Genomic DNA, 1,153,433 nt, shown 5'->3' on the forward strand with positions numbered 1-1,153,433 from the left:
AGTAAAGACCCAACCTGTTGTCCATCACCAGTGCAACAGAAAGCGTTGACAATGTGACATTGTGTGTTCATGGGACGCAGAGGGTTGTGATATGAAAATTATCCTTCAGTTGGCTCCTCCAACCCTGATTCCAAATTTTAAAAAATTAAAATGTTAGAGACAATGACTTTACCAGAACCATGGGGATTAGGTGGATTTAGTTGTAATTTTAGACCAAGCAAGGTTAGTTTCAGGAGAGTCTCCAACAGGAGTTTTAAAAAGTTAAACAAAACATGCTAATATGATGAAATTTCATGCTGGCTGCCTGGTGACAAAATGAATGAGTGGCCTCAGCTCAGAACAATAAAAATTGGTTAAGACCAAAGGAAATCAAACTATGAAGAGTATACCTAGAGTTTTTATAGAAGTTTTATTATTATTTTTCAACTGAAATGATCTATCCCAGTTGGAAAAGCTGAACTTGCATTGGATCTTCCAGTGGAAAATTAAAGCAGGTGTTAGTGCAGGCCAAGAGGAACACTCCCTAGAAAAACATATATATTTCTGATAGAAAGCAAAGAGGAGATTGTTTTGCCCAAAGTGTTGAGATTAACTACAGGCACCAGCATCACTGGGTGGTGACCTCATTCCACACAACATCCGGCTGGGTCTTCGTGGCATCGCCAGATGGTTACAGCAAGTTCAGTCTAAGAATTTAAATATTTTAGTATTTCCCTACCAACCACATAGATTTCGTGCATGTCACCCAGGAGTTCCAAGTCCCCTGCCTCAAGTTACCCATGACCTCTGCTTCTTCCAGCATGTGCATTACGGACAGGTGGTCTCCCTCCAGTCCACTTCCTTGTCGTCTTTCTTCTCTCCTTGTCTTTTCTTCTGCCCCAGGACCCACGACATTCATTAAGACTCGAGTCCTTGACTCACGTTAACCCAGAAACCCCTCTCCTCTCTGTGTGTGTCTGACACCCCTGTCGTTAAGGGCCTCCGCCGGTTTCCAATGGCCGCTCGAACCAATGACCACAAACTGCATGGCTCAACACAGCAAAAAAGTATTCTCCTGCAGTTCTGGAGATCAGAGGTCCAAACGAGTCTCAGGGGGCCAAACCAAGGTAGTGGCAGGGCTGGTTCCTTCTGGAGACTCCAAGAGAGAATCTACTCCTTTGCCGTTAGGGTCCGACTGTTCAGGTTCCCTTTAAATCCGTCCATTGAAATCCTAACCCCCAACGTGATGGTCTTAGGAGGTGCGGCCTTTGAGAGGCGAGTAGTCACGAGGGTGGAGCGCTCATGAACAGGGTTAGCGCCCTTGTGAAAGACCCACAGAGCTCCCCAGCTCTCTGTGCCGTGTGAGGACGTGCAGAAGCCAGCCGTGCTCAGTGGGAGGACGGCTCTCACCGTGAGGGCTGTGTGCAGGACTGGACCATGCTGGCACCCTGATCTCAGACTTCCAGCCTCCACAACTGTGAGAAGTCATGTTTGATTTTAAGCCACTTGGGTTGTGGTATTCGGTTAGAGTAGCTCTATTGGATGGAGGTGCTCACCTTTCTCAGCTTCTAGAAGCTGCCTGCATTCTTGGGCTTATGACTTCTGTTCCCCTTATCATATCTCCTACTGTCCCCCCATCTCCTGCCTCTCTGTTCTTTAGGCCATTGTGATTTCATGGGTCTGGCTTAGATAATCCAGGATGATCTTCCTCTCCCAAGATGCTTAATTTAAGCACACCTTCAAGTCTCGCACCACGTAAGGTGACATGTTCACCAGGGGTTGGGGTGTGGACATCCTCAGGGCCATTACCCTGCTCACTACAAGACTCACCAAGTTCTCCACGACACGGTGTCCTGTCGGCTGCAGCCCGCTGTGTTCCCCTCACTGCCCGGCTCCTACAGCGGTTGTGATCTAATGATGTTTGTATTCACTGACGTGCTGGAGAAGTTGCCAGCCCTTTCCACGTGTACTGGCCACTGTCTGCTCTCACATCTGTGTTTGGGACATTCCAAGCTTTGCGCCTCAACGCCGTGGGGCTGGCCCCGTAGCCAAGCCTCCTGGGCCACCAGCTGGCTTCACTCAGGCTGAGTTCCTGCAATGGAGAAAGAGTAGCCAGGGCATTTCTCCTCTTCTCTCTGGGCTGCGGGACCCCCTGGCCTCAGCTGCATGTCCTCCCTGGAGCCCCTCTTGCTGGTGGCCCCACTCATGTTTCTGTCCCCTCCTTCTGTCTCTCCAGCCCAGGGATGGCAGTGACCTCCTCGTGTTGCTAATCTCTGGGTCCCTCACTTCCCTTACACGCTCTTTCAACCTTCTCAACGCCCTTGTATTTAATCCTTCAGTTATGTCCCCTCTATTCAGTCACCTGCTGGCGATTTTGTTTCCCTGGCAAGACCATTTCCACGGCGTGGGGGAGGCAGAGACACAAAGTGGCCCGATCTTGTTCTCAGAGGCGGACAAGGTTGCTGGGGACACACTGAAGCAAAGGGAACCCTGCTGTATGAGGGGAATGAGGCTGAAATTCTGCACCAGCAAATGCCATGGGCACAGAGACGCGCGTCTTCCAGAGACTCGGAGCTTGACAGACATATGGTTTCGAAGGGTGGGGAGAACTCCAGGCAATAGGTGGGAAAAGACATTTCAGGAGGAGGGAGGAATCAGCAGGGGGCGCTGCGGAGTAGAGAGGAGCCCAGTTTGGCTGCAGGGCTGTGTGCAGAGACGGAGAAAAGGGCCGTGACTGGCAGGCAGGCCGTGTGTCTGCTTCCTGGGGCTGCTGTCTTAAAGGATCACAAACGGAATGGCTTAAAACAACAGACTTTATTGTCTCATTTCTGAAAGCAGGAAGTTCCGCGGCAAGTTGTCGGTGAGGCTGTGCTTTCTCTGGAAGCTTCTCTAGTTTGCAGTGGTTTTCAGCAATGCTCGGCGTCGCCCGACTTCCTGAAGCATCACCCCAGTCTCTGCCTCTGTTTTCACACGCCATCCCCCAGCACGTCTTTGTCTTTGCCCAAATTTCCCTGTTTTTATGAAGACACCCGTCATTGGCTTCGGGGCCCACCCTGATCCACCTGCCCTCACTGTGACTTGATTACATCTGCAAAGACACCCCTGCCAGTAAGTTCGCACTCACAGGTACTCAAGGCTAGGATGTAGACATATTTTGGGGGGACACGACTCAGCCCACAACAGGCTGATTTATGGAGAGTTCCTGATGCCACGTTGAGACATGTATTTGGTGAGGGGCTATGGCTTTAGCAGGAGAATGACTTGTGGGACTCTGGTCTAGTGGTACATTTTCATGAGCATTTAACCAATCTTAGCCTCTCCTTTATCAACAAAAACAAAACCAAACAGCAACCTTCCCAAGCCCATGCTTCTTAGGAGACACCTTGTCCACACTCGCTGTCCTCCCTTCCACACCCCACCCGCTCCTGTGCCCACTGAAATCTACATTCTGTGCCCACCACTCGCATCGGCTCTCTGTGCCACTGACCTGCCCTTCCTGCCTCCAACTCAACATCTCCAAACGGAGCCACCTGCTTTGCCAGCCTTGAGTCCCCTGTGGTAATGAACGGCCCGCGAATCCCCAGCGCTCAGACCACTGGATGCCTTCCTGCCGCTCATGCGCTCTCCCTGCACCCCATACTTTCACACCTCCCACTGGAAGGGCGCCCCTATGTCCTCGGGGCGGCCGGGCCCTCAGGCAGCCACCCTGACACGCTCGGAGCAGCCCAGGTCTCTCATGATGTGATCCCATCATGTGACTCAGCTGCTCACCACCTCAACGTGCTCAGTGAACCGGGTCAGACTGAGCACGGCGGGGTCCTGTGGTTCCACTCACACGTGGAATCTGGGGAACAAAGTAAACAAAGAAACAAAATAGAAACGGACTGACAGACACGGAGAGTGGACTGGTGGTGGCGGGGGGAGGGAGTCGGGGGCCTGGGTGGAAGAGGGGAAGGCACTGAGAAGCACCGGTTGGTAGTTACAGAGCAGTCCCGGGGTGTGCAGTGCAGCGCAGGGGCACAGTCAGTGCATACATGGGGCAGGTGGCACTGGGATTCTCGGGTGATCACCTTGTCAAGTATATGATCGTCCAACCAGTATGCTACATACCTGAAACCAATAAAATATGATTCTGAATGTAAACTGTAACTGAAAAATAAAACAATAAAAACCAACACTCTCCATGCCTCCAGTACCCGAAAGACGCAGACCAGCCGGCTTACCTCCACTTCTCACCACGCTGAGTGCGTGCTGCCCTGTGTGGGCTCCTCGGATGCGACGCAACTCTCGTTTCTGTCCCCTAAACATGCTGCTTCTAGTCTCTTCTCTCAAGGCCTTTGTCCCAGGGAGAGAGACTCTCCTCCTCCCTCTTTACCTAGGCAACGCCTGCTTGCTTCGTTTTAATGAGGCACTAGGCAGAGAGAGCGCGTGACAAGTGGACATTGTAACTATCTTTCTGGAACTCTCCACTCCCCCTTCCTCCAATTCTCTTCACTTAGGACGAAACGCAGGCATCCCCTCTCCTAACATCCCGGGACCGAGCCTGCGCGGACGCAGGACCAGTGGCCAGCCTGCCCCCATTGCGCACACCGAGAGCCAGTGTCCGAAATGATGGGAGCGTTCAGACCCTCGTCAGATCCCAAACGGAGGGGATAGAATTGGCAGTTCAAACAACTCTTTGATTTCCAAGCCAAGAAGATGTCATTTGCATAAATGACAGAAAATGCATGCCCCTCTACATCAAAGCCCTGTGCATTTGAGTATGGGCCCAACCATCTGTGCAGGGATGGCTAACAGAACCCAGGTCTCAGAAAACATCCAAGTGAAATTCACCAATTCATATTTTGGGAGAGAACAATGATATCAATGCTGAAACGGGCCCGGGTCCAACCACTCTGTTCAGTATAGATAAGAGCAGACAGGTGTAGACTGAGCAGGTAACTCCCTCAGGGTGACTTAGGTCTCTAAGGGAACAGCAGGTGCAGGCACTCTGTGTCTGGGGCCCCATGTGAGTGTTACTTTAACAGGCACTTGTTATTTCTAATGACTTCCCATCCCCGTGGTAGCAGAGTGAGAAACGTCAAGAGAGATTCGGCATCTGCTCACCAGCTCTGTGGCCCCGAGGAAGCTGCTTATCTAAGCACAAGTGTGGTGTGCTGCAATCCTAGCTCAAATAAAGCAGCATCTCTCTCACCCTGGCCGGTTCTCTCAGTGGTTAGCGCATCGGAGCATTGGCCTGCAGACTAGAGTGTTGCAGGTTCAATTCCCCATCAAGGGCATGTACCTGGGTCACAGGTTCGATCCCTGGCCCTGGTACCACTGAGCAAACCGGCCAGGGTGAGAGAGATGCTGTTTTATTTGAGCTAGGATTGCAGCACACTGCACTTGTGCTTAGATAAGCAGCTTCCTCGGGGCCACAGAGCTGGTGAGCAGGAGGCAACCAATCGATGTGTCTCTCTCACATCAATGTTTCGCTCGCTCTCTCCCTCTCCGTCCCTTCCACTCTATCTAAAAATTAATGGAAAAATATCCTCGGGTGAGGATTAACAAACAAACAAAAGAAGACAGCATCTCTCTGGCTTTACTCCCACAGGCTCTGTGGGACCTCAGAGTCCTTGACACACACAGGCAAGGCCGTGGCAGGGCCTGCTGTCACAGATGCTCTTGTCCAGGGAGAGGCCAGCCGGGGCCTGCGACATCAGGTCCTGGCCTCAGCTCTCTCCAGGTGCCTCTAGCCAACGCGCCGTGAGGCTGGGTGTCTCAGCCTGCTAGGGCTGCCATGACAAAACACCAGACACCAGGGGCTCACACAACAAACATTGACTTTGTCGCAGTGCCGGAGGGCAGAAGCCAAGACCAAGGGGCTGACCTGTCCAGTCTCTGGTGAGGTCTCTCTTCCTGGCTTGCAGAAGGCCACCTTCTCACCTGTCCTTGCCCCGCCTTTCCTTAGTGCGCATGCGAGGAGTGAGTGAGGGGCGGGCTCTCTGGTGTCTCTTCTTGTAAAAACATACATCCCATTGTCCAGGGTCCACCCACTGACCTCATTCAACATCACTGCTTCCTTTGAGACCTCATCTCCAAACCAGCCACACGGGAGGCTAGGGCTCCAGTGTATGAATTTGAGGGAGGCACAGACATTCCGGCCATAACCCAGGGGCAGGAGCGCCCACTCTGCTGATGCTCCGCTCTCCCCAGACGTCTGTGAGGCTTCGTTCTTCACTTGTTCCGATGAGCAGGGAAGCTTTTTTTTTTTTTTTAATCCTCACCCGAGGACATTTTTTTGTTTTTTGTTTTTGTTCAGATAGAGTGGGAGGGAGAGAGAGGAAGAGAGAGAGAGAGAGAGAGAGAGAAACATTGACATGAAAGGGACACATCGAGTGGCTGCCACACGCACGACCCAACCAGGGCCGGGGACAAACTGCAACCGAGGTACCTGCCCTTAGCAGGAACCGAATCCAGGTCTCTCTAGACCGCAGGCCGACGCTCTAACTGCTGAGCCAAACCAGCCAGGGCCTGGGAAGCATTTTCAAGATGCTGATTTCTCTTTCTGGACTGAACGATACTGTCCTTTCATTCACCGGATCAACATTGCTGTGACTTCCTAGGCTGATGGAACCCCCGTTTTAGTTGGGCCCCTCAGGCCCTGTGTTTCTTAGCCCCCCTTGCCGAGGAGAAATGTTGCCCTAGCCACAGTTTCTGGCTAAAAGGTCAACTACAGAATAGGCTCTGGCGAAACGAAAATGCACCAGGAGGGACTGAGGTGCGAGAACAGCACTGCCGAGCGCGGGTGGGTATAAAACACACACGTCTAACGGACGGAGAGCTGCAAAAAATACGTTGTTTTCAAGTTGATGAACGTGGAATTAAAACTGGACAAAATGGTAAGAGAACATCACCATCACATCAAGGGGTTGGCTAGAGTTATTAAGATACAAAGAAGACATGAATTCAATTAAAGTTACAATAAAGTTTGTGCGGTCACAATTTAAAAGTAACAACAAAAGAACAGGAAAGAATGTGTTGTTTCCCAACCAATGGAAATAAGCGCTGTTGAGGAAAATGTAATAAAGAAACCAATTCAGCAAGCGGCAGGAAAGGAGAAAAGCGAAGCGAGGGAGAAAGCCGGGCCACACAGAATTAGAGGCAGCAATGGATCCAAACAGGTCGCAGGAGACACCAGGCCGAACCATGTGAAACTGCTATTTGTTTTGATGAAAGAGCATTTGAACATTGGTAATTGCATCTGACTTAACTTATCACAGAGCAGGATTATGCTTCCTGAAAAAGACAACGAGTACGGGAATAGACTTAAAAAGTGAACACGATGCTGGAAAGAGGCACACCTGAACGGAAGGGGGGAAGACGAAAGAAAGCTGCCCAGCGGACGCAGCGGTCAGTACGAACCGAAAGGCGCTGATACAGCTGGAGCAACGTCAGCAAGAGGAACTCAGGTGCAAAGCACCATCAGGGAGAAAAAGAGATACTTTCATGATCAACCAAATATTTTCCTGAGAACAAGCAAGAGCCACAAACCTGCACATGTTTAATATATACAGAAAAGACAAACAATAAAACCGATCCATTCAATGATTTGTTTCCGAGGCCGTCGAAGGCCCGCGACTTCATCTGGTCCGGCTCTGCCCAGGCAACCGCAGGCGGGACTCGAGATTCAATAAATCGCCCTGGCCGGTTTGGCTCAGCGGTTAGAGCATCAGCCTGCGGTCCAGGGAGAGTCGGGTTCGGTTCCCGCTAAGGGCACGTACCTCGGTTGCAGTTTGTTCTTGGCCCTGGTTGGGTCGCACGGGAGGTGGCCACTCGGTGTGTCCCTTTCACATCGATGTTTCTCTCTCTCTCTCTCCCTCTCTCTCCCTCCCACTCTATCTGAACAAAAAATGGAAAATTGTCCTCGGATGAGGATAAAAAAAAAATTTAATAAATCTAGGAGCTTTTCTCATAGTAACATAAATTTATATTAAGTGAATCATAATAACAATGTAAATTTTGAGGGAACAGCCAGAAACATCCATTACAGGATAGAGAGGACACATATGAGTACATGACAGGACAGACATGGATGCTTCTCATCGGCTGCCCGCGGTCCGTCTGCCTGTGTTGCGGGGACTCAGAGGACAGTCAGTGCCAGGAAGGCTGGGAGTGTACACTTGTGGAAGTGTTAACACACTGGCGACACTACAGCGCTCGTGATGATGAGACGAGGTGCGATGAGGTGATTCCTCGAGATGTTAATGACCTTGCCTCGGATGGCTGACAACGATGTTGCCAACTTCTTTGTTGACACAGACAACTCCAATCTAACCTTCATCCACACATCCATGATCAATCCTCCCCAAAAAGGAATCTCAGACGAAGATTAAGGAAATTACAGTACACAGAAAAGACCTCAAGAGTCGACGATACGAACGTTGGATATGTTCCAAATCCCAGATGCAGAATGAGAACAGCGATCAAAGCAAAATAATCGCGTCGCTGGCGACACACACACTGGATAGTTTTTAAAACTTAAGTGGTGTGACATCCTACAAATGGCGACTACCAAGAAAAGAATAGTTGATGCAGAGGGTTGATCTTTCCAAGAGAAATGGACAAATGATTGGTTGGTTGCTGAAGTCAAAGGCAAACCTGGGGGCCTAGTTTGTGGTGACGCATTAGCAGGAATCAAAAGAGCCAATCTGGAGCCTCATTACAGCCCCGAACATGCTGAACTCAATGAACTGGGAGGCCAGATGCGTCTGGAGAAAATCAATGCTCCGCAGCGGAGTTTGGAATCACAACAAGCCTCTTTCACTCGGCCTCGTTGGGACAGAGACCATGCTATTCAGACGAGTTATGTGGGGAGCGAGCTAATGGCAAAGAAGCTGAGGCCTCAGGTGCAGGGAGAGTCTGAGAGGGCGCATGGTGGCTGCGGAATGGTTAGCACCAGACAGAGGAAAAGCGTTCCAGAGGTCTGTTTGTCTCGGAGAAGCGTCTCAGATCGGATTACTGATTTAGCGCAAGATACTTAAAAAACACTGAAGGGGCCCTGGCCGGTTTGGCTCAGCGGTTGGAGCGTCGGCCTGCGGTACAGAGAGACCCGGGTTCGGTTCCCGCTAAGGGCATGTACTTCGGTTGCAGTTTGTCCCCGGCCCTGGTTGGTCGTGTGGGTGGCAGCCACTCGATGTGTCCCTTCATATCGATGTTTCTCTCTCTCTCTCTTCCTCTCTCTCCCTCCCGCTCTATCTGAACAAAAAAAATGGAAAAATGTCCTCAGGTGAGGATTAAAAAAAAAAAACAAAACAAAAAAAACACTGAAGGGTTCTGCAGGAGATTTCCAGTTTTTCTCTCTGGCTTGTGACGAGACAATGGACATAACAAGTACTGCCCGACTGGCCGTTTTCCTGCCTGCGCTAACTGCAGAGCTGGACACGCGAGAGGAACTGCTGTCCCTGGAAGCCATGCGTGGCACTACGAGACGTGAGCACTTGTCTGAGAGACTTGGTTTATCAATAAAGAAACTGGAGCTAATATTTGAAAAGTTAAGTGGCTTTACTACAGATGGAGCTCCAGCCAGGGTTGGCTCGCAAAAAGGGTTCATTGCATTTGTCAAGAAAGAACTGAATCGTCTGTCTTGATCCAAGTGATTTAATTAGATGCCACTGCATCATACACCAAGAAAGTCTCTGCGCAGTTGTTGTGGCTCAACAATGTGATGTCAACAGTAGTGTCATGCATAAATTTTGTCAGAAGCAGAGGGTTTAACAGCCTCCAGTTTAAGGAATTACTGAATGGTCTTGACTCTGAGTAGGTGATCTTGTTTATCACTGTGAAGTGTGGTGGATGAGTCCTGGGAACATGCTCATGAGGTTTTATGAACTTTGGGATGAAGTGAAGCAGTTGATGGAGATGCAGGAAAACCTGTCAGGGAACTCAATGATAGCAAGTGGCTGTGTGATTCGGCACTCATGGTGGACATGACCAAGTCCCTCTCGGAGCTGAACGTCAAGCAGCAGGGCCCCAACCAGCTCCTCAGCTCCCTGCTTTCATCTGAAGCTGAATTAAGGCTGTGAAAAGTGCAACTCAAAAGGAAGAACACAGTGCATTTCCCCACTCTGGAAGGACAAAAGCCTCTACGACACTTGAATATGCTGGTGAATGCGCGAAACTAATTGAGGCATTTAATGAAAGAAGCAAGGCCCTGGCCGGTTTGGCTCAGCAGTTGGAGCGTCCGCCTGTGGTCCGGAGAGACCCGGGTTTGGTTCCCGCTAAGGGCATGTACCTTGGTTGCAGTTTGTCCCCGGCCCTGGTTGGTCGTGTGGGTGGCAGCCACTCGATGTGTCCCTTTCACATCGATGTTTCCCTCTCTCTCTCTGTTCCTCTCTCTCCCTCCCACTCTATCTGTACAAAAAATAGAAAAATGTCCTCGGGTGAGGATAAAAAAAAATAATAATGAAAGAAGCAGGGACGTGAAAGGTAAACAAATGGAGTTGAACATCTTTGCTCCATGTTCAAGGTGGAACCAGCTGATGTGCCTGATCACCTACAACACGGAATCATTTAGCTGCAAAGTGATGATGAGCTGAACGCTAGGTACAACCACCTCCCTCTGCTTGGGTTCTATAAGCGTGACGTAAGCAGTGATGAATTTCCCATTTCGAGGAGACGTGCACTGAAACATGCATCTGTGTTCGGAGCAGCTTACTGCTGGGAGAAGTTCTTTCCAAAACTGCCACCGCGGAGTCGACCGCGCTCCAGACTGATGGACGCAAACAGGGAAAAGCAGTTGCGCGTAGCAACATCAATACCCGCTGACGTCACACGCCTCACCACGGAGAAGCCGTTCCAGCCGTCGCACTAGGGGTGAGTTCATTAAATGTTTGACCAAATATAGCAATTTTTAAGTTGATAATTTTGTATGGCCCTCATATAATGTTATAAATATCCAAATGGCCCTTGGCAGAACAAAGGTTCCCCATCCCTGTTATAAAAGATATGCAAAATCCCATTTGCACAAGACTGAAAAAAAAACTCTTATAAAATGGAAACGATACTGTTTTTTTTAAGTTTGTATCCGGCATTGAAAGGAATGGTCATATGTTAGGTCACACACAAAAAAAATCTTCCTCAAACATCAAATAATTAATAAGTGTCCAACTTACAATGAAATGAAATAACATGAGGGAAAAGGCTTGTTGTGTGGACCATGGCCTCCACGCAGCGGTGCCCCGTGCACTCCCAGGCCGGCTAGCCCAGAGATGATGCAGGAAAAGGAACACAGACGACCACTTTGAGATGCTCGAATCCCACAGCTGCTGAAATCAACCTAAATCAGAGGGAGCAAAGCAAGTGGAGAAAGGGTGAGATCCGCTCGGAGCGGGTGTGAGTGAGCCCTTGGATCCTAGGGCACAGGGTGCTCATGCAGCCTGTCTGTTCTGCCACATCGCCTTCCCTGAGGGGGTCATGAGGACTGGAGTTGCGCTTCCCTGGCCCCTGGGCATACTGCTGTCGTGTGGCGGGCGGTGGCTCACCAGCCTGTTGAGGACCTGTGCTTCTCATGTGTTCCTTGGGCAGAGCACTGGGACAACGGGGCGGCCAGAGCGGTGCCACTGGTGGCTGGCTGGATCTGGGGGAGACATCAGCAGCCCAGAGGTGATACGCATGACTTGTTTTGCATCCCTTTCCTGCTATTAGTCAGAAACTTCTTTAATACATCGTAGTTAAGGATTTATGTGATCTCACCTTGACGCGTCTTACAGGCTACTAACTTTCTATATTTAACATCAATGTTGCCTGTGTTTCACGAGCTACATCGTTACTCATTATCTACTTCTAACCCACCCTATGGCTTCACTGTATCTCATAAACTAATGGCTTACTTAAAATCTATGCTTAACTCTTTATAGTTTCATAATAAACTCCACGGCATTTCTGGAGCACCGGAATGAGCTCTTTCTTCAAAGTGCTCCAAGGTTTCAGCCTGGGAATGGACTCATGGGCTGAAGCTCATAGAAACACACACACACACACACACAGACTCAACATACCCAAGGGGGACACAAAGTGACTTTGGGCAATTTAGATGGCTAATCTGCACCATTCAACAGAGTCATTTTTATTCCTGAGTAGGTAACTGATAATCATCTGATTATGGAGGAGATTATGGCAAGCTCCATTGTGTGAGGAGTTAAGCTTAAACTTACAATGAATCCCACTGGTGGCTGTGATTGAAATATAAAAATAAAACAATATTTTTATCACATTTGCCCTGGCCGGTTTGGCTCAATGGTTAGAGCATCAGCCTGCGGTCCGGAGAGACCCGGGTATGGTTCCCGCTAAGGGCATGTGCTCCGGTTGCGGTTTGTCCCCGGTCCTGGTTGGGTTGTGTGGGTGGCAGCCACTCGATGTGTCCCTTTCACGTCGATGTTTCTCTTTCTCTCTCCCTCCCACTCTATCTGAACAAAATATCAAAAAATGTCCTTGGGTGAGGATAAAAAAATACTTTTATCACATTTATATCCTATTGTTATAAATATTTGAATCACGTCAGCTTTATGATTGTTATATTACGATACTGATAAAAGAGCATAAAGTATTCTGGGCCTTGCCTCGCTCTGCCTTTAAATGAGTTACTCTGCCTCCGAAGGGCTCTCATCTGTCTTTCCTCGTAGCCATTGTGTGCACGGCCACGAAGTCACAGGTCTCCCAGTCCAGCTCAGGGCCACTGTGTCAGCCCTGAAATGCTCAGCACCTTCTTTCCCATCACCTGTTTCCCTCCTAGAAGGTTGGTGGGCCTTGGACATCGGACAACAAAAACAATCAGGCACGTCTCACCATTTTTCCAAAGTACAAGCCTTTGTTTAACCCTGAAATGCAAAGAGAAGAAACTGCACCTGAGCCGTTTCTGTTCAGCGTCATGGGCAGGGGAGGGAGCGGACCGTCAACACAGCTGGGGAGGGGCGGGCTTCCGTTACCATCCAACACGATGTGTATCGGGAAGGGCTAAGAATCTGTAAAGAGTGAAGATATAACCTCAAAGAGCTCTTCCCATTTTGTCCTTTGACCTAAAGCTAGAAAATTGCTAAGACTTTTTTTTTTTCTTTTTAATTTTAAGGGCAGAGATGATGATGATGATGATGATGAGTGTGTGTGTGTGTGTGTGTGAGAGGGGGATATGACAAAAAAAAACCTAGTTTCTACTCCAACTCCGGGCGGTGCTTCTCCACTGGTTGGAAGAACCAAATCTGTTTAAATCAAGAACTCAGACTACGAACTGGAGAGAGATTACAGGTCCCAGCCTTGTTCCCCGAAGTGCATGCTCATCTCTTGTATTTGGGGGCATCTGGGATTCCCAGTAATTAAAGGAAAACTCAGAGCCAGACATTTCCTGGGGGATCCTGGAGGTTTCAGGTTGCAGGATCTGTGGAAAGCCCTGTCATTCTGACATTTCCAATACATTGGTTTAAATTGAGTGTTTCGGGTCTATTTGGTGGTGACAACTGGCAACGTGAATACGGTAGGAATAATTTCTACTAATGTTTAGATACTCCCTCCGCAGGGCTAATGTTTCTTGCAGTTATTTACACAAGTAAATAGTGGTCCAGCGTCCAGCAGCATCATTCCCTCTGGTCTTGGGCAGCCCAATGCCGCTCCTCCCCCACCCCCGCCAGTGTCTTTCTCAGCAAGATCCACGTGGAGTCCCCTGGCCTCCCACGGGGACAGCCACCACCTGCCGCCTCTCCTCTGCCTTTGTGATGGAACAGGCTCTGGTCCTTGCTGCCTTCTTTTTCCTCTACGTGGCCTGGCTTCTGTTTTTACAGACCACCTTTAATGCATAAAATCTGTGGGGTCATGATTTCCCCGGGCAGGTGAAAATTTCTCTCCACTTCCCAACACCACATTGGAAAGGGAGACTTTCCCCTCTAGAGACAGTTCATAGACTATTTGTATTTGGACTTGACTTCTATGACTAGTCTGTCTGACATCTTTCAAAGCCTCCTTGTGCAAAAGGCCACAGATGGTGGTCACCCAGACACTCACTGAGCGCAAGGACAGGGTGTGAATAAATGTGCACCAACACATTTCAGCAAAATGGCACCTCGAGTGGGCAGGGCTGTCCTGAGGTGACTGCAGCCCTGGGTGATGAGTTGTCCACTAGCAGTTGCACCCTGAGTCCATGAGCACCCCTAGAATTGTTTCTGGGATGAGCACCCCTAGAATTGCCATATCGTCCTGTGCCACTTATGCAGAAAGGATCATTAAGGTTTGAGCAGGTTCCGAAGCCATGGCTGTGCATGTTGATTACAGTCTCTGCAGGGGGCGGGGCTCTCACCCTTCTAGTGCCAAGTTCTTGTCAGAATTCACCAGCTGGGTGTCGGGCAAGGACAGTCACAGAACCTCCTGCAGGCATTTTATTATTTTTTAAAAAATATATTTTTTCTTTATTATTTTATAGAGAGGAAGGGAGACAAACATCTGTGTGAGAGAGCTCCATTGATCACCTGCCTCCTGCACGCCCCCTACCGGAGGTTGAGCCTGCAACCCTGGTATGTGCCCTGACCAGGAATCAAACTAGGATGACACTTAATCTACGGAGCCACACTGGCCAGGCTCCTCCAGGCATTTTAACTCTTTACTTTTCAATGAACAGAAATGAGTCCTCCTTTGCATACCCACATGGGGCAGCTGGTCAACCAGCTGCTAAAGGTAGGTTAAGGCTAAGAAGGAAAAGAATGAGAGCCCCAAAGCAAGGGAAATATTTGCCTTCTGCATTTCTAGAGACATCCAAACCCATTCCCGAACATTAGGAATCATGCATCCATTCGGAATAATTGCAGCTGAAATGCGAAAGGCTCTGTGCTCCACTAATCCATTTACAGTGGTATGAATTGCTTCTCATAGCCAACTGCCGGGCGGCTGCTTTATTTAATAACTTCAATGCTAAAGGTCCCCCCAGGCAAGGAGACTCTTTGCCACCAACTGTGGAATTTTCCCTCTTCCTCCTGCTTCCGGAGGTGGCCTGGCTGTGCCAGGGCCTCCCGAGATCTCAGCCCACAGGAGGAGCACCTGGTCAGCCTCTTCCCAGCACCGCACAGGCTCCAGCCCACATGCCATGCGTCTCGAGGAGAGGAAACTGGCATAAAGAACATGTCCTACGTTTCCCCATGCCGTGACGGCTCAGTTTCTGTTTATAGGAATAAAATAGAGCTCTTCTAGCTGAAGGACAGAAACGAGAATCCTGAGACCTTTGTTCACAAGCAGAATCGTCAGAAAGACGTCTGAACCCAGGGCACCCCCAGGAAACGGTGGCAGGAAGAGACTGGTGTCTGGGCAGCACGCGGCTCAGGGCACTGCTTCTCCCGGGACTCGGCCCCTCAGGGGCCCCTCGGGATGGCCCTGCGCCTTCTCACGGACCCCGAGTCCTCCTGCTGACCAGGCCTGTGTGGATCCACTGGTTTGCCGCATGCAGAGGCTGGAGATCAGAGATGTCAGGAGGGAAAGGGTTTGGATGGCAGTTCTCCAGGGCTGGGCCCTGGACCTCTGGGAATTTCGACACTAGACGTACTTTCATGTTGTCATATTATCAACACAATTTTTTTTAAGTGTAATACGAAGATGCCATTTTTCTTTTTCACTGTGTTGACATTTGCACTGATAATGCAGAAGCAATGGAGGTGTATTGGTCAGAGTTCTCCTGCGAAAGAGAACCAATAGAATGTGTGTGTGTGTGTGTGTGTGTGTGTATACACACACACACACACATATATATATATATATAGAGAGAGAGAGAGAGAGAGAGAGAGAGAGAGAGAGAGAGCACAGTTTTTGGTGGGATAATACATACATATATAATAAACATATAGATTGAGGTTAGATAAATAGACAAACAGATGGACAGTGACACACCCTCATAAGAGACACTTATTTTAAGGAATTGGCTCACAAATGTTGGGGGGCTGGCATATTCAAAATGTGCAGGGCAGGCAGCACCCTGGAGACCCAGGGAGGAGTGGATGTCGCAGCGTGAGTCTGAAGGCTGCCTGGAGGCAGCATTCCCTCTCCCTTAGGGGACCTCAGGTCTTTTCTCTTGAGGCCCTCAACTGATTGCGTGAGGCCCACCCACACTGTGAAGGATAATGTGCTTTACTCAAAGTCAGCTGGTTTCAATGTCAATCAAATCTTTAAAAAGCCTTCACAGTGACATCTAGACTGGTGTTTGATGAACCAGTTGGCTAAGAAAAAATATATCATTTAAGCATTCTAGGGGGACAGTTCAGGAACATGAAGTACATTCACCATCCATCTCTAGAACTTTCTCACCTTTCCCAGCCCTAACTCTGTTCCCCCATAACGGTGTTCGGAGAGCTTGATTCTGCGCTCAGTGTAGAGTCTGCCTAGTGTCACATGAATGGGTGATGAGCACAGGGTCCTCATCCAGCTTGCTGATAAAATATAAACATCAGAAGTCAGACCATGGTTCTTGAATTTGCCAATAGAGAACCCACTGGTCGCTATGACAACTGTCAATCAGCACTCTGCAAGCAGTGGTCCAACCAGCTACAGCCCCTTCAGTATTCAGTGTGCTCTTCACTGTGCTCGCAAGAATGTCAGTGTCTGTCATAGGACTTGCTGAAGCCCAGCTCACATCCCCTTAGATCCCTTAGATCTAACAGAGCCTTCTGATCTAACAGACCAGTTATCTTGCTTTTAAAAAAGATGCTTTTGGTAGGACTTTCTCTTCAGGACCACATGCTGGCTCTTAATTACTATTCTTTGCTCATAAGCACATTGCAAGACCTGCGTATGTCCAGCATGTTCAGTTGTTTTCATCAGGGAGATAAGTCAGAGGACTGTACTGTAAAATGGTAGGTACATTCTAGAGATAATATCCAAACTGGTGCCACCTCCTTCAACACTACCTGTCACCTAGAATGGCCTTCCTTCCAATACTGGGCACTGTCTGATACACAGCCTCTGCCGTGGCTGCCCATCACCTCTTCCGCACCTGGCCCTGCCTGATCCCCCTGCTGCCTGCCAGGCTGCTGGGCACCTCTGGACACCCTCCCTCTCTCCCCCAGGTGCCACCATCCCCTGCAGTTCTTTTGTGACAGCCTTCCTTCTGAATTTTCCAGATTCATCTCATCTAAAGCAGCTCCATGCATCTGACTTCCTTTCACAGAACCTTTCATTAGCCAGGCATTGTTTTCCTCTTTGAATCCTCGCAACAGTCTTTGGAGCCAAGGACTACCTATTACCTCCACCTTGAGATGCAGAATTGATGATGATAGAGTGAAGTGACCTGCCCAGAACTGGGCCTGCACGAGGCTGCCTCTCAGTCCTGTGCCACCTGGGCTCCGAAACCCACCAGTCTTTCCTGCCAGTTAAATGGAACACCCCTCGTCTCTCTTTCAGTCTCCTAGGATAGAATGTTTAGCATTGCTGGCGAGGCCGTGATGGAGCGATGTTCTCATTTAGATGAGTGCGATTTCCATCAGCTGCTCACTCAGCGGTCACACACCACGCAGAGGGCACTGTGCTGTGACGGGTCACTGGAGAGCCCGTCTCTTCGCAGCCACATCCTCTTCCCTGCAGAATCACTCTTGTCTTGTGGGCTTTCAACGAGGCAGGTGTCCTCTGGGCACAGTGTCATGATGACGTACTCTCTTTAACTGAATATTTAATTTGGAAAGAAACAAAGCAAATGTCACAAGCCCCACCCCTCCCCCCAGAAGTACTCATCTCTTTGACCTAAACTTGTAAGTGTCCTTGGAATGATGCCCACACCATCCTCTATCTCTTTGCCTTGCGCTCCCATTTCTGAGCCAGGTGGTATTAGTGGCTACATCATATGATTGTCGGGTAAATAATCCATAAGCGTCAACTAGTTCGCAAAGCTATATGAACAACATAAGCATAATAATTGCTCCTTATCCTCCCCACTAATATTTTCCTCTGGAAATTATGCAAAAACACGGAGACCAAACACGGTCAGGGTGACATTGTGCCAACCTGCTGTAACAGGAGGCCTGGATGGATATGCCAGAGGGGCATGGACGTGTGGAGAAAACACTGGGGAATGGCAGTAAAACCTGAGAAATGAGCTAGAAGTCCAATGGGTAGAAGAACTGTCAAAGTTACGTGCACACACCAGCAGCAAACATTCAGCCATAAATATGGATGGGCCAGAAGTATCCTGACCCTTCCCTCATCATTTCGCCTCTTTTTATTTTATATGTATGCTTTTATCCTCACCTGAGGACTCCTTTTTTGCATTTATCTTCAGATAGAGCAGGAGGGAGAAAGGGAGGGAGAGAGAGAGAGAAACATCGATGTGAGAGAGACACATTGACTGGTTGACAGACCCCAACAGGGGCCGGAGACAAACTGCAACCGAGGTACGTGCCCTTAGTGGGGCCCGAACCCGGGTCTCTCTGGACCGTAGGCAGACACTCTAACCACTGAGCAACTGGCCAGGGCATTTTGCCTCTTTTTAATAAACATTTTGTTTCTTGTTCGGTATTATACGTCAAACTGCTAGGACACAGTCCTCTATGGCCCCGGTACAATGAACACATTTTGAAAAGTCACCTTTGAGAAATCCCTGTAACCACGCGGAAGTCGTGGTTTTCCCATCGCATGCTTTCGGGGGGGGGGGTACTCTGCCCACTTGTCTGTCAGATTCAGTGAACAGTGAGAGGTCTACTGCTACTGATCTTGGCAAGGCGCACCCCGCCCCCTTGGCAGGAGATAAACGAGCTCATCCCAGGAGGACAGGCCACAGGGGAGACTCCAGTCTGGCGTCTTTCCTTTGCTATCTTCATAAGCACTCCCTGGAAACGCCGTCTCCAATCTCGGTAGCAGATGCACTACGAAAAACACAGATTTGGGGAAAACCCAAAAGCTTCATCATTCACGAGGCAACTAGCACTCAGGCACTCTGTGGTTTGAGCGGATTCAGGGGGGCAAGCATGGAGCCACAGTGACTCCCCACGCCGTGGACAGCTCACGGACATCAGAGACCAGTGTCCGGCAGGTCGGTCAAGTTGCTGGCAGCCTTGGAGTTTTAGGCCAGCACAGTGTTACCGTTGTTGACTTGTACTTTCTGTCGCCTTATGGCTTCAGCAGTTCACATTTATTCCCGTCATTCTCTTTGGTGGTACCCAACTCTTCCAGTCACTGTTTCCCACATTCGGAACCGGCCAGGACCCCAAGCACACATCTCACAGCAGCCTGGAGCCTTCCGGGACCATGTCACCAAGTCGCGTTGAATCACATTTGTGTATCTATTTAGATGTGTCCTCTCCCCTCGCAAGGGATAGCCCTAGAGGCGGAACCTGTCTCTCCGGCTCACTGTTGCCAGCCCAGGACGGCCTCACGGGCGCTGTTGAAAGAATGATGATGTTATTGGTGGGCACTCCAATGTCCTTGAAGGGATGCAGGATGGCTGTCACCAAGACTAACACACAACAGACACACCATTCTAGTGTCTTCACGTGTGCGTGGGGGGCCAGTCGGTCCAGCCCTCCCACTGAAGAGCCCGGGCTTCGGATTATTATCTCTGCTCAGGGTGTGGCCTTCTCTCGGAGAATAAGGTCTACTTACTGTTTCTTCCCCTGGCTTTCCTGCGCTTCAGAAGCATTTTACTACAAGGAGGAATGGAAATCCCTGCACCGAGAGGCCCCCTGAAAGAACATCTTCTCTCTCTTGATACATAGTATCAACAGAAATATTCTGTTTTTCCTTCAAACACTTTGAATGTTACTTTTCCCCCCTGAAAGAACATCTTCTCTCTCTTGATACATAATATCAACAGAAATATTCTGTTTTTCCTTCAAACACTTTGCGTGTTACTTTTCTTAAGCACTCAAATGGGGTCCCGAATCCATTTCCTTTTTAAGAAAATTTATGTTTCAATTATAGTTGACATTCGTCATTAATTTGGATTAATTTCAGGTGTACAGCATGGTGGTCAATCATGTACTTTACAAAGGTCCCCCCAGTATTGAACCCATTTCCCTTTGATCGCACCAGAACACGCTGGAGCGGTGGCGGCGAGAGGCCCCCCACAGCCATCGTCTGAAGCACCTGGGCACCGGGGATGATCATTCTGGAAAGGGGGCAGCGCGGCTGCCGTGAGCACCTGTCATCCCCGGGCTGGGGCGGCCATGACCTGGACACAGAGAGATCGTCGGAGGGATAGTCAGGCTGTTCAAAAATGAAAAGGTTTGTTTTCATGCTGGGTTGGAAGGTGGGGAGGGGACGGATGCCGCCGTAACAATCTGTAGCGATCGCTAGAGATCAGGCCTCACTGAGCCATACTTCCGGGGTTTGAAAGAATGCAATTCTTTTGTGACAGCCTTCCTTCTGAATTTTGACATGTCATTGGGACACAGAGTGTTGAGGGTGTACCCTAGATGAGCTTTATCAAAAAGAGCAGTTTCTTTCTCTGAAAGCAGAAAGCCAGTGGTGCGAGGGGCTTTCTGTGCCATTGTTTGTTCTCCAGTCGAATCCAGGCCGTTTTGTGGGTCCTGTTGGCGGTGCAAACGCCTGTACAGTCACCCGGGTGCTCAGCTGGGCATCCTCCGGGTTTGGGGTTTTGCAACTGATGCTACTCACGGACGGCTGCGGTCTGTGCTGGCACAGGGCCGGGCGCAGCTGAGCTCGGAGGTCTGGCTGGCGATTGCAACAGCGCCCGGTTCTGCTCGGCCTGGGGTTCCCCTGATCGAACTTCCAGTTCCCTGACCTTTGTTTGCGAACAGTGGTTCAGAGGCCCCGTGAACGTGTATGCGGGCCCTCCGTGTGCGCCCCGTGGGGCACCAAGCAGTGAGGGGTCATTGGGAACGGCCCCGTGCATTTGGTAGTGAACTGCTCTCTGAGCAGCTGAGAGGTGGACAGGTGGACTCTCGGCGACCTTTCTGTGGATGTCATCTGCTCCGGCATCTTCTGCCCCATTCCTACATGAGCCCCAATGGGCGAGTGCTAGAGCGGCCTCTGTGTCCCCAAGAGTGGCAGTGAGCACAGCGGCTCTTCCTGGGCCTTGGGGGGCTGGGCTGCCTTCCATTTCCCTCCTCTGGTGAGTGTAAAGCTTCCGTGAAGTGAAGTGATTTGCATAGATTGATTTGCATAGATTGATTGGTGGTTGAGAATCACAATTACACTCATAGCAGGTGACATTTATTGATCACTGACCACGCCTGGAGCTGCTCTGAGCACTTTCTGAGCACAGACTCACTTCATCTTCTCAGCAGCCCTGGGAGGCCAGGCGTGGGGGGGTGGCACAGGGGGGGCGGGGGGGGCGCAGGGGGGGTGGGGAGGGGCCTTGGCCAGGACCACCAGGTGGGGGGTCCGTGTGTGCGCAGCGGTGAAGCGTTGCACTCTCAGGGGGTGCTTGGAAGCCTGGCAGACCCCCACGCCTGTCCTGAGCTGGTGCCCACACAGCTGCCTTAGCGGACCCTGGGCGTTCAGCCACGAGGCCCTCGCATTGGCAGAGAAGGGTGAGCAGTGGGTCTCCAGGCTGTGCCCCTAGGAAGGAGGGGAGAATTTTGAGGTCATCACAATACTGAACGTCGACACACAATATCCAGGAGTCAGAGGTACTGCTGTTACTTCCAGTGCACAGAGAGGAAACTGAGGCACACAGAGAGAGCACCTGACTTGTGCAACTTGTTGTCCAACTGGTGAGCTCTGTGTTAGCAATCTAAACCCAGGTCATCGGCTTTGTAGTCCGTGCTCCTAACCAGCGTGGCTACGCTCCCCGTCTGCTGGTGCCCCGGGACCTGGCCACCTCTTTGCTCTGCATGGCAGCCGATGAGCGAGACAACAGCAGGTAGATTCTTCATTGTCACCATTCTGGAGGTCAGGAAATACAAATAAGCCAAAAACCATGGTCACCTGAAGCCTGCTGGCAGCTTCCCTGCTGGTGGAGGGAGGGGTTGGACCTGGTCCTTCTTGATTCTGCAGAAGGAGGCGGGGCCAGCGTCGTCAGAAAGGGCTTCCACCATCAGAAGGACACTGGTGTGACCTCCAGCAGAAATGAGCCAGAGCGTGTGCATCAGGGAGTCTCTTGGCTGGTGGGTGGCAGAGGGTGTGAGGTAGCCTCCTGAAAACCCCACAGAAGTGTCTGTGAGAGAAGGAGGTGGCATTTGAACAGCTGCCATGATGAAGGACCACAGACCACCCTGGAGAACCAGGGCCAGCCTCGGGTATGGCGCCATCATGCTTCCTTCTCGCTCACTCGGGAAGGCCTGGGGAGGAGGCAGACAGAACACAGTCAAGGAGCAGGAAAGGACACCCTGCTGTCCCCCTTGCAGAGTCTCAAACCTCAGTCATGGCTGAACTGTGGGAAAATCAATGAGATACTGAAATTCAGGAATTAGACTACACTGACTTCGCGAAGGCCGAAATGAGGCCTTACGGGCGTCTGGAGCCGACGAGAAAAGCTGAGCTTCTCAGAGACCTCCCTCAACCCGCTGGAAGAGGGCATTGAAAGCAGGTTTGAAGACCATGGCACACGAATACATGGAAGACCATTTCCTGACTGCACCCGCCCAAGTTCAGCCCCTTCCCTAAACTGCTTACACAGACATCGTCAACCTTGCTCTTTTCAAAACACTCCGAGGCGAGGTCATTATCTCCATTTTACAGACAAGAAAACTGAGGCTTAGAGTGCTCAGTGCTTTGCCTGCTGTGAGGTTACAAAGCCGCGTCATTGCGTTGACAGCTAATTGGATGGAGACGGCCTGAAACTGTGTGTTGACCGATTTCTCCTTCGAGAGTTGGTTCCGTCCAGATGTCGGGCACTTGGCTGTGGTAGTGTGAATAAAAGCTCATGGAAGTGATCAGATCAGCTTTCAATGAGAAACTGGTGTGTAGTTAATGAATCATTAACATTCTAGGGAGGCCGCCACAACTGTGATATTTGGTAGAGAATCCGAGCCTGGGGTACCGTTCTCCGAAGGACATGAGGTGGTCTTTTCTTACCTGGCAGGGGAGGGACCGGGCTGAAATGACAGACCTGGGAGATCAGTAAGCCCTTCGGGAGTGATGAGCCTTTCGGAAAAAAGAGAAGTGTGAAATGATGGCAGTGGAAAGACAGCCATTCCTGACTCAGTTTCCCCAGGATGGGGGCACAAGAAGGGATCCCTGCACCTGAAATTCTGGTGCTTGTAATTAAAAATCAGGAGAGTGTGATAAGGAAGTTCTTGCAGCCACGAAGAGCCAAAGCATGTCCTCAGCTTTGCAACACCTGAAGGGTGACTACCACTAACACCATCTTTGCGTCAGCCCCAGCAGCTGGACAATTAGCGTGTGATACAGTTGTCGTTGCCCCTGGCTCCCAGGTGTTCTCGCCGGCAGTACCTCACGAACTTCAGGATTACAATTATTTGCATCTCTCCTTGCCCTTAAAATTCACACCACACCATTATTATGATCATTGTCATCATTGCCATCATCATCACTAGATTGTAAGCCTGCCCTCCACCGGCGGTATTTGTCCTTTTCATAATCAATTCAAATTAATACCGGAAGTCACCTAATTTGGTCCCAGAGAACACGCCTGAAACCTTTAAGCACAGCAGCTACACAGAAGTTCTAAAACGCTTACCAATTACTTTACAGGAAAACGCGATATGGTATAACATAAAATAGCATTTAATGGAGCTTTTTAAAAAAGAAACGTGGGAGAGAGTTTGAAAGAATGAAGTGAAAAACTGAATATTAGCTCCAAGGTATCGTACTACGTTTTGTTTTTGTTCGGCCTTATAGATTTGAATCCCAGTGCCTGCCAAGAAGATGAAGAAAAAGGTTCAGGTCTGTGGGCAACACATTCTGACATATGCCCTGGCCAGTGTGGCTCAGTTGGTGGGGCGTCATCCTGTTCCCTGGGGGGGGGGGGGGTGTTACTGGTTGGGTTCCCATTTGGGGGCACATGCCTGGGTTTTGGCTTGATCTCCTGTAGGGGGCATGCGGGAAGCAACCAATCGATGTTTTACTCCTACATCGATGTTTCTCTCTCTCTCTCTCCCTCTCCCTTCCTCTCTCTCTAAAAATCAATAATAATAATATATATAAAATAACATATATATGTAAAACTTCCTAATATAGAGTGAAATTTAACCAGTTACTACTAAGTCAACTAAAAGTACACCAGTGATTCATAATTCTGCACCCAGGCCATTAACAAAGTTTTAAGGCAACATCAAAACAGTGTCATGCATGCCTCGTACCTACAGCCTCAGGGGCCATCGAACACCCGTGATTCTGTCTGGAAGGCAGAGCTCATGGATGATGGCCTGATTCCCTTTTCCTTACCCTTTGACATAACACTGTAAGCAGAAATGGCAGCGTAGAAGTCGTTTTCAAAGGCAAAACCTGGAGACGGGTTAGGGGATCCGGAGCACACGCGATGTGTTTCAGCACAGCAAGGCCATCGCGACACAAAGTAGAAGGGAGGGAGCAGAAGCCCGTGAACATTTGCTGTTTGGTGTAAGTTATTTGGTGGCTTATGGGTTTCAGTGCACTTTGCTTCCAAATCACACAGAAGCTGTTTGCAATTCTTTACGCCACCGTTTTCCTCCTTACGTACAGAGGCAGACCTCTTAACGTGGACCGGCAGGAGGACTGACATGCGTGGATCACGAGGAAGGCGCACAACGATGGTTCTGGAGTCACAATCAGGACAATAAAACACAAACATGCACTATTTTCAGGATATATTTAAGATTGTAATTGCTTGAGAATGGATAAGTTATAAGGTGATTTTCATAATCAACTTAGGAGGGCACAGGGTAAAAAATCTCAGGTGTGAATATTATATCACTCAGGAGCCTAAAATATCTTATTAAATTATTTAAATTAAAATGAAATAAACTTAATCACATGTCCAAATATGACTGCTTTAAACTAAAACATTTTCAGAGGTGAATAATCAATCCATTCCTTTAAAGTTTTTAGATAGGATGTTAAATTTCTATCAGGATGAACCAAAATCTCCAACCTTGGCTTTAAAAAGCACTTGTATGTTTCCAACATATCAAGCTTGCTCTCTAACATTCTTTTAACTAGGACTGTCTGTTAGTCTTTAAAAATATCTCTCCACTATGAAAATTGATGTTCAGACAAGTGACCATGTTGCTGAGCAAACAGGTGAGGGGGTGAGTTTGACTTTGAGGGCTCTGATCTGACATTCTGGGTCCTTCTCCCGGGATTCTGTTTCCTTCTTTCCCCCTCCACTCAGAACTGAAGTTCTTTTTCCTTTCCCGTTGAGTTCTGCTTTCACATCAGTGAGTGCGCATGTCTGAGTGGGTGAACTGTGCACCCCCTTCCAACTGTCGCTGAGATCTTCCTGTGAGCAGAAGTCCAAGCCACAGAGATAGGGGTGGTCAAAGCTCAATGAGTCATGGGCTTTATAAAATGTCCAAATGCCCTGTAACGTGCATTCTTGATTCAAAATGAACTATTATAGTCACAGTGTTTTATTTCACGACTTTAACTGTGATTTGTCCAGTGACTTTGATGTTGGTCTACGTTGTTGGGAGAGAACCAGGCCTGGACAATGATGCCTCTTATACAAGTTCACAGAATAAATGAATGCAAATTTTAGCAATAATGAGCTAGGGGTAGGTAACAGGACAAAACCATTCTTTTTTTTTTTCTGTAGAGAAGAATTTTGTGAGCACTGAGCTGATCACACACAAAAAGCGGTGCAATCCGCCTCGCATATTAGAGAAATATGTTGTCACCATTTTTTTTTAACTGAGAAAGTTTAGCTGAAATCTGCTAGAAAGTAGGACAGGAAACCAGGGGAGGATTCCGGGAAGGTAACACCTCTACCCTGGGCGACGAGGTCGAGGGTCAGACTGAGTTAGGCTGCTGATTCTTTTTCTTCAGATACACACTCATTGCTCCTGGCTTATGACACTCTTGTCCCATAAATGTTTTATTGCTTATATTATTTTCTGAAAGTAATATGGGTACTCTGCACAGTTTAAAGTTAGAAACAGTAGTCCTCCATTATGTGCTAGCAATAGACAGCAATTGTAGGAAATTCAGATATAGTAGGACTGGTGGTCCGCCCTGCTTCTCTGCCCAGGGGAGAAAGTGTGGGAGACAATGTTGGGATCAGGAGGGGAAATGACAGGAGACCCCAATTCAAAAACGTGAGAAGAAAACAGATGAGTCTCCTGTTCCCAGTTTCTCCCAGTTCACGTTCCTCAGATCAAACCCCCATCAAACAGGTGTCCAGTCGCCAGGAAGATTCAAGAACCGCGGCCGCTTCCCTGGGAATCCCAGGAACCCTCTGCGTCCACAGGTGATCCTGTGCAGACAGCAGCCACCAGGTGGAGCCCAACTGCACAAAGGACCAGCCTGGCTGGGCCATGTGCCCAGACCTCCTGGACAGGCGAGCTCACCCCGCTCATTCATTAGCCTGGAAAGAATGCCACCCAGCACTGACACCATTGATTTATTTTAAACACCATTTTAAAAAAAATGCCATTTCACGTTAGCATTCCTAGATATAAGAAAAGGGGGAGGAACACATTACTCCCCCCTCCCCACTGGCATTCTCCAGATGCTACTTTCACCTTTTTAAGCCTTATTTCCGCCCTAGACTTTACCTCCATGTGTCTTAATAGCTTTCTTATATTGTGATTTCTTCATCTGTTTAGTTGAAGAAAGGATCTATTGGCTGCGCGCATGGATCACGGGGTTTTATTCCTTCTCTTACACCTCTGCCTCCCACCACAGAAGGCACCGTCCCTGTCCCTGTCCTTCCCAATGCACTTGTGTAAGGACTTGTGGTTCGTTCAGTTGTAGTATTTCCACAATCACTGTGTAAATATTAGTTACAATTGAGTCAATAGTCCTGTAATTACATTTCCTTTCTTTAAAATTTCTTTTTTCTTTATTGATTTTAGAGAAAGAGGAAGTGAGAGGGAGAGAGAGAGAGAAACATTGATGAGAGAGAACATCGACTGGCCACCTCCTGCATGCCCCCCACTAGGGTCAGGGCCACAACCTGGGCATGTGCCCTGACCCAGAATCAAACCAGTGACCTCTTGGTGCATGGGTCAATGCTCAACCGACGAACCACACCGGCCGGGCTACATTTCTTGTATATGTTTTGTTATTCCTGAAGGGAACAGGCACTTCATGTCTTCCATTTGCTTTGCTTTCTGTGGAACCACCATTAACTACTCTTACACATTCGAACAGAACTATCATCCTCTCCATTCATTCAGAAACATCAGGTAATCTCTTAATGTTTTTTTTTTCTTGGAAAGCTCCCCCTTGGAGCACTTGTGACCTAATTCAACATGGACTGGCTGGACTGGCCAAAGGTTCGCGACTCCTGTCCTGGGGCCCCCCTTTCCCATCCCTCTGGGGATGCCCTTTGCCTTTCCCTGTAGGAATCCCTTCTTCCCGGTGGGGGGTCGTGGGCACCTCATTCTCTTTCATGCTGCACCCCCTCCCTGGCTTGGCGAGGTCCCCCAGGAGAATCCTTTTGAAAAAAGGATTGGGGTGGGGGGGACACTTTGAGATCTTGTGTGTCTTTTTGTTTTGTTAAGAGAGGGAGGTGTGTGGTGGGGGGGAGGTGTGGGGAGGGCGGAGGGGGGGAAAGAGAGAGAGAGACTTGCAGGAGGCAGCCAATTGATATCTCATGGATGTTTCTATGTCTCTCTCCCTTCTCCTCTCTCTCAAATTAAAAAACAACAACAACAAATTAAATAAATGTTTTGGGCAAGCCACAGAATGTAACAGTGGGCGCAGAACAATGGCCAGTGGTTAGAAAGACGGAGCTTTGTTCACCAACTGCTTGCTTGTTCCAGGACAGGCCGCACTTCCCAAAGCTGTTTCCTCCCCTGGACGGTAAACCTAACCTGTCCTACCTGCTTCCCTCCGCTTGGGGGTGGAGCTGGGAAGCACCTAACTCTGAGAAGGAGAAGTGTGGCATTCAGGGCTGCCTGTTTCCATCACCTGCCTCAAAGTGTGCGCATTTGTAAGTGCGCTATACTATTTCTTTACCTTTTGAAGAAACAGATGCTTTCAACCATGACGTAAAGCTAGACGGCCATAAAGGGCCGGCACAGATCGGAGACCGGTCTACCTTTCCATTTTCCCGGTTGGGTCTGCTGGCTCCCGGCTGTTCTTCCCTCCCGGCACCCGGTTCTCCGCGGCTGCTTTAAGGCTGCAGAGCGCCCAGAGGAGGGGAGGGGTCCCCGCTCGCCCCCGCTCGGCTGCTCGCCCGCCGCCCGCCGCCCGCCCGCCGCCTCCCAGGCAGGGAAGGTGAGCAGGGATCACTGTGACTCGGGCCACAGGAGAGGAAAGATGCGCCTGCCCGCCCGCCTGCTGCCTGGATGCGGAGGCTGAGGGCCGGCGCACGGGAGGCCGCTTGCTGCGCAGTCGGGGCGCCGGCGCCCGGGATGAGCTCACGCCCGCGTCGGCGGCTCTGTGCACCTGCCGACCTGCCGGCGGCCCCTGAGCTGAGGGCGCACCTGGGCTGCAGCCCGGCGGGCCCGCTCTGGCCGCAGCGTGGGCGCGGCGCCCGGGAGCAGGTGTGCAGGAGCGGGGCGCGCGAGGGGAGCCGCGAGGGGAGCCGGGCGGAGCGCGGGGCCCTGAGCAGCAGGGGCCGCTGGATGCTGGCCCTGTCCTTGGTCCGGAGCTTCGCCCACGCGCCCAGGTGAGCCGCCACCGCCCTGCTGGTGTTGCTCCTTTGAACTTTGCCCTACTCAAGAGTGTCATAAAATGGACATCCAGCTTCTAGAAAGGATTTCACTGATTTACACTCTTTTGTGTTACAAGCTGATAAAGAAACTTCAAACAACTCTGTCACCTTTCAAAGTGAATTCGCTAGCAAAGCCGCAGCTTAATCTAACTTTCAATAAATGGCCCCTTTCTTCCCCCAACACTCCTGCCCCTCCCCCAACCCCATCCCGTACCTGTGCCCCTTTCAGAAGGGTCTGCCCAGCTTCCGGCCGGGCTGCTCCTCTGGGTGGTTCAAAAGCGACAGATTCCGGGGCTAAATAGACTGTTAATGGTGCGTTGTTGCAAGAGCTGAGGATAGTGTCCCTAAGGGGCCACATGGGTGATGCCTACCTCCATGTTGGGCTTAAATTAGGGCTGACACCCACCCGGTGGCTACTTTTACCCACTTTCTGGTTTTGCTTTTGCAGTTGGCTTAAGAGCTTCAGAGGTGAGTTTCTTGGGGGCAGAACAGGAAGTGAATTGGTCTATTTCTGGTCTTACGCCTTTAAGGACCACACGATGCGCAGGTGTGAGCTCTTCTGCGTCTTGCCACTATAGTGGGGCTAGTCATCCAGGTGAACCCGTTCTTTCCAACTACCGCAAAATGTACCCCTTTATTCTGCCTGGCAGGCTTGTTCCTCTGTGGACAGTTCCCAGAGCTCTTCCCTTGCTAATACCTGGGGACAAACCTGCTATTCCTGCGTGACTCCTGCTGTCCCCCGTGTGTGCCCGGGACAGAGGAGAGAGGCACCTGTTCTTCCTCACCTCAAAACTGGCTCCTCCCGGCCTGAGCCCTGCACTCCTGCGTGGACCTGTCCTGTTTGGGGGCAGGATAATGATGATTGCTTTGGAATTCACAAGTGTCTGTCACTTTTGTGGTTTTCCTACTGATGACAAGCCATAACAGGCCTTCAACATTGCCCGAGCACCTGCTGCATAGTCCTGTTCTTGGGCTGGTACCCAGCAGAAGTCGGCTCATTTGACCCACACGTGGGCCTGAAGAGAGAGATGTGACTCTCCCCAAGGTAGAGGCCCACTGCTGTTATTGGTAGGTGACCTGCCTGAGCCCCCACAGCAGGGGGATGTGAACACGTCATCTAAGAGAGAGGCTTCGAGATTAATTTTCAAACACTAGCCCTGACCCCCATACATTGTTGGTGGGAATGTAAAATTGTGTAGTCACCTTGGAAAACCATCTTAGAGTTCCTTAAAAAGTTAAAAATTGAGTTACCATATGACCCAGCAAATTCCATTCCTAGGTATATACCCGAGAAAATAAAAAGAAATCTTCACACAAAAACATGTGCATGAATATTTATTGTAGCATTATTCACAATAACCCAAAAGTGAAAACAACTGAAATGTCCATCTGACAGATAGATAAACCTAATGTGGAAGATAAATACAATGGAATATTATTCGGCCATGAAAAAGAATGAAGTGCTGCCCTGGCCAGTTTGGCTCAGCGGTTAGAGCGTCGGCCTGCGGTCCAGAGAGACTCAGGCTTGGTTCCTGCTAAGGGCACGTACCTTGGTTGCAGTTTGTCCCCAGCCCTGGTTGGGTCGTGCGGGAGGCAGTCACTCAATGTGTCCCTTTCACGTCGATGTTTCTCTCTCTCTCTCTCCTCCTCTCTCTCCCTCCCACTCTATCTGAACAAAAAACGAAAAAATATCCTCGGGTGAGGATTAAAAAAAAAAAAGAATGAAGTGCTGACACAGCTACAACATAGAGGAACCTTGAAAGTACTGTGCTAAGTGAAAGAAGGCAGGCACCAAAGGTCACATACTGCATAATTCCATTCACGTGAAATGTCCAGAACAGGCAAATTTCATAGAGACAGGAAGTAGAATGCTCCCTATCTAGAGCTGGGTGGGGGTGGGGGGTGGAGGGAAATGGGAAGAGAAGGTTAATGGGTACAGAGTTTCTTTCTGGGCTGGCAGAAATCTTCTAAATTATATTTGGTAATGGTTGCTCAAGGCTGTGAATTGTACAGTTTAAATGGGCAAAATGTAGGATATGTGAATTACTCTGTTATTATAAAAAAAATACTAGCTCTATAGGTCACAATTACTTGATATATTGAATGTAAGTGATTTAGACCTTGGGGGAAAAATACTTTAAAAGGGGGAAGGGAAAAAATCTGCCCTTTTGGAATCTTAGAGCTATTATCATTTTTGTGGATTTATTGACCCATAGTAATATGGATTTGAAAAATTTTAACCATTTTTTCCTGAGTAAAAGATTACTCTGTATTTGCACAAACAGATGGGTAATAACCAATCCACACTACTTGTTCCTTAATTTGAGTCAACGAGGAAACATAGATAACAGCTCCTGGAGCAGCATGAAATTTTTTTTAAAACACTTTAACCCTCAGAATTTAAATATTAATATGCAAAACATATTTTCTTTATTCTGTTTCTTAATTTATTGTACTAAAATAGGGTGTAAGAATAGTCTGGCATTCTTATAGGCTTTTATATATTCTTAACATATATTACATTTTTATTGTTACAGTATATTTGTGACAAAAATAGCACAAGCATGTTATTCCCATTCTATGGGTACTTACTATCAAGGATGATAGAAATTAAGTGACTTATGCCTAATTGCACAGTTCACTGAGGTGAGACTAAAATCCAGGGCCCCGCCCCTTTATCACACTAGGCTGCTCTATTTTAATGCAAAAGGGATGACTCTCTTCCCCATCCTCATGCCCAATGAGAGAGCCATGGAGGTTATTTTATGCTTAAAATCCTCTCTCTGATCCTAGTCCTCAATTTCTACCTAAGCGTATGCTCTCGGAAATCATGTGGAAAACTCTGCAGGCAAGTTGGACAAAACTTCTGCCTGTGGAATCCCCTCACCCACCCCCGTCCTGAGCCTGGAGAGTAAACTTGTTACCTCGTCCAGGAGATGAAGGGTCCGCAGTGACGAAGGCCGGCCCTCTTCCTGGAGCCCCACCTTGTGGCCTCTTTTACTTCTCTACCCGGTTGTTGAACTGACCGAGAGGTGGGGATGGACAAGAAAAGCCAGACCATTTCTCCTGTGAATTGTCTATGTCTGGTGACAGGAAGCACCCTCAAAAGGGGGGTGCTGCGTGGAGGGATGGAGATTTGGATTGGGGCCAAAGACCCAGGCTTGACCTTCAGCTCGATGGCCACCTGGCAGTCATCTCGACTAACCCTTCTGAGTTTTTATGATGTTACCTCCACACAAGAGCTGGGCTGCTGAGAATTTCACTGGACACCACGCACATGAAGGCAGTGTGTTAATTCTGCAGCTGAGTGTGATATGCAGGGTGGGCATTTGGGGGGTGAGGTCGGACGAGGTCCTTTCCTTGATTTTTGACAATGTGCACGGCCTGACTCTAACCAAGGTGGTGGAATGGCGAGGGTTACCTTTGATGCCCTGTCAACCTCTGCATCAATGCTTCCTCAGCACACGTAGCCCCCCCCCAACTTCACACGTAGCCCCCCCCCCCCCAACTTCACACGTCCAGCCTCCATCCTTCTAGCACAGGGAGGAAGGAAGGCAAGGGGGGCAGCATTTGCAGAGTTTGCTGGGTCTTAGCAGCTCTATTAGGAATGCCTACTCGGGTCCCCCTGTTCAGGTGTTGGTGACAGAGGCTCTAGCAGGTAATCAGATAAGATGGGACCCCGCCCAGGAGTCACATTGTTTTAAAAGTGAGAAGTTAAAAGAAATCAAATCTTTCTGAGTCACTCGGGCATTCCTTTATTTGTTCAAGGATCATTTATTAAACATCTCCCGACGCCAGCCCTGTGGGCATGGAGATAAGAGGCTCGCACTGCCAGCCTCGGGAGGGGCTCTCCACTCAGGGCAGTCTGCCACGTAGACTGCGGGCGTCCAGGGGTGCCCGTCAGGGTTGGTATCTTGGCCACACCAGCCACTAGCCATGTACAAAATTTGTGCAAATTTTGTAACTTTTCCAAATTTGGGGTTCCCACTTAGCAAGATGGGGAAAGACTTCTTTTTACCTCCCAGGGTGGCAGGAGGCTTGAGCAAGTGGACACTTGTGAAGAGCTTCACAGAGGGGGGCAAGGAGGGCTCAGCAAGACTGAGGTTCCTGCGAGAGACTCCAGCGCATGCGTGCTCAGGGGACCGTGGTAGGCAGCGCATGCGTGCTCGTGGCCCCCCAGAGGAACGTGGTAGGCAGCGCATGCGTGCTTGTGGCCCCCAGGGGAACGTGGTAGGCAGCGCATGCGTGCTCGTGGCCCCCAGAGGAACGTGGTAGGCAGCGCATGCGTGCTCGTGGCCCCCAGAGGAGCCGTGGTGGGCAGCGCATGCGTGCTCGTGGCCCACAGGGGAACGTGGTGGGCAGCCCGCCCAGGGGAACGTGGGAAACCAGAGAGGCACTAGCCCTCGGCCGGGGCGAGAGGAGGTGACATCTGGACAAGGTCCAGAAGGAGTAAAGGTGGGCTCTCCCCAGGAGGAGTTTAAGAAGGTGATTTCTGGCAGAGGGGCCGGCATGATATGTTTGGTGTTGGGGTCTCCTGTGGTGCTGGCACCTGGCATGCGGGCACATAGCGCGGCTGGAAAAGATGCGTTTCCAGGTTGGCAGGTGGTTTCCAAGGTTCCTCTATGCTGTGGGAGGAGCCTGGACTTGATGAATGGGGAACTAATGGAAGCAGAGTGTCCAAACTGTGTGTCCAGAACACTAACGTTTGCATGACCCTGTAGTCTACTGAGTGTGCAATAGCATCCTGTCTGAAAAAACGAGCTACAACCTCAATTAAAAATACTTGGTGCATGAGTTGATGCTCAACCAGTGAGCCACACCGGCTGGGCTTTTTTTAATATTCTTTTCTTTATTGATTTTAGAGAGATAGAAACATTGATGAGAGAGAACATTGATTGGCCGCCTTCTGCATGCCCCCCACTGGGGATCGGGCCCACAACTTGGGCATGTGTCCTGACTGGGGATCGAACTGGTGACCTCTTAAAAATATTTTATTGCTAAAAAATACTAACCATCAACTGAGTCTTCAGCGAGTAGCATTTTTTTTTCATTATTATTATTTGAAATGTTGTGAGAATAAACAAAACGTGACACCATGACACAATGTGAGCACAGCTGTTGGGAAAAAGGTGCTGATTAGACTTGCTGACACAGAATTGCCACAGACCCTCAGTTTGTAAAAAAAAAGAAAAAAAAGTCCGGCTGGTATGGCTCAGTCGTTAATCATTGACCCATGCACCAAGAGGTCACCGGTTCGATTCCCACTCAGGACACATGCCCAGGTTGTGGGCCCAATCCCCAGTGGGAGACATGCAGGAGGTGGCCAGTCAATGTTCCCTCTCATTGATGTTTCTCTCTCTCTCTCTCTCTCTCTCTCTCTCTCTCTTTCTCTCTCAAATCAATTTTTTAAAAAAAGCAGTATCTGTGAAACAGGAAAAAGTGAGGGGCAATAAAATGGGTGTGCCTGTATTGGCGAAACACATCCAATGATGAAATTTAAAATGTTAATAATCTCTTGCCCTGGCCAGTTTGGTTCAGCAGCTAGAGCGTCGGCCTGTGGAACAAAGAGTCGCAGATTTGATTTCGGTCAAGGGCATGTACCTTGGTTGCAGTTTGGACACGGCCCTGGTCTGGGTTGTGTGGGAGGCGACCAATCAATGTATGTCTCTCACATTGATATTTCTCTCCCTCCACTCCGTCTGAAAATAAGTGGAAAAATATTCTCGCATGAGGATTAAAAAAAAAAAAGTTAATAATTTCTGCCCTCCCCAAGTCCTTTTCAGCCCCAGCCCCAAGGTACCAGTGTTAGTAGGCTGACCCGTGTCTCTCTCCACATGCATGTAGACACACACTTAGAGAAACCCCGATTTCCAGGATCACCCTGTCACAGTAGAGGCTGGTGGAGGGGTTGAGATTCTCAGACAAGGGGTCTGCCTGGAGGTCCCTCAAATCACACCATCCCTGGGACTGCCTGCTCTTGAAGGTGGCCTCTGTGTACGTCACAAGGAGGTAGGCTCACGGGAAATGAAATATCATCAATGGTCCCTATATTTGGCATTTTAGTTGCTATAGAAAAATAAAGCTTCTAACTGCATCTCTAGCTAGCGTGTCGGTGAAGAGATCTGATATTTTATGACCTGAAAGAAATAAATAAATAGAGGCTAAAATAAAAATAATGCAATGTATTTCTTAACCCACAAGGAAACAACCCAGAATATTTTACGTTATATGATTGTTTAAAATTAGTTCTTCAAAGATTTGGCGTAGTAAGCAAGATATGTCTCTTTTGTGGCTTTGCTAGTTCAGGGCAAACCGGTCCCCATCCGGAGGAGAGACAGGTTATTAGTGTGACCGTGGCAAAGCCAATGTCAGGGTCCTCCTGGCTGGGTCCGAACGTTTCCCGGACGACGCAGAGGTCCCGGGAGGTGCGGGCCAGGACCGCAGCCAGGGATTCGGGTTCTAACCTCATCAGTGTGTGTCCGATGAGCTTCGGATGTTATTTGGATATGAAATGTGTCTGACAATTGACTTTAAAAGTCATTTTGATTCTTTCTTTTTATTTGAGAGATTATAAAACAGACCCCACACCATATTTATAGTTCATTCCCTGGGGAGGGAAAGCCTGACTCCTCAGGTGAAACTGTGCCTGGCAAGCGTGCCTCCAGCCTCATGCAAAGCGGGGCAGAAGGGCCACCCGGAGAACCGGCGCTGCGGGCAGGCCTGCGCACGGCGGGGCTGCTGGTGTCTGCGCACGCACCATGGTCCCACGTGGCGTCATGACTCCGGACGTGGAACTCATGCTCCCCTTTGACCCCAGGTGGTTCGTGCCCAGTGAAAGGTTAACGTGACATGCCCTTGTCTCCACGAGGCCCCAGCAGCAGGCATGGCAGCCCGCGTACCCAGATGCGGGCACCAAGGAGGGAGGAGGCCGTAACTGAGGGGTGGTGTCAGCAGAAAGATTTCCACTCCTGTTCCAGGCCCGCGTGACTGTTAGAAGAACCGTGGAAGACAGGATTGCAGTCACGAGGACGCAGGCCCTGGCCAAGCCGTGGTGTGGTGGCAGGAAGGAGGGATATTGGAGCTGTCCTCTCTCCTCCTGCCCCCTGGTCTCCGCTCCTGACTAGGAGGCTGAAGCCACCCGCAGCCGGGCATCAGGGAGCGTGGGCGATGCAGGCCGGGTGGCCAGCGGCAGGGAGAGCAGGGTGCGGCGGAGGATCAAGTGGAGGCTGACCAGTACTCACAGGTGCACTCTGCACCCTTATTACACTTTTACACATGTAAATAACACTTAGTTGAACTTGCATTCTTTTTTTCTTTTAATCCTCACCCGAGGACATTTTTGCATTTATCTTCAGATACAGCGGATTGGCGAGAGAGAGAAAGAGAGAGAGGAACATCGATGTGAGAGAGACACATCCACTGGTTGCCACCCACACAACCCCAACGGGGCGGGAACAAACTGCAACTGAGGTACGTGCCCTTAGCAGAACTGAACCCGGGACTCTCCGGTCCGCAGGCCAATGCTCTAACTGCTGAGCCACACCGGTCAGGGCTGAACTTGCACTCTTATTCTTATTCTATTTCTAAACATCTGATTAAGAGATCATGAGCTATTGCTGTGTGACATTGGGTCTCATGTGAAGAATATCATGGCTTCAGGGTGAAAAGAACTTTTTTTAGAAAGCAAAGTGTCTGTGCTCACTGAGAAATTTGGGAAAATATGGTCTATAACATTCTATCTGCTTCTTGCTCGCACATCTAAAAAACAGCTACAGGCTCTGGCTGGGTGGCTCAGTAGGTTAGAGCATCATCCCGCTATGCCAAGGCTGCGGGTTCCATCCTGGGCAGGGCACAGACAAGAATCAACCAGTGAGTGCATCAGTGAGCGGAGCAACTAATCCATGTTTCTCTCTCTCTCATCTCCTCTCTCTCTCAAAGCAATAAAAAGTAAAAAAAAAAATAGCTACATTGTGATATAATTCACATACTGTGCAATTTACCTATCTAAATTGTACAATTCAATGCTTATCAGGATATTTACAGAGATGTATACCATTACCAAAATCTAATTTTAGGGCTTTTGGTTACCCCCCCCCCCCAAAAAAAACCTTGCCTATTCGAGGTTAATTCCCATTCTTCCCTTACCTCCCTTCCCCAGCTCTAGATAACCACTAATCTATTTTCTGTCTCTATGAATTTGCCTACTCTGGACATTTTATATAAATGGAATCATATAACATGTGGTTCTTTGTAACTTCATCCACATAGCATAGTGTGTTTATGGTTCATCTATGCTATAGCATGCATCAGTATTTTATTCTTTTTTATAGCTGAATATTTCATTAAATGGATATACCATATTTTATTTATCAGTTGATGTACATTTGAGTTGTTTCCATTTTTTTTTTTTTTTGGCTACTATGAATAATGCTTCTAAAATATTCATGTACAATATTTTATGCAATCATAAGTTTCATTTATGTTGAGGAGATACCGTAGAATTGCTGGGTCTTATGATAACTCTCTGTTTCATTTTTTAAAGACCTGCCAAGCTATTTCCCAAAGTGGCTGTATCATTTTATATCTCCAGCAACACTAAATGAGGGTTTCAATTTCTTCAGATCCTTGCCAACATTTGTTATTATCTCTTTCTAATACTTAGTTAAGTGGTATCTCATTGAGGTTTTTATTTGTATTTCTGTGATGACTAAAGATGTTGAATATTTTTCCATGCGTTAGTGTTCATTTGCATATCTTCTTTGGAAAAATGTCTAATTAGACCCTATTTTCAAATTGGGTTATTTATTTTTTAATCATTCTGTTACAACAGTGCTTATATATTCTGGATACAAGTCCCTATCAGATGTATGATTTGGAAATTTTCTCCCACTCTATGGATTATGTTTTCACTTTTTTTTTTTTCCTCTTCACCTGAGGACAGTTATGCATTTCTCTTCAGATAGAGCCGGAGGTAAAGAGGGAGAGAGAGAGAGAGAGAGAAACATCGATGTAAGAGAGACACATTGAGTGGTTGCCAACCACATGACCCCAACCAGGGCCGGGGACAAACTGCAACCGAGGTACGTGCCCTTAGCAGGAACCGAACCTGGGCCTCTCTGGACCACAGGCCGACGCTCTAACCACTGAGCTACACCAGTCAGGGCTGTTTTCACTTTCTTGATAGTATCATCTACCACAAAAAGCTTTTAATTTTGATGAAGTCTGATATACATTTCTCTTTTGTCTCTTGTGCTTTTGGTGAGACTTTGCCTCATGTAAGGGCACAAACATTTCCTCCTGTTTTCTTCTATGAGTTTTATAGGTGCAGCTCTTACATTCAGGTCTACGATTAATTTTGAGTTAATTTTTCTGTGTATAATCTAAGGAGCAGATCCAGTTTTATTCTTCTGCATGTGACTGTCTAATTGCCTTAGCACCGTGTGTTGAAAGATTATTTTTTCTCCTTTGAATTTTCTTAGCACCCTTGTTGAAAATCAACAATTTACATTCATGGAAAATACCAGCGATATACACTTATGCAAAGATATGTGGGTGGATGGTCATTGAAGTGATGGTCCCTATGCCAGTACCACACTGTCTAGATAACTGCAGCTAAGTCCCTCATCCCAGCTTATCGATAGAACTGACATAGAGCATTGTCTAGGGTGTACAACATAAGGATTTCCCATATGAATATACCGGACAACGATTACCCCCTGGGCACTTCCGCTGTGCCAGCAGGGCCGGGAGCAGAGGGGGTGCTCTGTCTGACCTCACCGGTGTGTCTGCTCACGCTCCCATATCGCAGATGACGGCACTGAGGCCTTAGAGAGGGAGTGAGTTGCTCCAGGTCCCATTACTAGTAATTGGAGGGACAGACTCCAGCCCTCCTCTGTCTGACTCTAAAGCTGATGTTATTAAGCTTTATTTGAAGAAGTGTATTTTGTTCACATAAAATTTGTCACATAAAAGACAAATTTGTTGGGGACATTTGTTTACGAAGAACATCATTACCGATCAGCACCACAGCACTGGACCATTGCTGTGTTGGCTTAAAATTGCCCACAGGAGCCCTGGCCCATTTGGCTCGGCAGTTAGAGCGTCGGCCTGTGGACCAGAGAGTGTCAGGTTTGATTCTGGTCAAGGGCACATACCTCGGTTGCAGTTCAGTCCCCAGACCTGGTCATCTATCATCTCTCTCTCTCCCTTCCTTCCTTCCTTCCTTCCTTCCTTCCTTCCTTCCTTCCTTCCTTCCTTCCTTCCTTCCTTCCCTCCCTCCCTCCCTCCCTCCCTCCCTCCCTCCCTCCCTTCCTCTCTTCTCTCTCTCTTTCTCTCTCCCTCTTTCCAACCCTCCCTCCTACTCAATCTGAAGATAAATGGAAAAATATCTTCGGGTAGGGATTTATAAACAAACAAACAAAATTGCCCAAAGAAAAAAATTGGATAATGGTTGACAAATGTGAAATTGTCAGTACTTATCTAATCTGTATTCAGAGCCATTTTGGTAGATACAGAGAAAAATAAAACCGACTCCTGTATGTTTCACCCCTTGGCATCTCCTAAACCAAGGCGGATCACGACGGGGTGGCCTCTGTCGGGTCTCCGGTCTGAGTGACGGAGCAGCAGGAGTAAGCGCCTTCACCACACCGGCCTCCACCGGCCGGGCCTGCGGCTGTGCTGGCGACAGGCCCGGCCGGGGGCAGGAGGCTCTGTGCGCTGGCCAGGCCCCATCTTTGTCTCGCTTCTGCGTGAATTCAGATCGGGTTACTCTTCTCATAAAAGTCTATGAATAAGAAAAGAGAGTGGTCAGCATCAGGAGATTGATATTCCTCTCGTGGTAGCAAGGTCGTTCTGAATATCTGCTTGCCGGCAAACACGACTTCGCACCTTCTCTGCAGGTTCTAAGTTCTAAGACAGGTCATTGCAGTTTCTTCTAGGAAGTCCACATATAGACCAGGAAGTTGACTGAAAGAACATTTGTATTCATCCCTGCTCCTTCCTCTAGCGGTCGATCATGGAAACCCCCCGGCCTAACAGATGGCCGGGTGCGGGGCTCGGCGTTGCGATGCTGTCATTAACCATTGCAGCGCTTGTGTCTCCTGCCGAGAGTTCTCGAGAGACCAGCCTTGCAGCCGGATGCTGATCTGAGGTTCTCTTCACTGGGACTAAGGCAGCTCTGTATGCAGAGGAGGGAATTTTAGAATCAGCTACTCTCACACCTTTCTGAAGGTCAAGGATGAGAACTCATTCTGCATCTATCTTTCCCTAACTGGAAGAAGGCTCGTGAGCCTTAGAGTTCCTTCCTGGGCATTGAACTGACCAAGACTCCAGCTTGCGTGGCTGGAGAAGATTTAAATGCACACTGGTCTGATTAAGAAACACAGATGGAACCTTCAGATAGGACTGGATGGGCAGTCGCTAACTGATGCATTGGTTCTTGTGGTTTATGGAGGCAGATGTACTCGTTACCCCAGTCAGCTCGGCTGGGCCTGTGCTTGTGGCTTCTCGGAATCCGGGGGGACCTCAGAAACCTGAATGAGTTAGACGACGAGGGATCTGAAAAAGGTGAGGACGCACCGGTATTGACACAATAATGAAAATTCCGACGATGTTGGGCTTGTTACATATGTTTTATTACTTTGTGCTTATAAATAGCATCAATAAATACTGAATGATTTAGGTTGCCATGGCGCAAAAGTACCCATACATTGTAGTACTTCAAATACATGCACATCAGCCCCGGCTGGTTTGGCTCCATGGTAGACCATCGGCCGGCGGACCAATGAGTCACGGGGTCGATTCTGATCAAGGGCACATGCCTCGGTTGCAGTTTGTCCCCGGCCCTGGTCGGGGTCTTGCGGAAGGCAGCCAGTCGATGTGTCCCTCTCACGTCGATGTTTCTCTCTCTCCCCTCTCTCTCCCTCCCACTCTATCTGAAGATAAATAGACATATATCCACGGGTGAGGATTAAAAAATAATAATAATTAAAAAATAAAATATGTGCATGTTATTTTAGGGCCTTAAGTGACAACACTGTAAATGTTAAAGGGATGAGGGTCTCACTTTCCTGGTGGTTAAAGAGGGTGAGAGAGGGAGAGATATAAGTTATGTTTAAGGAAATACCTGTTTTTTCTATAATGCGAAATCTGTTCCATATTTTCTTCTGCATTAACTCTACTACAAAGAGCAAAGGCTTAGATATTTCAGAAACAAATTCTCTGGCTCCAGGTCTGAGAAGAGTATTCAGCTCTGTCCAGTAAAACCGTCCGCAATGACAGTGATGGATACCTGCCCTGTCAGTGTCCTAGCCACTAGCCACGATGACTACGGAGCACTTTCAACACGGCCAGAGCCTCGGAGGGACTGAAGTTTTATTTTAGTTTCATTCATTCATTTGAAGTGTAAATACCCACACATGGCTAGTAGTTAACATATTGCTTCATAAAGTTCTGACATATGGGACAAAACTATAGATAATTAAACTCATTGATATCTTTTTATGCTAATGACCTTTAATGGAAAAAGGACACGTATGCATAGTAAAATGAAATAAAATGAGTTAAAAAAACATCTGTTTGAGAGGAAAGACAATTTCATGAATTTATGTAGTGTCCCCATGCCCTACTTCAGTGCCCTTTCTGAGATGCAACTATGGACAATAGCTGCTTCTCCCTCCCAGGGCGTATCTGTGCTTGTATACTCGGGAGAATGTGTGCACCTTGTATCATGTAAGTGGAAACATACAGGACACACTGTTTTCTCTACCCTACTTCTTTCACTTCAAAACAGTCTGGAGCTCTTGACATACAGGTGCTAATGCGGCTTCATCTTTTTAAAGGCTGCGTAATATTCCACTGTCTAGGTGCACCATTATTATTTTTTTTTATCCTTACCCGAGGACATTTTTGCATTTATCTTCAGATAGAGCGGGAGGGAGAGAGTGAGGAAGAGAGAGAGAAAAACATCGATGTGAGGGAGACACATTGAGTCGTTGCCACCCATACGACCCAAACCGGGGCCGGGGGCAAACTGCAGCCAAGGTACATGCCCTTAGTGTGAACCGAACCCGGGACTCTCCAGTCTGCGGGCCGACAATCTAACTGCTGAGCCAAACTGGCCAGGGCAGGTGCACCATTATTTATCTTACTGGCCCCCAATTGCTATTGCAAACATCACTTTAATTACCATCCACCCGTATATCTTTATATAAGTGTACATCGCTGGTATTTTCCATGATTGTAAATCACACGAGAAGAGAACTCTTGAAGACAACACCAGGACACACATCGGTTGGGAATGAATAAGTTGCTCTCAGAAGCAAACCAGAGTAAGTACAGTTTCCATCTGATGGGTGTGATGCTGACTGTAAGCCCCACGGACGAAGTGGTTACTGTCTGTTCACCGGTGTAACTCACGTACCTGCAGTCCTAGCCCAGAGTGGGAGCAGCAAGTGTGTTAAACAAGCGAGATGTCATCGTGAGAGGTCACGTTCTGAGGTCTCTCCTCTGCTTCAGAAAGGATCTGCTGAGATCAAACAGGTTACCTTTGTCATAGATCGCAAAGGCTATTCATACTTCTGACAAGCAAATATTTATTTTTTAATTGCGTCATACGCATTCCTGGAGTAATGTCCACTACTGTTCCTACAGAATGGTAATAAAGAACTTAAAATACTTTACAGCCCTGGCCGGTTTGGCTCAGCGGTTAGAGTGCGGCCCGCAGACCAGTGAGTCGTGGGTTCGATTCCGGTCAAGGGCACGTACCTCAGTTGCCGTTTGTCCCCGGCCCTGGTTGGGTTGTGCAGGAGGCAACCAGTCGATGTGGCTCTATCACATCGATGTTTCTCTCTCTCTCTCTCTCTCTCTCTCTCTCTCTCCTTTCCTTTCCTCCCTCCCTCCCTCCCTCCCACTTTATCTGATGATAAATTGAAAAGTATCCTCGGGAGAGGAATAAAAATAAATAAAATAAAATACTTTACAAATATTAAGAGTTGTTCTTCAAAATTCTTCTTACAATTTGGCAAAATCACGTGGAAGCTGGTGTGGATGAGGATGTCATCACCCACGCTGTGGACGAGAGTTCTGCTCAGCTGCTCCCTGGCGCTTCCTCGGCTGAGCAGACCCTGCCCTCGGCCACCTGGTGCCTGCGATGTTTCTTCAAGGCGGTGGACTCTGGAAAAGTTGGGGTTGCCTGGTTGATCTGGGACAAGAGTTCCCAGTGGACTTGGAAGCTGGCCCTCTCTCCTCCAGCTTCTCCACCACAGGTCTGCACGGAGGCTCCCCGCCCCTTCTGTAACCACTGAGCCTCCCCCACGCCCCCCACTGGGCTCCGTGAGCACTTTCACCGGGTGAGCCCTGGAAACAGGCCTCTTCTGTCGCCTCCCCCCTCCCGAGGCGGACTCCTGGCCGGCCCACCCTCCGAGGGAGTGTGGGAAAGCGAACGTGATGTTCCTTCACCCAGGGGTTTGTCAGTGAGCAAAGGTCAGCCCTGGCCAGTGGCTGAGTTGGTTGGAGTGTCATTCCATACACCAAAGGGTTGCGGGTCCGATTCCTGGTCAGGGCACATAACCTAGGTTGTGGGTTTGATTCCCAGTCGGGGAGCATATTGGAGGCAACCAGTCGATGTTTCTCTCTCTCCCTCCCTCCCTTCCACTCTTTCTAAAAATCAGGGGGAAATATTCGTGGGTGAGGGGCTCGGGGAGGGTGTGGTGACAAGGACCGACAAGCAACAAGGGAGAGCAGTCCTCGAACCCACTCTTGTGGAGGAAAACGGGTTCCACCTAAAGTGGGGCTAGGTCTCAGCCAGGCAGGACGGAAAGATCAGGAGCGAGGAGCCAAGAAGACCGACACCTGTGGTCAGCACCTGGACGCGGTGTGTGCTCCCTCATGCTAGGACCTTAGAGATTCTTAACAATAGAAAGGATCAAACAACTCGAGAAAGTATAAAGTTGATATCTCACGACATAGACAACTACCATTAACATTTAAATTTGACATTTGTGTTTTATATAAGTGAGCTATATGGAGCATGCTGCTTTTCTAAATAAATCCCCCCTGTTTTCTTTCAGTTAATTTCTCCCTTTCACACCCTCTCCCCGCCTCAGCCCAGGCATTTTCCCATACTTACAAGACTGCTTACACACACGCACACCACACACACACACACACACACACAGGTTCTCTTCTTTCTTGTTTTACAAAAAAGAATATTTTATATACTCATCTTTATCTTGCTTTTCTCTTAATTAAATGTGGTGAAAATGTCCTCACATCACTGATTTTTTTTAACTGTAATATTCCATCATTTGCATGGATGTTTCAAAACGTATTCACCATTCCTCATTCACAGGCACTCAGAGAATTTTCTTCCTCTTCCTCTTTCTGTCTCTTCAGCAAATAAGGCTGCAGTGGGTAGAACTGTACAAGTAGCTTTAAGTACTAGTTGTTGTTATTGTTTTTACCTCGGTGGGCTAGATTCCCAAGAGTAGGATTGCTAAGTTGAAGGGTGAGTGTATATTTTTTTCCACTTTGTTTCTTTAAAAATACATATTGCCAGCATCTGTTACAAATAAAGCCACAGACACAGCACCTGGCCACCGGCAATGTCTCCAAGGGCCCTTTCTCCCTGCATCCCACCAACGTCGGAGTTCTTCCCACTTCTGTTCATTCCTTCTGATTTCATGGTGAGACGCAGCATCTAACGGTTGTTTAGATGTGTATTTTGTTGCCTATGAATTTGGTGGAGCGTCTTCTCAGGCTTACTGGCTGTGCTGTGAATTGTCGCATTCAAATCATGCGCCCATTTTTCTATGGACTCAATGGCCTTTGGGTCATCAGTTGGTAAGTGTCCAATCTCTGATGGACCTGAGGCCTTTATCTGTCCTGTCTGTGGTGCATGCACCCCAGGCCCAGCCCCACTTGTCTTCCACTTGGTTTGGCTGTATTTTGCGAAGGATGCCTGTAGCCAACTGTCTTCAGAAGTTCCCGGGGTCTCCGTGTTTACAAGTGTATCCCCGGCCCCTGGTTAGACATACTTTCTCCAGGATATTTGACTATCTGAACTGGTCGGCTTACATTTTTTAATCATTGAAATTTTTTTCTTGCTTAGTTTCTAGATTAAACATATTTTACATATGTCTGAGATGAGCCCTGGCCGGTTTGGCTCAGTGGTTGGAGCGTCGGCCTGTGGACCAGAGAGTGTCAGGTTCAGTTCCCGCTAGGGGCACGTACCACAAAAAAAAAAAAAAGAGAGAGATCAGAGTTCGATTTTTTCTTACCCCCATGTTGTCTGACTTCTCCAAAGCCATTAGAATTCAGTCCAGGCAAATCAGAGGAAAACCTCCCGATAACTGTCTCTTCTATCTCACCAGTGCTGCTCCGTCCTTTCTTCTGTGTCCTCGTGTTCCTGATGGGACCTGTCGCTCACACCTGCCCATTCCCGCCTGCTCCCCATTCTCCCTCAGCTGGAAAGACCTCACCCAGCAGTATGACCAAGGCAGCAGCGGAACAGAGCGACCGCACACGTGTCCTGGGCTCTGCTCTCTGCCCCGCCTGCTCTGGGTGGCTCCTGCTGTCACGCGTCTCATTGTCCCGACCACCCTGTGGCCTAGGTGGGGTGACTCGGGTGGTCTTTTGAGGCCAGAAACTAAGCCGTCACCCAGGGTCACAGCTCCGTGGTGCCCTGCCAGGGCCTGACCCCACAGTCTTCGACTTACACGGCTGCCTCGAACTCCTCACGTCTGTGGGGATTTTCTGTGGGCGCTAGTCTTTCCAGAGGGGCCAGTTTGCAACCCTTGGGTTTGGACCCAGGCAGACGTGCAGGGGGCTGGTGGAAACCGAGGGGCCCCCCTGGCAGATTCCTCCCTGCTCTCCCTTCTCCCTTTCTCCCAGCCCCCCTCCTCCACCGTCCTCCTTCCCTCTCTCCAATCCCAGTGGGCTGGCGTGACCAGCGCTCCCCACACAGGCTTATGTGTCCCTTTGAAGTGTTTGCTGTATCTGATACCAACCCCGCCTTGACCTTCTCTCCTAATTCAAATCCCTAGGCTCCGTCACTGTCTCCGTTTGAAAAATAACTTGTGAGAGTGCCCATCAGTAAGCGACCTGCCCTGTGGGAAGTAAAGAAATATTTATTTTGATGAAATGTTTGTGCAAGTTGGGTTATTTGACATGTAAGGAGGCTGTTTCCCCCTGCATCTGGGTGTCCTTTTCGTTATTCCAATTCTGTGTGTCTCCCAGGACGCGGATGGAGGAGCTGCTCTGATGGTTGGCCTTGCAGGAAGTCTGCCTTGAAAACCTGGTCTCTGTCTTTCGCCATTCGGCAGGTGCTCACTGAGCACGCGCTACAGGCTGAGCATCGCTGCAGGTGTGGGGAATGCAACAGTGAAGAGGAAGACAAAGCCCCGGTTTCCTAGAGGTGGATAAAACAATCAATGGACACACATGTTATAAATACGTATAGCGAACATAAAACCCAGAGGATAAATATTGACGGGGTAGAAATGCTCTTGGTGTGGGGGGTTGTCCGGAAAAGCGTCTGAAGCGAGGCGTTTGCACAGGGAGCGACGGCAGAGCCGGAGCCATGGACGCCGAGGGACAGTGTTTTGCGCAGAGGGGGGCACGTGCTGGTTGTGTTTGAGGAAAAGCAGGGCCGAGTGCCAGAGGAAACAGCCGATCTAGCGCGAAGACGGTGCGGTGGCGCTGCACCTGCCCACGTGAGGACTCGGGATTTCATGTGCGGAAGATCAGAAGGCAAAGGAGAGTTTGAATGGGATGCGGGTGATCGGCTATGTGAGTTAAAAGATGGTGCTGGCTGCCTGGAGCCTCGGGTGCGGGTGTCAGGGTGGGAGTGGAAGGGGCATGAGAAGCCTGTAGACACGACGGGGCTCCTTTCGTTGGTCAGTGGCTCCTCTGACCAGACGGGCATCCCCGATGAAACCCTGGGAGTCACCTTGGAGTCCGTCCTGATCATCAGCTCCTTTCTCTCTCTCACCCTTCCTGTCTCTCACCCTTGCTGTCTCTCACCCTTCCTGTCTCTCACTGTTTCCTGTCTCTCACTGTTTCCTGTCTCTCACTGTTTCCTGTCTCTCATTGCTTCCTGTCTCTCTCTCACTGCTTCCTTCCTGCCTCTGACCACTTCCTGCCTGTCTCTCTCACTTCCTCCCTATCTCTTGCCACTGTTCAGAGGAGACCAGTCCTTTGCAGATCTGAGAGTGTGGTCTTGCATCCAGGCCAGGCTCCGCCCCTAAGTGTCCGGGTGCAGCAGCGCGTGGCCCGGGCCTCGCAGGCCGAGGTCTCCTCGGCTGAGGAGCGGGGCACCGGCGGCAGCGCTGTCTCACACACAGGAATCCAGTTCAGTGCCCGCACAGCGCTGGCCCGGGCCTCGCGGGCCGAGGTCTCCTCGTCTGAGGAGCGGGGCACCAGCGGCAGCACTGTCTCACACACAGGAATCGAGTTCAGTGCCCGCACAGCGCGTGGCCCGGGCCTCGCGGGCCGAGGTCTCCTCGTCTGAGGAGCGGGGCACCGGCGGCAGCACTGTCTCACACACAAGAACCGAGTTCAGTGCCCGCACAGCGCTGGCCCGGGCCTCGCGGGCAGAGGTTTCCTCGGCTGAGGAGCGGGGCACCAGCGGCAGCACTGTCTCACACACAGGAATCAGTTCAGTGCCCGCACAGCGCTGTCCCGGGCCTCGCGGGCCGAGGTCTCCTCGGCTGAGGAGTGGGGCACCAGCGGCAGCACTGTCTCACACACAAGAACCGAGTTCAGTGCCCGCACAGCGCTGGCCCGGGCCTCGCGGGCCGAGGTCTCCTCGTCTGAAGAGCGGGGCACCAGCGGCAGCACTGTCTCACACACAGGAATCGAGTTCAGTGCCCGCACAGTGCGTGGCCCGGAACTGGACGCAGTGCTGGGCCAACATCAGCGATGAGCTGAGGAACTGCTGCATTGACATTGACAGCAACTGTCACCCCTCTGAGTAGTACGTCTAAGTTCTTATTATCTCACCTTTCAAATGTCTTCCAATAGTGTATGATACGAGTGTCTTCATCCAGCATCATGGCTTTCATCAAGTCTAAATCGTTTTCTGTCTGGACGCAGGTGAATTTTCTAATGGTCTTCCTGTGTCCTTCTCCAATCCCTCAGGCCATTCTTTATTGTGTCCTTATCCGGGAAGATTTTCAAAACATAAGTGATCCTGTCACTTCCTGCTTACCATACACCAGTGGTTTCCTCTTGCCTTCAGGATAAAGTCCAGATACCTCCTGATACGGGTCCTTCCAGGCTTGTCCCATTTTCTGCTGTGCCCTCCACCCCCACCAGCTAGCAGACTTAGATGTGCTACCTCCTGATTGTAGAGCTTATCTCATCAAATTAGTGCACCTATTATCTGAATTCCCAACTGGATTATGAGATTAGTAGGGGCTGTGTTTTAGTCTTCGTTTTATATACAATAAAGTGTGTAAAGTACGCTAATCTTAAGTGTACAGTTTGATGAGCTTTTGTGTGTGTGTGTCCTTGTGGCTTCCACCCAGATCCCAACAGAGAACATTTCAAGCAGCCCAGAGGCTCCTTAGTGCCCTTTCTGGTCCATACTTACTCATTTTCCAGTTCCCAGGAACTAGTATAGCAACTTGTAGGTAGCAGGTATGCTCCAAGTATTTGTGGAAGGTCTTCATCAGTTCACTGGAGGGAGAAATGGATGGGCCATTGCTGAGAGTCTCGACCATGGCTGCCCTTCTCCGTTCAGAGGTTTAATCGTGCCTGATGCCAATTTAATCACAGCACCAGGAGCCAGAATGAGGCTTTGTCAAGTAATAACTTTACTCCAAATGTTTCTACAGGTCCTGGTGTAGACATTTGTGACTTCATGCAATTGTTCTCTGGGTTGCCTTTCTCAAAGCCAGATCCCACATATCGTTTGATCATCTCAACAACCAGTTAAGAGAAGAAAAGCAGGTATAATTGATTAATTTCCAAGGGAAGAACCTGAGACTCCAAGACCAAGTCAGAACTTTTTCTGGACCTCTGGTGTGTATGTTGCAAGTGAGAGGTAGGGCAGAACCCTGGAGTCCTCATCCAAGTCCATGTTCCTTTCTTTCAGGAAATACTTCCCGTGCTTCTTGCCTTTTGATTCAAGGCATCTCAAATCCTGTTATGGGTTGAATTGTCTCCCCGAATGATATTGAAACCCTAACCCACAGGATCTCAGAATGTGACTGTACTTACAAGTAGGGTCATTGCAAGTTGCAGATGTAATTAGTTAACATGAGATCTTCCTAGATTGGGGTGAGTACCTCACTGAATATGACAGCTGTCCTTAGAAGAGGAGAGGAGACAGAGACAGAAGCACACAGGGAAAGGCCATGTGAAGGCTGGGGCCATGCTTCTACAAGTTTAGTAACGCTGAGGACTGCTGGGACCACCAGATGCTGGGAGAAGCACAGAAGGGTTGTCCTTCCACAGGTTGCAGAAGGATAGCCCTGCCAACACCTTGATTTGGGAATTCTGTCTTTCAGCACTGTGCGGCAGTACATTTCTATTGTTTTAAGTCATCTTGGTTGTGGTACTCATTTCGGCAGCCTGAGGACACTAACACTGTCAACTACTTATCTTCTGGGTTAGAATTAAGTACACGTGAGCTGTGCCATGGTGGCCACTGCTGACCTTTCCACCCAAAGTGCCTCCTCATGCATCCAATCTACATGCACCCCTCCCCACCTTTAGAACACAGCTCAAATGCCACCGCTCCAGAGATGCTCTCCTGATCCTCCAACAAAAAGCAGAGGAGTAATAGACAATGTAATTTTGATGCTGCTTTCTTATTTAGTGTTATTCAAGAGGACACAAAAAGTAGTCTCTTTGTCTTTATTGTTCGTCTATTAGAAGGGCTGGCAGTAGGCAGACGGGGCAGGGGAATAGAATTCTACACGAAAGACTTTCAGGTCAAAGGTTGATCTTCAGGAGGTCAGGTATTACATCAATTAGGAACACAAATGGAACTGCATTGTTGGAAGAGGTCATCAAGAGGATCAGACTGCAGGTTGACCCTGGAGCCCGAAGGGGAAATCAGAGGCTGCTCCCCCTACCCTCCCACCCCTTCTTCCAGTGCTAGGAGGTGCTTCAAGGATGAAACTTTGAGAGAGTAGGTGTTGCTGAGATCATCTAGACTCTATACATGACTGACCCTCAGTAAGGCCTCTACATAAACTCAAGATGCTGGTGGGTGGGTGTGGCCACCCAAGCCAAACCTCATTCCCTTGCTTAGGATAACAGCCACCTACCAATCTGAAGAGGCCTTTCAATTTCACCCGATAGCTCCCGAGGAGGTTTCAAACCAATGCACATTAAACCTCAACACGTTTGATGAAGCTGGCTTATCCTGACGTCTACTGGATCAGGGTAGACGCCCCTTGCCTTGAGTCCATTTTCGCTTCAACATCTTTACTGAACGTGAAGACTCCGCTCAGTTGCCGTTGCCTCGGAGAGACTTCTCCGAGGGTGAGTGCAAACACACTTTCTCTTGTAAATTTCCACAGCGCTTTATGAGTACCTATCTTGGAGCTTGGGTCACTGTCCACCGGCCTATGAAACATGCATTCCAGCCCTGGCCGATTTGGCTCAGCGGTTAGAGCTCTCCTGATCTAACTCATTGGCCCGCGGACCAATGAGTCTCAGGTTCAGTTCGGTCAAGGGCGCATACCTCAGTTGCGGTTCATCCCTGGCCCTGGTTGGGGTCATGCAGGAGGCTACCAGTCGATGTGTCTCACATCAATGTTTCTCTCTCTCTCTTTTTCCCTCCCACTCTGTCTGAAGATAAATGGAAAAATATCCTCAGGTGAGGATTAAAAAAAAAAGAGAAAGAAATATGCATTCCATTCCAGGGGTGTTTGCTGCGCGGGTCCCTGTGCCAGGCACTTGACAGGCTTTGGGGACAGTTTATTGAGCTTCAGATGCAGTGTCTGCACATGGAGTTGACAGTTTCGTGGGATGCGTTTTCATACTAAGCTATGTTCTAAAAATATTTATTTATTTATTTATTTATCTATTTATTATTTTATTATCTTCATCCGAGGACATTTTTCCATTTTTTGTTCAGATAGAATGGGGAGGGAAAGAGAGAGAGAGAGAAACATCGGCGTGAAAGGGATACATCGAGTGGCTGCCTCCCACATGACCCAACCAGGGCCAGGGACAAACTGCAGCCAAGGTACATGCCCTTAGCGGGAACCGAACCCGGGTCTCTCTGGACCGCAGGCTGATGCTCTAACCGCTGAGCCAAACCAGCCAGGGCCTAATAATATTTATGAATAGTTCGGTGCTCTATTAGGCTGCTTCTAGATAATTAACCAATTCAGTCTGTGGCAGTGCATTAGACAGACAACCACAGAGGGTTGAATTCATGGGGTGGGCCCAGTGCACGTACCCTGAGACCACTGCCTCGAGAGGCTTGCACTTGGGCGGGGTTAAAAGCTCTGTAGTGGCCATCTTGAAATCTGTATTAATTTGAAACATTATTTTATTCCTGCATTTATTGCTCCCAAACTATCCTGCCTCCCACCACCTACCGAGAGGGGCTCTTGGCTGACCACTCCCTCACTTCATGGTGCGCTGGGCCCTGGTCAGCCTCTGTCCCACCGTTCTGCAATCATTGCCACTCTCCAGCAGGGTGACAACTGGGTCATGATGGAAGAGAAGGCCTGGGTTCTGTTGGCCACCCTCAGTCTGCCTGGTAGGGGCCTGGAATACACGCAGGGACTGTGTATCGCGTGTGGGTGGTACCTTAGGGTGAGGTCTGGCAGCAACCGCCCCTGCCCTAGGGCACCCTTCTCATGGCATCCTGCACACGTGTCTCGAGCTGGTGAGGCCTCTCCACCTCTGATCCAGGTGCAGTGCCTCCAAGCTTGGAGACTGCAGACCCGTGGGGATCGTCCATCACGGGCACTGGGCAGTGGTCTTCGGGAAGGGAGGGGTGACTGCCGCTCCCCCACCCCAAGCCTGGCGGAGGCACAGCACACTGGACGGCAGAGAGCAGGAGCTGTGGTCACCGGCGCTGCCCTGACCGCATGCAGGCACCAGGGACTATCCTATGCCAGAGGAAGCATGACGTTAAATAGCAAATAAAAACCCCATGACAGGTGGGGAGCTACTGACGAAGAAAGGGATTACTTTTATTTTTTAGTACCTTTAATGGAGCTCTTTTCCTTTTTGATAAAGAAGCCCCTCATTTTCATTTTGTGCTGGACCCAAATTATGTACTGGGCCCTGCTCCCAACCTCAGTGATAAGCACAGCCATCGCTTATGACAGTGACAGTGCTAGGAATATGGCATCAGATCTTCGCAACCTTTATGAGTTAGGGACCTTGATGATATCTCTTCTGCGTATGAGGGTAAGGAGGCAAATACCGTGCACGAGGCCGGCGTCGGGTAAGTGGCCACGCTGTGCTCTGACTCAGGTTTGCCGGACCCCCGGGCTTGAGTGTTAACTAGGAAGGCCGGGTGGAGCCTCGTGAATGGCTGGTGTGCCGTTTAGAATTTGTGAATTGAACGCATGTGTGGGGAGCTGGGTGTAGGAACAGAAATCACCCCATCACCTGCCTTCCTGGACTGCATTTAGGAAAGACTGTGAGCTCCCCTCACATGCAAAGCCAGAGGACACCGGGGTGTGGGATAGAGCAGGGCTGGGCTGAGGTCCTGAGTGGGCAGCAGCACGTGACCACCTGCAGCTGCGGAGTGATGGCGAGCATGCAGCATCACCGGCTCAGCTGGCCCTTCCTTGTACACAGGGCCTGGCCATCTTGTGCCCAAGTCGGGTAAAGCACCATTTTGTTTCTGCCTCCCTGTTTGCTTTTCCTGTTATCTGTGAGCCATTCTAGGTTTGCATAATTCCCCTCTGTATCTGAAGGGGCACGTGGGGCCTAGACGGAGATACCCAGTGCCTAGAAAACCCACTCATTTCCCAGGAGACCGCCCTCCCCCACAAAGGCTCCTCCTCAGTCGTTTTGCCCTGCCTCTGGGCATTCTACTTTGGATACTAAATTGGGGTGCAATCCAGCCCTGTGGGTCATTATTTTGCAAAGTGAGGAAATATGGATGCATGCCCTTTTTAAAACCAGCACTTGAATATTATTATGACTTCAAGAACCTTACAGAATATTCAGGAAGTGATCATACTGGTTTTTTCACAGTAACGTGGGAGGGGGTCATATGTTTGGAATTACTCAAATTATCAGCAATTTTAATCAGGGTGTGTTTTTGTTTTTGGTTTTTGGTTTTGCACCATTCAGAGAGCAAAATTAGAATTGCCCACGTTTGTAGTTTACAATGTACTGGAGATAATTAAAAATCAGCCGGTGCAATCATAGAGATCTTCACAGTAGCAGCAAAGATTTGGAAGCATCCTCCCTCCAGGCAAATGAACTGGACTTTTATGACAGTAAACACGAAATCTGAATCCAGCTGCACATTTTATTAAAACTGCTAACATTTCATGGTCACCTCTGGTTAGTGAAACCTTCTGGAATAGTCACCCCTGGCCATATCTTATTTGCAACCGACAAGCAGATAACTAAAAATAATCGGCTGTTGAAATGATTATTTAAGCCTCTAAGAAATGCATCCTGATGACTGTGCGTGAGTGTGTGGTGGCTGCGCTCTCGCCGGTCCTGCCTCCAGTTCGCCTCCACTTCTCCGCGGCTGCTTTAAGACTGCAGAGCGCCCTGGCGGCCAGAGGAGGGGAGGGGTCCCCGCTCGCCTCCGCTCGGCTGCTCGCTCCCCGCCCGCCGCCCGCCGCCCGCCCGCGCGCCTCCCAGGCAGGGAAGGTGAGCAGGGATCACTGTGACTCGGGCCACAGGAGAGGAAAGATGCGCCTGCCCGCCCGCCTGCTGCCTGGATGCGGAGGCTGAGGGCCGGCGCACGGGAGGCCGCTTGCTGCGCAGTCGGGGCGCCGGGCGCCCGGGATGAGCTCACGCCCGCGTCGGCGGCTCTGTGCACCTGCCGACCTGCCGGCGGCCCCCTGAGCTGACGGCGCACCTGGGCTGCAGCCCGGCGGGCCCGCTCTGGCCGCAGCGTGGGGCGCGGCGCCCGGGAGCAGGTGTGCAGGAGCGGGGCGCGCGGCGAGCGCAGCCCTCGCCCCGGAGCCCGGCCGCGCCGCGTGCCCGGGCGGCTCCGCAGCGGCGGCGGCGGGCGGGCGGCGGCCCCCGGGCAGGTGGCGAGCGAGCGGAGCCGGGCGGAGCGCGGGGGGCGAGGCCGGCGCGTCGCTCGCGGGAGGCCGGGGAGCAGCAGGGGCATGTGGATACTGGCCCTCTCCTTGTTCCAGAGCTTCGCGAATGGTGAGCCTTGGGGTTTGTGATGAATTTCATTTCTTGTATGGACCGGAGTGCGGGGGACTGGATGCATGGGTGAAGTCTTTCCCGGTTTTCCCCACCTGTGCTTGCTTACATGATCATGCTTTTATTTTTTTTATTTTTTTATTTCTTTCGGGAGGAAAGAAGGCATTGAAGAGAGGCCAGGGGAAAATTGCTCTCTAATCATTTAGAGAAGCTTACCTAGCAAACTGACAGCTTGGAGCTAACTCCAGCTACCTCGTTCAGAATCCAGCGGGTCTGGGGAGAGGAGGAGAGACAGGGAGACGGGCACTTGGATACATTGCAACCTCAAAGGGACGTGACATTCCAAGTGCAGGCAGGTGGAGGGGTCAATGAAGAGCATTTGCCTTCGGATTCAAAGCTTGAGGAGCATTTAAAACAGGCGATGCGATGCTGTTCCAGTTGCTCCTCAGCAGCAGTGAGGGGGAAGCTCTGTCCTTCCACCCCAGCCCCCACCTTCGTGGTACTACACGGTCCTCACAGACATTTATGGAAAAATGTGCACTCATAAGCATTACATCATCTGAAATGTGGACCGATTTTTAAAAACACCTGTATAGTGGTGAAAATGAAATCAGTGAATATTGTGAATGGCCTGGCTTTCTCCACGTCCTGGGTATTTGCAAAGCGATTGCTCTGAGTCAGACCCAATTAGTAAGTGTGACTGCACCTTCGGCTGCCTGTCACCGCGTAAATATGAACTTACATGTATGAATGGCTTCCTCTTATTTGGGGACGAGAGGAAATTGTCATCATTTGGCATTGCCCGGGAGTAGCTACGGCGTCAATTCCTATTTCAGATTTTGGAACACAAATCTGCATAAAATGTATGACTTGCTGACAGTTAAAATTAAAGCATGAAGCAGAATCCCCTACCCAGGAAAGGGGGGACAGAGGGAGAGGGGAAGGGAGGGACGAAGGGAGAGGGGGAGAGAGAGAGGAGAAACCTTGCCCTTGTGAGAAAATACCAGAAGCCAAGGGGAGGCTAAGATTTTCCTGGAAGATACACAGGGCAGCTCTGTGTGTTGGCTGCACAGGGTACATTTTCTTTGCCTCTCTGGATAGTCCTTACAGAATCAACACGCCGACAGGCCCGAGGAAATGCATCCACTTTGTAAAATGAAAAAGAAAACATGACAGAAAAGGTAGAGCTGAAAGAAAGATCTCCCGAAATGCACATTAAAATGATACTTTGCTCTCTAATATAACCTAAAGCAAAGTGTTCCAAACTTTCATTTGGAGATTTCCTAGCAGGAAAGAATTGCAACAAGTTCTGACATGACACCCATCTTTCCCAGAGGGCACTACACCTCATCTGCAGCCTCGCGGGAATTTACCTTGGGGGATAGATCTGCTTGGGCTAATGTGGTGATGCATCAGGACGTTGGCCCTTGATGCTGCTCTGCTGAGGCGAACTCAGAGAAATCGCAGGCGTGCTCACATACATGTTCCGGTGCCACAGAGCCTTGGGGGCCTGCCTCACCCATCGGGCATTCATCTCGGGACTCCTAGGAAAGGCCTGGGTTCCAGGATGAAATACAATGTCCATCCCATTGGGAAGGGTGTTTCAGGATGATGAAAGAGCTTGTGAGCGTCAGTCAATCAGCTCCTATTCCCCCGTTTCCCGGTTATAAATGACAAAAATCGTGTGGAAGACTTTCTGATACAGTCTCTGATACAGAGAGATGCTATAAATATTTGAATCAGTTTTTATACTAAAAGAAACATACGAGAATGATATATTTTGAGGAAATTGTATAAAATCTCAAATATTTTACTAAATGGAAAATATATGCAAAGCATACATGTATGTGCAGAATACCAAGTTCTGTGAGCGTGATCTTCATATGCCTTTTTCAAGACATTTAGAGTGGATTGGTAATCATCTTGATTGGTACTGTAATGAGCACAGGCAGATTTCATGATATAAGATATAGATCGTACATGCAAATGCATATTTTACATTGCTGTGTAACATGTTCTGATCCTTTCTACCAGAAGGCTATGGGACTCTCTTACATAAAAATGGCCCTCTCTTTATATGCTCAAGCATGGGGGGGGGGGGGGCGACTATAGAGCATTGAGCTCTTTCATTTTGAGGGAAACTAGCTTTAAAGAGTTTTTCTATGAATGGTGCTCAATGCTCAATGCGTAGTGTGCAAAGGACCACAACATACATAGTCACATCAGGAATAAAATGAGTAGAGTTTGCATGCTGCCTGCTCATAGGACCACATGTCAGAAATGTGAAATTAAATGATGCCTACCTATCTGAATGAGACTTGGAAAAAAGATGGAGAAATTTTTGTTTTTCAGTAACTCATATTTTGCTCTATCTTAATTTTGAAAAATCCCTGAATTGTACGTGATTAAAGATCCATGAATTCGAATACCTAAACTGATCACTGCTAGGCCACAAATATCAAAAGGTCTGATATGATTAAAAAATATCTATTTGTAAAAGGTCATGTAGTTTGACGTGTGGGGTGCTAGCAAAATAAGATTATTTCAACAGTAGACAGCGACGTTTTCCTACAGATGGAATAGGGGTGTCCATGTGTTTCTTAATCAAAGCGTAGTTGCTGGTCAGGCTGCAGATAGGGTCTGGGTAAAAATGAGGAGTCAGAGAGCAGTGCATCATGGGTTAAAGCCTTTAATGAATTACCTCACCTGTTCAGGTGCAGTCATCACGCTTAAAGCAGTCAACTTGTTCTGCAATGTTCCAGAAATACTCAGGGGAGACCTTCGGTTACAGTTCAAGGAAACGGGTGCATGTATGTGTGACCCACATGCACACACGTCCCTCCACGTTTCCTCAGGACCGGCAGGCTGCCTTGTGTCTTATCACCGTATCTCTTGGTGTTAACCCTGGCGAGCACATTCTAGATTAACTCCGTGCTAAAAGCATAGGTGGGCCTCCGGGTAAGCCGACTAGTGAATAATAAGAAACTGATCATATATGATGCATTTTCGTCAGTACCCTTACATCTCTGTTCCACACACACACATGTGTCTCTGACGTCGCCTTTCTGAGCCGTGGGATCTGGGGCGCTGCTGCGTTGCTGTTTTCAGGGAGCCTGTGGACACTGGGGAGGGTGCGGTGGTGGGAGAGAGAGGGTGGTTGTCAAAGTGGGTGTCCGGAGTCTTTCCGGCATCACTAGTTCATCTTGGCAGGGAATGACGTGCCACAAACTGTGTGTCTTATTTAAATCCAGAAGCAGACCTCTGTGAGTACAAATGCACTATCAGGGCTTCCGAGATGATTTTTCTTTAATTCATGTAAATATATGTCAGTAAATGGTATCAGGTGAATAATTTCAGGGCCTCCTTCTCTCCGCCCCCTCCCCTGTTTTAATAAGCACATTCAGATTCTACCCCAGAGTTTCAGGGTTCATCTAAAATTTCTAGGTCTCTATAGCTGTATGCTCCTACAAAATGCCCTCTGTAGGAAAACAAAATGCCACGCAGACCTTTAATAAATGCCATCCAATCCTTCCCCACTCCTGGACTCTCTCCTGGACGCCCCTGTGGTGTGACCACAGTTCATAGCTGCCTCAGGGCATCCGTGACTCCCTGGGCAGAACCGGCAGAATACAGCAGGCTGGTATGGAAAATAATTGTTGACAAAGAAAATGCTAATCTAAATCCCTAATTCCTGGACCTCCATGTAGCTGTCAAAGTGTTTTATCGTCGCTGTGTCAGGGATGAGGTACAGCGAGTGTTTCCCAAAGGGACTCAGTGCGGGGTGCGTGGAAGCCACGTGGGGGGGGGGAGACGGGAAAGGTCATTTTAGAAAGAGAGACCTATGAACACTGCAGAGGGCTGGAAATGTATATTTAGAAAACAAGAGGAAGGATTTCGCAGTGGGTGCATTTACACAGGGCATCCACATTGCACTAAGCGAGTTGAATTCTGCGGGTAAGATTATGAATGTGCCTCATTCATAATTAATAGGCAGGGAAAAGAACACATTTCGCACGAGGCTAGGCAGTCGCGTTTTCAGAGGCTCCCGTTTGCTTGGTTTGCCTGGGTGCCTGGCGCCCCGGGGCCGAGCAGGTGGGCCCCGGTCGGTCCTGTGCAGACTGTGGTGTCTGGGCATCTTCTCGGCTGCTGTGCTGACCTGCCGGCTGGCTCCCGGTGAGCGGCTCCATCAGCGGCCTGGGAGAGAGTGAGGTGGTGCTACCTGCATGTCAATTGTGTCCCTGCCTAGGACACTAGTGGGCGGCAAACTCACAAGTCTGCTGCAGCAAGCCTTCCGCGGGGCAGGCACCCCGCGCCTCCAAGGGGATGCCTGTGCGGCTCAGAGCCTCTCCTCCCCGCGGCCTGGTTCCTCCAGCTGCGGGAGCTCAGATCCCAGGTCGAGCAGTTCGAGCTAACAGGAGCAGGGCAAAGACAGTGGCAGGCCAGGCGGGGTCGGGCCGTCTTTGTTTCCCATTTTACAAAGGAGGACCGTGTTCAGAGCGGTATTTTGAAATCTAGAGGGTCCACGGAAAGGCAGAGGAGGTGTCTGGGAGTGGGTGGGCCGCACCCCCTCTCCAGTGGGCAGGGGATCCTTGCGGCTGAGCAGAGGCCAGCGTCTCCGGAGGTGGCAGCTCCAGGAGCAGCCTGGCGCCTGATTGGCTGACCTTCCAATGTCATTCCAGGGGGCACTGCTGGCTTCTGCCGTGGTGCCGGGTGAGGCTCCTCCGCAGTCCTTCAGTCTCCGGGCTGCGGTGTGGTTCTTGGGGGGCCAGTGCCCCCTCCCCGCCCCAGGGAGATGGGGCAGCGCCTTTTCCCTGGACCAGGCGTTAACTCTTTGCGTCTCAGTGAGCTCAGCACAGACTTCTCATCTCCTCTCTCCCCTGCCCTTCCCCCACTATATTTCTATTCTGATTTTCATGGTCTGAAAATGAGAAAAAATTCAAAGTTGCATTTTCCTCACTGCGTTTATGGGGTAAGATAAGACAGTGGGACTGTGAGATTCCGGCAACCCAACATGTACCCCCTGTGCGGTTCAGAACTCCCAGGTGCAGCCCGAGGGTGCCTCCCGCAGGTGACACCAGCCGCCAAGGTGGCAGGAAGGAGGAACACGGGGCAGGTGCACACAACCAGGTTTTTGGTAGCTTCTGATTAGGACATTCGAAAGGGCTGGATCAGAGGCCTGCCCCCCAAATTAGATTCTCACTCTGCTCTGTTGTGAAACCGTGGTCGTGTGGAGTGCAATCTGTAACTGTTTATTTGGTGCTTATTCAGTTAGTACTGCCTCCTTCCCTGGATAGTCAGGTGCACGGGTCAGGCTCCGGGGAGGCCCCCGTGTGTTCTCACACACACATGTGCAGAACGCAGGCACAGAGGAGGTAGCCATGCCCGCTCAGTGACTGATGATGCAAGCAGCCGTCCTCTCCTCCCGCACCCCCTCCTCTCTCTCCAGCCCCTGGTTCCTCCTCCCTGGCAGAGTGTGCTCCTTCCCAGCCCCAGCCTCTATGGCTCAAGCTGTGAGACACGTGTGTAAGCCACCGAGTGGGTCCCTGGGCTCCTGCCATCTCATCCCGACCCACTGACACGAGGTGTTTGCTTTCTAGAAATGCTTCTGGGGCATTTTCCTCTCTTTTCCAAAAGGGATTCACCTTTGGAGTCCGCGATGGGACTTCGTCACCATTACATAACAAGGTAGGGTTGCCCCAGGTGCTCCTTCTGCATGGAGTGGCTTCTGTGTCACAGACGTGAGTTTGTAAATGCAACGGACCCCTTGCTCCCAAGTGTGTTCTGCCACGTGACAGGGTTCAAAACCCTCTACAACATGTATTGCCCTATTGGTTCTGAAAACAGTCAGAAACATCAAACTGACACACACGTTTTTTCCTAGGGGTTCCTGGGAACTCATTTCTCCATCAAAGGGCCTCCCGGGACATCACAACAAAGCTCAGTTCTCGGGCCTTAATTGCCTTGAAGAAACCCACAGTGCTACTTTCTTCAGTACCCTATTGATTAATGGGTTTCTCGTCATTATCTTATTTTCTTATTTTGTAGCAGAATCAATGTAAAAGTTGGTCCCTTCGTGAAAGTAACATAAAAGGAATATGTTCTCATCATTGTTAAAATTTTTATATTTACTCAAATACAAGAAGCAATTAGGTATGTTGTAGTATATAGTATTTACCATCTTTTGATTTTTGGAGATCTGTATTTGTTCAATGATGATCACTACTTAGGATTTTTTTAAAAAATAATTGAATTGGGTTAATTTGGGGTCTTTAAGCCCCCTGGATTATGTGAACACATATCTTGGTTTGACAGAGAGGGAATGAATGGGGTGGACGAGATCAATGATGTGATGAGAAGAAGGAAGAGGCTGGTACACAGAGGGACAGAAGGACGGACACTACTGAATCTTTCCTGTGTATCTATGGACGTTAGTTTCACACAGACGACAGGCAGATGTAAGCGTGACCATGCAGCCCTATTTACAGGGAGCCAGTTTAAAATGTGGTCGCTAAGAGAGGAAGGAAAACATTGAAAATACAAGAGACCACCGCCATACGAAACGCTGGCTTCCCCAGCCTCCCGGCACCGTGCAGAATTTGGGGAGGAGGAAAGAGCAGAGCGACTTGCCAGAATACTGAGACACCACTGCGACTCTGCAGAATCTTCTAGAAATGCGTTCAGGGTTTAAGGCCATGTCAGGCGTGGGTGGCGGAGGGCGGGGAGCAGACATACATGTTATTGGAGACTGCCCCGGGGGATGGTCGGAGGGTGAATTCGCAACCTGGCTGTGAGCAGTTATGTCCCGCGACGCCCTCGCGGAGCCCACACGCGCGGTTATGGCAGAGCAGCTCCGGGGAAGCGTTCACATTTTGGATCTTGTCACTGTCACAGGCTCCTCCGTGTCAAACAGAGATGAAATTCTGGAGATTTCAGCGGTGGTTTGTGCTCTCCTCGCTGGTCACTCAGACGGGGCAGGCGGTGTCATCACAGGCAGTGACCTGAATGTTGCTGGACCAATGGAAAAGAGCAGCCTCCTCTTAGGGATGAAACCGTTTTCCTCCCTCGGCCGGCACCTCCTGCTCGGAACGTTTGGGCTTTACCACTGGCGAGGGGGCCGTACTTTCTACTAAGAGTAGAATCCTCGAATTTCTGTGCCAACACTGCTGGTATTCGGGTTGGAAATTTGGACAAAAGCCCGGTCCTGACATGCCCCTGAGCCTGGTGCTGGGCAGAGTGTTTGCCTTCATCTTATGGAGAACCATCTGTAAAATGGGTGGAATGGGCATGCTTGATGAGGTGGTGGAGAGAGATCGGAAAGATCTGATTACCGATTTCAATTCAGACGAGTCTTGCCTCTTTTAATATTAAAATGAGGAACCAGGAAATGGCTTTTGAGCTGGTTTTACACGGACTATAAGCAATTCCTGTTGTCCACTATACATCGATACAGTGAAAGTCAGTTTATAGTTCCTTCTTGACCCCTGAGCTCTCAAATTATTGGATGCTACTGTCAAACGATTGTGGTGACAACACTCCCAGTGACACCTGGTGACCTCCAGGTCCCCAGGTGCCTTCTGCATCTTCATGGGACACCACGCTGAGCATGTGGAGTTGGGGTAGAGCCAGGTGGATGGGTCACCTCGGGTAGACAGGATGCTGACTCAGGTAGCTTCTGTCACGTACTGAAGGGACATATCATTTGAAATGACTGATGGCAGTGGAAATCTTGGCATTGATCCCTCTTTCTAATACCGAGGAAAGTGTTGGTTTTTCTCACGAGTGCTGTTGTTTCCACTCATCACACCCACTGAGGGTGATGGGAAATTTCTGCTGTTACATCAGAAGACAAAGGTAAAGCCTGAAGATAATTGGAACCACTGCACTTGTATGTGTTTCTAAATTGTATTCCCTTTTTATCCCCACCTGAAGGCCCTGAGCTGTATTGTGGAAACTTTGGAGTCAACAGATTTTCTCATTAGAGAAACTGCAGATGCAGTTATTCCTCCACAGTGGCCCCACTGGGGCCTGATTTGATCTCGGGTTCCCAGAGGACACAGAAAACCCCAAACCCCAGTCTGCGTAATTACAGTGTTTACTTCTTAATATCAGCGGTAGAGCATTTTTAATAACTGATTTGTAGCTGCCAGGGTGGAAAGAACAATGCTTTGTAATATTACGTGTGAGAGTTCAGAAACGAGCCAAAGGCTCCCTGCAGCCATCGGCTCCACAGGCAACTGGACGCCATGGGGACAGCACCGTCGTGATCCTATCACCCCGGGTCGTCACCGGTTCCTACAAAGGGCAGTCATTTGTCTCTTCTGTTGGCCAGTGAAGGGAAATTTGTGACAAATGGGAAATGCTCTCTGAGGAACAGAATTCTTTCATAAATTATTCAGGTCGCTAAGACCCTGGTTAGCGGTCTCTGTCCGGTACCTCGACCGGCTAGCAGAAAGTGGGGAGGGTGGTTGATTCCCAGCCGTGTGCATGTCTGTGATGCCTCTCCAGGATCCTCAGCTGTTAGATCTTTGGTGGCTACTGTTTTACAATAGGCTTGATGGATATTTATATAAAAACATGGATAGGAAAATTTGACCTACAGGTGACCTTGGTATTTGTTTTGAGTGATTACTTTGGTCCGTGGTTGGTTCATCTGGGCCTCGTGGGAGCTTAGAGCACTAACGACAATGCCCTTGTTGTGAATAGTCACAAGGGATCCCCATCTCCCTCCGCCCCCTCGCCCCATCTGCCGGTGGCTGAGGACGTAGCTGCTGGGCTATCAGAGGCTTGGAGGCGCCCGACGTAAAGGTGATGAGGAGACAAGAATATAGCGGAAGGGGCTGCACCAGCCCCATGTCCGGGCAGTAGGGATGCAGGGGGGAGGGGGGAGGATGCAGGGGGGAGGGAGGAGAATGCAGGGGCCTCGGGTTGCCATCCTAGGGTCCTTCAGTTCTGTTCTGGTTAATGTGCCTCTGCCTGGACCTTCCCAGCTAAGGAGCAGGGCCCTGGTCTCAGCGCCCAGGGGCAGGGTCAGAGAGAAAGAAGCCACGGACATTTCCTGGACAGCCTTCCCCTGGTGACCCTCCCACTGGAGATTCTGATGCGGGAACCATTTGGGAATGGCTGTAGTTTGGAAAGTCCCTCGGGTCTGATTCTAGACCTGTGACATCTTTCCCACGCCCACAGGGGCCCCCCAGACTGACGGCGTTAGCTCACCTGGTACGTTGTACGGTCTGTGACATGGCTTCCCTGGTCTGACCCCACAGAGTCACTGCAGCCACGGGGTAGGCACGGCCTAGGAGTCTGCATTTTATTCCGAGCCAGGTGACCCAGAATTCACCTCTGAGAAAACATTCACTCGAAAAGGGGTTTCCCAGACCCCCGTTTGAGGTAGAAGGTCATGCATAGCTAGAAAGTCAACCCCATAAAGTTTCAAGGGGCCCCAATGTACTGTTGGAGAACTCACCACTGAGTAGTGATTTACTAGGGATATGTATGCACAGGGTCAGGGAGATTTGGGGACAGTGGCAGTGGGGGCTCCTAACAGGAATGACCCTGAGTGGAGGGAGGTGGATCCCTCCTGGGGCACGTCTCACTGGGATGCTAGTAACCTGAAAATGATGTGTGTATATATACCTACTATCTATACATATTGGCCTCTACATATATAAACATATGTATGTATGTATATACATACTTCGTTTCTTAAAGTGTCTTAGCATATTTGATAGTCAGGTTCACTGCTAGCATGGGCTTTGCCTGTGGACCTCGTTCCATCATGTTTTCTCAATGAACCCCAGCTGAGGTCTTAGCAGAGAAGCCCTGGGAACCCTAAGTGTGACCACACGGCTCCACGCAGGAGGTCGGGAGTGGGAAAGCAGTGTGTTACTGTGCTGGACATGCTTAGGACATGAGCTAGGGCAGCAGGAGACAGGACAGAGAGGGTGTCTGCAGCCTGAGGGTCTCAGGAGACAGGACAGAGAGGGGTGTTTGCAGCCTGAAGGTCTCAGGAGACAGGACAGAGAGGGTGTCTGCAGCCTGAGGGTCTCAGGAGACAGGACAGAGAGGGGTGTCTGCAGCCTGAGGGTCTCAGGAGGCAGGACAGAGAGGGGTATCTGCAGCCTGAGGGTCTCAGGAGACAGGACAGAGAGGGTATCTGCAGCCTGAGGGTCTCAGGAGACAGGACAGAGAGGGGTGTTTGCAGCCTGAGGGTCTCAGGAGACAGGACAGAGAGGGGTATCTGCAGCCTGAGGGTCTCAGGAGACAGGACAGAGAGGGTATCTGCAGCCTGAGGGTCTCAGGAGACAGGACAGAGAGGGGTGTTGCAGCCTGAGGGTCTCAGGAGACAGGACAGAGAGGGGTATCTGCAGCCTGAGGGTCTCAGGAGACAGGACAGAGAGGGGTGTCTGCAGCCTGAGGGTCTCAGGAGACAGGACAGAGAGGGTGTCTGCAGCCTGAGGGTCTCAGGAGACAGGACAGAGAGGGGTGTCTGCAGCCTGAGGGTCTCAGGAGACAGGACAGAGAGGGGTGTCTGCAGCCTGAGGGTCTCAGGAGACAGGACAGAGAGGGGTGTCTGCAGCCTGAGGGTCTCAGGAGACAGGACAGAGAGGGGTGTCTGCAGCCTGAGGGTCTCAGGAGACAGGACAGAGAGGGTGTCTGCAGCCTGAGGGTCTCAGGAGACAGGACAGAGAGGGTGTCTGCAGCCTGAGGGTCTCAGGAGACAGGACAGAGAGGGGTGTCTGCAGCCTGAGGGTCTCAGGAGACAGGACAGAGAGGGGTGTTTGCAGCCTGAGGGTCTCAGGAGACAGGACAGAGAGGGGTGTTTGCAGCCTGAGGTCTCAGGAGACAGGACAGAGAGGGGTGTTTGCAGCCTGAGGGTCTCAGGAGACAGGACAGAGAGGGGTGTCTGCAGCCTGAGGGTCCGCTGGGCTGCATGCGGGGGACCTGACACACGCCCTGGATGAGGAGTTAGTGCAAAAGCTTGTCCACCACCCCGTGCAGATGACTGGGGGTCACTTATTTGCTCATTTGGTTTTCTTGGCCTCTGCTTTCTTCTTTTAGGTCAGTGACCCCAAGTTGGCTGCATTGATCATAAAGAGAAAATGGTGTATAAGGACATGTATGCATTTTAGGTCTTGTCACATATGTGATCAAATTGAGGACAGTTATTAGTGCCAGAAGAATCCTTTCAAACCACCATGCCCTTGATTTTTGAACTAAAATAGACTCGAATGTGTGCTGGAGAGAAGCCTAAATTCAGAACCTTAAAAATATCATTTTCTGTCCTGAGATCCTATTTTAGATCATATTAAAAATAACTCTCCCTCCTAGGCATCTTAAACAAGTTTGATGTTATAATGCCGTGGCGGTTTTATTGTGATTCACTATAGAAATTATCTTTCAGAGTGACTGTTTGATTTTTCGCTTTAGAAGAAAATGGCACGGAAGACCTGGTAGGCGGATGTGATTTCTGCTTACTCATAGCCACACGGATCAGAGCAGCGCTGTGTCTCCCCAACAGTGGCTTCTGACACCCCTGTTTCTTTAAAAAGGGGGGAGGGCACCATGCTAAGAAGTCACAGGTTTTACCAGGGGAGTTTGGAGACGCAGGTCTCTGTTGAAAGCACCTCCCAATTTGGAGTGCTCCCAGCCTCCACAGCATTCCATAGACTGTTCCCTTTTACATTTCCGGCAGAGTAGGCGACCTGTCCTCATCTGTCCCCACAGAAGAGGCATGAATCCTCCCGTCGTTAAGTTGAGTACCCTGTGGTAGACCCCCAAGTGACTGTAAATGGTCAAACATGTTCCTCAGAAAAAATGCAAACGGGAGATTCCCGTGGCTCAGGTGCATCGTTCAATCAGCTCGCCTTACCCCGCCGCAGACATTTGTACCTTAGTAAGAGCCAGAGTTCGTCCCGAGGTTCTGACCTCCCCCCAGGATGACGTCGGCAGGTGCAGTCTGACCAGGGGACGAGGCGCTGTAAACCTTGCTGTCACAGTGCGGACGCGCGTGCAGGAAATGGAGGGGCTGTCTTTAGGCTCTCGTCCCCGTTTCGCCCTCTCCCTCCCTGGGAACGAGGAGCGGGCAGCGGAGTTGAGGCTCACATGGAGAGCGCAGGAAGACAGGGCTGTTTCCCAGCGTCTGCGGCCTTCGGGCCATCAGTATGTCTCAGTCACAGGTGGTTTGTTCCACGTGGGCAGGGGGAGGGACACTGCTCTGACCCCTCAGCTGCTCAGGGCACACTGAAGTCCGAAAGAAAGGGACGGGTGTCCCTCTCAGGGCTGCCCCTGGAAGCCTGCTCTGTCTCTAGAGATCTTCGAATGGGGAGAGACTGCTATTTAATTGTTTTTTTTCTGAAAAAGCATAGACGTTATGGGTTATTATAAAGCTCTAAACTGAGCAGTGAGATATAAGAAATTCCATGGAACTTTTTATTCTTTTCCTTAATTGATTTTAGAGAGAGAGGAAGGGAGGGGGGAGAGAGATGGAAACATGGATGAGAGAGAACATCGATTGGCCGCCTCCTGCATGCCCCCAGTGGGGATCAGGCCCACAACCTGGGCAGGTGCCCTGACTGGGAATTGAACTGGCGACCTTTTGGTGCATGGGTCGACATTCAACCACTGAGCCACACCGGCTGGGCCATGGAACTTATTTTAAGCTTATTATTTTTGGCAGCTGGACATAAAAGACTCCCCCTCCCCTTCCTTTTATGATTTAATCACTTTAAACAGGAAATGCTCCTGACAAATTGCATTTTTTCAGTTAAATCAGTGGTTCTAACCAGGGGCAATACTACCCCCTAGGGAACACTGGGCAGTATATGGAAACATTTTTAGTTGTCAGACTCTGGGGAGGAGGGGCACTACTGGCCTCTAGTGGGTGGAGGTCAGGGATGCAGCTAACCACCCTACAATGCACAGGACAGCCCCTGGTACAAAGAATTATTTGATCCCAAATGTCAATAGTGCTGAGGTTGAGAAACCCCAGGTTAAATAATTTAGAATCTAGTTGTTACAATATAATATCAGCGTTGTACTTTTTGATGGATGCTACATTGATCCTGGAGAGAGAGCAAGAAGGAAGATGGTCCACATTTCAGCTGTCATTTCTTTGGCCACAAAAGTCATCATAGGTAGTAATGCCTGTCATTGATTAAACTCTATGTTTTTTCATGAATAAAAAATAAAAACAAAACAAATCTCCTACCCCTTTGTCATCCGTCACTAAGAACATGAATGTCAAGGTCGTCCTGGGTTCTCGAGCCATGTTCCCCTCTAGTGATTATGCTAATTAGTGTTTGATCAGATGATTAAACTATGATTCTGTGAATCCCGTGTGCTAAACGCCTGGTTACCCTGGGCCCGCGGCACCCTGTGCTGCAGGCTGACGGAGGCCTGTTCTTCCTGAGCCATAGGTTTCTGTTTCCAAAGCTCTGCCTGGGAAAAGGAAGAGGGGAGGATTTTCTAGCCTGTTCTCCCGGCCTAGGGCTGGGCTGCAGAGGCCTCTGGGAGGTGCACAACTCGCTTAGAAAGCCCTGATTATTTGAAGCCCTCAAATACAGAGAAAGACGGGAGAGGAGGGAGTGGTCCTGTGGGGAGGGAGTGCCTTGTTCTCTGGGCCCCCAAAGCCTTTTTTCTGGGGGGAGGGCCTCTCTGTTTGCATTCCTTTCACTTCCCAGTGTCCCGTGAACATGAGCTTCTTGTGTCTGGGGGGGTCATGGATGGGGGTCTCTGTGTCTATTTCAAACGTGTAGTTTCTAAAAACGATACCACCCTTTGCTTTTTGTTTGGGCTTTTGAACAGCATGGCTGAAGGTGCTGGTGTTCGGCACTGTGTTCCTTTAGTGAGCTTGCCTTGCCCTGCCAGGGGCGCCAGTCTGGGCGGCTTGGAGGTTTGCGGAGTTTAAGTGCCTCTGCAGTGCTTCCTGGTGAAAGCAAAGGAGCGCGCGGAAGGGGGCGCAAGAGAGGCGGAGGCAGGGCCGGCGTCCACGAGGTTAGCATGGCTCGCGTTGCAGTTCCCGGACCTTAGCAATCAGTGGATTTTCTTTCCACGCTGTAACTTTTTCACTCTGGGTTAGCATAGTGGGGTATTCTGGTTGCCAGAGATGTACTTAGAATAGGTGTAGTTTCTTTTTATATCAGAATGTGCTTGCGTTTCAATCTTGCTGGAACTTAATAGCATCTTTCGTTTAAGAGTGGGCCACAGAGGAAAGCGTGGAGCTCCCGTCCACGCGCCGCATCCTGAGACCTGCTGGTCCCCAGAACTGAAGCCTCCCCCGCTCCGACGACTGTGCAGTACCACTGTGGAGACTGGATCTCTTGGTTTGCTTTGAAGAAAGACATCCTGTTCGTACATCTTCCCGTATTTAAAAGGAACGAGAGTAGAAGGAAACTCACGTTGATGGAGCACCCAAAGCGTGCAGGCACTTGGCTGACGTACCATGGTACATGCACCAGTGATGCTGATTATAGTAATAGTGATGATAAGGTCAGTGTGGTGATGGACACTGTTGATTGCTACATGTGAGGCACTACTGTAAGAGTTTGTGGCATTTCCCGTAACCCCGGAAGCTGGGAGGTCGGCATCATTGTGATCACCTCTGTGGATAAGCTGGGGTCAGTGATGTGCCGCCTGTCACACAGCTGTTAAATGGCAGTACTGGGCCTCCACCCGGGTCTGTTTACAAACCACTGGTCTCCAAGGTCTCCAAGGCCTCCGTGCATCCCCAAACAGAACAGGGAGTAAGTTCTTTTAATGTCAGTTTTACAGAACATGAGAGCGGACTTTGGAGACAGTGACCATCGGCTCATGGTCAGATGGGAGCTATGATTACATCCCCAGGGCTGCCCAACAAAAGCCACACGTGCTCATTGGACTTTGCTCAACTCTGAGAATGACTGGGTTAAATTTGCTTTCAGGTCAAACAAAGAATTGTGTTGAGAAAATGAAATAATCAATTTTTATGAAACATATATAAATGGGAAAAATTCATTTACTTTTCTGTTAACTTGCTTTTCCTCATTCACTTGCTTGAGTTCCGTTAGGTAAGTAAGAGACAGTGAGTTAACTTTTACCACTGCAGCTGCTGGACTATTTCGTGATATTGTGCCCCATTGTTAGGGTGCTCAGGAGGGAAATTCGAGGGGGGATGACATTTATGTTACATCATATTACATTATGGGACCTTTGCTAACCTCTACTTCAAATTGCGTATCTGTTTTAAGTACGTTTAAGAACATTTCATTTGTCCTGAACCGACTGTCCATTTTCTCAATATTAAAATATGAGATAAAAATACTTTTGGAAAGTGGCCGCTGGAGACTGAAGTTGAACGCGAGTTCTGTACCAGTCGGGGCCTTTATGAAAAGAGACACAGATTAGTTTTGTTACTACAAGTCCAAGTCTTCCTGCGGCAGCTGAATTATTTTATGGTAGTTTCCACGGGACACGTTTCTTCATTTCTTACAGGGTTTAGACAGTCCTACCTGGACCTTCTCACCAACTGGACTTCAGTGAAAGCTCTTGTCATTAGTAGTAATGACATCTGTGTGAGCATGTGTGTGTGTGTGTAGCGTGTGCACACACGAGCCATGCTGTGTGGAGCTCTTATTGTCTCTGACGTTTAGGTGGCGTTCGAGCCAGTTACCCACAACCTCGTGCCTTCCGTGGAGCGTGGGAAACACCGCCGTCTGGATGCGATGAAGGTAGCCCGGCTGTGTGTGCGTTCAGAGCTGGGGTGCCCTGAGCTCCCCCTAGCTGGTGGCCGCAAGGGGCAGAGCTCTGGTTTTGGTCTGGTGGCTCCCTTGCACTGCACACTCAGCCTGGTTCTGATGGGGTCCTGGCCTGGCTCCCCCAGATGGACCACTCTCACGGAGGTGGCCTTCATTTCCATCCAACCAGCCGTACCATGAACCTAGGGTTGTGGTCCCACGAAGGACCTGACCACAGATGCCCACAGAGAGATGAAAAGGTGCTTGGTGTCCTCTCTACTGGCTAAGCAACCTGAAGTTTATGGCTGTGATAATACCTACAGAGCCACTGTTTTTATGGAGTGATGGATGAACCTATTTATAATCATTTCAGATACTTATTGATTTCCTGCTTTGCACCAGGACTGTGCTATGTGTTCCATTGTATCATTTCATTTAATACTCAGAGGCGTCTTTGAGACACTTATTTTTGTCACCCCCATCTTACCCTTGGGAAAGTCGAGGCACACAAGGGTGAAGTGACTTCCCTGAAGTCATATTTCCAGCTAGTGGTGAGGACAGGATGCGAACCTGGGCTGTTTAATTCCAGAACTCCAACACCCAGCTCCCAGGCTGCGCTCATCAGTCAGCGAGCTCCTGGCGTTTGGGCTGGTTCCTGAGCACACACCGCACTTTATGTGGCAGTGTGTATCTAGGGAACTGGAAATGTGAGATCCCAGACACTGCCTTCTTAAGTTTCTTGAAGGAAGATGCTTGAAAAATGTGGGCACAGTTTGGGAGTTTCAGGGCTTGTCTTAATGACAGTGTTTCTAGAACCTCCGCTCATCACTGTGATAGGATGCTTCATCACCCAAATGTCACCAGCCACGGGCTGCCTACCGGGGACACACTCCCGAGCATGTGTCGTGTGTCCGTATCCTTACTTACCTATTTCTGTGGCACTTGAATTAATGATTCAACCTTCAGAAGGTTGGCAGACAGTGCTATGTGGCTAAAACCTGGAGTGATCCCCAAACTGAGTCAGGTACATCGCCGGCCACCTGGCTGTCCCACCACAGCCTCCTCTCCAGCACGCTCTCCTGCTGCCCGTTTCACACAGGGCTCGTCCACCCCGAGTTCCCGCGTCTTGGAGACGGTAGACCTTAGGATAGTCTGATTTCCACGTGCAGGAGCAGCTGGGCCTGACTGAGAAACAGGCACAACGCCGCTCTGATTGGTCAAGTGAGCCCTTAGCTCCGCCCTCAGTCCCTCCCACGTGACTGCCTAAGTCGCGTCCTGTTTCTGTGGGAAGACAACTTCATGCCTTCTCCTTCCCCCCAGGCCTCAACTGCCCCTTCCCCTTCCGGACTCAATGACCTCGTTTCCATCACCAAGACCCCAGAAGAATCAGTGAACTACTTGGAATACCCCCTCTGCTCCCCACACACTCAGTTTATCCTTCTGTCTGCGTCCCGACCTGTTTGGGCGGTTTCCTCTCATCCTGTTGGTGAGGGAGAGAGTCGGTTATGGAGATGACCCAACACCCGACCCTAACACTAGGCTGGTGAGGTCCACAGCAGTGTTTGAGTCACATCTACTCAGCTCAGGTGAGGGGGCACCCACACCATTCAGGGCCACATGGGGGTTTCACTCGGGAACAGAGTGGACAAGCGAGGGTGGGTGGAGGCAGGTTTCCTAGTGATGAGGGGGTGGGGTGCCCTCTGGTTCTGAGGGGAGCATGAGATTGGCTTGTTTGAGTAATTCTGCAAGTCCGCAGGCTGGTGGGGAACTGACATCTGCTGCTTGGGGATAAGCAAGAACCCTGCCTGGTCCCTTGCTAAAGAGGGTGGTTGGCTAGGGGGCTTTTTGTAGGGTAAGTGAGGGAGAGGAGAACCAATGGCAGGGCCACCTGAGGCCCTTCTGCCTTCCCAGATGTCGAGGCAACAAGTCAGGTGAAGGGTTAGTTTTCCAATTTCCCAGATTGCTGTGAGGGCCCACCTTACATGCCTGGTACTCAGGTTGTTTCACGGGCCACTTGCCACATGAATTCAATGGCCCTAGATGTCATCTATACCCGACAGAGAGCCAAGGCCACTGATCACACCCTTGAATGTTGCAGCAACATCTCCTTTCTGTGTTTGTCTCGTTTCTATGTTGCAGAGGAGAAGCAAGCGCTGGTCTGTGCACATGCTGAGTAGGGCTGGCTGTCTAAACTCACTTTATGTCTGCATCCCAAATCTCTCTTAAATGCACTCTGATTCCTGTCTTTCTCACAATTTCACTGAAACTTCTCTTATCGTCACCGATGACCTCCAAATTGCTAGTCTTTGTCTCGTCTGACCTCTCAGTGGCGTTTGACACAGGTCACTCCTTTAAACGCCTTCCTGGGGTCCTGGGCATCCAGGTCTCTGTTCCCCCTCACTGGTTTTTCCTTCTTGTTGTCTTTGCTACTTTCTCCTCTCCAATCAAATGCTAAATGGTGCTCAAGTCTCAGCCCTCTTCCCTTCCTTCCCTTCTCTTCCCTTCCTTTTTCTTAAAAAAACAAAAACAAAAAAAAACATTTCATTGACTTTTACAGAGAAAGGAAGGGGGAAGGGGAGAGATAGAGAAAAAGAGAGAGAAACCCTGATTAGTTGCCCTGACTGAGGATCAGCCCACAACCCAGGCATGGGCCCTGCCGGGTAATTGAACTGGCAACCTATTGGTGCACAGGAGGACACCCAACTAATAGCCACATGAGCTAGGACCCCCTTCCTTTCTCTTCTCATCTGCACATGCTCTTTGTATGATTTAAGTTAGGCTGAGGCGTGGCATTACCTATATACTGTTGGCTTGCGTATTCGTATCTTTACCCGTGACTTCCCCTCTGAGCTAAAATTCAGATTCTCAGATCCAACTGTCTACTCAACACCTCCAGTTAGAAATCCCATACGCACCTCAAACTTTAATCTATCTGAAACAGAACTCTTGGGTTTTTCTCCCACATCTGCCCCTATCCCATGTCTTTGTCGTCAGCGTTGAACATTACTAGTCATCACTGCTCAGGACAAAAGCTGTGGAGTCATCCTTGACTTCTCTCCTTCCTTCCCATCTCATATTCAAACCACCATCTCCTCCCATTGACTACTTTCAGAATGGAACCCTTTCTTCCACTTCCACTTCAGTCTGAGCCAAGCTCCTCTCTTGCCTGGTCCCTGCAACAACCGGCCAACTGGTCCCTCTGCTTCGCTCACCCTCACAGTTGGATTTACTCCCAGTAGCCAGAGGGGCCTCCATGACCGGCTCAGGCTGGCCACACTGAGCTCTCTCCACTTCAGCCACACATACCTTCTGGGTGTTCCTCCAGCCTGATGACTTGTTCTCATCTGAACAGCCCTTCATTCGCTGCTCTTTCTTCCTGGAATGCTCTAGCCTGGTCCTCTTCGCTCCATTCGGTTCTCTGCCCAAATATCACCTCCTAAGACGGCTTCCCAAGGCCACCGGACCTGACACGATGTGGCCTCCGGTGTAACTGTTTCTGCTTGCCATGCTTTGCATTTCTCTGTAGTAGTTGTGGGCGCTGGAGATAATGGAGGTATCGACTGTTGATCATCTGCCTCCTCTAACTCAGGAAAAGGACCTTATCTAGTGTGCTCACCTCTGCGTCTCGGCACCCAGAAGAGTTACTAAGACCTTCAGGTGCCCAACAAGTGTTTACTTATTGAACGATTGAACCAATGAGTACTGTTTAGAGGAATAGAAATGACATCTTAGGAGCCTGATGTCATTGCTCTCTGTTTAATTCTAGTTCACATTGTATTTTTCCTGATGGAGTGTGACAGCATCTCTCTGTATGCCAGGAGTGTTCTCCTGTGGAGGACTTGGACATGTATATCGATTGAAATGTCAGCAAACATTATTCCCTAGAAGTTTCAACTCTGATCCAATCCTCAAAGCATAGCAATAAAAATTCCTCAATTAAACACTGTTGAATATCTCTATAATTATAAACACATGATATACATTTGGGGGAACACAAAGATATTTGGCTCAAGAACTTTATAGTAAGTATTTATTGAGCACCTATTATATACACTGAACTGTAAGTTCCAAGAGGGCAGGGATTTTGCTTTGTCCATCACCCAGATCCTAGAGCAGGGCCTGACATGTAGTTGCTTCATAAACATTTGTTGAGTGAGTAAATCACTATAATGAGGACTGTTTAAGAAATGAGATAAATCTCTCTTTTATAGGTCGTAGCAAAGCTCCAAAGAAGAGAGGACAAGCTCACCACCACAAAAAGGCCCACCTGATGGTGGTTGTCATGTTGGACGTGCAGAGAAAGTTCTGTACTATTTATGGAAGCAGCCAACTTCTGATTAGCTGTTGGAGAGGGGCAAGAAGGAAGTTTCAGGCTGTGTATGTTTTTGGGTGGGCAGCGAAGAGTGGCAGAAATAAGGGTGGAGAGCAGAGATCTTCCCGGATGTGGGTGGAGCATGTAGCTTCATTAAGTTTCTGTACAGAGTGGAAGATTCATCTCAAAATGGGACAGAGAGCAGAACATGGAGGCATTTGGATTCAAAATATAAAAAAAAATTTGAATTTGAAGTTTATGTGTTAAAGTCATTATCTCAAAGGCATGTGAGTGATCTGTGCTGTATTTTAGCTGCGGTGCCCAGGAAAGTTTGCGGGGCCGAGATCTGGTGAAGGGTGACTCATTGCAGGCAATTCCCGGGGAGCAGGGAGGGGACAGCTGGCCACTGGGATGCTGGTGGGTACAGTATGGACAGGTGGGAGGACAGGGCCCAGAGGCAGATCTGTGGGGACAGTCCAAGCTCGACTACTTGTAAAGTCAGGTCTACATGATCTCCGAGAGCACCTCACTACGCGGCTTTACTGGTAAACTAAACATGTGAATAGGTTTGTATTCTTATATGTATGCTTAATGACTGCCCAATCTTTTTTTTTTTGAAACTGTGAAATCTGCCTGCCTGCAAACTGTATGACAGAATGAAACTGCACAGGGTTTGTGGTGTCTAAGAAAAACCATTCTGAAGTTCAGTTGTCATAGCATAACCCAGCGATGCTAAGAACTGGACCACAGTGCGTACAGTTCAGGGGGCGCACCGTGAAAGATTAATCAACTCAAATCAACAAATAACTACCGATTCTAATTCCTTCTAGGTTTCACATCTCTCTTGAAAGTAAAGCATACAAAAATTCAAAATTGATGGGACCTTGAGTTCAGGTTCCACTGTAGCAATCACCATCTCTTGTTTTATAAATAATTGAACTAAATTTTGATTCTCTCTGATATGAACCGGTTTGGGTTCTGTAGTCAGCAGAAGAGGAAGGATGGACCATAGTTGTGAAGATTTAATCATTTTTGCCATGCAGTGTAACTAAATTAACATTAAAGTGCGCCATTTTACAGTGTTATCTCCCAAACACAAATTTTTTCTTATTTATATACTGTTCTTCATAGAAATCTATGATATGGTTTACAAATATAATAAATCACTTATTCCACGTTGTGAGTATCCAAAGTCTCTGTTCTTAAAATCAGTAAAATTTAACTTAATATAACTTCAACCTCAAATTAGTGCACATCTCAGTTCACATTCCACATTCATTGTCTCATTCTTTTGTTATGTGACTTATCTGGTTTCTTTTTATTTATCTTTTTCTCTATCTCCTTTTCTCTCTCTCTTTCTTTTCTCCCCTTCCACGCTTGTTCACACACAATCTGTGTCCTTAAGTTAAGAATTACTTTTATAATAACATTAAAAACTGCTTTGCTTTTGTACTTATTGATAAAGAATTATATTTTCAAGACTGAAAAATAAGATAAGGAATTGTGTATATATATAATTCCTTATCTCATATATATGTATGTGTGTGTATAGATATATATCATAGATAGATAGACAGACAGACAGATAGATATCCCCTTGATGAACATTGTGATAAACTGACATTATCAAAAGCGGCTGATCATTTGTAACAGAATGTTACTAATGTTACTAGTGAATGATCATGGAACCAACATAAACTCACCAATGGGCTTTCTCAGAAAGACAGTGTTTCTTAATTAACCTGAAAATATTTACTGTGCTTATTTTATGCCCTTGGGGACTATGGAATAAGATAAGAAAAATGTAAAGATAATTTCTGTCCTTAAAGAGCTGGCCATCTCTTTGGGGAATTATGATATAAACAAGTACAAGGGGATAGGATATTTAAAAAACGAAAGTATAAGCTAATAGCATAAGGAGATAAACTTGGTAATTTAATCTAGTTAGATTGAAATCTGAGTTGCTTATGGTCCAGAAAAGACATTAAATTTAAAAGTTGAAGAGGGAGCAAGCTTACTTAGTTGAAAGCAGGGAAGGATTCTGGAAAGAGAAGCAGTTTCAGAATTCTGTGAGGCATGGGTCAGCGCTGGAAGCAATTTGAAGAATGGGCTGGGTGTTGGCAGCAATGGTGTGTGTGCACGTGTGTGTGTGTGTGTATGTGGGTACATGTGTGCATGCAGCTTGCAGGCTTAGAAGTAGAGGTGAGTACTATAAATTGGAGACTGATCTATGGGTCTGTAGGAGGCTGAGGAGCAAAATTCAGGCAGCAGCAAGAGCTTTCAAAGACTCTCGGAGCCAGATTGTGTGGGAAAAATTCAGTTTTACATTATAGCGAGACATTTCGAAGTGGAAGCATTTCTTCAGTGTTCACGCTTGTGGCCCACGGCCGGTGTGGAGTAACAGCCATTGCAGCTACTTCAAACCGCAGAACTGGCTGTAAGATCTTTATAGCATGGAAAGTAAAGGGTTTTAGTTTTCAGCAGGAAAAAATGAATGAAAGAAATACAGTGAGGGAAACCTAGTGAGTTCCCTGTCAGTGACAGATGGAGAGTTTACAAAAGGTAAAATGTATGACTCTCCAAATTCTGATACCAGCCATGTTCTATGATTCTATAATTATCTAAAACACGTTGCACAAACCTTGATGTCTGTACACACTTAGAGGTTTTCATTGTAGCTAGAATGGGTAATGTCTGTGCTAAGATGATTCGACCAGAGCAGAGTCCCTATGTGTGGAGTGTCAGAAAAAAATAAAGATCTTTAATTATTAATCAAAGTTATAACCCAGTCCCGTTCAGTCTTACCTGAGACCTTCACCTCAAGCCTGGGTATCCAAGTGATTTGTTGTAGTTTTCCTTTATTTAAAGTAGACTCACCTGGCCTGTGTAGCTCAGTGGTTGAGCATCGACCCATGCATGAAGAGGCCACTGGTTCAATTTGCAGTTGGGGCACATGCCCAGGTTGTGGGCCCAATCCCCAGTGGGGGAAGGGGGGCATGCAGGAGGTAGCCAGTAGATGTTTTCTCTCATTGATGTGTCTATGTCTGCCTCTCCCTTCCTCTCTCTCTCTAATATCAATAAAGGAAAAAAAATAAAAAACAAATTAAGCAGACTCACTTCCTAGATAGCCTTATATTTCTTATTTCACATGTTCTTTCTTAAAAAGATTGATTCTAATTTTTAGATGTCTACTGCAGTGACTCCTTGAATGGTGCTTTTGGACAAATATTCTGGAAGTGACATAAAGGAATGACTAAAACCTGGGAAGACCCTAGGGGAAGACTTGACTAGGACGTTGCTGTAGGAGCCAAGGGCATGGGAACATGAAGGCTTGGACTGAGAGGTGGTCCTCTCGAGGGAGATAAAAGGCATAAAGTCAAAAATGTCCTGACTCATAGAATGTGAAAAGTAAAAAATGAGTTTGACAACATGAAAATGGTGATGTTTTAAGAAATTGGAGTAGACCGGTTTGTCACGTTGGGTAAAGATACTCAATTTAGTATATTATTAATAGTAGATGTTGAAGCAACTCATTAAGTTAGAAGTATAATAAAATACAATCTATTATTATGCTCTAGAGAAATTTTTGCTTGATAAGGAAGTTCATGTTAATTCCCACACTCAACCTGTGGGGTCACTGATGTTTAAGTTGGCGTAAATCCTAGATGGCACTGGGTTCCAGCCATGTTGAGCTCCTCATTCAAAGACCCTCTCTCTTGCTTTTCTTGTGTTTACCTTTTCTCGTGACTATGGACTTCAACTTTAAGATAATGTCGTGTGTGTTTTTCAATATACCTTTATGGCTCTCATTTTTTACTCAAATCCTTTTTACATTTCTGGTCACATGGTGTGTTTGTGGGGGGCTGCCTTCATGTATGTGTCTCAACACACATTATCTTCCTCCACAATTATTTACCTTCCCACCTCATCTCGTTCCTGACAATGACACCGTACTTTTTCAGGTTTAAGGCCTCAGAGTCCTCAAACCCTGGACAGTTAGAGATGGAAGGGACTTGGACAACCACCTGTCAAACTTCTGTCTGAGAGACAAGAGGGAAGGGAGAAATCTACGATGTGAATGGACATCTTTCATAAGACACAGTGTGACTTGGACGGAGCTGGGATTCAACCCAAGCTGACCTGCCTCCCAGTTGTAGACAATTTACACGATTCCGAATGCACGGTGGGGAAGGATAGAAGTTGGAAAGGAAAGAACATTGAAGAAATTGTAAAGGAAAGTATAGGTCAACGTAGATCAATATGTGATGATATATTGCATGATCTGTCCTAACGGCCTGGACCATGATCATCTCCTTGATCGACTGGGACGGGTGCTTCATATGAGAAGTTTGTGAGGCTCAGTAATTACCTGGCATTAGCTCTGTGCTCCTGAATTCGTGGTGTCATGGATGCTGCACACCGCTGCACTTGGAAACACACACACACCATTGCGGATTTGGTCCCTGCATTTCTCCTAGGACTGGGTGCTATTTGAGAAAGCCCAGGAGATGTTCTAGTGACAAGGACTACCCCTACTGCCTGGGAGAGTTAGCCCAGGGCCAGAAAGTGCCCATCCCTGGGTGCGGCCCAGCAAGCGCTGTGGCTCAAGGCAGTCTGTGTTCAATTATGGTAAAATGTTAAATTAGCTGAAAGAGAATTTTTCTGGTTACTTGAATCTGCCTTTTGGACTCCATTAATCATTCACTCATTAAATCATTTACATCAACCCTTTCCTACCCGTCCTGGAATAATCAGCTTGTAGGTGGTTTTACTGTTCTGTTATTCCCCGAGCAGGTCTCCCCGGACAGGACCCCTGGGCCATAACAAAGGACGCAGCCCGCAGTGGGCGCGCAGTGGAGTCAGTGCTGCAAGGAGAGCATGCGTGCTGCGCGTGACTTACTCGATCATAAGTTCTGATTTCTTCCTACTTCAGTGGGGGAATGTCACGGGTGTACTTTCGATCTGAACTTTATTTTAAATCTAGAGAAAGTGCTCTCTTAATCAAATCATTGATCATTTTAAAGTAACAATGTCTTATTCCAAAAATCATCTGTTTTCTCTTTTTGAGCATTTATTCCTTTTTTTCCAGGGGGTGGTTTAGTTGTTATATAAATATAGTGTTATCTTAGATGTTATCATATGTTCTAAAACGGATGCAATAAAGAATGTTTTTAATGCCATCCCACCTTCAACCGCGGTCTTGGTGGGAACTGGAGAAACCGTATGAAGTTGGGAATTTATTTCCAAACCTTCCGTCAACTTTGGCTCTTTCGAGAGCGCATCATTCTGCTCAGTGATGCGAGTTTGTTTATTTTAAAGAGAAACAGTGTATCCCCTGGGGGGGCGTGCATGCCTGGGCCCTGCAGGGACTGGGGAACCTCGTCCCCAGGAGGACGGGGAAGTGATGAACGTGCAGCCTGACATTCCCTTTTCTCTTCTCCCCTCTCATATAAATGATGACAAATTGCCTAGCTGTAAATTTGAAAGTCCCTAAATGGCATTTTTGTCAAAGCCTTTAGAACAAAGTGCTTACTCGGAGAGATTTTGAAGTCTTGGGAGACGGGGTGGCGGGAGCAGGCCTAATTATTATGCATCATGACACGATGCATTATGCATCACGCTTGCTTTTCTGCGTTTTAAACACTTGTTATGGATGATGAAACTAATTCGAAGGGACAAACAGGGCACTCTCCTGCCCATCCTTCCTGTGATGTCATCTTCCTCTTCCCACGGAAGCCCCTCAAACACGCATATTTTAGTAAGACTCTTTAATAATTAGCTCAGAGATAATTGTCAGTCAAGGGAAAGTAACCTTTTATCAACAGTGCCTTGAAAGCGGCATGTTTCGAGAAGAAACGGGTGATCTGATTTGCACTTGAACTTGCTTCCTTTCCCTCCTGGCATTTATGCGGAATTAAATACTACGCACAGGAACAGTGTGAAAAAGGCAAAGTGTGGGTGTGCAAGGGGAAGCCAGAGCTGTCAAATTGTTAAGACAAATGGGGCTTGGAGAATCCTAATTAAACTTGAAATTGCTTAGAAACAGGAAGTATGTATTCCTAATTGTTGGCACCAGGAAAAAAATTCTGACTTGCTGCATATCTTTAAATAAGGATAACCCATTATTCAGCCGTGGGAGACTTCAATCCTTACCTCTGGCACAGGAGAGTGTAGTAATTTTAAGTGCGGTGAAATTCACCTCCAACGTTCAGAATCAGATGTAATAGGGAAGTTCAAAAAGGCAGAGCTGGAAAGTAGGTGTCGATTTTGTTTTTAATTTTCTTCTCCTGGAGGTATTCTAGCTATATCCTGGGAGCATTTTAGTGTGTTTGAACCCTCAGAAATATTTGGAAAATGAATACAGGTATAAGTTCTCGAGACTCAAGGCATATAGCCTCAAGAAAATAGATTTGTTCTATTGTTGTGTTGCTGAAAAATAATCAAACGCTGTCCTCTGGGCTCAGACTTTGCTTCTGGGGTGTGCTCAGGACCTCTGATGAAATGGTGACGGGGTTCTCTCCTGTCATTGCATCTCTCGGTGAAGGTGATCATCCTCCACCCCGGTTAGTGACTTGGGAGGCATCTTGAAACTTTGGATTCATCATCATCTGGTTAGGGGCAGAGCTAAGGGCAAACCACAAGCCTTTGCCCAAACTTCCCCCACACAACCCCTCTGTCCTTGGCTTCCATTTACTTAAAATGCATATTTGACCCCAGAGCCCCGCCCTTCTTTGTGCTGCTTTCTCAGTTGTTTTCATGATGGATTGGAAGAAGTGATAGACTGGAGTCAGGAGCGGCATCTCCTATTCCTGGTTGAGTTTCTAACTTTGGGATCTTACTGGCCATCAGCCAGGTGGCCTCATCGATGGTGTCGATGACAACAGCAGACGTCACGGTGACGGCTACAGTCCACTGAGCACTGCCTGTATGCCAGGCACTGCACTACGATCTCTGACTATCGCACTGAATTCTTACAGCAATCCTTGACTTTAAAGCTCTGTCCTGTACAGACAACCAAACCGAGTCCTAGGAAGGTTGAGAACCCAGATCTTCTGTCTCAGGACCATATTATGAACCCAAATCTCTAAAATCTGACTCATACTGTGCATCAGGTACACCTCACCGAGTTACTGCAAACATCAAGTCAAATGGTCCCGATGCGTGTGGAAGCCCTCGACAAAGGAGTATCCATTACATGCTGTTACCACCTTTTCTCAGGACTGCGTCTGCAGAACACACACCATCGCCGCTGCCCTGGAAGACATTGGTGTTCATTAAGTGGAAGAAATGTCATTAGCGTTGGAAAATTTTGCCTTTTAATTTTTCCAGCAGAGGTCGGTGTCAGCTTTATCCTGGGAGATGAAGGGACCTACATTTGCCCAGATTCACTGAATAGGTTGTGAAGGAGCAACTTGCCTTTGAGGCATTGTCTGTGTCAGCCCAGGCTGTGGGCTCCAGCAGCCTGCTGGTTGAAACAAATGAGTGTTGTTTAGGGGGAAAATAGCCTTCTGTGCGGTAGGGCTGTCCTTTCCCATTCATCCCGAGGAAATCACCAAATGATAGGGACCTCGCCGCGTGCAAACGCAGTTTAGATTGCGGTTGCTTTAAGATTGCCTTTTGTTTTTGCAACTGGAAATAAACAAAATGGCAACCAGGGGAAAGTTGAGTTTGGTGACAATAGGTGTCTCTTCTCCACTCGGCCTGCAAACTGTCGGCTGTGACTGCCTGCCCCCCTCACAGGCTGCAGCATTTGGGCCTTTTCCTTCAGAAGCAGGTCAAGTCATATTTAGGATATCTGCTATGTGGCTCTTCTCAAGTGCTGGTTTTTTTGTGTGTTTATTTGAACTTGGAAATTGTCATCACATATTTAAACCCAGCAATTGCCTTCCTAATTGCTGTTTTTCACTAATAAGAAGGGGAGAGAAATAGGACTTCGCAGTATTTTCTTTTGCTATTAAATAATTGAAGTTCAGTGTGTGAAGTGCCTGGGCATTTTAGTTATCTGGTCTACCTCCTATTGCTTGGGTTGCCCAGTTGCCTCGTGTGGATGGTTCTACTGTTTTATTTCTGCCCATACAGTGGCAAGGATGTTCTTCTAAACCAACCAATCACATCTGCAGGTCAACGTCTCACTTACTCTTTCCTTATATCCTTTTCCCTCTCTACCCCAAGACTGACTCAAATCTCTCCACGTCAATGAGCTACTTATTTGTCAGTGTTGCTACTAAGCCTCTACACCAACACAATAGAGATAAACAGCTCCCTTCCTCATCAGGGCACACTTCTTTGTGTGAGCACTAAACATAGCTAGTAGCTGGACCTGGGGAAAAGCAAGACTTCTTTCTTCATAGAGCATCTTTTCAGGAGAGACTTCAGCCTCGCTGACTTCGGTCCCTTCTCTTCTACACTGAGGTGGGGCTCCCACACTTCCGGTTCTTAAAATTCCACCGAAAACACCTCAAGCATTTTAACCTGAGGTGAAACATTGAAACGTTTTCCGGAAGGTTCTGAGAAGGGCAAGTGGATATGCCCACAGCCTGAGAGCTTGCATGGCTCTGCGGTTCTTCGTGTGTGCAAGAATCGCTCAGGTGGCGTACCCAGCCCCTCTTTTGGGGGCACCAATAACGCTGTTTATCAGCACGCTCCGGTGGCATCTGCTCACACGCGCTTATTAGTGCCTTTGCTTTCTGCTTCCTCTGGGTATTATGTGGTCGCTTGGCTGCAGCAGTGACGCTCAGCTGTGTGACCCCTGGAAAATTGCCAGTGACGGGAAGATTCAGTGAGTCGGGTCTGCCCCATCCCTGTCTTCATGTGCCACAGTTCTTTACATTAATGACTATGTTTGGTCTCATGGGCTTCTGTTCTCCTGCCCAACTATGGGCTTCAGGTCAAAGGGAGGTGGGTTCGGTGTCAATCAACTACCCCCAGCCTTTGGTGGAATCAAGTGTTGTTCAATTCCTGTTGCTCCATCATCTCTATGACACTATTTAGTACGTATTCATCTGCATTTTCAGGCGCACAGAGCCTTTGTTGTTTACTTCACTTTCTGTTATTTTTCTCTCTCTCTTCATACTTCAGAGACAAAGTCCATGAAAGGCATGTCCACACTCACTGCTCCTGGGTCCTTACTGTGTCCTCGCTTGTCACCCACGCAGCCTTTCCCTTTCCCGGGACAGTTCCTTCCCAGGTCCCCAGTGACCTCCAGATGGCCAGTCCCGGACGGGTGTCCACCCTCCCAGCACCAGGGCCGCTCCTTCCTCATTGAAACAGTCTCTTTCCTTGGCTTCCGACTCACCTCACTCTCCTGCTCGCCTGCTTTTCCCGCCACCGCCGCAGTCCTCTGCCGGCTCATGGACGGCAGCTACGTGCTGGAGTTCCTCCGAGCTCTCTGCTGTCGATAGTCTCTACTCTCTGCCTGGACGATAAACTGAATGCCCATCACGATTTCCAACTCTGCACTGAGTTTCAGACCCGTACATTCAGTTGTCTAGACATACCCACTTGGAGCTCACAGTTTCTCCTAAAGCGAATAGTCCAAACCAAATTTCATCTTCCCCTCTGTCCCCCACGGACAGCCACGCCATCAGGATGCGGCTGAAAGTCCTTCCTCCGTGTCCACAGAGAGCAGGCGGGGGGTGGGAATCCGGGTGTCCTGCAGCCCTGGGTGTGACAGTTCTGCTGAGAGCTCTGCTGGCAGGGACGGCTGTCTGGGCACCAGGAGCAGTGCGGGAGCTGAAGGGGGGCGCACTGGGGGGCCCCGGAGAAGACGGGCGTGGTCGTGCTCTTTGCTCTGAGCACGTGCAGTGAAAGTGAAAGGTCAGTTTCCGGGTAAGAGTGGCCGGGGGTGAGGCAGTTTGTGAGGTTACGTGCTCAGGGCTTCTGGCGGTCATCTGTCTGTCACACACTCGGGTACACTGCCTGCTGCCCCTGCTTGGTCATTATCCCACCCCATCCCAGGAAACCTCACTCTCCACTCATTCCACACGACCCTGCCAACCTCACGGCCTTTCCTTGTTCTACTGACCCCCCCCCCCCCCCCCCCCCCCCGTCAGCTCTCACTTCCGCCCCCAGGGGTGGGGTGGGGGGAAGGAAGGTTCTCTTTTTACCAAACGCTGGTGCCTCAGATCGGGACAGTGGTGAATAACAATCCAAAACCAAGTTCACTTAGAGTGCTTCCAGGTGCCTGTCTCACAGGAGACCCCACGTAAGTCTTCATCAGGAAATCTGCCCTGCCCGGCCGGTGTGGCTCAGTGGCTGAGCGTCGACCCCTGTGCCGAGAGGTCGCCGCTTCGATTCCCGGGCAGGGCCCGTGCCCAGGTTGTGGGCCTGATCTGACAGTAGGAGCGTGCAGGAGGCGGCCCGTCGATACTCTTTCTCATCGATGTTCCTAGCTCTCTCTCCCTCTCCCTTCCTCTTTCTCTCTAATATCAATAAAGAAAAAAAGAAAGAAAGAAAGAAATCTACGCAGCCGGACGCAGCCCGCAGGGAGATTGGATGGGAGACACAGATTTCTCAAGACGGGAAATTGGGCCTTCCTTGAAAAGTGACCCAGAGTGGGGCTCGCTGCTCTCTCCTCTCCAGCTCTCTGAGGGTTGCACCTGTTTCTCTTAGGGTGTCAGCCCCGTTATCTGTCTGCAGACCACCTTTATCTGCCCTCTGGCACGGGCCGGCAGCTCTGCAGTTTCAGGTCCCCTCCCAGGTCCTGGTGGAAAGAATGTGTCCCTGCTTGGGCCCGTCTTCAGGTGAAATTTAAATTTCTTTATACTGTAGTTTCCCTTTATGATTGACATTGGTGAGGTTGTGGGGATAATTAAGTCAACTAAAATTCAGCCATCATGATTCATCCTTTTTTAGGAATCAGACCCTTGACTGAGTGAAGTCAGGATTTTTTCTCAGAGGGTCAAAGTCTAACAAAGAGATGCTCACTTGAAGTGATGGGTCTCTAAAATGCAGAGCCTCCGATACTAATGTGGGGGTTCTGGATATGACGTCATACCTCCCAAAAGTCAGTCCGTGTTTCGTATATCACAGGGTGCTCTGTCCTGCCTTTCGAGTCTGCAGGCTGTAGTCCAAGGTGATGAAGTCAGACAGTCTCTCCTCGTTGGCAGACAGTCACTGGGAAGGACTTTGAAACCCAGCCAAGGGCATGCAGAGCCTCTGCTTTTATTTGATGATGGGCTGCCCCAAGGCTCTGTTTGTTTAACTTAATGACATGCTCTTTCCTGGGGGCTCCATGGCCCCTAGCTGAGTATTTCCTACACCAGCCATGGCCCATTTCAAACCTGCAATGACCCCGAGGAGAAGACTTTATTATTATTCCAGTTGCACACATAAGAAAACCGAGGTCCGGGGAGGTTAGAGCTGGGGCAGCAAAAGCTGATGGGGCCAGATCCAGCTCACACCACTGGGACCCCAAAGTCTTAGCACTCTACCCGCCACTCGAGTTCCTGGTTTAAATAGCTTCCCGCCAGGAATAGTTGTTGGGTGTCAGGGCCAAGGGGAATTTCCAGGGAGTCCTTCTCTTTTGATATGAGCGCTGTGCCCAGTCTCCGGGAGAAAACATCTTACATTCCCCCGCATGGGAAGCGGCGTCAGCTGCTTGGTCCACGAGCTCAGGATGTGGCCGTGGTCTGACCATGTCAGCGGAGGGCCAGCCCCTGTGGCCCTGTGGACTGGAGCAGAGGGCAGATGGCTGCCCCCCTTTTTACATTTTTTATCTCTGAAGACTGACTTGCTGGGTCTTTAGCTAAATGTCATGTCTGCTTCTCACACCTAAGGCCACACACTTCCTCTACAGCTCATCAGGCGATTCTAAGGGACCATTTCAGGGACCAAATCTGTGGTCACTCCCCATCCCTACCCCCACCCCCAACCTCCAGCCTTGGTCAACAACCCCTTATTTATTTATTAAAAAGTATTTTTATTGATTTTTTCAGAGAGAGAGGAAGGAAGAGGGGGAGAAAGATAGAAACATTGATGTGAGAGAGAAAAATCAGCTGGCTGCCCCCTACTGGGGATTGAGCCCGAAACTTGGGCATGTGCCCTGACTGGGAATCGAACCAGCGACCTCTCTGTGCATGGGATGACACTCAATCCACTGAGCCACGCTGGCTGGGCAACAACCCCTTTAAACCTGCTTTATAGCCCTGGCCAGTTTGGCTCTGCCGTTAGAGCGTCAGCCTGCAGTCCAGAGAGACCCGGGTTCGGTTCCCGCTAAGGGCGCGTACCTCGGTTGCAGTTTGTCCCCGGCCCTGGTTGGTCGTGTGGGTGGCAGCCACTCGATGTGTCCCTTTCACGTCGATGTTTCTCTCTCTCTCTTCCTCTCTCCCTCCCGCTCTATCTGAACAAAAAATGGAAAAGTGTCCTTGGGTGAGGATAAAAAAATGAATGAATGAATGAATGAATGAACCTTCTTTATACATTGGCCTTCTCTGTCTGTCGTGTGTTAACAGGATCACATATACACAGTCTGCTGGCTGGCTTCTTGCGGTTCATCTGTGCTGCAGCACGTATCCATGCTCCCCGACTTTCTGTGCCAAGTACTGGGCTGTCCCACGGACATGCCATGCCACGGGTCTGTGTTCTTCAGTTGGTGGGCATTTGGATGATTTCCACGATGAATAATGCTGCTGTGAAAATTTGCACAAGTTTCGTGGAACCCACGTTTCCACTTCTCTTGGGTCTACACCTAGGAGTAGACTTTCTGAGTCAAATGGTCAACTTAGGTTTAACTTCAGAAACTGCCCCCCTGTTTTTCAGAATGGGGAGCTTTTTTACATTCCTGCATCCTTGTCATCGCTAGTAATATTTATTCCTTTTATTAGAGCCATTCTACTGGGTGTGAGTGGTGTCCCAGGGTGGTCTTTCAATTTGCATTTTCCTAAAGGCATCACGTTGAGCATCTTTTCTTACTGTCTGTTTGTATGTCTCTCTTAGGTGAAATGGCCATTCAAATCCTTTGTTTATTTGTTCCTATTTATTTATTTATTTTTTTATCCTCACTGAGGACATTTTTCCATTTTTTGTTCAGACAGAGTGGGAGGGAGAGAGAGGAAGAGAGAGAGAGAGAGAGAGAGAGAGAGAGAGAGAGAGAGTCGATGTGAAAGGGACACATCGAGTGGCTGCCTCCCGCACGACCCAACCAGGGCCGGGGACACACTGCAACTGAGGTACATGCCCTTAGCGGGAACCGAACCCGGGTCTCTCTGGACCACAGGCTGATGCTCCAACCGCTGAGCCAAACCGGCCAGGGCGTTTTCCTATTGTTTTTTAGAAATGAGAGGAAGTTGAGGGATGTGGAAGTCCGCCGCTGTGGGTGACTAGTTTTAGAAATCAGCACCGATACAACATGGCCCACAGTCTGGCGTGTTCTGAACCTGGTTGTTGAACTCCACGGGTGTACCTCTGACCTCCACAACCACAGCACGGAGGAGCTGTGATCAGTCTACAGCGAGGCAGGGGAGGGGATGCACGGCGAGTTTGCCGTCTGACATGCTCTCGGCCCCAGCAGATGCTGTTGGTGCCCAGCCGGGTACCTGGACCTCACTCACTTGTGTCAGTTTAATAGGAAGACACCCACCGCCAGTGTCTGCCCCTAACTGCCTGCGGGCTCCCCCACAGGCTGGCCTGCCCCAGAGGGCGGCCGTGAGCGCAGAGGATGGAGCCCCCCCACGGCAGCCCCGGCCAACGCGGGTGGTTGGCAGGGGTGCTGCTGCCCCAGTCCAGGTTCCTAAAGAATGGAGCTGCAGCGGCTCTGTAACAACAGCCCAGTCCTGGAGGCTGGCAGTCTGCAGAGCGGGGTTCTGGGTTGGGACTGCTGTCTTCTTGTATCCTCACATGGCAGAAAATGTGGGTGAGCGAGCTCTCTGGGGTCCCTTTCCAAGGGCACTGATCCCATTCAAGAGGGCCTCCTCCCCGCGACTTAATCATCCCCTCGAAGGTCCGACTTCTGAAAGCACCACGTTGGGGTTGAGGTTTCCCCATAAGAACCGTGCAGGGCGCCCTGGCCGGTTTGGCTCAGTGGTTGGAGCGTCGGCCTGCGGACCAGAGAGTCCCGGGTTCGGTTCCCGCTAGGCGCACGCTCCGAAAGAACTGTGCAGGTGGACACGCAGACCATTGCAGTGGGCGCGTAAGTCACCAGGCTCTCTCGCACCACAGGCACGACCTCTGAGGTGTGTCCTTTGTACGTTTCCCAGAGCGTCCCCGCGGGATGAAGCTGCAGCCCACTGGGATCGCAGACTTTGTAGGGCACCCGCCCAGGTGGCAGGGACAGTAGCATCTTGCACTTGAACCCTTGAGTCAGAGAACACCAAGACACTGTCCCCTGGCTGGTCACACGGGCTGCCAGTCCTGCCTTGGGACCTGCTGGTGACTGCTTGCTCTGGCTTCCCCTGCGCTGCCCTGGGGCACCCTGGACACTGTGACGCGGTCCCAGCAGACCGGAGGCAGGCACAGGCAGACTGGGTGTCAGGGCACAGCCTCATCCGGTGAGCGGGGCACCAAGGACTGTTCAGGATCGGTCAGGCTGACCCTGGGGTGGTCAGTGGAGAGGTTGTAGGACACTCTCCAGGAGGAAGTCGGAGGCGAGGCACAGGCTGAGGAGGCAGAACTTGGTGGCTCGGGTGGTGGGTCACACCACTGTACAGACGGACAGACAGCAGTCTGGGTGGCGTGTGCCCTGGGGGTGACTCTGACCCACACTGAGCAGCGGGTGTCTGTGTGGCCGCCCAAGTCTCCACCTGCACGATGACAGCAGTTGCTTGAACCAAGGCGGGGCCTGTCTAGGCTCTCAAGGTCAAAGGTCATCTTTAGTGGGCACATCTGGGCCTGTCGATCTTCCTGAGGCCTGTGACTAGAAATGTCCACCGAGTGCAGGACATGCAGGACGGGGACCCCGCTGCTTCAGTGTTGGGGCTGGGAGGTCGATGCCTCAGTCTGTTGCAGGGACAGAGCGGGGAAGACTCACGGGAAGGGCGCTCTGTGGAAAGGCTCCCGGGAACTCCCGTGGGCAGTGAGACCGTGGGGCTGGCAGAGGAGCTGCACCGAGAAGCCCCGGAGCCTGGGCTGGTCCCCAGGGACCCTGGTGCTGAGATGCCACTCAGAGAGGTCCCACATCGGCTGGGCTCCCGCACCCCGTTGGCCCGTCTCTGGAGAGGAGGCTTCTTTGGGTGAAGTCAGCTCCCTAGCGGGACTCAGCAGTGAGCTCCCAGCAGGCGACATGCCTGGCGAACAGGGGCGAGGACCCGGGTGCTGTGGTGGCATCTGGGCAGCAGACTACAAGGTCGGCCCCAGCCAGCCCCGCAGTGATGGCGCCAAAGGGCGCTGGCGGGTCGCGAGACGCAGCATCTCCCACACTGTTGTAACGTGTGAAAATGCCCCCGGTGGACAGTGGGAGAAGGTGGGTAGGAATTCAAGCATTTGTCGCCTCCCCGGCACCGCCCTCAGCCTGATTCTTCCCCCCTCTCCTCTCGTGCCCCCCAGAGTCTGGCCTCTGGGGTCCTGGCTTCACTGTTCCTTCTCTGTCCACCTGCAAGGCAGCCCTGTGACGCTGTGGTTCCCTCTGGTCTTCATGCCTCAGGTCTGGGAAAATGTCAGGCTCTCCCCTTCTTGGTGGGTTGGAAGGAGCTCGGAGTGTTGTGGTCACTTCGCAGGAGTAAGGCCAGGGAGTGGACAAGAGGTGTCCCCAGCGGAGTGGGAGGGCAGGAGGGCCCGGCCTGCAGTTTGGGTGATACAGTTACGGGCAGTCGGAAGACCAAGGGCTGGGACGGTTCCCAAGTGGCCAACCACAGGCTCGGGAGGCTGGCCTGGAAAGGCGGGTATGTGAACCTGTGCTTAGACCGGGTTTGTAGGACATCGGTGTTTTCCTTAAAGCGACGGAACTGGACACCGTCTGGTGAGGTGGTCTGTCAGCAACAGAGTTCAATAATGATAAGCCACTAATCAAATCTTTATAGTCCTTTTTATTATATATTATCTTGGGTTTGCTATGCAAGACTGATTTCTCACGATGACGAGACTGAGGGGACTCTGGCCCTCGGATGCATGTTATGGACCACGTGACTGTCAAAGTGAAGAATGAGGTTTGACTCCCTCTGGGATTTGGAAATAAATGATGTCACCTGTACCCGGGTCATCCAAAGCTATTTGTGTAGTCGTTCTACATGTAACGGAAGAGCTCAGATGAAACTTGAAATAGCATCCGATAGCCACCAGGTAAACTTGGAGAAATGAGTTTGTTGGTTAACACATATTTACTGAGCACCTGCAGGGTGCCAGGCACTGGGGGACTTGGGTGCCACCCCCTGGTCCCCGCCCCGTGGAGCTGACATTAGAGATGTCCGGCGCGGCGCCATTGCAGAGGAGACGACGGCAAGGCAGACTGCGCATCGGGAGCGCACCGTGGGTGATGTCATGCCCACTGTCCAGCAGGGCAGTAGGAGCAGCCTCGTTGTCACAAGGTCCCAGGGGTGTAAAGCATGGCATGCTGAAGGTTCTGAGAAAGGGCCAGCCGCCCGGTGTGCCGAGGACGAGGGTGCAACAGGCGGGGACCCACAGGAGGTGGACGGCACTCGCAAGTTAGAAAGACCAGGCGTGTTTGATTCAGGGACCACTTACAGAGGGGTCAGGAGAGCACAGAGGATGGTGCCGTGCCCTGGGCCCCATGATGGCTGATTGGCACTGCCCTTGAGCCCGGTGGGGGAGGGGTGATGGAGTGGTTCCCGGGACCTGGAAGGAGGGGGTCACGTTGACAGGAGGGTGATCTGTGGTGGTCGTAGGCAGCAAGCTGACACCCAGGAGGAACGGAGCCAGGGCGAACAAGAACTGACCTTAGTCTTCGACTCACCTCCGCTCTTCTGTGGGGACCCCCACTGCCCTGAGCCCCCAGAAGTCAGCGCACGGGCAGCTCGTTGATGTGGCCCGTACTGGTCAGCCTCATGGGCCAGAGAGCAGGGTGGAGAGAGCATGTGTGCGAGCAGACAGGGAGAGCGAGGGGTCCCGGGGAAGAGTGTCACAGGACTGGAGGAGCGAGCAGTGGCCAGAACAGAAAGAGAAGGTTCGTATTAATGATTAAGTTTTATTCAAAGGCCACTGGGCAATTATTAAAGGCTTTAAGCAAGGGAGTGATGTGGCCATATTATTATAGGAAGGCAATGAGCTAGCAGAGTGGAGGATGGATTTGAGGACAGATGTGGGTTCCGGAAGGCCATTTAGGGGGTCGTGACGGCTCCCGAGGAGAGGTGACGGAGCTTGGCCACGGGTCGAGGACGCAGGCGGGCAGCTCGGGATGTATTTAGGAGAGTCGAGCCGGACACGGGTGGACCGGCCTTGCACCAGTGACGGGAAAGTGCACCCCAGCAGTTTGGGGGTGAGGAAGGAGAAGGGTCGGGAGTGGTCCTGGTCAGGTGAGGCGCCTGTGAGTACAGTCAAGCGGGGTACCAGAGAGGGGTTGGAAGTGCGGGGTGCGACTCCGGAGACGGGGGGGGGGGGGGCGCGGAGAGCTGGCTCGGGAATTAGGCACCGGGCATGGCTGGGCTTTGTAAAGACTGAGGGTAGAGGGAGTGAGGAGAGGGTCTCGCCTGGAACCCTAGGAACGCCAGCATTTGGGGATTCGGCAGGGAGAGGGGGCTCCGTAAAGGAGCCCAAGAAGCAGAGGCGGGAAATGGTTGCAAATCAAGAGGATGAGGCAGAAGGAGGTAGCAGTGGGCTGGGTGTGCCCGGGAGAGGGCACTGCATGTTTGCCTCGCCCCAGGGAGGGCTCCTGGGAGGGGCGGAGTCCAGGAGCCTCCAGTGGGGAGACCTGAGCATATTTATTTATTTATTTATTTATTTATTTATTTATTTATTTATTATTATTTTTTTTTTATCCTCACCCGAGGATATTTTTCCATTTTTTGTACAGATAGAGTGGGAGGGAGAGAGAGAGAGAGACATCGACGTGAAGGGACACATCGAGTGGCTGCCACCCGCACGACCAACCAGGGCCGGGGACGAACTGCAACCGAAGTACGCGCCCTTAGCGGGAACCGAACCCGGTTCATTCCGGACCGCAGGCTGACGCTCCAACCGCTGAGCCAAACCGGCCATGGCTATTTATTTATTTTTAAGATGTATTTTTTTTATCCTCACCCGAGGACATTTTTCCATTTTTTGTTCAGGTGGAGTGGGAGGGAGAGAGAGGAACAGAGAGAGAGAGAGAGAAACATCGATGTGAAAGGGACACATCGAGTGGCTGCCACCCACACAACCGACCAGGGCCGGGGACAAACTGCAACCGAGGTACATGCCCTTAGCGGGAACCGAACCCAGGTCTCTCAGGACCGCAGGCCGACGCTCTAACCACTGAGCCAAACCGGCCAGGGCTTAAGATGTATTTTTATTGACTTTTTTAACTAGAGAGGAAGGGAGAGAGAGAGATGGAACATCCATGTGAGAAACATTGATCGGCTGCCTCCTGCACGCCCCCTACTGGGGACCGAGCCCGCAACCCGGGCATGTGCCCCGACCCATAATCGAACCGGGACCTCTCTGAGGTCCATGGGGAGACACTCAATCCACTGAGCCACACTAGCTGGGCGAGACCTAAGCATATTTAAATGGTGGCGGGCCGGTGCAGAATCAATGGTGATTGAAAGGACAGGGACCCAGGAGGAACTGGATAGCGGAGGGAAAGTTTGGAAGGAGGAGGAAGCCAGGAGCGCTCACCCCAGGCTTCAGCACCTTCCAGAAGAACAGCCTCTGCTTCCTGGCAAAGGAAGGTGTGCAGACTCGGTTCTCCCGGCTGACCCAGGGACCTCGGAGCCTCCTGCTAAACGGCCCATCGTCTCAGTTCTGACCCAAGTGAGGGGAGCACGGGTCAGATCCTGGCATGTTTGCAGATCGGGGGGGAGGTGAGTGGCTAAAGGGGCTTTTCACTGACCATCTCCACCTTTTCTGTGTAAAGAGTGAGGGGTCCGCGGCTCGGGGAAGTTAGAGAAGGTGAAAGGCCACTTTGGAGAGCAGGAGAGGGGGCCTCTCCTTGGGGACGTGGAGGGGCCTGGGTAGGTTAGTGACCATGCATCTGTTTTAACACAAATCTTCTCGGTTGTGCAATTTTCTCCAACAACACACAGTGTCTATATATGGGCACAGAAGTAGCTTCCCCCATCATCCCTTCTTCTCTCCCTCCCCTCCTTCCTAATCTGTCCATGTTGGAGTTCAGTACCTAAGTGTCTACATATTATAGTAATTACTCACTCATCAAACAACTCAGAGGCCTGGCGATGACAGAAATGGAGACGTCCCTTTCAGGGGTGATGAGCTAGGAGGAGAGATAAAGGAAGGGGGGGGGGGCTTGAGACTGCTTCCTAGCCAGTGTGGCAAAGTCAGGAGTGATCAGCCTTTGCACCTTGGTCCTGCCACATTAAAAAATCTAAAGGTTTTATATTTTTACTGAACAGATTTCCAGGAACCTGCACCGGTGACTGTAGTGGCCCTTAGTTGTAGTCTCAGGTTGGGGAGGGCGGTGGTGGCACACGTGGGCTCAGGTGGCAGGCAGTGTTCTGGCTTCACTGCTGCCTTGACAGCAAGAGGCCGCAGGAAAGGCAGAGCCGTCATTTGTGTTGCAAAGCCGAAGCCTGCGCTCACATCTGCATCCGCCATATGGCAGATGTGCTGGGATTGTTTCGGAAACCGTGAGCGTCCTCAGCTGTGCAGCACTCCTCCGAGACTCGGGGAAGGAGCAACTGGAGAAGGAGGAGTCCTTTTCCTCCCAGAAATCTGCTTCTCTGCCTTACCCGCAATTTAATACTCCTGAAGGGAATCATGGTTCGTCATGATTATAAAAATATCAATAAAAATGTGCCGGATTGCTGCTCCGTGGAGAATTGTATAGGCTGGGCCTTCCTAGTTGATAAGGAGGTGTGGCAGGCTGGCCAAGGCTGCCACATCCCCCAGGGTGTTCGTGTCCTAACCCCTGGAACCTGCGATATTATATGGCCGAAGAGATTTTGCAAATGCGTTTCGGTTAAGATTCTGGATGGGCGGAGGTTATCCTAGATTATCTAGTAGGCTTGATATGATCACAGACATCCCACTAAGAGGGAAGCAGATCAGAGGGATGGTCGGAGATGGGACGATGAACCAAGAGGGTGGAATGATGTGAGGGAGCGGTCACAAGCCACGGAAGACAGGCAGCCTCAAGCTGGACAAGGCAAGGAAACAGATTCTCCCCAGAGCCTCCAGAGGGCGCACTAGTCTGCCTGCCCCATGACTTTAGCCTTAAGAAATGGATCTTGGACTTTTGGCCCCCATAACTAGAAGAGAATAAATTTGTGTTGTTTTAAGACACACCATATTTGTGTCAGTTTTTTTAAAGGGGCAACCAGAAACTCATACTGTAGGATAATTTAAGGTTTTAATGATTAGTTACCCTGGTAAAGTGACATGATTGGTTTTCCCAGATAAGAGGAGGTGACTCAGGCACTAAGCTTGGGTTGATGTGGTGGCTGAGCTGGCAGTGTGGATTCAGAGCCGCTGAGGAGGCACCACCCAATCGAAAGCCCCAGGGGTCTGGCCCTGTCAATCCCGCTCACTCTAGAATACAGCTGATGTAGTTGCAAACACAGACTCCGAATTGAGGAAATGGGTTTTTAATTTGGGATCAAGCTATCTCTTTACATATATAACTCAACATTGTCCTTTGCGTGCAAGCATAACTGCTGACACCTACACATGTCAGTGGAGGGTAGTGACATTTGCCCACAATGTGCCAGTTTACTCTCAGAAGTAAGACATTTCAATTGTTTAGGCTGTAATTTTATAGGATTGGGAAGAATTTTCCCCCTCGTGCATGCTAATGTCTTTGATCTAAATTGTTCCAATTTTAAATTCTTTTACATTTTTTCCAATGCTCATTATAATTTGTTTCCAATTGCGAAACAATACATACTGAATGTGTAAAATTTGTAAAACGCTTGACCCACACAAGCAAAGCCAAGAAAATAGTCATAGTTCTACAATGGAAAGATAGATGCTGTTAAAATTTGGGGATATTTTTAATCAGAGATTCAAAATCTGGTGCTAGTCCCCCCCCCCACACATACACTTCCATAGTATTCTATTTCATCGTGTGTGTCTTCCACAACAGACTTAGCTAGTCCCCCGTTGTGAATTTAGGTTGTCCCTGGATTTGTTGTTGTTGTTGCCTGTTCATTTGCTTTGCCCATTTTTTTTTTTTTTGTATATTATTTGAAAAATAAGTTTGCAAGCTTTTTGTTGTTATGTGTTAGGGTTCTTTCTTTCTTTTTTTTTTGACATATATGTAAAATTTTGAAGGGTCATTGTTTGCATTATTATTTTGCTTATTATGAGCTTTTTGTATATAAATATTATTAAATTTTATGGAATCCACACTATTTGGCTTTTTCTTTTTGGGTGTGTCTGGGTTATTCCTGTTTTTAATTCTTTACAGATTGATTTTCTTCAATTCTGAGGCTATGCCAAAACTTAACCAGCTCTCCTTTTAGATCAGATGGGGCAGTGGTATTTCTAACCTTTACCTGCTACTTTGGTCATTCTACGTTAAGAATCATTTTTTATTCTCTTTTAGCATATTTTGAGCCAAAATCTCCTCTCTTGGCTAATTTGATTGTTTGATCATGTAATCATATCTTTTAGCAGCTCCAGGCTGAATTAAAAATATATACCGATCGACATCATGTGAGTCAGTGAATGTGCGCATACTCATATTGTCAATTAAATACCTATGAAAGGTAATTTGCACCCAATGAAGGGTCCTCATTAGCCCCAGAAGCTCATGAAAAAAATAGCTTCCATTTCCCACGTAAAAGTTATATCTGTACTCTTAGCAACATAACTAATAAATTAGAAAAAAAAATCAGATCCTTTCAATTGCATTAAAATTTGAAGAAATTTAATGATTTTTTTTTTTTAACAAGGCAGGGTGGGGGGAAAACAAGCTGAAAGACACTCAGGGCTCCTGGAATTTCCCATTTAGCTCTGCCCCTGCTTCCGTTCCAAACAACTGCGTGAAAGCGATCCTAGACAAATGTTCATCGAGAGGCTGTGCTCCGAACACTGGTAATGAATCCTACACAAGCACTCTTTCCCCCGGCTGTTTGAATTGCAAGTGTACATTTTGCAGTAATTTTGATGACTTCATTTTGAAACGGTTCTTAACAGACATTTTGGAAATGCCTCACGTCATGAATCTTTCATAAAGCAGCCTGTCGAGAACCTTGGCTTTCACGGGGGAGAAGGTGTGTCAGACACTTGGGTAGCTGTTCTGCCATCTTGAAGGGTCATGACTTATTTATTTCCATTACTGCTTGGGCATTCTGGCTCACTGCCACTGGGCTTTAGGGCTGTCTGGAGAAGAGACCATGTCACTGAGTTCTCATCTAGGCAGCGCTGGGTAGGGGTTATATTCCTCTTCAAATTATGATGATAACTTGTGCTTGGGAAGCAGTAGTGTTTACTGTTATGGTTAATGGTCAGTGTCACTCATCAAAAGGGTGATAAACCAGCCCTGACCAGTTTTGCTCAGCGGTTAGAGCCTTGGCCTGAGGACCAAAGGGTCGCAGGTTCGATTCTGGCCAAGGGCATGTACCTCGGTTGCAGTTCAACCCCAGCCCTGGTTGGGGTCATGCAGGAGGCAACCAGTTGATGTGTCTCTCTCATATCAATGTTTCTCTCTCTCTCTCCCTCTCTTCCTCCCACTCTGTCTGATGATAAATGCTAAAATATCCTCAGGTGAGGATTTAAAAAAAAAAAAGGTGGGTGATAAACCAGTGATGGGACCTTGGAACAGGAGAGTAAAGATACACACAATGTGTCATTTTTTTTTTTCACACGCTAACAGCTCCCAATGAGGATTTAATGTTGATTTGTTCAATAAATAACCCACTGGGTTGTGGATAGGAGGTTAGCATAGCAGTGAGGTGGGAGCTGCTTCATCAAAGGAAGTTGCTTGGCAGCTGGGCAAGAGCTGGACAGTTTTACAATCATGTCGTGGTAGCTGCAGCACACGGTTCTCCGCCCCGATCTCTGCGGGGTGAGGAGAGTAGATGCTGGTGCCTTTCCTTTCCAATGGGTGGCCCTCGGATGAGTGCAGCCGTTGTGCAGAAGTGTTGATGCAGCACTTGTCACACGTCGGTGTGAACATGCATCTCCTGGAGATCTGGTTAAAGGCAGATCCTGGAGTGGGAGGCTGATAGTCTGCATTTCTAACCAACTTCCAGGTGACGCTCATACAGTCGCGGGTCGAGGGACCACACTAGGAGTGGCATGCTGACTCCAGCCTGCAGGATGGAGGGAGCAGAGCCCACCAGAGTAGCCTTGGGGCTTCTTCTAATAACAGGGAATGTGCTTAAGGAGCAGAATAGTGTAATGGGTAAAAGTGTAGGCTCTGGGTGTGAACCCTGGTTCTGCCATAGCTAAGTTTGGGGTGGTAACAACCAACTCCCAAGTGTCTATGGCTAAAGGTAACAGAGATTTATTTTCTGCTCACGTGACAGAGGTATCAGTGTGAATGTTGACCACAGATCTGCTCATTTAGGATCCACTCCGAAGGCGGCCTTATCTGGGCTGTGCTATTTTCCCCACATCTGTTGAGAACCTGCAGTGGCTCCTACAATCTGCTTGTATTAGCTATGTTATATCTGCTCATGTACCATCGGCTAGAGCAAATCATATGGCTAAAGCTGAAGTCAGTAGTCAGAAGGTAGACTCCTCCCACCTGGCAGCAGGTGCAGAGGTAACGCCCCCTACAGGAAAGGGCGTGAAGAGTTGGGACAAAGACACAGTCTTCCACGGCCACTGGGTTGCTCTGTGCTCTTGTTATTTAAACAGGGTTGTTTCCAGGACTGAAGGAGCTGAAATGGACAGCACAGGAGAAGCTCAAAATCATAATTGTTATTGTTTTTGTTCTAATTCTCACTCTGGTCTTCAATGCTGAGTTGCAGCATCTTCCAGGCTGAGGAAGATGCCCCTCCCTGCCTCCGTGACACCTGGGACACATGCAGGCCCAGTATGGACCATCCAGTCAGATCACCTGAGGCCACCTGGGCAGTTAGTCCCTCACCTGCAGTTTTAGATGGCGGGTAATCACACAATCTGTTGTTTCCAGATAATTTTAGGCAGTGGCTTAATCTCCCTGCCCAACGCATATTCTGAGATTTTAGCTTGAATGTCAAATCACTTGATTTCTCTTGTCTATTCTCGTATTTTATCTCACAACCTATTCTTTGATCATTTATTCTGCTGATATTTATTGAGGATCCAGTGCAAGCCAGCTGTTGTGTGAGGGGCAGATCTATCTATCTGGTTACAGTCGAATGAGAAGTTATGTGTGTCTGCCACATGTGAGCCCTCACGCACGACCATCCACTTGCCAAGTGCTTGTGGGTCAGGCTGCAAAGGTGGAATCCAGCCTGAACAAACGGGACTGTGGGAAGCTTGGGAATATTTGGTGAGTCAAGGGCAATCATGGGTGTGAGCAGGGCGGGCACGTTACCCAGGCTTTAGGAAGAACAGTTGGGTAGTATGTGAAGCCTGTAGGAGTGTCCAGTGATTAGGAGCTGGGTGGAGGGAGAGAGTCCAGGCTTAGGGTGTATGTATAGATGGGAAAAGACAGTAGCCAATGACCGCGGACCCTCTGAAGATGACCATGATGCCATTGAAAGAGGAATTGTGATTAGGAAAAAGGTTTAGGTGAAGGAGGGGGGTCATGCATTCAATTTGAAGCGTCAGTTTGTGCTGCAAAAGGGATATCCAGATGGAGAAACTAGTCAGAGGGTTTCAGAAATCTGCAAACCAGCTACCTAGCCCAACTAGCTGAGGCTCCATTACATAATACATGTAAAAGGTCTATCAGTCTGAGCAAATCGAAGGAAGCATGTAGACCAAAGCACGTGTGTCCTTAAATGCTGAAGAGGGAGGGCTTTCTTGGTGCAGTGGCTCATCTTACCAGGTGGGCAATTTCTTCTTTGGTTTGACAAAGAGTAGGCTGAATTCACGGCTTCCTGTTTTGGGAGCTGCATGTTGCAAAAGCAGGTTCATGCATTAAATGTCACTGTGATTTACACTGATGTTGCCTGAGTGCCCAGAGACCCCCGAAACACACGTCAGGTGGAAAAAAACAGCTACTTCTGCCTTTGCCTAATGATAGAAAAGATCTGAAAATCAAAGGCATCGGCTTAGCCTCCTTGTGCAGCAAGGAACAAAACCGAATTAATAATGAATAAGTGGAATAAATAATTTAAATATATCACTTATTGCCTCTTTATTGCTCAACACTTGAAAAATTATTTCAATTAGAAACTTAAACGGAGTTTGATAGACGATGAAGAGCGTGCAGCTCAAGATAAATGCAAATCCCTTCGTGATATAAAAATTTGATTTTGCAGTATGAGGTCTATTAAAAAGAAATTAATAATCTCCAGAAAAAAAAGAGGCCATGCCAAGAAAGGTTGGCCTTTTCCCCATGGAACATTGCTTATTTTAAGAGGGAAAAAAATCAATAAGCTTATTACAGATTTAATAAAATGTACGGAGATAAATTTTTTTTAAGACAAACCGCAAAACACCACCAACCTCCCAAGCAACAAAAAATCTTGAAAACCTTAGTTTCTTGGATCTCATGTCAAAATCATAGAATGGGAGTGCTCCCTCTGTTTCCCAAGATCTGAATCTTCTGCTCTGCCCGAGGAATTGGCTTGGTGTCTGTTGCCTCCTGGAGCCCAGCAGAGCAAGTCTGCATCAGGGGCACCGGCAGAGGGACGGGTTTGTCTGGCTGAAGCCACCCCGGGGCTTATCCAAGACAAGAAAGTCGGTTCTCTCTCTGTGCTTCCGTGTCCGGGGCTGCCAAGCCCTCCCTCCACCATGACCGCGTGGCTAATGAACGGCAGCCCGGCTCGTGTGTGTTCCATCTAAACCCAAGTCCTGCTCATCCCGGGTCTCTGGGCAGTCATTCTAATTGATCCAAATAGGCTCGTGTCGTGAAAACTGCCTGCCATCTGCCTGAGGGTCCGAGGAACGAAGAATTTGGGACCATCTATCCGGCATATTAACAAGGCGCCCCGTTTGTTAACTGCTAGCACACGTCTACGGACTTGCGTTTTAGTTCAGGCTGCGGAAATGCGTTCTTTCCATCCTGTCTCTGGACAACGGGGGCCAGAGGTAAGATTCTAAGGAAATTAAGTGACACGTGTAGTCCACCTCTTGCCGCCACACGTACATCCGTGGGAACGACATATGTGCTACGAACCAGCTCCCCTCCCCCCTCTATCCCATAACGAACGGAATTCTCATCACCCAACAAGACGACTCACAGCAAGTCAGGAGCTGGGCCGCCTTTGCCAGTTTCGTCGTCAACTAATTTTGAACGTTTCCAGAAATTCCACGGGTGGAAAACTGATAGTCCTCGGCCCACAGATGAGTTTTGTTTGGCCAGTGGGGTGTTTCCTCTCCAGATGTGGCCAGCCTCTTCTCCATCCATTGTCGCGATCCCAGCAACGTCTGAAGACAGCGGTGTGACCCGCTGAAGACAGTGGCAGACTTTTGTCCTTCCTCGTTCTCAGTCATGTTCGTTCATCCTGCCTGTCACGATGGACTGTGTCCACCCAGAATTCCCACGTTGAACCCTGCTCCCCTAATAGGACCATATTTGGGATGGAGACTATAAGGAGCTCATTAAGGTTAAGTGAGGTCATCAGGGCGAGGTCCTAACCCAACAGGACTCATGCTTTTATAGGGGGAGGAAGAGACACCAAGGTGTGTGGGTGCAGAGAAGAGACTGTGAGGACAGAGCGAGAAGAAGACGGTGGACAAGCCAAGGAGAGAGCTCCGGGGGAACCCAGACCTGCTGATGCCTTCCCCTTGGAGTTCCAGCCTCCAGACTGAGGATTAAGTGCCCGTGGTATTTGCCGCGGCAGCCTGGGCAGACTATAGCGCCCCTTCTCCTGAACCCACGGTGGGCATCAGCGGTCTGCCCGGGGCTGAGATGGGACTCACCCCGGCGTGGCTCTGCCCCTGACGATCTCCTCGGACTTCTTCAAGTTTCTCTTGTCCTGAGCATTAGCGTCAACGTGGATCTCTGAGCAACCAGGCCCACACCTGAATAAGACCTCGGGGCTTCTGACAAGCAGTCCGAATCTCTGAAAAGGCGGTAGCATTTTTATTGGGGACATTGGCAAGTGCAGACAGAGGTGGGGCTTTGAAAGGGATGGCACTGTCTCCCCTCCTCCAGGCCCTCTGTGGCAGAGCCCCTGTGTGGAACGAGACATGAGGTTTCCTGGGGCGTCAGAGGCAAAAAGAAAGCAAAGGTGAGGGCCCAGCAAACTAAGGGGTTTCTATACTGGGAAGGGCAGGGAGCTGCTGGTGGAGAAGGGTCCTTACAGAAGGGGCAGAGTGGACTTGGAGACAGAGTTTGTTTGGAGAACTTGTGTGAGGGGATAGCAAGGGAAGGATCAGCAGCTGTGTGTGAGTGTGTGCGTGTGTGTGTGTGTGTGTGTGTGCGTGACTGTGCGTGTGTGAAAGTGTGTGTTTGTGTACTGGGGGACTGTAATGGGGAATGAGGATGCTGAATTTTTTTGACTTTGTGTAATGAGCATAAATTGCCCTTTGGCATGCTCCCAGAGACTTCTGTAAGCCTTAATTTTACTTAAATTGGTTTTGCCTGTCAGCCTGGTGTATTTTTCTCATGGGCTGTGTGGTATTTCTGTGCACTGCCTCCCATGATGGGTGAGCGCATCTTAGCAGGTTATGGAGAGATACACAGATATGTATGCATGTGTGTTCATGTATGTACAAATACACACATAGACATACACGTGCATGTTTGTGCGTGTGTGTCTATATACAAAGTTAACGTGTGTTTTGGCTTATAGGGGGCTTGATAATAGATATCATATCTGGCATGAACCAAAGAACTGGCTTTTCAATTGATCATTTTAGACAAGTTCCTTAATCATGATTTTCCTTAGCAAATAATTTGATTTAATGCAAACCAGTATTTAGCCTTTTGTTGGCAGTCATCGTTTCGTTTTAGGGGGAACTGGTCTATGCAAGATCAGTGTGTTGCACCCACTGCATTGGTGCAAAGAGCCTGTTTTTATCCGCGGTGATACCATTGCCCTTCAGCTCGTAAGAAACGAGAGGCGCGGCCACAGGGAGTCAGCTGGTAGGAGATGGTGCTTCCGTGTAACCAAACCAACCAGGAGCATCCGTGCTGTATCAGTTACCAGGGCGGGGCCGCCACAGGACATACCGCCCACTGGGAGCCTACACCACTGAGGCGCGGTGGCGTCTCACAGCGGGGGCTGGACGGCTGAGACCAAGGGCTGGTTCCTCCCACGGCCCACCAGGGAGAACGTCCCGGGCCTCTCTCTGAGCTTTTGTTGATTTGCTGGCAAGTTGGGTGTTTCTTGGCTAATCGATATTTCCATGGCATTCTGCCAGTTGGCATGTCTTCATGTCCAAATTTCCACCTTTATAAGGACATCCGCCATGTGGGGTGGGCTCCCCCCTTACTCTGGCATGACTTCATCTTGACCAATTATATTTGCAACAGCCTTCTATCCAAATGAGGTCATGTCCTCAAGCACCAGGGGACAGGACGTCAACACATGAATTTTGAAGAGATGCGACTCGACCCACAACAAATGCTGGTCCTTGTGTGAGAATCTTCTGTAGATCTAAGGACAATCAAGTAGGCCCAAGTGACACAAGCACAACTTTCTCTTTCTGATCCGGGGTCGTAGAAGTACGTTATTTAGTCCCTGGCGGAGCCCCCTGAGGGCTGGAGGGACAGAAGGACGTGGGGAGCCTGGCGGGTCCGTCCGCGTTCGGTGAGCGGGGCAGAGCCCGCGGGTCTGTGCGTCACGCCCGGGCTCCCCAGGCTGGATTCAGACAGTGTGACCACCGGCACCTTTTCTTATAGCGCGAATGATTACGTAGCCTCTTAGGGACAGGATGAGAAACCATTTCACTGTACCCTGACTCCAGGAACAAAAAATGACATATTTAATTTTTTATTATTCTGTTTATTATATAAATAACTGGTGACGCTCTGGCTATTTAAGCGGATGCAGCGTATTGTACACGCTTTCCCTCCTCGGTGTCATCAGGGCCTCTGGGAAGACAGCTGTCAGCGCGCCCACCGGCGTTCATCCACGTGCGTGTTCGTGAGGGCCTCTGCTTGCACAGCCCGTCAGCGCTGACACGTTGCCATCACACGTGTTCCCACTCCACAAGGCACCAAGTGTGCTTTCCGGAAGAATGACAAACACAAACGGAATTGTTACTGTCTACCTGCTGTATGATCCCTAGAAAAGCGTGTAAACTCTTGCGGAAGTTATTGGTTGTGCTCTATCCTTTAGCATCCCAGACATCTTCAGTGCTTTGCTGCACTAGAAATGTCACGTGTGCGTGCGTGTGTGCATACATGCACACATGCTTATTCTTCCCCAAAGTCAGCCAACCCCAAGTGCCTGTTCAGGTGACTGCATGTAAGGGGATGATGGGAATGTGAGAATGAGAAAGGAGGAATTTTGAAAGTAATTCCCTCGTAGAGAGCAAAACAGCTGTCAAGACCACAATGGGATCCACCCTGTGCAAGATGAATAGGAATTTAATCGGAGCCTATGAGAAACACCATCTATGATAAGCTCAATAAAGGCAAATATTCACATTGGGAGGGGCTTTTTAACGAAAAGATCTAAAGCTCCTCTGAATTCTGCGTAGTAGCGTGTGAACCTCTGATATGGGGAAGGAATGGGAATCACCCATCTGTCTCTTTACTGAGCCTTAAAAGCCAATGCTCAACCCTATTTGAGAGTAAGAAACAAGACCTACCAATGCTAAATCGGCTGAGACAGCAATCGGAGCGCAGGAGAGGGTGCCTGCTTGGTCCGGGCTCCCAGTGCCGAAGCTGGGAGTGAACATCTGACGTAAGGAGAGCTGAAAAGTCATCCATTCTCCTATATCACCTGTGACACGCGAATGACCCGGGCAGCTTCTCAGGACACAGTGAAGGAGCTCCTGATTGCGGACTTCTGTGCCGGCTATTGACAAAGCTCCATGCCCTCATCGCCACATCTCACAGGCTCCCGTTCCCGAGCAGGGTCCAGCCTGGTCACACCCAGGTCATCACTCCATTCCTGCTACTCTTTCGTTGAAGCCAAAGGACTAAGATTTGAGTTAGTCCCAAAAAGCGTGATTCAGTTTTACCCCAGTTGTCTTCTGCTCTCTGGAATCTTTCCGCTTCTTTTCTTTTTAAAAAATTTTTTTTTCTTTATTGATTTTTAGAGAGAAAAGGAGAGGGAGAGAGAGATGAAAACATCGATGAGAGAGAACATTGATTGGCCGCCTCCTGTACACCCCCCACTGGAGATTTGGCCCACAACCTGGGCATGTGCCCTGACCGGGAATCGAACCAGCAACTGGTGGTGCATGGGTCGACACTCAAGCACTGAGCCACACCGGCCGGGCGATCTTTCCTCTTCTTGCTTGTTTCGGTGTGTCTCTGGTTCCATTCTGTCCTAAAGGATTGTCACACTCATCTTCTCTGTCACTGTCCTTCCACGAGAAGGGTGTGCAATATCCCCTTATCCCAAAGGGTGAAATGAAGCCTTCACGGTGAAACAGTCGTCACCATTTCTTAGTATTTTATTATTGTTTCCACGTGTGAACTATGTTCCAGGCAATGGCATACAAATATTAATATTTTTTCTAGTAGAAATTCTAGACTTAGATTCTGATGGCTAAGTGGAAAACACTTATTGGTTAAATCTAAAACTCGGGTGCTGTTACATTGTTACTTCACACCACAAAACAATGTAAAAATTGCTATTTTTTTCCTGATGGATTACTGAATGTCCTTCCAATAATCTGGTTTAAATTAAAAGTTGGATTATGGTTTTAGATTTAAATCGTCATAGAAACCCTTCCATATCTTTTTACAGTAAGTGGATTCTGGTATTAAAACGAAATCCACGTGCATTATTCTCCAGAGAGGTACACAGGCTGTGTGCTCAAATCAATGAATTTATAGGGCACTGGTGTTTGGAGAGTGTAGTTAAAAATAGCTGTTGCCGGAAGTCATTTACTATTATTAGTTCTAGGGCAGGGCAGTGGGAGACAACAACCCACAGTCCCAACCCAAAATGAAACAGAAGAAATGGACCAGAATGGGAAAGAGATGCGATAGTTTAAATAACTAAGGTTCTGCTCTCATTTTGCCGGGAAGGCCAGATTTCCTCCAGTGAAGCCATAAAACGAAAGTTCTTTGTCCCGCCAACCAAAGTGACCCTTTAACCCAAGGGGGAACCGCATTCATTTACAAACAAAATGACGGTAGGCAGGGTCACATCCCCATTGCCTGAATTTTCACCCTGTTGTCCTCTACAATGAAAAAGCAATTGTGTGCGCTGGTTAAACAGCTGTTTTGATTCAAAACACACAAGTTCAGATTTAGAAAAAAATTCACACCCATTTATGTGACAATGTTTTCTTAGTGAATAGCATGTATTCATTTCGGAACGAAACACGTTTAGTTAATTGTGAGTATTTGAGGAATTCTCGGTCAGGTGAGGGAAGGGGAAGGTTTTTGACTCGGGTGTTCATCCTTGGGTGTTACACACACAGTCAGCTTTCTGTGCAGCAAGCGGATGCTCCAGCCTGGGTCGGCGCTGCCCGCTGTCGGGGGGTGTTCGCTCCTGCATACGCGGCACTCGGCCACGTCTCCTTGGCTTCTGTTCCCACTTCCCGTTTGCCCTTAACAATCACCTGAAATGGATTTCTTCAGCATAACACTGGGGAAGGAGTGGAGAAGATGGGTGTAGCCTGGCTTTCCCTGCATCTTCAGGGCCTGATGCTTCTACTCCCCGACGTCCGGCCATGGACAGAATGCTGTCAATACCCCAGCACGGCTGCCTTCACAGAGCGTCCACCGCTTCTGGATTGAGCGGATCACGGTCGGAAATGGGAAGAGCCTCGTGGCTCCTTGGCACATAGTGGGAATGCAGTAAACAGGCTCAGGATAGGTGAGGAACAGTGACTTCCTGTGACTCAACCATGACGAGGAGGTTCTAAGATGAGCCACTGCTCAACTTCACACAATACGAGACAGTCCCAGTGTTTTGACATTACGAGGAAGGCGCCTCTGTACGAAGGAGGGGGAGGATCTAGGTCCCAAGTGTAACATGAGCAGGTGGTAGATCCCTTTGGCCCGGGTTTCCAGTGGTGATGGGAGGAGATTGCAGAAGTCCAGGCTGTGTGTGAGCCAGGCCGTGTATGACTTTTATGTTACATCTGCCAATAAAGACAGGGACACTCTGGCAGGGGTACTTAATGTCCCTGGTCTGGAGGAAGCTTTAAAATGTTTTGTGACCCACTGAGGGGCTGGATACAAGCCTTACAGTTAAAATTGATGTTATGTGTGATGGGATCCCGAACCCCACATCGCTGGGGGCTTCTCTCTGTGGAGTTTGGGTCTGACGCACTTTGGTAGCTTTTGTTTCTGGGAGACTTTCCCCGCCTACATCTCATGGACTAGACCTATATGATATTTAAAAAAATTGTTTTTTCTTTATTGATTTTAGAGAGAGAGGAAGTGAAAGGGAGAGAGAGAGAAGCATTGATGACCAAGAACATCGATTGGCTGCCTCCTGCACGCCCCCCACAGGGGATCGGGCCCACAACCTGGGCATGTGTCCTGGCCCGGAATCGAACCGGCAATCTCTTGGTGCAGGGTCGATACTCAACCACTGAGCCACACCGGCTGGACAAGGCCTATATGATCTTTACAAAGTAGTAAAAAAATGTGTCCATGTGGGGGAAGTTCAGTGGTCAAATATGTTTAAGAAACTGCCCTACGTCTCTAACTGATACCTTTGGCTTTGATGTGGGGCAGGGATGGGTTCTCATCCTGGTTGGTACATTGCTAGCTGTGTATCATGGGAAAATGACTTAGCCTCTCTGAGCTTCACATTCCGAATTTGAAAAGTTAGTCTCATTTTTAGTTTTGTCTGATAATTAAATATGATTATATATATATCATGATATCCAGTGCATAGCCTAAGTAAGTACTCTACAAATATTAGTTACTATGCATATTATTATTTTATTTTTATCCTCACTCGAGGACATTTTTGCATTTATCTTTAGACAGAGTGGGAGGGAGAGAGAAAGGAAGACGGAGAGAGAAAACTTCAATATGAGAGAGAGACATCGAGTGGTTGCCACCCACACGACCCCAACCAGGGCCAGGGACAAACTGCAACCAAGGTACATGCCCTTAGTGGGAACTGAACCCAGGACTCTCCGGTACGCAGGCCTATGCTCTAACTGCTGAGCCAAACCAGCCAGGGCTACTATGCTTATTTGGATTATAATTATTAATGAGTTCTTCCTCTTGAGTATTTAAAACAAACATCAAAGACTGAAAAACTCCATGGTAAAGAAATTCATGACTTGCTTTAACCAACAATTCCCCACATTACCTGACCAGCGGTCTCAGTTTTCCCCGTAGCACCCAGACGCATGGCCCCTGGGACAGCCTTTGGAGAAGTGACTCAGAGCAGGGCTTCTCGAACCTTCTTGTGCATGCAGACCTCCTAGGGGTCTTGTTAAAGCGCAGATTTTGATTCTTTAGGCCCAGGAAGGGCTAAGACATGATGCTGGTTCATGGGCTTTAGTGTAGGTGATTCCGAGCATGTGGAGAGAGGAACTATGCTCCTGACCTTTTATCTAAGTGGTTTTTTAGATGAATAATCCTACATGAGCAATGATGCAGAATGTCATCTCAGTGGGAGACACTGAGAAGGTGTGCAGAGGAACGGCACACACTGCCCTGTCACACCCGAGGCCTCGACGCTGTGACTACCTGGGCCCTGGAGTCGAAGCTCTAGGGAGAGACGTGTCTCCCACGCCCAGGGCCTCTCTTGGCTTCTCCCGGGCAGACCAATGCGGGTTTACTGACTGAGTGGGTTGAGTGACTGAGTGAACGAGTGAATGAATGGATCGATGGACTCTTTTTACCTTGTACATCTGATGACATGCCGTACCCCAGAATTTGGGGGGAAAGTCAGAAAGACCTGGGCGCTATTAGGATTTAGGTGGCATATGAAAGAGTATTTTCCACTCTCTGTCAGTGACAGGTCTTCCTGTCATGGTGGGAAGGGTGCCGGCCCGAAGGTCCTTCCTGCCCTTTATGTTAGGTGGCTTTAGCAACTCGTTGGGACCAGGAAGGCACTTCTCCACGAGAGTGATTCCACGGTGAGCTCGTGGACGGGAGCGTGGCGGGTCCGGTTATTTCCTGACTTACAGCATTTTCTTACTTACATCTTGGCACAGCTGCTGGAGACCAATACACAGTCAGTTAGGAAGGTCCTCAAACCCGGTGTGCTGCGGACTATGTATCAGCGGGACAGGCGTCTGTTTACTGCTCTGAACCCAGATACCTGATGTGTATGCTCCAAATAGGTTGCTTTGCCTAATATAATTTTTTTCCCACTTTGATTGCATGGCTCTTCCAAAATATTTTAGTGCAGAATGATTCAGTTTGTTTGGAAACTACCTTTCTGTGCACTGACACTTTATGAACTGGAGGACAAAGCAGTGCATTGACTTAATCCACCATGAAATGGTCTCCTCTAGAATGAAGATTTAAAAGAAAAAATCCTCACCCAAAGATATGTTAATTGATTGTAAAATATATTTTAAAATTGATTTTAGAGAGAGAAAGAGAAAAACATCAATGTGAGACAAACATCAAATGGTTGTTTCTCACATGCGCCCTGACCCGGGATCGAACCCGCTACCTAGCTATGTGCCCTGACTGGTATTGAACCCACAAAACTTTTTGGTGTACGGGACAATGCACCAGCTAGCTCAGCCACCCAGCTGGGGCTAAAGTGAACACGTTTATCCAAAGGTTCTGTTAATAAATGATGACTCATTTCTAGAAATTAATCCATAGCATGTTTTATATATCCTCTCCAAATAAGGCACATGTATTACATATTAAAAAAAAACCAAAAAACTTGCCTTGAAACAAAACTTTTTCCTTAACTCCCCAAATATTGCATGTTCAGTAGATTATATACAGAGTCAAATTGGACCTGTGCGGTATTTTCAAGGTGGATCTGAGAAGAAGGAAGGACAAGCAGTTTTATCAACCACGTTGGGATATGCCCCCCCAAACAGACACTTAGGAAAGGAGGGGGTTCTTCAAAGTGGGTGTCCTCAAAGCATCGCTGTCATTGCTTTCGACAGCTCAGGGCCAGAGGAAGACGTCCCCCTGCCGTTTTCTGGGTGAGGAGTAACAGTCGCTTCAGCCAGCTCCTGTTGGGTCAGCCCATCACTCCATTCCCTGCACAGCTGCATTCGGTTCGTCCCTGCCCCTGGTTCCTGCACCAGGGTGCTCCGTTGTCTCCCTGGTCAGTTTCTTTCCCTTTACAGTTCTTTTTGGCAGCGACCCTTCCGCAAGAACAGGGCTGAGGTCTTCCAGTGCTTTGCTATTACACACGCACATGCACGTGCACATGTGCACACATGCACGCACACACGCACAGTGCACACACGCACACACGTGCACACACACATGCACATGCGCACACACTAGCAGGTTTAAAGACATGTGCGATACCCGGTATCAGCCAGTTCTCACTGTTGGTCGGAACTGGAGGAACCGGCAGCCGCTCCTCTCGTGCTGTTAGGTCCACATGGATGTGGGGAAATGGTCTCCCTGGAGTGACGGCGGGGGCCCGTCAGAGTCCCCGTGTGACTGTCTCAGCAATGTCTGCTCCTTCCCCAGGATGTTGCTGTTTCGCTGGGCTTTGTCCAAGGCCCCTTTTCATCCCTTCTCCTCTCTCTCTTCTTTAGTCACTTGGTGGTTCTGTCCAGAGGATGGAGAACAACACTGATGGAACCCCAGCTGCCCCCCGACAGGTCCTAGGTGAACTCCGTGGTCTGACCTTTCTCACGGGGACTCATGAAGGCAGGTGACTTTCGTGGCTGCCGTGGTCAGCCTCGGGGCAGGATACTAAAGTGTGACCTCCTTGGACTCTTAACTAAAATGTACCATATAAAAGGACGGGGAAGTGTTACTATGGAGTTATTTTAAAAACACCGATAATGACTCAAGAGGTAAATGTTTAACAACCTCTTCTGTTTTTGTAGAATTTCACAAAAGCAAAAATTCAGCGAGTCATCTTGCAGGTGGCCTCAGACCATTCAATATTGTCACACACCTGGTACATATAATGCTCGTGTATTCTCCGCTAGGGCTGCCGTAACCAAGTGCCACAGCCTGGGCAGCTTGAATAACGGGAATTTATTTTCTCACAGTTCTGGGAGCTGGGAGTCCAAGGTCAAGGTGTCAGAGTGCGGTTCCCCCGAGGCCCTCTCCTGGGCTGGTAGATGCTGTCCTCCCCTGTGCCCTCACATGCTCGTCCCTCTGGGTGTGTCTGTGCCCTCATCTCCTCTTCCTGTAAGGACACCATTCATATTGAATTAGGACCAACCACGATGACCTCGTCTTATCCTACTGACCACTTCCAAGCCCTGCCGCCCAAACGAGTCACATTCTAAGGTCCCGGTGGTCAGAACTTCAAGGTATAAATTTGGGAGGACACACATCGGTCCATACTATTCCATATTTGGCTTTTCATTGCTTGAAATGTTAAGACAAAAATTGTGGCTACAAAGAAGCAATGAGACTCGTGGACCTTAGATGTTGTTGCTTTGGACTACGGCTGTCAAATTCAGAGCAACTGTTTTGTGGAAAAGTCTCTCTGAGGGGCATAGTCTGAATATGGGTGCCTGGAATTCATTCTCTACATTAAGGTAACACGGTTGCTCCTTCTTTGGAATCATGAAAATAAATCCCTTTACTTGTCCATTGTTATTTCCTCCTCTGGATGGAACCCCTACAGGGCCACGTGTGTTCAGGAACAGGTGACTGAGCTGGCTGTCCCGATCAGAGCTTCCAGCCCCTGGCCATCCTGCTTCACACTGCTCTGGCCACGCCTTTGGTTGTGATTGATTACCACCACCTCTCCTTTTTAAAATATCCTCACCCTAGGATGATTTTTGCATTGATTTTTTTAGAGAGAGTGGAAAGGAGGGAGAGAGAGAGAGAGAAACATCGATGTGAGAGAGACACATCAATTGGTTGCCTTCTGAACACACTCTGACTGACCAGGGCCAAGGATCGAATCTGGAACCCAGGTATGTGCCCTTGATTGGGAATCAAACCCATGACCCTTTGGTGAATGGGGCCAACGCTCTAACCTCTGAGCCACACTGGCCAGGGTGTACCAGCTCTCTCCTTGTGGTGACCTCTGGGAAGTTGGTTCCATATGGAAGAGCCTCTTGTGAATTTTTAGGGAAACCTAATTGTTATAAACTCAAGCCGCGCATTAGGATTTTTCTTCCTTACCCTTTTACTTCCATCATTTCTTTAATCTCCCTTCAAAGAGAGAAAAAAATATCTACTGTGCAGCTTTTGTTTTAGCCTGTGACATTAACAATTGAAGATGGAAGCCGGTGTTTCATTTTCTTCAAGGCTATAGAGCCTTCTGTGAACTCAGCCTTTCCTAGTGAGAGAAGCCCTCCGTCCAAAGAGGCTACATAGAACACTCTGCTCTTTGGTGGCTCCCCAGCTGGTGCGAACGGTAGCAGAGGGAAGACACATCACACGCCCACACTGGTGCTCACGTGGGCAGGCGGTAGCAAATCTGGTCATTTGAGCTGCTCCCAGTCTGCTGTGTCTACAACTGCACTGGGCTAACGTGGACCCTGGGTATAAATAATGCATGATACACATTTAAACGGAGGCTTCTGAGTTCTTACATAAGAAGTACAGATGGATGATGGAAGACACTTGGAAGTTTTCCCAGGCTGATGCTGTAGTAAATTAGACGGGATTCCATAATTATCCAATGAACTGGCCAAGCCAGACCTCAGGGGGATAAGTGACTAGAACAAGCTTAGGTCATTCTGTGAGCAAATGTAAGAGTTAATGCAAATAATGAGCAACCAGAAGTACTCAGAAGACATCACAGCATGGTGGCAGGAAGCAGGGACCCGGAGTAAGCACAGCTGGCTTCACGTGCTGTAGCACCGAGGGACTGGATGACGTTGGGCACATTTCTAAATTTCCTTGGGCTTCCGGTCCCACACTGGAAGGTGGGGTCATGGCTTAATAATAACGCTGTCTTATAATAATGTCATGATGATTACATGCATTGAGTATGTAACACACGTAGAACAGTAGGTGGCACATAGTTAGGGTTCCATAAACATTGGCTGCTCTCACAGTCATCTGTTGGCATCATGCCTCGCCTTAGTGCTTCTGACTTTCCAGAACATTCTAGCGCTCATATAGGTAGTATGTGTCAAGTCTTGTGAGAAAGGATCTCAAAGTGTAGTCAACCTTGTGTTGGGGAGGAAACTCTAGAACTTTCTGCAAAGCTATAGAGCCTTCTGATAAAACTTTCTGATAGCACATACCCACATGTTTGTTGGGGTGTCCTTTCAAATGCTTTCTCCAGTTGTCTTTTCAACTAATTGGGGCTCCCGTCTCTGGAGAGCTCCTTTGGGTCCTGGGCACCCATGGTTACTGGTAGCCTCTTTCTTTCAGCTCATCAACACTGTTTCCAAGGTGCCACAGCCCACCGCCAGCTTGAATGTCCCAGACCCCAAATGCTTTTAGAAGCATCATTTCTTAAAAATTTACTAGGAGATAGTCCCTACCAGTGTTATGGTTCCCAATTTAAAGATGATCTAAGATGTGTTGGTAAGTAGTAAAGTCAGTTTATTATTACATGAGGTAGCAAGACTACCAGACCCGGCAGTTTTTAGTTTGGACATGGGTGTAGCAATGATTAACCAGAACGAAATTTGATTTCTACTTCTAATGACCAATTCACACTCGGATACTGCCATACTTATTTTTCTCTGCTCTCTAGTTTCTTATAATAATTATTGCTGGTTTATATATAATATATATAATAAAGAATATGTTGTATATAATTTTTTTAAATCTTCACCCAAGTATATATTTTTTTCCATTTATCTTCAGATAGAGTGGGAGGAAGGGAGGGAGGGAGGGAGAGAGAGAGAGAGACAAAGAAAGAGAAACATCGATGTGAGAGAGACACATTGATTGGCTGCCTCCTGCATGACCCCAACCAGGGCCAGGGACTGAACCACAACTGAGGTACATGCCCTTGACTGGAATCGAACCCAAGACTCTTTGGTCTGTGGGCCAATGCTCCAACTGCTGAGCCAAACCAGCCAAGGCATATATAATTCTTATATATATTTTGGAAATAGGTGATTCATAAAATTACTAATGTAATTAAAGTCAAGAACACTAGCTCATCTTTACACATCCTCCATGCTTAGAAGGCTGCATGTCATTGTCTAAGGCCTCATCACAGTGCCCATGTACAAGTCGGGGGTCCCTTTGCTCATGGTGAAAAGGACATAAACTATGGAGTCAGCACAATTTAGGTTTAAAGCCAGGCTCTGTCTGCTGCATACAGGTTGCATGACTTGTCTCACTTTGACTCTATTTCACCCAAATTAAGGAAACAAATGTCTACGTCTGTGATTGTTGTAAATAAAGAGGTGGTGTATATAAAGTACCAAGCCCATAATGGTGCTTGCTGATGGTGGGATCCCCACCAGTGTGAATGAAGGCACACTATGGATTTGATCTGCATTTCAGTTATCTTTCTTCCCCTCTGTCTCCCATGGACATGAGTGTATATATATATCTTAGTCATCTATTTGGAAGAAAAGCCAAAACCTCTTACCAGATAGTTTGTACTGATCTCGCTTACCCCACTCAGCCCCTCACTATTTACTTATCCATTCATCCATCCATCCATCTACCTATCCATCCATCTACCTATCCATCCATTCATCCATCCATCCATCCATCCATCCATCCATCCATCCATCCACCATCCATCTATCTATCCATCCATCCATCCATCCATCCATCCATCCATCCATCCATCCATCCACCTATTCACCCATCCATCCACCTACCTATCCATCCATCTACCTATCCATCCATCCATCCATCCATCCATCCATCCACCCACCCATCCATCCACCCATCCATCCATTCATCTATCCATCCATCCATCCATCCATCCATCCATCCATCCATCCATCCATCCACCCACCCACCCATCCATCCATCCATCCATCCATCCATCCATCCACCCACCCACCCATTCATCCACCCATCCATCCATCCATCTATCCATCCATCCACCCATCCTGGCCATATGAACATTTCCTATTTCCTGGCTATGCTCAGGGAATTCCACATCACAGCCTTTACACTACCATCTCCCTGCCAGGGATGCTCTTCCTCCAGATCACTCAAGTCCTGGCTCAGAGACTGTCACTGACTAGACACTCGGAAGTCGCTGCCCATCAACTCACCCATTTTACTTTCTCATAACATTTTATTATCTGAAATTATTGTTTATTGATTTATTCTTTATACTACTTACCTCCCCTGACCCCCTCATTTGGAATGGTAGATCCAGGAGGACACAGATTTTGTCTATCTCATTCCCTATTAAGATCTAGAATAGTGCCTGCACTTGGTTCAACTTTAAGAAGACTATTTATAAATACGGTAGAAGTATTAGAGGGTACTTCCTGGAGAGAAGCTTGACAATACATATTCAACATGATATATACTCCCTCTCTTTGACCTCAAAATTTCTGTCCCTCAGGATTTATTCTACGGACATAACTGAAGAAGTCCTCAAAAAGTTTACTTTAAGTATGTTTATTGCTCACTTCGGCAGTTGTGTAGCATCCTGATATCAAGCCTTGTGCGCTCCATTCTCTTTTTTCATACTTCAGTCAAGAATATGTTTTCTTCCCATTTTGAAAAATATTCTTATTAAAATGATTATGGTTGCCCGGCCGGTTTGTCTCAGCGGTTGGAGTGTCAGCCTGTGGACCAGAGAGTCCTGGGTTCGGTTCCTGCTAGAGGCACATACCAAAAAGAAAGAAAGAAAGAAAGAAAGAAAGAAAGAAAGAAAGAAAGAAAGAAAGAAAGAAAGAAAGAAAGAAAGAAAGAAAGAAAGAAAGAAAATGATTACGGTTAAAATTTAGTCTAGAATGATCTAAATTTAAGTTTAGTTAGCTTACATCCATGGCGATGATTGATACAGGGGTGGGAAAAAGTAGGTTTACAATTGTAATACAAATAAATAATACAATAATTAATAAATAATAATACAAGAGTAAACTGTGTTCTGTGTACTCACAACTGTGAACCTACTTCGGCCCACCCCTCTTTCTCCTGTCGTTATGACTTTATTGTAGTTATATGTTCTCCTCTCTTTCTTTCTTTGTGTAATGAACTCGCTTTTTCTTTTTTGCTTGACTTATTTAGGATTTATTTTTTCCATTCCTATATGCTTAAATTTACCTTGGAATTCTACCATGTGCATTTAAACTAGCGAAAGTCTATGGTTCAATAACAACCTAGCCACCCTCCTCTACAAAAACAAAACAAAACAAACAGAACAAAGCCAGCTCTACGGATTGGATGTTCTTGTCCTTCCACAAATCATGTTGAAGTCTTAGTCCCCAAGGTGATGGTATTGGAGGAGGGGCCTGTGGGAAGAGGCCAGGTCATGAGGATGGAGCCCTCCGGGATGGGATTGTTGTCCTGATGACGGGGACCCCAGAGAGCTCCCTGCCCCTTTCCCTATGTGAGGTCACAGCAAGAAGGAAGAGAGGTCTCACCAGACTCTGGATCCCCTGGCTCCTTGAGCTTGGACTTCCAGCCTTCAGGTGTCCCTGGCCGTGGCGTTCTGTTAGAGCAGCAGGTCCGACTACGACAGCAGGGCCTGGGAGCACTTTGATTTCCATCACCTGCCTCAAGACAGACATGCTCTTATTTTGTGAACTTCTGCATTTCATTTCAACTGTTGTGGATTCTTTTTTTTTTTGGTATGTGCTACTAGTGGGAACAAACCCGGGACTCTGGTCCACAGGCAGATGCTCCAGTTGCTGAGCCAAACTGGCCAGGGCCACATTTCATTACATTAACCCCAAAATGAGACATTATTTTATCATTGCCTTACTCAGATGATACTTGTTTTGGTTTCCCTCCAGTTTTATCGCTTCTCTTGTTTTTCCTACTTGGATCTTAGACCATCCTTATGGGATCATGTTCTTTTTCTTGAAGCATGTCTCTTAGACGTCCCCTTATTTCCGGCCTGTGTGGCACGCTCTGAGTTTCTGTTCCAACTCTCCTTACTTCACCTCTCCATGAAGGAGTGCTCGGTTGGGTACACAGTTCTACAATGACTGATATTTTCTTGCTACACTTTGAAGGTTTGATATCATTGTCTCTGGCTTTTATTGGTGCAATTGGGACATCAGATGTCATTTAAATAGTTTTTATAGGCGATTTGTCTTTTTACTCTCTCTGCATCTATCTTCTCTTTATAATTCATGTTCTGTAAATTTATCAAAATGTACATAAATATAAATTTCTTTTTCTGTATCCCACGTACATTTATTTTAGTGTATGTGCTTTGGGGATTTGGGACCCATGTTCCTGTCAGTCCTGGAGATTTTACCATCACTTTCCTGTTAATTATTTCCTCTCGTTCATTTTTAAGTTCTGAGATTCCAGTGAGATTTTGTCTGCCCTTCTCCATCGGTTCCTTATTTCTCTCTCTCTTTTTATTAATTAGTTTTTGTTACAGATGTTACTCCTTTTTTCCCCCATTGACACCCTCCTCCCCACCCCCGCACCCCATCCCCGGCTTCGTTGTCCATGTCCATTGGTTATGCGTACATGCATATAAGTTCTGTGGTTTATCTCTTCCCTCCCCTCACCACCCCCTCTTCTGAGGGTTGTCAGTCTGTACCCTACTTCCACTGGGTCTACCCTATTCTTCAGACTGTTATGTTCATTATATTCCACAAATAAGTGAGATCATGTGGTATTTGTCTTTCTCTGTTTGGCTTGTTTCACTTAGGATGATACTTTCCAGGTCCCTCCATGTCGTCTCAAAGGATAAGAGATCTTTCTTTCTTACAGCTGCATAGTACTCCATTGTGTATATGTACTACAGTTTTTTTATCCATTCGTCTACTGATGGACATATGGGCTGTTTCCAGATCTTAGCTATTGTGAATAGTGCTGCTATGAACATGGGGGTACATATATTCTTCCTGATTGGTGTTTCAGGCTTCTTAGGGTATATTCCTAGAAGTGGGATCACTGGATCAAATGGCAGTTCCATTTTTAATTTTCTGAGGTAACACTATAGTGTTTTCCATATTGGCTGCACCAGTCTGCATTCCCACCAGCAGTGTACTAGGGTCCCCTTTTCTCCACACCCTCGCCAGCACTTGTTGTTTGATGATGTGTTGATGGTGGCCATTCTGACAGGTGTGAGGTGATACCTCATTATTGTTTTAATTTGCATCTCTCTGATGATTAGTGATATTGAGCATTTCTTCATATGTCTCTTGGCCATTTGTATGTCCTGTTTGGAGAGGTGTCTATTTAGCTCCTCTGCCCATTTCTTAATTGGATTCTTTGTCTTCCTTTTGTTGAGTTGTATGAGTACTCTATATATTTTCAAAATTAATCCCTTATCTAACGTATCATTGGCAATTATGCTCTTCCATACAGTGGGTGGCCTTTCCATTTTGATGGTTGTTTCTTTGGCTGTGCAGAAGCTTTATAGTTTGATGTAGTCCCATGTGTTCATTTTTTATTTTGTTTCTATTGTCTTAGGTGATATATCAGTAAAAATTCTGCTGCGTATGATGTCAGAAATTTTGTTGCCTACATTTTCTTCTAGGATTTTTATGGATTCATGGGTCACATTTAACTCTTTTATCCATTTTGAGTTTATTCTTGTGTGTGGTATAAATTGATGGTCTAGTTTCATTTTTTTTTTTGCATGTAACTGTCCAATTTTCCCAACACCATTTATTAAAGAGGCTGTCTTTACTCCATTGTATGCTCTTGCCACCTTTGTCAAATATTAATTGAGCATAATGTGTTGGGTCAATTTCTGGGTTCTCTGTTCTGTTCCACTGATCTATATGCCTGTTCTTGTGCCAGTACCAGGGTGTTTTGATTACAGAAGCTCTGTAGTATAACCTGATATCTGGTATTGTGATCCCAACTATTTTGGGTTCTTCATTTCTCTTAATGTCACTCATATTCTCTATCACTACTCTGTAATTGTCATCCAAATAAATGATCTGGACTTCCTCACTGGATATTTATTAGAGATAGCGATGAGGATGATTTTAGTTTTTGTTTATTTGTTGTTGTTTTTTTCGGATTTATGTCTCTTCCAGGTTCATGTTTTTCTGTTTCCTTTCCTGGGCCATCTTCTTTTATGAGGTGGACTTTCCTTGAATGTCTAATGGCTGCTGGTTGTCTGTTTATATTTCAGTTTGAGCACACAGGAGGAGAAACTGAGGACATCCTGTAGGTGGTCAGGGCTCATGGAATTGAATCTTTGCTTTGTGGTGAGAGAGTCTACACTTCAGAATCTGTTGACATCTACTGAATCTGTTGAAATCTATTTTCCTTTCTATCATACCCCCGCCCCCATCCTTTTAGCCCATTTCTCTCATTAGAAAGGTTTGGGAATGAAGAAATAACATTAGTAGACTTATTCTGCCATCTTGAATTAAAAGGCCAGTGTGAATTTTTTTAAAAAAGAAGAGTCTTGTCACATTAATTTCTTGCTTTAAAGTGTGCTAATTTCCCATAGAACAAAACCAGGATCCTTACCTTAATCTTCCAAGTTCTAAATAGCTTTCTCTCCAAATGGAATTTCAGCCTAATCGTAAGTGATTATTTCCCTTCTCCTCCATCCACATGCCTCTGAACCCCAGAAGAGAGAAAACTACCCTCGTAAATAGCCTCATAGCATCAGTATCCTTTGTAGCACTTATCAGAGAAGTAATTTTACTTTTGTTTCTATGATCATCTGGTTAAATCTGTCTTACCCTCAAATATAAATGCTATTACAGTAGTAATTATGTCTGAGTTTGCTCACCATTTTATTCTCTAGTTTCAATTCAGTGAATAAATATGAATAAATGAATGGTAGGTGAATAATACCAACAAAGTCTATCTCAGCCTGTTTTTTGAGGTTATTTAGATCTGAGTTTAGCCCTTTAAGTGATCATAGTAAGATGTGTAATTGAACTGATCCTCAGACTCATCTGAAATATGAGACTAAGTAAGGATTAATGTGGCTTCTAGTATAAAGATGCTTTATTTATGTGCAAAGTTTTTAATATAGTGTCACATATTTGGATTTATTTAATCTTCAAAACTATGGGATATTCTGTTGGCTTATTTTAATGTACTGGAATAAGACTGATTAATGTCACTGTCATGATGCAAATTTATTGGAAAGGACCCATTTGGGCGTGAGAATGCTAGGATCCTCAGATACTGGTCAGATATCAAGAAAAAAAACAAGGTATATGTGCCTACTTTTTTATATCTTCCTCTATCTCTTGTTTCAATGTCCTGCAGTTTTCTGAGAATAGGTCCTTTACTTCTTTGATTAAGTTTATTCCTAGGTATCTTAATTTTTTGTTGTTGTTGCAATGGTAAATCAAAACAGCCTGGTAGTGACATAAGAACAGGCATATAGATCAATGGAACAGAATAGAAAACTCAGAAATTGACCCAAGACATTATGCTCAATTAATATATGACAAAGGTGGCAAGAGCATACAATGGAGTAAAGACAGCCTCTTTAATAAATGGTGTTGGGAAAACTGAACAGCTACATGCAAGAAAATGAAATTAGACTACCAACTTACATCATGCACAAGAATAAACTCAAAATGGATAAAAGACTTAAATGTGACTCATGAATCCATAAAAATCCTAGAAGAAAATGTAGGCAACAAAATTTCAGACATCACACACAGCAGAATTTTCATTGATACAATCCTAAGGAAAGAGAAACAAAGAAAAAAATTAATACACGGGACTACATCAAACTAAAAAGCTTCTGCACAGCAAAAGAAAACAGCATCAAAATGGAAAGGGAACCCGCTCTATGGGAGCATAATTGCCAATGATACCTCAGATAAGAGGTTCATTTCTAAAATATATAGAGTACTCATACAACTCAACAAAAGGAAGACAAAGAATCCAATTAAAAATTGGGCAGAGGACCTAAATAGACCCCTCTCCAAACAAGACATATAAATGCCCAAGAGACATATGAAAAAATGCCCAGTGTCACTAACCATCAGAGAGATGCAAATTAAAGTTAAATGCAAATTAAACCTATCAGAATGGCTGCCATCAACACATCATCAAACAAGAGTTGGTGAGGGTGTGGAGAAAAGGGGACTCTAGTACACTGTTGGTGGGAATGCAGACTGGTGCAACCACTATGGAAAACAGTATGGATGCCCTGGTTGGTTAGAGTGTCAGTCCATGGACCAATGAGTCTCAGGTTCGATTGTGGCCAAGGGCATGTACCTCAGTTGCAATTTGTCTCCGGTCCTGATTGGGGTCATGTGAGAGGCAACCACTCAGTGTGTCCCTCTCACGTCAATGTTCCTCTCTCTCTGTCTCCCTTCCCTTCCTCTCTCTCCCTCCCACTCTATCTGAACAAAAATGGAAAAATATCCTCAGGCGAGGATTAAAAAAAGAAAACAATATGATGTTTTCTCAAAAAATTAAAAATGGAACTGCCATTTGACCCAGTGATCCCACTTCTAAAAATATATCTTAAGAAGCCTGAAACACCAATCAGAAAGAATATATGTACCCCCATGTTCATAGCAGCACTATTTACAATCGCTAAGATCTGGAAACAGCCCAAGTGTCCATCAGTAGATGAATGGATAAAAAAGCTGTGGTACATATACACAATGGAGTACTATGCAGCTGTAAGACAGAAAGATCTTTTATTCTTTGAGACGACATGGAGGGACCTAGAGAGTATTATGCTTAGCGAAATAAGCCAAGCAGAGAAAGACAAATATCACATGACCTCACTTATTTGTGGAATATAATGAACAAAATAAGCTGATGAACAAAATAGACCCAGAGACATAGAAGTAAGGTTCAGACTGACAAACCTCAGAGGAGAGGGGCGGGGAGGAGGGAAGAGAGAAACCACAGAGCTTATGCATCTAAGCATAACCAGTGGGCATAGACAACAATGCTGTTTGGGGGTGGGGAATGGGAGGAGGGTGTCAATGGGGAGAATAGGAGAAACATCTGTAACAAAAATAAATTAGTTAAAAAAAGAAAGAAAGAAAGAAAGAAACACAGCCATTGCTCAGGTGGACCTTGTGGACACTAGAACTTGGAGGCAGCAGTGACTTGCAGACAGCGCCGGAGCTCATGTCCCACTGAGCCGTCACGGCAGCGTGTGTCTGCCCTCGCCCCACTGTGAGCTCTGGGCACAGCCACTTTTGTCTGCGAGCCCCTCATTTCATGGCCCACTATGAAGTACACTTGCCTTTCTCTGTCACTCTGATGAGCGTTGGCTGTATTTTTCACTGGCCTCTCAGGGACAGAGAAGGGTAGGTTTGATGAGAGCGCTCTCACAGTAACCAAGTCTGGGATGACGGTCCTTGGAGGATGTCGTAGGAAAGCACAACTGTGTGCAGGAGCTGGGGGCGCCCTCCTGCGTGCCAGACGGTGTCTCAGCTGGTGCTTGTCCCCTGGGAGGGGCCTCAACCCAGGTTCAGTGTCCCATGAGACCGATGGCTTCTCTCCTATTGGGGCAGGGGTGCACCTGAACCCAGCTTCCATCAGATCCCCAAGGCTTCTAGGTGCTGGGCATCCAGCCTTCCCAGACAACTACTGCGAGCAGATGGCATCTCAGCCCACACTGCCTTATGCTTACAGGATAAGCCTGACTACCCCCTTGCTTACAGGATTGTGCTCACACTCACCTTACACAGAGGGACCGGTGACCTCCCTGGAATTCACAGCCACGATGGCATATCTATCAGTGTCCTGGCCCTGTGTGCCTTTCTGAGGGGTCAGAGAAGTCAGGATCCTTTGCCTTCTCTCGTTAACCCTGTCTTGGAGGTACTGTGCTCAGCTGTCTCTGTTGGGTGTAGTGGTTTGAATAGTGTCCCCCAAAATTCATGTTTACCAGGAACCTCAGGACATGGTCTTATTTGAAAGCAGGGTCTCTCGATACAGTTGGGATCTGGAGATAAAAACATCTTGGATTTAGGGTGGGCTGTAAGGCCAGGAATGGGTGTCTTTGTGTGAGAATGCAGAGGAGATTGGACAGAGACGCAGGCAGATATTAGAGTGATGTGTCTATGAGCCTAGGAATGCCCAGGTCTGCTGATGGATGCCAGGGGCTGGGAAGGGCATGGTGTGGTTCTCTCCTCGGGCCTCCAAGCAGCCACCCCTGCCTACACCTCCGTTTCTGACTTCTGGTCTCCAGGATTGGGAGATAATGAATTCTGCCATTTTAAGCTGCCCAATTTTGTGGTAACTGGTGACGGCAGCCCTAGGAACCTAATACTGTTGGTTCCCGAGGAGGGGAGGCTGAGAAGGGGGTTCACATGCACGTGAATGGATGACCCACTGACTAAGGGCAGTGTGAGGGCCAGGCTGAGTCGGACCAGGTTTCAGCTGGACACTGGACTCAGCCCGACCTCCCAGGAGAGCTCTGGAGCACAGTGCCCTCCAGGCTGTCACACTTTGGCACATGGGCCAACCTTTGGAACTCGAGGTCGGCCAGTTACTGCCGACTCCCCAGGAGTGGCGAGTGTCCTCGGGCTGAGCCTGCTCTCATTTGGCAAAGACGTTCTCTGGGGCGAAGGGGTGGGGCTGAGTGGCACTGGCTGCGAGCACTCTCAGTAGCGGGGAGATGTGTCCCCCGGGGGGAACAGGGCTCTGTGCTTGGTGGCCACAGCTTCCACCCTGCCAACAATGATTCCTCAGTCCAGATCCTGTGGGGTTGTGGAATTTGTGACAGGTCCTGACGGGTGACAAGTGTCCACCACTTTGCATGACAGGAGCCACAAAGAGTACCGTGCTGCACAGCACGTAGATCCACCGTTCCAGCTGTCATGATTTAGGGACACGGGATTTGCCAGGAGAGCTCATGAGCCAGAGATCGCTGGGCGGGTGGGGCTCCTGCGCGGGGGCTGGGCACTTTCTAAGTCTGCCGGAGCTCCATACAGAACCCCAAGAGCTGCAGCCACAGGACGGGTCAGGCCTGCAACCCCCGAACTGGGGGGAGAGAGCGGCACAGCCACCGCATTGCTTTCTCATCTATTACTCGCAAACCACTTGGTAACAGAAACTAGGACTGGATTTGTGTTGACACACGGGACACTGTGTCCATCCTCATTCTAAAGTTTCTGTGTCGCCGCCGCCGATCCCAGCCATCTTATTTTGTGGTATCAGCATGAGTGGCGAGAATGGATATTCTTCGTGGCCTCCTCCCCATGAACGTGGTCATTTGTGAAATAATAAAAAGCGTTCGTGTAAAGATGACATCCATCGCCAGCTTCAGTCCTCACGTCTCTCTCTCCGTCACGTGCATTGCCCCTGGAAACATGACATGCATGTAGAATCAAGTTACCTGGTGGTTTCAGGTTGCGTTCCCAAATCAAAAACAGTTTTCCAGGCAGTGACAATAGCATCACAAATCAAACCAACTGGCTTCAGACTTTGACCTAAGGTAACTGAGGATAAAGCATGTGTGTTCCGGGCTCCCGGTTCTAGCTTCATCGCATCTTCAGCTGGTGCTTGATTTCCCGAGAGGCACCGTCTGGGTGGGCATGAACCACGCGCCGGGGACTGAAACGCAGCCTGAGCAGGTTTGGGAAAGGCCCCTCTCAGAAATGGGGTCAAGGAGGTGCCCCGCCTCACCTGGCGTAGGTGCCTAGAGAGGAAAACCTGTTCACCGTCGGGGGGGAAGCGCACACTTTCAAAACTCCACATTCCAGAAAAATTTCAAAAGGCTCCCAGTCCTCTGAGATGACCGTCACTGCTTTCTACTTGCAGGACCACCTCCTTCGCCTGGTTCCCGCCACTGCAGCTCACACGCAAGTTAGGACGGCAGCCCGAGCATGTGCCCAGGCCCTGAGGGGCACCCAGTGCTCAGAGAGCAGGCGCTGCTCGTGCTGATGCGGGTGCCCCCTGGCAGGGCCCCTCTGTCCCCTGTATCCCCCGCCCCGCTGGCCTTGTCCTGCAGCATCAACCCTGGCTGGCTCCCCAGGGGACCCCTGAAGTCGGCCAGCCTGGGGGCGTACGCCGCACCCCTGCCCTCCCCAAGCTGCCTGTGCTGACCCCACCCCGCCCCGCCTCATGGCTGCCCTTTTCCTTTCCAGCCCAAATCTTTCTGGGACTTTCCAGAGGAAAGAAATTGCGCAGGTCCTCGTGCTTCTCAACTGGGCAACTTCTTAACCTCTTTTAAAAGTTTTAATGTATGTTTCTGTTTGGTTCAGATTTCACTTTCGCTGTGCCTCGGCCGCCAGCATGCTTGCTTCTCAGCGCCGCTGGAAGGTTCCTAGCGGGATGCTGAGCGTTGCGCCGGGCGCCCCGTCTGGGGGGGGGGGGCGGTTCGCCAGCTTCCCTCAGCGGCTGGGCCCACCGAGAACGTGGGGACACCAAGAACATGGGGACACCGAGAACGTGGGGACACAGGCACAGGCGCCCGAGGGCTGCGGGAGCGGAGCGCGTGCTCCTGGGGGCAGGGAACTCGCCCCTGCCCTCTCAGCTCTTTTTTATTGTTTAATCCTCACCCAAGGATATTTTTACATTTATCCTCGGACAGAGTGGGAGGGAGAGAGAGAGAGAGAAACATGGATGTGAGAGACACATGGAGTGGTTGCCTGCCGCACAGCCCCAGCCGGGACGGGGACAGCAGCAACCGAAGTCCGTGCCCTGAGCGGGAGCCGAACCCGGGATTCCCTGGTCCGCGGCCGACGCTCTAACCGCTCAGCCAACCTGGCCGGGCCCTCTCAGCGCTGTGGCTGTCAAATCATCCAGGTGGCATCAACGGCGTAACGGGAAGTCAAGTCTGCAGACAGGCGCACGGAAATGCCCTGGGGGTGAGGTGCCCGAGGCGGGCGACGTGATGTCTGCGTGTGGTGCTGGACTGGGGGGGGGCGTCCAGGACTGCGGAGGAGGAGCAGAGTCCATGCTGGGGGAACAGACGTGTGCTGGGCCCTCCTAACCGCGGGACACACAGAGGACTCGGGTCACGTGGGCCGAGCTCGGTCCTTCCCGCTGTCACACTGGTTCCTGGGAAGCTGCGGTGACCTGTGCTGAGGGCTCAGCCTGAAGCAGGCCCTTGACCCAGTCCTTTCGGGCCGTTGTGGGGGGGCCAGAGGGTCTCTCTGAGGCTTCTGGGCCTCGCTGCTTTTCAGCTTGAAATACTCCCCACGCCGGAGGGGCACATCCTGGGGTGACTCATTCGGAACCCCTGCAGAGCACAGCTTTTAACATAGCACCTGGCCAGTCCCGGGTGGCGATGCCCGCTGTGATTTCTCCTCCTGTACCCCCAGCCTTGCCGAGAAGATGCGTAGGGCTGTGCGCCCCACGTTGGCCCCAGCAGTGACTTTGACAGCACTGCGCTCTGATTTCATGGAGAAGAATGGGATTGTTTTGGGGTGAGTTTCGGAGCCCAGGCAGGACCATTCCTGCATTTCGTGGTCCCAGACTCGGGTGGGGTCCTTGGGCACTTCAGTTGTGTCGCCCAGCCTGCTGCTATGACACTGGGACCGCAGGATGCCCACAGAGGAAACCGTGTTGGGAGGACAAGGGAACTAATTCTAAATTTGCTTTTCACATTTCAGTAAATATGAGGAGAAACTGGAAAAAACTAGGGCAACACGTCTTTAACAATATTAAAGGTGACTTCGTGTTTTGTTGGGGTGGGGGGATGAAGACAGTATGTGATAATTCCCTCTTATTTTTAGGAAGATAATGGATATGATTTAGAGGGTGTTGCCTGGTCTGACTTGGGGAAGAACTCAGGGTGCGATGCCACCGAACCAAGGTGCCCAGGCAGAGCTGCGAGACACAGTGGCCTAGGGTGACGGAAGGAGACTGGCCTGGACTTGAGCTCTGTAGGGGTCTCACTGCGGTGACATCAGCCAGCAGGTGCCGAAACCCCGCCTCGGCGCTGGGGACCGCAGGGCTCCCCCGCCTGGAGTCTGAGCGTTGACGTTGCTCCACTGTCTTTTCGAGAAGACTGCCCAGCAAGTTCAGGCGGTTACGAGTATTTATGGGAGAACAAGAGTTTATCACAGAGAAGTAAATGTCACCTTTTGTTCTGGAATGTTCTCGGTGTGTGTGTGGGGGGGTCTGGCCCTAATCACAGCCACCCGAACCTGCGAGGAGATGGCAGAGGGCAGAGCAGGCATCACTGCCGCAGTGATGTTCAAACTCAAACACGAGGACCTGGCTGTTTGGTCGGGGGCCCTGGCCTCTTCCCCTTGGGCTGCCCAGTGAAAAGACGGCAACGGCCAGACAATAGCCGTCCAGGGCGAATGCCTGGTCTTGAACCATAAATAATAGGTCACACAGTACAGCTGTACCTTATCGGTCATGTCGCAGAGTAAGGCTGTGTCTGATTGGTTAATGCTTGGGACCAGAGAGCCTTATAGACAAGTATAGGCACCTTTAAAAAGGCACTTGGAAGTCAAAGGTGTAGTTAACTACTATTATTGTTTTTTTGTAAGTCAATCCAAATTATACCTATTTTTGTCCGATCAGCAAAAAATATATACTTTTCGGTGTGCCGCAGATTTGAGTAGTTTATGTGTGCCATGAGCGGGAAAGACGGAAAACTGCTGCTCTGGGGTAGACTCCAGTGCGTCATTGTGAGCAGACACCCCCACTTCCTCCGGAGATGTTTTTAGCCTCGGAATGACTTCGCCCTGACACCGCAGGAGGTCTTTGCCTTCTGTATGTAATGTCAGTCCTTCTGGTCACCTCCCCTTTTGGGTAAACGTCAGCCACGTCTCACACAGGGCTCCGCCTTCCCTTCGAGAGGACAAGCGGATGGAGGAAGCTCCTCCACCCACACCCCAGCCCCTGCCCCGGGTCCGTGCTCGGCTGTTGTTCCCGGTAGCTGCTGGTTTCCCTCTGATCACAGTCCGTGTGTCCCTGGGAAACCGCCCTTCACCTCGAAACACTTCCAGGTCGAGGGATCGAGGGGCACCGGTGCTTCTAACATTCTAACAGCAGGTGGATGTCTGAACTCGCCCAGGAAAGACCATCGCGTGATGTCCCCGAACGTTGCAGACGCCGGGAAATGGAAGTTGAGTATGACGAGAAGACACGGGCGTCAGATTGATCCAGTCGGCCCAGATATTGGCTGGTCACAGCGTTGTCCTCGCTGGCTCTGCTTGCAGGGATTGCTGGGAGGGGCAGGGAACAATCATTTTTGACGAGACGGGACATTAGATCCGACAATGCCCGTAACATCCCTTGGATACCTGCATGAAAATGCGGGGTGAATATACAGTACGTGTGAAGCGGTTCCCACAGTGATCACACCCCAGGCCCGAAGGCAGAGTCACGGTAAAGTAGTGGGGCAGGCGGGCAGGTCCCCTTTGGTGGCCCAGAGCTGCAATCTGGGGTGCAGAGTGGGCTTGGGGCGAAGTGACATAGAGCCGATGCGCTGAGAGCTTGGATGAATTTCTAAAATCCACATTTACATTGTTTGCCATTATTTGTCAACACCGGAGTGTTTTATAAGTCATTTCCTACTTAATCACACTTCTTATCGTTGTTGTTTTTTTCTTTTTGACCCTGTCACCAAACCTCTGCATATATAGGAAAAATAAAATGCAGTAGGTCCTTTAGGAGGGAGAGAGAGAGAGATGCACCAGGGAACCTAACTGGCAAACTGGCAATGCAGAGTCACTCGGGTAAGGTGGCTTCAAAGATCCCCGTGTCACACGGGGCCGTCCTCTGCGGAACTAGCAGCTCCTCCCGTCAGGCAGCTGTGATGCTCCGACCGAGTATCAGCAGGGCTGGAATTAGTACCAAGCGATGTTTTGCATGAGAGGGTCAGTCGGGAGCTGCTGCGGGACGTCCCGTCCTGAGCTCGCTGCTCTGCATGTCAGCGAGGCTGCACTTGAAAGGAGGGTCTAGATCCCCCAGTGCAAATAGGGCACGTGTCCTGTGCATGTCCTCCCACCCTGGCTGTGGAGGCTTGCTCACATATGTCATCCTGAAGGTCACCCTGCTCAGCTGAGAAAGCCGGCAGGCCCCGGGGAACCAGTGCCCGGTGCAGGGGAGGACGGGCCAGCGGCAGCTTTGTGCCTGCGTGCCCCTGCTCAAAGGGATTTGCACCCCGGGCTCCCGGCAGGATGTGGCTGCGCTCTGGTTCTGCCCCCACTCCGCGTGTCCCACGCGATCCCCGCTATTTCAGGCTGACTGGCTGTAGGAGATACCCCGACAGGCGGAGGGTGACAGTGCTTGTGCCGCCGGAAACAGGGATGTCGCGTTTCTCAGAGTAAGAGCCTAATACGCTCTCTTTTATTTTTCTGAAATCACCCCTCCCACTGGGCTGCTGACATGTTTTCATGTAATTTAAACGTTTCCATTACAGTTGATGCACAATGTTACATTGTTCTCAGGCGTACCGCACAGGGGTCAGACCCGTGTGTACCTCCCGAAGGGATCCCCGGATGAGTGTAGTGTCCACCTGCCACCTCGCGCAGCGATGACAGTGGCACGGGCGTCTTCCCTGCGCTGCACTTGCGTCCGTGACGGTTTCCCTCTGGCAGTTGAAAGATCTTTGTCCCTTCCCGTCCCCAATGTGGTCTCGTTGCCGGTTAACCCCCTTTGTGAACCACTGTCCTTCTTTCTCTTTCCCTCCGATGCGCCCCGACCCCTGCGTCTGGCATGTTCCCAGGCAAGGACCTTTCCAGAGCGCCTGGGAATGAGGAGGGTCGTATTGTCCTTGTTTGTGAAAATTAACAGTGGCGATCAAAACCCGAGGGTGGTCCCCGCCCTGAGGTCCGCGAGGCGGGGTTTCTCTGCATTGAATGCCTCACCGCGGTCATTTAAAAAGTCGCAGTGAAATGTCACGCAGGAAGAGAACTCAAAATGACCTACTTTAGAAATGACATCAAGCCTCTGTGTCTCTACGCTGTACTGCCATAGAGCCGCTCCGTGTTTTTATTGCGCCCCTTCTCTGAGGTTGAGCGTGTCACCTGTCAGCGGTTCTGTTCAGAGGGGTGCTTGGTTCTTTGGTACCGAGATCCCTCGGTACCGAACACAAGCTGTGGAAGGATGTATACTGGGGCTCTCTCTGGGGGGACACGGGGAGCACTCCCTTCCTCTGCAAATGGGCCCGGACAGTTCATTATTTTTAATAAGTAGCCACCTCGCCAGCAGCACGTGTCGCTTGGCCTTAATGAGCCTGTCCCCTCCTTGTGCCCGGTGACGGAGGAGAGGAGGGAGACGGCGCCATGTGGGACCTTGTTAGAAATTCATGAAGTGCTGAAATGTTTTATTCCCAGAGGCTGGTGCCAGCTGCCCCTCGGTCCGCGTGGGCCTGGCGTGGGGCAGGCGAGGCCGCGTGGGTAGCACAGGGGGTGGGGATCCTGCTTTCCCTGCCGTTGACCGTAGCGTGCAGGGCAGGCGTGGGCGCCAGGCATGCGGGGCGGTGGAGAAGGGAGCGGAGCGCAGGGAGGATGGTTCATGGCCTGTGATCACACGTGGGCAGCGGCGAAGAGGCTCAGCTTCGGGCGTGGACACGGGACACGGAGCCCCTGTGGAGCCGGGGTCCAGCAGACACTCAGCCTGTCCTGGCAGGATGGCCCTGAGCTGTTCCCTTCGGAGGAAACACCTCGCAGCTCCCACGAAGTGTCAAGGCCGGTCTCGTGCGGGGTGTACCCTACCGAGTGACTTGATGCCTTTGAGTCCCCCACACACTACTCTCCTAGAGCCCCCAATTCCTTTCGTGGAAAACAATTCTTTTGTTGTTCCTAATTGGAGACTACCATGTGTGGCCACAGACACCCTGGAGAATTAACACGTGATGAAGGCTCAGAGGGTGCCCACGGAGCCCTGGGCGGCAGGGAGAGTGACGCCTGGCACCCTACGCGGGTCGTGGGGCATGGTGGAGACTGGAGGTCCCGCGTGGGCAGCAGGACCAGGAAGGGGCCTGGCAGCCTCCCGGCTGGCGGGAGCTGGGGTCCCAGGGGCAGCGTTCTCTGTCTGGCCCAGACCGCCTCCCTGGGGGCATGCTGCCCATCTTTGCTCTAATCTCCCCTAGAGTTTATTCTGTGGGGGTCTCACAATGGCACCGAGCATGAGAGTTCCTCCCACAGTCACGCCAACGTCTGCCCCGGTTAAAGTCTCTGCCACACATTCTAACGTCACAAACGCAGCGAGCCGCGGACCACGACCTGTGTGCACAGTGACGGTGCCCGCTTGGCTCCAGGGCCAGTTCAGAGGTTTGTCTCACTTCTTGCTACAAAGGTCATTTTGTTAACTTTTTACTCCCGACTCTTCCGATTGTCCTGTTTATGCATGGTAGGTGCGTGTCCCCCGTTAGCCTGATCTACAGCATCATTTCTACAATAGAAAACAGAGTTAAACAGGATATTTGAGATGACTGCACTCATCCTACGGTTATTTAAAAGCAATTACAGTGATACCTCGGTTCTCGAACATAATTCGTTCCAGGAGGACGGTCGAGAACCAAATTGTTCGAGAACCGAAGCAATGAAACCCAATAGGAAATAATGGAAACTGGATTAATTCGTTCCAAGCCCCAGAAAATGCCTATTTACTGGCCTAATTTGTATATAATATGTAGAAAAACATAAGTCTCAACAAGAAATAAAAGTGTACAGTCTGTCTAAGGGTTAAATTCAGTGTAAAGCGTGACTCTCTCCACAAAGCGTGACTCTCTCTCTGCACTCACACTGATGACGCAAGCAAGGGCGCTGGGCCGAATGAACGCCATTCGGCTCGACTCGGCTCATCTCGGAAGTTCGAGTTCCAAATATTTGTTCGGATTCCAAGACAAAAGTTTCTCAAATCTCCTGGTCGAATACCGATTTGGTCGAAAGTCAAGGCGTTCGAGAACCGAGGTATCACTGTACTACCATGATTTGGAAGTGCTACCTCAGGCCGCCCTGATAGAAATATGCAGCGAACAATCCAGTTAGTGTGTAAATGGATTCGTCTGTTTCTTGACCGGTGCATTTGCTTCAAATTCAGTAAGATACAGGTCCTCGGGAGTATTCGTTTTATCTGCTTACTCTTTGCATAAATTTGTTGTTTCATGTTTAAGTCAAGGATCTACCTACCCCGTACCCCCCATCAAATGTTACTTCATTTATACTTTTGCTTTTTACACTGTGATTCATGTCTTCTCCTTAGTTCCATAATCCTTATTAAATTATTTTAGCCCTTTCCATGATTTTAAGAATTTCTAGCTGGCTTACCCTAAGCCTCCACTAAGCATAATCCCAGGTGAGGGTGATATTGTGATGATGGAAAGTCCTGGAACATTAAGCCATTTAGCGGCTGGCAGCCACTGAGCACTAGAAATGTAGTCAGGATGACTGCGGAGCGGAATTGTTCCTTTGATCTGATTTTGGTGAATTTGAATTTCATCGTCACAGGTGCAGGTGGCTGCCCTGGTGAACAGCCCCGTTCTGGCGAAAAGAACTGTGGCTGAGCTCTGGGAGGTTTGGACCGATCCAAAGTCTTTCTAACCCGGAGACACAGTTCTCGGTGTGACCACATGGCCTCATCAGTTATAACCAAATTTTCCACAGAGTAAGGTCATTTTCTGGGATCTAACAGACCAAGGAAGGCCTCTTGATGCACGTACTGGAGGGATCTCGGTAGATACTCTCCCCAAACATTTAACGATGAAATAACACAGGGTGCTGCTCGCACACGTGCCGTGGCAGAGCGTGGACGGCTGGCGAGAGACAGCAGCGAATGTCTCTCCACCCGAGCTCAGCACACGGGAGCTGAAGGGCGGGTCGTGTGGCCTCGGGTCTGGTACACCTGACGAGGTGTTAGAGATTCGGGGCCGTATTTTCTCCTGTCGTTTGAATTCCTTCACGATTTCCTTCATTGATTTGACAGCTACTTATTGTCTAGTTGTAAAAATTGCTGTGGTTATACTAGTGAACAAATTACTTTTCTCCCTCCCTTCCTGCCTCCCCGCGTTCCTTCCCCCCTTCCCTCGCTCCCTCCCTCCTTCCTTCCTTCAAACATCCGTGCGTTCACTTCTGCATTTCCTCGAGCTCCGTCCATGGGCTCCACTGGAACATCGGCGTCCTTACCCAGCGTCGTGACAGTACCTTAAACGAACCCATGTCTTCTTGCTTGTGCCCCAGGTCGCCTTGGTCTTCATGCCAAGTGGGCAGATGCCGGTAGCGCCACAGGCAGTTTTGCTAAGAAAGAACCGTAAGCGGTGTCCCCGACTCATGGCCTAGCTCTCAGCTGCTGGGTGGGAGAGGGACCCGGCTGCTCCCAGGCAGGAGCAAGTGCCGTGCAGGCCCTTTGGAAAAGGAGGGATGGAGCAGAAAAGAAGCACCCGCCCACTTCTACAAAGTTTTTGGGAACCCACCCTCTTTTCAGGGTACAGACCCTCGTGCTACTAAGTGGAACCCCGAGGCGTGTGCAATGAATCCGTCATCGTTGCACCGTTCCCCTGTACAAAGCGCATTTGGGAGATGCACAGTAAGAGATAACCTTCCCCTTTTTGCCTCGACTGTCCTCGGGGTCAGTGTCTCGGGTGAGCTTTGTCATCCGTCTGGGCTCTGCAGCCAAGGAAAAGCAGCATGATTTTGCTGCACGGTGAGTCTGTAACACAGCCGAGTCCACAGAACAGATCGTCAGTTGAACGGTGGAACCGTTTCTATTATGAATATCGGGTTCTGGAGAGGTGATGTGGTCTAAATGATTTTTCCTGCCTTTTTAAAATGCAACTTAAAATTTTGGTACCCGGACAAAACATAGCATGCAGAGAATCCTTATCTAATCTAAGAAACAGAAGAAGGTCCTTGAAAATTCCCCTTCATCCCCACTCCAATCACACCCCCTCCCACAGAGGGACCCCCTTTCCTGATTCGATGCTGGTCAACCCTCGCTTTCTTTGTGGTTGTGCCACATGCGTTGTAGCCTAAGGAGGGTCTTGCTGCGTGTGCTCTTGAACCTGATGTAATCAGGACCACGGGGTTCATCTGAGACTGGCTTCGTTCTCCTTGATGTTGCTCTGAGATTTCTCCGTGATGGTGATGCGTGTGGTTTGGTCGTCCGCTTAAATAATTTGGGAGGGAAGTCCCGCGCGTCACACGTTGATTCTCAGTGCTGGGGATACAGAGTGAACACAGCAGGCAAACGCCACGCCCTCTGGATTCTCGTGGGTGAAGGGGGCAGTCTAGAAGATGCCCTGTGTAGCCTGTTGTAGTATCATGGCGATGCAGAGGAAAATGAAGCAAAGAAGAGTAATGTTAGGGGAAGAGTAACTTCAGCTGAGACGTGGGGTTTCAGTGTGGAGTGTCAGAGAGGCGGGCTAAGAAGGGAATTTGGCGACTACCTGAAGGAGGTAAGGAAGAGGCTTGGAGATGTCGGGAAGAGCTTCCCAGGCAGAGGACGCAGCGAGTGCCAACGCCCTGCTGCGCCACCACGTCTGGTGTGTTCCGAAAACTGTCAGGAGGCTGCTGCGACAAGACAGGGGCGCGGGGGCGCAGCAGTTGATGAGGACAGAGAGTGCGTGGGAGAGGGAAGCCACGGCAGGTGTTGGAGGAGAGTGACATTCTGTGACTGATTAAATGACATTATATGACTTATTATATATGACAAGGTTTCTCTGACTGTTGTGGTGAGAGTAGACCTAATGAGGGCAGGGCACGGAGCCAGCAGACCAGAACGGGGTCATTGCGGTTCTGCTAATGACAGGTGATATGGACACGGGGAAGGTGGGCAGGTTTCCAGTAGATACGAAGTTTGAGTGTTAGGATTTTCCGATGGGTTGAATTTGGGGTGACAGAAAGTGACAGTAGCTTTCTAGTATCATTATAATTGCCATGGGCTGAGCAGGAGGGTGGCAGAGGGGCCGCTCATGCAGCTGGGGAACATGAAGAGGGAAGAGGTGGGTGGTCGTGGGGAGAAAGACCAGAGGCTCAGTTAGGACTGTGCTGTGTGACGCTAAGTTAACCTGGAGAGACGGGAATAGGGAGGTGGGGTGTAGGAGCTTTGAGGTCTGAGCTGGAAATAGAGATCGAAGACACGCAGCCTTGAGATACTATTAAAGACCTTAGGAATGGATGTGATCATCAGGAGAGGGAATATAACTGGGGATCAGAGAAGGTCCAAGCACTGAATGCTGGGACACTTCAAAATTTAGAAATCAGGAAATGAGAGGGAATCCGCAAAGGAGACCAGGAAGGAGCAGCAAGACTCTTCCTGTCGGAGGGAGGAGACCAGGCATGAGCAACGGGGCCGATGTTCTTGCTTCGGAGACATGTGGGCACTGCTGACTTCTGGAAGAGCCATTTGGTGGAGTGCTGAGGACAAAAATCTGCTTTCAATGCGGACAAAAATCTGCTTTCAATGCCAGAACAGGAGGCTGGAGTGGAGAGTGGGGCCTCGGAAGAATGTGAGAGGAGAAATAACATCTCAGATGTTTATATGCTGGTAGGAATGATCTAGTAGAGATGGGAAACTTGATGGTTTAAAAGACAAAAGGAAACACTTCTCCATAATACCTCTGGTCAGATAGGTATATCAATAGATAAATAAGTAGATTTGAATATATAATTACTATTAATAGGCTTTTGTATAGTACACAGGTTTTGTTTCTTTAGTACAAATACACACTAGTCATGGAAGTGTACTTTTTAAAATAATTTTATATTTTTAAATTATAGTTGACAAACAATATATGTTTGTTTCAGGTGTACAACATTGTGGTTAGACATTGATATCACTTATGAAGTAATCATCCCAATCACTCTAGTACTGATCTGACACCATACATAGTTATTACAATATTATTGACTACATTTCCTGTGCTGTAGTTTACATCCTCATGACTGTTTTTGTAACTGCCAATTTATGCTTCGTAATCTCTTCTCTTTTATCACCCATCCCCTCCAACACCACTCCCATCTGGCAACCATCAAAATGTTTTCTCTGTGTGTTCGTTTCTGTTTGTTTGTTCATGTATTTTGTCTTTTAATTCCACTTATAAATGAAATCATATGATAGTTGTCTTTCTCTATCAGACTTATTTCACTTAGCATAATACCCTCTAGGTCCATCCATGTTGTTGGAAATGGAAAGATTTTATTCTTTTTCACGGCCAAGTAATATTTCATTGTGTATATGTACTACCTCTTTTTAATCCATTTGTTTATCTGTGGACACTGCGGTTGCTTCCATATCTTGGCTTTGTAAATAAGGCTGCAGTGAACATTGGGATGCACACGTCTTTTCAAATTCGTAGTTTGGGTTCCTCGTATAAATACCCAGACATGAAATTGCTGGGTCCTGTTTGGGTCTTATTATAGCCTTTGTTTTAAAGTCTATTTAGTCTTATATATACATTGCTACCCCAGCTTTTTAGTTCCTATTTACATGAAATATCTTTTTTCATCCCTTTACTGTTCGCCTGCTCGTGTCTTTTGATCTAAAGTGGGTCTCATGTAAGCTGTATGTGTAGGGTCTTGTTTTCTTATCCATTCACTTACCCTATTGGAACATTTAATCCATTTCCATTTATTTTATTTTATTTTTTTTATCCTCACCCGAGGACATTTTTCCATTTTTTGTTCAGGTAGAGTGGGAGGGAGAGAGAGGAACAGAGAGAGAGAGAGAAACATTGATGCGAAAGGAACACATCGAGTGGCCGCCACCCACACAACCGACCAGGGCCGGGGACAAACTGCAACCGAGGTACGTGCCCTTAGCGGGAACCGAACCCGGGTCTCTCAGGACCGCAGGCCGACGCTCTAACCGCTGAGCCAAACCAGCCAGGGCAATCCATTTACATTTAAAGTAATTATAGATCAGCATGTAGTTATTGTAATTTCATTCATATTTTAGACCTTTTTTCTTTTTCTTCTTAAATCCCTTTAACATGTCTTCTAATACTAGTTTGGTGGTGATGATCTCCTTTAGCTTTTTCTTGTCTGGGAAGCTGTTTCTCTCTCCTTCAATTCTAAATGATAGGCTTGCCAGGTAAACAGTCTTATGGGGAGCTCCCTTGTATGTAACTAACTGCTTTTCTCCCTTTGCTTTTAAAATTCTCTCTTTGGCCCTGGCCGGTTTGGCTCAACGGTTAGAGCATCGGCCTGCAGTCCTGAGAGACCCAGGTTCGGTTCCCGCTAAGGGCACGTACCTCGGTTGCAGTTTGTCCCCGGCCCTGGTCGGTTGTGCGGGTGGCAACCACTCGATGTGTCCCTTCACATCGATGTTTCTCTCTCTCTGTTCCTCTCTCTCCCTCCCACTCTACCTGAACAAAAAATGGAAAAATGTCCTCGGGTGAGGATTAAAAAAATAAATAAAATAAAATAAAATAAAATTCTCTCTTTGTCTTTAACTTTTGGCAGTTTAACTATACAGGCCCCTTTGGGTTCTTGTTTGGGACTGTCTGCACATTCTGGATTTGTATGTTTATTTTCTCCACCAGGATAGGAAAGTTTTTTTGCTACCTTGTCTTCCAAGTTGTCAGTTCCATCCTCTGCTTCATCAGATCTACTGTTGATTCTCTCTAATAGTTAGAGTCTAATGTCTTCATTTCAGTTATTGTATTTTTTATTTCCAACTGGTTCTTTTTTATGTTTTCTCTTTCATTTTTGTTTCATATCTCTTTGTTTCATATCTCTTTGTTGAAGTTCTCACTGAGTTCATCTACTCTTCTCCTAAGTTCAATGAGTGTTTTTATAATCAGTGTTTTGAACTCTGCCTCTGGTAGATTGTATGCCTCCATTTTCTTTAGTTATTTCTCTGGAGTTTTGTCTGCTCTTTTTCTCCTCACTTTGGTTGCCTGCCGGTGTTTGTTTCCATGTATTAGGCAGATCTGTTATGTCTCCTGCTCTTGTTAGAGTGGCCCTATATAATATGTGTCCTGTGGGGGCCAGTGGTGCAGTTTCCCTGGTCACCTGAGCCAGGTGCTCCAGTATGTCCATTGTGTGAGTTGTGTATGCCATTCTATTGTGGTTGGACCTTGATTGCTATTGGCACCTCAGTATGGGGATTGAACCTCAGGTTAATTGGCATAAGGAATGTCTGTGACTACAGAAGAGAACTGTTGTGCAGAGGCTGATCCCCCAGAGCAGGATTCGCTTTAGCATGACTCTGGTGCCTACTGAGGCCACCATTTCGGTGTGTCATTTGTGGAGGGGATGGGTGGTGCTGATATGGTCTATAAGCTCTGTTGGCCACAGGGTGTGTTTATTCTAGGGGCTATTGGGTGGGGCTCTGGTACAGACCAAGGTCAACTGCTGCCTGTGCCTGGCCCAGTGCCACCCAGTAGGTGCTATAAAGTCATCTACAGATTGCTGCCACTTGTGCTGTGCTTGAGGGTGCCGGGGAGAGGCTAAGCTGTGAACTGAGGCTAGTTGCAACTAGTGATGGGCTTGCAGTACTTGGCAAGAGGTACAGGACACGCTGAGGCCAGATACTGCTTGTTTAGGGTTTGTGAATCTTTGAAAGATTTTAAGAAAGTCTGTAGCATAAACTGAGACAGGTCATTTGTATGGAAAAGCTTCTGGAAGCATCTTAAGTGAGCCAGCAAATTAGGTGAGGCAGGGTCTCAGGGAATCACCAGGAAGGGGTGAACAGTATGAGCCAGTTTGATGGAAACTCAGACTTGGCTCTTGCCTACTCCTGCAGGTTGTGTGGGGGGATGGCTCAATATAGGAACAACTGTGCCTGCCCAGGCAGAGCTGCCCCTCCAGCCCTCACACTGAAGCCAGACAATCCAGTTCTGCCCTGTATGTCCTTGGTGCTTTTCTAGCTGCTACCCGGTGCTGGAGTTCAGAGCAAGTGAGTTTGTCAGCAAATATGTTTATGTGCAGGAACTCAGCTTTGTACCTGGGACTCCAGAAGCCTCCCATTTTACTCTGCCACAATCCCCGCTGGTTTTCACAGCCAGAAGTTGTGGGGACTTCTCTCCTGGCACTGGAACCATGGGCTGGAGAAGCTGGTGTAGGGCTGTGACTCCTGCTCCTCAGGAGGGACGGTCATCATCAAGATGCCCCTCCCATTTCTTAACCACTGCACAGGAGTCTGGCATCAGCCCCTTCAGCCCCTCCTACCAGTCTCAACACAGCTTCTGCTGTGTATCCATAGTCACAGGACTTCTGTTCAGCTAGACCTCAGGCAGTTCTCAATGATGATTATGGTTTTGTTGTAATTTTGATATGGTCATGGGAGGAGGTGGGCACAGTATTAACCTATTCTACTATCTTGACAGAAGCCCAACAGAAGCATATATATTTCCATTTCCATCACATTGTGTCCTTGCTAGCACTTGGTATCAGACTTTTTAATTCTATCAATTTTGTGCATGATTTATATCTTCCATTTAATTTTAATTTACATTTCCCTTTTAACTAATGAAGTTAAGCATCTTTTCACATGTATATGGACCATTCATGTTTCCAATTTTGTGAAATGCCTTGTAATGCCCTTAGCCCAATTGGGTTATTTGCATTCTTTCTCTTTCTTGTTTTTGTTTGTTTGTTTGTTTTGATGTTGTTTTTAAGTGCATTATGTATTTTTTAAATAATTATTTTTAATTAATATTTATTTAATGTTGACATTATTGAAGGCATCCCCCTTTGCCCACCTCCACCCACTCCTGCCTCCCATTCCCATGGCTTCACCCAATTATTCTGTGTCCATGGGCTATGCAGATATATTCTTTAGCTAATCCCTTCACCTTCTGTATCCAGCCATCCCCCAACTGCCTCCCCTCTGTCACTGGCCAATCTATTGCATGTATCCATGCTTCTGGTTCCATGTTGTTTGTCAGTTTATTTTGTTCACCAGATTCTACATATCAGTGGGATCATATGGTATTTGTCTTTCTCTGACTTGCTTATTTCATTCAGCATAACTCTCTCCAGGTCTGTCATGCTGTCGCAAAGGGTAAGAGTTTCTTCTTTTTCACTGCCACATAGTATTCCATTGTGTAAATGTACCAGAGCTTTTTTATCCACTCATGGGTTGATGGACACTTGAGCTCTTTCCAGATCTTGGCTACTGTAAATAGTGCTGCTATGAACATAGGGGTGCATATATTCTTTCTGATTGGTGTTTCAGGATTCTTAAGGTATATTTCCAGAAGTGGGATCACTGGGTCAAAACAGTTTCATTTTTAATTTTTTGAGGAAACTTCATACTGTTTTCCACAGTAGCTGGACTTATGTATTCTTCATACTAACTCTTTTAAAGTTATATTGTTATTGGTACTGTAAATATCTTCTAGTTTGTGGCTTATATTTTACCTTTGTGTTGTTTTTGCTGAAGAATAGGTAATCTTAGATTAATTCTGCAATTGTTGATTAGTGCTTTTTGTCTTAAAAAATGCTTTTGTATGACAAGATATTCTAGACCATTTTGTGTAGCCTTTCTTTTCATTAAGGCCTTAATTCATCTAGCATTGGTTTTTTTTTGTGGTAAGAGATGGGGATTACATGTTTTTTTTTACCTCCATCTGGATAGCAGATTGTCCCAGAAGCATTCGCTGAACGTCCCTTTTCCTTCCCGTCACACCCTCTCATGCAGATCACATGTGTGCAGGTCCCTGGCTTCTCTGGTGTGTCCCAGAAGTCTACTGATGGATCCCTGTGCCAACACCACACTGGCTTCATTGCCAGGGCTTCATAATCAGTCTTATTTTCTAGGAGGGCAGGTTCTTGCTTTTCTCCCCTCTCTAGATGTTTGGGCAAATTTTGAAGCAAGAAATTCAAGTTCCTCTAAAAGTCCTTTTAGGATTTTGATGTGACATTAAAACATTGCACCGAAGGAGACAGACTCTGGAAACAGTGAGCTTAGCACAGAACTCTGGCTCTGCCTCTTGGTAGCTTGGGGTCTCGGTTTGCTCTTTCGCAAAGCAGGGGTGACGAAAGTGTTTCCCCATAAAGGACAGAGGACAGACTTACTGTCTGTGAAGCCCTCGATCGTTGCCTGGTACATGGGAATTGCTTTGTAAGTGTAAAGTATCAGAATTATTGTTATTTTTGTTGAATTTTTACTTTTAATTCTTTGACTGATTTAGGGAATTACTGACTTCTTTCTATCACAAGAGCAAAGAATAATTCTGAGAGATGTTAAGGAGTGTTCCACGGATCAAAGACTTGTGAGAAATACTGAGAAGTTTTGACCTAAAAAACTTCACATCTGAGTAACTTCCTGTGCCATGAATAAATGTTATTTATAAAATTATACATCATAAGTTTATATAATTTAATTTATGATAAAATTAATTAATACTTTTTCTCCATCTCAGATTTTACTTTTTTATATGACTTGGATTTTCCCCTTCCTATCTGAGCAAAGGCTCATTGCAGTTTTTGGAGGGAAGTGAAATTTAACCTCTCTGGGTTAGCATCCTGTATTACGTCGGGGCGGACAACAGGATAGACCTGGCAACTCAGATGTAGCAGAGTTGCTGCCAGGAATTGATGATGCAGAAACAATTTCTTCTGGGTAAGATGGTGTCGAATGGGGGGTGTAAGTAATTGCATTTTACCATGTTCATTTCTGTAAACACTGTGTCTGCGGACCCCCTGCCACACTCGCTTTTGGGTTAGGTTGCCTTTATTGGGTTGCTGTCAATAGAACCTGCTCTGTAGCTCTTCAGAAGTGGTTGCTCCAGCCACTCTGCTTTTAGGCCATAAAGATCACTAACTGGCAGCCTGCTATGTTCTAATTAGAGGAGAATTTTAGAACTCATTGCAAAAGCCATTGTCAGTGATAGCGTTAATTTGTTGAGTGGAAAGTATATTTTGAAAATTGTACTTTGGAGTTACGTAGATATGGGTTCAAACTCCGACTACTGCTACCAGATGGGTGGTTTGGGGACATTACCTTTTCCTTTTTTGTAATTTAGTTTTCTTATCTTTAAAACTGAAATGATGATGGTGCTGGTGGTGGTGCTGGTGATTATTATGATGATAATGATAAAGATGATGAAGAAGAAGATGATGGTGGTGGTGGTGGTGATTATTATGATGATAATGATAAAGATGGTGAAGATGATGATGAAGAAGAACATGATAATGATGATAGTGATGATTACGATGATTATGATGATAATAATGATAATGTTAATCACCTTTCTCACATGATTGTTGTGCGGCTGAGACCTAATTCATGTAAAGTAACCAGCACAGAGCCTGTCAATTAAAGGTTGTGAGGAGGGGTCATTAAATTTCACTTGCTCTTCTCTCCCAAACCTCTATTTTTCTGAACGTACTTTATTTGGGTATATGTAAGTGTATCAGTTATATATTGCTGCTTTATCAAATAATCACAAACACACATTTATTGTCTTACAATTATAGAGTACAGAGGTCCAAAATCAGTTTCACTGGGCCACAATCAATGTCAGGAGGGTCGTGTTCCCTGCAGAAGCGACAGGCGAGGAAGCATTCTGGTCTTTAGCCTCTAGAACACCATTCCTCGTCTGCCTTGGCTCCTAGCCCCTTCCTCTGCGGTGAAAGCCAGAAGTGTAGCATCTTGTGGTCACAGTTTTCTTCTTTTGATCAAATATCCTTCTGCCTCTCTCTTATTAGGACACTTGTGATTACATTTATGACCCACCCAGATAATCCACAATAATCCCCTCATCTCAGGATCTTTAGCTTAATCACCACTGTGAAGTTCCTGTTGCCATATTAGGAACCGTCCGCTGGTTCTAGGAATTAGGCCTGGGTATCTTTGGGGGCCATGATTTAGCCTACTTTAGTAAGAATAAAGTAACTTCAACATGCAAACACTATACATCGGTACCAGTTCATTACAAAATAAAGCCATCATGCTCAGCAAAGTCATAATCCACACTGTCCCTTAGAAATTAATAAATGTAGTAATCATACATAACAGAGTGATACAGAATCAGTTCGCTGGCCTTGGTCCTGTTGCGACTGCCTGTAAAGGCTTCGGCGGTACCAGCAGCAGAGGCGTGGAAGGTATATGTTCTACATCTTTAGGTGCAAAGATTACCTTGGGCCGCAGCCTCAGATGTGGTGTGTGACTATACAGGTTGTATATAAAGATGTGAAGGGCACCGACTGGAGTTATATAGTGCACATCTTGTGTGGCTGTAAGTGGTGGGCTTTCTGTGATGCCCACCAGACTAGAAACTCCAGAAATGTGTGGTCCGTGCCTGCCTTGTACCCCATTACCTACTGCAGTGCTTGGCACAGAGTGGGCGTGTGCATTTAGGGAAGCAGAGGAGTGAGAGATGAATGTTCAGTGCAGGGACCCTAAGTAACTCTCGTCTGTGAGGCCCAGAGCGGTTTCTCAGCATGGGCCGCACATTGAATCACCCGGGAGAGAGCTTAAAAAAGAAAGTTCTGGGCCTGGACTCCATTCTCAGAGATTTTGACCTATTTGGTCTGGGTGGGGCCGTAGTATTTACTGTTTTAGAAATATCCCAGATGCTGCTGTGCTCCAGATGGCTAACCATTGGTCTAGACCAGATGCTGCTGTGCTCCAGATGGCTAACCATTGGTCTAGACCAGTCGTGTTCACGCCTTGTGCACTAGAATAACTTGGAGGGCTCGTTGCAGCCAGGTGTCCTGGTTCCTCGGTCGGTGCCTGGGGCTAAGACGTGCATTCCTAACAAGCTCCCAGGCTGACGCTATCGGTCTGGGAACCACACTTGGAGAACCACTGCTCCGGAAGGCAGTAGTTACATCCCTTTGGCATGCACGGGGCAGATAGTTGGGGGGCATCATTCTGGGACAGTGTGTGCGCACACATGTTTATGCAGATGTAAACGATATTAAGCACGCACTCTGTGCATTTTAAATGTGCAATTTCATGGCTTCTGTCCAACAGCCTTTCAAGGAAGGCATTTTGAATCTTCAGTCTAGCCATGCTTGACCTTCCAGTGTGTCACAAAGTCACACCCTCTAGGAGACTAGGGACCCTTTCACTTTTTTATGTTCATCTTTTTTCTCCACTTCTGATCCCTGTCCTGACTCTGACCGTAGGTGCTCCTGCTGTCAGAGTGTCAGAGGACCCTTGGGGCTTATTCCGTTCTCCCTCCTAAGTCCGTGCGAGAGGAACAGCCTTGTCCTCCCTGTGTGGCACACACTGGCCACTTACCTAAGAAAGCTCGAATCCACCCGAACAGGGAGGCTGCGCGCTAGACGTGGCAAAGGACACCGACCTGAGATTGCTGAGCTTAGCATCTTTCTGAAGTTCTGATAGTCTAACTAGGACCTTGAATATCAGAGGAGACATTTTCAGGGTCTGACCACGTATCCCAAAGCCTCCAGGCAAAATGTCGAAGGAGTCACTCACTCCTCGCTGGCTGTCCTGCCCGTGTTTCTGGCCCTCCGCACACCCCCAGTGCCCCTGCCACCCAGAAGTGTGTGGTGCCCAGCCTGCCTTGCTTGGCTCAGAGAGCTTGACTCCATCCAGAAGGATCCAAACCTTCCCTTCCGTCCACTTGCGTGAACTTGCCCGTTCTTGAAATACACAGCAGCACTCAACTCGTCAGAAAATCGTGTGATTAAGGTAGTTCGCGCTCCGATGCAAATGAGGCTGGGTGCTCCGTGGGAATCTTGGGTTTTAAAGAAGAGCTCGCCCTGCCTTTCCTGCACTCTCAGGTCCTGGGGAGACTCCTGCGTGCAGCTCCCTCCCTGGGTGCCCTGCTTGGTCCGGCATCAGGTTTCTGGCCGAGCCGCCCAGCCCCTCGGCTGCCTTCAGATTTGCCAGGAGGCTGCCAAGCGTGTGGGGCCCGGGCTGGCATGGCTCAGGGCTGGAGGGAGGTGTCTGCGTGGTGCCGCTCGCCTTGACAGCCCCGTGCTGGGTGCTCGGGCCCGTGGCTCCCGAGGGTGTCAGCGCAGGGTTCCTCTGCGGACCGGACCGCGGCTCTCAGGGTTGCTGGGCGAAGGTCTAAGTGCAAGGACAAGCCTCGCCTCTTCTTCCAGAGCTGGGCTTTCCTGCCGGAAGCTCCCACCTGTGGCAGTGGCTGGCTGTTGAAATCCTGTCGGAAAACTGGACTGAATGAAGAAAGCCGCGGAGGCCAACCTGCCTGCCAGGGTGAGGAGGAGGTTTTCTTTGCTGAGAAAATCACGACGTGCACGCTCGCAGTGACTGGAGGCAGTAGAGCTGTATTTTCTGCTCAGTGTTTTGGGCTGAACTGTGCCCCCCCCCCCCCCGCAAAAAAACAGTCGTATGTGGAAGCCCTGCTTCCTGGTACCTCCGAAGGTGATGCCATCAGGCTGGGCCCCAACCCAGTAGGCCGAGTGTCCTTCCCAGACAAAGAATAGGACACTGCACACAGAGGACGACCATGTGGGGACACAGAGGAAGTGGCCGTCTACAAGCCACAGGGAGAGACCTCAGGAGACCCAAACCTGGTCTCAGATTCTTAGCCTCCAGGCTGTGACACAATGAATCTCTGTTGTTTAGGCCACACGGACTATGGTATTTGTTATGACAGACCCCGCCAACTAATACACTGGTAGGGCATTAATAGCAGAAAGGAAGACATTGCTGGTGAGCACACCCCTTCCCTATGTAAGCGGCTCTCAGCACTGCCCCGCCCCCACGTGGGTGGAGCTTATCTGTCAGAGTCCTCGGGCAGGCCCCACCCCCTGGCTGAGGACCAGGCTCCCCCCTTTGTCCTGCTGTCCCCGTGTAGATCCGGTGGGCTCCTCCTTTCACCGTGGTCCACTCCGAGATGAGGAGGGACCACAATCCTCCCCTCCACCTAGGTGTGCAGACCAAGCACAATTTGCATCAATTCTTTATTATTGCTCCTACTTCAATACTCACAATACCAACTACACTTCACTGAACAGTTATTGGCCAGAAAGAACACTAAATATACATATTGATTTGCATCCGTATAAGCTAATTTTAGTTCCATTTTAGGGGGATGTACATTGAGACTCGGATAAACTCATTTCCCTCGGTCCCACTGCGTCCAGGTAAGCAGAGCCCAGAGCAGCCCACAGACAGAAAGGCCCGAGAACATGTCAGCAGGAAGTGGGTCGGTACCGTACGTGTCAGGTGGAGCAGACCACAGTTAGGAAGAAGCTGCCCTGTGCTCTCCCTTCCTGGCTTCAGGTTCAGAGGAGGAGACCTGGGCCAGGCTGCCCCGGACTGTTCTCGCTTGCGACTTGCGACCATCAGCCCTGTAATTAGCCGTTGATCTGTGACATATGAATCGCTGCCCAGAGAGATTTCTGGCTTTTAAGTGAAAACTTCTCCAATAGCCGGGTGAGGTGTTGATTTATTTCCTTATAAAGCGCTCTCTCTCTTTTTAGCAAATGTGTGATTTTGATGACATACATCATTTCTCTATCACAGTGACATCAAGCCCTGCCTTTCTAACTAACAGCCAGAGCTCAGAAATCCATTAGTGAAAGTCATCCACTAGTAAAATCGAGAAATTAGAAGAAGGGAAAATATATATTTTATAGTCCTGACTTCCATAATTCTAGAACATTTCTTACAGTCTTTTTTTCTTTCACATATAAGCTTGTTTTTCTCATTGGAATCACCGTGTAATCACAATTCTGCTTTCTGCCTACATTGTAGCTTTAATATTTCTAAAGTATTTCATAGTCTTTCTAAATATAATTTTGATCTAGAGTATTCCAATAAGCTAATGCTCCACAATTAGTCATCATTTTTTTCTTATGGCGTATTTAGATAATTTCCAACTTTGTAGGGTTTTAAGTAAGATGGGCAAGGGTAACAATACAGAAATCCCCTGTGCTGTTCAAGGTAGTACCCAGAGTGCGTCAGACGGGAAAGAGCCCAGGCTGGCCAGTTGCCCAGACCTGGCTGGAGTCGCAGCTCTGCCACTCCTTAGCCATGTGGCCTTCCTGGCCATCCACACTTCAGGTGATAAATAGGAGCCTCCGTTTCTCATTCTTAAAATGGGACTACTGCCTACCCCATAAGATTGTTGTTCTATCTACTCTTCTCTTCTTCCAAAAGCACATTCCATTTTCTTATTCTACAGAAATACATGAGGCGTTGCCTCCCCCTTAGGGACCCGACACGACGGAGTCCACAAAGCCAGAGGGGAGTAGAGATTGCATCCATGAAGCAAGCAGAAAAACCTCCTCCATGGTTTCGGAAGCATTCCTATGGCATCTGTGAGGAAATAAGATGTTAACTGCAAAGAAGGTCCCGCAAAATCCAGTGTGAACCACCCTAGTCAAATTCTGACCGCCAAGTGGGTGGGAGGGCTAATTGCATCATCTGCAGACTTCACAGACGAATCTGTTTACATCCAACGAGGCAGACCAGGCTCCCGCTGCAAGGAGACGAGAGAGCAGTGATGACAGGGGTTCAGGCCTTGGTGCTCCCAGCTCCGGGCTTAGTCCTGGTCTCTTAAAGGGGCCTTTTCCAAGGTGCTTAGTGATCATTTACAAAACGTAACTTTTAAATTCTCATATAACTGAGTCTTTAAATGGAGATGTAATGGACACATATAATATATGAGCTTCAGGCGCACAACCTAATTTAGATTTAATACATGCGTATATTTATGATCGGCACAGTAAGTCTAGTTAACCTCCATCACCACACACGGTTACAAGTGTTTTCAATTAAGAGCATATTTTAAAGGCTCTTCTAGAGTAGCCTACAGTCGGCTCTCTTTAAAGGCTGTTGAAGCTGCCTGGCCAGTGTGGCTCAGTGATTGAGCGTCAGTCCATACACCAAGAGGTCGCTGGTTCGATTCCCGGTCAGGGCACATGCCCAGGTTGTGGGCCCGATCCCCAGTGGGGGGCATGTGGGAGGCAGCCAGTCGATGTTCTCTCTCATCAATGTTTCTCTCTCTCGTCTTTCTTCTCTCTCTAAAATCAATAAAAGGAGAATAAACAATAAAAGCTGTTGGAGCTGAGAGCCCCTACTAAGGGTTTCCTAGGACTTGAGGCCCTCGGTTTCAGGCCCCGTTCAGAAGTCTCGGGGGTGTTTCTCCAGGTGACCCAAGCGTGTGCACATCTGATTCAGTACCCTCTGAGCATTCTCTCCTCCTCGTGTCTTAGGCTGAATTTGGAGACTAGTTAAGGCCTGGCAAGTATTTTTAAATTTCGGGGTAACTGGTGTTGGGATTTTAAGGAGGCCAATGAGACAGTCTGGGTCCCTTCCCACACCTTGGTGTGTGTGTGTGTGGGGGGGATCACATTGAGATCAAAATATCATCCTTTTATGACACAGTCTCCATGTGAACCCAGAGCCAGGCTGAGCTCAGTTTACCACGTGGAGGAGAGCAGGCCAGAGGATGTGGTTTCTGCAGGTAGACAGGGGCCAGCAGGAGAGGGGTGGAGGGGGATGTGCTCCTTCCTGCCCCCAAACTTGCCTCTTGTGTGGGGTGGAGGGACAAAGTCCCTGGGGACTGTGCTCCAGTGCAGGGTTCCTCGGCCGCCGTGCTACTGATTTGGGGGCTGGATAATCTGTATTGTGGGCGCTGTGCTGCATATTGTAGGATGTAGCAGCACCCCTGGCTCTACTCTGTAGATACTGTAGCACCCCCAAACCCCAGTTTTGACATTCAACAATGTCTCCAGGCATTTCCAGTTGGTCCCGTAGTAGAGAACCACTTCTCCAATATAAGGGACCCCAAATGGAACAGAAGCCCCAGAGCAGGGACTTGAAACTTCCGAAGAGCCAGCGGGCAGCATGTTCCCCAGGCCCCTCCCACGCCCAGCAGAGAGTGTGCACTGCCCGCCTGGGCTCCGGCCAGCTCCGTTCACCCCTCCTCCTGCCCGCTTGGTCCAGCCTCCCTTCTGACCATTACTGTCACCTGCGGGTTACAGCAAGGGCAGAGGCTGCCGGCCCTGTGTTTCTCGGTGCCTGTGTTCACCACCCCCGGTGCCCGGCACAGCCCTTGGCATCGCATGGCCTCCTGGATGGATGGCGGTATTGACTTTAGAGAACGTGCTTCTCAGATACTGGAAGAAAAATGCATGTGAACATTTTTCCATATGAAACTTGAGCTGTCACTGTAATTTCCCCAAATCATTTTATGCATTCGCCTGACCCGCCAAATGCATAGATCTTACCCGGCACGAAAAGCCGAGGCTTTTAAAGCAGGAGGAGCCATAGCGAGCAATCAGCGCCTCCAAGGTGCTGGCTCCAAGCCCAGTCCTAACCCCGAGCATCATTAAATAGTGATAATAGTCACATCTATTGCCTTCCTCACATTTCCATTCCTCTCAAAAAGTGATTTTAATTCATCATTCTTACGCTTATATCTTGGATTCAAGCTATAATCTTCCAGTTATATGATACACACAGCTAATTAGGACTAGGTTAGGGGCAAAAAGTAACCTACTTTGCCAAGCATGTTCACTTGAAATTGTCTCAATAATTCTAAGTTATTTTAGGGATTAGAGCCAATATGTGATCAATGACAGGAGCCTCTCCACATGACTCACAGAAGGACATCCCAAGAGGATCAACTTAGAGCATCAATGTATATATTCCAAGGCAGAGAAATGTGCATTCCCACTGTTATTCTGCGCTGCTTAATAGAAGGCGAAGGCGTTTCATCCCGTTGCCCTTCACTGTCGTCGCAGAATATTCAGAATCTTCCATCACACGTGTCCCAAGTTCTCCTTCCCCGCCTCCACCATCAGTTTCCCTGTGTTACACTGAATTGTGCCCCCCGCACAATTCATATGTCAAAGCCCTAACTGCTGGTTTCTCAGAATCTGGGTTGGACATGCAACCTCTCAAGTGGTGAGTAAGATCTCCGAGGATGTAGAGAGAAGGCAGCCATCTGCAAACCGAGGAGAGCGCCCCCAGGAGGAAACGAGACTGTTGACGCCGTGATCTTGAACTTCCGGTCTCCGGAACGGTCAGAAAATAAATTTCTGTTGTTTAAGCCACCCAAGCCTGTGGGATTTTGTTACAGAAGCCTGAATACACCTTTTACTTCCCCACCCCACCGTGCGTGTGACTTGTCAATACCCAGATGTAACTGGTCAGTGTCCTAATGTAACTTCTCCCTCTGAATGGAGACCAGGACGGCACCTGCCCTGCGAGCAGATGGGGCATTAGAGAGGAGAGTGAGTCGTGTCCGGCACAGTGTTGAATGAATGTTACTTCTTGTTAGTATTGTTCTCATGATCATTGTTATCCCTGTGTTATCTTTGTCTCAGCAACTAATAAAAATATTAACTAAGACAAAGTTAGGACCAATCGAATGCCAAGAAGCCTCCGGATTTCTGTGAGGTTGACTTTGATTCACTCCTGAATGCTTCTTCAGACATGTCTACTACGGCTCATGATCTTGTGCCCACACATTTCTTAGGAAATTTAGGTTTTTGCCTGTGCTTTGTTCTCGGTTACTGGCCTCTCATGTTTCAAAGACATGATTCAAAAATATTTACATTACTTTGTTTTCAGGCATGTAGAGTTGATGCAAACAGGCAAACATGAGAGCAGTTCCTATTATGGTTCCTTGGGACTGTGGTTTCCTTTCTACTGGCTAATTTTTTTCCTAATAGTAACAGAACTGCTTTATAATATTTCCTAATGGTGTCCATGTTGGGCTTCAGGAATCACGAGTGACTCGCATCCACTATGGTTGTTAACATGATACTGTGGCCATCCCCAAATATGCAAATGAGGACGCTACTGATCTGGGAGCTGGAATGTTGTGAGGCCCGGTCCAACCTCCTCCCCTCCCCTCCCCTCCCCTCCCCTCCCCTCCCCTCCCCTCCCCTCCCCTCCCCTCCCCTCCCCTCCCCTCCCACACTTTGTGTGGCTTTGGTACCTGCTTGTCCGTGTCTCACGCCAAGTTACTCTCGCATAGAGAGAGTCATCACAGGGTCAAAGCACGCGGGGCTTCGATGGGCTGGGCAGTATTTCCTCCATATACCATGTAAGGTTAGAACTATTTTGTTTTTACAAATAAGATCTGATTTTCATCAAACACTGGGAAGGGCTGTGACTGGCACCACCTTCATGCCCCCTCTTGGAAATAAGCGACACCAGGTTCATTTAATTTCAAATTTTCCACGAATAACTTTCAGACCTTATAACTCAATTCGATTTTCAGAAGTCATTGCGAAGGAAATATTTTAAAAGTCTTACCCCTTTAAGTTAAAAATGTTCTGGAGAATTAATTTGGCAACAGCCAGCCACCCACCCTAACCCCAACCTTTTAGAAGAGAGAGGCCCCCGGGACATTTCTCCAAATGAAGTGACAAATCCGCATCAGTGAAATGTCTAACGTGGGGTAACGGACTCTATTTGATGACCTCCTTCTGAGCCCAGGGCTGCTGGGGCTCACTTCACTGCTGGTTGGTGGGAATCGGGGAGAGGATTCCAGTGGCCATGGGGTTTCTCTTGGTGAAGCCACATTTCATAGTTCTGGGGTTATTAATGGTGTGTCTGGTTGCCTTTCAAACGTTCAAACCTCATTTTGTTATGAATACTCAACAGCAAGGAGAATGTGATTCTTCTCTTCGTAGCAAAGTTTCTGTGACTCAGCAAATCCATTCTAGTGTGATAGGCAAACTGTCAAAATTAATGGATTCCAGCCGAGATTCCGTCCCTGGAGGGAAAAGCCTCACGCGCCGTAAATTAGCACTAATGCCGCCATGTATTTTGAACACGCTGCATTTTCACTGGGGATTCGGCCTGGGGGGTGTCTTTAGAGGAAAGCAAATGAAAATCGTGTTTTCTGGTTTGGTTGTTTCAGTTCTTAATCACAGTTTTAATTTGGGGAAGAAGTACAGCAAGGTAGATAATTAGGATTTTCCAGAACAGAATAAAAAAAGACAAGACAGATAAAGGAAATACGTGTTAGAATCAAAGACATTTCCGTGGCAGAGTTCTGGGAGTTTGGGTTCTTGTGCAGTTCCAGGGAAAAGGGACCCTGCCGAGCCCTGCCCAGCAGCAGAGCGCTTATGGGGTAAGAGGTGACAAAGGCTCAGCTGAAATTTGCAACGAGCCCCTTGATGCCCTGTGCCCAGCAGACCCAGTGACGGCCATCGGGGATCATTACTCTGCAACAGTGTGTAGCTCAAAGGTGTCTGAGTCGGGGAGTTTGACCTTTAAGGCACTGAACACAGAATTGTACGTGCCTTTGTCTCCCCTTTGAGGAGAGAGCCCGGCACTAGCCGCTGGGTCTCAGAAGGTCTGAGCCCTAACACAGTCCCTGCTCCTAACTACAGAGTTCAACGATCATGTGGTTTCTCCTCTCTCATATGAATATAGCAATGATAACTGCCTGTAAGATTTGTTTCGAGGGTTAGTGTAGTGTTTTTTCTTTAAATATGTTTTTATTAATTTTTGAGAGAGAGGGAGAGAGAAACATCAATTGGCTATCTCCGGTACGTCCCCCATAGGGGATTGAGCTAGCAACCTGGGCATGTGCCCTGACCAGGAATCAAATGAATGACCTTTTGGTGTACTGGATGACACCCAACCAACTGAGCCAGCGTGGGCAGGGCTCAAGGGTTAGTGAAGTTCTATATTAAAGTACGTTGCACAGCCCTGACCAGTTTGGCCCAACGGTTAGAGTGCTGGCCTGTGGACCGAGGAATCTCGGGTTTGATTCCAGAGCATGTACCTCAGTTGAGGTTTGGTCCCCATCCCTGGCTGGGGTTGTGCAGAAGGCAACCAATCAGTGTGTCTCTCTCACATTGATGTTTTTCCCTCCCTCCCTCCCTCCCTCCCTCCCTCCCTCCCTCCCACTCTATCTGAAAATCAATGGAAAAATACCCTTGAGTGAGGATTAAAAAAAAAGTACTTTCCATAGTCCTGGCACACAATACACATTCAATAAATGTTAGCTATTCAATTACCACCGAAACAAAGGCAGTAATAATAGATTTAAACTAAATTAAAGTTTAATAATGCATTGGTGGTGTTGTCTCAGTAGAAATGAGGTGAGCAAGCCATGTAAGTAGAGATTCTAATAACGCCACACACAGATGCACCTCCCTGAGTGCAGGGGACACTCTCGCCTTGTGCTGCCCAGAACCCCCCGGGTCCCCGTCACCAACGCCCGTCCTTCCCGAGGCTTCATCTTGTCGCCGGTACAGGGCGTAGCAGTGAGCACTCCGTGGAGGCAGAAAGCGCTTCGGAATGGATAAAATGTCTACAGACATCCCGGTGGAATTACAGATCACTTGTAGTGACAGGCACACTGTGAAATGTTACGTTTCTCTGAGATTTATTTATTTGTATTTAATTGAACTGAATCAAACAGTCATGTTTTTAAGAAGTATTTATTGCGACATATCAGGGAACAAAATCAACCAAATATCTACCTTTTAGGAACTAAAATTTGAAAGGGAGTGAGAGACAGACAATTAAAGAAGATAATAAACACGCAAACTATGCAGTGTACTGAATGATGACAGACGCTGTGGAGAGAGACAGCGAGGGGGACAACCGGAGTCCTCACTGAGGGGGGCACTGTGTCAGAGGGAGCCTCGAGAAGGTGAGGGGACGAGCCAGGTGGCCTCTGGTAGAGTGTCCCAGCAGAGAGAGCAGCACGTATAGAGACCCCGAGGTCGAAGCCTGCAGGCATGGTCAAGGGACGGCAGGAAGGCCAGGGAGGCTGGAGTGGAACGAGCACCGGAGCGGAGCAGGCGGTGACACCAGACAGGGGACAGTGAGCATGGGCCTTACATGAGGGAATGGCGGCCCTGGAAGGGTCCAGCAGAGGAGACGGAGAGCTGGACACGCTTAGCTCGATCACTGGCTGGTGGATACAAGTGGGGGGCGGGTAGGGGCCACGTTAGTGGCGGAGAGAGCCCTAGAACCGCATCCTGCCATCCAGGGCAGGGATGGGGGTGGCTTGGACCAGGAAGGTGGCAGAAGAGAAGGCAAGCAGCTGACGCTGAGGCTATTCTGAAGGTGCGGCTAATGGCCTTTCTGATGTAGTGAACGTAAGGAACGAGGAAAGGAGGGGCAGCCCGGTGGCCCCAAGTGTGTGGCCCAAGCCATTGGCGGAAGGGTGGCCATTAGCTCTTTTATTTAAAACCTGATATCTTTTGGGTAGAATATTTGTGGATGTTGCTTGTGTGGTCCTAATTCAGCTCTTTTTGAAATGTTAACGCATGGGGAAAAGAGTTGCTTGGAAGAGGAAGAAGATAGGGAACTACTTGAATTTGACATGTTAAGAATTCTGGGGCTCACAATATAGGTGCAACTGGGCTGACCAGGAAATTAGGGGAATAATTTACCAGGGTTTCAATCAACAGAATTTGTTTTTCTTCTGGATTCTTAAGTGTTTGAGACTCCCAAACACACCTTTGTGAGTGTGACTTCTGCATCGACATTCTTTTCATCACGGAGAGGGTGTGTGGTGTCAGGAGATGAGACACACTGTGACTCATGTATGTGGAAGGCATCATCGTATGTAAGGGCTGTTGTGGCTGCTTCTAAGCATGACCGGAATGAAACCCACTCTCTAGGAACATGTTCACCTACAGACTTTGCTTTCTGTATTTTTTTCCCATTCTTCTTTTAAAAAAATAGTTTATTGATATATTTTTTTTTATCCTCACCTGAGGACACTTTTCCATTTTTTGTTCAGATAGAGTGGGAGGGAGAGAGAGGAAGAGAAAGAGAGAGAGAAACATCGACGTGAAAGGGACACATTGAGTGACTGCCACCCGCACAACCCAACCAGGGCCGGGGACAAACTGCAACTGAGGTACGTGCCCTTAGTGGGAACTGAACACGCGTCTCTCTGGACCGCAGTCTGATGCTCTATCTGCTGAGCCAAACTGGCCAGGGCAGTAGTTTATTGATTTTTAGAGAGAGAAGAGGGAGGGAGAAAGAGAGAAAAACATCAATATAAGATCGTAACACTGATCGGCCGCTTTCTGCATGCCCCTACTAGAGATCAAGTTTTAAACCTGTGCATATGCCATGACCGGAAATTGAACCCACAACCCTTTGGTGCATGGGGTTGGGGCCCAAGCAACTGAGCACACTGGCCAGGGTGTGCATTTTTTTCTTCTAGCATTCAGACCTGTTGCAGGAGGACAAATGTGAGCTAACAGTTTCATTGTTACCGTCTTTTGAGTTAATAAATCTATTGTAATAATCACAACCTGCCAATCTTTTCCCATGAGAACAACTGTAAACCTACGTTTGCCCTCTTCTGTATTTTCAAATTCTTGGTTTACATTGAAATTTCCATATATTTTTTAGGCTTACAAATCTATTTAACCTAAATTTATGGACTGTGAATGCCCTTCCTCCTTATCTTTTGTTCTTTCCATAGTATGATAATACCACTGTGGGTTAAATCAATATTTAGGGTTTGCATTACTATAACTATGTAAGTATTGGCTACAGCTCAGCACATCGCATATTATGAACACCTTTCCTACCTATTACAGCCTTGGGTTTTTCCTGGGGTTAATATTTGCTTACTTCGGTGTTTACTTGGTTTTCCCGTCTGGTGCGACTAACCCATCCCCCACACTGCAGCGGGACTAAGTTCTCCCTCAATACCTGCAGACACAGGGGTCCTCAGATGCTTATCTAGTCATTTACTTTTTTTTTTTTTTAAGAATTACTATTATTTTTTTCTTTATTGATTTTTAGAGAGAGAGGAAGGGAGAGGGGAAGAGAGACAGAAACATCGGATGAGAGAGAACATCGACTGGCCGCCTCCCGCATGCCCCGCACTGGGCATTTGGCCCACAACCTGCGCATGTGCCCCGATCGGGAATCGAACCGGCGACCTCTTGGTGTATGGGTCAGCACTCAACCACTGAGCCACACTGGCCGGCGTGTTCATTTACTTTTCGAAACCTCTCTCTGGGCACCTTGTTTCTGCACCGACCCAGACTAGTTTCTGCTGCACATTGTCATTTCGGAACTTTTCAGTCGCTTTTAAATAGGTGTATGGCAGTTAACATCTTTAACTTTGCATTGTCTAAAAATGTCTTCATTACCTCCCTGACTCTCTGGGTGTAGGATGCTGGGTCAGACTCGTGTTCTTCTGTGAAGGGACACACAGAGGGACAGAGAGGCAAGGGAGCAGACCCTGGGCCCCTCTCGTCGGGGAGCAGAACACAGGTTTCAGCCATGGAGAACCGCAAGGAAGATGGCGCCTTCTGTCCCAAAGAAACACCCTTTCTACACAACGGAGGCCTGACATGTGGGACATTTAAGCATTCATTGCATTATCTACGTACACAGGACAGTGTAAGCCGATGATAATGTCCCCTTTGGTACATCCAAGGTACACATGTTTTAGCAATGACTCAAGTCACCTAAATGAGCATAACTTGATGAAGCAAGAGCAAAACAACAATGCCAGCTTATGAGAGTCGACAGATGACGACGTCAGCTGAGTTCTGCGGTACGACAGAGGGGTGTGGCATACCTAGAACCCAGACGCGGACTTCTCTTGTCACTGGGCTGGAGACAGCATGTGTTGCTGGTGAGATAAGGCCACTGAGCATCTATGCTCTGCCGCTGTCCAGTCATCTGCCCCTGAAACTCCATCAAGATGACAGTAAAGAAAATCCCACCCAGTCCCAATGACAGAGAGAGAGAGAGGTGAGGTGACGGGGGATGGGTGGCACACCATGTCACTGCTGGAGAGAGCGGAAGAAGTCGTGCAAGAAGAAGCAGTGTGGGTCTCGGATGTAGGCTGGTGCCTCGAGGGGCCACGTTAGACTCAAGTCAGTCCTCTAAGAAGCTTTCTCATTCACAAGACTGTCGTCACTTACAACGTAGGGTATATTCGTGATTATGAGAATGGTCATTTGTTTATTACTAAAACACGAAGTAAAATCTATTACTTAAAAATTACTTTCAAAATTAGGCTTATGTGAGTGCTCAGGCCAAAGCAAAATGGAAACTGGGTGCCCTTGGGCAAGGTGATGTTGCAGCAAAAGAAAGCGGTGCTGAGCAATGACATGAAGAAGAGTCCTTGTCACCTGCCTTCCACGCTTTCCGTTAACACTGGAGCTTAAGAGTTTACTTGTTAAGTAAATGGATTTAGAGTTTACTTGTTCTGTTCTGTTCTGTTGAGATACCATTGAAGTCCCTGGTTTTAATTCATTCTTGTTCTTGAACCGCACCATAGGTGATCAGCTGGGTTCAGTGCATCTCATCTGGCCCATCCTCTGCCAGTCTTATTTCATTCACGGCCGCCTGCTGCTTCGATTGTTTTCAGTTTATATTGCTGGGTTTTTGGACATCCTCCAGTGTAATATTCTCCCCTCCCGCCAAGCCTTTTCATCGGTAGAAAACAGTTCTTGTCAATAGTGTCACGATGTTAGCCTTTCCCCCACTGTATGTGTTGATGACTTTCTAATTTATTCTTTCTTATGTGAGTCGCCACTCATCTCTCTTCCTTTATTAATATCTTCTATTTTTGTTCCCGAATTTTATGCTCCCAAATCCTAAGAAGTCATTTACATTATTTTGGTTTATTCGTGTGCTTATAATCATACTCCCAGAGTATTTTCTGCTCTTTCCAAATCACCAGCCACTTTCATGCCTTTTGAAATCTTTGAGCTTAAAATATAAATGTTGGAACATAGCTAACTACACACGTATTACTCACTTTAAAGTCTGTGTTCCTCTCTGAAAATGCACATTTAGCCACCAGCCGTGTTACTGAGAGTGACTTTCATCCGTCCAAAGGGACAGAGACATTATCTTGAGAATGAATTCCCTGTACACATTGGAAATATTCCTCTGGAAGGATATTGCAAGCAATACTTAGATATTTTCCGGGTAAAACATTAACATTTTTTTTCTTATTTTTTTTTTTCCTCCAGAGATTTGTAAAACACAGAGCAAAACTGAGCTCTTATTCCTTGTTGCAAAATCAATACAAATATTGGATAAAAAGAACATTCTTACACATAGCAGCTAAAATCTCATAAATGTGTTCTTCTTCTAATAGCTGAGAAATTCTCTCAGCCACTCATTTTTGTCCCTTGACATCTATATAATGGAATTTAGATGATAATAGATGATGCATATGAAGTACAGTTTAAATATTGTTCTTTAAAAGGAATTATGTGTATATAACCATAATATATTTTTAAACATGTATCCCTTTCTTGTTGAAGGCTTCTATTATGGTCTGCTCAGTGCATTATGTACCAGGAGTAAGGGTGCATCACGCGTGGCTAGGGCCCCTCTTCAAGTACGATGTAGTGGGCGTGGAGTGGCAAACACGGAACAACTAAGATGAGAGCTGGGGACGAAAGATGCAGGAAGCTACGAGGGCATGGGGTCTAATCCGGGAGAAAGACCAGGAGTAAATGCCTAAACAACTGATGTTTGTGCTGAGATTCAAGGAATGACTAGTATTGGGCAGAGGGTGGTGAAGTGTCCCAGCTGATGTCTCATGTTCGTTCTCCTCACGCTGTCCGACTGGAGCAGGGACTAGTCTGTCCCACGTGAGGGCTTCAGGGATCGTCCACTTGCTCCTTTATGGCGTCTCCTGTCCAGCATCACGGTTCTGTCACACGTGTGCAAGTGTGGGCACACAGCTGAGGGCCCGGCGAAGGGCACCTGCGTGGGTCTCTGGAGCCCCCTCTCCGTGCCGCTCCCTCTCTCTGCTCCGCGGTTCTGGTGCCTTGGCCTCCCCAAGCCTCAGCTTTGTCTGCTCAGCGAAGAGATCCCGACACGTCCTGTGTAGGTTTCCTCCTGGTAGGGTCCGGGAGCCCTCTGCAGGGGGAGAGTCCTGCCTCCCAGCTCACTGCTCCGTCCTGCTTGAATCTTGACTCACAGGAGGGTGCATCCACTTCCTCTGCTGTTGTTTTTGTTCTGTTTTATTGACAGAGACAAACTGCTATATTTCTAAATTCTCTGTCATTGTGAATTTTTATCCGATTCTTATTCAGGACAGTTACATCACTGCTTCGATGCTGGGGAACAGATAGAATTATTGAAATCTATTAGAATTAAATTCCCAATTACTGTGTTTATATAACCTGATTTGGAACTGTTTTATAAAATTTTAGAATGCTTTCCAAGTCATTACTAGACCATCCATTTATCTGCTTTCAGATTGTCTGATCAAGATGACACTGAATTTCAAAGCTTTTGTTCAAATACAAAAACTATTTTGGAGTCTTAGCATCAGCAACGGGTTATGCTTTCTAGTTAATATTTGCCTAAGGCTAAGTTATATTTCTTTTCATTTTGGAAGACCTTTACAAAAGCAGTTTATTTTACTAAGCATATCCACTTACGTATTCCTATAAAATCAATAAAAGTATTTGGTCCTAAGTGGCATCTCCCTTCACAATGAATATACCCCATTTGCAAATGTAATGGCCTTAGTTCTCGTGTTTTCTGATCGCTGAGGCAGTGGACACTTTGAAAACCCCTCCCTGGCGTCCCAAATGCTCTCCTTTGCTTCAGGGCACCATGCTCTCCAGGATTCGGGTTACTGATCTCATCATTGTTTCTTTATCCTTAGGCTGCCTCTTTCTTTTCCCATTCCTTACAAATATTTCATTTTTAAATGGAAGTATAGAATATGAACATAAAACGTACATATCACAGCGTACAACTCGGTGACATTTTTATCAGCCGAACACGTCACTGTGCCCGGCACCCAGGGCAAGAAAATGAACTCAGCCGGCAGGCCGGATGCCCCCTCTGCCCCTTCCTTTCTCTGCGCCCCGCCCCCACCGTAAATAACCATTATCCTGACTCTTAGCACCATAGATTAGTTAGGCCTATTTTTATGCTTGAAGTAATGCAGTACGTACTCTTGTGTTTGTTGGTTTTCTTCAGCTTTATGGTTGTGAGATTCATCCTATGGTTGAGTAGATTGATCATTTTTATTGTCGTGTAGTGGTTCGATGTGCAAATATATCACAATATATTTTCCCATTATTACTGATGGATATGAGTGGTTCTCAGGTTGGGATACTTCCCCATAGTGCACTGTGAGTGTTCCAACGTGTGCTTTTCTGTGAGCACAGGGACGCCTTCACGTTGGGCAAATACCTGGCAGTTGAACTGTGGAGTCATAGGGTGTGCATGTATTCAGATGTTGTAGCTGCTTGTGAACAGCTTTCCCCAAGGGCTGTCATCAATCTCCGTTCCCACCTGCAATTTGTGGGATTCCTGTTGCTCCGTATCCTTGAGACACTCAATAGGTCCTGTCTTTTCCGTTTCAGCCATTGAAGTGGGTGTGTAGTGGTAACTCCATGTGCTTTTAATTTGCATTTCCCTGATGACAGTGACATTCTTTTTCCATGTGCTTATTGATCACTTCTGTATTGGCCTTTGGGAGGTGGTTATCCACGTTTTTGCCCGTTTTCATTAGATTATCTTTTTTCCTTCTTGACTTGCAGGAGTTCATTATGTTTTAGGGGTGCAGTCCTTGGTCAAATAGCCGTTGCTCAACTTACATAAGTTAACTGTCCCTGAGGCTCCATCTCTGGGCTTTGTGTCTCTTGTTCTCTCTCTGTCCTTGGTAAATCTCACCCAGTGATGGGCATTAGCTTCTCTCACTGCCCAGTCTCTCTCTGGAGTCTCGGACCACTAGTCCCAACTTGATAGTGGGTGGCCCTTATCCTTAGTAGAACTGGCATTGTTGTTTCCTCTGCCCAGCCGGCTCTGCCCGTGTGTCCTCTGTTGTTGTTCATGGTGTAACTGTGCAACCAGGCACACAGCTATTCAATTAGGACCACGTTGGCTTTTCCTCATCCTCACTCGCGTCATGTCTACACCCCTGGCGGCACATTCTGGTGGGATCACAGCAGACACTGTGAGCCTCTCTCCCCGCTTCATACCGTCACTGCCCAGGGAGGTCCGGGCCACCCCACAGCAGCCTGGGCTGACTCCCCGCCTCTGACCTTCACTCCGCATCCACCAGTGTTGACTCTGCTACGCTGCGGTCTGGGGACTTGCTTGTTCCGTGTCAAAACTTCCACTGACTCCCTGTTTTTAAAAATGACTTTATTGACGTGTAATTTACATTCAATAAAATCCATCCATCTGTACAATCCAGTGGTTTTTGTTTTAGTAAATTCGCAAACATGTGCAGCCTTCACCACAGTAACTTCTAGACCGTTTTAATCCCCTCAAAGGAGTCCGTGCGTCCTGTCGGTGTCTGTCCCCTGCCCTCTCACCTCTCTCGACACATCTGCTTCTATCTCCATAGACTTGCCTCTTCTGGATGTATCATAGCGGATGCATTTTTCTATGATCGGCTCTTTTTTTTTTTTTTTTTGGCTTAGCATAAGGTTATCAAGGGTCATTCATATCTACAGCATGCATCAACATTTCATTTCTCTTTTGCTGAGTAACATTCCATCGTGTGGATATGCCAGATTTTGTTTATCCAATTTTCATTTGATGGAGAAACTTGCGTAGTTTGCACATTTGGCAGTTATACATAATGCTGCTTTCAACGACTGTGTGCAAGCTTTTACGTGGACACGCGTTCCTTTCTCTTAGGTATATCCCTGTGTCTGGGACTCCCCATTGCCTGCAGAATGAAGTACGATTTTAGCATGAGATTTGACACCCTTACGATCCAGACTCGACAATAAGCATGTGAAATGTAAGCTCCTGGAGGTCACCCTGTAAGCCTCGGTTGTGAGTGTGTCCCCAGGCCTTGGCACAGTGCCCAGCAAGGAGTAGTTGCTGAGCAATCACGCACAGAATAAATGAGTACGTATGAGAACTCAAACTCCGTCAGTGGGCATCACTGTTAGTTCTGCCCTGAGGTTCCTGCCATCCATACCTTCTCACCTCCCTCCTTCCTATGACAACACAATAGCCTAACATTGTTTAAAATTGTTTTCATTGATTTTTATTTAGGGGGAGAGAGAAATAGAAACATTGATGTGAGAGAGAAACATCAATCTGCTGCCTCCTATAAGCCTCCTACTGGAGATCGAGACTGCAACCCGGGCACGTGCCCTTGACTGGGAATTGAACCAGGACCTCTCAGTCCATGGGATGATGCTCAGTCCCCTGAGCCACACCGGCCAGGAGTGTCCTAATGTTTGTATGCCCCCTGCCTAGAATCTATGTCCCCTTCTACCCTCGAAAAGCGATCCTCAGCTTGCCCAGATTGGGTTAGTTTCTCTATCGCTTGGGCTCCCAGAACATGTTGTAAATAATTCTCTGCCAATACACAGCCAATGAATTGTCATCGATCTTTTGCCAGCCGTGGTACCCTTGAGACCAACAACTCCTTGAGAGCAGTGCCATGATTCACGCAAATGCGTGTCACTGGGCCCTTGCACAGGGTGCTCAGTGACGATGGCACGTGTGAATGACTGTGTCATTGCTTCCTTAATGTTTCTCTCTCATCTCCTCTTTCCGCCAGATTTGAATTTTCAAGAAAGCAATATTGACTTGTTTTTCTCTTTAGCATAACATTCTTCTTCCTGTTGTCACTGGAGACTTGGCTGTACCATCTGTTGTACTGATATAAAATGTGGAGAAATCTGTGGATAGAGTAATCCTCCAGGCCCCTCCTTCGGCGCCCTCCGTGTCTGTGCCCCGAGACGAGAGACCTGTTACACAGCAAGGTCATGCCGAGTGTCCCCTCGAGCGCTCTGTCATTAAATTGCAGCTATTTTAAGGGACGTTCCCACCCACCATTCTCAGTCAGATTGCCTGTGCGCTTCCCGGAGCGAGCAGGTGTCACCGGATTGAAAGTGCACACGGCACTCCGTGCGGTGAAATACTATTATTTAAGCAGATGGAGGGTCCCTTAGATGGAAGAAACAAAAGCTGTTGGAATACAGTTTGGGTGGGTTTTTTTTGCCTGTGGCCATATGATGTGTATCTTAGTGAATGAGTTTATGTTACATTATTAAACTCCGTGGTGTGAAATAGACAAACGTGAAATACCTTAAAAAAATGTAAGAAGTCACAATAATCCCCAGAGGTCACTATCAGGGTTGAACATTTATTTGGCATTTTTCTCAGCACAGTTATTTAAATAATTTCACAAGCTGACTCTTGAAGTGTGGTTTGCAGTAGGAAGCTATACATTTAATTTGGAAATATGTCATACACACCTTCCCATTTTCAAAGACTTGCTGTTCTTTTTTTTTTAAATTTTATTTATTTATTTTTTTGTTACAGATATTTTACCTTTTTACCCCATTGGCACCCCCCACCCCACCCCCCCTCCACCCTGTCCCCGGCTTAGTTGTCCATGTCCATTGGTCATGCATACATGCATATAAGTTCTGTGGTTTATCTCTTCCCACCCCCCCACCCCCATCCCCTCTTCTGAGGGATGTCAGTCTGTGCCCTACTTCCATGTGTCTGGGTCTACTGTATTCCTCAGACTGTTATGTTCATTATATTCCGTATATAAGTGAGATCATGTGGTATTTGTCTTTTTCTGCTTGGCTTCTTTCACTTAGGATAATACTTTCCAGGTCCCTCCATGTCGTCTCAAAGGATAAGAGATCTTTCTTTCTTACCGCTGCATAGTACTCCATCGTGTATATGTACCACAGCTTTTTTATCCATTCATCTACTGGTGGACACTTGGGCTGTTTCCAGATCTTAGCTATTGTAAAGAGTGCTGCTATGAACATGGGGGTACATATATTCTTCCCGATTGGTGTTTCAGGCTTCTTAGGGTATATTCCCAGCAGTGGGATCACTGGGTCGAATGGAAGTTCAATTTTTAATTTTTTGAGGTAGCACCATATTGTTTTCCATAGTGGCTGCACCAGTCTGCATTCCCACCAGCAGTGTATTAGAGTCCCCTTTTCTCCACACCCTCGCCAACACTTGTTGTTTGATGATTTGTTGATGGCGGCCATTCTGACAGGTGTGAGGTGATACCTCATAGTTGTTTTAATTTGCATCTCTCTGATGATTAGTGATGTTGAGCATTTCTTCATATGTCTCTTGGCCATTTGTATGTCCTGTTTGGAGAGGTGTCTATTCAGCTCCTCTGCCCATTTTTTAATTGGGTTCTTTGTCTTCCTTTTGTGGAGTTGTATGAGCACTCTGTATATACTGGAAATTAACCCCTTATCTGATACATCATTGGCAATGATGTTCTCCCATACAGTGGGTTGCCTTTCCATTTTGATGATTGTTTCTTTTGCTGTGCAGAAGCTTTTTAGTTTGATGTAGTCCCATGTGTTCATTTTCTCCTTTATTTCTGTTGCCTTAGGTGATGTATCAGTGAAAATTCTGCTCCGTATGATGTCCGAAATTTTGTTGCCTACATTTTCTTCTAGAATTTTTATGGATTCACGGGTCACATTTAAGTCTTTTATCCATTTCGAGTTTATTTTTGTGTATGGTGTAAGTTGATGGTTTAGTTTCATTTTTTTGCATGTAGCTGTCCAATTTTCCCAACACCATTTATTAAAGAGGCTGTCTTTACTCCATTGTATGCTCTTGCCACCTTTGTCAAATATTAATTGAGCGTATTGCCTTGGGTCCATTTCTGGGTTTTCAATTCTGTTCCACTGGTCTATATGCCTGTTCTTGTGCCAGTACCAGGCTGTTTTGGTTACAGTCGCTTTGTAGTATAACCTGATATCTGGTATTGTGATCCCTCCAACTTTGTTCTTCTTTTTCAAGATTGCTGTGGCTATTCGGGGTCTTTTTTGGTTCCATATGAACTTTTGAAGTATTTGTTCTAGTTCTATGAAATATGTCGTTGGTATTTTGATGGGGATTGCATTGAATCTATAGATTGCTTTGGGTAGTATGGACATTTTAATGATGTTAATTCTTCCAATCCATGAACAGGGTATGTGCTTCCACTTTTTTATATCTTCCTCTATTTCTTTTTTCAATGACCTGTAGTTTTCTGCAAATAGGTCTTTTACTTCTTTGGTTAAGTTTATTCCTAGGTATCGTAATTTTTTTGGAGCGATGGTAAATGGGATTGTTTTTTCAGTTTCTCTTTCTGTGAGTTCATCATTGATGTACAAGAATGCCATCGATTTCTTGACGTTAATTTTGTATCCTGCTACTTTGCCAAATTCAATTATTAAGTCTAATAGATTTTTGATGGAGTCTTTAGGGTTTTCTATGTACAATATCATGTCATCTGCAAATAATGACAGTTTCACTTCCTCCTTTCCAATTTGGATCCCTTTTATTTTTTCTTCATGTCTGATTGCTGTGGCTAAGACTTCCAGTACAATGTTAAATAAGAGTGGCGAAAGTGGACATCCCTGTCTTGTTCCTGTTCTTAATGGAAATGTTTTTAGTTTCTGTCCATTGAGTATGATGTTGGCTGTAGGTCTTTCATATATGGCCTTTATTATGTTGAGATATGATCCCTCTATTCCTACATTGCTGAGCGTTTTTATCAGAAATGGATGCTGGATTTTGTCGAATGCTTTTTCAGCATCTATTGATATGATCATGTGGTTTTTATTCTTCATTTTGTTTATGTGGTGTATCACGTTTATTGATTTGCGAATATTGTACCAGCCTTGCATCCCTGGAATGAATCCCACTTGGTCATGGTGAATAATTTTTTTGATGTATTTCTGGATCCGATTTGCTAGTATTTTGTTCAGGATTTTGGCGTCTATGTTCATCAGGGATATTGGCCTTTAGTTTTCTTTCTTCGTAGTGTCTTTTTCTGGTTTTGGAATTAGAATTATGCTGGCCTCATAGAACGTGTTTGGAAGTCTTCCTTCTTCTTGAATTTTTTGAAATAGTTTGAGGAGAATGGGTGTTAGTTCTTTTTTGAATGTTCGGTAAAACTCCCCCGTGAAACCATCTGGGCCTGGGCTTTTGTTTGCTGGGAGAGTCTTGATTACCTCTTCAATTTCCTTAGTTGTTATTGGTCTGTTCAAGTTTTCTATCTCTTCCGGGAATAGTTTTGGGAGACTGTGTGTTTCTAGAAATTTGTCCATTTCACTGAGATTGTCGAATTTGTTGCCATATAGTTGTTCATAGTAGTTGTTAACGATCTTTTGTATTTCCGTGGTGTTGGTTGTTACTTCTCCTCTTTCATTTCTGATTTTGTGTATTTGGGTTCTCTCTCTTTGTTTCTTGGTGAGTCTAGCTAAGGGTCCATCAATCTTGTTTATCTTTTCGAAAAACCAGCTCTTTGTTTCATTGATCCTTTGAATTGTTTTTTTGGTCTCTATGTCATTTATTTCTGCTCTGATCTTTACCATTTCCTTCCTTCTACTTGCTCTGGGGTTTTCTTTTTGTTTGCTTTCTAATTCTTTAAGTTGTGAGGTTAGACAGTCAATTAGAAATTTTTCTTGTTTTTTGAGGTAGGCCTGTAGTGCTATGAACTTCCCTCTCAGAACTGCTTTCGCTGCATCCCATAGATTTTGTGTTGTTGTGTGTTCATTTTCATTGGTTTCCAGGAAGTTTTTAATTTCTTCCTTGATCTCCTCGGTGACCCATTCATTGTTTAATAACATGCTATTTAGCCTCCATGTGTTGAAATGTCTTTGCATGTTCTTTGTGCAATTGATTTCTAGTTTCATGCCATTGTGATCTGAGAAGATGCTTGATATGATTTCAATCTTCTTGAACTTGTAGAGATTTAGTTTGTGTCCTATCATGTGGTCTATCTTTGAGAATGTCCCATGTGCACTTGAGAAGAATGTGTATTCTGTAGTTTTGGGGTGTAATTCTCTGTAGGTATCTATTAAACCCATTTGGTCTAGTGCTTCATTTAGAGTCTCTGTTTCCTTGCTAATTTTTTGCCTAGAGGATCTATCCAGTGCTGTCAACGGGGTGTTGAAGTCCCCTGCTATGATTGTATTGTTGTCGATTTCTCCTTGGAAGTCCTCCAGAAGATTTTTAATATATTTTGGTGCTCCTATATTGGGTGCATATATGTTTATCAAGGTTATATCTTCCTGTTGGATAGATCCTTTCAATATTATGTAGTGGCCGTCTTTGTCTCTAGTTATGGTCTTCATTTTGAAATCTATTTTATCAGATATGAGAATTGCTACCCCAGCTTTTTTTTGCTTTCCATTTGCTTGGAAAATTTTTTTCCATCCCTTCACTTTCAACCTATGTGAGTCTTTTGTTGAGAGGTGGGTCTCTTGTAAACAACATATAGATGAGTCATGCTTTCTTATCCAATCAGCTACTCTGTGTCTCTTTATGGGAGCATTCAATCCATTTACGTTTAAGGTGATTATTGATATGTACTTATTTATTGCCATTTTTGTTTAGTGTGGTTCTATTTTTTTCTTATTTCTACTGCTAATTACAGCAGTCCTTTTAACATTTCTTGCAGTGCTGGTTTGGTGCTAATGTATTCCCTTAGCTTTTTTTTGTCTGGGAAGCTCTTTATTTGATCTTCTATTTTGAATGATAGCCTTGCTGGGTAGAGTAGTCTTGGATTCAGATTCTTGTTTTTCATGACTTTGATTACTTCATGCCATTCTCTTCTGGCCTGTAGTGTTTCTTGTGAGAAGTCAGCTGAAAGCCTTATGGGGTTCCCTTTGTAGGTAACCTGTTGCTTATCTCTTGCTGCTTTTAGGATTCTCTCTTTGTCTTTAATTTGTGGCATTTTAATTACTATGTGTCTTGGTGTGGGCCTGTTTGGGTTCTTCTTACTTGGGACTCTCTGTGCTTCTTGAACTTGAATGCCTTCTTCCTTTACCAAATTAGGGAAGTTTTCTCTCACTATTTTTTTGAATATATTCTCTATCCCTTACTCCTTTTCTTCTTCTTCGGGGACTCCTATGATGCGAATATTATTACGTTTCCAGTTGTCCCATAGCTCTCTTAAGCTGTCTTCCTGTTTTTTAATAGTTTGTACCTTTTGTTTTTCTGATTGGTTGATTTTTTCTACCCTGTCTTCTAATTCACTGATCCGGTCCTCAGCTTCCCCTACTCTGCTTTTTAAACCTTCCAATGTGTTTTTCATTTCGGATATGTCATTTTTTATCTCTTCTGGTTGGTTTTTAATTTCCATTTGGCTTATTTTCAGTGTCTCTATGTCCTTACTCATGCTGTTCAGCTTCCTCAAGATCATGGCTCTGAATTCTAGCTCTGTTAACATGCCTAATTGCTCCACATTGATCTCATCTTCGGTGGAGGTGTCTTGCTCTTTCATTTGGCTTCTGTTTCTGTGTTTCACCATTTTAGCTATCGCTGTGGGCTTTGGAGCCTGTCAAGTTCTCCCTGTGGGTGTTGGTGTTCTGCTGTTTGTGGCTCCCTCTCCTGTGTTTAGATGAGCGAGGGAGGACCCGCGTTGAACACCACTGTCAAGTCTTACTTTCCTGGTTAAAGTTGCCAGCCCAGGAAACTACTGTTATCCTCTAGCTTTTTGCCTGGAGGCTAGCAGTCTAGGTTAATTGATGAGTTTTGGGTTGTCAGTTGATTGAAAAACTCCCTCTGGTGCTCAGCCAAGGGGCTTTCACGAGGGTGGGGCAGATGCTGGTTGTTAGTGAGCCTCAATTAGCACTTCAATGGCCCACAGGGTGTGGTTGGATCTCCGAGGGAGGGGCTGCTGCCTCTCTCAGAGCCCAGGGAAGGAGCAATGTGGCCACTGTCCTGAGTGGCTGCACTCAGCCAAAGCTCTGAGCGCCCTCCAAACCCCGAGTGTCCCGACACAGTTCCTGTCCAGTCCGCCCTCCCTCTGCCGGAGCCCAAGGTGAGTGGCTGTGGCTGTTTCAGCCTCTGTCCCGGCTGCGCTGTGGAGCCGCCTGGGAGTGTGACCCGAGGGCGCTGCTTCCAGCTAAGGCCGCTGCCGAGCTGCCGACCGTGGGCTCCCAGCCCCGTCTCGCGCCTTCGCAAGCCTACCGGGATGGAGTCAGTGTCCCTCGTTGTATGGTCCTCCAAGCTGCTTTTCTGTTGGTTTTTCCCGTCGATCTGTCTGTGTTATAGTTGTAATTCCAGTTTGGTTCTGGGAGACGGTCTGTGTAGCTCCGTTCACTCCGCCGCCATTTTTCGGTTCCCAAATTTTATTTTTAATCTTTCAGGCTCTTAATTACTGCTGCCAAAGGTGAGTGATCCAGGGAGCAAAGGCTGCACATTCCTTTTTTAGAGGAATGTCACTTTTTTATCCAAATCCCAGGCACAGCTCTTCTCTCAGGAGCAAGGTTGCTGTCAAAGCCCATCCCCAGCAGGACTTCCTCTTCCCCAACAAGGTCTGGAGCTGGAGTCACTGTCTCACCAGGCCCACTGTCCTGACACAGTCACCTTCCTCTTCAGTATTTTTCTCATGGCATGTGTCTCAGACTTGCTGTTCTTAACTAGGATACTTTTATGATACAGAAGAATAAGTTCAAAATGGCTAATTTTATTTAGTTCAAATTACCCATATCCAGTTGACAGAAGAGTAATGTGAGGAGGGAAAAGAAGAATCTGGGTGGAATTAATCAGCCCCGAAGAGTGACAGTTACCTTGTTCCTAACGGTATGTTTGGGGGGATGTCAGTTTCCGAGAAAGCTCAAATGTAAAATCACACCTAGGCTCTGATCCGAACCAATTCCTCAGTTAGCAGCAATTCTTAAATTCTGACGTGTGGAGCGTTGCTAAAAACGTTAGTTATGGTGGGAAGAAAAAGCTCTCAGTTATTGCTGGATGGCACCCCTGTCTTCTGTTTGAGTAAATCTACTATTTCTACGAAGTGCATTTTCCTCTGCCGTCTTCTGGCAAATGGTGTTCACTCTGCTTTCTCAGCTCAGGGTCCGCACCAGCTCCCGGGAAACTCAAGGTCACTGCAGTGAGGGAGCCCAAGAGAAAGTGGGGGAAGGTCCAGTAAGATACCTGGAGGACACTAGAGCTCACGAACGCGGTGCCCACGATGTGGCCTTGCAGACGAAAGGCAGCCCTGTCATGAAATGAAGTCGTCATCAGAAAGACGATGTCTTCAACCTCTTAGTGCTTAATCCTTGGTCAAGTGATCACCCCTCTGAACCTCCAAATTATCGTCTACAAAGAGGAGCCCAGACCCACCTGGCAGGACCGTTGTTCCCAAGAGTAATGAAATAACACCTCTAGTCTCATAGCTTCGGCATCGGCGCTCAGTAAATATTATCCTCATCTCTGCCCAGTGAAGTTAGTTCCAAGTAGCTAGGGCTCCTTTTGTCTCCTGGGAAGATGTGACTGAGTGTGACTGGTGTCTGCATTTGTTTTAGGAAGTCACGTATAGCCCAGCCAGTGTGGCTCTGTGGTTGAGCGTCAACCCCATGCACCAAGAGGTCACCAGTTAGATTCCCGGTCGGGACACATGCCCAGGTTGTGGGCCTGATCCCCAGTGGGGGGCATGCAGGAGGCGGCCAATCGATGTTTCTATCTCTTTCTCCCTCTCCCTTCCTCTCTCTCTAAAATCAATCAACCAAATTTTTTTTTTAAAAAAAAAAAGGAAAAAGTCGCATATAAATGCAGGTGTCTGCAAAGTAAATTTTTGTGGCATTTATAAATATTCTGTTTAATTTGGGTTTGTAGATGTTGAGTTTCCTTTGTTCACATAAATGACACTCCATAACTTTTTGTTTCTGAGGGCAACGTAGGTGCTCAATAAATGAATTAAAAAGCTAAATGTATGTGAACAGGTTTGCAGATATTTTATTTACAGTAATTAAAACAGAAACCATTTAAATAGATCAGGAAAAATAGTTTAGAAAAGCGTATCATTTAAATGTGTACCCACTAATAGTTATTTGTGTCGTTTGTATAAAAAGCTGAAATTATATATATGAAATAATGTTAAGGGAATGAAACTGTCTATAACAATTGTATATTTTATGTATGCACATTATAACATAGTATATCTATATAGGTAAGAAATGTAGGCAGATGGACCAGCAGAAAAATTGTAAAAATTCAAACAGAAACTGTCATAGTCTATTGGGATTTAAGGATGCTTTTGTCAAAGTTCTCTTTATTGTTGCTACATATCTTTAATTTAAAAATACATTGTTGATTTCAGAAAACCAACTTTGCTTTTTTAAATGCTTTACATATGATCTTCAATTTTAATTAAAAAAAAAAACGGACTCATTTCATTCAAAATTAGTTCTCAGCATACCTACCCACAGAGCAACCCGACCAGCCCCGGATCAGGTCACTCATTCATTTCGCTCCCCTCGCACTGGGCTCGGTGGCCCAGGGCAGAATGTGAGCAGATCAGTCCGTCGTTCCCATGGGGCGTGTGTCCCAGAGGGAGACAGATCAGAAACGAATACACGGTACATGGTATAAATTCCGACAGTAGTCAGTAGCATGAAGACAGAACAGGGCACAGGGCATGGGACTGAAGAGGAATCTTTTCACGGTTAAGATCCTGGACGAGTTTTACGTTTCTGTACAAACTATGAAATGAGGACGGACCTTACTTTCCAGGAACAGCCTCTCGGTTGGTAGTAGGTTGGGAAATTTGGAATTATTTAGTTTGAGTCGAACCCTGCGATTATTTCTCAAAATAACCCCCCGAGGCCAGGCTGGTTGAAAGTCAAGTTCCGAAGGCGCGCCCGACTGAGCGACTCTTGCGTTGTCTCTTGCAGTGTTCAGTGAGGACCTTCACTCCAGCCTCTACTTCGTCAATGCATCTGTGCAAGAGGTAGTGTTCGCGAGCACCACGGGGACCCTGGTGCCCTGCCCCGCTGCAGGCATCCCTCCTGTGTCTCTCAGATGGTACCTAGCGACGGGCGAGGAGATCTACGATGTCCCCGGGATCCGCCACGTCCACCCCAACGGCACTCTCCAGATTTTCCCCTTCCCTCCTTCAAGCTTTAGTACCTTAATCCATGATAATACTTATTATTGCACAGCTGAAAATCCTTCAGGGAAAATTAGAAGTCAGGATGTCCACATCAAGGCTGGTGAGTAGAGTTCCTCAGGCTTCATTCCTCCTTGCGTGTGTGTGTGTGCGTGTGTGTGTGTGCGTGTGTGTGTGTGCGTGTGTGTGTGTGCGTGTGTGTGTGTGCGTGTGTGTGTGACAGGTATTAAAGCGCCCTCAGCTGGCAGTCAGTGAAAGCCCTGTCATCAGTGCCCCTGTCACTGCCAACAGCTCCACGGAGAGCAGCTCTCGCCTGGATTTCGGGGTGCCTGATATTGTTGGGGGGCGAGGGAATGGAAGTTGCTGGTTCTCATCCTCAGTGAAACAAATACGCAAATGCTTGTAAATAAGCACCTTTTTTTTTTTTTTCTAACTGAGGTGTTTCTATTTCTATTCCACATGTTTGCCATTTGAACGACAATGTGCCAAAAAGAAATGCCCAGTGCCTCAGCAGACCCTCCCGCCGCTGCCTCTGGGAGCCACACACTGGGAAATGGGCAAGTCCTTCTGCGGAACCAAGTTGGCAGTGCGGCACGTGGGTCGATTTGAATGTATTCACTCAGCAAATATTTTCTTGAGCTTCTGTAATGTATTTACTCAGCATATTTTTTGTCCTTTATTGATTTTAGAGAGAGAGGAAGGGAGAGGGAGAGAGAGAGATAGAAACATCGATGAGAGAGAACATCGATGGGCTGCCTCCTGCATGCCCCCTACTGCGGATCGGACCACAACCTGGGCCTGTGTCCTGACCAGGAATCGAACCAGCGACCTCTTGGTGCATGGGTCGATGCTCAGACACTGAGACACACTGGCTGGACCACTCAGCAAGTATTTTCATGAGCTTTCAGAGAACCTGGCACTCCGTGGGTTCAGGGAATAGATGGGGAGAAGAAATGGTGTCTACCCTCGTGGAACTCATGGCCTTGGGGGGATTCAGACATGGACAAACAAAGTTTACAAAGGAGAGTTGGCCTCTGTTCCAGGCACTATGATATTTGCTGAGGATATTGTGGAAACTTCAGGAGAGAAACAATCACCGCCACCACAAACAACACCCTCAGCTGAGAACCAATGAAAACTCCGGAGACTGCGGAGGGCACATCTGAGACGTGAGCGCATCTCCGGGCTGGTCTCAGAGTGCCTTCCGTGGCTGGAACTCAGACTGGGAGTCAGTGTTATTACGTTGGTACCGTCTCAACTATGCCCCAAATGTATTGCGTTTTGACCAACTGATACTTTGACTCAAACTTCCAGTGTCTCAAACCCAGTGTGTTTGCTCCCTGCCCCCCTGTTTGCCCCTGTCCTCCCCACACTCCGTCCCAGAGGTAGGCAGTGGAGGGAGCGGGGGGGCGGAGAAGGAGCGATAAGACCAAGGATTGGGCTGGAATAAAACCATAGCATCCGTGTGGGTAGTGAGCAAAGCGGACTCAGGCTGACATTCTCGCGTTCCTTGTGAAACAAAAGAGGCACTGTTAACATTTTTGACTGTGTTACATGTTGCTAGAATGTTGTCAGTGAACAAACCTTCAACTGGTTTGTTCCTTTTAACATCGTAATATATTTTTGTTAAATTGTCATCACTACCAGTCAACCCAGAAATACAGCCTCTGATTCACAGACATCAAAAGTTATCCATCCAGGGCAGAGTGTGGCATTTTAACAAAACCCTGAAACACACACACACAGCTAGACTCCAGTTAGCAAACAGTGTTCTAATTTTTTTAAAGCCTTGCCTTTCAAATCCGGATAGGCTGACTCAACGTGATGTCAGGGCAAAAGGAACGTGACTTCGATGGTTGTCTTCTGCACCTGGGAGCGGGGGCAGCTTTGTTATCATTTCTGCAGCAGGTGAGGTGTTACCTGAAGACATCACAACATGAACAAAATACGCAGTGTTTCCAGACGTGACCTCGTGGATGTAAGCCAGCAAACGTTAGACTGTGACCCGTTCCGCCAGCCAGTCACTTTCCCAACTGCATTTTCATCTCCAGGACATGCTCCTGAATCCCAAGTGCACTAAAATGCACTTGCGGAAGGAAGAAAAAGATGGGCTTTAATCAAGAGATCTGAAAAACGAATACCCCAAATAATTAAAATCAAGCCAATGAAACGTGTGTAGGGACCGCTAAACCTGACAATCGGGGACTTTGGTGAACGCCTTCTACTTGGCAGGCTGAAGATCGTTTTTAATGTGTCATTAAAAAAACATATTTATTGACTACAAAGTACTGCTCATCGAAAAACCTGGGACCTCAAACAGCTATGTGGTGTGTGTTTCTGCCATTTGGGCCTCGAGTTCCCTGTCAGATAACGGAACTAAACGCTAATCCTGTTGTAACTGCTCCTGTCCGGACTCGCCTTGGAATCGAGGGCTTCCGAGCCCAGCGGACGTTCTGCGGGGTGGAAATAGTGTCGCTGCCCTGGCCTCTGTGCTGCCTTCCAGGAGCTGTTGTTGTTTGTGTCCTGTGTTCCCGACATCTGGACCCTGTGGGCCATGAGCCCCGCATACACACAGCTGCTCTGTCCGTCCGGACTTAGGAGATGGACAGGCACACTGCCCCAATGAGATTTCTTTTCTCATTTCGTTTAACGTCTTATTATGGACACATTGTAGTTGTAATAATTCTTAGATTGATTACTGGGGGCTTGAAAATCTGGTTTCCCCATTTTTATGTCGCTGCTGGTACAGAACGGCGTGGCTGTGCAGAAGGCAGCTGAGGGGTGTCTGATGCCCGAGGAGGACTGTTGTACAGGTTGGCATAGAATGGGCCCTGACTCATGGGGCACCCCCAGTGTATCAGGTCCACCTGAATGTCTGCAGGTCCCTTTACATTGGCATAGGGTTTTCCGGAATAATCCATGGGTCAAAGGGCCTCATAATCTTTCCTCTTGGCACAGAAAATTTTTATTCTTAGTAGTTTTCAGCGAGGTCTGAGTGTCGGTGTAAGAGGGCAGGGTCACCCATCCTGTCTCGTTAATCAGCAATCTTAGTTTTCCCAGCAAATAAAATCCTTTCTTGCCCTTTCTGTCCTGAGGACTGGAATGTAGCTGGGCCACTTGAATGTCTCTGTCCCTTGCCCATGCTGTATGTACTGCTAACAAAGTAATCAGCTGCGTGATGCGGGCAAGCCCCAGGGAAGTCTAGGGAGTGTCCTTTCCTGGGTGGACTGTGGTCAGCAGCCTTTACGGGATGTCGGGATGTCGGGCTGAGGCCCGGATGGAGAGCAAGGGCCGAGTCCCCTCCATCTGCACCAGCAACGACCACACGCAGACCAAACACGTAAAGCGCCAGTTTTTGAGCCTGGCCAACCCACGTGAAGGAACGTGTCCTTGAGAAAGTGGCTGAGCCCCACGAGTGCCCCAGTTCACTGGCTCAGTTTCCGGAGGAGGACGCAAAACCCGCGCGTGGCTGTTTGTAACAGCTTTATGACTCCCCCAAAACCGCCAGTAACAAAGATGTCCCTCAGAATGGATGGTGACCAAGACTCTGTCCTTGACAAAGCTGTAGAGCCAGCTCCTCTGAGCCCTCTTCTGGACTAGTCCTTGATCTTGACCTTCTGTGTCTGTTTTCCTGAGAGCTCATCCCCCACCTCTGATTCCTGATATCGGATCACTCTTAGTATCTGGTCAAGTTCCTCATCTTGCCTGGGACGTGCCCTTTAGCAAGAATCCTCTACCCTGGACGTCTCCTGCTAGGCGGTGACCATCTGCTGGCCCCTCTCTGATGGCTGGCTAACTCAATGTTCGCATTTTTGTGCTGTGTACAGCGTTGAGCAAAATGTATCTGCCTATTGGAATAGACATAACTCCTACTGAGAAAGCCTTGAATAAAATCTTTTTTACATTTTAACAAGTAAAAGGATGTTTTTAACAATAATCGCTAGTATATCCATACAATGGACTATTATTCAGTGATAGAAAGAAAGAAACTACCAAGCCAAGAAAAGACATAGAAGCATCTTAAATGCATATTATTAATGAAAGAAGCCAATCTGCAAAGGTTACCTACTGTATGATTCCAACTATCTGACATTCTGGAAAAGGCAAAACTATGGCAACAGTGGAAGGTCAGTGGTTTCCGTTGGCCGTGCGGGAGGGAGGGGTGAACAGGTGGGCCACAGGACGTCTGTAGGGCAGCGAACCTAGTCTGGATGGAGCCTTCTTAAAGGTGAATACCTGACATTATTCACAGAGCTGTCTAACAGAGTGAACCTTACTGTGAACTATGGACTCCAGTTGATAAGAATGTATAAATGTTGGTTTATTAATTATAAAAAATGTATCGCACTAATTCAGATGTGAATAATGAGAACTGTAGGGGGTGGCAAGAGGGGTATATGGCAAGTCTCTACTTTCTGTGAAATTTCCCGTAAACCTAAACTTGATCGAAGTTTTTTTAAATTTTTATTTGTGGAATATAATGAACAAAATAAGCTGATGAACAAAATAGAACCAGAGACATAGAAAAGAATACAGTTCAGACTGACAGACCTCAGAGGAGGGGCGGGGGGATGGATGAGATGAACCAAGAACGTATATGCACATATGCATCACCAATGGACACAGACCACAATGCTGGGGTGGGGGTGGGGGGGCCTGGGGAGGAGGGTGTCTGGGACGAAAAAGGAGAAACACCTGTAACAAAAATAAATTAATAAAAATCGCAAAGAAAAAAAAAAGTCTATTCCAAAAAATTCAGCAGTATTTTTAATAGCTTGATATACAAATTGAGTCCCCAAAGGAATTGATGATAAACCCCAAAATGTTCTAAATTTGATGAAAACCATAAACCCACGGATTCCAGGAGCCCAGGAAACCCGAGCACAAATTGCATGAAGGAAAACACACCAAGGTGCATCATGATGAAATTGCTCAGGACCCATGATAAAGGAAAGACGTTAAGCCAGAGAACACATCATGCACAGAGGAACAGAGTAGCGATGATGACAGCTCGTCAGAGCCAGTGTGAGGAGATGGGGAGGCAGCATCTCTGAAGTTCGGAAGGAGAAGGAAGTCTGCACGCAGAGCATCTTTTAAAACTAAGGTGAAATACGGGCTCCGGACACACAGAATCGGACGAGGTCCTCAGCAGCTGCCCTGCCCACGAGAAATCTTAAGGAAGTGTCCAGCCACCGAAGTAAAATGAACCCCGATGCAATCCACTGCTAGGAAAGAAGGAGAATGGAAAAAGTAACTACACGGATAAATAAATCCTAATTTTCTGTTACTGAAAATCCTTTCAAAGATAATTGACTGCTTAAACAAAACAAGAGCTGTGTTGTGTTGATTGTACCATATGCACAAATAAGATGAGAACAGTAGCATTAAGGCCTGAAGTAAAGACATAGACATACAATATTTCAGAGCTTTCTTATTATATGGGAAGTTGTACCACATCCCCTGAACATAAATGATGGTACGGTACAGGTGGATGTCATAAAATCGAAAGCAACCACCAAAATAACCAGAGTTATGGCTAACACGCCAACCAAGTAGAGACAATGGACTCATTTTCAAAATCCAAAACAAAGAAGAAGAAAGGAAACAAAAACCAAAGTGGCATCATTTACTCTGCCTATGAGGACCTTTTCCTTCTGAAACTACTCCTCTCTTTGTTCATATGTTAATTTCTTTAAAATTAATTTTATGCCAGTTTTCTTGATGCATATTTTCCAATAAATGACTAAACTTTTAAGACAACTGATGAGATGACATAAGCTGTCTCTGTGGATGTCTTAGAAAGTCGTAGATTTAGCAAATCCAGACCTTGACTATCTTCCTGTCCCAACACTTCACATTCGGGGAGAAGAAAGCTCTGGAGGAGGGAGCCCTCCCCGGCTTTGTGAAGCCGGAGCGAGAGAACCCTGGGATTGGACACATTTGTGTAGCTGCACCCCAGCCTGCTGTGAGTGTCTTGTCCACCGTACCTGAGTCGCCACAATCATCCTATCAGGAGCCCTCTTATACAGACGGCGAGAGTGGTAGGGCTTGGATTTGAACCCAGGCACCTCATTCACGGCAGTCCCCTGAGCACTTTCTGGGGTACCCCTATTGAGGGCTTGGGCAGGCTCCCTCATCGGCACCCTTCCCTCAGTCATGGGAAGCAGGATGATTGTTTCCCAGACTGCTTTGCAACTGTCATAAAACTGCCACCTGTGAAGGTTATTTTAATTGTTCGGGTTCTCAAGGATTTCCAGGAGAGGTTGCCTTTCTTGAATTTTTCAATTATTTTTCTTGACAGCCTGAGAGTGTTTTTCTTGGTCCTCAGAGGACAGGGAGAGCAGTTTTCCATCAGTATAACTTCTCTCCAGAAGCTGCTTCCCACACTCACTGCATTTAGGGGGAGGTGACCTCTGTTTAGGTGTACGCGCGCCCTTTCGTATTGGGGTAACTTGCTGTCATGAAATGGAAGTCCTTAGACATGACGTGTAGGTGGCCTAAAGTGTTTTCCAACACATCTCTTGGAGGCAGTTCATGTGCATAAAATACGACGTATCTATTCGAATGAGATGCTCTCAGAACGAGGTTGTCTCTGTGAGTTACCGAGGGTCCCCTTCCTGTCTTCCAGTTTTACGGGAGCCCTATACAGTCCGTGTGGAGGACCAGAAAACCATGAGAGGCAATGTCGCGGTCTTCAAGTGCATTATCCCCTCCTCGGTGGAGGCGTACATCGCCGTCGTCTCATGGGAGAAGGACACGGTTTCACTCATCTCAGGTAGGCGGCGGCGGACTTCGGTCGCTCCGTGTGCACATCACCAGGAAGACCGGTGTCCGTGTGAGCGACGCTGTTTCACGATGAAACGAGGCGTCACTGTTGCCATTGGTTTACATGGCTCAATTCAGATGTTCTTCGGTGACTTAATCGATGGGTAGAAGTCAGTTACTTGCACCAGACGTTAGAGCTGGTATCTTACTTTTATAAGGAAATTGTGGTTTTATTTCTGCGGCTGGAAATAGAGAAGTAAGATGGTTATTTCTGTCCGCGACCTCGGGGATACGTTCAGGACCGCTCGTCTGAAACTAAAAGCTAGAAAATGGAAGCCCGGCTTCCTGTCGTTTTGATGCGTTCGGAGGTCTTTGCGTTAGGTAGTACCTCTGACCTTGTTCTTGAAGATTCTGCTTAGAATATGTATTCGGCGCTGAAATACATGTCTGTTTGTATGCGAGTCATTGCCTGGCTTATTCTTGGCATCCACAAATGACACAACTGACATCAGCTTCTAAGAAGGAGCGCGGCACTCCGTCCGCCGCGGTCTCTGAGCGGGTTCTTGCTCCGTGCGTTTCCCGGGAAAGGCCCGTGGGCCGAGGCTCCGCTGGCGCCTGCGCACCCCTGCAGAGTGACTGCTGGCTGCTTGGGGAAGGAGCTGCGTTGAGCACGGAATGTGGCGTGACGGGTTATGAATGATTGCGCTTCTTTACATGTGCGCGCAAGTGCTCACATACACATGTTCATGTGATCCTTGGATACCATCACACTCTTGTCAGTTTGCAGAGAAAAGAAATTGGAATTTAACTCTCATGGGGACACAGAATTTCTGTTTTTCAGCTTATTGGTTTGCTAGACAGTATAGATTACTATATAAGAACAATGAAAAAACTCATTAAACCATTATAAAGGCCAAATCAAAATTGCAATCTTTGGTCTTTTGGACTTTTCGAGTCACAGTGAAGGAGGATGTAATAGATGTTCTCGGCGTTTCTTAACAGTGTCTGTGCAGAGAATTCAAAGACCCTTGCACTTCGCTGAACAATACATTTCTCTGTTACATTGATTCGTCATCATATTTGTTTGAGTATTGAAAAAAGACCGTGCGTAAGAGCTAAAAGCTATTGCGGTGTTCGGAGCAGACACTCGCCTGTACACTTCTGTTTGCTGATTTTGATTGTTCATGGTCTTAATTGTGCCTCCTTAGAGGTCTTTCTAGTTTCTTGATGGCAGATGGAGAGGTCTGATTGTAACAAGCTCATGGGAGCCCAGAGTCAGATCTTGCAGGTTCGGGGAGGGAGAACTGAGGGCGGTATTGCAGTCTCCCCCTCAGGAGCCCAGGCTGCTGGAGACCCCACCGGGTCCACCTGCCTCCGCGTCTGCCCTGCAGGGGGAGAAGCAAACCGCCTCCACACGCCTCCACGTGGAGGTGACATGTATGTGCCGCGTCTGTTCATATTGAATGGCCGAAGCAAGTCCATGGCCATGTCTGACTCCAGCGGGGCGTGTGCCTGGAGGGAGAGAATAACTGGAAATCCCGGGGAGAAATCAAAATATCTGCCGCAAGGTTTTATACACCCAGATGGAGATAGATCTGACATCGGTTTTGTGTGGGGTTTTAATACAGGATATAGTGCGTGTGTGTGCGTGTGTGTATGTAATGTGTGTGTTCCTATGATCGCAGACACCGTAAATTACTGCTGTACTCATATGCAGGCTTCATCTTTGTGCAATCTGTGGGAATCCACTTTCTTTGAACATGAACCTAATTCAATGAAACGAAAGGAACTCTGTACCTGGTGAGTGGAGAGGATGCTGACCTGCAGACACAGGGCTGTTGTCGTGCCGACGGGGACGGGTGACTCTCAGTCACACAGGAGCTTCATCCACTGGCAAAACTAAAAGAATAGCATGTACCATGGACACGCACCTGCTTTTCGTCTTTCAATAAAGTATACAGAAAACAAAAATTTGCTTTTATCTCATTAGGAATACAGTAATAGCAAATTTTTGTTTGTTTGTAGTTTAGCTATTTACCCAGCACAGGGTATTCTCAAGAGGCTTCACATAGCAGAAATAGGGAGGTAGAACCCCCAGCGGGCCTGCCCAAATGCCCAGGGAGGGGGGCCCCAGCGGGCCTGCCCAAATGCCCAGGGAGGGGGGCCCCCTGTCCAAATGCCCAGGGAGGGGGGCCACAGCGGGCCTGCCCAAATGCCCAGGGAGGGGGGCCATAAAGCTCCCGGAGATTACAAAGGTGAAATGCACTGGTGATCGCAATAAATAAACCAGTTTGGGCTGGTTTAGGGGGAGGAGGATTACATTTCTGTCTGCTGGCCAGGACCCTGAGTGACAGGGAGGCTGCACCTCCCCCTCCTGCCCTAGGGGCTGAGTGGTTGGGGAGGAACTGGGATTCTTTCTTTATTTTTGGAGGATTTACACTACCCAATTTCAAAAAGTATGATAAGGAGGCAGTAATCAAGACCAGGTGATACTGGCGCAGAGCTAGCGAGCAGGTCCGCGAACTAGGAGTCAGTCACAGGCATGGTCTGTTGGCTTTTTTCCTAACCAATAATTTACATATAATGTCACATTCATTCCAGGTGTACAAGCCAGTGATTCAACGTTTGCACCTTACAATGTGATCACCACGTTAGGCGGTACCCATCCGTCACCATGTAGTTATTACAATATCACTGACCGTGTTCCCTGTGCTGTCTACTACATCCCCGTGACTTATTTATTTTATAACTAGGAGTTTGTGTCTCTTGATTTGCCTTTATTGTTTCTTCCCTCCCCACCATGGTCCCTTCCCTTTGGCAACCATCAGTTTTCTGTATGGGTCTCGGTTTCGGTTTGGTCTTTATATTCCATACGTAAGTGAAAGCATAAGGTATTTATCATTCTCTGACTTGTTTCACTTATTGTACTAGTCTAGACCCATCCATTCATTGTTAAGGCTGAGTAATATTCCGTTGTATGTATGTACCACATCTTGATCCATGTGCCTATTGATGGATACTTAGGTTGCTTCCCTATCTTGGCTGTTGTAAATCATGCTGCATTGAACAAGGGGACACATGTATCTTTATGAATTAGTGTTTTTGTCTTCTTTGTGTGCAATCCCAGAGTGGAATTGCTGGGTGGGACTGAAGGGGACCACCTTGACCAGCACAGAGGTCCCAGACACAAGGGTATTTTTCTGAGTCAGCTCTGAGCTCCAGGAGAGACAGCAGATGCCTTGTGCACAGCAGGTGGCCGGTAAAAGGTTAATGCATCTCTGTTTTGTAAATAAATTGATCAACCCAGTAACTTCTTGTCGAACTAATTTAGATTTAGTCACTGGCAATGGCTGTCACCCCACTTCTTTCTTCCTGGGATCCCCAGACATCCGAGCCCCCCATGAGTCTGGCTGAACACTTCCACTAGTTCTGATTCTCCGCGTGGAAGAAAGGGAGGAACTGGTGGGCCAGGAGAGCCAGCCTGTGAAGTACCCGGACGCAGTAAGTGGACGGCCGGATAGAAGGCGCAGTGGTGGCGGGTCGCAGAAGGCTCATGGGGTCACGAGCGGGCCGCGGCTGCTGCTTCCCTTGGGGCACACCCCTCGGCTCCCGGGTCCAGAGTGCCCTGTGGGAGACCAGAGCAGCGAAGGCCACTTAGCGTGGGCACGGGCTCACACCCATGTTGTGGGCCAGCACTCTCTGGCAGTGTTGGCGAAGGTACATGGATGTCTGTCGTCCAGGAATTCCTTTTCAATTAAAATATTGGTGTATTCCTAAAAAAGAAACAAAATGGTTTCCGTCGGCACGTCTTACTACGCTTCGCCCCTTTAGATGAGAAAACAGAGGGCTGGGATCTGTTCTCACGGGGGAGAGAAGCACCATCAGGCGCGTCGGGTTTCCATGGGAACTGCACAGCTTCACTAGCCGGTCCAGCGGCCGCTGCCCTTCGCCGGCCGCGGTGGGTCCCGCATTCACTTCTTCCCGGGAGGTGGACGCGGACCTGACTTGGCGATTAAGTTGTGCCTCTTTGTGATATGAGGTCATCAGGTCACTGGTATTAGGAACAGAAATAAGTTCATTTATTTTCAACAATTTTTGATGAGAATACCCCAGTGGTCTCGCTATGGACAGAATGTGTATGTCCCCTCCAAACTGATATGTGGACGCCCTGTCCCCCAGTGGGATGACATCTAGAGATGGGACCTTTGGGACGTCATTAGGATTAGACTAGGTCGTGAAGGTGGGGCCCTCACGATGAGAGGACACAGTGAGAAGGCCTCTCACCTGAACCCCAGCATGCTGGTGCCGGATCGTGAGCTCCCACCCTCCACGGCTGTCGAAGTCGAGTGTCTGTGGTGTAAGCCACCCAATCTACATTTTGTTACAGTAGCTCAAGACAGGCCTAAGGGTAGGCGTCCCATGGTCTCCCAGGGGAGGCTGTCTTCCCTCTGCTTTGCTGTCCCCTCAGGCTCCTCCCCTCGGCCCTTCCCCTGGGCTCCCAGGCACCACATGTTGACCTTGGCTCTCCGACTCCGGAGCAGTGAGCGGTGGGAGCCTTGGAAATGGGTGGAGGAAGAACGTTTTAGGGAGAGGTGCACACCCCACCATCTAATGTCAGGTTTTTTGTTTTTTTTTTTTTTGGTACGTGCCCCTAGCAGGAAACGAACCCGGGACTCTCTGGTCCACAGGTCAATGCTCCAACCGCTGAGCCAAACCGGCCAGGACTCATGTCAGTTTTATGATGGATCCTGACTTAACACCTTCGTCCCTAACTGAAATGAGCCAAGAAAACTAGTGACAATGTTTCTGTGCATTTTAAAGACATCCTATCACTTCTCTAAACCAAAACAAGAACCTTTTGATACCCGTACAGCAATGTTGCCCAATAAAAATGTAGCTCGGGTGGTGCTGGGCCTCGGGAGGCTCTGCTGATGTGGAGATAGAGACCGAAGACCCCATCCTGGAAAAGAACAATAACAACAGCTTCCTGTGTGGGTTTCACACGATGGCCTGGCGTGAATCTCGTCCCCGCGAGGGGGTGCAGCAAGGAGAGAGCCCAGCATTTCATGTCTGTTTTTGCTGATAAAATTCTGAGACTCTCACCGGGGGTTTAGCTACATTAACATCAAAGACACAGCCCAAGGGTAATGGGATTTGGAAGCGGAGAAAGCAAACATTGTATTCTTCCTGGAGAGTCCGCGTCCCTCTTCAGCACCGGCCCAATTTCTGTTACAATTTTCCCCATCAGAGCACCTCTGTTCGTAAGGAGTCAAGGAGGACTTTACCTCTTAGGATCGGTGAGTTCAAGTCCATGGATGATTCTCTCCTTCGCGTGTTTTGGGTAAAAGAGAGCCATTTTCTGCCCACCTTAAGCATCAGAGGACGGCCGCCAGCCCTTCCCATGAGACGTGTGCTGCAGTGCTGAGATGCCGCGTTCGGGTCTGCGATCCCAGATAAGGCAGGGCCTGTGCTTCAGGAGCACCCCCCCCCCCCGGGCCCGTGGACGGGCGCCCCCTGTTGGGGAGCCCAGGGGGAGATGGCTGTGCTGTGGGCGTGAGGCTTCGGAAGACGCCTCAAGTGATCCGGGGAGGGAGGTGGCCGTTTAGAAGGGTCTGTCAGCTTTTGAGGATTTGGAAAAAAATGCACCATAGATGTAGGCAACCCAGTTAGGCAGGGTTTTCCCTGAGCAGCCCCAGCAGACTGAACTGAGGGCAGGTTTGATGGGGGCCGCTGTCTTCTGGAGGGGAGAAGGGCACAGCTGTTGGGGCAGCGAGGGGCAGCCGTGTTGGGGGCGTCAGTGTATGTGCTGGTCTCCGGGGGTCCATGTCCCTCTCTCTAAGGCACTTACACTTTGATTTTACTCCTAGTCACGGGGCATGTTCAAGGCAACCTGCTGCATGGCGCTCAGGGTGCTATGGCGGTAGACCCGGTTCGCCCCCAAGGCGCTATGAGTAAGGGAGTGAGACCGACACCAACATGACTGACGGAACAGACCTACAGTCACCAGGAAGGGCTCTGATTTAAGAGTGCCAGGGAGTGGCAGAGTTAAAGAGACATTTCTGTGACACTCATTGGTAGGACTCAGTGGAGACCGCAACAGAACATTTCCTCTCCTCCTTCCTTCCTTCCTTCCTTCCTTCCTTCCTTCCTTCCTTCCTTCCTTCCTTCCTTCCCCTTTCCTCCTTCCTTTCTTCCCCCTTCCTTTCCTCCTCTCCCCCTTCCTTCCTTCCTTCCTTCCTTCCTTCCTTCCTTCCTTCCTTCCTCCTTCCTTCCCCACTCCTTCCTCCCCCTTCCTTCCTTCCTTTCCTTCCTTCCTTCTTCCTTCGTCTGCTTCCTTCCTTCCTTCCTTCCTTCCTTCCTTCCTTCCCCACTTCCTTTCTTCCCCCTTCCTTTCCTCCCTCTTCCTTTCTTCCTTCCTTCCTTCCTTCCTTCCTCACTTTCTTTCCTCTTCCTTCCTTCCTTCCTTCCTTCCTTCCTTCCTTCCTTCCTTCCTTCCCCCTTCCTTTCCTTCCCCTTCCTTCCTTCCTTCCTTCCTTCCCACTTCCTTTCCTCCCCCTTCCTTTCTTCCTTCCTTCCTTCCTTCCTTCCCCACTCCCTTCCTTCCTCACTTCCTTTCCTCTTCCTTCCTTCCTTCCTTCCTTCCTTCCCACTTCCTTTCCTCCCCCTTCCTTTCTTCCTTCCTTCCTTCCTTCCCCACTCCCTTCCTTCCTCACTTCCTTTCCTCTTCCTTCCTTCCTTCCTTCCTTCCTTCCTTCCTTCCTTCCCCTTCCTTTCCTTCCCTTCCTGCCGTCATTCCTTCCTTCCCCTTTTTCCTTTCTCCTCCTTTCCTTCCTTCCTTCCTTCCTTCCTTCCCACTTCCTTTCCTCCCCCTTCCTTCCTTCCTTCCTTCCTTCCTTCCTTCCTTCCTTCCTTCCTTCCTTCCTTCCTTCCTTCCTTCCTTCCTTCCCCCTTCCTTTCCTCTCTCTTCCTTCCTCCCTCCCCCCCCCCATCATCTATCAATCATCTGATTTGTGGTCAATAGGAGTCACATTCTCAACACTAGAGGTTAGTCCCAGCACAGGAGGAATGCAGCCGACTGGAATTCGGAAGGAGGGGAGAGACAGGGTCTCCACTGTGTTGCTTGGGGAGTGAGGTCACTGCGAGGCACAGGGTGGGCAAAGTAGGCTCACAGTTGTTCGTATGGGAAGAGACATGCAGGTTACGATTGTGACAGTAGCTTGATCAGCTCAGAAGAAGGGCCCAGTGCACAGTGACCCTCCCCTGCACCCCTGTTCCACATGGGAGTTCACGGGAAGGGAGGGTCTTAGTCTCTGTCTTTTTTTAAAGGCACTGATTGATTACGATGTTGCCATTTAAGCTGATTGCTCGCTACATCCGTTCTCACATGTCACTCCGCCGCTTGGGGTGGGAAGTGGCAAACCCGGCTGTTTAGGGACCTGGAGGAACTTCTTCAGGACCGAGCGTGACGGCGTTCGATGAGGGCTCTGCAGTTACTCCGAACACAGCCCACTAGTGACGTCCTGATGGTCCAGAGGACGTGGGAGGGCTGCTCCGTGCGGCCCTTGGAAGGAAGACGGAGTCCCCTTCTCAGAACTGGAACTGTACTGTGGACGATGCCCCCCGCCACCCCATATGTGTTTGCCTTCGGATCTCTGGGGACAGAGACAGACACATTGTGACATAACATAAGACACGTTAACATAATACTTTTTTAAAAAGAAAGAAAACCAGAAAAATAACCAGTTTAGGCTGGAGATCTCAGGAGAGCCGTGTGTGTGTGAAACCCCCCATCTGCTTGAAGAGCACCCTGAAACACCCCTGGAGTTCCTGCCCCAGGTGTTCCCAGGGTAACAGGACCCTACTTACTGCTCTAACGTGGATGAGCTGTGTGACTGGGGAAAAGGGCCCTTCTTGGCCTCAACTCCCCCATGTGAATAAAAGATGGTTTCACTAGTCTCCCTCACGACAAAATGACAGGATATTAAAATCCAAATGGAATATTCCAGTTCTCAAGCCAATGACTGTCCAAGTTGCATTTTCCCCTCTCAGGTCGGGTCTCACAGAATGTTTACTTTCTACGTGGTTCCCTGGGAGCGCTCCCAGGACCCGGCATACAGTTGTCCCCAAGGCTGTGATTTCTTACAGGACAAGGACACAGCCAAAGTAGCAAAGAGAAAGGCCCGCGGTGGGAGAAAGCTGGGGAGACCAGGCACAGGCCTCCAAAAGTTCTCTCCCCGTGGCGCACACGGGAACAACCCCCAGCAAGGACACGGGCAACAAGGTGAGCTACTACCTGCCAGGGAGGCTCATGAGAGACGCGGTGCCCAAGGGCTTCACTGGGGGCTGGTCACACAGGCGCCCTCTGATTGGCACGTACATTCATTCCAGACTCCCAGAAGGAAGCCAGGTGCTCAGCATACACAGTATTGTTGGCACAGTTTAGGCACAATGAGCACTCTTATCCCTTAGGGTGGTGGACCCCCGTGAAAAGCCCGGCTCCCAGATACCAGCCATGAGTCCACCTTGCGAGCAGACCTTTCTAGGGACGGTAGTCCCACACCTACTACGTGAACTCTTCTCTGTAGAATTCGGTTTCCTCCGTGATGATGGTCATTTTCTCGCACAGTTGGCTCATTGACTCACTTTTTGAATATGCCCAGCACCCAGTACTAGAGAAAGCAAGTGAACAAGACACTAGAGAATGAGGCACTATACTTTAAGGGCCTAATCACCTAGTATCCAGATATTCCCAGCCTTTAGGTAGAGCTCACTCCAAATTATTTTAATGTCCCCAAACATACTGACCCAGATTCATTCCTTGCTTCGCCTAAACGTCAATCTAGTTTTATTTTTAGCTCGGAGGGATCTTCTGCCTGCTCTCCTGTCTTTGACATGTGCTTCTTCCTTGGCACAGGAGACAGATGGTCAGCCAAGTCAATCAGATGTAATCTGGACCCGGGTGTATTTTCTGGGCTCTTGTTCATCTGTGAGTTTTCACAGAAGGAAAGTTGAGGAGGATAACAGGATCATTCACCAAATAACATCAGGCAGTGGTCACAATAATAGTGTTAATATTATCATCGCCGCCAAGCTAAAAGCAGATACCATGAATCAAAATTCGCTGAGGCAGCTACGGGCCATGGGATGCGAGAGCAGGACCCAAGATTTATCAGCGTGAATCGTAAACATAAAGATTTAAGTATAAACATGTATAAACGTGAGGAATAAGAGGGCAACATGAAATCAAGGTCAAGACCTGAGATAAACATGGATCGTTTGGGGATATTGATGCTGCTGCCTTCGCGCTGGGCTGGACCAGGGGGAAAAGTCCCTCATTAGGTGGGCTGGAGGCAGGAACCCCAGAAAATCGCCAAGCAGAGTCCCAGGGACTTCAGCCTTTCATGGCTTTCCTGCTGGGCCCACGGGACAGGGCCATGGAGCGTCAAGCCCCCTAGACTTCCTCCGTCCTCATAGCCTCCCCATCAGGAGAGTCTCCAGTCCAGGTAGTTGCGCCGTTTTATCTTCCCTTCTCCAGCCTGGTGAGCATGGCCAGGGAGTGGTACCCTGACCATTCACGCCAATTGCTTTAAACTGGCCCTTGGTGCTTCCTCCAGATCTTGGGACATTTGTTTTGATCCCTCGCATGTTGTTTAAAGTGGCTTGACCAGGCTTCTCCTCAAAGTCTTAAGCTCCCCATTCCCAGGCCCTCCTGGATCTACTCTCTGGTCTTCAAAAGATTATGATCTTTGTATATTGTGGAGTTTGAAACCAGCTCTCTGAGCTCGCCCTCCTACCTGAGACATTAGATTCATGCACATGTTTTCCCTCACAGGATGAGATGTTCTTTCCTTCCAGCTTGCTCCCCAGCCAGTGCTATGGCCACGATTCCCGGAGTTTTCTAGGATCTTATTTCATCCAACTTCTCTCCTTGCCTCTGCCATCATCTCCGCAGTGATGACTGCGTTTCTTCTGACATGGGTGCTCAGGGCCCTCGATTTTAAAGAAACTTCCCCTTCGCCAAGTTCTGTACCACTCTGTGTTTTCATTTTTTCTGTTTTTTTTTTTTTCTTTTCCTGGAACACTTATTAACATAAAAGTCTATACCCACTACTGTTTTTAATCTCTCCTGATTGGGGCTATGCCTCTTACATTCTACTGAAACTTACTCATGACTTCCTAATGTCAAGTCCCAAGGCTGTGTCTTGGTGCAAGTTCTCGCTGACCTTGAAGAATCCACACACTGACTTTCCTCCTCTATCCGTTGCCCTTCTTTGGTCAACAACCTACATTACATTGTCCTGGTTTACTTTCTCCTCTCTGATTATTTATTCATGGTTTCTTTCCTTATCTTTTCTTTCTTGATCAGAAGTGTAAGTAGACCCCACAACTCAGTCTCCACTCCCTCTTTCCATCCGTCTCCACTTCCTCTGTTGGTCATTTCATCCCTTTCCAGGGCTTCCTCCATTACTTCTCTGGAGATGATGCTAACTTTGGGCCTGTCTTTTCTCCTGGGCTGGCTTGTTTCCCTCCACCTCCTCCCCTCCTGCCACCTCCGACCAAATATGAATTTGCCTTTGCATTACTCTTTTGTTTGAGATGGTAACTATTAGTTTCCACAATATCGGAAACGAGGTGATAAACAACACACACTAAAACACCTCTGCCCCACCTTAAAGTAGCGTGTTCCATCGCGGTTCTGGAGGCTGGAAGACCAAGGTCAAGGCATCAGCGGCGTCGCACTCTCCGAAGGCTCGAGGGCGGACTTCAGTCCACGCCTCTTCTCCTGGCTTCTCGCGGGTCCAGCAAACCTTGTGTTTCTCAGCATGTCGACGCCTCACTCCGATCACGGCCTGTTGCCACGTGGCCCTCTTCCCTGTGTGCCTGCTCTGTGTCTCTCCTCCTCTGCTTATAAGGACACCAGTCCTCCTGGATCGAGGGCCACCCTACTTCATGATCTCATCTTGACTAATCACGAGTATAATGATCCTATTTCCAGTTAAGGTCACATTAGGAGGTTCTGGGAAGAACATGGATTTTGGGAGGACATTGTTCAGCCCAGTACATTAACACATCCTTCCAGTTCCCTGTTGACCCTCTCTCACCTATTTTACTTCTTTCTATCTCCTGCTTGACACATAATAGATAGCTGAAAAATAAGTATCAAATGAGATCCTTAAATAAAAATAATTTTTAGAAGGGAGAAAACAAAAAGCAGGAATCCTGGGCAAGAAATGTGGACAGCAGGGTGCTCCTGTGCTGTGCCCCGGTCCTGCCCCAGCTGTGTTAGCATGGCAGCCACACCACCCACTGCTCGCCCCTCGGCTGATGTGCCCACCCTGTGCCAGACTGGGCTGGGGCCAGCATAAGGACAGAATCAAGATGGCCCAGGACCAAGACAGCAGAGACTCTAGGCAAACTGCTGGGCTTGCATTTTCATGCTATGGCCTGAATCATGTCCCTGCCCGAACTCATAAGCCCTAATCACCACTATGACTACATCTGGAGATAGGGTCTTTAGATGGTAATTTCGTTTCAATGAGGTCCTAAGTGTCGGGCCCTAATCCAGTAGGAATGTGGCCTCATAAGAAGCTGGAGAGAGACGTACGAGCACACAGCAGGAAGGAGAGTCCTCACCAGAACCGCACCGTGTTGGCACCTGCCCCTGGACTCCCAGCCTCCAGAGCGGCGAGGAGAGGTGTCCATCGCCTAGGCCGTCCAGCCCTAAACAGCCCTCGCTGATGGCTACAGGCAGTGGGCCTGCACACTCACTTTCTACATCCAATTCTGCAGCTTCTGAACCCTCCGTGTTGCACTGCCCCCGCCCGGCTTTGTGGGTCACACTGACACTGACCGTATGGCAGACGACAGGAGGCCAGCTGACGGTACACTCACGCTTCGATAAAGGCTGCTGCTTTGGGGCAGTGGACTACTGGGCCTCTGAGTCCTGTGTCTCCTCCAGAGGAAAGGGGACATTGTGCTTGTTCTTGGTGCTCGAGACTCCATGGCTTCAAAACAAAGACATTGCCTGTTGGTGGGGAGCTTGCGCAGTACCGTCAGCGTCACTGTGTCTAAGAAGCACTGCTAAACCGTGCGAGGTGGCCCGGCGCTGGGTCAGCCACCCGGCATCCTGCAGGTTCAACATAAAGCGCTGGAGTGCTGCTGAGCTCATAGTCTGTTGGATTTTATCAAAATAAGCAACGCTTTACTTACTTTATTAAATGTTTACTCTTGAACAGAAATCGGATCATATACATGGGCTCTGAACTAGAATGCCGGGGTCTTGCGTTTTGTCTTAACCGGCACAGATGAACCAGGATGCATTTGCAGGAAAGATTTGGACTTCCACTAAACACTTGCACACATACGGGTTAGTAAGTAGCTAACGATGTGTGTCAAGTTATATCTAACAACTTTGCAACAACCTCACAGGCGGTTACTCTCATGGGCTCTACTTTACAGATGAGAAAACTGAGGCCTGGAGAGTTTCAGGAACTTGTCCAAGGTCCTGTCTTGTAATTCTTCCTCTAGCAGAGATTTTTTCTTTTAAAAAAATGTGTGGTTTTGTTTTTTTCAGTTTCCCATAGTGCATAGATGCCTAAGAGTCAATAAAAATTGTCCACCGAATGACATGCAAATTACAACAGCCATAACTTGAGAGTAGGGACATATTTAAGCAAGAAGAAGCATTAACATTTCAAATATGGTATGATCCCTGCCAGATATAACCTTTTCGACATTGTACATATTTAGGGCACTTCAGTGTGGTTTGAGGACAATATACTTGATGTTTTTTGAAGCAATATTGCACACCTAGAGAAAAATCAAAATAGGTGACACTGTAGGATTAAAATAATTTCTTAATTTTATTTTAAAACCATCTCTTCCCACTGACCTCAAGTATAACATTGTGATGTCTGCCACATAGTAGGACCTTAACGAGCGTTTACTGAATGGATGTTGAATGAGCAACATTTTCACCAAAATGGTGGTGCTGTTCCCTTTAAATGACTCTTAATGTTTTCAGAGGCGCTTCCATCCCCTGTGTTGTTCCTACCACGGCACAGCCCACGTTCTCCCCCCTCCCCCCACTGCAGAGCATCTGGGAGGCAGGTCAGCCAGCCCGGCTCCCACAGGGGCCTTCGCAGCAGGGCGCTGTCCAAGGGAAACACGTTCCAGTCCCCCAAGATTTACTGGTCCCAGAGCCAGAGCTCTGATTTTCATGGAATACGTTCATTCTTCAGCCCTGCTCACATCTCATGCTGCTGCGTCTGTTAAAGCGCACACTGAGTGCGGTGGGAGTCCACACGTGGAATACGTTCATTCTTCAGCCCTGCTCACATCTCATGCTGCTGCGTCTGTTAAAGCACACACTGAGTGCGGTGGGAGTCCACACGTGGAATACGTTCATTCTTCAGCCCTGCTCACATCTCATGCTGCTGCGTCTGTTAAAGCGCACACTGAGTGCGGTGGGAGTCCACACGTGGAATACGTTCATTCTTCAGCCCTGCTCACATCTCATGCTGCTGCGTCTGTTAAAGCACACACTGAGTGCGGTGGGAGTCCACACGTGGAATACGTTCATTCTTCAGCCCTGCTCACATCTCATGCTGCTGCGTCTGTTAAAGCACACACTGAGTGCGGTGGGAGTCCACACGTGGAATACGTTCATTCTTCAGCCCTGCTCACATCTCATGCTGCTGCGTCTGTTAAAGCACACACTGAGTGCGGTGGGAGTCCACACGTGGAATACGTTCATTCTTCAGCCCTGCTCACATCTCATGCTGCTGCGTCTGTTAAAGCACACACTGAGTGCGGTGGGAGTCCACACGTGGAATACGTTCATTCTTCAGCCCTGCTCACATCTCATGCTGCTGCGTCTGTTAAAGCACACACTGAGTGCGGTGGGAGTCCACACGTGGAATACGTTCATTCTTCAGCCCTGCTCACATCTCATGCTGCTGTGTCTGTTAAAGCACACACTGAGTGCGGTGGGAGTCCACACGTGGAATACGTTCATTCTTCAGCCCTGCTTACATCTCATGCTACTGCGTCTGTTAAAGCACACACTGAGTGCGGTGGGAGTCCACACGTGAAATACGTTCATTCTTCAGCCCTGCTCACATCGCATGCTGCTGCGTCTGTTAAAGCTCACACTGAGTGCAGTGGGAGTCCACACGCACTGAGGCCTTGGGAGGCGTCTGTAGCATTTCCCAGTGTACTGGGTCCAGAGCCGAGCCACTGCGCCTGGGACTCTTCCCTTCATCTCAGGGGACACTCGCACACACAGGCTCAGTGACACAGAGTCAGCCCTGTGTGTCCGGCTTTGGGTGGGTGTGCCTGTTTCGAGCGGGGATCAGTGCTCCGCCGGTCGCTGGAGCAGCCGCTACAGTCGGGAGGGTTTCTGTGTTAGCACCACGGTAGCTTTCTGACCTCGACCGCGGAGCCCTGGAACGGTCACACGGTGGGCAGCAGGGATGGCGGGCGCCTACCCGGTGGGCTCCCCATGTGAGTCTGGGGGAGGATGGAGATGTCGCCTGGAGTATGCACCCGTCTCTGTCACGGGTCAGAATGCCTTAGGAAACGCTTTCATGGGGGATAAGAGTCTCTTGGGCAGAGTGGCCCAGGGGAAACTCAAACCTGGGGTTCTGTTGGGGTTGATTTTGCACAGCAATCTTAAATTCCTTCATTACTGTCATCGGAACACTTTCTATGCACAAGGCATTGTTTTCAAAGTTGCCACTTGTTGTTATATGACCCATTTAAAGGGGTTCAGGTGAGAGAGGCACAGGGGACCCTATGTTTCTAGTCCCCAGGCTCAGTATATTGAAGAAGCTGCAGAGACCCATGGGGCAACTTCAGCGACTGACGTAAAAGTTTGTTGAAAATTATACTTCTCAAAATGAATCCTTTTGAAATAGTCTTAAAATTCAGAGTTTTGAAGCTTGAGTTCAATGTCAAATATTCATAATGCATTTTGAGGCAAGCAATGTGCTGTATATCTGGGAATGGTTACCTATGGTTTCTGAAAAAATATGTACCCATATATATTTCTTTAGAGCTGGAAATGTCTTGAGATTAATGTTTCTTGACGTTTTGGGGTCAGGGACGTGCTGAAGAGGTAATAAAAATGACGGAACAGTGGGGATCCCCAGAAAAACACCTAAGCACCCAGACCCGCATGGATTTGAGGCCTCCTGCTTCCCTTCAACCTAACACCCGTCACTTAGACCAGCTGGGGCTCACACCACGTTAACTCTCTGCTGGAGATGTTGGGAGTGACTTTCTTTTTTTTTAATGTGTCTTTATTAATTTTTTAGAGAGAGGGAGAAACATCAATGTGAGAGAGAAACATCGATGGGCTGCCTCCTGCACACCCCCTGCTGGGAACCGAGCCTGCAACCCAGGCATGCGCCCTGACCGGTAACCGAACTGGGACCTCTCAGTCCGTGGGATGATGCTCAGTCCCCTGAGCCCCACCGGCGTGACTGGAGTGACTGGTTTTAAAGGAAGTTTTATTCTGAAGTCGTCAGCCTCACCCTTTTCTGACTTACTTGTCCTTGCTCCCTTGCTCCTTTTCCATGCGTGCATTGTCCCCTCTTCCAGTTCAGTTGTTCTCGGACCAGGAAAAGTGGGGGCTTTATAAAAAGGCTTCATGGGGCCACTTCCTAACTACAGATGGCATCGGGGAAGAAAGGCCACTCTGCGTTTCCCTCCCTAATTACATGGTGACATTTTTAGTTCTTGGCGTCGTTATCTGTCTGCATTGAAAGCCCATCATCGAGGAAGCAAGCGAACTCGAGATGGAGGAGGGCCATTTCCCAGCGGGAACGCAGCTGGGCCCCGGCAGCCCGCGGGAAGCCAGCGCCCGCCCCACCTGCACGACACACCTGTGCCTGTGGCGCCCACCTCCAGGTCCAGTCGTTTGTTCTTTAAAAAAGTATTCGAGGATTCAGGATTTTAGGACATAATGTACAGGACACATTCCCGCCGCAAATAATCGGATGTTAAAAAAAAGAATGTCTCAGCCTTGCACATAATTTTTAAATGATACAGTTACTCGGGGCCTGTACCCTTCCCATTGTCATTTCCCGTCAGTCTACGTCCCGATCTGTGTCCTGGTTACTCCCTCGTGCCACTGAGGCAGCGTGGGTGTCAAACAGGGGCACCCTGTAACAGCAGGAATGTTCACGGTGGTGAGAGTCAGAACCTACGTAAAGGCTCAAGGACATTTTTGTGAGCGTCAAGTTATGACAAAGGATGCAAAACCCACTTTTGTAGAGAAATTTGTTTATGAGTAACTGTCATGTGTGATCAGAATTTAAAGACTGATGGGGGAAAAAGAGCTTTTTAGAATGCACCGTTCCCTTGGATTTCAATTCGACTTATCTTTGGTCTCACGTCCTTTGCTAAAAGACTTGGGAGGGGGGCAGAAACTGTCAGTTGGGGACAGTCATGGGAACTCAGAGGCAGATTCTGTAAGCGGGGCTGAATATTAGATGAGAATGAAAGACCCCTAGCAGCACGGAGAGCAAATAGGCCACACGGACACATTTCATTCTGGGCACCAGTATTCCCCCTGACGGCCGCATGATTAATTCAAAGATTTATTGATTTTTTTTTCCTTCTCTGCTCTAGCCTGCTGACCTGCTTTTGTTGACATGTTTGTGTGGATCAAACCGATCTGACAGTCAAAAGTGTGCTACCATCCTCATGGTCTGGAACAAACACGTTGTACCAAGCCCTTATCAGCAGTAACTAAACACGAGAGCGATCGCTGACACTCCTCCCTGTGCCGGGGAACGAATTTAGGGTCATCAGCCTAAGTCAGAAGCAACTGGAATTGTGTGTTTTAATAAATGTGCACTGTGTGTGTGTATAAATGTGGGGGTGAGATTTGTCGCTCTTTTACTCTTAGTAACAAACATTAACTGACAGGTTAGTTCTTTAAAAATACCTTGAGGGTATCTGGGTTTTGCTTCAAGTGAAGCCCGAGTGTGGGAGCTGCGGGCAGCAAGAACTGGTCAACATCGAAACGGGTGACGGATACATGGAGGTTCAGACACGTTTTTTGTCCTTTCTGTACATTTAAAATTCTATGATGAAAAACGGAGGGAAATACACCTGGGTAAGAAACCGTGGCATTTTTTATTTGAAACTTCAGAGTATACAATTCAACATGAACAGTTGGCACGTCTTCAACCCAGGACGAGGCAGATTAGGAATGTCATGTTTTAAAAATTAATGATCCGTTCCGTGGGGTGTTGTTTTCCTGCTGGCTATGAGCTCTGGAATTCTGGGGCACGGCTAGAACCAAAGAGAAGCTTGCCCTTTGTAATCAGTGATGCTCATCCAAGTTGGGAGTGTTTCTGAAGTGGGCTATTTTCTGTGAGCACTTCCCAAGCTGTGTCTGTGGAGGGTTAAGGAGACAGGGGGAAGGGCATGTGGATTCTGGGTTCAGAAACACTAACGACACAGTTCTTGACCAAAGGACCATGCACACGGACCTTGAGTGATCGTGGCCATTCTTATTTCTCTCTCTCAAGATTATCCACAGTGCTTCTTATAAGACAATTCGGGAAATATTGCTTTAGACTTTAAGGCAAATAGAGCTGACTTTATATAAAAGTAGTATTCTTTTAAGCCTCAGGTTCAATGATTCAAGGTGTTTTCACAGGACAGACACCACGTATGGGTAGAACAAATCTGAAAATTCTATTTTTCTAGAATCTAGTTAATAGAGGCCACAGGTTTTATTGGATTCCGATTTTATTTCCTACCTTTCTGGGCATCGTTTTACCCTCAGTACTATAAAGCGAGACTCCGTCAGGGCCAGTTCCAGCGTGGCCAGGGGTAGAGCGAGAGGAAAGAAGGGAGGAGCGAGAGGGAACCAGCCCCGCGTGGTCCTCGGGGGACAAAGACTCCCGAGAGGCATGAGCTTGGAGAGGGGAGCTGAGAGGTGGAAGGGCCTTCTCGGCCCACTCGGCGAGTTTGGGTTCTTTCGTCGGGGTCATGGGACACTTGACTACTGGGCGGAGGGACCGTGCCACCGTGGTGGCTGTGTGGGGGGCCGTGGGGAGTGGGCACGAGCGTGTGAGCGAATGAGTCGTCGGTGGAGACGTGACTGGAGGAGTGGACGTGAGCACAGACTTGGGAAATGCTCAGGGAAGATCTGATGCTGACCCGTCGAGTGGGGCTGAGAGAAAGATGGTCAGCGAGGATGACGCGGGTCTGTGGCCTAGAGAATCTCGTAGATGAGGATCCTGTTCACTGGTGGAGAAACTTCAGTATTTAATATGATCAAATAAAGTGAATGGCTTTTACTAACAGGCACACCCTTTCGGAAAGCTCTTCTGGGTGTGGGCGGGGGAGGAATGTCCTGGAGCCTCTCAGAATCACCGACCACACCTTTCTAAAGCTGGCTTCGCAGCCTTTCAGAGAGACCGCCTCCTGGCTTCGCTCGCCGGGCCGTCTTGGTTCCGTTTCACCCTGGACCTCATCAGACTGACTCTGACTCGGCCTCACCCCCGACGTCAGCCTCATTCTCACTGACCAATTTCAGGTCAGGCCGAGTTAAGAAAAGTGAATGATTTAGGCATTTGAGACAAAAAACAGATGGTGGGCACTTCTCAACTGCCCCACCGCAGAAACCCTGCATGCCAGCTGCCACTGTTATTCACTCTTTAATGTTGCTTAATTTATTTCAGCTACTTCTAAAACATCAAAAGCACGTTCTGCTCTCTTGTCTGGGATCAGGTCCACAACCTGGGCATGTGTCCTGACTGGGAATCAAACTGGTGACCTCTTGGTGCATGGGTCGATGCTCAAACACTGAGCCACACCGGCCGGGCTAGACACTATTTTTTTTTTTTTTAACCTCACCCGAGGACATTTTTCCTTTTTTTTTTTTTTTGTTCAGATAGAGCGGGAGGGAGAGAGAGGAAGAGAGAGAGAGAGAAATATTGACGTGAAAGGGACACATCGAGTGGCTGCCACCCACACGACCAACCAGGGCCGGGGACAAACTGCAACCGAGATACGTGCCCTTAGCGGGAACCGAACCCGGGTCTCTCTGGACCACAGGCCAATGCTCCAACCGCTGAGCCACACCGGCCGGGCTAGACACTAATTTTTAAAAATAAATTGTTAAGGAGATATTTGTGTACCCAGGTTCACAAAAGCATTATTCGCAATAGCCAAAAGGTAGGAACAACCCAAATGTTCATAGACAGATGACTGGATACACAAAATGTGGTATACACAGGCAAGAAAAGATTACTCAGTCTTAGAAAGAAAATTGTGACCCATGCCACAACATGCGTGAACCTTGAGGATGTTATGCCGAGTGAAACAAGCCAGTCACAAAGGGACAGATACTGTATGATGCCACCTAAGTGAGGTCCCTGGAGCAGTCACACTCGCCGGCATGGGCAGGGACTGGTGAGGCCGGCGGCTGGGCTGGGTCGGGAGTTGTTGTTTGATGGGTATCGAGTTTTGGGTTTATACAGCAACATTTCTGCCGAGTGGCTGCACAATCATCCCAATATAACCAACACTACTGAATTGTGCTCTTAAAAATGGTTATGATGATAAGTTTTATATTATATTATTTTACCAGAGTTAAAAAAAATTACTGCATCTTTTTTCCTTTAAATAACTACACAGGAAAATGGATTTTCTCCACAGATAAAGACCTTTGGTGAATTAACTTTAAATATTTTCATATGTGAAACATTGTGTTTTAGAGACAGCTTCAACAATCATCATAAGAATTATTTTGTCCTAGTATTTCTTCAAAGCGTGTGGTTGATGGTATTGAATTTGGTTCATTTTTTTTAAAAAATTGCAGCCATAGTTAAAAAAGTCAGCCCTTAGAAAATGAAAAACAAGTTAATCGTGGACGTTAAAATGGTAATAACATTTGGAGAAAAAGTGACGGTCATTTGAGCAGTCTTTATTTCCTTTAACACTGGTTTCCGGAATGATACATGACTGGGACATAAGCTACGAGAAAGCAGGGAGTCTGATCAATTTTGCTAATGTCCAAAGACTAGCTGGCACCTTGTGTACACCCAGTGGGTGTTTGTTTAATGTGTGCACAGGCAAGGTTTGTGTGTCCTCGTTCTCACCTGGGCACGTGGTATGCAGAAGCATGTGCTCCTCAGCCAGTCATACAGTGCTTCCAGATACACGGAGATCCCGTGTGTCTGCTTATCATATATCACTTCTCAGCGAGCTCGTCGTCGCTGAATATTTTGTATCTCAGAGTAAATAATTTAAGCAGATCATATAGATGAAAACAGTGAAAAGCTGAAGGGTGGAGAGATTTTTTTCATCATTTCAAAATAAATGAGTAACAGAGCTCTCCTCTGTTCAGGACACTCAACGATGCAATAAATATTTAGTGAGCACCTACTATGCGCCAGCCCTGTACTTGGCTTTGTGAATATAGCTGTGAATAATCAAGAAACATAGGTCCCGCCCTGGCTGGTTTGGCTCAGCCGTTAGAGCGTCAGCCTGTGGACCAATGAGTTGTGGGTTTGATTCCAGTCAAGGGCATGTACCTCAGTTGCGATCTGGCCCTGACCCTGGTCGGGTTGTGTGGGAGGCAACCAGTTGATGTGTCTCTATCACATCGATGTTTCTCTCTGTCTCTCTCTCTCTCTCCCTCCCTCCCACTCTATCTGATAATAAATACAAAAATATCCTCAGGTGAGGAAGAAAAACAAAACAAAACAAAACAAAAAAAGAAACATAGGTTTAGCCGGTGTGGCTCAGTGGTTGAGTGTCAGCCCATGCACCAAGAGGTCGCTGGTTCAAGGCACATGCCCAGTGGGGGGCATGCAGGAGGCAGCCAATCGATGTTCTCTGTCATCAATGATTCTATCTCTCTATCCCTCTCATTTTCTCTCTCTGTAAAATAAATAAAGGAATAAAAAGAGAGAAACATAGTCCCTGTACTCAAGGAAGTAATTTATAACCTGCTGTGTGTTGAAGGGAGGGGAGGGCATTGCTATGTCCTGAGCTTCCTAGTGATCACCCTCTACCACACTGCCTCTTCTTAGCCCAGCTTTGGAACTTTATTCTGTCCCAGTCACAGTCTTTTGGTGGGTTATCCTAAAGGAACAGAGCAGAGTTCTTTGGCATTTCCCGGTGGTCTGGAGTGATCTATGTCTTATAGTTAAATTGCTACAAGGCTGTTAGTTTCCAACGATATATAATAGGCAGCCTAACTGTATCACAATTAATTAATTCAAAAGATAACCTTTGATCTTCTGTCGTCCTCGAGCAGTGTTTCTTACATTTCTATGTGCACACGGATCACCCAGGGGGTCTTGTTAAAACAGATTCTGATTCAGGAGTTCAGGGTGGGGCCTGAGACTCAGCATTTCTAATGAGCTCCTAGGTGTTGCAGAATCTGCTAGTCCAAGGGCCGCACTGCGAGTGGCAGGTGCAAAGGGTCTTGGCCCTGTGGTACGAGATAACTACCCGGGTGGTTTTTATGAACGCTCGTGCCCCGTTTGTAGAGATTGCTTTCATGGGTCTGGGCTTGGCCCCAGCGTGAGTTTAATGTGCTGCTGAAGTCCACTGCCCAGTGTCTGAACCCACTGGTGTGATGTGGTGCATACCAGTGTTTTAGGGCTGTGAGCGAGACTGGGAAATGATCGTGACAGCAAGATACGCGAGTTCACAAGAACTAGAGCTCAGAGATGTGTTTGCTGGGCAAGTGAACGAAGGGACTGGTTATTTTCAGATGCTGTATGTTATGCTGAGTGACTTCATCATGGGGCCACTGTCTAGTGCTCCAGCCCCTGACTTAGCGGAGGGAGAAGGGGGCCTTGCAGTCCTAGATAAATTGGGGAAGGTATTGGAAGAAGGTAGTGGAATGATACATTTATGTTTATGATAGATGATGCTAGATAAAAAGATGATAGATAAATTGACAGATAGGCTAGGATAAAAACAAAACAGACAGTATAACTCAGGATGGAGGGGCATGAATGTTAACCTCAAAGGGACTGAGGTGGAGGGTCATAGATAGACGCTGTGGGCATGTCATTTCAACAGCTACTCAGCAAAATAATCATTTCATTTTCAGTAGCATGTTTAAATAAAAATATAGATCAAGGCTTTAAAAACTGCTCCTGAGTGAAAATATGTTTCTCTTGCTACAGACTGCTTTTTAAAAAATTTTAATGAATTTACTTTTGTTACAGATGTTTCTCCTTTTTCCTCCATTGACACCCTCCCCCCAACCCCCAGCACTGTTGTTTATGCCCATTGGGAAGAGATGAACCAGAGAACTTATGCATATGCACATACCCAGTGGGCACAGACTGCTGTCCAGTACTGTCCCTTTGCTTCCCAAAGGAGGACTCTGAGAAGCAGGACCTCGCTGTGCTCAGAGACGGGAGGAGGCCACGCACTTTTCCATCTGAACAGAAAGTGCTTTCTGGCTTTTTTTTTTTTATCCTCACCCGAGGACATTTTTCCATTTTTTGTTCAGATAGAGCAAGAGGGAGAGAGAGGAAGAGAGAGAGAAACATCGACGTGAAAGGGACACATCGAGTGGTTGCCTCCCACATGACCCATCCAGGGCCGGGGACAAACTCAACCGAGGTACATGCCCTTAGTGGGAACCGAACCCGGGTCTCTCCGGACCGCAGGCTGACGCTCCAATCGCTGAGCCAAACCGGCCAGGGCTGAGTTATTATTTCTACTGCATTATAAGATCCGCCCAGGACGCAGCTTTCACGGGGTTGTATCTCCCTAGTTGTGCTCCTGATGTACGTGTCGGGCAACGCTTTCTCCCAGGCGCCTGTGATGGGTGCAGGTGGGCGGGATAACCCATGCCCGTGAGGCTCGGGGCGACCCCGCGAAGTGGCTGCTGACGCTGTGCCGGCCTCGCTAGGGCCCTGCAGGCTGGGTCTCCCTCTCCTAGGACACCTGCGTGCGCTCCGGCAGGGAGGGGCGAGGACGGCGCACCATGTACTGCCCGCAGCATTCACCTGAGTATTTGAAACAACTCCCAAATCAGGCAACATCCCATCTGGCGGGCACAGGGGTCATCTGAGGGGTTGTGCGAGCTGGAACCTTCTGTAGACAGGAGGGTGGGGCGGGAAGAGAGCAGATGAAGATGGGTTGGCTGAGCTGCTGCATTTCCATTGGCTGGGCTAGTTGCTGGGCAAGCAGAGAATCTCCCTCCCTCCTGCTGGAGTAGTGGTTGCACCTCCTGTGTGGGAGTGCACGGCGTGTCTCTTCCTGCTGGGGTTTGTAACCAATGAACTGACCACGGGACTGAGGTTGTCTCCCTGTGTGGGGTCGTTGACCACGTGCGGCGGAGCTCCGTCTGCAGGCTTCCCACCTTCATTTCATGGAGGTCTCCTTTATTACTTTTTACATGAGGACTCCAGCTAATAGGAAAATGTTCCATTACAAAGAGAATCAACCAGCCACAGTGGCTTGTGACAATCCGTGTGCCTTGCTGCACGTCATTTTGAGAGATTCTGTAGAGTCCTTGTTTCTGATCCTTGGAACCTTTGGCTGGTTTTTGTTTCTCTGGTGTAGTCCTAGCAACAACCAGGCCTGCGGAACAGCAGTCGAGGGGAAGGCAGGGGGCAGAGCAGCCCAGGGGTGAGGGCTGAGGGCCTAAGTGCTTCAAGGACAAAAGGGACAGGAAAACACTCACCAGGGACTTTTCTGTTCTTGTGAAGTGATGCAGTCTGAATGGGGGCTCGGCTGTCCCTACCGCGTGCAGAAGGAGCCATTGTAGCAGCAGGGACAGGAAGGGCAGGTGACAATGGACAGGGGTGGAAAGCAGCCACGCTCTGCAGTGCAACTCCCTGGAATCTGGGCTCTGCCACTTCTATGCTGTGCAATCTTGCTCAAGTTACCTGGCCTCTCTGCACCTCGGTTTCCCCTTCCGGCCAGGACCCTGCTGACAGCCCTTCCTAGGTTGTTTTATGGACTAAATGGGATATTTCATGGTAAGTACTCACATCGGAGCTTACCATGCGGGGTGTGTGGGTATCTCATCTTCATAATTAGAAGGGTTTACTGTGAAAATCCATAGCATGTGGATGAAGGTCCAGGTCAGGAGAAATGCTTCTTGCTTCCTTACCCAACATTTTTGAGGCGTGGTTGATCTCTCTGGGTCACCACTGGATGAGTGGAGGTCCCCACAGAGAAGAAGCAGCCAACTGCATGCGTGTCTGTGGTCTGTGGCTGGTCCTGCCTCAGGTGTGAACCAGGAGAGATGTTTGCCAAATGGAAGCTGGGAAAATCTGGGACACAGGGACGGGCACGAGGTATTCAGGGAATGCAGCTGTGACGTGTGAAGCCACCGTTCCCACCCTTCCCATGGAAGTCTTCACATCCCATGTCCTGGTCACCAAAGTTCTTTGCCCTTAAGAGAGATAGGACTGCACATATTAGCCAAGTTCATTCAGGATTCATTCAACAGTGTTTGTCAGGCATCGCCATGAACGAAGCATTGCATGAATGGAGTGCAGGGTGTGGAACAGTGAGCAAAACCGTGGGGTCCTGTGCTCAGCGACCCGTGGTCGTGGGGAGACCACAGATAATCAGGCATGCTGGAAATGGAAAAGGGGGGGGAGGTGGGAGGGAGTTGTAGAAGACCTGGCCCATGGGAGTTTAGGGATGTGTCCTCAGAAAGTGGCAAGCAGTCATTTACATTGTTGGGGGCAGGGGGTGGGGAAGGGGGCATTCCGGGCAGGGGGAACAGCATGTGTGAGGACCCTGAGGCAGGGCAGTGATAAGACAGGAACTGCCGGAGGCGGGGAGCCTATAGTGGTGTGAATGAGGAGGGGACAGCCCTCCCGTAACAGCCTTCTTGTTCCCGGAGCCGATTGGGATCCCCTCGATCAGCTTTGTTTTCCTCATGTCCACCACCAGGATATTCTGTCCCCAGATATTCGGGGGGTCTGGCTGGTCCCTTCTTGCCATTCAAATTGTGGTTCGGAACAAAGTCACCCAGAAGGCTCGTTCCTCCACACCTCCCACGCTCCGTGTTTTCTTCGTAGCAGTTCCCACCATGTGAAACCCTTGGTTCGCTTTTTCCGGTGCTTCCTACCACCTGTCCCTCCTGCTCCGAATGACAGCCCTGAAAGTAGCCCTTCATTGTGTCCAGTGCCATCCCCGTATTTAGGACAGTGCCTGGCACGTCCACTGTCCAACAGCGGGCGGTGGTTTCTGGTGTGGCCGACGTTTTGATAACATAACAGCATGAAAACCATCTGTGCGCACAGGTCAGATGCTCAGAACGACTTTGCGGTGAAATCTGGACACAGATCACTTGCTTTGGCTGTCTTGCTGGGTTTGTGTCACTTGTTTGGGGATGTTGAGCTTGCAAAGCAATGGGGAGGTGGGCAGGGACTGACGGAAGACGGGGTTTGCTCTCAGCCTGCGTGGGGTCTCCGTGTCTTTCTTACGGTACAATTGTAAGCCCTCTGAGGTTTCATGGGCATTCATTTCTCCACACGTGTGGGCCTTACCAGACTCATGGTCCGAAGAGCCCCCGTGCAGGGCACGCTGTGTTGTGGGGAGGGCTCCTCTCCCAAGGCCGCTGCTCCCTGCCCCCACTGCGGGCGGCCTGGGCAGTGTCTCAGGGAGCAGGAGTCCAGTCCAGGTGACCGCGCCTTCATCCGCGGGGCAGCGCCAGGCACCTGCTCCCTCAATGACAATGCTGCCAGAAAGCCAAGTCACACAGAAAAAGCACACGGGGAGAGCGAGTGGCCAGATCTTTCCAGAGATGAGGAGGAAACCGCAGGTCCTGGTGGACGGACCCACGTACTCCTTCTGGGAAGGTACAGGCTTTCCCAGACGCCACAGCCGGCGCTGCGTGCGTGTGCCCGAGGGCGAGGTGTGTCGCAGCCTGTGCAGGACTCTGTTATGCTAGCTCAGCCTGGGACAGGGGCATGTGCAGGTGGGGACAGACACTAAGGAGGGGAATGCTGGCTTTGTGAGGATGAATATGTAATTGGTGCATGTATTGTAGCCTGACACTATTTGGGCAGATTGCCACATGATTGGATATTTACAAGCATGTTATATACTTGTAATTCAGAAGTACTGTATTTTATTTATTTTGTAGCAATAAACTGAGTTCAGGATTTGGGTAATCATTTGTATTAGTCAGGGATATTTTGATGACAAGTGATAAGCAAGAACTAAGAAGGATGTTATTGGTGGTTCACATAACTAAAAGTTTGAAGAGTGGCCTCCTTCAGGCCCAGCTGGATCAAGGCGTTCAAACAGCTGTGACAGGAGGACATCTCACTCTTGCTGTCAGCCTCCCTGCAATGTGATTCCTCCAGGTTAGACTGGCCCCTTGGCAGGCCAAGTGCAGCTGCAGCCCGCCCCGAGGGGAAAGTGTTCTCTTCTCCAAAGTCCCTGCATGCACCCACGCCACAGGCCATCTATGAACCACCCGCCGTGTCTAGTGTAGTGGTGGTAACTGGGGTCTCATCCAATGATGCATGGGTCCTTCCAGGACAGCCCGGGTGCTCTTACTTTAAAGGGGGGGAGTGGAAACCCTTTCACAGAAATGACAGGTGTCCATAACCCGTGTTAAAGGGTGCAAGGGAGTGTGGCAATGTGGACAATCCTGTGCTGTGTGACACTGGCCCATGCATGCAGGGTGGCCTTGGGCACAGATGCCAACAGGACACACGCCATTGATAACCGAGGACAGCTCCTGCTTATTTCCAGAAAGCCCTGAAGCTGGAATTCTGATGAACACCCTACTGCTCTGTTTCCCTTCTGTTTGCTCTAAGGGCCTCGAAAGTACAGCCAATGCCAGTGGTATACGTTGTGGTAAAGCAACACCCAGAGAGGACTGTCCGTGGGCTCCTGTCCAGGTCCACCGACGGGAGCAGCGGCGAGGTCAGAGCTCACAGTCGCTGGGAAGCACCACGCCCCGGTGCCCACTCTCAGCTCCACGTGACGCTCCCAGATCGGAGCCTCGGCGCGTGGTGTTCAAGGCACAGGTGCAGCCCTGGCCTGTGTGCTCAGTGGTCAGAGCCCCAGCCTGCAGACGGAAGGATCGTGGCTTCTATTCCCAGTCAAGGGCACATACCTGGGTGGCAGACTTGATCTCCAGCCCCAGTGGGGGTCGTGTGGGAGGCAACCAATCGATGCGTCTCTCTCACATCCATGTCTCTCTCTCTCTCTCTCTCTATCCCTCCCTCCGTCTCTCTCCCTCCCACTCTATTTAAAAAGAAATGGAAAAATATTTCGGGTGAGGATTAAAAAACAAAAACAAAACACGTGTGTAGATGGGCCTATCTTTCATACAATTTGATAAATGGTAAATGAAAGGGAAAAAATCAATAGAACTGTAGGATAAGGGATAGCCGGGGGTATACCGTTCCAGAAAGAAACATTAGCAGTAAACTTACTGTAGACATTTGTTTCTTATATGATTGTAGATGCTAATAAATTCTAATGTTTTTGACTCCTTGCAATTTTTTTAAACAACTCAATGCCCTCATAACCAGGCTCTCGGGGTATCTCGGCGACACTTACCGAGGCCAGACCCCCCCGGGCTGCCAAGAGGCTGGTTATGTGATTGAGGCTCTCATCCTTTGTGCACTGTAAGTACTTTGAAAAAATAAAAATAACTCAATAAGAGTATCCTAAGGAATGAAAATCTGAATTGTATAGTTTTATTTCTTCAAATATTTATTTACCATGTGGTTTACATTTTACTTACCAAGTAGGAAACTTCTGCTCAAAGAAAATAGGCCCAGTTTGGGAAAAGTGAGTTAAACATCTCTCCCTTTTCCTGTTGTCTTTTGTCCCCGGTTCATACCCTACAGCAGAGACCCTGCTTGCCACCGAGACGGAAACTGTCTGGTCCTCCCTGCCCCCACCCCGGCCTGGTGACACCCCCTGTTTCTGTACAGTTAGAGGATATGTCCACTTCGATAGGGAAATCTACGATCATTAACTATTCTACAATCTAAACTCCACGAAATGAAGCAAATCAACACCATCCTCATCAACGTGATGCAAAGTTGGTTTGTTTTCTAGCCCTAAGGAGACACAGTAAATTGACGTAACTGGTTACGTTCAGGTAGGGATTTTGTCTGTGTTCTCCCCCATCTAGTTCTGGGCCTGGTGCAGAGTAGGCACCCAATTAGGTTTATTTTGTTGAAATGATTGTTGAATAAAGACATGCATTTCAAATAAACAGAAAAGGACAGAGAATAGTAAAACAGGAACTGCAACTCAACACAGACAGCGTCATACTATTCCACATTTTATTCTTCTTTTCATAAACAGTCATGTTAGAACAGAAGTCCCACTTGTATTTTCTACGCATATTTTGATCCCCTTCCAATCTATTTGTGAATCCGTAGACCGTAGTAGCTGTTACTTGATGGATTTAAATGATATCCTATATGTGAAGATTTACCCTTAGGTTTCTTTTAAGTCATTTCGCTAAACCCTCCCTGTTTTTCTACAGAAACTGCACCAAAATATGCTAAACCTTAAGGTCAGGGCATGGTGAGCCCGAGGATCCAGATGTAACCAGGGTCCAGCCGTGGCTGTCCTTGGGCTGAAACTAAACCGGGATATGAAATTAGCCTGCAGGGGAGAGAGGATGATGTCAGATCTAAGTGTGACAGCATTGCCCTGGGTTCTCATTGCACTAGAGCAAGCTGCTTTGTTTCATCAGTTACTGAGACGTATGCTTCTTTTTTATTAAGTTTCTGTCGTTGCTGGTTTGGCTTTGACCACAAGTTGATTTCTGGTCGCCTTGATTATCAAGGACATTTTATGGCAGAGGGAGTCTTTGGAGCAACAAACACGACAGGCTCCCATTCCGTACCCAAACCTGGGAGGGGGTCAGGCGTGTTTCTGAATTTCTCAGATGTTCGCCCAGCGACGTTGTGCATATTCTGAATGTTCTGTGCACCCCCGCTGGGGCCTGGGGCGGGACTGCTTCCGGGTTTCCGCAGAACTCGGCTTGTCCTTCTGGGTGTGATAAGCCAGGACCCAACTGCCCCTGTCAGTTAGGGCCAGGTTTTGCCAGCAGGCAGTTCATGAAGATGTTTTCTCAGTTTTCAGATATTTTTTTTTATTTTGGAATTGGAGGTAGATTGTGGATATGTGATGTTGTTGTTATTGTTATAAATTTATATACTTTCTGGCCGGTTGATGGCATCATTCCTGTTTTTTAGCACTGACTGAGATCCTTCTATTCCTCCCTCCTCCCTCCCTCCCTCCCTCCCTCCCTCCCTCCCTCCCTCCCTCCCTCCCTTCCTTCCGTCCTTCCTTCCTTCCTTCCTTCCTTCCTTCCTTCCTCCCTCCCTCCCTCCCGTCCGCCTTCCTTCCGCCATCCTCCTTCCCTCCCTCCCTCCCTCCCTCCTCCCTTCCTCCTTCCTCCCTCCCTTCCTCCCTCCCTTCTTCCCTTCCTTCCTTCTACCATCCTTCCTTCCTCCTTCCTTCCTCTTCCTTCCTTCCTCTTCCTTCCTTCCTTCCTTCCTTCCTTCCTTCCTTCCTTCCTTCCTTCCTTCCTTCCTTCCTTCCTCCTTCCCTCCCTCCCTCCTCCCTCCCTTCCTCTTTCTGTCTCCAGTTATTTCATTAGGACTTGGAGAGAGGCAGCTGTGCGTGGTCTTTAAGGACTCAGGTTTTAAGTCAAAGAGATCTATGGCCACACTGATTCTGCTGCTCACGTCTGAGTGACCTTTGTGCCACATGACTCCCAGGGCTTGTTTCCTGAGATAATCACATCTGCCTCCTCAGGTGTGGTGAGGACACAGCAAGGTGACGGGTGTGAGGACACAGCATGATTCCCAGCACATAACTGTGCTCAGCGAGCGGCAGCTGCTCTCGTCACCGCCGTCGTCACACCACACAGTATCACTGCGCCTCCTGTCCCCTTCTAAGCAATGCCTTCATTCACTTTCATTTTTAAAAATTATGAAGTGCACTTGGTCTTTGCTTACATGTAGGTTATTTGGCAATACCTGTCTGAAAACGTCATCCATCATGTTTCTCTTCGTCAGCCTTAGCTTTAAAGGTCGCCTGAAGGGCATGCTACACACAGCATGCTTGACTACATGAGGTTAGACAGACAGACAGTAGGCGGGCGGGCAGGCAGACAGACAGACAGATAGATAGGTGTGAATTAATAATAGATACGTGATAGGTATGGATAAGTGGATAGATAGGTAACTGTGGATGGATGGATGGATGGATGGATGGATGGATGGATGGATGGGAGATGGATAATAGACAGGTAGATAAATATGGGTGGATGAATGGAGAGAGAAAGAGAGAGAGAGAGAGAGAGAGAGAGAGAGAGATTGATTCATCTCAACCTGAAAACCTGAACCTCAAGTAGCTATGGACAGTAGCTATGCCATGAGATTCTGCATTTACTATGGACCAGAACACACCCAGAATTCTTTCCAAAAGGGATAAGGGAAGGAGTCATATAGGCAAAGATTATTTCTTGCTAGAAAATCATAGCCCTGCCAGAGTTTAATTGCCTCTGTGGTTACCACATAGATACATGTATGTACCTTAGATCCCAGTGGACACATCGGCGCAGCTCAGTGTGCAAAGCGGTGCTGAGGATGGTTCTGTTCATGTGTTGCTGAACCCCTCAATCCGGCTACTTCAAGAGGCTCTGCTCCTGTCCAAAGAGGCCCCTCGGATTGCAAGTTGACTCTTGCAGGGGGTTTACCACGTAGCCTCACTTGGCCGCAATTAAACAGATGGGATGTCCCAGCAGCCTCTTCAACATGCTATTTATCTCAGTGACTAAATCTGTATTATCTCCAGGACCAAGGTCTTAAATGTGTGCGTCTATTTGAGTCTTCATTCACCAATGTGAATATTATGGTTGATTTCAAGTACATAATGAGACCTTTTATGTGATTGGCCTCTTCCCTTCCGGGTAAGTAGTGAGCCTCTCAGGCTGTTTTCCAATGTCTTGCTTTCCCGCCCACTTCCCTTCCCTGTGCCCCTCCGCACACGGAGCAGGGGCGTCTCGGGGACTGTGGGTTCCTTGTTCATGCTTCAGACTTGAAAGCAGTATTCAAATGCAGCCACATTTTACAGATTGGCAATTTTGCTATAATTAAGCTTCATGAATATGAAGATTCTTGTAGAATTCCCACGATGCCCCGTGGTGAGGATTTGCAGTGAAATTCCTTCTCAGCTCACGGTGACCTAGTAGGGTGTCACTTTGGCTCAACTGCACTGCGATGTTTGCTCGTATGAAGTGCAAACCGCTTATTAGTTCATTTCGAAGCCTTCGCCGAGGCGGCCAGAGAGGCACATTTGTCTCGGGGGCCTGACAAACCACCGAGAAGGTCAGTGTCTTCGAGGATCCGGAGAGATTCCGAAATTAAATGCTAATGTTATGAACCCGGGAGGAGATGACATTTGTGGAATCGTCCTTGTTATGTTTTCTTCTGCCAGGATTGGCTTTGTCCTGGCGAAGTCTCGGAATGAGCCGGCTTCTCTGTAACCGCAGAGGGGCCTGTCCTCGGGGACAGCCGTTTGGTGATGCTCCTGCGGGAACGCTTGTCCTGACCAGTTTGTTCCCACGAAGTAGCATCTTCAGAATTGGAGACTACTATTGGCTGGCTCTTATTATTTACTTCTGAAAACACATAAAACATTCTTAATTCGAAACTCCCAAAGTACTTTTTAAAAATAGAGAAAAATCTAGTCCTCCCCCCTGCCCCCCATGCCATTCCAGGTCTGCAGTCCCCACCCTCAAACAGGTACCTATTGTCCTTTGTTCTAACGGCCCAGAAACTCTGTGTATAAACAAACACAGATGTCCCGCCTGGCCCCGGAAGACGCTGCCTGCCCCCGGGCCTTCCAGCAAGCAGGCCGCTGGCTGCGGGCTCTGTGCTCCGAGCCGCGGGGACGGCCTCCATGCAGCTGTCCGGCTTCCTGACCTCAGAGGGAGGAATCCCTGGACCTGCCCCACTGTATTCCTCTTCCTTGCAGTTCGAAGGGCACTTGGACCAGGCCCCCGATGTGGCTTTTAACTTCTTTCATTTTGAAGAGTTGTACTCTGGGTTGTTTGCTCCTATTGTCTGTGCAAATGGCCTGAATAATTAGGCCAGCAGAGAAGCACATCTTGCGGGCTAGTTATTGATGCATTCCTCCTGTCGGTGGAAAGTCCCCTCTGGGGATGGAAGGTTAGGCAGAGCCCTCCCGGAGCGTAGACGCTGCTCATTACACTGGGAGCTTCGGTCCACCAGGATCCAAAGGTGGTTCACACTCTCCCTCAGCTCTGCCCAGACAGCTGCCCATGTGCAGAGTAGAAGGCAAATCAGCTCCTGCAAAAACACAAACAAAACAAAACTGGGTTATAATACAAGGTTTGGCTAATAGAGTCATTAGAAAACCTTTAAAAATCTTTATTAAGCACATATTTAGTTTTTAAAATGATTGTTTTTTTTTCTGATAAACATAAAATTTGGGGGTGCCTTGCTTCCATTAAGGGGGTAACGTTGAACAACTCTTCTCTACATTAGATAAGATCAATAAGAGGCAGGCCACCACCGGGCCCTCACACACTGCCCCGGTGGCCTTCCGATGGGGTCTGCTTCTCACTCCCCTCGCCAGGGGCCTGACATGGCTGGCATGGCCGTGTCTGTCCACATGTCACACCTCATCAAACTCCAGCCTTCAAATGGCCACCATCAAAGCAGCTCGGAAGAAAAATGACATGATTGCAATTCGTTGTCTTGAGGTAGCAGCTGCCACAGTGATGCAGACGGCACGGTCGTGCAGAAACGACCCATCTTGTTCCTTTAAGAGAAGAACGTAGCGCACTGATGCCGACGGTCACTTTCTGTATCGAAGCCTCCAGTCGTGCATTTCAGCTTCTCCCTGTCAACTTGAGGCAGGGCAAGGACATAACACACAGCTGGCTTGACAGCTACTGCTGGACCAGGTGACAATGGCTTTCGCTCAAGCACAATGGGGCTTGGCTCTGGGGTTTGCAAAAACACATGAAAAATGTTCACCTTAGGGTTTAGAAGGGACTGTGAGGAACCTGAGGTCATAACCATGTGCGTGTGAAAATAGGAATTCCAAGAAAAAGAGCGTGCCGCCTTGAAAGGGGGATACAAGGATGAAATGAAATGAGAGCGATGTTGTAGCTTACAGAAGGGGGAAAGAAGAGACAGAACCCTCCATGCATGCTTCCTGGCAGGAGGTCTTCATGTGTGCAGCCTGCTGGCACTGTGCACTGCAAGGAGGCTCCCTCCTCTGTCTGCTCCAGAACCTGCCCCGGCCAGTGATCTCACTCCAGTCTGCTCCAGAACCTGCCCCGGCCAGTGATCTGATCTAGAACCTGCCCTGGCCAGTGATCTCACTCCTGTCTGCTCCAGAACCTGCCCTGGCCAGTGATCTCACTCCTCTCTGCTCCAGAACCTGCCTCGGCCAGTGATCTGATCCAGAACCTGCCCTGGCCAGTGATCTGATCTAGAACCTGCCCTGGCCAGTGATCTGATCTAGAACCTGCCCTGGCCAGTGATCTGATCCAGAACCTGCCCTGGCCAATGATCTCACTCCTGTCTGCTCCAGAACCTGCCCCGGCCAGTGATCTGATCTAGAACCTGCCCTGGCCAGTGATCTGATCCAGAACCTGCCCTGGCCAATGATCTCACTCCTGTCTGCTCCAGAACCTGCCCCGGCCAGTGATCTGATCTAGAACCTGCCCTGGCCAGTGATCTGCTCCAGAACCTGCCCTGGCCAGTGATCTGATCTAGAACCTGCCCTGGCCAGTGATCTGATCTAGAACCTGCCCTGGCCAGTGATCTGATCTAGAACCTGCCCTGGCCAGTGATCTGATCTAGAACCTGCCCTGGCTAGTGATCTGATCCAGAACCTGCCCTGGCCAGTGATCCATGTATTAGCATCCATGTCCGTGTCTCCATCCGGACTGAGAGCACGGTGAGGGCAGAGATGATATGTTAATTCGTGCTGCGTCTCAACCCCTGGCCCAGAGCCTGGTACTTAGTAATCGTGGTCGGCTGAAGAGTGAATTCCAAAGATGTCCACATCCTCACTTCTAGAACGGGGGTCTGTGGTACCTTACTTGGTGAAAGGACTTCGCAGATGTGACTAAAGCTCTTGAGAGGGGGGGCTCCCTGTGTTATCTGGGTTGGTCTGACACAACCACATGGTCTTTATAAGGGAAAGAGAGCCAGGCTCAGGAGGGTGGAAGGTGAGGGAGACTCAGACCCCTTGCTGGCCTTGGGGTGGAGGGAGGGGCCACGAGGCAGGGATGCAGGCGGCTTCGTGAAGCCGGGAAAGGCAGGGAACCGACCTTCCCCTGGTGCCGCGGAGGAACACAGCCCTGCCAGCATCTTGATTTTAGGCCAGTGAGACCCATTTCGGATTCTGATCTCTAAATCTGCGGGATAATACATTTGTGTTATTTTAAGCCACCAAATGTGTGGTAATTTGTTGCAGCAGCTGCAGGAAATTAGTGCGGTCGGCAATCAAAATGGGATGGATATCTCCGCCACACGTAACCTGCAATGTGCCCTCGCCGGAGCCTTACTGAGAGATGCTCCTGCTTCTGTCTAGCTCCACGTTTCCGGTTCCATCTTGGGCTTGCGTGTCTCCTGTGTGTGTTATTCCCCAGGCAGTCCATATGATTTATAAGGAAAACAAAAAGACTCTTGGGTATGACTCTTAAGCTATAAACATATTATGTGTTAGCAGTGCTATTTTCTTTTCATATAGTTCAACTTCGTTTGTAGTGTGTACCACATCGCGTTGAGTGCTGGAATCATCGTTTCTTAGTTCATGGTGATCATACTCAGTTTAACGACGGCTCCGTTGATTCATGTTCTCCTCCGGGCTGCGCCTAGGGGCTTGTCTGGGTGGTCCAGGTGGCACAGACAGCAGAACAGGTGAGGGGCTGAAGGCGATGGTGCAGAATTGGGGTTGGGATTGAGACACAGGTCCTTTAAGTTCAGGCCATATGGCATCCAGGGCACATCTGGTCCAAACACTTCCTGTGTGGCCAAGTGCAGGAGCCTGCTGACTGTCGACCTAAGGGACGTTATGAACGTGTATGATGTCCAACCACGGCTCAGCTTGGGGCATTGTTCAGCTCAGGGCATTCGTACCAAATAAACCATCATACCAGCAGCTTCTCGGACCAGAAGTTCAAGACTGATTGGGCGAATGACTGGCACTGTTTTCAGATACTGCTGAGCAGTGTGTGTGTAGATAGTCAGAGAAAATGTTTGTTTTTAATTTAATTAATGATTTATATAATCATACAGGTTGTTGAATATGTTGATATCACTCCGGAAATATAGGCAGCAGAGTAGTTACTGAATCTTCCACTTTTTCAAAATCCTATTGTTTATCAGTGCAAACAAAGGACCTGCCCACTCGTGCCATGTAGTTTTTCTGTCCGTTTCTCTTGGCAATCCATGCGTGTTCTCTTGCACACGCCAACCACGCTCATTGATTCTCTAGCTCACGTCAGTGCCTTCCCTCCCCCACTGTGTCACACTGCTGCCCACTCGAATCAGTATTGGGCACTTTCAATGTGCAAGGCACGTGCGTGGATGATTCTAGAGCATCTGGACATTTAGAAACAGCTGGGTGATGCGCAGTATTTGAGTCTTCATACAGGTGTGTGGTCTCTTATACGCCTCATTGTTATTAGTGTTGAAAGTCCTAGGGTGTCTGAGTCATGAGATGAAAAATAGCTGCACTTACCATAATCTGGTGAGTTCTGAAGGTCACCAGTTGCAGAAGGAATATTTTGAATCGACATGTCTCCAGCGATGTCCAGTTTGCGTTCTAGCTATCCCGAGGGTTGTTATAACTATGCTGGCACCCCGAAATCTTGGTCTGCTCCTAGAAATGTTGCCATTTAGACAGGGGAGCCAGCCTTTGGACTGTAGTTTGTCTAATGGGATTTCTTGAAGGCCAGTCAAATTTATTTAATAATAATAAAAACTTATATAAGTTTTGCCATTAATCTAAGACTAATGTTTAATCAGATTTTGTTTTGAAATGTTAGATTTGGAATATTTAATAAGCTGTTTAGTCATTTCCTCAAACATGCCTGAGAGAGAAGCATTAGAAGATTCAAAAACACTTTGCAGAAATAAGGATCTAATGTAACTGTTGGAGAAATAGCGCTAGTCCACACAGGGCTCAGGCCCCGGCTGCTGCCGTGGCCACGTAGCAGCAAGTCTCAGGAACTGGAACCACAACACGCGGACCCAGCGAAGTGAGGACCGTGGTGCAGGAAATCCACCGTCTCAGTGACAAGGTGGCACAGCCCAGTGGCCACTCGGGGCTTCACCTGTTTCTCCTAAAAATCCCAGAGTGAAATCTGAACAACTTGGCTTCTTTATGATGTTACAGGTTCTCAACATGAATGCGCAGGGTCATAGCTAAGAGCAAACACTTTGGAAGAAAACACTGGAAGAAAACCGGGGGTGGGGGCTGGGCCAGAGTCCAGCTCCCTACCACATGCCTGTGCACATGGGCATGGAGCTCCTCGGAAACTGACGGGACCTGGGGGACAGTCCGGTTACCCCGTGAAGTCCGACCACACGCCAGCTCTCCACTGACTGTGGATTCTGTGTTCCACTTTCTCCTCGAGGCCTGGCTGTCTTTCCTCTGACTTTATGTTTGAGGTCAAGATGTCTGTCATCTCTCACTATTTTATCCAAGGAAGAAAAACGAAGAGAAACTCAGAGAAAAAAGAAACTCAGTTTATAGGAAGTTCAGTGGACAAAAAAAACGGACTCTAGACTAAGTCAGTGATGCATAGTTCTCTTTGGGAACAACACATCGGAAGCCAGGGTGTCAGGGAAATGCCCACCTCTCCAGTGATTTTTAGGGCGATGAAATTCTCGGCCTCGTACCCCAGCCACATTTCTCACTTTTTAGTCATGTTCTTTCAGCCACCTTCCCTCATTGGCTCGAACAGTCCTGTGGCTTTAGCCCGCCCTCCTCCCCAGGAAGGATGGCCCCTGGGTCACGCAGCGAATTTCATGGCCCAAAGGGTCAGGGTGATAACAGACGTGTAGTGTGCATCATGCCTTATCCGCTCTCCACCCCTCATACTTACAGAGGCAGTGTCTCTACTGTGACAAGGCTGTTTAAATAAGCCATTGCTTTAGAAACAAATTCTATGTTAGTCTAAATGTTGTCCTCCTTCCTTCTCTCTCCCTCCCTCCTTCCCTTGCCCACGAATTACCCTGAGTTTAGCCAGAAAATACGATAAACAGACAAACAGACTTCCATGTCAAGAGATTCCACGTTTCCCTTTTGCTAAATTGAGTTGGATTTACAAGAGCGAGGTCATATACTGTCTAATAACCACCTGGTCCTCGCCCAGCACCACCAAAGGTGACAGTGTTTTGTAAATCATGGAGTGCTGACCCCATTTATCAACAGGAGGGAGCACACCTGGTGTTCTCGGTGACTTACCATGAGATGTGGGGATGCCTGGTACCTATTGGCGCTCGTGTCCCCGTGGCTAAAACCTGGGGGATTAGCGGCTGCCCTTTGAGAGGACGGCGTGGAAGGACCACCCTATTCCACAAACGGGTCTGTCCGCCTCTGCCCGGCTTTCCGGGAATTCCGTTAACAGCCCCCTGCACTCCAGAGAAACCTCATTTTCACGTGTCATCATCTCTAATAAACCCTTATGCTCGTGGCTCAGGAGTGACACTGCTCTGTGTCAGGGAATTCAGATTCCGTGACTGCGTCTCTGTGGCTTCGAGCGTATTAAATCATGAAAACCAGGAGGAACGGGCCGATGGGCGTTCCTGTGCCCAGGAACATGTTCCTTCCCTGCCGTCGCTTCCGGGGCATCAGACCACCACCACAGAAGGGAGGAGGCAGGAGGCAGGAGGAGGGTGCAGAGACTCCTCGTGAAAGAGTCCACGAGACTGTCATGCTAGAAAAATGTCACACATGGGACAGCTCCCAGCGTGTGTCACTGTGGCCAACGCTGAAGCTGGGACAATACAAAGCCCTTTTTTTTTTCCCATGGGTCCTTATTTGTAAAAGTGAGTAAGAGTGAGGATGCCTGGCTTCTAATTCCTTCAAAAGCAATTTTAAAGAATTTGTGTTTTTAAGAAAATATGTTTTAAAAAGAAAAATATGCCAGAGCCTCTCAGATTTCAAATGACTGGTCTGCTCTCGCTCGTCCCAAGCTTTTAGGTTTGTGCGCGAGTCAGTGAAGGTCCTAACTGCAGGTAGATGGCCCCCGGGCTTCCCCGCACACTGCTTGCTGATGCAGAGACGTCACAAAGCCTGCCCTGGGCTGTACACCCCTGTAGAAAGGGCGGGTTCGTTCATCCATCCCGGGCGTATCCCACGCCTGTAGCCCGCGGGCTTTTCTCGTTCCGCCGAGCTGAGCAGTCTGAGTGGAGTCCTGCGCCCACCCTCAGTCTGAGTCCCCATCTAGAACCACCCGAACGAATCAGTCTCCGGCTGGACGTTGGGAGGCTGGAATTTAACAAGGTACCCAGTGATCCTGACACCCGCTGAGCCCGGCAGTCTCCGTGGGGCAGATGTGGACAGAATCGAGCACGTCTACGTCGGCGCCGGCTGCCTGGGGACTTCAACTACAGGCGTTTATTTCCTCAGTTCTGAGGCAGGACGTCCAAGAGCAGGGCGACAGCAGGGGGGGTTCTGTGGCCTCTCCGCCCCCAGTCGGCCCGTGGTCGGCCCCCGGTGCGCACAGCCCTGCGATTTCTGTGTGCAGATATGTCCCCGCAGACGGGCATGGCTGCGTGAAACACGGAGCCCCGTGTGGGCTTGGAGGAAGAGGGAGCATCTTCGAGCACCTGATGCCTCCTACAGTGACGCACGCCTCCCGCTGCCTTTAGCACCTGTGTTGTTGCAGTGACATCGATTCTGATGTCCACCATGTGACCACAACTGTGCGGCCACCAAGACGGTGATGCGGCTGGAGGCACCTCTCGTGGCCACACTCTGCTGTCCCTGAGAAAGCCCTTCCATGTCCGCTGCAGGCAGGGAACCACTGTCCCCACACCCGGGGCTGTGCCGGGCGCTCCCTGAGCCCAGCCAGTGCCCTCTGCGGGGACCACCTCTCCTTGCCCAGCACGGGGCTGGGGCAGCGCCGCTCCCAGCTGGACCCCGCCCGGAGGTCTCATTGCATTTCTGTCTGCAAGGAGAGGTTTTCTGAATGAGGTCCACATACAGCTTTGAAAACTCGCTCTCAGCAGCTAATCTCGCATCTGCTCCTCTCCTGGAGTGTGTGTGTGTGTGTGTGTGTGTGTGTGTGGTGTATGTGTTTGGTGTATGTGGCCTGTGTGTTGTGTGTAATATGTGTGGTGTGTAGTGTGTGTGTGTGTGCGGTGTGTGTGTTTGGTGTATGTGCTTGGTGTGTGTGGTGTGTGTCTCTGTGTGTGTGGTGTGTAGTGTGTATGTGCGGTGTGTGTGTTGTGTGTAGTGTGTAGTGTAGTGTGTGTGGTGTGTGTGTGGTGTGTAGTGTGTGTGGTGTGTAGTGTGTGTGTGGTGTGTAGTGTGTGTGGTGTGTAGTGTGTGTGGTGTGTCTGCGTGTGTGTGTGGTGTGTAGTGTGTGTGGTGTGTAGTGTGTGTGGTGTGTAGTGTGTGTGGTGTGTCTGCGTGTGTGGTGTGTGTGGATCTGTGGCAGGGGAGGGAGGGACAGAGAAGTTGCTATTTGATCTGTTTTGTACTGCCTCTCTCTCAGCCTGTTTGGATATTTACAAATGACTAATGGCCGTGGAGCCCTTACCCAGACATTGTGGGAAGAACCTTGTTCCGTCTGCACACCTGGCTCCCTAGAGTATCCAGCCCCCCTCTCCCTCCCACCCATGCATTGGTCAGCGGCTCCCCATGCCCTTCAAAGCTTCACATTCCTTATTTTCTCTGGTACATCCACAGCTGGAATTGTAAGGCAGTGCACGCACAGCGGAGGGCAGGGTGGCTGCCTCACTCTCCCTTTGCGAACAGGAAGGAGTGGCTCACGCAGGGAAGGCTCAGGGTCCCCGAGAGGGAGAGGGCAGGACCTGAGTCCAGCACATGTGTGCCTGATCCCCGCTGTCTTCCGAGCTGCTCATGGGCACTGCTGCAGCATGAGGTCTGAGCCGTCAGGGGAGAAGCCCAGGCTGCAGCACCCTCACAGAGAGGAGTCATCCCTGCCTCCAGCTCGCCCTTCAAGCTCCATCTTCCTTCCACTGCTGTTCTTGGCATCCCCCTCGAGGGCTGCTTCGAGGCGGGGTTCCTCCAGCCCCACACTGGCCCCGCTTTGCATTCTGTGTGCTCTGCGCACCACCTAAGGCTCATGAAGGGAACGGATCAGTCGGCGCAGTGCCCTGGCGCCGCAGAATACCACCCCCTGCCACGGGGACCGTGCACGAGCATGTGGCACTGCCATGAATCAGTGTGAGCCCTGTAAGACAAGGCGTGCCCCCGCCCCCATTAGGAAAAACCGATGCAAGAAAGAACTTTTCAGGTGTTTTTGAGTAAGCCTTGTAGGAACAGGAGAAGCATGCTTTTGTGGGGGCTAATTGTGGACCGTGCTGGCTTTTATTTCTCCGGGAGCATATCATAGGACTCCGAATTTGGAATTGCACCCCAGGTAAGCATGATACACACAAAAATGTTTCTAAAGCATCACAGAGAACTGTACACGTGGAGAATACATTATTTTACTCGCGGATACTTTAAAATAGATTCCCTATTTAATATTGGCTAAAACCTATGTTTGGTGACTGGTAATTCTGTGTGTTCTCTTGTCATTAATATTTCTTTTAAAACATACAATTTTGTAGCCCACATAAAGTAAAAGTTAATAATACCAGCTGGAAATATGGTTGTGGAAATGAATTCACATCTATTTCCCCCCCTGGAGGGATCAAGGCAGCTGATGTCTTGTCAGTAACTAAACGTGTAAATATCATGCAATCTAAAAACTGATGTCACTTGTACTGAAGGACTTCCGAGGGAAATCTTTGTTGGTTACCGGACAATGAATATTAACTTATTCTGCCATGGTGGGAAGGAAACAGACTTCTATTCCTAAAAGTGATGAAAAGAAGAGCAAGTTTATATTTTCGCATTACTCATTTTATTCCAGGCACAGGCGAGATTTCTGCTCTACCTGACTGCTGGACACAAAAGGGGTGCAGGGAGAGGTCCCGGGGCTGCTGTCAGAACACAGGGCAGGGCGTTATGGGGCTACGATGATTGGAATCATTAGTAAGTGTGGAAATTCCCCACCGAAGAGCCGTCACAGAATGAGAGCTGCTTCCAGCTACCTCGAGAACGCTGATATTGTCTCAGTAGGATCTAAAATGGGAATCTGTCAACAGGGAACGGAGAAAGGCCTCCTTCTATTTTTAAAAAATACCCATCATTCATGTTTTTCATATTTTCCTAGCCTGTAATTACTCCTAATCAAAGTACAACAAATAGTAAACAGTAAAAATGAAATAAATGTCGTGACAGTTTGCCAATAATGAGGAGAAAACGTCCCATCTGTCTAGCCGCGAGTGAAATGGGTGTAATTACTGCTCATTTTTCTCGTAATTGCTGAGTTATTCGTTTAAAGCTTACACCCGACTGGTGAGCAGTGAGTTACTACCCACTCGCTAATTACAGCCCTGCACAGCCCAGCCGCCAAACCGTCTGAATTCAGCCTGCTGGCAGGGATGGCGACTGTCTAGTTCATCTGACTCGAATCAATTCGGGGCCCCCTCGCCACCCAAATATTAAGCCCTGGCATTTGTAATTCTGTTTTGAATTACAATTTATTTTTGGGCTAGTAGTCTTGAATCCATTTCCAGGGACTCAAGGGGTCCTTTTTTTGGCTAGAAATGGTCCAAGCAGACGACCACCTTTATGTTGTGCTTGTTAATGTTACACTGAGTTTTTGTTTTTGTTTTTTTATCCTCACCTGAGGACATTTTTCCATTTTTTGTTCAGACAGAGTGGGAAGAGGAGAGAGAGAGAGAGAGAGAGAGAGAGAGAGAGAGAGAGAGAGAGAGAGAAATCGATGTGAAAGGGACACATTGAGTAACTGCCACCTGCACAACCAACCTGGCTGCCACCTGCACAACCAACCAGGGCCGGGGACTAACTGCAACCGAGGTACGTGCCGTTAGCCGGAACCGAACCCGGGTCTCCCTGGACCGCAGGCTGATGCTCTAACCGCTGAGCCAAATCGGCCAGGGCCACGCTTAGTTTTTTTTTATATCCAGGCCTCTATAGTGGCCATGGTGGCAACATGTTAGCGAGGAAATTCCACGGGAAAGTTCAGGAATACAGGTGCATAGTCCTCTGATGGTGCAGAGTATACAGAGGGCAAATAAAGAAAAGAAGAATCTTCCTTGATCATTTCTGTTTCACACAAATCAGCTATATAAGGCAAATCTAGCTGTAGTTTATTGATTCTTACAATATACTGCCTTATCGCTGAGATTCACTTGAGAAAGACTAAAGTGGATTATGTCCTCACCAGAAAAATGGAGACTGTGGGTTGGATACTTTGGCCTATAACTAGTCCAGCAAGACTAGGTATCTCTGGGTCAACTCCATCTGCATCCTCCCCCTCGCTCTACGCGGGGACCTAGAACTCCCTTCTGATGAGGGCCATGTTCAAGCGACGAAGGTGGGCTGGATCCTACCTTGGTCGCTGGGTTCTGGGGCCCCTGAATGAAACCTGAGTGTGGGATGTGCCCGGCCGTAGGAACACAGATGACGGGAACATGGATGTGAGAGAAACACTCAGAAGCTGTGGACTATTTATTGAACGGGATGTGAAGAGAATCATGAGAATCCTGGACTAACATCCTCAGACTGCAGTGGCACTTTTTCTTCCCCTAGCGAGTCAGGTCATTGGAGTCACAGAAGAGAGACAGTGGGAATAAGGTGAGAGCAAGGCATGTGTGTCTGTGCTGGAGGCACTACCCTGAGAAAAAAGAATGATTACGGCCAGATTTGGGGCGGAATATGTACGGGTATAAACCTCACACTTTCAAAAAGGGGGGAGTTGGGGAGATGAGGGAAGGCCGTAGTGGTTCTGAGATAACCTAAAATCAGAGAATCAAAGATCAAAGTAATTTTCATTACTTGCTACAGAAGAAGCCAATTCCTCTCCCCCCTCCCCCTCTCCGTGGTGGAGAAAGAGTATTTAACCTCTTGGCTGAGATAAGCCGGTGGAAATCATGGCCCTGTACTGGGAAACCTTCTCGCTAAGCCCCAGGAACTGCAGTCTCGGAGATTCTTTTGAGCCCGCAGAGCTGTCTCCGCGGCAGATTGCGGTCGCCAGGGCGTCGCGCGTAATCCTCTGGTCGGGCTGGCAGCTGGGGCGCAGAGATAGGAAATGTTGGAGGTTCACCGCTTCAAAAACGGTGGCGACACTTCACTCAGAAGCAGAGAAATGAAAGGGCCATTTGCATAATCTACCAGGAGTTACCCAGGCTTCTTTCCATCTCCTTATCGTGTTTTCAAAAATCTATTAAGAGAATATTAGAACCAGCTGCATTTTCCTCTTCAGAGATTCCGTTTTGCCTCTGACTCTGGGTCCTATAGGGCTTTTCACTTCTTTTACTTTGTTTATACAGGGCATTTATTTTCTTTGTTGACGGTACTTCATGCCTAACCACTGTCTGCTTGAGTCAACAGCATGTTTAGGTCAGGTCTTCCGACTTGGAAACTTAGTTCTGAGCTATCGTACACTAGTTGTCCAACAAGGTCCTAAACAAAATGAAGTGTGGACATTGTGGTATCTTATCTCCTGGAACTGAAATAGAGAAACTGAAATTCACAGTCTCAATGGCATTTTAATTTCATGTTCATTTCTCCCATTTACTTAGCAAAGAAATCACAGTCAAGTTGGTTCATGTGTATTTGAAAGGACTACTCCGGGGTTTGTGCCGCTTTCTCAACCAACACACACACTCAGGCACATACACATCACACACACACACACACACACACACACAAATACTCGGACTCAAGCGCACGTGCACACACGCACACGTTCTAAAGTAATGAGCTTTCTTCCCAGATTCTGTGCTAAGACCTGCTGGCCAGTGGGCCCCCCTCACCCTCTCTTTCTTCCTCAGTGAAATTATTTTCATTAACTCTGTTTTCTAAATCTCCCCTTTAACTCTTTAGCACTTTGCCAGTCTGGACCCTTCTAATGAAAGCGCTCTCTGGAAGGTCACCAACACTGCTCAGTTCTGAATGCCTCAGCCGTCCCTGTCTGGCCGTCACACAGGTTTGGCGTGCTGTCCGTCTGCCTCCTCCTGAGCGCTGCTCTCCCGGGCACCCCTTCTCCCTGCGTCTCTATCCCCTTTCTCTCCTGCTGGTTCCTCTTCGGCCTGGGCCTCGGCTGCCCCTCTCTCTGTGCCCCTTCTTTCTTAAACTGCAGCCTCCATACAAGCTGTTCCCGAATGCCTTCACCCTCCCGCTACTCCCCAGGGGGTGCTGAGCCCCTGTGTGCCCCCCGAGGCCCAGGACTGCGGCACACGGAGACCGGAACAGATGGGAGGCCCTGTCTTTGCACAGCTTGCATCTCAGTGGGGGAAGAAGTTCGACACCTATTCCAGTAAACTTGTAAAACATGGGTGTTCGTGATGCCATTTCATTTAGCTAGTTATTAATCGCAGGCAAGGAGCAAAAGGGAGGCAGACATCACAAGCACGGCCATCTGGGCAGCTTCACCAGGAAGCTGCAGTCACACTCCCCAGGGAACCACCATCCATTCCCCGCCGAGCACTGGGGGAAGGGGTCCAACAAAGGGGAGATGGACACACGTGCAGTGAAGTTGGGGTGACATAGGGAACGAGCCTGTCAGCCACATCTGCGGAAAAAGATCAGTGGCTAGAGAGGGTGGAGCCACTGTAAGCCTGCAAAATATCGGGGGATACATAACCCCCCAAACAAAGGGGCTGGCTCTCCTGACTCTTGCTGCTCTTGGCTCTGGGATCTTGCATTCACCAGCGTGCCCTCCACAGCCAGGGGCCCTGTGGGCCCAGTGGACGGACAGACGCAGCGGGAAAACGGAGCCAGCCTGCTCTGGACTGGAGTGTGCCAAGGAGAGGAAACTCCGGACACTGGTTCTGATTCTGCCTCTGCCGAAGCCCGCGCTGCACTGCCTCCTTGGCTGGACGAGGGGAAATGGGGCCTTGGCAACTCAGGGTGCAGCTCCACAGAAATAAAGCTTTCTACAACACCCCGCCCCCGTGCAAGTCTCAGGAAGTTATTTTTCTTGGAATATCACAAGAAATCCACTCCCACGAGCCACAGGTGGGGATGTGGACTTCTCCCCACCGGTGACATTTGAGGACGCGTGCGCAGAGAAAGGCTGGTCAAGGAAGGGTGATGAGAAGGTGAGGCTGCCTCTTCCCTAAACGGGGCACCCAGGAAGGCTTCTCAGAGCGCTGGGCCTCTGAGCACAGACAAGAGGTGGAAGACGGGACACTGGGAGGAAGAGCCTTCCGGGCAGACAGAAGTGAAACTCTGGTGAACATCCCACAGAAGAAGCCACAAATGTGCTGTGGGCATGGAGTGAGGAGCCCGAGAGTGGAGGCTCAGGCTGCCGTGGGGAACCACCCCCGGGGAGAGGGGCTGGGCACAGCTCACAGGTCACGGGCACACCAAGGACAACGGCCATTCTCCAGGGAGCTTTAAGTACAGATGCTTCCATTCTGTGTCTTTGAGACTTCTTTTGGGGGAACATATCCCATTATATTTGAGAAGAAATAGCTGCTAGGTTTTTTGTTTGTTTGTTTGTTTGTTTTAATAAATTAGTCTATGTTCCTGGGTCAAGAAAAAGAAAAGGCACATGCATCATGTTCCTCCTTTGAGAGAAAATAAGCTTGTGTGTCCTGTATCTGGTTCTCTCCACGTTACACCATCCAGACGTCTGGTACCTGTGGCTGCTCCTTCCCGTAACTCGCCTGGGCCCTCAGGTTGCTCTGTTGCATCCATCAGTCAGAGTGTCCTTACCCTGCAGTCCTACCTGATGCCCATGCGGGTGGTGCCCTCCCTCCAATTCCTAGCTGACCCCCTTCTTTTTCCCCATCCAATTCACTGCCCACATAGAACCAGCATGTATACATGCCAAGGACATGACACATACACAGGCTTTAAACTGATGTGTTGAATTAATACATTCCTTTAACCTGGGATTTCCTAAATAAATTTTTTTTAATATTTACACATATTTTATTTTACGGATTGCTTATTTGACTCATTCAGTTGCTCTTTGCCACGAACAGGAGTTTCTGGGACAGCCCAGGGAGAGCAGGGTGATGTGCTTGGAGTCATGAGTGCCCCGGTGCACCCAAGACGTGTGTGACGTTCGCGTGTGAGAAACTGCACGCCCAGAGGTGATGTGAGAGCAGGCCCTGTGGTCCGATCGGGCGGAGCCATTGCCACCTCCCAGGACCACTACAGTTGACTATGCAGGGTCTGCATCCTTCCACGACCCTCTGACAGATGCTGTAGAAGGAAATCACCCCAAACCGAAGCATCACGTTGGGAGCTGGGATCTAGCCAAGTGTCGAGTGTGCAGCGTTTTGTTTTCTTCTCTGGGGATGGTTATTAAACAGGGGAGGACCACAGACTGGGAAGACCCCCATAAACAGGTTACAGGGCTTTGGAAGGCTAGGCATATGAAACAATGAGTGGAGGCAATGACCAGGAAACAGGTGATTAACTCCCCTCCGAGGTATTTTGCAAAATCTCTGGGAATAAATTTCCTTAGGACAAATCAAAGAAAAAAGTCCTATGGATGGAAACGCTAAGCACATGGTCTGAGCACGGCAGCCACAGTCCCTCGGGTGTCGGGTGTCGCTCCATGGTGTGCGCAGGGACCTAGCACGCCCTTGCATACACTGCCTTATTCATTTCCCCCAGCCGCCGGCATCATTATTGAGTCACGTGATTGGTCACATCAGAATTTGCTTTAACCAATGGGTTTCTCTGTACCGCAGGTCAACGCTCTAACCGCTGAGCCAAACCGGCCAGGGCTAACCAGTGGGTTTCTAAAGAGAATTTTGTCTCGATACCAAATGTCTAACTTTATGAGGGCCACTTACCTTTGCCGATGTTTCTGATGGTTTTTACATCAAGTACTAATGTAACGTTTACAAATATCGTAGAGACTGTGCCCACGTGAGGGCTGAGGTATTTAGAAATCTTTGAAGTGTATCAGGAACACGAGCTTCCCTTTGGGTTCAGACCCGCAGCAGCATGCTGGCCCATAGGCTTGTTTCTCTCTCTTTGTCACAAGGTGAGCAGAGCCCGAGAGCACCAGGGCACTTATAGAGCCCTCCCTGCTCAGGGTGCTGGGGAAGGTGGGGCCCAGGGAGGGAGGGGGACTTACAGAGAACCCCTGCTCAGGGTGCTGGGGAAGGTGGGCGGGGCCCAGGGAGTGAGGGGGACTTACAGAGAACCCCTGCTCAGGGTGCTGGGGAAGGTGGGCGGGGCCCAGGGAGAGAGGGGGACTTACAGAGAACCCCTGCTCAGGGTGCTGGGGAAGGTGGGCGGGGCCCAGGGAGAGAGGGGTACTTACAGAGCCCTCCCTGCTCAGGGTGCTGGGGAAGGTGGGCGGGGCCCAGGGAGTGAGGGGGACTTACAGAGAACCCCTGCTCAGGGTGCTGGGGAAGGTGGGTGGGGCCCAGGGAGGGAGGGGGACTTACAGAGCCCTCCCTGCTCAGGGTGCTGGGGAAGGTGGGCGGGGCCCAGGGAGTGAGGGGCACTTACAGAGCCCTCCCTGCTCAGGGTGCTGGGGAAGGCGGGGCCCAGGGAGGGAGGGGGACTTACAGAGCCCTCCTGCTCAGGGTGCTGGGGAAGGCGGGGCCCAGGGAGTGAGGGGTACGCACAGAGTCCTCCCTGCTCAGGGTGCTGGGGAAGGTGGGCAGGGCCCAGGGATTGAGGGGTACTTACAGAGCCCTCCTGCTCAGGGTGCTGGGGAAGGTGGGTGGGGCCCAGGGAACGAGGGGTACTTACAGAGCCCTCCCTGCTCAGGGTGCTGGGGAAGGTGGGCGGGGCCCAGGGAGGGAGGGGTACTTACAGAGCCCTCCCTGCTCAGGGTGCTGGGGAAGGTGGGCAGGGCCCAGGGATTGAGGGGTACTTATAGAGCCCTCCGGCTCAGGGTGCTGGGAAAGGTGGGCGGGGCCCAGGGAGTGAGGGGTACTTACAGAGCCCTCCCTGCTCAGGGTGCTGGGGAAGGTGGGCGGGGCCCAGGGAGTGAGGGGCACTTACAGAGCCCTCCCTGCTCAGGGTGCTGGGGAAGGCGGGGCCCAGGGAGGGAGGGGGACTTACAGAGCCCTCCTGCTCAGGGTGCTGGGGAAGGCGGGGCCCAGGGAGTGAGGGGTACGCACAGAGTCCTCCCTGCTCAGGGTGCTGGGGAAGGTGGGCAGGGCCCAGGGATTGAGGGGTACTTACAGAGCCCTCCTGCTCAGGGTGCTGGGGAAGATGGGTGGGGCCCAGGGAACGAGGGGTACTTACAGAGCCCTCCCTGCTCAGGGTGCTGGGGAAGGTGGGCGGGGGCCCAGGGAGGGAGGGGTACTTACAGAGCCCTCCTGCTCAGGGTGCTGGGGAAGGTGGGTGGGGCCCAGGGAACGAGGGGTACTTACAGAGCCCTCCCTGCTCAGGGTGCTGGGGAAGGTGGGCGGGGCCCAGGGAGGGAGGGGGACTTACAGAGCCCTCCTGCTCAGGGTGCTGGGGAAGGCGGGGCCCAGGGAGTGAGGGGTACGCACAGAGTCCTCCCTGCTCAGGGTGCTGGGGAAGGTGGGCAGGGCCCAGGGATTGAGGGGTACTTACAGAGCCCTCCCTGCTCAGGGTGCTGGGGAAGGTGGGCGGGGCCCAGGGAGGGAGGGGGACTTACAGAGCCCTCCTGCTCAGGGTGCTGGGGAAGGCGGGGCCCAGGGAGTGAGGGGTACGCACAGAGTCCTCCCTGCTCAGGGTGCTGGGGAAGGTGGGCAGGGCCCAGGGATTGAGGGGTACTTACAGAGCCCTCCTGCTCAGGGTGCTGGGGAAGGTGGGCGGGGCCCAGGGAGTGAGGGGCACTTACAGAGCCCTCCCTGCTCAGGGTGCTGGGGAAGGTGGGCGGGGCCCAGGGAGTGAGGGGCACTTACAGAGCCCTCCCTGCTCAGGGTGCTGGGGAAGGCGGGGCCCAGGGAGTGAGGGGTTCTTACAGAGCCCTCCTGCTCAGGGTGCTGGGGAAGGTGGGCGGGGCCCAGGGAGGGAGGGGTACTTACAGAGCCCTCCTGCTCAGGGTGCTGGGGAAGGTGGGCGGGGCCCAGGGAGTGAGGGGCACTTACAGAGACCCCCCTGCTCAGGGTGCTGGGGAAGGCGGCAGGCCCCTGCTGTCACTGGGGGAATCTGGGCGGAGTGAAAAGCCTGCTCTGCCGAGGTGGGGGCATTGAGACTGATGACCGGGAGGTGTTCCATGAACTGCCTGGGGTGTGTACTGACACAGACCCAAAAGGCCATCAAGAGCAGCTTTTGAGTCAAAGCAGCCTAGTTTCAAAACCAAGGATGATCAAGGACAGCCAAGTGCATGGAAATGCCACGGGTGTGTCGCCGGCCACCTGTGCTCTCAGAGGGTCCGGAATGGCCACCGTGGACGGGGGCAGCCGTGGAGGAGCGGGAATCCACCCACCCATCCTTCCTCCTCACGTGGCCTGGGGGCTGTTTGTGAGGTGAGGCGGTGCCTACAGGGGCACCCAGATGGGCCCTGACTCAGTTGGAGGCTGGTGCCCTCCTCCCTGGCTGGCGCACGGCTGCTGTGCCGGCTGCTGACAAATAGAGACCTCTCTGAGCGCTGGGCGGCAGGCTGTCCCCTGCTGGCTTTGGGCAGGAGCAGTGGAGGTTCCCAAGTGTGGGCAGACACACAGTCCTTCTAGGTGTCCGTTGCTAAGTGAGCCCCCCAGCAGCCCCTGGCTTTCCTCCCTGAGAAGTCCTGCCACCTAGGGCCCCCCGCCTCTGGCAACTTCCTTCTTCTCTCCTTTCCTCTCTCCCGTTTCCTCCTCCTCCCTCTCTTCCCCTCTCTCTCCTCTGTCAAACTCCTTTTCATCTTGGGGACTGCTTTCTCTACATTTTCGTTTGCTTTATTTATAGGGTCACAGGTGAATAAAACCAGGCAGAGGCAGATTCTGTCAGGGGGCTGCAATCGCTGGGCTTGTTCCGGGGGGTCGTATTTATTATTTTTGCCCTCCTGTGTCCGAAAGGCCCGTGAAGCGCACCCTCGCCTCCTTGGGGGCACTACCATGGCACGGATGGCAGCGGTTCTGGAAGGTGGCACAGCTCCTGGGAGGCTGGTGCACAGTCAGGCGCCGCCCCTGCAAACCCAGACCTGCAAAGGGAGGCCTGCTTGCACTGCCCGAGCACATACTTCCAACAGCACGTTCTCCTAGAAGCCTCCAGCTCCGCCCGAGCACACACTTCCAAAGACACGTTCTCCTAGAAGCCTCCAGCTCTGCCTGAGCACACACTTCCAAAGACACGTTCTCCTAGAAGCCTCCAGCTCCGCCCGAGCACACACTTCCAAAGACACGTTCCATAGAAGCCTCCAGCTCCACCCGAGCACACACTTCCAAAGACACGTTCTCCTAGAAGCCTCCAGCTCCGCCCGAGCACACACTTCCAACAGCACGTTCTCCTAGAAGCCTCCAGCTCCGCCCGAGCACACACTTCCAATGGCACGTTCTCATAGAAGCCTCCAGCTCCACCCGAGCACACACTTCCAAGGACACGTTCTCATAGAAGCCTCCAGCTCCGCCCGAGCACACACTTCCAAAGGCACATTCTCCTAGAAGCCTCCAGCTCCGCCCGAGCACACACTTCCAAAGGCACATTCTCCTAGAAGCCTCCAGCTCCACCCGAGCACACACTTCCAATGGCACATTCTCATAGAAGCCTCCAGCTGGCAGACAGGTGGGCATTGCCCTGTGTCCCTGTTTCACAGGCAAAGCCCTGAGGTGCAGAGTTGGAAGAACTTGCCCACAGCCACAGGGTCTCCACAGGGGCTCTGTCATCATCAACCCCATCTGTTTCCTTTTGAGCCACGACCCTTCTTAGATCGGGGGCCTCATGAAGAAGGAGGTTTCAACAGAGGTTGAAAGATTATATGTTGTTGAAAAAATCCTTCTGCTCGTCTGGGAGTTGCCTGCCCACCTTCTTTGCCAAAGCCCACACTGGCCTCTCCTTACCACCGAATTCCAATCACGTTTCCACTTTGGGCTCTTCTTCCCCTCCAGTCAGCACTTCCGATTTCATTCCCCCCATTCCCAACAAAACTGTCCTCGTCCTGATCATCTTTCTTTCACTCACTGCGGTTCAGCCCCCCTGCCCTCCGCGTGATTAGAAGGAGCATTGCACTGTGTTATTCTACACAGAGCAGAGACACAGAGCATTTCCTATGAGCATAAACCTTTGGTGCCACCCCTGCTATAAACCCTAAATAACCCTAGCCCAGGTGTCATCACGCCTAAGAAGGAAGAAAGCCAGGCAGAACACAATAAAAAGGTATTCATTGACAACTAACCAGGTGTTCTCTTAGTATGTGATCTTATCATTTAAGCTAGCCAACAAATAAAATAGGTTTGTATTTCCCAAATTAAGTTCCATCAAACTCTTCTCTAGGAGGATTTGGAGTTTGTGCATTTGAACACTGGCTTTGGTGGTCATAGCAGGGCTCTCTTGTTGAGAGTGCAAAGTGTACAAGCAAAAGTGCTCAGGGATTTTATAGTAAAAATACCCACTGAAATTTAACGTGCATTTTCATAACCCATTGGGACATAGAGTCATTTGGTGTTCTAAGGAAAATAAGAGTCATGGATCCAAACAGGCTGTGATAGCCACAACTGTATGAAGAGTAAAATATCTGTTTCAAGAAAAATGAGATATACCATAATTTTATAGCCATAAAGAAAGTGTGTTTAATATATAAGAGTATTTTCTTTTTTATTTAAAACCCATTCAACTTGGCTCCTGTTTGCTGTCACCTTGGCCCCTGATGACATTTCCGTTTGTGGCCTTTAGTCTAGAGCAGGGGCTGGCAAACCATGGCCCGCAGGCCAAATTCAATGTGCCACCTGTTTCTGTAAATAAAGTTTTATTGGGTCACAGCCACGCCCATTCATTCGCATACAGTCTGTGGCTGCTTTCACATACGATCTGCAAACTTGAGGAGTGGCAAGAAAGACTGTGTATCTCTCAAAATCCAAAAATATTGATTGTTTGATCCTTTATTGACAACGTCCGCTGACCCAGTTTCAGTTCTGACGTGTGTAGAGCGTGGGCGTCCTTGCTTAGTGCTCCCCACAAGCAAAAACGCTGAACAAACTGAAATCGATGACTCGGTGTAGATCTGTCAGATAACTGAGGTCAGAGAGGGCGAACGGCCACTCTGGAATCTGGAGAGAGGCCCAAGCGGAGGAAGACAGCCGAGGTCATCTTACTGGGACAGAACTGGTGGGAACATTCACGTGGTGAGTTGATGAGTTCCTGGCAGCTAAGTGTGGATGGCCTAAGAGTTAAAATTTCCCAGGAGTCTGTTACCCCAGGAACCTCATCATGTTCTCACATGTAGATCTGAGAAAAATCCCTTCTAGTTTTGAGTGTGGAGAGTGGAGAAGTCACCACTTACAATAACCCCAGCGCGCTGTCACAGTAAAGTCTGGCTTCCCAGGCACTTACCTGAGCTGAGACTTAGCTGAGCTGAGAAAGAGCACTTAGCCCTCTGCAGCCCCTGCACTTTCTTCCTGTCTCACAAAGGGGGGAGGGGGGGGCTCAGCAAAAATAAAGAAACTGCTTTTGAAGGTTACAACCCAGGGAGGGACTCGGGGTTACTAAAACCTGAGGTTTAGCCATAAAATGATGGAAACCTTCCTCTCCCCACACCGTCCCACCTCATCCACAGAATGCAGAACAATGGTCGTGTGTTACACCTGAGACAGTGGCCAGCGACTCCATCTAGGACGGAATTCCTAGGGAGACCCAAAGACCCCAGGAGAGAGAACTAGAATAAAACAAGGCAACGGAATCCTCTGACACCTAGAGCTACATCAAACATTGCATACGGCCTAGCTCCAACCACACTGAAAACCTAATTCTCTCAGTTCCTAGTACCTGATATATCACGACTGTCTTTCAACAAACAATGATAATAAATGAAAGCAAAAGTAAATACATACGAAGAGACAAAGCAATAGTCAGAACAAGACTCAGGTATGACAGAGATGGTTAGAATTGTCAGACTTGAAATTAAAATAAGTGTGATGAATATTCTGAGGGCTGTAATGGTAAAAGTAGACAACATGCAGTAAATAATGGGTCATGTAAACAGAGAGATGGAACTGTAAGAAAGAATAAAAAAGAACTGCTAGAAATAAAAACAATGTAACAGAAATGGAGAATGCCTTTCATTGGCTCATTAGTAGACTGGACAGAGCCAGGCATGATTCACTGAGCTTGAAGGTATGTCGGAGGAAACTTCTCAAACGGCAAAGCGAAGAAGATGAAAAAGGAACGGAATATTCAAACCATCTGGGGAAGTTACAAAGGGTGCAATGTACGTGTATAATGCAAATGCTAGAAGAAGGAGAAAGAGAAAAAGGAAAAGACAAAATATTTGAAGAAACAATAGTGGAGATTTTCCAAAATTAATGAGACACCAAATTGCATATCCAAGGAGTTCAAAGAACATCAAGCAGGATAAATAATAAAAAATTGTACATCTGAGCGTGTCAAACTGCAGAAACCAAAGTTAAAAAACGTTGTAAGGAGCTGGAGGGGAAAATCACCTCACCTGTGAAGGTACTAGGATAGAATTTCATTGGATCTTTTGCCACAAACCATACAATATGTAACGTGCTAAAGAAAAACAATCAACTAACACAAGATTCTATGGTCAATGTACTGATTATTCAAATGTGAAGAAATATTTCTTTTTTAAAAAAATCTTTTTTCTTTATTGATTTTAGAGAGAGAGGAAGGAAGAGGGAGAGAAAGATAGAAACATCGATGAGAGAGAACATGGATTGGCCGCCTCCTGCATGCCCCCCACTGGTGATTGGTTCCACAACCTGGGCATGTGCCCTGACCGGGAATTGGACCAGTGACCTTTTGGTGCATGGGGTCCACGCTCAACCACTGAGCCACACTGGCTGGGTGAGAAATACTCTTTTAGACAAAGTCTGAAGGAATTTATCACCAGGTGACGTGGCCACCTGCCTTGTAAGAATGTTAACAGTGTTCTTCAATGACAAGAAAAATGACATGAGTCAGAAACGTGTATCTACATAAAAAACAAGGGGCATTATGGAAGGACTAGATGATGGTAAAATACAATTCATTAGGAGAAACAGACAAGTCCATTATTCTCGAGGCCTCGACACCTCTCAGTCGGTGCCCGGCAGGACGTCCAAGCAGAAGATCAGTGATGCACAGGGACCTGCACAGCTCCACAAAGTGACAGGACCTGAGTGACATTTATGGGACCTCAGCAACACAGAATGCCCTCCCTTTTCTAACTCACATGGACTGTGCACTAAGACCACCCACATCATACTTCAGCAAGTTTAAAATCTTAGAAACCAAACCAAATGGTGTCTCCCACTACAGTAAAATTAAACTGTCATGAACTTCAATTTAATTTAATGATAGCTAGAAAATCTCCAAATATTTGGAGAATGAAACACACTTCTAAATAAAAAACAAGTCTCAAGGGAAATGTGAAAACATTTTTGAAATGAATAGAAATGAAAATATAACTTATAAAAGTATGTGGGATGCATCGAAAACATTGCTTCAACAGAAACGTGTAACATTGAAGGCATATTAGGAAAGAAGCACTATCTAAAATCAATCATAATGCCTCCAACTTAGGAAACGAGAGAAAAAATGCAATAGAAGCCTAAAGCAAGCAGAACAAAAGAAATATATATTAGAGAGAAATCAATTAAGTTGAAAGCAGGAAGCCAATAGAAAAAAACTCAATAAAAGTAAAATCTAATTCTTTGAAAAGATAAATCAAATTGGTAAACCTCCCACTAGGTTATCAAGAAAAATGGCAAAGACACAGGTTACTAATATCAGAAATGAAAGAAGAGTCATCACTCATGATCCTATGGACATTAAAAGGAAAATGTTATGAAAAACTCTATGCCCACAAATTTGGTAACTTAGAGGAAATGAGCTAATTTCTTGGAGGACGCGAGCTACCAAAATTCATACGAGAAGAAGCAGGTCCTCTGAATAAAGCTATATCTGTTAAAGAAATTTGATTCAATAATTAATGACCCTCCAGTGATGGCAACATTGTGGGGTTGGCCAAAAGAATAGTCCAATACTTTAACGGAGCAGATGAGGAGCCCATAAATAGAGTCATCTAGCATAGTCCACTGGTTTTTAACAAAGGAGCAAAGGCAATTCAACGGGAAAAAGATAATCTTTTCAACAAACAGTATTGAACACACTTGGACATCCATGCATAAGAATATCAGACGCGCCCTGGCCGGTTTGGCTCAGCGGTTAGAGCGTCGGCCTGTGGTCCTGAGAGACCCGGGTTTGGTTCCCGCTAGGGGCATGTACCTCGGTTGCAGTTTGTCCCCGGCCCTGGTCGGTTGTGCGGGTGGCAGCCACTCGATGTGTTCCTTTCGCATCAATGTTTCTCTCTCTCTCTCTCTGTTCCTCTCTCTCTCTCTCCCAGTCTACCTGAACAAAAAATGGAAAAATGTCCTTGGGTGAGGATAAAAAAGATATATATATATCAGACGCAAAATGTAACAAACATTTTACAGAATTTACTTTCACAAAAACTAATCCAAAATGGATTATACAGCGAAATATAAAACACAAAACTAGACAACTTCTAGGAGGTAACAGAGAAGAAGCTCTAGGTGACCTTGGATTTGGTCATGAGTTTTTAGATACAACCACAGAAGGAAGCCCGGCAGAAGGAACGGCTTCAGCGAGCGTGCAGAGGCTGGGAAGAGCCCTGTGTACTGGGGAAAATGGTTGTTTCAGAGAGGACACTTGAGGAGGAAGATGGCCTCAGGTGACCCGGGAGAGGCTGACAGGGATGAAACCAAGCTGAACCTAGCACACCAATAGAGACGTTCTCATTTCACTGTGATTGCAGCAGGGAGCCGTTGCCCCAAAGCTAGTGACTGTGGCCCTTCTGCTGCCAGTGTGAGTCTCTTAAGCGTATTAAAAGCATCGTTAAGAGACCCAAGCTCATACAACCAGGTGGCATCTGGTAAACATTGAGCCAATGGGGCATCTTTCCAGCCTGTACAAATGCTGTTCGCCAGTCTTGTAGGATATCCTTGCTTGTACCTTGACTTAAGGAAAGCAAGGGAACAGTCACATTTTAAGGTTAATGTTTTTCCTGAAAATATAACAGTTATGTTTATAAAGGTCAGATTAAAAATTATATTTAGTGCTAAAACTGCATTAGGGTAGTACCCCCTTCCTGGCACGTGTAGAGCTTCTCATTAAACGGGGCACCTGAAGTCGTTCTGAGTGCCCTGGGCAGCTGGGGCCCTGGCTGAGCAAGGTCTGGGGAAGGCCCCGCCTCTTCCTCTTCGCAGTTTGCTTGGGCAGGTCATGTCATTTCCATGGCAAACAGTTCTCTCATCTGTAAAATGGGCTGATGTCTGCTTCATAGACTTACTGTAAGGATCCAACCAGCTGATCCTGGGGAAATGGCTCATACGTCGTTAAATGACATAAATACAAGGCATTTTCCCCTGGACCATTCACAGAGTCAGACACTTGGCACATGACGAAGGGACTGAAATGGAAATTATTAAACAAGATTTCGGTGTGTCCCTCCCCTGGCTGGGAAGCGTCCCTGGGGTGACTCTGGAGCCCGTGCATATTCACACTTCGGTAGCTCACTTGCCCCTTCCAGAGCTCGTCCTGAACAGAGCTGCTCCGGGAATCTTCACGCTGGTGCGCACTGTGCTTCCCACCGCAGAACCGACCGCCCCGGGACTGTCCCCTGCGTGCTCCCGTGTTTACGATTCTGTAACAGAATGCACAGGACACGATCTCTTCCACCTGCGATCAAATTGAATATATGGGCCCAAAGAGTCCCGAGGCTTGTAACAAATGGTGTTATGTGGAAAATAATTCATGTGTAGGGGCCTGTGTGCTCAGCCCTTCGTGGTCGATGGTGGGTGTGGCTGCTGCTCTGTCCTTGGCCTCAGGGACACGCATTCTGCTGGGCTTCCAAAGTGTTTCCTCATCAGAGAAAAGATCTGTGACCTCCTTCCTGCCACCCTTTATCGGGTCTTCCTGATGGAGACTTTTAGGCAATGATTAAAGGTGGCCATGGGGAGGGTGTTTTGCATACTCACAGTTATAACCTCCTTTTGCCCTGCCCTACATATCAATGATTATTTTTTAAAATATTTTTTTCTGTATTGATTTTAGAGAGAGAGGATGGGAGAGGGAGAGAGAGCTAGAAACATTGACGAGAGAGAACATTGATTGGCCTCCTCCTACACGCCCCCTACTGGGGATTGGGCCCACAGCTTGGGCATGTGCCCTGACCGGGAATCGAACCAGTGACCTCCAGGTTGCGTGGGTCACTGCTCAATCACTGAGCCACACCGGCCGGACCATATCAATTATTTTTTAAGTAGTTTGTATGCAGCAGTTCAGTAATGAGGATGGTTTTGTGATGCTTATAGGTGCTGGATTGCAAGCCCTGTCTGTCCTGCATCATTTGATAATGTTACCTTCCTCACTGAAAGTGATCTTAAAAATTACCAGCTTATTTCACTTTCTTTAAGTGGGATACCTTGTATCTTAAAAGATATCTTCTATCTTTTAATTTCATTTGGCAAAGAAGCATGCACGAAACAGTAATTGTACTGTATCAGCTGCCAGAGTATAGAAATCGAATTTTGGAGAGAGAGCTGCAGGGTAGATTGATGGTTCTTATTGATCATTCCATCGGAAAATCTGACTTGTTGATAGATTGCAGTGTTGTTGTGAATAATCGTTATTTTTGCGGTCTTTGAAAAACAACACCGAGAAGCTGAGAAGCCTACCCTAGCAGCTTGGTGTGTCCCACGGAATAACCTGCTCGAATCTTCTCTTGTCCATGTAAATACAGTCTTGACTTCCTGATTATTGAGAAGGAAAACTCGACTCTTGAAAATAAGTCTACTGAACAAAGATAATTGATTGTGATTTCTTCTTTTCATTACATAAATGGTTTCACTCTCTTTTCTATGAGGATCGAGTTTTTCTACTCCCTTGGTCAAAATAATTTCCTTTGTTCTTACTCAGTTATTTTTTTTTGTTAAACTATTTTTCACATTTAGAACAACAAAAATTGAATAGTTTACCCAGAAAAAAAATCTTTTTTTCCTCTTGTGTGGGTCATAAGAAAATGAAAGACTAGAATATTTATAAGCACTTTATACTATAATTACACATTTTAAATGATCATTATTTATTCCTTGCTAGTCAATCATTTATATCAGTCTTTTCTTATGAATCTGTAGTAAAACAAAAATAAAGATACAGTCTCCCTGCCTGGCCGGTGTGGCTCAGTGGTTGAGCATCAGCTCATGCATCAAGAGGTCGCTGGTTCAATTTCCGGTGAGGGCACATGCCCAGGTTGTGGGCCCAATCCCCAGTGGGGGGCATGCAGGAGGCGGCCAATCGATGCTCTCTCTCATCGATGTTTCTATCTCTCTCTTCCTCTTCCTTCCTCTCTCTCAAAAATCAATAAAGAAAAATAATTTAAAAAAGATATAGTCTCCATGATTTCATCAAATAGAGTCTATTGCTAAAAAAATAGAGTTTCACGACAACTTCTCCCTCCCACCACTAGCTGAAATGTATGGCATCTATTGGTGCTCATAAAAGCTCTTATGCAGGTCCCTTTTTGAGATTAATTACAAGTTTATTTCTCCTACGTAAAGATGTTCTGACCAGTGTTGATATTAACCAAGTGATCTACACAAAGAAAATTCTCCTGAACACGTGACATAGTATCAGGAGGTTATGCGATGCAGTGAAAGTGGACTTTGGAGTCAGTGGGTGAGGGGCTGGCCACAGTCCCCAAGGAGCACGGATCACGAGTGATGTAAGCACAAACCTGACATCTGTACCCCATGTCACTTGCTCACCAGGTAGGAGGAGAAGGGACCAGCTTTGTCAGTGCTTTTGTTCCCAAATGCTGAGCAGAAGTCTGTATTTTAGATTCTGCATGGCCCTGGCAGGTTTGGCTCAGTGGTTAACGTGTCAGCCAGTGGACCAAAGAGTTGCAGGTTCTATTCCAGTCAAGGGCACGTCGTACCTTGGTTGTGGTTTGTCCCCGGCCCTAGTTGGGTTGTGCGGGAGACAACCAGTCAATGTGTCTCTCTCACATCAATGTTTCTCTCTCTCTCTTCCCCTCACTCCCACTCTATCTGATGATAAATGGAAAACTATCCTCAGGTGAGGATTTAAAAAATAAAAATAAAAAATACTAGATTCTGCGTGGATCGATGTTGTGAAGTCCTGTGTGCCTGGGACACCTGCACGCAGAGTGGACGCAGGTGGGACGAGGCCTGCAAAGTCCTCACCCGGCAGCACTGTGCCAGGAGCAGCTCTTTCCACGGGAGAATCAGACAGACTGTCGGCGGCAGTGAACACCCGGGCTCGCCACGCCAGGGCTTTGATCTCCCCACACCCACCACCCACGAGACTGTAGAGATTCCGGGGGAAGTTGACAGGGGCTTCCTAAAGCAAAGTCAAGTAAATGTTTAACTTTCAACTTCAGCTGAAGCCTGGCGGCTTCGCAAGTTCATGAAAAGAAATGCCTGGCTTGTAAGTCAGAAAGTGTTGATTTTTACAGGATGTTCCCATTTGAATGGGCTAAAAGTTAAATTACAGCATTTAAAAAAATTTTTAAGTTCTTATATAGCGGATGATTCTAAGATGTGGATGATAGAGGTATGTCAGGTACAGAGATTGTTATTTGTAGGTTTTGCTGGAATTCGGGAAGGACTTATGAAATGGCAAGGTTAGTCTTTTGTGATAAAGGCCATATTCCCACTTTTAGGTGGTGCAGATAATATGGGCTATGCATTCTCTTTTATTCTTTTTTAAAAATATGTTTTTGTTGATTTTTTGGAGAGAGAGAAGGGAGAGGGAGATTGAAACATTGATGTGAAAGAGAAATATCCATCGACTGCTTCCTGCACGCCCCCCACTGGGGATCGAGCCCCAACCCGGGCATGTGCCCCGCCGGGAATCGAACTGGGACCTCTCAGTCCATGAGACGACGCTCAATCCACTGAGCCACACCAGCCGGGCCTCTTTTCTTCTTTAATTAACTGATGCTAAAAAAATATTGTGTACAATTTAATAAACACAGAAACATTTTACAACACGAATACACACTGCAATTAACGTACACTTGTGACTGCCTCATTAAACTATCAGGTGCAGATAAGCATTTTTATAGGGAAAACTATGTAGTTATAAGTCATGGCACAGATTTTGTCATGAAAAATTATGTGCTTTAGGCTCAGACATGGTTCAAGTTTTCTGGTAAAAAAAACAAAACAAAACGTGGAGATAAAAATTAGGAGATTTTAAGGTAATTTTCAGTTAAAAGACTGCTCCGTCTGATCTTTTTGTATCTTCTCCAAGGGATTCTGGTTTCACTGATGGGTTATTGCAGGAGTTGTTATTATCAATTTGCTCCCAAAACTATTCTTCTCCTTTTCATGTGTGGTGTTATTTAGGTGTTTTGTTTTGCTTTTCAGTAAAATGATTTTACTATCTTTTTTTTAAAATTTTAGACAAGACTCTGTCCTTGAAAGGACCCGGTGAGAGACTCAAGTGCTGGTTCTCATTTGTGTCTCGGTTGGGTGCCTTATGGGTGTGCTCTGGGTGCCCAGCGAGACGGTTCTGGCCCTGTGGGTACATTCTGGGTTCCCAGTGAAACGGTTCTGTCCCTGTGGGTACATTCTGGGTGCCGTGCGAGACGGTTCTGTTCCTGTGGGTACATTCTGCGTGCCCAGCGAGACGGTTCTGTCCCTGTGGGTACATTCTGGGTGCCGTGCGAGACGGTTCTGTCCCTGTGGGTACATTCTGGGTGCCGTGCGAGACGGTTCTGTTCCTGTGGGTACATTCTGCGTGCCCAGCGAGGCGGTTCTGTCCCTGTGGGTACATTCTGGGTGCCCAGCGAGACGGTTCTGGCCCTGTGGGTACATTCTGGGTGCTGTGAGAGGCGGTTCTGTCCCTGTGGGTACATTCTGCGTGCCCAGCGAGACGGTTCTGTCCCTGTGGGTACATTCTGGGTGCTGTGAGAGGCGGTTCTGTCCCTGTGGGTACATTCTGGGTGCCCAGCGAGACGGTTCTGTCCCTGTGGATACATTCTGGGTGCCCAGCGAGACGGTTCTGTCCCTGTGGGTACATTCTGGGTGCCGTGCGAGACGGTTCTGTCCCTGTGGGTACATTCTGCGTGCCCAGCGAGGCGGTTCTGTCCCTGTGGGTACATTCTGGGTGCCCAGCGAGGCGGTTCTGTCCCTGTGGGTACATTCTGGGTGCCCAGCGAGACGGTTCTGTCCCTGTGGGTACATTCGGGGTGCCCAGCGAGGCGGTTCTGTCCCTGTGGGTACATTCTGGGTGCCCAGCGAGGCGGTTCTGTCCCTGTAGGTACATTCTGGGTGCCCAGCGAGACGGTTCTGGCCCTGTGGGTGTGTTCTGGGTGCCATGCACGGCGGTTCTGTCCCTGTGGGTACATTCTGGGTGCCCAGCGAGACTGTTCTGTCCCTGTGGGTATATCCTGGTTGCCATGCACAGCGGTTCTGTCCCCGCTGTCATCTTTGGCTCCACTGAAAGCCCCGCCCTCCCCTGGAGTTCAATGTTACGATGTTATTATTGGAATATGGGATTATTCGGTGCAGAAAGGTTTGTTTTAGACACAAACTGAAGATTGTAGAGGCATTGAGGGGACAGTGCTTCTTTCTCCAGGGTCAAGGCTTCCCAGAGGCGTGGTCCTTGGGACAGACTGACAGCTGCCGGAGGGGAGGGGGACTGGATTAAAGAAGAAGGGATTAGCCAAAGAACATCTGTGCATGGCCCACAGACACAGACAACAGTGTGGAGATGGCCAGAGGGAAGGCAGGCAGGGGCTGGGTAGAGGTGGGCAAGGTGGGGATGGAGACATCTGTAATAGTGTCAACAATTAATAAAATGAAATGAAAAATAAAAAATGATTTCCAGGAACATTGGGTTAAGCATGGACCTTTGTCTATGCTCTTGCCTTCTGGTGAGATATCTACCACTATGTCACCAGAAACAGGTCACCGCCCCCAAGGGCATGTGACCTGGGAGCTGGTCAGAAAGGCAGACCCTCAGATCCACCCCTCCTGAGTCAGAATCCATGTCTAACAAGTCCTCAGGCAATGGTGCACACCCCAGAGGTTCAGAAGTGCTGGTGACAACATCTGTCCTTCGGGTCAACCTTGGTCCGGACATTCTGAGTGCTCCCTCTCACGACACAGTGTTTTCATTCTCCTTGTTCACCTGTGCCTGAGGGAATCGAACCATCAAACATGAGGCCATGGTCACTTTCATGCCGGCATTAAACAGGGAGCAAAACACACTTCCTGAAGTCGTCCTTGTTTCTTGCTGTTGTATTGACCCATTGAAAAACCCCTAATACTCATCATTTTAAAATATAAGTCCTTTTATGCATTTTTCTCCAACATTTAATGGAATTCCCTCCTGGATCTATTGGGCTGCAATACATCCCGTCCCTGACCCCCTTTGTGTTTTTGTACCTGTGGATTGTCAGAATCACCAAGATAGGATTTTACAGTTCCGACTCGCAGCCTCCATCTCCGGAGCTCCCTTAGGACCACGGGGTCCAGGCATGGTACTTGTGAGAACCTTCTCAGGGATTCTGGTGATCTGCCATAGTGGGGGCCTGTTGACCTGACTCTGCTGAACCCCTCTCTCTTCTCTGAGCGATGGGGGCGGGGGGGCCAGTGATGCTGCTGGATGACTGAGCATGTCACCCGTGCCCACAGGTCCTCACCTCGCCCTGGGCTCCCTTTGCTGTTTTTCCTCCAGTCCTGCAACGCTTGTTGATTTCATGGCTCCGAGCTATTCCCAGCACCTCCCTGCCCCTCCGCCAACACTTCTGAGATGGGAGTTGACTCCAGTTTCTCTCATTATAACGCTTTCGTCTGACTTGCAGATGGATTTGCAAAATATGTGGATTTTGTTTGTTTCCCCAGGCCTGACCCAGGGACTTCTACCGCCAGGTAACGCACACCTAGGGCTTTGAAGCTGGAGCTTGGGCACCCCTGCCCTCTGCCAAGGAAGGGGCCCCAGGGGCTCACAGGAGTGCTGAATCCCTGTGCGGCTTCTCTCGTAGGTTGTGCCAGGGCACGCGTGGGCAGAGGGGAGCGAGTTGCAGGCCTTTCTCTGTCTGAAACACAATTAGTTTTTCCCTCATACTTTCAGCCACACCAGCCATTTGCCTCATTCCTTAATGAATAGTCAAAAAGAGAAAAATATCTTTCATGACTGAATTTTACTTCCTTTGAGCCTTTTCTTTTTCACAAAGCTCAGAGCATGCTCTGAGATGCTGATCACGCCACTTGAACGTGAATCCGTGGACTTGGTGACCTGACCTTGCTGCCGGGAGCCCCCAACGGCCTCAGTACGCATCGTCCCCAGGCCACTTGGTCACCTGCAAGAACCAAACGGAGGTGGGATGAGGACACCGTGAGAACGTTGGAGAATTTTGTTGTTTAAGTTGGTGACTTTTCTTCAGAAATAGGATGGTTTTCTTTTACATATAAGCAGGCTTTTGCTGCCTCGTGGACCATGTGAACGGGTCACATGACTGCTCCAGGAAGGCGATCAAGACCAAGTCAGTCAACGTTTCTGGGATTGAGCCTGGCTGGTGTGGCTCAGTGGTTGAGCATCAGCCCAGGCACCAAGAGGTCGCAAGTTCGATTCCCGGTCAGGGCACATGCCCAGGTTGTGGGCCCGATCCCCAGTGGGGACATGCAGGAGGCGGCCAGTGAGTGTTCTCTCTCATCAATATTTCTATCTCTCTCTCCCTCTCCATTCACCTCTCTCTCTAAAAATCAATAAAGAAAAACAAAAACAAAACATCTGTGGGATTGAGCTCCATCATCTGTGACACTGGTATACACCAGCACTCTGTGTTACCTTCCGGGTCCTGTAGGAGGGCTCCTTCATTACCCGTGCACCTGAGCACGGGCCTTCAGCGTCCTTCTGGGGCTATCTGATTGTTTATTGGTTTCATTGAACATTTTGGAAAGACTCAAGAAAAAATTTTTTGAGCCATGAGGAAATTCACATGTCTAAAAAATTAGACTATATTCTCACTCTTTGCATTTTTTTTTGCTTCCTCCTGCCCATTCCCCTGGGTGTTCTGGGGACCCTCAGAGTTGGGGTGATGTTGGGGAGAGACCAAGGGGACAGCTGAGGCAGGGGTAGGGGTGTAGTGGAGCAAAGGGGGCAGGGGAGGCGCCCATATGCCCTTCACCACTTGCACCTAGAACCATGTCCCTGCCTGTGGCTTCCTTTGTGGCCTTCAGTCGTGAAAGCCGATATGCCACCAGTGCGACTCTCTGGGAGTCGAATGACCAAACATCAAATCAGTGGAAATCAAACCCAGCCTGGAATTGTTCATATCATCTGTCCTCGACCTGATGCTTTGGACAGTGCGGAGTGCTTGGCCCAAATAGCCTTTTGTGTTGCTGGCAAGGGCCGCTGTACACCACTGCTTTCCATGTACGAAATATGTCTCCTGGAGATACAGCGTCGGTTTTATAGACATCTTATTATGATCCCATGTTGTACTTTTCTGAACTGTTACATGGTCTTTCTTCAGTAGTTCATACAGAGTCAGTTGTCCTTGGTCTTCGTTTCTTTAGTGCCTTCTAAAATGTGATGGTAAATTTAATGCAATTCTCTCATCTAGGTATGACTTTAATAGTCTGTTCCAAATATTGATTGTTTCTCTGTTGCTTGAATATCAATGTGCTTCAATATCAATATGAAGGTGCGTTGCTTTGCTCACCTAAGTAGCTCTAGGTTACACCTGTTGTTTCCTCTGGCCCAGGGTTCGGGTTCTGCTCACTCAGGCTCTCTCCCAGATCGAAGGCACTGTGTTCTAAACACTGACCCTTTGCTTCCAGTTCGGCAATGCGCAGGTCACATTTCAACTCCTGTAAGTACGTATGAGTAAGGCCATGTTATCTAACCAGTTTCCTTTCCTCCGCATCTTATCGTTATGTGCACGGGCTGTGTACAGAACCTCAGTGACTGGAGACCCCTGAAACATTTACTGTGTTCATATCTATTTCTCCACATTGCTCTCTGTCCTCCTACGATAAACGGTGCATTTTAAAAACACTTTCTGGGCGTTGTTACAGAGGTTGTATGTTTGTTACATATATGTTTATAACATATGACCTAAGAATGTTTGTTAGTCTTGCTCCTTCTTGCAGGACTGTTATCTTTTTTTCTGAATTACTGTGTGTGTATATGTGTGTGAGAGAGAGATAGGATATATTTCTTTGTGTGTGTGTGCTTTTTCATTTTGGCACTAAAACAAATAGGTACAACCTAAAAGTCCCAGTAAAAACATGTGATACAGGTAATTTATGATATGTACCTTTTGGAAAGTATTTTCATTATTTCAACCTAATTGTGCATCTCCTCTTGCTGTTATCTGGCATGAAATTTTGGATTTAGACATGAGATCAGCACTAGGATATACACTCAAAATGGACTTACACTTGAGTTACTTTGTGGGGTTTTTATTACATACAGTTCCCAGGACTAGGTAGCCCGTCTGAAGAGGCTTAATCAGTTCTGCTCAATACTGGACTTTAGGACTATAATCCTAAACCACAGAATGACATTTATCTAAAGCAATTACCTTGTGACTCAAACACATTTCACTAGTATTTTCTAATCTCACCAGCATATGGGCTCAGGGAATTAAAAATAAGAAGCGGCTCAAACAAATTGCATTTTGTAGCAGCCTGAGAGGATGATATGCGACTCTGGAACTGAAAATATGTTTGACTGAGTTACATGTTTATGTTTCTAAAAAAGAAATAAATTCTAATGTAAAGCTGTTGTTAAGCTTTAAAAGAGAGTAAGAATAAATTAGTATAAATTATGAATTACCAACTTTAATATCTTTTCATCTGTTTCTGGGTAAGGCCTATGTGTTCAGATCCTAGCGTACCCTGGAAGACATGGGTGCCAAGGGGGGCCCCCAACCATGAGAAAATATTCCAAACCAGGCTAACAACACTTTTCTAAACAACATAACTTTTGTTTTATTTTAATCTCTTTTTTTACACTTTATATCTTCTATTTTTTGAGATTATTTTATTATTCTAGCTTATAAAATTGAATATTAACTTCTTTCCTGTCTTACTTAAAAAGAAGTGTATTTAAAGCTATACATTTCTCTAGTGAAAACTGCAGCCACACTCCCCAAAATATATTTTAAATACATTATAGTTTACTTTGAATAGGTCATTTCAATTTCCTTGGATTTCTGATGTATTTGCTTTTCTGCATTCACCACACTTTGTCATCGACTCTTCTCCTACCTCATGGAACATCCCTGCTGCCCGTCAGATTGCCAGAGTTTTTCTTATTTTTTTCTACTGGTGTGGAATTTATAAGTTCTATCTCTATTACTTGATGTTAAAATAATGACTTGGCATCTATACTTCACTTACAGAGTTTAAAGTTAGTGGGCATGTTTATCCTTCCCCTGAACTTGACTTCTTTAATTCCAATCTCTCCTTTCCATGGTTTTATTTTTTGAGAATTTAAATTCTACCTTATTTTTTAACATCCCCATTATACTTTTAAAGTCAATGCTTCTTAGGGTATATTCCTAGAAGCAGGATTACTGGATCAAATGGCAGTTCGATTTTTAATTTTTTGAGGTAGCACCATAGTGTTTTCCATAGAGGCTGCACCAGTCTGCATTCCCACCAGCAGTGCACTAGAGTCCCCTTTTCTCCACACCCTCGCCAACACTTGTTGTTTGATGATTTGTTGATGGCGGCCATTCTGACAGGTGTGAGGTGATACCTCATAGTTGTTTTAATTTGCATCTCTCTGATGATTAGTGACATTGAGCATTTCTTCATATGTCTCTTGGCCATTTATATGTCCTGTTGGAAGAGGTGTCTATTTAGATCCTTTGCCCATTTTTTAATTGGGTTCTTTGTCTTCCTTTTGTTGAGTTGTATGAGTACTCTATATATTTTGGAAATTAATCCCTTATCTGATGTATCATTGGCAGTTACGGTCTCCCATATGGTGGGTTCCCTTTCCATTTTGATGATTGTTTCTTTTGCTGTGCAGAAGCTTTTTACACCAATCAGAAAGAATATATGTACCCCTATATTCATAGCAGCACTATTTACAATAGCTAAGATCTGAAAACAACCCAAGTGTCCATCAGTAGATGAGTGGATAAAAAAGCTGTGGTACATGTGTACAATAAAATACTATGCAGCTGTAAGAAAGAAAGATCTCTTATCATTTGAAATGACATGGAGGGACCTAGAGAGTATTATGCTAAGTTAAACAAGCCAAGCAGAGAAAGACAAATATAACATGATCTCACTTATTTGTGGAATATAATGAATGAAACAAATTGATGAACAAAATTAACCCAGAGACATAGAGGTGGGGTACAGACTGACTAACCCCAGAAGAGGGGGTAGTGGGGGGCAAGAGATAAACCACAGAACTTATATGCATGCATGCATAACCAATGGACATAGACAACAAAGCTGGAGAAGGAGTGGAGGGGGTGGGGAGGTGGGTGTCAATGGGGGAAAAAGGAGAAACATCTGTAATAAAAACAAATTAATAAAAATAATTAAAAATTTTTTTAAAGTCAATGCTTATTTAGATTTACTATCATATTCTGAAGCTCTTTATTCATCACTACTTCTAATGGGATGGTCTGAGTAGTTGAGAGCTGGTGTGGCATGGACCCTAACAAGTCGGGCAGAGGTCTGATGGTCAAGATGGGCATGGCTGAGCATGGGGCTGAAGGTCCACTGTCAACTGCAGGACTTCTTTCCCTCTTGCTGGAGAACAACCTTCAATAGTTTCTTCAGTGAGGATCTGAGACTAGTAAATTCTCTCATTCATTTTGTGCTTCAAAAGATTTTTGTTGTGCTTCATTTGGGGCTGATAATATAGTTGGGTATAGAATTCTATATTGACATTGATTTTTCTTCAGAATTTTTGTGATTTTTTTTTTCACATACTGTATTGATCTTAAGCAATTGACTGTTGAATTGTGTGTCTTTACATTGCTCGTAACGTCTTTTACTCTGATAGGTTTTAATATTTTAATATTATCTCTTCCCTCCCCCCACCACCCTTCTTGTTATGGTTGTCAGTCTGTACCCTATTTCCACGTCTCTGGGTCTACCCTATTCCTCAGACTTTTATGTTCATTATATTCCACAAATAAGTGACATCATGTGGTAGTTGTCTTTTTCTGCTTGGTTTGTTTCACTTCGGATAATACTCTCCAGATCCCTCCACATTGTCTCAAAGGATAAGAGACCTTTCTTTCTTATAGCTGCATAGTACTCCATTGTGTAGATGTACCACAGCTTTTTTATCCATTTGTTTACTGATGGATACTTGGGCTATTTCCAGATCTTAGCTATTGTAAATAGTGCTGCTATGAACATGGGGATATATATATTCTTTCTGATTGGTGTTTCAGGCTTCTTAGGGTATATTCCTAGAAGTGGGATTACTGGATCAAATGGCAATTCAATTTTTAATTTTTTGAGGTAACACCATATTGTTTTCCATAGTGGCTACACCAATCTGCTTTCCCACCAGCAGTGTACTAGAGTCCCATTTTCTCCACACCTTCGCCAACACTTGTTGTTTGATGATTTGTTGATAGCGGCCATTCTGACAGGTGTGAGGTGATACCTCACTGTTGTTTTAATTTGCATCTCTCTGATGATTAGTGATGTTGAGCATTTCTTCATATGTCTCTTGGCCATTTGTATGTCCTTTTTGAAGAGGTGTCCAAGACAATATGCTCAATTAATATTTGACAAAGGTGGCAAGAGCATACAGTGGAGTCAAGACAGTCTCTTCAATAAATAGTGTTGGAAAAATTGGACAGCTACCTGCAAAAAAAATGAAGCTAGAACACCAACTTACACCATACACGAGAAGAAACTCAAAATGGATATAAGACTTAAATGTAACTCGTGAATTCATAAAAATTCTAGAAGAAAATGTAGGCAACAAAATCTCAGACATTATATGCAGCAAAATTTTCACTGATACAACACCTAAGGCAACAGAAACAAAGGAAAAAATGAATACATGGGACTACATCAAACTAAGAGGCTTCTGCACGGCAAAAGAAACAACCATCAAAATGAAAAGGGATCCCGCTACATGGGAGACCATAATTGCCAATGATGCATCAGATAAAGGGTTAATTTCCAAAATATATAGAGTGATCATACAACTCAACAAAAGAAAGACTATGGTTTTAATTTGCCTTTGCCTGATTGCTAATGATGCTATTTTTTTGTACTCATTGACCATAGTGTTATCTTCTTTTGTGAAGTAACTATTCAAATATTTTGGCTAGTTTTTTATTGGACTGTTGGTCTTCTTATTACTGAGTTGTAAAGGTTGTTTTTAATTTTTGGATCTAAATTATTTTTTCAGGTATAACATATGGTTCCTATTTGTTGCCTCCCTATGTATTTTTTTTATCCTCATCCTAGAACATTTTTGCATTTATCTTCAGATAGAGTGGAAGGCAGAGAGGGAGGAAGAGAGAGAGAGAGAAGGAGAGAGAGAGACATCAATGTGAGAGAGACATATCAACTGGCTGCCACCCACACAACCCCAACTGGGACCAGAGACAAACTGCAACCCAGGTACATGCCCTTAGCGGGAATCGAACCTGGGTCTCTCTGGTCCACAGGCTGACACTCTAACCACTGAGCCAAACTGGCCAGGGCTCTCTATGTATTTTTTTAAATGGTGCTTTTCAATTAGCAAATTTAAAATAAATTGATAAAGTTTAATTTCTTGAATTTTTTTTGGGGGGGGGGGTTGTTTTATGATCAGTGTTTTTGTTTGTTTGTTTGTTTGTTTTTTGTCCATCTAACAGAAATCTATTCTCCTAGGCTTTTTGTAGAAATTCATGGTTCCAGCTTTGGCATGTAGTTCTCACAATCCATCTTCAGTTACTTTTTACATGAAGAGTGAGGTAGGACTCATGGTATATCTTCCTCTGTCTGCTTAGCAGATTCTTACAGCATTACTTGTGAAAAAGACTTTTCTCTCCCCGTCTTCCCATTTAATTCACTTTGCACCTTGATTTAAAAAATTGTGTATGTGTATGTTTCTATTCTGTGCTACTGTCTGTTCCTCTATTTTCATGCCAGTCCCACCATTTGGTATAAAAATCAAATAACGCAATTTTTTAGGTGATTTTGCATGCACTGTCTTGATTTACTAAGGCTTTGTTGCAATCTTAAAAATCAGGTACTGGTGCTCTCTCTCTCGAGAGCATGCCTGCACCAGCCCCTCCCTCCAGGTGCATCACCTTGACCTTCCTCACTTCTAAGGTCCAAGTGCCCTGTCTTTGCCTCTATAACCTGTTTCCTAAGCCCATTTCTTCTACGGATTAAAACAAAATCAGGTACTAGAGAAATCTTTTTAGATATTGTTTTGGTTTGGTTTTAAAATTTTATTTTCTTACTCTATTGCACTAGCTAGGGCTTCTAATGCAATGTTGAATTTTGATTAGAAGTGAATAAAAGTGATGAGTGGATACCTTTGCCTTGATCCCAGTATTAAAAAAAAGATGTTCAGTATTTCTGCATTAGATATAACATTATTTGTATATTTTTCATAGATGCCCTTTATCAGATTGAGGAATTTTCTTTCTATTCTAAGGTTTTTGAGAGTTTTGTCTTAAATGGGGCTAAATGTAGTCACATGTTTATTCTGCATATACAGGGTAGGCAAAATTAGGTTTGCAGTTGTTCATATGGAAAAATAATACAATTAATAAATAATAATACAAGAATAAACTCTGTGTTTTGCATACTCACAACTGTAAATTTACTTTTACCCCACCCTGTATTGAAATAATAATGTGAATTTTCTCCTTTATTTTATTGATGTAATGGATTATTTTGATTGCTTTGTGAATCTTAAACCACTTTGTATTTCTACTTGGTCATGATTTATTATTCTTTTAATGCTTATAACATTCAATTGCTAATAATTTAACAGTTTTTTGTACATATGCTCATGATGGATATTGTTTGTCATTTTTATATTCTAATGTCTTAGTTAGATTTTTAGTATCAGGTTCATGTGGACTCAGAAAATTATTTGAGAAATAGTTCCTCTTCCTCTATTTTGTAAAAGAAATTGGTGAAGGGTTGTTATCACGTCTTCCTTAAATGTTGATATGTGGCCAGAATTATTTTCTTTTTAGTTTTGTTTTGTTGGGAAGGTTTCTGATTGCAGATTCCATTTCTTCAACAGCTATTGGGCTATTTTGTTTTTGTTTTGTTTTGTTTTGTTTTCCTTGCACCAGTTGTGGAAAGATGTTTTTCAAGCACTTCGTCCATTTTATTTAAGTGGTCATACTTATTGGCATGAAGTTGTTTATAAGATCTTATTATCTTTTAAATACCTGGATGATCTGGAGAGATGTTACCTCTGTGATCCCTAATATGCATAATTTACATTTTATCTTTTCTGTGCTTGAATAGTTTTATTAGAGTCTTATCAATTTTACTAATCATTTTAGAACACCAAATTTTAATTTTCTGTATTTTTCATCTGCTTTTATTTTTCTAATTTACATTCTATTTTTATTGTTTCCTTTCTTCTACTTTAGTTTAGTTTGTTCTTCCTCTTCCAGCTGAAGCCAGAAGCCTCAATTTGTTGTTTTATAACTTGTTTTTCTATTTTGACAGACAAAAAGCTGAAAAGCTCCCTTTAAGGATTGCTTTCACTATATCCCCCACATTTGGATATGTTGTTTTCATTATCATTCAATCCAAAATAGTTTCTATTTTTCCTTGTGGTTTTTCAGTAGGTCATCACCTATTTAGAAATATGTTGTGTCACTTTCAAATATTTGAGTATATTTAAGGCTTTCTTCTTATTATTTATTTCAGTTTTATTACCATGTTGTCAGATAACATACTTTGTATGAATTATTATGATTTGAGTGTTTTTTAAATGTCCAAGAATATGATTTATCTTAGTGAATGTTTTATGTCCTCTTGGCAAGAATCTGTATTATGCAATTATTCCGTGGAGAGCTCTCATAATGCTAAATATGTTAAATTATTTGAAAGTATTACTCAAACCGTTTATATTTTTTTCAAATTTGGGTCTACTTATTTTATCAGTCATAAGGAGAGGTGTGTTAAAATCTCTCACTATGAATGTGGACTTAACATTTTCCCCCTCTTAATTTTGTCAGTTTTTGCATTATATGTTTTGAAGTACTAAATTTAGGTTTGTTATTCTTGATGGAGTGCCTCTTAACTATGAAATACTCCTTTTTATTTCTGGTGTTACTGTTTATCCTGAATTGTACTACATCCAATATAAATATAGCCTTGGATAGAATATTGTTTTTGAACACTTTATTTTCAACCATCTGTTTCTTTATGTTCTAAGTGTGCTTCTTATAAGAGGCATATATTTGGATCTTGATCTTAAAAAAACACACAACTAGTCTTTAAGTTCTATTTAGTCCATTTATATTTAATGTAATTACCAACATGACTGTGTTAAAATATTTTATCTTGGTACAGGTTTCTCTCTTATTTCTTGCCTCATTTTGAATGATCAAGTAATTTTTTAACTCTATTTAACTGTTTAAATATACATTTTTATTATTTTTAGGGTTGCTAAAAATTACAGTATGTATCTTGAACTTACTGTTATCTAATGTCCAGTGATATTAAGCTCTGCAACATGTAAAAGCTTCATGATTTTATAATTCCTCTTATCTCCCTCCCACCCCTGGGCGCTTTTCTTCCTCTGTGTTCTATGAACCCCACAATATATTGTCACTGTTTTGCTTTGAAAAATTAAGCTTAAATCTGTATTTCATATATATTAAACATATATTCATCTGTATACACAAACACATACTTATGAAAGATAATAAATAGGTGCTTTGCTCTTACCCAGGTATGATACTCTCTGTGGTTTTAATTCTTTCCTGGAGCCCTGACCTCTCATCTGGAATCATATCCCTTTCCCCGGAAGAAGTTCTTTTAGCATTTTTTTGTAGCTACAAAATTTCTGATTTTTCCTTTGGCTTAAAGGGTCTTTATTTAGCCTTTATTTTTGATGTATATTTTAGCTAAATATAGGTTTTTTTGTTTTGTTTTGTTTTTAGCACTAAAATGTTATTCTTCTGTGAGAAAACCAGCCATCATTCTTTTCATACTTCCTTCCCCTCATCTGACATTGCTTCCTTTTCAGGCTACTTATAAGAATTTATTTCCCATTTTTGTTTTTGGCAGTTTGCCTCTGATGCTGCATGTGTGATTTTTAAATTTTTGGTTTAATTGATCACATTTGTGGTTAGCTGAGTTTCGTGAATATGTATATTGATATATTTTATTAATTTCAAAATTATTGACTATTGTCTCTAAAATATTTTTTCTCATATATTTATCTCTCTTCCTTTTGGGATTCCAATTATTGATATTGCATAATAGTATATTACAGGTCTTAGGTGCTTTATTTTTTTCACTTTTTATTCTCTTTCTGTTTCAGTCTAGGTAGTGTCTCTTGGCTTGCATTTGATTTCATTGATATTTTTTTCTCTGCTATCTCCAGTCTTCTAACTAACCCATCAGCTAAATTCTTCTTCTCTGATATCACCTAATTCCATTCTGATAGTCCCATTTGAGTTTTGTTTTTGCTGTTTCCATTTTTCTGCAGAAATTTCTATCTGTTCATACATGTTATCAACATTTTTTTTCTATGGACTTTATTATCATGATTTTGAAGTCTCGGCGTGATAATTCAAACGTGGGTTGTTTCCATATTTGCTTCTATGAACAGCTCCCCTTTAAAAATATGGGTCCTATTTTCTCACTTCTTGGTATATATTGTGATTTTTTATTTCATGCTGAACATTGTGCTGGGGTTGAAATGAGCAACATTCGCCTGCTGAGAAGGACATGCCCCTCTGTCGGGCTGATGGTGTGCGACTGAGTCAATCCAGCGCGTAGCTGGGCTGCTTTTCTGCTGCAGGATTAGAATCTCCAGTTAGTTTCTGTTCACTGGGGGCTTCACACGCGGAGAAGGTGGGGTTGGAACTTTGCCTCAGGGGACTCGGGATCCAAGCACCAGCCAGACGCCTTAGATCTCTCTATGCTTTGCAGGGCCAGTCATCGGCTGTCCAAGCCAGGGACATGTTCTTTCTGCTCACAGACTGCCTGCCAGCATTTTGAGCTTCTGGAGTGTTCTCTGTGCTCTCTGTCCTCATTCCTGGTCTTCTGCCCCTGGGGACCTCTCTTTCTTCCCCAGGGGACTGGCCACCCCTGTGAAGGGTCACTACAGTGTACTTGGTGAATGTCCAGGCATCTTTGTAGGGACTTGTCTCAGTTTTTCTGCCTTTCTCCCAGCTTTTGGCATTTATTTTGTTTGCTGAATATATTCTTGCCTCTTTACTTTTCTACTATAAACTTTCTTTCGCTATTTATCAGTTATGTACTATGAAATAGTCTGTGTTGTATTATGATGTTTAAATGTATGATATCTTGCTATGTTGACATCTTAAATCCAGTTTGGGGAGAAAAGGGGGCATAGAAAAACAGAAAAGCAAAGAAATGGGGAAACCTCTAAGCTTCATGAACCTAAAAAGGACATTTTCATTTTATAAGACTTAACCTTATGAAAGATATATAACTCTGGTACAAGGTGGGTGTGTCAGACAGATCAGCAAGGGTCCCTGGGAGAAAGAACCAGTAGGCAATAGATAGATAGATAGATAGATAGATAGATAGATAGATAGATGATAGATGAATGATAGATAGATAGATAGATGATAGATGATAGATGAATGATTGATAGATAGATAGATAGATAGATAGATAGATAGATAGATAGACAGACAGACAGACGTGTACTTCAAGGAATTGGCTCACACGATTATGGAGTCAGGGTGGGTAAGTCTGAAACCCGCCAGGCAGGCCACCAGGACAGGCGGGGAGGTCTGGGCAGGAGCAGATCTATAGTCCAGGGCATGATTTCTTCTTTCTCAGGGAAACCTCAGTTTTGCTCTAAGGCCTTTCCGTTGATTAGATGATGCCCACCCAGATTACCCAGCATAATCGCCTGTACTTCAAATGAACTGATTGTTGACATGCTAACCACAGATACAAAATACCTTTACAGCAACACCTAGATAGTATCTGAAGAACTCGGGGCTACTGCCTAGCTATAGGTTAACACATAAAACTGACTATCACAGCAGAGAAGGGTATATTTCACAATGTGGTACAGTGTGTGTTAGGAATGAACATTAAGGAAGAAACTAAATGTAAGCAAATAAATGAAAGAGTTTCTAATCACCCCACCGAGAGGCATGCTGGGGCGGGGGGCGGGGGGGGGGGCACCTAGACAATGGGTAGGTCAGTTGAAGAACCTCTCTGTACCCGGGACTCTCCTTCCTTCTAAGCCTGTGAGAAATTCTCCTGAGTAGGGGGTAAGCATTCCATCTGGGTTCAGCCTCAGCTGCTGCTGGACTGTCTGACAGAGCCAGCTGCCCGGCACCTGGAGACCCCTAGGCCCACGGGAAGGTGTGTCCCATCTGTCAGGGGAGGAAGCCTCATTCAGATGCAGCCCTTATGCCAGAAGAAGGGGGGCCTGCCTCCAGGGGGCTCATTGTTCAGGCTGCATTACCCCCGGGGCCAGTTCTGATCATTCTGTTCATGGCACCCAAGCAAGTCTACAGCGTACAGGATATTTGACAAAATGTTAACAGAAAACACTTTGTTTCTGCAGAATATGATTTTGTGATCCTGTTTTTCCTTCTACCTCTCTATATTTACAGAAAAATTTCCAATGTGAATCTATTAATTTTATAATAAAAAAACAATGCAACTATGAACATTTTGAATAAAAGTGTAAATGAGCTTATGTTCCATAAGGAAGAAAGTGGGATTAGCAATATTTTTGCCTTTTCCATACACCTCACCTGTCATGACCATAAGCGCCTCCTTGAACGTCTGTGTGGAGTGTCCGCTCAAGGCCGCGGTCCACGGGGAGACCAAGGAACACGGGACCTGGGAGGAGCTCCTCGCTGTGGGACACGGGGAAGTGTGTGCACGTGCGATATTAGCAATGGTCAATTCTAAGTCATTGTCTTTTCTTGACTAGGCCAGGAAATCTGAACGAAAAACATGTATTTGAGCCCTACCCCAAAACACTCTGTGCTCTAATGAAGTTAGCCCAGTAACACTGCTAAAGTTCTCTCCTTGTTTTTTTTCTTTTTTTTTTTGGTTAATGCTCACTTGAGGATATTTTTGCCATTGATTTTTAGAGAAAGGTGAAGGGGGTAGGGAGGAAAGAGAGGAACATCGATGTGAAAGAGACATACCCATTGGTTGCCTCCCGAATGACCCAACCAGGGCCGGGGATGGAACCCACAACCCAGGTACCTGCCCTTGACTGAGAACCTGAGACCCTTCGGTGTGAGGGCCAATGCTCTAATCACTGAGCACGCCCGCCAGGGCTCTCTTTGTTCGTCCTGATTTACAGAAAATTGTCAAATTGATATGACTCAGATACGAAACTCTTGCATTTAAAGAAGAATGTGGCCGGGAGCACAGGGGTGGTGCGCATGCGTTCTGCGTCCTTTGCTAAAGCTTCAGTTGGAAAATGTTTACACATCAGACATGGAGAGAGGATAGACAGAAAAATATCTACACCACCAGGAAGACTAGGTCAAGAGCTGTAGTTTTTTTTAAGCCTGGTCAGTGTGGCTCAGCGGTTGAGTGTCCACCCATGCACCAAGAGGTTGCCGGTTGGATTCCCGGCCAGGAAGGCATGCAAGAGGCAGCAGTCGATGTTCTCTCTCATCGGTGGATGTTCCTCTCTCTCTCCCTTTCCCTTCCTCCATCTCTAAAATCAACAAAGAAAAAAAATTTTTAAAAAAAAGAGAGTTGTAATTTTTTAGAGAGAAAAAAAAAATTCTCATAGCAAGGATCCAAAAAGATGCTAAAGGCTGAATTAATGTTTTTTTATCTAGTTTTTCTGATTGTTTTCAAACCAATTCACTTCAAGAAGTAACATCCACTGAGAGCTTCTTTGGTGCCCGACCTCAGTCCAAGTGTCGGGGATAATGACACGGTACTGAACAAAACAGGCCAGTCGCGCCCTCGTGGGCAGAGGGGCCGGTGGGGGACACGGTGGCCGTCAGGAGTCAGCCAGCTACAGCGTGTGTTTAAAGGCCAGGGAAGAGCCAGAAGGCCTGGGAGTGGTTCGGAGTGTGGGGAGCTGCTACAGAAGATGACGTACAGATGCGCTGGTGCAGTCGGTGAAGTGGGGCCGTCTGGCCAGGCCACTCAGCAGTGCGTGGGTGACCGATCAAGGTGGCTGCGACCTCGGGGACTCAGTGTCCGAGCCCCCAAGGACAGACCTCGGGGGTGCAGCCACATGACTGTTCATCGGCTTCTGGAACAAATGGCATGTTCGCTGTTACTTGGGGGGAAAGGAGAAGCAGAAACAGAGGGTCTGAGCATTGTCCCAACACAAGCAGGTGCGACCGTTTCCACCGCCGCATCCCGGCAGCGAAGTCCCGCGGGCTGGAGATGCCTTGCGGGCGGAGCGCAGTTAACCGGGTGGGCGTGGGAAGACCCAGCCACGCGCACGAGGGGCCCCACGCCGGCGCCACCTTACCCCCTGCGCAGGAGCACGTGTCTAGGGCCATGATGATTTTAGGAGCCCGTGCAAATCTTTTCATTTGTTTTAAAATCAGAAGAGAAAGTGAACATAATCCATCCTAGATTCTATTTGTCTTGATATTCGTGGCGTCATAAAATATCTTTTTAAGAATATTTTTATTGTTTTTTTGTTTTGTTTTGTTTTGGTTTGTTTTTGTGTGTGTGTGAGAGAGAGCTAGAAATACCAACGTGAGAGAGAAACAATCGCCTGCCTCCTGCACGCCCCCTACTGGAGATCGAGCCTGAAACCCAGGCACGTTTCTTGCCCGGGAATCGAACCGGGACCTCTCAGTCCGCGGGACGACACTCAGTCCACTGAGCCACACCGCTGGGCATAAACTATAATCTTTAACAATGTTCTTTGATGGCAGAAGAGCTGTGAATGTCCTAAAGTGGGCCTGCCACGGCCTCAGGTCTTCATGGCACTATTGCCAACACCCGCTGCGGTTTTAAAAGTCACTGGCGTTTCCCCCTCACGTGGAAGGAAAGATGCTATGCACACGGAATGGGGCGTGTTCAGCCTGCACTCACGTCCACCTTCCTCGTGTGCCATAAGGCGCCGCAGAGAAGCGAGGAAGCCAAGGTTGCCGCCCTGCCCAGTGCCCAGCCCCAGGTGGTTGTGTGATGCTCGTCAGCAGAGGGAATGAATGAATGAATGGATGCCTCAGTATGAATGAAGGTGTAATGGATGAATGAGTAAATGAATGAATGGATGCTTGTTGAAGGGACGCCTCAGTGCATGAAGGAAGCAGCAATGGATGAATGAGTAAGTTCTTGAATGAATACATGCTTCAGCGAATGAGTGAATGAGTGAATCGAATTGAATGCATAAGTGAATGGATCTTTAAGTGAAGGGACGAGTAAAAGAAGGAATGTGTAAAGGAGTAAGTGAAAGGATGAAACCCCCCAATGCCAGGGCTGGTGGTGGTGGAGATGCTACTTCCTTTTCTTTCTAGTTGACTGACTTGTCTTCAGAGAAACAGGGCATCGACCCCCTGAATACTGCCGACCGTGAGCTTGTGTGGAAAGTGTTCTGTGCTGCGTCCGTGTGCACTGCTTTGAACGACAGGGAGCGGTTAGACTGGTACGGAGCTCCGTGAAATTCAGACTTGCTAGCCCAGCCTATGATACACTCAAAGGACTTTTGAGCCTTGCAGAACTTATTGGGTGGTGAGCGAGAGTGTGGAAAGCCAAGCTGGGCTGCCCCCAAGCCTGGGGGATCCAGGCACCTAGAGACTCTTAAGCTCCTTGGGTGCATGTGACGGTCAGAGGTTGAGCTGTGTCTGTCTTTTGATGCAGAGAAGGTTCCACGGTTCTCTGATTACGTCAGTGAGATTTCAGTCTATTACTTTCCCTCCTCTGTGTGATGCAGTGTTAGGGCGGACGCTGGCCCGTGGCATCCTGCCATCATCTCAGGGTCTTGTCGCAGAAGCCACGGGCTGTCCCGAGCTGTGGTTCCCGCGTCACCGTGCTGAGTGGTCCGGCACTGTCCCTAGTGCACACTTGTGGCAGGTGAGCCCCAGAACCCTGAACCCTGTAGCATATCACATAGGCGGAAGCGGAAACCGATGAGAGCTATGTGATCCCCTCAGCAGGGAAATGGCGCTGGGTTCACATCTGGACTGCAATGTCCCCTTCCGGTGGAGAACCCTCACTTTGGCTTTCTGCATGTGCCTTTCTTCGTGGGGCATCTGTTGGCGAGTGAGTGACGTCAATACTGAAAGGGCCATCTGCTGGCGGGGGTGTCGGGGCGGGGGCCAGGCCTGGTGGAGCCCATAGGAGCTATAAGAATCCCGTTTCCCAATATGAGGTTTGCAGGACGACCTTCGTGGTTGCTCCTAAATGTGGTGGAGCCATCTCCCTCTCTCAAAGTTGGAGCTGCCGTTTCATGTCATGTTGAAGATGCGGTGGACTGCAGCCAGGAGCCCGTCCCCCATAAGGACACCTGGCTGCCGTTTCTGCCGGTCTTCAAGACCCCGGGGCGCGGAGGGCGAGCGTACGGCTGCGGATGATAATGCAAAGCCATTTACACCATGGGGACAGCGACTGAGTTCTACGCAAATGAATTCCAGTTTAAATCTGACGTGTCACTTATCCCGGTGCTCTTTATGGGGGACTCCGCTCTGGGAGGACAGTGTCATGAGGCTTCTCGGGAACACACTGGCATCTTAGCGTTCGTTTGTTGGGTCAGACATCAGTCTCGAAGGCTGAGGTCCTGGCGAGTCCAGAGTCAGCCCGAAGAGCCGTGATCACCACCCTGTACCTCCGGGCGGCTGTCCTCCTTCTGTAGGAGGGGAGCCTCCTCCGTGTTCTCTTCTCCACCTTCCTGTCCTCTCACCTCGTTGCCCTGGATGGCGGGGAGGTTGTCAGGTGACTTAAGCCTCGTGGGCCAGGCCGGCCGCTCCGTCAGAGCTGCCCGGCTGCCCTGGGGCCTGAGAGCGGTCTGGCTCTAGAGAAGCCTGTACCTGGGCCGGCAGGAGAGAGCGTGTGGGTGGAGACTGCACTGATTTGTCTTGTGCCCTCACGTCGTAGTCTTCCCGGCATGTGAGCGTGAAACACTGGGGCAAAGTGGCCTCTGCGGCACTGTGCTGGGGCAGCAACCTTCTCCCCGGGCCGCATCCTGCCTGTCCCACCCCGCCCACCTCCCCTCCAGCTTCCAGGTGCCCGCCTTGGCGGCACATTTTATAGGCACGACACTTTTCCTTCATGTCAAGTCCTGCTCACCCTAATTCTGTATTAAAATAAGCTCGCACAAATTTAATGCGAACATGTAGTTTGGGGATTTTTAAGTGATGACACAAAACGTCAAGAAATGTGGTACCCACGACCGACGCGCGGGGTCTGTCCTTGGCAGGTCCTCTGACTGTCTGTTGGGTCAGCCCATCCTGGTGTCCCGGCCTCTTCGTGCATCTCTCTTCCCCTCCCTCCCAAAGCCAGCTCTGGCCATTCCCCCAGAACTTCTCCCCTCCAGATGTCCGCCCACCTGCCTTTCATCTCCCACCCTCTGCACGTCCGCTGATAGCCTTGGGCACCCACCCACCCAGACTCCCCAGCCAGAGGGTCTGCTCTTCAACCTGCCACCCAGGACACAGCCCGCCCGCAGCCAGCCTCGGGTCCAAACATCTGTGGCCAAAGAGAGGAGGCACCTTGGACGGGATCCCGGGGGCTGGGGAGAGGAGGCATCTTTCTGAGTGTCTCAGCCGGGGCAGGACGTTCTGCACCCATCATATCGTCTGACCACCACAACTCGGGGTTCCATTCAGCTCCCCCTTTCCTTTCCCGGGGGCCATTCCTCTCTCTCTGTCTGCAGTTTGTAATATCCCCCTTTCACTTGCCAAAACAGGCTATCGCTCTCACCCTCGAAGAAGTCTTGAGAGCCAAACGCATTTGCTCCACATGAAAACCAGGAGAGTGTTGGATGCTTTGGAGACACGAGCGCTGTAAGGTGCTGCCTGCGCGGAGGTGCTGCCTGAGCGGAGGTGCTGCAGGAGGCTGGGCGCGGCCTCCCTGTGAGTCTGGCCTCGGGAAACAGCTAAACAGGGGCGGGTCCAGGTTCTGCTGGCACCATAGATGTGATCTGGGGTAATTTATTCAGCCCTTCTGAGGTTATTTCTAAAACAGAGACAAATGATTTGCAAGAATGTATGCAAAATAAAAATACCAGCGGTTCCCAACACTATCAAATCCAAACTCCCTTGGGATAACAAGTATTTTGGAGTAACTCCTTACTTCCTGAAATGAAAGTTATGAATTATATCACCTAGCTACCCACACACGGGCCTGCATTCCTGCGCATCACATTCCGAGTGATCCATTACAGAGGGGCCAACTTCCAGCCTCTTGTGACTGAGCGTTACACAGGGAAATACATATTTTATTAAGAATGATGTTTATGCCCTGGCCAGTTTGGCTCAGCAGTTAGAGCGTCGGCCTGCCGTCCAGAGAGACCTGGGTTCGGTTCCCGCTAAGGGCATGTACCTTGGTTGCATTTTGTCCCAGGCCCTGGTTGGGTCATGCGGGTGGCAGCCACTCGATGTGTCCCTTTCATGTCGATGTTTCTCTCTCTCTCTCTCTCCCTCCCACTCTATCTGAACAAAAAATTTTAAAAAATATCCTCAGGTGAAGATAAAAATTAAAAAGAATGATGTTTATTTTATCTTGTCTTTAGATGATAATTAATTCATTATTATATTGAGTTTCAGTATCTTTATTCAGGCATGGTTTACATATCATAAAACCCATTTTACATGTGCAATTGAATAATGTTTAGTATATTTACTAAGTTGTGTAACTGTAACCAAAATCTAATTTTAGAACATTTCCATCAACCTTCAGAGAAATTCTGCATCCATTAGCAGCCACCCCATCCTCGCCCCAGCTTAGGCAACTGCTCGTCTACTTTCTGGCCCAAAGATCTGTCTTCTTTGGACATTTCATGCAAATGGAATCGTAGAATATATGTAGTCTTTTATGTCTGATGTTTTTAAGGTTGTAGCAATACTTCGTTCCTTTTCATTGTGAAATAATGTTCCATTGTGTGAACACATCACGTTTTACATATCCACCCATGAGTTATAAATAGTGATGCTATGAGCACTTGTATTCAAGTCTTTCGCAAGTGTTTCCACATTACACAGATAAGAAGTTGCCCTGTATCATTTTCGGGAGTGCCCTGGTGCTTCTAAAAGAGTGTGAGTCTCTTAGGCAAGTTCTGAGCTGAAAACCCACAACCTCCTTTAATTTACACAGCAACCACATTCCTGAAAAATACCAACATGCATCTGGACGGGGGACAGCAAATTCATGCGTATGAACGAAACGGAACCATCATCATTCGCAGGTTTCTTTCAGCGGGGCATTGAAAGGCTTATGGGACCTGGTGCCATCATTCCCCACGTGGGATGGTCTTCACCTTTGGGACTTGTGGAATCCAGCTTCTCCCTCGTCTCTGGGACCCGTCAGAGCCCCAGTCATAATGGAAACAGAGTTCCCCCAGGCTGGTTCCGCCCCGCTGAAATCGCGCTAATGGAACCCACAGGGGCCTTGATGGACCGATCACAATGTTCTGGTCATGGAGCTCACGTCCTGCCGCTCCTGCCGCTCATCTTGACCCGGTGCCCCGGAGGAGGGCAGGCTCAGAGGGAGGAGCTGCGGGGCTGCCCTTCTGGTCAGGGAGGCGGGGCTGCCGGGTGTGCTCAGCCCGGGCTCCAAGTGCACAGTAAGGCAGGAGGAGGAAACTGCCACATGGTGACGAGGAGCAGCAGGGGGAGGGGAGGTGGGACCAGCCCGAGGACCCAGAGCAGCCCTACCCCGCCCTGGCTCTTCCTGTGCAGTCAGAACTGTTTCCCCACTTCACTCTGAAGATGCATTTCCCAGCCCGTGCGGCCAACTTCGATGAGGCAGACTCACCACTGCTTGTACTTCTCTTCCTCGTGGGCAGATTCATGCTTTATAATCATTTTTTTCCTGCAGATGGCCTGTTTTGAAGAGTATGCTAAAGCGCTTTGTTTCCCATGGCAACTGTGTACTTCCCTCTAACACAAGGTTTTTAGGGGGAAACGGCCGAAGATGTTTTATGGGGGTGTCTGTTTCCATGTTTTAGAAGCCTGACCAAACACCTTGGTTGTGGTACCCATTAAATGTCTGATATTTAAAACAGAGGCCAGAGCAGAGGGTCGGTATTGCTGATAGATGGCAAGGCTGGTATATGGCCAGGCTGGCAGATGGCAAGGCTGGTACATGGGAAGGCTGGTACATGGGAAGGCTGTTACATGGCAAGGCTGGCACATGGGAAGGCTGGTACATGGCAAGGCTGGCACATGGGAAGGCTGTTACATGGCAAGGCTGGCACATGGCAAGGCTGGTACATGGCAAGGCTGGCACATGGCAAGGCTGGTACATGGCAAGGCTGGCACATGGGAAGGCTGGTACATGGCAAGGCTGGTACATGGGAAGGCTGGTACATGGCAAGGCTGGCGCATGGGAAGGCTGGTACATGGGAAGGCTGGCACATGGGAAGGCTGGTACATGGGAAGGCTGGTACATGGGAAGGCTGGTACATGGCAAGGCTGGCACATGGGAAGGCTGGTACATGGCAAGGCTGGCACATGGCAAGGCTGGTACATGGCAAGGCTGGCACATGGCAAGGCTGAGCCAGGGCATTGCAGCCACAGTCTCTCAGCTCTGCATCCCACCACCAGCCTTTGCCAGTGGCCTGTGCTTTATTTTTGTATTTTTATACCTTTGCTTCTACACATGCAGCTGGAAACCATGAGTTACTAAATAAACTGGAGGTGATCATCCACTAGGAAATTATGTATATATAGCCCCCTGCCCCCAAATCAAGGTAATATACCTTTTTTATATATATACTTTTTTTTTTTTATCCTCACCCGAGGACATTTTCCCATGTTTTGTTCAGATAGAGTGGGCGGGAGAGGGAGAGAGAGAGAAAGAGAAACATCGACGTGAAAGGGACACATCAAGTGGCTGCCACCCGCACGACCAATCAGGGCCGGGGACAAACTGCAACTGAGGTACATGCCCTTAGCAGGAACCAAACCCGGGTCTCTGTGGACCACAGGCCGACACCTAACCGCTGAGCCAAACTGGCCAGGGCCAAGTTAATATCCTGGATCTAGTGGAAGCTTGCCACCTTCTGGATGGGTTTTCCATTGCTTCTCGACTAGGGGTTAGTAGGTCTCAAGGTGGCAGGGTGACTGACTCTCCACGTTTACCGGGGACAGAGGAGGTAACCAGGATGCACGACTATGGGCAAACAGGTCACCTGCAGGTTTCGGTTTTCGAGAGCACCTGGCACTGTGTCATTTGAGACGGCGTCATCCTCCTTGACAACAGACTCTCCACTTCTGCGTAGGCTTTTCTTTCAGAAGTCGGCCTGCCTCATGCCCATCGGCTTGGCTTCCTACAGCTAATTCCTCACACGCTTCATCATAACATCTCTCTCCCATCTGTTGATTTGCATGTGCAGGCTGCGGAAGTCCCAGCGCCGTCCCCTCACCTCCGAGGGCCCTTTTCCTAGGACAGTGTGCAGCGAGGGGTGGGGCTCTGTGTGGAGCGGGGCGGGGGGGGGGTCATTTCCTTCCCCTCCCACGGCTGTCCGGGCGACCTCCACCCCGCAGTGAGCCGGCTTCAGCCTCCCACGCTCAGACGCATCCTGGGGCGCCCGGTTGAAGATCTGTATAATTTTGTGTAATTACATTCAATTGCTCACTCAATTTCTGATCACTTTCTAATGAGCTGTTATTTTCAGAGACAGTAGAAAATCAGTTCAGGAAGAGATGGCGATGTGAGGGAATAAACAGGGAAGTGACTGGCTAGGAGGAATTCGGAGTCAACAGCTCAGTTTCCCCTGGGGAGGGGGCATCGCGTGATGTGGGGGACGAAGGAGAGCACACAGGAGTTGGCACGCTTCTCCCAGGGAGGGTCCAACATGTGGGCAAATCGGTGAAATGGACAGACGGCTAGGTTGATGTAGTCCTTGAAGAAGTCAGCAAGGCCCTCTTTTATAAAATTTAAAGACTTTATATTTTTAGAGTGTTTTAGGTTCACAGGAAAATTGAGGGGAAGGCTCAGCGATTTCTCACAGACCCCCTGACCCATGCAGGCCCAGCCTGCCCCACTATCAGCTGCCTCCATCCGACGGCGCATGTGTTACAGCCACACGGACACGTCAGCATCGCTCAGAGTGCATGGTTTACCAGGGTTCCTTCTTGGTGCTGTACATTCCGGGTGCGCAGAAACGTATAATGACCTGCAACCCTCATTACAGGGTTGTACTCAGTATTGTCACTGCCCTAAAACCCTCTGTGCTCTGCCTAGTGTCTCTCCCTCCCCTCCCAACCCTGGCTACCCTGATCCTTTCTCTGGCTCCATAGTTTTTGCCTTTTCCAGAATGTGGCACAGATGAAATCATGCAGTGTGCAGCCTTCTCTGATTGGCTTCTTTCACTTAGTCACAAGCTTTCAAGTTTCCCTGACATCTTTTCGTGGTTTGATAGCTCCTCTCTTTTTATCACTGAATAATACTCCATTGTCTGGATATACCACAGGTTTTTTTATCCATTCACCTACAGGAGACCTTGATTGACTCTAAGTTCTGACAATTATGAATGAAGTCACTTTTAGATAATGAAAACTATGTGACTGGAATAGTTTAAAAGTTAATCTACCCAGATGTTATTAAGAATTGAAATGTGCATGAAGGGCCCCCTGGCCAGGCTCCCTTCATCCTTTTGGTGAGAGCTCATTTCCCCAAAGCAACTTCAGCAGCTACCCATGCAGGTGGGAGCAACAGCTTGGTCCACTAGCTTTTGTTCTTGTCATGTTTCATGAATGTCACCAGGAAAGCAGGGATCTGAAGACAGATTGCAACCAAAAAGAAAGAAAGAAAGAGTAAAGAAAACGATCTCACAGTGACAATCCCTCCCAAACACCATATTTTATTAAGATGTAAACCATTTGAAGAAAAGCCAGAGGAACATAGAGGAAAGAGGTGTCATTTCACCAAACGCTGGTGATGGGTGACCAAATAATCTGTCTCAAAGGGCAGCCCCAAACCAGTGCTCTGTCACTGTGGAAACGGTTCATGGAAGCAGACTTCAGTGAAAACTAGGGTTTCCGTTCTGCCTAAGAATTTTCTCCTCTGAGAAAGTGATGGAACAACGTTCTGTTGTTTGTCAGTTATACTTGCAAAGGATGTATGTCCTCCTGAAAAACGGTTGCATGTGGGATATGTTGCCAGTAGGGGGCGCTGGGCCCTCGCGCGTTTGTTCTGAGGGCTGGCTTTCCCCTGGAGAGGGTCATCACCGCTCGTGGGGTCCGCTGTGCACACGGAGGTCCCGCCGTGTTGTAAACTCCAGCCCGTTTCTTATCAGTCCAGTCGGAGGCATTAGCTACTGTACTTACTGTTCCGTCTCGTGTCGGCAGGGTCACTGGCCGTTTCGGGGTTTTCTTCCTTTCCCCACAGTAGCATGTATTTGTTTCCCCAGGGCTCCTGGTATAATCCCCCAAAGCACAGCGGACTTTGTATAACATTAACAGTGGATGAGCTGGAGGTGCCCATGTCCCACCTTGTTCAGCATGGGGTCCGGGCAACATCAAGGTGCCTGGGATAGTCCGGGAATGTGGGCTTGGGGAGCGGGCCAGCAATGTCCAGGTCGCAGCCTCCAGCCCCGGCCGAGGCGGCCCAGGAGCGGCGTGGCCTGCTGGCTGCTGGCCTTCCGGACTCGCTCTGAGCTTGGCAGGCGCCTCCTACCTCACAGGGACCCCTTCCCCTGAGGAACAGGAGGATCCCCCGTGTCGAGACGACACAGTGGACGCCCCGTGAATCCTGCCACACAGCTCTGACATCTTACCATCTTCCTTCATCGCGAATGAGAATCTGACAAGTGTTGAGTTCAAAAAGCAGAAAAGTTCGAAACGCACAAACGGACTCGATAGGGGGTCACGAAATGCTCACGGATCAATCGATATTGTAATAAGAGGGCTCTTCCATGACCTGTCCATCCTCAATCAGCGGCATGTGAGGCCTGCAAACGTTAGTCTGTCGTGGAAATGAGTCCATCCAGCCCCAGAACGACAACGTGACCTTCTGGTGAACTTCCAGTGAGTTCTGTTTCTACACCCACACGGGGAACATTTTCATCATTTTCTTTTATACTTTCTACTGACATCCACCAGGGAAAAGCCATCAAATTCCAGTGCCATCTACACTTTATGGCAAAATGGGAAGAACAAGAATCAACAATTTCAATGAGAATCCGTGTATACTTTTTCTCGTTCTGTTAGCAATGAAATAATTTGTCAAATGGGCCACAGGAGAAATAAAGGAAATAATAATAATTAAAAAGAAGTTTTAGTGTGATTATTTAAAAAAAAAAACCTGTTAGCTCACTCAGTTCTAATTTGTTTCGGTCGCCTGAAGTAGCAGAGACATCTTTCCTCTTCTGGACCATGTGCTGACATCCAGGGGACAGCAGAGTCGTGAACTGCAGCTGTCACCTTTGTTAAGTGAGAGTGAGACCCGAGTTAGTCTAAGTTCTGACGCCCGAGTCAGTGTAATTGACCGGCAGAGAGCGGAGGACTGGGCTGTTCTCCACAACCACACTGGGAAAACCTCCCACAGAGAGGGGGTCACAGTGGGAGGCCTCGAGAGTGGGTGGTGGGACAGTCCGAACCAGCTCTTGCGCAAATCAGTACCTCGGAAGTGCTGGGGAGGCCCCGGGGGGTCCTGGGCAGGAGCTGAGCACTGAGCTCCGCAGGCCCCCAGCCCAACCCCAGCCGACGAGCTGCAGTTGCTGAAATCCCCAGTCCAGGCTGCTCAGGTGCCAGCCCCCTGCTAATTCCTCGGTGTGGGAAACCCTCCCCAACTTCACTCACAGCGATCCCTGGCAGCGGGGCATTATTGGTCATTGGGAGGGCTGTCCAGAGCTTCCCTTACCCGGAGGTGACCTGGCCTGCCTGGTGAGGGGACCTTTGTGTTTCTCAAGGTGAAAAGTTGCTGGGTGCATAAGTCTTGGCAATTCAAATGGAGCTTTTGACATTTTCGAAAACTGATTTTTCAAAGTGCGTAGTAATTCATCACACAGAGAACTCTGACCATGCAGATGCCTTGATCTGCTGTCCTCACCACAAACGCACACACATGCGCACACACGCACACATGCTCACACACACGCACGCGTGCACACGCACATGCACACCTGCACACACGTGTGCACACACATGCACACACAGAATCAGAAAGTCTTGGAGGAGGCAAGGAGTCTGGATCCGAGCTCCCTAGCTAAAAGGGAGACTCTGCTAGTTCGGACCAGATTTCTCTTTTCAGAGATTCTGTCATCTCATTGACCATTAAAAAGAAACACACACCTGGCCGATGCCTGTGCGTGGTTCTGTGCACGGTTCTGTGCGTGCATAGCTATCTTTTCAAAAGATGCCGGGTGAGGTTTTGCCATGCAAGCGTGAGATGGTAGTATCTGCTTTTTAAAAAAATCACCGAAACCCTGCAGTTCTGTGTTCACTTGGCCACTGCCACGTTTGTTCCTCCTCTTTGTAGTCAGCCAAACACCATCCTTTTCTTTCTTTTCTTGTTAATTGTTGGTTTTAAAATAGCCTTTTCTAGTAACAGATTTTAATTCCTAAAGGGAACACAACAGTGTAACGTCTGCCTCATTCCCTTTCTTCGTCTCCCACGGGAGGAGTGCCGAGGGGCCTCTCCTTGACCGTCTCCAGCAAACATGGTCTCGTTGAGTTACTTGTCTATGACGGTGGTTTAGGGCACTGTTTATGATGAGTCCCCAGTCCCAGACGTGACTTTCCACTCAAGATCTGCTGAGTCCAGCCGGTGTGGCTCAGCGGTTGAGCATCGACCCTGCACCAAGAGGTCGCCGGTTCGATTCCCAGTCAGGGCACATGCCCAGGTTGTGGGCCAGATCCCCAGTGGGGGGCGTGCAGGAGGCGGCCAATCGGTGTTCTCTCTCATCAATGTTTCTATCTCTCTCCTTCTCACTTCTTCTCTCTCTAAACTCAATAAAGGGGAAAAAAAATTTTTTTAAACAAAGATCTGCTTCATTGGGAAGGTGTGTAAATTCACTTTTAAAAATAGACAAGGTTGCGGATCCTGTAAGGCGCGCGCACACACGCACACACATGACACGAGAGGGTGTTCCTGTCAGCCCCTCACTCCGGCTGCAGCCGTTGGTCTGCACGGGCGCTGTCCTGACGACAAGCCTGTTCTCCAGGTCGTCCCAGGACTGCTCTTTTGTTTTGTTTAATCACATTTCTTACCTTTGCGTCTTAAGAGTTTCCGTTTTAAACTTTAAGTTTCTTACAAGGTTACCTTTGAAAAGAAAGCTGTTTTCTGGAATGACACAGCCAGGATGTCAGGGGACAATGTGCTGTCCTCGGGCCAGGGGCTGTTTTATGGACGTCATAAAGGTGATTTCTGCCTCCTCATCAGATCTCTGTGTGGGCTCCTGAATTCACGTTCTCCGGGCAACCCCAGCGAAGGACATTTCTCCATGTTCTGCCAAGAACAACCAGGGTTGAAAATCATTTCCAAAGTGATAAAATAGCCGGGATGGTTTGTGAAAGAGCGTGTGATGTGTCTCACGATTGGGAGAGAGCAGATCATCTCTTCTAAAAACATGGAAAGAGAAGCCGTTCCGATGCTTGTTTTCATCAACGTGAAGCGACGAAGGGCCACCGCTGCACCTGTCCTGCTGTGGGTGAGGTCAGTGGTGGTACTGGCTCACCTGCTTGTGGGCTGGCAGCCTGGCTGCTCATCACTCGCAATCAGCCACCACCTCAGCGACTGCTGACCTCCTGGACAGGAGGCTGTGCTTTAGGAATACTAGTCGTTGGATGATCTTAGTGACGGCAGAGAAAGGTGCAGTCAAGTGACGGCGTCTTTTAGTCAGTGACACAAATCTGTGATGGAAAGTGTCTGAGACTGAAGGAGGGGCTGGGCATGTCTGTAATGAGCCTTGGTTACTAGTCATTTAGGTAGACTTACGTCATCTGTAGAAAGATACAAGGTCTTTTTAAAACATTGTCCTTGGTGCCCTGGCTGATTTGGCTCAGCAGTTAGAGCATCAGCCAGTGAACCAAAGAGTCATAGGTTCAATTCTGGTCAAGGGCATGTACCTCCCTTGCGGTTCAGTCCCTGGCCCTAGCTGAAGTTATGTGGGAGGCAACCAATCAATGTCTCACACTCACATTGATGTTTCTCTCTCTCTCTCTGTCTCTTTCACTTTCCCTTCCTCTCTTCCACTCTATCTGAAGATGAATGAAAAAATATCCTCAGGTGAGCACTAAAACAAATTGTCCTTGGACATATGCCCAAGACCACACATGTTAAAAGCCACTATAAATCAAAACACTGTTGGATTACGAAGTTGGTATTCCTAATACTTACAGCTAAACCCTGTTGATCCAAAGACTGTTGGATCTTTCTGATATGTTTTAGTGTGATGTCCACGTGTAGATAATCTCATTGCCCAAATGTTGTATCTCAGCTGTGAGACATCCATGTGCATATAATTTCACTGCCCGAACAGTATATCACCATTGTGAGATGTCCCCGTGTATACAGTGTCACTGCCCGAATGTTGTATCTCAGCTGTGAGACGTCCATGTGCATATAATTTCACTGCCCGAACAGTATATCACCACTGTGAGATGTCCCTGTGTATACAGTGTCACTGCCCGAATGTTGTATCTCAGCTGTGAGACGTCCAGGTGGATAGAATCTCACTGCCTGCAGGTTGTATCACCATTAGCATCAGACACGTCTTTCCTTAAAGGTGGTGATTCGATATAATGATCCCGATTTTGAGGTGGGATAGGTTTAGAGCAAATAGAAGTATATATTAATGTCACTTTTCAATCTATACATTATTTTTTTTTTTTGCTTACAGTAATGTTTCTTCAATATCAAACAGTATTATTCAATTGGTTCCTCTCTTATTCAATAACACATTTTTTACTGTCAGAACAATAATTGGTGTAAAATTAGTCTGGCACCACAATTATAATAATTATTTTATATGGAAAAGTTAAATTATTAGTTCTATAACTGAATAGACTATTACTATTATTAGTTCTATAACTGAATAGACTATCAATGATAAAATTTTCATTCTGCTTTTTATTTTGGCATCATTGAAAAGCACTATTGAAACTGAATCGTAATTTTAAGCAAATTTCAGAAGCCAGTTGCTAGTGCCGTCAGCCACTCAGTGCTGTGAAGGTGATAGGAGCTAGGTTGCTGGTAGTGAGGATGGCTGCTGCTGTTTGAGTTTCACCATGAAAACATTTTAAGATACATCTATAAAATCTCTGCTTGAGTAAAGATTTACGTGCTTTATACTCTCAAGATCACACGCACGTTTATCTGTCCTGGGTTCCCAGAGCAGATGGCAAGCCACCTGGGTTCCGGGTGGGGCTTCTCACCGAGAGGCTGCAGGGGTCACTCGCCTCCTCGTCTTCGGAAAAGTGAGGTAGCAGTGACTGAATGCTTGATTTTAAAATGGTCACGTTAATCATTTATAAAATGTTTTGGAATATAAAGTATTTATCGTGTTATGCACTCACTCATTCATTGAGTTACTAGTTGATTCGTTTATTGATCTATTCATCAATCCATTTGTCAACAGTTTATTGAATGCTTTCTCTGTGCTAAGATCCAGGCTTGTTGCTAGATAAATACTGAAAAATTAATGAGACGTTGTCTTTAAGGAGCTCACAATGTGATGGAGAGAAGTGGAAAGTAAATGCACAATTCTAAAGCGGCGTGTTAACGGATGGCTTCCATCAGAGTGTGCTGGTCACAGAACAGCGGGGAGGTATCATGAGAGCGGAGGGCTCATCTGCCATCTTCCAAAATACCTAAAAATAGCATTAGTCTCCATAATTATCGAAAACATAGTCCAGTGGAACACAGCCTATGAGGAGACATGTATCTCTCTGTGTGTGAGTGAGGTAACCATCTCTGTGTACTTTTCTGACTGAGGATTACATTCATGTTCTTTATTCAATACTCAGTACACAATGGAATTCCAGTTACAATGTACCAGATGACTGTCAAAATTGGCTGATTTCTTCAGAAATCAGTATCATCCCCATGAATCTGGCCAGGACAAGTGTTCCTCATCAGTGAAAACATGATCAAGGTCTATCGAGCAACCTCCGCTGCACCCCTGTGCGAATGGTAGCCACCCTTCCCGCCGGCTCCTTTCCTAAACGGTCTACTTTGTTCAACTCGTAGATAAGCTCTAACTTCTTAAATGGGTTCCATCTAATAACCTATAACATCATCAAAAACCAAAAATCAAATTTAAAAGAACCCACAAAATCTAAACTTGAACACATGACAAGAGTATGAGGACCGTTCTATGGGATTTGGGGTTCACGGTGCCCTCTCAGGCATGGCTCCACCACTAGCTGTGACCCAGACAAAGCAGGGCACCCCTTTTCCGATTATCATATAAAATGAGCACGTTGAACGAAGGCATCTCTCAGGAACCTTCCATTTCTAGTAGTCCGGTGTCCGTGACATTGTGACTGTGTTAAGGTGTTAAAGAGATGACTCAGGAGAAAAAATTACCAGTTGAAATGAACTTGAGAATAGAAGCCGGAATTGCTGGCCAATATTTGCAAAATGCAAAGTGCTGTGCTATCTTGAGAGTGAAGAGTAAAAAGTGTTTTGATATGTTACTTATTTTCTTCATTGACACAGGAAAGATTGGTTAGAAGTTATATATATATTTGGATTAATAATATAAAAATATCTTACTTTTTGCAATGAATTAAGAAACGAGACTTCTGTATTTTCCTATATTGCAAGTTATAATGCAGGGAATTCTCCTCTGCCGAAACCATAACACTAACCAAACCCTAACCCTAACCTTAACCCAAACCTAACCCTAACCTAATGCTAACCTAACCCTAACCTAATCCTAAACATACCTCCAACACTAACCGTAAACACAACCTTAACCACAAACATAACATAAACCAAATTCTAACCTTAACAATAAAACTAAACCTAACCTAACCCTAACCCTAACCCTAACCCTAACCTAACCTAACCCTAACCTAACCTAACCCTAACCTAACCCTAACCCTTACCTAACCCTAACCCTAACCCTAACCTAACCCTAACCCTTACCTAACCCTAACCCTAACCCTAACCTAACCTAACCTAACCTAACCCTAAGCAGAACTTGGGACAGTTCCACACGGCACTGTCTCTCAGGAGCCCTGATGGACGTCCCTCTGCTCTGTCTCATCGGCCCTTCCGTATGACATGCGCATTCGCATGGACGCCGATCCGTGCGGGTCTCCAGAATTCACGGGGCGTCCTCGGACAGGAGTAGATGACCCTCAGACAGTACACGTGCCCTCTCTGAGCCATCAAATGTAACCCTCCAGGACTTTCTTCACGGCACAGTTCCAATGTGTCAGCAAAACCCTTGTGGAGTTTTACGTCTAGAAAGGAATGTTGGGACGTGGGCTGTTTCTGTTTTATTCTGAAATTCCACCAACAGAGGCTGATTCTAAGAGGCTTTGCCCCTTGATCCAGGCTGATTGTTAAACGAGTTGTTCTCTTACAATTAAGGGCAGATGGTTTGAGCAGTAATCAGATAAACAACGATGCAATTTAGGGACGGGCCGGTTTCCAGGTTGGATTTGCATCCTATTCCTAGACTAAAATAATTAGAGAACCATTCCCAGATGCTCCGTAATGTTCTTTAACAACAGCCGCAGAGATACGTCAGGAGCCCTGGGGCACAGGACTGAGCGCCCATCGTTACATTGGGTGTAGAGACAGCTTTTTCAGAACACAACGTATAATTGTCGTCTCCAAACTATTTCTGGGGCACAGATCATAGTGGAATTAGTTCACAAATGTGGGGGAAAAGTAAAAATGCCTACAGATTAAATAAGTGCTAGTTTCTGTAGATAAAGAAAGAATGAAAGACTTTCCCCAAGGATTTGGTCAGCCGTCTTCGATTTAAATGCACTTTGAAATCTGGTTTAGAAAGAACGTGGCTGAGGCTGCCAACGTCTGGCCACCCTGCGGTGTCAAGTCACTGAGAAGAGATGCAGGTGGCTGAAGAAGAGGGACGCATCTCTAACACGCAAGGGTTTTGGGGGGTGGCAGGTGCCGACGTTGCCCGCGCTGGGAGCAGTGGGTGGATGCCTCCAGGGTGAACCTGCCCCCCAGTGTGGGAGTGTCCAGGGGGGCTGCGCGGGGAAGGCCATGTGGGGAAGGGCACCGCCCCACTGTCCTCCTGGATCGAAGGGTTTCTGTCCTGCGGGGAACGTCTGGGAGGGTGGATGACGGCGGGCATTTTCCTGGCTTCTCACTTTGGAAGTTGCACTTTCCATTGGGCTGTTTCTCCTTCCACTTCTGGGGCTCTGGGGCTTCTTTGAGGACAGGGCACGGTGACAGCCAGCTCCCGGAGCCCTATGGCGCTAGCCTCCCTTTTCCAGCCTTGTCCCTCTGTCCTGAGAAACAGCTCACTGGTTCTTTATAAGCCTGATCTCCGACGGGCTCGACGGTGCAGAGAAGCAGTGGGCGGGCCGCTCACGGCGGGCCACACGCACCATGCTTGTATGTCATGCACTCGGGAGGGGACGTTGTTTGGAGGCTACCAATAGGGCTACGGAGCGTCTCCAACAATTTAATATCTTATTCAAAATATTCCAGGAGGTCATTGTTTTGATCTGAGTGCATTGTTTCTAAGATTTTAGCTTTAGCTCTTACCGGAACTTAGCTTGGGTCTATCTTGTATGCTCGCTAAAATTCCCTGTGCATTCTCACGCTTCGAAAGGAAGGAGCAGAGGGCATTCCCTACCTGTCGGCCGTGGCAGGCAGAATTCTGGCATGAACTCCGAAGACCCTTGCCCATGTCTGATGTTCTCCACTGGGTGAGGGAGGGAGCTGAGAGGGTGCTGAGGTTTCACTCCTGTGCTATGTTAGATGACAAAGGAGATTCTGTAGATCTGATTAAGGTCCCAAAGAAGCTGACCTTAAAATATGAAGATTATCAGGGTGGGCCTGACCTAATCACACAATGCCTTTAAATCTGGGTCAGAGGTCAGCAAGTAAGAAGACACTGAGAGGAGGGGGCAAGGAATGTGGGGGACCTACGGGAGCTGAGAACAGCTGTTGCTGCCAGCCTGCAAGAAAATAGGGGCCTCAGTCCCCAAACCACAGGGACTGAGTTCTACCAACAAGAATGGGTTGGAAGCAGACCTTCCCTAGAGCCTCCTATGAGGACCCGGCCGGGCTGACTCCTTATTTCAGCCATGGGACGTCCTGAGCAGAGAAGCCAGCCAGGGTGGGCATCTGATGCACAGAACCGGAAGTTGATATATGGGTGTGATTTTAAGCTGCTGAGCTCGTGGGGATTTGTCCACAGAAATAGAAAGCGAATACACAGGCTCATCTATAGTCAGTTGGACCATTCCATTTCTTCAAATATGTATTTCAGCTCCAACCCCCGCCCCCGCTCTGCACGGGGCCCCCAAGGCTGGGGCTCTGCAGACCTGCCTTGTCCCCCAGCGGCCTGTCCAGCGGGCTAACAGGCAGGCCACCGGGTTGTCTGGGAGGCCGGTGGAGAGAAGGGCGGTTCCCACCGCGGACGCCTGGCTCCGGCCAGCACGTCAGCACTGCCCAGCAGGGGAGCTGACCCCTGGAGCCTGAGTCAGTTTCAGTTTGCAGAGTTACCATTTCTGCACTGGAAAAGTCAGCCTCCTTGCACCCTCTCGAGGGGCAAAGGTCAGCCAATAGCATCCTCCATTTGGAGATCTGAATTTACAACTTTCTTCCTCTGGGCTCTTGAGACCAAGCATCTGCCAGTTACTAAGATGTCACCTCGTAGGGCCCTGGTAGGTCCATGTCTAGCTCTGTGGGCCCTTCCCCAAGCCCCTGGGTGCCAGTGACTCCATCTCCTCCCTTTTCTTCCCTCACTTTGCAGTTCCCAACTCTCTGAGGCTGCAGGTCTCCTTTGGGCCTGTCCGGATGCCCCGTATCTGGTTGGCAGTCCTTGGCATCGCATTCTCTCTGCTAGGCAGGGATTTCTGCTGCCTGACTTGATTCTGACTGACACGCTCTTCACCATCTGATTGGGCCTCACACAAGGTGGGCAGGCAGAGGGACACACACCAGCTCCATTTTGGACAGAGGGGCTTTGACATTTCTGGATCTCACTCCCCAGCTGCCAACCTGTGTGTAGAAATTTTTCTTAGGCTGATGACAGATGCAGCTGTCCCTGGTTAAGGGGGACTGCGCAAGGATTTGTGGGAAAGCAGAACCACCTCATATGCCCTGAACCCAGGGAGCATGCCCATCTCTCGTCACCTGACTCCGACCTCACCTTGAGCTGATGGTCAGCCCCTCAAAGGATGAGTATCTTAGGAAACACCCTATTTTTAGGAACTATGGAGCTCTGATGAACATTCAGCACGTGGTCTTTCTTCAGGGACTCTTAGCACTTTCCGAAACATTTATGAAACCCAGAGTGAGATAGCTGAGGCCTGGGTGAGCATCTGCGTGCTGTAGTCTCAGGATGCCATGTAGCCCACTCTCTACCTGCCACACCCCCTCCCCATTGAGTCACCTAAGGCCCCTGGCCAGCTGGCCTGGACAGAGCCTCCAGCAAAGCTTTGAGGTCAACATAGCAGTCGTGTTTCTGCACCTGGTACTCTACAGAAGCACTCCACGGAGAGCATGGTGTGGTTGTCGGGAATGTCCTGTTGAATGGGAAGAAGGGACTATTCTAAGTAGAGTGGTGAGGGTCCAGATCTCTTGATCATAATTCTGATGAGAAAGCAGTTTTTAATATGAAGGGGTTAATAAAGACTGTGCAAAGGTTTATTGGGCTTTTAGTAAAACATATTTAACTCAGTAACTGAGAGGCAGAAGGCATTGGGGGACAGCTCAGAGAAAGGATGCTGGCTGAGACAGGTTGAGTGTCAAGCCTGGAGTTAGACAGTTGGTTTGGAGCTGGGATCAATGACCAACTCCCAACTACATGCTATTGGACATTTCCGATAGACTAGGGCTGGTCTTCTGATAGGGTTCAATTCATTAGTCAGTGAGACCAAGAACAGAAAGGCCCAAGCACAGTGTTTGATATTTCATAAGCATTCAAAAGCGAGGCTTTTACTTACCTTGTCATTGTTTCATTCATTTCAATGTCATTTCATTCACATCAACATTCATTTAGCAACTTTGGTACAGCAGGTCCTTAAGTAGCAGCAGTTCATCCAACAGTTTTGTTATAGCACTGGTGAAATGCCATTGGATCCTAGCATTTGTTTGTATCAATGAGCCAGTGGTAACTGATCCGTTGCATGATACGTTGTTTCACTTAACGTGTCAGAACCCCCCTGGGATGTTGAGTGAGGACTTAGGTGCACACAGCATGTAGAGGATGTGGGAAGTCTTCGCTTGGCTGACACACGTGGTCAGTGTAGACCAGTCCATACCTGCAGCTCCCTGCACGGTGTACCTCACCCCCTCTCTGCTTTTACTTAGCTAGAGTTTCAAATACCGCACTATAACAGAGGCAGTCTTCTTGTTAACTAAGGAGAAACACGAGGCTAGGGTATGACTTATCCCCAAATTTAACACCTTAGAAGAGGCAGGATGAGAACCTGGGTGTCCCAGTCCCCGGGGTGAGCTCTCTCCCTCTGCCACACTCCTCACCCCTATCAAATAATGACCGACTTGGCTCAGCACCACAAATAATCATGCCTGGGAACGTATTTTCTTTAGTTGGGTCACACAGATGCTGAGAGACTGTCACATAATGACCTTTACTTAGTCTTTTCAGCTACTCTATGTCAGCACAGCCCACAACCTCAGGTGCATTTTGTTTATCTCAAAGGAGATGACTAAAGAACCTTCTGGAATGTTCTGGAGTGAAAATTTAATGTCTTGGCCTCTTGGCAGCTCAGTCAGTACCTTAGGAATGTTCAGCCAAATTTGGTTTAGTTAAGGATTGAATTTATGCCTTAATTCATTTTGGGGGGGGAGTATTTGTTCAGAACAAGAAGATAAAAGGCATTCTTTACATTTCACCCTATTTCAACACTTCGATGGCTTTGGGGAAGCCCATCGGATTGTACCTCTCTGGCCACTTTCAAATAACATTTCAATGTGCACTGCTCCTGACATGTTAGTGTCCTCTGAAAGACGGCTCTGAACCCCAGCATTGGGCCTGTTAGGGGGACTTGGCGGAGAGGCCAGTTTCATGGTCACCACCACGCAGGCTGCGAGGGAGCCCCGACTCAGCCTTCTAACCCGCCTCTTTCGCGCCGCAAACCGAGACGAGGCTGCAGGGGAACAGGGCTCTCTTGTCGGAACTGACTGACTGCTTTAATAACGTCGGAAATGCTGCTTCTGCTATTAAGCTCTTTCTCCGGTAATTCAGACGAGGAAATAAAAGTGTAATATGTATTTCCGTACGTCGTATACAGTGCGATCGTATGTATCCTATGGAATGCACGTTCCATTCTAGTAGTTTATTAGCTGTATATGTTCTACTACTTTTTTTCAATTAGAAATTAATCACCCAGGGTCCTAAATTGCTCACGGCTCATTACCAGTCACCTCCAGTCTGGCAGCCGTGCGGGAAATTGGTCGCGGGCACTTTAAGCCGAGCTGGTTTGGCATGTACTGACTTAGTTAAAGATCATCACCAAGCAGAACCCCTGGGAGGAGTCGCTGGCTCATTGGGCCCCATGGGGAGGGCGGTAATTAAACTCCGAAGGCAGCACCAACGTTCAGCTAACAGCTTGTCTTTAAATAGTTACACACTTTCCTTGTAAAGTGGTAGGCCCTAGGGTGGCTGTTGACGCAGCGCGAGGAGCTGGCTTTTTTTAATATATAAAAGCCAAGTGGAAGAAACTGTTATGAGCTCATCTGCATAAAGCAATATGATTGTGCCTGAGGGTGCCAGCAACCGGGAGTGATTAGAAGCCGGCTCTCTCTCTGCTCCTCCCGGGCTCTGTGCTAACACGCCACTTGTCACGGAAAAATTGGAGACACCATATGCCAGGCGCCCCTTGGTGATGACACGGCGAGGAATTCCTCCCAGACTGGAGGGCTGCAGGGGGGCTGCGCCAGGTCTGCAGAGAGAATGTGTGCCGCCCCTGCCCCGCCCCCCGCTCCCTGCCAGGACAAGGACAGCCCAGTGCTCCTGGAATGTGGGCTCCATGTCCTCTCTTCCCTGTGCCTGCTGCTCAGGAGCAGGCACCTGCAGGCACAGGGTCCCCGAGTGGAAGACATCACCCCTTAGAAGCAGGAGAGGCGCCTGCCCTCCCAGCCCAGCCATCCCTGTGTGGGTGCACAGGTCAGAAGGGCTTCCCTCCCCCTGCACAGCCTCCCCCCTTTAAAACACTCCTCTCAGTGCCCTGTGCTCTATTCATTCCGCAAACCCCCTCTGCTTTGATGTGCGAGTGGTGTGTTAACGTTTACCCTCCAGGAGATGGTTTCCCTGGGGCCCTGCGGCTGGATGCAGGGCTTTGCGAAGGACATGGCTGCCCACGGGTTCGAGGAACTGGCTTTGAGTTCCCTCCAGGCCACAGGCTGGTTGTGGGCTGGCTCCTGGGCTGACCTGAATTCAGCCACCATTTCCGGTTCCTCTCCACCACCGCATTCAGACCTTTGTCACAGCGGGTGCTTGAGAAAGAAGGGAAGGCTGTGGTGACGTGGTGACGTGTGCGGGGAAGGGGACTCGAGAGAGGCGGCAACTGCGTTCCTGGGGACCGAGGTCACCGCCTCCCTGGGAGGGGCAGGGTTGGGGACAGAGGACAGAGGACAGTGGGTCAGAGCCGCCGATGGAGAGTGGCGGACTTCTTATGGCGCCGCTTTGGTTGTTGCGTTGCTGGGTCTTCCAGGGGGACTTGGAGGGGCTGACTGGGGCCTCGAGAATGCTGTCTGGTTCCCCCATCAGACCGTCAGCCTCTGGAAAGTGTCCTCCAGGCCCCCGCCCAGCCCCAGCCACACAACAAAGCCACCTTCTCACTAGCCCTCTCTGCAAATGGCTTTTTTAAATTGTTGAAAGTATTACAGATGTCCCCCTTGCTTCCCCAGTGACCCCCTCCTTCCCACTCCCCACCCCTCCTGCCTTCCCCAGCCTATGTCCCGTCGATTGGTGGTGCACATGTGCATATACCTTCTTTGGATTAACTCTTCCCTCCCCTCCCACCCCCTCCCTCTGAGGTTGGTCAGTCTGCTCCCTGCTTCCATGACTCTGGATCTCTTTGGTCGACAGCTTATCTTATACAGACTTTTGTTAAATTAATCATATTTTTAAATGAATGACCTCCATCCAACGGAATAAAAATAATCTACAAACTTAAAATCATATGAGGCTTCCTCGTGTTCTTAAACGCACAGGAAATACATAAAATGTTAAAAGCAGGGCTGCTCTGGCTGAACGGAAATGAGGTTTCCCTGCCGCAGCCCCTTCCAGACGCCCCTCATAGCCCTGGGACTCCGTGGACCACAGTGTGAAATCCCTCCATCTAACGCCTGCACTGTGTGGGAGAAGACACCAGGCCAGAGAAAAGTGTGTTCTCGCGACAGCCTTCACCCTAAAATCTTTCTTTTAGTACCACTTCAGACTCACATTGAGGACGTCACTTCCAGCCATGTCTATAAAGAACATTCTAGCTTTCTCCTTTGGAGATGAAATACTTATTTTTGAAACATTGTATATATTTGGAATAATCAAGTACCTCTTCTGAAATTAATCAGTTCATTAGAGAGCACTGGAGGGATGGTCTCGGTGAGAAGCAAGAGAGGAATAAATGCCACCTACTCTGGGAGGAGCGGTCCCCTGTGGGATGTTTGTGACATTGTGCCTTCTCTCGTCCTCTTCCTCTGCTTGGCTGTCTCTCTGTTTCCAGCTCCCGGCCTGCGCAGGTGGCATTCTTCTTGAATTTCACCGACACGATGCCATTCCAGTTGGACTCCTCCTATTTTAAGAGACCTAATAAGAACACAGCCAAACACTGTTGCTGTTCATTGTGATGCCTACCAGGTCCAAAGCAAAGATACATTTAAATGTCTACTTTGTATTACTTTCAAGGCAGTAGATGTGGCTGAATTTATTTTAATTGTATAATTTTTTAAATTTCTATTTACTGATATTTAAAGAGAGAGAGAGAGAGAGAGAGAGAGAGAGAGAGAGAGAGAGAAACATTGATTTGTTGTTTCACTTATTTATGCATTCATTGGTTGATTCTTATTATGTGCCCTGACCCGGATCGAACCCACAACCTTGGTGTATCAGAATGGCACTCTAACCAACTGAACTACACGGCCAGGGCCATATGTTGCTAAATTTAGATGCATTTCTTCAAAGTCTTTCTGGACATTAATATACTGGAAAATCATAATCAAGGATAGTCTTGTTTTAGGTATGAAGGCTTATTGCAGTACATAAAATGATGCACTTTGCCAGAAGTTGGTCTTAGGTCTTATCACACATGTGTTGATGTGCGGACATGCGTGTGTGTGTGTCTGTACCCGGAACCCATAGGTCTGCACATGTTGGTCCAAAGTGCCTTTTCCTCGGCTGTGTCTGTCTGGCTGCCGTGTTCTCGCTCGCCGCAGGCTCGGATTCACCTGTGCAGAGAGCCTCAGACTGCAGACCCCGCAGGAGGGAGGATCCATCCCCGAAAGCTAACCCTCCTGCTGCGTACAGTGAGCGCTCAGTAAGCGTGTTCTAGTAAACATGTTAACATTGCAGCTGGGGAAAGGCCCCTGTTCCTTTAATTAGCGAGACAAGAACTTTTTTTTTATTGTTGATTTTTTTAGAGAGAGAGGAAGGGAGAGAGAGAGAAACATCGATGTGAGAGAAACATCAGTGGGCTGCCTCCTGCGCGCCCCCTACTGGGGACTGAGCCTGCAACCCAGGCATGTGTCCTGACCGGGAATCGAGCCGGGACCTCTCAGTCCGTTGGATGACACTCAGTCCACTGAGCCACACTGGCCGGGCGAGACAGGAACTTTTAATACATGAAGTAAACTAAGCCAGAAGCACAGGCATGGACAACAGTGAAGGCAGCTCTTGTTCTGCTTCTCCCTGAAAATCCCTGCGTTTATCTTTGCCATTTGCTCTGGTGTATTCACCACTTTTGTTACTGGATGCTTCTGAGCATGGACTAAGTTCTGGGTTAGTTCGAGGGTAGTCATGCAGCTCGCTATTTCTTACTGAAAATCGACACATATTTACGTAATATGCAGACAACACCGATAAGCAGACATACAAATAATGATGGCTTATAAAAGTAGTGGCACTCATGAATGGTTTTATAGAGAGAAAAGACTTTCCTGTATCGAGATTGGATTGCTGTGTTACTGCGTTTCCCCTAGCTCTCTCATGGTTTCATTTTCAACATTTTGTCTTTTAACAGATTCACAATTTCTTTTCAGAAAACATGTTCTCTCCATGGTTAGGTGGTTGGCTCAGGGTTGCCTGTTGATGGAGGAATGTGGCTAAAACCAGGCTGGAGTGGATCCAGTGGGAACAGGTGGCCCAACAGGGTGGACGACCCTATCGGAGCATTTGACACGAAGCCAAGGAGGTCCAGTGGTGGTGGGCGGAGGGGGAGATGGCGGTTCCTCTTTGTCAATGTCTGTTATCAATCTTTTTCCAATCTATATTTCTTCAGCCTCTGTAGCCTAGAGAATTTTGTTTATTGGCTCCTTTACCAAGCTTCGTACCCCTCTGGAAGAACTAAGGCTGTATTTAGTGAGAGCGGAACACACGAAGAAAGTGAAACACAGTCCATGTCCCCCAGAAGCTCATCTGTGCGGGGTGAGGGGAGGAAGGGACTGCGGTTATTAAGATGGACAGGAAGAAGATTATGCCGGCGTGAAGGCAGCATCTCCGAGCCCTCTGGGAGTAGAGGGAGAGACACCGGAAAATCGAGGGAGGCTTCTTAGAGGAATCATTGTTGGATCTATCCTTTACCTTCTCAAGAATCTCCATGGACCTTGACTCATGTTTAGTGAATGAAATAATGACTAGAGCGTTTTGTTTGCTCTGCTATTTGGTTGTGCACGTGAAGAGGAGAGTAGGCATCACACGTGCAAGGAAAGGCCGGAGTCTGACAGCTGGTTATTCGACATTCTTAAGAATTCATGAATTCTAATGAGGACATTGAGGGTGGTCAGGCTTGAAAAGGAAGCACCCCTAAATGCATAATGCAACTCAATATAAAAGTGTTTCCGAAGAGTTGTTTATATTAAATAATAGCTTCCAGGCACATAAGGACAGTTCTCTTTTTAAAACATTGTATTTCTTCCATAGCACCTAAGACAACTGAGGAACATAGAAATATGTGTAAATAATTATTCGTGAGAAATGGTTTTTATTTATAAGCCATTAGGTGAAAGGGAACCCACCAGGAATGCTCAGGGTTCTCACCATAGAGAGAGAAAATGCTTTAAAACTAAATGTAGAAGCCTACGCCACATGTCCGCTCTCAGAGCCTCGGGAATTGATTTCTTTCATGACCTTCTCAACACCCGGCTCACCCTGCGGCAGCAGACGCACGGGAGGAAACCGGAGCCCTCCCGCCCTCACCGATCCTAGGTGATTCCGGTCACACTCCGTCTCCCTCTGACTCTTTTTAAGCAATAAAATCCTCCTAGCAAATAAAATCTCATGAGAAAGTCAGCGTTTCTAACGGGGAACCCATCTCAGGTGCTCTGGTCGGCTCCACGTGGACGCTGGAGTTCGCCCCGCCTCCCTCCGGACCCCTGGGGCCCTGCCTCTGGAATCCCTTGGCTGCTCTGAAAAACCTGGGGCTCCTGGTGTGTGGGGGCTCCCCAAAAACCTCTGGCCTGTGATCATGAGGGTCTTTCCAACCCCAAATCCTAACCTATGAAAAGTGCTTCTGGATTTTTTATACTATAATGTGCAAGTCATTCTCTTCGGTATATGAATTAATTACCTTAATGACATCCCCATCCCCCACTACTGGGCCTGGGTAAGGAAGAGGGACCCGGAGAAGTAGATTTCAACCTTTATGAACCCCCTGGCGGCTCCTTCACCGGCACAGCGCTGTCCTGCCCCTCCCTCGCGCCCTGCTCCCATCTCCTGGAGCAAGTCTGTCCGAGGGGCCTTCAGATCTGATTCAAACAACATCCCTGATGCTTTTAATAGCAGGTGGTCCGGAGAGCACACTCGGGAAAACAAAGCAGGGAAAGAAATCGCGGCTCTAGAAGCCATAGACGGCGCACACAGAGCTACGCTCAGCGTCAGAGTAGAATTCATCGCGTGCTTAGGAATCGTTTCCTTTTCAATTTGGGCCAAATTCTATTTAGCACCAAAATAGAGACATCAGAGTTGTTGTTTTTTTGTTTGTTTGTTTGTTTTAAAGATGGAATCATTTCCGAGGGTGATTTAAAACATGGACAATATACAAGTTTGGGGTTGTTATCAATAGCATGTGCCTGAGGAAGCTGCCCACTCTGGGTGGCCAGCATCTCTGGGTCCCACAGGATGGCATGGGGCTGGAGGGCTGGTCCTGCTGCACTGGGTGCCCCACTGTCCCCCCATTCCTTGAGATGTGCCTTGCATTACATAAAGATCCCTCATCTGTCTGACTGTAAATGCAGTAACACACAGCCTCACTGGGGGAGTGGCCGAGGGTGAGGCTACCCGGCATTGTTCACCTGTCCAGCAGACTTGCCTTTATCCAGCCTGAGCGTTAGCCAAACCCCACATCCATCCCTTCGTCCACGCCCTTCTCACACACTCAGCCACTCACCTACTACTCAGCGTGTACTGAGCGCTCTGAGGTCCAGGGGTGGATGCCTGGGCCTCTGCAAGGAGCTGGGAAGCCATATGGAGGAGAGGAGAATTTATAGAATGCAGCAGTTGCTTGGGAAGTGTGCCAATCTGCTGGGGCATCTGCAACAAGGAACCACGGACTGGGATGTAAGCGACAGAGATGTGTCGCATCACTGTCTGGAGGCGGAAAGTTCAAGATCAAGGTGTGGGTATGTAGGCACCTCCTGAGGCTGGAGGGAGACTCTGTTCCATCCTCCCCGGCTTCTGGTGGTCGCTGGCCATCTCTAGAGTTCCTTGGCTGGTCGTAGCATCACCCCATTGCTGCCTTCATCTTTATGGGGAGTGGGGCCCACTGTACTCCGGTATGACCTCATCTTATCTAATCACATCTTTGCTTTTAAGCAATAAAATCCTCTTATCAAATAAAACCTCATTAGAAAATCAGTATTTCTAACAGGGAATCAATCTCAGATGCTCTGGTTGGCTCCACGTGGACGCTGGAGTTCAGCCCCTCCCCCGCCCTCCTGACACCTGGAGTTTTGCCCCTAGAATCCCCGTGGCTGCTCTAATAAACCTGGGACTCCTGGCTTGTGGGGGAGGGCTCCCCAAACAACCTCTGGGCTGTGATCATGAGGGTCTTTCCAATACCGAATCCATAAAAGGGTCTGAAGTCCTGGGAATTATAAATGCCATTTCTACTCAACATGATTTGGTCCATGTGTGTTAACAAAAAGGGAAGGAAGGTGGGAGGCAGGGAGGAAGAGTGACAGACAGATTGAGGACAGACTGACTTGTGAATGGACCATCATACCTTCTGTCCTTGCAAACATGCCCAGAAATAGGCAGTACTTTTGAATAACTAAGAAAATAAAAACTGGTCTTTCACTAATGGCCGATCTAACATTTCTAATGTCGCAAGAAGAAATCAATGAAAGAGAGTGCTACGTGGGAAGGATTGAATCGTGTCCCCTAATTCACAGACGGCCCTCCCCTTCCCCCTTCCCCTGCGGGACTGTGTTCACTAGGATGAAGGATAGATGGGTGGGCGGAGCTTTTGAAAAACACGAGTCAGACCATGCTTTCTGCTCTGTTGCTCCCCCAGTGGCTTTCTCTTTCATTCGAGGAGAAGCCACATTTCTAACAGGTTCTCCTTAACTGTCTCCGTTCTGACTCCCCGTGGCCTTAACCCCACGGGACATGTCATCCCTCTTCTTTGTCATCTGCCTGCGTCCTCTGGGAGCTCCTCTGCTCCAGGGACTGTTTCCGGGGGGCTCTGCCCAGCGTGGGGGACGGTTCCGCACAGGGCTTTCCCAGAGGCCTGAGGAACCGGGAGGCTGCGCACGGACCGCGACAACCCGGGAGCTGGGGTGGCACGCGGAGGATTTTCCACGTCACGATCATCCACAGGGCACACTTCTGACCTGGGTGACGGGCACGTTCAGTCCTTTCCTGGGCTCAGTGTCTTCAGCTGAACAATGGGCACAGGAAGGCGACCGCCTCTGGGGTGACTCCGAGAGTGCAGCGGTTAATACTGTAAAACACTAAGCCAGCCCCTGTATTAAGTGAGAACAGCCAACGTAATCAATGTTAACATCTTGACATTTGCTATTGTGAATATGAATTACTTTTATGATCAGAATTTTTTTATGAGCAGCATTTAAAAAAACAAACAAAGGTGAAAATAACAATGATACGGTGTCTGGGTGAAATGTGGGTGCTGAGAGCTTTGCTCGGGGATCAGGTTTGCACTAGGGGACTTTGTCACCGAAGACACAGCCAGCTATGGATGAACCAGAGCTCCTGGGTCCTCTGTGGCGTCCCCCATGACCTGGTAACGGTGTCACATCACACCCGATTGTACTCCCTGTTCAACAAAGGTTGTCTCGTCATATTTCCAACTTCTAAGCTCTTTAAAAATCATCCTTTTTGCCCTGGCCGGTTTGGCTCAGCGGTTAGAGCGTCGGCCTGCGGTCCTGAGAGACCCGGGTTCGGTTCCCGCTAAGGGCACGTACCTCGGCTGCAGTTTGTCCCCGGCCCTGGTTGGGTCGTGTGGGTGGCAGCCACTCGATGTGTCCCTTTCACGTCGATGTTTCTCTCTCTCTTCTCCCTCCCACACTCTATCTGAACAAAAAATGAAAAAATGTCCTCGCGTGAGGATAATAATAATAAAAAAATCATCCTTTTGATCTCAAAACCATCCTGAGGGGACAGTAGACATTTTGGTTGTTAATAATGCAGTATCTGAGGCTCAGATTTTTGCCCCAAATCGTGTCACTAGAGGTGGTTGAAGTAAATGACATTTGGCACAACTTCAATGCTAGGTCTGGTCCAGGCTGCCTGCATTCCGCTACAGCATCTCTTTCTGATCAGTTCTCTGTACGACCATGGCCAGGCCTGCGCGTGGGCTTCTGTTCCAGTCTGAGCCCGACGCCAGCATCTCCTCATGTCACAACTGCCCTTGGTGTCCTCTGTATTTATCTGCCTGTCTCCCGCTGGACTTGGAGCCTCTCACAGACAGAGTCCGGCTTGTCTTACACACCCCCGTGCCCGCTGCTCCCAGGACAGTGCCTGGTGCATAACAGATGCTTAGTTCATGTAAGAATTAAGATGAATACATTTTTAAAAAATATCCTCTATCTGAAGTTAATTGGATTTCCATGGTAGAGATGAGGCTAATCATTTATTTCTGACCTCATAGACTGCCACGAATCTCACGTCCTGTTAGTAAATGCAGAAGGAGGTGGTAAGGAGACCAGACTCCTTGAGATACAGCGTGGCCAGGGATTCCCAGAAACTTTGCACGTGTCACCACAGTTAGTTTTCTGTTCATATTTTTGCCTGACTTTGTAGATGAGGACATGTCTGGGAAATTACCTGCCCCAGTTCCTGCATGCTATAACAAGATGAGTAAACATTGTTGTAAGTCATGTCTGCATGAAGCACTGTTCCAAGTCTTCTGATATGTATTATCTCATTTAATTCTCCCCAATCCCTCTAGGATCGGGAGGATCATTATATCCATTTTGTACATAAGGACAATTAGACACAAGGAAAAACATAGATTATCTCGGGACAAATGGCAGAACAGGATTAAAACCCAGTGCCTTGGTATGCAAGGTCACACTTAACCCTGGCCACCCATTGGGCAACCAAATTCTGTGTCACTGTGTCTGGCACAAAGCCCATCATCGTCCCCCAAACTGGAACTCTCTTTTTCTTATCCTCCATCAGATGGCTGGACAGAGACTGGGTTAGAGAGCCGTGGTATGTCCAGGCGCAATGCTTGGAGAGATCACTGTGGCCACCTGTTATTTGACATAGTTCTATATATGATTTCCAAATCAGAGGATAGCAAATAGTAGATACAAGTAAGCAATACAGAAAGTAGGTATCACCCTTAAGTATTATCCCAGATAAGCAGGCGTATGCCCTTGGGAAGGATGTTTGTGAGGGCCGCATTTTGTGAAACGTGTTCATGAAAATGAGCAGGATGGTAAATGCCATCGCCCTGCGGGGTGAAACAGCAGAGCTGTTCCTCGCTGGTCACCTGGACCCTCCTGAGGCGGCAGGTCCCCTCTGCTACACTCGAGACGGTGCGCTTTCTAGTTCCTCTTCCTACGGTTCCCTTTGTCTTAGAAACGAGAGACAGTAGAACCTCGACTTTCTCTTGAACTGTCACCAATGACATTTACTTTTATCCCTGCGGAAATGACTCAAAATAATTAATATCCAATCACATAATCTTTATACAACTACTTTGCTCCTGGAGAAATCCGAAGGTTAGAAAATGTCAAAAGGAATCTGAATTGATTTTGCCACCTGGGGTCAAATGTTTCATTCTTATTATAAAAGTCAATTTTTATTAAAAAAAAGTCTTACATATGATGACTTGGGAATATCCTAATTTCAATGGTTAAAAACCCTATGCAGTTACCTGCTTAAATTTTTATTTAATACAGAGCACTAGTGTTGAGTGTATCCTCTATTGTATACACCTCTGATCTTCCATAGGAACAGCAGAGACATGAAGTGATTCAAGTAAATTTTAAATCATGCAGCCACATTAAATTTAGATCGTACTTACAATGCACGAGATATCTTTAATTGAGGATTTATCAAAAACAATCAGGACTCGTTTTTGGGAACCTGCTCCAAGAAGGTACACTCGTCCTTCGCCACTTCGCACTTCGACTTTTGCGGCTTCACTCTATCATGGTTTTTTCGAATACATTCATTAAAAAGTTGATCGAGACAGTGAAAATGATACAGCACGTGCTCGGCTGTCTGAGGCAATTATACACCCCTGTATTACAATTAAACTTAAAATTACTGTAGGCCTATGTATTCGAGCACCCCCGCCAATCCTTCAATGCCAGGTGCAACCACTGGACCACTCCTTGTGTGTGGGCAATAACTTTTCCCCAAAAAATCAGGTGTGGTGAAACCAAGCCAATCAGAGCGTGCTGTTCACTGATTGGCTATCCTATCCTCTTCCTACCCTGGCCACTGATTGGCTCAGCCTCATGCAAGTTTGTTTCGCTCATACACGCTTCTACATCACTACGCAGCAGAAGCATCTTTGCTCTTTTAAGTGTTTGTGATTTCTGGGAACTTTTATCTAAGCCCCACGATGGCTCCTAAACATGCTGCTTCTTCTAAGCCTTCTGATGATGAAACTAAGCGCCAGAGAAAAATGCTTACCATTCAGGAGGAGGTGACACTCTTGGATATGATCAAAGATGGCAACAAAAGCTTGGAGGTTGCCTGCCATTACTACTTGAATGAGTCTACCTTTCACTCCATCCATAAAGATGAACAGAACATCTGTGCAATGGCTACTGTCTCTTTCAACAAGGAAGCAAAGCGTGTTGTGGCAAGTTGTAGTAAGTTCATAGTGAAAACGGAGTCTCCCCTGGCTGTTTGGATCAGTGACAGCCACAAGAAAAATATTCCGCTGGATTCGCTGGTCACCGGGGAGAAGGCGAGGCAGCTCTACCAGGGCTTTACGGTGGACGAACCTCAACCAGGACCCTCTTCTGCAACGTTCATGGATTTCACGGCGAGCAAGTGTTGGTTCAAGAAGTTCCAGAAGAGGTGTCATCTGAAGAGTGTCACCCCAGAGGATATAAGCAACTCAGCAGTGGATAAGGCATAGGCTAGCCCGGATGCTGGGAGGAGAAGGTTTCGCGGATATGACCCGCGATGACGTGGATGAGCTGCTGGAGACACATTCGGATCCCCTACCTCACGAGGATAGGATGGAGATGACCAAGTCTGTGAGGGAGGAGGAAGAGCAGCCAGAGGTTTCTGGGGGTCAGGACGAGGAAGCTGACCTTACACTTGAGCATCTCTTGCAAGTCGTGAGAACTATTAAGGTGGTACAAGACGTGATTGGCAAATGGAACCCACAAATGATGCGTGCATTGAGGTTCCGGAATGCACCTGATGGACCGATAGAGCCCTACAAAAGGCTCCTCGCGCATATGCAAAGACAGTGCCAGCAACTGCCTATCACGATGTTCTTCAGCCGCGCACTCAGACACCCACTGCCTACTCCTAGTGCTCCTTCCGCGGAATAAGACAAAGACGCCCCTGCCGAAGATACTGCACCACCTGAAGACTCTCCTACTGAGGCCGTGCCTTCAGAGGAGCAGCAACCTTGCTCTTATTTGCTGTGCAGCACATCTCTTCATCTTCATCACTTCATCATCGAACAAGTTGCACTATTTTCATAGATTAGTGGTTGTGTGTAAGAACTGTGTGTGTGTGTAATTAAATGTACAATAATAATAATATGATATTTGTAACATCTAATATGTCTTATTTTCTCTTCTTTTGTCTAATATATTGGGTAACACGAGTGTAATGGTGACTGAAGGGTGTTATTTCATGTCGAGAGGGCTCTAATAATGTTTAAAAAATGTATTTACAAGGTTGTAAACAGGTTTTCTATGCTCTAACTGCAAAAAATATTAGATTTATAAATAAAGAACCCTACTTCGCGGAAATTCATTTATCGCGGTAGAGTCTGGAACTGATTAACCGTGATAAACGAGGGCCGACTGTATCTTCTAAGCAGCCAGAATACTGGATGGTGTGTTCATGTGACTGAAAGAGATCTCAGGCCCCAGTTTTCAAACCGAGGCAGAGGAAGGAGACATGGATGGTTAGATAGAGGGTTGGAGAGACAGGCGCATGGATGAATGGGTGGATGAGTTGATGGGTGGGTGGGTGGGTGGATGGATGGATGGATGGATGGATGGATGGATGGATGGAAGGAAGGAAAATGGGTGAACAGATGGACAGAGGGACGATGGATGGATAGATTGATGGACTGATGGGCTGACTGATGGGTGGATGGGTGCATGGGTAGATGGGTAGGTGGATGAATGGGTGGGCAGGTGGGTAGTTGGACAAATGGGTGGGTGGATGGATAGATGAATGAAAAGATGGGAAAATGAATAGATAAGTGTATTCATTACCTCTAATAATGCTTGCACATTGGTTACGTTCTGTGCTTTAGATATTTAATTAGGAAACTGGGGATATAGAACCCATTTTTAAATGCATTTGGAATATTTAAGCTACCGTGACTGTATGTATACAGAGCAGTACAAAGACAGAGATCCTTACACACATTCTCAGGTGCGTGGATGCAGGCGCACACAGTCAGGAGAGGAGGTAGATTTGGTCATTATGAAGCCAAAATAGTGAGATACCATTGTGTTTACCGTATGCTCAAGCAATCTTAGAGTCCTCAAAGTCCTGTGACCTCAGGCACTGACTGTTTTGTTAGGAAGGTCAAGCGTAAGCACACACCGGCTGTCAGTAACACAAACAGTGGTGTCCATGGTGTCAGGTGTGACAGCTGTAGCAGAAACAATCCTTTCTTTTAGTTCAAGGAAGCTCATCGTCCAGTACATACAGGGAAGGGACATTTTATATCAGGGTTGTCCTAGAAAATCCAGGAAAAATGTTTATGCATATTCCATTTGTAAAAACATTTATTTTTACGCTCTTCAAATGTGTAGAATAAAATAACAGGGGCCAGGCATTAATGTAACAGATTGAATCCATCATGTTCTTGGAGGGGCTGCCTTAGCACTGAAATCAACATGGTGAGTCTTGCCCTGTGTCTCTTACTTCTTATTCGAGCCACATGGAGGACAGAGGAGAATCCCAGCGTGCAGTGGGGTTGTGGACTTTCACCCATCACCGTGGCCCAGGATGGAGACCTTTGTGAAGTGAAATCGATAGTCTGTCAAGCCATCCGGAGGACTCGCAGGAATACTGTGGTCTCTGTCATGGAAGCACTTGGATCATTAAAATGGGCTGTGATCTTCTGGGATCTGCCAGCGTGCGTCCCGTCACTGCAGATTGGGGAGCGGACTGGACTAGGTGCGCTGTCCTTCCCACAGGCTGCGGAGTGCAGTGTTCAGGGAGAGACAGGAGAGTCCCCCTTCCAAGGGTGGGTGGCTTCATGTTCCCTGTGCACCGGGAGGACAGCGCCGAAGCGGGCAGCATGAGGGGCGCCGTGGATGTGCTCCAGCTTACGTCAGTTCCCGTCACTGCGCGACAGACCTCTCCAGCTCAGTGGCTTACAACAACAGCTGTCTATTTAGCTCATGATTCTGGAGAGTGGCTATTTGGGCTGGGCTCAGCTGGACATCGTTGTGTTTCGTGATCAGCCACTGGTCAGCAAGGTGACTCTGCTTTGGGGTTGGCCAGCTGTGCGTTATGGTGATGGGAGGAACGGGGCCAGTTGTCTCTGGTCACCCAGCAGGCTAACCTGGGCTCATCCACATGGCAGCTCAGCAGAGTTCAGAAATAGAGAGACAGAGAAGACAGAGAGAGAGAGACAGAGACAGATGGAGAGAAGGAGGGAGAGAGAGAGACAGACAGAGAGACAAAGAGATGCAGAGAGTCAGAGAGACAGACAGAGGAGGAGAGAGAGAGAGAAAGGAGGAGGAGGGAGAGGGGAGAGGGAGAGAGAGAGACAGAGACAGGGGGTCAGAGGGCCAGAGACAGAGAGAGAGAGAGTGTGCAGGGGTGCCCAAGGCCTCCTGCCCCCTCACTGCTCAGTGACTTCTGTGCTCTATAGGCCAATGCCACCGTGTGATTCTCTCCAAGCTGCCTGGAAATCTGGGGAACAAAGTCCGGGGCCCTCCAGCAGGTGCTCAGCCTGCTCCGTCTTCCAGTCCAGAATCCCACCCCTCGCCACACCAGCTCTAACCCCCAACCCTCTCCTGGCAGCTGCCTTGTCTTCCAAGTAGCTGGGAAGCCGAGGACCATGGACCAGTCCTGTTGAATATTCTCTTCACAGGACCGGTGTCCTTAGGCCAGAGCCCCTGGACAGCCCTCCGTCCCCCTGAAGGCCTGAGCCTTAGCAGTGTAGGTGCGTCTAGGGCAGGGGCACTTCCCAGGAAGGCGTGGCCTTGTCCGTCCCACCAGGGTGTGCACGTGGCCCCCCTCGCCCTTTCCTCCGCACTTAGGACTCTCCTGGAAGAGCCAGGCCCCTGCCAAGTGCTCAGAGGGGTCTAGGTGAGCGCCACCGAAACCTCAGAGGGTCAGATCTCGGTGTGCGGGGGCCATTCCCCCTCGGAGAGGCGGACGGGGTCTCTCTGTGGCTGGGATCCCCCCGAAGCAGACGCTGAGAAGAAAACTGAGTGGAGCAGTTTGTCTCGGGGGCGGTGTCCGAACACAGGTTGAGGAATCAGGGAAGGGAGAGGCGAAGGGAAGAGGCCAGTAGAACGAGGGCGGTCTTGTGGGTTACTGCCAGTTGTCCCCGGGGCTCAGTCCCAATGGGAGCCCTCGGGGACCCGGCAGAGCGCCCTTCAGAATGACTGACTGAGGGACCAGGAGCGTGCGTGCGAGGGCTGAGGGCTGCCTCCCTGCCGTTAGCTGGCCAGGGCAGGTTCTCGGGTTTGCAGCCGCACCCTTCTTGGCTGGACTGGAATGTGGGGTCACAGAGCATTAGGAGGATTTTGTGAGGTCACACAGCCGGAACTGGATCTGCCTGACTTTCAAGCCCTTGTTGTTTGTCACTGGACCAGGCTCCATGCCAACCCAAGAGCCTGCGGTGCCCCCAAGGGAAGGGGACGAGAGGAGCGAGGTGCCTGGGGAGGGCGTGAGCACGGACGGCTGAGGTCCGAAGGGTGGACTAGCTGGACACTGTGGAACTGTAGACCAAGTCAGTGAACCAATGAAACAGAAAAGCAGGAGAGAAGAGGAGGTGATAAACAAATAGTTGTTCAAATCCCAGACACCGAGACTGGAGCACGGAAGGCTTGGTGACGAAAACCAAGCGCGTTCTGAAAAGTTATTGTTTTAATATTTTAGCAAGCTCCTGATACATTCAGGGAAGGGTTTATTCACAATATATAATTGTTCTTCTTACCCAAATAATGTTCGTTTCGTGTCACTCGGGCGCCTGCTGGGTAGGGCCCCATGCAGACCCCGCTGGTCCCCAAGGGTGTCTGTTGTGACCTCGTTTTAACTGCACCCCTGCCCACTGCTAACTCAAAGAGAGGAGACCTCTCCATCCCCAAACACTGCGGGCAGGGCATTACTCTTTAGTTTCGTTTTTTGTCCCCAAGTGTATTTATGAGATGCTATATATATATAATTTGCATGAAATAAATCCATCGCAAATAAAGATCCATTTTGGGAACAATACCTTTAAACAGAAGTAGTATGAGCATTTCTTTCTGAGGTGGGGAACTTTTCCGAGATCTCCCTAGCATCATCATGTGCATTTCATAGGCATCTGTGAACTTTGTAATTACGCATTTCTTTAAAAATGCCCCTTTCACCCGTTTTGTAGAAGAAGTTTTTCATGAGCCTAACAGGCCACCCTTCACCAGAAAACTCAAGCAAGAGAGAGAGAGAGAGAGAGAGAGAGAGAGAGAGAGAATGAATTAGTTTACTAGTCCAAAGTCTGTGTTGAGCTGATGATACATTACATATGGAGACTGGCAACACAGAAAACCTTAACTCTCAGTAAAATGTGTATATAAAATCTTACATGTATATTTAATATTATATGTAGTACACTTTTTTACCATTACCTAAACTTTGGTAAAATATCTAATGTTTTGAATCTCTTTATCTATCAAAGCAAAAAGAAGACTTTACAGATATTTTTTAGTTACTTCTGTGCATTGTGTATCTGCATTAGTGAAACAGTGGAAACATTTGGAGAGAAGGACCCAGAAAAGGAAAGAAAGAAAGATTATGCTCTATGCGGTGTCCTCCCATAACCACACTAGCAATGAGTCTGGAATAGCTTTGTTACTTTTCCAAACTTTAGATTTTTAGGTGAAATAATATTTGAAAATGTCATAAAAATAAGGTTTACTTTAGAAAAACTATGTTCATGAAAACTCTAAGTTGTTCCTGATCTAATTTTCTGAGGGACCAAACTGCCATTAATAGTTTTTGTTACTGTGTCTTAGAGGCACATGCTGGCTTTTTTTATAAACCAAACACCTTTTATCCAATCAAGTTCTCACATTTATTAAAGAAGCTCTTGAGAAATAATGAGTTTTTAAAGTTGAAAAGTAGCCCCAGCTGGGTGGCTCAGTTGGTTAGTTGCGGGTTTGATTCCTGGTCAGGCACATACCTAGGTTGCGGGTTTAATCCCCGGTCAGGACATGTAGGAGAGGCAACCATCCCGTGTTTTTCTCCCCCCCCCCACCTTCTTCTCTCTCTAAAGTCAATAAAACACATCCTCGGGTGAGGATTGAAAAATAGTTGAGAAGTATTTGGGCATTTGCAAATGTTCATTCATTGGGAAACACAGAGAGGAGTAAAATTACTTCTCCAAGGTGGACAGAAGTAACACCTTTGTAGCCTTTCTCTGAGTCTTGGTCTCCTGACTCCTGGTGGGACTCTCGCTTCCTGACCCCTGAGTGTCCGTTGGTCATTGAATGTTATCACATTGTTGACATCGACTTCGTGCTCATGTGACAACTAGACTTTGCTTCTGCCCCCCATCCCTGAGTCCCAGACTACCCCCAACTCTGGGTGCCAAGGTGGCGATATAGAATTAAAATTGGGCCCAGCCGGTGTGGCTCAGTGGTTGAGCATGGACCCATGCACCAAGAGGTCGCTGGTTCGATTCCTGGTCAGGGCACATGCCCAGGTTGTGGGCCTGATCCCCAGCGGAGGGTGTGCAGGAGGCCACCAATCGATGTTCTCTCGTTGATGTTTGTCTCTCTCTCCCTCTCCCTTCTTCGCTCTCTAAAATCAATAGAGAAAAAGCAAATAATTAAAATTGGAGGAAGGAGGGAGGTAAACTTTTTCCACCGCCAGCTTTTGACATCTGAGTCCTACAGACCCTTGACCCCCCCCCCCCAAAGAGATTGATTGAACGCCTCCTTGATAAAATTTGTTTTACTCAAGAACGACCCCAGACACCAGCCAGTCAGTTTTGGTTCCTTTTCATGGGAAAATGCTTGCCGCGGACGAGCCAGGGCTCAGACCTCCCGCTGGAAGACACCACGCGGCTCTCTCCGTCTTTACAATGAGGAGCTGAAGCCCAAGGAGAGAATGTGACTGAGATTTAGTTATCAACATTAATTGTTTTAAAGGGGGAACAATCAAATTAATGAAGGCATTTGAAAACGACATGGCATTCTTATTCAACACATGCCGTAGGATGTGTGCCTGATGATCATGAACACCAAATCCGACTTCACCGTCGAGCAAAACGAACCATAATCAAGTGGAACGAATTGCATCGCTGTTTTCCCTTCTTGCGGGTGTGAGTTGCACGTGGCCTCGGAGCCAAGATGGGCTCTGCCTGCTCTTCTGCGGAGAGCCGCGTGCCATTTTGCACGGTGAATTGATAGCAGCTTTCTGTCCCCAGACCGCCCAGTATTGCCCTTGCTCTAATCAAGAGCCCTACCTCCCTCTTCAGTCCAATCATGACACACACTGATGAAAGCACATACTTTCTGCCTAATTTCGTTCCAGAGTATTTATTTTTCAACCTCAGGGTTGAGGTCGTGTTTCTCAGTCCCAGCAATATTGATGTTTTGGGCTGGTGATTCTTTGTTCGAGGGGTGGGAGGGGGGGAAGGGGGGGAGGGATGACTCGCCTGCCCTGTAAGTTTTAAGATATTTAGGAGCATCTCTGGCCTCCACCCACTAGATGTCAGTATCACCCACCCTCCTAGTCTCAGTTTTAACCCAAACTGTCTCCAGATATTTGCCAAATGTCCCCAGGAGGGCAAGATTGCCCGCCTCGCCCCGTTGAGAACTGCTGTTCTACCTGCAGCAGGGGTTGTACGCTTGCTGTAGAAGCACAGAGAGAGACAAAGCTTCGGGTGCATCTTGAAATCATGTATTAGAGTCTATTAGAAGCTAAGCAAACAAAGCCCATTTCTGCCCAGTTACCATGCACTAATTTAAATTTAATTATTTGTGATGTTGTGTATGCACACTACCCACAGGCATGGGCAAACATAGGTTTTACAGCTGTTTGTATGGAAAACAATACAATAATTAATAAATAATGATACAAGAATAAACTGCTGTGCATACTCACCACTGTAAACCTACTTTTGCCTACACCTGTCTTTTTTCATTCATTCTCAGTTTACTGTGGGTGGTTTTATGTTTTCCTCCCTCAAGAACTTATAAAAGTAGAAACTACAGGAAGGAAGTTAGCTTGTTGACAGCAACTTTGGCTTTTGTTCCATATGTTTTATGGAAAACACATGTGCTTGAATGTAGCGGCGTTGCCTTTAGTCCTGCCCCTCCTGTTTGACTGGTGTCGTTGTTGTAAAGAATCCCTTTCTCTGGAAAAAAGGTTTGAAAGTCAGGCAGAGCTACTGACAGGCCCCGCCTGCTGAGGGGGGCATCTCGGTGGCCACTGAACTTCGACGTGGAGTCGGCAGGCTCATGGCCCACAGGTTTCCTTCGCGTGGAGATGGCTCCCCGCCCGGCCAGCTCGTCTGCTTTGTGTGGACGCAGGGCCAGGGCCAAAGTCACCGGGACGCATGCTGCTTCCCAGGAGCTACGTGCCGTCCAATGGACGTGGAGCTGAAATAATGTCATTATTCACTTATATTAGGAGGCAGGGGGTACGCATTCTGGGGTCTAGAATGATGCGAGAAAGCAAGTCATGTGTTTTATGATCTAAGTCACACAGGTGATTTGAGTTTCAAAGGTACCTGTTTCTGTTGTTGTTATTGTTATTTCTTGGGGATTTTTCTGATTCAAATCTTAGTCAAAATTATATTGCATTAGGGTTTTCCAGAGAAATAAAACCAAAGGGATATATATATTTCCGTGTATGTATATATGTGTGTATTTATTTATATAAAAACTCTCTCTAGCCCTGGCCGGTTTGGCTCAGCGGTTAGAGCGTCGGCCTGCGGTCCGGAGAGACCCGGGTTCGGTTCCCGCTAAGGGCACGTACTTCGGTTGCAGTTTGTCCCCGGCCCTGGTTGGTTGTGCGGGTGGCAGCCACTCGATGTGTCCCTTCACGTCGATGTTTCTCTCTCTCTCTCCTTTCCTCTCTCTCCCTCCCACTCTATCTGTACAAAAAAAAATGGAAAAATTACCTCGGGTGAGGATAAAAAAAAACAAAAACAAAAAAAACTCTCTCTACACATACATCTATATGCATGCATGTATATATTCTCTCTGTCCATTTATCTGTATATATTTCTATATCAGCCACTTCTCCAAGGTCAGCAAAATTAACGAATAGAACGCCTTCATGGGAGTTGGGGTCTCCTGAGTTCAGGCCGAAAGCTGCCGGTGCAATGGACACATAACACCAACTCGCTCATGTCCGTCGCTCACTGAATGTTTTCATATTGTTGATCCATTAACTTCAAGCCTGTGTGGCAATTACACCTGCTCCTGCCCGGGGCCAGCAGCTCAGACCAGCTTTCTGTAACCGCCTGCAGCCAGCCAGTCCTCACCGGGAAGCACGGCGCTGACCCTGAGGGGCCTCCGTTCGCGTTTGATTAAATCACTGGGTGTCATATTCATGTTGACATATGAAGCTAACCACACACGTGTACACACATCCAGGAGGAAAGGGAGAGAAGGCTATCTGGACATTACCAGGTCCATAAATATAATGCTGTGGGTTGTCCTGCGTACATCGATGAAGTACAGTTTCATAGAAGTTATAGGCGGTGATGGTGCGTAGAGACGGGCAGAGCCTCCCTGACACCATGTGCGAGGTGGTCTGTGAGGCTCTGTACTGACCGGCTGCCACCTCAGCGATGGCCGGTGCCTCTCCAAACAGCAGAGCAGCACCTGTCCCAGGCCTTTGGACTCCCTCCGAAGTGACAGAACGCGAGGGTGATGTCCTCCTGGGCCACAGGTCTGTTAGAACGCACACACAGACTCCTACTGGACCAGGAAGGGGGTTGATGCTGTATCAGTGGTACCACCCTGCCTTGGGCCCCTGCACCACGGACCTGGGTGTGCGCCCCTCCCTCTGCATTAAGTACCAGTATGTCTGTGAACCGAGAGTTTGTCAGCCCAGGGCTCTGCCAGCAGACCCTGGAACCCCGAGGCTGGGGCTGCGGGCCCAGGCCAGAGTCATGGGCCGAGCCGGTGGGCGGTTCCGGTGACACCAGTGCGCTGGATCCAGGCCCAGGGCGGGAACAGGCTGCAACTGCATTTCCTTCCCCAGTGTCAAGGGAATGAGGCCTGGGCCCTGTGGGCCTGGAGGGCACGTGTTCAACCTTCCTTCTCCCACAAGAGCCAAAGAGTGTGGCAGCTCAGAGCTGCAGCCCCAGAAACCGCCGACTCACATCCCCGAGGCAGAGGGAGGAGGGAGAAGGCACATTGGTTCCTACGGGCACAGCCCTGTGCCCACATCCCCGAGGCAGAGGGAGGAGGGAGGAGGGAGAAGGCACATTGGTTCCTACGTGCACAGTCCTGTGCCCACATCCCCGAGGCAGAGGGAGGAGGGAAAAGGCACATTGGTTCCTACGTGCACAGTCCTGTGTCCATATCCCCGAGGCAGAGGGACGAGGGAAAAGGCACATTGGTTCCTACGTGCACAGTCCTGTGTCCATATCCCCGAGGCAGAGGGACGAGGGAGAAGGCACATTGGTTCCTACGTGCACAGTCCTGTGTCCATATCCCCGAGGCAGAGGGAGGAGGGAGGAGGGAGAAGGCACATTGGTTCCTACGTGCACAGCTCTGTGTCCACACCTCCAAGGCAGAGGGATGAGGGAGAAGGCACATTGGTTCCTACGTGCACAGTCCTGTGGGGACGCAGGGAGGAGGCACATTGGTTCCTACGCACACAGTCCTGTGCCCACATCCCCGAGGCAGAGGGAGGAGGGAGAAGGCACATTGGTTCCTACGGGCACAACCCTGTGCCCACATCCCCGAGGCAGAGGGACGAGGGAAAAGGCACATTGGTTCCTACGTGCACAGCCCTTTGTCCACATGCTGGAACTGCACCGTGTGAGGGTCTGGGCCGAAGGGACTAATGAATGCCTAGCAAGACTGCAAACAGGACCTTAAATGATATCATAGAACTATTTCAATTGGGGGGGGAGGGCTTAGTGATCATATGACAGACAGTGGAGGAAATGGGACCCTAACGATGTGATATAGCAGCCCTGAAAGGCTAGTTTTAGGTCCAGGGAAAAGAAGAAAAGTAGTTGGATCTGCTGCTGTCTAATGAGAGACAGAGAGAGAGAGAAAAAGAGAGAGAGAGAGAGAGAGAGAGAGAGAGATTTACATTCTAATGCAACTGAAAACAGTGTGGTACGGTTGTCCCCTCTTACCTGCGGTTTTGCTTTCTATGTTTTCAGTCACCCACGTTCAGTCACAGTCCAAAAAAAAAAATAATCATAAATAGAAAATTCCAAAAATAATTTGTAAGTTTTAAATTGTGAGCTGCCCTGAGCAGGATGATGAAACCTTGCACCCATTAGTTCTGTTCTGCCTGGGACATGACTCATCCTGTTGCCTAGTGTCCCCTATTGTATGTGCTCATTAGGCACTTAGTAGCCCTCTGGGTTAGCAGATGGGCTGTCACAGTGTCACAGTGTGTGTTCAAGGAACCCTTGTTTTACTTAATGACGAACCCACAGTGCAAGAGCAGCGATGCTGGCAATTTGGAGATGCCAAAGAGAAGCCATGAAGTGTGTGTATTTATAGAAAAACATAGCATGTGTAGAGTTCAGTACTATCGAAGGTCCCAGGTGTCCACTCTGTATCCCCTCCGATAGCAAGAGCCTGCTATCTTGGCATAAAAATAGACACATCGATCAATGGAACAGAATAGAGCACTCAGAAGTAAACCCACACATACATGGTCGATTAATTTATGACAAAGGAGCCAAGGAGATACAACGGGGAAAGGACAGTCTCGTCAATGAATGGCTCTGGGAAAATGGACAGCCGCATGCAAAAGAATGGACCTGGACCACTATCTTACAGGATAAACTAAAACCAACTCAAAATGATGAAAGACTTGAACGTAAGACCTGAAACCATAAAACTTCTGGAAGAAAACATCAGCAGTGATCTTGACATAGTCCTTGGTGATGGCTTTTTGAATCTGACACCAAAAGCAAAAGCAACGAAGACAAAAATAAATAAGTGGGGAAATCAAGTTAAAAGGCTTCTGCACAGCAAAAGAACCCAACCAAATGGAAGGCAACCTTTCGAATAGGAGAAAATATTTTCGCATCAAATATCTAATTAGGGGTTAGTATTCAGAATATATAAATAACTTACACAACTCAATAGCAAGGAAATAATCCAATTAAAATATGGGTAGAAACTTTCAATAGATATTTTCCAAAGAAGACATGCTGATGGTCAACAGGCACATGAAAAAATGCACGTCGTTAATCATCAGGGAAATGCAGACAAAACCACAACGAGATACCACCTGACACTTGTCAGAATGCCTATTATCAAAAAGGCAAGAAATAACAGGTGTTGGCATGTAAATTGATGCAGCCACTATGGAAAATAATATGTAGGTTTCTCAAACAAGCTAAAATAGAATTGCCATATGATTCAACAACTCCACTTTTGGGTACTTACCCAAAGGAAGCCAAAACACGAACTCAAAGCTCTCTGCACCCCTGTGTTCTTTGCAAAGTCATTGATAACAGCCAAGATCAGGAAGCAAGCTGGTCTCCATCAGTGGATGAAGGGATGAAGAAATTGTAAGATGTCTATCTGTACCTATATCCTCTATATCCATATCCATATCTATAGTTATACAGACACAAAGGAATATTATTCAGCCATAGAAAAGAATGATATCTTGTCATTTATGACAACAACTTAGACCTCAGGAGCAATGTGCTGAGTGAGATGAGTCAGAGAGAGCGAGCGACCATGGCACCTCTCTTACAGGTGGACTTAGAAGGAGAGAACAGACTGGTGGTTGCCGGAGGCGGGGTGAGGGGATGGCAGCAGAACTGGGTGAAGGGGTCAAAAGGTAAAAAAATAAAAAGGACAAAATCCTGTCTCTGGTGAATCTTCTTGAGGCTTTCACACTGAGCTTCGTCACCCGGGAGATGGCCTTGCTGACGAGAGCCCTGGTGATGGGGGGGACTCTCCGAGTCTGCGGATTCACCGTCAGCCAGGTCAGCCAGGCACTTCCCATGGAGTGTCTTAGCCATCCTCACAGGAACCTAGGGAAGGCGCTGCTCTTGTCCCTGTTCAGCAGATGAGACTCTCGGGGCGCAGGGAAGGCGGTCGGCTCACTCATGACCAGGTGGCCAGTGAGCGGGGGGGGCCAGAGCGACCACACTGGGGGAGAGTGGGCACCACCTCGGCCAGAGCCAGCCTCGGTCATCGCAGCGACACTGTGACGGTGCCCGCCACCCAGTCTCTGGATTTCGGGGTTTCACTGCTGTCTGCTTCTAAATGAGAACGATGGAGAGCAGGGACTTTATTTAAGCCCTTGTGTCTCAGACATTCGGGAATCCAGAGAAAGAGAAATGATAGAGAAAGGCCCCCAGAGTGGACAACTACATAGGATTATTTCCCATATAGAAAGAAAAACTCACATGTGAAACTGGATATGATTCTGCTCCCTAAAAAAACAAAGAACAGCCTGGCCGGTGTGTCTCAGTGGACTGAGCATCGTCCCATGGACTGAGAGGTCCCGGTTCAATTCCCGGTCAGGGCACATGCGGGGGTTTTGGGCTCGATCCCCAGTAGGGGGCGTGCAGGAGGCAGCCGAGGGATACCTAGATGTTTCTATCTCTCTCTCTCTTCCTCTCTCTCTCAAAAATCAATAAAAATATATTTTTTAAAAATGAAGAGACTGCCGATCTTCTGATCTCACTGAGTCTTGACAGTGCCCTCTGTACAAGCAGAAAACAATTGGTCATATCGTACTTTACCCCCTCAATACTCGGGCCGACTAGGCCTTGGGCGATAGGGAGGTCGGGGATCTCAGCCCCGGGTCCCGTCCTGTGTGTCTGCAGTGGCTGAAGAGACTCCCAAAGGCTGAAGAATCGAGGGACAGCAATTCACAGATACCTACTTGGTTCATAAAATAGATATTTTTTGTTTCTTTTGTTTCTTGGAACCCACATGTGGATATCGATTTGTATCTCTGAGGCCTATACCAATTATTTAATTGTTATTAAGGCATAATAAATAAAGGCAATGATATGTATAAATTCAGAAAAAGCCAACTGGGTTTTTCCACCATGGTTGGGCTCAGCAGAGCCCCTCCCTTCGCTCATTTTCTCCCCGGAGCTGTCCTTTCTTTCCTTTCTGACCCCTGCCTAGTCGCAGAGAGAGATGGATTCTGACAGGGCCGGGGAGAGTTGTTCTATTTCCATGGCAACGTCAATTCACATTCTGCAGGTGTATCAGCGGCCACTCAGGCCACTGACTAAATGAAGGCTCCTGAAGGTTCTGTGTGTTGCAGCGCCTGGCCAAAAATAACTTGGCATGCCACCGCTTCTGCCAGCCCCGTGGAGAGAGGCACGAAACCTCCTGGATGCCAACTGTCAGCTCTGGTCCTGTCTTCTTGCTAAAGAGGAAGGAACAGGAACAGCCTGTGTTGGGGGAGGGGCGCCCCCGGCCGCGGCATGGTTTCCATGGTCTCAGACATGGCTGAATGGAACATGAGCTGCATTCTAACTTGTTCACCCCCGGGGCACCAGATAATTTGTATTTCAGTAGAATTATTATAATTACATAGTTTAGAGTTAGAATTAATTAGAATTTGGGGAAGTGGTGATAAAACAAAGCAGTTATTAAAAAATTAATTTTAACAGAAGCAGTTTGGAGAGGCTTGCTTTTCTTTTGAAGATGCTTTCATCTGACTGGGGGTGGGGTGGGGAGATAAGAGGGGACCCTGATTCAGTGATCCCAGAATCAACCTAATCATTGGGTGTTAGCATTGGATGTTTAAAATCCAAATCGATGGCACAAATGTCAAGCATTTTTCAAAACAACTGAGCAGGGGTAATATGTGGGGGACGGGGAGAGGGAATTTAATATCATTCTTTAAAAAATATGTTCCCAAATATGGGTCATATCAACCTATTGACATTAAACATAGACGAGAATCACTTCATATACAGGGTGGGGCAAAAGTAGGTTTACAGCTGCGAGTATGCGAAAGTTACTTCTTGTATTATTATTTATTAATTACTGTATCATTTTTCATGCAAACAACTGCAAACCTACTTTTGCTCCACCCTATATCGTTCTAGACACACAAGGCATTTTGTGGTTGGAAAAGTAATGCCTGCAACCCGCAAACACCGCCACTGGGTGTTCAGTCGCGGGAGCTTGGCCCGGATTCCTGGCATCTGGGAACAAGGAGCAAATCTTTGCCCTCAAAAAGCCTCCACTCTGTGGAGCTCCTTGGAGTGCGGAGTCAGAAAAGACTAATTAAGGAAAAGTGGTTTTACCTTTGACTGGAATTTTATAACAATACCATTTGTAAGTTATTAAATTCAAAGACATTCCCAGTTAAACCTTATTTTCTAAAGTCGATGACTGCGCACGAGTCAGATTCTTGGAAGATAATGTGGACGAACGTGGTGGCAAAGGAGAGTCATGCGCACTGGTTGTTCTCAAATCGCTGAGCTGTAGCAAGAATGGTTGTCAGGGAAACGCGGAAAGGGGCGGAGAGGCGTGGCTCTGTCACGTGGCCAGGCTACGCGGCCCCTGTGCTGCGTGGGGGCTGTGCTCTTTGCAAAATGACTAGTTGATCGTGAACGGAGTATGTACTTTTTGATGAAACAATGACTTCCAGAAATAAAGTTCAGAAACGATTGCGTTAGAAATGGTACTTCTTCAAACATGTTGATACATTCAGAGGCTGGGAACTCATTCTTGATGGCAAAATAAAAACAAATCCTGCACACCGCCTCTTCGTCTTGAAAATATTGTGTCCCGCTCCTTCTCCTCCTTCCCAGACCACACCCACGCCACGGTTTGGGGGTCCACCGAGCAGATGGCCCACGCGACCCCTTCACATCGGAATCCCAGCCGTCCCTTTCACAGGGCTCACTGGAGAAAGAGAGCGGTTGTTTGCATAAGCTCTGTCGATAAACCAGTGATAGTAATGACTTGGTAACCACTATTCCTTTACGCACATCACACATTTATATCACATTTACCAATACGAGAGAGAAAACAAGGCATGAAAGCAAATTGTTCTGTGGGGTCCATTTGTTCATGCTACTAGTATACCCTTATGCCCCATAAAGAAAAATCTTCTTTCATATTTAAATGATGTCAGTATATTTCATCTTACTTACACCATTAAATATTGCCACAGAGCATTAGCTTATGCATTGTTACAACCTGTCTGACTCTTGTCTATTGAAATCCATTGGTTTTATGCCAGGTAAAGAAAGAAAACAGATCCCAAGGTCCCGTGGTTTGTTTTGATTGGGGAGATAAACACCACACTCAAATTCTAAATATTCCAATGTGTTGATTTGAAGCTGGGTTATTTTTTTATTATTATTATATTTTTTTACTAATCCAGAGTTCTAGCAATGAGTTGTATTTTAACAGAAATAAGTATGAAGTGGTGAAATTGATAAGACAATCATGTCCACCTTCCCTGGGATAAAGAGGCGTTAGTACCTGGGTCCTGGCTTGGAGACAGTAGGGGAGAAAAGGTGATTCAGGAATTGTTAAAAGACACGCAGGACCAAAGCGACAGCTCTACTCTAACTCTTTGGACACAAAGTGTATGGTTTCCCATATTTGTTGGATTTTCTTTGTATGTGTCACTGTTTCCCTTAAATTATTTCAGGAAGTTGCTTTTGTTTTTTTTGAAAGGCAAATTTTAAAAATATTTTTCCTTTATGAATTTTAGAGAGAGAGGAAGGGAGAGAGAGATAGAAACATCGATGAGAGAGAACATTAATTGGCCACCTCCTGCATGGCCCCCACTGGGGATGGGACCCACAACCTGGGCATGTGCCCTGACCGGGAATCAAACCGGCAACCTCTTGGTGTATGGGTCAACGTTCAACCACCGAGCAACACCGGCCGGGCTGAAAGGCAAATTTTTGAAGGAAATTGTGCACCTGCTAGTTTCTGCCCAGCTGCTGCCTGTCTCCGGTACACAAGTGGCCGCGAACTTTGCGCATGGATTCTGCGTGCTCTCTATTGCCGAGTTGTTCCGTCTTGAGACTAAAGCCTCCGAAACTTATGAAGCACCTTTCTGTTTCCTCTCCCAGTCTGGGATCTGGTTCTTGGAAATAGTTTGATTATTTTTCACTGCACTTATGATTTCTTCATGGTTACATCCATTTTCTGATTTTAAAATTCTACGTCTAAATATGTTATTTTTCTTGTAATCTCTCCATTTATTCAACACCCATATGCATGTTTTTATTCTTAGATTTTTGTGTGTTCCCAAGATAAACTCCATTCGCTCCCTGCTGTGCTTTCTGCTCTCCATTGTACACAGCGTACACTTTGGGTGTAATCTCCCTCCTGTCTTGACGAGTTGCCTTAATGTGCCCTCCTCTTTCTGCCCTGGGGCAAATGACATGTCTTTGGGGACGATGAGTGACCTGAGGGAGAAGTCACCACTGCCCCCTGCTGTGAGCCGTGTTCCTTGCTGTTGATGGTTACACCTCTCTGCACATGGAGCTATTTAAGAGTTTTCATGGCAGAGAGGAGGAGGCACAAAGAGAGGGTGGACGGAGTAGAGCAGGTGATAACATGGCACACGGATGCCCGGAAGGAACAGAAGTGAGAGGGAAAAAGAAAGAGGTAGCTAGAAAAAGGTGGAGGTGAGGGGCACGAAGCCCCATCTTCTGCACCATTGAGTTGTGGGAAAGTATCTCCGAAGCTCGGAATGTCTGTGGTCCTTCCCTGCAGTTCTGAGAACGGCCACCAGGGACAGAGTTGTGCTGTTAATCTCTCCAGTGGCGGGCCCGCCCATCCTGAACAGGGCTGGTCAAAGCCCATGACTATGAGGTGGTGTACACTTACTGTAAAAAGATAAAATGTGCAGTCAAACTCGAAGATTATGCGCAAAGGGAACCATTGACACATTGACGACTATTCCCTCTGCGGGTTAACCAGTCAGGAGTCGATGCCTTCTGAAGGATGTCCCGTTACAGGAAGCCTCTGAGAGCTACTTGCTCCTGGTGGTGGATGGACGCGGGATAGGAGTGCAGCGTGGACACGAGCTCACACACTCTCCTCTGCCCCTTCTCCAAGCCTTGACCATCACTACATCCCACTGTCTCTGACAGTTTAGACCCCGGAACGCCACAAGTGCCCATTATTTCCAACAGCTTCAATAGCAGATGTAAGATGTAGAAGGTCAGTGAATATGCCTGTTTACTCGACGTTGTATGCCCAGTGTGCAATATCGTGACTCCACGGAGTAGGTGTTAAATTATTACCTGTGAAATGATAGGTATGAAGGAAAACACACTCATTTTTGTGTTTTCACAGGGCTCATTCAGGACAGAATGGACAGATGAATTTCTTCTCATTTGTTTTTTTTAAATTTTTTTTTTCTGTATTGATTTTAGAGAGAGAGGAAGTGAGAGGGAAAGAGAGATGGAAACATCAATGAGAGAGAACATTGATTGGCCGCCCCTGCATGCCCCCCATTGGGGATCAGGCCCACAACCTGAACATGTGTCCTGGCTGGGAATCGAACCGGCGACACTTTGGTACATGGGTCGACGCTCAACCACTGAGCCACAACGGTCGGACAATTTCTTCTCATTTGTGATCACTGAGTGGAATTTAATTATAAGGAGATCATTGCTAGGTTGATCCCTTCATCCAAACTCAACCCCTCTTATTGCAAAGCTGTGCAACCCGTTTCCCTCTCTGTTCTCATCCTAGAGAACTTCCTGCAAGTCTTTTCCTGCAATCTGACACCTTTCCGGTCAGTGAAAGGGGGTGGCTGGTGAGTAGTTAGAGGCTCAAGAGGCCTGTTTGGGTGAAAGATCATAACTTTATTCAGTGAGAATTATAGAATTCATAGACTCATGGAGTATTGGAACCGAAAAGGATATTAGCGATCTGACTCTTGTTTAATTCTTTCCATCTTTTTAATTGAAAATGCCTTTTCTTTGAAGAACTGGTAAAGTTCTTCAACCAAGATCACATTCATTTTGATTATTTTTGTGATTAAGTAACATGCATTGAATGTATATTTCTTTTTTTAAAACAATTTTTTTTCATCCTCACCCAAGGACATTTTTGCATTTCTCTTCAGAAAGGGAGGGAGGAAGAGAGAGAGAGAGAGAAACATCGATGTGAGAGAGACACATTGAGTGGCTGCCACCCACACAACCCCAACCGGGGCTGGGGACCAATTGCAACTGAGGTACATGCCCTTAGTGGGAACCGAACCCGGGACTCTCTGGTCTGCGGGCCGATGCTCTAACCACTCATCCAAACCAGCCTGGGCTGAATGTGTATTTCTTTTTCAGTGGGAAGTCATATGTTATTCAACAAAGAAATGTATGGAATAACTTCCATTAAGCTTAATTCTCCACATTTTTTAACTGTATCATATATAAATATATTTTTAACATCACTCCTTATCAGCTGTGTTTTCTTGGGGGTCGTTATGGCATTTCTATTTCTTTATTTGTAAAATGCTCTTCTGTCCTCTTCTCTCCCAAGGGTGCTGAAAACATGTGACAGCCCCTTCTGAACTGTGAAGCCACACACTGGGAGTAGACTTCCACAGATTAGTAGAAATCTTCCCAATGAATCTAAGCTTTAGTATTGACGCACATGTGCACACTAGAAGGCAATTCCGACATTTTCTTAAAAGCTGGGGTTTTATGGAATTTTTGAACTGTAGAACAAACATGAAATGCTTTTCTCAAACATAAACATCTTGCTTTTGTTCTAATATATAAATAAGCATGACTCTAATCTCTTGAAAACTTGATATTTAAAAATATATATTTAAGTTCCTAAAAGAATGATTTATTTGAAGGCAACAACCAGTCATTTCTGACTATTCACATAGATATTAGTGATAAAAATAGTAGCTTTGCTGAAATTAGTGAATTCTGCCCTCAATTTGATTTCCTTTTAATGAAGTATAGCCCCGCTAGCGTTTACGTCTATATTAGATTTAGCTGTAATATGGTGATTTCATAGTGATTTTTTGTAATTTCTTTTGGGATGTTTTGGGGGCCATTTTGGAATCTTTCAGAAAACAATTTCTAAGCATTTCTTGCAAAATTCTGTCTATTCTAGTTCTGCTTTGCTTCACAATGCGCGCACGACATTTGTATGTCTTCCGAGAACACGCGGTGTGATCCTGGGGCCTTGCTCACGCTCGTCCACAGGTTTGCACGAGCCAGGCTGTATTTGCACACTGCTCATCGACCAGGCCCACGTCTGGGCTTCCTTACCCATCTGACCCCGCCTCGCACTGACATCTGCCTTTGGGGTGAACCTGCACAGGCCCCGTGGGGAATCAGGGACGGGCCCTGACTCTGAGTGAGAGGAACAAAGGGGAGGTATTACCCTCCCTCTAGAGAAGAAAATCTTGTCTCTATAGGCTAGTGCACCTTGGCAAGGGTCTGCCAGCTGTATCTCTATCTGTTATTGTGAAAGAGAAGTCTTAGCAAAAGACCTCTTGCTAATCAATAGATTACTGGGAAATGGCGGGGAGGTTTGGCATCATCTTGGGCATTGGGGGGCACTGTCCACACTCTTTTTAAATTCTGCTTAGTGTTTTCTTTCTTTGGAATCTATGGCTGCAAACGACTGTGCTTTGGGAGACTGAGGGTCCAGTGAAAGTTTGTCCCTTTCTCATGTGACACACACCGGGCCACCAATATTGTGGCCGGAAACATGCAGAATCTGGTGGTGGAGGGAGCGACAGCTTTTTGCAATGAGGACAAGTTGCCATTCGAACAGGAAGCAAGGATAACTATGCTTCCAACATTAGGCCGCTTTTCTGTGTGCAGGCGCAGGTCTCATTTTTACCAAATTCTTTTTTTTTTTCATTAAAATAAATCTCAACTTTATTCAGTGGATGTGTTTCTAAAACAATGGGTTTATGTCCAAATTTGCAAATGAAACCCATGTAAATTCACAGTCAGTAACCACACCTTTGCTTCAGAAGTGCATCATTTTGCCACTAGTCTTTCTATCAAGATGTCTTCTGGCCCAGCCAGTGTGGCTGAGTGGTTGAGCATCAACCCATGCACCAAGAGGTCACCAGTTTGATTCCCGGTCAGGGCACATGCCCCACATGCCCAAGTTGTGGGCCTGATCCCCAGTGGGGGGCACGCAGGAGGCAGTCAGTCAATCTTCTTGCTCATTGATGTTTCTATCTCTCCCTCTCCCTTCCTCTCTCTCTAAAATCAATAAAGGAGAAATATATTTTTTAAAAAAGGTATCTTCTGCACATTCACATGCCAAACGTTTTAGTTAGGATATTTTTAATTTGTATTAAATTAACATATGCTTGGGATCTTCTTACCATCACTAGTTTGCATTTAACAACTGAGTTATTCTTATCATCAAAATTGAACTTTTAGGATCCTTCACCTTCTCTTTCTGGGTATAAACAGCAGGTTAATTCCCTCTTAATGTGTGGATGAAGTGTGAATCTCAACACGTTCCATTTTACTAATCTCATTATTGATTTATTTAACTGATTTTCCAAAAGTTACAAACGCAATGTCTGTTCGCTGCGGCGAGTCAGTGGCTCAGAACAGCACATGCCCAAAGCGAACGGTTCCTTCCCTGGCTGACAGTGCAGTGCGTCTCTTCGTACCTGCCCTACACCCAGGTGAACGTGCCCTCTCGATTTCGGGTTGTTCCACTCTAAGAAAAACAAAACAAAACAAAAACCCGCATTCAAATCTACCCATTTCCCCACAACTCCATTTAGCAAATAGCTGTGGGTTTTTGGTCATAAAGGCCCAGGAACTGGCACTTTTGTGGAGCCGCTCAGCCAGGAGACATTGGTGCAAGGGGGGGGTGAAGGGCGGGGAGGGGCCAGGAATACAGAGGAAGTCGCCCCACAACAGCCTCTCCAAAGGGCAGATCGTACCAACTCCTACCAATGCAAGTCGTTTTAAAAAACAGGAATCATACATGAGACGTACATGACTTCGCTTCTGTGTACAGACAGCGGTGTGTACGCACTCCGCCGGAGCGGGGGCTGTCATCAGGTATCACAGAGAAGGGTGTCATGATTTATCACTGCGTTAAACTATTTTCTGATATAAGAGCCTGGCATTTAGTAAGTGTCACTGCTGTCCTGGTCGGTGTGGCTCTGTTGGTTGGAGTGTCGTCCTGTGCACTGAAAGGCAGCCGGTTTGATTCCTGGTCAGGGTACAGACCTGGTTTCAGGTTTAATCCCCCGTGGGCATGCATACAGGAGACAACTGATTGATTTTTCTCTCATCCACTGATGTTTCTCCCCCCCCCCAGTAAAAACATATCCTCTGGTGAGGGTTAAAAAGTATTAATACATAATTGTCACTGTTATTTTAATGAAGAAAGTCTATTTTCAAATTAAAGTGTAACGTCTCTAGTAATATGCTTTCTATTTGTGATTAATGTCTTAGTACCAGGGGGGCCAAATACCTGTTTCCTTCTTTGATTACCCCCAGCTCAGTGCCTCCCACGTTATATTTGGGGTTAATATTTTAGTGACACAGTAAGGCAGAAACACTTTATTTCCCACCTAGATAACCACCGTCTCTCCGGCCATATACAGATGCAACACCTTGGCGAGCGGAAATGCAGAAGGGCTCTTTCTCACCTGATTTCAGTCAGTAGTTGCACTCAGGTGCCAGTTACCGTGCAGACATTGTTTGGACCGCTTGGTTTTGCCAGTGGAGCGAGGTCAAGCGATTAAGTGGCCAGACCGCCTTGAATTCGTCCATCTTTCCTGTCTGAAGTCGGGGCGAGCAGCCCCCACTGGCCTCTCCCTCGTCCATCAGGGAAGTGACGGTGGTGGTGGAGGATTCAGGGAAATGGTGCCAGACCTCGCACTGAGGTTCTCAGTCGTTGGACTGGTGACTCTTTACTGCCTGTCTGGAAACCAGGAGGGAGGTGCCTTCGCTCCCCTAGCGAGCAAGCTGGTGCCGGCCAGCGGCGAGGAGGCCCTGGAGGCTCCTTGGTCCGAGATTCCCAGGGGAGCCTGTGAAATTAGTCAGATTCTGAGATGCGAGCACGCACTGGGTTAGGAACAGAGCTTCCCCAGTAAACCTTTAAGGCCTCAAAAAAAGCACACGTTTGAGCATCCTGTTCAGCTTTGACCGTGCGGTGGATGAGTCTGTGTCTTGTTTTCTTTGAACAGTTCTTTGAGTCATTTGAAACGTCTCCGTGAATGGAGAAGAGCCTGGTAGAGCATCTTTGTTCATTTCATAGTCACCGCGTCGATGAATGGAGGCGGGTGAAGGGTTAGAAGTCAGGCATGCTGTTATCACCGTGTGTGCAGGGCCACGACACGGACGCCGGGTGGGTTTCAGATGAGGGCCACTGCACTTCACGGTCATCAAGCAGCTCCCTGAATGACGTGACGTGATGAGCTGAGATCCCCAAAGGGCACTTTCATGGGCACCTCTGAGGTCAGGAGGTTCTGACAGCCACCTCGCACCTTAGCAACAGCCTGTTCTCTTGGTAACGCAGGTGAGGGAAGCGGGGACTCCCGGTGTTCACCACGCGCAGAAATCTCATCTCAGCCTTTGCCCTTCAGAGGAGTTCTCTGGAATTCCATGAGGCAGAGTAAGGAAGCCACACCCTGCTTAGGAAGGATTAAGAAAGGTCTGAGCCTGGCCGGTTTGGCTCAGCAGTTAGAGCGTCGGCCCACAGACCAGAGAGCCCCGGGTTCGGTTCCCGCTAAGGGCATGCACCTCGGTTGCAGTTTGTCCCTGGCCCGTGTGGGGTGTGCGGGTGGCAACCAGACGTGTCTCTCTCTCTCTTCCCTCCTCTCTCCTTCCCACTCTATCTGAAGATAAATGCAAAAATGTCCTCGGGGGAAGATAAAAAAATAAAATAAAATAGTCTCAGACTGTACCAGTCTTGCTTTAGAACATCACACCTGGATTACGAGCACCACTGGACTTTCCCATTCTACTCAAACAGCAAGCAAGCCCGTCCCAGATGAGAGGAAGAGCGTTGCAGCAGCTGAGAGCGCTCACCCACACGCCAGGGGTCCTCCCCCCCGGTGGCATTTGCCAGGTGAACCGGCATCGCTGCCCATGGGGCTGCGTCTGGCATTTCCTGGGCCCGCTGCGCAGGGCGGTTGGGTCTGGCTGTACTTCCCGAGTGACGGCGGCCCAAACCGGTCTCCTCCGACCCTTCCCTCTGCAGGTGTCTCCAGGCTCTCCCGGGAGACCCGCCACCTGTGCGGTGCTGAGGCTGGTGTGGGACCATGAAACCAGAGCGGGAACAGGCCTTACCTCCCAGGTGGCAGAGGCTCAGTCTTCCTTCAGCGTCTCAGCCACACGACGCCCGGGAGGCTCCCTCCGAGGAGGACCCGAGAGCTGGTGTGGTTACACCCTCACTGGATCTTTCTGTTTAAAATAATCGGGATTCCTTTCTGATGACAATATATGGTCATTTAAAAACTACAGAGAGCAAAATAAAAAGCACTGCCGTTTCTCCTCCAGAGAGATCATTGAGACGACACACAGTTCCAAGAGGGGTGTTCAAAAAGCCCACGGGGCAGGGTGCGGATGGCGCCCTGAAATCACACAGCTCGGGACCTTAGGCCTCTGCTGTGTGTCGTAGGAGTCGTTTTCATGGTCCCCGCAGCTTCCTTTGGCTTTACAAAACTGGCATCCAGCTTACGGACAGTTGAAAGCTGGCTTTTATTCTGTACGGTTTCCTGCCAAGCCCGCTGACCACAGCCCTCCGCACGGAGAGGTCCGCTCGCAGTGAGGGGCTGCTCACCCCAGGAAGGCTGGGCAGGGGCGCCGCTGGACTTGGAGCGGAAACCGTGGAGAATGGGCAGCAGGGATGGAGGCCTCCTGTCCAGCTCTGTGTCGTGACCGAGTGCTGATGGCCATCTGGAGTAGCCGCCCGCCTGCGTCCACTACAGACTTGGGACTGGTGATGGGCAGATTCCCGGTCATTGTTCCTGCCCTGCCCTCCTTGCCTCGCCGTTTCCGGTCTGGCACGTGCTCCTCTAGGGCTGGCCAGATGGAACGGTGAGGTGACACGTCTGTGGCCCACGGCTGTTCTACCAGATGCTTCTGCTGCCAGGGAGAAACTCCAGTGCTGCTGCAAACTAGCCCGAAGCACCTTTTCTCTGGAAGCTTGGACGAGAAGTTCTGCCAGGCTGTGAACCAGTGACAGCGATCGGATGCTGTGATCATCGGTGCTAATCAGTCCACAGTGGCAATAAATCCATGGTGGAGTCAGGGCTGAAGTGGCGTGTATTGACTAGGGTTCCACGTTACCCAGTGAACTTGCTATTAGCTTCTAACAAAAAACAGGCACGGGTCTCCATCTCTGCGACTTGAGAAATGCAAAGGAAACAGAATCCTGACTACATCCTTCCGATAGAGACCGCCCATCAGGGACTACTGTCTCGGGTTCCAGCTGGGCAGCGAGTTCTGCAGCTGCCTGAGGCCGGGAAGCGGCTGAGAAAGCACCGCGCGTGGATGGCGTGGTCGGCGCCCGCCCCTCCCCAGTGCGGAGCATCTGCTCGCTGGTCCATGGCGGCCGCTGCGGCCAGAGAGATGTGCTCCCTCTCACGAATGCACGGTAACGAGGTCTTTTTTAATAACGCAAGGGAGCTAGAAACAGACGTGACTGGGGTTTATTTTTAATATTTGACTACTCTGGTCAGTTGCATTCGTCAGAGAGGGGCATACGTGGGCTGATGTTAATGCTGATTTTGTTTTAGTCTAAGCAGAGCAGGAGGGGGTGAGCGCACCGTGGTGTGAACAGACCCGAGGAGGCCTGGGCACAATGCACAGCTGACACTCTTGGAGTTTAGCTCTGCGACTCATCAGCGGTGTGGCCTTGGGCAGGTGTTCTCCAGACCCCGGGTTCCTCATCTATCAAAGTAACACCACCAGCCCTCCTGTGCGGAAGCCTGCTGGAGGCAGGGACTGCAGAGAACTGATGTGTGCGCCCCCTTGCGGTAGACGCATCATTAGAGGACCTGGCGCTCAGCTTCACATCCTGAGTCCGGGGCCCTTCACCCGGCCAGTGCCCCGGAGCTCTTTGGTGGTCTGATGCAGCCCATGGGACCCTCCTCAGAACATCAGTGACTTACTGTCTCGGGTCTTCCAAATGCCTAAAAGAAAACATGCGGTGTTATAAAGGACGCCATCTGTCCATTTTTATTAATATATATGGTCGGCAGAATAGTGACTCCCAGAGGTGTCCCTCCGCCAAGGCCCAGAACCTGTGAGTATGTTTTGTTACATGCAGAGGTGCAGATAGAATTCAGGTGACTAAGCAGCTAACCTTGACATGAGAAGGGTATCTGGAATATCTGTAGATACTGCCATTTTGCTGAGTCCAAGAATCATTTTTGCTCTGATTGGCGATCATGGTTGAGTCTCTGTTAATTCCGATACTCTAATATGACCTTAAAAATCTCTTGTTGAGGGATGATTTTTCAAAGTCTCATTTCCTCGGACCATAGAAACGTAACTGAGTTGACATCTAATTGGTATAAGTGACTGCTTTGAAAATACAACACTTATTTTTTTTTAAATCCTCACCCAAGGATACTTTTTTTCCATTATTATCTTCAGATGGAGGGAGGGAGGGAGAGAGAGAGAGAGAGAGAGAGAGAAACATCGACGTGAGAGAGTCACATCAACTGGTTGCCTCCCGCACAACCCAGACCAGGGCTGGAGACTGAACTGCAACTGAGGTACGTGCCCTTGACTGGAACCGAACCTGCAACTCTTTGGTCCGCGGGCCAGTGCTCTAACCGCTGAGCCGAACCAGCCAGGGCACAACGCTATTTCTTGGTGGCATGTGTGTTGTGAGGGACAGTGTGGTAACTGTGCTCAGCAGTAGAACTCGCGTCTTTCACAATCTACCCAGCATACATCTCACTTTCAATAAAAGGAGAAAGTTTCCCGAAAGATTCAAATGTAGACATTCTTAGAGAACCCCCTTTCTCCAGTGCCGGAAGATGGGTAGGGGGGCCAGGGAGGACAGTCAGGTGTTGTTCCCAGACGTGAAGATGAGCAGGAGCGGAGACCTCACAGCAGCGAGAGCAGGAGGCGCCGTCTGTAAGCGCTTTCTTCAGACCAGCTCTGAGTGTTCCGTTACAGAAATGAGCTGACCCTTCAACAAAAATGCAGGAATACCCAGAGAGAGTAAATCCAGATCTAAACCCCTTGCATAAGAGATGAGTTTACTCCAGCGTGGCTGAGACTTTCCTTCTCTTGCTCATCACCTAAGGAACATCCAGAAGGCTTCCTCCCGTGATCCAGCGCCGTGGAACGCCTTGCCGCCCTTGGACGGGCAGCTCGCTCCACACTCTGTTCCTCTTCCCTGCATACTGTGACCTAAGAGGGGCAACACTCAACAGCTACAGCCTCTCGATAGCATGTTGAAAATCCTAGGATCTATGGTAGCAGTGAATTGTGCAGAGAAGGTTAAGAAAGTCCGAGTTCAGGGCACCAGAGAGGCTCCTCTTGGTCTTTGAACCTGGCCACCATTTCTCAGAACCACCCGGTCCATCGAGTCTGGGCCCAGACAGACTTACCCGTGTTATAAGTTTAGTAACAGTCACCCAGCAAATGCCTACAATAAAGTCACCCCCCTGGTACATCAGAATGTGACCTTATCTGGAAACTGTTATTGCAGATGCAGTTGCTAAGTTAAGATAAGGTTGTACTGGAGTAGAATGGACCCCTAAGCCAATATGACTGGTCCTTATTAAAAGGGAAATTTGAGACACACACACACACACACACACACACACACACGGCAAGCCATATGTCAAGCCAAGGAACGACCAGAACTGGGAGGAAAGACTGACAGACCCTTCCCTGGAACCTTCAGCAGGAGCATGGCCCTGCTGACACCTTGTCTGACACCTAGCCTCCAGGACTGTTGTGTAAGCCGCCAAGTTTGGGCACTCCCGCACCCCAACATCGCCCCGACCACATGCTCTAGCCAAAGCAAAGCACAGGGCCTCCAGTAGGTCAGACACCAGGCACATTATCTTATAAAAAGGCATCTCCGGCAGTAAGCTGATTCCAACATCTTTATTAGTGGGAACTTGTCTGGGTCTTCGCTTTTATTCATTTGCTAATTGAGTAGGTTTCATTTTTCTTGAGTCTTTCCGTTTGCCTACCCCTAAGGGCAGCATGACATAAAACCCAGAGGATTTGGGATTTGCCCAAAGCAGCCAGCTGCCAGCTTAAACCATCTGTGAAACCTGTATTAAGTCTTAAAAATTCATGTGGGTTTTTATTCCTGGAAACATTATATGTGTTTGGTTTGATATTAAATATTATTTGAGATTGCTTCTCACTAAGTAGCATTGAAACGTCAGTTTGTAGACTACGGTACACACTGTGGGTTCGTGTTCGCGTGTCCCAGTGGCTGGGACCTCTGCTTGGGAACCGTGGGAACTGGGGGGCTGCATTATCTATAGCCCCTTCCAGCCCAACACCCCAGGCTCCTGGACCTGTTCGTGTGGGACTCCATCGTGAGAGACCAGATTGTGTCTCTGTGTGTGAGTCCCCAGATAGCATTGCGGAGGCCAAGATGCACACATGCAGAAGGGGTTGATGTCAAATTAAAAGACCACTCACTGAGACGGTTTCGGCGGATTGTATGACAGTTGTGTGTCCGAGTGCTGCGTGTGTCCGCTGGGCAGCTGCCCAGTGCGCTCTGTGATTGCAGCAAATGGCTGAGGACATCTTTCACTTTGGGTATGAGAACCGACGACAGTTAGGGAAAAGGCCTCCAATTAGACTCTGTCCTCCTGGGCTACTGCTTTCGCCACTGAACTACTTTGTAGCCAAGGCTGCCGAGCACAGCCTCACCACCCCAGGAGGGCGGGGCGCCCCCTGGGCTTGGCCCAGCCGCTGGCCCTGCTTAGACCCCTTGCTAACAACTTGGCAAGTTTCCTCATCTGTGAAACTGGGGAAACAGCCACTGTGGGTCGACGGTGAAGACTAAGTAAGACGATGTGTTTCAGGCTGTTTATGAATTCCAAGGGCTGGGTGAGTGTCATGAATTATTTGGTGCGTTTCTAGACCCAGGAAGCACCGAGGGGCACCGGTGGGGCTGATGGGCCTTGTGCCCAGGGCCAGTTTGGTTTACGGTGAATTTAAACTAGGAGGATGAGGCACGGAGAAGAAGATTCTTAAGGCTTCAATGAATGTGAACATTTTCAGGGAAAGTAAGAGTGAGTACTTGATAAGACTAAGACAGTTCGGTGGCTTGTCAAGGGGTGAACACATGTCAAAGGCATTTTCCAGTGTAGGGCAGTATGACCGGTCCCCTTCCAAGGACGCAGCGGGTTTGTGTTGCTGAAGAACCAGCAGGACCTTCGGTGAAACTCAGAAGTGACTCTTAGGCTATATTAAGGGTGAAATCAAATGAACAACAACAACAAATAATGGACTGGTTATGCATCAACATGGTTAAGCTAGACTTTGATATGATAGCATCTAACTCCAACCACATTTGATTTTAGCTATTTTTTTTTTTCTTAGAAAGAAAGCACCAAAACATTTAGTTCTCTTGATAATACGGAGATGAACTCCTTAGTAGTGGACACTTGCAAAATCAGCCGGCAAATACAGCGTGCACATCTTAAGAAAAGCGTGTCATCGGTGGTGTGTTATCTCGGGGGCTGGAGACTCGCTGCTTGGTCTCCGCGTGTGAGGGCGTCCTCAGGCAGCAGCTGGGCAGCAGTAGATGTTTACAAAAGACAAAAGGCCTTGGTCTCACGGAGCCGTCATTCTAATAGCAAGGGAGACAGACACGTAACTGTATTAGGGAGGTGGTGGTCAACGCCCACAAGAAAATGAAGCAGGGTAAGAGGTGGTGAAGATGGGGATGGTACCGTTTTAAAGGAGCTGATCAGGGACCTCCATCCAAAAATGAAGGAGCAAGGGACGAGCCATGTGAGAATGAACAGGGCGGCAGGGGGACGGACGAGAAGGTACAGGAACCCTGTCATGGTTGTGTGCCTAGAAAAGGCAGCACCCCAGAGGAGATCAGTGTGGCTGAAGCAGAGCAGGGAAGAGATGAGATCTGAGTGTTGGGGAGCAGGTCATGGGAAGTCCCGCGAGAATTATGGGCTTCATTCTGAGCAAGGTGGGAATCAGTTGAGGAGCCCCAGCAAAGTAGTGGGAGGGCGAGGCAGACACCATCTCTTCGCCCTCAGTGACGACAATCCGGCCATGGCGCCCCCTCTCCTCCTCAGCACCCCCACCCTGGAAAAGGAGACTTACAGTGTCGCCACGAAAGCAGGGCTCCAAGAAGGTTCACGCTCTAACCCACCCCAAGGATTACCTTCTCTTCATTAGACTCCTGGACCCCTTTCACGCTGTGGAAACAGTCTTGCTTGCTCGTGCATTGGTTTCTATTAATATGTGTGTTTCTTATCTTTAGAACTATACAGAAGAGTCCTAAATGAGGGTTAAAAAAAAAAAAGTGTATTTCCCATTTGTCCGCGGAAAACGCATAACACAACTTCAGTGCCTTGCAGCAGAATGCTAAGCTTGATGCCTTTTTTAGAAAATATATTCTCATGAGAAAAGAGGCAATTCACGGATGACCTCAATGGGAATAACATTGTATATTCTCAATGGAGACCATCTTTATATATTGCAATGAATAAAAATAGAGAGCATGATTTTTAAAAAGGGAGGACCCAAGAATTAAGTTGGAAAGGAAAGCAAAAATATGAAACTCACAGGATGAATACTAAATATAACACACTCGGTGGAAACTCATGGTTTGCCCTGGCGCTTTGGGACAGAAGTAATCATTTCCTCCAGAGAGATAGGGCTGACAGATTAAATATAGGGTGCTCACTTCCATTTGATGGTGATAAACAATAAATTATGACCGTTCAAGCATATCCCGAATATTGCGCGGGCCGTCATTACACTGACCTCGTGTACTGTTGACCAGAAATGCAGATTTAACTCGGCCCTGTATCTTTGTTAGCTATACTCTGGCAACCCCACACAGAAGACACACTGACTCATTCTCTCCACGCCATGTGAAGTAAGTGGTTTTGCAATAAAAGCCAGAGGCTGTTGTGACCACCACTGTCTCTGACCTGCTCCGTTTGAGAAGAGCGGTCTTGGCTGCACACCTTCCAGACTCCTCCCCAGGTCCACTCTGTCACCTGTCTCCACCTGCTCTGGTGCATCAGTGGGGCCCCTGGTCACCCAATGGGAAGCACCAAAAGGAGACTGCAGGGCAGGAGAAGATGCTGTCAGGGTATTTATTTTCTTTTACCGGCTCCTTTTCTGCTAGGCAGTGGCTCCTATTGGGCGCCCACTAGCCCTTTGGTTCCAGGGGAGGTGACACCCTTGAGCTGCTGCTATAAGCCCCACCCTTGGGAACTGCACTAAGTTTACACATTGTTTTTTGTTTTGTTTTGTTTTATCTTCACCTGAGGGCATTTTTTGCATTTATCTTTAGATAGAGCAGGAGGGAGAGAGGGAGGAAGAGAGAGAGAACCATCACTGTGAGAGAGACACATCAAGTGGTTGCCACCCACACAACCCCAGCCAGGGCTGGCGACAAACTGCTACCGAGGTATGTGCCCTTAGCAGGAACCGAACCTGGGACTCTCTGGTCTACGGGCCGATGCTCTAACCGCTGAGCCAAACTGGCCAGGGCTACACATTGTTTTTTAGATTCTCCTCAAATTACTAGGTGTGAGGGTATCATTTTTCCCCTTCTGGAACCCTTCTGTGATAAAGGGTATGAGATAGACAGCCAAGGTCAAGGGTTGTATTTATGATCATGAAAACATGAATTAAAAAAAAAAAACAGATTTGAAAATTAAAATGAGAGAGTTGGCATTCTGGCTATGCCATTCAAACAATGAGGTCTTGATGGGGATTTAATCTCCCTTATAAAATGGACATCTACTGAAAGGTTCCTAGAAGCATGGGTACAAATAAGAGTGTTATCAGCCAAAAAAAAAACCCCTCTGTGGAAATAAGCAATTTACCACCAGAATGCCCATGTCTCCTATGAAACAAGGCCATACCTTTTGTAATTATAAAACATTTATACTTAAGAGGGTTTCAAAAATGTTAGAAATCAAAATAAGTAATTAGTAAAAAGCCCCAAACTGCCAAGTCCTGTCTTGTCCTGAAACGTTCTTTCCTGAGATCTCGGGCTCCCCCCTCTGAGGGCTTTGGGGGTTCTCCTCTCAGAGAAGGTCCTCCGCCTGCACCTCCAGCCCAGGCCCTTGCGTGACTCCTTTCTTTGCATCTAGTAGGTTTTCAAACCATATTTGATAAACTTAATTCCATTTTCACTCCTTTGGCCCAACTCTCATAGATATGGTTGGGGAAAAGCAATAGAGAAATAACATTAAACTCTCTTAATTATTTCTCTAGTTCATTCTCCCATAGACTTAACGAGCATAGTGACACATGGCTCATCCCCCCTGGTAAGAAGTCGCACACCTCGCTGGTAGGCAGATCCTTGAGCAAGAACTGGAATCTTCTGTCTAGAGGCTGGCCCAGATTGGAAGGTTCTAGCTACTGTCATCCTGTATGCAGTAGGGCTCCAGGTTTGTTTGCTTTAGTCGGAGTCCTGAGCAAGACGGACAGAAGAGAGGGCAGTAGAGGTGTTAACTGCTCTTGTCAAAGCTCTTCACCCCGATAAAATCTGGGGCTGCAATGAGTTGTCCTGTTGAACTAGGACCCCTCAGCCACTGGCTGCATGTCAGACATACCCTGTTGACCCTGGTAAGCTGCATGACCACGTACAGATACAGTGGTTTCTTAGCAATTTTGTAAGTCTTCATACTCTTGTTTCAATGTAGCCTGTTTTCTAGCTTAGGGAAATTTGGAAGGTTTCATTGAATACTGAATTAACAATCTGTTTTATCCCCAGGAATATTCCCCAGCCTCCGAGATGTGAGGTAAAGCTCCAGCTCCCTCCTCTGACAGAGAATGGGCTGCTTAGCATGACGCCAGGAGAAGCTCCCTGTGCGTAGTTCTCCAGTTAGCTTTCCTGCGTGGGCACTTCGGGCATTCTGTGGGTTCTAAGATTCTCTTTGAGGATTACAGTCCTGTTCATTCTCCTTCTAATGCCTGCTAACTTTTTTCATGTATTAGTGATGGATACAAGTATATACAATATTGCATACTATAATACATCTGTGTCATCTGAAAGTGTAATGTCCTTTATTTAGATCTGTTCATAGATTCTAGACAATGGTAGACAACTCTTTCATGATAATCTCACTGATTTACATGGAAGTAAAACAATATCTCCATTGTTTTTCCAGTCTTACAGAAATTCTGTCCAAAATACCCTTCTGGCCTAGCTGGTGTGACTCAGTGGATGGAGTGTCGTCCCATGGACTGAGAGGTCTCAGTTCGATTCCCGGTCAGGGCCCATGCCAGGGTTGTGGGCTTGGTCCCTAGAGGGGGGTATGCAGGAGGTAGCCAATTGATGTTTCTCTCTCACATCGATGTTTCTATCTCTCTCTCCCTTCCTCTCACTCTGAAAAAAAATCAATAAAATCATAATTTTTAAAAAGCACCCTCTGGACAGGAAGTCAGGACCCTGTATCTCGGGCCAGTCACTGGGCTCAGTGCTTTACAGACTTTGTTTGGTCCTCACAGCAGTCACAGAGCAGACGGTGTCACACCTTTGATGAGCCAGCTGAAGTAGCGTAAAACTTCCAAGGTCACCAAGCATGAGACATTCATATAAAAGTGACAGTAGCAATCTTGTGATAACAGTAGTCAATACTACCTGGTGAAGCACTGTGCTGAGCATTTAGGCAACCTAGTAATAAGCAAATGTGAGCATTAATCCCATTTCACCGATGAGGAAACAGGCCAAACGAGATAAAGTCCCCTGCAGAACTCGAGCCCAGCTCCAATGCCAAGGCCCACATGCTTCACACTATGCTGCGCCACCTGCCACATGCTCAGCCGTGGGGGTACATTGAGTGGCAGCCCGAGGATACTCTCCTTCGGAAATCGGATTCTCCACGTTTCACAACTACAGTGGTTTGAAAATTCCTGGCACTTTGAAAGCTGATGTTAGCATTTTCCAACATGAACTGGAAATGCACGTTGGAAGTGAGCTTCCATTTAGGGACACAAAGCTATGCAAAGACAAATGCATATACCTGTGCTTTATGGGAGGCAAATGTCCAAATTATCTGTAAATCTGAGTTCTTGGAGCACAGGTGGGCAATGCTGAAGTCTTGTTGAAAGGAGAGTGGCATATATAATAAATATGCTAACCTCAGCAACTTTGGAAAGCATGGTCTGAATCATTTATGTTTGTGCAGTCACGGAGAATAAACTGGTGAAGTGCTTGTTGGAAGTGCACCGTTCGGATGGTTCTGGCGCGCTCCCGCGTGAAGGGAGCGGTTGCCCAGTGACAGTGTCCCCCGTCACCTGCCCACGAGCTGCCCCGGGCGCGACTTTGCTGCTGCGGTTCTCTCGTTCACGTTCTTTGCTGTTCTTCTGTGGATCTGAGAAATCTGTTCAGCAACCTAAAAGCGACTGACTTGGGGAACCCCGCACTGGGTAGGTCCGAGGTCCCCTCCCCCATGTGGGTGGTGAGGAGACCCTCATTGGCCACCTGTGGCAGTGCTTGAAGAAAAGATAAATTCTGAAATTGACAGACACTAATCAAAGGTAAGGGACCAGTACAGGGGGGAGCCGTCTGCCCTGGGGGTGGGGTGAGGGTCGGAAGTGAATATAATGCTGGATTATTTCCTTTCTCTTATTTTTATAATTGACCTTCACTGACCTACAGTATATTCAAGGTCATATAAGTGCAAAGCATGCCCATTTTTAATGTAAATGATATTTATTCTCATTGTGTGAAATATATATCTAATATATGTATTAGAAAGTAGAATTTATCAAAGACTTTGAAGCTCTGAAATAACAATTTTTTATTAAAACAGTGAGAACACTTGATTTGTTCAAAAGATATTTGTTTAATGCCTGTAATAAACTAGGCACTGATCTAGGTGTCTAGGATACGTTAGCGAACAAAACAGACACAGATCTTCCCTCCTGGGACATCTGTTGGGAGAGGGGTACCTACATGAAACATAATAAATATGTAAGTTATGTCTTACGTTTGAAAGTGACAAGCGGTGTGGGCCAAGCGTGGAGGGCAGAGAAAGGTCAGGAATGGGAGCGCCCAGGTAAGGGGTCGCAGTGAGGCTCATTGACGTGGCATTGCAGGAAATGCACCAAGCGAAGAGGCAGCTGGTGAAATGGACTGGGGGGAGGAGAATTTCAGGCCAAGAGAAAAGCTGGGGTTTTTGCAGAAATAGCACAATAGCCAGTGTGGGTTGAATTGAGGGGGCAGTGGGGAGGGCAGGCAGTAGGTTGCAGTCTGGTCCCCTAGGGCACTGCAGCTCTGTGAGGTCTTCGGGGCACGAGGAGCCACGGCAGGAATCGGAGAAGCCGATCTGACTTCCATCTTAGGAACTGCAGTGGCTACTGAGTTTAGAAAAGGCAGCATTGATGGTGGGGTCAACATTAGATACAGGGAGACCTATGAGCAGGCAATGGCAGGACTCCTAGCAGTAAATGACAGTATGACAGTGCCAGCGGTACACTATCCTGACAACACACTTGAAGTAGTGAAATATTGGACTTAACCCCAACTCACCGTCTTTTTCTTTGGACTCTGTTTGAAGGCAGGGACTCTGCTGAAGGGTAGCAGACCTGGGGTGTGGGTGGGGTGGGACATTCTGGAAAATGAGACCATACAAAATCAGACCCCCAGTACTCCCTAGAATTAACAATTTATAAATATCAGCCAATAGCAGAAATATTGAGATTGCAACAGCTTCATTCCTAGAAAAATAAAAAGTACTTGCTCAGTGCCTTGGGCGAGAGAGAAATGATTAGATATTTGATGCTTAACTCCTTTCCCACATAGAACCTGAGTGCTACAAACGATTCTGTCCTGGGGCAACCCAGGCATGTTTCGGCTCTTAGCAGGATAAGAAGAGCCAGGCCCACTTTCTACCCCGCCCAGGGATGGCTCTCCGGGATGGCACTCCTTAAATGGCAAAGAGTGATCAAGGTATACTTATTAATGAACATTCATAGTTGTTAAATAAATTATTTAAAGACTGTATCTGTATGTTGTTTTTTTTATCCTCACCCGAGGACATTTTTTTATTTTTTGTTCAGATAGAGTGGGAGGGAGAGAGAGGAAAAGAGAGAGAGAGAGAAACATCGACGTGAAAGGTACACATTGAGTGGCTGCCACCCGCACAACCCATCCAGGGCCGGGGACAAACTGCAACCTTGATACGTGCCCTTAACAGGAACCGAACCCGGGTCTCTCTGGACCACAGGCTGATGCTCTAACTGCTGAACCAAACCGGCCAGGGCTGTAACTGTATCTGTATATGTTTAATTACAATAGGTCACAATTATATAGGGAAATTTTACAGATGTGAGCAAAGGTAGAGTTTTCATAGTTATTTAATTGGGTGAAGACATCATGGCACATCAATCCACACAATAAAATTGTTATGAAAAATAGCTAATAAAGATGTAATTCCCATTGTAAATTCTTGCCAAAGTGTCTAGGCCAGTGACATGAAAACCAACCAAACTTAACTCTTAAATCGATATGTTGCCCATTTAGCCTGATTTTCTCTTATCAATGCTAAAATAAGATTCTAAATGACGAAAACCACAATTATACATAATACCCATAATACGTCCCCAGGAAATGTTTACTCCCTTCTTTTTACGTTGCAGATAGAATCACAATTAAATTGAAATAAAATGTCCGACTGGTGAAACGTTAGGGCGCATTCGCATCACTATTTCTACGTCGTAAGGACCGCTAAGTCATTGGGAAGCTGTGCCCACGTGTCTATGCCCGTGGGCGCTGACCTTCTCACTATCAACCACATTTTGTTATATGTTCTTAACCTTCCAAAAATGAAGAAGAATCATGTGTATTTTTAGAAAATTAGTCACCACTAATTTGCTGTCAAATTTTATGAACTGTCTTCGGCTGACACAGCCGATCAAAAGCAAGTGAGAATATTCTTGACGGGGAGGGCGCCCGAGGCACAGCCAGTCTGCCCGAATCGCACCTCTCAGTCGGGCAGGCTGAGCCATCGCCTTCCCCGGCAGCCCTCTGCTTGGCGTCGCCTCGGGTTCAGGCCCACGCCTGCTGGAAGTGAGCCGCTCTGCCGTCGGAGCGTCCCCCGTCGCACCTCGGGAAGGTGCCGCGGCCCAGCGCCCAGGCAGAACCCGTCTTGCTGAAATTCTTCGGGGGAACAATACAGGGGCCACCCCCATACTATAAACAAAGGGGATTGAAATTCTAGATCACAGCATTTTTTCTTCTCTCCTTGTAGGGCCCAGCCGCTGGGGACACGTGTTAGCTTTTGCTGTAATTTTTTTCTGAAATGAATCCCAAGCATGGGAACGTGGGATGATTTCTCTGGTCGTGATTCTCAAAGCCCATGAAGTTGCCCTTTAGTCCCATTTCAAACACATGTAATCGTTTCAAGTGATGCCTGTGTTATAGCAAGGAAAACTTCGGAGAAACTTTCTACTTAGGAAAAAAAGAAAAAGAGAACAACTTGTAGCCAGAGAGGACAGGGGAGGAGAGGCCAGTGTGAAATAATATCTGCACGTAACCAAGCGGTCATTGGTTTTACTGTCTGGGGGCTAAGCATGGGTTTCTAATATATGCCCAGAAAACATGCCCACTTAGTTATGCTGTCCGATAGCTATAAGGGCGTGAAATTAAGCACCTAGTAGAGAAGGCGCTCTACCGAGTAGATAAGTCTACAGTTAGGTTTAGAATAGTGCTTTGTGTGGCCATATTATGAATTGTGAAATGTAGGGAAGAAATGTACTTGTGTGAATAAAGAGACTAGGAGTGATCTTTTTTTTTTCTTTACTGATATATTAGAGAGACAAAGGGAGTTAGAAGGAGAAAGAGAGAAACATAGATGAGAAAGAACATCGTTTGGCCACCTCCTGCATGCCCCCCACTGGGGATCAGGCCCACAACCTGGGCGTGTGCCCTGACTGGGAATCGAACCGGTGACTGCTTAGTGCATGGGTCAACGCTCAACCACTGAGCCACACCAGCCGGGCTAGGAGTGATCTTTTCTACATAAGAATACCCTCCAAAGGAGGTGTGGAGCCATTTTCGGGTATGAAAAAATAAGAAGTGTGCTCACAGGGAAAAAAGAGACCTCTCTCGTCTTCCCTGGGAGTTGTGTTGCTTTAATAGTAACCATGGTGACTTTCTGAGATTTCGATGTCATGCCCAGATGGGGACCTCGCGCGGACCCTGGGGTGAGGGAACAGCCCTCCGTCAGAAGAGGCTTCTGGTTTCTGGCTCTTGCTCCATCACTCATTCACTAGCTCGAGGCTTCATGGAGTGGCTGTCACTCACTCAGCTGCCTCCTCCCTCCAGGGTCCCTGATGCCCGTCCTCTGGACCTCCCAGGGTAGTTAGTTAAGGAGAACCCAACCCAATTCGAGCAAAGTAACTAGGCACCCCTGCACGTGTTAGGACAATGCTTCTCATCGTCTTAATGTACTGTTAGTGCTCTTAATGTGGTTCTGGTTTTAGTGTGTGTGTGTGTGTGTGTTTTAAATAGAAGAAAATCACACCTTGATAGTACTGTTGAATTATCTTCTGGCATTCTCACCGATCCCGAATAATGTTGGGTGCTGTGTACATGTCCTAGTCCTGAGCAGGGCCTTCCTTACTCCCATGAGCTTTCTGGCAGTGAAGAGCTTTTATCGCGGGGGCCTCTGTGGAAGAAGGTTCAAGTGAACTTAGCAGCCGTAAAAGGTGTTTCCCAGATGCCTGGACATTGCTGATTCGTTTCCAAATCAATATATTTGGTGGGTTGCCTAAAAAGTCTTTTAATTGCATCAGACAGAAAACACAGAAACATTATCTTCTAGAGTGTCCTTTGTCTCTGAACCAGTATTCTCTTCGAGGTCCAGTTACCCAAAGGCATTTCCACTGGGCACATGCGCACAGATGATCACTTCCACTTTCTGTGTTCACAATGTGTGGCACCTTGGCCTTCAGTGTGGGCTCTGGATTAGTAACTTTCAGCAATACTGGTGCCAAATGCCTACCATCGGAATCCTAGACAGCACACACTCAGACGTGTTTGAATGTGAAATGTATCTGAGAAATATGTGGTTGAAAATACATCGTGACCGTGTTTCAGGTGTTTAAGAGACAAAGTCTAAATGTCGCCTCCATTTGTTATGCGTAGAATCTGATTTACTGTATATGAGCCTATGAACAGACCACTTCGGTCTCTGATGTGCTGTTTATTCAACAGAATTTAGATGGTTAAAGGGGGGATGCTGGGAGGAGAGAATCTGTCACCTCCCTGCACACACAGGTTTTCGGGAATGGTTTGTCTCAGGATTTAAATTCTGTCACTCTTACGGGTGAAACAGCACATAGACAAAGAGAACAACCTCTTTTCTGAACAGGAGCCCGACCCCAGGTGCAGGAAAACGTGCAGGGGCCGAGGCCACCGCCCTTCCAATAGGACTCGGAGAGAAATGACATCTGACCCTGCCGGTGACCTCGGCCCACCTCCTTCACGTGTGTGCAGGTGGTTTCTGTGTCCCCGCGGCATGAAGGGGAGAATGTTAGTGACATCATTCGGTTTTGCTAAGGTAAATAAACAGCGTGGTCAAAGGAAGCTGACTCTGTGTCTTTATTTTTGTTCTTGCTCACACGTGTTGCTACTGTTTACCTGATACTAAGGACCATTAGATGTGTGTGTGTGTCTGTGTGTGTGTGCGTGCATCTGTGGGTGTGTGTGTGTGTCTGTGGGTGTGTGCATTCACCAGTATAAAAATAAATTTTAAGATATTAGCAACCTTCTTCTCTTCCTTGGTAGAATACAAAATTTTACAGTTAAAAGAGATACATTTATGAATCCCCACATGAAATGTTTCTAGAAGGAGTAACAAAATAACCACAGGAGGAAACCCAGCTGAGCAGTATGTTAATTTCTCCACCTCCCTTTGATGCTCAGGAACAGGTGCTTCCAGGAGCCAAAGGCCTTGGACTTCAGAGAGCGAGCTGGGCTCAGAGTCCAGCAGACCCAGTGGGTGGCGCTGATCTCGGTCAGGTCACCTGTGGTTTCCGTGTCCAGTTTCATCCTGGAGAACTGGGGCCCATCATGGACCCTGCAGGGTTACAGACGGGATGAAATGCATTGTTGCCTCAAAGCACATAGCACCAGGCCTGGTGTATAGGAGGGGGCTGGTTGTTACCTGTCACGTTGTTGTAGTTCGTTGTTGTAGTTGTGGTGGTAGTGGTAGTGTTCGTAGTTATCATCATTGCTTGACTTACAATTTGTTGTTCACCTGCAATTACAAATCTTCCCTGTGGCAGGGATTAATTTTTTAGGATGTTCTATGATATGAAAGATTGTAGGTAACAAAGAAATGACCATCATTTTAGTATAACGTAATGTTTTTGTAACTTACTGCATTTGGCAGGCAAATAGAAAGGTAAGTGCAACCGCTACGGAAGGCTCTCAGGATCTTAGATGGCTGGTTATCTGCCTGCTGTGTGACAGAGCCCTGCCACCCAGGTATGTCCCCAACAGAAATGTTTACCTTTGTTCACGATGCCCAGCTCTTCATAATAGCTCCAAACAGGAAGCTACCCAACCCCCCAAACACCTGAATGGAGAGCTAAATGGAGATACATTCATATCATACATAACTCGACGCGGCCGTGAGAAAGGACCACCAAGCACACACCACACGGACGGATTTCACAAAGGCAGAGTTGAGCGACAGGAGCTAGCCATGAAAGAGTGTGTAGTGTGTGGCTCTATTTACATAATGTTCAAAACAGACAAAACTAACCTATACTGTCAGAGAGAGGTTGACTTGGAGGGTGAGTGATGACCAAGAAGACATCGGGGTGGGGGAGGGGCCTCTAGGGAGCTGGGCTTTGATTGTGTCTTGATGTCAGTGTTGGTTACGTGGGTTGGGTCAGTTGCTGAAAACTCAATTGAATTGTTCGCTTAAAATAAATGTACTCTTCTCTGAGTATGTTACACTTTACTGGGAAGGTTTTTGATGAGTAGGCAGAAAGCCTGGCCAGAGTGGGTCAGCGGCTTGAGCATCATCTTGTGCATGGGAAGGTTACTGGCTCAATTCTTAAGCATGTCCTCAGGGGAGGATTAAAAAAAAAAGGAGGTAGAACGATGTCAATGTAGAAAATGTCTCCCTTTTATCTTATAAAATACTGAGCACAATTTTAACAATTTAAACGGAAGTGTGTGCCTGGATTTTAAAGCCAATCTATACTTTTGAAAAAATTCTAAAATAATTGTAAATTTGTGCCCAAATGAAAAGCCTGCATCTCAGGGTGGGTAGACCCTCTCTGTATTTGAGCACAAGTACTAAGGGTTATCACTTGCTTCCAAAACAGACAAAAAGTGAAACACTGAGTTGGAATGCTCTTTCTAATGGGTAGACTCATTGGAGAGGATATAAGTACATATGGTGGAAATAATCATAGGAGATTCATATAAATCAACAGAAAATAAATATTTCTCTGAAACGCCAGTGCCGAACATCAGAGCAATGGCAAAATTCTGCTATAGAAAAGACCAGCTTACGAATATTATTTTAGCCACTGTCATTTTTTTTAACTTTCTCTTTTTTTTAATTTTTTTTTTAAGGATGAGGTCTCTTTTCCTATTCCTTTTTTAAAAAAATTTGGTTCTTAACTTATATTAGATCAAGTTTGAGTTTTCTATGGCAGATAGAGAACTTATTTTTTCTAGACTATTCAGTGAAAAGAGATTATTTTTATATTTTAATTTGTGAGTATTATATGAATGAAGTTTGAATATATGTATTTTAAAAAATGTATTTATAACCTTTCCACATTGAGATCCTAAGTGCTCTCGACTTTTTATTTTCTTCTTTGGACTCCTCCAAATATCCCAGATTTATGCAATGAAAATATAGACTTTGTCATTTAAACTTAAAATATATGGTTTTAGAAATAAAGATTAATTTTATGGGGTTGAAGGTCTAGGTGTGTCTAAATGATGGTGCCTGGACTAAGGAGAGGGGTACACCTTCTCACACTTCTGTCTGTAACCCTCAAGTGTGCTTCCTCGCTCACGGTTAACTGCACTGGTCATATTGATTCGGTTTCCACAAACACACTCAAAATCTCTGGTTTAGTTATGACCACAGCACTGTAGCTGACAAAGTTGTGAGCAAACTGTATGTTACTACATTTTACTAAATAGTTACAATCACCATCATTACCATCATCATCACCATCAGTATGATCATGATCAATCAGTTCCTGTATGCCAGGCACTTTGCTGTGCTTTCTGCATGCACGATCTAAATATTAAACCCCATCACAGCCCACGGGGTGGTATGAGCCCACCTGGCAACGGAGGAGACAGTGTCGGGAAAGCCAAGGGTTGGCCCAAGGTCACAGGAGAAATGAATGGCGGAGCTGGAGTTTGAACTCTCAGAGCTGACAGGCCTTCCCATACAATACTTCCCTGAAATTGCCAGTCTGTCTGGACAGGGCGCCTTCGCATACAGATGCTTCAATAGAAACACAACCGTGTTTCCTATCAGGGTCCTTCTCCCGTGAGGTCCATAGTTCGCCTGGGGGGTGAGGTACGGTATTATCCACACAAAGATAAACATGATGCGGAATAAAGTAGCCTATGGTATTGGGTACTTTAACATAACAATGAGTTTGACTCTCCTACAAAATCAATGAGATGAAAAGCCAAGGGAAGCCGAAACTCCCCACACTGAAAGGCTGACCGCTTTGCATGCAAAAGTAACACTTTCATTAGGGAGCGCGTTGCTAGTGCCACTGAGGGCCACAGGATCCCGATACCTAGACGAGGGTGAAGGTAACGGAATGAGCTCCTGACTGTAACCTCCAGCCATGGGGAAGGAGGCTGAGGTCCAGTCCAGGAGAGGCCTTCCTGCACATCGAATCCAGAGGCTGCAGGAGAAGGGGCCCCGCTGGCCCAGGCAGCCCTCGTGTTTCCGAAGGGACGGCTGAAGGCGGAGACCTGAGTCGAAGCAGAGCTGAAGGCTTACCCACAGGACAACGTCAGGAGTGCCCGCAGGGAATGACTGGGGTGCTCAGCCGCAGGACTGGCAGCTTGTCATTGACTGTGCCTGCTGCCTGCTGGAGCGGCGTGCAGGCCCTCACTGCTGGAGAAGCTTCCAAAGTGTCAGGTCTTCGAATCCAGGGTGGAGGACAGTCGGGCAGCCACAGGCCTCGCTGTTGCCTGGATGACAGGCGTCCTCTTTCTCTGTGGAGATGCAAGCGTTCGGACTCCGGGGCGAGCCTTGCAGAGTGACTTTGAAGGTTGCTGGGCCGGGCCTGTTGCTCTGATGCTCCCTGTCTGCAGGAGCCGGGCTTCCTGGGGGTCTGCTTGCAGGGACTCAGAGGACAAGCCAGGAGCAGCGTCTCCCTCTGTCTCCGATGCACTCACACCCCCTTCGCACGCGTGCACACACGCACACGCACACGGGGTCTGCCTGCGGAGCCTGCGGCCGTGGTTATTTATGATGTCTGGGGCGTGCTGCTAGCCCCCGTGCCAGCCGTGATTAATGATAATGTGCAGACCTGAGGTAATCTGCTGACATGTTCCATGTCTGCCGGGCATCGGAATGGAAGCGGCGTTTCTCAAACTCTGCCCTGCTGGAGCCCCGGGCCAGGCTGGCTCCGGGGGGAGGGGCTGCAGAGGGCCAGCGCCCTGGCTGCTGCTGCATTTTCGCTAGTTTATGGGATTCTTTGCATATCATCTTTTTAATAGTTTGGATGAAGGTAAGTGTTGCCTACAAAAAAAATTAGAAAACAAGAGGATGGAATATTATGAGCCACACAGGAGCATGCCAAGGGAGTTCTGGGAACATTTTCTGGAATTTTCTAGATGTGCGTGTGTGTGTGTGTGGATGAACATCTGTAGTTGTTTGCTAAGGCTGCCAAAACAAAGCACCACAACCAGGTGGCTTAAACAACAGATGTTTATTTTCTCACAGTCTGGAGACCAGAAGCCCAAGATCAAGGGGTCGCCAGGGTTGGGTTTTCTGCGGCCTCTGTCCTTGGCCTGGAGTCAGCCCGTCTTCTCCCTGTGTCTTCACGTGGTCCTCTCTGTGTGCATGTCTGGACGCTGATCTCTTCTCAGGAGGGCACCCGTCACTGGAGTAAGGCTCACCCACGTGACCTCATTTGAATGACCTCTTTAAAAACCATCTCCAGATACAGTCACATTCTGGGGCGCTGGGGTCAGGGCGTCCACACGATCAGGGGCGTGGTTCAGCCCATTGTCTGAAGAAGCTGCATGTGGGTGTCTGGGCCTCGTGGGGGCTGTGTGATGGGCATCGGAGGTGACCGCAGCCCCTCTGAGAGCCCTCGGGGTGGACAGCATGCCTGCCGTTAGCGGGCCTGCTGCCGGAACGGGTCTCACTCGCTCTCCGGTCAGTTGCTCTCTTTCAGGGGTAGGTTCTCGGTGAGTTAGTGAGGAACTCCATCCTTGGTCTCACTGTATCCCCACCACACATTTGCTGTAACTTTAATCGTCCGTCGGTCCAAAGAGAATGTGTCACCCTTCCATGAGTGCAGGTCACTCTGTTTTCCTGTTTCAGTCTGGCTGATGAGTGCATGGCCATTAGCTGAGATTAGGTGGCCCTTCCTGCCGGCAGGTAAACTGAGTTACTGTGGCTGCTCTTAGCAAGGTCTCTGCCGGTTTGGTGAACTGGCCCTTTATCCTCCCAGAATGACATGGATACTTCTGCTCAAATAAATTAGTGCTCTGAATGGACCGTCTTATTTGCTGGGAAATAGGCTCAGAGCCCACTGACCGGCGTGACCTCAGCAGCACACACACCCAGGACACCGCTGCGCCGAGCACCTGCTGTCCCCACCGGCTGCCGCTCTGGTGCGCGGGGCCCACACCTGGGTTCTGTGCTGTGCTCCCTCTGGGAGGGGTGGGCTCCCAGAGGGGACAGAATGGGACACACATCATGTCATTGTTTTGAGAAATAAGGATAGTGGTTCTCTTTTAACTAAAACACATGTGAACACACACAAGTTAAAAATAAGCCAGCCCTCCCCCACCAAACACATACACAAAGGAAATAAACCAAGTCCACCGTTCCTGTGTTGGATGTGTACATATTTGCAACATCATCTGAAATCTTCACATTCCCACAGACCTGGTAGTGGAAAATCCGAGGTCAAATTATTGCAAAATGAAGCTTTACCATTCTCTTTCTTTCCGTTGAAGAAACAATCTATCCAATACAAAAAGATTCCTGTGTATCTCCAAGTAACTAAAACAAGTTTATGAAAACTAGAACTGGTACACCAACAGGATTAGAAAGTGACTCTCTTTCCCAAAAGTTTCTTTAGTTTAAAAAAAAAAAATGATTTGCTTTGGAATTGCTTTAAATAGTTCTTCACAAATTTAAAATATGATTCATTATGAAGACATTCACACCCGTCAACTCAGAAACATATGTTTTCAAATGTGATGTAATCTTGTGTTCTAAATTTAAGAACTGAAGGGCGAGGTGTCCACACTCCCCATATTTATGCACGGACACATCCCTTTGACATGTCTAAATGACATAATAGAATGAAAAGCTTCCATGAACTGTCTGAGAGTCAGGAAAGTGACGTCAGTCCAGCTCTGTCACCGGACAAGTGCCCAGGGACCTGGACAGTCTCTTGGCTCCTCTGAGCTTTCCGTGCTGGGGACAAGATGGAGCAGGACTTCTCCTCCTCCGCATACGATCTGATGTGCTGGCTTCATGGGGCGTGGAGCCGGCTCACCTGGGAGTGACGGCTGTCTCCACACCTTGTCAGCTCTGTGTCCTTGGGCAGGTGGCTCACGTAATCTCAGTTTCTCCATTAACACACCAATACAGCGAGGCAACCTAGGACCCAGCTGACCAGGCTGCCCTGGAGGATTAAAGTATGGGCGCCTGCAGAGCGCTTAGCCCGGAATCGGAGCCCAGGTGCAGCCCAGGGAACTGGATAGTCGCTGGTGGCTGCCCGCGATGCCATGCGCCCTCGGAGCGCTGACGTGAACCTGTCTCTCGGACCACGGGCTGCCTGCCTTCTCTACACGTGAGGTCAGAACTTTCGAAGTAAAGGCTTCGAGTTAGCGGGCTAATGCTACCACTTTGGTCAGAGTTCACGTTAATTATGCCACAGCTCCAAAGAGAAAGTTGCCATGTGCGGTTACCAATTACATGTTACCCCCTCTGACGCAGTAAAGGGAGAAAATACCAGCACAGAAATGGGTAGATAAACTTGAAAATGACAACCGGAGCCTGGGAAGGGAGAGCCACGCCATGTCTGCAATGGGAATAAAGATGCTAAATAAAACCCAAAAAGAATTCACACTAATGTTTCTTGTATATGCTGATGGGAGACTGTGGGTTCTTTATTAGCCTTGAGTTAATGTTAATTTAAAAATGAACAGTGCCAGGTTCATGGCCACGAGTAGCCTTAGTGCTGGCCTCCAGACGAAGGAACCTGGGCGAGGACGATGGGACACTGACCTGTGGCATCAGGTTGCAGGTGACCCCGCCGAGACAGGAGGCACCGAGCTCCGGATGTCTGTGAGCTGCCTTCCACAAGCGAACCTCACCTCGTTGGGGGAAGGCCTCGACCACACAGCTTTCTCTGGTGTGACACCACTGTACACGTGCCCCTGGCATGTAGGATTCAAGCCTTCTTTGACCACTTTCATTCTGATAGGCTAATTAATTTCATGGCACCACCCACATTTCTGAACACGTGCCTCTAGAAAGCTCTAGAGTCCTGAAAACAGCATTGATGCTGCCACTTAAAATAGTCATGTGACCATTTCTACAGATACAAACAAAAAATTTAAATTTGTGGATAAAAATTAATTAAATAGTAAGTAAGTACTTTATGGATTAAGTGTGTGTGTAAGGACATAGTGCATTGAGGTCAAGACAACTCAGATTGGCTTTTTCATATTTTCTGTTGTGTCTTTGTGTCAGTAACAGCTTGTATGTACCTTTGATTGCTGTTTCTACAAATCCCTTTATTTTCTTGATTGTTTAAATACAGGTTAAGTGCTAATGACCAAAATCTGGGAGCCCTCTGGTGGTAAAAGGTGGTAAAAATACCTTACAGTCTGTATACTTATCCTTCAGGTTAAATTCTATATTCACGAGATCCCGTTATTTTAAAGTCACTAAAAATAACAAAATAAGGACAAATTAAAAAGATGACCAAAGTTAAATAAAATTTTAAAATATTAAATATAACTATCTTAGGAAAAATATATGATTTTTGAAGGCGATGATGCATCAAGTTCAACTAAGTTCTTATGAGTGTTTCTGGAAACGAACAGAAATCTGGCCTATATGTCAGGTCACAGGGGAACTTCGATGTCTGTGGAGCCTGGATTTCCACGGTAAGCAATTCAGATGGCCTCCGAGATGGCCCAATGCGTTGCTGACACTCGGCTCTGAAGACAGTGAGGGTGTGCAAGCTGGAGGAGGAGTTGTCTGGGTTACCCGCGGGCTCAGAAGGGCCGTGTTTGTAGCAGTGAGTCCACTCCTCACTGGCCAGAAGTGGGGAAATGCACTTGCAGGTCCACAAGGAAGAGCTTACTATTAAAAACAATATTTCACAAAATAAAATAAGCTGATCATAAGGTAGTGAGTTCTCCATCACTGGGACTATTTGAGCAGAGCATGAAGACTTGCTTGTCAGAATCCCATGGAGGGGAGTCAAGCTTTCTAGGATTGGCCTGGACTACGGGATCCCTTCCGATCTCCAGTCCTGGGACCATGTGGTTGACTAATCAACGGTCATAGGGGAGCTGCTGACGCCATTGAAAGCTGTCTGTGGAAGTCAGTGTTTCAGGAATGGAAGGTGTGTCCGTGCAAGAGGTGGGACCAGACCAGGGTGAATGTCATTTGCCTCAGGTTCCAGGAGGGAGATGCACGTGGGCTGCATGTTGCCTTGTTTCTGAAAGGATAGAAGTGCAGGTGGCTTCTGAGCCCCGACGACTGTCTAGTCCTCCGTGATCAGTGCCTTTAGAATCACAGATGGGACCGTGCATATGTCTGTGGGATGCTGGCATTTCCTCGTGAGCAACAGTTCCGTTTACACTGCACCCCGTGTGACCACATCTGCATGTTTCAGTCTTTCTGAGGTTTCTGCAGGCATGCTTCTGTCACCCGAAACAGCAAGGATATGCGCTTCTTTTATTTTTATGCTTTGAAAAAACAAACAGACCTTAGAATTGGACACTCTTGCTGCAAATATTTTTTACCAAACACGTTTACAGTCAGACAAGTTGTCAGAGCTGGGGTCACCGTCCCCTCCTTCAGTATCGCGAGGGAAAGCTGTCACGCCCTTTGAAGAGAGAACACAGTTCTACTCCCTGGAGGGAACGAGTGAATCCATCTGGTTATTTTTAATCGGACAATTTCCAGTGTTAATCCACAGCGATTCGAAGAGGTAATTGTGCTGGTACCCGCCCCCACGAGAAAGCGTCTGATTCAATCGGTCTGAGGCGCAAAGGGGGCCTTGAGCGTCTTTCAAAAGCCCCAAGGGGTTCCCAGCGCTGCAGAGTTTGGGAGTCAGTTCTCGGCCTGAATCAACAGCTTCCTCGAGCAAATGGTCCTTAAAGGTGCATCACACCTGAATTACTTGGAGGGCTTGTTAAACCAGATTGTTGGCTACTACTTTCAGGGGGTCTGTTTCCAGAAATGTGAAGATGGGTCCAAGGATGTGGTTTTCCAACCAGTTGCCGCCGGTCTGGGCACGGTGAGAACCCCTGTGCTTGGCTGATCCAAGCTCCTGGGTCCGGTTGCAGGGGGCCTGGCTGGAATCGCATGTATTCTCTGCATGAAATCTTCTAGAAACTTGCAGGAAGGGTCTTCCAAAGGGAAGGAGTGGGTTTCCATCTGCCCCCACTGCTTTCTTACCTTCCTGTGGTCATTCTTCTGTCCTCGGGCTCAGTATTAATTTCCTGTGGCTGCTTTATCACGTGAGCACAAACCTAAGTAGCTTAAGACAACACGAACGGATGACGCCCAGTTGTGGACGTCAGACGTCCAGTGTGCTAAGTGGGTCTCCCTGGGCTCAGACCCGGAGTGGGCAGGCTGAGGTTCCGCTGGAGAGTCCAGGAGAATTGGTTTCCTCACCGCTCCCGGCTCCCACCTGCATCCCTTGGTGAGCGGCCTCGCTGTCCTCCCTGTCCTCCGACCAGCGCTGGCTGGCTGGGTCTTTCTGACATCACTCTGATGCGCACTCCTTCTGACTCTCGCTCTCCTCTTAAGGACCACCGTGGTTACATCAAGCCACCCGGCAAATCCCGGATAATGTCCCTCCTTTAAGCTCAGCTGATTTGTTAACAGGTAGTAGGACTGGGACGGGAACATCTTCGGGGCCATAATTCGGGGAACATCTTCAGCTGCCTCCTGCATGCCCCCTACTGGTGCCTATCCCCCCTGCCGTCAGGACTCCCGACTCCAGAGGCAGCACCTGGAGTGTGAAACCAGCTCTGCCACTTACTTGCTAGCTGGGTGGGGTGACCTGGGACAGGTGACTGAACTTCTCTAAATTTCAGGATATCAAGGAATTAAAGTGCCTACCTCACAGTGCTACAATAGGGTTAAGTATGTGGATACGCAATTATAGATCAACAGACATAGACATAGAGACAGAGACAGGATATAGAGACAGAGATGTAGAGATATAGAGACAGAGATGTGGAAACAGAGACATAGAGACAGAGATGTGGACACAGAGACAGACGTAGATATGCCAGATCCTGGCAACGGGATTTCAGAAAATCTTAGCTATTAATATTATCATTATTGTTGTTATAATTGTCGTCATTTTCATTAAGAGTCGGACACTCCGCCACAGTCGCGCCGTCCCCCGTCACGGGCAAACTCTGCTGCCAGGGCTGCCGGTTCTTCAGATGTCCTTTCAGGGAGGCTGGGCGTTTACAAACATAGGCAAACACAAAATTTATTTGAACAAGTGGTAGATTATGACACGCCTTTCTGAGTAGTATTTTCATTCATATCCGTTTCCTCACTCTTTTTTTAAGGTATGTTTTTATTGATTTTTTCAGAGAGAGGGGATGGGAGAGAGAAACATCAATGTGATAGAAACATTGATCGGCTGCCTCTTGCACGCCCCCTACTGGGGATCAAGCCCACAACCCAGGCATGTGCCCTGACTGGGAATCGAACCAGGACCTCTCAGTCCACGGGACGATGCTCAGTCCACTGAGCCACACCGACCGGCAGTTTCCTCATCTTTTAAACAGCTGTATAGTTTCTATTTTGTGAATATACTTCAATTTACTTAGCCATTCCTTTAATAAGGAACATTTAGTGTTCAGTTCTTTTACAATTATGAACCGGGCTGTAACTAATATTCTTATAAATTAATAAGTTTGAACATAGCCGTTATTTCTGTCATGTAAATTCCTAGAAGTGAACTTTCTGAATCAAGGGTAATGTACATTTTTAAATATGACGTATATTGCCAGACTTGTCTCTTGAGAGCTTTTGTCTATTGTCACTCTCATCAGGACTGTATTGAGAGTCCACACTCCCTTGGCTCATGGCACCGGACACCTGTATTTCTGCCACCGTGACAGGTGAAAATGGCATTGCATACACTCGAATTACTTCTCTCATGATGAGTGGCTCAAGCGTCGTTTTTCATGCATTTCTTTGCAGTCGTATTTCTCTTTCAATTCACCGTCAATTTATGTCCCTCGTTCATGTTTCTTTTGGATGGTTGATTTTCTCCTTAACGACTAATTTATAGGATTTCATCACCGTTTAAGGAACTCTCTCTTTTACAAGATATCAATTACAAAGATTTTTCTCACTTTGTTTGGTTTTGCCTTACAGAAATAGTTGACGTTTATGTGGGTGAATTATAAATTGACTGTAACATCACAGTTTTATACCGTACTTCGAAAGACATTTTCTATCTTGGGTTATGTAACAAAAATTTCCCATTTTTTCCTCTAGTAAGTTTATTATTTTATTTGTGTTGTTTAAATCTCTGGAACTTGCCCTGACCGGTTTGGCTCAGCGGTTAGAGTGTCGGCCTGTGGTCCAGAGAGACCCGGGTTCAGTTCCCACTAAGGGCATGTACCTCGGTTGCAGTTTGTCCCTGGCCCTGGTTGGCTCGTGCAGGTGGCAACTACTCAATGTGTTCCTTTCACATCAATGTTTTTTTTTTCTCTCTCTCTCCCTCGCACTCTGTCTGAACAAAACATGGAAAAATGTCCTAGGGTGAGGATATAAATAAATAAAAATAAATAAATAAATACATACATACATACATACATACATCTCTGGAACTTGTTTTGATTTGATGAGTTAGGTAGGGATGCAATTTCAATTTTTTATTTTCTAGAAGTTCCAGTTGCCTCAAGACCTGTTATTGAATAATTGATTACTTTCTCCTGATACCCAATACCATTTTTATCACACACTAAACATTTTTATTTTTTGTCTTTTGAGTCTTTCCTTTCTGTTCCATTTGTCTACCTGTTCACCTACCCGGCCACAGCCCTGAAATATATTGAAGTATCTGGTAGATCTATGTCTGCGTTCTTGCCACCTTCCTCACCTCAGAACCCACACACAGAAGAGCAAGTTCTCAGAACATGGAGGGAGTTTTGACATTTGAAACAGATCAGAGCAAACAGACTTGCCCTTATTTGTCATGAGCATACTGCCACGGAGACAGGCTGTGTAATCGGCTGACGCGTAGCCTTGCACTCCAGCATAGGATGCTGCTCATTAGGATGAATTCTCTCATCCGCGTGGGCAGGGATTCGGGGCCACTGGTGGACACTGTTCTTACGCGGGGGCCTCTCGGGGAGTGAAATGGTTTCACGTGATGTGAGCAGCCCCAGCCGAGGGCTCGCCCCTCCCTTGTACTGCTCGGAGACATGGAGATTGCCTGTGCTAATCCAGGGCCCAGGCTGCTACTTCTTTTTCAGTCTTAGTGAGGGATCAGATCATCGTGGGTGTTTGCAGTTGTTAGGATCATTTCCGGGAGGCAAAGGTTGTTGGCTCTGTACCCCACCTCAGTGCTTCAAGCATCGTAAGTTGCTGTATCCATGTTTCTTAATGGCTTGTTTCCGTTCTCAAGGAAGGAGCGGTAGCCCGTCAGAGGTTCTGCTTGTATGTGTCTCTCATCTCCATCAACAGTCCTAGATATTTACTGACATTGTCGTAACCACCACTCAGATGGATGCTCGATTTCTCCGGGGTCAGGAGGTGGGCAGTGGTCCCCAAGGATGGCTGGGAGAAGGCGGGGGGCAAAGGCCACGCTCCAGAGCGTCTGTGAAAATGCAGAGAACATGCATTTTGCAGTGCAGGCATTTTGTGCAGGGAGGACGGGAAGCCGTTTGTCGGTCGAACTAGAAAATCCCCCGGAACTGCGGTTGTCAGCATGACCTTTCCTGCTGACGCGTGCCCTGGAACTCCATGTCACGCTGAGACAACGTGACAGAACTCCGCACCGCTTTTCAGGAAGTGTCCCGCCCTCCTTCCCGGAGGAGTAGCCCGAAGGGGAAGCAGCTGCGTCACACTCCAACCAGAGCTCGGCCACGGGCAGAACGCTCACACCCACTCGGCTTTAGTGGGTGCGGCCCTGTACCCGAGTGTGCGGGCTTCCTTGTGTGTGCCTGCGTGCACAAGCACACGCGCTCACGCTCACGGCCCGACGGCCCACGAGCAGGCAGCCATCTCCCTGTGTCACAGTGGGAGCGAGGGACTGGAGATGTCGGAACTCGTTTTAAATGTCGTTCTGAATTCAATACGGAATTATCTAATTATACCTAATTGAGGAATGAGGCATAAACTACTCATTTCAGCCCCAGCCAGGGTTTTGCAGATTTGTCCCATTTCCCTGTATAGAATGTAGCATTTGGCACCAACCCTAGATCAGACCTTTCTTGCAGCTGCATTGCTAAGTATTAGCCTTGAGAGAGAGTTATTTACATCCTGCATCAAGAAAACAAAATCCTGCCGTGTCCCATTTCTCTCTTCCTTCTGGCAGAGAACTCTCGTGCACGTGTCTGCCTCACCTGCCTACCTGAGCGTCAGCACCCTGTCGTATGCTGTGTAACAAGACACCAAGTCGTGCTCAATGCCAATAGCCAGATAATGTATTTCAGACTTTGTGTACTCCTGAGAGGTTTCTAGAATCACTATGGAAACTCCTTTTTAATGTAAACCTGTGTTTTCATGGCAAACAAGAATTGCACGTACTGTCACTTTAATTTCTTAACTTCCCCAAAATAGCCTGACCTTATTGACGTCTGTGCGCACATCTCCCAGACCAGCACGCGTAAGATGATAACTGTGCAGAAATCCGTTTTGAATATTAAATTTTTGTTTGCCACATTAGGCGGATGCATTTACAGGGTATTTCCCAGGCTGGCTCTTTTCCTCGGATGACTCTTGTGCAGATATTTACTGTTCCATGTCTACATCTGTCATGAGGGTGAGGGTGACGAGCCAGTCCCTGAGGTTGTTTACATGGGACTCTGAAAGTCAGGACAAGGGGTTTCCATCTTATCCTCTGAACCCTTCATACTTTTAGGCTAGGGAGGGAATGATCTGTGTTTTGGAACAGGAAGGTCATTGATGGCTTCCGCAGGAGGAAGCTTAGGGGAGGTGGACAGGGGACGACTCTTCTGGGAAGCGGCTGTGTTGTAAGTGGCTTCCTAGATGTACAGTTATGACCTGCCCTGAGGTCTTTCACCCTTTCCTGAATTGTGGACCATTTAGCATCTACTGTCTTTATTACCTAAACAGAATTTCAAAAAAGGACAGCAGACTTTTGTTTCTTGGATAATTAAGTCATGACTGCTAGTCCCACCTGTTAGGAGGCAGAGGACACTCCTGTGTGCCCAGGGCTCTAAGTCCCGGGGGTGGGGCAAGGGAAGACGATGGGAGGCTGAGGATGAACAGCAGGCCAAGGCGGGGACCTGCGGGGGAGCACACACAGGTGGGCTCTGCCTTCCTGAGTCCGGCTCTCGGATAGACGGCCCTGCTGCTGTCTTTTCCTTGGAAATCTTGGGGTCAAGGTCTAGAGCTGGTCTACCCAAGACTCAGGCAGACTCCCCATCTCCTCATATTTGGGTGGGCCCCCCCTGGGTTCACATTTCCGGCCCTGAGATTAGTAGGAAGTGAGTGTCCAGTCAAGTCAGCCCCGGGTGACGGCTCTGAGCCAGCTTCCATTCCAGCCCTCAATCAGAAGTGTCGTCAAGGTTTGAGGTGGCCCATTCTAATAGCATTAACGACAACTCTCTTAATAAAAGGAGTAGTACACAGACTCCAAATGTTCTTTAAAACAGAATTCCCCCTTGTCAGTTCATTCGATCCTCTTTGTATCCTCCTGTGGCAGCTCCTGTTACATAGGGTGGCGCTGAGACAGAGAGGTTGGCACGGTGCTCAGTGCAGCACCACTCGAACCCGTGCCTTCTGGACTGCAGCACCTTTAACGTCTGCTACTAATCCTTTATTATAAAGCCTTCCTCCACGTGTCTCCCTTGAGCCCTGTCACGAAGTCGAACAATGAGTCAAAAGTTCAAAGAATTGGGGTTTTGGGTGCCAACCTCATCATGACCTTTAATGTCATAACTCATCATGTCATCAACCTGACAGCTCCATGTGTGAACAATTTATGTTTATAGAATATTCTCCACCCCATAGCCCAGATTGCCGTACAGTCAAATATTGCTGTTTTCTCCATATTTAATATGGGTTTCCCTAACCAAGACATCTGTTTTATAACATTCATCCCACCTGCTTTTCCTAAGCTTCAAGCTTGTTGATGAGGTGGACTTTGCTGGGGACCCACACGGTCAGAGAGCAAGTGTATATGTCAAGGGTCAAAGGCCAGTGCTGTAAGAAGCCCTCATGGACTGCGGCTTTGGAGAGGACAAGAGTCCTTACTGATACCCACTGCTGGGGATCCCTCTTTTCTCCTTCTACCACTCATGAGAGACCTTGAAGGGTTTGGAGATGAGAGCCCTTGCCCAAGGATCAGCCACAATGAAAGCTCATGGCTGAGGTCAGTGATCCTGCCTGGTCCCGGCTGAGGCATTAAGCATCAGGACAAGGTACAGAGCATGGCTGGACAGCTGAGCCGTGTGCAGGAGCCCCAGGGCCCAGCCAGCCTCTCTCACGTCCCCAGCACATGCTTACTAAGTACTCAGTACTGAATTCTTCACGTTCCAACATGAAGCTATTGCTGGTTCTGTCTTCTTAGAGGTATCTTTCTCTTAATGTGAATTTGTGCTTTTCTACTTTGAACTTGAGCTTTCTGACTCAACGTTAGTCCATTTGTGTTAACCACTGAACAGTCTAATCAGACCGTGTGGTGAGCTGGCCGATATTTTCTCTCAGGAGTCTTTGCAAAGTGAGCGCTGACGTTCTGATCCTCTTTTGTCTGAGAATACACTGGTGGAGCTAATAAGACTAATTATCAGAGACTACCTGCAGACATGATCACAGATGCCTTCACGGCTGTGTTCTCACGCACTTCTCACAACAGCTCCACAATGCAGGAGGTGATAGTAACGTCCCCATTTTAGAAATGAGCACCTTGAGGTGCAGAGAGGTTAAGCAACTTGCCTCACCACACACAGCTAACGCATGGTAAACAGACGGTTGCTAGTCCGTACGGCAACTCTGTGCAAAGAGAAAAAGGTATTTCTCCTTCGGGAAACCTCCCTTTCATCTCCTGAAGAATTCTCAGAATGTACCGATTGTATTAGAACATGTGCCACCCTCCAGAAAACAATGGTCTAAGATGTATGAAGCCGGATGTCGATCTCTGCAGTGTGTGGATTCAAACCATGACGTCTAACCCCAGCCACCCTGTGCATTGCACCTCCATGCAGAGCCTCCTGAGGGGACGAAGGTCTGCTGTGACCACAAGGTGCCCGAAGACGCGCTGGCGCAGTGTCATCAGCCAGCCGCCACTTGTTGACGTAAGACAGAGGCCAGTTGCAGCTTTTCCCTGGGCTGACACAAAGCTTTCACCCAAGGCCCCTTGCAGATCCTGCAGGCGAGTTCCTGTCACTGTGATGCTATGGTTATGTCCAGTCACTGACTCTGACGGGCCCCCTGACACGGGGGGTCGGGGTGGGGGGGGCAAGTCCATGTTATAATTGCAGGGTTCTAGTTGGTGCCATGACCCGTAAGACTTCTCAAAAGGTATAATGTGCATTTTCTCTGTGTTGGATTATTAAATTCTTTTGTTTATTTAACTCACCCTTCATTCACTCATTCATCTATTCATTCATTCCGCAACCCATGACATCATCTTTGGCCTCAAGAAATTTCTATTCTAAATCAGGCACAGCATGAAAGTGGTTTTCACTTTTCAAAATTAGTTCAAATAGCCAACATTTAGGCAATTGCTCATCACATTTGAAACTTCATGTTATATATATACACACACACACATATATATACACATATATACACACACACACACATATATATATACACACACGCATACATATATAATTGGCACACAATATTTATGACATACATTTGTTCAGGTGCACAACACAGTGATTTGACATTTATCTGCCTTTTCTCTGCTGTACGCCTCTTCCCTGTGGCTTCTTTATTTCACGACTGCAAGTTTGTACCTCTTATTCTCCTTCACCTTTTTTACCCGTACTCAGAAAAGAAATGTGTTTTTATTTTATCTCAAAACTTCAGAGAACATAATAAAAACAGTTACTTAAAATAATTTATTAAAAATTATATTCTCGGCAAATTTTGCCTTGGACATAAACACCATCTATATCTTACTGTGTTTGTTCATTGAGTGAGATTAAAGGACCTTAAGGTTGAAAGGACCTCAGATATTATTCTGTCCGACTCATTTTAAGCTCAATGACAAAGGGCTTCCCCGGGGTCCATGGTCAGTCTGTGGCAGAACTCAGATGAGACCCTATGTCCCCGGGTTCCTAGTCCTGGGCTTGTCACTACTGTCAAATTTCACTTTGATCAGGTCCTGGACATGGGGCCAGACTGCCTGGGGTCCAGCCCTTACTTCTAGCTGTGGGACTCTGGAAAGTTACTTCTTCTTTCTGTGCCTCAGTTTTTCACCTGCAAAATGGGAATAATAACAGAGCTTGCCTCATAGAATTCTTGTCAACATTTTGAGATAATTTCTGAGATACCTTACGCCTGCCTCATGTAGGTGATGGATGAAGCTTGGCTGCTATTATGACTATGACTGTGATTATAATTATGATTATGACTGGGATTATGATTACCGCCCCTGTGACCGTGTGAGCTCCGCACAGTTGTTGGTGGAAGTTCCCACTGCAGGCCTCCCTTTACGTGAAAACTGTCCTGAACACAAAGTGAAAGGTGACCCAACCCAAGAACCTGTCACCCCTCCCAGAGAAGGCATCTATAAAGCATTCAATGAACCAGTTGCTTAATTCCACATTCCTGATCTTGATCATCTTCAGGAATTCTGAAAATAAAGTCCTACATTTTAGTCAACTGTAATGCATTTCCTGTGTCGTTAGGTACCACATGCCATCACATGGTGTATCTGTGATGATTGTGATGCAATAACGCAATGCTCCCAACACACACACACAACACACACACACACGGCCAAATCCATTTGGAAAACAGTGCAAACCCTTCCTGGAAACTCAAAACTTCTAATAGCTTATTGAAAAACCCGGCAACACTAAGGTAATGAGAGCTGAATTGGACAAGGTGCGTGAGCCAGAAGCACATGCTGGGCCAGCTCCGTGGGTGTCCACGCTGCACAGTCACACGGGCCCTTGCGCTCCGGAGGACCGGCGCTGGGCTTCATGCTCTCTGCTGCCATCTTGGAGTTCTGTATAATTTTTGCACAGGGGTCCTGCAGGTTAAACAGCTTTTCTCGACATTTCTCTAGCTATCCCAGAGCAGGGGCATTCTGCCATACGCGTCTCTGGTGAGACCTCCAATGCCCATGCTGCTTCCTGTTATCTGGCTGGATGACGGACAAAGCCAGTGAAGAGTCAGGACTCTATCCTGACTGGTCATTCGTGTGCCAGATTCCCAAATCTATAGCGGGTGTGCACACACCCCAAAACGCCAGCACAAAGCAGAGCTGCCCACACGCTGCCCGAGACAAGTCAGCGGCCCCGTTTTGAGAACCAGAATTCTGAGTCCTTCCCCTAGAGGACTCTATCTGGTCACTGAAACCGGAAAATACGATGTGCATATGATTTGTATAAACTAAGCATTCCAAGGGAATGCTCTCCAAATTCATCTTTATGTCATGTCTAAGTTCAATACTATTTTTTTTTTTTTTTATCCTCACCTGAGGATATTTTTCCATATTTTGTACAGATAGAGTGGGAGGGAGAGAGAGGAAGGGAGAGAGAGAGAGAAACATCGACGTGAAGGGACACATCGAGTGGCTGCTACCCGCACGACCAACCAGGGCTGGGGACAAACTGCAACCGAGGTACGTGCCCTTAGCGGGAACCGAACCCGGGTCTCTCTGGACCGCAGGCCGACGCTCTAACCGCTCAGCCAAACCGGCCAGGGCTCAATACTATTTTTAGATGAATAAATCATTGCCTGTGATGAACACAGAAGTACTTTGAACAGCAAAGGTGAGGTTAAAAGTTTCACAGTTTTGGTGGAGGGCTGGACACGCAGGTCAGTGGAACAGAACAGACAGCCCAGAAACAGACTCACACAGACAAGCCCAGCTGCTCTTTGACAAAAAGTGCAAATGTAGTTTCATGGAGGACAGATCATGGATTTGTTCGTTTGTTTGATTGTTTGTGTTAACAAATGGTGCTCGAGCAATTGGCTACCCACAGCCAAAACATGTGGACCTCAAACTAAACTCTTCCCTTATACAAAAATGAACTCAAAAGGGACCACAGCCTCAACTGTACAACTAGAAAACTTGTTCTAATGAAAATCCCAACGGAATCTAACGGAATTGTGGAATTGGAAAGCCTGGACGGATTTGACCACTCACCGAGCTCTTGGCTGGTACTCCAAGCCCAGCGATACCATCAGGGATGCGTCAGCCCTTGGGGCGACCCCCAGCCACGGCTATTCAGCTCGGCCACCAGTGCACCATGTCATCTTGTACCTCGGCCACCAAATGTAGAACTGGGAATCACAGGTTCTGGAGTCGTCTGACCCTGCCCTGTGCTTAATGTAAAAATCTTGTTTGTGCCCTTGACCTTCCATTATTGCTGGTTTAGCCCACCATTGGGGAGATTTCTAGAGCATTGTGGGGGGACTGTGGGTCCTTCAAGACAGGAAACCCTAGGGTAAAACCCTTTCTCCATCTCCTACCAACCCCGACCTATACGTAAGCAGAGCTATGGCTACTTTTCAATAGTATAAAAAAAATAACCCGATGACCCTGGCCGGTTTGGCTCAGCAGTTAGAGCATCGGCCTGCAGTCCAGAGAGACCTGGGTTCGGTTCCCGCTAAGGGCACGTACCTTGGTTGCAGTTTGTCCCCGGCCCTGGTTGGTCATGAGTGCAGGAGGCAGCCACTCGATGTGTCCCTTTCACGTCGATGTTTCTCTCTCTCTCTCTCTTCCTCTCTCTCCCTCCCACTCTATCTGAACAAAAAAATGAAAAAATGTCCTCGGGTGAGGAAAAAAAAAACAAAATCCGATGATGGAGAGCTGGGATAGGTTTTTATGTAATTTTGGTAAAGGTACGCCCTCCAGATCTCCCTATGGTGTCTGACCAAGTATTTCTTGTGACACCTAGTATATTGCTGATAACCCATATACGTTTATTGAGAATAATAAATAATTATGCAAATCAAAAAAATCTTCCCGCTTCTTCCCACACAGGGCACGGTGGAATTGCTTTTGGTAATTATAATTGAGGTGCTGCTGCGTTATTTTGTTAATTATTTCCCCTCGATGGCCTGATTAGGAAAATTGCCCGCTTTGTTTTTCTTGCATAACGTGCCATTATGAGGAGTGATTACGGAAGAGGAAGAGTCTGTGCCCTGAGCTGACAGCTAAGCAGCCCCTCCCCACCCCCCGGAGAGCCCGGCCTGGCCGTGTCCAGTCCGACTCTGAGTTCAGCCACTTGCTGTTGACCCCAGAGTTCAATACTCTGTTTTTCAAGATAGGTATTGTGATTAAGCCTGGGACATTGGGAGGCAGACACGCTACTTTACATTCGCTGATGTTTGACCTGTTTGCAGCCCCGTTTGGGGCCCATCACCATTCTCTGCGTACGAGCTGTTCATTCACACAGGCTCCTGCTGTGCCAGCCAAAAGGGTGGACGTTTCTTCCCGCACGCGTCCATCCGTCGGACTGTAAATGTAGTATCTCCTGGTGGACTTCGAGTGGTATTGGCATTCAGAATAGGTGCGACCTGCCATTGAATTATCATGTGTGTAGCAAACACATGTGAGGAGGAAAGTAGTGATCAGTGTTGGTAAGGCATAGCCCGGGCTGAGCAACTTAGACGTGAGGACAGGAACCCAAGGACGCCGAGGATGGAAGACCAGTTAGAGGCATGGTGTCAGGTGGGTACTAGACGTACCAGCTGATCGCTCTGTAAGTTATACAAATACCTCATCACTATGTTGTACACCTGAAGCTAACATGACATTGTATTGAACTGGCATTGAAAGATACAAAAATTGTCTTTCAAAGTGGAAGACCCAGGTGGGAAACAGTGAGGGGTCCAGGTGTGCCCTCCTGGTTCGCCAGGGGCGTGCGACAGTCAACGCGAGAACAAATCACCCTTCTCCAAGCTTTCACGTCGAGAATTGGATCTGGGGACGTTATCCCGGAGAAGCCATGAGTGCAGGGGCTGGGATGGGGCTGTCCGAGCAGGAACAGTACAGGAGTGGACAGGGGCCAGCCCCGGCCCGCGGCCCCTCATGTCGCCTGGAGCAGCCATGCCTGCCTGGCACTCACTTTGTTTTTGACAGATGCTTAATGACGGAGCAATGTGACTGGTTATTGTTCCTGTAAGGTGCTGATAACGTGAGGCATAGAAAATGTGCAGCAATTATAGCAGAAATGTACCTTTCACACCCAGAAAAACCTGGTGACGAGAACATGCTTCCCACTCAGGTGGCCTGGAGGCAAACCCCAGCTCAACGGCCCTGGAATGTGGGCAGTGAGGTGACCCTCTGGGCCTTGTCTCCTCATCTGTGTAACAGAGAGGATCATACGTAGACTGTAGGGTTGCTTTGAGGTTCCATAAGTTGATGTGTGGCCAAATGAAGGTTACTTCCTATTATCTCCCTCTGCTATGCCTACTCATAGCTCATTTTCTGGCTCCATGATGAAAAGGGGCATTCGACAGCAAGGTGAGATCATTAGCTTGGCTCTGCTGTAACTGAATAATGCCCTGCAAATGTGCCCACATCCCCCACTCTAGGAAGCTGTGGATGTAACGCGAGATGAGAGCCCAGTCTGCCTGGTCCAGAGTTTGCTCTTTTAAGCTAGATGCAATACTACTTTTCTGAAGTCTATAAATGCAACCCTGTAAGGGATATTTTGCGAAAATTTTCAAAGTTGCATACAGTTTGCAATGAAATAATTTTCCACCGATGGCATATAGTAACTGCTGAAGTTTGGACTCAACCGTAAACTCCATGAGAGCACAGATTCTGTCTTGTTTATAAGTTTATCGTCCCTGCATACTAGGCCAGAACCCAGTGTGTAGTATGTGCTCAATACATACATGCGAACTGTAAAGGTCATCATGTTGCAAGGGGTGCGTTACCATGATACTTGTGTAGGTGCCTAAAATGCATGATTTCTGCACACCGATGCAATTTCTGTTTTATCGTATTTTATTTTCCTGGATGGAAGGGTTCACAAAATATGGTGTGTGTGTGTGTGTGTGTGTGTGTGTGTGTGTGTGTGTTGGGCCATTGTATGGAAAGGAAAATGTCATGATATTCTCAACACTCAGTAGGGATATTTGCCTGGAGAGAATGCTGCCATCCTTAGCTACCCCTTTGCCAAAATGCCATATACAGGGAGGGGCAAAAATAGGTTTGCGGTTGTTCATATGGAAAATAACACAATAATAAATAATAATACAAGAATAAACTCTGTATTTTGCCTTCCACAACTGTAAACCTGCTGTTGCTCCACTCTGTACATGCATGAAATATACGTGTGTGTACATGTGTAACATGTTAAACATATAATGCATATTAGTCATGTATATGTATGTTCATGTATACATGTGTATATATACACATCTATGTGTGTATACATGTGTGTTTGTGTGTGTCTATATATACTATTAAGTGTTGATCAGGAACTACTGGATTTGAAGTAGGTATATACCTTAGACCGTGGCTCTCAACCTTCCTAATGCCGCGACCCTTTAATACAGTTCCTCATGCTGTGTGTGGGCAGACCCGCCTGGAGACGGACAGAGGAGCGGTGTCTCGGTTCCTAAGACCATCGGAAATATGTGTTTTCCGGTGGTCTTAGGTGACCCCTGTGAAAGGGTCGTTTGACCCCCAAAGGGGTCGCGACCCACAGGTTCAGAACCGCTGCCTTAGCGCTTAGTAAAGCGGTAAAAGGCTGTAATCCAAGTTAATCCGCTTGTGAAATGAACAAGAAACTTAGGGAAAGAATTTTCACCTCAGCTATAGCATTCACTTGTGGACCCTGATGCTCAGTACGGGGCTCGAACCTCCGTTCCGTCAGTCACCACGGTAGGATGGCGCACTGCTGAAGTTTCAGCTGGCATTGCCTTCCGGAAGGAGATGTTGAGCTGTAATCTGAGGTAGACTGTGTTAGCCTTTGGGGCTGCCAAAACAACTTACCCAAAACCACGTGGTTTAAAACAACAGAGACGTATTCTCCCGCAGTTTGGAGCCCAGAAGTCTGAAGGCCAGGTGTCTGCAGGCGGCCCACCCGCTGCGGGCTCGGGGGAGGTCGGTCCTCACCTGGTCCGACTTCTGGCGTGTGCCTGCAACCCCCGGCGTCCCCCGGCGCGGCTGCACCACCCAGTCCCGTGGCTGCTGTCTTCTCCCTGTGTGTTCACGTCATTTCCCTCTGTGCACGTCTGTCTGTGCAAACAGCCCTTCTGTGAGGACGCCGGCCCGTCGTACTGGAGCTCAGTTTGCCCTCACGACCTCTTCACCCTGATCCCCTCTGTCGGGAGCCTGTCTGCAAGGAAGGTGACTTTACGAGGTTCTGGGGTTTGACACATGTTTGGGGGGAGGATAATCCAATCCACACCGTCAGTTCTAAGCGGAAAAAGGAAAGAAATATATTTTAGCAGTTATGTGGCGCTGCGAAGGCGTCTGCTCATGAACAATGTTCCAAGTCTGGTTACTGTGCACACACATTTTAAAAATAGAGTGATTGCATTTTCAACTTTAGATTTTTGGAAGTAAATTGTTATTTTCATATTAGTTTATTAAAATGCAAGAAGTGATTTTTGCTATTTATAAAAGGATAGAGGACAAGGGGAAGAAAGAAAGTAAAAAATTGTGTTTTCACCATTTCTCTACAGTTGCATCTCAGCATTCCCCCAACCCCTTTCTCACCCACAATCCTCCACTCCTGGTCTTTGCCCAGTAAGATGCAGGAACATTTATAAAGTGCCATTATTGATTTTACTTACCACCGATTAGGGCCCAAACGAAGGCCGTTAAACTGTGCATAGTGTTTTCAGGTACGATTCTGGCTGGAAACTGAGCTGCAGCGGAGGGGTCCCTTCTGTGGGGCCTGAGCCCAATGCCCTTGCCCTGACTCAGCCCTCCTCGCACATGTCTGCATTTCATGCCTGTGTCTGCAGAGGTGCCCCCGGGACGCTCTGTTCCACCAGTGTCCTTACTTGAGCCACGGGCTGTGGCAAACACGTCATTAAAATTGCTCGACCTCAGTGGAACATGTAGCATTGCTTAGGGGTGTTTATGTTTGTAACGTCTGAAAAGGAGAAATCTATCTCCTGTTTACATATGTGTTCTCTCTCTCATGCTGTATGGATACTGAATCAATTCAAGATTCGTGATTCTCCTTGGTGATGAAGCCCGTGTACGACGGTTCTGTTGAAAATGTCCAGCAGCAGAGTCAAATCGGGAGCCGTTTTGTGTACAAAGCTTTCAGATTCTCGCAAGCTGCCTGGCAGAGCCAGAAAAGGGTAAACAAATTACCCAGGCAGTACCTTCCATGCTCTCTGGACTTTCATGCTTGTTAGTGTCTAAGGTTACAGAAAAAAGAAATGGAACACTGGGGTTGCCACGGAGACGTCCGAATCCTGTCAACACCTCTGGCTCTAATAGTGACAAATGGTACTTATTACATCAGGACTAATTTCATCGGATTCTGCTCAGATAAAGATACTTAACCTTTACTGATAAAATTGTGTCATTATAATTACTTAGCAAAAGACCTTATTAGACAACACTATTCTATGTCTATAGGTGCACATTTGTTGAGGTTTATTATATATTATATTGACGGCGTATCTGGAAGTTGGCTTTTTCTGCAAGACCTTTATTACAAAGACCCGCAGCAGTGAGGTTTTGGTTTTGCGGCTGTCTTGTTTGGTAAAAAATGAAGTGAGGTTTGTGCACATTGTTACTGAAAATCCTGAATAAAATACATGCAGTTTTAAAAATCAGGCTTTGTTTTAAGCCTGTTAAAATAAAGCTTTCTATCCATGCGCATGAAATTAAAACAGCCAACTATGTCACATACCTTTCGGGCTTTTAGGGGATGTGCCTTCTAAGCCAAGACTGAAAGTAAGTGGCATTTCTAAAGCTAGCTCCACCCGATCGGGGGGCTACCGGGAATGCAGACCCGAGAGGCATTCTGAAGTCCTTTGGGCTCACCAGAAAGGAGCATAGAAATCGATTGGTAATGTCTGCCATGCCCCATGTAAGTCCGAAGACAGAGAAAGGCGATGGTGTGGGTGGGGGGCTGTTGTGTCATAGAACATTTTCTGTATCCTTCCCGCTCAGAGCCTTGTCATCCGCAGCTCTTCCCAGGCAGGGAGCCACCGCCTTGTAAGATATTTCTCAAGGTGGCACAGAGGTAGCCCTGCAGACTTCATTGGCCTCCCCCTCTGCAGGGACCCAGGAACAGGTTGGTGTCCTCACCGCAGAGCTGTTGGCACTGTCGCTGACAGAATCCTGGAGAACTTTACCTGTAGAGCCCACGTACTCCTCATGTCCCTCCACCATTCGGTTTCACCTTCTCAGGTGCTGATTCTGCTCAGGAGTCATGGGCGATGGCCTAGGTTTATAGTCCCGACACCCAAAGGCAGCCCTTCACGGTGAAAATTCAGAAACGAAGGGGCAGCGGGAGACAGGTCCCCCTAGTACCCCTAGTATCCTGTTCCCAGTACCCCTCAAAGTCCCGCAGCCTTGGCAGCCTGGTGACCAGCTCTGCTTGAAATCCGTTTTCTCCTCGTTCGGAGAGACATCCTGCAGGGTCCACGCGATGGCAGAAACACACCGGCGATCACAGGAAAGGCGCTGAGACGGAGCTCGGAGGTGGCCGCTGAGGGCACGCACCCCTCCCTCGCCCGCTGGCTCCGGGCAGGTGCCCGCTGACTGGCCGGCTGAAGCCAGGCTTCCCTCCCACCAGAGAGGACGGTGCTGTCCGCGGCTCTGTCCCCTCCTCCGCTGCTCCAGAACGAAGCCCAGATTCTACCGCGAGGGGGCGCAGGGCAGGGGCCGGTGATGGGCCCCTGTGGGCCATGGTGGGGCCAGCCCTTCTCCAGGTGTTGAAACACACAGCTTCCTCTGTCTTTCTTTACAGGAGAGCAGTTGTCAGGTTCACAGATGATCTTGAAAATCGGTGAGAAGGTGACACTTTGGATGCTGTGCCTGAGGGTTTAGTAGCTCCCAGGGTCTCTCCTAATTAAACTCCCATATCAGTCTGCCATTAAAAAGTACCCCACACTGCCCAGCTGGTGTGGCTCAGTGGATTGAACATCGTCGCATGGTCTGAGAGGTCACGGTTCGATTCCCAGTCAGGGCACATGCCTGAGTTGCAGGCTCGATCCCCAGTAGGAGGCGTGCAGGAGGCAGCCGATTGATGTTTCTCTTTCACATGGATGTTTTCATCTCTCTCGGGAAAAAAAAAAAAAATCGAATAAAAAAAGGTTCCGCAAATTGGCTTAGTCCACAGAAACGTATAGTCTCACAGTTCTGAACGGGGAAACCTGAGATGCAGGTGTGGACAGGGCTGGTTCCCCCTGAGCTGTGAGGGAGAATCTGTTCCACCCTCTCCCAGCCTCTGGTGGTTGCTGGCCATCTCTGGGTTTCTTGGCTTGAAGAAGCATCACCCCTATCTCGGCCTTCATCGTCATATGGTTTTCTCTCTGGGTGTGTCTCTGTGCCCAAATGTCCCCTTTTAATCAGGACACCAGTCATATTGGATTGTTGCTCACCCCAGCGAGCTCCTCTCAACTTAACTTACTGTACTTGCAAAAGCTTTACTCCAAAGTAAGGTCACATTCTCAGTGCTAGGGGTTAGGACTTCAACATAGGAATTTGGGGGAACACAGTTCAACCCGTAACAGCCTATCCTAGGTTCAAACCTTGTGGTTTTCTCTTCCTTCAACTCTGCAGATTTCTGATCCTCCTACTTGTTCCATAAAGCTCAGCCTCATTCCATCAATTCTCAAGATTTCAGTTATTACCGTCCTGGAAAAACAAAGCACACACATTCCTGGCTGTGAATGTAATAAATTCTCATCTGCGCAAATCTGCATTTGAAAAGGATAAAGTAATCATGTATCTAAGACACAGCGGAGCCCGTATGCATGTCTGTCTGTTTCCTTTTAGACTTTTATTTACATGCAGACTTCTGTCAAATGAGAACTGGGATTGCTCGCATATAATTTCTTACCCGGCTTATTTTACGCAGTTTTATGTTGCAATTATTTCATCATACTATTCCATATTCTTGAAAACACGAGCTTCGTTGAGCTATAAAGTCATTACAATCGGTCTCTGTTTATTTCGTTTTGTGCTTAATGTTTTGTTGTATCTTATTTTCATTTCTTTGATATGTCCTTTTTTCTTAACATTTTCTAGATGACCTTGCTTTCGTAACTGCTTTTTCTCTAGAGATTTGAAAGGCATCTATTCACTATTTATTCTATTCATATTACTCCTGCATATTTATATAAACATAAACAAGCATATTTTATTAGTTATAAAAGCCAAGCATAAAAAATATCCGTGTTTCTCAGGAGGAAAGTGAGAATTTTAGTATGCCTTTAATTTAGTGATTTTTTTCTTTATTGATTTGAGAGAAAGAGAGAGAGAGAGACTTTGATTTGTGGTCTCACTTATGCATTCATTGGTTGATTCTTGTATGTGCCCTGACCAGATATCAAACCCACAACCTTGACATATTGGGACGATGCTCTAACCAACTGAGCTACCTTGCCAGGACCTAATTTAGTTATTCTTTTTCTGCAAGTTCTTTGTTTCAATACCAAGAGTCTGGAACTTTATAAGATGATGATGATGATGATAGAATTGATTAGTCATTTTATGAAGTTTTATGAGCATATCAGTAACACATTTTAATGTATTTTATATTTAGATGCATTACTGTAAGTCATGCAATATATTCTTGAGTTCTTTATTTAATCGTTGGATGCTGGAATATGATATTATGTCCCAGGAAGAACATGTGGATGGTACAGCTGGTGAGACCTTGAATGTAGAAAAATCTCTTTCTTTGCCATCATACATGAGATATAATATAGCTGGGAATAAAAATTTGCTCAGCTCTATTTTCTGCTTTACAGATAACCTGTTATATCAGCCTATATAATTAGAAAACTTTCTTTATCCTGTATTTCAAAATGTCTTCCATACATCTTTAAGAATTCTTTTTTTTTTTTTTTAAATGAAATTGCCTGGTACTAGCTCTGGGTGGTTGGCTCAGCTTGTTGGAACATCGTTCTTTACACCTAAAAGGTTGCAGGTTTGATTCCTGGTCCGGGCACATACCTAGGTTTCGGGCTTCATCCCCAGTAGAGGCATATATGGGAGGCAATCAATAGATGTTTCTCTGTCTCAGTGATGTTTCTCTTTCTCTCTCCCTCCTTCCCTTCCTCTCTCTCTAAGAATCAGTGAGAACACGTTCTAGATGAGAATAAAAAAAATAATTGTTTGGTACTTCATGAGTTCTTTCTATCTGAAAGCACAGGATTTTTGAGCTCCGGAATACTTTTTATTTTTACCATTTCTTTATTTTCCTTTTTACTTTATTGATTTTATTTTATTTTTTATTTTATTTTTGTTATAGATGTTTCTCCTTTTTTACCCCATTGACACCCTCCTTCCCATCCCCCCCACCCCGTCCCCAGCTTTGTTGTCTATGTCCATTGGTTATGTGTACATGCATGTAAGTTCTGTGGTTTATTTTCCTTTTTTTATTTTCAGTTACTGAGATTTATGGCCCAAATGGGTTAGATATTCATACCCAGTTCTTATTTCTTAAATTATATTAGTATTTTAATTTTTTTTGAGGTTTTTGTTTTATCCCACTTATTTGGTTTTATGTAATATTTATCTTCTATTTAAAGTGGTTAATGTAATAACCATGTTTTCTCATACTTACCCAGTTTGTCCTCATCTCAGTTTATCCCTTCATTTTAACAAATTTGTTCTAGTTTTTATATATGCAGTGCCTTCTTTACATTAGAATAACTAGTTAATGTTTCTGAAACCATCTGCTATTTGGACTGTTTGCTAAAACGTTGATACTGTTGCCCGCCAGTACTGGAGGTCTTGCGCAAAGAGGGTTTGCCTTCCCCGAAGAGAAGTCCCACGTGTTCGTGGGCATAATCAGCCTGCACCCAACCCCTCCCCTGGGATGTTACAGCATTCTCCTGTGCCCAGCTACAGAGCTGTAACAGTCAGACTCCCACATACCGTAGTTTGTTTTGCATCTTAACCTTTCATTTGAGCTTCAATCAAAATTGGTTGATTAAAACATGAGCTCTTTTGTGCAGGACGTCTTGTTCAGGTGGAGTGTGAACATTCAGAGTAATTTCACTGAATCCTTTTCTCCGGCCAACCTCATCTTCCTGTTTCCCAGCTGGACAGTTCGCCAGAGTGAGAGGGTGAGAGCAGTGGAATCTTGACTCTCAAAGCTCTCGTGTCCCGTGGTCACTCCCAGGAACGTCCTCCCGTCTGTCCCTGACAAACCTTCGTGTGGAAGAAAGAGCACACACGCTCCAGCAAAGGTCTAGGTTTGAGTCTGCGTGAGTCATCCATTCCCTGAGTAATTTTAGGCCTGAGATTTAACCATCAGTACCCTCACTGTTGTTATTCATACATAGGGATCATGATGGAGGGCAGGCGTGTTTGCTTCAGAATAAATGAGATAATATATATGACAAAGTATGTTATGTTTGATTGTTGTGGTCGTCCATGTCCATTACCTAAGGTAACTTAATTGCCTGAACAGGGAGTTTTCTTAAAAAATATTTGTATTCTGTTTGGAACTGTCACTGATTAAGCACAGTGATTATTATTTGCTGAGTTAAATTGAATTAACCTAGAACCATACCAGAAATCTCTGGGTGGCTACTGTAACTTCTTTTACTCAACAATAGCAAGATAAATTTGAGTTCTTTATTGTCAATTAAATATTGTCTGATATGCTAATATATATATGTATACATATATAGATATACATATGTATGTCTAACAATTGTCAGGTTCACATATACATGTATCTATATCTATATATTTATATCTATATATCTATATTTCTTTAAAGCTGTTTATTTTTCTTGTCTTCATCAAATATCAAATTCAATATGATTTAGACACAATTAACTTATGTTCATATTTCTGAAATGAATTCCAATGTGTCTTCTGCTGTACCCAGAAATTCACTATTTCTTTGCAGAATCCTTATGATTATTTAGAAATCAGTTATTTCATCTGTCTTGTGTCTTGAAAATGACTTTTGATCCAAAAGAACAAAACCTATATGAAATATTATATATTGACAATAAAAATAAAAGCAAAATTAAAATAAAGCTGAATACTGCTTAATTCTTGTAACTTTACAATTCTATTAAAAGAGTAATTTTAGGAAATTTTCTACTTAATTAGGAATGATCATATAGGAAATGAAAATATAAACACCAGAGTTGTATGTGCAATCAGATGCCTCGACCCCATCAGACGAATGTCACCTCCTCCGATGACAGCACATTGGACTGAGAAATCTTGAAGAAGCATTGAGCATTTCAGAGCCCTTTGATTGCATATATAGTAGCAGTTAGTTACATGAGAAGTTCTTGAATTTTTAAGAACTTTTGTAGCATTCTTCTACAAAATGTTCATAAAATAATATCTTAAATTTTAGGTACATTGCACTCTTTACCTTTCAGAAAAATCCTGAATTTTTTCTGAGAGCATCTTGCTCTGGAATCCGACCACTAGAGAGTACTGTAATACTGTGCTTAGACACCCTCAGTCATGACGTATTATCGTGCTTTCTAAATACAGTATCTTTATTATTTTCTTTAATTTTACTTCAAGCAACTAAATTGACCTTAATATAAGTCCTCTTAATTTTCTTTGAAAATTGCTGAATATGATTTTACCCCTAAATCCTGAAAAATATTTTTTTCTTTTTTGATCTGACTTTGTCTTAAACTGGAAAGAGTATGTTTCAGTACTGTCTACATACTGTCTGTCTGCTTATTTTATCAAAACAGTAATATTTATGTAAGAACTGATCAGAGTAATGTCTGTTTTGTTTATGAGATGGAAATTCAATAAGCACCTGTTAAACACAAGGGCCAGAGGCACAGGGTACTAACTAGCGTATCTCTGCAAACGATGGTAAGGTGTTTCCCTGCTAAGCTGATAAAGCACACGCAGACGGATGGAGACCTCAGCTTGTGTGGACTGCAGAAGATCAGGAGATTGGTGCAGACCAGGAAGTTGGGACAGGGGAGAAGCAGTGCAGAGAAGGGTGGTTAGGAAGACACCAAGAAGAAACAGGGAAGTCAGAGGGAACTCAGCCTTGAAGGACAGGTAGGAATTGAAGAGTTAAATCCAAATAGCATAGTCCAGAAAAAGAGAATGATCCCAATGTCCAGCCAAGATAGGACTTTTCAGGTTATATTTCAAATAAACTGTGCCAGCCACCTTGTAGGAAGAATATGCCTGCAGCCCAGAGAGACTGATGGTCTACCTTGTGAAAGTCTTCTCGTGCCAGTGTTCGGAGTTTCAAGATAATCCTTTGCATTGGAAGTTCTCAACCTTTTTTCACCTAAAAAAGGTCTAAGCTATAAAACACACATGTCATTAATAAAACTGGAGAGTGTTGTATAACCTAGATGCATGTGTGTGTATGTGTGTGTGTATATATACACTCATATATATGTGTATATATTTATATATCATAAATATTTATATATATACACACACACATATTTTAGTCATTAATTATATCTCAATGAAGCTGGAAAGGAAAACATGGATAGCATGACAGGGATGTACAGCCTGGGTGTGCCGTTGTTGGGGTGGGGTGGTATAGGTGTACATAGGAGCCGCGCAGACAGGAAGTGGCCGATGGAGTACAAGGCCTGCCAGATGGGTCTCGGCTGCCTGCTAGGGAGCATCTGTGAAGGGGGCCTCTTGGTGTTCACCTTGTTCTTAGAGACGGGGGCTTTGTGCAGAACAGAGCTCACTTCTTTCGCTGGGCCCTGGGAAACATCTTGGTCAAGACCTGGGCCAGTTCCCATGTCCTCCAGGACCCTGGTCCGCTTTTCCGATATTCACCACACCGTGTCCAAATCAATGCACCACACACCACACTGTGCCCCTTGCAAACATCTGGTCTCTCTCCCCAGCGTCTTGCAAGGTAATCATGGGTTCCTGGGCAGTTTTTCAGTTTCTCCACCATTTATCCATTTATCCATTTCCTCTTCAAACATGTCCAGAAGTTAGTTTACTAACTGCATTTGCAGTATGACCAGTCTAATAGTGGTGATACCAGCCCTCAGAGAGTTGTACAGTGGAGACCAGATATGATAATACTCTTCTATTCAGGAATGTCATACCGCTATTTATACTAGACTTTAGGTCAAATTCCATCTGCTTTTTCTTTTTATAACTGTCATGACTTTTTTAAAATTTAATTTTAACTATAAATCTTTGTTGGAAAAATCAATCTCTTTTTTGTAATTTTTAGTATTAATATTAATGTTTCATTGATTGCCTAACATGTATAAAACATGTCCAAATCAAATTTCTTTTTCTCCTCGGTAGTTTTTTTCTTTGTTTCCACTAATCCCACCTTGAATCTATAGACTTGATCCTTGAAAAATTTCAGGAATATATCATAAATCCTGCAATATATCACTGTGGATATATTTTATTGAGGGTGATGGAATTTTCTTTCAGTTACCCATGAATACTCATAAATATGCAGAATAAAGCTGAAACTTTAAAATATCTCTTTCTGCCCTTCTCCCATCCTTGACAAATCTCTCCAGCTTTTCAGCCTCCGGGTTCACCTGATGCTTGAGCCTCAGGCAGGTTCCCGTCGGCCGGTGAGTACCTAGTCTGAGACCTTTTCTGCACTTTGATTGTAATGATCTGTGACCTTCAAGACAACACTATCTGGATAACTGACTCAGTGTATTTCAAACTGCAAGGTGCAGCCTACTGTTGGGTTATAAAATAAGTTTATATTTGAAGACAAGCATTGGAGAAAAAGATACAGGTGTGGAAAGGGTAGACTAGAAATCTCAGCGTGCATCTCAGAAGGAGTAAGTTGTTTACAAACATTTTGCGTCCCCTCGAGTAATGCAAGAGAAGTCCGGTTGTCTCTCTCCCTCATAGCACATTTAATTGTAGTTTTTCTAGGGGTGGTACAGTGACTGGTATCGAATTGTGCTTTTAATTCATATTTCCCAATAATGATATTAAGCACTTTTTAATATACTCATTGGTCATTAAAATAATCTTCTTTGATGAATTTCCTGTTTAAATATTTCGGACATTTTTAATGGGAATATTTGTCTCACCATTGAATTCTAAGAATTCTTTGTATATTCTAGATACAAGTTCTTTATCAGAGATGTGCTTTGTAAATATGCACACTTAATCTGCAATTTGATGTTTTGTTTTCTTCATAGCAAATTTGAAGAGCAAAGGGTTTTAATGGCAAATAAATTTATTTTATCAATATTTTTTCTTTTATGGTTTATTTTGTGCCCTAGAAAAAACATCTTTGCCTAGTCCAAGATCACCGCAGTTTTTTTCAGTGTTCTCTTCTAGAAATGTTATAGTTTCAGCTCTTATATTTGGGTCTGTGATCCACTTCAAGTTAAACTCTATATATGATTTGAGGTCATGATTGAGGGCAATTTTTGGCCTATGCATATCTAAGTTACTTTGTATATAGATAACTACATCTCCTAGCACTATTTTTATATATATATATATTTATATATATATATATATATATATATATATATATATATATATATTTCCCCATTGAATTACTGAGGTACATCAGTCCAAAATCAATTGGTCATATATGTGTGGGCCTATTTCTGGACTCTATTCAGTTTCATTGATCTATATGTTTCTTTTTATGCCAATAATATACTGTCTTGGTTGCATAACTCTATTAGACTGTAACCAGGTAGTCTAAGTCCTTTAACTTTGTTCTTATTAAAAGTCATTTCGGCTATTCTCTACCTTTTGAATTTTCTTACATATTTTAGAATCAGCTTATCAGTAGTCTGCTGGGATTATGATTGGGACTGTGTTGAATCTAAGCACAAATTTAAGAGAAATCAACACCTTAACCATATTAAGTTATCTAATCCACAATCATGTTTTATCCCTCCATTTATTTAAGTCCACTTTTATTTCTCTCATCAATATTTTATAGATTTTAGTGTATAGTTGTTGCATATTTAAATAGTTTTATCTAAATATGTTTTCCTATTTGTCCTATAATAAATTGTCTATTTTTAAATTTTAACTTCTGATTATTTGTTGTCAATATGCAAAAATACAATTTTATTTTTTGGTATTTTGATTCTATAACCTTGCTCAGCTCAGTTTTTAGTTCTTGTATCTCCTCTGATAAATTACTTAAGATTTCTTTATGTAGATCATCATGTCACCTATGACTATAGTTTTACTTCCTGTTTTCTAATCTATAAACATTTTATTTATTTATCTTCTCTTGTTGCACAGACTAGGATCACTATTGCAACCTTTAGTGGAAGATCTGAGAACAAACATCTTTGCTTTGCTTCTGATCTTAGTATAAAGGCCTTCAGTTTTTCTTCTCTTGCACATATTGAGATTATCATATGATTTTTTTCCTCCTTTAGACTGTGTGTCATTTGGGGTCTTCTATAAAGCTGCCAAGACAGAAGAGGTGTGCAAAACCTTTATTAGGGGAAATGCCTGTTAATGATAAAGGGCAACAAGAACAGGATAGATGGAGAGAGTTTTCAGGCCAAGGTGCAAGTCTGATACCCATGAAAGGACAGAGGGGAGGAGGAGTCTCAGATTGCAGTGCATTTCCAAGAAATTCTCAGCCAGGAAGATGAGAAACCCAGAGGAATCATTGCTTGTTAGAACTGTCCCACATCTAGCAGAAATGGACCATTTAGTTACCCTTGTTGTACCCAATAATCTTCTGTGAGTCATCTGGTTACAGTGTGGTTTTGGCACTAATGCTGTGGTGGGTCTGAAGTCTTGTCCAGTGGTAGTAGTCAGCCAACTACAGCAGCCACAGCAGAGGCTCTTGAAGGGGGGTCTGACCCACTTACTTCAACCCAATCGAAAGCTTTCAGAGTCTGCAAATCTGGCAAATCACACTAACTGATTTTCAGATGTTAAACCGATTTTCTCTAGTCGAGATAAATCATACTTGACCAAATGTATTATTCCTTGTAGGTATTGTTGTAGTCAACTTGCAAATATGTTTTTGAGGATGTTTTTCCTTTCATGTTTTTGGTTTTGGAATGAGGTGAATACTGGCCTCATAAAGTTAGGAAGTATTTTCTCCTTTTCTATTTACTGAAATGCATGATATGGAATTGTGTTATTTCTTTTTTAAATGTTTGGTATAATTTGTCAGTGAAAACATCTGTGCCTGGGCATGTTTGCGGAAGGTTTATAACTGTAATTTTAATTCCTTTAATAGTTACAGAACTATTCACAGGTTATCTATTTCATATTGGATGTGTGTTGATAGTTTGTGGGATTTGTTTGTTTGGAGAAATGAATCCATATTATTTAAGTTGTTGAATTTATGTGCATAATGTTCATGTCATTCCTTTATTATCCTCTTAACATCTAGGAGGCCTCAGTGACAGTCCCCACTTCATGGTTTAAGTTTGGGGGTCGCAGAGAGAGAATGTAGACCTAGAGTTGGAATTCTGTCTTTTTGAGGTCAAGGGGAGGGTGCCTAGGGTTTTGCAGGTTCGATTTTAATTGGTGAATCTAAAGCAAGAACAAGAATGGGCATTCGGGCACTAGAAGGAAACCGGGAGATCACTCCAGGGGTCATTATCTAGGTCACCCAGGGCTTTCTCAAAGGGCAGCTTCCTGGATGGGGCTGCCTGGCTCTTAGCCTACTGGTGTGGCTGGCGACGGCTTTCTCTGAGACGGGTGTCTCTGAAGAGGATGCCTCAGCCATCAGAACCTTAATGCCAGACACTTACATCACAGGAGATGCTAATTGCAGGCACTTACTCTGACATCACTACCGCCCTCACCTCTGGTATGCTTTCCTGTATATTCCAGTTGCTGGGGCCTCGCCACCTGGAAGCTGTGTGCCCCAACTCAGGGAGAAACCCCCGGTTGTTGGGGTTCTCCCCACCAGCATCGTGGCTGGGCAACTCCCTCCAGGGGTCGACTAGGGAAGCCATACAAATTGCCTCTGCTTTTCTTCCTCTCAGGGTTCGCTGTCCTGTGCGACCTGTTTCCTAGTTTTATAGGCTGTTCTTTCATAGATCGAGCTTGTTTCTTCCGTTAGGATGAAGGTGAGTCCGCCCAGTGTGGCTCAGCGTTGAGCATCAACCCTGCACCCGGAGGTGGCCGGTTCAATTCCCGGTCAGGGCACATGCCCAGGTTGTGGGCCCGATCCCCCGCGGGGGGCGTGCAGGAGGCAGCCAATCAGTGTTCGCTCTCATCGATGTTTCTATGTCTCCCTCTCCCTTCCTCTCTCCCTAAAATCAATAAAGAAAAAAAAAAAAGAAGGGTGAATAGGGGCCTTGTTACTCTATCATGCCTACACATGGATGTGATTATTATGTAACCTAAAACTTGCAAAGTCCCAATAACTTTCCCCGGAAATGTTTTAATGCCAAAAAACTCTCAATATCCACTAATTAAAAGTGTTGCCAGTCCTTACTATAAAATTTTACATGAGTGCACACTTGCAATGTTGCATTTAAACCCTTACTGAAGTATTGGAATCACTCTTAGCTTATCATGAGTTGTGTTGGTTTTTTTTAATAAGCATTAATGTTGGGCCATAACACAGTTATTCAAAGAAGTATTAAGTGATTTTTTTAGAGGAAAAAAAATAAACACATTTCACCTAAATGCCTAGACAAGTCAGAGGGTGATGCTCAATCCCATCCATAACTCACGGAACATGGACTGTTTTACATTGCTACCTGACAGAGAACAAATGCCCCGTTATCAAAACCGTATCAGCGGAAGGTCACCCGGCGTGTCGTTTAGAATGAAGAGTGACCGCACAGGACACTCGGGCTCTGCTGCTCGCCTGAGTGAGCTCCTCACCACTGGCCGTCACTCCGGACGTCGTGCAGAGGGGTCTGTGCACATCTCCCGGGGGGACAGTGGGTGAGGGAGGAAAACTCAGAGCCGGCTGACAAACAAGAGAAAACCTAGTAACTGGCCGTCTTCATCAGCTGTGTCACTGAATCTTAGGACAAAAGAAATCTCCCACAAGAACTCATATCCATTTAAGACTCACTTGAAAGTCCATTGTTACGTCCGAACTAGAAGTTACTCAGTTCTCAGATCTTCACTGCCCCTCATTAAATAAGTTCCCAAAACAGAATGTATTGCCTGGTGGTGACCTTCTATGATGGTTCACTCTGAGTCCCAGAGCTTTTTTCTGTGAAACAGCTCATAACCAACATCTTCCTTGATGTTATCAGCAAAGCCCTTTTAAATCGATGAAACCTCACAGCTCCCATTGTGTTTACCGTTTTAATTCTGACTACAACTCATCTTACTAGGAGACCGGGAATCCCCGCGTGGCTTTAACGCCTGGCTGTGCACCTGTTATGCGCCGTCTAGGCAATAACTGGTCTTTCCACCTGCCCCATGACTGATGCCAACTGTCCGTGTGGCCTGCACTCCAAGCTTGGGGTCCTTCATTATTCCTTTTGTTTACTATATTCTTCATAAACATTTTTTTTCATTATTTATTCTCATGTTGGCGGTCGGATGGCCCAGGGCTTAAGCTGTTCCGTGTTCCTGAGCAGCAGTACAAGCCTCCTTTCAAGCAAAGACATGCAGTGTCTTTTATGGTTGCTCTTGTTGTTGTTGTTAGCAATTCAGTGTACACACACCCACCAAGTGGCCAGAGAGCCTTAAAAGAACGGGGTTCCTTTGATGGCATCCCTGAGAGACAGTATTGCACCACTAGTTGGCTTGATCGGATCTGGTTCATACATGGAAAGGTTGTGTCTGTTAAGTTATTCGTAGATGTCTAACAAATCACCCTGCAACATAATGCCTAAGATAAACATTAGTTTGTAGCTCATGACTCCTGGGGACAGGAAACTTAGCAGGACGGTTTCCTGCTGGTGTCTGTTCCTCGTGGTGTCACATGGACCGGGGCCGAAGTGTCAGAAGCAGCCTTCGCACCTGTCTAGATCCTCGGCTGGCAGCTCACATGGTTGGTCTCTCTGATGTTGGAACCTCGCTTCTCCTTCACGTGACCAGCGTTTGTAAGGAGCACGTCATTCTCCAAAGTCCCCCTTCTACATGGGATATGGCCTCTCACCATTCTCGCCGAGACACCTGCAGGGGCGGCCGCAGTTTACTTGAACCAAGGTAAAAGCTGTAATATCTTTAAAAGGATGCCCTTGAAATCCCCATGATGTTACCCGCACAGCATTCTTTTGGACAAAGGGAGTCACGAGACCATCTCAGATGCAAGGGGTTGGAGGATGGAGTCTACCCCTTGAATCCGGGATTCCAGGCAGAGTCAGATCACAAATGAAGTGTTGACACAGAGAGGCCTGATTGATTGGGGACCATTTTTAACTTGTATCACTAAGGCTTATCCCAAGAGTGTGGCAGTGCTTATAATTCTAGGTCATGGTAAATAGCACAACTTCTAAATTTAAACGTTACTGTTGTACATGTATGGTCTCAGAAGGGTAGGATAATAAAAGAAGGCTCCCCTGGTCCCACTTAGATGGGCAAAGTACCCTAATGTGTTTTCTCAGAGTCCCCTTTGCTCAGTGCCCTCAAAATACCAGCATCACGTAGTAGTCAGATTATCTTTTTATCTGATGGTCTTTTCCACTAGACTCTCAGTCCTGGGGACCATGTCCTATTCTTCCTTGTATCTCCCCACGTGGCATGACTGCTATTATAAAGGAACTGTCTGTTCACTGAGTGAAAAGAAATAATTCCACTTTAGTATTGTATATTTTGTATAAAACAAGATTAAGTTTTTTACTGTCGCGGTAGACTGTCATTCACACCTCCTAGGTGCTAGGTTGTCTGGGTCTAGGAACGTACTGTGTGAGTGCAAAATATTTCCAGTGCAGCTCAGATCTTGCTCCGTTCCTTGCATCTCACATGGAGACTGCTTGTCTCCTCCTATGACTCATTGTTCTTGAAAAGCTCCTCTTGATCTACCTGACAGTCAGGGCTGAAGTAGCATTGCATGCAGTGGTTTTACTCTGCCACATAAAGTAAGTGAGACTGTGTGCACCGGGGATGCCTGCAGACTTCATGGAAATCAGTCAATCCAGGGAAGAGGACCCATTCATTAAATACAATGGGGATGAATACAAATCAAGCAATGTCAGGTGTACAAATTGAAGAGCCTTTAGACAGTGACAGCGTGATAAGCTCCGATCAAGGGGCGAGCACACCCTCCTCCACTCTCTCTGTCCACAGCCAAGGGCAGAGACCCTGGTGGGTGAGGAGCCCCATTTGTAAATGGCGTGTAAGCAATGGCAGAACTTTCTAACAGGGACATCTAAAAGTCGAATTCTTCCCCATGTTTATTTGCGTAAATGAAATACAATTCATAAAGCAGCTTTCTAGACGCAGAGCAAACACTTGGAAAATATGTGAGATCCAAGGGACCTGAGCTGTATTGAAGAAGCCTCTTGTTTCCATGGAAACGCTCTTAGCCTTGTGCTCAACCTTCGGTCTCCAGTCCTCAAGAGGCCCCGCGAGCACACACAGCTTTCTAACTATGGGAAAGGGTGGGTCTGAGGAACTCCTTTGCAAAATTCTACCCAGTCTCTCACACTTCTGCAGAAATGTTCACGTTAACAGATCCCCGGTCTTCTCTTTGTTCACAGAACCTGAAAGAGGAAGATGTTTGGTGTCCAAATCCTTTCCCTTTTGCCATTCATATGAATTTCCAGAATATTTCACAAATGTGAAGTGTTTGCAACAGCATTTTGTTTATGCCACAGATGAATCCCTTTGAAATCAACCCGTAGGGAGACAGTTGTCGGGTGCTACGGTATGAACGTATGAACTTTTGTTCACAGAAGACAAGAAAGGTGTTAGAGGTCTGAGATAAGAGGGAGTCAGTGGGAGAAAATTAAGTTTATCTCAGAGCTTTGTCACTTACGTTTGTGAGGTGCTGTAGACTACATATTCATGCCCCATTAGAATTTATATGTTGAAATGTAACCCCAATATGATAGGATTTGGAGGTGGGGCTTTGGGGAGGTTCTAAGGTCATGAGTATGGACCCCTTGTGAATGAGATTGCTGTCCTTCTAAAAGACACCCAGAGAGCTCCGTCACCCCTGCCACCATGGGAGGGCACAGCCAGAAGATGCTTGTCTATGGACCCGGAATCGGGCCCCCATCAGACGCCGACTCTATAGGGACCTTGATGTTGGCCTTCTAGCCTCCAGAACTGTGAGAAATTGATTCGTGTTGTTATAAGCCACCCACACGGTGGTATTTTTGTTACAGCCGACTGAATGGACTGAGCCATTAGGGAATTAAACTCGATCATCGGTGCACGTTAGCACGGTGCTTACCAGGAGGTTCAGAACATTGTAGCCCCGGTGATGGTGGTGATGGTTAATGTTATAAAAACAGAAATACCCGGATTTCATATTATTTTCTGAAATGTTTTATTCCTCAAATTTTCCGAGCACTTAAAACTCTAAATATTGTGTCCCTGACAAATATTCAAGAGAACATCTAATACTCCAGCTTTGTTACAGAGCATAATGTCTTCATCGGCTTCCAAGTCTAGGGCCCCCATCAACATTTTAGGCTGACGGTGGATTTCACCTGATTTTGTAACTGGTATGGTCATGACAACGTCAGGTATCCCAGTAAGAGGGAGAGTGTGTGTGTGCATGTGTGCACGTGTGCTGTACTTGTACATGTATATGGGTGAAAACAATGAAGTCAGTGTCTCAACAAGAAGTGCACGTCCCTGTGGACGGGAGGCCATGCTGGGTGCTTCCCTGCTGTCTTACCTACGCCGTCCTGTGTATCATCACCTCAGCCTGGCAGATCGCCCCAGCAAGAACAGGGTCAGATGGGCAGAGTTCGGAAAACTACAGACCCGATTTTCCAGGTATCCCAGTCCAGTGAGCTTTGTCTTTTATTTATCACTTGGAAAACAGAGTTGTAACCACTTATATTTAAAACATTGTTATAATGTTGCATTAATGTGCGGACGCACATTCTGTTAGGGTGTGCTGGCCCACAGATGCGATTCCTTCTGGGTATTCTCAGGGACCCTCGGCCATGGGTGAGTTAGAGTCCGTCCACTCTGATCCTCCTGCGCCACCGAGCCCCTCTTGTGGCGTGCACACCCACATCGCGTGTGTCAGGTGTGTGCTTGTGGACATGGTGTGGCGTGGGGCAGGCTACAGGAGGTGCCTGTGCTGAGAGGGATGGACAGGGAACTAAGTGGCCATGACAGGGAGGGACTAAGGGGGGGTGGGCACAGAGCAATGATATGTCTTCCAAATGTTCTCGAACTTGCTCATTCTTTTTTTTCCCCTCAACTGGTTTCTGTCAGTGAAGTGAAGGGATGATTTATTGCTGATTGCTGTACTACTCTGAGTTTTAGCATTTCGTTAGAATATAGTCTTAAATGTTTCTGTTTCAAAACATAAAAAAGTTAATAAACTGACGACCAGTTTTCCTAAAATTCAAATTCAAATATGTTATTTTAGAATCCACTGAACTTAGAACTTTCCCCTTAAGAAATGGTTATTAAAAGCAAATGGACAAGGACAGTGTTCATTTTGAGGTTGCTCCATTTTTTTATTTTGTTTACCTACAGGGAGCCGTAGTCTGCCTAACCTCACGTAAACAAAAACAACAGCATGTGGGACTTCACAGACAGTTTAGTCTCTTTGGAAAAACGGTCTTTGTGGCATTCAGAAACCATCTCCTACTAAGCTCTCTGGAAGTTTTCTTTTCCCCAGAGCAGATACTTTTTATAATAATCTGAGACAGCAAAAACCACTTCTTAGGAAACAAATATCATTTGTCCCAGAAGAATAAAATTTGCACGACCATTAGAGATCAGAACAGTTCCCCGCGACTCCACAGGGAGCTGGAAGGAGTTGATGCTTCCCCAGCCCGGCTTTGCCCTTGTCTGTGTCGCTCGGCCCGCGAGCTGCAGGGCCATCGGTAGAAAGAGCTAAAGCGTCCAGCAGCGCTGGCCTCTGGAAGTCACCAGATCCCCTGTCTCCAGAGGTCGAGACAGGGCAGGTTCCGGAGGCCCAGCCCGGGAAGTGCCAGGTTTTGCTCTCTGCAGGTGACTGCTGATAGGCGTGAGGCTGTGAGGGTACCGTCATGTCTGCTCCCCTTAGGTAGATGCACAGCCCGATCCGACAGCACACTTTGACCACAAGGACAAAGAGCAGCGGTTTTCAATATGTGGCCCTGGACCCCCAAGGGTCTCCAAGACACATATAGGGACCTGCAAGATCCAAAACAGTTTCAAAATAATACCAACATCTTATGCTCCTTCTTTGCTGCTCTGGTGTCTGCAGTGATGGGCACCCTGGCCGTGCCTTAGCATGGATCGAAGCCTGGGCCCCGCGCCCTCGTGCTGTATGATGAGCCCTGTCCCTCACTGCCACTCACTCACCGCGGAAAAAAGAATGTCCCATATGCAGTCCTAAAACTATTAATTTTATTATATCTCAACCCTGTTTTTTTAATTAAGAGAGAAACATGGATGTGAGACACCAATTGGTTTGCCTCCTCCTCCTCCCACATGACCCCAACCAGGGCCGGGGATCAAACCCAAAGCAGAGGTATGTGCCCTTGACTGGGAATCAGACCTGAGACTCGTTGGTCTGTGGGACGATGCACTAACCACTGAACCACCGGTGGACAGGATTTCCTGATATTCTACGTGAAGGAATGGAAGCAACATAAATTCCTTCAGCAGCAGACACAGGAGGCTGGCTACTGTGGGGAAGACTGAGTGTCACTGAGCTGCACCCCGTCACCCCTCTGTCTTTGTCACGGAACTCCACCCTAAAGGACAATTATGATGCACCAGACTGCACAGACTTAGCAGGCACTTTCTTACAAATGAACGAAGGCAAGCCTGTCACTTCCAAGGAAAATAACTGACAGCCCAACGGTAAAATCTGAAATTTCAAGCAAAGGATTAAAATTCAGGACAAGTTCTATCCAGCATCATGTGCCGGACAGCCTCCCAGTAGTGGAAGACTTTTCTGATGAGATCAGTGATGACATTCACCATGTGACTTTTATATTCTATTTGGAAATGTGTCAACATTTAAGAGATCTGCATAATTCAGTGAACCAATGTTTTAGAAATGACTAACGCGTGGTGTTGTGACAGTCACACGTCACTGATAGATCAGTGAGTGTTCAAGCAGAACTTTGAGCATTTCACATAATAGAGTAAGAAAAGACAATTGCAACTAACCTCTAAGAAACTACCAAAAACAATTATGTACAGTCATCTTCAAGGACTATTCTAACACTCCTTTCTTTTTCAACTACACATGTGTGCAGACTATCTGTCTCGACCTTCTTCCAGCGAAAGAACATACCGTAAGAGACAATGCGTAAGCAGCTAGGACAATTGCATCTCTTCTACCAAGGCAGACATTACAAAGATTTACAAAAATGGAAACAATGTCCCTCTTCTCAGCATTTTTTTTTTTGTTTAAGAAAATAGAGTTATTTTTCATAAAGATGCTTGTTCATGTCAACATGCAATGGTTACTATTTTATTTTTATAATAATTAATAAATACTTCACAATCCTTTCAATGTCTGCCACACTAAGTATCGGTAGCTATAAATCACATAATCAAAGGCTCTTTGAGGTCTTCAATGATTTGTAAGAGTGTACAAGGGGGTGCTGAGGTCTAAATATTTCAGACTGGCTGTCCCCTGGCATGGGGACAGAGAGGTGTGTGTGTGTGTGGGGGGGGTCTCTGCATCACTGCGCCTCCTTTGGTCACGGGGGATGTACTGCTGACCACTTTTCATCCGGGATTCTATGGAAAATTTAGGAAAATGGTATCTGTAGCAGAGAGATTCAGAGATAGAAAAAATCATTACTTCATTTCCCCCGCCATGACACACACAAAATACGTAATTATTCTATGTGAGTCAGTGTTCGTAATGCACTTAGAATATACTTGTCACTACCCAGTTTCGGCAAGTACTTGTCAAATAAAACTAACAGCAAAGTTTTGATATTTCTGAGATTTTTCTTCTTTTTAAGTTTTGTGATTTCAGTAAAAGAAAGAAATTTCTTGAAAAGGCAACTATGAAATCCATACAGAAATCTGCGAGTTGTATTATTAAACCAATTATAACTAGTTTTTGTGGTCCTAAAATATGACCTCACAAATCACTCTCAATTCTTGCAACCTAAACTGGAAGAAAATGTTAACAATTTTTAGGTAGATAAAGTTGCTTCATTTTAAAGCTGCACACCAAAGAGACTGGATTTTTCATCCAAAGATAAATTCTGAAAATAAAAATAGACCTGATTATTGACAAGAGAAATCTCCTGTCTTCAAATATGACTTTCATTAAAAAATATATATATATAAAATCAAACAAAATATCTCAGAATAGCCTCTTCTCAAGTTAAAAATATAGAACCACATCAGATTGGTTTTGAACCATCCTAGAAAGGAAAGAGAGGAGGAAGTTAATATAATACATTACTATTTCTTACTGAAGTCGGCATTTTCATAAAAATCTTACAAGCCTTTCGGCAAATTAGATTAACTAGACTCAGTGTACTTTTATCAGCTGTAACACTAAGCATCCTTTGACGGCTCCTCCGATGATTCGACTGTAAAATTACCTGCTTCTTTCTTTCCTTTCTTTTAAGTGTGCCTGAGGGTCCCCTTGGGAAATAAGTCATATGTATTAAAAGTGGTGGGATTTGCTGATTTTTAAATCCCTCTCCCATCTAGGTCTGCCTGTCTCTACCTCTATCTTAATGCCTCTTAAGACTCTTTGGTTGCACACGCACACAAATGTGACTGTGTGTACCTTTGGTCCCACAGTTATCTGTTGAAAATCCTCCTCTCCCCAGTCCTTTGGGTGAAATTCATCCATTTTCAAAAACTGAGCCCAAGCCCTGGCCCGTTTTGCTCAGTGGTTAGAGCGTCAGCCCGCGGACCAAAGAGTCCTGGGTTCGGATCCCGCGAAGGGCACGTACCTCGGTTGCAGTTTGTCCCCAGCCCTGGTTGGGTCATGTGGGAGGCAGCCACTCGATGTGTCTCTCTCACATCAATGTTTCTCTCTCTCTCTTCATCCCTTTCTCCCTCCTGCTGTATATGAAGATAAATGCAAAAATGTCCTCAGGTGAGGATAAAAAATAAATAAATAAATAAATAAATAAATAAATAAATAAATAAATAAATAAAATAAACTGAGCCCAAGACAGAGTTGCTGCCATCCACTCCTCCTCCAGGGCAGAGCTGGCTCTGTCCTCTGGGCTCTCGCTCCTGCACATGTTTCTGCCTGAGCAGGGGTGTGGGTGACGCGGCGAGCCTGCGGGCTCGGACCCTCCCAGACACAGCCAGGTGCGTGGGGGCGGAGCAGGCCGTGTTCCCTCACTTCCCATCTCACCTGTAGCGCGGGGAATGTGGCCCTGGGCGTCAGGCAAACCTGGACCGTGTGGCCTTCGTCCTCAAGTCACATGACCTTGCTGAACCTCCGATTCCTCATTCAACTCATAAGGGGGGGGGGATTAAATGAGCTAATATGCAAAATTCCTGGCACATGGTCATCCATGCAAGGTCCTGGCTCTTCTCTGTCCCACTCATGTCCACAAACATGCTGAGTGCTAGACCGAGCGGTCTCTGCAGTATAGGCCCCAAGCAGGTCGCCGTTGTGTTAAACCACTCCACAACTATATTGTAGACTGTATCCTTAACTATTCTAAAATATCAACAAGTGGATGTCTTTCTTTAAGAAAGTATAGGTTTACCCCCAGAAACTTTACTTAAGGGATCTAGTTAAAGAAGGGATCTAATTAGAAATACAGATAAAGATCTATGTGAGAGTCTCATTTTATTTTAGTTTTAATAGTGAAATATTAGAAGTACCCAACAGTAGAAAGAGATTAATTAAATTACTATATATCCATTCAGTGGATTATTATACAATATTAAAATGATACATTAAAACTTTTTTATGATAGAAAATCATTCATGACTTAGCAACATTTGTATAATGTTCATTGAGTACACATAGAATAAAAATATGAAGTAAAATAAACTAAATGCAAAACTATTTCAATGACGATATAATCACAATTATCTGAATACACGTACATATATGTAGAAAAAAGTCTAGAAGGAAATACACAAAAACGTTAAAGTGGCCAGCTCTTAGTCTGCTATGGCAGTCAACTATTTCTCCTTGCTAATGGAATTAGGAGGAATTTATATTTTATTCTGTATAGTTTCTTTATTTTTTAGATTTTCCTCACTGTGTCTATATTATATTTGTAGTAAAAATATAATTTTGAAAACCCTATAAAAATAAAAACGTGGATTCTATATACCTTGAATTTATGATGATAAACAAAATAATACCACAAGCTAGAATTTTCTTTGCATTTTCTTCTCCTATGAAATATATACTCCCAAGAGCTGGGAATATGTCTTTTTATATTGAAATCCCAATTCACTTCTTGGTGGAAATTCGTTTCTCTTTCACTTTTCTCGTAACTGATATTTATCGAGTGTCTTTTGTATCAGGTACCTGAGAGATTCTCAGATGTTGAGTGTATATACCAAATTCCTTGGGTGTGGCTTTTAGAAGTGAATGAACTTTTAAAAAGCAGTTTAGCCCTGGCTGGTTTGGCTCAGTTGGTTGGAGGGTCATTCTGTACACTGAACGGTCCTGGGTTCAATTCCCGATCAGGGCACCTACACAGGTGGTAGGTTCTATCCCTGGTCAGGGCTTGTGGGGGAGACAACCAATTGATGTTTCTCTCCCACATCAATGTTTCTCTCTCTCTCTCCTTGTCTCTCTAAAATCAATAAAAGTATGCCCTCTGATGAAGATTAAAAAAAGAACCAGTTTCCTCACTAGATTGAATTTCTCTGAGTTTGAACTCTAGAACTGAGGGCATTCTAACCCTTTCATCCAAGAAAACTTGAGTGGCTTCAACCTGAGGTCAGTGTCAGAGAACCACCCAGGAGAGTCCGTGAACAGTGTGCGTTGCGTGTGTTCTCACACGTGACAGAAAGGAAGCAGGTTCGACCGGTCCCAATGCCCTCGTGTTCAATCATGCGCACATCTGTCATCTCAGGGCACTTTCTCATGCTGGTTTTGGGTGGTAGATTTTATTACCTTTCGAATCTTGTATTTTTAAAATGTGTTTTCGTTATTAAAGACTGACCCAGTGGCTCACCCGAGACGGCTGCGTCTCAACAACAGAAGCTGCTCACAGTGTTCTTGCTCACTTGGCCTTTGAGCCCGTGTCTCGTGTTTCAGAATCCCACCGCGTCCCACCGCGTCCTAACCTAGCTTCTGCGGATGCGTCTGCTGTGATGTTGCCCTTTGGTCCTTCGGGGAAGCATCTCTTCAGAGCCCAGGGCGGAAGCTCAGTGCTCGGAGTGACTTGGCAGTTCCTCTGGCCCCCGCAGGACTGCTCTGTCCCCCGGAGTTATATAACACACTCCACCTGGAATGTGGGTGTTACAAGAACTCGTGTTCTCTCCTTCTTTGTGACTCTGAGGGATGCTTAAATAAATTCATATGACTATTATTTTCTATGTTTAATTGGCACCGTTTGTTAGAAAATAGTTGCAAGTTTGTTCTGTATCGGAGGATTATTTTCTCATCTGCTCTCACCCTCTAACTATTTTTAAATGTTTCATTTTAGAAAGGGTATGGCTAGAGATGAACCTCCCAACTGGTCGTCCAAGGGCTGCTTTGCAGATGTTTGCAATGTGGTTTCTCTTTAGCCCACACGGGGATAATGAATTCTTTTTAGAATCTTGATAAATGTATGCAACTATTTATCACTCACAGACATTTTTTAAAGGGTGTGACTATAATTGCAAGTTCAGGAGACACGAGGAGTGACTGTTCAGGCATCCTCCCCTTCCGTCGGTGTCCAGCGCAGGGTTCGAGTGCGTGGCATGCTCGCTGCGCCTGTGGAGAATGACGTGGAGACATTGGGGGGAGCAGGAAGGCGGGATCAGGAAGTGAACGCCCATCCTCACGTGGTAAATGTGTGCTGGTTCCCACAGCCCACGTTCCCTTCCTCTTCCCGTGTCTGCTACCCCCTTGGAGGAGAAGAACGAGGGGCTGGGCCAAGTGCATTTCATCTGAGAAGATCAAGGGTCACATGTCACATGCCAACGGCTAGTATATGCAGACTGTGTGAGCATATTACGCTCAAAATGACACTGTGGAGTTAAAAGTTCTTCACATTTTTATAGTAAGGAACTTCAATAAAAGCAATGGAATGACATGCTTATAAATATTGTTGGTATTTTTTATATATATATATAGCCACGGGGGCACCGACACCCAGTTCACGGGGGCACCCTGCCTGGAGGTGTCCTGTAGGAGGCGGAGTATGCTCGCTCTCATTTCACCTTGTTCTATATGAGTTGGACAGGGGATGTGCTTCTTTGAGACGCTGTTATAGGTTAACTTGTATCCCCCCAAAATAATATGTTGAAGACCTCACCCACCCCCAACTAGCTCAGAATGAGACATTACTTGGAAATAGATCATTACAGATGTAATTGGTAAAGATGAGGTCACACTGTGGTAGTATGATTGTATCCTTATAAGAAGAAGGAAATTGGACACAGACACAGAGGGAACGTGAGCAGGTGAAGACAGAGGTAGAAATTGGAATTATGTGGCCATAAACCAAGGAATGTACAGATCTACCAGAACCTGGAAGAAATAAGGAAGGATCCACTTCCAGAGGTTTTGGAGGGAGTATAACTTAGCCAACAACTTGATTTCATACTTCTGGCTTCCAGAAATGTGAGAGAAGAAATGTCTGTGACTCAAGCACCCAGTTTGTGGGGCTTTGTTATGGCCGCCCTAAGAAACTAACATCGACTCCATATTGAAAGATGAAGCCAACGGGAAAATAAGTAGCACAAACCGTCAACTCATCCAACTCTTCTGCCATGAAGTACTCAAATCTTTTTGTACCTGTCAGTTTAAAATGGAGATTGGCATCTCTTGGTTGGCTGTTATAGATCCTTCTAAAATGGTTGCTAACAGATGACTGATTGACTCCACACTGTACACTTCTGTGAAGTAGAGGGAAAAAGAACAAAAATTGAGCTTTCGGCTGAATTTTAGGCTCCCCCTCCTGCTGAGAAGGTCTGCAGATGAAACTGGGCAAGAGATGTCGAAGGAGAGTTGGGTAGGCAAAATTAAGCCGAGACACCATCAGTCTGGCTCCTTCTCAAGAAGATTTCAAAGGGACAGGAGGCAGAATCACATGATGAACAGATAGCGGTCGGGATCGATTCTCAATGACATGTAATAACAATCCCCAAGAGAATGAGCACGCAGATTCCAGCTCTGGCCACATCATCTCTGACGATGCCCACTGCTCTCATTTCCTCGCCCTCTTAGCCACACACGTGGTCTCTCCATTCCACACTCCAGCAGAAATGGTGCCCACTGAACAGGAAACAGGGCAGGCAAAAAATTGACCAATGTCCAGGAAGAAGATTTTGTGGGGAGGGTGTCTCCATCCAGTGATTGTAACAGATTATATATATTTTTGTAGTACAGGGTTTAGGGCTATGCTTTATAACTCATTTCATTAATCAGAGTCATTGTATCCAAATAGCTATTGCACTTCAACTATGGTTTTGATGGTTGCATCCTTGTCAACTGGTTCATATGGTTAAAATGATTTGGGGAATTTAACGTAGAATTTTGTTAATATTCCTAGAAAGTTTTATTTTTTTATTTTACTCTTGTTATTCCTCACCCAAAGATATTTTTCCATTGATTTTTATATAGAGTGGAAGGGAGAGAGGGAGGGAGGGAGGGATGGAGGGAGAGAGAAAGAAATCGGTTGCTGCCCTGGCCGGTTTGGCTCAGCGGTTAGAGCGTCGGCCTGCGGTCCTGGGAGACCCGGGTTCGGTTCCCGCTAAGGGCACGTACCTCGGTTGCAGTTTGTCCCCGGCTCTGGTCAGTTGTGCGGGTGGCAACCACTCGATGTGTCCCTTCACATCGATGTTTCTCTCTCTCTGTTCCTCTCTCTCTCTCCCACTCTACCTGAACAAAAAAAATGGAAAAATGTCCTCGGGTGAGGATAAAAAAAAAAAAAAAAAAGAAATCGGTTGCTTCCTGCACAACCCTGACCAGGGTAGGGGATTGAACCTACAACGCAGGTGTGTGTTCTTGATGAGAGTCGAACCTGCGACCCTTGGTCCACAGGCCAACACTCTAACCACTGAGCCAAACTGGCCAAGGCTTCCTGGGAAGTTTTAATTCTAAGAGATCTATGCGGGAAATTCAGCACTGATTTTGTGTAATCCCTGTGGTATTTGTTATACTTAGTGGATATCCTTGGAATGGGCCAGAAAAAAAGGTTAGATGTCTTTATTATAACATTAGCTTTTTCCTTAATACCCTGATTTATGCTATTTTTCTCCATGAAATACCGGTTATTTAAAAGGATATTCTCTAATTAAAATTTAATATCAAGCAATGAAAGAAATATGGCTTTGGTGCTAGACATTTATAAGGACTTTATTATATCCTTGCTGAAATGACAAGTTGAAGTTTGCTCAGCATGACATGAGAATAATTTATCAGAAGATATCAAAATGAGTAAAATGTGTGTTGGGGAAAAAAAAACACCCTTTTGTAGTCTCTGTCAAGAAGAGAGCAAATTATCTTAAAATATAAGAACTTTTTATTCATCCTTTATAAAGGCATATCCTGCTTTTATTAAACACATGTTGAGCTAGATTGAAGGGAAGAGCAAATTTACCATGTTGTATTGCGTGGGTTTCTGAATGGTGCAGGATGGCAACCCTACGTTACTGTGAGAATTGCTTGAATAAGCCAGTAAGAAATGAACACGTTCTCCATGGATTTGTAAACAACTACTGGGTGGGAAAATGTGGGAAGAAAATGTAGGACCTTTTTTTTAAAGAAGCAAGATTCACTTACCCTAGAGCTGTGAATTCATACAGTCTGGCCCCGGGATGTCATTTGCATTAGAATGCAGTCTCATTGACTTTGGGAACATTGGACACATTCCTCAAAATACGAAGTTGACAGGTTGACAATTCCTGTAATTGTATCGCGTGTTTTCAAAGAACACAACCTGACTAATTAGTGGAGGATTGGGGGTGGGGGTGGGGTAAAATGGTCTTTATTGGTTTGGCTATAAAGATTCAATAAAGTATTGATCATTAAACTCCTCTGTAAACTGAACAGCACATGATTTGATTTCTCAAGTAGTAAGTAGGCTCCTGCCCCGTTAAGACGTGGGCAGACTGGAATTTGTGGATCAGGATGCTAAACAGACTAAAAAGATGGCTTTCTTTCAGGTACAGATACAGTGACACTGACCTACCTCATGCTGAATACCCAGGACTTCAGAATGCCCCACCTCCTCTGACATCCCCCCACCTCAAGACTGTTGTGCAGTGTTCTAGGTGCATCTTATTTTTCATATCTGTCATCATAGTCATTATTATTATTACGGTTATTTCATGCAGTCATCATTGGTGTAGTCACCCAGACACGCCTCTTTCTCGGTCATCATTTCTTTTTGCACCTCGCTCTATCCTCGGGCCCACTGACCTCTCCTGAAGCCGGTCCTTTGGTTCCAGGGTAGAGTTTGGTATTCTCGAACGTATTTCTTATCAATTCTGGGAAAATGTCACATGTTTTCTCTAGATAGTGTTTGTCTGCCATTTTTTTCTACTTTCTCTTTCTAGAATTGTTATTATCCCTATAAATCTCCACCCTTCCGCCAAGCATCTTAATCTTTCTTTTATATTTGTATTTCTTTTTCTCTTTAGACAATATCCTGGGTAATTTACTTAGATTTATTTCACTGTACACTGATCCCCCCAACTGTGTCTAATCTAAATATTTATATCAAGAATTATGTTGTCCGGTCAGTGTGGCTCAGTGGTTGAGCATCGACCCATGCACCAAGAGGTCGCAGGTTCGATTCCCGGTCAGGACACATGCCCAGGTTATGGGCCCGATCCCCAGTGGGGGGCATGCAGGAGGCAGCCAATTGATTTTCTCTCTCATCGATGTTTCTCTCTTCCTCTCACTTCCTCTCTCTCTAACATCAATAAAGGAAAAAAAAATTTGTTTAAGAATTATTATTATTATTATTTTTACTTCTGGACATCCTATTTCATTGTTTAACTAATGTAACTGTCTTTTTTGACGTGTTTTCCTTTCTCTTATTCTTGATTCAATTTTATATTTCTGCAAACATTTCAAAAATATTTATTGCGCAATCTGTGTACAGTGACTCCGTTGCTGAGGTCTCGTTTCTTCTGACTCTCACGGCCCCTTGAGCTCGCATGTGGTCAGTGGTTTGGGCTTGGGAGCTCAGGGCTGGAGGGAGGAGCTGGGCCTCATCCGGCCACATCCCCACTTGCTCCGTCCTCCAGGGAAGACCTGCCTTTGCTTCTGTCGATGTTCTTGGAAAGTGGGTCACCACTTGTTCATTTCTTGTCCTGAGGCTTCTTGGACCCTGGAGATAGTATAAATCCAACCCCCAGACCTGAGCAAGGCCAGTGCTGTGGTTAGACGTGGTGTCTACCCAAGGCTCAGGCAGGGACAGGAGAGGCTATTTGCTAAAATATTTTTTTTCGGTCCACTTGTTGATCGAGGTTGCAGGTTCCTGCAGAAGTTTCCTCGGCTTGCAGAGGACTAGAGCCTTCTCGTTCCGTCACTGCTCTTTGAAGAGCAAATGTCTCATAGCACCTATCACGTCAATAAGACCTTCCTGGGGTGTTCGATTCCCTCCTCATTAACGGACCCCTACGGATTTTCCTTACCTGAGAACTCTGTTGTTCATGTCAATATATATCTATTATTTCTATCCAGCATTCAAAGCTTTTTTTTATGCCAGGAAGTATTTCATAATAATTATTTTTTATATAATCCGAAATCAGAGTTGCTCCAACTCACATTTGACTGATCGGCCATATTAAAGTATTTGTAACAAATGGGAAATTAAGATTCCAAATAACATACCATATTTTCATGAAAGAAATGATCAAGATTCCAGGGGGGCATTTTATCTCAGTATTTAAAAAAAAAAAGATTCATTAGTGGGGGAGAGGGGTGATCAGGAAGAGGGTGTCAATGGGGAGAAAAAGAGAAACATCTGTAACAAAAATAAATTAATAATAAAAAAAGATTCATTAGATGGTTTTATAGTAAAAACACAATTAAGAATAATAATAAGTATATCGAGAATTGAAAATGATAATTTCTCACACTTTAAGTTGAATAGGAATTTGACAGAGGACCATTAGAAAATACAATTTTCCTGATTACTAGTGTCTAGGGGAGCTCAAGAAGGAGTTAACGGAGGCATTGGGTGTAGACTAATAAAACAAACATCGCCTGTCATCATGAGAGAGTATTAAGGGACGGAGAAATCTACAGGAACCCACTCATTCAATTCTGAGAGCACTTCCCACGCTGCATTTCCCACACCACGTGTGTGTCCGTCCTGGGCTCCAGGACAGCTGCTGGGGCACAGGCAGACCAACGGGCCACCCAGTGCTCGCCACGCGGTGACAGGGCGGGGCCAGCACCCCAGTCAGTGCCTGGCCAGGGAATCGGCACAGGCTGGGGCACCGAACACTCAGTCACCTTCACAAAGTCTCAGAAAAGGCCTGGTACCGTCAACTACAGTCTCAGAATCTGAACATCTGAGAAGAGACTTAGCTCCTGTATGAGTTTTCCTTTTAATTTTTCCAAGGAGGACACACAATCCATTAAGATTTGCTTTGCAATAAAAAATAATATGCTTGATTCAAGTGTTGACTCCCTTTTAAAGGCTTTATTTCATTTATCTTGCCTGGGAGGTGGCCCACAACGAAAGGAAATAAAGCATCGTGGTCAGATCTGCAGCCGATCCGTGGGGATGTGCCCCGGCCCTTACCCAGGGCGCTCACGGGTGGGATCCCCCTGAGCCTCTTGTTACCACGGACAACCCAGGGTAGGAAGGGGCTCTGCTTTGGTGCCCTGAGGCTGCGATGGACGGCAATACCCCAGCAGCCCGAAGGGCCCCCACCCCCACTCTGAATCATTTTACCTAACTCTTTATTTTACACTTAGGATCACTTCATTCCTTGGAATAACTCGACCTCTTCTTTCTGATACAGATTTGTCATTTTTTTAAAGTGGCGATTATGCTTTTGAAGGGTACACAAAGCATTATGTGGGGCTGCAGGCAGGGAGGCCCCAGCATGGACAAACCCGTGCACACACTCCCACTCTGTGCCCCAGGTCTCGTGAGCACCCCCGCCTGCCAGAGCAGTGACCCCCAGCCCCCGAGCAGTGACCCCCAGCCCCTGAGCAGGCAGTGGGGAGACCCAGGAACGTGGAAGCACAGCACCTCTCCACCCAGCACTTACACACCCAGGTGGACCCGTTAGCGAGACGCACGTGTGCTGAGAGATCCCGTCCAAGTTGGTCTCTGAGACTTTTTCTGAAAGAGCGGACTGTTGATGTCCGTCTGCAAGTGGAGTGAACGAATTCATTTATTCATTTGACAGATATTTAATAAGCAGCTCGTGTGTATGTGCTGTAGGTGCTAGGGCTGCAGAGATGAGGGAACAGAGAAGTGCGGCTCGGTCGAGCTCTGGGTCAGCGGTTACGATGAGTTCCACGACACGACAGTGAATTTCCGCAGAAAAGAATGGACTCGCCGTCTCCATGTCAACGTGGAGAGAGCTGAGGAAACACAAGGTTGGGTGGAAAGAGCAAGATTTCCCATGATGAATAGCGAGCTGTTTACGTAAATTTGAAAAAGGAAAGAAAGTACAGAATGACGTAGTTCATGGATGCGTATATGTGTGTGACAATAACACCTGTAACCTGGGAAGACGAACACCTACTTCTTCATAGGAGGGGCTTTTTAGGAGAAAAAAATAGGAAGGGGAGGGAGCAAAGAGAGACATTCATATTTTTCTGTAAAGCTTTCTGTCTTTCATTAAAATAAGTGTTCACAGTGATCAGTTCTGAGTGATGGATGCACAGATGAGCTTTTTATGTCCGTGTGGTGTGGGTGGTTTGTACTTTTTCAATTAAATGAAAAAGGGAAGGGGGAGGGGCAGAGGAAAGAGGAGAGGACAAGATGGAAGGAAATGAAGCCTCCAGAGGCCGGGACGTCCACTGAAGGAGGTCTGTTGCAGACCTGAGCCACCCCTTGTCGTGAAGCTGGGTCTGGCTCTCAGTGTCCCTGCCTGGGCCTCGTGCCGCCTGGCTGCTTTCTCCATGGGTCATCTGCCCTACGTCTTTCAAATCTTTGCCTCAGCTCTCAGCACATTGCCTGTATGACCACCATGATCCGACTTCTCCTCTTGAGCTTACCTCTTGCCTCACAGTCTGAAAAGTGTGCACCACTGTCCTGGCACTGACCCCTGGACCTCCCGGAACCCCCTCTTTCTGACCTCAGTGGTCTGACACACAAAGTTCCTCCATTTTCTCACACCCAGCTCACCCCTTTGCTCCTAGCCCAGCCTTCTGTGAGCCCAGATTTCTCTGTAGCAACCTCGGCAGCTGTTGCATGCAGACGACCTGGCAACTTCTTGTTACGCTGTCCTCCTGAGTAGTTCTCATCTTTCCTTCCTCTCCCTGTCTTCAAGGAACAACGGGTGACTCTTGGCAGCATCACAGATATAATGCATCTCAAACGCTGGTCATTCGCGAACAGCCTTGATTTCTGCCATCTCTGAATTCCATCTAGACTATTAGATACTTTTGTTTCTTAACCCATGTTTTCTTAAAGCAATGCAATTATAAAGAAAATCTGTACCACCACTCTTAAATAGTATTACGAGTCATAGATAGATTGCAAATACATACAGAATTAAAGCAAAACAACAATATTCAGTGCTGGCCAATACACTGCCTTCCAAAGCTCTAAGCCGGCGGGGAAAGAAACAGCGCCCTCTCGAGGTTTTCCGCTGAAAGAATCACAAAAATAGAGGAGACTCTCCAGGTAAAACAATTCTCACTGTGTCCTAAGGGCATCTGTCTGGGAGTCTCCTTGGCCTGGGACCAGAGGGGTTCCTGCCACACTGTGATGAGTCAGAGGTGTATTATTTTCCATTTTTTTGTCGACCTTGGCACTCACGTATGACCACTGGCACTGTTGACCATGCTTCGTATCTTTTGCACTGCTAGTCTATGGTGTTTCCTTTCTCTGTGGCCAGGAATCAGCCTGTAGAAGTGGGGCTACCTTCACCTCCATTACTAGCTCCCACACCATGGGCAAAGCTGTACGACTGTATCAGTACCCTTTTGTTACAAAAGTTATGGCAGGCAGGGAAGTTCATGGTCCGCTGCCTCGGGGGAGCCACAGAGAGAAGTGAGTTGTTGTCCCAGCAGGAGGCTCCGGAACATGAGGGCCGGCATGAAGGCAGCCCTCCAGTCCCCTTGGGTCAGGCCAGGTGTCCTGCAGGGTCTCCACCTCGGGTGCTTTTGGAAGTACCCGTTGGCGTACACGTTTGTTTGAGTGGCTCAATGAACTCATTGCAGTTCCCTAGACAGCTTCACGCGTCATCCGAAAACAGACATAATCTAAGACCTTCAAATGATGAAGCTGGAAACGGAAGCGGCTGCTTTGTCTGCCACCCCTGCTGTCACACAGCCAGGTCTGGGGCCGTATGGACCGGGCCGTCGGCGTGTTTCAGGGGACACTGAAGAATCCCAGCTACACAGGGACAGTTAGACGTGCTTGTACGTGGGAGACCCAGCCACAGAACAGCTGACCCACAGGGGCCGAGCAGTGCCCTGCAGACGTGTTCCCCTGCCTCCCAGTAGGAAATACACAGCAAAAAACACACTTCATATTGCGACCCTGTAGGCACATACGTATACATAGACACATACATGCACACACACGCACACACACACAGTTCTATAGGGGCACGTGTGAACTAAAACAAAGCCTTCCTGAAACACTGGCCCCTACTGTTTGTGATGCATGCTGATTTTACCTCCTCTATTTTATTTTTTAAAAATCAAGTTCCAGTCCATGAACTTGATTTCACAACCCAGCACTACCCACGGTGTGAAAAACCATTATGCCATAATATCTAGTGGCCACAATGTAGTGTCTGTTTTCATTCTTGGTAGGTCCAGTGTTCTGAGTGTCTGTCCCATACCACGTGTCATGTGTGTCAAGCAGACTGCCGTTATTAGTTTTCATGGTTTCACCAGTCAGCCCCCATCTGCATTTCATTCGGGTCCACGACAGAGTTAGAGGGATGAGCACCGTCATCGCGGACCTGAGCACAGTGCTGTCTCCGCCGTCCCTTCCCGAACACGCTGCTTTGTCACGGGCACAATATCGCACAGCCGCGCCTGGGACAGGCGGTCAAGGTGAAATGTGCGTTTCCTTTCAGCCTCAACGTCAGGCATGTCCTGGGCCCACAGTGTGGATGTGTCCTTCTGAACACTGCTCATTGCCCTGCCGCAGCGAGCCACCTAATGGCGGTCTTTTTCTTACCTTTTCTACAACCCATAAGGGACTATTTTTATTTTTAAAAAAAAATATTTTATTGATTTTAAAGAGAGGAAGGGAGAGGGAGAGAGAGAGAGAAACATTGATGAGAGAGAATATGTCCCCCACTGGGGATCGGGCCCACAACCTGGACACAAGCCCTGATGAGGACTCAAACCGGCAACCTCTTGGTGCATGCAACCACTGGGCCACACCAGCCGGGCCATAAGGAGCTGTTTTTAATTCCCAGAAGTACAAGGTAAGTCACCGGAGGATGAGTGCCACGCCCCAGGGCTTCTCCTTTCCTGCTCGGACATTCTTCTCCACCCGTCCAGCCTGCCCCAAACCCAGGAGTCGCCTCCGGCCACACCCCTTTGCCTCACATCGGCACCCAGGCCAATTTCAGGAGAGCCAAGTCTGTTTTTAAAATGTACTTTATTTCAGTCCCTTGACGCTGTTGCAGCGTTCCCCACCTCAGGGCTTTTGCACCTGCTTTCTCGTCGTCTGTGTTCCCAGCCCCACTCTTCCGACCCTTGGTGCAGCGTCTGCAATGCACCGTCCATGGACCCTTCCGCCCCATCTACACAGCTCCCCTTATCCAGTCCAACGTGCACGACTGAATTCTCTTACGAGCATTTATCAGGGGAACTAATTGTTTTCTTTGTCTACGCCCTGTTTTCGTCTTTCTCCCAGACTAAAATATGTGCTCCCCGAGGTCAGGGGCAAAACCGTCTTGTTCATCATGCAAAGGAATAAGCACAATTCAAGTTTTAAAAACTTCCTTGGCTCTTTTTAAAAAGTCCTTAAAATAATTTATTGGAAAATCAGATTCCATTTTTTCTAAGGATTTCTTTTAAATAACTAGAAATCTAACGAGAGGAAAGATTAATGGCAGGCTTGAATATCTGCTCCAGAGCCAAGATCTGATCATTAACAGCCTAAATGGGGTAATTAGGTAGACAGTCGGAATGCAGTGTGTGGGCTTAAATTAGCAGTGTATAATTGAGCCTCATTTAACTGCAGGAGAAATTCACTGAGAGAATTTTATTTACATAAGAAAAATGTCTAAGTGAGATTGCTTTGCGAGAATTTAGACACAGAGATGCCAAGTTACTCCTTACTCATCAAGCCCAGGGTCGCGAGCTCATTCCCGGGCTCTCGCTCCGGAGGTCCCTGGCTCCGGAGGTCCCTGTCACTCTCGCCGGCGAAGCGGCTTCTTCCCGGCAGCTCGAGGTCCACGCTGGGACCGCATGATTCGTGGGTACCTTGATGGTCCTTGAAACGCATAACAGACCCCAACAATGTGATGCCTTGTTATACTGAGCCAATTTTGTGGAAAAATTCAATCTACGTATATCAACAAGATCCAAAGGGGTACTGACTGCAGCACTCTGCAGGGGGCTGGGGGAGAGAGAAGGTAAGCAAGGCAAAGGAGGATCACTCTGTCCTCAAAGAGGCTGCTGTCACTTGGGGAAGGCAGGGCCCCCAGGCACAAGCCAAGTAGACTGGATGCGATCAGGCGTGAAGTTGCGCGTTATCAGAGCAGTGCAGGAAGCTCAGGGGATCCGATCCTGGTCGTCAGACTTTGGGGTTGGGTGTTTGGAGGGGAAGGATTGCAAAGACCAGGGTAAATATTGAATGCCCTCCCTTCCGCTTTCAAGCATGCGCAGATGTGACCGGATTGAAAACCAAGCAAAACAAAAGGCCATTCTGACACATTTCCTCTCAACATACATATTTTCCTAGAGATCCACCCTCCTAGCCCCCCCTCCCCCGCCATGCTGCTCAAATGAGTTTGGTCTGCGCCTGCTGCGTCCATATGCTCCCCCCACCAGCACCTTCAGCCCAGATTTCCACCGCACAGGTACTGACTGAACTCAGAGCCTCCTTTCAAGATACGCAAATCCGTGAGCCTGCACAGTAAACAGGTTCTCTCTTCGCTTCCCCCCATCCACTCAGCAGCAACACGGTTAACACGTTGGTGGGTGTCTGCTGACACCGTCCTCTCTTGTACATACACAAATTTATAAACACACAAATAGTCATTGCCTTTTTGACATCGCATTATAGATGGTTCTGTAATCGCTTTATGTGGTGTCTTCGAGATCCTTCCACGGGGTCTTTTTGCATTTGCCTTACAGTCTTCTAAGTGGCTCCATTGTGTGGACGCACCCTCATTTATTTATTTGTATATTCACCCTTCAGTTGGCATTTAGGTTTGTTTACTATTTTTATTTTTCCTAAACAATGCCGCAGTGCCCTTCCTGTGCCTGCACTGATGTGCCCGTGTGTGAGTGTTTCCGCAGAAGCGAGTCTTTGACAGGGACAAGCTGGGTGGAAATGTGCTCACTCCTTCCTGTGGACTATGCCGGCAGGTTGCCTAGCAAGCAGCCAACAGCTTCACGGATTTGCACTCTCACCGTAGGTCAGGGGTGGGGAGCGTCTGTCCGGTCCGTGAAATCAATACCAGCTACCATCACACGCCTCCCCAAACCAGCCTGACCAAATATAGCTAATTTTCAGTCGATAATTTTGTGTCGTCTGCAGATGATATTTTAAATATCCAAAATGGCCCTTGGCAGAGAAAAGGTTCCCTACCCCTGTTAGGTGTTTGCGCCCCCATACCCCTTGCCAAGACTCTGTTACTAAACACATAGTTTATTTTCTAATCTCCTGGATGAAACTAGCATCTTGTTTACCCTACATTGCCTTGGCCAAGTCTACACAAATTCTGTTCAGAAATCGAGTAATGTGATTAATCTCATTTGTGGCAAATGGACACCTTAGCTTTATGCAGTTGTCTAATGCTGGCGTGTGCGTGCCTCTCCATCCATCCGGGTCTTCCGTTATGTCCTTTGGCAATTTTATATACATATATATGGTGTTCTTTGAGTTTATTTTACATGTTACAGTGGTTTGTAGGTAGATATTTATTATGCTTATTGATCCAGCAAGTGGGATATTTTATCATTGTTATTTAGCTGCAGACTACAGCTATCAAGGGTACAAGTATTTACTTGGACATTCTTCTTCAGCATCACAACATCCCTAAGAAGGCAATACTGCCCCGTGTACAGACAAGGAAACTGAGGCTCTTTCTGCTCTGGGTTATGATCCTAGGAAGACGCACAGCTGAGATGCTTGCACCGCTTTTTTGGAAGTTCTCTCTTCCTCCGGTTTCACAATTTCGCACCCTCCTGGTCTCCGTCCCTTCTGCCTCGCCGTGTCTTTTGCTGACCCTCTTCCCTCTCTCGCCTCTTTGGGGGTTCCTGGCATAAAGGCTCCTGACATTCACAGTCCCCAAGTCTCTGCCTCCAGCCTGACTTGTGTCACCTACTCGAGGTGACCCACCTGCTCAGGGCGAACCGTCGTTCCTAGAGCAGAGGCACCCTGGCACTGGGAGAGCCTTCTCCCCAACCAAGCCTGCTGGCGCCGCAGTTTAAATATGTGTCTGTGCACATCGCCTGCTTCTACACCACTGTTCCCCCATGTGGCCCCGCCTTGCTGTCTCACACTCCGGCCTGAGCCAGAGCCAGGGAGCTCAGGGTAGGGTGTGAGCTCCCAGCCGGAACGCCAGGGCATTGTGCTGCTGGGCTGCTTCTCGTCTGTGTGAACACAGGCAAGTCACCTGCCCTCTGCTCCTCGCTTCCTTGGCTGTGAGCATGGGAATAATAACAGGACCTGGCTCATGGGGACATTGCAGCAACTAAATGGCTCAAAGTTCAATGCTTAGAGCAAGGATGGTTCACATGAAGCATGTGATCCCTGCTGGCGCTGATTAGGATTAGGATTCATGCCCAGATGTCTCTGTTCAAATTTCTGCTTCTTATAAAGAAAACCTTTGCCTTGGATTAGGGGCCACCCTTCTCCGGCACTGATGACAGCCACAACGACCCTGTTGCCGAACAGGCCGCATGTACCGAGGGTTATTGCTCATCGCGTGGATTTCGGAGAGGACCAGATTCAACCCATAGCATCAGGTTGGCAATCTTATCTTAAGGCCCTACCCCTTCCCTCTCCTGGATACAGTTTTCGACATCATTTTCCTTAAGCATTTTTATCGGGTCACTCAAGAAATACCCGGAGTTTCTTCATGCCTGACACCACCCGTCACAGCACAGGCCAGACGTCCCTCGGCACCCAGCCGTGGGCTACCTGTCATTCCAGTCCTCATCTGAATGACGAGAAACTGATAACGTGAAAGTGATCACAGAGTAGATATTTTTTTCTATTTTCACTTGTTGTAGTTAATGCTAATTTGACTTGCAAACTAAACAAATGTAAGCTAGCTGTTCAGAAGCTCGACTCTCTTCTGGTGCTGTATTCTTAGAAGTTAGATTTCAACCTTGTGTTTCTCTCCTTCGGAAAGGGCTTAGGAGAAAGCTCAGCCTCGTCACGTGGTACGGCCGTCAGCGGAGGTGACAGGCACAGCTGATAACAGTTTCATGGTGTTGCACCGCCACTTGGCATCTTGTTGGAAGAACCATTTGTCTTCTAATTACTATTAACTCGGTTCAGATTGCAATTGGAAAAGAAAAAAACCCAAGCTATATTTTTGACTAAGTGAAAAATCCAATATGCCTCTGAAATCTTCCTGAAAATAGTATTGTCCCTTCTGAAGATCAGACAGCCTGGCGGCACAGACAAAGGCAGGGAGGGAGCATATTGCAAGAAGGATTAACACCAACATCTTTAAATATGCTCATTTTTGAATCAGAATATATTATAGTCACTCCAAGAAGGGAAAATACTCTTTTTATGTATTATACATGAGGAAGATTCATGTTGAAACCTCAAAAGGTATTTTAGCTTACTTTCTTTTCACCCAGACTAAGAAGAGACCTTTTGTGTATGATCAACAATAGGCTGTCTCATCCGTGCCTTTAATAAATGTTTTCCGAGAGCCTAGCCAAGCTCCTTCTGTGTCATGGAGAAGAAAAGTTGAGCAAGGCAAATCAAGTTCTGATATTCTGGTTGGAGGAGAGAAATGTGAAAACAACCTCTAACACATACAAGATCACTTCACATCGATGTATGAAATCAAGTGCTCTGAGCGCAAGTGACCACGAATGCGGTCAATGTGGGCCGACATGCTGGAAAGTTGACTTAGGAACTGAGGCAGAATGGAATGATGGGAAGGAGCCAGCCAGGTAGAGATTAGGTTCAGGGCCCTCCAGGTAAAGTGATGAAAGGGACAGGATGGCCGGACGTGGTAGGAGAGGGAGAGGGTGCAGGGATGCCTCTCGGACGTGTGGTCAAAGCCTGGGCATTTCAGTCTGCCGTGAATGATTTGGCTTATCATCACTCTGCTGACACTAAATGATGTAAATGATTCACTGTGTTCAATGGCCATGATGTTCAGTGAAGGGGCTGGGAGAGGCAGGAAAGGAAATGATGGAGCCGGATCCTTAGACCTCAGTGTGCAGCAGAGACAGAGGGAAGTGGGTAGCAGGATATATTTTAGAAGAAAGATGTTCTGTTGGATGAGATATGAAGAGTGAGGAATGATTAATTCAGAAAAGTTCAGATTATGTATCTGATGTTCAGATATTGACAAAGATGCCAGGGAATATTCTTTTTTATTATTAAATGTATTGGGGTGACATTGGTTAATAAGATTAAATAGGTTTCAAGTGTACATATTTCCCAAAGCAGTATACAGATTTAATAAAATCCCCATCAAAATCCCAATGACACTTTTTAAAGAAAATAGAACCAAAAAATCATCAGATGTGTATGGAATCACAAAATATCCTGAGTAGCCAAAGCAATCCTGAAAAAAAAGTGCAAAGCTGGAGGTATTACACTCCCAGACCTCAAATTATACTACAAAGTAATGATAATCAAAACAGCATGGTATTTGCAGAAAAACAGACACATAGACCAATGGAACAGAATTGAGAACTCAGACATAAACCTACATGTATATGGGCAAATACGTTTTGACAAAGGAGCCAAAAACTTGCAATGGAGGGAACAAAGTCTCTGGCAAAATAGAAAGCCACTTGCAAAAGAATGAAACTAGACTGCTGTTTCTCCCCATATATAAAAATTAACTCAAAATGGATCAAAGACCTAAATATAAGACCTGAAACAGTAAATAACATAGAAGAAAACGTAGGTACTAAACTTATGGACCTTGATCTTAGAGAAGAATTTATGAATTTGACCCCAAAGGCAAGGGAAATGAAGGCAAAAATATATGAATGGGACTATACCAAACTAAAAAGCTTCTGCACAGCAAAAGAAACCACTAACAAAGCAAAAAGGCTACCAACCTTATGGAAGAAGATATTTGCAAACAACAGCAGATATGCAAAATATATCAATAGCTCATACATCTCGACACCAGGTGATATTCTTATTCAAATACTGTGATAATGCTTTGGAGGAGGTCCCCGAGTTACTGTCGTCTCTCTCTACTGCAGGAAGGATCTGAGGACGTCTGCCCGGCCTCTCTCCACAGCCCTCACTGTATAAAGCTTCAACCTGAGGAGCTGTTGCTCTCTGTGTCTCTGCCACTCAGGACCCCAACAGCAGTAGGGGTGAGGCTGTAGACTTTTACCCCGAGTGTTCCTACAACATTCCTAATTGTATAAATGCCTTATTTTCTTCGGCAGCTTTATGTCTCTAGATATAAATATCCCAGAAGTCCCTGTGCTGAGCTTAGCCAGACTGGCTGTACCGAGCTGGGGCTTTATTTTTGTGGCCCTAACACGCAAGTTCGTGCCATGTAGTGTTGGAGAACACTTCAGCATTCACTCATAACCCATTTGCTCTTAGTTAACGTAATGTTCTAACAGCTTTGGTTTCTACCCCTTAGCATCCCAAATACATCACACCGTGAGCGTGTTGACGGGGACTTTGACGGCAGAGAGAAGTAACAGCTAACAGCTTGGCAGTGAAAAAGGGAGCAGGTAGACCATTAAAGACAGAGCCAGGGACTGAAACACCCGGGGGCCATTCGGGGCATGCTGAGAAGCCCGGAAACATCTGAGACATTCCTCTAGTAACTGAGCAGCATAGCTCAATAATCGATGTCCTCGATGATGACCCTGAATCCCGTAGTCATTCACTATTGTTCAGATGACTGATTGGCAATGTGTTTAACATGATACAAAGTGTGTATTGTAATTTAGAAATGTTTCCAGCTAAAGTGCTAATAGTTTTCCAAGGGAAATAAAGTTACCTATGCAATTCTGGGTTTGCACGATTTTATGTTACCAGGCAGTTCTGAGTAGTAAAAGGGTGCGTGTGTGTGTGTGTGTGAGAGAGAGAGAGAGACAGAGAGAGAGTGTGTGTGTGTGTATATATGTATAGTTTAGTATCAATTTCAATATTTTATATTTTAATATTTTCCTATTTTAATGGAAGCACATTTTTCTATCCCATTTGATAGATTATTTGATTCAAATGACACAAAAACCTTTCATGATGTAAGACAGGAAGTGGGGTTCATTGGCGGTTAAGGAGAAGTTAGCACGATTCCTTGTCACAAGGGAGCCAAGACAACTTTGCTGTGCCCTGGTTGCCCCCTGAGAGTTTCATGAACCTCAGGGATCCAGGCTGTACCCAAGGACCCCGGCCCTCACTGGAGGGGGTTTTTCCTTTATCTTCAGATAGGGAGGGAGGGAGGGAGGGAGGGAGGGAGGGAGGGAGGGAGGGAGGGAGGGAGGGAGATGGTCCTCCCCTGACCAAAGGCTGCTATTCGTCATCCTATTTCATGTTTTGAAATGTTGATCAATTTTGAGATAAGTTTCAATGAGAAGTGAGGGGCTAGACAAAGCTAATTCAAATTAAGTACAATAATTTAATCAACGTCTTCTTCCTTCATGCCAGTATCTCAGAAAATGTTTAAGACAAACAAGGTTTGTGTTTTTCTGAAACGATATACCTTCAGAGAGTGTTATTTGCGTGCTGAGTGAGTGGGGAAAAGTGAGCGATTACAGGAGCAAAGCGAGTGATTAAATTGATTATGCTTAGAGCACTGAGCCCCCAGGGAAGCTGCAGGTTACTAAGTGCATGCCCCCAGCTTCTGTGTCCTGGCCTCTCCCCGCACCTCTGCGGACCGGGACACCGCCCTTCGCGGACTCGTCGATTCCCATGAAAATACTTCGTATGGCAGAAATTATATGCCTAATATTTGTGTCCCTCGTCTCTGTTATTCCATACCTTAAAGGAACTGATTATTAAAGCATTATGTAAGAATGCAAACTATATTGAAAGAGAAAAAATTGCTTCAATTGTATACAATATATACTGGTAAGAAATGCTTGGTATGTGATGACATATGACAAGTGGTAAAAGGTATTTTTGGTTACTTTTTACTGGGGAGAGGACAAAGCAAAAACATCTAGAATGTACAGCCTTAGCTTTTCCAGCTATTCCAATATTTATTGTATTTATAGCATAATTTAAACTAAGAAACTACATGAATTGTTTAAAGAGTGAATTTATTACTTAAAGGTATTTGATACATTGTTTAATTTGCATTCTTTTAAAAGGCTTAAGCCAGATCAGTATTTGTCTTATGAGTTTTTCTTTTCCAATTCCTTTTGAATTGCTCTGATCTTACATAAGAAATCATAAGCCCTTTTTATTTTATTTGAGTAACTGATCCATGAATACAGTATAGTCCTTACAAGGACTAACCAACGATTGGAGGAATTGTGTTCACAGTGTAAATATTTGAGACCTCAAATCAATGAAATCAAGATCCCTGGTAAATTCTGATTAAAAGAAACCAAAGGATGTTTCAAATGAACCTAAGGAAAATAAACAATAAAAGAAGATGAACTAGGGGCTTGTTAGTCTGTTCCCAAAGAGACAAAATCACATTCTCTTTCAAGTAAAATTGCATCAGCTGCAGAAATACCCACAGAAGAGCCCAGCAGTGGGCGCAACAGCTCCCTTTGGGGTTCGTTCTTTGGCCTTTGTTTGGTTTATCATCAAATTATAACTGAACAGTAAATATTAGATAATTACATTATCAAAAGAAAAAGATCATCTTCCTTCTTAAAGCAACACTGATATTTATCTCTCAACGGTGGCCGGGTATAAATTGTTACCTCATACATTAAGGCCTAATCAAATGTGAACAGGAGTTTGCGGCCAACAAAGTAAAGGGTTTTTTTTTATTTTTATTTATTTACTTTCTTTTTTAATCCTCACTGGAGGATATTTTTCCTTTATCTTCAGATAGAGAGGGAAGGAGGGAGAGACAGAGAGAGAGTGAGAGAGAGAGAAGCATCGATGTGAGAAAGACCCATTGACTGGGTGCCTCCCGCATGACCCCGACCAAGGCCAGGGATCGAACTGCAACTGAGGTACGTGCCCTTGACCGAAATCAAACCTGCGACTCTTTGGTCCAAGGGTCGATGCTCTAACCGCTAAGCCAAACTGGCCAGAGCTAAAGGTTTATTTTTAAGGACATGGCAGCACACCCAGAGTCACAGGTGACCTCAAAGTCCTGGCTCCCTGATGGCTTCCAGAGGATGGGTTATATGGGGAAACTCATTAATCATGGTGAGTAAAAGAATTAAGATTGTGGCGAGGGTCACGGTCAGTTCTCAGATAGGGGGTGTTGGCATCCTGTCCTGATGTCAGCCGTGGAGTCCTGTCTGGGTTCACATGTGGTTGGTGGGAGCGTTCATCTTTCCTGGGCCCAGAGCTCAAACACAGCTGAAGCCTGGGTGTTGTCTTCCTCCGTGGTCAATAGACTTTAGGCTTTGTTCCTGAGGTTATTGGACGCAGACCACAACCTGAATGTCCTGAGGGCTCAGTCATTAAGGGAGTGGACGTGCAAGGGCCAGGGGCCAGGTGAGTCCAAGTACTCGTAGGCTGGAGGAGGCCAGTTTGGATCAAAAGGAAGGAAGGAGAAAGGGTCAGCTTAAGGAAAACGAGTCCTGTGCAGTTACAAAAGCACAGGTAACGTGGAGAACACTGGGTCCCACGTTGAGGTGAAGGATGAATGGCTGAGTCTTTTCTCCCTGAGGGGAAAATAGTTACTGTCAATTATTTGAGTAAAAATTAAGAAGTAGCATGAAACCTATATAGTTTTATTAACCAATGTCACCCCAATAAATTCAATAAAAATTTAACAGAAGAAATAGCAAAGTGCTCTATAACGCTGACTATAAGAAGAATTGACCTTGGTCTTAAAATGTGGCAATAATGTTGGGTTTCATTATGGGAAAACCAGATCATCTTTCTGGGGAAATTCGTGGGATATTGTATTGCTTTATTTTTGTGCGTGTATTGAAATACTTCACACTGAGGCAAAAGTGTGTACTTATATAACGTAAAAACTTACAAAAGAAAGTTAGTACTCTCTCAATCTGTCACGTGCTTAGAGAAAAGTGATGATCAAAGAAAACCTGCTAAATTAATTGTACATACCAATTATACACCAACTCTGTTGCTACAATATAAATACATCACCTAGACCTAAAAAAAATTTATGACCTTAAATTTTCTAAGTATATATTAATTGTGTAACATACTAACACCTCCTAATTTAGGCTATTGAAAAGTTTTAATGGCCCAGCCAGTGTGGCTCAGTGGATTGAGCGACGAGCGACGTCCCAGGGACTGAGAGGTCCCCGTTCGATTCCCCATCAGGGCCCATGGCCGGGTTGCCGGCTCGATCCCCAGTAGGGGGCGTGCAGGAGACAACCAATCGATGTGTCTCTCTCGCATTGATGTGTCTATCTCTCTCTCTCTAAAAAATAAATAAAAACATATTTTAAAAAAAGAAAATTTAAAATAGTCTGGACCCTTAAATTCACACACCCACCTGTTTTGAGCCTTTGCATGAGGTGTCTTCAAGTGAAAACAATTACTCCATGACTTTGGGTGACTGGGCTGCTTTTGTTCCTGTATTTCAGGATCTAGATTTCTCATCACATCCACGGGAGCCTTGTATATTAAAGATGTACAGAACGAAGATGGATTGTATAACTACCGCTGCATCACGCGCCACAGGTACACTGGGGAGACGAGGCAGAGCAACAGCGCCCGGCTCTTCGTGTCAGGTAAGGCTCCGCGGGCTCCCACCCTCCTCCCGTCCTAGCCGGTGTGGCTCCGCCCGCAGGGTGAAATGCACCACCTCAATGAAGCCCTCGAGGCTTTTCCCCGGAATCTTTTACCAACTGAAGGTTTTAAACATCAATACCAATACCGTACAGTCCAAATGAAGTCATTTCACATTTTGTGAAATTCCAAATTCCTTTGACCCAATATGATTTCTCTTTGGAGGACAACACCTCCTTGCCTTATGCATTAATGGGACCTGCCATTGACAATGCCAACCAGCACCAAGATGCCTCCCGGCCAGCAGAGCCAAGGGACAAGAGCAGGGTTATATGGAACAGACTTCTCGGTCCACAAATCATGCCTGAAATGTTGGGGAGATGATCCATATCTAAAGGTAAAGGGATATTCATGCCCTCCCACACCCTTCGGGGATTATTCTGGAGTGATCTGCGAGCAGGTGATTCCACTCTGATAAATATACCAGTTTTGTGCCTTCTTTGATGGGATTTATCCTTTTAGAAAATACCAGTCTTTTGCATAACCTTCACAATTGGCGTATTAGCCCATCTGTCAAACAAAAAAGCACGCAGTGATGCATTAGCACTTCATGGAGCAACCTAGACGTGTGAAAAGTCCATCTCAGAATTAGATAATTGCATGAAAAATATCTGAGCTTTGCCCTATAGGATATAAAATTGGTCCATGCAGTGAATATAATAATTTTGTTTGTAGTGATGCTTTGGGAGGGAAAAGTGATGGAAAGTTGTTCAACGTTGGAGGGTAATTAAAACCATCGTCTTCTAGACATCTGCTGAGTGTCACTGATAAGAGTCTATTTGAAATGGATTCTCCTTTTCCATGCCCCTCAGAATAACCAAACCCACCTGTTTTTTAAGGTACAGCACAAAAAGATGCAGACTTAAGCCTTTTTTCCTCTGAACATGAAAGCATTTTTTCTTACCTGTTTTTTCATGTCCATTGTTACTTTCTCCCTTGTTCTAGTGACTATGTTTTGTTGCCTCTGTTAAGGAAACTTGTTAATGCTAAAAAGATGAGCACCTAGTGGATGCAGATTGCACTTGTAAAATTATAAGGTTTGAAAGAAAAGATATCTGAATTTTACTTGAAATTAGGTTTGCATTTATTTTTAAATGTACACATGGTCATGGTGGTTACATAGTAATAGCAATATTTTTATTGATTAAAAAATTCTACTGAAGTTGAAACAGAACAAGCTGGATGATAAAAGAAGAAGCACATGGATAACGTCTTCAACCAAAGTAGGTGATGCAAATGCCCAGAAACTCTTGGGTAGGTGTGGACAACCCCCCACAGCAGCAGTGTCACAGACGCAGTAGATGCTGAGAACTGTTGGGACCACCATATAGTCAGAGAGCTACAAAATAGTCAGCAAATGCTCATCTCCAAAAGCAGAGGGCAATCGTTCTATTGGAAACCTGGAAAAATGTGTCTAAGAATAATCACAACGCGCAGATAGACCAGCATGAACTCTGAGTTGAAGATGAATGCAAAGGCCAATAATTAGCAGTGATCACACTGTTCAGCGGTGGTCAAACTCCTCAAAGATATTAGAGGTATTCAGAAAATACTGCTTTCGAAGAACAGATATTCACCCTGAGGGAAACTGCTGGATTTAGAAATCAGATTAGCCGGAGAGAGTTAACAGCAACAGAGAGAGAAGGCTCAGGTAGCATGGGGACCCTGGAGGAATTCCATCGTGTATATTGTTATGAAAGAAAAATGTAGCATGACAAGGTGAGAGTCCTGCCTCAGAAAGCAAGTAACAGACGGAGCAAGGAAACATGACTGGAGATGGAAACCCTCCTGGAGCAGGTATACTTGGAGAAATTGGCTAAATTTTTAGTTCTTTGGTGGTGATATCAAGAGGAAAGTCTCGAAAAGCCTGTTATACCCTTTCATGCAAGAAGCTTCTCCTAATTAACAAAGAACTCTATCTCACTTTAAAGTGGAACAAAGGGAAAAAGATTTAACCTCCCACAACTTGATTACAAGAAGAAAGATGAAAATGAATCAAATAATGTTTTGACAATTCTAAGTAATTTTTAAAGTTATGTACAAATCTCATGAAAACTATAATTTCGTATTTGAGAATGATTTAACACTTTAAAGGAGCAGCATAATTCAGAAATAAAGGGTTCATAAATAAAATGACGAATCAATATAAACCTATGAAACAAAAAAAAGAGCACAGTTTAGGAAAAAATTAGAGAACATATATAAAATTAAATTAGAGGGAATGCATCAGAGAACAGACACAACAGAAAGCATAATGTGGTAAATAAAGACCAGTACATAACATGTGCAGAAAATCAAACAACTAGACATAAAAATGATTGGTGGGAAAATACACAGATGACAGGCAAAGATGATCAAACACATGTATAATTAGCATCTCTAAAGTAGAAGTTCTAACAATAGCTTCAAATATCTATTGAAAGCAATAATCAAGAAAAGTTCCTGTATTTGAAGAATATATGATTACTACATATTGAGGTGATGTACTGATACAAGAGAAAATGGACCCAGGATGGTCAACATGCAACATAGTCTAATAAAACTTATAAACTCTAAATATTAAGAATAAATCACTTGAGCATTCAGGGAATAAGTTTAAGTTACTTCTAAAGAGAAAATGTAAAGAGATTAGTAAACTAGAAAACAGATAAAAAGAACAGTATTAATAATAAACACATCTTTAAAATTTGATAAAACAGAACCTAATTATTTTTTTAAATGGTGGTTATTTCAATATTAGGACTAGGTTATTTGGACCAGTCATTTTTTCCACTGAGGGCAACTAGAAAGTGTTTAATCGTGTAAACAACAGTTTCTTGAAGTTGTTAGGAGCGACTGTGAACAATTACAGGGTCGAAGAAAACAGTGGTGAGAAGTTAGTCCGTTGTGGAGGGCTGCTTTTCCAGACAGGAAACTTCTAGAGAAGACAGATGAACACCTGAGATGGTGAGACACTCTTTTGGAAGCTTAGTATGGTCAGGAGGGTAAAAATTATAGTCTAGGTCCCATTGAAGTAGAGCATGATAAACACCCCATGTTTTGGGTTAAAATGTCAAAGGACTATATTCTAAAAGTAAGAGAAAATTAGAACCAGGACTGCCCTCCCTGGACCAATGCTCAGCTTCGTATCATCCAGGAATTGAGATTGGTGAAGATGACCTTGATTACTAATGCTGCAGTGATGCCCCTTTGTATTCCTACCTGGGGTGGTTTTTGCTCTCACCTCCCCCTGCCCTTCTTGATCAGTCTGTCTTGAGGTTTCAAAAATAATTCACCTTCCCCCCACGCAGGATAATGATCAATATTAATAAAATTTCATATGAATTTATTCTTTGAGCAAGTAACCTAGGAAACTTTCCCAATGATGGAGTGGCAAAAGAATGCCTAATGCACAAAATTACTCATCAAAGAATTTCTTAGACTGCAAAACCTTGGAAGCAACTTTGATGTCTATTAATAGAGGATAATTACATATATTATGGTGCAGACACTGAGTGGAGTAACATATAGGCACAAAAAGGCATGCAGATGATCTCTATTACTGAAATGGAGTAATTTCCAGGATATAGTATCATTAAGTGGAAAAAGGAAAGTGAGGAGAGTATATAAAGTATACTGTCTTATATGTAAGGAACGTAGAGGAATATATGTATGGATCTACTTTTAATTGTGAAAAACAATATTGGAAGAGTGAATTAAAAACAAATAAAATTGTTTGCCTCTAGGGAAAATAGTAGAGGGGACATGGATGTAAATAAGATGTATTTGAATATATCTTGTTACATAGTTTCAACTTTAAAATCCTGTATAAGGTTGATATTTTGAAATTAAAAATTAGTGCTAAAAATGGAACGTATGCCCTGGCCGGTTTGGCTCAGCGGTTGGAGTGTCGGCCTGCGGTACAGAGAGACCCGGGTTCGGTTCCTGCTAAGGGTATGTACCTCAGTTGCAGTTTGTCCCCGGCCCTAGTTGGTCGTGCGGGTGGCAGCCACTCGATGTGTCCCTTCACATCGATGTTTCTCTCTCTCTCTTCCGCTCTCTCCCTCCCGCTCTATCTGAACAAAAAAAAAAAAAAAAAAAGGAAAAATGTCCTCAGGTGAGAATAAAAAATAAAATAAAATAAAAATAAAAAAATAAAAATGGAACGTATACTGAAGCAAATGAATCTAAATGTATATTAAGTTATTGAGATAACCAACACAGAAAATAATTATTTCAAGTAACTTTAAGATATAATTTTGACTATATATCTATAACAAATGTATTCTAAAGATAAATGCAGCTTTAAAATAAATTCTTAAAATCCATTTAGTTGCCTTATTTTTAAAAATATTGTAATTCTCTTTAGAAAAATATATTTATAAAAATATTGTTATTATTTTTGAAAACTATATTTATATTTCTAGTGTGAGATAAATAGGACATGGGAAATAATTATGTTTGTTATTTTTATTTGAAGCCAAGGCTGTTAGTGTAAGAAGAAAGCTTAAAATCAATGAATTAAAGAAAAATCATTGAAATGTCAAACTTCCGTTTAAACTATCAGTACAAACTTTTAAAAAATATATGTGTTTCCAAGATCTTTCCACTGGAAAGGCCCAGAGCCGATGAGCAATCCGTAGCAAGAAGCACTTGCAGCACCTCAATTTTAGTAACCTTTACATATCATTCCCCACTCAAAGGGACCGTCGCTCTTGGACAGTGTGGTGGATTATAGGTCTGGGACAGGAAATGTGTAAGAGGAGCCTGAAGCATTCATGAAGTCTCCTCAAAATGATACAGAAGTCCAGTTCTAAAAGGACTCTGATTGATCAAAGTGTGATGAGTTGAATATTAAAAAAAACAACAAATGATTGCATTTTACTGATAACCATTAAATGTGTAAAAAATTCAGCTCTGGCTGGTTTGGCTCAGCGGTTAGAGCGTTGGCCCTGGGACCAAAGAGTTGTAGGTTTGATTCCAGTTTAGGGCATGTACCTCAGTTGTGGTTCATTCCTGGCCCTGGTCAGGGTCGTGTGGGAGGCAACCAGTCGATGTGTCTCTCTCACATCAATCTCTCTCTGTCTCTCTCTCTCCCTCTCCCTTCCTCCCTTCCACTCTATCTGAAAATAAATGAAAAAATATCCTCAAGTAAGGATTTTTTTTTAATGTGTAAAAAACTCTTGAGTTCATTATGATTTTATATATATACTTATATACAGATATGTACATACAGTATATACTTCCATATACACATATACATATACATTTAATAATAACGAAAGTAATGCCAAGAATCTCATTGATCTACATAGTGGTAACTGGGGCATCAACTAAAAATTCTCCCTATCTTTCTGTTAGCTACTATATTTCAAGATAACCAAATAACTGTAGCTCGGGAAGCTAAGTTCTTATTTACAGAATATTTCCGTCTACTGAATGTAAAGGAAAGAATAAAAGTAGGAAATCACCATTTCAACCCCTAATAAATGAGCTAATCCAGACAAACATCATCACATGAACTTGCTGATCAGTTTACCACCACGAGGTGTAGAAAAGCCACACACCTGCAAAGAGAAAGAAAAAAGGCTGAATGTGACCTGATCAATCCATCAGAAGTAAATCCCAGCTTATAAGATGAACGGCACTAGAAGAACACGTTAAACCACACTACGAAGAAAAAAACTCAGAATGTGATCTTCCGTAGATAACTCACCTGGTTTCTTCAACAAGTCCAAGGTGTGAGACCAGAGAAAGGCGAATCTTCTCTGGATTAAAGAGACTCATAGAACAAAGTGTTAACTCTAGAACAATCCTGATTTAATTAGCTCAAGTGTAGTAATGAGAAGGGGGGGTGGTAAAGAGAAGGGAGGAGGAGGAAGAAGAGGATGGGGAGGAAGAAGAAGAAGCTTTTTTTTTTTTTTTTAGCTCATCAGGAATAAATGAATATAGGGTAAATAATCAATAACACCAATAATTTGTTATTACAATTGTGTGACGTTGGCATTGTGGTGACATAAGAAAATGCATTCTTATTAGAGGAACATACTGAAGATATAGTGATAACATAGGTTCTATGATTTGAATCAAGTATGTTAGCACCAACAGCACGGACTACATAGAAATGGATGAAGGACTAGAAAATGTTGATGCCTGTTGAGTCGGGATGATGACTATATGGGTGCATTTAAATACTTTGTCTACTTTTATGTGAGCTTGCAAATTTTTGTGATAAAAACTATTTGAAAGTATGGATAAAACATTTGAAAATTAAGTGATAAAAATTAAATACAGTGCTGTTATTTGGTTTTACGGATTCTATAAGTGACTAAATATCACCACGAGAGCCTGTCTCAAGCATTGCTTAAATTGTGTACTTGAAATAAATAGAAATGCACCTTCCTGTTTTGCAAAATAGTTTTATTGAGATTGAATTTACCCATTATAAACTTTGCCCATTTTAAGTATACAATTCAGTGATTTCTGTAAAATGTATAGAGTTGTGCAGCTATCACTATAATTCAATTTCATAACATTACCATCATCCAAAAAGATCCCTGCTGTCTGTTTGCAGTCAATTCCAATTTCTATCCCCGGCTCCAGGCAACCACTAATCTGTCTGTCTCTACAGGTTTGCATTTCCTGCATATTTTATATAAATTGAATCATGTAATATGCGACTGTGTATCAGTCTTCTTTAAAATAATCTTTTGAGGCTTATCTATGTTGTCGTATCAGTATCAACTCTTTTTTATTGCTGAGTAGTATTCCATCGTGTGTGTATATACGTTTTGTTTATCTATTCGCTAAATGATGGACATTTAGACTATTTTCATATTTTAGCTATTATGAAGAAGCATGCTGTGAGCATTTGCATACAAGTCTTTAATGAACATAGGTTTTCACTTGTTTAGGGTAGATGCCTAGGATGGGAAATTTGGGGCCTTAAGGTAAATTGGAGTTCAACATTTTAAGAAACTACCAAATTGTTTTCTAAAGTGGCTGCCCCATTTTTACATTCTCATCAACAGTGTATAAGGCTCCAGCTTCTTCTCCACATCCTCACCTCCAGATATTGTTTGTGTTTTTTATTACAGCCATCCCAGGGGGGTGTGAAGTAGTATCTCATTATGGTTCTAATTTGCATTACCCTACTGGCTAATGATACTGAGCATTTTTTCATGTGTTGATTAGTCATTTGTATTCCTTCTTTGGCGATATATCTAATCAAATAAATTGCCATTTTTAAAATTGGATTGTTTCATCTTATTATAGAGTCGTAGGGTTCTTTATAATTATTTTGAAAGTAAGTCCTTAATCAGAAATATAATTTGATAATACATTTCACAGTATGTTGCCTCTTTTTTTTAATGGTGTCCTTGAAAATGTAAAATATTTTCATTTTGATAAAGTATAGTATATTGATTTTTTTGTTGCTTATGTTTGTGGTGTTGTGTCTAAGAACTCCATCAAACCCAAAGTCATGAAGATTTTTTCCCAATGTTTTCTTCTAAAAGTTTTAGAGTTTTAGCTCTTACATTTAGATCTATGATCCACTTTTAGTTAATATTTGTCTGTGGTATGAGCTAAGGCTCAAAGTTCCATTTTTAAATATGGATATCCAATTGTCCCATCCAGTCTTTATGAAAAAGTAATTAGAATTATACAGAACTATCTTGAAAGTATTTCTATCAATAATTAGTTTTAGGCGGAATTGAAATTTTAAAGTGCAATCATGGGTGTTTCTTTTTTTAATGGCTAGCATTGGAAGTGAGAACCTTTAGTTCCTTGAGATTGTGGGCTTGTCCTGCAAAAAGTTTGCATTGGTCCCCCTACCAACTAGTTTGTACCCCCTTCTCCTCCCTAGTCCTACCTCCTAGTCTAAGCAAAATGATGGGTTCTGTAAGTATTTCGTCCATAGGAAAGCAACTTGTTCTTCAAAACAGCACTTTTGGAATCGTGTCTGTCTTGCCCTCAGGAGGCGGAATGAAGCGCTAGGGTCCGTTCTGGGGCCTGCGATGTCTCCAATCCCTCCGGAGCCCGCAGTCCAGCATGTGCGTGGGTGTAATGATGGGATGGGGACCTTCAGTTAACGAAGGCTGGGGCTTCGGAAGAGTCCTGGAGACTCCATCTCAGGTTCCTCCGGAGGTGCGCTAGGTCCCCTCGTCGTTTCCGTGAGAATGACGGTGTCCCCCTGAGGCACGAGCGAACTGAAAAGAGCTGCAGGTGGTCAAGGGTTTCCATCTCTGCGGCTGCCCCGACAGCCAGGGACATTGCAGCCGAATGATCTTGTCCTGTTCCCATGCAGGCCTGCTGTCTGCCCCCAGAGGCTGTCCCTGGAATCGCAGCCTGTTCAAGAGATCCGTCTCCATGGTTCCTACTGGACAAGAGAGAGGCTGTCCAGTCCTTCCTTTGGGGGTTAGGGCAGGTGGACCTGAACAGCCACAGCGCTTTCCTGAGTAAGACGAAGATAAGGAAGTGTCAGGAGTTCGCACCTGCCTCGTGGGGGCCTGTGGAGACCATGTGCCCGCTCGTGCAGTTCTGAACAGGAAGAGTTAGGGAGGCGGCAAGGCCACGGAGGGGTGTGTGTGACATCCAGTGGGGGGCTCCAGTCTGCATTCTTGTCATTAATCCCTGAGGACATCGCTTCCTCGGATACAGCTCGGACGTGGGCTGAGGGGCTTCCGCTGGCCCGATCCTGAGAAGTTTCGTCCTTTTCTTTGTTTGGCTGAAGAATATAACGCAGGCCAAGCGTCATGCAGTCGAACAGCTAATCATACATTGTTTATGCGTTGTTAATAACGGGGCGATATTACAGTGAATAATCTGGAAGCTTCTTTTGTGTTTTAACCATTCCGTTTGTGCCGTACTTTGTCTTCTTTCCTTCCTCTCACCTCAGGTACCATCGCTCAGGGAGATCGCCGTGGAGACCACGCCTAAAACCCCTCACTCTTCCCCCAACACACCCCTCCACTCCCCGTCATCCCGTGTGCTGCCCTCATCGCACTTCCTACAGGCTGTCCGGTACCGTCACACGTGTGTCCCTGCAGTTCCCGCGGTGCTCACGCCCGCCCCGCTGGAATGTCAGCTCCTGGCGGGCCCCTGGCCTGCCCTTCCCGTCACTGTCACTTCAGCGCCTGGCTCTGGGCTCGTTCCACACTCGGGGCTCACACAATCTTTGTGAAATAATAAATGAAACACTTCCAGATTTATGTCCTTTTTGTGACATAGAGTTTCCTAAGGTGGAAGAACTATTTCCGTTTCCGTCACTCTCTGCAAAGGGGAAGCCCAGCATCCAGGGGTGATAAGAAGACCCAGTCTTGGCCTGAGGAGACCTCTGCTTTGGCTGATTTCTGGGTCTTGTTCTAGTGGTTAGCAGGGGATGAAAAGCATGGCCTTTCTGCTTCAAACTTTTACAGATTCCGAGCGGCAGAAATCTGTATAGTTGGTACGACGCATAGAATTTCCATCACGCACGAGGTTCTGTGGTGTTAAATGACCCTCAGCTCCTGCCGCACTATTTCTAAGAGCTCTCCTTCCTTCTGCAGACCCAGCGAACTCAGCCCCTTCCATACTGGATGGGTTTGATCATCGCAAAGCCATGGCTGGGCAGCACGTGGAGCTGCCCTGCAAAGCGCTTGGGCACCCTGAGCCAGATTACCGCTGGCTGAAAGACAACATGCCCCTGGAACTTTCTGGAAGGTTCCAGAAGACCGTGACGGGGCTGCTCATTGAGAACACTCGTCCCTCAGACTCAGGCAGCTACGTGTGTGAAGTGTCCAACAGATATGGAACTGCCAAGGTGATAGGCCGCCTGTACGTGAAACGTAAGTTGGACGGTAACTTGCGACGGTGATGTTGGCTGCCATGACGGAGCTCTTGTGACGAGCGGACCGCCAGGCTTTCTCTGTAGCATCCCCCTGATCGTCACAACAGTTCTGCTGACACAGTATTAGACCCATTTTGCAGATGAGGAAAGTGATGCTCAAATTGCTTAGGGTTACACAGCTGGAGAGTTTGGAGCTTAGGATTGAATTCAGGTCTGTCTGATTCCCATTCCCATAATTCCAAGATTTCCATTAGGCTGCAAGTTATATTTCCAAGAGAACATTGCCTAGCTGTTGAATTAAGAATGGCCAGCACTCTGGTCAGTGTGGTCAGTGGTTAGAGCACCAGCCTGTGCACCAAAGAGTTGCAAGTTTGATTCCCAGTCAAAGGCATGTACCTGGGTTGTAGGTTCGATCCTCTGTGCAGGAGGCAACGAATCAGTGTGTCTCTCTCATCAATGTTTCTCTCTTGCTCTTTCTCCTCCTCCTTCCTCCCTTCCACACTCTCTACAAACCAAATCAATGGAAGAAATATCCTCAGGTGAGGATTAACAACAACAACAAAATGGCCAGCTTCTGTGAAAACCGACCGAGGAAGGGGGCAGGACTGCGCTGTCACTCACTCAGGTCAAAGTGGTTGTGCTCAGCCTGTTTCCAGATGAGCCTTTAAAGTCCTGCATGGGGCTGCAGTCAGCAGAAATATCAGGTAGTGGCTGATCCAAGCAGTGGCCTTTGTGCAGTGGTGTGGACCGTTTAGTCCAAGCATGGGGATATGTGTAACCTCCAGGTGACTCGTGGGGACTGTCTTGAGGACGTGTGAAGAAAGATGCTGAAGGCAGACTCGGAGGAAAGGGGGTGTGATCCCAGGGGGAAGCGCTCTGATCGAGTTGAGCACCCTCAGTTTGATTCCTGCAGAAGCCAAAGCAAAATGAGTCACCCCAGGTCCCATGATCAGCATGGAGTGGTAGAACTTGGGTGAAAAATGGATGGCTATTCGTTGCCAGTATATAATGTACTGTGTATAATGTTACATTTATATCTAATTCGATGAACTGAACAAACTGAATCACTAGCGTCCGACACCGAAAGGGAGGCATTTTCACCCCCTGGCCTTTCTCCAGCCTCATGGAGATGCCTCTTCAGTGTCACTCTGAGTAGGCTGCTTTAGCTCAATCCCAGCCCAAGAGAGCATATGTAAAGTAAATATCCCAGGGATTGTCTAGCCAGAGGCCCAGGGTGAGTCCTACAAACATCATCCCAACTTGCTTAGGCTGGAATTAAAAAGGAATGGAGATTAATGCCTGCACAGGTCTATTTCTGCAGCTGGGGAACCTTATGCATGCAACGATGAAGCACTGGACAGCGGGTAAGAATTATTCCCACCGGCTCACAATCTCCTCTGCATGAAAGCGTATTTTATGGCTCCCTGTTTCCTATGGAATAAGGTTTATATCTCAGGAGATCCTAAAGCCTCTCAAGTGAACCTGCCTGGTCATATTTCCCATAGTTTTGCTTCAAAAAAAATCGACACCTGCTGGAGTCTAACTCCTTCCTATCCCCTGGACAAACCTCATCCCTTTCCTGATGCGGGTCACGTGGCTCCCTCCTCATGGAAGATGAGTTCCAAATACTCGAATGTCTTAAACTTTCCATCTTTCCAAGGTCAACGCAACGCCCTTCCCCCAAGACGTTCCCTGTTCCCACACCCCCATCTGCTCAGCTCAGAGTGTTATATTGGTTTCTCTGGAAAGGCCTTTACCCAGCTCTGCGTGTTAAAAGGCATTTGTGGGAAAGTCTTCATTTCAGTGTACGTGTTCGTCACTGTGCCCTTCAGCGGCCTCTGGGCAGGTTCTCGCGATGCCTCTCGGACGGTCCCGTCTCCCTTCCGACGGACCCTCCGTTTTCCTCCCTTCTCTTGGCGTAAAGTGTCTCTTGGATTCCAAGTGCGAGCACTCCTTTATCCTATTCCTTCTCTCTTCCTTTCATTCTCACCCCCCCCCCCCCGAGATAGCCCAAGATACAGATGTTTAGCCCCTGCTTCTTTGTTGAGTGGAGCATGTCCCCAATTTTATACCTGATGCTTAGCTGGCACTTCAAAGGGCAATGTCCCAAAGGAAACATCCGCCATCTCTGTGTTATTCCAGACACCTTCCCGCTTGAGCCGCCTTCAAATGCGAATTTTAGATCCTTCATCCTTGTCACGCTTTTTCTATGTCCAAGTCCCGCCGAGTCCCAGAGATTGCACCTCAGTTTGCCCAGCTGCCACCTCCACCCCGCCTCCGACGCAGCCTGCGTGGTCCCTCAGCCACGCATTTACGGAGACGCCCTGCTGACCGGTGTTTCCCTTGCATCTGTCCGGCACAGTGTGAGGAGCCGGTTCTCCTACAGATGGGTTTGACTATGACGCTTGCTAAAAATTCTAGAAAGCTTCCTTCCGTTCCCTCTGGTTTAATTCCCAAACCTGGAGGCTCTTTGCATCTTGTCCCAGAACATTTTTCTTGCACGAATCCCCTTCGGAGACCTGGTGTTGCATTCAGACTGATCAGAGACTCCCCCTGGGGCGTGGCTGTGCTTCATGCCCCCGTTCAGGGGAGTCCCGGTCTCTGCAATGTTCTCGGGCCACGGCTCTATCCATCTGGAGACTTTCTATTGATCGTCCGCCACATATCATATGTCTCTGATAGACTCTTTTTGGTTACTATATTCATTCTCGTATTTGTCTTATCCACCTAGAAGCCTAAAGTCCTTGAATCCAAAGATTTCATAGCATGGTGAAATGAGCAGTAGGAATAACAGGTAAAAAAAATTGGTTTTTGCCGTTTACCTGTTAATTGGATTTAGTTAATTTTTCTGAATAACCATTTCCTCTTCTGCAAAATGGAGATGATAACACAACACTTGCAGGATTATGGAAGACGTACTTACATCATATACGGGAGGTGTTTGCTAACTCTACAGCACATACTACTTGTCATTCGTCTTGTCTCACCTGTGATTTTAATCCCAGCCTGGGTGTACAGATGTTCAGTAAATGCTCGCTAACTGGAAGTGGGTTTGTTGAATGAAAATATAGGAAGTCAAGGTTGAGATTTCCAATCCTGTCTGAACTAGTTAGCCTCCTTTGAAAGAAACAAATAAAACAAAAAACGGTTTCAAGGTCACAAATTCTAATGTTTGCCTGTTTTCTTACAGCTGCTACTGGCCCTGGTTTGGCCACATGAGGGATGTGAGTGACTGTGTGTATGTGTGTGTGTGTGTGAGAGAGAGAGAGAGAGAGAGAGAGAGAGAGAGAGAGAGAGAATGGCCCAGAGCACACCCACCAGCGCCACCTGGAGACAAGGATTTAAATACTCAAATATTTCTGTCCTCCCTGGTAACCAGCACATTGCATTTCTTACTGTCAGTGGGTTAATACTTATATGCAGGAGAAAGCAATTTGACCAATATCAGTCTATTTGCTACATAGAGAGAGAAGTCCAGAAAAAAAAAAAAAAGGAACCAGGATGAGGGTTGCTTGTAGACACAGCACTGCCCCGACGTGGCTCTGGGTATAACAGCGATGAGTGTGCTTGTAGCTGTGTGCTTTTCGTCAGAGCCCAGCATGTTGTTGAAATGCTATCTACATGTGTGATATTTTCACCTTCTTCTTCTTCTTCTTTTTTTCTTACCAAATTGTCCAGAGCCACTGAAAGCCACCATCAGCCCCAGGAAAGTTAAAAGCAGCGTGGGTAGCCAGGTTTCCTTGTCCTGCAGCGTGACAGCAAGTGAGGACCAGGAACTCTCCTGGTACCGAAACGGTGAAATCCTCAACCCTGGAAAAAATGTGAGGATCACAGGGATCAACCACGAAAACCTTATAATGGATCACATGGTCAAAAGTGACGGGGGCGCATACCAGTGCTTTGTGCGGGAGGACAAGCTGTCCGCTCAAGACTTTGTGCAGGTGGTTCTCGAAGGTCAGTGGGCCTCGTCACAGGGTTCGGCCGAAAAAGAGCCCAGACCCAGAGCACTCACAAGGAGGACAGAGGGTGAAACAGTCCTGAGAACTCCCAGTGTTACACCTGCCTGACCTTTCCTTACCTCTCTGACCTTGATACCTCTCCATACCTTTCTATCTACCTGACCATCTAATAACTCTGCCGAATTTTCTCAACAAAATCAGGAGAATAAAGGAATAGGTTCTGGTGGAGTGGAAATTGTACCTGGTGGAAGGAACATAAGTAGTGTCATTAGCATTGAAGTTAATGAATGGGAGGGTTGCCCACTCTTGTGTTTAAAGCTCTCAGGACATGGGCCTCTGAAACTTACAGTGTGGATGACAGTTCACCTTCTCCGGGCCAGGGTTTCTCAATAACACTTTTTCCAGAAGGCTGCAGGCATTTAGCAACACCTCTGGCCTCTACATGCTAAGGTAGCACCTTTCCATAAATGTGGCAGCCAAAAAAAAAAATGTCTCCAGATATTCCCAAATGTCCTCTGAGATGCAAAATAGCCCCCTCGGAGAAGCACAACCTTAGCACTATTTCAATCTCGTGCTTGATGGAGTGAAAAATGGCATCTGGTTTTTAGGGCTGTCCCTGGTTGGGTCCAAATATTCAAAGATTTAGGTGAATGAAATTTCTGAGTAATTTTCTTGTGGTATAATAATGGGCTTTAGGTATGTTTTGTTGTTGTTGTTCTATTTAACTGTCTCCTGCCTCCTTGCATCTTCAAGCTATTGATCAGCCAGAGAAAGAAGCTATTAGAGAAACATTCAAGTGAGACTTATGTTTATCACCAGATAATTGAACTAGCTTTTTTCTTATATCTATGTGTCTTGTTGGAAACTGTCTTTATATATGATTTAAAATGTATCTGTTATCAATTAGTAAAATAATTACATGAATTTTATGTATCCTAAAGGGAGAAAGAACATTGCGTATGGAAATAAGTTTAAATATGTCTTGGTGCTAAATGGAAATTTCTATCATTTCTTTTTCAACCTTAGTCAATTTTTAAGAAGAAATAGGTTTAGAATGACATTCTTATTTTGATCCACGCATTTACTTGCAGACAATGAGTTTTTTAAAGCAGACATGAAATTAGCCTAAGGCAGACCGCTCATATTAAATGCTCGACGCTGTGTTCCACATAATAATTAAGTGCAGAAAGTAATCAATTTGTACAGAGCCGGATTGTTAATGATGATGCACTCTGGTTCTTACATAGTCACTATTTTTAGATTCTTTGTAGAAAAGGGAGAGATTACCTTGCCAGGCCTAGTTACCATGGCAACTGTCTCGCATGCCTAAGAAAACCTAAAGAGCATATTGATAATCCATAATGATGTCAAAGGGTTTAGGTTATCACAGAGTGACAGCAAGAAAGATTTCAAAGACACTCAGGTCTCACTGGGAAATTAATGTCTGCTTTCATCTCCAAAAAGGCCTGTCACTTGAATAAAAGCGGGGGTACAGGAGCACACCGGGCAGACTCACAAATGTATTTGCCGCATGTCAGTTCCCATTCAGGGCCGGAAGCGTCACTGTATTTTTCTCTTCTGAGAGATGAGAGTGCTAATGTGGCAAAGGAGAACAGAAATGGAACCAGAAATGCATATCTGGTATCCACCTAAAAACAGTGTCTAACCGGTATCCTCCGCTCTAACCTCCAATTCTTACCAATGAGATAGCTATGGATTAAAGAAAAATGCACAATACTCAGAACTAAGAATGGCCATTGATGTAATGCGGAATCAGAGAGTATTTTCTATGAGGCCAAAGAAACTAGCATAGAAGTCTAACCAAACTGGAATCTGATATTTATGCGTTCAAGATCAAACCGGAATGACGGGGAAACTGAATAACAAAAAGAATGAGAACAAGTCCTATTTCTGGAAATGACAGAATAGCATGTATCAGCTACTAACCTGCAAGAAGATAACACTTATGAACTTTGAGAAAAGCAAAACTGTATGTAGATACTAAAGAGGTATCTAAAGGTAGGCAGAAAGGATTTGGCCTTTAAAAGGGGGAAAAGATTAGATGATATCTACCTTGATACCACATTTCCTCTGAAGATATTCTTCAGTCCTTGTGGGGTGGGAACTAGAACACATGAAGGAAAGCAGAAAAGTATTGTTTTATGTGTATTGAAGTACAGGACAGAGGTCTGGGCTGTTGAGTCACCTGCAGATTGAGGGAGGTCCATGGAGATTTCAAGAAGGAGGAAATAAGAGTAGTGAGTCTTGGAATATGAAAATAAACTTCCTTGAAAAACTTGGTTGTCAACTGAACTGCAAAAATTTGAAGGAGAATCCAAGTATACCATAAAAATAACTAGATGTCCAAAACAAACAAAAATAAATAGGATGCTGTGACCAGAGATCAAAAGACAAAGTAGGGAGTAGAAACAGACCCTGAGAATATCCAGATATTAGAATGGGCAGACGAGGACTTCAAAGCTATTTAAAATGTGTTTAGTAACTTAAAGGAAAATGTGGGTGTAGTGAATGGATACCTGGGAAAGAACAGAAAAGAAATGGAAACTATGAAATGGAACAAAGTAGGAATGAAACATTTTCCTGTTATTTGCTTTAATGGAAGATTGCAAACGCAAGAAGAAATGACTAGTGAACTTGGAGATAGATTAAAATACATGATCTAATCTGAAACACAGAGAGAAAGAGGACAGAAAGGACTAGTGAACTTGGAGATAGATTAAAATACATGATCTAATCTGAAACACAGAGAGAAAGAGGACTCCAAATGAAATCAGCAGAGCCTCAGTGACATGCAGGACATTTATCAGACACCTTGATATACACATAGTTAGAGGCACAGAAAAATAGGAGTCAAAGAACGAGGAAGAAAAACATTTGAAGAAATAAAGGCCATCATTTCCAGAAATTTGGTATAAAAAGTAACATTACAAATCCAAGAAACTCTGCAAACCCCAAGAAGAACAAAAACAAAGAAAATCCCACACAGGTGCACCAGAGTAAAGCTGCTGAAAATGAAGGATAAATAGTTCTAAGGGAAGAAAAACACTACATAAAGGGGGAGATCAATATAAATGGTGGTGACTTCTGATCCGATGCTTTGGAGGACAGAAGACAATGGAACAATGTCTGTTATGGTGAAAGGGATTTTAAAAACCATCAACCTAGATCTCTATATATTTTCAATAAATAAAAGCTCAAATAATGTGATGGCAGAAGACCTGCACATTAAGAAATAGTAAATGACCTCAGTCAGGGTGAAGAAATGACCTAAAATGGAAACTCAGATCTATAGGAATAAAAAGCATGAGAAATGATAACTAATTTAGTAAACATTTAGCAAAATGCAAAATATTTTTTCTATTTTAATTTCTTTAAACAATAATTGTTAAATTACAACACTGTATTATATAGTTTATGACATAAATAGATATAATAACACAAAGAACAGGATATAAATTAAGTTATCAGAGATTGTTTATTGCAATGTTCTTTTTTCTTTTTTTTTTTTTTTTTAATCCTCTCCTGAGGACATTTTTCTTTTTGCATTTATCTTCAGATAGAATGGGAGGAAGAGAAATGGGACGAGAAAGAGAGAAACATTGACATGAGAGAGACACATCGAGTGGTTGCCACCCACACGACCCCAACTGGGGCAGGGACGAACTGCAAACAAGGTACGTGCCCTTAGTGGGAACCGAACCCGGGATTCTCTGGTCCACAGGCCGACGCTCTAACTGCTGAGCCAAACTGGCCAGGGCTGTTGCAATGTTCTTATATTTCACATGAAGAACTATGATTTTAACTTAGATGTGATTGAAATTGTATGTACATATAAATATATATATTAATATAGATGAAATATATGCAACTACAGACTGGTAGAAAATATTTTACACAAACACACATTTATATATACCTTGTATATATGTCTGACAAACATTATATGTAATTTAAATAAGATATCTGACAAATATATCTTACATTATAAGGTAACAGACTTATATACAGTGTGTATAAGTAAATTTGTACTGACATATATATGTGTGTGTGTGTATGTTTGTGTGTATATAGTTATATCCGGTATAAAGAACTCCTACAAATCTACCCTGGCCAGTTTTGTTCAGTGGTTAGAGCATCAGCCAGCGGACCAGAGAGGCCCGGGTTCAGTTCTCGCTAAGAGCACGTACCTCAGTTGCAGTTTGTCCCTGACCCTGGTTAGAGTTGTGTGGGTGGCAGCCACTCGATGTCTCTCTCTCACATCGATGTTTCTCTCTCTTCCTCCCTCTCTCCCTCCCTCTCTATCTGAAGATAAATGCAAAAATGTCCTCGGGTGAGGAAAAAATAGAACTACAAATCAATAACGAAGGCAAAAAAAAAAAAAAAACTAACATAAAAATACACACACACAAAAATTAAGCAGACATTTCACAAAAGGAAACACAAATGGCCAATAAACACATAAAAATAACATCACTTCCCTGGTATTGGCCAAAAATGCACCACCTACATCTAATCATGAGGAAATACCAACCTGAGTTCGAGCAACTGGCCACAAAGTAACTTCAACAAGGTCAAAGTGAAGAATCACAGAGACATCAAAGAATGTTCCAGATTAAAAGGGAGTAAAGAGACATGACAAACAAATGTTAAGTGTGCCACTGATTGGACTGGGGAAAAGGTAGCTGGAAGGACCATTATTGGTCTGTTGGCAGACTCTCCGTATGCACCATACACTAGAAGAGTGTACTGTTCCAAAGTTACATTTCCTCATTTTGCTAACTCCTATTTGTGATAGAATATATGCTCCTTGAAAGAGTACACACTCTGTGATTACATGGATTTGAAGCTCAAGAACAAGCAAAACGAATACCTGGTGATAGAAACCAGAACAGTGCTTGTGGGTGGTGGGTGGAGACCAAACACTGGGGGTGATGGAAGTTTTGCATCTTGATTGTTTTGGTGGCTACAGGTGTACATATTTAATAAAACTCACTCTGTTTGTACACTTAAGATCTGTACATTTCACTGTATGTAAACTTTATGTACAAAAAATATATAACTGAAGAAAACTCTTCCAAACAGATTTTAAAAGGACTTGAGTTTTCAGTGCTTAGTGTGAAAATTAGTGCAAAGACATTGACTTCTCAATACATTCTAAAAAATACACGTTGAATTGTAAGATCAAATAAGATAATGTCAACATTCCCAAGGCTGGTTATGTACAGAGAATAACAAACACAACGATGTCTAACTTCTCTGTCAATTAAATAGAGTGTGTTGAGCCAATGTCTACACTATTCCACAGGCTCTTCATTTTAATATTAGCAAGTTCTTGTGTTCACCTTTGACAGTTAAAGTAAGATGTTTGCAATCCAAGGACACTAAAATATGCTACGTATGACTACATCTGGGAAAAAGATATGTGAGGGCCTTCTCCAGCCACCCAAAACATGAGTTGGAATGAAGAAGTGAAGATTCAAGAACCTGCGAGTTAAAAGAGGGTAGAGGGCTGTAGGGACGCACCCCAATAGAGCTCCCCCAATGAGGACCCTACACAGCTGGCCAGCTGGCCACAGAAATAGGCCGCAAGGCTTTGGGTGATGAGGACCTCTTTCTTCTGGGGTTTTTAGAAGTTTTAACAGTTGTTTTTCTGTGATAGAATTTCAAACTATCTTCAGTTTTATTTCCCACCTTTATTTTGCTTATATTCTTATACAATTTAAAACTAATACGTAATATCTAAATGAAAAACTAACACATAATATCTGTTGATTAGCATCTTTCATTATAGGCTAACCCTTAAAATGAACACAATTTTTAAAAATTTCCTCCAACGAGGTTTACTAGACTCAGAAAGCCTGTCTCATGTGATCACAATGGTGTCAACATGACCCACTCACACCTCGAAAAAAGTGTCACCATGTTGATTTATGTGCCTGAGGCTGGTCGGCCATTGGTCACTATTTCTTTTTTTGACTCATACATTTCTCTTTAATATGCATGGATCTCTCATTTTTCATGGAGAGCCATATTAAAAAAACCACAACTATGCATCTGTGAGTACTACCAAACAGTATGGGGGAAATAGTCCCTCTCTGTGACAGAAAAATAATGGAATGCGATACTTGGTCTTCGTTAAAACTAGGGGGGATTCTCATGGAAAGTCCTCTGGCGTTCAGCTGTCAGCTCATCTGGGACAGTCTTGGATTGAGCCTGTGCCCCTAGCATAATTGTGCGTAGTACCCATTTCATTTTCAGAAGTGTCCCAGGTTCGATGATAAGTTACATGGCCACCTGACTTGAGAGGTTTACAGAGATATTTCACACGTGCCAGAAAGGTCAGACTTTATTTAGCTTCTACCCATTCACAGGGCCTTCATGGACATTGATGTACACCTACCATTTTCATTGAAACCGTAAAAGATGATTTCTTACGAGAAAACGAGGATGAGATCATCAGTGTCTCTCTCTCTTTCCTTTATTCCTCTAAACGGTTCCCCAGTGAGCAATCCCTAATGAACTGGGGAGAACTGGAAAGCTCAAGGAAGGGTTTGGGGGTACGGATTCCCTCTGTGTCTATAATTTTGGGTGGGAGCATCCAGTTTTGAATTGTAGACTCCTTGGGAGCTGACATTGTTTAAGATGAATAACTGGGTTTTATCATCATTCTTATGAAAACCAGGAAATATATAAGTGATCTATTCAAGCTTGCTGATGAGGTGTTGACCTATTTTGCAAATGAAATCTAGTCCTAATGGGAATCTTAGTTTTATCAATTAAACCAGTTTTTATAGTGTTAGTAAACACCACATCGACCTCCCTGTCATTAAATAAACATACTTGGAAGTTGTTTAGTTATCTTTATGTGCAACTCGCTTCCATAATTTGTCTTCCTGCAGATGGAACTCCCAAAATTATTTCTGCCTTTAGTGAAAAAGTGGTGAGTCCAGCAGAGCCGGTTTCCCTCATGTGCAACGTGAAGGGCACGCCGCTGCCCACAATCACGTGGACCCTGGACGACGACCCGATTCTCAAGGGTGGCGGTCACCGCATCAGCCAGATGATCACGTCGGAGGGAAACGTGGTCAGCTACCTGAACATCTCCAGCTCTCAGGTCCGAGACGGGGGCGTCTACCGCTGCACCGCCAACAACTCGGCGGGCGTCGTCCTGTACCAGGCTCGAATAAACGTAAGAGGTGCTTGTCAAATCAGCTCCTCAAAAAACACACATAATTCATTGTAGTGGAGAAGGAGGTTTCTGCATGCACCGAGCGGGGTCTTGGAATGCCGGAACGGAGTAGCTGTCCCTTCCCATTTCCTTCCTACTTAGGAATGGCACTGACCGGGATACTGTTGGAAATGGCCTTTTGGTTTCTTTAGTCAGCTTGTTCTCCTGTTTTACTCCGATGTGTCCACTTTATGTGTCCTTTCCTGGTTTGTGCTCTGCATGCTCGTCCCTCCCCCTCTCCTGTTCTACAGCGTTCATGGTAGAGCTTCACGGACACGGTGTCTAACTCACATTCATAGTGCCACAGCATAACCTCCATCTCCATGATCTAGAGAGTTCGCCCACTGAGTGGCCCCCGGTGTCTACCCAGAAAGAGCATGTTCAGTACAGACTAGTCACTCTTCATCGCTTAAATTGCCCTCTGTCGGATCATTCAAACCATTTTAATAGAAGGGGTCGATAATTAAAGCATTTAACGCTCCTTCAGTTCATTTGAAAGGAATGCAACTAAAAGGAAATGAAGCCATCATAGAGAAAATGCCAAGTGCAGGAAAAGTTCATTGAAAAAGAAGTCCTTACGTGAAAATAACCTACAGTTTTAACTCAAGGAAAAGTATACCAGTTTCCACACATAAGATGTACCCTTAAATTATTTTCAAGAGTTTCTTTGTGTCTCTCCAGGGCCTGCAAGTATTCGACCAATGAAAAATATCACAGCAATAGCAGGGCGGGACACATACATTCACTGCCGTGTGATTGGCTATCCCTATTACTCCATCAAGTGGTACAAGAACTCTAATCTGCTTCCTTTTAACCACCGCCAAGTGGCATTTGAGAACAATGGGACTCTGAAACTCTCAGATGTGCAGAAGGAAGTTGATGAGGGAGAGTACACGTGCAACGTGCTGGTTCAACCACAGCTCTCCACCAGCCAGAGTGTCCATGTGACAGTCAAAGGTAAGGCTGCGGCCACCACTCAGTTCACCCATTACTCAGCTGTTTCAACAATTAGGAACAGGATCTAAGAATCTGCGTATTTAGAATAAGACAGTTATATTCCTCAGTTATAAAGACTGAGGAATGATATGTTATATTAGATGTTCCATTTGGTTTTTTTAATATTTATTTTAGAGAGAGAGGAAGGGAGAGAGAGAGAGAGATAGAAACATCAATGAGAGAGAACGTTGATTGGCCACCTCCTGCACAACCCCACTGGGGATTGTGCCCTGACTGAGAATCAAACCGGTGACCTCTTGGTGCCTGGGTTGATGCTCAACCACTGAGCCACACCAGCTGGGCTAATTTTTATTTATTGATTTGAGAGTGCGAGAGACTGAGAGAGGGAGAGAAACAGTGATTTGTTGTTCCACTTATTCATGCGTTCATTGGTTGCTTCTTGCAGGTGCCCTGACTAGAGATCAAACATACAACCTTGGCACATTGGGATGACACTCTAACCAAATGAGCTACTTGGCCAGGGCTTTTTAATTTTTTTATATTGTTTTCATTTTCTTTACTATAGCATCTTCACAAAACCTGTGGTCCATATATCTTTCCTTTCATACGAATTTCTGGCTTGGTGTTCCAGAAGACATGTATTCTTAATATTATCCTAGAAAAAAAACAAAACACAGCATTGACTTGCTTATCTAGTTGTCTGACAGATAAGTTTAAAACATCTTTATTTTCCTAAAAACTCCTTAAACTGAATTCTTTTAGAATCTAACTGGAACAAAATTCTTTTTTTTTTTTCTTTGCTTGAAAGCTTGAATTTTATTATTTGCAACAAACACAATCAGTTATAATCATAGGAGCAACAAATTCATTTTTTTTTCCTTTTACAAAAAATTCCTGTCAATTATACAAGCCTCAATAACTATAGTTTTAAGGTAGCCATTCTTTAAAGAACAGATGGAATTCCATGGGGGGGAAAAAAGTGGCTAGTTGAGCTTGTAACTCAAACAAATACACAAGTACTTTGCTTCAATTTAATATTCCCACTCAGTAAGTAGCAGACTTGCTTTGTGCATTCTAACCATTTTTTTAGAACAGAGAATATTACAAATGACATGAATTCAAGGGTCAAGATTTATTAAAATTAGTATTTTTTTGGTTTCATCAAGTGTTCTTAAATAAAATTGTCTTAAAATACAACTGGGAGTGTATGGTAGTAAACGGTACATGACTACTCGCACATGTTGATGTCACTGCTAACCTAGCAGTCTTACTCCCATTAATTTTGCACATCTATGCAAATGCCGACACATTGAAAAAGACAAATAACATCTTAGTATTATTATGAAAATGGTTAACTTCTCGCAAACCTTAAAGTGGTCTCAGAGATCCCTAGGGGTCTGCCACTACATTTTGAAAATATGTATTCCAGTGCTAAACATTTATTTTATGTCTAATATTTAGCCATTATGAATGACGCATCAAATGAATTTCTTTATACATTGGTCTTTGTCTGCTTTTAATATTACTTCTTTCAGCTCTGGCTGGTTTGGTTCAGTGGTTAGAGCATCGGCCTACAGTCCAGAGAGACCTGGGTTTGGTTCCTGCTAAGGGCATGTACCTCAATTGCAGTTTGTCCCTGGCCCTGGTTGGGTTGTGCGGGAGGCAACCACTCAATGTGTCCCTTTCATGCCGATGCTTCTCTCTCTCTCCCTCCCACTCTGAACACAAAATGGAAAAATGTCCTCGGGTGAGGATAAACCAAAAAAAAAAAAAAAAGATTACTTCTTTCAGAAAAATTGCCAGAAGTATGGCCATTAGATATCCATAAATATTTTCATTTCAATTTTTTAGAGGACAAAAACTCAAACAAAGGCCATTTGAATCATTAACTTATATTCCAATAATTTTCCAGGCCAACATAAATCGATGTATTAATCTCGATCCTTTTGATTTTACGTGACAGAAACCAATTCAGACTAGCTTATGCCCCATAGGAGAATTTATTGGCTCTTATGACCAATCATCTATGATTTCAGGAAACAATATCACCAAATAGTTTTGTTTTTAGGAATTGTTTGCTTTTAGGCATCTATTATGCAGTATATGCATTTCCAGCTCCTCTGCCCGGGCTGCCACATAAAAACAATGTCATTTAGTGCGGTCTTTCGTTATAGTTACAGTTACCTGGTGAGAAAGAGCTGGTGAGTGGGACAGCTTGGGGGTTGGGGATTTGCAGTTTTAACAGGCTGGTCAGGGAAGGCTTCTTCTAGAAGGTAAGATTTAAGAAAGGATATAAGGGAGTTCAAGAGAGCCAAACAGGTAACTGGGAAAGAACACTAGGCAAAGGCAACAGAGAGCAAACCATCAGAAATGCTCCTGAGAAGCTCGGTGAAGGGCAGGGAGACAGGGAGGCTGGACCAGAGTGAACGGGGGAGCGAGCAGGCAGCCAGGTCAGCATTAGCGGGTCATCTCCCGTGTGACCTAGCACACCGGGGCCGGGTTATCAGGACTTCGCTGTTCCTCTGAGTGAGATGGGGGATTTATCGGACGCTTTTAAACAGCAGCCACGGGGCCTGAGTTAGGTTTTTAAATGATACTCTGATTCCGGTGCTCAGTGTTGCAGTAAAGGGGGGCCTGTTAGAAAGCGAATCCAGGTGCCAGATGGGGAGGCTTGGACCAGAGAGGAGAAGGGGAGGTGGCAAACAGAAGACAGATACCGGACGCATTTGTAAGGCCTCTTCAGTCAGATTTCCTAATGGACGGATGTGGGCCTGAGAGAAATAACGATGGAAGGAAAACCCCGAAATGTCGGCCTGAGCAATGGGCAGAACAGCTCCGCCACCAGCAGGGAGGGCAAGAGGCGCAGTGAGGAAGATGAAGGGGAGAAATTAGAAGCCCAGTGGCTAGTGTGTTGAGGGTGAAATATACATTAGACAAGCAAGTGGGTCTGTTAGGTAGGAGGTTGAATACATGAGAAAGTGACATTTAGAAACCTGGGCTGTAGCCGGCCGGTGTGGCTCAGTGGTTGAGCGTCGACCCCTGCACCAAGAGGTCGCCGGTTCGATTCCCAGTCTACACATGCCCAGGTTGTGGGCCCGATCCCCAGTGGGGGGCATGCAGAATGCTGACAATCAATATTCTCTCTCATCAATGTTTCTATCTCGCTCTCCTTTCCTCTCTCTCTAAAAATCAATAAAGAAAAAAAAAAGAAATCTGGGCTGTAGATTTGGAGAAATCAGGAATAGATCATGTGTAGAGATATAGATAATGTGTAAGGCCACAGGTCTAGGTGTGACCACCAAGGGACTTGGTACACCTCACTGCAGATTTTAACTTCATATAAACAGACTTATAACTTCTTTCGTCAGATTCACATTAAAACTGAGATAAAGTCTGACAAAAATACAGGCCAGGACTGCTTGAAATTTAAATGCCTCTCTTTAATTCTCTAGATTAGATGCATCAATGTATTGACCATGACCTTATCGATTACAAAGTACAGAAAGCTGAATCAAACTAGCCTAACAGCAATTCGTGCGTTGGGGAGATACGGGTGGAGTTTGAAGGGCATATTTAACCATCTTTGGGAAGAGCTGAGAGAGTGGAGGCCTGATTTAAACCCCGAATTACCATCTGAACCTTCTCTCTGTCTCTGTGGTGCTCCCCAGGCACTCGGGCTTAGTTCATTCAGAGCAACTTCTCCGTATGTGGCAGGTCACTTGGTCCTGGCTATCTCTGACCTCATATGCCCACAACCTACTGTGGGAAGGAAGAGAGCCCTGCCCTGACCAGTTCACAGAGGCCAGTTTTAAGGAGGGACTCTGGTTGGTTCTCTGTAGGCCATTGGCCCATTCCTGGACCAATCACTGTGGCCAAAGCTGAGCGGTTCCTGAATCCGCTGCCTCTCTCCACCCACACCTTTCTGCCAGGGACAAACTTGAGCTACCAAGAGAAGGAGGACAATGAAAACAACAGACAATAAGATAGTGAATTAAAATACCAACCAGCGTGATAGTGACTTTAAGAGTGTGTGTTCACTTTACTTATTAAACTGTGCTCAGTAGAGAACGACCGAGCAGATCACTACCTCAGAAGATACAGTGTATCCAATCGCTAAGCATTCTCCCTAAAAGAGACCGACCCCCAGCGATGAGAACAATAGCAGGCAAGGGAAGCCCAGCAAAGACTGCTAATAGAGAGGGCTGGGGAGGCGGAGGGAAGGAGGATATGAGGTGTGGCAATCAAAGCAGACAGACAAAGAGAACAGAATGCCCCCCAAGTGCAAGATTATAGTGAAACCGAAGCTCTCCATGAACCTTACAACCACCAAATCAGCCAGACTCATCCCCTGCAGTCTTCTAGGTGAAACCTTGGCTCCCCTCTTACGAGAATGTCACACACTCACAAACATTTGCTTAGAAAAGCTTTAACCATGGGTTTGCCAAGAACTGGAAATACAGCACTTGCTCAAAAAATATGTGCTCGTTTGGTGTTCATTGGATGCAAATTAGTTTATTGTGAACATCTGGGCAGAGGAGAGAGCCTATAATACTTTTTGCTAATCATTGCTTCAAAACATGTTTTCTTCTACTTGCAGGAGCATTTCTAAACTAAATGCAATTGTTGCCTAGCAATCCTGCAAGATGTGCTACATGACTTTTATTTAATTTCATCTTTTCTGTGTGGACAAGCGAAGCTGTACAGATTGAAAGAGGAAATCGCAGGCTGGGTGGATAGGGTTAAGCCTGTTTAAGCCTGTGTAGGACTTCCCAGATAAAAAATAACAAATTCTGGATTCTTATATGTTAGCATAGGGCATCCTTTTTTTTTTTTTCTTTTGTCGTATTCACATGTATTGAACCCTAGCAAAGATATTGAGAGTAACTTAGTTTAAGATACCACTTGCATTTCTTGCTTAAGAAAACCTCTGACTTTCAATATATCATAACAGCCACACACCATTAACGGTTTTAGCCTTTACCCAATGTTATTAGAAAGGCCGTAACCAGATTGACTTCTGCACACGGAAATGTGAAACGAAATGTATAAATCAAATCACACGCTCCAGTGGTCAAGATGGTCATCCATCCAAGCTTTTTAAAAAATTGCTAATCTTTACTGTTTTCAATTATGAAAAAGGGGAAGATGAGGGATCAACTGAATTATAGGAAAAGACTGAGAGTCTTGACTCTGCCTGTGGGTCAGGGCTGAAGACAGTCTTTCATGGCAATCCAGTTCGGTTACCTTTTCTGTTAGACTTTCACAGCGGATACTTTTTGCAGATCGTTTTAGAAGCACAAGTGTGATGCCTGCAAAGGTGACATCCTTGGAAGAGGGCCTGTTTGTTTGCATCAAAAATGCTGCAAAAAAAAAAGACCAAGCGATGTTTATGTTGTTTCCAGGAGGCTAGTCCTTAAAACTGAATAGAGGTGTGCGCGTGAGTGCGTGTGTGTGTGTGTGTGCGTGCATGTGTGTGTGTGTCCGCACATGAGAATTTAGATGGCATTTGGAAACAATAGTATATTCAGTCATGTCTTTTTTCGTAATAGTCATGGCCCTTTGATTCTTTTGCTTCATGACTTGGAAATTTGCAAAAACTCAAAGGCTGGGGTAGAGAAGGTGTTAATGATTGCTGATGCTGAAACGTACGCAGTTCGGACCCGTGTGCACTGAATGGAAGCCCAGCTCTGCTGCCTTCACATGTGTTGGGGGAAACGAAGTCAAACCCCCTTCTTTCTCTTCAATTTAACAGCAGTGTTATAGTTAACACACTTCCGTGCTTTTTCCTTCGCGTTGTAGGTGCCACATTGAACTTGAACAGTGACTAATTGAGTGTTCTAATTGCTAGGGACCAACGCTGCCAGGAAAGTTAATTGGCTGCTAGATAAAATTGTCACCTTCTATTTATATTTATGTTAAACTTTATAGTTTACAAAACACATTCATATGTGTAACCTTAATGAATACTTGCAATGACTCTGTGATGTAGATAAGACATAACCAGAGAAACAGAATGAGAGAGAGCAGGGGACTTGCTCAAGTTTGTTCGGTAACGTAGTCAACACTCAAATACACATCTTGGGACTTCAGACTCTGTGGGGTGGTTGCGAAAAGTAATTTGCATTGCAGTGGGAAGCTAGGGTTGAAGAGAGAAGAAATTGGGGCAAAGAACCCAGAAAGAAGATTTTTTAAAAAATAAAGAAAGAAGATCATTTTAAGTAAGGGCAAAAGATATTGAGGGTCTAATTTGAGAGAGAGAGAGAATTAGTTAAATTAGAAAGATAAAAAAGAAGGAATGGATTTGGTGAGCGAGGGTGGGTAAAACCCAAGATGAGTCCAGAAGTTCTGGTCCGGGTGATGGAGAGGCTGAGCTATGGAACCTGAACTATCAGTGGCTTGGGAAAGTCTTAGGAAGGATGTGGTTCGGTAAAGTGTTTATGGACCACCGTTGTGAATTCAGACCATGGGAACTTTGAAATATGGATTTGGAAGGCTACAATTGGTGGAGAGAGAGTTGAAACAGAGTGGGCAGGAGTGTCTAAGAAGAATTATATTGTATGGGTTTTTAAAATTAATGTTTGCCAATAATGTGATGAAATGACGATGCTAGAAACGCAAAGAAAGCAATCATGAGCATCAGCTTTCATGCTTTATGTCTATTTTGTATTTGTAGCACTTTCCCATTCTAGTTTAAGAGGAATTTATACCATGGCCTGCTTCAAACTAAAGGAAGGAGTAAGTGTTATTGGTGATATTTCTAGCTCCCAGGGCAGTGAGCCCTTGTGTTCTGCAGCCTAACAGGGACAAGGTTCTGCCCAATGGCACATAAAAATTCTGCTTCCACTGCAGCTTTCTGTCATGCCAGTGTCCTGCGTGTCATCCTAGCATTCCCGCAGATCCTGTTCGTGCCGTCGGGGAAATGAATGCACATTTATTTTTATTTATTTGTTTATTTATTTATTTATTTATTTATTTATTTATTTATTTAATCCTCACCCGAGGACATTTTTCCATTTTTTGTTCAGAGAGAGTGGGAGGGAGAGAGAGGAAGAGGAGAGAGAGAGAGAGAAACATCGATATGAAAGGGACAGATCGAGTGGCTGCCACCCGCACGACCATCCAGGGCCGGGGACAAACTGCAAGGTACGCGCCCTTAGCGGGAACTGAACCCGGGTCTCTCTGGACCATAGGCCGGTGCTCTAAGTGCTGAGCCAAACCGGCCAGGGCTGGATGCACATTTAAAATGGTGCTGAGAATAGGTCTGCTCTTTGCCTATTTCTACTTGAGTGGCCAGGGACGCCACCTTCTGTTGACATTGATCTTCAGGGGCTCTTGGCGGTGAATGTCATGTGGCCCAGGCAGAGGTCCAGCTCTGTGCCTGGAAACGACCTTGGCAGTGTCACTCACTCTCACTTCTGACATTTGCTCATTGGCTGTTCCAACCGTCAGTTCCACTGTCAACTTCCACCAGGTCCAAACCCATCTCTGTCGGGGCTGAAGAATCTTTCTCTCCGCATCCCTTTCCTTCCTCCACTGTCACCTCTCTAGCTACTGGAGTTGTTTACAACGCAATCTATAGGAAACAGCATTTAAAGGTCATTTTTCTCTTAAGGTGCCTCATTAAAGTTGAGCAATGTTTAATTTAGGGTTCTATTTGCTGGGGTCTTGTGTGGCCATAAATTTTAGTCAATTGCAAAATTTTTATATTGATTTTCAGCAACTACTTAGGGAATGCATCGTCTCCATTATGAATAATACGAGGGAAAATAGACCTAGTAGGCGAACGTAAATGTAATACATCGGATGTGTAATTCCTTTGTGGCAATTTACGATTTCAATTGGGAATTTAAATTCTCTCGGTTCATTTCATATCCTGAAGTGAAAAAAGAAGGCTGATAAGGTGGGGGATTTTCACTCGCCCTTCTTTCTAAACTACTGAAGAAGGACCCATGTTTGAATGTGCTCACTACCTGGCCTGTGCACGGAAGAGATGGTCTTTCCTTTTCATGAGGACGTCAGAGCCGAGCTGCAACTCAGCCTCCTCCGGGCACGTTTGTCCTGGAGGTAGAACGCACGGCGATTCGATTCCTTTTATCCCAGAAAATGAAGCTGGTATATTTCTTCAAGGAAAGTCTTTATTAATTATTTTTAGAAGAAATATCTCAGATTACTGTTCTCTAAATTGCATCTTTTCTAAGACAGTTGCCTCTTAGTCTTTGATTGCCTTCAGTGGGATCTTGATTAAACAGTCTCTGAGCCCATGAAAGAAACATTACTCCATGTTTTTCAATATTTATTCTATATCTATATTCCCGCTGTCCACTTTAGGTCTTTAATCTACACTGAGAGTTGTAGATACAGTAAGCAGGCGACCAATTTTATCTTTCTCTATGTACCGAGTTCATTTTTCTCATTCCATTTACTGAATGACCCATGTTTTCCACTTTTTCCCACATACCAAGATACCATGGTGGTGGGGTCAGAGACAATTTTAGTACTGTGAAATGTATTAAAGCTTTCTCCATGGATATTTCTTTTTTTTTTTTTTAAGTATGTTTTTCTTATATTGTTGGGCATAAATTTTCTGTGTGTGTTTGATTAAATTTAATAATCATATCTTTGAAAAATTCCCCTCATTGATCAGTTACTAAACTGAATGTTAACATTATCCAATAGAATTGTTGATTAACCTGTTTTTGCTATAATCTCCGGTTTGGGCCTTGAGTTATCTTACATGTGTTTGAAAAATTACTCTCCTTGCTGCCTTTGTTTCACATGTCCCTCGTAGGGCTTTTCGCGTTTCTTAAGCTCCTGGTCTTCTGTGGCCTTTGTTTTAGGATGTAGATTCAAGCTACATTGTTAATCCTCTGTGAATGTATAACCTTTGATGCATGTTTAACACATATGTTTATTTTAATTAAGCTTACATCAAATCTCTCAATGCCACGCAAAAGGAAAAGGGATGTAGAATATTTACACAGCTCATTATCATCTTTTCTCTGTTACCTTTTCCCCTTTTCTTGCAGTTCCACCTTTTATCCAGCCTTTTGAGTTTCCAAGATTCTCCATCGGACAGCGTGTCTTCATCCCATGCGTTGTGGTCTCAGGGGACTTACCCATCACGATCACCTGGCAGAAGGATGGCCGGCCAATCCCAGCAAGCCTTGGGGTGACCATTGACAACATCGACTTCACCAGCTCCTTAAGGATTTCCAACCTCTCCCTGATGCATAATGGGAATTACACCTGCATCGCCCGGAACGAGGCAGCAGCGGTGGAGCACCAAAGCCAGCTAATAGTGAGGGGTGAGTGAGAGACGTAGGATGCCTGGGGTCTAAGCAGCCACATCATGGTGTTTGTTTGAAGTATTATGAAAATACAACTAGAATTTATAAAATTTGCTGTGATCCCTTAAAAAAATACACAACTATAGAAATCAATGATGTACTCCCTTAAACTCCAAGTCCAGGTTTTATCTCCCTAAATTATGAAGTTTCAAAATATTACCAGCAAACAAACGTGTGAATGAAGACATGGGAGCTATAGGATTTAATTCGTGAAATGGGGCTTTCCCCCTTTAACCCAGCTTGAGTACCCAGGTCCATAGAATCTCCTCGGAGACTGAAGACATCACTGGTGACTAACCCCAATTAAATCACACTCTTTGAGAGTAGACCCATCTCCCAGATGTCTGGCACATTGTTGTTGTTGTTGTTTTTTTCCAAAAAATACTTATATGTTATTCTTAAATTTTGTCACACACTAAAATTATATGGGGAGCTTTAAAATTTCCTGATATCTGGATTGCAGCCCATGCTTATTAAATGATCATCTTTGGAGGTGAAACTCAGGCTTGAGTAACTTGTAAAATTCCCAAGCTGATCCTGATACTTAGTCACCTTTGAGTCCTAGCACCTTGGGTAATTTGAATATGCAGGTACTTTAGAAGTCTGGATTTTTTTTTTCCTAAATACGAAGAGAAGTCATTGGTGATTGTAACCAGTCAGTGACATGACCTGATTTATCTTTTTAATTATTACACGAGCAGCTGTGCAATGAATGGACTGGTCCAGAAAGCCGGATAGTGGGGAAGAGCCTGTTTCCTAAGTTCAGGCAAGATCGAAAGTGCCTTGAATGAAGGTGATAATGAGAAGCAGTTGAATTTGCAATACATATTGGAGGCAAAGCAAACAAAGCATGTTTATTAAGTGAATGTTTCAAATGAGGCAAAGAGAAATTTATAATGAAGCGCATATGTCACCTAATAGGGCAAATGGACTTGTCTTCAACGTAAGTGGAGAAGGTGCAGGAGTAGCAATTACAACAAGGGAAGCAATGATGTGAGAGAAACAAGAGGTTCTAGACCCAAGGCATTCCAGTGTTTCAGGTTCCAGAATAAGAGGAGGAATCAGAAAAGGAGATGGGTAAGGAGCAGCCAGTGAAATAGGAGGAAATCCAGGGGACTTGGGGTCCTGAAAAAAGTAGGAAATGTATCAATAAAGGTAAGTAATTAAGTATTCCACATGCTACTGGAAACAGAAGAAGAGGAAATCCAGTAATTGGGCATTGATTTCAGGAAGATGGATAGTGTATGTCACCTTGAGGAGGGGCATGCTGCGGTAAATGCCTGACTAGTGGGCTTCCGAAAGGGGGATGAATGAGTGTATGGGAACTGGAGAAAAAACAGCAATGTTCATATTTACAGGCATGTTGCTGTGACAGGAAGCAGAAATTGGAGAAGTTAGAGATGGACATGGGACAAGGGGAGCTTGCCTGCTGATGGGAACGAGTCAATAGAGGGAGAAAATATGAGGCAGGGTAGAAAAGAGATAATTATATTACCAAACTCTTTGAATTAATGAATTGGGATTGGATTCTTTACACCAGTGGAATATGTTCAAGCTGGTATAGTGATAACCACAGTGGGATGGGGGAGCCCCAGAAGGTAGAACCAACAGAAATGGTTGGAAGTTTCAGGGAGGCAGATTTTGGATCAACTAACTTAAAACACACATTAAAAAATGTACTGAATGGGGCTATCGGAGAGTAATAGGTAATGTATTTATTCTCCTACCATAAGCAATCATAAAGTTGGACAAAAATGTATTTTTATTACGTTTTTATTGATTGTTTTTAGAGAGAGAGGAAGGGAGAGTGAGAGCGAGAGAGAGAAACATCTATCCTGCTACCCAGACATGTGCCCTGTGACCTTTTGGTTCATGGGATGACACTCAACCAAGTGACCTTTTGGTTCATGGGATGACACTCAACCAAGTAAGCCACTCTGGCCAGGCATGGACAAAAATTTATAAAGCAACCATTTTCAGGCAGTGGAATAGGCAGCACAGGGCTGTGATTCTTGAGAGAAGAAAAGATATGAGTTTAACTCCAAATTCACCCCAGATTTCTGCCTGGAGCACTCTCCAAAGCACGATGGGATACAGAACTTAAAAGATAACACCAATGATCTTGCTGGGTACAGAAAACAGAGTTAGGAACTTAGAACTACTGAGGCTCTGGATTTTGCAGAGCTGAGTACTAGAGAGTGAGGAGCTGTCCAAAAATCGATGGCTAAAATTTTGTTTGTGGCTTCCTCTGAGTCTTTAGCTGATCACTACACTTCACATGCATATGGTGAGACTTCATGAAATCTAGCAGAGAAGAAAACCCAGTAGTATGTGAGATGAATAAAATTCTGGAGGTTACCCAGTGCTGAAAAATGTTGGGATTCTGACTAACCAGAGGAGAGAACACATGAGGAATTCAGTTGAAATCTCAGAGAGGCTACATGGTAAGAATAGGGCTAATCTAGCCCTGGAATAAGGGCTACCCTAGACCAGCCATAAAAATAGCAAAAGAGAACCTTGGCAGCATAAAACTTCTCCACCATTAACTTAACGTTCTGCAAGAATTACATTCAACACTCTTAAAAACAAAACAACCAAATCCAGACTCTTAACAGCGTAGAATGTCCACAATATCTGGCACACAGTTGCTAGGTATGCAAAGAAGCAAGAAAACGTCAGCCTTGTAAACCATAAGGAAAAAGACAAAAATTAAAAGAAATTGAACACACAGATGTTGACATTATCAGGCAAGGTATAAAGCAGCTGTTATATTCAAGAATGCAAACGAAAAGACGTGTGCAATGAGTGAAAGTGGGAATGCAAGAAGAGAGTATAGTTTAAAAAATGTACTGAAAGGAATCTGCACAAAATATCTAAAATATCCAGTAAGAAATTCACTGAATCTATTTAATAGGCTATTGGATACTACCGAATAAAGAATTGCTGAACTTAAAAGAGGGCAAAAAAATATCCAAATGTTTTCACTGAGAGTTGAAAGAATAAAAAACAGTAAACAGTGCCTCAGTGAACTTGGGGCAATGTCAAGAAGTCCAACCTATGCCTAGTAAGAGTCTCAGAAGGAGAGAAGGAGAAATATATATTTGAGTAATAATTGACTGGAAATTTTCCAAATGTGATAAAAAATATATATTTACAGATAAGAGCAATCAATGAAACCCAAGAATAAGGACAAAGAAAAATCATTCCATAGTACATCATAATAAAATTGTTTAAAACTAATGATAAAATATCAAAAACTACCAGAAAGATTAGACTCATAAAAGACAGAAGAGCCAATTAAGGAAACTTTAGACTACTCACCAGAAAAAATTCAAGCTAGAAAAGAATGAAACAGTATCTTTAAAGTGCTGAAAGGAAGGAGAAGAGGAGAAAAAATATTGTCAATGTAGAATTCTATAACCAGCAAGATGCATTCTTCAAAAATCAATTGGGGGACATGTATAATGCTATCAAAAATAAAATAATAAAATTTAATTTAATTTAAATAATAAAATTAAAATTAAATAGATAAAGGTAAAATGAAGACCTCTTAGACAAGCAAAGTTTGAGAGAATTAAATACCAGCAAGATTTCACAAAAATAAATATTAAAGAATGTCCTTGTAGCTAAAAGAAGACAAATCCAGATGTGGAAACTAATCTACAAGAGGAATGAAGATCTCTGGATGAGAAAAATGTGTGACTAAATATAAAATATTTTAAATTATTTTTATTTTCTATAAAATATTTAGATATTTAAACAATTAAACTTTATTGTGTGATTATAACATACAAAATAAAATATTTAACAACAATATCACAAAAGACAGGAAGAAGGAAGATGGACTTTTACTGTTGTAATATTCTTTCCACATGCATGAAGTAGTATAATATCTCTGAACATAGATGCTGCTAGTTATTTACATTGTAAACTATTGATCAATTACCAAAAAAAAAATGAAACAAATAGGTATAGCTATATTAATTCACTAGAACAGATAAAAGAGAACATTAAAATGTATTCAGTCTGGCCGGTGCGGCTCAGTGGTTGAGCATCAGCCCATGCACCAACAGGTTGCCGGTTCGAGGTTGCCGGTTCGATTCCCAGTCAGGACACATGCCCAGGTTGTGGGCCCAATCCTCACTGGAGAGCATGCAGGAGGCAGCTAGCTGATGTTCTCTCTCATCGATGTTTCTATCTCTCTCTCCCTCTCACTTCCTCTCTTTCTAAAATCAATACATTGGAAAAAAAGTTTTAAAAAAATAAATAAAATACATTCATTTAAGCATTAAAAAGTTAGGAAAAGAGTCAAAGAGTACCAAAAAAGAGATGAAAAACTAATTAGTTGATCGGAAACATAAACACTAGTATATCAATACTTACAGTAAGTGTAAATGGACTAAGTATACCAATTATAAAGCAAAGATTGTCCATCTTAATAACAAAGCAAGATTCAAGCACATGCTGTCACACTTTAAATAGGACATGGTCCAATCACCTCGCTGGTAGAAGGGCCCTCCAGTTGTTCTTTATTCTGTGAATGAATAAAGGCAGAACAGAGATGTTCAACCATATTTCCTAAGGTTGGTGAGGAATAAACACCTCCAGTTAAGACATAGGTGTTGTACCACATGAGAGTTTGCCCAGTTGCTGGTTGCCTTAAACCAGTAAGTGCTAGTTGTAGGCAGTGTGGGGGAACCACAAAGTTCCTTGAACCAATTGCTTTGAGGGAGGAAGACCCGTCTAGTAACAGCTGATGGGCTATGGCTCTGTAGACAAAAGAGCCAAGGAGCCCTGGGCTGTTTTGCTCAGTAGTTAGAGCATCAGCCTATGGACCAGAGTCTCAAGTTCAATTCCGGTCAAGGGCACATACTTCTTTTGTGGTTCAGTCTCTGACATTGCTCGGGCTCGTGTGGGAGGCAACCAATTGATGTGTCTCTCTCACATCGACGTTTCCTTCTCTCTCTCTCTCCCCTCCTACTCTATCTGAAGATAAATGAAAAATATGCTCAGATCAGGATTAAAAAAAGAGAGATCTAAGGGAAGGCCCATTGGCCTGTAAACCTGACTCCCAAACCTTTTCTCTGCTTCCCACCTTTGCTCTCTTCCTCCTTTTACCTCTTATCATGATTTCAGTACCTATTAGCTATGACTTTGGAACATGACTGAGGACATATTGCATAAAAGAGGCCACAGGGTAATTCAAGTATCAGGCAATTAATTAGAATAATGATCTTGGGAATATAGCCAAAAAAGTAAAAGCATAATATATTTTTTAAGGAACTGCAGCAGTTGGGGATAAATTGCTTATGGGAGGTGGAGTCTATAACCAAGACATTTGATCTGAGCTATAGAATAAATAGGTATGATAGAAATGGAAGTTGGGGCCCGATTCCTAGTTATTCTTTATGTCACCATTGCATGACCTTGGGTCATTATAAAGCTTAGCACATTCTTTATGACCTGGATCATTAGGAAGATTTAACTTAATTTAAAATAAATTAACTGGCCCTGGCTGGTTTTGCTCAGTGGTTATAGCGTCGGCCCACAGACCAATGAGTCTTGGATTTGATTCTGGTCAAGGACACATACCTTGGTTGCAGTTCATCCCCAGCCCTGGTTGGGGTCCTACAGGAGGCAACCAGTCAGTGTGTCCCTCTCATGCCGATGTTTCTCTCTCTTTCCCTTTCTCTCCACCTCCCTCCCCCTCTATCTGAAGATAGAAAATAAATAAATAAATAAATAAATAAATAAATAAATAAATAAATAAATAAATTTAACTGTTCTAAGGTAAATATTTTTAAAAGAGTGAAAAAAAATTCTTAGCTCTGCCCTGGCCAGTTTGGCTCAGTGGTTAGAGCGTCAGCCTGCGGTCCAGAGAGACCCGGGTTCGGTTCCCGCTAAGGGTACGTACCTTGGTTGCAGTTTGTCCCCAGCTCTGGTTGGGTCGTGTGGGAGGCAGCCACTCGATGTGTCCCTTTCACATCGATGTTTCTCTCACTCTCTCTCTCCCTCCCACTATATCTGAACAAAAATGGAAAAATGTCCTCGGGTGAGGGTTAAAAAATAAAATTCTTAGCTCTTATGTGTGTGCCCTATGCTTACTCCAACAGTGAACCAATGATCTCTCTAATGTCATGTGCAGTCAGGTGACCTTGGCATTAACGAAGCCATTTGGGGGGGGAAGTACAGGCCTTAATGACAGAGCCACCTGCCCTTTGGTCTGTGTTGTTGGCTGTGCACCACCAAGAGGAGACTGCCAACACCGTGATCTTTATTTGTGATTTAATCACACTTCTTTACATCCTATGATGTCTCTTTGTCCCTGGCTTTTAATGACGAGTTGCCACATAGAGAAACACATTCACTATCTAAAAGGATTTTGTTGACCTTTATTTGTCAAGGTAAAGTAAAATTAGACAGGTCTACTATCTTGTTGCTATGTTTATTGATCCAATATTTGATACCATAGCCTTGCTGTCATTTTTCTTCATTCATCTACTCATTCTTCCCACAAATACATATTAACATACATTTTACAGTAGATATTCAGAGTATTGGGGGTGCTCAAAACAGAGAGACCAAGTCCTGCCCCATAAAACTCACATTCCAGTGGAGGAGAGAGACAACAGACAAATAGACAAGTAATGTCAGGTATCTATCTGCATGTACTATGGGAAATGAAGCTAGTGAGAGGACAGAATTATAGTATGGACAGGTACGCCATTCTGAAGAGTCTGAAGAGGGGAGACTGAGTAAGAGGGTAAAGGGTAAGTCACAGAGTTCTCCGTAGGGAGCAAGTCCCAGGCAGACAAACCAACAGAACAAAGACCCTGAGTCAGGAGGGAGTTTGCCATGTTCCAAGGACAGCGCGAGACCAAAGTGCTCGCTGTGCAGTAGGGCAGGAGGGAAAGGGTTGAAGGCAGGGGCCAGGTTATCTAGTCTGGATGTGATGGAAGTCATGGGATTTTAGTTGCCAGTGTCGTAAATTAAACCTTACCTACCCTTTGACCAATTACCATCTTGACTGCAAGCCATCCAATGGATGATGGCACTTTTTATGCACAATGCCCCCCTCTCCAGCTGACACCACCCAATAGCTTTCAGTTGTTCTGCCTTAAAATAACAACACAGAATCCTTATCCCTGTTGACAGCTAGGGAACCCTACATTCATTCTTTGGAAATATATAGCTTCCTGGATGCCACGAATTTCAAACATAAAACACTGGACTATATCTAACATTGAAAATACCTGTCTTATGGTAAACATACTGTTCTCCCTTTAATAAATAAATGAAGCCAAAGGTCACTCTATTTTTAAAAACCCTCATTGTAAGCAATGTGAGCAGGAAACTTTATCAAAGCAATCCCTGTGTGATGTCAGACACTGTCAGAATGTGTGAGTCCCATGACAGGTTATGCGTATTTTAGAATATTTCTATCTCTATCTCTATCTGTCATCATCTATATGCTTCAGATAGATGTATGTCCCTTTCTTCTCTTTAATCACCCTCTTCCCCACTGGAAATGTCTCTCTATTAGAAAACTGACTATCTCAGCAACTATGCTCACCATAGCATTCCAAATAAATTGTTACAAAAATAAAAGATAACCAAGCTATAATTTTAAAAAGAGGAAACCAGAAACTTTGGGAAATATATAATTTCCCAAATTTTGAGTTGTTGGTCTTATCATAAGTTTTGGCCAAAATTGTGACAGTCTTGAAGGCATCTCATGGCCAGAATTCTCATGGTGCTTTGCTTTCTTCTGTCAGTGGTACTTCTGGGTGCATCCTACTCAAAGACCTTGAGTGCTGGGGTCGCTCTGATCTGAGTTATTAACTAAGCCATGGCAGTTTGGGCAAGGTCTATTTTCCTATTTAATAAGCTATAATAAGAATATCAATGTATTCATTTGTCCATTCAACAAGTATTTACAGAGTGCTTTCTGTGCCCTTGCAGTGTGCTCCATACCGGGGATGTAATGGTCTCTGAGAAAAGAATGGTTCTTCTCTGAGAGCACATAGCCTGATGTGGTAGACGGGCAATTAAACTGGCCATACAAAACACGCGTGACCAAGATTGTGCTAGGATAATGCAGGGATCTGCGGAAACACTTACTCTCATCCACAGCATTAGAAAAGGTGCCCCAGTCTAAGTGGGCTTTGATCTGAGATGTAAACAATAAATAATAAGTGGGGATTCATTATACAAAGAAGTACCAAACTATGTATGAAGCCCCAGCAGCAAGAGTGATCATGTGGACCAGAGAAGATTTTAGAATGGCTGGAGCAAAGCTTGGAAGAGGGGAACAGCAAGAGATGAAGCTGGAGACCAAGGACCCAGGTCATAAAAAGCCTTCAGAATACAGCAGGAATCTGGATTGTGTCAGGGAACAATGGGAATGCACTGATGGTTGTAAACAGGGAGGTCAGTCATCAGTTGGGATCTTAGAAAGATTCCCCAGCCCACTGTGTGGAGAATGGATTCAAGTGGAGCAGTAGGTGGCAGGAAGACCAGTTTGGAGGCTGCTTCAGAAACCCAGATAAATGCCGTTGTCAGCCTTGTCTCAGGTTGAGCCCCTCTGAAAGCAGAGTGTGAGGTGCAGTATTAACTGCGGATCACTTGCTGGAAATGTAGTTCCTGCAGCCCAGAGTGAGAGAATATAGAAAAATGAGATCAGAAAGAAAGGAAAAGTCAATAGAAGTTGTTTTAATAAGTCAATGGATGCTGTGGGCACCTGGGGCTCTCTGTTCTCTGGTCCACATGATCACTCTTGCTGCTGGGGCTTCAGACATAGTTTGGTACTTCTTTGTTTAATGAATCCCCACTTATTATTATTTATTGTTTACATCTCAGATCAAAGCCCACTTAGACTGGGGCACCTTTTCTAATGCTGTGGATGAGAGTAAGTGTTTCCGCAGATCCCTGCATTATCCTAGCACAATCTTGGTCATGCGTGTTTTGTATGGCCAGTTTAATTGCCCGTCTACCACATCAGGCTCTGTGCTCTCAGAGAAGAAGCATTCCTTTCTCAGAGACCATTATATCCCCGGTATGGAGCACACTGCAAGGGTGAAATCCTCCAAGGAATCATGAAGAACAGTGATTCTCCAGGTGTGGATTCTGGACCAGCAGCCTCAGCCTCACCGGGGGCTTATTAGAAAGACAGAATCTTGGATCCCACCTCAAATCTGCTGAGTCAGAATTTCTGGGGATAGGGTTCAGCAATTTGTGTTTTAATTAGCTCTGGGTGATTCTGATACCCTGTAATGTTTGAGAAGCACAAGCATAGAACATGCCCTAGATTGTTCTATGGGTTTGCAGGATGGAGAGACAGGGCATTTATCCCATCTCCTGTCCTTCAATGATGTACGATTGCCTCCCACATTTCTGGGTTGCATCAGTGAAAGTGAGAAAGCATTTGTGACTTCAGAGAAGGCCCTGAGACAGCAAAGAGAGACTCGAGGTCTTGGTGTAGTAGACTGGCAACTGTCCAGCCCAGGGGTCTGAAACCAGAGACGCAGAGGGTATGTGGTGATTTATCATGTACCCTGCATACACCTCATACACAGAAAATACACAGAATTTGAGGATATGTGATGTATTTTCCAAGAATTGTCAGTATCTGATACAAAGAGATGATCGAGAGGGATACGAAAGATAATTCTGAATTTTATGGGCCATTTCCATCCGTAATTACCTTACGCTTACAATATGCCAGTGGTTATTTCCCATGCAAACCTCTTTGATCAGTTTTCAAGTAACATCCTTTGGATTACAAACAAATTAAGGGGAGTGGTCATGGGTCAATTGTAATGAGACATTCTTCCAGAGGAAATGCAAGAGATTAGTTCCCTGCTTGTTTGACAAGGGGTTCCTTGCTCTTAGCAGAATTTGAGCCCAATAGAGCATAGAATGTAGATGACTGCATATTTGCTTCCACCTGGACAGAAAGAATCTGGCATGATGTCTCAAACTTTGTCATTTATCCTTGAGGTTGATGGATTACTTTGATTAGAAAACCTTGCTCTGTAAATTCTCTAGCATTTTTACTAAAAATATTTTTCTTAACATGAGGTAGTCCTCCCTGATCACCTTATTTCAAATCTATTTGCATGTTATTAAATATACTTGTCTCAGAGTACCATCTACACGAAGTGAAACTGCTTACTAGTTAAGCAGTATAGCAGAGACCCAGTGACTGTGTGACTTATTTAATTTGTGTGTTGGGAACCGTGCTGGTTGTTAAAGCTGCACATACCTGCATTTTCTAAATTAACCAGCACTCACTCCTGCAGCTCTTAATACCTTCCAGGCACTGTTCTGAGAACATTTATGATCTTATTTCATTTGATCCCCACACCAATCCTGTAAGATGAGTGAAGTCATTATGCCCCATTTACGTCAAGGAAATTAAAGTGAAAAGACACTTGCGAACTTGCACAAGATGATCCAGCTGCAAGTAGCAGATCTGCAGGCCACCCCGGTTGTCTTGCCCTCGGCTCTGTCCTCCTCGCCTTCACTCTGTTGTTTCTCCCCAAAACGCACCAGTGGGTTCCGCTGACAGCTGCTTCCTGTGTTCCCTCCTCCTTGGCGTTGTTATGGCCAAAGTGGTCTTCACTGTGGCTCACATCATTTCGATGTGCGTCTCAGCCCCTTGCTCATCTGGTCTTTGATCTCCCCCCGCCCCCCGCCCCCCCCAGTCATTCCATCTGGTGGCTGGAACTCCTATCTACATGTACACAGAGGTCCACATTTCTGTTTCAGAATAAAGCATTCTGGATATTGCAGGCAGACAAGTAGCTTTCCAAGGAATTGTGGAAAGGAGAGGAGGAGAATCCATATTTGCTAAATGTGTAATATATATGACCTAATCCATTTCCCCTCACATAATCCTGCCTTATTGAAAATCCATTCCATAATTAAGTGTTGATCTGCTGGAAAGGATTCTGAGATCCAAACACCCTCAGATGCTACCTTTCCTAGAAAAATCTGTATCTTCTCCTTAAGAGAAGACTGTGATACTCTTTAAGTCACAATACCTTAACTCAAAGCATTTGCTTTCTCTTGGCAGGTGTGTTTCCAATGGAGTGTAGGTGTATGTCATGCAGAGGGATGGAATTTTTTTCGACATCACATAGAACTCACTAAAATAAGCAGCTACTTAATCTGCTTTATAAATAGCACACTATAAAGCCATCATGGTACCTCACTACAACTAGCCTCCAGAGTCCCCCTTTGGCCCAGAAAGGTGCTGACATCAGGAATAATGGTCTATGAGTCTTCATCAGATTTTTGGGAGAATTTCAACAGCATACTGTGTTCTTAATGCTTTTGCATTCTCCTATCACCTTCTCTTTCAGGAAGAAAAGATATTAAATGCTTTGAGCAGTTCACACCAAGAGGAATACTTACTCTTAATAATTACTCTTTGATGAGCAAATATGTTTAATCTCTTCTTTAAATTGTGGTTCTGATTCTATTTTCCATGGAGTGGATTCCTGAAGGTTTTCCAAAACAGAAATCAAAGACAGAATGTCACATTCCCCTGCTTTCGTCCAATTCCCACACCCAAGAGTCTAGTTTTCCCCAGTGCAAAGTAACTTCCGTCTGCAGAAGCTCATTGATATAAAGAAAAAAGTTGCCTGCAATAAGATGGCTTCCCTAATTCGCCCCAAATGGCAAACACTCGTTTTTAATTTCCCATAGATGTAAAACATTCTTTGTGTGTTAATGTTTATTAAATTATTGAATTTTTCAAAATCATACCTTTACTAAGTGTGATCTTGTCTGAATTACTGGTGACATTTCTCTCTTTTCAGTTCCCCCCAAGTTTGTGGTGCAGCCACGAGACCAGGACGGGATTTATGGCAAAGCTGTCATCCTCAATTGCTCAGCTGAGGGTTATCCTGTACCCACAATAGTGTGGAAATTCTCTAAAGGTATGAAGTTACTTGTTTGCTTGTTATCTGCCAGACATATGTATATTCCAAGGAATTAGATGAGAATGTTTAGTTCTTCCAGAGATGTTTCTTGTAAGTAGATATGCCCCAGTTCTACCAAGTCTCTTTCTCTCACATATACCGCTAAGAGTCAGCCTGAGTGTTTTTATTCAGACCATGAAGGTGTCTGTTCTTGTATGATACACCCTGGGAAAGATCATGAATGGGAAGGCAAGTGATGCGTGTAAACTATTTCAGCACCTGGGACAGTTCCACGTTGCCTACTGATTGTATGACCATGATCTGCCTGGAGACCACTGCAAATCCTACAGGAGGGAGTACAGGTAGAAACTGTCAGAATTACTCATTTTGGAGACCCCACCCACCCACCCAGTGTTTACACATAGGAAATGAGTAGTTTTAGAAGTTTAAAAGTAAAATTGTTGATTGGGTTATTTACCTGGCTAATTAACATACAAAAACAAACACATCCATGTCTATTTTGAGCTTTCATTCCTAATCATACTTTCTCTTCAAAGGCAAAGAAGCTGTTCCCTTTTAAAGTACCACTGTGGCCCTGGCCAGTCTGGTTCAGCGGTTAGAGCGTTGGCCTGCGGTCCAGAGAGACCCAGGTTCGGTTCCCACTAAGGGCACGTACCTCGGTTGCAGTTTGTCCCTGGTCCCGGTTGGGGTCGTGCAGGAGGCAGCCACTCAATGTGTGCCTTTCACATCGATGTTTCTCTCTCTCTCTTCCTCCCACTCTATCTGAACAAAAATGGAAAAATGTCCTCGGGTGAGGATATAAATAAATAAGTAAATAAATAAATAAATAAATAAAATAAAGTACCACTGTGAACATGACATGAACCGAAATGTGTAAGGTGTAAACTATTGGGAAAGCCAATTTAGACACTGTAAAAGTAATTTACATCCATCTTACCATCTTCTCCACAAAAGGTTCTTTAACTGTGCTTACAAACATATTAGAAGTTCTTTTTCTGTTCCCATTTAGTAATTTATTTATCAAACAGTTGAGGGCTAAATATATACCAGTGGGATAAACAAACAAATAAATAAATTTTATCTTTTTTTAACAATCTGAGACCTATATATGTTTAATTGTTATGAGTGTATTTATTGATGTTTATTTAATCGTGGCTTGTATTCTGGATGTTGCTTTTGTAAATGGCGTGTTGCGTGTTTAAGATTTATCTTTATTGTTGGAAGTATTACATAGGTGCAGCTCTCTTACATGTGACAAAAATGACACAAACAGACTTGGGCTGTTTCTCAGAGAGAGGCAACAATTGAATACTGGCTGCAGCATTCCGGAGTAAATTGCAGTGGTTTAAGGGCAGCTGTTGCAGAAATGAAACAATCTTTGCTGAAAATAATGTTATTACATTTTTGACCTTGGGTCTGGATACATGAATTCTAAGACATTCAATTCTGTCCCCTGCTTTTTTTTTTTTCTTTAACATGAACAAATGGGGCCTCTTATCTGAAAAAAAAAAATTTTTTTTTTAATCAGAACTTAATACCATGGGAGACCTCACCTGTGCTTCCAGAAATCCACAGCTAAGTACATATACGCCACTAATGGCAGAGGGAACAGGTTTCAATTGCTGTCTTGAAGACCAGGGATACCCCTAGTTAGCTGCTGAGGACCAGAAAGGGGCGACTAGTGAAAGAAATCACCAGTGCATAGGCCATGGTCTGCTTGGCCATTCTCTGCTCTCTGGCTGCCACAGACAGGGACATTCTGACCTCCAGGGGAATTTTGGTTATGGAAATGTCCAAAGACGAGAGTCAGAGTGTTGGAGAGGTGTGGTGAGTAGTTTGTATTTAAAGTGGGGTTGGCCCTGGCTGGTTTGGCTCAGCAGTTAGAGTGACGGCCCTCGGACCAAAAAGTTGTGGGTTCAGTTTCAGTCAGGGGCATGTACCTCGGTTTCAGTTGGATCCCCGGCCTTGGTTGGGGTCATGCAGGAGGCAACCAATCACTGTGTCTCTCTCACATTGATGTTTTTCTCTCTCTCTTCTTCCCTCACTAAAAATCAATAGAAAAATGTTCTCAGGTGAAGATTGAAATGAATGAATTAATTCATTTAAAAAATGGATTGTCTGCCCTGGCCAGTGTGGCTCAAAAGGTTGCCAGTTTGATTCCCAACCAGGTGCCACTTACCAAAATGGAGAAACCCCAGGAGAGCAAATCAGACTGGGATCAGGGTGGGTGGTCTGAGCCTCTCTCTGCTCAGTCACAGTCATGGTTCATCTCTCCCTGTCTTCTGTGTGTCACTGCTCAGTTTATAGTGTTGGTTGCCCATTTACCTATTTTGGGGTGGACATTTTAGCTACTATGGGGTCTAATTTCATGCACATGGAGTCCATATTTTCTATTCCTCTTTCTCCCATTTGCTTTTGTATGGTTTCTAGGAGAAGAAGAAATGCTGGTTTTAGGCTGTCATCTTTAAACCTTTTATTCTATTGTTTATATTTGAAGCTTTATTAAATTTTGACTTTATTTTAGAAAATAATCAGTCGAGTAGGAATCCAGGAGACATAGGAGAAATGATCAGTTAAGAGAGAAAGCTGGCTTCAGACACACACAAGAAAGTCCTGAACCGGCACGAACCAGAACTTTCCCAGGTGTGAAGCAAACAGAATAAGGGGCTTACTGTGACGATTTAGTAAGATGATTCATAGAAAGCATTTATTATGGTGCCTGGCACATAACGATTAGTCAATGCGCATTAGCTGTTATCATCATCATCATTATTGTCATCAGCAGCAGCTCACATGATTAGCCGGTTGTCCTAAAACCATTACTGAGTAGACCAACCTTTCCCCACTAACTTGACTTGTTTTATATTCTATGAAAACAAATGTGCCTACAGAAGTCTGTTTTTAAATCCTTCTCTCTGTTATACTTATCTGTCTATTCTGACATCATGACCACATAAATCAGAGGTTTGTCTCTTCATACTATATTTTAATATCTAGTAAAACTATACTCTCTTTTTTTTCAAAATTAGCATAGACATCTTACATGGATTTCTGTTTACTTGTTTTCTTCTAGATAAATGTCAGGATATTTTTTATCAAGTTTTCTAAAAAAATTATTCTGAAAGTATCTGGGGGGGGTTGTGATAATTGTAAAGGTTAATATGGCGGACAACATCATTAAAATACTGAGAATTCCAAGCGAATATTATGCGTATTCTCTCCATTTATCTAAATATGTTTGTGTGCATTATAATTGTATTGCTTTCGGACTGTGCGACCCAGCTGCCCACGGGACCTGCAGGGAGCTGGGGCACCAGAGAGGCCCCTGCGACCCAGCTGCCCACAAGGTAGGCATGGAGCCTGGTCTCGAGAAGGGACTGTGTGATCCAGCTGCCCACGGGACCTGTGGGGAGCTGGGGCACCAGAGAGGCCCCTGCGACCCAGCTGCCCACAAGATAGGCGTGGAGCCTGGTCTCCAGAAGGGACTGTGTGATCCAGCTGCCCATGGGACCTGCAGGGAGCTGGGGCACCAGAGAGGCCCCTGCGACCCAGCTGCCCACAAGGTAGGCGTGGAGCCTGGTCTCCAGAAGGGACTGTGTGATCCAGCTGCCCACAGGATCAGCGGGAAGCAAGGGCTTCAACGGGGCCTGTAAACCCAGCTGCCCACAAGATCTGCAGGGAGCCAGGACTCCCATGAGGCCTGTGCCACACAGCCGTCCATGGTGTGGGCAGGGAGCGTGGCTCCAGCAGGGCCTGAGCTATTCAGACAGTCACAGGTGGCACCAGCAACCAGCTGAGAACACAGCTCCAGAGGCGCCTACGTGATCCAGCAGCAGCACCTCCCAGGACACACCAATACCAGCTCCCAGTAGTCAATCCTCCAGGATCCACAGCAGGCAAGAGGTGACACACAACAAAACAGTCTAGGAGGCACAGTAGCCTTATTTGATATACAGTGAGCTGCCTACACATCCAAACATCTCTCACCATGTCTAGACTTCCAGATGGCTAAAATGGTGAGACAAAGAAACAACAGCCAAAGGAAAGAAAAAGAGGAATCACCAGAAAAGGAACTATAGGAAAGAAAACAGCAACTTATCAGATAAAGAATTCAAAGCAATGATTTTAAGGGTGCTCAAACAATTTGGTGAGAACTACAAGCAACTTAATAAGAATTATGAAGAGCTCACTGGGAACTACTTCACCTTAAAAAAAGAGGTAGAAGCTATGCATACAGAACAAGAGGAAATAAAGAATGACACAACTGTTATGAAAAATACCATAGAATGGTATAATATTAGATTAGAAGAAGCTTAAGACCAAATCAGTGACTTAGAAGACAAGGTAGAGAAAACACCCAAATACAGCAGCAAATGGAAAAAAAGTTTCAAAAGCAGGAGAGCTTAAGGGAGCTGTGGGACAATACAAAATGTAACAACATTCGCATTATAGGGATACCAAAAGGAGAAGAATCAGAGAAAGAAATAGAGAACCTGTTTGAAGAAACAATGACAGAAAACTTCCTTAAACTGGTGAAGAAAGAAGTCACACAAGTCCAGGAAACACAGAGAGCCCCAAGCAAGATGAACCCCAGAAGCTGTCCTTCCCCTTTGCTGTTCTAGTTGAAGTCAACGCACTCGTCCTGCGGGGGACCCTCTGAAGTGAGCTCATTGACCGGCTTCCGCTGGCCCTCGCGGGCATGCTGACACGCGCCTTACAACTCGTGTCGCCTTTGGTGTGCGTGGTGAAGTGTGGAGACGGGTTATTTGCCCCATTCTGTGTATGATGGAATAAGGCTGCCCGGAGGGCACGCCAGTCGAGGGCACAGTCCAGAGGTTCAGAGATGGCTCCAGAAGCCGGTTCTTCTGACTCTTAGCCAAGTGCCATCACTACAGACCAGTAAAGACTTAAGACAGGAAGACAAGACGAAACGGTCCTTGCCAGCGCCTTCAAAGGGGGCTCCCTGGGCAACACCAGGCCGTCCTTTCCCACTCCTCCCCCTCGCTCGGTCCTTGGGAACGCCGCTCGGCGTGTCTTTTCACTAAGTGAGAGGTCACAGTGTTAGCAGACCCAGGAATTCAGTATGTGCCATGCACGATGTTGTACCCTTTTCATGTAATAGAGCATTAAAACCGTCCCCACTCGACCCCAGCTTTTCACCGAGAAAGGACGGCTTTTTAATTAGCAACTTCTGGTTGCTATATTGTACCTTCTAGCTAATCACCCAAAGTGCTTACCTTATGGTAACAAGATTGTAGAATCTTGAATATTGTACGAACTCTGTTAAATGTTGCTCTTTACAATAAATGATGAATTTAAAGTTGATGAGAGATAATTCTACCAAATCATAACTAAGTCCACACCCCTCAATGAAACAAGTGGGAACCCTTGGGCCCGTGGTCCTGCTGGTGGGAACAAGGGTTCACTGTCTGGTTAGCAGGCGTGATCGGGTTTATGACTGGTGTCACTCTTCATGCGACGCTCATTTGCTGGTGAAAAAAGACTTGTGTTTCCAATGCATTTATGCTTTATTTCTATCTTCATTGGGACCTTTTCATAACAAGGTGGTTTCTCTCTCCAGATAGGTATTGATAGATAGGCCTTTTCAGCTGTTTGAGACAGCTTAACAATGTTAAATCTCATACTGCAGTTCTTTAGTATAAATATGTCAAGTATTACAAGTGTTTCTCTGGTGAAAATTCTTTGAGGAAAGGAAAATACATGTGTTTTAACATGACCAGTCCTGTAACTTTCTCATATTCTATCAGCAGTTCATTTAGGTTTAGTGTTTTGGTAGCACAGTTTTACATAATTCATAAATCCCATAACATTTGGAGATTTCCAGTTCGTGGCCTGGTGGACACACTGTTTGAATCCTGCGTTGGTCTGGAGTTGCTGGTTGTGTGTTTTAAACAAGATCCGACTCCCGGTTTGCTGTCAACTTTGAGAACAGCATCAATAGCCTTTGCATATTTTCAAACTGTGCACCTGATTTAAACAGGTAAATAAATCTTACGGGAGTATTTCCTGATTTTAAAGTTCCAAAGGATATCTTATCCATAAGAAGGCATTTTATAATTTGTAAAACCAAATCCTTAAACATACAGTCAACTTTTATAGGAGAAAAATCATATGACCATCTCAACAGATGACAAAAAGGTAGCCGATAATATTCAACATTCAATCTTGATTAAAACAGCAAGAACAAAAATAACGTTTTGTAAAATAGGTATATAGCAACACTTTTCAAGACCCAAAGTGCTTTGGCAAATGAAGAAGAAAAAGACAAAAAGTCTAATAGATTCATGAGCAAAGAATGTGGACAGGCTGCTCACCAAAGGACAAGCACCCATTGCTGACAATTCGAGAAGAGGCGCTCAAATGTATCTACAAGCAAAACAAGCAAGTAAACCTATGAATCATGCAAATTAAAATAATGAGATATATGCTGTATTGACGAAGATCAGAACGATTAGTAGTGTACATGGATGGGGGAAAATTAACCCACAGCCAGCACTGTTGGAAATAAAATTGGCACATCTTTTAGTAAACAACTTAGTAATGCATTTTGACAATTAAATGTGTAGATTCCCACTCTAAGAGTTAATCCAAGAGATTGGCTACCATTATATCTTTCTCTCTATTGATGGATTGATTGACAAGTGGAGAGGTTCGTTGCAAGATGGTCCTCATTTTTGAGGGGTGGGAAAGACAGCAAGTCAACTCATTTTAACCATAAAATTATTAAACAATTATAAGCAGAAAAAATATTTAAATAAACAATAGCACAATAATATTTGGGGGTTTCCAAATATATTTGCATGACTGATTTTCAATTTTAGTTTTGCTGTGGAAATAGAACATAATTTGTATTATTTTTATGTTATAGATTAATTAGAATTTCTGTTACAGCCCACAGAATTATCTCTTTTAATAACTGTTCTATGTCCACAAAAACTGATATGTATTCTGCTATTGTACAGTGTAGAGGTCTATAAATGTCAGTTAAATTAGTTGATAGTGGTATTAAACTCTTCTATATTTAAAATATTATTTCTTTTGCCCATTCTTTCTTCTTTTGAGACTATAATTACTCAATGTTAGAACATTTGATATTGTTTCAGGGGTCTAGGACAACTTGTTCTATATTTTTCATTCCTTTTCACTCTTTTGTTTTTGTTTTACTTTGGATAATTTCTCTTGACCGACCTAGCTTTGAGTCCACAAATTATTTCCTCTGCTGTGTTCAATCAGCTTATTAGCTTATTTAAGGAATTCTTCATATCTATCATTGTCTTTCTTGTTTCTGTCATTTTCCTTGTTTCTTATGTAGAGTTTTAATGTTTTTTTCTGAATCCCCCACCTGTTTATGAATATTAATGGTAATTATTAGAAACTTTCTGTCTTATAGTTCCATACCAAAGTTCTGTTAATATTTGTTTGTTGCTTTTTTGTGTCTAATATTTTTTTGAATTCTGGCCGTGGTGCATGAAAGATTAGACTGAGGGAGGTTTTAGTTGTTTCCAGATGTTTACTTTTTACCTGCTTCTATGCCCACGACCTCGTCCTCCCATCCGGGGCCGAAGATGAAATCGTTCATATAACCCGTATCTACTGGCAGGCTTTTAACTCTGCAGCTGTTTCCCTCGTGGTCTGTGGCTTCAGATGTCTGATGTGCTCAAAGAAAAGCATGACATTTTCAATGAACAGTCTCTTTTTCATTGTTAGAATGGAAGTGCCTTTCGTGTCTTTCTTCATCCTTAACAATAATGAAACTATTTTTTTGTATTTCCTCTCTAGCAGTTTGTGTTTGTTTGTTTGTTTAAATACATCTTTATTGTTGAAAGTATTACAGATGTCTCTCCTTTTCTTCTCCCATCGACCCTCTCCTCCCTGCTTGGCTCCCACCCCACCATCACATCATTGTCTGTGTGCATAGACGTTCTTCAGCCTGTCTCTTCCCCCCCCCCTCCCCTCTGAGGTTTTTCAGTCTGTTCCCTCCCCATGTCCCCAGGAGAGCAGCAAGCAACTTAGCAAGCCCACCCAAACGACCACTTCCCCAGAGATCTCGCAAGACATGAATCTGCTGTTATGTTATTTCTAAGTATGTTTTTCAAAACAGTTTCCCGCGGGCCTCTCGTTGACATCGTGTCATATCTGTTTCACGTCTCCTTGAGTGCGGGCGCTCTGCGGAGGGGCGTTTACTGCAGCGATCTGACTTGTTTATTTCAGCATCACCAAACGATAGTAACGGTGCCTGCGTCTCTAGGCTGGGGCGTGACACACTTAGAAGAGAAATCTGCGATGCTGGTATTCTCTCTGTAGACCCAGATGTGTGTAGCGAGCGAGGTCTTCAGATGCCCGTCCCTGGAGCACTTCGTGTTTGCATTCATCTGCCGGCCCTGGAAACAAGGAATTTGCTGGGGGCAGTGACAGGCGGCTGCTTCTGTAATCCGTCCGCTGAGATGTCTGTGAATAATTTATCAGCTACTTAACACTCATTAAATTTGTCTTCCTATGTAGCAACTATCTGTAAGGCTTCTTACTCTTTTTTGTTTTTTAAACATTTGTTTATGTTTTCTTTATTAATTTTGAGAGGGAGACAGAGATACGAACATTGATGAGAGAAAACATTAATTAGCCGCCTCCTGCATGCCCCCCACAGGGATCAGGCCCACAACCTGGGCATGTGCCCTGACCAGGAATCGAACCGGCGACCTCTTGGGGCATGGGTCAGTGCTCAACCACTGAGCCACACCGGCTGTGCTAGGCTTCTTACTCTTTATCCCAGAGTTTGAAATACTGTCATTTTAAATAAATGTATTTTTCTCCAAACAAGAATTTCAGTGTTGGAGGGACGGGAAAAAAAAAAGACAAGGTGTATCCCAGGACTGTGATCTTATCTATGATACATGCTGAACATCAATCACTTCTCTCGATTCTTCCGGTGAACCTCGCTCATTGTCGCCCCGTGTATATTCATATTTATATCACAGTTCCTCTCTTTTATTTTTATCCTAGGTGCTGGGGTTCCCCAGTTCCAACCGATTGCCCTGAACGGCCGGATCCAGGTCCTGAGCAACGGGTCCCTGCTGATCAAGCACGTCGTGGAGGAGGACAGTGGCTACTACCTGTGCAAGGTCAGCAACGACGTGGGCGCCGACGTCAGCAAGTCCATGTACCTCACGGTGAAAAGTAAGGAAGAGCAACGCTTTCTTTTACCTACAGAGGTCTTTGGGGCTCACACGTTCCAGTCTACCGTTTCCATACACATTCGATTAAAACCAGACACAAAATGTTGGTTTGCTTGAACTGCTGGAACATTTTTCTGTCCAGGAAACACAGCTGAAGGGGAGGGTGAGAGTCGAGCCAGTGGTCAACAGTGTGCCCGGTCCCCGTGCGTCTGGGCGTGGTGCCGCGGGTCCCGTCCTGCCAGTCCCCATGGGCGCTGTGCAGGCTCTGGGCAGCCCCGCAGAGGAGCGGGTCTCTGCCTTTACCGACGTTTCTATCCTGTTGCTCTACTGTGGAAAGGCCCGATATGTGTTTCCCGGTGTGTTTCTCTCAAAGTCTGTTTTCATGCATTTTATGATTTGCAAGCTGGCTTATCTGTAGATTTTTTTTTTTACATATATAAAATCCTTATGAAATCAAGCAACTAGAAACCTCATGACCAAAAACACACAACTACCAGACAGAAACATGTAGCACTTGCTTAGGGTCCATGGTGCTGACCCACTTCATAGAAAAGGGCCCCCTATAATCAAATTACTTTCATACTTGGATAACTAAACCACCCAAGAAGGAACATAAAGTGGACCGACATTTACTGAGCGTTGCTTATTAGCAGATGGTTGTGCGTCGAGTTCACAGTGAATGGCTTCTGTCTTTCTCCGTGGATCTAATTTTCTACTAGATAAGTTGTTAGTTCTTGCCAATGCAAGGCTTTGATCAGCTTTCTCTTTTTTATTTTAATTGTGTTATTGATGGGCTGGAAAGAATCTCTACCATATTATTTATTAAGGGCATGGAATTTAAGTCAATTTCAGTGGGGTGTGTGTGTGTGTGTGTGTGTGTGTGTGTGATTTAAAGGCTAAGTACACAGAGACTAACATTCATCCCATTTCATTCATTTTTTATTCTAGTTAGTCTATTATTCCCAACAGAACAGTGAAAACATCAAGTTATCTATTTGTTATACTTTTATATCTCAGGAAGAAATACAGTTCTGAAAAACGGTTGCTTCAAAATACATTTTGCACATATCCAATGCCTAATTTTGACTTCTAAAGTTTATACTCTGGAGGGACTGATTTGCAAGAATCTGAAGACAAATTGTTATATCGCTTAAATCCAAAGTTGAAATGGTAATTTAAAAAAAAATAATACATTGATGAAATTATTAAGGAAGCCCCAAAGCCAAGGGCCAATGTTGATCAATGCTTTACCCAACAAAAGGCATATAATTTGTGATTGCTTTGATACATGTTAAATGTATAAAACATTTTCTATCCCGATACATATGTATTTATTCTAATAGATACAAGACACTGTACGGGATGTAAATGCACTCAACCGAGGACGTTACCCTCGTGAATGAAAGAGCTTATGTCGGAAGAGGAGAGAAGCAGGAAGAATATAGAGCCTCCTAGTTAAATGCCAGGTGGAGAGGATATTGTTCATAGGTTTGCTTTTCAGAGGCGGACAAAACTCTCAGCTCGAGGGGATTAAGAAAAGCTTCGTGGAAAAAAAACCATCTTAAAGAATGAGTGCAATTTAAATGGAAGATTTTCTGCACACGTCCTCTGTTCATAGCTTTGGTTCTGGTAGTGGAGTCCGGGGAGGACCACAGAGGTGTCCCCTGCCCTTAGCGAGCGTGCTCTGTCGCGGGGTGACGGGCGTGGGTGTGGACACCGCCCGCCCAGCACAACGCACTGGAGTGGAACAGAGGGCCGAGCTCCGAGGACACACAGATGAGGGCGTGTTTATGTTTGTTTGTAGCCTAGGTGTAGAATGCAAACCCGTGGCTTGGAGTTCGGTCCTAAGGAATGTGAGACGCTTTGAAAGGCAGAACTGTTGTGGGCAGATGGAGGCACTGGAGGGGGAGGGAACAGAGGGAGCAGGTGCAGGACATCAGAAGAGCCCAGGCGGGCGGGAACTCAGCATGCACGTCGGACCCGGTGCAGGAAGGGAACTAGAGAGGCGAGCGTTTGAACTGAACGTATGTCAAAGAGGAATGGTTCTTCCGTTTGGCCAATTCGAGATCCTCTCCACCCAGACGAACTATTAGTTGAGAGGCACATGTATGTAACTCTTCATTCTACCAGTTCTCAGTGCCCCTTGATGACTTTATAGATTATCTCAGCGTCAAGCATCTGGTCTCTGGAACCCTTCAAAATGATAATGTTTAAATTCTGGAAAGTGACAGATAATTTAGGCAACAGTTACAGAAGCAGGAAAACAGAAGGCAGACAGTGAATGTATTTGTCATTCAAATGGTATCACTTGAAAAAAGGACAACTCACAAGGATGGGATGACCGCCACTCGTTCTCTGGGTTTTGAGGACCAGCCTGTTCCGTGGCACAGAGGGACGCCCTGAGGTAGCAGGTGGGATGATGGAGTCCGCCGCGGTGGGCAGTGAGTTTACTGAGAAAATGGTGAGGGAGGTGGAACATGGAGCTGGATGGGGCCCAGCCCAGCGCTGGCTGCTGCTGGCTGTCCAGAGGACCCAGCAGATCTGCTGTCCCTGTCACTGCCAAGGGGACAGTACCTGGCATCACAGCGAGGGAAGCCCTGGGCTTTTCTGTGACATGAACCAGCCTTGCATCAGGCACGATTTCTTTAATGTTTCATTATTTTTTGTGTGATGATAGAGGAGGCACAATAAAATGCTCACACATACTTCCACATACTCGTGTGTACTTACAGTGTGCATGCGCCAAACCCACGAGCCTTCCAGGTAGTGGCAAGAAGAGACAGAACCTTCATCTCATCATCCTTTATTGTAAACTCCAAATGGCCCTAACAATAACGTGCACACACACTCGTGTACACACACACACCTCCTTCCATACAAACACAGACACAGTCATCACAAATGAACTAACGCTACCTATTCAAAACGCAACAGGACAGGAATGACACCCCAGCCAACCCCTGAGGAAATCACTGCGTGGAATCACTAAAAGGGGACAGAGCTCCCCATTTGCCCCCTTACAGTTGATCCCAGTCTTTTATACAGTAAAGAATGTCTCAATATTGTTGGCATTTATTACATGGAAATGCTAGCACGTCTACTTTGATGTGGTCACCGCTGTTCCCACAGCAGTAGCCCCCACAGGAAAATCCCCTGGGGGAGAAGAGGGACCTTCCGTCTGCAGTTCTCCGGATGTCCCGAGACGACGTGAGACGTGGGGAGGGTGCCGAGCGCTGTGTCAGGGCCAGGCTGTGGGGAGGGGCCTCTGTGACCGCACCGAGGACTGGTTCTCCCGCCTCCACCCCTTGCGATCACTCTGATTGGGGACAACTTGCTTTCCCTCCCTGAGCCTGTCCAATAGGAAGACTCATGCCTCCGCACTGGCCAGCGTGGCCATTGGATGGGTACTTATGGGAAACACTGGATGGGAAGCACGGGGCACGTGTACTCCAACACGCACAGAGGGGGAGGTCCGGTGGCTGGACAGACGCTGATGGTGCAAAGCACAGGAACACCCGGAAAAAGGCTCTGAAAAAGAAAATGAGAAGGTCTTGGACAGGAAGAAGAGGAGGAAAGGACTTCCCGGCCCCGGGTGGGGGGGGGGGGCGGGTGCTCTGGTCCATGCAGGACCGGTGCAGACAGTGGTGCCTTTGGAAACCTCGAGGGGCTGACTTTTCCTAACCCTGGTTGTTTAAGGAAATCAGTCTAGTGTTTAGGGATTTCAAACTGAAAAAAAGAATCGATAGAAAGGAAATGTTCCTATGTTCAGTAAAAATATTACGTGTGCTTCCTCTTCTATGTCATCTCAAACAACACAGGCTACACATATTTCTAAGCCCAGTAGTAGAGAGCTTTCTGCAGGATCCGGGGATGTCAGGAAATTAAGGCAGCGTCTCAGGTGAGACTCTGAACTCTCAGGATGGTTGGTGCTGGGTTTCATACCCCAACCTTCTCATGAGGCCAGTGGTTGGGGACTCTCAGGGGGCTCCCTGGGGATGCTGGGGACCACACATTGTGTTTCCTGTGTGGGAATTTTTCTCACTGTGACGGCACCGCTTTCCAAACCCACCATTCCAGTAACAGGCGAGTTAACATTTTGGAATCAGCGTGAGGAGGCTGTGGGCAGAGGGAGATCAAGCAGTCATGCTTGGAGTGAAGGGTGAGGCCGGGGCATCAGTGAGACAGGCGATCATCAGCGCCAAGACTTCCAGCTGTATCGGTATTCTTGCTCGATTCTACTTGTTATTTCAGTTCTAGTTGTTGTTTTTTTTTTTCACCAAAAATTATCGCCGAAATAGGGATCCAACACATCGAACAATGTTGAAGACCCTTCACAGAAAAGACAGAGGGGCTGGCTTTCGCTTCCCTGCAACTTGGCCCCTGGTGGTAGCATTGCACCCCTCACCCCAGTCCCAGCAGGGGCTGCAGGAGCCTCTTTCCCACATGCAGGGCCTCTGGGGTCGGGGGGACATGGTCTTGTGTGCTAAGGAAGTAGTTCCCCAAACTGTGGGATCTCTCAAGTAGATGAGCCGTCCCTAAAGTTTCTCCCAAGTGCCAAAATTGTACTGTTCCCTTCTGCAACTTTCTGCCAGTGGCCGATCTGAGCCTGGCTCTCAGTAGGAACACTGGTGTCTCTGTGGGTCTGTGGACCCTGGTGACAGCAGCTGCTATTGTCGGCTTCCCTGCAGAGGTCCTTTCTGGTCCCGCGTGCGGTACACAGAGCAGCCCTTACTCTCTGGTCCCGCGTGCAGTACACAGAGCAGCCCTTACTCTCTGGTCCCGCGTGCAGTACACAGAGCAGCCCTTACTCTCTGGTCCCGCGTGCAGTACACAGAGCAGCCCTTACTCTCTGGTCCTGCGTGCAGTACACAGAGCAGCCCTTACTCTCTGGTCCCGCATGCAGTACACAGCACAGCCCATATCATACAGGATCAGGTGCTTCCCCGGAGCCAGTTACTCTCGGAATCTGATTAACCCCCTGCTCCTGGAGCCCACCCACAGGCTCCAGAATGGCGTTGGTCCTGCACATATAACTGGCCACCACATCTAGTCACTTAGCAAAATGCCCAACTTATGGCAAGTACAGACTAAAAGCAGCTGTTGATGACGTTGAAGTTGTCGACACTGTTGGTATTATTATTGTCATTCCAAATTACTGTTTAAGACACCTCAAATAAGACAAACCAGTTCCTGTGATAGAGTATGAGGTGTCCCTGATTCAAAACACCCTGTTTACACATTTTCATAACCATGGAGTCCACCAGCTCCCACATGTGCACACACTCTCGTGGCCCTTCCCACTGCACCCTGAAGTGCAGTGTCCAAAATAGCTGTGGCTTTCATGGGGATGTCGGGTGAATGCACAGGTAGAGGATGGGAAGAAGCATGGAAAACTGTAGGGGGTGACTGTCAGCCGGTGGAAGACCCTCAAGCCCTCAAGGGCTCTAATGCTGATGGTTCACGGTGGGTGGTGGTGGTAGATGGTGGCTGGTGGATAATGCCCGGTGAGTGTTGCATGATGGATGGTAGCTGGTGGATGGTGGATGATGCATGTGGATGGTGCATGGTGGGTGGTGCTGGTAGATGGTGAATGGTGGGTAATGCCCGGTGAGTGTTGCATGATGGATGGTAGCTGGTGGATGGTGGATGATGCATGTGGATGGTGCATGGTGGGTGGTGGTGGTAGATGGTGGCTGGTGGATAATGCACGGTGAGTGTTGCATGATGGATGGTAGCTGGTGGATGGTGGATGATGCATGTGGATGGTGCATGGTGGGTGGTGGTGGTAGATGGTGGCTGGTGGATAATGCACGGTGAGTGTTGCATGATGGATGGTAGCTGGTGGATGGTGGATGATGCATGTGGATGGTGCATGGTGGGTGGTGCTGGTAGATGGTGAATGGTGGGTAATGCCCGGTGAGTGTTGCATGATGGATGGTAGCTGGTGGATGGTGGATGATGCATGTGGATGGTGCATGGTGGGTGGTGCTGGTAGATGGTGAATGGTGGGTAATGCCCGGTGAGTGTTGCATGATGGATGGTAGATGGTAGATAATATGTGTGGATTGTACATGATGGATGGTGATGTAGCTGGTGGCTGGTGGCTCCTTCCAGATAGAGCATCTTATACTCCATGTAAACATTTGCATTTTACTCTTAAGTGAGCCTGAAGTTCTACCAGCTAGCGATTCCTTGGGGTTAATACGGAATTTGTAACATGGGAAGGCTAGTCTAGCAACTGCAATGCTGACTCCAATCTCAATCTTCCTGCTCTCTCAGTTTTAAGTGTCGAATTGTGTGACCCCAGGATTTGTATGTTGAAGTTCTAACACAAGACTCTCAGAACGTGACCTTATTTGGAACTGGGGTCCTTGCAGATAAAATTACTGAAGATGAGGTTTTACTGGAGTAGGCTGGCCCGAAATGCGGTATGACAGGTGTCCTTAGGAAAGGGGGACATTTGGACACGACAGAGGGCATACGGCCGTGTGTCGGCAGCATGGCCCTACCAGCACTGGGACCCCAGACGCCTGGCCTCAGACTGTAACACAATGACTTTCCGTTGTCTTAAGCACCCAGTGCGTGGTGCTTTTGTACCGCAACCCTAGCACACCAAGTGCTGTGATGCATTAAACACACGTGCACAATCCGGATGTTATGCCACCTGTGGGAGAGTTCGTCTGTCCAAGCTCTCCGCCATAACTACAAGTCTGAAACATTTTACTTTATAGTATTTTGATATATTTTCTTTTTTTTTTCATCCTCACCCGAGGACAGTTTTCCATATTTTGTTCAGATAGAGTGAGAGGGAGAGAGAGAGAGAGAGAAACATCGACGTGAAAGGGACACATCGAGTGGCTGCCACCCGCACGACCAACCAGGGCTGGGGACAAACTGCAACCGAGGTACGTGCCCTTAGTGGGAACCGAACCTGGGTCTCTCTGTACCGCAGGCCGACGCTCCAACCGCTGAGCCAAACCGGCCAGGGCAGTATTTTGATATATTTTCTAAAAAGATTTCTTGTACCTGAATCAGTTTTCTTTTAGGGTTTTCTTCTATTTTATACCATGATTACAAAGTTATTCACTGTCCCAAGTATACTCATATTGTTTTTGTCACTTAACAGTTCAACGTGTAAGGAATTTATTGTGATGGAAATTATGAGTGAGAACTAGTGATATTTTGTACCAATGTTTAGTCAGTTGTCGTAACATTATTTGTTAAACATTCTATTTCATCCTTACTTTTGGAAGTGCCAATAATTTTATTTTACAGAAAGATATTTATGAAAATGAGCTTGTAGGTCAAACTTTCTGGTGATGTCTGGAGCTCGTTGCTGCGTACCTTGGGCAAGTTACATAACCTCTCTGTGCCTGAGTTATTTAATTCTCAACTTACCTCAGAGTGCTGTTACAGGGGTCGAATTAATGGAAACATGAAAATTTCCCAGAACATAGGAGTGAGGCTGGATTCCTACCTCACAGCATGCAGAAAAACCAACTCGAAACAGCTGGTAGACGTATGTGTAAGAGCTAAAACTCTACAACTCTTAGAAAATATATTGGAGTCAATCTGTGTGTTCATTAGTTAGGCATGGTCTCTCAGCCATGATGCAAAGTATCAGCAATATAAGGACAAATACATCATTTTAACTTTATAAAAGTTAGAACATTTTTATGCATTAAGAACATAAAAAGACAATTGGGGGGAAGGGAGAAAATATCTGTAAATCATATATCTGATAGGGCACTTTTATTAGAACTCTTACTACTCATCAGTAAAATCACAAAAATTAAAAATGGATGAAGAATTTGAAGAGCCATTTATCTAAAAAAGTACAATGACCGATAAACACCTGAACATTGTTAGTCATTAGTGACATGAGAACCAGATGAGAGCGAGACGCCACGTCCTCCCCCCGGGATGCTCCGTTTAAGAGACGCAGGAGCGGCCGTGCGGACGTGTCGAAGCCGGGGCGTCGCGCTGCTGGTGGGAAATGAAACGTGCAGTCGCTTCAGGGAACAGAGCGGCACTTCCTCAAGAAGCGAAACAGAGAATCCCCACATGTCTTATCATCTCCACCTCTGGTTATGTGCCCAAGAGAAATGAAAACATGTTCACACAGAAACTTGTACATGGATGTTTATAGCTGCACTACCCATAGTAGCTAACGCGATGGAAATCTCCCGAATGTCCACCACTGGTAAAGGGATGAACAAAGAGGGCGTCCGCCCCATGACGTCATTCAGCCACACAAGTGGAGTCCGGATGCATTCCGCAACGCGGTTGAACCTGGAGAACATTCTGCTAAATGAAAGAAACCAGGCACAGATGACCATGTATCATTTGCTTCAATTTACATGAAATGTCTAAAACAGACACATCCATAGGAGCACAAGGAGGTTAGTGGTTGCCAGGGGCTGGGGGGAGAAGGCAGTGACAGTAACTTCCAATGGCTACAGGTTTCATTTGTAGTGATAAAGATGTTTCGGAATTAGATAGTGGTGATGGTGGTGCACTCCTCCTCCAGGGCCCCCTCCTCCAGGGCCCCCTCCTCCAGGGCCCCCTCCTCCAGGGCCTCCTCCTCCAGGGTCCCCTCCTCCAGGGCCCCCTCCTCCAGGGTCTCCTCCTCCAGGGCCCCCTCCTCCAGGGTCCCCTCCTCCAGGGTCCCCTCCTCCAGGGCCCCCTCCTCCAGGGCCCCCTCCTCCAGGGCCCCCTCCTCCAGGGCCCCCTCCTCCAGGGTCCCCTCCCCCAGGGTCCCCTCCCCCAGGGTCTCCTCCTCCAGGGCCGCCTCCTCCAGGGTCCCCTCCTCCAGGGTCTCCTCCTCCAGGGCCCCCTCCTCCAGGGTCTCCTCCTCCAGGGTCTCCTCCTCCAGGGTCCCCTCCCCCAGGGTCCCCTCCCCCAGGGTCCCCTCCCCCAGGGTCCCCTCTTCCAGGGTCCCCTCTTCCAGGGTCCCCTCCTCCAGGGTCCCCTCCTCCAGGGCCTCCTCCTCCAGGGCCCCCTCCCCCAGGGCCTCCTCCTCCAGGGTCCCCTCCTCCAGGGCCCCCTCCTCCAGGGCCCCCTCCTCCAGGGCCCCCTCCTCCAGGGCCCCCTCCTCCAGGGCCCCCTCCTCCGAGGGTCCCCTCCTCCCAGGGTCCCCTACTTCCCAGGGTCCCCTCCTCAGGGTCCCCTCCTCCAGGTCTCCCTCTCCAGGGTCCCCCTCCTTCCAGGGTCTCCCCTCCTCCCGGGTACATCACCTCATCCCGGGGTCTCCCTCCTTCCAGGTCCCCCTCCTCCAGGGCCCCCTCCTCCAGGTCCTCCTCCCCAGGCCCCCTCCTCCAGGGTCTCCCTCCTCCCAGGGTCCCCTCTTCCAGAGTCCCCTCCTTCCAGGTTCCCTCCTCCATAGGTCCCCCTCCTCCAGGATCCCTCCTTCCAGGGTCTCCCTCTCCAGGGTCCCCTCCCTCAGGGTCCCCTACTCCAGGGGCTCCCTCCTCCGAGGTCTCCTCCTTCCAGAGTCCCCCTCCTCCCGGGTCCCCTCCTCCAGGGTATCCTCCTCCAGGGCCCCCTCCCCAGGGCCCCCTCCTCCAGGGTCCCCTCCTCCAGGGCCCCCTCCTCCAGGGCCCCCTCCTCCAGGGCCCCCTCCTCCAGGGTCCCCTCCTCCTCCAGGGTCCCCTCCTCCAGGGCCCCCTCCTCCAGGGTCCCCTCCTCCAGGGCCCCCTCCTCCAGGGCCCCCTCCTCCAGGGCCTCCTCCTCCAGGGTCCCCTCCTCCAGGGTCCCCTCCTCCAGGGCCCCCTCCTCCAGGGCCCCCTCCTCCAGGGCCCCCTCCTCCAGGGTCTCCTCCTCCAGGGTCCCCTCTTCCAGGGTCTCCTCCTCCAGGGTCTCCTCCTCCAGGGTCTCCTCCTTCAGGGTCCCCTCCTCCAGGGCCCCCTCCTCCAGGGCCCCCTCCTCCAGGGTCTCCTCCTCCAGGGTCCCCTCCTCCAGGGTCCCCTCTTCCAGGGTCCTGCCTCAGCCACTCCAGGCTCAGCTGTGCCTTCAGTGTCCTCCCTGCCTTCTTCAAATGCTTGTTTCCTTCTTCCTCTGGGCTTGGCCGACTTGCAAGGAAGTGATTTACTTGGCAAGGAAGTGATCTACTTGGCAAGGAAGTGATCTACTTGGCAAACTCGCGGTCATACACCAAGTGCCGGTGCAGGTCATATGGCACTTAGACAGGAGAAGCTGGTGCCGACTTCTGCTCCTGCTTCTCCCAGCTCCTCCTCCCTGGCCGGTGACTTGAACTCCCCCACGGGCTCAGGAGGCGATCGATGTTGGCTTGCAGGCGTTTGATTGTTCCAGCCTGACTCGGAGTCTTGCTGTGAGGCCTTGCTGCCAGCAACAAGCTTCTCATTTGTTCCCTCCAGTTCCCGGGTGGTGACATCTGACTGCGCATAAGCCACTGCATGCTGCTCATTCATCTGCCACAGGAGCTCCACCTGCCCGGTCAGGTGCTCCGTTTCCTGCCCCTGCTCCTGATTGGTCCTGTGCACCTGCTGAAGAGAACCCTCCCCCTCTGTGCTCTGATCCAGTACCGTCTTCCCACTCGGCAGCAGGTTGGAGATGTTGCTGGAGGTTCTGGGTGGTACATGGCTCGTCCTCCTCTATCTGGAACTTCTCCGCCGGGTTTACCGCCAGCACCGCGGTCGATTCTCCCAGGGCAGCAGCCTCCACCTCCCCATCCAGCCTCAGCGCTGCCCCGGGCACTCTGCCGGCCCCTGCACCCTCAGCCAGAGCCAACCTGGGGCAAGCTCTCCCGCCGGCCCCTGCGCAGGCCCCGCGTGCAGCAGCTGGGCCCTCAGAGATGCTCTTTAAAGGAGAGCTTGTACAAGTGTTTCTCTAGTGCCTGCCCAAGATCCAAAACAAGGGAAAGAGGCAAGGGAGCCCAACAGCAGCCTTTCATCTGTCACTTATGAAACCGACAGGGGGCAGGGCTGTTGAGATCTGTGAGCAAATGAACTTCCTAACTTGAGCCAAAAACCCAGCAGACTCGCCCCGGCAACCCTAAGCGTCACTGGGCCCCTTGGCACCTGCCAAAGCCCAGGCCTGCCCCGCACACCGATGGCATGAGGTGCGTGTTCGTTAGCTGTGGCCTGGTATCGAATCATCCCAGACATAGCAGCTTAGAACAGCACGCACTGGTCGTCTCCCAGAGTCCGTGGGTCAGGAGCCCAGACAGCTCACCTGGGCCCTCTTCGGTGTCTCTCAAGGCTGTGGTCAGTGTCAACCACAGCTGGGGTCGCTCATCTGCGGCTCTGCTTCCAAGGTCATGTGCTCAGTGTAGGATTCAGCTCCTTGGGGGCGGTTGGACTGAAGACCTCAGTTCCTTGTAGTGAGGATGACTCCACCATGACTTCTGGCTTCACCAAAACATGCAGGTTGAGAAGCCAGAGAGAGCGCTACGGGACGGACGCTAGACTCGTGCCAGCCGGTCATGGAAGGAGCGGCCCATCCATCACCTGTGCACACGCCTGCTTAGAGCCCCAGGTCCTGCTCGCACTGAAGAGGAAGGGGTTCCGTGAGGGTACGACCACCAGAGGCAGGATCGAGGGGCCATCCTAGACTCTGCCCACCACACGTCACTTGCTTCTTAGGGGCTGCCAACTCCCCCCAAAAGTAGAGGAAAGGGCAGAGCACTATGTGCCTAGACTCTCCCAAGCTCACTATTTAACATAAGTTGCTCCTTCTCCCTTGAGTTGATACCAGGGAGGCAACAGGGAGGTGTAGGGAGTGTTACGCCAGTGGGGCTGACCTCGTTGGACGGCCACACTGGGATGGTGGGGGTAGCTCTCCCTGCCGGAACATTACACGCATGTCGGTGAATCTCCTGTGGTCCATGGCTTCTCTCAGCTCATGTGTGCTCACACGTTTCCTGTGACTAGACACAGCTGGACTTACCCTTGAATAGCCCACCCTTTATTCGGATGTGCCTGTCCCCATCCTTCCATCGCTCAGCGTTCTTCTGCGGCGTGCTTTTCAGTGGCCTACACGCTCCATCCCAGGTCCCTGCAGCCCCGGGTCCCTGCAGCCCCGGGTCCCTGCAACCCCGGGTCCCTGCAACCCCGGGTCCCTGCGGCCCCGGGTCCCTGCGGCCCCGGGTCCCTGCGGCCCCGGGTCCATGCAGCCCTGTCCATGGGCCCAGTTTTGTCTTCTGGTCCGTTGTAGCCTCCAAGCTACATCAGCGGCATGGCTTCTGCACCATGTCTCTTTGGTGACAGAACCGAGGACAGCAAGACGCTCCAGAGCCAGGATGTGGGAGCCCAGAAGCCCTGCACCCCTCCCCCCGGGGTCAGTGGTCTCAGGGGTCTCTGCAGCGGGCCCGACAAGCAGGGAAGTGTCCCAGGAAGGGGAGGCTTGCGAGACTCTGGGGCAGATAGTACACGCTCCCAGCCCAACCCCTCATTTACCATTCAAGTCTCGGATGTGTCAACACGTCCTCCGTTGAAGCGGCCCTTAATCACCCGGCAGCCCGCACGGCAGAACCTGTCAGCAGCCTTTCAGAGGTTCTCGCCAGCAGGAGGGGGCGCGAGCTGGGCCTGGCCGCAGCCATCAGCACCGCTGGGCCTTCAGCACCGTCTTCATGTGAGCGCTGCCCTTTCACTGATGAGCAAGGGAGATAAAAGGAGGCCACGTGAGGCTGTCTGGGGACCCAGAAATTCCGGGTCGGTTCTTCCCAAGGAATGTCGAAGACCCGCATCTTGCACAGGCTGTTCACCACCTGTGTCCACCACCTGTGTCCACCACCTGTGTCCACCATGAGCGTGGGATTTAAACCATCATAGCCAAACGCAGAAGATGCATTGTGCTAACTTAAAATTCTTATCTGGCTCAGCGGTTAGAGCATCAGCCCATGGACCAAAGAATCTCAGGTTCGATTCCAGTCAAGGGCACGTTCCTTGGTTGCAGTTCCATCCCCAGCCGTGGTCAAGGTCATGTGGGAGGCAACCGGTCGATGCGTCTCTCTCACATCGGTGTTTCTCTCTCCCTCCCTCTCTTTCTGAAGATAACTGGGAAAATATCCTCAGGTGAGGATTCAATAAAACAACAATTCTTATTTTCAGCTCACCACATAGTACCATATACCTACTCTCTCTTTATATCTTTCATTCCTGACCCTGCATATCCTTAAATGCAAAGGTGTGGCCATTGTCTCCCTTTTCCCACGTTCCCAATTCATGCTTCCCACTTCCTTTGAAACACCAGAGCTCCTCCCCCACAGCACCGTTTCAGTGATGTCACAGGCCTCACGAGCTCTGGGGTTCCCAGATGCTGCCCGGACGCAGCTCCCCAGAGGCACATGCCCACCTGCTGTTAAGTGATCCGCCTGCCTGCACCCTGGAAAGCAAATGCCTAGAATATGTACAGTGTCAGACTGAAATTCAAAGGTCGTGAAGTCAAGGTCACTATGAGCATAATCCCTGCAAAATGGAGAAGGTGTCTCAGGGCTTAAACATCAACAAGGAGACCACAGCTTCCCCAGGCCGTGACCCATGTCGGTGTGGGGGCCTCCAGCCTTGAGGGACAGTACCCAGCAGCCCGGCTCGCAGGGCCGTCCCTTGATGCGGGCTGGGTGGCATCTCCTGCTCAGGAGCCAGCCCCACCGCTGGCTTCGCACACTGAGGCAGCACATATGCCTGGGGGACTCGTCCGCCTGGGGCTGCCACCTCCTGTCTCTGTCCCTGCAGGAAGCCACTGCGTGTCCCTGTGAGATCACGACTTCCTCCAGTCTGGGCTCCCCAAATGTGAATCCCACATCCAGGAAGCAAAGAGGGTCCCATCGCCCCCGCCCCGGAACCCCGCATCCCTGCCCCAGAGAGGCAGTGCTTTTGAGGACGGCCTCCTGGGACCCCTGAACTCTGGCTCGCGTGCGCCTTTGTTCGCGAAGCTGTGGAGCCTGCAGTCCAGGGAGCCTTGACTCCCCAGGGGGAAGGGGCCCCACCGGGTCCCCTCCTCCTGCTGGAGGCTTCACTCCCTCCCGGCAACCCAGGAAGGGCCCCGTGGACCTAACCGTGCCTTTGACAGAGCGCTCCCCTCCAGGAGAGCCAGGGGTGTAGCCTGGGGACACCGGTACTGGGTTCTGTGGTTTGGGGAACGAACCAGGCATGTTGGTGTGTTTCTGTGCTGATAGCCGTAACCCTGCAGTTGGGGTCACGCACCATGTTTCAGACGATGAAACTGTTGCTCCAAGGTTAAAGGGGACTCAAGGCTACATCCAGGTGAATGCTGTCCCTGTCCCCAGGGGCCTCCTCCGCGGCAGGAAGTGATGGCGCTGAGACCGAAACCTTTTCTCTCCCAGGCTGCACACTGCCGGCCCCGGCCTGGCCTTCCGTCTGCTTTTCAGAGTCGTTTGCATCGTCACAGCTTGTCCTCTGTCAGCTCTCGCTGTGCCCATGTCCTGAGCAGGACACCCCCCATCCTGTTCCTTCTGGCCGACTGCTGCTCCCCGGACATTTGGGCGTGGGTGTGGGGTCCTTGCCTGTGTTCACTTGGGCCCCGGACAGGCCCCCTGATGAGGCCTCGAGGAACAGGAGCCTGGGTCTCACCTGAGCAAGGAGACAGCTCTTTCTCTGCCACCCCCGTCTCTCCTCCAGGCCAGGTCTGCCGGAGGCATCCTTGGTCGCCAGTTTCCGAACGATGAGAAGACGGGTAAAAGCCTCCAGCAAACTGGACACACGCCTGCCCCGGCTCAGTCTTCTGCGTACAGTGTCTTCTCCACTGTTGACTCCTCGGAGGCAGGGAAAGGGAGGAGGAGCACTACCCTCCCTTCCCACACCAACCCCAAGTCAGAGGGAGAGAGGGGCAGCCTGAGCGCCAGGCACCTGGGGAGGCCCTGCCTGCTGACCCTCGGGGGCGGGATGGAGCGCCTCCCAGGCCAGGCTAATGCCAGCAAGCTGTGGTGGCCTGGGCCACGCCAGGGCTCCCGTGTCCCAGGCATCCAGGAGAAGCTTGGGTAAACCCTGCAAGCGTGAGAGGTGAGGACTCACTCTTGTCAGAACAACAGCCCTTCCTGTCCTAATGAGAGCCTCCTGCTCAGAGGGTGCGCAGCTCCCAGGGCTGTCTGCCCCCCTTCCTCCAGCGACAGGGCTTTGGTTTAGGGACGTGCACCTTGATCACCGTCATGTGCCATCACACCGGCAGGCGGCAGCAGCCACAAGAGCCAAGCACTGATAAGTCGCCGGGGAAGTGGCTGGAGCGGTCCTTTGTTGCTTTGCTCTCCCAGCTAGTCCGTGGCAGCTCGCTGTCATGGGAACAGCACCGGCCCCCGTGCAGCAGGGTGGACGGAATGGCTTCCAGGCAGCCGGTGGGACTCGGATCGGCCCTCTTTCTTCTTCCCCTGGACTCCTGAGGCGTGTGGGGCTCCCCGTGGGGTCAAGCCCTGGACGAAGGGTGGAAATGAGCTCTCTGCCTTATTACACAGCTGCCGGGTCCTTCGCCTGCGACCACGGCAGCACTGAGCTTTCTTGCTGTTTAAACCGGCTTGCATCCGGCCAGCCCTGGCTTCTGGAGAAAACGAGGCACGTCTATTACTTCGGTGGCTTTCCTGCCTCGCCTTGCCCACCCCCGGCACCCCCACCTGAGCCGGCTCCTACACCAGCTCCTGCTCCCCTAGCTCTGGTGGAGAACACCTTTAGCGGCTTTCGTCCGTCACCCCATTCCTTTAGAATTTACCTCTGAGACCACTTAGGTCTTCATCCTACAAAAACGAAATGCAAAACAGTACAGGGTCTTAGAGCACGATGAGACGGGACCGTCGATCGCTGCACAGCCAGCAACTTCGGGCTGGGGCTCGGGTGATAGAAGATGCAGGCTGTTAGGTGCTGGGGGAAATGGTCAGTTTCCGTAGGGCAGCTGGCGGTGCAGGAACGGTCTCCCGTGCATCACCTCAGCGTGAGGTGTGTGTTTCCTCTCTCCATCAGCTCTGCACTCTGGGGCTGGCGGGGCTGGGAGGAACATTCAGAAGGGAAATGCAAGGTGGATCCCCAGATCCTCCTCTGGGGCCCTCTGGGGCCCCCTGGGGCAGTGTCCTGGGGGCCCTCTCTGTGACGCTGGGGAAACCAACGGGATGAGAAGTGATGGTGGCTCCCGGAAAGCGAGTTCCTCTCCCTTTGCATGACCCTTTCTCCTCCGGAGATGTCCAGCCCGCCCCCCAAGGCCGGGGAGTGTGATGCGGGATGGCAGGCACCGCAGCGGAGCCGTTCCGCGATGTGAGCGCCTTCCAGGTGCAGGCAGGGTGGCCTCACGGGGAGTGGCCCCTGCGGCCACGCGGTCCTGGTGCTCAGGGGCCTGTTTGCTTCATGCTGGGCTCTCACTGCCGGAAATTCGTCCTGACTTTTTTAACCGGAGAGTGGCGGTTCCTCTGAGTTGTCATTTTACACCGAGCCCCGCGCATCATGTTGACTTTTTACGGTGACATATATGTAGCTCCCCTTGTTAGAAAGGCTGTTTCTTTTCTTCTTCTCTACCTTTCCCTTGTTAAAAAATCAACAGGAAGTACATGAAAGACTGGCTCTGTGCCTTCGAGTCGCAAGACTCTACCAACACAAAACCAGCCAACTCAGTGTTCGGACCCAAATCTCCTCCCCTAAAGGCTTTTCATTCTGGAAAACAAAAACACAAAACAAAAAGAACCCTTTTATTTCTCTCTCTGTGTGATGTGTTCCTTTCCTTGAGCCTGAACTGTGAAATGCAAGGAGGCTGTTGCAGGAAGACCTTTCCTCCTGAGCTGCAGTGTCCCAGAGTCGGTGTGAGCACGTGGGACCTTCAAACACAGGCTGACCCCAGCTGGGCAGACAGCCCTGCCGGGAGCCGCAGACGCAGGGCGGTCCCGGCAGTTACTCAGCTCAGGCTGGCGATACCGGTCACCATCAAGGACACAGGTCGGGGAGAGGCTGGAAGAGCGGGCAGAGATAAGTGCGCAGAAAGGAAAAGAGACTCCAAGGGCCTGGAGCAGCCAGGATAAAGAGGTTGCGCCCAGTAACAAGAACCCCCCCATCTCGGCAGCTTCAAACAAAGAGCTCTCGGTTCTTGCTCCTTGGCATGGCCAGGCGGGGAGGAAGGGGGGCCGCTCCTGGTCGCAGGTGGCTCCCAGGCGCCCCGACAGATGAACAGCCTGCGCCTCCAGGTTGCTGTCACGGTGTCAGTGATGTCAGTGGGCAAGTGTGTTCTGCATGGCTTCATCCTAACAAGTGGACAGTCCAGTCTGGAAGCCACACATGTCACTTCTGCTGGCTGCTCGTTGGCTGTAGCTGGTGGCTCTGTCCAACCACAAGGGGCCAGAGAAAGCAAATCTCCCCGGGGCTCGGAAGGTGGAGGGCCTGGCTCATGTGGTGAGCAGCTGACCATCACAGAGCCTACAATTGTTTTTGTACTTAATTATTTTGACCATCCCTCCATCAACTTAGTCATTCCTTCAGGAGCCCATCTAACAAAGGGTCATTTACTGTGAGCAGGACCAGCTAAATCTTGATGGAGGCATCCATGTCTCTGCATCCGAACAGTTCAGATCTACTGGGGGAGCCCCCAATACCTTGTTAAAAGGGGAGCCATGACATGTGTCACAAATGCCATGCATATCATGCTGGCGATCTGCTATGGGATTTTGGAAGAGGAAGTAAATAGTTTTACATGAGGCAACCAAAGGAGGCTTCACAGAGGAGGTGGCTTTGGGGCTGCATACTAAGAACAGGTGCAGTAGCAATAAGCAGAGATAAAGAGGAGGATGGGGAAGGCAGTCCTGACGTTGGGAACGGCTTGAACAAACACCCAGAGGCTGGGAAGCATGATCCTTGAGCTGGAGAAGGCGCACCTGTAATTCGTTGTCAGACTGTGGAGGAGATTGAATGCTATGGAAAGCAGAGAAAATGTAACCAGAGTAGTGTTCACAGAAAAGTAGTTAACATCTATCTGTGTGCAAGTGCGTGGGACATGGGGGCAACAAGCCAGTAAGGAGGGGGTCGCAATGGTAGGTGCTGGTCATAAACACCTACCAGCCACAGGCAGAGAGGGACTAGGAAGGGTGAGCGTGTCCGGGTCAGTGTCGGGAGGACTGACCGTGGCTGGACAGGAAAAGGAGAGACAGCAGGTCCATCTGTGGACGTGCGTTATGTCCAGCCAGGAGCCTCTGTACGGAAAGGGTGCCATTAAAATCATGGCCAGCCAAAAGATTGATTGGAATTGCCTCAAGTAGTAGTTGAATTTTAATTAAAAAAAAAAAATTTATTGATTTTTTTAGAGAGAAAGGAAGAGAGAGATAGAAACATCAATGTGAGAGAGAAGCATCAATCGGCTGCCTCCTGCTCGCCCCCTGCTGGGGACCAAGCCTGCAACCAGGCAAGTGCCCTGACAGGGAATCGAACCGGGACCTCTCCGTCCATGGGCCGATGCTCAATCCACTGAGCCACACCGGCAGGGCTCAAGTAGTTGAATTTTAGAAGTTTAGACCCATCTTTAAATTTAGTTCATTTTTCGTCTTGGCAGATGAAACTATATTTCTAAATTAAACATATTTGATTTCCTCCAATTATCTGACTGACAAATGCTTTGTGGGACTACAGATAACTTGTATAAATCAAATAAATTAAACTTTCAAGTAAATTCACTTATTCGTATAATGTTTAAATGTTGCATTGTTGTGTCCAAGCTGGGTGAGCGTTCCCCCCGATGTCACCTGTCGCCGTCGATACTCTCTTGCTACAACGAGAAGCAGAGGCTGAGGCGGGGCGCACACGTATCTCATAAACATTTACGCGGCACCAACTTCTCGTCACGGAAGTGGTCAAATTGGGGTCTTCTTCTCTGAAACATCCCTGTCCTGGACTCGAACCTTCTGTAGCTAGAAGATGCTTCTCTGCAGAAGGAAGGTGACGGGTAAATACTTAGGGCGGCCTCCTCGGTATCTTCGGGGCCCTTTTCTCATTGGATCGAGGTTTGTAACAACCCAGGGAAGCCCCTTGTAGGGACAGTGACTGGTTCCTGGTGTTTGAAACTCCGTCCGGCTCTGCTCTGTGGTCTCCGCCCGGAGCTTCCGACGGGGTCTTCCCTGCCCGGCCGCTGCTCACTGCCCGGCTCCGGCCGCTCCCGAAGCTGCACTCCTGGGGGCTCGGCCGCTTGGTTTGATGGAACAAACCCATTCGGGGCCCCTTATATTTGAATTATTTCCATATTCCTCCTGTCTGTAGGGGCATAACCCCAAATATAATTTAATATCCTCGTACATGAAGCATGGCTTCATGTGACTCCCGGTCAGGATGGAGTCAGGATGGAGGTCTGCCCACCACAACGTGGGGATCCCTGCTGTAAAGGGGTGCTAGAATTGTAAGCCGGTGACGGGAGGAAGCAAAGGAGGGAGGAGGGAGGGTGGAGGGAGGGAGAAAGAAAGAAACGATAGCCCTGGCCGGTTTGGCTCAGCGGTTAGAGTGTCAGCCCACGGACCAGAGAGTCCCGGTTCAGTTCCTGCTAAGGGCACGTACCTTGGTTGCAGTTTGTCCCCAGTCCCAGTTGGGGTCATGTGGGTGGCGACCACTCGGTGTGTCTCTCTCACATCGATGTTTTGATGTTTCTCTCTCTCTCTTTCTCCCTCTCTCTCTCCCACTCTATCTGAAGATAAATGCAAAAATGTCCTCGGGTGAGGAAGGAAGGAAGGAAGGGAGGGAGGGAGGGAGGGTGGGAGGGTGGGAGGGTGGGAGGGAGGGAGGGAGGGAGGGGAGGGGGGAGGGAGGGAGGGAGGAAGAGGAGTGGAGGGGAGGAGGGAGGGAGGGAGGGAGGGAGGGAGGGAAGGTAAAAAAGGAAAAACAGTGATGCGGTGTGTCCAAGGGACACAGGAGCCAACAGAAAGAGCTTCCAATGGCTAAATCTGGAAGAATTTGAGCAGCAAAATACATGGACTAGCATTGGATTATAATCCAAAGTATAAAATAAATATCCACGATTCTGTTTCAATATAAATAAATGATTGAATAAAAAAATAAGAAAAGCAAACAAATTTCCCTGGGACAAGAATTTAAATAATGTATGCAGACCCTGCCTCAAAGAGGTGTTACATTCGGGGTTGAACATTTAAGCACCTGATCAATCAAGTTAGGACAAGAAACAGTGACTGGGTATCTTTTGGAAGCAGGTGGCTTTTTAGTTTGGGGATTCTCTGGGGAGTGTGTGTGTGTGTGTGTGTGTGTGTGTGTTTAGCCCTTGAGACAGTGTCACTCGAAGTGATATGAAATCTCAGCTGCTCACTTTACAAACTATGAAAGCCAGTGTTTAACTTTGTAATCTGTGACTGTATCAAAACTTCAAGGTAGAATTGGAGATTGTTCTCGTCGCCAGGTACCGCCAGGTACCGCCCCTGCCCATTTAAGCATCGCCGTTGAGTTACAGACTTGCACGCATATCCGTCGGTGCCGTGGACAATCTCGGTGTACACCGGAGGCAGCTGGGTACCCTGGATTCCCATCATAGGTGTCCTCCCAAGGCGACAAGGCCCCCGTCTCCACACCTCCCGTTTCTGAAGAAATACTGTCGGCACAGTTACACGAATACAAAGTAACTAGTTGTTTCCACGGAGGACCCAGTCCATTTTCTCCTCTGTCCTTAACAGTCCCTTAGGCGACTGAACCCTGAACAGCCAGAGATGTGTCAGTGAATCCAGATGTATTCTCGAGGGTAATTTAAGCAAATCTTGCTGGAAACAGGGTGGTTAGGGCGCATCAGCGATTCGTTCCTGAACCTGACATGCCTCCGTTTCCTGCAGGAGGGAGATAAACTGGGTGGTAGGACATTCACAGACATTCTCATTTTGGATTTTAAAACAGCCCCTGATATGCATGCTCGGCCAGATGTTTTCTCCCTTACCGAGCCCGGACGGGGCTCTGGTGCTGAGGGTAATTCGGAGAACCCAGTTTGCTTCCTCCTGATGTCGTTTCTTCTCTCATCGGAAATCTAGGAGATGCCTGTGTAGTCCCCAGGGACCCCAGCCCAGGGTGGGGTGTCCATCCTTCACCCCAACCTGCCTGACAGGTGAGGTGGGTGGGCAGGGCTTCTCCGAGGACCCCCTGCGCCAGAGAGCAAGTGTTTTCCCAGAGATGTTCTCGTTTTCACCTCCGGACGCCTTCTCATCTCCACGTGGAGAATAACCTTTTTCTAATGCTGTGGCCTTTTAAATTACACACTGAAAAACTGCCCAGGCATTTGGTGAGGTCACGCTGTGGCCACTCTTAATGGCTTTGAGGACAGGAACGAATCCATTTCAATCGATCTATGGATGTGCCTGCATTTCTAATTATCACAGGTCTTCATGTTAAACCCAAATTTCGTGGCCTGTCCCAGGAAGACCCGCGTGGCCCGTCCCGGGAAGACCCGCGTGGCCCATCCCGGGAAGACCCGCGTGGCCCGTCCCGGGAAGACCCGTGTGGCCCGTCCCAGGCCTCGGTCGTGCCCCTTCTTGGCCTTTACTCTGCAGTCCGTTTGTTAGGGAACCGCGTCCAGGGCTCGCATGAACCACACGACCTCTGTGACTTCAAATGCGCTGTTCTTTCTTCCTCCTTTGGGTAAATGTTATGGGATTTTATTCTTTCTTTTTTAATTATTTTTTTTATTAATTTATTTTTATTACAGATGGTTCTCCTTTTTCCCCCCATGGTCACCCTCCTCCCGATACCCCCCCCCCCCCGCCAGCATTGTTGTCTATGTCCACGGCTATACATACGTGCGTATAAGTTCTGTGGTTTCTCGCTCCCCTCCTCCCCGGCCCCCTCTTCTGAGGTTTGTCAGTCTGAACCCTACTTTTATGTCTCTGGGTCTATTTTGTTCATCAGCTTGTTTTGTTTGTTATATTCCACAAATAAGTGAGATCATGTGATATTTGTCCTTCTCTGATTGGCTTGTTTCGCTAAGCATAATACTCTCCAGGTCCCTCCACGCCGTCTCAAAGGGTAAGAGATCTTTCTTTCTTACAGCTGCATAGTACTCCATTGTGTATATGTACCACAGCTTTTTATCCACTCATCTATTAATGGACACTTGGGCTGTTTCCAGATCTTAGAGATTGTAAATAGTGCTGCTATGAACTTAGGGGTACATATGTTCTTTCTGATTGGTGTTCAAGCTTCTCAGGGTATATTCCTAGAAGTGGGATTGCTGGGTCAAATGGAAGTTCCATTTTTAATTTTTTGAGGAAACACCATATTGTTTTCCATAGTGGCTGCACCAGTCTGCATTCCCACCAGCAGTGCACTAGAGTCCCCTTTTCTCCACACCCTCGCCAGCTCTTGTTGTTTGAGGATCTGTTGATGGCGGCCATTCTGACAGGTGTGTGGTGGCGGGAGCCCAGGAAACTGCCCACAGGTGTGTTGTGAGCACAACTGGGCTATACTGGACTCGTTGCTGACTTTGGGAATGTTCCACCCACCCCTGGTTTATGAGCTGATAGGTCTGCTCATTAAACATGTAATGCTTCACTGCACATATATGGGAGATGCAAAAAAAATAGTTATAATACCACATGCTGGAGAAGGTGTGGAGTAGCTTGATCTCCTAGCTCGCAAGGGGGGTGTAAAATAGGACAACCCCTCTGGCAAACAACTTGGCAGTTTCTTATCAACCTCCGTGTGCACATACAACCTGCTCCTGTGACCCCACTTGTGAGTGCTGACCCCGGAGACGTGAAGACGTGTGTTCACAAAGTCTCTGTACGTGACTGTGCAGAGTAGCTTTATGTGTAAGAGCCAGATTCTGGGAAAGAGTCCCAGGTCCTTCCACAGGTGAATGGCTGGAAGTCCCTGGTCCTCCACACACTAGAACGACTCAGCGTGAACAGGAATGAACGCGGACCCACACGGGCTGGCGGTGCCGGGCAGTGGCTGAGGGAGCAGCTTTATCCCAAAGGCTCTGTTCATGTAACGTCCTCAAATGACAAGACTGCAGAGATGGAGACACAGAGTGTGGCCGAGGGGCAGGGAAAGAGGTTGGGGTGGGGCCAAGCACATACACAGAGGCAGCAGCTTTTGTGGTGATGGAAGGCTCATGTACCTTGACGGTGGTAGTGGGTGCACACACTATAATTGATAAAGTTATGTAAAGCTACGCATAGACACACACAGATGCGGGTTCATGACTGTGGAAACCAAGTAAGGTGTCTAGTCTAGACAGGAGCCGCGCCCTGGCGTCCGCTCTCTGGCTTGGTTCGCACCTCGACCGCGTGAGTCCTCAGCACCGGGGGAGCTGGGGGAAGGGCGCTCGGGCTCCATCCATGTCCGCCACTCCCTGTGAGTCTGTGCTACACAACAAGTTATTCTTAGCAAGTAATGCCAGAAAGGAATGCCGGGAGACGAAAAGCAGCAGATGTATGCGTACAACATAGGTGATGGAGACATGGCGGTGTCGCGGAGTGCAGAGGACAGAGGTCATTTGAAGAGGTGAGGTCAGGAAAGGCTGCAGGGCTGGGGGAGCTCCATGTGACGGGTGGACATCAGATCGGAGAGAGCGAGGTAACTTCCAGAAAGCCAGGGGGGAAGGAGAAGCACCTTCCCAGACCCACCCGTGGGGGGACCCACAGAGCGGAAGTGGATGTGTGATTACAGAAGGAGCTGGAAACGGAGACGGTCTGCCGCGCGCTGACAGTGTCTCGGATCTCGAGCTGGGGACATGGACAGCAGGGAGCGAGCAGCCTTTGTCCACGGCCAGTGAGAGACCAGATTGGAAGCAGCATTTCCAGACGTGGAAGCTGGCAGAGGTTAGGACAGAGTGGCGTGGGGACAGGAAGGAAGGGGCAGACAGAGGGGCTGGGACGCAGGCATAGTGGCCAAGGCTTAACCTCAGGGGTCAGAAAGGACACCTCTGGTTTGAAAGGCGCTGTGAACACTGACCGGAAGGACCAGGCCCCTGATGTGCCGTGGGGACCTGGAATCAGTCTGGGGTGCAGGAACAGGGACAGGGAGGGAGACTGGAGGAAAGCTGCCACATTCCATTTTGCCCATGTCGCAGTGGCCTGCCGTCCGAGTGGCAGCCCCTGGCTGACCTGAGCTGGGAGGCTGCAGCTGAAGATGGGCTGGTGGGGAGCGGGGTCAGGGCTGTATAATACCTCCCCAGAGCAGCCCAGGCGGGTGAGATGCGCAGGGTGAAGGTGGACAGAAGAGCGGACGCCGAGGGGAAGGTGGGGAGGTGCCCATGTGGGCGGACAGTCATCCTCCAGTCTCAGAAGTAAGGAACAGCTCCTCGCTTACCCCTTCTTCTTGGTGTCATTTTGTTCAAAGCCTGACACCCTCCCAGACAGGCCCAGGCTTGGCCGCCTTCCCTGCAAATGATCTACTCTCCCTCCCCTGCCGCTCCCTTAACAAGCTCCTGCCACAGCCGTAGTCACTGGGTAGCGGAGCTTCATCGGCGTGACAGCACGGAGAGCCCTTGACTGCAGGGAGGGGGCCGTGGCTCCTTGTCCCAGCGGCTGCCTCTCCAAGCCCAGACCTCCTCCCCACAACTAGTGCTGATTGCAGTGTCTCCGACTGCGCCCCCACTTGGCTGCCGGCGTCCTTGCACTTAGAGATTGCAGAAGGCAATCGCAATAGGGGAGGGGCTGCTTGTTTTGAGGGCATTTTCCTTAGTTGGAGGTGGGGGGCTGATGCCTGCCACCAGCGAACGTTCTCCCTCTTTCCGCATTGACGTGCTCCTTAAGTACAGCTTTCAGGGTTCGGTGGTTGAATAGCATCCCGTTCCAGGGCTGCGTACTTATTCAAACTACCGTAAAGGTGTGTGGTGCCTGAAGGTTCTGTATTACATACAAGGTTGCCGCGAGCATCCTTGCACATAAACTGCATCTAATCGATTTCTGAGGATACGTCAAAGGAATGGAATTGCAGGGTCAAAAGATGGGCTCGCGCAAAACTGTCACACGTGCCCAAACTGGCTTACCGAGGCGGTGCCGGTGGTCCTTCCCAGTGCAGAACCTGACAACCAGCGTCCTACCTCCTACCAACCTGGATCCTTCCGGTCTGCACCCTGCTTTACATCACTGGGCAAAAATGATCATTTCCTTTCCTAACAGAATAAGTTCAGTATCTTGATATTTGATTGTTGACATTTTATTTCTTCTTTTAAAATAGCCTCTCTGTTTCTTTTTTACTTTTTTCTGAGTTTTTTTTTGTTATTTTGAATATGTATAACCCTTTCATTGGGGCTGCGTCTTCCTAGCGCGTTTATGCTTCATTTAGATATCGTACGTAGCCGTATCTTTTTCAAGTTCTCCTTTTGATTTTTTTATCTGTTTGCTTGTCTATTGCCATACAGAATTTTTTAATTGTTATATAAGCTTTACCTTATGGTGTCTGGCTTGCACATCATACACAGTTTCCTCCTTTTTCTCAAAGCAGTCACCTAAATTAAACAATTTTGTAAATGTCGGGAGAAGCAAAGATTAAGGGTGTTTGCTACACACATTATTTGGGATTTAAAGAGACAGTGTTTATAATTTTTGATATAAGAAACCCAAATCGTGGTGTCCAGGTGAGTCAGGAGACTGCTTGGGGCTGGAGTTCCCCATTCCTCTGGGCCAGGGGGTCTCAAAGTGATCACCAGACAGCAGCTCCATGACCTCATCATGAGAACTTCTTAGACATGTAGAGTCAAGGGTCTTCCATAAACCTTCTGAACCGGGCGCCCAGCTAGGCCCCGCCATCTGTGTTCCAACAGACCACCAGTGACCGAAGCAGGTTCCAGTCTGTTCCAGGAGCCGCGGGCAGGGCTCCCCCCGACCTCACATCTTCCAGCGGCTTGAATCTTACACCCCTACTCATGATGAGGGACACCCCCACTGGGGTGAGGGGTTTCAGTTACAGCCTGCTTGCTGTTAACACGTGCACGGACAAACCCACGCGCGTGTTTAAAGTCCTGGTGACATGCAGGCATTGAATCGCTCTTAGGACGGGCTGGATTTCCGAAAGAGAAAAGGCCTACAGCACAGGCTGAATGCTGAGTCAGAATTCCCGGGCAGTCCCTCCCCCGTGGGTACCCAAGCCTCTTCAAGAAGGAAGTGGGTGCTGTTGCCAGGCACCAGGATGCCTCTGCAGGTATGATGCTTCCATGTTACATAGAAAAGGTCAAATGAGGTCAAAGCCCCAGCGCCTGCTGCACAAGTACTCTCTGAATCAGATGGAGAGAATAATGCTACAGTCTTTCCTCCTGGAATGCTACGTGTGAGGCTACTGAACATCCCTCCCTATGCCGGCTGCTGGGAGACACACTTAAGGATGCTTGTGCCTGCCTTATGTCAGTAGCAGGGGAAACCCGCAGTGCCCACCCTCACCTACAAAGACCAGGAACTGGCGACTCCATGAAGGAGATGATTTCCAGGTAACCCTTATTCTAGCAGGTTGTTTCCGTGGCTGTGAGCTCAGATGCAGGGACCGTGTCCCCGCACAGAAGTGCACTCACTGAGAACCGCGAACATCCCGCGCACACTGCTTGGCATCGCTCGTTTCGTCGGAGCTGAGTCTTCCTAGCGGATTTCTGCTGCCTTTAGAGCTGCCAATACCTCAATTAGTGCCTGCTCACCTCCCCGGGGAGGGATAGTTACACTTGTCGCTTCACGAGCTCTGAAATCCAAAACCCCCCTGAGAGCTGCTAGGTCATAAAATATCTCCTGATTAACAATGCTGTTTGCCAGGAGCCCTCGCTCCTCTCTACCTCTTCCTGGTAAGCTTTATCAACTGCCACAAACAGAAGACACCGAGAGCGCCCCCTGACAGCAGCTCCCTTGGAAACATCCCACACGTGTGCCAACTGAGGGTTCACTGCTTTTACGCCTGGATCTGAGTTCAAACGCCCAGAGCACATAGCAAGAGAAAGCTCTGGTTTGGTTTGGTTTTTTTTGGTACGTGCCCCTAGCGGGAATCAAACCCGGGACTCTCTGGTCGGCAGGCTGACGCTCCAACCACTGAGCCAAACTGGCCACGGTGAAAGTTCTGGTTTTCAGGGCGTGTGTGCGCAGGCGTGCTAGTGTTTGTGTGTTCAGGTGTGTAGGCATGCTAGTGTGTGTGCAGGTGTGCTAGTGTGTGTATGTGTGTGTGTTCAGGTGTATAGGTATGCTAGTGTGTGGGTGTGCTAGTGTGTGTGCAAGTGTGCTAGTGCAGGTGTGTAGGTGTGCTAGTGAGTGTATGTGTGTATTCAGGTGTGCAAGCATGCCGGTGTGTGTGCAGATGTGCTAGTGTATGTATTGTGTGTTTAGGTGCATAAGTGTGCTAGTGTGTATGTGTAGGCTGCTAGTGTGTGTGTAGGCATGCTAGTGTGTGTGTGTGTGCATGTTGTGTGTGTGCATGCATGTGCATTTACTTGTCCTGGCATATTTGCTCTAGGACACAATCTTCATCCTTTGCTATTATTAATCTTACAATTTAGTACGTGAGGACAATATCTTCTACCTTGAATTAAGAAGGCAAAGGCAGCTGAATCAGGCTACCCCCGGGGCTGAGTTTAGCTGTTTGTTCTTTTCAGAAGAGGTGTTTTTGTCTCTGCAAAATCATTGTTGTTATTTTGTATCTCCATAACCTCTCTCTCCACCAGCCGTTGCTTTAGCAAACCTATAAAATAGGGCATAGTCCATCTGAGCACTTTGAGTTTTTTTCTTTTTGAGCAAGAAAGCTCTTAAAAAAGAAAGAAATATATCACAATATTTGTTCTAGTCTAACAAATATTATTAAAAATGCAAGTCATGCCCTGGCCAGTTTGGCTCAGCAGTTAGAGCATCGGCCCGTGGACCAGAGACTCCCGGGTTTGGTTCCCACTAAGGGCACGTACCTCGGTTGTAGTTTGTCCCCGGCCCCAGTTGGGGTCGTGTGGATGGCAGCCACTCAATGTGTCTCTCTCACATCGATGTTTCTCTCTCTCTTCCGCCCTCTCTCCCTCCCACTCTATCTGAAGATAAATGCAAAAATGTCCTCAGGTGAGGATAAAAAAATGCAAGTCATCTTGGCTTTCATATAAAATTTAGAAGAAAGAACTTAAAATAATCAAATGCTCAAATGGCTCAGGAATTGTCATCTATGCTTCCAAGACATACAAATGTGCTCACGTTTGCACATCCATGCACATGTATGTGCACACATGCATACGTGTGCATGCACACACCATGCACATGTAGAAGAATGCACACACAGATCCTTATATGCATCTGTGGCAATAATCCCTTTGAAAACACCACTCGAGACCCTCCTCTTGGAAAGTAAGCAACCTTTCTCTCTTTGGAAAAACTCCCCTTTCTCTTTTTTTAAACACATGCTGTCAATTTTCTAGATAATGAGATGGATACAGCCATTGTATTATTTACCAAATCTATTAATGCTTCATTTAAAACCTACAAAATTGAAGTTTATAATTAAATGTAATTTATTTATTGCTCAAGCTTTATAAAAACCACTAGCACATTTAAATCTTTAAAATCTCTATGATACCACCACCCTCACACTGCATCCGTTTTTCCCTTCTGGTCCTTGCCTGTATGCATGTATCTTCAGCCTTAGTGGAATGTGAATCTAGTTTAGAAAACAACGCATGCATGCAAAATTAGCTAGAGAAAAATAACCAGTATTGTAAACCCTGTACAACCTACAAAAGACTTTCTGTGTATTTGATCTTTGTCGTTGCTCTGTGTTGAGGGAGCATCACCATGGTACCCACCTAGGAGTCAGCGCAGACTGTTAACACTCACGCGAGTCTACACCCCTGAGTTGTCAGAGCCAAAATCTAGAGTCAGCTCCTCCCATTGCAAATCCTGCACTGTTTCCGCAACCCCCTTCACGAGGCTAGAGTAAGGCCCTGGGCGAGGTGGGGGTGGGGCGGGATGATGCCGAGACCAGCTGGAAAGGTGCTTCTCACCTGCAGTGCTATTCACACAGATTCCCGACCCCAGCACTTGCATTTCTGGCCAGTTCCCAGGTGATGCTTCTGTTGCCCCTGCAGGGACCACGCCGGCAGAACCGCTTTTGTAGACAAATTCGTAACAAAGATAGACGGGGGGACTGCAAACTTGTGCAGCGATCTTGGAAGCTGTTTGACACTGTCTCATAAATTTAAAGCTATACATATACCTTGACTAGACATTTCACGCCTCCAAATGCTCCCTAAAGAAATGCACGTGTAAGTGTTCAGGGGGGGGGGTCACATACAGCAGCGGTTCTCAACCTGTGGGTCGCGACCCCTTTGGAGGTCGAACAACCCTTTCACAGGGGCTCCTAAGATCATCGGAAAACACATATTTCCGATGGTGATCCGTAACAGTAGCAAAATTACAGTTAGGAAGTAGCAACGAAAATAATTTTATGGTTGGGGGTCACCGCAACATGAGGAACCGTACTAAAGGGTCGTGGCATTAGGACGGTTGAGAACCACTGACATACAAAAATGTTTGCAGTTGCATTGTTGGCAATGGCCAAAATCTGAAACCTCGCAAATAAATAAACCGTGAAGTATTTATACAAAGAAATCGTATATGGCCGTGAAAACGCCTGCAGGCACTATGTGTAGGTCGCGGGTGTCACGCAAACATAACACAGAACGAAAGAAGGAAGACATAAAGCAATGCAGACAGCATGAGCGTGTTGTGTATGTAACTCAAACACAGGCACGACTAATCTCGGTTGTTTGTAGGTACGTACCTAGGTGGGGAAGGCACACATAAGCTACACTCTCTGACCCTGCCACTTACTACCTGTGTGACCTTCAACGAGACATTCAGTCTGTCTGTACCTCACTCAATTACTGCTCTCCCAAAATCAGGGTAATAATAGCACCTACCCCTTAGGGTTGCTGTAAAGATTGAAAGCTCATAAAATTCTCAGCATAGGACTTAATACATGTTACCTATAATTATCATCATCATTATTACACCAGGCCTCTTTAAAAGGACTTGATGCTAACATAATCAAATGATAAAGGCATGCAGGAAAAAAATGATAACCAAATTAAATAAACTAAATATCATCACCAGATCCAGATGACCAAATTAGCAAAAACGTAAGCAGTGTACGCAAGCAAATGGAAACCTGTCATCGGTGGCCAAATGAAGAGGGGGCTGCGGGAATGGATATCGACATGGGATGAAGACCAAGTGATGAAAACAGCTTCAGAGAACAGATGAAATGTCAGAAATTGAAAATATGGTGGGGATTGCAGGATCAAAATCCCGGGCACGTGCCCGCCTTGCACAGGAATCTGCACGTGGAAGAAGCTTCTGGAATGCCCTAAAGAGGGAGGAGGCTTGGGCATAACTGCCGGGAGACCCTGCCCTGAATGCCAGGGAGCTGATATCAGCAGAATGTGAGACTGGTCACTGCCAGGAGCATTAATGGGTTGTGGTTTCTCTCCTCTCTCTCTGCTTCTCCATGCTACACAGCTGTACATAGAGCACTGCTCAAAAGTTGTACCAGGGCTTTGGACCTAACTCTTCTGTGTATCCTTCCCCAAGCCACTGGAAAGTGCTGGGTCTGTTTCCATGGCAACACCTTGCCTTCCAAGACCTTCGTCAGAATACTTGAGAAGGCTGACAGCTTGACTCCTCCGAGCTCCTGCCCGGGGTTGTTGGCCAGCCTCGGGTCCCTGCAGACTGCTCGCCAGACACATGCATTCCTCATGGTGCTCTCCCTGGGCCGTCTGGGAGTCCGCGATGGCAGACTTCCTGGAGCCAGGGACCAGAGAGAGAGAAAGAACTTCAGAGCTCAAGATGGAGCCGCAGCTCTTTTATAATCTAACCTCAGCGTGATTCGTCATCACCTCTGCCATATTCTGTTGGTCACAAAGACCAAGAACTCCTGTAAAATGTAGGAGGGGCTATAGGATTGTTTGCTTACCAGGATTCAAGGGTCACTGGGGATCGCCTTGGGGGATGGCTAACACACCACTGGTTATTGTTTTAATTAATATTCTGAACCTCATCCATTTTTCATAATAATATAGTCTATATTCATACATTTATTTTTTACTATCACTAATGGCAAAAAATCAAAGTCTACTATTTTTTCTGCCTAATTCTTAAGAAGTGTTATTATTAAGCCAATGTAGCATCTATGTATATGACCAGACAAAAAACAAAAAAGGAAGACATGACCTGCCTATATCTATGTGAACTGACGGGAAAATACAGTTTTTAATATTTTGGAGTTAATATTCATACTTGTCATGCCAAATAAATCAACTTTCTTCTAATAATGTGACTTGAAACAAGTTCAGAGTGAATTTAATATGAAACCTAACTGTTCCCCGTGTTTACGTTTGCGCAATTAATCATGTCACGAGGCTCTGGCCAGGCTGCCAAGGAACTCGAGATGCTGTCAATCTTGTTAAAGTTTAACATCCAATACAGCCCCCGGTAGCCTGGAAACACATAGTTGATTAATGGTTATAATCAAAGTAACTTCATTATGTAAGCACAGTGACCCAGCTGAGGAGATATTTTAGTCTGTGCTAAGAACTGATTAATTCCTAGCTGGAGAACTCACTCTCTTTGTGGGGATTAGAGCCGCCCGGTAGGCAGCCTCACTTGCTAAAACTTTCATGAACAGTAAGTGTGTGGACAGGAGGAAATTCTGATTCCACCACAGTGGTGAGAGCGCTTTGTGTTTCTGCAGGGGTCTCTCTGCCGACATGCCTGTGGGCCCCCCGACATAACCTCATTAATCCTCGTCGCAGCCTTGGAGGCTGCAGGTCTCATTGTTCTCACAGATGAGGAAATGGAGACGGAGCTGAGAGGCAGAGACCTCAACGGAGAAAAAGCCCCTGGGCCTGTGAAGGCCTGAGAAGAAGCAGGCACCAAGCGGTAAACCATTTCGCTAGAAGAGTACTGCAGATATTTTCGGAATAACGCTGTCCACACCGTGACTGTGGAAGCGCCGACCCCGCAGCCCCAGGCGCAGGCAACCCAGGAGCCCGGCGGATGACCGGATGAACAAAATGTGGCTTCTGCATGCAATAGAATGTATTCAGCAGGAAAAGGAAGGAAATTCCGACACATGCTCTAACATGGATGAACCTTGACCACATTATGCTGTGTGAAATGAACCAGTCTCCAGAGGACACATATCACGTGATTCCTCTTATATGAGGCCCTGGAGAAGTCAAATTCAGAGACATAGAGACAGGCCCTGGTCAGTTTGGCTCAGCAGTTGGAGCGTTGGCCCACAAACCGGATTCGATTCCAGTCAAGGGCATGGACCTGTGTTGTGGGTTTCTTCCCCAGCCCCAGTTGGGGTCGTGCAGGACTCAACCAATTGACATAACTCTCTCTCTCTCTCTTTTTTAAATTTTTTTTCTTTACTGATTTGAGAGAGAGAGGAAAGGAGAGGGAGAGAGAGATAGAAACATCAATGAGAACAAACATCGACTGGCCACCTCCTGCATGCCCCCCATTGGGGATTTGGCCCACAACCTGGGCACGTGCCCTGACCGGGAATCAAACCGGCAACCTCTTGGTGCATGGGTCCACACTCAACCACTGAGCCACACTGGCCAGGCTGATGTGACTCTTACATCCATGCTTCTCTCTCTCTCTCGTCCCACCCTCCCTCCCATCCACTCTGTCTAAAAAAAACAATGGAAAAATATTCTTGGGTGAGAATTTAGAAAAACTTTAAAAAAAAATTCATAGAGACAGAAAGAATGGTGGGTGCAGGAGCTGAGGGAGCGGGAGCTTGTGCTGAGTGGGGCAGAGTTTAGTGGGGGAAGATGAAGCGTTCCAGAGGTGGGTGACGCTGCAGGGCCACACGGAGTGCCACCGTACTGTACGTACCCCTGAATGTGGTTAGAGCAGTGAACGTCACGTGAGGTGTGCAGAGGGGGACGTGCCTGCCGTGACTGGAAAGGAAGCTGTGGGTTCCTGGAACCACCGCTCTGAGGTCACATGGTGATGACAGGTGGCACTGTGTCAGGAAGGGGTTTAATGCCTTCTCTCTTAGAGCCTGTCTGCCTTTGTGTGCTCAGCCGTCCTTCGTCATGATGCTAGAGAAAGGGGAGCCCTGGTCCCCGTTCCCTCTCCAGGACTGTGACCCGTCATGCCCAAGCCCTGTCTGAGGGACTGGCCCCGCCCAGCTTCCCCTCCTCCCCCAGGAATCCCGGCTGCTCTTTTCCACCAGTAAGAGTGGTGGCAGCCTCGGAGGCTCGGTGCTCACCAGCTTCCAGGCCCAGTGTCCGGGGTGTGTGACCAGGGCCATGACATGGGTCCCTGAGCCCCCAGGGGCCCTGCGCTTGGGGTCTAATGGTCTTTGGCTGCCATCGTGAAATGTCTAATAATTTTGTCTTTAAATTTGTGTTGCATAAGTGAAGTCCAGTGGAACAATGGGGCAGGGACTGGGGCCGTGGGGCCGTGGCTCTCATGTCATCCTACTCCAGCCACCTCCTGCCTCCCCAGAGTGGATTCTCAGCTGCTCGCTGTCCTGCCTCCTGGCCCCAGGTCTCCACTTCTGCATCCGCCCAGAACTCTCTGAGGAGCCTCCCAAGGTGGCAGCTCTCCCTGCCCAGGGGCAGCAACACCACAGAGCTTTTAGAGGGTGCCTCGGGGAACTTCGAGGGTCACCCATCCAGAACCGGGGAATGGCGGCCATCTGGCAGGAGCCCTGGCAGCTGGTGGACCCCACGTATGTACATGCCAAGTCTCAGGTCAGGTCCTGGGTGCCTGGGAGGGTCAGCACTTACCCAGCCCCAAGCCCGAGGGGGCAGAACACTAAATAGATAATATAAATCATCGTGACAAGTGGAAATAGAGGTCTCAGAAGAAAGAACAAAGCATTCGATTTTAGAGCTTCAATGGCACCTTTCTCTGCTGATTGAACACAGGGCTCTGCACGGCTCCGGGTCCTGCAGGTCCTCGGCCGTCCCCCGGCATCATCTCCCGAATATGCAGCGGGCTTGCAGGAGAGAGGCTGGGATCTGTACTTCACCGCTGAGAAAATGGAGCTGTCGGGGGCGCTCTGGAGAGTCTCCCTGAGCGGACTCAGCCCCAAACAGAAGGGCTTTCAAGGAGTCCCTGGCTGCTCCATGCCCCCGTGGTCCGGTTCTGCGCCCCACGGACCAGCCTCAGGTCCCCCTCTAGGGATAGGCAAGGACACTGTGCACTTGGATTCAGAAGACCTGGGCATCATCTAGATTTTCCATTGATGATTTGCAAGGCTTTAGGTGAAGTACTCACCTCCCCAATCCTGTTTTAGTGTGACTAAATGTCGAGTTCCCTTCTCTACTGAGGACACACATGCTTCTAGGAGATCTCATATGTAAACATGATCTGAAACTTGAAAAGATACAGTAGCACAGAAGTATTATGTACCACGTGTGGCTTAGCACAGACCTTAGCTTCCCAGACTCTGGAGGACGAAAGGAAGAAAGGGGAGGGAGAGTCATCGTCTTAGGGGTTAAAAAAGCTAGCTTCACTGCATTACTTTTATGGTGGTGTTGATGTTTTCAGAATTTTACTAGATGAAACAGAGCTTTTGATCAGGAGTAGGAGAGGGTCATAGAGGCAACAGGTTCTCATTTAGCCAGTTTTAAACCCTCCAGTTCTCTGTTTCTTTCTTTGTAAATAAAGGGAATAAGATGTCAAGTATGAAATAAATCCTAAAACTCTCTTATATTTTCATCTCAATTTTCTTCCCTTCAAAGCATTGTTTGGTGTCTGGTTCTCTTTGATCATGTGCATAGACATCTGTTAATATCATTTTAAATGCAGTGAATCTGCTAGGAATGTTATTTCTGTACATCTCACACATATTTATAGCATAATTTGGAAATACTTAAATGCCACTTATAAATATGTCTTGGGTCATTTCTGTGGCCAGAATTTCTATCCCATCGGGTTGTTGCATGGATTAAATATGTGCATCGTCTATGGAAAAGTTCCTGACAGACGGTCCCCATGCATCAAAGTTAGCCGTTGTTGTTATTATGGAGTAGTACTGTGGGTGAGAGAGAGGAAGAGAGGTAAAAATGGGGAAGGAAGAAAAGAAAGATGGAAAAAGGGAGGGGGTGAAGAAAAGTGGGGATTAGGAAGAAAAAGGGAGAATTGGATCTGAGGAAGGCCTTGGGGATCACCTAGCTGCGTTGCTTTAGTCACTTGGATATTGGATCACTTGGAGAGCGTGAAATTCATCCATTCCTGGTCTTGCCTCCACTCTCCTGGGTGACAGATGAGAGAACCAGGGTAGCCAGTGGTCTTTCCCATTCCTAGAAGGATGCCCCTGGATGGCATGAGGTTGGAGCCCAGCTTCTTGCTCCGAATATCTTTTATCACCTCTACTTCTGATATGACATGTGTGAGAGGGGCACTGCTCTACCCCAGGGCCACCAGATCCCCGGTGGGATCCACAGAGCCCACACGCAGCCGTTCAGTGGGCCCGCACCCTGAGCTGTAGAATCCAGGATGGGGGCTGCCACCTCTGTGCCTGATCTCTGTGACATTCACTGAGCCATGTTTTCACCTATGTCTATTTTAAATGGAATAATGGAAATGATGTGTTTGGTGATTTTGATTGACTGATGAGATAGTAGTGAAAATAATTTTGATTCAGGTCTGTGTTTGAGATCTCCTTCATTGTGGAGTCCAGACATTGGGTATATGGCTGCTCAACTTTATGTTTGAAGTATTTCAGTCAAAAGTTTGGGGGGTATATAAAAGCAAGTAGCTGAAGAAGCAGTTTAAAATGTTCATGTGTCACATGATAATTAAAATGTCAAAAATTAAAGACCAAGAGAGAATCCTAAAGTCAGCAAGAAATTAGCAACAAGTTATTTACAAAGGAACCCCCATGAGGCTATCAACTGACTTCTCAACAGAAACACTACAGGCCAGAAGGGAATGGCATGAAGTAATCAAGGTCATGAAAAGCAAGAATCTGAATCCAAGACTACTCTATCCAGCAAGGCTATCATTCAAAATAGAAGTTGAAATAAAGAGCTTCCCAGACACATACACACAAAAAAAGGCTAAGGGAATATAATAGCACCAAACCAGCACTCCAAGAAATGTTAAAAGGACTGCTGTAATAAGCAGAAGAAGTAGAAAGAGAAATATAACCAGAATAAACAAAAATGGCAATAAGTAAGTACATATTAATAATAACTTTAAATGTAAATGGATTAAACACTCATATCAAAAGACACAGAGTAGCTGAATGGATAAGAAAGCAAGACTCCTATGCTGTTTAAAAGAAACACCACCTCACAACAAAAGGCTCACATAGGTTGAAAGTGAAGGGATGGGAAAAAAAATTTCCAAGCAAACAAAAAGGAAAAAAGAGCTGGGGTAGCAATACTCATATCTGATAAAATAGACTTCAAAATGAAGACTATAACTAGAAACAAAGAAGACCACTACATAATACTGAAAGGATCTATCCAACAGGAAGATATAACCTTGGTAAACATATATGCACCCAACATAGAAGCACCAACATACATTTAAAAACTTCTGAAGGACTTCAAAGGATAAATCAACAGCAATACTATCTTAGCAGGGGACTTCAACACCCTGCTGACATCACTGGATGGATCCTCTAGACAAAAAATTAACAAGGAAACAGAGACTCTAAATGAAGGACTAGATCAAACTGATTTAATAGATATCTACAGAGAATTATACCACAAAACTGAAGAATTCATATTCTTCTCAAGTGTACATGGGACATTCTCAAAGATAGACCACATGTTAGGACACAAACTAAGTCTCTGCAAGTTCAAGAAGATTGAAATCATATCAAGCATCTTCCCAGATCACAATGGCATGAAACTAGAAATCTTTTACAACAAAAACATTCAAATACATTCCAACACATGGAGGTTAAATAGCATGTTATTAAACAATGAATGGGTTTCCAAGGAGATTAAGGAAGAAATTTCAGACTTCCTGGAAACCAATGAAAATAAACACACAACAACACAAAATCTATGAAACACAGCGAAAGCAGTCCTGAAAGGGAAGTGCATAGCACTGCAGGCCTACCTCAAGAAAGAAGAAAAAAATTCTAATTGACTTTCTAACCCTACAACTTAAAGAACTAGAAAGTAAACAAAAAGAAAAACTCAATGTTCGCTTCGGCAGCACATAGACTAAAATTGGAATGATATAGAGTAGATTAGCAGGGTCCCTGAACAAGGATGATGTGCAAATTTGTGAAGCATTTCATATTTTTTAAGGGACTGTTGTAAGAAGATGAAGAAGAAAGAGAGAGAGAGAGAAAGAAGAACACAGGCATAAAATAAAAATGGCAACTAATAACTATCTATCAATAATAACCTTAAATGTAAATGGCTTAATGCTCCAATCAAAAGACATAGGGTAGCCGATTGGATAAGAAAGCATGATCCATATATATGCTGTCTACAAGAAACTCACCTCACAACAAAAGACTCACACAGGACGAAAGTGAAGGGGTGGAAAAAAATTTACCAAGCAATCAGAAATGAAAAAAAAAAAGCTGGTGTAGCAATACTCATATCTGACAAGATAGACTTCGAAATGAGGGCCATAATACGAGACAAAGAAGGTCACTACATAATATTAAAAGGATCAAGAGGATATAACCCTGGTGAACATATACGCATCAAATATGGGAGCTCCAAAATATATTTTAAAATTTCCGGAGGACTGCAAGAGAGAGACTAATAGCAATACAATCTTAGTGGGTGATTTTAACACCCCACTTACACCACTGGATAGATCTTCTAGACAAAAACTTAACAAGGACATAGAGCCCTTAAATGACAATCTAGATCAGTTGGACTTAATTAATATTTACAGAACATTTCACTCCAAAGCTGCAGAATATACATTCTTCTCAAACATAGACCACATGTTAGGACACAAAGTAAGTCTCTACAAATTTTAAAAGATAGAAATCTTATCAAGTATCTTCTCAGACCACAATGGCAGGAAACTAGAACTCAATTATAACAAAAATACACAAAAACATTCAAATACTTGGAGGCTAAATAGCATGTTATTAAACAACAAATGGGTTACCAACAAGATCAAGGAAGAAATTAAAAACTTCCTGGAAACCAATGAAAATGAACACACAACAACACAAAATCTATAGGATGCAGAGAAAACAGGCCTGAGAGGGAAGTTCATAGCACTACAGGCCTACCTCAAGAAACAAGAAAAATTCCTAATTGACTCTCTAACCCTACAACTTAAAGAACTAGAAAGAAAAACCCAGAGCAAGTAGAAGGAAAGAAATAGTAAAGGTCAGAGCAGAAATAAATGACAGAGAGACTAAAAAAAAAAAAAAAAAAAAAAAAAAAAACAGTTCAAAAAATCAATGAAACAAAAAGCTGGTTCTTTGAAAAGATAAACAAGATCAATGGACCTTTAGCCAGACTCACCAAGAAACAAAAAGAGAGGACCCAAATAAACAAAATCAGAAACGAAAGAGGAGGATTAACAACTGACACCACAGAAATACAAAGAATTATTGAAACATACTATGAACAAGTATACACCAACAAATTGGACAATCTAGACAAAATGGACAAATTTCTAGAAACACACAGTCCTCCAATACTGAATTGGGAAGAGATAGAAACTTTAACAGACCAATAACAACAAAGGAAATTGAAGATGAATTAAGAAACTCGCAGCAAACAAAAGCCCAGGTCCAGATGGCTTCCCGGGGGAGTTTTACCGAACATTCAAAGAAGATCTAATACCTGTTCTTCTCAAAATATTCCAGAAAATCGAAGAAGACAGGAGACTTACAATCTCATTTTATGAGGCCAGCATAATCCTAATTCCAAAAGCAGATAAAGACACTACAAAGAAACAAAACTACAGACCAAAATCCCCAATGAATACAGATGTCAAAATCCTTAACAAAATATTAGCAAATCAGATCCAGCAATGCATCAAAAAAATTATCCACCATGACCAAGTGGGATTCATCCCAGGGATGCAAGGATGGTACAATATTAGCAAATCAATAAATGTGACATAACATTTGAACCACATAAACAAAATGAAAGATAAAAACCATACGATCATATCAATAGATGCTGAAAACGCATTCGACAAAATCCAGCACCCATTTCTGATAAAAACACTCAGCAATGTGGGAATAGAAGGATCATATCTCAACATAATAAAGGCCATATATGAAAAAACTATAGCCAACATCATACCCAATGGGCAAAAACTAAAAACATTCCCCTTAAGAATGGGTACAAGACAGGGATGCCCACTTTTGTCACTCTTATTTAACATAGTATGGAAGTATCAGCCACAGTAATGAGACATGAAGAAAAAATAAAAGAGATCCAACTTGCAAACGAGGAAGTGAAACTGTCATTATTTGCACATGATATGATATTGTACATAGAAAACCCTAAAGACGCCATCAAAAATCTACTAGACTTAATAAATGAATTTGGAAAAGTAGCAGAATACAAAGTTAATGTCAAGAAATTGATGGCATTCTTATACACCAACAATGAACTCACAGAAAGAGAAACTAAAAAAACAATCTCATTTACCACTGCAGCAAAAAAATTAAGATACCTAGGAATAAACTTAACCGAAGAAGTAAAGGACCTATTTGCAGAAAACTATAGGTTATTAAAAAAAAAGAAATAGAGGAAGATATAAAAAAGTGGAAGCACATACCTTGTTCATGGATTGGAAGAATTAACATCATTAAAATGTTCATACTACCCAAAACTATATATAGATTCAATGCAATCCCCATCAAAATACCAATGATATACTTCACAGAACTAGAACAAATACTCCAAAAGTTTATATAGAACCATAAAAGGCCCCAAATAGCCACAGCAATCTAGAAAAAGAAGAACAAAGTAGAAAGGATAACATTACCAGATATCAGGTTATACTACAAAGCCACTGTAATCAAAACGGCCTGGTACTGACATAAGAACAGGCACACAGATCAATGAAACAGAATAGAGAACCCAAAAATTGACCCAAGACAATATGCTCAATTAATATTTTACGAAGGTGGCAAGAGCTTACAGTGGAGTGAAGACAGCCTCTTTAATAAATAGTATTGGGAAAATTGGACAGCTACATGCAAAAAAAATGAACCTAGACCATCAACTTACACCACGCACAAGAATAAACTCAAAATGGATAAAAGACTTAAATGTGACTCATGATTCCATAAAAACCCTAGAAGAAAATGCAGGCAACAAAATTTCGGACATCATACGCAGCAGACTTTTCACTGATACAATGCCTAAGCAAGACAAACAAAGGAAAAAAATAATAAATTAGACTACATCAAACTAAAAAGCTTCTGCACATCAAAAGAAACAAGTATCAAAATGAAAAGGAAACTTACTATATGGGAGAGCATAATTGCCAATGATACATCAGATAAGGGGTTAATTTTCTAAATATATAGAGTACTCATACAACTCAACAAAAGGAAGACAAAGAATCCAATTTAAAAATGGGCAGAGGACCTAAATATACACCTCTCTAAACAGGACATACAAATGGCCAAGAGACATGAAAAAATGCTCAACATCACTAACCATCAGAGAGATGCAAATTAAAACAACTATGAGGTATCACCTCACACCTGCCAGAATGGCTGTCATCAACCAATCATCAAACAACAAGTGCTGATGAGGGTGTGGAGAAAAGGAGACTCTATTACACTGCTAGTGGGAATGCAGACTGGTGCAGCCATTATGTAAAACAATATGGTATTTCCTCAAAAAATTTAAAATTGATCTGCCATTTCATCTACTGATTCCACTTCTAGGAATATGTCCTAAGAATCCTGAAACACTAATCATAAAGAACATATGTACCCCTAAGTTCATAGCAGCATTATTTACAATAGCTAAGATCTGGAAACAGCTCAGGTGTCCATCAATAAATGAGTGGATAAAAAAGCTGTGGTACATATACACAGTGGAATACTATGCAGCTGTAAGAAAGAGAGATCTCTTATCTTTTGAGACAACATCAAGGGACCTGGAGAGTATTATGCTAAGTGATATAAGCCAGTCAGAGAAAGATAAGTATCACATGATCTCACTTATTTGTAAAATATAATGAACAAAATAAGCTGATGAACAAAATGGACCCAGAGACATAGAAGTAGGGTTCAGACTGACAAACCTCAGAAGAGGGGGAGTTGGGGAGGAGGGAAGAGATAAGCCAAAGAACTTATATGCATATGTGCATAACCAATGGACATAGACAAGAATGCAGGGGGAGGGAGGGTGTGTCAATGGGGGTAAAAGGAGAAATATCTATAACAAAAATAAATTAATAAAAAAAGTGTTCATGTGTCAGAACATCTCTGACCCTCCCAGCTGGAAACCCAAGTGTCCCTGCCTCTGTGGTCCAGCTTGGGTCTTGGGATGGGCTTGTTGCTATGTTCTAATTCCCACACCCTCCTCACCCACCTCTCTTCTGACCTTTGGAGGGATTGAGGGACTTGCCAGGATGCAGGACCTTCCTGCTCAAACACGGGAAGTCGGAAGGTAGGTCACCCTCTATGCTGGGGGTCGCTGTGATGCTGATGGTTTTAGAGTAGGAGTCATTAGAGTCGAATCCTGGTTGGCTCTTGTATCTGGGCCTTTGACGCTCATTCCTCTTCTCTGGTTTCCTCTTTTCTTCTCTGTAAAATGAAGTGATTGAACCAGATGAGTGTGGCAGGCAGGTTGTCTAGCCAGGGTGCTTGGTTCCTCCTTTTGTTTCTTTTCCAGTGCTATTTTTAGCAGAACTGGAAAAGAAAAAAATAATAATAATGCATTTGAGTCAGTCTTGTATTATTGATGGAGCCATTAAAACAGAGGAATATATTTTGAAACTAATCTTTAATATCAGTGACTGATTAACATAAATCTTCATTCTCTCTAGAGCCTTGTGTGAAAAATTAATGTATGCATCAATTATTGCTGAATTACCTGTGCAAAGATGCAGTGATGTGCTGTTCATATACGTAGGTTTACTGTTATGAATAGGGTTCATTATTGTCTTGGTAAACTCATCAACTTATCCATGCCTGTGGTGTGTTGGGGACACCCTTTAAAATCATTAATGTTGTGACATGATCTTCTGTGTAGGGTGGTCAATGGTGAGCAACTAGCTGTGGGGTGGAGGGAGGGAAGAAACCCCGATTTCTAGCACCGGCCAGTCTCAGCGATGTAAATCCTCCCACCATTTCCGACTGCAACCTAAACAGGTGATGTCACGGGACTGCAGAGAGCAGTCAGCTCTCCCTGGCAGGTCACAACAGAGTACTGCATCACTGCACCGTCTGCTGCAAGGAGGTAGGTCACAGGAGGCTCCTGGTGTCCTAAGAATGCAGACTCGCTGAACAAGAAGCGGCTTTGGGGTGTTCTCCTGATTATGAAGGACATTTATAGATTGATTGATAACGAAGTAAAACAGCACCCTCCTTTGGGGCAGCTTTGCAGTCTCTGAACAAAGCCCTCTTGGCACATTTTCTTTTGCTCCGGCTGGCAGGGTGGGCACAGCCTCTCCTTGGTGCCAGTCCCTGTTCAATACCCCAGCCACTGGTCATACCTCAGAAATCCATGCAGAAAACTCCGCTGTGCTGATCCGTCGCCATCTCTCGGTGTCCATGACCACGACAGATGTAAAGGTCGTGCCTTCTGACCTTAGCATTGTGAAGAGCCAGGATAATGATTCTTTTGGTTTGTTTTTTCTTAAATCCTTTGACCATTCTTTTAAAGGACTGAAAATACGTGGGTTAGATAAGAGAACATGGGCTTGCCAGAATATTTTTGAGCAAATACAGAATTTATCAACCAGAACTAATATGCTCATCTGGGTGGGGCCCTCTTGCAAGGGAGAAACGTAAGTAAAAAGAGAAGTATTTTTTGCCGCGTGAGATGGGCAAAGCTAAACCAGAGGCCCCTGACTTAGTCAAGGCAGGTCTCTCATGCAGAATACCGTGGAGCGTTTCATTATTAAGAGAAGAAAAGGTTAGGAAACTAGTCCTCTAAGAAACTCTGTTATTCCGGAGAGCAGCAGTGTGTTCTTCTGGCTGGTTGTTTTGAAGGGATAGAAAATTGCTTTCCAGGTGAGCCCCAGCCTTCACGGGGCATCTGCTCCCCTGCAGAGCAGCTCCTCGGGTAGCACAGGAGCCCTTATTTCAGAATCGGTTCGCTCTCATTGGAGCACAAAGAAGAGAGAGTTATCGGACTTGGGAAGTGATCGCATTCGACATGTCTTCACAGGAAGTCTGTGTTTTTTCCTGCCCTGCCATTTTGCAAATTGTTTTTTCTTTTTTGCAAACACTGCACCATGGGAAATCCTATCTGTAGCCTTTAGCTTCCCGTGACACTGAGGCGTTAGCGTAGATCGACCTCCAGAGCTCAGCTCTGCAGCCAGGGCCCAGCAGAGGGGCCAGCCGTCTGGCTGCTCGCTGCAGGGACCAGGGCGCCAGGTCTCAGAGCTAAACTGCAAGTGAATTTCGCAGCCCCTGACTCATGTTTCCCAGCTTTGAAAGGAGACTGAGAAGGAAACTTCGGCTTACAGCAGATTTATTCACGGTTTTGCAATTGCAGTCCCTTGTGATGGCTTTGGGATCTTTAACTGCTGTGACTTAGCCCTCAGACAATACGAGAAAAATATCTTGGTTAGTGAATCTGAGCCCAAACTGAAGATGTTTAGTAAAGAAGCTTCGAATCAAAGCCTACGTCCACTCCTCACCTGAAGACCCGCGTTCCCTGGGGCGGGAAGGAATCCCTGTGGTCAGGGTCGTGGAGGTGGCGTCCAGGTGTGCTTGCTAGCACTGACTGTGCTGCGGGCTGGCTCTGTCCTCTCAACAATGATCCCCATTTGACAAAGGACGAAACTGAGGTGCAGAGTGATGAGGTGACTGTCTAAGGCAACCCGTGAGCCAGCGGCACACCTACGGAATCAAACTAAGGCAATTACCATGTTCTATAGGCTGCTGACCACACAACCCAAAACTGTGAGTGTGCAGCTGGGTGTTGTTTTGGAAACAATGTCCTTATATCGTCCTCTGCAGAGCCATCAAATAGCAATTGTGTTTTGAATATAGAACATAAGCTATATTTCCCCAAAGAGTGTAGACCTGTAATTAAGGTCAGCTCAAACCAATTCTCGGTCTCCTATTACAGAAAATTGTAAAATAACAATGGATAAATAAAATAGTTTATTTCTTTCTCATGTAAAACTTTTCTGGAGTGAGGCAGGCCAGCTTTGAGAGGATAGTTTTGGGGTGTCATCAAGGCCCAGGCTCCCATTGTCAGTCACCTCATGGTGCAAGATGGCTGCTGGTGCTCCAGCTATCAGGTCCTGATTTCAGGCAGGCACAGGAGGAAATATAGGAAGCCTAAAGGAAGTCCAGCTAGCTGAGCACACATCATTGCCAAGGCTCATACACACATTATTTTATTCTGACATATTTTTTGGATAATGTCGCATGCTAAAAACTTGGGAAAGAAAGGAAAAATGGGCTTGGGGAGGAAACTGGAAATCTCTGCTCAAGGTCAGTGGCCCATGCCCACTCTTAGAGTTTAAGATGACCCAATAAACAATACCCCTGAGTTCACAATCAAGCAAAGAATAGACATTTTGTACAGATATTTTAGGGTTTTAGACACAATTTATGAAGCTTCAATTTTCTCATAAATATATGGTTGAGGGTTACGGAGACAATGACATCATCAGAAGATTCTCGCTCTGTGATTAAAGAAGTGATAAGGAGACATGTCAGGAGAAGCTCACAGATTGGCCTGGCGTCTCCCACAACTACATTCGGGACAGTCCCCAGCACCATAACGAGCGTGTGTCACAGTGCCCCAGGCAGGCTGGGCTCTCAAGCAAGACTCCATGCAACAGAGTAGGTGCCCCACTGCCCAGGGCACAGGTACCCCATGAGCCTGCCCAGGTCCTCCTTGCTCAAGGTGTGAGCTTCCTTTTCAACTCTGTCCACACACAAGCTGTCCACGTTCCACACCCCCTGTTCCATGGGGTTCAGTAGCATCCAGTACTGGTGGTGAGCGGTGTGACATTGAGGCAGGAACACCCACAGCTGAGGGAGAGACGGGAGCAGTGGTCCACTCTGCTTCCGCTCCGCCTGGAGCCTCCCCCTGACCTTGCCTGCTGCAGAAGACACCCGTGGAGAGGGGTGGCGTGCACCCCCCGCCCCCTTTCGGGGCAGGGGCCCGCAGTTGGTGGTTATCTGGACCAGTTCATGGCTTCCTGACAAGAGGCTGTTGAGCTCCCAGGGCTCCCGCCCCTTCCATCAGTGGGGGGACCTGAGGCGGGGACCACTGTTCCAGTTCCAGCTCAGCAGACCCTGCTCACGGCGCTGCATGGGCTGCCACCGGGAACCTCTGCCTCCGGGATCTGCGAGGAGCGGCTCCGGTGTGTGTTCTCCCAGGTGGCACGCGTCACCCCCAGAGGCTCCCCCCACCCTCAGCTCCTCGTAGTGCACCCACACGCGCAGGCCCTGGGTTCCCACGGCCAGGAGAGGAAGGCGTGGCTCACCTCTTGCAGCCTCACCCATCACGTGGTTGAAGGTGACACTCCGGTCCCCTCACCATAAACTCTGAATCTTCTTTTAAAATATGTTTTTATTATCTTCTTTTAGAGAGAGAGGAAGGGAGAGACAGAAACATTGACGTGAGAGAGAAACATCGCTCGGATGCCTCCTGCACGCCCCCTACTGGGAATCGAGCTCACAACCTGGGTTGTGCCCTGACTGGGAATCCAGCTGGGTCCTCTCAGTCCATGGGTCAATCCTCAATCTACTGAGCCACGCTGGCCGAGCTAAACTCTGAATCTTAAGGGCCCCTCCCCTTCCTCTTCTGTGCTCAGTCTTCTCACGTGGAGAATCAAAGTGGGGAAAGGGGGTGGCAGTTCCTCAAAATGTTCAGCATAGACTTGCCTTGTGACCCACTCACCCCGCTCCTTGGAACCCACCAGACAAAATAAAAACATAGGTCCACACAACAGCCCATACACAAGTGTCTACAGGAGCATTTTTGTCAAGTCCAGAAGGTAGAGACAACTTCATTGTGCATCGACTGGTGAATAGATAGACCAAATGTACTATAGACATGCTGTGGAATATTGCTCAGCCACAAAAAGAACACACTATGCCATGGGTGCACCTTAAAAACAGTCTCAGTGAGAAAAAGCCAGAAAGTTAGACACAAAGTAAGACTACTGTAGGATCCCATATGTAGAAAATTTCCAGAAAAGACAAACCTAGAGGAACAAAATATCCATTTGTGGACGCCCAGTTCCGGGGATGGGAAGGGAAAGTCAGTGTGTGGACAGAAAGAGTCTTGTTGGGGTACATGCGCTAAAATTTAGTGTGGTAATGACTATACAGCTCTCATAGTTGTATTGGGTTGTAATTATGTGTGTGTTGAGTAATATAAATATACTTGTATTGGGTTGAATAGTGATCCCCAAAAAATTCATGATCACCAGAAACCTCAGAATATGACCTTGTGTGGAAATAGGGTCTTTGAAGATGTAATCAGTTAAGATGAAGTCATACTGCATGGATCCTAAATCTGATAAGTGGTGGTGTCCTTATAAGAAGTCCATGTGGAGACATAGAGAAATGCTCAAGGAAGAACATGGTGTGTAGATGGGGGCAGAGACTGGAGCTGAGCTGCCATGGGCCAAGGACACCTAAGGCCACTAGAAGCCAGAAGAGGCAGGAGCCTTCCCTGGAGCCTCCAGAGGGAGTATGGCCCCTCTGTCTCCTTGATGTTAGACTCTGCTCTAGAACAATGAACAAACCAATTTCTGTTGTAAGCCCCCTGCTTGTGTTAAGTTGCTATAGCCACCCTAGGAAACTAATACAGTACTAAAACCCATTCACTAGTATACTTCAAACGAGTGGATTTTAGGGTATGTAAATTATACCTTAAGAAAGGTGTTAATAAAAATAAAAATGTGAACTAGGCTAGAGGAAGGGTGGGATCAGGACCAAAGCAGCAGTTTTGCTGCTTCTCAAATATGTGGGGGGTGGGCGCCTCAGTTGTAGGCAAGGTCTTTGAGATATGAGACCCATGCTGCTTTTCCTGTCCCCAATCTGTCCATTCCATATCTTGTTGTCTCTGTCACATGCCTGCTGACATAGAGAAACCTCTAAGTGTGGGTTCCTCCGTGGATATCCAGGCTACAGGGATGGTGGACCTTTGACCTGTTGTGATATGTTACGAACCACTGTGGCAGGCCATGAGGGAAGACTTGACCTAGTGTGTGCCCATCTTAGAGGAAGCCATGCAGTTCTATGGTCATGTGCCCAGGGAACATTGGAGGGTCTCTGAGATGGGGCATAAAGAACATTTGTGTGAGCTTGGCCTCAGAAATGAGGGAGGGTCTCTCTTCCCATGATTGGGAAAATGAGGCAGAAAGCATGTGAAAATATAGACTTGTTTTGGTCATTTTTCAAATCTCTCTTGTCCTGTAGATGGCATCTTGTTCCTTTCTCATGCTTTCAAAATATCTTGAAACATTTTGTGTATAACTCTGTTAGGGTCTGTATCTGGTAGCATCTAAGGACCTTGGAATGGGCTCATTCTTTGGTGGATTGTTTTTTCGTACTTTGTACTTTGGATTTGTGAGCTCACGTTCTGCAGAAGTTTATCTGGGAGAATTCCAGTGGGTCTGAATGGAGGGCACATCCAACCTAGAGTGTGTTTGTGTTTGTTGTGCTGGGTCCCTCAGGCCTGTTACCAGACTAAGATCACCATCACGTTCATCCTTCCATGTGAATTCAACTCCAAACCTATCAGACCAGCTACAGATGCTCTGGGGAGACCTTTCCTTGGTTTTTGTTTTTGTTTTGTTTTTATTCGTAACATAAGCCAAGGTATTTGCTTCTCTCTTTGTCATTGTGTTTGTTTGTTTGTTTGTTTGTTTTTGTTTGTTTGTTTGTTTTGGGTATGTGATATATTCTTGCTCTGAAGACGGATCTCTTTGCGGAGCTGGTTTGCAGGTCTCGAAGTGAGCTTCCTGCCCTCAGGCATCCGTCAAATCACCTCTGGCCTTCCAACATCCACTTTGGCTTCTGGTTCCTGGGCTCTCTCTCACGCGTATAAACTTAGTCTTCCTTTGAAAAGATGTTTGTTACGTGGTGTCCAGCATTTCGAGGTGGTTTGTGGACTTGGAGTGTGGGCTCACATCACACCGCGTGTTGCCAGGAGTGGAAGTCTACAGATGAATTTTGAGGTTGGGGGAGAGGAAACTTGAGAAGTTTCACAAATTAAGGTTCCCGTTCTCTTGGTGAATTGGGGATGAGGTTTCCTGCCATAAGTCCTGTGGGAAGAGGAGGTCTGGGGTCTCCAAGTGACTACGGAAGTGTGTAAGAACTGAGAAATGGGAATGTCTGGAAGCAATTTCAGGGGTTGGTCAGCAACAACTGGGGCTCCACCTAAGCTGATGAATACGGTTTCATGTCCATGGTTGAAGATGATAGAAATATATATGATTACAGAACAAGGAGCAGCATTCTTGGTGGAAGGCCCCCTCCCAGTCTAGTCATCTAGTGCAATCATTTTATATGTGTCCTAAGGACACAGGCCATGCCTGTGACCGCGTCTGCCCTCAGTGGGATCGGAAGACAGCGCAGCCCCTGAACACAAAGCCACCCAGCCGTCTGCCGAGGCCTCCTTTAGTCGCATCATTTTTTGCCACCTCCCCTCACCATGCTGCTTGCTCAGCAGTTTCTCGAATAGATTTTATTTTTTTTGAAGAAACATCTCTCGATGCTTGACTTAGCAGAGTGGTGCAACGGGGAGAGTCGAGAGCCCTGCATGGCCAAGTAAGTTGTGTCCCTTTTGGGTTTTCAGTTCCTGCGATGATCACGTCCTATCCGAACACCACCCTGGCCACTCAGGGGCAGAAGAAGGAGATGAGCTGCACGGCCCACGGGGAGAAGCCCATCATTGTCCGCTGGGAGAAAGAGGACCGGATCATTAACCCCGAAATGGCCCGTTACCTTGTGTCCACCAAGGAGCTGGGAGAGGAGGTGATTTCTACGCTGCAGGTAAAAGCAGGACGAACACCCCGTGTCAGAATCTAAGTTGACTGGCAGATGGGCCTGTCTTTCCGCAGAGCGGGGTGCATGTGGGTGACAACCAATAAACTGCCTTTTGGAGCTTATTTCTGAAACACTATTTCCCTCCCCCTTCACACAGGGAGATGAGTGAGAAGCCTGCGAAAATGGCGCTTTGTCCCGAGTGTTACGGACAGTAGCGTCATTATGAACACGGCAGGGGACCCAGCTGTAATGAGAGAAATGGTCTCTTAATGGCCCTTAATCCTGGAGGAACGGCAGCCTAGGCTGTCACCAGTTGTAACTTCCTATGAAAAGAGAAATTGGACGGGCATTGGGACAAAACAGTGGAAAAATATTTTGCTTCTTTGGAAAAATCCAACATGACAGAATCCTGCCCTTCACATGCAATCACAAAAGCTAGAAGAAAAGTCTTCCAGTGTCATATTATTTAGCACAAGTGGTAGTTAATTGAGGGATGCGTTTAGTCTGGGGAGGGGGAGGTGACGCCGTGCACCCATGTGGGGATAAAGCCTGGTTTGAGTCGCTCATGGCCCAACCCTGCAGGCCTGAGGCAGACCTGTAATGAAGGACCTACAGGACCGGGGCTTTGTCGCAGTATCTATAGATGTTTCCTTAGGCAGCATTCCTTCCGACGCTTTAGAAGCAGACTGTGGGGAAAAATGTATGGGCAGAATATGTATCAACCTGACCATGACATTCTACATAGCATGTATCCAATGTGACGAGCCGGCAGCTGACGTCACTGATATACGTTGAACCCATCCATCTGCACTGTTGCAGTTGCCCTGATTTGCTGTCAGACGTGTGGGTGTGCATGCACACGCGTGCTGGGGGGGCAGGGGGAGATTTTTACAGCCCAAACCCTCTGAGTTGCTCGCTCGCTCCATGCTACTGGATAAGATGGATTTCTTTCTGCTTTACGCATAGATTTTGCCGACGGTGAGAGAAGATTCTGGCTTCTTCTCCTGTCATGCTATCAATTCTTATGGGGAGGACCGAGGAATAATTCAGCTCACAGTGCAAGGTAGGAAGGAGGCAGCAGAAGGGGAAAAAACTGGTCTAGGACAGTAAGTATATGCCCAGGCTCAGGCACCTGTGCGGGCTGTTTGCTATGTAGCACTTAATTCTCTGGAAAGTTTGAACATGCAAAAGCAGTGTTCTGCAGCGCCCCGGAATCCATTAGGGTGCAGTCCCTAACGTGCAACCAAGCCCTCGAAGGGTCTTCTCTGCTCAGTTATAGGCATCCTTACCCTGGATGATCTGAATGGGAAGACAAGTTTAACGTTAGACAGTCAACTCAAAATAGTTTTTGGGTTATAGATTCCAAACTAGGCGGGTGGCATTTAAATCCTCTGGGTTTGGCCCAGCTCTGCACGGGCCATGATGATGGACAATCTGGGAAAAGTGAAGTTTCTCCTCCCTGAAATGAGATTAGGGAGAATAAAAACGCTCCCAGGCAGAAAGCCTCTTCCGTGTGCATGCTGACGAGGACAGAGTGCGCCCCGCGCCGCGGGCCCAGCAGCACCTCGGGCTGCACTTACCCCTGTCCTGTTGATTGCAGAGCCCCCGGACCCTCCCGAAATTGAGATCAAAGATGTGAAGGCGCGCACAATCACCCTCAGGTGGACCATGGGCTTTGATGGGAACAGCCCCATCACGGGCTACGATATCGAGTGCAAAAATAAATCAGGTAAGTCCTGCATTTCCTCCGGCCTCATGTCCGCTCCACAGTGCCCTTTCGTTTCCCACCATTCCTATTGATTTTACCTGTAAGAGCAAACCTGGACTCACGGACACTCAGGTGGGCTCTTTTTCCCAGCTGGTCTCCCTGCGGCTCGAAGCCCACCGGCTTCTTTCTGTCCAGTGTCTGTGTCTCGTGCACCGTGTCGGCTCGGTTCCCCTCCGTTCCCTTTGAGCCTCCGTCTTGCTTCGAGACGGCCACGCTGGCGTTCTCGCCGCCGATTGGCAGCTGCCGACAGGTCCTGGCCACCGTCATTATTTCGGCTGTGTCCCCCGCTGCCCTGCACTTCCCATCTGGACTTTTACTGTCTCGTAAAAGAGGCGAGGAAGTAGAGCGCCGGCATGGGAAGGGTTAACGGAGTCCCAAAGCCACGCAAGGGACCTTGCTGCTCACTGTGCATGCACCAGGGTTACCCCGTCAGGGCCAAGTCAGCCCAAGAACGCCTGATGCAATTAGAGATGGCATTTGGGGCTGGAGTAGCCGATGGGAAAGGCACGTAGAAAGCATGGGCCCGCTTGGCTTCATCTCAGACACAGCTGGAGCTCTGGGCTCCAAGCGGTGCCCACACAGCGCCCCGGGGCCTCTTGAGAGGAGTCACGCTGTCACCAGGGAATGTGACAGAGCCGGTGAGGCTGGGAGATGGGGAGCAGGACCAGATGAGCAGGCTGAGGAAGCGCTGGCCCGACAGGGATCTTTCGGGAACTAGGCCAAGAGGCGTCCTGGAGGCCAAGGTGGGGGAGGAGGCCCTGCCTTTGTTCTGAAGAAACGAGGTCCGGTGTTGTCCAAAAGTCAGATGTTCCTGGATTCAGGTCTTGATGGAAGGAGCGCATCTTAGGTGAGGCAGGCACATTTCAGCCCAGAACCACCTGGAACCTGAGGGTAGCGATGAGGCTCGTGAGAAGTGCAGGTGGGAACCAGGGAGATGCCCCACAGGGTCCCCAGAGGAAGGCACGGGCCCCGCCAGTCTCGTGGCTGAGCACTGAGCACAGGACCCCTGGCTTCCTGCTCTTGGAGCCAGAGCCCAGACCACCTTTCAGGGAGCCTGGGTGCCTCCCTGCCGTGAGGGCACCCCGTCATTTCCAGGTGCTGGGGAAGAGGGCTTGGGGTCCCGCCTGTCCCGCTGCTGGCCTTGTCTCTCACCAGCTGTGCGCCTTCACTGGTCACCTTCCCTCACCATGCTCCTCTGGGAAATGGGACACCATAGCATCCACCTGTGACAAGGTTCCTCAAAGGCCACAGGCTGCTTCTGGCTGGATGGCCCCTGTTCCCTGGATGCAGTTACTATGGTTACTCTGCCTCCTCCTTAGACCGCACTCCTCATGTCACCTCCACAAGGACACATCCTTGTCCACCGGGAGGCCACGCTTTTCGCTCCCGGGGTCCTCCAGCATCTCTCCTACCTTCCTGGCAGGAGCCGGCAGGTGCGATCACCTACTTATCTCAGTGATTGTTTCTGGTTGTTGTTTTAATGTATCAACATTTTCTTTTACTGCATCTGGGTTTTGAGTCAAGTTCACAGAGCTGCTCTCTGAACCGGGCTGGGAAACAACCCACCCTGGGTCTTCTAACCTTGAGTGCTTTGCCCTCTTCAAAACCCAGGTCTCCACTGCACCTGGGGTGCGTGCTCGTGGCTGGGAGCTGCGGGTCTGATGGATCTTCTCCTGAAGGGGCACCCATTTATTACCCAGGCCCCCGATTCCTCAGTGGTGCCAGATGCCCTCTGCCATAGGCTAACTCTCCCTGCGCACAGCAGCCTGCGTCTGGACTTGCTCTTCCAGTCCACCGCCTTGTCTCTGGGCACCAGTACCAGACAGTGCGCCATCGGAGCGCCACGTTCCAGCCCCGCAGGGCTCTAGTCCACCCTTGTAGCTTGTTCCCTTCGCGGTTTTCCACACAGAAGCTTTGGGATGAACTTGTCTGGCCCCACAAGAACACTTTTGTTATTTGCCCTGGGGTTGTATCCCATTTGTTCATGAACTTTGGGGACACTGACATATTCACGATGTGGGTTGAATCGCGTCCACCAAAAAGAGCCTATTTGGGAAGAGGTCGTTGAAGTTGTGACGGGTGATTCCTGTGTCACCTCCACCAGACGGGAGGCTCCTGGGGTCCCTGCGCCTTTCGGGTCTGGCTCTGGCCAGGCCTTTGCTCCAGCTCCTAGCACAGGCCCTAACAGGTCGGCACTCGGCGAATATTTGGTGAATTCTCTTCCTTGAGAAGAGGATGCTTTTAAAGTGCCTGACCTGCTGCCTGCCCAGAGCAGACATCTGAAAATGGCAGCTTCGGCGTTTCTCCCGCGTGCAGGAAAATGCTCATGTGCGAGATGCCTCTGGAACCAGCTGCTCCTCCAACTCATCCCCCGTTTCCGAACCCGCAGTCCCCCGCCCCCTGGAATGTAGCCGCCTAGGCCGGGGCGCATGAGCTCTCTCGTGTGACTGTAGCCATTGCACGGATGTTTTTGTTTTTCGATTTTGGTTATATACTTGCTCTTGCCTAGTGTGAATTTTGTCTCTAGTACTTTTGGTCACCTTCATTCACTCTGGTCTCTAGCAACACCGCTTCTGGTCAAGTTCACCCTCTTACCTTTGTCCTTGATGATCCGCCATCCTCCCGACTCATGGTGTCTGAGCCCCAAGCTGAGGTCACCAGTGAGCACCCAGTACAAGCACACTGGCTCCTGCGGGCTCCCCAGTCCTTCCCGCAGGGCTTATTTGGAATTTCAGAGGCTGGAATGTGATCCTAAATGTCCGCATCCATCTATACCATCCGTCTCTCTGGGGCATTCACGGAGCCCTGCCGAGTTTTTCCACAAATGCTTCTGACATCTCCTGTTGAAACCAAAGTACAGATCTGACTGTGCACAGCTCTCCCAAACTTAGTTCCTACAAACCCAGAGGGTCACAATAGCTCTCGGCCACAGTCCCCCTCTCGCACTTGGCCTAACTCCCCACACTGCACCCCTCCTCGGTCAGCCAAGTCAACAGCTTGTCAGAAAATCTTCCTCTGAGCGCATGAGACTTTCAGCAGATGTGTGGAAAGTGAAATCCAGTTCTGTCAGACACCCTGCAGAGAATACATGAAGGCCATGCACTGCAGGATAATGACCTGGAGCCCAGGGCCAAGACAGCTGAGGTCCAATTCCAGCCACACCGCTGCCCCGCTGTGCCACAGGGTGTTAGACCACTGACCTGCACAATGAGAATAAAAGTCCTTACCTCACTGATGGTCTGGCCAAACTCTCCCTGTGCCTCAGAATGACCCCGAGACTGAGGCTTTTTAAAACCACTGGTGCTGGGCACCATCCCCCAGAGAATCCGTAGGTCTGAAAGTGCCCCCATCAAAGCTCCCAGGTATTTGCAGCGCCCCCGCAGATTTGGGGACTGCAGACGTCGCTTTGCTATCATGCCCAGCACAGCGTCGCGCAAACAGAGGCAACTCCACAGATGTGAGTTCCCTTGGCTGCTCGTTTTTCTCCGTCTGCTGCCTTGACCTCCACCACAAACCCACGGTCTGCCCTTCTCCGCGAGGCTGAACTCCACAGACCGTGCCGTGAGGACTCCTTGGGGTTGAGTTCACCCTCTAACTTCCGGTTGGGTTCACCCAATGGCAGGCAGTAAGAATGATTCGGACAAGATCCCGGCAGAGACTGTTCCGTGTGCACAGCTTCCCCTCGGGCCCCTCTTCCGAGCTTCCAGCCTGGTCTGCGTTCCCGCAACCCCGTCCCTGCCTTGGCCCTCCCAGCCCAGAGAGGGAGCAGCTGCCCAGTCCTGGATGCTGGGGCCTGAGCGTCCCCTGCAGCCCAGCCCACACCTCCATCCACGCACCCTCGGCAAACATCTTCTGGTGCGACATTCACCGTCTGCATCTGGAAAGCCCCACCTCCTTCCTCCACTGGGCAAGGAGGCCTGTAATGAAGCCCATGACATTGTCCTCCCTCGCCCCCCTCAGCACGTCCTTACCCAAGCCCTCCCCAGTCACACCCGCCTCCTTGCTCTGGGCTCCAAGCAAGCATTCCTGTTTGTCCCTTACTCCTAGGAAATCCTTGGTAGTTATACTTGTATTTCCGTTTGCAGTTTCATCCCCCCAAGTGTCAGCATCTCTCTGTGACTGTTTTCCATGCCCCCTGTGGGAGCCTGAAGCACACTGGGAATTATCCACAACGTGTCTGTCTGCACAACCGCATCTGAGATGCCCCTTCCCTGGCCCTCCTGCGTGGCACTGCCCTGTTTCATTCGTCCTTTGACGCCGTGTGATTTGCCAGAGTGTGTCTGGGGACTTAACTAGACTCTCTTTTTCCATTCAGTAACTTTAAACTTCTTTAGGATGACACATTCTTTCTCGTCTTCCCGACCTGTAGCTAAAAATTCATCCTGTGTTGCTTTGAACCATATTCTATAATCGTGATCACTGAAATTATCTCTTTCTTTCAAAGTGTGATCCCTTCACGGGGGAAGTTGAAAACACAGCCCCTTCCCCAAGGATCTTCCGCTTTCTGCCCAGGACACCCCGTCTGTCTTGGTCACGCCCCCATGGGCTACCCATGTGAGTTGATTGGCAGGGGGAGGTGGTCTGTAGACATTCATATGCCTATTTTTCAGGCTCTCAGCCATCTCCCAGATGCATCCTCCAGTAAGACACCCATGTCTTTAATGGCCCTGCGGGGCCCAGAAACCTCCATGTTGCCCTGGGCAGAACCGTCACCCACTGTGAGTGTCTGAGCCTCCTGGAGCTCGTTAGCGACTTTCTCTGCCACTTGGAATGGCTGGGCTTCCTCTCGCACATCCTGGGTGCCTCCTCCAGAAGGGCTGGCTTTCTCTTCTTGCACAAGGGCTCCCATTTATGTGTCACCCCTTCGGAGTGGGCCCCTCCCACTCACCGGTCCTCTGTGACTCACCCAGCCCTTCTCTCCCCGTGATTTTCTGCGGCATCTTCTCTTCCCACCGTGTTCTTCACCTCCCATCCCCTGGACCCCATGACACATGGTTCTTTCAGCTGCAATGTTAGTTGTTATTTTCTGTTGTATTCTATTCCCTGATAAGTCAGAGCAAAGGTAGGCTTGAGGCCACAGGTCTTCTCTACAAGCCCAGAAAATCGCTTGCATGTATGGTTAGCTCTGGGCAGAGCAGCCTCCGAACCTCCACAGTCACCATGAATGCAGAAAGGGGTGTGGGATCACTCTCGGGACTCAGAGGTCTGTGTATTCGCTGTTCGTTAATTCATCTATTAAGCATGTGACTATCATTTCTCAGGCTCTGTGTGAGCACTGAGAATCAGTACTGAACATGGCAAGCATGGTCTCTGCCCTTGTGGGGCTTACAATCCAGCAGGGAACACAAAATCTCAGCTAAATTCTTACAAGTGTGATGAACACCACATAAGAGGACCCTGGGGTGTAGGAGGACCCCTTCTCTGTCCTCTATCTCAGGGGGTTCTTTTTTCTACAATCAACAACATCCCCTGATCACTTACCCCCAAACTCTATCTGAAATAAAAGCCATTTACTGACATCCTCATGATTGGTGAAGCCCTAAAATCAGCAGGTACATACTGTCATGTATTCAGTGATAACCCTTCAAACTAAGCATGGGCTGACTTTAAAACTAGCTGTGGTTGAAAAATAATTCCTGCAGTAAAGGATCTGAGACGAAATGATTTCAAACGTGAAAATTAAGAAATACATTTGGTAAGCAGTGTTTATACTGGAGACTGAGATTCGTTCTTTGTATGTATTTTGTGTTTACCTTTCTTCATCTGGGGAAGGGATCTTCTTAGCTGAAGGTTTAGCTGGTTTTCAGATACCTTTTCTTTTTGGCGGAGGGGTGTCTGAGCCCTAATTCCTTTTGTTATCTTGAACAATACGTGCTTAGACGTGGCTGTTTTCTATTTCACGGCACGAGTTCCCACCAAGTCACGTTCCTCCGTGGTCTCCACCGGGAGACCTGGTGTGTTGCCCTCAGAGGTCCCTCAGCTCAGGTGCCCACAGCTGGTGACCCCTCAGTGTAGACAATGAGTGTGGGCTGTCACCCCCCTCTGATGGCCCTCCCGCCAGAACCCTGGCTGCAGTGCACTGAGAATTTCACTTTGGGTTGTGACATTTCTTTCTCTCTTGTTTTATTTATTTTGTTTTTAATTCCTGCTTGTGAACTTTTAAAGGCAGAGGAAAAAAACTCACATCTCTATCTCTTCTTTTTTGAAAAAACAAAACCCAAAAGACTCCTGGGATTCTGCTCAGAGAACCAAAGATGTTTCCCCTCAGCTGAACTCGGCCACCATCATTGATATCCACCCTTCCTCCACCTACAGCATCCGCATGTACGCCAAGAACCGGATTGGCAAGAGTGAGCCCAGCAACGAGCTGTCCATCACGGCGGACGAGGCAGGTGCGTGTGTCCAGCCGGAGGCCCAGGAGCCTGGCGCTGGCTTTCGGGCTCAGATGGTTAATGCGGGCTCCGCCCCTCGATGAGAGCTCTCCATCGCTCTGTGCCCCACGAACACAGACGGGGTTCTGCCTCCTACTCGGAGGGCATTGCTCTTCAAACAGGGCGTAGTTCAAGGTTCTCATACCCAAAACTTAAAGATACGTGACGCGAACAATCTAGTGAGAGTTAAAGCACCATGAGGGCATGTCTTGCCCAGGACCCTGTGCCGTGCGGGTGAGGGAGGCAGGCTTATCTGGGAAATGGCAAGAATATGCTCTGGTGGGCACTTTGGGAGATGGTAGTACAAGTTATTTCATTGACTAGAAATGTCAGTATTTCTATAATAAACTTTATTGCTCTTTTTTCCTATTACAAAGTATTTCATATTCAAAACTTAGTATTAAAAACTTAGACAATAGATGTAAGCATTGAAGAAGGCAAAACAGGTTCCCTAATTTTATCACCTAGAGGTCTCTATGAACAAGTTGACATCAGCTACTAAATCAGTGTTGTAACCAGTTCATCACCCACACCCGTATGCATGCACACGTACTCCCACACGTGCACATATGCAAACACACAGGTGTATGCACAACCTTCAACACCGTGGTCCACTCACCAGGGGTAAAATTCACTGGCTTCTGGAGGACTGAGCACGTGGGCATAACAATGAATGCCGGCTGACAACCCACCTCCTAGAAGGGGAGGAGGAAGCAACCTGACTTGGGTTTTCCTGGAAAAGGAAACGTAGGAAGCAAAGCTTGGCTAATCTCTTGAGGGGCAAAGAGTGTCTAGCCCCCAAAACTAGCTCTTCTTTTCCTGCCAACAATCAGAGCTAATCGGCCACTACCTGCTGCTGTGGTGAAGTTGGAAGCTTAGTCTCAGATCCTGTCCCTCTATCACCAAGGTCAAGGCAGGCGTTCCCAAATGAGCAAGAGTCCAACAGGAGGTTTGTTTTATCTTTCAACTGGCAAATCCAGTTGTTCTTGACTTCCTTCCCACCACCTACTTCTCTGTTGCCCGCATCGATGGCATTACCAGTAGACACCACTCTTGCATAACTCGTATGTAGGTTCCTACAATTTGTGATGGTACCTTCCCATTTGGCACTCCAGTTGTGTTCAGTTTTTCGTTATTATAAACACTACTGTGATGAACATCCTTGTGCTGTAACTTCTGCCACTTGCAAGATTATTTTCTCAGGTTGCATAGCAAGAAGTCAGATTTCTGGATCAAAACCAATGCAAAATTTAACTGTTTGGATATGGACACTCAAGAAAGTAGGCTGAAATGTACAGTTTTTTTCTGAGCAGTGGGTGAACCCTCATTTCTCAACCCTGGAACATAGCAGTTCTTGAAAATTGTTCTCAGGGGGGTGATGGCATAGCACAGCTTTATGCTTCCGTGGCGGAGGGCGAGCCATCTCTGGTGCTTTGCCTCCGTGTGTGGTCTCCCATCTGCAAAATGGACACCATGCTGCCCATCTCCTCCTCTCGCAAACATGTTGGCTAGACTCCAAGTGTTAGAAGTCCTTCCCGTTTCTCAGAAATAAGTGGGAAACGAGTGTTTGCATGTTCCTGCAAAAATGGAATCCTGCTGAAATATTTATATACATCACCCATTAACTTCCTGGAATTTCATTACGCTGGATTATTTGCCCCCAAAATACAGTATAATGTGCTGCTCAGCCTTCTTCCTCTTCTCCTCCTTTCACACTCTACCCCATCTCGACAACCTTCTCGCGGTAACTAGATTTTTCTGGTGGTGCATTTTGGGGCTGCTTTCCAGACTGTCATCATGAATGCTGGTGGTGTTGTTTTTGATTTCGTTACCTTGGCGACCCTGGCGGCAGCGGGCAGTTGCCATGGCAGCGGTTCTCTCCCAGCCAGGAGGCCAGGTGATCAGCTCCCCTCAGCGTCGGGGCCTGCGGGCAGCTTCCTTGCCTCTGCAGCCGGGCTGACACGGGGGCCGCCCTCTGGGCCCTGAGCTGGCCTTGGGGTTCACCCGGCTGCGGCCACACCACGCAGCTCGCTCATTTACTCCAAAGAGCGAAGGGGGAGAGCAAGGAGAGGGTCAGGCCTGAGCAGAGCAAAGCTCCTAAACAGTCCTTGTCTTGGCGCCTAGGTCTGCGTGACCGAAACGAAAAGCCGTTTTCCCTCGTGTGACCCACACAGAAAGGAGGGAACTGCCCTGCTGGAAGACACCCTCACAGAGTTGCGCAGAGCCCTAGGCTGGCCGCCTCTCCCCTGCAGGGGTGCCCACACTGCCCTCTTCCCTAAAAAAAAAAAGGCATCTTTTAAGCAGTGAGAATCATTGGGTAGAAGCTTCTGGAAGCCCACTCATTTTTATAGTAATATAGCAACCGAGTCTGGAGCACCTGAGATCCTCTCACACCCCATGTGGCTGGAGAAATGGGTGAGGCGTTGGGTCTGGTGTCCCTGACCTACTGTCTGAAGCTACAGTGGACTCCCGATGGCCAGTCAGTGACAGCCTGCCTCTCCCGTCCCCTTCTCTGCATGCCTGCTGTGTCGCCCGTCTGGAAGGACCCCCAAGTCGGTGTCTCCTTTTCTGCACTCTTCCTTGAAAAGCCAGGTTAAGGATGTCCCCCTGCAATAGCTTCTGCAGCCCCCCTGGATGGCATCAGTGCCCCGCCCCCGGCACGGAGTAGGAACCTCTCTGACAGTGGCCCCTGAGCCACAGGGTCGTGTCTCCACGGGGCCGTGTGCCAGTCCTGTTTGCGCCCCTCGTGTGTGTCTGGCACGAGCGAGACTGCTCAGTGTATGTGGGAGGAACATTCACCAATGGGCCTTGCAGAGTTGTCTCAGAGTCGGTGTAACAGTGAGCAGCGTGCGTGTGTGTGTAAGATCGTTGAGAAAAGTGGTGGATGAAACCCACACTACATTTTGAAGGATCTCATCAAGGAAGAAAAGTAGAGAAAGGCAAAGGAAGGTGGAGGGATGAAGACGGTGGGGGAAGGACGAAGGCCTACCCAGCAGAGCTCCCGCTGGGGCCCGGGCAGCTCGGAGCCTGGGGCTGAGTGCCCTCCCGTCCTGACGGACAGAGCGTGTCCCAGGTCGTGCACACAGGCTGTGGGTGTGTCCGGGTCACATCTGCCTTTCGTTGTGCAGGTCTTTACAATTTAGGTGTCAGTTTTAAAATCTGGAGATTTCAGGTCAAAATCTAGAATTTGGATTACTTTTGAGTGCCTGTTTGGCAAGTATCAGCTGCCGCTAAGTACATAGTGGTTCCCCTCGAGGCCAGCCCTGCACCCCAGTTAACCATCGCCCTCGCCCTTCTTTCATTTAAGAGGTCAGTGAGCTGGAGCCCACGGACCTAAGTCCACTTACAATTCTTGAGCTGAGATTAGTTTTTACTTTTTATAAAGAAGAGGAAAAAGAAGAATATGCGACAAAGACCACGTGCAGCTTCCAAAGCCTAAATATTTGCTCTCTGTCCCTGTATAAAAAGGTGCGTAGATCCCAGATCAAGGTCTTGCCACGGTGGGCGTTTGGGTTTTGGACTCCTGCTGCAGCATCCACTGCGGAGCTTAGCGCGGCGAGAATCCCTGTCGTTTCCATAACATTTCGACCTGATGTTGGAAAATAGCATTGTTCCAACTCGGCAACACTGAGTTCATTTTCATGGGAAAATATACAAATGCATAATCACATGCTCTAATGCACTTGACCTCGGGCGCAGCCAGGAAGCAGAGATCACACTGTCTCGCACACTCTTCCCGACTCCCCTCAGCAGCCCTTCGTCCCCTGAAGAGGAGAAGCTGGAGATCAAGTGGAGACTCTGTCAAGAGTTAATGAGATCAGCTCCTAATGGACCGGAGTGCACAGACTTGCCGTGTTTCTTTGGCACAGATCAGCATGTCGCATCCACGCTGACCCTCAGCCTGACCGACTTCCCCATTAGCAGCTGTGCCCTGGTCACGTGTCACTGAGTGCCCGTGACTGCGTCTGGGGTGGCTGATCCCTTCACCGTTTTCATTATGAGTCGGTTCTTGGAACGTGGAAGTTCAATTAGGCAGGAGCTCCTTGCAAACCACTGACTCTTCACAGACGCGCTGGGGGCTGGAAGGTCAGGGTCATGGAAGGGTCGCCACAGGGAGCCGTTGGGTTTGCCTGGATCCGGTGCTAAGTTAATGGTCTTGGCCTCCTTCTTCATCACATTTCAGAGCAGCAGCCCTGGTCCAGAAGAAGAGTTTCCTGTGTGCTAAGAGGGAGGCTGACGGGGAGGGGACGTGGAGAGGGGCTGAAGGAGGAAGATGGGTTACAATAAACACATGACTCTCAGTGCACATCAGCCCAGGGTGACACCCCACTGCACCCTTCAACGAGTCGGATGCACAGGGTCTACTCACTGAGAACCCGGAGCACCCTAACCTGAGCCTGCAACAATCTGTTGTTTTCCCCAGCTTCCACTGGAAGTTAAACACATCACTGACTTCCTCCATGTTCCTCCATTCACGCTGGGACTACTCCTGCCAGCTCTCCTGGAAAGTTCTGGAATGTTCTGGATTGCTCTGGAATGTTCTTCCCTCCCTTTTTTTTTATAACTCCTTCAAGTCTTTGCTCAAATTTCATCTTTTCAATGAGTCTGACCCTGGCCCTCTTCATCATTCAAAGATCAACCCACTCGGTCACACATGCTCCCTCTTCTCCATTAACACTCTGCATTTTAAAGTAGCGTTTGTTATCGCCAAACATACCATATGACTTATTGATTTATTTTATGACCTATTCCCTCCACATGCAAAGGTAGGCATAGCCCCTCATTATTGCTCTATCCCAGACACATAGAACAATGTTTGGCACGTAACAGGTGCTAAATGAAAAAGAGTTTAAGTCCCTTAGTTATTTATTTGATAAATAGCTATTTAAATAAAGTCATCCTTTCCCCCCCTAGGTGCAAACTCTTCTTGGTTTTATTTTGATTTTTACTGAGCACCGTCTTGGTCTCCCTTCCCAAGCCAAGAACCAACATTCTTCCCACCCACGGTATCCCACCAGAGAGGACCACGTGGTTGTGGAATCCTGCAGCTGTCCCTTGGTCCATTCTCATCCGTGTGTGTACCCCAGTCCTTGCTTCGTCTTGGACCTGACACATGGCAGGTCTCAGGGGATCCCCAGTAAGGAAACCAGAGCCGGGAATTCTGGAGCGATTCCCACTGGGTGGTTCAGCCGGTGGAGCGATCGAGTCATCCCCAAGATTCCGAGTGAAGCAGGAGACTGATACGGGGGGGAGGGAATGTTCTGAGGGCAGAGGGGAGAGCGGGGCTGGATCTTGGTGTCACTGGTTGGACGCAAGAGAGAGGACAGTCCACTGAGGGCCACACTGAGCTGTCGGGGACGCGGGAAGGAGGAGCTGGCTCGGGAGGGAGGGTGCTTTGGCTCTGGTGCTGTGTCCATGGTCTTCGCAGCCAGCCCAGGTGACCCAAGGAGACACGGCAGCGGAGACCTGTGGGTCCCGCAGTCACCCAGGGTCTGCCATCGCTGTGGCTCCAGCCAAACAACTCGTAGGCGTGGCCTCGCCAAGCAAACACGTCAGGGACTGTAACCTAGTCTTTACCTGTGACTGTTCTACTGAGTGACAGTCTGGCTTCTGTAGAAATGCAGAGAACATTTGTTTTGGAACTGTTCATTCTTACTGCTAGCCTTCTCCTCCCAGAGGGAAAAGCTAAATATTCTGTTCTGCTTTGTTTTAAAAAAGAAGAAGCTAGCCCTGGCCGGTTTGGTTCAGCGGTTGGAGCATCGGCCTGCGGTCCAGAGAGACCCGGGTTCGGTTCCCGCTAAGGGCATGTACCTCGGTTGCAGTTTGTCCTCGGCCCTGGTTGGTCGTGCGGGTGGCAGCCACTCAATGTGTCCCTTCACGTCGATGTTTCTCTCTCTCTCTCTCTCTCTCTCTCTCTCTCTCTCTCCCCCCATCTCCCACTCTATCTGAACAAAAAATGGAAAAATGTCCTCGAGTGAGGATTAAAAAAAAGGAAGAAACTAATATATATATATTTACTGTTCCCTTCAAGAACATGTATATAAATTCTTAAATATCAATGTCAATACAATTTTCAAATTTAGTTAAATAAAAGTATCCCCAATGGTCGATCTTCAATACTTCCAGTATTCGAAATTCAATCTGCCTTAGATTGTAATTTTACAGAAATTGTTTCTTTGCAATGAGATGAGGACCCGTGGAAAAAAATCACAGCTCAGGAGCTGTAAAGAAAGGCTGACATTCTGAAAGCACACTAAGTTTTTTATAATTTAAAGTTTTTCTTGAAATAGCTTAGAAATTTAGAGTGGGAAATTCAGTGCCAAAATAAAAGCTCTTCCTAATTATGTTAGCCCCAGCGCCGTGTATCTACAGGTTTTCATAACGTTATGATATACATTGTATTGTCCCCTTATATGGAGAAGGGGATTGAGGTGCAGAGAAGTTAAAACACCCGTCCACTTAGCAGCCAGTGACAGTCTCTGATTATGTTGCCACTTATGATTGTCTTACTTTATGATGGTGTGAAAGCGATATACATTCAGGGGAAACTGTACCTCCAAGTTTGAATTTTGACCTTTTCCTGGGTTAGGGATACATTGTCTGGTGAAGCTGGGCAAGTGCAGGGAGCCCCCCTGAGCCGCAGGATTGTGAGGTGCCCAACCATCGTCTACCGTGTGGTGGTAAATGCACTTTCAACTTACGACCTTTTCAACTGCCAATGGGCTCCCTGGGACATGACCCCCTGGTGAGCTGAGGAGCATCCGTGCATCATGATATCACTCAAAGCTTCTTCCTCCGAAAAAGGGAAGCATTTACCTTGACCTTGCCTCCCTCTGATCTGACATTTACTCTACCCCTCCTTTCACTTTCAAATTCCTCAAAATGAGCTCACGTTCACCACTTCTATTTTCTTAGCTCCTATATCCTCCTCACCCGTCTGCGAAAGGGCACCCACGTCCCCCGAAATGGGCTTTGTGCGGTGTGATGGCAAAGTGGTCGCTCCCGCACATGTTTTCATTCAAAGGGGTCTCTCCCTGCCGACTCCGGGGTCACCGTTTGCTTCTGCTTCTCAGATGACACGTGAGCGCGTGCTGCGTCGCACGGTGGTCTCCCTGTGAGCCCTGTTGTCCTGGTTAGATCCCGAACTCTGGGTGGACAAGGACGCCCGCCATCCCTCAGGCCCACGCTGTGGACGTACCATGCTGGCCATTCCTAACACACGCTAACTGACTGTACCTGATGGAATCCGTGCAACCATCAGAATAGGTTGGTGTGTGTGAGTCACACACATTCTTTCGCTTTTTAACTGCTTCTGCCATCTGTGGCCATGGCCCCTGGGAACCACCATTTTTTATTGGTAAATGTTATGAACTAAAGTGATCACAGACACTCAAGCAGGAGGATCCTGATTTTCTTTCTTTCTTTCTTTCTTTCTTTCTTTCTTTCTTTCTTTCTTTCTTTCTTTCTTTCTTTCTTTCTTCCTTCCTTCCTTCCTTCCTTCCTTCCTTCCTTCCTTCCTTCCTTCCTTCCTTCCTTTCTTCTTTCTTTCTTTCTTTCTTTCTTTCTTTCTTTCTTTCTTTCGTTTTTTGGTTTGTTTGGTTTTTTTTGCCTCGGTAACTCTGAGCAACCTGAGCCCTGTCCCTAAGAGAGACGTCCAAGGGGGGAAGGATCTTCACAGCCACCTCGAGCAGAGTTTTGTAAGACACGTCCTGTTTTACCCGTTCACTTGCTCACACGTGAGGTTTACTAACCACGTTGGCAAAGCACAGGGAGGAAGGAGCGAGGACAGCCCTGGAGATGCAGAAAGCCGGGGTGAACTTGGCGCCCGGCGACGCTGCCAAGGTGACCTGCGCACCAGGGCTGAGCGCACCGTCCGCTGGCTCTGGCTGTGCGGGCTTCAGCCCACGAGGAACTCCTTCTAACCAGCCTGTGGGTTTTGGTCTTTCAGCTCCCGATGGCCCACCTCAGGAAGTCCACCTGGAGCCCATTTCATCCCAGAGCATCAGGGTCACCTGGAAGGTAAACCGAGCGAACTCGTTTCCTGGCACGTTTTCCGTGGGAGTGAGCGCTTCACTCGTGTTAGGTGTTATGATGTCAAGACGCTGCCATTTCTGCAGAATTAGGTTAAAAGCCTTTTTCTTAAAACCATATATTTGTACCCACCTTTCGAAGGCTTTTACAGCACATTCTACCTCCACAGAGAGTGAAGTTGGTGTGTCTTCTTTTTATGCTTTGAATCCTGATGGAGTCCTAAGTGCTGGTCTCCAGACAAACAGTGAAAAGCTGTGCTGTCTGCATCGCTGATTCACCCCAGGGGAGCGGTTTCTAATTGCTTTTCCTAAGTGGCAAGTCACGGTGCTGTAAGGAGTCAGTCCCCTGAGCAGGCAGGACACAGAGCGTCCTCCGTGCGCCCCCTGCCGGCTGTGTCCTCTAGCAGGCCCCCCATATTCTCACCAGTGGGGGCACCTTTGAGTCCCCAGCATGCCAGGCAGTGGTCCCCCAAGTGTGGCCCTGGGGTGCAGACTGGCCGCTGGGCAGGGGGTGCTGTTAGCGTCGCGGGGCAGGAAGAAGCTCGAAGCTCGTGCAGACCACCGCGGCAGGCAGCTGCTGCTTTGTCGGCGATGGTTTCGTAGCAAAGCTCCCCGTGCAGAAAGCGGTAGATTCATGGCCGGCTCGTCGTGAACCAGCACGGTGGGCACCAGCGCCCCAGGGAGCTTTTGGTGTCCCTAACCCGGTGGGTGAAACTGCCTCGGGCACCAGTCACCCCTCGACGTGCTCTTGGAGACAGATACCCCGGGCCAAACTCCGTCTTATCTGGGGCGCAGCCTCAGGGTCAACATTTCTGTCGGGTTGCACTTCCGAATCCAGTTCCGGTCTCTTTGATCGCACGTGTTTCTTCTCGCCTGTGCCCTCCCCCGTTATCCGGGTTCTCAGGGGAGAGAGAGAGAAAAGCCAGGGAGGCCTTCTAAGCGCACACCTCTGGTGACCATTAAAAACCACCTCTGTCCTTAGCTTTTTCCTTTCACTGAGTGACCAAGGTCTATATAAAACAGGATTCTCATCGTAGGGGTGGGGACCCCTTTGGTGTCGACATGAGTTCCCGAAGCAACCCCCTTTGTGTCCACGAGCCGCGTGGCAGTGGGCAGCGGCCACGACGGTGCGGCGGCTCAGACAGGCGGCTGCGGGTGGGCAGGGTGCCATTCATGTCTGTGGGCACGCCCGTCAGCCGTGAGCATCACACGTGTGTCATGAAGGATGCTCCGCAAGCCCTCACCCGCATCCCAGCCACTCCACGAACAACGCTGACCCTCGGCCTGGAGAGCCGGGCACGCAGGTCCACCCACTCGCCCTCCTCCCCCCCGCGCGTTCGCCCCTGAGAAAGACCAGCGGTCGCGGTGGCCCCCAAAGCCTTTGATGTCCTGTTGGAGAGAGGGGTCTGTCCACAGAGCCCTTGTAACTAAACGTGGGAACTCTTCCGGCTTTGAAAGGCTTTAGGGCCTTCCTGTCTCCATAACACACAGGCGTAAAGTCAGCAAGTCGCAGTTACATGTCCTCTTAGTGTCGAAAGGCTGCACCTGGCGTGGCTGTTAGAAGGAGCCTGGCTTCCATGAGCTCGAGAACGGGTTGCAGGATGCTGTTCCGGGAACAGCGCTCTGTCTGAGGGCAGCGGGTGTTGCTGCCCTCACCCCAGTGAGGTAGGGCTGCCCACCCACCGGCCCGAGCGTGCAGGGAGGGTGCGTCACTGACTCAGCCAAGCGGTGTGCTCTGCTCCGTCATCCACAGTGCATGCAGGGCAGGGTATGACACGGTGCAGAGAGTATGCCTTTACTTCACGTGCGAAGGTTCCAGAGTTACATTTGTGTGGGGAGTGGGCAGGAAAGGAGCAGGAAGAAGGATGGAGAGAAAGGAGAAATCGCCTGAGCCGAGGAGGGAGCCCCGCCCCAGGCAGCCGGGATGGAAATACCAGGAATTGTGTATAAGGTCTCTCGGTGGAAACGTATTCAGGGTCGCGGAGCAGCTGGTCAGAAGTAAGATGTGCTCAATGGGGAGGCACGCACAGGGGAGAGAGCTCCGGGTCGGGGTGGGACACGGCCCCTGCTGTCGCCCAAGCTCTTAGTGGGCAGGGCGGTGCCTTCCTGCAAGGCGGAGACAGGTGTTGAATTTGTTTAACGATCACCGGTCAGCGACGCTTCTGAAACGTACACCTTCTGGTGAACAAAATGAACAACTGTCCCTTTTCATTCCAGTTATTTCTTTCACCAAAGAAAAATTTCAAATTTTGAAATGACCAAGCCTGGCACAGGTGGCCCATGGCCTCCTGAACAGAGACTGAACCCAGAAGTCACGCCGGGCCAGCGAGCCGCAGGCTGCAGCACTTCGTCTCCGCTGTCACCCCGTCCTTCCCCCAGTTCAGGGCCGAGCGGGTCCCCACGCCGCCGTCTCCCCTCTGCCGCCGCACACTGTGCGCGACATTCTCCCCGTCCAGCCCTGCTTGCTCGGTGCTCTGGTCGGCAGGATTCGCGCTGTGAACATGTGTCAGTCTCCAAAGTGCAGCTGGTTGTTTGATCCTCTGTTACCCCTGACTCTCGGTGACCTTCCCATCACGTGGTTTCTCCAGTCAATTTGGTTGCATCCTTCTGCTGCTTTGGGAGCTCCTCAGAGGCAGGGAGTATCTTTGACCCCCAGGGGCTGGCGCTGTTGCATGGGTCAATGAATGAGTGAATGAGTGAATGAATGAGTGGACAAATGGGTGCGTTCACATGTGAACCAGGAATGATCAGGCCGATAGTTCGAGTGTTCTTTATCGCACCAGCCATGGAGAAGGCACCCCAGCCATCAGGACTCCCAACACCAGGCTGTGATGCAGTGTGGGTCTAATTCATGATACAGTGAAATGCCCTCAATTGTCCCACGGTGGACACCAGACATGTGATCCGTGGGGAGCTCAGTGTACCAGACAGACCACTTTACATAAGGGTTTCTGCTATAATCGACTGAAAAGCAAATAACAGCAACAATCCAACGCTTAGATACAGTCTGGAGGAAATGGTCTTCTGACACCCCTTCGAATGTGAGCCCCCAGGAAGCTGTCCCAGCACCAGCACCGTATTTAACTCTCACATTATTATGCACCACGAAGTTTCAGAAAGGGCTCTGAAATACTTCTACATATTCCGAGTTAAATAAAAATGCTGAGCATGCCTTGACAGAAATTCCAGAGATAATGTCAGTGGTTCTGAATAAAATGAAATAGAGTGAGTGATCACCAGGATTCATTTCCATGCTCCTCCTGCACACCCTTGGAACAGCAAAGGGTCCGCAGGCAAATCCAGTTTGCTTTACTGTGTGCGGGGTTATTCAAAATCAGAAAGAGTTTACAGTTACCCATTATTGATAGGGATATATGTGATTAAGTACCTGAATTTGTAAAGCTAAAGAATCCTTTGATTTATTTCAAAAAATTCTGATTTTGGAGAACATTCTGATTTTAGTCTGGCGTCCAGGTGTCCAGTCCTGACGGGACACGTGTCTTCGGGCAGTCGGTGCCTGGTGTCTTCTCTGGGCCGTCTCAGAAGCAGCTCCTCCGGTTTGGTACAGAGTAGGGACAGTTTGCCTGCTGTTTGCCTGGGCTCATAAAACAAAACCTTCAGTTTTTGAAATACTTCATTATTATCGATATCTCCAAACACTTCTCCGGAGAGAGATTAGACAGAGATTTTTTTTTTTTCCTATTGATGTAAATGTTTTGTTTGGACTGAGGAGTTTGTTTAGAGCCGCGGGCTCCCCCAAAGAAGGACGTTTTCCATCGCTTACATATTGCAGGTGCGGGAGACAGCTATGAAGCTGATGGCCCAGGACCCAGGGTGCTGAGTGCCGGGGGTGGTGCAGTGGGATAATGGTGACGGAAAAGACCTGACAATACTTTGACCACCTCCTTGCCCCTTGGATCACATACCCTCTGACTGAGATTTTATGTAGAATAAGCAGTGTGACAGGAGAGACACATGACTTCCATCAAATATGAATATTGAGTATTTAGGAAGGCCGTTAAATATCAACAATCTGAAGAATACTTGTAACCAGAACAGCCCGTCTCCACAATCCCCAGTAGTTCCACCTAAATGAGGCTTTGCTACAATCTGTTACATCTTCAGAGGAGGTCCTACAGTGGGAAGGGCCTGTCTGACATTGAAAACCAGTGACCTTCATCACAATGATTTAATAAAACTGCAGGCTCCACTCGACTCCTACATTTCAATCCCTCGACCTCAAGACACAGCATGTGTGTTGGAAAAGGAGCACCTTCTAGCTCTGATGTGTCCCGGGGTTCCTGGGAAGGCATCGTCCTGAGCGTTTGCTGTCTGCCCAGCCTTGACCTGTGTCTCGGTGCGTTATGTCATCCGGTCTGAGCACTGGTGTACCCACTTTTGTACAGAGGGGCATCCTGAAGCTGGAAGGACGTGCCTAAGATCTGAGGCGGTCAGAGTGAGGACCCCCACCCGGACTCCCTGACTCTGCCTGTGGCCTTCTAAGCAACTAATAAGCTGATGTGTGTGCAGGACCCAGAGGTGGCTGATGCCTGGGAAGAGCCAACAAATATCAGTTTCTTCCTCGTCCTTCCAACCGCGTGTTATCAGTTTTCCCCAGGCCCCCTTAACGTTAGAGAAAACGGGCAACATTTACATTTTTACCTACTATCATTTTCTTTCCAAATTATAAACCTAACCTTAGGGTAACTTGAATAAGTCAACACCCTCTCTTTCTGCATCAGTTGAATTAATTTTGCTTAAATGTTTAACTCTCACTATAGACCTTAGGCTGTGAAAAATCACAAAAGTTGACATTTCTTTTCTCAACTAAGCAGTTGGTTCTAGGGTTGGATTTACAGCATCTTTATTAAAAAGTCAGATGGCCAACATGCCTTTCAAGTATTTTAGGAACAGTTAGCCCTCCTTGTCTTAACCAGTCTGACCTCCTTCTCTTATAACAAGAGAATATAAAAAAACCCAATTTCAAAATCTGTTGGTCACCCAGATAGAGGAGGGTTGCTCTCCCTGACTTCTTACAGGTGACCAGACTCTAAGCCCTGTGAGGGTAGCAGGAATATTTCGTTTTTTCACTCTATCCCCAGTAGAAGTACAGTTAACCTTGTTAAATAAATGCAAGAATCACTCCCCGTGTTCACGTTCGTGTTCAATCACTTCCATCAAGAAGGGTACTTTTCCTGTGGACTCCTGTAACCTCCTTAGACAGGCTTACCCGACTGCATCTGCACTTGACCTTTTGTGCATCCGTGAAGCACACAGAGACCTTCCACACAACCATTCATGGCTTCTTGCATCGTTTGGAAGGTATTCTGCATCTCTCTCCATCTGTCCGTTGGCTTAGCCCTCTGGGTTTAGCCATGAGCTGGACCGTCTCCAAGAACCCCAATAATCTGTCCCAGAGCAGAGCCAACTGCCTGCCCCCGCCAGGGCCCTGGCCGGCCTCCCACCTCCGCAGGCGGTCCTCCTGGCTCCGGCCTCCTCGTGCAGCGAGAAGATGCTGTCCACCTTTGCAAAAGCAGTTCAGCTGCCAGGAGGCTGGGATCCAGGTCTGACACCTGGACCTGCTGGGAAGAGTTGTTGGCGGGGACTCAGCCCAGGAAGCATGTCTCCATTCAGTCCCAGGCCAAAGGCTGTCCCTCCGCAGCTAATTGACCCTGACAGGACATAAATTGAACTTGGACTGAAGACTAGGACCGAGGCCATCCACATTCATCAGTTGGCAGCCCTTGCAGATGGTTTCTTCTGAAAGCTTTGCACGGAGCCTGGGTGACCCTGGCACCGTGGAAGACACCGTAGGGCTGCACTTTTCATTGCTGTGCTTCAGAATGCTTAGGTTATCAATAGTTATAGACTATCAGGTTACAATACGTTGGGAAGCAAGGATGGTATTATGTTTTACTGAGGGAACCTATTATCAGAAATGCACATTAGACTAATGAGTAGGAGCCATGAGGCTACAATTAAAAGACCACACTGGATTTTTATCGATGACCAGCGTAGGTCTTTCTTGATTTAGTACATCAACATCACATTTTACGATGGATAAGTTCTCAAGTTAGGATATTAGGATACAAATTGCTCATGGTCAGGATAATGTTAAAAAGTACTTCGTCATCGATTAAGTACACTGTAAGTAATTCTAGCTATGAAAACTTAGTGTCATGCATGTAGGGATATGTAACATATTTACAGTGGAAAATGAAGAGTTTACATAAAAGCACAACTACACAATGTCATTATGTTGTGCACACAGTGGGGTCAGCGTAAGTTAAATGCATCTACAAGTCAGTTGCATAGAGTAAGAATCCTGGGACTAGTGCAAAAAGAATTTAGGATTAGATGTCAAGAAAATTAGGTATCGCTCTGATTACTACATCTAGTAGAAATGACCTTGAGCAAATTACTTTATCTGTCATTGTGGAAAGTTACCCTTTTCACTGGTTTCAATCTGCGTGTCTTCTCACTGTGTCATAGATGGAGAAATAAATGCACATCTAAATGGCGTCTTCTCTTTCCACCCAACTCAGCACAGACTTGATCACCATGAGGACGGAGGGTGTGGGAGCAGTTTAGAGCATGTAGGTTGGTCCCTTGAATAACAACCCATATTGGATCCCCACCCTGAATGCTCGCCCTTTGGTGGCTCTGGGCAGCGGTGTCCTTTCTGACCACAGAGTTGCCCCAGCAAATGCAAATGTTCTGAAATTTGCCTGACAAATTAAAATCTTTTAAATTATGTTGTTATTGATTTTTTAGAGAGAGAGGAAAGGAGAGAGAGATAGAAACATCGATGTGAGAGAGAAACATCGACTGACTGCCTCCTGCACGCCCCTTGCTGGGGATCGAGCCTGCAGCCTGAGCCTAAAACCCGAGCCTGGCCAGGAATCGAACTGCGGCCTCTCAGTCCATAGGACAATGCTCAGTCCACTGACCACACCAGCCGGGCTGCATTTCATTTTAAATACTCTAATAACAGATGGATAGGTAGTGCTTTTAAGAAAAACATTCAACAGGCTGCCTCGGGTATAGTTTTACTGGTTCTCATAAAATACTGACTTCACTTTTCATGGAGAACAAACCTGAAGGTCAAATTAAAGTGAATGAGGCTGAGGGATGTTTCGGTCAATGACAAACCTCATATATGAAGGTGGTGACCACACGGCCCAGGTGTGTAGTAGACTAGCCCATTTAGGTTTGTGTAAGTGCATTCTGTGACGTTCACACAGCAACAAAATCACCTAACAACACATTTTGCAAAACACCTCCCCGTCATTAAGCCGCGCGTGACTGTACATAAATGCCACGGTGTCCACAGAGTGATTGAATGAATGCACACTATTTAATGTGCTGAATTTTCTTAGCTGTCATGGAGCCAACTTGCTGATGACTTTTCTTATTTTATCAGAGAAATCAAATGAGGTAGATAAATTAGTACTTGGAGCACAGATTTAGAATAAGAATCAAAGAAAATGAAGGAAAACCTAAGTCTAATCAAGAATTCCATAGACATCACATGACATCTGCTATGTGGTGGACATCTCTCCTAAGCATGGCCAACCGTCTGATGTTACTTTCATCACTTAAAATGGGCTGGGCAGAGTCCTTCAGGGTCTGTTGCAGGAGGACCTCCAGCCAGGATAGCATGAGCTGACTGCCCTGGGAGACTTTTCAGCATCAAGTTCCACTTTCTGTTGTTGTTGACACTATTACAGATGTATCCGAAATCTACTCCCTGCCCTTTGCCCACCTCCACCCAGGCCCCGCCCCCGCCTTCCCTGGCCTTCACCACACTGTTGTCTGTGTCCATGGGCTGTGCATATATACTCTTTGGCTAATCTCTTTGCCGTCTTTTATTTAGTCCCCTCCATTCCCCTCCTCTCTGACAGCTGTCAGTCTGTTGCATGCATCCATGTCTCTGGTTCTATTTTGTTCGTCAGTTTATTTTGTTCATTAGGTTCCACATATCAGTGAGATCATGTGGTACTTGTCTTTCTCTGACTGGCTTATTTCACTCAGCATAATTCTCTCAGGTCCCTCCATGTCGTCTCAGAGGGCAAGATCTCTCTTTTTTTAATAGCTGCATAGTACTCCATTGCGCAACTGTACCACAGCTTTTTATCTGCTCATCCACTGATGGACATTTGGGCTGTTTCCAGATCTTAGCAATTGTAAATAGTGCTGCTACCAACACAGGGGTGCATATATTCTTTCTGATTGATGTTTCAGGCTTTTTAGGATATATTCCAAGAAATGGGATCAGTTTTGGGGTCAAAAGGCAATTTCATTTTTAATTTTTTGATGAAACTTTATACCGTTTTCCACAGGGGCTGCACCAGTCTGCGTTCCCAGCCACAGTGCACTAGAGTCCCCTTTTCCCCACACCCTCTGTCAGGACTTACGGTTTGTTGATTTATTGACGGCGGCCATTCTGGCTGGTGTGAGGTGATACCTCCTTATAGCTTTAATTTGCATCTCTGTGATGATTAGTGACTTGAACATTTTCTCATGTGTCTGTTAGCCAGCTGTATGCCCTCTTTGGAGAAGTGTCTATTCAGGTTCTTGCCCATTTTCTAACTGGATTGTTTTTCTTCCTGATGTCAAGTTGTATAAGTTCTTTATGTATTTTGGAAATTAACCCCCTATCAGGTGTATCATTGGCAAATATGTTCTCCCATTCAGTGGGTTCCCTTTCCATTTTGTTGATGTTTTATTTTGCCGTGCAGAAGCTTTTTAGTTTGATATAGTCCCATTTGTTTCTTTTTCCTTTGTTTTCCTTACCCTAGGAGATATATTGGCAAAAATATTGCTACGAGGGATGTCTGAGGTTTTACTGCCTATGTTCTCTTCTAGGATTTGTATGGTCTCACGACTTAACATTTAAGTCTTTTATCCATTTCGAGTCTATTCTTATGCGTGGTGTACACTGGCAGTTTCTTTTTTTTTTTTTTTGTATGTACCTGCCCAGTCCTCGCGGCACTACATTGTGTTTGGTGCTGGCGTGGAGCAGAACAGGAGGGTGCACTGTGTGCTGAGGTTCACGCCCCTGAGACAGGCCCATTAACCCAGTGCGCCAAGAGGCAATCAACTACTCGATGTCAAGGAAACCTTCTGTAATGTTTTTAAAGTCCAAACTCCTCTGTCTTAAGAGCTCTGAAAACCGACTTCACATTCTTCCGATGCCCGTGGTGGATTCCTCTCACGATGCCCGTGGTGGATTCCTCTCACGATGCCCGTGGTGGATTCCTCTCACGAAGACATCCTTCGAAGGCTTTGCGTTGAGTCTGAAAGGAAAGTTCTCTGTGTTTCAGTAATCTCGGAAGCAAGAAATGCAGCGAGGCTGCCCTTCGGAAGGGGACCACCATACTCGCTTCCCCTGCCAGGCACAGTCTAATGCTGGAAACCGGTCCTGTGTTTATGTAAACAGCAGAATTCGGGGCATTCCCGAAGGAGGAACGTGTGATTTGGGGAACACGTACTGTCACCCCACAGGGTCTGTACAGGCTCCATGGCTCCATATACATTTGGGCATGTGTCAGGTGCACCCTCCACTTTCTGACCCTTCCTTGTCCAAATGCTTCTAGCATGTTCCTGACTGGGCAGAGTAGGCTATTGGACACGTTTTCAGTGTTGTCTCCCGTTACCTGTTCACGCCTGCTGATGCCTTAATGCCTTTAGTTGAGGCTTATCCCTTTTATTACCCAAGTACAGATAAGAGACAAAGGTAAATAACTCTATAGGGGCAACACCATCAGATGCTTAATCATCACTAAGGTATAATGACAGCCTTTAAGACCTCGGCCAAAATCCCACGGCCACGAGGGCATTCCTTTTCCTTCCGATAGAACCCACGCTGGAACTGCCTTCCCAGGTCACGGACTCTCAGACACTCAGGCCAAGCCCTTTGAGATCACTTAGCTGCAGGTAAAGAGTGGGGACCCATCTTTAGGCTCCCCGACTAGTGCACACTCCATCCGGGCATCTGAACCCCTTTCCCTTGAAATCTCGATTGCCTGCAGACTAAGGTGTGTGAGCTGGACCTGTCTCCCCAAACCTCCCAGTCTCCAGGGGGATTCTTTCCTTGCTGGGCCCTGGCTGCACCTTAGTTGGCCCAAAGAAACTTCTGCAGACGCCCTCACAGTCTTTCTCCTGGTCTGAACCCAGGGCCCCTCCACTCTCCCTGCTCTGTCTCCCCGACTGGCTGCGCCCCAGGCTCCGGGACCCTTCCAGCCGACTCAGATGTTCTTCAGAGCCCCCCTGCCCCCACACCAGCTACCTGAGTTGGCGACAGAACCCTAAGGAGTCATCATTACAGGACCTGAGGTTAGGTGGGGGACATTCCCAGAGACCAGCCCTCAGAGCTGCTCTGTGCAAAACCAAGCCTGGTCTGCAGACGTGCCCCGAATTCCTTTGCCAGGTCATTGGCAGGGCCGCTCTCTGGATAAGCCTTCTCGGCTGGGAGAAATGCTGCAGGCCGTCACCAGACACCAAGGGGACCCAGAAAGAGTAGACATCCAACCCATGCTCATTGGTTGGACAAATGAATGAGTGAGTGAGTGAATGGAATGGGAGCCACCCTAGAGTTTAGGAATTGAATAAATGGAGCCCTATTTTAGAGGACATTCTAAAAACCTGTTTGTAAATTCTCCGTTCGTGCCCCACCCCCACCCCCGGCAAGCCTGGCTGCCACCTCCTCAGCTGCGTGGTCTGACTAGGGTTCGGCGACTATTGGCCACAAGTCCAAGTTCTCAGCCTCTCAAGACCGTGCGTGCCTCCAGCCTTGCATCATTCATCATTGTTTCTCAGGCCTGGATCCAATACCTCCGTGCTCTGAGCACCTCTCGTTGTCAGATCATGTGTGTACTCTTCATTTCCGAACATGTCACCCCCTCATTCTTTCTGGCCCTCGATGGACAGCAGTGCTGGGGAAGGGGGCCACGTGGCCCTACATGCCCGCATCAGACCTGGCGTGTGGACACTGTGCTCACTGGGACGCAGTTCTAAGAAGAGACAGGAATGGAAACCCGCCTTGGGCAGTGATGTGAGATTTCTCCTCTCTCTGACATCACTCCCTCAGAACCTGGGTCCAGTCACCTAGCAGAGGCTGCACTGTGAGTCCACCAGCCCTGCTCGGTCCTGCAGGCACCTGTCCCCACAGCCAAGCCCGTGCATCCGCGTCCCTTTGCTGCAGTGGCCTTGCGGGACTGTGAAGGGCTCCGGTCGTATTTGAATTCATTCCCTTTTGTTCTGCAGAGACAGACCAGGAAATTGGGTTACTGGTGACCTGAAAAATTGGGGAATGCAGAGTCATTGCTTTTTAACTAAATCGTCCATCCCAAGTGAGGCCAATTCTGAGCCTTTTAATGACTCCCCAATGACAGTGGAGGTTCTCAGACTGGAGCCTGGTGCACAATCTCCTGGGGGGCTTGTTAAAACACAGGCCACCCGCCCCGGCCCCAGCGTGTGCTTCTGATTCCGAAGGTCAAGGTGAGACCCCGGTGTCTCCTGCCATCCCCGGCCCTGACAAGCAGGGCAGTCCCTCCCTACGGGGTCACCCTGAGCTTCCTCCACTCCTGCGTCCTCTCTGATTCCTGGGGACGACGGTGTATGCTGATTGCTTTCGCTGCCCTGTCCTCTGCAATGGCTAGTCTTCCTTCAGGCTCAGGTGACGTGCCCCCTTCTCTGGGAATCCTCTCCCCCTGTTTGGGAAAGTCACCTCTCCTGTATCCCTTTCCCCACACGCTGCACAGACCTTCAGCTCTGCAACACCACGTCCTACTGTAATCATGACGTCAGAAGTCACCGCGGTCCCCCCTTGCAGGACGCCGGGCGCTGTCCCTGCTGTGTGCCTTGACCAGGGGAGGCTGGAGGACACAGGTGCAAAGGCAGCCCCCACCCCGTCATCGCAGGGAAAGGGACAGGTTACATTTTGCGTGAATTTGGAGAAATCTGAAGGAAATTTCAATGGAACTACTCAGCATGCAGGAGCGGCGGTGCTCTGGGAATGCGGGATTCTGCAGCGGAGGCTGGGCGCTCCCTGGCAGGAGCATCCAGGCTCCGGGAAGGCCATTCGCCTGCAGTGGGCAGGGGGAGGGGAGCGCGCAGGGACCAGGGCCTGGCTGGCGGTTTCCGAAGAAGCCCTGCCCATTCTGATCACCCACACCCACGCGGGGGCCGTGTGTGTTCGCACACCCTGCTTTCGCCATGTCTCTCAGAGCGAAGGATCTGCAGGGCAGCTTCAGGCTGAGTGGGATGGACGCAGAAAATACAGGTGCTGCTGTTGTCATGGAGATCGGAAGAGCCCTTTTCTCCAAGGAAGCGGGGTGGGGAGGGGTTTGGAAAGGGCACAGGGAAGGATGAAAGGAGGCTGTTGAGAGACGACAGGAGGGGAAATGCCCGGCTGGAAGGGGGGGGCACAAATGGCAGGGACCTGGGACAAAAGGAAAGAAGTCCATCATTACAGGGCCTGAAGGTAAATAAATGAAAGGAAGAGGAAAGGTCCGCATGAAGACCATGAGTCTCAGGGCAGAAGCAGCAGTGGGCAGGGAAGGCGGGTCTCACGGCTGGTGTCCACGCAGAGGGTTGTGACCAAGGCAGAAACAGCGTGTGTCCCCCCCCCCAGTCCAGGGGTCAGGAAAGACCCCCTCGCCCCCGTGTAGGAGGGGCTCACACTGTCCGCTTTGGACTGCAGAGTGAAGGGTCCCAGTTCCTTTTTCTTCTATTCACTGACGTCCCCAAGTCTTCCTTATGTGTGTGAAGAGGCTGGTTGCCAGGTGAGACTCGCCATACATCTGTAGGTCTGTCTGAACGGCTCCTTACTGAAAACACGCTCCTCACCAGCTGGCTGAACAGGTGAACAAACTCTGGAATCCTTGTTCTCAGGAAGAAACAAAAAATGGATGACATGGTCCGAATAAATAGACTCAGAAGAATCTAACAAGCAAAAATACCTTATGTCATTCTAGAACTAGCGGGATGGACATTTAGTTCTCAGGAAAATGTAAAAATGTATTTCTTTGTAACAAAATATTGAAACCAAACAGAACACCCCCCCCCCTTGTCTATCATATTTAAGCCAGTTAGAATGTTGTTCTTGAACCCCTGGGGGAGGGGTCTCCACCTCCCTGTGCACACTGAGCCCAGGTGTGATCAATGCCCCTAAACCCAAGGAGCTAAATGTCAGGGAGCAAACCTCTGCTTGCAGAGGGTTTTTGCTAAACTGCATTCTGTGTGCCCATGTTTTCTTGTGACCGTTTTCCTCCCCTCCTGGGCTTTGTTCTGGGCCTGACGTCATAGCCTGCTAAGGAGATCCTGGTATGGTTTCTCAGGGTAGCCTAAAGTCTCATAAGGAGCCAGTAGAAAAATTAGAATACGTAATAGGTGTAAACCTAATTTTAAAAATATATGGCCTTTATATTGGGGTGACTGTATTTAATATTTAAAAACGATGGTAAATAGAAGTATCTTTATTTAAATTTGACGCTCAGATTGCTTTTGCAGGAAAATTAATTACGTTAATTAATTAAACGACACAATGCAATCCAGTGGTTTGGGTAAAACAAATTCCAGGTCATCGGATTCTCAAAATCTGCATCTTTTTATTCAATTTCAAAGCAAAGCGAACAGGGGTAGCTCATCAGGTGGGAAGGCCGCACAGACACAGACATTTGCTTAGAATAGCAAAGGCCTGAGCTCTGATGTCGGGTTGAACCGCCCCTTCCCGGGGGCAGCCGTGGGTCACGTGGCGGCTCCCTGACACCTGTTAGCATTGCGTCAATGCCTGAAATCAGACCGTAGAGAAAAGCAACGGAAATCCAAGAAACCGTAAATGAGGAAAGTTACCTTAGAGAGAAGTGTGGCTTTACTGCTCTGATGTAGCTCAGGCTCACACCTCAAGACCGCCAGAGGCATCTAATCCCCCTGGGAGGATGGCGTTTCTGGCAAATCCATAAATATTTGCTGAATTAATTAATGCTGCTATCTGCTCCCAACCTTCCTCTGCCGACTCATGGCAGACTCTCTCTTCACGCTGGGCTGGTGGTCCAGGACTGGCCCCACCAGGCAGCGAGCGCCCCCTGTCTGCCTGCCCCCTGCTGTGCCTTAGGACCCCCCTCCTCCTCCGCTTTTGTCCCGCCTCTAATCCAGCCCCGCCCTTCCTGCCGGCTCCGCCCACTGCTCCCTCCCTCCCCTTCCAGAGTGCCCACGCCACCCACCTGGGGTCTGCCTCTTCTGAGCGCTTCTGGCTTCTGACACTCTCATTCAGCACTTCTGGGAGCTGCTGGCCCTCACCGTCCAGTGCCACACACTTGGACACTTCAGATTCCTCTCTAGTCCCCTAAGTGTTTATTCCCTCTCTCCACTGGGTCGCTAAACATTTTCAAGGCAGAAGCAGCATTTCAGAGCCCTGAGAGATCTAAAGCCATGGTTTGTACCAAAATACGAATACACACACCCACACACAGGCACACACACGCACGCGCATACACGCATACACAATCGCACATAAGCCCACACAAGACACAACAGATGCACACACACACTGACTCTCACGCACACATCTGCTGACTGCCTGTAAGTCTATAAAACCTTTGTTACTTCACAGCAACATTGGGTGCTGTTCTTGTAACATATTTGGAAAGAGTCTGCTTTCTCTTAAAAGGCCAACGTGTCAGCCCAAATGTTCTGTCTCACACTGGGTGGACCCTTTATCATCAGTGGAGACAAGCTCCCCGGAGCCTCTCCCGGCCCCGTCGAAATGACCATAACGTGAGTCCAAGGTCACTCAGGCCTCGGTGAGAGGTTTCCCTTCCTGTCAGCAGTGACTCCGCTCCACACCCGGCTTTCAACCTGGGAACCCCGTTATTCTGGAATATTCCACTAGAGTGTGAGCCCCGAGAGGGCAGGGATCATTGTTTTAAAGTCAGTTCTGCCCCCAGTGCTGGGAATAGTCTGGCCAAGTGGCCAGAGGTTTTGCCGGGCCCTGTGTTGGCTGGTGGACACAGAGACGCCACAAACACTCCATCTTTCCAAACACCGCCCAGCAGTGAGAGACGTCGGCCAGGCGGCGTGAGGGAGGGGCCGGGGGCACAGGTCCCTCATTCTGGGTGACCTCTGTGTCATGGGGAGCACAAGCGCTGTGTCCCGGGACTGTGGTGACGGCTGCTGCCTTGATCCAGGCCCTCTGCCCGCGGTCACTTCTGCTAACGCTGTTCCGTGACTACACCCGATGTTCTTATTCCCGTGGTGGTTCGGTTGTATTTCTGTTCCCCTAACAAACGTGGGGTGTGCTGGCTCCCCTCCTGTCCAGTACCCTTTAGTGTGTTCTTTTCTTTCCTGTCTAGGCTCCTAAGAAACATTTGCAAAATGGGATTATCCGAGGCTACCAGATAGGTTACCGCGAGTACAGCACGGGGGGCAACTTCCAGTTCAACATCATCAGCATCGACACCACCGGGGACAGCGAGGTGTACACCCTGGACAACCTGAACAAGTTCACCCAGTACGGCCTGGTGGTGCAGGCGTGCAACAGGGCCGGGACCGGGCCTTCTTCTCAGGAAATCATCACCACCACCCTCGAGGACGGTAGGCTCTGCGGGAGCGCGGCGCCCGCTCTCCTTCCCAGGGCTCGCTCTGGTTCTGGTCGGGGTGCCGGTTCCCCACAGCCTGGCCCCCGCGGCTCTGCAGGGACAGAGGCAGGCAGAGGGGCCCGCGGGGGACGGGGGCGCGGGGACAGGGTCTCTGCTGGGGAAACTTGGCCTGAGTCACCGTCACCGTAACTGCGTTGATTGGGTCCCGCCCTGGACACCTCTTGATTGCAAAGCCCAAATCCATGTCCTCTCCAGCATCTTCCTCATTCATTTCAAAACAAGAACCGGGCTTTTCCCTAGTGGGAACTTGCTCTCCCTCTGACTGCGGAAGACTGGCCACAATGAAGAAATGCGATTTTCTAAGAATGTCTCCCACAGCAACATTAAGGAGGATTTTCTTTCTTTCTTTTTTCTTTCCTCTTCTTCTCCTTTTTCCTGGTTGCTTTCTATTTTCAAGCATCTGAGACCAGAGAACAGAGGAGTGGACTTCCTGGAGCTAATCTCGCGGTGCCGCAGCGCCCCCTCGTGGCCATAAGAATTAATTCTGGCTTTTACACAACATAGTGACGAGAACCTACAAGCTAGACTCCTGGTAGTGCTAGAAAAGACAGAGGGACCGTGTCCAGAGGCAGTGTTTTGGGTGCAGAGATAAGACATGGGGTTAACTGCAGCAATAAGCAGTAGGTATTAAGGCAGGAAGCTTGCACTGCAGTGATCTCTTGTGCAACGACCCCCTGGATCATAGGGTTGAGGAGGAATCTCCACAGAGAATTTCTGGCAGCTTTTACCGAAAGAGAAGTCTTAGATAACTAGAAACTTGAGGACTGGGGTTTTCTTCCACCTTCATAATCTTTTCCATGGTGATTAAATATGCCCTTTGGTTTCCGCTTTGAGGCTCATTTTTCACTGATGCATGGGGCTCAGTCAATACTTTGTAGCCTCTCCTAGATACAACGTTTAAGCTTTGCATGAACTCCATATAAAAAAAAATACGTCAAATATGTTCCTAACTTTTATCTTAGTCCATTTCCTCTCTTCCTCTGACAGGGTGTTTTAGTATTGAAGGGAGGATAGGTAGTAAATATGCTGCTTTTTCAGCACTTTTCAATAGCCAGGCTTCCCATTGACACGCCAGATATTACTAAATAAAGGGGACGTATTGGACAAAGTAAATGCAACTTTAGGCAGTAACTTATAAGAGTAATGGTCGAGTAAACGAAGCAGTCATCTTTACTCATGCAGTAAGATCAGAATTGTTCTCCCCTCCACAGCTTGGAATGACCTCCTTAAAAGTGAAGGAATTAATCTGGAAAGAGAGACTATGGAATCCTATTAGAACATATGCATAAACTCGTGATATTTTACTGAATTACTGTAATATTTGTATGGGGAGAATAGTACTCATTTCTCCTTAATTTGGGGAATTGGGTGCAATTTTTTTCTTGGTTTGAACACTGAAATATTCAATGAATGTTGCTGATTCGGTATTGCTAATGAAACCACGCGCCGTTATTACAGAGTCTGATCATTTCATTTCAGTGCCCAGCTACCCCCCTGAAAATGTCCAAGCCATAGCAACGTCACCGGAAAGCATATCAATATCTTGGTCCACGCTTTCCAAGGAGGCCTTGAATGGGATCCTCCAGGGCTTTAGAGTCATTTACTGGGCCAACCTCATGGATGGAGGTAAGAGGATTACCTGGGGCTTTGAGTTTGCCCCGAGGGGTATGCGATGGAATTTGCAGACCCTGGTGCTAATATGGGTTCAGGACAGGGTGGGCGTTTCTTGATCAATGAACAACTTCCTCTTTTTCCCATGTCATTCTGTTCACATCTCTCGTCCAGCGTCGTGACAGATGTATGCAGCTGCGTCAGGCCTCACAATCCTCCAAAGAGCCGTCGGAGGTCTAGGAGGGGTGGCGCTTGGGAAATCTAGGCGTAGGTGTGTTTTTCTAACTATAAGTACCCATGTCAATCCTCTGCAGGCAGCACCAAAACCTCGATCTGTATCTAGAAAGTTCCACATCAGTATATCCTAAAAGGCGGACCTCTTCCTATTCTCCAACAGAACTCAGCAGGAACCTTCTTAAGTTCCCCTGGTGAACGCCAAGGGGTTCAGAAGGAATGCCAGGGCACCTCGAGGGGATGTCACTCCCCACGGGGAGCCATCAGATCCAAAACCCTCCATGTCTGTCCCCTCTTCCTATTTCTCTTTCTCCTCTTCCTCCCTCCTCTCCCCCCGCTTCTTTCCCCTCATTCTCCTTGTTTCTTTGTGTGTGTTTGTTTTCTTTCAAGCTGTAGTACAAAAAGCCTCCTGTTTGGGCAAAGTAGCAGCTCAGGTGGTGGCAAGATTGAGGCCAGAAGTTTCTCAGGTGGAAAACATGTGGGCGCGTTGGCTTCCGGGTGGTGGGTGTTGCTGAGCCTGGCTGGGCGCCCCTCCGTGAGCATAAGTGCCCACCTGCACTGTGGCCCTAAGGCCGCCCAAGGTCTGCTCACTGCTTATGACCCAAGATTTGGGGTCCCACACCCACATCCTCCCCTGCTGTCCATTCCCCAGCCTCCTCCTGCACCCCTGTCCCTGGGTCCTGCCTCCTCTCTGGTCTGGGGTGTCTTTCAGCCCCTCTGAGTGAGTGTGGCCTCCTGGGGCACATGCACCTCTGAGGTTGAGCAGACACAGCCGGGCCGCCAGGCCTGCTCAGGAGCCTGGGTCTGCTCTGCTAAGCAGGTCAGTGGGCCGCAGAGGCTGCAGGGCCTCCAGGATGGATGCCGGAAGAGAGGAGGAAGACACGTCAGCAGAATGACTGTAATTTGCTCAATAACTAGCAGTGTCGAAGCCTTAGCTATTTATGTCTGTGACCAGACCTGCTTCTCTGGGCTGAGAACTGGATCCGGTTTCCCTCCGTGGCCAGTGTAGTACCTTGCCCGGCACCAGGCACCGGGAGGCGTGTGTAAGGAGTCCTGCTCGATCCTGCAGCAGAGGGTGAGCTGAGCATCTACTCTGTGCTGGACTCTAGCTCCACACTGAGGATGCAGCGCCTGCCCGGGGGGCGGGGTCCAGACGAGCGAACGAGGGAGGATCTCCCGACTGCGGAACCACAAGCCCCTTAATGCACAGCCAGTCTCCAGGGCAGACACCTGAGTGGGCGATTCGTTCACAACTTCGCTGTCTCCTCCCAAAAGAGCTTTTGAAAATCCCGTAGACGTGAAGTTTAAAACAACAAAAATGTACCCAAATTATCTATTGTTTTGACGTACACTATAGGGTATCATTGCACATACGTGTGCTGGTTTCTTGAACAAGATACGACGGAGCACCCTGAAATCTCCGCTAAAGACAGTGTTGCACTAAAGTTGTCCCGGTTTTGTTCCTACTGGAACCACGTCCAGAATCCAGTGGTGCCTCTTCATTCGTATGTTCACGTCGCTCACAGTTGCTGGCACCACCTATCCGTACCTTAGTTCTGATGGACGGTGCAGTCATGTGGTCCAGTCAACCCGTCACTCTTCCTGCCTTAAAAACGTGGATGCGCAAACAAAGAAACTTAAATGATCAGTGTTCGGAAGTACATCTGCTCCTAAGGATACTCTGCTCACTGTGTAAGACCAAAGTGCTGTGCGTATGTCTGATGTCAGAGTCCCACACTTAACTTCCAAAAGATAAGGACGAAACCCTCGGAACAGACACCTGCTAGGAACAGTCACGCCTACCCTGCCACCTATGAGCGACGACATTTATGAATTAGCAGGTAATCCCACAGAATTGCTCCAAGCGTTTGCACAACTGCTCCGGCCGTGGTCCGAGGTTTCCATAGACACAAAGCACGTAGTGACTGTGGAGAACTATGCCCACTGATCCTTGAGAACACACTGCACACACTCACATTCACACTCATACATTCACACTTTTACTCACACACATTTACATGCTCTCACAAACACACATTCACATGCACATACTGTCTCACACTTTCATACACACACACTTATGCACACATACCTGCACACACTCACACACTAATGCACATACACTCGTGCACGTGTGCACATGCACTCTCACACTCACACACACTCTCACACACACACACACACACTCATACTGCTTGGAGAGGCAGAGATTGTTACCACCGCTGTGATTAGCAACTGCCCCAAATATTTTCAAAATATCTATAAGAAAGCAATTTGTTATTGCTTATGTGATCAGATAACATAAAATTGGTTAATATAACTTTGCTAGCATAGGTTCAATAACAATGTTGGTGACATTCTTGAGTATTGTGTCCTAATCAGAAAGTTAAATGATGTTAAGACCTGACAGAGCAATTGGTCTGAGATGCTAGGAAAACTGCACAGTTTGAAAAGTTACCTGTTCCGTCTGAATTGAGCTACTTTCCATCTCTTGTTTTTCCTCAAGACCGAGACGGGGATTCTAAAGCGAAATCGCATTTAGGCAGCAGCCGGGGCCGCACAGTGGGTGGCTCCAGGGGTGATTCCCTCCTTAGAACACCTGGGCAATGGCAGCGGGCGCATCAATACAGAAAGCTATCTTGTTTTAAAATACTTTTAAAAGCTATATGTAAAAGTGTGTGAGTTCTGAATTTATTTTATATGTTTATTTCATATGATTTGACTCTGATGACCAAATGAACACAATTCTCTACTTACCACACTTAGAAATCATAGCCCTACGGGGCCGTGAGAGGTGGGTGGCGGCACCCTTGTTTAAGCCGTCCGAGAGGAGTCAGAGCGTAGGAGATGGAAAGTGAAGCATGATTTCCTCCTTATTTCCCGTGTCTGCTCTTCACGGGGGCCCTGCTGGGCTGGGAACACCTGCCCGGGGGGCGAGGGCGCTGGGCATGGAGCTGGTCCTGCCAGTCACGTGCTTTTCAGTCTTTGGGGAGCCTTTTGGATGGGGATTTTGACTGCCCCTGGTTCATGATAAATGAGTTCATCAAAGCAATGTGAACCCTAATAAGAGTAAACATGCGGATATTAGCTCTAATTAGTACGTAATTCATGAGCAGAAGTGACGGCCGCTCTTCACAACAGCCAGGCTCCCCGCCTCGCCCTCCACGCTGCTCCGCCCCACCGTCTCTTTCCGGCCCCTGCGGGAGCAGCTTTCTCCCGCACCATAGATCCGAGCCCACTTTCTCGCGAGGTGGAGACCCCCAGGCCCCTTTTAAAGAAAAAAGCAAGCAAACAAAATACAGGCCTCAAGAGGTCAAACGATTCAGTCAAGTTCTCAAAACTAGCTCCTGGTAGAGCCCTGTGGGACCCCTCCATCTCCTTAGATGCATTTCCCCTGAAAGTGTGTGTGTGTGTACATATGTGTGCATATGCACATCCATGCAGCCATGTGTCTTTGTGTGTGTGTGTGTGTGTCATGTGTGTGCAGGTAGGTGTTTGCAGGTGTATGCATGTATGTGTGCATGCCTGCACAGACCTGTGTGTTTGTGTGTTCATGTGTGTATGCATGTGTCACCTGTGTGCTACATGTACGTGTGTGTGCAGGTGTGTGTTTGCAGGTGTGTGCATGCTTGTGTGTGTGCCTGCAGAGGCAGAGGGTGTTCATGTGTGTGCATGTGTGTTTGGTGTGTGTATCTGTATGTATGCAGGTATGTGTGTTCAGGTGTGTGCAGGTATGTATGTGTGTGCATGTATGTGTTGTGTGTGTGTGTGTGTGTGTGTAATCTTTGGCACAATATAGAAGTTTCTAAATCTGAAAAGATCTTATGAGATTTATACTTATACCTTTTTGTCATTAACATTTTCATGTGTGTTTTTTTCTTTATTGATTTCAGAGAGAGAGGGGGAGAGAGATAGAAACATCCATGAGAGAGAACATCGACTGGCTGCCTCCTGCACACCCTGCCCCCACCCCACTGGGGATTTGGCTCACAGCCTGGGCGTGTGCCCTGACCAGAAATCGAACGGGCGACCTCTTGGTGCATGGGTTGACACTCAACTACTGAGCCACACCAGCTGGATCATTTTGGTTTTTATTCTAATCCAATTGACCTATGTTAAACATGCTCAGGAAAAATGAACTATATGAATGAATACTATAATGAGAAGAGACCAGTGGTCACCCAGGATGGACCCTACCTTCACAAGGGAGCGTTCCTAGCCCTTCTGAGTCTAACAGTTGCTGACTTTGGATGCGCAACGCCACGCACATGAGCAGTGTTCTCATTTCACAGCATTGTGGAGGCTTCTAACTGTGGCCCCCGACAAGCTGCACCCCTCTGACCTCCCCAGAAGATACTGTCTTTTGCGGGCTGCACCTCATGCTCTGCTTTCTGCCCCCAGCATCGTGTCCTGCCCCCAGAACTCGTCCACAGTCTGTCCAAGGGCTAACAGGTCTTTAGCTCGTGCGCAGGTCCAAGGCGGTGTTTGTGCCCCAGCACCCCTCAGGCGCCCACCTCTCCACTCCCCTTACCCCCTCGCACACAGAGGCTCCCGGCAGGTGCCCGGGAAGCCTCGACATGCCCTGCATTATTTTACATCCACCATTTCCCCTGCGCCCGCTTCAACACTGATCCTTCTGGTGATGACCAAAAGCAAAAATTAAAAAGGCCACTCCACAGTCATCATAATTACAAGTAGATGGTCATTTATCTCTGAACTTCTGTGCAATATTCTAGAAGGATGGAGAAAAGAAAGTCACAGATCAGGAAGAGAAAACCAGGCCAGCAGAAAGCCCGTTTAATCCAGCCAGTGTGACGGCTGCTGAGTGACCCTGTCCGAGTGGCTGGGACTGTGGACTGAGGCCACACACTGGTTCCACGGCCCATGCTCTCGGCCCCTGTGCTGGGCCCCGTGACCTTGGGAAGGTGCTGATCCTCTGTCTCAGCTCTCCCTCCTGTAAAATGTAGAAGTACTAGGATTCTGGTAACGGCGAGTCAGCACGTGCACCTAGAACAGAGCCAACACCCAGGGGAGCGCGCACAGCGTGCCAGGCCTCTCGGCCAGGGCGGGAGGCAGGAGACGTGACCAGGAAGCCTTTCGCTTTCTGAGTGTGTGCAGAGTTGGCCTCCAGTGAATCCGGCCTCCCAAGGAGGAGCCCCTCTGGCCCTCCGCCTCCCAGCCCGCTCTCTTAGCAACCAGGCACACGGGGGTGCAGGCAGGCACAGACCTTCCAGAGCGGGCACCTGCCCGAGGGGTGAGCCATCCCTAGGCCTCTCTCCTGCTCTGGCTCCTCCATAGGTGGCTCATTTCAACACCCGCGGGGGAACGAGCACATCACTGTACATTTTCTCAAATTGCCGTGTACAATATGCCTAAGAGGAGAGCGCATATTGCTCCACCTTTGAATATTGTTAGCTGCTCCCACTCCAGAAAACGAAGCATTTTTAGCCAGCACCGAGTCTCTGACACATCGCATGTCACTTCGGCAGGGACCCCGAGAGGGTTCGTTCAGGCGAGAGGGGCTTGCTACACCGCCTTGTCTCAGCTCAGAGATTAGGGACTGTGGGTGCTTAAAGGTACAGGTGTGTTCATGTAGAGTCGGTTTTAAAAACAAAAACCAGGATGACTTGCAGAAGCAGTTTTTTGGGAAACGATGCTGTGTTTACCATCTTGATTGTCCTGATGGCATCACAGTGTGTGCCTATGTCCAAGCTCATTAGAATGTACACGTGAAATATGTACAGTTTTTTTTTTTAATTTATTACAGTTGACAAACAATGCTACATTTTTTTCAGGGGTACAACTTAGTGGTTAGACATTCATGTACCTTACAGAGTGGCCCACACAGTGATCTGTCACTGTGCAGAGTTATTACGTCTTAATGAGCCGTCGGAAATGTGCCCACGGAGTGTGCTGATTGTGGTCTTCAGCAACCCGGACTCGGGGTGTGGGGACTACCCTGTTTCCAGACCGGTGTCCCCCCGTGTTCCATGGCAGTGGGTGTGAGTGACCTTTCCCAAGTGGAAAGGCTGCGCAGGCCCTCTGAGTGATCTCAGGGTGTGACGCGTGGCCCAGGGCTGGGCATCAAGGACGTGTACCCGCAGCCACGGTAACCAGGTCTGTTCCCTTGTCCCCCAGAGCTGGGCGAGATCAAAAACGTCAGCACCACGCAGCCTTCTCTGGAGCTGGACGGGCTGGAAAAATACACCAACTACAGCATCCAGGTGCTGGCGTTCACCCGGGCCGGAGATGGCGTCAGGAGCGAGCAGATCTTTACCCGGACCAAAGAGGATGGTGAGACATGGGCGGGTGTGGGGGGACCGCTCCGGTCCCGGCTGGCACGCCGGGAGACATGGGACGCACCTGCAGGTGGCCGCCTTCCCGCGGAAGCCTCTGTTGGGAGGCCGGGTCAAGGTGCACGTCTTGGTTCCCCAGCCTGGTCTGGACTTCGCTGCGTGCACACCTGCGCTCCCCCAAAACACGCCAGCGTGATTCAGACCCTTGGGTTCCTCATTGCCTTTGTTGATTTCCCATTGTTCCTCTCTTTCCCTGTACTTTCTTTTTGGCCGAGTATTATTCTAAGCAAAAGAGCTTTTCATCGCAAAGCTGTAGTACTTGCTATACCTGCTCCGTACGCCGTCAGGGCACTTTTAGGGACTCTTCGGCCATTCAGTGTCAGCTCCGATTATTTCCGTCTGCCACTGGGAAATTAGGTAATGGCCCGAGCCGTCTTATTCTGGGCCAGCTTCAGAATCACTTCGGAATAAGCCCTTCATTTGAGAGCTTCGTGTTAGTTTTTAAAATGTCTTACAAGAATTCACGATGGTTTGGTAAGACTACATCACTGCGCGTTCTGTCTCAGACCAGTAATTCTTGCCTTTTCACATCATTTGGACTTGGTTAGGTGACTTTTCCCCAAAGCTGCAAAAAACTACATGACAAATAGTTTTTTTATATTCTTTTAAGGGGCCTTATCCAAGCCTGTTTGAAGAACAGTTCAAATTCTAATGAATCTCATAGGAGTAATGAGAACAACAGTCTCCACCTTGATAAAGGAAGGGGCAGCGGATGTCAGATTGATCTCATGTGGAACCCTCCAGATCAGAGCCAGAGTTATACCAGACACAGGGTCGAGACGAGACCGGACGCCGAAGTTCTGTGCTGATTGGACCCTGCGATTTGTCTGTCTTTTTTCTAGGACTCTGTTCCCCCAGGAAGCGGGATGGGTTGGAGCAGAGTCACCATCACCCAGGACCTGCCATGTACGGGCAGGTCTGATGTCTGTGCAACCTGTTCACTGCAAAGAACGTCAGACACGCCCTTGCTGGAGCCCTTAGCCGTCCTGTGGCAGCAAAGCCAGGGACGCATGCTCAGAGGCCTGGGTGGCCTCTTCTCCTCGGCCTCCCTGTCCCCTAACATGCCCCTGACATCCACAGCCCGCCGTCTCCCACCTCACTCTGCTCTGACCTCGGCAAACCCTGCCCTGCTCCCACGAGCAGTCCCCTCCGCCCTCCTCACGCGTTATTTCCACCATCTCTGCAGCCCTTCTTGTACCACCGGGCCTGCGCACAAATTAGGCCTCTCGTTTTTCTAGAGCACGCGGGTGATCCTTCCCACGAATGTGCAGGGTTCAGCCGATGCTGCTCCAGGGACTTGTATTATTTAGAGAAACCCCAGGTCGGAATTCGCCACGAGGAAGCCACACACTAACAGAGAGCTCTGCAAAGCAATGTCCCGAGTGGAGGCGGCTCTCATTTAACGTTTGAAAGGTAACAGCCGGAGAGCCCCGTCTCGATGCTGCCCGGGGACCGCGGGCACCTCGCCTCACCTCCTCCGACTGTCTTCATGGACTGAATTTCCATAACGATCAGACAGCATTAAGACATAGAAAGAGAAGTGATGTGTGCAAACAGCCCGTGTGACACATGGTGGGATGGTTCTTGACACCAGATAGTTGATGATTTGATCTCGACTCCTGCGGAGCAGGGGCGGAGCGCTCATTTGCATTGCTGAGCGAGAACACAAATGTCACTGGCATTACTATTTAAAGAGCAGAGGGATCAGCAACGGGAATTTTGACACCTGCGTCTTTTCAGGAGCATGTACAAAATCCCAACAAGAAGGGAAGTCTCTCCACAACTCCTTAATGACCGGGCGTTTCGGATCAATTTTTAATGAGCCCTCCGGTTTTAGAAATCAGAGAGTTCTGTCTCCAGCCTTGACCCTGAGACCCAGTCTAACTTATCAATCAGTAATTCCCTGCTTTGGCATCGGCGCCGCTGCTGTATGCGGATGTGATGGGTGGCGGAGGGCCCTGCCCCGGGTGTACCGGTTACCCCAGGGGGGAAGGGCGCACTCCACCTGTGCGGGGGGCCAGGCAAGGGCGACACAGAACTGAATGTCCGTGTTCACTGGGGATACGTCGTCAGCATTTTTGAAGAAGCAGCAGAGCAGAGAGTAGGCGGAAGGGGAGAAAAACCTGTGTAATTATGAAATGATCTCCCAGATTCACATGGAAAATTCACTAGTTTAAAAATGGTGCAGTATTGCGCCGGCCACGCTCACAGGCTGGGTATCTGAGGTGAGCGGACATTTGGGCGGTTTCTAGAACTGAATGCAATTTTGTGTCTGATGGAGAGAGGAAACAAATAGTCACAGAGAAGGAATGAATAACAAATTATTCTCCTAGAAGGAATGCTTCCTAAAATTAAGAATTTAGATCCTGTTTATTATTCTACTATAACGTCTTACAGTTTCGAAGTTGGGACTACCCTGTCAGCTTCAATTCAATTATGTAAAAATGTGGATAAAATTCCAGCCAAATAATAATTTCCAATATTTATCCACTTCTTCTTCAGTAAGGCACTATCCTAAGCATAGGTTAAAGTTTCCGTGTTTACTGATATTCTCACAAGTAAAGATGTATTAACACATTAACAACAAGTGTCAATTCGATCCTCTGTGTACAACACATTTCCTAAACCAGGCTCCCTAACCCTCGGTGTCACGAGGTCTAGAGTTTTAAATCGTGTGGTTAGGTCACTGATCACTTTCAAAAGGAACAATGTAGCACTTGCTCATAAAACGTACAGAAACAGGATAAAGTGATAAATAAAAAAGTCTAGATAAATAGAGTCAGAAGTTTAGTTCTGCAGGGATAACGTGCACCTGAAGTATTTGTCTAGAGAACACATTTTCTGCGCCCTGTGCGGTTTCTCAGCCCCCGTGAGGATTCTTGGTCGATAGACGTGTTCTCGGGTCCGTGGGTGTATTCTCGGGCCCACAGGCGTAGTCTCAGACCACAGCGCAGCCTCGGGTGCCTGGACATACCCTCAGGTCTGTGCGAATTTCTCAGCTGCCCGGTCCCCATCCCAGGACTGCCCAGAACATGTTCCTTGGTTCAGCCACAAGAACACAAAGAAGATTGCTGACCTAGCTTTCTGTTTCTGAACACAACACACCCGGGTGTGAACTCTGAGACGTTTGCGTGACCCTGCCGCCACTGTGTCTGCCGAGACCGCGGTCTGAGCCAAGCTGTGCGGAGAGGACAGGAACGCCACCTGTTCGTTCCCCAGCTGTCGGTCCGTCCTGCGGGCACGCGGTCTGCCCTGCGCGTGTCGCAGTGGAGAGGGGGTCGTGTTTGCGACCAGAGGCCTCCTGAGCGCCCCCCACACGGCTCTGTAAGGTGTTCTGTGGGAGGAGGCCCAGGAAGGTGTCACCCGTGCCGGTGCTGCGTCCCCGTGGTTGGCCATCCATCTGGGGTGACATCTGAAAGAGAGCTGAGTCAGTGGGAAGTAAACAGACGTCAGGATGTCTCTGAACCCTCTGGTCAGTCAGTCCCGCCGAGTCCTGCGTCCACAGCGCGTGGCCGTGGGGGTCGTGCTCCACGCAGGGGCAGACGCACCCGCACCACACAGACCAGGGGGCCCTCCCGTGTGGTTGCAGAGCGCCCTCCCCCGCAGTGATTCTCGCCCAGGTGCCGTGAAGTCCATGGGCTCCAGGGGCCTCAGCGCTGCCCGGTGTGTGACACGTCCACACACACTGAGCTCCCCGCCTGCTCCCAGAGAGCCGCTCCACTCCCACCGGAGGTGTGCCCCCCGTGATACTGCAGTTACAAGGTTCCTGCACCTTTTTTTTGGTGGTACGTGCCCCTAGCGGGAACCAAACCTGGGGCTCTCTGGTCTGCAGGCCGACGCTCAGCCGCTGAGCCAAACCAGCCAGGGCGGTTCGTGCACCTTAAAGAGCGTCTGGGACCCTGCTTGTCAGGGCCGGAGTCCCGGGTCCCATGGAAGTGGGAGAGGGGGGCACGTGTGAGCCCTGCGGGGCTGTGAGGACGGTGACGTGGGCACAGCCACCCAACGTCATGCTGTCAGCTACGGCTGAGAGCCCACTGACGAGCTCGAGGCCCACGTGTGCACACACCACTCACACTGCACACCACACACGCTCGTGCCTTCTACACACCTCCCCACACACATGGACCCACACTCACACACACCGCACATCGTAAACACACACACACCCTCACATACACCACACACACACACCCTCACATACATCACACACACACCCTCACATACACCACACACACACACCCTCACATACACCACACACACAACCTTACATACACCACTCACACACACGCACACCCTCACATACACCACACACACACCCTCACATACACCACACACACACCCCCTCACATACACCACACACACAACCTTATATACACCACTCACACACACGCACACCCTCACATACACCACACACACACCCTCACATACACCACACACACAACCTTACATACACCACTCACACACACGCACACCCTCACATACACCACACACACACACCCTCACATACACCACACACACAACCTTACATACATCACTCACACATACGCACACCCTCACATACACCACACACACACACCCTCACATACACCACACACACAACCTTACATACACCACTCACACACACACACACCCTTACATACACCACAAACACGCACACCCTCACATACAGCACACACACACCCTCACATACACCACACACACACACCCTCACATACACCACACACACAACCTTACATGCACCACTCACACACACGCACACCCTCACATACACCACACACACAACCTTACATACACCACTCACACACACGCACACCCTCACATACACCACACACACACACCCTCACATACACCACACACACAACCTTACATACATCACTCACACACACGCACACCCTCACATACACCACACACACCCCCTCACATACACACCCTCACCTACACCACCACATACACATCTTTACATACACTGCATACACACACACAGCCTACATACACCACACAAACACACACACACACCCTCACATACACCACACACAGACCCTCACATACACCACACAAACACACACCACACACATACACACCCTCACATAGACCACACACACACCCTCACATACACCACACACACACACCCTCACATACAACACACACCACACAAACACACACACACTCTCACATACACTACACACACACGCCCTGCCTACGCCTGGTCACCAAACCAGAAAGGGGACCGTGACAAAATGAGGCAGGAGCATGGGCCTCGGCCACACTTCAGACCAAGGCGATGTCGTTCCCCAGCCCCGGCTTTGACGCTGACATCACGACACGTTACTGGAGGCCTTGACTGTACAGATGTGTGTTCTATGTTCTGTAACAAATGGCCACACACTTAGCTCCTTGAAACAACATGATACTCATTTCCAGGGTGGGGGAACAGGCTTGGGGCAGCTGGGTCCCCTGCCCAGGGGCTGTATCCTCTCCTAAGGTCAGGTCCTCTGCCAAGCTCACTGGTGGTCGCCAGGGTCCAGTTCCCTGTGGCCTTAGGGCCGTGGTCGTCCCCTGAGCTCCCAGAGTTGGCCCTCCATGCCGTCACAGCCTCCATAGCGTGGGACTTCGCTTCTTCAAGACAGAAAGAACCCCAAACCTCGGTCGTCATGTAACAAGGTCCTGGGGTGAGAGGAGATGCCACCTCCAGGGACCTAAAAAGAGGCCCAATGTCACAGAACAACCTTGAGCCAGGAGGAGAGCCCCGCCAGGGACCACACATGCCCGCGAGGAGGCCCAGAGGGCGTAGCCACCCTGCCATCCCTGAGCGGGCGGGGAGGAGGGGGAGAGACTCCCAGGGTCTGGCTTTTGCAAACAGGAAGAGCGGTGTATCTCTCTGCAGTGGAGAGAAGGTGTGAACCCGCTGGGGACCTGAGGGTCCCAGGTGCCTGAGTCAACGTGGAGACACTGTCTCCGCAGGGTGCAGGAGAGCTGGCGTCCTGCAGGACCCTCACCTCCTCACCAGTGGCATCCGGGCTTGGAAACCCCCTCAACAGCGGCCCCAGTGCTGCTGACCTGTGCCTGTACCCTCGTGAGGACAGAATACATCTCCAGAATGCCCTCTGACCACGAGGATCGTCTGAAGAAAATACGTCCCAAACGGACTGTCGCCGGCCATCTGACGTAGCAGGGTTCTCGTAAAATGGGGCTCTCACGGGACGTGCCCAGGACGGGGCTGCTGTAACCTCGTGTCACTGACCAGGGGCTCCAGCAGCGGAAATGTATTGCCTCGTTTTCCTGGTGGCCAGAAGGTCAAAGTCAAGGTGTGGGCAGGCAGGGTGCCGTCGGAGGCCGTGAGGGCCAGTGGCCCGGCCTGTCTCCTCCGTGTCTTCACCCCGTCTTCTATCTCCCCGAGTCTGGGTCCACATTCCCCGTCTTCCGGGCACCAGTCTGAGTGGACCAGGTCACCCCTGTAAAAACCCGACCTCCAAATAAGATCCCGCTCGGAGGTCCTGGGGGTCCGAGCCTCACTGTACGGATTTGAGGGGACACGATTCAGCCCCAACACGGAGCCTTGGAAAGCCAAGCGGGAGAGCAGCGGGGCCCCGCTTCCTGGGGCTGGGGGTCCTGCCAGGCGGGGCCTGCGTGCAGGTGGAGGCTAACTCGGGCTCTCGTGTCCAGTTCCAGGTCCCCCCGCGGGCGTCAAGGCGGCGGCCGCCTCCGCGTCCATGGTCTTCGTGTCCTGGCTGCCCCCGCTCAAGCTGAACGGCGTCATCCGGAAGTACACGGTGTTCTGCTCCCACCCCTACCCCACGGTGAGTTGGCAAACAGCCGGTGCCTTGCCGGCGTCTTCGGCCACACGCTGCCTGGGCTCCCTGGGGACAGTCCCGTCCTTCCCGCGCCACCGGCCCGGCCCGGCCCGGAGCTTTTACCTCCCCCTGCTGTCTCCACGCACAAAGCGTCATCCTCATGCAGGCCCCACGTGCAACACACCTCGGAGTCATGGCAAGGGGCACAGCTGTCTAGATTATTGCTTATCCGGTGACTTCCCCCCGAACTGCCGGCGACTGATCAAAACCAAAACCCAGAGGCCTTGTCGAGCCTGAGTTGAGAGTCAGCGGGCGCCTATTGATTTTGCCTGGACTCATCACGGAATGGACTCCCTGCCTTCTGCCCCTCCCCCTCCCGGCCCACCCCCCCTGCCTTCCTCCCACCCAGAAGCAAAGCAGGCAAACCCTGGTGTCCAGGGGACTGGCCGGAGGTGCTAGGACCCTTACAGTGACCGCAGGCAGCTAGGCTCATTGGGAAGGAATTAAAAATCAGAGTACCACGTACCTCAAAGTGCAGTATGTATCATCGCTGAAGAATGCCTACGCAGTGCAGGTGTTTCTCAGACCAGACAGAAAAGGGAAATTTTAGAGGAAAGGAAAATGGTTCATCAAGATGTATGTCTTCATGGAAATGTGTAGGACGTTTCTGAGGTGGGTACCGTGTCTCGTCCACCTTTAAAGCTCTGTCCCCGGCACAGAATTTGACGTGTGTGGCCATTCAGTAGGTATCTGTGGAGTTTATACAAATTAATCCTGGTAAATATCATAACATAAAAGTTACCACTTTTGCGCCCTGGCCGGTTTGGCTCAGCGGTTAGAGCGTCGGCCTGCGGTCCTGAGAGACCCGGGTTCGGTTCCCGCTAAGGGCACGTACCTCGGTTGCAGTTTGTCCCCGGCCCTGGTCGGTTGTTGTGCGGGTGGCAGCCACTCGATGTGTCCCTTCACATCGATGTTTCTCTCTCTCTCTCTCTCTTCCTCTCTCTCCCCCTCCCACTCTACCTGAACAAAAAATGGAAAAATGTCCTCTGGTGAGGATAAAAAAATAAAATAAAAAAAAAGTTACCACTTTTGCTATTTTAAGTGTATAGTGCAGGGACATTATGTACATTCACGGTGGTGCACCATCCCCCTCGTCCATGTCTACTTCCCGTCTCCCCCAACTGAAATGCTATCCCCATGAAACACTAACTCCCCGTCCCTCCCCCTGACCCCTGGCACCCACCATTCCACTTTCTGTCTGCAGATTTGACTATTCCAGGGACCTCGTGTAGGTGAAATCACACAGCGCTTGTCCTTTTGTGACTGGCTGACCTGACTCAGCATAATGTTCAGAATCCACCCACGACGTAGCGTGTGTCAGAGCATCCTTCCTTTTCAGGGGCGAATGACGTTCCTAAACGAATTTATCCACTGATCCTTTAATTAAACTGGCACGTTTTTGCAAGTCCAGAGTCTGGGGGCGGTCCCCAAGGCCTGGTGGCCCTGTGGACAGTGACCATGGCTAGCGGTGGGGAGCGGGGTGGGTGTGTGTGCAGCTCACTGAGGTCCAGCTCCCCGCTGAAACCTCAAGTTGTATTGTCTGCTGTTTCCATGGGAACAGTGGCACCTCTGAGGTCGATTTCAATGTAATACGGTCAGAGTTGGGTTCCAGAATTTTTGGGGGGTTCCTTATTTGGTTTCAAAGAGGCTTTTAATTCTCACCTGCTGAACCATCAGAGGCCAGAGGTGCAAAGCAGTGTGGGTACCACGATGAAGCCCTAAGAGAGAAAAACTATTGTCACCACTTCCTCAGAGGGAGACACAGCTGTTGCTAAGTAAAGAATACCCACAGCACGCGAGCATGTGAAATGCTTCTGTTTCTATTCACTGATTACTGGCCTATTTGCTCAGGACTCACATTTGCTGTTTGACTCCGACGTACTAGAACAGGCTAGTGGGATGCAGAGAACACCAGCATCTCACTCTGTCCTGTCTTCCCAATCTGGTCTTTATCTCTAAACTGAGAACTTCAACCTGGCTTATCTGAAATCAGTCCGAGTGGCCGAGGCTTAGGTGAGCGAGGCCCCTTTGTGGACCCTGCGAATTCCACCCCCTCCAAAGGAAGAGCTACTGTCCCGAAGTCGTGATCCAACGGTCTGCAGGACAGAACAGAACTTCTTTGTCCGGGGTTTCCCACATCTCTTCCCGCACAGACCGCTGGGTTCGACCACCCAGTAAAAGTGGGCGATTAAGACCGAATTTCTCACCTGGCTGATGTCGTACAGCTGCCAGCAGGGGGCCCCTGTGCTCCCTGCTGACCACATTGAAAACCACTGCCGGTCGGCACGGGTGCCCGCGGTCTCCGGGCAGCCTCGGTCAGGCGAAGTGAGCCCGAATCGGTGTTCCTTCCTCCAGCCACGCTGCTGTCCATCTACTCCCAACATTGTCAGGAGCACGAAGCCTCGTTTTCCAGTAGACTGCATCTTCTAGAGCAGTTTCAGTTGACAGCAAAGTTGAGTGGGAGGTACAGAGATTTCCCACGCAAGGCCTGCTTTTTGGATAAAGAATACCCTTATAGGTAAAGATCAGAGAGGACTAATACACTTCTCTGCAGAGATGTACACGTGAAACTCTAGCTATTATTCTGGTCTTTTCCCATGGAATTGATAAGAAATTATAAATCCCTAGGAAGGGTTGTGGGTTTTTGTTGTTGTTGTTCTTGTTGTTCTTGTTGTTGTTTCCATCTTTAGTTTCTGTAATTTCAAGTCAGAAAACTGGATCTATCAAATTCCAGTCTTTTCCATGGCTGCCTATGTGCCGGGATGAACACCAGGGGGCAGTCTTGGCTCTGTGTATTTTCCTTGCTCCCATACTGGAAGTGCTTTTTCTTTGAAATGATTTCATAGTCGAATGTAGAACAGGGAGGGTAACTCAGGACACAGCACGCCTTGTCATTTCATCTTCTTTACAAGAGTCCCTCAGCTAACCTCCTTGCTGATGTAAATTCTTCTCAAGGTCCCCAATTCATCTCCCTTCCTTGTAAAAAGGACTTTGTTGAGAGGCAGCCTCTTCTCTCTAGCGAGTAAAATACATTTTCTGATCATGCATCTGTGTCATGGGGTTTTCTAAGTTCAGCTTCAGTAAAAGACATGAGCATCTGAAGCTCTGTGGGCCCGATAAGAGAGCCACATTCTTGCACAGTTGTCTGGAGTGGGGCTGGGTAAACATAGACCCCGCCATGAGGGACCAGCAAGCGCGACAGACATCAACCTCCCCGGAGATTCGAACAGCCCGACCTCAACCTTCGTTGGATTCGGGGACTCGTCCACATACGTGTTGGACCCCGGCTATTAACTAGAACATACAACAGTTTGAATATCAGTTCACGTCTGAAGAAGTGAACTAACCTTTTAGGTCCCGGGTAGAACGTAGCTCAGTTGGAATCCTCTCTAACTCTCTTCCTACGTAAAAGAAATCTGGAGAATGTTCCATGCTGAATACGCACTAGGGTATAGGAAATGCCCATTTTACACCGCTCGACGGATGTGCACCGAGCCTGGGGCGGTGGTTAGACAGCACCACGTTCTCATGAACGAAGAATGAGAGCGGGACATGTTCCCATTCCAGGTGACCCTGTTGCCCGTTCCTGCTCGCGGCGGGTGCTCAGTGGTGTGCTTAGTGAGCACTGAGAACATGCCGGGGCTGTCTGTCGGCTGAGGTTGTGGCAGTCACCCCTCCGCGATGTAGCCCGCAACTTAGGACTAAGCAAGTCCCTGGGAGTCAAGGAAACGGACCTTCGCTGGGCCAGACAGCTTTCCGGCCAAGGGAGCAGGGGTGCGTTTGCTTCCCAGCCCTCTCAAGACTGCATTTACAAAGGCCACAGTGGCCGGCCGGTGTGGCTCAGTGGTTGAGCATCAACCCCTGCACCAAGAGGCCGCCGGTTCGATTCCCGGACAGGGCACATGCCCAGGTGATGGGCCTGATCCACAGTGGGGGGCGTGCAGGAGGCAGCCAGTCGATGTTCTCTCTCATCGGTGTTTCTATCTCTGTCTCCCTCTCCCTTCCTCTCTCTCTAAAACCAATAAAGAAAAAAGATTTTTAAAATGTTTAAAGCTGCAGTGGGGACAAGAGAGAGCGGCTTCTGAGAGCCCCAAGTGCCCAGGAACCTCAAGGCAAGAAGCAGCGCTATCTGGGATCAGGCAGGTCGCATCTGATGTGGCCGTCTCCGCACATACCCGTGATACTCATTGCGACATTCCTGTTCCCCTCGCAGAAGTCACCAGGCACCTCCCCAGCGTAAAATGCTACTACTCTTAGGAAGAGGTGGTGGTCTTCCTATTTTAAGTTTTAGCATAGCATCCTGTTGTATAGCTATTTCTTTTTAAGTTCATTCTCTCTTACCTTCCATTATTCTTGTATTCTTTCTCTGTGATGCTTTCTCTCCCCACGGCAGGGGACACCCCACCCTTCCATGTCAGCATTTTCCAACACTCATCCTTTACCTCTTTCCATATTCTTTGTTATCTCCGCGAATCATTCTCATAATTTAACCACCATACGACGTCAAGCAGTTCAAACATTTTATCTCTAACCTTGACCATCTTAGAGAACTTGTATTTCCAAATTTCTGCCACCCGTGTCTTCATGGGGACCCCACCACATCCAACATGTCCAGAACCAAATTCATTCCCGCCCCTTCTCTGCTGTTTTCCAACTAAGCTAATGATCTGACAATCGCCTTTTTCTTCGGAGCAGAAGCTGTCCCGTTACCTCTGACTTCTCGCGATCGGAGAGCTTACTGAATCATTTCCTTTCACCCGGCACACAGGTGGGAGCACTGCTCCCGGCGAAGGGCTGAGCCAGGTCCGGGTGTATCAGTCAGGGGAAGCTGAGTGATACTGTGTAACAAACAAGCCTAGAAATCTCAGTGACTTATACCGGCAGACAGTTATTTTTCTTTCGCACTCATGTCCATCGCGAGCAGATGGCTCTGTTCTGTGTGATCTTCTCTCTGGGAAGACCCAGGGTTTATGGCGGGGAACAGAAATCTCTGGAGGGTCTGACATAGATATAAAATGCTCCAGCAACAATCGCTGGCCAGAATTCATCACAGAACCTCACCAACCACCAGGGAGCCAGGAAGGACAATCCTAGCATATAGCCAGCAGACAAGAAAACCAGAATGTTTGGAGAACTGCTCTAATGACAACCATGCAACTGCAAGGACAAAGGACAGAGGGGCTTTCTTGCGTTCCTGTTTCTAGGGAGGGTGGAAAGTACCAGAGGTTGTCACCGTTTGGTGTGATGTGGCAAAGGGCACAGTAGTGGTATGCTTGGCACGGGATGGCACAGGAGCACAGGTTGGAGATGGTTTCTTGAGACATATGTCCAGCCCTGGCTTGCAGGAGGGGGATTTCACCTGGTGCAAGGGAATTATGACCAGAGGAAAAGCATCCCCCACATGACATTCGGTCACGAGGATTTCCTCTGCGATCTTTTCCTTTACGTTTGTCCAGTCACAGCGTACAGCCTATGTTGTTTTGTATTAGTTTCAGGTGCACAGCCTAGTGGTTAGACCGTCTTCCCATCCCCCTCCTCCTCTCACACCCACGCCCTTGCCTTGGTTCGGTCCTCACGGGGGCCCAGGCTCCGTCGGACCGTTTCCACTCCCTGCCTCTCCCAGTCCACCGTCCGCCTGGCCGGCAAGGTTACTCTTTCCGATTCTAGGTCTGATCATGCCGCTTCCTTGTGAAAATTTCATGAACTCTTCCTTTTTAGCTAAAAAAAGAGTTCAAAATTACCAAGATGACCTGGACAGATTTCCACAATTCAGCTCCAACTTCTGCCAGTCTCATATCCTACTAACCTTCCCCATCCAATAGCTGAGCCGTGCCAGGTCTCATGTAAGTGTGTGTGTGTACCTGTGTGTGAGTGTGTGTGTACCTGTGTGTGAGTGTGTGTGTGTCTGTGAGTGTGTCTGAGTGTGTGTCTGTGAGTGTCAGGTCCTCTTGCCTTCTCCCTGTCATCCTCCTATGTAAAAATGCTTATTCTTAAGGCTCATCTGGAATCCTAAGACCATTTTTAAATATTGCTATACTCTAGTCACTATGTGAGAAACACTTTATGCCTCTGGTTTCCGATCTTGCTTTTTCACGACTCACAGTAGGAAATACATTTTACAGCCACAAGCCAGGACACACACACAACAAAAGCTTCACAAACAAACGTACTGTACGTGATGCACTCTGATATTTTCTGTCCTGTCGGATTTTTTAAATTTTATTTTGTACATGATTGCCATGACCCACTCAATTGCTTCTGTGACCCACAGTCTTTAAAATTACGGTTTTTCGTCAGTTAATCCCGATGCCTGTTTTATGCAGGAGGCGTAGTTTTCATTACCTCCCCTGTAGTGGTGGATGATGTGCAGTCTGGCTAGAACCCCGCAGCTCAGCGAGGTAAGGACAGGGTTGCCACCTGCAGGTGTCCGAGCTCAGAGGCCGGGCTCTTCACCCGCCAGCCTGCCCCCTCCCCGGGACGCTGGCTCCATCTCACCTCCGTGGTCCCCAGCACCGACATAACGAGGACATAACGAGGACAGCATTACTGTTAGACAGGGGCACAGTTGGAGCCCCGTAGTGACTTGTCAGCTTCTTGAGTGCAGAAGCCACAATTAGTCGTCATTATGCCTTTTAAAAACCTGGCATTGTGCGGAAATAGTGGATATTCAGCAAATGTTGCATTGAACTAACTCTTATGAAGCATGGCTGTGAGTCATTCAATAGACGTTAAATTGTATGATGAAATTTCCGCTTAATAAGGCAGGAAAGTGTGCGATAATCTCTGGGATGTTTTCTGTCTCGGAAGGAGCTAGCTAGGATGCCTGTGCTTCTAAATCACTGACACGGAAATCATTCTTCCATAGCTCTGTCTAAATGACCTCATGGTGGGTCTCTTTTTTCTGTGATGACAAAGCTGGAAATGATGGAGATTTCACAGGCTGGCCCAAGGAAGCCATCGTGTTCCATTTACACACATGCAGCTAGTCTTGTTCATCAGAGCCCCGTGGCGTACCCGTCTGGCAGGCATGTGCCAGCTCTTGTGCCCTGTGATAACCAGGTGGACTCCAGCGCCCAGCAACCTGAGCGTACCCACGCGTGGCTGCAAAACACCTGGACACGTTTCCTTGAGAGAAAGCTGCTTCTGAGCGTCCCAGGCCTGTGACAACCAATTCTGGTTTTATAAAACCTCTGGGGAAGTATATTCCTGAAGTTTCCTGGGAAATAACCTCGGTATTTCATGGCCAATCCCGATGGAACTGATTCTAAATATTCTTAGAAATGTTCATGTTGCAATTTACATCTATTTATTAGACTTTGATTCTTTCAGGGCGTGGGGGGTGGGTTACATGTTACCTTTTATCATCTACTCCTCTAAAAATGGGCTTTCTTTCTCAACGAACCAGCCAGTAACCGCTCAATCTTTCTGTGGAACCTGTATTTTAATTTTCTTTTTTGTTATTGTAGTGGTCATTCAGATTCACTTGGAATCAAGGGAAACTTCCAGAGGCTATAATTGGTCAATCGCAAGGGACATGTACTCTAAAGTTGAGAGAAACCATAGCCTATAAAATCCTGCCTTGGCCGGTTTTCTCAGTGGTTAGAGCATCAGCCCACGGACCGGAGAGTCCCGGGTTCAGTTTCCACTAAGGGCACGTACCTTGGTTGTGGTTCATCCCTGGTCCCGGTTGGGGTCGTGTAGGTAATAACCACTCCATGTGTCTCTCTCACATCGATGTTTCTCTCTCTCTCTCTTCTTCCCTCTCTCCCTCCCGCTTTATCTGAGGATAAATGCAAAAATGTCCTTGGGTGAGGAATGAATAAATAAATAAAATCCTGAGCCCAATTTCGTACTTGATGGAGCAGAAGAAAAGAGAAACAAGCCCAGACATCTCATTTGAAGCCTAGTCTCTTAAGACAGCCTGCCCAATTTTGCAGATAAATTGCCAGTTGAGTCTGGCTTTGCGATGGCCCTCAGTCAGACCAGACAGCTGGTGTGTGTCCCCTTGAATGTGCTCCCCCATCGCTGCTCCTGCTTCCCCTGGAGCCCCAGATTAAAGTGCCCTTTGGATCAACCAGCTCTGCAAGACTTCAGCTTGGAAACATCTCTTTTTAACCTGGCCTCACACAGACATGGCTACTACTTAAGGAAACAAATTGGCTTCAAATATTTTCCAATGAAGATGTCATGAAAATAGCTATTTTTTCCAGTACTGTCTATTATGCACATATTCTTTATATTACCAAGAATAGCCAGTCTCACTAATTTCTTTCTTCCATGTGATAATGATGCTAAACTAGGTCTTTGGGCAGAATACATTGAATAGGTGATCGCAATCAAGTTAAATTAAATGCATTTACAGGTCGATCATTTGCGTGGCAGAGGGCATGACACCAGAGAAGGGATGAGCAAAAGTGTGGGCAACTGAGGGGGTTGGGTGAGAGAGAACCAGGGAAAAGCAAGCCTCCTGGGACGCCAGTCTGGCTGACTGGACGGTGCCCCGATCTTCACAATAACATGGAGAGACGATTTCTTTCATCTTTTTCTGGACATCAACTTTAATTCAAGTGCAAGACATTGTAACAATGATTTTTATTTTGGAAGGCCCCAAAGTAAACTATGTTACATTTGGAAGGCTTTTTTTAAAGTAGCCAATAGTCATACACAAAACAGCAACTACAGGATTTCAGTAAAGAGCAGAGGAAACCACCAAAATGGACTGGGATAAAACACTTTTTTTTTTTTCTTTATTGATTTTTAAGGGGGAGAGAGAGATAGAAACATCGATTGGCCTCCTCCTGCATGCCCCCCACTGGGGATTGGGCCCAAACCTGGGCATGTGCCCTGACCAGGAATCGAACCAGCGACCTCCTGGTGCATGGGTCAATGCTCAACCACTGAGCCACCACGGCTGGGCATAAAATACATATTTTTGATATACTAATTTTTCTGTACGTGCTGGGAAGATCTTTGTGCTTTATTCTCTGCTTTAAGAGATGAAAATATTGACATAAAATGAAAATAAATGGAATCAAAATGTATTACAGATAAGATTTTAAAAACAGAGGCACCTTAAACCAAGCCAGCTGACTGCCTGTTCCCAAGGTAAGCCGGGCTGTGTCTCTGCACCAGAAGGGAAGATTTATATGTTTTGAAAGTGCTATTGCCCCGTAATGAAAAGAGCTACTTGTTTTGTTTATTCTGCTTTGGGGGAGATTTTTTTAAAAATTACTGCTGCAAACATTTTATCTATAAAATCAGAGCATTTGAGTTAAAAACAAAACAAAACAAACAAACAAACAAACCCTGCATGTTAATACTTAGATATAGAACTTTTCAAAGCACCATTCTTCTTCGATAGAATTAGATTTTATTCAAAAAGCTAATTGAATTTTTAAGTGGCATTTTTTACTATCCATCAGACACTCGAAATACTTTGATCTGAGCAGCCTGCTCTCTATCCATTTTTTTATTAGATTCAAATAATTTCTAGGTCGTTATTAAATTCACTTAATACAACAGACATTTCCTTAGTTATCCTAATGGGCAATGAGCAGGCCAAGGCTCTGCCTGAGGGGGGAGGCGGGAGGAGGAGGGAGGGGGAGGCAGGGGGAGGGAGGGGGAGACAGGGGGAGAGAGAGGGAGGCAGGGGAGGGAGGGGGGAAGGGAGCGAGAGGGAGGGGGAGGCAGGAGGAGACAGGGGGAGGCAGGGGGAGGCAGGGGGAGACAGGGGGGAGACAGGGGGAGGCAGGGGGAGAGAGAGGGAGGCAGGGGGAGACAGGGGAGACGGGGGAGGGGGGAGGCAGGGGGAGACAGGGGGAGGCAGGGGGAGACAGGGGGAGGGAGAGGGAGGCAGGGGGAGGAGGGGAGACAGGGGGAGGGAGGGGGAGACAGGGGGAGGGAAGGGGAGACAGGGGGAGAGAGGGGGAGGCAGGGGTATACAGGAGGAGACAGGGGGAGGGAGCGGGAGGCAGGGGGAGGAGGGGAGACAGGGGGAGGGAGGGGGAGGCAGGGGGAGAGAGAGGGAGACAGGGGGAGGGAGGGGGAGGCAGGGGGAGACAGGGGGAGACAGGGGGAGGGAGGGGGAGGCGGGGGGAGGGAGAGGGAGGCAGGGCCCAGCACAGAGCCTGGGCTCCACCCAGCCCTGGGAGGTGGGGGAAGGCATGGCTGTGATCCGAAGTGGAATAAACATCAGGATCCTAAGAGACACAGATGAAGGGCAGTTAGGGCACCGGATGGAGGGGATTCGAGAGGGCTCACAAGCTTTGTAAGTCCATTTGCAGAGCTAACTAGTGTGAGGGATTGGAAGTGAATTCAGCAATTATTGGGGAAACATCCAGTTTTACAGAAATTATTAATGAGCCTTTAATATCCCTCACGGTGGCCAATTGTGTCTTATTTACTGGTTTAGACACGAAAGGAGAAAGATTATACCAAAACCATAAGGCAAAATAATTCTGTAGCAAAAGCAAGTCTAGAAGACACTGTTCCCCGCTTTTGGTGGAGCGACACGGAAGCACTAGGACCCCAGCCACCGCCCCGTCCTCACGGGAGTGTGCTGTCAGGTCCCGGGACGCCAAAGTCCCGTCCTCACAGGAGTGTGCTGTCAGGTCCCTGGACGCCACCGTCCCGTCCTCACAGGAGTGTGCTGTCAGGTCCCGGGACGCCACCGCCCCGTCCTCCCAGGAGTGTGCTGTCAGGTCCCCGGGACACCATCGCCCCGTCCTCCCGGGAGTGTGCTGTCAGGTCCCTGGACGCCACTGCCCCGTCCTCACAGGAGTGTGCTGTCAGGTCCCTGGACGCCACCGCCCCATCCTCACAGGAGCGTGCTGTCAGGTCCCGGGACGCCACCGCCCCGTCCTCCCAGGAGTGTGCTGTCAGGTCCCGGACGCCACGCCTCCACCCCAGCCCTGAAAGGCGGAGCACCTGATGGGCGCTGGCCGGCTGGGTGTTGCAGTGTTTATACCATTTTCCACTCTGGGGACAATTTTAGGAAGGCAAACATGTCAGAAGCTTTATTAAGGAAACTTACTTCAGCCAGCCCTGGCCAGTTTGGCTTAGTGGTTAGAGCGTCATCCCGTGGACCAAAGAGTCACGGGTTCAATTCCAGGCAAGGGCATGTACTTCGGCTGCTGTTCAGCCCCGGCCCTGGTCGGGGTCGTGCGGGAGGCAGCCAGTCGATGTGTCCCTCTCACATCAATGTCTCTCTCTCTCTGTCTCTCTCTCTCCCTCTCCTTCCTACTCTACCGATAAATGAAAAAAATACATGTATATATATCCTCGGGTGAGGTTTTAAAAAAAACTTTCTCTCTCTATATATATATATTAATCAAACTTATGAAGTTTTCATTTATTTTCCTAGCCATTTTGCCAATATTAGTCACGTCCTCAACTACAACAGGAATAGTTTCACAAAGGGAACTCACGTGATTCTGTTCCCAGATTTTAGCAGAAATGTGTCAGAACCCTACCTGGCCTCCTTTTAATTAATCCCCCGTTTGCCAAGCCCTGATCATTTCTCGTTCCCTTGGGACAGGAACTGAGCGTATAATTTACGCAATGGATTGAACTCAATAAATGCGAGTGCTTTCAAACTCAGCAGCTATTTGTGAGCTTTTACTATTACTAAGCCTGGCGCTAAGAGCTTTTGCAAAAATGTTCTTACCACAACCAAAGCGGAGACACGCAGGACAGAGAGTGTGTACGGCTGGCCCCGGACGTGCTGTGCCCGGGCCACCGGCCACCAGCCGCGGTCTCCACACTCCGACGGAGTATTGTTGGCATGTGGAAACCCTGAACTGAACATTTCAGTGCAGTCGTGGTCATAGCTCAGCAGACAGGCTGCATACCTGTGTTATGTTTTAAATGTGTCTCAAACAGAAGACCAAAGTCTTCCTTCAAGAACACTCTGGCCCTGGCCAGTTTGGCTCAGCGGTTAGAGCGTCGGCCTGCGGTCCTGAGAGACCCGGGTTCGGTTTCCGCTAAGGGTACGTACTTCGGTTGCAGTTTGTCCCCGGCCCTGGTTGGTCGTGCGGGTGGCAGCCACGCGATGTGTCCCTTCACGTCGATGTTTCTCTCTCTCCCTTCCTCTCTCTCCCTCCCACTCTATCTGTACAAAAAATGGAAAAATATCCTCGGGTGAGGATAAAAAAAAAAAAAAAGAACACTCTGGACTGTTTCTGTTGTGGGACATCAATTAAAACCTGCTCTCCTCACTCTGTGATCTCTGATAGACCAAGAAGAAATAACTTGGCTTCCACTTAGAACTATTTCCATTGAGAGTGGGCAACTAATCAGTGTTAGGTTAACTCCGGATTCTGGTAGAATTAACATGTTTAAACACTCTGTAGATGAGAAAGAACAGACTTTTTCTCAAGTGGCTAACAGGAATGTATGATAGGCACAGCTAGTTGGCAGCCGCAGTCCACGTGTCTACTTCGTCACGCCAGGCAGAGCAGAATTTAGAGAGCCATGGGGCAGAATTCCCCCCCCAGAACCACGGCTACCCAAGTTTTCGTAATCTTGATTGTCTCTGTATTCCCACAGGTCATGAACTAACAGGTCATTCCCCTAAAACATATGTTTAGCCCAATTATAGTCATGCATTCATGATTAGTTCACATTTGGGGCACAATGAAATCTTCTAGAATGGTTGTCAACTCTGAAGATGATGAACCTAAGAATTAAAGATCTACTAGAAGAAAATTAAACATTTGGGTATTTAAATATTGAGAAAACTGTCTTTCTCCCCTCCCCACACATGCCCCCTCCTGCCATATTTGATGTATTAAATCCTAAGAAACACCGGGAGCTTCTATATGCCACAATTTTGTACCTGGTTACCCTTGAAAGGCAAGTTCCGCTTTGTTTCTTTCTATCTCTCATGCTTATCTAATACTTCAGAGTCTTTGTTATATCCACCTTGCCGAAGTATCAGAAGTCTGGAAATAAAATCAATCTCTTCTCATTGAACGTCCCCCGTATTTGGAAGGAATGTCACATTTCTGCTAAAATGTAGAAATCAGCAAGTCAACTTAAACACGGTCAAATCGGCGTGTGGGGAAATCTGGTATCCGACAAGAAGACAATGAATGAAATGTAAATATAATCGATGGCATTATAGGTCATATTAGAATGCTGAGGAATGTTCCACACGGAAGCAAGGTGCATACGCCACCCCTCTTTCACAGAACAGGTGTTTGGACTGAGCACTAAGGAGAGGGATCTAATCAAACAGACTTGCTTTACGACCCGGAGTGAGCTTCTGATTAATTTGTTTCTCATTTCGCTCTTTTACTCTTAAATGTTGCCACCTCTTGAACTTGTTAACAGTGGTTGACTTGTGCACCATTTATTGATAAGTGATGCTGTTTGAAATAAACGTGAGATATTTGCAGTACACTCCTCTACGGGAGGCATCCTTGCCTATGGGCATCCCTCAGAGACACCCAGCCGTGCCCGCGCCTACGGGATCCACCTGTAACCACCCTGAACCCAGCCCGTCCCAGTATACCCTTCTCTGCTGCTGTGAGCAGGGCTGACCAGACCCTTTAGTCTTCGCAGGTGTGACTCACCAACCTCATGTCCTTCCAGACTCCAAGCTCTCGGAGTGGTTTCCTTGGAGTTAAAACCCCCTTCCCACCCCTAGGGAATAAAAAGAAGCCTTGAAAAGCAGCTGGAGAAAAGATATGTTGTATGGATCTATACATCCCTCAGCAAGAACATCCTATTCCTGACTCAGCCTCTTATGGGGCCCAGAGATGGACGATGGGCAAACCCTGCATAGACGGCTTCACGTGTCCTGTTAGGAAACAGGGTCGCTGTCCTTTTGGGGACCATTGTCACCTTTGAAGGCTATTGCTAAAACGTCAAGACAACAGCAAAAGTCACGTTTAATAGCCAGTTACAGATATTACAAAGACAATGAATCAACACTTCAACCGTTTAAATTGTTCAGTGGGCAACTTTCTCCTTACTCTTCTACTGAGTCCGAAAAAGTGGTACCTAATGATGGCAGACTTCAGGGAGTGGGTGGCATCAGAGGGTAGCAATGCCCTGTGACAGACCTTCCCAAATAACCAATAGGAGCCTGAACAGCTTGACTCTGACTTTCCATCCTCATCCAAGCAGAAACAGCGTTGTACGGAGGATGTTTCTATAAATGGACCTTTGCTCCTTTAGCTTTGGGTCAACCTTCTATATAAACGGTGAAACCAATGTTGTTCCACATGGAAATTCATATTTTAATCATAGATTTTAGCCATGTCTTGTGCTTATTTTGGAGGTAGTCAAGGTCGAACTGTACCTGATGGGATACTTATTGTAAGTAAAAGCTATGTATTCTTTGCAGGAAATCTTTATTTTGTAAATATATTTTAAGACTCTGTTGATACTTAATGTTCAGTAAGAGCAGTTGTTGTAATTCGCACATCATTAACCTTTGTGGAGTTAATTGGGCAACAGCACAGCCTTGGAGCATCACAGAACACAAGTACCCACAGTCGGGATTGTCTCCTCGGTCTGCCTGGAAACAGCCCAAATTCCCTCTGAACTGCTGGAGGGGTTCATTTCTCGGATGCTTTTCCCAATACAAGACAGGACGGGTGTGTGCAGGGGTGGGGCCTGGGGGCGGGGCCTGGGGGCGGGTGGAGTACAGATCGGTGCACACACATGCACACGTGCACCCCGAAGTGTATATGCACAGCTTAATCTTGCCCTATTGTCTCCCTTTAATCACAACGGACATTTTTTAGGGAGGAAGCATGACATCTACGACAGCTAAGAGCTCTGGTTAACAGTTGCATCCCTGCTTCATTGCAGAGTTGGCTTTGCAGGTGGTGCAGCCTACAGACCTACAAAGGTTTGCCAAACAGCCCTCTAGGGTCAAAGGAAGTCCTTCCCGTGTGGTTGCCTGTAAGTGGCAGTGTGGACAGTGAAGAGACAGCACCAGCCTTGGAAGGACTGAGCTTAAGCCTCTGCTCACCTTGCCTGGGAGTGTGACCCGAGTGAGTCACTCACTGTCTCTGTGCCTTCGTTTTCTTGCCTTAGTCAGATTTAAAAAAAAAAAAAAAACCACACACACACACACACACACACACAGACTGGGTGGCTCACACAATAGATAATTATTTCTCCCGGTTCAGGAAGCTGGAAAGTTCCAGATCCAGTGGCTGGTGAGGCTCCGTGCCCAGGTTTCCTGTTACATCCTCACAAGGCAAAGAGAGAGCGGCTCTGGTCTCTTTATCTCCTGACTAGGACACTCATCTAATTGCCTCCCAAAGCCCCACCCCCAAATGGCAAACACCTCAGCAAGTAGGACTTCAACACAGAAATGTGGGGGGATCACAAACGCTCCGCCCACAGCATCCCCCACCTGTTAAACGCGTCTAACATCAGCCTACCTGTTTCATATACTTCGTTTCCAAGGGGTTTGACCCGTCTGTCTTCCCTTCTGTCGGGCTTGGCTTCATGTTTTTTTGAAGCTTTGTTATTAAGTTCATACACGTTGAGGATTGCTGTGTCCTTTTGATGACTTGATCCCTTTATCATTATGAAATTACCTTATTTATCACAGGTAATAGTCTTTCCTCATAAATCTACTTTGTCTAATATTAACATAGAAACGGCAGCTTTATTTTATTAGTATTAGTATGAAATCGATTTTCTGTCCTTTTATTTTTAACCTACTTGTGTGTTTATATTTGGACAACATTGTGGGAAGCATATAGTCGAGGACTGCTTTCACATTTAGGCTAACTGTCTGCCTTTAATTGGGATTTTAAATCATTGACGCTTAATATAACTCTTGATATATATTGGTATAACTTTACAATCTTGCTACTTGTTTCTTTTTAGGTCCTATTTGTTTCCTTTTTATTCTGTTCCTGCCTTCTTTGGATTAATTGAACATTTTTTATAATTCCATTTTATTTGGTTTAGCTCATTAGCTTTATTTGGCTCTTTTGTCATTTACATTGTCATTGCAGTGGTTTCCTTAGGATTAATAGCGTGCACCTGGAACTTATCACATTCCACTTACACATGACATTGCATACTTCACATGTTTTCCAAATGTATCCAAGTGGCGCATGAATCACTAGCTCATTTCTTTTTTTTTATTGAATGATACTCCATTGTGTGGCTAGGACCCATTTTGTTTACACATTCATTGGTTGATGGCTATTTTGGTTATTTATATCTGGACATTTTTTTATTGCACGTCAAACACTGCATTTTAGTTTGTTGAATACAATAAATTTTTATTCCTGTAAATATCTTTTACTATTGTTTTGGAAGGCAGTTAAACTTGTGAATACTTGATTTTTATGAACCTTGCATTTAATATTTGCTAGGCAGTACCAGTGTGGTGTTTGATCTGGTGCTAATTATTCCTTACCACCGAGGGAAGGCCCTTAGCCACTGTACCCAATGCTGTGACTGCAGTTTCGGTCTGTCTGGTGGGAGTGGGCACCAGTCCCCGTCCTGTGGGAATGCTGGTGCTTCTGCCCGGGCCTCAGCTGGCTCCTCACATGCGTACGTCTGCTCAGCCGGGTACCAGGTGCACCTCTTCAGCTCTGAGGGTTCTCTCTGTGCAGCTCTCCCCTTCCCGGCCCCTTTCCTGTGACTCCGGCTTCCTCCCATCTCTCAGCTCCATCTTCTCAACTCAGGGGAGCTGCTGGGCTCCCCCTGGGTTCCCCTCTCTGTGCCGTGGCCGGGAAACGCTCACCGGTTCCCGTGCGAGCAGATCGCCGGCCTTCCTTGGCCGGCGTGCGAAGCCTTCCTCGCTGTGTTCTCTGGCTGTTCTGGGTAGGAGGGTAAATCTGGTCCTCGCTACTCCATCTCAGCTGGAAACAGTGTGGTCTGTTCCTATCATGTAAAGGGTTAAATTGCTCCTCTGTGGCTGTCAAAGCAGCTTCGTGGCAAAATGCAGACTCTGGGGAGACGTATCTCTGTACACAGCAAACCAGCCTTTCAGAGAAGGGTTGGTGAAGGGTTTTGTTTCTGAGGGTCGATGTGAGCAACTGTTCTTTGCGGAGATGCGTCTGTGCCTTTTGCCTCCTTGAATGTGGGAACATTGATGTCTCCTCTCACAGGTGATCAGCGAGTTCGAAGCCTCTCCGGACTCATTTTCCTACAGGATCCCTCACCTGAGCCGGAACCGGCAGTACAGTGTCTGGGTGGTGGCCGCGACCTCCGCCGGGAGAGGCAACAGCAGTGACATCATCACCGTGGAGCCCCTGGCCAAAGGTGCGCCGTGGGGGGGGGGACGCGTCCCCGTGCAGTGTGGCTGTCTGCATCTCTGTGCTGCCTGACGTAAGCTCGCACTGCCCTAAAAATCAAGGTCACAGGTTATCACATTTCAGCCCAAGAAACGGTGGTGCCGCTGGCCGGCAGCGGGCTTGTGTGGACCCAGGACAGAACCCGCCCCGAGGCCAGCACTGCGCGGAGGGTGAGCGGCGCGCAGCTCGGGGCGTCCTGGGGGACAGCAGGAAACGGAGACCCACTCACCCCTTTCGTAGGTGAATTCACCACCTAGCAGCTTCCTAAGGAAGTCTGCTTCCCTCCAAAGCAGGTACCACACCCTGGCCGGCTTGGCTCAGCGGTTAGTGCGTCGGCCTGCAGACCAGAGAGACCCGGGTTCAGTTCCCGCTCAGGGCACGTACCTCGGTTGCAGTTTGTCCCCGGCTCTGGTTGGGGTCATGTGGGTGGCAGCCAGTCAATGTGTCTCTCTGACATCAATGTTTCTCCCCCCACCCCCACTCTATCTGAAGATGAATGCAAAAATGTCCTCAGGTTGCCCTGGCCGGTTTGGCTCAGTGGTTAGAGCGTCGGCCTGCGGTCCTGAGAGACCCGGGTTCGGTTCCCGTTAAGGGCGCGTACCTCGGTTGCAGTTTGTCCCAGGCCCTGGTCGGTTGTGCGGGTGGCAGCCACTCGATGTGTTCCTTTCACGTCGATGTTTCTCTCTCTCTCTCTGTTCCTCTCTCTCCCTCCCACTCTACCTGAACAAAAAGTGGAAAAATGTCCTCGGGTGAGGATAAAAAAAAAAAAAAAAAAATGTCCTCGGGTGAGGATTAAAAACAAAACAAAACAAAAAAACGGTATCACTTCTTAAAAAGAAATGTCTACATTTGGGTCTATAGAATTTGAAATGTTACAAATATAAGAAAACCGTTTGCTCTTCCCCTGTGGATATAAGGCTATAAACAGAGACCTCACGTACCAGTGGGCAGTTGAAGTCACCAAACAAGCAGTTCCTGTGAGTGACTGACGTCTTCACACTGAGATGTCATACTGGTCCCCAGAAGCACAGAGGTACAGGCGCAGATATTTCTGTTCTGCCGCTGCCGTCCTAAACTTCCACTCCTCGGAGTGATGTTTACAGCACAAGCCCAGCCAGCAGGAGACGCCCCTGACTTTGGAATATACCACATTGGCACCTTACTACTGAGGCTGAGGGGTGCCAGAGAGAGAAAACTAGCTTCCAAGGGGACTTCTGCAAGTTCCTGTGCTCATGAGACAGAAGCAGGATAGACTAGTGAGGGGGAAGAAACAGTACAGAGAGAGAAGAAGCATATAGTTGGTAAGAAAATGTATTGGTGGAGTGTGTGTGTGTGTGTGTGTGTGTGTGAATTGTACTCTTTGGTCATGACATCCAGCCATGCCTAACATTTAGAAAAACTCTAACATTTAAACAGTGACCATCGGTGGGCATGAGGACTGCTCTGGGGGATAAAACAGCAACAGAACATAGACGTCCCCACTTGTCACGTCCAATGTCATATCTCCAACATGGCCAGAAACGGCCGGGCCAATGTCGGAGGACGTGACACTCACAGGAGTCACAGATGGCAACTGGCCACTTCCACAGGAGTGGGACTTGTCTGGGGAGATGAGATGCCATTTGGTCATTTAGTAAATGACTTGGGTGCCTATTGTAGGTCAGGCACTATGCTGGGGACACAGGGGTGCCTGGTTGCAGAAGCAAACATCCTGGAAGTTTCTGCGGCTCAACACAGTCCGTCCAAGACAGACATTTCTGGCCAGGCCCGTTCCATGTGGTGACCCAGGGATCCAGGCTTCTTCCATCCTGGGATTTGAAGTCCTGGGCCCCTCGTGTCCAGCCATGTCGATAGAGAACAGGAAGGCTGGAGCGAGATCTCACAGCCAGATGTGGACACATTCACATCATGCTTACCCCTACTGCACTGTATAGGATGAAGGCCTGGGCCCCACGTATTTCAAAGCAGAGCTGGGACATGAAGCCGGGCGGAATGTCCGGAGGAAAGGGTGACAGGGTTTGCTGAGCACACAGGAGTGTGGCTTCTAAGGATCATACAAAGTACACATGCTTTCTGCCTGCCCTTGCGGAGCTCAAAACTGGCTGGGAGACAGTCCATAAACAAAGCATCGCAAAATAACATGCAAACTGCAAACTGCTTTAGTGCTCTCAGAAGCACGAGAGGACGTCACTTAGCGCGTTGGAGGTGGCCGGTGGCTGCACAGCCGGGGGAGCACCGCGTCCCGTTAGGAGGCCTCCAGCCTAGAGTGAGGTTAGCATGTTGGAGGTCAGGGGAGCTGGACCCCAGTGTGGTGGGGAGGGGAGGGGTCTCAGGTGAGCCAGGGAGGAAGGCCGGGACCTGAACATGCAGGACCTTCAAGGCCGTGTTGGGGGTTTCAGATGAAGTGGGAAGACACTGTAGAAAGTTTTACTCAGAGGAAGGACATGATCGTGTGAGCGTATGCGTGTGATAAACCTGACTCTTTAGAACAGCTTGTGAAGCTATACAGGAGGGAGGGCGTGGCCTGGCACCTGGTATCCCAAGCACTGACATCTTGCATCAGTCTGGGGCATTCGTGACAATTAGTGGAAGGGGTGTTTTTAAGGCCACACTGATCTCGACATTCTGAGTGGGTTTCGGGGGGGACAGTGGGAAACACGGGAGGAGGAGGGCAGGCTGAGCACTCAGGCAGCGTGGCTTGGATGGCGTGGGAGCAGACAGGTGGGCGGGCCCCGCTGTCCTGGGTGTAGATGCAACGGGACTCGGAGGGGATAAGGAGGTGGACAGGGACCGAGCAAGAGTGAATGCCAGGGTTTTGGCGTGAGTTACCGCAGCGGAGGGGTCCTGTGTTGATGAGGAGGCCCGTGGAAGAGGTGCAATCAGAAGCAGGTGGGAGCAGGTACGAACATATCGGAAGTTAAATCTGAGGTGACTGAGAGGCACCCACTTGGAGGTGGCTGTGCAGTTGGGGCTCTCCAGAGACTTGTGGGAGGAGACAAATGGAGAGGGTGCGAAGAGCCCAGCTGGGGGACAGAGGAGTGGCAGACAATCAGGTCCAGGAGCAGCCCTGGGCGTGCATCCGAGAGGGAGGGTGCAGGAGCTGGCACAGGGAAAGGGCGGGGCCAGAGAGAAGGAGAAAAGGCAGAGACCAGCGACAGGACTTCAACCGAGGAGCCTCGGAGGAGGCCCAGCAGTGGCAGCAGCTGGGGGGCAAGTGAAACGAGCTTACAAGTGCCCTTTGGGGTGGCCACACAGTGGACCTCGCCGACCTTCCTGAGAGCAGCTTGGTGGGAGGGGACACTGGGTGAGGAGATGAGGGAGCAGAGCCACCTGGCACAACGGCCTCCAAACATCCATCACCTGGAAGGAACACGAACGAGAAGTCGGAGCGAGCTGGGGTCTCCCCCAAGGAAAGGCTCTGGTTCTATTCTTTGTGATACGTCAGCAGCAGAGCAGGTTTCTATGGCAACGGGAGAGCTCCAGTGGAGAGGGGGACTCTGGGAATACAGGAGAGGGCTGACGCCGCAGGACTGAGGAGGGAGGCGGAGACAGGTGGGTTTTCGGATTTGGTGGCAGGAAGTGCAGAGTTCCCAGCAGTGTCATCTTTGTCTCTGTCAAGTACGGGGCAATCTGGGGGCTTGGGGTGGAGAAAGGAGCAGAAGTCTGAGAAGAGACGGGCCAATAGGAAAAGATCATTGCAGCAAAGCAGGAAGAGTCTAGATGACGCTGATTATCGTAAACGTACAGTGGTCCCCAAACATTTCTACAGAAACGTTCAACTTTCTCATGCTCAGTGGGGTTCACCCAGAATCAGGGTTGCTCTGGGTGGGGCTGAGCTTAGGAAGCCTCGGGTATGGAGCAGATGTTCCGGCGGCCAGGCACCACCCAGCTTCAGGTCCAAGCGGGAGGGCGGAGCCTGGAGCAGGTGGTTTGTAGTTTGGGGTCCGGGCAGGCAGCCGTGGCAAATCTGTCAACAGGTGGCAGGGTCCAAACTCCAGAGTTAAGGTCAAGAAGAGGACGGAGCTGCTGTGGCGGGAGTGGCAGAATGGAGCTGGGGCCCAGCCCTGGAGGAATGCCATCCTGGGAAGGAGCCCGGGACGGGGGTGAACCCGGAGCACACTGCCACACGGCCGAGAGCAGTACAGGGAGCAGAGCGGGGCTCCAGGTTGCAGGGGGACTGTAGTTCCTCCTCGGAATCCCCCGAGAAGGAGCCACTGACCCACAGGCCAGGGTAGGAACCTGCATTTCTAACAAAGTTTCTAGGTGATGCTCTTCCCTGCCCCAGTTTGAAAACCAGGCCGAGCGTGTTCTGCTGCTGAGTCTTGGAATTTGGGAGCAGGGCCCTTTAGATTCCAGCTGTCGCAAATGGGCCCGAATTCTAGAAACTGGATGTGCTGGGCTTGAAGATGAAGTTCCAGCCAGTGTTTCTCAAAATGCTGACGGGAAGCATTTAAGTCCTGGACTTAATTGCCCAGGTTCCGGCCAGTGTGTTAAAGAACCAAAGTGGGGTAGAATGGAAGAGAGTCGAAGAGTGTAGACTGGACTTGAAAACAATGTACAAACTATCAGAGTGCACCACACAGTAAATACTAACTTGAGGAACCTGGTCTTCAGTCACACACACGCCCCAGTATGGGTGCAGCTTCTGGCTTTTAACGTGAAATGTATTCTCACAGGAGGGAGGGGGCTGTTGAAAAGCTTGTCCACCCCAAAGTCTCACTGGGCTCCCCTCATCATCCCTGTTTGCTTGGGGAACATGCCTCATTCTATGAAAGGAGGGTCTGAAGGGTTTGAAAGGGAAAATGTCAGAAATCTGATGCCACCCGCCCTGGAGAGTTGTGTTGTCATGATGGAAGATCAGAGATGCCGATGACTTATAAAGTGGTCTCTGGCCTAGAACATTCCATTGAAGGGTGAAGGGTGCCAGCCACAAGCCGTCTCTGAAGATCACGCTCTACGGAGGAAGAGCTTGAGTTTCCCCTCCATCCGGGAACGTTGCTCAGAGCACGTGGTTGGGTTTTTCCGGAGTATTTACTGAAGAAAAGCAGGCCCAGCTCTGAGCCCACTGGCATTGGCTCTGTCTCTCTGCTCTTGTCTGCAGCACTCAGAACCACAAAGATCGGAGGTGCTTGGTTGACCTTCATGACGAGGCTGTGTTCTAGACCAGATGACTCCGTCATGAGTTGGGTTTGGAAGTGCCGCCATTCCTAGGATTTCAGGGCTTTCCTAGGGAGTCTGCTTCTTATATCCACTGGCCAACCTGTGCCTTCAAACCCAAAACTGTGCTGGGGTCCCAACACTGCTTCCACCTTTGGGGGTCCAGGATCAGACTGGGGCCACATCCTATGAACCAGTCTCCATGTCTACGCACCTGGGTGTACAGAGCTTCTGGACGGTCCCAGAAATCAGTGTCCCAGTGCGTGGAAAGCCCAGGCACGAAGCTTTGCCCTGGATGATTGGTGCCTCTTTCAGCTTTTGTGTCTTACTCAGGAAGGTGGCACACAAACCTGTCTGTGCTCGGACCCCCTGGTCTGCAAGGAGGCCCTGGCTGCCACAGGTCTACCCTGGGGGGTTTTCCCCACCTTCTGGGCCCTCCTGCTACTTTGGAGTTGTGCCCAGGCCAGAGGCCCCTGGCAGCCGTATCTCTCCAAGCCTCTGCATCTGTGAGCCAAGCAAACGGTTTTCTGTCCGAGAGCCCCTCTGAAAACGTGCACTGCCCTCAACGCTGTGCGGAAGATCAGCTGAGCAGACCGCCCTCAGGGAAGTACCTGCGCCGATAAGTCGGAGTTGTTCCAGCCGCACGCTTCTTCCTGTCTCCGGAGCTTTGTGTTTTGTTTCGTCTACTCTCTCCAATATTAAACGTATATTTTAACATGCAGGTTGGGCTGTTGAGATAAATTGTTTCATAAAGTGTTTTAAAAAATAATTGGGCTCATAGAAATCACAGCTTGGAGCTGCTGAGCTTATGAAGCCCCAAATATTTCATTTGGGCTCCTCACGTATCAGTGGAAGGGGGGAAGTGTCACGACAGGGATCTGGGGCTATGTGCATGTTCTTACGATGAAAACCCCTCCTTCAAACGCCGGTGCCAGAGAATGGCATCATCGACAGTGGGGTGTTCATGGGCAAGGCTGCACCTCTTTGGGGTGTTGCTGTATCAGGGAAAGACACTTTGACCTCCGTGTGGACAAGTCTGCGAATTAACTGGGCTGCTTCTCTGTCTGGCGCTCAGCTCCGGCCCGAATCCTGACCTTCAGCGGCACGGTGACCACCCCGTGGATGAAGGACATCGCCCTGCCGTGTAAAGCTGTGGGAGACCCTTCCCCTGCGGTAAAATGGATGAAAGACAGGTAACCAGTAACCCAATGTATGCCTCCTGCGCCGTCGCACCAGGGAGACTGAGCTGGCCCCTTGGTCTAGTTTTGTACCCACGCACATTAGTGAAAGAAGGGCAGTCTGCCAGCTCCTCTCGGTGGGGAGAGTCGGGGGGATGAGGGAATCCCAGCTTTGACACTGCAAGAAGCTGATCTACTACGTAACTTCTCTATCAATCCGGAGCCTTGAAAGTTATGAGAATGATGGCAAGGAAAATAGTCTCTGTGGGGGTTTTCTGTGCCTCCTCATGTAAGTCCCTCGTCGGCCTGAGCTCAGTGCGCCCAGGGTTATGCACGATTCAACCCTCCCCCTCCGAGTAGCCCTAACTGCGGTGCTCGGAGAAATAACTGTACGAAATGGAAGACAGTAGGACTTTGCTAATGCCAAATCTGGTGTTCTGATCTCAGTAGTAATTATGAAAATCGTAGCCCGGAAGACAAGGGCGAAGGTGGGGGAGGCGTGCTGTGTCTGCGTAACTTTTTGCTGTATCTGTGTGCGGAGGAAGAAACGAGGAGTTGAAGGGTTGAGGGTTCACTGGTGGACAGAAAGATTTGATATAAAACGGATTTAGAAGAGTACAAATTTTCAGCCCAGCCAGTGTGGCTCAGTTGGCTGAGCATCGTCCCATGGACCAAGAGTGTCTCTTTTTAAATAAAAGCACTTAAAAGATAAAAACTAATGAAAGAATGGTCTTGGTCCAGGGACCACTTTCCTCATCTTTTTTTAACATTAGTTAACCCAAAGGAAGGGTGTAGGCTCCCAAGGTCAGGTGGCGTTCTGCCTGAGCTGGGGATGAGCCCCCATGACCCCACATGATAGTCACCACGGTGGCCTTGGTAATGAGGGTGAAGGAACGTTCTTCGTACTCGGGTCAACTCACCACCCCCTTGACACACCACAGTCCATTTTAATGTCAAAATCATTAACCACTGGAACTGTAAGTGCATCTAGAGGAGGTCCCAAACGTAGTTGTCCATGTATAGACACAGGTCTACCCTGGGGGGTTTCTGCCCTGGTCACAGTGGCTTTCTCCCCACGGAAGGAACCCCAGAAAGAGGAATCGCGGGTGGCGTCCATGGTGGAGGAGGGAGAGGCCGGCAGGGGACGTGACGGGCATGGACAGAGGCGGGTGCCAGGAGCCAGGCCCGGTCACAGGGCTCTGCCACACAGCAGCTCTTACCAACAGCACAACTCAGCTCTCCGCTGGTCTGATCTAATCAAAGCTCAGTTCTTACTGTTACCAGTTTCCACATGTATCGTTGGCTTCAAAGAGAGTCTCTCTGCTCTTCCCCTGCCTCAGCTAATTGGGATTGTAATTTCTTCAATCTGGGCCTTTTTCTTCCTGTGAGGCAGTAACGGGACACCCAGCCTGGTAACGATTGACGGGCGCAGGAGCGTGTTCAGCAACGGCAGCTTCGTCATCCGCACGGTGAAGGCGGAGGACTCGGGCTACTACAGCTGCATCGCCAACAACAACTGGGGCTCCGATGAGATCATTTTAAACTTACAAGTGCAAGGTACAGCACCGTGGGGCTCTGGCAGCGAGGGGGTGTGTGTGTGTGTGTGTGTGTGTATTGCATGCATGCCTATAGGCAACCAGTAGAGTTGAGCAAATTTAAAAACCAGCCTTTATAAAGAGCAAATTGCTATTTTCGTGTTGCAATATACATACATATATATGTTCATTCTGGAAAATATCATTAAACAAAATCAAAGAAAATAGAAAGCATTCAATATTCCAGAGATAACGCGGCTTCCATGTATATATGTAAACAGCTAGTCTAATTTTCCTTCACGCGAGAATTGCTGAAAAAGTCCTTATAACTTCCACTGACTGCATGGTTTCTTCTGTGTATGTATAAGTGTCACCCAGAAAACAAAAAAAGAAGTCTGAGCTGAGGTATTGTATGCCTGCTGACTGCCTGAATTCTTATGTGCAATAGGTAAAAAGGACACTCACTAAAATTCTGTATTACTGTATTTAATTGTATATTGAATACAGCATATGGAATTTTTCTTTACTTAAAATTGTTGAATTTATTGGGTGACAATGGTTAATAAAATTATGTGGGTTTCAGGGGTACAATTCTACATAAGTCATCTGCAGATTGTATTATGTGTTCACCACCCCAAGCCAAGTCTCCTTCCACCACGATTTATCCCCCATTTACCCTCTTCTACCTCCCCACCCCCTTTCTCTCTGCTAATCACCATACTGTGGTCTTGATAATACACACAAAAAGTACACAAAATACTTAAGATTGTAAATTAAAATCAAGTGTAAAATCCCAAGTGGCCACCGATTAGGTTCCTATTTGGATGCACACTGATGTTTTCTTAGTAGAGAAATCAAAGTATATGCTTCTGTGGATTTAGGTATTGTCACATTAATAATCACGGCAAGTAAAAATAAAATCAATATTGTCCTCCGAGGAAGGGACAGGGGAAAAGAACTATACATTTTTGTAATAATGCAAAATTGATCCGATATTTCAAGTTGAAGTCAGGACAATTCGAAAACAGATTAGAAAACAGACACTATGCTGTGACTTGAAGAGCCGGGTCCATTTTTCACGCCTTTGGGATAACACATCCGGCTTCTCTCCGAGGGAAAGAGGACATTTTATGGGAAGCTTTCCCTGTAATTTGGATAACCTGCTTCTGAATTTCTCTGGTGTTTTTGTCCCCAGACCTAACCCAAAATAATATCAAGGCCCACTGGTTAGAAGTATGTGCCCTTCAAACCTTGTTATGAGCATTGAAATTCAGATGCTGCTGCTCAATGGCACACGTTTGATTTTTCAGAGCTCAGTGTGTGTGTGTGTGTGTGTGTGTGTGTGTGTGTGTGTGTGTGGTGTGTGTGTGTGTGCGTGTGTGGTGTCTGGAGGGAGTAGCCACAAAGAGTGGACAGTTCTTTCCCCACAAGCCGCCCTCCTCTCTTGCCCGCATCCCCGAGAACAGCACGTGTGTGTGTGTGTGTGTGGTGTGTGCGTGTGTGTGTGTGTGTGTGTGTGTGTGGTGTCTGGAGGGAGTAGCCACAAAAAGTGGACAGTTCTTTCCCCCACAAGCCGCCCCCCTCTCTCGCCCGCATCCCCGAGAACAGCACGGCTAAGTAGATGCCACTAACCTTTCCCCCTTGAATCGTGGTTGAAATTCAGGGTAAAATACTGCATGTATTCTACTTAGTGTGTTTAAAGCAGGTCTCAATTAGTGATGAGCAGTTCAGAAATTCGAGGAATCGGTGAGGGAAGGAGTTGGATAGAAATCCAAGTGGAAACGTTGTTGGATTTTCTTTAAATAATAGATTCACTCTGTTCTCTCTCTCTTTAGCCCAGGATCTCAATGAAATAGACATTTTGACAGAAGTGAATTGCATATTTTGGCAACCTTAAACACTTATTTAATAAATGGCTGTTTAAATGATTTGGTAAATGACTGTTAAAGGAGATTAAGGCTGTGAAAAACTAATCCTTGTTTTCTAACAACTGTCTCCTCTCCAGTGCCGCCCGATCAGCCTCGGCTCACCGTGTCCAAAACCACATCCTCTTCCATTACCCTCTCCTGGCTCCCCGGGGACAACGGGGGCAGCTCTATCCGAGGTAATAAGAAATAGATTGTCCACAATCATTGATTAATTGTCACTATCCACAGGCTAAGTGACACATCTTCATCTAATATATTATGTTAGTTTATTCCTCCAAAAAAATATATCTTATGATTAATTCTTCCGTCACCAAAAGAAGAAACCACATCTCTTCGTATGGTGTTTGTTGAAATACATTGTCCATCCAAATAGTCTTGTTCAGAAAATCATCCTTGCCATGGCCGGTTTGGCTCAGCGGTTAGAGCATCGGCCTGCGGACCAGAGAGTCTCAGGTTCGGTTCCTGCTAAGGGCACATACATCAGTTGCAGTTTGTCCCTGGCCCTGGTTGGGATCATGTGGGCGGCAACCACTCGAGGTGTCTCTCTCACATCGATGTTTCTCTCCTCTCTTCCCCCCTCTCTCCCTCCCGCTCTATCGGAAGATAAATGCAAAAATGTCCTCAGGTGAGGATAAAAAAAGAAAGAAAGAAAATCATCCTTGTGTCTTCAGTTGAGTGAAAGAGTAACAAATGCAAAAAGAAAGCAGGAACAAATTTGCTAAACTCTCCCCCGAGAGTCTACAGACTATTTCTTTCCCGTGCTGTCAACACTGTATCATTCATTCATTCATTCATTCATTCATGTCCTCAATCATTCACTCAGGGAAGCCCAGTTACTGTTCTGGTAAAGCATTAAAAGGTGGGGAACTTAGAGTTTAGATCAAAAACGATCGATTTGCACAGAGCTTTTGCAACGAGTGCAGAGAAGGAGGACTAACGGGGAGTTACTGCAGGAAGAGAAAGGGCAATCGTTGTAGCTTTACTGGAGTGGGGGAACATCACTGCGAGCAGGTGCAGAGTCTCCACTGTGGACCAAGGAAAGGGAGCTGTCCCAGGTGGAGGGGCTGCAGATGCACAGGAGTGAGGGCTGAGTGGCTGACCGGAGGGACCTCGGGCAGGCGGGAGAGCATGGAGGGCTTAGACTCCCAAGGGCAGAGGAGATTCCCTTTTTGAGAAAGGAGGAAGGGTGAGAAGTGCACTGGAAATACGGGGATATTTCAGGGGACAGCCAGTGGGTGCTGGAGCCCCTCCGTCCAGCTCCTTCCAGCGCATTAGAGGAAGCGGCCACACCCCTTCCCACTTGGCACCAGTGGCTGCAGCCAGGCCGGGGGGTGCACACACCCAGAAGACAGACATGCTACCAAACAAGACTCGTTTCTATTGTTTTCAAGAGCCAGTTGTTAAACATTTATTAGCACCCCACGGGCTGAAGGGGAGGTCTTCCCTTCTTTTAGGAAAGAAAGAGGTGAGATTATTATTTAAAAATAGTTGGATGATTAGGGGTGAGGACGCATTCGTGGGTTTGAGGAGCACGGGACAGATCTGTAACAGCCGCCGTGTGAATGCCCGGGGAGTCGTTAACAGATGAACAGAGTCGTTGCCCAGTGGGAGGGAGGCGGCCCCAGCTGCAGATGAACAGCACAGATGGTAGTGGTCACAGCTCTCACAGCTTAATGACTCTCTCAAGTGATGCTGGACAGCTGGGAAGAACAGCGGACCCCAGGTGACCAGGGTTGGTGACTGACGATGAGTGAAAACAGGCTCCTCATTAAAATGGTCTACAGGGTTCTAGACTGGTCAGAGAACCTTCTCATGGGGAAAAGTGGTGCACTGAGGGAGAGGTCCAGGGCCCCAGTGCTCTAGGCAGGAAGGGGAGTGGAGGGGAGGGGAGGAGGGAAGGGGAGGTGAGAGGGGAAGGGGAGGGGAGGAGGGAAGGGGAGGTGAGAGGGGAAGGGGAGGGGAGGAGGGAAGGGGAGGGGAGAGGGGAAGGGGAGGGGAGGGAGGAGGGGAGGGGAGGGGAAAGGGAGAAAGGAGAAGGGAGGAGAAGGGGGAGGGGAGGGGGGAAGGGGAGGGGAGGAGGGAAGGGGAGGGGAGAGGGGAAGGAGAGGGGAGGGAGGAGGGGAGGGGAGGGGAAAGGGAGGAAGGAGAAGGGAGGAGAAGGGGAGGGGAGGGGGAAGGGGAGGGGAGAGGAGGGGAGGGGAGAGGAGGGGGAGGGGAAGGGAAAGGGAGGAAGGAGAAGTGAGGGAAAGGGGGAGGGGAGGGGAGAGGAGGAGGGAAGGGGAGGGGAAAGGGGAAGGGGAGGGGAGGGAGGAGGGGAGGGGAGGGAGGAGGGGAGGGGAGGGGAAAGGGAGGAAGGAGAAGGGAGGAGAAGGGGGGAGGGGGAAGGGGAGGGGAGGGGAGGAAGGAGAGGGGAGGGGAGGAAGGAGAGGGGAGGGGAGGAAGGAGAGGGGAGGGACAAGAAGGGAAGGGAAGGGAGGACTGTAGGAAAGGGAAGGGAACGGGGAGGGGAGGGGAGGGGACGGGAGGGGAGGGGACGGACGGGACGGGAGGGGAGGGGAGGGGAGGAAGCGTGGGTTCTTGAGGGGTGGGAGCATAGAAGAGGTAGTATAGGAAGAGTGTCATAGCAGAAGGATTTTGAGATGAAGCTAGTTTTTGTAATGAGTTTCCAGGAAAAGCCAATTAGGGATCCCCCAAACATGGTGGTGGCCAAAACATTAGCAGGGAGGTTCCCATCACCAAAGGTTGGAGAAGCTCCCTAGAAGCCGTTCGGTTGGAGGAGAGCCTACGGAGATTGCGGTCCCCACAATGTGCGGGGTACCAGGAGGCGGCTTGGACAGAGCTGGAGTGGGGTCAGCATATGACGGGGGCACAGGGAGCGCAGACCTGCCAGGCTCCTGTCAGGTGTTAACGGAGCTGTGCGGAGTGCAGGTCAGGGACACAGAAAAGAAAATGAGGCTCGGGGAGGAGAGACCCCAAGGCTGCAGAGGGCCAGAGTGGAGGCAAGGAGGAAGAAGTAGGGAAGATACTGATCGTGACCACGGAAGGAGGAGTCTGAGATGGGTGGTCTGGTCTCCATGGGACCAGTTTGGACAAAACTGAATTCTGCCAGATTGGGTTTAGGCGGGCAGTGCTCTGTCGGTGTTGAGAATGGAGTTCATGGGCGAGAGGGAAGATGCTAGTCCGCTGGTATAAGGACACCATGCACCAGGCAGGCCGGCCCTGGGTTGCCTGGGTGTGAATGTTGGGAGACAGGATATGTTTGCCCCAGGAAGGTGGCTGGGGTAACAGGGATGAAGGTCATAACCAGGAGGAATGTCTCAATGACCACAGGGGCCGAGACGCACGGGCTTTAGACTCTGACATTGGGGTCGAAATCTTAGGGGACCCTAGGATGGTCACCTAACCTCTCTGGACCTCAGTCTTCATCTGTACCCTGGAAAACAAGAGTCACTGTTTCATAGGTTATATGCGCTAATGGAAGGACCTGGCTGCAGAAAATGCTCGGCACATAGTGAGAACCTGACAGATGGACGGTTGTTGTCCGTTGTGGCAGCAGTAGGGGACGGGGTCATGTGCGGAAATGAGGTGTTGGAGGGATTTTTCAAATGGAGGAGAAGCCGGGGTCCCCTTGCAGTGCTGGGAGGGCGGCAGGGTTGGGAGCGATCTCTGTGTGGCTGCTACTGCGTAGCGGGTGCTTGAGGGGACACCTTCGGACACAGCCCTTTCCCGGGCTGCCGCTCCCTGCACAGTAGCCCAGCTCCAGACCGTGCTGGTGCCCGCGCATCTGGGCACGTGTGCTCTGCAGGGCAGCTATTCAGACTCTGAGTGTCCATTTCCCCCTGCCCAGTACACCGTCCAAGAGGGAACCGACAGCAAGTGGTTTTATTCTCACCACACCACCCGGTGGCCCACCGTAGTAATGCCCGGGGTGGTCTGAATACCCCCTCATCAACCACGGCACCTCTCCCACCTGGGCTGACTCTCCTGGAACCAGGAAGAGGTCCCGCGTTGTCTCCCCAAAATGCGAGTGTTCTGAGGACCCCCATCCATCCAAAATGCAGACATCAGCCAACCCCTGGAAGCACGCATTAACGCTCCTTTGCGTCCATGTTCGTCCGCCGCAGGCTACATACTGCAGTACTCGGAGGACAACAGCGAGCAGTGGGGCAGTTTCCCCATCAGCCCGAGCGAGCGTTCTTACCGCCTGGAGAACCTGAAGTGCGGTACTTGGTACAAGTTCACTCTCACCGCACAAAACGGAGTGGGCCCCGGGCGCATCAGCGAGATCATAGAAGCGAAGACGTTAGGGAAAGGTACGTACGCCTTCTTCTAGTTTCCGGAGCTCCCCCGTTTTCCAGATCGAGGGGGGAATTGGAATCACAAACGCGTCACCTATTTGCACGTGCGTTTGCGTGTTGGAACTCTGTTATTCCCCAAATGGTCGTGGCTGTGCTGCCGTGTAACGGGAGAGACGGTTGGTCATTACAGGGTATGGTGGTTCCTGTTGTTGTTGTTCAAGATCCCATTTGCAGCCCTGGCCGGTTTGGCTCAGCGGTTGGAGCGTCAGCCTGCGGTCCTGAGAGACCCGGGTTCGGTTCCCGCTAAGGGCATGTACCTCGGTTGCAGTTTGTCCCCGGCCCTGGTCGGTTGTGCGGGTGGCAGCCACTCGATGTGTCCCTTCACGTCGATGTTTCTCTCTCTCTCTCTGTTCCTCTCTCTCCCTCCCACTCTATCTGAACAAAAAAAAAAAAATGGAAAAATGTCCTCGGGTGAGGATGAAAAAAAAGAAAAAAGATCCCATTTGCAGTCAGAAAGAAGAGTGTCGTTTGAAAGTCAGGGCCTTCCCTGCCAACAGGAAGTCCCAGCTGGGCAGCGTCCAGCGTGATCGTCTCCCTCTTCCATCCCAGAGCCCTCGATATCTAACTCGCCTGTGGCCTCGTGGGCCCTGCCTTCCGGCGGGAGGTGACTGGGTAGATTGTTAAGCGTTGATGTGAGGTGGGTTGTTGTCATTTTTGTTATCGAAATGTGGACCTACAAGGAGATGACCCCAAAGGAAATTGTGTTTGGCGGTGAAATGTGCAGCCCCGGAAACCCAGGAAGAGGGCGGGTCATAGCCGCAGTGAGTGTCGGTGAGGAGGAAAGCGAGGGTCTCGTTGGGTCGATTGGAACCGGCGCGCAGGGCTGGACGGCGGGCGAGCAAGGGCCGAGAAGGCGCCTGAGTTTCAGAGAGCGTGGGCGTGGTTCAGAGGATTTCTGCAGAAATATACCCATGCGGTCTCTGGGCTCCAGTATGAGGCATTCAGATAGTGAGAGACACCTGTTGGTATTTCCCAAATCCAGCTCTGTCTTCTCTTGAGCCAGGTGCACCCCTGGAAACAGGCGAGCCCAGTGAACTGCAGTGGGTTCTTCAGAGCCGATCAGGGACACGCATGCGTGAAAATAACGTTGTTCTTCAGAGAACCAGGAGACACAAAACTGACCTCTACCCACCCAGTTGTCCCTCTCACACCCAGGTCATTACAGTAGGAGAGAGCCCTTCGGTCCATACGGACCCTGTCAATAGTGGACAAGCTGGGAACGGCCTGAGCTCCCTGCCTAGGTGGAGAAAGGAGCCCAGGGGGACTGTGGGACCCTTGCCGGCTCCTTCTTGTGTCCCGTGAGCTGACCCCCACTGTGCATTCTCCCGCAGAGCCCCAGTTCTCAAAGGAGCAAGAGCTGTTCGCCAGCATCAACACCACGCGCGTGAGGCTGAACCTCATCGGCTGGAATGACGGCGGCTGCCCCATCACCTCCTTCACGCTCGAGTACAGACCCTTCGGGACCACGGTCTGGACCACCGCTCAGCGGACCTCTCTCTCCAAGTCGTACATTCTGTACGACCTGCAGGAAGCCACGTGGTACGAGCTGCAGATGAGGGTGTGCAACAGCGCCGGCTGCGCGGAGAAGCAGGCCAACTTCGCCACGCTCAACTACGACGGCAGTAAGCTGGCTGGCTCCTTCTGCGCCTCCAGACGCGGCCCGTGTCCGCTGTCTCCCATCTGGCATTCACCCCTGGCCCAGAGCCACCACCGCCCACAGATCGCGCTAGGCTTCGGTGCCACTCCCTCCAGGGCCACCTAGTTCATCGTACCCGCGTGACCAGGGCTGTCATCCAGAGATGAGGGGCTGAGGGCCAAGGGGACTGTCATTAGGGAGTCCTGGTGCAGGAGTGTTTTCTTTGGGTTGAAGGATTCTTCACCACGTGGTTCTGTACCTTGTCAATGACTGTGCGCTAACATTGCTTTTGTTGTCTCCCACCCCTCCCCCACCCATCCCAAACCACATAACAACGTTCTGTTTTGCTCTCATTAAGCCCTTAAACTGCATGTGCCAAACCAGGTTTCCATGATACAAGAGCCTGTGTTCGCTTCTGAGCAGAAAGAGGGACACTGATGGAAATAGAATTGGCATAGGGTGTTAGTGCGCACACACTCAAACACACACTCACACACTCACACACTCACACACTCACACACACACACCACACACACAGGAAGTTTGAAAACCAGGTGAGGTGTCTCTTAACGTTTAGTTGACGACAAATAAAGGATCGATTTTCATCCTTGCTCTCTACAACGCCTGTTCGAGGGCCAGGCGTTGACATTTGAGCAAGTGCCCAGCGAAACTGAAGGGTGGTGACTCGGAGCGTTTGTGTGGGGTCTTTAGAAAGTCCCCAGAGCAGCCTGCTGATTTCTTGGGAGCAGCGTGACTGAATTTGGGCTTTAATCACAAGGCAAAGCAGCTGCAGTTTATCAGGATGTCTGGGGCCCCTGGCGTAGCTCCCTGGTGCCTCTGCCCAATATTCACGGATCAGACCCGACCACAGTGGTGGGTGACTTAGCCTAAAAAGTCTGTACCTGAGCAAGCACCCCGGTACTTTACTTACCTCTAGGCAGACTAAGGGGTGCTCCCTCCTCTGCTTATGTGCACTCAGGACCTTGTTTAATTAAAACTCTGGAACTTCCCTGGGTGGGGTACAGGCCATACTATCCTAAGAAAGAAGGCCCATGAACCCAAGGACCCTCAGAACAATCCAACGACGTTAATGAGGCGAGGTGACCCGGGATCCTCACTTGGACATCTTGTCCTGGCCTGTGCCAGATGCGGGCCTACAGCCATCTCTTCCCATGTTGGCCTGCTGTGTAAACCTTCAAATTTCCTGTCCCTGGCCACTTCTCCCGAGTCCTCGTTGGCCGGAGCTCTGGCTTGTCTCCTGCAGCTCAGGCCTGGGGCCTATGGATGCCGGCAGGTCTGCAGCTGGTGCTTCTCTGGTGCTAGTTACACCAGCCGGGGCCCATCTCCGCGATGCACGCTGCCCCGGGACCCTGGGACAGCCTGCCCCGCTCCTGGGAGTAACTGTGCTTCCTCCCCCTGGACTGATGCTGTTCTAACGTTCCAGCCCTCAGTTACAGGGGACGTCACTCACAGATGTCCCCGTCACCCGGGTAGCGTCGCCCTTCCCACATGCTTTCTCCCCAGCTCGGCTTAATTCTCTGGTTTATAAAATAAAGGGCGTTGATATTCAAACACTTAGTGTCCGAGGGTTCCCCAAAGTCCTTTGCTAGCAGGTACCCATTGGGTAGCAAGTCAATCTCTCGCTTTGATTATTGACGTACGTAGGGGGATCACACTGACAGGCAGCCTCTCTCTGATCAGTGGGGATGCCGAGCAGTCAGTGTGCACATGGGGGGCGTGCTCACAGCTAATCATTGAATGAGGAACCGCTCACGTGCAGAGTTTGAAACTGGCCCTCACGCAAACAGCGCTGCAGATTTTAAATGTGTGCCTTCCAGACCCAACCAACGTGATGCTCTCAGTTCACCCAGGATCTTACACTCTAACCCTGAAAAGGCCCTGGGCGCTGCACTTAACTTTCTGAAGTCTGAAGTGATTTCATGACACCAGCAAATAAGAGTCTGTATTTATGTTTTCCTTGCCAACGATTGCAGGCTTCTTTGAACCAATTTTATAGATAGAGAGCTTTAATATCTCCGTTGTCACACCCGCCAGAAGAATTTTCTTCACTCTGGGAAAAACACACACTAACACTTAGCCTCACGTCTCTGCCGGTCGGATTTCGGGGTCCTCCATGTCGTCATCCGCCACTTTCCGGGGCCATTTCCTCCGCCACCCATTTCCGCTTGTCCCTGCGTCCTGGGTTTGTGGACGCAGCCTCACCTGCATCCCTCATGTGCCTCTTACCCGGGCTCTGAGCGTTGGTAGGTGGGTTTCCAGCCAAACACGTCACAGAGTCGGAAGGACACTTCTTGACTTAGCAGATGGCAGAGAATGGGCTCTGCTTCCTGCCCTGCTTACCAAATGCAGGGAAACCATCATGTTTGTTCAGGGGGAATGCGTGTTATCTTTGCTTTTTTTTTTTTTTTTCTAAATCACTAGCTTCTTGGCCTTTGTTTTACATGGAAACGAGAGTGGGACAGAGTGTTTCCGTAAAGGAGGATGCCACGGGGTCTGTGCGGGACCCTCTGCACCGCTGTATTCAGCCTCTGCAGAGAAAGCAGCTTACGATAGTGCCGAGCTCCGTGGGATTAGGTCTTCCTCTTAATTCTGCAAAATCCCAGCTCCCTAGCCCTGCTTCTCAGTGGCTGGTGCAAAAGTCGCTCGCTCTGGGTACCTGGATGCTTCCCCTCTGAAAAGCCAGCTGTAGCTCTGATCCCCTAAAATGAGAGAGGCTAAAGTACATTCTGCGATGAAAAGCAAGTGCATAACCGAACAAAAAGGGATTCTCAGCTGCTGTCAGCCAGGGTGTCTGGCCCGGTCTCCCAGCAGAATCTCTTTTGTGCACCTGCTAAAACTATTGTTCCTTCTTTGATGCGCAATTTTTTCAAACGGCCTCCCTCGAGTGTGCCCTGGGTGACACTTAAATCCAAGCGAAGGCCCGCGGCTTTTTTAGGCACCTCGCCTGGATGCCAGCTTCCAGGCGCCAGCACCCAGCAGCGCGTTGTGAAAGGGGGTCTCCTTCCAGGAAGGGCGCTCTGCCTGCGGCCCTCCTGACTGATGGCTGCGGATGAAGGGTGGGGTTAGGCGGAAGGAAGGGAGTGACAAGGGGATCCATGAGCGAGAACCTAGCCAAAGACTCCCCCTCATTGCCCATCACCGTGGACACCTCGGAGCCCATGGCGCGATCGTTGTAACCCGTCATCCCTAAAACTCCGCCACGCTGTCTTCATTAACAGCCATCTAACATCATGCTGCTTGCAGGTACAATCCCTCCACTCATTAAGTCAGTTGTCCAAAGCGAAGACGGGCTGACGACCAACGAGGGGCTCAAGATGCTGGTGACCATCTCCTGTATCTTGGTGGGGGTCCTGCTGCTGTTTGTGCTCCTGCTGGTGGTGCGGAGGAGGCGGCGGGAGCAGAGGCTGAAGCGGCTGAGAGGTGAGTCAAGGCTGGACTGTCACCCCCCATGCCTGCTGTCTCTCGACTCGTACCCCCTGAGCAGGGCTCCCAGCGCCTGAGCTGGCGGTGTCCCTTCAGCAAGACTGCAGAGCCTTCAGGGGAAAGTCACCCAAACTTCACAACTGAGTCGCTCAGAGAATGAATGAAAGTCGGTCTTCTAAATCCTAGGTACCGGCAGGCAGAGAAAGTTACTGTCTCATGAGTTTTTCAACCGCCCTTTCTCCCGTTCTCGGCCAGTGATGCCACCAAGGAGGCTTCCTTTGAGAAGGCCTAGCAGGTGTTGTTGTTGTGTTTAGACAAAAGAAAGTTATTTCTCACAGTCTGGAAGTAGAAGTCCAGGTCAAGTGCAGGCAGGGGGGTTTCTCTCAGGGTCGCTCTCCTTGGCTGGCAAAGAGTTGCCTCCCTGGCTGATTGTCCGTGGGCGCACCTGTCTCAGAAGGACACCGGTCCTGCTGCATGAGGGCCCCACCTTTGACCTCGCTGAACATTAATCACTTTAAAGGCCCTCTCTGTACTACAGTCACGCTGGGGTGAGGGCTTCAACATGGGAATTTTAAGGAGTCCCAGTTTAGTTTATAACAACTGTACCATTATTACTGCCATTTCACAGAAGAGAAAATGTTACAGATTTCAGTTCACTAGGATCACCGAGGTAGTGGATGATGACATTCAAACCCCGCTTTGTGTGATCTGGGGTGCACATCCCTGACCACTGTGCTGCACTGCCATGAGTTGCAATTTTGGTACATTTTTCTCTGTCTAGCTCCATTCCACTCTGTAATGACTGTAATTTCTTCTAAGATTCTGGCATTAGGTTTTCTTGTGGTTCTCGTTTTTAAGGTCGCATTGAGTTTTTAACACTTTTCTCTATCGCCTGAGCATTTTTTTTGTGAGACGATGAGAGAAATTTGCTGCTACTGAATGATGTTGAACCATTTGGACTAGCCAACTCCTATCTCAACTGTGTTTGATGTGGGCAGAATCATTTACTCTGGAATGGAATCAAATCTATAGTGTTCTTACCAGATTATAGTAGGTATCTGCGAACCCCCCAAAATGTTTGATTGCTACCTGTTTCCTACTGGTTATAAAGTTGTTCACTGAAGAAAACAAATCATCAGAGATTCCCGACACTTGTCACTTCCTGATAGTTATCAAAAGGAGTATTGTGTAATAAAGAAGCTTGACAGGGTCTCCTAGGAGAACTCAAAAGACCCCCAAATAGCCAAAACAATCCTGAGAAAAAAGAACGAAGCTTGAGGCACCACACTTCCTGGTTTCAGACTACACTACGGAGCGCGGTGCTGGCAGAACAGACACGCGGACCGACGGAACGGAATCACGCGCCCAGAGATAAACCCTCGCATGTACAGTCAGTGGACATTTGACAAGGGAGCCAAGAATACTCGGTGGGGAACGAACAGTCTCGTCAATCAGTGGTGCTGGGAAAACTGGACAATCACACGCAGAAAAATGAAATGGGACCCCGTCTCCCACCATGCACAGAGATGAACTCGAAGTGGGTCAGAGACCTGTAACTGTCAAACTCAACATGGGGAAAAAACTCCTTTTAGGTGAATGAGAGCGATGTTATTGCAGGAAGCGGAGATTAGGGGCTGATGGTGCTGGGAGGGAACTCCAAGGCAGAAAACACACATTCCCAGGTTGGAAGTGTGAGCTGAAGCCCAGTGTGAGAGTGTCACACTCACTAAGAAAAAACGCTGGGAAATGGGAACCTCAGCCAGGCCCCCCTGAGGGCAGGCCCCATGATGGTCCGGCCGTCTCTACAGAGCTCTGGTGGCCAGGCCCTGTCCAGGTCTGGCCAACAGCCCGACTGGCCATTGCTCTGCGGTGTGAGGACTGCAAGTTCTTTCAGACACAAAACCCGGTGCAGGACAAGTGTACCCGAGTCCTGTGCTTTTTACTGCCAGAGTATCTAACAGAGCCACCGTTTGGTAAAATGCATGTCCATGATGTCCTCATTTAACGTCAGCGCAGGGTCGAGTGACGCCATGCAGCGTTCAAAGTGGCGTTTGAGGAACAAATCTGGCATTAACCCTCCCCAAACGCATCTGTGCTATTATCCCGGAACCCCACGATTTAGGTGGAAAACATTGACTCCTCCGCAAATACTGAAACTGAGCACGATCCCGTTAGCGCAGCAGGACACGGAGGCATTTCCGTGTGTCTTCACTTACCACGGCTCTCCTCTTTATATGACTCGCACGCATTTTACTATCAGTGTGCTCCCACTTGGCCAATAAATTAAAATATCTGAAGCACCCTGCACGCCATGTGTACACTTCCGCAGGCCTCCCATTGAAATCTTTAGCAGCCCAGTCATTCCGACGTCCCCTCGATTGCACTGCAGTAGCGTTTGCAGCCAGGCCGGTGTGGCTCAGTGGCTGAGCATTGACCCATGCACCAGGAGGTTCACCAGTTCGATTCCCGGTCAGGACACATGCCCAACTTGTGGGCCTGATCCCCAGTGAGGGGCATGCAGGAGGTGGCCAATCGATGGTCTCTCATCGATGTTTATTTCTCTCTCCCTCTCCCTTCTTCTGTCTCTAAAATCAATAAAGAAAAGAAAAAAGAAATAGCCTTTGTAGCATGTTAACCACTGACCTTGTAAGGTCACAGACCCTCCCTGAGTGGGCCCTGCACCCTGAGCCCCCCAGATGTTCGATGTAGGGGTAGTGCAGATGGGAGGCACATTCGCGTCTGCCGGGACAAGAACAAGAAGATGTCATGAGTGCTAAAATGGGCCTTCGAGTTCTACGTAAGCACAAGCCAGGGAGTGATCGACCCCCAGAACTGGGGAGAAAAGGAGAGGCCAGCCAAGCGCCACGTGGCACAGCATTGCAGAAATCGAATAGTGCCCAGTAAGTGGAGGGATTCAGTACAGGTGAGCTGTGCTGGACTTCACCTACAGTGCTCACCGCTGAGATGCCAGGCGGCGTTTGATAACCCTCTTGCACAGAACACAGAATCTCCCAGACTGGACATTAGGGACCTGTTTATTGAGGTACCAACACAGACAGACCAAGAAGGGGCCTGTCCTCGTGGCATGTAGGCAGCCTCGTTGCATGTAGAAGACTATGAATTGCCCATATTTCATGTTTTTAAGCCAATAGTAAAATTGTCATATAGTCATTGCCCTGTGATCACGGGGTCCTCAGCAAATGGGTGAAAGGTCGAGGCAGTCCGTCCGACACTGTGGCCCTCTGCCAGATTGACCTTTGCTTATCTCACTGGGCCACACTGCTTCCTCCCTCCTTCCCAGCCTTCCTGCCTCCTTCCCAGCCTTCCTGCCTCCTTCCCAGCCTTCCTGCCTCCTTCCCAGCCTTCCTCCCTCCTTCCCAGCCTTCCTCCCTCCTTGCCAGCCTTCCTCCCTCCTTCCCAGCCTTCCTCCCTCCTTCCCAGCCTTCCTCCCTCCTTCCCAGCCTTCCTCCCTCCTTCCCAGCCTTCCTCCCTCCTTCCCAGCCTTCCTCCCTCCTTCCCAGCCTTCCTCCCTCCTTCCCAGCCTTCCGCTCCCATCCTCCTTAAAGCATCAGCGTCCAGCCGCACCTTCCTTGCCGAGAGCCAGGAAGGACAGCAAAGCTGCTGCTGACTCTTGTGAAACATTTGGGTTTGATGATGGTGGGCCGTGCCCCCTTTATTTTTATTTTTGTTGTTGTTGTTAATCCTCAGTCGAGGATATTTTTTTATTGATTTTTACATAGAAGGGAGGATGGGAGGGAGGGGGAGAGAGAGAGAGAGAGAAACATCGATGGGAGAGGGACACTCATTGGTTGCCTCCCGCGTGACCTCAACTGGGGCCAGGGATCAAACTCGCAACCCAGGTACATGCCCTTGACCAGGAATAAAACTCGAGACGTCTTACTTCACAGGCCGATGCTCTAACCACTGTGCCAAACTGACCAGGGCATATTCATTCTTCATAGTTCCTATAATGTAGTTCCTGCTTTGCAAGGGCTCTGTCCAAAAAATAGGCTGGACCTGACATTTCACTGTAGGCACCTCTACTTCCAGACGCCGGGTTTTGTAGAAGGTCGTGGTGAGGAAAGCAATACTTCACATCAGAGAGCATGGCCTGTCATTGCCCGGAAACAATTCTGTTTCCTTTGTGTTGGAGAAAAGATAGAGCCTACACCAAGGTTCAGGAGGAAGAAACAGTTGCTGTGGCAAAGTGGGTGTATTCCTGACGATGCTGAGGAGCAGCGATTGCCGGGCGGCACTTGCCTGGGACAAAGGCATCCCTCGGCAGACTTGCATCCTGTGTGTGCTGGACAGAGGCTCCACCTCAGGGGTCCGAGAGGGGGCAGCAAGAATGCAAAGGGCCCGTACCCAATTCCATCTGCTTCCCGACGGCAAGTTTTAATGCGGATGCCCTGCAACACATTCAGTGCAACAAACATTATCTGCCATGTGCCAGGCGTAACATTCTTAACCCCAATAGTAAAGTCTTCTCCTCAACCATTTATCACAAGAGTTGGACTAGGTGCTGGAGAGAAAAGATTACAAAGATTTTATCCCAGAACTGTTGACTCTGACACTCAAGGCAGTGAATAAGGGACAGGATGATCTTCCTGCAATGACGAGGAGTGTCCCATAAAAGGACAGAGTGACTAGGAGCCAATGAAGACCAGGCCTTGCCCCAGAAAGACCTTTGTCTATTAGCCCTGCAGGGCCCCTGAAATGTTGATTAAAGACACGGAGGGAAACTAGACACAGAGTTTAATGTTGTCGTTGTCTCTCTATTAAACAGAGTTCGTTAGCAGAATTGCCCAATTACAACCTGACCCACATAAGGCACAGATTCTGTGCCCGGGTTAGAATGAGGTCAAATGTATTTACAGAGTCTACAGAAAGAGTTGCTTCATACAATGTGTTTTACTGTCCAAAATAAGGCCATTTCTGATAAGATGTGTGTTGCCTGAGCAGCTACCGATCGGGATCAAAAATGGAAATAAGAACATTTAGATTATAGAAAAATATTGTAGGGTTCCTATTGGGCACAGAAGTTAGGCAGCAAGGACACCTGCATACTGTCGACTTTGCTGGAAATGACTAAATGTTTATAAGCATATATGTTTTACCATATAGACAAGCAATCTAGTTAGGTAACTACAACAATATATTCTAGAAAGAAAGAGAGAGAAAGAAAGAAAATGGGACTCAAGCAATTTAGCCAACCTATATTCTCTCTTCCTGAGTACTTTACTAATTTTAGAGCATAATGGCCTCCTAACGTGGAAATTGTCTGTAAGTGCTACTTTTTTTTTTTCAATCTATAACCTTATCCAGGAGTTTGGAAGCCACATTTAGCTTTTACCGATGCCCTGATTTTTCCCCACCGCTAAAGCCTCTGACACGCAAACTTACAGGTTGAGTCACTGGCTGGGCCAACAATCCCAGCTGCCCTAACCTCATGAAAATTGGATTCCCATGTCGAGCAGTCAACTCCAGGATCCCCCAAAGCTTCCTCTGTTAAGTTCACCCAAGAGGGAACAAAGTTATATCGACACCAGCCAGCACATGCCACGCCGAAAAACTACATCCAAGTCTTCAACTAAGCTCAAGATAATAATCAATGGATGATTGATCTGCTTCTGATTCCCTTCATTATTTTAAACCCGTTTTGAAATGGGTCAACATTATAAGCCTGATGGGTCCGGAAAGCCATACCCAGCGAGAAGGCGGTCTCGTGGTTCTCCGGGGCAGTTTAAGGGCCAGACCACGAGGAGTCTTTAGCATTTTCTGAGTCCTGAGATGTCACTGACCTGCTCCGCGAGCGAGGTGCAAGCTCTCCTCATCTGAAAGACCCCAAATTGGCCTGAACTTGAACAATCTGAAGGGAGAGGAGCGCGCATCTAGGAGCCCAGCAACATCCCACAGCAGGCAGACGTGAGGCGGACATGTCGATGAGGACCGCCAGGGCCCGGTCCACAGAGCTCCCGTGCACGCAAGGCATTGACCATGCAGCCTGGGACAAAAGTAGGAATACAGCTGTTCCTATGGAAAATAATACAATACACGATAAATAATAATACAAGAGTAAAGTCTGTGTTTCGCATACCCACAACTGTACACCTACTTTTGCCCACTTTGGATTCGTTGGTGAAGAAATTGAGTGTGTGCCCTAGAGACTTCATCACCAAGCTAGTAAGTATCCTAAGTGAGCTTTAGATGGGCTCAGAGCCATGTGCTCTGAAAGTCGTTAGTTCTATGCTTTGTGTTTTTTTCCTTCTTCCCTCCTTCCTTCCCTCCATTCCTCCTTCCTTCCCTCCCTTCTTCCTTCCCTTCTTTCTTCATCCCTTTCTTCCTGCCTTTCTTTTTTTTCTTTGCTTTCATTTCTTAATAAAATCATGCTTTCGAGTCTCCAAACTTGTTATGCAGAAGTAGTGCAGAGGGTTCTGTGTCACAGAGCGGGAGCAAAGGAGAGCGGGTGACAGCTAGTCCAGGCCACCCCGGGAGTGAGGACCTGGAGTGTCCGGTCAGGGGGAGAGAGCTGGCGTCGGCCGGAGTCTGTCCTGCCTGGGTGTCTATTTGTCCACGTTTTTGTTCTCATATCGCACGTACACGTGGTTTTCTTCTCTGAGCATTTATTTTGTGAGTGGTTGTTAATCCGCTGTCATTTGGACATGCTGCTGATTGGAGTATTGTTTGTGATCTTGTCGAGACTTAATTGCAGGTTTCTAGCCCTTAAGAAATAGCGACTTTCTGAGTGAGACCATCTCAGTCCCGCAGGAACAGGAAGGGTGCAGATAAGAACGACTCATGCTGAAGCGCAGGGCAAGGTCTGCCACCCCCAACTGGCTTCTTGCTTTTCTGGGGGTGTCCAGCGGAGGCATTACCGTAAGCATGCTCCATTTTACTTCGCTGGAACTTCGGAAATGAAAATGTTATCATGTGGCTATGAACAAGAGTCCTGTTTTTCAAAGAAATGTTGGAGCATGTAAAGCTGACACGGTGCAGCACTTGAGCCCTCCTGCTGCCACGTGGCACGTGCCGCCTCGCTGGTGAGGTCCCCACGCCGTGTGCAGACCCAGGATGGCAGAGCTGGTCAGTGGTCCACACAAAGAACACGGGTCCGGGAAGATGCTCCTGACCCAGCCGGGGCTGCCTCTTCCAAAGAACTCATTAAACCATGTACTAAACAGCAGAGAACATCTTCCGCTTCCACAATACTACGCTGCACTCTCTTGTTTCCGTCTCCTGGTGGCTGTGCAAATAGGTCATGTATAAACCTGGCATCATTGTGCCCTATTTGCACCCGTGAAAACTGAAGGGAAGTTGTCCAGAGTCACACATCAGTGACGGCAGGACTGGGAGAGCCCAGCTCTCCATCGCCACCCCAGCTTCCTTTCCGTGAAGCTCCTTAAGCCTTTGGAAGAGTCTGCCCCATCCGCGTTGTTAGCTTACAAAGGGTGATCATGGAACAGAGAATCAGAAGGTGCATCAACAGAGTATCAATAGCTACATATCATTTGATTTTTGCCCATCAAAAGTATTTGGTTTCTTTATTATTTATGTTTTATTGCTCTATTCACTACCCCTCAGCCTTTCCCTATATAGAAAAAACAAACAAAAAAGCGTTTCTACGAGTTTGCGTGTCTTCAACCCATGACCCTTCTCTCTGCTTTCCCCGTGGATTCTCGGGAAAGGATTCTGTGCTCAGCCGCCCTACCTCTGCGTGGCTCCCACATCCTCACACGTCACTTCGCCCCGCCCCCCACATGAAACTGCTCTCCTGAAGGCAGATGACCAGTCACCTTCGCATCACCAACTCACCTTCCAGTCGTCACTCCCTAGCCCCTCTTGTGCATTCGGAGTGGTAGCAAATGGTATTTTTTTAAACTCCTTCCTTTCACGTTTTAGCATCTCTAGACGCTCCTGTTACCTCATCATTTCCCCAAAGAGGAAGGCGGGCATGGGGCCAAGGACAGGTATGCAGGAGTACCAGGGGCCTGGAGAAAGGGGTCACGATGTCTAAATCTCAGATTAGCTGACATTTTTGAAAAAAAAAAAAAAGGTGGCAGGCAACATAAGAGGCTGTCTAGCTGTGTTGGACAAGGAAAGGCTTCGGATGCTGTTCTTGTAGGGACAGCTAGCAGGGAGCACCTGCGCTGCTCTGAGCGCCCAGGAGGGGCGCTGGTCCAGCCAGGACAGGTGGGCCGAGGTCACGAAGGAGGGAGGGAGGGCAGAGGGGTAAAATCAGGTGGCTTAAGAAAAATCATCAGATTGATGGCGATGTGAGTGAATCTAGAAGCTATTGTGCTAAGTAAATAAGCCAGACAGAGGACAAGTATTGTATGAGTTCACTCTCATGTGGAATCTTCAGGGTAAAAAAGGCAGATTTTATAGAGAATAGAATGTTGGTTGCCCCAGGAGGGAGAAATGGGGTAATGTAGGTCAAAGGCTACACATTTTTGAAGGAGAATAAACTCTGAGGATCTAATATATACATGGTGACTGTAGTTAATAATATGGTATTGCATAGTTGAAAGTTGCTGACAATAGATCTTAAGCATTCTCAAAAAAAAAAAAAAAAACATCAGAACCCCTGATTATTTCCATTGATTTATTGTTTCAGACCCTACTATGTTCTAGTCTTTATGGGGGTGGTGGTGAGAAATGGTGCATAAAATAGCATTTCCTACCCCTCGCCTGTAGGGGAGGCAACCGTGTTAACGACGAACTATCAGCAAGCGATCAGCAGGGTTCTGTGGACACCAGTCACTGCTCTGATGGTCCGCTGACGGGAAACTCACTGTCCCCGCTAGAAAGACTGAGGAAATTGCTGTGGGCTTCCAGTCTGTACACCCCCAATCCCCAATGCTTTCGGATTCTGAACAACACTTTTCCAAACATAACCCCAAGACCTTTGTGGAGGATCTTTGAACAATCAAAGTAGAGGTATTAGAAAATAGTTATCCTCCATCCCATTTTCAAAGGTAATAAACTCTGGAAATGATAGATTGAAATAAGTCAGGTTACAGGAAGGATAGTTCGTGAGCCGTCAGAGCATCGCAGGGGCCTCAGAGGCCTGGACACACCCGTCTGCGTTCTGCCAGGGCTGCTGCATGGGGGCACCGGCTGTCCGCGGACGAAGGGCAGGCTGGGCACGTTGGAGCTGGCACAAGCCCAGCTTGGAAAGCTAATGTATGAGAGGGAAGCATCCAAATTGTAAAAGACTTTGAAGGGCTGGAAGCAAGGAGACAGCATTTCACAGGGGTCACTGTAAAGCCTTCTCTAGACGCCGGGAGAATTCATTGGCAGCACACATCCGAGCACGGGTCCTCGCCGAGAGGGGTCAGCCTGGAAAGGGAGGGCAGAAGCAGGGCAGACAGGGCAGCTCTGCGGGTGCCTTGTAAGTGGTGCCAGCGGGTGCTGAAGGCCTTGGAGGAACCCAGGGATGGTTCTCTGCAGAGAGTGAAGGGTAAGACACTCAGAAAGGGGTCGGGGTCAGGAGACAGGCCGCAGGCTGGGCCGGCAGCTTGGGACCCGCACGGGAAGGCTGCCGCGTGCGGAGAAGTCCCCTTGGCAGGGAGGCCCCTTGAGGATGTCAAAGCACAGGTGTGACATAGTAAAGTGTGTGTTTCAGGTCCAGCACCCTTCTGGCAGGGTGGGCATCACTCAGAGAGCTGAGAGACTGGAGTGGGGAGACCAGGCAGGGAGCTGTTGATTAGTAAATGAGATCTGGACCGAGGAGACAGGACAAAGCAATGGTCTCACGAAGACAAGTTGAGGTGGGAGAGACCAACAGGCTTGATGGGCAGGTCAATTCTGGGAGCCAGAGGTGGGGCACCCTATGCGCAATGACAGCACGGACCCCTCCCCTGGAGCTCCAGTGGCCCAGCTCGGTTTAACATCTATCCGAGCCTGTGGGAAGGGATTCAAACATTTATTAGGAGGCTGACCTGAAAATTCTTCAATGCTCGTAAGACTCTATGATTCCATGATTTTTTTTTTAAAAATGGTCTTATCTTGTCCCAGATTCTCTTCTTACCCCTGTACAGAGGTGTATCCAAGATTCCATCACCTCTTTCCACTGTCCCTATAGGACGTGACTGAGACCCTGCGCCTCATCTCAGCCCTGACATCTCTCCCGAACTTGATTCCAAATCTGCCTTGCACAGCTCCACCTGCTGCCCCAACTGACTTCAGTGTGTTAGGTAGTCCCGTGTGCTTGAAGCCAAAGACCCCAGCCTCCTCCCAGACGGCTGCTTCCCTAGCCTTCTAGACTCCTGCCCCTGTCCCCTGGGTTATGTCACACCCAGCCCTGCTGTTTCCCCGGGCTCCCTGCTGTCCCTCTGCCCCCACAGCCTCTGGCTACTGTGTTCCCTGCCCCTGCGCTCCCTGCGGTCCTCCAAGCCGACCTCACCGCCTCTCACCTCCGCACCAGCCCCGCCCGCTCTGAGCACTCTGGTGGCCTGATTTGTGCTGGTTTACCGCACCCACCTCCACCCCCACCGCTCTGCCCTCCGTCCGCTGCTCCCCTGGGCCCCTTGGAAGCTTTCAGCAACACAGTCACCTCCCCTTAGCTCCTTCATGTCTTGACCATCCCCAGTTCACAACCACCCCCGGAAAAGTCTCCATCCTGTCCAGCTGACAGCTCCCGGCTTCCAGTGCTCACTGACTCCGGGGCATGGGGCCCTCTTCTCGTTCGCGTCTGTCCCCCAAGCTTCATGCCCCCTTGAGGTGGGGACCATCCTGCCTCCTTCCAGACTGACCCAACCTGAGATGTTGCTCTCCTGGGACGGTCTTCATCAGTCAGGCTTGGGCTCCTCTGTGTGTCCCTGAAGACAGGACATACTCTCCGCTTGTTATAGAAAGGACCTGAAGGATAGTGATGAAGAAGGAGTTTGAACCACCAGGCGAGGCCTGGGAATTCCCTCTCATCTTTAGCTAATGACTGGCCGTGCCGAGGTCCCCGTTTCCTGGCTTCTGAATAAAGACCTAATTCCTGGGCAGAGACTGACACGAGGGGACGTAAGCTAGCAGCCCTACAGTAGTTGGCACAATCCAGATTCCCAGTACATGCTCACTGGGAGCTCAGCCCACCCTGTGCCCACTCTCCAGAAGACATTCACACATGGTCCCTGAAGGCAACGGTGACCCTATCCAGACCCCATCCCTGTGCTCAAAACTCCACCAAGAGCCTCCTAGGTGAACTCTCAGAAGTGAATTTTCACGGATATCATTGTTCTCACACTGTCAGACGAAATCAGGAGGAGGAAGGAGTAGCTGAGGCTGGAAGAGAGAGGGATGTGCTGTAAGACAACAGCGTGGGGAGAGGTAGACCGAGGCGGCTTTGGGAGCTACACCTGTGGACCGGCTTAACTCATCGAAGATGCCGCAGACACGCAAACTCGCAGGTGGAGCCCATCAGTGTTGGAGGGGAGCTCTGTTCTCACCTGCTGACCACAGTGCCTTAGCACACTGATATGAAAAAATTCCCAGGAGAAAAAACTGGGACGACTGACTTCAGGAACAGAAAAAGAACAGAGACAAGCAAAATGAGGAAAGCAGGTCCCTTCTGAAGACCCTGGAGTCTGAGTTACCTTCAGATCCGGAGCTGAGGTGCAATGTTTCTGTCTCGGAATTTTTCCTCGTTTTTAGGGTATTGAACCAGCCACTGCTTGGATGTTGCACAGAGCTCATCATTCCCAAGCTGCTGGCATTTTGCATACATATATATTCACTCTGCAAGTGTTAAGTCATCCAGGAAGAGAAGAAACTCATTGTATTTATTTTGTCTTTGCAGATCAATATAAAGGCATGAGCTGGGAAATTAAATGCGGTTTTGCTTTCTTTGCTTCACCACACGGGTGGGGTAGAAGGGAGCTGTTTCCTCTCCCAGACTAAAAGCGTCTCTGCGGAAGGCCGCCGGGCGGGAGGATGCCGTGGGGACAGGGAAGGCTGATTTGAAGAGCTGAGCTTTGGTTCCGGGGTGTGCCAGCCCACGTGGGCTGGTCCGTGCCTGTCCTCACCTCTCAGTAACAGCCAGCTGCTCCCCAGCGTGCACATGACTGCATTTAAATGTCAGCCCCCAGAAGATGAGGGATGAGACAAAAATGTCCCACGATCTATACTTCTTCACTATACAGCCGGTTACACAGTTGGCCGAATGCATTTCCAGAAAGTTCTATTCATTGAATACTACATTTGACATCAAAACTTTTTAGAGAGCAATGGCGGGGGGGAGGGGAGGGGAGGAGGCTTTGTGTTGAGAGAAAACATTCATTTTTGCCAGAACAAAATGTGTAAAAAGAACAAATTATATTTTAAGGAGAAAGAAAATTTCAAAGCAATGTCATTTAAAAAAAAAAAAAGTAGAATTGCTTTTCTACATCATTTTTAGGCAGGATTACTTTGGTCAAGAGCGGTAACAAGGTCTTAGTACACAATGTCCTCAAAGAAAAAATATGAAGAAAAAAATTTTTTCCTGAGTTTAGAATAAACATCTGAGTTCCCAGACAGTGATATGCCAATTACATGATTCTTTGTTCAACCTGAGGGCTCACAGCTCCACAGAGATGCCTCTTTTACGTGATCTGTGGTGCCATCAGCTTTTTAATTTTGATATTTGACAACAAAAATAGTATCATTTACTTGATATAAATGAATTACTTTCAAAATGTTAATTTTCTGACCAAAAATAATGTTGGATTTTCTACAAATGGCAAATAAATAGGCTGTAATAAAACCTTTATTAGGGGATCTGAGAATTTTTATGGCCCCAGAGTACTATGTGCCCTTTGTAATGGAAAAAAATATATAGCAGTGTGTGTGTGTGTATATATATACATCTCCCATGTAGAAGAAATAAGGAATCCACTATCCCTTTGGTTATTAGTGGTGCTATGGGTATATGATTACATTTCAAAATGGCTATTGTCACCTGACTCTGTAGAATATTTAGAATATTGGTCATAAGTGCCTTAGTGAATGTTAATGAGTTGTTTGTCATGTACTAATATCAATTTTCTTTCCCCAGATGCAAAGAGTTTAGCTGAAATGCTCATGAGGTAAGACTGAAACCTAGCCTTCCCGATAGAATGTTTAAAAGAACAATTTACAGTCTGCCTTAATAATTTTTTTAAATGACAGCCTAAAACTGATGATATATTCCTTTTGACATATAATTTCCATTCTATGTACCAAAATATCCATGTGATACCTAGTTGGATAGCTGCACAGCAAATAGTATTCTTTTCCACATGCCATCGGTATTTCCTTGTTGACCGGACTCAACTGATAGAATGTTTCCCATTGAACTGGGAATAAAAAAGCCACCTTATAAGTGAGTAGCTTTGGTTTTACTCCCACCCAAATATGCCCTCTTTGAGGTCAAGCCTTCTTCCTAACAGAGTTGGCAAGAAAAGAGGGAAGAGCAAACCACAAAAGGAAATTCGTGGTACCCTGTGCTCTTCCAAGGCAGCAGGCTGACCGAGGGAGCTCTCCTGGCCCTCAGCCCCCGTGGCACCTTCACTGCCCCTCCACTAGGGGAGCTCTCGCCGACTTCTGCTGCAAATGTCTGTTCACATCCTCTCTTGGAGATCCCAGCGAAGTCATGACGTTAGCAGCACCCAGCACGGCACTTGCTCCACTCATCACTGCTGAGTAGATGGATGACCAGGGCTAGTTGAGTAAGGTATCCCAGTGTTTGCTTTTGAGACTTTTATATTGTAATGATTAAACCAAAAGTGGAAAAGGAGAGTCTAGGGACCAGGTAGGCTAGGAACCAGATAAGAAAAATATCAGGGACCCTAATGGTGAAGTCGATGTTGCCGGTTGGGGCTGTCTAATATAGGAAAGAAAGACCATGGGGTGTGGGGTTTCTCCCCACTCCCCACTTCACCACATATTTTCATATAAAATTAGTATATTTTAGTTGTTCACAAAGAGCCCATGCCCCAAATCGCCAGTATCTTTGAAGACCTAAGGTAGACCACCGGCCCATGGATTACATTTCCCACAGACATCTCTGTTTGGCCACACCATGCATTAAAACAATGTGAGCTGAAGGTAAAGGATATGGAGGAATCAAGGATAACGCTGAAATATTTGTTGTGAGCAGTCAGATGGACACTGGGGCATTTACCGAAATTAGGAAGATAGATGCAGAGTATGGACTCTTTATGCAGGGGGTGGGTATTGATGAGAATGGAGAGACATGTATGGTCATGTTGAATTTGGGATGCTTTTTACGCATCCAATGAAAGTGTCAGGAGGCCAGTAGCAAGACTGTGGAGTTCGCAGAATTCAGAAATGTCAATGGCCTTTAAAATAGTTCCTCCATAATGGCTATCTAATCATATCACACTACATCAAACTTGCATGGGAAGATTATAACAATGTATACGAAACGCCTTGAGTCCATGCTCTTGTGAAAGTCTGAACTTGTTTGCGAAGCGAGTATTAGGACATTTCTGTGGCCACATGGAAGCACCTAGACACGTGCACTTGGGGTGAGCAAATTTGGGAAAACATCTGGAAAAGAACAAACAAGCCATGGTGATTTGATTTAAGTAACTCATCTACTTAATAAGATGAATTTTCTAATGGAGACTTAAAAATATGAATTGCTTGATGACATTTAGAAATCAAGAGATTTCACATAAAATTTTGGCTTCCTGACTTCTCCTGAAAACACTCTGGCCACACTGGGCACAGCCTCATTGATAATGGCTGGCTGGAGCTCCGTACGGTGCCCCCTCTAGACTGTGCAGGGCTTTTGCTCGGTACAGCAGGGCCCTGTCCCTATTCCCTTCTAGACCACTTTACTGATTGGTCCCCCACCTTGGTTCCTGAAGCCCACCCAGAGAGCTTCCACCCACTTCCTCCATCCCACCCCAAACCATAGGTCATGCCTCTGTCCAAAGCCCAAGACCCTGGGATCTGTGTGTTCCAACATGTTCAACGTGTTTATTCAGGATGATTTGATATTTATTAGCTTCGCTGCTGTCCTAGAATGCATCCCTCCCCCTTCTCATTGGCCCCAAGCAAGACATTAGAAAGCATCTTCTTTGTTAATAGGCAATCACTGTGGTTGAAAGACCACCTGTTGATTGACTGGGAATTAATAATGGTATTCCCAGTTGACTATTGCCAACATGGAATTAGGAGCATTCAAACTAGTATTTACTCCCAGTTTAGGTAGTGGAGGTGGTTTTCCTCCAAAGGGTGAAAGCGATGAAAAAGGAAGAAACTTCCAAGCTCCTCAAATAGGTGGCTTTTTATGGGGTTGATTTGGAAGTAAAAGCAATGCTTTAAATCATGCGGACAGAGTACATTAGGTCTCAGTTAGTTGGGTTAACAGGCCAAGCAACAATAGGCCTGTCATCTACCTGGTGCGCTGAGGGCTAACCATATTTCTAATGTGGCTGGGGAAATCTAGGCAAGTCATGGGCACTGGTACAAATAAGGCCACGAAACAGCTGCCCCTGGTTTTGACTGCTGCTTCCTTGGGAAGTTAAAGACTTAGCGAGCTGGTGCAGTAAGAACATAGAACCACATGCCTAACTTCTGGACCTAATTCTGCCATCAGCTGGCTTGGTGATCTTGAGTATGCCATTTTCCTTCTCTGTGCCCAACTTTCCTCACCTAAAATGACAACTGGAAGTTGTTCTTAGCTTTATCATTCTGTGATCTTGGTGAAGGTAACATCTATTTTCCAACCATGTTCCACAAAGAAGTCTCTGTGAATTTCAGTGGGATTGGCTGGTCCAGGGCTAGGCAGGCACAGGCAACTGTAGGACAAACATAGACAACCTGGAGGCCTCCAGGGGCCCCTCTCCATGGCGCCCTCTCCCACCCTTGGGCTTCATGCTGCTGGACACGCATCCTTTTCACCCAAGCCAATCACCCCAGAGAAGGGGGAGAAGAGAGACTTCACCCTCCATGTCCAGAAGGAAAGCATTTTCCCTTTATATGATCAGGCAAAAATAATGTTTTGAAGAATACCAGTCTTCTAAGAAGTAAGAGTGGCCTGCCTTAAGGCACTAACCAACGTGTGATTAATGTCAAGGACCAATATTAGTAGGGGCTCATTGTAAACTGAGAAGGGTTCAAACTGAGAATTTAAATTAGTTCAGTGTTTTTGGTGTTCACATTCTTATACACATTGTATAAAAACCCACCCAACTGTTGCAATGACATGACTGAGACAGCCCTAGTTCATTTGTACTTACAGATTGTTCCACACCACATTGGGGTGGAGGGGTGCGGATATATTCATTAGTTTTTTCTCCACAGAGCTTAAGGAAATGGTAAAAGTTTAGAGAGTTATAGAAGCTGCAAGCAATTCATTGGCTTACCCTGCAAATGCCATCCACTGGGGACCCGCATCAGCCCTCTGTCGTTTTAATCAGACAGCCAGATGGCAAATGGATGTGGAAGACTATATTTCAATAATAACTAATATATCTAGTTCTATTATATAAAAGATTCAATTTTGTTTTCACAGTGAAAACATTCAGAATCTTATTTCAGGTCACAAATGAAGTTTCTTCAAATAGCTAGTTGTTATAATTTTGGAGAATCGGCTTTCATACAACAATAGATCATAAAATATGGCAACAAAGATTAAAACAATGAAACAATTTAGTTGGGACCAAATAGCTCATTTAGAATGAGAATATTATTGTCCTTAAGCAAAGCTTCTGGGGCCTGTTACTCAGTTCACATTGTACACACAAAACAACATGATTTATCAATAACCTTCCATAACTACTTATTGAGCACCTGTTCTAAGCTTTAGGGAGAGTTAGGGAACAGAGCAGATGAAAACATCCCTTGTAGAGCTTACATTCCAGTGGGAAACAGATCATCACTACGTCAATCAAATACATGCTAGGGAGTGAGTCTGTACCAAGGAGACCAGATGACAGAAAATGGGGAGAGAAGAAGCGGGGGAGTCCCCACACGGGGCCAACCTGGCTCCATTGCAAAGCTGGAGGGAGGGAGCCAGCCACACGGGTCCTGGGGTGAGGGTGGGGTGCAGAGGTTTCTAAGTAAAGGGACAGCAAACGCAAGGGGTGGGAGAAATAAGCAGCCCCTGACTCTCCAGGTTCATTGGGCCTTGTTTGTGCCTCTGGCGGGCATGGTTTTGAGGCAGCAGCCCTTGGAGGAGGAGTTTGCCTCCAGCTTTGACTGTCCTTGTTCACAAAGTGTAATCATATCCTGAGTCTGTGTCGCTTGTCCCGGCGCACACGGTCCTTCCTGCAGTGGACCCTGAGTGCGCTTGGGCCATCGCTGGTGAACCGAGCCGCTGCCTCATGACTATGCATGATGAGCGGGAGGACCAGACTCACGCTTCTATTTTTGGCACAAGGACAAGCTCAAGTCCCCAGTGAAGTTTCTAAACAGATCCTTCCGGGATTCGCAGGGGAGTAGTTCCCATATGTTTTTTGGGAAATAGAGCTTGTCGAAGCATGACATAACCGGAGCCCTCGGGTCCCCAAAATGCTCTTGGTTTTATGCAGGCATTTGAATCCCTGTTTTAAAAGACATACCCACACATAAAGTAAATAAAAGAGTCTACAGACCTTGTGAAAAATCGAGGCCATGCTGTTTGAATCTGGGCTCTGGGTAATTAGCATAATCTAGCGACGTAACCCAGTTACTCATCTGTGGAGCAGGGAATCAGGTTCACGATCAAGTCCGATGTGGGAGAGTTGCACCTTGCAGAAGCTGTCGTTTTCCTGGGCTGTTTTGTTTACACACAGGTGAAAAAAAAAAGGGGGGCCATTGTAAAATATTCAGGATTCAGAGGTCTAAAGGGCCTCCTGAGTGAACTTGACCTTCTGAGGTTTCACATTCCTTCAGCCACATGGTTCAAGAGTTCTCAGGGACAAGGGAGGTCTGGGACTCCCGGTGACTGCTTGGATGGGACCCAGAGGACCTGAGACATAGCATGGATACCCCATTATTCTCCGTGAACAGGTCATCCTGGAGGGTCCTGGGCTCCAGAAATCACTCTCAGAACAGATCTTGACAGTTACTGAGCTGGATTTTTGGATGCCATAGATGATGACACTGATTGACTTCTCTGAATGACAGCCGCTTCTCAGAGGGGGTTTTAGCAAACAGTATTTTTAAAATCTGCCCGTTCTTACAATTCTGTAAAAACAAGCACCAACTCTTCTAATGCAGATTGCTAATTTAAAGCTCTTAATCAACTTCTTCTGTATTTTTGCGTTTTGCCCCAGGCTATTACTGAATTTGATTATAGCATGCCATTTTACTACCTGTTTTTATTTACTTTCATCAGACAGCTAACTCTAAGAGTAATTTTCCGATACACAAGTTTTGAGATAAAATTCTTATAGCCAGTGCAGTTTTTTTCTATTCTAAATGCATTAACACTGAACTGACGTCAGGGGAGCTGACAAGGTTACCAGGTTATTTCTGTTACCAGAACATAAAGAAACCGACACCAGCTGCAGCTACAAATCCGTTAGTAAAACCCCATCCGATGCACAGCTGGTTCCCATGCCTCCCCCCTGGCCGTCCGCAGACTATCTCCTGCCTGACAAATAAAAATCTTGTTGGTTTAAAAATTGCTTTTTTCATTTTTTTTGTTTTAATTTTTACACACAAAAAATGAGAAGTTCCCAAATATCCATTGCTAGATACAGAACCAATCCCTACTGACAATTTGTGTTTTCTGCACCTCACCACTGCCTGCTGAAATTGAATATGAGCAGACACAGTTTGAATGAAGGATAAATTCTTTTGCCATGTGCTTCTCCCCGCCCCACAAGGCATTCATGTAATTGGGTAAGAAAGCAGGTGGTGTACGACCACATGTTGGCATAGTGGGCACTGAACTGTATGGGGTAATGCGTCCCTCCTATTTTATTCCCAGTAAGAACACGCGGACCTCGGACACCTTGAGCAAGCAGCAGCAGACCCTGAGAATGCACATCGACATACCCAGGGCTCAGCTCCTGATTGAAGAGAGGGACACAATGGAGACCATCGGTAAGGGGCCGTGTTTGCCACGGTGCACAACATGGCTGCCACAGCCATGCCCTCTCAGCCCACACAATGGGGTGTGGGAAATACTAGCTATGAGAATATCTTGAATGCCACATGAGCAAAGAAGTGAGAGGTAGAGAACTGTTATTGAGGAGAATAATAAGTACCAGCAAATGTCGGGGGAAATGAACATATGGACACCCGAGTGTCACCCGAGATAGGAGTTCCCCAACTCTGATCCACTTTGGGTCCCTCCTGGAGAGGCCGTCGGTGCCGCCCCATAGAACAAACACCTCTAATCAAATACACCTAGAAGGGCCACACACTGAGGCCCTTGGAAACCCACACTCTATGCTCTCCTCATCAACCCCATTAAGGCCCCATTAAAGAGAATGCTTAAACTCCACTTACCACCCAGCAGGTGCCTTTGCAAGGGCCTCTTTCTCCGCCCCCAGCACCCCATACACGTGCTGGCAGGTGCTTCGGAGATCACCCAGTTCCCCTGTCCACAGGTGCAAACAGACCTGGAAAGCTTTTGAGACTTGTCTGCCCAGAAGCCAGGAACCTTGGCTCCGTCGGCCTCTTTTTACTCCCAGCCCATCCCACACTGCCTCCTAAACAGTCTGCTTACTCCAGAACCTGGGGCCTCAGATTTCCATGCAGTAGCCGAAGAGTAGCTCACACGGACTTACTGAGAGCTCTCTAAGTGTTCTGGACTCTTGTTGTTGTTGAAAGTATTACAGATGTCCCCCTTTTCCCCATTGGCCCCCCTCCATGTGCATTATTTAATTTAACCCTCCCAACCACCTAGGAGGAAGGTACTGCTTAGTAATTGGGATGTTGAGGTGATGTCACACAAGGCCTCTGCCAGCCGCCTGCTTCCCTGTCAACAGGCTGCTTCCCAGAACCCCTGGCCTTAGAAATGTCACTGAGCGTCCCCGTAACCATGGAAACAGACTTGCAGGCAGGTTGCCAAGGCTACCTCTTTTCAAACTTCACCCTGTGTTTGTTCTGGGAAGTGTTGGCGGGCACTCAGTCCCAGGGCGACCCTTTCTTGTGACTTGGCTAAACCCACTTAACTCTCGGCATGTACCCAAGACGCTTCCTGCCAGGAAAGTAGTGATAAATGGTCACGTTGGCAGGACACCTGCATTGCCCCTCGCCCCCGCCCTGCTTTTCTTATGTTCTAATAAAACAGTGGATACATCTTGACCTGATGGCTCATAAATCCTGAGGTCTGGGCTGCCTTGGCCGGATCCACGCCAGTCTAGGGAGCCAGCACTTAGAGAAGGGTGGTCAAGTCCAATTGTACTTTCCACCAGCCAAGTTCAGTTAAATGCTACCCATGTTGGGTGAGGGTCGCGACTCATCCCGGACGACACAGGAGGGTTTTAGCTTGCTCACAGCTGGGTGAGGCAGCGTGTTTTGTTTGTGATAATCTTTTCTTTTCAGAGGTATATCTGCAATCTTTTTTAAAACTGATTTCGAGAGAGAGAGAGAGAAAGAAACATCAATGTGTTGTTTCATGACCCGTGCCTTCGTTGGTTGATCCTCGTGTGTGCCCTGACTGGAGATCAAACCTGAAACCTTGTTGTATCGGGACCACGCTCTAACCAACGGAGCTGCCCGGCCAGAGCTGGGAGCTTTTAAATTATATTCGCTAGACTGGGCATTAAAACTAAAATTTACTGTGAAATATCAGTGCAAAAATCAAAATAGAATTCCTCTGACCTTGTAACATAGTTAGGGTATTCGCTAAGTGTTCCTCACCAGACCGCTGAGAGTTCCACCTACGGCTGCTAATGGGAGCCTGGGGGTGGCTATGGGGGTACCTCCCCGTAGCAGGTCGCGGCTGCCCCGCCCGGGAAAGAGCTGCTGTCATGTCTGCAGGTGTATCCACTCCTCGCAGGCTCCTCTGTCACCAGAGTCACTTACCTCCTGGTGATGCTGACAGTGGTCGATAGCATTTTCTAATTACTGGGGAAGTAGAAATACGACGCTTTAAAACTCTCTGGGCTCCGACTACAAGAATCAACATGGAAGTGCCGTTCATTCCGGCCCTGAGCGAACAGTGACCCTCCGGCACTGACAGGCCCCGCATTCCCCTGCACACGTCTGTAACCCAGCCCGCAGATCGCGCCTGCTCCTCGGGCCACACGTCAGGCAGCACAGCCGTCCGTGTTATGAATGACAAGCGCGGGCAGATGTGGGGTGGGGGGAGCTGTCTGTGGAGAGGCCCCGAGGGCTGCGGGGCCAGCCCCAGGCCGGCGCCCCTGCGTGAGGACCCCCGCTGTGCGGCGCTGGGAGGCCACCAGACTCCTTGGCCGCCTCCCTCTTTCTGGGCCAGGAAATTGCATTCTGACTTCAAGAGGCGTTCCTCTCCTGCCAGGGCCTGAGGGATCGCATCCATAAGGTTCATTCTGCTCAGAGCCTCTGCTGGGCGCAGACGTGTCGCTGTGCCTTTGTGACGTCCACATCCCCGCGCGGAGGCATGCCGCTCGGTCCCCTGCCCCCGCGGGCACTGCCGGCCCGGGCGGTGCCTGAGGCCTCGGGAAAGCCCGCGTGTCCTAAACGCGTCCCCCGGAGCAAGGACGCGCTTCGGACATGTGAAAAGTATCACAACTAATGAAAATCGAGACACCCCAACGATGACCCACAGCTGCACCCACTGCCGCTCCAAGCGCTAAAATGTCCCCAATGCATCGAACCCAGGCTCCTGCTTCTCGAACCATCGTGTACTCGGAAATCTGCCAAGTGAGTCAGTTTGAGGAGCCTATTAAAGGATGCTCTAGCCTGGCCCGTCTGGCTCAGTGGTTAGAGCGTCGGCCCACAGACCAGAGGCCGGGTTCAGTTCCCGCTAAGGGCACATACCTCGGTTGCAGTTTGTCCCCGGCCCAGTTGGGGTTGTGCGGGTGGCAACCACTCGATGTGTCTGTCTCACATGGATGTTTCTCCCTCCCTCCCTCCCGCTCTATCTGAAGATAAAAATGTCCTCGAGTGAGGATAAAAAAAAAAGTCACTGGAGCTCTGAAGAGGTGGAAAGAAAAGGAACTTTCCTCAAAACCTTAAAACAGAGGGATCTCTAAACTCTAGAGACTGGCCTTTCTCTTCTTTCTCCCCAACCCGCCTCCAAACATTGGCCTGTTCCCTGGCCCGTGCACGCGAGAGCCACCCGCACAGCCCACTGCGCGGAGCGTCCCGGCCCCCGGCGCGGCCCACTGCGCGGAGCGTCCCGGCCCCCCGCGTGGCCCACTGCGCGGAGCGTCCCGGCCCCCGGCGCGGCCCACTGCGCGGAGCGTCCCGGCCCCCCGCGCGGCCCTCTGCCACGGAGTGTCCTGGCCCCCCGCGCGGCCCACTGCGCGGAGCGTCCCGGCCCCCGCACAGCTTCCTTCAGAGGACAGCCCCTGACTGGGCAGGCTGACCCCCCGTGATGTCCCAGGGGCGCTCTGGACAAGCTCAGCTGTCCCGAACTCCCTTGAACAAGCAGCTGCAGCAGCAAGCCCCTCCCCACCCCAAAAATGTTTCCTTAGCGGAGATACCAGGCCCCAGGGAGTGGAGCGGCCCTTCTCTGGGGTCCTTCTCTCTCATTCATGCTCCGAAGCGAACCCCTAAGGATGACCTACCTTCAGAATTCAAGAGCAATTCTAATACTGTGCTGGAATTTTTAGGTGCTTTTGTTGCTTTGGATGAGGTTGTTATTGTTGCCGTTATTAAGAAAAGGCCACCCGGCCGGTGTGGCTCAGTGGACTGAGCGCCGTCCCATCGACTGAGAGGTGCTGGTTCAGTCCCCGGTCAGGCAGGGCACACGCCCGGGTTGTGGGCTTGATCCCTAGTTTGGGAAGTGTAGGGGCAGCCAGTTGATGTTTCTTTCTCACATCGATGTTTCTATCTCTCTCTTGCTTCCTCTCTCTCTAAAAAAAAAAACAACAATAAAAACATATATAAAAAAAGAAATAAAAGGCCAAAGAACCCTGACCAGTTTGGCCCAACAGTTACGGGTTAGATTTCTGGTCAAGGGCACATGCCTGGGTCACAGGTTCGACCCCCGGCCCCGGCTGGGGTCATGAGGGAGGTAAGCAATTGATGTGTCTCTCTCACATTGATGTTTCTCTCCCTCCCTCCCTCCCTCCCTTCCACTCTATCTAAAAATCAGTGGGAAAATATCCTCAGGTGAGGATTAACGACAACAAAAAGACCAGAGAGTCCTCTAAAAGGGGATAAATGCCTGGCTTTCTGTGCCCCTGCTGTTCTGCAGATGACCGCTCCACAGTCCTGCTGACCGATGCTGACTTTGGCGAGGCGGCGAAGCAAAAGTCCCTGACGGTGACGCACACGGTCCATTACCAGTCAGTGTCGCAGGCCACCGGGCCCTTGGTGGATGTTTCGGATGCTCGGCCAGGAACAAGTGAGTAGTCCTTCGACACTTAAACTGTAGGGGTGTTACTGATGCTGACATCCATTATCCGCTCCGTCCCTGCCGGAGGAAAATGTGGGGGCTGTGCAGCCCTCCACCTAAGAAGCCAATAGGGATGACAGCATCTTTAATTGGGACATTGAGGTTGTATTGCTTGATCTAAGCTGTTATTAAAATTGTGCCAGGCCTAGCCAGTAACTCTTGGTATTGATTTACTAAGAAAGTGCTAGAAATTTCAGGTCAGATTTGTGTGTTATATTTAGGCAACACAGGGGAAGAGAAAGGTCACTCATATCCGTGTGTGTCTGTTCCGTGCCAGGACTGGGCTAGCAAGACAATGTCATATCTATTGTCTTTGCAACAACCCTGCAAGGTAACTCCTTGTACCGTGAATATTATGGCCCCTGTTTTACAGGGAGAAAACTGAGTCTCAGAGGAGTTAGGTAAATAGCCCAAAACTGGTTTCACATGCTATGCAGTGACATCAAGATTCGGCCGCAAGTCTGTCTGTCCTGGAAGCTCATGCTTCGCACACTGAGAAAAATCGAGTTCGGTGAATCTGGGGGTTGTGTTCAGTTCAGGGGCTAATATTTGCATATGTGATATATGGAAATCAATTACTGCAAGGACATGAAATCCCCTAATATGTGTCTAGAGCTTGCTAATTAGATATTCTTGGTCCTTCATAATTGAAACAGTTCCTAAATGTCCTTAAAGGTTGAGAAATGGATGTCCTGATTATTATCTTTTTGGAAGCTTTGATGCCTAGCTTTTAAATCTCTAACCACTCTCCTTGCAAAAAATTTCCATTCTTAGAGTGTTATAATTAGAAAAATAAATATTTTAACGTTAAAAGCTAGTCTTCATCATCTCTGATGTGTGAGGCATTCGCGGAGTGCCCTGAGCTTCATGAAGCGAACCAGTTGCCCTCCAAGTCGCAGGGTAAGGCAGGAAACCCGTTTTTCACTCTTACTGAAACTCATCTGAAACCGCTTTTCAAGCACGTGTTCACCCTTGGGCCAACCTCACCTTCTTCAGCGATATCAGGACGCTCTGGAGACTTGCGTGGGGCACGGGTGAGACTAGCTTTGTGAGCGGGTATGTGTGATTGAGAAACTTGCTCTTACAAGTTCTTCAAGGGTCCTCGACGTGCTCTCCAGCTGTTGGCTTTCCTCCGCGGTCTGCCTGCCCCCGCTGCTGGGTCTGCACAGAGAGGGTCTGAGCCACTTACTGCTGCTCAATGGGGAAAGAGTAACACCCCAGGGGACTTAGCTCAGTGGGTCCTCGACTTCAGATTTCCCTCGTCCCATCAGCATGGCAGTTAATAGAGACCTTAGCACGAGAATAATACTAAGAAAACAGGACACATGCCCCAGGGAGTGGCTCCCAATCTTGTGTGTACGGAGAATCACCCACCATTCCTGTTTAAAATACCCACACAGGGCTCCACACCCTGAGACGCTGGGTGGGGCCCAGGGCTCCGCACTGCAGCAGCCACCGGGGTTATCCTGATGCTGGAGGTCTGGACCCCTCTTCCCTAAGCGTTAGCTCAGGAGTGCAGGATCCCTCACCATGCTCCTAGCGCATCAGTTCACCCTCAGGGTAAAACGAACGTGCATTTTCACCTCCCTTCGAGGCCTGACCAGCAGGGAGATGCACAGAGGCTGGTGGTGGACAGTCAGGTGGGCGCGGGGCGGGAACACGGACGCACTGGGAGCCTTCCCCCCGCATGGTCAGCCCCAGAGCAACGAGCAGGTGACCCGATGACACTCGGAACATCCACAGGCAGGGATCTGGGCCACAGGCAGAAGCTGAGAGCTGTCCCAGCCTCTCGGGGCTGTAACGTGGTAAGCATGGTTGGGGAGCTTTAATAATTCATTCCTCTGCACTCAGAAATATTCAAGTTGTTACTTTATACGCGGCCCGGTGTGCAGCGACCGGGGAACATCGTGAGTAAATGCAAAAGGACATCCATTTCACTCTAGCGGAGGAAGTCAGACATTAAACAGGGTTCTGATGCATTTTTCATTTATCAGTATGTTCTAGGGAAAGTGGAACAGAATAATGTGGTGGTGAGTCAGCAGCAGGGCTGCGGGGTGCTGGGGGAGGCTGCTCCGTGGGAGTCTTCGGGGAAGACCTGCACTGAGGGGACAGGGTGAACCACGGCCCAGGCCACAGCGGGAACCGGCCTGCCAGGCAGGGGAGCAGGAGAGGAGGCTCCAGAGGCATGTTGGGGACGGAAATGTCTCTGAGAGCACTGAGTGACAGGCAAGACAGTGAGGGGCGAGCCAGAGAAATGGCTGTCCTGGTCCTGGAGGGCCTCTTGGCCGACGTCACACGTGGCATGTCACCAGGAGCATGCAGGGGTCACTGAGGGCCACGTGCCATGGAAACCACGAGCGCTCGTAGAACGACAGGTCTCCCCTCGCGGCGACCTCATTGCTCAGTGCTGACCAACATGAGGCCGGTCTGCCGGGATCCACGCGTCCGTCTCCAGCTCAGAGCGAGAACAGAGCTGTTCACTCAGCACCTGCAGAGCTGTCTCTACGAGCAGAAGCTCTCTGGACCATTGTTCAGTAGCTGTTCTCCCCGGGCCACACTGCGAGGGAAGGACAGTCATTTTCTATGTAGCGGTAGAGACGGTGGGTGGCTGGCTTCCCAGACAATCACCGCAGGAGCCGGAAGCCACGCACCTTCCAAAGCCCAGTTCTCTGGTGACTTCTCGCTCCACGGAGCCCGTCACCCCTGCTCAGGCACGACACCTGTGGCACCCAGGGCCCTGGGGAAGGTCTCCTCTCTGCCCTCTGCAGAGATTCCTTCACAATCTACCCCCCAATTACAAAGGACATCATCGTCCTTCACAATCTACCCCCCCAATTACAAAGGACACCACCGTCCTTCACAATCTGCCCCCCCAATTACAAAGGACACCACCGTCCTTCACAATCTACCCCCACAATTACAAAGGACACCACCGTCCTTCACAATCTACCCCCCCAATTACAAAGGACACCACCGTCCTTCACAATCTACCCCCCCCAATTACAAAGGACACCACCGTCCTTCACAATCTACCCCCCCAATTACAAAGGACACCACCGTCCTTCACAATCTACCCCCCCAATTACAAAGGACACCACCGTCCTTCACAATCTACCCCCCCAATTACAAAGGACACCATGTCCTTCACAATCTACCCCCCAATTACAAAGGACACCACCGTCCTTCACAATCTACCCCCCCAGTTACAAACGACACCACCGTCCTTCACAATCTACCCCCCAATACAAACACACACCGTCCTTCACAACTACCCCCCAATTACAAACGACACCCGTCCTTCACATCTACCCCCCCAATTACAAAGGACAACACCGTCCTTCACCATCTACCCCCCCAATTACAAACGACACCACCGTCCTTCACAATCTACCCCCCCAGTTACAAAGGACACCACCGTCCTTCACAATCTACCCCCCCAATTACAAAGGACACCACCGTCCTTCACAATCTACCCCCCCAATTACAAAGGACACCACCGTCCTTCACAATCTACCCCCCAATTACAAAGGACACCATCGTCCTTCACAATCTACCCCCCCAATTACAAAGGACACCACCGTCCTTCACAATCTACCCCCCCCAATTACAAAGGACACCACCCGTCCTTCACAATCTACCCCCCCAATTACAAAGGACACCACCGTCCTTCACAATCTACCCCCCAATTACAAAGGACACCACCGTCCTTCACAATCTACCCCCCCAATTACAAAGGACACCACCGTCCTTCACAATCTACCCCCCCAATTACAAAGGACACCACCATCCTTCACAATCTACCCCCCCAATTACAAAGGACACCATCATCCTTCACAATCTACCCCCCAATTACAAAGGACACCATCATCCTTCACAATCTACCCCCCCAATTACAAGGACACCTCATCCTTCACAATCTACCCCCCAATTACAAAGGACACCACCGTCCTTCACAATCTACCCCCCCAATTACAAAGGACACCACCGTCCTTCACAATCTACCCCCCAATTACAAACGACACCACCGTCCTTCACAATCTACCCCCCAATTACAAAGGACACCACCGTCCTTCACAATCTACCCCCCCAATTACAAAGGACACCACGTCCTTCACAATCTACCCCCCCAATTACAAAGGACACCACCGTCCTTCACAATCTACCCCCCCAATTACAAAGGACACCATCGTCCTTCACAATCTACCCCCCCAATTACAAAGGACACCATCGTCCTTCACAGTCTACCCCCTCAATTACAAAGGACGTCATTGTGCTATTCGAGTGATGGGAGGACCGTGTTGTCATTGGAGGAATTCTTTACTTTTAGGAAGAGCCTCTACAAGATGTTGTTTGCACACTGGACTGTGACAGCATCCCTGAAGTTATGTCTCTAAGTATTTTGTTAGTTTGCCAAAGAGTTGCGACCAATTATTATTACGGGGATGGGAGAAGTCTCGTTATTTGCTGTTTGTCTCTTTCGATCTGTGAAACACACGTCGTGGCTGTGCCCACAGCCCCGCTTCCCCGTCTGTCCTGGGGGCTGGGACACACCGGCACCCCCAGCTCGGCACGGGCCAGGAGCAGGCGTTCAGGAAACACACCAACACTGACCAACTGTCTTGTGGAGTTCTGGAATCAGAGAAAGGGGGTGGAAAAGAGAAAACGTTTAGTATTTTAAACAGGACTTGTGCAATCAGGTCTTTCCCTCTCTGCTCTCCATTTCCTGAGGCATCTAATCCGCCGAAGGCAAGGAATCCCCACCCCCATGCGAAGTGTCCCTTCCAACGTGCACACTGTGCAGGGGCTTGCCAAGGAGATTACTACCCAGAACTTAGACCGTTCTGCTTACAAAACGTGCACAGTTACAAACACACGTGAAGTGATAAATGCTGGGCTTGGCCTGGGGTTTTGCTTTGTTTTGTTTCATCATCTTAGCTGGGAGTCATCCATTCATTCCTTCGTGCACAGAGCGTTTACCAGCGTCTGCTGTCCCCGGGGCCAGGCTGGGAATCGACCCAGACCCAGCTCCTATCCACCCAGCTCCGCGGATTGGCTCCTGCCCACACCGCGGTCTTCTCCAGCATCTTTGGTTTCTGATTTTTAATGGGTCATTTTTTTTCCTGTCAAACCCTCTCAATTGAGATTCTAGCCATCCTGATCAACCTACCAAATGTCCTGCCACATCTTCCCATGAGACAGGACGTGCTCCATCCCCCCACTGCCTACTGTTTGTCACTCAGGGGCATCGGCTGGGCACCAAGATTTACTGAGACTCCCGTGTGCCCCCAGCCCCGGAGGTGAGGGAGGTGGGCCATCTGAGGAGTCACCGCCAGCCATGGTGGAACTGCCCCAAACTCCGGGTGCCTGACTCCCAGGGCCCCGCTCTCAACCCTCCAGGTTGCCCTGAAGTGGAGATGATGCTCCTTGGAGGACACCAGGGACCAAAGAGACTCCACTATCTATTAAGTAAAAAGACTTTATGCCATGGGTTGGATCTTTCCTGTTGAGACTTTGAAGAAAATGCATGCTCTGTCACCCAGAATGGGACTGGACAGAGCCCTGCAGAACAAGACCTGCTGTGGGGTGAGGGGCGCCGGTGCATAGGAATCCCGGGGGGGCTGCTGTTCATCAGTGACAAGACAGTCAGTCCTGCCGGTCTCTCTGAGACATCTGGGAAAGCCATCACGCACGCTGAGGCCGAGGCACCTGTAATGGCAGGGAGTACAAACAGAGTCATGCCGTGATCACAGGGCAATGACATGTTTCATAACCCATCATCCACAGAATCCTCTCTTATCCCAACTTCAGCATCGTTGGAATAATTTGATTCAATGGGCAGAAGCCTAATGCAGGTTCGGACCGAGGTGGGAAGGCCAGGAATTATTTCTATCACTTACCCTCCCCTCCGCTAGCTGTCCAGCAAGCGTGAGGCCGCATCACTAAGTCGTATTTGTACGAAGAGGCTGGGGAGCCAAGGAAAATGCTTTCCGTGCTGGGGCAGTAAATCCCAACGTGCATTTGGGCCGCAGATTCGCTAGGAGAACGGACAGAGGAAGCTGCCCTGCAGATGCATGCTTGCTGCTGCTATCTCAGGGCTAGCATGCAGAGTTCAGTTCAAGCACCAAACAGCTCCAAAAACCTGATTTTTTTTTTTCAAAAATGGGTCAACCACCCCAGTATTCGATCTCCTAAGACAGTTTGCCCAGAGCAGAACGAAACGGCGGGCTGTGGTTCCAGGAAAGTAATATCATGACCTACATTCCCGTCATTATCGGGCCACGGGAAGACTGTCCTCTTCTAGAAAAATGGGATAATGAATCAAATTACCTTGAAAAGAGTTCTGTGAATAGAAGCTGACGTGCTTCTTGACTCTGGAACTTTCCACACAGATGCTCTCAGAGGGAAAGGGGGCTGTGGGAGGAGGGTCTCTGCCCCACCACGGCGGGTGGGCTTGGCGGAGGAAACAGGTGAGGGTTTGAGGAACTCCTGTCCTTGAAATGGGACCCTCTCGAGCTGACCCCCACCCCCACAAGCCTCTGTACCCGGAATAGCCCTGATCCACAGCCCCAGCGGCAAGAAGAATAAAAATGCGAACCCTCAGAATTTATGTAAGGGGCTGAGTAATTTTCTGGAAAAGACTCATTAGCATTTAAATAACAAGCTCCACTTGCTTAAGCTTCCACTTATCAGGCTCCTAGTGCCCGGAAGACATGTAGCCTCGTACCCCTGAGAGTGCTTTTCTCTGGGCTGAGAACTGTCCCCTGGCACTCCAGGGGAGGACGCGTTATCATGCATACCTTGCCATCCAGACAGCCTGGCCTGCTGGCACAACTCACATTCTGATCAAGGCCGGAAAAAAAACCTTCCAATAACGTCTTCCGTAAAATTTTGCAAGTAAGGGTTGAAATGTGTCTTAAAATCAATGCCCCGGAGAATATGCATCGAGACAGAGCATGTTAATGAGCTGGGGAATCTTAAAATGCATTGATCGGGCTGCTGCCGCCTTAATGCTCCTCTCCAGCGCTGTAGAATGATGGATTGGGTTCCAGGTCCAATAACCAGAAACTTGCAAGGAGGAAAATCCTCCATTTAACAAGAAAGTCATTCCGCCACGTTCAGGCGTCTGCCTGCCGTGACCCAGCATGGAATTACAGACGCGCCGGGGTCACGGGGGCCGTGTCAGAACACGCAGATGTGCAGGGCAAGGTGTGTGGCCGAGTAATAGGCGATCTCTGCGCCAGACGCCAAGTCTGGGGCTCCATGCTCATCACTGGGTAGCGGGGTCGCTTCTCTCTGAGCTTCCCCAGCTTCGCCCATCAGGTGACCCTGGGCAATACGTATGCATCCGAGGACCTGTGTGTGCCAGGGGTTAGCGTTAGCTCCGAGGCAGATGCGAGGCTGAGCCACCAGCGCTGCCCTGGACGGACACACGGGCTCCTGGACGGACACGCGGGCTCCTGGACGGACACGCGGGCTCCTGGACGGACACGCGGGCTCCTGGACGGACACGCGGGCTCCGGGGCCCAGGAGCAGGGCGGGGTGCTGCAGCTCGGCCTCTCGGTTTTGTTCCTTTGAAACTGCTTCACTGCGGTGAGCGGTGAGCGTAGGCTGCTGCGTTCAGAAGTGTCCAGGCCGTTTTGAAAGGTGACCGCATAAAACTGCTCCTGGAGAAGCGGAGGAGTCACAGGTGGAGAAGGCCCCTCCGCGGCTGCCTTCACGCGGGAGCCTAGGGCAAGCGCCGCAGGCCGCGGAGCCGCTCCCTTTCCGCAGGCTCCGGAAAGGCACCGCGTGGCCACTCCGGGTGAGCGGTCTGTGCTGCAGGACTTCCTTCGCTCACCGGAGTCGAGGACCTCGGTCCCCTGTTGACGTGTCGCCTTTGGTTCTGGATTTAGAGACAGTGAGAGCCATGGGCAGCAGCCCGGGTAGACACAGCCTCCGCCTACGCTTGGGACAGGAGACGGTGACGTCAGACACTCAGCGACCGTTTGGTCTCCATGTCTGTGTCCAGGTGCAGACAGTTTCACTGAAGAATTAAGCTACCATGTGCAAAGGCCAAAGAGAGTGTCAGGACAACAAGACATGGTCCCTCTGCCCGGGGAGCTTGCAATTTAATTAACGAACACAGCAGTCATACTCAAGGCAGTGAGTCAAAACAAGAAAAAACTGTTTGGGGAGACCCCGTGTTAGTTTCCTGCGCTGCTGCAGGAACCACGAACTGAGCGGCTTAGACCGGAACTTATTGTCTCCCGGTTCTGGAGGCCAGAAGTCCAAGAGCAAGGGTCACGCGCCCCCCGAAACCCTGAGGGTGGATCCCTCCTCGCCTCTTCCTAGTTTCCGAGCGTTGCCGACCACGTCGGACGTTCCTTGGCCTACATCACCCCAGTCTCTGCCCTCAGCATCCATGGCCTTCACATCCGGTGTCTGTCTCCTCTTCTTATAAGGACACTGGTCATGATGGGTCAAGGGCCCACCCTACTCCAGGATGACCTCATCTTAACCAATTACTTCCATCTGCAGTGACCCTATTTCCAGACAAGATCATATGCTGAGGTCCTGGGGGTTAGGTTGCAGGCAAATCTTTTAGGGGAACACAGTGCAACCCACAGCGACACCTCCATGTGGAAGACTGTAGACAGGCGGCCACACCAGAGCACACTGGCTGCGCTCCTTGTATTACAGAAGATGGTGATTCTCGGGAAGTTTATTGAATGTTATGCATCAGGTCATGAAACTATTTGGAGCCAAAAGCAGGGCTCAGATCCGGAACAACTGCAACCAATTCTAATGTTCCTTCCCTTACAGGTTTCTTTAAATGCTTAAGAAGTGCATGAACATCTCAGACCACGGGAGACAGGAAAGAGCACTCTGGACAGGGATAGTCAGGGAGGGCTTCCTGGAGGCATGAGCCCGCAGGGCGGGGCGGGAGCACAGCACTGAACGCCTGTATCACAGCTGGCCCAGGCCTCTGGAGACCGAGACCGACATTGTTCTTGACTCTTCACAGATCCCACCACCAGGAGGAACGCCAAGGCTGGGCCCACAGCGCGAAACCGGTACGCCAGCCAGTGGACCCTCAACAGGCCCCACCCCACCATTTCAGCGCACACCCTCACCACAGACTGGAGGCTGCCCACGCCCAGGGCCGCGGGCTCGATGGACAAGGAGAGTGACAGTTACAGCGTCAGCCCCTCACAAGACACAGGTAGGGCCTGCACACCCCGTCCCCATCCCAGCGAGGAGCCCGGCCCACACCCGGGGCTTCAGGGGCGCCTACTTCCTCTCTGTCAAGGCCCCTTTCCATTTGTTAGGCCATCGATCAAACAGAATCCAATGCCCTGCACAGCGCCGATGACCTCTAGGGCCCAGTGACTTCTGTAGCAGAACCAGGAGGGTCTGCTTTTCGGGTGCCCGAATCTCAGGATCATGCTGCTTTCTCCTTCTCACCCCACTGACAGAACAGAAATGTCTGCATTTTCACCCACACAATCGCAGTAACTTCTGATTATACTCTGAGGGCATCTGACCCACGGCCTAAGACGCTGCACCTGAAGTCAGGTGGCAAGGCCGGAGCACCCCTGGGGTGATCCATTTGACAAGTAAGCAGGGTTGATTATAAGGAAAGTCATCTAGTCTACACTGTCAACCACCACGATTTCACTGCAGAGAGAAGACAGGGCCTAAAAATAGCACTGGGTGGCAACCCCCTTCTATCTTAAATTTTGAAAAGAAATTATATCTAAACCTAATAGCTGTAGGAAAATTTAAGACTCATCTTCCTTTGTTCTAGAAGACATACTGCAAAAAATAGTGTTCCAAGGGTAGAGTGTCACCGCGTACACTTATTTCTCTTAGAAGAGTCTCCTAGTTCCCCAGAGGCGACTTCTAAACTTCTAAATGTGTGGGCTTCAAATGCAGAGATTCCTCCAATCACAGAGGTACCCCTTTTGGTCCTGGCAAGGTTCTAGTCCCCATCAAGGGTGGGCAGACACAAAGAATGAGTCCCAGAGACCAGGGACCATTCTGCATGGTGGCCAGTTTCCGGCGAAGTCACAGCCTGGTTTCTGCCACCCATCGGGTCTCCGCTGATGGGCTGCGGAGCCGTGTTGTCCACGTCTATTCGAAAGTCTCTGTGGTGCAGATGAACGTGCGGGTCCGAGCAGGGAGGGGCACTGCGGGGCACTTATGCATATTCCCAATTGTTTGAAAGCAAAGCAGAAATGTTAAAGGGGGATGCATTACTGATTTATGGAAATGTCCCGGGCTGGGGGCATCTGACTACAGCGAGTCGTTGGAAACAGAGTTCCCCGAGCCCACCTTGCTGAGGTTTATGAAGCGGCCCCCGGGTGCCAAAGGCAATCCTCAGACAGAGACTCGCCTCCTGCTGGGGCGTGCACGCAAAGTGGTAGCTCACCCATGTTCTCTCTGCCCACACACAGATCGCGCTCGAAGCAGCATGGTCTCCACAGAAAGTGCCTCCTCCACGTACGAAGAACTGGCCAGGGCCTACGAGCATGCCAAGATGGAAGAACAGCTGAGGCATGCCAAGTTCACCATCACCGAGTGCTTCATCTCGGACACATCATCCGAACAGTTGACGGCAGGGACAAATGAGTACACAGACAGCCTGACCTCCAGCACCCCTTCAGAGTCGGGGATCTGCAGGTTCACTGCGTCTCCCCCCAAACCTCAGGATGGAGGGCGAGTGATGAACATGGCGGTTCCAAAGGCACATCGGCCAGGTGAGGAGGGAAACGCGCCCCCTTGTTTAGGGAAGCCCCACCCCGGGTCACCGCCCCACCTCGGGAGCCCTCTTGGCGTTTAGACGGGGGCTCTGTTTGCTGGCTGCTGCTCAGTGAACCACACCAAAGTTATCAGTTTACAACAATCACTTCTTTGGTTTGAGTCCGAAATTTGCTCATGGGGGCAGCTCATCTCTGTTCCAGCAGGTCGGACAGTAGGCTCCATAGGGCTGGAGGAGCCGCCTGCACAGTGGCTCCCTCCCTGGAGAGTCGGTGCTCACCGCATCCCTCTATGTAGCTTCTCCACCACAAGGTGGCTTGGGCTTCCTCCTATCATGGTGACTCTGTTCTCAGAGCCAGTGTCCCAAGAAACAGACAGTGGGAATAGCCAGTTTCTTAAGGCTGGGGCTAAAAAGTGACATATCACTTCTGCCACATTCTGTTGTTCAAGGAACCCAGATTCTTGAGGAGACCCCACACAGACACATCACCACTTAATGGGAGAAGCATCAACAGCAAGGGGCTGTGTTTCAAAACCACTGTACTGAGGGCTTCCAAGGGGAGAAATGCACCAGCATTTAGACCTTGGTTTTACTGAGTTACCCGACGTGACAGTGACTGGCTAAGGTGCCATCCACTGTAGTCTGGTCTCTGCTGTGAGCATGGGAAAGTGTGTGGGTCTGTGGATGGAGCGCTGAGCCCTGAGGCCTGCAGGGCCTGGCAGATCATGTCAATGAACGACGGGAATACGAAGCAGGGGAAAAGGGAGTGATGGACAGTTGACAAGCTCAGTCACTGTCTGAAGCAAAAGGACCCTAGCAAACTCCCACTAACGGATCCCAAGTGGAGTTGGGGACCAGTCTGAGCGAGTTTCTCAAGAGAAGCCAGACGTCTTGGTTTTATGTGGACACGCACAGTTTCTGCGTGTTGGCTCAGATATTTGCAAACCATTACACAGGGCAAATAAAACACACCCTTAGGCTGAATCCAAGCCAAGGCGGCCAGCTGTAGTCATTCTCTGAAAAATCACTTTTTATTCTCCCTGAAATAGCTTCCTGTAGACTCTCCTTCACTGACTGGCCTGGCCCTTCTTGTGGAATCAGTTTTATTTCTCTTTCTCCCATTTCCTGATCCACTATACTAGTTCTATTTCAAATATTTATCTTTACTTTTAAATTTCTGTGATTCCTTTGGGTTTTATGGCATCAGGCCCAGCTGAAATGAGCCTCATAAACGCATCAACGTAAATAAAATAAGAATCGTCTATCCAGCAACTCATCTTCCAAGCAGAGAAAGTCCATGCCAGCAGACTTTATTTCTTTTCCTTCCGGCTACCTCCTCCCTGGGGGCACAATGAGCTGTTATCTATGGGTGTAGTTACTTCAGGTAGTTTTGTTGTGGTCGAATTTGTGTGCAAAGCAAATGCAGGAAAACGTGGGCCAAATGCCATGGCTTCCTGTGGCCGTCCAGCCTGAGTGTGAGGAAGACAGGAGAGGAGAGAACGTGCCTGTGGGCATGTCCTTAGCCTCCCTGGGCTTCCCTTGGCATCAATAAAATGGGCAGAACACTGTTACCTGCAAGCGCTCACTGCCCGACATGCACAGAAGCCAACACTATGGCACCTGATTACGAGGCCGATTGGCAAGGAGACCGGAGGCAAGGCTCAGACCTGTCTCCCCTCTGCAGCGTTCAGAGCAAAATTCAAGGGGTTTCAGCACTGAATCTCCTGGACAGCGGGCCCTTTGCTTCTGGGCCTGGAAGGGTTCCCGGTGCTCAGGTTCTGGTCATGCCTTGGACCTTCGCTTCTGGGCTGAGGGCGGGGGAGTTAAGGGTTCGCAAGTGTTGCTCTTGAGTGGTGTATCCAAGGTTTAAACTCTGCTTCTGGGTCTTGGCAGAAGCAGGACAGGTGCACTTTGAGCTGGTCCTGCGGGTACAGCATCAGCACCTGCTCTGCGGGGCTTGTGTAAGACTGACGCCCACGTGCAGGGGAAGTACTGAGCCGTGGTTGCCACCTGTTGATGTTGGCGGAGTCCCAGTGACTCCGGGGTGCTCTCCAGATGGGCTGCTGGCTCATCGACACTTCACACGTGCCGGCTGCCTTCTCCCCTCCTCCTTTTGTTGGTTTTCCTTCAGTGGCCACTGATGTCCTGGCGCGTGTCCACCTCACTTGCTGTCGCCCAGTTCAGTACTGTATGCTTCCATCTGAGATGCGCGGCCACCGTCTCCCCTTCACGATGAGCTCCGGGGTTCCAGGCCTGTCCCGTTCGTGCCGGCCTTGAAATAAGTCAAGGCTCGAGTTCCTCTCGGATGACTTGTCCCTATTGTTGGATTAATACTGAAAAGAAGTTTCAGCCTTTTTCATGACGTTGTTGCCTGTGTCCGTCAAAGCAACGGACAGATCGCAACTAAGGAAGTTGCTGTTGTCCACATATACTCTTTAGACTGAAAGGATTTCGTAACTTTAAGTATGAATAATTTCGTAAATCAGTGCAAGTCCTAATGCTCACAAACTTTGTTCTGTCCACTCTGGATGACGGTATTGTTAACCCTTAATAGACTTTGTAGAAAACAAAATATGTCATTCTTCTGGAAGTCTTTCTGTGGCTCCTTTAAGGACAGCTGGATTGAACCCTGGGCACAAAACCCGAGGTTACAATGTATCACCCTGTGGCTGGAGGCTGTGTCCAAACCAACACTTCCTTCAGCCGTGTGCTGTTTCATCACGGTTCTAGGTGGTTGTCAGTCAGTTTGTATCTCTGGGAAGCCCTCAACATCTCTGGATATTCTTCTTCTCACCATCAGCTCCTCTTTTTGGGAGATTTACAATTCCAAGCCTTTAAGTACTCCGCAAACGAGGATCAAGTTAAATGAACGTGGCCAAACTGTGGTTCCAGGAAGCTAGGAAACGTGTCTTGTGTTTCTCTCCCAGTGTCTAGCAGCTATCTGGCAGCGCGATGCCTAGTCGAGAAATACGTTTAAATGATTTAGTGGAATTTGATATAGACTCCTACTGCTCTGTCTGGCATCTAGTAGGTGCTTACTAAACATTATCAGGTGAATGAAATCAGTGTGGTTGTGACAGTGATAGTCTGGCCAGTTGGTTAAAATACTACAGTTATTAGGAATTGTTAGTAAAATACCAGAGGACATTGAAGTACACATCATCTTCCAGGCTGACTTTAAACAAAGTGAGTTATTTTCTGTCCTTGCTCTCAGCAAGTTAAAATGAGGTCTCTTCCTCAGGTGAGGGGGCGCGCCCCATGATGCGGACCGCTCACAGCGGAGGCTGGCATGAGAATCTAGCGTCAGATTTTAATATTACCCGGAGTTTTAATTTGCTGCATTTTTAGGACTTGTATATTTTAAATACCATGCCATGTGTATAATTGTTCTGTTTTCTTCAGCGAGAGATGGCTATTTCTGTCTTTAAAAACAAACAAACAAGATTCTCTATTCCTCTGAGAAATCGCTGGAAAGTGTAGCAGCATCTTCTCCTCTTGGCCAAGGTGGCTTCCACGACTTTGATTACATCTCGTCTTGGTTTCGGGTAGCATCTTGAAACACTTGCTAGCATTCTTAGATGACTGCTTCTTTATTCATGATGTGTGCCCTGTGCCCTCAGGAGATGCCATTCACAAAGCTACTTACATCAATTTCAAGCTTCAGCTATGCAACCTAATATGGCCCAGCCCCGAGCAGCCTGGGAATGTCGGCCCCAATGGAGCTCAGCTGCCACGTCCTGGGACCGCAGCCTTGAGGTTATGCACACCTCCGCCGCCCCATGACCCGCTGCCCGCTGCTGGGCTCTCTGCATAACCAGTTAGATGGAGCAGTTTGGGGATCTTGATTTTAGGATCCACACCCTCATGCTCTCCTGGGGGTGTGTTCAACCACAGGGAAGAGTGTGCAGAGTGACAGGTGGGGCTTTTGCCTGAGTCTGGCGACCTCTGCCGGGTCGCACCCTCCAACTACAGTGGACCTGCTTGTTTGCAGTTCTCATTGTGATCATCTGCTGTCCCCTGTGTGGTTCTCATGTTGGCTCTTGATTCAAAATTCGACTCCAGAGGTCTTCACTGCCAAAGACCCGCTCCCCAACCTCGCCCACCTGCATCTCCCCACCCTCCGAGGGCTGGAGCTCTGCTCCTGGCCGATGAACTGGAGCAGACATCCCATGATCCAAGGCATCACGCCCATTCCTGCCCGACAGATGTCCCTCCCTCCGCTTCTCCTTGGCGTCGGGCAGCCAGGCCCCAGGACTCGGGCTTGCATTTTCCTCTTATATTTTATACTCATGAAAATTTCATTATGAAACCTCTTTCATGAATGTTATTCCAAGAGCTGTAGAAAGGGTCTCCTTCCAAGTGCAAGTATTGTTGATGCCTACACATTGCATATGCACATACAAGCATGCACACACAGACACGCACACGTCCACATGCATGTGTGTACACACTTGCACACACACACGTATGCACTCACAGACACCATGCCCATACTCACAGACATGCGCACTGTTGCCCTGGCCTCCACCCTTCTAGAGATGGCCCTGCGTCCTCCCTCCGGCCTCTGCTCCCTTTCCTTCCTTCAGCAGATGTATTGAGTGCTCACTCAATAACTGGCCCTGCTTTAGGAGCAGAGGACACAACAGGATCCCCAAGACCCCCTTTGGAGGAACTTCCATCCTCGGGGGAGACAGACCCTAATCAAGTAAACACATAATATAGTTGCACATCATGGCAAGTGTTGGGAAGGGAAGAAAGCCAGGGGGAGGGGAGCAAGTCCGCAGCGGGGTGTTTTGGAGGGGAGGGTCAGGGAAGGCCTGGAGCCAGTGAGCCATGAGCTGAGATCTACACGATGGATGGAGCAGAGAGAGCCGGGCAGAGATCCCCAGGGAACAGTGTCCGGACAGAGAAGATAAGGCTGGGAGACAGGAATGACCTTGAGAGCAAGGGGTCCCTCTGAGCTGCCAAACGTACAATCTTCCAAACATCCCATAAATTAAAACCAGAAGGACCCTGGGGCCGTTGGCAACCCCTCACACATTGCTCCTCACTCCCTTTCTGGGCGGACCTACATATTCAAATGTGCTCGTCCGGCCTAGCTAGTAAACCACATCTCTCCGATGTGCACCTGCCGTCTCCTCTCCTTAAGGACCCTGCTTTCCTTTCAGCCCCATGTCCCTCGGACACACAGAGTGATGGTGGGACTGACTGGGAAGGGTCCCAAGCCCACTTGCCTCTCTCAGCCACCTCCTCGCCACCCTGGTCACAGTGCCCGAGCCCACTGACCGTCCCAGGAACTCGCTGTTTATTGCAGCTGCGCCTGTGCGGGTCCTCGGGTGCCCGAGTCTGTTCTCTGACTTCTGAGCCCCTTAGACAGCCCGTTGTTCTTCTTGGCTATCTTCTTGGGGTTCAGCTCTAGTGGTTGGGGAGCCCAGAGATGGTGGGAGGTGAGGAGGAGGCCCGTGCCTGACAGGCCAGCGATGGGGAGGCAGGAGGGCCGTGTCCTGGGGAGGGAGCAGGGGGGAGCTCCGATCCCAGCATTGCAGGTGGCAAGCAAGGCCCACCCAGTGACTGCATCTTCAGAAACAGGCCCTCACAGTCATTCATTCATCCCACATTTATTATCTTCTCTGTAAAAAGATAGTGCGCCCAGAATTACTCCAAGACATGAAAGTGTTAATATATTAAACCAACACTTCCCACAGTCTCCTTAGTTTATCCGAATAGCATGGAGTGTCAGAGGCAGCAACCAAGAGTCTTAAAGACACAAGACTGATAAACAAGGGAGTTGAAGAAACAAGGCAAAATCCAACTTCTGGAAGACAGGCTCACCCCTCCCACACACACACACACACACGCACGCACGTGCACACACACACACACACGCCATACATGGCCCAGTGCGATGTCATGATGAGTCAGGAGCCACCTGAAGGCCCCGGGGAACATACAGAAAGGTAAGAAGAAGACAGCAAAGACCATCGTCTTTCCATTTAGTGCCGTGTAGATGCAGCTGATACCAAGTCCTAATGCATCCTACTGCCCAGACTGGGAAGCCACAAGCCACAAGTTCAAGCGATGTAGCCAGCCCCCTGATACTGAAGCCCTTGCTCTCAGCATAAAGACCCCTGAGGTTCTGAGAGGCCAGCCTCATCTTCCTCACCACTCATGACCCCCACCCTCTGGACCCCAACTCTCTGGCCTCCTAAACTCCACCCCCTCCATTTCCTCTGTCTGGAGTGTACTCATTTGGAGGCTAACTCGTCCTTGTGTGGGGTACTGAGATGGGTCTGGCGTCTGGGACGACGCTCCAGCCACCTGAGCCAGCGGCCGGGCCACACGCGCCGTGTTCAGTTCTCCGGCGAGTAGGGGATGCAGTGCGGATGAGCTCTGAACAGTGCGTGCAGCCTCTGAAGCACAAGCCGAGTGGGACAGGATCTGTGTCCGTGGACCTCTGGTATCAGTCTCCCATGATTTATTCAGGGCTTCTCCTGGTTGCCGTTAGGGAGTGAAGATTCATTTACCAAGAGAGGTTGGTTTACACGTGTTCATTACCACGCTGTGCATTAATATTCAACGAAAGCAGCGTTCGATCTTGCCCACACTGGCATGGGCGGGCCACGTCGGACGTTCACCGAAATCGCTGGGGCCCCCGGGTAGCCTTCTGTGCTTCTTACTTGTGCAGTAATATCAAGCTTCATCCAGGCGCAGACATCAGACCTCGTGAGACACAGACGAGAGTTCCTGCGTGGGCGGCCCCGCAGCGGGCGTCAGCCCCCAGGGACCCTGAGTCGTGTCCATTCCACGTGAATTTGTCGTGACAGCCCATGTTTGTGTCACAGTTGCTAATAAAGGGGAAGAAGGCAACTGCTACGCACCTTGGAATTTGAGGCTCCCCCCAATGCACTCACTGGTTTCATACTGATCCCCAAATTCCTGATAGAGATGGCCCAGCCAGTTTTCAAAGGTGAGATAGGGCGTAAGAAGGAATTTCTTAGACTTAAAGGTTCCCTTGGAGATGAACATCCCCCCTTCAGTTGATGAAAGACAGGAGTTAGAACTGGAAGGGCCACAGAGCCATGCAGAGGCAGGGGTGGGGTCTGGACACGCAGCTCAGACGCCCTAACCCCCCTTTTGCCCAGTGTTCCACGCTCCCACCATCCGCTCAAGCCCAGGACCTTCCGACTGCCCTTCCGTGGGGTCCATCCTCACTCTCTCCCCTGAGGGACCGAGGCCGTCACCCCTTGTGGACTAGATGAGGCTGGGGCGTATGAACCCTCATCCTGATTGAATTCAGTGTATTTTAAGTACGATAACGATTCACCTGGAACTATGAACTCTGACCACCTAAGCTAGGTTTTCTCAACAGCAGGACCAGCGCTTACAATGGGGCTGTCCTGTGTGGGAGGGGACCGGGCAGCGTCCCTGGCCTCTGTCCAGTAGAAGCCAGTAGCAAGCCCGCCCCCCAGCTGTGACAACCCAAAGTGACTTCAGTCACAGCCATATGCCCCCAAGGAGCGAATCACCCACGGCTGAGAACCACCGACCCAGACTTAGACATTTTCTCCTGCGGTGCCTGGGGAAGGCAGGAAGCGTGGTCTGAGAAGAGACTCGTGGAATTACACCCATTATGGATTTCCTGAATCGATTCCTTCTTCTTCAGTTTTGATATTGATCTTGCCCTTCCTCCGAAGCTGAAATGCAGTCAAACGTGGTGTGTGAGTCTGAGTATATGGAGAAAGTTCCGGAAGCTTTGCTTTCCTGATAGGGACGGGGGGGCTCCTGGTTTGGGGCTAGAGAGGGGCAGGTTGAATGCAGCAGTTCTCACACAGTCGGGCCAGCCGTGGCCCGAAGCCCCTTGGCGGAGGAGGGCAAGCTCCGAGCCATACCCGCGGATGGACCGGCACCGTCGGGGCCGTCTGCGCTGAGTCGGGACCGCAGGCAAGGAGTTGTTGTCGCACCAGTGAGCAGACTGGTTAGGGACAGAGGGGGAAATCGATGCTGACTTATTTAGTCTAAACTTTTGGAAATATTAGTGTCACCAAAGGTCCCCAAGGGCAGTGTCGGGAGGATGAGAAATGGACCATTATGTCAAATAATAAGGCGTAACATTGAAATAATGGCTAAACCAGCCCTCCTTCCTCAAGGCGTGAGATAAAGGAGCACCTGGCCCCCAACTGGCACGGGATGGGGGTGCAGCTTATGGTCTGGGGGCGCTGCAGCCGAATGAGGCCAAGTGGAGAAATGCTTCCGTGACACGGATGCCCCGGGAGGGAGGCTGTCATTGTCAGGCCAGGGGCCAGGGCCCTGCGGTCACCTGTAACCTACGTCTGTTCTCACCACGCCTCCCCGGTGTCCTCTCTCTCCACCCTCCGCCACGTCCCGCGATCCAGTCCACGCCTTTCTTTTCCCTGTTTGTGGCTCCCGCCTCTTGTTCTCATCTCTGCCTTGTTCGGTCTCCATGTTTCTCCCCTCTGCTTCCATTTGTGTGTGTGTGCATGTGTGTGTGCGTGCATGTGTGTGCGTGTGTGTGTGCAGGTGTGTGTGCAGGTGTGTGTGTGTGTGTGTATGTGCATGCGCATGTGTGTGTGCATGTGTGTGTGTGCATGTGTGTGTGTGCAGGTGCGTGCATGTGTGTGCGTGCATGTGTGTGCGTGTGTGTGCAGGTGTGTGTGCAGGTGTGTGTGTGCAGGTGTGTGTGTGCAGGTGCGTGCATGTGTGTGCATGTGTGCATGTGTGTGTGCGTGCATGTGTGTGCATGTGTGTGTGTGCATGTGCGTGCGTGCGTGTGTGTGTGTGTGCATGTGTGTGCGCATGTGCGTGCGTATCCATCTCTCTGATCTCTAAACTATGACAGAGAGAATGTGGCAAAGAGAGCTGGACAAAGGAGGAGGAAGTGAGTGACAGACGATCATCCTCGCTGAAAGCAGACATGACGGCCACTGGAGCAGGTTGCAGGGGACCGGCCCTGAGACCGCGCCCTGGCTCTGCCATGTTTGTGGCCACGGGGAGGGGGGGGGTGTGCGCGCAAGGGGGCTGGTAGAAGAGACTGGAATTCAAAGCAAATGAGATCCTGGACGCCTGCCTCACTGCTACTTCCACACACACGGAAGAACTCAAGAGGGTCCTGGCTGATTAGCTGTGAGTGTGATGCCCACAGAGCACGCAGAGGGCGGAGAGGTGGGGGCGGGTCGGACAGATGCCTTCAGAGAGGTTCCTGTTCCCCTTGGAGAAGCCTCCAGGAGAGCTGCTTCTAGTCTAACCCTTTGGGGGCAGCTGGGCAAGCATGCACGTCCCCAGGGAGCAGAAGACCGGGAGACATAACCCTGGCTTGGCCTCTGCAGAGAAGGGACAGGAGGGACAGATTAGCCCACAGAGGGGCTCCTACGAGCTCAGAGCAGGAGGGCACCCCACAAACCACAGCCATGCTGGTTCCTGTGATGGGTCATTAAAGAGCAGTCCCCTCTTTCCCATGGATGATGGAAGCAGAGATGGTCACCCTACAGGAGAACTTTCAGAGAGACTTCACATGACATTTCCCAGCCAAGAAGGAGGGACATCTGTGTTAGTGTCCGGCGACTACCATGCAAAGTACCACAAACTTGGTGGCTTAAATCAGCACAAATGTATTCTCTCTCTCTTCTGGAGGCCAGAAGCCCAAAATCAAGGTGCGAGCAGAGCCGTGCCCCCTCCAGCAACTCGGGGAAGAATCCTTCCTGCCTCCTCTGGTTTCTCGTGGCCCCCACCACCCCTTGGCTTGTGGCCATGTCACTCCAGCCTCTGCCTCCCTCTTCTCCGTGTCCCAACTCTCCGTCTGCCTGTGTCTCATGAAGACACATGTTACTGGATTTATGGCTCACCTTAAATCTGGATGATCTCACCTCGAGATCCTTAACTTGACTACATCTGCAAAGACTCTCCAAATAAGGTCACATTCACAGATTCTGAGGGTGAGGACATGGACATACCTTTTGGGTGAACAGTCCTCAACCCACTAAAGAGAGAAACAAAGGTGTCGAAGAGTTCCCAGCTCATTGCCCTGGCAGATCTCAGCCCATAACTGCAGCCCCTCCAAGAAGAAAGACATCTGACAGTACATTTTCACATCATTATCTGATCAGTCCTCATTGTAATCCTACGTGGTAAGTTCTGCTGTTGGTCCCATGTTATGAGTGAGGAAACTGAGCCCAGATCGATAGCAGGTTAAATGCAGGCAATATCATCCAGACCTCCACTCAGCACCACCGTTAGAATCATTGTTTACTTTCTCATGCGCGAAGCAGGCAGATGGAGACCAGGGAGGTTAAAGCAGGCAGATGGAGACCATCAAGATGGTCACCACGGTTTTCCATTTAACTTCTCTCTTTCTGGAGCAATACGTGCATGGGTGGTCTCTATCTGTAGGTGTCTGAAGAACATCCAAGATGAATGGATGCCTGTACCCGGTTTCCCAGGTGGTCCTTGGAGAGCATGGGGTGGGATTTTAATGGACGCCAAGAGTCTTTAATAAGCAGAGATCGCCACTGATGAAGCTGTTGCTCCTTCTGCCTAAATGCGTGAAGGATGAAGAGAGCTGGTTGGCAGCACTCACGCTGCCGAGAGGGCTACTGTGGGCGCTAATCAGAAAACACACGCTGTCGTGCCCTGGCCGGTTTGGCTCAGCGGTTAGAGCGTCAGCCTGCGGTCCAGAGAGACCCGGGTTCGGTTCCCGCTAAGGGCATGTACCTTGGCTGCAGTTTGTCCCCGGCCCTGGTTGGGTCGTGTGGGTGGCGGCCACTCGATGTGTCCCTTTCACATCGATGTTTCTCTCTCTTCCTCTCTCTCCTTCCCGCTCTATCTGAGTGAAAAATGGAAAAATGTCCTCAGGTGAGGATTAAAAAAAAAAAAGAAAACACACGCTGTCGAAACAGCTAATTAGAGCATCATACAACTTAATAAAGCTTTGCCTGAACAACTGGGTGGCTCAGAGATAGTGGATGTTCAGTGATACCTGGCAGACCTACGCAGGAACCGCAAGTACCCCTCAAAGAGAGATGGTGCTGAGCTGTTGCCATTATTCGTGATTTCCAGCTCTCACCAGCTTTCCCAGCCACCCTGACCCTCCAGATCAGTAAATCTAAAGTGGGGACCCCTGAAGACAACAGGCAGCTATGGCCTCTGTCTTCTGATTTCACTCACCTTTGTTCCATGTAACCTCGGACCCGAGCATCCTGCAGCCCACTGGGACTGAGACGTGATTGCTTTTTCAGGGTTTAATATGTCCTTAATTCAGTGGAGAGCTGCTGGGGTAGAAACTCATTCCCAAATCTGTGACAATACATTACAAATATGTCAAGCGTTCAAGATTTTGTTGGGTCTCAGCAGGAGGCATTCGCGACCTACATTTTTAAATAACCCTGGGGGTAAATGAATTCTGCATTTTGTCAAGTATTGTTTTAAGGACACTAAGAAACAATAGCCATGTTAATAAATAAAAGAGCGAATTGATAATAATTTTCTTACTAGGATCTTAGGAAGAAAGATAGACACTTTTAGGGAATTGGATATATAAATATCCACAAATCTCAAAATTTGGTAAATTAGAGTATGTCAGTTGGTGTGTAAAATACTCTTACACACAGAGGACTTTTCCAGTTTATTTTTTGAATGACAGCTGTTAATGCTCTCAGGATACTTGTTTGCACATCATTAGCCCCCAGTAGAGAAAATAAATAAATACATCTGCTACCGTGAAGGAAGAGAAATGATTTTTAATGTCATCATAAAATGTATTCAGGACATGAGGTTTTTTTTATTTATTCAATTTAATTAAACATTTTCATTTCTCAGGAACACGACTAAAGCATATCTCAAGATACACCTGGACCTTCGACCTTGGCGTCTGTGATAACAGACCTCAGGGCATGCTGCTTCTGAGCCTGAATCCAGACCCACCAACTTGTTAACATCCTTTTCACAAGATGCCAGATCACGCCATCCTTTCTCTAAGAGCGTGATGCCACTTGGTTGTCAGGGCATGCATTAGCGGGCTGTCCTCTGACCCAGTTCCGTCTGAGGCCCACACTGACTTAGAGTACCTTAGATTTTGCTGAGCCCAATCTGAAGTGTTACCGTCTTCACCAACAGCGATCAGAGAAACCAGTAGCTTCAAGGTCACGGTTTTACGGAGTGGCCGAGACTAGATCTGTTGTTTTTGCCTTGTCCCCCCTGCCTCCCCCTCGAGCCCCTGCTCCCCCATGCACTTCCCGTCACCCCGGGACTCGGGAGAGCACGGTTCACACCGGTGCGCACTGTCACCTTGGACGTAGTTCTTTCCGTCGTGGGCTTTGGAGGATCTTGTTACCTGTTTGTCGGGTTGACGTGTGACACCGAAGAGCCTGGGTCCCCGACGGTAGAAAGGTCAGCGTGTTAGACGCAGGGATGGTTCCAGCCGCCTCTGCCGTGAGTCCGACCAGGGCTCTTGACAATCTCACGCAGGGGCAGGGGCATCTGTCTCTGAGCGGCCGGCGTGTGTGCACAGGGGCACGGGGCGTCCGCTCGCCCGGGGAGCAGCCCACTAACTCTCTGTGTTTCTTTGCAGGCGACCTCATCCACTTGCCTCCATACCTTAGAATGGACTTTTTGTTGAACCGAAGTGGTCCGGGCACCAGCAGGGACCTGAGTTTAGGACAGGCGTGCTTGGAGCCTCAGAAAAGTCGGACCCTGAAGCGCCCCGCGGTCCTCGAGCCCATCCCCATGGAGGCCGCCTCCGCCGCGTCCTCCGCCCGGGAGGGACAGCAGTGGCAGCAGGGGGCCGTGGCCACGTTGCCTCCGCGAGAAGGGGCAGAGCTGGGACAGGCAGCGAAAATGAGCAGCTCGCAGGAATCGCTGCTCGACTCCCGGGGCCACTTGAAAGGAAACAATCCGTACGCCAAGTCGTACACCCTGGTATAACAACCGGCGGACTGGACCGACCGCGGCTGTAAATACGGTTTAAAAACTTTGATCAAAGCTACCTTTTTTTTACGGAATTCCAATATTTATAATGAAAGAAAATTGCCAAAATATATTAAAAAAAAAAAAAAAAGAAGAAGAGAAACTACTGCAACCACAGACAGTGCAAAGACTCTCCTGCTGTTTTTCTGTCTGAGTGTGAGCTCCATCTGCCTGGGCATCTGATTTTTTGGGAAAGAAGTCCAGTTTTATGATCTTCACAGGCTATTGCATTTTTACTGATTTTCTACACCGTGCATGGGGGACTAAACCTTCTGACTGGAAGTTCTGTCACACACGATTCAAGGAAGAAAACGGGGAAAAGATGACGCTCTTTATGAGTTTACAAGGATCGCTGATTCGGGGCGAGGGGGACTTGTCATGTTTGCATACCTTCCCTTCCCACTGGGAACTGGGTCCTGGATCTGACCTTCTTCTGTTGTTAATTAGGATGAGTGCCGTCAGTGAAGGGGATGGGGGCGGGGTCAATTTGGTTTCCTTTTTTGGTTTATTTTTTAATTTAAAGAGACACTCTTTGCATTTTGTCTAAGCGAAATAAAGAAGAAAAGGTTGTCTGCCTTTATTTCCATGTCTGCTTCTCGCGTCTCCTCCCGATGGCTGCGGGGTCCTCCTTCCTGCGGAGGCTGGTGTCTGCAGACGCCAGGGCTGAACCCAGACCCGGTCTGGTACACCGGAGAGGCTGCCCACACTCTGGACTCCTCGGGGATGTCTGGGGGCGCAGCAGCGGAGCCACAGCCAGCTGTAGTCACAGCGGGGCTGGCCAGGTGGTCTCAGCCTCCCACGTGTGATGCTCCTTGCCTCCTGGCCCTCTAGCTGGACCAGAGGTCAGCAAACTATGGCCTGTGAGCCAAACAAATCCAACCCACTGCTGTGTTTATAAATAAAGTTTTATTGGCACACAGACCCACGCACCATTCGCATTTTGTGTTTCCTGCCACAGTGGCACGTTGAGTAGTGACCGCAGAGGCGGTGTGACCAGCAAAGCTGACGATGCTTCCCATCTGGCCCACTACAGAAAAGGCTGGCCAGCCGCTGCTCCAGGGCCCCGGGCTGGCCCAGCTTCTGAGGAAGGAAGGACCAGGAGGCATCCACGTGCCTACCTCTGGGACCTGTCCTGTTGCCCGGTGACTGGTACCTAAATCTGTAGTAGACGTCTTAGTAGCCGTGGCTGGTTCACATCCCTGTCCTAGGGAAAAACCAGCCCACAGTAAGTGATGTTCCTCTGAAAGGTAACTTAATTTCCTTCCTCTCCGTGTAAATCATTTACCATAAACCATGGGGTTTATCCCAGCAGAGAACTTCCTCTGACACAGCATGAACCCCAGTCTTCGTTATGACCCTGACACAGCGCGCCCTAGGAAGGGTACATAATCCCTCCAAACTCTCTTCCCTGAAAGGGAAAGATACACACCCAGGACTCCGGGTCAGACATTAGGCGATGACCATGCAGCCAGGGAGCCCACGTGATCAAACACATGGGGCTCCGTCACCCAAGTAGCAGGCTGCACACGCCCCTTCCTCTCCCTTCCTCACCTCTGGAGGCTCCTCTCAAAGCAGAGGCTGGTTCCAGCCCTGACCATCTGGAAGCATGTTCAGAGGTTTCTTTCCTCTTCGCCCTCCCTCTCCCTCTCCTTCCCACCCTATTCCTTCCCTCCTTCCTTCCCTCTTTGTTTCCATTGATTTTCCAGGCGGCCCATTGGCCTACTTACGTGCAGTCACACCCAGCGCCTGCGTAATGGGCCAAGGACCCTGCCAAGACCACCTGCTGCTACTAACAGGTGACTCCATGGATGTGTGTGTGTATGGTTTTCTTTTTGTTTGTTTTGTTTTCTGCCACAGTTTCAGAATTCAGTCCACGTTGAGAGCTGATTATTTGCACCCCCACAGACTGCTCTTTTATGCAAAAGAAACGAAATGCTACTTTCTGGGAAAAGTTAAAGCGCTGTCTTTCTTTAATCTAAACCTTCTATATTCCCCCAACTTAGAAGTTTACCCTTTTTTTCCCTTCTCTCTCTCTCAAGCTGTGCAAAAATAAAAAATTCTACATCATGTCTGCTTCTGGAATGAATTGCTTTGAAGAACCCTGCTTTGCAAATGCTCATTAAAATGGATTGGACTGTAAACACTGTATCAAAAAGTCTACCTCCCTACCTCTCAGGTCAGAGCTGTGCATTTAAAGAGCACTGCACATTTAAAAGGCTGTTATGGAGACTAATTATAATTAATTTTCCTCTGGACCTCTGCTTGTCTCGAACCTAATTTAGAGTGTCTTTGAGAGGTCCTCTTATTTGTCTAAGGTCTGTAGCCAGATTGCTGTGTCTTAGCCTGGTGAAACTCAGATCAATTCTCACCCTCTGCCCAGTAACTACAGGGTCAATGCCAGCGGTTACCGGTTCGAGGGGCTGGGTTTCCTCCGAGGCACCCATGCGGCCGGCAGTGAAAATCACACCATGTGAAATGAGCAAAGTCCATGCAGCCAGGGAGCCCAGGGCACTCAGCACTCCTACCGCTACGGGAAGCCGGTGCCTCCGATCCGTGGTCCGCCCGCATCCACGTCCACCGACACTGCCCACGAAGAAAACAGGCGGGAGAAGCGGAGGCGGGCGAAGAAGCAAGTGCGGTGACAGCGGTCACGGACTAGACTGGACACTCTCCAGTCCCATTGTCCTTGTGCCCTTGCTACAATCTGGCTACTGTCTTAAGACACAGAAAACACACCTTTGCTGAAACTGCCCTTAAAATACGGGGGGTGGGGGGGCAAAATTAGGCTTACAGTGGTGCATAGATGACACACAGAGTTTATTCCTGTACCATTGTGTGTTCGTTGTTGTACTATCTTCCATACGAACCACCGTACACCTACTTGTGCCCACCCTGTCAGCAGACCACCATTTAGGTAAGGTCCCTCTGACCGGGGACCTTGACTCCCCAAATGCCAAAAGCTTCATGAGATTTTTCAGGAGGTAACCGGGCCTTCCAGAGAAGGGGTGTCTGTGAATCCATGCCCAGCCACAGAGTGTGGACAGCCTCCGGGGCCTGGAACGGACTGGGATCCAAGGGCTGCTTACTGTAGGTCGTCCGTGCAGAAAGGGTTAGAGAGAGCTCACAGTGTGTCCATGTTCAAGAGCGTTGTTTTGTGTGTGTGTGTGTGTGTGTGTTTAGCTCTGTAAAGAGTGTGGCCCAGAGAGTATCATCAGCTCTCTGAGTCCCTTGGGAAGATGAGTGTCAACAATTTAATATCCAGGTCCCGAGCCCAGGTCACTTCTCCAGCCGTGAGCCCAAAGCGACCTGTCAAACGCAGAGGCAGAGCAGTGGCACTGGACTGTGGGGAAGGTCTCTGCAGCCTGCGGAGACCAAGCTCCACGTCTCTGACAAGGGCTGACATCAGAAGGAGTCTCCAGGCTGGGTAGACATGTGCGTGTTTGTTCTTGAGTGTTTTTGTTTGTGTGTTTGTTTGAGGAGGACATTTGTGGCAGTAAGGCATCTGAGCAACTTGAGGACATTCCGAGCCAGAGAAACTTGAGCCAGGAGAGCGTTAGATGACAAATAGGACAGGACTCGGGCTGGGCCCCTCCTCCTGGTGAGCTGGGACTGCAGACTGGATGGACTTCAGGGCTCCCTGGGTCACTCAAGCGGCATCGAGCACGAGCGTGGGAATGACCATAGAGAACATCCTTCCCAAGTCTGCACCGTTGGTGAACGTCTGCTGAGTGGGGCCGTTGACAGGTTCCGTTTTGCACTCTCTGTTTACGGATGTTCGCACAACCTGGGAACAGAGAGGGCTGTCTCCCTGCTGGACAAAGGCAGATTTGGTGGCTGACCAGGATAACAAAAACAAGGTCTCTGCCCCGGCCAGTTTAGCTCAGCGGTTGAGCGTCGGCCTGTGGACCAGAGAGTCCTGGGTTCGGTTGCCGCTAGGGACACATACAACAACAAAAAATAAAATAAAATAAAAAACAAGGTCTCCCTCTGATGCAAAGGTTGGCAGGGCTGCCAGCAGCCCCTCTTTAGATATTTGGGGTTTCCTGACATTAGACACAGGCATCCCCCATCTGGGTGTCCTGGGCAGGCTCCTCCTCGGGTCTTCACCCCACTTGGAGCTCAGTGAAGACCTGGACACCCCAGTTATACCACGCTCTGCCCCTCCGGGCATTTCTGCTCCCCTGTCTTCTCGAGCTCTCTGTCCATAGCCTTATCGTCTCTAATTTACAATATAATCAACTTAATTAGAAGGTATTAACTTATTTTTCATTCTCTGTCTTCTGCCACTAGGATATCAGCTACATGCGGACAGAATTCTTCGTTTTGCTCACTGTGTCCCGTTCCTAGAACAGCACCTGGCCCATCGTAGGCATGCTATAAATATTCATTGAATTGGGAAAAATTCGGGGGGTTTTCTAAGCTCAGGGCTCCTCAGCTGTGACACAAACCCACTGTGTGCCCAGGGTCACTGGGGCTGGTCTGCATCACCCCGTGGCCCTGGGGTCACAGGGCACCTCATGCCAGTCGCCATGAGGAATAACACGCTTAGTCCCGGGCTCGGGAATCTCTTCCACCAGCATCCACGGCAGCCTGGCCTGTTAGCTCTCGTGCGTGGTGAGGATCTGAGCCCCTCTCTGGTCCCTCTCAGTAACCAACTAGACGTGGGCAGCGCCCAGCCCTCTCCACTCTGCAGGACTCGCTGCAGCTGAGCCTTCTGGGTGCGAGCCACTCGCTCACGGTTGTTGCAGTTTAGCGGGAAAGTTGTTCCTGTTTCTTCCTCTTTTCAGTCTTTCACTTTGAGAAAGAAGAAACACTTGGGGAAGGCGCTCGGAACACTGGCGAGGTGGCCCACTTCCTCTCCCAAGAAAACCCTGCACAGCGGAAGCTCTGTGCCCCGGGAACTTCGAGCCAACTGCGGGAAGAGGGCAGTGTTTATCATCCCTGGCAGTGCTGCCCAGAGAGGGCCGTGTCCTGCCTCAGAGGTCACCCTTCCCGCAGGAAGCAATGACTGCAGCATGCATTCCAGTATGTGTTGGGGGAGGTGCTCAGGTGTGTCCTTGGGGCAGCAGGGCCTAGAGCAGGCCACCACCTAAGTGCTCACCATGTCCACCCTGCATCACGGTCGGGGGAGGGCGGCGCTTCCAACCACGCTGCGTGCGGTGTGTTCTTTTTTTTTCTTTTATTCTCACCTAGGACATTTTTGCATTTATCCTCAGAGCAGGAGGGAGTGAGGGAGGAAGAGAGAGAGAGAAACATCAACGTGAGAGAGACACATGGAGTGGCTGCCACCCACACGATTGCAGCCGGGGCCGGGGACAAACTGCAACCGAGGTACGTGCCCTTAGCGGGAACCGAACCCGGGACCCTCTGGTCCATGGGCCGACACTCTAACCGCTGAGCCAAACGGGCCAGGGCGCGGGAATGTTCTTGAATTGATTCAGGGATTGTCTCAGTCTTTCATCCTCTGGGGCTCCTCCCCTCAGGGCTGAGTGGCTCACTAAATAGTGGGGACCTCCTCCTCCCACTCTATGGAGAGTTATTTTAGGAATCTATTGAGCTGCTCCCTATTTCTGGATCCAGAATTTTAAGTGTCTTATAAAGGTGCGACTTCTGACATGGGGTGATGATGATCCCGGGGTGCTGACCCAGCCCCCAACCCCAGGTCGGCTGAAAACGGGAACCTTGCCCTGAGCGACAGCACAATCCTTCACGTCCCACTTGGTAACACACAGGTCAGCCGCATCCACGCACCACGCCCACGACCCAGCAGCCTAGTTTCTCATCCGAAGTGAGAGGCCGCTCTGCCGCTCGCCGGGAAGGCGGCCGAGGACAGGCCCAAGGCGGCCACTCCGCACGCGCGAAGCAGAGCACGAGCCGCGTGAAGACGTGTAGTCAGGACCGATGTATTTCCTGTGGCGTGAGCCCAACTCTCCCTGCTTCTCTGACTGCTCGGCCACATGACAAGACACGCTCTTGTTCCACTGAAGCCTCCGCTTCCCCACAGTTCTCCCGCGATCTTCGGCTGCGTGGTCTCCGTGGAGGACAGCCAGCCCACCCCTGTGGCAGGAGTGACCCCCCACATCAAGGAGCTGAGGCTTCCACGAAGAGGAGGGAGAGCCTTCTGTATCAAACCAAGCAGAACGAAAATACTTCCGACGACGTTGGCCACAGCGCGGGGCCGGCTACATCCACGTGGCACGGAGCTCACTGGGAAGCCTTCCAGTACCGCTCCGTGTCCAAGACTGCTCTCCAAACGCATCTGCCCGCTTGCCAGCCTCGCGTGCCCATTATGCCAACTATGAAAAATGTGCTTGTTTAACGATGTGGGATTATAATAAGATTTGGGGTTGGCCAGGTACATGGTGTAATAGCAAGAACATGACGCCGAGAGGTTCAGCTCAAGCACCAACTTCAGGAATTCGCCATGAGATTACCTGCTTGGCCATCGGGTCGGGCATTGGCAAACCAACCTGATGCGTCCAGAAGGTCTCTAAGTCCCTCCGGGCTCAACCAGGAGAGGGTCCTTCTTGGTGTGATGTCAGCCTCATTGGGTAAACACTTGAGCTCCCTGGAAATGCATATGAGGGGTAAAAGCTACATTTCATTTATTTTTTTTTTTCTGTATCCTTACACCCAGCACAGGCATCAGTCAAAACTGGTCAATGTTTTTAAGTGATGCTCATGAGTGAGTGACAGTGTCTAGGTGTTTTGTAGAATGTAAAAAGGATGCTCTAAATGTTCATGAGCCCAGGGTATAAGGCAGATTTTAACCTTTTAAATAAACTCCTAAAGGTAGCTAATTATTGCATGTTTTCTCTTTATCCTGGAGGGAGGGGATCATAAAGAAACAACCTGATTATTTGAAGGTTTCAGGTCATGGAGACTTCACTGAGTGTTGCAGGGAATCTCACATATTCATGTTGAAAAGACTGACCTTCCCTCAGGCCCTTTTACATAAAAACTTCTCTCTAGGAAGGTGCTAGCCAGACATCGTATTTAGCAGATTTCTACGTTTGTGCTGGTAACCCTTGTGTAACAGTCAGCAGAAAAGTGATTTGGGTTGCTGTTGCCATCACTGGGACGAAAGCTGGTAGTCTGTCCTTGGTGGTGGTGACGACCGTCACTCACGTTTGCCCACCCTCCGCTCCTGTCGTGTCCCCCGGATTGGTAGGCACATCTGACATCTCCCTCTCGGAATGTGAGCCAGTGTCCACAGCTGGGGCTCTGGGGAGGCCAGGCTTCTGATGCCAACCCAGGTCTACTGGTGGCCGGCCGACCGTCTCCAAACCCCCGTCCCATCTCCTCTCCACACTTTGAGCAGACAGGCAACCAAGAAAACAGGGGGCCTTCATCAGCATGCACCCCCAGACTCTTCTGAGCTGCACCCTTGCTTACCGCTGTCCTCCCGGGGCAGGAGGGAGGGTCTCCTTCCTAACCACAGCTCCTCTCCGTCTGGGCTCTAGATCTCAACCTCTAACCCTTCCCAAGATCTTCACACCCCCTCTCACTGTATTTCCTCTTATGTCCATGTGTGAGGACACTCAGGTCTTTTTCACCAAGAAGGGAGAAATCTCTCCTCCACTCTCCGTGCACTAGAGACACTCTCCGGGGTCTCCCAGTCCCTCCTCAGTGCCGCGTCTTGAAGGAGGGTAGCCTGGGGTCTCGCTCCCTCACCATCAGCTTTCCCCCATCTTTTCTGTCCTCTGAGGCTGCTCTCCTCGAGGCCACCGCTGACTTCCTTGTGGCCGGGTCCATGGCCCCTTGGCGGCCCTCAGTGTGGTCTTCGGCACTCGGGAAATTCTTCCTGACTCTGTGGCTCATTCTCCTCCGTTTTACTGGTAAGGTCCTCATTCTTCAAATCTCCTCTCAAATGTGTAGGTTCCCAGAGTTGCACACTCATTCTGTGCATGTAGTTTCCACCCGGGATAATTTAGTATCTTGTCTGCAACCACAGCCTTGGTTACCCTCTCCATTCTGCTGACCCCTAATTTGTGCCTCCAGTGTGACATCTGCCCTGACGCCCAGCCCACATCCTGGGCATCTCCGTGTGGATGTCGCACGCAAACCTCAAACTCAACCTACACATTGTTAATGACTGTGTATGACCTCTGCCCCAGGCTCCCCTCCTAAATCCCTGTCCCCAGGGATGGGTTTTCGATCCCCATCCATAAGGCCCCTTCACCCCACACTCACTAGCCATGTCTCCTATGCTCACAAGCTCCCTTTGCTTCCTAACCCTTCACAACTGCTCCGGCTCGGGTCCTTCCTCTCACGGGTTGTTGGAACGACTCCCTGCACTGGGTCTTGATATGTCTAACAGTTCGCCCTTTCCAATCTTACTCAATATGCCAGTGCTATACTGGTCTTCCTAGCATGCAGTTCTCATTGGGTCATTTATTCCTTCATTTCTTTTAGTGATTTTTCATTGCCTTAAGTTAAAAATTCAAGCTCTTCAATATGCCATATAAGACCATGCGTGACCGAGCTCTTATCTAGTCTAGTCTGTCTACACTAGACTACTCTTTCAGCTCTCTCCACACCTTTATCCTCTCCCTCTCTCTATCTCTCTCTTTCTCTCTCTCTCTCTCTCTCTCTCTCTCTCTCTCTCTCTCTCTCTCTCACACACACACACACACACACACACAATGTTTTGGCCAGTTTTCTATACTTACACAGGCTCTCATCCATGTGACTTTGCACTTTGTCCTCACTCATTTCTCTGCCTGAACATCTTACCCCTCACATATGTATCTGGATAATCCTCGCCTATCTTTCTGAGCTCAACTCAGAGGTCATTTCCTATGGAGTCATTGTCCCTTCTCCCTTCACACACCCTTCAGCTTGGGAAACAGACTTAGGGCCAGGGGCCTGGAATGGCCTGCCCTTGCCTCTGCCGTGGCACATGCCCTCCTGAACCACGGTGGTCTGCCCAGGGTCTGCCTCTGCCTGAGCCACGAGCCGCGTGAGCACAGGGCACGGACGACGCACGTTTCACTTTGTTGAGATCTTCTCGGATCCCTCTCACTCAGATCCCCTTCCTCACGCCCTGGCTTTAGGTGTCTATACATGTGACTCTTCGGAAGAATTTCCCTGGGCTACCAGAGCCACTTGGCCCTCGTGGAAAGAGAACAAAGGTACCCGGGAGCTTATATGTCCTGGGTCTTAGCCAGCGACTGACCGGTACAGGAATCCAGGGCCCTTTGCCTGCAGTCAGGACAACTGTTCTCCTGAGGTGTAACTTTATTCTTCAGTTCTCCCTAGGAGACAAGTCCGAGCCGGGACGTTGCCTGAGGTTATATCTTGTTTTGTTTTTTTTAATCCTCACCTGGGGATATTTTCCCATTGATTTTTAGATAGAGTGGAAGGAGAGAGGGAAAGAGAGAGAGAAATATCGATGTGAGAGAGACACATCAATTGGCATGCCTCCTGCACGACCCCCCTAGAGCCAGGGATCAGACTTACAACCCAGGTATGTGCCCTGGACCAGAAATCAAACCCAAGACCCTTTGGTCTTTGGGCCGACATTCTAACCACTGAGCCAAACCAGCCAGGGGTGAAGTTATATCTTATTTGACATCTTTCTTCCTCTTCTCTGGCCTAAGAAGGGTCGCAGTTGTGATCGGGATTAACAGACAACACTCTTCCCTTCCGCCCACAGTGCTGAGGCCCACTCCGCACCTGAGAGCTCATGGAGTGACAAATGCACAGGGTCACTTATCACTCAGTGTCGTCTAGAGCGCAGGCGCCCACTGTGGCGAAGAACGTGTGGCATGATGGGACTGCTGGCCCTCGTACGTTTAGAAGCTTCCAGATAGAATGACGATGGTATCTTGAAGATGGAGCTAAGATGCTGGGTTGGAGATGACACCCTGAGAGGGCAGGATGTTGTGTTTTAGGGTGTCGTGTGTATCTTAAACCAACTATATGCTGCTAAGTCCCCACTGCTAAAATACGTGGATCTGGAAACAGTAGTGTGGGGCGTAGGAGTGACCTTACTCACCATCGCCCTCAAGGACCCACAGAGAAATCTGGGATTTCATCCCCACAGTGTAAGGTTCTGTGGGTCTAGAGGCCCCGTGGTCAGAGAGGAGATGTTTCCACCAGAAAACACAGTAAAAGTCACATTCAACTTAAAGCTACAGCTGCTGTCCAGTCATTCGGGGTTCATTGTAACAGAGGCTCAGCAGGCAAATGTAGGTGCTACAGTCCTGGCAGGAATAACTGACCTTGAGCATCATGAGGAAGTAGGGTTTCCACTTTAGGAGTGCAGAAAGAAACATGTTTGGCTCTCGGGTGATTCAGTGGGGTATCCCTTGGTGCCCCCAGTCCATTTTGAACTGTGCCTGGGCAGTTACAGCAGCCATGGCCTTAAATGGGCAAAGCCACCAGGGGATGAGGGTCTGGGTGACCTTGCCACACAAGCCACCTAGACCAGCAGAAGTTCTCGCTGACAGTGAAGGGAATCTAGATTGGGTGTCAGAGGAAAGATGATGAATATCAAAATCTGCCTTGGGAGTAACTGTAACATCAAGGGCTACATTTTGTCCCACTAACTTTTCTCTTATAAAACTTTCCACAGAAAATGAATCAATCACGATCTTGAAGAAGCCATGACAAGATGGAGTGAGCTTAGTGTGAGAAGGGAGAAAATCCAGGCAGAGTCAAGGGGTGGACTGTAGTGAACCCTGTTAGTGTGCCAACCAGATCCCTCGACTCTCTTTTTACTCTTTCCAAGTGCCCATCCCCCAGAGTCTGTGTGGTTTCTCCTACGTGCAGCACCAACAACATTCTCCTGACTGCTGAGTTACTGAGACTGCACTGCCCATAAGCACAGACAGCCAAAATGCCTGGGAGTGAACCCCCTCCCTGGAGAGAGCTTAGCCAGTGATTGGCCTGCCGGAGAATGGAAAACCAACTCCCTCACTTCAATGTGGGGAAAAATCTGAGCTGCAATTCACGCTTCGGACTTCCATGCAGGCTTAGCCTAAAGCTGGGTCTTTGCCAAATATCACACGCTTGCCTCCTCCACGCCCTTTCTGCTTGCTCTTGGTTTAATACGTCGTTTGCACATAAACTCACAAGTTCCATTTCTAGGGAGCCCTACCTAATGTAAAGTCCTACTCTTCATTCTACCGCTGTCCCTATCCCAGTGCCTAGTATGTGTTAGGTAGATGTTCAATAAATATTTGACAGTAAATAACACGAGGTAGCATTGCAAATGGTAATGTCTCCTTTGTTAGTCTTCTCGTTAAAGAACACTATTTTTCTCCTTATTAATCTTATTAAGATGTCTTTGGGGAGACGTTCACTGAATAAATACTATCTGAACTTCTCAATGCCCAGCTCAAGCCGATCGTGGCCAGAAGTAAAGGAGAAAGTGTAAGAACGAATCGCCTGGAAATGCAAACGGCTCCGCTGCACCCTTGAGGGGCACGGGCCAGCGCTGAGGAGCGTGCTGCGCAGGCGCCTGGGAGCCCAGGGGAGGCCAGTGGGAGTCAGCTGAGAGCCCACTCGCTCTGTGTCCGGCGAGCAGCAAGGCGGAGGCTTCCTCTGGGTTTAACCTCCCCCCAGGTCCTCCTGCAGATGAAGAACCGGCAGGACACTGGCAGAGCCAGCCCTCGCGAAGGACATTTCACCTGGATTGACAGGCTCGGGGAAGCAGTAAAACAGTCGGGGCTTTGAAGCCACGGAGGGGAAGTCATTTCGTTTCTTCAGCGGGGTTGCACTCAGCCAGGAAGCATCCAATTTTAGCACGATCTTTGATGACAACATCCTTTCCAGGTTTATAACCTAATTAGGATTGGCATGTGGACTAGCAGTAAGGGCTTTCAAAGATAGAAGGTGAGATATTTATAGGCCTTGCAGTGCCTGTGCTCCTTTAGCACCATTTCCGGAAATCTGAGCTTGGCTTCCTTCCTAGGCCCTTTGTGATCCCGAACTTTGTCGGAATCATCCCCCGGCTCCCTGCTAAGAAGACCCCAGAGTCTCTAACACCTGGGACAAGAGATAGTTGACTTGAGCTGAGCATAATATTTCAAAAGGGGGTAAAAAAAAAAAAAAGATGGCATTTCATACAAAACTAAGGTGACCTAGTCTTTGGACCAAAAATAATAAATATGGGAGAATGTAGTTCATTTGAACCTGCCTCATCACACAGATGGAAACCACTCTGCCCCCTAAAACAAACCCGCGTTTTCTTAACAAGCGATGAGTCAAGACTTAATGGAACAGCTTAAAGAGACCTCACTTGCTTTTCTTGAATCTTCAAAGACTTTGCGCTGCTTTATCCGTGCTCACTGACCTGCAGGAAACTTACGTGCTTCGGAGTGTGAGATCCGCAGTCAGACCGGTTTCCCATCTCAGCTCTTCTGTGAGCAAGTTGCAACCTTGGGCCAGTCACCCCCATGTCCCTGTCTCCTCATTTGTGAAGCAGGGGAAATAACAGTAATTCCTGTTAGGGATGTTGTGAGTATGAAATGAGTTAATGCACCTAAACGCTTCGAACAGTGCCTGGCACGTAGTAGGTTCTCAGTTAATGGCAACAAATGTCAGTCATTATTCCTGTGGACCCACTTATTTATGCCACGCAGGCCTCGTAACGCCTGTCAACGGAGGCGTCTCAACAAGCACCCCTGTCAGCCACACCACCACTGTTTCAATATTTGGGCTGTTGCATTTGTACATATCAGCATACGGCAACACTACCGCGTGGCTTTTGATTGGGCAAACGTCCGTGACACTGAAATCAGTTCCTAGCCCAACCACTTGTATTGAATAGTTTCCTTCTCGTGCAGTTCTTTTTCTGTTTCATAGCATATCTTCTTCTTATTTGGTCCAGTTTGGGTCACAAAGATAATTATATTAACAAATATTAATGAAGAAAGAGGAAAGGGGAGGGAGAGAGAGATGGATGAAGAGCTCATTGAAACCACTTCTTAAAGGATATCTACCAAAAATGTATAAAGGACAGTATTTACAGCTTAAATTTTGAAAGAAACTGTTCCATTATCACCATAAAAGACATGTTTAAATATGTCAAATAGTCATTAATGTCATGTAGCTACCCGTTCTCATTTATTTCTTATTGATTCAACTTAAGTAAAAGTAATAAAAGCAAATTGTTTCTCAAGTGTTGTATCTTTTTTTAATAGCCAACTGATGATATTGAATAGTACGTGAGTAAATAAAGAAAACAATCCACGTGGACCCAAGTGGTGTGAGGAACTGTGATGTAGACAGTCCGCCCCTTGGCCATTATCCTTCCTTTCAGTCTCTACGGAGTCCTGCGTATCCAAGTTTACCCATCCTTCATAAGATAGAGATTACCCATCTCATATATAAAATTCCAGAGAGAGGTTCTTGAACTGATAGAATATTTAACAAAACTTTATGAAATTGACACTAGACTTCACTGAAAACCCATACACTGGAATGAAAACTCATGTAGCCACTGGGCATGTATAGCAAATTTGAATTGTTACATATTATAGCAGACAGACCCTTACATGACCCCCAGTGATCCCTGCCTCCTGACCTTTGCCCCTCCGTGCATCCTCTGCCTTAGGTGTGGGCAGAGTCTGTAACTTACTTCTCACGAATAGAATGTGGCACAGGGGACGGTGTGTCGCTCCCGTGATTATGTTACATCTGCCTCACTTTCGCTCTCTAGCTGGCCTTCGAGAAGGAACGTGCATGTCCTGGAGAGGACCATGTGATGAAGGACTGTGGGCGGCCTTTAACCCTTGGTCTTCAACCACAAGGAAATGAATTCTGCTGAAAACCCGAGACAGCCTGAAAGAGGAATTTTCTCTTTGGAGCATTCAGATGAGACTCAGCCCTGGTCAACACCTTCACTGTAGCCTGGTAAGACCCCAAAGCAGAGAACGAGCTACATCATACCCAAAATCCTGGCTGACCGAAACTGAGATCCTAAAAATAGACCATTTCAGCTACTAAATGTGTAGTAATTTGTTAGACAGCAACATGTAACTAATACACACACTTAAAAGATTCAGATCTAGCCCTGGTGGTTTGGCTCAGCGGTTAGAGCGTCAGCCTGTGGTCCAGAGAGACCTGGGTTCAGTTCCCGCTAAGGGCATGTACCTCGGTTGCAGTTTGTCCCCGGCCCTGTGGTCGTGCCAGTGGCAGCCACTCGATGTGTCCCTTTCACATCGATGTTTCTCTCTCTCTCCCTCCCTCCCACTCTATCTGAACAAAAAATGTGAATATGTCCTCGGGTGAGGATAAAAAAAAGATTCAGATCTGTAAAGATGGAATGGTTCTATTTCTCCATAACTGAACTCCACCTCCATCTCAACTGATGATTAAAAATAAAAACTCAGTTCAGGAAATTGGTCATTTCCAGTTGACAGCTCAGCCTGTGGAGGTGGATTCCCTCCTCCCTGCCTTCTACCTACACGTGGTTCAGGACGGGCTTCCACCGATGCTGCCTCACCCTCCAGGCAGCTGCCCCTCGCGGTCTTTGAGTATTTCATGCTGACAGTCACTGTTAAGGACCGTGGTCCCTACCATGCCTCTGTAGTCCACTGTTTTGACCTTATGGGTACTCTGGTCCACCTGGGGACCTTCTCACTGGACGCCTCTAGATCTCGTCACCTAAACACCTCCCTCCAATTTGGGTCACCAGCTAGCCCAGGGCCATATGCTCCGGCCCGTCCTAAGAGGCTTGCAGTGTTCCCAGACTAAGCTTACAGGGCCCCGCGAACCTCTCTACGTGATTCTTGCCTCTTGAGGGTTTTCACTCTGAGAGGAGGCAGGTGGTCTGGGATCTTCTTAGATCACTCGCCAGAGCTCTGTCCTAACCTCACTGCCTCCTAACCGTCTTGGTTGTCATGGCCTCATTTTGCTTTGCAAGTAGTTGGAAAGCTGCGCTTGCATGAAATGCTGTGTCCTCTCCAGGATATGGGCTTATTGTACATTTTCTGTGCCCTGCCCTCCAAGCTTCCTTGTTGAAATTTGCGAATCCTCTGTCTCTCAACAAAGCCCAGCTCTTGTAAGTCAAAGATCCCTTGGTCTCGAGACTGTTACCTTTACAGTGGGTTTCAGGAGCCACTTTGGAACTCAACGTCGGGAATTTGGCCTTTGTTCTAGACACTGTCACCCTCTGCCACGGGGCCTGGGAGATGGAACGCTGCCTGAGCACTTGCACAAACGTAGGAGGAAATGAGAGGAAACCATCAAGACGGTCTGCTGCCCCACGTGGCATGTGTGACAAGCTGGGAGGGTGCAGTGGGAACTGTGTCCTCCCCAAATGTGTTGAAGTCCTGGTGCCTGTGAAGGTGACTTTATTTCAAGATCGACTCTTTGCAGCTGCAGTCAGACTAAGATGAAGTCATCCTCAATTAGAACAGGCCCTGTTCCAACACGACTTGTGTCCTTATAGGACCAGAAGAGACCCAGAAACACAGGGAAAATAGCCATGTGGTGCTGGAGACACAGACCTGGTCATGCGTCGACAAGCCAAGAAAGAGCAAGGATGACCAGCATCATCGGAAGCTGGAAGAGACAAGGAACAGATTCTCCCCTGGAGCCCTCAGAGGGACACCTTGATTTTAGACCTTCCAACCCCCAGAACTATGAGAGAATAAATTTCCGTTGTTTTAAGCCATCCAGTTGATAGTACTTGTTACGGCTGCCCTAGGAAAGGAACACACACAGCGAGACAGAGACCGGTGCTACCATGAAATGACAACTCTCTCTACCATCCTTCACCACTGACGCAAATTCCATGAGCATGTCAGTTAGCACTCTTCAGACACAAGTGGCCGAACACTCAGCCTATCTTGATTTAAGCAAGACTCCAGCAGAGCCCTGGCCGGTTTGGCTGAGCCGTTGGAGCGTCGGCCTGCGGTCTGGAGAGACCCGGGTTCGGTTCCTGCTGAGGGCACGTACCCAGCAGAAATGTGGGGAACAGATCTGATCGGCTTCGGGAGCAGCTGGGTACAGGGGCTGAGAGTGTGACTGTCACCTTGCAGCTGTGTTTTCTCCCTTTGTTCTTCATCCTTCAAAGGTTCCACTTGGACTATTGATCCTGCCACTTGCATCCTTCTTTGCTGTTGTTTTCTCGCAATTATTCATCCTCTTTCTCTGTTCAGCCAATCAATCAACCACATAATCGACTTTTATCCTGAAAGCTCATTCAGAATGAGACAGTGATGCCCAGTGGTTAGGAGCATAGATTATGGAGCCAGTCTCCCTGCCAACCATCAGCTCTGTGTTCTTGAGTGAGTTATGAACCTCTCTGTGCCTCGTCTATAAAATGGAGATAACACAAGTAATTACCTCGCAGTGTTGCTTTGAATATTAAGTGAATAGAAAGACATGTAGCACACACAATGCAGTGAATTAATACACGTCACTGTGGAGAGCAGGGCCTTCGTAAGCAGTGTACACCTGTCCCTGTTTTTAGAAGTTATGATATGTCATGCAAAGTCTTTTTATTTTTTATTTTATTTTTTATCCTCACCCGAGGACATTTTTCCATTTTTTGTTCAGATGGAGTGGGGGGGGGAGAGGAAGAGAGAGGGGGGGGGTGGGAGAAACATCGATGAGAAAGGGACACATCAAGTGGCTGACACCCGCATGACCAACCAGGGCCGGGGACAAACTGCAACCGAGGTACGTGCCCTTAGCGGGAACCGAACCCGGGTCTCTCTGGACCGCAGGCTGACGCTCCAACCGCTGAGCCAAACCGGCCAGGGCTCATGCAAAGTCTTTTTAAAGTAACAGCAGAACATTTCAAAAGAAGCCTGTGACACAGACTTGCCGTCCTGACCAGAGTGAGGCTCAGAGAGGCTTCGTGTCTCGTCCAAGGTCACCAAACTGGGAAGACACGTCGCCAAGATTCCAAAGTAGGTTCCAAAGCATGGAGATTTTTCTACACATTTGACCTCTCCCTTTACTTTGGCTCTTTTCCCTCTGTCAACCAACGTATACAAGTCTCCCTCGTGCTAAAAATATCCTCCCTTCCCCCTGCTTGGACCTGAGTGTCCCCTGAGGGCCCTGAAGCAGCCATCATCTGTCTCCACTTTTACGTACCAGAATCTCGACACGCCCATATTTTCAGTATTTGTTTACGCCATAACCCTTTACAATCTTGTTTTCTTTCTGGCGTTCTCCCAAAAAGTCTCTCTTAGAGGTCAGCAAACAGCCTTGAGTGTTAAATCGAATGGCCTTCCTACGGCCCAACCTTCCTGACCGCTGTGCGGAGGGGGCCTGTGACCCATCGACTGTCCCTCTGAACCGTCTCCCAGCCTCAGCCCTCCCCGCCCGCTGTCTCGGTCTGTTCAGACTGCCGTGCCGAGGACCACAGACTGGGAGCTTTAAGCAATTTATTCCTCACAGTCCCAGAGGTTGGACGTCCCAGATCAAGGTACCCAGGGTTCAGTTACTGGTGAGGCCTCTCTTTCTGGCTTCCGGAGGGGGGGGGGTTCTCACTGTGTCCTCACATGGCCTTCCCTTGGGACTTACAGGGGTGCACATAGGGTTGGGGAGCAGGAAGCTCTGGTTTCTCTTCTTCTATAAGGGTGCTAATCCCACCATGACCTTACCTAAACCAGACCACCTCCCAAAGGCCCCATCCCCGTATACCATCGCCCTGGCGATCAGAGCTTCGACATGGATTTGGGGGCACACACGTTCAGTCCACAGCATGAGGCTCTGCGCCGCTCTCGTTCTCCACCGGGGGTTTTGAAGGGCTGAGTGATGTGTCTGCCCTGCCATGCCCCGTCAGCCTCGGCCTTCTCCAGCTGGGACCAGAGGTGCCCTTGCTCCAAAGCAGGTCATCAGGTCAGTTGGGGGAAAAAAAGAAGGATGCCAAGTCCTCACTAGCTGAAGTTTCTATTTCTTCTTACGCTATAGCCCAAGGGAAAGATGAAAACACTTTAAAAATACTTGCTTCTCCTAAGAAGAAAAACACTTTCTTTAGATCATAAAAGAAAAAAGGGAAGAAAAAGAATGAAATGTGCACCAGGTCTCTGAGGCTGGCCTGGGGGAGGAGGCAAGGACACCTCTGATAGGTGTGAGGACCCAAGAGCTGAGGAGACCCGGGGACAGAGGGCAGAAGACTCGAATGTAGCAGCAGGCAATGTCGGAGGAGGGGCCGCCGTCCTGGGTCAGGGCACTGGCCAGCCACACCCAAGAGACACCAGTGTCTGCAGACACCAAGCGAGACCCAATTCCTCACCTGCTGAGATGCCATCATTTAGTCCCTGGAATGAATGTGCCCAATCTGATGAGGAACAGGGTAGGGAAAAGACCCTGAGTATTTCCTGTTTACCATGAATTAGGGAGGTTACGTTTCTGTTCCTTGCAGAAAGGTGTCTCCAGGGACAAAGGTACATGACCTGTGCGTTGACCCATGCAACCCTGGAAGCTGGTGAAACAGTCCCTGCCAGGCCGTGGTCTTGTGTGTGGTGCTGGTGCTCAGGTTCACAAGGGAGGCGGCGGGGAAGGAAGGGATGGGTATCAGAGGGGGGAAAACAAGACCAGGTAGAACCCATGAGAACAGGCTGCCACCTGTGTGGGGCCCTGCTCTGCAAACCACCTCTTGGCCTGTGGGTGAGGGAGGCATTCCCGCCACGGCAGGGGGACGGTGGGTCACACAGAGCCTTGCAGGACGGCTGAGACGAGAGCAGCTGTCAATCACAGGTTCCCACAGCCCGGGAGCGAGGGCACGCACAGGGCCCCACGCAGGTCACACTCAGGAGCAGAGTGAACCAGCAGGAGCTGTGGGAGGCAGGCTCTGCGCTAATGAGGGGTGAGGTGACCCCTGGTTCCCACCGGAGGACATGGCTGGCTTGTTTGAAGGGCTCTGCGGGCTGCACATGCACAGGCCCTGCACTCGGTCCCTGTGATACCGCGAGCGGTGTGGCCAGAGGACTTCATCCGCGAGTGTCATAGGGAGGGGGACACACAGGCAGGCCGCCGGGGGGCGCCCGCGTTCCCGCAGGCATGAAGGCACACGTCCTTGCGGTCTTACTCTGGTCTCTTGAACCTCTAAGTCTCCCACTTCGATGCCAAACGGTGGAGTGCCCTGCAGAGGCCGGCATCTCCTTCACCGTGCTGAGCCCTCTCCCTGCCCAGGACTTGGAGGAGCAGAGCGGGCACTCAGCGGACACTGGCCAGCAGATAAGGACACATTCACCAGCAGTGACGGCACCCGGACCCTGTGCACTGAGCTCCCGGGGGGCTGCAGGACCCTGGCTGCTGCTTCTCCTCCCCCCTGGAAACCTCATGCAAATGCCCTGTGGCCCCTCGCTCAACCCGGGCAGGGAGGGGAATTCTGGGACGAGGCAACGTGGTGAAGCAACCGGACAATCCCCAGGCCCTGCAATGGCTCCCTTCCCCCCTTCCAGGGGAGGCTTCCTGACCATCTCAGCTGGAAACAGCCCCTTTCTCCGCTCAGCGTCCAAAACACTTCTTCTCTGACGGCTCTCCTCGGTTTTCGCTCGATGACTATTTGATTACCTCTCACCTCTCCTAATAATGATAAATAAGCCACTGCTAGCCCCGTCTCACCATATGGCGCCTCTAACCCCGCCAGTGACCCAGAAAACAAGCATCCTCATCCCACTTCCCAGGTGAAGAAACGGCTCCGCAGGCGGTGGGGGAAGGGGCGGGGGAGGGGGCGGCAGTGAGGCTGGGGGAGGGAGGGGGAGGGAGCAGTGAGGCTGCGGGGGGAGGGGGAGGAGGCAGTGAGGCTGCGGGGGGAGGGGGAGGGGCAGTGAGGCTGCGGGGGGAGGGGGAGGGGGCAGTGAGGCTGAGAAGGGGGCCGTGGGACGGGACGAGGGGGCGGTAGTGAGGCTGCGGACCAGCGACTTCTCTGGTGGCCCCCAGGCTCCTCACCCAGCTCTCCGCTGCCTCTCTCCGTGCAACGTTCCTGCCAACTAGTTCTGGAGGGTGGCGAGGAGAAGAATGTCCTTTGCAGCCACTTGAGTCCTTTTCTGGTGTGCAAAGGACAGGGCCCATTTTTACAGAGACCAGAATTGCAATTGGTGGAAATCTCAAACGGCCATGCAGTCCTGATGGGCAGAACCCCTCCCCCCCCATTTACATGGCCTCAGACTATTCTGGCCGGGCCACTGGCCATGGCTTAGGCTCTGACACCGTGTTCTGTGTACATGTCCCCCGGTGATTCGCCCACCATGCCAGCGAAGGCTTTGCATGTGCGGGGAGAAGAGAGGCATATTCTGAATGTCTGATCTGTGAAGACCCTGGGCCTGTATGTCAAGTGAGCAGATGCTAAGCCCCCGGTGATTCGCCCACCATGCCAGCGAAGGCTTTGCATGTGCAGAAAGGGAGGCTCGCAGAGTCAGAGATGGGAAGGGACAGGAGCGCATTCCGGCCCCCTGACTCCCCGTTTCCATTAAGGACGCTGCTCGCTCCTAGTCCTCCACCCTGCACCACCTGCCGAGCTCCAACTTGTCAGCTCGCCGGCGCCCCTCCAGACAGCCCCACAGCTTCAGCTCATGGACAGCAGGGAGAATGGGATCCCATGACCCCTTCTGGCAGCCCCCCCCATTTTGTCTTCTTCAGCTCAAGGCAGCAATGGGTCTCATCTGGATAGAGGAACAGCATCCAAACCCACCACACACCTGGATCCTGGCCACCGAGCATCCCTGACACCTGTTTGGCCAACAGCAGAACCACCCAAAAAAGGTGGAGGCTTGGAAAACCCAGTGCGTAGCTCGGGCAGTGATGGACAATGAAAAGCACGTCAAGCAGAACTCCCTGAAGCCCGTGCAGAGACATGCATGAGTGCACATTCACTGGGACTTCAGTGACAGATGTCTCCGAATTAATGATGTCAGCCTGGATGGAGTAGGGTTGGAAGTCGGAACACAGGGCCCAGTGCCAGCGTGGCATCCCTATTTCTGTCTCCTTGCAACTTCTCTCCGTGAATCACCCTCACTTTGGAGCATCTATCCATGAGCACCCTCACCTATCTGGACTCCAGTAACCCCCAAATAACTGCCTGACGCCCCAATACATGAAGTGACCACATTATCCTGAGGGGCCTATGGAAAGCAAGGAGTCCCCCTAGAGCGAGCAGAAAAGCGATCTGAGTCCCTCAGAGGTGCGGGGAGAAGAGAGGCATATTCTGAATGTCTGATCTGTGAAGACCCTGGGCCTGTATGTCAAGTGAGCAGATGCTAAGAGGAGTGATGATTCTGCACAGGACATTGACTCTGAGCAGTCATCCTGTGATAACTGTTATTAATAGTCACGACTGATGTCCAACTCTGTGGCATCCTCACACGGGCCAGATTCTGGCCTGCTGTGTACATCTGAACATCCAGAAAACCTCATCCAAGAAGCCCTTGTAGCGATCTGGCTGGACGGGAAAAAATAAACCCAATAAAGCAACACCACTCTGAGATGACCTCAAAACCAAAACGCGACTCTCCTCTAAAAGCCCACAAGGAAACACTGATTTCACTTGGATTCCAAAGGCAGGAGACCAAAGGGGACAGAGCACAGACACAGGTGTGAATGGTCCATGTTGGAGAAGGAAGAGGGGGTGGGACGGAGGGCCCTTCGGGGCTAGTTCCTGACAGCCCGAGATACTCACAGGAGCCAGAAAAATGGTCACGTGCGGTTGTGGGTTGGAATGTAGGCTCTCCCAAAATGATGTGTTGGAGCTCGGAATGAACTGTATTTGGAGATCAGATCTTTACAGAGGTAATCGAAGTAAAGTGAGGTCATTAGGGTGACCTTAATTCAACACGACTGCTGTCCTGGGAGGGGACATTTGGACACAGAGACGTGCACAGAGGGAAGATGTGGGAAGACGGCCGGAGACTAGCCAAGGACAGCGGCCTGGGGGAGGGCCTCCCGCACAGCCTCCGAAGGAACAGCCCTGCCCACACCTTGGGTTTGGACATCCGGCCTCCAGACTGCAGGACAGTACACTTCCGGTGTTTAAGCCCCCGGGTGCTGTGGTCCTTTGCTCCCACAACTTGACCTTGTTAAACTAACACAGAAGTCACTTCCAAACCCTCAGTTAATTCCATTGACCAGAATTAGTTTTCTGTCTTATGCTTTTAGGAGGAAAAAGAAAACCAGTTAGCATCGCCGACTTGCCCTCCTTACTTTTACCCATAGTGCTTACCCTGGCGGGTACCCTTCCAGGGGCTCTGTGGACAGTTACCTCCAGGGGCAGGGGTTGGTGTCATCGCCCCAAGTCTGTGGGTCAGGACTCTGAGGGAGCTTGCTCAGAGCCACAGAGATGGGCACACGCCCGGCAGTGGCTCTGGGGTCGGTGGCCCTGACTACGAGGCCAGCCTGCCTGACTTAAACTCCCGCCCTCTGCACATGGCTCACCAGGTCTGCCAGCTCCAGACCTGCCCCACACAGACGTCGACATTCTGCTTGAGGATTTGGGGGAATTACGGGAGAGGGCGGGCATTTCATCCGATCAAATGGTGCAGCTACACTGATGACATCCCGGGCGCAGGGTGGGAAGAGCAGCCCCAGCACCAGCGCATCGCCCAGCAGTCAGGAATAGAGACCCCGTCTGCTAGGCCTTCCTGCTCATCCGCTCCAGGAGGCCCAGAGCGGGACAGGCTAGAGCGGGACAGGCTCCCCGTGCTGCGCTCACCTGCTCTGCCAGGACAGGGACCCGTACCTGCCAGGGGATCTGGGGGTTCCCATTGTCCTGCCGCAGGTGAGGCAGCGGATGCCGGCTGCTGAGGAATCAGACTTTAGGACGTGGGGGTGGTGTGGGATGTGGGTGGGCTTTGGGGAGGGGTGTCGGAGGGGCAGAACTACACATCCTTAGTTATAATATAATACAGAGAATATAATACAGGCATTTGGAAATTTAGATCTGGAATTCCAGAGACTAGTCAGGGACAGAGAAGTGACCTGGGTGTCCCCAGCATATTTCTGTAGGAACTTGCGGGCTAGGAGACATCCCCCAGGGGATGAGGACAGGCAAGTGGGAGGGGCAGGGAGGAGTCTGCAAGTGAGAAAGGAAAAGCCCCCAAGCAGAGGACTGCATAAGCCTGGGCCACTGGGACTTTAATCAGCGGAGTCCTGGGATCACTGACCAACACAGCGAGGGTTCATAGGCAGCCTTCTCAAATTTCAGTAAGCTGCACGCCACCACCAAACCCTCTGTCTTATCTGGAGGCTATATTTTTATAGCTTGTTTCTCCAGCTGTTCCATTTAAAATTGCCCCTTTGTGTCCTCTCTAAAAATTGTGTTTTCCCAACCAGATTCGTGGTACACATTTAGAAATAATATTATTTATATGATTTAGAAGCGTATTTATGAGAAGTTTTAAAGCCACGAAAATAGCATTTGGTCGTCTACTTTTAGTATGTTAACTTTACTGGAAGGAGCGAAGTTGTAGGAGCCGCAGGGATTCTGGAAAATCCACGCGTGTTTGAGGGGGTTTGGGGAGAGTCCGGTGGGCACCAGGGGTGGGCAGGGAGCAACAGCCCAATGCTTGTTCCTGTCTCTTCCCTCCTTCTGACCTCAGTTCCAGAGAAGAGTGGAGAAAGGAAGGAAGAGAGCGAGGGAGTGAGGGAGGGAGGGAGGGAGGGAGGGAGGGAGGGAGGGAGGGAGGGAGGGAGGGAGGGAGGAGGGAGGGAGGGAGGGAAGAGGGAGGGAAGGGAGGAGGGAAATAAGAAGGAGAGGAGCAAGGACTGGAAAGGTGTGGGTAAGTCAGGAGGAGACCACGATGCCGCAGGGGTGGGTAAAGGCATCCGTTGACGGGACTTCTAACTCGAGGCTGGGATTTGTGGGGCTACGTTGCCACCAAGGTCGACGGTGTGCATGGGTTTTAGTCTGGGTATTCTACTTGCTCTGTGTGTTCTTATGGGAATTGAGGGGTTTTCCAAAGTCCTGCTGCTTCCCCCCTTCTTTCTCTTGGGTATTGTACTCAATAAGCTTGTTAAGGATCATTTGGTGATGGAAGCAATTAGGATTTTTAGTTAGAAAGCTTCCCTCGGCCCCTCCTGGTGAGCAGAAATCTGGGCCACTTGCTGGTCCCTCTGCCTCACCGGTGGCACGGAGGGAACACGGTGTTGGAATCACAGACACTGGCGACTGGCTCCCAGATGAATCTCTCAGCCTGACGTTGGGGATCAAGTTCCACAACACAGCCTTACATCCATGTCATGACATGGTAAACACAGGGCAGCAGCGAGTGCCCCTCACCTTGAGAACAGGAGCCCCGCCTCCACCACGCTTTCATCCCCAACATAAACATAGACCCTGACCCAAAGCCGTGTGTTTTTTTAAATCTATCAATTAAGTGGAAGAATGATGCTTACGTTCTGAGCCTCGTCAACCGAATCCGAGGACATGCTTTTCTTTGCTGCCCAAAACCCAGGCTCGCTGCACCCGTGGGAAACAGGAGAGGTGGAGGAAACAAAGCTGTCTGGTGGGCTGATCGCTGAGATCTTTGGCAGCACCCCTGGCTTTGGCGCCGTCGGCATTAGTGACAAAGAGGCGAGCCTTTGAACACGCTGTGGCTGAAACAGTTACTTCCTTCTAGGGGGTGAGATGAAAATGAACATTTCTGTGTCACACCATCAAAAGTCACCGTCCCTTCCTCCCCAGTAATGGCAGATCAGGGCATCTCTGTTAAATATTTGATGCCCAATAGCACAGGGCCTACATAATGACCATATTCATTCACTTCCTTGGGCATCAGTGCATATTTTTTCATCACCTAATATGTTCAGGCGATGAAAGTACAGCAGTGAACAGTGGTTATGCACACAGCACAGATATTACAGAGAGAAGATATATGCGTGAAATAGAGCTTTGGTGTGAGTACTCGTCTCACTGACTGGGAGCTATGTGACATGAAGAGGTCTTCTCATAAGCAATATAAGAGCATTGTGAGACAATAAAACATAAATGTGTGGTCTTTGTCCCCAGTTCCAAGCACCTGGCTCCTAAAACCCTTGGAATCTCCCAAGCGATGAGTGTCTCTTGTGTGATAAGGTGACTGGTGGTTGGAGGCCCCTGCCAGTATGTATGTAGAGCTTCAGGTCTGGACACCAGAAAGACTAAGACATGATTAGAGGGTTGGAACATTCAGCCCCACCTACCTTAAGAGAAGGGGTGAGGTAGTGAGGTTGAGTTCAGTTACCAATGGCAACGATTTAATCAATCATGCCTATGCAATAAAACCTCCATAAAGACCCCTCAACAATGAGGTTCAGGGAACTGCCGGGTTGAGGAGTACCCCAAGATGCTAGGAAGGTAACACACCCCATGCACCCAATTCCCATCCCTCTCTCTGTGCATCCCTCCCCTCTGGCTGGTTCTGAGTGGATCCTTCATAATAAAATAGTAATTATGAGTAAGGCACTTTCCTGAGTCCTGAGTCATTCTAGCAAATTATCTAACCTAAAGGGAGAGGGAGTTGTGGGAACCCCTTACTTTGCAGCCAAGAAGTGGGGGGATGGTATAATAAGAAATATAGTTGGTCTTTGTGCCCATTCTGGCACAGTTCCTAGAGCCCTTGGAATTTCTGGAGTGGGGAGGGTCCTTGTTATTCACGACAAGCCCCTCTCGATGACGCCTGAGTTTATGCTAACCAGGTCAATTAGGGTGAGGTCTCCAGATAAGCCTGAGGGGGCCGGTCACCAGGACGAAGTGATTATTCAGATTTCTGGAGGAGAAGGTGGAGGACTGGAGACTGAGTTCTGTAAAATTTCTTGAACAAGAGTTGAGAAGCTTCTGGGTGGGTGAGCGCAGCCACACCAAGGGCCTGGGAGACAGCAGGCCCGAGACATCTCTGCACAAACCGCCCCGGTCCTGTGCGCCTCTTCCACGGGGCTGGGTCTGACTCATGTTCTGTATAACAAGTCAACAAACATAAACAAAGTGAGATCTTGCATCCTGTGAGCTGGTCTAGCAAGTTACCAACCTAAAGAGGGGGTTGTGGGAACCCCCAAGTGATAGCTGGTCAGTCAGAAGTCTAGGTGGCCTGAACCTGGGGTTGGTGTCTGCAGTGGGGACAGTCTGAGCCCCTAACCTGTGGGGTCTGACTGTAACTGGGAGAAGTTTGTATCCGAATTGAATTAAACTGGAGACCAGCAGCTGGATTATCAGGCAACTGAAGAATCACTTGGTGTGGAAACCGCACACATGTGGCGTCAGAAGCGTGAGTAGAAACACCGTGTAGGTACTGATTCTCAAGTTATGGATGAATAGGCCAAGTATGAAGAAGTCCACCTCCACCTACCTGAAGCTCACATGGGGAAACTATCTGGGGGCAATCACTATGCTTCCGTTTATCAACTGTATTTCCATGTCTCGGATATTCCCCATTAAGAGTCTAGAACTCCGCTTTTCTCTTTTTATTTTTTGTGAGGGTATTTCAAGTGTCTTTTGAGCGTGGTAGCGGCATGAACATCCACTCATGGGAATTGCCATTGTCTGGAAGAGAATTAAATAGAAGTGGAGCCTGAAAAGGATCCGCTCTCCTGGGTGGACATTCAGATATGTGGACACCAAGGCTTGGAGTGACGAGAGTGCTCTCAGCAGGTCACCAAACTAGTTAGTGGCAGAACCGCATCCAAGACGCACGTAGCTTGACTCTCAGTCCAGATGGTCTTAGTTAAGACTGTAAGTCTCAGTTAAAAAGAAAACGAGAAAACAGGAAATCCTCAAGGAAGAGCTCCTGCCCCCCTAAAGTAATCCCTATTTTCAGACAAATCCTGTAAGCAGAAACTATAATATCTAACACATTGACTTTGAAGGGAAAGCCAGGAGGTGAAGGTGTGATTCTTTTTTTTTTTTTTTTTTATTGATGTTAGAGAGATGTAGAAATATCAATGAGAGAGAACATCAATTGGCCACCTCCTGTATGCCCCCCACTAGGAATTTGGCTCACAACCTGGGCATGTGCCCTGACCAGGAATCAAACCAGCAACGTCTTGGTGCATGGGTTGACACTCAACCACTGAGCCACACTGGCTGGGCGAAGGCCTGATTCTTATGGTCCCGATTGAAGACTAGAAAATAAATCAACCATCCTCTCCTTTCTTGAAAATCCTTTGCTTTTGTCCTGTCCAATTATGCAAAAAAGGAACATCTATCTTCCACACCCAATCAGTTCTACACATTTTGAAATCTACACACGTAATTGGGCTCAGTAACAAGAGTTCTGATCCACACAGTGGTGACCTACTTGGTTCATCTGCAAGACCTCATTCTTATCTGAGGGACCTAGTCAATGGATCGTAACTCTCCAGCTCTTGACACTTAATCTAAGCTTTTCATATTGGATTCCTTTATTGCTAACGGCTTATTGGTAAATGGAAAACGGAGCGCTTAATGGTTGGAATAGAAGTGGTAAACACCTTTGGAAGACATTAGGATGCTCAGCAGATGGACGAGGAGGGTGCCCTCCAGCTGGTACCAGTGGAAGGGGCAAGTCGGCCTCCTGTAATTTCCTTAATGGATGAGGCAATTTGCTGCTGCTGCTCAAGAAGCAGCGTAAATGAGCTGCCTAGAACAACGGTCAGCTGTTGGAATCAATTCTCGGTTACTACGTACTTATTTCCTAAATGGAAACACCTATTAGCATGAATATTCAAAAGGTACTGCAGGTCATTAAAAGTCCATTTATTCTACAAACAAAGCACCTGATGATTTTGGAACCATCCTCTTTCAAGCAGCATCCACAACAGAAACTTCTTGATCTTCAAAGTCAGCCTTGTGAGCTCATGATAAGAGACAGGGTTGTATCCGTTTACTGGAAGTTATGCTGTCACGCTGGGGACGTAAGGTCTATTCTTCTAGATTTCCCAGGGTCGTTCGATTCTGAATTGTACAGTGGGTTCCAGCTTCACGAAGGAGCCAGTGGCGGCTAGAAGAAATTGTTCATTTCCTGAGATTTAGTAGAATGGTCACTTGGAGATGGGCTAGGACCCCGTGTGTTTCTCAAACTCGGCGAAGATTTTTATAGCTCCAAAGAGTATTTGCCAACAGAAGCTTCTCGCTATAATAGTGTTGAAGGTAATTCACTGCCTGCCAGGGAGCTCAGAATGTTACAAAAAAAAAAAAAATCAAATAAGAAAAATTAACCTTGGAAACCCTGGAGACAGAGCCGAGATTTCCCAAGTGGGCTGCAAGGCCGTGGCCACTGACTTCATTGCCCCTCTCACTAACGCCATCCGCCCACCTTGAGGGGAGAGGAGGGAGAACAGGGGCCCTGTGGCCGCCAGGGAGAGGAACTGTCCCCTTCTTTATGGCCAATATGTGGACTCATAAAAGGTATGGGACTTCAGTCCTCACACTCAAGCAGTTATGAAGGTGTATGTGCATGATTATGAAGGAGGACATAATGCTTTAAACTTCTTTTTTGAAGGAACATGCTATTATAAGCTGGAATGTGGCCACGACACCTGCTCCTCCAACCACAGTGGACTTTCTCCTCCTCTAAACTGCATGCCACGGAACTAGTGTTTGCCCAAGAACAGCCACAGGTGGTGTGTGCTAAGCCGGCTCAGAAGAGCCAGCACCTGATAGCAATGGTGATCATCACGGAGTGTCTAGCAGGCCCCAGGCACTGTGCTGAGAGTTTCTACCTGTCGCTGCCTTGCAGTCGATCTGTGTGAAAGATGCTACTCCCCACACTTAGCAGATGAAGAACTGAGGCTAAGAGAGTCAAGTGACTTTCCCCAGGTCAGGTGCAGCTAGAAAATGACTCAGCTGGTGTTTAACTTCACTCGGTCTCACTCCAAAGACAAGAGCCTCTTTTCTGGGCAAATATAATGTCTTGAAAAATGAAATAACAATGATATTATATTAGTATTAGTATTATTAGTATTAGTATTGGGTTGTTTGTTACCAGAAAAGATGGAACAACTAACACAGCAGCTCCATGGATAATGTGAGCTGAAGTGATTCGGGGAGGGGGGGGTGGAGTGCCACCTGCCCCCTACGGTTCCCATAACCCTGTGGGAGTCTACACCCCTCACTAATGGGATGAAGAAGAAACAACTGAAACACTGGGAAGCCTAAGTAGTAAGAGTCAAAAAAAATCAAAGATTCAAATTTGAACAAAATACAGACCATCAAACCTGATGGTTACCCTCATTCCTCCACATGGGACACATTTACTGAGTACTTGCTGTGTGTCATCACCGAGAACAGCAACTGGGCATCTCCCTCCCAGAATCAACAGCAGGCTGCCTGCGGGTCTGCTGCGTGAGGACCACGCACTGCCGTGTGAAGGGCGAGGAGGAGTCACCGCAGGCCACAGAGACCTCCCCCATTAGCTCTTGACGGAGCTACCAGGCCTTTATTTGAGATGAATTCTTTTGAATTTTTACTTACAAAATCCCCGGTTTGAAATGAGAAGTTGTCTCAGTAGTACTCCCTAATTCAAGGACTTAACCCAAGTCCCAATTTTTATGTGCAAATACAAAAAAGTTCCAGAGCTATGCGAAGGGCCACCCTCCAGAACCTAGGCAGGGGCCCTGAGGTTCGAAACAACACGTTGGGGGGAAGAAAGGAAGCGGAACCCACAGCGGAGCAACGCTTGTTCTGGTGCAAGCTTTGACCTTCTAACAGGTGCCTTCCGGAAGTGGAGTTACAGCAACGTGGTGGCCTTTCTCTTTGCTGCGTGCTGTGGCCTAGAGGAGTAGGGGTGACTGGTGTCCTCCCCAAAAGACGTGTTCGTGTGGAACCATGGGCATCGCCTTATTTGGAACAAAGATCTTTGCAAGTATAATTAAATTAAGGCTCTCAAGATAAGATCACCCTAGACAACCCCGATGGACCCTAAACCCAACAATCGGTGCCCTTACAAGAGAGAGACAGAGATTATACAGACTGAAGAGGGAAGGCCCTGTGGCCGCAGAGACAGACACGGGAGCGATGCGGGGAGGGGGCGATGCGGGGAGAGGGGCGATGCGGGGAGGGGGCGATGCGGGGAGAGGAGCGATGCAGCCACAAGCCAAGGAAAGCCAGTAGCCACCTGGAGAGAAAGAGGCAGGAAGGACCCTCCCCTGGAGTCCCTCAGAGGTATCACAGCTCCGCCGACGCCTTGATTTTGGACTTCCTCTCCAGAGCCGAGAGAACACATCTCTGCAGTTGGAAGCCTCCCAGCCTGTGCTCATGTGCTGTAGCATCCCTGGGAAACTACCAGATGGGTGAGACGTCACCTCTGACCCCAGCCATCTTCCCACCAACTCGTCAGGAAGCCACACGCCATTGTTGGCCACGAATCCTTGTGGGTCTGGAAAGTTTTTCAGTTTTCAGAAGCTGCATATTAAAATGTTTGCTTAAAATGTTTTCTGTGTTTTTTTTAAGCAAAGTGGATATTAATTTTCCAAACATGACAACTAGCAAAATAAAAAGAACCTACAGGCATGAAATCCCATGTAGGTGTCTGTTGGGGAGAGAGACACAGAGTATAGGGTGGAGGCCAAGGCAGGAAGTATCTGAAACAGGTCACCTACCAAAGATTTTTGTGTCTCCCCCCCCCACACACACACACACTTAATAAGACAAACGACTTTTGAAACTAAAACCGTGCTTTCCATTTTCCCCAAGAGCTCAACGTGACTTTATGATTGTTATATAGCTTTAATGACTCGCAAAAGTCATGAATCTTTAATACGAAATCGATGCCTTGAGCCCAGATGCTCCCGGCAGACGTGCTGAGGCTGGTGCCGGGTTTTGCTCGTTGGACGCTCTCGAGCACAGAGCTGCTCACGACACTCCTTTGTGGGCAACCACGGCACCGGTTCGGTTCAGCCGGTACGTCTGTTTATCCACAGACCATCAACGCACGGGAGCCGAAATAATGTAAAGAGGCAGTTATGTGCTTCTGGTAAACAAAACAAGCAAATGTATTAAAAACCAGCATGTCGTGGCTCCTGGCTAGCGTGAGCCAAAACTAGGAGGCTGCAGCAGTGCCTCCAGTGTGGCGTCCACGTGCGCGTCTTCCAGCCCCGGCAGGAGCCTGGGGAATGGCCGCCGGGTCAGGGCGCTTCGGGCCGAGGGACGGGGCATCAAGAGCAGCCGTGTGTCCTGAATCAGGGGTCATCCCGCCAGGAGGGAGACACAGGCTGGGGGCGGGGGGGCTTGGCGAGGGGGCACCCAGCCTACAGGTGGCTCTGAAACATTCTATCGATCATGCTTTCGGGCAGGCATGGGTTGCCGGCCGGACCTCAGGCCGTGACGCGTGGCCTTGATGCGTTCAAGACAGACCAGGACTCCCAGAACGTGGGAGTAGATGACAAACTCTTCACTAAACAGAACATTCTAGAAACCCACGCAGCTAAACATTCTATTGGCTTTTCTGAAAAACACACACTAAAAAAACCTAAGCCCATCTGACTGTTTGCACAGATACTGGTGACTGGAAGGCATGGGAAAGTCCCATCCACGGGGACGCTTGAAATAAGCGCGCAGGCCAGGCTGCTGCGGAGCCGTGGTGGCCGGGGAAGGACGTCCAGAACCGAAGGCCACGTCTCAGATGAGAAAACGCCAAGGTGGGGCCCACGGCTTGAGCAAGTGAAAGTCTGTTTCCAGCTCAATGGCAGACCTTGGAGCCACTCCTGAACGGTTACCCTGTGGCTTTGCTGAGACCCAGGGGCAACCACCCCACTGACAGCCACCGTTCACCGCCATGTCCCGGGAACGCTCGGCCAGGGAACTAACTGGCAGAGAGACTCAACACCACCCTAACTCCAACACGGTTTTCAGTGACCTGCAGCGTCAGCCCAGGGTTCATCTTGCGGCTTCGTCGGGGACTCTCTGTAAGTCTCGGTCGGACCGGAGGCCGCTCTGATTTCCTGAGTTAGCTCGGCAGAGGCCCTGCCCCACAGAGAATCCTCTTCTAGGTCAAAGCCCCAGAGACGCTGTGGGGGAGCGGAGGGATGTTAAAAGGGGGAGCAAATGTTTTGCTAAAAAAGTAAAACCCTATGTATTGTAATAAAGAACTAAATCACGGCTTCTTACTCTTTCAAGGAACGTCGGTTAACAAATTAACTTTGAACTTGATTTTTGAGAGGTCGGTAAGCTGTCAATTAAAAGGTCACCCATCCTGGCTCCGCCACTCTGCAGCGACTTCTGCACTTGAAAGGTCTTTCTTAGCATTTCAAATGTTTTGTTTGCGCCAGATAAAAGCTGCTTCGGAACACAAAGGTCATATTTCCAGTGGTTTATCTTTCTAAAGGAGCCCTGCGGGGTGTCTTTGAAATGAAGCCATCCGGAATAGATTGCGAGAGAGCCTTCAAATTGCCTGTTGAGGGACAGTGACTGGGGAGGACCCTCTCCCCAAACTGCTTTGGGCACAACCACGACTCCCAGAAAGTGGGAGTCAAAAGTTGCCATCTTCGATCATTGCCAGGAAAATCGGTTTTCCTTTCCTCCTCTCTTAACTGTACCGGCACCCACGTACTGCTGCCCACTTACCAGGACCGGCTAGGTGCCTGGCGTCCCCTGCCTACTCTGCTCTTAGAGAAGCCCCGGGAAACAGAGCAAGTGCTCTCCCGTTCTGCAGAGAAAACCACGAGCCATGGACACATGCAAGCAGTCGCTTCGTCGCAGAAACGAGAATGAACCCAGACTCTTCTGGCTTCTACACCTGGGCCCTCCGGGCACAGGGGTCCTCATTTGAGCCACTGGGATTGTCCCCATGCACTGAGACTCAGCCTGGTGCAGATCCAGCCAACTCAACTAGCTGGATGCTGAATATGAACAAGTAAAAAACTGCAAAAATAATAAGAGTAAAAATTAGTCCCTGGTCTGAAGGAACCCAAAACACTTTAGAAAATGGGACTTGTGGCATTTAATTGTATGTGTCGACTTAACTGGGCCCCGGACATTGGGTCAGGGTGTCTGTGGAGGAGATCAGCATGGAACCCATGGACCAGGCAGCAGACTGCCCTCCCCAGTGTGGGTGGGCATTGTTTAATCAGGTGAAGGCCTGCATCGAACACAAGGACTGGGGAAGAGGAGAGTCTCTCTGCCTGACTGCTGGACCTGGGACATCAGCTTCGCCTTCAGACTTGGGCCGGACTAGAACTGCTCAGCTTTCCTGGTCTCCAGCCTGCCAGCTCCAGACCTTGGGACTTGTCAGCTTTTATAACCATGAGAGGCTGTTCTCTATGCTCTTCCAGTTATTTTCCTTATCGTCTGAGTGGACAACAGTGTCAAGAACCAACGCTGGGAGTGTGTGCAGTTAAACTGAAGGGGGTGGTTAGTTTGATCCATAGCCCCCAGTGTGAGCTGCGGATCAGTCAAAACTGGATTCAGGCCTTAATTCTGTCTCCGTTTTCCCATCTGCAAGTCTGGGTGGTGCTGATCATCGTGACTATCTCAAAGAGCTGAGAGGATTCGGCGCATTTACGCCGAGGAGATCATGCCTTCAAAGCCTTAGCCCAGTGTCCAATGTGCAAGGGTTTATCTAACACATGCTAGTTATCCCTGCGTCAGTACGTGTCGTCATTAACGAGTCGTCATTCACTCGCAAGCTCCAAGATCTTTTCGAGCTCGTGGCACAAAAACGAATAGGCCTGGAGAACTGACATTCAGGCCTTCTCAGCCTTAACTACTGTAACAAACGTTAGCTGACCACCAGCAAAGAACAAGACCCTGCGGCCGTGGGAAGGAGGGGCACCCCGGGAAGGAGGGTGCGGATGGGGAGAGGCAGCTGGAGAGTTGAAAATGCAGGAGGTGGACGTCCGAGACCGGATCCTGCTCCACCGTTTACCAGAGGCCGGCCGGTGGACAATTAATTCATTACCTACTATTTTTAAAATCTGGACAGTTCCTAACTGCTATTAATGATAATAAAATAACAAGCAACGTTTGCCGAGGGATCATTGCAAGTCCAGCTCGTGTTCAGCGGCCCAGGTAAAGGGACCGCTGCTTTCCTTGGTTAGGCGGAGCTCGTCCCCGTGACACCGCATGTGCTCGTGACTCGCTGCAGCAGCAGCATCGCGGGGCGCTGTTCACCAGGACTCTGACACTCTGGGGGAAGCCCCACACTGTGTGAATCCTGGCGGACAGCATGGCTGGGTGTGCCGCCCTGATGCTGCTGAGTGAGCATGTGACTTCGGCTTGGCCAACGAGAGCCCCTGGCCCAGCCTCTGCACCCAGGAGAGTGACCCAAAGTTGTCAGAATGACAGAGAAGCTTGCTCACAGTGGCTGCCACACGGATGTCCAGGTCGCCTCCGTCCCCAGAGCACGTCAGCAGTGGTATTAGGTGTCCAGAAGTGGCCACAGTGCTCACCATGATGTCCAGACTGGGGGGACCCAGACCCCAGCCCTACTGCTGAGTCTGCCGTGGTCCCTGCCCTTTCTCTGAACCAGATTCTCCAGCCTTCCCTTTAGTTCTAGAAGCTTCCAGTGAGTTCCTTTCTGCTTTACCCTAGAGGTTTGGATGATTTGCTCATGGACACATGATCCTCAAGATGGGGTAAGGGATGTGACAATATCTCGGCCAGCATGGCCAAGTGGTTTAAGACACACAGATGAGTGTCCTTCTGTGACTCAGTGTCTAATTTACATTCTATAGGAGCATCTAAATTATTAACTTGTATTGTATTTATTTATTCAACAAATAAAATTGAGGGCCTCCTAGATGCTAGTTGCAGAAGATGGTATGTCTTGAACAAAGAAATAGAACCTCAGATTCCCATAGTTCTTAATCAGCAATAAGAAGATGCGCCTGGTCCATAGCCAGCTTTTCCCAAGACAAACCGGAAAGTCATGTAGGGACACAGAGGACTAACTGTAAGTGATGCAATTAGAACTTCATTCTATGTCGGTGCTTCCAAAGTCTCATTTTTCAAAACAGAATTATAATAATTGATATGAGGGATAAAAATACATAGTGCTTGGCTTTATAATCGAACCAGAGGAAAGGACTTTATGGAGAGAGACAAGCAAATTCATTAAGCCCTTGGTCTCAGCGGTTGTGAAAACATTCAAGTACCTTAAAGAACCGGGCCAGCCAGCAATGCTAAGAAAAGTCCGGTTCTGATTTAAAGAGATACGCTCGCTGTGTTCTCCAGCCTGTTCCAGTCATCGGCTCCATGCAGCTTCCTGTCAGTGAAATCTAACTGTGGCTGACGTGGGATCCGAAGAGGCAGACGTGCCAGGGAGGAGGTTGTGGTCCGGTCGGCAGCAGCCAGTCTGATGCCATAGAAATGCAGCCACGGATGTGGTGACCGGTTGACCTCAGCAATTTCACTCCTGAGGACACTTCTTGTGCCCTGTCCTGCCTCAGACTCCACAGTATCCTTTCCTGCGAGGTCCCTTCCTGGTGCAATGACACAGCAGAACCAGGGTGCTAACTCACAGCTTTTGAGTTTAAAAATAAGCCTTGCAACTCACGGGAAAAAACATAGTTTACAAGAACAGCTGATTGAGTCCCAGAAACCACAATCTTGAAAGGCTCAAGGAAACACATTTTACACCATAAACAACAGATTTGGAAGAACAAAGATAAAGTGAGAGGCAGTTTTTCCTGCCCCACGCAAGAATTTATACAAGGAAGGAATAACAGATAGTGAGACTATGACAGAATTTATGTCCACAGGCTGGGGTGAAGGAGCATAGAAAAAAATCCCTAATGGTTAGTGGTTATTGGGTGCCCTGAGAGGGGGCGTTATGCCCAGGCTGGTCTAGCCTGTGGAGCAAGTCATGCGGGGGGTAGAAGGGTGGGGGAGAAGATTGATGCAGTGGGGGTGGGGGTGGGGTTGATGCAGTGTGTCAACTTGGCTGGGTCACAGTGCCAGCTGTGTGGTCAAACACAAGCCTGGATGTTGTTGCAAAGGTATTTTGTAGATATATGAATATCATTTAAATCAGTAGGCTTTGAGTAAAGCAGGTTACCCTCCATAATGTTGGTGGGCCTCATCCAATCAGTTGAAGGCCTTAAGAGCGAAGACTGAGCTTTCCCAGAAAGGAAGGCACTCAGACTTGAGACTGCAACATAGAAATCCTGCCTGAGAGTCCAGACTGCTACCCTGTGCAGACTGAACTAGGACTGTAACATCAACTTTCATCTGAATTTCTCGCCCCTTGGTCCGACCTACAGATTCTATACATCTTGGCCCTCACAATCACTCAATCACATGAACCAGTCCTTAAAATACATCTCTCTGTTTCTTTGAAAATTTCTGGCTAATTCAAGATGGAAATGACAGATGCCCCCTCCCAATCTGGAGAAGTTTGAGGACCCAAGTGCAGAGATGACCTGCGCCTTCCTTTAGATAGGGACCAATCTCTGAAGCTTTTCACCACCCAGGTGGCCTGATGCAGACATGACAGCTGGGACAACCCCACAGAGTTCCTCACTAGCCAGAGAGTGTCCCTTCTGTGGCAGCCAGGTCTCCAGAGAGACAAGCCAGCAGCACATGTAGGGTGTGCATAAGAAGAGATGTATTATAGGAATTGGCTCACGTGGTGATGGAGTCTGGAGCCCCACAGTCTGCCGTCTGTGAGCTGGAGACCCAGGGAAGCCTGTGATACAATTCAGCCTGACCCAGACGGGGAAGAAGACACCCATGCAAGCCCCGAAGTCCAACGACCAGAGAACCAGGGCAGCCATCTCTGACGGCAGGAGAAAATGAACATCCAGCTCACGAAGGGAGAATTTGCCCTTCCTCCACCTTTTTGTTCTCTGTGGATTGGGTGATGCCCACCCACACAGGGAGGACAGCTCTCTACTCAATCTACTGATTCAAATGTTAACCTCTTCTGGAAACACCCTCACAGACACACCCAGAAATAATGTTTTACCTGCTTTCTGGGCATCCAGTTGATACATAAAATTAACCACAGCACTTTCCTCGCTGAGGATTGCTCAGTGATACCAAAGGGGAGGATAAGGACACCTGCCGAACACTTCAGGTAGAAAGATCTAGGTGGACCAGTGACCACTGATGAAATGGGAATATCTCAGAAGTTCACAGCAGTAGACAACGACATCCAAGGACAAGCTGCCCCTCCCACCCAGGCTGCGGCACTGTCGAAATCTACCACTATTGGTGTATTTCCCACTATAGAGAAGAGAGAAGAAGGCCCTAGATCTCCAGAGGAACCCCTGCACTGGCTGAGCTTATGTTTAATGAACTAGGACTCTTTCCATTTTCACCATCCACTGGGGGCTCAAGACACACATATGAAAACAAGGTCACGTGTTGGATGCTTGGGTATGAGGACTGAAACTCTTGCTCTCTGCAGAAGAGTGCAGCTTAGATGGCACATTCTACATCTTCCCTCAGGAAAGTTAGAAAATATTCTTTGTTATAAGTCATGATGTTTTTTAGCCTGGAGTTCATAAATTCAGGGGAGCCCTCGAGTTCTATAATTATACATATCTTTTCTATTATGTCTTCACTTTGAGGTTAACCTTCAAAAGCACGAGCATACCCTGAAAGCCCGGTTGCTCACGCTTGCCTCCGGAGGTCGGATGTTCTGAGACCAGGTGGTCACCACATGGGCGGCGCCCTCTGTTTGTGCTTCCCTCAGGTGTCTGCAAGCAGGCCTTCGCTTTTCAAAGGGTCTGTCTGAGACCTGAGTTTGAGAAACACTCTTACACCGAAGACGGGGAAACTTCACCTCTAGTGATGGTTTTGGAAATTAAATAAATGAAAACACAAAATGAGTGGTATAAATTATGAGGCCCATATATAACTGTATTATCCACTGTAATCCAATCCCAGCACTGTAGATTAGAAGTGCTAGGAGTTTTCATTGTAATTGTAATTGTGTGTGTGTGTGTGTGTGTGTGTGTGTGTATTTTGAAAAAGAAAATGAGCCCTGGCCGGTTTGGCTCAGCGGTTAGAGCGTCGGCCTGCGGTCTGGAGAGACCCGGGTTCGGTTTCCGCTAAGGGCACGTACTTCGGTTGCAGTTTGTCCCCGGCCCTGGTTGGTCGTGCGGGTGGCAGCCACTCGATGTGTCCCTTCACGTCGATGTTTCTCTCTCTCTCTCCCTTCCTCTCTCTCCCTCCCACTCTATCTGTACAAAAAATGGAAAAATAGCCTCGGGTGAGGATAAAAAAAAAAAAAAAAAGAAAGAAAATGAAACTAGAAGTCTAACTATGATATATCCTGAGGAACAGGGTAGATCCAGAGACATGGAAGTAGGGTACCGACTGACAACCCTCAGAAGAGGGGGGCTGGAGATAAACCACAGAACTTACATGCATGTATGCCTAACCTATGGACATGGACAACAAAGCTGGGGACAGGGTCAGGGGGATGAGGAGGAGGGTATCAATGGGGAAAAAAAAGGACAAACATCTGTAACAAAAATAAACTAATAATAATTAAATAATTAAATAAAACTATGATATATCATAGAACTGTACACCTTAGGCCTATATAATGTTATTAACCAAGGTAACCCCAATAAATTCCATTTAAAAGGTAAAATTAAAAAAAATGAAACTCTCGCCGTGGAAGCCCGTTCCTTTCCTGTTGAAAAACAGGCACCTAGTTTGCATAAACTGGCGCTGCTATTTTGGAGACGCCAACTCATTAATTGCGGGGTGCAAATGAAAATGAGAGCGAAACAGCTGGTGGGGCTGGAAGGTGTGGGAAAGAGAACCTATTATCTTTCTTTTCTCCACTAAAGAGCTCGAGCAACTCACAGAGGGGATCTTGATCCTGGCTCGTGGCCTAGGGCACTGAACATGTCATAGCTGCTGGGAAGCAAAATAATGACACTATTAAATTGAGTGCAAAGTCAATCAACAATATATCATCGAAATAAAAATGCAGCTTCTAAATGTAATTTATCTCCCCAGTGATACGCGTGTGTTGGGAGCACAGAAAACCTAATCTAGGAAGGTTCCTAGCCAGAGGCGATAAAGAGGCGCTGTGATTTAAAGCAGTGGAAATACTTTTCGGGTCATTCATAAGCGAGAGGTTGGATGTGCTCTCCCCCCGCCCCCCAATCTTCTGAATATTCTAGTCTTTCCTGTTCGAGTCGGAACCACTGCCTCTTTACAACCCTTTCAGAACCAGGTCTGAGCACAGATAAGGAGACAGTGACAGAACGCATGCACCCCCACGAGCATGGCACTCGGTCTGCGTCGGAGATTCTGAAGCACAAAGCCCCGTCGGGACAGCTTTCTGAGCTGGTGCGTGAGTGTGTCGAGAAGGACGGGTTTAAATGCGCTCTTTAAACCCTGTTTCAGCTTGCAGAGACGGCCTGGGGCTAATCCCCTTCCTCCCTATTCTCAGTTCTGAACGATTTTAGTTCATTAAAAAAATTCAAACCCAGCCCTGGCCGGTTTGGCTCAGCGGTTAGAGCGTCGGCCTGCGGTCCAGAGAGACCCGGGTTCGGTTTCTGCTAAGGGCATGTGCCTCGGTTGCAGTTTGTCCCCGGCCCTGGTTGGGTCGTGCGGGTGGCAGCCACTCAATGTGTCCCTTTCACATCGATGTTTCACTCTCTTGCCCTTCCTCTCTCTCCCTCCCACTCTATCTGAACAAAAAATAAAAAAAAATTTGAACCCACGGTCAGAAAGCAAGGATCTGGCGACAGGGAGAAGAACGGGTCTGTCTGGACCAAGTCAATGCTGACCACGGTTCCTCCTGCCCGCCCAGCGGACTCATTAAATAAGCGGCCCTGTCCCTGGGCACCCTCAGGATGTCCGAGGTGCGGCAGGGCAGGAAAAACAGCTTTTCCTCTTGCACTGGCGTGTTTATAACCCATAATTGATGATTGGTAAATCATTGTGCTGCTCCATAATTGATGGCTGGGAAAGTCACTGTGTGCCCTCTAGCTGAACCTGTTTAGTCAAAATAACCACAGTAAATTGGAATACTCCCTGGACCAAGAAATTGTGGGAGCCGGCTACGTGTCTGACAGAGTCCACGGAGCCTGGAGGTCTTGAGTCAGAGACTCGACCTCCCCCACAATCTCAAGGAATCGGGCTTGCACTCTGTTTGTGCAGCTCGGGGCTAAGTGTGACCCAGTGTACCTTGAAATACCTGAAATACCTGGGTGTTCCTGGGTGCGCTTGGGTGTGCCTGGGTGCTCCTGGGTGCGCCTGGGTGTTCCTGGGTATGCCTGGGTGTGCCTGGGTATTCCTGGGTGTTCCTGGGTGCGCCTGGGTGCGCCTGGGTGTTCCTGGGTGCTCCTGGTTGTTCCTGGGTGCGCCTGGGTGTTCCTGGGTGCGCCTGGGTGTTCCTGGGTGTTCCTGGGTGTTCCTGGGTGTGCCTGGGTGTTCCTGGGTGTTCCTGGGTGCGCCTGGGTGTTCCTGGGTGCGCCTGGGTGCGCCTGGGTGTGCCTGGGTGCGCCTGGGTGTTCCTGGGTGCGCCTGGGTGGCCTGGGTGTTCCTGGGTGCTCCTGGTTGTTCCTGGGTGTGCCTGGGTGTGCCTGGGTGTTCCTGGGTGCGCCTGGGTGGCCTGGTGTTCCTGGGTGCGCCTGGTGGTCCTGGGTGCGCCTGGGTGTTCCTGGGTGGCCTGGGGGCCTGGTTGTCCTGGGTGCTCCTGGTTGTTCCTGGGTGTGCCTGGGTGTGCCTGGGTGTTCCTGGGTGCGCCTGGGTGGCCTGGGTGTTCCTGGGTGCGCCTGGGTGTTCCTGGGTGCGCCTGGGTGTTCCTGGGTGGCCTGGGTGGCCTGGGTGTTCCTGGGTGCTCCTGGTTGTTCCTGGGTGTGCCTGGGTGTGCCTGGGTGTTCCTGGGTGCGCCTGGGTGGCCTGGGTGTTCCTGGGTGCGCCTGGGTGTTCCTGGGTGCGCCTGGGTGTGCCTGGGTGTTCCTGGGTGCGCCTGGGTGTTCCTGGGTGCTCCTGGTTGTTCCTGGGTGTGCGTGGGTGTTCCTGGGTGTGCCTGGGTGTTCCTGGGTGTTCCTGGGTGTTCCTGGGTGTGCCTGGGTGTTCCTGGGTGCGCCTGGGTGGCCTGGGTGTTCCTGGGTGCTCCTGGGTGTTCCTGGGTGCGCCTGGGTGTTCCTGGGTGGCCTGGGTGTTCCTGGGTGCACCTGGGTGTTCCTCTGGGTGCACCTGGGTGTTCCTGGGTGTTCCTGGGCGCTCCTGGGTGGGCCTGGGTGCTCCTGTTATCCGCAAGGCAAACTAATTCTATGCAGCATTGCTGTGGCCCTGGGCATCACATCAAGAAGATCCTATTTCTGTCAGGTATGAGAGGCATGTGATAAAGCCTATTGGGCTGACTCCGAGGACTCTGTCGCGGGTGTTCGGAGCCAGACTCCGCCGGCTGATACACGGCTCTTAGTTGGACTTCAGTTCTCCAGTGGTCTTCCTTTGACTCTGTCGCCACAACATTTGGAGGCCCCAGGGCTGGGCTCCGAGAACTCGGGCTCCGTCGCCGGCCGGCTTTGCTCTCTCTTTGGCTTTAATTTGGCTCTGGCGGTCTCTCGGTTCTGTCGCACCACAACACTCCCCATCCTGGGTGCACGGCTGAAACCCCATCAGTTCAGTGGTTCTCAACCTTCCTAAAGCCACGACCCTTTAATACAGGTCCTCATGTTGGGTGACCCCCAACCATAAACTTATTTTCGCTGCTACTTCCTAACTGTAATTTGGCTACTGTTATGAATCGCCATCGGAAATATGTGTTTTCCGATGGTCTTGGGCGACCCCTGTGAAAGGGCCGTTCGACCCGCAAAGGGGTCGCAGCCCCCAGGATGAGAACCGCTGAGTTAGACCGAACACCAGTTAACACGAGAGAAAAGCGTATTAACACGCGCGGTGTATGCTCACACGGGGACCGCGTGCTGAGTAGGTGGAAGGGTGGTGAGAAGGGGGGGGTGTGCTGAGACGCAGGAGAAGGACTGAGTTTCCAGGTGCGGCGAGTCCTGCGCGTGTAAGTGCACAGGAGTTCATGGAAGACGAGGACTAGCTAACGGTTTGTCAGGAAGGTTCCTCCGGGGCCCTCTCTGGGCTGATAAAGATCTAGGGTTTCTCCAGGGATGGACAGTCTGTCCTTCCTGGCAACAAGGAGAAGGGGACACCTCTGCAAATCTGTCCTGCTTTTAGGCAGATAGAAAAACACTGCTTTTCTTACATCTGTTCTGTCTTCCGCTGAAAACAACCCGTGGGTCCAAGTGGCGTGTTTTTGAGTGGCATCTTCCGCCACCCTTCAGTGCTGGGAGCCAAGAAGAGCTATTCAGTGATGTGCTTGATTTTTGTTTTTGCAAACTTACTGGTATTTAAACATTGAAATAAAAACTGTCCATCATTATGAGAGATATACATCAATTGCAGTTATGCTGTTGTTGCACAAGTTGGTTTGGGCAGTCCTTTTGTTAGAATTTATGTAACAAATACTGTAGGGCACCACCAGCCCACCAGGAGTTCTCGGTTAGACGCTTTATCATCAGATAACAAATGACACCAGAGAGTTCACATAATCCACTGGCTTCTGCATCATTTTCGGGGGTCCAGCCTGCCACCCAGGAAGTCCTTGGACACACGGAGAAGCAGGAGACTGAGGAATGACTAAGAGGTGACCGGGGAAGCAGATAAACACTGCCCCAGAGAGCAGATTGCTGGGGGGCCCGCGGGCTAGGGGGGGCACCCGGGAGGAGTCCCAGGGCCACAGGGAGTGCCACAGTGTTTCTGCTGAGAACAAAGAATGTGTAAGATTTTAGTAAGCGGAAGGAATGAAGATATACAGAATGCAGAGAAGGCAGGATGCTGTGTTCAGTGAGTTTCTCTCCTTTCAGAAGCTGAACAGACGCTGACTGAGTGCACACAGTGCTGGAGCAGCTCGGGGAGGAGCCTGTTCCTCTCTGGAGGCTCCCCGTCCGCACAGTTTGTGGGCCCTCGCAGCCAGCCTGGGGCTGCCCTGTGCCTTACTTCAGCAGCACCCTGGGCTCGCTCACTGGATGCCAGCAGCAGTGCCCAGACAGTCGCAACAGGAGATGTCTCCAGGCATCGTCCAGTCCCCCTGGGGGTGCAGATCCCCCTGGCTGAGGACTCCTGCTCTGGGGGAGCGAGAGAGAGAGTTAGCGGATGATGCAGTCAGGGTGGTGAAGGTCATGATGCAGCCACACAGGAGCACAGAGACACCCACCCCGCCCCGCACCACGCGGTCTTAGGGGCCGGAAATGGACGCCAGGTGGCAGGGCGCGTGCTCTGATCTTCAAGAATGAATGGAGATTATGAAAATAACATTTCGGTTCACAATATTGGTTTTAAGGTACTAAGGGTCCAATCAGGGGTGCAAAACATCTGGCCCGTGAGCCATATGAGGCTCTCGAAATCAATGCCAGCTAACGTCACACGCCTGACCAAATAGAGCAGGCTAATGTTTCTTAATATTTTCCATTTATCTTCAGACAGAGTGTGAGGGGGAGGAGAGAGAGAGAAACATCGATGTGATAGAGACACATTGACTGGCTGCCTCCCACACAACCCCGACCAGGGCCAGGGACGGAGCTGTAGCCGAGGACAGTGCTCTTGCCAGAATCGAACCTCTTTGGCTCACGGGCTGAAGCTCTAACCGCTGAGCCGAACCAGCCTGGGCTAGCAGGCTAAGTTTTAAGTTGATAATGTTGCATGGCCCTCGAATGATGTTATAAATATCCAAATGAGCTCTTGGCAGAAAAAGGGTTCCTCAGCCCCGAATGGGGATGTCTGATAAGCACTTGGAATCTTGACCGCTGCCCAAGGCAAAGGTAACAGAAGACCACAGACGGGATTTGGGGGTCACTCAGGTCAGAGTGGAAGCTGAAGCCCTGCGTGGTGGTGAAAGTGGGAGAGACAGCTAGCAAGATGTGCACCTCGGGGGACTGCGGGGGAGAGAGCAGAGGGGCGTTTGTAACCGTAAAAGTGGCTGCACGTGTGTGTGGGCAGCACGGAGAAGCAGCTTCTGGATGTTGTCAAGAGGTCGCCAGAGGCCCTTACAGGGCATTTCCGAAACGAGTGCGAAGGACCTGGTGGGCGAGGAGGCGAAGACAACCGTGACGCCAGAGTGGGGGGTGGGAGGTGGTTTGGGGAAGCGGTCGGGCTGGGAAGAAACAGGTTTGTTTAGAAAGCAGAGACCTCGAGCTGTTGCTAAGCTGGAGGAGGAGACCAGGCGCTCAGACGGAACCCAGGCAAAGGGTGCACGCTCCGCGGAGCAGGGCCGCCGAGAACTCGGACCCAGGAGAGCAGACGGGGCGTTTCCCTTCAAAGAGGGTCTGCGTCTAAGCGCTCTAACCGCTGAGCCACACTGGCCAGGGCAGGTGTGGAGTTTTAAAATATGTTCGTAAATGCTTTCAAACTCGTCCCTTCAGTGGAGCTAAGTCCCCTCTCTGAGAGTGCGAGGTCTACTTACTGACTCACTTCTGATGAGTAGATGTGGAAGACATGATGGAGTGGGATTCACAAGGTCCTACAGATCAAAGTCACAAAGACATCGCGACTTCCCCCTTGCTCTCTCTCTCTTGAATCACTCATTATGGAAAAAAACACCCGAAATGTCTCTAGGACCCACTAGCACCCTATAGAACAGGCTTCATGGTGAAGTAGTGAGACCGCTGGCCAGCAGCCAGGGACTAAGCTCGCAAGCAGACTTCCAGCGTCAGTCCATTCTTCTCCGAGGCAGCCTCAGGTTCTTATTACAGGTTATTATTATTACAAGTTCCATGTTCTTCTTCCAACATTCACAATTATTGGATGTCTCTGTGTCCATTTTACTGTTTTAACAGTTGACATTTAATATTATTTTGTGTTAGCTTCAGGTGTGGAACATACGTAGATTACAGTATCATCGGCTACATTCCCTGAGCTGTACTTTGCATCCCCATCACTAGTCTGTAACTACCACCCTGTATATCTCAATCCCTTCATCCTTTCCACCCACCCTCCCCTCTGCCAACCATCCGTCTGTTCTCTGTATCTAGGAGTCCGTTCTGTTTTGTTTGTTTGTTTATATTGTTATTTAAATTTCACATGTAAGTGAAATTGTATTTAAATTTCACATGTAAGTGAAATTGTATATTTGTCTTTCTCTGACTGATGTATTTCACTTAGCACAATACGTCTAGGTCCATCCCTGCCCCAGTCAACGTCTTGACTATAGCTTTATGAGCGACCCTCAGCCACATCACCCAGCTAACTGAGTTTTCTTCACCCACAGAAACTTAGATAATGTTTGTTTTCTTAAGCCCCTCAGTGTGGGGTAATTTGTTACACAGAAAGAGATAACTAGTACATATGTGGGGTTAAGGAGCTAAATTAAAAACCTATGAAGGGCAGGACTGAACCTTCGGGTCTTTCCAGCCTGAGATAAAAATCCGCTGGGCTCTCAATCAAAAGCCTGAAACAGTGGTGAACCAGAGGTGAACGGAGTCCCCCTAAAACTGCAGCTCAACACCCAACTCAGCTCAATCCTGTTTGTACTAAGGTAATCGATCTCTTATCCTCTCTGCCTAACAAAAGAAAAAGCATATTTTTTTTTAATGGAAGGTCATAGCAATTGGAGTCTCTTCTTTTATACACAATATAAATTTTTAAAATTAGATATGCAAAGAGGAAAGACTATATGAGCAATAATCAGTAGCAAAAACACTCAATAGAAGTAGAAACACAGGTACGCTAGGTATTAAAGATAGCAAACAAAGATTTTAACTTGATTAAATGAATGTAAAGAATTATAATACAGACAAAAAGATGAAGAATTTTACCCAAGAACTTATCTGTAATACTTTCAACAATAAAGATAAATTTTTTAAGTTCATAAGTAATCAAATGAACATCTAAAATTGAAAAAAGGGTAATTCTCAAGTTGACAGAATAGTGGACAGGTTTAACAGCAAATTGAACACACCAAATACAGTATTAGTAAATCAGAAGAAAAATAGTACAAACCACTAACATTACAGCAAGAAAATAAAATAGTGGCAAAGGCAATTAAGAGCATAAGTGGCATAAAAGATACTCTCAGAAGGTCCAACATACATATATTTGGTGTCCCAAAGAGGAGAAAAAAGAGAAAAAATTGAGCAGAATAGTCAGAGAGCGAATGGCTGAGATTTTTCCAGTGGTGAAAAAGGAAGAGAGTTACTTCATGACCTGAAATATTAGAGGATGAAGAGGAATTCAGATATCGAGGTGTGAGTGGCCAAGAGTGAGGGAGAGTTTACGTAGCCATGTCTTCTTAAGGAAGTATGACACAGGTGCACCTTGAGAGAAGGAGGCAGTTTAAGCTTAAAACTTGAAAATAGGGGGTAGATCAGCCACTGTGGGCAATTCACTAAGGAATTGACAAGAACAAGCAATAAGAAATGTCCATTAGCAAGGAGGTTACAGCTGAGGTTATATAAAATAATTTGGTAGTGAAAGTAATAAACATGATTGAGTATCTCTAGTAGCAACTAAAGATTTAAAATCAAGACTAAACACATGTACATGTTCACAGGCACACACATGCACACACTCACACATGCACACTCACATGCACACAAGTATTTAATCAATTTAGGCAAAAATCATGATGGATGGACTGTCAAGCAGGTACTGAAATACAGGACACCAGATAGAGAACACATTTAAAATGGCTGATCATCTAATCCAGACCAAGCAGGGAAATTGAGATAAGAGAAGACTGATGGACTAGGAAAACTAGGGTGAGCTTACAGGACTACTGGTTTGATAAAGAGAAAAAAAAAAAAAAAAAGCATTCAGAGTGGAGCATTAAGGTTGTAGCCATGGTGAGGAATTTGCCCTCCTTCAAGGAAAGGAATTCTGAGTAGTCTGATAAGGTACAAGAAAAAGCCACGCATGACAATTTCTGAACGGAAATGAAAGTGAAGATTGTTAATGTACAAATGGTTTTAAAAACTGTAAAGCCAAAAGTTAGTTTATTTTCCTGAATCTGAGGAAAGAACACAGGTCAGACTCTTACATCATGTCCTATACTCCATCTCCTCTGCTCAATCTTCTAACGTAAGCTCAAATTCAGTGGTTTTTTTCCTGGGGTTTTTAGTTACATTCTCATTTTTAAGACAAGTTTCATTCTATAAGCTTCCTTGCTGACATAAAGCAGTCTTTTCAAATGTCTGCTCAAACTGTTAAAAATAAAAAATACAGAAATAACACTCTTTGAAAAGTCACCCTTTAATAAAAGCTTGCCTATTTTTCTTTGTGAGCCCCGGCTAAAAATAACCTAAAAACTTACAGAATTTAAACTTCCCAGTAAATCCACCTGGCTCTTGAAATTCAAGGCAAAAAACATCAGGTCAGCACGTTTCAAAAAAAGAAGCAAGTAAGAACATCCAACTCAACCTGACAGCTCAGCTTATCCACAACACATCAGCTGCTCTGGGCAAGTTGTTGGGACAACTCAGAGAAAGGCGACTTGGAAAATGCAACCAGGACACCTGTGCGACCTCGGTCCCACAGCTGCCCCTCTTATTTACCTGGACGTAAAAGCCAGAAAAGCTGCCTGCAAACTTCCCCTGACACTGATGACCTCTGCCTTGTGGATAACCCTGAACACTTCGGGCTGAAGTCGTCCGTGGATGCTGGGTTGTAAGCCCTTGGAGAGTCAGCTAACAGGTCCCTCTAGATCCCTCTCCTGGGTCTCCATGATCCAGTCCCGCATCATAGAAATGTCTTTTTTCCTCAGCTGAACTCCGAGATCCTCAGAAGTCCCGCTTCTTTCCAGGAAACTTTGTTTTCTTACCGTAACGGCTTTTTTAATGGGGTGCTTAGGAACCAGCACCCGTCTTGAACGCCAAGGTCAGAGTTACACAGAATTTTCTTCAGATACGATTTCTGTTTAGTTTTATTCTACCATGTACCATAACTCCCCAAGGTCAGAGCTTACTTGTTCTAAAAAATCTATTGTGCCGTGTTTATTAGAGTGCTAAAACTAGAAAGAAACTAATTTTTCAGAAGCTTAATTTCATTTGCATGGCACTGGCTTACACTTCAAAGTCTCAAAGGTATTAGTAAGTTTCTAGAAATAGTTTCCTGGAACAATAGCTAAGGGAACATGGCCAGTTTTTATCGGCAGGACGCTGACTATCCGTGGATACACTTTTTCTTTTTTAGGATAATAAATTCATTGTACAAAGCTTGCTTTGGCCCTGGCCGGTTTGGCTCAGCGGTTAGAGCATCGGCCTGAGGTCCAGAGAGACCCGGGTTCGGTTCCCGCTAAGGACACGAGCCTCAGCTGCAGTTTGTCTCCGGCCCTGGTTGGGTCATGTCTGTGGCAGCCACTCCATGTGTCTCTCTTACTTCGATGTTTCTCTCTTTCTCTTCCTCCCTCTCTCCCTCCTGCTCTATCTGAAGATAAATGCAAAACTGTCCTCAAGTAAGGATAAAAAATAAGAAAAGAAAACTGGCTTTGGATCTGGGACCTAGTAATAGAGTGTCATAATAAATCCAATTGAACTTTATAAGGAGTCAACAACCTAAGTGTTTTCCTAATTTTGCACCAACATGACTAATACAAGATTTATAGTATTTGAAATCATTATCTTACCATTGATAGGAGATAATTTGTTCTATTTTCCCACAAGCTTTCTTTCTCCAATTTAGAGCCTTTATGTAGCATAACTTCAATGATGTTCAATAATAGTCACTCTTTCTCCCCCAAAATTTCAGTAAAAGTCTCAAAAAAATCAGCAAATAAATTCTGGAGAAATCGTCATCTAAATTATTGATAGCTATGCAAGCAATGCATTTTTTATATTAGCCTTCCCAAATTAGAAGTTCCGACGGTACACCTGTGCTAAAATCCCACTGCGTTTTGGCTTACTAATAATTCTGCTTTGGGGAAGAAGATATTGCAAAGCCTGTTACACTAGCTCATTGCATCTTGACAGGTTGCTTCTATTTTTAACAATAAGCAGTTTAAATTTTCTCTAAGATCATCCTCCATAGTTGGCGACAGAGGTATCTGGGAGAACCATGTATCCGATCTTACAGCTTCTTTTCTTTCTTTCTTTCTTTTTTCTTTATTGATCTTAGAGAAAGAGGAAGGGAGAGGGAGAGAGAGATAGAAGCATCGATGAGAGAGAACATCGATTGACCACCTCCTGCATGCCCCGCACTGGGGATCGGGCCCACAACCTGGGCATGTGTCCTGACCGGGAATCGAACCAGTGACCTCTGGGTACTTGGGTCGATGCTCAACCACTGAGCCACACCGGCTGGGCCTGATCTTACATCTTTACATTTTATAAACTAAATTAATCACTCCCTCTTTAAAATCAGTATTTTAATATCATTCCTTACAGATGTACTCTGGGCCAGTCATGTTTGAGGGCTCTCCAGGAGGACCCTGAACCCCAGGCTTCAGGAAAGGGTGGGGGGAGTAACACACCACACGTGGTGCATCTTCCCTAAAGATTGACTTCAGCCCGGCCGGTGTGGCTCAGTGGTTGAGTGTCAACCCAGGCACCAAGAGGTCGTCGGTTTGATTCCCAGTCAGGGCACATGCTCAGGTTGTGGGCCTGGTCCCCAGTAGGGGGCGTGCAGGAGGCAGCCCATCGATGTTCTCTCTCAACAATGTTTCTATCTCTCTCTCCCTCTCCCTTGCTCTCTTTCTAAAATCAATAAAGAAAAAATATTGAAAAACAAACAAACAGAAAAAAGATTGACTTCACCTCCTGGTGGGCAATTTCCAATGCCAACACCAGGGGACAGAATGAACTTGTACATGAATTGTCAGGCTAGACCACCAACTTTCAAACACATTGGGGGCCTTTGGGCTGGTCCTGGCTTGAGCTGGACATGACATAAAATATAACTTCGAGTTTTTCCTCTATGGCCTCAGAAACTAAGTCAGTCCAACAGGAATCGTCATTGCAGAACGTGAGTTTTAAAATAGATCCCCTCTATGAAGCAAAAGCACCCCAGGGTATTCCATTACGAGCTGTTGGACACCGCTGCGCCCTCGGGCAGCGATCGTTCAGCGAGCAGTCAATGAGTGTTTGCACAGGCGCCAGGTATTGAGCTGCGCCCGGGGCCTCCACCCTCTCCCGGGTCTGCCGTGTTGATCCTCTCCCTCACGTTCTAGAACACCTGACCAGCTCCTGAGGGCCCTTCAGGGGACCCCATTCCATTCCCAGCTGAACCAGAAGTTTTTATTTTTTAATTATTTCATTCTATTTTTTCATCACTATCTATTCCCTCTATGACTTCTTCCCCCTCCGCCCACCTCCCCCCCAGCCATCGCCACACTGTTGTCCGTGTCCATGAGTACTCTCTCTCTCTCTCTTCTTTTTTTGCTCAAACCCTCCACCCCACCTGAACACCCCCCCCCCGAACACCCCCTCCCCACAGAGCTGTCTGCTTGCTCTCTCTCTATAAGTCTGTCTCCATTTTGCATGGTAGTTACCCTTGTTCATTAAATTCCACATGAGAATGAATATCTAGATTCAATAGTGATCATAATAAATGGTGGGGAACTGTGACTATGTCTTACCAGATGAAATGCTACTAGGTGTTTTGAAAGTTAGAAGTGGTGCACCTGATTCTCCTTTAAACAATCCATGATCTCAGTGTGAGGGCAGTGTATATGAGACAATTGATAACAACCTTAAAACATACACAGAAGGAAAAGTATAACCAGGCACAGTATAAGCTGGACACAGGTTAAGTGTGGGCCACATGTACTGGGTAGTTCACCCAGTGGTACACTCAGAGACCAGCCCAGAGGCTGAGTATCAGGAGAAAACCATGACTCAGAGCTCAGCAAGGATGAGGATCCAGAGGCCCTGAGAAACAGAGAGAATACCCAGAAGAGATGGAGAAAAGACAGTGTGCCAGGCAGGGGCCCTGTAAATCCACGCCTGGTTTTCCACGGCAGGACCAGCCCAGGGCACAGAATTCAAAGGCTGTCTCAGGGCAATGTGCCCTGGGGGTGAGGCAGCCCGTTCCCCTGTCTCTGGCTCTGTGTGACCCAATGATGTGAAGGTGCCAACCCTCAGCACCCGAGTGTAGGGCTGAAGTACTCGCAGTGGACGGGGATGTGCGAGCACCCTCCAGGTTTCCCCGTGTGGTCTCTTTTTCGAACCTAGAGCACAGCTGCTCCAAAACCTGTCTGGCAGGCTGTCCACAGTTTCCGGCCAGCCGTACCCTGCATATCAAAGCGGCACATTTAATACTGATAGATTTTTTTTATTTACATCATTTGTTGCTTAATGGCCTACCATAGACATCTTCAGAACGTTCCACAGTCAGATTAGCTGTAGTCGCTGGTTTCTAGCCGTTTCTCCCCGGAAAGCACTTGTATAGACTCATCGGTCCACCAGCCACTCCGGGCGGAGACGATGCACTTTCACAGTATCTCACTTCCAACCCCCACAAGAGGCGAGCAACACCCCCAACAGAAAGGCGGTAGTTAGGGCGACTGCAACTGCATTGGTGTCCTGTGACTGCTGTAATAAATTATTGCAAACTTAATGGCTCAACAACAAGAGAAATATATTCTGTCATAGTTCTGGAGAAGTCCAAAACCAAGGTGTCCGTAGGGTCACCCCCCTCTGAGGACTCCCGGGGGGAATCCACTCCATGTCTCTTCCAGCTTCTGGGGCCCCAGGTGTCCCTCGCTTCGACGGCATCACTCCACTCGCTCCTCCATGGCCACGTGACCTCCTCTTTGCATGGAATCTCCCTCTGATTCGTCTTTTAAAAATAGACAGTCAGTTGTCATTAGCTTTGGGGCCCACCCCCATAATCCAGTATATAATGTCCTCATCTCAAGATCCCTAATTTATTACATCTACTAAGAACCTTTCCTTTTTATTTATTTATTTACTTTTTTTATCCTCACCCGAGGACGTTATTGCATTTATCTTCAGATAGAGCGGGAGGGAGAGAGGGGGAAAAGAGAAAGAGAGAGAAACATCGACATGAGAGAGACACATTGACTGGTTGCCACCCACGTGACCCCAACCGGGGCCGGGGACAAACTGCAACCGAGGTACGTGCCCTCGGGGGGAACAGAACCTGGGACTCTCTGGTCTGCGGGCTGATACTCTAACCGCTGAGCCAAACCAACCAGGGCAGAACCTTTCTTTTTTAAAAATAAAAAATAAATGTGTTGACGTGACATTGTTCAGTATCATGATATAAGTTTCAGGTGTGCAGTTGTAGAATACATCATTTGTATATTGCATTGCATGCTCACCGTCCAAGGCCTAGACTTCTTCCGTCGTTTATTTGACCTCCTTTACCCTCTTCATCCTCCGCATTTTCCAATAAGATCATAGTCACAGGTTCCGGGAATTAGGACAAAACGTATCTTTTTGGTGACCAACTGCCCCAGTCTTCCTGAGACTGAGGGGTTTCCCAAGACGGAGATTTTAGTGTCCAGTGGGAGACGAGTCGGTTACCCTGACTCTGAGGGGCAGGCTGCAGAAGACTAACACCCTTAGCAGAGCTTGGCCGTGATTCTCAAGGTGTGGTCCCCGGACCGGCAGCACCTGGGAACCTCTTACAAATGCAAATTATTGGACCCCACTGAAGACCTGCTGAATGGAAATCTCCAAGGGAGAGGCTCAGAAATGCCTTCATAAATGTCCCAGGTGATGCTAATATACACTAAAATTTGAGAACCACTAGAGTAAGATTTGAGTCTTGGCCCAAAGAGAGGCAAGTTGGGCAAAGGAAAACACCCTGTGGAGCTGTGGCAGCCCGTGGGCGCTGGCAGCACGTGGGCTCTGGCAGCCCGTGGCGGGCCCACGAGAAGCTCTGTGAGAGCACAGCTGCCTCCGCCCAGGAACTGGTCCAGGGCGGAGCCCGAATGCTGATGGTTCTTAAAAGCACCCCGGGTGACCATAGTGCGACCCAGGGCCAAGAGCCTAGCCCACAAGACTTCATCCCGGGCGGCATAACGAGGGCGGGGCGAGCGTGGGCTTCAGGAGAGGTTGCCTCGCTCCTTTGTGCACAGAGCTGACAGAGCCGTGCCTTCATTTTGAACTTAACAAGCATGAAAGACCATGTTTCTTTGGTCTAGCTACAGATGGACTATAACATGTAATTTCAGAGTAAATTGGGAAACGGATGTGAATAGGAGTTTAGAAAGGTCCCAAATTAAGGCAGAATAAGGAGAAGGCTGGATGTGGAGAAGGGCACAGGTACTGAATCTTTCGCTGCGGGAAGAGGCTGTTTCCCACGTTTGCTGATGGGAGACCACCGGGCACCCACAGCAGGCTGCCCTCTGCCCACGTGCCGCGCCATCACGGCAATAACTTGGCCACCATCTTTTCCCCTCCACATAATCTAAAATGAAAGGGTTATTCCCTCTGATGTGTCTTCTGTGGAGCTTGAGCATTGGAAACCAGGACTCTGGGGATGGAGAGTTGGTAGCCAGAGACAGAGCCGTGGGTATAAATAAGATTGTCCTGCAGAGAAGAAATGAACACTGAGTGTAGGGCCCGAAGTGAGTCCTCCGTCTGTTAGCATGTGGCAGGAAGAGGAAGACCCAGGAGAGGGGACAGAGGAAGCCTGCGGAGACAGAGCAGCGACAAGAGTGCAGGAAAGCGTGGGGTTACCTCTGAGAGCGTGCAAGGGGAGATTACCATCAAGGGCACGTGCAAGGATGCAGCTGAGGGCCAGTCCACACATGCCAGGTGGACAGGTGCTTTCGAGAAGCGTAGACAACTTCTCAACAGAAATTCGACCCTGAAGGGAAGGAGAGCGATCTCAGGAAATTCCAGGGTCGTGCGATGCTCTGGATTCTAAAGACAGAGTAGGCCTAACCATATTTTTACAGGGAAAAAGGGGGCTAAGATGAGGGAGAAACTAAACATTCTGGGAAAAGAATAAAACTGTGGAGTTTCTTTCCTAAAGAGACCAGAAGGAGCTGACCCTGCACAGGGACAATGGCACACTTTTCAGGGAACAGACTTCTCTTCACGAATGGGAGCAGGAGAGCAAAGCGAAGAAGTGCTGTCCCTAAGAGGAGTGGGGTCTGGGGCATATGCTGTAATGAGGTGAGACCTTTATGTTGAGATGGGAGGTGAGATCACCTGCTAAGAGTTCGGGGAACCGCAGCAGTAGAATCGGTGTTTGAGGAGATTTAAAGGGTGTTGGCAGCTGCTGTGGAAAAGCAGCAGAGTTGACTCTGGCAGAGGAGTGATCCCCAGGGAAGAAGGGCTGAGGTGGGAGCTCAGGGGGGCACTGGAGAGACAGGTGTCCCCGAAAACAAGAGCATTCATTGAAAGTCTGGGGAAGGGCATTGCATCCTGGGTTATTCACCCTGAGATGTCAGAAGGTTGAAGTTTATTCTCCAGAGAGAGTAAAACAGAGGCATTGACCAAAACATGAGAAAATGAAAGTTTACATACTCAGCTGAGACCCCGGAGCCTCTTTCCTGTTCAGTGTGGAGCCCGTGGGCCGCCGGGCTCAGCCTCTCCCTCCCGCACCCTCACTCTAGGAGAGCTTAGGTTCCCTGCAGCTCTCAGTGACCTCACATGTCAGGGAGAAGACCCAGCCAATGTCTCCGCACCGAGCCCACCAGTCAACAAGCTCTGCCAATAGATGACCGTCAACGCACATTGAATGTGAACTGACAGCCAAGGACCAGCGGACATGTGACAAGTGTCCAGCGGCACAGAGTTTCTCAGTCTCTGCACTAGTAACATTACGGGCTGAATCATTCTTCGTTGTGTGAGGGTATTCTGTGCATCGTGCAATGCTTAGCAACATCCCTGGCCTCCACTCACTCCAGCCGTGAGAACCAAAGGCATCTCCTGACATTGCTAACCATCCCCTCGTGGTAAAATTCTTCTCCTCCCTCGCCCACCTGCCCCGTTGAGAATCACTGGTCTAGAATAAAAGACAAGACAAATTCTAGCCCTGGCCGGTTTGGCTCAGCAGTTAGAGTGTCAGCCTGTGGACCAAAGTGTCAGGGGTTCAATTCCTGTTCAAGGGCATGTAGCTGGGTTGCAAGTTCAATCCCTAGCCCTGATTGGGGTCGATCAGGAGTCAACCAATCGACATGTCTCTCTCACATCGGTCTCCCCCCGCCCTTCCCTTCCAATCTATAAAAAAATCAATGGAAAAATATCCTCAAGTGAGGATTTACCAAAAGAAAAAAAGAAAAGAAAAATTCTAAAACAAATAAGGAAAAGAAAACAAGGGTGATACAAGAAGAGGAATATATCTTTGGGGAAAAAACTATAATTAATATTCTGATGGATAATGTTTTGATAGAACAAGAATAGATTGCTATTAAAAGTAATTACATTCAATCAACCACAAAAAAGATCTTGGAAACTAGAAATGTGAGATCAGTCCCGCCGCTGTGGCTCAGTGGTTGAGCATCAACCCATGCACCAAGAGGTCGCTGGTTCAATTCCCGGTCAGGGCACATACCCAGGTTGTGGGCCCAATCCCCAGTGCAGGGCATGCAGGAGGTGGCCAATCGATGTTCTCTCTCATCCATGTTTCTATCTCTCCCTCTCACTTCCTCTTTCTCTAAAATCAGTAAAGAAAATAAAATAAAAAGAAATGTGAGATCAAAATAGAAAAATGCAATGAAAGTATTGAAAGACAAAATTGAAAAGAAGTATTTCAGCTAATAAGACAAATAAAAGAGAAATGAAAAATAGGAGAAAAATAATAAACAAAATGAAAAGCTCATTCCAAAAAGGCAACAGTCACACAATAGATGTTTTAGAAAGTGAGTTCAGAGAAAAATAGAGTGGAATAAATTACCAAATAAATAATATGAGAAATTTCCCATGAACTAAAGGACATGAGACTCCAGTTGGAAAGTTTGCTTTAACCATGTGGTGAAAGAGGATGAAAGATACTTACTTCAAAGCACACCACTGTAAATTTTCAGAAAACTGGGTTAAAGAGAAAAACCTAAAGGGCACAGATGAAAGATTGGAAATCAGAATGGTATTTTATTTCTCTTCATCAAAATGGAGCCAATAACATAATAAAGAACACCTTTAAAAAACCTTAAAAACAATACCAAGTGTTAACAAGGGTGTGGAATTAGCACAACACCCACACATTACAGGTAGAAATACAAAATGACACAGCCACTTTGGAAAACAGTTTGGCCATTTCTTATAAATATAAATATAAATTTACCATACAACCCAGAAATTCCACACACTCAGAGAGAAAGAAATAAAATAAAAACAAGTCCACACAAAGATTTGTATGCAAATGTTTATTGCAGACTTATTAATAAAATCTTAGAACTGATACAAACCAAATGTTTATTAATTAATAAAGGGGAAATGCTGTATATTCATATCATGAAATACTTTTCAGCCATAAAAAGGAACAAACTATTAATACATATAACAATATGGATAAATCTCAAAAACATTATGACAAGTAAATAACAGACAAACACAAGAGTCTAAAAATTGTATGATTTCACTCATACAAAATTTTGGAAAAGGAAAAATTATAGTAACACAAATCAGAGCATCGGTAGCCTGAGGATTGATTATAGATGGGCAACTTTTTAGAGTGACAAAACTGTTCTATATTTTATAGTAGTGGTTACACAATTATATGCAATTACCAAAAATCATAAAATTATATACTTTTAATGAATGACTTTTATTGTCTGTAAATAATGAATCAGTAAAGCCAGAGAGACAACAATATAAGAAATCTGAGAATAATTATTCACAGTCTAGATTTTTATACCTAGCCAAGTTATCATTCAGTTGTGAGAGTTAAGAAAAACACATCTTCAAAAATGCACGGTCTCAAAAAACACACCTTCAGATACTCTTTTTTAGTAGAAACCCAAAGACATATTCCATCAACATGAAGGTTAACCAAGAAAGAGGAACATACAACAGCCAGAAGACAGGAACTCCAACACAGGAGGTTAAGTGATGGCCTGAGAGATAAATACTCTAGGGTGAAAGAGTGCCGCAGTCCTATAGGAGGAAGGGGATGGAAGAATAATAATACAAATAATAATGAAGGAAACTACAGATGACTTGGGGTATTTGAATATATTGAGGACCAGATACACCTTTAGTGGAAAGTTTGAGGTTAAAATACTGGTAAATACATAAAACCTAAGCAAAGAAAATGAAAAATTAGATAAATATTAACTCTGGGAAAAGAAAATAAAGTGACAGTACATTGCATGACTCAGCTCTGGACTACATGAACGTGGACATAATGAAAATAGCAAAACTGATCGAAACATAATTATATTGATGGAATAGGAGAAAGGGAAAATCAAGAGGGAGATAAATCTTCATATTTCACTTAGGAAGTGCATATATAATATCTGAAACTGAAAGATTAAGGGTTGTATTGTATAAGCAGGTTTTAGAAATATGGTGGTAAATGCTCAGAGAAACATCTGAAAAAGCTGAAAAATATTTTCTTTGGGAAACACAACCTGGAGTTGGGAAGGGTGGGGTAGAGCATTGTTGTTTTTTTTTTTGTTCTAAACCTTATGAAATTGTGTAACATTTTTAAAAGTAAATTTTAACCAGAAACATACAGGCAATGCATCAAGAGGGGAGGGAAATGTGTCCCATGATAAATGGTTGAGATGGAGGCAGAGCTGAAAAGAAGATGAAAGTAAAATGAAGATGCTTGGAAGGAATGAAGAGAGAAATTAAAGACATAGGTCATGTGTCTGTGAAAGAAGAACAAGGTCAATAAATAATGGTGGTTGCAGAGATGTGGAAGGAATTAATGGAGGTGGCAAAGGGTCAGAACATTTTGTTTGGAAACCCATCTTCAACAATTTTCTGTTCTTTTGTAGGTCAAGTCTCTAAACACCTCATTTTATTTCTCAAACAAAATGTTCCTTTTATTCTATTCTGTATAATTGTATCAGTAGAATAAGTCATAATAGTGAAGGACAGTTATGAAGGCCATAACTGTTAGTGCCCAAGTCATATGACACTAAATAACTATATGCTATAACACTTTGCTGGAAACACTTCCACTGCAGGTGATGTGCTCATCTTTAAACTCACTGGTCTACAAATCAAGATTAACTCAGACCAGAGCACTTCTGAGGAACATGATTAAAAACATAAAGCCTAAATCATTATCTGAATACCATGATTTGAGAACTGACTTCAAAGAGCTACAAAAGCACAGATAGGCTGAAAGTCCTGAAGTCTAGGACACAACCAATGACTAAATTCATCTTCAAAATGGAGCTCAACATACTGCCCACCTCATAGGTCAATGTCAAGGTTAAATGAGGTAAAATGTGAGAGTACTTAAAACAACACCTGGCATAACATATGTGCTCAGAATTCCTGTCTTCAGTAATGACAGTAGTAGTGGTGGTGGTGGAGGTGGTGATGATGGATGATGGTGGTAGTGATTAAGGTGGTGGCAGTGTCGATGGTGGTGGTGGTAGTGAATGGGTGGTGGTGGTGGTGTCAGTGGTGGTGATGATGATGGGGGTAGTGAATGGGGTGGTGACAGTGTCAATGGTGGTGATGGCAGTGATGATGGTGGTGGTGGTGGTGGTAGTCATGGTGGTGGTAGTGGTGATGATGGTGGTAGTGAATGGGGTGGTGGCAGTGTCAATGGTGGTGGTGATGGTGGTGGTGGTAGTGGTGTGATGGTGGTAGTGAATGGAGTGGTGGCAGTGTCGATGGTGGTGGTGGTGGTGGTGGTGGTGGTGGTGGTGTTAGGCATGGTGGTGGTAGTGGTGGTGATAGTGGTGTGATGGTGGTAGTGAATGGAGTGGTGGCAGTGTCGATGGTGGTGGTGGTGCTGGTGGTGGTGTTAGTCATGGTGGTGGTAGTAGTGATGGTAGTGGTGTGATGGTGGTAGTGAATGGGGTGGTGGCAGTGTTGATGGTGGTGGTGGTGGTGGTGATGGTGGTGGTGGTATTAGTCATGGTGGTGGTAGTGGTGGTGGTAGTGGTGTGATGGTGGTAGTGAATGGGGTGGTGGCAGTGTTGTTGTTGGTGGTGGTGGTGGTGGTGTTAGTCATGGTGGTGGTAGTAGTGGTGGTAGTGGTGTGATGGTGGTAGTGAATGGGGTGGTGGCAGTGTCGATGGTGGTGGTGGTGGTGATGATGTAGCTGGCATGGTAAAAAGTGGTTGTAAAGCTGCAAAAACTCACCTTCCACTCACCCATGGTGTCTTGTTCTTTTTTTCAACAGATGACTTCTGCCTGTTTCATAGATTGGAATCAGTCACATAACCACATCTAAATATGAGGAAGGCTAGGAACTATAGACTGGGTGTTTTCCCAAGACAAGGAGAAGATAGGCTGGTGAACTAGCCATCTCTGCTGGAGTGGCCATCTGTAACCTGGCCTGGCCTTCACCCACTCTCCAGGCTTTGAGGGCAGCACACCACTCCAAACTCCCCATGCGTTCCCCAAACTGGAAGAGCTACGACTCTCCCAGGAGAGTGTCTTCTTGCCCCTGTGTTGCCCCTCCTGGAATTTCCCTTTCCCTGTCTCCACATGTCAAAGTTCTATGCTTCCTTCAAGACCCATTTTTCCTCATCAAGTCCTCTTAGTTGAAATTGATCTCACTCTCTTCCCATTCTTCATCTATTTGTTGGCTAAAGAACTTGACAGTTTCACTTTGTTTGTGGGCATGTCTATCAACTCCATGAAAAAAACCATCTCCTTGCAGACAGATGGTCACGTCGTCACACTGTGCCTAACCCAAGTGGACCGCAAGAACACTCTGTGCCAATTGCATCCTTCACTCTGTGTCCCTATAGAATTGATACCTGTCTTGTACTCAGCAGGTGCAAAGTGAACTGGTGCCAACTGATGCCCTCCGGTGCCCCATCCATGGACTGCCCACAGCTCTCCAGCTGCTATGCTGAAGCAGACTCATCTGCAGAAACCGAGGCAGGTCTCACAGAACTGTTAGCAGGCATGCATATCCCTCTCCTATGCACTTGTCAAGGGCGTGGTGACAAATGTCTTCTCTTACCTCAAAACCAAGTTAGGCAAAAACTATTTTCTTTCTTTACTTATGTGTTCTTTTTTTCCTTTTCCCTTTTTGCCTCTCTTCCTTTTTTTGATTCTTTTCTTCCTTCTTCTTACCCTTCCTCTGACCTCAATCCTCTCCTGGCTTTTATTTCTTTAAAAAATACTTTTCTCGCTCTGCTATGCGTACAAAACAGAGTTGGATCGATAGCCAGTGATGAAGCACAAGCATCTTTTTGTAATGTCTTTGGAGTGCACACGCCAGCAGAAAGTTTTCCAGAACAGAAGGGCAGCGGGAACCCCGATGCCCTCCTCCCCACGTGCCACGCACCCGGGGCTCCTAGCCCACAAGGTGCTGTGTTGCTCTATTCAGACAAAGTAGTTTGGATCCACTTCAAACAAGCTGTTTATTGATGCTCTGCAGCTTGAGGTAGATTCTGCTTGAGCTGCTGAAATGCAAAGTGGAGATGACTGCAGTGTCACCTCACTCAGAGGACACCGGGCTGCTCACCGCAGGCAGAGGAGCTGTCGTCATTTACTTCAATAGCGTGGGACACCTGCGTTGTCATTCCTGTCGATTGGTGTGGTCCAGTTGTGGACTAGAAAGTAAGAAGGTCAGCTGTTTTATCAGCGACCATTGCGGTGTCCTTGAATGAGTTATCGTGAGGCTGAGACCCTTTGCAGAGTGCAGTAGGTTCAGAGGGAGGTGGCGCTTTGCTCCGGGCAGGCCATTCCCAGTGACGAGTAAAGGAAGGTCTGGGCGCAGGCTCGTGGACACGTGGGGAAGGGTGATAGCTCTGTCCCACCAGGACAAACAGCCAGGAGTCAGGCCAGTGAGAGGCCTCATCACACAGGAGCTCGAGGCGCAGGCTCTGCAAACAGTCTGCTCGGTGAAAACAGCGGATCCACCTTCATAAATGACCTTGGCTTCGCAATCATTCAAAACGATTGGAGTTTCCTCTGTTCACTTCCCAGGAAGTTGGATAACTAAGAGTATCCACTTCGGAGGCTTCTCGAGAGGATGAAAATGATTAAAATGAGATTGTTCTTGCCAAGTCCTTATCAGGGCACCCGGCATAGAGTAAGTGCTTCTTGAGCGTTACCAAGGTCGGAGACTGGCCAGGTGCTCATCCGCTCCACCCCCTCCCTCTGGGCAAACAGGAAGACTATTTCCCAGGCTCCCTTGCAATGACGGCTGCGCACGTGATCAGTTCAGGCCAGTGGGATGTGGGTGCACCTGGGGGCTGCTCTAGGCCTGATAATGAAACACAACACATGTAGTAGGAAAAGAAAAATGTCTTTACCGCCGTAATGAAGTCAAGGGTCTCTAAATGAGACAAGCTTGTGTTTCGAATGTGCCCTAAAAACAATAAAAGGCAGATTCCTTATGGCAGGAAGAGAGAGGGAAGACACACAGACACACAGACACACAGCCACGGGAATACGGGGGCAGCGATCAGAGCCGTGTGTCCACAAGCCGAGGAGACTCAGGGTGGCAGAGGCACAGAGTGACTTCTCCCTGGGTGTCCCCAGAAGGAACCAGCCCTGTTAGGCCTTCGTCTGGGGCTCTGGCCTCCAGAACTGCAAGACAATAAATGGCTGTTGTTTTAAGCCACTCCGTTTATGACAATTCGTTATAAAAGCCTAGGAAACTAGCACACATGTAATCCCTCAAACTCTTTCTCTCGGTAGCAAGGGTCCCAAAGAAAGCCGAGCCACGCAGTAGATGAAGCCTGAACCCCTGAGTCTCACCCTGGGCAGAAAGGGCCCAGAGAGCGCCAATGCCCATCAGACGTCACGGGCGTGAGAAACATGTTTCCTCTGTGTTAAACCACTGAGACACAGGGTGGCAGGCTACAGCCGCCAGCATTAATTATTATTATTATTATTATTATTTATTAAGAGATCTGCAGTCGGAATCCAGATGAGACAGAAGGGGAAGCCACCTGAAGCGTAGGAAAGGTGGAAGACAGAGGAGGTGAGCAGTTTCACCTCCTCATCCTCAATGTACATCAGGTTCTGGGTCTTTCTTGTGGCTATGGGTCCAGGGTAGAATGACCCATACAAACCCTGCTCATCCCACCTCATCCTTCAAACCTACTGGAGTTTCTGTTGTCTCAGAGACTAAGTCAGACCACTTGTTACAAAGCAGAGTTCTGAAGCCCACGAACCCCATGGAGAGACCCTGACCTCATTTCCTGGGGAGACCTCCCATTGAGAACGAGTGTGGCCCCCGGCCAGAGGAAACCAAGGGGCACAGCCCAGGACTGATTCCATCCAGATGAGGCCTCCAGTTTAAAGCAAGACAGAGATGACATGATCCTTCTGGAAGACAACTCAGCTTATTTGATTGCCCACTGAACTGGGGAATCATAGCCAGGAGCTTAGAAACCATGGACGAAGAGGAAGGACAGGACTCGGGAAATGTTGAGGGGCTACAGTGCAATCAGTCTCATCCCAAATGGAACTGGTTTTAACTGAAGTAGCTCTTCATAAATAGCGTAGTTGCTGAGAGACTCGCTCAAGATGGCCTATAGCCAGACGGCCGAGAGCTTGTGTCCATCAGAGAAGTGTCACAAGGTCTCAGGGAGCCGCTCAGGAAGCAATTACCCCTCGGGCAGAGAGCCTGGAGGTCATTAAGACAGGACCAGACTCAAGGAGCTGTTCTCGAGGGGCGAGGACCATCTGAGAAGGGCCTGAAGGATAAGGGGCCCTGGGAGGGGCAACAAAGACCAAGTAAGTGGACATCTGGAGGAAGCAGAGTGAGCAGCAGGGAACGCCACGGGGGCGTGGAAGGGACGCCTGGGCAGAGGGTACCGTCCCTGTTTGACCCGAGATGCAGAAGCAGATCGCAGCAGACCCCGAGACCTGAGCAGCAGTCATCACAGAGCACTGCCCCGAAGCGTCTCAAATCCATGTCCTGCTGACGAGGAAAAGCAGAGAGAAGGGATGTAGCCATGCCCACGGAACCAGAAGGGAGGGTTTGGTGCGGGAAGTTGCTGTGATCAAGTTGGTAAGGTCAATGCAGAAACACGTGATCTTGTTATGGATGTTGTGACCTCCTCCTGTCCACCTCTCCAGTCCTAGAAGCTTCTGGCTTCCCAGTCTGCGCATGGAGGCCTCTTCCCTGCTCAAAGGCACCCTTGCTTTTTTGGGAAGCAGACCCCACTGGGTCACATCCTGCTCTGCTCTCTCGGGCTCTTACTTTCCTTCACATAACTACATCTAGACTCTCTCCTGGAATGACCTTCCGGGAGAAACAGAGGCCACGTCTCTCTCTTCGTATGTACAGGACTTCGCCAGGTCCCAGCTCTGAGCGGATTGGCTACACCATCCTCCACCTCCTTCCTTTACCCTTACAGGCAAGATTTTCCTGCAAGGAAGGGAAGGAAACAACTCTTGATGGAGAAAAACGAAGTCAGTTCTTACCCAATGTAATCTTAAAAGGTTGATTTTTAATAAAAGAAGGTTGTGAAAAATATGGTGTAAACAAAACATATGGTTCAGATGGTCCCGAATTCTTGGAACCTGGAGTTTAGTTAAAAATGCCCACGCGTCTCTCTCGCCATCTGTCTTGGGCTAGGTCCCCCGTGGAGCGAACTTGAGGCAAGGATTTGAATCTGAGTGGTTTATCGGGGAGGTTATCCGAGGCGCCGGGGCAGGAAGTGGGGAGAGGACACAGGAAGGGAGCAAAGCCAATAAAGAGTGCATCGCCGAGCAGGTTGCGCCGTGCACATTCAGGGCCGGCCCCTCCAGGGGACCCCGGGAAGCAGGAGGGAACAGCCTCTGAGCAGAGCGATCCCCCCGGAGGAGCTGTCAACCCCCAGTGGCTCCGAGCAGCGGTGAGGGCCGTCACCCAGACTCCCTGTGTGCAGGCTGGGGGAGCCTGTGGGGGTCACAGACGTTTGTGGAGGAGGCCATGGCACAGACTGGAATGGCCAGTGCCAGGCAGGCACAGAGAGCGTCTACCACACCATGTCCATCGCGGTCCCCAGGCCATGCACACAAGTGGACAGATGCCCACTGTCTGGGGAACTTAGGCTATGCACATGCTCGTGTCCACAGTTTAGGCCACAGAAGAGGGCCCGTGTGGCAATCTGTGCGCCATCCCTCTATTTCCATCCTCCCGGTCATCCACCCGTGTCCTCTTCCTGGAACTGGAGCAGGGGCACTGTGGTGATCCATCTGAGCCCAGGAGGGCAGGGGCAGGACAACCAGGGAGGAGGGACACTGGTCCCGATCCCAGGAGCTGCTCCCTCGGCCCGGAAATGCCTCACCCAGACTGTCACAGGGAAGACAGCCCTCTGGTGGGAGCCACTGCTATTTGAGGTGTTGGTTAAAGCAGCAGAGCTTCCGTCCTGCCTGCCACACCTCGTCCCCTCCACTCTTCTGAGGTTCGGACTAAAATAGCCACAGAGCCATCCACGGCGTGCATGTTTCCGAGCTGCCTTTCGCTTCCATTCAGGGAATTTAGCATAAGGTTGTGCCCCCTGGCCAGCAGGGAGCCCCTGGCGGCCTGGCTGGGGAACGGCTCAGCCGCCCCTTCTGATGGAAGGGGGGCTGGGTTGCATCGGTCCGGTTGGTGGGGTGTTTCGTCAGGAGTCACACTGGCCCTGAAGAACCTGGGCCAGGGCCTGGCTGCACGGCCATGGACACGCCGCCCCGCTTCTCAGAGCCTTGCTTTGCTTGTTTATAAACTGCAGGTGGCCGAGGTCCCCATGGCAACGGGCAGCCTTGAATGCTCTATGAATCATGAACATAAAGTCGCCTAAGGAGGCCGTAGATGGGGTGAGAGTACCCAGTAATGAGAGCAGCATGGAAGCCCGGCAGCTCACCGGGGAGCTAGAGATGCCTGTGTTCCGTAACCAATAATACCAACGAGCCCCTTTAAAAGGGAGCTGCCGCCCCAAAGGCCCTGCCTCCAACGCTGGGATATTAGAACAGGGCAGAAGAACCTTTGCACTGAGCTTAAGCAACCCTGTGCCCCAAAGAACTGTCGCAAAGATAACAAGAAGGCAGCTAAGATGTCTACTGGACTGGTGACTACTGGACTGCAAATCAAAAACAGCATTTAGAGTTAATGTCTCTACGCTGTTATTCGCACCGATGGACACGCCTTCCTTCTATTGATGGAGTGTCCCCTGCCCTTTCTCATCACTACCTCTTGTCTTGGTCCCCTAACTGGAACACTGTTTGGGCGTCTGCCTGGATGAGTGATTACCAAGGGGCTATTCTTATTGATCTCAGATAAATACTTGTCTGCCTCTCACTTTGAAAGGCCTTTTTATTTTCAGGTCAACATTCCAAACCATCCCAAAGGCTGAACCCAGCCACTCCTGGACAGCACCCTGGGGTCCTCCCCGTCGCGCGCTCACCGAGGAGCTGTCCGAATAACCAAGCCTCCTGCTTTACCCCCACACCTCCTGCCCCTCCGCCAGGAAGGGGGGAGACGCATATCTTCTCTGCTTGGAGCCTGACTGCAGCCTGGGGCCGGAGGGGCCTGAGGCCGGCCGCGGGGACACTACCGACGGTGCAGAGCCTGCCTCCCCTCCCCCCGCAGCTCTGCAGGGCAAGGCCCTGTCCACGGCCGCTGCGTCCCTCGGCTTGGCTCAGCGCCCTGCGCTGCAGAGGCTGCTGGCTGGGTTGCAATCAAATCACACAAAAGAGCCTGAGCTACACCTGAACCATGAGCAAGTCAGCAGTGCCGGCCAGTGCTGCCCAGGCCGGCCTCCAGGCCAGGGCGCCTTTGTGTGCGGCGCTTACTTGCCCACAGTTGTCCAGTTGGGGCAGCTGCAGACGCCATGACACTGCCCTCTGGCTTCAGCCGTCAACACCCCCCGTGAAAGGGGCCCCGCCGAGACCATGGTGGGTGCTGTGTGGCTTCCATCCCCAGAGGCTGGGCCTGGTGACACAGCGATCTGCCACTCATCCCCAAGGCCTCACCACTGCGCAATGGTTTGGACCCCAGCAGATTTCTACACAACCTGCCTGTGTCCGCACTGACCTATGGAGAGGGGAAACCTGGGGTCCTCCACCCCACATCCAGGGCTGTCCGTTAGCGTGGGTGACAAGTTAACGCGTGCCTACCAGCTAAGGTTCAAGAGCACACCACATGTTAAGTAGGCACAAGAGACACGCACAGAAAATACCATGTGTTCATTTCCTGGGGTTACTGTAACCAGTGACCACAGCCTAGAAACTTCGAGCAGCGCAGGTGTCCTGCCACAGCTCTGGAGGTCGAAGGCCGCCATGAGGGTTATGGGGTGAAATCAAGGTGTTGGCAGGGCCGACCTCCTTCTGGAAGCCCCAAGGAGGACGCGTTTTCTTGCCTTTTCCAGCTTCTAGAGGTGCCTGCTCACCTTGGCTCTCGGCCCCTCTCCCTCCTCACAGGCACCTCTCCCACCTCCGAAGTCGTGTCTTTCCTGACGCTGTCCTTCTGCCTTCCTCGTCTAAGGACCCGGGATTGTGCCCACTAGACGGCCGTGTAACCTCCCTTTCTCAAGACCCCTCACTTCATCACATCTACAAAGACCCTTTTGTGGTGTGAGGTGAAGTAATCCCAGGTTCCAGGGGTTAGAATGTGGACACCTTCAGGGGCCATTATTCTATCTACCACCACTGCCGGGATTCGGGGCCAAGAAGCCCCCTCGGGACTCGAATGGATGAGGAAGGCATCATGGGGTCACTGAAGACTGTAGAACCCTAACGGTGCCCTGTGTGGGTAAGAAACATGGTACATTACCAGACCCCTCGGAGGTCAGTGCCTTCACTGGGCTACGTAGTGACAAAGGCTGCGGACCTGACGGCAAACCCAGGGCAGAAATCCCACCGCGTCCCTCACCTGCTGCATGACCCCGGGTGGCCCCTTGTCCTCTCTGGGCCTTGGTTTACTCTTCTGTAAAATGGAGATAAAGTGCTTACTCCAGAAGATAGTTAATATTAAGTGAAATAATGCACATAAGCTGCTCAGTGGCTTGTTCATCCTGACACAGAAATGGCTTCACTGGCTCCCTGGGGATTTCTCAGAGACCCACTTTCCGGAGGGGATTGAGCCCGAGGAAGTCAGGCTCTTGCACAGGACATCTGAGCTGGGCCAAAGCCTGGCTCTGCGGACCACAGGTCCAGGGCCGTCTGCTCCCCCAGGGAAGGCAGCTGGAGAGAAGGGGCGATGTTCTATACGGAAATAATGATACGCTAAAACGTGCTCTCAGGATCCTGGATCTGCAGCATTTAGGCACCTGCTGTCCTGAGGCCAGCACAGGCTGGGGGGTTTTTGGAGGGAAGTGACCTAGAGTTGTGCCTGCCCTTGGTGCCTATCCATCCTGAACTCTATGGTATGCTTTGTAAACCAGAGCGACAGGAAAACCCACAACGTGGCTGGCTTTCTAAGACCCTCTTTAGAAAGGCAAAAAGGTAGGGGCTGACTTTGAACTCCGACCAAACCAGGGCCTTTCTTGGCTGCGTATGTCCCTCTGCCCTCAAGTATGTTGGGGAGACACTTTCCACAGAGCGCACCGAGCATCTTGGGCTCGCGCGCATCCACTCGTTCACGGCAAACACCCACCCAACAGCTGCACTGCCCACGTGGATGTGCCGAGCCCCGCGGCTGAGCGGGGAGGCAGCGCTAACCGGAGCCAAGCACGTGTCGCCGGGGCTACGCTGTGACAAGGGCTACGGGACCTCACGTGTGAGGGGCAAAGGCCCTTCTGGGTCCGGCCCGTCACCAACCTGCATGCCGTCTTCCACAGAGGGACGCTGTGGCTCGGGACACCTGCTGTGGCTCAGGGCCCTACTGTGGTGAGCGGTAAGCTGTGCCGGGTGCAGCCTCCAGGACGTGGGGCTCGTCCTTCACAGTGGTTGTAACGCTGTATCTCGAGTGCACCAGAACGTACTCGGAGCTCAGAACTGGCGGGTGACAGGACGGAACCAGGTGCAGGGGCCAGACTCGAGCGAGCTGATGTGGGAGGGAGGGCAGGGTGTCCAGAGAATGGAACCATCCAGAAAGTGGGGGAAGGGGCCACAGGCCACAAGAGCACAGGGACGTCCTGGAAGGAGTTCAAGTTTGGGGGCAGGAGTTCAAGTTCGTGGACAAGATGATATGATCAGATTCACATTCTCACATGTTGTTGTTTTTTTTTAAATCCTCACCCGAGATTTTTCCATTTATCTTCAGATAGAGTGGGAGTGTGGGAGGGAGAGAGAGAGAGAAACATCGATGTGACCTCGATGATGACCTCTCTCTCTCTCTCTCTCTCTCTCTCTCTCTCTCTCTCTCTCTCTCTCTCGTGCTCTTGACCGGAATCAAGCCCGTGACTTTGATCTGCAGGCCGACACTCTAACTGCTGAGCCAAACCGGCCAGGGAAGAGTCACAGTCATAAAAAGCTGATGCTGGCTGCCACAGAGGAGTGTACTAGAAAGAGAAAAGTGGGTGCAAAGTGGAGAAATGGAGGGGTGGCCGCCGCCATGCCCCGGGTGCAGAATGGAGTTAGCGCTCTCCCGGGACCACCTCCATCTAGGCCTCTGCACCCTCAGTACTTACAGAGCCGGCCACAGGCTCCCCGTCTCGGGTGGACGCTCCCCCTGTGGGTTCCAAACCGCAGAGGCTGGCTGAAGGACCAGAGGCCAGGGTGCAGTCAGGGTGACGTTTTCAGCATCAATAAGTTCACGTGAAACAGAGCCGCGAAGCGGGGACCCCGTCTCGGAGGTGTGGGGTTGAGGGTGTGTGACTTCACCTGTGCCTAGTGTTTCCGAGCTGGAATGCACCCCACAGGTCAAGGACTCGGCCTCAGCTCATTTCTCAGATGGGCTGGCGGACGGCCCTGCTGCGGGGCTGGAAGAGAAGACTGAGGCTCAGGCAGCCTTCCGGGGGCCGGGCGTCTCCATCCTGTGTGAGCGACCGAGACTCAGGTGACGGCGTCTTTTCAACATTCGGGGACAGAGAGCCTGAGGTACAGGCACATAGCAATAATGAGACTGGTGAGCTTTGGGGGTTCAAAATCTCCATATTCAGGTCGGCTCCACAGGGCGGGAGCAGAGAGACAGCAGTTTAGAGGCTCCGCTCCTGACAATCCCCCGGTTGTGTCTCCATGGAGCCCCCAGGGCCCTGCCCGAGCCCATCATTATCCCTGCCCTGAGGACCCCTACCTCCCAGAGAGGTCACGGAAAGCACAGCCGCATTTCAATTACCCTTCAGTTCTTATTCAATTAAGCATCTGTTTGCAAAAGAGCAAACTACTTTCACAGCCTCGGGGGACATGGAGCCAATGCCAAAGCGGCAACGGAGAGGCAGCGTGACAGGCAGTGGGTAGGGATCCGAGCCAGGGAGTAAATCAGCTGGGCAGTGGACAGAGTCCAGGGTGTTATTCCGTCCGATACCATTGTAATAAATGACATCGGGAGCCCTGTTCCTGCGAAGGTGGATTATGAACTGAATGTCTGTGTCCCCCCGAAAGTCACAAGATGAAGTCCTAACTCCCAATGGGGTAGTATTAGGAGATGAGGTCTTTGGGAGGTAGTTGGGTTTAGATGAGGTCATGAGGGTGGAACCCCATGATGGGTTTGGTACCCTTATAAGAAAAGAGACAACAGAACGCGCGCGCTCTCTCTCTCTCCACAATGTGAGGACACAGCAAGAAGGAGGCTGCCTGCCAACCAGAAAGAGAGCCCTCATGGGAACCAAATTTGCTGACGCCTAGATCTTGGACTACCAGCCTGCAGAGCTCTGAGAAATAAATGTCTGTTGTTTGGTCCACTCAGTCTACAGTGTTGTATCGTAGCAGCCCGAGCTGACTAAGACACTGGACACTGAAGACTGACCAAGGCACCCCACCTCAATGATCTATGCTTGGAACTGGAATCAAATAAAATCTCCTAAACATGCTGTTAAGGAGAATCTTCTTCTTCAACATCGATCCTAAATAAGCTCTAACCCTAAATTCTTTCGCTCCAATTTTCCCTTATAATTACACTAATTTATCTAGGTTAATCTTCAGGGTATATAAATTTTTTTCATTCAGAGGTACAGTAAGAGGACTGTAAGATTTGAGAATAGATGACCCTCTTAAATTAAAATCAGTGAACCCAAAATAGGTGACCTATGAAAATGACCATTTCCAGCCCGGCCTGTGTGACTCTGGTCGCGAGCATCGACCCATGCACCAAGAGGTCGCTGGTTCAATTCCTGGTTAGGAAACATGCCCAGGTTGTGGGCCTGAACCCCGGTGAGGGGCATGCAGGAGGCAGCCAATCTATATTCTCTCTCATCGATGGTTCTCTCTCTCGCTCGCTCTCCCTTCCTCTCCCTCTAAAAATCCACAAAGAAAAAAAAGAAAGAAAGAAAATGACCATTTCTGTGAGATGGTCTGCCACTGTCACTTTAGACTGAAACAATCCCTAAGTCTCCCTCAGAACCTCGCTGGTTCAATTCCTGGTTAGGAAACATGCCCAGGTTGTGGGCCTGAACCCCGGTGAGGGGCATGCAGGAGGCAGCCAATCCATATTCTCTCTCATCGATGGTTCTCTCTCTCGCTCGCTCTCCCTTCCTCTCCCTCTAAAAATCCACAAAGAAAAAAAAGAAAGAAAGAAAATGACCATTTCCGTGAGATGGTCTGCCACTGTCACTTTAGACTGAAACAATCCCTAAGTCTCCCTCAGAACCAGGGATAGACTGTAAGAAAGATAAGACAAGAACAAAAAAAAGGGAACAATAGTAAAAGAAAAGACACAAAATTATTGTTATTTGGAAGTAATAGGACAGTCTACCAGGAAATCCGAAACAATCCACCAAAAGGTGATCAGATCGTGTGCAGTTCAGAAAGGTGAGTAGTTACAGAGTTAAGCAGATAACAGCAGTTTTCCTAGATAACAGAAAAACTAACTAAAGAATGATTTGGAGAAAGACTCAATTTAGAAGGACAATAAAACCATAAAATACTAAGAAATAGAACAAAAAGACCTGCATGAAGAAAATTAGAAAACCTTACTGAAAATCATATCATGCTATAAAGACAGTAATAGAAAGAGATCAACTTTCCCCCACTGTGCCCCAATTTATTCATATATTTAATGTAATTCTGTCTGCCCATGATATTCAATTTTGGGGGGAGGGGTGTCTTAGATGTCTGTGAGACCTGAATAATTCTTTTTTTGGCTCATGTGTGTGGGTTTCTGCTCATTGCAACCAAAAGACTAATTCAGCCTAGGCCACCCTCTCTCTCTTATGGGCCCACATATATAGGAACTCAAATCCTCTCATACATTCTCCTGTGTCTCTCTCCAAATCTCCAAATGGGCTTTTGCAACTTCCTGCAAAAAATAAAAATTTTAAAAAAGTTTGTTTTGCCGCAATACCAGCTTTGGCCCCAATCCAGCAACTTCTTGCCATCAGGTGGTTCATTTCTCATGACCGTTAGTCCAGACTCACAAGAAAGAATTCAGATGGGCCGAGCTCACCCCCGGGTCAGGTTTCCACCACTAACCCACAGGCTTTACCCAAGGGAAGCAGAGTCGCAGGAACTCGGCTGGGTTGAGTCGGGAAAAGGGTGCTGGTGATGGAGGCAATGCCTGGCTGGCTCTTTCTCACGTGGGTCTACCATTACCAACGGCTCCCATCAGACATCTACACGGAGCCCGGCACTCAGGCCTTTAATCTCATTTTAATTCCTAGCATTTTCCATCCATCTGCCGAGTAGATTTCATCATCACTTCAATGGTGAGGAGACTAGCTGCTCAAGACAGGTAACTCTGCAGTGTCCTGGCTGACTGACCTGTAAGCCAAGGATGGAGCTATTCCAAGTCTCAAGTGTTAGGGTCCTCCCCGCCCAAGTTGGGTTTGCAGAGCCACATCGGCCCAGCTGGGACAGTCTAAGGAATTGTGCCTCTGGGTCTACAAGTCTGAGAGCCTCCTTCGCTGGGCCTTGCTCATACTTCTCCACCACCAGCCACCCGCCTTGTTCACCCGGTAACTGTCACCTTTCTGACTGCTGGCAGAGGGTGGCGGTACCTCAGGCGGACTGGGTGATTCTCCAAGCCTGGCGCAGCCTGTTCTACCGCAGCATGAATCTCTCCATTGTAGTGTCTGTTTATCTGGGCCCCTCGCCACCAGCCTGCCAGCACCTTGCTGGGGGGTGGCCACGGCACCAAGCACATACACGCGGTGGGCATTTGATAAATATGTGAAACAAAACTGAGTTAGTGAAGCTCCAAGCTGTTCGAGCGCACCCTGGGATCGTCCCCTCCTTCCCTCCAGGATGAACACTGCAGCCCGTGGGAACCCCAGGGCCCTCTGGAGCCTGGAGCCTAAGCCACGCCCCCTTCCTCTGGGTCTACCAGGCCGGAGGCTCGGCAGGCTCTGCCCAGGCAGAGGAGGCAGTTACAGGCTTCCCCTTGCTGTTAGCTGGAGTTCCACACTCTCGTGGATCCAGCCGAGACGCAAAACGTTAAATTCATTCCTGTGGCTCAAAGGACATCAGAGGTACCCTTGACCTGTGATGGGGACAAGGACGTGCATCAGAACCATTGAGGGGCTTCTCCAACCATCGCAGCCCTCACCCTCTCCTTCTGTACCGCGGGCGTTACTGCTGAGATGTGCTTCCTGTCCCTTGGGAACAGTGGAGAACTACTCCTGGGATTTCCTCCTCTGCATGAAGAGCCCCTCTAGGGGGAGCAACCTCACTACGAATCCAGATCTGCTTCCAGACAGGTGGGAGCAGGAGGGGACCCGGCCCCAGGGCCAGACACACCCGGGAGGGGCGCCCTGCTTCCTCTCTGAAATATGCAGAGGATGAGGAAACAATGGGGGTGCTGGGGACACAGGGTGTGGAGGGAACGCATCTGAGTTATGTAAGCACTTGCTTTGTTCCTGGCTTCCTTTCCCTCCGTGGTACTTTAGCAAACTCCAAAGACCACGTCACAACCCTTCTAGTTTATGTGGCATCTGTGCCCCCACCCATCTCAGGAAGCTTTCAGTGGCGTGTCCCCTCCACCTGCTGTTCCCTTTCCAGGGGACTGAGGCCACCGGGTACAAAGGGAGCCCTGTCTGGACCCTGGCGCCGCAGCAATGCTATTCAGTGTTTCTCTAATGAAAACCCAGAGCTTGTGCCCCACCCCACCCCATCCCTAACAGAATTGTCCAGTAGGAGAAACCTCCTTACATTAAACAATAAACACATTTTCAGATGGATTTTTCAGACCAGTTAATCCCCCTGAGCGTGCCCGTCTTTCTCCATCTGTGCCCTGGTGACGGCAACCAGGGCTCTGCCTCCAACCCAGTCATGAACTTCACGCTGCTCATCACTTCCCCACGCCTCATACCAGCACCCCCAGGCACACACACACACACACCCCTGTACCCCCAGGCACACACACATACACCTACACCCCCAGGCACACACACACACACACCCCTGTACCCCCAGGCACACACACATACACCTACACCCCCAGGCGCACACACACACACACCTGCACCCCCAGGCACACACACACACACACACCCCTGCACCCCCAGGCACACACACACACACACCTGCACCCCCCAGGCGCACACACACATACACACACACACACCTGCACCCCCAGGCGCACGCACACACACACACACACACCTGCACCCTCAGGCACACACACACCTGCACCCCCAGGCGCACGCACACACACACACACACACACACCTACACCCCCCAGGCGCACACACACATACACACACATACACCTGCACCCTCAGGCACACACACACACCTACACCCTCAGGCGCGCACACACACACACACCTGCACCCCCAGGCACACACACACACACCTGCACCCCCAGGCACACACACACACACCTGCACCTCCAGGCGCACACACACACCTGCACCCCCAGGCATACACACGCACACCTACACTCCCAGGCGCGCGCACACCCCTGTACCCCCAGGCACACACACACACACATACCTGCACCCCCAGGCATACACACACACACCTGCACCCCCAGGCGCACACACACACACCTGCACCCCCAGGCATACACACACACACCAGCACCCCAGGCACACACATACACCTGCACCCCCATGCACACACACACCAGCACCTCCAGGCGCACACACACACCAGCACCCCAGGCACACACATACACCTGCACCCCCATGCACACACACACCAGCACCTCCAGGCGCACACACACACCAGCACCCCAGGCACACACATACACCTGCACCCCCAGGCATACACACACAGACACCTACACCCCCAGGCACGCACACACCAGCACCCCAGGCACACACATACACCTGCACCCCCATGCACACACACACAGTACTATCCCTCCTATTTTAATCTTGTTCACACTCCACCTGACCATTGGATAAGGAGCTTCCAAAGGGAACCAATCGGATGCCCACGAAGGTATATTGTGTTGTGGTGGAGCCTGTCGGGGTGCTGAGGACGAGATGCAACTTCCACACAGGTCCTCAAGTGACAAAGTTCGAACAATAGCCAGGTGCAGGGGATGGGGGATCTTGCCCCCTGGGGCCCCTAGGCAAGCATCACCCAACCCCTGGCTCTTGACTCTGTCCTTCCTACACGATGGACCTTCCTGGCAGCCTGCGGAGCCCTTGGAGGTGAGGTGTGCAAAGCTACTTGCCTGTGAGGTGTGCCGGGGAAGAGATGGGGTGGGAGAGAAGCCAGAGAGCTTCTCCAAGTTGTGGGCTGTTGTAAATAACCCTAACAGGTAGCGAATCACAGTGTGAGGAGCTCAGAGAGGTGGGGAGACCAGGGAACCTCCTCCCCTGCAGCCTGCAGGAGCAGCACTGCAGGTGAGTGGCAGAATGACCCTCATCCCTGGGGCATCCCATCTGGAGTTCGGAAACGTGCCTGCTGAGCTAACCTGAGGGACACCTGCCAAACGTAGATGCATCCTCCCCCGCCCCATCCTCCTGGATGAGTCATAATTCCCCAGCAAAACTTCTGCCTCTGTGGCAACCCTGGGTACAGGGCTCCATCCCCATCCTAAGAAGAAAATGTATGGCTTGCCCGTGGGCAGTCAGAACCCTCCCCGCGAGCCGGGCAGGCTGAGTGGTCTCTGGTCCTCAGCAGAACAGCTCTAAGAGAGGCACCGTGTCTCAGCTCGAACCTTCAGGGAAGGAGAAAACAGACACCTGGTTTGCAATTCTTTTAGCAGTGGGAATGTCCCAGATCCATAGAAAGGGAGAGACGCCTGAATCACGCATCTTAATTCCACTTTATTACGGTACTGGAGATGAACACGGAGAGAGAGAACGCCTGGCAGCGGCATTGGTCCGCCGTCCTACAGGGCAGGGGGGTCGGGGTCTCTGTACATGCATTGTGGGACTGCTGTGCGCGTGTGTGCGGATGATTTCTCTCTAGGCTGTTTTCTTTAATTTCTTGACTGGTGATGGGTGAAGGCGGTGACTTCCGGCAGACTGGGAGGGGGCTCTCCTGCTAGGACTGGGACCCAGCCTTCTTCTTCTGGAATTTTCTGAACTGGGACTGAATGGCCACAGCTGCACGTTCTGTCTCTGGCGCGTCCATGTCGATGTCAAAGTCCTCTTGAACCTTCTTCTGCCCATCTGCAGCAAGGAGACACAGACACAAGCCATCACCGGCGGAAGCAAGCAGGAAGGCGGGGCTCGAGAAGGCACCTCCACCCCCACCCTCACCCCCGTGCACCGCGGGCAGCACCCCCAGCTTGACGGCGCCTGCCAACTAAAGTCCGGAGCACGCGTCCTGACCCTCGTCCGAATCGGCCGTCTCCCAGCTCATGTCCTCTACACCTGCGTGGGACAATGAAACTCGAGGACGCTGTCTCAGCACCTCAGACGTTTTCTGCACGCGGTTGTCTGTGTCTCGTGCTCACGTTTTACACACAGTGTTAAACTATCAGCTGGGCGGTCCCTGTCTCCTGGTGTCCATGGAGATGCAGCCTCTGCCATCTGAAGAGAGCCCAGAGCATCATGGGGAGGCAGCTTATTTATTTATTTTCTTTTCTTTATTGATTTTAGAGAAAGGAAGGGAAAGGGAGAGAGATAGGAACATCAATGAGAGAGAACATGGATTGGCCGCCTCCTGCACCCCCCCCACTGGGATTTGGCCCACAACCTGGGCATGTGCCCTGACCAGGAATCGAACCGGCGACCTCCTGGTGCATGGGCTGACGCTCAGCCACTGAGCCACACCGGGCAGGATGCAGTTTCAGTAGCGCTACAGAGAGTGGCCTGGGGGTAGCCGAGAGTCACAACAGCTCTGAAAGCCCCTGAGCCTCAGTGTACACTCTATGGCCGACGAGATCTGCTTATCGCATTACGGCTTCTGTTTCGATCACTGTTGAAAATGGATGACACCATTTGACCTTCACAACTAGGCTGAACTTTCAAAAGTCTCAACATGTTTGCTCCAGCAACGTGGTCTTAGCAAAGTGCTTGCTACGGCAGAAAGACGGGACTAATCCACAGTAATGATGGTGGGAAACACGATACCAAACTGAAGTGAACACATGAGCTGATGGCCCTCTGTGCGAGCAGCTCGCTTCTCACCCAATACTAAAATCAAATAAATACATCAAGTGCTCTGGCCACGGAAGGGAAGAATCTTTACCACTCCTCAGTCCATGAAAGCTCATCATCAGAGTCAACAAAGGCACCCTAGTTTTTTCAGGGGGCCCATGGCGGACTTGGGGCTCCCTCTTTGCACAGCCATAGTGGGAAAGGCTCCTGAGAGCAAGACCAAGTGGATAAGGTGTCACCAAGGGGGGGCCAGACAGCCACGTTTCTACAAGGCTCTCGGGTGGTTCTGAGACGCAGTCTGAGTGGAGGTCCAGCCACTTGGTCTATAGATGAAGCGACAGATAAGAGCTGCAGTTAGCTCGAGCACAGCTGGGGACAGGACCCACCAGTTGGCATCTGGCCCAAGAGCCTCACTGCCACCTGGGCTTGCACCTGGAGCCTGGCACTGTGAGGAGCACACCCAGGGGGATGATGGGACAATCAGGGACACTGAGGCAGGATAGAAGGCCCAGAGGGGGAGCAGGGACAGGGCTCCAACCCTGACTTTGTTACCAGGCAGCCGAAGTGCATCATTTAACCTACGTGTGGTCCCTTCGATCACTTGCTTTCTCAGTGACTCGGAATGATGATGTCCAGGCAGCACAGAGGCGCAGGACACTGGGATCACTGAGAAATGAGGCTGGTTGCTCTCTCCTGCTTGCTCTGCTCTCTGTCTCTGTGATAGATAGATGATAGACAGATAGATGATAGAGAGATGATAGATAGATAGATAGATAGATAGATAGATAGATAGATAGATGATAAATAGATGATAGATAGATGATAGATAGATAGATAGATAGATATAGATAGATAGATAGATAGATAGATAGATAGATAGATAGATAGATAGATAGATAGATGATAGATAGATAGATAATAGATGATCAATAGACACATACATAGATACATATACATAGACAGATGGTAGGTAGGTAGACAAATGATTGGTAGATAAATAGACAAATGATAGAAGATAAAGGATAGCGATTCTCATCTCTGTTTCCTTCACGCACACCTACATACACATACCTATGTGTACCCCCTTATTTCAGGGGCAGCTGGGTGTGTGCCTTCGCCTCTGCAGGTCCTGAACAGCCTCCTCTGAATATTCTCAGAGCCAAAGCAGGTCCCGCCCGGAGCCCTGCAATCCCACCTCCGTCGAGGAGGAGAGGACGCGGCTTTGCAAGCCTGGCCGACTGACGGCTCCATGACCTAGATCAGCAGATTGTTTTCCTCCAGCCCAGATTTGCTGCCAATGCCCATAAAAGCAGAGATTCTGAGTGCGTCGTCGGTGTCCGGGGACTATTTGGGGGCCATCTACTTTAACCCATGAGTGCCCAGGTGATACAGGGGACCACCTCCTGCGTCAGAGAGCCAGCCCCACTTTGATCTACATCCGGGGCCCTCTCCTCGGGGACCTCCTAAGGGCAGGACCGTCGGGAGGGGCAGGCGTTTCAGAGAGGTCGCACGTTTCTCGAGCCGTCACAGGAGGGAGCCTGGCGAGCGAGCACCCTGCAGACCCGAGATGGGAAAGACGACAGCCACGTGCTCACAGCAATGAAACCTTTAGTGCCAACATCTGTGTCATCCCCACGGGGTGACTGAGAGCCCCCACCCTTTCCCTCCTGAGGAGCCCTTTCATCTTCTCTATCATGGTCGCAAAGGGGACGAATTAGCTCTGATTCGGAAAGAAATGAAAGATTTCTCCTTTAGATTTAAAATGTTGCTCTGACCCGAAGTTTCTGAAGGGCCTGACTCATCTCTTCCTTTTATAATAACAACAAAAAAAACCCACCATTACTTTTTGACAAATGATGAATGAAGATGCAGAAAATTATGTATATTTAGGGACTATATAATAAGACAGTTAAGGACAGGCCATAAAAGTAAATTTCACAATTATGTCTTAAACTAGCATCTTCAGCCAAAAGTGATTTATAGAATCCACCCTCATTTGAAAAATACTACAGTGTCTGAAACACAAACCACTAATATTTCAGGAATCATTCCGTTCTGTTTACTTTGTAGTCGAGCATTCCCTGGGGAAGGGTGGCATTGTCCCTGCTCCTCCCAGCTGGCCGGAGACACGCACAGCAGAAGAGGGGGACCCGGACTGTGGTGGACAAGGGACAACAAATTAGATTCGGTGGCACAGGGGTCCTGGGAGCTGGAAAAGCACAGCTCTGAGCACCCGGACTCAGAGGGGCAAAGGGACGGGCAGGATGTGACCTGGAGGGACCACAGCCGGGCCCAACCCCCAGAGCCACTCTGCAGAGCCCCAGGCCCTACGCAGATTCGACTCAGCGCGTGGCCTGCAAGGCTCCCCTCCTGTGACCTCGGTGACAGGAAGCACAGCGGGTGCGGAGCCTCTTCTCCCCATCACTGCAGGACAAAGGCAGGTGCCCACCAACAGTGCCAGGGACCCTTCCGCTGCTGAAACCTAGGGAGAGGACCTCGGCCATGCCTGCTGGGCACAGGAAGGGCGCTGGAAGGGTGTGCTCCCTCCGGGGCACGCCCCGCCCCCTCACCCCACGTATGGTTCAATCATGGGACAATTGCTACCTGACTACTTCTTTCTCTCCTCCCAGGTCTGGGGCCCGTCACCCCCAGAGTGTGAGCTCCATGAGGAAGGGACACCCCCTGCCTTGTCCAGCAGCTCCCACGGGGCCCGGCGCACACTAGGTGTTCAATTAGTACTGGGGGCTTACAGGTGAGTTCACACATTGACCGACCGGGACTCACGCCTTTCTCTGGAGGACCCGCAGCGGTGACCCTCTCCGCTCCCTGTGGAGGGCTCCTCGCCCCCACTGCCCGCACCAGGCTGGAAAGGAGGAGGCTGGGAGGTGCCATGGCCTCCGCGGTGCCAGCCGGGAGGCACCGCCCACAGACGACGCGGAGGAGACCGGAGGTTGCTCTCCTGGATGGAAAACGTGGCCACACTGGAATGACGCAAGGAGGCCTGTAATGAAGACACTAGCAGGCAACGGCCAGGGCCTGGGAGGAGAGCTGGGGACACAGGTGTCCAGGGGTGGGCACCTTCCCATGCGCAGCTCCTGAGAACTAATGTGGATCCTCACGCCAGGGAGCTCTGGGTGGGCTTCCGTCAGATCGGAGCCTGGCCGGGGAGTAGAGGGAAGGCAGGCCTGGCATCGGACAGACCGTGCCCTCCAGCCGTCCCTGCATGAGGCTGGCTCCTCAGACCACACGCCCCGGTCCCGAGGAGGCAGCGAGCAGAGCAGGGCTGTGGGCCCCAGAGAGAGGACGTGGGTCAGGCCCGCCTGTCTCCAAGCCTCCAACTCTCCGTGGCTCAGGAAGGGGCACAGTTCTCTGGCTCTCCATGTGTGCATCTCAAAAGCTGAAAAGTAAAATCCTCTTTTAAAAGCCCTATCCAGCCCTGGCCGGTTTGGCTCAGTGGTTAGAGCGTTGGCCCATGGACCAGAGAGTCCCAGGTTCGGTTCCCGCTAAGGGCGTGTACCTCGGTTGCAGTTTGTCCCCAGCTCTGGGACCGCAGCATGTCTGTGTGTCTCTCCGTGGAGAAGTTCACAGCTGACCAGGATAATGGGCAAGAGATTCTTCACACCAGTTAGCTGGTTGAATAAAAACGGGCATCGGTTGCCAACTCCCTGGAGAAAGAGGAAACCCGACCTCCTGACTGCAGAGCTCAGGTGTGAGGCGGACCCCGTGACTGCAGTGTCCTGTGTGCCCGGGGGGCCAGCATCTGCCATGAGCCCAAACTCTGCCAGGCCCGGTCCCTGGAACACCTCTTCTCAAAGGGGAGGCAGTCTGAGGAACTGAGGATGAAAATCTATCGGGCCGGCAGCTGACATTACCCACCTGCCCATTACCCATGTCTCCGTGGGTCCGTCTTCTCTCCACCCCCCAGGGCACAGCTGCAAAGCGGACCCAAGGAGTTAGCTGTCCCTCCCTGGCCAGAAACTTCACCCAGCCACCGGCACACAGCACAGGCCGGCCAATGCCCCCGGCCTGGTGAGGCACTGATGCCCCCAAGGCTCAGGCGTCTCGGGACTCGGCTCTGCCGTGACCGCCCCTCAGGAAGGAAGCCAGTCCTGTTCAGATGTACTGCAGATATTTCTCAGGCTCTTTTCCTGAAACATTGTCTTTTCCTTGCAAACACGGAGACAGGAAGGGGCCCGCTGTGCGTATTTTATTATGTAACAAGAGAAACGTCCAGGGGCCCTTCCTAAAGATGTCACTGTTACCGCAGCCACACTTTGTTGAGCACTGAATTGCTCCTCCCTTAGAGACAGACCTCCGTGGATTTCCCTTCACAGGTCATTTCATGGCGAGTGTGAAATACAGGATCGTAGATATAAAAGGGGGACGACTACAGTTGAAGACAATCCCAAATGAAGGTGGCGGGTCTCTGGCATCGCCATGAAAACACAGGGCAAGGGCATGGTGGGCCACGCTCCAACCCGTCCTCGTGGGTCCAGTCTGGCAAGCACGGGCCTGGCGGGCGGTGGTGAGTGGAGCGGCCCTACACCCGTCATCCCGTCCTCCTGCGCGGCCGTTGGGAGGCGCTGCAGGCTGGGGCTGGAAGGCAAGGTCAACACACAGGCAGGTTTGGTCTCCCCTGAGGCCTCTCTCCTTGTTTGTCCTCTAATGTCTGGTGTCTGTTCGTCTTCTTTTAAGGACACTAGTCAGATTGCATTAGCACCCACCCTAATGACCTCATTTTAACTGAATCGCCTTTGTAAAATTGTGTTTTTGGGTTTTTTTTTTAATTATCCTCACCCGAGGACATTTTTCCATTTTTTATTCAGATAGAGCTGGAAGGAGAGAGAGAGAGAGAGAGAAACATCCACATGAAAGGGACACATTGAGTGGCTGCCACCCACACGACCCAACCAGGACCAGGGATAAACTGCAACCAAGGTACGTGCCCTTAGCGGGAACCAAACCCAGGTCTCTCCGGACCACAGGCCAATGCTCTAACCGCTGAGCCAAACCAGCCAGGGCTGTAAAATTGTTTTTATTAATATTCTGGGGGGGGGGAGAGATAGAAACATTGATGTGAGAGAGAGATATCGGTCGGCTGCCTCCTGCATGCCCCCCACTAGGGATCGAACCCTGAACCCAGGCATGTGCCCTGACCAGAAATCAAACCCGGACCTCTTAGTCCATGGAACAACACTCAGTCCACGGAGCCGCAGCGGCTGGGCCGGAATCACCTCTTTAAAGGCCCATCTGTCTCCAAATGTAGCGCATGCTGAGCGACTGGGCCAGAGCTCCAGCCTAGGAATTTGGGGGGACACATAGCAGCACACAACCTAATATTGGGGCTCTATAGATTTTACAGTAGCTGATATTCTTTGCCTTGTCTGGCTCCTGCAACCATTTATGAAACACATCTATTGCCCCCATTTAAAAAAATTTTTTTCTCTTTATTAATTTTTAAAGAGAGAGGGAGGGAGAAGGAGAGATAGAAGCATCGATGAGAGAGAACATTGATCGGTGCCTCCTGCACACCACCCACTGGGGATGAGCCCACAACCTGGGCATGTGCCCTGACCAGGAATCAAACTGGCGACCTCTTGGTGCGTGGGCCGACGCTCAACCACTGAGCCACACCAGCGGGTCTGTCCCCATTTTAGAAAGGTGTAGAGACAACAGCATAGGTCACCCTAGGTCCCCTGGCAAGTGCTGGCCAAGGGCTGATTTGGGATCCAGGTCTCATGCCAAACCTGGCGACCTTCAGCTCCTTAGACACAGGCCGAGACCACAGCCTTCCATATGCACCAGATAATGCTGCTCGGGGGGAAGAACTCTCTCAAGTGATCCAAGTCTAAACACACAGCACGGTCAACTAGTTTGCAAAATCTGCCTGTGCACACGGCTCCGGGAGAACGGGCACCACGTTCCGTCGTTGGGTAAGTGGTCTGGACGGCCTACTAGGGCCCATTACTTTGCGAGGGGCCAGAAGAGAGCAGACAGGAAACCCAAGCCCCTGCCGTCCTGGGGAGAATGGAAAATAAAAGGTGCACACACGCACACACACACACGCACACACACACACACACACAATGGAATTCCAAAAATTCCACAAATGCAGCGGAGTGGTGGGGGCAGAGCATGTGCTACGCGGTCAGGGAAGGCCTCGGGGGAGGGGACAGTGTGAGAGGAGGAACCCTGTCCCCGAAGCCAGCCTACACCCCCCTGCCCAGGAGGGAGAGGCACCAGGAGCCCAGCATTGACAGGAAGCAACACTTTTTGAAAAATTAGTCTTTGCTTTTTGAAAAATTATTCTCGGTTGATGCATTCACAATCTAAGTAGCAGACTTCAAGCAATTAGCATAAATTTTAAAGAAATTAACAGACATGCAGTCATCCAGGGCAAAACAGAGATATTCATGGATCCTGAACAGCCCAAGATACAATAAAAAAAACTTTTGAAACTCACATCACTCCAAAATGTATCCTATTAATCTCCAGGCTTGATTAAAGGAACTGAGCTATATCTGTTTCCGAGTTCGTGATGACATGAAGCCATGCCTAGACCAATAAGTCATGAACACAAGGGTTTGCACACACACACACACACACACACACAGCGTGGTAAAAGGCCTTCGCTTGCGTATTTATGACTTGCCACATTTGCAGATTTATTTTATGGAAACAAATGACCTCCCAAGGGGTAAGCCTGTAGATCAGAAATATGTACATAAGCAGTAAATTGGGCTACAATTGCCCTGAGTGGGAGTCGGCCTGATTAGGGGGTGCCGCACAGAGCTACTATGAAAGGACGCGCGTTTCAGCACACCGTAAAGAAATAACAGTCATCGAAGTGAAGTACGCCTTGCAAACGGGGTTCCCAGAACGTCCTCCCTTCTCTCAAAACGCAGTATTAACTCAGAAGAATTAACAGCTGCCGGTTACGATGCCTTTGCTGTGCTTAAGGTAACTGACACGGCGCCTGCCTCCCGGGCTCTGCGCGGGGTGCCCACCCTCTCCGCCCCGGGGCCACCACATGGCCAAGGAGAGCCAGCGTGACTTCCTTCATGAAGCCCCAGACCACGGCCCTCCAGGCGAGGAAGGCAGAGAGACAAGAAAATCAAGTAAGGATTGGAATTTTTATCCCATAAGCCTCAAATTGGATCAAATTTACTCAGAGAACAAGGCATCTACTGTTAGAGAACAGGTCAATCCCTCCCGGGGAAAAAAATAATAAAAATAAATTTCTAGGCCTTGTACCTAACAATGCTGGCATAGAGCACCCATTTTATGAAAGCCAATAAAATACAAAGACGACGCGTTCCTTTAAGAGCCAAGGAATGAAGCCTGAAAAGGACACGGTATCTCAGCCAGCTGTTCCCGGGTTCACACTGTCCCTCCGTCGCTGGGCCGAGGGGAGCCAGCAGATGCCCGCCGGAGCCCCAGCTCTGAGCTCGGGATGTCCTGGATGGGGGCAGCTGGTGCGGAGAATTGCAATTTTCCGGGTCTTTGCTAAGCAGCGAGATTAAAGAGCAGGATGGGGAATTGGCAACGACAAGCAAGGGGCTTTCCACATCTAAAGTGTTCTCACATCAAATACAAATGCAATCCCCCTTTTTTGCTGACTTTCCATTTGCCAGGTTCACACCTTCTTTGGTACTCAGAGCTTTTTCCCAGAGACAGAAAGTCTCTTTTGCCCTAAAATAGAGGCACTCTCTTCACCCCCGCACCCCAGCCCGTCTCCTCTGTTCACACCGGGCTTTGGGGAACGCGGAGCCTGACTCGGCGGGCTGAAGGCCATGGCTTACTCCACTCCTCTGCTTCCCGTCTGCCCCTCTGGTCTCTTCGTACGTGCACCTTGCTTTTGTGGGATGACTCCCAGCTGCGGCATTTAGATGATCAGATGAATCCATGGAAGGGAATGAGCGCTGATGAGATCAGACTTCTCCCCAAATTCATTAAGAGAACAAAGAAAGACAATGACTGCAGGAATTTGTCTGCATCCCCGGTGTTAGACTTCCAGTTCGTGACCCGCTGTGACTGCTGGAGCACCAGCCCATAATTTTTCTATTAGAAAAACAGAATTGTTTCCTTGTCTTAGCTCAAGCTGCTGGAACGATGCACCGCGGGCTGCGCAGTTTAAGCAACAGAAATGTATTTCCTTACAGTTCTGCAGGCGGGAGACCCGAGGTGTCAGTAGGACTGGTTCTTTCTGAGGCCTCTCTCCCTGACGAGCAGACGGCTGTCATGTCCCTGCGTCCTCACGTGGCCGTCTCTCTGTACGTATCTGTGTCCTGATCTCCTCTTCTAATAAGAACCCAGGGATATGAACTTTGAACCCACCTTAATGGCCTCATTTGAACTGGATCACACCCTTAAACACCCTATCTCCAAACAAAGTCACATTCTGAAATACCAGAGGGTTAGGGCCTTGACACATACATTTTAGGGGGGACCCTATTCAGCACATAACGCTCGTCAGAATGCCTGCACTTTTTCTAGGGGACAACTGAAGACAGGCAGGCGAGGTATGACAGAAACCAGCTCACCGAGGGAGGCTCAGATGCGAGTTCCGACTGCTCGAGCGCCATCAGCTGCCTTTCTGAGGTTCGCGTGTCCCCCCGTTTGCAGAGGGGGTGCTAAGGCCAGGAGTGCAGAGGGGCGGGGAGGCCGTGCACCGGCCTGTGCTGAGATGTGGGAGCCCGATTACAAGGGTGGGCTGTTTCCTGAGATAGTGGGACGCAGACCGGCTCGCCCCACACACTCCTTCCAGCTTCTCCTCCGCCACCGAGGCGGCGAGGCTGGAGGAAATCCAGTCCCAGATGTGCTGGGAGGGGAATTCGGCCACCGCGGCTTGGGGCCGGCAGCAGCACCCAGGCGGGATCTGAAAGCGCAGAAGTGAGCCCTGGGGGTGTGGCGGACCACAGGAAGCCGGGAGGCAGAGGCGTTGGGTTTCCCTGAGGCAGCTGCAGGGACATGAGTGGCCTGGGGCCTGGGGCCACATGCCAGTCAGTGACAGCAGCAGAGGGTTCCTGCTGGCGCGACCTGAGGGGTGGTGCATGCTCCCCATGCTCATCATCCACGCTGTACTCAGGGCCTCTGCCTTCCAGCAATTCTGTAAGGTGCCACGGCCTGGAAACCTCTCTCCAGGACAAGCGTGGGTTCCGCTGCCTGCCCACCACCTCCTCCAGGCCTGCTGCCACGCGGCTGGGGCACGACAGGGATGCTCTGTGAGGAAGGGGACGTCCCACGTCTGTAGGGATCCGATCACAGGCTGTACTGACTGGAGAAAAACGTGCATGAAAGTAGGTGCATGAGACCCCTCCCGAAGAGAGAATAACATACCAAATGTTTCCTTCCTCCTCTGAGCACATGGAAGGAATGGAAATCCCTTCCCATAAATCAGCGGCTAACTTCCTAGCAACAAACCCCTCAAAAAAGCCCCCATTCGCCCTTCGCAACTCTGACCAAGAAAACACCTTCGAACTGAACGGGGAATGAGAACGAGAGAACAGGCTGACACCGCAGGCCGACCCTCCCTGCAAGCCAGCCAGGTACGCGAGAGCTCAAGAAGCTCCACGAGCAGGAATGTGCTGGGCCGAGTCTGCTCACGGCCTCCACCTACCTCATTTGTTTTAGTTACAATTCTCCTGATTGGGGACGGAACAGACAGTTCCAGAGAACAAAGTTCCCAGCCCTCTTATTGTTGGTGACACACAATCAGGTTCTGGCCAACATGTAAGTAAAAAGAAAGAAATCTCCTTTAAAGTAAACTAACAGATACCTTTTGCCCTCTTTTCTTGTTTTTATCTGCTTCCTGCTGGCTGGAATGAAGGTGCAATGGCTGGTGCTCAAGCAGCCCTATTGAACCATAAGTGGGAAGTCTTACACTGAGGTTGGAAAACATTAATATAGGTGCTTTATGCTCCTTGAAACTACCCTAACTTCCCTCAACTACCTACTTTCAGATTCCTTTTATATGAGAGAGAAATAAATGTTATTGTTTAAGCTGTTGTTACTTTAGGATTTTCCTTCTTGTAGATGAACCTCATCTACTTACACATGTTACGAGTGTATAATTTATTTGAAAACACTGCATTTCAAGCAGAAAACAGAAATTGAGTTCTACATCACCACAGTATGACTTCATTGTCCTCTCTTAACTATATAAAAGGTAATAAATGAGCCCCTTTAAAATGGAGCCAGAGCTGTCACCCAGGGGAACTGCCTGGCATGTCTCATGCTTCAAACCTCGGAATGTTAGAACAGGGCAGAACAACTTTTGGACTGGGCCTAAAGCAACACGGTGCCCCAAATAACTGTCTGCAAAGATAACAAGAAAGCAGATAGAAGACTGATAACTACTGGACTGAAAATGTGAATTATTTAGGGTTAGCGTCACTGTGCTATTACCTGCACTGACAGCAATGTCGTCTTTCTATGGGCGTCAATGACCCCTTCCCTTCCTTCCTCATAAGTACACATCGCTTCTGTCTCCTCATCAGAACACTGTTTGGCTTCTGCCTGAATTGGCTGTTCTTTGATCTCGAATAAATGCTTGTTGCCTCTCACTTCAAAAGACCTTTTATTTTTAGCTTCACAACTATATAGTTTTTCTCCTGATATATACATCTGTCCAGTTTCTGATGTGGATGGCCATTTCTTCATAGCACTTAATATTTTTTAAATCTCAGTTTTTTACAGAAATATTTCCTGCATATTTGCTAATCTTTGCCAACCATCCCTCTCGGGCTTCTCCAGGTGGCATTACCCCTTCTCTCCTCGCCAGGCATCAGCTCTCCCTCCACATCCTGCCCCTTCCAGCTTTTGAACGTTTAACACCTTTCAAATGCTTGGAAACGTGGGAAGCGGATGTTAGCGAGGGGCAGCTCCTAGGAAGGTGTCCCCGGTGGGGTTGAGCCTACCCTGCATTCCGCTCGATCCACTTCCCTGCCTTTTAAAGCATTGGGAGAACTGGGGTTTTCTTCTTTCTTTCGTGTTCCCCGGTTTTACAACTTCAGACGATGGGACCGTCTCAACCTCACTTCTACCCCTAGCTTCTGAAGTTTGAAATACCAGCTCTAAAGGATTAAACTCTGAGAATTTTATTAAGTCCCCCACCCTGTAATGGAAAGAAGAGTCAAGTGCAATCACAATGACAGGACATCTTCAAGTCACTTCAAAGGAGCATTAGTTCGCCCCGCTGACATAAACACCTGGTTTGAGCCTGTTGAGTTTCGAACTCACCTCATCACTCTGAGACTGACTCTCAAGGGAAAAGGAAGGAGCTGAGGCTAAGGGAGGGCATTCGAGGACTCGGTGCAGGAGGACTAAGAGCCGCAGGGCCTGGGTTCTCGTGGAAAGACCAGTCCAGCTTCATGACCACAAGGAACGCTGACAGCAGCGTGGACGGAAGAAGCACCAGGTGCACGCAGGAGAGGGAGAGGGACCAGAGCTGTCTGCAGACTCTGGGCCCTGGGCTCTCCTTCCCTTTGCTGCCGGCACACTACCTGGCGGAAGATGCCTGTCCCCAGGGTGCCAGCCCCAGCAGGTGGCTCTGCAATCTTCCCGACCCGCCGGCAGCCAAGCCCAGGGGCAGCGCCGGCTCAGACACGTTCCCATCTGGCTCCGCTGCCCTGCGCCAACAACCCGGGCTGGCGGGTGCTTCCCTTTGCAGATTTTCAGGGATTATAAACTTTCTTAGATGCACAGGATTCTAGAACAAGATGCTTCCCTGGCGTATAAAATGTGACTTTGGGTGCAAAGCTCTGAGTGAGGCTTCAAAAGGAGCCTGGGAAACGAATTCACAGCCGGGTTCGAGCCGGGCCCAGCTCGCTGCCTCCAGACTGAGTAATTCTCATTACTGCTCAAAACCTCAAACTCCAGGCTGCCACCCACCCGGGGTCCCCTCCGGTCACGCGTCCTGTGTTTCACTTCCCTCTCCGCAGTGTTCATGTGCGACCAGGAAAAAGAGCAGAAACAGACAAGACGAAGGCAGGGACGCCTTCCATATTTTAAAGTCCCCTTCAAGCGTTCTGAGTGTGGCAAGGTTCTGTGTCGGAACATCCTAAGGACGGGATGGGTTCTGCACAGCGGCGCGCGCCTCTGTTTGTTAACCTGTGTTTTTGTGTAAACGGAGGTGGGGTTGGGCTCCAGGAACTGTGGGTTTCAGCTCCACACCCTCCGGTTTCCTCACCCCCCAGCCTCAGTCTCACTCGTCCCTTTCCATGTGTTTAAGGCAAAGACACATGGCTCCTGTTTGTTTGTTTTTTAAGGACACAAACTTAGGAGCTCATGGCCAAGAGCATACTGATGTGTTGGAAACAGCTTCTTAGAGGCGAGTCTTCTGAAGCTTTGGGCTTTGGTATTCTGCCTACCAGGAGGATGGGTTCACATATTTGTAAAGAGAGAATAAAATCAAGTTCCCAGAAAGGATTAAACTATGTAGTTCTGGGTTAGGTAGCTGAGCCACGTGGAGTAGTCCAGCTCACAGGGCTAGCGAACCACAGAGTTTGGGGTTCGGGGTTTGCACTATCTAATAATCATGTTCTGACTGCTGATTCAAGAAGAAATGAATTAAGAGCGCTTTCCGGGGCAGTGGGGGAGTTCAGATGTGGGCTCGACAGAGAGCCAGGCACCTTCGTCCTGAGCCCATCCAAGCCCCATTCCCCCACCCCCATGCAGAAGTTCTTATAGGCCAAAAATAAAACAGAGTATTTGTAGTTCAAAAATTCCAAAAACAGAGACATTTCCAGTGTCAGGCAACATGATCCCAAATTATTCCATTTTGATATAGCTTAAAAAAAAACATAATTTTCAAAGGACCAGCATTGAAATATCCCTTGGAGCGTTCTAACTATTCACAGAGGCTGTAGAAGTATTTCTGTCTAGATCAAAAATTTCAGCAGTGATAAAATATCCATTTTTGGTTGCTGTGGCTCAAGGGAGCATTAACAGAGGCTGATGTCAAGACTCTGAAGGGAGAAACCAACTCGGACAGATGGCTGGGGGGAAGCGAGTCTGACATCCGTCCGCTGGAGAATGGAAGGCTTCCCCCGAACAGTAGCGCCTGACCTTTTGCTGGGAAATCCACGCCAGGGGTTATATTTTGCCAGCTGTGAATGGCCAGGGTGACCTGACAGGGGCCATCCAGCCCACATACGTGATTGGCAGGATTTTGTGGTTCGGATCAACTTGGAGACACGTGAACAGAATAAGGCTGAACGTTTTATCCGCAGATCGCTCAGAAGGTCTTTCTGGGATCCAGTTCTAGCTTTGCACGAAATAATCTGGCTCATGTTTTCAGAATCAAAGTTCAGCTCCTCCGTGCATTGCCGCATTTTTAAGATGTTGACGGGCTGGGTTTGTAGAAGGTGCAAGGGAGACACTTCAAGAAGTAGCTGTGACTCAATGTGGCTGTTGTCGTGGGCCTGGAGAGGGAGGCTGGCAACATCACGCACAGCTCCGACAGTGTGTGGCGCCAGGCGGCGCTGTCCAGGCCCACAGCGAAAGGTTATGAAGTTTCGAGAGAACATTGGAACACCTTCTGGCTGTAGCTTTCATCTCAGAGGTGTCAGGAGGGCTGACGGCAGCTCTTTCTGTGTGCAGGTGTGTCCAGTTCGACCCTGGGCGCCTACGCACCTCTTCTGTGTTCTTGCTGTGAGTCCCAATGGCTACCCCTGTCCTCACCTGGAGGACAGTCACTGCCCAAGCAGCCTCATGGCAAAACTGAATGCATGCCACCGAAATGCAGTTTGTCCAGATGAAAGACTGAATTGCCCCCACCCCCGCGTTTTTTGAAATAGTGTCATTTGTTATCACATGTTCACAGCCGGTGACAATCCTATTCAGATTCTGTCCATTGTACCTCTTCCCCGCCTACTGCCTCCGTAAGAAACAGCATTGGGTTTCTCCTTTGGATTCAGGCCATATTCCCTTGATGTTGTCAGAAAATAAACTCAAAAGAAGTCAAATTCTTATAGTGTCCGGGACGTACACAGCCACAGAATCATAAGATGTCAAAATCAGGCAAGAACCTGAAGACAATATCATCTCGCAATGAGGAATTGGGACCCAAACAGAAGAGATGACTCACCCTGGGGTTAGCCACCAGCAAATGGCCCAACCACAGGACTGCAGGGACCTGGAACTCTGGGGACTTCCCTTCCCCCACCCTTCACAGCCAACAGAATCAGAAGCGGCCCCTTTGCCTGACCAGCCAAGCAGGCACAGAGGCCCTGAAATCAGGGGAATGGCCTAAACATAAAGACCCTCGAAGCAATCGACTAAAACGCCAAAGTGAGGCTGGCGAGGAGGCCACACGCTGCCGGCTAATCCGCGGTGAAACCCAGCAAAAGTCCGATGCTAAGCATTTCTCCATTTCTCCTGGAATTCCCAGGAACTGATCACCGAGTACGACTGCCTGGGACGGACATTTCGAGCACTTTTCCCGGCTGCAGCTGGTGTCTTCGCGGGCCTTTCTGACGACCCGGCCACTGTGCAAGCACAGCGTGACCACGCGCACTTTGTGGCTGCCGGGCCACGGAACTCAGGCTGCCACGGGCCCTGCACCTCCGAACCCCGAAGGCCAAGGAAGGTCGGAGGCACCGTCGCGCTGACTCGTTGTGATTAGCACAGGTCGTGATTCTGTGCGGGGGACGTGAGTTCAGCTGCACCAACGAGGGTCCCGGCGCACTCGGGTCCCCGAGCTAGTGTGACGGGGAGGCTGCAGCGAGGACATCCGTGTCTCCCGTGGGAGCATCTGTCCTCCATCGGAGGAGACTGGGCTTGCTAAGTGAATGTGGAGCACAGTTCAGTTTTCAGTTTTCTCCAGGGTCTGGGCCGGCGGCATGGTGGAGAGAGGAGCTTTAGGATATTGTAGGAGCCACTTGCTGAGCACAGAAATAGCAGCGGGCTTGTGACCCGCACAGTCGTAAATTACTGGAGAGTTCTCCTAGGCACTGTGACTGGCTCTGCCGCTGTCTCCCCGCCCCCGCCCCGCTCCGACCTGGGTCTATGGATCAATACATATTTCGCTGATCAGTGGTTACTCGATTCCAGATCCCAACAGAGAAAAGGGGCACAGCGGTGGGGACAGGACAATTTGGCCAGAACCCAAAGGACTCCCAGAGGGTTGAAAGTTCGTTTTGGGGGAGGAAGAGGTTAACTTTTATATAATTTTTAAATGTCTTACTTAATTAAATCTAGTAATATGTAAGAAATTAGCCTTCTCACTCATAACAAGGGGCAATTTCTGTAAAAAAAATAGAAGTGTATATAGTAAAAATAAATACTTTATATTAATGATGGAAAAAGCAGAGTTTATAAATAGTTACATTCTAAATTCCGTGATCCCACAGTAATGATTATCCTGCTTCCCTCTTGAACGTGCAGAGTATGGTTTGTATTAAAGGGACTCACACCCTCACTTCCTTAGGGGGGTCTTCCCTGCGGTGCTCACGGAACAGTCTCCATGGCTGTGGGAAGGAGGGGGCTGAAGATTTGGGGGCTGGTTTGTACTGAATTAAAAGAAAGAAATGGCCCTGGCTGGTTTGGTTCAGCGGTTAGAGCATCGACCCAGGGACCAATGAGTCACGGGTTCAATTCCGGTCAAGGGCACGTACCTCGGCTGCAGTTCACCCGAGCCCTGGTTGGGGTCATGCAGGAGGCAACCAGTCAATGTCTCACTCGCTTTTTCTCTTTCTCCCTCCCACTCTATCTGAAGATAAATGGAAAAAGAATTTTATAAAAAAGAACCAACGAAATGGCCATTGCTCATAGTTTTAAGCTGCTGATGTTGCAGCCCCAAGTCTGAGGTTTAATCAAGGTTCTGAAACTGGGGGCTTCAAGAGGGGGGTCCTGAGACAGCGCCGGGGGCCTGGACGCCTGTTACCAGTCAGCTAGGCATTGAGGAGGGAAAGGCAGCAAAGGGCACGGGATACGAGCTTGTTTGCTTCTCCAGGAGGCTACAGCTTTACACCCCAGGGAACTGCAGCATTGTCCCACCAGGGGGGTTCACACCCCTCCCTGGCCCCCTCCGGTGCCGACTGTGGGGGGCAGGGGCAGCAGGGGAGGTAAGGACATGCTCAGTAAGGTCCAATGGTGCAGGGGGCGTGCTTAACTATGAGGCCTGTCAGTCTAACCTGGAAAAAGATAGTTGGCTAGGGAGTGGGCCCCAGTGCAAGCCCACGAACGCTGGTTGGTTATTTTGAAAAAGCGCCTGGTTATAATCCCAGGAGACAAGGCATTCTCTCTCGCTCAGTGACCCAGCACACGGGCTCTCACCGTGCTCTCTCCACAGTCCTGTGGCCTTAGCAGCCACGTGGCCCGGCCAAGAGCCACGTGGACTCCAAACTCAGGCTTCAGGCGGGAGCCTGGACCCTGAAGCCCAGCGCTGGGTCGAAGTCTGGGCCACAAAACTGGGACTCAGCTTCACTGTGGCACAGGACCTCTGGACAGTGACTCTAGTTCTGGCCCTGACTTTTCATGGCAGGACAGACAGAGATGGGCCATCGGAGGGGCGTCTTTCTGATTTTGCATCCCAAATACATCTTGTCACCAGACCTCATCCTCGCTTATGGGTCTCTGGAAATGCTTCTCCTCCAGACAGCACAAGAACCCCACTTCCACCCACATCTGCAGGAGAGTGAAGGCCCACTGTAGCACCTCCTACATCTCATGTCTGGACCACTGGCCGGAGGGAGCTCAGAGCTCCCACGTCAGCACCAGAGCCCCCGGCCAGGTGCCGCTATTCCTTGCCCCCCTCCCAGAACACCTAGAATCACCCTGAGTGGCTGGGTGTGGCTTCCTGCTCCAGCTGACTGCAGGGTGCGTGGTCACACCCCACCCCTATTTGGGCCCTGGTAGCCCCCAAGCCCACGAGGCTGGAAGTTGCTGTCACCTCCCTCCTGCCCTGATAAACCTGCCTTTCAGGGGGACTGTGCCTGCTTTGACGCTCCCCTCACCACCCATTTCCCAGTGGGCTCGGGCTCCAACCAGGCTGTAGACTGTGCCCGGCTCTGAACCCCGCGGGCACCCCCACCCGTTCTGGCTATGAGGTACCCCCGCCCCTCTCTTTGGCTCCCTCCCTTTTCTTCTTGAACGACACCTGCCGGGGCTGGGGGCTGCTGACTACCTCAAGCACACACGCGTTGTCACAGGGCAGCCTAATTGCTCTAAGAATGTCAAACATGTCATCTTGCACCAAGAGCTCTGACAGTCTGCCTTTCTCTAAAAATATTAGGCCCACCGACGACACCACGCAGTTCAAATAGAAGGATGAGATCGATGGACGGCTGCTTGTCCGCTCTGTTTTGCTTTCTGAAACCAATCCAGAATTCGTGTAGGAGAATCACTCCTGTTTCATCTTCGTAAAGCTGCAATCACTTATAGTATAAGAGGCTACATTTTTAATTAGGGAAGACTGAGAGGGGCCAGGCGGCCCCAAGGCCGGGGAGAGAAGGACGCCGGCAGGAACGAGGTGATGTTCAGTGCTGCCCCTCCTGATCTGTGGTCCGCCTCTTTCTCTGCCGGGTCTGCCAGATAAAATGCAGACTGCCCAGTTAAATATGAATTTCAGACTTAAAAAAAAAAACCGAAAGAATGTTCAGTCTAACTGTGCTCCAAATGTCCCATGGAACAAATCTATACTATTTATGTATACTATAAAAAAATTGTTTGTGCTTCTCTGATACTGGAACTTAACTGGGCATTCGGTATTTTTATTTGCTAAATCTAGGTGCTACCCCATTCCTCGGGCTGGCTGGGCTGCGCCAGGGCTAGCTCGGGCTTCCCACAGGCATGATGGCTTCAAGGTAGTCAGTGGTAGCTGGCTTCTCCCCCTGTAACTGCTCCTGGAGAGAAAAGGGGAAGCTGCCAGAGCCCTTGAAGTCTGCAAAAGTGCCCAAATCTCAGCATGTCCTTCAGCAGGAGAACGCGACCCTGTCGGGCATCCGTCCGCACAGCACGCTCTCTGGGTTCCGGTGTGTCCCCTCAGGCCCTGCCCTGTGGTCTGCGGGGCTACACCATTCCTTGTGGGCCCCCCTAAGCCCCGCACACACCTTTGCAAGCGGTCCCCTTGGTGGTCAACTCCCCCCGTAGCACTCAGGTGCCTCTGTTTCCTCCCAGGACCATGACTGGCACATTCGCCCCCGAGGACTCCTGACTCCACTCCACCAGCCTTGCTCTGAAAACACTCCGCCACCAGCTCTGACCACAATCGCGAGCACATGGGACGTGCCTGGCAAATACTTCTTGATGGGATGAATGAGCGAAACAAAGCTCATGAGCGAAACAAAGCTCGAGTCCTTACTGGTTTCCCAACATCCCTTTCCTGGTGATTAGGGGCCTAAAGGTCTATCTGCATCCTGACGAGATCACCCTCTAACCAGCAGAGAAGAGAAAAACAGCTGAGATGTACTTGCGGTGGAGTGAGCGGAGGGGGCGGCTTATGTTAGCGAAGATGACAGGTTTCAGGTAACTATCGCCGGGGAACAAATCACCCCAACATTTAGCAGCCTGAGCGCAAGAAGGGAAAATTCCCTCCCCCAGTTCTGTCGTTGGCAGGCTCAGTGGGCACTCTTTGCTGCGGTCAGTCCCCCAGGTGGCCCCGGGGCTGGAGTGGCCTGGAGGACCTTCTTCCACCTGCATGTCAGGCGGCCCGGTAGCCAGCAGTCTCGGGCTGGCTGGGCTGCTCCAGGGCTAGCTCGGGCTTCCCACAGGCATGATGGCTTCAAGGTAGTCAGTGGTAGCTGGCTTCTCCCCCTGTAACTGCTCCTGGAGAGAAAAGGGGGAGCTGCCTGTGTCCTAAGGTCTGGACCCAGAAAGTCACATGCCTCCCCTCTGCATCCTGCGTCGGTCTGGGGGTCACAGCACAGTGTGCCTCAACGATGCTGGCAGAGTGGACTCAACCCCCAGGGTGAAGACTTTGTAGCCACTATTAATCCCCTACAAAGTATGATCTAAAACCAATCACATGAAATTACAACCAATACACAAAGCCTCCAGGAATATTCGCCAAGTCCATTAAAAAGTACAAAAAACCTGCCCTGGCCACTTTGGCTCAGCAGTTAGAGTGTCAGCCCACGAACCAGAGAGTCAAGGGTTTGATTCCGGTCAAGGCCATGTATCTCTGCTGTGGTTCAGTCCCTGGTCAGGGGTGTGCAGGAAGCAACCAGTCAATGTGTCTCTCTCACATTGATGTTTCTCTCTCCCCCCCCCCCCACTCTACTCTATCTAAAGATAATTGGAAAAATCTCCTTGGGTGAGGATTTTTTAAAAGTACTGGAAAACCAGAAATAACGGAATTTTTATGCCTCTTATTTGGAAAATAAGATTCAAATTAATTTTCACACCGGAAAGTTTCCAATTATCTCTCTGCTTCCTTAAGCCAGGAGAGCAGTTCAGAAAGTACGGGGGAATAACACACTGGGAAATGAATGATGCGTGTTTGTTTGCGAAGAGGGGTTTGCGTGTGGCCCGTCACGGGCGTCCTCAGGGCAGGCAGCTCTGCGGGGCCCCCCTCGGAAGGCCAGCCGGTCGATGTTCTGCCTAATAACTGCACATCAAAGGCTCGTGTCGGAGGGCAGAAAGGGAAGGACGTGGCCACCCAGCAATGTGGAGTGAGTCCGTTAGGGTCATGTCTTCCAGGGCGCAGGGCTGAGCGAAACTGCTCCAGTCTCGAGACAAACTCTACTGTGCCCCTGCCCCTGTAGCAGAGCCACAGCGATGTCACCAGGCTGCCGGACCAGAGAACCCACTGTCACCTTTGGAAGCGGTAGACAGCACAGGAACGCGGTCCACAGTATCGATAGTATTGTTGTAACTGCACAAGGGCAGCTGGTTACTGGACCGCGTGTGGTGATCACATCGCAAGGTACGTAAATGTGGGATCACCATGTTGTACACCTGAAACCAATGTAATATTGTTTGCCAACTACAGCTTAATAAAACGAAAAATGTTAAGAGGATTCAGGGCCGGTCTGTTCTAAACTTGCCCACAGTCATGAAAACTGGTCCCTTCTTGAAACCAAGGAGAGCTCGCTTAGAAGAAAATAAAAATCACACTTGGAGTGAAATAGCACCTTTACTTGATTGAATCGTCTAAAAGGAGCCAAATCTTCCCAACTGATTAGCACTGATGGTCAAATCTGATGTGATGCTGAGCAGGGACGCTGGAAGAGACTGGGCAGTGGTGTCGGGTGAAATGTCCGCGAGCTCACAACACACCCCGGGCCCCCCCAGGCTCTGTTCTAAAATCCACACGGAGAGCTCTCCTGTGAGACACAGGGAGACCTCTGCCCCGGGTCCGAGGCAAGCCCTGTGGTGGCCGTAGGATGCCCAAGACGTTCACAAGGGACACAGGGCTCCCGTGTCCCTGCACAACTCAATGGGAGAGCAGGTCCAACCGGAGAAGGAAGTCCAGTTTGTGAGGACAGTCAGGCCCGCGCTGGGGACCAAGAGCAGCCTTTCCCAAGAAGCGTCAGCACTTCAGCGTGTTGCGTGGTCACAGATGAACCCACTGATAGGAGACCCACAGCGTGAAACCATCTTATCCCGTAGCCCAGGTAAGATTCAATTGCTTCTGTCTTCTGAAAAGTTGCTGGCTGTGCAAATTAATTCTATCGATAAAATTATGAGTTTCTCCTACTTAGAAAAAGTAAAATGTGTTCAAGCCCTTGAAAAATAGTATTGCCATACTAATCATTGATAAATAGAATGGGAAACGTTCCAATCTCCTGGTTGAGATGGGATTCCTAAGGGTAGATTATCATTTTCCTATTCATAGGCTTAAAAGGATCTTAAATGATGATTTTTTTTTAGCATAATTTATCATTTTACTTTTGCACTACAGCATATGGGCCTTCTCCATATGATACGGAACAAAATTCTATCTTCAGTTCGTCTAAAGTTATCCAATGTTTAGTCTGAAAAAGAAGGAAGGCAGGAAGGGGAAAATATGCTTTAACGCTTTAGTTTTAAAAGTTAACATGGCTGTCCCTGTAATTACTCTGAAATCACACGTCCTTGCCACAGGTAGTTAACGAAATGGAGGAGAAAACGGTGCTACTGAGACCACCTTGGCAGCTGGGCCGAGATGTAAGCCGGCTACCCTCCTTCTGTCCCGTGGGCTCAGCCCACCCTCGTTGCCAGTTTACCACCGAGACCCCAGTGAAGAGAGAGCTCGGGAGAGGGTATAAGTGAAGACAGCCTGGTGTGTTGGGACTGCAGGCCGGACGACCGAAGCTGTCCTCCTCGGTTTGCTGTGACCTTGGGGACACCTGACTTCCTCAGAAACCTTGCCTGGCGTGGCCTCCTGCCCGCGCTCCAAGTCTGCAGCAGAATCTAACAGAAGATAGTGCACGAGCATCTTCAGTTACACAATGTGCGCAGAGGCAGGGACTGGACCGGGAGGTTACCGTACTGCTCCGCCTAAAAGGCAGAACTACTCTTCTAACTGACACTGATGCTGATGCATTCCCTGTCAGCGCTGACTCCTAAAAACCTCACACAGACTCCTCTCGCCGGAATAAACTGCCATCGACCGGGTGCGCGTGGCGGCCCTGATGGGTTCAAGGTCTGGCTTTAATAAGCAATTGCTATTCCATTCTTTCCATCTGGATCAACACCAGGAGCAACCTGCGGATTGGCATCTTCCTCCTGGAATGTAGGTTCTTTAGCGTGTTCCGAGCCAACGGGGCCAAGGACATAGCCCACTAGGAATATTTGAAAGCCGCACAAGTATTTCATCCCCTATTGTTTTGGCTTTTTCCTGCCGGTTGCTTCAAATATGAAAAAAGGAGGAAGAAAGGCTGAGAGACCCAGACGGAGACTGGAGCCCTTTGGCTTTTTACCTCGAAAGCTTCAGGCGGCCGCGGTGCTCGGGCAGCCGCAGGGCCCACCAGCACAGGCGGAGGGCGGGGCTCCTGTTCCCATCACAGTGCAGTGGGGGGGGCTCCTGTTCCCATCACAGTGCAGGGGGGGGCTCCCGTTCCCATCACAGTGCGGGGGGGGCTCCCGTTCCCATCACAGTGCAGGGGGGGGGCTCCCGTTCCCATCACAGTGCGGGGGGGGGCTCCCGCTCCCATCACAGTGCAGGGGGGGGCTCCCGTTCCCATCACAGTGCAGGGGGGGGCTCCCGTTCCCATCACAGTGCAGGGGGGGGGCTCCCGTTCCCATCACAGTGCAGGGGGGGGCTCCCGTTCCCATCACAGTGCGGGGGGGGCTCCCGTTCCCATCACAGTGCGGGGGGGGCTCCCGTTCCCATCACAGTGCGGGGGGGGCTCCCGTTCCCATCACAGTGCAGGAAAAGGTGTCGAGCTTTCTGGCTCGGGACTCGTGGGTCACCCTGAAGACTGATCCCACTGGGATAGTGCTTTCCTGCCGCAGGTGCGACTTGTGCAAGTTTAAATGGCATGTTTCTGATACCTGTCGCCTCTCAACATTCTTTTTTTTTTTTCATCCTCACCTGAGGACATTTTTGCATTTATCTTCAGATAAAGCGGGAGGGAGAGAGGAGGTAAGGGGGAAGAGAGAGACACATCGACTGGTTACCACCCACACAACCCCAACCGAGGCCGGGGACAAACTGCAACCAAGGTACGTGCCCTTAGCGGGAACCGAACCCGGGTCTCTGTGGTCTGCAGGCCGACGCTCTAACCACGGAGCCAAACTGGCCAGGGCTCAACGCTCTAAGTTGTCTTTACCTCTTTCCAGGAGGCTTGGCTTAGGACAGCAAGTTCCCACCTAAACTCCTGCTGCAACCTGCACAGCGTTGATCTCCGTGTGGAGCAGAACGTCACAACCCCTGGCTCCCGGACACCCGCACGCACAGCCTGCAGAAAAGCCGCCAGTCTGTATTGCAGGCTGTGGGCCGCTCCTCTCCCTCACGGTTCCTGTTCGAAGCAGCACCAAGTCTCCGCTTTAGACAGACATGTGGCACGAGCCCTCTGGAGCCTTTTTAGAAATTGCATTTTTCCTCCTTGCCGTCCATCCCAATCTTCCCATGCTCAGGACCAAGAGCTGAGCGAGCCTCCTGCCAGAAGGGACTCTCTCCCGGGCGCGTGCTGTCGTGAGCTCTCGTCACCTTCTGGTCCTGGCCCCACCATCGAGTCCTTCTTGCTCCAAGCTGATCTCTCATTCTCCCACATGAAACCTCACCCACGCTCTTCCCCAAACCCAGAAGCAGTGATAGCGCAAATGGATCCCAGGCGACATCGGCCCTCGCCAGTCTGCCGGTATTGACAGATCGTCAGGCACCAAGAATATCAAAGGGGACATCTCAGTATCTACTGGCTGATCTGGAGCCAAAGGGGAGGGTGCAAAGTTCTTTGGGAATACATATTTAATTTTATTTCTTATTCGAAAAACCATGCTCAGGTTAGTAATAAGGTATCCATCTGTCTACGAATCAGATCCTTCTCAATCAATCTCTCTCTCCATCTACTTGACAGAAGAAAATTAATTTACTGTGTGTGTGTGTGTGTCCTCAAATCAAAGGTGAGGTAAACTTCTATGGTTTTGGTTTTATTCAAAACAAGGAGGGGAGGATACCCAGTACAACAACATTTCAGATTATTCACCGTTAACAATCAAACAATCCTATCAAAGCAAACTAAATCTCTGCGTTCTTAGCATCTCCCCACACCTACTAGAAATTTCTCAAGCCACAATCTGTTTCCCAAAAACAATGGGTGTACTTATTCAATACAATGCCTGAGTGTTTGATCAGCAACTCCGCAGGTAGCTCAGAATAATACCTGCCTTCTGGGCTTTTACCAATGAGGGGAGTTGGAAGAGATGCTTTTACTAAAATCAGGTGCATAGATGCCATTCACCTCCAAAGACAAAGCCTTTTGGAAACAAATGTATCACAGCTCACTAAGTCAGGAGAAATCCATTCCCGTTTTAGAAATTCAATTTAGCTCGGGTAAGCCTCCGGGCCCTGAGAGGAAGCTCTGTCAGAGGTTTATTATTCATAAATCTTTCCTTGGGGCTGGATGCCTCCCAGCAGCCACTTGGCCTCCAGTGTTTTTCTCCTTTTCCATGTCAATAAGAAATTTAACTCTTGGAGTGTCTCTGGATGATGAGTTTCGAGATACAGATCAAGATATCCAGCAAAATTACTGTCTTGCAAAAAAAATCTTTTGATTGTCTCCAAACTGATCTGGCAGGTACATAACCTGGAGCCAGAAGGTTGTGTCTGTATCTAGAAACTCGTTGGGTTTGCACACTGCAGATGAGTTGTAACCGGAGTTATGAACTATTGTTTTACTAAGTAGGGCATTATGTAAAGAAAAAAATTAAATTCTTCGCCTAAACTAATCAGATAATGGAGGTGCTGTGTTCATATGGGAATGAAAATCTCTGAACCATCAAGATGCTAATGAATTTGGTTTTTAATGAAAAAATAATAACCCTAACATTTCTGAAAAACCTATCTCCAAACTGCAGCTGAGATGAAGAACATCTGAATTTGCTCAGTTATGTATTCAGAGGTTCTTGCCCTGAAGTGAAAGGCATTCTGGGTACAGAGTGGATAAATGTCCTATTTACGGGCATTCTGGATATGGAGTGGATAAATGTCATATTTCACATCAATAAATACCATGGCAACAAAAACAAGACTCTAGATTCCCAGCCGATGGCCCTCTTGAGATAATATTTAATATAACAAAATTCCAGCAGAGCCCAAGAGATCCCTCTGGAGTTTTAATGTATCTGACTTGTGTCTTCTGTGATCCAAATTACAATTTCAAGGTGCCCATAATTCACTTCCTAGTCATCATGCTTTAAGTGTTAAATGGAGACCTAAACTAAATTTATAATATGTGAAATAAGAACACTTTGCCTTGTAGATGACTAATGAAATCTGGGACTAATTGACTACTTACGATTAACTAACTGCTATCCAAATCTCATAACATTTTAATGCGCAGTGCTTCTTAGTTCTATTCTCTTGGGTCCCTGCTACTTCAACACAGGTAGGCAGCTTCATTTGTATTAGTAGGAAATATACATTAAGATAGAAGATCTCTCTCGATACCTGTGATAACAGAGTAAAATAATTTGATTTTCAAGGGAATGTACTATTAGGTTAACACAGAAATTCCAAGATGATCTTTTCCTATTATGAATTTAAGAATAAAAAATTAAACAATTTAGAGTTTTAGAAAAACGTCTTTTAGCGCACTTCTAGAAGTCTTGACCCCAATCTTTGTTGGGTTGTTATTGGCTTCTGTCTTTGTTCATTTTTAGAAACAAAAGCACAGACTTAATAACAAATATCATATACACATATCATACATGAGCAGTTTTGTCTGAAATTAAGGTACCTATTAATACCAATTTTAATTTATATAGCACGATTATTCTATAACCATCAAATAATCTCTCATTTTAAATCTCCCTTTTTCTACTCAGAAGTGAATAGCCTCTGATATCTAGAATTACATAAAGAGCTTCAACCATACCATCTTAAAATTTTCCTTTCAGTTAATTTTTATACCTCTAGAAAAGACACACTCAGTTTTCACTAGAATGGATCGATTTTTGGCTGAAAGAAATTTCGTGCCTTGGGAAGGCAGAAAGTAGTGTCTTCCGCAACTGCTGATAGTTCCCGTCGGTGCAAAGCACTGAGCCTGTAAACGTGCGTTGAAGGACCCGTGTGATGCCGAGTGACGGAGGCATGGGACACGGGGACCCAGTCCTGTCTTGGGAACTCCTGTGCCTTCGACTCCAGGCCCCCGGGTATGACCCAGGAGTTATGCCAGAACATCAGTTCTCAAAGTGTGGACCAGGTACCCTGGGGGTGCCTCCCCACTTTGAGGGAGTGCTCAGAATCAAAACTATGTTTTATATACTACTAAGGTACTTTTTTTATTTTGCTTTTGTAAATCTCATTCTCTCATGAGTGCATAGTGGAATTTTCCAGAGTCTCCATGACTTGTGACATTACGACAGACTGAATGCAGAGGGACCTTAAAGAGATCAGCCAAAGTATCAACCGTTGCTACTCTTTCATTAATATTTTTTTTCTGTTTTGGAAAATATAACTGCCTTTCATTTTTAAATGTTACTTATGTTAACATGGCATATCACATATTTTTTATATTTTTAATAAATGAATGAGTAAACCTTTTAAAAATGTCTCCGTTTTAATTTTGAATATGGGAACCATCCATGGATATATAAACAACGTGCATGAAAATTCTTTGGGGTCCTTGAGAATTTTTAAGAATGGAAAGAAGTTGTGAGAGCAGAGGGTTTGAGAACGGAGACCATTGAGGGGTCTCTGAGGAGCCTCCCGACCACAGTTTCAATGTCCCATCCTGTGAAATGAGCTCCGGTGACGAGGTGGGTATGAACCTGTGAACTGGGGAACCAGGAAACTCCTGAATGACAGGCAGTCCATCCTTCCCCAGCGCAGAGAGACGGGACAGACAGCAAGAGCCCTGGGAATCACAGAAGGCTGACGAGAGAACTCGGTGCCCTCCCTGCCCTCCCTGCCAGCTCGGATCAGGACATTCTTGGGCCCCAAACCCCCTACTTATTGTTGTTATGACCTTTCACCCCAGGGACCATCACCCTGACCCCACCTGGGAGGATGGCCCGAAGCAGCTGGGTGAGTACAGCACAGAGGAACGTTCTAGCACTTGAGTTTTGCTCAGGCCCCCGCGCAGACTCTCGGCAGGGGCCCCAAAGTGGTTGTGAGGCCACAGGGCATGTTTACAGCTGGCCTCTGACACTGGCACCTCCCACAATTGGGTGAGTGGGTGCCAGCAAAGTCTCATCCAGTGGGAAGCAGGACCTGTTTTCCACAAAAGGCGAGTGCATTTTATAACCGACACAAAGCAAGAGTCCCCAGACGGTAACCTCACCTGAACCCTAACTGGAGTCCTCAGCGCTTACTGGGGATTTTTCGTCACTACGAGTCACCCTGCATTACAACCGCTCACCCTGGGGAGCTGGGCTTGCGCCCCGCTCCGTCTCCCAAGGCCATGCTGTTCCCAGCGCTGATGACGCTGAGCCTCTGTCTCCCCGTCCATAGAACACGATCATCCCTACTGCCTCCGGCCAGGTGGGAACTGGAGTCCCAGGGCGCATGCTCGGTCCCCTACATTCCTTTCAGTTCCCAGTGAAGGGCCACTGGGACCCCCTGACCCGGCCCCTCCCGGGCCAGCCCTGGGCTCCGCGCACAGGGGGCGCTAAGGCAGGTTGTCGGGGCTCCTGTAAGGAGTCAAGCACTACACAGCTTTCAAAGCACTTATCTCGTTTGATGTTATTTTATCCTCGCAGCCACCGGGACGGTTCTCACCAACACTAATGAGGAAAGCAGAGAGCTATATTTGCGCCGTAATTATCATGCCGCCCCAAATGGGAGTCCTCCTTTGGGGAGGAAGCTGTTCTTACCACTGCACTTAGCCGGCTCCGTTTGCTTCGTGAAAGCAGACCGTGGTGCTGCTGGGAACGGCTAAACCCAGTCTGAGCTGGAGCACAGACACACAGTAGCTGTTCCTGTGGAAGGCATGACCACGGCTGCCGCGTGCCCACGGCTGCAGGGGGGACACTGGAAGTAGTTGGACTACTCATGTCATCTTACCGTTTTCTCCAGATGTCTTGTCTTTCCCGTTGGGGGCCCCAGCACCTTGTCTCTAAAGACACACAAAAAAGGAAAGAATTTGTCATCAAATATGGTCAGAATTATTTTGTCTCTCTTCTTGTTTCAAATATCTCTTTCGTTCTATTAAGCTCTACCTTACTTCAGCTCAGGTGGGTAAAACAAGGTGCTCTGAGACCAGGGAAGGATCCACCCAAGAAAGGATCTACTGAAGTGGGCAACCCGCCCCCTCGTCCACAGCAAGGGACAGCTGATGAGAGACTGTTGTTAAAGGAGCAGAACCTCGCTGAAAAGATGCGGAAACAGCCAAGGGTCTGTGTGCCACCTGCCAGCAGACCAGAGCTTCACCTGCGGCAGCAGTAGCCGCCACCCTGCTGGCTTCTCATTCCAGCCAGTGTCCGGTGTCTCATTTACATGCGTTTTAGTCCACTAGAAAATACATTGTGTGGGTAGTCACGGTTTCTCCTGTTGTTGAGCTATCTCTCTGCCGTCGTGTCTGCCTCTCCGGTGCGTCTGTGTCTGACCGGGCTGACCAGAAGTATGCATATTTCATGGTTAGACTTGCATTTTTTAGCACGGTGGTCCGAGCGTGAGGTCTGGGGAGCTGTGTGAAATGCATTACACGTGCATGTTCCTTCAAAGCTTGTTAGCTACTGTTTTTAAATAACACGATGTTCAGAATTTCCTAGGCCATGGAGAGAGAAGAATTTTGTTGATCAAATTGTATGGTTAATTATTAGAAAGTATGCTTTATGTGTTGAAAAGGATTGATGAGCTATAAAGTCTCTAACTCTCAGGTGAAACAAACAAACAACAACAACAGAAGAAGCAGCCAGGTAGAGAGACGGATTCGTCCAAGGTCACAGTCACACTGGAGACTGGACTTCCCTGCCCAGCGGTCAGTGCTGTGCAGGAAGTGTCACTGTTCATAGCCATCTGCAGGGGACCTTGGAAAGAGAGGCAGAGCACCGGACGGGGAGAAAACCCCGTTAGGTGACCCCCACTGAGAGATAAAGGTGCCCTCAAAATGTGCATTTTGGCCCAACTGGCTTGGCTCAGTGGACTGAGTGTCGTCCCGTGGACTGAGAGCTCCCAGTTTGATTCCTGGTCAGGGCACATGCCAGGGTCGCAGGCTTAATCCCCAGTAGGGGGCGTGCAGGAGGCAACTGATGGATGTTTCTCTTTCACATGGATGTTTCTATCTTTCTCTCCCTCCCTCTCTCTCTAAAATATCAATAAAAAACATATTTTTTTAAAAATGTGTATTTTGGTCCAAGACTTCAGCCTAAAAATAATATCAAAGAAATCAGTTAATCCGTTCCCAAGAGTGTTTTATGTTGTCATGAGAAATTCCCAGGTCCTTAGTCAACCTTGATAGGGAAAATGTTGCTTTCAGGTCCTGATTAGTGTCACCGAATAGGGTGAGTGATCAAGACCCATGTGAACAGTTAACCACCCTATGTGTGCGAGTTGCCTCTGCAGACAATAACCCCAGAGAGGCAGAGTCAAGTTTCCCGTTTATCACCAAGCCCACCCACACGCACACCCCATCCAGCCGGTGTGCGGTGCGCATTCCCACCCAGGTGGCGGGGGCTCTGTCCCGTCCTGAGAGGGAAAACCACCTCTCAGAGGCAGGGAATGGAAGGAAAGGTGACTGGTCGGAAAGCTGCCATAAATGTGTTTCTTGTTCATAGTTAAGTGGGAACACCTTACATTTTCACAATGCCAGGTCTCTCCTACGTGCCCACGGAGGAAGAAGTTTGCGGTCTCAGCCACACGTCATTTGCTCTGCCACGCACTCCACCACGGACCCGTGTCGTGGCATCATTGTCTACACCTCTAATACACTCCATCTTCATTTAAGCCAAGTCACACATTTCTTAAAGATAGTAGATTTGCAGGTAAAAAGCACCCCTTTCTTCTTGCCTGTGCTTATGTCAATGGCTCCCCTTTCAAACACAGAGGCCTTAAGTTTGCAGCACTGGACGGGGATCTCGTCACCTGGAGGACAGGCCCGTGGAGCGCTCAGACCCTCCGCCCTTCCCCCGCACTATGCGTAGCCGGCCCATCTAAACAAATCAAACTCCACGAAATGGAAGGATAGTGTTCTGGAGTTGAATAAAGTCAAATTAAATGGCTTACAAGTGCAAACCAGGCACGCGCTCAGCCCCACTGTCTTTGAATGCCTTAAACATTGACACCTTTCAAAGCCATGAATGCTTCATTGCGTAAAAGATCACTTTTTAGAAAACCAAATGAAGTGTGTGCGGGGGACAAAAAGGAGCCCTTCTTCCGGGATTTCTAAGACAGGGTTTTTGTGTCAAGTCTCACCTGCTGGAGGCAAAATGCAGCTGGTAGATGTCATAAGGAGACAGTGTCTCGGGCCAGAAAATGATCCTGGCGAAAAAGAACTAGCGATTGAAGCGTATTTTTTTTCAGAATTCTTTGAGACCTGTGACATTCTTAAGACAAGCCTGAGACCCATGGGGGTATCATCCAAGAGCTTCCCTGCTCCGGGGCTCTTGGTGGTCATCACACATGACTGTTCTATCACCAGGGGAGGTGGCTGGAATTCCCCTGAATCGGTACATGAAGAGAGTGTCCATCAGGCTGGTGTCGGCTGGTCACAGCTCACACCGGCCACAGCCAGACATGCTCCAAGGGCTCCAGGATCACAGACTCAGAGACCATAGACTTCTGGCCACACCCTGACACACCATCACTATCCTCGTCAGCCTCACTTTACAGATTGTGTCCTAAAGCACAGACAGGATTCGATCAAGGTGATGCCGCTGGGAAGTGACCCAGGGATGCTGGCCCCGAAGTCCTCCCTGTAAACCCCCAGCCTGAGTGTCTTCCAGCGTCCTCCTGAGGGCCTCCCTCAGCAGGTGGGGAGGGGAGGGGCAGGGACAGTCCCGTGTGAAGGTCAGTGCAACTTCATTAGCACCCACAGAGAGTTTTGAGGACACCTGACTTATAGAAAGAAGCAGAATCAAACCGACCATCTAAGGAGCAATCATAGAGGTCTTTCATAACATTTAAATAACACAGGAACCCACAGGGAGGCTATGCTGAAATGGATAGATGGATGGATGAAGGGATGAATGGACACATGGGTGGATGGGTGGATGTCATTCTCCAAATGTCTAGTAGGGAAAAGGTTCTTTTTAAAAAATATTTTATATTAATTTTTAAAGAGAAAGAGGAAGGGGAAGAGATATAGAAACATCCATGTGAGAGAGAAACATTGATCAGCTGCCTCCTGCATGCCCCCTACCGGGGATAGAAGCCACCACCTGGGCAGGTGTCCTGACCGGGAATCAAACCAGGATCTCTCAGTCCACTGAGGCACATCAGCCGGGCAAAAAGGTTCTTTTTCATGATGCAATGGAGGTAGGTGCCCTGAGGGGGCAGGCTGCCTTTTCTCCCCACTCTCTCTCATGGAAAAGTGAGAGAAGACCCCGCCTCCCCCACCAGCTAGCCCCAGTCACGAGCTCAGCATCCTGAGAACCTGGGTTACCTGAGGAACAGAAGTGGCACCCCCTCAAGACTATCACCTGTCCTCGTTGGACTAATAAATAAGGTGACCTGTTAAAGGGAAGGGCGTGAGAAACTGTCTTCAGGGCAAACCCTGACAGGAGATTCTAGGGGTCGAGCTCTTTTTTAGGAACTTTGGATGCGATTCGGTGACTCATGAACACACCGCTGCATCCCTGGACTCAACACACCAGGCTGCACAGAAGGTAGGACAATTCCCTCTGACCAAGTACACGTTCACAGTCACCAGGCTGATGTGGATGAACATACTGCCCGAACCACCCAGGAAACCGGCACCGTGTAACGAGAGCTTCCTGCAGGCGGCACACGTACGTTTCCATCAGCAGAGTTCGCTTCCACGTTTTCAGACTGATCTAGAGAGCCCATCGCCGTGGCCACGGAGAACTCCAGCGGTTGATATACACGGGCTTTGCTTCTTTTTTCTTTAGTGGGGGAGCAGGGGGAGGCAAAAGATTAGCCCCAATTCCAACACAGCAAAACCAGAGGCAGGAGTCTCCTCATAATTCTGCTTCCAGAGAATCTCTCCATGCTTCTTGTGGTGGTGCTTGGGAGATCTCCTGGTCAACTCCAGCCCCATCCCCACCTCCCGGTGTCATGTTCCTAAAACTCTCCTGCTTGGGACCTTCGGGGACACCTCGTCCCACCAGCATCCTGCCCACGTTCTCCTAAGGATCTAGGAGAATAGCAGCCCCTTCCTCTCCGGCTGAAATCAGAGTCCTGCTGCCCAGCCAGCCCAGTGCCCACCCTCCTCGGGCACACTGGCATGTCCCTCCCGGCGTTTCAAAACGGCGTCCCCGTCCTCATTCCCAGGACCTCTTTAAGGGACAAGGGTCTTGTATGAGGGTCACAAATAAGAAAACTCCTTGGTTCATTAGACACAGACGCATTTTCCTCAAAACCACCTCTTTTTATATCACCCCCACTTCACCACGAGGAAACGCTAAATACCCATCCGAGGGCGTGACACCGGAAGTTGGAAGCACAGCGTCACAGTAACCCTGTCGGGCCAGGGATCTGCCGAGTGGCACCGAGAGACGGCCGACAGCGCAGGGACAGCTCCGAGATGCTGGCCCGGCCGCTCACGCCCCACGTCCCTCCTTGATGCTCGCTAATAACCGGACGGCACTTCCAAACGCAATGAGCCCTGATTAAAAGGAGCCTAAGAAAGACCGTGTATATGATTACTCCTCCTGATGAGCTAGTAGGAGCCAAGTGTCTATAAAAAGGCAGATGTGGTACTAAAAGGTGTCATTGTTGGAGTCATTTTGCCTGACTGTCCCATTGCAGCAAAGGCTGCAGACACATAACAAAGATAATGTCTTCATTTCACCTCCCAGAAAGCAACGCCCGAGACAAATGCTCTGGGCTGCACTCGGGAGAGGGGTGCCCCGAAGGAGGCATGAAGGATGGGAGGAGGGGAGAGAGAGCCAGTGGGGGTTTTTCACCCAGCTGGCACTGCCCGGCACACACAGGTGCTGCTCTTATGCCCTTCCAAGCCATGCGAGTTGTCTGAGAACAGACCCCGGCAGGGAGACTGCGGGGGAGTTATCACCTGCCCTGCCTGTCCCCGGTCCACGCCTGTGCCACAGAGCGTCCATTCCCCACGCTGCCAGACCCAACAATGTTGGCAACTCGGCATCTGCCCGGGGACGAAGAGGAAGCCCCAGGGCAGGAGGCAGAGAGGTGCAGACCCGCAGCACAGCGTGGGCAGGAGGTGACACGTTGTCCCTTCACTCCTGCCTGAAGTCTGCGGAGCCCACGCTGAGCTGGCCACCCGCAGGGGTCCTCCCCGATAGATCTGGTGAGAGGTGCATGACACAGCAGGTACATTGGCTTGATGACTCTTTTCAACCAAGTTGATCACGGACAACTTCCTTACATAAGATACTTCACTAGTGGGACAGGCCACACCAACCATCGGGAAATAAGGGACGTGAGATTCATTTCCCCCTGATCCTTGAGCTTGGAGCGGATATGAAGGCACGTCTGACCACTTCCACGCTACATCAAGGGGCTGCACACATCAGTAACTCAATGTCTCAACAGGTCAGTGTGGATGGAAGGTGTGCTGTTTCCTGTCCGTCACCCACAGATGCAAAGGCATCCTGGTGGTCGCCAAGCCTAGCTTCCTCTGAGTGACCCAGTTACTCCTCCACCCACTGCTGTCCCGTGTGAAGTCAACACAAAATCTCCGCGTGCTTGGGGTCGTCACCGTTGGGTCAGGTGAAGGAGGCGTTTCCCAGGCATAAAATGCAGCGGTGGGCAAAGGCAGGTTTGAATTCCACCACCTCCGAGGCAGAGGGGCTGACCCGGCCGTCACTGAAATTCGGGCTGGTTTCCTGACTTTCAGAGACAACAGGAACATGCAGTAATGAAGGCCGGCGAGGTGAGCACGTGCGGGCTTGTACCTCAGTGCGCTGTGCCATTGGGACCTGCTTCTCCGTTAGTAAAGATACCATAATAATCATAACCTGCATGTCTTTCTCCACGCGAACAACGGCAACCCTCCCGTCGCTCCTCCCTGGACAAGGGGGCACCAGGAAACTCATTAAAAATACTTCACAGGGTCCCTTCTATGTGGAACCTGAAAAAATAAGTCAAACTCCCAGAAGCAGAGAGCAGCGCGTGGTCGCCTGGGGCTGGGGGAGGGGACACGCAGAGGGCTTGGTGATTTTGCCGTTTTCAGCGATAGGATGAATAAGGTCTGAAAACCAAGGTCGATCATGATGGTTACAGTTGATGCTGCTGCTGTGTCACTGGAACTTGCTGGGAGATGGAGCGTAAGGTTCTCACACACAGAAAGACAAGCCTGCGAGGGGACGGACCTGGTAATGAACGCGATGGTGGACTCGTCCGCAGTGCATACGATATCAGAGCAGACCTCAATCACGCGGGAAAGATAACATTTTAATCCAGTGTTTCAGAAAAATCGAAAGTACTGCAAGAAGTCATGACGAGCAATATCAATGTTTTCCGTCAAGACAGGGTCGGTCAGTATTACCGAGATTTCTTTTTGCCTCAGGCTCTGGTCACATATAAATAAAAGATCCGAGGACTGGGGTGATTTCAAGATCTTAGAAAATGATTCTAATAGGGGGGAGCCTTTCATCCACAGCTTTTCCGCAGGCCGTGATGGCGGGTTATGAATTCGTACTGTCATTTGGAGAGTTTTTATTACATGATTTCCAAAACACTGCGGTATTCGTCATTTGGATCATGCGGGTATGTATTATTTCAGCCTTCGGATAAAACACAAGTTCCCATTACAGGATATGTATTTTTTATTTCAGAAAATTTAAAAAGAATTAACATGAAATAAATTCCAGCAGGTTAAATTGGGGGTAGAAATAACAGTCCCAGAATATTTTCTGAATCTATACCTAGAACATTTAAGCGGATAAATCTGTATTTTCTCCAGGAACTTGCCCTGATATTTCATTTGGCGAGATCTGTCTTCACCAGAGAGTCACCACTTCAAAAGCTCCTTGGGACTGGGGGACAAACTGCCTTCTGAAGTAGCAAGCACCCCAGGTCACCCCAGGGCCCACCCACCCTCCACCCTTTCTCCCCCTATCTCCCCAAGAGACCAGCTCATGTTGCCACAAATACTGGAAGGAGCTCTCTCTATGCACGTGTTTGCTTTGGCCTCACGGAGCCAGGTCCGGGGGGACAGGGAGCAGAGGGACCCCAGCAGCCTCTGGCTCGCCCAGGCATTTCTTTTCGGCCTTAGTGAGCTATCAGGGGAGGAAGGAAACAGGCTCTCCCAGTCCTGAAGTCAGCATCCCACTGCTGCAACTCCAGGAAACCTCCTCGGGGCTCCCCCAGGCTATGGAAGAAAAGATTCTTTTCAAAAGCACAGTGTCAAACTTAGGTACAGTCACCAGTGTGCAGAACCATCGGTGTGCACCGAAGGTCTCAGATTCAGTGTCGGAGGCCCAGGCTCAACCTGTGGATGGGGGTAGGGGTGGGGAGGTGACCTATTTCTGGACTGTTTACTTTTCCTCCAAGGAGCCAGGCACTGAGCTGGGCCCTGAGGACCCCCAAAAGAAGGGCACATTCTCTGACTGATTGGCTCACAACCTGGAGGGACAGACAGAGACTAAACCAACTATCTCAATAGTGCGGGTAAGCACTTGACCCCAGATGGCTAGGATCAGGAGCATGGGCAAGGGACCCCAGAGAGGGTCAAGGCGGGTGTTCCACCTGTTGAGAAGGAGTATGAGTGATAACACTCCCACCCGCTACGCATTGCTAGAGAAATCCCTCATCCAATCTCTGTTCCTTCCCTCTGGCTCCTAATGGCCACATGCAAGGACCTGGCACCCAGTAGGTGTGCGCCCTGAGGCTATCCATCCGAGAGTTTTCCAGACGAGGCATAATTTGGTGAAATCAACTCAATGACTCTGTGCATCAGGAGGAGGGAGAGCATTTGTTTTAAGATGCTTTTTAGCATTTTCCCTCTGGCCCCGGTTGGGTTTGTCTACCAAGCAGTAGCAGAGATTTGGCAAAGAAGAACAGAAAAATCCATCTCAGTCCCCGATGGCTCACAAGCTCTTGTTAGCAGGTGCTACTTAATGCCGTCTAGCCCCTGGTGATGCATTTTTCTCTTAAATAATTTTTCTCCGCCTCGCCGTCTTTCTTTCATGCTGCTGCATACTGATATTCGCATTTCTAATGACTTCAGTGTTCCTAGCGTCCCCGAAATGGTCGCATCGTGACAAGCAGCTCCTCGGATGGCTCATAAATAAGAAGAGAAGCACGAAGCTGCGTGTCTTTGGCATAGTCTGGTTCAGATACTGCAAATTCCTTGAAAGATTGACGCTCGGCGCAGGAGAGACATCAAGACGGAGACCTGTCCCCAAACACACCTCCACACGTCCTTCGCGGCGTCTTCTGTGCTTTCTTTTCTGATTGCCGTGTTTATGAAGAAACCAGAAGCGTGTTTCTATGGTTTTACAGTTCATGTTGCGGGGACGAAGGCTCGTGGGTCTCTGAGATGAAATATGAGACCTTCCGGGAACAGAGGAGTGAGACCCCAGCCAGGGCACAGTGACCCGAGGTACGCGGCTGAGCGGCCAGCCGGTCACAGGTGATGGCCGGGACCAGTGCTGTCAGGAGTCTCGTGGCTTCTTGGGAACATCAAAGGCACGTCACTGAAGGCCTCTCCCAAGTCAGAGTCCCTGAATTCTTCTGAAAAGCAGAAGAGACTTTCATGCTAACATTTTGCAATAAGGACAGGATAGATTTAATTTCTTGCCTCTGTGATATTTTTTAATTGGCTGTAATTCTCCTAGTACCATTCCGAAAATTGAACATTCAGGACTGCACTAATATATTCCCTAAAGGTGCAGACATTCACGTCAAAGGGCGACTTCCACTGTGTTTCCTCTTGTCACAGACGTTGGTTTCACAAAGGCGAAGGGGTTTTCCGTGACCAGAGCATCCACCCCCATAACTCCTGCGAACCCCTCCTCCAGGCCAGCTGTCACTGCTGGGGGACCCAAAGGTGGACTTCTGCCTCCAACACTGCCGTCCGCTCCCAGCATTTCATCCTGACCTTTGTGGTACTAGAAATACCGGGGCTTTGCTGTGGTTTCGGGAAAAGGAAACTCATGTTTAGGAATTCCGTCCTCTTGAAATTCAATTTATACTTTATCCTACAGTCGTATTTTTTAAAGGAGTATTTTCTACCCTGAAAAATGACTTTGTGCCAATAGAAAACACTATTTTCTGTTTATAAAAGGATGATCCGGTCATTATGAACATTTTGGAAAGTAAATGCATCTACCCACCCAGTCTGACTTCACCTGCGTTCAGGGTCCACGCGTTACGGGGCAAGGCGGCAGCAGAGAGGACCCTGCTGGCCCGGGGCTCACTCCTGTGGCTGTGCGACCAGCAAAGCCTCACCACAGCCCTATCTCCCAGACGCAGGGGAGCCGGTGGTGAAGTCGGGGGTCAGCTCAGGGAGCTTGGCAGAACCCCATTTAGAGACTGGCGCTGAGGCCGCTGCTGTTTGGGACCTGGGGGTGATTTACGAGAACCCAGGACTGGTAATGTCATCTCCTTCTACGTCATGTTTTACATTTCTACTACTTCAGCTATTGGCACGATTTGGACATTGTTGCAATGTGATTTCATTTATTTGCAAGCCTGTGAGACCGTGCTATGCCCCTGATGGTGTGGATCCCTTGCATCTGGATTGGGTCTGTTTTTCTTTGGGGTGTAATGGTGACGCGGGCAGCTTCTGGGGCTCTGGGTGGAGGGAGGGGCTGACTCTAAAGGGACACAGAAGATCTTTATGGGGGTGGTGCAATAATCAATTTCTCAATGATAAGACCCTAGATGTGTCTAAACTCGTCAACTACGCAATTTAAAAAAGTAACTTCTGCTCTATATAAATTACACCTCAACAAACCTGACCCAGGAACGAACAGAAAGGAAAGAGCACCCTGGAATCAGACTATCTGGGCTGTCCCAGCCCTGTTACTTAGCCACTGTGTGGCCCTGTGCCGGTCACTTAACTTCTCTGGGCCTCAGTTTCTGCTTCTGTAAAATGGGAATAACACCAACCTCATCAGGTTGTGAGAGTTAAATGAGATTAAAAAAATAATAGTCACACTGCATGGATCTGTTCCTGAAAGGAATCTGACTGCAAAGTGATGGTAAGAGAGGCTTAAAAGGAGGCCTGTCTCTTTCGTTCCTATTTGTTCAGCTCACAGTAAGTCCAGTGACACAAGCACTCTGGGCTCGGCAGTGTGAGGACTGGAGGAACCCAGCCCTCCCATGTGAACACACGAGTATAAACAAGTGATCTCACTACCTGCTCAGTCTCTTCTCCATGAAGAATGAAATTAAATTCAGTAATTAAATGTGTATCTCCCATGGCTATTGTAAGAATCCAAAGAGAGAATATTATTATTTGTCATCATTTTTTTAACGAAGTAAGCAGCCGCTACCTGTTCGTCCTTACGTTCATTTCGGTTGAAGTTCCCTGGGCCCCTGACCCAGGCATGGATGTGGTTAAGGTGTGTGGTCCCAGCCGCAGCCTGTATTTTTTCTAGAAAGAGAAGACACGGGAGGAGGGCGGGATGATACGAGAGGAGGACCGTGGAAGGAAACGGGGGGACTCGGCGGCCCCAGTACCATGTGCGCATCGAACTCAACCAGCAGCCGCTCCAGAGAAACGCGGCCCAGCCTGTTCCTGCGTCCTTCCCCAGATGGCCGTCAGAACCAGGGCTGCTGGTGTCAGGTCCCGACGCCTTCTGGAACGGCTGCTGTGAATGCAGGAAAGACGAGAGGCTCTGCGACATCTCTCACTGCTCACGTGGACACAGGTGGCCACTCAAGCAGGGGAGGAGAGGACAGAGGAGGTTTGCTTTCTCTCTCCATCCCAAGAAGTTACGGCTGACCAGCCAAATGCCCAGACGCAAAAGGAGACGGAAACTGTCAATAAAAGATCAATGAAAAGGCAGAAACTGAACGTGCCAATAAACTGCCGCATTTAGGGCCCCGCTGCCTGACACAGGTGGGGAGGGAGGCAGCCGGTGCGGTCAGTTCTCTGGGGGGGCAGGAAACCTGTCCTGTGTCCTGGGAAGATAAACACCCTGCCTGTCCTGTGGAATCTGGGATTTGGAGGGAACTTTTATTTCTCAGAGGCCGGAGAAGCTGACCCGAGATCACAAAACCCACACGTGTTCCCCCAGATTACAGAAACTGGCCACATCGTTTTGCTTTGCTTTTGACAGTGACACCAGCTTTCTCTCCCGACCCTTCCCGATATGCTAGGAAAGCCCAGAGCCGGGTGTAATTGAAGGCAGGCAAAGGGCGGGCAAAACCACAAAATGCAAATGTGCCCGTGGCCAGGAGGGTCATGCCCTGCCAGCCCCTACACGGCCATCCACCCTGGGCATGGGTGCTCACTCACCACGGCCATGTGGTTCCACGCGGTTGAGCCAGTCGCGAGCTACTGAATGGAAGTCCTCCCCGGGGGGCAAAGGGGTGACGGGAGAAGGGGCACAGCCAGACCCGCCGTGACACAAGAGAAGCCACACTCAGGGCTGGGAGAACGGTGATGCTTCCGGGTTTGGCAAAGGCATTTTCCTGTCTTTGCACCAAGGCACCGGGCTCTGTCTCTGCAAATGCAGAGAGCTTAACGCTTCTTTTTTCTCAGCGTGTTTTTATTGATTTTTTTAGAAAGAGAGAAAGGGAGAGGGAGTGAAAGATAGAAAATCATCGATGAGAAACATCGATCGGCTGCTTCCTGCATGCTCCCTACTGGGGGGTGAGCGGGCAACCGGGAATCCAGCTGGAGACCTTGTGGTGCATGGGACGACACGTAACCAGCTGAGCCACACCGGCCAGGCGAAGAGCTTAACACTTTATAGCAACAGCCCTGCCAGGTGGATATGACTACTATTCCAGTGTGATAGAGACAAAACCTGAGACACAGAGAGGTTACTGAACCCACCCAAGGACCTAGAGCTGCTAAGTGGAGGGGCAGGAGTCCCAATCTGGGCAGACTGGCTGGGACATCTGCACACCTGCCATTAGCTTGGAAGATGGAAGACCTGACTTCCACACCCCCTCTGCCACCAACAGCACAGCTGTTTTATGCCTCAGTCCGTCTGGTAGCAAAGGCAAGATCATGCTTCCTGACCCTCCTCATTATGGAAATCCATGACAGCACACAAAACTCTGTGCATGAAAATGCATGGACCATTGCAGGGAAAAGATGGGGCGAACACACTTCACAAGATTGTCGGGGACCCTGCTAGTACACATCTTGCAGGGTTCGGCATCCATTCTGACACCAACTCTGGGGGCATGTGTCCCTCACCTGTGAGGTCATGGCTCCAGGGCCATGCAGACAGCTCTCAATGGAGATCCCTCTGCCTGGGTATCCTGATCTGTGTCTCTCACATTTAACCAGCGTCGTGGACTCTGGCCCGTGCACTTCTCCTACCAAAACTAAAGCTTGGTCCTCGTGCGCTGACTTCTTGTGATGAAGAGCAGATGTTGACTTGGCATGGCGTGCTACCCAACGTGCTTCTTCGAAACGGGGTGTTCTAAGGCTTCAGAAGCTACAGACTTTCTTTTTTGGTAATGAAGCAGCAGCCAGGTTTTTTTCCCCACTCAACTGAAACAAAAATAGCTTCAGGACACAGCAGAAGCTGGAGGTTGTATACTCGTAGAAGAGAAGGGATTGCTTTGTCCTAAATCATCTGGCAGAGCCCAAGCCAATCGAGACACAGATTAGAAGTCAGGGATAAAAGCTACAGGGACCATTTGATCAGCGCTCCCTGCGGAGGTGAAAATTCTAGCCATCTCCCTGTGAACACGAAATACACACATCCCACCACCACCATCAGCACCAGCACCACCCACCAACCCAGTCCCAGAGCCGTGTCTCCTTTAGGACAGATAGTTTGCTTCATATTTTATTTAAAAATCCTTCCAAGCCCGGCCGGTGTGGCTCAGTGGTTGAGTGTCAACCCATGCACCCACAGGTGGCAGTTTAATTCCTGGTCAGAGCACATGCCCAGCTTGTGGGCCGGATCCCCAGTGGGGGACGTGCAGGAGGCAGCCAACTGATGTTCTCTCTCATCGATGTTTCCATCTCTCTCTCTTTCCCCCTTCCTCTCTCCCTAACATCAATAAAGAAAAAATATTTTTAATGAAATAAAAATAAAAATCCTTCCAAAATCCGGAACAACAGAATTTGCTAGAAGACAACCCCCGTTGGAATTTGGTTAAAGATTGCCTGCTGGGGGCGGGGCCGAAGCTCACCCCCCACAGTGCTTCCTGTCTGCACACATGGACCCGGGCTCTTCCGATGACGAGAACGCTCAGCTTTCGAGCACGTTTCCCCAGTGGGACGAGCCCAGGACATCTGCCCCCGTGTCCCTGCCATGGCACACTCAGCAGAGAAGGTGAGGACAGTCCTCAGGACAAAACAGGCCACGGAAGCGTTCACTGGAGAAAACAACCAGTGCCCAGTAAAGACGTGTGGGACAGGAATTGGGGGACTTTTCACATGGGGTTATAGCTTAGCATTTATGTGGTCTTTAAAGTAGATACACTTTCCAGGTGGTTTGGAATCAATTTTGTTACTCCATCCTCACAACAGGCCTGTAGGGTCAGCCAGCACCACCTGGCTTCCTGTTCAAGTATCCTGCTAGGTGGGCCATCCATCCATCCATCCATCCATCCATCCATCCATCCATCTATCCGTCCATCCATCCATCCCTCCATCCATCCATCCGTCCGTCCGTCCGTCCGTCCGTCCATCCATCCATCCATCCATCCGTCCGTCCGTCCGTCCATCCATCCATCCATCCATCCATCCATCCATCTATCCATCCCTCCATCCATCCATCCGTCCGTCTGTCCGTCCGTCCATCCATCCATCCATCTATCCATCCATCCATCATCTATCTATCTGTCTATCCATTCATTATCTATCTATCTATCTATCTATCTACCTACCTACCTACCTATTTATCATTCATCTATCTATCTATCTATCTATCTATCTTTTTTCCCACTAAAAAACAATCAAGCATCCCTGTCCTTACAGGTGTGCAGGAGAAGAGGCCAGCCTCATGGCCATGTGACCTGTGCAGTCACACAGGGCCTCTGCCTTAGAAAGCCCCCGAGCTTGGTGTAATGCTCTGTCATTGTCATGAAATTCTTCAGAATGTTTAACATGGAGCCCACATTTCTGTTTTCCACCGGGCCCCATAAATTGCCACGGGCCCCGCCCCTGCTGCCCAATCACCAGCTCACTCAGGCGTCCCCATCCTGCCCGTGCTCCTGACCCGCGAGGAGGGTTATTGCAGTGGTGGACAGAGCCAACGACTGCAGAAGTCTTGCTCGCTTTTTGATGGCCTCATTTCTGAGGTGATCTGCTTGACTCTTCAGTCGCGTCCGGCTTCCTTGTTGTGATACTGAAGGGACGCAGGAGCCGGAGCAGGGTCCCCCGAGGGCACGGCTTGTAGCTCTAAAGTCACATGACGGTGCATTTATATTTTTGTCATGTGCAAATTCAAAATCCTCTTCCAAAATTCAACGCGGGGTGGGGGGGAGGGGGAAGCTCTCGCCTGAATTTCAGCCAAAGCTGGCTCTCAGCAAGAACTCAGCAAAAAAATGATGACATGGAAATTCACAAAACAGTACCCAAAAAATGAAACGAATCTGCTTTGAAGATGGGAAAGATTAAATCTCAACGAACAAAATAAACGGACAAAGTCGAAACAGATTCATAGACGAGAACAGACTGGCAGCTGCAGAGGGGAGGGGGTCGCGGGCTGGGTGATAACGGTGAAGGGATTAAACAAACAAAAACCCTCACAGACACGGACATCAATTTGGTGATTAACAGAGGGAAAGGAGGTGAGGGAGGTAGAGGAGGGTGAAGGGGGATAAATGGTGATGGAAGGAGAATGACGTGGGGTGGTGAATGCAATACAGTGTACAGATGATGATGTATTATAGAATTGTACACCTGTGCCCTGGCCGGTGTGGCTCAGTGGTTGGAGCATCAGCCTGCGGACCAGAGAGTCCTGGTTCATTTTCCGCTCAAGGCACGTACCAAAAAAAAAAAAAAAAAAAAGAATTGTATACCCGAAACCTATATAATTCACCCAATATTCCTCAAAAATTTGGTATGAATAAATACATAAAATCTAGATGAAACATAACAATGGACTTGCAGGAGGCATTGGGTAGAAGTGCCTGACGAATTGCTATAACTATTTTAAGAAATTACATTCTAGAAGAGGTAAAATAGCCCACATTTCTGAGGCAGAGAATGCTGCCAGAAATAATATTTGCATTGTGGCCCTGTAGAATCTTGACATTTGATAATAACAGTGGGTAAGTAATCATCACGGGCTCTGAGCTACAAAGCACGCAATGACACCCTACTACGGACAGACACGGCTACGTACTCAGAAGTCACATCGAAACTTGCTTAGACATATCCCACAATTTGAACTCGGAACTTTTAAGGTAAAACAATATGCACAATTCCAGAAATAGTATTGACTAGCCTCATGTAGCCTGCTTCCCATGCACTGAACAGGATTTTCACGCAACATTTTTAAAGGAAGATATAATAAGACAGTAGAACCCAATCAGTCAGTGTTGAGCATGAGGAAATGTCACCGTGTTGAAAGCAATTCGTATCAGTAGGCAGGAGTTACAAATCAACCTGGTATCGTCATGGACTTGAACTCTTTCATTGGTGTTGAAGATGGCTAAATTCTCATGTGGTTCTCCAGCGCATGACAGTTAGGGGTAACCATGAGCTATGGGAGCTGTTCTTCAATCAATATTGCACTGAGCCCCTACTTTCGTAAGCACTGACTCCATCGGGAAGGTTCTCTGGACCCTTGCTCCCTCCCCCCCCAGGCCTACAGGAGGACATCACCATGCTCCCTGGCACTTCGTTTGTGTAGTGAATAGAGATGCCCTCGTACGGACCCTGCAGTCCAGTTACCATTAGGTGACTCTGTCTCCCCCACTACCCTATAAGGTCTTTGAGGGGTCAGGGCCCTGTCTTATTCGTTCCCCAGCACAAACGCCAACACAAAACGGTTTCCCCATCAGTGCGGGTGGAATGGCATGTCCTGGGGACGGGAAAAGGCATGGGGGACACGGGCCCCTCTTTTCCAAGGTTCATGGGTTAGAAGGCAGAAGGAACTGTGATTGACAAACGAGTGATTGCCGATTGTACGTGTGATAGTGTTGACCCTAGAAAGGGCCCCCACTCCCTGAGAAAATGTTTTCTAAGGGTTTTCTTTGGGGGTTCAGAATGTTCTTTCTTATTCAAACAGAGCCATGAGGGGTCGGGCAAGGAATGGAGGTGACCGGTGTGAAGTCACAGCCGGGGAAACTCTGCCGGCCAGAGGAGAACTTGGCCGACAGAGACCTCAGCGAGGTGGCTCTCAGGGGCTGACGTTCGCCACCGTCTCCCCGCGCGGCCGGGATGGGAGGGCCAGGCGGCCGGAGCGCAAACCCGAGTCTCTGAAAATGAAGCAGAAGAGCTGGTGAAGGGAAGAGTCGCTTTGTCAAGACTTCTGCCGTTGTCCTTTTCGTACTGGAGACTGATAAAAAAAAAAAATCCAGGACAATATCATTTTTAATATATTTCATGTCCAAGTCCAAAATGGAATTGGGACAAGTGAAAAAAAATTGGATTGTATAAAGGATAGGACCGAAAATGAGCAATTTAATAGAAATGTGTGCGTGAAACCCAGACTGGCTTTGCCTCATAGCTGGATGGTGTTGAACAAGATTCGCCTGTGGGCACGCACTTCCCTATGGTGAAACGGCGACTTTGAATGAAATGACATCCGGGGCCTCCTTTACCTCCTGAATTCTAAGGACCACGGGAAGGACCGTGTTTCTCGCGTCAATGACCTACAAGCAGGCTGCCCGCAGGAGGGGCAGGGCCGGCACGCTCAGCTGCGCGGGTTGCTCACGGCACAACCCCAGGGGGCACCACTGACACAAACCACAGTGTGATGGCACCTCTGGGCCTATAAGGTGTTCGAGTCTCACATCCGTGATGGTGAAGAGAACTTTGGAATTTCTATTTCTATCTGTGTAGGGTCTCAGATCAATAAGGAAAAAATAGGCTTAATCAACAGCTAACATCAGGATGGATGCTGACATTGTCACTTGGGGGGTAGGGAGGAGGGGGAGTCCCCGGACACCCTCACGCTTGACTTGCTCTCAGCACATCGCCAAGGGCTGCCCCGCGTGCCTCGGGCTCCCGTAAGAGGATTTACAGAGCATGCGATCCACCTTTCCCTACTCTAAGCTCCCCACAGTAGGTAAGTGGATTTAAAAATTCCTGCCGTCACATGCTCCCACATACATGAACCTTGGAGACACTCTGCTAAGTTAAATAAGCCGGTCGTGGAAAGACAAATATTGTCTGACTCCACTTACAGGAGGTCACTAGAGTGGTCACATTCGTAAAAATACCAAATGGGATGGTGTTGACCAGAGACAGAGGGGCAGGGAGGAGGCGGGTTGTTTAATGGGCGCGGAGTTTCAGTTGTACACGCCGGGGTCCGGAGATGTGTTTCTCAGACCATGTGAATCACGGATTTCCATGCTTTTCCATTAACCATCAACCTTCGAAAGTTCATACTGTGCCTTGAAATGTTAGCGAGGGATAATAAAGCCGTTACAATTAGCAAGATATCTAAACGTACGGTTGGCTTCATCATTCTGTCACTTTGAAATATTTTTCGTACGTTTTATAACCACACTTAATACATTAGCACATTAACACTCGTACATAATTTAAAAATGAATTTAAAAATAATTTACTGTGCATACAGGCTCAAAAGTACTTCCTGAGAGTGAGCACCATCAAAAACCATGGCGACGACTGTTCTAGAGGAGTGATACCCAAGGTCCTGTGGACACCAACCCATGTTCTGTCATGGATCTGTGGGAGGACGGAAGAGACGTTTCCCAACGAGCTGATAAGCTGTGAGTGTCAGTTCTTAAATGCCTGTTGATGGTTACTGTTAGAACGATAACAGCTGACTGTGGAAAAGTCACAGAAGGAAATGGATGGGGTAGTGATCTCACTAGGGGGAGAACAGAATCCTCTCTCATCACCTTGACGTGTTTGGGGAGAAGATGACTTGGAGCATAATGCAGAGCTTTCTCACCGCACACGCAAGAATTCGTAAACATGCAGGACCTGACTATTTAGTCGGGGACCGATCTCTTCGCCCTCAGAATGGCGAATAAGAAAATGACCGCGGTCAACACAGCAAGAGCCGTCTGGTATGAATACATCGAAATTAGACCTATTTTTATTTTTTTTTGTCAAATCGACAAAAAAAGTTGTTGTTTTTTTTTTGGTGTGCCACAGAATTTTAGTAATTGGCTTATGTGTGTCATGAGATGAAAAAGGTTGAAAATCTCTAGCATCATGGTTTGAGGTGGTTTTGTTTTTGTTTGATTTTTTTTAATCCTCGCCCGAGGATATTGTTCCATTTATCTTCAGATAGAGTATGAGGGGAGAGAGAGAAACATTGATTGGTTACCTCCCGCATGACCCCAACCAGGGCTGGGGATTCAACTACAACCCAGGTACATGGACTTGAGCTGAATCGAACCCTCGACTTTTTGGTCCTCGGGCCGATGCTCTAATCGCTGAGCCAAACCAGCCAGGGCTGGTTTGAAGTTTTGCTTGTTGCTGGCTCCAGGTACAATTCTTTGAAAGAGAGAAAGAGATACAAGTGGTGAAGGGGGCTCGTCACCCTTGCCCATCTTGGATGTGGGCAACTGTGTGTCAACAACGGTGCCTACTGATGACCCCTCACCCTGCAGAGGTCAGGAGACTGGCACCCTGGATGCTCCTACACGATTACTCTCAGGCTCACAACTGGACCAGGTGATAGTGCTGGGGACCGCTCTGCACAAGTGTGGGGAAATGGGAAAACGAAACCCTAGGTACAGTTTGCCATTTGCCAGGCTCAAGAAAACAGTTCGTATTTTTCTAACAACTCCTAACCAAACAGTGGCAATTACTTCATAAGGAAATTATATACATAAGAATCTTACATTTGAAAACAAGTGTCATTCCTTAATGAGTTTTTAAACATGGGGACTCAGCCACATGATGGACAGGAAAGTGTATTAACTAAACAAAAGTTCTCGGGAGAAAGGCAGACCGTGTTTCCTTGTCCTGCTTTTGCTTTCTTATTTTGTTAAGACAAATGCTGATGAGGATCGTCAACCTCTGGGGTCCTCTTTCAGGTGTTGCATAAAGTTAAAATAACTAGTTGCCTGGTGAGAAGCCCGGCCAGGGCACAGGTGTGGCGTTATGGGGACCGGTGACATTTCTTTAGCTGGGCCACTCCACACCGGTGCTTGTAACACCAGGAAAAGCATAATCTCAAACCAGCCCAGGTACAAACACAGCTATCAAATCGGCATAAACCAGCATTTAAAAACTAACATTCAGCCCTGGTCGGTTTTGCTCAGGGGTTAGAGCATTGGTCCAACAACCAAAGAGTCCCAGGTTCGATTCCAGCCAAGGACACGTACCTCGGTTGCCGTTTGTCCCCGGCCCTGGTTGGGGTCGTGCAGGTGGCAACCAATCGATGTTTCTCTCTCTCTCTCTCTCTCTCTCTCTCTCTCTCTCTCTCTCCCTCTTACTCTGTCTGAAAATAAATGTAAAAATATCCTCGGGTGAGAATTTAAAAAAACAAAAGTTAGCATTCCGAAGACAGTCCAGACCACTGAGTGAAGAATCGAAGTGTGGATGACCTGGGGTGGTTTAGTCTCGGCAAAGTCCACGCCACCCTCACAGTGGGGACAGACACCTTCCCTGAAGAGAGTCCCCTCTCCTCCGTTCCATTCCACAGGGACGTGAAGATGGCCTCGTGAGAGTAGTTGACACTTTTGGCTTCCTTCCCCTAGAGGTGCGGCAGGGGAGTTTTCAATGCGCATGACTACCTCCCTGCTTTATGACCCTAATTTGTCTTCCTGATTTTATACGGTGGCCGTTTAAGAGTAAAATATAAAATAATGGCATTTAGTGGGTGATTGATTTTTCCGCTGGCAACGTTATAAATACAGCCAAGCATTTCCCTTTCAGGAAGGGAATGAGAAGTGATTCAGTGTGATTCTGAAGCATAAATTTAGGGCTATTTGCAAGGCACAAACAGTATTCAAGCAGATTGATGCCTGGGCTGTGTAGCGTATGCTGAATTGTTCATGTAAAGCAGCCGGAAAGGGATGCTGGGTTTATAGGTGGGGGCCGTCGGCGGGTGTGGCTCGCTTGGCTCCAGGCACAAGGCGGTGATGTACACGCACGTTCTCACCCGGCACCGGATTGAACGGGAAACGTGTCTCTCTTCACATGGACACCTCACTCCACTCCAGTGATTGGGAGAATGGGAGAGGTTCTGTCTGGGGACAACGGGCCCTGCTAGACAGCACCGGGGCCTGGGCACACAATCCAACGTCCAACGTCCCAGGAGGACAAACGCGATCCGATCTTTCCCGGCATACGAATTGTCAACTATCCCTGTTTCAAATATAAATTAACTTAAAATAGTTACATATGCCACTCTACTTAAAATATGTGTTTTGATCAATATTCACTTGGAGGATCTGTGTTTAAGGAGTCGTCGTAATATTTGAATATGCCGTTGCTCCCTGCCTCCTAGAGAGATGCTGACTTCCTCGGGCCGCCCGGACGCGCAGCGTGGCTGATGGGGTTCGGCCTGCGGCACCGTCTTCCGGAGATCTGCTTGGCCTTCTCCTGGGCCCCTCTGAGCACAGCCAAATTGGTTCTCTGCGTCAACACAGCCCGCTGCTTTCCAAGGTACTCGCCGCTCTGCCTCACTCCAACCCCTTCTGTTTGAATTTCATAAAACTTATCTGAAGTGAAATAGTCTCAGTGGGGACGAGCGTGAACACAGGATATTAGAATTCTCCATCCTGCCTGCAGCTCCCCTGTTTTCCTTGACATTTTCCCAAATGTCGAGTCCTTGCTGCTGAAATCCTTCCCAGCTCCTCACTTCCTTCGCCTGCCGGGAGAGCATTCGTTTGCATCCATTTCCCAAGGGAGAAGGATTTAAATGGCAAACAAGGTTTCTAACCAGGAGTAAAGAACAGAAGCAGAACTTTTTTTCTCTGCAAAGATAAACATTTAGAAAAGAGGGTCTGGTCCTTGGTCACATCCACGGACAAATCCACACCCCGAAATCCATGTATTCATCCAGTCACTGAACACCACCCAGTGCCAACCCGGGGGCCAGGCCTTGTGGGCGACATAACGTTGACCCTGTCCTCAGGAAGTTCACCGTCCAGGCAGGATAATTCTAATAAACAAAATGCCACCTATGATACTTGCTGTGGACTGGATGGGCGTACTTCTCCGGAATTCCTGTGCTGAAACCCTAACACCCAAAGTGATGGCGTTAGGAGTGAGGCTTTGGGAGCTGAGCAGGTGGTGAGGGTGGGGCCCTCATGCATGGGATCGGTGCCCTTATACAGCAGACCCCAGAGAGCATCCTTCCGCCAAGTGAGGACACAGAGAGAGGTCTGTGACCCAGAAGAGAGCCCTCACTTGACCATGGTGCAACTTGACGGGGACTTTCAGCCTCCAGAACCGTGACGATACATTTCTGCTGTTTGCAAACCACCCAGCTGTGGTATTTTGTTACAGTCGCCTGAACATACTAAGGCGACACTTGAATAGCATGATCTTTAATGCTGTGTTTTATTAAAATATCAGTCAAATAGAGTATAAACCTGTGCACATGCATCTCCTAACATCCTTCTTTTCCCCCCGTAGGAAGCCCTTTCCTGAAAGCCATTCTAAATTAATGAAAAAGCCCCAGGCTTGGGCTCATGATAATATTCATGTGTTCAAAGCGTGCAGTGTGCCCAGTGGACGGAGAACAGAGCCACGGACCGACTGTGAATGCCTTCCACCCAGGACAGAATGAAGGCTGAGGGCAGAAATTAGAATTCTAAAAAATAATGCGGAGAACGTGTTCATCATCAATTCAAGGCGCTTTCCATCACAAAAGCCCCTGTTCCCTTGTCATTCCTATCACGCTATTCCACTAAACCTTTAATAAAATCAACTGTGACTCATTTATTCAATCTTTCCGGAAAAAAATAATAATACATCTTGCACTCCGTCATTCTTAGAATTCAAAAAAGAAAAACGGGGAGACTGCTTAGTCCCACAGCATTCCTTAATGACATGCCGGATGGGGAACGGGTCGTAGGGCAGCCCCCAAAACACATCTGTGTGCTTAACTGTGACCTCTTCTCAGGAAAAGGGGAACTCTGGATGCGGGTGGTAATGGGTGTCTTTCCAGACTAATCCCTCCAGGTGGCGCAGAGAGCGAGCCTAGCAGTGTGTGATGCAGCAAAACCACGGGGACTTGCTGGACCTTCCCGTATCTTCACCGTGTCACACCCCTAAATGAGGGTAAAATTACGTGAGACATTGAACTGTCCTTTGGCCTTCTGGTGCTAGGTCTTTGGGGCCAGTTGCAAAATCCATGTGTTATGCAGTCCCCCTCAGAACTTGTGATAACTGGTCTGAGATACACAGCTCCTCGCAAACCTCATGGTCCATCCCTAAGCGTGTGTTGAGCTCACTGTGGCATCGTGAGAGGCACGCCGCTGGGTCCTTCCCATGTTAGGTCTGTGTCATCTAACTATGCGTCTCCCCAGCAGGGGGCCCTGATGGCTAACTGGGTACACCCCACGCCAGTGTCCCATGATCTTTTGTAACCGATGGCTACGTTTAACGAGAGGAGCGTGCTTTTCTCTGCTTCCACCCCAGACTGCAGCGGGGCGAGCCGCCCCTCGCGGTCTCTGTCCAGCACAACAGTGTTCACTGCCTTCTGCTCCTTTGGAGATTTCCTACGAGCCGCAGCTCCCGATTCTGTGCTGAGGACAGACCTGTGGGTCTAAAGAGTTGCCCTTAAATGTCCTTGGTGTGTTCAAACCACGCCTCTGACAGACAAGTCCCTTTCTCCTGGCCAATGGCTGGATGGGAGAAATAGATGGTTGTAACCCAGGCAGTGAGTCGCAACATCCCCTCAGAGCCGATGAGACAACGGCACCCGTGACAGCGAAACTGAAGACTTAGGAGGATGCTTTCCCAAAGGGGTCTCGGCTCTAATTAATAGCTGTCAACTGATGTATTATGCAACTGGGAGCTCCCCCACCCCTCACAAACAGGGCGGCGGTTTGATATCAAGCCCCTAGACGGCTCCCTTTATGCGTGGAAATGCTGGCTCTCCTACATAACCTCTTTGGCAAAGCAGCTCAAACACAGACACCTGGCTAAGGAAATGAGACTGGTTGTCATTGTTTGTGGGACTCTTTTGTTCAGATCGTGTTAGATGGCTGCACAAAGGGGGTCGTTCCCCCCCCCCCCCCCCCCCCGTGCTGGGAGCCTGGCGGGGAAGAGGATGCCCTGTGCACCTGGCGGCCGGGGTTCTGATCCGGCTCGTACACCTCGGGCCGCACCGTGATCCCTGTGGAATTACCTCCCGGCTCATCTTGGAGATGGCTCCAGGTGCATCCAACACGCTTTAGTACCGAAATGCACATGAGACGCCCCACAAGCCACCTCCGCTCTCTCCCGTCGCCCTCACATTGGACTTGACTTTCCTTGCCACACCTGAGCTGCTCTTTTCAATCACATGTCATTCCCCCCAAAAAGCACTGTCGCGGGGGATGAAGAGACACTGTGTTGTCAAGTCACTCAGTTTAAAGCCAGCACCAGGCTCAGTTTCCCCTTAAAGGCTAGAAGACCCAGGAGACAGAGCCCTCCCCAGGGAACACGCGGCCCTTGGAGGGTCTCTCGGCCCAGCTGGGCTTGTCCACCGGCCCAAGGGGGCGCTGTGAGCTCAGGGATCTGCACCGGGCGCTGAGCCCCGACCGCCGGAGCAGAAACTACGGCCCCCCTGACTCAAACAAATCCTGAGTCAGGGGAGGCCGGACAGAACCCTTTGCAGTAGTGAGGTGCACGAGTAAGCAATGAACCATCTGAAATCCATCCCTGCCTGAGAGTTATTAAAACTAGAAGCCACGTGTAATTCATGCAACCGAAGAAAAGCTTGATCCAGTTCTTTCCCCAGAAAGGAGCTTCTGTTCAACTTTATTAAATGTTTTAAGCAGATTTAAGTTTTAGTCAAAGGACAACCCCCCCCCCCCAAGCAACACACCCCAGAAACTGGGAGATCAGCCAGGGAGCTGGTCACTCGGCGGGTGGCCAGAGGGTGGGAGACGGTTCCAGGAGGGCAGGAGGGAGGACTGGGCAGCAAAGGGAGGCTGCGTATTGTGGGATTTCATCAACGCGAAAGGAACAAAGGCAGAGAGTTCTTGCGGTCGCCTGCCAACTTGTCTGATGGCACGCGGGGGACAGGGCTGCCCTAGGCACACATCCGGGAGAAGCGAGGTGGAGCCCCTCATCGTGGGGTAAGGTCTGGGACATCTGTTCTCTCCAGGGGACCCACAGTTAAGTGAGCACCTCAGAGCTGGGGCACTCCGGAGGGCTCATGAGCGCGGCGCTGGGCAGGGAGATGCCAGCAGATGGGTGACCGAGCCAGCAGGGAGGAGAGCTGGCAGGAGGCCGACACCCGGGAAGAATTCCTGGCAGCTGTCCTGATCAAAGAGAGGGAGCCCCAGGGCGATGCCCGGCTCCAAGTCTTCCTCCACCGAACCCATTAAGTCGTACACGGAGCACACACATCCCTTCTGGTTGCGGGGAGGGTGAGCCGACACAAAGAGAGAAGCTTCTGGAATCTCCACAGAGTCCAGCAGACAGCCCCCACCCAAGGGTGTTGGAGACGGGGGCCTGGATGGCGTTTCCCTGCGTCTACTTCAGAGCCCCCACCTTTGCCTCAGCTCCCACCTCCTCCGCCTCCGCCTTCTCCTTCCCTGGCACCTGATGTTCAGAGAATCCCTCGTGCCCTTGGCCATCAGCACCCACCTGGCGGTTGGCTGCCCAACACCGCAACCCACGTCCTGGCTACCCTTCACCAGCTGGTGCTTTTGAAGCGTTGACCTTGAACTTTTTGGCGCCTCAGTTTCCCCATCTTTCGAGTGGGACTAGTATAAGCAACTAGCTCACAGAGTGTTGGGAGGCTGAAACCAGGTGAACGAGTGGAGCACCGGATGCCCAGCTGGCCTGAGTCTGCGGGGCGCGGGGCCGCTGCGGTGAGCACTGTGGCTGCCGGAGGAGCCTCAGCCTCGTGTCCTCCTCCCCACACTCCCCCTGCCCTGCTCGGCCCTTGGCTCCATCCCAAGCCCCGTCCCTAAATTTTATCAGCCTTTGCCTGTTCTTTCTTCCTGTCATGTTTACATCAAAAGTCACCCGTCAGACAGACAAAAGCAGTGAAGAGACATTTCGTTGCTGAAGTTGTTAATTTTACTCTAGACTTCCCCCAAAAAAAGGATCACCCATCTGTCAAGAAAAAAAGACAGAGAAGATAAAAGATCTTAAAAAGTAATTATTTAAGTGCCAGCCCAAAGGAAATGAGCATGGACTGTCTTGGTTGCGGAGCTGAATTAGAAGAAGGTATTGCCTGACCCAAATCTGCCCCATCGGAAAGAAAGAAAGAGAATCTGATCTTTGAAAACACAAAACGAGCTATCAGTGTGCCCCCAGCCAAACAGAGTCTGTACAAACATATTCAGGCAAGTGACTTTCAATTCACAATGGTCAGTCCTGTTCTGCCCCGACTGTCCCAGCTCGGAGCCACCGGCTGGCCACGCAGACTGTCCCCGGGCGCGTTGCCGGTGCTGCATGGCCGTCCGAGCACCTGCAGACCCCGCTGCTGGCCCGGAGCCGGCTGGCTTTCCGAGGGAGTCCCCACAACGAACGCTCACAGGAAGCAGCACAGATTCTCCTGAGAGACTCCAACCATCGCCGTCCTCCTCTGGGACTAAAGCCCAAAGCACTTCCCAAAGTCACCATTACAGCGGAAGCCAACAATGCGTCCCTTTCTCTTTCTAAGGCAAATGTTTAAAAAGTTGCAGACTTCACCGGTCTCTGCACTTGCCCTGCAAAACCAGCTATGCACAGGGTTGGTCTTCAAAGCACAGTGACGGGGCTGGTTTCCACATTTTCTGAGATAACTGAAGTCCCTTCTCCCCACCGCTCCCCCCCACCCACACACACACACCCAAGTTTCCCCCTTCGAGTAGAAGGAACACTCACCTCACTCATGATGCTTAACTGCAGCTCTGGTCCTGCCACTCGCAAGAAGAGCACTGCTCAGGGGTCGCTGTTCCACCCGTCCTGGCTTTTCTCTTAAAAAGGGCTGCCCGGTGGCATCATGCCTCCCGTAAGCCAATGAGATGCATTCACCTGTCTGCACGCCTGGCAGACATCTGAGAGCCCAAAGAGCCACCTAGTGGAACAAAGAGGGAACACACACCAGGTCACTGCTCCGGATTCCGTCAGGGACAGAAGGAAAAGACAGAATTTTTTAAAAAGTCAGAGGTATAGCGATCGTCACAGGTTCGCCTCTGTCCTTCATTCAGGGGGTGCAGGATTTCAACACAAGGAAAACACATTTCCAGCGTCAGTGGAGAGAAGGTTTCTTTTTCTCTTCGTATTTTGTTTTTCAATGCCAGTCGACGTTCAGCATTATGTGTTTCAGGCGTGCAGCCAGGCTTTCTGTTGCCAGGGGGCACCCCACCTTCCACCCGAACATCGTGGCGATCCTAATCCTCCCCCTGTTCTTTCCTTAGGGAACGGCCTCTGTGGCTGCTCGGGTGGAGTCCCAGGATCTCTGCCTCGGGGCCACCTTGGCACTCGCCCGCCCGCTGTAACTGACGAGCAGGGTGCACAGAGGCTGCTCCCCTGGGTTTAGAGCAGGAGGGAGGGGTGGGGATCGTGGTGCATGTGTGACGCTTACGGTTCATGCAAAAGCCACGGCTGCAGCTGCTCGAACCCGAGAGCCAGCACCTCCTTCGACGGTGTGCCCTGAGTACCAGGACGGGGCACCCTGGTCTGGCCCTGCTGGAGGCTCTCCAGTTCCCAAGGGAAGGTGGACGGGTTTCATCCCAACGAGAGCACGGGAAAGGGGACAATGGGAGCCGAGCCCCCGAGCCCTTCGAGGGCACCAGCGGAGAAGAAGCCAGGAGCGTGGTCTTTGCTGAGTGTTCCCGCCGGAATGCATGTGGCCAGATGGGGCCAGGACAGACAACTATAACCTAAGGGTGACCCCTGAGGCGACACTTCAACCTTCCCCCAGCTGGGTTACTGCTGGGGGCCCTGCTTTGTTCGTAGGAGCTTGGGCAATAGCAGCTTGCACAGCACTGAGCACTCGGGGAAAGTGTTTTGGCTGGTGGTAGGGCGGGGACAGAAAGGACACTCAGCAACATGGGTGTCCTATTACCTGGCCAGTCCCGGGTGGGAGTTAGTGGGTCTGCAAGAACATTCAAGTGTCCACTGACACCTTCTCCTCACACTTGCCCCTCCACCCCTCTGCTCCCTGTGAGAGAGGGGGCGCAACACCCCCACTCAGCTCCGCTCCCCGTGACCTCCTCACCTAGACCTCCAGCCCTCCAGCCACCACCACACTTCTCAGGGCCACCCAGCCGGGCCAGGAGCCCTCCCCTTCGCTGCACACACACGAGTGGACAGAGCAGGAAACAGCGAGAAGCCTACGTGTCTACGGCCTGTGGGAGCCAAGCTTCTTCACTGACAGCCGCTCCACGCAGGAAGTTGTCTCTGGAAAGGCCCTTCCAGCGGGGAGTTTCGTGCATTTGTTACAATAACTCATATTTCGCAGCGCGACAGAAATGGACTACATATATTTATACATGTCTGTGTACACGTAGGTGTCCCGACCGCATGAATCATTGGCAAATGAACGAAGCATCTGCCTGCCAGCATCCTCCTTATCCATCCTCCACCTTCCCAACCCCCAATTTCATACTCGGGAGGGCGCAGACAGGAGGCCTTCTGGATTCCCTGGGGAGGGAAGGGGTGTCTGCAAATGTCCAAGGGGAGGAGGAGCAGGGCTGGAGGCAGGCATGCTGCCAGCAGAGACACACCCTCCCCAGGGGACACCTGTCTGGCTGGGGCTTGGAGGTGGAGGATGAGATCTCCCAGCAGCAGCACTCGCGGGACCCTCAGGCAGAGGGGACACAGAGAGCCAGGCTGTGTTCTGCTTTCCGGGCTCTGGTGCAGACATGAATTTTCTCATAATACAGATGCGCATACCAATTTGCAACAGCTTGGGGTTTGGGGGGCAGTGAACAGTTGCTGGAGTTCCTAGGGGTGGGGACAGGATTGGAGGTGCCCAGGCTGGATTGTGGCTTTGCTGAGTCGAGCCCCCATTGTTTGGGACAAATCAGGGGGTTATAAAGCCTATGGAAGAGAGAATGGACGACATTATGGGCTCCCCCAAATTCATCTACAGGAACACCTCATTGTACTTCAGAGATACTACGGTTGGATCAACATACAGGCAAGACCCTCCACCAGTAAACAGATTAGGATTCACTAGAGTTTTCTCATCAGTGAAACATTTTACATTAAGGTAGGTACCTGGGCTTTTTGTTGTTGTCATTTAGACATAATGCTATTGTATACTTAACAGACTAAAGGATAGTATAAACATAACTTTTATATGCACTGGGAAACCAAAAAATTCGTGTGGCCCACTGTGCTGTTCACTTCACTGTGGTGGTCTGGAACCAAACCCACAGTATGGCTGAAGTACAGCAGGTTCGAATCCCCGGGACTCGGAATGTGACTGTATGAGGAGACAGGGTCTTGAGAGAGGTAATTAAGGTAAAATGAGGTCTTATGGTTGGACCCGAAGCCCTAGGCCTTGTGTCCCTACAAGAAGAGAAAATCTAGACACGGATCCATTGCAGAGGGAAAGCCGTGAGAAGGCACAGGGAGAAGTCAGCCCCGATCTCAGACTCCCCGCTTCCAGCCTCTAGGACTGTGGGAAAGTACATCCCTGCTGCCTCGAGCCCCCGCCCGGGCCGTCGGCACGCAGCCCACGCAGCCCAGTACGGGGTGCATGGCAGCACTTGGAGGAGACTTTCGGGGAGAGAACAGCGGAACCTGAAGGGGAATTTGATCAAGTTTTGCACGTGGCATTCGATCTAACCCAGTAGTTTCTCCGGGACATCTTTATCTTGTGAGTGTCGAGTTGTGTTAGTTTTAGACCACGAAGCACGTGCTGAGTGTGGCCACAGAGGGTACACCAATCTGCGCCTGGGAAATCAGTGCCCCAGGTCACGTGGCTCCACAATGCTCGATGGCACTGAGGGCCCCCCCCCATCACGTCCCCGCAGGCGGGCCCTCGACCACAGCTCCCAGCCCACTCATTCCCCTGGGGCAGTGGTGCCCCAACATGGCCAGCCATCAGACCAAGGGTCCCAAAGACTCCCTGGACCTCGTCTCAGGACCCCAAGGAACAAGGATGGTAACTGCAGGGTCTTTAAAACTTTCCACATGGGTCTGAGAATCATTGCTTGAAGCAGCAATAGCTCCTGTGCGTGCGCGCACACACACACACACACACACACACACACACTCTCCAGGCTCCCTGCTGCCTCCTGCCTCCTCTCCCAGCCCCCTTTAGGAGCTGTGCTACCGTTGTTGACTCTCACATCTACCAGTCTTATCTAAGCAGTTTCAACACATGCCTATCATACGACTTTCTCCAGGTCAGGCAAACACCCTATGACAGGGTAGAGGGAGTCCCAGGCCGGAACTGAGAGCCGTAATCCTTGACGTGAGCAATGGTTTTCCGCGTGCACTTGGCAGAGTCTCTCCATTCCTCAACGTCTCATTTCCTCCGCCGGCAAGCAGAAATATTAAAACCTCGCATCTGCCAACCTAAGCAAAAATATAGACGCTAAATATATTGAGCTGGGAAATAAATTCTAAAGGAACTTCAAGAGAATTAGATCTATGGCTTTGTATATTAGATCTCGGGGAATGCTTCAACCTTGCTGAGTTAAAATTCAGACATGCGGTTCTATAATTTATGAAAAAATCTATGATACAGGTAGATTATTCTCATCCTCCTGGACGTGTGGTCCTGCCTGAAGGTGCAGCGTTGGGCCATCGTTCAAACCTCCCTTCGGGAGTATTCACAGGGACACTGTGTGCGGATGGCCTGGGGCTCGGCATCAGACTGACAACAGATGCATCTCGTGGGTCCAGTCTCGGGGGCCTGGGGCTAGAAGAAGCCCTCCTCCTGCTTCATTTCCCACTTAGCTGCCCAGCCTCTGCATGGGCCACCGCGTCCTGTCACTGAGGTCCGGACGGAGAGGGACGTGCTCACCCCCCAGTGCAGGCTCCGCGGCCCGGTGTCGGGGGCTGGGCTCCTCCCTCCCTTCTGCCTTCGCTGCCCCCCCACCGGAAGCCAGCTGTAGTCCCTGGGTGTCCGCAGCCCGCCCCCAGTCTCAGCACTGCCCACCCTCACGGTGGGCCCCGGGGGCGCCTGTGTCGATCCGCCACCTTGTTTCCTGTTGCTGTAGATTTTTTTATTTATTATTTTTTTTTTTCACCCTCACCTGAGGACACTTTTGCATTTATCTTCAGATAGAGCAAGAGGTAGAGAGGAAGGAAGAGAGAGAGAGAAACATGGATGTCAGAGAGACACATCGAGCGGTTGCCACCCACACGACCCCAACCGGGGCCGGGGACAAACTGCAACCAAGGCACGTGCCCTTAGAAGAATTTTAATCCTTCCTCCAGAGCCCAGCCCTCTGCCAACCTCTGGGTTTCTCGTGGCCCAGAGCCAGGAGGTCACCCCATCCTCCCTGCAGATATGGAAACGTAATTCCACAAACCTCTCTTTTTTTTTTTCCTCACTCGAGGATATTTTTTTGCTATTTTGTTCAGATAGAGTGGGAGGGAGAAACATCGATGTGAAATGGACACATCGAGTAGTTGCCACCCGCACAACCCAACCGGGGCCGGGGACAAACTGCAACTGAGGTACGTGCCCTTAGCGGGAACCGAACCCAGGTCTCTCTGGACCGCAGGTCGCCTCTCTAACCACTGAGCCAAACCGGCCAGGACCACAAACCTCTCTTTACTGCAATGACTCAGCCCCTCTGTGCTTGTTTAAGCACCTGGCCTGTCACCTGACTGCAGCCTGGGGGGGGGGGGGGCACAGCCGGCTCCCTGCCCCTGGCCCGAGCCCAGCCCCCAGGCCTGAGCCCCCAGGCCCGAGCCCAGCCCCCAGGCAGCTCCAGTGCCACTTCACCGGGTCTGAATGTTGCTGTGGAAAGAAAACTCTTTTTTCTATAAAATTAGATTCACTTTCCAAAGCCAACATAAAAGAATTTTCTCTTTTGAAAATGAGGAAAGAGGATATTTCAAACATCTCTCTGCTGTCAGATTTTAAGCCAACTGTTTAAAATGTTTGGAAATTTTTTTTCTGGCAAAACGGACCTCTTTGAAACCGGGATGGCTGTGTTTTACGGCTTTTTAAAAGGAAAACTGGATTCCTAGGCATGCTAGTCCATGGCCTTCCAAAGTTTTAGCAAATTATACTGCACAACCGCCACTTCGTCCCCACCTCACGCGGTGTCCTCCGCATACCCTCTGAAACCCGGTGCTTGTCCTGCTTGGCCTCTCTGGATGGCATCTGTGCACATTTTATTATTTTTAAAGATACTGAAAATGTGTCATCCGTGAGCTCTCGATTCTCTCTCCCACTCCCTCTTTCTGCCTTCCCCCCTCTGTGCTCCTCTCTAACCTAAAACATCATCTGCGACCTCCCATCCCACCGTGGCGCGCGGTGACGTCTCTCTTCTTCAAAAGGGCAGCAGCCAGCAAGGAGAAAGAGAAAGACAGACATCGCCAGGCCCACCTGTCTCCACTGCTCTGTGGCTCTTCTTGTCTCAGCCCAGTGTCAAGCTCTGCAGTCTTACCTGAAGCTGCCACTATTTTTAAGGTCTAAATGACTCCCTGTTTGTGGATGAAAAGGTCATCGTGTAACCTGCCATCCCTTGGAGCCTAATTGCGTGTCCACGCCTGTCCCCCAGGTGAGGGCCCAGAGCCAGGCAGCACCCCCTTGCAGCTCTGTCTTGGATGAAAAGGTCAGTGGGTGTTTGTGTTCAAAGAGCCCCGTCCCTGATGCCGTAACCCTGGCCCAGCGCCGAAGGCCACACGGGGGGGGGGGGGGGGGGGGCCTACTGATGGGGCTCCGGCCTCAGCGGCCGCGACAGCTTTCACAAGTGTGCTTGGAGTCCTTGCTTATCCCCCCCCCCATGCCCCATCCCTGTGCTCTCCTCCTATGTACATGAACCCCTCCCATTCATTCTCCAACAACTGTTCCCCAAATTTCAAATCAGCGACTCTGCAGAGCCACTCCACTTGTCTGGTGTTAGAGGCTGAACTGTGACCCAAATGCACGTAGTGAAACCCTAACCCCCAATGTGATTGTATTTGGAGACAAGGCCTTTAATGAAGTTATTAGAATTAAATGAGTTCGTAAGGGTGGGGCCTCACCCATGAGAGCCGGTGCCCTTCTAAACGGAGGAAGAGACTCCAGGAGCGTGTGCAGACAAACCGCGTGAAAACGGAGGACAGGGCCGTCTGCAAGCCGAGGAGAAGCCAGCCCTGCAGACACCTTGGTCTTGGAACTCCGGCCTCCAGACTGTGGGGAACCTCAGTCTACGCTGCCAAAGGAAGAGCAAGGGCGCCCCTCAGCGGGGAACACTGCAGTGTCTGGGGGCATTTTCTGGTGTCACAACAAGGAGATATTTTTCTTACTGTCCCCACCCGGGGTGAGGGAAGTCTAGCTGACATCTAGTGTGTGGAGACCAGGGATGCCACTCAGTGTCCTATGATACTCACAACAGTCTCCACAACAAAAAATCATCTAGCACAAAATGCCAATAGAGGTGAGGCGGGGAAACCCTAATCTACACAAGCACATCTGTGCAAGGATCTACACAAATCTGTACAAGATCAAAGATCGATGATGAAGAGGCTGAGCGCAGCCGTTATCACAAAGTCAAGATTCCTTGCGCAGTTTTCCATCTGCACCAGTTTTCAGACTCAGACGCAACTGCCTGAAAGGGGGGACAGGTCCCCAGGAGAGGACCCACTCACATCACAGTCACCGTGTGCGGTATTCATTTTCCAGTTATTCTTCAAAAGGACCTGGGACCATTTTCTTGGGTAACTGTACAATAAAAAGGAGAACACCCCAAAATTTAGATAAGAATGAAATACAGGGTCCGAGTGGAAGTTGGGGACTCAGAGCACCCACCGCTCTGTTCAACTGGGGGCCCCTGGAAGCCAAGTACAGATGGAGTCCTGGCAAAGTCTGACACCAAGCGGATCCGCGGGAAACAGACATGGTGGCAATTTAGAGTCTCCGCGTTGCAGTCACTGCCTGTGACACGGAGTGCTCACAGTGGGAAGGCCAAGGAGAAGCTCTGGAATGGTGCCCCTCAGCCAAAATGATAATAAAAACCATATCACATTCCAACGGAATAGCAGAGATGTACGCCACCCTTGAAGAGCTAAAGGATGCTGGGAAAAGGGGAGGGCGATCCCAACTTCTCTTCACTTAATGCACCAGTCTGGCCTCTGCAGAAGCCAGTCAGACCCTGGAGGAAGTCTGCAGAGTAGTTCAAACTCAACCAAAAGCAGCCCAGTTGCAACAGCTGTGCCAGATGTGGTATCCCTACTAGAGGGGCTCAGCATGACCTCAGGCCCATGGTACGTGGACACTGATCTGATGAGTGTGTCCTCTTCTTAGTAGGAAGGAGGGTCAGAAGGTGTGATCTCTAATGTGACACCATCCCCCCAGGAGATTAGCCAGCCCTTTGGCTGCAAGTTGACATCATTAGACCCCTTCCACCCTGGAAGAGACAGGAACTTGCCCTAACTGGAACTGGAACAGATCCTGGCATGAGGTTCCTTTGCTGCCCACAGGCTTCGATCTCGCCAAATCCAGCACCGCTCTTTAGGGGCTTAAAGAGTTTGACGCACTGATGCAGGAGGTTGCATAACATCACCTTGGGCCGAGTCTCGTTTTACGTCAACCACACGGTGAGAGAGGGCTGAAGTGGATGCACCGTGTAAGTCTGGGAAGCACAGTGAGGGCATTGCCTCTCCCAGGGGCACCAGGAGACCAAGGTTTGCAAGACCGCGCCGCAGGAGGGAGGCTACTGCAGTGAGCGAGCTGAGCTCTGCAGAGGTTCCCCTGAACGCTGGGCTGAATACTGATCTATACAAAAAGCACTCCCTGGAGCCAGAGCAGGGGAAGCTCCCCAACGCTGGGGAACGAGCCCCTGCAAAAGCCCTGGAGGTCCTTCAGCACTGGAAAGCATTCCTGTTCCCTCAGCCAAAGTGCAGTGGCCTCGAAGTACGCAGGCATCGGGTAGAGACTGCATCAGGCCGTGGCTTAGCAGCAGGGTTACATTAGTCCAGAGGAAGGCTGCTGCTGGTTCACCTTAACAAAGCCTGACAGCAAGCCTCAGAATACTCAGACTGATCCACAGTTTACTTAATGACGTGCCAGGAAAAGAATCCAACACTCTTTAAAGGAGCATAATAGAATCAAACACCCAAAAACCTGACATTGCTAATGTCCGGCATCCAGCTCTTACTAGGTGTGCAAGACAGAGCAGGACCCCATTTATTTCATAGAAACTAATTAGTAGTGATGTAATTAGTAGATTCTTCCTCCAATGCCGCTGCTCCACAGCCCTGCGCCTGGGATTCTGCAAACCGCACGTCAGGTTGGACAGCGCTCTCCCCAGAATCAGCCAGGAGCAAGCACCCCCGCGATTCTGCAAGGCTGGGAGGGAGGAGAGGCATGTCTCTTCCTGTTCCCTGTTTCCTCCTTCTTGTTTCCTTCTTCCTGTTTCCTTCCTTCTCCTCCCTGCTCCTTCCTGTGGCCACTGATGGCAGCACTGTCTTGCCTGGGCAGAGGTGCCTCCTCGGGGCTGACCTAGTGGGAGGTAGCTCCCGCGTTTGCAGAACCAGCCTCACCCTGCTCTCCCCAGAGACACCAGCACGAGCAGAGCAGCACCCCCTCCTGAGGTCTGACCCTCGTTCAGGTCCTTGCGGTGAGGCCTTCCTCTGAGTTTCTACATTTTAGTAACCCCAATTCTTCTCTATGGTCCCCTGGCCCCGGGTGGCAGCAACTACCTGCCCTGCTGGCTGGGTGACCCTAGAGATCTTCCTCCCCTTTGATAAACTAGCCAACGACTCTGTACCTCCCTGTCAACTGTACCATGAATTCCTGGCTGGGCACAGGCTGGCGCGGCTTCTGCCCCCAGGAGCCTGCCTGCACTGGCCTTAGGGGCCGTATTTCTTTTAGTGCTCGCGAAGCCAAATGAGGTAGGGAATTTTATTCATCTTAGTTTTTCACCTAAGGAACATGTGGTTCAGAAAAGTTAGTACTTTGCCCAAAGTCCCACAGTTAGTGACTCAGAAGGCTTGTTTTTAAAAAACAAGCAGATCGACTCCAAATTTTATGGGCTGGACTTGACAGCAGCATTTATAACGATGGGCCCGGGCCGCTGGGATGGAAGGAAATGTCCATCAGGGGCTACGGAGGGTTCGTAGGGACCAGCATCAGTCCCTGATCACAGAAGCATCCAGGAGATGGGGGAACTCAGTCTTGCATCTCAGACGGTGTCTACGTGATAATTCCCAAGTGATCTGGAGATAAAAGCAGGTGAGTTGGCTTCTGTTAGCCACAACCTCAACTTCAGATTCTCTGCAGTCAAACAATCCAAACAAGAAAAAGTTTATGCAGTAATAACATTTTAAAGTGTGATCATGGTTTTTCTTCTTGAGTGGGTTAACATGGTGGGCTCCACTGTTCCCGCTCTCTCGTGGTCCGTAACAGAGTCTCCCCTGTACCGGGGGTTTTGCTGGGCAAACAGGGCAAAGACTTGGGGGGCCTGTGAGTGTGTGTCCGGGGCGGGGCTGCAGAAACGGGTAGACTGAAAGTAAACAACCGCACTATATTCCCAGGGGCACCTCCCACTACACTCACTGCGCGGCATCTAAATGGACGACGGGGGAGGAATCGCGGACGGGGAAGGATCGCGGAGGGGGGAGGACTCGCGGACGGGGAGGGATCGCGGACGGGGGGGACTCGTGGACGGGGGGGGAGGAATCGCGGGCGGGGAGGGATCGCGGAGGGGGAGGAATCGCGGACGGGGAGGAATCGCGGACGGGGGGGGGGAGGAATCGCGGGCGGGGAGGGATCGCGGACGGGGGAGGACTCGCGGACGGGGAGGAATCGCGGGCGGGGAGGGATCGCGGACGGGGGGGGAGGAATCGCGGACGGGGGGGAGGGGGAGGAATCGCGGAGGGGGGAGGAATCGCGGACGGGGGGGGAGGAATCGCGGACGGGGGGGGAGGGGGAGGAATCGCGGAGGGGGAGGAATCGCGGAGGGGGGGGCGGGGGAGGGGAGAATGCGGAGGGGGAGGATCGCGGAGGGGCGGGAGGCGGGGGGGAGGAATCGCGGAGGGGGCAGGAATTGCGGAGGGGGGAGGAATCGCGGACGGGGGGGAGGGGGAGGAATCGCGGAGGGGGCAGGAATCGCGGAGGGGGGAGGAATCGCGGACGGGGGGGAGGGGGAGGAATCGCGGAGGGGGGAGGAATCGCGGACGGGGGGAGGGGGAGGAATCGCGGGGGGGGGAGGAATCGCGGACGGGGGGGAGGGGGAGGAATCGCGGAGGGGGGAGGAATCGCGGACGGGGGGGAGGGGGAGGAATCGCGGACGGGGGGAGGGGGGAGGAATCGCGGACGGGGGGAGGGGGCGGAATCGCGGAGGGGGCAGGAATCGCGGACGGGGGGGAAGGGGGAGGAATCGCGGAGGGGGGAGGAATCGCGGACGGGGGGAAGGGGGAGGAATTGCGGAGGGGGGGGAGGGGGAGGAATCGCGGACGGGGGGGAGGGGGAGGAATCGCGGACGGGGGGAGGGGGAGGAATCGCGGAGGGGGGAGGAATCGCGGACGGGGGGAGGGGGAGGAATCGCGGACGGGGGGGAGGGGGAGGAACCGCAGACGGGGGGGGAGGGGGGGAGGAACCGCGGACGGGGAGGATCGCCGATGGCCACCACTGTCCGGCCTGAGGCACACGGCACGGGGGTGCCGGCCGCTGCACTAACACACGCCCTGCAAAGGAAAGCAGAGGCGACGTCCCAGATTGATCTGCAGAACCTTCCTGTCATTTTAGTTATTTCAAGACTGCAAAACATTAGCATGAAAAGTGATAAGTTCATTCCATATAACATGAATACTTGCTTTAACTAATTCCAAACCCTAAATCATGCTGAAGACCTTATTGCCGATATCACAATTAGAAGAAAAAAAGGCAGTCGATTAAATTCAGTGAACTAAATGTCTTGAGAAAAAAATTCATTCCCTAATTAAGCAGCCGAGGGGTGCAGTGCTCCCCCCCAGAGCGGCCCGTTCAGCCCTGTCAACGAGCCATCCCGACTAAGGCGTAATTGTGGAGAACGAAGCTTAATGCGGAGATGCCGTCGTGTGCTGGGATCCCAAGAGATGGGGCCATTTTCATCACCCAGAGAAACTAACCAATAAAGCTTTCGTTCTTCTTCTGAAAACCAGCGCTTGCAACCAAGGACCAACCAGTCAAAAATGTCTGGGGTGACAACATTCTCTCGGTGGCCCTATTTGGGTCTGAACAGACTAATGTCATCTATAGTAACCTCCCTTCCCAAAACATTAAGTATGGACAAGCTCACTGCTACTCCCCTATAAACACATCCCTTAACACTAAGAATCATGCCGCCCTGGCCAGTTTGGCTCAGCAGATAGAGCGTCAGCCTGCGGACCAGAGAGACCCGAGTTTGGTTCCCGCTAAGGGCACGTAGCTCGGTTGCAGTTTGTTCCCAGCCCTGGTTGGGTTGTGTGGGTGACAACCACTCGATGTGTCTCTCTCACATCAATGTTTCTCTCTCTCTCTCTTCCTCCCTGTCTCCTTCCCACTCTATCTGAAGATGAATGCAAAAAGTCTCTTCTGGTGAGGATAAAAAAATAAAATAAAATAATACATAATGCAATTAACAAGACCCATGGGGACGTGGAATCCTTTGGGGTCCTGTGCACCCTTTGACCCCCAGGACCACTGAAAAATACCTAAAACTCATGAGTTCCTTGAGCTACTGCAGGAGCAGCCAGGCACATGGGAGGAGACTCCAGGGTGGGTGGAGACAAAGGGCCCAGGTGGACGGCTCCAGGGAGGGGCTTCACCCCTGGGGAAGAGAAGGGCCAAGCCCGGGAAGGAAGGGGGCTCTGCGGCAGCCCACGGGCCCTCGCCATACGTAACCTTTGACATGGGAGGGCCAAGGACCAGACATGGGGGGCAGAGTCAGGATACAGGAAGGGCTAGCAGAGGTTCCCCGAATAATCTCCCAGTGTGTGAGCGCAGGAGAGGAAGAGCCCCGAGCCAGGAACGGAAGGTCTGAGACGTTGAGTGACAGGGGAGTTGGGTCAGGCGCAAGGCTGCAACGCAGGAAGGAAACGAAGGCAGTTCTCCATCTCAGCTGGAAGAGGACGAGCTGCGTCCCGGGGCACCCTGGACTGGAGGGTGTTTGCAGATGAACACTGGGCTGAGCGGGGTTCACTGGGAAGAAGCCTATGGGCACTGGTGCTGGCTGCCTGAGAGGTGAGCCAAGGGACACCTGCCAGGAACACGTCTTCTATCACCCGCCCGTGTCTCTAGTTGAACGCAGTGTGCTATCCTGTTGGGCCCGGATATCGCTGGGCTCACTCCCTCCACAAAGTCAGGGGAAGCAGAGTTCCGTTCCCAGAGCAGACAAAAGGGCTCCCGCCCCGGGCCTGGCCCAGAGTCCTAGGCAACAGACTGCTTTTGCTGACAGCATTGGCCCGGCCCTCCACGGTGTCTAAGATGTGTTCACCCTGGTCATCTGGGCTTTGGTTTGAGGTTTCGGGGGAGTCAGACTTTTTACAATGAGGAGGGACCAAGGAGAGATGGTGACTGGATGAAGCAGGTATGAGGGCTGGAAACTGAGGGAACTGTGCTGTCTTCTCACGAACTTGTCGAAGATAAAGTTGGAAGTGAAGGGTGGGGTGAACACAGTGATGACATTGCAGAGGAGGCGGGGGCCAGGCGTGAATGATCTCCACCTCACGAGACTACAGTCAGGAGAAGGCCTGGTGTGCGAAGGAGGGAGGGAGGGAGGGAGGGAGGGAGGGAGGAAGAGGGAGGGAGGGAGGGAGGGAGGGAGGAAGGAAGGAGGAAGGAAGAAGGAAGGAAGGAAGGAAGGAAGGAGGAGGAAGGGAGGAAGGAAGGAAGGAAGGAAGGAAGGAGGAAGGAAGGAAGGAAGGGAAGGAAGGAAGGAAGGAGGAAGGAAGGAAGGAAGGAAGGCAGGAAGGAAGGGAAGGAAGGAAGGAAGGAAGGAAGGAAGGAGGAAGGAAGGAAGAAGGAGGAAGGAAGGAAGGAAGGAAGGAAAGGAGGAGGAAGGAAGGAAGGAAGGAAGGAAGGAAGGAAAGGAGGAGGAAGGAAGGAAGGAAGGAAGGAAGGAAGGAAGGAAGGAAGGAAGAAGAAGGAGGGAGGGAGGGAAGGAAGGAGGAAGGAAGGAAGGAAGGAAGGAAGGAAGGAAGAAGGAAAGAGGGAGGGAGAGAGGGAGGAGAAGGAAGAAAGAAAGAAGGAAAGAGCCCAGCCGGTGTGGCCCAGTAGTTGAGCGTTGACCCTGCACCAAGAGGTCTTTAGTTCGATTCCCTGTCAGGGCACATGTCCAGGTTGTGGGCCCGATCCCCAGTGAGGGGCAAGCAAGAGGTGGCCAATCAATGTTCTCTCTCACCGATGTTTCTCTCTCTCCCTCTCATTTCCTCTCTCTCTAAAATCAATAAAGGAAAAAAAAAAATTTTTTTAAAAAGAAAGAAAGGCACAGAGGCATTAGGGGGTTGGTCCATGTGCCTAGGCCACCGGGTCTTGTTCACTGGTGCTTATCCACAGAGAAAGCAACTCCTGGTCTTCAGGACGGGACACAGTGGTGCAAGTGAGCATGTGGCGACCACCAGTTCGGCCTGTCGCCTCCCTCAGGGACGGGGAGGGAGAGCAAGCAGCAAAGAGACATCTCCTTCGACAGTTCTGTGGTAGGAGACGCGTATCTCACAGGGCGGAGGAAGGACTTACAGGCGTATGTTTGTTCGCCCTCGCCCTTGCCTGCTTGCTCTGTGAATGTAGGGTAAGCCCCGCACAACCAGGTGGCATCAGCCTGGAACCCAGAAATCAGGCACTCAGAGGCCCATGTCCCAGCTCCGCGGCCTCACCAAGAGGTCACACGGCAAAGGTTTCAGCTGCCAAACATCTTATTTTAGTTTCTAAAGCATGTGTGCATATCTCATGCCATTTAATCCCATCACGATCAAGGCATCATTGGCTCACTTTAAATATGAAAAAAAAAAAAGGTTCAGAGCATTGAGGTGACCTGTCTGGATCAGTTTCCTGTTGCTGCTGTGACAAAGTACCGCAAAGTTAGCGTCTCCAAGCACCACCAGTCCACTGTGGCGTAGTTCTGCCGGAGTCTAGAATGGGTCCGTAGACCTTCGCTTCCTCCCGAAGTTCTAGCAGAGAATCGTCTGCACGTCTTTTCCACCTTCTAACGGCCGCCTCGTTCCTTAGCTCGCGACCCTGAGTCCCTGCAACCTTCGCGTTGGCCGTCACACCTTCCTGCCTCTCCTGCCCCCTCTTCTCCCTCAAGGACCCTGTGTTTACATCGGGCCCTTCGGATAGCCCAGGAAACCACCCAGATCAAAGTCATTAGCTGAATTGTACTCGCAAAGCCCTTTAGCCGTGGAAGGGAACAGATTCAGATTCACACGTCGCAGAAACTAGGATGTGGATATGTTCGCAGAAGTCAATTCTCTGCTGGCCACACTGCCCATGTCTCACAGCTCAGAAGTGAAAGAGCGCCCCTGATTTTAAATCCTCCCTCGTGTACACACACACACACACACACTCACACACACTCACTCACACACTCTCGCACACTCGCTCACACACTCATGCACTCACTCACACACACATATACACACTCACACACACTCGCTCACACACACTCACGCTCACACACACTCACGCTCACACACACGCTCACACACACATACTCATACACACTCACACACTCACACTCACACACTCTCGCACACTCACACACACACACACACACACACACACTCACACACACGGCCATCATCAGGCTTTGGACCATGAGAAATCCCAACCCCACTTAGCACGCTGCTCTCCCCACCCCACCCCCACTGCCAGGTGTCAGGGACAATGAATGACGTGTTCAGACCTGAATAGTCCAGACAGAGGCGTGGGGTACAGCGGGGGCCTCTGCGGGGACTCCCTTGTAGCTCCACAACACTAGCAGGCATCTCGAGTGTGGACAATTCACCTGGAAATTCAGCTCCAGCAAGAAGCAGCCCCAGGAACTCTCATGTGTCAGAGAATCTCCCCAGGTGTCTGATGAGCTGAGAATCTGATGTCCATCGTGTCACAGGCGCAATCCATGTTCTCAGATAAACAGAATGCGTTGTTTTCCACAGTGACGGGGTCTAGTGCGATAATCACAGAAATAAAAGAAAACCGGTGTAGATGTCTCCTGCTGTCAGCGTTCCTGTCAACATCTGAGGACGGGAATTTTCACGTATAATTCTACTCGTCGATGTTAAAAGTGTCGTTTCCAAGTAGTTCAGTGACTTTTATGAAGATAAAACTTTGAAGGTAATTGAACTGGAATACTTAAACAGTGATGATCCAAATACAAGGAGAATAGATGCTCTCAGTGCCCACGAACACCCGAGAGATGAGAAGCATTCACAGGCAATAGTTATTTCCTGTGGAAAGTCCCCATGTTCTTCCTTAGAAATGTAGTTCAATTATAATACATTCCCATTTTATTAAAATTAGCTGCACACAAAAATAGATGATTATTGCATAATTTCCAGACAAATTTCAAAACCAATTTCGAAGAAGGATTTCAAGGGGGAAAAGAAAAAATGTTATTAAGTTGGGAAACCAGGAAAAGTTCTCTTTGGAAATTGTTTTAATTAATAACAGTTTCCAGTTTCCCAGGTAATTTCCCATTTTAATTATGGACAATTGAACAATGGAAGCTCTGTTTCTCTCCTCTAAAAATAGTGACCTCCTGTGGAGTCCAGTGAAGATGAGCATGTGGGTGAAGCTGAACTTTCTCTGCTAAGGAGGGGTCCGAAGCATTGTGGAACACGTAGGCAGAGGTGATCCGAACGCAAGGACCACTGTCTAGGTGCTCACCTCACATTCCGCCGTGCGTGTGCAGCTGGGGCAGGCTCCCCTCTGGACCCCGAGGACAGGGCATCTGACCAACAAGGAAGGCTGAACTTGGCACCTGGAGGTTCCCGGAGACCAGGAACCACTGATAATTGGTGTCCACTTTCTTTCTTGGCAGACTGGCCTCCTCAGTTACTCAAGGTGGAGAAGATGGAAGAAGGCCACCCGCAAGCCCAAGTTCACACGTGTGCTTCCTACCACATGGGGCCTTGGTGTGTATATGTGGTCAGGTTTCCCAGAAATTAGCCAGGCGTGGCTAGGTGCCCGCCCCTGGATGGACTGACTGTGCCTGGTGGTCTGGTCACATAACAAATATGTGCTGTAGTCCCCGGAAAATACGGCTCCAGGAGGCAGCCCTGAGCCTGGCGGGGCCAGCATGTGCTCAAAGGGGGCCGGTCAGACGGCCAGTCAGCTCTGGACAGAAAGAAATTCCCACATGTGCAGCCTCAGAGTCTGTTGTCCAGAAAGGCCTGGGGTTCGCTGGGGCCATGTTACTACAGAGAAGGAACCAGCATTTGGAGCAGAATGACTGTCAGTGGTCAGGACAACCCCCTACGTCTCAGGGACAGAGAGAGTCCCCGGTCCACCCGATAAATGCCAAAGGCGCTGTGCCCCTAGCAGCCCAGTGCGTCCGAGCCCAGCAATGCGCCCTGCTGAAAAGCGCTGCATCTCGGTCCGCGCTTCGCGAAACACACAGGTGGGGTCCCCGGGCCCAGCAAGGGGCACAACAGCGCAAGTTCTGAGCATGGAACCACCGGCTCCCAGCCTGCTGGTCAGTCATCCGCCTGAAGCAAACACCTTAACCGCCCTGCCTGTAGTTCTTCTCCACCCAAAAGTGAAGAAAGATGCCTTTTCCCATCGATGTATTGTGAGGGTTAAGAAAATCCAGTGGAGCCCTGGCTGGTTTGGCGCAGCGGTTGGAGCCTCAGCCTGCGGTCCGGAGAGACCCGGGTTCGGTTCCCGCTAAGGGCACGTACCTCGGTTGCAGTTTGTCCCCGGCCCGGTTGGTCGCGCTGGAGGCAGCCACTCGATGTGTCCCTTCACATCGATGTTTCTCTCTCTCTCTCTTCCTCTCTCTCCCTCCCGCTCTATCTGAACAAAAAATGGAAAAATGTCCTCGGGTGAGGATAAAAAAAAAAAAAAGAAAATCCAGTTTGCCAGGTCGGTGTGGCTCAGGGGTTGAGCATCGACCCAGGCACCAAGAGGTCGCCAGTTCGATTGCCAGTCAGGGCACATGCCCAGGCTGTGGGCCAGATCCCCGGTGGGGGCATGCAGGAGGCGGCCAATCAGTGTTCTCTCTCATCGATGTTTCTATCTCTCTCTTCCTCTCCCTTCCTCTCTCTCTCAAATCAATAAAGAAAAAAATGTTAAAGAAAAGAAAATCCAGCATGAGCGTAAACGGTAGGAAATGTCTGCGTTTGTCGTCGAACAGTGGAGCGTCTGCTGTTTCCTGGGCTCGGACCAACGCGGGAGGGCTTCGCACAGGGCTTAGCATGGAACAAAATGAGAACCTGAACCCTACCAGGATGCAAACTAAATGAGGATGGTGCAAAACACAATTAAAAACACTTCTAGGTAAGAGCAAGCTGCCCACCCCCAGCCTCGGACGAACTGCAGCCTTGAACTAAGGTACAAGGGAGAGGAGAAAGGAGGCTTTGGGGAATGTCAGCGCCGCACCATCTGTGACAGCTCATGGCACCTGGAAGGGCAGGAGAAGGTACTGTCCCAGCAGCCTCGCGGCGTGGCGGCCATCTGTCCTCCGGTCGGGGAGGGACTGGGGAACGCGCTTCTCTGCGCTGACCCTGCTCCTTGGCTGCCCTCTCCAGCCGGCAGCCAGAGGGGCTGGGGCTGGTCACCGAAGGGGCAGTGGACTTGGGGTGGTTTTCATTTTTGCTTCAGCCTCACCTTCTGCATAATTTTGCATTCAAAAATGCCTTTTATTTCCATCTCCCCAAGTTCCTAGTCTGTCACTTGCATACAAAAAGTGCCCTTGGCCCTGGCTGGTCTGGCTCAGCTGTTAGAGCATCAGCCTGAGGAACAATGAGTCTCGGGTTCGATTCCATCAACAGCACGTACCTCGGTGCAGTTCATCCTGGCCCTGGTTGAGGTCATGCAGGAGGCAGCCAGTCGATGTGTCCCTCTCACGCCAATGTCTCTCTCTCCCCCTCTCTCCCCCTCTCTCCCCTCTTCCCCCCTCTTCCCTCTCCCTCCCTCTCCCTCCCTCTCCCTCCCTCCTTCTCCCTCCCTCTCCCTCCCTCTCCCTCTCTTCCCCGTCCCTCTCTCCCCCTCTCCCTCTCCCTCTCCTCCCTCTCCCTCTCCCTCTCTCCTTCCTCTCCCTCCCTCTCCCTCTCCCTCCTTCTCCCTCCCTCTCCCTCCCTCTCCCTCCCTCTCCCTCCCTCTCCCTCCCTCCCTCCCCCTCCCTCTCCCTCCCTCTCCCTCCCCCTTCCTCTCTATCTGAAGATAAAAAGAAAACTATCCTCAGGTGAGGATTAAAAAGAAAGTGCCCTGGGGCCCTCTGACCGGCTGGTAGTCAGGGAGGCACGGAGAGTATCTACGGCCGGGGTATAAAGCGGAGAATTTTCCCCAGCACTTTCCCTGGCAGTTAACTTTTCATTAAAAGGTAAAAAAAGACATTAATTATCAGTTAACAAACTCCAATCTCTATTCTGACAAGGAAATTAATGTGTTCCCAAAAGGCCCGGGAATTCTTCCTTGCAGTCAGGAAGGGGGTGATGGTAACAGTAGTCTCCGCCACACCCTTCCCTCTGGCTTCGGAAGCGCAGGCGAGGGTGGCCAGGCCACACCTGTGTGCCAGGCTCGAGAGCGAAGGGCGAGCTGTCAGTGACCCTGAGACGTGGGCCCCACCCCCTGCGAAAGCAAAGCTGTTGGCGCGGGGACAAAACGGGTTTCCCCACGTGCAGAAAGTTGCTGGGGCTCAAAGAACATTCTTCCCAGGCGGGAAGACGGGCTCTCTTCTCTCCTGGCCTTGCAGTGAGCACACAGGCACACTTCCGCGTGCAGAGTCATGCCTTGATTACATCCTCACCCAAGGATACTTGCCCATGGATTTTCAGATGAGTGGGGTGGGGGAGGGGGAGAGAGAAACATCGATGAGAGAGAGACACACTGATTGTCTGCCTCCCACCGGACACCAACCAGGGCCAGAGCTCGAACCTGCAGCCCAGCTGCATACACTTGGCTGGGACTCGAACCCATAACCCTTCAGTCCAAGAAACAAGCCAAACCGGCCAGGGTGAGAACAACGCCTTTTGACTACGATTGTTGGGCTATTTATACCTTGAGATTTTCCCCTAAAACCTCCTTCTGAGCTAGTCCCCCACTTTTTTCTAGAATAAGCGTTTCTCCCCCCCCCCTTTCTTTCCTGGGAAGGAAAACTGAACCGGTAGGTAACTCTCACATAATAAGAGCAAGATAGTCAGCCACTGAGGGGGCCTGACGGGAAAGGGCTGGAAGGGGTCAGAGGCGGTCAGCCCTCAGATAAATCCTGCTCAGGTGGCCACGCCCAACCTGCTGGCAGGCCATCAGCCCCATGAATAAATTAACACTTGGGTCAAACCTAGCAAAAAACATTTGTTTTTCATTCGTGTTTGCGCTCTTTCCCTGGCGCACGAGCACAGTTGAGGTCACAGAACTGAGGGAAGGGGTGAGGGGAAGCTTTGCAAAGACGAAGCCAGAGACAGCGCCAGTCCACGGTGGTCAAAGAGCCTCTGTCCTCGGAAACAGGGGCAACACGCCCCCAACTGGCCGTGCCTCTGTGCACGTGAGCCCCGAGGAGAATCAGAGAATCAACATGGAAAACAAAGAATGGTACATGGGATTCAGGGGGACGCTGTGGTCTTACTTTATCATACCCCCCAATACCTTACAAACGTGTGACTTGGAAACCACGGCCACGGGTCCGATCACTGGGGGAGACGTGGGGCACTGTGTCCTCCCTGCAGGCAGAGAGAGACCCATTCACAGCCAGCAAGGTGGCACCTGCACTGGAAGTTGGCCCTGGGGAGAAGCCAAACGCTCCTGGGCACAGCGATGCCAGGGTTTCTTGTTTAGCAAGGAGCAGTAACAAGGTCATGCAATAGGAGCGACATCCCTTTCACTGGGTGAGACCAACTGTGCTGTGTCCAAGAAGAAACGGTGCTCCTTGGCCAGGTGTCCCTGCGTTGCAGGTGAGCTAGGAAGGCCGACAGTGTGGGAGTCGAGGCGAGGCGTCTCCTTCCTGCGCACCCCAAGGACCAGTGCTGAATCCCACCTGGGCCCCGGCAGCAGGGGGCCCAGTGGCACCCAGCCCAACCTGGAGGTGCTCAGAATTCTAGACTCCTGAGGGACTACAGCGGAGAAAACCCAGTCCTCCTGAGGGGAGGGGAGTAGTCTCCTGAAATCCACCAAATCCTTCAGTAAGAAACAATATCCTTCTTCTCCAGGGTGGGTCCGGATAAACGAACTATGACGTCCCCAAGATAAAGACGGCCAGGGCCCCAACACTTCTCTGGGATCTGATGCGAAGGCTGGGACCCCTCCTCACTATCGCCCCTTTGTGAGATACAGCGATGCTTCCCAAATCCAGTGAAGATGAGAAAGTACAGTGTTCCTGAAGCTTGGATAAATAGACAATTCTGAAAGTGGGACTGCTCTAGCGTAAATGTGTGTTTCCTTCTGATTGTTGGTGCCCTAGATCCTTAAAACATAGCTCCATAAACTCTGTCCGCTGAAACTTCGTGCATCATCCTTGCTCTATTATAAAGGCCATATATTTACATTATTGTCAACTTACCTGGGCAACTCCCTCACACACACACACACGCACACGCACACAAAATCATGTGTAGATGAGGGTCAGTCTTGCAAGGTCAGGAACCCCAGCATCCTAAGTGTGGGGCGTGCATCCTGGAAGGACTCACAAGATCTTCATGACCCACGACAATGAGAAGAACTCACCCTTGCAGAAGAGAGTGACCCACTGTATTGCCTCAGAAAAGGCGGAGGAGAGGCTCATTCATTCAATGTACCAGGTATTAATACTCAACACACATACACGTGATATTTAGTGATCACATGTAGTGTGGAAAGCCATGAATTAGCATGTTCCAGTGCCTGTAGAATGGCGGAGATGGGACCCCATCCCAGAAAGCCAGCGTCTCACTAGCGACAGCAGAACACACACAAACAGCTGGAGCCCAAGGTTAAAACTGCCACAGGAGAGCTGTAGATGGTTATGTTGCTACGTGGATGTTTTTCCTGCAAACATTTAAAAAACCTTGAACCTGCCCTGGCCGGTTTGGCTCAGCGGTTAGAGCATCGGCCTGCGGTCCTGAGAGACCCGGGTTCGGTTCCCGCTAAGGGTGCGTACCTCGGTTGCAGTTTGTCCCCGGCCCTGGTCAGTCGTGGGGGTGGCAGCCACTCGATGTGTCCCTTTCACATCGATGTTTCTCTCTCTCTCTCTCTGTTCCTCTCTCTCCTTCCCACTCTATCTGAACAAAAAATGGAAAAATGTCCTCAGGTGAGGATAAAAAAAAAAAAAAAAAAAAGTCCTAAAAAACCTTGAACCCAAAAGAGGTCAGAGGTGCAAACTCCTATGCACCCTTGACCCCAATTCATCAATTGCTAACATTTTCCCAAATTTGCTTCTCTCCTTCTTTCTCTCTCTCTGTCCTTTGAAAATAAGTTGAAGTCATTATCATATTCACCCCCAAATGTTTTATCCCCAGAAGTTTCCTCTAAGAAAAAGGATGTTTTCTATATAACTTGAATATCATTGTCACACCCAAAAAAATCAACATTGATAACTAATATTATCAAATATAGAATTCATATTCAAATGTCCCTGTTAGCCAAGACCCTATGAAAGATCCTGCGATGTGCTTCATCATCCTGCCTCTTTAGTCTTTTTACCTAGAACAAATTCTTGCCTATGTTCTTGTTCTTATGTGTGTTTTCATTCGCCACTTATCTCTGGAGAGTCCAGGCCCATTGCTTTGCTCTACAGTCTGACTTGGTCTGGTTGTGTCCTCGTAGTTAGATTCGGGTCAAGCAGGGGCCAGAATGCTAAATATTTGATGCTCCTCCCTTGTATCGGAGCAGGAGCCCATGATGTCAGCTGCTCCTGTGACCCCAGTGACCGGCGGCTGGCCTGGGAAGGCAGGTTTCCCTGTAATTCATCATAACCTAGTGTTACTCTGAGGCCATGTGACTACCCTGGGCCCCAGTGACTTCTCACCTCATGATTTCACCTGACTCAGTTACTGTGATAATTGCAAAATCATGATTTTGTCATTCCATCGTTTTCCATCTAACACTGTCTCCTCCCTTTGTTTTGTTCTGGTTTGCATTGGCCCGTGTGGATTTGAAGGAGGAGGGAGAGCCGTTGCTGGGGTAAGAAGGGGAACCTCAGGAAGAGACAGCATTGGAAATGTGGAAGGAAATTGGCAAAGCGCCATCGGGTGCCTTATATTAGGAAGCAGGTACTACAGATCAGACAGGTGTCCTGGCTGGGCTGGTGGCTGTGGCCCCGTGTAGACACACCTGGGAGCCGTCAGGTGGGGGAGGTGGAACAACCGCTGGGTGACAAGAGAAGGTCAGGCTCTGGCCCTGGGCCCCGGCTCCTCTGGGCTGAGTACCCCCACATTCCTCACATACAACCGCAGGGCCCATAGCGACAATGGTGAAGGTTCGGGGTAACTAGACATTTCTATTTGAAAGCAACGAGGACTCTGATAAGAATAAAAATCATAAGCAAACTGTGAAATAAAAGATTTAGCTCAGCCAGTGTGCCTCAGTGGTTGAGCGTCGACCCCTGCACCAAGGGGTCGCCGGTTCGATTCCCGGTCAGGCACATGCCCAGGTTGTGGGCTCATCCCCAGTGGGGGGCATGCAGGAGGCGGCCAATTGATGTTCTCTCTCATCAATGTTTCTATTTCTCTCTCCCTCTCCCTCCCTCTCTCTCTAAAATCAATTGGGGGGGGGGAGAACAATTTATACAAACATTTTGTGCTTTTGGTAAGCCATTCTGGGTCATCTCCCAGAAGTCCGGGGACACACATCTTCCTTCTCTGCCGCAAAGGCAACGCTGAGCGGAATATCCGAGAAACACTGGCCGGGGCCAGGGAAGAGTGAGTGGCCACCAACGTCAGGTCTCAGGGAGAAGACATAGATAAGAGCAGACTGGACCATACAAAAATGAATGGACAATTGACTGAATACTGCCTACTATAACGCAATGTGTGGTCACACGCTAGGAGAACTAACAATCTGTGAGCATTTTGTTGGTTACAGTAGCATTATCGGTAGAGAAGGCTCTAACGCGGGTTCCTTTGTCGTACCCCAGAGATAACTAGAATGCTTCGTGGAGGGTATTAGCAGAGAGAAAACAGGTTCTGCACTTTTTCTAGGGCTTAATTTTAGGATTCTTATTTTAAGGTTCAAGTTCTATATTTTGCAGAGAGAGAGAACACTCTTAAAAGCCAATAGAATAGAAGCAACATTCCAAAGTCTTATCGGGGTTTGGAATCTGGCCCATCATTTTATAAAACAGAGAAAAGCAATCAATGCTTTAAATAGAACCAAGTGAAGTCACTCTTTTTATGGAACTTGTGAAAATCCAAACTCCGAGGGCTCAGACGTAGTTAAGCTACCATAAAGTGAAAACCAATAAAGCCTGTAAGTGTAGATTTTCTTATGAAGTGGAAAATATGCTAATTTTTCTAATTACAATGTAGGAGACTCCTTAGGGTCCACCTGTCCATTTTAATTCTGGGTTCTCTTAAATATTTACTTTGTTGCTCTTTGGAACCAAAGTGTCAGCAGCTGGAATGTTAACGATGCGACAAAGCACAGTCCAGTCACGCCGCGGCTCTGTCCTCGGAGCATGTTCAGTGTCAGGCCACGTACTCACGGAGCCGCCACGGCACAGAGAGCAGCTGGTCGCCACGCTCCTTGATCCTTCCCACTGGGGACATGTGTCAGGACGTGTGCAAGGTGAACAACTGAGTGTCAAACTCCACCCCGCCTCAAAACCAGCCGATCCTAAACCCAGTCTCAACTGAGTCCTCGCACTTCCTTTCCTAGTGTTTATCTGTTTACAGTTGTGTGTTGTTGGTCTAAAGTATGTCTCCTAGACTACACTGGAAGTTCCACGGGGCTAGGGATCATGCTCTTCATCTGCCCCTACAAACATGTGCTGGGTGAATGAATGTGTGAATTCATGAATGGCTCCCACGTAGCAACTCTTGTCTGAGAGGTTTCCTCCTACCCAGGCATCGGTTACTTGGTAACTGGTCTACGGCCAGACCAGATGGACTTTTATTTAAACAAGTGGGTAGGCTCAAGACTCTGGCTTCCTGTAAATTCAGTCATTCACCCAGCGAATGTTCTCTGACCCCATCCATCATGTTCCAAGCACTAGAGCAGGACGGGAGCGATGAAGACCAACAGGATGCAGACAAATGTGAACACATGGACCACATCGAAGCCTGCAGCACCGGTTCTTCTTAGTGACAAGCACGTTGATGCTTTCACTCTTTTTTTTTTTTTTCCTCACCCGAGGATATTTTTCCATTTTTTGTACAGATAGAGTGGGAGGGAGAGAGAGGAAGGGAGAGAGAGAGAGAAACATCGACGTGAAGGGACACATCGAGTGGCTGCCACCCGCACGACCAACCAGGGTCGGGGACAAACTGCAACCGAAGTACGTGCCCTTAGCGGGAACCGAACCCGGGGTCTCTCCGGACCGCAGGCCGACGCTCTAACCGCTGAGCCAAACTGGCCAGGGTGATGCTTTCACTCTTAAAACACAAGACGAAAAAGAGAGAGAAGTGATAAATTTAAGAAAAACGAAAAACATGGCAACCTTGGCTCGCCAATATCTAGGCCCGATATTTTCTTAAATGTTCCTCTCCTCCAAGCAGCAGACATTAGTAGAGACCCCTAAATTTCTTATACATAGAGACCCTCGGCAACCAAATGACAAATGGCTTTAGTCTCTAACACCAACTCCTATTGACTGGTAGCTGTGGGTTGAGAAGCCACTGCTGGGCTAAGTGGGGAAAGGCTGTCGTCAATTAGTGATGTCTGCCATATGCCATGTGCCATATGCCATCTCTTTTCAGTTCTGCCCTCGGATGCGGACACTACTCCGGGGCTGACATGAAGAAGCTCAGAGGAGCATTTTCTGGCCCTGCCTTAGCACAATATTGGGCATACAACAGGTGCTCCAGAACAATTTACCTAGATTGATTGGTGAGTTCATGCCACACTTTCTATACCATGTTATAGCTGAAGAGTCTATTGGAGGATGATGACTCTGGATGGGGATATTGCAAATGGCCTTGTTCTGGTTCTAATTTACGATTATCTGATAGAGTAACATTCCTCCAAGTCTTCTGACATGCATCAGAGCCCAAGACATTCTTGATTTAAGTTATGCCAAAAAGACTCCCTGTATCACACACACACACACACACACACACACACCATGACATACAGGTTCCCATGCTCTGTTACGATCATTCATTTATTTATCTGCAAGTTCTGTAAAGACAGGGATGATTTCTAACTCTTTTGTTGTTGCTGTTTGTTTGTTTCATTAACCCCAGGACAGTGCCTGCTACATAAATAACAGGTTCTTACTAAATGTCAATCAATAAATGAAATAAAAAATTTACACCAAGAAGATGGAAATGTTGGCACAACAATTGTGACATCTATATAGCTGACCCAAGGTCAGAACCTCATATTTCTGAGTAGTAGAAAAACTGAGGCAAGACATCTCTGGGTTGGGGGAAAAAATGATAAATTCTGTTCAATGTAAGGCAGAAAAGTATTTACATTACAACTACTGTCTGTTATATGTTTTTTATCAAAAATAGCACAAAACACTGTGGTGTTTAAATATGTATAAAGAAGTTATGGGGAAATCAACAACAACAACAAAAGAACCCAATCTAAAAATGAGCAAAGAACTTGAATAGATATATATATCTCCAAAGAAGATATACAAATGGCCAATAAGCACATAAAAAGATGATCAGTATCACTAATCATTAGAGATAAGGAAATCAAAATCACAGTGGGAGACAAATGCACATCCGTTAAGATGGCTGTTGTTTTTAAATGCAGAAAATAACAAGAAATAAAGTATTGCTGAGAATGCGGAGAAATTGGAACCCTTATGCACTGTTGGTGGGAATGTAAAATGGTGCAGCTTCTGTGGAAACAGTAGGGGGGGTCCTCAAAATATTAAACATAGAATTACCATATGATCCAGCAATTCCACTTCTGAGTATATATACAAGGACTGAAAGCAGGGACTCAAACACATATTTGTATACCAATGGTCACAAGAACTAAAAGGTGGAAACAACCCAAATGTTCATTCATGGATGAATGAATAAACAAAACATGGCAAATGCACACAATGCAATATTTTTCAGACTTAATTATAAAGGAGGGAGGATTCCAAAATGGCAGCAGAGTGAAGGGAAGCTACACAGACCATCTCCCAGGACAAAACTGGAATTACAACTGAAATAAAGACAAATTGTTGGGGAAAATCAACAGAAAAGCAGATGGAGAGGACCCATATAAGTACGGTTAGAAAGAGGACACTAAACTGAGCCTGGTAGGAACTGTGGAGGCGCAAAAGGGCAGGCTGGGAGCCCACAGACAGCAGTTGTTTTAGCTGTGAACAGCTCCCTCGGAATTAAAATCTCAAGCAGTCTCCACAGCACAGGGGGCTGGGACAGAGCCCTAGGTTAGCTACAGGCACTCACCTTGGGCTCTGGCAGAGGGAAGGCAGGCTGGACTGGAACTCTGGGGAGATTCAGAAGCTTGAAGAGCTGGGACAGCAATGGGATTTTTTTTTTTTTTTTTTTTTTTTTTTTTTGCTGAATCCCTCCCTCAAAGGACAGTAGCCATATTACTCAAAGAGCCCCTTCCCAGAGCCCCAGAAAGAAGCAACAGCCCCTCCCTCAAGAATTTAACACTACCCAGCCAGGCCAGAGAAATGCAAATTGAGGCTCATTAACAGCCAGCTAGTATCTGCCCCACCCCCTAGAAATCCTTTTACCCTGAACACCTGAGGGATTTTTTTATTCAATTGAGGGCTACAATCCAAGGCTAATTAAGTAACTGAGACTAATAGCCTCCAGGCAAAAAGCTAGAGGATAACTGAACTTTTCCTGGGCTTGAAAGTCTACCAAGGAAAGTAAGACTTGACAGTGATGTTTAATGTGGGTCTCCCACACTCATCCAAACCGAGTAGAGGGAGCCACAACCAGCAAAACACCAACACCCACAGGGAAAATTTGGCAGGCTCCAAAACCCATTGAGGCAGACAAAATGGTGAAACAAAGAAACAAATCCCAAATGAAAGAACAAGATAATTCAACAGAAGATAAAATAAATGAAAGGTAATTAAGCAAGCTATCAGAGGGAGAGTTCACAGTAATAATCATGAGAAAGCTCAACAGCATGAGTAAAGGCATAGAAGCATTGAAAACCAACAAAATGGAAATAAAGAATGACATAGCATAAAAAAAAAGAAATCTGAAGGAATAACCAGCAGAGTAGAGGAGGCTGAGGACCAGAGCAGTGAATTAGAAGACAGGGTAGCCCTGGTCAGTTTGGCCCAGCAGTTAAAGCATCGACCCATGTACCAGAGAGTCCCATGTTCAGTTCCACTAAGGGAACGTACCTCAGTTGCAGTTTGTCCCCAGCCTTGACTGGAGTCATGTGGGTGGCGACCAGTCAATGTGTCTCTCTCTCTCTTCCTCACTCTCTCCCTCCAACTCTATCTGAAGATAAACACCAAAAAAAAAAAAAAAAAAAAAAAAAAAAAATGTCCTTGGGTGAGGATAAAGAAAAAGAACACAGGGTAGAAAAAAAATCACTCAATCAAAGAACCAAAAAGAAAAAAATAATTAAAAACCAGGAAGACAGCGTTGGCCAGTTTTGCTCAGCAGTTAGAGCATCAGCCTGCAAACCAGAGAGTCCCAGGTTCGGTTCCCACCAAGGGCATGTACGTCAGTTGCAGTTTGTTCCCACCTCGGTTGGGGTCACATGGGTGGCAACCAGTCAAAATGTCTCTCTCACATCGATGTTTCTCTCTCTCTTCCCCTGTCTCTCTCTATCTGAAGATAAATGCAAAAATGTCCTCAAGTGAGTTTAAAAATAAATAAATAAATAAAATGCTAAAAATTCAAGACAAAGAGAGAATCCTAAAGGCAGCAAGAGATAAGCAACAGGAACCCCCATAAGGCTATCAGCTGACTTCTCAACAGAAACACTACAGGCCAGAAGGAAATGGCACAAAGTAATCAAGGTTATGAAAACAAGGATCTGAATCCAAGACTACTCTATCCAGCAAGGCTATCATTCAAAATAGAAGGTAAAATAAAGAGCTTCCCAGACAAAAGAAAAAGTTAAGAGGATACATTAGCACCAAACCAGCACTGCAAGAAATGTTAAAAGGACTGCTGTAATTAGTAGAAGAAATAGAAAGAGAACATAACCACAATAAACAAAAATGGCAATAAATAAGTACATATCAATAACAACATTTAATATAAATAGAGTGAATGCTCTGATAAAAAGACACAGAGTAGCTGATTGGATAAGAAAGCATGATTCACCTATATGTTGCTTACAAGAGACCCACCTCACAACAAAAGACTCACATAGGTTGAAAGTGAGGGGATGAAAGAAAAAATAACAACTGACACCACAGAAATACAAAAGATTGTTAACAGCTACTATGAACAATTATATGGCAACAAATTCAACAATCTAAGCGAAATGGACAAATTTCTAGAAACACACAGTCTCCCAAAACTGGACCGGGAAGAGATAGAAAACTTGAACAGACCAATAACAACTAAGGAAATTGAAGAGGTAATCAAGACTCTCCCAGCAAACGAAAGCCCAGACCCAGTTGGCTTCACGGAAGAGTTTTACCAAACATTCAAAGAAGAATTAACACCCATTCTCCTCAAACTATTTCAAAAAATTCAAGAAGGAAGACTACTAAACTCGTTTTATGAGGCCAGCATAATTCTAATTCCAAAACCAGAAAAAGACACTACAAAGAAAGAATACTACAGGCCAATATCCCTGATGAACATAGACGCCAAAATCCTGAACAAAATACTAGCAAATCGAATCCAGCAATACATCAAAAAAATTATTCACCATGACCAAGTGGGATTCATCCCAGGGATGCAAGGCTGGTACAATATTCACAAACCAATAAATGTGATACACCACATAAACAAAATGAAGAATAAAAACCACATGATCTCCCTGGCCGGTTTGGTTCAGCGGTTAAAGCGTTGGCCTGCGGTCCTGAGAGAGCCCGGGTTCGGTTCCCGCTAAGGGCACATACCTCGGTTGCAGTTTGTCCCCGGCCCTGGTTGGTTGTGCGGGTGGCAGCCACTCGATGTGTTCCTTTCACGTCGATGTTTCTCTCTCTCTTTCTGTTCCTCTCTCTCCCTCCCACTCTACCTGAACAAAAAATGGAAAAATGTCCTCAGGTGAGGATAAAAAAAAAAAAAAAAACCCACATGATCATATCAATAGATGCTGAAAAAGCATTCAACAAAATCCAGCATCCATTTCTGATAAAAACGCTCAGCAATGTGGGAATGGAGGGATCATATCTCTACATTATAAAGGCCATATATTAAAGACCAACAGCCAACATCATACTTAATGGGCAAAAACTAAAAGCATTTTCCTTAAGAACAGGAACAAGACAGGGAGGTCCACTTTCGCCACTCTTATTTAACATACTACTGGAAGTCTTAGCCACAGCAATCAGACATGAAGAAAAAATAAAAGGGATCCAAATTGGAAAGGAGGGAATAAAACTGTCATTATTTGCAGATGATATGATATTATACATAGAAAACCCTAAAGACTCCATCAAAAATCTACTACACTTAATAAATGAATTTGGCAAAGTAGCAGGATACAAAATTAACGTCAAGAAATTGACGGCATTCTTATACACCAATGAATGAACTCACAGAAAGAGAAATTGAAAAAACAATCCCATTTACCATCGCGGCAAAACAATTAAGATACCTAGGAATAAACTTAACCAAAGAAGTACAGGATCTATTTGCAGAAAACTACAGGACATTGAAAAAAGAAATAGAGGAAGATATAAAAAAGTGCAAGCATATACCTTGTTCATGGATTGGAAGAATTAACATCATTAAAATGTCCATACTACCCAAAGCAATCTATAGATTCAATGAAAATCCCATTAAAATACCAATGAAATATTTCATAGAACTAGAACAAATAATTCAAAAGTTCATATGGAACCAAAAAAGACCTCGAATAGCCACAGCAATCTTGAAAAAGAGGAACAAAGTAGGAGGAATCACAATACTGATATCAGGTTATACTGCAAAGCCATTGTAATCAAAACAGCATGGTACTAGCACAAGAACAGGCATATAGATCAATAGAACAGAACAGATAATCCAGATATTGACCCAGGACATTATACTCAATTAATATTTGACAAAAGTGGCAAGAGCATACAATGGAGTAAAGACAGTCTCTTTAATAAATGGTGTTGGGAAAACTGGACAGCTACATGCAAAAAAAATGAAATTAGACCATCAACTTACACCCTACACAACAATAAACTCAAAATGGATAAAAGACTTAAATGTGACTCCTGAATCCATAAAAATCCTAGGAGAAAATGTACGCAACAAAATTTCAGACATCACATGCATCAGAATTTTCACTGATACAATGCCTAAGGCAACAGAAACATAAGGAAAAAATAATAAATAAGACTATATCAAACTAAAAAGCTTCTTCACAGAAAAAGAAATAACCATCAAAATGGAAAGGGAACCCACTGTATGGGAGAACATAATCGCCAACGATATATCAGAGAAGGGGTTAATTTCCAAAATATATATAGTACTCATACAACTCACCAAAAGGAAGACAACGAACCCAATTAAAAAATGGGCAGAGGACCTGAATAGACACTTCTTCAAACAGGACATTGAAATGACTAAGAGACATATGAAAAAATGCTCAATGTCACTAATCATCAGAGAGATGCAAATTAAAACAACAATGAGGTATCACCTCACACCTACCAGAATAGCTGCCGTCAACAAATCTTCAAGCAACAAGTGCTGGCGAGGATGTGGAGAAAAGGGGACTCTAGTACACTGCTGGTGGGGATGCAGACTGGTACAGCCACTATGGAAAACACTATGGTGTTACCTGAAAAAATTAAACATTTAATGGCCATTTGTCCCAGTGATTCCACTTCTAGGAATATACCCTAAGAATCCTGAAACACCAATCAGAAACAATATATGTACCCCCATGTTCATAGCAGCACTATATACAATCACTAAGATCTGAAAACAACCCAAGTGTCCATCAGTAGACGAATGGATAAAAAAGCTGTGGTACATATACACAATGGAGTACTATGCAGCTGTAAGAAAGAAAGCTCTCTTATCCTTTGAGACAACATGGAGGGACCTGGAGAGTATTATGCTAAGCGATATAAGCCGATCAGAAAAAGACAAATACCACATGATCTCACTTATTTGTGGAATATAATGAACAAAAAAAGCTGATGGACAAACAGACCCAGAGACATAGAAAGGAGCACTGTTCAGACTGACAGACCTCAGAGGAAGGGGGCAGGGGTGGGTGGGGAGGGAAGAGAAAAATCAAAGAACTTATATGCATGCATGCGCAACCAGTGGACATAGACAACAGCGCTCAGGGAGGGGGCGGGTTAGGGAGGAGGGTATCTGGGAGGGGGGGACTTGTGTAACAAAAATAAATTCATTAATAAATAATAAATAAATAAATAAACAATAGTGATAATAAAGGAGGGAAATTCTGACACATTCCAACATGAACAGCTAAGAAGACATCATGTGCCCTGGCCGGTTTGGCTCAGCGGTTAGAGCGTCGGCCTGCGGTCCGGAGAGACCCGGGTTCGGTTCCCGCTAAGGGCACGTACCTCGGTTGCAGTTTGTCCCCGGCCCTGGTTGGTCGTGCGGGTGGCAGCCACTCTATGTGTCCCTTTCACATCGATGTTTCGCTCCTCTCTCTCTCTTCCTCTCTCTCCCTCCCACTCTATCTGTACAAAAAATGGAAAAATGTTCTCGGGTGAGGATTAAAAAAATAAATAAATAAATAAAAAAGAAGACATCATGCTAACTGAAGAGCACCAGACACAAAGAGTCGACATTATGATGCCGCTTCTATGAGCTACCTAGAGTGGTGACATTCACAGAGACAGAAAGTAGAAGGGTGGTTGCCAGGAGCTAGGAGGAGGGGGAATGGGGAGTTAGTATTTTGTGGAGACAGAGTTTCAGTTTGGGAAAATGAAAATGTTCTGGAGATGGATGGTGGTGATGGTTGCATAACCATGTAAAGGGACTTCATGCCACTTAAAATTATTAGGATGTTAAGTTTTATGTTATGTGTATACTGCCACAATAAAATAAATATATTGTTAAAAAGAAAAGCCACATGCCCTTAGGATTATGCTATTTCACCTTCGTGGACTGTATCCTCCATATTTCATCACAAACACATGAAATTACATGTCTAATGTTATTTGTTGCAGCCTTGTTTCATAATAGTAAAATATTAGAAGCCGTCTACATGGGCACCATGAGAGCACCAGCTAAATAAATTATCTTTCCAAGCACAGGATGGGAAATTTTGCATAAAAATAAAAACATCATGCTACTCTCCATATACTCACATGAAAAGTTTTCCAAGATAAATAATTGAGTGAAAAAGCAAGGTGCAAAGCAGAGTGGGCAGTACCCTATAGTGTGCTTAAAAACTGGGAGAAGAATGTGTCCTTGAATTGCTTATGTGTGCACAAACCTCTCCTGGGAGAACAGAGGAAACTAATAAACAATGTTGCCTGTGAAGCTGGAGTAGGGGGCAGGGGAGGGGGACAGGAATGGGAGAGGGGGTGTTATTACAAATTCTCTGTTTAATTTTTGGGTTGAGAACCATGTGAATGCACTGTCTGTTCATAAAGATTGTTAGAAAGTACTTTTAAAACAAAAATGAGCTGTTCCAACAAAAAGAGAAAGTGATTATGGGAATTTTTTACTTCTATTGAGCATTTTACTTCTATTGCAACATTGTGTTCGTTTCCTGGGGCTGCCATAAAAATTACCACCACAAGCCAGTGGTGCAGCTCAGTGGTTGAGCATCGACCCTGCACCAAGAGTTCACTGGTTCAATTCCTGGTCACGGCACATGCCCAGGTTGCGGGCCTGATCCCCAGTTGGGGACATGCAAGAGGCAGCCAATCGATGTTCTCTCTCATCAGTGTTTCTATCTCTCTCTTCCTTTCCCTTTCTTGCTCTCTAAAATCAATGAAGAATTATTTTTTTAATCAGAGCCGTGGCCGGTATGGCTTAGCAGTTGGAGTGTCAGCCCTCAGACCGAAGGGTCACGGGTTCAATTCCAGTCAAGGGCACATACCTCAATTGTGGTTGGGTTCCCAGCCCTGGCCAGGGTCCTGTGGGAGGTAACTGATCAATGTGTCTCTCTCACATCAATGTTTCTCTCTCTCTCTCTCTCACTCTCTCTCTCCCTTCTCCCTCCCACTCTATCTGAAGATAAATGGGGGGGGGGGGGGATCAGCGATGTATTCTGTCACAGTCCCAGAGGCCAGACGTCTAAAGTCAGAGTGTCAGCAGGGCCACACTCCCTCTACGGGCCCTCCCGGAGGCTCCCTCCTTTCCTCCTCCGGTTTCCGGTGGTCCTGGCAGCCCTGGGCCCCTTGGCTTCTGGTCGCACCACCTACTCTGCCTGTGTCTCCACATGGCCCTGTGTGTCCAGCTCTGTGTCCAAATTCCCCCTTTGGACTTAGGGCCCATCCTGATGGCCTCGTCATGACTTGATGACATCTGCAAAGACCCTATTTCCAAATAAGGTCACATTCACAGGTTTGGGATGGACAGGAGTTCGGGGGAACACTAGTAAACTCGGCACCTGCTCTGAAGATAGGCTGGCGTCTGCGTGCGTTTATGTAACTACCACCTTTCTGGCCCCGCCACAGGGTGTCTCTCTCTCAAGAAGGTTGAGGTAGAAGGAACGGACGCCCAGATGACCTAACACGAGAGCTGATACGTCCGCCCTTCCTGCCATGGTGGCCGTGGTCTTTCTATCCCAGCCCCCCGCCACGCTCGTCATCAGTTTCAAGTATTTCTAGTTCAACCAATGTTGGGATTTTTTTCATCGAAACTTACCCTGAAGGACTTACATAAGAATAACCATCATGCTGTCATAAATCTTTGAGGGGATTTGCTGAATTGTTACATCAAGTATAAGGCACTAACCAGAGACACGAATATGAGTTAGGTCCTTATGCCTATTCCTCGTCCTTCGGAGAGAAGTGATACACCTCTGGTTGGGGAAAGCAGGTGAGGTCTGTAGTCCTGACCGTGCCATCTGTGGGCCGTGACGTGATGTCTGTTTCTTAGCCACACTGAGCAGTTAACGGGCTCACTCTTCATTTTACTCGGCTACTCTTTCCAAAAAGCCCATGGGCTCACTCCCTCCTTGTCCCTCTTCTTTGCTTCACTAGCCCTTCAGCCCTTAACAAGCCCTCCATCATACTTATGCTCTGGCCCTGTTATGAGGGAGGAAAGTCAGAGAAAACAGTGGTCAAAACACAGGAGGTGGCGTCAGACTACTGGGCTCAGATCTCACGTGTTACCAGCAAAGCAGCCTCGCACGGGTTACTGGCCCTCTCTGAACCTCAGTTTCCCCATCAGGCAAGGCCTCTCTGAGGAAGTGACAATGACTCTGAGACCCAAATGACGTGAGGATGTACAGGAACTGTGTTCAACCCAGAGGATCCGCAAAGACAAACGCCTGGAGATGGAAATAAAATTCACCCATGTGGGGAGACAGAGTAGGCCGGGAGGTCTGGGCAGTCAGTCTGCAGCAGGGCGGGTGGTGTGTCCGTGTACTGATGGGTGGCGTGAGGGAGAGGCTGACAGCTGAAATCAGAATCATAAGGTAGAGCTGAATTAGAGGAAATTGGAGGATTTTTTCCCCTGATGTACAATGAGAAACCATTGGATAGTCTTAGCAAAGGAATCAGTATTATCCGGTTTTCATTTGTGAAGACTTCTTGCTGTTTGGCCTAAAGCTAGAATGAAAAAAGAAAGACCAGGAAAGAGGGTCATTATCTAAGTGAGAGGTGATGGTGGCTGATACCAAGACGGGAGCTGCAGGGATGATCCAAGGGGCTGAGTTGGGGAAATATATTGTGCAGTACTTCCTCATGCAAATAGATGTGGTAAGAATGGAAAGAGACAAATCAAGGATGACTTATACAATTCTTTTTTACAGTAGGGGACTTTATGTGTTTGGGAGTTTTTGGTTTGACAAGCCTAGTGGACCTTTAAGCAGAGATGTCGAGGGAGCTCTTACACACATGAAGTTGGAGCTCAGGGGAAAAGTCAGGCATGACGATAAATTTGGAAGTCATCGTCAAATAGATGTCCTTTAAAGTCATGGGTTCGTTAGCAATCACCTAAGGAGAAAATGTAAACACAGAAGCACGGAAGGCCATGGACAGTGGCATCTTCAGCCTGTGATCTGGTAAAAACAAGTAACAAAGACGGCCATCTGAGGGAGGAGAAACAGCAAGAGAATGGAGCCGTATGACAGCCAAAGAAGAAAGTGCTTCGGAAGAAGGAAGTGGTCTATGCGGTCAAGTGCTATCAAAAGGATCAGAAAGAACCCTGTGGCTCTCCTGGACCTCGGCAATCATTAGTGACTTTGACATGAGCTGATTTCCTGCTATGTCAGGGACAGAAGCTGGACGGAAGTGAAAAGAGAATGGAGGAGGGCCCAGCTGGTGTGCTCAGTGGTTGAGCACCGACCCAGGCACCAGGAGGTCGCCGGTTCGATTCCTGGTCAGGGCACATGCCCAGGTTGTGGGCCCGATCCTTCGTGGGGGTCATGCAGGAGGAGGCCAATCGATGTTCTCTCTCATCGACGTTTCTATCTCTCTCTCCCTCTCTCTCTAAAATCAATAAAGGAAAAAAGCGAGAGAGTGGAGGAGGAGGGCCCGTACTGCAAAGGATGCTCTGAGCAGGAGGTCCGGCGCACAGGAAGCGCAGTCAGTGCTGTGCTGCACTGTTGCCCATCACAAGGCATGCCTCGGCGCAGCGCCACATGACGGCGGAGCTGCAGATTGCTAAAGACAGAAACGCTGACGTCAACGTGCACTCCAAGTGCTACTTCATCCAGGAGGAGGGTTACCAGCCGAAGAACCTCACCAGGACAAATTAACCATTTTTTAAATTGATAAATAAATGTAAATTTCTATTTTAAGTTACAGTAAGAAAAAAATGCTAGGTAAAAACTGCAAGAAAACTCACAATGTAAACAAAGAAGGCTACAGAAGCTTGAGTCTTGCTGTGCCACCGGGTCCTGGAGCACGGGTGGGAGGGAGGGGACGGTGAGACGGAAGAGCTTTCCTGGACGTGCAGACCGAAGGGCACAGCTGCTGGAAGGTCTCCCTACACGAAGGAGGTGTTTGTGTAAGTGTCTCTTTAACATCACTGCCCTGATGTCCCAGCTCTTCAGCGATGTCATCAGAAATGAGAGAAACTAGATGCGTGGCTTAATTGGAAGGTCATGCTCGGTGACCTAACCTGCAGGCTGTGACAGCATGGTACCAGCTTATCTTGTAAATGGGAGGAGGGGAGATCTTTCTTCCAGCCATCGTGACATTAAAAAACGAGGTGGCTTCAGCAAAAAACCAAAGGAGCAAACAAAACGCCTTGACCTCTCGCACCTCTGAGCCACGAGGCGGCAGCTGATTATCGTCATCAGAGGCTCTCCCTGTTTGGCTTGCCCCTTGAACTTGAATTCTGCTGTGTTGGGATACGTCCAATTCAGCATCACTGCCCTTTATAGCTCTACAGAGACCCTTCACCCCATGAACCCACTGATATGCTTATCTGTCTGATAAAAAATTAATCATGTAGAAAACTGAGAGCTTCTCTCTCCATTCCTTTTCCAAGCACCCGAGGTGTAGAAGAGATGAGTTCATTAACTCATAGACTTAGATACTGTAGCCACATTCTTCCCTTTACTCATTCACCCCACAAAATATATTGAACCCCTGTCTTATGCCAGGGGCTATCCCGGCCAGCAATCACCAAACAACAACACCCAAGACAAACTTTAAGGCACCTCATGAAGCTTTCTTTCTAGTGGCAGAGGCAGACAATTAACTAGCAGAGAAAAGTGTCTCTAGTTCATTCCAAATGCTAGCAAATGCAATCAAAAATAACAGCAGTAAGGAACGCTGGTGGCAGGACAACTATAAATACAGCCGACATGGAGGTCCTGCCCCTGGACGGGCCATGTTAGCATTGACCTGAACAAAATGAGGGGGGAAACCCAGTGAATACCTGGAGAAAAAGCAAACCTTCAAGGGAAAGGGTACAGCAAGAATACAAGCTCTAAGGCAGAGACGTGCTCTAGAAATTTCAAGACCATTGTGGTTGAGCAAAATGAGAGAGAAGGAGTTCTCGTCGTCACTTTCTCGGATCTGTCTCCCTGCCTTTCTCCTCCACTAAGAACCTTAGATTGGTAGAATCTGCAACATTGATCCCATCCGCAAGACCCTGTTGCCACGTAAAGTGACATTTTCTGGGGATTCGATCATGGACACCTTTGAGGAGGGAGGTGTTTTTCTGCCGACCACAGAGGTGGTGACGAAAGGTGGATTTCAGATGTACTTCAAGGATATTTCCAACAAGATGATGTACCGGCCTGGCAGTCAGTGGGTTTGGGGAGAAATCTTGTGTTGGTGTGTAGATTTGAGATGTCTCTTCATCATCCGAATGAGATGCTAAGGAAATTGGATGACTAGTCTGGAATTTAAAAAGAAGGTCAAGGGTGAATATAAAAATGTGATACTATCAGCTTAAGCATCACTTTCAAAGCCATGAGATGAAGTGAAGTGTGAAACCACGTAGGGAGAGACTATAGACAGAGAAAAGAATGAAAAACACTGTCAAGAATGAAGCAACATTTAGACATCATAAGAAGAGGAGAATTTTTAAAAACCTAGGAAGAAAAGGGTGTGAAGTAGGAGGGGAGAATGGAGCTCCATGGAGTCCAAAGGAGATTTCAGGAAGTGACCGACTGCCCCAAATGCTGCTGATGGGTTGAGCAAGACCAAGAAGGCCAAGTGTCCTGAATTTGACAAGATGTCAGCTCTTGGTGACCTTGATCACCAAGATCAGCATGATCTTCATGTAGAGGATGAAAGCTTGTTTGGAACTGGGAGGTGACATAGTAGGAACTTTGATTTGGAGAAGCTTTCTGAGGGGTTTTGTGGTAAAGAATGACAGATGGGTTGGTGACAGAGGGATGACAACGTCTGGGTGTGGGAGATGGTGCAGCATGCTCACTGATGGGAACAACCCATAGAGAAGGAAGAACTGGTAGTGGAGGAAGTTAAGTGGATTAGCCAGAGGAGCCAGGATCCAGGGCACGCTAGGGGGCAGGGGTGGTCATGGACACAGCAGGCCTCTTACCATAAGAGAGAAGATAGTTTTGATTGAAATAAAACAAGATCATCAATTGGGAGTGGCTACTATTCAGCAAATACTCCTCCCTTCCCCCACCGTCTGTGTCTGAGGAGTAGACTTTCCCACCACGTTGAAGAGGGGCTTAGCCTCGTGACTTATTTTGGCCAATGGAATGTGAAGTGGACAGAGAATTAAAATGACCTGGCCCTGGGCTGGGGCTGGTCTCTGCTTCTGCCAATACCATGCAAAGAATGGGCCCCTGACCACCAGCGGGCACCAGAATAGTGAGAGACACACGCACCAAGCGACCCTGGCTGATCCACATACCTGTAAGCACGATCACAAATTCTTACTGTCAGATGCCACTGGGGTTTTGTACTTGCTTGTTACACAGCAAAAGCTGACTGATACTGACTGCCAGAAGCGTCCTGGCAGTGGCAAAGAGATAGGAGACAGTATAAAATAACAATCTCTGGGTATGAGAGGAAAAACACGAGTAGAGAAAGTAGCAGGACAGCTGGGCAGGGCTGAGGAGGTGCGTGAGGTGGCGTCATGAACGCGCAGCGGACCCGTCGGCACTGGTGGCCACCGTCTCCAGCCACACTCGGCTGCTTGGAAGCCGGTGTAAAATAGTCAGGAAACCACTGCGGCCAAGCCTGGAGTTTCGCCAGCAAAGTCAGAAGGGGCGAAGGAGCTGAAAGTGTTCGCAAGGGATTCGTGATATTTAAACGCCATGAAGTCTCCACTGATTTGAGAAAGCAAGCGCCACACACGGGCTTGATGAGCAGCGAGAGAGGGTTAACACAGCCGTAGTCCCAGGGTGGACCGACGGGGAGGGGCCGGAGGAAGCGAGGGTAAGAAGTGAGGAGTCGAAGGGTTGTGTTGAGAACTGAAATGCGGGAGGCCTGATAAAGGACCCAAGGATGGCTGCTGAGGTGACGTAGAGAAAAGCCGTGTGAGCAGCGAGGACGTGAGGGAATGAGGCAGCCAAAGGTGGTGGTTGATCCGGGCGTTGAACCAGCCAGAATGCCAAGGGCAGTGTGGAAGACGATGTCACGTGTTCGGTATTCATACGTGTTTACGTTAAACTGAAGGTAGACATGAGTCTCCAGAGCCAGGACGGAGTAATGATTACTTACAATAACCGGGCCCTTTCCCCGCACCCCAGTGCTTGGCCCTGGCACGATGCAATGAAAACGATAGCACCCTGCACATACCGTGGCCTGCATATTACAATACAAATCTGGGTGCTTACACAGTGTGGCTCCCGGCTCTCCTTTCTTTTGGAAAAAGGAAAATAAAACGTATCTGCAGAGTTAGACAGTAGTTGAAGTGGTAAAAATAGATTGCATTCAGAATGATTACAATAGAGGAAAAGAGATCTCAGTGTAAAACCAAGTTCAATTCCAAATAAAGCATGAGCGAGTGAAAATTACAGTCAAGGAGCAGAGTAGGGTCAGTGGACGGAAAATTCCTGAGAGGAAATTTCAGGGGTCAGAGGGTTCTGGCTAAACCGACCTAACGGGATCCTTGCTGAAGGTAGGCTGGGGTGACCGGGCAGCTGGGGTGACCGGACAGCATCTGGGGATGGAGGATGGAGGATGAGGAACCCAATCAGAGATGGGAGGTGATCAGATATCAAGGGTGTGGGGTTTTGATTAAACTGACTTGGCAAGGTTCTTGCTAAAAATAGATTTTTTTCAAAGACGTGTACAAATGGACCTAAGAGAAGGTTCAAGAGCCTGACTAGTTTGGTCGAGCAAAGAATCTTTGTCACTCGCTAGTGCAAACAAATTCTCCTTGGAAAAGATCCTGGTTTATACCCTTTGGAATGTAAATAAATGACATTAAGAGAAAGAGAAGATTAGTGTTTTCAGATTTAAAACCCATGGATATGAGATGGTCCCAGGTCTCATCCCCATGTCTCATTCCCACCTTAAAAAAAAAAAAAAAAAATTTTTTTTTTTTTTGCATTTATCTTCAGATAGAACGTGAGGGAGGGAGGAAGAGACAGAGAGAAACATCAATATGAGAGAGACGCATCGAGTGGTTGCCACCCACACAACCCCAACCGGGGCCAAGGACAAACTGCAACTGAGGTGCATGCCCTTAGCAGGAACCGAACCCGGGACTCTGGTCCAAGGGCCAGTGCTCCAACTGCTAAGCCAAACTGGCCGGGGCCCCACCTTGAAATTTAAACACACACTTCCAGGGAGGTAAGTCTCTGGGAAGTCTCCCACTATCTAACCACCTTCTAACTTCCAAGGCTTGTTCCTTTAGCCCCGTTTCAATAAAATACTCTCAGACAATTCTGTGCAGAAGCATAAAAATATTTTCTCTGCATTTCCCCAGATAACAAGAATGACCTGAGTGTCCGAACCTTCATAAACAAGGAGAAGCCATCAGAAGCTGAGGCCTGTGACAAGTCGGTGTGATGTGATGACGAATTGTGTGTGTTAACCAGCCTGGGCCTCAGGGAGCCCAGGTACTTGGTTAAACATTATTCTGGGTGTGTGTGAGGGTGTTTTAATATACAGCATTTAAAATGACACAAAAGTCCATTCTGAAGGAGTAGACATAGAGAAGTTTATGTAAATAGCCAGAAAAGGGACAGATGGATTTCTTTTTTAATTTTTTTTTTCTTTATTGATTTTAGAGAGAGAGGAAGGGAGAGGGAGAGAGAGATAGAAACATTGATGAGAGAGGACATCGATTGGCCGCCTCCTGCACGCCCCTCACTGGGGATCAAGCCCACAACCTGGGCACGTGCCCTGACCGGGAATCGAACCGGCGACCTCTCGGTGCAGGGGTCGATGCTCCACCCCTGAGCCACACCGGCCGAGCCAGATGGACTCTACTATGTGCAGACACTTCTCGATAAGCTGCTCGCCTTTCCGCAGAAACAGGGTCTGGACCTGGCCCTCGGGCGCTGAGAATCTCACTCCCCTCCCAGCAGCTCGAGGCTGTGGCTCTGAGGGTAGGGTCTGGCCTCCCGGCGGGGCCTCCTGCCTCTCCCTTCTCCCCCTGCAGTGGAACCCAGTAGCGCAGGGTCCGCAGGCCTCCACCACCGAAGCTTCTCGAGCCCCACCCAACCTTTCCGGAGGAAACCAAGTGGAGGCCCATGGAACAGGGTCTGGGAGTGAGTGTGAATTCCCAGGGTCTCTGCTGCCACGCTCGTCACACTAGACCTATGGCAATTTGTTAAAATTTTAGCTGATTTATGGCAGAGGTGACTTCTTCCTATCCTGCCAAAGGGCTTGTGTCCTGCCTTTTCCGGGGGGAGGGTCTCTCCTCCTTAGCTTTCAGGCTACTCGATCACCCTCTAACTGATGGATTCAGGAAAAGCCACTGATTCTGTGGTTTCTCTGGCTTTTTCTCATTGAAGTCCCAGGGATGCCATCCCAGCTTTCTCCATCCCAGGAAGAGCGGGAGTCACGCTCGGGGTTCAGGGGAAGCTCGCTGCGTGTCCGCTCAGCACCAGCAGAACAGCCTTCTGCAAACAAGACAGTGCCAGGCACAGGCAGCACCGATCCCCCTGAACCCCTGAAGCTCGGCGTCACCCACCACTCGCTCAGACATTTTCAAGAAATACGTAAGCACGCAGCTAAGAGGGCCGACGGATGGAAAGAGAAGAAACTGATACCTAAACGTGCTCATTTGAGGATTCTCTCTTGCCTCTGCCACACCTTTTATAAGTCAAATGTGGCCGGAATGGGGCAAACGCAGGGATATTTCAAAGCAAAAAGGACATTCACAGGCAGATAGAAGGAAGGCTCAGACCCTTTCAAGTGCAACACTGTTGCCAATAACTATTGTGCACTGCCCATGTTACTGCTCTAAAATGAAATTCGTGGATAACATAACTTACCTGTATTCCTAGATTTCAAGACGGAAACTCCAGCATAATGCCCTGTAGATGATATACAGGTGACATAAAAGGGAAGTCGTGTATCCGACCACAAACACAGAGCTCGGTAGGACTCCACCAGCAGGCCTGGGAGGACCCCGAATGGACGTTCACATGCGCCGGGAACACGACAGCTCTGAATCCAAGTGGGTCGCGCGTGTCACGTGAGCCGCTCAACACTGCGCGTGGCAGGGCCGCGGCTGATGCAGATTTTTTGCAAAATGGCAAACAAGTGTTGATGAAGCGTCTCACAGTCCAACATTACTCGCCCCCTCGTTTTCAAGGTCGTAGCAGTCATGGGACATTTGATGCACCTTACACGCATGACAGATATGTTTTACTTTGTATTATTGTAAAATATTTATAGTGAAAGATAGGTGCAGACGACAAGATGGATCCCTTCCATGCATGTCTGATGGGACATGGACGGTTTGGCAGGCTTTTCCCGGGTATTGTAGGACATCTAGGAACCTGACCTCCGCTGAGAGCCACTACCACCTGTCAATCACTAAGAAAGTCATGCACCACCCACACCCACTGGGAGAAGAGCCCCACTTTCACCAAAGAGGCAATGGCTCAGAGGAGTCGGGGGGCATCCCTAAAGTCACACAGCAAGTCGGCAACGAGCCCAGTGGCTTCTTTCTAGGCTATTTCTTCTACCTCAGGCTTCTGGCAGCCCCCAGCCCCCAAAGAGGAAAATTACAACTCTACAGTGACCAACCCCCAGCCCCCCAAAACGTGGTGGTTCCCTTCAAGAAGCATCTGTCAGCTGCAGGTGGGTGCTTGCGTCCTTCAGCTTGAGATGCCGCAGGACCAGGGCACCGAGGCGTGGAAAGGGGCCTCGACCTCCTGGAGATTCTGAAAACAGCGACCGACTGCCCAGGAGCGGTGGCACTGTACGTCTCCTCGCTGCCTTCGGGAGAAATCACTCGTTCTACGATGCTCACTGACGCGCGGTATGTGCCCACCACGGTGGAAGCCGTCCGGGGCCACGGGATGGGGTGGACGTGGAGCCCCCCCACCACGGACCTGCGGGGAAAGTAGGCCCGATTCATTCTGACATCTTAATATGGTGGAGGCGCACACCACGAGGAAGGGAGTCCGCGTGCCAGCGGGAGCGGCATTCTCCGAGCGACCGAAAGCAATGGCCACTGTAGGGAGTCAGTGTCGCCTAATCACAGGAGACGCTGGGAGGTGAACCCCGGAAGGGGACGTGAGAGGGCAGGAATGGGGCACCAGCCAGGGACTGAGGAGGGAGGAGCAGCTTCCCCTGCGTCTGGGATGGCCCTACAGTCGCCAAGAAGAACTGCACGTGAAACGCAAGTCAGAGAGACACAGACTTGGACCTGAGAAGAAAAACAGGATTCCCACCCCCCTCTCAGCTTGCCTGACCCCCGAGACCCGGGGGCCTGCCGAAGCTGGCTCCCTCCCCACAGAGCCCAGCGCACCTGCCCAGGACCAGAGAGCCGGAGCGGTCCCCGCTGAGCTGGCCTCCCTGGCGTCCCCGCCCCCCCGGGCAGCCCACCCAGCGAGGCAGCGGCGGGTCAGCCTCGGCCCCGTGAACCTGGCCGTATTTCTCTGTGTCCACCTCCCACCCAGAACCAGAGAGGGAGGAGGAGCTCATTGACCTAATATGAAACCATCCAAATGGCCTCACCAAGCCCAGTCCAAAGGATCGGCTTGAGTTCAACAAAATGAAAAGAAGGGTGTGTTCAAAGCGTGTGCAAGGCCCGCGGACCCCTGCGGACATCTCTGCACTGTGGCGACTGGAGTGTGGCTCATGGAGAGTAGCCACGGCCAGGGAGGTCCCAGGGCTGACCCCGCCGGGCCTCGTGGCCAGGACACCGTTTTAGATTTTATCCTGAGAGCGGTGGAGAGCCAGGACGATGTCAGCCAGCGCAGAGAGCAGGTGGCGCCCCAGCTTCAGAGTCAGAAAGACCTGGGCTCAGACACCTGCGTGTCGCTCTGTGACCACAGGCTCATGGCTTCACCCTGCTCGTGGGCACAGTGGAGGAAAGAGCACACAGGCTGTGAGGATTCCGTGAAACCGGCCCCGGCACCGCCTGTGCGCGGGAGGCCGGAGTCGCGCCTTTTCTGTGACGGGCCAGAGGTGATGGTTTAGGCTCTGTGGGTCACGCAGACTCTGCCACAGCCGCTCAGCCCCGCCACGGGGGCGTGAAAGTGGCCACAGGCGAAACACCCCCGGCTGGGTTCCACCGCAACGTCACGGTGGACACTGGGGTGGGAATTTCACATCACTTTCACATCATGAAATATTCTTCTTTTGATTTTTTTCCAACCACTTAAAAATGTAAAAAACCATGCTTAGTCTGTGGGCCACTTAAAGATAAGCAGCAGCCCTGGCCGGTTTGGCCCAGCGGTTAGAGCGTCAGCCAGCAAACCAATGGGTTGCGGGTTCGATTCCCAGACAAGGGCACGTACCTCAATTGTGGTTTGTTCCAGGCCCTGCTAGAGTCATGCAGGAGGCAACCGGCTGAGGTGGCTCTGTCACATCGATGTTTCTCTCTGTCTCTCTCTCCCTCCCTCCTACTCTATCTGATAATAAGTAGAAAAATATCCTTGGATGAAGGAAAAAGAAATACGCTGCAGGATGCACTTGGCTCATGGGCTTCGGTTTGCCGACCCCTGTGGTAGACGTGAGACAGATGTCTCTCCCTTCCCTAGTTCTTCACACACATGCACACACACACGCATGCGTGCCCACACACACACAGACGGCACATGCAGACGCACGCGCACACACACCGGGCGAATCTTCCATCACCTGCTATCGCCACGACACCAGCCTCGGGCTGACTACACTTCACCTAAAAAGTCCAATTTGCATTTTTTGAGAAAAAAAGAAAAGCTACATCAACTGTAATTTTTTTAATTAGTTTTTGATTTAGATGATGATTTGCTATTATTTGAACTTCCTCGGACTTTATTAGCCATGAAATTAAAGCATAATATTACCAGTGGCTCCCCAGTTGTCGCCCTGTGAGACGGCGCACCTCCTCCGGGTTTCTGAGAAGCGGTGCGGTCAGCTCGTTCCGCGCTCCATGCCCCGCAGACTGCATGGAAGGGTGCGGGCCTCCTGCGCTGTTAACCTGGCGTGTGGTAGCCGGGCAGGCAGGTCTCCAGCAGCGGTCAGGCAGCAATTCTCACAGACCCCCCACCAGCCAGGGGGTCAGAATCGTGTGGTATTTCAGAAATTACAGGGTGCACCCAACAAAAGAGGGAAGACGATTGAGGGGTTGCTTGCAGCTCAGAACCCAGCCCGCTGCCTCGAACCCAGGGTCTCGTCCAGGTCAGGCTGAGAGGTGGGCGCACAGGCTTCGTGAATACTGGAGCGTGAACCCCACCCCCACTCCTGAGGCCGTAGCCGTGACATGATTCACAGTCCGTGCTGGGGGAGAATTAAAGATTTACCTCTGCAGAGCGCGGCTCTCTCCCAGGGCCGCAGGGACACGGGTGCAGCCTCGTCCTAATAGCGGGGCCTTGACAGATGAGGACAGGCAGGGGTGTGAGTGTGAGTGTGAGTGTGTGAGTGTGTGTGTGAGTGTGAGTGTGTGAGTGTGAGTGTGTGTGAGTGTGAGTGTGTGTGAGTGTGTGTGAGTGTGTGTGTGAGTGTGTGTGTGTGTGTGTGTGAGATCATCTCTACCAAGGTAAGTGCCAGAGGGATTTTCGGGGTCCATCATCCAATCCCTTTGTTCTACTAATGTGTCATTGAAGACATGACCTACTCAAATTCAAATTCCTTTCCTCCAGCCAGCCTCCCAGGTCAATGGATTCGTTCTGGATTCGTTCGTAGGGAAAGGAAAAGTGGAACACTACCAGGCAAATCATCTTTCCCTGTGACTTTACAGACACGTTTTTCATTCCTGGGTTTCTGTTTCCTAAATTTTACCAGATCCTCCCGGCAGGGTCTCTTCTCCCTTTCCCTTCACATCCATATTCCATCCCCCCTATCCATACGGACATCACTGCTTACCGCTCTAGCCCCTCTGCCTGTCCATCAGCTGAACGGATGGCAACAACTCCTCAGACCCACGGTCCTGCCCTAGGCCTGGGGGGCCACCCACCCGTCTGCCCTTCCTATCGCGGCCCCTGGCCCGTCCTTGCTGCCTTGCCTCTCACCTCTTTCTCTCATCTCTGAACCTGCAGAGAGGACTCGTTCCCTCTTTCTGCAGGAGGGAGAGTTTCCCCGAGGATATCGTCAGCGTGTAAGTGGCAGGTTTCACACTCTGACAGCGTCTCCCTGCAGCATCCATTCACCTTTCAGGTCCTCAAACGCCTCGAAACGGGCAGCCCAACTCTAAGGCCCCTGTGGTTTTCCGAGGTCGGGGCCACACAGAGCAAAGGAAGGAACTTTACTGGAGTTCTCCAGTTATATCTTCCACGCGTTGACATTGCCTCGGGAGACCTCCTCTAGGCAAACTGTGGAAAATCCCTGCGTGCATGGGGCAGGCTCAGAATCCGACCAAGTAACCAGGTCCAAGACCCCAAGAAGGGCAGGCAAGTGCGGTCTCCCTGGCTAGGATTTGATGATGCGGGGCTTTGAGGGATGTTTGCTTAAATAACAGCAGCCTCATCAGCCATTCATTCGATTCATTAGCAGAGAGCCGTATCTATCTTTCTGAGAAACACCCTTGGCCATGGCGTTTGGAGGGCCTGACTCCTCTCGCCCATCCCCCTGAGCCCACGTCAGCTCTCTGCAGAAGTGAGATGAATTTTCCATGTCAGCAAAACACCACTTTCTGTTGCAAGCTGTTTGCAGGGTGCTGAACACTGGCAAATGCACAGACATAGCACCAAGAGGAAACATGGATGGCGTGTTTGTGTAAGAGTCCATCCTGGACACAGGAGGGTCATTTCCAAGTACTGGCTCTAGGTCGGCACGGTCAATAGAACTGTCTGCCGACATGAAACCTGCCCCTCTGCGCTGGCCGATACGGTAGCCAGTGGCCAACACGGCCATTGAACACTTGACATGTGGTTAGTGCAACTGAGAAAATGAAGCTTACATTTTATTTAACTTCAAATCCTTTAAAAATGAAAAGCCACATGGTGGCTATGGTATTGGACCCTGCAGCTCTTGAGAGACATGTTCAAATAACATACCTACCTCTTGTGAAATAAAAACTGGCCGGGATCCCCTTGAGAAACTTGTTCCTGGAATAAGCTACTCTGAAACCCCCGTTCACTGGTGACACAGGAAAGCTCCCCACAGTCTGATAAACGTAAAGATATTCTAAGAGTGATTCAATAGACACATACTCAATTGGAGAAGTTTCTGTGAAAATCATTTGGCCTTGTGCTCCTGAGTTCAGACCTTGAAGTTCAGTTATATTCTGCATGCAACCCCATCCCCAACTCCTAAAATAAACACAGAAATAGGATTTCGATAGCCGGCAGATGGCAAATATTTGTTATAATTTAATCTACTGCCTTTCTCAATATTGACCTGTTAGATACCAATATTTCCTGAACACCTACAGAATGCCAAATTCTGTAAAGGTTACAAAAGGCATAAGTGTCCAGACATTTGCCTTGTCCTGGGATCTGGATTCTCTGGTAGCCGAGGGGAGTAACTTATTCAGTGAAGAATGTGAAGGTCAGTCATTGAACAGCTCTGCCCAACGGGTCTGCTAACCTTCTTACCGTTCTCCTTGCCTTGTACCCATTCAAAGACAGTGGTGGCAGACAGAATCTCACTGTCAGGGAGGAGAGAATTATTGCCATGAACAAGAGGCTCATTTTTAAGCAGATGCATTGGCAATTTTTTTTTTATAAAATGGACTTGTGGGAATGTGAAATAGTAACAAGTTTTGAAAGTTTGCATATTAGTTCTATTTCAAAGAAAAGAGATAGCCAATCCCCTCACTTTAGGGTTACAGCCTTAAAAGAGATGATATTTTGCTCAGGATCCTCCAAACCATGGTGATATTCAAACTATTTGACCACCAGTAAGGCGTGTACACCATGTGATCAGAAAAGATGGTGTATGGGCACCAACCAATCAGAATAGACATTGTATGGGCACCAACCAATCAGAATGGGTAGGGTTCCTGCCACAGCCCAATGTACCAGCAAATACCCCCTTGAGTTAGCTGCTGATTCATAGGAGGGGTATATAGTAAAAACCCAATGTGATTTAAGATCATAAAAGTAGTTTAAAAATCATGGTTGTGTATAGACTTATTTACCATTTAATGGACCAACAAGCAGGAGTGTTGAGCAATGAGAAACATTATGGTGATGAATTTGCGACTTTCACTAAGTAACTTGAAGAAATTCACTAAACTCTTAATACATTTTAAAAGTCAAATTCTACTCTGGCAATAGCAGGTAGGGTATGAGGCGTGCTCGGAGGAGTTGCTAATTACCAACGTCATGGAAGTCTGCACCAACCAGTGCAGAGCTAAGCCAAAGAACAAGCCCACCTCCTGGTGAAATATAACGGGATGGCGTGGATGGTGAAATGCACGGAGAAGGTCTACATGAAAACAAAATATGTTTGGAAGAGACAGTGATTTCATTCTCAGTAACCACACTTACATTAACTTTGAATGGGCAAATGCACAATAGTCAAAGACTAGCAAGAAGATGTGATTTTGTTTTTACAGCCAATTGTTTTTGCTTCTTGGAAAATGCTTGATTCCTGGGGATGGGAGAAAAAAGGTGAAAAGGATTGAGAAGTACAAACTGCACGTAACAGAAAGAGTTGCAAGGAAGTAAAATACGACATATTATAATGCTGTAATAACTCAGTGTGGTGCCAGGTGGGTACTAGACTTATTGGGAAATCACTTGGTTAGATATATAACTGTCTAACCACTGGGTTGAACACCTGAAACTAATATAATATTGTATGTCAACTATAAGTGAAAAATAAAATAAAAGAGACTTAAGAGATACAGTAATCAAATACAATGTATGAACCCAGACTGGATCCTAAACCAAAAAAAAAAAAAAAAAGAACTATTAAAAAAAAATAACAAGACAATGACAAAAAGTGTAGTTTTAAATCACTATTTGTTGATGTTAAAGATTTTTTCAATTAAAAAAAAGTGCTTGATTCCTAAACACTATGATTCTGTAAACCACCACCTAGATGTGAGGAGTGAAGAGAGGCAAACACAAGCTCATTGGTATTTTCTCTTTTATTTATGAAAGAATATATCCCCTACTTCCGGTTTCCTCGTGGCGTCTGTGACGTGGGAGCTACCCCCTGACAAAGCACAGTCTGCATCTGAGTCACGAGGACGGGAAAGCAGCCCGATCGGGAGGCAGATGAAAATGAATGTCTTCATGTAAATACCCAACAATGAGGCATTGCACCAGGTGCGCCAACAGCTTCAGAATTCCATCTTATTTTTAACCTAGAAATTCGGGTTTTCCAGGCAATTTTAGATGTCTGACAGATCCTAGATTCCATCCTCTCTTTTCACTGATGCTATGCAATAATGCCCACATGTTACACATACATAAATATAATCTTTATATAATATAAAATAATAAAACCATGTTTAAAGATATGTAGGATATGGATTTATCTACCATTTATTGGATCAGCAAGCAGGGATGGGAAACATTATTGTGATTAATTTGCAGCTTTTACTTTGTAACGTTATGGAATCCACTGAAATCTTGAAGCCCGTTAAAAGTTAAATTCTACTTTGGAAATTGGGAAAATCGATTCCTTCTCTCACTGTAAAACAACCATCTCGATGATTCCCACATCGCTTCTTCCAGTAACGCTGGCTGGGCGGGGTCTTGGGGCAACGGAGAGCAAAGCTGACCTCGTTGGGATGCAAGTCATACTAACGTAACTTTCTTGATCACCCTGGGACTGGAAATGTATGAGCGACTTCTGGGGAAGGGCAGAGGGTGAGCAGGTCCCTGGCAACAGAGGGGAAAAAAGTTGATGAAATAGGTTGAGATCACTGGACAAAGCACACTTAAGAGGGAAACTCCACTCGTCCAATAAGATAAAATGAGGGTGCAGAGAGGAACACCAATGTTAACATATGCCTTTCCTTAACTTACGTACTTTCAATAACACACACTCTAGAAGTCCCTGGAGTTCAGGACCTAAAGAGCAATCCAACTCAAAGAAGTGCGTTGGTATGCAGGCCAATGACTGCAAAGATGCATTGTTTCGATTTCAATTTTCCTACGGAAATTCTAGCTTGTGCGTGAAAACATACAATGTTTCTAACCCTAGTAACACACAGTACTTCCAACGGAGAGGGGTAACACTGAAGGGCTGACAGCAGATCACCCATCTGGCTTCTATGGGGAAGTCTCCGCCCATCTGTTTCTGAGGTGCAGTCCCAAGCAACCCTGCTAAGAGTATCTCCTCCAGAAGGGGGGCCTGCTAAGAGTATCTCCACATTGAAACACATGCTACCTGCTCGCTTGCCAGTCCTGAGGATGCCAGCTCAGATTCCAGGGCACCGTGGCTGCACTTAACACCATAAATAATGTAACTGGGCCCCATAAATGATGGATGTGGCGACAGAGTGGCAGTAAGTCTCGAGGATAGAATCACTCTGGCCCCTGGTCTTAATTTACTGACTCCCGGTCTCACAGACAGGAGAGCTGATGGGACTCCCTCAGCAACGTGCTGTCAGAGGCCTGCTTTGCTGTGACTGTGCCTGAGATCATTGCTCCTGTCGTTCGCCCTTTGTTTTCACGGTCGAGTTGCACAAACGCATCGCTGCTTCCTAAATGTATCGGGAGTTTATCTAGGTTGATCTCGGTAGGAGAGTGACCGACAGGGAAGACCCGGCTCCAGGTGGTCCCTATGCTCATCCCCCAGAACCAACAGACGTGGGAGAGAAAGACACACAGTTGCCTAAAATAACCAGAAAAATAAACCGACTGCGAATTGAGGCCTGGAAAGAAGAGGTGGGGGAAGGGGGGTTGTTTGTTTCAAATATTCATCAAGATGAAACACATTTTCAAACACCATGGCTTCAGATCAAAATAGAAGGTGCTGCCCTTCCTATGGCTATCATCTGTAGTAAGTTTCTAGCTGTACTCGTTAGTTTTGTCGTGATGTGCTTCATGGGAGGCTACACCTGAGTTCTCTGTACTTGACCAACAGAAACTCTTGTTGGAAAACGATGTCAGTGCTATGACCATCAATTGAGTCAGAATAGAAACAATCAGGATAGTAAAGTGTCAGTTTTGAAAATCAGTTTCTTTTTCTCCTTCTAGCCCTTCCTACAATGTAATGCATGATCCAGGGTCTCCTGTTTCTTTCATTCATATGAATGCAGATCCCTTAGGACCCACCCAAAACACAGAAGGCTTGGAAACGTGTTCCCAAGGACAGTGTCAAGACTTCTGCACTGGACCTCGTCACAGCCCCACAAGCATTGCAAGCCCTCCCTGTGCCCGGCGGCCGGCACTCCCTGTGCCCAGCAGCTGGCCCTCCCTGTGCCCGGCGGCCGGCCCTCCCTGTGCCCGGCGGCCGGCGCTCCCTGTGCCCGGCGGCCGGCGCTCCCTGTGCCCGGCGGCCAGCTCAGGGCCGCGGGCTCGTGAAATCCAAGTCATTCCAAACGGTCACAGGAAAACGCCCAGATCTACGAGACAACATTTCCCTAGAATCAAGGCTATACCCATCTGTCATGTCTTCATGCTCAGCCACAACATATTTTCCTCCAAGCAGATCACCCGTGGGGCATGTGGTAAAAATACTCGTTCTCTGGCCCAATTTCCCAGAGACTCTGACCCAGAAAGTCTGGAAGAGGATCAGGCTGCACTCGAACAAGCACCCTCAGAGCCTCCCACTACCGAGAACCACTGCCAAGCCACGGGCACCCCACTGAACGTGTCCTGGGTGGAAGGTGCACCTCCATGGGCGGGAAGCCTTGTGTGGGTCCCATTCTCAGCCACTTGGTGGCAGAAGCAAGGACTGCTCCCTCTCTCGGCCTCTGATAAGCAATGCCCCGTCCTGGAGCCCCGGCCAGGGAGCGAGGTAAGGTGAGCAAGGGAGGGACCGCCAGGCAGCCAGCAGGTGCCTCTGCCCAGCGTCACCCGACGGGCCTGACCTACGCCAGCCACCGGCCCCTTCGCTTCAGACCAGGTGGCTGCTCTCTGCAGTCACACCTCCAGCACCATAACCTGTCCCCAGGGACACTTTCCCGGAGACAAGCCCTCACCCCTTCTGCAGTTTTCTAAGGACTGAAAGCATTGGCAGAACCAGGGAGCCCAAAAAAGAGGCTCCCCACAAAATCCCATCTAGATCGTCCCCGTGGCGGCCTCCAGTGTTCTGGGCCTTCACGGAAACAGTGTCAGAGGAGCAAGAGCTACGGGAGGCTGTGCAGAGCAAGGGGGTTTTCTCCCCATTCCTGCAGCATCGAAACCCCAGACTCCTGTTTCAGTAACTGTTGAGTGTAGGGTGTAAGTAAAACCACGCCTGGTGGCGCGTGATGAGACGCGGCCGCGGAGGCTGGCTGCAGCCTGGGGTGTGGACACCGGCGTGTGGCATGCTGGGTAGGACGGGAAGGCAAGGGTGAGGGCAGCCCAGGAAGGCTGCTGCCCCCACCCCCTGGAGCCCCATGCTCAGCCCTGAGCCGGCGTGGTCCCGTCCCCAGGGCCTGCACTCTCCTCTCCTTGCAGAGCAGTCCACGGGGCTCCAGCAAGAGACAGCCCATCCACCCCTCCCTCGGTAAGTGGCACAGGTGTCGTGTACGCCTTTAATCACTGGGCCATGTGAATGACAAGGTAGACAAGTTGATCACTGACGACGTCCCACTGTCCATCTCAACAGCCCCCTACCTCCACCTTGCTGTAAGGGAACCAATAACCCTCACACCCAGTCACCTACCAGAACCACCACGGGTCTCCCTAAACACAGATCCTCAGGCTGCCTCCCCGACTCCGCCCCGCCAGGGGCCCACGGAGGGGGGGGGGACCAGGAGGCGGAGCCTCCCAGAGGCCGCCCAGAGGATTCCCTTTGGCAGCACCTAGCTTTTCAGCGTTCCCCTTCCTTGCATCATGTCTGAACAGGAAACCCTTGAAGAAAACCAAAGTACCCAAGACCACCAGGGAATGAAACGGCCACTTGACATGGAATGATCGACGTTTCTTCAGCGACCCAAAAACCCTAACGCTATTTTCATGCGGCCTCGTCTCCGCCGGTCTAATCTTTCTTGTCATGACTGGGCTGTGGCGGTCAGCAAAGGGATCACGTCGACATGCACACACGCTCCTTGTGTCACGGGGCTTGTGACAGCAGAGCAGGGCATCGAAGCCATGCCCCGCTTCAGGGAGCACTGTTCAGGGAGCCGCCAGGAGCACTGTGCTGACTGTGGGCGGTCAGCGGCCCCCGTCAGTGAAGACCTTCTGGAAATGCCTCGAGCCAGCAAGACCACGGGTGGAGCAGGCAGGCAAGCCAGGTGCACACAGAACACACAGTGCGTGGCCCTCGCTGTACTGGTGACGAAGCCAAGGTCACCCTGCTCTGAGACCTAGCACCATGAAGTGGGAGCTTTAGCTGCTGTCCCCACAGATAGGACGTGCCTCTGACCCAACCAGCTCCACAGGGACGAGGATGGGGAGACCCCTTGCCTCGCACTGAATGGAGCTTGAGATCTCTCTGTTGAATCTACGGGTTTTCCAGGGCCCGACCCTACTGTTCACCTGAGCAGCTACTCAGTAGCTCTAAGGGAACGGAGCACATCTAAGGAGCTGAACGGGACAGTAAGCCTGCTTCTCCAGGAAGGTGCAGCATTCATAGGCCCCCCAGGCGACCACGGCACCCCCACCCTCAGGACCTCGTCCCCTCAGGGGCAGGGAGGGTCATCACCTCACTGGGATTTCCGAGGGAGGAATAACAACAGAAGTCCCCCTGCTGGGCCATGCACAGTAGGCGCTAAGACTCAGACTACGAAGGGGAGGTGTCTAACCTGGGCAAGGGATGGAATTGGATCCCGGAAGATGGAGGAAATGGATTGGTCACAGGGAGGGCCCAGCACGAGCCCACAAAGGGTGGGGAAAGAGATTGGTCAGTTTGAAAGCCCGAGATAACATCACTGAAGCTTATCAAAGGCCGCTCTCAGTCACACACACGCCTGTCCCTTGCAGTCTCCCTGCGGCAGCCACTTGCGAGCCCAGGTCCCAGCGCAGGCCTGGGGACCACAGTGCAGCACCCGGAGCGCAGCAGGAACAGGGACCGAGGCAGCGGACCAGGACAGAGCCTGAGCTGCACTGAGCTCTGGCATGGACTGAAACAATGGCACAGAATTTCTGGACCCGAGTCCTCCTTCTGGGCTTGATGAAGACAGGGGTGGGCTTCTTTCCCAGCGGAACAGACAGGGATGAGACACCGGGAACCGGGGGGCAGCCTTTTATTTCTATTGCAATAAGTCTTACAACTACAGCCCTGGCCAGTTTGACTCAGTGGTTAGAGCGTCGGCCTGCAGACCAGAGAGACCCGAGTTCGGTTCTCGCTAAGGGCATGTACATCGGTTGCAGTTTGTCCCCAGCTCTGCTTGGGGTCGTGTGGGTGGCAACCCGTCGATGTGTCTCTCTCACATTGATGTTTCTCTCTCTCTCTCCTTCCCGCTCTCCCTCCCGCTCTATCTGAAGACAGATGCAAAAATGTTCTTGGGTGAGGATAAAAAAAAAAATTTTTTTTTTTTAAATCTTACCACTACGTCTCATCCTCCCATACGACTACGTGGAAGAAACCCATTTCTATCAGAAACTCTAGTGCAGAGTTTCCTAAAAACGGGGTGAGCTGTGGTCGACAACCCAGAACCCCAAGAAGCCAGCTCCTTGGGCAGGAGTCCGCGGGCGCCTCTCGGGGCCTGTGGGGCCCACGTGCATGGAACCCCAGCAGCAGTGCAGGAGGCTCCGTGGCAGACGGGCTCGCACAGAGGCAGGCGGCGAGGGGGCCCGGATGAACGGACAAAGGAGGGGCTCTGAAGAGCTCCCAGCTGGGCCCTCGAGGGGGCGAGGCTCGCTGCAGACGGAGAGAGGCTACTAGGAAAGGAAGCGCAGGTGGCACTGTCTTGGCACGGGGGCCCTGTGAGTGCTGAAGAAGGTCCTGATCCGCCCGCAGAGCAAGAACAAGGCCACTTAGACCAGGGCTGCGGGTCTCGCCTGGGGAAGTTCTAAAAGGAACCTCTGTTCTAAGGGTCACCTTGACCTGCTTCTACAAGCTGTGGCTTGGCCACCAGGAGGCGCTCCAGTGGCCGGCTGACCGTGTGCAGAACTATGCAGTCTTGGGGCCGAGGGCACAGACGGGAGCCAGCATGCTCCTAGGCCTGACCCTTCCCCTCGAGAGCTGCATGAGAAGCGTAGCCCCTGGTGCCTCTGGAGTGCAGCTTCTCCAAGTGGGCGCCGGTGCGCAGTGCCTGGGCCCGCCCCTGAAAAGGCACCCCCTGGTTCGTGGTGGAAGGTGGACTCTTCCGACTGCAAGTGCCCCACTCTGCGTAGAAAATCCAGCTGTTTGAACACCCTTGGAAGTTTCTAGCCCAGGCAGAAACAGTCCCCCTCCCTCACGTCCTGTCTGCTCCTGAGCACCCGGAGCCCTGGCAGACGCCCGGCTCCCCGGGAGCTTCGCAGACTCTCCGGGAAGCGCAGGTGTGAGCTCCCAGTCCTCGGCCCAGCAGGATGGCCCCGTTCTGTTTCCACCAATAGATTATTTAGCTGGGCACATGTTTAAGTAGCAGAAACTTCTTAAATTTCTCTCCCGGTGCGTCTTCTAAACAACACTTGAAGCTTAAGAAGCATCCACTCAGAGTTCAAACGTCATCCTCCACTCCTGTTTCCAACCACATCTAGAGTTGCCCTTTTCCCTCATTTATATTTCAAAGGGAATCGTCTGATAGGACCCTCTTCCAAATCTCCTCCCTGCCCCTACCCCCACCCCAGACCCCAGCATGGTGGCTCGTCTGGTGGAAGGACATGTGACAAGGTAACTAGAGAAAAGTCACGGAAGCAGTGGTTTGCTTGAATGTGTCCTTAGGTGACCACACTTGGTGCCGGGTGGGAGGGAGCCCCTTCATCACCCCAAGACCCCCACTCAGGTCCGGTGGCAGGGGTTGACAGGCAACATTCTTCACAGCCTGGCAATGACTCTCTTCCTCCGGCCACCTCTGAGTCAAGGGACCGGCCCTTAGAAAGGGGACCTGTCACACCTCTCCCCCGTCCCTCCCAGCACCAGCTCAAATGCGTCAACGAGGGCAGCCCTGGTGGGAGACCAGCACGTCTCCGTTTCCGACCGGCCGGAGGGAGCGGCGTGAGCTCGCAGTGTGTCACACAAGCCCGTCTTTGTGCCGCAGACCCTCGTATCTTCCCGCCTGGCTACCTTGGCTGCCACTAAAGCATCACCTAGGTCCCCTCCTGACACACGGCGGAGCATGTGAGAGCCCCCCTTCCCCCGGAGGCCTGCGGGGCACACAGCATGGCAGGATGTGTGGGTTGCACTGATCCCTCTGCAGCCTGAGAACTCAGCCGTCTGCGCCAAGACGGGCTGCAGGGGCAGCGCCACCTCCGAGAACAAAGCTGGGACCGTCTGACCCACGTGCTGGTGGAAACCCAATCTATGTCCCGCTTTTCCAGAAGCCGAAAGGGGACAACGCCCATCCTTACTGGAGATGCCGTCATGGGATCGTACAAAGGTGCTTCTCATTGAAAGTTGTATTTCTACGAGTCAGAAAATGGTGCTGGTGATGCAGAGCCTGCCCACTATAATTTTGGATGAAAAGAATTGTATTTTCTGCATACAAACTCTAATTCATTCATGGGTGACAACCAACACTGACTCTGTGTCAGAAAATTAACATGCTGCGTCTTCACGGTTCCTAACTGTTCTAAACAAATGTCCTTGAGAAGGACACACCCGTCGGCATTGGCCTAACAACCAGCAACATCGACACACATGCATCTCCCAGGACCCCAACCTTCTGCAACCCACTGCGAGCTGGACATCTCCCTGGGGATTCTAACAGACACCTCAAGATCTACAAGCCCCAGTGAAGCTTCTGGTCTTCCCCCACCCAAAACCCGCTACCAAGGACCAACAACACCTCATGTCCTGGCTCTGTTCCCTCCGGGGTGATCAGATGACCTGGAGGTGAGCCACACTTCCATCATTCACCTAAAACCATAAGGCAAGGATTTTCAAATGGCCCCCAAAAAGTCCAAAAAGGGTGGAAACAGTCTGAATCACCTGCTGAGGTTGCTCACTGCTCTGTCGTTCAGGGATGTTGGAGTTGGAGGACTTTGAAGGGAGAGACAGGGTGTCTGAAACAGAAGAATGACATTTGAGTGATAAAACCAAGCTACACAGTCTAGCAACTCTGAGTTATGGAGCAATGCATTTGTGCTTAATACGCTACCCCTGGCATAAAATAACCCTTAACCATCCACAGACTGTCTTTAAAGTTCCTTTGAGGTTATATACTTTTAGAACTTAAATTTTCTAAAGGAGTAAAAATATGGCAAAAACAGGCTCAAAATCAATTCCTTTCTTGACACGTTTGTCTCTTGCTGAGATAAGGTGAATCCACAGCTTTAATTGCCGACCAACGAAAATAAACAAACACGGGGCGGGGTGGGGGGGGCTCAGGGAGCAGAGAGGTTTGGCTGGGGCTGTGATCCTGGTCAAGCTACTTAATTCAAACACTAATGAACAAATATTTGCTCACAAGAAATGGTGCCAGAAGCTGAGATCAGATAGCAAAGTAAACGGTCAACACCTCATGGAAGTCTTTAAAATCTGAAGCATGCAGTTTGGAATGTTCATGGGCGGCAGCCATGGCAAAGTGAAAAGAATAGTGTTGCTGAGAATGAAGTCCTGAATTCAGTGTGTGTGTGTGTGTGTGTGTGTGTGTGCTGGGGGTGGGGAGGTTCAGGCTTCTCAGCAAGACTCGATCAATTAAGAATCTTTCCATGGAACCTGTTTTGTCAGACCACTGATCAGGGCCAGGTGTCCCTCCCCAACTGCTAAGGGGAAATTTGTCTGCCTTACAAAAAGATATCGGTTGCCCTGGTCAGTTTGGCTCAAAAGTTAGAGCATTGGCCTGCAGACCAGAGAGTCATGAGTCTGATTCCTGGTCAAGGGCATGTACCTCAGCTGCAGGTTTGATTCCTGGCCCCTGTCAGGGTCGTGCAGGAGGTGCCAATCAATGCACCTCTCTCACATCGATGTTTCTCTCTCCCTTCCTCCCTCCCACTCTAAAAAAAAACAATGGAGAAGAAATATCCTCAGGTAAGGATTAACCAAAAAGGATCTCGGTTCAAATCCTACCCTTGCCTCTTACCAGTGGCCACGCCTTCTGAGAAGTCACCCCACGAGGGCTGTGTCTTCTCAAGGTAAGACACGGAGATGCTCAAGAAGACTTCGACAATTAGGCTGCGTCTGCGGACATGCTCCCACAGCCTGCAGAGGCACTCACCTGTGGTTCTCAGATCACCTGAACTGTATGTGCAGTTTTCATTTCCTCCTTTTAATTCTGGCTCAGAAGGGTCTTTGTTTGTCTTCACATCTGCAGATTTCCTAGAATTAAATCATTTTTAAAAACCAAATGTTAACCGGCGAGGGGTGTTTAGTTCCCACGGTTCCGCCCAGAGCATTTGCACTCATTGAATCTACCACAAGCCACAGCTGGGTCGCTGGGTCGCTGGCACGGGGGTGGGGTGGTGAGCCTCAGGATGGACACTCACAGCCACCCACACAGCTGTGTACGTGGCCTCCTTGTGTTCACACACTCCCATTATGGGGAGAGACGGAACTTTACCATGAGAGCTCCGTGGACTCCACTCCCAAGTCAGTACTCAACTCTCAGAAACCAGTGACCAAATAAAGCAGGGTTGACAAGCTACAACCCTCAGGCCAAATCTGGCCCACCACTTGTTTTTATAAATAAAGTTTTATTGAAACACAGTCACACCTGTCTGCTTCCATACTGTCTATGGCTGCTTTCATGTTAAAAAGCAGGATTGAGTAGCTGTGACAGAGAACATGTGGCCCACAAAACCAAAAATACTTACTATCTGACTCTTTGTAGAAAAAGTATACAACCTTTCAAATAAAGCAAGAATTGGTGCAGCTTCTTAGGGATAGGAAGTTTGGCATTGGATATCCAAAAATGTTTAATAGTCATGCTTGACCACTAAGAATTTATTATAGGGAAATAATCTGGGATATGTGCAAAGATATACTTGAAAGAATGTTCATTCATGAGCTAGTTATGGTAGCAGACCCTAGAAACAACCCAGGTGTCCCAGCATCAGGAGCTAGTACAATAAACACAATACATCTCTGCGCTGGGACCCACGCCACCTGAAAAGTGATCGCAGATGAGAAGTCCCATGCTCTGCTGCTGGAAGAGAAACCTGCTACATCGACTGTAGAAAACCGTGTGGAGGACCATCGGAAGCTGAACAATGTCTGCCTTGCGACCCAGTTTCCACTCGTAGATACAAACCCACAGCGGACAAGGTGCACACGTCACCGAAAGACATTAGAATGCTCAGTGCAGCAGAATTCATTGTCCGCAACCTGGAAACCACCCAATTCCCCATTTAAATACAATGGGAAAACAAATCGCCTGAAATGTATTGTGGAATAATAATCCCCCTCCATGCAGGCCAGCAGGAGGGGTCGTCCGGCAGTGGGAAGCTCGGGAAGGCCCGCGTGAGTGAGTACACACCACATGACTTCATTTACATGAAGTGGATATGAGTCTGATCTCTGGAGGTGTGGGACAGATGTCAGAGACCTTGGAGGAAGGCACTGGCAATGACTTGGTGGGGGCCCCAGGGGGGTTGGGGTGCTGGGGGTGTCCTCCTTCTGCGTGTGGGCAGTCTAGGCCCAGGCACATGTGCTGTGTGACAATTAAGCAGGTGCACACCTACAATGTGTGTACTTTTCGGTACTTATTATATTTCAATAAGATACTTTATTAAACAAAAGAAACACAAATGCCATAGGCAAGTACAGCAGAAATTATCGTCAGAATAATGTGAACTGAGAAGAGCAAGCTATACAATAACACGTGTTAAAATCCAAATTTCACAAAATGCATATATATGTGTGTATCTATGTGATGAACCTGCCGGTGTAAGTACATACATACTCAGAAAACAATTACTTCTGGACAATAAATTGTGAGAAATTGAAAACTATTTCTTATACCTTTGTTTTTTAATTTTTCTATAATAAACATGCATTGATTCTATAGAAAAAATATGGATTTTTTTTCTGTGAAGTCTGCTAGCAGCTGGCATAAGCACTGTCGGCCAGTGGGAGGGGGAGCAAGTAGGAGAGGGGGGTCTTGGTGAGCCCGACTTCCCTCCCCAGCCAGATGCTCTCAGGTCAAAGTGCAAGAGCTGGACAGGGCCCAGGGCCCAGGCCCCGAACAGAATGGCCTAGTTCACGTCCTGACCCGTCCACTCTCTAGACAGGAGATGCAGGGCACAGTACTTAATCTCTCTGTCCCTCACTTTCCTTACCTACAAAACGGAAATCAACCTCAGAAGGCCTCTCCCCAGCACCGGGCAGGCGCGTCAGCGCTCAGAGCACAGGACCTGCTGGCACTGCCGTTATGACGACGCCTCTCCCGCCGCCCTGCGCAGCTGATCCCTGCCCTGCGTCCCCAGGACTAGGAACGGAAGATGGTACAGTCAGGAACGGTGGACACGGGCTGCCGTCCTGCGGGGCGGCCATCTGGAGGAACGCCCGATAACCATTCGCTCCCGTTTCCGACTGTCCTCTTGCCCTAAGGCAGGCCCCAAAGGGGGTGCATTTTCAGATTGCTGCTTCGGGGTGTCCGAGAGAGGGCGGCTGCCTCTCTCAAAACACTCCCTCACCAGGGAGTGAGTGGGGTCAGAGCAAGAACCAGGAGATTCCGTCACACACGATCACACACGTCTTCATTCACTACGTGTAGCCCAAAGCGATTTTAAAATCGCAGCATTTCAAAAATTATCTAATAAGATACTGACAACCAGCTCTGGTTTTGTTATAAACCTCCCCCCCCCACACACACACACACACACATCGACTGCTGTCTAAAAATTCCCGCCCCCCTTAGTACATTTACAATGTTGTAAATACTGCAGGCATTTAAACCGGTTACTGTGTTATTATGAAGTTCTTGGCAGCTACCTTCAAAGTGCTTGCAGCTACTTCTAGACAGCTGTAGAAATGGCAGGGATGGGTCGTCCCCTCCCCCTCCAGCATACAGGTGTGAGCACTGCGTCCTCCGTGGGCCTGGGCGGTTTCACGTGCCCTAACCCATCAGCTGACTTTCCCCCCGGAAATTCCAGCAACACCTCTGCCTGGTTCTCAAATATCCTTGAAATGGTCCTTGAGTCCCTAGGCTTGACTCATAGCAGGAGGGACGACAGTCACGGTGCACAGTGTCCTCTTGTGGAAAGAGTTGCAAATGCCAGGCACCAAGTAGAAAACCTCACATTTCCTAAGTGAGCCAGGAAAAGTACAACGTAGACGCCAGCAACTCACTAGTGTATTCTACACCTAATGCTGCCGTATGGGTTTGTGATGGCATAGGGGTTTTTCGGAGTTGTCTGTTTTCAATATTTAATTTTGAGTAACATAATCCTAAAATCCTTCAGAGTGTGTGTGTGTGTGTGTGTGTGTGGTGTTGGTGGTGTTTCGTTGTTTTTCATTTGTTTTTGCTTTCAAAATTAGATGTGATTTCAAACTTACATTATTCTACCTTCAGCACTGGATTCTGAAAAAAAAAAATCACAAAATTACATTAGCAAAATCAGGACAGTTATTTTGAAAATAAAATCTCATCAATTTTTGTAGACTCTCCTGATTTTAATACATTGCTGAATACTGGTGACCCAGTAGGTATTAAGTTCCCCCACAAAGACATATCAAATGCCTTCTAAGCATAAAGAAAATAGGATTCATTACTTACTTTCATAAATATAAATAACCCCTGAGTACCTGGAATGTAGTAGGCACCTATTAAGTACTTAGTGAACATTGACTGGCCAGATGATACCGAAACCATTCACCCTAATGGGGGGCTCTGCATTCCCATGCCTGCCGCCAGTCATTTAGGACTTACTGTGTGCCCGCACCCTGCCAACACTATGCAAGGTATTATCTCATTTAATTGTTACAACAACCCAAGAGGTAGGTGTTAGTACAATGATATTTTTAACAGACTAGACACCATTTTATGAGCATTACCATATTTTTAACAGATAAGGAGTTATACTGCTTCAGCACTGTATTTCTGTAATTCTAAGATACTTTTTAAATTAAATATGTACCCACGGTATCAATTCATACAGTTGAGTTCAGCCCCTGCCACCAAAGACTTTAAATTGCTAACGTTTTCACTTGGTGGGCTCTTGGGCTGGAGGAAATACGAAACTTGAAAATGGGGAGTAACAGCTCTGGCCAGTTTGGCTCAGCCGTTGAGCATCGGCCTGTGGACCAGAGAGTCCCAGGTTCGGTTACCGCTAGGGGCAGGTACCACCCCCCCAAAAAAGAAAAGAAAATGGGGAGTAACAGCCACACGCCAGTCCCCTGCCGTCTGTCTCTAACGCCAATGTTCTTTACAACCTACTTCTCTTCTCGGTCTTCTATTCGTGAAGTTGTATGAGATTTAAAAAGCATTCATTTTCCTTCTTTTTTTAGATAATGCTCTCACTTATTTTCCATTCTAGTAACGTCTGCTGGTTCATACCCCAAACTGAACCTCAGAAGCAATCCTCTTTGAAGAAGAGAGATGGTCTGGTCTCCTCTGGTAACAAGGGAGTCACTACTGTTCCCATAAGGACCCCGTGCAGGTGATGGGCTCTCAGTCCCTCTACTCTAGAAGCTGTGACCCCAAGGCCTCCAGGCCAGCTGAGCGGGGTCCTCAGCCACCCTCAGTCAGTCCCCAGATAACAAGACAGAACACTGAGAAATCTCCGGGCACCAGCAAAGCAGAACATCAGAAAATACTTTGGAAAGAACTTGATGTTTAATATGTGTAAGCATGGAAATAATTATCACGGGGGAATCCAGGACCGACTGGATCCCTCACATTTAATTCCAGTTGAAGTGTGTCCCCTGTGAGTTATACCTGGCGGGGGCAGAGCTTGTAAGTAGGTTGTCACAGGCCCTCACCTGACCTGTTACACCCAGTGGAATAGAAGCAGCTCACTCTTACACGGGCTTATCATCTCAAAGTTAAGTAAAAGATAAATTCAAGTGTGGATCGCAGAAATGTTTAAAATATTACTTTCTTTAATTCTCACAACCAACCTAAGGATAGTCCTTATTCCCATTTTGTAAATGAGGAAGCTAAGAACCAGAGAATCGTGGTTCTGCACGTCCTCAGGGGCCACCAACATCGCACACCTCCCTCCTAGGCCAGCGGGGAACAGACAAAAGCCTAAAAGCAGCAGAATCCAAGCAACCGGCACGTCCTCCAACTCTGCCTCCATGGCTGGTGTGGAAAAGAATCAGCCCTGATAATCCGGGTCACTTCTAATTAAAATATAAACCACCCGATAGTTTTCATTCAAATGCCAGTCTATTTTATTTGAGTAATCTGCCGATAACCTAGAGGGCAACTCCCAGGTCAAAACAAACTCCCATCAAATCTGGGCCGACAGGACTTCACTTTTCAATCTCTGTTTCCGAGGGAGTAAAGTGACCTCCCGGAATCAATGCTCAGTCACAAACCAGCCCCACACGGGAACCAAGTCCAGGCAAATTGCCTAGGTAAGGGCAAACCACGCTCTTCGCGTAGAGCATCGTGGTGTCCGGCACACACGGGGTGCTCATCACACGGCAGTGTTCGTAAAGCTTAAAATGCAATCAAACCGACACAGAGCCTAACGTCAAAATTGTGATTTTAAGAAAAATGACTTAATTGTAGAAAATACTCAAATAAAAGTAGGCGAAGTTTTTACGAAACAAAGATAAGGACCGTCGCCCATCCAGCCCTTAGTCCTGAGCCACCCACATGCCAAAGCGCCTGTGATTCCTGACCTCAGACTGCTCACGACAAGCCCACCCCGTGTGGGGTCGTTGCTTCCACGTGTCTCGAAAGACCCCACTCAGAAGAAATGTGTCACTGTTCTGCTTTATTTTATTTGTACTATTTCTGCTAACAGGAGGCCTTATTTTTTTTTTTTTCTACCACTATGGTAACATTCGCCTACAAAGGAAGATTTGGAATTCTATAAAATAGAAAACAATCTTTCAGTGTGCTCAGAGAGCTGGGTATTATTCCAGAAAAAAATGTATAGCATCAAAATGGCAGATCACAGTAGCCTCATATCCTCGCAAACAAGCACAAAAATGGAGCAGTCGGTGTCCGTGCTGAGAAAGCTGTCACCTCGTCACCGTCACGGCTCAGAAGTGTGAAGACCTGTCCTCCCCAGAGAAATGGCCTCCTTCCTTGGGGAAGTTCTCTCCCCACTTCGAATTCCACGCATTTACTCCAAGGACTCCGAAAGCTAAAGCGCTTTGGCAAGAGCTGACGAGCTCATGAACTTCAACTGCTTGTCCCAGAAGTTAAACATACAGACACATGGAGGGGCCTGGACAGTACTAAGCTAAGTGAAATCAGCCAATCAGAGAGGAATATCACATGATCTCATTGCCTGTGGAATGTAATAAACAAAAGAAGCGGGTGAACAAAGTAGATCCAGAGACATGAAAATAGGGAACAGACGGACAAACCGCAAAGAGGGGGGTGGGGAGAGGGTTGGAAGAGATAAACCAAAAAACTAATATGCATGTATGCACAACCAATAGACACAGACAACAGGACAGAGAAAGCATGGGTGGGGGAGAGGAGGGTGTCAAAGGGGGAAAAATTTAAAATTTAAATTTAAAAAATTAATAAAGTATTTAAAAAGATATATAGATATATATATACATACAAATCCATATGAACCAAAAAAATTACCTTTTTTCTCTCTCCTGGAGACACAACAGCAGCAGATTATAATCAGAACAATGATCAGGATGAAAAGCAGTGAAAATGATACTGCAAGTAAGGCTGTGGCCCAGGTAGGCAACGAGGTATGTGGTTTATCAATACCGCCTAGAAGGTTGAAAGAGAAAAAACAACATTTCAGTGATGCTGGCCGCTGTCCAGGGCATGTCATCCCTGGTCCGCCACCCTGTAAGGGAGATTACGCTCTCCAGCACTGTTACGGCCACCCGGCCTGCCACAGCGAGGTGTCACGGGCCCACTCCCCTGCAGTTTGCTGGAACATCAGTCCTTGACAGTATCTCCCATTACAATGCGGACGGCCGCCGGGGAACACCTGCTCAGTGACCCAGGCCAGGCACTCGCCGGGTAACGCGTCTCCCGTGCCTGAGACGTGGATGAGACGGGCTGGGCAGCGGCTCCCCGGCTGCAGTAGTGATCCTCGTGCTCCGACGTCCTTTATTTAGCCAAGAAATTCTTACTGAGCAGCAACTGCTGGACAAGACTGGAAGATGGACCACTGGTTCTCGCTTGCATGTCCCCACCTGTCGACAGTCCAGAGCCCGAAGGAAAGGAGGCCAGTCTGAGGAAGGGTCACTCCTGAAGGAACCTGGTGTCAAGCCTCCGCTCTGGGGCCACCCAGCCCCACCCACGGACTCATTGCCCAGGTAGCAGTTGCTCTTTGCCATGGCCCTCTGGGAGCCGCCTCGCTTAGTCCACTTCGCCCTCGTCCTCGTCCAGCCCTCGTGGAGGTGGGGGAGGGAGAGAAAGGCTTGGGGGGGCAGGCAGGAAATGAAAGGGGGTGGGAGAGAAGGAAGGCGAGAAGAAAAGCCAGTTTGCTTTGTTACAGCCACTCCTAGTCAGAGCTGTCCAACATTGCCATGCGGCTATCTAAATTCACATGCAAATTCATTAAAAGTATATACGGTTAGCCCTGGCCGGTTTGGCTCAGCGATTAGAGCGGCAGCCCGCGGCCCAGAGAGACCAGGGTTCAGTTCCCGCTAAGGGCATGTACCTCAGTTACAGTTTGTCCCCGGCCACGGTTGGGGTCATGTGGGAGGCAGCCACTCAATGTGTCCCTTTCACATAGATATTTCTCTCTCTCTTCCTCTCTCTCCCTCCCACTCTATCTGAACAAAAATGGAAAAATGTCCTCGGGTGAGGATAAAAAAATGATAATAATAATAAAAAGTATGTACAGTTAAGTGCTCAGCATCTCGGTCGCACTAGCCACATTTCAGGTGCCGAGGCACCACAGATCCAGGCCATGCCTCCACTGTGGAAAGTCCTGCTGGACAGCGCCACCTAGCCACGCACCTGGGAACGGCACGGTGTTCCAAAGCGCCCTGACCACTTCCCCTGCCCAACCACAGTCAAACCACATTGATGTTCATCTGTTTCTAACAGCTGCCACCCCAAATGCCTGGGGGTATCTCAGTGTAAATGCATGCTGTAAATAAATGCATGCTATTTCATTAGATGCTAGTCATTAGAAAATATTAAAACAACAGGCTTGTGATGGAGGAAGATAAGGTTTGCTTTAATGTTTTTTATTTTCTTATTTTTTTATTTTTTATTTTTATTTTTTGTTACAGATATTTCTCCTTTTTTACCCCATTGACACCCTCTTCTCCATCCCCCCCGCCCCATCCCCAGCTTTGTTGTTCATGTCCATTGGTTATGCACACATGCATATAAGTTCTGTGGTTTATCTCTTCCCATCCCCCACCACCCTCTCTTCTGAGGGTTGTCAGTCTGTACCCTATTTTTGTGTTTCTGGGTCTACCCTATTCCTCACTGTTATATTCATTATATTCCATATATAAGTGAGATCATGTGGTATTTGTCTTTTTCTGCTTGGCTTGTTTCATTTAGGATAACATTTTCCAGGTCCCTCCATGTCGTCTCAAAGGATAAGAGATCTTTCTTTCTTACAGCTGCATAGTACTCCATTGTGTACATGTACCACAGCTTTTTTATCCATTCATCTACTGATGGACACTTGGGCTGTTTCCAGATCTTAGCTATTGTAAATAGTGCTATGAACATGGGGGTGCATATATTCTTTCTGATTGGTGTTTCAGGCTTCTTAGGGTATATTCCTAGAAGCGAGATCACTGGGTCAAAGGGAACTTTAATTTTTAATTTTTTGAAGTAACACCATATTGTTTTCCATAGTGGCTGCACCAGTCTGCATTCCCACCAGCAGTGCACTAGAGTCCCCTTTTCTCCACACCCTCACCAACACTGTTTGATGATTTGTTGAGGGCAGCCATTCTGACAGGTGTGAGGTGATACCTCATTGTTGTTTTAATTTGCATCTCTCTGATGATTAGTGACATTGAGCATTTCTTCATATGTCTCTTGGCCATTTGTATGTCCTGTTTAGAGAGGTGTCTATTCAGCTCCTCTGCCCATTTTTTTAATTGGGTTCTTTGTCTTCCTTTTGTTGAGATGTATGAGTACTCCATATATTTTGGAAATTAACCCCTTATCTGATATATCATTGGCAATTATGTTCTCCCATACAGTGGGTTGCCCTTCCATTTTGATGGTTGTTTCTCTTGCTGTGCAGAAGCTTTTAGTTTGATGTAGTCCCATGTGTTCATTTTCTCCTTTGTTTCTGTTGCCTTAGGTGATGTATCAATGAAAATTCTGCTGCATATGATGTCCGAAATTTTGTTGCCTACATTTTCTTCTAGAATTTTTATGGATTCACGGGTCACATTTAAGTCTTTCATCCATTTTGAGTTTATTTTTGTGTATGGTGTAAGTTGATGGTCTAGTTTCATTTTTTTTGCATGTAGCTGTCCAATTTTCCCAACACCATTTATTAAAGAGGCTGTCTTTACTCCACTGTATGCTCTTGCCACCTTTGTCAAATATTAATTGAGCGTATTGCCTTGGGTCCATTTCTGGGTTTTCAGTTCTGTTCCACTGGTCTATATGCCTGTTCTTGTGCCAGTACCAGGCTGTTTTGGTTACAGTCGCTTTGTAGTTAGTATAACCTGATATCTGGTATTGTGATCCCACCTACTTTGTTCTTTTTATTCAAGATTGCTGTGGCTATTTGGGGTCTTTTTTGGCTCCATATGAACTTCTGAAGTATTTGTTCTGGTTCTGTGAAATATGTTGTTGGTGTTTTGATGGGGATTGCATTGAATCTATAGATTGCTTTGGGCAATATGGACATTTTAATGATGTTAATTCTCCCAATCCATGAACAAGGTATATGCTTCCACTTCTTTATATCTTCCTCTATTTCTTTTTTCAATGTCCTATAGTTTTCTGCAAATAGGTCCTTTACTTCTTTGGTTAAGTTTATTCCTAGGTATCTTAATTGTTTTGCTGCGATAATAAATGGGATTGTTTTTTCAGTTTCTCTTTCTGTGAGTTCATTCATTGGTGTATAAGAATGCCATCGATTTCTTGACATTAATTTTGTATCCTGCTACTTTGCCAAATTCATTTATTAAGTCTAGTAGATTTTTGATGGAGTCTTTATGGTTTTCTATGTATAATATCATATAATCTACAAATAATGACAGTTTTACTCCCTCCTTTCCAATTTGGATCCCTTTTATTTTTTCTTCATGTCTGATTGCTGTGATTAAGACTTCCAGTAGTTTGTTAAATAAGAGTGGTAAAAGTGGACCTGCTTTTAGTTTTTGCCCATTAAGTATGATGTTGGCTGTAGGTCTTTCATATATGGCCTCATGTGGTTTTTATTCTTCATTTTGTTTATGTGGTGTATCACATTTATTGGTTTGTGAATATTGTACCATCCTTGCATCACCTGCTCATGGTGAATAATTTTTTTGATGTATTGCTGAATTCGATTTGCTAGTATTTTGTTCGGGATTTTGGCGCCTATGTTCATCAGGGATATTGGCCTTTGTAGTGTCTTTTTCTGGTTTTGGAATTAGAATTATGCTGGCCTCATAAAACGAGTTTGGAAGTCTTCCTTCTTCTTGAATTTTTTAAAATAGTTTGAAGAGAATGGGTGTTAGTTGTTTTTGTTTTTTTTAATGTTCAGTAAAACACCCCCATGAAGCCATTTGGGCTTGGGCTTTGTTTGCTGGTACAGTCTTGATTACCTCTTCAATTTCCTTAGTTTTTATTGGTCTGTTCAAGTTTTCTATCTCTTCCCAGTCCAGTTTTGGGAGACTGTGTGTCTCTAGAAATTTGTCCATTTCACTTAGATTGTCGCATTTGTTGCCATATAATTGTTCATAGTAGCTGTTAACGATCTTTTGTAAGTCTGTGGTGTCAGTTGTTACTTCTCCTCTTTCATTTCTGATTTTGTGCATTTGGGTTCTCTCTCTTTGTTTCTTGGTGAGTCTAGCTAAGGGTCCATCAATCTTATTTATCTTTTCAAAAAACCAGCTCTTTGTTTCATCAATCCTTTGAATTGTTTTTTGGTCTCTATGTCATTTATTTCTGCTCTGATCTTTACTATTTCCTTCCTTCTACTTCCTCTGGGGATTTCTTTTTGTTTGCTTTCTAATTCTTTAACTTGTTAGATTAGATAGTCAATTAGAAATTTTTCTTGTTTCTTGAGGTAGGCCTGTAGTGCTATGAACTTTCCTCCCAGAACTGCTTTTGCTGCATCCCATAGATTTTGTGTTGTTGTGTGTTCATTTTCATTGGTTTCCAGGAAGTTTTTAATTTTTTCCTTGATCTCCCTGGTAACCCATTCCTTGTTTAATAACATGCTATTTAGCCTCCATGTGTTGAAATGTCTTTGCATGTTTTTCTTGCAATTGATTTCTAGTTTCATGACATTGTGATCTGAGAAGATGCTTGATATGATTTCAATCTTCTTGAACTTGGAGAGATTTAGTTTGTGTCCTATCATGTGGTCTATCTTTGAGAATGTCCTATGTGCACTTGAGAAGAATGTGAATTCTGTAGTTTTGGGGTGTAATTCTCTGTAGATATCTATTAAATCCATTTGGTCTAGTGCTTCATTTAGAGTCTGTGTTTCCTTGCTAATTTTTTGTCTAGAGGATCTAGTGGTGTCAATAGGGTGTTGAAGTCCCCTGCTATGATTATATTGCTGTTGATTTCTCCTTTGAAGTCCTCCAGAAGATTTTTAATATATTTTGGTGCTCCTATATTGGGTGCATATATGTTTATCAAGGTTATATCTTCCTGTTGTATAGATCCTTTAAATATTATGTAGTGGCCTTCTTTGTCTCTAGTTATGATCTTCATTTTGAAATCTATTTTATCAGATATTATTGCTACCCCAGTTTTTTTTCTTTCCGTTTGCTTGGAAGATTTTTTTCCATCCCTTCACTTTCGATCTATGTGAGTCTTTTGTTGTGAGGTGGGTCTCTGTAAACAACATATAGATGAGTCATGCTTTCTTATCCAATCAGCTACTCTGTGTCTTTTTATTGGAACATTCAGTCCATTTACATTTAAGGTGATTATTGATATGTACTTATTTATTGCCATTTTTGTTTAGTGTGGTTATATTTTTCTTCCTACTTCTTCTACTAATTACAGCAGCAGTCCTTTTAACATTTCTTGTATTGCTGGTTTGATGCTAATGTATTCCCTTAACCTTTTCTTTTGTCTGGGAAGCTCTTTATTTGACCTTCTATTTTAAATGACAGTCTTGCTGGGTAGAATAGTCTTGGATTCAGATCCTTGTTTTTCATGACCTTGATTACTTTATGCCATTTCCTTCTGGCCTATAGTGTTTCTTGTGAGAAGTTCGCTGAGAGCCTTTGTAGGTAACCTGTTGCTTATCTCTTGCTGCTTTTAGGATACTCTCTTTGTCTTTAATTTTGGCATTTTAATTATTATGTGTCTTGGTGTGGGCCTGTTTGGGTTCTTCTTACTTGGGGCTCTCTGGGCTTCTTGAACTTGAATGCCTTCTTCCTTCACCAAATTAGGGAAATTTTCTGTCACTATTTCTTTGAATATATTCTCTAACCCTTGCCCATTTTCTTCTTCTTTGGGGACTCCTATGATGCGAATATTATTACGTTTCCAGTTGTCCCACAGTTCTCTTAAGCTGTCTTCCTGTTTTTCAATTGTTTTTTTCCTTTTGGTTTTCTGATTGGTTGATTTTTTTCTACCCACTGATCTGGTCCTCAGCTTCCTCTACTCTGCTCTTCAGACCTTCCAATGTGTTCTTTATTTCTTATATGTCACTCTTGATCTCTTCTTGGTGGTTTTTAATTTCCAATTGGTTTATTTTCAGCATCTCTATGTCCTCACTCATGCTATTGAGCTTCCTCAAGATCATGGCTCTGAATTCTAGCTCTGTTAACTTGCCTAACTGCTCCACATTGATACCATCTTTGCTGGAGGTCTCTTGCTCTTTCATTTGGCTTCTGTTTCTGTGTTTCACCATTTTGGCTATCACAGTGGGCTTTGGAGCCTGCCAAGTTTTGCCTCTGGGTGTTGGTGTTCTGCTGTTTGTGGCTCCCTCTCTTGGGTTTAGATGAGTGAGGGAGGACCCACGTTAAACACCACTGTAAGGGGATTTCCCGAGAGTGGAACAGATGCTCGTTGTTAATGAGCTTCAATTAGCACTTCAATAGTCCACAGGGTGGGGTTGAATCTTCGAGGGACGGGCTGCTGCCTCTCCCCAGAGCCCTGGGAAGGAGCAATATGGCCACCGTCCTGCATGGCAGCAACTCAGCCAAAGCTCTGAGTGCCCTCCAGATCCCGAGTGTCCCCACACAATTCCAGTCCAGTCTTCCCTCCCTCTGCCGGAGCCCAAGGTGGGTGGCTGTGGCTGTTTCAGCCTCTGTCCCGGCTCTGCGCTGTGGAGCCGCCTGGGAGTGTAACCCGAGGGCGCTGCTCCCAGCTAAGGCCGCTGCCGAGCTGCTGACTGTGGGCTCCCAGCCCCGTCTCGCACCTTCGCAAGCCTACCAGGATCGAGTCAGTGTCACTGGTTATATGGTCCTCACAAGCTGCCTTTCTGTTGCTTTTTCCGTCGATTTGTCTGTGTTTTAGTTGTAATTCCAGTTTGGTCCTGGGAGACGGTGTGTGTAGCTTCCATTTACTCTGCCGCCATTTGGGGTTATCCAAGGTTTGCTTTTCAATCAATGAAGCTTCCCCATGTTGGTCTTTGGGCTTCGTGTCAATGGAACCACTGAACTCTCATGGCCACGGTTCACTTGTGCTCCCTTTGGCCTCTGGCTCGCCCGTCTGTAACAAGTCTTGCCCCACCAGGGCTTGAGAGATGCCCAAGAAGGCATGACGCACATGTTCGAGATGGCTGTGGTCATTCTAAGTTCAGTCTGATGAACTGTTTACAAACTGAAGTTTGAAAATATTAGGAGCTTTCCTAGTAAGGGAGCCAGCTGAGGTTAAACATTAAGGTCCGACTTAAGGTTCAAGAGATAGGCTTCAAATTCATACTGGAAAAAGTCAACACGCTTGTTGACTTACTGGGATATCCCTGCCCCGCTGGGGAAAACCATCAGTATGCCAAGCTTCTGTCAATCGAGTCTTGACGCGATCAGCTTTGTCCTGACAGGATCTAGCACAGAGACAGTTTATCCTCAGGGAGGACCTGTTTAAAGAAAAGGAAGGAGGAGGAAGGGAAAATGGCATCAGAGTGAGTGAAAGCTACACGGACTGTCTCCCAGGACCAAACTGGAATTACAACAAAAATAAAGTCGGCTGGAACAACCAACCGAAGGCCAGCCGGAGAGCACCCTTGTAACCAGGACGTAAAGAGGAGCCCGGGTCGAGATGGTAGAGGTGCACAGACGTGAGAGGGTGGCTGGGCTCCCACAGGCAGCAGCTGAGGGCTAGCCTTAGCTGTGAGACGTCCCCGCTGAGAAATCTGGGGTTTAAACCCCAAGCCGGCTCCCCAGCAGTGGCAGAACAGGGAAAGGCGCCCACATAACACCCGGCTGTGAAGAACGCCAGAGCAGAGGTTCTGTCCAGCAAGGAGAGGTGCTGGGAACACGGGCACCGCCTTCAGGGCCAGCGCACTAAATCACAGCCTCAGCCACTCACCTTGGGCTCCAGAGAGGGAGGGCAGACTGGACTGGAGCTATGTGAGGGGAGTCAGGGGTTTGTGGCACTGGGGAGGAGGCCATCTGGAGCCCTGTGGAGAGTCATTCCCCCATGCTACAATAGCCATTTTTCTCAGGGGGTCTTTTCCCATCAAAGTGGCTTCAGCCTGGGGTGAGGGGAGCAACTCCCCACCCTCTGGAATTTAACCCACCCAGCCGGGAGAGGCGCAACCTGAGGCTCATTAACTGTCAGACGACCGGCCAGCCAGGAGGCAAAGATGAACCCCTGAAGGCTTTGAGCCTTGGGCCTGGCTCTCAGCTGTTCCGTTTTGTAAATCTGGAGACTGAGCTGTGAAGGCAGCTGCCTGGACCCTGGGCTGAGCATTAACATATGCTGCAGGAACCATTTTTCTCAGGCAGAGTCTTCCCATCAAAGCAGCTATAGCCTTGACGGGGGGAGCCCCACCCATTGAAACTTAACCCTGACCAGCTGCGAGGAATCAGTGCCTAGCACAGAACTGCAACCTGGGGCTCATTAACTGTCAGACACCAGCAAGCCTGGAGGTGGAGATGAGTCTCTGGGAACTTGGAGCCTTGGGCTTGGCTCCCGGTCATTGGGGTTTGAGGCTCTGGGGGCTGAGCTTTGAAGGCAGCTGCCTCGGCCCCTGTGCAAGTCATTAACCCACACTGCAGAAACCCTTTTCTTCAGGCAGAGGTTTCCTCTCAGAGCAGCTTTAGCCCAGGGGGAAGCAATTGCCTCACCTGATGGAAATCCTCTTACCCTGCCCGCTGTAGGGTAGCTTACTTCCAGCCCAAGGCTACAATATGAGGTTTATTAAGTGACTGAGACTAACAATCGGCCTGCAGGCACAGGTGGATCTCTGGCATATTTGTATCTTTGCCCGGTATGCGACTCTACCTGGGAGAATAATACTGGGCATTTGTGTTCAGCTTGGTCCCTTCCATAAACGTGCAAACTCAGCAGAGGAAACCACAATCTTCAGAATATTGATATCCACAGGGAGATTTTGGCAGGCTCCAAACACTGCTGAGGCTGCCAAAATGTGAAACAAAGAAACAAGTCCCAAATGAAAGAACAAGAGAATTCTCCAGAAGAAGGGCTAAATGAAATGGAGATAAGCAAGTTATCAGATATAGAGTTCAAAGTAATGATCATGAGGACACTCAGCAGCATGAGAAAAAAATATAGAAACAATGAGAAATGACCAATCAGAACCCAAGAATGACATAACAGTAATAACCAGGAGATTACAAGAAACCAAGGATTAGATTAGCTAATTAGAAGATAGGGTAGAAAACCATCACTCAATCAGAGAACCAAAAAGGAAAAAGAAAAAATTAAAAACAGGAGGACAGTTTAAGAGAACTGTGGGAAACAGGAAACATAACAACATCCACATGATAACTGGAAAATAAATAGAAGGAAAGAAATAATAAAGGTCAGAGAGGAAATAAATGACATAGAGACTAAAAACACAATTCAAAAGATCAATGAAAACAAGAGCTAGTTCTTTGAAAAGATAAACAAGGTAGATGAAACTTTAGCCAGACTCAGCAAGAAACAAAGTGAGGACCCAAATAAACAAAATCAGAAATGAAAGAGAAGTAACATCCTACACCACAGAAATACACAAGATTGTAAGAAAATACAATCATAATTATACACCAACAAATTGGAAAACCTAGGTGAAATGGACTAATTTCTAGAATCACACAGTCTTACAAAACTGAACCAAGAAGAGTCAGAAAACCTGAACAGGCCAGTAACAACTAAGGAAATTGAAACTGTAATCAATAAACTCACAGCAAACAAAAGCCCAGTTCCCAGTGGCTTCACAGGGGAGTTTTACTGAACATTCAAGGAAGAACTAACACCTAGTCTTCTCAAACTATTCCAAAATATTCAAAAGGAAGGAAGACTTCCAAGCTCTCTTTATGAGGCCAGCATAATCCTAATTCAAACCCAGATAAAGACACTACAAAGAAAGAAAACTATATGCCAATATCCCTGATGAACATAGATGCCAAAATCCTCAACAAATATTAGCATATCGGATCCAGAAATATATTTTTAAAATTACTTACCACAACCAAGTGGGATTCATCCCAGGGATGCAAAACTGGTACAATATTCGCAAAGCAATAAATGTGATACACCACATAAACAGAATGAAAGATAAATATCATATGATCATATCAATAGACACTGAAAAAGCATTTGACAATATCCAGCACCCATTTTTTATAAAAACGCTCAGCAAAGTGGGAATGGAGGGATATCTCAACATAATAAAGGCCATATATGAAAAACAGCCAACCTCATACTCAATGGGCAAAAACTGAAAGCATTTCTCTTAAGAAAAGGAACAAGACAGGAATGTCCACTTTCATCACTCTTATTCAACATAGTACTGGAAGTCTTAGCTACAACTATTAGACAAGAAAAAATAAATAAAAGGGATCCAAGTTGGAAAGGAGGAAGTGAAACTGTCATTATTCACAGACAACATGATATTGTACATAGAAAACCCTAAAGACTCCATCAAAAGTCTAATAGATTTAATAAATGAATTCAGCGAAGTAGCAGCATACAAAATTAACATCCAGCCTGGCCTGTGTGGCTCAGTGGATTGAGCATCATCCCATGGACGAAGAGGTCCTTGTTTGATTCCCGGTCAGGGCACATGCCCGGGTTGCAGACTCTATCCCCAGGAAGGGGTGTGCAGGAGAGAGCCGATCAACATTTCTCTCTCACATTTGATGTTTCTCTCTCTCTCTCTCCCTTATTGTGTTGGAGGGAATACAATACCAGATATCAAGTTATACTACAAAGCCATCATAATCAACACAGCCTAGTACTGGCACAAGAATAGGTATATAGATCAATGAAACAGAGAACCCAGAAATCAACCCAAGACATTATGCTCAATTAATATCCGCCAAGAGCAAGAGAATACAATGGAGAAAAGACAGTTTCTTCAATAAAATGGTGCTGGGAAAATTGGACAGGTACATGCAAAAAAGTGAAACTAGACCACCAACTTACACCATATACAAGAATAAATTCAAAATGGTTAAAAGACTTACATGTAAGTCATTAAATCATAAAAATCCTAGAAGAAAATGTAGGCAGCAAAATCTCAGACATCACACATACCAGAATTCTCACTGATATATCGACTGGGGCAAGAGAAACAAAGGAAAACATTAATAAATGGGACATCAAACTAAAAATCTTCTGCATGGCAAAAGAAACCAGCATCAAAATGAAAAGGGAACCCACTCTCTGATAGAACATATTTGCCAATGATACATCAGCTAAGGGGTTAATTTCCAAAAGATACAGAATACTCATAGAACCCAACAAAAGGAATACAAACAATCCAATTGAAAATAGGCAGAGGACCTCAACAGACACTTCTCCAAACAGGACATACAAATGGCCAACAGACATATGAAAAAATGATCAACGTCATTAATCATCAGAGAGATGCAAATTAAAACAACAATGAGGTATCACCTCACACCTGCCAGAATGGCCACCGTCAACAAATCTTCAAACAAGTGCTGGCGAGGGTGTGGAGAAAGGGGACCCTAGTACACTGCTAGTGGGAATGCAGCCACTATGGAAAACGATTTGTAGTTTCCTCAAAAAATTAAAAAGGGACGGCCATTTGACCCAGTGATTCCACCTCTAGGAATATATCCTAAGAAGCCTGAAACACCAGTCAGAAAGAATATATGCACCCCTATGTTCATAGCAGCACTATTTGCAGTAGCTAAGATCTGGAAACAGCCCCAGTGTCCATCAGTAGATGAGTGGATAAAAAAGCTGTGGTACAGCTCTGGTCAGTTTGGCTCAGCCGTTAGAGCATTGGCCTACGGACCAGAGAGACCCAGGTTTGGTTCCCACTAAGGGCATGTACTTTGGCTTCGGCTGCAGTTTGTCCCCGGCCCTGGTTGGGATTGTGTGGGTGGCAGCCAGACAATGTGTCTCTCTCACATCAGTGTTTCTCTCTCTCTCTCCCTCCCTCTCTCCCTCCTGCTCTATCCGAAGATAAATGCAAAAATGGCCTCAGGTGAGCAATTAAAAAAAGCTGTACATATACACCATGGAGCACTATGCAGCTCTAAGAAAGAGAGATCTCTTACCCTTTGAGACGACATGGAAGGACCTGGAGAGTATTATGCTGAGTGAAACAAACCAGTCAGAGAAAGACAAGTACCACATGATCTCACTTATTTATGGAACATCATGAACAAAATAAGCTGTCGATCAAAATAGATCCAGAGACATAGAAGTAGGGAACAGAGTGACAAACCTCAGAGGGAAGGGGTGTAGATGGACGGGAAGAGATAAACCAAATAACTTATATGAATATATGCATAACCAGTGACACAGACAATAGTTCGGGGAATGCAGGAGGGGGGTGGAAGCAGGGAGGAGGGTCAGTGGGGGAAATGGGGGGGGGAACATCTGTAATACTTTCAACAATAAAAATTAACAAAAAAGAAAGGGAAGGGCCACCTGCCTGAGATTGGGGACCTGATCAAGGAAGCGAAGGGTGGTACTGTGACCTCACTCACTCTCCTGTCCCTTAATCCAACCACCAGGTTCAGCTGAGCAATGCCTGCACTCCCGTAAGAGCCCCAAATTCTCACCAGCGCGGCAGCTCGTACCCGTACCCACGGCTCATTGTCTCCCTTCCTCCTTTGTGACCACACTCCCCGGGGGTCAGATCTCCCCTGAGCCGCACACCGAGGAGAGGCTCAGTGCTGCCCTCTACTGCAGCGGAGCCCAAAGCAGAGTCTCGCGCTGTGAGGAGGCGTCATTTGTGCCAGAGCTATGCAGAACCTTTCATATTTTAATAATAATTTTATCAGATATGACAAATACATGTATACACATATGCCCATGTATCACAGATATTTTTAGTTGGAAGCGAATTTTTTAAATGAATACCCTTACAGTGGATTAAAAGAAATATAAATAACAGTCATATTGGTATATCAAATACCATGACAGAGGACCAAAAACACAGAACCTTGGCCCAGCCCCTTCGCCTTGCAGATCAGACCTGGGGCAGAGAGGCCCACTAAGCCGGCCACGGGCGCTCAGAAGAGGAAACCCAAGGGCCTAACCCGTGCCTTTCCTCTCTGCCACGTAGCGTGTCCAGTAGGGAGTCACCCTTCTGGGGAAGAGGCGGCCCAGGTGTCACAGGGAACAGGGTCCGGGTGGACACTGCCCCGACAAGAGCCTGAAGTGTGGGCGCGATGACTCAGCCCTTCTGGGGAGATGAGTTCCTACACCTGCCCAACCCACAGTGACTAAGGAGGGTCATCTCCAAGGTCAGCACGGCTCGCCTTCCTCCCTCCGTCCCCCACACAGCTGGGTGCACCATGGACTGCATCACCGAATCCACGGTGACTTCGGTCTCCGCTTGGAGACTGTCCTGTTCCCACCTGTGAAGGAAAGGAAAGTCGTATGTTCCAGACGCTCTCACGGAAACGCTCAGAGTTTCCAAAGGGCACATACAGCTTCTCAAGACCAACAGGACTGATACAAAAGGTCACCACCAGCATGTACAAAGACGCTCCTGCGCTGACCACGAGGGACACAGGCGATCTCTGAACCAGTGAAACCAGCAATGACAGTCCTGCACTCTGCTCTGGGTGCTCGGAGGCAGGGACTGTCCCACAGGCGTTGTAACCACTTACTTCTCACACCAACAACAATCCTAGAGGCAGGTGTTAATCTGTTTTACAAGTGAGAACACTGAAGCACAGAGAAGTTAAGTGACATGCCCAAAGTCACACAGCAAGGAAGCAGGCCAGCTGGCATCTCAGTCCAGGCCCTCTGGGGTCCAAGTCTGGGTGGACAGTAGCACCTGATGAGGCTGGGTGGGGCGGAGGGCCTTTGAGATTTTCCAGTTCAGTGGTCCCCGGTCCTGACTGCCCGGTAAGGTAATTTGGGGGCGTTTGGTAAAATGTCAATTCCGAGGCCCCGCGCAGACCAAGTAAACCCGAACCTCTGGGGTGGTCCTGCGGGTGGGAGTCCTGAGACTGACAGGCAGGAGAGCTTCTGCCCTCCCCTCCCCCGCGGTGCAGGCAGGCACTGAGCCCAAAGGGCAGTGACTGGTCCAAAGTCTCAGCTAGTGCCAGAGCTACGGCTCGGGACAGTCACTGCCCCCGCTCCCGTCTGCCCAGGACATTGCTACTTCTCACAGAACTAAGATTATAACCAGGAGTCACTACCTTCTCCAAGGTCCTCATGTGTCCTGCAAAGATGGCTTTGTTTTAGCATTTCACACCCTTACGTGAAAGAGGAAAAAGCCATCCAGACGGACAGACGGGCCGACGGCAGACGGGCAGACGGGCAGATGGGCAGACGGACAGACGGGCAGGCAGACGGCAGACGAACAGACGGCAGACGGGCAGACGGGCAGACGGGCAGACGGCAGACGGGCAGACGGCAGACGGGCAGACGGCAGATGGGCAGACGGCAGACGGGCAGGCAGACGGCAGACGAGCAGACGGACAGACGGCAGACGGGCAGACGGGCTGACGGGCAGACGGCAGACGGGCAGACGGCAGACGGACAGACGGACAGACGGCAGACGGGCAGACGGGCAGACGGCAGACGGGCAGACGGGCAGACAGACGGCTTGCCAGTGCTCATCTCCAGGCGGGCAGGGCTGTGAGCCTGTCTGCAGGGCTTGGAGCTCATCTCACTTCCGGAATCGAGAAAATCACGTTTTTAGAAAACACTGCCACTAGCCCTGTCAATATGCTTTCCTTTAAAAAAATCAGTAGGAGCTTCCTACAACATTCTGCTGGAAAGAATGAGACTTCCTAAACTGCCCTTGGCATTCTTCAAAGGCATTGTTCTGGAGAGAACACCCAGTCCTTGCATTTTTAGGAAATGGGAGTCGGAACTGAGGTTGATCCGATTCCTAGAGAAGCCGGCCAGGCGCAGCCTCGTTCATTCTGAGCTCGCATGAACCTCGTGTGCCCCCCATGACCTGGTGTGCCCCCCATGAACGGGTGTGCTCCCCATGACCTGGTGTGCTCCCCATGAACGGGTGTGCCCCCCATGACCTGGTGTGCCCCCCATGACCTGGTATGCCCCCCATGAACGGGTGTGCTCCCCATGACCTGGTGTGCTCCCCATGAACGGGTGTGCCCCCCATGACCTGGTGTGCCCCCCATGACCTGGTGTGCCCCCCATGAACGGGTGTGCCCCCCATGAACGGGTGTGCTCCCCATGAACCAGGTGTGCTCCCCGTGAGCTGGTGTGCCCCTAGAAGCCTCTGGTCGCCCGCTCTGCCAGCCGGAGCTGCAATCAGGTCTTCATCTACTAAAACTTACATAAAACACACCACAGCAGCCAGCCACCAGCTGCTCTGGAACTTGATGAATAATTTAGAAACAAATTACCCTTTTCCAAATGAGTCCAATAAAGTAAGACTCATTGCAATGCACCCAATGGCTCTCCTCTGTGAGGCGGTGGGGACTCCAGCTGCCGTAATTAGGGCTGCTCACTTCACTAGTCCTAGGCTAAGGAGAATTCAGCTGAATTAAACCCGATCCAGGGAAACTGAGTGCCCCGTGCCCTCCCCCACAGAAGAAAAACTGCAGACAAGCTAACCTCCCCATCCATTTCCATGGGCACCACCCATCAGACCAGAGCTCTTTGCTGCATTATTACCTCGTTAAGAAGTGTGGTTTAAACAGTCCATTTCATTCCATTTGGTGGGAATGGAACTGTTTTAAATCTTCCTATGCAAAGCCCAGGCCACACTAGATCATACTGAAGTAGCTTAAAGCAAGCTGGGTTGGCTGGTTGGAGAAACGGAGGGTTACAGGCTGGAACAGGGGGAGAGCTTACAGCAGTTGCAACAGCTTATTGGACCAAGTGCTCAACAACTGACAGGGACATGTCAAAGGGATGCCAGAGCCAGCTGCAAGGAATTCCCATGGCCAAATCTAGAGCAATCTGAGCATCAAAATGAATGACAGAAGCAAATGATAATGTATTGACTGAAAATGAGTCCGTACTAAAAACTATTTTTAGAAAAGGGAAAAAAGGGAGAGGAAAGTCTTTTCTTTGCAGAAGAACGCCAACTAATAAAGACAGAAAAATCATCGTACCAGAAAATCACGCTTTTACAGCCACCAACCAATAATTGATTCTGGCAGCGACTTATGAGGAATGCAAAAGCTATCAGGTGAAATACTGAGAAACAAGGTATTCACATCGTATTCTAGATGATGTATTAATTATCAAAGCAAAAGATACCTTTACAATGAAGAAATTCAGGAACTCCACCTTAACCAAATGATCAAACTCACTATCAATGAGAAAGAAAGAAAAATGGCATCGTGTGCCCACATGACTCATGTCCTGGCAAATATATTTAGCCTAAATCAAAGTGTGTTGGAAAAACTCAGACAGGTCCATATTGAAATTACCTTTTAAAAATGTTTATATCAGGAAAGACAAAAAAATGGTGGGTGAACTATTAGAGATTAAAGGAGACTGACAGCCAAGGGCAATGCTTGGTCTTTGGCTAGATACTGGTTTGGGGGGGTTGGTTATAAAGGACCATTGGGGAAATTTGAATATGGATTGTACATTGTATAAAAGTATTGTATCAAGGTTAAATTTCCTGACTGCCCACTACATCGGGGATACATAGAATGGCCTTGTTCTTATGAAACACATGCCGAGGTATTTAGGGGCAGAGTGTCATCAAGTCTCCAACTCACGCAAATAGTTCAGCAAGAAAAAGAAAGAACAAGCTGAGAGAGAGAGAAGCAAGCAGGACAAAATGTTAACATTCATTGTATCTAGGTATTCATTGTACTATTCTTACAACTTTTCTGGGGTTTTTAATTTTCAAAACAATAATCTGGAGGAAGAAAAGCAAGCTAGTTGGATTCTCACTTCCTCATTCTATTGTCTTGCTGGAGAGTAAGCTAAGTTCCTTTCAGTTTAATCAGCTAAAATAAATTTACTTTGACTTAAAATTAAAGAAGCACCAATTTCTGGGTCCTTTACCCTCAAGAGCACGAGGTGCACCAGAGTCAAGTCAAAGATCTGACAGCGCCTGGGTCCCCATCCCTGTTGGCATCACCAGCTGGGCTGATGCAGCTGCTCCCTGAGGATGGAGCGTGCTGCCAGGCACCCCCTCTCTATCTCCCTGAGTGTATTCACTCTTGCTTTCATTTCTGTTGTCTGCCTGGTCTCTGGGCATCTCAGGTAGAGACAGAGACAAGGGCCTAACGTCGGGGGCAAGCTCGTTTTGGATCGCACTGGTGTCAGTCGCTGTTCTGCAAACACAGAACCACTCATGCTGACCACAGCTGGGCTCTGAGTGGCTTTTTACAGGTTCACAGAGACACCATCTCTCATGGGTTGAATTGTGTCCCCCCAAAATCCATGTTAAAGTACGAACTCCTAGTACTTCTGAATGTGACTTTATATGGGAAGAGAGTATAGAAAATACAATTTGGTTAAGGTGAGGTCGAACTGGATGTAGAATGGGCCCTAATCAGATATGACCGATGTCCTTATAAAAAAAAAAAGAAAAAGAAACTTAGACACACACAAGCACACAGGGAGAAGAACGTCACATGGAAATAAACCAAAGAATGTATATGCATGGATGCATAACCAATGGACACAGACAGCAGTGCTATGAGGTGGCAGGATCGGGAGACGGGTGTCTATGGGAAATAATGGAGAAATGTCTGTAACAAAAATTAATTCATTTTTTTAAAGAAAGAAGATGCAGGCAGAGATCAGGGGTGATGCATCTGCAAGCCAAGCAATACCAAAAATTGCCAGCAACCGTGAGAAGGTGGGGGAGAAGATGGGACAGATGCTCCCGCATGGACCTCAGAAGGAACCAACCCTGCTGACACCTTGACTTCAGAGAGCTAGCCTCCAGAACAGTGAGATAATGCATTTCTGTTGTTTAAGCCACACACTTACACTTGGCTTTGTCAGCCCCATGACCCGCCAACCTCCAGCGGCTGCTCACATGGTGGAGGGCAGAGTTGACAGGTGAGCAGATGCTAAAGACAGACTGGCAGGGTCACCTCCCACCACTTACTAGCTCTAGGGACATGGGCCAATTCCAGACCATACTGTGTCCCTTTCACCTCATCTTTGCAACAGGAATAGCAGCATCCACTCGGGGGCTGTCACGTAGGTTTATTTGGTTAATACTTGAGAAGTTTAAAACAGTGTCCTTACTTGGCAAATGCTATGTAGTGCTGATTATTATTGTTATTATTGCTATCACCATCATCATCACCTTGCTTTGGCTGTAGCTGTGTTTTGAACTTTGTAAGATCTTCGGTGAAAGAGTTTTCATATGAGGAGAAGCTTTGGACCAAGAGAGCAGCTCTCCCTGGCTTGTCAGCCCCTCTCCCCAGCCAGTTGTATGACCCAAAAGCACAGCACTTCTGCAGGCCTCCCGTCTCTCCCCTCTTTTATAAAGTAAAGATGTCCAAGTCCATCTCCAGCCCCCAACCTCCTTGTTTACTCATTGGCCCCGTGGACTCTGAGCTCAGGCAGGGTCTACGGGCCTCAGGAAGGTGTGTGGTTAGAGTTCTTCATATGCCAAAGTAGATTCTCTTTGGGATCTAAACTTTAAATTTGTGTTATTTAGTCCCGTTAAAAATATACATAGACGTGGTGCTTTTAAATACACTGTGGATTTGCTGGGTACAAAAAAATGAAACCTTTTAATCCCACTAAGATGGGAAGAAACCTGAGAGGACCTGGCCCCCTCCTCAAATCCTAGAAACGCTTTCTTCATATTGGCCCCGGGATGGGATCAAACAGGAGCAAAGAGTAAAAACTGGAGAAAAACATTGAATTCACGTATTGATCTCTGAACTTGATGCTGTTTCATGCTACTAATTGCCAAGATTCTTAATGATTTCGTCGGTAAGTAGAAAAGGGAGAAATACTTGAAGATGGGATTGTAAGATAAAGTGATATTGCAGGGTCATTAAGCTGACACTTGAAGTAATTTGTTTCCATTTCCATGCCTACCTGAAATCAAGGTCACAGTACAATTTTCCTAGACATTGGGATTAAGCAACAGGACGTAGGAAATATAAGCAGTCAATAATAATTTACTTTACATAAAGCAAAACGTCTTCACTTACCCTGATGAGGCGGAACCACCGTGAGATTTACAGTGAGCGCATCTTGGACTTGCAGACCCTTCATGTCAGCCACACAAGTCAACGTCCCATTGCTCTGCGGCGTCAGAACCAGGACGCTCAGGACGCTTTGAAGGCCATCAGGCTCCCAAACGGAGTAATATGCCGAATGACTCGCTGAAACACCGATCTTCCAGGAAAGATCTGGGAGCGGGGCCCAGCCCACCGCATGGCAAGTCACATTGCAGCGTTCGTCCTCCACGACCACAAGGTTTTCACTGGGAATGAGCAACTTCCCCATGACTACAGAAGAAAAGTGAAACATTCTGAAGGAACAACCATGCCTCTCAGTTCCAAGTTTTCTTTCTTTTTTCCTTCAAATCACAATGCATGAGGGCTAACTCCCCAAATCCAAATTGGCTGTGGCTGTAACAGGAAACCTTAATTGGGCTTGCACCTGTGTCTTCTTTGTACTTTCGAGATCCACAGAAGAAGGTGCGATTGCTCATCAGAAAACAGTGCCAGAGAAATGAATAAAAATCAGGATCTAGGGAAGTATAAATTATATGGGAAAGAGAGGACAGATGTGCCTGCCATGGGGGCTAAACTAAAGTTGTCCTGGGAGCTGCCTGGGGGCCAAAGCAAAAAGGGAAATAACTTTTACCTTCTTTTCTTTGTAAGGTAGACACATCTTAATCTCATGGGAAGTCCCTTTGGTCAATCGGATTCTCTTTTTTTTTTGGTGAGGGAATCACGTATTTTTAAACATAATATCCTATGATATGCCTTAAAATATTTTTTCTAGTTAAAATTTAAATCAAAGTCAAATCCAATAGAATTAAAGAAATAACTACCCTCAATCAAATATCAGAATATATTGCTCAGATAAACTAAAAGTTTTTTTATTAAGGGCCCACTCACATGTGCCAGTGTTCACACTGGAAATAACCCATCTGAAAATAACACTGGTGTGTGCCAATGTCACTGAAATCACCTGAGGGCTGGCCCTGGTAAAGACAGCCTTCCTGAAATAGAGATACATTGAAACATTCCAGTTAAGATATTCAAAACTCCCAGCTGCATAATATAACGGAAAGAACACTGGACTAAGAATCAAAACCTCTGCCCTGCCCACAATCCTGGCTTTCCCACAAAGTTGGCATCACCTTGGACAAGTCACTGAAATTTTCAGGCTCTTTTCTACCTGTCGAATGAGATGATTTGACTAGATTAGTGATTTTCAATCCTTATGGTTTTCAAACTTCACACAATTTTACAAGTCAATGAGGACACCAAGGCTTTTTGTTTATGTGGGTTATCTCTATCAAGACTTACCATGTTTAAAATGAGAATTAAATATTTATTTTTAAATATTGAAAAATAACAATAAAAACCCATTATATGGTAATATAGATTAATATATATTTTTTTTAATTTTTCTTTATTGATTTGAGAGAGAGAGGAAGGGAGAGGGAGAGAGAGATAAAAACATCAATGAGAGAGAACACTGATTGGCCGTCTCCTGCATGCCCCCCACTGTGGATCTGGCCCACAACCTGGGCATGTGCCCTGACTGGGAATCAAACCAGCGACCTCTTGGTGCGTGGGTCGATGCTCAGGCACTGAGCCACACCAGCCAGACAGATTAAGATATTTTTATGAAAAATATCTATATCTTAAACAAAAATAAATTAGAAGAGTGATATTGTTTTATATTTATGCAAATCTCTTTACTCTTTGGCTAGATTCTTGTAACTCCTTCTGTATTCAACCTGTTGCAATATATTGCTTCATTCAAATTTGTAAAAAACATCTGACTCATACAGATATATTGTTGAAACAGTGAGAAGCATTTCATAGGCTTTCCTTGGATATTCCTTAATACTACACCAAAACTTGACAAGTAGTGGCTTCTTAAAGGTCAGTTGCACTGTGGAATCTAAATCTCTATAAAGATGTTCATTGTCTGTTATGTTACAATCCATTGCTCCATCTGGCTCTTTGAATGGCTTTTTACCCTTACACTTCAGTCCTTTGGAAATCACTGGTCCACTGAGTTATGCAGACCTCCTCAGTGTGCAGTAGCAAACTCCTTGTGCACACGTGAAAATGAGAGTGGGAATAGCAACTAACATCTTATTTATAATGAAAACAGTCATGACCTCATAGACCACCCTGGGAATACCTGGAATTCCCAGACTACCCTAAACTGGATCCTCTCTGAAATCTCTTCTTGCTCAGAAATGTTACTCCAGCCCTGGCTGGTTTGGCTCAGCAGTTGGAGCATCAGCCTGCGGACCACAGAGTCCCGGGTTCGGTTCCCGTTAGGGGCATGTACCAAAAACAAAAAACAAAAAGAAATGTTACTCCAGTTATTCCTTTCCTGAATAGTCTCTTGGAGTAAGTAGAGCACCTTTGCTAATTCATGGATTACTGCACATGCAACAATGAGAGGGCGCCAGATTGGTCCCTTAAGGCCAAAGGGTTTTGTCTTTGTTCTTTCGGGTTCATTCATTGTTCCATTTGGTTGGAGAGGTTTAAGATGACAGAAACCCAGAGGAATGCTACTGGTTCAGTTAATAACAGAAGAAATTGGCCCTCAAAACACAAGAGGTCTAGAGGTTGTGTATGATTAAATTGGTGGATTGGGCAAATGGAAGCATTTTCTTTTTCTGTGTATATTTGTGATTTAACTTTTCCCATTGGCTTTCATGACACTTGATATTAGGTGATAGCTAGAACATTTTACAAAGATTTTTGAATGACTTAATATGGAGTTAGTAAGTTCTCTTTACTTTTCTCGTTGATAGTTGAGGAGAACAAAATAATCTTTGGATAATTCACTTTCAAGATAACTTGGGTGTTTCCTCTTTCTTCAAGATTCTTTTCCCTTAAAAGAGACCCTATTGTTCACAGAACATTTGTTCCTCAGAGAACAAAGTGCCATTCAGACCGACGGAACCAGGGTAAAATGACAGAGTTCTGTCCCATTCTACAGGGTCCCTCCTCAGGACCTTGGAGAAGACTTGAACTTCCCAAGACACTTGTTCATCTATTTGTTTTAAAACCAAAAGCTACAGCAATCACTAACACCTAGAAATGCATGTCTGAAGATTCTTCATAGATCTATAGCTTTGGGAAGAAGTGCTATAAAGCCACATGGATTTATGAAGTTGATATATGAACATAGCAATAAGTCATGCCCTGGCCGTCTTCTTGATCCAGGAGTGCCCTCCTCCTCTCTCACTTCCCGTGTGGCCAACGTCTACAGACCTCTGAGGCACACCTCAAATGGCACCTTTCCTATGGAGTCCTCGAAGACTGCTGATTCTCTCGCCCCTTCCCCATGTGAGCCCGAGCTCCCCCTGCCCGCGCAGTGGCCAGCATCTGAGCGCGCCACTGCTATTCACGCACGTGCAGTTGTTCGGTTCTGTGCGAGGCTCTGTCTTCCTCTATTGATCTCTGGGCCCCCCTTACATCCTGACACAGTGGCATGCTCCCGCTGGGGATGCAGTAAATAACAGCGAATGACCACCTAGAGAGTGCGGGGGTAGGTGCTGTTCTACAGACTCTACCTAGGCCTACGCGCCTGATCTCACAACCTGATGAGGAACCCGGGCACAGGGTCATGCGCTGGTGCCCACAGTCACACACTCAGTCAGCAGTGAAGCTGGAGCTGGAGCCCAGCAGTCGGCCCGAGCCTGCACTGCTAACCCCTACGAGGCCCCTCCTCCATCATTTCGTCATCTGATCCTCACCGTAAACCTGAGAAGCGGGCAGAGGAGTCTTGTCCCACTTTTATTTATTATTTATTTTTTTTGGGGGGGGGGGTGCGTGCCCCTAGCGGGAACTGAACCCAGGACTCGCTGGTCCACAGGCTAACACTCCAACCGCTGAGCCAAACCAACCAGGGCTTGTCCCAGTTTTAAAGATGAAGAAATTTAGCCAATTCAGGGGTCACCAAGGTGAGTAACTGGTGGAAGAAAAACCAGAACTCATACCTTTGATTCCTTCTCCCGTGTCCTTTCCCGTATACCACAAATTATGGTAATAAGAATCTGGTCAGGCAAACCAGGCCAGTAATCCAGGTAGCTTCACAAAATCACTTAACAGCATAAAATATCATGGTGCCCCTAATTAAACCACGTGAAAGTAAAGACACGTAACGCAAAGATACGATGATTTGGCTAAATTTAAACATGCAGATAGAAATAGGTGGACATGGCCCTGGCCGGTTTGGCTCAGCGGTTAGAGCGTCGGCCTGCGGTCCGGAGAGACCCGGGTTCGGTTCCCGCTAAGGGCATGTGCCTCGGTTGCAGTTTGTCCCCGGCCCTGGTCGGTCGTGTGGGTGGCAGCCACTCGATGTGTTCCTTTCATATCGATGTTTCTCTCTCTCTCTCTGTTCCTCTCTCTCCTTCCCACTCTACCTGAACAGAAAATAGAAAAATGTCCTCAGGTGAGGATAAAAATAAAAAATAAAAAAAAAGAAATAGGTGGACATGTATCTACACCGAATGTCATCCGATTGGATTTCATAGTAGCGTAAATACAGAGGAAATCTTTGGGAATTTCTCCTAGACAAGCACATATATACGTAAGAAAAATCTCAAAGGCAGCGTGTCTGCTGTAAAAAAATGCTGCCGCGCCCCGGCCAGTTTGGCTCAGCGGTTGAGCGTCGGGCTTCGGACCAGAGAGTCCCGGGTTTGCTTCCTGCTAGGGGCACGTATGACACACACACACACACACACACACACACAAATGCTGTCGCATACAGCAGGAGCTCCACTTCCTCCAGTGCATCTGGGAAGCGTGCACAATTGCACTTTTAAGGAATACAAAGTGATGCAACTTGGATAAAGATGCTCTGAATCCTTGTAAATCCTCCTTTTTATTTTATTTTTTTTCACTACGTAGCATGCGCTTCAGCACCTAAAAATTCTTTGAAAACACAAAATAAGTTATCCATTATTACACATTGTGTTTACTCCTTTCTCTAAAACCCTTGACACAGCTTTGTCTGTAAAAACCGCTGGGGGTGGGGAAGAAGAATAAATTCAGGAAATTAAGCTGGAAAAAGGGAAAAGTTAAACACGATTCCAAGTTGATAAAGGTGTCAAAGTGATATAAAGTCAAAACTGATGGAAGGCAGAGAAACAGCGAAGCATATGAAAGACTGGAGACAGGGCGATGACGGTCCTCTCTCTCTCTGAATCAGGGTGACGGCAACTGGCCCAGGGAGACTTCTGGGATGTATTTCCAGAAAAGCTATTAGGTTCCGAAATGGATGAGATGGAAAAGTGACAAAACCTGTCTTTAAGAGTCTTAATCATAGAAATGGAACAAAAAGATACAAGGAGAAAGGGAAAGAGACAGGAAGGAAGTAGAGAGTCAGTGAGGAAGGCGGGAGAGAAATGAACAAATAACAAAACAACACCCGTAAGTTCAGAATACTTCTCAGTGCAACACTAACTGACCTCTAGCCCACACGAGAAAAAAGGATGGGAGAGGGGAGGGAAGTGATAAATAGAACAAAATATTCATCGGCTCAGAATAACTCTAAATGTAAGACCAGCTGAAGGTGTCCCTGTGTCACCATATATGACATGAACTTCACAAGGTCCCTTCCATTTCTGACACTGGCCCCAGCGGAGGCCAGCTCTCCTCTCCAGTTGCCCGCATACACACCTTGGACTGAAAGGAAGGCGGATCCCTCGAGGTTACTGTTCTGCAGCCTGCACTCGATAAGCCCCGCATCGCTGGGTTGCACGTTGTGGATTATCATTTCGGAGATGAAGTTATTGCCTTCCTCATAACTCGCAGAGGTAAAGCGGTCGTTGGTGATGATGGGCTCCTTGGGCGTGACGCTCAGGACCACCATGCCGTTCAGAGCCCACATGATGAGCTTCCAGCCCTGCGACACGGTACAGTTGAAGCTGGCCTCCCAGCCCACCAGCACCGTTGCATTCTTGGGTCCGTCGATGATATTGTAGCTGGATCCAGAAGCTAAAAGACACCAGTTTTCCAAGTAAGTGAATGAATCTATATAGATCACGTGTAGAGTTTAACCCTTCTGCCTACAAGTTGTGACCCCTGAGTGACCGTCCTATGGCTCAGACTCCATGTCTTACTGGTCCCAACACTAGGTCTCCCCAGAAGATCAGGAGCGTGCAGTGGCCAGGAAGTCACTCCCTCCAGCCTGTCCACGTCCCTCCGCTCACTCCATAGCCCTCAGCATCCCAGCTGGATTGGCAGTGAGGGAGCCGTGCTCCTTCTCCACTTCCTGGGGGTTGTGACCTTAAGTACCTGAGCCCAGCGTGGCCCAGAGAGCCCCCACCAGGGAAGTTTTTCAGCTTCACTATCAAATGAGCATTTGTCTTCCCACTGAAATGAAGAGGATCTTCTCCCAGGGTTCAGAGGGGACGGTGGGGTGCCTTGTCCCCACAAGGAGAATGAGGACCTAGGCGTGCTGTGATTGTGGCCCGTGCCTGCTCCCTGAGAGCCCCCACATGGGTGCTTAGGACAGTGTCTGCACCTGGAGGATGACCAAGGGTGCAGGAGAAGGAGCACAGCTGGAGAGAGATGAAAGTCGGGTCCTGGATATACTATCATGGAGCTACAGCAGAGCTGTCGAATCATCGAGAAGACAGTACTGTCATTGGGGCCACACCCTTCCTCCTAAGGACATGACAAGACACAGAGAGGGGTAATGGGTAGAAAGATGCAGGGAGTTGGATGCCTTCATGAGAACATTCAAAGGATGCATTTGGCAGACCCCTCAAAAGTCTCACCACATCCGGTTGAGTTTAAAAGTCAACACTAGAGTGTAAGACCACAGACTCCAGAGCGAGCGGCCTGGCTCACAGGACAACTCATCTCCACTTCTCCAGGCCCCACTCTCCTTGGCTGCACAAAGGGACAGTAGTGCCGCAGTGACTTGTTTCAAGAACCGAAAAGGATGATCCAGGGAAAGCCCTTCACCTGAGCCTCGGGCTCTCAGTGAACAGTCACTACTACGTGACCTGCAGGAAGGGACCGGGTTGACCTGCAAGACCAGCCAAGAAAATCATAGATTGAATAACATGTTTCCATCACACTTGTCACAACACTCTGCCCTGGGCTCACAGATGCTCTGACTCTGGTTTAACCAGGATCACAATGCTGGCTGGCCTTCCCGGACAGCTTCAGAGACTGTCCGGCTCACGGAAGCTCAGTCATGATCCCCCGACATGGAGCATGTTCTGCACGTGAAGAACTCAAGGGATCCTTGGGTCATTTAGGACTGATTTTCTTACCACCCTACAAGAGCGCATTGGTAGCCAGAGTTTCCCCAGACTTTCCCGTGCTTGTAATAACTCAAAGCATGGTGATGGATAAACTTCAAGATCACTTATTCCCACCTTCCACCACCTGTGTTTTGATGCTGGAAAATTGAAGACCAGCAACATCCCAGGACCTCGATCACAGTGGTAGTTCTCAAACCTTCCCGCTCTGCATTCCCCCTCCTGTCCGCCCCTCCCCTCCGATCTCCCTCTGGGTTTATAGCAAAAAGACACCCTGGCAGACCACACACCGAACTTCAGTAGGACTGAGGGATTCCTGATCCCCTGTGGAGTTGCATAATCCCTGTGGGTGGACCAGGCAGCTCGCCATATACATTGAGTGTCCCCAAGTAACTGCAGCCCCCATTCCTTCCAACCTGATAAAGTCAAGTTATAAGACAGGTTCTAAAAGAACTCATTACAGCCCTCAAGTTTTCTGGGAAGAAAGCACACAGCTGGACACACATTAATACGGCAACACCTCACCTGAATACCCAGAATGCACTGTGGGAATGCACCACAAGAACAGGGTGAGGGCAGACAATGAACTAATGCACAGACAGGGTTCGGGGCCGGCAGGACTGGGCGGAGAGGCAGCCAGGGTCAAGGAGGGGGCCGCCAGCTCCAAAGTGACAAAACTGAGGGAAGGTCAGCGGTAACTAGGCTACACCTGTGTTTGGGTAAACACTACCACCCTTCTCTATTCTTCGCTTTGTCTCTGGGCTCTATAGAAAAAAGGGGGAAGTGTCCCTTCAATAACAGCGCACACTGGATGCTCTCCCTACCCCAGGGCAAGTCGCTGTGGTCCAGGATCCCTCTGGTCTGGGATTTCATAGAAAAAGAGCCTGAGGAAGGGCAGGCAGACATGGTTCCCCAGGAAAGCCACAGGTGCTGTGCCAACTGGGCTGTTTCCACGAGCCCTGACCTACACCTGCAGGAGGACAAAAGGAAAGCAGCAGCCAATTCCACGCACGGAGAAAAGACAGACAGACCTGCTCCACAGTCCACAGCGCAGTAGCAGTGCTGTCCCCACTCCTGACTCAGTGGGAACTCCCTGCCAGTGCCCGAGGGGCTGGGGCTGCAGAGCCGGCTGAGACCCGGGCCGGCAGCTGAAGCAGAATAAGCCACAGAAGAACCAGCTGCGGCTGCAGCCCTTCAGCCTGGGGTGGGGTCGATTATCTCACTCCAGACGCCGTTCCCCCCGCGTCTGTCTGTGGGTGCCCTGCGGGCCACGCTGTGCCTAAGAAGCCAGAGAGGCTACACAGCCTACTTTGCAGCTGGGGGGTGAGAGGGAGCCAGGGAGGAGGGACCTGTACCAAAAGGAAACTCGCAGTTTGAACTTGACCTTTAAGTTAAACAGGCGGCACCAAACCCTGGGCACGCAATGGCCCTGACGGTGCACCCAGCAGGCTTTGCTCCCACCACAAGTAAACACCTCTCCAGCTCCTCCTCGTGACTCAGAAGCTGCCCTTCTGGAAATGCACGGTCCCGGAACCTCATTCCTCTCTCTCGTACCCCGTCAGCTGGGGGTGTCCGTGACCCTGTCCCACCAAGAACAAATATAAGCAAACTGTCAATAAGACCTTTACTCAGAGTCACCACCTCACCCAAAGCCTCCCTTTCCCCTTGGCTCTGCCTCTGCCCTTGTAAAGCTAAAGGTAAATGAAGGGCGGGGCCATGGGAAAGATCAATATCCCCTCCCAGGAACCTCCCGTGGCCACCAGCTACCGTGGTCCCCCAACACCAGGTCCCCCCGAGAGGGTTTTACCCACTTGCAAGATTCTCCCTCATGCCAACAGTCTCCAGTTCCCAAATCGCCAGCCTGTCCCTCGCTCTCTCTGCCCACAGTCCTCCAGCACCAGTGTCCCCACATGGGTGGAAAATCTTCTCTTCTACCTCCCGCATCCTGCCGTCAGAACCGAAACTGCTCGAACAGCAGCACGCCTGCAGCTTCTTCGGCCCCACCCTGTCCTCCCCAAATTCATCCTGAACACAAGTCCTGAGATGGCCTTTCCCAGCTCCCGGAAGAGGAGCCAGTTGCCTCCCTGGGGTAGGGACCCCTCTCTTCCTCCACCCGCCTCTTCTCTGGCTCCTCCCACTGCGACTGTCGACCCCTCCTCTCCCACCTGTCAGTTAACATTGGGAGTGAACAGAAAAGCAGACAGTGAAGAGTCGGGAGGAGGCAGGGAAATAGCGTGGCGAGCAGAAAGAGGAGCACTCTGCAGAGGCAGCTCCGAAGGGGGAAGTGGGAGTCCAGACGCCTCAGGGGCTGGGAAAGTAGGAAGGAAAGGGAGAAGCAAGTGAGGGGTCCCGAGATGGGTGTGAGTTCCTGCCTAGTCCTGATGACGATTCAGGAAGCCAGCACCATGGCTGAGCCACCACCACCGCCCACACCTGCTCTCCACGTGGCAGTTCGAGATCTTCTCAACACACCAGTATGATCAGGAGCCCTCCCTGACCCTCCACCTCCACACCCCAGACTCTGTTTAAACATTTCCATCATTTGGGGTAAAGACCAGATAATCCTTAACATGGCCATATCCTAAGACCCTACTTAGTCTCACATCAACTTCATTTTGCCCCAAACTCCACCCTCTTGCTCACCAACACTATTTACCAACTCATTCTGGCCCCAGGGCCTTTGCACAGGCAGTGACCAGCCTGGCATACTAGTCTTACTCCTCAGCTCTCAGCCAAGTTGTCGCCTCCTCGGGGAGCTTCTCAGACCACCTGATTTAGGTTAACTCTAACAGGCTTTCGAAGTGAAGCAATGATCACAGGGACTATTTTATATTGATTTTCTATTTCCTGTTTCCCTACAGCTCTAACTCTCTCAGCAAGGATGATGCCTGCTTTTGCTCATCACTGCATCCAGTGCCTGCGACCAAATGGCACACAACAGGCCCTCAGTGCACACCCCCTGGGTGAACAAATCAGTGGTCGAGTTCCATGTAATCTGTTACACGGGGGACTATGTAGAGAGGAGAGGGCGGGCAGAGCCCATGGGCTGCAGTGGGGGTACCCCTCAGCTATTTAAAGCCAAGTCTACAAACAAAGGTATCTCTACCCCACGAAGCATCCGAGGGGCTGTCTGTCTGTGCTGAGGACTCCATGCCGCAGGGGCTCTGGAATTAGTCCATAATGCTCTCCCCTCCTGGAATCACCGTCCCCAGGCTCAGCCAAAGCCATCCTGCCTTGCAAACAGAGCTTCAGGAAAAGTGTCTGCAAACATCTACGGACCCAGAGTTCATCGGTTCCCAGCAGGCTTCTGGAAGAGCGTTTTGCAACCATGGTCCAAATACGGAGTTGGAGCCACGCCCCTACCGTGTGCTGAGCCCCGGTTGCAGCGGCACAGCTCCTAAGCTCCACAGCAGGGTGGGTTCTCCTCTGCGCTCTGCAGACACATTTTATCAGCACCTACTAAACAGTGGACACTGCATACTACAGGCTTCGGAACACCTGTGCCCAAATACATGTCAACACCACAGCCTTGTCCCCAGAGACTTCACATGTAAATCGCCCAGATTCAAAGGGTATGAACAGTCCTCACTGCATGTAACACATGCTGACGGCCCCTCTTCCAGTTCACTCCATTGGCCAGGGTTTTAAAAAACAGTATCTAGGCGCCGGAAATGGAGCTCATACGTGTATAAAATACAAAACCCGCAGAGCATATCTACTCAGGTGGAAGTCAGAATGAGGTCCCTCTTTTTAAATTTTTTTTTTTTCTGTATTGATTTGAGAGAGAGAGGAAGGGAGGAGAGAGAAATAGAAACATCGATGAGAGAGAACATCGATTGGCTGCCTCCTGCATGCCCCCCACTGGGGATTTGGCCTACAACCAGGCATGTGCCCTGACCGGGAATCGAACTGGCAACCTGCCCATATATGGGCCAACTTTCAACCACTGAGCCACACTGTTTGGGCATCTCTCCCTCTTTTAATATGTTCAGTCTCACACCTTCCAGTATTGTTCTGTGTGTGTTTGTGTGTGTGTTTTCAGTTTGTTTGTCTTTTAATCTTTTTGTTGAGCCTGGGGCTTATATCATGTTGAAGCTGATGTTTTTGATTTTTTCAGGATCTTTTTTTATTTAGTCTGATTGTGCATTACCGTTTTTACTTTTATTTTGTTTTTTTGTTTTTTTACCTTTTTCTTTCTCCCTCTTTTAATTATTTTGGTCTCGTCCCTCCTAGTGTTCTTTGTGGGGGGGGGGGTATGTTTTTCATTTGTCGTTGGGTCTTTTCATCTTTTTGTTGAGGCAGTTGCTTCTATATTTTTGAGGCTGATATTTGTGGGGGAGGCATCCTTTTGGTTTGGTCTGGTTGCTATTGTTTTGTTCTGTCAACTCGTATATAACAGTTGGCATGACATGGTTGACAGGGTCGGGGTTGAGACTCATAGTTAACAACCTCAGGGACTCAGTCTACCTACATACAGACAACAGCAATCAAAACCCAAATTCAGCAGGAGAGCCCACATGCCCACACAAGGGCCATTCCTAGGGCACCCAGCTCAGAAGATCAAGGAGACTACTCCACTGGGTCCCACGAAAAGGCCGCCACACCAAGATTGGGAAGCACTGCAGTCTTATCTGACATACACCAACCTGCCTATGCAGCGCAACGGGCCTCCCCTGGCCCCGAACTACCAGGCTGCTAAAATGGTGAGACAAAGAAACAACCCCAAATGAAAGAAAAGGAGGGATCACCAGAAAAGGAACTACATGAAATAGAGGCATACAGTCTGTCAGATAAAGAATTCAAAGCAATGGTTTTAAGAATGCTCAAGAAACTTTGCAAGAACTACAAGCAACTTAATGAGAACTACACCAGCATAAAAAAAAAAAGAGGTAGAAGCTGTGAATGAAAATTAAGTGGAAATGAAGAATGACATAACTGATATAAAAAGTACCTTGTGCCCAGCCACTGTGGCTCAGTACTTGAGCATCGACCTATGCACCAAGAGGTTGCCAGTTCAATTCCCAGTCAGGGCACATGACCAGGTTGTGAGCCCAATCCCCATTTGGGGGTATGCAGGAGGTGGCCCATCAATGTTCTATCTCATTGATGTTTCTGTCTCTCTCTAAAAATCAATAAAGAAATAAAAGTGTTTTTTGTTTTTTTTTAAGTATCTTGGAAGGATTCAATAAAAATTGAAGACTGAATCAGTGAATTAGAAGACAAGGTAGAAAAAACACCCAAATAGAGTAGCCAATGGAAAAAAAAAAAATTAAAAAACAGGAGGAGAGTTTAAGGGAGCTTTGAGACAATATGAAACATAACAATATTCACATCATAGGGATACCAGAAGGAGAAGAATCAGAGAAAGGAATAGAGAACCTGTTTGAAGAAAACTTCCTTAACCAGATGAAGGAAAAAGTCACACAAGTCCAGGAAACACAGAGAATCCGAAGCAAGATGAACCTAAAAAGACCAACACCTATGAACATCATAATTAAAATGGCAAATGTTAAGACAAAGAAAGAATCTTAAAGGTAGCAAAAAATAGACAGTAAGTTATCTACAAGGGAGCTCCCATTAAACTATTAGCTGATTTCTCAATAGAAACACTGTAGGCCAGAAGAAAGTGGCAGAAAGTATACAAAGTAATGAAAAGCAAGAGTCTGAATCCAAGACTACTCTATCCAGCAAGGCTATCATTCAAAATTGAAGGTGAAATAAAGAGCCTTGCAGACAGAGAGAGAGAGAGAGAGAGAGAGAGAGAGAGAGAGAGGAACACCGGCATAAAGAATACAAATGGCAACAAATAAATGCCTTCAATAACAACTTTCAATGTAAATGTCTTAAATGCTCCAATCAAAAGACATAGAGTAGCTGATTAGATAAGCAAACATGACCCATATATATGCTATCTATGAGACCCACCTCAAAACAAAAGACTCACACAGGATGAAAGTGAAGGGATGAAAAACAATGTTCAGGTAAATGGAAACCAAAAAAGAGTTGGTGTAGCAATACTCATATCTGACAAGACAGACTGCAAAACGAGGGCCACAAAGGAGATAAAGGAGGTCACTACATAATATGAAAAGAATCCAATAAGAGGATATAACCTTGGTAAAAATATATGCACCCAATATAAGAACACCAAAATATATTTAAAAACTTCCAGAGGACTTCAAGGTAGAGATCAACAGCAATACAATCATAGTGGTGACTTTAATACTCCCCTGATACCACTGGATAGATCTTCTAGACAAAAAATTAACAAGGAAACAGAGTCCCTAAATGACACACTGGATCAGCTGGACTTAACTGATATTTACAGAACATTTCACCCTAAAACTGCAGAATATAAATTCTTTTCAAGTGCACTTGGGACATTCTCAAAGATAGACCACATGTTAGGACACAAAGTAAGTCTCTACAAATTCAAGAAGATTGAAATCATATCAAGCATCTTCTCAGATCACAATGGCATGAAACTAGAAATAATTACAATAAAAATACTCAAAAACATTCAAACACATGGAGGCAAAATAGCATGTTATTAAACAATGGATGTGTTACCAATGAGATCAAGAAAGAAATCAAAAACTTCCTGGAAACTAATGAAAATGAACACACAACAATATAAAATCTATGGGACACAGCAAAAGCAGTCCTGATAGGAAAGTGCATAGCAATACAGGCCTACCTCAAGAAATAAGAAAATTTTCTAATAGACTATCTAACCCTACAACTTAAAGATTGAGGAAGACAACAAAAAGAAAAACCCAGAATTAGTAGAAGGAAGGAAATAATAAAGATCAGAGTGGAAATAAATGACATAAAGACTAAAAAAAAAAAAAAAAAAATCAATGAAACCAAGAGCTGGTTCTTAGAAAAGATAAACAAGATTGATCAACCTTTAGCCAGAAACCTTTAGCAAGAAACAAAGAGAGAGGACCCAAATTAATCAAATAAAAAATGAAAGAGCCCTGGCCGGTTTGGCTCAGCGGTTAGAGCGTTGGCCTGCGGTCTGGAGAGACCCGGGTTCGGTTCCCGCTAAGGGCACGTACTTCGGTTGCAGTTTGTCCCCGGCCCTGGTCGGTCGTGTGGGTGGCAGCCACTCGATGTGTCCCTTTCATGTCGATGTTTCTCTCTCTCTCTCTCTCCCTCCCACTCTATCTGTACAAAAAATTGCAAAAAAAAAGAAAGAGGTGAAATAACAACTGACACCACAGAAACACAAAGGATTGTAAGAAAATACTATGAACAAGTACATGCCAACAAATTAGACAACCTAGGTGAAATGGACAAATTTCTAGAATCATACAGTAATCCAAAACTCAACTAGGAAGAGTCAGAAAATCTGAACAGCCCAATAACAACTAAGGAAATAGAAGCAGTAATCAACAAATTCCCAGCAAACAAAAGCCCTGGTCTGGACAAATTCACAGGGGAGTTTTACCAAATATTCAAAGGAAAACTAACACCTATTCTCTTCAAACTATTCCAAAAAATTCAAGAAGAAGGAGGACTTCCCAACTATTGTTATGAGGCCAGCATAATCCTAATCCCAAAACCAGATAACTATATTACCAAAACCAGATAACTATATTACCAAAAAAGAAAAGGACAGGCCAATATCCCTGATGAATATAGATGCCAAAATTCTCAACAAAATTTTAGCTAATCAAATCCAGCAATAACATTAAAAAATTATACACCACAACCAAGTGGGATTTATCCCAGGGGTACAAGGCTAGCACAATATTCACAAATCAATAAATGTGATATATCACATAAATAAAATGAAAGATAAAAATCATATGATCATATCAATAGATGCTGAAAAGCATTTAAATCCATCACCTATTTTTTATAAAAATTCTCAGCCAAGTGGGAATAGAAGGATCATATATCAACAAAATAAAGGCCATATATGACAAATGTACAGCCAATATCATACTCATTGGGCAAAAATTAAAGCATTTCCCTTAAGAACAAGAACAAGGCAGAGATGGCTGTTTTTGCCACCTTTATTCAACATCGTACTGGAAGTCTTATCCACAGCAATCAGATAAGAAGAAAAAAATAAAAGGCGTTCATATCAGAAAGGAGGAAGTGAAACTGTCATTATTTGCAGACAACATGATATTGTACATAAAAACCTCTAAACACCTCACACAAAAAACTAGATTTAATAAATAAATTCAGCAAGGTAGCAGGATACAAAATCAACATCCAGAAATAGTTGGCAATTTGATATACCAAAAATGAACACACAGAAAAAGAAGAAATTAAAGAAAAAATCCCATTTACCATTACAACAAAAATATTAAGATAGACTTCCGGTCAAGATGGCAGTGTAGGGAAACGCAGTATCGCGTCCTCCCACAACCACATCCAAGTTACAACAAAACTACAGAACAACCATCATCCAAAACCGCCTGAAATCAAGCTGAATGGAAGTCCTACAACTACGGAATTAAAAAAAAAAAAACAGCTACATCCAGACCGGTAGGACAGGCGGCGGCGGCGCGGTGGTGTGACGGGCTGGTCCCACACCCACGTGTGGCGGATAAAAATCAGGAGACTCCCGCAGCTGGGAAGGTCCTTCCTGAGGACTGAGGGGTCCCCGTCCCACACCAGGTGCCCCGCTCAGGTTTCCAGTGCCAGGAAGAGAGTCCCCATAACTTCTGGCTGGAAAACCAGCGGGAACTGAGGCTCAGGGAGGCTGAGGCGGCTGGAGCCCCAGGCAGCTCCTTAAAGGGCCCGCGGGCGAACTTATCGGACTCTCTCCCTCTAAGCTTGGAGGGGAGGCAGCTCGAGGGGCACCAGAGACATACAGGGAAGAACTGAGCTGTTTGGCACTGGAGCGAGGGCTGGAGAGGGGGCTTCCTCGGGGACAAACGTGCTGTAAGAGGCCTTTGTTCCTTTGGTGAGCCCTTCCCGGGGGCGGCAGACAGTCGCCATATCTGGGACTCCAGCAACCTGGCTCACACTGGTAGCCCCGCCCTGGTGACTCCCTGAGGCCCCGCCCTGCCCCACACAACTTTCAAGCCCACCCGAGCTGTTGCCACTTGCTTAACCATAGGATTGGCTTGTCTTGGATCCTGCTTCAGGTTTTTCCTAAATTCTTTCAAACGAGCAGCATCTGGTCTCAGCAAGCCCTATACCTCTCATTAAGTAATACACAGAAACAAACACAGGGAGGCAGCCAAAATGAGGATACAAAGAAACAGGTCCCAAATGAAAGAACAGAACAAAACCCCAAGAAAAGAACTAAGCGAAATGGAGATAAGCAACCTAACAGATGCTGAGTTCAAAATACTGCTTATAAGGATGCTCAATGAACTCAGTGAGGGCCTCAAGAGCATAAAAAAGGACCAGTTAGAAATGATCGCTTCACAGTTAGAAACGAAGGAGGCTTTAACTGAAATAAAGAATAATTTACATAGCTTCAATAATAGAGTACGTAAATCCAAGGAGCAAACCATCGATTTGGAATATAAGGAAGCAAAAAACGCCCAATCACAACAGCAAAAAGAAAAAAGAATCCAAAAAAATGAGGATAGTGTAAGGAGCCTCTGGGACAACTTCAAGCGTGCCAACATTCGCATCTTGGGGGTGCCAGAAGGAGAAGAGAGAGAACAAGAAATCGAAAACCTGTTTGAAACAATAATGGCAGAAAACTTTCCTAACTTGGTGAAGGAAACAGACATACAAGTCCAGGAAGCACAGAGAGTCCCAAACAAGATGAACCCCAAGAGGCCCACACCAAGACACATCATCATCAAAATGCAAAAGGTTCAAGACAAAGAGAGAATCTTAAAAGCAGCAAGAGAAAGGCAGCTGGTTACCTACAAGGGAGTACCCATTAGGCTGTCAGCTGATTTCTCAAAAGAAACTTTGCAGGCCAGAAGGGAGTGGCAAGAAATATTCAGAGTGATGAAAACCAAGAACCTACAACCAAAATTACTCTATCCTGCAAAGCTGTCATTTAGAATTGATGGACATATAAAAACTTTCCCAGACAAGAAAAAGTTAAAGGAGTTCATCACTACCAAACCGTTATTATATGAAATGATGAAGGGTCTTTTTAAAGAAAAAGATAAAATGTATGAACAAACAAAATGGCAATGAATACGTATCTATCAACAATGGAATCTACAAACAAAATGAACAGGAAGAACAGGAACATTCTCATAGACACAGAGAACATTTTGTTGGTTGCCAGTTGGGAAGGGGGTTGGGGGAATGGGTGAAAAAGATGAAGGGATTAAGAAGCACAAATTCATTGCTAGACTGACAAACCTCAAAGGGAAAGGGGTTGGGGGGGTGGGAAGAGATAAACCAAAGAACTTATATGCATAACCAATGGACACGGACAATAGGTGGGAGGGGGTCGGGAGTGGGGAGGAGGGGGTCAATGGGGGAAAAATGTGGAACATCTGTAATACATTTTACATCCAACAATAAAGATGTGGAAAAATAAAAATAAAATAAAATTCAAAAAAAAAAAAATATTAAGATACCTAGGAATAAACTTAACCAAGAAAGTAAAAAACCTGTTCTCACAAAACTACAAAACATTGAAAAAAAAATAGAGGAAGATATAAAAAAGTGGAAGCCCATACCATGTTCATGGATTGGAAGAAGCAACATCATTAAAATGTCCCTACTACCCAAAGCAATATATAGAGTCAATGCAATCCCCATTAAAACACCAACAACATATTTCACAGATCTAGAACAATTACTCCAAAAGTCTATATGGAACCAAAAATGACCCAAATAGACACGGAAATCTTGAAAAAGAAGACCAAAGTAGGAGGGATCACAATTCTGAATATCAAGTTATACCACAAAGCCACTGTAATCAAAACAGCCTGCTACTGGCACAAGAACAGGCATATAGATCAGTGGAACAACACACAGAACCCAGAACCCAGAAATTGACCCAACACATTATGCTCAATTACTATTTGACAAAGGTGGCTACAGCACACAATGGAGAAAAGACAGTCACTTCAATAAATGGTGCTTGGAAAATTGCACAGCTACATGCAAAAAAAAAAATGAAACTAGACCACCAACTTACACCATACGCAAGAATAAACTCAAAATGGATAAAAGACTTAAATGTGACTCATGATTCTATAAAAATTCTAGAAGAAAATATAGGCAGCAAAATCTTAGACATCACACACAGCAGAATTTTCACTGATACAATGCCTAGGGCAAGAGAAACAAAGAAAAAAAATTAATAAATGGGACTACATTAAAATAAAAAACTTCTACACAGCCAAAGAAACAAGCATCAAAATGGAAAGGGAACCCACTGGGTGGGAGAACATAATTGTCAAAGATAAGGGCTTAATTTCCAAAATATATAGAGTGCTCATACAACACAACAGAAGGAAGACAAAGAATCCTATTTAAAAATGGGCAGAGGACCTAAATTGACACCTCTCCAACGGGACATACAAATGGCCAGGAGACATATGAAAAAATGCTCAACATCACTAATCATCAGAAAGATGTGAATTAAAATGACTATGAGGCTGTTGGTGGCTTTGAGGCTAAACTCGTGTTTGGCGGTGGTGTCGGCAGCGGCTGCAGCGAAGAGTTTGGCTCGATGTCTCACACCGTTTTACTGGTACAACCTCCCAAGAGGCCAGAGGCAGAACTTATGCTGACTATGAATCAGTGAATGAACGCATGGAAGGCGTTTGTAAAATGTATGAAGAGCATCTGAAGAGAACGAAGCCCAGCAGCCCCTCTATTACATATGATATCAGCCAGCTGTTTGATTTTATTGATCTGGCAGACCTCAGCTGTCTTGTTCACCCAGCTGATACCCAGACATACCAGCCTTATAACAAAGATGGGATTAAAGAGAAGATCTACATGCTCCTTGGTCGGCAGGCCCAACAGGCTGGGAGAGAGTTGTGTTGGAAGCACTGGGGGTTGGGGGTGGGCTTGGAACACAGGTGTGTCCAGCGATCTGTGGTGGAAGTTTTGTATTATAGTAATCCTGTTTCCATTTTGGTACCTTCTAGCCAGGATCGAATGTGTTAGATGAAATGTGAGGATCTTGTTCAAGCTGAACTTCCATCACCCCCTTTTTTTCTCTTTTTTTTACTTAAACATTATTATGATGATTTAGAAGGAAGTTTTGCTTTGTCAAGTTAATGTTGGTTCTGATCGTTTAAAATCTGTTCATATCTACTTTATAACATTCACTGTACTAACCCTTCTTCAAGTTGGGGTAAGAGGGTGGTAACACAGTTTAATTATGTCCTAAGATAAAATCTTAGTGAAAAACAAATAAATGATCTTTAGTTATAAAAAAACAACAACACACGACTATGAGGTATCCCCTCACACTTGTCAGAATGGCCGCCATCAACAAATCATCAAACAACAAGTGCTGGCGAGGGTGTGGAGAAAGGGGGACTCTAGTACACTGCTGGTGGGAATGCAGACTGGTGCAGCCACTATGGAAAACAATATGGTGTTGCCTCAAAAAATTTAAAAAAGAACTGCCATTTGACCCAGTGATCCCACTTGTAGGAATATACCCTAAGAAGCCTGGAACACTGATCAGAAAGGACCACATGTTTATCAAACAGTTAGACACTGCCCATCATGGTACAGCAGGCGTCGGGCCCAGAAGCAGCCCACATCTGCAAGAAGTATGTAAAGAACAGGGTGGCCCGAGGTCGCCGGCTCCTCCGCGGCCATGACGCCGTCAGCCTGCCGTTCCCTGGATACACCAGTACTTCCTGGCAATGGAGCAGATGTGGAAGAATGAGTCCTTTTTCCCTAGGAAAGTGTGGGTTACAGAGAAAGTCAATAGCATTGTTGATTACAGTGAGATCATAAAATGAGATCATCTCCTTCTCTGTTGCGCAGTGGATTCGCGCTCCCAAGAGAACCAGAGAACCGCAGACAAGATGAAGAACCTGTGTACTGAGTCCATGAAGAAACGACTGTGCTAATAAATTGGGAGCCCCAGCTTGTTCACTGCAAGAGACAGAGAGAGGAGAGAAGCATGCACAACTGCCCTGAGGTCTTTAAAATCCAGCCGGGAAAACAACACAAACACATCTGAGCAACGAAAAATGCAGACAAGACGGAGTCGAAACAGAGCTGAGGGTACAAAGTCCAGGTACCCTAAGGGCCCTGAGGTCTGCATGGTCTGACCAGGGGAGCCTGGCCTGGGGTGCCCCAGAGGCCATTCCGACCAACACTCTGGGAGAAGTCCAGAATGAAGAGGGGCACACCCAACAGCCCCTCGCCCTGTCAATGTGGAAACAATCATCACCCCGAAAACTGCAAGGTCAGAAAGGCTTCATGGAGGAGGTGACACCTGAGCTGGCTTTCCTTGAAGACCAGGTAGGAACAGAAGAGGCACAGGACACAACAGGAGCAGTGACTTGTGAAGAGGTACCAAAGGCAAATGGCCAGGAGATGCAGACCCCGAGGACGAGAACTGGGGGGTCAGCTGCAGCTGCAGCTGCAGGACGGCTCATGGAGCTGAGTCAGTGCAGCAGGACGTGGACCCCACTGAAGAGACCCCACGGTGGGAAGGGGACTCAGTGGGAACAACCTCTTTAGCCATGCACACTAGCGGCCTCCCCTGGGTTCCCTTCCAGGGGAGTGGAAGTCCTGGAATATTCCATCAAGCTCACGTGACCCACCTGCGAGGCCAGCCACGACGACCAGTGCGGCCAGGATGCCTCTCCAGCTGCTCCCCATCTCCGCATGTTCCTCCTCCCCCTGGGAAAACAAAGCAGGCAAGTAACAGGCTTTCGCTGATGAGAGCATCGTGCGGAGCCCCGACCAGCCCAGGTGTGTCCGAGGACGAACGAGTCGGCGCTTCTCAGTGTGGCCAGGGGCACCGGCCTCACCTGGGAACTTGGGAGAAACCCAGACGCTTGGGCCCAGACCTGCTGGATCGAAGACTCCAGAGGTGACCTGGCAACCTGTCTAAACGATGTTCAATTCTGGCAAGTGCTCAAGTTTGAGAATCACTGTATTGCCTGACCTCACTCCCAAGGCCATGTATTAATCATAGGATGCCCACGGTACACCATTACCACTGAATTACTGACCACGGTGTGGCAGCCTGGACGTGGAGCTGTTCACTGCAATCATGATGCTTTAATCACGGAGGAAAGAAAGTCCTGCACACAACACGTCTACAAAATGAAGAAATAGATCATAAGCCTATTAAAAGGGAGCAAGAGGTATGGAGAAAATAGAACAGGGGAATGTGTGTGAGGGGGTGTGTGCTGCGGGGAGGGCTGGTTATCACCTCAAATAGGGAGGGCAGAGGAAGGCTCCCAAGAACATGTTCCCTGAACAGTGCAGGAGGAGAGGTGACACAATGTGGATACCTGCAGAGGAGCTTCCCAGGCAGAGAAGCAGCAGGTGCAAAGGCCCTGGGGTGGGATGGTGACTGGCACATTTGAGGAACTGCAGCGAGGGCTCTGGGGCTGGGGCAGAAGGGGGGTGAAAGGGGAAGAAGTCAGAGGTCGTGGAGGCCTAGAGTAGGCAGAGTAAGGTCTCATCAGCCCCTGGCACCATGCAGGGATTCTGTCATGTACACCTCTCGGTCCTCCCTGTCAACCCCTTCGCTCTTTGATAACCCTCTTGCTCATCCGCCATCCCTGATTTTTGTTCTCTTTATTTTTCTCTCCCCCCAAAGTTGGGCCTCTCCAAGGCAGTCACCAGCACTGCTAGGTCTCACTGAAGCAGTTAGGACTAAATCACCCACCAAATGTATCACAAACTGTCTACAAAACACACACACGCACACACATACACACACACAAAAACAGCTCCCCCTTAACCTCAGGACCTTAGGAAAGGGTCTCTTCATTTGAAATGCTCTTCAACCATCAACACGTGGACCACAGTGACCCGGGGGTGGCATTCCCTTTGTCTCTGGCATCACCCAGATTTCACAACTGGGGGAAGCCACACATCCCCCAAAACATGAAGTGCCAGGTTCCGTCAGAGCCCCGTGGGGGGATTTTTGCAGTGTGCTAACGCCCCTGTTCAGAGCCCTGGTCCCTTTCCTGTCTTACAGGCCGTAGGAGACAGACCCGCAAGCAGAACTACAAGCCCTGAAGTGGGCACCGGGAAACACCTGCCACACCAACATCCACGGATCACACCTCCCACAGGGTGCTGAGTCAGGGCCGCAGCGTAACAGGTGGCACCACTGCTCAGGCGGTGACCACGTTAAGGCAAGTGTGCTACTGGGCATCGCAGCCCATGAGGAGGAATGTGGGTCCCCCACCCTGTGTTCTAATGTCTCTGGAAAGCACGTGACTAAACGTAACTGCTCCGTCGGGCGTGAGGGTCAGAGTGTCTGCTGAGTCCTGTCCGCTGCAGAGCCTGCCCCTCACAGTGATCTGAACCACTCAGCACAGCCGCACTGAGGCCGGCGCCTCCGAGACTGGTTCCAGAGCCCCAGATAAATCCCCTCCCTGCTGTCGAGGCTCAGTGGGCACACCGCGACACGTCCATCACTACCAGCAGTCTAGAACGCTAGACTCCCGCAGAGGATGAAGGAGGAACTGAGCCGTGGAGCCCTGACAGGTGACACATTTTGCCGAAAGCAGTAAACGAGCAGTATGGACCCGGCGTTATGGAAACCTGGGCGGTAATGAACGGTCCTTAGACGACACTTGGAGCCACTGATAAGCAACGTGAGTCAGGCTGCAGACTAAACTGATGACAACGCATTAAATGCTTCCTGCCGCCACCTCCTCACGCACCATTCCCTTGTTCTTTGCAGGAGCCTCCACTCCCAAGGAGCCGGGCAGAGCCCAGGACGGGTGACCTGCGAGGGGCCGGGGTCGGAAGGGTGTGTGCAGGAAGGAAGGCCATAAAGCTGATTCCAACTTCGCACTGAAATCAGACCAGTTGCCCTCATTGCATGAGGACCTACCCCAGGTGATTCGCAAGCTGCTGTCTGTGCAGGGGTCTGACGGGTCCCCGAATTTGACTTCTCATTCATTTCACGGTGGAAGACTTCAATTACCTACTGTCTCCTTGAAGTCTTAAGTCTTATTAAACTGAATTAAAGAGACAGGATTTAACCCCCAAACAATTCCTTCAAGCCCCGAGAAGGCCCAAACACGAGGACTGTCTGGCCCCGCCCCGCCAGTCACCTGGGGAAGAAAACCGCTGCGTGTGGTCACCTCACGCAGCTACCCCACGCACACACGCTTTCTGGGTTCTGGGAAGTAGCTTGGTATCAGCACATCCACGGGAGCCTGCCCTGCTTTAGGCAGGAGGAGCCTCAAGCCCTCGGAGAAGGAAGTGCTTCGGCCGGCGCGTGAGAGCTAACTGGCTGCCAGCCGCCATGCCCACCAGGCCACCAAGGCCCTGCACCCTCAGTCCCCGCCCTGTGCACCTGCACTGGGCGATGCGACTCAGGGCCACCTTAGAACTGCCGAGACTTCAGGGCAACTCTCCTCTCCTCGGGCCTCTCATCGGGCACTTGATCAGCACCAGGTTGAAGTCTGTCTAATGCCCTGGCCAGTGTGGCTCAGCAGCTGGAGCATCGGCCCTCGAACTGAAGGGTCATGGGTTCAGTTTCCGGTCAATGATCCACATCCCTGGGTTACAGTTTCGATCCCCGGCAGCCAATCAATGTGTCTCACACTGATGTTTCTTTCTCTTTCTCTCTCTCCCCGCCTCCTCCCTATCTAAAATCAATGGGAAAGTAGCCTCGCGTGAGAATTAACAGCAACAACAAAAAGTCTGTCAAAAGGGCAGCATGAGCCACAGTTTTTTTCCAGCATTTGAATCCTGACCTCCCAAATTCCAGCCCTGTCTCGGCTTTCAGTGCGTCCCTGAGAACAGCTCACAGCAAAGGGACACCCTCTTGATTAGAAATCGTCTCAAATTCCTACACTCAGAGCAGCCGCTCTCTTACAGTTGAGCTTTGTGGAAGTCGGGAACCAGAAGGCGTGGTGACCACCCAGCGTGCTCCCTGGGAGGCGGCTGAGTGTCCACCCCCGGCAGGACAGCTGTGGAGAAATCCCCCGGCACCCACCTGTCGGGGGCCCTGGCGGGAGCTCTTACCTGCGGCAGGTGGGTCTCCTCTTCAGGGCTGCAGAGATGGTCCTGTTTCCAGAAGGCGTCCTGGCCTCCGCCCTCTGCCCTCCGCCCTCCGCCCTCCGCCCACACAAACGCGCAGTTCAGCCCGGCCACCAGAGAGCCCGCAGCTCGCAAAGCTCCTCACGCAGTGGCTCCGTCACATCACAGGCCGGACTCTGAACACAGAGGTGGCCTCCGCCCTCGCTCCCTGAAGGTGTGCACATTCCAGCCTAGTTCCTGTTAACCATTAGCCAGCGTCACACTGCAGCCCAGGAAGTGCAGCCGGGCCGGGGATGGCGCGGCCTGGGGCCTGGACAGACCTGCGGCTGGGCCTCTCGTCCTGTCGTCCGTCCTGTCCTGCTCTGGGCCTGCCCGGGTCCTGCGGACCAGACGGCCTGGGCCCGGCCGCCCTCTCCCACCGGCTGCGGGCGGGCAGACCCTGGCTCCCCGAGGACGGCAGCCCGGCCAAGCTCGCTCCCTCCGGCCTCTGGCACAGGCCCAGGGGCTGGTGAAGCCGGTTCCTGCTCCCTGCCAGGCACCTCCACATCACAAGAACAGGTTCTTTGTCAAAGAAAAAACAAAAACAAGAGTCCTTGGGGTGCTGTGCTCTGGACCATGGCCACCTTGAGGAGTGAATCACAGTTTCCTGTGGGGCATTTGCTCAGAACTGTTCCATTAAGGGGTTTTCTACGTGCCCCCCATGCCCCATGCCCAGCCCCTCAGAAGTAAACAGAGGAGCCTGGCTTTCCCAAGGGCTGTAAGAATTTCTGGAAAAAGCCTCTGCCGCAATTCTGGTGTACGGGGCGGTACTGAACTGTCCTCTCTTGGATGGTTCTTTTTCAATATGTGGCTTGTCCCCCCCATTACATTACATTTCAGTCTGGTCAGGGGACTCGGGCTCAAGGACATCCACACAGATCTAGGTACCAACAGAAAATGAGGATCATATATTTAGAGTGAGGCCCTGAAGGAAATAAAAGGGGAAATGCTTTTCACTCCAAAACACTCACTTTGGCAATAAAGATCATTTTAAGCTGAAGACATTTGAGATTTAACAGATGAAGGACGAAAAGCCCCTCGGGGCAGCAATTTTGGGAACTAGGACCGCCATAAATTCCTCTCCAGGGGAATGCACTCCCAGAAGGGGGAACACAAATACAACCTGCTCCAGCCCTTCTCCGGGTCACTACCCTGAAGATGGGAAGATCACTCACACCTGTGTAGACAAACATTCCCACTTTCTCATCTCCCGTGTGTTCTCTTAAAGATCTATGTCTCTTTCCCAAAGAAACCTATTTATTTGTCCCATAAGAAGCCTGTTCTCCCATTTCCCTTTCCCCTACTAAATTAGCCTTTAACCACTTCATGAGCCAATTACTTCTTTTGCATGCAAAATAAACCTTTTTCTTCTGTTAAACTGACTCTTTAATTCACAAGCCCCAGACACTGCACATAAGAGGATAGAAGAAAAAAAATGTGTTTTTTTTTCTGTAAAGCCCTATGTTAGGAGCTGGTGAGAAAGATGGTGAGCAAAACAGATACTCGGGGAGTTAGTATCAGTCTGACAACCTTACAGATCTACACAGGGTTACAGCATCTTATTCATGTGTCCCAGAAGGCCTAGCATAATTTAAAACTCAAATAACTTTAGAATAATGATCCACAGGAATAAAAAATCTAAGGTCAGCCCTGGCCGGATCGGCTCAGCAGTTAGAGCGTCAGCTCGAGGACCAAAGAGTCCTGCGTTCGAGTCTGGTCAAGGGCACGTACCTTGGTTCCTGGCCCTGGTCGGGTTGTGCAGGAGGCAGCCAGTCAGTGTGTCCCTCTCACATTGATGTTTCTCTCTCTCTCTCTCCCTCCCACTCTGTCTGAAAATAAATGGAAAAATATCCTCAAGTGAGGATTAAGAAAAAAATCTAAGGCCACTAGAATTCCTTTTGCCCCTGGTATGCTTTTTTAAAATTTTATCAGCTTCATTCCTAATATTTAGCATCTGGACCAAGAGTCACTCGGACTGGCCTTCAGGTCACAGTACCACATATCACTTTCCCCCAAGATGTCCAGCCACAGCCTTAACCTCAGCACTACAACCAAAGATACAGTTTGACTTCTGGTCAGGATGGCGGCGTAGGTAACTGTGGCATCGCCTCCTCCCACAACCATATCAAAGTTACAACTAAACTACAGCACAACCATCCTTCAGAACAGACTAATGGAGCTGCATGAAAGTCCCACAACTACGGAATTAAAGCAGCAGCCACACGGAGACTGGTAGGAGGGCGGAGGTGGACAGGCTGGTCCCACACCCACGGGTGGTGGATAAAAATCAGGAGGACACCTCGGCTGTGAAGGTCCCTCTTGAGGACTGAGGGGTCCCCATCCCACACCAGGCAGCCTGCTCAGGGTTCCAGTGCCAAGAAGAGAATCCCCATCATTTCTGGCTGAAAAACCAGTGGGAACTGAGGCTGAGGGAGGCTGAGGCTGCTGGAGCCCCAGGCAGTTCCTCTTAAAGGGCCCGCGCACGGACTTACTTGGACTCGCTCCCTCCAGGCTCCAACATGGAACAGGCAGCTTGAAAGATACCAGAGACACACAAGGAAGAACTGCATTGTTTGGCATCAGGGCAAGAATTGAAGAGGCAGCTTTCTCCCAGACAGACATGCTGGCGGAGGCCAGTGTTCCTTTGGTGAGCCCTTCCCCCATGGAGCAGGCAGCTGGACACCATACCTGGGACTCCAGCAACCTGGCTCACACTGTTTGCCCCGCCCTGGTGATTCCCTGAGGCCCCAACCAATTTTCTAGCCCACTCCGGCTGTTTCCAGTAGCTTTACCATAGAAGTGGCCTGTCTTGACTCATGCCTCAGATTTTCCTAAAATCTCTTAAATAAGCAACATCTGGCTTCCTCAAACCCCGTACCTCTCGCTAAGTGGCCCCAGGCCTGGCACTAGCAGCAACCAGCCTTCGTTCACAGTTTGGCCATTCCTGGGACCCTCCAAGCCCAGCACAAGACCAGCCATCTGTAGATCACTCTGTAGCTTATGCCTGGTGGCCCTGGGTAGAACACAGGCAGCGGCTGACCTTGCCCCAGAGCCAGTACACCCAGTGGACAGCTTTGGACCATGTCAAAGCACCGGCACCCAACCACCTCCACAAGCAACACACTCACGGAGTGGACTCAGTGGGTACCAGAGCCCTGCTGAGTAAGTCTTGCTCTGTGTGGTGGCCCCGCACAGCTGGTCCTCCAAGGTGGTCAGAGGACACAGTCAGTCCTCGCAGCTGATTGGCCTGAGTAATACCCTCCCACCGATGTGCCAACAGCAATCAAGACTCAATTAGAACAGATAGGTATATAGTCCACCTGAAGGGTGCACCTCGAGGGCCCAGCTGGGGTGGTCAGGGAGTCTGTGCCACTGGATCCTACAGGACGCCGACAACACTATGCCACCCTAGGAAGTCTAGGAGATGTAGCAACTACCAAATACACAGAAACAAACACAGGGAGGCAGCCAAAATGAGGAGACAAAGAGGCATGTCCCAAATGAAAGAACAAAACAAAACTCCAGGAAAAGAACTAAACAAAATGGAGATAAGCAACCTAACAGATGCAGAGTTCAAAACACTGGTTATAAGGATGCTCATGGAACTAAGTGAGGACCTCAAGAGCATAATAAGAGACCAGTCAGAGCCCTGGCCAGTTTGACTTAGTGGTTAGAGCATCGGCCTGCGGACCAGAGAGTCCTGGGTTCAGTTTCCGCTAAGGGCATGTACTTCAGTTGCAGTTTGTCCCTGGCCCCGGTTGGGGTAGTGTGGGTGGCAACCACTTAATGTGTCTCCCTTACATCACTGTTTCTTTCTCTCTCTTCCCCCCTCTCTCCCTCCCACTCTATCTAAAGATAAATGTAAAAATGTCCTAAAGTGAGGATTAAAAAAAAAAAGAATATTGTTTGAGCTTCCAGAAATTGTTGTTATAATAACAATGAGTGTGTTGGGAAGAAAAAAATGTCTCCTCTACTTTCCTCAGTTTTGTGGCTTGGGCACTGAAAATTAAACTCACAAAAGACAAATTAACAAGACAAACACCAAAGATTAAAAAGAGTTTATTAACAGGTGCAGCACTCATATATACCTGGGAGAAAATCAGTGAGGAGTAACTCAAAGGGGTGGTTAGAACTTGGGCTTCTGTAGTTAGTATCTTAAACAATAAATGTATAGAGAAGTGGAAAGACGAAGGAAAAGAAGTTTAGGCTTTTGGGGGTGACAAACAGTGGGAAAATGAATATACGGGGAACTTAATGAAAGATCAGGCTGATTGGAAAGGGTTTGTTATGTTGATTCTGATAAGAGTCTCCAGTGATTAAGTTCCTTTTACTCCTCCTGGTACAAAAGAGGGGAAGGCAGAGAGTTTGTTTGATGTCCGCTGTTTCTCAATTATCTTCAGCTTAAAATAATCCTTATGCCAAAGTGGTATGCTTTGGGGTGGCATATTCTGACCTCCTACAAGTGCCCCACCAACAATGCAAATATAATGAAAGATAACCACGTCTAGAAAGTCCATAGCAAGTAGGGGCTCCCCATCCCCACCCTCACCAACACTGGGCCCAGGAAACTCCCGTCCACCACTTACTGAGATGCCCGCCAAAGTGAGTGGACAGACTATTTATAAATCACTGGAAATGCCGCCCTGAAACTGTGCCATCCTGAGGGATTTTTTTTTTTTTTTTTAATTTGGGAGATTTGCATTATTTCAAATGTTGAGCATAAAGAGAGATTTGACTAATATTTTTAGCCTATGCTATTTTAAAATCACCAAGTTCAAATTTAAATAAAACATTCACACTGTAACTTGAGTTGCGGTGAAGGCTCTGAAGGAAGCTCTGAAGGAGGGGTGGAGCGGGGAACTGGATGTGAGCGCAGATGGGGGGCATGTCCGGAGCGAACGGAGTAGAAGGCCCATGGGGTCGGATGAGGCCCACTTGGACAATCTCCCTTCGGCCCCATAATCCAACACAACCCCAGGTTCCGCCCACACTCAGAGTGGTGGGGATCTACTAAGAGGGGTCATTGGTGGTCATCTGGGAGCTCTTCTACGGTCACTACCACTGGATGCCGTCAGCCAAGCAGTCACAGAGTCAGGGGGAGGGGACTCAGACCCCTCCACGGAGAAAGGATGAAGAGTTTGGGGTTGTGCTTTAAAATCACACCCTCCAGCCGTTCTGGCTGGAGGGAGGACGTGACGAGTGGAAGGGGATGGCCTGCACTTACCAAGGTGTCCCAGACGAGCAGGCTCCAGCCCGGGCCTCGGGCCTCGGTTGTCAGCTGTCCCCCAGGTGACAAGAGGCTTTGGGAAGACAATCTGGTTTTGTCCCTGGGCACTCACGCAGCTGCTGTCCTGATCACACACGAATTCAGGTCCCACACGAATGGTTGAACCCAAAGTGAAATAAAAGCAGCCCTTGGAAAGCAAACTCAGATTTTAAAAGACAAATAAAAATTCTTTTGAAAATGAGTTCCAAAGCACAAAAAAAGAAGTATTAATTGCCTTTGGAACATCATCCTCTCATTTCTTCTAGTCTATTTTTACTGCAGAATTCTCCTGTTAGACATGTCAAAACGGCTTGACACAGCACAGGTGCGCGTGGCTGAGAGCTGACGGCACGTCCTTTTTTGGCGATGTGTGCTCACACGGAGCCCGCGATCGCTTGGCAAACGGAACTCCTCGACGTTCGTGTTGGCTCTTTCTTGCTTCGGATGATGAGAGTCCAATTTACTTGGACTTCCGGTACGAACATCCATCAGGCAAACCGTTAGGGGTTGAAACGTACTTCCCAAAAAAGATATGTTGAAGGCTATACCTGCAGGACCTCAGAATGTGACCCTATTTGGAAATAGGGTCTTCACGGAGGAGTCGACTTGCAATGAGGTCATTCGGGTGGGCGCTGAGGAGACATGACTGGTGTCCTCATAAAAAGGAGAAATCTGGACAGAGAGACAGACAGAGGAAAGACAGAGGGGCAGGCCACTTGGAAACGAGGGCCGAGATTGAAATCAGCCCCCCCCCCCCCCGGGAATGGCCGGGGCCACCAGAAGCTGGACGAGGCAGGACGAGTCCTCGCCGACAGGTTTCAGAGGGCGCATGGCCCTACTGACACCTGATTTCTTACTTCTGGCCCCCAGACTGTGCGACAATACACTTTCTAAGCCACTCAGTTTGCGGTTCTTGGTTCCGCAGCCTGAGACACCAAGACCCCTGTGTTTGCCAAACTGGCTGCTTGTCTTAGTGGCTTCACACCTGTCATTGAAAATGCTGCTGTCCCCTTAACGTGTGCTTGTCCCGTGTCTCTCATGTCCCCACTCTGCTGTATCCACCTGGTGAGTTTTCTTCAAAACTGAAGGCAGAGTCGGCGGGTTCTTTGGGTTTTGTATAATATGCCCCAGAGATCTGCATTTCCAGTCCTCAACTGGCTTATACTACTCTTATTCCCCCGTTAGGTACGTATTTATTTTGTGGATTCTTCTGGCCAGAACCTGTGGGCTGATTATACTGGGATATCTACAACCCCCCCCCTTACTGTACCCTTGTCATTCCATGGACCCCATTGGCTATTTCTACCTGCTAATGCAACTTTACCTTTGGGCGTGCCCCTCTTTTGAATTCAGAGACGACAATGTGTTCATCTTCTTATTCCCAGCACAGCTTGATACAGTGCCACACACAAAGGGTGCCCCCTGGCCCTGGCCAGTTTGGCTCAGCAGTTAGAGCGTCGGCCTGTAGTCCAGAGAGACCCGGGTTCGGTTCCTGCTAAGGGCACGTACCTCGGCTGCAGTTTGTCCCCGGCCCTGGTTGAGTCTCTCCCACTCTATCTGAACAAAAAATGGAAAAATGTCCTCGAGTGAGGATAAAAAAACAAAGGGTGCCCCATGAATAGCTGCTAGGGTGCCCCCGTGGCCATTTCCCCACATTCTGTGCCCTTAAAGAAAAGTCTGGTTTCCTCTCTCCCTTTCCACCTTCCTCCGGGCTGGAGAGTGGAGGTGGGAACGAGCCACCAAAACCACGCCGAGCGATGGCAGAGCAAGGAGAAAGGCGGAAGGAATCTGAGTCCTAGAAGCGTCTCTAAAGAGGACTCGGCCACATCTAGGCTCTTGGAGAGCGAAATACATTTCTACTTTGTTTAAACCACTTTTGTTTTGGTCTCTGCAGAAACCAAACCTATATACTAACTAACATATTTGGGTTCATAGATAAAAGCTAGATATCATTCAGAAAAATCAAGATTTACTGGGCAAAGTTTTGGTCCTAGAGAGTTAGAAAGAACATGGATTTGGGATCACAAATGGTGCAAGTTACTTAACCTCTACGGACTCAGTTTCTCGTCTACACAATGGCAATACTGATATCTACCACAGGGGGCTGCACCGGGTTAAATGTGATAAGTTTGTGAAGTACCAGCACATAATAGTGGCCAGCAGGTGGTATCATTGCAATGAAGTATTTCACAAAAGAAGAAGAGTTCATTCGGAAACCTAAGTCTCACGTAGACACCAGTGTACCCCTCCTGACACAGCATGGAGGCTGCTTAGCCTGGGTTTCTAAAGAAAACCCCGGAAAAAAGGATTAGTGAGCAAGGAGTTTACCTGGGAGGTGATCCCAAGGAGCAGAAAAGGGAAACCAAACACCTGCTGTGTGTGCTTGGGAAGTGGCTTCACCTCTCTGAGCTGCCAGTGTCCCCTGCCTCCTGGTCCATGCGTTTGTGGAATGTCCTCTTTCGAAGGGAAGTGGAACTTATGAGCGGCTTCTAACCTACAGATTACAGGAAACGCGATGCCAGCTGTAATTACAGAGGGTGGTAACTCCCGTCGTGCTGGTGGACACCCTGTGGCCTCCTCAGCTGGAGCAGCAAGACATCGTGCCGAAGGGGACCATGAGGCCAGGGACTGAGACCCAGGGAGACCCCAGTCAACGGCCTGCAAGGAACTGAATCCTGCCAACAGCCGTGTGAGCGTGGACATAGACCCTTCCCCCATCAAGCCTTCAGAGGAGACCCCAGCCCTAACCAACGCCTTGATTGCAGTCGTGTGGGGGCCTGTAGGACTGCTGACCCGCAGCAACGAGTGAATAAGAAATGTGTGCTCGCTGAAGCTGCTTTTGTGGTCATTTGTTATGCAGCAATAGCAAACAAACACGTTTCTCATAAGTAAAATGAGAATTATTCACCTATAAAGAAAAATAAAGATGGCAATACTGTCTACTCACATGGCTTTGTGAGAAGTAGAATGAGATCCTGCGTGTAGACGCCCTGAAGAACCCCAGGTCCTCAGAAGTGTCGATAAATTCACGTAATAAATAAATACACACTGAGCCCTGGCAGCAATCTGCATGGGGGAAGCTCCCTAAAAGGGGAAACAGCCCAGCCCTTGTAGCTCAGTGAATTGAGCAGTGCCCCACGCACTAAGAGGTCACTGGTTCGATTCCTGGTCGGGGCACATGCCTGGGCTGTGGGCTCCATCCCCAGCAGGGGACATGTGGGAGGCATCTGATGGATATTTCTCTCTCGTTGATGTTTCTTTCTCTCTCTCCTTCTCCTTTCCTCTCTCTCTAAATCAATAAAAACTTTTTTTTTTTAAGGAGGAAAGAGACAATCTGTAAATGAACAGATAAATGTATGTTGGAGGGAAGACGAATAAGGTAGAGTACAAAAGACAGATGGTAACGAGGGAGAGAAACTGTTTTAGGTAAGGGTTGTTCTGTTAGGTGGATCAGTCAGATGGGCTAGGCTCTGTCCTGGTAACAAACAATCCCAAGCTCTTGGTGACCTAACACAGCCCCAGCTTCTATCTCACTCCCATAACATGGGGCGGGGGGAGCTCTGCCCTCCTTGCTCACTCAGACACCCAGGGGGATGGAAACGTCATCTTAAAGGTGCTGCATAGGAACAGACAGGGGGCAAGTCCGTGCTGCCCTTAGACACCCCCATACCCGCAACACTCTTTATCCGGGCACAAACACACTTCTGCTAACGTTTCACCATGTTCTTCCCCCTCTGCTGCGCTGTCTCTTTGTCTGAGTGTTTATGAAAAGTTGGGAACGTGAAGGAAGGAAGCCTCGCTGAGAAGGTAGGCGGGGCCAGGAGGAGGAGCGCTCACACTGGGCCTGGGCCTGAGCGCCAACTTCTGGAACGTGTGTTTTGAGGCATCTGCTGATCCACGGACTCTTCTTAGGAAACTACCCTCCAGCCCACAGAGGGGGCCCGGCAGCCACTTCTCACGGGGTGGCCTGTCCGCCTGCCCACAGCCGCTGGCAGCGGGGACACCTGACCTGGCTGGGTGAACGGAGTCCATGCCTTGGGAACTTAGAACTGAAACCCCAGACGCTAGGAGATGAAAACCTGGCAGCTAGGAGGGTCCCCACCGGAGGGAGGAGGAGGAGGAGACGGAGGGAAGAAGGAAGGAGAGAGAAAGACACAGAACCCCCAAGAGAAGCAGGGGCCCTGTGGCCTCGATGGCACCTGGGAGCCCAGGCCTGGCTTTCTGCTGTCCCAGTCCCAGTCGGAACCCCGCTGTCCACATGAGCACCGTGTTCCGGTTCTGGGAGCCCCTGAAACGTCCGTGTGCCCCCGGCGGCTCCAGCAGCCCCTCGGCCTCCCTGTCTGTGTGACACATCAGCACTGTCACCCTGGACGACATCCGCAGCGGGGAACAAGAATCAGGGCCCACCCCCGGGGTGCCCCCTCTCGTGGTCAATGAGAAGAAATGCTGTGTTATCATTAATTTACCCAGAAACAGGTTTCTATGGAGACTGTTTCCCCAGGATGCCTCCCCCACTGTGAACCGCTGGATCTCGGCCTCAGAACCATCTGCCTGCCTCCCCGCATGTCCGAGCACCCCAAGGGAGAACCCCCCACCCCCCCCACCCCCGCTGGAGCTCAAGGTCCGGCTCTCTCCCTGAGCCCTCGGGGTCGCTCGGCATGAGCCCTGCCCCGCAGCCTTGAAGCGTCTGCTACATTCCTGCCTTGGGGACATGCCTGATGTTTAAGTCTTCCTGCTGTCCCCTCTTGGGACTCAGGGGTCTGAGTCCAGAGGATGGGATACCCAGGTGACTGGGCCCATTCTCCCAGGCCTGTTACCACCTAGTGCCAGGCGGGGCCCGTGGGGAAATCGTGCTCAGAGCCAAGGAGGCCCTGTGGCCTTCTCCTGGGACCAGTCGGGTGAAGTAGCATCGCCCATGGGCCCCTACAAGAGTCAGAGGACCCCTGGAGGCCAGCAGAGTCAGAAGACATAAGTCAGAGAGCGGGAGGCTCCCATCTGTCAACTGACAGGCCACGATGAAAATCCTGAGACTGACCGCAGGGGACACCGTCGTTTGCTCGGCCCAGCACCTCCCTCCCTCTGAGAGCTGCCCTCCTCCACTCCACGGTGGACTGCCGGGGACTGGCCATACTTCAAGTCACCTTGCTCATCAGGCCGCAGCAGACTGGCCCAGAGGCGGATGTAGACTAAGCAGGGTCAGTGAGAACTCCCCTGGAGTTGTGGATGTGAGACCCGAAGTACACAGTCGTCTTTTCCCAGAGCTGGAGATATGAAATGCCAATGCCTGCGGGTCGTGTGCACTGAAGGGCAGCAGACACGGGGGCGGGGAGGCGGGAGAGGCAGGAAGGGAGGCAGGTGTCGGGGTCCAGCTGTGCCTGAACACCAGGTTCTGTCCATGACGTCTAGGAGTCACCTTAGTGTCCTTATAATAAATTGCTCAATTTTGTCAAAATAACGCACACTGGATTTCTGACACTGGCCAGTCTCCAAATTTGGTCCTAGAAGTGGGGACTCAAGCTCAGGCCCAGCTCCCAGTGCAGACTGGCTGCCCGCAGACTCTGGTCCCTTGCTGGATGGCCTTTGTGTGTGTCCCTCTTCTGTGCCACACTGTTGGGAGGTGGGTATGGGAGTCCCTTAGGAATTCCAGGTTCTTTCACACTCAGAGTTCTACAGGCTGTACACCCACGGCCCAGCACCCCAAGTTCCAAGCTGACATTTCCACTTTACCATGTGAAAATCTTCTCAAATCTTCCAGCACCTTCCAGTACCTGGATTCAGTTCTCCCTGTAGCCCAATGGCACTTCCTGCCCTAACATTTTGTGAAGTTCACTCCCTTAAAACAAATGTGCTGTTAACAACTGCGGTCCGTACCTTCACCCCCGACACAGTCCACACCTACAGGTGCAGCTGAACTAGAAGAACAGTTCCATAGCTCGGCGTCTCCCTCTCCGCCCAGATGTGTGTTTCTTGGTCAGGAGTCGCCCCTGGTCACCAGGCTCAGCCGAGCAGAGACAAACCTGAGCTTCGTTCTAAGCACCAGTTGGTTTCAAATGCCAGCTCTGTCCTTGCTGTCTCTATGACCTTACGTTACTTCACCCCTCCAAGCGACAGTGGTCAGTGGGGGTTGGGGGGGAACAATAACAGACCATACAGTATAAATACGTCTCAAAAATCTCACGGGATATACTTACACTAAAAATTATTCATTGGTTATCTGAATATTTGGAACATATTTATACTAAAAATAAAAGTATTTGTTGAATATCTGAAATTAACTGAATGTCCTATATTTTACCTGGAAAACCTTCACGCCCCATGTCATCATGCGTAAAATGAGGACAGTATGGCGTTCACCTCCCATGCGTTTACCGTGTTGGTTTTACGAAACACCGCGTGGAAAGCACTGGTGCAGCCGAGGCGCTCGGTGTGGTTAGTGTTCTCGTGTCTTGTGTAGGAGTGCCGTTCTTTCGGTCTTACGTCACACCTGTTGCTCCTGGCATACTATTAATGGTTTTCCCTTTTACATTCCGAACTATGTAAGTTTGGATCATACATCACACTTTCATCCCAGGCACATGAATGAAATGTTTCTATACAATGATTTGAGTGTAAACTGAAATGGTTTCTCTCTTTTCAACCACCAGATAGCACTGCAGGGCAATAAACGGAATGAGAAAGAATTGCTCATAAAATTTTATTGTAATAACATCTCAAAGTTGGTTCCCTCCCCATCCAAAGCGCGTGCGCGTGTGAGCGCGCACACACACACACCACTTCATTTTATTCAGTGATAATGGATGACTCAGTTATTCTATGAAAGCTCACCCTAAAGCTGGAACACACACAAAAAAGGCTATAAATCATATTAATTAGAAAATCTATGAATGATTATTCTTTAGCCATATTTTCTTCTTGAACAAAATAACACTGTTTTTCTACTTTCATAATTCAGGTTAAAATTAGCCAGAACATTATACTCTGCAATAGAAGAGATCTATTTCCTTATTTGCTTACAATGTATCTTTAGTATCCAGAACAATACCAGACAGAGATCAGTGCTCAATGGAGAATGAATGAATCAATCAATGAACTGGTTTATTAAGAAGATAAATACATGGACCTCCAGTAGCTTAGACGGAAACTTTATGGAAGCTGGAATGAAGTGACCCCGTTAAAAACAAAAGCACGTATTTATTTACATTTAGAAAGAGGCCTTTATCAGGAACTTTCAACTGTATGTTTTATTTTGTTGTTGTTGTTAATCCTCACCCAAGGATATTCTTCCATTGCTTTTCTAGATAGAGTGGAAGGGAGGGAAAGAGAGAGAGAGAGACATCGATTGGTTCCCTCCGGCAAGACCCGGACCAGGGCCAGGGATCGAACCTGTAACCCAGCTATGTGCCCTTGACCAGGAATCAAATGGTGACCATTCAGTCCACAGGCCAACGCTCTAAACGCTGAGCCAAACCAGCCAGGGCTCAAGTGTGTGTCTTAAAAAGAGAGAATCAAATGTTCTTCTTGGGGAAAAGGGGGTCAACTAGAATAAAAAGCTAAAATGTTTACCAGTTTCATTTTTGCTGATTCCACCCTCAATATAAAAATAGAGAGTTTTCTTTTTCCCTTCTACTGGAGGAAAAAAACATTCAATGGAGACTTTAGGACTCAGTTTCCAGGAGATAGGATGCACCAAGCAACAGACCCGTCAAAGATAAAATCGTCTTCCAGGCCAGCGCACCAAGAAAAGCATTAAATGATTTATTTTTCAGTTCTATTAATAAGACACATCCAAAAAAGCACCTCAAAAATATCCATCAGCAAAACAGAAGAAGAAAAGAAGCAAACACTGAGTCCTATTTGCTTTTTGAAATGTAACGACTCCTGGCCAGATAGCTCAGTTGCTTAGAATGCCGTCCTGCTGCACCAGGTTGCGGGTTCGACCCCCAGTCAGGGCACATACAAGAAGCACCCAATGAGTGCATAAATACATTGAACAACAAATTGATGTTTTTCAAAGAAAAAATAAAAATTTAACAGAAAATATTGACTCTCGAAGCACAGTCTTCATAAGAAAAATAAAAACCTAGATTTATCATCACAGCAGAAAGTTTTGTGAGAAAGGGTTGTTTCGGTGTGCTGACACCTTTCCCCCTCTGAGTCTGTCCCTTTTAAGAAAACTTGCGCACCCTCCCCCCTCCAGGAGTAAGTCTTCAACAGCACTGTCTGAAGCCTACATGCACACTCGACCCACGAAATCCGGCTGCAGAGACTCGCGGCCCACGAAATCTGGCTGGCAGAGACTCACGGCCCACGAAATCCGGCTGCAGAGACTCGCGGCCCACGAAATCCGGCTGCAGAGACTCGCGGCCCACGAAATCCGGCTGGCAGAGACTCGCGGCCCACGAAATCCGGCTGGCAGAGACTCGCGGCCCACGAAATCCGGCTGGCAGAGACTCGCGGCCCACGAAATCGCGGCCCACGACTCCGGTGCAGAGACTCGCGGCCCACGAAATCCGGCTGCAGAGGACTCGCGGCCCACGAAATTCCCGGCTGGCAGAGGACTCGCGGCCCACGAAATCCCGGCTGCAGGCAGCCTCGCGGGCCCACGAAATCCGGGTGGCAGAGACTCGCGGCCCACGAAATCCGGCTGCCGAGGACTAGCGGCACCCCGAAATAGGCTTGCAGAGACTCGCTGGCCCACGAAATCCGACTGCAGAGACTCTCGGGCCCACGACATCCGGCTGGCAGAGACTCGCGAGCCCACGAAATCCGGCTGGAGAGACTCGCGGCCCCCGCCCTCCGGCTGCAAGAGACTCGCGGCCCACGAAATCCGGACTGCAGCGACTCGCGGCCCACGAAATCCGGCTGCAGAGGACTCGCGGCCACGGAAATCCGGCTGCAGAGACTCGCGGCCCACGAAATCCGGCTGGCAGAGACTCGCGGCCCACAAAATCCGACTGGCACAGCTGCAGAAGAGCTGCTGACTGGAGCACACACCAATGAGCAGAATTCCGGCTGTACTGTATCAGCCAGTTCAGGTTTTTGGCTGCAAACAGCTTCTAATCCTGGGTCACCAGCAAATGTGGGAGATGTCAGGCAGCCCAAAGAATGGGTGGAGCTGAGAACCTGGTCTGAAAGCAGACCCAGACCCTGGTGTCCGCATGGTAGGCCCTCCCGACCTTCTGGTTCAAGCCCTGGGCACGGAACAAACATGCTCCCACACCTTGATCCCTCCGTGGACGATGCCCCTGAAGGTTCAAGTCCCAGGGAGAGTCTGCGCGGGTTGTGTGCCTGCCCCTTGGCTAGAGCTGGCAGGGCACCTTGACTGGCAGCCCCCAAGCCACACACATGGGAGAAGTACTTTTCCAGAAGGAGAAAGAAATAGGAACGGATGCCGGGAAACCAGTGAATGCAGGGCTGTGCTGAACCGAGGGAACCACCGTCTCCCCCGAGGCCTGCCTGCTCATGCAGGGGACAGTGCTGTCCCCGGGGAACTGATCCGCGGACAGGTGCGCCCTCCCTTCCCCTCTCACACAGTCCACCCCAGGAAGAGAAGTGGGGGAGACACCTTGCGGGCCCTGCCCCTTCAGAACCCCTTTCAGGCTGGCCTCAGCCCGGGGCACCTGTGGGCTCTGCACATCCGTCCTCCCTGAGGGAAGCTCACCTGGGTCGGGGCTCAGGCCGGGCCTGGGGGCCTCCGAACCCTCTCCTGGGAAGTAGGTTCTGAGCTTTGGGGCTGTCAGGACATGAGGCAGGGCAGGCTCCTTTCCGAGGCTGGGTAGTCTGTGTCACACGGCAAGCGTGACTCTTCTCCAAGTCAGGCCCGTAGTGGATGTGGGAGTGAGCTACCCAGGTGCCCCCCGCTGCTAGGAGTGGCGCCTGCATGACTCCCAGTTTACCATGTCCCCAGGAGTGGCAGCCCATTTCCAGTGCCCCACAGGTATGGCAGGACAAAGGGCCCACGCCAGGCCTCAATCCGGGGCCCCCCTGAAGGGCCATCCCGCCCTCGCAGCACCTGGGTTTGGACTAGGCCTCTGCTCCAAGCACATTGCTGCTGTTTCATTTCCCCGGACCGTGCTGCCTCCCTCCAGCAGCATCCTTGGTGACGTTCAGCACCCAGGCCTCCGTCTCTGCATCCGGCTGAGGGCAGCCAGGGCCGTGTGGTACCAAGAAGCAGATTCTAAAGTGGGAGTAGGAGATTGGTTCAAGCACCGCTGGGGGGCAGTGTGGACTCCACACTGGTGGTGGGTGAGGACCAACGGCTCCTGGAACCCTCATTCAAAGCACCGGGATAGTTCAACTCCAGGTGCAACTGTGATGCCCTTCACAGGTGCTGGACAGGGATGGGACCCGTGGAAGGGAAGCTCTGAGAGGCTCGGACGTGGCAACAAGGACTGTGGATTCAGAGCGCTGTGGCCGGGCACTATCAATGCATTGGAGAAACAACGAAAGTCTGATGGTGATCAGTCATCAATTTAAGACGAAGGTGGAAGCCAGAGGGCCTCCTTGGCTGTATATAAAAAGACTCTCCCCGAGGCCAGTTTGACTTAGTAGCTAGAGCATCAGCCTGTGGACTGAAGGATCTCGGGGTCGATTCCCAGGCAAGGGCACATACCTGGGTTGCAGGTTCAATCCCAGGCCGTGGTCAGGGTCGTGCGACAGGCAGGCAATATGTCTCTCTCACATTAATGTTTCTCTCTCTCTCTCTCTCCCCCTCCTTCGCTCCCTCCCTTCTACTCTACCTAAAAAACCAATGGGAAAATATCCTCGGGTGAGGATTAATTAAAAAACAAAAACAAAACACACTCATCTCCTGCGGCTGGAGGGTTGACCAGCCGAGCATCAGGCCCAGGAGGTAAGTGTAAGGGTAACAGACACCAAGGAAGCTGACCAGCTGACCTCTCAGCCCCCACAGCCTGGTATGCCAAGACCAGGGCCCTGACTGGGAAGGACCGAGACTCAGAGACGTGGATGGTGACAGCTGAGTGGGTACAGCTGAGCATCCTGAACCCTCTGGGTCTCGACAAGTGGCCAACTCTCCCCAGGTGATGCGTCCTCCTTGACCTTGAAGGCAATGCCAAGGCCTTTGCTCTGTTAAAAAAAAAAACAACACAAAGCATGCCCTCCACCCCCTTCCCAGGATCTACTTGAAATTCACCATGAGGCCAGCACCTGGGTCAGTTTGCTGTATAACCCAGCAGGGGACACCTGGGCTGGCTCAGGAAAGGCGACTGCACCGCGGGAGCTGCAGGACCCGCTAACACGCGCCTGCCGGAGCCAGGAAAACGCGTGTGGGACTTGTCCCCGAGTGCGCTGGGTCAGCGAGGGCAGAACACAACGTCCGACCTGGGAGAGTTGGTGACATGGAGACACCTTCCCGTGAGACGGAATTCAACACCCTGGCGGGGCCTCCGGGAGCGGCGCCAGCTGGGACGGCCCCTGGAAACTTGGAGGGGCCCCGCCATGTGAAGCGAAGTAGAAATGCCAGGCTGCGGTGGCAGGAGATGGGAGAAGGATCAAAAGTGGAGAAGTGTGCCCGCCAGGACACACAGACCACGCAATCCTGAAAAGTGACCCACGTCAGCTGTGTGCTTTGGGACCTCCTGGAGCACACAGCTGACAGCGTGGTGAGTAATTCGCAGGTGACAGGCGACCGGCGCTGTTAGGGAACAAAGGGGGCTGACAGCAGGGAGGGCGGGCGGGACTGGGCGCCCTGATAGCAATGGGAGGAGAGGATCCAAACACTGCGGAGGCCAGGTGACAGCATGTCCTGGCAGCAGCCAGAGGACAGTCGGTGGGAGGGGCGGCGAGATTGGAGGCCCCTCAGAGAGCCGTGGAGGTGGTTTCTAGAACCATATTCCTTTCCTAGGAACGAGAGAGACGGCAGCCAGTCGCGTACTGCCCCGCCTCTAGTCAACCAGGGTCAAGGATGGTGATGGGGACGCAGCCCAGTTCCGGTACCTGAGTCAGTTCTCAGGGCTGAAGCCCGTGTCTGAAGCAGACACTGGGTTCTCAGGAGCAAGGACCCTCAACACCACAGCAAATGCACCTGGTAGTTATTCCCAGTCCTTCCCCAAAGGGACCTCCAGCCACTTATGTGGGTGACTGCACAGGGAGGAAAGGGGGTACTCGGGGATTCCAAGCATCATCGGGGTGTTCCTGTTGGAGCAAGGACACACTGAGGGTAGGTGATAAAGCCAGGTTTGGCCCAAGTCCAGCAGGTCCACAGACTCACCCAGAGGTCATGTCCCCGTCCTCCATGTGTAACTGCAAAGAACAGTCGTGGTAGATGGCAGAACCCACATGTATTGCCTGAACTGTGTTTCCATCAAAATTCTGATGTTGAAGTCCCAATCCCCAGTATCTCACAATGTGACTTTGTTTGGAAATGGAGTTGTTGCCAATGAAATTAGTTAAGATGAGGTCACTAGGGTGGGCCCTACTTTAATATGACTGTTGTCCTTTTTTTTTTTTAATGCTTTTATTGATTTTTTTAGAGAGAGAGGAGGGGAGAGACAGATAGAAACATCGAAGTGAGAGAGAAACATCGATCGGCTGCCTCCTGCACACCCCCCATTGAGGATGGAGGCGGCAACCTGGGCATGTGCCCTGTGTTGTCCTTATTTTGAAATAAGGGGCATTTGGACAAAGAGACATTCAGAGAGAATGCCACGTGGTGATGAGGTCAGAGACTGGGATGATGCTGCTACAGCCAAGGAACCCCAAGATGGCCGGCAAACTCCAGAAGCTGGGGGAGAGCAGGAAATGGATGTTCCCTCACAGCCCCAGAAGGAACCAACCTCCTGACACATCGATCATGGACTTCTGGCAGGACTGTGGGACAATAGATTTCTGTTGCTGAAGCCCCCAGCTTGTGGTTCTGTGTATGGCCACCCCAGGACACTGATACACCCCACATGGATTCGCTGTCCTGTGGGTAAGAACTATCACAGGAGGGAAGGCCACCCAAAACTTATGAAATTGAATTCTGGCCAAGATAGTAAATCAAAAACAATATTTCCCAGGAAACATGACAGGCCCTTAAAGGCCACTTCGGGGCAGTAGATGCTATCATCTCCCCCACTTCATTCACCAAATGGGCCCCTTCCAAGTCGTAGAGATTTTGGAAGGGAGAGTGAACTCCTGCAAACTCAACCATGCAGTAAGCTCGAATACAGCTGTTGTGGCAGATGTGCTCTCTTCTCCAGAGCCAATCAGCATAGGTGTGGCATGCGGCCGCTGGTCTAATGGATGCATTACTGTCCATCTTTACCAGGAAGGTGTTTAGAAGCAGTTTATATTCCCACGGGATGGATAACAGTATTTATTTATAGCTCTGCCCAGGCTTTATTAACTCCCCTGCCCTCTGTCATAACATAATCTGGAAAGACCTGGACCATCTGGATGTTGCTCGCAACATCACATTGGTCCACTCACTATACAGATGACGTGTCAAGCAGAGTGAATGAATGAAAGTGGCATGTATGCTGGAGTCTTTGTAAGACGTCTGTGCTCCAGAAGGCGGGAGAAAAATGTGGAGGGATCTAGGGCATCAATACCTGCGTAGGGCCCAGGGGTCTGGGGCTTGCTGGGGCAGCCCTTCCCGTACAGGATGAATTATTGCATCTTGCACCTCCTGCCTCTCAGAAGGCAGCACAGGCCTGGAAGACCACTCTGGGTTCTGGGGGTAGCATATTCCAAACTTGGGAACATTGTCCAACACATTTACCGTGCGACATGGCAGGTGCCATCCTCAGTGAAGCCTGGAGAAGGAATGGGCCCTGCAGCAGGGCCAGGCTGGGGGGCAGGCTGCTTGGCCCACACTGACTGGTAGGCCTCCAGTATCTGTAATGGGGATTCCACCGTGTGCCCCAGCGGGAGAGTCACAGGGCAGACCCCTAGGATTGCAGAGCAAGACCATGCCAACTGCAGCCCAGAAATCTACACTGATTGAAATACTACGTTGTTTCTGGCACGGGGTCCTGAGAGAGACTGAGTCCTGACCATGGACACCAAATGACCATGCGACTGTAGCTGCCCATCGTGACCTCTCAGGACCCGTAAACGCATAAGGTCAGGCAAGCAATCGGCAAATAATTCTTACACAGAAGCGGAACCCACGGGGAGGCACCAGCAGGGCCAGAATGCGCGTGTGAGCTGCACCAGTGGGTGGCCTAGTCGGCCAGGTCACTGACCTCTGTTACATTAGCATTTCTCCTTCAGTGCACACCTGTGGCCACATGGGTAAGAACTGTCCCTTATTACCGGCTAAAGAAGAGGTAAAAGGCTAAGTTTAGTTTATAGATGAGTCAGCTTCCTACGTAGTACTACCTGAAAATGAACTAGCACTGGCTACAGCCCCCGAGTACACAGTGGTGGCTCCGAAAGACATGGGGAGGGAATTCCACCCAATGGGAAGACCTTCAAATAGCATGTTGGTCATCTCTTTAGGCAGCAGATAGACATACATGGACCCGTTGGAGAGCTGTGAATGGCTTAACTCACTGTTGAGTGGATGGAGGAAGAAAGATTTGAAGACTATGGACAAGCAGGTTTGTGGACGGTCCTATGGGAGTGGGAATTAAGTGTCAAGATCTCTGTGTTCTATGTCAGCATCCACCAAAGAGTATTCACCACGGAAGACACACCAAACAATCAAGTAGAGAGAATGACTCCACAAGCTGAGGTCAGCGTTCTTCAATACTGACCCCACCACAGCTTGCTCAATGGATACGTGAACAGAATCGCTGTGGGGGCAGGAAGGAAGCTAGGCATGGGCCCAACCTGGGCTCCAGTTCACCAAGGTTCATCTTGCTCCTGCAACTGCTGAATCAACCTGCAAGCAACAGAGCCCAGCCCTGAACTCTCAGCATGGTACCATCATTCAGACACCTACCAGCCATCCTGGAAGGGAATGACTCATCTTCACTGGCATTGACTCATGTGCCACTGAGTTTGCCTTTCCTGTCCACAGGGTCTCAGGCAGCACCACTGGCTGAGGGTTTACAGAGTGTTAGGTCCACCAGTATAGACCCAGCATAACATCTCACTGGGACCCACTTCACAGCAAAGGAGGTTTGACAGTGGGCAGATGACCTTGGATTCACTGCTCCCATCACATACTGACTCGCCCTGAAGCATCTGACCCAATAGCACAATGGAACAATCCTTTAAAGACACAGATGAAGTTTCATCCTTGTACAAGGGTGGGCACAACCCTCCAAAATGCTGTATCCACTCTAAATCAATAATCAAGACATGGTCATCTGTCCCAAGTAAGTATTACATATAATTGTGGGACTGAGGGGACTCCATGCCACCACTCCCAAGGACTCCCTTAGGGACGTGTGCCTCCCAGCAGTGCAGCTCTGGGCTCTGAAGGAAGGGGTCCTGCTTCCCAGAGTGGGACTCTTTCCACTAAGGGACATAAAGGGTCTTATTAAACATTAAGCTATGACTTGAAGTTCCCTGATGCTTCAGGCTCTCTGGGCCATATGACCAGCAGGCAAGGAAAGGCATCACCACTCGGCAGGAGCAATTGACCTGAGTCATAAAAAAGAGGAAGAATACTTTTGGCCCTCACATGACCCACTGTGGAGTCTGTGGGTACTCACTTGTCTGATTTGTACAGTAAACGGAGAGGCGCAGAGTCATGGACTGAGGAGAACCTGGTGACTAGGGACTAAAACCACCCAGGGACAAGAATCTTGGTCGCCCAGCGCTCTAGATCATAGAGGTCCAGACCTAGACGTTCCAGCCGAGGGTGAGGAGAATCGTGACTGGACGGCAGACGGGGAGGTGAGCAGCGGTCATGTCACAAGACTATTTCAGCAGGGGCAGAAGTTTGTCCTGTTAACCTCCTGTCGTAGGTTTCTCAGGGAACGAGGTGAAGCAGAATCACCCTATATCTTCTTCCACAGAGGGTGAGCTTATTAATGCAAATTGAAAATTGGTTGGAATACTATGCAGCTGTAAGAAAGAGAGCTCTCTTACCCTTTGAGATGACCTGGAGGGACCTGAGGAGTATTATGCTGAGCAAAATAGCCAGTCCGAGAAAGACAAATACCACATGACCTCACTTATTTATGGAATATAATGCACAAAATAACTGTCGATAAAAACAGATCCAGAGTCATGGAAGTAGGGAACAGACTGACAAACCTCAGAGGGACTGGGGGAGGGGGGAGATAAACCAAAGAACTCATATGTATATATGCACAACCAATGGTCACAGATATTAGTTTGGGGAAGCAGGAGAAGGGGTGAGAGTAGGGAAGAGGGGGGTCAATGGGGGAAAATAGGGGGGACATCTGTAATACTTTCAACAATCAATCAATCAATATAAAATAATGATAATATAAAAAAAAGAAAGAAAAAAATTGGTCCAAGCAGTGCTATGGGTGGAATGGAATGGTCTCCGTGGTGTGTTGGCCACCACCCGCCTTCAGTTCATGCCAGAGTGTTTCCTGCTAATGTCTCACAGCTGTGTTTCTCTCCAAGTTTGTCCCTGACCAAAGGGTTGTCCCCTCTCTAGAGGTATCCGCCATCCAGCAACACGTGGGTGCCGGGATGCGAAAACCAGGCTCCCTTACTTTAAGTCAAGCATCTCCCAATGCCACCCAAGTTTCAGAGTTCTCCAGGTCAGCTGAGAACCCGGGTGCACCTGTAATGGCAGTTTGACTTCTGCGCAGTCCTGTTCTTACTCCTTCGTAGATGCTGCTCCTGACAGCCCCTCCCCACCCCCAATCACCACCTGCACAGAAATCTCCATCTCAGAGCCTGTCTCCTGGGGATCCTAACCTGTGGCAAGGTCGAACGTCTAGACTTTGGAGAGGTGATGGATGAAAGATCATGAAGATTCAAGTTCAGGCTCAGACCCAAAACATTCTCTCGATCATACTAGCCAGTGAATAAACTAAAATAGTTTGGTGTCTATCTGACTCTACTTTGTGTTTCTTAGTCATTCAAAATAAAGAAGGGAAATGCACCACAGAAATTTCAACACACCTGCTTCCCCTGTTTACTACTGAGCTCATCTAAAACAATAATGGTCCACAACCCATCAGCTGTTATTAAATAGTATAATCAGTATAAATTAGCACAGTGCCGGCAGCAGGCTAGAACTCTCAAGTGCCAGCGTCTCAATCCAAACAACTCAGGTGAGCCGCAGATGTAGCATTTCTTATTTTTACATGTTTGTTATGTTTGGATTTAATTTCTTTTTTTTTTTTTTCTTTTTTTTTAGTCCTCATCCGAGGACATTTTTTGATATTTTGTTCAGATAGAGCGGGAGGGAGAAAGAGAGAGAGAAACATCGACATGAAAGGGACATATCGAGGGGACGCCACCCACACGACCCAACCAGGGCCGGGGACAAACTGCAACGGAGGTACATGCCCTTAGTGGGAACCAAACCCGAGTCTCTCCAGACCACAGGCCGACGCTCCAACCACTGAGCCAAACTGGCCAGGGCTGTCTGGATTTAATTTCTATCTCAAGCTCTTCTTCCCTAATCCCTCCTCGCAAAATATTCATTGATAATTTAAGCGCAACTCAGTTGTGTCTGGGTAAACTATGTCAACCAGGGGTGAATTCCCTCCTCCCTCATCCAAGGGTGGCATTCAATTTCCATGGGTCTTAGCATCTTGAAAGAGTAGGAGAGTCTGGTGCTCAAGTGTCATCCACCAGGGCTGGCATCTGCTAAGACATGCGATGCCTGCCTGGTTCTCGGCCAGCATCACCCTGCAGTGGCTGCACTCCCTCTGGTCTGATGGTGTGGACTGTGAGCTCCCCCAAGGCACACTCACTAGTTAAGAGGCTAACCTTTCCAGCGGGGCCTGCATTAGCATCTGAGCTCTGCTGTTCACCAACGGGGAAATTTTTAACTTTCTAGTTTAAATTTCCTGTTGCTGAAGGGAGTTCCTCCTCAGAGTTTGTGCACATGAAAGAGACAACGAAGGAACTCAGCCAGCCCTGAGCCATGCGGCAGCCGTTACTGGGCCCTGGGCATAAATCCCAAGGCAAATGCATAACAATATTCATTTTTCTGCATGTGTGATGAACACAAATTTTTGGGAGCCTGAGGGCAGACTGTGGTAATCTGAATAGTAACTCCCCAAAGATGTCCACACTCTAGACCCCTGGCCACCCGAGGTGACCACTACTCTACTCTTGGTCACTGTAGGTGAGATTAGTCTTTTCTAGAACTCACATCAACACAGTCATACAGTATTCATGCTTTTGTGTCTGGCTGCTGTCGCTCAGCATTGTGTTTTGGAGATTTATCCATGTATCAGTAGTTTGTTCCTTTTTTATTGTTGAATAGTGTTGCATTGTATGAATATGTCAAAATGTATTCATCCATTTTCCTGTTGATGGACATTTGAGTTATTTCCAGTTGGGGCTACTATAAATAAAAACTGCTATAAACATTTGTATCGAAGTCTTTGTGTGAGCAGACAGATGCTATTTTTAAATTCGAGGAAACCGAACAACAGAAGTAAATTTATTAGCAAGTTACTCACACTTAAGTTGGATCCACCGGGAAAGATTACACATCTTGTTTAGGGCTAAAAAGTAATACAGCCCCTACAGACTGTAACCAGTGTCTCTGTAACTATTCTTCAAGTGCAGACAAAGCCCTCATATGCGCACTTTAGAGCGAAGTCACATCAACCTGCCTTATAGAATAATGAAAAAAGAAACCCAGCTTTTGTGATTCCAAGGTGTATAGAGTGATTGAGATGATTTGCCTAGCGAGGTGTTTCTAGCCCTGTGGTATTTATGTAAGTAATCAATTACACTGTATTGTAATTCCTTGGCCTCTTAATCACTTAAACATTCTCCCTGGGGTCTGGATTACTCTGTTCATTTCCTTAGCAAACATTTTCTTGGAGTATGCCAGGGAAATAGAGGTATCACAAATCCCTAGTTAATGAGACCCAATTAAAGTTGTAACTTTAGGTGAGCACACTCGGGATCTCACCCGCTCAGCCAAGTCCAAGCAAGTGGGTGGGACGGGAAGGTGAGGACCCAAGGCAGGGAAGCACCCTCATTAGCATCACTGAGAGTTAGTCCCTTTCAGCTCAGATGCTCCCTAATGGGAGAATTCTTAGGTGAACTTCATCATAAGGAAATATTACATTTAATGATTAAAGGTAGTAATCATTCACAATAATTCTGAATATCGCCCGGCCGGTGTGGCTCCGTGGTTGAGCATGGACCCGTGCACCAAGAGGTCATGGGTTTGATTCCTGGTTGGGGCACATGCCCAGGTTGTGGGTCCAATCCCCAGTAGAGGGCATGCAGGAGGCGGCTAATCAATGTTCTCTCTCACATGGATGTTTCTATCTCTCTCTCTCTCCTTCTCCCTTCCTATCTCTCTAAAATCAATAAAGAAAAAAAAAATTTTAAATAACCAAACTCAAAAAAATAATAATAATAATTCTGAATACCTTCAATCAGCCTGGGATGGATGATCAAACAGAACTATCAGGAAAATGGGCTTATTAAATTTCCCCTAAAAAAGAAACTGAGGATGGTGTGTCTCATAATGTGCATTACACAAAGGAAAAAAATGGGAAGGTGGTGGAGCTCTGGCCAAGACTTTGGGGGAGTTCAGAGAAAAAACGCCACTGTCCTATGACCAACCAGTTCACTCAGTCTCTTAGCTACTCCCCTGGGGGGGATCAGCCATCTTTTATCAAGAGAAGTTTGATGCAGGGCTCCACCTTGGTGGGAGTATTCACACTACAGACATTGGCAAAAGCATGCATCAGGTCCCTCCACCCCCAGGCCGTTACCAGCACACCCCAGCCAGTGAGGCGCCGTGGCCGGTTAACCGCTCCATAGCCAGAGCTGGGCTGAGAAGAAGTTCTCGGAAACCACTTAATGAGCGTAGGAGGTTTACTAGAGGTTAAAGGAAGGCCAAATGTAGAAAATAAAACACTTATTAATTACCTCATTGCTGTTGAATTTGCACACTTTGCTCTTTGTGCATTAGTGTAAAGCAGGCTATTTTAAGAACTCTTTTCTTTAATTAACCAGACGTGTGGGAGAGAACTTTATGGAGATTATTGAAGGGGAACAGAATATGCCATCCCAAAATATGCCACCTTGGCACACTGATTATTTTGAGAAACAGCTGACCTCCCTTTGTCTCCCTGAAGCCGGAGACGACTCTCCGATGTGGAAGGTGTGGTCCCTGTACCAGAGGCGGGGGATTCGGGGCGAGAAGCATAAACAATCTTTGCTACTTCACCAATTTAGTACCCTAAACCCAAACCCCTTTGTCTTGTCAATTCTTCACAAATATATAGTTTCTTTGTCTAAAAGGTATAAAAGTTGCCTTCTTTGGTCACTTCTTTGAGTCTCATATTTTTATGGGACTCCCAAACCTATGAAATTAAATTTGTCTTTCTCCTGTTAATGGTTGTGTCAATGCGATTACTAGACCAGCCAAATAACCTAAAAGGGGAAAAAGGGAAATTTTTTCTTCCCCTACAGCAGAGATACCAGGCCCCTTTTTTTGTGACAAAAACAGAAAACTTGACAGATAATAGCTTTAACAAGTAAAGAGGTTTCTTCTTCTCATGTAACAAAGTTTAGTGGTAAATAATCCAAAGCCAATGCAACCACTCAGCAGCCGAAAGGAATAACATCCTATATAAGAAGAACCTGCCCAGCTGGTGTGGCTCAGTGGTTGAGCGTCGACCCATGCACCAAGAGGTCGTGGGTTTGATTCCCGATCAGGGCACATGCCCAGGTTGTGGGCCCGATCCCCAGTGAGAGGCAGGCAAGAGGCGGCCAATCAATGTTTCTATCTCTCTCTTCCTCTCCTAATTAAACTATGAACACTGAAAATGCAATAACCAAATTAAAGCTAACTGGACGAAAATGACAACACAGTAAACTGCCGGAAGAGAGAATTAGAAGTCTAGAAGTACATTAGAAGTAATTAGTCAGAATCCTATACAGAAACAAAAAGATGGAAAACACATTAAGGAGTAGGGTGCGAGGTAGTTTAATATCTGTTTGAGAAAGAGGCCAGAGAGAGAAAACAGCAAATGATATTTTAAAAGACATTAGCTAATAATGATCCAAAAATTGATGAAAGACAGCAATCCATAAACTTAGGAAGTCCAATGGTCCCCAAAGAGGATAGATAAAAATAAAATCATATCCGTAGTGAAACTGCAGAATACCAGGCAAAGAAAAAAATCCCAAAGCAAAGAAATAACAGACTGGTAGCTGCTTCCTCAGCAGCAAAGGTGGAAGCCAAAAGACAGTTGGAATAAAATCTTCAACACTAAAAGAAAACAACTGCTTACTTTATATTCTGTATCTAGTGAAATTCTGAAGGCAGCAGGAATTGATCTCAGATGGAGGGTCTGAAATGGGTAAAGATAAGTTAGCACTGACAATAAAATAGCAACAACTAAAGAGAATAAAATGAGAGAATTAAGATATGTGACATTAACATATGTCAGCAGGAGAATAAATATAATTAACATGTTTAACCTTTATATCATCCAAGCAGAGATTTAAAATATTGATTAACTCTACCATGTACCTCTCTCACATTGATGTTTCTTTCTCCTTCTCCCTTCCTCTCTCTCTAAAAATCAATAGGCCATATATTTTTTAAAAAGAAAACATGTTCACAAAGTTTTAACGTTCCTTTCATTTGTGGGGTGAGGTCCAAGGTCCAATCACCTACTGAAGGACATCCATTTCAAGGAGTAAGAAAAAGAACAGCAAATAAAACCCAAAGGAGCCCTGGCCAGTTTGGCTCAGCGGTTAGAGCGTCGGCCTGCGGTCCGGAGAGACCCGGGTTCAGTTCCCGCTAAGGGCGCGTACTTTGGTTGCAGTTTGTCCCCGGCCCTGGTTGGTCGTGCGGGTGGCAGCCGCTCGATGTGTCCCTTCACATCGATGTTTCTCTCTCTCTCTTCCTTCCTCTCTCTCCCTCCCACTCTATCTGTACAAAAAATGGAAAAATATCCTCCGGTGAGGATAAAAAAAAAAAAAAAAACCCAAAGGAAATAGAAAATGAGCCAAGGGATATAACACAATGCAACAGAAGCATTTGCACACACTCTTAGCTTCATTACGAATTGGAAACACCAACTAAAATGTCAGGAAAATATCACGCACTCATCTACTGGTAGACACTAAGAAAGCTTGACAGCGCCAAGTTCTACGGAGGCTTTCAAGCAACGAGACCTCTCAGACTGCCTGTGGAACAGTTAATACAACAGGCTGGAAATCCAACTGTACTTTCTGTTAAAGCTGAAAATGTGCACCCAGAGACCGAGCAACTCCACATTAGGAATACGGATACTCCAGAGCAGCGGTTCTCAACCTGAACAACCCTGTTGCAGGGGTCGCCGAAGACCATCGGAAAACACGTATTTCCGATGGCGATTCATAACAGTAGGAAGATTACAGTTATGAAGTAGCAATGAAAATAATTTTATGCTTGGGGGTCACCACAACATGAGGAACTGTATTAAAGGGCCGCGGCATCAGCAGGGTTGAGAACCACTGCTCCAGAGAAACTAGTGTAAAGGGGGCACCAGGAGACACAGCGCATTGTTCTAAACCAACAGAGACAGACACCCAAATGTCCATCAACAGTAGACACTCAATTTGGTATATTCACACAATGGAATATACTATGGCAATGCAGATCATTAAACTACAACCATAAAACTGAAAAATAGAGAAACTCAACCGTATTGTTTAGAAAAGTGTACACAGGCAGTAGAACTATAAAAACAGGCAAGAAACTGATCAACTGAATTGAGTTATTTCTTCAGACAAGGGCACAGAACAAGCTTCTCATGTGCTAGTTAACCCAATGTAGTTTCATGTGTTCACCTTATAATTACTCATTAAATTGTCCATAAGTTTCGTGTTTTGTATATATTGTATTATTAATGTGAAAAGGTAAAAAAAAAAAAAAGACAAAAACATACACCAAAAACTGAACAATTAATGGGGAACATTTCGCATGTATTACTTCGATACGAAGAAATAAAACCCAACAAACATTATTTAATTTTAAAAGTTAATTTTAAAAATCTATATTGAATAAATAATAAAATATCTGAATCACTGGGTCTGAAGAGGTAAGTCAGACCTCCTGCAGAGGTCAAGGACCTCTTCCACTTTCTGTGTCCAGAGGACAGCACCAGCCTGGGGCAGTGATTCTCAGGTCTGCGTATTCAAATCACCTACAGAGCCGTAAAGCCCAGGATGTGGTCAGATCTATTAATTCAGAATCTCTCTGGATTTTTACAGTTTCTTGGTTGATGACACTATCTAGGCTGGGCTGAGAAACACTCTCTTGAATAAGGGAAACATGGGAATTTATATCTTTTCAACATCTTTCAATCATTTGGTGCATATAGAGGCTCTTCATGGCCATTTTCCCGCCATTGTTGGGGAGAGCAGGAAAGATCAACAGTGAGTTTCTGTATAAATAAAAGTGCTCTCATACATACCTAAGGACAGGCTGAGGGCTTTATCTAATCAAAAATCAATCACCAAAAAATATAGGCTTACCCATTTCCCCCACATTCTCATTGCACTCTGAGGTTCATCTAACATGATGTAGGTGTTGCAGGGAAGTCTTTAACCAACGTCATCTTCCTGGTTGTTCATGGAGTGGCCTGGCTTTCTGCACTGTTACTCTTCAGATGGACTGAATTCCCGAGAAGAGTCCTGTGAAGCCAGTCAGTCTATGTGGGAATGGTGCTGTGTGGCGGTACTGGGCATGGTGATGGTGAGTAGGAAGATTTTCAGCATGTGAGAAGACTGAAACCAATTTAAGTCAACCTTTCATGGCCAAAATTTGGTTTATGTGTAAACATTTTCTCTAAAATTTTCAAATCTTCATTAATTTTTTTTTTAAAGGTCTGAGATAACATTGAGATGTTTCATTATATTTGGGTTTCCCCAATGGCATAATCTAGAGAAAAATACATTGCTTGTACAGCTCAGTGTTAAATATAATAAAATACGTAATAAATTGAGGGCTAATTTAAGTTCTTCATATTTGCCATGTTTTCTAATGTCTTTCTTAAGCTTTTTTGAATGTCTATTAAATTTATTGGGGTAGCACTGATAACATTACATAAATTTCATGGAATCCAAAATCTGTATACACTATTGTGTGTTCACCACCCGAGGTTGAATATCCTTCTGTCATCTTTGATTTGAACCCCTTTACTCTCTTCATCTTCCCCTATTTCCCTCCTGCCCTGGCAACCACCATTCTGTTGTCTGTATGAGTTTATTTTGTGTGTGTGTTTGTTTTGTTTGTTCATTTGTTGCTCTTTGTTTCATATCCCACATGCAAGTGAGATCATATAGTCCTTGTCCCTTCCTGTCTGACTTCCTTCACTTTGCATAGTCCCCTCAAACTCCATCCGCGGGGTCACCCATGGCAACGTTTCCTCTTTGCATGGCTGAGTAGTATTCCATTGTATTGTGCACCACATCTCTATAAAACAGTGTCTACAAATGATAACAGGAAAGTTCGTGTTAATTTAAAAGTAAAAAAGATACTCTCGTCTTCCATAGTAATTACATTCCAATGTCAGAGCCGCCGATGTGCACGGATTCTCCCGCGCACCGCTCTTACTGACACACTTAGGAGGGCCGGACAGGACGCAATGGCATTCGTCGGGATAAGAAACGTGGCAATGAATCAATAAGATAAACTCCGAAATGTCAGTGACTTTACGCAACAAAGGTCTCGCCCCTCACTTGTGGGAACCTCGGTAGGGGTCTCCACGGTCACTTCTGGGGGGAAGAGAAGAACAGACAGGACATCCTGACTCCTCCCTGCCTTCCGCCTTGGGTCCTTGGCCAGCGGGGGCTGGCCCCTAACCGATCTCCAGGGAGGCTGGGAAAGCCCCAAGAGTCCGGAGATACGAGGTGAGTGCCCACACCCTCTGCTACAGGCACTGTCTGGGAACGGACAAGCAGGAGAGGAAGCGGAGCACTAGGAAAAGGGAGGAGGGACCGGCGCCCGAATCTTGTCTGTCCTCCCAAAAATGGAGTGGGACTGCTCTGCCCACCTCCCGGAGTCGGGGGCCCAGGGCGCCTGTGCTTTAACGGCACACAGACGCAAGGTGCTAAGTTCCCCGCAGGCGGCTGTGGCTCTTTGCCAAACCCACGCTCTAGAAACACGTTTGTCGTCGGCATATTGCACTGTTCTATCGCTGGGAGAAACTTTCCTCACTGTTAATTTTGTTTTTAAAAGTCCCGACTAAGGGTTGGCAGTTGAACAGCCGACCGAAAAGATTTCCTTGAGTGATACAGAGGGCCGTGTGTCCCCTGCCCCTTCTCGGGCCCCTGATGGGGTCAGTAGGCATGCCACCACCAGCACAGCACCACTCCCACAAGCACGGTGTCCTGGGAGGACACCTGTCGGTTACACTGCCGATGACATCACCCTCTGGCATACTTTCTTATCTTCCTAATCCACTTACATGATTTTTGTCCCATCTTTCTAATTCTCTAAAGCTACAAAGATTGCTTAGCTTCTATTCATTCTCGCCTGCCAAGCCATTGTTCTTAAACTCTCACCCAAGAATATGCTTATTCATTTTTTCAGACAGAGGGTGAGAGAGGAGGAGAGAAACAGCAGTGTGAGAGAGAACATCAATCGGCTGCTTCCGTAGGTGCCCCAACCAGGGGTCAAACCCAAAACCTAGGCATGAGCCCTAACAGGAAACCAAACCCTCAACCTTTCAGTGTACGGGATGACACTCCACCCAACTGAGCCACACCGGCCAGGGCGGCCAAGCCATCTTTTAATGGTAATAAAGATCTCCATAAAGAAAGTAAAATATATTGGTGTCAGGCTGTTGAGGAAAATATTCAATTGAATACACCCCCCTGCTCGCTGTGGTAGCCCAAGATTCTGTGGAGGAAACACACACACAGTTTCGTAATCAGCCAGCTCCCACGCGCCCTCTGTTGCTGGCAGCGAAGTCCCTCCACAGATCACTGGGACCTACGCCACTTCCAACTGGAGTGCTGCCATTTCAACAAGTGGCCTCCAAACTCACTACTGACAGGTTCCAGTCGAGATCTTTCCAGAAAGCTATTTGCCACCTGGAATCCTTGGCCTAGGACCTGTCTCTGCCCTCTGGCACCCCATGGTCCCCACTGTGCTGCCCCTTCAACCGCTTCCTTGCCCACAGGGTGCGCCTCCTTTGCCCATTTTCTGCCTTAGACCATAAATCTGTCCTTTATTTCAAGGAATTCTGATTTCTTTTGTGGGGAAATTGTATTAGAAGCCACAGTCTGGGGTTCATTGCTTCTTAACCTTTGTGATGGACAGAGCTCAGAATATTTTTCAAGGAAAAAAAAAATCATAAGGACTTCCGGTCCAGAAGGCGGGGAGGTAAAAGCGGTATCGCGTCCTCCCACAACCACATCAAAGTTACAACTAAACTACAGAACCACCATCATTCAAAACCACCTGACATCGAGCTGAATGTCAGTCCTACAACTACGGAATTAAAGCAGCAGCCACATCCAGACTGGTAGGAGGGGCGGAGGCCAACGGGCTGGTCCCACACCCACGTGTGGTGGATAAAAATCAGGAGGACACCTCGGCTGGGAAGGTCCTTCCTGAGTACTGAGGGGTCCCCGTCCCACACCAGGTGCCCCGCTCAGGGTTCCAGTGCCAGGAAGAGAATCCCCATCACTTCTGGCTGGAAAACCAGCAGGAACTGAGGCTCAGGGAAGCTGATGCAGCCGGAGCCCCAGGCAGCTCCTTAAAGGGCCTGCGCACGGACTTATCAGACTCTCTCCCTCTAAGCTTGGAGGGGAGGCAGCTCGAGGGGCACCAGAGACACACAGGGAAGAACTGAGCTGTTTGGCACTGGAGTGAGGGCTGGAGAGGGGGCTTTCTCCGGGACAAACGTGCTGTCAGAGGCCCTTGTTCCTTTGGTGAGCCCTTCCCTGGGGCAGCAGACAATCTCCATATCTGGGACTCCAGCAACCTGGCTCACACTGGTAGCCCCGCCCTGCTGACTCCCTGAGGCCCCGCCCCACCCCACCCAACTTTCAGGCCCACCCAAGCTGTTGCCAGTTGCTTCACCATAGGATTGGCCTGTCTTGGATCCTGCTTCAGGTTTTCCTAAATTCTTTCAAACAAGCAGCATCTGGTCTCAGATAGCCCCATACCGCTCGTTAAGTAATACACAGAAACAAACACAGGGAGGCAGCCAAAATGAGGAGACAAAGAAACAGGTCCCAAATGAAAGAACAGAACAAAACCAAAAAAAAAGAACTAAGCGAAATGGAGATAAGCAACCTAACAGATGCTGAGTTCAAAATACTGCTTATAAGGATGCTCAATGAACTTAGTGAGAACCTCAGTGAACTTAGTGAGGGCCTCAAGAGCATAAAAAAGTACCAGTCAGAAATGATGGATGCACAGTCAGAAATGAAGGAGGCATTAACTGAAATAAAGAATAATTTACACAGATTCGATAGTAGAGTACGTAAATCCAAGAAGCAAACCATCGATTTGGAATATAAGGAAGCAAAAAACGCCCAATCAGAACAGCAAAAAGAAAAAAGAATCCAAAAAAATGAGGATAGTGTAAGGAGCCTCTGGGACAACTTCAAGCGTGCCAACATTCGCATCTTAGGGGTGCCAGAAGGAGAAGAGAGAGAACAAGAAATTGACAACCTGTTTGAAACAATAATGGCAGACAACTTTCCTAACTTGGTGAAGGAAACAGACATACAAGTCCAGGAATCACAGAGAGTCCCAAATAAGATGAACCCCAAGGGGCCCACACCAAGACACATCATCATCAAAATGCAGAAGGTTCAAGACAAAGAGAGAATCTTAAAAGCAGCAAGAGAAAGGCAGCTAGTTACCTACAAGGGAGTTCCCATCAGACTGTCAGCTGATTTCTCAAAAGAAACTTTGCAGGCCAGAAGGGAGTGGCAAGAAATATTCAGAATGATGAAAAGCAAGAAACTACAACCAAGATTACTCTATCCTGCAAAGCTGTCATTTAGAATCGATGGCCATATAAAGACTTTCCCAGACAAGAAAAAGTTAAAGGAGTTCATCACCATCAAACCATTATTATATGCAATGATGAAGGGTCTTTTTGAAGAAAAAGATAAAATGTATGAACAAACAAAATGGCAATGAATACATATCTATCCACAATGGAATCTACAAACAAAATGAACAGGTAGAACAGAAACATTCTCATAGATACAGAGAACATTTTGTTGGTTGCCCGATGGGAGGGGGTTGGGGGAATGGGTGAAAAAGGTGAAGGGATTAAGAAGTACAAATTCATTGCTAGACTGACAAACCTCAAAGGGAAAGGGGTTGGGTGGTGGGAAGAAATAAACCAAAGAACTTATATGCATAACCAATGGACACAGACAATAGTGTGGGAAAAGGCGGGAGGGGGGCGGGAGTGGGGAGGAGGGAATTAATGGGGGAAAAATGTGGAACATCTGTAATACATTCTACATTCAACAATAAAAATTAAAAAAAAAAAATCATTAGACCGTTCTGATATTTCCCATTCAAATGTAATGTTAGAGGGTTTTCATTTAACTTTGATTTTAAGCATGTATCTGTTTTATACTGGAAATCTTGCATTCTAATGAGAGTGTAATAATTATGTATTTGCTTTATATTAATAAAAATATAATAGTTCCATAGTAACAATATTAATATCACTAACTACAGCAGAAATACCAAATGGAATTTAACATTTATTTGCTCTTGTTTTGATTCTTAGAACATCTTTTCCTAGGCTGTAAAGTCAAATAATTGAGTTTTAACGTCATCAAGGAAATCTTTTTTCTGCGTGGTTCTGCTACAATTTGACAGGGGTAGCATCGATTGTTTTTAAATTTTAGGAATTGCGTTCTTTTTTTTTTTTTTAATCCTCACCCGAGAACATTTTTCCATTTTTTGTTCAGATAGAGTGGGGAGGGAGAGAGAGAGAAAAAAAAAACATCGACGTGAAAGGGACACATCGAGTGGTTGCCACCCGCACGACCCAACCAGGGCCGGGGACAAACTGCAACCAAAGTACATGCCCTTAGCGGGAACCGAATCCCGGTCTCTCTGGACCACAGGCCGACGCTCCAACCGCTGAGCCACACCGGCCAGGGCACATCTCACTTCTTAATGTCTCCACACAGTCCTCCCCATGACTTCAGCCATTTCTTCTTGCACAGATTACTACCGGGGATCTCCTTACTTCCAACTTTGCCTGCTCTAACCCAACCTGCAGCGAAAAGCCAGAGCAAGATTTCATTTGTTCATAGCTTTTCAAGATATAATGAACACCTGTGTACACGCTGCCAGAGTTTACATGTTCCCTTTCGGCCCTTTACTGAAGAGCCTTTTCCTGTCTCCCTTCTCCTGCCCTTTGTGTCTCACATCCTTTCCTCTCCACCCAGAGGCAACGTCTACTTTTCACAATTTTCCTTGGCATTCTTGGCCCTTTACCCTCCCATGTTATTCTTAAGATCAGTTTGTCAAGTTCTATAAAAATCCTTATTGGACCCTGGCCAGTTTGGCTCAGCGGTTAGAGCGTCGGCCTGCGGTCCAGAGAGACCGGGGTTCGGTTCCCGCTAAGGGCATGTACCTCGGTTGCAGTTTGTCCCCAGCCCTGGTCGGTCGTGCGGGTGGCAACCACTCGATGTGTCCCTTTCACGTCGATGTTTCTCTCTCTCTCTCTCCCTCCCACTCTATCTGAACAAAAATATCGAAAAATGTCCTCGAGTGAGGATAAAAAAAATAATAATAAAAATCCTTAATGGAATTTGTGTTGGAATTACATTGAATGTAGATGAATTTTAGAAGTAACATCTTACAACATTGGGTTTTTTCTAATATAAATGTGTCTCTCCATTTATTTAATTTGTATTTTGTTCTTCAATTAAGATGTTCTTACATATTATTGTCAAATTATTCTTAAATAGCTTGTAGTTGCTATATAATTATCTTTTAAACACTTCTATTATGAAATTGTTATAGACTCACAAGAAGTTGTAAAAATAACACAGAAGGTATTATTACATTTTAAGTGGTTGTTGTTGTTGGTATAGTATTGACTTATGTACACTGATCTTATATCCAGCAACTTTGATAAGTTATTTATGGTTTTACCACTGTTTCTAAATATTACCTTCAAATAATTATATCATCTGCAAAAAATAAACATTTTATGTTTTCCATTCAAGTTCTTATACCCCTTTTTACTTGTTGTATTGTGCTTTCTAGGTCCTCCAGGATAATACTGAATAGAAACAATGACAACGGGCCTCCTTGTTGTTTACTTGAAAGCAGGGTTCTCAGTCTCAGCGCTGTTGACATTACGTGGGAGGTTTAGCACATCCCTGGCCTCTACCCACCAGAGGCTAGATGACATGGCAAAGCGCCCACCCTTGCAGGTTGTAGCAATGAATAATTTCTCCAGGCATTGCCAAATGTCCCCTGGAGAGTAACTGCCTCTGGTTCAGAAATGTGCTCTAAAAGGTACAGCTTCTACAGTGCAGTATACAGTTCTGCTATCACAGAAACGTACACTTGAAACCTATGTGATCTTATTAACCAATGTCACCCCAATCGTTTTAATTTTTTAAAAAAAGGTAATGCTGCCCTGGCTAGTTTGGCTCCGTGGTTAGAGCATCAGCCCGCGGACCAAAGGGTCGCAAGTTCGATTCTTGTTAAGGGCACGTACCTCAGCTGCAGTTCAATCCCCAGCCCTGGTTGGGGTGTGTGGGAAGCAGCCAATTGGTGCGTCTCTCTCATATCGATGTTTCTCTCTCTCTCTCCCTCCCTCCCACTCCATCTGAAAATCAATGGAAAGGTGTTCTCAGGAGAGGATTTAAAAAAAAAGACAGTGCTCCTAACATTTCACCGTCGAGTTTGAGGTTGAAAATCGCTATCTTGAGGTGTGCATGAGAGGCTCTTCTCCCCAAGACATGCACACCGTCCCTGCCATATATGTCACCATCACAGCTTACTCCTTTCGCTTTCAGAGCTTTGCCTAACAATCCCTTGATGAACTCCCATTATTGGTCTGGGCAGCATTCTTCCCACAGGACAAAGAGTCCCCCTTTTGCCTGGCTGGTGTGGCTCAGTGGACTGGACATCATCCCAAGGACTGAGAGGTCTGAATTCGATTCCCAGTCAGGGTACATGCCCGGGTCTCGGGCACAATCCCCAGCAGGGGGTGCGCAGGAGGCAGCGATCAATGTTTCTCTCTCTCTCTCTCTCTCTCTAAAATATCAATAAAAACATTTTTTAAAAAAAAGAATACCCCTTTCTAATCCATGTGGTTCTGATGACACTGTATCAATCACTGTCTAGAACGCCTCAAGGCCACAGAGCCACAAGAATAGGCCACGGCTCAGGTATGGCCAACCACAGCCCCTCCATCGGCAACACGACTGACCTCAGGCATGGGCTGTGACACAGCCACCCAATCAGAGCGCTTCATAGGGATCGATCGATACAGCTGGTAAAGTCTCTCCTTCTGCAGCCTAACACTACAGAGTCCATGGCCACTGTCACTGACAGTGACTTGACACAGTGGGACACAACAAGGCTACCTGTAAACAAAAGCAGGGGAGAGACTGACTGCCAGGGAGACCTGGGGTCCTCTCCACTTACAGACCAGTCCCCCTTCAATCCTGGGAGAGTCCCCAGGAACCTGGCCAGCCAGGTGGGCCAACAAATTGCCCTTGGATCGAAGCTATTTGGAAAAAGTGTCTTTCACTTATTAAAAACATCCTAACTAAGGCAAATTTTTAAAAATTGTTATTGAGCCCTGGCCAGTTTGCTCAGTGGTTAGAGCGATGGCCCACAGACCAAAAAGTCACAGGTTCAATTCCAAGCCCTGGTCGGGGTCGTGCGGGGGGCAGCCAGTTGATGTGTCTCTGCCACATAGATGTTTCTCTCTCTCTCTCTCTCTCTCTCTCTCTCTCTCTCCCTCTCCCTCCCTTCCACTCTATCTAAAAGTCATTAGAAAAATATCCTTGGGTGAGGATTAACAAAAAAATAATATTGTTAGTTATATGAAGATCTACTTTACATCTTTACAAAGTAGTAATATCTAAATAGATACACAGGGTATCCAGAATGGATCAATGCAGAGTGTTAAGAAAAAAGATTTTATTTTTTTTATATGTTTTTATTGATTTTTTTAGAGAAAGAAGAAGGAAGAGAGAGAAACATCAATGTGAGAGAGAAACATCCATCAGCTGCCTCCTACACGCCCCCTACTGGGGATCAAGCCCACAACCCAGGCAAGTGCCCTGACCGGGAATGGAACCGGGACCTCTCAGTCCATGGGACAACGCTCAATACACTGAGTCACACCAGCCAGGCAAGAAATAAGGTTTTTAATGGCCTTGTTAGAAATATTAAAATGTTAGGACCCTATGTCAGTCCCCCAAATTGTCAGGGGCCCAGCTGAGACAGCCCATCCCCACAGGTTTGTGATCACCTCTTATTTCCATGCGGTCTCACGACAGGGGAATGAGTGAGTGGTCTCAACTTGTCCTGAGACACGTGTCTCCCCGGCTAAGGCAACGAGATGAAGCCCAGCTGCTAAGCACACGGCATGCCACCGGGACCCCGCATTCACTGCAGGACAGGGGATGCAGGGGGTCACTGCTCTTTGTCCATCACCCCTTCCCAGCTGGAGACCCCACCCAGCAGCACCACTGCCTTTGAGTCCTGGCCATTGGAAACAGGCCCACCCTCCAGCTCATAAAATCAAGCACGTTCTGGCTCAATTCTCACAGGTCATAAGCGCACTCATTTGTTCAGAAACATGGGTCACTGTGTGAGAGGCACTGCTGTACATGCCAAGTTTACGGTGGAGGGGACAACAGAGTATGAATGTGTGATATGGTGTCTGGTAGAGATGAGGGACATAAGGAGAAATAGAGCAGAGTGAAGGGACAAGGGGAGGGTCACAGGAAAGAGAAGGTGACTGTTAGGAGCTGAATTGTGACTCTCCAAAATTTACATGTGAAGTCCCCAGAATGTGGCTGCATTTGGAGATAGGGCTTTAAGGTCCAATGAGGCCATGTGGGTGGGCCCTAAGCCAATATGACTGGTGTCCTAGTGAGAGGAGATCGGGACACAGACACACACACAGAGGGATGACCACGTGTCGTCTACAGAAGACGGTCGTCTACAAGGAGGCCTGGGAGGAACCAACCCCACAGACACCTTGACCTTGGACTTCCAGAGCCCAGGCCTGAGAGAAAGGTAGTTTCCGTGGTTTAAGGCCCAGCCCGTGGTACTGTTACAGCAGCCCTCTCCACCCACCTCCACGCATGTCATGCCCCCGGCACACAGCCCGGCACCCCCTTCCTGCCCCCAACTTGTTTTGTTTGAGGTGGTCTAGGGATGCACCTGCCAGGAGCTTGGGGGAACGGTGACTTCCAGGTCCACAGTATCAGGAACTGTGGCAAATACATGCCAAAGTCAAAGAAAACATCTGTTCAGTTGTTTTATTTTCATTTGTGACACTTTGCAGGAGCAAGGACCAATCGATACCTCAGAGGTAAGTCACCAGGAAGACTAAAGGTACAATGACATCCATCCACAAGGTTTGATTTAAACTCAAACGTGCCTGAGAGGAAGAAAACGCCACAGGTGCTGCCTCAGGGCGCCGGGCGTCTGTCGGGGGGCACCTCCCCTGGCCACTGAGCGCCCTGCCCCCGGGGACCCAGAGTCAGAGCCCCTTCTTCACTCTGCAAGCCCGTGACACAAGAAATCTGTCTCTTACAAAGGAAATACGTCAAGGTTGTTCACATAGTTTTCTAAACATATCAAATCAAAGTCGAATTTTAAAAATATTTTCCCCAAAACAAAATAAATATAGAAAACATCATGTAAAAATAAAGACAAGCTGGGAGTTCCAGCCAGGATGGCGGCTAGGTAAACGTGGTATCATCTCCTCCCACAACCGCATCAAAGTTACAACTAAACTACAGAACAACCATTCTTCAGAACCGCCTGACAGAAAGCTGAATGTTAGTCCTACAACTACAGAATTAAAGCAGCAGCCACACCAAGACTGGTAGGAGGGTGGAGGCGGACGGGCTGGTCCCTCACCCACATGTGGTGGATAAAAATCAGGAGGACACCTCAGCTGGGAAGGTCCTCCCTGAGGACTGAGGGGTCCCCCTCCCACACCAGGCTCCCAGCTCAGGGGTCCAGTGCCAGGAAGAGAATCCCCATCACTTCTGGCTGTAAAACCAGAGGGAACTGAGGCTGAGGGAGGCTGAGGCTGCTGGAGCCCCAGGCAGCGCCTGGGGCCTAAGCACAGACTTATTCGGACCTGCTCCCTCCAGGCTCCAGTGTTGGGGAGGCAGCTTGAAAGGCACTAGAGACATATGGGGAAGCATGGAGTTGTTTGGCATTGGGGAGAGAGCTGGAGAGGCAGCTTTCTGTCAGAGATGAGCTGACAGAGGCCTTCGTTCCTTTGGTGAGCCCTTCCCTCATGGGGCCAGCAGACAGGTGCCATATCTGGGACCCCAGCAACCTGGCTCACACTGTTGGCCCCAGCAACCTGGCTCACACTGTTGGCCCCGGCCTGGTGATTCCCTGAGGCCTCACCCCACCCAACTTCCAGGCCCACACAAGCTGTTCCCAGTAGTTTATCATAGGAATGGCCTGTCTTGGCTCCTGATTCAGAGTTTCCTAAAGTCTCTCAAAAGCACCATCTGGCTTCAGCAAGCCCCACACCTCTACTTAGTGGCCCCAGGCCTGGCACTAGGAGCAGCCAGCCTTGGTTCACAGCTTGGCTTTGCCTGGGCACCTCCAAGCCCAGCACAAGAAGCAGCCATCTGCAGACCACTCTGTAGATTATGCCTGGTGGCCCCAGGTAGAACACAGGCAGTGGCTAACCTTGCTCCAGAGCCAGCACACCCAGTGGACAGCTTCAGACCATGGCAAAGCACCCGTACCCAACCACCTCCACAAGCAACGCACTCAAGGAAGTGGACTCAGTGGGTACCAGAGCCCTGCTGAAGTAAGTCTTCCTCTGTGTGGTGGGCCCTGCACAGCTGATCACCCAAGATGGTCATTGGTCAGTGAGCACAGCCAGTCCTTGCAGCTGATCGGCCTGAGTAATTCCCTCCCATTGACATTCTAACAGCAATCAAGGCTCAATCACAACAGAAAGGTGTACAGTCCACATGAGGGGTGCACCTCAAGGGCCCAGCTGGGGTGATCAGGGAGGCTGTGCCACTGGATCCTACAGGACACCGACAACAATAGGCCACCCTACAAAGCCTAGGAGGCATAGCAACTCTACCTAATACATAGAAACAAACACAGGGAAGCAACCAAAATGAGGAGACAAAGAAATATGTCCCAAGTAAAAGAACAAAACAAAACTCCAGGAAAAGAACTAAACAAAATAGAGATAAGCAATCTAAAAGATGCAGAGTTCAAAACACTGGTTATAAAGATGCTCAATGAACTTAGTGAGGGCCTCAAGAGCATAAAAAAGGACCAGTCATAAATTAAGAAGGCACAGTCAGAAATAAAGGAAGCACTAACTGAAATAAAGAATAATTTAGAGGGAATCAATAGTAGAGTAAGTGAAGCCAGGAAGAAAACCATTGATTTGGAATGTAAGGAAGCAAAAAACACCCAATCAGATCAGAAAAAAAAAAAAAAAGGATAGTATAAGGAGCCTTTGGGACAACTTAAAGTATACCAACATTTACATCATGGGGATGCCAGAAGAAAAAAGAGAGCAAGAAATTGAAAACTTATTTAAAAAAAATAATGACAGAAACTTTCCCTAACTTGTTGAAGAAGATAGACAGATAAGTCCAGGAAGCACATAAAGTACCAAACAAGATGAACCCCAAGAGGTCCACACCAAAACACATCATCATCAAAATGCTAAAGGTTAAAGATGCCCAGCCAGTGTGGCTCAGTGGTTGAGCATTGACCCATATACCAAGAGGTTGCCAGTTCAGTTCCTGGTCAGGGCACATGCCCAGGTTGTGGGCATGATTCCCAGTGCGGGGGGCCATGCAGGAGGTAGCCAATCAATATTCTCTCTCATCGATGTTTCTCTCCCTCTTCCTCTCCCTTCCTCTCTCTCTAAAACCAATAAAGAAAAAAAAAGTGTTTTAAAATAAATAAATAAAGGTTAAAGACAAAGAGAGGATCTTAAAAGCAGCAAGGGAAAAGTAGTTACTTACCTACAAGGAAGCTCCCATAAGACTGTCAGCTGATTTCGCGAAAGAAACTTTGCAGGCCAGAAGGGAGTGGCAAGAAATATTCAGAGTGATGAAAAGCAAGAATGTACAACCAAGATTACTTTATCCTGCAAAGCTATCATGTAGATCAAAGGCCACATAAAGAGTTTCCCAGACAAGGAAAAGCTAAAGGAGTTCATCACCATCAAACCAGTGTTATATGAAATGTTGAAGGGTCTTCGTGAAGAAAAAGATAAAAAATATGAGCAATAAAATGGCAATAAATACATATCTATCAACAATTGAATCTATAAACAAAATTAACATGCAGAACAGAAACAGACTCATAGATACGGAGAACTTTTTATTGGTTGCTAGACAGGCGCGGCATTGGAGGGATGGGTGAAAAAGGTGAAGGGATTAACAGGTACTAATTGGTTATTAGACTGGCAAACCTCAAAGGGAAGCAGGGACGAGGGCAGGAAGAGATAAACCAAAGAATTTATATGCATAACAAATAGACACAAGACAATAGTGTGGGCAAGGCAGGAAGGGGGAGGAAGCAGGAGTGGGGAGGAGGGTGTCAATATGGGGAAAAAGGAGGGATATCTGTAATACATTCGACAATAAAGATAAGTTTTTTTAAAAAAAGATTAAAAAAAATATTGTCCAGTTTAGTCCATATATTACCGGATTTTCAGGAAAGGCATAAGTTTATCACATATATCTATTAACTTAAAACTAACCAATGTAACAACATTATGCTATTTTAGTAATTTAATTTTTATTAAATATGCATTTCATTATTATTAAATCGTAAGTAAATACTTATGCCCACTTCCAAAATATGACAGAGGAATCTAGTAGATCCCTAGAAAATACAGAGAGACAATATTTTCAAGCATCATTCAGGAACATATAAATTTACTTTTATTTCCTGACTCTTAGGAAAAACAAAATCTGACCACAAAGTCCCCTTGGCTGGCATTGGGTAATTTCTAATCGTGCTGCATTTCCCTTAATTTCTTATTGGCCCAGGTACAAACAAAGTCGATTCTCCCCAGTGTGATATTTTCTGAGCAGAATTTAACTAAGGGCATCATCATCACTTCTCTGTTGCTCTCTCTGTTTAAGGACTAGAGGACTAGACTCTGGAGACCACTAGTCTTGCACTGTCTTCCACGGAGAATGTGTGGCAGGATCTCGGTGCCAGACTGGCATCTGAACTCTGCATGCATTGTGCACTAATTTCTTAAATCAGACAGGGGAAGTAGTAGGACAAACAGATAATGCAAAGCAGTGTGACACCCAAAACACACTTGGCTTTGGAATTCATTTTTCCACTTAGATTTAAGATTGATTGTGGCTGACAGCCTGTCAGCTGTACCCCGTAAGTCCATGAGCACATATTCACATACCCTGACTCGGGCTAGGCCCCTTTCTTTGTGCGTGAGCATGACAGAAATGACCCACCATGATGGCTTGGTAGGCAGAAATACTAAAGCTTGATGATTAGCCAGGTCTGCAGGGAAACTCAAAGCCAGAGATCAGGAGAGACTGGTCTAGTCACCTGGCACATTAGTGGAAGAGGCAAGACTGGAGCCCGTCTGATTCCTGGACAGCCCCACTGATGATAACTGATAGGCTCGAGAGCCTCAAGCGTCTTCTTAGAAGCAAACGTCTCCATGTAGCAGCCAGAACGACCCAGCGTCAGCCCATTCTAGGCTCATTCATCTCTGAGCCAGGGTAAGGTGGCCACTTAACCCATCCCATACTCCAGTTCTGTCTGGGAAGAGAAGAAAAGGTATCCTGCACCCAATTAAAAGCAACAGGAGTGTGTAAGGAAGACAGAAAGTAATTACCCTTCTTGGAAGCCAGCCAGAGCACCCTCGTACCAAGATTAAGAAGTATAATAACAACCCTAATAGTAGGAAGAAAGAAGCTTCTACAAGGCCTCAAGGACCTGGCAAAGTAATAAGAAGAGAATGGGAAATCAAGATAGATAGTCTGACCTTTGCAAATCTCCTGCAAAAAAGCCAATGACCCAGCTCCTTGCTAGAGAGAAAGGACCTCCTGAAAGCACTGGACATTCATCTGGGTCTCTGGCCAGCTCTGCGTCCTTGGCACATATGAGGACAACTCACTGTGATGATTCATGCTATGCATCAGCTGGGCAAGGCTGTGGGGCCCAGTTGTTAGGTTCACACCAGCCTAGATGTTGCAGAGAAGGCATTTTAAATATGCAGTAAACATTTAAATCAGTAGCTTTTAGTAAAGATTAACACTGAAGTCAGTAGACTGAGTCAAGCAGATCACCCTTCACAGTGTGGTGGGCCTTGTCTAACCAGTTGAAGGCCTTCGGAGCACAGAGTGAGATTTCTCCAAAGACAGAATTTCTCTCAAGACTACAACATAAAAACTCTGCCTGAATTTGATGCCTTCAGGCACAAGAATGCAAAAGCAACTCTTGGAACCAATTCCTTAAAATCAACGACACTCTCTCTCCATCTCCTATTGGTTCTGTTTCTGGCAGAACCCGAACTATTGCTCTCTGCATGTCATCTCCACTTCGTGTCTGTGCGGCAGGAACCTTCAACATCATCTCCAGTGGGGGTGGGGTACGAGAACCAGCCCAGCTCGCCCTCCTCCCTCCGCCTGAGGACCAGGGCGAAGCGCTGCAGACTGAACGGTGCACGCACGGCCCTTGTTTGCAAGAAACACATCTACATTCAAGAGGCTGTTCGATCTCTTCCACTTCATTTCACTCCTTCCAGATATTCTGCCTGGTAGTTGGCGTTGAGGTAAATCTCTGAACAATGTGACTGACTGCCGAGCATTCCTGCAGCCCATGTTTCCACCACACCACACGTGGCATGTGGCACATGCTGTTGTGTAATAAGCGTGCAACTGATTGTGCAAAGGCAAGAACGAGGGAGACCTCTCGAGCTCCACACTCGCCTCTGCGGCCGAGAACCCTGGAGGCACCTGCTTCTCCGACCTGCAGGAGCAACACTGCGTCGCTCTGTGCTCTGCCCTGCAGGCTCTGAAGCGGGGCAGGAGGCACCAGCTGCCACCAGCACAGGGCCTCTAGCTAGAGCCGGGTAGAACCCACGCTCCTGTGAGAGGTGGCTTGTTCGGCAAGGGCTGTGGGTAGAGAGAGGTGCAGGGTGGACTGGATCGGACTGGACGGGTTCATGTTCCGAAGCCAGTCACTTGTTCAAGCCATCAGGTGGAGACCTGAGGGACCTCACGGGATAGGTCAGAGGACTCTGCTCAACAGGAGATTCTTGGGAACACCACAAATGGCCAAGGGTCAAGTCCCAGAAGGTCAAGTAAGACCAGGGAGGAGCTGATGGAGACACATGTCAACACAGAAAAGAAGTGGGGACACCTGGGAAAGGGACGAGATGGCAGACCCCTGGAGCTGAGCTGTCTGTGGAAGACTCAGATGCTTCGCCCATCCCTAGGGAGGGCTCGCCAACCATGTCGTGGTGAAGGGAAGTCAGGGCGGTAAAGGCCCAGGGGCTGGGTCTCTGAGTCCCCTGGGGCAAGTCACCAGTCACTCTGAACCTGTTTCCTCAGCTCAAAACCAGGAGGTAATTATAATAAGAATAATTACCTTAACAGGCTGTGGAAATAGTTTAAGATGTCTGTCCACAGGAAAGCACTGAACATTCCTTTCCGTTGTCAAGAGGACACACATTCCGATCGTCTTCTTGACATCGCCTATTTGCCCAGCTAAAGCTGTTTGCCAAGAGTCTCAGCTCGACCCGCATTCCTGACATCCTATAGAAAGCACTGAGCATGTCTGCCCAATGAATGAATAAATCAAAGGAGGAAGGACTGAGCCTTGGTTTGCTCATCTGTGAAAAGGAGGCTGTTTTTTAAACTGGAGATCTCTCTAAGGCAGACTCCAGCTCCATTGTTTTCCTACCAGTTTAGATTTCATACATTCTGAATTAACCAAGTCTATAACGCTGTGGCCTATGATTTTGAAGAAGGTCACAAATGTGAGATTTCTCCTGAGAGGGCCAGGGAAGATTCAAAGGAGAGAAAGGAGCAAGTATTGAAACGAAGTCTCAAAAACTCACCCCCAAAGATTTCTTGATTTACACACAGATCACTACCAACACGCCATCACAGCACACACCAGAACCCACAGCCACACAGTGACATCATCACAGCACCCACGACACAGAGCAATCTGCACGCCCGGTCTCAACCAACCATCCCCCTGAGGTGGGAACCCCTACTGTCTCGTGTCTCAGATGAGAAAACTGAAATAAAGAGAAGATAAGTGTCTGGCCAGTGCGGCTCAGTGGTTGAGCATTGACCCAGGCACCAAGAGGTCGCTGGTTTGATTCCCGGTCAGGGCATCTGCCCAGGTTGTGGGCCTGATCCCCAGTGGGGGAGCATGCTAGAGGTGGCCAATCGATGTTCTCTCTCATCGATGTTTCTGTCTCTCCCTCCCTCTCCCTCCCTCTCTCTCTAAAATCAATAAAGGAAAAAAAATTTTTATAAAACAGAAGATAAGTAAGTTGCTTACTGGAGTGAGGGCAGGAGGTAAAATTCAAACCCAGGCAGCTGGACCTTGGAGTAACCACATTCAAGAGGTAATGAAACTAAAAGCATGAAAATTAGTTCATTTTGTTTTTAAAGTCCACTTCAGCGCTTCACGCCAGTGTCTGGGGATAAATGGGGCAGTGTGGTAGGCCCAGCAAGAGTGGGGGTCAGCACCGAGCCCCAGGATGGCCCAGAGCTCACAGACAAGAGGACAGGGTGCCCAAGGGCAGTCACTCAGCTCCCTGGGTCTCTGAGCTTCCTAATCAAATCTGCTTTAAAAATCAAAGACTCTGGATGTCAGGTGGAGGACAGGGTGGAAGGTGGTGTGATTGGACCCGGGAGACCAATCAGGAGGACGTGGCCCAGGTCCAGCTGAACCAAGATGGTGGCCTGGACCGAGGGTTCAACGGGTGTGGAAAGAAGAGGTCGCATCCATGGGAACTGGCAACCATGAGACGTGGCAGGGCCGTCCCCTGCCGCACGGGGACTGGTCCGCAGAACTAGACGGCGCGGGGCAGTGAGGACACTTCCCAGGCGTGCGGGGGGAGGCGGGCTTGGGGAGAGGCCGGTGTGGAGCGTGGACTGTTGCTGTGTCCCGTGCACCTCTGGGGGCGGGGAGGAGACGTTAACCAGGCTGTTCAGAGTGCAGACCTGCAGCTGTTGGTTGGTGTGGGCTTTTCTCGCCTCTGCAGGTGCTCTGGGACCGCAGTGTGTGCTTTAGGAAAAGGACGGCCGGGGTACATTTAATTCTTGTTCTTTATTGACTTTAGTAGAGAGACAGAAACATTGATGAGAGAGAACATCGACTGGCCGCCTCCTGCACGCCCCCCACTGGGGGTTTGGCCCACAACCCGGGCGTGTGCCCTGACCGGGAATCGAACTGGTGACCTCTTGGTGCAGGGGTCCATGCTCAACCACTGAGCCACACCAGCCGGGCTTGAGTACATTTAATTTTTAAAAACCGAACAGGCAGGGTGACACGGTGGGTATAGTGTCAGGCTGCAGGTCACGAGGCCTCTGGGAGCTGGGCTGAAGCACACCCCAGAAATCCGGGTTTCACACTAGGATGGGACCAGATCTTGGCAGCTGCAGGTCGGAGCACAGCAATGCTGCGCTGGCCTGAAACCGCGTCCTCCCGTTTCCTTCCAGCATCACCAGGTGCAGAAAGGAGGAACGTGACCCGCGCTGCCCACGCTCGATGCAAGAAGAGCAAGACACCCCGGGGTGGCTGCCGGCCACGTGACACCCCGGCTCACCTTGCAGCCTCCCAGGAAGTAAGAACCGCCCAAGGGCGCGTCACATATGAACAGACGCTTTCAAGAAACAGGCCACGTAGAAGACACTGAGGAGCGGGTAAAGGTTTCCAAGGAAGAATGGAAAGACCGTGAGGCAGGAAAGGAGAACCCAAGGGTTAGGAGAACCCCACTGGACCTGTGGACTCGAGTGCCATCTGTGAACAGCTGTGATCGCAGGATTTCCACCCAACTACGGATGGGGTTCACCGTAGACGTCTGTGAGAACAGACAGCAAGGGAACGACTTTCAGAAACTGAATAAAGGGCAGGAATTGCCGTTTATAAAACGTGAATGTTCTGCACTGTCTCTGCTGTCACACTAGAATGGTTTACCCCATATCATAGTGTATATGCAGTTTCCTAGTTCCAGGAAGACATACTCAATGAAACTTCAGTCTTCTGTTATTAACCACAGTCCTTAAATCCATACAACAGGCTTGTCGAGCTGGGAAACAGCCTTCTAACCAAGAACGGACTTTCAGCAGCTAATGGGGTCTGAGCAGATTTGCAAAAGGACGTCCTTCCTGGGTGACCGTGGACCAAGTCCTCCCGCCTGGGCTGGCCAGACCCGGGGACACCAAGCCAGGGCCCCGGGTCCAGAATTCACTCGCACAGCTCGAAAGAGTTATCACTTTGTAGTTCTGGTTTTGAGAACGAACCTCGAACATTGGCATAATGTCATCTTCGGTGGCCCAAGGATGTATGTGTCTGCAGGTCTTTATACACAGAAGACAACTGAACTGGAAGTCACTTTCGTGACCCCACGTATATTTTCGGACAACCTGGTTTGTGATGTCACTGTCCTGGGACTAAAATTTGGAAGCAGTGGAGGAAGAGAGACTCATTCCTATTATCACCAAACAGGAGGAGGTTGGCGACGAGACAAGACGGGCCATGTGGGAGGCTGGGACAGGCATGGGCAGGGTCCCATCTACTGCTCAGTGTTCGAGGTTTCCCATCATAGAACGGGTTTTCAGTAGAAACACACCCCGTCTCCCATTTGCTGATTCACGTGGGACCACAGAGTGGGCTGTCAGAAATCCTTCCCCTTTCAGTGCAGACTCGCCTGCTCCCTCGAAAACCACCTTCCATAAAGGTCATTTCCGCTCCATTCAACAGAGATGACTGAGCGCCTTCTATGTGCCAGGAGCTGTGCTGAGCGTTGGAAGAGATTCGGGGAAGAGAACAAAGATCCATCCCTGCACAAGGCTTCTGTTCAAGTGGGATGAACAGTAAACAAAAAACAAAACAGATATTATAGTAGATATTCTAGACTTTGTGGAAACTGATAAGCACAATGGGAAAATATGACCAGGTAAGGGAGGTAAGGGAGGTGAGGGGGCAACTTCCGCTGCATGTGAGGTGGTCAGGGAAGGTCTCGTTAAGAAGGCGAGCGACAACATCACTAATCATCAGAGAGATGCAAATTAAAACAACAATGAGGTATCACCTCACACCTGTCAGAATGGCCGCCATCAACAAATCATCAAACAACAAGTGTTGGCGAGGGTGCGGAGAAAAGGGGACTCTAATACACTGCTGGTGGGAATGCAGACTGGTGCAGCCGCTATGGAAAACAATATGGTGCTACCTCAAAAAATTAAAAATTGAACTTCCATTTGACCCAGTGATCCCACTTCTAGGAATATACTCTAAGAAGCCTGAAACACCAATCAGGAAGAATATATGTACCCCCATGTTCATAGCAGCACTATTTACAATAGCTAAGATCTGGAAACAGCCCAAGTGTCCATCAGTAGACGAATGGATAAAAAAGCTGTGGTACATATACACAATGGAGTACTATGCAGCGGTAAGAAAGAAAGATCTCTTATCCTTTGAGACGACATGGAGGGACCTGGAAAGCATTATTCTAAGTGAAATAAGCCAAGCAGAAAAAGACAAATACCACATGATCTCACTTATATACGGAATATAATGAACATAACAGTCTGAGGAATATGGTAGACCCAGAAACATGGAAGTAGGGTACAGACTGACATCCCTCAGAGGAAGGGGTGGGGTGGATGGGAAGAGATAAACCACAGAACTTATATGCATGTATGCATGACCAATGGACATGGACAACTAAGCCGGGGACAGGGCGGGGGTGGGGTGGGGAGGGGGGTGCTAATGGGGTAAAAAAGGTGAAATATCTGTAACAAAAAAAAAAAAAAAAAAAGAAGGCAAGCGATATCGGCCCTAAGACTGGAAGGGTTAGGAGTGGCCAGGAGAGAATCTGAGCGAAGGGTGACCCTGGTGAGGGCACAGCCAGTACAAAAGCCCCGAGAGGGTAGGGCACGCCTGGGACGTCCTGGAAGACAAGGAGGCCAGTGGGGCTGAGGGAAGGTCACAGCTCCGGGGGCCACGTGAGCGAGGGGAGAAAGGGCGGGGTGAGGCAGGGGCCGGCGGAGGCAGACAGTGATATTAAAGGTTGGCTCTTGGGAAGAGACGTTGGCGGCGAGCAAGACCAGAGTGAGTGTGAGTGGAAGCGAGTGTGAGAGAGAGTGTGAGTGGATGTGAGTGTGGAATAGCAACCTCGAACAGTGCAGAAACGTAGGGCAGAGGGTTCTGGTGCTGTGGACAAGCAAGCAGCCGGCTACCGTGGTAAGTGGCTCATCAGGGCACGTCTCCCTGTGTGGCCGGAAGGTCCTGCCATTTTGGAAGATCCTCTGGTCTTCTCTGGGAGGAGGCAGCGAGGAGAGTCTAGGACCCAATGACCTGAGGCCACCAGTGCACCTTGCATCATCAGACCAGTGGACCAGCACACAGTAGCGGTGCTGTCAATGTACCTGCTCAAGGAAGCAGCAGCAGGCCAGGAGCCGAGACACACCCAGCAGCAGAGGCTCGGGCGCCGACACCCATCCCCCGGCAGCAGCAGCAGCAGCAGCAGCAGCAGCGCAGATCCACAGCTGAGACCTGCCTCCATCAGCATCACACAGGCTGATCAGAAGTGGTGCCTGAGCCGCAGCAGCAGCAAGGCTTGGACAGCCAGGACTCACCGCTGACAAATGCAGCAGAGGATTGGGAGCTGAGATGCATCCCTTGGCAGTAGCAGCAGTAGCAGCACAGACTAGGAGCTGAGACTTGCCCCCAGCAGCATCGGCAGAGGCTGATCAGGAGCTGAGCCCCACCAGGCTGCAGTGGCACCTAAGGACCTGCACACCCAAGCAGTGCACTAGCTGGACCCACGTTCCCCAGCAACACCTATCACGACAGACCAACACCAGCCACCAGTTGTCAATCCTCCAGGACCCACAACAGACAAGAGATGCCACACACCAGGGCAGTCTGGGAGGCACAGCAGTCTTATCTGATACACACCAACCTGCCTGCACATCCCGACACACCTCACCTGGCCCCGAACTACCAGGCTGCTAAGATGGTGAGACAGAGAAGCACCCCCAAAATGAAAGAAAAGGAGGAACCACAAGAAACGGAACAATATGAAATGGAAGCAAGCGATGTGTCAGATAAAGAATTCAAAGCAATGGTTTTAAGGGTGCTCAAACAACTTAGTGAGAACTACAAGCAACTTAATGAAAATTATGAAGAACTCAGTGAGAACTACATCAGCATAAAAAAAGCGGAAGTAGAAGCTATGAATAAAAATCAAGTGGAGCCCTGGCCAGTTTGGCTCAGCAGTTAGAGTGTTGGCTTGTGGTCCCGAGAGACCTGGGTTCAGTTCCTGCTAAGGGCACGTACCTCGGTTGCAGTTTGTCCCCGGCCCTGGTTGGGTCATGTGGAAGGAGGCCACTCAATGTGTCCCTTTCATGTCAATGTTTCTCTCTCTCTCTCTCCCTCCCATTCTATCTGAACCAAAAATGGAAAAATGTCCTCAGGTGAGGATAAAAAAAAAATCAAGCGGAAATAAAGAATGACATAGCTGATATAAAGAAACACTTCAGAAAATAGTAGATTAGAAGATAATATTTAGAAGAATCTGAAGACTGAATCAGCAAATTAGAAGACAAAGTAAAAAAAAAACAAAAAAAAAAAACACCCAACTAGAGCAGCAAATGGGGAAAAAAATGTAAAAGAATGAGGAGAGTTTAAGGGAGCTTTGGGACAATATAAAATGTAACAACATTGATATCATAGGGGTACCAGAAGGAGAAGATTGGAGAAAGGAATAGAGAACATGTTTGAACAAATAATGACATAAAACTTCCCTAACCAGGTGAAGGAAAAAAAATCCAGGAAACACAGGGTCCCAAGCAAGATGAACCCAAAAAGATCCACAGCTAGACACATCAAAATGGCAAACATCAAAGACAAAGAAAGAATCTTATAGGAAGAGAAAGACAGAAAGTTACTTACAGGGGAGCTCCCATTAGACTGTCAACTGATTTCTCAATAGAAACACTGCAGGCCAGCAGGGAGTGGCAGAAGTATACAAAGTAATGAAAAGCAAGGCTCTGAATCCAAAACTACTTTATCCAGCAAGGCTATCATTCAAAATTGAAAGTAAAATGAAGAGCTTTGCAGACAAAAAAAAAAAAAAATGGCTAACTGAATTTACTACTGCAAGAAATGCTGAAATGCTAAAGGGACTGTTGTAAGAAGAAATCGAGAAAAAAAGAGGAACACACACATAAAATAAAAATGGCAACAAATAAGCATCTATCAATAATAACCTTAAATATAAATGGCTTAAATGTTCCAATCAAAAGACTTATAGGGTAGCTGACTGGATAAGAAAACATGACCCATATATGCTGTCTACAAGAGACCCACCTCACAACAAAAGACTCACACAGGATGAAAGTGAAGAGATAGAAAAAAATTTTCCAAGCAAATGGCAATGAAACAGAAAAAAAAGTTGATGTAGCAAATACTCATATCTGATAAGATAGACTTCAAAATGAGGACCATAATAAGAGATAAACAGGGTCACTACTTAATAATAAAAGGATTGATTGACCAAGAGGACAGAACCCTGGTAAACATATACACACCAAATATGGGAGCACCAATATATATTTTAAAACTTCTGGAGGACTTCAAGGGAAAGATCAATAGTAGTACAATTATAGTGGGTGACTTTACCACCCCACTGACTCCACTGGATAGATCTTCTAGACAAAAAAATAACAAGGAAACAGAGTCCCTAAATCACACACTAGATCAGTTACACTTCATTGATTTTTACAGAACATTTCACCCAAAAGCTGCAGAATATACATTCTTCTCAAGTGCACACGGGACATTCTCAAAGACAGACCACATGATAGGACATAAAATCTCTATAAATTCAAGAAGACTGAAATTATATCAAGCATCTTCTCAAATTATAATGGCATAAAACTAGAAATCAATTACAATAAAAACACTCAAAGACATTCAAACACATGGAAGTGAAATGGCATGTTATTAAACAATGAATGGGTTACCAATGAGATCAAGAAAGAAATAAAAAAATTCCTGGAAACTAATGAAAATGAACACACAACAATATAAAATTTATGGGACATAGCAAAAGCAGTCCTGAGAGGAAAGTTCATAGCAATACAGGCCTACTTCAAGAAACAAGATCGGCCTGTGGATCAGAGAGTCCCAGGTTCGGTTCCCGCTAGGGGCATGTACCAAAAGAAAAAAAAAAAATCCCTTGCACTCCATGCCCTGGCCAGTTTTGCTCAGCGGTTAGAGCATTGGCCTGCGGTCCAGAGAGACCCGGGTTCGGTTCCTGCTAAAGGCATGTAACTTGGTTGCAGTTTGTCCCCGGCCCTAGTTGGGTCATGCAGATGGCAGCCACTCGATGTGTCCCTTTCACGTCGATGTTTCTCTCTCTCTCTCTCCCTCCCACTCTATCTGAACAAAAAATGAAAAAAAAAGGTCCTCGGGTGAGAATGAGAAGGAAGGAAGGAAGGAAGGAAGGAAGGAAGGAAGGAAGGAAGGAAGGAAGGAAGGAAGGAAAAATTCTAATAAACTACCTAATCCTACAACTTAAAGATTTAGAAAGACAACAACAAAAAAGAAAAACCCAGAGTTAGTAGAAAGAAGGAAATAATAAAGATCAGAACAGAAATAAATGGCACATAGACTAAAAATAATAAAAAAAGATTAATGAAACCAAGAGCTGGTTCTTTGAAAAGATAAACAAGACTGATCAACCTTCAACCAGCATCAAGAAACAGAGAGGACCCAAATTAATAAATCAAAAACAAAACAGGTGAAGTAACAACAGACACCACAGAAATATAAAAGTTTGAAAGAAACTACCATATCCAATTATATGCCAACAAATTTGACAACCTAAGCGAAATGGACAAACTCTTAGAATCATACAAGCTTCCAAAACCGAACAGATCAATAACAACTAAGGAAATAAAAGTAGTATTCAATGAACTCTCAGCACACAAAAGCCCTGGTCCTGACGGCTTCACAGGGGAGTTTTACCAATCATTCAAAGGAGAACTATCACTATTCTCAAAATATTCCCAAAAAATTCAAGAGAAAGGAAGACTTCCAAGTTCTTTTTATGAGGCCAGCATAATCCTAATCCCAAAACAGATAAACATACTACAAAGAAAAAAATTACAGGCCAATATCCCTGATGAACATAGGTGCCAAAATCCTCAACAAAATCTTAGCAAATTAGATCCAGCAATATATTTTAAAAATTGTACATCAAGACCAAGTGAGATTTATCCCAGGGATGCAAGGCTGGTACAGTATTTGTAAATCAATAAATGTGATACACCACATAAACAAAATGAGAGATAAAAATCATTTGATTATATCAATAGATGCTGAAAAGGCATTTGACAAAATCCAGCACCTATTTTTGGTAAAAACTCTCAGCAAAGTGGAAACAGAAGGATTATATCTCAACATAATAAAGGCCATATATGAAAGACCTACAGCCAACATCATAGTCAATGGGAAAAACTAAAAGCATTTCCCTTAAGCACAGGAACAAGACAGGAATGTCCACTTTTGCCACTCTTATTTAACATAGTACTGAAAGTCTTAGCCACAACAATCAGACAAGAAGAAAAAATAACAGGGATCCAAGTTGGAAAGTAAGAACTGAAACTGCCATTATTCACAGATGACATGATATTGTACATAGAAAACCCTAAAGACTCCATCAAAAAACTACTAGATTTAATATATGATTTTGGCAAAGTAGCAGGATACAAAATCAACATCCAGAAACTGTTGGCATTTTTTTTTTTTTTATCCTCACCCGAGGACACTTTTGCATTTATCTACAGATAGAGCGGGAGGGAGAGAAGGGGGAAGAGAGAGAGGAAAACATCGATGTGAGAGAAACACATCGAGTGGTTGCCACCCATACGACCTCAACGGGGGACGGGGACAAACTGCAACCGAGGTACATGCCATTAGTGGGAACCGGACCCAGGACTCTCTGGTCCATGGGCCAATGCTCTAACCACTGAGCAAAACCGGCCAGCCATTGGCATTTTTATGCACCAATAATGAACACACAGAAAGAGAAACTTAAAAAACAATACCAATTACCATTGGTACAACAAAAAAAATAATAATAAGATACCTAGGAATAACCCTATCCAGTCTGGCTCAGCAGTGACAGCATCAGCCCATGGACCAAAGAGTCACGGATTCATTTCCAGCCAAGGGCATGGACCTCGGTTGCGATTCGTCCCTGGTCCTGGTCAGGGTTGTGCGGGAAGCAACCAATCAATGTGTCTCTCTCACATCAATGTTTCTCTCCCTCCCTCCCTCCCTGCCTCCTACTCTATCTGAAGATAAATGGAAAAATATGCTCAGGTGAGGATTAAAATAAATAAAAAAGATACCTAGGAATAAATTTAACCTAATAAATAAAGGACCTGTTCAAAGAAAATTACAGGACATTGAAAAAAGAAATAGAGGAAGATATTAAAAAGTGGAAGCATATATTTTGTTCATGGATGGTAAGAATTAACATCATTAAAATGTCCATACTAAACAAAGCAATCTATAGATTCAATGCAATCTTCATTAAAATACCAATGACGTATTTCACAGAGCTAGAACAAATACTCCAAAAGTATATATGGAACCAAAAAGACCCCGAATAGCCACAGCAATCTTGAAAAAGTAGAACAAAGTAGGTGGGATCACAACACCAGATATCAGGTTATACTACAAAGCCATGTAATCAAAACAGCCTAATACTGGCACAAGAACAGGTATATAGATCAATGAAACAGAACAGAGAACCCAGAAATCGACCCAAGACATTATGCACAATTAATATTCAACAAAGGAGGCAAGAGCATACAATGGGGAAAAGACAGTCTCTTTAATAAATGGTGTTGGGAAAATTGCACAGCTACATGCAAAAAAATGAAACTAGACCACCAACTTACACCCTACACAAGAATAAACTCAAAATGGCTACAAGACTTATATGTAACTCATGAAACCATAAAAATCCTAGAAGAAAATGCAGGCAGCAAAATCTCAGATATCACACCCAGTAGAATTTTCACTGATACAACGCCTATGGCAAGAGAAACAAAGGAAAAATGAACACATGGGACTACATCAAACTAAAAAGCATCTGCACAGAAAAAGAAACAACCATCAGAATGGAAAGGGAATTCACTGTATGGGAGAACATAACTGCCAATGATACATCAGATAAGGGGTTAATTTCCAAAATATAGAGAGTGCTCATACAACTCAATAAAAGGAAGATAAAGAATCCAATTAAAAAATGAGCAGAGGACCTAAATAGACACCTCTCCAATAGGACATTCAAAGGGCCAGGAGATAGATGAAAAAATGCTCAACATCACTAATCATCAGAGAGATGTAAATTACTACAACTATGAGGTATCACCTCACACCTGTCAGAATGGCCGCCATCAACAAATCATCAACAACAAGAGCTGGCGAGGGTGTGGAGAAAAGGGGACTCTAGTGCACTGCTGGTGGGAATGCAGACTGGTGCAGCCTCTATGGAAAACACTATGGTGCTTCTTCAAAAAATTAAAAATGGAACTACCATTTCACCCAGTGATCCCACTTCTAGGAATATATCCTAAGAATCCTGAAACACCAATCAGAAAGAATATATGTACCCTTATGTTCATAGCAGCACTATTCACAATCGCTAAGATCTGGAAACAGCCCAAGTGTCAATCAGTAGATGATCGGATAAAAAGGCTGTGGTACATGTACACAATGGAGTACTATGCAGCTGTAAGAAAGAGAGATCTCTTATCCTTTGAGACAAGCTGGGGGGAACTGGACAGTATTATGCTAAGTGAAATAAGCCAATCAGAGAAAGACAAATATCACATGATCTCACTTATTTGTGGAATATAATGAACAAAATAAGCTGATGAATAAAATAGACCCAAAGACACAGAAGTAGGGACCAGACTGACAAACCTCGGGGTGGGGGGAGGGGGCGGAAGAGGTAACCCAAGGAACTTATATGCATGTACACATAACCAACAGACATAGACAACAATACTGTGAAAGTGGAGGGGTGGGAGCAGGGAGGAGGGTGTCAATGAGGGAAAAGGAGAAACATCTGTAACAAAAATAAATACATTTTTTTAAAAAGGGTGGCTCTTACTCAGAGAAGTCACTGGGTGGCTTGGAGCAGAGAAGATGCTTTGATCCATATTTTCAAATAGCACTCTGGATGCTGCTTGGGGAACAGACCACAGGGGTGCACTGACGGAAGCCCAGAGACCAGGTAGAAGCCACTGCAGCAATGCAGATGAGGGGGTGGGGGCGGGGACGAGGGGCAGCAGCGGAGGTGGTGGGCAGTGGGCAGTTTCTGGGTATAATTTGAAAGGAGAGCCAACAGTCTCTCTGGATGCGCCCCCTGAGAGAGGAGTCAAGGGTGGCCACAAGGATGGGGTGCCATCACCTCAGGGAGCGAAGGCTGCAGGTGGGTGGACTAGGAGTGGGGGAGGGGCAGTCAGAAGTTAAGTTTGGAGTGGCTCATCACGTAATGTCACGTCGGCAGTGGAGTGTACCAGACGTGAGCAAGAGCGAGTTCTCGGCCAGAGATAAACGGGGCGTCATGAACACGATGGACCTTTAAAACCCCGAGGCTGATGAGACCGAGCACCAGAGTCCAGAGCAGAGCCAGGGACAGAAGGAGGACCGAGGCGGGGCCCCGGGCGCTTCAGCACCAGAAGTCCAAGCGAAGAAACGAGAAGCAAGGAGATGGGAGAGTGACCAGCGAGAGGAACCCAGAGCGTCGAGGGTCCAGTGACGAGAGCTGGGCCCGGGGCAGAGGGACCAGCCATGCGGTCTGGCAGGATGAGGACTGAGAACTGAGGACCCAGCAACACGGGTCGTCAGTGACCTTGATAGGAACCACCTGATTGAGTGGGAGGCCACCAAAGTCTCACTAGATGGGATTTCAGAAAGAACAGGAGGAATTTCAAACAAATACATAAAACTCCCCTGCGGGGCTGAAGTGCAAAGGGGACCGAAATGGGACAGTCAAGGGAAAGGGGGTGTCAAGGGAAGGTTGTCGGTCTTTCAGGTGGGAAATGATGGCGTGCTTGTGAGCTGGGGGGTGACCCGGCCGGAGGGCGCGATGGACGGCGAGGGTGAGCATGAGGCGCGGGCAGGAGTCTGGTCCTGGAGGAGGTAGGAGGGGCTGGAAATCAAATCCCAAAGTGGAGGGGCTGGTGGACAGCTGAATACAGGGCTCAGACACTGGGGGGCAGGCGAGAGTGGGGGTGGGAGCCGAAGGAAATGCTCGGAGAGGCAGCCTGCGCCGCATCCTCCAGGTGACAGCCTGGGCACAGGACTGGGGGTGACCAACCGGCCTTCCACAGCAAGCTGAGGTCCTGGGCCGGTGGGTCCCTGGGAGCTTTACTCTCGTCCTACACGAGGGCTGAGTGAGTGCTGGTCCCTTCAAGTTCTATAGCCACAAAACAATTTTCCCTAGAGAAAAAGAATTCTCCCTTGTACGAAGAAGTAGAGTGTGGGAATGTGCTTTGCAGAAAATCCTTGAAGACACAGAGCACATGCCTGTGCTCATGGCTGAGGCTGAGAAGGCCAGAGCCTGAGCCCCTGGCACGGAGGCAGCCGGCTGGACTGGCCTCGGCCACACCTCAGCCCGCGAGCCCGGTGGCCGCAGACACACACGGCAGACACGGTGGACATCTAAGCACAGACCCAGCCCTAGTGCCGAACCGACGCCTTTGCCTTCAAACACCACCGCTATCTTTGGGATCAGAGGCAGCCCGTCCGACGGGACGGAGGGACGTGGCCTTCCAAAAACGCACTCAGTCCCCGATTTTCCCACCGGAAAGGGGGGCTCTTCTGAACATGACCCAGCACGTTCCAAGCAGCCAGGATAAGGAAACACATCTGCACAGAAGCAGCTCTACCTAGACACACACAAAATGCTGTTAGGAATAGGACCTCATTCCGCAATTTACGTGGCCATGACCACATCGCAGCCAATCTCTCTTCCTGAGTTCAGGTCAGAGCTCAGCCCGACGTACAGGGAACGCAGCCACGTGAGGCCTTTGCGTTGAGTTCTGGTCAAGTCCAGTGACGTCAACAAGAAGAACCATCCATTCCCATGACTAGCAGCGAGATGACCTTGCACATAACCCGACGGGCTGGTGTGCAAGGATCCTGGCAAAGCAGTGCCTCGTTTCCACACCACCCTGCAGGACAGGCTCATACAAGCCTCCGGGGAGAACACTGAAGGTTGAACTCCACACCACAAAACTCAGTTGTTTCTTGGCCACATGAGAAATTAGAAGAAGAGGATCTTCAGTCAGGCTTGGGAAATAGACACAGGAAGACCACCCCCATGACCAGGACTCAGTCCAGCGATCAGTGTCCGAGGAGGTCCTTGAAAGCATCTTAACTTAAATCCACCCGGATTCCCAGAAGAGCTCCCAGAATACTTCCCAGACCACGCCTTGTGCCCAGCGGCCCTCCAGTTCGAACTCGGGACCTGATGTGCAGACCGAGTGCATCGGAGCAGGCAGGATGTCGCAGGGGGTTGGGGGATGCTCTGGGGGCGGTCAGCAGCGTGGCCAGGAAGCCTGTACTCGGGCCAGGCTTTGCAGTGATGTCTGAGCAAATGTACAAAAGCTGACGTGTCCGAGCTGGCCACTTCTCGGGGACTGAGCTGCTGCCCCTGCAGGCTACCTTCTGGGTGAGCTGAGTGCAATGCTGCCAACAGGGGCTCGGGATCTACCGGGATCCACCCAGATCCACCGCAGGAAAGAAGGCAGCTGGGGGCGCGCGTGTTCACCCCGTCTTAGCAGTAAAGAGCATGAGGATTGGGAGTTAGGAGGAGGGGACTCCTGTCACGGACAGAAGGATGCCAGCAGCAAGGACACTCTCTGAGCCCCCTCACCACCGTTCTCTCCCAGGGGGGAGTGGACTGCATCGCAGGCGCCGACGGGATTCTGGGAGCCCCCAGTTTTCCTCCCTGCTCCCATGTTTGTTGGCTCTGAGCCTGGGGACACGTTCCTATACCTCCCTACGCTGCTGTTTCTTCCTGTGCAAATGGGCCTGACAGCACCCCCACTTCACATGGCTGCTGGCCCCTGAAATGGAGTACGCAGGTGTGCACTGAACACCCGGTGCAATGGTGTCGGTACTCAAGAGGGGGCTCTGTTCCTGCTCGGGCACCCACTCGGCATTAATCAGCGGTTTCATTCGCGCGTGCGTCCAGTTCGGATCTGGAATGTCACCGGTGTCACCCCCCTGGCCTCTCCCCTGCCCCTCCTCCTCTCCCTCCCTGCCTCACTCCCTCCCTACCCCCGACGATTCTCAGCAATGAAGGTCTTTCCAAAACCATCGCCGTGGGCGGTCTGACGCGTGTCCAGATGTGCCCCGGGCTCCCCTCACTCAGCTGGACACTCCTCCCCCAGGGAACTTTCCAGAGCCTGCCAGTAGGTCAGCATCTTCTGAGGCTGGATGAAATGGCAGGCCACGATCTTCTTGAAGCGGCAGGTGGAGAAGCTGAGGCCGCCCGGGAAGAAGGTCTGCTCGGAGTGCAGCTCCTCCAGGCCGATGTTCAGCTTGGCGAGGCACAGCCCCACGAACACGTCCTCCAGTTTGATGAAGGGGACGCTGTCCGACACGTTGTACACCCGACTCGCCACGTCGCCGGAGAACACGTAGGCCGTGCCCGAGCAAAAGGGCGGGTACTTGTCCCACGGGTATTCGTGCCGGCTGACGAACCACTTGTTGTACTTCTCCCGGATGGGGAGCTCGTGCATCTTCAGGAAGCCGGTGACGAACCTGCTGGTCCTGTTCTTCTTCAGCAGCAGCTCGGTCAGGTAGCGGACGTTCACGAACATGTCGGAGTCCGTCTTCATCACGAAGGCCGCCTGAGGGCAGAAGAGGTGGACCCACTCGATCCCCATCATGGTCTTCAGAGTCAGGTTCAAATACACGTCCACGAAGTCCTTCTGGATGACGTCACGGTGCTGCCGGCTCTCCTGGGCCACCGCCCGGGACGCGTCCTTCCTGGGGGTGGTTCCGAGCAGGAAGAATGTCTTTATCCGTCTCCCGCTCACCACCTTTTCTTTCCCCCACGTCTTCCGGATGGCCTCGCGCGCGAACAGCTGCTCGTGGGAGGATGTCACCAGCAGGACGAGGAAGGGGGGGTCTTGCCGGCAGTCTATATCTGGGAGCTGCAGGAACTGCCCGTGCTCCTTCTTGAAAACAAAAGCATCTTCTTTAAAGAGGGACAGGTTGTGCATGCTGAGATACAGACAGAGGGCTCCCAGGACCACGAGGGACATGTACAGCCACCTCATCTTCACACAGGCCATCTGAAAGGAGCAAAATCAAGTGGTCAGACCTCGGAAGCGGGAGGGCGTGTGAGCTGTCCCCCGGGCGGCGGGGACGGGCGAGGAGACCCACGATTCGTGGCTGGTGCTTCGGAAACTCTGGGATCTCACTGCACACAGAACGGGAGCCGTGGTTTCACAGGGACGCAGAGGGGACCGCCTGGGGGGTTCACGCCACACCACACAGTGAGGACCACAGGGAATGACAATGGTCCTGCTCCGAGGCCGGCCGGCCCTTCACTGTGGAGTCTCGGGTTTCGTATGTAGAAGGACATGTGACCACATCGCCCACCAGCGCCCACCAGCTCTGCCTTCTCCGACTGCACAGTGAAGTCCCGCTGCAGGGCCATTTGCATTCTTCTCTGATGGAATCAAGCACCTGTATCACTCCCAGAAAGAAAAGACCCCTTTCCCCATTTGCACAACTACCTTGAGCCCGGCTGGTGTGGCTCAGTGGTTGAGCATCGACCCATGCACCAAGAGGTCACCGGTTCGATTCCTGGTCAGGGCACATGCCCCGGTTGTGGGCCAAATCCCCATTGGGGGCATGCAAGAGGCGGCCAATCGATGTTCCCTCTCATCGATGTTTCCATCTCTCTCTCCCTCTCCCTTCCTTTCTCTCTAAAATCAATAAAGGGAAAAGAAAAAAAAGAAATTCCACCCCTGCTAGTGGTAGTGGTGATGTCGTTGTTTAGGTTACTTTTTAAAGTCACCTGTCTGATTCTATCATCTTCTGCCCCTCCACCTCTGTGAGTTCTCAACAAATCAGGATGACCCCTGTTAACGTCAGAACATTAAGAAAGCAAACAACTCACGTTTTCCCGGTGAGATGAACCTCTGGTTAAAAAGCCCAGCCACAGGGTAGATTCCAAGAGGAACTTCGTTCCAAATTGTTGTTAGCATCAGCCGTGCGGCACTCTCAGGCTCTGGCTCGGTTAGTCTACAGAAAACGACGATCCTGGCTCAGGAGTCACTACAAGGGAAAAACAAAATGAAGAGCGTCATTCAGACCTCTCGGGCCTCACTGGCAGCTCCACCTCCTGCAGTGCCCCCTGTTTACCACAGTGACGCCCTCGCCCTACCACCTGCCTGTGTAACCTTGGGGAACCTTAGAGCCCGACCCTCGCTGTTCTCATCTGTAAAATGAGTACGATGGAGACAAATTCCACCACGTGGTGCACCTGTCGACGACAATAACATCGTGCAGGTATCCGAGCACCCTACCTGGACTAAGGATCAGGGCAGCACCCAGGGCTCTGTAGAGACATCCGTCAGTTACAGTCCAATTTCTCATGTCGATATCGACCTTCTCTAGAGTGTAGCTGACTCTTAAAGAACTTAGCACAGGGAAGAAAACCCTCAACTCTCAAGTCGGTGTCCATGTCTTCCAAATGTCATCCTAGGCAAGAGGACAGAGGGGCCAGCAGGAAAAGAAACTGACCAGGTGAAAGAAAAGGGTTGGTTATTTTGATGGCAAAGAGAACCCTGTAATTTCATTCAGTCGAAATTGTGTTCCAAACATATTCAAGTATATTCAGGAAAGAAATGGAACGGTGACGGAGCTTCCCAGGAGTAGCTAACTCTCTGGAGACCACCGCGGTCCGGGTCCTGCTCTTCTCGGGGCCCCAGCCCAGAAGCATCCTTGGAGCTGGACCCCCACCGCCTCCGGAGAAATCGCTCCCGGGGGTGACGACGAGTCGGAGCTGGGGCTGGCCGGGTGCTGAGAATTCTGCTTCCTTCTTTCTTCCTTTGTGAGATTATGTATGTGCAGGCCTGGAATGTGCAGTTTATTTTGCCAGGGGAAGGGGTGCACTTCCCCCCACAATATGTTTGAGAGAGAAACATAAAAACCCAACGCGAGAGAAAGGTATTTCTCTATTTTGTTTCCTGTCTCGGACCAACTTGCTTGTCTTCAGTGGGCTGCCTCAATAGAAACCTTAGGTGCCTTTTCTAAGGACCTGTGCAAGGGTCTCCGTCCAGGGATGGACGCTCGGCTCGCTGCCGGCACTGGCCTCTCGCTGGACCTCAAATAGCGGCCCGGAGGCAGAGCAAGTGGCAGGGGTCCCCCAGGCCAGAGCTCCCTGGCATTTCTGTTTGCTTTTCACGTGCAACCAGAACATCTTCCTGCCAACAGTGGGGTGACTGAGAGACGAACCCATTCACAAAGCATTGGCCTCTTTGATTGAGTCTATTTCGTGTGCTTTACGGACCCAACCCAACCTTCCACTGGAGGTGGACTCAGGGGCTCATCCAGAACCCACAGGGGAGAGCCCGAGCGGAACGTTTCTAGGAGGGGAAGTGTATACCCCGGGGACCTGGCCCCCGCAGGCCAGCTGGGAGGCAGGAAGCAGCGTGGCCTGGGCAGAGCCATGAACAGGCTCTCTGCTACGGGAGCCCCACCTTCCAAGCACGCCCGGACCAGCCTGTGCGGCCTGGCCAGCCGGTCGGTAACGGAACAGCGGTTCCCTTAGCAAATGCTGCATTCCAGACTCTGCTCTCTTATCCTGCGCGCATGACAGACAGACACAGACACAGAGCCTCGGAACTGGAGTAGACACGCACTGCGCATGAATTATAGATCAAGGCAGAAGGTGGCAGGCCCTTTCTTCCCTTCTCCTCCGCCTCCCACCTTCCACAGGCTCCTCTGTGGGCATCAGAGTGGCCAGCTTCGGCTGGGGTCGCTGTGCCCCTTCTGGGCTGGAGTGCCCGGAGGGCCATGGGTATGCCTCCCCTTATATCCCAGAGGCTGTGCCCTGGTTAGACACTGGGCACATCTGAATTATAGTGAAACAAACAATAGCACAAAGCGAGAGCCTCCAAGGGAACCTGAAAATCAGAACCTGACCGCCTCCGTGTCATGTGGACCGCCTCCCAGGCCAGTGTGGGCAGGACCTTCGTCTTAGGTCACAGGCCCCAGAGACGAAGGAAAGGGTTCAGAGTCCACATGCCCAACAGGTAGAAAGCTACAGACGTGGTCTGAAAAGCTAAGTTCCCGGGCTGGTGCGGAGGACCTGCTGGATTGAAGGGGAAGATCCGATGGTCAAGCCCAAGCCTGCGGCCAGGAGCACCAGGCCCTGGTAGCTCATGGTGCGTGCTCACATCCAGGCCACCCAGACCTATTCTGTGCCGGAGCAGGAGCCAGCCATGGAGGACTCCTCCGGGGAGCAGTGTGTGACGGAGCTCAGAGCAGCCGGCTAGACGCCGCAGACGCAGCAGCCCACGAAGACACAGGCACTGTGAGCGAACAGTGTCTGAGAACTAGCCAGGGGTCCCCGTTGGTCTTTTCAGTCACAGATGGAGGCAGTTGGGAAGAAATGTACCCATTTGGAAGGCAGATTCTCAGAGTCAAGGACTGTGATGAGCTTCCAGTGATTGTAATTGGCAACAGAGCAGCTGTGTGTCATCAAAGACAGATGACACAGGAGGGACGGCAGGTAGCACGCCCCTGAAGGTCATGACTCCCGCTGGTGTCAGGAGAGGCCAGGGTGGACACAGATCACGCCTGCATCAACGGGTCCGGTTATAAGGAAATGTCAAGAGCAAGAACGTCCGCTTCACCAGACCCAACATGGAAAGAAAAAGCTAAGGCTGCCATTGTGTCCTTTTCTGAGACGCCCTTAAGTTTCAGCTGCCGGCTGCCAGGAAAAGCCTCCTCTCCTCTCCATACCCTCTGCCGCACGCGGGCACCTCTCTAGCCAGAGGCAAATGGTCACCGTGGCAGCCTTGACGAAGAAGCGGGCTGACCTTTCTCCCTGAAGCTCACCCCACGGCCATCTCAAGACAGATGTAAAGGAAGCACTAGGCAGCTTCAAAGATATCTGATCACTTTGACACATTTACCTGTATTTACACATCCCTTTTTTTTTCTTTATTGATTTTGAGAGAGAGAGGAATAGAGATAAAAACATCGATGGGCCGCCTCCTACATGCCCCCCACTGGGGATCGGGCCCACAACCTGGGCATGCGCCCTGACCGGGAATCGAACCAGCGACCCCTTGGTGCATGGGCTGATGCTCAACTACTCAGCCACACGGGCCAGGTAACACACATTCCTTTTTAAGGGCTGGCAATTTAATAGGGATGAAACAGGTTTGGAACCTAAGCTGTTTGCTGAAGTCATAGGTTTTGAAATAACTTTGAACCTCTGGAGTCACGTTGCCTACTGTGACTCTAGTCTCAGAAACAAGCTGCCTTTTGGGGTGAAGTTTCGTCTGCCTTGACCACTACTTTTTCCTCTGAAATGTCTGCTGCCACATTCCAGCAAGATGCCCTGACTGAACCCTCAGCAGTGAGACACGCAGGCCTTTACCACCTGTCTTCAGGGCCCAACACCAACATGCTTGCTGTAGTTATACATTAAAAATTGCCTTTAAAGCCTTTATTTTTACTCCTACTCTTAAAGGTGGTAATATCCCATGTGGCCAAATATCTGGACTCATTCTGGACTTAGGCTTCTCAATGTCCTTGGTTTTCTAATTGAACTCTTTTCACAACCATGTTGAAAGTAAAAGTAAAGAATTTATGTGTGCCTTCCATTTGAAGTCTTTCTAGATAAGGCATTAAAAAAAAACTAAAACTGCCTGGCTGGTGTGGCTCAGTGGATTGAGCACTGTCCCATGGACTGAGGTCCTGGTTCGATTCCCGGTCAGGGCACGTGCCCTCATTAGAGGCTCGATATCCAGTAGGAGGCGTGCAGGAGGCAGCTGCTCAATGTTTCTCTCTCACATGGATGTTTCTCTCTCTCTCTCTCTCCCTTCCTCTCTCTCTAAAAAAAATCAATAAAAACTTGTTTTTTAAAAAACCAAAACTGTTTCTATTTGTAATGTAAACTGTGGAATTGATCTTTCCAGGGTGAGGGATGATTAATGTTTCTGCTCTGTACTTTTATACATTATTTTCTTATCAAACTGTGTTTTCACAGCATATCTTGTGTCTATGTAAAGCTGAGTATATAATTCTCACTGCTCACTTTTAACTGACAAAAAAAGTAGAAGCTACAGAAACTGTAGTAGAATTTTATTGCCATTCTGGTCCTGGTATACCCACCCTTGGCCAGTCCCACGGCTACTCGAGAAAGCTTCCCAGTAGAGGACAGCAGGATGAGGACCTGAAATCACTTTCAACACCCCTCCTAGATACTGACTGTTCCACCAGGTAGTACGTGCAGAACCTCGGATTGACAGTTAGTGTAAATGTGGGGGGCTTCTGTTTTCTTTTTAATTCTGTGGATGGTGTTGACATAATTCCAAAGTATGTTCCCGATCTGGAGATACTAAGTGCACTGCACAGCCGTCACTTTATCGAACGTGTGTTAATGGTCCATGAGGTTTATGACGCGCACCCTTATTGAGCTTCAGGTGCTAGAATTAAAATTGAACTGCCCTGGCTGGTTTTGCTCAGCAGTTAGAGCATCAGCCTGCGGTCTAGAGACCCGGGTTCGGTTCCCACTAAGGGCACGTACCTCGGTTGCAGTTTGTCCCCGGCCCTGGTTGGTCGTGCGGGTGGCAGCCACTTGATGTGTCCCTTTCACGTCGATGTTTCTCTCTCTCTCCCTCCCACTCTATCTGAACAAAAAATGGAAAAATGTCCTCGGGTGAGGATTAAATAAATAAATAAATAAATAAATAAAATTGATCTGCTATGGCAAGAAAATAAATAAATAAATAAGAATGGAACTTCCAAAGATACCATCAAGAGAATTCAAAACCCCACAGACTAGGAGACTATGCTTGTCATACCTAAATCTGACAAAGGACTATTATCTAGAATAAATCAAGAACTTCTATGAATCAACAAGGAAAAGACAAAAGAAATTTTTTTCTTAATGAATTGTAAACAGGTCACAAAGGAAGATACCGAAATGACCAAAAACCCAAGAAGTGAGATGCTTAGCAATGAGGAAATGCAAATCGAAGCACAATGAAACGTCCGCCACCCACAGAATGACAAAAATGAAGTAGGCCGCAATGCCATGTGCTTCCGCTCTGGAAGGCTGTTTGCTTCTGCAGCGCCCTCTACAGTGAAAGACGAGCTATGACCAGCAGACCACTCAACACAACCGATTGCTTGCATCCGCCAAGCGTCCCCGCCAAGAATGTTCAGAGCACACCGCTCATAAAAAATCTGGCCCAGCCAGTGTGGCTCAGTGGGGAAGTCACTGTGAGCCTAGATCCATTTTCACAGAGTAGTCAAAGGAGTGAATTTGGAGCTAAGAGACAAGAGATTGAAATATTGCACAAATGTAAACAAGAAATTTCCATCAACAGCAGGATGGACCAGTGAAATGCTCCACAGCCATTAAAAAATAAAAACTGGCCCAGCTGGTGTGGCTCAGTGGCTGAGCGTCGACCCATGCACCAAGAGGTCCCTGGTTCAATTCCCGATCAGGGCACATGCCCAGGTTGTGCCCGATCCCCAGTGGGGGGCATGCAGGAGGCGGCCAATCAATGTTCTTCTCATCGAAGTTTTTATTTATGTCTCCCTCTCCCTTCCTCTCTCTCTAAAATCAATTTAAAAAAATTTTTTTTAAATACAAACTGTTGTTCTGATGGATTTCTCAGTTGGTTGGAGCGACATCCTATCTCGGGTTTGATTCCTGGTTGAGGCGCATACAGGAATTTCGGGCTCGATTCTCAGTAAGGGGCGTGCAGGAGACAGCCGATGTTTTTCTCTCATTGATGTCTCTCTCTCTCCCTTCTTCTCTCTCTAAAAAAAACAATAAAAAGATCTTTTTTAAAAAATAAAATGTCATAACAACATAATGTGCAGAAACTTAAAAACAGGATTAAGCCTGGCCGGTGTTGCTCAGCAGTTAGAGCATCAGCCCGAGGACAAAGGGGTCACAGACTTGAGTTCCGGTCAAGGGAATGTACCTGGGTTGCAGGTTGGATCCCTGGCCCTGGCTGGGGTCGTGTGAGAGGCAAGCAATGAATATGTCTCTCCCATCGCTGCCCCCCCCCACCTCCCTCCCTTCCACTCTATCTAAAAATATCAATGGAGTCCAGCCAGTGTGGCTCAGCGGTTGAGCGTTGACCCATACACCAGGAGGTCACCAGTTCAATTCCCAGTCAGGACACATGCCCAGGTTGCGGGCCTGATCCCTGTTGGGGGCATGCAGGAGGCTGCCAATCAATGTTCTCTCTCATCCATGTTTCTCTCTCTCTCTTCCTCTCACTTCCTCTGTTTCTAAAATCAATAAAGAAAAAAATGTTTTTTTAAGAATATTTAAAAATAAATAAATAATCGATGGGAAGACATCTTCGGGTGAGGATTAACAACAACAACAAACAGGGTCACTACCACTCCCGGAAACTGAGTCAGCACCTACTCCGTTTTCCACTACAAATCAGCTTAAGACGCTGGCGAGCAGAAACCAAGCCCCCGTTGACGCTGGGTTGGGAAGACGGAGGGTCTGGAGACAGAAGACGGGTCCACGTGCGGCCCAGTCGCGGCGGTGGTGTGACTTGGCAGAAGGCACACCAATGCTCCAGACTGTGACCTCATCTCCCTCCGAGGTGACAGATGCCCCCCTCCCAGCGGAGGTGCAAGCACTGATGTGTGCCCTGTGTAGTCTGTGATGTCAACTCCGTTCTGCCCTTCAGGTCCCACCCTGCTCGAGTCAGACCAGCAGGGTGCACTGTGCACAGCATGGCCCGAACCCCGGGAGAGCAGGAAGGGTGGTCTGCCAGCTGCTCTGCCAGCCTCGCTCCTGATGGTGGCCCACATCCCAGGCCAGGCCTGCAGCCAGCCCGAGGCCACCAGGAGAGGGAACACAGCCTGGGGGCCGCCTGGGGGAGAGGAACAATGAGTGACCGTCCCTCGCAGAGGCGTGAGGAACAGAATGGGGCGTCCCGCAGTGTTCCGGGGAGTACGTTCTTCCTGAAGTCAGTTAAGGAGTCCCAAACCCTCCACAAACATTTTTATATCACGGACCTTTGTAACACGGGTCATTAAACAAAATACATAAGATAAAAAAGGAAATAAATGTATCAAAATGTTTTCAAAGTATGCCGGGGTCAGTGCCTGCTATGGGCTGAATTGTGTACCCCCAAATTCATAGACTAGAGTCTTAACCCCCAGGACCTCAGAATGTGACCGTATTTGGAGATCGAAAATTGACCGAGCTATAATGAGGGTCGTGGGCCCTAATCCAGTTATGACTGGTGTCCTAATTAAAGGGGACGTTTGGGCAAGGACACACACATAGGAAGAATGTCATGTGATGATGAGGACAGTGATTGGGGTGATGCTTCTATAAGCTAAGGAGCCCAAAGATGGCAGCAACCACCAGAAGCTGGGGAGGATGCGACAGTCTCCCTCCAGCCTCGGGAGGACCCCGCCCTGCCAACACCTTGACCTGGGACTTCCAGCCTCCAGACTGTCTAAGCCCCCCAGTGTGCGGTGCTCTGCAGCCCCGGAAACCACCACAGCACCCACAGTCATGAAGGAAGAAGAGCAAAGTTTCAGTGAAAGGTTCATAAAAATAAGAATGTAATGTTTTCCCATCTGAGGTGTCAGACCCCAGGTTATTCCTCCTGCCCTGGCGTCCGGGATCGTCTCCGGGTCCACACACCTGTGATCACACCGCAAAACAAGGATGGCAGCGATTCTGGGAGGACAGCGCGGTGGACATGGAGGCAGGGCTGAGATCACCCCCACATTCTGGTCACTCTGAGGTTGGTGGTGGCTGTCCTTGTTATCTCTACCCGACCTGCCCTTCTGAGGGGGCCAAGGCTGAGCCAGGGCCTGGGAGTGGGGATTGGGGACAAGCAGAGTGGGACATTTGTGAGCTGCACACTTTTACCATTCTTTTCGGTAAAACAGTTTTTATCTTATGAAAAAAAAAAAAAGTGGTGATAATGCTGACAACTTTTTAAAATTTTCCTACTTAACAAAATAAACCGTCAACTCCATTCCAAACCCTCTCCCGTCTAAGAAACGTCTCACCCTCCACTGCGGCTCCCAGGGGCAGCTCCTCGGGGGCCCAACAGGCGTGTCCCTTGGCTGTGGCGGTCACACCAGCTGCCCTGGATACTGGAGAGACCCCTTGGGTGAGAAGGGCATTCAAGAGCCCTGCAGTGAGGAATGGCTTTTGCTTCTTCCTCTGCCCTTCACATCACCTCGGCTCAGCCAAGAGCAGCGAACGAAACTCAGTCACCACTCACCTCTCACGCCCAGCTGCGGCTGTAGGAAGCGCCCCCACCAGCGGGGCCTCGGGCATCCTGCGCCCTCCTTGGAGGCCGACCAGCTGGGCCAGGAGCACGGCCGGCTGCAGAGCTTCCAGGGCAGCCCACGGCTGTCACGAGAGCACAGCAGCCCGCCCCCATGCCAGCCCCTTCGCTGCCTCCGAAATCCTCAGCCGAGTGCCGCCGGGGGCCAGGAGCCCAGGGCTCAACCATAAGATGTACCTTCGAAGGGTCAAAGCCCAAGGACAAGCAGAGCGGTGACCACACACAGCAAGGAGGTGTGTGCGCCTGGCAAAGCCTCTCCCTGACCAAACCCAGGCTCCTCTGGATGCCTTCTCAGCGAGGCCTCGCCTTTGGACTTCCCTGCCCATCTGTGCATCGCCCCGTTTAGCAAGAACCCTGCTAAGTGGGGGTAGTCAGAATCCCTCACCGTCAGTGTCTGCTCACACTCTCCATCCCCCAGGCCTGGGGTCGGATGAGCCTGGCCTTAGTCAGAGCCCTCCCCCACCCGTCACGCCCGCCTGCTGGCCCACCCTGCCCCTGGCCATAGACTGCTGCTGCCGGGCGGGGTTCCAGCAGAGCCCAGCTCTACAGTGAGCTGCCACCTGCCCTCCACAGTCGTTCTGAATAAACCTATTGTGCCACCTTCTCCGCTGTCCAGCTATTTATTCTTTGACAGACTGAAGGAAGAACGGAGGTCCCATCTGGGGATGTTCAGGGGAGCTGCTCTAGGGAGCCCCACGGGCAGAGGCACGAAGTCCCTCAGGGCCTGGTGGGTCCCAGAAACGGGGTACTCTGCAAAGGGAAAGCTTGGGAGTAAGGCTGGGGACCAGGTGGTGCTTTCACCAGCCAAGGAGCTCTCAAGGTCGGCATGAACCCACCAGCGGCTGGGGAGAGGCCTGGGACAGAGTCTCCGTCACAGCCTCGGAACCAGCCCTGCCCACACCTTGACCTCGGACCGGCCTCCAGGGCTGTGAGACCATACACTTCTGCTGCTCCCGCCGCTTAGCCGGCGGTACTTTGTTATGGCGGCCCGGCAACACCGAGACTCTGACCCCGTGCCTCGATGAATACAATCACGCAAACGCTGATCAGCTGAATGTCTGCAGTGCGCCTCCGTGGGCCTCACTCAGTGACAAACAGGGGCGGTGTGGATTGGACCCGGCGCACAGCGGCACCGCATTTAGTCTGCGGCTCCCTCCTGTCGCTATGAAGACCTGGAAAGGGAAATGTTTTCCCACGTGACTTTCCCACGCTCGATTTTTATTCCTGTTTGGAGAAAACTCTCCACGTAGGAACAGTTACCAAACAGCAGACCAACAGTGACACTGAAGATCTGAAACCAGCTGGGGGCTCTTTCCATTCAGCTGTGTGCCATCCTGCCTTCTGCCCATCTTACCTTCCAGGGACGGCAGCTCTGCTCTGGCCACCGCTAGGTAGTCACGGCTTTGCCGCGACTCTGCGGGAACCCCTGCAAGGAAGAAAATGCTAACGTGCAAACAGCACCTCCTAGCCCAAGGCCAGGTGCCTCCTGTGTCTTTCACTGTTTCTCACTTGAAAACCCAGCACAGACACCATGAATCCATGGAGCAGGCCAAACGTGTGTGAGAGAGAGATGTCACTGACCGAGGTCACCGCTGCCCAAGCAGTCACAGGGCGTATTAACGAAACCAAGACCAGATGCCCAGCAGAGGCCCTCTCCGGGATGCGGGCTGACCGGGCAACCTGCTTCCAGCTCACTCACCTTTACTTTACTCCAAATCTGGCTAAAAGTACACAGCTTTCACTGAAGATAACTTTGGCAGGAAAACCACAGATTTTAATATGGAATGACTCACAGTGAAAATATGACACTTCCTAAAGCTCATTAACATTGTTAAACATTGGTGGGTTCGTGCGAGTCCCACTGTTCCACTCAGCCACCTCTCTTTTTCTTCACTGGTGTCTGGTTTTGAATGCCAGATGTTCAGAACAGGCTGGGCCATCTTCTTATAAAAACCAAAGCTTTCTATGTGCCCTAAGAATTGTATTGAGAACATACATTATATTTTAACAATACAAGAAACATAACACATTGATTGGAGAAACAAAAACTCAAAGTTAGACTCAAATAAGTGACATCTAAGCACTATTTTCAAATCCGTATTATTTTCATTTTAAAACAGCATTTCCCTATTCTAACCGCATGCACTTCTGAATAGCCATGTAACTGTCCACAGACTTAAGAGAAAAAACAATAAGCTATCATCCTGGCCATAAAGCAATAAAACTAGGAATTAACAATAATTTTGATCAAGATCATCAAAAATCTCAACCACTTAAAAACAAAAAATAAATGAACTATGAGGTCAAAGGAGAAATTAAATGTGCAATAACAGACTAATTATAAAACAAAACAGATGAGAACACTAGATATGTTTTCAGGATGTGCTCAAAGCTGCTTTTAGAGGCAAATGCATAGCCTTAAGTATTTTCAACATTAAAGAAAATAACTAAGCTCTCAAAGAATTAAAAAAAAAATACAGAAAATAGCAACAATAATAAAACTAAAAGTAGTATTAAATTTATTTAAACATTAAAACAAAATACTACTGATAAATATGCACACACTCTTTAAAATGGACTAAACTTTAACATATCTAATAAATACAGGAAGTAGACAGAAAAAAATAAAATAAAAACTGGACATGGGAAATGCTACATAGAAGATAATCAAGATGTTAAAAAGTTTTGTGTTTGGAACCCAAAGGAACTGGGTCAGATCTTAAGTCTGACCCTTGTTCATTATGAGACTCTGGGCATGGTCACCTTCTTAAGACAGTTTCCTCTAAAAATGAAAAATGGAAAACGTTTAAAGTGAGAAAATAATGCTAACTACCTCCTAAAGTCTTTGTGAAATTCAAATAAATACTTTCTGGTACCTAAGAACTAATAAGCTCTCAGGCAAGAGTCTAGATCATTCCTAAGACTTCTGTGATGTTAGTCTGCTTGATTCGTTAAGGCGCTACAATCCCTTCTGACATATGCTCAGGATATAATCACTTGATGTGTACCCATTAGGTCTACTGTGCAGGGCAACAATTATGATTTCATCTTCAAAATAATAAATTTTATAGAAATTGCTGAAAATTCATAGTCTTCCAGGTTTGAAGTGGAATTGACATGGCAGGATCTGGTGAGGGGGCAGGGGACATGAAGTAATTTGACAAGGGTCAAAATGTCCTCTAAAAAATATCTCCTTACTACACAGTTGTGTGCTTTAAAAAAAAAAAAAAAAGCATCCTACTAAAATGTACAGAGGTGACCTCATTAGAATCTGCCTGCATAAGCAGGACATTGAAATGGCAACAACATCTAGGAACACAACACTGAAGAGCAAAGAACAGAATTTAGAAAACAAGAGTCAGGAGGGGGAAAAATGAAGGTGGAAAGGGATCAACTGTATACATAAGAGAAAAACCAGATGAATGTCCCAGTAGTGGCTAGCACTAACACTTCCTGTGTTCCAGCTACTGTGCTAAGCACTTTTCACGTGATTATTCGCCTGTTTTTACCACATATCTATGAGGTGGATGCTAATCTTCTCTTTTATTGAGGAGACCCCACAGAGTGAAATCACTAGCCTGTGTCCTAGAGTGAGTTAATGGTCAAAGCCAACATCTACAGCCTGGTAAAGGCACCCCAGGGTCCACAGACCTAAATGCCACTGCTCACCACCCTTACCCCTGGCCTTCAGTATCACAGAGAAGTGTCCCAGCAACCAAAGGAGCCCGAAGAAGGAACTGGTCATCATCAGTGTCAATCCTACGGAAAACTATGGAGCCTGAAGCTCTCAGACTTCCCAAAGGCAGCTTCAGTGGAGTGATTGTGGCTAAAACTGGAGAGCAAATTACAATCTTTCAGAAGAAAAGGAAGACAATAGGGGGCAGTTGGCTTAAATAAAACTTTCCATTCAAGGAACCAACAGCTAAAGAGACAAGGATCCAAAACATGGGAGGTGCAGCTGGAGAACTCCTATGCATCCCTTAAAACCCTGCTCAGACACCACTAGTTCTATGTAGGCTTCTGCCCTATCTTGTCTTCCCCACAACTGACATTCCCCTCTTCCATGGACTCCCATAGCACATTGTAACATCTATTAGAGTGCTGGTTTTACATTTTACTTTATTGTAGCTGACTCCCCAACTAGACTGAGCTTCCTGTGGTGAGGGACTGGTATTTATTTTTGTATCCCCAGGGTCTAGCCCATTGTCCCACTTGGAACAAGTAGGCAGGTACCCAGTAAATATTTGTTGCATAAAAATTAATGGAATGTGGGAAGGGGTGGGGAGAAATGGAGCTGTTCAGTTAAGCCTGAGAACAGGACAAACTAGGGGATCAGTAAGTGATGACTAATGGAGAACAATGATGGAAAGAGGGGCTGGGGGACAGGAAGAAAGAAACCAAAGAGCTTCTATGCATAACCAGTGCACACAGACAACATTCCGATGAAGGTGGGGGAGCAGGAGCAGGAAGGAGGGTGTCAGTGGGGGAAAAGAGGGGTCAAAAATAAAGATAAATTTTAAAAAAGAAAGAAAGAGCCCAGATTGAAGGAGCTAAAGGGAATGTGGTGTGCTATCGGTGCAGGTCCAACTTTCTGAAACTGCCTGACCGGACAGCAAGGGGACCACGTGCGTCTGGGGCAGTGGAGTGAGGCGTGGGAGAGAGGTGGGGCTGCAAGTCGGGGAACCACTGGACCAAACAAAATAAACAGGCTTCTTTACTGTAGGACTTTTTGGAAACTTTACTAAGTTCGTGAATCTTAAAAAGAAGATTGGTGGCCAGGCATATCCAAATTTCTCTTATGCTAAAACACTCTGTGAGAGACGCACCCCTCAGCTAACAAATCGAACAGATAAAGAAAAGATTGAGTGAGGTCCCAGCTGAGTCAGCAGGAAAACAACAGCCACCAGGCTTTATGACTCTCAGTGTCTAGGAAGCGACCACATGAAAACGCCTTTCTCACATCCTAACTCCTTCGTAACCATTTACATCTCCCACATGCCTTCCGCACGGTCGGTTTTCATCGGCCCGAAGGACCTCTGCTTCCCCTCGCAGGATAACAAGTGTGAACGCTGCTTTTGCACCCACAGGCCGCTACAGGTGACCCAGCAAAACAACTTCAAGCAGACAGGTGGCAACGGGATGTGTCTGAAGTCAGCCAACAGAAAACGGGGAAAGCGCATAGGTAATATATTGGATAGAAGTGCTATACCACAGTCTAAAAAGGGAAGTGTAGGTCTGTCAAAGAATAACTCGGAGAAAACTACTCATGCTGCATGTTGTTTAGTTACCTTTCACGGGAGTGATTGTCTTTCATGGGAGAGCCAACTGGTAAACTGACCCTGAGAGCCAAGGCAAAACCAAGCCTTACAAGAGGATGAGGAGAAAAATTATGGTCTTGGAGTAATTAATCTTATTTGCACATTCTTGGGGGGGGGGTGTCACCTGATTAGTTAATACCTAGCAGTGAGGGAATTGGAACATTTGGTCCTTTAGAAGACCAAATAAGGGTAAAATTTGGCCAGAACACACTGAGAGTTAGCTGTGGAGCCCTACCATTTATTTGCCTCATTCAAATTTCTCAGTTCCTTCATTCATGTTCAACTATAACAGGCACCTGTTTCCCAAATATCGAACACCTGGTCATTGTGCCAGACTTCATATAAAACTGGGACCCTGAACAGCCACTCTGATCTACTGCTGATGGCTTGAATGACAGTAGCAGCCATTATTTCATAAATGTGTATTAACATATTGAGACATCTATTTCTCTATTTTGTCCACACGGAAATAAAACAGGAAGTTCAAAATTTGCCAAAAATACGCAATAAATGGTCAAACAGAGGGACACACCTCTTGGCATACTCTGTGAAAATGGAGGTCAAGAAAAAACACTAAAAACATCAGAATTTTACATGTACCTTTTATGAGGGAGGTGAAATCAGGGGAAAGGTGAGAAATTGAAATTCATGAAAATCACCCAGCTGGTGTGGCTCAGTGGGTTGAGTGTTGTCCCATGGACCGGGAGGTCCCAGTTTGATTCCTGGTCAGGACACATGCCCAGGTTGCAGGCTCGGGGTGTGCAGGAGGCAGCCAATTGACACAGCAGTTCACTATATCATCTTATAATACAGAGCCTTCATAAATTTGTAAGCCTTTCACAACATTACCTCAAAACATATAACACAGCCCTGGCCGGTTTGGCTCAGCGGTTGGAGCATCAGCCTGTGGACCAGAGAGTCCCAGGTTCGGTTCCCGCTAGGGGCATGTACCAAAAAAAAAAAAAAAACATATAACACAAAAACTGACAGTATTACAAAGGTAAATTGTATTTTTACATATTCCTCTCAGAAGGTATAATACAAGCAAACCAAAAACTAGTAATAGTGATTTGATCAAGAAAATAAACTTCATTTAATAAACATGTAGAGAAATAGAGAATAAACATTCTTTTTAATTACACATATATCACTTATAGAAGCTAGTCAACATAAAAACATAATGAAGAAAAAATGTATGTTTTCAAAGTTTTAAATATATGAAGGAAATAATTAATGGATTAAAGAGGAACTCACAACGGATCTTAACCCAAATAACAATGAAATAACAACTTATCAAAACCCATGGAATGCAACTAAAATTACCTAGGAATTAACTTATGGATCAAAAAAGGAAAGATTTATAATAAATTAAGCAAGTAATTCAAGAAGAAAGAAAAAAGACAATAAAGTAAATACTAAAAAGGCAAGAAATAAGGATGTGAGTAGCAAAGAAACAGAATAAAACAAAGATATCTACATACTGAAAAAACTGTTTATTAGAAAAACTAATAAAATAAATAAAGTTCTAGCAAAATTTAAGCAAAAAAGAAAGGGGGCACACAAAAAAAAACATATTAAAAATTAAAAGGTTCGCCCTGGCTGGGTTGGCTCAGTGGTTAAAGCGTCCGCCTGCGGTCCAGAGAGACCTGGGTTCGGTTCCCACTAAGGGCATGTACTTCGGCTGCAGTTTGTCCCCTGCCCTGGTTGGGTCATGCAGGTGGCAGGCACTTAACGTGTCCCTTTCACATCAATGTTTCTCTCTCTCTCTTCCTCTCTCTCCCTCCCACTCTATCTGAACAAAATACAAAAAAAATAAAAATAAAAGGGTCCATCCACAACCACAGAGAAATTAAAAAATTAAATTATAATAGATTATGAACAACTTTATGCCAATAAATTCCAAAACTTAGATGAAATTACTTTTTTAAAAAGCATGATAACAAAGTTCTCTGAAGAAGAACTAGAACCTGAAAAATCAAAGACATGGAATCTGTAATCAAAATTCCACCTGCCATCACCCTAAAAGGCAACAACACAAAAATATATAGAGGTAAACTTTACTAAATGTTAAAAGGACGAAAAATTTATTTTGTACAAGCTGTTTTAAAAGGATAGAAAAAAGGGGGGTGGAAGTGGGGAGGAGGGTGTTAATGGGGAAAAAAAGAAGGGATCTCTATAATACTTTCAACAATAAAGATAAAAAGTAATAAATAAAATAAAAGAACTGAAAATATTCTCAACCTCAGACAAGGATAGTAAAAGAAAATTATAAATAATTCCCTTTCAAACATAAATAGAAAGTTCCTAAATAATACACCAGCTTTTTATTAATGTACTATAGCAGTAAATTAAAGGAGGGGGAAAATACGTGATTATCTCAAAAGATACAACCAAAAAAAAAAAAAGAATCAATAAAACTCAGCACTAACTCATAATAAAGGAAACTTTCTTATTTTGACAAAGGGTATTCATCAAACACCTATTATACTTAATAGTGAAAACAAACAGAATTCCCATTAAGGTCGAGATCAAGATAAGGATGTCCATTATCATTGCTTTTATTAAACACTGTACTAGAGGTCCTAGCCAATGTAATAAGACCAGAAAAAAAAAAAAAATGAGATATAAGGATTAGAAGAGAGAAAACTAAGCTATTATTATTTACAAATAATATTGTATCAGATCAAATAGCCTAGATTATTAGACTATATGATCTTAACACTGTAAAAGTTTATCTTAATCTCAGATGTTAACCCTGTAAAAACTTATTTTCACATATGCAAAGTCCATTGCTGATCCAGGATACTTTTGAAACCAGCTATCCTTCAAATGTTGAGTAATCATTTTATAATATTTTTATATTATGACATTCATATCATTACGTGCTTACACAAGCACAGCAAAGAGAGCTAGAAAATGAAGCACCTGCAATTAAATCTCTCAGCACTCATCACTTCAGCTCCCACTTCACTGGCAGGAAAAATCATATGACTGTGCCTAACCTCAAAAATTTAGGGAAGTAAAACCCTCACACATGCTAGGAAGACAAAATAACCAAAGTATCTAAAACAATTATATGTGTAAAACACTCAAGAGACACTACATATAAAATAATAGAACCAATAACAAGCCCTGGCCAGTTTGGCTCAGCGGTTAGAGCATCGGCCTGAGGACCAGAGAGTCCCAGGTTCAGTTCCCACTAAAGACATTTACCTTGATTGCAGTTTGTCCCCAACCCTGGTTGGGGTCGTGTGAGTGGTGACCAGTCGATGTGTCTCTCTCACATCGATGTTTCTCTCTCTCTTCTTCCCTCTCTCCCTCCCGCTTTATCTAAAGATAAATGCAAAAAAAAAAAAAAAAGTCCTCCAGAGAGGATAAAAAAAAATTTAAAAAAAAGAACCAATAACAAAATGTGTCAAATTTAACAAACTTTTGAGATATTATTAATAAAAATGCATGACGTCAATCTAATCACAAGAAAATGTCAGACAAATCCAAACTAAGAAACACTCTACAAAATAACTGCCCTGAACTCTTCCAAAATGTCAAGTCCATGAAAGACAAAGAAAGACAGAGGTACTAGTACAGATTAAAGGTAAATAAGGAGACATGACGACCAAGTGCAACATAGGATTCTGGCTGGGATCCAGAAAAAGAAAAATTACATTAGCAGGAAAAATAGCAAAATTCAAGTAAGATCTGAAAATGAATTAAGCGTACTGTGTCAATGTTAATTTCTTGATCTACATAATTAAACTATGTTAATATCTTACATAACCATGTAAAGGGAAACCAGGTGAAAGCCATAAACTCTCTGAACAAATTTTTGCAACTTTTCTTTAACTCTAGAATTATTTCAAAATAAAGATTTTAAAGTCAGCAACAAAAATTTCACTTACAAAAATATCACTTACAAAGGTATCAAGGACTAACTCTAACAGTGTTAAAGAACATTCAATAAACAATATAATAAATAACAAATAAAAGAGACATGAACTACGTATGCATACCATGTTCATGGATAGAAAGATGCAATCACATAAATAACATGATGCTGTTCCCCCCATAGCTCAAAGATATGGAAGAATGGCTTAAAAGAACAAGGTAGGGTGCCAGGCCAGGGTGGCTTAGTTGATTGAGCAGAGTCCTGCGCACCCCAAGGTTGCCAGTTTAATTCTGAGTCAAGAGACATACCTAGGTTGGGAGTTTGATCCCCCATGAAGGCACCTACAGAAGGCAACAGATCAACGTTTCTCTCACATCAATGTTTCTCTCTGTCTCTCTCTCTGTCTCACCACCACCACCACAACCACCTCTCTCTGAGCACGTCCTCAGGTGAGGATTAAAAAAAAAACAAGGTGGGGAAACTCTCCCTACCAGAGCAAGTCACAGTATTATAAAGACAGAGCAATTTAAAAAATGTATTTGGGCAGAAACAAACCAAACCATGACTGAACTAAGCTTGACAAATGAACCTAAAATTCAGATGTAGAATAAAAGGCCAAAAATAGCTGAATACATTATAAAGAAAAACAAGGTGGAAAAACTTGCTCAGTATATCATTACTTATTATAAGACCATACTAATTAAGCCAATGAAGCATTTTTGATACATAGACAAATAGACTAAAGTATGGACAGATTTGTGTACCCCCAAAAAAGCTCTAACCCCAATTCGACTATATTTGGAGATAAGACTTTTAAGAGATAACTAACATTAAATAGGTCATAAGGGTGGGGTCCTAATCCAGTAGGAGTGATGGCCTTATAAGAAGAGTAAGTAAGAGAGATTCTTACTTTCTTTGCCACCTGAGGACACAGCCAGAAAGCTGCCATCAGCAAGCCAAGAAGAGAATCCTCAGCATTATTTACAATAGTCAAGACATGGAAGCTGCTTAAGTGTCCATCAACAGTGTTACACACATACAATGGAATGTTACTCAGCCATAAAAAAGATACAATATTGCCACTTGTGACAATGTGATTGGACCTGGAGTGCATTATGCTAAGTGAAATAAGTCAGATGGAAAAGAACAAAATTTACATGATTTCACTCATACGTGGAATATAAAACAAATTTAAAAAAGTAACAGATGAACTAACAAAATAAAACAAAAACAAGCTCAGAGATACAGACAACAGACTGGGGGGTTATCAGGGGAGAAGGTAACCAGAAGGGAGAGGGTGAATTGGGTAAAGGGGTTCACATGTATGGTGACAGATGGAAACTAGACTTTTGGTGGTGAGCATGCAAGAGAGTATACAGACACTGAATTATAATGTTCTACACCTGAAATTTAATGTTATTAACCAATGTTACTTCAATAAATTTAATTTTTTTTAATCTGCAGGAGGCCAACAACAAAGCTTGAAGGAACCCCATCCTCGGGCCAAGAGCAAAGGAGGAGAGTCTGGAATTAGGAGGGCTGGGAGGAGGCCTCAGGCACTCAAGGGGCTTTGCTAGGAGCAGGCGGGGGAAGCAGAGACTGGCCACGGGAGCAGGAGAAAGGTCAACAGACCACCAGGGAGGTTATGAACCTGGGGTCATCCCGAGGCATCAATGGGGGTGGGGGTAGAAATAAGGTTGTGAGCTTCTGACTGTTGACAGTTATATTCAGGGGGACAGGGATGCGCTAGTTCAAGGTCTGTCTGGTTCATCTAGTCGGCATCCCAGGCAGCTGGGGAGGCTGACAAGGACCAACCAGCGTTTCGCAGCCACTGGAACCAGGATGTGGTCCTGGCAGAAAACCAAGCAGAAATTTGATCAGAAGCCTGGTCAAATGGACAAGCATCCTGGAAAAGCGAAAGGTTCCCCAGGACACTGTGCATGGCTAGGAGCCCAAGGCCAACTCCATGCCCAGGAAGGAGTTATGGAACCCAAAATCCATCCAGGATTGGGCTGATACAGTACAGCATGGTAGCAAAATATATCTATTTTTGCCTGAGTCTGCAGTTATCTAATACGTGACTGAGGAAGGGGGGCTGTGCACCCCGGTCCCCTGATGAAGGGAAGACTCTTACCCAAGCGAGGAAGCTTGGCCAGATGTATAGAATCTCACAGAATCAGACATGAATAGTCGTCCTTGTTTATTCAAAGCACCTACTTAGAAACCCTAAAAGAAAGAAAAACCAATGTCTAGAAAAACCTTTGCCAAGAAAACATTGTCCTTGTCAATTTGCTGAGGTGACAACATAGTGAAATATCTTTACACCCTGAGTTGCATTTCCAGGAGCTAAACTATCAATGAACCTGGCTATACATTGAGACCCTCGCTGCACATATCTGAGTTTAATTATTTTTTAACTTACTTAACAAATGGCTTATCTAAGATGAACTGACTTGAAAAACAGAAGTATATGATGGTCTAACCACTATGCTGTGCACCTGAAACTAACACAAAATATTGAATGTAAACTGTAATTGAAAAATAAAATTTTTAATTTTAAATGAAGAGAAGGAAAATACAAAAGGAGATAGAAAACAGGTCTTAACAGATATGCAGCCACTCCTTAAAAGAAGATAGACATATTTTGCTACCATGCTGTACTGTATCCCCAGGACTTACCTTATAGTTGGAAGTTTGTGACTTTGGACCCCCGTCACCCATTTTGCCCATGTCCCAACCCCCGCCTCTGGCAAACACCAGGCTATTCTCTGCATCTGTGAGTTCAGTTTCGTTTTGTCTTGTTAGATTCCACACATAAGTGAGATCACTCAGTATTTGTCCTTCTCTGTCTGACTTATTTCACCAAAGGGAAGATATCAAGTGTTCTCCCTTTGAAACAATCTGCATATTACATGTACCAGTTTAGAAAGAAACTCCATAAAAGATGGGCAGGTATAAGACTATATAACTTAACTGAAGTATTTTACTACTTGTAAGGATGGGAAGAATCAACATGTATTTCCCACCAATGAAGTCTAGGGATTTTCCATCTATAAACGACTTCCACTACAGCCCTTCCCCACCCCCAGCACTCATGGACTATGACCCTTCCCCAGATCTCTATCTTCATTAAATTCTCCTCCTCTGTCTCGTGAAACAAGGGCAGAAATAGTAAATGAGGGAGATACAGAGAAGGGAGGTGATGTTCATATTTACAAAAGGTGATTTTTAAAAAAATCCTATCCCAAGGATACTTTTCCATTTATTTTCAGATAGAGTGGGAGGTAGAGAGAGAGGGGAAAAAAAAAACAAAAAAACATTGACGTGAAAGAGACACACCAATGGGTTGCCTCCCGCATGTCCGCAGCCAGGGCCGGGTACTGAACCGCAAGCAAAGTCTGCCCTTGACCAGAATTGAACCTGAGACTTTGGTCTGCGGGCTGACGCTCTAACCACCGAGCCAAACCAGTCAGGGACAACAGGTGATTTTTTTAGAAGTTTGTAATGCTAATATAAGAAGTGAAAAATAACTTCACTTCTGATTACCACAGGTTTAAAAAGAGTACTCTATTACTGGAAGCTATATTTATTCCCAAGGAGTCAGAAACCTAAACAAAAAAAGTGAAATAGAAACATGATTTAAAAAGTCAAATGCAATATTTACCGGGCATATTTCACACATTCACATTCACACACACACACACACACGAACACACACATGGCTGGCTGGTACAGATATTGCCAAAAATGTTAATTACAAAATCTGAAGGCACCTCCGGCATTTAGGAATGACCCAAAGAGACTCCCTTCTGGTCCTGTCCACAAAGCCAGACCCCTACTGCCACGCCTTAGTGAAGAGATGTCGCTTCACCACCTGCCTGACAGCCCCCAACCACAACTCTCGCGCTCTGCAGGGAGCTGTCTGTGCAGATTCCCGAGGAACTGCTTGGTTTCCTTCAGACTGCATCATTCATTTTAACTGTCAGATGTTAACTCCCTAATCTCATGTTTGCACTGTGCCCACGGAGCAACACAATTTCCTCCTGTGTAGTGTGATAAGGCAGCACTTCATAAATGAACACATAGGTAGCAAAATCAATCGAATTATGGATAATCCAATTAAGGATAGGGGAAGGAGCCCTGGCCGGTGTGGTTCAGTGGTTAGAGTGTCAGACCAAACACCAAAGGGTTTCAGGTTTGATTCCCGGTCAAGGGCATGTACCTTGGTTTCAAGGTCAATCCCCAGCCTCCATCAGGGCCATGCAGGAGGCAACCAATCAACACATCTCTTACGCTGATGATTCTCTCTTTCTCTCTCTCTCTCTCCCTCCCTCCCCACCACTCTATCTGAAAAAAAATCAATGGAAAAATGTCCTTGGGTGGGGATTAAAAAAAATAATAAGGGAAGGATTTGAATAGACATTTATCCAGAGGACACATGCAAATGGCCAACAGGTCCATGAAAAGACAACAGCACTAATCATCAGGGAAGTGCAGATAAACCCACTGCACACCTGCTAGGATGTCTACTATCAAAACGACGAGAGAGAGGGAAACAGCAGCAGAGTGAATGGAAGCAACACAGACCAAACTGGAATTACAACTAAAATCAAGACAAGTCATCTGGAAAAACCAGCTGAAGAGCAGCTGGAGAGAACCCATATAACCAGGGACATAAAGAGAACCCCAAATCAAGACTGGTAGGGGGTACAGAGGCACACGAGGGCTGGCTGGGCTCCCACGGGCGGAAGTTGTTGATCATCTTCGCCGTGAGAAGCTCCTTCTGAGAAATCTGGGGTTTAAACCCCAAGCGGGCTCCCCAGCACAGAGCTGCAGAATAGGGGATGGTGCCCATAAAATACCTGCTGAGAAAGTCACCAGAGCAGAGGTTCTGTCCAGCAGGGAGAGGAGCTGAACACACTGGAACTTGCCTGAAGGGCCACTGCACTAAATTACAGCTACATCCACTCACCTTAGGCTCTGGCAGAGGGAGGGCAGACTGGCGAGCTATGTGAGGAGAGTTGGGGGTTCATGGCACTGGGGAGAGAGCTGAGAAGGAGGTCATCAGGAGCTCTATGCTGAGTCATTCCCCAAGAACCCCATCCCATCAGAGCAGCTTTAGCCTCCCTTGGGAATCTAATACCACCCGACCCAGAGACGTGCAACAGAGGCTCATTAGCAGCCAGAGACTACCTACCAGCCAGGAGGCAGAGAAGAGCCTCGGAAGGCTTTGAGCCTGGAATCTGGCTCTCAGTGTTGGGTTTCATGGCTCTAGAGACTGAGATGTGAAGGCTGAGGCCTTAGTCCCAGCGCTGAGCCATTGACCCACACTGCAGAAACCATTTTCTTCTCAAAGCAACTTTAGCCCAGAGGAAAGCAACTGCCCCCTACCCCCCTAAGTGGAACTCCTCTTACCCTGCCCACTTGTGGGATTTTTCACTCAGCTGAGGGCTACAACCTGAGGGTCATTAAGTAACTGAGACTAATAGTCAGCCTTCAGGCAAATTTCTGGGATAATTCCATCTTTGCTTGGCCTACAACTCTACCCAGGAAAGGAAGAGTAGACATTGGTGTTCAGCATGTCCCTTCCATACTCATACAAATCCAGCAGAGGGAGCCACAATCAGTGAAACATCGACACAGGGAAAACTTGGCAGGCTCCAAACCCTTCTGAGACAGCCAAAAACGGTGAAACAAAGAAACAAATCCTAAATGAAAGAACAAGAGAATTCTACAGAAGAGGGGCTAAATGAAATGGAGTTAAGCAAGTTATCAGAGGTAGAGTTCAGAGCCATGATCTCAAGGAAGCTCAACAGCATGAGTAAAGATATAGAAACAATGAAAATCAACCAATTGGAAATAAAAAAACCACCAAGCGGAAATGAAGAATGACACGGCAGAAATAAAGAACACATTAGAAGAAATAACCAGCAGAGTAGAGGAAGCCGAAGATTGGATCGGCGAATTAGAAGTCAGGGTAGGAAAAAATCACTCAGAGACCAAAAAGAAAAAACAATTTAAAAACAAGAAGACAGAATAAGAGAGCTATGGGACAAATGAAATGTAACAACATCCACATCATAGAAGTTTGTCCCCGGCCCCAGTTGGGGTTGTGTGGGTGGCAACCACTCGATGTGTCTCTCTCACATCAATGTTTCTCTCTCGCGCTCTTCCTCCCTCTTCCCTTCCTGCTCTATCTGAAGATAGATGCAAAAATGTCCTTGGGTGAGGATAAAAAAAGCTGATAGCTTTATGTGGGCTCCTTTGTAGGTAATCTGTTACTTTTCTCTTGCTTCCTTTAAGATTCTCTCTTCGTCTTTACCTTTTGGTATTTTAATTATGATGTGTCTTGGTGTGGGCCTCTTTGGGTTCTTCTGACTTGAGGCTCTCTGTGCTTCCTGAACTTGTATGCCTTTTTCCTTCACCAAGTTAGGGAAGTGTTTTTCGCCACTATTTCTTTTTTAAATCCTCACTAAAGGATATTTTTGCATTTATCTTCAGACAGAGTGGGAGGGAGAGAGAAAGGAAGAGAGAGAATCACACAGCTTCCCAAAACTGAACCGGGAAAAGTCAGACAACTTGAACAGACCAATAACTATTAAGGAAATTGAAGCTGTGATCAATAAACTCGTAACAAAGAAAAGTCCGGGTCCAGGCAGCTTCACAAGGGAGTTTCACCAAACATTCAAAGAAGAACTAACACCCATTCTCTTCAAACTATTCCAAAAAACTCAAGAGGGAAGACTTCAAGCTCTTTTTATGAGGCCAGCATAATCCTAATTCCAAAACCAGATAAAGACACTACAAAGAAAGAAAACTACAGGCCAATATCCCTGATGAACATAGATGCGAAAATCCTCAACAAATATTAGCAAAGCGGATCCAGAAATACATTTAAAAAATTAGCCCTGGCCGGTATGGCTCAGCGGTAAGAGTGTCAGCTCATGGACCAAAGAGTCGCAGGTTCAGTTCTGTTCAAGGGCACATACCTCAGTTGCGGTTCGATCTCTGGCTCTGGTTGGGGTCCAGCAGTAGGCAACCAATTGATGGGTCTCCCTTACATCGATGTTTCTCTCTCTATCTATCCCCCTCCCTCCCTCCCTCCCTTTCACTCTACCTGTAAAAAAAAAAAAAAAAAAGCAAGTATTCACCATGACCAAGTACAATTCATCCCAGGGATGCAAGGCTAGTACAATATTCATAAATCAATCAATGTGATACACCACATAAACAAAATGAAAGATAAAAACCATATGATTTTTGCCCTGGCAGGTTTGGCTCAGCAGTTAGAGCGTCAGCCTGTGGTCCAGAGAGACCCGAGTTCAGTTTCCGCTAAGGGTGCGTGCCTCGGTTCCAGTTTGTCCCCGACCCTGGCTGGGTTGTGCGGGTGGCAGCCACTCAATGTGTCCCTTTCACGTTGATGTTTCTCTCTCTCTCTCTCTCTCTCTCTCTCTCTCTCTCTCTTCCTCTCTCTCCCTCCTACTCTATCTGAACAAAAAAATGGCCTCAGGTGAGGATAAAGACAAACAAAAAAATATTTTAAAAAACCCAGCCCTGGCTGGTTTTGCTCAGTGGTTAGAGCGTTGGCCTGCCGTCCAGAGAGACCCGGGTTCAGTTCCCGCTAAGGGCACGTACCTCGGTTGCAGTTTGTCCCCGGCCCTGGTTGGTCGTGTGGGTGGCAGCCACTCGATGTGTCCCTTTCATGTCGATGTTTCTCTCTATCTTCCTCTCACTCTACCTGAACAAAAAAGTGGAAAAATGTCCTCAGGTGAGGATAAAAAATAAAAAAAATATATGATTTTATCAATAGATGCTGAAAAAGCATTCGACAAAATCCAGCACCCCTTTCTGATAAAAATGCTCAGCAATGTGGGACTAGAGAAATTATATATTTTTCTTTTATAGCCACATGTTTAACCGAATTCCTTTTGGTTTTTTCTTTCTCTTTCTTCCTTTCTTTCTTTCTTTCAATCCTCACCCGACGACATTTTTGCATTTATCTTCAGATAGAGCGGGGGGGGAGAAAGGGGGGAAGAGAGAGAGAGAAACATCCATATATACACACATACACATATATATGTGTATGTATGTATGTATGTATATATATATAGCCTTTATTATGTCAAGATATGATTCCTTCCAAGGAATCATAATAATGATTCCTCTTGACATAATAAAGGCCACATATGAAAAACCTACAGCCAACATACTCAATGGGCAAAAAAAGCATTTCCCTTAAGATCAGGAACAAGTCAGGGATGCCTACTTTCACCAATTTTTTTGTAACATAGTACTGGAAGTCTTAACCACAACAATTAGACAAGAAGAAAAAATAAAAGCAATCCAAATTGGAAAGGAGGAAGTGAAACTGTCATTATTCTCAGATGACATGGTATTGTACATAGAAAACCCTAAAGACTCCATCAAAAAACTACTATATTTAATAAATGAATTTGGCAAAGTAGCAGGATACAAAATTAGCATCCAGAAATCAATGGCATTCTTATACAGCAATAATGAACAATCATAAAGGGAAACTAAAAAAACAATCCCATTTACCATTGCAACAAAAAAATAAATAAAAAACCTAGGAATAAACTTAACCAAGGAGGTAAAAGACCTGTTCTCAGAAAACTACAGGATATTTAAAATAAAAATAGAGGAAGATATAAAAATGTGGAAACATATACCATGTTTATGAATTGGAAAAATCAACATCATTAAAATGTCCATACTACCCAAAGCAATCTATAGATTCAACGCAATCCCTATTAAAGTAACAAGGGCATAGTTCACAGATCTAGAATAAATACTCTAAAAGTTTATATGGAACCAAAAAAAGACCCCAATTAGCCACAGCAATCTTGAAAAAGAAGAACAAAATGGGAGGGATCACAATACCAGATATCAGGTTATACTACAAAGCCATCTGTAGTCAAAACAGCCTAATACTGGCACAAGAATAGGCATATAGATCAATGAAACAGAACAGAGAACCCAAAAATCGACCCAAGACATTATATACAATTAATATTCGACAAAGGAGGCAAGAGCATACAATGGAGAAAAGACAGTCTCTTTAATAAATGGTGTCGGGAAAATTGCACAGCTACATGCAAAAAAATGAAACTAGACCACCAACTTACACCCTACACAAGAATAAACTCAAAATGGCTAAAAGACTTAAATGTAACTCATGAAACCATAAAAATCCTAGAAGAAAATGTAGGCAGAAAAATCCCAGACATCATATGTAGCGAAATTTTCACTGATACATCACCTAGGGCAAGAGAAACAAAGGAAAAAATTAATAAATGGGACTACATCAAACTAAAAGCCTCTACATGGCAAAAGAAACAAGCATCAGAATGAAAAGGGAACCACTCTCTGGGAGAACATATTTGCTAACAATGCATCAGATATGGGGTTACTATTCAAAATATATAGAGTGCTCATACAACTCAACAAAAGAAAGACAAACAATCCAATTAAAAATGGGCAGAGTACCTGAATAGACACTTCTCCAAACAGGACACACAAATGGTCAGAAGACATGTGAAGAAATGCTCAACATCTCTAGTCATCAGAAAGATGCAAATTAAAACAACTAGGAGCTATGACCTCACACCTGCCAGAATGGCTGCCATCAACAAATCATCAAAAAACAAGTGTTGGCGAGGGTGTGGAGAAAAGGGGACTCTAGGACACTGCTGGTGGGAATGCAGACTGGTGCAGCCACTATGGAAAATAATAGAGTATTTCCTCAAAAAATTAAAAATGGAACTGCCATTTGATCCAGTGATCCCACTTCTAGGAATATATCCTAAGAAGCCTGAAACACTGATCAGAAAGAAGATATGTACCCCTATGTTCACAGCAGCACTATTTACAATAGCTAAGATCTGGAAACAGCCCAAGTGTCCATCAGTAGACCAGTGGATAAAAAGCTGCGGTACATTTACACAATGGAATACTATGAAGCTATAAGAAAGAAAGATCTCTTACCCTTTAGACGACATGGAGGGACCTGAAGAGTATTATGCTGAATGAAATAAGCCAGTCAGAGTAAGACAAGTACCACATGATCTCATTTATGGAACATCATAAACAAAATAAGCTGTCAACCAAAATAGATCCAAGGTCATGGAAGTAGGGAACAGACTAACAAACCTCAGAGGGATGGGGGGTCCGACGGGTGGGAAGAGATAATGCAAAGAATTGATATGCATGTATGCACAACCAATGGACACAGACAGTAGGTTGGGGAAAGCAGGAGGGGGGTGGCAGCAGGGAGGAAGGGGTCAATGGGGGAAAAAGTGGGGGACATCTGTAATACTTTCAACAATAAAAATTAATAAGTAAAGGGCAAGAGATAAGGTGCTGGAGAGGATGTGGAGAACAGGGAACCCTTGTGCACTGTGACAGGAATGTAAACTGGTACACCCACTACAGGAAACTGTATAGAGGCTCCTGAAGAAATTAAGAACAGAACTACCTGTATGATCCAGCAACCCCACTTCTGGGTATATAATTCAAAGAAAATGCAATCATCTCAAAGATCTTTCTGTACTCCTGTGTTCACTCCAGCATTATACATAACAGCCAAGGTATAGAAACAATCTCAGAGTCTGTGGATGAATGAACACGTTGAGAATACGTTGTATCTACAATGGAATAGTATTCAGTCTTTAAAAAGAAGGAAACCTTGCCCATTTTCCCAAAGTGGATGAACAGGAGGGCATGACGCTAAGTGAAATGAGCCACACATACAAAGGCAGGTAGTCTATGCTATCACTAATATGTGGAATCAAAAATAAGGTCAAACTCTTAGACATAGAGTAGAGGAGTGGCTGCCAGGAGCTGGGGCCCGGAAAATACGAGAGGTTCTGGTCTCGGCGGAACAGGGGACCCCACTTGACAACGCCGTGTTGTATAACTGAAATTGCTGCGAGCAGGACTGTAATGTCCACACACACACACACACACACACACACGCACAAAGTAAATGGAAAAAAATGAATACATTGGTAGAGCAAGTTTGATGCAATTTGGTCTGTAACCATTTTATTTTCCTTAATATAAAAGGAAAAATAAAAGAACCCCAAGCCTGCAGTACACGGTCCTGAAGCGCTCAGCGGTTAAAGGCGCACCCCTGCCCGAGGCTCCGCGTCCCCACCTCCCGGAGAACCCAGGCGACCCCTGGCCACCGCCGCCCCGCGCTCTCCCGCCCTGAGGCCCCGCTCTCCCCACCCTCTGGCGCGCGCCCCCTCCTCCCGCGTCCCCGCGTCCGCACCCCCTGAGCCCCGGTGCCCCGCGCCCTCGCGCCTGCACCCCCCTGACCCCCGTGGCCCGCTACCCCCGCCCCGGCCCCCGCGGACCTGCACCCCCGGCCCTCACCGTGCGCCCGCTCTCCCTGGGCGTCCGGCCGGCGGCACCGAGCGAGCCGGCGCCCGCGGGCAGCGGAGCGGGGGCGCCGAGCGCGGAGGAGCGGCCCAGGCCGGCGCTTACACCTCCGCGCAGCCGGGGGAGGAGCGCGGTGCGCGCAGCGCCGCTGATAGGTGAGGCGGCGGGCGGAGGGCGGCGGGCGACGCGCAGCGCCCTGAGACTGTGGGGGGCGGGAGGGACGCCCCGAAGTGCCTCCGCCGCCCCGTGCGGGGCTCAGCGAGGCGGCAGGAACCGTCTGCAATGTTTCACCTCCGTGGCCTCAAGGGGAAGAGCATCTCTCCCTGAGCACCAGACACTCCCGGTGGTGGAATTTGGTCAGATCCCCTTAGGCCTCGTCTTTGAGCTCACCTCTTGCCCCCCTGGGGACAGCTCCTGAGTTAACTTTTAAACACTCCCTGTGCAGGGAAAGCGGCGCCGTCCTATGCTCCCCACACCCCAGATGCCTCCAAAAGAACACCTCTCCCCTTTCGGCCCAGAAATGCTTTTTCATGGCTAGCGGTTTGGTTATGAGCAATGAGTCAAGGGCAGTTTAGGGAACTGGGAGACATGGGGGCTGTTTAATCCTTAGGACAACCGAACGAAATAGGCACCATTTCAATCCCACTTCACGGAGGAGGAAACAGACACAGAGAAGTTAAGAGGCGTGGTGAGCCGCGAGATGGATGGGATGGTGCCGGTGGCACCCCAGCTTTCTCTGCTGGAGAAACATACATATTCTATGCGCAAAAGCATACATGTGTATTTTTAAGAGCTGGGAATGCATCATTGATCATCTAATTCCGTGGATGTCAGCCCTGCCGGGAAAATTTTGAAACTTCCCAGAGCTCAGCCCTGCCCTCGGCCAAATGAATCAGATGTCTTTTCTTTGTCGTGCGTGGTGTATCTCCAATATCTTCACAACATGCGAAGCCTTAGTTCTCCTTGGTTAGCATGTGATCCTTCCTGGGCAAAGATGAAATGAGCTAATGTGGGGGAGGGGGTGAAGACAACCCTGAATGTTTAGGGATGGACTGTCAAAGCTTAAAAGATGCAGAATCTTGTCCGGCTAGTGTGGCTCAGTGGTTGAGCGTCCACCCATGCACCAAGAGGTCGCCGGTTTGATTCCTGGTCAGGGCACGTGCCCAGGTTGTGGGCCTGTTCCCCGGGGGCATGCTGGAGGCAGTCAATCGATGTTCTCTCTCATCCATGTTTCCATCTCTCTCTCCCTCTCCCTTCCTCTCTCTCTAAAATCAATAAAGGAAAAAAATAAATATATATAAATAAAAATAAAAGATGAAGAGTCTGGGCACTCACCTAGCTAGGTGCTGCCCCTGCTCATGGCCCTGCTACCTCAGGACAGACTGCCAGCCCCAGGATGGGCACACAGATGGCATACTGAAGTCCCTGGAAGCTGGCCCGTTTAAATGTTCATGGCCCATGAAAAAGGCATATAAGAAACCGTGGCACTCCCTTTTCATAGAGTTGGAGAAATAAAAGAACAGTGATCAAGAAGAGCTTCTTGGCAAACTCTCAGAAGAGGAACTGAAACACTTGGGAAATGTTCCTAATGACCTAGATCCCGAGAGTGCCCTGCTAACCAGCTGGGTCCCAACAGAAAGACCGGACGCAGCAGCCGCAGCCCCTTCTGACCACGAGCACCTCCTCATGTACCTGGAGAAGGAGGCTTTGGAATACAAAGGTGGGGAAACTTAGTGCCCTTCACTGGACAAAAGAAAGGGAGAGTCGCTATCCCCAAAGAAAAACCCATAGAAACACGTAAAGAAGAAAAAGTAACCCTCGACCCAGAACTGGAAGAAGCTTTGGCCGGCACCTCCGACTCTGGACTCTGTGATGGTGCACCTATTCTTGAAGTACACGGTTTGCTCAATAACCCAAGGTTTGATCAAAATACGTCCCATACTCAGAGCCTGTGAGAAATTGTGCTGACATGTTTATAACCCCATAATTGATGATTGGTAAATGATTGTGCTAACTTGTGTATAGCTCCATAACTGGTGATTGGGAAAGTCACTGTAATCAACAGAATAGAAATCAAAATAACCTCAGTAAATTGGAATACTCCCTGGACCAGGAAATGTCTAAGATATGTCCAAGAAAGGTCAAGTTCCCAGGTGAGCCAACTGCCTAACTGCATATTTTCTGTACGTGCTTGCTGGCTATGCCCCAGTGCATAGCAGAATGCGGTTTCAAGCTTTAAAAGGAGATCGGGGCTAATCTCCGAAGACTGTCACAGGGGTGTTCGGAATCAAACGCTGGCCGGCTAATAAACGGCTCTTATTTGGACTTCAGTTCTCTCCTGGGCTTTCTTTGACTCTGTTGCGCCACAACAAAATGTGGCCAAGCCTCTATTTGAGCATCCACCCAACCTCACAAATGTGAAAGACTGCAGCATATAAAAACCAATGACTCCAGCCTCCGAGAAGTCATCTCAACAACATTAACAACATTCCCATTCCAACCCTGAAGGGATTTATGGAGACCAACACCCGGGTAACGAAATTCAGCCGGGCTGCCACCTGCAGCCTGACCCTGCCGCACTGGCTTTTGCAGATACGCCGAAAGGAAACAAGACATTGTAGAGTCTAGACACATGCCCCGGCTGGTTTGGCTCAGGGGTTGGAGGGTTGGCCCACGGACCAGAGTCATGGGTTCAATTCCGGACAAGGGCACATACCTCCGTTATGGTTTATCCCCGTCCCCGGTCGGGGTCTTGCAGAAGACAACCAGTCAATGTGTCTCTCTCATGTCTATGTGTCTCTCTCTCCCTTTCTCTTCCTCCCTCCCACTCTGTCTGAAGATAAATAGGAAAAAAAAAAATCCTCAGGTGAGGATTGAAAAAGAAAAGGAAAGTCTAGAGATAGACTCCAATTTTATAATTGGAACTGGGATCCTGGCCCTGGTAAAGGCAGTAAAAGGAAATGACACGTTGACCTAAATCAAGATCCACAACCAGAGACAGCAGTTGAGAACAGTTGGGAACAGCCATAGAGATGGAAATTCGAGAATCCTCAAATTTGGACATCAGTTTAGGAAGCACGGGGCATGAGGAAGGTGGCAGCTGCCATCACAAAGCATAATGACCTGGTTCGGGAAAAGCGAGTTGAAGGAGACCGAAGGTACATTTCTCCACGAGGCAAAGTTCACCATGGCGGCCATTCAAACACAAAGAAGAACTCCTCTCCTTCTGACACCAGAACTAGGGCCACTGCCCGTCGCTACTGGAGTCAAATAAGTAGAGCGGGAGTTGAATCTTTGAGGTGTGCTTTATTATTTGGACGACCTGCTGTGAGGATGGGGTGTTGGTGAATAGACAGTTGTAACCTTGTGATGCATTCTCTCAACCTGGCCAGCCTAGGATCAAAGCGTGGGTGTGGATAGATAAGGTTTGCCCGAGGGTGGGAGTGCCACTCTGTCTGAACTGAGTGCTGGATACATGTGAATAGATAAGGTTTTCATGACAAAGGGTTGGGAGACCACTCAGGGAGGTTAATGGGCCATAAGCCCAGGCGTGGCTGGGTTTATTTTTTAGCTTTAAAGTCTCTTTCCGAAGTAAAAAGCGAGAGACAAGCCTAGGCTGTGTGGTTTGCAGAGAGGCCATCTCAAGGAAACAATTTACATAAATCTACTTGTAACCTGGGGGAGCCAATCTGCAAATAAATGGGACTGCGTCCCAAGAGCTGCAGCATTCGCTCCCTTGCAAAGCCCCCGCCTATCCCGGCAGGCCAAGAGACAGCACCCAGGTTGCTGAGACCCCAACCAGCAGTTCCCAACCTCAACACAACTGACGTTTTGGGTCAGACAGGTCTGTGTTGAGGACCGTCTTGTGTGTTGTAGAATGTTTAGCAGGATCCCTGGCCTCTGCCCACTAGAGGCCAGGAGCGCACACGAGAGTGCACGCATACGCACACTTGCGCACACACACGGCTCTCTCCAGACATTGCCACATGTCCTGAGGGGAGCAGAATTGCCCCAGATTAAGAATCTCTGCTCTAAAGAGACTGACAAACCTCAGAGTGAAGGGGGGAGGGTGAGGAGATAAACCAAATAATCTCTATGCATATATGCATAACCAATGGACACAGACACTAGTGTGGGGAAGGTAGGAGGGGGTGGGAGTAGGGAGGAGGGGATCAATGCAGGCGGTAAACAAAGGGGGACCATTTGTACTCCTTACAACAATAAAGATTTTTTGTAAAGGCCGGTGTGGCTCAGTGGATTGAGTTTAGCTCCATGGACTGAGAGGTCCGGGTTCGATTCCTGGTCAGGGCACATGCCCGGGTTGTGGGCTTGATCCCCAGTGGGGAGTGTGCAGGAGGCAACTGATCCATGTTTCTCTCTCACATCAATGTTTCTGTCTCTCTCTCTAAAAAAAATCAATAAAAACATATTTTAAAAAAAGAATCCGTGCTCTAACAGATTCAATAAAAACATATTAAAAAAAAAATCCCTGCTCTAACAGAATCAATAAAAACATATTTAAAAAAAAAGAATCCCTGCTCTAACAGAATCAATAAAAACATTTTAAAAAAAAGAATCCCTGCAATGGGCCCAGCACCCCACAGACAGCTGCAGGACACATTGTATCAGTGATGGCCCCAAGGAAGAGGACACTTGCCTAGACTGGATGGCCCACCTCCCCACCCCCATCACATCAGCCTTCGTGTGCTCCTCAGATGGGCTGAGCACATTCCCATCGCCTCTTCCCTCTTCCGGAATAATCACGGGACTGTCCCGGCTTCACCAGATCCCCCCAGGCCGTCCCTGAACACTGGGAGGCACACCGCCTCCTGGAGCAGCTCCCTCTCCCGTCCGCCGTGGTCCTGCTCTGCTGTCTGACACCCATGTGCTCCTTGGTGTGTGTCCTGTGGCCCGTTGCAGAGCAGGACTTCAGGGCACACCACCACGTGCCCCACAGAGGGTTCGGCCAGGCACAGAGGATTAGTCAACAATATTTGTTGAATAAATAAGTGAGGGAATGAACAAGTAACCGGCGAAGACGTGTGCAGCGGCCAGGGAGACGGAGAGAGCAGGGAACTCTTTTCTGCCTTTGAGGGGGGGGGGGGTCCCAGGGGAGTTGTGGGAGGCAGGCAAAGACCCTCGCCTCCTGACCCAGGCTCCGAGCTCAGAGTTTGGGGCTTTGCATGTCTCCCCCATCTCTGAGGTCAGAAACACATCTCAGTGGGAAACCCTGCACTTGTGACAGAAGAGCCTGGGTAGACTTGGCGTCCGTGGCTGACAGTCCCAGGCCCCTTGTGCAAATGTAGAGCTGGTCGGAGGTTCTCCGAGGCCTGGGCAGCGGTGCTCCCAGGGAAGCCACGGCGCTAATTAGGACGAGCCTGCAGGAGGGGTTCTCGGGCCCACAGCAGTTTGCTGAGCCGTCAGACAAAGCTGGCGTAGAGCGGGGTGTGGGAGCCGACGTTCGCACTCAGAGGACACGGCTGCCGCGTGGTTAACCACCCTGGGGCCCCAGGGAAGTGCATCGCTGGCCTTTGGGACGCCCTGCCCACATGGCCCAGAAAAGCCTGCCCCCCTTGGGCTGACGCCCACCTCCCCCAGAAGAGGCTGGCGTTTGCCCAACTGGGTGGGGGCTGCAGAACATTGTCACCCCATCCCTCGAGGGGCCGAGCAGCTGTTGGCCAGAGCCAGGAAGGCCCTGGAGTTTATAAGAAGACAAGGCTGTGGCCAGTCATGCCCTACAGGTTGGGCCAAGAGGGGCCAGCCCCTCATCCCTCTAAGCAGATGGGAACACAGGATCTCACTCCGAGTGGGAGCAGAAAGGGCAGCCCACACTGGTTTAAAGGGGGTCAGACAAGCGAGGAAGGCTGAGTTCAGATGACACCGGCCACCTCTGAGAAAACAGCCTGCCAGCCCCAGGTCACAGCCAGCATGTAGCCAACAGGACAGGAGCTTGCATCAGACGTTTCATATTTTCATGTAACTATTTTATTTTAGGATTACTCTAGAATAGTAGTTTTAATGCACATGAGAAACCCAAGGACTCTTAGAAAAACGACCGGTGACTCTCAGCTGTTGGACTGGCTGTTTATACGAAAACCTCACCACAGTGCTCCATTGTCCACCCAGGGGTGCACCCCTCAGCATCTCCCGTGGGTGCAGAGACCTAACTCTACCCCGGCTCTGAAGTCTAAAAATAGGCGTTCCTCTTGAATATTTTTTTTATATGTTTTCATGGACTTTTTAAAATTTATTATTTTTTTTTATCCTCACCCGAGGACATTTTTTCATTTTTTGTTCAGATAGAGCAGGAGGGAGAGAGAGAGAGAGAAAGAGAGAAAAACATCGACATGAAAGGGACACATCAAGTGGCTGCCACCCGCACAACCCAACCAGGGCCGGGGACAAACTGCAACCTTGGTACGTGCCCTTAGCAGGAACCGAACCTGGGTCTCTCCGACCGCAGGCCGACGCCCTAACCGCTAAGCCTAACCGGCCAGGGCTTCATGGACTTTTTAGATAGAGAGGAAGGGAGAGAGATAGAAACATCTATGTGAGAAAGAAACATCAATCAGCTGCCTCCTGCGTGCCCCCTACTGGGGATCGAGCCCACAACCCAGGCATGTGCCCTGACCCGGAATCGAACCGGTGATCTCTCAGGCATGGGACAAGTCAATCCACTGAGCCTCACCAGGCGGGCTCCTCTTGGATCTTAGGGCTAGAAGTTCCAAGCCAGGGAGGTAATGGAGAAGTAGAGACACAAGAGCCTGGTCAGCCTGGTTCTGCCACCTTCTGGCCCTGCCAGGAGTGGGCTGCACCGTCGCTTCCTCAGCTGCAAGTGGGCAGGTGACAGAGTTGTCCCGAGGGCTGTGACAGACACTGCCACCGCAGGCTGGGGCCGCTCCTGCGGCACCCGTGCTTTCTTTTCTATGATACGGAATCCCGAGGTATCTTTGTTCCAACTCCATGTCTCATTGTAACACTAGGAACCGCGCCCTCGTCCCGGCGCTGCCTTCGGAAGCATCAGCCACCCTGACAAGGAATCATTCCCCGGGGAACACATTCGTGTCAGAGAAGCTTTCCACCTGGTTGCTAAGTGACATTGCAGGTGTTGACAACTCCACAGTCAAAGATTTTTCTGGCAAGAGAAGATGTTCATTTCAAGTGTGTAAATTCTGGAGCATTGGCTTAATACACTGCTCATCCTTTGAAGAGCACGCACACACACACACACACACACACACACACACACACACAGATAAAAGTCATTATCATTCTCCTTCAGGGACACCCAGTGGCAGAATGACACCAGTGGTCAGTCACTGATCATGTTAGGAGCTGGACCTGGACACGGATGTTAACAGAAGTTTAAATGTGGGGTGGGGGTAGAAAGGAAGAGCCAGGTGACTAAGGGTGGGCTTAATCAGTTGTTTTCCATCTCTTCTTTAGCGTTAGAAACTCCTTGCTCAAATGGAAAGTGTGGGGGCCGCCACTGTCCCAAAACAATACAGGTCAGAGCTGTTGAGTTGGGGGCGTGGAAGGAGCCTCTAGCCCACGCAACACCCTCTTCCTTCCATCACCCCAGAGATAGCACCTGGCACCCCCAGGACTGTGGCCAGTGCTGCTTCGACTTCTCTGGGCTGAGGATGGGAAAGTGAGAACCGGAAAGGCCCCGAGACCTCTGCCTGGCACACGGTGAGCCCTGGGCACACGCCAGCTCTGATGGTTCCGGGATGGCCCAGGAGCGCACCTCCAGGAGATGTGGGGCCGAGGACGGGGACCCAGGCTCCGACGCCCCCGGAGCTTCCCGCGCCCTGCGAGTCCACGGCCTTTCTGTGGTCGTGCAAGTGCTCACAGAAGCACTGGTGATGTCCAAACTAGAAGGACAAGGGTGAGCAGTGCCTGGTGAGTAAGTAAATAACTGTGTTGGGAAGGCTCTATTTCCACGATTGGCTGTATTGAATAAAACCTGGGGGAAAGAATTGATCGTAATCACTTTAGAAAAACTCACTTAGTATCTTTTTTTTTTAGGAGTAAGATTGTTATTGTTACTAAAGCTCTGTGCCAAGCATTCTTCTGAATGTCTCCACAAGCACTGTCATTTCTCTCTCGCTGCAGTTCTGTGGGTGGGTGGTGTTCTGGTCCCCTTGTACAGATGACAACACTGAGCCACAGAGAGCTCCAGACAGGCCCACGTAAAGCGATTTCTGGCCAACTACAAATAGCCTAACGTTATAATATATGTACATTGCTTTGTTCGCCCATCTGATTCCCCGTTTTTCATCATAAATGTTATTCATCTAAAATCTAAAATGGGGGAAAGAATTAAGGGTACAGTGCTTCTCACTTGAACCCGAAGCAAAGGGGGAGCTGGCAGAAGTTAGCAGAGATTTGTTTCAAAGGCGGAAACCCATAAAGTCATAATTAGCCCCTGGGCTGGAAGCTGGATGAGATTTGTTTAAAAAAGAGATGCCAGTTACCCTCCTTTCATCTGAGGCAAACCATACAGAAATAGGGTGGAGGGGAATTAGAAAAATCACCTAGAGACGAGGGGACAGGAAGAGCAACGCCAAAGGGTCGGGTGCTCTCTGGGGGAGCAGGCACGGACCTGCATTCATCCGCGTGGTACAGCTTTCTTCCTCTTTTACGGACTCAGAACACGCCTGCGAAAGGTTCTCGTGGTTTGTGTATGCTACGGTGGCATTTACCAAAGCCTGTCCCGGGAGGGGTCTAGGAGGGAAAAAGGAGAAACGTCTGTAACAAAAAAATTAATAAAAATTGGAGAGAGGGAAAAAAAACAACAACAGTCCAGGGTCCGTTGTACAAACAACCTTGGGAGACCCTGTCTGCACAGTTTTTCCTAGTTTCACTGAGATATAATTGTCATACCACGTTGTATGAGTTTAGAGTGTACAACATGATGATCTGATATATGTACATACTGTGAAATGCTTACAATGAGATTAGTTAATATCCATCACCTCACATAGTTGCAGTTTTTCCTTGTGATGAGAACTTTTAAGATCTCTCAGCAACTTTCAAATATGCAGAACAGTATTTTTAACTATAGTCATCATATTGTGCATTACTACACAGTTTTTTAGTGTAGGACTTCTCAGAGCCTTTACCGTGGATTGTGAAGGTTCCAGAAGGGCATACCGATGCAGCCCTTTCCAAACCCGCCCAATAATGCAACCCATGTTTCAAAGAGCGTGTTGTAGGACTAATGTTCCAAGATCCCCACTAAAGCAAAATAAATCAAAGGGACATATGCTGTTACTTCTGCTATCGTCTTATACCCATTTGGCAACGTGATATCTAAACTAAGGTCATGAACACGGAGGAGAGGACGCTGGTTGAGGCACTTTGAGACGTGAACTTGAATTTTTGATATTTGTGGAGCCAGACCACACACTGTCCCTTCAAGTCCACAGGGCACAGAATAAGTGCTATGCTTGGAAACAAATTTGAATGTTTTAAGAAAAGCTAAGTGTTTGTGGAATGTTTTTCAAGTAGGGTCCCTCTCTCCCCAGACTTTCTGCCTTGCCACCCCACCCCACGCCATGCAGCCAAGGAAGGCTGGAGTTCTCACGCGCCTTGTCTAAGAAGCAGCAAATGGAAAAGCAGGACACTCCAAATCCACTCATTTGGGCCCGTTGGTGGGCTGAGCCGCACATGCAGAAGGCCCGGGCATGGACACGCAGCAGCCAGCTCCGGCCAAGGGCAGGCCTTCTCCCGGCCACCCGCCCTCCTCCAGCTGCATCTCCCAGGGCCCGGACCTGCGTGTTCAGCTGGGACCACGGCCGCCCCGTAAGCTGCACCGTCAGTCTGCTCTGGGGCAATTGCCTTGGCTCACAGGACTGCCTGGGGGCAGCAAGGGTACGCAGAGAACGCAGACCGATCCTTTCCATCTGAGAAGGGGGCCCCCAACAACAGTTGTCTGACAGGCTTGCCAGCTTCCCCACCAGCTGGCCGACCTCCTCTGCTGGCCTTTCTGGATCTGCAGTGTCGTGTCCAGCCTGACACCCAGGACAGGAGCCCGAGGTCCCTCTCTCTCCGTCACAGAGTCTGATAAATTCTCCCCAAACCCGTCTCTGAAGTCCGGCTTCCCCTCCAGCCCCAGCCCGGGCCTCACCATCTCTGGCTGGCCCTTCGCAGGCACCCCAGGGCCGGCCTCCTCTAGCTTCAGTGCTCGAAGAATCTGACCTGATGGAACCGGTCGTTGCTCGAAACCGTGGTGGCTCCCAGTCAGAGGCATGGGCACACTGAGGGACCGCTCAGAGATCGTCCCCAGCTGCTCACCCAGCTCAGTCCTGGCCAGGCGCTGCCCAGACCTCTCACAACAGGCTGCCACGTGTGACACACCGCTCTGCCATTCTTCACTCCTTCCTGTCCACTTTCCCCTCCCCAGGACCCTAGAAAACTCCTATTTGTTCATCAAAACTCACATTAGCCCAGCCAGTGTGGCTCAGTGGTTTGAGCGTCATCCCACGGGCTGAGAGGTCCCAGTTCGATTCCCAGTCAGGGCACATGCCCGGGTTTGGGGCTTGATCCCCAGTAGGGGGCAATCCACTGAGGTTTCTGTCACTTCGATATTTCTCTCTCTCTCTATCCTTTCCTCTCTCTCTCTAAAATAATCAACAAAAATATATTTTTGCCCTGGCCGGTTTGGCTCAGCGGTAGAGCGTCGGCCCGTGGGCTGATGAGTCTCGGGTTCAATTCCAGTCAAGGGGATGTACCTCGGTTGCGATTCATCCCCGGGCCTGGTTGGGTCTCAGAGGAGGCAACTAGTTGATATGTCTCTCTCGCATCCATGTTTCTCTCTCTCCCTCCCACTTTATCTGAACAAAAAATGGAAAAATATCCTTGTGTGAGGATAAAAATACATGTATTTTTTTTAACCCACATCAAATGCCGCCCGCCCTCCCCTGCTCAGTCAGTGCCTTCGCCCTCCCGCCGTGTCGCCCTGCCCTGCAGCAGCCTCAGCACACCACACCGCGGGGCTGCCGCCCACGGCCGTCTGTCACTGCCACTGGGCAGAAACCTCGTGTCCTTGTCTTCAGGCTGCCGAGCCTTGCGTAGGGCTAGCCCGTAAGTGTGAGCGAGAGACGGGAGGGCGCTGGGAGCCCCTAGAATCGCACCCTCTGCACCCTGTACATTGAGAGGGACAGGAAGAGGTGGCAGCTCTTTGTGTTCCTTTTCTCACCCCCAGCTGGGTACAGCCAGCTGTCAGTCATTTGGACTAAAATGTGGAGGAGCCCTGGAGGGTGGGGCTTAGCATCAGCCCACAGACCGAAGGGTCATGGGTTTGATTCCCAGTCAAGGGCACGTACCTGGGTTATGGATTTGAGCCCAGCCCCAGTCAGGGTTGTTCAGGAGGCAACCAATCCATGTGTCTCTCTCACATCGATGTCTCTCTCACATCGATGTGTCTCCCTCTCTCTCTCTCCCTCCCACTCTATCTAAAAAGCAGTGGATTTTAATCAGGTGAGGATTAACAACAACAGAATGTGGAGGAGCTCAGTGAACACCAGAGCACTGCTTGCAGGAGGGGTTGTGCCGAAGCTGTGTGCTAGGACACAGACAGGTGCACGTCGATGGGAGGCGGTGGCCCGGCCATGCCTGGCCCTCCCCAGGACGGCAGCCTGGCCACAGGGCTGGGAACATGGGGCCTCGCTGGACGGCAGAACTTCTGCCTCCATCTCTTTGACTCTGGTCATGGTCCATATTTGGGGACAGCGTTTCTGCTCATTCTGCCACTTGCCTCCAGCCCTGGTCACAAAGAAAGGATTTTGGGAAATCATTTGAGCTGATGAACTGTGGGTTCGTATCTGCGGACGAGCAGTAACACCGTGCCGTCGGTATTTCCACGTGGCATCTACCGGGACCCGTACACCAAGCCCACCCACAGAGCTATAAACAGCACAGTTTCGCGTGTTCCTAGGGATGGAATCATTGTCGGCCACAAAAGAACCCCCTCTTGTGAGAAAGTGTGTGTCATGCCATCAGTGAAAGAGATTCTGAACTGAACTGAACCACTGGCATTAAGTTCATAAATTTAGAAAACCGAGGAAACTGAGTAAATAGTTACATTTATTTAAATAAAGGGAGGGTAGAACTTTGCAGTGGGGACAGGCTTCCGTCTGGGGCAGAGAGGTTACGGAACTCACCCACGTCTCAGAATAGGGCCCATAGCAGGTATTTTCCACATCAGAGGCTTCAGTCTTAGGAAAGGAATCATAAAAAGACACATCATTAATTTTATTTGACAGCAAAAGAAAATGGTTTGTGCTTAATGCCTTATTTATGACTGAAGCACTATAAATGCCACTTCCGTGTTTTTGTTTTTTTTTCAATCCTCACCCCGGGATGTGTTTTTATTGATTTAGAGAGACAGGAAGGGAGAAAGAGAGAGAGAGAGAGAGAGAGAGAGAGATATCAAGCAGTTGCCTCCCGTACATGCCCTACCCGGAAATCGAACATGCAACCTTCTGGGGCATGGGACGATGCTCCGACCACCTGAGCCACCCAGCCAGGTTTCACTTCTGTGTCTTCAGTGATAACTGTCCCGCAGCTGGTAAAAGTTCCCCATTGGAACGACGTGTCTGTTCAGTGATTTACAAGCCCGTTCTTCCTGCAGGTCTCACAGCGCAGGGAAGGACCGGGCCATCCTGCCCGCAGCCTACACACTCGGCCTGCCTCAGAGCTCTCCAGCGCATCGCTTAGCCCTGGCCGGTGTGCTCAATGGTTAGAGCATCAGCCCGCACACCAGAAGGTCTCAGGTTTGATTCCTGGTCAAGGGCACATATCTGGGTTGCAGCTTCAATCCCCGGCCCCAGTCAGGATGCGTTCAGGAGGCAACCAATTGGTGTGTCTGTCTCACATAATGTTTCTCTCTTTCTCTCCCTCTCTAAGAATCAATGGAAAAAATATCCTCAAGTGAAGATTGAAAAAAATTTTTTATTTAATTTATTGGGCATTCTCTACAATCACCCTCAGCTCCCACCTCCATTTACCTGCCCCTGTTGAACCCACAATGAGTGTTAAAATCCCAAACACAGATGCCTCCTGGCTTTGCCATCTCAGCTAGTTATTCCCCCAAACTGATCGTGCATCTGAAATAAAAGTCATAAACCTGAAAGTGGGGGACACAAGCTGTGTTCTCCGTCCCTTCGCTCAAGCAGTCCACGGGGAGTCATGTGGCCCGGGCAGCACTAGACACGGGGAAATGGCCCCTCAGATCCTGCTGCCCACACTCAGCACATCATTTCACAGCCAGGACAACCCACAGGCCAAAGCTGGAGGATAAAAGATGAAAGAAAAGTACAGGAAACTCACCCCACATGCATTACGCGTGGGCCCCTCCCCCGAATCGCCCAGATTCCATACTTTTCAGAAGCATCGGGTAATCACTGTTTGTGTTTCATCCAGAATTTTTTTTTAATACCCACCTGAGTGTGTGTGTGTGTGTGTGTGTGTATGTATATGTGTATATATATAGATAGATAGATATATATATCTATATATATATATATTTTTTTTTTTAATCCTCACCCAAGGACATTTTTCCATTTTTTGTTCAGACAGAGTGGGAGGGAGAGAGAGGAAGAGAGAGAGAGAAACATCGATGTGAAAGAGACACATTGAGTGGCTGCCCCCCGTATGACCAACCAGGGCCGGGGACAAACTGCAACCGAGGCACATGCCTTAGTGGGAACCGAACCCAGGTCTCTCTGGACCACAGGCTAACGCTCTAACCACTGAGAAACCGGCCAGGGCACCACCTGAGGATATTTTTCCATCCATCTTCAGATAGAGTGGGAGGGAGGGAAGGAGAGAAACATCGATGTGAAAGAGACACATCAACTGGTTGCTTCCCGCACGGCCCCAACCAGGGCCAGGGACCGAACCACAACCGAGGTAAATGCCCTAGACCAGAATCGAACCCACGACCCTTTGGTCTGTGGACCGACACTCTAACCACTGAGCAACTGGCCAGGGCTCGTCCAGAACGTTTAGCTACCATCTGTGGTAGAGAAAAGCTGAGTCCAGCTCCGGGGTGTCTTCAGTCATTTTATAGGAAGCACCACGGCCTCCCCTTCAGAGGGGTGTATACTCTAATTACGGCGACATTCGCTCCCCCACGCTCATTGTGAACGCTGTGTTTTCACCCTCACTAATGAGGATGTCAACAAGTGTTTTGTGCCAGTCTTTTCTGAGAAGTCATTTGAATATGGTTTTCCCAAATGCAGGCCCCAAATTTAGAATCATGAAACTGTTAAGATGCTTAGCACCTGAAATAGCTTTTGTGTTTCCTGGGCAGCCGCTGGGTAAACACAAAGACTGGCACCTCACCTTCTGGCAGAAGGCATCACAAAAATAACTGAGTTTGTTTGGCATTCTCCAGATTTTAATTAAGTCAGAACTATACAAAGAGCTCTTTTGTGTATCAAACCCAGATTATAAGAAAAATCTAACAAATGAGAAATGTAGTCTTCCTAGATTAATTTTGTGGAAGTAATGTGTTGTTACTGTAGCTGTGTCATAATGGTTACTTACTGTTCAGGTTGAGGAGAATGATCCTCATGATCACGTACAAAACCCAGTATGTTAACTGTCTATCAACTGATTTGTTCGAAGAAAGGTTTTGTTTGTACAGTTAAGTGCCCTTCTCAATTGAGGATAATCATGATACATTTCATGTTGTAAAGTGAAGCGCTGGAGATCTGTCCCTACTTGAAGGTAATCACTGAGGATACCCTTATAAATCTACATATATTGTGCCTTAAAGAAGGATATTTTCTTCCATTCTGATAGTATTAATGGTTAGACGAAGGTAAATAGACACACTTTACATTTAATTTGTTCATCATCCTTTTGTCCTGAATCTTCCATTTCTAACGTTCCCGGCCATCCTAATTCTGCGACACGCGGAGACGGAGATGACACCGCCAACCTGAAAGTGTGACGACATGCCTTTCTTCATGTGGCGTCTCTCCGTGAGGGGAGGCGGGAGCACCAGGAGGGGGTTGGTAAGCAGGACTCCCCACGTACAGTCACTTGTCCAGGACTCACCAAAACCAGCTGTTGTTTCCTAACCAGTGAACATTGGGTCTTCTTTTGACCAACTGGGCACACACTTAGGGGCTCACCCCATCCTACCTGCTTCCAGTGCTTAATTATAACCACAGGAACTTCTCCAGCATTTAAAGGCCCCTGAATGTCCTGGCCGGTGTGGCTCCATGGATAGAGACTCAGCCCACAGACTGAAGGGTCTTGGGTTTGATTCCGGGTCAAGGGCACGTACCTGGGTTGCAGGTGTGATGACCCAGGGCATGTATGGGAGGCAACCAATCGATGTGTCCCTCTCACATCCATGTTTCTCTCCCACTCTATCTTCACCTCCATCCCTCCCTTCCACTGTCTCTAAAAATCAATGAAAAACATATCCTTGGGTGAGGATTAACAAAAAATAATAATAAAGGCCCCTGGCCCTGGTCGGTTTGGCTCAGCGGTTAGAGTATTGGCCTGAGGTCCAGAGAGACCTGAGTTCGGTTCCCGCTAAGGGCATGTACCTCGGTTGCAGTTTGTCCCCAGCCCTGGTTGGGCCATGCAGGTGGCAACGATTCAATGTGTCCCTCTCACGTAGATGTTACTCTCTCTCCCTCATGCTCTGTCTGAATAAAGAATAGAAAAATGTCCTCGGGCCCTGGCCGGTTTGGCTCAGCGGTTAGAGCGTCGGCCTGCGGTCCGGAGAGACCCGGGTTCGGTTCCCGCTAAGGGCACGTACTTCGGTTGCAGTTTGTCCCCGGCCCTGGTTGGTCGTGCGGGTGGCAGCCACTCGATGTGTCCCTTCACGTCGATGTTTCTCACTCTCTCTCCCTTTCTCTCTCTCCCTCCCACTCTATCTGTACAAAAATGGAAAAATATCCTTGGGTGAGGATAAAAAAAAAAATTTAAAAAAAAAAAAAAAAAAGAAAAAGAAAAATGTTCTCGGGTGAGGATAAAAAAATAATAATAAAATAAAGGCCCCTGACCTTTCCCACCTGCAAATAATAGATGCCGGTGCACAAGTGTTCAGGCAGGGACATTGAGACAATGGCCACAAACTAGGACTGAGCTGCCAAAACGGGGATGTCCGAGCCCATTTCCCCCATTTCCACTCGGATCATATTGCCCCTCAGTTCTGAAGGCTAAAGGCTCTGTTCTGATTCCAGCAGATGAACCTACTAATCCCTCCAGTCCTGGCATGACGCCCCACCCTGGAACATGCCCCCACAGCCGTGGCCCTGCCAGGTCAGGAACAGCCTGTGAGCTCCGTGCCTCGACGTCACCTGGGCACCCACCTGCCTTGTCTCTGGGCTGACTTACTCCACAGCAGAGCTTGGCCAGACACACAGTGGGACAGACTGCCTCCAGGCAAAAGGAGAATCACAGAAGGGTCAATTACACCACTCCTGTGATAAAGTAGGGAGTACTGGACAGGCATCAATTTAGATAAAGGTTTGCCAAGTCGAGAAAGGAGATTAAATACAATTATGTATTGACAGAATGGGAGAGGCATATAAAATTAATCTAAAGCCAAGGCCCTTTTGTATACAAGCTCATAAGCTGGGCAGGCTGCTACCCACCCCAGGCCTCAGGTCCAGTGAGAATGGATGCGGAGTGCCAGGTGCGGAGGGAGGGGTGAATGACTCAACATGGGAGGGGCTGAGAGCCAGAGCAGCGGGGGTTAAAATGTAGGTAAAGATTTATTTAAATCCTTCATTGCTGACTAAAACCTCATTATGATTAGTCATGCCATGTGAAGTTAAAAACAAAAGGGGCGGACTACCTGGATTCTTGCAGGAGGCAGAATAGATCTCCCACTCGTGAGAGCAGGTCTGCGCAGGTGTGGAAGGCTGGGGTCTTTGAGGGGCCTGGGTGAAAGGCTAAGTTCAGGGATTCCCACATATTTAGTAAGAAATATGGTTTTTGTCTTACTCTCCACACATGTGAATAACAGAGGACACACAGGAGCAAGACTCTTTCCTATGTGGACATGGACGGTGCTGGGGGCGCGCTCCGGGTGGACAGTCCCTTACAAAGCTCTCCATCCCTTGGGAGTTTGGAAACTCCAGAGAAGTGAAAATGTCCCAGCCTCTACGTGGATGTCCTGTCTGAAGTTATATCCTGCCTCGTAAAAGCTGTATAATCATGAGAGCAGGTTACATAAACTCTCTGAGCCTCGGTTACTGTATCTGTCAACTGGGGGCAACATTCATTCCTTAGAGGTTTACTGTGAAGGTGAACTCAGACAATGTAAGCAAAACACCCAGCATACAGTAGGCACACAGGTAGGTTAAAGTCCTTCCTCCCAACATGAGTCTCATTTAAATTCATAACCAATAGAGGAAGATATAAAAAAGTGGAAGCACATACCTTGTTCATGGACTGGAAGAATTAACATCATTAAACTGTCCATACTACCCAAAGCAGTCTATAGATTCAATGCAATCCCCATCTAAATACCAACGACAGCCTTTAGTCGCTGCGGCGGCAGCCATGAACAAGCTTAGGCTTCCAAAGAGGCTTGCCTCCAGGGTCCTCCTCTGTGGCAAAAACAAGGTCTGGTTGGACCCCAATGAGACCAATGAAATCGCCAGCGCCAACTCCTGTCAGCAGATTCGGAAGCTGATCAGAGATGGGCTGATCCTCCGGAAGCCTGTGACTGTCCATTCTCGGGCTCGATGCAGGAAAAACACCTTGGCCACAGGAAGGGCAGGCATATGGGCATAGGTGAGCAAAAGGGTACTGCCAATGCTCGGATGCCTGAGAACGTCACCTGGATGAGGAGGATGAGAATTCTTCGCCGGCTACTCAGAAGATACCGTGAATCCAAGAACATCGACCACCACATGTACCACAGCCTAACCTGAAAGTGAAGGGTAATGTGTTCAAAAACAAACGGATTCTCATGGAACACATCCACAAGCTGAAGGCAGACAAGGCTCGCAAGAAGCTTCTGGCTGACCAGGCTGAGGCCCGAAGGTCTAAGACCAAGGAATCTCATAAGCACCATGAAGAGCAGCTCCAGGCCAAGAAGGAGGAGATCATCAAGACTCTGGCCAAGGAGGAAGAGACCAAGAAATAAAGCTTTGCTTCTCTTAACTGTACATAGTGGCCTTGGCAATTGCCTGGATCAATCATTTAATAAAACTAGTCTTCATCTAAAAAAAAAAAAAATTACCAATGACATACTACACAGAACTAGAACAAATACTTCAAAAGTTCATATGGAACCAAGAAAGACCTCAAACAACCACAGCAATCTTGAAAAGAAGAACAAAGTTGGAGGGATCACATTACCAGATTTCAGGTTGTACTACAAAGCCACCGTAATCAAAACAGCCTGGTACTGGCATAAGAACAGGCATATAGACCAGTGGAACAGAACAGAGAACCCAGAAATGGACCCAAAACATTATGCTCAATTAATATTTGACAAAGGTGGCAAGAACATACAGTGAGTAAAGACAGCCTCTTTAATACATGGTGTTGCAAAAAAATGAAACTAGACCTTCAACTTACACCATACACAAGAATAAACTCAAAATGGATAAAAGACTTAAATGTGACTCATGAATCCATAAAAATCCTAGAAGACAATGTAGGCAACAAAATTTCAGACATCATACACAACAGAATTTTTAATGATACATCACCTAAGGCAACAGAAACTAAGGAGAAAATGAACACATGGGACTACATCAAACTCATAAGCTTCTGCACAGCCAAAGATACAATCATCAAAATGGAAAAACAATGCACTGTATGGGAGAGCATAATTGCCAATGATATATCAGATAAGGGGTTAATTTCCAATACATAGAGAGTGCTCATACAACTCAACAAAAGGAAGACAAAGAACCCAATTAAAAAAATGGGCAGAGGAACTAAATAGACACCTCTCCAAATAGGACATACAAATGGCTAAGAGACATATGAAGAAATGCTCAACATCACTAATCATCAGAGAGATGCAAATTAAAACAACAATGAGGTATCACCTCATGTCAGAATGGCCGCCCTCAACAAGTCATCAGACAACAAGTGTTGGCGAGGGTGTGGAGAAAAGGGGTCTCTAGTACACTGCTGGTGGGAATGCAGACTGGTGCAGCCACTATGGAAAACAATATGGTGTTACCTCAAAAAATTTAAAATTGAACTTCCATTTGACCTCGTTATCCCACTTCTAGGAATATGCCCCAAGAAGCCTGAAACACCAATCAGAAACAATATATGTAACCCCATGTTCATAGCAGCACTATTTACAATAGCTAAGATCTGGAAACAGCCCAAAGGTCCATCAGTAAAGGAATGGATAAAAAAGCTGTGGTATGCCCTGGCGGGTTTGGCTCAGCCGTTAGAGCATCAGCCTGTGGTCCAGAGAGACCTGAGTTTGGTTCCCGCTAAGGACACGTCCATTGGTTGCAGTTTGTCCCCAGCCCTGGTTGGGTACTGCAGGTGGCAGCCACATGATGTGTCCCTTTCACACCAATGTTTCTCTCTCTCTATTCCTCTCTCTCCCTCCTGCTCTGTCTGAATAAAGAATGGAAAAATTTTCTCAGATGAGAATAAAAAAAATAAAATAAAATAAAGGCCCCTGACCTTTCCCACCTGCAAATAATAGATGCCGGTGCACAAGTGTTCAGGCAGGGACATTGAGACAATGGCCACAAACTAGGACTGAGCTGCCAAAACGGGGACGTCCGAGCCCATCTCCCCCATTTCCACTCGGATCATATTGCCCCTCAGTTCTGAAGGCTAAAGGCTCTGTTCTGATTCCAGCAGATGAACCTACTAATCCCTCCAGTCCTGGCACGACGCCCCACCCTGGAACATGCCCCCACAGCCGTGGCCCTGCCAGGTCAGGAACAGCCTGTGAGCTCCGTGCCTCGACGTCACCTGGGCACCCACCTGCCTTGTCTCTGGGCTGACTTACTCCACAGCAGAGCTTGGCCAGACACACAGTGGGACAGACTGCCTCCAGGCAAAAAGAGAATCACAGAAGGGTCAATTACACCACTCCTGTGATAAAGTAGGGAGTACTGGACAGGCATCAATTTAGATAAAGGTTTGCCAAGTAGAGAAAGGAGATTAAATACAATTATGTACTGACAGAATGGGAGAGGCATATAAAATTAATCTAAAGCCAAGGCCCTTTTGTATACAAGCTCATAAGCTGGGCAGGCTGCTACCCACCCCGAGGCCTCGGGTCCAGTGAGAATGGATGCGGAGTGCCAGGTGCGGAGGGAGGGGTGAATGACTCAACGTGGGAGGGGCTGAGAGCCAGAGCAGCGGGGTTAAAATGTAGGTAAAGATTTATTTAAATCCTTCATTGCTGACTAAAACCTCGTTATGATTAGTCATGCCATGTGAAGTTAAAAACAAAAGGGGCGGACTACCTGGATTCTTGCAGGAGGCAGAATAGATCTCCCACTCGTGAGAGCAGGTCTGCGCAGGTGTGGAAGGCTGGGGTCTTTGAGGGGCCTGGGTGAAAGGCTAAGTTCAGGGATTCCCACATATTTAGTAAGAAATATGGTTTTTGTCTTACTCTCCACACATGTGAATATCAGAGGACACACAGGAGCAAGACTCTCTCCTATGTGGATATGGACAGTGCTGGGAGGGCGCTCCAGGTGGACAGTCCCTTACAAAGCTCTCCATCCCTTGGTTGGGATCATGAGGGAGGCAGCCACTCGATGCATCCCTTTGACGTTGATGTTTCTCTCTCTCTCTCTCTCTCTCTCTCTCTCTCTCTCTCTCTCTCTCTCTCTCTCTCTCTCTCCCTCCCACTCTATCTGAACAAAAATGGAAAAATGTCCTCGGGTGAGGATAAAAAAAAAAGTTATATGTGAATTTTCGACTATGTGGGGGCACACAAGCGGTTATTTGAACATGGTCTTTCATTCTTTGAGGAACTTAAAAATGGAACAAACATTCCAAAGTTAACTAGTCCATGATTCATCATGCCATCTAAATACCAACGACAGCCTTTAGTCGCTGCGGCGCAGCCATGAGCTGCTGGCTCCAAGTGGCTGCCTCCAGGTCCTCCTCTGTGGCCAAAACACGGTCTGTTGGACCCCATTATACCAATGAATTGGCCAAGGCCAATCCTGTAGCATATCGGAGCGATCGAGATGGGCTTATCCTCCGGAAGCCTGTGACTGTCCTTCTCAGGCTGGTTCGGGAAAACCACCTTGGCCACGGGAAGGGCATGCATAGGGCTAGTTGATCAAAAGGGTACTGCCAATTCTCGGATGCTGAGAACTCACTGTATGAGGATTATGAGAATTTCTCGCCGGCTACTAGAGATACCGTGAATCCAAGACATCGACCGCCACATGGCCACAGCTAACTGAAGTGAGGGTAATGTGTTCAAAAACAAACGGATTCTCATGGAACAAATCCACAAGCTGAAGGCAGACAAGGCTCGCAGAAGCTTCGGTGACCAGGCTGAGGCCCGAAGGTCTAAGACCAAGGAATCTCATAAGCACCATGAAGAGCAGCTCCAGGCCAAGAAGGAGGAGATCATCAAGACTCTGGCCAAGGAGGAAGAGACCAAGAAATAAAGCTTTGCTTCTCTAACTGTACATAGTGGCCTTGGCAATTGCCGGATCAATCATTTAAGAATACTAGTCTTCATCTAAAAAAAAAAAAAATTACCAATGACATACTACACAGAACTAGAAACAAATACTTTCAAAAGTTCATATGGAACAAGAAAGACCTCAAACAACCGCAGCAATCTTGAAAAGAAGAACAAAGTTGGAGGGATCACATTACCAGATTTCAGGTTATACTACAAAGCCACCGTAATCAAAACAGCTGGGTACTGGCATAAGAACAGGCAGATAGACCATTGGAACAGAACAGAGAACCCAGACATGGACCCAAACACTTATGCTCAATTAATATTTTGACAAAGGTGGCAAGAACCATACAGTGAGTAAGACAGCCTGCTTTATTACATTGGTGTTGCAAAAATGAAACTGGAACTTCAATGTCCCTTACACCGTACACAATCATAACTCAAAATGGATCAAAAGGACTTAAATGTGACTCTGAATCCATAAAAATCCTAGAATGACAATGTCGGCAACAAATTTCAGACATCCTACACAACGCATGTTTAATGATACATCACCTAAGGCAAACATGAAATAAGGAGAAAATGAAACATGGGACTACATCAAACTCATAAGCTTCTGCACAGCCAAAGATACACTCATCAAATGGAAAAACAATGCACTGTATGTGAGAGCATTATTGTTCCAATGGATATATCAGATCAGGGGTTTAATTTCCAATACATAGAGAGTTGCGTCATGACAACTCAACAAAGAAGACAAGAGGACCCACATTAAAAAATGGGCAGAGGAACTAAATAGGACACCTCTCCAAATAGGACATACAAATGGCTAAGAGACATATGAAGAAATGCCTCAACATCACTAATCATCAGAGAGATGCAAATAAAACAACAATGAGGTATCACCTCATGTCAGAATGGCCGCCCTCAACAAGTCATCAGACAACAAGTGTTGGCGAGGGTGTGGAGAAAAGGGGTACTCTAGTACACTGCTGGTGGGAATGCAGACTGGTGCAGCCACTATGGAAACAATATTGTGTTACCTCAAAAAATTTAAAATTGAACTTCCATTTGACCTCGTTATCCCACTTCTAGGAATATGCCCTAAGAAGCCTGAAACACCAATCAGAAACAATATATGTAACCCCATGTTCGTAGCAGCACTATTCACAATAGCTAAGATCTGGAAACAGCCCAAATGTCCATCAGTAAAGGAATGGATAAAAAAGCTGTGGTATGCCCTGGCGGGTTTGGCTCAGCCGTTAGAGCATCAGCCTGTGGTCCAGGAGTGAGAGACCTTGATTTTGGTCCCGCTAAGGACACGTCCATTGTTGCAGTCTGGTCCCCGGCCCTGGTTGGGTACTGCAGGTGGCAGCCACATGATGTTCCCTTTCACACCAATGGTTTCTCTCTGCTCTATTGCTCTCTCTCCCTCCTGCTCTGCTGACTTAAAGAATGGAAAATAAGTTTTCTCCGATGAGAATAAAAAAAATAAAATAAATAAAGGCCCCTGACCTTTCCCACCTGCAAATAATAGATGCCGGTGCACAAGTGTTCAGGCAGGGACATTGAGACAATGGCCACAAACTAGGGCTGAGCTGCCAAAACGGGGATGTCCGAGCCCATTTCCCCCATTTCCACTCGGATCATATTGCCCCTCAGTTCTGAAGGCTAAAGGCTCTGTTCTGATTCCAGCAGATGAACCTACTAATCCCTCCAGTCCTGGCACGACGCCCCCCCTGGAACATGCCCCCACAGCCGTGGCCCTGCCAGGTCAGGAACAGCCTGTGAGCTCCGTGCCTCGACGTCACCTGGGCACCCACCTGCCTTGTCTCTGGGCTGACTTACTCCACAGCAGAGCTTGGCCAGACACACAGTGGGACAGACTGCCTCCAGGCAAAAAGAGAATCACAGAAGGGTCAATTACACCACTCCTGTGATAAAGTAGGGAGTACTGGACAGGCATCAATTTAGATAAAGGTTTGCCAAGTAGAGAAAGGAGATTAAATACAATTATGTATTGACAGAATGGGAGAGGCATATAAAATTAATCTAAAGCCAAGGCCCTTTTGTATACAAGCTCATAAGCTGGGCAGGCTGCTACCCACCCCGAGGCCTCGGGTCCAGTGAGAATGGATGCGGAGTGCCAGGTGAGGAGGGAGGGGTGAATGACTCAACGTGGGAGGGGCTGAGAGCCAGAGCAGCGGGGTTAAAATGTAGGTAAAGATTTATTTAAATCCTTCATTGCTGACTAAAACCTCGTTATGATTAGTCATGTCATGTAAAGTTAAAAACAAAAGGGGCGGACTACCTGGATTTTTGCAGGAGGCAGAATAGATCTCCCACTCGTGAGAGCAGGTCTGCGCAGGTGTGGAAGGCTGGGGTCTTTGAGGGGCCTGGGTGAAAGGCTAAGTTCAGGGATTCCCACATATTTAGTAAGAAATATGGTTTTTGTCTTACTCTCCACACATGTGAATATCAGAGGACACACAGGAGCAAGACTCTCTCCTGTGTGGACATGGACAGTGCTGGGGGCGCACTCCGGGTGGACAGTCCCTTACAAAGATCTCCATCCCTTGGTTGGGATCATGAGGGAGGCAGCCACTCGATGCATCCCTTTGACATTGATGTTTCTCTCTCTCTCTCTTTCTCTCTCTCTCTCTCTCTCTCTCTTTCTCTCTCTCTTCCTCTCTCTCCCTCCCACTCTATCTGAACAAAAATGGAAAAATGTCCTCGGGTGAGGATAAAAAAAAAAAGTTATATGTGAATTTTCGACTATGTGGAGGGCATTGTTCAAGCGGCAACTGTAGTTTGGAAAGCATGCTGTCTCTTTCTATTCTTTGGGTGGTTAACCTTAAAATTAGACTAGGTTTACACGACATAAGTCCAAAGTTAATCCACTCTCTGGTCCACCGTGGAAGGCAGACCTCACAAAGGGGAGTCCCGTCCCCCAACTCCCAAGCCTTACAGCCATGCCATCTTGCATCCCACCTTCCCTTCATTTAGAGCCCAAAACAAGCCATCATTACTTTTTTAAAAATATTTTTTGATTGCCTATTTAGAGACGAAGTGAAGAGAGAGATAGAAACATCAATGTGAGAAACTTCGATTGGCTGCCTCCTGCACACCCCCTACTGGGGATTGAGCCTGCAACCTGGGCACATGCCCTGACCAGGAATGGAACCAGGACCTCTCAGTCCATGGGACGATGCTCCATCCACTGAGCCACACCAGCCGGGCTAGCCATCATTACTTTTACTTTATATAGTTCATGCTCTTATTTTTAGAAGTCCTTTACAGTAAGGGTGTACTTACTTCTCTCCCTTTTATTTGTGTGAACATGTCTTATCTTTCACTCAGTCTTCAGTGACTCCTAGTCAGGTGTAGAAGTCTAAGCTGAAGGTCGTTTGCTCTCAGCTATTTGAAGTGTTCCTGTGTGGTGCAGCCCTGGCTTTGCCCATCACTCAGAGACTGGGCTCAGCTCCCTCATGGGCAGCGTGGGGATAATAATTCCTGTCCTACCTTACAGGGCATTGTCAAGATTGAATGAGACAGGAAATGGAAAGCACTTAGCCCATAATAATGCCAAATAAAGTTAGCTATTATTTTTATCATTACTGGGTTGTCTTCTGAATTATTGCTGCAGTTGAAAGTCTGAGGGCGTCTCACTTGTCTCTTTGTATGTTACTGACTGAGCTCCCTGTTACCTTGAGGATCTTTGTCTTTGGTGTTTTGCAGTGTCGTTTCCACGTATCTAGCTGTTATTTATTTTTACTTACCCTCCTCAGGTCTCATCAGGCTTCCTGAATCTAAGGATTTGTGTCCATCCACGAGACAAGAGAATTCTCAGCCATTATTTCTTTAGATATCACCTCTATTTCTTGTGAGCTCGCTCTTGCAGTGAGAAGGTCTTTGTTGTTGTCCAATATTTCTAGAGTTTTGTGGGGTTTTTTTTTAAATTTCAGTGTATATGGATCACTTCAGTGACAGAATTGAAGTCCTGACCTGAGCATTTTTTTTAAGATTTTTAAAATCTAACATTAAATCCAAAACTAATACCAGAGTGCTCTCTGGAGTCCTACGCTACTTATTTAAATCGTAGAATTTGATCCGTTCTTATAACAATGCTAAGCTAACCACTGGGAGCAAGGGGACGTGTGAATTTACATTTACTCTGACTGACACGCAGAGGACGCCCCCGAAACCTCACGGAGGCCACATCCTTCCCCAAACTTAACTGCCTGCAGAAACCCCCGACGAGGCCAGTACGTGAAAGAAGATGCGGCCGTGTGTTTCGCTTCTCGGACCACCAGCCTGCCCAGCGGCCATCTGTGAGCTGATGAAGCATCGTGAGTTCGTTTCATTAAAGCACATCAACACTAACAGGCTTGCCAACATTTCTGGCCCCATTCACTCCCCAATTCCATTTCCCTATTTCTTCTCTTTCAACGTGACTCTCTGCCGGGAAAGTGGGAACACATTCGTGTCTAACTTGTCTCCACGTGATTTCCATCTCCGACCTTGGCGTTCTTCGAGTCTGGACTTTGCTGACATCATTAAATCATAGAACGTGAACTCCGACAGGGCATGGCTTGTTCTCATTCAGCTCTTTGTCCTTAGCCTTGTAGTACTTGCACTTTAAATAGTTGTTGAATGAATGAAAGAAGCTTCAAGTTTTTCTAAGTTAACTTTCCTGCCCACTCCGGAATAGTTTCATTGCATCTCGGCGATCCGAAGTCGACCTCGACACCTCCAGGGCAGAGAGCTCTCCGCGCATGTGTGTCTCCTTCCTCATCACACCTGCCGCCACTGGGCCCGGCTGCGCGTTTGGTTTGGTTTTTTGAATTGAGTCACTCTGCTTCCTCCACCTGTTCTACCTGGACCCCCCACTGACTCCTGTGCAGTGATGTTCTGAAGGATTACGTATACCTGATTCTGCATGATGACCTATGAAAATGCCTCTCCTTTATCTTTTTTTTTATTAATTTTTTCTTTATTGATTTTGGAGAGAGAGGAAGGGAGAGAGAGATAGAAGCATCAATGAGAGAGAACATCGATTGGCCACCTCTGCATGTCTCCCACTGGGGGTTTGGCCCACAACCTGGGCACGTGCCCTGACCGGGAATCAAACCCGCGACCTCTTGGTGTATGGGTCGATGCTCAGCCACTGAGCCACACCGGCTAGGCACCTCTCCCTTATCTTGTAATTGACTCATAGAGCTGGACAGGATCTTGGGTTGGGTCCTGGAAGTCCTCAGTTTTTCGAATCCCGTCAGTGAAGCTGCACACTGTGGGTCCACGGGCCAGCACTACCCTATGCTACTCCGGCAACAGGTTCACCTCCAAGTTCCTCTTCTCCTCTGTTCGGTGCTCCTCATCCTTTTAACCAGTCCTGTGTTATGATGACTTCCAGTTGCCCATTTCTGGTCCAATCTGGGCATTCCTTCTGAAAACATGTCACACATACAGATGGACACAATACTCTAGGTGTGATCTGTCCACCACAGATAATGACGGTACCACTTGGATGCCCCCGTCTATCAATGTGGCCTGAGCTTTTCCATTGCCCTGTTTTGTCCCATTTTTAACTCCTTGTCAGTTAAGTCTCCAGTTCTTTCTCATTGGCATAGCACGGGGGGGGAGAGAACAATACAATAAAGCAGAAATTCTTTTTTTAATCTTATATTGGTTCTTGGCAAATGTCCCAGTGTTCAGATAAACATTTCCTCTTGAGTATCTAATGGGAATTTCCACGTGTGTGTGTGTGTGTGTGTGTGTGTGTGTGTGAGAGAGAGAGAGAGAGAGAGAGAGAGAAAGATTTGCAAATTTAATTCACATGCACCTGTTTTTTTTCAATTATTCATTCAGCAAATACTTACTGATGGTCCACTATGTGCAAGGCATTGGCTAAAGCCTCATGTGGGACATGAATTTCTGAAAGACCCAGTGACAGCTTGTAGGGACTCTACATTGTCATAAGCAAATCGACTAAGTCTTCATCTGCATGATTGACAACAGAAGTGCATCCCAGGACAGAGACCTGTGGCCCAAGATCACAGCGCTTCACCCGGGGGCCATGTCCTTGATCAACTCGATTTGAGGACAGTCCTTCATCAGTTAAGACCGACCTTCCAGCCTCGAGCCTCACATTCCCCCACTTCTCCACCTTATTGAGAAGTATTTCCGTGAGAAACAGTCAGCATGTGAATGAGCTGAAAACACGTATAAAGTATTGCTAATTGAAAACAAGCAGAAAGATGAAGCTAATTGGTTGTGGTTTTGTTCACTAGGGACCTCAGCACTCGTTGGTCACTATCTCCTCTGGTAAATGTTCAGAAAGCATCTGTCACAAGCTGTTCTGGAAGCCAGCAGGGATGGACTTGATCATTACCCGTCCAGAGACTCTCTGGTCCCAGCCCCTTTCCCACGGCCGTGAGTCCTCAAAGGTGCCCGGCCGGAGCTCTGAGGAACCCTCTGTGATACGGCTGGTCTGGAGTGGAGCATGTATTCCTCATTTACATGCTCATTAGACTTTCTGACTGTCTTCTCAGCTCCCCTAGCTCCACTTCCTTTTATATGTTGTTCTGCTCTTTCCAACCAAAGGACCTCTTGGTAGACCACGGACTGAGCAATTCTGTTGGCTTCTCTCCTCGTGTGGCTCGAAAGCATCTTCCCGGCGGAACGCTGCACACTTCTTCTGACCCTCTTCTGACAGGTCCCTGCCAGAGTTTCCTTCCACTCGGATGGAGCAGCTGCCCCACCAGCCCTTGCACACTATTTCTCAAGGCTGAGCTCAAAGACCTTTCTGTGCAGCCTCTGTCTTCTCCAGATGCCTCTCCATCTAGTGTTACTTGTGAGTTCAGAAGCATTGTTTCATTTTTCCAGAACTTCTATTCCTGATAGGTAAATATCCCTCGTGAGAATCTACGTTCAAGCCTAGCTGGTGTGGCTCAGTGGTTGAGTGTCAACCCATACACTAAGAGGTTGCCGGCTTGATTCCTGGTCAGGGCACATGCCCGGGTTGTGGGCCCGATCCCCAGTGGAGGGCATGCCGGAGGCGACCAATCAATGTTCTCTCTCCCTCTCCCTTCCTCTCTCTCTAAAATCAATTTTTAAAAAAATCTACAGTCAGCCTTGTCCAGTTTCGCTCAACAGTTAAAGGGAACTAGCCTAAGGACTAAAGGGTGGCAAGTTCCATTTCAGGTCCAGGGCACGTACCTCAGCTGCAGGTTCGATCCCCCGCCCTGGTCAGGGTTGCGTGGAAGGCAACCTATCGATGTCTCGCTCTCACATCGATGTTTCTCTCTCTCTCCCTCCCTCCCTCTCTCCACTCTATCCAAAAAGCAATGGAAAAATATCCTCAGGTGAAGATTAACAACCACCACAACAAAAGAATCTACAGTCAAATCACTGAATTTTAAGATCTTTTTAAAAATAAAAAGAAGAAAAATCTAGAAAGTAGGGAAAGTTGTGTACAGACAAGAGACTAAATCAAGGGGATGCCAAGACAATAATTTGAAAAGTCTGTGACCAATGAAAAGAGATCATATTCAAAACTTCCAATACGAGAACATAAAGGTGGGAAGCCACTTTCATGATCACTGAGCTATAAAAGGGGCGTTTGGGGATGAAAGCAAAGCGGCCCACGATCTTTCCCATAGTTGCACCAAAACATGGAAAGTGCACATGCCCCTGAGATCCCCAAGCCCTGCGGACCAGCACCAGGCTGCAGACGCCACGCCCACCACCAGGAACAGCCCTGGACCCGTGGGCCCTGCGATGGGAGCGTTTCTCTGCTACAGTCTTCATTGAAACCGAAAATTCTAATGAGCATGTCTGTCTCCAGACTTTACCCTTTTTATAAGGACACCAGTCATGCTGGATTTGGGACCTCTGTAATGACCTAATTTTATCTTGGTATAAACCCTATGTCCAAAAACAGACACTTTCTGAAGCAAAAGGGGTCAGGATTTCAACATATGAATTTGGGAAGGACCCTATTCAACCCAGAACACACCTCCCAGCTCCCTTCCGTCCTGAAAGTCCCTGGGATCTGGCAGAAGCTGCCTTCAGCGCCCAACGACAGAATCAGATGAGAAGAACCGAGGCCCCAGAGGCTGGCAGCTCTGTGGACAGGCAGTCCTGGCTGGCTGGGTATTCATGAGAGACCAGCCCTTCCCCAGCGCGGTAGGAAACACGGGGCGCACGACAAGGAGGAAGACACGCCGAGAGGAGAGGAGAAGAGGACTCCGGAGCTGGAGCTGAGAGGGAGCCCCGGTTCTGGGGAACAACGCCAGGCCTTCTGGGGCTGGGAGCCGGCGCCCTGAGATGAGAGGAACTCGGACGGGGCGGAAAGCCCGCTACGGGCACCGCGGCCCTCGGCTGCACGGCTCCCGACTGGACCGCTGTGCGGACCCTTCCCTGTCACCCAGGCCGTCGCTCCTCGGGCCCCGCAGACAGGGCCAGGCTGCTGCAGGCTGTGGGGGTGAACTTGCGTGGCCCCAGGCGTCGGTCCTGATCCTATGTGCCGCTGTCACAGTGCCAGGCACTGCGTTAAACACTTGACTTAGTGTAGCTGGGACTCTGAGTGCAGGCCAAGTGCAGATGGGTGAGGGGCCCCCATTTTCATAAGCTGACCGAGGTGGGCAGCATTGGGGTTAAAGGAGGAGGGGGAAACGGGGCCTGGGGCCTGGGAAGAGGCTTGGAGGGAACCTGGGGAGCAGTGTGGGAGCCCAGCCCAGCCCTGGGGTCACCTCCCGAAGGTGGGAGACTGTGTGACTCTGGGGTTCAGGGACAAGTTTCTCCCCAGTCCTGGATGGACCCCAGAGCCACATCCAGTGTGGGCCCGTGAAGGTCGGCGAAGGTCGGCGAAGGTCAGCAGAGCAGCTGCCCAGCCTGCCCTGCCCTTCGATCTTCTAACATCGCAGACTTTCCCAGACTTGGATTAACTGTTTATTTTGCAGGTATCTTCTGAACCTGCTTTTCTTTCATGCCCCCAAAGTGTTTTGTCTCTGGTAACAAAGTTTTAAGACATAAAATAACTGCGAATTTTCTATTTAATCAGTTATGAGTTATTGACTGAAATAGATTCTTCAATGACTTCGGCAGCCACGACGAGAGGAGCGAGGTGTGCCTGCCGCCGAGGGAGCTTTGCTGTCGCCACGTCTGTTCAACAAGGAGATGCTGCTTTATAGAAGAAAGCATTTCTTAATACGTTTTTATTGGTTTTTTGAGAGAGAGAGGAAAGGAGAGAGAGAGAGAAACATTGATGTGAGAGAGAACCATCCATCAGCTGCCTCCTGCACGCCCCCTACTGGGGACGACCCAGGCATGTGCCCTGACTGGGAATCAAACCCGGACCTCTCAGTCCATGGGACGACACTCAATCCACTGAGTCAAACCAGCTGGGCCAAAAGAAAGCATTTTAAATGCTTGGCTTGGTATTAATGTTTATAGTAATACTTTAGACTTTACCTCTCCACATTTTAAAACTCCATTTCTATTCCTCTTAAATAGCCATGATTTACTGCAGGCTTGCTACCTGCAAGAGTATTTCAGGTTTAAGAATGCCTATGGTCACCCAGCCAGTGGGGCTCAGTGGATTGAGCATCATCCCATGGACTGGGAGGTTGCAGTTCGATTCCAGTCAGGGCACATGCCTGGGTTTGGGGCTTAATCCCCAGAAGGGGCCGTGCAGGAGGCCGCCTATTGATGTTTCTCTCTCACATCGATATTTCTCTCTCTCTCCCTTCCTTTCTCTCTAAAAACATCAATAAAAACTTTTTTTTGTTTAAAAGAATGCTTTCTTGTCTTCTGTGCATTATTCCTATAGGGTCACATAAATCATTAATTTTGCTGTTTCTCCAAGAAAAAGGCCATTTTCTGAAATACCATTTCTCGGAGAGTAGTTTGGGGCTCTCTTGCTTCTGTGAAGGCAAGAAGAGGTTCTGCTAAGAGTTGTATGAATTTGCCAGGTGAATCCAATCAATGTACCGTGTGCATGTAGAAAGCCTGAGTGTGAATGAAACTCGCCCGTCCCCGTGCGACGGGGCGGAGCAGCTGCCCAGCCGCAGAGAGGGTTGCCTCAGAGCAAGACAGTCACTTTGTAATCTGTGTGTTGGGTTCCAGAGTAGTTTATATTTCAGTTTCCTCTAGTCTCCTTATTATGAGTGGACACCCTCTGTCGTCTGCAAACAGGCCGGACACTTGCCCAAGTTTCTAGTTATTTATTCCAGTGCAAAAAGAAGTTCTGTGTATTCCACGGGAGAGTTCTCCCCTTTCACCCAAAATTAAAATAGACGTGTCCATCAAGTGGTTTCCAAGTCTGTACATATTTTGTTTTTTCAGGATATATTTATAAACAATAAATAGAAACCACACTTCCAAAATTCTAAAGTCAGCCGCAATCATCATTCCTTCATTTCTCACCAATATTTGGATTTCTTCTCCCCGTCTCCTCCTGCCCCACCCCACCTCACGGTCCCTCCACTCCTGGTCTACAGCATTTCCCAGATGGATGAGAGCGAAGAAGCGGTGCTGGGAGGAGAGAAGTCCTTCCCTCTACCACCTCCCCCTCCAGGATGTGCACGGCGAGCGGCCGGATTCTGGGGCACTTTGGGAGAAGGAAGTGGTATGACAGCAGAATTGGAGAGGTTTTCCCCACTCATCTTCACCTTTTTTATTTTTTCAATCCAGAGCCCTGTTCCTTTCTGGATCCCCGACTCACACTGTGTGATGCTTTTTGTGCAGGGAACCTATCCACTCTTTCTGTGGTTCCTTAGTACTGACCAACCGTGACCACCACCCCTCCTGTGCGTTAACCAGAGGAAATAGCTTTAAGAGATAATTAGTGGTCAAACGAATGTTGTAGGTATGGTTTTTTTAAACTATATTTTAATAAAAATAAAATAAGCATATATAGAAATCCCTCCCCAAAAGCGCTGTATCAAGATGACCAGGATTCAGAGGGCAAGCATAAGAAAGGAGAAAATAAAATTATATAATAAATGCCGCAGACAACTCGTAGACCCTGTAATACAATGTTTGGACCGTGGTCTGATCTAGTTTGTCTGTTTGTTTCCTTCTCTTCCGGTTATCAAAATCTGCACATCATCTGGGTCCAAGGAGCAACATGTTTATGTTCTGCTGTTGTAAACTTGGGAGTGCTTAGGTATCGAGTGCTTTTCAAACCATCCGCTCCAAGCAATGAAACTCCATCCGGCAAGAAGGATGAACTATCTACAAGATGCAATAAATGTAAGTGAATCTCGCAAACAAGGTGTTGAGAAAATTCAGGCAGCAAAGAGAAGATAACTGTAAGAGTCTGCTGACACAGGCACAGACAGAATTCATCTCCCCGGCTAGCAGTCAAGACAGTAGTCGCCCTAGCAGCATACAAGTGCCCGGAAGGGGTAGTTCCTGGGTTTCTGGTGATGTTCTGTGTCTTAATCTGAGTTCTGGTTCATGGGTGTGCTCTGTGCATAAAAATCCATTGCACTGAGCACTTGGACAAGAGCTCTTGTCTGAATGCATATTATATTTCAATACATTTTTTCAAATGTATGTTTTCATTGATTCATTTCCTACTTGGGGCCCCACTAACACTTGTTTTCCTCAACCTTGAACATCAACACAGAGACTTTTAGAGAAGAAAACTTGTGCTCAAATATTGTGCTCAATATTCTATCATGAATATTGTTCATTTGTGTAGCCTCACTGGCTGACCTCTAAGCTGCACAGACGGAGAGGTGAACCCTAGGACACTGGGCTTTGAAACAACAACAAAAAATGTTGAAGTATATTCATCAGCAGCTGAATTCCACAGGAGAAAATGCAGATTTCACTGAGTTAGCCCAAATACATCACTAACAAAGGAACTGGGCGGGGGGGGGGGTGACTATTACAAACATTCAGGAGGAAAATAAGAATCCAAAGTAGAAAAAATATATAATGTAAGATAAGTTTTCAACAAAAAATTATAAGACACGCCAATAAAACAATGACTCATAGTCCAGGGGAGAAAAATTGGCAATAAATGGTCACTGAGTGTTGGCAAATATTGGGTTTAGCTGACAAAGACTTCAAAGCAATTATTATAAATATATTTGAGAACTAAAGAAAACTGTGTGTATAAACCTTAAAGGGCCCTGGCCGGTTTGGCTCAGCGGTTACAGCATCCGCCTGCGGTCCGGAGAGACCCGGGTTCGGTTCCCGCTAAGGGCATGTACCTCGGTTGCAGTTTGTCCCCGGCCCTGGTTGGTCGTGTGGGTGGCAGCCACTCGATGTGTCCCTTTCACATCGATGTTTCCCTCTCTCTCTCTTCCTCTCTCTCCCTCCCACTCTATCTGTACAAAAAATGGAAAAATGTCCTCGGATGAGGATAAAAAAAAAAAAAAATCTTAAAGGAAATTATGATGATGAATCAATAAATAGAGATTTTTCAGTAAGGAGATAAGTATAAATAAAAAACAAAATAGCCCTGGCCAGTTTGGCTCAGCGGTTAGAGCGTCGGCCTGCGGTCCAGAGAGACCCGGGTTCGGTTCCCGCTAAGGGCATGTACCTCGGTTGCAGTTTTCCCTGGCCCTGGTTGGTCGTGCAGGTGGCAGCCACTCGATGTGTCCCTTTGACGTCGATGTTTCTCTCTCTCTCTCTCCCTCCCACTCTATCTGAACAAAAAATGGAAAAATGTCCTCGGATGAGGATTAAATAAATAAATAAATAATAAACAATTGGAGGTGAAAAGTTCAACAGTTGAGACGAAACTGTCACCAGAAGTACTTGGCAACAGACTTGAGAGCAGAAGGAAGATCCTGCGATTTGAAGACCGACTGAGAAACTGTCAAGCATGACGACCCACATGTCATGAGTCTCAGAAAGAGTGAAGATAGAAGAGGAAGCAGAAAAATAATGGAAGAAATAATGGCCCAAAATTTCCAAAATTTAAATGTAAAAAAAAAAATGCAGCCACTTTGACAGTGTCCTCAGAAGTTAACTATAACGGAATTAATTGGTTTGGCAAATCCATTCTATCTGAGAGAAATGAACTCTGAACAATGTACTACCAAAAAATGATCAGAAGACACTAGCGAGCACAGAAAACAGGTCCACTCAGGAAAATATTGAAACCTGGAAAAAAGGTTAGCAGAGAATGAGATTCCAGTTTTGATGGCCTTAAAATGACTTCAAAACTAAAGTCGGCACCTCATCAGGCAGCTAAAACTCAATGCTGCAGCCCAGTCCCGGCTGGTTTTCTCAGCGGTCAGAGCATCAGCCCGCGGATGAGGGGTCTTGGGTGCAATTCCCAGGCAATGGCACATACCTGGGTTGCAGGTCCGATCCCAGCCCCAGTCAGGGCCATGCAGGAGGCAACCAATCGATGTGTGACACATCAATGTTTCTCTCTCTGTCTCTCTCCCTCCCTCCCTTCCTTCTACTCTATCTAAAAAAAGTCAATGGAAAGCCCTGGCTGGTTTAGCTAAGTGGTTTGAGCATCGGCCCATGGACCAAAGAGTCATAGGTTCAATTCTGGTCAAGGACACATTCCTTGGTTGTAGTTTGGTCCCTGGCCCTGGTCGGGGTCGTGAGGGAGGCAGCCGATCAATGTCTCTCTCTCACATCGATGTTTTTCTTTCTCCCCCTCCCACTCTATCTGAAGATAAATGGAAAATATCCTTGGATGAGGATTAAAAAAAATAAAAAAATAATTTAAAAGTCAATGGAAAAACATCCTCAGGTGAGGAATAACAAAAGAAATGTTGCACCCTAAAAAACGAAGGACAGGGTTCAGGGAAGGCACAGCCGCTGAATAATGAGAAGGGAGCCCCAGAGATAAGTCAGAGAGGGGAGCCCCAAATGAAGTGTCTAAACGGCCCAAACCTCTAGCTGACCCCCCAAACATGCATAAGTGGAGTAGACTGTAAATGACCTGCTCAACACAAGAACACTGATGTAAGCTGTGCTCTTTCGTTCATAAATAATGTATCAATATTAGCTCATCAGCTGTAACAAATGTGCCACACTAACATCAGATGTTATTAGTAGGAGAAACTGGTGGCGAGCAGGAGGAGGGGACATGAAAGAACTCCACTTTCTGCTCAGTTTTTTTTTCTTTTGGAAACCTAAAACTGCCCTGAAAAACAGCGATTTGAAAACTGCTAGGTTGACCTTTGGAAACCTGAAGATACAGGTGAAGCAGAAGTGTCGGAACATCACGGAGGGTGGGGGAGGGAGGGAGCAGGAGGCTCCGAGAACGGGGTGACCGTGCGGATTCACTGCTGAGCCAAAATTCCCTGCAGCTGGCTGTGCCCCACGGGAAGGCCCGAGGACCATGCCTCTATTAAATCAACGTAAACGCACCAGTGAGAGGGGTAATCACTGTTAAAAAACTCAGGGGTGGCTCTCCCTGAAAGCCACTGTCGGCCATAGAAGAGGAGGGCATGTGGTTGCAACGGGATAATGGAATCCCAAAATAGCAGAGGCCAATCGGCCACGTCACCGTCGGAGCCCGTGTGATCACTGCGGTGAGCGGTGAGCCCAGGGTGCAGCCGTGGCGGCCTGGCCCGGGCAGAGCTGTGGAGAGGTCGTTAGAGCTGCTGCTCCCAAGGCAAGGTAACCGGGCAGCAGCGGGAGCATTGCTCAGTATATACGACCGAAAGGAATCACGGATGGGTGAGCAGGAGACTGGGGGCCGTCGCGTCCTCTGCCCGGTTTCTGTACCTGAGCCAATCCCCAGACCCAGAATCCACGGACCAGAGGAGGGGCAGCGAACCCGGGAGGAAGGACCCCGCCACACGAAGACCAGGGCAGAACACAGTGACTCCTTCCCCAAGTTAGCAAACACGGGAAAGAGAGACATGCCCCAACATGTCCAGGCTGTCGGACCCCGCATCCGTGGGAGAAAGGAAAGCGGCAGAAGCTTGGTGGGGAAATGCAACAGATTTTTTTTTTAATGGGCAAAAATAAAAAAACCTTGTGTGTTTAGGAGCCAATAAGAAGTGTCCGGCTGGTGTGGCTCAGTGGATTGAGCGTTGTCCCATGGACTGAGAGGTCCTGGTTCCATTCCTGGTCAGGGCACATGCCCAGGTTGTGGGCTCGATCCCCAGTAGGGGGCGTGCAGGAGGCGGCCATGTTTCTATGTCTCTCTCCCTTCCTCTCTCTAAAAACAATCAATAAAAACATTAAAACAAAAAGATAAGTGATGGAAAGGAAGGGAAGACTTTGGCAGCAATATCCTTGAATGGGGGACAGTGGATGGGTCCCAGATACAAGCAGAACTCATCTGCTCCAGGAGCATACAGTTCCTCTGAACCTCTGCAGGAGGGACAGCAGGGGACATGGCCACAGGCGCGGGTGGGGGGAGGGTAGTGGGGGGTGTTCCCTCTGTTTGCCATGAGGAAGGAAGCAACGCCATCAGCTGAGAGCGAGGATGGAGGAGAGGATGGTGGGGACTGAGGACAGAGGACATCTGAAATGACGCCCAGGAGAATAATTCTGCCCGGGGACCAGGAAAGCGCAGCGCTGTGGAGTTGCAGAGAGCGTTAGCACCCCCTGCATGTTTATGGTCGTGCAGTTAAGTGAGACCCCGAGTGTGGTTGTGTGCTTTTCTCCAGCTCCGCTCTGTGGGGGGGGTGCAGACAAAGACATGGCCCGCGGGAGTTCACCGGGTTGGGTTTCGTGGAGCCAGCACAGGAAAGCATGAGAAGTGGGGGAGTGGAGAAGGTGCGAGCCGAGGACTTCCGTGTTGGAGCCGGAACGGCAGTGAGGGAGGAGAGGGGAAGGGCTCAGGAAGGCTGAGGGACAGTGAACAGAGGCTCTAGCCGGTGACTTGCGTGTAGGTTCTTGACGGGGTGAGGATGGCAGCGTTCAGGTAGTAGGCGGAGGTGACCGACAAGCCAGGGGGTGGTGGGCAGAGAGAGTGTGTGGCTGAGAGGGTGGAGGAGCTGCAGTCACTGGTGGACCAGGCGAAGCGGCACCAGAACGTCCCAGCGGGACCAGCTCCGGATGATGCACTAGCCGACATGGTAGCCGCAGGACACAGGCACTTGAAAGTAGCTAGTGCCACTAAGGAACCACGTTTTTACTTATTCTTACTTTTAACTGATTTAAATGTAACTAGCCTCATGTGACTAGTGGCTGCCTTATTGGACAGCACAGGTCTAGGGTGGTAGGAAGCATGGGGTTGAGGGATTTAGGTGGAGGGGCAGGACACAATTATTGGAAGAAAGTTCCTTGTTAGATAAATCAGCTACATACACTGAAATCATGAAGAATTAACACTAGGGAAGTGATGGGGACAGTGTCAGGGAACCAGGAGCTGAAGTCATTGCGAAATGAGGGGAAGTGACCAAGAGCAACCATTAGATGATTATAATAAGAGATAGATAGAGGCAGAGAAAGAGAGAGCTAGAGACAGACAGAGTCAGAGCTTGAGACAGAGAGAGGTAGAGATAGAGACAGGTAGAAAAAGAGAGGGACGATGACGATGACGTGCGATTCAGAGCTAAGGAGTTTAGGGAGGTCTGAAGGGACGTAAGGAGCAGGAGGGATACCTGCCCCCACACCTCTGGTCCAGCAGAGTGTACTCCAGAATGTGCAATAGAACCACTTACGGAGTCGGGGAGGAACAGGAAATGCAGAAAATGCAGGTGATGTTTGCACACCTGTGGGCTCTGGGAATGAGGGGAGCAGGAATGACCTGGGACCCCAGGGCACCTCGCGGTGACTGGCACGAATGGGCTCAAAGGCACAGGGCGGTAAGTCGTGATGGACCCAGGTGTGTGGAGTCCGTGGGTCCTAGAGGCAGAAAGAGGTAGATGGTCTGGTTCCCTCCTCGCCCAGCACGCGGAGGCGGGGACTTCAGGAGCGCGAGCAGTCCCCCTGGAGGCCCTGCGCCCATTCTGATGGGCTATACAGCGGAGGGCATGTTCCCCCTCTGGGGATAGGAATACCCGAGGTCAAGCACTCAGGGTCCACTCCCGACCCTTGTCCACGAGTGTGAAGTCAACAGGCCATGCCAATGACTCATGTGGGAAACCACTCCTATAAGGATGTCATTCTCCCTACACTAACCCCTAAAGGCGACACCATGACAATGAAATTTACGGACGCGCGTTTTTGAGTAACGCAATGAGCTTACCTGAGATTCGGACGGAAGGAGAAAAGTCCGTAAATGCTAAGTCACCTTTTAGAAAGTGAAGCCGTTGGGACAAAAAGGAGAAAGTCGGATGTGAGGGCGATCTGGCTGCGACATTTGTCACCCCATTGATCGCCAGGGTTGATTCGGCTGATCTGGCTGGCTAGGCGGGTGTCCCCCTCCTCCCTCAACCGATCCATGTTCGTCCCTCCCGAAGCTGCGCGCTCGGTCGAAGAGGACGACCTTCCCCCCAGAGGAGAGGACCGGTCTTTGGTCAAGGGTATACGAGTAGCTGCGCTCCCCTGCTAGAACCTCCAAACAAAAAGGAGAAAGTACCTCACGGAGACAGAATAGAGAGCGCAGGGCAAAACCCGTGTCTACGTGGGAATTTAATATCTGAGAAAGGCGGTGGCGAAAATCATGAAGGAAAACACGGATTATTTAGCAAATAGTATTGGGAAATGGTAAGCATATCAAGCAAAATAAAATCGAGTCTCTACTTAGAGGTGGTCGGGGTCTCGTCCCAGGGGCCTCTGCGGCGCTGGGAGCCTAACCACCCTTAGTGCAGGTGCCCAGGAGACTCCACCCATGTGTGACCCCCAGGGGTGGGGGAGGCAGCACCCTGTGCTTACAGCCCAGATTTTCACAAGTGCCCACCCCCCCCCATGCCAGCCCCACAGGGAATGCCCCCAATTTGTGCTACAGCAGGGAGGGGGGACACTAGCCTGGAGGCAGTCAGAGGCCCCAAAACCCCATTCGGAAGCACTTATGTCTAATTTGAGCTGAGGGCTTTGGAGACCGTGAGCTGTGCCAGGCGCCGGGGGCATGTTTCATCTCCTCCGCTCGTCATCCCTGTGGGTTAAGCCGAGCGAGCGCTCCTCACAGCCCTCCGGATGGCACCAAGGCTGCCCAAGGACACGCAGCCACGAAGCGGAGAGCTGGTTGGCAGGCTGCCCTTTCTCCGCACCCCGAGACCAGATTCATGGCCTCACACACAGCCTCTGGCAGATCCCACCCTTGTGACTTTGGGAACCAGAACCCAAGCCACCCCCTGGAAGAGGCAGTCAAGACCTTCAACACTTTCTGTTCCGGAGCTTAAGACCCACAGGACACCCTGCTGTCCGATTTCATGGCCACGGCCACGGCCACGGCTCCAGCGGACACTGGTTTAGACCCTGGTCTGCAAATCCCTGTCCTGGGCGTTCCCTTTTCCCAGGTCCAGAAACCAGGCTGACGGTTATCGGGGGAACAGCGTCCTCTCCTCTGTTGGAAAAAGAACGGCATTGCTGTCACCGAGACAGGACACGGTGTTCGAGCGCATCAGTTCCCCATCCCGTAGCAGATCCTGCGGTGCTCTGTGAAGTCCAGAAGTTGAAGCCAACGTCTCGAATAAGTTCAAACACAAGCCAAAAATTAGGCTGACTTTAACTGCCCCTTCTGTCGCCATTTTCTATACTTTTATTATTTCATAATTATGCAAATATCCATAGGCTATACCCTTAAATAGTAACAGTTTCCCAAAGCATACACATATGACGTGATGAACTTAGCTACGGCCGAGCAGCAAGCAGGAGCCGAGGCCGTGAACAGCGCCGAAGCCGACCGTCACAGCACCCAGCGCCGCTCGGGGTACCTCGCGGTGCTCACCGCTTTCAGAGGGTGGGTGCTATTTTTATCCCCATTACAGAACTCAAGGACCACCTTAAAAGAGGTTAAATAATTCCCTCATAATCTTGCACCTGGAAAATAGGAAAGCCAAGATCTAACCACAAAGCCTAGGATTTTACCATCACAACTTCCAACACGGCCATCGCCCTACATCGAAGTGAACTGAAAGTCAGACGTTTTATCATCAGCAAAACTGCCAAGCTAAGCACGTCTCTCTCCTCAGAGTGCAAGCACACCTCTTCTCCGACCCAAGACTTCCCGCCCAAACACTTATTAACTTAGGGTCGATTTGCTTCTCAATTTATAACACACGGATCTTCATTGACCAAAAACTCCTTAAACTGCATGACCAAAGAGGACAACCTTGGAAACTGCATCATGAAAAATGTATTCCTTTTTTTTCTTAATTGGCTAGAAATTTTTATTTTATATGGGGAGCTTTGAGAGGCATTATGGGTGGCAATCATTTTTTACTCTTGTTTATTGAGGTACAACATACAAATAGCAAAGTGGATGAACCCTAAGTGTATAATTCATGTATACCGAGTTAAAGTTATTGATATATATGCTGTGTACAACTCATGTATATTGAGTTAAAGTTATTGATATAAATATTTATATATGATATAATATGGCATATATATGTTACAGATAGATAGATAGATAGATAGATAGATAGATAGATAGATAGATAGATAGATATCAATACCTCTGATTACAGAGGGACATTTTGACTGAAACAAAACATTAAAATCCAAAAGGCGCCTTTCAGGAGAGGAGCCCCCATTACGTGAGGACGTCATCAGGTTTGCTAGCATTTTTCATTCAAAATTCACAAAACCAAATAAGTGTAAAAGAAATTTAATTAAACTTTTCTAGCATCTGGTCCAGCTCTAAGGACAAGGCAGGAAGACAGGAAACTCCAGGAAGTTCCAACTGTCTGGAGTTTATCAGCTATGCAAGATAAATCAGACGTCTTCTTAAACAAACCAGCCGCAGGATTAAAAGGGACTTAATATACATATCATCTAATCTTAATATCAAAAAGCTGCTATTTTAAAAATATTTTTTATTGATTTTTTTAGAGAGAGAGAGAGAAACATCAACGTGAGAAACATCCATCAGCCGCCTCCTGCACACCCCCTACTGGGGATCAAGCCTGCAACCCAGGCATGTGCCCTCTTTGGGAATCGAACAGGGACCTCTCGGTCCATGGGCAGTGCTCGAACCACTGGGCCACACGGGCTGGCCAAAAAGCTGCTACTTTTAATCCCATGTCATTTCTGAGGACGGAGCTGATGGCAAAACCAGCTGTGGTGGCAGCTCCGTTAAAACCAGCTCTGTAGAGAGGATGGTGGCACAGTCCCTTTCAGACATGCCAGACGGCTTTGGTGACTGCCCTCTGTCCCCAAAATGAGAAATAGTTAAAGAACACGTCCCAACTCCGTGGACAATGGGCATTACCTGTGGGAACATGTGGCATGAAGCAAAGACGCCTTTCAGGAGAGGAGCCCCCATTACGTGGGGACGTCATCAGGTTTGCTAGCATCTTTCATTCATCTTCTCAAAAAAATAACATTCATGGAGAGAAAATTAAGACTCACATTTTTCCCACTCGGGTCTTAGGGCTGAAGCTTCGCCGTGGCCTCTGTCACAGCCCGTGGCTTTCCCGGCCCCTAGCACAGCGGGGCTTTGTCAGAGGATTAGCCTCCAGCCTGAGCTCCTGGAGCCCAGAGAGCCGCTCTGCTTGCGGCTGTTGCCATGGCTACCAGGCCCTCTCCGGATGCTTTCCAGTTACAGATATTGCTGGAGAACAGGCTCAGTTCTTGGTTTTTATTCACACAGTTTCTACTGGTTTCATGCTTGGATTAAAAACCATCGTGACCCTCTGGTGGGGGAAGATCACACGTCTCAGTTCTGGTATCTGGGAGTGCTTTGAGCGTGGTGTGGCGGGACCGAGTCGTGCACATGGCTTGGCAAGTGGAATTTATGCCTTGCATACATGTCTTTACATGATGTCTAGGTCAGGCCCGGGTGGGCCTTTCTACCAGGGCATCCCACGATGAGTTACTTCAATAAGGATAAAAGCCACTCCTCTTCAAACAGGCATTACTGATCCATTAAAGTCAAAAGAATAGTGACCAAATGAAAACCACAGTTTATGTTTTGTAGGCATAAACGCTTTCCCAGGAATCAGAATTACTCAAGGTGAGGCACGGGTATATATTGGGTCCCACAGAAAAGCAAATGTTTGGGGTGGGGGGGTCATCAGCCCTTAAAGGAGCTCCAGGGGGTCCCTCAGAGAGACTGCACCAGAAGCCAGCCGGGCACACCAACCATGGCTGGGGCAGCACGGAGACAGGACCCCTTCGTGTGGGCCCCAGAACCTTGGCTGTCATTGTCAAGATCAGACCAACCCACCCTGCATGAACATCAAACAATGCCAGGGTAGGTATTGTTTACCTTGGCATGTTATAGCCTTGAGGACAACTGAACCCATGCCAGGAAGAAAACCTATGTGCTTGTTTCCTGCAGGATTAAGACTGAGACACTTGAGTGGGTATCAATAAGCCATGCCCACAGCAGTTAAGAACATTGGCTTTGAAGCCAGGCAGATCTGGGGTCAAATCCCAGCCCCTTGCTATCAGGAGCATTTTGTCGAGACTCAGGTTTCCATCTCTTTGTGGCAAAATAGTGAGGATAACATCAATTGTGTGACTTCGTGAGATCCTGCAGGTAAGGTGCTTGACACAACACTTGGCACATAGGAAACATCCAATAAGTGGTGTCCATCATAACAAGGAGAAGAAAGACAGTGGAGGAGGAGGGGGAAATGGAAAAAGAAAGGGAAGAAGAGGGAGAAGGGAAGAGGAGGGGAAGAAGAGAGGGAGGAGGAAATACAGAAGGAAGAGAAGGAGATAAAGGGGAAGAAGAATCCAAAGGAAGGAGGATATTTACAATGTCATGTTCCATGTAACAGGGATAGAGATGAGTCATGGCCCCGAGATACGCAGTGACCTGGGCTCAGATCCTGACTCTAACATGCATGTATTCATGCCCCTGAAAGATCGCTGGTAGTTCAGGAATTTATCATTTGCTTTTCCCTTCTGACCACATAGATTCACTCTTTTTTAAGATACTTATATTGATTATAGAGTTTATATTTAGCCTCTTTTTAGTTTTTTATTATAATTTGCCAACATTTATAAAGAACTCAGACAACTCGCCCTGGCCAGTTTGGCTCAGCAGTTAGAGCATCAGCCTGCGGTCCAGAGAGACCCAGGTTCAGTTCCTGCTAAGGGCACGTACCTTGGTTGCAGTTTGTCCTCGGTCCTGGTTGGTCATATGGGTGGCAGCCACTCGATGTGTCCCTTTCATGTCGATGTTTCTCTCTCTCTCTCTCTTCCTTTCTCTCCCTCCCACTCTATCTGAACAAAAAATGAAAAACAATGTCCTCGGGTGAGGATTAAAAAAAAGAACTCGGACAACTCAACACCAAAAAAACAAACAGCCCAATTAAAAACTGGTCAGAGGACCTGAACAGACATTTCTCCAAAGAGAACTTACAGATGGCCAAAAGACATGAAAAGATGCTCAACAAATGTAATCATCAGGGAAATGCAAGTAAAACCACAATGAGATATCACCTCACACCTGTTAGGTTCACGTTTTTGCTTATGGTTCTACTAAAGGAAAGAACCATCCAAAGCACCATCCACTTAAACAGGAACGTTGGGTAGGAGACAAAACAAGGCTCTTCCTGAAGGTGGCGCTAGAAACTCACGGTGTCCCTCACCCACTTTCTCTTCTTGTCTCTGCAGAACATCTTTCTGTTCCATTGTCTTCTCTAGAGTGTGGCCAAGAAGGAGGCCTCAGAGGGGGGTCATGACTCCAAATTACTTGGGGCCACATAAGCATCACCCTCATAAAGCTGCCTCCTGAAAGTGCCACCAAGAACAAGGGCAGTAAAAGTGGATGGATGTTGACAGGACTTCAAGGTATAGGGAACTTATTATTAAATGTATTAATATTAATAAATTAATAATGATAACAGTATTAATCAAACTTACTTTGGCAACATGTAATGGCTTCAGAAGTGGACCTGGGAGGCATAAAATAAAAATTCTTATGAAAATAAGAATCAGGCCCTGGCTGGTTTGGCTCAGCAATTAGAGCATCGGCCCATGGACCAAAGAGTCTCAGGTTCAATTCTGGTCAAGGGCACATACCTCGGTTGCAGTTCCGTCCCCAACCCTGGTCGGGGCTATGTGGGAGGCTGGTCAATGTGTCTCTCTCACATGGATGTTTTTCTCTCTCTCTCCCTCCCACTCTATCTAGAAATCAATGAGAAAATATCCTCAAGTGAGGATTTAAAAAAAAATTTCCAATCTTACCAAGGAAAAGAATGGCTGGGCAGAAGAAGAAACTCTGTATTTGTCATTAATGATTTAAAATCAAAGATTTGACTTCCGGTCAAGATGGCAGAGTAGGTAAACACGGTATCACCTCCTCTCACAACCACATCAAAATTACAATGAAACAACAACACAACCATCATTCAGAACCACCTGAAATGGAGCTGAGTGGAAGTCCTACAACAATGAAATTAAAGAAGAAGCCACATGGAGACTGGGGGAAGGGTGGAGGCATTGACGGGCTGGTCCCACCTACCTGTGGCAGATAAAAAACAGGAGATACCTCGGCTGGGAAGGTCCTCCCTGAGGAGTGAGAGGTCCCCATCCCACATCAAGCCCCCAGCTCAGGTTCCAGTGCCAGGAAGAGAATCCCCATAACTCCTGGCTGTAAAACCAGCGGGAACTGAGGGTGAGGGAGGCTGTGGCTTCTGGAGCCCCAGGCAGCTCCTCTTAAAGGGCCCACGTACGGACTTACTGGGACTCACTCCCTCCAAGCTCCAGCTCAGGGGAGGCAGCTTGAAAGGCACCAGAGACATATGGGCAAGAACTGGGTTGTTTGGCATCAGGGTGAGAGCTGGAGAGGCAGATGGCGCCATATATGGGACTTCAGCAACTTGGCTTACACTGTTTTCCCCACCCTGGTGATTTTCTGAGACCCTGTCCCACCCAAGCTGTTTCCAGTGGCTTTACCATAGGATTGGCCTGTCTTGGATCCTGATTCAAATTTTCCTACATTTTCTCAAACAAAGAGCATCTAACCTCAGTGAGCCCCATACCTCTTGCTAAGTGGTCCCAGGTCTGGCACTAGAAGCAGCCAGCCTTGGTTCACAGCTTAGCTTTGCCTGGGCACCTCCAAGCCCAGCGCAAGAAGCAGCCATCTGCAGACCACTTTGTAGCTTATGCCTGGTGGCCCCGGGTAGAACACAGGCAGTGGCTGACCTTGTCCCAGAGCCAGCACACCCAGTAGACAGCTTCAGACCACATCGAAACACCACCACCCAACCACCTCCACAAGTGCCACACTCAATGAGCAGACTCAGTGGGTACCAGAGCCCTGCTGAAGTAAGTTTTGCTCTGTGTGGTGGGCCCTGCACAGCTGATCCTCCAAGGGAGTCAGAGGTCAGTGGTCTGTAGGCACAGCCAGTCCTTGCAGCTGATCAGCCTGAGTAAATCCCTCCCATTGACATGCGAACAGCAATTAAGACTCAATTACAACAGAAGGGTGTATAGTCCACACTAGGGGTACACCTCGAGGGCCCAGCTGGGGTAGTCAGGGAGGCTGTGCCACTGGACCCTACAGGACACCTACTATAATAGGCCACCCTAGGAAGCCTAGGAGACATAGCAACTCTACCTAGTACACAGAAACAAACACAGGGAGACAGCCAAAATGAGGAGATAAAGAAACATGTCCCAAATGAAAGAATAGAACAAAATTCCAAAAAAAGAACTAAACAAAACAGAGCTAAACAATCTAACAAATACAGAGTTCAAAACATTGGTTTTTAAGGATGCTCAAGGAACTTAGTAAGAATTTCAGGGAACTTAGTGAGAACTTCAAGGAGCTTAGTGAGGACCTCAACAGCATAAAAAAGGACCAGTCAGAAAGGAAGGATGCACTAACTAAAATAAAGACTAATTTACAGGGAACCAATAGTAGAGTAAGTAAAGCCAATAAGCAAACCATCAATCTGGAATTTAAGGGAACAAAAAATACCCAATCAGAAGAGCAAAAACAAAAAAGAATCCAAAAAAATGAGGATAGTGTAAAGAGCCTCTGGGACAACTTCAAGCGTGCCAACATTCACATCATGGGGGTGCCAGAAGGAAAAGAGAAAGAGCAAGACATTGAAAACCTATTTAAAAAACAATAATGACAGAAAAATTCCCTAATGTGGTGAAGGAAACACACATACAAGTCTAGGAAGCACAGAGAGTCACAAACAAGATGAACCCAAAGAGGCCCACACCAAGACACATCATTATCAAAATGCATAAGGTTAAAGACAAAGAGAGAATCTTAAAAGCAGAAAGAGAGAAAATCAGTTAATTACCTACAAGGGAGCTCCCATAAGACTGTCAACTGATTTCTCAAAAGAAACTTTGCAGACCAGAAGTGCTTGGCAAGAAATAGTCCAAGTGATAAAAAACAGGGATCTACAACCAAGATTACTCTATCCCGCAAAGCTATCATTTAGAATCAATGGACATATCAAGAGTTTCACAGACAAGACAAAGCTAAAGGAATTCATCACCACCAAACCAGTATTATATGAAATGTTGACAAGGAAGAAGAAGAAGAAAACTATAAATAATAAAATGGTACTAAATACATATGTATCAACAATCGAATCTACAAACAAAAGGAATAAGCAGAACAGAAACAGACTCATGGATACAGAGAACTTTTTGTTGGTTGCCAGATGAGCAGGGACTGGAAGGATGGGTGAAAAAGATGAAGGAATTAAGAAGTACAAATTGGTTGTTACACTGATGAACCTCAAAGGGAAGGGGGGAGGGAGGGTGGGATGAGATAAACCAAGGAACTTCTATGCATATATGCACAACCAATGGACACAGACAGTAGTGTGGGGAAGGCAGGAGGGGGGTGAGATTGGGGAGAAGGGGGTCAATGGGAGAAAAAGGAGAAACATCTGTAATCCATTCAACAGTAAAGGTGAGTTTTAAAAAAAAGTGAAGCTGTCTGGCCCTGGACAGTTTAGCTCAGCGGTTAGAGCGTTGGCCCGTGCACCAAGGAGGCTGGGGTCTGATTCTGGTCAAGGCACTGTCGCAGTTCGGTCCCCGCCCTGGTCGGGTCATGTGGGAGGCAACCAATTGATGTGTCTCTCTCTCTTTCTCCCATTCTATCTAAAGATAAATGGGAAAAAAGTATCCTCAGGTGAGGATTTTAAAAAATAAAATAATTTTTTTTTATCCTCATCCGAGGACATTTTTCAATATTTTGTTCAAATAGAGTGGGAGGGAGGGAGAGAGAGAGAGAAACATCGACATGAAAGGGACACATTGAGTGGCTGTCACCCACATGACCCAACCAGGGCTGGGGACAAACCACAGCCGAGGTATGTGCCCTTAACAGGAACCGAACCCGGGTCTCTCCGGACCGCAGGCCAACGTTCTAACCGCTGAGCCAAACCGGCCAGGGCTAAAATAATTTTTTTAATTAAATAAACAAACTGAAGCTCTCTGACGCCTAAATTCCCGCTCACCACTTGGGCTCGTGTCTGCCTCTGCTTTGGCACGACCAGGAAAACGTGGAAATAAACTTTAACTGGATTGGTTGTTCTGGAAGAAGTGTTTGAATTGTGGGGGGAAAAAATGATGGTTTGCTGGGTTTTTAATACGAAAAAGTAGGGTAAGGATTTGATTGACCTGATACCTGTACATTTCTTTTTTGAAAATAATTTTTGCCAGGAGTTACATTCAAACTGTTTCACAAATTTGTGTTGTGGGGACCAACCAGTGGGAATAGACGTGGCCGAGACATGGGAGCAGGGCTCTGGGGCCCCACGTAGAGATGGGGCTGGCCCTTGAGGGGCTGGATTGAGGAGCAGTGGGGAGAAGGGCCCAGGGAGGAGCCGGGCAGCAGGCTATGCACCCAGCCACAGGAATGTGATTTCGGCACTTGGCTGACCCTCCGGCCACACCGTGCGGTCCTGCCCCCGCCCGTGCGGTCCAGCCCACGCAGTTCGCTCTGACCCAGGTGTGCGCCACCCGAACTCGGCCAACAAACACTCACCACTTAAAGGAGGTGAATGGATGGAAAACTTTAAAGAACACTGAATCCCCACAAAGTCCTCTTTTCCTCCAGAGATCCCTGCGGCCCTTGTGGAAGTGTGGTTTACTAAAGTCAGCACATCAAAGCCAGGTGATTAGTCTAAATTCCCACAAGGTCGCAAGTAATAATGAGGCTCATTGCAAGAAGTGGATACCATGGAAAGTGCGGGTACATTTTTAAAATCCAGCTGATGAGTCTCTGACTTTTAAGAGTAAAAGATGCAACAGTGTACACTGGTCAGAGTCCCGAGTTCCAGGCTGGCTCTCAGATGTCACTGCGGCGGATCTGCCCTCGTGCAGGGGCAGAAGGGCCCGCTGATCCCGCAGAGGCTGTCTGGAGAACCGAAGGGTTCTTCCACAGGCGGAATTGCTTTGTTTGGGTAGACAGCCAGAAATAGCAGTAACCAATACGCCCAGCCTTTGGGGTCAAACAGGGTTTGCACCCTCGTCCACAACCCACCAGCTGTGTGTTCCTAGGCACGTAACTGTTCTGAGCCTCGACTTCTCCGGCTAGAAATACAATTCTGCAAAAATAACACTTGGGTGCTATGATGGTGGGAACGATTAAATACGATCACATAGGAAAAATCTCTTAAACAGCATCTGGCACATAGTAAACAGTAAATTTAGATCCCTTTTCTGAACAAGAAATGGATCAAACACCTAAGCTCAAGGCACTGTGCTCTGGGTCACAAAGATGAATGACACATGCACTCTGTCCTCAAAACCTACACTTTAAATTCCACTACTTGGTATTTACTCAACAGAAAGAAATACATTTGTCTACAAAAAGACTTGTCCACAAGTGTCCATGGCCTTTATTCAAAATAGCCCCAAACTGGAAATGACTCAAATGTCCATCCACAGATGTACAAATAAACTAACTCTGACAATCTCCTACTCAATGGGAAGGAACAAACTATTGGTACCAACATGGATGAATCTCCAAAACATTTTGAGAAGGGAGAGAAGCCAGAGAGAAAAGAGTAAACAGAAGTTCTAGAACGAAAACTCCATAGTGTCAGAAAACAGAGTGGAGGTTGCTGGGAGAGAGGGGAGGGGAGAGACTAGCTGCCGGGAAGCACAAGGGAACTTTGGGGGTGAACGAAATGCCCTGGCTTGCTTGGGTGTTGGTTACAGGAACACACACGTTTGTCAGAACTCATCAAACTGTGCCATGGAATAGTAAGAAGTAAATCTCGTCTTGGCTTCCAGTTCTGGCAAAGAGCTCTCAAACACCTTGGAGTGTCCTGAGTGATGGGACCATCTTTTTTTTTCCTTTATTGATTTTGGAGAGAGAAGAAGTGAGAGGGAGAGAGAGATAGAAACATCGATGAGAGAGAACATCGATTGGCTGCCCACTGGGGATCTGACCCACAATCCGGGCATGTGTCCTGACCGGGAATAGAACTGGTGACCTCTTGGTGCATGAGTCGATGCTCAACCACTGAGCCACACCGGCCAGACAGGACTATCTTTTGTTATTTACGGTGAGCCCTTCTAGACCATGAGGTGACTCGTGAGGAGTGGGGGGATCTAGATAGCTTAGGATGGGAGCTGGTCGCCAGAAAAACCAACCACGTGATTAGGTTCGAACGTTCAGCTCATCCCACCCCCTCTCCGGGGAAGCGAGAGGAACTGGAGATCGGGCTCCAGCACCAATGGCCAATGATTTACGCAGTCATGATTGCGAATGATGAAAGCTTGATGGAAACCTCAGAAAGATGATTTTGGGGGAGTTTTCCGGTTGCTGAACATGCAGTGTACCATGAGGGCGGCGCACCCCTACTCCACCAGACAAAGGTCCTGCACTCTGGACCCTTCCGGACCTTGATCTGGGCATCTGTTCATCTGGCCATTCATTTGTGTCCTGTATAATAGACTGTAATCATAAGTATTGTTTCCCTGAGTCCTGTGAACCATGTTCGTAAACTCACTAGAAGGGGGTTCCATTTCCTCTATAACTGGTCACAGCCACAGCGAGCAGCCTGGGAACTCAAGAAAGAAGGAAACGGACTGCCCCCTGACGGTTCAACTAAGAAACCAGGCAGCTGAGGATACGAGTCACCGTCCTCCAGGGCCCGAACTTCTTGACCGCGCGTCAAGTCTAAAGACAGAATCCGTGGACCAGAGGAGCCCAAGAAGGAGGCGCTCTGAAGGAGGGGTGCACACTGCCCACTGCCCGGCCAGGCACTGTCCAGGGGGCGAGGCCATGGTCCAGGACAGAGAGAAAGATGTGTTGGGAAGGCTGCTCCAGGGTTCGGAGTGGAACACAGGCAGATCTGACTCCCAGCTTGGCCATTTCCAGGCTGTGACCTTCCACATGTACTGAACACACCCCTGCCTCAGTTTCCTTACCTATAAAACAAGGGTGGTGTCCACCGCATCGGGTTGCCATAGGGATTACGTGAAGCCCTCAGTACAGAGCCTGACGCATAGCAGGCTCCTGGTAAATGTTAGCAAACAAAAACACTGTGAAACACAATAACCAGCAGTCTGATTTCAATCCTAAACTGAGTTTGATTCATGTGAGCTCTGTTAATACTTCTCTGAGGAGCTAGACCCATTTAGAGGCTAAAGGAAAATCCTGCAGCATCATCAAGATTGTCAGTAGGTGGTCAGTTGCTGACTGCCTTCAGATTCCTTCTCTGTGTAACGCAAAGCTGTGAAGAACAATCGATCACTGGTTCTAATGGCTTTCAAGAAGGCATAATATTTTACCCATAATAAATTATCTTGAATAAAAGCCTTATAAAAAATACACTAATTAATTGACCAATTGGTGTGGAGGTTTTCTGTGCGTTCGTTTTTCCTCTGTCTGGCTGACAAAGACCTTAAGCCCACATTCTGATGTTGACAGTACCCTAACTTGTTCAGTGGCCAGGGGACTCTATCAAGAAGCTTGTGTTCTGTCTCCACCTAATGGTCATTCTCTATTATTACAATTTACTAGGGTCATTTCACTTACCCTGCTTGCACAGGTGTAACAGTTACACCACTTTTGAAAGAATACAGTTTTAAATATTCCTCAAGACCTTTGCAGGCGATACAGTTCATTCTCTTTCTGTACCTGTCACAATTAATCTAGAAAACTAACACCTCCATGACAACCACAAAGCATCCATATTGCATATCTTGGGTCCTGGTTCCAAATGATTGCGACCCACAGAATACAAGAGGGGGAAGGGCAGAGTGGAGAAGGAAACACTTAGTTCAGTGGTTAGAAAAAAAATGCCTTCAAAATTTGATGTGCTTGCTTTTCTAATTAAAAAATACAAAGCAAATAGTTACTATGAATGTTTAGGCCTCCTGGAGACTAATACACCAAACTCTTTGAACTTCTATAAGCTTCAAATCATACATAATTACATATCAATCACATAATTGTTCCATTTTTAGGTCTTGTCTGTTTTACTCAGGATTATTTTGCTTCATTTGGGTTTTTCTTTATTCTATTTTTACATATTCATAATGCTATTTGGTTTCCAGAGACTTCCTGTACTGATAAAGCACATAGGTGTTTTTTATTATATTTTGCTACTGCACAGTCCATGTTTGGGGACTTTCTTCACTATGCCACTGGGCCACCAGCCATAGAGATTAAACCAAATCTGCAAGAGAACTTGTCCTATTTATACGGTATTGCTGTCTAAGTAACGTCTGCATTCCAATAATCCCGTAAAGAGAATGAAGTGTGAATGAATAAAAATACTCTCCTACGATGCTCCTTTATGAGGACAAAGACAACGCAAGGAACAAGTAATCCAATTTAAATAAGGGGTCTGGTTTGTTCTCTTTGCTTATTAGTAGCACAAACGCTTCTTTTCATTTTCAAATGTGAGTGATAGAAGGAAAGTTGGCAACGAGCTAAATAAATCTTTGTCCACCCACGTCACGGAGACCAGGGCAGCCTGAAGGGCCGCCGGGGCGCGAGGCTGTCTGTCCGGGCTGCTGCAGCTCACACACACTTTCAGCGGGACATGGTTTACCGCAGTGAAGCACAAATAGAAATTAATTTTTAATTAAGTGAATTTCCATCTCACTGAAATCGCTCACCTACTTTTACCAAAGGGAGGAATGTGTTTAAAGTCATCTGTGTCAACTATTCAGAACAAAATCATCTTAATGCACTTCAAAATGCCTTTTTTTTTTACTGGGGTCACCAGGAAAGAGCTGTCTTCCAGAGTTCCTGGGATCCACCAGCTCCTGCCACCACAGGAAACTCTCTCAAATGACACAAACAGCTTAGCTGACAGGTGGCAGATTCGGGAGGAGGAGTTTATGGCCACTCCAAGTTAAACTGCGGTAATTGTCCTTAAGTCGGGAAATCATCCTTCCAGCCAGGAGACAGGCTGTTCCAACAGTACAGAAGCAACGTTTGCCGCAAGGAAGATACAAGGACTAGCACATTCACCGGGCAGGGGGTGTCAGCAAAATCTTCCCCAAAAGAAACATACCTGTGATAAACGGAGGTGGTGCAGGTGAGCTGAGAAACATATCAAACCTACCTGGTGACCAAGTCATCGGGGCTGGACCAGCTCTTGGAGAGCAGACGCTCTGGCATCAGGAGGCAAAGTGACAGGACCCCGCTCAGCATGTGCAGCCGTGGCTGCAGGTCAATCAGCAGCAGGAGAGAAAGCAGCAGCCACGCCCTTCAGCACAGAAGCAAGAAGGGGCCCTGGGTTGCGAATTTATTTGTCCTAATTATTATCCCCACATATGTGGATGATAGTGTACCATTTCGATAAGGCTTCAGAGCTGATGCCCTCAGCGGTGCCTGTGATCCAAAACACGACGTAACAAGATTGGCGTCATTTGAAAATGCGGACCAAATACCCAGTGAAACGAGCAACACCCGTCCCCACGCAGACAGAAAAGCGCCGCTGAGGCTACGGATGTGGCAACAGGCAGACTGAGTTCGGCCACATACGAATGGAGACCAAAACCAAAAAATCGAATGCTCCTTGGGAACAGATCTTTGCTATTAATCTTTATTGGTACTTGTTCTCTGGAAAGCTCTTTATTGCAAACGCCAATTCTGAGACAAGTAGCACAAGGCACAGAGTTGCTTTGTCAAAGCACAGAGGGACGTTCTATATTTTGAAATCCTTTTTTTTTCAGGGTATTAGTAAGAAGGTCTATTCACACAGAGCACAAAGGAAAAGAAAAAAATTAAGCGAAGGCCAAAAATGTTAGGCCCCTGCAGGTATGCTGCAGTCTTGACACTGAATCACGTTGATGTGGTGAGGAGAGCCCCGCGTACACCCAGCCACGTCAGGTAGCTCAAGTCCTCGGCGAGCCCCAGAGGTACTGACAGGTGGGCGAGCTTCAGGCCAAAGCGCTTGTTGAGTTTGGTTTGTGGGGAGACGGTTGACATGTTGCTTCACGACGGGTTTTCTAAAAGAAAGGGAAAATATGAGGGAGGTGACTGTTAACGGGAGACAGAATGTTCAGCGCCATCTTCGTGATTTATCACGCAAGGAAGGACTGACTGCCTTTCGTTCCATAAACCACTGCTCATCCTTTGTTCCCTGGTGCAAGAAAGGAAATGTTTCTCACGGGAAATCATACCAGGTTTATCTCTCTCTCTGCATTAGCACATATCACACGCCGTTAAGGACGGTGACACCTTCGACCGTGGTGACCCCGCTGCATTTTCATGGAAAATGAATGGAGAGGGTCTGTTTACAGCCTCGTCCTGGCGGAGGAGGTTTAAGTGGCCATGGCAGACCAGAGCACAGTAGTCAGTAGCAGCCTCTCAGGGGGGAGAATTCAGTCTCGTGCTACATGTCGTTTCTCCTGGGGCACCAACTGAGCATCAGTGTCAAACACAGGAAATAAGGTTTCATTCATAGTTCCATGCTATGTTCTCCCTAAAAACCATCTTTTCAAATAACATGCTTGGAATGGCCATGACCGATGAGATGGGCTTGTCTTTGGAAGCTCAGTGGTTTGCTGAATGTCAGACTGTGTTGCCAGGTTACATTTTAAAGGACCCTGAAGCTCTCCAGGGGCGGGAGGTAGGGAGCTGTCTGATTCACTCCTTCACTGTCAGGCGTTTTGACCGCACAACAGACAGCTGGGGACTGGGTTCCCAACTAGAAGCCATCAGAAAAACTGCTCAAATGTGCTGGTCACAGCTGCAGTTGCCTTTTTTTTTTTTTTTTTTTTTTTAAATCAGCCTATAAAGCCATCTGGCTCCATGAAGGGTTCTCTCCCCGCTGTGCCATTTCACATTCAATTTTTCTTTTATAATTACCACATTAAAGTTACATACTTCTTAAAGAACTTTACAGTCAGAGTGGATAGAAATGGATTTAAACATGAGTCTTTTATTGTGGGTTTGGTTTGGTTTGGTTAAGAACAAATATCAGCATATTTTCTTCCAACCTTCCTTCCCATGAACTTCTGAATAGTAACCTTGCTGATGTTCTTTTTTCAAAAATGGGTCCCAACCTTTTCCTTAAATATGGGATTAGGGCCCGGCCAGTGTGGCTCAGTGGTTGAGCATCGACCCATGCACCAAGAGGTCACCAGTTCGATTCCTGGTCAGGGCACATGCCCAGGTTGTGGGCCAAATCCCCAGTGGGGGGCATGCAGGAGGTGGCCAATCGATGTTCTCTCTCATCATTGTTTCTATTTCTCTCTCTCCCTCTCCCTTCCTCTCTCTCTAAAAAATCAATAAAGAAAAAAAAGTTTAAAAAAAAGTGGGATTAGGGACACTAACTAATAAGACTGACAGCAGACTTTTCAATAGTAACAACAGAAGAAAAATAAGATAAAAAAGCTCGTGTCCAAAATGATAGCCTTAGGCCCTAAAGTAGAAATCTGTGCACCCAGGACATGAGGGAAACCACCTGGGAGAACCTCCTATGAGGGGCTAGATTTGCTGTACAATTTAAATAAATGAATAAACGAGTGATGAGACATTCATGGTCCAATAATAAAGTGTGATGGTTACTCTCACCAGCTCTAAGATATCCTCAAAATGTATTAAGCTCCAAGATTTTATATTAGTTCCTCATGCCTATGCTAAGTAAGTCCTGAGGGGAGGTTTGCGCTACTGGCATTGGTCTGTGGTACAGAGAGCGGTGCAAGTCCTTCGCGGGTGTTTACCAAGCACCGGGGACTTCTTGTTTCTTCTCCGGCGGAGCCCTCCGTCCACCGTCACCAGACGGGCCTCCACCGCAGGGCCTCACGAAGACCTGGGGCGTGGTGGAGGGCTTGCTCCCCCCTCCTTCCCTGCGCCCCGACAGCAACGGCCCCAAATCTCTTACATATGTCAGCGGGAGCATAATATGCACAGTAAGGTGACCTTAAAAAATTCTTCGTTATAATTAAATTTTAAAAAGAACCCTTGTAGCACCAGAGCAAACGGCTGCCTCGATGTGGTGGCAGGGCCAAATGATAATGATACGTTCACACAGGTATTTGCTCTGCGACTTGTAAAAATTGCACTTAATGATCTTTAGGTATTTCCACACATTCCCTTGTCCGTATGGCCCCTGACATCTGAGCATCTCCTCCGTGTTCCTATAGCCACCATCACTAGACACTGTCATTATCTTAGGAATGCATTCATGCGGCACGTAACCAGACCGCTGAGGATCACAGCATTGTTTCTCACTGTCAGACGTTTAAACCACAAGGCAGCCAGAGCCTGTCAAACATCCCTGAAGTGACGTCACTAGAGTCCACGGTGTCTCCACACGAGTGTTCTGGTTAATATTTAATGAGGGAATACATAACAGCAAGCTCTTATCACGAAACACTTGGCAGCAATATTTGCCTTTCACGAACGACAGCCAGCTTGGTGGTTTTTTGTTATAACTTATCGCCATCATTATGGACATCGACTGTCATTCCCTACAAACATGTAGGCGTTCTGGTCAGGAGAGCAGGCCATGCAGGGGAAGGCTGGCAACAGAACACTGCACCTTCACAAATAAAGGTCACATGGAGAAAATAAATACAGAACAAGCTCTTCCTCCCAGTACGCTTCTGCCTAGAACACATGGGCCACGGGCTTCCATGCCCCAGTGGCCGAGCAATGAACGGCCGGATAGAGCTCACCAGCCTGTGGCTCCTGCAAGGCGCAGCCAAGCCTTGGGGAGAGGGACGGAGAGGTTTGAGCTACAGTCCATTTCCATTCCCACTGAGATGTGCATGCAGAGCACACCGCAACAGACAAGCTTTCAGCGCCGGGACTAGGTGGCTACCTGGAAAAGTTGAAGAAACAAAGCATGAAAAGGCCTAAGAGTCTTCGCCTTCTTCTCCTGGTTCTTCTTCTCCTTTTTCAGCTTCCTCTTCCTCTGCCTCCCCTTCTGCTCCCTCCTCGGTTACTTCTCCCATCTGTTTTGAACAAAAATTGCGTTATTTGTATTTTTATTCATTCATTGCTCATCCTCACCTGAGGATTTTTTAAAAAATCTTTACTCCTGAAAGTATTTCAGATGCCCCCCCCCCTTGTTTCCTCCATTGACCCCCTGCTCCTTGCCAAGGATATCTTTTCCACTGATTTTTAGAGAGAGTGGAAGGGGAGAGGGAGAGAGAGCGTGAGAAACACCCATGTGAGAGAGACACATCACATCACATGTGCCCCAACCAGGCCCAGGGATCAAACTTTCAATCCAGGTACATGCCCTGGGCTGGGAACCAAACCCATGACCCTTCAGAGCATGGGCCAAAGCTCTACCCACTGAGCAACACTAGCCAGGGCAAAAATCGCATTATTATTGAGAAGAATTAGGGTCACTGATACAAGGAGCAAAGGAATGTAAATCTCAGACTAGAGTTGAGGGCCTCCCACACTCCTCACCCAACACACACACACCAAACACATACCACACACACACATACACACACACACACAAAACACATACAATGTACACATACAAAACACAACACATACACAATGCACACATACACAATACAAACCACACACAACAGAAACCACACACACATACACAACATAAACAACACATACCACATACACATAATACATAACACACATCATGCACACATACACAACACACAACACAAACCACACACACATACCTAATATAAAGTAAACCACATACACAACACACAACACAAACCACACACACATACCTAATATAACATAAACCACATACACAACACACAACACAAACCACACACACATACACAACACAGCACAAATCACACACATACACAACACAACACACACAATAAACACAGAACATAAAAACCCACAACACAGAATGCACACATACACAACAGACAACACATGCAACACACAATAACTCAAACATGCATGTACATGCCTATAACACAAAACATGCATATAACATACAACGGACATGGCACACACATGCAAAAAAGCACACAAAGAACTTCCTTGGTCTCGACACCTTTTCTTCATTTTCTCCCTACTCATTTGCCATTTCTCATTTCAATCACCAAAAAAAGTAAGGGTTTGGGGTTTTTACCAAACACAAGTTCCTAATATAAAATAAATATTATTGTCTTTGAAATTAGATGGACTTTTTATTATGAGCATCAAAATAGTAGTTCTTGGAATTGACCTCCACTTGGCAACACATCAGGGTACCTAGAACCTAGGTTGGTCCTGGCCAGGTGGCGCAGTTGGTTGGAGCGCCGTCCCATACATAAAAGGTGGAGGTTTAATCCCTAGTCAGGGCATATACCTAGGATGTGGGTTTGATCCCCGGTCAGGGTGCATACGGGAGGCAACTAATTGATGTTTCTTTCTGTCTCCCCCACCCCCCACCCCTTCCTCTCGCAGAGGTTCGGACCCAGTAAGTAGATCTAGGTACGGCTTGAAAATGTGTTTCCAGAGGTTCCCAGAGGAGGCTCCTGCTTCTGCTCTGGGAACCTCGCTTTGAGAACCCCTGCTGCAGTCTATATTCTGTCTTTAATCACCGATTATCTGATTGATAACTAGAGCTTGATGAGTACTCACAACTAGTAGGTTTGGCATCCCCACCCACTGAAGTCTGCATTTACCAGGATGGGTTATATTTGTTCCCACATTGTGTGTGCAAATTAGAGTCTTACTGTAATTATATAATTTGAGTACATATCATGGAAATCGATGAAATGTGAGCATGAAAAGAATGGGTTCTCTTATGCAAACTTAACAGAATGCTTTGGAAATACCCAATATATGTAAAGCCACCTTAAAAACATGTCATCACATGAGGTGTCAAAGGCAGAGGTTGGCAGGGAGGACCCAGGAGTCTTTATCAATACCTGAATTGACCTTAATTGCTTGAAAGAGATACTAAATAGAGAAAGTAATTGCTCAGAGAATGTACAGAAATACCTAGCCTCAGAGGTCAAGTAGGCCTTGAGGAACCTTCGACATGACCGTGACTGGCTCCATCAGAACATGGGCTCTGGGAGCAGGGACTGTCATTTTCACGCTCTGTGGGATTCTGCCCGGCAGCTGGCAACAGTCTGCCTGGCGACCTGATGTTGAATGAATGCATCTATGTAGCCACTTCTGCCTCAAATCCCTTAGGGAGAAGAAGGTGGGATAGTCTGACCAATAAGAACTCCGACGTCCCTCCTTAGCTCACAGTATTGCAAAATATCGGAATTAGGCAGAGCCTTACCTACATACAACGCTTGAAATGACTTCATGGTTGGCAGATAATTAACTGACAAAAAGGTTTTCTTTTAAGATAATTATAATCACATGGTCAAGCTCTCGTACAATCTCGGGCAGAGCGTAAACCATTCCCTTGACAAAGCTGCAACGTTACCTTGCATCACTGTTTTACCAAGAAAGCTAGTTCAGGAAGCCTCGGGAGTGGGGAGTCTGTGGTGGTGGGAAGGTGGCCAGGGAGGCAGGCGGCGGAGGTGGCGCGTGGCCAGGGGCAAGGACAGCTGTCAGCTGTGGTGGTGTCAGGCCGGGCCGCTCAGGACAGGTGGCTGGTGTGGAGGGAAGCCGAGGGCTGGCGGGGTGACCTGAGGAGGGCTGCTGGCCTGGGGGTGGCCGGCGGTCAGGGCAGACCTGCGTTCTCTGGTCCTCAGACATCACAGGGAGCCCGACCCGGAGCCCCTGGAGGGCTGGGCCGGCGCCGTTCTCCCGGAGACACCTTTCCTCCAGACGGGTTGTGGAGGGAGCTGAGCGGGGGCTTACAGACCACAATCAGGCCAAGGTCTTAAACGATTTTGGAGAGGACTCGAGTGGGCCAAGAACCCAACTTAAAGCCATTTTACTTCGATGAGAACCGAACACAAACCTGAGCCAGCCTCCCCGTTTTCGGGGTTCACGAAGTTCTCGTGATGCCCAGTCTGCACCTCCTTCTGAGAGAGTGCCCAGAAGCTGGGGGGCCTTCTGCTTTCCTCCTTCACTCCTCGGGTACCATTCACAGGTCCCCCTCCCCTTCAGTCCCTCCTCGCTCCCAGATCTCCTCTGGCACGAGTTAAAGGTCATTTCAGCGCCCCCATCCCGCCTCCCAACGCTGCCCCGCGCTGGCAGCAAGCAGCTGGCACACATCTTGGCACCTGGGGTTAAGAACCCTGGGGACTTGGAGAGGTGGTCGGGGAAGGTCCATCAATATTCTTAGATAAATATTTCTCCCCATTGAAAGGGCATCATTTGAGTGTGCATGTGCATGTGTACGAAGTGAACATGTGTACTGCGTGTGCATGTGTACTCAGTGAGCATGTGTACTCAGTGAGCATGTGTACCGCGTGTGCATGTGTACTGAGTGTGTGTACTGCGAGTGCGCGTGTATGAGTGTGCATGTGTACTGAGAGCGTGTGCACTGAGTGTGCATGTGTACTGAGTGTGCATGTGTACTGTGTGTGCATGTGTACTGAGTGTGTGTAATTAGTGTGTGTGTGTACTGAGTGCACATGTGTACTGAGTGAGCATGTGTACTGAGTGTGTGTAATTAGTGTGCGTTGTACTGAGTGAGCATGTGTACTGAGGGAGCATGTGCAACTGCTGAGATCAGGTGAACAGTCTCATACCCCAGACTCGTGCTCAGCTGCTGTATCACTCAGCTGGACACTCGGCTCCTGAGGGAGCTGTTACCATTGCACACTTGACAGTGCTTCTTAACACACAAGTGACAGGTTTAAAAATGGTGAACACATTGTACTGGCCAGTTTGGCTCAGCGATCAGAGCACTGGCCCCCAGACCAAAGAGTCACGGGTTCCATTCTGGTCAAGGGCATGGACCTTGTTTGCAGTTCAGTCCCTGGTCCTGCCTGGCTGGGGTCATGCGGAAGGCAACCAGTCAATGTGTCTCTCTCACGTCGATGTTTCTCTCACTCTCTATGTCCATCCTCCCACTCTATGTGAAGATGAATGGAAAAATACCCTTGAGTGAGGATTTTTTTTTAACGGTGAACACTGAATAAGGTCTGTAGTCCACCTAACAGAGATGCACCAATGTCCTATTCCTGGCTTTGATGTTACATTGCGGCCACGTACTATGTCACCATCGGCGGGGCCAGGTGGAGGGCACACAGACTGTACTATGTCCCTGTGAGTCTATAATTACTTTAGAATGAAAGGTTAAAATGTATTTGAATTCCTTTTCATAAATAGTGCGGCTGAATACCAGGCTACGACTTCTTGTCTTGTTCTCCCTGCTACACAAAACTGGGGGGAGGGGGAGAGTAGAGTTACTACAGTCCCTCCCCACATCCAAGCAGACAGCCAATTCGCCCTGGTTCTCTGCCCCAAAGGAAGAAATTATAGGCCTGGCTTTTCCAAACCCTGGGCTAATCAAGGTGATGAAGCTGAGACAGTCCCTGAAAGAAAGGGCTTGGAGCTTAGGGCTTAGAGTTGGGGAGAGGGAAGCAGCCAGATTGAAGACAAAGTGGGCAGAAGGAGGGGGTTTTTCCAGGACTGGTGCTACCCACCCAAGTCCTGCTGAGCCAGGAACCACAGGGGCAGCCAGGTAGCCCTGGGCGCTGTGCATGGGACCAGAGCCCTCTCCCCTTCCAGTCACCACCAGGGACTCCAGGATGACTCCAAGACCCTGGGGGGGGCGGTGGTCCGAAACACTTCACCCAGGCTGAATTTGCTGGCGGCCACAAGGGGGAGGCACAAAGCAGTTATAATGACGTCTAGAGAAACACAGGGAGCTGCCATCCCAGTGCACACAAGTCTTAGGTACCAAATGCAGGCCCACTGAACCACGTTCTCGGGCTCCCTCGTGGAGCGTCGGGTGAAGGAGGAAGCGCAGGAGCACGGCTGTTTCAATGCCATGGGCCAGGAGAAAAATGTAAGAATCCATGAAATCTCAAGAAGGCTGTCAACCACCACCACAACAATAAAGATGGTTGTCAACAGAGCCCGAGTTGTCTAAACGACTTGGATTTTTCTGGGTTGTAGTATCTAGAAGCTACCAGAATGTGTCTAGTGCTTTGAAAAGCAATGCTGGGAAGGTCAAACACTGAGCTCGAATTGGCCTTTCTTTTACTACAAGGAAGCCTGTGTAAGCCTGGGTGCACAGCGGGGAGGGATGATGACCAACAGTCACGACTGCCGTCCCAGCTCAGCGTCTGCGAGCAAACCCCAGGACCACAAAACAAACACGAGACTGTTAGCACCAATGCAACTTCTGAACATCAGACAGCCTGTCTCCTTTTACATTTCAATGAACTTCCTGGATATTCAATCCCAAAGCTAATCATGTTATCATGTCATTTTTAATCTGTTTATTGACAAATCATGGGGTTGTCTTCTTATTCAACTGAATTAAAGTCAGTCAAAGAGCATGTATCACTTATCAAATGAGAAAGTCAGAATCTGCCTTTATTAGAATAAATTTTATTAAAGAACTGAAAAGTGAGTCTGATAATGTAACGTTAATAATAGTATCTTCATCTAAAACAAAAAAAATGTCTTTTTTATTGTGGTTGTTAATTCTCACCCAAGGATATTTTTCCATTAATTTTTAGATAGAGTGGAAGGGAAGGAGGGAGAGAGAGAGAGAGAGAAACATCAATGTGAGAGAGAGACATCAATTGGTTGCCTCCCGCATGACCCCCAGCTGGGCCAGAGATCAAACCTCTAACTGAAATATATGCCCTTGACCAGGGATTGAACCCACAACCCGCAGGTTGACACCCTAACCACTGAGCCAAACCAGCCAGGGCCAAAAAATGTCTTTTACTTAGCAATATTTTTCTTTCTTTTGTTCTTTTAATTTACTTTTTTTAATCCTCACTGAGGATGTTTTCATATTATCTTCAGACAGAATGAAAGGAAGAGAGAGATACACACACATCGATGTGAGAGAAACACATTGACCGGTTGGTTGCCTCTGGCACAACCCGAACGGGGCTGGAAATGAACCGCCACTGAGGTACCTGCCCTTGACCGGGAATCGAACCCACGACTCTTTGGTCCGCAGGCTGATACTCCAACAGCTGAGCCAATCCGGCCGGGGCTTAGCCGTGTTTTTCATCATAGCGCATGCAAACTAACAAAAATGATTATTTCCATTCCTATCAGAATTCACAAGGTTGTAATCTACTTTGGACAGGGCTCACAATTTTACCCGTGTGATGGACGGCTTCCCACTTCACAGAACGAGCCCCGCCCAGTGGCTGAGAGGGGGAGGAGCCTGCCCCCGCTGTAGGAGGTGGGGTCAAGGGGAGAACCCTGCCTTCCTCCTGGTCTCCTGGGAGAAAGGGACTGGGTGTCACGTTCTTATCTTCGTCTCTGTCTTAGAAGAAGCAAACTGAATCTTGACATATAAATCAATAATACTGTAAATGCCTTAGGCAATTCATGCCAAGTTCAAAGTATAAAAACAGATTTTTTAATTACAAGATAATGAAATTGTCACTATATTTAATTTAAATTTATTATTTCTGAATTATACTGGCTACTATGAAGCCCCATTTAACTTCTAGGTCAAAATGAAAGATTTCACCTTTCTTCAAAACAAAAACGACTTCAAAGAGTCTTACATTGTGAATATTCTTAAATAGCAATCTTCAAATATGAGGAATTCACTGCCTCAGCCCCTCCCAAATGTAAATCTTTTAAGATGAAGACAAACTGATGCCCACCCCCATGTGTCACAGGGGGCGTATCAGCCTTGGTGCCCTTCCTAGTCACCTCCATGTGCCGGGAACAGGGGTCCAATGATCTTAAAAGCTGTCCACATTTCTTTGGAATCAATACATTGGTAAAAAGGCAAACCATCAGGGTTCAGTAAATAGTCTTTGCGACATCTGGATCAACGCTGAAGTCCACTGAAATTCTCCCAAGGAGAGGTTCAGCCCAGTGCCGGCAGCTCCACCCATTCAGAGCCCCTCTGCACCTGGGTCTCCCCCTTACCTGGCCTCCCAGCCACACTTTCTTAGAATTCTTGGACTAAATGGCCCATTTGGCCCATTATCTTAGCTTGGCACGTCCAGAACCAGTTTTCTCCGCCCCCCCCTTCTCCCCGCCCTTTGTCCCGAGGCTCTTGAAATGGAACCCCTTTAGAATGACATCACAGGCCTGGGTGCAGCGGAGAGCTGTGAGTCCCCCACTGGATTTTAATTGGTGTCAGTTTCCCTCCCCACGACCCCCTTTCTTTTCTTTAAGATTTTCTTTTATTGATCTTTGGAGAAAGAGGAAGGGAGAGGGAAGAAGAGAAACATCGATGTGAGAGCAAACATCGAAGCAACAGCCTTTTGCTGCACAGGATGACACCCAGCCTCCTGGGCCACACCAGCCGGGGCACATGGTCCCCTTTCCATCCTCAGCTCCTACTGGCTTCCCACAAACGCTTTAGCTCCGCGTCCCCGTGGGCAGTGCTCTCGGTGGATGGATGCTCATGACCAAGGAATAAGGTCCCTTGTTTTATAAAGAACAAGAACCCAACCTACCCTAACAATACAACACCAAATTATTCAAGTCCTGTCTAGACTGCCCCTGCAGACCCGGGTTCAGGGTCCTTCCTCTGCCCTCCGTTTAGCCCTGTACCCATCTCCCCCACAGCACTTAACGCGTTAGGTTAAAACGACCTACTCCCTCCCTGGCTGCACACCCAGCTCCTTCTTTTCATCCTCACTCTTGAGTGCCCAGAAAGTTCCTGGCACCTGGTGGGAGCACCACACGTGCTCAGAGGGCAGAACTGCGTCCAACAGAACTCACCGTCTCCTCTCCGGCTTCGGCAGGGTCGCCCGCGTCCTCCTCGCCCTCTTGTGCCTCGTTTTCTCCGCTTTCCTCAGCCTTCTCTGCTCCCTGGTTACAACGGAAACCACCGTCTCACTCACCTGAGATAAGCTTCCAAGGACACACCAGGCTGCAGGTGCTGTGGGTTTTTACTTGGATACGCAGCCTATCAACGAGCAAGTGTAGACGTCCTGTTTGGGAGTCGCTGAGCTCCTGGTGCTGCGCTTTCCCACCCTCGTCATCTCACACATAAACCAATTACTAACATTCTGCGCAACACACAACATGTGTTCTACTTCTGGCCAGTCTGATCAAAGAAATAGGTATAATTTTGATTCATTCACACCAGACAGCTATTGTGTTGGCCTGTTGTCATTTTTTCATTTGACAGCTAAGGGAAAAGAGGTCAGTGCCGCTGACTACGTAGTCAGGTCCTGCACGTTTCAAAAATTCGTGCGGCACCCCAGTTGAAAATCACCGCGCTAGGGTACAGGGTCATCGCCCCTCGAAACTGCTGACTGGCGCTCTTGGTGAAATTCAACAGAGCTGACTCACGAGCACGTGGAGTAATCAACTCCCAAATGAAGAGTTTCAATTTACCCATTCAAGGTTTAAGAAGGGAATGCCAAGGGATTCGATCATCAGGCAGTGTTTGTTTTCTGGTGTTCATGTGAAAGGGAGGCTTGATAATCTTAGAGATTTAAAGAGATGACAGATGACAGATAGATAGATAGACAGACAGATAGATAGAAAGAAAGAAAGAAAGAAAGAAAGAAAGAAAGAAAGAAAGAAAGAAAGAAAGAAAGAAAGAAATAGAGGAAGGAAGGAAGGAAGGAAGGAAGGAAGGAAGGAAGGAAGGAAGGAAGGAAGGACAGGAAGGAAGGAAGAAGGAAGGAAGGGAGGAAGGGAGAGAGGAAGGAAGGAAGGGAGGGAGGGAGGAAAGGAAGGAGGAAGGAAGGGAGGAAGGAAGGGAGGAAGGGAGGGAGGAAGGGAGGGAGGGAAGAAGGAAGGGAGGGAGGGAGGGAGAGAGGAAGGAAGGAAGGAAGGGAGGGAGGGAGGAAGAAGGGAGGAAGGAAGGGAGGAAGGGAGGGAGGAAGGAAGGAAGGAAGGAAGGAAGGAAGGAAGGAAGGAAGGGAGGAAGGGAGGGAGGAAGGAAGGAAGGAAGGAAGGGAGGAAGAAGGGAGGAAGGGAGGGAGGAAGGGAGGGAGGGAAGAAGGAAGGGAGGGAGGGAGAAAGGAAGAGAAGGGAGGAAGGGAGGGAGGAAGGGAGGGAGGGAGGGAGGACAGATGATAGACAAGGTAGACAGACAGACATATATAGAAAAATAAGGACCAAGTTGACACTCGGAGGAAACTGGCTGCGGCAAGATGGTTGGAGACAGCAACTCCTACCTCTGTGGTGCTCTGTGCCTCTCCCACAACGTCGCCATTGGGAAGGGAAGATTCTTCCTCAGGCGTCTTTGATACCTGCATCATACAAATTGAAATGTTTGAGAACTGTTTTGAGGATAATAGCTTGCACAACAACATCATTTAACTTTTCAAGTTTCTCGTCTTTGTCCCTCATTTTCATCTTCACAACAGCACTGTGACCTCAGTAGGAAGGACAGTCCCTACCACTTACCCCTTAGAGACAAAAAAAGAAAGGCAGAAAGTGTCACATCAGAAGTCAGAGACAGCCCTGGCCGGGTTGCTCAGCGGTCAGAGCGTCGACCCCCGGATCAGAGAGGCCAGAGACAGGGCTAGGTCTATACCTCCTACTCTACGCTCTTTTGACTGACCCGGCAGGCTTTTAAAACATCGGGTTGTTTTTCTCATAAGAAGAAAGAAAATTTGTAACTGCATGAGGTGATGGCTATTAACTAAACTTATCATGGTTATCGTTTCACAACATATACACATATTAAATCATTCTGTTGCACACTTTAATGCAATGTTACATGTGAATCAGACCTCAAAACTGGAAAATATATTGTTATTTTTACTACAAAGACACTTCCAGCCTGTGGGAAAAAACGAAGCCATATACACACCCTCCAGCTCCACCCTCCTGTGATAATCAATATTAAAAATTTGATATGGCTCAGCTGATGTGACTCGACCCATGCACAGAGCGGTCACTGGTTCGATTCCCGGTCAAGACACATGCCCAGGTTGTGGCCAATCGATGTTCTCTCTCACCAATGTTTCCATCTCTCTCTCCCTCTCCCTTCCTCTCTCTCTAAAATCAATAAAGAAAAAAAAATGTTTTGATATGTACCTAATTCTATCCTAATACACATACATAGAGGTAATTTTTTACTGTTGTTTATTGTTATTTCTGTTTTACTTTTGTGCTTTTTAAAACAGAAATGGGAACATACTATGTACAATTTGATTTTTTAACTTATTATGTCATGGACATTTGTCCAGATTAATTAATGTGGTTCTAATACATTCTCTTTATAATCTGTTTAATATTAAATATATAATTTATTCAAATATTTCCCAATTGATGGTTTTTCTGAAAGTTTACATGTTTGCATCTCTGTAAACAAAACTATACTAAACCAGATAAAATGGTGGGGGTTTTTAATTAGATTTCTTTCCAAAAAGAGACTTAGTAATTCCTATTCTCATAGTAATACGTGCATGTGCTCTTTGCCTTCGTCACACCAGTAAAGAGGGTTGCTCTTTTTAATCTTTGCCAACCCATTCAGGAGAAAATGGAATTTCATCTCTGTTTTCCTAATTACTGGAAAGAAAGGGCATATTTTTTGTGAATTTTAACCATTTACATTTCCTGCTCAGATAATTGTCTTCGTATGTTTTGCCCATTTTTACTGAGTTGTCTTTATTATCAATTTTAGAGGTTCTTTGTATAATAGAAATAATAGCCCTTTGTGAAATTACAAATTTTGTCCAGTATACAATTTTTTACAAATGTTGTATATATACTTTTTAGTTTTTAGCATTTTATGCACACAAATTTATCTAACTTTTATTCTCTAAAATGTGGTTCTATTACTTTATATTAGTTGTTAACATCTAGAGCTTTAATCCATCTGGAATTTAATAGCATATACTGTAAGGTTTTCTTCCAGACACATGGAAAATTATGCCTGAACTATTTATAAGTCAACATTTTGATCTGTTAATATGCTATTCTATATATAAACATATTCATGGACAAATTTATTGGTTCCTATGCCAATATGCTACTTTATCACTGTAGCTTTTAACATGAATTTTAATACTCAGAAAGGCAAGTTGACACAAAGTTTCTTTACATTTTCTAGGCTCTTCACAGACATTTATTATTCCAACAAGTGTTAAGATCATTTTTTCTAGTGTCAAAATGTTTTAAATAGATTTTTTATTGAAATAGCACTAAGTATATTAGTTTAGAAATTTTCACTTCTTAGTGGTAAGTCATCCTACCCAGGAATTTCATAGGTTCCTCTATTATTTTTGTATTTGCTGGTGTCCTTTAGAATAAAGTTAAAATTACATTTGTCATATAGGTCTTATATGCTTCTTGACACATTTTAGAGATTTTTATCACTATTGTAAATGAGGGGTTTTTTTACATTTTAACTTCCTACTTGTTATTGATGATATAAATAAAAGCTAATAACTTTTGTATATTTTTCTTTTATCCAGAAATTTAATAAGCTATCTTATTAATTCTAATGAATTTTATTGGTGTTTCTTGATATTTCTATGCATAAAATTATATCATATAAAATAAAGATAATTTTTTAAATTTTATATATAGTATATATATGAAACCTATTTATTTTCTTACATTATTGCAATTACTACAGCTTCTAAAACAATGTTTAATAATATGATAATAACAGGCATGCCTACCTTGCTTCTAATTTTAATAGAAATGTTTCAATATTTCATGGTTTCATGATACAGTTGTCTTTTGATAATTGGTTTTTATCATATTTAATCTGTTTCCTTCTATTTATATTTTACCCTATATTGTTTTAACTAGGAATATCTAATGAATTGTATCAAATATCTTCTTGATATTTATGGATGGAAACATATGGTTATTCTCCATTCATCAGTTCATGTAATGACTTATGTTGACAAAACAAATTCTGCTGTGATTATGGTATATTATCTTTAATTTATTGCTGGATACAATTTGCTGATATTTCAGACTTTTTCCTTAACAGAGATCTAAGTATAACCAAAAGTGTCATATGTAGAAACTGGTCAAGGATTTAATCTACTTCATTTGTCTGTTCAAATTACATATATACATATGTGTGTACATGCATGTTTGAACTATACATATTCAAATCATATATAAATTAAATACATATATACATACACATGCACATAGACACATTTTCTCTCTTGTATTTGATTAATTTTGGCTTTCTTTTTATTGTTTCACATGTCCTAGTTTCTAATTTTGTTTCTTGTTCCTAATTTTTAAAGTTGAATACTCATTTTACTAATTTTTTACCTTTCTTTTTAATTATAATAGTATTTAAAGTTAGCAATTTTCCTCTGTATAGAGATTTAGCTATATATTGGGATTGGGGTATGAAATAATCTTTTGTTTATTATTTAGTGATTTGTGATATCAGTTTTATTTTCCCTTGGATATGGCGCTATTTGAAATGGCGTATATTTGTTTCTAAAATTTTTTTTAATTTCTCTTTCAGATTGTAATTCTGTGTATAGGATAAGCATCCAGTCTATTAAAACATCCCTTTTCGCAATTTATGCAGGTTTTCTGTGACCAGGTGTGTGACCGCTTTAGAAATTGTTTAATGAACACAAGAAAAAAATACATTCTATCAATATCTATCTAATATATTCTTATTCTTGCCTGTGTGTGTATACATATATTCTATACATATCTATTAAATTAAGTTTGCTCATTTTGTGTGTATGTTTAAAAGAGTACCTTAGCCCGGCCGGTGCAGCCCAGTGTTTGAGCGTTGACCCATGCACCGGGAGGTCACCGGTTCAATTCCCGGTCACGGCACATGCCCACGCTGTGGGCCCGGTCCCCAGTGGGGAGCATGCAGTAGGTGGCCAATTGATGTTCTCTCTCATCAATGTTTCTATCTCTCTCTCTCCCTCTTCCTTTCTCTCTCTAAATCAATAAAGAAAAAAATTGATAAAAAAATAAAATAAAAGCGTGCCTTATATCATTTTCTATTACATAATACCCCTTTTACTTAGTTAATGCTTTCAGCTTTAAATTCCTCTGTATTTGATAGTATTAATGCTACTCCAGTTTTCTTTTTGTTTCTATGTGCCTGCTGTATTCTCACCCCTGTATTTCCGTTTCTCTTTGAGTGACCGTTTTACTGTGCTCTCATAAATAGCAAATGGCTCAACCCTTGTGAAAACGCAAATTCACTGACAGCTCCCGTTCCAGAATAGCCACGTAATCTCCTCCAGAACACAATCCTCCAACAGATGATGACTAAACTCTAAATAAAATGTTTCTAAATAAAAATATTTAAACATAAGAAAAGAAAAAACAAGAGGAGAATGAACCAAGGCAAGAAGATTCTAGAGAAAGTTGACACTTAAAAGATGAGATGATTTGCACACTGTGTTCATAGCTCAACCATGTTCATATTATTCACAAGAGCCAAGAGGCGGAAACAACCCAAAGGCCATCAGTGGATGAATGGAGAAACAAAGTGTGGGGCTCAGCCGGTGGGGCGCGGTGGAATGAGTGTCATCCCATGGACTGAGAGGTCCTGGTTCGATTCCCGGTCAGGGCACACGCCCAGGTTGCACGCTCGATTCCCAATAGGGGGCGTGCAGGAGGCAGCCAATTGATGTTTCTCTCTCTCACATCTATGTTTCTCTCTTTCCCTTCCTCTCTCTCTAAAAAAAAATCAAAAATCAATAAAACATATATTAATATATATTTATATATATTATATATATATATTTTAAGTGTGGGATATCAACAAAGTGGGAAGTATCTAATTTGAGCACCAGAAAAAAAAAAAAAACAAGATGTTCTTAAGTGAAGAAAGCTTCAGGGAAGTATGGAATAATAACAAAATGTTTAACACGTGTAATTAGAGGGCCTGAAGGAGAGGTAACAAATTCCCCATTCATACACAGTATCCTTATAATGGATATTCTCACAAATGTCCTTTTCACAAGTCCCCTTCCACATCCCTAGATTTTTCTGAGCTAGTTTAAAATTCTTGATTTCAACATGATTACCATGTCTTTCTTTTTAAAGTGGTTCTCAACATTAGTGGCATGTTAAATTCACCAGGAAGCTCCCCCCACCCTAGAGATTATGGCTTAATTGGTTTTAGACACAGTCCTTCCATTTTATAGTTTTACCAGCTACCCAGGTGATTCTGATGTACACCCAGGATTGAGGCTGGCTGCCAGCATCTACCCTTCTTCTTGTTCCTCTTGGGGAAGAGCACCTCCCTGGGGCCTGCCCGGCCAGTTCACGCTCGCTGTCCGCCCAGGAGACAGGCACCTCTGCTGCCCCCTGCCCACTGCCAGGACTCAGGGCAGGATGGAGATGAGTGAGAGGGTTCCACCTGCCAGGCTGCTCCAAATCAACGCCAAAGCCCCGTCTGCAGCTGGAACACAGTGTGCAGGGCCCTGAGGGCCACGCCCACCTTTAGCAGGTACTGGGGCCTTGGTTTCCTTCTTCAGACCAGCCCGTTTTGCTTTCCATCTTTCAGGGATTCTTCTGTAGTTTCTGGTTCTCTCTGGTTTTCCTGCACAATCAGGAGACAAGGGGCTGGAGAGGAGGCTTCAGTAGCATCTTCAACTGGAAGGCCCGCCAGTATCTCTGTTTGTTCTTTCTGGAACTCCTGTTATTCACATACCCGGTCTCCAGCGTCGAACATCCAGACTTAGCTTTCCCTCATGATTTCTGTTTCCCTGTGTTTTAGTTCACGTTTCGTGAATTTCCCCTGTTGATTGGCTTGAAGTACAAGGTGGGCCTCCACGGTGTCCATGTTCTTGCCGTTGTAAACGGGGAACTTCCAGAGCATCTGTTTCTGCTCCACAGTCACGTCTTTTACGGATCTCGACAACACTTCTCCAAGCCTCCCTCTGCTTCCCCCTCTCACGCTCCTCATCTGAAGGCACCTGAACCCTCCCTTCAGTTCGGTCTTCCTCTTTGGGGGACTGTGAAGGGCTGCACTTGCTGAAATAGTGTTGCTTCCAACGGGAGCCCACAATCATACCAGAAAATGAGTACTGAAACTTCTAATCACACATCATTTTTGGCCAAAAGTTGCATTATCCGGACCCATATTATCTGTGTCTTACTCAGCAGACCTAGATGTGTCCCCAGAGAAAATCCATCTTCTGCTAGCAGATGCCACCAAGACTCCAAAAGAGAGATTTGGAACATCTTTTGAGCAACGTCAGTATTAGTGTTGGGATGTCAAAACTTGCTGGGGTGGCTCCGTGAGGCCAGCACTACTGGGAGGTACAAATTCTGACACTGGCCAGTCAACCCCAACAGCATTCTGTAAATGTCAGGCTCCAACATTGTCATGACTGAGCTTATCTCTAGCAGTTCAGGGGAAATCTCTCTACAGATATAACTGGATACTTCCCACTGGTATCTTAACAGTATTCCCTTGACTAAAATAATGTATAAAGACATCGGTCCTGGTGCTTCTTTGCCTGATCTTTGACAATGATGGTACAGGTTAGCAATCATCACTTCAGTTATTTGCTTTAAATGTTAACTTGGTCATAATTTTACTTCTTTCATGTCCATCTGGCCCAAAATGATGTATAATCAAAAGTTTTGAAATGCATTTTCTGGTATGATTAGTGGGCTCCCGTTGCAAGTAGTTTTGAGTGATTGCAAAACTATTTCAATAAGTGCAGCATGTTCTAGGACAGTAGTTTTCAATTGGGGATTCCTGTCATCTACATACAGTTTTATTAATATATAGATGACTAGGACCTACTCCAGACTTACTGAATCTCATTACTTGATAGTCTTAATATATCCCTACCATATATGATAAAATGTGTTTAGCATTCATGGCATATTGCATGGTACATATGCTTGGTATATTTGCAGTATAGTATGTCTCTAGATAATCATGTTACATCAACATTTTTCTGTATCCATCCATTTTTACAAATAAGATACAATGTTTGCTGTCTTTTTAAAAAACAGCCTTTGTGATTATGTTTGTAGATATCTTGTCTAAAACTTTCCTGGATTAACTTTTTTTGTTTTGCATGTCAGAAACAACCAAATTTTCTTGTCAAGGTGCATTAGTCTTGTTATAATACTCATCAAGCCTTTCAGATCTGAAAATTATCAGTAACAAATTAACCACAGCCATTTTAGGTCTGCTGTCGTCCATGGATACTTTTCTTGGCTTGTTTCACTTTGATGCTTCCCCAAAAGCTTTGCAATCAGCTGCAGGCCAGAACGGTTTCCACGAGAATGACTGCTCAGAGCCCGATGGAAAAGGATCGCATGCCATGTATTTTTGGGTAGAGGCTTCTAATGGCATCACTTAAAAAACTTTAGACCTTACCGGTGGACTAAGTCAGGATTTCCAGACCTTTGGTCAACGGGAGAGTGGGTTCAGGAGACTACCACCCCCAGACCCAGTGATCAAGAATTAATCACACAGGACTGAATGGATTGACGAGGGATAATGGTAGTTTTTGATTGGAATATTCTTTTTTTTTTTATCCTCACCTGAGGATATTTTTCCATTTTTTGTACAGATAGAGTGGGAGGGAGGGAGAGGAAGAGAGAGAGAGAAAACATCGACGTGAAGGGACACATCGAGTGGCTGCCACCCGCACAACCAACCAGGGCCGGGGACAAACTGCAACCGAGGTACGTACCCTTAGCGGGAACCGAACCCGGGTCTCTCCGGACCGCAGGCCGACGCTCTAACCACTGAGCCAAACTGGCCAGGGCTTGATTGGAATATTCTTGATGTTATCTTAACGTTCTATATTCTGGATATATAAGGAAGACCTCTGTCTTTCCTCGTAAGCGCCTTATAAATCATAACAATGTAATACACTCTGCTTTTGTAAGTTAAAATGAAATGTCTGTAAATGATGTTCTCTCTGCCTGACCCCTCCAGAATTTAGAAATTTGTATTGAATCCTTTTACTTTTTATGGCAATAGTTATTTGACTGGCTTAGTAGGAATCTGTGTTCTTTATCACCAGGGCATATTTAGAAACTGGATATGCAACCAAGGCCTTGACTGGAGTGTGGGACTAAGAATGATGCTCATTCAATCAGATGTGACCAGATGCTTCCAAAGAACAAGGTGGACTTATAAAACCCTCTTGGGAGAACTGGCCTGGTACCTGTGTGGTACAGCCTGCCTAAGACAAGAAAATTTTCTAAAAGCAATAATGCTGCTTATGGTGCTTGCTATAATTTTATAAGCATATATTTATACATAATTGTCAAGACTGTCTATTTTTAACCTTAGCAAGATTAATTTCCTTGCTGACTTCTCCACAATGTTGTTTACTACAAAAAGATACTGTGACAAATAATATCATCTCCATAAATCACCCAGTGTCTGTCTTCCCCAAAGGATACTTGAAGGACCTTCCTTGTACGCACACATAAACACCTATAAACCCGAGCACACCGTCAACATCAAAGGTTCTAACACGGACTGTGCTGCTGACTGTTGGAGTAGCTTTGTACAAATCACCTCGGCTCCCTGGGCTGGGGGTTTCTCCTCCGGGAAGAGAAGAATTGGGATCGGGTAGCCTCCGGGTCTCTAGGCAGGGCTTTGTCATTCCGTGGCCAACCCTTTCTTCCCCTTAGTTACAGAGAATGTCATGCAAGATGACAGTACCTAATTGCAAGTCAGGGAAGGATCTAAACACCAAGATTCAATATTTTTAAATGGGAGAAGATGAAACACAGCAGAAGCTGAAATAGATTTACATACATTAGCACGGATACATCTCAAAACAGCGTTGTTTTTTTAAAAAGCAAGTTGCAGAACATTTCAAAAAATATGATACCAACTTGGCATGAAAAATACAAAACAACATATGTGCTGCTTGTGGAGATAAATATATAGTTTTATAATTTTTTTTTTTAAATCCATAATGTTAGCGGCTCCCGAGGAGGGAGGGAAGCAGGAATGGGGAGAGAAACAAAGTGACCTCAGAGTTCCTCTGTAATGACTGCCCTCTCCTAAATTAGCAGGTTTATTCTCTATAGAAGTTAAACCACCCGGCCAGTGTGGCTCAGTGGTTGAGTGTCCACCCACGCACCAAGAGGTCGCTGGTTCGATTCCCAGTCAGGGCACATGCCCAGGTTGTGGGCCTGATCTCCAGTGGGGGACATGCAGGAGGCGGCCAATTGATGTTCTCTCTCATTGATGTTTCTATCTCTCTCTCCCCTTCCTTCCTCTCTCTCTAAAATCAATAAAGAAAAAAAATTTAATAAGAAAACCACTAAATGAAACCAAAACAGAGCCTGTGAGAATTAAAAATATGACAGGACAAATGGAAAAACAAATGACTATAAAATAGAAACTTGAGGAAATATCCCAGAGTAGAAAAAGACAAAAATATAAAAATACGAGAGAGATAAGAAAATTGGAGAACTAATCTAAGAGGTCCAACACTCAAATAAAAGGAATTCCAAAAACAAAGAAAAATGGAAACTAAAGGGAAATGAATACCATAGAAACAGTACCCCCAACATTTCCCAGAACTGAGGGACGTGGCTCTTCGGACTAAGAGGGCCCAGCACAAATGATGAAGAAAAGACCTATTCCAAGCACTCATAAGACAAGTTCAGAATGAAAAAGAGGGTCCTAAAACCGCCCAGAAGCGACAAGGATGAAAGCCAGCGCAAGTAAAGGTCTCTCAGCAGCACCTCTGGAAACCAGAGAACGGGGGGGGGCTTCTCAATCCCGAGGCACAGTGAGGTCCGACCTGGAACCCTGCACCTCAGCAACCCGCTAGAGGAGAGTTCAACACGCACGGCTGGGGCAGGGCCTACCATCTTTTGCAATAATTCTTGGGGCCCTATTTGACCTTCCCAATATTATACACATATTAACTTAACAGGAAAAATATCTTTCATATTCCAAAAAGTCTTCACAGGGAAATAAAAATACACATTGTGTTACAAAGATGTTAGAAAACATCACACCACATTCTCTCTTCATAACACAATAAAATCCGAAGCAAATTTTTAAAACAGAATCTGATGGTCCTAACATCAAGGGGATGAAGCATGCTGACTGCTGGCGCCGTGCAGCTGGTACCCTGAGGCGCAGCGGGATGAACATCGACCCATCAGAGGGCAATCTGGTGTGACATTTCAAGTCCCTACACACGCTCAGGTCCTCTAGTCTACCTCACGAAAGCTCTGCTGGGAATGTACCCCAGAGAAACACCCCAGAAGAATGATGCTATTTTGTGGCGACAAATCACTGCAGAGTTATGTATAGTAAAAAATTATGAGCAAGCAAATTTTCAAAAATAAAAGCATAGTCAAGAAAATGATGGCTCATCAACTAGATGGAATATAAGATGAGGTATTTAAATGATTGCTATGAAACTGTAACAGCATAAACAAGTTTATGGTACAATAATAAGATTAAAAAACAATGGAATAAGTCACTTAGGATACATCAATTTAGTAGAGTACTAGACAAAGTTTTAAATGGGCATTATGAAGATATAGCCACATGGCAAAAAATCATAATGTTGCAAGAAAAGGAATAAAATATAATAAAGAGCATTACAAAGGGAAGAAATTTTTTTTAAAAACATGATTTCTATCCCTGGCTGGTTTGGCTCAGCAGTTAGAGTACTGGCCCATGGACCAAAGAGTCCAGGGTTTGATTTCAGCCAAGGGCACATACCTCGGTTGTGATTCATCCCCGGCTCTGGTTGGGGTGGGGGGGGGGGGGGCAGCCAGTCTATGTGTCTCTCTCACATCAATGTTTCTCTGTCTCCCTCTCTCTCTTTCTCCCTTCTTCCCACTCTGTCTGATGATAAACAGAAAAATATCCACAAGTGAGGATTAAAAAAAAGAAGAAGAAAAGTACATCAATGAGAGAGAACATGGATTGGCCGCCTCGCCTCCTGCATGCCCCCCACTGGGGATCGGGCCCACAACCTGGGCATGTGCCCTGACCGGGAACCAAACTGGCAACCTCTTGATGCATGAGTCATTGCTCAACCACTGAGCCACACCAGCTGAGCAGGGCTTAACTTATTTTAAATAGAAAAAATTAAAATAGGGGCTGTACGATTATAAAATTAACTAATAGAGACTTCTGGTCAGGATGGCGGGTAGGTAAACACAGTCTCGCCTCCTCCCACAACCACATCAAAATTACAACTAAACTACAGAACAACCATCATTCAGAACCACCTGACATCAGGCAGAACGGAAGTCCTACAACTACAGAATTTAAAAAGTAGCCACACTGAGACTGGCAGGAGGGCGGAGGCGGGGACAGGCTGGCCCCACACCCACGTGTGGCGGATAAAAATCAGGACACCTCGGCTGGGAAGCTCCTCCCTGAGGAGTGAGGGGTCCCCGTCCCACACGAGGCTCCCAGCTCAGGGGTCCAGTGCCAGGAAGAGAATCCCCATAACTTCTGGCTGTGAAACCAGTGGGAACTGAGGTTGCTGGAGCCCCAGGCAGTTCCTCTTAAAGGGCCAGCACACAGACTTACTTGGACTCTCTCCTTCTGGGCTCCAGTGTTGGGGAGACAGCTTGAAAGGCCCGAGAGACATACGGGCAAGAACTAAGTCATTTGGCATTGGGGGGAGAGCTGGAGAGGCAGCTTTCTCCCAGACAGATGTGCTGGCGGAGGTCACTGTTCCTTTGGTGAGCCCTTCCCCCACAGGACAGGCGGACAGGCTCCATATCTGGGACTCCAGCAACCTGGTTCACACTGTTGGCTTCAGGCCCACCTAAGCTGTTTCCAATGGCTTTACCATAGCATTGGCCTGTCTTGGCTCCTGCTTCAGATTTTCCTAAAATGTCTCAAACAAGCAGCATCTGGTCTCAGCGAGCGCCACACCTCTAATTCAGTGGCCCCAGGCCTGGCACTAGAAGCAGCCAGCCTTGGTTCACAACTTGGCTTGTCCTGGGCACCTCCAAGCCCAGCACAAGAAGCAGCCATCTGCAGACCACTCTGTAGCTCATGCCAGGTGGCTCCAGGTAGAACACACGCAATGGCTGAGCTTGCCCCAGAGCCAGCACACCCAGTGAACAGCTTCAGACCACATCAAAACACCACCACCCAACCACCTCCACAAGCGACACACTCAGAGAGTGAACTCAGTGGGTACCAGAGCCCTGTTGAAGTAAGTCTTGCTCTGTGTGGTGGCCCCTGCACAGCTGATCCTCCTAGGTACCTAGTCAGAGGCTGGTGGACAGTGGGCACAGACAGTCCTTGCAGCTAATCAGCCTGAGTACATCCCTCCCATTGATGTGTCAACAGCAGTCAAGACTCAATTATGCTCGGCCGGTGTGGGTCAGTGGTTGAGCATTGACCCATACACGAAGAGGTCACTGGTTTGATTCCTGGTCAGGGCACATGCCCAGTTGTGGGCCCGATCCCCAATAGAGAGCATGCAGGAGGTGGCCAATCGATGTTCTGTCTCATTGATGTTTCCATCCCTCTCTCCCCCTTTCCCTTTCTCTCTAAAATCAATTTAAAAAAAAAAAATTTAAAGACTCAATTACAACAGAAGGATGTATAGTCCACACTAGGGCTGCACCTCGAGGGCCCAGCTGGGGTAGTAAGGGAGGCTGTGCCATTGGACCCTACAAGACACCTACGACAATAGGCTACCCTACAAAGCCTAGGAGACATAGCAACTTTACCTAATACATAGAAACAGCCCTGGCCGGTTTGGCTCAGCGGTTGGAGCGTCGGCCTGTGGTCCAGAGAGACCCAGGTTCAGTTCCCGCTAAGGGCACGTACTTCGGTTGCAGTTTGTCCCTGGCCCTGGTTGGGTCATGTGGGAGGCAGCCACTCGATGTGTCCCTTTCATGTCAATCTCTCTCTCTCTCTCTTTCCCCACCCCCACTCTATTTGAACAATGGGAAAATGTCCTCGGATGAAGATAAACAAACAAACAAACACAGGGAGGCAGCCAAAAGGAGAAGACAAAGAAACATGTTCCAAGTGAAAGAACAGAACAAAATTCTGGGAAAAGAATAAACAAAATGGACATAAGCAATCAATCAGATGCAGAGTTCAAAACACTGGTTATAAAGATGCTCAAGGAACTTAGTGAGACCTTCAAGGAACTTAGTGAGAACTTCAAGGAACTTAAAGAAAACTCCACGGAATTTAGTGAGAACAACAACATAAAATAAATAAATAAAAAGACCAGTCAGAAATGAAGGATGCACTAACTGAAATAAAGAATAATTTACAGCCCTGGCCGGTTTGGCTCAGCGGTTAGAGCGTCGGCCTGCGGTCCAGAGAGACCCGGGTTCGGTTCCCGCTAAGGGCACGTACCTCGGTTGCAGTTTGTCCCTGGCCCTTGTTGGGTCATGTGGGTGGCAACCACTCGACGTGTCCTTTCATGTCGATGTTTCTCTCTCTCTCTCTCCCTCCCACACTCTATCTGAACAAAAAATAGAAAAAATGTCCTCGGGTGAGGATAAAAAAAAAAAAAGAATAATTTACAGGGAATCAATAGTAGAGTCAGTGAAGCCAAATAGCAAACCATTGATTTGGAATATAAGGAAGCAAAAAGCACCCAATCAGAACAGTAAAAAGAATCCAAAAAAATGAGGACAGTGTAAGGAGCCTCTGGGACAACTTCAAGAGTACCAACATTCCCATCATGGGGGTGCCAGAAAGAGAGCAAGAAACTGAAACCTATTTGACAAATCAATGACAGAAAACTTTCCTAACTTGGTGAAGCAAACAGACATACAAGTCCAGGAAGCACAGAGAGTCCCAAACAAGATGAACACAAAGAGGTCCACACCAAGACACATCATCATCAAAATGTGAAAGGTTAAAAACAAAGAGAAAATTTTAACAGCAGCAAGAAAAAAGCAGTTAGTTACCTACAAAGGAGCTCCCATAAGACTGTCAGCTGATTTCTCAAAAGAAATTTTGCAGGCCAGAAAGAAACGGCAAAAGATATTCAAAGTAATGAAAAGCAATGCCCTACAACCAAGATTACTCTATCCTGCAAAGCTCTCATGTATAATTGCTAGACATATCAAGAGTTTCCCAGACAAGAAAAAAACTAAAGGAGTTCATCACCACCAAACTACTATTATATTAAATGTCAAAGGGTCTTCTTGAAGAAGACGGAGAAGGAGGAGGAGGAGGAGGAGGAGGAGGAGGAGGACGAGGACGAGGAGGAGGACGAGGAGAAGAAGAAAAATATGAACAATAAGATGGCAATAAATATATATCTATCAACAAATAAATCTACAAACAAAATGAGCAAGCAGAACAGAAACAGACTCGTAGATACAGAGAACTTTTTGTTGCTTGCCAAATGGGAGGGGGCTGGAGAGATGGATGAAAAACATGAAGGGATTAAGAAGTACAAATTTTTTTTTTTTTTTTTATCCTCACCCGAGGACATTTTTCCATTTTTTGTACAGATAGAGTGGGAGAGAGAGAGAGGAAGAGAGAGAAACATCAACATGAAAGGGACACATCGAGTGGCTGCCACCCGCATGACCAACCAGGGCCAGGGACAAACTGCAACCAAGGTACGTGCCCTTAGCAGGAACCAAACCCGGGTCTCTCTGGACCACAGGCCGACACTCTAACTGCTGAGCCAAACCGGCTAGGGCAAGAAGTACAACTTTGTTTTTAAACTAATGAACCTCAAAGACAAGAGGGGAGGGAGGGCAGGAAGAGATAAACCAAAGAAATTATATGTATATATGCATAACCAGTGGACATAAACAATAGTGTGGGGAAGGCAGGACGGAAGCGGGATTGGGGAAGAGAAGTTCAATGGGGAAAGAAAGGGGGCACATCTGTAATTCATTCAACAATAAAGATAAGTTTAAGAAATATAAAAATAAAATTAACTAATATAAGCTATATGAGAAGTCAATTCATAACAACATTTCATAAACACAACCTGGAAATTCTTATTTTCACATATTTAACTAGCACTCTTAAGACTATTGAATGCAATGATAGTTCTTTTTTAAAATATTGTAAAACTTTTATTTATTTTTTATTTTTATTGATTTTTATTATATAACAAAGTATAATGAAGCAAAAATATGAAAAGCATAGTTTTGGAACATGTGTTAGTAAAAACCTTGCATTATCTCTATGCGTGAGATTTCATCAGAATAAGGAATGTATTAGAATCATATTAATTAAAATTTTTTTTTATTATTTACTGATCCTTTTCAGGGAGAGAGAGATAGAAATATCAATTGTCCACCTTCTGCACAACCCTCATCAAGGAGCAAGCCCACACCCAGGTATGTGCCCTGACCAGGAATCGAACTGGGACCTCTCAGTCCATGAGACGCCATTCAATCCACTGAGCCACACTGGCCAGGCAAAATCATGTTAATTTAAATACTCTCATTTATTAAACAGTCCTGGATGCTGATTTCTAGCTTCACTTATTATGACCTGTACTGGGACCCCAGAGAGTGTTCAAGCTTACCTTTGAGCCTGGAGGGGGAGCCAAGCCAAGGAATGAATAAATAATATTCTCTTCTTTTGCAGAGAAGAAAGAGTCAAAATCCTTGAAGCAAAGAAAAAGGATGTTTAAAGCAATGCACACTTGTGAGCCAGGATATTTTCTTTACCTAAGTTGATTTTTTTTTTTTTTGTCATTATTTTAGGAGCTAACGCAAAAGGTTATGCCAGTTTGCTTTGCAAAGATGACAGTGCAGTGAGAATTCACACACACACACACACACACATATTACACACACACATCATATATCATACACAATCACACACATCTCACACACACACATACTGTTCGTGCTCAGGAATTGCTAACAAGACTCAGATATACACAGGAAAAGGCTTCTCCAGGGGTTTCACATCTTTACCTGGTTTCCTCAAAATTTGGATTATGGCCTGATCAGCAGAGACTCAAACAACACAGGATTTCTCTGCTGTTATTACAGTAACTTCTGAGGACTCAGATTCATTTCAGGCCTTCTGAAACCAGGAGCCACAAGATTGTGGAGGGCTCAGAGCAGAGGTTGTTTTGGCAAAATGGGGAGAACTATGATCTAAAACCAGGTCGTCAGCTGAAATCTGCAGCTCAGTGAAGCTCCACCCCCACCCGAGGCCCCACCCAGGTGTCAATCAGCTCTTCACCAGGTGAGTCCAGCCCTAAACCAGCACTTCAGTAGTGTAGTTGTCAATAGCTCAGAAGAGTTTCATTTTTCATCACTGAAACACAAAAGTCCCCAGACTACTTTATGACTGCCAGTCTTTGTCATCAGGGCTGTGACGCAGTTTCAACGGTGTTGCAGAAAGGCTCATGCAGAAGCAGGAGTCTGTGTGGCCTCACCTGAGCCAGACAACACTCAAACCAACTCAGTTGTGTTACTGCTGACCCTACTCTTATGTGTGTTAAGAAACTTAAAACCAAATACAGGCCACTTCTATTGGGAAGAAAACCTTATGAAGTCCTGTGTGGTCATCTTGCAAAGCTTTATTATTTTCCTACCTGTCACCCCAGTTTGCTCAGAGGTTCATTTTATTCTTTTATACTGGATGCTTTTTTTGTAAGCAGCTTAAAATCTTAGCAGAACCTAGTTCCAGGCCTCAAAGAGTAACCATAAATAAAGTTTAAAAAATGAGCAGTTCAGCCCTGGCCGGTTTGGCTCAGCGGTTAGAGCGTCGGCCTGCAGTCTGGAGAGACCCGGGTTCGGTTCCCGCTAAGGGCACGTGCTTCGGTTGCGGTTTGTCCCCGGCCCTGGTTGGTCGTGCGGGTGGCAGCCGCTCGATGTGTCCCTTCACGTCGATGCTTCTCTCTCTCTCTCCCTCCCACTCTATCTGTACAAAAAATGGAAAAATGTCCTCAGGTGAGGATAAAAAAAAAAAAAAAAAATGAGCAGTTCAGAGTCAAAAATCACAACATAAATAAGGAAATAAAAATGTACCGTGATCAAATGCCAGCAGAAATAACAAAAAGTAGAATCAGACATCAGAATTAGATATTGGAATTACAAGGCAGGAAATATAAAATATCTACATTAATATATTTAAATAAACCAAAGAGAAGCTTGAAAACACAAGAAATAAACAAACTAGAGAGAACAATCAAGTAAATTTGGAAAAGAACCAAAAAGCACTCCTAAAAATGAATATATAATAACTGAATTGTAAAAGCCAACATCTGTGGATTAAATAGCTAATCAGACATATCAGAAGATAGAATTAGTTAACTGAAAGTTTTTTTAAAACAAATTCTCTAAGGAGGGAAAAAGAGATGAAAATGAGGAAGAAATAGAACAACACAGTGAGACGGTCTAAATAACATCTTATAGGGGCTCTAGGAGAAGCTAACAGAGATGATGGAGGAAAACCATACTCAAACAGATATGGCTAATAAGTTTCTAGACTTATTGAGAGATACCAATTCTCAGACTCGGGAAGCCCAATAGGTAATCCTAAACTGGATAAATAAAAAGAACTCTAAACACTGACACATCCTAGAGAAAGACTATTAAAAGCACCAAGGGAGAGGGGAGCAGGGAGGAAAGGAGGAAGTGGGGAAGGCGGTGGGTGGTGGACACAGTTTCCCCAGAAAAGAAAGCTGGCTTCTCGATAGTAACACAAAAGTCAGAAGAAAGAAAATCATTTCAATGTGCTTAGAAGAAATAACCATCAACCCAGATTTCTAGTACTAGGGAAACTATTTTCTAAACATGAAAGTAAAATAAAGACATTTGTCTGGAAATTTTCTTTTTTAAACAAACAAAAGTTTAGAGAATTTACCACCGAAAGACCCTCACTCTAAGAAACTTACATGTATTTAGGCAGAAGGAAAATGGTTCCGGGTGGATCATTTAAGATGCAAGAAGGAATCATGAGCAGAGACATCAGTAAATTGTGGATAAAGCTAATCTAAACAAATATTGACTATTAAAATAATAAATATAAATGTCCAATTTTAGGAGTGGGATGAAGGCCAATAAGCTAAAATACTGAAAAACCCAAACACATGTAAATGGGAAGAGGGTGGTTTGGATTAAAGTATATAAAGTCTCTTTTAATGTTTGGGACAAGAATAAAGATACTGATTCTCTTTCATTTAAATCAAGTATGTGTATTAAAATAACTAAAGAAAAAGTGATTTTATGATGAAATGAACCATTAAATGTATGAAATAAAACTGCTTTTGTAAGCAGAATGCCCCAGAACAGTGTTTAAACCACTTAGATACCTTTACACAAATTTCTCTTGCATCTATAGTAAGACCTGGCTTCTTCTGCAAATCATTCTTTATGAAAGTGAAAACTTACCCCGTGTCTCTGTGGGGGCACATACGTGTGTATTGGAATTCCTTTCCAACTAAAGGCATATTCTGTTTGAACAACTGACCTCAATTCTTCAAAATAAAATAAGGAACGTAAACTAATCCCAAGAACTTCTGAGTCATCATTTTATTGTTTCCATCGTTTTGTACATCTTACATGTTGCTTATTCACAATGGGTCTGCCATTCAGATATTGGATGGTGGAAACAGGTCGTGACCTGAGAACTGTGAACGACTTCAAATGCTGCCCCCCAATTAATCTGCTTTAAATAATTTCTGAGAAACACACATGCAGAAGAATTTTCCAAGAAACTAAAAACTCACCCCACAATAATGCTCTTCGTTGAAGATCTGAGGTGGCAAAGGAATCCCGTTTTGAGGTTTCTTCTCTCCAGGAACATTCTCTCTCATCCACTTCCTGTTGTCTTCATCTCCAGCTATATCTAATTCCTTAAAGTCGATTTTATTAGCTTCCAAAAAGCCCACTACTTCCTGCTGTTTTTTCCTAATCTGTTCAAAAGGAGAGAAAGGAAATTATTAGACTCGTTTTTTAAAATCTTTTGCTTATATTTCCATAAGTGAAATCCTTTCTCCAACTGTACTATGCAACACAAATAATTTCTCAAAGTATTTAAACCAAGAAAAAATAAAATCACACCTCTTCATTATAAAGAATAAACAGGGATTACTTAAATTCTGAAATGTTAGTATCATCAATGTTAAATCATGCTGCCCTGGCCAGTTTGGCTCAGTGGTTAGAGCGTCCACCTGCGGTCCCGAGAGACCCGGGTTCGGTTCCCGCTAAGGGCACGTACTTCGGTTGCAGTTTGTCCCTGGCCCTGGTTGGTCGTGCGGGTGGCAGCCACTCGATGTGTCCCTTTCACATCGATGTTTCCCTCTCTCTCTCTTCCTCTCTCTCCCTCCCACTCTGTCTGTACAAAAAATGGAAAAATGTCCTCGGATGAGGATAAAAAAAAAAAAATCATGCTATAACCAACCCAGTAAGAATAGACATGCTCTCATCATAGCTTTTGTGTGACATCTTCAAAGTTCTTTTCTTTGACCCAGAGACATAGAGAGGAGTATGGTTCAGACTGCCAAACCTCAGAGGGGGGGTGGGGTGGGGGGGATGAACCAAGGAACTTATGTGCATGTACACATAACCAATGGACACAGACAACAATGTAGGGGGGGGCAAGATGGGGGAGGGCGTTTGGGGGGGAAAGGAGAAACATCTGTAACAAAAATAAATTAATAAAAATTGGAAAAGAAAAAAAAGTTCTTTTCTTTGCTAAGCGTTAAGGCCAAAAAATAAATAAGACTTGGTTATGAAGAAAAATGATGATTGGGAGAGAAGAAAGAAGAAAAAAGTCTATTTGCTGTGAAACTCAAATACCAAATAGACCCACACTAAATGCACTCGGTCAGTTAAGAAAATAGGAACATGAGTCCCAGTGAACAGAGTACTTTACGAATACAGGAACTGGAAAGCCCAGGGGAGATGGCTGGGTGCGGACGGACAGGGAAAAGGCTGGAACGGCTGGCGGAGCTGCTCCCGGCACGTACAGGAGAAGCGCCGTGAACGACCCTGTCCTCCCCAGATCCCCTCCTGCTCAGCCCAGCTCTGAAGGCACCCCAGAGAGGAGGCGCCAGCACCTTTCACCTGTGCTTCCTGCATCTCCCAGGGGCCACTTCTCATGGAGGTGGCCATCTTTAAAGCTTAGAATTGTTTCCAGAAACAATTACAACGATTTTCTCTCTTCAGTCGAAGAATTCGCTCCCAGAAATGCGTGAGGCCCTCTTGAAGAAACACTGGTACACAAGTTACAGCGGGCTCGGGACTACATATTTTCACAGCCTCTGGGGGACCCCCAGAGTGGTCACTTGATCAATCAACATTTACTTGTTTTTTTTAGATTTTTTTTTCTTTATTGATTTTAGAGAGAGGGAGAGAGAGATAGAAACATCAATGAGGGAGAACATCGACAGGCCGCCTCCTGCACGCCCCCCACTGGGGATCAGGCCCACAACCTGGGCATGTGTCCTGACTGGGAATTGAACTGGTGACCTCTTGGTGCATGGGTCAATGCTCAACCACTGAGCCACACCGGCTGGACAACACTTAATTCTTGATTCTACTCTGCACAAGACTGTGCCAAGCTCTTCATCTGAATAGATCCATAAGCTGTTTGTTTGGGTGAAAAAAATGTGAAGAACTCATTTGTACAAATTAGATACAGAACAAGCTAAAGATAACAAAGAGGCAAAATATGGTCATTTTTTTAAAACCTAAGATTAAAATTTTAAATAAGTATCTTTTGACATGAAAATATCCAATATCTTAATTTTTTAAGTCCTCTGAATATTGTCTGATGATGAAATCAAGTCATTAAAATGGTCTATAGAGTAGTCCAGCTGGTGTGGCTCAGGGGATTGAACGTTACCCCATGGACTGAGAGGTCCCAGTTCGATTTCAGGTCAGGGCACATGCCCTGGTTTGGGGCTCAATCCCAAGTAGGGAGTGTGCAGGAGGCAGCCAATTGATGTTTCTCATATCAATATTTCTCTCTCTCTTTCCCTTATTTTCTCTCTAAAAAAAATCAATAAAAACATATATTTTTAAAAATTTTTAATTAAAAAAACGTTTAAATGGTCTTAGAGCATGAGGCCCCTTGTTGTCCTCGTGTAGCTTGTTTACCAGCAGAGGGACTAGACTGAGGATTCCTGGTAAATGCCACGAAAGGTACATGCCCTTCCCAGCCCTGATGTCTACATCAAACCCTCTTTGACCAAACCCAACTCCTTTCATAGAAATGAGTATGCCCCAAAAAACGAGTTTATTCATTTTTCCAAAGTGAACGATTCTATCAACAACTTGAGTGTAGGGCTTCTTTCTTAATTAAGGGAAAAGTAAGGCACACCTGGGTGCTGAAGCTCTAGACTCAAATCGCTACCAAAAACAAACTCCGTTTAATTTCGTTTTGCTGGTGACTTGATTGTATGTGTTATATTAATTATCAATATAAGATAAATTAATATTAAATATTTTTTAGTCCTCACCCGAGGACATGTTTTTATTGAGTTGGAAGGGAGGGAGAGAGAGACAGAGAAGCATCGATGTGAGAGAGAAACCAGTCAGTCGCTTCCCGTACATGCAGTGACTGGGGATCGAACCCACAACCTAGGTTTGTGCCCTGACCAGGAATCCAACCAGCAACCTTCGGGTACACAGGACAACACTCCAACCAACTGAGCCACCCAGCCAGGGCAATAACTTTTAAATGTTTAACATAAAGTAAGTTAGATATAGATTACATATACACATATATAATTACTATAAAGTAAATTACACATAAATTACATATACACATAGATAAATGGTAACCACACATTTACTTTTTCATTAACATTTGTACCACCAACATAATGAAGATATTGAGAATAAAAGCATTAGCGCAATAAACTACAGGTGGCTGTTAGCCCCAATGCAACACTTAATCAGTAAGATTTGTGCCGAGACGTCTCTCTCAGTTTGGGGTAGGCATGGACAAAAGACACAACGTCACACAGAGAGAGGTGGAGTAATGGAATTTTCCTTGAGCTTCCACAAGCACTCTGGCGTATTCCTGAGTGTCACATCTGTCAGAACCAGAGGAGGACCTGCATTTTCTCCACCCATGTGCCCTCCCCCAAGCAATGCTGGGGTCGCCCCAGACCTTCTGCTCCTCCCCCAGGAAACTGGACTCCATGCCCCACAGCTGCGCGGCTGAATTTCTGAATATTACAAAGTCCCATCAGCCCTGATGACAGGGTGTTGGACTAAACTCTCACCTCCATTAATCGTGTTTTCTCTACATACTTTCCAACCTGTTCATAATTAATTGCACCACTTTATAAATCCTGTATTCCTTTAGCTATTTTCAGAGAGAAATCTGCTGTTTTGAAGAGTAGAGGTGTCTTCATTTTAGGCAGGTTTACCTTTAATTAAATATTCAGAGGACAACATCCTTTATTCCGTCCAAACCCCCGTCTTCTTTCCTTCTCAGCCTGGCCAAGGCCCACCACCCCTCCAACATCACTGCCATCTACCAGTCATCCCTCAGCACTTGAGAGGGGATGAAAAAGGGATCTCATTTTAGTCCATGATTTCTGAATAGACGAGAAACATTCTCCAAAGTCCTGAGATGTTTCTTCTGTGAGAAAGTCAGAGATGGACTCCTCCCAAGACAAGCAATTGCATCTTCAGGAAGTTGACTGATTGCTGGGTGCAAGACCCTGTGCTAAATGCTATTTCTCAGCCCCTCACCCAAAGAGAAGAGAAATTAAATGTGCCCCTTGGTACCTCCCAAACACCAGTAACTTAAACTGGGCCAGAGGCATAGCATCTGTTGGAACCCTTGACCTTGAGTTCTGCCGGGGCTGGAGAAGGGTCTTAGCAAGAAGCCACAGGAGGGGAGAGGGGAGTCAGGAGCATGTGAGCTCACCTGGCCGGCATGGTTGCCTTCACCCACACCCTGATGCCGACCGTGAGCAGTGGGGACTCTCCTCTGCAGCCCCCCTCTTTGATGAGTCTCTGTTCAAGAAGCCCCCCTGGACCCTCGGTCAAAGTGTGGCTTTTCTCCACATGTCCTCCTGAGCTGACCTCCAGGGACAAGCATCAGTCCCAGAGGGTGCCTCCCCTTCGTGGCTTCAGCGGGAGGGGCATGCACAGCACCCCAGCAGTTCTCACCAGACACACTCCCCTCTCCACCTTTCACCCCTTTTCACTCTCCACGGTGTCATGGCCAATGTCAGCCCCAAGAAGGTGGGGCCCCTCGTGAGGATTTGGGGGTCCTTGGGGTCTGTGTCATTTAGAGCATTGGAGACCTCAGCATTGGCTCAGAGAGCTCTGTTCTCCTATCCTGTTACATTTACTCAGACAAGTGTTTTCTCTGTCCTGAAGTCACCCGGCCACTGTCGGTCACATTAATGTGTCGGAGTGATCTTTGGGTCACTCGCCTGTTTATTGTCTTGTACAGTTAGGAGCCTTTCCAACTGAGGTCACTGTACTGTAGTAAAAGGCACACTGCACTTGAGTGGGAGGTGACCTGCGTCTGTCCCGGCTCGGAAGGGTGCTGTCTGAGCAGGCGCTCTGCTGGTCAACCACCTCTCTGCAAGGTGGGCAGAGTGCGCCCTCCTCCCGGTCCTGGGGAGAGTCCGGGAGAGGGTGCACGGAGAAGCGTTTCCACAGTTGAGAACCTGCTCTGTCCCACACCAGCAGCACACGTATCTCGCTCACCTGTCTTGATCAGCATGCCAGGTAGGTACTCTGACCACCATTTTAAAATAACAAAGCTGACGCACCAGTGCATTAGAGAAGTTTCCAAGGCTTACCCTGATCCACCTAATTCAAGAGCCAGGTTTTCCTGCTGTTCTTACACTCGCTCACGGCTAGTGGAAGGATTGAGGAACCCGGGAGCTCCCACGAGGGTCTGTCCCAAAGACTGTGGTTCCAGGGCTGTGGAACCACATATTGGAAACGTTTCAGATTGGAAACGGTGAGATCTAGCCTCTCTCCCTTGGTCCCCCAGCCGGCTGTGGCAGTGGCCTTCAGGAAGAGAGGCGGGTCACACAAGAGGCACAGGCCTTCCGTTCCCAGGGTCTCTCCACCCAAACCCTGCCATGAAAACCTGTAAGCTCACTTGAACGTCAACTGTTGAAATAGAGCTAGAGTACCCAGTGCATGTGCGTGATCCCTCATAAAGAGATTACAATTTGTTTTCTCCTCTTTCATTTATTTCATTCATCCAGCAGAAGAAATCATGCTGCTTGAGTAGGTCGCGGGCAAGAATTCTACAGGCTGGAGAGGTAAGTAAAGGTCTCACAGACCAACACCGCACACAGCCTACATCCTGCCATCTGCCCTGAGGTTCTCCTACAAAGAAGCTTCTGGTGAAATGCCCCCACCAGGAAAAATCATTAGCCCAAACACCATTGAAATAATCAGTTCTCATTCTTTAGGGTGAGACAAATTCTTCCATTTATGTGGCTTGGGACAATTCTTCTGAAAAATAATCATCATAAACTCAGATCTACTAATATTACCTAATAATTATAACAACTGCAGTAATATTAATTAATATTAACTAACAAGTATAATAACTAAAAGTTATAACGATTAGAGTATTTAGCCAGAGCTAATAATTATGTCCTTAACTAATCATTATAATATGTATTAAGCACTGATTAAGCACTTGACACCATGGCAGGCACCCAGACGTGTTATTTCCTAAGTCCTCCTGGCAACCTGTCAGATGAGTGCTATTCATGTCCTCATTTTACAGACAAGGACATTGAGGCTCAGCAAGGTGAAATAACTTTCCAAGGTCAAACAGTTCCAAGTGGCACGAAAATATGTGCTCGGGAACAAGAATTAACTTGGCTTTTCCAAGATCCCGGAATGAATGGTACCCCTCTGAGGCTAACTAAATCAAGCTCTCACTTCCGGAATATAGGACATCAAATAATCCTAAAGAATCCATAAATGTATCCACGGTGTATGGGCCATTCTGGCCTGGTCTACAGAATATGTGGAAGATTGGAAGGTTAGTTGTAAAATTCGCAGCAATGGACATCAACGGCATATTCAAAGCCGACTAAAACCATTTTCCTTAAAAATCATTTTTATCTAAATAATCCCCAAATGGGTGCTCATTGCAGGTCAAGAGTTTCTGAGGTCATCAACAGCCACAAAAGATTTTGCAGTTCTTACACCTAGACTTTTTCCTCATCTTTTTCTGTTAAAAGATGTTCTAGAAATCACTAGACACCTGCTGATCAGCTGGGCTCCTGTTTTCCTTGCTCTTGTTTTCCACTCGCCCGCTCTGGAAACTGCACTGGGAGTGTGGCTTCGACAGCTGCCGCTGGACTGCTCCCCACCAGCGCCTCACCTAGGGCATCATCCCTGGCAGAGTGACCGCTGAAATCCTAGCTGCCACCAGACAGTCCCGGGCCTGGACATAAAAGGAAACAGCCCCCTCGCTGGTCTCCAACTCTCAGGATTAATAAAAGTGTTCCTCTCCACAGCCTCCCACCCTTCTGCTAAAATGCTGGTGGAAGCGGCAGTACCAAAGCCTGAATGACCCCCACAATCCCTGTTTCTGCAGGCAGGCTCTCTTGCCCAGAGAGAAAGCTGGAATTGGACAGGTGGGCCGGTGGTTCCAAGCGTGGCCCTGAGGAAATCCAAGCAATGTTATGGGGTCTGCTTTTAGCACCTATTTTTAGTCTGTTTGGATTCCTAGAGCGTTTAAAACTGTGGCCTTAGCGCTGTTCCTTCTTGTCACCGTGACATCATTTTCCTAAATCATAGTATTACACATGCTAACTGTACCCTTTCCGTCTGGGTCCACGGCAGACACAAGTAAGTACACCCAGGCGTCGTTTTAGTAATCTGGTTCTTCTAGCTCCAGTGTTACACAAAGTGTCATTGATTTGCAACGTTTGTAAATCTTGCAGCATGAATGGCAAAAACATTCCACCAAGAGAAAAAAAAGCCTTTGATTCGAGAACATATCCGACACAACAGGACAGAAATCACTTGTTAAAAATGATAGACTCAAACACACCCCCTTCCTCGTGTCTCTTTTCACACCCGGTGCGCTTCTTCCACCCGGGAACGAACCGGAGAGCCAGGGCCCCAGCTCCCTGCGCAGCCGCGGTTTGCTCCCCGCTCACCCCAAGCTCCAGCGGCCGGGCCACCCCGCTCCGGTCCAGGCCTGAGCTGCTCCGATAGCAGAAGAGGAAGAAAGCCCGCACACCCCCAGACACCTACCGCTATGGACCCGGAAGATGTGGCAACAAACACTTTGATAACCATTCTGACAGTCGGAAAGAGGACTTCCCCCCAACACACCCCTGTGACGGAATGCGGCGCTAGACAAATCCTGACAGCGACACAGCCGGCGACACAGCCCGCGTGCCAGGCGGGGCTGGCCGGCCAGCGGCTCCTTGAGCTCCTGCCCCTCCTGCTGCAACTTAAGCTCTGCCTCTCCAGGGAGCAGGCCAGGCATCTTGGGCACTCCCTGCCATTGGCCCGGGAATATTTGGGGACCTGTCAGGAAATTTTTTGATTGGTTGATAAAAGCAGTCCCTGGACCCTTTCCCTTATCACTTTAAATGCCTAACAACAGTCCCTAAAAGGCGAGGCTGCTCTGCGCACCAATCAGAGCCCTGCACAGAGATGCCTTGGATGGAGGGAGGTGGGGCGCAGGGCGGAGGAGACGAGGAGGGGGAAGGAGCCCTTGGGGACTGGAAAGGCCCAGAACACACCAGCTCAGGCTCCGAAAGGCTGTCTTTACAGGGCTTCTGGTAAACAAACGGGACCCGTGGGAATAGCCACAGGGGCATTTAAAAACGTAAAGAACGGCTTCCTTCCTTTAAAAGTTTCTGGCAGATTAAAAAGAAAATCAGTGACCTGCCTGCCATACAATAGATTTCTTTATGAGTGGCATGTGTCCACTCTCGGCCTTTAGCACCTGTTTCTCTTAAAGAACAGAAACTGACAGGTTGTGGATGGGTAAGGTTTCACTGACATCCAGGGAGGCTGGCTGGTCAGTACAAGAACTTCAAGGAGCAAATTGTCCTCACTGTGCTGGGGCGGGGTTCGGGAAGCGGTCCAGAAGGGCGGGGGAGGGGGGGGAGTGTTAAATGATCTGTTTGTCACGGGCTCTATTCCTCTTATTTATAGAGATAATTTTAATTCTGTTCAAAGTGGGAGGTATTCAAACTCTAGTAAAGCCTAAATACTAGCCGCCAACTCCTCTGATGGGTTTCAACATCAAGATGAAGGGCATTAGAGTCACAGGCCCCATGGAGGATATCCAGTCCTCTTAGATAACTGAATCTCTTATGTTTGAAGTCCCCTGCTCCTCATGGAGGAGGTGGCACTGGCATCCTGGAACAGAGAGGGATGTCAGGCTTAGGCACAGCGCCTTCTCCAAAGTCCCAGAGGCCTGGAAGTCTGCTCCCCTCCCACCCAGGCAGGTGCCTTTGATAAGAAAGGATACCCTGTCCCTGGAATATAGCTCAAATTCATTTACATCAGGACAAATGGTTGAGATGACTCCACCACAACATAATTCAGAGCCTCAACATGCCAAGTTAACTGCTTCCAAAGTAGGCCCTTGGTAAAAATGAGTAATGGTGCCCCAAGTTTGAGCCCCTTAATGTTGTAAGTTGTATATATTTTTTAAATTTATTTTTGCTACAGATGTTTCTCCTTTTCCCCCAGTAAATTGTATTTTAAAGCCTACCATAGATCACAGGTCATTGTCGCTTTTCTTCTTTTCTGTATTGTCAAATTTTCTACAGTGAGTATATACGATTTTTGCCATATAAAATATATTTTTAACACCTTGGTCTTAAACTTGTCCTGTGAGCAAGTTATTTTTCTCCGGATATTATTTAAGAAAGTGATAAGCTATGAATATACTTTTTTTTTTTTTTGGTACGTGCCCCTAGCGGTTACCAAACCCGGGACTCTCTGGTCCACAGGCTGACATCCAACCGCTGAGTCAAACCAGCCAGGGCCACATATACTTCTTGACTTTGTAAATTAGTAACATAAACCATTGCTGGATTCTCATGTGCCCTAGAGAATACATATCCCCTGATTATATAAGGCAAAACTGCCTTCAATAACGATACCCCTTTCATCTGCACACCCTGGAGAGAAATAAACTTCCTATTTGAAATAATAGCTAACAATTTGTAGCTGTTTGCCCCATGCCAGACCTGTTCTAAGTGCTTTGCATAAACCACTCCCTTCATCTGCGCAAATACCCTAAAACTGAGCTCTATTATTATCTACTCCAGATGAGGACTTAGAGCTGGAGATAATGAGAACAGTGAATTCCTGACATGCTACTCTCAAATTCCTAGAGCTCCCTTTTTTCACTATGAATTACTTTTAGAAGTTTGCCCTTTTAATAATGCCATGAAAATGTACAAATTAGGAATTTGAAAACTCTAGCTGAGAGGTCTTTTAATTTATTACAGAGATACCAATGAGCTTCAAGATAATTAAAAGAAATACCAAACATTCCAAATTAGTCCTAAAATAAAGCTCAATGAATCTCTGACTTAGGAAATGCACTTCAGAAATAAACTGTCTAATCCAGTGAGGATGCAGGCAGCTAATCATTTCCTTGATATTCAAGTGACATTCAAGTCGAATAACAATACTTTCAGATTTGATCCAATTTTTTCACAGAATTTTCTTTTTTCCATCATTATTGAGGTACAACTGACAAAACTCTAAGACATTTAAAGTGTACAACAGGATGATCTGAGATACACACACATTGTGAAAGGAGGGTTTGACCTAACTTTAATGATAAAAGTATGAGGTGTTGGCTCCAAGCTTAACAGAGATCCTCAGATGATCTCATGAGTAATAAAAACAGATGCTATGTTTTGGTTTACCTAACTTTATGAGTAATCTGAAATGAGAAATAAAGGCATATTTTTATTATGTAGAATAACAGTAGTGACCACCATAGTAACTGCAGTGAGTTGAATAGTGTCCCCCCAAAATGCACATTTACCCAAAACCTCAGAATGTGACTTATTTGCAAACAGGGTCTTTGCAGAGGAATCTAGTTGAGGATGTTGAGGTGAAATCACCCTGGATTTCAGGTAAGCCCTAAATCCAGGAACTGATGTCCTTGTAAGAAGAGAAGACACACCGAGAAACAGAGGAAAACCCACGTGAACACAGAAGCAGAGGTTGGAGTGATGCTGCCACAGCCAGGGAACCCCAGGAATCAAACGGAGCCGGAAGAAGCAGGACAGATTCTCCCCGAGAGCCTTCAGAGAGAGCATGGCCCTTGAATTCAGACTTCTAGCCTCCAGAACTGCAAGAGAATACATTTCTGCTGTCTCAAGCCACCCAAATCTGTGGCAATTTGTTACAGCCACCTTAGGAAACTAACACAGAGAAATAAATGCGAACGTTTGGGACATAGCATGGTGGAGGTGACCACCATAACTGAAAGGCAGTTCTTCAACTTTGTACCCTGCCGTCTCTCGGCCTGCCGGGATCGGTGCAACGCAATGAACTACAAGCACACCTGCTTGGAGTGAGGGGGAGCTTTGTAAGGTAGCAAATGCTCCACATCTCTGGACGCAGTCCCATTTATCTGCAGGCTGGTACCCCCAGGTCACAAGTGGATTTAAGTAAATTATTTCCTTGAGATGGCATTACTGCAAACATACATCCTAGCTTTGTCTCTTGCTTTTTATGGAAGAGACCTTGAAGCCAAAAGATAACAAACCCTATTCACATACAAATGAAGCACCCAATACACATGGGCGGGCCAGGTTACCGCCCCCCCACTCCCGCTAGGATTCCAAGAATGCATTAACACAAGGTTGAGAGTGCTTAACACAAGGTTAAAAAACGTCCATCTTCCAACCCCCAACCCCACAGTACCCCAAGGGCCTCGCTACCTTCCATATGAGAAGGAAGCACCCCTTTCAAAGGTGAAAACAGAGGCTATGACTGGGGAAAGCTAGTGAAAAAGAGGGAGAGACCATGCAGATGGGAAATGAAGTTCTGAGAAACCACCGTCTTTCAGGTTCCTCCAGTCCTGAGAGCCAGTGTTGGGATGATTGTGTTACTGTCCAGGGCAGACCGCCAGCCATGAACCAGCTGTCTTGCCATGAATGTCAAGTCTAGGGTGATACCTGTCTAATGTATGTCTGCCTGGAGATGACCTCCAACAACAAATATATACCACCAGCCATCTGATAAGGACAACTCATGAACTAAGATTGTCGGAACACAGGACCCACGAAACTGAGGGTGGGCACTCTACCAGAAATGGAGGGGCGGTGATGTGAAGGGAAAGCCTTGCCCTGCCCACCCCCACAACACGAATTAAACCGTCTGCTCGGAAATGCCCACTGCCCCTATTACAGAAAAACCAATGTAAAAGTCATAAGGGGAATATGCAACAAATGTGGCTCTACACAAATATCAAAATACACTGTAAACAAAATTAAAAGGTAACTGACCAGAGAAAATATTTGCAACATATATCACAGACCTGAGTTTCATGGAACATCAAAAATTCTAAGAAATAATTTTTTACAAAGATGAACAAACATGACGTGAAAAAATGGGCAAAAGGCCAGCAAAGGCAAATCCCAAAATAAGTACAAATGGGAGGTAAATGTGGTATCGCCTGTACCTACAACCACATCAAAATTACAACTAAACTACAGAACAACTGTAAAGGACAAACACATGACCTTGCCCCCTGGATTTTCAGGGAATGGCAAGAACTATCTGCTAATAGATAACCACTGCATTGTATAGATAACCATTGCATTGTATAGATAACCACTGCATTGTATAGATGACCATTGCTTTGTGTGCACAGAAACTGATTGTTCCTCAGGCATAACAGCTAACTGCAAAAATCTGCTTCTGTGCTGCTTGCTTGCTCGCATACCCTTAACCCAAATTCCTTAACAGGGGCTAAGACAACTATATAAGCAACCCTCCCCCTGAGTTCAGGGCTGCTCTCTCCTCTGTGTAGGATGGGACAGTCGCCACGCGGGAAATAAAGCTCTCTTAATTTGAACCCAGTTTGGAGTCTGAATCTGGTCTGTCTCGTTGGTCTACAACATTTGGAGGCCCCAGCGAGATAGACAAACAAGGTCCCCCACTTTGGCGGGGTGACCTACTCAGATTCCCGGAAACAGGTCCATCCCGGGAGCGGACCAGTGGTCTAGAGGAAGGCCTTGGAGAAGACGTTCCTCCGCCCCAGACGCCGTTCTGCCCTGGAATTGTCTCCACTCCAAATTCCATCTAGCGAGCATCTGGAAACCCTGGCCCAGTTTCGGTCAGCAGACGGGACGTCCCTCGGTAAGTCTGTTTCTGAACACTCTGCGGAGTGAGGGGAAGTGGATCTGCTGGACGCAGCACAGAGATCCTGCCCCAGAGCCATAGCGAGACATTGCTTTTGGCCCCAGTTCGGTTTGTCTGTTTTTTTTTCTGTCTGTCTTATTTGTTTGTCCTTTTGTGTTTTGTGTTTCTGTGCTGTGCCGGCCTGTGTCCTTCAAAATGGGTCAGGGACCTTCAGGACCTAGGACCCCTCTTCAATGTCTCCTTGATGACTTCTCAGGCTTTTCCAAGCGCCTCAGGTTACAGCATCTCAGCAGACCCTGGATCCCTGCGCACTTTGTGCGAATTGGAGAGGCCCACTTTCCGGGTCATTGGCCCTCCCAGGGCACTTTTCACTTAAGCTCTTTGTGTGCAGTTCAAGGCGTCATCTGCAGGACTCCCGGACACCCAGACCCAACTCCTTACATCGATGTTTGGACTGACTTAGCTACTGACAAGCCTAATTATGTTAAGAAATGTTCGTGCCCTAATAGGGAGAAGATTGTAATTGCCCAGCCTCCGCGGAAGCCTCAGAAGCCCTCGGCTCCTGCTCCCTCCCAAAGGCTTGACCCTGTTCTTTCAGGTCCCCCAGAAGACCCCCTCACTGACCCTGTGGGGCCACCCCCCTGATCGGCTACCGCCACCTGCCACCGTTGCCAGAGAGGCTGAAGCCCCTCAGCCGCTCAGTCCTCCCCATACATAAGGCGGCACCCCTTCTAACCCCTCCGCAGGCGCAGACTCCTCGGCCGCCATCCTGCCCCTCCCTCAGGTCGCTCCACCACCAGGTGGAGACCAGACTCGGCCCTTCATGGTTTATGTCCCCTTCTCAACTAGCGACCTGTATAATTGGAAACAACAGAACCCTTCCTTCTCTGATAAACCCCGAGGTTTAATCTCTCTCCTAGAGACAGTCTTCCTCACCCATCAGCCCATTTGGGATGACTGTCAGCAATTGTTGCAGGTCCTGTTCACCTCCGAGGAGAGGGACAGGATCCAGAGGCAGCAAAATCCATCCTCGGGCCAGACGGCCTACCCCTCACAGATCCGGCCCAAATAGGAGCCTACCTCCCAACTACCCGACCCAACTGGGACCCGAACACTGATCAAGGTAAGGAGGCTTTAACCCAGTTTCGCCGAACTCTACTTCAGGGCCTCCGCGGAGCAGACAAAACGCCAACTAACCTGTCTAAGGTAAGCGAGACTGTTCACACCGCAGGGGACTCCCCAGCGGCCTTTCTTGACCGTCTCATGGAGGCTTATCGCCTCTTCACTCCCATAGACCGGAGGCCCCTGAGAATAGACGGACAATTAATACTGCTTTTGTCTCCCAGTCGGCCCCAGACTTTAGGAAGAAACTCCAGAAATTAGAGGGTTTTGAAGGAAAGAATCTTAGTGAGTTAGTTGAAATAGCTCAGAGAGTATTTAACAACCGGGACGACCCAGAAACGGCCGATACTAAAAAAGTCACAAGAGTAATCATAGCTGCTCTTCAAGAGAATCAAAAAAGGGCAACAGGGCAATAGGCCTAAAAACATAGGGCCAACCCCACGGAGACCTAGGCAACGATCTCGGCCACCTCCTGACCCTAACCAATGTGCCTACTGCAAAGGATATGGTCATTGGAAAAAGGACTGCCCTAAGGGGGGGCCCAACAGAAACCTAAGGACCTCATCCGCCCTTCCGATCTCCATAAAGGCCAAACTAGGAATAACTGCGCATATTAATAGATTCAGAGAAGCTGGCATTTTAAAGCCTTGCCAGTCGGCCTGGAACACTCCCCTCTTGCCGCTTAAGAAGCCTGGGACTGAGGATTTCAGGCAGGTCCAAGATTTAAGGAAAGTAAACAGTCGGGTGGAAACCATTCACCCCACGGTTCCGAACCCTTACACGCTTCTGAGCCTGATCCCTCCCAGCCGTGTTTACTATACTGTCTTGGACCTCAAGGACGCCTTCTTTCCAATTCCTTTATCGCCTCTCAGCCAACCCATCTTCTCCTTCGAATGGGTTGATCCGGAAGGGGGATTCTCAGGACAACTGACCTGGACCCGATGCCCCAAGGATTCAAGAACTCTCCCACCATCTTCGATGAGGCCTTGAGCAAGGACCTCCAACTGTTCCGGGAAAGGTACCAACATGTCACCCTGCTACAGTATGTAGATGATTTGTTTCTAGCAGCTGCTTCTCTTCCTGAATGTGAGGAGGCCTCGAAGGCACTCCTACTAGAGCTAGAACACTTAGGGTATCGGGTCTCAGCCAAGAAAGCTCAATTATGCACCACCACCGTGACCTACCTGTAAGGAATCGGGGGCACCGCTGAAAAACAGAGAAGAGACTGGAGAGCCAATCAGCTGAATAAACAGGGATCAGGCTTTATTGGGTGCACTCCGGGCGGGTTCACAGACTCCGGGGGTCGAGTCCTAGAAGCCGCGCCCGATGCTGGGGTTTGTGCTTTTTTATATCTGCCCGTTGCAGCTGGGATTTGTCTGTTAGGGTTTGGCCCTGCGGGGGCTGTGCATGCAGGCTCTGGAATGTGAGTAGCAGGATGGGAGTTAGTACAAGCCCGGGGCAGGCCGTCCTGGAACAGGGTGGGAGGCCAGGCTGAGCAAGCGAGACCGTGGTCGAGCAGTTTGCCTGGCGCCAGTCCCCAGGCTATCGGACACTACCTAGGTTATGAACTCAAAGAAGGAAAACGGTCGCTCCCCAGTAGCAGGATAGAGGCGGTCATGAAAATCCCTACCCTCACAAAAGTAAAAACGGCCTTAATGTCTGCACCAGCCCTAACTCTGCCTGATATCGCTAAACCCTTTCAACTCTTCATCTCTGAGACTCGAGGCATTGCAAAGGGGTCCTAACCCAATCATTGGGGCCCTGGAAGAGACCAGTTGCCCACTTATCTAAGAGATTAGACTCGGTAGCCTCTGGTGGCCCAGCTGACGCTACTGCTATTCTAGTTAAAGAAGCATCCAAGCTGACCCTAGGGCAAGACCTCCAGATCATTGGGGCACACTCTGTTGAGGCTCTCCTCAGGAGCCCTCCAGACCCGTGGATGTCTAATGCCCGATTACCCAATACCAGGTACTCCTCTTAGACTCCTCCCGAATCCAGTTCCTGAAGACCTCTGCCCTCAACCCGGCCACCCTGCTGCCTGACGATGACCCTCAGGCTCCCCTTCATGATTGCTCAGACATTCCTGAGACTCTAACTAACCTGAGGTCTGACCTAACTGACAACTCTCTCCCAACTCCAGAGCATGCTCTCTGTACAGATGGGAGCAGCCTCATCCGGGAAGGAGTCCGGTATGCGGGACCGGCGGTAGTCACACAAGACAAGGTCATCTGGGCCCTCCCCCAACTCCAGAGCATGCTCTCTATACAGATGGGAGCAGCTTCATCGGGGAAGGAGACTGATATGCGGGAGCGGCGGTAGTCACACAAGACAAGGTCATCTGGGCCCAGGCACTAGGGCACGGGACTTCAGCTCAGGGGCTGAATTAATGGCTCTAACTCAGGCTTTAAGGGGTGAAAGGCAGGTCAGTAAACATCTACACTGACAGCCGCTATGCCTTCACCACAGCCCATGTCCACGGGGCCCTCTAACAAGAAAGGGAACTCCTAACCTTAGGAGGGAAACATCAGAAATAAAGAAGAAATTCTTGCCCTCCTAGAGGCCATTTGGCTACCAACAAAAGTGGCCATTATCCACTGCCGGGGCCACCAGAACTCCTACACCCCTGAAGCTAAGGGGGACGCCTTCGCCGATCAGACAGCCAAGACCAGTGGGGCCACTGGAGATCCTTCCTGTCCTTCCAGGGAAAAGCCTCCCCAAGGAGCCCTCCTATACCCAAGAGGAGGAAGAACTTGGACGGAGGCTGAACTGTAACCAGGGGCCTCGAGGCCGGAGACTTCTCTCCGCCGGGAGGATCCTCTTGCCTGCGGCCCTAGGCTGAGAGCTGATCTCTCAGCTCCAGCAGGGCACCCACCTGGGCAAGACTAAACTCCAGCCTCGCAGCACTGGGACTTTTATGTCCCAAACCTCAACAGACGGATAGAATCTGAAATAAGGAGATGCCCTGCCTATGCCCAAGTCAACTCCCACTCTCGGGAAACAACAGACCTCGGGGCCCGAGAACAAGGCACAGCTCCTGGTGACCACTGGGAAATTGACTTTACTGAGGTCGTCCCTGGCCAATACGGCTATAAATACCTGCTTGTTTTCACAGATACCTACTCCGGCTGGACTGAGGCTTTTCCTACCAAGACTGAAACTGCAACCACGGTAGCCCGGTTACTACTCTCTGAGATGGTTCCCCGATTTGGCCTCCCTCTAGCTCTGGGGTCCGACAATGGCCCGGCATTCATTGTTCAAACCACAAAATTGTCAGCGAAAGCTTTAGGGATTACTTGGAAATTGCATGGTGCCTACAGGCCTCAGAGTTCAGGACAGGTAGAGAGAATGAAAAGGACATTAAAGAAAACTTTAACTAAGCTCCACCTTGAGGCAGGTGACAACTGGGTAAGTCTCCTTCTTTTTGCCCTCCTTTGTGTGCCTTGTACCCCTTATCTTAAGGGTTTTACCTCATTTGAAATCATGTTTGGCCAACCTCCCCCTATTCTATGCAAAATCGAGGTCTTAGACGAGGTCTTAGCCAAAGTAGGTAACCATAACCTCCTCAGCTCTTTGCAGGCAATCCAGAGGCTGAGAGAACAGACCCGACAGCCAATCAAGGACACCAGACCCCAACCGGGGACACCCCAGATACCACCACACGACTTCAATCCTGGTGACTGGGTCTGGGTCAAGAAACATCAGCCTGCTTCCCTCGAGCCTCGCTGGACTGGCCCTTTCCTGTCATCCTGACCACGCCCACCGCTCTGAAGGTAACAGGATGGAAATTTTGGATTCACCACAGTCGGGTAAAGAAAGCACACCCTGAGCAAATACCTGAACAATGGGCCTTACAGTGGACTGAGGATCCCCTGAAGATAAAGCTCTCCAGGGTTTCCTCCTAGTCTCTTTCCTGACTCTGATCGCCAGTAAAGCACCTACCCAATTTAGGTGCACTCAAGGGCGGCCACTGCTATGAAGGTTCGGGCCCCCGCCTGACCCTCGGAGTCCTACAAGGACAGGGGACATGCTTCATCATCGGCAACTACAACCTAAGCTCTTCCCCTTATGAGGACTCATGCGGGGACGCTACCACCCTAACCCCATTGAGCCCCTCATCACAAGAGACTTGGGTCCTAACTGCACCCCCCCAGACTTGGTTTGCTTGCGTCTCAGGACTGACTCCCTGTGTCTTTCCCATTGGAACCAAAGACTTATGTATTCTTGCTAGCATTATTCCACAGGTTTATTTCTTCTCTGTTTAGCCCTAGGAGAAACCTGTTGCTTTTATGCTAACCAATCTGGTATTATTAGAGAAAGCATAAAATTAGTTAGACAGTGACTAGATGAACGAGAACAGGCTCTATCCACCTCTAAGAATTGGTATGAGAACCTCTTTAATTGGTCCCCATGGTTCACTACTCTTATCACTGGCCTTGCGAGCCCCTTAATCCTCCTCCTATTAATATTAACTTGTGGCCCAATCCTAATTAATCGCTTAATGCAATTTTTTAGAGGAAAATGTACAGGCTATTAAGCTCATGGTTCTTAGCACCCCCTATCAGAGGCTAGCCACAATGAAAAAAATTGAAGACACTTTAGAATCAAAAATTTGATTTAACCCTAAGACCAGTGAGGAATGTAAAGGACAAACACATGACCTTGCCCCCTGGATTTTCAGGGAATGGCAAGAACTATCTGCTAATAGATAACCACTGCACTGTATAAATAACCATTGCTTTGTGTACACAGAAACTGATTGTTCCCTCGGGCATAACAGCTAACTGCAATATCTGCTTCTGTACGTGCTTGCTTGCTCGTGTACCTTTAACCCAAATTCCTTAGCAGGGGCTAAGACAACTATATAAGCAACCCTCCCCCTGAGCTCGGGGCTGCTCTCTCCTCTGTGTAGGATGGGACAGTCGCTGCGCGGCTAATAAAGCTCCTAATTTGATCCCATTTTGGAGTCTGAGTTTGGTCTGTCTCGTTGGTCTACAACACAACCATCATTCAGAACTGCCTGAAATCGAGCTGAGTGGAAGTCCCCCAACTACGAAATTAAACTACCACATCGAGACCGGTAGGAAGGGCGGAGGCACAGACAGGCTGATCCCACACCCACGTGTGGCGGAAAAAAAACAAAGAATACCTTGGTTGTGAAGGTCCTCCCTGAGGAGTGAGGGGTCCCCGTCCCACACCAGGTCCCACAGCTCAGGGTTCCTGTGCCAGGAAGAGATGTTCCCATCATTTTTGGCTGTAAAACCAGCAGGCATTGAGGGTGAGGTAGGCAGTTCCTCTTAAAGGGCCCGTGCACAGACTTACTCAGACTCAAACCCTCCAGGCTCCAGCATGGGGGAGATAGTTGAAAGGCACCAGAGACGTCAGGGAAGAACTGAGTTGTTTGATATCGGGGTGAGAGCTGTAGGACAGCTTTCTCCTGAACAGACATGCTGGTGGGCGCTGTTGCTCCTTCAGTGAGCCCTTCCCCCATGGGCCCTGCAGACAGTCCCTACAGCTAGAGCTCCAACAACCTGGCTCACACTGTTTGCCCCACCCTAGCGATCCCTGAGGCCCTGCCCCACCCAACTTTCAGGACCACCCAAGCTGTTTCCAGTGGCTTTACTATAGGATTGGCCTGTCTTACATCCTGCTTCAGATTTTCCTAAAATCTCTCAAACAAGCAGTATCTGATCTCAGTGAGCCCCATACCTCTCATTAAGTGGCCCCAGGTCTGGCACTAGAAGCAGCCAGCCTTGTTCAAAGCTTGGCCTCTCCTGCACACCTCCAAGCCCAGCACAAGAAGCAGCCATCAGCAGATCATTTTGTAGCTTATGCCAGGTGGCCCCGGGTAGAACACAGGCAGTGGCTGACCTTGCCCCAGAGCCAGTACACCCGTGGACAGCTTGAGACTACGTCAAAGCACCATGACCCCACCACCTCCACAAGTGACACACTCAAGGGGTGGACTCAGTGGGTACCAGAGCCCTGTTGAAGTAAGTCTTGCTCTGTGTGATGGGACCATTCACAGCTGATCCTCCAAGGTGGTCAGAGGTCGGTGGTCAGTGGGCACAGCCAGTCCTGCAGCTGATCAGCCTGAATAAATCCCTCCCACTGACATGCCAACAGCAATCAATACTCAATTACAACAGAAGAGTGTACAGTCCACACTAGGGATGCACCTTGAGGCCCAGCTGGGGTGATCAGGGAGGCTGTGCCACTGGAACCTACAGGACACCTCTACAATAGGCCACCCTAGGAAGCCAAGGAGACAGTGTTGTAGCGCAACTGTCAAAGAAAGCCCACTAGAGAATTGAAGTCCAAATAAGAACCATTTGTTAGCCGGCTGGCGTCTGATTTCAAATACCCCTGTGACAGAGTCTTTGGAGATCAGCCCCAACCTCCTTACACACACACCTTTAAAGCTTAAAACTGCATTCCGGTATGCACTGGGGCATACCAAGCAAGCACATACAGAAGCGAAAATATGCAATTAGGCAGTTGGCTAACCTGGCTAATCTGGGAACCTGACATGTCTTGGTCCAGTGCCTGGGGACCTGACATTTCTTGGACATATCTTAGTCCAGGGAGCATTCCAATTTACTGCGGTTATTTTGATCTCTATCCTGTTGATTAAATTCTTTACAAAACAGGTTCAGCTAGAGGACACACAGTGACTTTCCTAATCATCAGTTATAGAGCTATAAACAATATTTTACCAATCATCAATTACGGCATTATAAACATGTCAGCACAATAGCATCTCTACCTAATACATAGAAACAAACACAGGGAGACAGTCAAAATAAGGAGACAAAGATACGTGTCCCAAATGACAGAACAAAACAAAACTCCAGGAAAGGAACTAAAGGAAACAGACATAAGCAATCTAACAGATGCAGAGCTCAAAACACTGGTTATAAGAATGCTCAAGGAACTTAGTGAGAATTTCAAGGAATTTAGTGAAGACCTCAACAACATAAAAAAGGACCAGTTAGAAATGAAAGATGCATTAACTGAAAAAAAGAATAATTTACAGGGAATCAACAGTAGAATAAGTGAAGTCAAGAAGCAACCATCAATTTGGAACATAAGGAAGCAAAAAACACCCAATCAGAACAGCAAAAAGAAAAAAGAATCCAAAAAAATTGACAATAGTATAAGGAGCCTCTGGAACAACTTCAAGTGTACCAACATTCCCATCATGGGGGTGCCAGAAGGAGAAGAGAAAGAGCAAGAAATTGAAAACCTACTTGAAACAATAATGACAGAAAACTTCCCTAACTTGGTGAAGGAAACAGACATAAAAGTCCAAGAAGCACAGAAAGTCCCAAACAAGATGAACTCAAAGAGGCCCACACCAAGACACATCATCATCAAAATGCAAAAGGTTAAAGACAAAGAGAGAACCTTAAAAGCAGCAAATGAAAAGCAGTTACCTACAAGGGAGCTCCCATAAGACTGTCAGTTGATTTCTCAAAAGAAACTTTGCAGGCCAGAAGGAAGTGGCAAGAAATATCCAAGTGATGAAAAGCAAAGCCCTACAACCAAGATTACTCTACCCAGCAAAGCTATCATTTAGAATTGATGGACATATCAAGAGTTTTCCAGACAAGAAAATGCTAGTTCATCACCATCAAACCAGTATTATATTAAGTGTTTAAGGGTCTTCTTGAAGGAGAAGAACAAAAATATGAACAATAAAATGGCGATAAATACATATCTATCAACAATTGAATCTACAAACAAAATGAGCAAGCAGAACAGAAACAGATTCATAGATACAGAGAACTTTTTGTTGGTTGCCAGATGGGAGGGTGGTTGGGGGGATGAGCAAAAAAGGTGAAGGTATTAAGAAGTACAAATTGTTGTTAGATTAATAAACCTCACAAGGAAGGGGGTGAGGGAAGAGAGACAGTCGTCCCTCGCCACTTCGCGCTTGCACGTTCGCAGCTTCACTCTATGGTGGTTTTTTCATACTATACTATATTTGAAAAAATCCCAATAGAGTGAAGCTGAGAAAGTCCAAGTGGGAAGAGGCGAGGGACCACTGTGTATAAAGATAGAATCCTACTTGGCGGGAATTCATTTATCGTGGTAGAGTCTGGAACTGATTAACCATGATAAACGAGGGCGGACTGTAAACCAAAGAACATATATGCATATATGCATTACCGATGGATACAGAAAATTGTGTGGGGAAGAAGGGAGGGGGTTTGGGAGTGGGGAGGAGGGATTAATGGGGGGAAAGGGGAAGGGCATCTGTAATACATTCAACAATAAAGATAAGTTTAAAGAAATAAATAATTAGAAATGGCTACTAGCAATATGGAAAAATGTCTATCAAAGAACTGAATAATATCAAAGACGTCCATTTTTTACAACAAAACAGGCATTTTAAATAGAAATAAGATTATCCCGGGAGGCAGGGGGAGGGGAATTCGGGGGGGGGGGGAGAAACATCTGTAACAAAAATTAATTAATTAATTAATTAAAAAATAAAATAAAAAAGTTTAGCCCCAATGTGGGTGAATGATCAGAGACATTTGTCTGGAAGGCAAACTTTCCTGTACCTTCAGAAAACCTCAAAGTGGACATATCCTTGGATCCTTCAACTTCTCACCTAAGAATTTACCCTAAGGAAAGAGGGGTGACCTCAAGATTCACCCAGGAGGGTGCAAAGCAGTTGATACAATGGGGGTGGTGTGGGCAAGAGGTAGAAGAGAAGAAAAATAATATGTTACGCATTCCATCATCTAGGTGATTTTTACTTTTTCTTGGCACTTCTTGTTCATTCTAAATTCTCTACATCAAACATGAATTACTTTGTGATCAGATATTCTTTGTCCAAAGAAATTCTACTTCCTAGGGAGAGGTTAACAGGCAGAGATGAGGAGTCCACACTTGCCCACCTGAGTCCACCCCCTTCCCGGGGAACCGGGCGTCTACGCCTTCCTGCCCAGCAGCCTTTGGGGAGCACTCTGCTCTCGTCCCCGCCCCTCCGCCGCAGGACCGCGGCACGCCCGGAGTGCGCCTGCGCGCGAGCTTCGCGGCCCCGCCCCCTGGCTCTTCCCCGCGGGCGCGTTTCCAGGCGACGCGTCTACGCCCCAAGCCACGGGCTGGGTGCGGCCGCGGGAGCCACGCGGAGCAGGTAACGGCCTCGCTGCCGCCTCCACCGCTACCGCCGCCCCCTGCAGCCCCAGGCCCCGGCCCAGCCGCTGCCGTAACCTGCTGCCGGGCCTTCCGGGCCTTCCGGTGTCGCCCGGTCACTCAGCGTGGCCCGGGCCTCGGTGCTGCGCTCGCACTCGAGTTGGTAACAGTCAGGTGGCCCGGCGGGTTCGTCCTGCGGAGCGCGGCCTGGTCGTGCCCCTCCGCTGCCCAGAGGGACTGCACCCACGAACACACTCGCAAGACCACACTGCTCCGTCCGGGAACCCGCCAGCACGCGGCCTGGCCCCTGGGGGCATTCGGGCAGGGGCCGCCCCGACCCGGCCCAGGTACGGCCTGGGGAAGGGGCTAGGCCCTCGGGCAGCCTCCCGTCGCCCGGGTCAACGCCGGTTTCACTCTCCATCCCTCCCCTGCCCTCTGACTTACAGGCTTTCGCTGATATTTTTCTGTTATAGCTGAATGTGTTATCTTCCATTTTGCACCTTCCTACTTGCTTTTGCTTGTTTTTTCTTCTAACCTTAGCTGAGATTTCCCTGCCCCCAGCCCAGGGAACTGAACCTTTGAAATGCCTGCGCTGTGTTCGCCCTTCATCCTCTCAGCTCAGCTTGGGGGCTCTTTGTCCACAATTTCCCCTTAGTGCTTTGACATTTCGTCGCCACACTTGTGCCAACAGGTAACTTTGTTTCGGACCAGTTCATGCTGAACATGACCTTGAACACTTTTTTCTATCCACACTCACTTATTAGATGAATTGTCCAATCTCATCGGCTCATCACCCATCTAAACGTCAGTGAGCCCCAGAAGTGTATCTCCAGCCCTGACCCTTCCCTCAACTTCGGACCCTTTTTCTTAGCTGTCCAAGGCATCCCCAGTACCGCAGCCCAGAACAGCTCCTGACATTCCCCTAAACCTGCTCCTACCTTACCTTGACCCACCCCGGTTACTGGAAACCGTCTCCCAGTTGTCCAGGCCTTGGTCCTCCTTGATTACTGTTTTTCCTCCTCCCACAATCAGTCTGTCAACACATCCTTCAGAATGTACCCAGAATAGATGCGCAATCCTACCATTTGTACCAACCCCCACTTATCACTACCCTGGTCCAGGCCACCATATCAGGTGCCTGATATCTCAGTAGCCTTCTGATTGGTCTCCTTGCTTGTGCCCCCCCCCCATCTTAAGTATTGACAGTCTTGTGCTATTTCCCTTCTCTGTTACTTCAAGTAAGTTTAGAAAAAAAATGGATGTGCATTTTCTAGATATAAATACAATTTTTATCGTACATATTTTGAGACTTGCAACTTTTTTTTTTTTAATCCTCACCCAAGGACTTTTTTTCTATTCTTTATTCAGACAGAGTAGGAGGGAGAGAGAGGAAGAGAGAGAGAGAGAGAAACATCGACGTGAAAGGGACACATCGAGTGGCTGCCACCTGCATGACCCAACCAGGGCTGGGGACAAACTGCAACCGATGTATATGCCCTTAGTGGGAACCGAACCCAGGTCTCTCTGGACCACAGACCGACGCTCTAACCACTGAACCAAACTGGCCAGGGCGAGACTTGCAACTTTTTAAACTAGATAGACAAAGCTACACAAGCACCTGACTATTAACAAGCTAAAAGTTGAAAGCTGTCCCTCAGCTTTCTTAGGTATATGACAGTGTCCCTGGATAGAACTATGGCAAGAACTTTGAAACTGGCTGTATGGAAGGATAAAATAACCCGTAGACTTCTTCCCAATGAGAAAAAGTCATGAAGGAAATTCGGGTGTTCGTTCCCTACTCTTGGGGGGAGGGTGGGGTTAGAGGAGCTCCGAAAGGGGCAAAGTGAAATGGAGACAGATGCTCATCCCTGTGCTGATCATTTTGATAGTAAGTGCCTGGGCACTCATACTCTGGTCTGTCAGTCACAGAGTGATGATGCAGGGATGGGTATGACAAGTCCCTGCCCTTGTGGAGCTAATGGCCCCCACACCTCTGTACGCTTTCAAATCTCAAACCCTCATTCCCCCATTTTTTTCTCTTTTTTCCAAGTGAAATCCCAGTTGACCGAAGTAATGTGGTAGGATTGCGGCAACTTGCAGAGGGTCTATGAGATGTAGCAAATTGTCACCCTCCACTTCACTCAAACTTAATCTCCCACCTGGTCCTCATGCTAGCACCTCACAGAGGAACCTAACGCCACCTGGTGGGAATCCCCTTCTCCAGCCACAACACCTGCAAGTCTTACCTACCTCCTACCCATCTGATTTCCTCCGTCCTAGGCCACCCCTCCCTGTGATTTGGAGGTCATCTCCTCCTGCTTGTCAAAAGCCCTACCCTGTCACTGTCAGCCTTTTATTCTCTCACCTGTACAATCACCTGTTCATCTCAACTGGCTCTTTCTCGTGGCTTTAAACATGCTCTAGTCTCCCATCACAAAAGAAAGAGGGAAAACACCTTCCATGACCCTACATTGCCCTTCATTTTCCAGTTATCATCCAGTCTGTCATCCCCTTTGAAAGGCGAACTTTCTTAAAGAATTGCCCTGCTCAGTACATCCATTCCTGTCTCTCATTCCTCAGACCACTCGCGTCTGTCTTCCGCCTGTATCCCGGCACTAAAACAAAACCACTCAGACACTCCCCAGCCTCATCTTGCTCGTTCTCAGGAGTCTTGACATTGGACATGGCCACTCCCATCTCACTTTTGCTTTTTAATTTTTTTTTATCCTCACCCGAGGACATTTTTCCATTTTTTGTTCAGGTAGAGTGGGAGGGAGAGAGAGGAACAGAGAGAGAGAGAGAAACATCGACGTGAAGGGACACATCGAGTGGTTGCCACCCGCACAACCGACCAGGGCCGGGGACAAACTGCAACCGAGGTACATGCCCTTAGCGGGAACCGAACCCGGGTCTCTCAGGACCGCAGGCCGACACTCTAACCGCTGAGCCAAACCGGCCAGGGCCCATCTCACTTTTGAATCTCTGTCTTCCCTTGGTTGCTGCACCTTCGCCGACCCCCAGCCTTCTGCTCCACCACTCTGGCTCACTCACCTCTCCTGGGGTCATTCATAGTGCGGTTCCTCAAAGCTCCGTGTCTCTTCTCATTGTGTTGTTCCCCCATGTACCCTGTACTCTGACATTGGGCACAAATCCATGCCCACCATCCATATGCTCTTGACCCCCAACTTTGTCCTTCCAGCTTGGCCTTCCTTTCTCAGCTAGACCCCTATGTCCAGGTAGCTGAGTGGCATTGCCATTAAGACCTCTCAAACACCTCCAACTCAGCAGCCACAAATCCAAACAATCTCCCACCAGCCCACCCACTGGGACCTCTCCCGTGGGAAACTAGGATTCCTCCTTGACCTTTCCGTCACTCCAGCATCCAGGGGATCACCAAAGCCCTGGTGACGTCGTCTCCTGTGCATCTTCCGCATTTCTGCATCGTCACTGGCTTGTTAATCCGAGCTACCGCCTCCCTTCATCCAGGCTTCCGCAGTCCTCTGGCTTTTCTCCAGGCTGCTCTCTACACCCGGCCACTCCTCAGGACAAGCGCTGTGTCGTCTCTTTTGCTCACTGCTAGTTCCCACTGCTCTTGATCAATGATTCAGATCATAACCGTGCCTTCCCGTGACCCCGCAGCTGTTCACCCCCACCTGCCTCTGGACACCCATCGGGAACCACTGGTCCTTCTCATTGGGCCCCAGCCACATGGGCCTCCTCTACCCAGCAGGCCTTGGCTGTCTTCTCTCTGTGTCTGCAGTGTTCTTCCTCCCTCCCCTCCCTTCCTCTTGCTTGCTTAGTTCCCACCGAGCCTTCATTTCTCAGTTCGGATGGTGCTTCTGTCGGAGGACTTCCCAGGCCACTGTCTAGGTCAGATTTCATTATATGTCCTCCCAGAGCTGTATCTCTTTCCTGAAAACACTTAGAACAGTCACTGCTGTGATTATTACCATCACACAAGCTTCGCAGAAACAAAACATTTCTGTTTGTGTTCATTATACCCCCACATCTCACACAGATCCTGGCACACGGTATGTGTTCAAAAGTGAGTGGAATAAGGTTCCACTGTGTGGAACATATCAAATGTGCGGTATTTTATTTCAGTTTTATTAAAATAGAATGAAAATTCTAGTAAAAATAATTGTGTCAAAATTGAAAATGAACAAGAGATGTGGCGGTGGCCAGGAGGGGGAGCTAAAATGTACATGTCTATAAACGTAGTCCTGGAACTCACACTCCGTTTTCCTTCAGAGCCCCGCAGTCCGTTGCATTTGCCACCACGTGGTGGCAGTAGAGGCACAGTTTCTAATCCTGAAGGCTCTTCTTTGGGATGCTCACTGAGGCAGCAAATTCAAGGTTTTTGTCAAAAATAAATAAAATGCATTAAATCGTTAAATGACAACCTACATAACGTGTCTGTAACCATCCAAACTTTGAATATAGCACATTTCTTTGCTATGAGGTTAAGGTTGAGGTTTCCGATGTATGTAGGTATGTTTAATTGACGGATTTTCGTGCTGGGCAGGACGTTAGAAGTCCATTCAGCTCATCCAAATAGTAAACAGCTGAAGACCAAGAGCTGGTTGTCCTGGCATAGCTGTGCTATGTATATCTCAGATGTCAGTCCACACAAGCATGTGTTCGTGCTTAACATACTCCCCGTCTTCTTCGTCAGTGTTAATTCTTAAACTTTTCAATATTAAAGTGACCGAGTTTATGAAGCACAAAATTGGGACATCTCAAAAATGGATGCATGTTTGAAATAGTGTTCCTGAACGCCCTAAGATATGTGATCATCTCACCCATATAATGCTATTTTTGTAAGTGAAGGGAAGAGTTTTTCTATTCGTTTAACATCCTGCTTAACTTGGAGTTCAGGCCTTTTGTTTTGTAGGTAGACCCTCAGCCTGGATCAGGCTGGTGTTTCCTGACCTGACTCAGGCTGAGCTCCTGGCAGGAAGGCCACAGAAATGACTCTGGTCCTTCTCAGTCATGGGGAGGCACACGAGGTCCGCCTGCCCCGTCACTCATGATGATCCTGATGACCTTGGTCACGGTGATGGTGTCTGCCAGGTTTCTCCACCTTCTTCCCCTTTGTGTTTGGTTAGTGTTGTGCCAAAACCTGTTCCTTATCAAACTTACATTCACTGGCCTTTGGCATCTATTGACAAATCCTGCCTGTTTCAGCTACTTCCATGATAGTTGCCAGATAGCCATTATCTATCTCCACCGGTCCTTGTACATGTATTCGTTGTTATTCTACCCCAGGAAGAGCTTCCTCTTCCGGTCTCATTTACGTACATCAGTATGGACTTGTGGATTCCCATTTGACGTAGTAAGTTGTCCTTTCATACCCCCTTGTTTGTTCTGATGCTCACGTGTCCTAGATTCGACCAGTGCAGACTTCAAATTGGCTTCGTGTCCTTTCACACCCACCAGCCTTACCTGTACTTCACCTGCCCCAGGCCTGGATCATCCATCTCTGCAAGGAACCCTGATTCCTTTTATAGGGGCGTGGTGCTCAGTGTGCTCATGACTGGGGTGCCATTGCTTCTAGGCCTTCTCAGAGAGCAGAGGTAGGGAAAATACACAGAGATACCTACATATACATACACACGCATACATCTGCAAGTACTACAATATCTATATCCATATGTAAACAGATAGATAGACATCTATATTAACCCAGTATTTCCTATTCTAATCCATTACCTCAGGTTCTTTCTAGCCTCCCTCTTTGTATGTAAATAAAACCCTTTCAGGCACCAAGAAACTTGGCCTCCATGATTCTAAGTATATTTACTTATTTCCTCAATTAACTTATTTCCTCCGTGTAATTTATATCCTGACCTTGCCAGCTGCCTGTCACCTTTTGTCACCCCCTTGTCCTCCTCAAGTCTCCTCCTCTCCCTGGCCTCCATCATGCCCCTGCATAAAGGCCAGCCTTCTTGCCTTGCTCCACGTCTCCACCCAGAACGCTGACGAGAGCGTCTGCTCTTTAGTCCTGCTAGTTTTTCCAAAGCAAACAATCCCACCAGCTCCCAGGGTGGGTCGTCTTCTTCCTGGGTGAAATCCAGGTGAAGGTTCCTGGAAGCATGAAGTTACTTCCCCCAAATCTTTGAACTGACCCTCTTCTTTGACTTCTTGAAATGTAGACTAGTGCATTTCATTTACATTTTAATAGCCTGCTTTAGGTCTCATTTTTATTTTTAATGTCTTTCAAAGTAACCTGTATTAATTTCCTACAGCTGCTATTTAAAAAATTACCACAAACTTTGGTTTAAAACAACACAAATTTATTCTCTTACTGCTTTGGAGGTCAGATGTCTGAAACGAGTCTCAGGGGGCTAACATTTAAGATATCAGTAGGCCTGGTTCTTTGTGAAGGCTCCTGGGGAAACTCCGTTTCTTGGCCATCTCTAATTTGCAGAAAAGCCTGCATTTGGCCTGTGACCCCTTCCTCCATCCTCATAGCCAACAGTGAAGACTTTCTCTGACCTGCGTCCCTCACACAGTGCATCTTCTAACTGACTCCTCCTGTGTCCCTCTCATAAAGAAAGGTGTTTGATTACATCAGGCCCCGATGGATAATCCAGGATAATCTCACCTTGAGGTCCGTCCCCTGATCACTCTGCAAAGTTGCTTTGGCAGCCTAAAGTGACAGGTTCTTTTCCCAGGATCTGGGGATTCACAGATTATGGGAACTAGGATGTGGACAGCCTTTGGGAAGTGGGTAATTAATCAGCCGACTACACTACCAAATGCAAGTCTTAAATCTTTTTTTTTCTTTTTTTTTTAAATTTTGTTTCAATTGCAATTTACATTTAATATTTTTTGTATTAGTTTCAGTTGTATGGCATACTAGTTAGACAATCATATACTTTAAAAAAAATTTTTTTTCTTTATTGATTTTAGAGAGGAAGGGAGAGGGAGAGAAAGAAACATTGATGAGTGAGAACATCGATTGGCCGCCTCTTGCACGCCCCCCACTGGGGATCAGGTCCACAACCTGGGCATGTGCCCTGACTGGGAATCGAACCAGCGACCTTTTGATGCATGGGTCCATGCTCAACCACTGAGCCGCACTGGCTGGGCTGACAGTCATATACTTTACAAAGTGATCCCCCTGGTACTTCCAGTACCCACCTGGTGCCATACACAGTTATTAGAATATTATTGACTGTATTTCCTATGCTATACTTTATATCTCCATGACTGTTTATACCTACCAATTTGTACTTCTCAATCCCTTCACCTTTTTTACCCAATTCCCCAACCCCTCCCCCCTTTGGCAACCCTCAGTCTGTTGTCTGTATCTATGAGTCTGTTTCTATTTTGTTTGTTCGTTTATTTTGTTCTTCAGATTCCACATGTAAGTGAAATCATATGGTGTTTGTCTTTCTCTGTCTGACTTATTTCATTTATCATGTCCATCTGTGATGTCACAAATGATAAGATTTCATTCTCTTTTATGACCAAGCAAGTCTCAAATCTTAAAAATGGGATTTTTTAAAATATGTTTTTACCGATTTTAGAGACAGAAAGGGAGAAGGAGGGAGAGATAGAAACACATGTGAAAGAGAAATACCGATCCACTGCCTCTCAGCTGCCTCTTGCGTGGCCCCTACTGGGGATCAAGCCTGCAACCCGGGCATGTGCCCTGACAGGAATCAAACCAGGACCTCTCAGTCCCTGGGACGACGCTCAGTCCACTGAGCCACACTGGCCGGGCATTCTTTCATATTTTTAAACAACTATGCAGAATCAGCATTACTGTTAATCATAGTTATAATGACAATGTTTCATCTAATTCTTTAATTTTTGCCATTCTGATACCTGAAGCTGTCATCTATTTGTCGTAATTTGCATTTAATTAATTTAGAGCAAATCTGAACGTCCTACACATTTCTTGGTTGTCTGTGTTTCTGTGATGTGCTGGTTCTCTGATGTGTTCATATCCTTTGCCCATTTGATTATGGATCATATGAGTCCTTTGTAAATTAAGGAAATTAGCTCTTTTCATATGTATTGAAAATAGTTTACCTAGTTTCTGATGTGCCTTTTTACTTGACTTTTTTTGATACACAGAAATTTTAAATTTTTATGTAGCCATTTTAACTAATTGTTCCCTTTGTGGTTTCTGGGCTTTATTTCTTACCACACTCCATGTTTCCTTTTAAGATTTGTTTTCTTGTTTTGTTTTTTATCCTTACCCGAGGACACTTTTCAATAATTTTGTTCAGACAGAGTAGGAGGGAGAGAGAGAGAGAGAAACATCGACGTGAAAGGGACACATCGAGTGGTTGCCACCCGCATAACCCAACCAGGGCCGGGGACAGACTGCAACCGAGGTTCATGCCCTTAGCGGGAACCGAACCCGGGTCTCTCTGGACCGCAGGCAGACGCTCTAACCACTGAGCAACCGGCCAGGGCTAAGATTTGTTTTTGATATTTACATTTTTAATTCTCTTATATTTATTTTACTGTGAGGAATGAAATAAGGATTCGCTTTTGTTCTGAGTTCCAAACAGATGCCTAGTCCATTGCTCCCCATCATTTATCAAATGTCCACTTTTCTTCACCTTTATCTTACACCAGGCTTTCACATTTATTGTGAGATCTTAACATTTTCTTTCTGTAATATCATTCTAGGTTTTTTAAAAATATATCATTTGCTTTAAAAAAAGACAAAAACATGTCAATAAACACTACCCTGGAAATCTCGTAAGTACTGCAGTGTGAGGAACCCTCCGCTCCGAACACTCCGCTGACCTCCCTTCGTCGTAGGAAAGGCGGGCAGAGAACGGCAGGTATGCGTTCCTTCATTTTAAACCTTTCAGCATGTGTTCATTTTTCATCTGCCTTGTGCAAAAGCACAACTGATTACCCTACTCAGAAAGACCCAGATGTATTTCTTGATATTGAACATTTTTAATTCTAACTCTGTAATTAAATAAATATGCTGTGCAAATTTTTTATATTTAGAACAATGTTTTTGTTGTTTTGTTGTTTTTAAGTTCCCTGGGGTGACACTGGTTAATAAGATCATATGGGTTTCAAGTGTATATTTCTTTTTTTTTTTTTATCCTCACCTGAGGACATTTTCCCATTTTTTGTTCAGACAGAGTGGGAGGGAAAGAGAGGGAGAGAGAGAGAGAAACATCGACGTGAAAGTGCCACATCGAGTGGTTGCCACCCACACGACTCAACCAGGGTCGGGGACTAACTGCAACCAAGGTACATGCCCTTAGCGGGAACTGAACCTGGGTCTCTCTGGACCGCAGGCTGACGCTCTAACCGCTGAGCCAAACCGGCCAGGGCTCAAGTGTATATTTCAATGATACATGGTCTGCATATTGCATTGTGTGCCCACCACCCAAAGTCAGATCTTGTTCTGTCACCATATATCGGGACCTCTTTTCCCTTGACTATCCTTCGCACCCCTTTTTTAATTGCGGGTGGTATTTCTAAATCATAACAGTAAAGACACTACTACAAACCCCATTGTGATAGACTCCCAGTGAAATTATGCTTCAAGTGCAATAAAGCAGGCAAGGTGTAGTGTGAACACCGATGGTTCCCAATGTAAATGCTGTCAAAAGCTGCACCGTGTACTACCACAAACCTCACCCATCAAAAACGGGTGCTCCCTCTAATAAGCATCAATTACATGATTACTAACTTTGCTTATTGTCAAATCTTTGAAGGCAGAAGTTTGCCTTCTTCATAACCTCAGTTCCCAGCTGACACTAAATAAATGTTCTTTGAGCTTTTAGACAGTCAGTTACACAAGAAGAACATGAGGTAGTTGGCCCAAGACCTGGGCTTCTCAGTAAAGCATCACATAATCAGAAATTCATATATGTTTTCACCGGTAACAATGGTGAGGTATAGCCTATTTATATTAATTTATATAAGACACTCTACAACAGTGTGATCAACTTAAAAGTGTAGTTATAGGCCTGCTACTAGTCATCAATCAATTTTTATCAGATCAATGAGAAAACTGGTATTTAACAGACAGTATTCTAGAGAGCTGCTTTTTTTCTGTGTTATATCAATGTTTATTAAACTAAGAGACCAGGATGGCATTCTGGACTGTGTGCACATAGGGCAACCAAAGCTTATTGTAGCCCATTGTAAGCTCATGATTCAAGGGGATCTTTAAAAAAAATAGAGGCGTGGTACCACCACATCCTCAGACCTCAGTATTCTAATTCAGGGATGGAAGGGACCACCACTCCATCCCAACCTGCTGACACCTGTCATCTCACTGTTCCTGTCACATCAGATTCAGAGTATCGATTAATCTAAAAAACTAAGAGATAAAAGGTTATTTTCAATATGGTCTAAGATCTTGAACTCTAGAATAGGGGTAAAATCATGAAAGCTGAATAGCATGTAGTGTCCATAGGCTTGGTGCAGGTTTGCACAGAATTTGACATTTTAAAGTTGCAGTAATAAATGAGTTGGGTCAAATTATGTCCGTTTTGGGTCAAGCGATTTGGTGCAGTGAAAAGAACTGTAAAGGCAGACAGACCTGGATTCAAAACTCAGTGCCCCCACCCGCCAGCTTTGTGACCTCGGACGAGTTACTGACCGTCCTGAATCTTAGTTTGCTCATCTGTAAACTAGGGTTGATGGCCCGTTTCTCCGCTGTCACCACGACTGAGTAAGCTAATGCAAGTAGCTTCTACCTCTGCGCTTGGCACGTGGTAGATGGTGGTGGTGTGATCGTCAGTTAGGCACTTACAAATAGTGGTCGTGTGGCAGTACCATGCTAGGCCTGGAGTTACAACCGAGCAAGACACAGTCTCTCTCTTCAGGGAGTTTTCAGTCTAATGAGATTACTCAAGGAGCTGTTCTAGATAAAATAGTTGACGGAGAAATGGGCTGACTCTTGGCTGCGTCCCTCACACTCAAACACCAAGTGTCCTTGCAGTCTGGGTGTTGTCCCGAATTCCCCTTCCAAGAAGGGAGACTATTGTTTGCTGATTGCTTACTGTGTGGCGGGTACTGGAATAGGTATCTTACGGTCCCATTTCCCCCTGTAATAACCCTCTGAAATCAGCATTCTTATTCACATTTACAAATGACCAAGATCACTTAACTAAGTGACTGACCCAAATTCAAACCCACGTTGGTCGGCCTTCAAATTTCCTGTCACCTACTCTGCCACACTCATAGCAATGGGACAATCTGTGGCTGTCACATGAAGAACACTTTTTGTTGTTGTTGTTAATCCTTACCTGGGGATATTTTTTCCATTGATTTTTAGAGAGAGTGTAAGGGAGGGAGAGGAGGAGAGAGAGAGAGAGAAACATCGATGTGAGAGACACATCACCTGGTCGTCTCTCGCACATGCTCAGACTGAGGCTGGGGATCAAAACTGCAATGCAGATCCATGCCCTTGACTGGGAATCAAACCCAAGACCCTTCAGTGCACCAGCCAGGGCGAAAAACACTTTTTTCTAAAAATATGTTTTTTATTGATTTTAGAGAAAGAGGAAGGAAGAGGGAGAGAGAAACATCAATCTGCTGTCTCCGGCACACCCCCCCTTCTGGGGATCGCGCCCCCAACCCCAGCATGTGCCCTGACCGGGAAGGGAACCAGCAAGCCTCAGTGCATGGAGCGACACTTCAGCCAACTGAGCCACACTGGCCAGGGCTGCAAACACTCTAAATGAAGTCTTCCTCCCACAATGCTGGCTTGTGGCAATTTCTCAAAGGAGTGCCCTGAGGCGGGGGAGGAGGAGAGGTCAGCCAGAGTGCAGCTTGTGGCAGGAACAACTGCTCAAAAACAAACTGTTCTTGTGGGTTAGCAACCACCGTTCAGGAAATCTGGATCGGTCAAGATTCGTGTGGAGGAAACTAGGGGCTGAGGTCGTGAGCAAGAAGAGGTGGGGGTGGCTCCAAGGGACAAGGACAGGCGTGGCCTGCGGCTGGGGCGGAACATTTGCGTCGTCGGGGTCTCTGGCCACCAGCATCTGGGTCTTAATCCAGAATCAAAGCTTCAGAAGCAAAGGTCTTTGCCTGCGCTTCTGCCCACAGTCCCATGACAGAATGTGTCCGGAAAGATCGGTTCCTTATTTAGGATTGCGCAATAGCACCGCCCGTGTGCAGTTTGCTGTCATGATGCTTCATGAAGAAGTCCTGACCTTGAGGCTGGAAAGCGTGGGCCACCATAACTCGTCCCAGCCTGTTCCCTTCGTGTGGCTGGGGCTGCACAATGCGGGCAAGCTTGCAGGGAGTAAAAGCACCGCTACAGTATTAAGCACGATGCTAATGTTACTGAGACAGTGACTTGGGCTAAGGTTTCTGGGGCAGGGAGATCGTGAACTGCCTGCTGGATTTCATGGGAAGAGGACAAAGCGAGAGAGTCGGGCAGATGCAGAAAGAGGAAGAAACAGATACGGGGGAGCCCCTGACAGAGTGTATAGATTCCTGTTGGGAAGGACCTGACGGTAGCTCGTTTCTCTCTTGCTGTCTTGATAGAACAGAATTGAGAAGATTAAGTGAGAACTGCTTTGTTTCGAGGCCTGTTGCAGCAGGAGGGTGTGAAACAGATCAGGGGCGTTCTGTGCTTGAGTGCAGCAGCATCACAGACATGCAGAGCTGTCTGATTTCCAGCCAGAGCTAGTTTTAGTCAGGGCACGCCTTTGTAGTCTTTTTTTTTCCCCCCTAAATCCTCACCCAAGGGTATTTTTCCATTGAGTTTTTTAGATAGAGTGTGAGGGAAGGAGGGAGGGAGGGGGGAGAGAGAGAGAGAGAGAGAGAAAGGATCTATGTGAGAGAGACACATGGATTGGCTGCCCCCTGCACAACCCCGGCTGGGGCCAGGGATCAAACCTGCAACCAAGGTACATGCCCTTGACTGGGAATCGAACCCTCAACTCTTCGGTCCTCGGGCTGACACTCCAACTGCTGAGCCAAACCAGTCAGGGCACACCTTTGGGGTCTTTATTGTGTCTGATTTCCTATTCTCTCTAAAGCATTCCTGATCTATAAATGAAGAACTACTGTGTTTAAATTACTTTAAATTGTACTTAATTTGAATCAAATCCACCTTACATAAAAGAAGTGTGACTTGCCCTGGCCGGCGTGGCTCAGTGGTTGAGCAACGTCCTATGCAGTGAAAGATCACCAGTTCAATCCCCAGTCAGGGCACATGCCCAGGCTGTGGGTTCAATCCCCAGTCAGGGCACATGCCCAGGCTGTGGGTTCAGTCCCCAGTCAGGGCACATGCCCAGGCTGTGGGTTCAATCCCCAGTCAGGGCACATGCCCAGGCTGTGGGTTCAGTCCCCAGTCAGGGCACATGCCCAGGCTGTGGGTTCAGTCCCCAGTCAGGGCACATGCCCAGGCTGTGGGTTCAGTCCCCAGTCAGGGCACATGCCCAGGCTGTGGGTTCAGTCCCCAGTCAGGGCACATGCCCAGGCTGTGGGTTCAGTCCCCAGTCAGGGCACATGCCCAGGCTATGGGTTCAATCCCCAGTCATGCTTACAGGAGGCAGTCGATCAATGTTTCTTTACCACATCGATGTTTCTCTCGCTCTCTCCCTCTCCATCCCTCTCTCTGAAATCAATAAAAATATATTTGAAAAGAAGAAGTGTGACTCTGTGTAGGTCTTAAATTAGTGTTTTAGTTGTGGCCTTTGGTTACCAGGACTTTCAACCATGTGGCACCTTATGCCCCTGATTAGATATTAGGGTCACACAAGCAAATTTTATTTTTGTTTTTATCTTTTAAATATATTTCTTTGAAGTCTATTGTACTATTGTTTAGTTCCCAAATAAGACTTTTATTTTTCACATTGAAGAGTTAAATATATAATAACTGGTCAAACTTGTTTGATTTTCCAAATCCATTATTTATAGAAGTTTGGGTTTTGTATAGATGAAATTCTGGTTAGTTATTTGCTAAACAAATGTAAAATTTCCACTTGGTGCATTTTTTTCTAAAGGGGTCAGATCCCTGGATGATTTTCTTATGCAAATCAGCATGTTTTTCTGAATTGCTCCTTTTGTTATCCTGTAGACTCTAATCAGGGAAATGAGACTCATGTTATAATAGTATAAGTAAAACATAAAAAAGGAATGCAGACTTCCTTAATTAAAATAAAAAAAACCGCCCTGGCCAGTTTGGCTCAGTGGTTAGAGCGTTGGCCCACGGAACAATGAGTCGTGGGTTCGATTCCAGCCAAGGGCATGGGCCTCAGCTGCAGTTCTTCCCTGGCCCTGGTCGGGTTGTGCGGGAGGCAACCAGTCGATGTAGCTCTATCATGTCGATGTTTCTCTCTGTCCCTCTCTCTCTCCCACTCTATCTGATGATAAGGATTAAAAAAAAAACAAACTTAATAATCGTGGATCAAGTAGATTAATTCTAATCTATGTTTTTCATCTCAAAAGTATGTGATTCATCATTAGTAGAAAAAAGTGTGCACATCTGGACAAGTATGTGTGGGTTTCGTAAGCATCACATTCATACCACCATCCAGTCTGACCACGGCAAAAACAATCCCAGCAAACAGCCAGGCTTAGGGAATGGGCGCATAATTCACTAATTCATGAATTGTTGTCATTGTTTTTATCTGGTGTGAACTTGATCTTATATTACCTGTGAATACAATTTCACCAAAGTCTGATCCCAGGGATCTTATTGTTTATGTAGAAAAATATAAAAACCAAACTGAAATGTTTCCAGAAAATATTTCAAAATAAAGTGTTTCATATTCTTATTTATCCGTTATAGTTAAATGTAATAAAGCACAGATCCATTTTAATGTCAATAGTGCTCTGGCCGGTTTGGCTCAGCAGTTAGAGCATCAGCCCACGGACCAGAGTCCTGGGTTTGATTCCCACTAAGGGCACGTACCTCGGTTGCAGTTTGTCCCCCGCCCCGGTGGGGTCTTGTGGGTGGCAGCCACTTGATGTATCTCTCTCACATCGATGTTTCTCTCTCTTTCTTCCTCCCTCTCTCTCTGCTCTATCTGAAGATAAATGCAAAAAAAAATCCTCGGGTGAGGATAAAAATAAATAAATAATGTCAAAAGCCATTGATTTAAAAACACTTTTCTTCTGTCAGGTTTGCTATGTCTCTGGCAGGTACAGCAGGAACCCACGTAGATGAGCCTTTTCCCAGTGCCGCCTTAGAAAACAGCAGGCTGTCTGCAGGGGCCAGTCTCCCCGGGCACAGCTACGCTTCTGACAAGAGTGTCGATTACAGCCGGTCTCAGTGTTCCTGCAGGAGCTTAAGTTCTTACTATGATTATTCAGAAGACTTCCTCTCCGAATGTTCAGAAACGGCCATTCACAGAAATGATCTAGAGGAGCCTGTTATAAAGCGGGAAAAGGAGGAGAAGAAAATCTGCGTTTCTAAAAGCTCCCAACCTAAAGGTAAGAAACAAAATCTCCCAACCAAGACCAAATGTCTGGCTACAGTGACATCATTATTTAATGCACTCATATCAAGCAGGACCAAATGTCTGTTTACAATGACAACATTACTTAATGCACTAATGTTTGAAGTGGCCCACATTCAGTTTTGTTATTTTTTCATGTTGTAGCCATGTATTCTAAGTGAAGTTCTGTGGAAGGAGTTAGGGCGCAGAGAAGTTAAGAATAAGCACGAAGCGTTGTGCCCCCTTGCTGCCTCTCCCTTGAGAGGGTGGACTCGATGCAGCAGCCCAGGGCTGTACTTTGTGCAGAACTGGAAGACTTGAAATTTAGTCTGCTTTCACAGAGAACTTCTTTTAAAATTTACTTTGTATTCAGAAGAAGCAGCCAGCTAAAAATGATCATATCCTCAATATGAAAAAAAAAAGAATAATTACAAAATAACTGAAAGTGAGGTTTAAAACATAACCCCCAGCCCTCTTGCATGCTTACCCTACTGGAGCAACTAGTGAGGTTGGTCCCCTTTCTAGTTGACAGGTGGTCTTATTACAGAGTACCACAATACTTGGATTTCAGTGGCTTCTTGCCTTACATCTCAGCTGAAGAATTATGGTTTGAATCACCCATGAAATATAAATTCCTGTCTCAACCCAAGAAGATGGTCTCCAAGTCCGGTGAGGCATATTGGCAAAGATAATCTTTTGAAACAGAGATGGCAAAAGGTTGTTGATAATGTCATTTCCTGGTGGATTTTAGAAGTACCAACACCTTCAACTCCTAACTGTCCAGGTTGGAATTAGCCTTGTGAGAGCCTTCATCTCCTCACTCCCTGCCTCCCTGCCCAGACCGCACTCACTTCCTCCCATGTTAGCAGCCCTGGGTGATGTTCCTTATGTTACAAATGGCGGGGACTCTTCTCTACTGTAACTGTTGCCATCAGTCAACAGCTGGAAAATAACTAAGGGCCTGTGTGTGTGAGGCACACCCAACTGTCACATCTACCTAGTATCTGTCACCCCAGCCTGACTAGGACCCTCTGTGCCACTTCTGGGTCATCGGGAAGCTTCAGTCCCCTTCTTCCTAGTTAGAGAGGAATTCTTCATCTAAGACCCATGCCTGTGAACCCCATGCAATTCTATGCATTGTTTCTATTTTCATCTGTGAACTCTTCTAGGGAGAAGAGCCCTTAGCTTTCAGCACATTCTCAAAAGGTTAGAAGCCCCTTTTCTAGAAGGTGGGAGCCCCACACCCACTGGCAAGGCTCAGGACAGAACATGGAAAGCCCAGCACCTTCTCTCATAGTGGGGCCCTGGCTTTTAGAAGCGGTCTCACAACATGCATCGCGGTGAGCTTCTACAGTTACACAGTTCCTTAACTGCATTTGAAACTTATGAAGCTCCGAAGACCAAACATTTTTCATATCTTTGGCACAAAACCTGATTTGGCAACAAAACCCTGATTTGAACTGAGATGATACTGATCTTTATTTCATTTAGTGTGAATAGTCATATCTATTTCACTATAAAAATATTCTTTGATTAAAATGTGCTGCCCCCAATCCTACTGGGATGGAAGCACCCTGGAAAATACCATACATGTGCCCTGGCTGGTGTGGCTGAGTTGGTTGAGCGTCATCCCGTGCACCGAAAGGTCACAGGTTCAATTCCTAGGACATATGCCCGGGTAGCAGGCTCGATCCCTGTAGGGGGCGTACTGGAGGCAGCTGGTGGATGTTTCTCTCTCATCGTCAATGTTTCTCTCCCTCTCCCCCTCTTTTTCTGCATTCAATACAAACGTCTTTTTTAAAAAGAAAGAAAACACCATACATGCATCTTAAAAAATAAAACTCCCAAATTCAGAAACAGCGTGGCCCCAAGGTTAGACGACAAGGGATCATGGATCTATGTACTGCATTTCATACTCAGTCTACACTTTTGTGGGCCTGCGAGAAGGCGGTTAGCATTAGTAAAACTTTCTACGAGAAACAAACTGCATTTTCAGTTATAATCACCTTACGATTTAACTTTGAAGACTGATTCCTCATTTATTTGTTCCAAAGATATTTATTGTGTGTTTTATGCAAGATACCTGTTCAGAAGTTGGGAGAAAGCTCAATTAATTCAGTCACCTGGCGGTGCCCTCAAAGCCGAGAGGGTACTCTTTGTTGTATGAACACTCTGAAATTATTTTAAATAATGCGTGCATCTTTAACTCAAATTATATGCCCTCAAGGTCCCCTATCAGTGCACCACAGACCCCAAACCCTTGTTGTAGCATCAAGCTTAGTCACAGAACGAAGTATTTCCTTGGTTTATTATTTTGTTCTCTTACAGCTCATGTTTTGCAAGCATTTGCCAAAGAAATTTAAGCAGCAAGTAATTAATATAATTCTAACCCAAATCAAAGAGGTTTAATGTTTTAGCCAGCACAGCCCCTTCTCAGTGGGTGTTCAGGGTCAGTTCACCTTTCTCATATGTTGAAAGTAGATGTCTGGCCCTCAGGGTCTGGGAACACTGGGTTAGGAACTGCAGATGGAGACCTGGAATTCACTGAAGAACAGTAACACCAGAGATGGTGTTCAAGATCCAGCTTAGAAAAGCAAATTTTATGGCAGAAAAATATTAGAGAAAAATTGTAAGGATGAAATGAGGGCTTCGATTTGACAGGATGTTTGTTCTGGTCAAGTATTAGAGATTTACCTAAATCAGTGTAAATAATAGCAGCAATATATTTCTACAATTTAATTTTCAAAAATTAGTCATGACTTCTTTTGTAGAAAATGTGTTTTCAGTACTCTTCCAATTATACAGGGTGGAGCAAAAGGTTTACAGTTGTTTGTAGGGAAAATAATAAAATAATAAATAATGATGCAAAAATAAGCTCTGTTTTGCACACTCACGACTGTAAACCTACTTTTGCCCCACCCTGTACAGCCTCCTTTGATGTGTTTTGTGAATGCCAAAGTGTGTGATAGTCAGTCAAAAAAATTAGTGTAGCGAAAAAGAAGTTATTTTACTGCATTGGATTGCGGCGACACCTTTTGCCCATTGTCTGTGGCCGGGTGTAGGCGGGAGACCTAAGTGGTGTTGAAGAGACCCTCGCCAAAGACTAATACTGGGAGCTGTGGAGAACTGAAGGGGACAAGGCCCTTCCTTCGACCCTCCTCCTACCCTGGTCCTTGGCCGAAGTGGGCATCTGTGTCGAGGCGGAGCAGTGTTACCTGGAAGAGAGGGACCCGGGGGAGGGCAGGCCAGTAGGGGTGAGTGGGGCGCGGCTCGGGATGAGGAGCAGAGCCAGACTGAGGGTGCAGAAGGCCTGGGGAATAGAACGAGACACTGAACCCAAAGAGGAAAAGACGGGAGAGGGGCACTAGATGAGACCAGGGAGGACAGGGGAGGAAACAGCGTGGGCCAGGGGTCAATGGCTCTTTAAAAGGAGGGGTTGGGGGAGGAGCCGTATGAAACAGCAAGCTGGAGCGGGCAAGGCAGGACTGTGGGCACGTCCCTGAGCCGTTCAGAAGAGCACATTCTCCAGGAAGTAATGTGAAGAGTTCCTTTTCGGTTAACTGTGGGCCTAAATGTACATGTTTTTGATGAATTAACTTAATTTGAGGGTTTTAACTCAGTGATTTAAAACTTAATTATCATAGGAGTAATTTAATCATTGAGCTAAATCTGCCTCAATTGTGTGAAATGGGATAGAAATGGTAAGTTTTTCCCTTATTATGTGTAGGTTAGGATAACGAGATATAAAATCATTAAGGATTAAACCCTATTTTAATTGTCTACATATTTTATACTTATATAAGTATGCATAATGTATACAATATGAATTTATTCTCTACCACTCAAATGTCAGGCAGTATATTTACCTGAAACAAACTGGCTCCTCCTCTCAGGCCCACCCAGTAGTATAGACAAGAAATGTAATCTCAGGTGTGCTTGGGGAATGGAGGGCGTACGGAGGGCCTTACACAGTCAAGAACATTTGGGGAGGGGCCTCTGATCCTTCATTTTCATCACTTAGGTGTTCCCTGTCCAAGCCCACGTGACCTGTAAAAGGTCGACACGTCTTCTTTTCGGAGCATCCGTACCCTCTGTGCACATCCCCACCCACGGCCTTGGCGCTCCCACAGCTCTGGGGTTAGTCCCCAGGCACCCACTCATTCTGCCTGCCTACCCTCCAGACACTTGAACATGCATGAGACAGGGACACAGCCTCACTGCCCACGTGACCACCATCCCTTACCCTTCTAGTCTCCAGGAACTCCGTCTCCTGTCCAAAGTCACATCACCTAAGACGTCACGTTCGGTCTTACTGGGCATGGCATAGAACGTGACAGCTGCCGCCCCCGCCCTGTTTTAATCCAGCCTGATCCACATGGCCTGGGTCTAGGGCCCCCCTAGCCAGTGCCCAAGCTATACAAGTGGCCTCGACACAACCATGGGCACCTGATCACTGGCCTTCTAGTAGGTGTCACAAAGTCTGGCCTGCTCTGCTTTCCAATTTTCAATGTACTCAAAAGCTGATTCCAGAATACTCAATATTCAACCATAGCCCCTACTCAGGGGCTACCAATGGGAAAGTATGTGCCATTGGAGGCACAGTTGTAAAGACAGTTTATCAGTTATTGATGTGACACAGATACTGTGATGGTGATCAAATCTGTGTGTTCTGTCACAGCCAAGATCCAAATGCTTTATCCCCAGAAAGCACCCTCTGTTTCTTTTGGCTCACTGTTTCTTTCTTTAATTAAAAAAAGTTTTTTTTTCTTTATTGATTCGAGAAAGAGAGGAAGGGAGAGGGAGAGAGAGAGAGAGAGAGAGAAACATCGATGAGAGAGAACATTGATTGGCCACCTCCTACATGCCCCCCACTGGGGATAGGGCCCACAACGTGAGAATCGAACTGGCGACCTCTTGGTGCATGGGTCAATGCTCAACCACTGAGCCACACCGGCTGGGCTGGCTCATTGTTTCCATCGCAGGCAGAATCACCTTTCATGCCGACCATACTAAGCCATGTCTCAGAGGATGAGTCCACACTTGGCCAAAGAGCCTATGGTTAGGGCTCCAGTGACCTTGGCCATGATGTTCCCTTCTCTTTCCAGGATGAGGACCAGATATTTTAGATTCTAGAATCCAGATTTAATCTCTCTCTCTCTCTCTCTCTCTCTCTCTCTCTCAGAAAGCAGATATACTAATATTTACACATGCACACGCATGTATTTACATACGCAGGTGTACACATATACATACATATGTGTCATACAAAGGGGGTATACATACATTCATACAGACATGGGGCAGTGGCGCAGTCATGCAGACCTGGGTCTGTCTCAGCACTTACTAGCTCTGTGCTCATTGGCAGTGACCTCACTAAGCACCGTCTGTTTACCCTTGGAGTGGGCTGACAATACGGTGATGCCGCACATGCATGTGACATATTCAGCTTCGATAACATAAGCGTGGTGCCTATAAGTTTGTTATAATATTGTTTAGAAACATTTTGTTTGAACACAAGCCCCTAACTTTTTTTTTTTTTATCCTCACCTGAGGACATTTTTGCATTTATCCTCAGATAGAGCGGGAGGGAGAGAGGGTGGGAGAGAAAGAGAGAAACATCAATGTGAGAGAGACACATTGAGTGGTTGCCACCCACACAACCCCAACCGGGGTGGGGACCAACTGCAACCAAGGTACATGCCCTTAGCGGGAACCGAACCCAGGACTCTCTGGTCTGCGGGCCGACGCTCTAACCGTTGAACCAAATCATCCAGGGCAGCCCCTAACTTCTTTATTTAGTGCCCAGCCAAAGTAATGGAGGGAAAATGCTCTTTGTTGGATTTATTGAGAAACAGAATATCTATCTATATTCTCTAAGCAGTGTGATGACTTTTAAAGGGTCTTTTTGAATATATGAGATCTTCATCCATAATGTTGGGCTCCAATATTACATTCTAATTACCTCAAAACATATTGTTAGAAGGGTTACATCAGATCATCTATGTCAAGCAAGTAGTTTAATATCTGACATATGGTAAGCACGTAGTAAATGTTACCTGTTATCATGAATTCTAGTTTAGTTTTATAAAAGAAATATGTACAGATTTTAGAGTCGAAGAAGACGTGGCTTTCATTCCACCATCACTCTGTAGTTATGTAACCTTGGACCAACGACTTAAAATGTCTAGCTGTAGAATAGACTGCTGCTGAGCTTAAAGCATTGCATCACACAAGGCATCTGTATATAAAGTGCTCAGCCTCAGCATGGATATGCGTCAGTGTTTGCTCTTTTCCCTTCTGGCTGTCATGAATATGTGCATCTGAGCAGGAGACGAGGTATACTTACATTCATGTTTGCTAACTGCCTATCTCTATGTATTATTACTAGTAACAAACTGGATTGTCTGCTTAACAGGCCAGAAGGGAATCTCAGTTGAAAAAAAGCCCAACAGGAATGCCTCGTTCTTAAATTCTAAAACCGGCGCGAGGGCGCAGAGAGAGGCGGGGACCCACCGCGTGCTCTCGGCCAGGCTCCACAAGATCAAGGAGCTGAAAAACAAGCTAAGCGACACGCACCGCAAAATGGAAGCCACCGTCATAGAAAACCAGTTTTTGAAGCAACTTCAAATTAGGCACTTGAAAGCTATCGGAAAATATGAGACGTCCCAAAATACTGTGCCTCAGATTATGGTTAAACATCAGAATGAAGTTAAAAACTTAAGGCAGCTCCTTAGGAAATCCAAAGAGAAGGAAAGAACGGCGGCCAGGAAACTCAGAGAGGCGGACCGCGAGTTACTGAAGACCAAGGACGCCCTGCAGGCCCTGCAGGTCCTTTCCGAAGACAAAAGTCTCGCCGAGAGGGAAGAGCTTACTGAAAGACTGGCTATTCTCACCACGAAAATGGAGGCAAATGACAAAAAAATACAGGTCTGTATTTCAGAGGCCTAGAAATGTGACGTCCCAGAACTAAGGCGGGGGTGGGGGGCACGTGCCCACTTGCCCCTGCCTAGTGGGGCATTGCCCCGAGCCTCGCCCACTGGCTGGCACATTCATGCCGTTGTGGGCTGGGGGGCCCGGGAGCGGGGAGAGGGGCGCTTGAAGGCAAGACCCACAGCTCGGGTCGGGAAAAGCCCTAGGAGCAGGCCCTGGGCTGTGTTCTTAGGGAGAACGGCCGTGCTCTTTTAGGGGAGACGTGCTCGTGCAGAGAAGGTTGCCTTGTGCTGCGCTGTGTGCATCCTGCCTTAGAGACCAGCCCTCCCCTTCTAACTATGTTTATGTCTATCGATCTTAGAGAGAGAGGAAGGGAGAGGGAGCGATAGATGTAAACATCAGCGAGAGAGAAACATGGACCGATGGAACCTGAAAGCCAGGCACGTGCCTGACCAGGAATCAGACCAGCGACCTCTGCATGCAGGGTCGACGTGCCACCACTGAGCTCCCGGGCTGGGCTACTGTAACTCCCTGAAGAGGCTGCTGCTGCCCTGGAACCTCACAGAGCTCCCCAGCCCTTCCCGGCCTTCGCCCTGTTTGTCTGGTCACTGCCACATAGACGTCTTTGGTATTTTCGAAGTAGAAAACTTTCCCTGATAATAATCCTGGGAACAGAGCCAGAAGAGGAATGATAATAAGTAAAGAAATTAATGGATTGTTTTCCTTAATGATGCATGGTGTCCAAAGCTTGGGGGTTCCACCGACGGGAGACCTGGGAGAACACCCCGATTACAGTGAGAGTTCTGCCTGTTTCACGTCAGATAGTTGTTGGTCCCTTGAGACATAAACAGATAAATGGAATTAATGTACTGTTTAATTCCTTTATCTATGTTGGCGAGACACAAGTATTTTCTGTGATCTTTAAATAATTACAAAATAGCAATTCATTTCACCCACTTTTTTGTTCTTGTTAATCCTCACCCGAGGATATTTTTTTCCACTGATTTTTTTTTTTAGCGTGGGAGGGAGGGAGGGAGGGTGAGAGAGAGAGAAACATCAACACGAGGGAGACACATGATTGGTTGCCTCCTGCACATGCAGGAATGGAACCTGCAACCCCTTGGTGTGTGGGCTGATGCTCTAACTACTGAGCGACACCAGCCAGGGCATTTCACCCACTTTTTTAATCTCAGTTATTTATTCTTTAGTAAACTCCTCCTCTATTTTCAAAGAGAATTTTCTCACCTAAAATGGATATGTGAACTACAGAAAATAATGAACAATCTCATTCTCACTGATGAAGGAGGATACCAAAATTCTCTTATGTGGCTTAGTAGGTAACACTGGGTCCATCTTACCATGTGTCTGTCATGTAAAAGTAAATGTATTTTTATCTCATCTACATATTTTTACATATACATGTTTTTATATCGATAAACAACAAGAATTCAAGAAGTAATTGAGTATTTTATTATCAGAAGCACTTGGTTGTGTGGGAAATTCTATTTGGTTGTAGGGAATTGTGGGGGGGGATGTTTGTGGGCTGTTTTTTATTTTTATTTTTATTTTTATTTTATTTTATTATTATTTTTTTTTATCCTCACCCGAGGACATTTTTTTTTTGTTCAGGTAGAGTGGGAGGGAGAGAGAGGAAAAGAGAAAGAGGGAGAGAGAGAAACATCGATGTGAAAGGGACACATCGAGTGGCTGCCACCCGCACAACCAACCAGGGCCGGGGACAAACTGCAACCGAGGTACATGCCCTTAGCGGGAACCGAACCCGGGTCTCTCGGGACCGCAGGCTGATGCTCTAACCGCTGAGCCAAACCGGCCAGGGCTGTGGGCTGTTTTTTAATGTTAATGTTTTAGGGAGTGGGGTTTTCAGTTACTGTTTCATCCTTTTAGCTTACCATGTTCCCACTTTCCTGTAATGAGAAGTATTAACATTTCAATGGAGGAAATCATCCTTCACCAAAAAAAGAAGGGAGAAGAAAAGGCCTTTGGCTAAGCCTCTGTCAAAGACCAGCCCAAACAGTTCTCCAGTGAAACAGTTGTCATTGCAGAGGGGACCGTGCACCAGCGAGCCCTGAGCGGAGCTGGTGAGGGTGCTACACCAGTCGCCCCGCTGTCTGGGGGCTCTGGGCACCCCCACTGTACCTTCCAGCCCGTTATCAGAACTGCAGTCCACTGTGGTCTGACTAATGCTGGACAACCCTTTGGAATGAGAGGCTTGAAAGATATTTAAAGAATACAGCAGGTCCTCGGAGAACGTTTCATTCAACATCGCTTCATTATAACATTAATGAGGAAAAGACACTGATTCCTGCCCAGGGCCACTGTCCCTAAGGAGTCTGCATTTTCTCCCGGGGGCTGTGTGGGTTTTCTCTGAGGACTCTGGTTTCCTCCCACATCCCAAAGATGCACATGAGGGGAATCAGTGTGTCCACCTTGTCCTGGTGAGAGTGGGTGTGCATGTGAGTGTGAGTGTGCCTGCACCGGAAGTGTGGGCGTCCTGTCCAGGGTGGGCCCCGCCTGGCACCCTGAACTTCCAGGAGAGGCCCCGGCCACCCACGACGCTGAACTGGAATCAGCGGGTTGGAAAGAATTGTTTTGTTTTTATTCATCTTTCTTAAACGTATGTACAGTTCACCTTTATTTCAGTGTTTAATATTAGAATGTTAAGTCTTCATTTAGAGGTTTGGTGATGATTTTATGAGCATGAATATGCCATAGGAACTTAACTCTAACTTACAGCAATTGGTTTTGTTATATAGTGTTCCCTTAAAGCAGCGGTTCTCAACTCGTGGGTCGCGACCCCTTTGGGGGTCGAATGACCCTTTCACGGGGTCACCTAAGACATAACAGTAGCAAAATTACAGTTATGAAGTAGCAACAAAAATAATTTTATGTTTGGGGGTCTCCACGACATGAGGAACTGTACTAAAGAGTCGTAGCTTTAGGAAGGTTGAGAACCACTGAAGTCACAGTTTCCAAGAACCTATTGACCACGATAGGTGAGGACTACTGTACACAGGCCAAGTTCGCAGAATACGTTAGACCAGCAGAACCGCTTAGGTTTGGAGTGACAGTGATTATATTCATTGACTTTCAGAACCCGTTCAAAAACATTTGTATCAAATTCCAGAATATAGAAAACATTAGCTTCGAAACATGCTATTTATTCTCTGGAGTCGTGATCCGGGATTTTGGCTCTTTGTGGGTATGTTCAGTTCTACTGTATGTCCACTATACAAGCCATCACTAAAACTGTATTAAAGATATGCACTTCTCATAAATATAGTTAGTTCCATTGAAGTTGACATTTTTAATAAAACCGTGCTGGTTAAGAATAGTTGAAACATACACTGTTTTCAGAGCTTGGAGAAGCAACTGAGGTTGAATAGTAAAGCCTTCCACCGGCAGCTGGCCGTCGAGAACCAGAAGACCTTAGCTGCCCTAACAGCTAAACAGACTCTGCAAACGGAAGTCAAACACCTTCAGCAAAAACTTAAGGTACTTCTTTTAAAGCAAAATGTAACATTTGTGAAATTCTGCTTCCCAAATTGTCAGAGCTGTTTATGCCTATTATATCATTAAATTACTTAACTTCAGGAATATATTTCTCAAATTAACTTTTTTCCCTGCAACCATATGAACAGATAGATGACCTAAAATTATTAAGATATGTTAGCAGCCTTGTGAACGCGTACTTAATTGGAAAAAATAAAGCTCTATTCTGTTCATTGATAGGACTTCTTATTTTTATTTCATCACATGAAACAATATTATTGTATTTTGTTAATATTTTAGTGGAACCCAAAGTAAGTTTTTAAATTTAAAAATTAACTTATAGTGTTAAAATATTTAGACTAATTTTAGTGGCCTATACAATTATTTTAAAGCCACACTATCTTTTAAAGAGTGTTTAAAATGAAAATTAAAAATATATTTTTCAGATTTTTGATATGTTTCTGCCTTCTAGATTTCTAAAATGTCCAACTAGCCCTGGCTGGTGTTTCTCAGTGGTCAGATTGTTGGCCCTCGGACTGAAGGGTCGTGGGTTCAATTCCAGGTCAGGGGCATATACCTGATAAGTGAGGTTCAACCCCCAGCCTGGTTGGTGCACTTGCGGGAGGTAACCAATCAATGTGTCTCTCTCACATCTATGTTTCTCTTTCTCTCTACCTCCCTCCCTCCCTTCCACTCTCTCTAAAAAATCAGTGGAAAAAATATCCTTGGGTGAGGATTAGCATAAATAAATAAATAAATAAATAAATATCCAACAAGTTGGAAAAGCTGGATAAGACACTTAAGAAATATCGCTCTTTCAAGCCTCCACTGGTAAGTCTAAGCGCGATTCTTTAAGACAAGAAGTCTGTTGTGTCAAGTGGAGACTTCCAGTTTCCCAGGAGCCCGGAGGCGCTCAGAGGCGGGGAGAGTCTGAGGGCGGACGCTGGCCGTGCGCTCTCCCATGTCTCCCATGTCTCCCTTTTAGCGCAGGGAGAGTTGGTTTCTTCTCTGGAGTCTCGGGCAACTTGAGAGAGAAGATGCCAGAAAAGGGGCATGACCATAGCAACCAGCATGGAAATCTAACAGAAAAAACCTTTAAGATCCACTGGTCAAGGCAAACACACACACACACACACACACACAGGAGACACAATCAGGGAATTTTTCAATAAAGTTTGTATTTCACGTGTAGCCACATGCATGCATATAAATAGTATGTAGTCATTGAAAGACTATTTTGACAGGAGAAATATTTAATGAAAAGAAAGATATAAAATGCTACATACAGTAAGATCCAGATTTATTTTTAAAAAGAAGAGTAAATAAACCTCCATATGATGTATTTCTGTGCATCTGTAAAAGAAATGACTCCATGCAGTAATAGGGAATAATCTCCAGGCCATACCGGTGAGTAAAAAAGGAAGGCAGAGGAAAGTGTGCAGTATGCTGCTATTTAGGAAAAGGCGCCCTGGCTGGTTTTGCCCAGCGGTTAGAGCGTCGGCCCACAGACCAATGAGTCGCGGGTTTGATTCCAGTCAAGGGCACGTCCCTCAGTGGCAGTTTGTCCCTGGTCCTGGTTGGGTCATGCGGGAGGCAACCAGTTGATGTGGCAGCCACATCGATGTTTCTCTCTCTCTCCCTAACTCCCACTCTATCTGATGCTAAACAGAAAAGTATCCTCAGGTAAGGAATAAAAAAAGAAAGAAAGAAAAGCAGGCAAGACAAACATATCCACACATGCTTACGTTTTTAAAAGAAAAACAATAGTAGGGCGACAGTGGGAGTAGGAAGAGAATGATAGAGGAGAAGGACAGATATAGAACCTAGATTTCTTGAATATCTTTCTGGTAGATTTGACTTTGGAACCTTGTAAATATTTTGCATAGTTGTGAAGAAGAATTAAGTGCAAAAAAAATTGAGAAGCATTCCCTAAAAATCCAAAGAACAATGAAAAACGTAAGCCCACTGTTTTTCCAGTGGTGATATAATATCACAAAGAGACACCATTCCAAGTGACTCAAAACACTTTAATTTTAGTGCATATGCCTAGATGAATGGGTAAATAAAATGTGATACACATATTTAAATATATATTTATATATATATATAGGGTGTCTCAAAAAATGTATACACAACTTTAATAATAAAGCCAGTGTTTATTAAAATACATTTCATTTTCAAAATGTAATAGAATCTACAGACACCCTATATACATTTTATATATACACATCATATATATATATATATATATATATATATTATTAGAATTTAGTCAGCCTTGAAAAGGGAGGACGTTCCGACACAGGCTACAGCGTGGATGAACCTTGACGTCATGAGGTAAGCTGTCACGAAGAAACAGACCCTGTGTGCCTCTGCCTGTGTGACACGCCCAGAGCAGTCAGCTTCATAGCGACAGAAAGGAGAATGGTGGCTGTCGGGCTGGGGAGAAGGAAGTGAGGAGTTTAATGAGGATAGAGTTTCAGTTTTACGAGATGAGTTATGGGAATGGATGGGGGAAACTTCTTTGTTTTTTCAATTTTTTTTTTTCTTTATTGATTTGAGAGAGGAAGGGAGAGGGAAAGAGAGATAGAAACATGGATGAGAGAGAACATCGATTGTCCGCCTCCTACACGCCCCCCACTGGGGGTCAGGCCCACAACTTGGGCCTGTGCCCTGACTGGGAATCGAACCGGTGACCTCTTGGTGCATGGGTCAGTGTTCAACCACTTAGCAACACGAGCTGGGCTGGAAACTTGTTTTAAAGTGACCCAACACCCAGTCTAGGCCCTGCTCCATTTCTAGAGTATGGGCCAAAGTGAGGGATGGATGTGAGCCTTCCACAGCTCCCAAGGAGGTCCCGCACCCCTGCTCCACGCAGGCTACAAGCTTACCCCTGCCAAAGAAGTAGTGTCTAGCAGGACGTTGTTCCCTCTCCAGTTCTTGGAAGCCATGTATGCTGACCTTGTATGGTTCCACACCATGACTCAGCTTCCCCTTTGATTCTCACCTGATACCCTTTGAGCTTATGAGTCTCCTTTCTTATGAATAGTCCCCAAGCATTCCATGAGCATCCTAGGTATGGACTTTCTTTCTCATTGTTTTTCTTGATTAACTGATTGAACTCAACCACACAAGTACCCTGGACTGTGTTCTGAATCTGTTGTCTTCGTTTCTGGGCCCAGCTGTGTGGCGAGTACCCAGACTTAAATGTTTGTTCCGAGCACGAAGGACTGTCTTTCATGTTACTTCCTTTTGACCGTGGCCATCTTGCACCTGTCAGTCAGCGGTTCTTGGCCTGCCTGTTGCTGCTCTGTTGCCTCAAACCAAAAGATGTAACTGAATCTTCCAGATAATCAAAAACTTGCCCCCCTACACATCACAATCCTTTCTGTCTCTTCCAGGCGCCATCCCTAGGCCCTTTTCTCCTGAGCTTCCCTCTCTAACCAGACGTGGGAGTCACCCTCAACTCACAGGCCCACCTCCCGTGGACTGTGACGCTGACTGAATCTCAGTGGTCTTGAGTCTAACTGGCTTGCCTCTTTTTTTTTTTTTTTTTTTTTAATTTTTATTGATTGGTTGATTTTAAAGAAAGAGAGAGGGAGGGAGAGAAACATCAATCTTCTTGTTCCACTTATTTATGCACTCGTTGGTTGATCTTGTATGTGACCTGACCGGGGATCAAACCCACAACCTTGACACCTTGGGACAATGCTCCAACCAACTGAACTACCCGGCCAGTGCAGGCTTGCCTCTTGATGTATGTGTAAGAAGGAGTATTTGTCATTTAGTTAAATATTTTGTGTCCCCTTAACAACCCAGGATTTAAAACCTTTTGTTTTGCTGAGACTTTAAAAAGAACATCGGGATTTAAAGCCGGACAGTGATGTCTGTGTGCGGGCTTCCCCCACAGCGCACGTGCTGTGTAGATGCAGCCCTGTCTAGGACACTCCGTGACGACGGACGTGTTCTGTCTGCGTCCAGGACTGTGGCCTGCGCCACATGTAGCCACTGAGGGCTCAGAATGTGGGCAGTGTGACTGAGGCCTGAATTTGTTATTTCATTTTAATTAGTTAATTTTCTCAATTACAATTTACTTTCAGTATTATTTTGTGTTGGTTTCAGGTGTACAGCATAGTGGTTAGATAATCATACACTTCACCAAGTGTCCCCCTGATATTTCCAGTACCCACCTGCACCGTACAGCTATTACACTATCATTGACTACATTCTCTATGCTGCACTTTACATCCCTGTACTGTTTTCTAACCACCAATTTGTACCTCTTAATCCCTTCTCCTTTAAACCCAGCCCCCTAGGCCCCCTCCCCTCTGGCAACCACCAATCTGTTCTCTGTATCGATGAGTCCGTTCCCATTTTTTGTTTGTTTTTAAATCCTCACCTGAGGACCCTTTTCTATTTATCTTCAGATAGAGCGAGAGGGAGAAAAAGGGAGAGAGAGAGAAATATCGACGTAAGAGGGACACATCGACTGGTCGCCTCCTGCACGGGGACAAACCGCAACCGAGGTACGTGCCCTTGACCAGAATCGAACCCACAACTCATTGGTCCGCAGGCTGATGCTCTACCGCTGAGCCAAACCAGCCAGGGCTGTTTCTATTTTGTTTATTCATTTATTTTGTTCTTTACCGTTCACGTATAAGAGAAATTATATGGTATGTGTCTCTCTAACTGGCTTATTTCATTGAGCCTACATAGTACTCTCTAGGTCAATCCATGCTGTTGTAAATGCTAAGATTTCATACCTTTCTATGTCTTTTAATAAGTTTAAATCACAACATGACTAGTGGCCACTATATTGTACCATGCAAAAATAATACTAAATGTCAGGAGACAGGAAAAAATAAAAGAAGCTGGCTTGGAAACTTTTCAAAAATATTGTCCTAATCACAATAGTTTGATACTCTGTTAAAAAGTACTTTTTAATGTCAGAAATGATGTATAATAATAGGACCTATTTTTATTTCTGCTAGAATTATAGATTTTATTCAAAGAATACTGAACTCTCACGAAAGTTGTTTTTTAGAAAAAATCAGTTTTTAGGAAAAGCAAATATTCATAGAAAAACTGGTTTTATGATTCTCTTTAGGAGAAAGAGCGAGAGCTTGACATTAAAAACATCTACACTAATCGGATACTGAAAAATTTGTATGACAAAGATGATCCCAAAGGTATGTTTTATTTTTCCTCTAAACCTATTCTTAAGTAGCTAGTCAGATTTTCCTAACTTATATTTCCAAAATAATGGTATTTTAAAAAATCGTTTTATTAGGCGTTGAAACGCAGTTTGTGATCCCAGCAGGATAATGAAACTGCTGTGTTACAACGTGGAAAAGAACAAGCGTGCTCCTGCCCTCCGCCTCCGCCTCCGGCTCAGCCTCCGCGCTCACTGCAGGGCGGCGAGGGGAGAACCTCTCAGCTTCCAGCCAGGTGGCCCTCAAATGCCGAGTCTTTTAAGAATATCTATTAGCCAGGATGTGGATTTTAAAATCAACTTTATTTAGGTACAGTTTACCTCACTAAAATGCACCCTTTTTAAGTGTGCAACTCAATGGGTTTTTGTGTTGTTGTTTTTAATCCTCATCCAAGGATATTTTTTCATTGATTCCACGAAGAGAGAAAGGCAGAGAGAGAGAGAAAGAAATGTGGATGTAAGAGAGAAACACCGATCAGTTAGTTGCCTCCAACAAGTGCCCCAACCAGGGATCGAACCTGAAATCTGGGTAAGTGCCCTGACCAGGAATCGAACCTAGACCCTTCAGGGCATGGGACAACGCTCTAACCAACTGAGACATACCAACCAGGGCTCAATGGTTTTTGGTTTTGTTTTATTAATATATTTTTTTTTTTTTTTTAGAGAGAGGAAGGGAAGAAAGATAGAAACATCCATGTGAGAGAGAAACATCCATCGGCTGCCTCCCACATGCCCCCTACTGGGGATCAAGCCTGCAACCCAGCTATGGGCCCTGATGGGGAATCGAACTGGGGACCTCTCAGTCCATGGGATGATGCTCAATCCAGAGCCACACCGGCTGGGCTTCAGTGGGTTCTGACAAAGACACACTTATTCCCACGTAACCACCATCGCGGTCAAGACAGAGCACCCCTCTCCTAGGGAAGTCCCCTGTGCCCACTTTGCAGGAGGTGGTCCCCCACCCCTGGCCGGAGGCGACCCGAGTCCCTTCTGACACAACAGCGCAGTGTGCCTGTTCTCGGACTTCAGATAAATAGAATCATAAATGGCTACTCTTTTGTGTCTGGCTTCCTTTGTCCAGCATAATGTTTTTGAGACTCATCCATGTTGCTGCTGTCATTAGTTTGTACCTTTTTATTCCCAGGTAGAATTTTTTTCCTTCAAGACAAGATGTACTTACTTTCCACCCACAAGAGCTACCAGTGTAACATTCTGCTTAGAAGAGGTAAAACAGGAACACTCACCCTGTTTTAGTAGAAGTAACTATGTGTTTACTTTTTTTTTTTTACTTTATTGATTTTAGGGAGAGGAAAGGTAGAAACAACGATAGGAGAAAACATCGATTGGCCGCCACCTGCATGCCCCCCACTGGGGATCGGGCCCACAACCTGGGCACTTGCCCTGACTGGGAATCAAACCAGCGACCTCTTGGTGCAGGGTCAATGCTCAGCCACTGAGCCACACCGGCCAGGCTTATGTGTTTTACTTTTAAAGGCAACAACCAAAATTTCCTTGCCTTCCTTTGTTTGCCTCTGGATTGTAATCCAGAAGAACAGCCAGCAGAGATCATGATAAAAATCAACCATGGGGTCATTTAAATGGGATGATACTTCAGAGAAAGGGTGGTCAAGATTTCGTGGTCACTCACCTTAGCCTGGGCCATCTAGCAGCAGGAGCTGGGACACCGACAGTGGTACTCGCTCTCACAACTGCGCGTCCAAGTTCTGAATCTCATCTGCAAGCAGGGACAGCCATGTCCTCGAAAGCTACGCAGACCCAGCCTAGCGCCTGCTTGCTTTGGCCTTGACCACTGGGACGCCCTTAACCTTGTGGCCCAAATAAGACAAAAGTGAATGGTAGGGAAAGATGACGGTGGCAGACGTTATGCATATATGGAAAAGCTTTAGAAAATATCTGTTGTCCTTTGTTGTATTGTATTGCAAAATGCCCGTTACTTTATACTTATAATCAATAATGCTTCCAAATGTCAGATATGTTTCTTATATATAATGTACCTGTTCTGTAGCTTCTTCAACAAAATCAGTACAAGCAGACGGGAAAAGTATTTCACTTATATGTATGAGACACCAGGAAACCCAAAAATCGGAAGACATTCCACCTTTGACGATTAAGGTAAATTTGAAATCTTGCAACATCTAATAAACATATCTGTACTAAAACAGGCTACAGTCACTTGATCTATACAAAAGTACTGGTATTCACTGAATTCAATACAATTTAAAATTGTACCCAAGGATGAGTTTTTGCTGCTTTTCTGAATTATAGGGTAAGAAGACAGCAGGAAACACCTGTCATAAAGAAAAATCCGCTGAAACGGTCCGTGTAATTCCTCACTCTGTCAGTGAGCTACCAAGCCGAGAGGACTCCAAGAGAAAATATGAAGGTAATTTAACAACTTTTAAGTCTTATTTATTCTTATTTGATTTTTGTAAGTCTGTGTATAAAATGGTACATAAAAGACATATATACTGTTCAAAGAATTATTCTAAAATGTACACTGTGTAGCCACTAGCCCTAAGAAATAGAACATTAGTGTCCCTTAGACCACACTGTGGGCCCTCCCTAAGCACATCCCCCTCCGGCCCACCAGAAACAGCCCCAGTTTTACAACTGGCCGGTTGTTCATTTCCTTGCTTTGCCTTGCAATTCCCTATCCTTGTATGTACCCGTAAACGATGTGTTCGGTTTTAACAAACTGAGTGGCAAACCAAACCCAGCCGACTGAGGGCAGCGTGGCCACTAATGAAGGACCACCTGACGACTTGCAGAGAGCGCAGCGGACGGGACGCTGGCTCCGCTTCCCTGAACGCACAGGGGCCCAGCCAGGGCAAGGCCCTGCATCGTCCTGGCGCAGAGAACCCGACAGCACACGGCATCGGGCAGGGCTGCTGTGCAGGTCTGGGAAAGGGAGGTTCGGGCAGAATGGGCTGCTCGGAGTTTCCTCCAAGACCCCCAGAGCTCACCTCCAGCTCTGGGGAGTAGGTCAGAGCAGAATGCTTCTGTGGGGTGAAATGAGAGCCCTCGGCCGACCCAGGCTGCAGCACCAACATCTCCATCAGTCCATGGTCGAGACAGGCCAAGGACCGGCTCACCTACATTCGCTGTCAGAGAGGTACAGGGGAGCAGAGGTCTTGGTGATGCCAGCCATTAATGCTGACGCTTCTTTGCATCTGGGCTGGGGCCCTCTACCTGTCATCCTGGGGTTCCCTTCACCAGGGGGACCAGATCCACGTCCTCTGGCTGCTGTGAAGGAAGGGCAGGGGCAGGAAGGCCAAGCCGGAGCCCAGTGCCATAACCCAGGCAAGAGACGAAGGTGGCTCGGTCTGGGGTTGGGAGCAGTTGAGGTGGAAAATAAGCAATGTCACCTGTTAACAAATTTTAACATTTGCATTAAGTATCATAGGGCATAATATTAACAGTTATTTAGAATTACCTATACACGTTGCTGGCATCTTTGCTCACCACTCATTCTTTTTTTTTTCCTCTATTGATGTTAGAGAGAGAGGAAGTGAGAGGGAGAGAGAGAGAAACATTGATGAGAGAGAACATTGACTGGCCACCTCCTGTACGCCCCCCAATGGGGATCTGGCCCACAACCTGGGCACATGCCTGACAGGGAATCGAACTGGAGACCTCGTGGTGCATGGGTCGACGCTCAGCCCGTGAGCCACGCTGGCGGGCTCACCACTACTTCCTTTTTTATGGAACGCTTCAGGAATTTGTGTGTCAGCCTCGCACAGGGGCCGTGCTGACCGTCTCTGGACTGTTCCCGTTTTAGTACTTGTGCTGCCGGAGTGAGCACTCACCATTAATTCTTGAAACACACTTCTCTTACTAGAATTCCTTTTTTATTTTTTTGGAGTATAAATTAATAGTTTTATTTCAGAATGTGTGAAATGTGAGAAGTTTTCCGGCTCTGCACGTCCAGCACTAGTCCCTCTCCCTCCCCAGTGACGGGCCATTCGGATTCGCGGACGCTGCCTGTCTGATCAGCGCGGGAGTCGTGCGGGGTTGTGCGTGGACACGGCGTGTCCGCCTGCAGCAGGCCTTTCTCAGGAAGGAGGGCTAGCGCAGGGCTTGCCGCCGGCCCAGCAGGGCAGGGTGGCCTCCTCACTGGGCTCTCACTAACACTGGCACCTGTCTCTGGCAGGGCCTGTGCGTCCGTCGTTCCTTCTCTCAGATGCCTGGGGTCCACAGGCCCCACGGGGCACCATTTATTCCGCCAGAACCCCTCTGACGGACACTTGGGACATTTCACTGTTACTTAACCAGCTCAGTAACACCCTTATATCGTGTATGAATCGTGTATTTTGCCAGGTTTAGTCCTAGAAGTGACGTTGCTGAGGCTAAGGATACGTTCACCTGAAATCGTGGTCCGTGCTGCCAAACGGCCATCCAGATAGAGCTGCACCAACTGCCACGGCCGCCGGCTGGGGCGCAGGTTCCCCTTCCCCACATCCTCACCAGCTCTGGGGCTGCCCAACCAGGGGGCCGGCGAGGTCCTCATTGTTTTCACGGGCGCTCTGTCCAGCCTGCGGTGTTTGAATATCTAGTAATGACTGTTGGCAAGTGTTAGTTCTTTATGAATATCGCGGTTTGGGTTTCATGCTCCTCATTCAGTTGGCACGTTTCAGGAGAGTGCAACTGTTCATGCCCAACGGCACCTCCCCGTTCTCCTGTGGGTGCTTTGTTTCCTCGCCTTTTCTGACACTGCCTGTGCTTGTCGGTGTGGGTAAGCGAGGCGCACGTGCATGCCACCCTGAAATAAAAGTCCACTGGTTTTAAAGATCGCCAAACTGACTATTTTTCTAACACAGATTTATCCAAGGAAGAGCAACATCTGAAAGCACGAGCAGCTCTGGAGAGTACTGGAAGACAGAGAGAGAAGAAAGCAGGCCAAGAGAAGAAAACCACTGTAGAAAAAGAACAAGAACTACCACCAGTGAGAATCCCAGCCGTTGGCCCCGAGCAGGAAGGCCGGTGGCAAGACGGCGCAGCGGACGAAGAGCGGAAGGAAAGTGCACAGATGAAAGCGGCGGCGGAGGTGCCGGGGGACGTGCCGGACAGAATCGCCGCTCCAAACACCAAAACGCCCCTCAGACGGAGGAAGCATTATTCGTTCACAGAGGCGACTGAGAATCTGCATAATGGGCTTCCAGCTTCGGGGGGGCCGGCCAACGCCGGGGCCTGCAGGTGCGCCCAGGGCGCAGGCAAACAGCACGGCTGTGCCGAGGAACCGAAGCCCGGACACTGGGGGGGCAGGTATGAGCCCTCTTTTGGGAAGTTTTCCAGAACAAAAGCTAAAGATGCAACTTTCAGAGATAAGAAAAGCAGTCTGATGAAGGAACTCTTTGGAACAGGCTATGCCTTCAAAAATGAGCAAGCAGGTACTGCCATTGAAGGGTCTGAGGAGACCTGGAAAAGTAAGATGTGTCAGCCACCCCCTAATCAGGCGTCCGCCAGCAATGCTTTTGGAGATTCTAAAGTAGCTGTGCTGAATTCTATTAAGTCATCTTCACCTACAGAAGGGAAAATAAAAATAATTATTTAAATAGAATTGATATTCTAATTCATTCCAGTCTCATATTCTGGTTCTTTTGTGCCTTTAATTTTGTAATCTGTGTGTGTCCAGTTTATGAATTGACTTTATATAATTACGGTTTTGTTTTATATGAGAGAGAGAACAATGACTGGCCGCCTCCTGCATGCTCCCACTGTGGGGTTTGGCCGGCAACCTGGGCATGTGCCCTGACCGGGTATCAAACCGGCGACCTCTTGGTGCATGGATCGATGCTCAACCACTGAGCCACACCGGCCGGGCACTAATCTAATTTTTAAAATCCACTGTATGTTAGACAGTGACAACATTTCAAATACCTTTTTTTCAATATCTGAAATGTCCATTATCTTTTGGAAAACTCATTTATTATGGCTTTCATATTGCATGGGACTCTATAGCTCGTAAGTCTGTTCATCAATCCAAGATATACACATCTCGTACATGCAAGAATTTTATCAAATATCAAATTGCATTGTAACTTAAAAACATGAAGCAGCTTTGAAAGGGTACAATATGGTCAGAGGACTTTTATTTAAAAAATAAAAAGCGCTCCCGGCCTGCCCCCCCCCCCGCCCCCAATAAATAAAAAGCAGCGTCCTGGCCAGTTTGGCTTAGCGGTTAGAGTGTCGGCCCGTGGAACAAAGAGTCACAGGTTCGACTCTAGTCAAGGGCACATACCTGGGTTGCAGTTGGGTCCCTGGTCCTGGTCAGGGCCGTGCAAGAGGCAAACAATTGATGTGTCTCTCTCACATCAACGTTTCTCTCCCTCCCTCCCACTCTATCTGAAGATAAAGGGGAAGAAATATCCTTGGGTGAGGATAAAAAAAAAGAAAAGAAAAAGCAGTGTTGTCTTATTCAGCTAAACTGAGCATCTAATATCCTGCCTTTGTGAGTGATATTTCTGAATGTATACCTAAGATTCAGTATTTTTTTAAATATTTGTTGCATACCTGTACCTTGACCTTTTTTTTGTTGTTGTTAATCTTGATCTTTAAAAAAAAAAAAAAAAAAAAATATCAGGCCTGGCCAGTGTGGCTCAGCGGACTGAGTATCATCCCATGAACTGAGAGGTCCCGGTTCCATTCCCTGTCAGGGCACATGCCCGGGTTGCGGGCTTGGTCCCCAGTAGGGGGCATGCAGGAGGCAGCTGATCAAAGTCTCTCACATTGATGTTTCTCTCTCTCTCTAAAAAAATCAATAAAAACATATATTTTAAAAAGCATACTGGGCCCTGGCCTGTTTGGCTCAGCGGTAGAGCATCTACCCATGGACCAATGAGTCCTGGGATCGATTCTAGCCAAGGGCACATACTTCAGTTGCAGTTCGACCCTGGCCCTTGGTCAGGGTTGTGCGGGAGGCAGCCAGTCAATGTGTCCCTCTCACATTGATGTTTCTCTCTCTCCCTTTCTCTCCCTCTCTCTCTACCTGAAGATAAAATAGAAAAATATCCTCAGGTGAGGATTAAAAAAAAAAGCACATTGGTATAATTAGTGTCTGCATAAGTTAGCTGCTCAGTCCTAGTTAATGTATTCTTTACCTATAAAATTTTGTTTTAGGACTATATAAAGAGAGCTGTACTCTCAATGTTAATCAGTTAACTTGCCTTCATTTATTTTTCTTTTTTTAGAGAGAGAGAGAAAGAGGAAGGGAGAGAGAAACATCGATTTATTGTATTTGCTATTTTATGTATTCATTGGTTGCTTCTTGCATGTGCCCAGACCAGGGATTGAGCCCAAAACCTAGGCACATCCAGACAACACTCTAACCAACTGCCAAGGCCTCCTTCATTTTTTTTTTTCCAGTTTCAAAAGGCTTTATTGGTAAATGTGCTTTAGAAAAGAAAGGTCGATCCTATTGCTTCCAAGTTAGTGGAATGAAGAGCTGTGTCCAGGGACACATCCAAGTGAGCCAAAGGGGACTGATGCTTTTTCCACCTCTATTCATAGATCCAGTCAAAAGCACAAGACTTGTAGTCAATCAGTTCTTCAGACTTAAACCATAGGCCGATTTCTTTCTCAGCACTTTTTACTGAATCACTGCCGTTAATGATGTTCCTGCTAACTTGAATGCAATAGTCTCCACGAATGGCGCCTGGCTTAGATTCTGCTGGATTGGTCTCCCCAAGCATCAGTCTCCCTGTCTTCACCACACTCAGTCCCTCCCAGACCCTGGCTACCACAGGCCCTGAGTTCATGTACTTCACCAGCCTGAGGTAGAAGGGCCGGTCTTTCAGGTCAATGTAGTGCTGCTTCAGGAGTCCTCAGAGGCTGGAAGGAACTCCATGGCCAGAGGCGGAACCCCTTCGGCTACAAGCGCTTGATGATGTCGCCCACCAGGCCGTGCTGCACGCCGTCCAGCTTGATGGCGATGAAGGTGCGCTCCGTGTTGGCCATGGTCCAAGAAGCGGGTGGGCGGGAGGCGGCTGCACTGCGGACTCCTTCATTTATTTTTAAGAGCTATTATTTACAATTTAGACCAGAGTGCCCTGGCTGGTTTGGCTCAGTGGTAGAGCGTTGGCCTGTGGTCCAGGGAGGCCCGGGTTCGGTTCCCCCAAAGGGCATGTATCTCGGTTGCAGTTTGTCCCTGGCCCTGGTTGGGTCGTGCAGGTGGCAGCCACTCAATGTGTCCCCTTCACATCGATATTTCTCTCTCTCTCTCCCTCCCCACTCTATCTGAACAAAAAATGGAAAAATGTCCTCGGGTGAGGATAAAAAAATAAAATAAAAAAATAGACCAGAGTATTTCCAAAGATGTTTATGGGTTGGTGTGTAATATTAACACACTTTTTAAAATTGAGAATAGAAAATAAACTTTTAAAAGGGAATGTGAGTCATAATGGGAAAAGAATTGTATTTAAAACCAAAGATGAGCCTGGCCGGTGTGTCTCAGTGGCTGAGCGTCAACCCATGCACCAACGTCACTGGTTCAACTCCTGGTTAGGGCACATGTCCAGGTTGTGGGCCCGATCCTCAGTAGGGAGCATGCAGGAGGCAGCCAATCGATGTTCTCTATCTCTCTCCCTCTCTCTTCCTCTCTAAAAATCAATAAAGAAAAATTATTTAACAACAACAACAAAAAGCCCTGGCTGGTTTGGCTCAGCGGTTAGAGCGTTGGCCTACGGTCCAGAGAGACCCAGGTTCAGTTCCCGCTAAGGGCATGTACCTCGATTGCAGTTTGTCCACGGTACTGGTTGGGTTGTGCAAGAGGCAGCCACTCGATGTGTCCCTTTCACATCGATGTTTCTCTCTCTCTCTCTCTCCCTCCCTCCCTATTTGAACAATAAATGGAAAAATGTCCTCGGGTGAGGATAAAAAAAAAAATAACAATAATAATAATAATAAAAATAAAAAACAAAAACAAAGATGAGCCCAGCAAGTGTGGCTCAGTGGCTGAGCATCAACCCATGCACCAAGGTCGCTGGTTCTATTCCTGATCAGAGCACATTCCCAGGTTGTGGGCCAAATCCCCAGTGGAGGGCATGCAGGAAACAGCCAATTGATGTTCTTTCTCATTGATGTTTCTGTCTCTCTCTGCCTCTCCCTTCCTCTCTCTCTAAAATCAATAAAAAAATATATTTTTAAAAATAATCTTAAAAAAAATAAAATAAAAGTGCGTCTGTAGGAAACTTTAATAAAAATCTAAGCTTATTACTATCTAGTCATCTAAGATTATTTTAAAGATTATATGCATAGAATAATAAAATACTAACTTTCATCTCTGAGAAAGGAGACTATGGCCAATTTTTATTTTCTGTGTATTTTCTACCATGATTTTCTCTGTACCGCAGGCCGACGTTCTAACCGCTGAGCCAAACCGGCCAGGGCCTACCATGATTTTCTATAATGAACATAAGTTTTTAATCAGGAAGGAAAACAATTTAAAAAAAATTTTTTTCCTTCATTGATTTTAGGGAGAGAGGAAGGGAGAGGGAGAGAGGATAGCAACATCAATGAGAGAGAACATCGATTGCCCACCTCCTGCATGCCTCCCACTGGGGATTTGGCCCACAACCTGGGCATGTGCCCTGACCGGGAATCGAACCGGTGACCTCTTGGTGCATGGGTTGACACTCAACCAGTGAGCCACACCGGCTAAGCAGGAAACAATTTTAACTACATTTCCTGTAGTCAGGTAGACAAGGTACTCTGGCACTTCTGCTATAAAAAAAGCCTGAAATTGGATTACCTGGATGGTTGATATAACCTCAAAGTTTAAAGAGCTCTAAGCTGGTAGTATCCCCAGAGCAGTAGAAATGCAAATCCTCTCTGGAAGAACCTATCTTTCACCCAGGCCCCAGGAAATTCCCCCAGAGAGTTAAAAAAAAAAAAGCACAGTCCAAAAAAAGCACAAAATACACAAAAAGAAACAAGGTACTAAGAGAACCAAGAGGAACAACATATCAGGGCCAGATCTACAAAGACTTCACCTATTACAATTATATATGGAAAATACGTGTTTAAAGCCCTGGCTGGTGTGCCCAGTGGTTAGAGCATTGGCCGATGCACCAAAGAATCATGGGTTCAATCGCCAGTCAAGGGCACATACCTGAGTTGCAGGTTCTATATCCGCCCCAGTCAGGGAGTGTGTGTGAGGCAACTGATCAATGATGATTCTCTCTCTCTCCCTCCTCCTTTCCTCCCAATCTCTCTAAAAAAAAAAAAATCAATGGAAAAAATATCCTTGGGTGAGGATTATCTAAAAACAAAAAAAATGTTTAAAGAAATAAAAGTAGTTTTTGAAAATATGAATAAAAACAAGAACTCATTATATGTGACAACTCAGAAGACCTATAATAATGTAAATTAACTCAACAAACAGGCTTAACAGCAGATGAGACAAGAATGAAGGCAGTAAAAGACAGACCTGAAGCACTGATCAGTATCAAAGCACAGAGAGACAAAGAGAAAATAAGCAAGGGAGGCTGGCAGACATGAATAGAGTGAAACAGTTTAACAAAACATCTACTCAGTTTCTGAAGACAAGGGAAGAGAGAATGGAGCAGGGCTAAACATCTAGATAAAGCTGACAACTTCCCAGAACTGACAAAGATTTCAATCCATTGACTTATAAAGCCCAATAAATTCCCCCCCCCCCAAATAAACAGAAATTGAAATAAAGAGGACTTCACACCTGATCATGATTAAACTGCAGAGCACCACAGACAAGGAGAAAATCTTAAAAGCAATCATATAGTGCCCTAGCTGGTTTAGCTCAGCGGTTAGAGCATCAGCCCGAGGACCAGAGTCCCAGGTTTGGTTCCCGCTAAGGGCACGTACCTCGGTTGTGGTTCATCCCCGGCCCTGGTTGGGGTCATGTGGGTGGCAACTAGTTGATGTATCTCTCTCACACTGATGTTTCTCTCTCTCTCTCTCTCTTCCTCCCTCTCTGTCTGAAAATAAATGCAAAAGTGCCCTCGGGTGAGGATAAAAAAAAAAAGCAATCACATAGCCAAAGGCAGCTTCTCATCAAAGGGACAACTGTGTTCTCAGTGGCAATAACTGAGGGCAGAAAGCAATGGAACAGCACGTTCAACATGCTGATGCTGTGATCCTAGAATGCATACCTTCCAAAATGATCAAGAATAAGGAAGAAACAGACACGCTTTCAAAGAACCAAAACAGAGACTGTCACTATCAGTGCCTCACTAAAGGAAATTTGAAAGCAAAGATCAGCAAACTTATTCTGTAAAGAACCAGATAGTAAATATTTCAGGCTTTACAGGCCGTATACCTCTGTCACAACTACTCCACCCCTGGGACATAAAGAGACAAAAACAATATGTAAACAAACAGGTGAATCAACAAACCACAGCCTACAGGCCCAGTCCAGCCTGCTGCCTGCTTTTGCAAATAGCAGTGCGTTGACCCATTCCTACATATAAGCTATGGGCAGAAGAAAAGTGATTTGAGATAAAAGTTCTCATAGGTGAGAGTGTAAATGTGTAGTTCTAAACAAACATCATTGATAAAAAAGCTGTGCTACATATACACAATGGAGTACTATGCAGCTGTAAGAAAGAAAGATCTCTTATCCTTTGAGATGACATGGAGGACCTGGAAAGTATCATCCTAAGCGAAACAAGCCAAGCAGAGAAAGACAGATACCACATGATCTCACTTATTTGTGGAATATAATGATCATAACAGTCTGGGGAATAGGGTAGACCCAGAGACGTAGAAGTAAGGTACAGCCCTGGCCAGTTTGGCTCAGCAGTTAGAGCGTCGGCCTGCAGTCCCGAGAGACCCGGGTTCAGTTCCCGCTAAGGGCATGTACCTCGGTTGCAGTTTGTCCCCAGCCGTGGTTGGTCGTGCGGGTGGCAGCCACTCGATGTGTCCCTTTCACATCGATGTTTCTCTCTCTCTCTTCCTCTCTCCCCCTCCCACTCTACCTGAACAAAAAATAGAAAAATGTCCTCAGGTGAGGATAAAAAAAATAAAAAAAATAGAAGTAAGGTACAGACTGACAACCCTCAGAAGAGGGTGTGGTGGGGGGAGAGAAGAGATAAACCACAGAACTTATATGCATACACGCATAACCAATGAACACAGACAACAAAGCAGGGGATGGGGTGGGGGCATTGGGAGGAGGGTGTCAATGGGGAAAAAAAGGAGAAATATCTGTAACAAAAATAAAATAAACAAACATCGATTTATACAATCATCTCCTGTGAGGTAACAAAAAGTAAGATATAAAGTATCACATATACATATATAACACACATAAATATGGGGCGAGAGTAGCATATACGTCGGGAGGGAAGCTAACGTGTGGAGCCTCACACTGCTGAACAGGAGAGTAAAGTCATAACTAAGCACTGATTTTTCTAGTGTAAGCACTAAAATCAAATAACTTCAGAACATAAGGCGGAGAGGGATGTGAAAAAACAAAAGGCAATTGTAAGATCATAAAAAATTTAAATTGGTCTCTGCCCTCAGTTCCTGTCAGGGCTCCTGACACCCTGATCTCCTGGGTGACAGGAGTGTCTTTCGTTGTAATGAGGCAACTCTAGGAGGGCACCTGGGTGGCTCCTGGGTGGGGCTGGTCCCCAGGAAGAACAAGCCATGACTGGAAGCTGGGACTTTCTGGCCCACCTCCCACGCTCTTGAGGGAGAGGCTGAACACAGTTACTGAGCGATCGCGCCCACGTGGTGAAGCCTCCATAGATCCCAGCAGCCTGGGGTTCGGGGAGCTTGGGGTGGGTGTGCCGTGGAGGTGCTGGGAGAGGGGTGCCCCCACATGCCTTGCCCTGCACATCTCCTCCATCTGGATATTCACCTTGATCCTTATCACATCCTCTTATAATAAACATAAACAGTAAGTAAACAATTTTCTTGAGTTGTGATTTGCTCTAGCAAATTAATCGAACCTGAGGAGAGGGTCATGGGACCTCCGATTTGTAACCCGTCAGCCAGAAGAGTGATGACTTGAATTGCAACTGGCTTTGGAAGGGGGCAGTCTCGTGGGACTGAGCCTCGCACCTGTGGGATCTGAAGCTATCTCCAGGTAGGCAGTGTCAGAATCGAGTTAAATGGTTGGATACCCAGCTGGTGTTACAGAGAATTTGCTTCTTATGGGATAAAACTCCCTCACAGTGGGTGACCAGAAGTGTCAGAAGTATGAGTGTGGTAGTAGTGTGAGTAGTAAAGCAATCATCTGAAAACTACAGAACATTATTGAAAGAAATGAAAGATCATCTACATAAAAGAAAGACATCTTGTGTTCATGGATTGGAAGACTTAATATTGTTAAGATGACAATACTCCTAAACTGATCTATAGATTCAGTACAATTCCTATGAGAATCCCGTCTGACATCTTTGTAGAAAATGACAAGTTGATTCTAAAATTCATATGGAATTGCAAAGGATAGCCAAAACAATCTTTAAAAAGGAACACAATGTTTGCGGATTCATACTTCCCAATTTCAAGACTTACTACAAAGCAACAGTAATCAAAACATGTGGTATTGTAAGGCTAGACATTAGAAAGATTAAATAGAATTGACAGTCCAGAAATAAACCCACATGTCTATAGTCAACAGATTTTTTTATAGGGTTGCCAAGACCACTCAATGGGGAATAGCATTTTTCAACAAATGGTGCTTAATTAGCTGGATATCCACATGCAGAGAATTGAAGTTGAACCCCTACCTCACTCTGTATACAACTTACTCAAAATGGCTCAAAGATCTAAATGCAAAAGCTAAAACTATAAAGTTCTTAGAAAACAAGGCACTGCCCTGGTCGGTTTGGCTCAGTGGTTAAGAGCATTTTACTGAGGACCAAAGAGAGTCAGGTTTGATTCCAGTCAAGGGCACATACCTTGGCTGCTGTTCCATCCCCAGCCCTAGTTGGGATCATGCAGGAGGAAACCAATCGGTGTGTCTCTCTCACATCAATGTTTCTCTCTCTCCCTCTCCCCCACTCTATCTGAAAGTCAATGGAAAAATATCCTTGGGTGAGGATTGAAAAAAAGAAAAAAGGAAAACAAGGGCATAAATCTTTGTGACCTTGGATTTGGCCACTGATTCTTAGATGACACCAACAGCACAAACAACAAAAATATCAGCAAAATCTACATAATATTCGTTCCATTTAAGATTGAACTCACTGGCAAGGAAGAGTCGCTGTGGTAAGAGGGATGCCTATGTTACATTCCAAATATGCAGGCAGGAAAGCTCCCCACAAAACCAGAACAGTGAGCCCAGAAAGAGGACAATCCATCTGCCCTGGGGTCCACATGGTGTGCACACTAACTACACACACAGCTTTGAATCTTGGTGGTGTCACCAAAGGACTTGTAAGAGCACAGCACCCTAGAAAATTATCCTAATAACTGTTAACTGGTAACATCACAATTAAGAAGAAACTATACTCCATGTAAAAGGCATATGTAGCCCTACTAGAAAACCATTATGTGGTGTTTTTTTTTAACTTAAATATTACTGGATACTGACTTAAGACATGCTAGGAGGGATATTAAAAAAGCCTAAGAAGCCCAGCCGGTATGGCTCAGTGGTTGAGCATCAACCCATGTACCAAGAGGTTGCCGGTTCGATTCCCAGTCAGGGCACATGCCCAGTGGGGGGGCATGCTGGAGGTGGCCAATTGATGTTCTATCTCATCAATGTTTCTATCTCTCTCCCTCTCCCTTCTTCTCTCTCTAAAAATCAATAAAGGGAAAAAAGCCTAAGGAACAGTCTCTGGCTCTAAAGGCATTTGATTTGCAGCACTGCTAGAAAGAAAACACTTTATCACATAATTTCTAAAACAGTAGGAACAAAACCACACAACAGCAAGCAAAAGTCAGTTGACAAATCTGATATTAGTGTTCAGACTAAGGGAAGAAAAAAAGAAATCTCTATCATCTAAGGTGGTCAGAGAAGTCTTTATAAAAGGCCCACTAGCCTGGCTGGTGTGGCTCAGTGGTTGAGTGTAGACCCCTGCACCAAGAGGTTGCCGGTTCAATTCCTGGTCAGGCACATGTCCAGGTTATGGGCCCGATCCCCAGTGGGGAGCATGTAGGAGGCGGCCAATCGATGTTCTCTCTCATCAATATTTCTTTCTCCCTCTCCCTTTCTCTCTCTCTAAAATCAATAAACAAAATTTTTTTTAAATAAATAAAAGGCCCACTAAAATAAAAACAGATTGGAGGGGAAGGTCAGCCCACATATACACACAGTCTTCACATAGAGCTACAAATGTGTAAAAATAATCATGGGAGGTCAGAGAACCAGGTCAGGTCAGAGGAGAAAAAACTAGTTTGACTAGGATTTTACCCACTTTTGCAGGCATCTGAAGTATATATTAACCCTATACAAAAATGATTGTGTATTTGTATATGGGAAGACTTCCCTGCTTGATTTACCATAAATATACAGCAAACACAATTGGCATGAAGAGAGCTTTAGATATTTTAAATATAACAAATGTCTCTTTTCATCTAAAGCTAGAAATTATAACCAGTATTTTTAAAAATATATATATTTTTATTTTTAGAGAGGAAAGGAGAGAGAGAAACATTGATGTGAAAGAGAACCATCCATGAGCTGCCTCCTGCACGCCCCTTACTGAGAATCAAGCCTGCAACCCAGGCTTATGCCCTGACTGGGAATCACAGCAGTGACCTCGTGGTGCATGGGTCAACGCTTAACCACCGAGCTACACCTGCCAGGCATAACCAGTATTTTTTAATAGTAACACAAACCAACAGCTGTCCATAAATATACAAATGTTAATACCAGTAATTCCTGTTCTTTGGAATGATGGGAGACTTTGCTTCCTCGCTCTTTTCCTGTACTTGCCAAATAGAATTTTAAGAAAAAGGGCAACAGTTATTTTTTTAGGTACTACCTTTATAATTTAAAAAGAATTTTATTTTAAAAGCACACGTGTCGATATTCATAAATGTATGGAGTATCGCTGGAAGAATGCTAAGAAACTGGCCACAGTGGGAAACTGGGAAGTTGGGTGACTCATAGTGAAGGGGTCAGAAGATATACTTTGCAATGTATTCCTTTCTGTATCTTTTAAATTCAGTCTCATGTTTATTATCTATTTAAAAACAAACAGTTTTCGAAAACCCACAATGATGTGAAACAGGACGAACATTTAAATGTCCCCACTCGATCTGCATTGACTATTGATATATGTGGGAAGCAAAGCGTTCACAGGCGTGAACTGGAAATCTTTTCCTCCAGCCTTAGTGAGAGTTGTCAGAACTGATGTATTAACTGAAAGAACATATCCTTCGGAGGTAAATAAGGGTCTTGTCGGGGTAACTACACCGATCAGTGTTCCAAGGACGTCCCTGGGCACATGCAGCTGCCACCCGACTGCTGACTGTAGAACCCGTCCTTGATGCTAGCAGCCCATGACGAACGGGCACCAGACTGTGACCTCTAAGGGACCACAGACCCCGCAACTTCCTTGTGCTGCAACCGTCTCTTCCTCAAGTTGGCTTCTCATCCTTGTGGCCAGAGTGTACCCTGTGTGGTGACTAACACAGTGGAAGCTGGTGTCGGAGTCCTCACGATGCCATCTGTTAGAAATACAGCTGTGTTCCTTGCTCTTAAAGCCACGTCAACTTGCTGACAGGCGGGTATGAATGACCAGGAGAACCTGAAACCCGCTCTGGTGACAATATGCTAAAGTAACACAGCACTTTGTCATTTCATGTTACAATTAGCAAAAATCATGATGAGCTCCTTATTGGATCATTAAGGAAAACAGGAATGCAAATATGATCTTTTCAAAACTAGTGATGGAATCCAGCGTTAAGGTGCTATGTGGCCCACTTAGTCAACAGTTAAAACCCTCTGCCACTTGTTAGCTACAGATTGGCCATAGCAAATAAGTGGTTGTCACTTATTTGGAAGGAAGTCACACAAGCACTTGCAAAGATTTTAATTAGGAAAAAAGTGTTTTAAAAAATATTTAGCAGAATTATACTTTATGGGCCAAACATGCATCCACTTAAATTAATCAGGTTTCCTATCTTGTTTTTTAACTTTGTTCCATTTCATGGAGCATTAATATTAAATGCCTATAAAATACACTTCATTTGAAATGCTTTAAGTATAAAACACATAATTCAAGCACAAAACAACGCATTATGGTCTCATGAATACATTTACAAAACTCAGAAATGAAAAATTAACAGCTTCAAATAAGTAGATAATACTCTACAAAGGGTTGCTCAACAAGTGACATTTCAAACAAAGAAAAGCACACGCAGTGCCAGGTAGTGTTATCTTGTAGTAGTACTGCATGAGCTTTAAAAACAAAGTTTCAAATTCTAGTAGCAATATTAAATTGTTTTCTAATATTGCTGGATTAAAAATAGTATGAAGTCTTTAAGGTACTTATCAGAAAACTGTGACCTTCCAATTGGTAATGTGACTTTTAAAATATGCCAAGAGTGTAAATCATGAGCAACAACATGTAGCTGCCCATAAAGTCACATATTTCTTATCACTAATCTGCTACAATACTGGCCAGTACACAGGTATGACAGACAGACGTCTCTGGCTCAATGACAAATGTACTAATCGTAAATCTTATAAGAATTGCATGTAAAGTCCAAGAACAAGTAGGTTCTCCTCTGTTTTTTAAAAAACAAGAATAAAAGTCAGTATAAGTCAGATTTTTAACTTAAGTGAAAATTCATTTTTAAAAGTGTCAGAGCTGTATTCATCTTCTTTTTCAGCTGAAAGGGTGAAGCACAATAGCCACAACTTTGTTACAGACTAAAATCCAGCAGGTAATTCCAACACCACCTGAAAACAAAGAAATCCCACATAAGAGCACACCAAGTGTCCCGCCCACTGCCCCCACCTCTGCTACTTTTATCTTAGAGGAAATAAGAATAGTTCCACTCTTCTTGAGCAGTGCTGGGCTAAAACGAAGTTTGTACTTTGTGGGTTCGAGTGCATCGGACTTTCTACTAATTCACAGGGCTGCCTTCTTTACTAAGCAGGAACTACACAGAACAATGAGCACTGGTTTGAATTGCTCTTCACTGCCAGAGAAATATACTTTATTATTTATGATATTAACAGACTGTAAGCCCACTCTGTGAAACTATTTGGTCTTCCCTTCTCAAAAAAGCTTGCCCAGCCAGTGTGGCTCATTTGGTTAAGGGTCATCCCATGTACCAAGAGGTCACTGGTTCAATTCCTTGTAGGGGCACATGCCTGGGTTTTCAGCTCAATCCCCAGTAGGGGGCGTGCAGGAGGCAGCCGATTGATGTTTCTCTCTCATCACTGTTCTATCTCTCTCCCCCTCTCCCTTCATCTCTCTCTAAAATCAATAAAAACAGCCCTGGCCGGTTTGGCTCAGCGGTTAGAGCGTCAGTCTGTGGACCAGAGAGTCCCGGGTTCAGTTCCTGCTAAGGGCATGTACCTCGGTTGCAGTTTGTCCCCAGCCCTGGTTGGGGTTGTGTGAGTGGCAACCACTCGATGTGTCTCTCTCACGTCGATGTTTCTCTCTCTCTCTCTTCCTCCCTCCCGCTCTATCTGAAGATAAATGCAAAAATGTCCTCAGGTGAGGATAAAAAAAATAAAAATATAAAATCAATAAAAACATATAAAAAGAAAAGCTTTATAAATAAAGCAATGTTTACCCACACCTTTCTTGTACCACTGGTAAATGAGACACAGAAAGACAGGCTGCAAGAGTGGCCCGTGGCCTGCTGGCTGCCTGGAAGGGTGGCCTCCTGCACCAAGGACTGCCCTCAAGATGGAGTCCCGATGCCACACCAGCCGGTGTGACTCAGTGGCTGAGCCTTGACCCTGCACCAAGAGGTCGCTGGTTCGATTCCTGGTCAAGGCATATGCCTAGGTTGTGGGCCTGATCCCCAGTGGGGGGCATGCAGGAGATAGCCAATCGATATTCTCTCTCATTGATGTTTCTATCTCTCTCTCTCCCTCTTCCTTCTTCTCTCTCTAAAAATCAATAAAGAAAAAAATAATAATAAAGAAAAAAAAGACTGCCCTGGCCAGTTTGGCTCAGCGATTAGAGTGTTGGCCTGCGGTCCCAAGAGACCCAGGTTCGGTTCCCGCTAGGGGCATGTACCTCGGATGTAGTTTGTCCCCGGCCCTGGTTGGGTCATGTGGGTGGCAGCCACTCGATGTGTCCCTTTCATGTCGATGTTTCTCTCTCTCTCTCTCTTCCTCTCTCTCCCTCCCACTCTATCTGAACAAAAAATGGAAAAATGTCTTCGAGTGAGGATAGAAAAAAAAAGATTGAGTCCTGAAAAGAGGTGGGGGAAGGGACGGGGGCGTGGGTAAATCTAAACAGTCATCACTGTTAATTTAGTAATTCACCTCCAGCATTATCACAAATCATTACCAAAGACTGACTGACAAGAACATGTGCTACAATATTATCCTTGGTAGAAAAAATTAGTACCTCAATAAATATCTTTTAAGAGGGAAATTAGCTAATTATAACACATCCAAATGAAGAACAGCTATTCACAGTTCCTTAATAAAGAAAAGTTTATTGATAGGAGAAAAGGCTTACAATATAAAGTAAAAAGGGACAAAAAATTGGACAACCTTAACTATACGAGGGTGGGTGGAACAGGTCTACAGCTGTTTGTATAGAAAATATATAATACCAGAGAAATTATAACACGAGGATAAACTCTGCTTGTGCGCTCACAACTGTAACCCTACCTCTGCCCACCCCCATATAAAAACAAATAGGAAAAAAAGACTGGAAAATGTGCCCAAATGTTGAGAGGGGTTATCCATGGCTAACGGTTTTTTTTCTTATATTAGTAGTCATTCTACAATGACATGTACTACATTTAACACCCAAAAGAAATTACTTTTCAAAAATAGAAGCATGGCTGAGAGCCGCAAACGCTCTCACTGCGCACAGAGCTGACAGCGGGCGCGGAATTTGGGAGCCTGAGCAGTGCTTGGATACACAGGGCAAGGGCTGCGGCTCGGGCGAGTCCAGAGGCAGACCTGGGCTGGAGTCCCGCTCTCTACCTAACATTTCAGGGACAGCAGGCCAGTGCAGTGACTTCTCTGGATCTGTTCCCTCACTGCAAGCCTCGCGGGCTGAGACACAAAGCACTGCTCCCAGGTGCGTGGACGAGGACGTCAGGCCGACTTGGGCTTCTACTTCACACCTCCTCGTGAATCTCTCCACATTCTCCCACTGTGTTTTCCAGAAAACTCTTACCTGCGACTCTAGTGGGAAATGCGACCAGGCGGTCCAGCGGCGTTATCCACTTACTTGGCACCACGGCCACAGGAACAGAGTAGTACTTCCAGATGAGGGAGACCATCAGGGCGGCCTGCGAAGACACTGTGGTGAGTGCAAACCACCTGCGGTCATGCAACCAGTCACCACTGCAAGGGGAGGGAACGTGAAAACAGACTAAGGACACTCCACACCGATGACCTCAAGCCCTATCAATCCAGCCCCTACATCGATAATAGTAGTTGACCCTTGAACAACACAGGTTAGGGGCACCAACCCCCGACACAATAAAAATCTCAGTGTAACTTTTGACCCTCCAAAAACGTAACTACTAATAGCCTACTGTTCACTGGAAGCCTTATCAGTAACATAAACAGTCAATGAACACATATTTTATGTTATATGTATCATATACTGTGTGCTTAGAATAAAGTAAGCTAGAGAAAAAAAACGTTATTAAGAAAATCATAAAGGCCCGGCCAGTGTGGCTCAGTGGTTGAGCTTAGACCCATGCACCTAGAGGTCGCTAGTTCGATTCCTGGTCAGGGCACGTGCCCAGGTTGTGGGTCTGATCCCCAGTGGGGGGCATGCAGGAGGCAGCCAATCAATGTTCTCTCTCATCAATAATTCTATCTCTCTCTCCCTCTCCCTTCCTCTCTCTCTAAAATCAATAAAGAAAAAAAAAATTTCTTTTAATCAATAAAGAAAATAAATTAAAAAAAAAAAAAAAAGAACTCCAAAGGAGTTGCTTCAGTGTTCATTTGCTTTTTTTAAAAAATCCCGATATTTAACAATTCTACTCAAGAGAAAGGCCTTCTTTTTTTTTTTTTTTTCAATCCTCACCCGAGGACATTTTTCCATTCCTTGTACAAATAGAGTGGGAGGGAGAGAGAGGAAGAGAGAGAGAGAGAGAGAGAGAAACATCGATGCGAAAGGGACACATCGAGTGGCTGCCACCCGCACGACCAACCAGGGCCGGGGACAAACTGCAACCGAGGTACGTGCCCTTAGCGGGAACCGAACCTGGGTCTCTCTGGACCGCAGGTGGATGCTCTAACCGCTGAGCCAAACCGGCCAGGGCGAGAAAGGCCTTCTTTAAGTCTAACTTACAAATTCAGAGTGTTCAGAGTTACGTGCTGGCAGGACCACTCAGCACAGCAGCTGAAGGGGGAAAAGCCTGAATTCCCTGGCCTGGATTCCAGGGGCTGAACAGTTCTGGAACAAAGACCATCACTAACTTTAATGACCCCGGTGACACAACAGGACACTTACTTGCAATATGTAGAAAGCAACGCTTATAACCCATTTTATCTTGGCCAGCTGAGCGGTCCGTGCTTTCACTGGAAGAAAAAACAGGACAAAATGACTATATCGGTCCTGAAGAGGGAAGAAAATATTCACGTACACAGAAATGTTATTTCCTTTCACATACACTAATTATGTATGCAAATATAAATGTCTTAAGTCACCCCCTATGCTATTATTTAAAATAGAATCACACAGAGATTGTGAGATGTGAAGCTTTAATTTTGAAAAACTTTAAGGCTATTCATCTAAATCAGTCTTTTTACAATGTACTTACCAACAGGACGAAATGTTCCTCCCTGATCTCCCGGTCTACACTGTACTCTCATCCATAAAGGAGAATCTAGCTTGCCTCAGGCCCGGCAGGTCCCTCTGCAGGTTTTACTAGCCATGCAGACAGCTGTCTCACTGTCACGCTCTGGGCACACAGGCTGCCCTGTGAAAATCGTCTTCTTTACAGCAGATATTAGCGACAGTGGCAAACATAAAAATAAGTAAGACCTGAGCCCTACCCGGAGTCTACACTAGGATAAGGATACTGCTGGGCACTTTCTAGAGAGCGGAACAAAAGCGCTCCTGAGAATCCATTTGGAGATTTTTTTCTAGGCTTCTCTCAGAACTGTTGAATTTGAAAATGACAAACTAAAAACTTGGCTCTGAAGAAACTCTAAGAGTATCCTGGATGTTTCAGTGTTTAGAAAGCAAAGGATCACCAGCTAATAAAGAAAAAGTAGTAATTACTATTGGGTTTCTTCAAGACAACTTAAAATTCTATATTAACACTTAGAACAACCAAGCATCAGTACACATACTGTATAATCTCTATATAAAGACTTCTCTGGGAGTCAGCGCCTATGAAGCTTTCCAAACTCCAAATGAAAACAGTACCGTGAGGGAGCATCTGAAGTCTTGCTTCCCAGCAATGTCATCAGTTTGGTTCAAATCAACTCTTATAAAAATTAAAGGGAAAAACAAAAACAAAAAAACACAACAAAAACTGCACCATGAGTTTTGAGCTTATCTGTCATCTTGTTGATCTTTCTTTCCAGCCTGGCGTATCTGGCAAACTCGTCCATCATGTTGACGGTGGAGAGCTCCTGCTTCATGTCCTGGATCTCTGCTCTCATCTGAGACTCCTGCTCCGCATCCTTCTGCAGCACCCTGGACATCTGGTGGAGTGGACAGTGAGATGGGGCCTTTCCACTTGGGGACAATTCTCCCTCACCTCCCCCACCATCCTACCTGCAGCCTCTTTCAGCCGGGCAGGCTGCCCTTTACCCAGACAGCCAGCCTCTGCTACCTTGGCCTGGTCCTGCTGCCTACAACTGCAAAAATAAAAAACTCCCTCCGATTTGAATCCCTATTCACATATTTTTCTGTTAGAAGACATGCCAATGGATTGCTACGGCACATATGTGTATCTTTCACTACAACTATAAAATTGTAATTATAAAATAAAAAATGTGCCCTGGCCGGTTTGGCTCAGCGGTTAGAGCATCGGCCTGCAGTCCGGAGAGACCCGGGTTCGGTTCCCGCTAAGGGCATGTACCTCGGTTGCAGTTTGTCCCCGGCACTGGTTGGTTGTGCGGGTGGCGACCACTCGATGTGTCCCTTTCACATTGATGTTTCTCTCTCTCTCTGTTCCTCTCTCTCCCTCCCACTCTATCTGAACAAAGAATGGAAAAATGTCCTCGGGTGAGGATGACAAAAAAAAAAAAAACAGATTAAAAAAAAAAAATGTTTCCATCCCCAGAGCTGTCATTCAGGTACAGGGACAATACATTTTCTTCCCTCTCTGAAGAATTCAGTCCTAAATTAGGTAGGCAGAGCAGGATGGGGGTGCAGAGTGCCAGTGATGAGGACTCAGAGCCCAAGCACCCCCGAAAAGGGACACCCTGGCAAGGAGGGAGGCGCTCGGGGAGGGGGTCAGAGCCAAGCACAGTGATATGGGGGTCTCTCTCCAAGAAAGTATAGCCTGACGTGGGAGTCAGAGCCTGAGCAGGATGAGGGGCACATATGTGATAAGAGGAAGGTACCCGGCCAAACAGGCTATCAGAGCCACCCTGGACAGGGGGTGGCAGTGGGAGAGTAGTTAGAAAGGATTCATCAAATAAATACATTAAAGATAACGGGAGCCGGTTTTCACAGTCAGGCCTACGGTGCCTGCGCAGAGCGTGTGGCTCGCTGGGACTCTCGCCCCGCCCTCCACCATGTCAGTCCCTAGCGCCTGCGCAATGCACACGGCTCCAGGAGACCCTCTCTCGGCCCTCTCCGGGCCAATCCTCAGGCACCTGTGCAGTGCGCCTCCTGCACCCCACGCACAACCGGTCAGGCAGGAAAGTCTTTGCCCCTCTTCCCCTCGACCGCCTTTGGCTAAAGAAAGTTCTGGATCGCCTACCAAATTAAAAGGCTCTCTCGTCCATGTGTCCTGAACCAGCTTGAAGGGAAAAAAGCAAGAACTCTCAGGAAAATTCCAAGTCAACACCAGGCACTAGGGTGTCCTTATCCAAGCACGCACCCCACCCCAATATTCGACTGAGATCCACAACCCACCTCAATACTTGACCGAGATCCCCTCCCACGACCTTGCAAGGTTTCGCAGGACAGAGGATTCCTGACGTTAGTATTCCTCAAGGGCCTCAGGACAGGGGCCCAGGGGATTAGTTGTGCATCCTTCCTTTGCTTCTGGCTGGATGGAAACCATCAGAAACATTGCAAGAAGGTTATAATCTGAAGTCCAGGAGTGTGGTCCATTCCCAATCAAACTGTTTTTCTTTAGGGCGTCTTTCCCACTTGGATGCTCAAATCAGGACCTCTGATGGTGCAGCCTCTACTGGTCATGAAGAACCAGTATTGTTCCTTACAGCTTTTCATTGACCCTCATCACAAAGCCTGTGACCAGACAGAACAACAGGGGCTGTACTCTGCTAAGATAATCTGAACCTGGCTAACAATCCCAGCAAACAGTGCTACAACCAAAGGAAAGAGGTTTAAGAAAGCTAGCTGCTTTGCCCTGGCCGGTCTGGCTCAGCAGTTAGAGCCTGCAGACCAGAGTCGCGGGTTCAATTCCGGTCAAGGGCATGTACCTCTGTTGTGGTTCATCCCCAGCCCTGGTCAGAGTGGTGCCAGAGGCAACCAGACAATGTGAGACACATCAATGTTTCTCTCTCGCTCGCTCCCTCCTTCCCACTCTATCTTAAGATAAATAGAAAAATGTCCTCGGGTGAGGATTAAAAAAAAGAAAGCTGCTTTGAGCTTAGAAAGGTTATGCAGCCTGTAAAAAGCAGCAGGATGTGACACCAGTGCAAATCCATGATGAATAGCCACCCTTACAGGGCAGAAGCTCACCCATGTCTAGACTGCAGCAATAACCTCTTGTGACAGTGTTCGGTGTAGGCTTGGTGAAGGAGCCTGAGATGACAGATCTTATTTATAGCTGTTGACATACCCCAAAGACACACTCCAACTCCTCCCTCAGCTAAGGATAAATGACAAACAATCCATAGAGGAATATAATACACAGCCTCTGAGCAGTTGAGATTAGTTGCATGTAGCTCCAATATGAGGTGAAATGGGATGGGGTACATAAGAATGGAGGTGATACTGCAAGAAAGATGGACAGAAAACCCACAGAATGGAAGACAGTATCTGCAAATCACATATCAAATAAGGAGTCAGTATTCAGAACATACCAAGTACTCCTAATTTGCCCAGCTGGTGGCTCAGTGGATTGAGCATTGTGCCAGGAACTGAGAGGTCCCGGTTCAAATTCCTGTCAGCGCACACACCGTGGTTGTGGGCTTGATCCCCAGTTGGGGGCATGCAGGAGGCAGCCGACTGATGTTTTTCTCTCACATCAATGTTTGTATCTCTCTTCCTTCCTCTCTCTCTCTCTAAATAAATAAATAAATAACTCTTAATTCAACAACAAAAAACAGCCTCTCACTCCTGCTGTGAGCCTACAGAGGGTGCCTTTCCCGTGGGGACAGCTCCTGGTGCCCAATTTAAAAATGGCCAAAGGACTGAATAGACATTTCTCTAAAAAGATAAAAATGGTCAATAAGCACATGAAATGATGTTCAACATCACTAATCATTAGAAAAATGCAAATCAAAACCATAATAATATACCATTTTGCACCTATTAGAATGGATATTATCAAAGCAACAACCTAAAATGACAAGTTGCAAAGAATGTGGAGAAATTGCAACTCTTGTGCAATGATGGTAAGAATATAAATGGTATAGCTGCTGTGAAAAATAGAATGGTAGTTTCTCAAAAAAATTAAATGTAGAATTATCATATGATCCAGCAATTCCACTTCTGGGTATTTACACAAAAGAACTGAAAACAGTCCAGCCAGTGTGGCTCAGTGGTTGAGCGTCAACCTATGCACCAAGAGGTCGCCAGTTCGATTCTGGGTCAGGACACGTGCCCAGGTTTTGGGCCCAATACCCAGTAGGGGACATGCAGGATGCGGCCAATCGATGTTCTCTCTCATCAATGTTTCTATCTCTCTCCCTCACCCTTCCTCTATCTCTCTCTAAAATCAATAAAGGAAAAAAAAAAAAAAAAAGAATTGAAAACAGAGACTCACATAGATATTTGTACACCAATGTTCTACTAGCATTACAACAGCCAAAAGGTGGAAGGACACAAATGCCCATCAAAAGATGAACAAATAAACAAAATGTAATACATAGAATGGACTAATATTCAGCCTTAAAAAGGAATGCAGCTTTTTCTTCCTTCTCTCTCTCCCCCCTCTCTCTTTTCTATTTCTTTTAAAAAAATGTTCTGTAAAAAAAAAGGAATGCAATCCTAACACTTGCTACAAGGATGAACCTAAAGACATTATGCTATTACACTTATATGAGGCACTTACAGTAGTCAAATTCATAGAGACAGAAAGTAGAATGGTGGCCGCCAGGAAGTGGGACAATGGGGAATTAGCGTTTAATGGGTACAGTTTCAGTTTAGGAAGATGAAAAACTTCTGGACTTGGATGGTGGTGACGGCTGCACAACAATGTGAATGTACTTAATGGCATTGAACTGCACACCTAAAAAGGATTAAATGGTTCATTTTATGTATACATGGGACCAGTAGGTCCCTTACAGCACACTTTTTTACCACAATTTTTTAAAAAAGAAGATGGGCAGGGGCCAGCTCTTCGAGTCTTTTGTGCAATTCTAAAAACTTGGGACATCATCTTAAGGACTAAGCAGCATCAGGAAAGGTTCTAAAGGGGTGGATGGGGGCTAAGAGAGATGTCTCTATGCCTCAGGTCAATAGGTGTAGTAAGGCCTAGAACAGAGCTTTACACGAAACAGGCACTCAATAAATACTGGTAGAACAAAACATAAAGAAGTAGAAATCCTGCCTAGTCTTAAACAGCCACCCCACCACCACCAGCAATTTATACCAGGAGTGAAAAGCAGGGAGAACTGAGTTTCCCAGAATAAGTTGCAACCCGTGCACCCAATCTTTGAGGTCTCAGTCTGGGTCAGACAGCCCCTCACTCCCGCTGTGGGCAAAACAGAGGGTGTCCTTTCCTGGGGAAGAGCTCCCTATGATTCTCCCACACACTTCCCCCCCACACCCCACCCCCGCCATCAAATTTGCCACGGAACCCCTATTAATGCTCCAGTAGGCAGAGGAGCAGAACTAAAAAAATCACAAACTAAAGATCAAACTTCCAACCCAACAGACACTAGCTGGATGGGTTTTTGAGTCAGGCTCTTCTGGGAGGTAAAGGAAGATGGTATGATATTCACTTCCCACAGCAGCCTAACAGCTGGACGCGAGGTAATGTAGTCAACCTTGGCAAAACGCTCCGCTGAGACGGTGCTCCCCAGCGCCCATAGCTCCCCTGAATAGAGGACGCATCACACAATACCGTACTTAGATTCTCCGTGGACACTGCCAACTACCCCACCCATCCCTCGGAATGCGGGCTCCTGCACCCTTAGATCCGCCTCTCCGGTACCTGGAAGAGCTGGCACTACCTGCAAGGAAGGCCAAGGCCTCCGGCAAACCCTGGACGCGGTGCTGCGCAGGGCACAGTCCCCCTAGCAGCCGAGGGCTGCTGGAAGCCTTCAGAGACAAACAACGGAAATGAGTGCAGATGGCAGGTGAACACTAAGAACTCCCAGCCTGAACATTGCTGCCACGTGAAAACGTGGCCAAGTGTTGCCATTTTATTAATTTATTTTGGTATTTCTTTCGTAAAACACTCAAGGGCCCAACCAAGACGCTTCTGCAGGCCAAATGCGGGCATCACGCGGCCAAGTGTGAGACCCCTGTGTCTACGCCAGGTTCAGCGAAGACTGAGGCTGCGACCCACCGGCCCCTAGAAGGCCAGGCAGCCACTTACGAAGGAGGAGAAGGACGGGAGGAGGATCCTGAGGACATTGCACCCAAACACAAAGCTGAGTACCAGCAGCCACGCCCAGCGGTCGGCCTCCACGGCGCTCATCCCGGACGCTCCCAGCAGCTTGAGCTCCACTACAGCAGATGCGTGGGGACCACGCCGTCTCTAGCGCCCACGCCTGCGCAGTGAGGCCTAGTCCGCCGCGCCTGCGCACTGCGCAGCGCGAATGGGGAGGCGGGTCCGCCTTTTCCATTTGGTCCCGGCTTATACCTCTTCCCTGGCCTTCTGGGCTTCCGTAGCCTGCTCCCACGCACCACTACTCCCGCGAGACGTTTTCCAAACTCGGGTGGTTCGTCTACTAGTGTCTCTAGTTTGAGTGTGTCTGCAAACCACTTGTGTTATTATGTAATTAATACTTTCTTTAAATTGACTCACTTGTTTTATTTTAAGTACAAAACTACCGTGATTACAGTAGCAGGTATCTTTAAAAAGAAATGTTTCCTAAGTAGTTATATGTAAAGTATATTTTTACATGTCAAAACTAAACACTAATAAATCTAAAGTTTCCAAAACTGCATACCTAATTAAACATCACTGTTTACAATCAGCCTGTAACAAACTAGTTAACCTACATTTAGGTGAAGATGGGGTATAACAGCAAAAGAATCCCAATTTGCATTTATGTATATCTATGTATTTATGTATAGTAAATAAAAGATGTCTACCTGCCTCTTCTGCCATGGCTGGAGCCTAAGGGCTAAAACCTAATCACAATGGATCACGGAGCTGTGGTTCTACAAATTTCTGTTTCCAGAAAACATGTGAAGTGAAGCTTAATAGCGGTAGGATGAAGTCTTTCCATGGAAACGCAGCTTGGCTAGTAGGTGATGCTAAACTAACCAAAACAAACGGCTTGGAGCCTGCCTCTCCTCCATAGCCTTCCTCTCCAGCTGGACCATCCACAGCTGCAGCCAGGCTACTGGCTCCTTGACAAACTAGAGATTTAGAAGAATTTGCAGAAACTACCTTCTGGAAAGTTACGGCAGCGCCTCCGCTCTCTGCCTTTCAGGCCGAAGAGGTGAGTTTCAGCTGTTCCCCACCCCACTATCACATACCCCCAGGAGGAGGATCATCAATTTCTGGTGAGGCAAGAATTTGACAGAAAACACCAGACAAATGTCCTTGAATGTGTAGCAGTGATGGGAGAGGATCTGGCCCTTCAGGGGCTTCATTGGGACAGCTCTCAAAAAGAGCACTCACAATGGAGGACTGAATTTTCCCACCAACATGTGGAAAGAAAATACGAAATCCAAGACATCTCAGTAGGAATCAGTCTAGATCTAGTAACCAGAGATGTGCTCAGTACTGAGTGACAGGGTCAGTTACTGAAGACAGCCAACACAAAGTGGATTCTTCTCAAGACAGGCACACCCAGACAGCACTGAAATACAAGGTGAAACAAGATGGCCTCAACTATTCCCAACACAGCCCTGGCTGGTTTGGCTCAGCGGTTAGAGCGTTGACCTGCGGTCCGGAGAGACCCGGGTTCTGTTCCCGCTAAGGGCATGTACCTCGGTTGCAGTTTGTCCCTGGCCCTGGTTGGGTCGTGTGGGTGGCAGCCACTCGATGTGTCCCTTTCACGTCGATGTTTCTCTCTCACTTCCTCTCTCTCCCTCCAGCTCTATCTGAATAAAAGGTGGAAAAGTGTCCTCGAGTGAGGATAAAATAAAAATAATTAAAAAAACTATTCCCAACACAGTGACAACGGAGGGGACAAAGAAAAGAAACAATTTAGTGGGAACTTAGTTTACCTATTCTTTGCTTTGCCCACTTGGTTTTACTAAATGAAGATGATGATGATGATGATGATGATGAGTACATACAGTGTTGAATTAAAGAGCAGAATGACGATCTTTCCAGAATGAATTAAGTAAAATCTGCAGTGTTTATTTCCATGACTAGCACAAAATAAGCTCAGGCAGTTACCTTGAATGCACAGATTTTATAGCCATTATATTGCTCACTAGCTGTCAGAGTCCTGGATTTGTCCCATATGTTGGCAGCCTGTTTTAGAATCCAGGATGCATTAATGAAGTATGAGGATCTCTTGGAAAATTGCATTCTAGCACAGCTGAATATTCAAGCATTCCCTTTGTGAGCACACACATATGTGCAATGTAAATGTGTATGTGTGTGTTAGGAGCTAATGAGAAAAATATAACACTGTAGTTTGAGCAATTTTGCCGTTTTTTAAACTTGTTAAAAATTTTGTGCAAGATTTTCAAATGCAAATGTTACATTATACGTAATGGCAGCACTGTTAATATTGCTAGGTAGTTGTTGAACAACATTGTGAATATACTAAATGCCCTGTATTGTACCCTTAAAGTGGTTAATTGCATGTTATATAAATTTCACCTCAATTTTTAAAAATTGCTTGAACCACCCTGGCCATGTAGCTTATTTGGTTAGAGTATCGCCCCCGTATGCCAAGGTTGTGGGTTTGATCTCTGGTAAGGACACATATAAGAATCAACCACTGAATGCATAAATAAGTGGAGCAAATCTCTCTCTCTCTCTCTCCCCAATCAATTAAAAAACTAAAAATTGCTAGAACCAAATAACCCTTAAAATGCTTATTTTGGCCTAGCCAGAGTGGCCCAGTTGGTTGAGTGCCCTCCTGTGCATTGAAAGTTGCCGGTTCAATTCTCAGTCAGGGCATGTACCTGGTTTGCAGGTTTGATCCCTGGTCGGGGAGCCTATGGAAGGCAACCAATTGATCTCAATCTCTCTCTCTCTCTTTCTCTCCCTCCCACTTTATCTGAAGATAAATGGAAAAATATCCTCAGGTGAGGATTTTAAAAAAGATTTATACTGTGTCCAGAAATTTATCTCTAAATAAGCCTTTCATTAGCTTTTTATTTTTTTGTTTTGTTTTTTTCTTTTTCTTTTTGTGGTACATACCCCTAGCGGGAACCGAACCCAGGACTCGCTGGTCCTCAGGCCGACGCTCAACCACTGAGCCAAACTGGCCAGGGCTCACTAGCTTTTTAAAAAAATAATTTCAGCCCCGTCAGGTTTGGCTTAGCGGTTAGAGCGTTGGCCTGCAGTCCAGAGAGACCCGGGTTTGGTTCCTCGGTTGCAGTTTGTCCCCAGCCCTGGTTGGGTCGTGCGGGAGGCAGCCACTCCATGTGTTCCTTTCACATCAATGTTTTTCTCTCTCTCTTTCTCCCCCTCCCTCCCACTCTATCTGAACAAAAAATGGAAAAGTGTCCTCAGGTAAGGATAAAAATAATAATTTCAAACATATAGAGAAGTTGCAAAAAATAACAATGCTGTCAAGAACACTAAATACTCTTACTTCTTCGATTCACCTACTTGAACATTTTACCCCATTTACTATATCACATTCCCTCTCTCTCTCTTTCAGTACATGACTATGAATAGTCTCTTAGATAATCACAGTACATTCGACAACCTCAGTAAACATTGATACAATACTTTTCTCCAGCTGCCATTTGTGTTCCAGTTTGGTCAGCTGACTGGATAATGTCCTTTGTAGCATTTTCCCCCTCCAGTACAAGATCCAGTCCAGGGTCAGGTATTGCATTTAATTGACATGTCTCTTTTGCTTCCTTATCTGGAACATTTCTGTAGATTTTATCTTTTATTACACTGACATTTTTGAAGATGTAGTTCCCCTAAAAAATAAAATTAAATAAAAACCAAGAAACTGCCGACCTATTTTCCAAAGTGGTTTAGCCTTTTACATTCCAACCAACAGGGTTTGAATCCAGTTCCTCCACATCCTAATGTCAGTCTTTTACAGTCATTCTAATAGGTGTGTAGTGGTACCTCACTAAACTCTTCTGCTATATTTATATTTCCCTAATGACTACTGATATCGAGCAGCATATTTGTGCCAGTCCCTCTCTGATGTTATTTTCTTTTAAATGCAGATAGGATAGAGAAGGATCAATTTTAATATTACCCTGCTGCCCCCAATTGTTCTCTCCGAAAGCAACCACCGGCACCACTTTCTTGTGTATTTTTCCTGAGATATGCAATGAGTGTATAACTTCATATTTGATATAACTATATATTCAATAGGTGCTATGGAGAAAAGAAGGCTGAGACTGGAGATAAGAAGTTGCCCTTTTAAAAGGAAAAGTCGGGAAAGGCCTCATTCAGAGGGTGAAGTTTGTGCAAAGACAGGAAGGAGACTGAGGAAGAGAGCTGCAGTGATCTGAGGGAACAGTGACAAGGACCGGAAGCAAGGAGTGCGGGGCCTATTTCAGGTTCAGAGGGTGAAACAGTGCGCAGTGGTGAAAATCACTGATGTGGGTGATGTGAGCCAGGTCACTCTAAGGCTCTAAGGATTTCAGGCTTTCTTTCTTTTTTTTACTGGCACAGAATACTTTTTATTATTTATTTTATTAATTTATTGTTGTTACAAAAGTTTTTCCTTCAGGCTTTCTTGATGGAGAAGGGAAGACACTAGAGTTATTGATCAGGAGTTACATAGCCTGACTAATGGTTTTCAAAATTCACTTCCTCAGCAACAAAGATGCCTCATATTTTTTTCTCTCAGTAGCTCAGTATTCCATCATGTGAAGGTGCCACACATTTTATCCAGACCTCTCAAGTGATCGACATGTGGTCTATTTCCAATCTTTTGGATTCAAAAGTAGCCTTTTTCTTCCTCTCCAAGAATTCCAGCTGACAATTTTTCTGATTAAAAAGTTTTCTATAATCACTCAACTCAATTCCTTCTTTTGAATGTAATTATTTCTGCCTGGCCAGTATGGCTCAGTGGCTGACCTACGACCCTTGCACCACAAGGTCTCCAGTTCCATTCCCCAGTTAGGGCACATGCCCAGGTTGTGGGCTTGATCCCCAGTGGGGGGACAAGCAGGAGGCAGCCCATCTATGTTCTTTCTCATCCATGTTTCTTTCTCCCCCTCTCCCTTCATCTAAAAAAAAAAAGGAAAAAAGATAAACGCAATTATCTCTTCATTAAAGAAAGAGTAACGTGCGGTCTGATTCCAGGGTTCACAGCTCAGAACCCCAGTTTAAAGCCTTTCTGCTTTAAAAAGGTGCTTATGTGAGCAACTGGTGAAAATGGGACAGGAGCTGGGTGGGCGTGCTTTCAGCTTCACTTCAGCTCCAAGAGGGAGAGGCGGGCCGGGGAGGTTTGGGGGGGGGGGGTTGCCAGTGGACGTGTCTCGGGGACCCTGCAACCCTGGCTCCGGAAGGAATGGATGGTCCAAACCTAACCAGAAGGAGCCAGGCAACACCGCCGCGGGCCAGCCGCGAGTCCCGAGACGTCGCAAAGCCCCGCACCTGCGCACTGGCACCGCACGAGAGTTGCCCGCTCCCGCTTTCCTTCCCACGACCTCCCTTCCAGCGCCTGCGCACTGCGGCCCGCTTCCCGCAGGCCTGCGAAGCTAGCAAGCCCCGCTCTCCTTTCTTGCCGACTGAAGTGGGAGAAACGGGCTCCTACCCAACCCATTGTCTCTCCCCTCCAGTGCAGAGCCGAACTTGAAACGTTCCCTCGCAATTCGCCTCGGAGGGAGGGACTCCAGGCTTGTGGTATGCAGTGAGCTGGCGAGCGCTCAGGTATCCAGGAGAGTTGTGGGTGGGCGGCACCCACGGATCACGTGGCGGGCATCCACCAATAGGCGGGCAGACCGCACTTTGCGGCTCGGCTTCAAACTACCGTGAGGCGAGACCGGCCTCTGAGGCGCCGCCCCACTCGCCTGGGTCTGGGGCCCCGCGAGATGGCAGGCGGGAGTGGGGGCGCCGAGAGCGGGGGCGGGGCGCAGTGGTCGAGTGACGGCCTGCCTCACCTATTCAGGGCTTGGACCGCGGCGGAGTGGGCCCCGCAGCCAATGGGAAGGGGCGGGGGCCGGCCCAGTTGGCGAGGAGGGGGAGCGAGCGGCCGGGGGACGCGGGGGGAGGAGGAGGCGGGCTCCCAATCCGGTTTCATCCGGTTCTCCCACTGCCCCCATCGCGGGTCCGAGCAGCTTGGGCGGCGGGAGAAGCGGCAGCGGCCAGGCAGCCCAGGTTCGCGAAGCCACAAGGCGCGCCGCGGCCCCCAGGCACTCAGCACGCGCCCGCCCCGCTGCCACGATGCCCAAGAGGAAGGTAAGCGGGGGCCGCGGCCCGCACACGCCCCCTCGCCGCCAGGCCCGCTGCGGCGCCCCGCGAGGCCCAGGCCTGGCGCCTGCACGGCGCTGCCGGCCTCGGAGGCGCCCGGGGACCTGCGGCGGGCGGGGGCGGGCGCACTGCGGCCCGGGAGCGGCGCTGGGGGACGTGCGGTGGCCCGGAGATCCGGGTGGGGGATTCGAACGCGGCGGCGGGAAGCCCCTGACGTCAACTGGGCATTGTTCGGGCGGGCGGCGCGCGGGGCCTCGGGCACTTTGTTCGGGGCTGCTCCACGCGCCGGTGTGCTTCCGTCCGCAGGTCAGCTCCGCCGAGGGGGCGGCCAAGGAGGAGGTAAGCGCCCTGCTGCTCGCCTGGGGGGAGGGGGCGGCCGGGCCGCATGCCTCATGCCTCGCTCATTTTCCCTTTCCCTCCTGCAGCCCAAGAGGAGGTCGGCGAGGTTGTCAGCCGTAAGTAAAGCGCCCTGCACCCGTTTGTTTCTCGTGGGATCGTGCCCACGGAAGAAACTCAGTGCTCCCTTTGCCTTTCAGAAACCTGCTCCTGCAAAAGTGGAAACGAAGCCAAAAAAGGCGGCGGGAAAGGTAGGTTTCAAACTTACCGTAATGGCCCTGGTGTCTTCCAAAGGCTGCAGAGCTGCTCGGCGCGTGCCTTCCCCTTAATCAATCGCTGTTGCTAAGGTCTTGGCTTGGAATGCCTCAAAATAGTTCATGGTTAGGTGTTAGTCTCCTGCGATGTCCAGATTTTACCCTGTTTTGTTAAGTTTTATATATTAACAACTTGAATACATTTTTTTCCCCTGATCTGGGTAAAATATGGACATAATTGGGCTGGCTTACGGGGATATAATGTGTCTCATTAGTGCTGCTGCAGGATTTAGGAAACTGAAGACGACCAAAATGTTAAATCTTAGCCTGAGCTTACAAAGGAAACCCATTCTTTGTGTGTGCGCGTATATGACCATACATACATGGTCAGTGTTTGTCCCTGGTTGCATGCTTGTGTTTCTTTTGATGATAACAGCCAAGTTGGGACTGAGGCCAGGAGAAAGGAAATGTGTAAATTTTTGCTTGTAAAGTTCATAAGCCAAAGTAGGGGATCGCATCTTAACGCGGGTAGATCAAGAGTTGTGGTCTCTGAGAATATAACTATTCTTAAAGTGTTTTACTTGTTGTTATGTGTAAGGGAGTTCATTGCATTGTTCATATTGCAGGTCTTTGGAATGAAGTTCGTGGGGATGTGTGCATTTGAGAACTTAAGTCAGAAAGGGTAGAATATCTTAACTTTGTTGGATATAGCAGTGAAACCACTCTGCTAAGCCCTCTGTGTTCTTCGAGGGAAACTCGTGTGATTAATTTCTGTTCACTCAGAAATTGAGAGTTTGTATTTGCAATCTCGTCCCCCAGAAAATTCCTTCATAAAAGCACATAGCTCTGCCCAAATGTCCCCCTCCACCCCGATTTCTTTGTTTAAACATGTACAGAAGAACCGAGTGTAAAAATCTTAACTTTTCATCGATAGAAAGTCTTGTGATTTTTTTTTCCCCAAGGATTCAAGGAAGGTACAAACATAGTACATTAACTTAGAATTTCTCACACCAGATTTTGAGGGCTGAATTAAAAAATAGCGCACCTTGTTGAAGAATGTTGGGAGGAGCAGTGTACTATTATTACCCATCTTTTATTCTTCGCCTTTTTAATAAACCAATTGGCTGAAATACTATACCTGTTTCCCTCTTAAATTATTCTTTTTTTCCTTTTTTATCTCTCTATATTTTGATCTGCCTTAAAGTATTTTAACGAAAACAGTTCAAATTTTAAATCCAGTTTGGGACATCAAATGTAATAAACATTTTTCTTTCTCTCAGAGGTCAGCCGGTGAGTCTTCATGTCAGTGTTCCTTAAGGAGCAAACCTGTCAGTTCAGTTTTCCCAAAGGAAAAACGGAAGCAGTGGCTTTGTTTTCCCTTTAGTTTATATAATACATCTTTGTTTTTATAATTGATCCATTTGTTTTCATAATGGATTCATTTAAAGCCTTAAGCAGAAGGTAAAGCTTTTGATGTATTGATTACCATACTACAAGTTAGACATGCTTTTTTTAAAACATGTATATCCCAGTGTGTGCTCCTGAGATAATTTCCTTAGATGCATTTCAAAAATGGAAGCATACATTAGAAAAACATGTTGATTTATTTGGTTCCTCTACCTTCCCGGTTATTAATAGTTAAAAGTGGTATTATTTCAATCCACGATATTAATGCATATTGTATTTTCACTTTTAAGGTTTTACATTTTTATGTTACCGTGATGGTTGTGAAACTAATGAGAAATGTAAAGAAATCAAATTGCAAACAAATAGTTATTTTATAAGGATTGTCTTTATTTTATTAATTTATTCTTCCTCACCTGAGGATATTTTTCCATTATCTTCAGATAGAATGGGAGGGAGGGAGGGAGGGAGGGAGGGAGGGAGAGAGAGAGAGAGAGACAGACACACACACACACACATACCAATGTGAGAGAGACACATCATCTGGTTGCCTCTTGCACGACCCTGCCAGTGACGTAACTGCACCCAAGGTATGTGCCCTTAACCAGAATCAAACCTGAGACTTTGGTCCAAGGGCTAACGCTCTAACCACTGAGAAAAACTGACCAGGGCACAAATAGTTTTTTTTAAAGTACGGATGTGATTGTGATGCTTCGTGGTAACAACGTGTGTAGAGGTGTTATCCCAAATGTTTGTTTGCATTATTTAGTATTTATCCTAAAAATATGGAATTAATAGTAGTCATCATGCTGTCTCTCTATGTATGGAATACCACAACTAGTAGAGAATACATTGCATTGATTGTTTTCCCTCCTCTTGGCATTGACCTTTTTTGAATCCTCACCTGAGGACATTTTTCTATTTATCTTCAGATAGAGTGGGAGGGGGGGAGGGAGGGAGGGAGAGAGAGAAACATCGATGAGAGAGACAAATTGACTGGTTGCCTCCCTCAGGACCCTGACCAAAACCAGGGATGAACTGCAACTAAGGTATGTGCCCTTGACCAGAATCGAGCCAGTGCCTCTTTGATCCGAAGGCTAACACTCTTAACTGCTGAGCCAATAATGTTCTATATTGCTTTAAAAATGGCTTAAATTTTGAACCTATTTTATCGTTACACTAATTAATGTGTGTGCTTTCAGATTCTTCAAACACCTAAATGATAAACTCAAAATTAATCATTTTAGCTGCTCATTATATGATAGTCAACCTGGCCACACCAACATGGTGCTTTTTTTTTAGGTGAATGGGCTTACTGTGAGGATAAACATCTTGTCAGGACAGTGGCGTTTTTTTTTTTTTTTTTGGTACATGCTTCTAGCAGGAACTGAACCCGGGACTCTGGTCTGCAGGCCAGTGCTCCAACTGCTGAGCCGAACCGGCCAGGGCAGGACAGTGGACATTTGACTATTTGATTATTCATGATTAAGGGAAGTTTGAGAGTTACCGAGGAAGAGATTCCTCCAACTGCTCTTCACCTCATTTGTTTTGCTCTGTGGAAATTCAGAAAATAGTGGGTAATGGAGAAGGTGTTGGGGAAAGTTGTGTAGCTTAGGCTTTAGGTTTAATCACAAGAGGCTTGCTAGGCAAGTCCTATTACAGTTCTCCTTAGCAGACTTGGTTGTCCTGATTACTGGGGGTGGACCTTAAGGTGGCTCCTGTAAACGTGTCATGTAACTCAGGCTTATGTGGGACAGAGCATTAACCTTGCAAGTATTGTGGATACTGTCTGTCATAGGATAAATCTGCAGACAAGAAAGTGCAAACGAAAGGGAAAAGGGGAGCAAAGGGAAAGCAGGCCGAAGTGGCTGACCAGGAACCTAAAGAAGATCTACCCGCGGAAAATGGAGAAACTAAAAACGAGGAGGTTAGACTGCTTGTGTGTTGGTTTTTGTCTCTTGACAGTGGATAATAAATTGTGTTGTATACTTTCATGTAGCCAATAAAACCATCTTCTTATTTTTCATGTTAATCCTCACCTGAGGATATTTTTCCATTTATTTTTAGATAGAGTGGAAAGGAGAGGGGAGAGAGAGAAAGAAACATCAATGTGAGAGACATATTGATTGGTTGCCTTCTGCGTGACCCCCACTGGGACCAGGGAGCAAACCTGCAACCCTTCAGGCCGAGGGCCAACACTCTGCTTGCTGAGCCAAACCAGCCAGGGCAATAGTCTTCATTTGTAAGATACTGAAAGTTTTGTACAGTGACCTCAAGTGAATAGACTGATTATTTTATTTTTTTTTTCTTTATTGATTCCAGAGAGAGGAAGGGAGAGGGAGAGAGAGATAGAAACATCAATGAGAGAGAACATTGATTGGCCACCTCCTGCATGCCCCTCACTGGGGATTTGGCACCTGGCCATGTGCTCTGACTGGGAATCGAACCAGCATCTTCTTGGTGCATGGGTCGATCCTCAACTACCAAACCATACTGGCCGGGCTGTGTTTAAAATGTTTAATTTACTAACTGGTATGGCACTCGTTTTTCTTTTACATGACCTCAGGACTGTTCAAACAAATATTCTAGTCTCTCTTTCAAATTGCCATCTGTAGAGCTGTTGTTTTTATATTCTGGATATTGCTTTAACTTTTTAAAAATTCATTCCCTTCATTTGGCATATTTTTACTACTTTCACTTGTAATGAATGAAGGTGGTTTGTTTTTCTTAAAGGGAGCCACTTGTCTAGGACTAAGTAATAACTTAGGTCAAGAAAATAGAAAGTAGTAACTAAGATAAGCAAATACATAGTATATATGATATTAAGTTCATGTTCTTAATCTTTATTCTTTTAAGCTGTTTTCATTGATTTTAGTAGAGAGGGTGACTGAAGAGAAACATGGATTGGTTGCCTCCCATATGCACCCTGTCTGGGCATGGAACCCACAACCTAAGTATGTGCCCTGACCAGGAATCCAACCCAAAACCTTTTTGGTATATGGGACAATGCTCCAAGCAACTGAGCCTCTTGGCCAGGACAGGAAAAGAAGCTTAAAAGAAAAAGTAGGCTACAAGGTTTTGATAAATAACTTTATAAGCCAAGCCTTTTTTTTTATTGACTAAACTGGAAAAGATAAATAATTTAGGTTCTTATTTTTAAACTTTTCTATTTATAGATCTGATTTTAATGTGATCATCCACTTACAAAATCTGCGATCACAATTTACTTTTAGCAAATATTAAAGTGCTATAAAAAGACATTACTAATCTAGTTATGAGGGAAGAATTTGACCTACTACGTGTTATCAAACTAGTTGATTTTTTTTACTCGTGGTGGTGGTATTTTATAAGGTTGCTGTGAATGCTGAACAGTTGCAAATAGGGGAAACACGGTAGACTCCTGCAACACTGATCACATCACTTCCATCAACTGATCAGCACAACCTTATTTTATGTGTGTTCCCGTTTAGTATGTTGTCAGTACGTTAGCATTGAACTCAGGGCCAACAGAAACAGCACTGTGACTCATGCCTAAATGAAGCAAAACCCCCCTCCCCCATGTTTGTATTTTCTCTATAAGACACATCACACCATTCTTTCACTTGGCAATACTGCAAGACAACGCTATACTTGTCTAGACAACGTCATCCAAAAAAAAAAAGTGAAATGTGTGGCACTAAACAGCATGAAAAGATGCTTGTTTACAGTATTAGAGCTGAAACAAGAAGGCAGCACAACCTCAGCTGGGAATGCGCCTGTTGGACAGCTCACATTTTTAGTGTTGTGTCTACATGCAACTAGAAGCACCATTAGTATTGATTTGGGGGTTACAAATTTAATGAGTAGGTAAATTACAAGTGATGAGGATAAGTTTTCAAGAGAGAGAGAAAGAGAGAAACATCAATTGGTTGCCTCCCATGCAAGCCCCTGCTGGGTGCACAGGATGACACTCCAACCAACTGAGCCACACTGGCCAGGGTGAGGATTGACTGTATTTTAAAGACCTAATAGTTATATATGCAAGTAAAACTATATTGTGTGAAATGCTAAAGATCTCAAAGATTATAGCAATGATACAGAAATCAAATGTTTAATCATTATTTATTTTTTTTGCAGAGTCCAGCCTCAGATGAAGCAGGAGAGAAAGAAGCCAAGTCTGATTAATATCATATACCATGTCTTATCAGTGGTCCCTGTCTCCCTTCTTGTACAATCCAGAGGAATATTTTTATCAACTATTTTGTAAATGCAAGTTTTTTAGTAGCTCTAGAAACATTTTTAAGAAGGAGGGAATTCCACCTCATCCCATTTTTTTAAGTGTAAATGCTTTTTTTTAAGAGGTGAAATCATTTGCTGGTTGTTTATTTTTTGGTACAACCAGAAAATAGTGGGATATTGAATATGGGAGGCTTTGATTGTCTTGGGTGTCAGCTTAACATTCCATAGATGGGGGAGGTTTTTATATCCTGTAATACAAAGCATACTAAATGGCAGTTTGGAGTCAGTTGTGCATTTAATATGTCTTGAACATTTTAAATTACTTCTATTCCCATGTTTTTGGTATAATTGTTTCCTAAAGAAACCACTCCTTGATCTTGGCTCTCCCTGTCAGAAGTCCGTGCACTCTGTAACATCTTTGGCGTGGTAGTCCAGTTTTCCTAGTAACCTTGTTAATGTGCTGTGAAAGATTGAAAATTTGATTATGTAGTATATATGATATTAAATTGTGAATTAGTGGGATTTTGATGTAACAGCGTATCAACATTTGAAGATATTGGTACTTGATACTCTTGAGGAAAATTAGCCTCCAAATTTTAAGCTGGAAAGTCACTGGAATAACAGTTTAGAAAAGAATCACAACTACATGACTTTACATTTTTGGTACGTATGTTAAGAATTGTGTACAAATTGAAATGTCTGTGTACTTATCCTCAAAACAAACAATAAAATCTCAATTGTGAAAGAATTGTTTGAAGCACATGAATTAAGTTCTGGCTTAAATTTTATTTAATTTCCATATACTTCCAAATTTTTCTTAAAATTTAAACTGAAATATTTAATTTTTTTGTAGTACTTGAATATCTACATTGTACTTTGAAGATGTTAGTGTGACTAAATTGGTTTAATAATGGAGAAACAGTTCAGTGTCCTCTGAAGCAAAGTAAGTATTCACTCTTCACAGGAAGTCAGCTTATACGTAGTGACTAAGCTAGGATTAGACCAGTGGTTTGTATTTTTATGTTTTAGAGATTTGCTTTTTTGTATATTTGACTTGGTGTTTTACCATCAAAATAGTTTTAGGAGGTGGTGGTTGGTGTTGGACATCTGTGCTGATTTGGCAAATGCAAAAATAACAGGGCCAGAGAAATCGCCTTGCCAAGGTTACCAGTAAAGGGGGGGGACCTTGGAACAAAGGTTGGACTTGTGTACTTCACACGTTATTTTGCCTGTGGACTGATGTGTAGGAGGCAAGAATGCTTTAAAAACAAGATTCCTAGGGTATCAGCTTTGCAAAGACTAAGCACAAATGACCGTTTTGAGCACAGTTCTTAGGGAGTGGTGAGGTGCGACAGCTTAAAAAGTGTGAGACTACAGAAAAAGCAGATGCAAAAAGGATACTGACTGCCCTGGCCGGTTTGGTCCATTGGTTAGAGCGTCAGCCTGCGGTCCACAGAGACCTGGGTTCGGTTCCCGCTAAGGGCATGTACCTTGGCTGCAGTTTGTCCCCGGCCCTGGTTGGGTCGTGTGGGTGGCGGCCACTTGATGTGTCCCTTTCACATCGATGATTCTCTTCCTATCCTTCCTGCTCTATCTGAATAAAATGGAAAAATGTCCTCGGGTGAGGATAAAAAAAAAGTTCTTAAAAAAAACTAAAAGGACACTGACTTGGGATGAACTGAGATGGAAAAGGGCTTTGGCAATCCCTGGAGAACAGGAAAGGCATCTGACCAGGTTCCCCAATATGTAAATTAAGTAAACATTTTCTCACATTTGACGCAATGTTTTGTTTTTTCAATCCTCACCCAAGGAAATTTCTCCATTTTTGTTCAGGTTGAGTGGGAGGGGAAGAGAGAAATATCTACGTGAAAGGGACATATCAAGTGGCTGCCTCCCACATGACTCCAACTGGGGTGGGGGACAAACTGCAACTGAGGTATGTGCCCTTCGTGGGAACTGAACCCAGGTCTCTTGGGACCGCAGGCCGACCCTCTAATTGCTGAGCCAAACCAGCCAGGGTGACGCAATGTGTTTTTGTACCATAATTTCTCTAGTTCCTATTTGTACCAGTTAAAAGGGATGCCTAAAAATAAACTAATGAAATTGAACCCATCCAGCAGTGTTCATTTATACTACGCAAATTTCCTCACCCCTAGGAATGATCATAAATCGTTCTGTCAGAAAATTTTTCTGAATTGTTCTGAACTCATTGCTTCTAATACATATTTTTCTTAAAAATAGTATAGCAAGGTGTTTTGATTTCTTACAGATTGATGCCTAAAGGGAATTATCTTCTGTACAGGAAACTGGAATGGAAGTATACTTCCAGATTCTACTGGCTTGAGCATTGTCCTTCTGTGATAAAATGAACCCTCAACTACTGTTGAAAGGGAAACTGTTGGTAGTTTTTTGTATTTTTTTAATGACCCACTTTGAGGTCTAATGTCTAGGATCAGTACTTACAAAAAAATCTCGTCCTTCCAACTAGTGCTTTTTTTTTTCTTTTGAGACATTGATTTGTTACACTTAATTATTCATTCATTGGTTGATTTATATATATATATATATTTTTTTTTTTATTGATTTTTTTTAGAGAGAGAAACATCTATCAGCTGCCTCCTGCATGCCCCCTACTGGGGATTGAGCCCGAAACCTGGGCATGTGCCCCAACTAGAAATCGAATTGGGACCTCTCAGTCCATAAGACAATGCTGAATTCACTGAGCCACATCAGCTGAGCATTGGTTGATTCTTGTTGTGCCCCAACCAGGGATCAAACCTACAACCTTGGAGTATCAAGATGATGCTCTAACCCACTGACTACCCAGCCAGAACTCAACTAGTGTTGAACAAAACAGTGATAAGAAAGAATGTTTGACTTGACATCAATTCAGACATCCTAAAAGGACAAGGAAAATATTCTTTCTAGTAACGATGCAAACAAATCTTTAATGTGTTAACTAGAAAAACCAGTTAAGCCCTGGCCAGTTTTGCTTAGCGGTTAGAGCATTGGCCAGCGGGCCAGAGAGACCCGGGTTCGGTTCCCGCTAACGGCACGTACCTCAGTTGCAGTTTGTCCCTGGCCCTGGTTGGTCATGCAGGTGGCAACCACTCAATGTGTCCCTTTCACGTCGATGTTTCTCTCTCTCTCTCTCTCTCCCTCCCACTCTACCTGAACAAAAAATGGAAAAATGTTCTCGGATGAAGATCAAAAAAAAAATTTTTTAGCCCTGGCCAGTTTGGCTTAGCGGTTAGAGCGTCGGCCTGCGGTCCGGAGAGACCCGGGTTCGGTTCCCGCTAAGGGCGCGTACCTCGGTTGCAGTTTGTCCCCGGCCCTGGTTGGTCGTGCGGGTGGCAGCCACTCGATGTGTCCCTTCGCGTCGATGTTTCTCTCTCTCTCTCCCTCCCACTCTATCTGTACAAAAAATGGAAAAATGTCCTCGGGTGAGGATAAAAAAAAAAAATTTTTTTTAAACAGTTAAGACCCCTGCCTTCCCTTGGCTTATCAGAGGTTGAATTTGACCTTTCCAATGTGGGTTAATCAGAGGTCTTAAGACACAGAACCTGGTGCCTAATACTGCAATTCATGATAATCATGGAGGCCAAGGGAAAACTAGCATGGTGAAACTAAAATATGGGTAATTTTTATTAATCTTTACAGATAGATCCTAAAGATATATCCACCTATCACAATCCACAGTTGTTCCATGAGCTTGCAGTAAAAATAGCAGTCAGTGTTCAGAGTGTGTAAAAGTGTTTGTGGGGGTGGGGACAGGAATCGGGGGGTTGGACAGGTGCAGGGAGGAGAACTGTGTATGTATGTAATTTAAGTATAGAAGCAACTCTTGGAAAAATGAGGTAATACAGACAAGCTAAGAACATCCTTAATTTACTAGACAACTAAAATGCATTTTTCGCAGATCTTTTCTATGCTAATGTGAATTCACAAAATTGGTGTTACTATGCATCCTATTTTGTAATCTCTTATACTACTATGTTAACTCTATAGCATTTGTAAGTGTTGCATAGTATTTTATTTTGAGAACATCATTTGTCAGATTTAGACACCTTCCCCATTAAAACTAGCATGGTGAAACTAAAATATGGGTAATTTTTATTAATCTTTACAGATAGATCCTAAAGATATATCCACCTATCACAATCCACAGTTGTTCCATGAGCTTGCAGTAAAAATACTTAATTGCAAGACAGTTGAAAGTTTCAAAACATTACGCTTTGAATAGGTGAGGAAGAGTCCTGGAGGATGGGAAGCAGCTCCATAACAAGTTGGTTTACGTTACAAGAGTAATATGTAAGATTTTGTTTAAAAAAAAAAAAAAAAACCTAGGGGAAACTTCCTCATCAATTCACAGAAAATGGCAGCTGTGGTCTGGGGTCGCTCGGCTTCTTCGCAGGGTTTCTGTCTCGGACTGTCATTGTTTTATGAGTATTTCTTTCAGTATTCTCTGCCAATCTCCTGCACAGGATGGTTAATCTGAGTTCCACCTCAGAAGCAACGGGACCAGCCTGGGAATTACAGTCCCTGAGAGGGAAGCAGTAGTAGAGATGCACACGCTTTAAGGTCAGCAGACCGAAAATGGTAGCTCAGTGGGATGAAGTCAACGATTCCAGAGGTTTAACTAAATTAATACATCTTTTGATGAAGAATTAATTTATTTGAGTAAAGGAATTCTTAAGTTTTACACAGTAATCATCCCATAGTTTACTGCAGAATCCACACTGGGCCTTTTTTTTTTTTTTAAGTCTACTCGGGGTCCCTTCCTTTGGGGATCTACCTACTCGTATCTATCTGCTGGCTCTATTCTAATGAACCGCAAGCACAGAGCCCGACCTCCCAGATCACAGAGATGGAAATGCCAGGTCAGTCACACTCCTAGGAACGGAATCTTGCATGGAGAAACACCCGGACAGAAGGCAGTAGGAACTGAGTCCTCTAAGGAGCTGGTCTGTCAGTTCATCTCACTGAGATCCCTGGAGAGGACAGGCTTCTAGACTGGTCACTTGACAATGTAAGCTACTCAATACACTAGTCAGTCTATTTCTCTATTTCTGTTTCTCTCTCTTTTCCCCTCTCCTTATGTCCTTCCCTTCTCTCTCTTCATCCATCTCTCGACTTTTCTCTCTCTTTTTTTTTTTACTTTGGTCAGCCATAATTGTTTTGTTGTTGCCTAAAACTAAGGAATCCTAACTGATACAAAGTCATTGTTTACAGCGTGAAGTTTACAAATAAATACTTCACAACAGCCCTGGCCCGTTTGGCTCAGCAGTTAAGAGCATTGGCCCGAGGACCAGAGAATCCAGGGTTCAGTTCCCACTAAGGGCACATACCTCGGTTTGTCCCGCCCGTTGGGGGTCATGTGGGTGGGGTCTCTCTCATATCAATGTTTTTCTCCCTCTTACCTCCTCTCTCCCTCCCTCTCTTTCTGAAGCTAAACTGCAAAAATGTCCTTGGGTGAGGATAAAAAACAAAAACAAAAAAAACTTCATGCCAGCTTCCAAGAATCTCTGCATACCGGCAACAACTTTAATTTTCCTCCATCACTACTCCCCTACAAGTATAGGGTACTGTAAAAGGGATCTGTCCTGTTTCCCTCCCACTTCTCCCTACCCCGCCTTCCTGCCTCTGTGCTTAGTTTAGTTCCTCATGCTGAATGCCCTCTCTCTTTAACATCTTGATTCATTTCAATTCCTGACTTCTCTTTTGAACTCCATATTACTTTTGTGTTGTTGTGGAAATCTGTTATATTTCTACATCTATCATGTAAACAAGATGTATATAACTTATATGTATAAGTTAAAGGAAAATAATAAACAGCATCCAGTTTCAGAAAATCGAATGCAGCCCTGGCTAGTGTGGTGATTTAGTGGGAGCATCGCCACATGCACTGAAAGGTCGCCAGTTCACTTCCAGTCAAGGCACATACCCAGGTTGTAGGTTTGGTCCCCCGTGGGAGGCAACCAATAAATGTTTCTCACATCAATGTTTTTCTCTCTCCCTGACTCTCTCTAAAATCAATTTTTTTTATTCCTCACTTGATATTTTTCTACTCACTATCAGATAGAGTGGGAGGGAGGAAGAGAGAGAAAGACAGAGAGAAACATCAATGTGATAGAGCCACATAGACTGGTATCCTCCCACACGACCTGACCAGGGCCGGGGACGAACTGCAACCAAGGTATGTTCCCTTGACCAGAATCGAACCCGCGACTTATTGGTCCCCAGACGATGCTCTAACCGCAGAGCCAAACCGGCCAAGGCTGTCTTTATTTTTTAAAACAAGGAATTTGAGGCTCTAACAGTCTGTTACTTGCCCGACATCACATATTACTTAATGACACATACTAATTCAGGGGCTTTAGAGAAAAATCTAGACTTCCAGAGAAAAACATTTTTATGTAGTCTGTTTATGTTTTATTAATTATGAAATAAATATATTTTTTAGCCCCTGGCTGAGGAATTATCTTTCATATCTGGTTATACAGGTGTTGAGTTCCTGGCCTCTAGCTTCCCATTTGCTAACTCCCTGCTATCCAGTTGTGCTTAATATTGACTGTGCTTTTCTTTTCTTTTAAATCCTCACCCGAGGATATTTTCCCATTTATTTTTAGAAAGAGTGGGAGGGAGGGAGAGAGGGAAAGAGAAAAGAAAAGAAAAAAACAACCTAAAAAATAAAGTAAAATCGCCCTGGCCGGTTTGGCTCAGCGGTTAGAGCGTCGGCCTGCGGTCCCGAGAGACCCGGGTTCGGTTCCCGCTAGGGGCACGTACCTCGGTTGCAGTTTGTCCCCGGCCCTGGTTGGTCGTGCGGGTGGCAGCCACTCGATGTGTCCCTTTCACATCGATGTTTCCCTCTCTCTCTCTCTCTCTTCCTTTCTCTCCCTCCCACTCTGTCTGTACAAAAAATGGAAAAATGTCCTCGGATGAGGATAAAAAAAAAAATAAAGTAAAGTAAAATCATTTAATCCCAGAAGCTAAAAGTAATTCTTTTAGACATAGTGAATTTCCTTCATATACATTTGGGTTTTTCTTTAGTTGTAAAATTTGTTAATACTTGCTTAATAGTCAATCGTGTGGCTATGCCCTAATTTGGCCATTACATTTAGGTGTGTTTGAATTAGGGGTAATTTTACCCACAGTCAAAGGCAGTACAGTGTACTGACCCCACGTACCAGTCAGTCACCCGACAGCCAGCAAACCATTGTCCGTCTGCCACATGCAGATTATTTTGAAGCAAATAAAGATGGATATTAAAAAATACATATATATTGCCCTGGCCAGTTTGGCTCAGCGGTTAGAGCATCGGCCTGAGGTCCAGAGAGACCCAGGTTCGGTTCCCGCTAAGGGCACGTACTTCGGTTGCAGTTTGTCCCCGGCCCCGGTTGGTCGTGCGGGTGGCGGCCACTCGATGTGTCCCTTCACGTCGATGTTTCTCTCTCTCTCTCCCTTCCTCTCTCTCCCTCCCACTCTATCTGTACAAAAAATGGAAAAATATCCTCGGGTGAGGATAAAAAAAAAATACATATGTATGAAACTAAAAGTGAACAAAATGCACATAAAGCAAATATTTACATTAGTAGTAAAAATTGTGTATCTTTGAAGTTTTATACATTTTGTCAGGATTGGATGCAGGTTCAATTGAACAAGAAGCTGCTTTTTTTTTTATCCTCACCCGAGGACCGAGGACATTTTTCCATTTTTTGTTCAGATAGAGTGGGAGGGAAAGAGAGGAAGAGAGAGAAACATTGATGTGAAAGGGACACATCAAGTGGCTGCCACCCGAACGACCCAACCAGGGCCAGGGACAAACTGCAACCAAGGTACATGCCCTTAGCGGGAACCGAACCCGGGCCTCTAGGGACCGCAGGCCGACGCTCCAACTGCTGAGCCAAACGGGCCAGGGCGTGCTATTATTATTATTATTATTATTATTATTATTATTTTTAAAATCTAGTGTGGCTAGTTTCATCTTTAGAATCCACATGTCTTTTCAGAAGCTAATTTGACATTGATTAAAACCAAGTAAGAGGGTGTTTTGACATTTTCTGAGGGCACGGAAGTGTAAAGTGACGTGATTAAGTGATATAAAAGCACTGGGGAGAAGGGAAGCCACAGCTCAGAGATGCAAGAGATGCTCTCAGGGTGGTGCCAAGAGCAGCTAGAGTCAGGGATGGTCACAGCACGCCTTCTCGGTTGTGGACAAATGTGACCCCACAACGGGAGGGGCAAAGGATGGGTCATAGGGTTTAACTGAAGTGGTATTTCTTTTCTCAGGAGGTCTGGGAAGTTAATGTCGTGCAAACACTGCCAAATAAATGTCTGATGCTACTCCTCAGTGATTTCCAAAGCGTACAACAACCAGCCCTGGCCGGTTTGGCTCAGCGGTTAGAGCGTCGGCCCGCGGACCAGAGAGACCCGGGTTCAGTTCCTGCTAAGGGCACGTACCTCCACTGCGGTTCATCCCCGGCCCCAGCTGGGGTTGTGTGGGTGGCAACCAGTCCATGTGTCTCTCTCACATCGATGTTTCTCTCTCTTTCCCTCCCTCACTCCCTCCCGCTCTATCTGAAGATAAATGCAAAAGTGCCCTTGGGTGAGGATAAAAACAAACTTTCAACTACATTCCTGGTGAATTTACACCCCTTTACAACAATACACATGTTATTGAGTAAAAAATACATTTGATTTAACTAACTTTAAGAGAATTATAATAGAGAAGATCTGGCCGTGGTATCTTATTAGAATATGACACTTGTTAAGTCCAGTGTTCCCTTACATCTTTCCCTGGAAAGTTTACTGTTGTATTTTAAGTTTGATTCATAACTGTAAATAATGTTAACATTAAATTTTATCTCTGAAAGCACTTTATGTTGCCCATAGAAAATTCTAGTTGAGAAACATGAAAGCTAAAGATAGATTTGTCATGTATGAAAAAATTTAAATATGCTCATCTGTTATGCGTGATTCATAGAGGAGAAGGTGACAGTCTTTCATGCTTGGATGTGTCTGTATCAGGATGTGGCTGCATATTACAGCGCGAAAGATTCTAATTTTTACCAGTGCTGACTTGGGTTTCCACAAGAAATATATCTCAAGCCTTAACTGTTGTAGCAGAATTTTTCACCTTTGCTTCACTCCTTATTTCATCTATCTTTGAAGCCAAGGTGAACTAAATATTAAATTCAACAAATTTAACTGAGCTGCTATGAGTAAGGTGCTCTCTCAGATATCAGGAGAAACAAATCCTGAGTGCCTGACCAGGGAGCTCACCGCTCTCCGAACTTCTGGGACACGAAATGGGTCAGTGTCAGCTGCACAGTTCGGTGGTCTTAAATACATCCCTAGTGTTGTGCAGTCAGGAGCACAACCCATCACCATAGCTTGGAAAACAAACTCTGTACTCATTTAACGTAACTCCCAGTTGCCCCTACTCCCAACCACCACCATTCTTTTTTCCTCTATGATTTTGACCACTCTAAGTTCCTCATCTAAGTGGAATGATACAATTTGTCCTCCTGTGACTAGCTTATTTCATTCAGCATAATGTCCTCAACGTTCCTCCCTGTTGTAGCATATGTCAGAAATTTCCTTCCTTTTAAGGCTGAATAATATCCTATAGTATGTATGTCCCACATTTTGTTTATTCATTCATCTGTTCATGGACACTTGGGTTGCTTTCTTTTTTTCTTTTTTTACTATTGTGAAGAATGCTGCTACGAACACAAGTATACAGTATCTTTTCATGTCCCTGCTTTCGATTGTCTTGGGAAGATACCCATAAGTAGAATTGGTTAGTCATAAATTAATTCTATGTTTAATTTTTTCTTTTTAATCCTTACCAGAGGATATTTTTCCACTGATTTCCACTGATTTGAAGGGAGAGAGAAGCATAGATATGAGAAACATACTGGCTGTTTGCCTCCCAAACGAACCAGACCGGGGCCAGGACTAAACCACAACCAAGGTACATGCCCTTAACCGGAATTGAACCCTTGACTTTTTGGTCCTTGGGCCAGTGCTCTAACTACTGAGCCAAACCAGCCAGGGCTCTGTTTAATTTTTTGAGGAGCCCCCTTAATGTTTTCCATAGTGGCTGCACCAATTAAATTCCCACCAATTATGCACAAGGGTTCCAATTTCTCCACATCCTCACCAACACTTATTTTCTGATTTTTAAAATAGTAGCCAGCATGGTGATATGAGATGATATCTGACTTTGGCTTTAATTTGCATTTCCCTATGATCAGTGATGCTGAGCATCTTTTCATGTGCTTATTGGTTCTTTGTATCTTCTCTGAAAAATGTCTATTGAAGTCTTTTGCCATTTAAAAAAAATATTTTTATTTTTTAAAATCTTTATTGATTTTATTTTATTTCATGAATTTTTATTTATTTTTTTGTTACAGATATTTTAACTTTTTACCCCATTGGCACCCCCTACCCCACCCCATCTCCGCTCCGTCCCCGGCTTAGTTGTCCATGTCCATTGGTCATGCATACATGCATATAAGTTCTGTGGTTTATCTCTTCCCACCCCTCCACCCCCCAACCCCCCTTCTGAGGGATGTCAGTCTGTGCCCTACTTCCATGTGTCTGGGTCTACTGTATTCCTCAGACTGTTATGTTCATTATATTCCGTATATAAGTGAGATCATGTGGTATTTGTCTTTTTCTGCTTGGCTTCTTTCACTTAGGATAATACTTTCCAGGTCCCTCCATGTCGTCTCAAAATAAGAGATCTTTCTTTCTTACCGCTGCATAGTACTCCATTGTGCATATGTACCACAGCTTTTTTATCCATTCGTCTACTGGTGGACACTTGGGCTGTTTCCAGATCTTAGCTATTGTAAATAGTGCTGCTATGAACATGGGGGTACATATATTCTTCCTGATTGGTGTTTCAGGCTTCTTAGGGTATATTCCCAGCAGTGGGATCACTGGGTCAAATGGGAGTTCAATTTTTAACTTTTTGAGGTAGCACCATATTGTTTTCCATAGCGGCTGCACCAGTCTGCATTCCCACCAGCAGTGTATTAGAGTCCCCTTTTCTCCACACCCTCGCCAACACTTGTTGTTTGATGATTTGTTGATGGCAGCCATTCTGACAGGTGTGAGGTGATACCTCATTGTTGTTTTAATTTGCATCTCTCTCATGATTAGTGATGTTGAGCATTTCTTCATATGTCTTTTGGCCATTTGTATGTCCTGTTTGGAGAGGTGTCTATTCAGCTCCTCTGCCCGTTTTTTAATAGGGTTCCTTGTCTTCCTTTTGTGGAGTTGTATGAGCACTCTATATATATTGGAAATTAACCCCTTATCTGATACATCATTGGCAATGATGTTCTCCCATACAGTGGGTTGCCTTTCCATTTTGATGATTGTTTCTTTTGCTGTGCAGAAGCTTTTTAGTTTGATGTAGTCCCATGTGTTCATTTTCTCCTTTATTTCTGTTGCCTTAGGTGATGTATCGGTGAAAATTCTGCTGCGTGTGATGTCTGAAATTTTGTTGCCTACATTTTCTTCTAGAATTTTTATGGATTCACGGGTCACATTTAAGTCTTTTATCCATTTCGAGTTTATTTTTGTGTATGGTGTAAGTTGATAGTCTAGTTTCATTTTTTTATTTTATTTATTTATTTATTTTATCCTCACCCGAGGACATTTTTCATTTTTTGTTCAGGTAGAGTGGGAGGGAGAGAGAGGAACATCGATGTGAAAGTGACACATCGAGTGGCTGCCACCCGCACGACCGACCAGGGCCGGGGACAAACTGCAACCGAGGTACATGCCCTTAGCGGGAACCGAACCCGGGTCTCTCAGGACCGCAGGCCGACGCTCTAACCGCTGAGCCAAACCGGCCAGGGCTAGTTTCATTTTTTTGCATGTAGCTGTCCAATTTTCCCAACACCATTTATTAAAGAGGCTGTCTTTACTCCACTGTATGCTCTTGCCACCTTTGTCAAATATTAATTGAGCATATTGCCTTGGGTCCATTTTTGGGTTTTCAGTTCTGTTCCACTGGTCTATATGCCTGTTCTTGTGCCAGTACCAGGCTGTTTTGGTTACAGTCGCTTTGTAGTATAACCTGATATCTGGTATTGTGATCCCACCTACTTTGTTCTTCTTTTTCAAGATTGCTGTGGCTATTTGGGGTCTTTTTTGGTTCCATATGAACTTTTGAAGTATTTGTTCTAGTTCTATGAAATATGTGGTTGGTATTTTGATGGGGATTGCATTGATTCTATAGATTGCTTTGGGTAGTACGGACATTTTAATTATGTTAATTCTTCCAATCCATGAACAGGGTATGTGCTTCCACTTTTTTATATCTTCCTCTATTTCTTTTTTCAATGACCTGTAGTTTTCTGTAAATAGGTCCTTTACTTCTTTGGTTAAGTTTATTCCTAGGTATCGTAACTTTTTTGGCGCGATGGTAAATGGGATTGTTTTTTCAGTTTCTCTTTCTGTGAGTTCATCACTGGTGTACAAGAATGCCGTTGATTTCTTGACGTTAATTTTGTATCCTGCTACTTTGCCAAATTCATTTATTAAGTCTAGTAGATTTTTGATGGAGTCTTTAGGGTTTTCTATGTACAATATCATGTCATCTGCAAATAATGACAGTTTCACTTCCTCCTTTCCAATTTGGATCCCTTTTATTTTTTCTTCATGTCTGATTGCTGTAGCTAAGACTTCCAGTACAATGTTAAATAAGAGTGGCGAAAGTGGACATCCCTGTCTTGTTCCTGTTCTTAATGGAAATGTTTTTAGTTTCTGTCCATTGAGTATGATGTTGGCTGTAGGTCTTTTATATATGGCCTTTATTATGTCGAGATATGATCCCTCTATTCCTACATTGCTGAGCGTTTTTATCAGAAATGGATGCTGGATTTTGTCAATGCTTTTTCAGCATCTATTGATATGATCATGTGGTTTTTATTCTTCATTTTGTTTATGTGGTGTATCACGTTTATTGATTTGCGAATATTGTACCAACCTTGCATTCCTGGGATGAATCCCACTTGGTCATGGTGAATAATTTTTTTGATGTATTTCTGGATCCGATTTGCTAATATTTTGTTCAGGATTTTGGCATCTATGTTCATCAAGGATATTGGCCTGTAGTTTTCTTTCTTCGTAGTGTCTTTTTCTGGTTTTGGAATTAGAATTATGCTGGCTTCATAGAACGTGTTTGGAAGTCTTCCTTCTTCTTGAATTTTTTAAAATAGTTTGAGGAGAATGGGTGTTAGTTCTTTTTTGAATGTTCGGTAAAACTCCCCCGTGAAGCCATCTGGGCCTGGGCTTTTGTTTGCTGGGAGAGTCTTGATTACCTCTTCAATTTCCTTAGTTGTTATTGGTCTGTTCACGTTTTCTATCTCTTCCGGGAGTAGTTTTGGGAGACTGTGTGTTTCTAGAAATTTGTCCATTTCGCTTAGATTGTCGAATTTGTTGCCATATAGTTGTTCGTAGTAGTTGTTAACGATCTTTTGTATTTCTGTGGTGTTGGTTGTTACTTCTCCTCTTTCATTTCTGATTTTGTGTATTTGGGTTCTCTCTCTTTGTTTCTTGGTGAGTCTAGCTAAGGGTCCATCAATGTTGTTTATCTTTTCGAAAAACCAGCTCTTTGTTTCATTGATCCTTTGAATTGTTTTTTTGGTCTCTATGTCATTTATTTCTGCTCTGATCTTTACTATTTCCTTCCTTCTACTTGCTCTGGGGTTTTCTTTTTGTTTGCTTTCTAATTCTTTAAGTTGTGAGGTTAGACAGTCAATTAGAAATTTTTCTTGTTTCTTGAGGTAGGTCTGTAGTGCTATGAACTTCCCTCTCAGAACTGCTTTCGCTGCATCCCATAGATTTTGTGTTGTTGGGTGTTCATTTTCATTGGTTTCCAGGAAGTTTTTAATTTCTTCCTTGATCTCCTCGGTGACCCATTCATTGTTTAATAACATGCTATTTAGCCTCCATGTGTTGAAATGTCTTTGCATGTTCTTGTTGCAATTGATTTCTAGTTTCATGCCATTGTGATCTGAGAAGATGCTTGATATGATTTCAATCTTCTTGAACTTGTAGAGATTTAGTTTGTGTCCTATCATGTGGTCTATCTTTGAGAATGTCCCATGTGCACTTGATAAGAATGTGTATTCTGTAGTTTTGGGGTGTAATTCTCTGTAGATATCTATTAAATCCATTTGGTCTAGTGCTTCATTTAGAGTCTCTGTTTCCTTGCTAATTTTTTGCCTAGAGGATCTATCCAGTGGTGTCAATGGGGTGTTGAAGTCCCCTGCTATGATTGTATTGTTGTCGATTTCTCCTTGGAAGTCCTCCAGAAGATTTTTAATATATTTTGGTGCTCCTATATTGGGTGCATATATGTTTATCAAGGTTATATCTTCCTGTTGGATAGATCCTTTCAATATTATATAGTGGCCTTCTTTGTCTCTAGTTATGGTCTTCATTTTGAAATCTATTTTATCAGATATGAGAATTGCTACCCCAGCTTAAAATCTTTATTGATTTTAGAGGGAGAGGGAGATTGAGGGAGAACATTGATTGGCGGCCTCCTGCATGCCCCCACTGGGGTTCGGGCCCACAACCTGGGCATGTGCTCTGACTGGGAATCGAACCAGCAACCTCTTGGTGCATGGGTCAACTCTCAATCACTGAGCCACACTGGCTGGACCTTTTGCCATTTTTTTAAAATTGGGTTGTTTCTTTTTTATTATTGCGTTTTAAAAGTTCTCTATGTATTCTGGATATTAATTCCTTATTAGATACATGATTTTCAAATATTTTCTCGCAATCTTCCACTGGGATTTTGATTAAGAAAAATTTGGGCCAGGTTAGGAGGGTAGTTGTCTTAGTTCATGTGGGCTGTTATAACAAAAATTGCATAGCCTGGTTTCTCACATGAAATACACTGAAGTTTTAATATACACTGCATAGTAGATAGCCTTTAAAGATCATTGCTTATTTTCTTGGATGTGGTCATGGTATTATAATCATGTGGGACACTGTCCTCATTCTTAGGTATATAGTGAATTATTTGAAGTGAAAAGTCATGATGTGCGTGATTTCACTGCAAATGGTTCAGTATAAAAAATTTTTAAATGTGGCATAAAGTAAACAATTGATGCACATGAAGGATATATAAGATTTCTTTATACCAGTCTTTCAACTTTTTTATAGGCTTGAGCATATTCAAGATAAAAATTTGAGGGGGAATAAAGCAAAACAACAGAAAAAGAAGACTATCACTTGGTTCATAAAACACTATTAGGCTTGTGCTTAGATGTTGCTAAACCTGGCATTGCATTTATTTGGAATCTTGAAATAAATATTTTTAAAATGTGGATATTTTTGCTGAGCCATCTAAATTTAGATCATAGGGAAGTCATGAAGAAATATTTGCCCATTGAATCAGACGTTGAAAAGGTAGAGTTGATTTTGGCAGGGTGTAAGTTTACCTACTGGCTAGAAGAAATGCTCTCCATCGTCTAACCATATTGGAATTTTACAGTACAGCTATTCAGAAGATGCATTTACTGTTGACGTAACAGGAGTTAGGACAGAAGTCACTCTTCTGGTATGGAGGATCAAGAGGTGGCCAAAAATATGGGGTAATGATAGAAAACTATATAGAAAGGGTGAGATGCATGCTTGGTCTTGGGAACACAGAAAGGAACTAGTTCTAAAAAGTTATTTATATTCGAAGGAGCAGAAGGTAGAATGAGGACCATGTGAATGGAGCCAAAAG

At 47.8% G+C, this 1,153,433-nt stretch overlaps 8 protein-coding genes, 2 non-coding genes and 4 pseudogenes across 14 annotated transcripts; 7 read left to right on the forward strand and 7 right to left on the reverse strand.

Annotated features, from left to right (window-relative positions):
- Positions 1-53,486: 53,486 nt before the first annotated feature.
- On the forward strand, positions 53,487-628,507 carry DSCAM (DS cell adhesion molecule). The gene is made up of 33 exons (XM_036242878.1): positions 53,487-54,019; positions 170,666-170,983; positions 177,509-177,655; positions 396,114-396,260; positions 405,846-406,124; positions 409,805-410,080; positions 417,006-417,302; positions 418,016-418,291; positions 427,318-427,596; positions 439,464-439,583; positions 448,608-448,781; positions 497,588-497,784; positions 498,745-498,841; positions 499,379-499,507; positions 505,771-505,938; positions 513,926-513,996; positions 529,364-529,604; positions 531,149-531,295; positions 537,653-537,808; positions 544,534-544,667; positions 561,815-561,968; positions 568,233-568,350; positions 569,729-569,892; positions 571,876-571,974; positions 575,923-576,111; positions 577,488-577,778; positions 581,057-581,233; positions 594,258-594,288; positions 600,132-600,247; positions 604,500-604,649; positions 613,705-613,902; positions 615,137-615,439; positions 628,022-628,507. The coding sequence occupies exons 1-33, from the start codon at positions 53,977-53,979 to the stop codon at positions 628,372-628,374; spliced, it is 6,039 nt and encodes a 2,012-aa protein (XP_036098771.1). The 5' UTR covers positions 53,487-53,976; the 3' UTR covers positions 628,375-628,507.
- On the forward strand, positions 485,827-485,931 carry LOC118617925. Its single transcript, XR_004956885.1, has one exon. It is a non-coding gene; the product is annotated as a U6 spliceosomal RNA (small nuclear RNA).
- Positions 628,508-703,426: 74,919 nt separating the features above from the next.
- PCP4 (Purkinje cell protein 4) lies at positions 703,427-758,705 on the reverse strand. The gene is made up of 3 exons (XM_036243694.1): positions 758,621-758,705; positions 732,307-732,358; positions 703,427-703,781 (listed from the first exon to the last, which is right to left on the reverse strand). The coding sequence occupies exons 1-3, from the start codon at positions 758,627-758,629 to the stop codon at positions 703,654-703,656; spliced, it is 189 nt and encodes a 62-aa protein (XP_036099587.1). The 5' UTR covers positions 758,630-758,705; the 3' UTR covers positions 703,427-703,653.
- A 57,676-nt stretch (positions 758,706-816,381) lies between these two features.
- Positions 816,382-850,472, reverse strand: IGSF5 (immunoglobulin superfamily member 5; the record flags this gene model as incomplete). The annotated part of the gene is made up of 7 exons (XM_036243623.1): positions 816,382-816,527; positions 817,682-817,782; positions 820,960-820,984; positions 824,180-824,317; positions 843,403-843,702; positions 849,085-849,402; positions 850,442-850,472. Coding segments are annotated over 7 exons (1,059 nt in total), but the record flags the coding sequence as incomplete, so codon positions are not given.
- A 77,563-nt stretch (positions 850,473-928,035) lies between these two features.
- B3GALT5 (beta-1,3-galactosyltransferase 5) lies at positions 928,036-929,913 on the reverse strand. The gene is made up of 2 exons (XM_036243709.1): positions 929,805-929,913; positions 928,036-928,971 (listed from the first exon to the last, which is right to left on the reverse strand). Exon 2 carries the CDS (start codon positions 928,969-928,971, stop codon positions 928,036-928,038), a length of 936 nt encoding a protein of 311 aa, XP_036099602.1. The 5' UTR covers positions 929,805-929,913.
- A 30,372-nt stretch (positions 929,914-960,285) lies between these two features.
- LOC118617633 lies at positions 960,286-969,029 on the forward strand (annotated as a pseudogene).
- A 7,339-nt stretch (positions 969,030-976,368) lies between these two features.
- LOC118617469 lies at positions 976,369-976,957 on the forward strand (annotated as a pseudogene).
- Positions 976,958-979,092: 2,135 nt separating this feature from the next.
- LOC118617634 lies at positions 979,093-980,438 on the forward strand (annotated as a pseudogene).
- Positions 980,439-1,012,442: 32,004 nt separating this feature from the next.
- LOC118617427 (SH3 domain-binding glutamic acid-rich protein-like) lies at positions 1,012,443-1,051,140 on the reverse strand. Its single transcript, XM_036243347.1, is given in 8 exon segments — positions 1,012,443-1,012,864; positions 1,015,687-1,015,819; positions 1,023,594-1,023,683; positions 1,025,006-1,025,080; positions 1,040,252-1,040,332; positions 1,043,417-1,043,602; positions 1,050,903-1,050,968; positions 1,050,970-1,051,140. Coding segments are annotated over 7 exon segments (768 nt in total). The 3' UTR covers positions 1,012,443-1,012,864; positions 1,015,687-1,015,720.
- A 30,220-nt stretch (positions 1,051,141-1,081,360) lies between these two features.
- On the forward strand, positions 1,081,361-1,102,893 carry LCA5L (lebercilin LCA5 like). Of its 2 annotated transcripts, XM_036243345.1 has the most exons (8): positions 1,081,361-1,081,664; positions 1,082,195-1,082,338; positions 1,088,085-1,088,596; positions 1,091,975-1,092,112; positions 1,097,217-1,097,298; positions 1,099,348-1,099,454; positions 1,099,608-1,099,725; positions 1,102,160-1,102,893. In XM_036243345.1, exons 1-8 carry the CDS (start codon positions 1,081,361-1,081,363, stop codon positions 1,102,891-1,102,893), a joined length of 2,139 nt encoding a protein of 712 aa, XP_036099238.1. The 2 variants fall into 2 exon arrangements, with proteins under 2 accessions (XP_036099238.1, XP_036099239.1); XM_036243346.1 differs by lacking the exon at positions 1,082,195-1,082,338.
- Positions 1,101,038-1,101,144, reverse strand: LOC118617966. Its single transcript, XR_004956918.1, has one exon. It is a non-coding gene; the product is annotated as a U6 spliceosomal RNA (small nuclear RNA).
- Positions 1,102,894-1,104,838: 1,945 nt separating the features above from the next.
- LOC118617430 lies at positions 1,104,839-1,105,295 on the reverse strand (annotated as a pseudogene).
- An 8,087-nt stretch (positions 1,105,296-1,113,382) lies between these two features.
- Positions 1,113,383-1,125,462, reverse strand: GET1 (guided entry of tail-anchored proteins factor 1). 3 transcript variants are annotated; one of them, XM_036243349.1, is made up of 5 exons: positions 1,125,363-1,125,462; positions 1,119,927-1,120,092; positions 1,118,891-1,118,958; positions 1,117,598-1,117,712; positions 1,113,383-1,115,178 (listed from the first exon to the last, which is right to left on the reverse strand). In XM_036243349.1, exons 1-5 carry the CDS (start codon positions 1,125,399-1,125,401, stop codon positions 1,115,105-1,115,107), a joined length of 462 nt encoding a protein of 153 aa, XP_036099242.1. In that variant the 5' UTR covers positions 1,125,402-1,125,462; the 3' UTR covers positions 1,113,383-1,115,104. The 3 variants fall into 3 exon arrangements, with proteins under 3 accessions (XP_036099242.1, XP_036099241.1, XP_036099243.1); XM_036243348.1 differs by having other exon boundaries at positions 1,125,300-1,125,462; XM_036243350.1 differs by lacking the exon at positions 1,125,363-1,125,462 and adding an exon at positions 1,124,932-1,124,947.
- A 5,323-nt stretch (positions 1,125,463-1,130,785) lies between these two features.
- Positions 1,130,786-1,138,437, forward strand: HMGN1 (high mobility group nucleosome binding domain 1). Of its 2 annotated transcripts, XM_036243758.1 has the most exons (7): positions 1,130,786-1,130,915; positions 1,131,323-1,131,443; positions 1,131,762-1,131,794; positions 1,131,881-1,131,910; positions 1,131,992-1,132,042; positions 1,135,248-1,135,376; positions 1,137,566-1,138,437. In XM_036243758.1, the coding sequence occupies exons 2-7, from the start codon at positions 1,131,429-1,131,431 to the stop codon at positions 1,137,611-1,137,613; spliced, it is 306 nt and encodes a 101-aa protein (XP_036099651.1). In that variant the 5' UTR covers positions 1,130,786-1,130,915; positions 1,131,323-1,131,428; the 3' UTR covers positions 1,137,614-1,138,437. The 2 variants fall into 2 exon arrangements, with proteins under 2 accessions (XP_036099651.1, XP_036099650.1); XM_036243757.1 differs by lacking the exon at positions 1,130,786-1,130,915 and having other exon boundaries at positions 1,131,291-1,131,443.
- Positions 1,138,438-1,153,433: the final 14,996 nt, after the last annotated feature.

The sequence above is a fragment of the Molossus molossus genome, unplaced genomic scaffold (genome assembly GCF_014108415.1).
Source record: "Molossus molossus isolate mMolMol1 unplaced genomic scaffold, mMolMol1.p scaffold_m16_p_5, whole genome shotgun sequence".
In the NCBI taxonomy this organism is placed as follows: Eukaryota; Metazoa; Chordata; class Mammalia; order Chiroptera; family Molossidae; genus Molossus; species Molossus molossus.

What these genes read in the sequence shown, in the direction of transcription:
- DSCAM (XM_036242878.1), top strand. Translation starts at nt 53,977, where the DNA reads ATGTGGATACTGGCCCTCTCCTTGTTCCAGAGCTTCGCGAATG. An exon ending in GGCTCGAATAAACGTAAGAG is followed by an intron (nt 417,303 to 418,015) that starts GTGCTTGTCAAA and finishes GTGTCTCTCCAG; the next exon opens with GGCCTGCAAGTATTCGACCA. An exon ending in GCATCAGGGTCACCTGGAAG is followed by an intron (nt 513,997 to 529,363) that starts GTAAACCGAGCG and finishes TTTCCTGTCTAG; the next exon opens with GCTCCTAAGAAACATTTGCA.
- PCP4 (XM_036243694.1), bottom strand. An exon ending in CAAGACATCTGGAGAAAACG is followed by an intron (nt 703,782 to 732,306) that starts GTAAGATGACAT and finishes TCCTTGCTGCAG; the next exon opens with ATGGGCAGAAGAAGGTTCAA.
- B3GALT5 (XM_036243709.1), bottom strand. Translation starts at nt 928,971, where the DNA reads ATGGCCTGTGTGAAGATGAGGTGGCTGTACATGTCCCTCGTGGTCCTG.
- LCA5L (XM_036243345.1), top strand. Translation starts at nt 1,081,361, where the DNA reads ATGTCTCTGGCAGGTACAGCAGGAACCCACGTAGATGAGCCTTTTCCC. An exon ending in GAAGATGGTCTCCAAGTCCG is followed by an intron (nt 1,082,339 to 1,088,084) that starts GTGAGGCATATT and finishes TCTGCTTAACAG; the next exon opens with GCCAGAAGGGAATCTCAGTT. An exon ending in ACCTTCAGCAAAAACTTAAG is followed by an intron (nt 1,092,113 to 1,097,216) that starts GTACTTCTTTTA and finishes GATTCTCTTTAG; the next exon opens with GAGAAAGAGCGAGAGCTTGA.
- GET1 (XM_036243348.1), bottom strand. Translation starts at nt 1,125,401, where the DNA reads ATGAGCGCCGTGGAGGCCGACCGCTGGGCGTGGCTGCTGGTACTCAGC. An exon ending in AGATAAGCTCAAAACTCATG is followed by an intron (nt 1,118,959 to 1,119,926) that starts GTGCAGTTTTTG and finishes TTTTTCTTCCAG; the next exon opens with TGAAAGCACGGACCGCTCAG. An exon ending in ATTTCCCACTAGAGTCGCAG is followed by an intron (nt 1,115,179 to 1,117,597) that starts GTAAGAGTTTTC and finishes CTTTGTTTTCAG; the next exon opens with GTGGTGTTGGAATTACCTGC.
- HMGN1 (XM_036243758.1), top strand. An exon ending in AGGGGGCGGCCAAGGAGGAG is followed by an intron (nt 1,131,795 to 1,131,880) that starts GTAAGCGCCCTG and finishes TCCCTCCTGCAG; the next exon opens with CCCAAGAGGAGGTCGGCGAG. An exon ending in GGTCGGCGAGGTTGTCAGCC is followed by an intron (nt 1,131,911 to 1,131,991) that starts GTAAGTAAAGCG and finishes TTTGCCTTTCAG; the next exon opens with AAACCTGCTCCTGCAAAAGT.